General features: G+C 38.8%; 14 protein-coding genes, 2 long non-coding RNA genes and 4 other non-coding genes across 43 annotated transcripts; 10 read left to right on the forward strand and 10 right to left on the reverse strand.

The window, feature by feature from the left end:
* Nucleotides 1-78541: 78541 nt before the first annotated feature.
* ADK (adenosine kinase) lies at nucleotides 78542-610623 on the reverse strand. Of its 3 annotated transcripts, none has more exons than XM_030334273.1 (11): nucleotides 610527-610623; nucleotides 569006-569080; nucleotides 540312-540365; nucleotides 436128-436206; nucleotides 356567-356739; nucleotides 352007-352115; nucleotides 252530-252700; nucleotides 189874-189909; nucleotides 181258-181372; nucleotides 121135-121221; nucleotides 78542-80120 (listed from the first exon to the last, which is right to left on the reverse strand). In XM_030334273.1, exons 1-11 carry the CDS (start codon nucleotides 610589-610591, stop codon nucleotides 79996-79998), a joined length of 1089 nt encoding a protein of 362 aa, XP_030190133.1. In that variant the 5' UTR covers nucleotides 610592-610623; the 3' UTR covers nucleotides 78542-79995. The 3 variants fall into 3 exon arrangements, with proteins under 3 accessions (XP_030190133.1, XP_030190135.1, XP_030190134.1); XM_030334275.2 differs by lacking the exon at nucleotides 610527-610623 and adding an exon at nucleotides 587779-588121 and having other exon boundaries at nucleotides 79294-80120; XM_030334274.1 differs by lacking the exon at nucleotides 569006-569080 and having other exon boundaries at nucleotides 79996-80120.
* On the forward strand, nucleotides 82019-82125 carry LOC115527822. The gene has a single exon (XR_003973058.1). It is a non-coding gene; the product is annotated as a U6 spliceosomal RNA (small nuclear RNA).
* LOC115527858 lies at nucleotides 172708-172787 on the forward strand. The gene has a single exon (XR_003973085.1). It is a non-coding gene; the product is annotated as a small nucleolar RNA U2-19 (small nucleolar RNA).
* Nucleotides 173347-173416, forward strand: LOC115527857. The gene has a single exon (XR_003973084.1). It is a non-coding gene; the product is annotated as a small nucleolar RNA U2-30 (small nucleolar RNA).
* Nucleotides 426313-426564, forward strand: LOC115526971 (40S ribosomal protein S27-like). The gene has a single exon (XM_030334277.1). It carries the CDS (start codon nucleotides 426313-426315, stop codon nucleotides 426562-426564), a length of 252 nt encoding a protein of 83 aa, XP_030190137.1.
* LOC115527880 lies at nucleotides 465148-465263 on the reverse strand. The gene has a single exon (XR_003973093.1). It is a non-coding gene; the product is annotated as a U5 spliceosomal RNA (small nuclear RNA).
* On the reverse strand, nucleotides 500606-501352 carry LOC115526970 (pterin-4-alpha-carbinolamine dehydratase-like). Its single transcript, XM_032595261.1, has one exon. The coding sequence runs from the start codon at nucleotides 501350-501352 to the stop codon at nucleotides 501038-501040; it is 315 nt and encodes a 104-aa protein (XP_032451152.1). The 3' UTR covers nucleotides 500606-501037.
* A 354-nt stretch (nucleotides 610624-610977) lies between the features above and the next one.
* Nucleotides 610978-634963, forward strand: AP3M1 (adaptor related protein complex 3 subunit mu 1). Of its 4 annotated transcripts, none has more exons than XM_030334270.1 (9): nucleotides 610978-611064; nucleotides 621293-621568; nucleotides 622281-622452; nucleotides 625643-625780; nucleotides 627193-627278; nucleotides 627890-628023; nucleotides 628879-629086; nucleotides 630771-630915; nucleotides 631353-634963. In XM_030334270.1, exons 2-9 carry the CDS (start codon nucleotides 621296-621298, stop codon nucleotides 631451-631453), a joined length of 1257 nt encoding a protein of 418 aa, XP_030190130.1. In that variant the 5' UTR covers nucleotides 610978-611064; nucleotides 621293-621295; the 3' UTR covers nucleotides 631454-634963. The 4 variants fall into 4 exon arrangements, with proteins under 4 accessions (XP_030190130.1, XP_030190131.1, XP_030190132.1 ...); XM_030334271.2 differs by having other exon boundaries at nucleotides 611016-611340; XM_030334272.2 differs by having other exon boundaries at nucleotides 611055-611502.
* On the reverse strand, nucleotides 634765-745039 carry VCL (vinculin). 2 transcript variants are annotated; one of them, XM_030334251.1, is made up of 22 exons: nucleotides 744775-745039; nucleotides 709870-709940; nucleotides 681566-681716; nucleotides 681274-681382; nucleotides 678853-678975; nucleotides 677098-677258; nucleotides 668625-668715; nucleotides 667197-667344; nucleotides 663176-663329; nucleotides 661790-661965; nucleotides 658598-658788; nucleotides 656534-656733; nucleotides 655268-655396; nucleotides 651182-651331; nucleotides 649344-649452; nucleotides 647917-648219; nucleotides 646567-646691; nucleotides 645079-645264; nucleotides 641817-642020; nucleotides 639586-639789; nucleotides 639101-639205; nucleotides 634765-636876 (listed from the first exon to the last, which is right to left on the reverse strand). In XM_030334251.1, exons 1-22 carry the CDS (start codon nucleotides 744940-744942, stop codon nucleotides 636730-636732), a joined length of 3405 nt encoding a protein of 1134 aa, XP_030190111.1. In that variant the 5' UTR covers nucleotides 744943-745039; the 3' UTR covers nucleotides 634765-636729. The 2 variants fall into 2 exon arrangements, with proteins under 2 accessions (XP_030190111.1, XP_030190110.1); XM_030334250.2 differs by lacking the exon at nucleotides 641817-642020 and having other exon boundaries at nucleotides 744775-745027.
* LOC115526972 lies at nucleotides 683662-692682 on the forward strand. The gene is made up of 3 exons (XR_003972814.1): nucleotides 683662-683674; nucleotides 689119-689123; nucleotides 692241-692682. It is a non-coding gene; the product is annotated as an uncharacterized LOC115526972 (long non-coding RNA).
* A 6160-nt stretch (nucleotides 745040-751199) lies between the features above and the next one.
* On the reverse strand, nucleotides 751200-779451 carry LOC115526973. The gene is made up of 3 exons (XR_003972815.1): nucleotides 778646-779451; nucleotides 761918-762382; nucleotides 751200-751370 (listed from the first exon to the last, which is right to left on the reverse strand). It is a non-coding gene; the product is annotated as an uncharacterized LOC115526973 (long non-coding RNA).
* A 32066-nt stretch (nucleotides 779452-811517) lies between these two features.
* On the reverse strand, nucleotides 811518-817237 carry PLAU (plasminogen activator, urokinase). Its single transcript, XM_030334269.1, has 11 exons — nucleotides 817136-817237; nucleotides 816737-816823; nucleotides 816255-816288; nucleotides 815996-816103; nucleotides 815504-815678; nucleotides 815228-815319; nucleotides 814801-815044; nucleotides 814436-814584; nucleotides 813705-813845; nucleotides 813206-813354; nucleotides 811518-812533 (listed from the first exon to the last, which is right to left on the reverse strand). The coding sequence occupies exons 2-11, from the start codon at nucleotides 816791-816793 to the stop codon at nucleotides 812357-812359; spliced, it is 1326 nt and encodes a 441-aa protein (XP_030190129.1). The 5' UTR covers nucleotides 816794-816823; nucleotides 817136-817237; the 3' UTR covers nucleotides 811518-812356.
* A 29820-nt stretch (nucleotides 817238-847057) lies between these two features.
* Nucleotides 847058-903140, forward strand: CAMK2G (calcium/calmodulin dependent protein kinase II gamma). 16 transcript variants are annotated; one of them, XM_030334266.1, is made up of 23 exons: nucleotides 847058-847189; nucleotides 848525-848619; nucleotides 859991-860050; nucleotides 867241-867295; nucleotides 868180-868245; nucleotides 871243-871315; nucleotides 871459-871561; nucleotides 871993-872076; nucleotides 872523-872617; nucleotides 873238-873360; nucleotides 876974-877057; nucleotides 877285-877327; nucleotides 879861-879923; nucleotides 881934-881977; nucleotides 889603-889635; nucleotides 891845-891913; nucleotides 893031-893075; nucleotides 894935-894983; nucleotides 896199-896312; nucleotides 898351-898426; nucleotides 898797-898891; nucleotides 900427-900671; nucleotides 901120-903140. In XM_030334266.1, exons 1-22 carry the CDS (start codon nucleotides 847125-847127, stop codon nucleotides 900657-900659), a joined length of 1767 nt encoding a protein of 588 aa, XP_030190126.1. In that variant the 5' UTR covers nucleotides 847058-847124; the 3' UTR covers nucleotides 900660-900671; nucleotides 901120-903140. The 16 variants fall into 16 exon arrangements, with proteins under 16 accessions (XP_030190126.1, XP_030190115.1, XP_030190113.1 ...); XM_030334255.1 differs by lacking the exons at nucleotides 879861-879923; nucleotides 891845-891913; XM_030334253.1 differs by lacking the exons at nucleotides 879861-879923; nucleotides 889603-889635.
* Nucleotides 903141-903548: 408 nt separating this feature from the next.
* NDST2 (N-deacetylase and N-sulfotransferase 2) lies at nucleotides 903549-911909 on the forward strand. Its single transcript, XM_030334252.1, has 16 exons — nucleotides 903549-903874; nucleotides 904541-904782; nucleotides 906031-906073; nucleotides 906155-907495; nucleotides 907687-907774; nucleotides 908090-908244; nucleotides 908430-908615; nucleotides 908890-909018; nucleotides 909150-909332; nucleotides 909425-909521; nucleotides 909885-910008; nucleotides 910147-910321; nucleotides 910513-910683; nucleotides 910791-910900; nucleotides 911071-911173; nucleotides 911271-911909. Exons 4-16 carry the CDS (start codon nucleotides 906491-906493, stop codon nucleotides 911394-911396), a joined length of 2652 nt encoding a protein of 883 aa, XP_030190112.1. The 5' UTR covers nucleotides 903549-903874; nucleotides 904541-904782; nucleotides 906031-906073; nucleotides 906155-906490; the 3' UTR covers nucleotides 911397-911909.
* Nucleotides 911910-912205: 296 nt separating this feature from the next.
* On the reverse strand, nucleotides 912206-926161 carry ZSWIM8 (zinc finger SWIM-type containing 8). The gene is given in 27 exon segments (XM_032595139.1): nucleotides 912206-912504; nucleotides 912625-912803; nucleotides 913059-913110; nucleotides 913112-913179; nucleotides 913344-913520; nucleotides 913649-913808; nucleotides 914039-914527; nucleotides 915042-915265; nucleotides 915411-915700; nucleotides 915870-916098; nucleotides 916196-916354; nucleotides 916454-916694; nucleotides 917121-917245; nucleotides 917802-917900; nucleotides 918110-918293; nucleotides 918405-918584; nucleotides 918721-918852; nucleotides 919613-920606; nucleotides 920979-921154; nucleotides 921301-921502; nucleotides 921742-921862; nucleotides 921997-922078; nucleotides 922194-922301; nucleotides 922477-922649; nucleotides 922826-922920; nucleotides 923154-923307; nucleotides 925662-926161. Coding segments are annotated over 27 exon segments (5505 nt in total). The 5' UTR covers nucleotides 925870-926161; the 3' UTR covers nucleotides 912206-912300.
* A 1849-nt stretch (nucleotides 926162-928010) lies between these two features.
* On the reverse strand, nucleotides 928011-929264 carry CHCHD1 (coiled-coil-helix-coiled-coil-helix domain containing 1). The gene is made up of 3 exons (XM_030335290.1): nucleotides 929121-929264; nucleotides 928879-928997; nucleotides 928011-928313 (listed from the first exon to the last, which is right to left on the reverse strand). Exons 1-3 carry the CDS (start codon nucleotides 929242-929244, stop codon nucleotides 928200-928202), a joined length of 357 nt encoding a protein of 118 aa, XP_030191150.1. The 5' UTR covers nucleotides 929245-929264; the 3' UTR covers nucleotides 928011-928199.
* Nucleotides 929265-933918: 4654 nt separating this feature from the next.
* On the reverse strand, nucleotides 933919-938144 carry FUT11 (fucosyltransferase 11). Its single transcript, XM_030334342.1, has 3 exons — nucleotides 937284-938144; nucleotides 936539-937164; nucleotides 933919-934928 (listed from the first exon to the last, which is right to left on the reverse strand). Exons 1-3 carry the CDS (start codon nucleotides 937989-937991, stop codon nucleotides 934781-934783), a joined length of 1482 nt encoding a protein of 493 aa, XP_030190202.1. The 5' UTR covers nucleotides 937992-938144; the 3' UTR covers nucleotides 933919-934780.
* A 52-nt stretch (nucleotides 938145-938196) lies between these two features.
* Nucleotides 938197-963438, reverse strand: SEC24C (SEC24 homolog C, COPII coat complex component). 2 transcript variants are annotated; one of them, XM_030334340.1, is made up of 24 exons: nucleotides 963335-963438; nucleotides 961388-961587; nucleotides 959157-959292; nucleotides 950368-950543; nucleotides 949576-949938; nucleotides 949155-949291; nucleotides 947851-947919; nucleotides 946429-946540; nucleotides 946081-946208; nucleotides 944778-944916; nucleotides 944449-944564; nucleotides 944152-944276; nucleotides 943841-944032; nucleotides 943538-943631; nucleotides 943219-943335; nucleotides 942272-942442; nucleotides 941494-941590; nucleotides 941246-941391; nucleotides 940881-941019; nucleotides 940614-940732; nucleotides 940339-940518; nucleotides 939900-940091; nucleotides 939577-939666; nucleotides 938197-939431 (listed from the first exon to the last, which is right to left on the reverse strand). In XM_030334340.1, the coding sequence occupies exons 2-24, from the start codon at nucleotides 961557-961559 to the stop codon at nucleotides 939291-939293; spliced, it is 3351 nt and encodes a 1116-aa protein (XP_030190200.1). In that variant the 5' UTR covers nucleotides 961560-961587; nucleotides 963335-963438; the 3' UTR covers nucleotides 938197-939290. The 2 variants fall into 2 exon arrangements, with proteins under 2 accessions (XP_030190200.1, XP_030190201.1); XM_030334341.1 differs by lacking the exon at nucleotides 947851-947919.
* A 6569-nt stretch (nucleotides 963439-970007) lies between these two features.
* SYNPO2L (synaptopodin 2 like) lies at nucleotides 970008-978787 on the forward strand. Of its 2 annotated transcripts, XM_030335324.1 has the most exons (4): nucleotides 970008-970242; nucleotides 971429-971580; nucleotides 972048-972562; nucleotides 975799-978787. In XM_030335324.1, the coding sequence occupies exons 1-4, from the start codon at nucleotides 970138-970140 to the stop codon at nucleotides 977946-977948; spliced, it is 2922 nt and encodes a 973-aa protein (XP_030191184.1). In that variant the 5' UTR covers nucleotides 970008-970137; the 3' UTR covers nucleotides 977949-978787. The 2 variants fall into 2 exon arrangements, with proteins under 2 accessions (XP_030191184.1, XP_030191186.1); XM_030335326.1 differs by lacking the exons at nucleotides 970008-970242; nucleotides 971429-971580; nucleotides 972048-972562 and adding an exon at nucleotides 973628-973831.
* Nucleotides 978788-981731: 2944 nt separating this feature from the next.
* On the forward strand, nucleotides 981732-988013 carry MYOZ1 (myozenin 1). The gene is made up of 6 exons (XM_030334781.1): nucleotides 981732-981838; nucleotides 983064-983154; nucleotides 984083-984261; nucleotides 985839-986082; nucleotides 986441-986606; nucleotides 987518-988013. Exons 2-6 carry the CDS (start codon nucleotides 983082-983084, stop codon nucleotides 987747-987749), a joined length of 894 nt encoding a protein of 297 aa, XP_030190641.1. The 5' UTR covers nucleotides 981732-981838; nucleotides 983064-983081; the 3' UTR covers nucleotides 987750-988013.
* The last annotated feature ends 2503 nt before the right edge of the window (nucleotides 988014-990516 follow it).

Consider the following 990516-nt stretch of genomic DNA (forward strand, 5'->3'; position numbering starts at 1 on the left):
GTTTTGGGGTGGGAGATGCCTCGGGAGCTGTGTCTACCCTGATCAGGAGGAAGAGGGAGCAGTGACATTCAGCGACCGCGGACAGGGCACGGCGGCAGCATCCTTGGGTGGGAGTGGGGATGTCAGACGTGGGCTGGAGGGGGAAACTGGCCCCTCAAGATGCCCTCTCCCAGCCTGAGATGAGCTGTAGAGCTCAGCTGCGTTTTGAGTGCTTTCTTAGGCGGTGCAGAGGGATGGCAGAGGTGCTGGGGGCGGGGGGGAGTCGGGGAAAGACCGCTGGGGGGCCCTTCCCCCTCTAGCCAGCGTTCGAACGAAGGCTGATGGCTAAGTTCGGTTTTCCAGGCTTCCCCTGGGCCCCCCGAGTTCCTGAGGCCCACACGAGGGAGGCCGGGGCTCCTCTGGCCGCCCAGGCGAGGCCACTCTCACGCTGCCCTCGTGCCTCCCAGCGCCCTCCAGACTGAAAAGACCGTCCCTCGCTATTCCTGAGGATGGATGGGATGCTGGCAGGGGCGACTTCGGAAAATAAGAAAAGTAGTCCCGAGAAATGGCTCCTACAGAGTTTGAGTATGAAGTTTCCCTTCTGAGGCGCCATTTCTTCCGGAGGGGGAGAACTTTGGCTTTGTAAAAGAACCAAGTTTCAGGCTTGATGGCCTGGGTGGAAAACCACCTGTTGACTGAAGTCTGTCCCTGGAGTCAGGCAGATCTTGGGCTCTGGCAGATCAGGGTGAGGCAAGGTGCCAGGGAGAGGCCCGGGGCCTCCTGCCCTGGTTGACTCCCAACATCCTCATGCCACTGACACCGCAGCAGCATCTCCAACTTCCCATTCAAAACCACTGTGCAAACTAGGTAGGTACTTTGTTAGAGCAACTTATCTCGGACAAAACAAGCAGCACAACCCTGTCATCAAATGCAGAGCACAATACACACTTCACTTTTTAAAGATGCTTGCACCTCTGGGGTGTGAGCTGCCCCTACTTACATGCTTCTTGACAACAAGGTGAGAAAGGAGCTAAGACAAAGGGCACGGAGTTGGATGAAAGAATAGAAAAAGGGAGAGGGGAGCAGAAGAGTTGTAATACTACACTCAAAACTGTCACCAGTTCCATTATAAACCCCTTTTATAGGTGTTTTATTACTTGGTTGTTAGTTTTTAAAACACAAACCTCTTTAGATTAAATCTTGGCATTTGCAGGCTCAGCTCAGGGAAACAAAACACAGGGAAAGTTCCCCATCCGCCACTGGCTTGGCTACTTTTGAGCTACATTACTGATAAAACAAACAAACAGCGTGTTGGGTTTCCTCAGCCTTTATCTCTTATTTAGTATCTTCAGTAGCTGGCTCAAGGTGAATTTTTTACAAGCCATTAGTTCATAATTCAGCCTAGTTCATTTAGGTATTTCAAAGAGTAGGACATTTATAAGGTGTGCTCTTTTTATAATGCAGGTGCTGGGGTTTTTATTCTCCATGAAGTTACTAAGTAAACTTAAGAATCCTGGCAGACAAGTTAGCCTTTATGTTCTTTTTTTCCCCCTATGGTCTGCCCAGATGCACATTATTTTGTAACTTAGATTTGAGTCCCCCAGACTGCATTTTATCTCAAGCAATAAAAATAAACCATGTCTTAATTGAAAACAAGTTTCAAGACCCCAAATCTGTACACTCAAACTGAAGTTCGCTAAAGAAGCAACCAAAGACACTAAAAGCCAAAAAGTCCACATTTAAGATGTCTTCAGCCAATGAATTGTGGGAGATTTATGAGCATCTAACACTTGCTATCACTAATGAGTTAGCCACATGGATTTCCAGTGCATCAAGAAGAGACACCTTTAGAGAGAAGTGGGCCTTATTTGCCTAAAACTTGTACTCCTGTAACCCCAGGAGCTGGCAAACACAGAAGAAACATCTTTAGCCAACATCTTGATGTGTTTTTTGAGATTCTTTTCTTAACAAACAGTTCTCTAACGGGCATGGCAAGGAAAGGGAATGTGTTGCTTTCCCCTTGATACTTCCCTCTAAAGTTACTTGTCCTTTGAGAAATCCTGGCTCTTCAGTTAAGTGGGACTGGAAAGGATAACAGAAACACAGCCAGAGATACTTAATGCTTACTCCTAAACCTGTCTCTTATCTGTGGTATCTCAAGTCCTCTGCTGAGCTAAACAGCTCAATTAAGAAGTTAACCTAGAAATAACTTGAACTGAAAACCAAGCATCCTGCAAAATTCGCAAGCTGACTGTGCTGGACAATTATGAATCCAGGGGCTCATTTAACCACTCCTCCCTCCCCCAAAACAGCTGCCAGTGGCCACCTCAGGCCAGAATTACTGACAACTACATTTATACTGCTCAGTGTGGTTCACAGATCACTGGCACCAAAATGATCTGGGAATGAGTGCTTAAAACACAGTTTCCTTGGCCTACCCAGAGATTCTGATTCAATAGGTGTCAAGTGGGGCTCCCAGCTCTACATTTTTAGCCCAAGACTTGACTTCAAGCTTATGATCACTGAATTGGAGAACCACTGGCTAGGCTGGATCCTCTTCTTCCCCAGCTGAAAAGGAATGTTTATTCCGTGAATGTCTTAACCAGGTTAAGTATATCTCTAGTACTGGGATGATTCCATGGTTTGGCCTATTTGTCCTTGAGTCCTAAGTAAGGGTAAAAAAAAGAATGCAGAAGAGCTTCAGGAGCTGAAGGAAACCTGGAGGGTTTGATCTATTGGGTTTGTTTACTAGCTCTGAGGCAAGTCAGACAAACAGCCTGATAAGAGGTATCACATCTACAGACGTACTAACAAGTCCTTCTGAAGGAAATTAGGTAAGCAAGCAGCAAACAGGGAACCCGAACTGATTTGTCCAGACTTCAGTACATGGTGAATTCTACTTACTTCAGTAAGTCACTTAAAAAGCATTGGTCTGCATCCTACTTCCCACTGCCACATGGAATCCTCTCTCATTGACCAGAAACTGTCCCCACAAGGTCACAATATCTAATTATATCAGTCAAGGGCAGAGGGGGTTGGGGATGATAGGTCACATCATCAGTTTTAAATAGGCTAACAAATTCAATCTACAGTTTTGTGTATGAATAGCCTAAATACTGATGTTCTGTATCTATACCCCATTTGTGCATCCTTTAAAAGCCTTTAATGTCTTTAAAATGCATTCTGGATTGGGTCTAAACTCTTTAATCTACCTCTAAGGCTTGTACATCTGCACACAACCTATCACTCATCTCTAGCTTCTCCCAGCCCAACACACTCCTCCATACACAGCACACACTGTTCCCTCTACAGCCATACCCGCCCTCCCTACTTTACCTGATGGAAACCTTGAAGAAGGATTACTCCCAATCCCTCCTTGGCTACTGCCTCTTCTATGAAGTTTTACTGGTCTTTGCAGTTAGCCCATAGGACTTTGAGCATACCCTTTACTCCATCCCTGGCATTTGTTAAGTACACTGTTATTATTTGTTGAACTACGGAATAAATAAAAGTGCTTATCACACTCTCTTGTCACATTTTGCCTTCCTGTTTTCCTCATTAGCTTTTCTACTTCATAGACCAGCTTGATCATTTGTGTAACTGCCCTGTACCTGACAATAAACGGTACTTAATAAAGAAACACCATCCATACATACCTGTGGTTCCCAGGACTGGGTGTACATTAGAATCACCTGAGGAATTTTTCAACCAGCCTAGCGCTTAACCACCTTAAGCAGCCTTAACCACCTGAGGCTGCTTAAATAAATATCCCTGGGGGTGTGGCCCCATTCATGGGGGGGGGGGTGTCTTTTTCGTATGTGTTGTTTTTGTTGCATTAGGCTCCACGCCCAACATAGAGCTTGAACTCATGACTCCAGGCTCCACACCCAACATGGGGCTTGAACTCATGACTTGGAGATTAAGAGTCACCTGCTCTACTGAGTCAGCCAAGCACCCCTCAGGTTTTTTTTTAAGTACCCTGTGCCATCAGAGTAAAAAACCATTGATTTATACAAACCAGCAGGATGCCTCAGCATCAAGTGAGAAATTCCGAAGAAATGAGGATGGTAAAAGATATCAAAATTAGCTAAATGTTGCGAATTTTAGCGAGGACAGAGTTCTCAGGGATCTTTTTTTGTTGAGACTCAAAGGTGTGGTGGCCTTTTTTTACTAATCATAAGAGAGTCTTAATAAGGATTCAGTTTTTAGCATCAGGCTATCCCAAAGAAAATTTGAACTACCCAACTGTTAATTTAATGATCTCCATTTGTTTCAATTTTGAAATTTGGGGGAAACTGGCAACTCTGTCAGTTCTTGAGATTAAGAATCTCAACAGGTTCTTGAGATTAAGCCCTGCGTCAGGTTCTTCACTGACAGTGCAGAGCCTGCTTACTTGCAGTTCTCTTTCCTTCTCTCTTCCCCCACCCTCTCTAAATAAATAAATAAACGTTAAAAATTTTTTTTCTGCTAAGGAAACTAGAGTAGTAAAAAGTAACTTACTAGAACATACTAGAATGTTGAGACTATCAGACGGTAGGCATATATCATAATAATTCCATGTCTAGAAAAATTCCAATTTTCAATGGAATTACAAAGAGCCTAACATAGTCTTTCCAGCAATCAACCTCCCCTCATTCCAGTTAACAAACATAAGACACCTCAAAAAAGGCTAAGGAGATCAGTCTGGTGAGCCATTTTACCAGCTTGATGCCCTTCCTGGTATTAGTAACAAACTGCTTGTGGGAGAACATGATTGAGCTTGATCATAACAAACTTAGCCATAAACTCCTTAAAGGTTGGGATTGGGTTTGGTTCACCTTTATATTCCCCAACTAGCCTTGAACATGGTGGTAATAAATGATACTGAGTAAAATAGAGGTTAAGAATCTGTTATCTGGGGCTCCTGGGTGGCTCAGTCAGTTAAGCAACAGACTTCGGCCCCTCGTTGGGCTCTCTGCTATCAGCAGCAGAGCCTACTTTGGAAACTGTCCCCTTCTCTCTCTGTCTCTTCCCCACTCATCCTGTCTCTCTCTCTCAAAAATAAATAAACATTGGGATGCCTGAGTGGCTCAGTTGGTTAAGTGTCCAACTTCAGCTCAGGTCATGATCTCAAGGTCTGTCAGTCCCACATCGGGCTCTGTGGCTGACAGCTCAGAGCCTGGAGCCTACTCCAGATTCTGTGTCTCCCTCTCTCTCTGCCCCTTCCCACTCACACTCTGTCTCTGTCTCTGAAAAATGAATAAACCTTAAAAAATTAAATAAATAAACATTAAAAAAATAATCTGTTATCTATCTGCTTATCTAAAGCCTGTCTTCTAAAATTCATAAATTGGGCTATAAACTTCATAAGCTTAAAGATTTCTTATACAGTGTTTTACACATCATGGGCATTCATTAAATATATGAAGTTTGGATAGATACATTTCCTAACCACTGTACAGTACTTTCTGTTACCAAATCTAAACCACTTTTTCTAAGTTTATGTATGTTTGTTGAGGAATATCTTTGGACATTTTAACATTTTAGCATTTGACCAATGGGTGTGTTTTATTTATCATATACTACATTTGCTAATTTTTTTTTTGCTACTGTATATATACATACATAGATTGAAACCAGTTCCTTCTAATTTTCTAAGATCAAGAGTTCCATACTTTGAGGCACTCCTCTCTATTCCCACAAAAGTTTTAACTGCCCCTTTCTAGAGTTTGTGGCCTATTAATCCACTTTATGTGCCTCACTTCAGTGGCTGATGTCACTTGACACGTATCTATTGGCTGGGACTGAGTTCTTGTTTTCTTTCAATTGTAATGCCACACACTGAGTGATAACCTTTAGTAAACAGTCTATAATGGCTCCTGATTTTGTTTCCTGAATCATAGCAAATGACCTGAAGTAACTCCATGTTCAGTTGATTTGTAGTTTGTAGTATCTCAGTCTCTGGCAGAGAGATTAATGTTCACCAGCTATTCCCTGTGCTCCCCTACATTTCACAGCCTTCCTTTCAATTAGGTTAGAAGCATGTGGCTAGTTTCGGCCAATGGATAATGAGCAGAAGTGGTATGCATTTCTTCTGGGTCAAGAAAGTTAAGAATCAGGGTGTTAATTCTCCATCTCCCTCTTTCCCTTCCGAAGCATCTGAGAAGTCATGTATCCCAGATAAGGAGCTACAAGTTGACAGAGCCACTATTAGCCTGGACCCTTGAGTGACTGAATGGAGCAGATTCTCCCCAATCTTCTTCCTACCCACGCCACTTGCTTTGACATGTAATAGGAGAAACAAATTTTGTTGTGAGAAGCCAAAGAGATGTTGAAGTTTGTCTACCACAGCAGGTAGTAGGGTAGCATAACCTAAATTAATATATTCGTAAAACACAATACTTTACAAATACCTTTCTTACATACATCTCAGTGACTGTGCCATCGAGGTAAAAACACTTCCCTTCCCACTAATTATCCTTTCCTCCAAACACCCCAGCTGACTGCCCACCAGCCATGGTTGTGACAGAAACACCAGATATATCAAGTTATGTTGGAACCTCCCCGTAGTAAGTTAGCAAAACTATTGATGAGACCAAAAGAATTAAAAAGTGGATTTGTTTCTCCATCTGAATAAAAGCTGAAAAAGCCTGAAGCAGTGATGTCATTCTCAGGCTAGAATCTACTGCTTTGCCCTAACAGGGGAGAAAAACAAGTCAGAATAACCTTAGCTCTTCAGTGTGCCTTTGTTGGCTTCCAAATAATTAACTTTCTTACCAGTGTTTAAGTTGAGATTTTGGAAATACGGACATTCCTTGGGAATACAGCTGCTTCTTAAGAGTAAGAAATTCTGCCCCCAAAATGAATAAAACATTAAAAAAGTTATTAAAAGGGGGACCTGGGTGGCTCAATCGGTTGAGTGTCTGACTTCGGCCCAGGTCATGATCCTGCGCTTTGTGGGTTCGAGTCCCACATTGGGCTCTGAGCTGACAGCTCAGAATCTGGAGCCTGCTTCAGATTCTGTGCCTCCCTCTCTCTCTGCCCCTCCCCCACTCTGTCTCTCTATCTCCCAAAAATAAATAAAACATTAAGAGAAAGAAATTCTGTCCCAATCCATTCAGTACCCTTTTTGTAGCCCTTCAACCTAGTCTTGGAGCTCTAAAAAATGACAAATGACCTAGGAGCTGATTTGCAATGTGGCTAGAAGCACATGCTATTCCTGTTAATTAAAGGAGTAAGGGGGCTCATGTTGGTTGTTGGGTTGTATAATTCTGTGGTTCCACGTGAAACCTCTAAGGATAAACAGTGTGGGAACTTAGGATGTTCAAGTGGACTGACAGAGCATGTTTGCTGAACATGGTTTTAGGGTGCTCAGTATAACTATATTATTAATAATAGCTAGCACTTGGGCAGTACTTAGAGCACTGATTTCCCTGAATTGGCTCATTTCATCATCACAAAATTCCTTTTCAAATACTATTAACTTCTATTTTACAAACAAAGAAACTGTGGCTCCCCAGGTGTTGAGTCAGCAGTTGGCAGGAGATCAGAATTCCCACCTGGCTCAACCTTACACTCAGCCTGGCCCCCTGAGGCCACTGCCCCATGAGGGTGCTTGGGGCTGTTCAGGATCCGGGGAAGTACTGAGCAACCTGCCCTCCTCATACTGTCCAGGGGGTGCCTGTGGACCAGGAGCAACCCTGAGAACCCACGCCCTCTCCCAGTCACCTAGGCCCGAGGCCCTTGGCCAGACCGGCCAGACCTCCAGGCACGACGGAGGGAGGCCAGGGAGAGCAATATGGTCTCGGGCAGAAGGAAGGAACCCTGGCACTGGATGGAAAAGAGAAAGGGGAGGCGCTGCTGGCAGCTGCAGAGAAAACAACCGTCCAAGGCCAAGCCTTGAAGAAGCCTGAGGCCCAACCACTTCCAGGCTGTAAGGACACCGTAGTAACCACTTTTTGGTTTGGAAAAGTCTCTCACTTAATTCCTACAAGAATCATTTTACAGAGACAGATGGAAGGGGGGAAGACACCAAGGCTTCCCCCAGGCAGCGGCGAGAGCCGGGTGCCCGCCGTGCCCTCCCCCGCCAGCCCTCATCACCCCCCGCCACCGGGCGATGCTCTGAGCCTTTGTCATTCCGCATCCCACGGTGCCAGCTAAGTCACTCAGCTGTCACAATCCGGCCTGGAACTGCAGGATACGAAATAACTCCAGCGAGACCTCCCCGGGGCGGGGGTGGGGGCCGGAAGGCCGAGCCTTTTCGGCGTGCAAAGGAGCACCAGCTGCATCCCGCAAGTTGCTAAATTAGCCAGGCTGTTGTCTTGCTTTTAATTTTTGTGTGAATTCAAGAATAGGTCGCGGCTGTCTTGGCAGTGTGTGAATGAGACCCTTTCCGAAAGAATTCACCTTGCTGAAGAAGGGCCGCTGTCAGGCGCACAAAACTCACAGTGAGAAGCGGGCTTTGACAGAAGCCTCCTGCTAGCCCTCCCCACTTCTGGTGTCTTGGCCTCACTTCCCCGCGGGCCTGCCTCCCGGAACCCCGCACCTCCAGGCCACCGTATCCCCTGCCTCCCTGAGCAAAGCACCTGCTCCCTTCCTGGCACAAAGAGTGAGCCAGAGCCTGAGTCCGGGCCTGGCGTGGCCTCTGCACCCTCCACAGTCCTGGAACCCTCAGGCAGCCTTCCTTCTCCTGGCCGGTCATGACCCTAGTGGCTGGGGAAATCAGGCAGAAGGTTCTGGAAACTGACAGGTTAGCTCCTGGAAGAGCTTACTCTGCGCTGAAAATGTGTGTCTGTTTCCGGGCGCTCCAGCCAGCGGGTCGTGAGGCCATCACCAGCCTGACATCAACAATCAGAAAGAAAGGCCGTTCCAGGGATGATGGCCCCAGACCACCATCATCTGTTGCTTTAGCAGAAAGCAATACATAGATGGTACATCCTAGTGTTGGGTTTATTTAAACACCACACCCAAGTCCTTGCTGCCACCTGTCTCAATCTGAATGTGCCCGATTTCTCCCACAGTGGCCGCACGCCTCCTGGACTTAAATCTCCAGAGCCAGAATCCATCTGGTTGTCTTCCCTGCTGCTTTTGCCCATTTGAGCAGGTGTCTTAACTGAGACTAGATAAGAATTGACATGTTACATTTTTTTAAGTTTATTTATTTATTTTGAGAGACAGAACTAGCACGGGAGGAGCAGAGAGAGACTGAATGCCGAGCAGGCCCTACACTGTCAGCGCAGAGCTGGACCCTGGGCTCAAACTCACAAACCGTGAAACCATGAGCTCAGCTGAAAGCAAGAGTTGAGTCACCCAGGTGCCCCATTGACATGTTACATTTGTAATAAAGTTTTATATATTTAAAAATATATATAGTCAACTGTGTATACTTAACAAAAGAGAAAAAGCACAAATAGCTAATAAATATATGAAAAATGTTCAGATTCACTAGTTATCGAAGACCTGTGAGACGATATTTTTTTCCTTCCAAAATAGCAAAATGAAAATATGGAATCCCTAACATTGGCCCAAGTGTGACAAAATTTAGCACTCAGTTGGGAGTGATAGTTGGGAGCTGGTGTGAGACTTCCGGAAAGTAATTTGACAATGTTTATCGAGAGCCTTAAAAAAACTCCACTCAGAGGAGTGGGCTCTAAGTCAGGGGCTTGGGAGTCAAGCAAGATATGAGTTCTCACCACCCACCCTTACTGCTGTGTGCTCTAGGACAAGTCACTTTGCCTCTTTTAAATCCCTTTCCTCAAATATGAGGAAAGTGGGGCTGCTCCTCCCTACCTCACAGGGCTTTCGTCAGGATGAAGAGAAAAAAATAAAGGCTGCTTAACAAATAGTGATGGTTGCTGCAATGGTTGTTATAAATTCTCTTTAGCCCAGTAATCTGGACTGTCCCAAGGAAATAATATGAGATGTAAGAAAGATTCATGCACAAAAGATGTCTATCTAGCATTGCTTATAATCATAAGATCATGGAAACCAACCATGTACCCAGCATTAGGGGAAAAGTTAAGAAAATTATGGTAGAGCTACATGGTTTTATATATAAACTCTGTTGGTAGCATATGATATGCACTGTTCTGTATCTTGCGTTTTTTTTCACTTAATAGTATGACATTTTGCAAGTTTTAAGCGTGTCTGCAGGGTAAGTGTCTAGCATTGGAACTGTTGGGTCAAAGGATGTACATTTTAAATTTCAAAAGCTATGGCCAACTTGCCCCACAGGGAGGGGGCTCCAATGCACACTCTCGCTGTTTCCCCAGCTCTCCACAACAATATTATCAACCTTTTATTCTTGGTCAAGGTGAAAGTGGCATCCTATTGAAATTTCAATTTGCATTTCTCTTATTATGAGTGAAGTTGAACACCTTTTCATATGTTTAAGAGCCATTTGTATTTCCTTTTCACTGAATTGTTGGCTCAAGTACCATTGGCCTCAGTTTCTATCGGGTAGTGGGTCTTATTTATTTATTCATTTTGCATTGTTTTACCACTTTGGCTGACACTTAAACAAATGTGTTTTTCCTCCAGTTTAAAAATCACTTATTTTAAAACTTTTTTTGGCGGTTTTGCCATTCACCTTGTTTTTAAAAAATGCACATTGTCTAGGTTCTAAACAATTGCTTTTTCTGTGCTGTAACACTCTCAACTGGCCGCACCCACTGACTTCTCGTTCTCTCGGAGCTCCTTCAGGGCAGGGACCATAACTACCATCTAGTTCACCCTGTGAAGCCCCAGTGGGCACCCACAGTGACAGTAGTCCCACCTTGAGTTAAGTGCCAAGAACTTGTGGTCTTGCAGGTAAATTTACATAGTACACAAAGAAAACATTCTCGATTTTTATCAACTTCTGCCACTGCCATGAAATAATCACGTGACAAAATTGTGACCAAAATGTAGCGAATTTTCACAGTATTATCCCAGCCTCAGAGAGTCAGCAGCCTCAACATTCAAGGACACATGAGTTGACAAATCCACCCCCAGCCTCCCACCCACCTCACCCCCAGCTCAGCCCCTTGTAGACTCACTGTGCTCTGGGTCCCCACTAAGCAGGCTGACAGGCACACTCCCACCCACAGAGCCTGGGTGAGCTTCAGAAGACCTTCTTCAACTTGTCTTCTCAGAGGCCTGGGAGAAAAAGGAAAGTCCCTTTCTAAAACAACTGAGAACAGGGTGGCTCAGATTGTGTCATGCAAATGATTAACCCTAATCTATGGAGATTTTGGAGCATTCCTGGCCCCACCAGGAAGGACTAAGAAAATTCAAACTTAAAAAAAGGAAGAGGAAGAGAGTACAGAACAATTTTCAGGCTTTAGCAGAGGTGGGCCAGGCTAGGTATTGCTGCCAAGGTCTCATATATTGCTTGCTGATCAGGAGCAAAATTGGGCAGACATACGAAATTAAAACTTGTCCTCGCAGCTGACTGAATTTTGGAGCTTAGCCATCAGTATCGTTTTTGTAAGAGCCACATTTCATGAGCAAGGGACACCCATGTGACACAAGGAGGGCTGTGTTCAGGCGTCCGATCTGCTCTACTCACGTGGTTTAGCCCCCCTCTTCCAAGAAAGAACCCCTCTAAACTATGACTCCAACCAGACCAGAGATATTAGAGATTATTTTTATATTTTTGCACATATTAAAGCCTTATTTCAAGGTTTTTATTTTGAAAAGTATGTCAAATTTACAGAAAAGTTGCAAAAACAATTCAACAAATACACTCCTCACCTAGATTCACCCATTATTTTTGCTACATTTGCTTTGTCTCTGTATATGCAATACATACTATTGATCTTTTTAATGATCTTTTTAATGAACTATGAGAGCAAATTTGGATTTTTACCCCTAAATAGTTCTATCTTTGCTGCTAACATTAAGGACAGCCTTTTAAATAATTATAGTACAATTATCAAATTCAGAAAATCTAACATTGTTAAATTACAGTTCGTATTCAAATTTCACTAATTGTCCCAATAAAGCCCTTAATAGTTTTTTTTGTTCCCAGACCAGGATCTAATCGTGGCTGCATTTAGTTGTTTTGTCTTCTTAATTTCCTTTAAACTGGAAGAGTTCCTCAATTTAGTCTTTATGATCTTGATGTTTTTAAAGGTTACTGGCCAGTTGTTATGTAGAATTTCCTTTAGTTTGGGTTTTCTGATGTTTTCCCATGATTAGATTCAGATTATGCATTTTTGATAAAAATACCTTTGATTGCTCATGCTTCTTCTTCTTTTTGTTTTTATAAAGGTTTATTTATTTACTTAGAGAGAGAGAGAGAGCTCGAGCAGGGGAGGAACAGAGAGAGGGAGAGAGAAAGAATCCCAAGCAGGCTCTGCACTGTCATTGCAGGGCCCCACTCAGGGCTCTATCCCACGACCGTGAGATCATGACATGAGCTGAAATCAAGAGTTGGATGCTTAATCTACTGAGCCATCTAGGCACCCCGCATGCATTTGTAACCAAATTATCAAGTGAGTCACATTTTGAAATGAATTTTTTCATTATAGTTCATATTCACTTGCAACTTTCTAATACACTATTTTCTATATATTTGTACTATCTTGCAAATTTTATTTTTTTAAGTTTATTTATTTAGAGAGAGAGAGAGAGAGAGCGGGGGGTGGGGCAGAGAGCATGGGAGAGAGAGAATTCCAAGCAGGCTCCACACTGTCAATGCAGAGCCCAATGCAGGGCTCAAACCCACAAACCCGTGAGATCATGACCTGAGTCGAAACCAAGAGTCGTCCGCTCACCTGACTGAGCCACCCAGGCACCCCAAACTTGGTAAATTTTAAACATGATAGGGGTTCCTGGGTAGCTCAGTTCGTTAAGCATCTGTCTTCTGCTCAGATCATGATCTCACAGTGAGTTCAAGCCCCACATTGGGCTCTGTGATGACAGTTCAGAGCCTGGGTCCTGCTTCGGGTTCTGTGTCTCCTCTCTCTGCCCCTTCTCTGCTCACACTCTCTTCCTCTCAAAAATAAATAAACATTTTTAAAAATTAAAAAAAAATAAACACGGTAAAATAAATTTTTTTCACTTAGTGTGTATTCTTTCTTGTTGGTTTTGGATTTGCTTTTTTTTAGTAACCTTTATGCTCAACATGGGGCTTGAGCTCACCACCCCATGATCAAGAGTCACATGTTCCACCAACTGAGTCAGCCAGGTGATCCTTGTGTTTATTCATTTAAACACATGTCAGGGTGTCTCTCTTGCTAGCTCACTCTCTTTTTGTCAGTCATTTTTTGCATCTGTTTATAATATTTGGATATTGACAGTTTATATTAAAATAAAAAAGTTGTTTTCCCCAGACCAGGTCTCTTTTGTTCTCCTTTGCATCCCTGTGTCTAGCAACAATACCTGGTAACACTCAGGAAGCCTTTTGGAAACACTGGCTGACTCAGTGAATTAATTCTGAGGCTAAACACTGAATTTTCTGAATTCAGGTCCCAAGCAGGAAATGGTTTTGGCTATTAACTGTACACATGGAGAAATATAGGAATTCATGTATTACAATTTTACAAAAATTTCTTCTACTAACGATTTAAGTATTTCAATCTTCCAATGAGCCCAAAGTCCACCATCTTTGAGTGAAACCCTACTTAAGCACTAGTGTATTTGAAAAGGGAAGGCTGCTGATGGGGGTGGGGAGTTGGCTGGTCAGCAGCAGAGTTTCTCTGAGGAAACCAGAAATACAGGCAGAGACAGGCTGGAGGCTTTCAGGCTCTACTGAACGACACCAAATCTGAATGCAGAGAATGTGACCTCAGTCACTCCTTAGTTTGAACCTTCTAACTTGTAGTATGGTTCATAGTCACGTCTGCCTAAAGCTCAAGGCACTTAGCCTGCTAGAGTTGGTCTACCTCTCCAGGCCCAGCCTCTCTGTTTCCATTATTCTTTTTCTCCACTCCTCCCTCAAGTTCTGATGTTTGATTCATAGATTAAAAGAGGCTCAAATTCACAGAGAATTAAACAAATTTAAACTATAATGAAATATCAGTTTAAATTGATCAGACCGGCAAAGATTAGATAGATTAATTATATCCCAGGAATGTGGCAAAAAATACTTTTATACACTTTCATACACATTTATGGCATCTGTTTAAACTTAAGATGTCTTTGGGGCACCTGGATGGCTTAGTGGGTTAAGCATCTGACTCTTGATTTTGGCTCAGATCATGATCTCACAGTCATGAGATTGAGCTCTGCATTGGGCTCTGTGTTGACAGCACAGAGCCTGCTTGGGATTTTCTCTCTGCATGCCCTCTCTCTCTCTCTCTCTCACTCTCTCTCTCAAAATAAGTAAGTAAACATTAAAAAAATAAATAAATAGATTTAAGATGTCTTTACCTGTGGACCAAGCAATTCCACACTGGGTCTCTTTCCTATAAAAAATACTTGCACGAGTGCAGAAAAAAACATGCTTTCTGTAACTTTTTTGTAATAATGAAAAGATGGAAACTGCTCACTCAACTGTTCACCAATAAGGGCTGATTAAACAGACTATGGCACACCATATAGGATGATACAATTGGTTGTCAATTGGTTTTGAAAGAATGAGGTAGATCTGCATGATCTAATATGTATGGAACACGTCCAATATATATTGTTAAATGGAAAAAACAATTTGCAAAACAGATTAGATACGGTTATTAATATTGTGAGAATATTCATTAGTTTATATTTTAATATATGCATAGCAAAAAAATCTGGAAAACCTACATTAAATTACAAACAATGATTATCTCAGGAATGTGGGATTATGGGAGGCTTTCACAGTCTTTGTTCTGCACATTTGTGATGTTTAAAACTTTTATAAGAAACATTATTTGAGAGGTGCTTGGGTGGCTCAGTCAGTTGGGTGTCCGACTCTGGCTCAGATAATGATCTTGTATTCAGTGAGTTTGAGCTCCACGTCAGGCTCTGTGCTGAGCCTGGAGCCTGCTTTGGATTCTGTGCCTCCCTCTCTCTCTGCCCCTCCCCAGCTTGTACTGTGTGTGTGTCTCTCTCTCAAAAATAAATAAACATTAAAAAAAAACTTGAAAAAAAAAAGAAATATTATTTGAGGGGCGACTATCTGGCTCAGTCACTAAAGCATGCAACTCTTGATCTCGGAGTCATGAGCTAAAGCCCCACAATGGGGATAGAGATTGAAAGAAAGAAAGAAAGAAAGAAAGAAAGAAAGAAAGAAAGAAAGAAAGAAAAGAAAAGAAATATTATTTGAAAACCAGGGGGAAAAAAACCCATGAGTGAAAAAAAAAAATGGTAGTGCATGGGGTCAGGGAATTGATGAGGTTCCAGATGCACAAAGACTGGCATATGTTGACAACTACTAAAGCTATGGGAGGGGTAGGTACATAGACATTCCTTGTATTCTCTAATTTTATATATGTTGGAATATTTCATAATAAAAAGTAAAAAAATAAATAAAAGCCCACACACAATAAAACCTGGGGCTGGTGGGAGAAGAGCAAGCACAGCCTATATGTCAGCTGCAAAAGGGCAGAGTTCTACAGAGTTCTTTAAACATCTAAGTTTAGATTTTAGTAGGTAGAGAATGAGGTTTATTACTGACTTTTTAAAAGTATGAAAACTGATTTTTAGAAAGGCTACTTTGAAGAGTTACTTCAGGTTGAAGAGAAGGATTAGGGGTGAGGAGGCTGACTATAAATCAGTTTGCTATAGGCAAAAAGGTGGAAAGGAAGGGTCAGTCAGAGGTAGGATGGAGTCACATGGAAAAGCCATGGCTCCTGGCTGGCTAAGTCAGAAGAGCATGTGACCATGACTTGGGGTTGTGAGTTCAAGGCCCATGTTGGGTGCAGAAATTAGTTAAAAAAAAAAAAAAAAAAACCTAAAAAAAAAGTCATGGTGACTGTTGGGGGACAGTAAGGTGAGAGAGGAGTCCCAAGTAACATCTCAGTTCTACTCCAAAGGACCTGGGAGGTTGGTGGGGCCATCAACGGACCCAGATACACATAATTTTTTTTAATGCCACGTTCCATCCACTTTCCCCTCATCACCCACCCAGGAAAACGTCCCAGCATCTCCAGCTACCTTTCAGCTGGCTCTTACCTGGATTAAGTGGAGCTTGAACAACTGACCACTACCTTCATTCCACTTTTTCCTCTATATTCCTCCCAGCACCATTTTTCATTTTTTGTAGGATTCCCTATTTGGCTATAGGAGTTAGCCAGAGAGGTGTGTGTTTGTGTGTGTGTGTGTGTGTGTGTGTGTGTGTGTGTGTTGTCTTGTGTTTTAATATTCATTTATTCATCTAGTGTCTTTTTTCTTTAATTTTTTAATGTTTATTTTTGAGAGGGAGAGAGAGAGAAGCAGAGCATGAGCAGGGGAGGGGCAGAGAGAGAGGGAGACACAGAATCCGAAGCAGGCTCCAGGCTCTGAACTGTCAGCACAGAGCCCGATGCCTGGCTCAAACTCATGAACTGTGGAGATCCTGACCTGAGCCAAAGTCAGATGCTCAGCTGACTGAGCCACCCAAGCTCCCCTGTTCATCTAGTGTCTTTAAATGCCCACAAGAAGCCCAGACATTGTTTGAGTACCCACAATGATGAATAGAATAGACAAGTCACTGGTCTTCTAGAGACTACCATCCATTTTCCCACCATCACATAATTAGTTTTGTTTATCTCTTTAGAAAAAATTATTGTTGTTGTGGTAAAATACATATAAAATTTACCATCCTAACCATTTTTAAGTATACATTAGGTATTCCTTACATTCATTCTTCACAAGACTAAAACTCTGTACCTGTTCTATAATAACTTCCTATTCCAGTCCTTCCTGCCCCCGGCAACCACCATTCTACTTTCTGTCTCTATTCTATTTCTGTCTCTGATAAGATAGGTACCTCAGATAAGGTATATGGTATTTGTCTTTGTGTCTTCACTTAGCATATGGTCCTTTAGATTCATCCATGTTTTAGCACAAGTCAGAATTCTTTCCCTTTTTCAGGCTGAATGAACATTCTGTTGTAGGCTTATACCATATTTTCTTAGCTTGCTTCCACCTTTTGGGCATTGTGATAATGCTTCTATGAACATGGGTGTACAAATATTTCTTTGAATCTCTGCTTTCAAGTCTTCAGGTACATACCCAGAGGTGGAATTGCTGGATCATATGGGAATTCTTTTTTTTTTTTTTTTTTAGGAACCACCATACTGTTTTCTATAGGAACAGCACTATTTTACATTCTCACTGACAGTGAACCACAAGGGTTCTAATTTCTCCAAAGCCTGACACACTTCCTATGTTGTTGGCTTGTTTGTTTTTATAGCAGCCATCCTAGAGGGTGTGAAGTGGCAGGATAGATTTTAAAATTGTAAAATTTAAAGTTGTAAATCTGATTTACAACTAATATTGCTCAAGGATATATGATTTTCAATTCAAAAGGTTCTTTTCCCTTGTAATAAAGCACCTCAATCAGAGGCAGAAAGCTTGGGGGAGGACCAGCAATTGAGTCACCTTCTTTCCAGGTGCCTGACCCCACCACACTGAATGCAACACACTGCGGGGGTGGGGAGTCAACGCACTCCATAGAGTACTGCCCTTTAGATCAGTTTAAGTTTAAATAAGTTAATTCATATAAAGCACTTAGAATAGGGCCTAACCTAGCATAAATTCTGTATAAGCACCTGTTAAATAAAATAATAAAAATGTTTTTCCAGTTTTGTGGCTTCTCTGGAGGTATTGATAGAATGTAAGAATTGTGTGTTACACTGGAAAGAAACATTCATTTACCAAAGCTTTACTGAAAGCCTGTATGTCCAGGATTGTTAGAGGCACTGGAAGGGGATACAGGAGATGGCCCAGCACCGCTCAGGGTCTGTGGCACGCCAATGAGAACAGCTTCTGAACTTCAAGTTCAGCTTCCCCTGAACTAAAAGCACGAATGTTCAGCTTGCACAGACTCTGTAAGAACAGCACGTGCTGGGCATTGTCCTGGGCACTTTACATTCCATTTCTAATCCTTACCATAACCTTCTAAAGCAGAGATTAATACCAGTGCACAGATGATGAAATCTAGACTCTGTGGGGTTAAGTGACTTGCTCAAGATGGGGAGCATGGTAGGAGATAAGTTCAGGAGGGAGGCAGGGCCAGCTCACCCCAGAGCTTGAGACCTTCGGGTTAATGAATATCCGCCTTTTACTGAGCCTTTCTACAAGCCAGGCCTAGACTAAGCCTTGACACATGGGATTCATCATGGGGCTCATCATTCGTGGAAGAATTATTAAGGGAGGGACTTTCACCAAAGAGGAACCAGAGGCAGAGAGAATCTAAATCATCAGCTAGGAAAAAGTGGGTTTATTCCCCAGTTGCCAGACACCTGGAAGGGTGATTAAACACTATCTAATGGCTTAACAGGAGACCTCTTGCATCAGAATCACCTGGGTTGCATATCAAAACACAGACCCCAGGACCCCCACCTTCGGCCCACTAAATAAAAATCCACCTAGGATTTGGATATTTCAGTAAAGCTTTCCCTGGAGCCTAGTAAAGCTTTGCCCACCGAGAATTAAACCATGAAATCAGCATTAAAGAATCCAGGCATGATACAGAGTCACCTCTAAAGGGACAGATCAGTCTTCCCCTCCCCTCTTAATACTAATCAGATTGATTGTATTAACAAATATAAGGGATGGACAGATAGGAGAAAATATTATGACTTTGGCATAGTCGCAAAAAGTACAAACCTTAAAAGAAAAGGATTCAAATATTCAACTGTATACAAATTAAAAACTTCTGTACAACAAAAGATGTCTTTAAAAAAGTGATGACAGAGAGGGGAGAAGATATTTACATTACATTATATATTATTACATATAATAATTTACATATACATATAATCAACAACAGATTATGTATCATTGACAAAAGATCAATACTAGTATATATATATTCTAGATATTGATCTTTTAAAAATCAATTTTTTTGAAAAAGGGAGAGGGGCGCCTGGGTGGCGCAGTCGGTTAAGCGTCCGACTTCAGCCAGGTCACTATCTCGCGGTCCGTGAGTTCGAGCCCCGCGTCAGGCTCTGGGCTGATGGCTCGGAGCCTGGAGCCTGTTTCCGATTCTGTGTCTCCCTCTCTCTCTGCCCCTCCCCCGTTCATGCTCTGTCTCTCTGTCCCAAAAATAAATAAAAAACGTTGAAAAAAAAATTAATAAAAAAGGGAGAAATATCTTCTTAGAATATTGATCAAAGGACATGACCAGGTGATTAGAAGAAAAGCCCAAACCACAAATAAATGTGTGAAAAGGTGTTCAATTTTACCGAGGATAGAGAAATGCAAATTAAAACCACAGAGAGATATTTTAAGGGCTGGGGAGGCTGGGCAGCAAATGAAACTTCACATACGCTGATGCCCATGTAAAGTGGAACATGCTCTTTGCAGAGCAATTTGGCAAGAGCTAATAACATTTAAGAGGCAAATACCCCATGGGGCGCCTGGGTGGCGCAGTCGGTTAAGCGTCCGACTTCAGCCAGGTCACGATCTCGCGGTCCGCGAGTTCGAGCCCCGTGTCGGGCTCTGGGCTGATGGCTCGGAGCCTGGAGCTTGTTTCCGATTCTGTGTCTCCCTCTCTCTCTGCCCCTCCCCCGTTCATGCTCTGTCTCTCTCTGTCCCAAAAATAAATAAACGTTGAAAAAAAAAAAAAAAAGAGGCAAATACCCCACAATCTACTAATTTCTTCTAGAAAAATTCTCCCACATGTTCCAAGGGACAAATTAAAAAAAAATGTCCACTGTAGCATTGTGTATAATAAAAATGGAGACAATTTAACCTAGTAGGAGAGTGAGTAAATAAGTATATCCTACAGTAGAACACCATGCAAAAATTAAGATGAACCAGGTGTAACAATAAATATCAAATATATTAGTCAAGATTTTATTTATTTTTATTTATTTATTTTTGAGAGGGAGAGAGAGAGAGAGTGAGCGTGCATGAACGTATGTGTGTGGCGGGGGGGGGGGGGGGGGGGTGGAGGCACAGGGAGAGGAGGTGACAGAGGGTCCAAAGCAGGCTCCATGCATACAGCAGAGAGCCGATTCAGGTCTCAAACCCACAAACCTTGAGATCGTAACCTGAGCTAATTTAACCACCCAGGTGCCCCTATGAGTCAACATTTAAAAAAAATTTTTTTTTAACCTTTATTTATTTTTGAGACAGAGAGAGACAGAGCATGAATGGGGGAGGGGCAGAGAGAGAGAGAGGGAGACACAGAATCAGAAACAGGCTCCAGGCTCCGAGCCATCAGCCCAGAGCCCGACGCGGGGCTCGAACCCATGGACTGCGAGATCGTGACCTGAGCTGAAGTCGGACGCTTAACCGACTGAGCCACCCAGGCGCCCCAGAGTCAACATTTTAAAATGTAAGTCAGATGGGGCACCGGGTGGCTCAGTCGGTTAAACTTCTGACTTTGGCTCAGGTCATGATCTCACGGTCCCTGAGTTTGAGCTCTGTGCTGACAGCTCAGAGCCCAGAGCCTGCTTCAGATTCTGTGTCTCCTTCTCTCTCTCTGCCCCTCCCTCACTCATGCTATGTATCTCAAAAATGAATAAATGTTAAAAAAATACATTATTAATAAAATGTAAGTCAGATCACATCCCTCCTCTGCTCCAGACACTTCAGTGCCTCCCCACATCATAAGAAAAGGAAAATCCCCACAATGGCCTACAAGGTTCTCCACGATTGGCATCCTCCATGCTATCCCATTTTTCTGGCCTTACCTGGAATGTGTTCCATAGCTCCCTCCTTCCTGCTGTCAAGTCTTGGCTCAGATGTCACCTTTAATGTGAGGAACACCCCAACCACTCAACTTAACAACCTACAATTACAAATTACAGTAAAAAAATGCCTCTCCCTTGGGTGCTGAAGCCCACCTGCTCTGTTCAGCTTTTCCTTTCTCTCTAGCATGACCTCCTTTCAAATATAAAATATAATTCACATATAATATTTAATGTTTACTTTAAGTCTTCCCTTGGTAGAATGTAAGTTGCATGAGGGCAGAGATCTTTGTCAGCTTTGTTTACTGCTATAGCCCAAACACCAAGAATGAATGAATGTGGCTAAATCTCAAAATCATATTAAGCAATAAAATCATGATGCAAAAGGATATTTATGGTATGATATCATACTATATAAAGTTTTAAGATATGTAAAAAAATACTATTCATATATATGTGTACCTATAGTAAAAGTATAAAAGCTTAAGGGAATGATAAATTTTATGATTGTGATCATCTCTCATTTTGAGAGTGAGGGGCATGGATTGCAATTGATTTGTAATGTTTTATCTTAAAAAATTGATCTGAAACAAATATGACAAAATCTTGAGACTTGGCAAAGCTGAGGAAATAGTTCCTAGTGTTTTCTCTTCTTTGTATAGCCTTGAAATATTCCATAACATTAGAGGAAAAAATAATAAATGAATTTTTAAAAAGTTAAGTTAGCCCAACTAATCTATACAAGGACAAGAGCTTGGAGAGAAGCTGTCCCACCAGGAAATCATTGAAGCTCCTTTAGCTAAGACCATCCTATTCTGAAAGGAAGCTATCAGCTATGAAATATTGAGCCATTAAAGGCTACTGACTGCTGGCAACGTGGAGTGATTGGCACTTGCATACCCACTGGAAAACTGTCAGTGTCATTAAAACTGAACAGATCATGTCCTATGATGCAGCAATTTCACTCTCAAGGATATAATGAACAGAAATACATATCCAAGACCGCAAAAGACAACAATATTCATAGCAGCGTTATTCATAATAGCTGCAAACTGGAAACAACCCAAATGTCCATCAAGAGAACAGATACATAAACTGCAGTGTATTCCTACTGGAGTACTATACAACAATGAAGATTAATTACAACTACATACAGCACCATAGGTAAATGTTGACCCAAAAAAGCCAGATACAGGGGCTCCTGGGTAGTTCGGTCAGTTAAGTGTTGGACTCCTGATTTCAGCTCAGGACATGATATCATGGTTCATGAGATCAAGCCCTGTGTTGAGGCCCTCCTTAATACACATCACCCATTTAGCCCATCCCCTGCCCACCTCCCCTTCATCAACCCTCAGTTTTTTCTCTATAGTTAAGAGTCTCTTATGGTTTGCTTCCTTCTCTCTTTTGTTTTCCCCTTCCCCTATGTTCATCTGCTTTGTTTCATAAATTCCACATATGAGTGAAATCATATGGTATTTGTCTTTCTCTGACTGACTTTTTTTAAGTAGGCTCCACACACAGCATGGGGCTTGAACTCATGACCCCTGAGATCAAGAATCACTACACTCTATACCCTGAGCCAGCCAGGAACCCCTCTTTGCAAGTTATTCATTCACTAATTCAACAACTATTTATAAGACTGCCTCTCTTGAATTGAGCCCTCTGCTACATGGATGACATACAATGATGAACAAAATCAGATGTGGTACTTGCATTTGTGGGGCTTACAGACTCATGCTATAGGCAATGCTAATGAAACATTCACATAAAGAGCACTATTTTTCTACACTAAATACATAAACTGGCTTTTAGCTATGATGAAGAATACTTTATAAAGTTTCTGTGCAAGTTTTTTTGTGTGAACATATATTCCCATTTTTCTTGCTTTCTTCCTAGGAATATCTGTATCTTATGGTAGCTCTATGATTAACCTTTGGGTGATCTGCCAGACTGTTTTGTAAAGTGGCTGTATCATTTACATTTCCCATCAACAATGTACAAGAGTTCTAACTTCTCCACATTCTCGCCAACATTTGTTAGTATCTGTTTTTGTTTGTTTGTTCATTTGTTTTATTATAGCCATTATACTGGCTGTGAAGTGATATCTCATTGTAGTTTTGATTCACATTTCCATGGTAGCTAATGATGTTAAGCATCTTTATATGTGCTTAATCATCCATTTGTGTATCTTTTTTTTGGAGAAATATCTATTCAGACCTTTGCTCATTTTAACTAGGTTATTTTTTATTATTAAATTAACAATATTTTATAGTTTCAATGTACCATGCTGTACTTCTTTGTTAAATTTAATCCTAAGTATTTTGTTTTTTTGAATAAGATTTTAAGTTGCAAATTCGTTTCCTTAATTTAATTTTTGGGTTGGTCAATGCCAGTGTATAGAAATATAATCGATTCTGGTATATTGATCTTGTATCCTGCAACCTTTCTGAGCTTGTTTATCAATAATAATAATTTTTTGTGGATTCCATAGGATTTTCTATATACAAGATTATATCACCTATGAAAGAGATAGTTTTATTTCTTTTTTTCCAAATCTGGATACCTTTTATTTTCTTTCTTGCCTAATTGCCTTGGCTAAAACCTCCATTACAATGCTGAATACAAGTGGCAAGAATGGACATCTTTGTCTTGTTCCTAGTATAAGAGGGAAAGCTTTCAATCTTTCACCATTAAGTATTATGTTAGCTGTGAGTTTCTCATAGATGCCTTTCATCAGAGTGAGAAGTTCCCAGTTTGGTGAGTGTTTGTATCATGAAAGAATGGTGAATGTTGTCAAAACTTTTCTGCATCTACTGAGACCATCATTTGTTTTTGGTCTTTTATTCTATAAATATTGTGAGTTACTTTGAGTTTTGTATGTTAAACCAACCTTGGATTCCTGGGATAATTCCTACTTGGTTTGGAGGATAATCCTGATATGTCACTAAATTTAGTTTTCCAGTGTGTTGTTGAGGATTTTGTATCTATATTCTTATGGGATTTTGGTCTATAGTTTTCTTTATGTTGGTTTTGGTCTGGGGGTAATAGTGATCTTATAGAATGAGTTAGGAAGTAATCTCTCCTCTTCTATTTCTTGGAAGACTTTGTGAAGGATTGGTGTTAATTACTTAAAGATATGGTGGAATTTACCAGTGAAGCCATCTGGTCCTGGGCTTTTCTTTGTTGGAAACTTTTTGATGACTAATTTTGTATCTTTACTTATTATAGATTTATTCAGATTTTCTATTTCTTCTTACATCAGTTTCAGTAGTTTATTCTTCCTACGAATTGGTTGATTTCACCTAGTTTGTCAGATTTGTAAGCATACAACTGTTCATAGAATACTTTTTTGGGGGGTACAACTAGCAATTCATTCTTGACTTTAATAATTTGAATATTGTTTTTTTCCCACTCTCAGTGTAGCTAATTTCATTATAATTTTGTCAATTTTTGTTGATCTTTTCAAAGAACCAACTTTTGGGTTGTTAATATTCTCCATTTGTCTTTCTATTCCCTATTTCACTTACTTCTGCTCTGAATTTTTTTTTTTTATTTTTAAAAAAAAAATTTTTTTTTTCAACGTTTATTTATTTTTGGGACAGAGAGAGACAGAGCATGAACGGGGGAGGGGCAGAGAGAGAGGGAGACACAGAATCGGAAACAGGCTCCAGGCTCCGAGCCACCAGCCCAGAGCCTGACGCGGGGCTCGAACTCACAGACTGCGAGATCATGACCTGGCTGAAGTCGGACGCTTAACTGACTGCGCCACCCAGGCGCCCCTCTTCTGCTCTGAATTTTATTATTTCTTTTCTTCTGTTTGCTTAGAGTTTAGTTTGTTCTTCTTTTTCTCATTTCTTAAGATGAAAGTTGAAGTTATTAAGTTGAGATCTTTCTTTTTTTAATATAGATACTTAAAGCCATACATTTCCTCCTAAGCATTGCTTTCATTGCATTCCAAAATATTTGGTATGTTGGGTTTTCATTTTCATTCATTTCAAAGTATTTTGTAATTTCCCCTGTGACTTCTTTGACCCACTCATTGTTTAAGAGTATATTGTATAATTTCAACATATTTGTGAATTTCCCAAATTGCCTTCTGTTATAGATTTGTACTTTCTTTTCACTGTGATCAGAGGCATTTTTGTATGACTTCAATCCTTTTAAATTTATTGAAAAAGTTGTATGGCCTGACATATGGTCTACTCTGGAAAATATTCCCTGTGCACTTGAGACAAAAGTATATTCTGCTGTTGTTAGTGTATTCTATAGATGTCTGTTAGTTTATAGTGCTGTTCAATTTTTCTTTTTCCTTGTTGATCTTCCATCTTGTTATGCCACCCATTATTGAAATAGGATATTAAGTCTTCAACTATTGTTAGTGAATTGTCTATTTCTCCCTTCAATTCTGTCTCTGCTTCATATATTTTGAGGCTTTGTTATATAGCTATTCCTATTATCTATGTCATCTATATCTATCTCTTCATAGATACTTGTTTATATTTGTTTTGTCTTCTTAATATATTGGCCATTCTATAATTATATCATCATCTTTGTAGTAGCTATTTTTATTTCAAAGTACATTTTGTCTGATACTTCTATAGACATTCCAGCTCTCTTTCAGTTACTGTTTGCATGGTATATATTTTTTCATATCTTTTCTTTAAGCCAATCTGTGTCTTTGAATCTCAAATATGTCTGTTATAAGGGCAACTAGCTGGCTCAGTTGGAACAACATGTGACTCTTTTTTTTTTTTTTTAATGTTTATTTTTGAGAGAGAGACAGCATGAGCAGGGAAAGGACAGAGAGAAAGGGAGACACAGAGGCTTCAAGTCTCCAGACTTCAAGCTGTCAGCACAGAGCTTGATGAGGGGCTTGGACTCACGAACCATGAGATCATGACCTGAGCCGAAACCAAGAGTTGAACGCTTAACTGACTGAGCCACCCAGGCGCCCCTAACAGCATGTGACTCTATCTCAGGGCTGAGTTTGAGCCCCATGTTGGATGTAGACATTACTTAAATTAAAAAATATTTTTTTTAATTAAAAAAAAGTGTCTTGTAGACAAAATATAATTGGATTATTTTTTATCTTTTCCAAAATTCTTGGAGTGTTCAATCTATTTACATTTAATTTAATTACTGATAACATAGAATTTACATCTGTCATTTTGCTATTTGTTTGCTCTGTGTCTTAAGTCTTTTTTATTTCTGTATTCCTCCATTGCCACTTTCTTTTAAGTAGATGTTTTCTAGTGTAGCATTCTAATTTCATTGTCATTTCTTCTTTTACTATGCTTTGAGTCACTGTCTTATGTATAAGTCATTGTGGTCCCCTGGGGATTGCAATTCACATCTTAAAACAATCCAGTTTGGTGGGGCGCCTTCCTAGCTCAGTCAGTATAGCATATGACTCTTGATCTCAGGGTGGTGAGTTTGAGTCCCACACTGGGTATCAGATTACTTAAAACAAACAAACAAATTAATTAATTAACTTTAAAAAATACAGTTAGGAGTGGTGTCAACTTAATTTCAAAAATATATAAAACTTTTGGGGCACCTGGGTGGTTCAGTCAGTTAAGTGTCTGACTTTGGCTCAGGTCATGATCTCATGGTTTGTGAGATCGAGCCCCAGGTCAGTTTGTGTGCTGACAGCTCGGAGCCTGGAGCCTGGAGCCTGCTTCAGATTCTGTGTTTGTCTCTTTCCACCTCTCTCCTGCTCATGGTCTGTCTCTCTCCCTCAAAAATAAACATTAAAAAAATTATAAAAGACATTTCAAAAAATAGACAAAACTTAGTTCACAAAAAATAGACAAAAATAGTTCAATTCCTTTACCCTTTCTTTTGTACTGTAGTTTGTATTTACCTATTTAGTTAGCTCTTCCAATGTTCTTTATTTCTTCTTGTGGATTTGAGTTACTGCCTAATGTTCTTTCATTTTAGCTTGAAGAACTCCCTTTAAACTTCTTGTAGTATAGGTTTGCTATTGACAAATTCTCTCAGTTTTTGTTTACCTGGGAATCTCTTAATTTCTCCTTTTCTTTTGCTATTCTTATCTAATATTGTATTTTTTCTTTTTGTGGTAAAATGTACAGAACATAAAAGTACATTTTAACTGCTTTTGCGTGTACAAGTTTATAGCAGTAAGAACATTCAAATTGTTGTGCAACCATCACCACCATCCATCTCCAAAATTTTTTCATCTTCCCCAATTAAAACTCTGTACCTATTAAATACCAACTCCCCATATCCTTCTAGTGAGCACCTGGTAAGCACTACCATACAACCTTATGTCTCTATGAATTTGCTCAATTTTAGGTGCCTCATATAAGTGAAGTCATACAATTTGTTCTTTTGTGTCTAGTTTATTTTACTTAGCATAACGTCTTTACTTTTCATCCATGTAGCATGTATCAGAATTGCATTCCTTTCCAAGGCTGAATAATGTTCCTTTGCATGTATACAACGCATTTTGTTTATCCATTCACCTGTCAATGAACAGTTAAGTTGTTTCCACCTTTTGTCTATTGTGAATAATGCTGCTATGAATATTGGCATACAAATATCTTTTGAGTTCTCCGTTTTTGAAGAGTAGTTTTACTGGATATAGAATTCTTAGTTGACAGGTCCCCTTCCCCCCACCCCCACCCCAGGACTATGAATACGTCATCCCCCTGCCTTTTGGCCTCCATGATTTTTGATAAAAAGTCAGCTGTTAATTTTATTGAGGGTCTCTTGTATGTGATGTGTTGCTTCTGTCTTGCTGTTTTTCAGATTCTTTTTTTTTTGAATGTTTATTCATATTTGAGAGACACAGAAAGACAGAGTGTGAATGAGGGAAGGGCAGAGAGAGGGAGACACAGAATCCGAAGCAGGATCCAGGCTCTGAGCTGTCAGCACAGAGCCTGATGTGGGGCTCGAACTCACAAACCATGAGATCATGACCTGAGCTGAAGTCGGTTGCTTAACCAACTGAGCCACCCAGGTGCCCCCCAGATTTTCTTTTTACCTTTATATTTCAACAGTTTGTTTATGATGTGTCCAATTTTTGGTCTCTTTGCACGTATCCTACCTTGATTTTGTTGAGGTTCTTAGATATATAGATTGTTTTTTATTCCCTTAAAATTTGTAAGTTTTTGGCCATTATTTCTTCAGATATTCTTTCTGGCTCCCTCTCTCTCCTTTCCTTCTGGGACTCTCATTATGCATATGATGCTATACTTGAAGGTTTTCCACAGGTCTCTGAGGTTCTGTTCTTTTTCTTCAATCTCTTCTTTCTGTTTCTCAAACCGGATAACTCAATTGATTTATCTTCAAGTTTAAAAATTATTTCTTATAACAAATTTATTCAGATATAATTTATATACCATACAATTCACCCACTCAAAGTATACAATTCAATGGTTTTAGTGTATTTACTGAGTTGTGCAACAATCACAATTAATTTTAGAATATTTTATCACTGGAAAATAAGCCCTGTATCCATTAGCAGTCACCTCCCATTTATTCCAAAACCCCAGCCATGGCAACCACAAATCTATTCTCTCTCTCTCTCTCTTTTAATGTTTATTTGATTTATTTTTGAGAGAGAAAGAGCATGTGTGTGGAGGAGAGGCTGAGAGATTGGGCAGAGAATTCCCAAGCAGGCTCTGCACTCTCAGCACAGAGCCCAATGCAGGGCTTGAACCCATGAACTGTGAGATCATGACCTGAGTCAAAATCATGAGTCAAACTCTTAACCAACTGAGCTACCCAGGCACCCCAATTCTCTTTCTTTATATAATTATCTGTTGTGAATGTTCCATATTTTCAATTTAAGTGTTTCTAGAATGCATTTGGCCTGATCAATGTATCCAGGCCACTCACTGCCTAAATGTAATCAGGTTATTCTTCTTCCCTCCCCCATCTCAGAGACATAGACTTCCTGCATCTCCCTTCTTCTCCTTCCTCACTTGCTTCCTTATTCTCTCATCCATCTCCTTACTTCTTTTCCTCTTTTCCCTATTTTCCACTCTTTGCTCTACACTTTCTTTCCACTTCCCCTTTCTCTCCCTTGCTCTTCTGACATTTGCCTTAATGTGGCTACTTAGTGAATATGCTCAAGTTTTGGCCCCAAGAAGATCTGAGTTTGAATCCCACCACCAATGTGTGCATTTGGACAAGACTTTCTTTTTGCTCACCTGTAAAATAGATTGAATAAGAATTAACTTGCAATGTTATGGTGAAGATTTAAATGAAATAATATATACAAAGATTGGCACATGGAAAATGCTAATCATTGAAAGCGATTGTTCATTAATAAAATAATATTGGGGTGCCTGGCTAACTCACTTGGTGGAACATGCAACTCTTGACCTCAGTATTGTGAGTTTGAGTCCCCCACTGGGTATAGAGATTACTTAAAAATCAAATCTTTTAAAAAATAATATTATACATCATTTCTCTTATGACTATATTTTCAACTTTGTTTCCTTTTTTAAAGTTATTGATTGATTGATTGATTTTAAGTAATCTCAATACCCAACATGGGGCTCAGACTCACAATCCTGAGATCAAGAGTTGCATGCTCAGGGTACCTGGGTGGCTCAGTTGGTTAAGTGTCTGACTCTTGATATTGGCTCAGATTGTGATCTCAAGGTCATGAGATCGAACTCTGCATGGAATTCTGTTCTTAGCATGGAGCCTGCTTGGGAATCTCTGTCTCCTTCTCTCTCTGTCCCTCTCCCACTCTCACTCTCTTCTCTCTCAAAATAAATAAGTAAACATTAAAGAAAAATGAGTTGCATGCTCTTTCGCTGAGCCAGCCAGGCACCCCTTGTTTCCTTTTCTCAGAAGATTAAATATTTGTATAATTTACCATCCAATGTTTCAAAGCATCTATTTTTTAAAAAATGTTTATTTATTTATTTTGAGGGGAGAGAAGGGGCAAAGAGAGAGAGAGAATCCCAAGCAGGCTCCATGATGGTCAGTGCAGAGCTCAACATAGGGCTTGATCTCATGAACCATGAGATCATGACCTGAGCCGAAATCAAGAGTCAGACACTTAACCAACTCAGTCATCCAGGCACCCCTCAAAGTATCTATTACTTTTTTTTACTTCATGTCCTGATCCTTTTTTTTTTTTTTTTTTCCAATTACCATGGCCTATGTTCTCTGTCTCTGTTTGTATTGCCTCCTAACATGTAGCTTTTCAAGAGCACAAACCATGTCTATGCCAGGGCCTTGGACAGTGTCTGGCACATTAGAGAGACCCAACAAATATTTGTTAATAGTCAAATGAAGGAATCAATGAATGAACCTCTTCCCACCCTGGGACAGAAAAAAGTGCCCAGTCAGCCCAGGACACTTATCTCTGCTCAGTGTTTCCCAGACTTTACAATGGGGTATTACTGTCTTATCATTGGCTGAGCTGTACAATTATTTGTGAAAAAGTTTTATTTAAATGAACTGCTCTTTTACTTAAATGGAGTCAAAACAGAAATTTTATATCAATATCCTAAGTAGAAAAGCCAGTATCACTTGCCTTTATTCATTAAGATATACATGTTAATGTTTATTAATGTCAAAAAGATTCCTTTGTGTATCTCCTAAAGTGATCTTGGGTACCATGCTTTGGGAAATACCACTTCTCATTCGGCACCCTTCCCACCCAATATGCTGTCCATTTACTTGGCATGTGGGAATTTGATTTCTCCCTGTCCTTTGCCTTCCCGAGGGCTGAGATGCTGTGTCCTATGGAAAACATAAATTTATTTGGTTTAATTTTAACTTATTTGGGGTCATCTCAGGATGACCCAGCAGAGCCCACCAGGCTTTGGTGCCCCAGTTTGCACTCTGCTGCCCTTCGTTGTTCCTATTCATTGCGTCCCTGTGGTGCCCTCTCTAGGGTGAGACTGCCATGACCTGCTGTTGAGTACAAGGCATCAGATTTTAATGATTTGTAAATCTGATTCCCCTAGAAGATCAAGATAAGGGCCCACATGAATACTTAGACCCACCAGGAAAAAGACAAGTCATTATCACATACCATGTCATGGTTTCCAAATGGCCCAGGATTGGTTTTTATGCAATGGAACATAAAGTATCTGTGAACATGCTAGGAGAATTATTTTTTTGTAAAACAGCCTTCATAATTATATCATTGCCACTGATATGTAATTTCCATTATAAACAAGTTTGCTGAGAGGTTCATAACTCTGCTTTAGTTTCCATAAAGCGCCTTTTTGGCAGGTAGATTGTTGAATTGGATGCAAATCCTCTCTCTAAATTAAGTGAAAACTTGTTAAGTCACTTTATTTAGATCAAGGAGGGATTTTGATTTATTTTTGGAGAAGGTACAGATACTTTTTGATCCTGCCACTTCCCACAGCTATAGAAGGCTGTTTTACAAGGAGAAACTGGGGAGGTTTGCCTTGTAAAGCAATGCTGAAAACTAGAAGGCCCTTTTCCTTCTTGGATGCTGAGGGACAGAACTGCCAGGTGACAGGGAGCTGGGAACCAGTTCTGTGCTCTACTAGGGGACAACCAGAGCCTGTATGCAGGTGTGTCTCCCACCTGCCGGTGAGGCCCCCTAATGTCCCACTCCTAGATCTGTCCCTGTTCCGTGGCTGTGATCACCACTGTTCAGCCCTGACATGAAGTGGCCACAAGAGTTGGCAGGCCTGACTTCCATATCTTGGGTCCCAGCCTCCTGCAAAATTTGATTAGAAGAATTTTAGGGGTTCTTGTGAGAGGGACAGGTCCTCTGGCCAATCCAAGTGACTGGTTCATTCCCCAGTATCCCCAACTGACAAGTGACTGGCAAATAAATCACAGCCACTAATTTCAAAATATAAAGTCTAAAAATTCCATCCAAACTCTTTGAAAGAATATATTAGCTAGAAGTTTTTCTTGTAGGGCTCCATTGAGGTCAATGGTAAAGTGGTTTTTTACTTCCTTTGCATAGGTCTTCTTAAGTGGGTGTGAAGGGGAAGGAAGGTGCATTTTGACACCTTCTGTTTGCATTTGTTCTTTTGAACATTTTTGTTCCTGTGACAGCAGCTCAGTGACCACACAAACAGCAGACACTCTGCCTTCAGTCTGAGTCATTCCCATGTGCTCACATTTTCATGTTCACACAGAATCATTCCTATGAAGAAGAATTCACTCTCCACTGTTCACATACCAGTGATTCCTGCTTCTAACTCTAGATGTTAACATCTTATATGTCGGGGAGGCTGCAGTTTCCTGGGCTGGTCCCCTTCATCATTCTGTTTCATCTACCTGGAAAATCATCTGTGCTTTTAACTGCCCATCTCAAATGCCAAACCATCCAGGTTGCTTTTCCATCTCTCCCTACTTTCAACATCCATAGCATTTTGTGTGTTTCTCCTAGAGCTTCCTCACTCTTCCTGCCATCTGGGCTGTGTGAACCTTGAAAACAGGACCTATGTCATCTCACATCTTATATCCACTCCTACCACACAGAGAGGCTGAGTATGTTATTCATTGAATTATGTCAAATTGCATCTATCTTTGCTTCTTTATTTTCTATTTTTTCCCCCATGTGAGCCCTTAGCTTCAGTCTTTACTAGTTTCTGGATATACCTTCTCTTTCTAATCATCCAACTCTTCATTCATTGATCATTTGTGTGTGCCTTTCAAGTATCAGGCACTGGGCTGGGCACTGGGGAGGTCACAGTGAGCAAAACATTGTCCCAGGTGCCAAGAAGCCCCAGTCTAAGGGGAGGGATTGGGGACGGGGAAGGGCACACTGCAAGAGAAAACCACTGAGGCAGTTTAGGGAAGTCAGGGAGGGTTTCCAGGGCTATGATGTCTAAGCTGAGTCCCCTGGCATTTGCTTGTGTATTCCCTCTGCTTGGAGGTACTCTCTTCAACCCGTTCCCTCCCTTCCAAACCCTCCTCCTCGAGGTGGTCTCCTCTTTCAGTTTTCAAGATGGCTGCCTTCTTGGTCCTCTGACATTCTGCTCTTTTTTTCTCAGGGTCCGACAGCATTGGCAAGGTTTTCTTCCTGACCTTTTCCCCTTTCTTCCTGGTTGGGCCTTCATCTGGATGCAGATGACTTCTCAATGTGTGTCTCTAAGCCCTGTCTTCTCACCTGAAATACATTGCTACCTGCATTCTGGGTCCAGCCTTCTACAGACATTATGTTGTATCCTCAAATCCTGACACATCCAGAACAGAACGTGGTATTTTTCTTCTGAGTAACTGCTCCTAAGACATTTAAGTGATCATGGTTATTCTTTAAAGGTTTTAGGCTGGAACCTTGTAGGAGGCAGGATGCTACTTGCTTTTATCTTTTTACATAACTGATACAAAGTCTACCCTTGTCATGTTCTCTCCCAATTAGACATTCTTTTGTGACAAGTACAACCATGCCATTTGATTATTTTTCTCTATTCACAGTTAAGTGTTTCTACTGTGCTACATCAAGAAGCCTCAGCTAATACTCACTTCTCAGATGTGGCACAACAACCCCAAGGGGTGCTGTGGGCTGAGCTCCCATTGGTTGTTCAGTTGTGGCCAGTTGTCTGAATACCAGTTAGTGATGACAGTTTAGGGTGGTCATTCCTGCTATTCACCAAATACTTCTACCTCTCTGGAACATGGGACATGGTAGAATTGCATTTCTCAGCCCTCCAGTGCTTGGGTGGGGCCATGTAGCTCGTTGTAGCTCTTGAGTCCTGAGTGTGAGTGCTGTGCCTGGGCTGAAGCATTTAATTGTGAATGCAAGACCCTTCTGAGATCCCTCCCTTTGCATGGGGACTGGCAATGTTTGCAATGGCAGCTGCTTCCCCAGCCTGGGCCCTGCAATGAGGAGATGTGGAGCAGTGGTCCAGCCAGCTTATGATAGACACATAGCTCAAGTGAGAAATGAACCTTTGTTGTTATGAACCGCAGAGGTTTGGGTTGCTGGTAATGTATCTTCTCTTGACCAGCATCCTACCAGTGTGAAATGAAGCCATACTTAGCACCTTTTATATTTCAAGCATGCATCCTCTGATTTTTATAAGTAAATAGCTGACATATCAATTTCCACGAACTTTGTAGATAAAATACCCTAAAGCAATAAGTTTCTCTTTAAATAAATGGTTGAAAATATATACACATTAATATCGCATATTTACCCAAACCTACACTGGGTAAAATCAGACTATAGAGCACATTTAATGAGTAAATAAGTTAGGCTGGGACAACACTTACTGCTGAACTCGCCTTAACCACGGTGCCTCTGCCGTCACACCACACCTGCTCTGCTGCTCAATGCTGACTCTCCTCCGTCCACAGGACCCAGCAAGTGGTGGCTGCCTCAGGCTCCTTCATTTCCATTGTCACTCACTTTGACAAGACAGAAGTGGTATTTCCACTAGGGTCGACCCCTCCAGTCTTTCTCCTCCCTGTTCTAACCTGCCACCAGAGTTTCAAGTTAGAAGTGCCCCTTGTGGTCACATACCCACTTCTCAAACCTCAGGATGGAGAAATGGAAACCAGGTGGGAACACCTCTAAGTGGCAGAGGATAGACACCTGGGATCCAGCCAAGGCCAGTCCTTGCAGATCCTACAATAGACTTCATCCCCTCAGCTTCAAAGGCTGCTCCCTCTGCCTGAAGCTGGTGTGCTAACTCCCTTGTCTTCAGGCCTCTGCTCAAATGTAGTCCTTGCAACGAGGCCAACCCTGACCCCTAGGTTTAAAATTGCAACCAGTTCCGCTCACCTTCTTTAAGGCTCTTCATGTCCCTGGCCTTACGTCTTTTCCTCCACAGCACTTACCTCCCCATATCATCCACATCATTTACTAGGTTATTGTGTTTGTTGTTTCTTTCTTTCTCCACTAGTGCACAAGCCTCACATAAGCAGGAAATTTTGTCTTTTTTTTTTTTTTGGTCAGTCTTGTATCCCAAGTAAACAGAAGGGTACCTGGCACAAAAAAAAGATGCTTAATAAATATCTGCTGAATGAATGAACAGGGTGGGGTCAGGCATCTGTGATTTTTCTTTTTAAAGATTTTTTATTTTTAAGTAATCTCCACACCCAACATGGAGCTTGAACTTAAAACCTGAGACCAAGAGTTGTGTGCTTTACTGACTGAGCCAGCCAGGTGCTCCAGGCATCTGTGATTTTTTTTTTTAACTACAAAAAATGTGGGTTTTTTGGTAATGAAATATAGTTCTTTATTTTATTTTATTTTATTTTATTTTTTTTTTTTTATAAATTTTTTTTTTTTCAACGTTTATTTATTTTTGGGACAGAGAGAGACAGAGCATGAACAGGGGAGGGGCAGAGAGAGAGGGAGACACAGAATCGGAAACAGGCTCCAGGCTCTGAGCCATCAGCCCAGAGCCTGACGCGGGGCTCGAACTCACGGACCGCGAGATCGTGACCTGGCCGAAGTCGGACGCTTAACCGACTGCGCCACCCAGGCGCCCCAATTTTATTTTATTTTTTATTAATACTTTAAATAAAGTATTTTTATTTATTTAAAAATAAATATTTAAATATTTAAAAATAAATATTTTTAAATTTACATCGAAGTTAGTTAGTATATGGTGCAACAATGATTTCAGGAGTAGATTCCTTAATGCCCCTTACCCATTTAGCTCGTCCCCCCTCCCACAACCCCTCCAGCAACCCTCTGTTTGGTCTCTATATTTAAGAGTCTCTTATGTAAAAAAATGTTTCTTAATGTTTATTTATTTTTGAGAGAAAGAGAGAGAGAGAGAGAGAGAGAGAGAGAGAGTGGGGGAGGGGCAGAGAGAGGAGACAGAATCCGAAGCAGGCTCCAGGCTCTGCGCTGTCAGCACAGAGTCCGACTCAGGGCTCAAACTCACGACCTGAGCTTGTGACCTGAACCAAGGTCAGATGCTCAACCAACTGAGCCACCCAGCTGCCCCTGTCCATCTTTTTTAATATGGTTATCTTGGTAAGTGTGAAGTGGCATCTCACAGTGGTTTGGGTTTGCATTTTCCTAATGACTAATGACGTCGCTTTCATGTGCTTATTCACCGTTTGTGTCTTCTTTGGAGAAATGACTATTCTGATCCATTTTTAAATTGAGTTGTTTTTCTTTTTGTTATTTAGTTTTAAGAGCTCTTTATATATTCTGAATACTGGACCCTTATCAGATATATAATTTGGAAACATATCCTTCCATTCAGGGGGTTATCTTTTCACTTTCTTGATAGTGTCCTTTGGAGCACAAAAGTTTTGAGTTTTGAAGAAGTCTAGTTTGTCAATTTTCCTTTTGCTTCTTGTGCCTTTAGTGTTATATCTAAGAAACTACTTCCTAACCCAAGATCATACTTCCATTTCCTTCTAAAAGTTCTATAGATTCAGGGGAACCTGGATGGCTCTGTTGGTTGAATGTTTGACTCGTGATTTGGGTTCAGGTCATGATCCCAGGGTCTTGTGATCCAGCCCCACATCAGGCTCTGAGCGTGGAGCCTGCTTGAAAGTCTCTCTCTCTCTCTCTCTCTCTCTCTCTCTCTCTGTCTCTCCCCCCCTCTGACTCCTACTTCTGCTCACTCTATCTCTCTCTAAAAAAATAAAATAAAATAAAAACATAAAAGTTGTATAGTTTCAGTTCTTACATTTAGGTCTTTGGTCCATTTTGAGTTAATTTTTGTATATGGTGCATGTGAGGAAGGGGTCTAACTTCATTCTTTTGTGTGTGGATATCCAGTAATCCCAGCACCATTCGTTGAAATAACAGCACACAGGGACACCTGTATGGCTTAGTAGGTTAAGCACCCAACTTTGGCTTAGGTCATGATCCTGCAGTTCATGGGTTTGAGCCCGAATTGGGCTGTGTACTGACAGCTCAGTGCCCACTTTGAATAGTCTGTCTCCCTCTCTCTCTGCCCCTTTCTGCTCATGCTCTCTCTCTCAAAACTAAATAAATATTAAAAAAAAAAAAAAACCACAGCACACAGATTCTTTTTTTTTTTTTAAAGTAATCTCTACCCCCAATATGGGACTTGAACTCATGACCCCAAGATCAAGAGTCACATGCTAGAGGTGCCTGGGTGGCTCGGTTGGTTGAGCGTCCTACTCTTGGTTTCAGCTCAGATCATGATCCCATGGTTCATGAATTCGAGCCCCACACTGGGCTCTGTGCTGATAGTGTGCAGCCTGCTTGGAATACTCTCTCTCCCTCTCTTTTATCTGCTCCCCTGCTTGTTTTCTCTGTCTCTCTCTCTAACGATAAGTTAAAAAAAAAAAAAAAAAAAAAAAAAAGAGCCACATGCTTTACCGACTGAGCCAGGGACTCTGCACACAGGGTTTTTGTTTGTTTGTTTTTAACGTTTTATTTATTTTTGAGAGAGAGAGTGCAAGTGGGGAAGGGTCAGAGAGAGAGGGGGACAGAGGATCCAAAGTAGGCTCTGTACTGAGAGCAGTGAGCCCAATGCAGGGCTCGAACTCATGAACTGTGAGATCATGACCTGAGCCTAAGTTGATGCTCAATTGACTGAGCCACCCAGGCACCCCTGCACACAGGTTCTTAATAATGTTCCATTTCAAGTCAGACCTTCTGACTCCATGTTTCCCTTTCCTTTAAGCCCACTTGATCAGGAGTCACTCTGCAGGCAAGTTCTGATGGTGGCCATGGCTCCTCCACTTCATACCAATTTCCTTCATTTTCTTTTTTTTTTCTTTTTTTTATTTAATTTTTTTTAACGTTTATTTATTTTTGAGACAGAGAGAGACAGAGCATGAATGGGGGAGGGTCAGAGAGAGGGAGACACAGAATCTGAAACAGGCTCCAGGCTCTGAGCTGTCAGCACAGAGCCCGACGCGGGGCTCGAACTCACGGACCGCGAGATCATGACCCAAGCCGAAGTCGGCCGCTTAACCGACTGAGCCACCCAGGCGCCCCAATTTCCTTCATTTTCTAGAGCATTTAAATAGAACAGAATCTCTGTGAAAGATCCTTCCAGGTTTAGACTGGCCCCTTCTCTGAAGCTTGAATCTTTCCCCCAGGATTCTGAAGAAATTGCAGGCCTGTCTTTCTTTGGATACATTCAAAGTAAAAGGAAAGTCATTGCTTTTTTTTTTTAAATTTTTTTTAATGTTTATTTATTATTGAGAGAGGGAGACAGAGCCTGACCAGGGGAGGGGCAGAGAGAGAGAGGGAGACCCAGAACCGGAAGCAGGCTCCAGGCTCTGAGCCATCAGCCCAGAGCCCGACGCGGGGCTCGAATTCACGGTCCGTGAGATCGTGACCTGAGCCGAAGTCGGGCGCTCAACCGACTGAGCCACCCAGGCGCCCCAGTCATTGCTTTTTAAGTAGTAAGTTCAGTTAGTGGATGACTTGGTAATAATGGTGACACCAGCAACCATTTTTTTTTTAACATTTGTTTATTATTGAGAGACAGAGACAGAGCATGAGCATGAGAGGGGCAGAGAGAGGGGAAGACAGACAATCTGAAGCAGGCTCCAGGCTCTGAGCTGTCAGCACAGAGCTTGATGCAGGGTTCGAACTCACAAACAGCGAGATCATGACCTGAGCCGAAGTCGGACACTTAACCAGACTAAGCCACCCAGGCACCCCCAAAAACCATTATTTTTTGAGCTTTTATATCGAGATAGGATATACCGTCTCCTTTCCATTCTTACAACAACCATCTGAGATAGTTACTTGCTCAAAGAGAACTTACTTGCTCAAAGTCACACTGTTATTTTAACGGTGCAGATCTGGGTTCAAACCAGGTCCAACTGCAAAACCTGTGTTCCTAAGTATATTCCCTTTCCAAATACGTGGTTGTGGTAGAAAATAGATTTGAGGTCTTCTTCCCTTTCTGGGCACACAGAAGGACTACATTTCCCAGACTTTTTTTTTTTTTTTAATGTTTATTTACTTTTGAGACAGAGAGAGAGAGAGAAAGAGAGAGCAAGTGGAGGAAGGGCAGAGAGAGATGGAGAGAGATGATCCGAACCAGCCTCTGAACTGTCAGTGGAGAGCCAAATGTCAGGCTCGAACCCACAAACTGCCAGATCATGACCTGAGCTGAAGTCAGATAGTTTTAACCTACTGAGCCACCCAGACACCCTCTCAGAACTTTTTTGATTAGGTGGGACTATATTACTATTTGTAGCCTGGAACCTCTAGGGGGAGGTATTTAAGAGCAGGTGTGAGTTCTCCACTTTCTTTTTTCCCTGTTGCAGCAACCCTGGAAGCAATGAGATAATGGAGCTATGACATGAAACATTCCTGGATCCTTACTGGCCTGCATTTAATTTGCATGGGCAAGACACAAACGCTTATGTGTTAAGTCTCTGAGAATTTAAGGTTTGTTTGTTCTTGTAGTGTAGATTATCCCATCCTGAGTAGTAAAACTGAATAATAAACCTTTTTAAAAATGTTTAAAAATTTTTTTTTTATTTTTGAGAGAGAGAGAGAGAGTGAACAGGAGAGGTGCAGAGAGAGAGAGAGAGAGAGAGAGAGAGAGAGACAAAGAATCCCAAGCAGGCTCTGCACTGTCAGCACAGAGCCTGATGTGGGGCTCAAACTCAAGAACCATGAGATCATCACCTGAGCTGAAATCAAGAGTCAGAGGCTTTACCAACAGAGCCGCCCAGGCACCCTAAAACTGAATATTATAATTGCCTTTATTTTCCTCTTGATTGGAATTCTGCCTTCGAGGAAAGGATATGCCACATGTCAGTTTCTGGCACCTGCTATCTTGTTTTATTTGTGTTTTTCTCCTATTTGTTTATCTCATGGCACCGAATAGTTATCATCTTCTTAGCAGGTCATAGATTATGTTTTGGATTTCTTCTTTATCCTAGCATATCTAGGCACAAAACTGGTGTGGAAGCCCTGCTTGTTAACTGCTAAATATATAATACCCACAAAAAAACTATTTGTATTTATTCTGGTTTTTACAAGTTATTATCCATTAGACTTTTAAGTTCATTTGGGGACCCTGTTGTATTTATAAACCTAGAAATTTTTATTTATTTATTATTATTTGTTAAATGTTTATTTATTTATTTTTGAGAGAGAGCATGCATATGAGTGGGGGATGGGCAGAGAGAAAGGGGGAGAGAGAGAGAGAATCCCAAGCAGGCTCCTCATTGTCAGCTCAGAGCCTGACCCGGGGCTCAATCTCATGAACCATGAGATCATGACCTGAGCTGAAAGCAAGAGTTGGATCCTTATCTGAGTCACCCAGATGCCCCAAGTCTAGAAAATTTTAGCAATTCTTTTACTTATATAAAAGTTGAGAGTACACTACAAAGACCTTTTCCTAAACCATCTGAGAGTACGTTGCCAATCTGATGCCCCATCACCTCTAAATATTTTAGTGTGTGCTTTCCTATAGATAAGGACATTCTCCTATAGAACCACAACACAGCCGTTAAAATCAGGAAATTAACACTGATACTACTATTAACTCTCAGACCCATTCAAGTTTTGTCTCTAGTCCCAACAATGAACTTTATAAGCAAAAGGATACAATTCAGCGTCACATGTTCATTTATTTGTCACGTTTATTTATTCTCCTTCAGTTTATTTGTCACGTTTATTTATTCTCCTTCAGTCTGGAACAGTTCCTTAGCCTTTCTTTGACTTTCTTGTACTTGATATTTTTGAAGGTTGTAGGCCAATTATTTTGCAGAACATCCCCCTGGTTTGGGTATGCTTGATCCACATGAGTAGGTTTAGACTATGTATCTTGGGCAGGAATATTACAGAAGCAATGTTGTGTTCTTCTTACTGCATTCTATCAATTGGTGTGTGATTTCAGCTTTTCTCATTCCTTTATCATATTCACTTCGATCTGATTAAGGTGGTGTCTTCTAGTCTTCACTGTAAACTTATTTTTGGTCCCTTTGTAACTTAACAGTATTTTGAAGCTATGTAAATATCCCAATTTTGTAAAAGCTTTTATAAAACTGTTTGTTTATGTCTGTATGTTTCCCATTTTGTTCAATGGTTTATAATCCATTATTACCATTCTTTTTTTTTTAAGTTTGCTTATTTATTTATTTAGAGAGAGAGCGTGCCTGGGTGGGGGTGGAGCAGGTAGAGAGGAAGAGAGAGAGTTCCAAGCAGGCTCCGTGCTGTCAGCACAGAGCCTGACATGGGGCTCCAACCATGAGATCATGGCCTGAGCTGAAACCAAGAGTCAGAGGCTCAACCAACTGAGCCACTCAGGCACCCCAGCTGTTAGTACTATTCTTTATTTTGGTTCTCATATTACCTGTAATCAAACTGGCTTTTTCCATTTGATATGACTCTAATTTTTTGGGCATTCTTTTGCTTCATGGCAAAATACGATGTTTCAGGTTTATATTGCATCTTCCCTGCTCTAGCCCTAGAATCATCCATTACTTCAAGGAGCCACGAAGAATACTATTTAGAAGCCAGGACCTTCCCTTAAGGTATGCTCATTGCCATTGGGGTAATGCTGCTCCAGGTCCTTCCAGTGGACAGGAAACAGAGAGAAAATTGACTTCCATTACCTTTCATATGTTTACTTATTTGATCAATTGCTATGTATTAATTAGTAAATTATTCTCCCACCTGGACAGTCACCCTCTTTTCCCTGCTTGGATTATCTCTATTCTAAGCTTCCCTTTGCATGGATCCTCTCCTTATCCTGCCTGAGATCTGACACTGTGCCCTGGTCCACTACAGTTCTCACTCTTTCTGAAGATGATTCTCATTCGAGGAAGTTTTGTTCTATAAAGTTGTCACAAACACTGAATTTGTGAATACCAAATCTTTGCTCCTAAGGGAAATACAGGGCTAGGTTCCTGAGAGCCTCTGGCCACATTTTTGTTTTATGTGTATTTCTGTTTAAGGCACCTCATTTAATAGATATTGTTGATTCATTAGCATTCAACTCACAGCCAACAGCACTGTAACCCATGCCTGAACACGGCTTATCTAACACACATATATTCTCTGTAAGGCACATCACAGCCTTCTTACATTTGGGAAAAGTAGACAGGACTTCAGGGCTACATTTGGAGCCCATCTTAAACAGTGAAATCAGCAATAAATGGAACAACAAATAGAGAAAAAAATAGAAAGACACAGCACCATGTAGACCAAGAAAAGGAAAATATTGTTTACAGTATGAGAGCTGAAACAAGGCAGGGCATCACCTTGTTCAACCTCAGCCAGGAAGGTGTTCCTGGGGTGTCTCAGATTTTTTGCTGCTCTGTGCACATCCGTGAATGACTACAGAAGTACCATGAGTATTGATTTTGAGGTTACAAATGCATTTTAGTCAGTAGGTGAATTTGCAAATATGAGATCCACAAATAATGAGCATCAACTACAAATCTATTTTGCTCTGCCTTCCTAATGGTTTTCAGACAGACAAGGGAAGGAAAGGGAAGGGAAGGAAGAGGAGGAGATTGACTGCATATTTGAAATTACAGTCATAAGGCTGAAAACTGTTATACTAACAGGCCAAATTCCTTTAAGCCTGATAAGTACATAAAAAACTGAATAAGTACAAACATCTTAACTTGAACATATTATTGCTATGAGTTTTCTTCTTTTCAACATTTCCATACTTAATTCCAAGTTAATTATCCACTAAGGGAATTATATTATCTCACAAAATTTTTGGAGTTATTTTCTCATATAATTTTGCACTGACTTACTTAAGGTTGCAAAAGAGAAGTGGGCTGCTGATGAGATTCTTGTTGGTGACCTTGACAGGATTCAAGGATGTGGGGAATCCGTGTGTGTCAGAGCCACTTACCCAGGATCACAAGAGCTGGCTGTACAGTCTCTTCCCAACCTTACATTCTGGGCCTTGTGTTAGTAATTTGAAATTGGCCATGGTGGGTGTATTAACACCATGGAAATCTGCAAATGCTACAAATCAGGACTTTTTTTGAGAACTGGTTGTTAAATCCTAACCAACATACCACTGCCATGAACCCTATTTATAGTTGCTGTACCATTGACTCTATAACCCAAAAAGGGAATGCTCACAAAGCCAGAGGCCTTCTAACCTCTACTCAGGTTAACATAAGTTTTCAACCCTTATATTGCTTGTTCAGATACTGCATTTCTTTGGCCCTTAAGATATGAAACTTCAAGTCTAAAAATTTATTTTTTTAAGTCTAAAAATTTAAATCTGATGGATTCCTTGGGTGCCTGGCTGTCTCAGTTGGTAGAGCATGTGACTCTTGATATTAGGGTTATAAGTTCAAGCTCCATGTTGGGTATAGAGATTACTAAAAATAAATAAATAAACTTAAAAACAACTGGATAAATTTGATAGATTCCAGCATCTTTTTACCTTCTTAGGAGCACAGCTCTTACAATATGGAAATAAAATCTGAGCCTAGGCCCTTTTTCTCTGGTTTTTCCAGTTCGTCTGACCTTAAAGATGATTCTATATCCCACCCCCCCCCCCATCTCAACCTCCAACTTAGTGCACATCCTCCAACAGTATCCAGCCTAGAATCCTCATGCTATAAACTTTTCTCATTTATTTTTTTCCTGTTTAGGGTTCAGATAAAGGCTCCTTTTGCAGATAAGTCCTGTGGCCTCAGGGCTTGGGGTACAGCTACCCCCTCCTCTGCCTGCAAGTCTCCTTGAGCTGGGTGAGCCACCATATCCAGCTCCTTTAGCACCTGGCACCAGCATGTGGACAAAGAACTCATGCTGTTGTGCTGATCCTGGTGACTCAGGCTGTAAAATCGCAGGCCAAGTTGTTAAACCCAGATTCAGGTAGACAGCCAAACAGGGCCAAGGCTGCCCTGCATCTGGGTTTTGGCAGACAGAGCAGTTTCTCCATCTGCGGGAGCCTTGGTGTGGCCTTTCCCTCCAGGAGGCAATGCCAGTATAATTTATTGGGCCATAATTGTTGAAAGGAATAGTCCTTCAGGCCATTCATTCAGGCCAAAAATGTTTCTTTATTGAGCATTCTCAGTGTTCTCAGCCTTGTGCTATGTGAAGCGCGCGCGTGTGTGTGTGTGTGTGTGTGTGTGTGTGTGTTGAGAGGAGAGTCACAAAAAAGGCCAAGAACCAATCTCTCTTCTGTGATTTACCAGTTGAACAACAATAGACAGCAGACTATGCTAAATGTAGGGGTGCCTGACTGGCCCAGTGGTGGAGTGTGCAACTCTTGTTCTCAGAGTTGTGAGTTCGAGCCGCACATTGAGTGTGGAGATTACTTAAAAATAAAATGTTTTAAAAAATAAAATATAAAGGGGTGCCTGGGTGGCTCAGTCAGTTGAGCATCCAACTTTGGCTCAGGTCATGATCTCATGGCTCACGGGTTTGAGCCCCACATCAGGCTCTGTGCTGACAGCTCAGAGCCTAGAGCCTGATTTGCAGATTCTGTCTCCCTCTCTCTCTGCCCTTATCCCACTCATACTCTGTCTCTCTCTCTCAAAAATGAATAAAACATTTTTAAAAAGTTAAACAAATAAAAAAACAAAATATAAAGATATTTCTTCCTTTTTTTAAAAAAGAATATGCTAAATACCAAATAAGTAGTAGAAACAGAAAATGCTGAAGAATTTCAAAGGAAACATTTTTCCTGGTGGCCTTCACAGGGTTTCAAGGATGGATAGGATTCAGTCAGTGAAGAGCAAGGTGAGGGCACCTCGCCTGGGAGAAGAGGGCACAGGATGGGTATGGAAGGATCCAGGGCCTGTCCACAGAGTGGCTACTCACAGGCATGGAATTCCTAAGGTTGGGGCTCCTGGGAAAGTTCTCTGGAGAGAAGAACTGAAGATGTGGGCAGAGGCCACATGGGAGAGGGCCTCAAATGATGGGCAAAGGAGTTTGAACTCCATTCAATAAGAAACAGAAGCCCTCACTGAAAGTTTTTAAGGAGAGGAGTGGCATGATCTGGTCTGTGTCAAATGAAGTCCAAACTGGGATTTCTGCTCTCACTGTTGGAGATATTTTCTCTAAGAGGAGCTTTAGCAGTGTTCTGAGGTTGCCAGGATAAGGGGGTCCTGAGTGAAGGAAAAATGCTGGGTTTCCAAGAGCATCTCTTCTGTGCTCACTGGGCTGTTCTCATCCAGTCACCATCTTCAGTAGATGTCAGAGATAATAATGTGATTCATAATAATGATAGCCATAAAAAAATAAGAATAGGTTAAATTTATTGATTAATTTCTATGTGTTAGATCCTCAACTAAGCGCTCTACATGCATGGTTTTGTAAAATATTTACATTAACTGTCTGAAGTAGATACTATTATTATCTCCCTTTTTACAGATGAGAAAAACTAAAGCACAGAGAAGTGAAGGCATTTGCCTGGGGTCACACAGACAGGACATGGCAGTGGGAAGATGAGAACCCAGTACTGTGTGACTCCAGGGCTTGAACTCTGCCCTCCTACTCTGTATATATTCTCTTCTGAGATGAATTGCTTTCTCTATGGAGCAGTTCCAGGATATCTGGGCAAGACTGTAAATGGAATGCTGGATTTCCATCCAAGCAGGTGGTTTAGTAAGTGGTTGAAGGACCACATCCAGAGGGTGATGGGGAATGAATTCAGATTGCCTTGGAAGGTGGTTTCTAGTGCATGTTACAGGTTTTGACCACCATCCTTATAGTTCAATTTGCTTAGTGATGAATGAATGAGTGAATGAATTAATGGATTGCTAACTGGTGGTCCATAGGATATCTGTTCTACAGATATTTTTGTCCCACATGCTATTATAAAAAACATAGGGTCAATGTGATTTGAAAAAAATCAAGTGATGTGAAAAAAATTCATTCTAAATTCTCTTATGGAATTTGGAAAACTGGCAAGAGTACATTTGCATTTCTGCAGGGCAATAGTCTACTGGAGTTAAGCAGCAGCTGTCCCCTGACCCTTGCCCATGCGCAGGGGCTTTACTCCCCTGTTCACAGAGCCCACATCACTCACACAGAGTGTGCACTTACACCTCATTGATCTATTCATGTCACCTCCTTGGTCTCTATAGATATTTGATTTTGAAAGCCTGTTGGCAGATGCTTCCCTAAATAATCATAGGTAAAGTGAAAGTGGGAGGGATAGAAGAAAATGGATAACATCAAGATCCAGAAAGATTTAATCAACAGATGGCCATCTAGTGAAAGTTTAATAGAGATAAATATAAAGTCTTATAACTGTTCATTAAATCAAGGGTACTAGTGGGGACACAGGGATATGGCTTAACAGCAATAACCTAAAAAAAAACCCCACAAGTTTTAGTTGATGAAAAACCCAATGTGAGTCAACAGTATGATGTAAGTGTCAAAAAAGCTGTGACTATAGGCTATATTAACAGAAGTATATAGCAAATGTTTGGCTTCCTCCTAACAGGGATTAGAGGTGTACTGCATAGCCTCCCGGGAAGAGTACACATTAATTTCACAGGGTGGAGACTGAGGGAGGCCAGATATTGACACAGTGTAAGGAAGCTTCCCAGAGCTGCCCAGAAACAGAATAGCTGCTCAGGACATAGTGTGTTCCCTGGAAACTAGAGTGTTCCAACATGAACAGGATGAGCAGTTGGCAAAAATATGGAGTAGTAGACAGGAACGATCAGAGGACGATTGGTCTCAAAGAACTTCAGGTCCATTCTGACCCTCACTTTCCATGATTCCACATGATAGATGTCTCTTTGGAGAAAGGGAAATGAATATTAACCTCTTTGTGGCATTTCATGTGTGACAGATACACATATGGTACTCATTTGGAAGAAAGCACTGGTTAACTGTGAAAGCATTTGGCAAATCTCTGAAAGCTTAGGCCTCCCTGCCTCAGACTCATCACTCGAGGGCCCATTGTGGTCCTTCGGATGTGAGTTGGGTTGAAGATGGCATTTTGCTACCCCTTCAGTTTGTGAAATGGCCAAACTTGCAATGAAGACATGGTATACATCTGGGAGAAGCATAGGTGGTAAGAAATTAAGTCACAGCCACTGTGTACAAAACCTTGCTAGTTATCAGGGGTCCCTGTGCAGTCTCGAACCAAAACTGGAAGTTTGCTTCCTGGCAACACTTTGTAGCCAGTGGGATAGCCAGAGGTCTATTGTATCCAATGCACATGATTGCAGTACACAGGAGAAGATGCTGTGCAGCAGGAAAGAACACGGGTTCTGGAGTCAGACAGCCTGGGTTCAAATCCTGATCTAGGGGACTTGTATGTAAAATGTCGATAACCACACTTACATACAGGGTATTATATAAAGTGTTTGTAACTTAGTAAATGATCAACAGAAGTTAATCAGACTTATTTTTTCTTTATGAATATATATTTTTAATGTTTGTTTATTTTTGAAAGAGACAGAGTGTGAGCAGGGCAGGGGCAGAGAGAGAGGGAGACACGGAATCTGAAGCAGGCTACAAGCTCAGAGCTGTTAGCACAGAGCCTGACGTGGGTCTCGAACCCACGAACTTAGAGATCATGACCTGAGCCGAAGTTGGATGCCCAACCGACTGAGCCACCCAGCCACCCCATGAATATTTTCTTAATGGTTATTTATTTTTGAGAGAGAGAGCGAGACAGCACACATGTGTGCACATGTGCACATGCTCATGAGAGTGGGGTAGGGGCAGAGAGAGAGGGGGACAGAGGATCTGAAATGGGCTCTGCGCTGACAGCAGTGAGCCCAGTGCAGGGCTTGAACCCACAAACAATGAGATCGTGACCTGAACTGAAGTCGGATGCTCAACTGACTGAGCCACCCAGGAGCCACTCTTTATGAATATTTTAAGACTGGCCTATTTTTCTTGTTTTCATCCTGTTGTGGTTTGCTTGTGAGACTGCTTGGATTTCAGCAGCTGTGGCCCCTCAACATGTGTTGAGGAGACTGGATGAAGGAATTAGAACACATGAGCTCCAGTTATGGGCAGGATCAACCCACTGTTCACATGGAGAGACCATCACAAGCAATTTTAAAAGGATCCTCCTGGGGTGCCTGGCTGGCTGAATTGGTTGATCTTGTGACTGTTGATCTCAGGGTCATGAGTTCAAGTCCCACATTGGGGGTAGAGCTTACTTAAAAACATATTTCAAAACAAAAATTTCAAAAAGTAAAAAAATAAAAGGAAGCTCCTTATTTTCCATCTACATCAGTATCTCCTCTAAGAGGCTGTGTGGGAGGAATTTCTGTCACCAGCTCCTCCAAGTGCCACCTGCGGGTCCTCAAAATGCCAAGCACACCCTGACCAGAGACTTTTTGCTTACTGTTTCTTCTGCCTGAAACTCTCTTGACTCAGATAAGGGCATGACTCAGTCTGTTTCTTCATTCAAATATTGCCTTGTTGGAGGAAACTTCCCTGAGCAGCATATCTAGAATAGCATCTTTCCCCTTGTCCTGATTTATCTCTCTTGCCCTGAATACCACCTGACATATGATGTAATTATTTATTATCTCTGTTGCCTCACTGAATGGGTGCTCCATGACAGCAGGGACTTGGTCATAAATAGAGCTCTTTCCCCAAGGCCTGGAAATTGTTGGTGTATGTTAGGTCTCAATGAACATTTTTGGGTTGGGTAGTTTACTATGGCTTTCTGGGTGGCTTTATTGCTTCCCAGAAAAAGTATACCCTAAGCCATTTTGAGGCTCCACTCTGAGTAATGGGTCTGTGGCCAAACAGCAATTCCTAGGAAGAGAAGGTTACGCCCCCGGCACCGGAATGGGCCTGTTTTGCAATTGGCTCCTCTACCTTTTGCCTCCTTGCTGCTGCTAATGTTAAACAATGACAGCAAGAGACAGAGCAGGAGCAGGGGCTCCTGGAAGAATGAGACGCTTACTCACATAAAGGCAAAGCAGGACAAAGCGCCCTATTTCTATGGAGCCGTGCAGAATAATCCCTGGAAATGGGTAGCACTTACCAGTCCTGTCTTTCAATGGTCCAATTGTCTGGCACCACAGAGCTGTTAAAGCTGTTTATAGACGGGCTTTCACACTTGAGCAAGGAAAGAGTCTACTTCTGATTGCGCAGCTGAAGGTAAACCCTTAATATGTCTCATCTGTATACAGCCATTGCATTTTATTCACACGGAAGATCATGTTTACTCCTTTGGCTCTTAAAGAGCTGATCCTGTTGAAGCAATTATTCACTAGCAGTTCACGTGCTGTCTAAATCAGTATTTCAAAGCTGCGTTTGGCATTAGAAATAAAGTCAATTGGCTTGGAGGGGTTTTGTGTGTGTGTTAGCATTTGGCCTTGTTGGGCTGTGGGAACTTTTGAGCTGATGGTTCAAAGAGTGTCTTCGGATAGAAAGTGGTCAGATGGATGACGGTGGATCTCAAATAAGGAAACGTTTTTGGATTTCTACCAATATAATTATGTTTTGCATGATATCGATTTAAAAAATCTAACTGATAAAAGTAAACAACTCACAGAGTGGGGGAGTGTGGGCTGCAAAACAACATTTAGATTTTAGTTAGATAATTAATTCAGCATTTAGCTGTATTTTGTATTCTGTATTTGTCCTTCATAATACGCAGCACGTGCAGCATAAGGAGCATTTGCCCTCGTCATCAGAGCTTGCCATAAGCTGGTTCTGGTCACAGAGAATGGACAGAGGCTCCCACCTTTCCTTCAAAGTAGGGGACAGAAATGCAGTGAAAGTATAAGTAATGACTCCTAATATATTCAACGCCCATAAAAAATGGACGAGGCCAATAGGAGATAGGCAGAGATCATGGCCTTTTGTTTAGGACTTTAAAGCATGTTGTAAACCAACTCTGGGACAAACATACACATACCTCCATCTCTGTGCTACCCTCCCTGTCTCACTCAATACGATAGTGAGTCATTAAGTGTTGGAGACTATGAGTCATTCCCCTGGGCCTAGAAAGTGTCTGGCACAGAGTACTCAATGATTGTTGAATAGAATTGAGTGATCACAAGACAATTTCAGAAATGCAAATGGATATCAGAGATCATCTAGGCCAAGAACCCCATTTCATTGAGGAGGTGAGAGAATTTGCCTAAGAACCAATAAGGCTGGCAGCCACCAACAACTGGGGCTCTTGCTTCCTTACCAGACCTTTTTCCACTAGAAAAACAGAGCTAGATGTGGCCTTGGCATCTATGAAATGGCTTTCAGGTGTGTGTGTGCGTGTGTGCATGTGTGTGTACTGGGCCATGAGTAGTTTCTTTCTGCTTGTAGCATAAAGAAAAAAATCAAAAGTCATCCTTCTAACACTCTCATTTATAGATGAGAAGTTGAGGTCCAGACTTACAAGGCAGTTCAAGGTTACACAGTTGGGTGTGTGGCAGGCAGAGCCAGGGCCTCCTTATTCCCCAGGAGGTAAGCCTGGGGTTTTCTTGGGTGACCCAGCACCAGGCTCTCCTGGGCACTGTTAACCTATGTTAGTGCCTATAGGGCAGCGAGAATATGTAATCTAACCACAACAAAACACTCCCCAAAGGCAAAGACCTTGAGCCTATGGCAGTGCTTAGCACACACTAGGTGCTCAGAAAGTATTCATTGAATGAATCAACTACTAAAGGTATTTTGATGTGGACCATGTAGAAAAGGCTGTGAAGTCACAGCATTAAAAAAACAACATACACTTTAACAGAACTTTGATATCGAAATGAATCTTGTCTCCTAAAGAATTCACCTTTTGAGGCTATATATATTCATTTCAGTATCCTGCTACTGTTCAAAACTTTTGAAAGCTCTCTTTTTAGCATTTCCTCCTGAGTTCTTTAATTAAGTCATATAAAACCAGTGTCCAAAAAAAAAAAAAAAAAGTGGGGGAGAGGGCACCTGGTTGGTTTGGTTGGTAGAGCATGTGATTCTTGGTCTTAGGGATGTGAGTTCAAGCCCCATGTTGGGTGTGGAGAATACTTAAATAAGATAAAATAAAACCCGCGTCATTACTTTATAGTCACATCTTTTTTTAAAACCTAAGCATAGCTTTCTCAGTCAACCCCCTATCATATTCATATTTTATTAAAAAAATTTTTTTTATCTTTATTTGTGAGAGAGAGAGACAGAGTGTGAGTGGGGGAGGGACACAGAAAGAGGGAGACATAGAATCTGAAGTAGGCTCCAGGCTCTGAGCTGTCAGCACAGAGCCCGATGCAGGGCTCGAACTCACGAACCATGAGATCATGACCTGAGCTGAAGTCGGATGCCCAACAGACTGTGCCACCCAGGCACCCCCATCATATTTTATTTTTAAAAGATGTTTATTAAATGTCTTTTGTATGACTTCAAGATTTAGAATCCAATCACACTATATTTATGAGCAGTGACTACTCATTGAATGCCAGGGACTGTGTTTATAAGCACTTCAGAGAAAATGATTTATTTAATCCCCACAACAACTTTAAAAGGTAGGTATGGAAATTGAAGTTGAGAGAGGTTAAACAGATTGCCTCATGACACAAAATTGGGAAGAGATGGTTTTGAATACAAGTCTGACTCCAGAGCCCAATGGCCTGAACATTCTGATATTTATCAAGTCAGAATATACTCTTCAAGATGATTTTTTCTTTTAAAGTAAGCTCTCAGCCCAATGTGGGTCTTAAACTCAGGACCCTAAGATAAAAGTTGTGTGTCCTACCGACTGAGTCAGCCAGGTGCCCCTCTTCAACATGACCTTTTTTAATGTTTATTTTTGAGAGAGAGACAGCCTATGAGCAGGGGAGAGGCAAAGAGAAAGGGAGACACAGAATCTGAAGTAGGCTTCAGGCTCTGAGCTGTCAGCACAGTGCCTGATGTGGGGCTCGAACTCAGGAACTGCGTGATCATGACCTAAGCCAAAGTTGGACGCTTAACCAACTGAGCCACCTAGGTGCCCCTCAACATGGTTTTTAAGGGTCTGTGTTATTCCATCATATTCCTGACCAAAACTTACCAAAGAAGCTTTCTATTGCAGAATGTTTCAATTATTTCCATTAAACATATTTTAAGGAATTCTATGATGAATGTCCCTGAAGACAAATTTTCACATAAGTTGCTTGATCTTTTCAGAACAAATTCTAGATTCTAGCATTTTCGGGTCATATATTAATGGCTTTTAACCACCTTCTACAGTATATGAAGTCCTTGCTTCCTGGTAGTTATATTATCATTATTGAAATCATTGCCAGTCTGGGAGGTATAAAAAGATACCTTCTTTTGATTTGTATTTTCGTGTTTATTAGTGAGGATAAACATTTCTTTTTTTATTTGTGTTCTTCTTTTATGAATTGTCTTTTGTTCATTTTATTCTAATATCTAGCTTGTATTTCTTTTTCCTTCTGCTTGCAAGAGTGTTTTTCAAATTAAAGATAAAAAGACTTTGTCTATCTTTCATATTGCCAATATTTTACCCTTGCTTGTGGTTTGCCTTTTCATTTTTAAAAAATTAAATGTAAGTTTTAAAATTTTATATGGACAAATCTATGCATCTTTTATGATTTGTAAAAAGATTTAAAAATTATTTTTAAGTAATCTCTACAGCCAATGTAGGGCTCGAACTTACAACTCTGAGATCAAGAGTTGCATGCTTTACTGACTGAGCCAGCCAGGTGCCCCCTTTTATGATTTTTGCTTTAGGTATTATGCTCTGAAAAACACTTATGACTCATGATAAATGTAAGTTTTAAAATTTTATATGGACAAATCTATGCATCTTTTATGATTTGTAAAAAGATTTAAAAATTATTTTTAAGTAATCTCTACAGCCAATGTAGGGCTCGAACTTACAACTCTGAGATCAAGAGTTGCATGCTTTACTGACTGAGCCAGCCAGGTGCCCCCTTTTATGATTTTTGCTTTAGGTATTATGCTCTGAAAAACACTTATGACTCATGATTATATAAACACTTTGTGTATTGGCCAGTTATTTTAAGGTATTTTATTTATTTTATTTTATTTTTTCAACGTTTATTTATTTTTGGGACAGAGAGAGACAGTGCATGAACGGGGGAGGGGCAGAGAGAGAGGGAGACACAGAATCGGAAACAGGCTCCAGGCTCCGAGCCATCAGCCCAGAGCCTGACGCGGGGCTCGAACTCACGGACTGCGAGATCGTGACCTGGCTGAAGTCGGACGCTGAACCGACTGCGCCACCCAGGCGCCCCTAAGGTATTTTAAAAAATAACTCATCTATTTGGAACTTTACCTTGATGATTGGCATGTAGTAGGAACTCAAGTTAAATTTTCCAAGCAGTAACCAAATATCCTAGCACTATTTGCTAGAATATTTTCCCCCTCTGATTTTTTTTATTCAGTTATAATTGACATATAACATTATATTAATTTCAGGTGTACAACATAATGCTTTGATATTTGTATATATTGTGAAATGATCACCACAATATGTCTAGTTAACATCTGTCACCTAGTTACAAATTATTTTTCTTGTGATGAAAACTTTTTTTCTTTTATTTAAAAATTTTAAAAGTAATTTACATCCAAATTAGTTAGCATATAGTGTGTGATGAAAACTTTTAAGATCTACTCTTTCAGCAACTTTCAAATGTGCAATACAGCATTCTCAATTATAGTCATCATGCTGTACATTTTATCCTATAACTTACTTATTTTATAAGTGGAAGTTTGTACCTTTTGACCTCCTTCACCCATTTCACCCTCTGATTTTAAATGCTACTTTTAGGGGTGCCTGGGTGGCTCAGTCAGTTGAGTGCCTGACTTTGGCTCAGGTCATGATCTTACGGTTTGTGGGTTTGAGTCTCGCATTGGGCTCTGTGCTGGAGAGCCTGGATCCTGCTCTGATTCTGTCTCCCCCGCTCTCTGCCCCTCCCCCACTCATGTTCTGTCTCTTTGTCTCTCTCAAAAATAGGGTTTGAAGTTCTTCTAAAAAAAGTAAATGCTATTTTTATCATATACTAAATACTTGTATATATTTGGGTCTGTTGGAAGGTTTTAAATTGTATTTTATTGATTTATGCCAAGTCTTGATGTTTTAATTACTCTGGCTTTATAATAGGTTTTAATACCTAATTATGCAAATATCCCCTCTTATTTCTGCCCACCCCCCAAACCCCCACAACAAAAAATTTCACTGACTCACCTTTCCCAAAATCTCTTTTGTATTTTAATGGGAACTGTATTACATTTATAAATTAGTTTGAGAAAAAGTGACATCTTTATAATATTGCATATGTCTCTCATGTATTTATCTTTTTTTTTTTAATACCATATGTTTTGGGGTGCCTGGGTGGCTCAGTCATTTAAATGTCTGACTCTTGATTTCAGCTCAGGTCATGATCTCATGGTTCATGAGACTGAGGCCTGCATAGGGGTCTGCTCTGACAGTGCCCAGCCTACTTGGGATTCTCTCTCTCTCTCTCTCTCTCTCTCAAAATAAATAAATTAAAAAAAAAAAGAATTAAAAGAAAAAAACATTACATGTTTTATTTTTTGTTTTCAGGATCATTTTGGAGATATTTTCTTTCCTTTTTCCATCTTTACTCAAGTAGAATTGACCATTTAAAACTGTATCTATTTAAGGTGTATAGCGTGATGATTTGATATACATATCCATTGTGAAATTATCACCAAATGAAGGTAGTTAACATATGCATCACTTCACATAGTCAACATTTTCTTTTCTTTTCTTTTTGTGATAAGAACATTTAGGATCTACTCTCTTAGCAAATTTCAGGTATACAATATAGTATTTTTAACTATAGTCACATTGTTGTACATGCATTTATCTCCTTTTATGTACCTTGGTAAAATTTTGCTCTTTCCTTCAAGTAGATCTTAAATACATTTTGTTAGGTTTATTCCTGGGTGATACATATACATGTACCTACACACACACACACATATGCATTTTTATATAATTACATAGAATTGTTATAATTGCTACTTGAATGGGATCTTCTCATTTTATTTTCAAATGGATTATTGATAGTGGATAATGAATATTCATTTAGTCATTCAACAAATACTTATTATCTACTGCATGCTAGTCATTGTGTTAGATACTAGGACTATACTATGTACCAAACAGACATTGTATATAGTATTAATAGATTCTAAAATATTGGTCATCCTTGCATTTCTGGGCCAAACCCTTCTTGGTAATGGAATATTATTAATATATTGTACTGATAGGTTAGATTTAGTTGTATTCCATTTAGGATGTAAGTTTATAAATTCCATATAAATAACTTGAGTCAAACTAATCCGGTCTAGCCTGTGGGGTGTGTGTGTATGTCTGTGCATGTGTGTATGTGTGCGTATATTTGTTTATGTTAACTTTATAAAATAAATTGGAAACCTCACCATTATTTCTATAGTGTATATAGAATTGGAATTGTTTCATTCTTATTCCTGGGCAATCACATTAAATCATTACATTCAAGCTAGAAGACTAAAATTGGGAAAAGGTCCCAGGTTTCCTGAGTCTCAGACCTTCGAAAGAATTTATGGAAATGAGATAAAATGAAGATTTAAACAACAAGCCAGAAGACAAGAAATGTATTTCATGGTTTGGTCCTGCCCTTTCTCTGGGGAACAGTGGCCTTGTGTGTTCACTTCTTGAAAGGACTGGGTTTTTTTTTCCCAGTGAGGACACCAAGTATGCCCCCATTCTAGAGCTTTTCAATATTCTTGGCTGGCATAAGACTGGACTGATGACTCGAGGTGACCAACTGGCTTTGTATGAGGTGAGTAGAAAATTCCAGAGATGGCAAGCAGGGTGGCAAAAAGCAGCACAGTGCTGTTCCTGTCTCACAGAACCTGCAGACGTCGGACACAAATAAAAGTTCAGTATCTCCCACTTCTTGTCTTTATCCTCTGCATCTTTCTGAATTTGTACAACTGTAGCTAAATCTATCAGGCCAGTTCCTATGCCTGCCGAAGAGTCCAATATCAGAGCCAACTTGTGAGCCCAAAGCCCTGGTTGTTGTGATATAATATAATTCCTCTTATAATACTTTTATTCATATCCCTGAATGTGCCTCCCAGTTTTAAAATGTAAGCCCCTCTCCCCTTAACTTCCCTGACAGAGAATTTTTATGCACATGGGGTTCCGAAATCTTTTCTTGAGAACTCTTGTATTAGCTTTCTATTGCCATGTAACAAATTGGCATAATTTAGAAGCTTAAAACAATACCCATTCACTATCTCTCAGTTCTGTAGTCACAAGTGTAATGGTACTTCCCTTCAGATTTCAAAACAAAATACAAATCGAGATTATCTTCAGGGCTTTGCTTCTTACTGGAGGCTCTGGGGAAGAATCCTCAAACCAGCTCACTCTGGTAGTTGGTCAAATTCAATTCCCTGTGGTTGTAGGGCTGAGGTCCCATTTCATTTCTGCCTGTCAGCCTGAAGCCCTGGAGCCCCTCTCAACTCCTTGAGGTTTCCTATATTCTTTCTCACATTGCTTCTACATCTTCCAAGCAGCAATGGTTCATGGAGTCCATCCCATGCTTCAAATCTGTCTGACTTCTACTGGCTCATCTCTCCTGCTTTCTGATGGAGAAGTTTCTCTTCTTTTAAAGGTTCATGTGATTAAGACTGGGCTTACCCAGATCGTCCAGAATAATCCCCTTATTTTAAAGTCTGTAACCTTAATTACGTCTCCAAAGGTCCCTTTTGTCATGTTACATAATATACTCATAGTTTTCAGGGATGAGGGCATGGACATCTTTGTGGGACTGTTATGCTTATCAAAGCTTTCATTTCTTTATTTTCCATCCGGGATATTTAAAAATTTTTTTTTTTTTTCAACGTTTATTTATTTTTGGGACAGAGAGAGACAGAGCATGAACGGGGGAGGGGCAGAGAGAGGGAGACACAGAATCTGAAACAGGCTCCAGGCTCTGAGCCATCAGCCCAGAGCCCGACGCGGGGCTCGAACTCACGGACCGCGAGATCGTGACCTGGCTGAAGTCGGATGCTTAACCGACTGCGCCACCCAGGCGCCCCTATCCGGGATATTTTAGGATAATCTTTTCCCTTGCAGAGGAAGACAGTTCCATCCTTTTGGAAAAAATAAACTGCCAGTCATCATCATGCCCAAAACTCACACAGACATCATGCTTTCAGTTTATGACCATGAAGTTATTTGATTCTGGAATCAAACTCAGTAAAATTCATTTGGTGGATTTAAATATTTGAGACAGCCAAATATTGACACACCATTAGGTGGCATTTGATTAGAAAACTTGCTTCTGCCTGAACTTTCCCAAGGAAGCAATCTGACAAGATGGAAAGAAAGCTTTGATGTAAATGGAGCAGAGTGGGGGATGGCATCCTTAGTGATTGAATGAAAATCATTAAAGACAAAACCTATTTAAGACTTGAAAGTAATTTGTACACTCAAGCTAACTTTAGAGCTTAATTATTATTTAGCAAATGTAAACGGGTTATTTAAAATCTTTTACACATGATAATTTTTATAAATCCTGGGGTCAAAAAATTACCTCTAATAATTTTTATTGGCTGCAACATTTGTCTTATGTTAATAATGAGCAAATTTCCATGGAGTGCTTATTATATGCAAGGGAGGCATATAATGAGCACGACTATGTCCTACTTACTCTGGCCCATATTTTTCACCAAGCTGTGTTTCTCTGAAACAGTAGTATAAAATAAAAATATAATTCCAGCCATATATGTAATTTTTAACAGCTTTTTGACATATAATTTACATGCCATTAAGTTTACTTGTTTAAAGCATATGATTCGATGGTTTTTAGTATATTTATAGAGTTGGGCAACCATCACCATAATCTAATTTTAGAACATTTTCAAAAGAAAGCTTGTATCCATTAGCGGCCACTTCCAATTCTCCCCTACCCTTAGGCTTAGGCAACCACTAATCTACTTTCTGTTTCTACAGACTTTACTATTCTGGACTTTTCATATAATTAGGGATCATATATGGGCACCTGGGTGGTTCAGTGGATTAAGCATCTGACTTTGGCTCAGGTCATGATCTCATGGTTTGTAGGTTGGTGCCCTGCGTTGGGCTCTGTGCTGTCAGCTCAAAGCTTGGAGCCTGCTCGGATTCTGTGTCTCCCTCTCTCTCTCTGCCCCTCCCCTACTTGAGCTCTGTGTGTGTGTGTCTCTCTCTCTCAAAAAATAAAAAAACATAAAAAAAATTAAATGGGATCATATAACATGTGGTGTTCTGTGATGGCTGTTTCACCTCAGCATAACATTTTTGAAGTTCATTCATGTTGTACCATGTATCAGTACTTGATTTCTTTTATGTCTGAATGTAACATTCCATTATATGGATATAGCATAATTGTTTATCCATTCATCAGTTGATGGACATTTGAATTGCTTCTGATTTTTGGCTATTATGTGTAATACTGCTATGGTGATTCATGTACAAGTTTCTTTGTGTGGACACGTGTTTTCACTTCTCTTGGGTAGATATGTAGAAGGAGAATTGCTGGGTCTGATAACCCATGTTTAGTTTTTCTTTTTTTTTTAGGTTTATTTATAAATATTTATTTATTTATAAAAATTTATAAAATTTATAAAAATGTATTTATAATTCCATGTTTAGTTTTTTTAAGGTTTATTTATTTATTTTTATTATTTTTATTTTTAAGGTTATTTATTCTGAAATAGAGAAAGTGTGCAAGTGGGGGAGGGGCATAGAGAGGGAGAGAGAGGGAGAATCTCAAGCTGCACTGATAGTGCAGAGCCTGATGTGGGGCTGGAACTCATGAACCATGAGTTCATGACCTGAGCCAAAGCTGGATGTTTAACTGACTGAGCCACCCAGGCGCCCCTTAAGTTTATTTATTTTTGAGAGAGAAAGAGTGAACAAAAGTGGGGGAGGGGGAGGGAGAGGGAGAGAGGGAGAGAGAGAGAGAGAGAGAGACAGAGAGAATCCCAAGCAGACTCTGTGCTGCCAGCACAGAGCCTGATATGGGGCTTGAATCAAGGAATTGCCAGATCATGGCCTGAGCTGAAATCAAGAGTTGGACATTTAACTGACTGAGCCACCCATGTGCCCCTCATGTTTAGTTTTTTGAGGAAAGGCCCAGCTTTTGTTATAAAAGCTGTACTATTTTATATTACTAATATATGTAATGTTAAAAATAGTTTTATTGAGGCATAATTGACATATAATGAAATGTACATATATAAAGTATATGATTTGGTAAGTTTTGACATATGTATATACCTGTGAAGCCGTCACCACAATCAAGACAATGAGCATATCCATCACTCCAAAATTTCCTTGTGCCTCTTTAAAATCCATTCTTCCCACCTCTCCCCTCTCTAACACCCCATTGTTCCCAAGCAACCACTGAACTGCTGTCACTTAAGTTTAGTTTGATTTTTAGAATTCTACATAAATGAAATCACACAGCATGTACTCCTTTTCATCTGGCTTTTTTTATTGAGCATAATCATTTTAAGATGCATCCTTGTTATTGAATATATCAGTAATTTATTTATTTTTATTGATGAGTGGTATTCTGTTGTACATGTATACTTCAATTTATTTATTCATTCACCTGTTGATGGACATTTGGGTTGTTTCCAGTTTAGGACTATTATAAATAAAGATGCTGTAAACATTCATGCAAAAGTCTCTGTATGAATGTATGCTTTCATTTTTCTTGGTTAAATACCTGAATGGAGTATTTGGATTATGTTATAGGTATATATTTAATATTTTAAGAAACTTCCAAACGTCTTTCTAAAGTGGTCTTACCATTTTATAACCTGCTAGCAGTGTAAGAGAGTTCCATTTCCTCCAGATCCTCACCAACACTTGATATGGTCAGTTTTAATTTAATTTGATTTAATTTAACTTAACTTAATTGCATTGATTTCAATCAGTGTGAAGAGATACTTTGTGGTTTTAATTTGTATTTTCTTATTGAATAAATTTGACATGTAATGTTGTTTAAGTTTAAGGTGTACAACATGTTACTTCATACATTTATATATGATTGTCGGTGTGGTGATAATTATCACATTACATAGTTATGGTAATTATGCCTATATTTGTTATACTGTGTATTAGCTCTCTATGGCTTATTTACTACTCATTACAAATTTGTGCCCTTAAACACCATCACTCTTATCTTTCCCCTACTTCATACCCTGGTAATCACCATTTTACTCTCTTTTGTACAGGTTTACCTTTTTTAGATTTCATATACTAGTGATACCATACAGTATTTGTCTTTCTCTGTCTGATTTATCTCACTTATCATAACATGCTCAAGTTCCATCTATGCTGTCACAAATGGACAGATATTCTCCCTTCTTATGGCTGAGTAATATTTCATTGTGTATATGTACCACATCTTTTTAATTGCTCATCTGTTGATGAGCATTGGGTTGTTTCCATATCTTGGCTATTGTGAATAATGTACCTTGCATTTTCTTAATGACCAATAATACTGGGCATCTTTTTCATGTATTTGTTTGGTTAAGTATGTGTTCAAATCTATTTATAAAACTGGATTTTAAAAATAAATAGAGTATTCAGAGTTCATTATATATTCTTTAAAAAAAATTTTTTTTAACCATTTATTTATTTTTGAGAGACAGAGTATGAGTGGGGGGAGGGGCAGAGAGACAGAGGGAGACACAGAATTTGAAGCAGGCTCCAGGCTCTAAGCTGTCAGCACAGAGCCTGATGCAGGGCTCAAACTCATGAACTGTGAGATCATGACTTGAGCTGAAGTCAGATGCTTAACCGACTGAACCACCCAGGCGCCCCCATTATATATTCTTGATACAAGTTCTTTTTTATCAGATTTATGTTTTGCAAATATATTTTCCCATTCTGGGGATTATCTTTACATTCTCTTAACAGTGCCTTTTCAAGGGGGCACCTGGGTGGCTAAGTTGGTTAAACGCCCGACTCTTGGTTTCAGCTCAGGTCATGTTCTCACAGTTTATGGGTTCAAGCCCCGCATCAGGCTCTGCACTGACAGTGTGGAGCCTGCTTGGGATTCTCTCTCTCTCTCTCTCTCTGCTCCTCCCCCACTCTCTCCCTCTCTCAAAATAAACTTTAAAAATAAACTAAATTAAAATACATTAAAAAAAACCAGCATCTTTTGAAGAGCAGAGCATTTAATTTTGATGAAGTCCAAATTATCAATTTTCCTTTTTTGGATGGTGCTTTTGCTGTCATATCTAAAATTTTTTTGTCTAATTTACTACAAAGATTGTCCTCTTTATTTTGTAGAAATTTTATAGTTTTAGGGCTCATATTTAGGTGTATGATCCATTTTGAGACAATTTTTTAATATGAGATATGCAGGATATAGATAGTAAGATAAAGATTGAAGTTTTTGTTGGTTTTGTTTTGTTTTTACATAAGACTATCCACTTGTTACAGCACCATTTGTTGAAAAACTATCCTTTCTCCACCAAATTAGTTTTGGATTTTTAATGAAAGTCACCTGCTGGAGAATTAAAATTTCAGAAATAAATCCATATGGTTATCATCAATTGTTTTTGATAAGAGTACCAAGACAATTCAGTCAGGAGAAAGTAGTCTTTTCAACAAATAGTGCTAAAACAACTAGACTGTTATGCCAAAGAATGAAGTTGGACCCTTACTTCACTACCATACCAAAAAACTAATTCAAATAACTTGTGTACCTAAACATAAGAGGTAGAACTATAAAACACTTAGAAGAAAATTAAGAAGTAAATATCTGTGACCTTGGGTTAGGCAATGTTTTCCTGGATATAATACCAAAAGCACAAGTCACAAAAAGAAAAAAATAGATAAACTAGACTACATCAAAATTAGAAAACTTTTGTACTATAAGTGATACCACCAAGGAAGTAAAAAGACAACCTAAAGAATGGGAGAAGATATTTACACATCATATATCTGTGAAGGAATTCCATTCAGAATATATAAAAACACAACTTAACAGTAACAAGACAACTCAATTAAAAAATGAACTAAAGGGGTGCTTGGGTTAGGCATCCGACTTTGGCTGAGGTCATGATCTCACGGCTTGTGGGTTCGAGTCCTGAATTGGGCTCTGTCCTCACAGCTTGGAGCCTGAAGCCTGCTTCAGATTCTGTGTTTCCCTCTCTCCATGCTCCCCCCCCTCCCCAATTCATGCTCTGTCTGTCTCTCTCTCAAAAATAAATAAACATTAAAAAAATAAAGAAAAAATGAACTAAAGGCATGCCTGGCTGGCTCAGTCAGAAGAGGATGTGGCTTTGGATCTTGGGGTTATGGGTTTGAGCCCCCCATTGTGTGTAGAAGTTATGTAAATAAATAAGCTTAAAAAAATAAACTAAAACATGAATAGACATTTTTCCAAAGAAGGTATCTGGATAGCCAACAGACACATGAAAAGATGCTCAATATCACTCAGCATCAGGGTAATACCTCACACCTGTCAAAATGGCTAAAATTAACAACATAGGAAACAATAGATGTTGGTGAGGATGTGGAGAAAGGGGAATTTTATACTGTTGGTGGGGAATGTAAACTGGTGCAGCCACTCTGGAAAACAGTATAAAGTTTCTTCAAAAAGTTACAAATAGAACTACCCTATGACCCAGCGATTGCACTAGTAGATATTTACCCTAAGGATAGAAAAATTCTGATTCTAAGGGGCATATGACCCTGATGTTTATAGCAGCATCATCAACAATAGCCAAATTATGGAAAGAGCCCAAATGTCGGTCAAGTGATGAATGGATAAAGAAGATGTGGTATATGTATACAATGGAATATTACTCAGCCATCAAACAGAATGAGATCTTGCCATTTGCAGTGATATGGATGGAGCTAGAGTGTATTACGCTAAGCAAAGTAAGTCATTTAGAGAAAGACAAATACCATATGATTTCACTCATATGTGGAATTTAAGAAACAAAACAGATTAACATAGGGTAAGGGGAAAAAAAAGAGAGAGGGGGAAGCAAACCGTAAGAGACTCTGAACTATAGCAAACAAATTGAGGGTTGCTGGAGGGGAGATGGGAGAGGGATGGGCTAAATGGGTGATGGGAATTAAGGAGGTCACTTGTGATGAGCACTGGGTGTTACATGTAAGTGATGAATCACTAAATTCTACTCCTTTTTTATACATTTATTTTTTTCCTTTTTAAAAAAAGTTTATTTATTTTGAGAGAGAGAAAGAGAGTAGGAGAGGAGCAGAGAGAGACGGAGAAAGACAATCCCAAGCAGACTCTGCTCTGTAAGTGCAGAGCCTGGTGTGGGGCTTGAGCTCACAAACTGTGACATCATGCCCTGAATTGAAATCAAGAGCTCGACACTTAATCGACTGAGCCACCCAGGCACCCCAATTCTACTCCTGAAATCAATATTACACTCTATGTTAACTAACTAGAATTTATTTTTTTAAAAAAAGTTTATTTACTTATTTTGAGGTGGGGGAGGGGCAGAGAGAGAGAGGGAGAGAGAGAATCCCAAGCAGGCTCCTCCTTGTTAGCAAAGAGGCTGATGTGGGGCTCAGCCTCATGAACCATGAGATCATGACCTGAGCTAAAATCAAGAGTTGGCCACTTAATCAACTGTGCCACTCAGGTGCCCCATTAACTAACTAGAATTTAAATAAAAAATAGGAAAATTTATGAAATTTATGAAAATAAATTCATCCAAAGAATATATAAAAATGACTAAAAGTACATAAAAAGAAACTCAACATCATTAGTCATTAGGGAAATACAAATCAAAACCATAATGAGATACCTTTTCACACCTACTAGAATGACCATAACAACACCAGCAACAACAACAAAGCCCAAAATAACAATAACCAGAAATTTTACAAAAATGTTGTTGAGGATGTGGAGAGATTAGAAATATTGTACATTTGCTGGTGGGAATGTAAATTGTTCAGCTACTCTGGAAAACATTGGTGGTTTCCAAAAAAGTTAAAAAATATAATTACCAGATGACCCCACAATTCCACTCCTAAGTATATACCTGAAAGAACTGAAAACAGGGGACAGATACTTGTATCATAATAATCACAGTAGCATTTTCACAATTGCCAAAAAGTGGAACAATCAAGTGTCCATCAACAGATGAATAGATAAACAAAATGTGGTATATAAACACAGTGGAATAGTATTCGGCCATAGAAAGGAAGGACATTCCAATACAGGCTATATATACCACGGATAAATTTTGAAAACATTATGCTAAGTGAAAAAAGCCAGAAACAATAAGATGAATAGTATATGATTCTACTTACACAAGATATTTAGAATGGGTATAGAAAGTAGATTAGAGGTTACCACGGTCTGGGAGTGAGGGGGATGGAATTTTAGTGTTTATTTGGTACAGAGTTTCTACTTGGAGTGATGGAAAGTTTTGGAACTAGATAGTGGTGGTTGTGCAATGGTTGCACAACATTGTGAATGTAACTAGTGTCACTAAATTGCATACTTAAAATGGCATCTTTTATGTTACATGTATTTTACCACCCCCTCTCCCCCCAAAAAAACAAACTATAATGAGATCTTCACATTCACTAGAATGGATATAATCAAACAGACAAGGAATTACAAGTATTAGCAAGGATGTGGAGAAATTGGACACTTCATACGCTTCTGGTGGGAATGTAAAACTGTTTTGGAAAATAGTTTCTCAGTTCCTTAAAAAGTAAAACACAGAGTTTAATATGATTCAACAATTCCACTCCTGTATATCTATCCAAGAGAAATGAAAACATGTCCACATAAAAATTTTTACATAAATATCCATAGTGACATTATTCATAGTAGCCAAAAAGTGGGAAAAACCCTGGTGTGTATCAACTCATGAATGAATAAACAGAATGTGCTATATGCTTATGATGTAATATTATTTGGCAACTGGAAGGAATGGAGGGCTGAGGCATGCCACAATATAGATGAACCTTGAAAAAGTTATGCTAAGTGAAAGAAGCCAGTCATAGGAGGCCAAGTCATGTATAATTCTGTTTATACCACATGTCTAGAATAAGCAAATCTGGAGAGAAAGAAAGTAGATTAGGTTTGCTTGGGGCTGAGGAAGGGTAATAGGGGAATGGAGAGTGGCTGCTAATAAGTACGAGGTTTCTTTTTGGGTGGACAAAAATGATCTGTAGATTGTAGTGATTGTGGCACAACCCTGTGAATTTATTAAAAAACATTGAATTTACATTTGGAATGGGTAAATGGTATGGTTTGGAAATTATGTCTTATAAAGCTATTAAAGTTGTCATTTATATTTCTGAACTCTATTCTGTTCTACTTTGTCTCTCTTTATGCAAATGCCACACTGTTTTGATTACTGTGGCTTTATAATATATCTGGAATCAGGTAATGTAAATCCTCTAACTTTGCTCTTCTTTTTTCAAAGTTGTTTTGGCTGTTGTAGGCTGTGTGCTTCCATATGAATTTTAGAATCAGCTTGTCAATTTTCACAAAAAAGCCTGCAAGGAATTTTTATTTTGATTGCGTAGCATCTATAGATCAATTTGGGGACAACTGATGTCTTTTTAATTAAAAAAATTTTTTTAAATGTTTTATTTATTTTTGAGACAGAGAGAGACAGAGTGTGAGCAGGGGAGAGGCAGAGAGAGAGGGAGACACAGAATCTGAAGCAGGCTACAGGCTCTGAGCTGTCAGCACAGAGCCCAACACAGGGCTGGAACTCACAAACCATGAGATCATGACCTGAGCTGAAGTCGGACGCTTAACCGACTGAGCCACCCAGGTGACCCTGTTTTTAATTTTTTTAATGTTTATTTATTTTTGAGAGAGAGAGAGAGAGAGAGAGAGAGAGAACATGAGTGGGGGAGGGGCAGAGAGAGGGAGACACAGAATCTGAAGCAGGCTGCAGGCTCTGAGATGTCAGCACAGAGCCCGACGCAGGGCTCGAACTCATGAACTATGAGATCATGACCTGAGCTGAAGTCGGATGCTTAACCGACTGAGCCACCCAGGCGCCCTTTTTATTTGTTTTTAATGTTTATTTATTTATTTTGAGAGAAAGATCACACACAAATGGGGGAGGGGCAGAAAGAGAGAGGTTGAGAGAGAATCCCAAGCAGGCTCCATGCCGAGGTGAGGCTTGATCCCAGGAGCTGTGAGATCATGACCTGAGCTGAAATCAAGAGTTGGATGCTTAACCAAAATCATATTTTATCAGATTTATTCCTAAGTATTTCATACTTTTGATGCTATTATAAATAACATTTTATTAATTTTAATTTCTGATTTTCACTGTTAGAATTGTGAAATACAATTAATTTTTGTATGTTGATCCTGTATCTCTCAACCTTACTAAACTCACTAGTTCTCATTTCTGTTTTCTAGATTCAATTGGATTTCTACACAGACAATTGTGTTATCTGAAAATAGAGTTTTATTTCTTCAATGGCTGCTTGTTTCTTTTTCCTTGCCTCATAACAGTTGCCAGAACCTCCAGTACAATGTTGAATAGAAATGGGGAGAGCCGATATCCTTGTCTTGTTCCCCATCTGGGGAAATTACTCAGATTTTTGCCATTAAGTATGATGCTAGCTGTAGGATTTTAGTAGATTCCCTTTTCTTTTCTTTTTTTAAGTTTATTTCTTTATTCAGAGAGAGAGGGAGAGAGAGAGAGAGAGAAACTGCTCTAGAGTGAGGAGGGGAAGGGCAGAGAGAAAGGGAGACAGGGAGTCCCAAGCAGGCGCAGAGCCTGAAGCAGGGCTCGATTTCACAAACCAAACTGTGAGATCATGACCTGAGCCAAAAGCAAGAGTTGGATGCTCAACTGCCTGAGTCACCCAGGCGCCACAGTAGATTCCCTTTTCTGTTGAGAAAGTTCCTTTCTATTCTAAATTTGCTGAGAGTGTTTATCAGGAATGGATACTGGATTTTGTCAAATGCTTTTTCTATATCTATTTAGATGATCATATTTTTTTCTGTTTGTTAATATGGTGAATTACACTGATTGATTTTGAATGTTAAACCAAACTTTGTATTCCTGTGATAAACCTTACTTGGTTATAAGGTATTAATCTTTTAATATTTTGTTGGATTCAATTTGCTGAAAACATTAAAAAAATTTTTTAATGTTTATTTATTTTTGAGAGAGAGAGAGAAAGAGAGCATGAGTGGGGGCGGAGCAGAGAGAAAGGGAGACACAGAATCTGAAGCAGGCTCCAGGCTCTGAGCTGTCAGCAGAGAGCCTGGCATGGGCTTGAACCCACTAACTGTGAGATCATGACCTGAGCCAAGGTAGGACACTTAACCAACTGAACCACCCAGGCACCCCTGAAAACACTCTTTTTTGGAATTTTTTCATCAATGTTCATGAGATATATATATATATATATATATATATATATATATATATATTTTTTTTTTTTTTTTTTTAATGTCTTTATCTGCTTTTGGCACTGGCCTCATTGAATGAGTTGGGAAGAATTCTGTGTCTTCAATTTTTTAGGAAGAGTATATGCAGAATTGTATTCTTTCTTCTTTACATGTTTGATAAAATTCATGAGTGAAGCCATACAGACCTAGAGTTTTCTTTGTGGGAAGCCTTTTTAGACTACAAATTCCATTTCTTTACCATATAGATGGCAATTCATGTTATCTTTTTATTTGTTTCAAAGTAATTTTTAGTGAGATATCATTCATATAGCATAAAATTCACCTTTTAAAGCGTAACGTTCAGTGATTCTTAATACATTCAGTCTGTGCAACCATTCCTGTTATCTAATTCCAGAGTATTCCCAGCACCCCAAGAAGAAATTCCTGATAACCAGGAGCTGTCACTCCCCGTTCCTCCTATTCTCCCAGTCCCTGGCAACCACTAATCTACCTTCTGTCTTTGTGATTCAAATTATTCCAATTTAATTTCAATAATATACAAAATTTTTGCTCCTATAGGGCTTTGTCCTACTTTCTCTATTGCTGTATCATATGTTGTTACTCTCACAAATTATATCCTTACACATTGTATGCCCATCAACATATATTTATCATTATTGCTTTATCCAATTATCTTTTAAATCAGATAAGAGTTACAATAAAAATACATTATTTAAAAAATATCTATCCATGTAGTCACCCTTAATCAGCATTCTTTATTTCTTTGCGTGGATTTGAGCTACCGGCTAGTGTCCTTTCATTTCAGTCTGAAGGACATAGCATATCTTTCAGGGCAGGTCAGCCAGCAATGAACACCTAAACTTTTGTTTAGCTGGGAATATCTCAATTTCACCTTCAGTTTGAAGGATATTTTTGCTGGATTCTTGGCTAATAGTTTTTTTTCTGTTGGCACTTTGCATATGTTATCCTGCAGCTTTTTAAATTTTTACTATATTTTTTTAGAGCAGTTTTAGGTTCACATAAAATTGAATACAAAGTACAGGGAATTACCATATACTCCCTGCCTCCCCTCCATGCACACCCTCCCCCACTCTGAATATTCCACACCAGAGTGGTACATTTGTTGCAATTGATGAACCTACAGTGATATATCATATCACCAAAAGTCCATATTTTACGTTAGGGCTCGCTGTTGGTATCATACAGAATAGTTTCACAGCCCTGAAAATTCTCAGTGCTGTGCTTATTCATCCCACCTCCCTTCAACCTCTGGCAGCCACTGACTTTTTTATTGTTACCATAGTTCTGCCTTTTCCAAAATGTTATATAATTGGAATTATAGAGTAGGTAGCCTTTTCAGATTGGCTTCTTTCATTTAGAAATACACATCTAGGTTTCTTGCATATTTTTTCATGGCTTGATAGTTTCTTTCTTTTTAGAACTGAATATTATCCCATTGTCTGGATGTACCACAGTTTGTTTATGCATTCACCTATTGAAGGACATCTTTGGTTGCTTCTGACTTTTGGCAAATATGACTAAAGCTGCTATGAACATCTGTGTGTAAGTTTCAGTGTGGATGTAAGTTTTCCACTCTTTTGGATAGATACCAAGGAGTGTGATTGCTGGATCATATGATGGGAGTATGTTTAGTTTTGTAAGAAACAGCCAAACTATCTTCAATAGTGGCTGTACTATTTTGCATTCTATCAATGAATGAGAGTTCCTGTTACTCCACATCCTCAATAGCATTTTGTGTTGTCAGTATCTGGGTTTTGGCCTTTATAACAGGCATGAAGTGTACTAATTTGAAATTCCCTTATGACATGTGATGTTGAACATCCTTTAATATAATTAATTTTCATTTGTATAACTTCTTTGGTGAGATCAGGTCTTTGGCCCATTTTTTAATCAAGTTGTTTATTTTCTTTCTGTTGAGTTTTAAGAGTTCTTTGTATATTTTTGGATAACAGTCCTTTACCAAACATGTTTTTTGCAAATATTTTCTCCCAGTCTGTGGCTTGTTTTCTCATTTTCTTGACTGATTATCTTTTGGCTTTCCAGATTTCTGATGAGAAATCAGTTGTTAATCTTATTGAGGATTCCTGGTATGTGAGAGTCACCTCTTCTTTGCTGATTTCAGGATTCTTTGTCTTTGTCTATTTTTTTTTTTTACAGTTTATTTATTTATTTTGAGAAAGAGTGAGAAAGGGAGTGCACCAGCAAGGGAGCAGCAGAGAGAGAGGTAGAGGAGAATTCCAAGTTGGCTCATGCTGTCAGCATAGAGCTCAACATGGGGCTTGATCTGACAAACTGTGAGATCATGACCTGAGCTGAAATTAAGAGTTGGACACTTAACTGAATGAGCCACCCAGGCGCCCCTTTGTTTTTGTCTGATCAAACACAGTTTGATTTAATGTGTTTTATTGTGAATCTCTTTGAGTTTATCCTACTTGGAGTCTGTTGATTTACTGGATATGTAGATTAACGTTTGCCATCAAATTTGCAGAGATTTCAGCTATTATTTTTTCATATATTCTTTCTCTCTCTTTTCCCCTTCTGGGATTCTTACTATGCATATGTTGGTATGCTTGATGGTGTACCATGAGTTTTCATTTGTCTTCTTATTCTTTCTGTTCCTCAGATTAGAAAAATCTCAGTTGATCTACCTTCAAGGTCTCTGATTCTTCTGCATAGTCAAATCTGTTGTTGAAGCCCTGTAGTGAATTTTCACTTGAGTTATTATAATTTTCAATGTCAGAGTATCTATTTGATTCCTTTGTTTAAATTTTGGGGTGCCTGGATGGCTTAGTCGGTTAAGTGGCCAACTTTGGCTCAGGTCATGATCTCACGGTTTGTGAGTTCGAGCCCCACATCGGGCTCTGTGCTGACAGCTCAGAGCCTGGAGCCTGCTTCAGATTCTGTGTCTCCCTCTCTCTGACCCTCCCCCATTCATGCTCTGTCTCTCTCTGTCTCAAAAATAAATAAGCGTTAAAAAAATTTTTTTTTAATTTAATTTTTATATTTTTTAAGTTTATTTATTTTGTGTGTGTGAGAGAGAGAAGATGCACGCATATGCAAGCAGGGGAGGGGCAGAGAGAGCAGGAGAGAGAATCCTAAGCAGTCCCTGTGCTCTAAGTGCGGAGCCTGACACGGGGCTTGAACCCATGAACTGTGAGACCATGGCCTGAGCCGAAACCAAGAGTCAGATGCTCAACTGACTGAGCCACCCAGGTGCCCCAATTCCTTTCTTTCTTTTTTTTTTTTTTAAGATTTTATTTTTAAGTAATCTCTACACTCAACATGGGGCTTGAACTCACAACCCCAAGATCAAGAGTCACAGGCTCTACTAACTGAGCCAGCCAGTGCCCCTATTTGATTTCTTTTTATATTTTCTGTCTCCTTATTGATATTCTCTATTTGGTGAGACATTATGCTTTCCTTTAGGCGTGCTTTCTTTTAGCTGTTTGAACATAGTTAAAATGGCTGATTTAAAGTCTTTGTCCAGTAAGTCCAATGTCTGGGCTTCCTCAGAGCAGTTTTGTATTGATTGCTTTTTTCCCCTATGTATAGGCAATACTTTCTTCTTTTTTGCATTAATTTGAGTGTGGGGGATGTCACTAGGGCATAGTAAAATGCCACAAAGTGCATCATTATCAAGATGGAGCCATGTAAAAATTAAAAAAAAAATGGATGCAGCCATTTTTCTTAAAAAAAAAAAAAATACTCCCCAAGTTGCTTCAAGGTTTTTATTATTGTCCAGAATTCTGAAAAAGTTGATTCTCACAAGTTTTGAGAGTTTTTAGTTGCTCTTACAGACAGAAGGACTTTTGACATTCTTTATTATTTTCACTGATGCCTTTCTTCTAAATCTTTAAAATCTGAGTTATTTTATACTTGCAACACTACTCTTCTAATTAGCTACATTTCAAGTGTTCAATAGCTACATAGGGCTAGTAGCTACCATACTGGACAGTGTCGGTCTATAAGAATATTTTTATTAAAATTATTTAAAAAATATAAATAAGAAACAAGGTCTTTAATCTAACTGCTTTCTCATACCTGGGACAGAATTGATTTCATGGCAAGGTAAGTACTCAATGAACCATAGGTAGCAAATGATAATAACTACCACTTTACTTAATGCAGGTAACATTTGAAGACTTACATATATTAATGTTTTTTTTTTAATTTTTTTTTTCAACGTTTATTTATTTTTGGGACAGAGAGAGACAGAGCATGAACGGGGAGGGGCAGAGAGAGAGGGAGACACAGAATCGGAAACAGGCTCCAGGCTCTGAGCCATCAGCCCAGAGCCTGACGCGGGGCTCGAACTCATGGACTGCGAGATCGTGACCTGGCTGAAGTCGGACGCTTAACCAACTGCGCCACCCAGGCGCCCCCATATATTAATGTTTTTATTCTTTACAACAACCTAATGGGGGTAGGTATTATTGCACTTTAAAGATGCAGAAAGCAAAAAATAAAATAAAATAAAATAAAGATGCAGAAAGCAAACACCAATAAATTAAGCAACTTACCCAATGTCTCACAGCTAAAAAGTGGCAGAGCCAGGATTCAAACCTTGTAAGTCTGGCTTAAGCCCATGCTGTTAACCACCACTCAATGCTACTTAGCAGGCCTTAAAGAAGGAATTCAGAGAAAAATTATTTTGACCAAAGGAGAACAGGGTGGGGAAGAAACAGCACTATACAGAATATTAGAAACATAAGAACGTCCAAAACTTGCAGGAAAAGAACCTCACATTCTATTGAGTGCTATATACCTGCACCTAGCACATTACTTGACACTTAAAAAACAGTGAATGTTTGTGGAATGAATGAATGACTCCTGCATCTTTATACATTGTGCTAGGTCTTTACAAATGTCTCATAAAAAATCATTTTATTACTTTTATTTATTTATTTATTTTGAAGGGGGACAGGGCCAGAGGGATAGGGAGAGAAAGAATCCCAAGCAAGCCCCACGCTCAGTGTGTAGCCTGAAGTGGGACTTGATGTCACGACTGTGAGATCATGACCTGAGCTGAAATCAAGAGTCAGATTTAAAAAAAATTTTTATTAAATTTGTTTTTAATGTTTATTCATTCTTGAGAGATAGAGAGAGACAGAGCACAAGCAGGGGAGGGGCAGAGAAAGAGAGGGAGACACAGAATTTGAAATGGGAATGATCAAGAAGTCACATGGGAAATGATCAAGAAGTCACAAAGGATAAAAGCTTACACTATATCACACGATCGTGCTTCATTTATGTGCATGTAGATTATTTGGTTGGGTTGGGGAGAGAAGGTGGTTCGCTGTGGCACCGTGGGTTCCCTTTTCTCTTGACCACTTTGGTAACAGACCTCTAAGAATGAAGAGAAATAGGGAAGAAATAAGGGTACCAGTGTGGAGAATGTGATCAGAAGTATAGCCAGATAATATGAACAATTATGGCTGTCCTGGCAGCTAAAATCCTTGGTGACTTTGCCATCCCAAAGTCTCCAACTCACTGCGGGGATCTGGAGAAGTGAGAGAGGCCTTCACTGAGTGAACATTTATTCAGCATCCACTATGTGGCAGTGGATGAAGTCATATACATCAGTATATGTATATATACTTAGAAGTCAACCTTAGAAGTCATATACATCAGTAAACAATTACATGATATGTTATAATTGTATAAGCTACAGTAAGGAAATATGCAATGTACTTTAAGAGAAAAAAAAGAATGGAGCAGCAACTAACCTGGGAGGTGTAGAGAAAACTTTTTAAAGGACCTGACTTTTGGACTGGATCTACAACTGAGTTGTTATAGAAGGAAAATAGTAATCCAGATAGAGGCATGAGCATAGGTGTATGTTTGGGCTGGCATGAAGGTTTATAAGGAGGGATGGCAGTAGGAAGGCTGTTGAAGTGGTTACGTGGTGGATGGTCAAGGAGTTTAAACAGTAGGAGGAATGAACTGGGCCTGGGTGTTCAAGAGAAGGTGAGTGCTGTTTTGATAATCGATGTGTCTACAGAACATCCCAAGGGGCTGACCTGTAGGTTTCAAGCCTAAAGCTTGGAGGGGGATCAAGGTTAGAAATAGAGATTTGAGGGGCGCCTGGATGGCTCAGTCAGTTAAGCCTCTGACTTGGGCTCAGGTCATGATCTCACAGTTCGTGAGTTCGAACCCCGTGTCAGGCTCTGTGCTGACAGCTCAGATCCTTGGAGCCTGCTTCGGATTCCGTGTCTCCATCTTTCTCTGCCCCTCCCCTGCTCGTGTTCTGTCTCTCTCTCAAGAATAAACATTGAATAAACAAAATTAAGCAAACGAACAAAAAGAAATAGAGATTTGAGAGTAATTAGGTGATAGATGAAATTGTGGGAGTCAAATTGGTCACCTTGGAGTTTAGAGAATGACAAAAGGCTTGTTGGGGTGGAGGCTTCTTGACACTGAACAGAGATGTCTTCCTAAAGCATAGTAAGAGGCTATAAAGAAGGCAAGATAATGAGGAAAAAGTGGTTGTGTAAAAGCCAAGGAATAAGAAGTTTCAAGAGAGTGTGGCCTCTGAGTCAGGTGCTGAGAAAAGAAGAGGTAGATTAAGAAATTAAATTAGCCATTGGATTGGACAATTAGAAATGTTCTGGTGATCAGAAGGGATGCTTCAGAGGAGGCAGAAGCAGAAAGCAATGGGTTCAGGGGTCAGGGTGGGAATATGTCTGGTTGATGTTTGCAAGGGTGTTTCATCAAATATCCAATTGTCAGGTGGGCTGGGGGATGAGGAGAGGGTATTCCATATTCAGAAGAGGAGCTTGGTAGCCCCAAGAAACCCTGCAGTAGCCCAAGATGGGCTAATTTTGTCATGGAATTCAGGTAAAAATTACACTTTGTAGTAAGTAATATACAGATGGTCCCCAAGTTATCATGGTTTGACTTATGATTTTCTGACTTTATGACAGTGTGAAAGTGATATACATTCAGTAGAAACTGTACCTCAGATTTTGAATTTTGATCTTTTCCTGGGCTAGTGGTATGTGGTACAATACTCTCTCGTGATGTTGGGCAGAGGCAGCAAGCTGCAGCTCCCAGTCAGCCTCCCGAGCACTAGGGTAAACAATTGAAATATTTACAACCATTCTGGACCCATACAACCATTCTTCACTTTCAGTATTCAATACGTTACAAGAGGTATTCAATTCTATTATAAAATATGGTTTGTGTTAGATGATTTTGTCCAACTGTAGGCTAATGTAAATGTTCTGAGTACATTTAAGGTAAGTTAGGCTAAGGCATGAGGTTCAATAAGTTAAATGTATTAAATGCATTTTTGACTTAAAATATTTTCAACTTACAGTGGGTTTGTTGGAAGATCTCTGTATGATTATGTATTGTATGTATTGTTTTATCTTCTTCATCAGATGCTGCTATTGATCAAGTTTAATAGGTTTTCCTATTTAGATAAAAATATAAAATTTATATTTTCCTCAACATTAGGAAAATTTTCAACCATACAGAAACGTTGAAAAGTATTATATAGCAAACATCCTAGATTCTACAATTAGCATTTTGCTGTATTTGCCTTACCACTTATCTGTTCATCCCTCTTTCCATTCATCTTATTTTTTGATGCCCTTCACTGTAAGCTGAAGACATCAACACACTTCCTCTCTATTGGTATGTATTACATTAATAGAGTTCATTATTTGCTTAGCGTTGTGTTGTTAAATAATCATGGAACATAAATAGGACATTCTCTGAGTTTTGACAGATGCATATGCCTGTGTATCCCCTACTATGACATGGATCACACTGTGAGCTTAGAAGTTCCCCTCATCTCCTTTCCTAGTTTCCACTTCTCTCTTCCACAAAGCCAATGTTTTTTTTTTTTTTTTTTTTTTTTTTCACTATAGGTTGGCTTTGCCTATTCTGGAAATTCATATATATGGAATCTTACAGTTTGTGCTCTTTCATATCTAGCTTCTTTCACTCACTAAAATGTTTTTGAGATTGACTCCTGTTGTTTCATCAGTAGTTAATTTCTTTCTTTTGCTGAGTATTATTCCATTGTTTGAATATACCAGTTTTTATCTGTTCTCCTGCTGTTGGACAACGATCCTGTTTCCAGTTTTTGGCAACAATGAATAAAAACTGCTATAAATCGTCTAATACAAGTCTTTTTTGTGGACATATGCTTTCATTTCTCTTGGGTAAATACCAGGAGTGGGATGGCTGGCTCAAAGAATAGGTGTGTTTAATTTTATAAGAAACTTCCAGGCCCTTTTCCAAAATGGTTCTTCCATTTTACACTTCCACTAGCAATGTTGCTTCACATCCTCCCTGACATTTGGTGTGGTCATTTAAATTTTAGTCATTCTGGTACAGAGCTAACTCACTGAAATTTTAATGTTCATTTCACTCTGAATAATGATGCTGACTACTTTATCATGTGCTTATTGGCCATTCATATATATATATATATATATATATATATATATTTGTAAGGTTAACTGCCTTTCCATTGTTGAGTTTTTAATATATTCTAAATACAAGTTTTTATCAAGATACATGTACTGTGAATATTTTATCCTGGCTGGTGGTTTATACATAGTCTTAATGGTGTCTTGATGAAAAAAAAGTTCAAAATTTTTGGGGAGTTCAATTTATCAATATTTTTCTTTCATGGTTAGTGCTTTCAAAACCCTCTCTAAGAAACTTTGCATACCCCCAAGCTGTGAGAATATTCTCATATGTCTTCTTCTAAAAGTGTAATAGCTTTGGCTTTTATGTTATGGCTATGATCCATCTCTAACTTCTATGTATGGTGTGAGGTAAGGTTCATTTTTTCTCTTATAGATGTCAAATTGGTATAGCATTGTCTGTTGAAAAGACTTTCCTTTCCCACTGAGTTGCTTTGGTACTTCTGTAAAATATCAAACTACTTCATGTTTAAATTTATTTAATCTTTATGTTTTCCTTTTACCTTCTCTTAACATTCTTTCACTGGAGGTGGTGGTGGTGGATATGTTTTCCTTATTTTACAGTTGAGAAAACCAAGGCTCACAGCCGTTCAAGAACCTGTCCAACGAGACAAAAGCTGGGGACTAGACCATAGAACTACAACTGAATCATAAAAAAAATTGTTTACATTTTAAACCTATTTTATCCCATGAAAATATTATTAAATGGACACTTTTTCTGAAGGTGATGTAGTGAGAGAAGTGAATCATGAATTTTTTAATATTTTAATACTGGTGGTATTTTTGGACTGCCAGCTAAACACATGCTTCCTTTGTAGGCTTATGTATGTCTAAAGCAATCTCTATACTATGTATCTTTGGTTTGAAAGAGTAAAAAATTATAATAATTGCTTTGCAAAATTTGGTAAGAATAATAACTTTTAGCCAAAGTCGCTTGTTGGTAAGAATAATAGCGTTTAGCCAAAGTTGCTTGAACTTTAAGAATGTATTTCCCTCACCCTGATCTAAAAAAAAAAAAAAAAAAAAAAAAAAGTCTTACTCTTTGATTTTTTCAGAGAAATAAAGCAGTAAAGGTACATATAATGAAGACAGATGTAAAAATTATCAACTACTCTTGTAGCTACTCTTATTCTTTTTTTTCTCTTTCTCCTACTCTGTTATATACTTGAGCACCCAGCCTATCTTTAAATGCTTGTACCATCTTCTTTTCCAATCTTATGAAAGCACTTTTCTGGCAACCTTGATCACTTGCTGAGACTAGGATGACCTCAATTTTCTAGTTCTCCAGATCACCAAGCTTCATCCCCTCTCCCCCACCAAATGATCAGTCTTCTGTTCCCACCTCACTTGCCCAACTGTGACTCACAAATAAATGGCCTATCTTTTTGGATCACTACTCCGGTAAGAACTGCCTTTCCCCACGTATAGGGAGGCAACTTTATTAAAAACACTGGTCCAAAATATAATTATACTTAGAGATGTCACAAGTAAACTATATCTGGTGAATAACTTCGGATAAGAGGGTCACACAGCTATTTGAAGCCAACTTGGGGCCAGGGCTCATGTCTTCTTGATAACCTCATTATTCTTCTCCCATACTGCATGTCCTCCCCCAAATATCTACTAAACCAAGATACTATAAAGTGAGACTAGGTTAACTATTCCCCACTCCAAGATGCAAAAACTTAGGTCACAGTGGGGAATGTGTTAACAACCAGTCAGAGATTTCCTGAGACCAAGTCTGTTAGGCTAGCCATTATTTCTCCTTTGCCCTTTATCAAAACAGAGAGCTAAAAAAAAAAGTGTCATCAACTCAAGGACAAAATACACATATCCCAATGACTATTTTTTATTATAAGAAGTTATGTGCTCTGTGTGCACGTTAAGTGCTACCAAATAGCATACTTTGTAACCTCCTTTAGTGCCTGTCAGAGGCCTAGCTAGTGAGTGGTACCTGATCAATAGTCTTGGGATAAGAAAGTTTCTCATCAAAAAGAGTAGAAAAAGTTTATCAGTGTCCTTCCTAAGAGAAAGACATTCTGTAGTAGTTTTAATATGATAAAGATACCTTAGCACTTAAACTAATTGTTCTTGAGAGACAAAGTTGGAAGATTTACACTTCCTGACTTCAAAACTTACTCAAAGCTCCATAATTGAAACAGTCTGGACTGGCACAAGGATAGACATATGGAACTGAGAGTCCAGAAACAAAACCTTACATTTATGGCCAATTGATTTTTGACTAGTGTGCCTAGCCAGTTCAGTAGTGGAGAAAACAGTCTTTTCAACAAGGTGCTGGGACAACTGGATATTCATGTGCAAGAGAATTTAGGCCCTCTACCTTACATATATACAAAAATAAACTCAAAATGGATCAAAGACTTAAATCTAAGAGCAAAAACTATAAAACTTAGACAAAAACACAGGTGTTAGTCTTTGTGATCTTGGATTAGGCAAATGGCTTCTTAGACATGAAACCAAAAGCACAAATGACAAAAGAACAAATAGACAAACTGGACTTCGTACAAATTGAAAACATCTGTGCTTCAAAGGACACATCAAGAAAGTAAAAACCCACAAGAATGGAAGAAAATATTTGTAAATCATATATCTGATGAGACACAGCTATAATATACAAAGAACTCTTATAATTCAATAATAAAAGTACAAATCACTCAATTAAAAAATGGGCAAGGGATATGAATAGACCTTTTTCCACAGAAAAAAAAATATAAATGGTCAATAAGCATATAAAAGATGCTTAGTATCAGTCATTAGGGAAATGCAAGTCAAAACCACAATGAAATATCCCTTCATATTCCATGGTGTGGAGAAACTGAACTCTCAAACCTTGGTGAGAATGTAAAATGGTGCAGTCCCTTTGGAAAAAGTTTGGCAGCGTCTCAAAAAGTTAAACATAGGGTTACCATGTGACCCAACAATTCCACTCCTAGGTACATATCCCAAAGGACCGAAAACACAAAAGACTTGTATATGAATGTTCATAGTGACACTATTCATAATAGCTAAACAGTGCTAATAACCCAATGTCCATCAACTGATGAATGGTTAAACAGAATATGGTATATCTATATAATAAAATATTATTTGGCAAATAAAAAAATAACTGATACATGTTATAAGATGGGTGACCCATGAAAATATGCTAAGTGAAAGAAGCCAGACACAAAAGAACACACATTATACTGACTCCATTTTTATGAATATCCAGAACAGGCAAATTTTATAGAGCCAGAAAATAGATTAGTAGTTGCCAAGGGATGGGGAGTATGGTGAATTGGGAGATACAGTGTTTCTTTTTGGGATGATAAAAATGGTAATGGTTGTATAATTTTGTGAATACACTAAAATGAAATGAATTGTACATTTTAAAATGGACGTTTTATGGTATGTGAATTATATCTCAATTAAAAAAAGAAAAAGACAAGCAAGCATAGCATACCTTAAAGTTTTCCTAAACATAAAACAAACAAAAACTTGAACCCTTTTTTATGGCTTGAATTCAATGTTATCAATATTACCTTTTTCTTCTTCAACAATAATAATCATAATGATAAAAATAGCAGGTACTTATTAAGCACTTACTAGGCAGGCAGCAAGCAAGCATTTTATACTTGGTATTTTCTCTCAAATCATCTCAATGATCTTGTACATGGAGTTATTATCCCATTTTATAGAAAGGAAAATGAAGGTAAAAGAGGCTCAGTAATTTGCCCCAGGTTATATAAAGGCAATTAAGTTTGACTCCAGAGGTTCTATTATGCAATTTTCTCTTCCTTAAAACAGTGACTTATTGGTCTCAAGTACTAAGTTATTTTTCAATGTATTATGTTGTTTTTCTATCACCAATGAATTAGATATCATTTCAGGACCCAGTATTAAATAATGATCTTAACCTCCTTATCTTGTTGAGAACAGGGCAAAGACATAAGGAAATTCCTATATGACAAGTTTTTATTTGTATCAAATTACAGAGTACCATAGGTAAATATAAGATTATAATTTGAATACTATAACTTGTAATTTGGCAAATTATTTAATTATCCAAAGTTTATTACATGTTTGAGTATGCACTAAAGAGGTTATTTGGCATAACTTGGCAAGATAAATTCTTCTGTACCTTATTTGACCACTTATCATTTATATATGTGGTACACATATATGTATGTATACACATACACACATACATATATACATACACATACTCCTAAATTAAGTATACTCGTATAAAAAGCTGAAGATTGATGTTTTATAATTAAGTCCTGTTTAAAAATCTATTATATTAAATCACATCTGCATTCAAAGCAGAAATGTAAAAAAACTGATCAATTTGCTAAATACACATGAATTTACAAAGTAATTGAAAATGAAATAAAAATTTCCATTGAAATGTTATATTCCTGTTTAATCAACATTTAAGTGGCACTATCAAACTATGGAAATAGATATTATTTTTTTAGGTTGTTGAGAGAATAAAGATTCTACTGAGAATTACTGTACCCTCCAAATTAAGAATGAATATTATTATAGTAGGAAAAGATGGCAGATAATTTTCTTCTTTATTAATATGGGAATTCTCAGGAAGCAATCAGGGCAGTATCTGTTCCACTGGGCTTGGATTTCCTGCATTTCTATCAGTGGAAATCTGGCTTCTCAGGAAAAGTGCAGCCAGTCCGCCTAATTATGACGCTTGCTGCGTAGTGACCAGCACGGATGCATTCAGTCAGGGGCTTGTCAGAGACCAGCTGAGACAGAAAACCTGGAACACAGACAAAAGGGAAGAACATGAGTATTGTCTAATAGCGTCAGAAATGTCATGTTGGGTCAGGCCAAAAAGTGGTCTATGTACCTATCTCTTTCTTCAGTCTTGATAGTAAGTGTTAAACTCCAAGTGTTAGAGTCCATGTGGAAGAATTCTTCCCCCAAATATCATAGGTTTTCCTCAACATTTCTTTTAAAGAGCTCAAGTTGGGACATGACAATTCACCATCAAGTCATTCTAGTCTTTGTAAGCCAAAAGTATAATCACACTTTCCTTTAGTTTTGAGATTAAGAGGTTGTGAGTAAGAAATACTGGCCAAATAATATTATCTTGGGTCTTTACAGCTGAGAAGGTATTAGTTATTCCCTCACTCCATCTCTCTGGATTCCTTCTGTGTTGTTATTCCTAGCATATGCTTTTGCACAAAACTCTATTGTATGGATATCTCTCCAAGTACAAATTTAAGAGTTGAAAAGTTATAAAGGACCTTACATCTCCCTTTTACTCCCAGAAGCAACAGTGAAATAATTTCTATAGTCAAGTGCCATGGACTAGTTGACATTAAAATAAATGTGATAAAGTAGAAAATAGTGTTAAGGACTTCTGTTTCTGACCACAAAGAAATAAAATAAAAGCAACCAGATTTATCCTTTTCCAGAAACTACTAACATTAAAGACAAAGTATATGAAGGAAAGTTTTTCAAATACTGTAAAAGATTCATGAAGGGAGGGAAACAAATGGGGTAAACTATAAAATTGCTCTAGCTTACCACCTAGAGAGAGTTACCAGGCCACAACACAAGAAACAACAACCTAGGGAGAGTTCAACAGTCTCATTGAGTTGACAGGATGGATTTGGGAGTCTAAGTAGGACAAAATTAATAGGCAAACTGATCAGGGAAAAAAAAGAGAGAGAAGATGTAAGTTGCCATTATTGAGGATAAGAGATGTGATGTCACTATAGAATCTACATACACTAAAAGAATAATAAAGAAACATTAACAACCTTATGCCAATAGATTTGGTAAATTAGATGAACTGGACAAATTTGTGGAAAGACACAAGTTATCAAAGCTCAGGAAGAAACAGATAGCCTGACTAGTCTTGTACTTACTAAACATATTGATTTTATAGTTAAAAAGCTTCCAATAAAGAGAATTTCAGGTCCAGATGTTGTCACCGGTGAATTCTACCAAATATTTAGGGAATAAAAATAGTATCAATGCTATACAATAACCTCTTTAGAAAACTGAAAATACTTCCCAACTTATTCCTTGAGGCTAGCATCACTCTGATACCAAAAAAAGAAAGAAAAAAAAAAAAGAAAAAAAAGATGCAAATATTTTAAAGAAAATTTTAGCAAAGCAAATCCAATAGTATATTAAAAAAGATAATAAATTATTATTATCTTAGGAATGCAAGGTTAGTGTAACATTCAAAAATCAATCAATGTAATTTACCATAACTAAGAAAACCATAAGATCATCTAATAGAAGAAGAAAAAGCAGTTGGCAAAATCCAAATACATTCCTAATAACAACTTTCAGCAACCTAGGAATACAAAGGAACTTCCTCAACCTGATAAAGGGCAGTTAGGAAAAACTTACAGTTAAAATCATTCTTTTTTTTTTTTTAATTTTTTTTTTCAACGTTTATTTATTTTTGGGACAGAGAGAGACAGAGCATGAACGGGGGAGGGGCAGAGAGAGAGGGAGACACAGAATTGGAAACAGGCTCCAGGCTCCGAGCCATCAGCCCAGAGCCCGACGCGGGGCTCGAACTCACGGACCGCGAGATCGTGACCTGAGCCGAAGTCGGACGCTCAACCAACTGAGCCACCCAGGTGTCCCTAAACAGACATTTTAGAAAAAAAAGAAATAAATAAAAGGTATCAAGTGCTTGCTTTGGCAGCACATATACTAAAACTGCAATGATACAGAGAAGCTTAGCATAGCCTCTGAACAAGGACAACAAGCAAATTCGTGAAGTGTTCCATATTTAAAAAAAAAAAAGACATTAAGATGGAAAAAGAAGGGAAGTTGTCTTTGTTTGCAGACGGCATGTTTGTCTATGTCTATGGTTCTCAATAGTGGGTAATTTTGCCCCCCACCAGAGGACATTTGGTAAGGTCTGGCAATTTCTGGTTGTCACAGCTAGGGTAGAGGGTGCTGCTGGTATCTAATAAGTAGAAAGAGGGATGCTGTTAAATATCTTACTGCATCTATAATGCTGAGATTGAGAAATTCCTGCCCTTTGTAGAATATCTTATAGAATCTAGAAAAAAATTACTGGAACTACTAAGTGAGTTTAGTAAGGCTGCAGGGTACAAGATCACTATTCAAAAATCAACTGAATTTCCATACTATATACACACCATACTGTGTGTGTATATATAGCAAGATATACCAGCAATGAACAATTAGAAATTGATATTAAAAATCACTTTTAACATACTATCAAATATGTGTAATACCTGATAAAAGTGTAAGACCTGCACACTGTAAATGACAAAACAATGCCAAGAAAAACGAAAGAAACCTACATAAATGGAGAGATATAAAGTGTCTGTAGATCAGAAGATTCAATATTGTTAACAGCTCTAAGAAATTTTTCTATGGATTTAATGTAATACAATAAAAATTCTGGCAGACCTATCTTTTGTTTTTTTTTTAAGTTTTTTTGTTAAGTTTACTTATTTTGAGAGAGAGAGAGAGCATGTGGATGTGAGCAGGGGAGGGCAGAGATAGAGGGAGAGAATCCTAAGCAGGCTCCATGCTGTCAGCACAGAACCCAATGTGGGGCTTGATCTCAGGAACTGTGAGACCATGACCTGAGCTGAAATCAAGTGTCAGGTGCTTACATGACTGGGCCACCCAGGCGCCCCTCCAGCAGGCCTTTCTTATAGAAACTGTTAGCTGATTCCAATATTTATGTGGAAATGCAAAGGACTAAGATTAGTTAAAACACACCTTTGAAAAACAAGATTCCTTTAGTTACAACTTATCACAGAACTAAAATAATCAAGACACTATGCTATTGGCATAAGGATAAACAAACAGATCAATGCACCTGCACAGAGTCCAGAAATAAACCTACTTCTATATCATCAACTGATTTTTGATGAAACTATCAAAACAATCCAGTGGAGAAAAGATAATCTTTTTTAAACATTTTTTTAAACATTTAAAAAAATATTTATTTATTTTTGACACAGAGAGAGAGAGAGAGAGAGATTGAGAGCATGAGTGGGGGAGGTGCAAAGAGAGAAGGGAGACACAGAATCTGAAGCAGACCCTAGGCTCCAAGCTGTCAGCACAGAGCCTGATGCGGAGCTCGGACTCTGGACCGCAAGATCTTGACCTGAACCGAAGAAGGGACACTCAACCGACTGAGCCAGCCAGGCGCCCCGAAAAGATAATCTTTTAAACAAATGTTCTTAGAATAGCTGGATGGCATATTTGAAAAAACAAACAAACAAACAAACCACTTCAACCCTTACTTAACATCATCTACAAAAATTAATTTGAAATGGGTCACAGATCTAAATGTAAGAGGTAAAACCATTAAATTCTGAGAGGAAAACATAGAAAATCTTAGTGATTTGGAATTTGCCAAAAATCTCTTAAGTAAGACATAAAAAGTACAAAATTTTATAAAGGAAAAAATAACTGGGCTTTGTCAAATTGAACACTTTACACTTCAATAACAAGAAACAACACAATAAAGAATGAGCAAAAGTGTTGAACTAACATTTTAGCAAAGAAGATGAACAAATGCCAAATAATATATTACTGCCAACCTGCTAGAATGGCTAAAATTAAAGACTGACCATAACAAGTGTTATCAATGGTGTGGGTGAATTGGAATCCTCATATACTGATGGTGGGAACATAAAATTATAAGACCACTTTGAAAACCATTTGTCAGTGTCTTAAAAAGTTAAACATACATTTACCATTTGACCTAGTCATTTCATTTCTAAGTATTTAACCCAAGGTCAGTGAAAGCATATATTCACACTAAAGATGTGTAGTGAATGTTCACAAAAGCTTTGTTTGTAATCTCCCCAAACTGGAAATGATCCAGATGTGGATGAGAAGAAGCAGGAAGGCAGGATTACAAAACAGCATGGGGGTAGTGGATATGTCTATAGTGATGGTTTCATGGGTGTATGCCTCTGTTAACATTTGCAAAAATGTACACTTTAAATATATGCAGTTTACTGTATACCATAGTACAATAAAACTATAAAAGATGAAAAAAAAGAGAGAAAGTGTTGTAGTTACAAATAAGATAGGTCAAGAACAGAAGAATCTGGGGCTACTTTCCCTCCAGAGGAAACCTGAACTGTTGTAGCAGACTCAAATACTCAGAAGAATGGATGATAATGAGAAACTGTTCTGTAGCCAGACTTCCAGGCTGTTCCCTAGGCCCTGGCAGCCTGGTGGGGGTGAAGATTAATTGAGAAGCTGTGGTATAAAAACCTGTAGAGAGCATTATAAGAGATTTACGTCCTTTCTTCTCTACCTTTCTGACCACACAAGCTTTTTTCCTGTTAGATGTGGGGAATGCTCTGTATCTAGTAAAATAAGTATTCCCAACCAAATAATAAAATTAATTTGGTTAATGGAGTGATATATTTTGAAGACATTTGCTTAGAATGTGAAGTCACTCCCTCAAGAGGTTTAGTAAGAGTATTTTATCATTGAGTTTTCAGGTAACAGTCAAAGGTCAATATTAACTTTCCGCCAAGCTGCGAGGCTAAAATGCTCAGCCCACACAGTGAATGGAGCAGACGCCAAATTCAGAGTCAGATCAGCTTACAATGGAAACACGTCTATTAGAAGCCTTATAAGCAACATCTGTTTTCCTCATTCCTTCTGGTATGATCTTTGTGAGAAAAAGGAAAGCTTATGTTTATGAAATATTTTTGTAAAGCATAAGCACCAGCATCCTCCTTCTAAGAGAATAGCTAGTTGATGACTGAAGTGAAGTACTCTGAAGAGACATTTGCTTTGACAAGTGGAAAGCCGGGATGCAGAAAAAAGCTAAGACCTTTGCCCTGGGTGAATAACAGTTTTCAATAATCTATTTAGAAAAACCAACTGAGGTGAACTACAGATGTTATATAATCAATTATAAGTGGACCCTTCATAAAGTAGCTGATGTGAATCTTTTTTTGTGTGTGTGAATCTTAAAAGTTACGTAAAATGGTTTAAATAAAGAGAACTTCGGTTTTATGAATCATAGGGAATCATTTTATCACATGGATAAATATTCTAAGATAGTTTTTTATTGTGTACAACATACATAACCTAAAATTTAACATTTTAACTATTTTTAAGTGTGCAATTCATGGCATTAAGATTATTTTGCAATGTTGTGTAACTATCACTTCTATCGATTTTCAGAACTTTTTTATCACTTCACCAGAAGCTCTATATTCTTTAAACAATAATTCTCTACTTCTGCCTCTGGCAACTGCTCCCCTACTGTCTGTCTCTATGAATTTGCCTATTTTAGGTACCTCATATGAATAGGATCACACAATATTTGTTCTTTTGTGTCTGGCTTATTTGACTTACTGTAATGTTTCTCATTATAATTTTTTTAAATCAAAATATAGTTTTTTTTTAGAAATAGAATTTGGTGGGGCACCTGGGTGGCACAGTTGGTTAAGCGTCTGACTTCAGCCAGGTCACGATCTCGCGGTCCGTGAGTTCGAGCCCCGCGTTGGGCTCTGGGCTGATGGCTCGGAGCCTGGAGCCTGTTTCCGATTCTGTGTCTCCCTCTCTCTCTGCCCCTCCCCCGTTCATGCTCTGTCTCTCTCTGTCCCAAAAATAAATAAAACGTTGAAAAAAAATTTGAAAAAAAATAGAATTTGGTGATTCAGCACTTACTTGTAACACCCAGTGCTCATCCCAGCCAGTGTCCTCCTTATTGCCCCTCACCCCGTTAGCCCTTCCCCCCCAACCCAACACCCCACCAGTAACCCTGTTTGTTCTTTGTATTTAGGAGTCTCTTATGGTTTGTCTTCCTCTGTTTTTACTTTATTTTTGCTTCCCTTGCCTTATGTCCCTCTGTTTTGTATCTTAAATTTTTTTTTTGCTTTTTTTTCTTTAAAAAAATTTTTTTAATTTAATTAAAAAAAATTTACATCCAAATTAGTTAGCATATAGTAGTACAACAGTGATTTCAGGAGTAGATTTCTTAATGCCCCTTACCCATTTAGCCCATCCCCCCTCCCACACCCCCTCCAGTAACCCTCAGTTTGTTCTCCATATTCAAGAGACTATTATGTTTTGCCCCCTCCCTGTTTTTATCTTATTTTTGTTTCCCTTCCCTTATGTTTATCTGTTTTGTCTCTTAAAGTCCTCATATGAGTGAAGTCATATGATATTTGTCTTTCTCTGACTAATTTCACTTAGCATAATACCCTCTAGTTCCATCCATGTTGTTGCAAATGGCAAGATTTCATTCTTTTTGATTGACAAGTAATACTCCATTGTATATATATATACCACAACTTCTTTATCCATTCATCCATCGATGGACATCTGGGCTCTTTCCATACTTTGGCTATTGTAGATAGTGCTGCTATAAACATTGGGGTGCATGTGCCCCTTCGACACAGCATACCTGTATCCCTTGGATAAATGCCTCATAGTGCAATTGCTGGGTCGTAGGGTAGTTCTATTTTTAGTTTTTTTTAAACAATTTTTTAATGTTTATTTATTTTTGATACAGAGAGAGACAGAGCATGAACAGGGGAGGGTCAGAGAGAGAGGGAGACACAGAATCCGAAGCAGGCTCCAGGCTCTGAGCTGTCAGCACAGAGCCCAACGTGGGGCTTGAACTCACGGACCATGAGATCATGACCTGAACGGACTGAGCCATGCAGGCGCCCCCTATTTTTAGTTTTTTGAGGAACCTCAATACTGTTTTCCAGAGTAGCTGCACCAGCTTGCATTCCCATGTATCTTAAATTTTTTTAATGTTTATTTATTTTTGAGAGAGAGAGAGAGAGACAGAGTGCGAGTGGGGGAGGGGCAGAGAGAGAGAGAGAGGGAGACACAGAAGTTGAAGCAGGCTCCAGGCTCTGAGCTATCAGTGCATAGCCTGACTTGGGGCTTGAACTCGTGAACTGCAAGATCATGACCTGAGCTGAAGTTGGATGCTTAACCAACTGAGCCACTCAAGTGCCCCATGTTTTGTAGCTTAAATTCCACATATGAGTGAAATCATGTATTTGTCTTTCTCTGACTTATTTTGCTTAGCATAATACACTCTAGTTACAACAACATTGTTGCAAATGGCAAGACTCCATTTCTTTTTCATGGCCGAGTAACATTCCACAGAATATATATACTACATCTTCTTTTTCCATTCATGAGTCAATGGACATTTGGGCTCTTTCCATACTTTGGCTATTGTCGATAGTGCTGCTGCTATAAACATAAAGGTGCATGTGCTCCTTTGAATTAGCATTTTTGTGTCTTTTGGATAAATACCTAGCAGTGCAATTGCTGGGTCATAGTGTAGTTCTATTTTTTATTTTTTTTAATTTTTAATTTTTATTTAATTTTATTTTTTAGTTTACATCCAAGTTAGTTAGTATATAGTGCAACAATGATTTCAGGAGTAGATTCCTTAATGCCCCTTACCCATTCAGCCCATCCCCCCTCCCACACCCCCTCCAGTAACCCTCAGTTTGTTCTCCATATTCAAGAGACTATTATGTTTTGCCCCCCTCCCTGTTTTTATATTATTTTTGCTTCCCTTATGTTCATCTGTTTTGTCTCTTAAAGTCCTCATTTGAGTGAAGTCATATGATATTTGTCTTTCTCTGACTAATTTCACTTAGCATAATACCCTCTAGTTCCATCCATGTTGTTGCAAATGGCAAGATTTCATTCTTTTTGATTGCTGAGTAATACTCCATTATATATATATATATATATCCCAACTTCTTTATCTATTCATCCATCGATGGACATTTGGGCTCCTTCCATACTTTGGCTATTGTAGATAGTACTGCTATAAACATTGGAGTGCATGTGCCCCTTTGAAACAGTACACCTGTATCCCACGGATAAATGCCTAGTAGTGCAATTGCTGGGTTGTAGGGTAGTTCTATTCTTAGTTTTTTGAGGAACTTCCATACTGTTTTCCAGAGTGGCTGCACCAGTTTGCATTTCCACTGAATATAATTTTTTAAGTTAGAATTAAAAAAAATTTTTTTAACGTTTATTTATTATTGAGAGACAGAGAGAGACAGAGCATGAGCATGGGAGGGACAGAGAGAGTGGGGGAGACACAGAATCCAAAGCAGGCTCCAGGCTCTGAGCTGTCACCACAGAGCCTGATGCGGGGCTCGAACTCACAAACCACAACATCGTTACCTGAGCCTAAGTTGGATGCCCAATCAACTGAGCCACCCAGGTGCCCCTAAGTTAGAATTTATTATTTTTTTTGCATTTATTTATTTTCGAGAGACAGAGTGAGACAGAGAGTGAGCAGGGGAGGGGCAGAGAGAGAAGGAGATACAGAATCTGAAGCAGGCTCCAGGCTCTGAGCGGTCAGCACAGAGCCTGATGCAGGGCTCGAACCCACCAACCGTGAGATCATGACTTGAGCCAAAGTCAGATGCTCAACTGACTAAGCCACCCAGGCGCCCCTCTAAGTTAGAATTTTTAATTATTACCTAACCTAAAGTATATTCTGAATAAAAACCTTTATTTGGAAATAATTTCAAATTCACAGAAAAGTTGCAAGAATAAAAATAATGTGAATAGCACCTATATGTCCTTTACCCAGATGCACTTAATGTTAACATTTTGCTCCTTTGTGGATATATACCCTCTCTTTATATAGGTTTTTCCTATATAAACTTTCTCCATTGGAGAGCAAGTTGCATTTATCATGGCTCTTTACCTTTAAATACATCAGTGTTTCTTCCTGAGAATATGGCTATTCTCATATACAACTACGGTTATCAACTTCAGTAACACAGTTAGAATACTGTTATCTAATCTTACTCTCCATATTCCAGTTTTGTCAAAGACTCAATAATATTCTTTTTTAAAGATTTTTTTTTTATTCTTAAGTAATCTCTACACTCACGGTGGGGATTGAACTCACAATCTTGAAATTAAGAGCAGCATGCTCTACTGCTTAAGTCAGCCAGGTGCCCCCCAATAATGTTCTTCATAGCACTGTATTTCCTTCCAGCATATAATCTAGTATAGGGTTTCTTGTGCTTTTGGTCTTCTTTAATCTCAAACATTTCCTCAGTCTTTCTTTGACTTATGAGACAGGGACATTTTTGAAGCATATATTCTCATTTGGGGTTTATCTGATATTTCCTCATGACTTAATTTAGAATATTCATTTCTGGTCAGAATATTACAAAATTATGTTGTGTCCTTCTCAGGGTATTATATTTTGAAGCACATTATGTCCAGATGCTAGTCACTGGGGATGTTAATTTTGATCACCTGGATGTTTATATACTTTCCAATGCTTTGCAATGACAAAGAATGCCACAGTATTTTTTTGTGTAGATATTTTTGTGTTGGTGTAGGGGGTTGTATCTTCAGGATAAATTTCTAGAAGTAGAATTTCTGGGTAGAAGAGTAAATATGGAAGCAGTTTTGTTAGATACAGCCAAATCCTCCATTTTATATTTCCACTAGCAATGTTTAAGTGTGCTTGTTTCCCCACAACCTCACCAACAGAGTGTGCTGTCAAGCTTTTGAATTTTTGCCAGTGGGGGAGAAATGATATCTCAGTGTAATTTTAATTTGCATTTCTCTTATTATGAGTGAGGCTGAACATCCATTTATTTACTTATTCATTTACTTACTTATCTAAAAATATTTATTTTGAGAGTGAGCTCATGCACGCAAGTGGGGAGGGGCAGAGAAAGAATCCCAAACAGGCTCTGCGTCATCAGCACACAGCCCGACATGGGGCTCAAACTCACAAATCGTGAGATCATAACCTGAGCCGCAATCAAGAGTTGGATGCTTAAGTGACTGAGCCACCCAAGCACGCCTGAACATCTCTTTACATGTCTAAAGAACAAGTCCCTTTCTCTGAATTGTTTGTTGTTTTCCTATTCTTCTAAAGGATTTTTGGTCTTCTGCTACTTTTAAAAGTTATTTACATTTTGGGGATATTGTTCTAATAAAGTATTTTCTTAGGCAGGGAAAAATATCAACAATAACAGTATGCTATTAATATATACAAATACTGTGTCAGCAAGGAAACTAAAATGCTTATTCATATCTTATTCACTGAATGTGGTGAATTTTAGAGTGTGGTTGGCACACACTATAGCAGATAAATATGGCTTGCAGATATATATCAAAAAAGAAGTTTCCTCTCTTTTAGTAAAGACTTTGGGCCTATCAGGAATTCAACAAGAAAATCTTAAGTAGCTGACTTGGCATGTGTGCTCCACATGAAAAGTCCCCTAGGAGCCCTTTTTCCTGGTGCCTTTTTCTGGTTCTTATGGTCCTTATCAGTACATTATCTTGATAATGAAGGGTAAGGCTCTGTATATATGCCTTCCAACATAGTCAAGAGAACAGAAACAGGAGGTATAACACTGAAGAATAAGAAATATCAACATAGATTTCCAACCAGGAACTCATATGCTGAGCTAGTTGTTCTTGCCTTTCTACTTTGGTTCCTTCTCTCTGGGATCTGTATAACTCCTTTCTAATCCTCCTATGGATTAGAAGGCTTATCCCATGACCTCTGGACTTTTCTGAAATTTGGGTTATTTCGTGGACCTTAGGTCTCCAGCTGTTGAGGCATATGGTAGGTGAAGGTTTCTCACTGACAATGAATTTGGTTCCTAGGGGTAGTGTTGGCTGGCTCTGAATCTCACAACAATCACAGATCCAGAGCTATCAGAATAAACCTCTGTCCATTAGCAATTAATAACGCTTATTACCTTCTGGTTACTTTCATTTGGATTTTTCTTTTCCTGATGTTAAGGAGAACAATCCATTTTAGCATAAATGAATGTAGTGTCTGAGATGAGACCCACAACATGGGTTTAAACTGTGCAGAGAAGAGGCACTAAGCTAGTTTTGTCAAAGCACATAGAGGTGGGATGGCTGGTATGGGCAAAAGGCAATATAATTTCCTACCTTAATTTGTCCATTTCATGTAGTTACTGTAGAAGAGCTATAATACCTAGAATTTTCTCAGTGTCTTTACAGAAAAGTGATAAATATTGTCAGTAGGTAAGAAAGCTTTAATCAAGAGACTTAAGAGCTAGGGATATTTTAGAAAGAAATGAACAAAGTCTGTAAATCAATTTTTTCTTTTTCATATATAGTTCCTTCACCAATAGTTGTCATGGTGGGTAAAACTAAAAGCCCAGTAGACTCCATTATTGTTCATTCAACAATAATGTTGAATTGTGTTCAATGTTGAACAATATTCAATGTTGAACAATGTTCAACAATGTTGAACAATATTGTTCATTCACAACAAAAAGAATGACTTAGCTTTTTCTGGTTGTCATCAAATAAGAAAGCTGTACCACACAGACTTTATGAACTTGGAAGAATTAAAGTTTGTTTTTTGTTTTTGTTTAAGAAAAAATTTTTTTAACGTTTATTTATTTATTTATTTAAAAAAATTTTTTTTCAACGTTTTTTATTTATTTTTGGGACAGAGAGAGACAGAGCATGAACGGGGGAGGGGCAGAGAGAGAGGGAGACACAGAATCGGAAACAGGCTCCAGGCTCCGAGCCATCAGCCCAGAGCCCGACGCGGGGCTCGAACTCATGGACCGCGAGATCGTGACCTGGCTGAAGTTGGACGCTTAACCGACTGCGCCACCCAGGCGCCCCAACGTTTATTTATTTTTAAGAGATAGAGACAGAGCATAAGTGGGGGAGAAAAAGAGAGGGAGACACCGAATCCAAAGCAGGCTCTAGGCTCGGAGGTGTCAGCACAGAGCCCGATGTGGGGCTTGAACCCACGAATTGTGACATCATGACCTGAGCTGAAGTTGGATGCTTAGCTGACTGAGCCACCCAGATGTCCCTGTTGATTGATTACTGATTTAATTTCATTGCTAGTAATCACTCTGTTCAAAATTTCTATTTCTTCCTGATTCAGTTTGGGAAGTTTATATGTTTCTAGGAATTTATCCATTTCTTCTAGGTTGTCCAGTTGGCATATAATTCTTTATAATATTCTTTTAAAATCCTTTGTATTTCTGTGGTGCTGGCTTTGTTTCTCCTTCATTTCTGGTCTTATTTATTTGAGTCCCCTCTCTTTTCTTCTTGATGAGTTTAACTAAAAGCTTATGAATTTTGTTGATCTTTTCAAAGATGGAGCTTCTGATTTCATTGATCTGTTCTATTGTTTTTTAAGTCTCTATTTCACTTATTTCTGCTCTAATCTTTATTATTTCCTTCCTTCTACTGGTTTTGGGCTTTATTTGTTCTTTCTTTTCTAGTTTCTTTAGGTGTAAGGTTAGGTTGTTTACTTGAGATTTTTCTCAGTCCTTGAGGTAGACCTGTATTGTTATAATCTTCCCTCTTAGAACAGATTTTGCTGCATCCCAAAGATTTTGGACAATTGTGGTTTTGTTTTCATTTGTCTCCATGTATTTTTTCATTTCCTCTTTGATTTCCTGGTTGACCCATTCACTGTTTAGTAGCATGTTATTTAGCCTGTATGTATTTGTGCTCTTTATGGATTTTTTTCTTATGTTTAATAAAGAAAAGATAAATAAACAGAAAGGAATCCAAACATAATACTAAAAATAAGGCATCAAACTACAAGGGAAGAGAGCAAGAGAAGAAGAAGAGAATAGAGAACTACAAAAAACAATCAGAAAACAAGTATCAAAATGCAATAAGTACATACTTACCAATAATTACTTTAAATGTAAAGGGACTAAAGGCTCCAGTCAAAAGGCATAGGGTGACTGAATGGATAAATAAACAAGACCCATCTATATGCTGCCTATAAGAGATTCACTTCAAACCTAAAAACACATGCAGATTGGAAGGGAAAGGATGGAAAAACAATTACCATGCAAATGGAAGCAAAAAAAAAAAAAAAAAAAAAAAAAAGCCAGGGTAGCAATGCTTATATTGGACAAAATAGACTTTAAAACAAAGACAGTAACAAGAGACAGAGGAGGACACTACATAATGATAAAGGAAACAATCCAAGAATAAAATATAACAACTGTAAATACCTATGCACCCAACATGGAAGCATCTATACATAAAGCAACTATTAACAGACACAAAGGGGAAAAAAAAACAGATGCAAAGGAAGAAAGTGACAATAATACAGTAACAGTAGGAGACGTTAACACTCTACTTACATCAGTGGATAGATCCAGACAAAAACCAACAAGGAAACAGTGGCTTTGAATGGCACATTGGACCAGATGGACCTAATGTATATACAGAATATTTCATCCAAAAACACCAGAATACACATTCTTTTCAAGTGCACATGAAACATTCTCCAGGACAGATCACATGTTTGGGCACAAAACAAGTCTCAATAAATACAAAAAGAATAAAATCTTATCATGCACCTTTTCTGACTATGATGGAAAAATGAACTTTTAATAATTCATCTTTTACAAGTGTTAGCATCTTATATTATTCTCAAATTGCTTCTCCAATGATACTGCATAAGTACATATCAGTGATTATCTCTTTACTTCTTGCACAGTCCCCAAAGACTTTTAATATATAGCAGACCACAATATGTGTATGGAGAGTAAAACATTTTTTTAAAGTTTAATTATCGGGCGCCTGGGTGGCTTGGTCGGTTAAGCGTCCGACTTCAGCTCAGGTCATGATCTCACGGTCCGTGAGTTCGAGCCCCGCGTCGGGCTCTGTGCTGACAGCTCAGAGCCTGCAGCCTGTTTCGGATTCTGTGTCTCCCTCTCTCTCTGCCCCTCCCCTGTTCATGCTCTGTCTCTCTCTGTCTCAAAAATAAATAAATGTTAAAAAAAAATTTTTTTAAAAAGAAAAAAAAAGAAAAAAAATAAAGTTTAATTATCTTGGGGCGCCTGGGTGGCTCAGTCGATTAAGCGTCCGACTTTGGCTCAGGTCGTGATCACGCGGTTTGTGAGTTCAAGCCCTGCGTCGGGCTCTGTGCTGACAGCTTAGAGCCTGGAACCTGCTTCAGATTCTGTGTCTCCCTCTCTCTCTGCCCCTCCCCTGCTCACTTTCTTTCAATAATAAATAAACATTAAAAAAAAAAGTTTAATTATCTTGAGAGAGAGAGAAAGAGAGAGCATGCACATGTGAATGGGAGAAAGGCAGAGACAGAGGGGGAGAGAGAGAGAATCCCACGCAGGCTCTGCATTGTCATCACTGAGTCTGACATGGGGGCTTGAACCCACAAACCTTGAGATCATGACCTGAGCCAAAATCAAGAGTTGAATACTTAATTGACTGAGACACCAAGGCACCCTGGAGAGTAAAACATTTTCTTTTAAGTTTATTTATTTTGAGAGGGGGGTGATGTGAGGGGCAGAGAAAGAAGGAGAGAGAGAATCCCAAGCAGGCTCTGTGCTGAAAGCATAGAGCCTGACGCAGGGCTTGATCTCATGAACTGTGAGATCATGACTTGAGCCGAAATCAAGAGTAAGACACTTAACTGAATGAGTCACGCAGATGCCCCAAGAGTAAAACATTTTAAAGCATTTGTAGAATATATATAATTTTCTTTAAAAATCACATTTTATGCTAAGTTTAAATTCTTATACATTTAGACAGTACTTTACCTGACAATATATACAAATGTATATGTGTTTGAAGTAGTTTTTAAGCCATGTAATTCACTAACAATGTGAAACAGAGTATTATCTCAGGCACAAGACTTCAAGCAATAGCAGCTGCCATGGTCATGCATATTACATGTACAATGACCACCCCTCATGACTCCACTACGAGCCTATTTAGTTTAATAAAGCAAGGAAAAAGATTTTTTTTCCTGATTGTAAAAGTAATAACCAACAGATGTAGAAAAAGTAGGAAAAAAACCCCAGCAGAATTAAGAAGTAAATAAAACACACACATAGTCCCATTATAAAGAATAATCAATGCTATTTAATATAGCATGGAGAGCCTAACAAGAGTAATAAGACTAAGAAAAAAAATTAAAAAGTGTAAAAATCAAAATAAACTTGTCATTATTTTCAGTTAAGAATATTGTATATAGAAAACCCCAAATAGTCTATAAATTATTGGACTTAAGAGACTTTGGGAAGATTGCTGGCTATGAGAAAAATATATCAGTAACACAAAGACAAAAGAAATTTGAAAAAAGATACAAAAGCAACACAAATTATGCCAGTCTCAAATGAAGAAAATTATAAGCCCTTATCAAAAAACATTATAATGACCTAAATAAATAGAGAGATATGCCAGGTTCTTGGATTAGAAGATTGATCAATGCAAATTCAATTTTTTGTTTTTTTTTTTAATGTTTTATTTATTTTTGAGAGAGAGGGGGAGAGACAGAATACGAGTGGGGGAAGGGAAGAGAGAGAAGGAGACATAGAATCCATGAAGCAGACTCCAGGCTCTGAGGTGTCAGCACTGAGCCCAAAGCGGGGTTAGAATTCATGAACCTGAGACCATGACTTGAGTCGAAGTAGGACGTTAAATCAACTGAGCCACACAGGCGCTGCTGATTAATGTAAATTCACAGTCTCAACAAGGTTTTGAGGAACTGACAAGTTGATTCTAAAATCTGTATGAAAGGGGTGCCTGCATGGCTTAGCCAGCTAAGCACTCTGGATTCTGGCTCAGGTCATGATCTCACGGTTCGTGAATTCGAGCCCTGCATCATGCTCTGCGCTGACAGTCTGGAGCCTGTTTGGGATTCTCTCTCTCTCTCTCTCTCTCTCTCCCTCTCTCTCTCTCTCTCTCTCTTCCTCTCTGTATGTTCCTCTCATGTTTTCTGTCTCTCTCTCTCTCGAAATAAACTTTAAGCTTTTCTAGAGGAAACATAAGATGCTCAACCTTATTAGTAATGAGGGAAAATGCAAATTAAAACAACAAAAAGATTCTACTATACATCCACTGGATTAGCAAAAACTTAAAAGTTTGACTATACCACTTGATGATGATGCCTTGTAATCTTTGTACAGAGCTGATAGGAGTTAAAATTGGGAGAAGTGAGTTGGGCAAATGATTTGGCATTACCTAGTAAAGGTGACCAAGCATTTTCACAACTACGTATACATCCTAGAGAAACTCTTGCGTTAGGTAGGACACATGTATCAGAGTATTCATAGCTGCATTGGTAATAATAGCTAAAAGCTAGAAACAACTAAAGGGTCCATTAACCACAAACTGAATTCATCATAGCATATTCCTATGATGGAATTCAATAAAGTATGTATGCGAACATAGGTAAGTTCTCACATTGTTTAGGAATATATTAATATATCATAAATTTAAAATAAAAGAAAACAATTAGGAAATAGTTATTTCTGGTGCAGGGGAACCAAATTGGGGTGAGGTATACAGGGACTTTAAAGATATTAGCAGTAAAGAGGCAAAGGTATTAGTAAATGTTCTCTTTCTCAACTGGGTTGTAGGTAGAGGCCTCTTCATATTATTATTATTTGTATTTGATTATACATTTTATCTATTACTTTATAAAATGTGCCACTTCAAAACTTAAAAAAATTAGTAAATAACAACATTTAACATTTCTCTGTATATCTGCCAAGATGTATAAACATATGTATACACATGTATGCATATATATGTGTCCCTGTGTGTATATATAGTGTATATATACATACATATGTATCTTGATATCATACTATTAGATATTGTCATGTAGCCTTTTTTTCACTAAAAATATGTTGTCTAGACAATGTGATACCATTTTTCACTTAAGAGGTTAGTAAAGATAAAAATAGTTAATACATTGTATTATCAAAGAGAGTGAACATAATTATATACTGGAGTGTAAATGAGCACTCTTTTTGAAGGGCACTTAGGCAGTGTCTATCAAAACTACAAGTGCACAGGGGTGCCTTGGCTGGCTTCAGTTGAAAGAGCATGCAACTTTTGATCTTGGGGTCGTGAATTTGAGCCCCATGTTGGGTGTAGAGATTACTTAAATAAAACAAACTTGAAAAAAAACAACAAATAAACAAACAACAACTTTAAGTGTACAAAGCCTTCAAGCTCAGCAATTCTACTTCTAAAAATTCGAAGTGGTCTCTAAGCTATATATATGCATATATGTGTACAAAAGCATAAGTACAAGGACATCCATTACAGCATTGTTTGTAATAAAAATGACCAATTTAATATTAATACTATACTGTATCTAATATACAGTCTATATTAAAGTATCCTCACTTGTCACAGTAATATCCTTTATAGATTTTTTTGTCTGCTTCAGAATCTAATCCAGGATCATAGTTCCATTTTGTTGTCATGTTCCTTTTAGTCTCTTTTAATCTAGAAAAGTATCCCCTCTCATTCAACATTTCAAAACTGGCATTTTTGAAAAGTCCAGCTAAGCTATTTTGCACACTATCTCTCAATTTGGGTTTGTCTGATGTTTCCTCATGATTAGATTCATTCAGGTTTAACAAGTTTGGCAGGAGTATCACAGAAATGATGCTGTATCCTTCTTAGGGTATTTCACTGAGGGTACATGGTGTTGGTTTGTTCCATCCTTGGTGACGTTAAGTTTCATCACTTGATTAAGGTAATGTCTACCATGTTTCTTCTTTAAAAAGTTATATGATTTATGCTCAGTAAAATCCATCAATTTGTAAAGGAGAGAGATTAAATCTATGGAATGGAATAATACAAAACAGCCACAATGAGGTAGATCTTTATATGCTGCTATGAAACAATCTCCAAGATATGAGAAAATGAAAAATCAATGGTACAGAACAGTAAACACAGTATATATTATTCACATTTGATAAAAACTGGGATATGTATACATACACAAACTTGTATATGTGCAGGTTATTTCTGGAAGGATTTACAAACACTAGCAAGTAAAGCTGCCTCAGGGAGGGGAATTAGAGGATTGGGGTAGGAGAAATGCTTACTTTTCATTGTATCTATTACTTCTATTATATATGTATATATCCTTTATGTACTATTGTATTTTCTACTTCCTATTATTCCTGCAATAAAAGTTTATTAGGATCATTTTGCCATATCTTTAAATACTCCTAGAAATCATGCTTTTTAAATGTGGATATAGCATAATTGACTTAATCCCATTATTGGATATTTAGGCTGTTTCTATTTTTTTAAATATAAATAACACCACAATGAATATCTTTATAACATTCTTATGACATTAATCATTGTGCGTATTTTTAATTTCCTTAGGATAAGTTTCTTTAAGGGTAATTAATAATTTTTCAGGCTCTATACACATACTGCCAAATTTCTTTTCAAAAAGATCTCATTAATGTACATTCCCAATAGCATTCTTGCTATTAAAAGTTCTGTTTGATAATTTGAAAAGTAAAAGGCAGAATCTTGTTTTAATTTACAGTTATTCGTTTAGGGAGGTTGAACACTTTTCATATGCCTCCTAGTCATTTGTATTTCTTTTTATAAACTGAAGACAACTTTTATCTATTTTTCTATTGGAATACCTTTTACTGATTTTTAAGAGACAGTCCCAGTTTATCTATTATATATGTTGCAAACACTTTTCCTTACTTTGTCATTTGCCTTTTATTTTTATTGTTATATAGATATATTAATCTTTCTTTAATAAATTTTCCACTGAATTTAGGCTGAGTGAGGTTTTCCACAGCATGAGATTGAATAAACATCAGACTATATTTTCTTTTAGTTCATTTGTGGTCGTTTAACTCTTTATTCCATCTGGAAATTCTTTGAGTATGGTGATTGGTAGTAATTAACCTTTGTTTTCCCCAAAAAGCTATATTTTTGTTCCACTACTATGCCTTAAGTAATCCATCCTGTTCCAATTGTTTTTAAACATTTTATTTGGAAATAATTTTACATTTACAGAAGAACTGCAAGGATATTACAGAGTGCTATTTTACCCATCCTGACTTTATTAAATTTCTATATGTGTTTCCTTTCATTTTTACTTTTTGGTCATATCCATGCAATATACTTTAGAAACATTTTTATTCAAAACAATAAAAAAGCAAATTTTATGTGTGTTTAAAAAGACAACATCATCATTTCCTAATTTCAAAGATGATTTTTTATTTTCTGTTTGCTTTTCTCATTTCGTAAATGTTCTATAATAAGAAATATTACTTTTATAATAAGAAGTATTACTTTTATAATAAAAAAGCCAACAAATATTATTTTAAACAATAACATGGGGATGTTTAACTATTCAGATAGATAGTTATGAATAACTCATTCAAAAATTTCAGCTAAGTGATGTTTTGTTCTAACAGTTTTCCACTTATTTCTTTAGAGTTCATTAATAATTGTAGTCACTTGGGAATACAGCTTTCCACAAAGTAAATCAGTGTAAGTACAATGAAATTGGTCACTCTTCTTAGAAGATTCCTCAAGGACATAAAGATCTTCACTACTTTCTGTATTTTATACTTAGAGAAACATAGGTAATGTGAGAGGGAACATCTTACAAAATTTCTGAGTAGACTTAAGCACAGTCTTTCTTTCTCGAATGAAGTCTTCATCTATAGAAACTATATGCCAAGTAAATCAGTCTGCATCTTTTGAAATGGAAATTCAAGGGCCAATGCTTCCTTAGCAGGGATTGCTGGGAAAATTCCTGACAGAATTAAGCAGAAAGGATCACTGTACTTGGATAGAGTGGCTATTATGTGATATCAATGAAAACAAGCTTTTTGGTAAAAACTGTGAGGTAACTGGCCATAAGACACTCAGCACCACAGGACGCTGATGAAGCTGGGAAACATAGGGTTCACACATATACTGAAGATACTGGTAAAATGAGATAGGTAGGATAAAAGTTTTTCAAACACTTTTGGTATTTAAAAAAATTAATAAACTCTATTTTTTGGAGCATTTTTAAATTTACAGAAAAACTGAATGGAAAGTACAGAATTCCTTTATACCCTCTCATCCCCGACCTCCCCCCCCCTGCCCCACCATCCCTCAGTTTCCCCTATCACTAATATCTTGCACTGGTGTGGTACATTTGTTACAACTGCTGAGCCAATATTGATTCATTATTAACAACTAAAGTCCATGGTTTACATTAGGGCTCACTTTTTGTGCCATTCATTCTTTAAGAGTTGAAAAATATATAATGATCTGTTTTCCACCATTACAGTATCATACAGAATAGTTTCATTGCCTTAAAAAAACTCTTGTACTTTACCAACTTATCCCTCCCTACTCTCCACCCAAGCCCTTGACTACCACTGATATTTTTACTGTGTCCATAGTTTTGCCTTTCCCCAAATACCATATAGTTGGAATCATACAGTATACAGCCTTTTCAGAGTGGCCTCTCTAATTAAGTACAATGTGTTTAAGTTTCCTTTGTGTCTTTTCATGGCCTGATAGCTCACTTCTTTTTGTGGTTGAATAATATTCCATTGCATGGATGTATCAGTTTATCTAGTCACCCACTGAAGGACATGCTGGTTGCTTCCAAGTTTTGTCAATTAAAATGAAGGCTGCTGTCAACATCCATGTGCATCTGTTGTAACATGGACATAAGTTTTCAATTTATTTGGGTAAATACCAAGGAACATGATTACTGGGTCATATGGTAAAAGTGTGTTTTGTGAGAAATTGCCAAACGGTTTTCCAAAGTGGCTGTGCCATTTTGCATTCCCATCATCAATGAAAGAGAGTTCCTGGTTTTGCACATTCTCACCACATGGGCCATACACATAAATTCAAGAAGTTGGTAAAATGATATGAGTGAAAGAATGTTTTTTCCATGAAAAAAATAAACGTTTACTTAAAAAGAAGAACCTCTCTAAACAAAATGGACTGTTTAAAAGTATATGCATTATACCAACCTCACTTATCTATTTCACTGTTTGGTAAATTTACTTAGTTTATTATATGCTTTTTGTCTTAGAAAGCTACATGGTTCACCTAAGATTCCACTGTTACTTTCCAGGGTTTTGGCTCAGATTATTGAGGACTGGGTCAATGATCTAATGAATCATTTGAATTCCTGATTGTTATAATATTATGATTTTCCTACTGCCTCCATTCCTCGCCCAACCCCAGCTCCTTCATTTAAGTTATCAATGTTCTTTATACATGAGTAATATCAAACTACACACTTTATATAGTGACAAGTTAATTACATAGTTATTAAGAGATAATGTGGGAGTAGTAACATAAGTTATCATGTAATTTACCTTTGTTCTTTGAGACATTACTGTGTAATTAAAGCAAACCTGATATAATATTTTACAGCAACTAACAGTGCTGAATTCTACATTCCCCCTGTCTTCCATGTAAAAAATGTGCTCTCAGTCATTTCTGGGTCAATTTGATTTTTCAATACTTTGTTTTCCACCTTTCTTAAATATCTACACTTTGGTAATGATTTATGTGCTTTCTTAAACTGGCCTGCTATACTCTCTATACCAATAGTTACCAGATACATGTTGCCACATGGCATATGAGACAGTCAACTTTAAGGCTGTATTTTTATTACATGTAGCTGCTTTAGAGAATAAGATATATACTAAAACTTTGACTAGTATAATCCTCAATTTATTAGACCCATGCTACTACCACTCCTATACTTGATTTTTTTATTATAAGAAGCAAATGAAAAGAAAGTAAAAACCAAGAATGCTATAAAAAATATTTTGATTTATCCAGTCAACCAACAGCTATTGAATGCCTATACCATTACTAGACATCATGACTCAAAGATGGATAAAACATAGTGTTTGTCTTTGAGAATTTTATAGTTTTAGGAGAGAAAGCTATGTAAATACTTTAAAAATAATCCCGGCAGAAGTGTGAAACATGAACTTACTAGGAAAGAGACTGTTGGCAGAGAGATCAAATATGAATCTACTGTAGTACTTTAGGAGTGGTTTGCAAACTGTGGTCTCTAGATCACCTAAGTCTTATCCTAGACCTACCAAATCAAAACCTGGATAGGGCCCAGAAACTGTCTTTTCATGAGTCTTCCAGGTGATCCTTATACATGCTCAAGTTTGAAAAACACTATCCTAGGTGATAGATAATAAGGTCAGGAAGTAGAAAAAATAGGTTTAGTGATCAGGTGTGCTGTTATTTAATGCGCTGGACATTCACTGGGCATTCTGGCAAACCAAATTTAAATAACTACAGGAAAACTTCAACATATTCTGTGAAATCCTGACTGGAGCCTCTGATCTGTATGCCATTGCCTGTTACAACAGGAACTGATGTACAGATTTATGATCTTGACAATTAGTTTTCTTATTTGTATTATAAATACTCAGGACAATTGATATTAGATGTTGCCTTCTTTCCCAACACATGCATTCTCTCCAGATTTACCTCTATTTTTTATTTATTTTTTTAAATTTTTTTTTTCAACGTTTATTTATTTTTGGGACAGAGAGAGACAGAGCACGAACGGGCGAGGGGCAGAGAGAGAGGGAGACACAGAATTGGAAACAGGCTCCAGGCTCTGAGCCATCAGCCCAGAGCCTGACGCGGGGCTCGAACTCACGGAACGCAAGATCGTGACCTGGCTGAAGTCGGACGCTTAACTGACTGCGCCACCCAGGCGCCCCTTACCTCTATTTTTTAAAAAGTCATCTTATGTGTAACAAGGGGCTTGAACTCATGACCCCGAGATCAAGTCACATGCTCTACCGACTGAACCAGCCGGCATCCCTCCATATTTACCTCTTTTTTTTTTTTTTTAAAACTTACCTCTATTTTAAGTAACAGTAGGAAAAAGAGATCTGTGATCGGTCTCTCTGTCATTGGCTTAGTTGCATATACATACTAGCATGAGTTAATCTTTTTTCTTTAATTTTTAATGTTTTATTATCAATATTTGAGAGAGAGGGAGACAGAGCATGAGCAGGGGAGGGGCACAGAGAGAGAGAGGGAGATACAGAATTTGAAGCAGGCTCCAGGCACCAAGCTGTTAACACAGAGCCCGATGTAGGGCTTGAACCCATAAACCGTGAGATCATGACCTGAGCTGAAGTCAGATGTTTAACCAAATGAGCCACCCTGGTGCCTCAGCATGGGTTAATTTAAAAAAAAAATTTTTTTTTTAAATTTTTTTTTTTTTCAACGTTTATTTATTTTTGGGACAGAGAGAGACAGAGCATGAACGGGGGAGGGGCAGAGAGAGAGGGAGACAGAATCGGAAACAGGCTCCAGGCTCTGAGCCATCAGCCCAGAGCCTGACGTGGGGCTCAAACTCACGGACCGTGAGATCGTGACCTGGCTGAAGTCGGACGCTTAACCAACTGCGCCACCCAGGCGCCCCTAAAATTTTTTAAAAAAATTAAAAAAAATTTTTTTAACATGGGCTAATCTTTTTTTTTTTTTTTTTTAATTATTTGAGAAAGAGAGAGAGAACATGAGTAGGGAGAGGGGCAGAGGGAGAGAAAAAGAATCCTCAGTAGGCTCCAATCTCGGTGTGGAGCCTGATGCTGGGCTTGATCCCATGACCCTGGTATCATGACCTGAGCCGAAATCAAGAGTTGGATGCTCAGCTAACTGAGCTACCCAGACACCCTTAGCATAGGTTTATCTTAAATCAAGGCGACCCTATACTAAAGTATGGCCTACTTTACTATTTCCTGACTCATTCCACACCTTCTGACAAAATCCTGTGATAACAAGTTTCTTCACTAGAATGGTTTTTATTTGATGGAAGGGTGCAAGTTTGCTTTCAGCTGGCCATGTGATTGATTAATTCATTCACATAAAAAATATTTACTGAGTATTTACTCTATGCCAGGAGCTTTTTTGGTTCCTAGGGATACTTTGGTGAATAAGACACACAGAGTCCCTGGTTCTCTTGAAGCTTATATTCTAATGAGGAAGATACAAAAAAAAAAAAAAAAAAAAAAATCCGAAGTAATAAGTTAGTAATTAAGATAACTAAGATAATAAATAAGTAAATAAATTAATTCCAGAGAGGGGCGCATTGGTTAAGCGTCTGACTTTGGCTCAGGTCATGATCTCACAGTTTGTGGGTTCGAGCCCCACGTTGGGCTCTGTGCTGACAGCTCAGAGCCTGGAGCCTGCTTCAGATTCTGTGTTTCCTTCTCTCTCTGCCCCTCCCCGCTCGCATTCTGTCTGTCTCTCTCTTAAAAATAAGTAAACATTAGGGGCGCCTGGGTGGCGCAGTCGGTTAAGCGTCCGACTTCAGCCAGGTCACGATCTCGCGGTCCGTGAGTTCGAGCCCCGCGTCAGGCTCTGGGCTGATGGCTCAGAGCCTGGAGCCTGTTTCCGATTCTGTGTCTCCCTCTCTCTCTGCCCCTCCCCCGTCCATGCTCTGTCTCTCTCTGTACCAAAAATAAATAAAACGTTGAAAAAAAAAAATTAAAAAAAAAAAATAAGTAAACATTAAAATATATATATAAAAAAAAAGATAATTCCAGACTATGTTAAGTGCTATTAAGGAAAATAACTATGTGTAGCAGTAGAGAATAGTAGTGAAGGGACCCACAATAGATAGGATAATTAGAGAAGAGGTGACCTTTAAGTTGAAACTGAGGATGAGAAAGAGATAGCCATGTAAAGAGCAGGGAAAGACAATTCTAGGCCAAGGGAGCTCCATGTGTCCAACGCCTAAAAGAAGAAGGCCAATATAATCAGAGGGCTGAAGCAAAGCTGAGAAAGAGAGCAGCATGAAATACAGACTCACAGATAGTGGATGGTATAGATCTTTTAGGGCAGATCTTTTAGGAGTTTAGATTTTTAGTCTAAGTGCAACTAGAAGCCACTGAAGCAAGGAAGTGAAGTAATTAAGTCTCTCCCTAAAAGGATTATTTTGGCAAGGGTTTAGAAAATGGAATGGAGAGCAAGAAAGACTGAAAGTACGAAAATAAGTTAGGAGCTGCTGTAGTAGAAAACAGGCCTAAGCTAAGGTCATGGGAGAAAAGTGGATGAAGGTGAGGAAAGATGATATGAGATATATTCTAAAAATTGACTCAAAAGAACTCACTGAAGGTATGGACACATGGAAAGAAATGCATCACTTGTACATTGCTGGTGGGCATGCAAACTGGTGCAGTCACTGTGGAAAACAGTATGGAGTTTCCTCAAAAAGTTACAAATAGAACTATCCTACGACCCAGCAATTGTACTACCCCCAAATACATAAACACCAATTCAAAGGGATGCATATACTCCTATATTTATAGCAGCATTATTTACAATACCCAAATTGTGCAAGCAGCCCAAGTGTCCATCAATAGATGCATGGATAAAGAAGATGTGGTATTGGGGCTCCTGGGTGGCTCAGTCAGTGGAACATCCAAGCCTTGATTTTAGCACAGGTCATAATCTCAGTTTCGTGAGTTTGAGCCCTGAATGGGCTCTGAGCTGACAGCACGGAGCCTGCTTAAGATTTCCCTCTTTCTCTGTCTCTCCTCTGCTTGCACTCTCTCTGTTTTCTCAAAATAAATAAATAAACTTAAAAAAAAAAGATGTGGTATATATACATATACAGTGAAATATTACTCAGGCATAAAAAGAATGACATCTTGCCATTTGCAAGAATGTAGACAGAGCTAGAAAGTGTAAAGTTAAGTGAAATAAGTCAGTCAGAGAAAGAGAAGTACCATACGATTTCACTCATGCTCAGTTTAAGAAACAAAACAAACAAGCAAAGGGGAAAAAAACCCTGACAAACAAAGAAACAGATTCTTAACTATAGAGAACAAACTGATGGTTATCAGAGGGGAGGTGGGTGAGTGAGACGGGTGAAATAGGTGATGGGGATTAAGGCGGGCACTTGTGAAGAGCACCCCAGGTCATGTATGGAATTGTTGAATCATTACATTGTACACCTAAAACCACTATAACACTATATGTTAGCTAACTGGAATTAAAATAAAAACTTAATTAAAAAAATGACTCCTAGGTTTCCAGCTTGAGATTCAGGGTATTTGATGTTCCGTGTGTTGTGTTATAGATGGATTGTGCTGTAGGGAACATTTTAAGAACCATGAGTATGAGAAAAAGGGTGTAGACAGGCACACCAACATACACATTTAGAGCTTATCCATCCATTATCCTTTTAAGAAAAGTCACCTCCCCTCTAGCATTGGTTAGGGGGTTGGTTGATACACTTTGTGCATGTAAATCAACCCTTACTACTAACCAAACCCAGGGGAGGGGATCTGACCCAAGAGCAAACAACTTATGGTTCTGCCAGTGTGCTACGGATGAATGGCACAAAATTGAGCTAACGTAATGTTCTCTTTAAGAAGCCAGAATGGGAAGCCAAGAGAGACCAGGAAGTTGATTGTGAGGTAGGAAGATGCACACAGGCAATGACAGCTGAACAACATTAATGCGTGAGTACTGGAGTGAAGATCCATGAATATCTGCTATTCAGGTCCTTGGAACTGATTTGAATCTAGAATTACGATCTGGCTCCACTTTAAGTGAAAACCTGTCCAGTTTGGGCTCTTTTATGAGATTCGTTTGATAACAGATTAACACATAATAATACCTTATGATGTGTCAGGCACTGTGTTTTACAAACATTATTTCATTTAACTTTCATGATAACCCAAGTGATATAGGCACTCATTATCCTCATTTTTATAGATGAGGAAACTAAGGCTTAGAAATGTTAAGTAACTTGTCTGTAGTCCCAGAACTAGTTAATGGCAGTACCAGGATTCAAACCTATGTCTTGAGACCCATTGTCTTTTTTAAAAATTTTTTTTTTTCAACGTTTATTTATTTTTGCGACAGAGAGAGACAGAGCATGAACGGGGGAGGGGCAGAGAGAGAGGGAGACACAGAATCAGAAACAGGCTCCAGGCTCTGAGCCATCAGCCCAGAGCCCGACGCGGGGCTCGAACTCACGGACCGCGAGATCGTGACCTGGCTGAAGTCGGACGCTTAACCGACTGCGCCACCCAGGCGCCCCTTGAGACCCATTGTCTTAACCACTGTGTTACAATGTCTTCCTTAATGCTTGTGTGCTTCCTTAAAAAAAAATTCCTGGGGCGCCTGGGTGGCTCAGTCGGTTAAGCGGCCGACTTCGGCTCAGGTCATGATCTCGCGGTCCGTGAGTTCAAGCCCCGCGTCGGGCTCTGTGCTGACAGCTCAGAGCCTGGAGCCTGTTTCAGATTCTGTGTCTCCCTCTCTCTGACCCTCCCCCATTCATGCTCTGTCTCTCTCTGTCTCAAAAATAAATAAACGTTAAATTAAAAAAAAAAAAATTCCTTATCCTTAGCTAAACGAAATGGATTTCTGTTCCTTTTGTTCAAACAGGCTTAAACCCAAAGTATGGCTACCTACTATATCTTACCCTCCCTTCCATGCCAAAAAGGTCCCTCACATAGTGTCATTCTTAAGAAGATTGAATAGAACAAAATACATAGCTGTACTGTAGGGATTTTAAAATGTACATGTAAAAATAGGTGCTAATTATAAATCCATATCTTTTCTTTTCCCTCTGCTTTTGAATACTTTAATATAGAATAAAGATTTAAATACAACTGTGAAGGGGCACCTGGCTGGCTCAGTTGGTAGAGCATGCAACTCTTGATCTTGGGGTTGTGAATTCAAGCTCCATGTTGGGCCTAGAGCTTACTTCAATACATACATACATACATACATACATACAGAACTGTAGAAAACCAATTTCCTCTATCTCCTGAAAAATTGAAAGAAAGAGCTCTGGTGGTGCCCTCTTATGTAACAAAACTTTATAATCTGCTATTTCATGGCTTAATGACTTAACTCAGGGTTGAATTTAGCTTATCATTACATAGCATTTCAAAGGCAAAGAACACTCTCCCAAAATCTTTCACTGTCCTTTTTGACAGTTGCTTCCAGGCTTCAGAAGAGGTCATACCTCAGATTATCATCACTTTTATTAGTCATTTAGGCAGGTGAGCAGTAGTACCAGAAGGCATGAGAAGTTCAACCATAGTGTAGTAAATAAATGATTATACGTAAGAGAGGAAGACTAATTTTAAATCTAATGATTATTTTATTTTATTTTATTTTATTTTATTTATTTTTTTAATGTTTATTTATTTTTGAGACAATGGGAGAGACAGAGTACAAGCAGCGGAGGGGCAGACAGAGGGAGACACAGAATCTGAAGTGGGCTCCAGGCTCTGAGCTGTCAGCCCAGAGACTGATGCAGGGCTTGAACTCATGAACTGTGAGATCGTGACCTGAGCTGAAGTTGGATGCTTAACCAACTGAGCCACTCAGGCACCCCTTATTTTATTTATTTTATAGAGACAGCATGAGCAGGGGAGAGGAGCAGAGGGAGAGAGAGAATCTTAAGCAGACTCCATGCTGAATGTGGAGCCTGACACTGGGCTCAATCCCATGACTCTGGGATCATAACCTAAGCTGATATCAAGAATTGGATGCTCAACTGAGCTACCCAGGCATCCCAAACTTATTTTAAATAAGTTTTCAGTTTTGTGTTCATCATCCTAGGTGATTTTTTTTGACCATGACATTTTTGAAGCCATTTGCAAGAGGGCGGGTAGAGTGTTTATATGAATACCTTTTATCAAATTTAATAGCTAATTCAATTTCTATAGAAGGTAAGCAACTCCTCAGTCTGAACTTTTCTTTACACAGGTTTACAACTTGAAAAAAATCATTTTTAATATTTATTTATATTTGAGGTAGAGAGAGGCAGAGCACAAGTGGGGGAGGGGCAGACAGAGAAGGAAGCAATCCTAAGCAGGCTCCAGCTGAGCTGGAGCACAGAGCTTCATAGGGTGCTTGAACCCACTAGCCGTGAGATGAGCTGAAGTTGGATGCTTAACCAACTGAGCCACCCAGATGCCCCACATCAACTTTTTTAATCTTTAAGATGATGACTAACTTATAGCATGCCAGAATATTTTACTTTATTTAAAAAATTTTTTTTAATGTTTTAATTCATTTTTTTTTTTCAACGTTTATTTATTTTTGGGACAGAGAGAGACAGAGCATGAACGGGGAGGGGCAGAGAGAGAGGGAGACACAGAATCGGAAACAGGCTCCAGGCTCTGAGCCATCAGCCCAGAGCCCAACGCGGGGCTCGAACTCACGGACCGCGAGATCGTGACCTGGCTGAAGTCGGACGCTTAACTGACTGCGCCACCCAGGCGCCCCTGTTTTAATTCATTTTTTGAGAGAGAGCGAGAGGGCAGAGGAGGGGTGGAGATAGTGGGAGACACAGAAACCGAAGCAGGCTCCAGGCTCTGAGCTGTTAGCACAGAGCCTGATGCAGGGCTTGAACTCACAAACGTGACCTGAGCTGAAGTCGAATGCTTAACCCACTGAGTCACCCAGTCGCCCCAAACCAGAATATTTTAGATTCTTTTTTAATGAAGAATGGTGGGGCATCTGGGTGGCTCAGTCAGTTAAGTGTCTGACTCTTGATTTCAGCTCAGGTCATGATCTCACAGTTGTGAGATCAAGCCCCATGCTGGGCTTTGTGCTGACAATGTGGAGCCTGCTTGGGATTCTCTCTCTTCCTCTCTTTCTGCTCTCCCCCCCAGATAAATAAATAAACATTTAAAAAATGAAGAATGGTATCTAGGGGTGCCTGGGTGGCTCAGGTGGTTTGGCATCCAACTCTTGATATGGGCTTGGGTCATGATCCCAGGGTCTTGAGATCAAGCCCCACATTGGGCTCTATGCTGAGCATGGAACTGCTTAAGATTCTCTCTCCTCTCTCTCTCTCCCTCCCTCCCTCCCCCTATGCCCCTCTCCCCAGCTCCTGTGCTCTCTCTCTAAAAAAAAAAAAAAAAAAAAAAGGTATCTAGAAACAAGGGTGGTATTGACAGTTTTATGTAATTAAACATTTATGTTTGTAGTTTTATGTATTAAACATTTACATTTAATAAAGATGTTAACAGGGTATTTTTTCTACAACAACATGTGTTTTAAATATTTTATAATTGTTTTACTACTCCTTTGAAATGGATTTTTCAGAAAAATCATGTACTTTTGCTGGTTTGAGAACAGATCACGGTGTCTTTACATTGTGTTCTGGTGTTAGCCTAATTAGTGAGAAAAACTCTGGAAAACCTTTACCTGTTAAATTCATATATTTAACAAGTCACAACCTGGAAATCTTGCTCTATCTGAAAACACCATTAAAAGTGCTTGACTATTATTACTGGAGGAAATTTTTAATAAAAGCTAATTAAGCTACAAAACTCCCAAGCGGTTAACTGATTTTAGGGGCTAAATTTCTGGTACTTCTAATTATCCTCTGATGGCTTTACTTAGTGTTTCACAACCATGACAGATGACAATGAAAAGCTGCAGTGAAATTCATCCACCCTGACACTGTGCTAAGCACTGGTTTCTCCCTCTCCAAGTTAAATCAATACTCTGTTTGAGTAAACACATTTACAGCTTTATTAGGATGTCTTGCTTGTTCTGTAACAGCTACTTGAAGCTGTGGTAACAAATCGACTCAACTCAGTTAAACCTAGAGAGCTGGGTAAGAGGCCCATCGATAAGGTTGTTATAAAAATAAACTGCAGGAGATCAGAAAGCTGGAGCAAACAGTCTGGTAAATGTCAATATTTTCCTTTAAGAGGATGACAAAAACAGTGAGATCATGTGGAAAGTCTTTTTCCCCCCCCTTAAAAATGTTTCTTGTTTCAATTGGATAAAAGCATTTCTACTTCTTGTGCACAACTCTTCTGAATGAAATTTTTGCTTCCTAATTCCCATGTGCATGTGGAACAGGAAGCTGATGTAAATACTTGGTATTTTCCCTGCCATTTCAGATTCTTAATTTCCTTCATATTTAGAGGCTTATTTTGGTTCAGTGCCTTTGTAAAATGACCTTATTCAAGTTATATGGAGTACCTGGATGGCTCAGTCTTACCTTCTTTTTCTTAACGAAACAGAACTTTTGTCATGTACATTTGGGAGGTCATTGCAATGCAGTACTTACTCTTGCTAGAATATCTGTGAGACTTGATGTTGTACTTCCCAAATTAGGCCTTCCATATTTATGTATTTAACAAGGCCAAACAGTGTTAGTTTTAGATAGGCCACACAACCTCCTAACTAGTGGTAGTACATAAAAATGTCTGCTACCTATTAGGAGTGAGCTTCCACAGTGGCTATAGCCCTACCAAATAAGATCTCATATACCCTCTTTTAGATTTTCACAGGTTGCTCAAAGGACTAACATCTGGCAGGAAATTCCCACTTCAATTTGGCTAGCTTAGACTACCCAGATGTGACAAAGTAATGGTTTCCCTCAAGGGAAAAGTGCTCAGATGTGAACTCTTTTTCTTTCATTTTCTATGTAGTCTAGTTAGTAAAATTTTGTTTTCTTATGTTTTGATTTCATATTGACTACCAACTAGTCATGAACTCAAGTAACAAGTTATGATCCATATATATGCTAGAAAATACATAGTTTTCTGTTAAAAGAAAATCAACAAACATTAAATTTTGAAACAACCTAAAAAGCTACTTTGCCTGCCAGGGAAAGGTCTGACTTAGCAGGTATTTGTATAATGAAAACCAAAGCCTAAGTAGTGTCAGATGGGCAAGTGACTGACATGGACAGGAAGTCAATTCAGAGCAAAGGTTTCTTTATAATAGCTTAGCACCACACATCCTCCCACACAAAATGAGCAACTGAGCAGCATGGTATAATATATGGGCAAGTGGCCAGTGCTGTAACTATCAGGATAACTTATTTCCTCTTTCTGGTGACTGAAAATGGAAACCTGTCAAATTCTATTAACATGGCATGGGATACTGCATTTGAATTAAAAAACAAAACAAAACTCAAACCAAAAACCTTTTAAATGCCCCCAATTCAGGCAAGATCCTGAAGAGGACCACTAAACCATATGTTTTACTTGTATAGTTAAGTTGCTCTTCTGCCCCAACCCCTTTCAAAATACTGCTTTAAAGATCATTCCTCCTTATGAATCAGAAATGTGCAAGATCAGGTTAGAATTTGAATTTTAAACCTAATGTGTGATCTCTGTTGTGGTTCTTCCCAAAATAAGAGTTTTAGCATATGCTTTTGTTTATAGTTGAAGTCAAACATCTTGGATGCCCATATGCCAAGAAAATGTACATCAAAGACTTCTATCTATTTGGGATATTGACTCTTGTCTTGACCTATATATTTCTAAGAGGCCTATGTAACAGACTGCTCAACGAAAAACTTTCATCTGGGTTATTAACATGTGTAATTATTGAACCATGAATTAATGAGTCAGGAGATCTGTCTCCTAGTACTGCATATTTGCAATTAAGTCCCTTTCTATGGGATTCACTTTCCTCATCCATCAAATGGGGACTTCTGAACAGACCACGGCTTTCATACCTAACATCAACTCGTTCCAGGGAGTTGTTTATGAGCCACCAAATACAATGAATAAGACCAAATGAGGATTTGTTTAATCTCATTTCATTCTGATTCAGATAAGACCTCATTTGAACATACTTTGGTGACTGTAAACAGTTTGAAAACCTGAAAACCAGGAAATGTGATTTTTAAAAGTATTCCCTTTCAGCACTAACATATAATATAGTTAAAAAACACAAAGGCTCATCAGGACAAGGAAGGTCATAGCTGCCAGAATAAGAAGATGATAGAAAACTTATTTATGTGAGCATATTTATGCCCGAATTCATAAGCAAGACAACTAATACTGTCATTTAACTCAACTGAAAAACCTTCATTTGCTCAGCTGACAATTCTTACCAGAAGGGTGATTCTAAAATTTTAAGAGTGTTTGATGATAGAAACTGGTTTTTAATTTGCCATCTATTTCATGGACTAGAAATAAAACAAACATATCTCGGGGCGCCTGGGTGGCTCAGTTGGCTAAGCATGCGACTTCAGCTCAGGTCATGATCTCTCAGTACATGAGTTCAAGCCCTGTGTCGGGCTCTGTGCTGACAGCTCAGAGCCTGGAGCCTGCTTTAGATTCTGTGTCTCCCTCTCTCTCTGCCCCTCCCCCACTCATGCTTTGTCTTTCTCTCTCTCAAAAATAAACATTAAAAAAATTTCTTCAAAAAAACCAAACATATCTCATCTCTATAAAAGGTCAATGTTAGCTGGATAATTAAATGAAAAAAAAAATTAAGAGCCAGTGTTCATACCCCAGGTTTGGGAATTCATATATCTGAAGTGAGAACAGTTGTGAATTTAGTAATTGTGTAATTTATGTTTTATTCAGACTATTGATAGTAAGCAGCTTTACAACATCAGAGGTTCTGTTTCATACAAATTTTCATATAAGTAGTTTGGAAAGTTGTTTTTAATCACTTTTTTACCATGACTAAGACTTCTGCTAGGTCCCAAGATTAGCCAGGCTATGCATCAGCACTACTAACATGACTTTAATTATTTTATTTATATAAATTACAAAGCCAATGAAGGTACACTGTAACAAATTCAAACACAATTAAGACAAGATCTAAAACTGAATACATTTAGCTTCATGAAAACTTATTATATTGCTCCTACTTTTTTTAATCTTGGTATTTATTGATTGATAAAATCTGTTAGGTCATAGACAGGCATCAGTCTATAGACTAGTGTTTAGAAAACCATTTTGGCTATTTCTCCTCCTTTGGAGGGGAAGATAAGATGATATACTAATGGAACAGAGTATAACAAAATAATTAGTGCTAAGAACTCTGGGGTCAAACTTTGAGTTTGAATCCTGGTTTTCACTGTGACTTTGGGCATACTTGATCTTTTCCACCTCTGAGACAGAGGAACTGCCCAGCTGAGCCTTGGCCTAGCTGCCAATCAACAGACTTATGGAGCTAAATAAATGGTTGTTGTTTTAGGTCACAAAGTTTTGGGGGTGGTTTGTTACGCATACAACTAATAATACATGTTATATGAACCAGACAGATATGGTAGGTAAGATTGATCAAGTCCATGTAATAGCAGTTGGGTCCACTAATGAATTCAAATTAGTTCCATTTGACTAGTAAATATTCAAGACCAGGAAAGTGATACGCATATATTTTGCCATTTCACAATTCTATCTAAGAAAATTAACTTCAGAAATGTTGCTTATGACATTTCCTCTGGCCCTCTGTCACTAAATACAATCTTATAAATATCAACATTGTTTTCTTAGAATAAATATTTCTCAATAACCTGCAAATTTAGAAAACTTAGTTTCATATTTGAACTTCAGGGTCTGATAGTCTACATGGCTCAGACTATCTGTCTTATTGAAATCTCCCAGAAGACAAAGTCCTTTGAATTCCATTATCTAGTTATAATTGTTCTAGGTGGAGGCCATCCAGGATACTAGTTCTTTGAGGAAGCATTCATGTTTGTGAGAAATTCTAGACTTTACAACTTAATTATTATTATTTTTTTTCAACGTTTATTTATTTTTGGGACAGAGAGAGACAGAGCATGAACGGGGGAGGGGCAGAGAGAGAGGGAGACACAGAATCGGAAACAGGCTCCAGGCTCTGAGCCATCAGCCCAGAGCCCGACGCGGGGCTCGAACTCATGGACTGAGAGATCGTGACCTGGCTGAAGTCGGACGCTTAACCGACTGCGCCACCCAGGCGCCCTATTTTTTTTTTTAACGTTTATTCATTTTTGAGAGAGAGAGAGAGAGAGACAGAGTGTGAGCAGGGGAGGGGCACAGAGAGAGGGAGACACAGAATCCAAAGTAGGCTCCAGGCTCTGAGCTGTCAGCACAGGGCCCAACACTGGACTCGAATCCATGAACTGTGAGATCATGACCCGAGCCGAAGTCGAATGCTTAACCGACTGAGCTACTCAGGCGCCCCCAGACTTTACAACCTAAAATTATCCAGTATTCCATGTGAACCAAAGTTATTTCTCTTTTTTTTGTCATGGCTTCAGAATCATCTACCTCTTTAAGCCAACAAAGGCTTAAATAACTTTAGGCAATTGTTCTTGAAACTTGTTCCTGGTCCCACATCAGCACCAGAATAGCGTGTCGTGAAGTGTCCTATGACTGTGCAAGGTATGAATCCCCCCTCCCCCACTGTGAACTTGGGCTGCTGTCCATGGTGAATTTCCTATTCTGAATGATGAAGTCAATTTCATACTGCATTTGATGGTTTTAAGGAAAACTGCTGCCTAAGAAATAAAATTCCTGGGTGGCTCAGTTGGTTGTGCATCCGACTTTGGCTCATGTTATGATCTCACAGCTCATGAGTTCAAGCTCCGTTATCGGGTTCTGTGCTGACAGCTCAGAGCCTGGAGCCTGCTTTGGATTCTGTGTCTCCCTCTCTTTCCGCCCCTGCCCTGCTCACGCTCTCTCTCTCTCAAAAATAAATAAACATTAAAAAAAAAAAAAAGAAAAAGAAATAAAATACCAAAGATGTCCTACTGAAGTTGCAAGACAGGGAAAGGTATTATTGTTTCCTTGGGTGTGGGTGTGGGGGTGAGTAGGAGTATGCAACTCGTATCTTGGTCATCATCCAATAAATCCTCTGCATACAATGAGTGCTATATGAAAGTTTTGATTCTTGAGTGAATTGTTGTGAGAAATGACATATTTAAGTTATTTTCTAATTTTCTGAGTTGGACAGCTAAGAAAAGAGGTAGTGCAGAAAAAATATCACAAGAATTCTGTGCCACTTCTTTGCACAGCACAATTTAGCAGCAATTAAGAACAAGAGAGCAAGTTACACGTTTGGGAACAAATAAACAAGGTGAGAATAGAAAATACGAAGATAATTTAGAAAATCCCCATGACTCTCAGACGTATAGACGCGTGTTACTTGAGAAGGAAGTAGCATCCTTGTTTGAGAAACTTAAACCTTTTTCTCTTAACCAAAATTCTTTCTTGAAAATGAATTATAAAGTAAAATTGATGTTTCTTCTTATTAGATGGGAAATAGGGTAATTATTTACATTGTGATTGCTAAGTGCATTTAATAGTCATTTGTATACTATAGGTAATATCTTTTAGGGTGATATATTTTCTCTGCTAAAGCTGTCATGAGAAACTTAAAAATAAAAAGTATTAGAGGTTAGCACAGTTACTTTACTGTCACTCAAAAGAAACTGTTCTAAGCTATATATGGCTTTTAACTACATTTAACGAAGCTTTTTTAATCCTAAGAATGTTGGTCCTTGGGTGAGGTCTCCAGTCTTTTATCTGAGAGCTATATATATATGTTCTTGGGTATAATCTGTCAAAGGTGTACTCACTTTTAGTGATTTGTAGGTCTAGTCCATATTCCTACAGCTGCCATAAAACTTACAACTAAATCATATTAGATTAACACAGGCTGGTATTGACAGCCCACTGGGAACATATTGATTAGGTCCCCTTTCATGTTATTTGTTATGATTTTTCTTCTCAGTTTCATTTACCGGGAAGACACAGGGGAAGAGATTTCACGAGGAACAATGACAGTGCCTGTCACAAAATGTTCTCAATGTTTCCATTTGTTACTATGGCAGTGACAAAGAGGGTTCCAAATGAAAAGGCAGACCTGCTGTGACAAAGCACAGCAGGACAACAGGAAGAAATTTTCTCCTGACCTGGGAAATTAGGAAATCACACTTAGAGATTATAGAATTGTCTCCATTTCCAAGGGTACAATCGTAGCACTTGGGCTTTTGAGGGAGAATGTGAAAAGGGTAGTTCCATCAGGCCTGGCTATGGACAAATAAAGGGCAAATGTTACAGAGTTCTTAAGATCTCCAAATAGAACAAGGAAGCATGCTTGTAGAGGCTAGAGGGAATTGTCACTGTTACTGAACACTTGAGATGGAACTATGAATTTAATTTATATACATTTGGGGTACTCATTTTAAAATTATACATGAAAATCTATGATGTACTATAGTTATATATCTCTTATGTGGCTAATAAGAACACATGGCACTCTGGTACTGGGATATGTAATTAGCACATGGTAGATGAAGTGATGCTTCATCTAAGAAACTGGGACTGGAATATAGTAATGCAAAGTCACAAAAGACAGAAATACTCTTAAGCCAACAAAACTCAAAAGTAATAGGAGGAATATATTAACTATCTAAGGAAAGAATGTGTCAGTCAGAGGAGATATGTTAATCAGGCAATAAAATAGAGCAAAGAAGAAGAAACTACATAGTAAATGTAAAAGCTGCTATTGCCTCTCCATTCATATTCAAGGTAGAGAAGTAAGCTTCAACAGCTGGAGTATTTCAGATCCTAGTAGAAAGGCTTTCCCTAGTGTAGAGATGGAAGTAGGGGTTTTTAACCAATGAGATTTTTGTTTTAGTATTTCCAACTAACAAGACCATCTCTATTGTAAAATGGAATGCATTAGTTTGGTGCTATTAAATGGTTGATTCATATAACTCCTTGTATTCAGATTCCATGCTGACCCAGCAAGTTTACGATCTTTCTGTATCTCTGTAGTGCAATCGATTCTACTGCTTAGCAAAAAGCTCCTGGTTCAAACTCACCAGGGACTATAGTCCTTTGATTATTTTCCCTTTCACTTTCTCTTTCTTTTCTGCAACAATCTTACCCTAGAGTCCTCATGATTCCTATCAGATAACAAAAGCTCCTGTTCAATACACAAAATCATCTATTCAGATAACAGAAAGATTCTCTTTGGCAAAAAAACAGCTTTGGTTAGTAAGGCTGGTCTGTGGCTCTCAGTCCTAATGATGAGACTCCTCTAAAAGTTTAGAGAAGCAACAGTGCAGTAAGGACACTGACTCTGGAGCCAGTCTGCCTGGATTAGAATTTTGTCCCTATTACTTTCTAGCTATGAGACTTTGAGCAAGTTACCTAACCCCTCTGTATCTCAGTTTTCTCATCAGTAAAATGGGGTTAAAAATAACCGACCTCAGTGAGATTTTATGAACATTAAATGAATTAATATTTGTAAAATGCTTAAGATGCCGATTGGCTAGTAGGTGCTGTATAAATGTTACCTATTGTTATACTGTATAGTTTGACTTACACAGAATGTGCTAAACATGCCCAGATAAGTATTTCAGTTCTAAAATGACATTGGAGTGTTCATGTCGTTGCATGACTCAATCTGTCAGGATCTGATTATCCTGGAAATTGATCAGAGTAGGGTTAAAGTGAGAAAAATGGCTACCTCATTGAGGTAGTACCAGTAAAGTCCTGCCTACTGTCAGCCTGCCTTCCACCTTCTCTATAGTGATTTCAACAGCATGTAGTGAAATCCACTGTTTGGATCCAGGGTATATGATGAAAGTGAAAAAAGTGAGGAAGCTGCCAACATATTACACAAGGGGTTGACAAATTAGAGCCTGAGGGCCAATTCCAGCCTGTGGCCTGTTTTTGTGTAACTGGAGAGATACAAAAGGTTTTTACATTTTTAGAGTGTTGTAAAAAACCTAAACCAAAACAAAAAGCAAATACACAAACAAACAAAACTGGAATATGTAATACAGCTTGCATATGACTTGCAAACCTAAAATATTCACTTTCTGGCCCTTTATAAAAAAAGTTTGTGGATCCCTGTTCAACATACTTCCCTTACCACTTACCTCACTGTACCCCAACAATAAATCGTAGGTAGGTAGAGTGAAATAAAAAAGAGGCTGAAAATCCTGTAACAGAGAGCCCAAGTGTCTTGGTGAGGTAGTTCATTTATTTAAAAAAAAATTTTTTTTAACATTTATTTATTTTTGAGAGACAGAGAGAGACAGCATGAGCAGGGAGGGGCAGAGAGAGAGGGAGACACAGAATCCAAAGCAGGCTCCAGGCTCCGAGCTGTCGCACAGAGCCCAACGCGGGGCTCGAACTCAGAAACTGCGAGATCATGACCTGAGCCGAAGCCGCACGCGTAACCGACTGAGCCACCCAGGCACCCTGAGGTAGTTCATTTATTACCCTTACCACGATACAAATGGGTAGCTTCAGTACCCTAAGAATGACTTCTCTCACCCTCAGAAAGTCCCTATGTTTTTACCCAGTACTGGGAAATTATAGGTAGGTATTTGTAAAGGAGTTTGTTTTTGCAGGGCAGCCCAGGACTGAAGGTAGTGACTAATTAGGTCACTACTAAATATGATGGTACCTTACTAAATATTAAAAAAAATAGAACACTTAATGTTTTAAGTATTTAAAGTACTTAAATAATGCACACACAAGGTATAAGTTTAAAAGTTATGTACTGGGGTGCCTGGGTGGCTCAGTCAATTAAGCATCCACTCTTGATTTAGGCTGAGGTCATGATCCTGAGGTTGTGGGATCGAGGCCTGCATCGAGCCCTGTGTTGGGCTCTGCGCTTAGTATGGAACGTGCTTGAGATTCTCTCTCTCTCCCTCTCCCTTCGCCCCTCTCCCCACTCATGTGCACACTCTCTAAAATTAAAAAAAAAAAAAAAAGTTATGTACGAATATTCTGGTTTAACCAATTTTAAGTGAGAAATCCATGGTGCTTCTTTAATGTATTACAGAATTTAGCCCCATTCTGGATAGGATATTTTTAGCCTACATGGATTTACAGCTCTGAAGAAATAAGGCATAGAAAAAATAGCTGCAAAATACTCTAATCAATGATAAAGACTTTCAGAGCATAGACACAAAAGATACAAGCATGGCAGTAAAATAGAATGTTATCTGTGGTATGTACTCTTTCCAAAGAAAAGGACATGCATTGGGGCATGTATGAGTCTATTGGTTAACAGCTCATTTAAGAGTAGGCATGAATATTTTCAAAGAAGGAAACATGAGAAATTTATGTTGGTGAAAAAGATCATTAAAAGAATATCTATATTTTATTTTATTTTATTTTTTTAATTTTTTTTAACATTTATTTATTTTTGAGACAGAGAGAGACAGAGCATGAATGGGGGAGAGTCAGAGAGAGGGAGACACAGAATCTGAAACAGGCTCCAGGCTCTGAGCCGTCAGCACAGAGCCCGACGCGGGGCTCGAACTCACTGACCGCGAGATCATGACCTGAGCCGAAGTCGGCCGCCCAACCGACTGAGCCACCCAGGCGCCCCAAGAATATCTGTATTTTAAACAATACTACATAATTTGAGATAAGTTTCCCATGATTCAAATTATCTTCCAAGGAAAGGAGGACGATGGTTAACTCTATTTGCCTTTTTTGTCCCTGTTCAAGCCTGATGCTATAAACAGAGATCAGGAGGGACTCTTCTGGATTATCAGTCAGGAATGTAAAGCTTTCTAGAGACCACAGTCTAGCTTAACTACACTTAACTAGAAGGGGCTTAGACATAGCAAAAGAACCTTTGAACCAGATTTTAGATCAATCTAAGTCATCAAGCAAAGGATCTTCCAACTGTCTTCAACTTATTTTTGAGTATTCATTCTAAAAATGATTTAGTCCTTACAAATTGTGCCACCCAGGTGCCCTGTGCCAGTTCTTACTAAGCCTGAACCAGACAAAAATTTAACCCTTCCTAGTATATCATAAACATTTAACTACTGTGTTAGAAACAGATGTTTTAACCAAATGATACAATCTAAAGATACAATCCTTAGTTATTAGAATACTGTTTAAAATTCACCACAACTTGTTTAGAAGAACAACAATGTGTTGACATTTAAGCCTGAAGGACTATGAATATACTATATACTATACTTGATGCAGCTTGTTTAAGCAGTATTCTCACACACAAATGACTGGGGTACAGCATAATAGAAAATTATCTTTAAGCCAAAAATAAGTATTTTTCCTGTTGTAAAATACCTTATAATATTCACAGTGATAGTAGCATATGGAAAGAACATTAGGAGTTAATTATTTACAAGAAGAAATTAAGTTATTAAATTCATAAATCTTGGCTACGTGGTAGAGGCAAGGGTTAAAGGAAATGTTTAACTTGTAAGTATGAAATAAATGAGTCTGTACCTCCAACAAATGCATCTCCAGCTCCATTGGTATCAACAATTTCTTCCTGGTTTTGATCCAAGACAGCAAACGCGGTGACTTCATTTTCTGCAAGTAGAGCCAAAGAAAGGCAGACTGACTTCTCTTTATAACACTCAATATACAAACTTACCTAGTAAAGTTTGAAGCTCCTTGACCATTCATTATCAAACAGAGAGACAGAACCTGAGTTCCATATTCTGTACATGAGTACTTGGGAACCAAGGTGCAAAGTCATCTGTAAACAATGCTTTTCTGGGGTACTTTTCAGCATATACATGCTGTATGTGTTATATCTGGGTAGTTCACATATTTTGGGAATGACTGTAAATCATAGCAGTACCTTTCTGGACAGTATAAATACTTGAACAGAAACTACGAGCAAAAGAAAGTGTTTGTAAGGATTGGATCATGGATCTCTAATAAAGCTTCAAGCCTGACTGCATTCTTGGCAGTGAAATCTTGGATACAGTTGAAGAGCTGTAAATTTAAAATATATAAATAATGAGTCTTGGGTGTTTCTCTACAGATAATCACAATGGTATAATAAAAAACGTAAGTACTATTCCGTTATGATACTTCATGCCAATGTTAAGAATTTCTGATTTTAGCGGGCTCATTACAAATAACCTAATCTGGTTACTTTTTACAAAGGAGTTCCTATTTCTTTTAAACTATATGTCAACTAGCAAAAGGGAAAGCTACCACTGAGTGCTTGGGTAGGACAAAAGGGACAGTGCAATGGGTTCTTGCCTTACAGCAGTCTGGACCAGGGCTTGGTTGTTTTGACTATAACGTAACCTAATACTTTAAACTTGGCCCTTAACAGTGGAATGGAGTTACTTGTGATGAAATTTGGCCCAGAGGACATCTGTAAAAGATTGGATAGTGCTTTTTATTGGTGGCTTGAACTTCTGAAATCACAAATTTGCATCCCTTATGGGGACAAATATGGCCAAAGACTTGTAAACTTCACTCTCACCTAAGAGAGAGGAAAAAGAGATATTGAACACCTTAGGGTCTTAATAAAGAACCTAAGAATCTCAAAAAGCATGTTCTGGGGGCACCTGGGTAGCTTAGTTGGTTAAATATCTGACTTTGGCTCACATCACGATCTCCTGGTTTGTGAGTTTGAGCCCTGCATCGGGCTCTGCGCTGATAGCTCAGAGAGCCTGGATGCTGCTTAGGATTCTGTGTCTCCATCTCTTTCTGCCCCTCCCCGCTCATGCTCTGTTTCTCTCTCAAAAATAAATAAACATTAAAAATAAAAAAGCATATTTTGTCTGCCTTCTCTTACCTGGTACTAATGTTACTTTCAACAAGAGATAAGCTCAGATATGATAATCTTCAAGATGAAGATTCTTCGCTTAGTGATCCCTTTGACCATATGACTGTAGACACTAACACTCCATATCAGAAGCATCTACTTAAACTCTTTAAGTAACTAACTTTCCACATTTTGTAACACCAGGACAACATGGTAGTTAACAACATTTTGATTAATTAGAAGTTAAGGCATAAATATCCAGGATTAAATTTTCTAGGGAGTGTGTAGTATATATTGCTACAAAGGCAGAAAAAAAAAAGCAAGCAGACTTTACTAGAAATAATTAGGAAAGGGCTACAATTTGATTTAGGCAAAAGGACTATACCATAAATATTTATAAAGAAATCTGATTTTATTACTTCCAAGTACAAGTCATACTATAAAGAGAATTAACAACTGTAAAGTAAGAACAAACAGCCACTAAATAAGTAAAATTGGCTAAGTTAATGATGCCATTACCATTTATAATAGGGTTACATTGCGTAATAATAAAATATGTCTATAAAACACTTAAGGTAATGCAAGTATTAATATAAGAATTAATTACTGGAGTACAGATTTTAAAATAATTACATACAAATGGTAAGTAAGCCATAATTAGATATAATTCCTTGAGTTCTTTGTTTGAAAAAGTCATTGATTTTTGGTTGGATAAATCTTGATTATGAATAGAACCTAACTCAAGATGGGAGAGATTTTGAACTCTGTTCTTAAGAATCATGACTTCTGGGGTGCCTGGTAGTTCAGTTGGTTAGGCATCTGACTCAGTCTCAGGTCATGATCTCATGGTCCATGGGTTCAAACCCTGCACTGGGCTCTGTACTGACAGCTCAGAGCCTGGAGCCTGCTTCAGATTCTGTGTAACCTTCCCTCTCTACCCCTCCCCTGCTCGTGCTATGTCTCTCTCTCTGTCAAAAATAAAATAAAACATTAAAAAAAACAAACAAAAAAAAAAGAATCATGACTTCTTGATCTAAACTACTGAAAAATAATTTTTTTTAGATGTTTATTTGTTTTTGAGAGAGACAGCACAAGTGGGAGAGGGGCAGAGAGAGAAGGGAACAGAGGATCCAAAGCGGGCTCTGTGCTGACAGCCCAATGCGGGGCTTGAACTCATGAACCATGAGATCATGACCTGAGCCAAAGTTGGATGCTTAACTGACTGAGCCACCCAGGTGCCCCTAAAGTACTGAAAATTCTAAATGAAAACTATTTTCAGGATATATGTGTAGATCCTTGAGATGCTTTATCTTTAGATGTCATAGAGTTCATTTCTTGTAATATAAAGAATTTTTCACCTTTTCTACTTATTAATGGAAATAAATATGTAAGAATATCAAGACTGTAAAAGAACTATCATAAACTGGTATGGATATAGTCCAGTCTCTATTATCTTCTGTATCTAGAGTTATATCATGAGAGCTCCTTTCAAAATAATGACCCTGAAAATGTGTAAGACCTTGAAATGTGTTCTAAATTACTGAAGAAGGATTAAACAATGTTTAATAATATTTAAGTTCAATTATATTGTTGGTACATTCTGATTTTTTGAAATGAAATGATCTAAGTTAGTTTATAGAGCTATTTAACTCCCCACACAACTAACTAGACAGTATTTACCAGCATGACCTATTCTATAGCCTTCTAGACAATTTACTGTATGAACACATGAAATACCTCACTAAATCTTAAGACACACTTATAGGCATGAACATTATTCAGCTAATGAGGCCCAGGACATTCACATGACTCACTTGGACCTAGTTTTCTTAGGTGTGAAATGGGCCTGGAGTAGCTGTGGGAAGAAGTAGAAAAAATAGCTTTCTGTCTGAGTTGTAGAAAAATGACATTGTTAGTTCTGATTAAGTACTTAGGATAAATCAGAGCCTTTTATTCCTGTGACTTATTCATTCAATAACTGGAAAGCTGTATCTCCCACTTCCTTTCACCCATTTTGCTCATTCTTCTATCTCCCTCCCCTCTGGCAACCACTAGTTTGTTCTCTTTGTTTGTAAGTCTGAATCCTTCTTTTTGTTTATTCATTTGTTTTGTTTTTAGATTTCACATATAAGTGAAATCATATGATATTTGTCTTTCTCTGACTTATTTCACTTAGCATAACACCTTCTAGGTCCACTTATGTCATTGCAAATGGTAAGATCTCATTCTTTTTATGGCTTCATAATATTCCATTGTGTGTGTGTGTGTGTGTGTGTGTATGTGTGTATACATACATCTTTATTCCTTCATATATCTATGGACACTAGGGTTGCTTTCATATCTTGGCTATTGTGAATATAGTCAATGGTAACTGGAATAGTGTTGTATGGTGACAGATGGCAGGTACACTTGTGGTAAGCACAGAATAATGTATAGAGTTGTGGAATCACTCTGTTATATACTTGAAACTAATGCAACACAGTGTGTCAATTATACTCAGATAGAAAAGTTTTAAAAACTAGAAGTATATAATATGTGGGAGAATATTATTAATACTACATGGAATTACTAATAAAAAGATTTAGTAATTTTTTATATCATATGACTTTTTTGTTAAAGATTTTAATAAATCTTTAACAAAGCCCTTTTGGGGGGCTTGAACTCGCAACCCCAAGAGAAAGAGTTGCATGCTGTACTGAGTCAGCCAAGTGCCCCAAAAGATTTTTTTATATCTTTTAAAAATGTTTTTACTTATTTTTGAGAGAGAGAGGGACACAGTGTGAGTGGGGGAGAGGCAGAGAGAGAGGGGGAGATAGAATCTGAAGCAGGCTCCAGGCTCTGAGCTGTCAGCAGAGAGCCCTATGCAGGGCTCGAACTCAGAAGCGGTGAAATCGTGACCTGAGCCAAAGTTGGATGCTCAACTGACTGAGCCATTCAGGTGCTCCAACATTTTTTTATATCTTTAAAAAAAAAAAAAAGGTAAGTCAGAGCCATTGCTCCTCAAATCTTTCCAAACTTCTTTAAAGTGAGAAGGAAAAGGATTAATTATTATTAATATGTAATAATTATTATTTCTATTTTCCAGATTTCCTTCTATAAAACCACAAAATCATGAGCTTCTCCAAGCAGACAGGAAACAGAAAAGAACAAGTCAGTTGATACCAGATTTGTTTGATGTCATTTATTAGATAAGAGCCTCAGGGTACCCTCATTAAGAACAATGAAATTTAGCTTACTTAAAATATAAAATAATAAAATTCAAACATTCTCTGGACAGTTTATATAAACAAATAATTTACTTTTCACTTTACTTTGACATAAACTTCACTACCTAATCACTTAGGAACACACTCTGGTTAGAATCAAAACATCTCCACATGTTTGTAATGCTAAGTCAATTATAGTAGAGATGGCAAGTTCATACAAATGCCACAATATCTAACTGAAAAAATAATAAAAACTTCAGGCACTCAATGCCAAACAATTAGATTACATGTTTTTGTAGCTTTACCACTAGCAAATTAACTATATATTTTTACCATTGTATACATACAACCTCATGATAATATCCTTTGAAAATTTTGTTCAAGGTATTTTAAAATGTCATGTTTTGTTATACACTTTTTTTAAAAAAAATTTTTTTTTTCAACGTTTTTATTTATTTTTGGGACAGAGAGAGACAGAGCATGAACGGGGGAGGGGCAGAGAGAGAGGGAGACACAGAATCGGAAACAGGCGCCAGGCTCTGAGCCATCAGCCCAGAGCCTGACACGGGGCTCGAACTCACGGACGGCGAGATCGTGACCTGGCTGAAGTCGGACGCTTAACCGACTGCGCCACCCAGGCGCCCCTTGTTATACACTTTTTGATGTCACGTCTAAATTGTGGGCAAGATGTAACTGTTGAAGATATATAGCAGGATGAGGTGTTTTCAACCTCAAGGTGGACTATAGTCACCACCTCTGCCACTGTCTCTAAGCATCCCCAGGTATGGAAAAAACAGAAGAGTGATGGCAAAATCTTCACCACGAAGTGAAAAGTTTAACTAGGTTAGAAACTAAAACTCTTAAGATTCTTAAAAGAGGTTCCTCTACCTTGGTCATTCCTTATAATGAGAAAATATTAATATTTTTGTTTGCTTGTTTTTAATTAACCTTTCATTTGGACATAATTTTAAACTTACAGAAAAGTTTGATGAGAAAGAGAATTCCCATGGAACATTTATCCAGGTTCACCAGTTTTTAAGATTTTGCCAAAATTTCTTTATCAATCCTTCCATATATATATTTATTTATTTATTATTATTATTTATGCTTTCAAGCCATTTGAGCATAAATTGCATATATAAGGCCCTTTACTTCTTAATAATGCAGTGTTTATTTCTAAAAACAAAGATATTCTTTTAAGTAACCACAGTATAATTAATAAATTAAAAAACTTGTTATTTTATCTAATCTGTATTCCATATTCCAATTTTATTAATTGTCCTAGTGTCCTTTACACCAATTTTTTTCATCCACTACAGGATCCAGTCTAGAATCACATATTACTTTTAGTTGTCTTCCTTCCTTCCTTCCTTCCTTCCTTCCTTCCTTCCTTCCTTCCTTCTTTCCTTCCTTCCTTCCTTCCTTCCTTCCTTCCTTCCTTCCTTCCTTCCTTCCTCCCTTCCTTCCTTTTTTAATTTAAACTTTTGAATAGGTAATGCACACATATAGTTAAAAAATATAAATTTATGAAAAGGTATGCTATTAAACTCTTTCTCACCTCTTATCTCCTATGTATCCAGTTTCTAATTGTATTGCTTTCCAATCTGGTTATCACTGTTATTTTTTTTCTGTATATCCTCCCAGAATTTCTCTATGCATACACAAGCAAACATATTCTTCTTTTTTTCTTCTTAAACAAAAACATGTCATACTATGCAGGCTGCTCTGGACCATGTTTTTTCACTTGGAGATCTTTCTATGTTGGTAAGCAGAGAATGTCTTCTTTTTTAAATTGCTGCATAATAGTCCACTGAATGGATATAGTATAACTTTTTTAAGCAGTCCTCTATTGATGGACTTTTAGGTTGTTTTTTTTCAAGTCTTCTGTTATTACATACAATGTTGCAAAGCACTAATGCTTTTATTTTAGGCAGACCCTAAATTTAATTATTGTACTTAAAAGCCAAGTCTATAATTTCATTCCTTCTTTTACAGGGGGCTGACATAAGAAAACTAAGTTGTTATACAAAGAACATGAAATATGCTTGTGTCAAAGAATAGGAAAAAAAGTGAGAATCCAGGAAATGCTTTTGTTTTTCATTAGGATACACATACCAGGATATGAGCAAAGACACCCTGCTCAGACTGCCCTAATAAACAGGGTAATGAAACAGATGACAAATTCTGCTAATAATAGAGATTTATAGAACAATCCTAATTAACAAGGACTTTTGGGGAATGAAGAGAGCTGGGTTAATTTAATTTTCTGGTTAACTAAAGAAAAAGCACAAAGTCTAATTTTTAGTTAGAAATCTTTCTAAATGTATTAATATAATAATATACCATGACATCCCTGCTTTAATTAGTTTAGTTTATTGAACTGAATGAAAATTTTCTTTGATAATAGAGAATCCTACAGCACATGTTAATGTCATTATTCTGAATATCAATTCTTATTGTAGTTCCAAAGGTGTAAGTGCTTTCACGAAAGGCAGGATAAATGGAATAGTTGGAGGAACATTGGATTAGGACTCAAAAGACCCATGGTTTTGGTCTGGTGTTGGTTCAGCTACTTTATTCAACAAATGTTTATTAAGAGCTTATCATGTGTCAGGCAGTCAGAGACTGGGAATACAGACAAAAACCCTGCTCTCATGGGACCTACATTCTAGTGAGGATAGACAATATACAAGTAACAAAAAAATGAACAAGATAATTTGAGATAATAATAAGTGCCATAAAGAAAATAAAACAGGATGATGTGATAAAGTATGACTAGAGGGGCAAATTAATCTAGATGGGTGTTACTTCACTGCAGAGGGAATGTTTGAATTAAGACTTCAATACCAAGATGGAGCCAGCCTTGTGAAGATACAGGTGCAAGATATTCAAGAGCAGAGGCTCTGGGCTAGCAACAAGCTTGGTGAGCTAAGCCTGTTTAAAGTGAAGAAGACCACTGTAACCAGACTATAGTGAGGGTGTGTATATGTGTGCATGTGAGTGTGTGTGGTGGGGGTTGGTAGAATATCATTCTATGTAAAATGGGAAAACACTGGAAGGTTTTAAACAGGGGAGTGACATGATCCCATCTTTGTTTTAAAAGGATATATTTTTTTCAACGTTTATTTATTTTTTTGGGGACAGAGAGAGACAGAGCATGAACGGGGGAGGGGCAGAGAGAGAGGGAGACACAGAATCGGAAACAGGCTCCAGGCTCTGAGCCATCAGCCCAGAGCCTGACGCGGGGCTCGAACTCACGGACCGCGAGATCGTGACCTGGCTGAAGTCGGACGCTTAACCGACTGCGCCACCCAGGCGCCCCTCATCTTTGTTTTAAAAAGATTATTCTGCGGGCGCCTGGGTGGCTCAGTCCAACCTGGTTAAGTGACTGACTCTTGGTTTCTGCTCAAGTCATGATCTTGTGGTCTGTGAGTTCAAGCCCCACTTTGGGCTCTGCATTGACAGTGAAGAGCCTACTTGGGATTCTCTGTCTCTCTCCTCTCCTGCCCCTCCCGGCTCTCAAAATAAATAAATAAACTTTAAAAAAATTATTAAAAAATGATTATTCTGGCAGCCTTATAGAGAATGGACAGAATTGGGGCACCTGGGTGGCTCAGTCGGTTAAGTGTCCGACTTCAGCTCAGGTCACGATCTCGCGGTCCGTGAGTTCGAGCCCCGCGTTGGGCTCTGGGCTGATGGCTCAGAGCCTGGAGCCTGCTTCCGATACTGTGTCCCCCTCTCTCTCTGCCCTCCCCTGTTAATGCTCTGTCTCTCTCTGTCTCAAAAATAAATAAAACGTTAAAAAAAATTAAAAAAAAAGAATGGACAGAATGGTGGAGGTTGGGAGCAGATTCAATGACACTACTTTTCAAGACCTTGCACAAGTCATAACGTGACTTAATCTCAGTTTTACTATACTTAGAAAATGAGAATAATACTTGTGCTAGCTATTTTCTGTGATTCTTACATGGATTAAGTATTAACAATGTTATGAAAGCATCCTGTCAAATATAAAGCCCTATACAATTTTTTTTGTTCTTAAATATGGTTTAATACTCTTCATTTCTGCACACCACAACACCAAGATTTCACTGCTTATGATCTCTCTGTGGAGGCTATAGAGAATGCAAATGCTAAGTTTTCACCCTCTTATTTATGTGTTTATATGTGTAAAGGTAATACATATCACTATATATTGCTACACAATTTTACAAGGTGTTCTTAGGAGCTTATTTTCTTCAATCAGGTAACAATTATTTGTTGAACACTTGCCATGAGCTCCTCATACTCTGCTAGATCCTTTGGGGGAGATATAGGAAAAATACTAAGACATGATCTGTCTTCTGAAAGAACTTACAATCTAGATGGAAAGAGAAATCTACCACATGTGAAAGAATTTGTGAAGTATCATATAATGTAATATTTATTATAACTGAAACAAGGGTTCAAAGAAGGAAAGAAACATTGTGAGAAGATTTCATGGGGAAGACTGAACTTAAGCTAGGTCTTGAAGATGTAGATAGTGAAGAGGAGAGGAAATAAAGATATACATATTCCAGAAGGCATAGAGAAAGAAAGAAAGAAGTTTATATGTTACATAAGGAAAAGAAATAATGCAAGATGGGTGGGGTCCAGCCCTCTTTAAGAAGACAAACCTTTGGATTTTATACATCAAACAATGGGATGCAATTGAGGTTTTTGAGTAAACAAAGTGACATTCATCAAGTACTACAGCAAGTGCTTTATATACTTTGTATCATGTATTTCTCACTGTAAGCTCAGGAGTTAGGTATTATTGACCTGATTTTATAAATGAAGACATTGACCCTCACAGAGGTTGTCAACTGCTCAGGGTCCTCTGGCAAAGCAGGACTTTGGGCCAAAAAAAAAAAAAAAAAAAAAAAAAAAAAGAGAGAAAGAAGTAAAATGTGATTCCAAAGTTGCCATTTGAGCAATGTTGCTATCATTTTTTCTGAAAAAAAAGCTGATCATGGAAAAAAAAAAAAACCCACATTTTGATTACACATTATACAGCAGTTAACTGACATTTAAATTCCCTTTCTAAGCCTTGTACTGATAACTGAATTTTACCAAATTAAGTAGATAAATACTCCACAGAGAACAGAGGCAGTATAATATTGTATTAAGAATATAAATCAGACTGCTGGGGTTCATATTCTCAATTACTAGTAAAGTCCCATTTACTAGCTTATAACCAAGTCAAACTCTCTATGCCTCAATTTTCTCATGTGTAAAATAGGGACAATAACAGTAATTATCTCATAGTGTTTTGTTTTGTTTTGTTTTGATGTAGGCTTCATGCCTAGTGCAGAGCTGAACGTGGAGCTCGAACTCACAACCTTGAGATCAAGATCTGAGCTGAGATGCTTAACCAACTGAGCCATCCAGGTACCTCCTCTCATAGGGTTTTTATGAGGCTAACTCAGTTAATACATGCAAAGCACTTAAAGCAAAAGCTGGCACATAGTAAGCATCTAATGAATACATGGACAAGAATATTATTAATCTTAAAATAAGACTTTTGGGTACAGGAGATGCAGATTACACTTAAAATTGCTGTTACTGAAAGCCTGGTTTTGACATGGAGCACTACTATCATTATTTGCAGTAAAGCCTCTCAGTTCAAGTTTTCTTTGAATTTTCTACAAACGTTTCAATTAAATGCCTGTTAAAATCTTCAGTGCTGAATATAGACAGGTAAGAGAGTACAGGAGTGTTTGCTTTGAATATGAACATAGTTTTCCATAGAAAAGTAATGGAGAAAACAATGATAAATGAAATTAGTGCTTTAAAATTTTATTTCCCCCTTGTTTGATGTATGTGTGTATATTAATGCATATACATATGTGTGTATACATACTTTTTTTCTTTAAGAGGTTTCTGATATCTTTAACAGGTTCACTACACGAAGCATATCCCTTAAAATTTTTTTTTTAATGTTTATTTTTGAGCGAGAGAGACAGAGTACGAGCAGGGGAGGGGCAGAGAGAGACAGGGAGACACAGAATCTGAAGCAGGCTCCAGGCTCCGAGCTGTCAGCACAGAGCCTGACACTGGACTCGAATCCTTGAACTGTGAGATCATGACCTGAGCTGAAGTCAGATGCTTAACTGACTGAGCCACCCAGGCACTTTAGTAAAGCATATCTCTTTAACCTTACATAAAGCAGTTCATTTCAACCTGTTCTCTCTCTGCTTCTTTCTATGCATTTGCTCCATTCTCGTATCTATAAAAACTGGTTTCCTCTGCTGGCTTAGCTCATAGGTCACTGGCTATCTATAGACTGTCTAACCTTGTTGAGGTTCCTAGCCTTGATTCAATCAGCAATACCCAGGGAAGAAGCTAGGGTTCCTGGCACAAACCTTGGCTAACTTAGGTAAAAAGGGATACAGGAAAGTCACTTTGACGATTGCTAGCACCTGGAACTATGCTTTGCACGTAATAGGTGCTCAGTAAATATCTGTTCAGATTGATTGATTTTTCATGGGTACAAATCTGATCATGTTACTGTGTTAAAAACCCTTTGATGGTTCTTTATTGAAGTCTTAACTCTAGGACATGAATGAATCGAGCCTACTGTTTAAACCTCATCTTTTGCCATTTCCTGAGCTGTGATTGCTCCTCTGTCATACTCATATTTTTTAAGTGTGTCATGCGTTTTTTTTTATACCTGTGTACATACCAGGTTTATTGCACAGATTGTCTTTCACTATCAGCCCAAATACTAGATAAGACTGTCTTCTTGGATGTAGTCCCTGACTTCTGAGGGTTCTGCTTAGAAGCAGAGCTGACTCCTTCCTCTTTTATGCCATCATTTATAAGCTTCACATACCTCTAAGAAAAGACTTATCATATTTATAGTTTTACTTATTTGGAAGCGTTTTCTCTACGAAACTATGAGCTCTTTGTGGGCAGGAATCATGACTTAATCATAGTCCAGCTCTTAGTTCTATACCTAGTGCACAGATGTTCAATAAGCATTTATTACTGAACAAATTTCTACTAGATTTTAACGTCCTTAAGACTGGTCTCTTTTTCATGTAGTAGGGTATGAACACACTATGTTTTTTTCTGAATGATTCTGAATAAGTGTCATATAATTATACTCCTCTAGGTTAGTTTAGTGAACCAAGTAAACTAAGGGTTCTAGTTGTCTATGACCCTGCTTTCTAGAGTTATAAGGATTTAATCTAGCATTCTAAATGCTTGTATAAAAGGAAGTCAAACAACTACTTGAAAATCAGAGGTAATATGCTATTTTAATAGTACAAAAATTCAACACGGCATAACTTGTTCTAAAAACCTTTCCAGATCTAATTGTGCTGAAGATATCCTAGGAGAAATAATAAAAATTTATGATTGGCACCTTCAAGCAAGTTGCTTCTCATCATTCTGAAATGAAGATGCTTTTATGATTCAATAAACCTAGGTTCAGATCCTCTCTAAATATAGAAGGCTCTGATATAGGGACTTGGGAGTTAACTCTTAGATGGGAACAAACCTGGGCAATCAAATGGATCACAGTGACATGGGTGGGGTTCACCTCATGAAGCTACCATATAAGTCCAACCAACATCTATATATATGTGATCCTTCCTTATAAAGAAACCATAGGCTCTTAAAACTAGAAGAATAGGAATAGGCATATGTTACATAATTGAACCAAGGTATCATGGTTATGAAAAAAACTGAGTGACCAAACATCAACGGCTTTCTTATTGTGTGTGTGTGTGTGTGTGTGTGTGTGTGTGTGTGTGTGGCTTAGTCCTAATCATTGCAGTAGGAAGATATAGAACATTATTGATATTCTAAATGTACTCCTTAATGTCATGCATTTCTCTCAGAATACAAAAGTAAAGATTTTCAAAACAATATGCATATGCAAAGTTGTTCTCTGTTATTAAAGGAAAAGCTATTGATGCCACTACTTCTAATTATGGACTTCCCATCAGTAAGATTTCTGTCTGAATTGTTGATAGTCACAATGGCAATTATTTTATGAAGTTTACAAAGGAAAAGCTGCATCAGATATGAGGGGACCACTGTTGCCTTTTTATCTTAGAAAAAAATCTTAGAGCAAGAAATCTTAGAGCAAGAAAGCAATGCTGATGTTTAGTGCAATCTGGTTTGCAGGGATGACAATGCTTCAAGGTAATGTCATAGGTTTATGCCGAAAGAAAGAGATTTTTAAAATATTCTATACTGTACAATTAAGTTAAAGTTTCCCAAAGTATGGAGTCAATTTCAATGGGTGCCCTGACAAACACAGATAAAAGTGATGAGTACTATTGTCCAATAAACTAAATTGGAATCACAGATAACTTGACTACTTGCAGTATAGAGATAAACACCAGTAAACAACCATTTTACCCAATTTAAACAGAATACTTTCCTTTATTGAGTCATTTGCCAATCTCTCTTGCACTTAAAAGTAGATTAAAATGTGTAAACGTATGGTTAATTACCTGTTTAAAAAAAAAAAACCCCTCTCAAGTACCATATTTTCCAATGCTTTTAAAGGTTGGTTGTGTTCCTTCCTCATCATTTTTTATGAATAGAAGTTTCAGCATCAGATTTTTAAAAAGTTGCAGGAATAGTTTAAGGGTCATACACATGGCCGTCAGGAGATTAGGACGAATTGCATAACCCTATTTAAAAAATTATAAAGACCCCGTGTCAAAGCAAGACAGTATTTGTCATGCAAACACTGTGCCAATTACTGCTAATTCCTCAGAATTGGTCCTACTAATGATCCTTAGCTGGTGCTTCCATTTCCTTCCCAAAAGTATTATTTTAAATGTCTTCTCAAGTCACCAAATAATTCTCACCCTCAGAGAGAAGAGAAGCCATTAGGTGTCAAGTCTTTACACTTTGCTAGTTATACTGAACTACTAAGAGTTCTGCCATCAAATACAAGAATCAGTATCTTTGTTTCTCAGACTGGGAGAAAGTGGCAGACAATTCAATTTAGTAACACCACGTTATACAAATATAGCTATTAAAACACATAGCTGATTATACTCTAGTCTAGTAAGTGGCACCTGCTAGATTTGGCCTGTTCATAGATGACAAATACTATTTATACTTTCTTAGATGACCCAGAGACAATGTACAAATTGGTCAGGCAGTAGAAGTCAGTGCAGCAAGGCTGGTGTCGTTAATTGTGTGGTATATGAAGTTTTGATGTTGATTACATCTGGGCAGAAGAAATTTGTGCTGTGCTAGTTAATTCTTTGAAAAGACCAAAGTCTAGTAGCCCCAAAGAAGTAAAAGAAGCAATAACAGCCTCACAGGTCAGATACCAATTTGTTCATCTGTTTTACTACCTCATTTTCTCTTTTCTTTTCTTTCTTTCTTTTTTTTGAGTATAATTTATTGTTAAGTTGGCTAACATACAGTGTATACAGTGTGCTCTTGGTTTTGGGAGTAAGTTCCCATGATTCATCGGTTACATATAACACCCAGTGCTCATCCCAACAAGTGCCCTCTTCAATGTCTATCACCCATTTTCTCCTCTCCCCCTCATTTTAGATAATACAGGCAAATATTCTATGTGAGCTGTAATGCACAATGAAAGTATCTGTAACTACTTTTTATTTTACTATAGTGGCTGCTAAGGAAAGGGGGAAAAAAACAACAACCATGTTATGGTTAGCTCATTCCCAAAGCCCAGAATTTGAGAGTCTGAGGGTAAGGTTCACATTTTCTGATAGTGATGGTAGTACCCTAAATATTTTTGAGAGTGAAGGGAACATATACTTGACCACACAGGTGGCTTCTATTTCTTTTACAGCCAGGTGTCTTGGTTTTAAAGGACAGAGAGAGAAACATCTTTTATCCCTTCAGGGAATCATGAGCACAAGCTTTCATGTTCCTTACAGCATACATGTGGCTGGAAAATATGACAATGGGAACACTTCATCTAGCATATCCCAACACTAGGAAGTTACTCTAGATAGCAGATAACTCTTCATTCTTGTTTACACATTTATACATATAGTGGGAAGAAATGGGGACAACTATTAAAAGCTAGAAGAAAGCCCATTCTTTTAGGTACTCAAAAAGTACTTGGTGATTGACTGACAGTAGAATTTAATTCTAAGCCAGCATTCAAGTACATTTTCTAATAAACTGTATTCTATTCATATACTATTTTAACAAAACAGAGAAAACTTCTGTATTCGTTAGATATTTTCTTAGTGAATACTATGGGATTAAAACTAACATCCTAAGTATCTAACAGTCTACTTTGAATTGATACCAACTTAGCTCCAACAGCATACAAAATGTTTTTTTCCTTTATAGCTCCTTCCCCACTTATATTGTTATAAATTATATCTCTATACAGGTGTGCCAATTAACATGTATTTATAATTACTATGTAATGTATTTATCTTTTAAATCATGTATGAAATAAAAGAGGAGTTACAGGGGCACCTGAGTGGCTTAGTTGGTTAAGTGTCCATTTCTTGATGTTGGTTCAGGTCATGATCTCATGGCTTGTGGGATTGAGCCCTGCACTGGGCTCCATGCATGACAGACCTTGCTTGGGATTCTCTTTCTCACTCCCTCTTTTTCTGCCCCTCCCCTGCTTGTGTTCATGTTTATTCTCTTGCAAAATAAATAAATAAACTTGAAAAAAAAAAGAGGAGTTATAAACCAAAAATACATTAACACTGGCTATTACATTTACCAGGGTAGTTTCCTTTAGTGGAGTTCTTTATTTCTTCATATAGTTATGAGTGACTGTTTAGCATTCTTTCATTTCAGCCTGAAGGGTTCTCTTCATTAATTTCTCATGGGGCAGGTCTACTAGTACTGAACGCCTTTAGCTTTTGTTTAACTGGAAATGTCTTAATTTTTACTCTCACTTCTGATGGGCAGTTTTGTCAAATCTAGAACTTCTGCATTCTTAAAGCCCTTTTTTTTTCAGGTGGTAAATTACAAATATAATTACCAAAAAACTAACTTACCAAATAGATGCTCCACAATTCATAACGCATTTTAATATGCTGAAGGTCCAAGAAGATAAGATAAAATTGTGGTCAAAGCTCAGTGTTGAGCTCAAGTTAGAAAAGCTTTTCAAAAACTGGTTGCTGATTATACTTCGATAATTAAATATACAAACCTATGATCCTTCTAGGCTCACCTAATTAGTATCAAATGAGTGTACTTAATTACAGCTGTAAATTAAATGCACAGAGTTTGCATCACCTCAAAATAATTACATGTGCATTGTAATGTGAATTATGGAACATTAATCTGTAGTTTATCGATTACTCCCTAAACAGAGACTGGGACTCATTAGGACAAAGTTATTATCATAGCAGTTTTGATACATAGCTCCTAGAAAGGGTTCCTGAATAATGTTTGCATATAAGTTCTTTAAAGTAAAGGTATATATGTGTCAGAATTGGTACTGCAGACATTTACTGCAAGCAAAGCCCCAACCTATAGAAATGTGTTCTCTGAGATATTCAGGTGAGAGGCATATACATGTATATGCATGTATATAAAATCTCTACCCTCATTCTGCACAGTGCAAGAACTTATTCAAGTTTATAGTAAAGCCTACAACTACTTTAAAAGTCTTTTAGCACCATATTAAGTAATTACATGTCAAACTATTTCCTCTAACAAACCAGTTCTTAGCATCCCTCAGACAGAGGAAATGATAGGTTAACTATCACGTTAAAAAAGCTTCTGTCACATTCATTATAACCAAAAAACACAAAAAAGGGGGCAAAAACTATGTTCCCCTACTCTTTGATACTTTACTATATAGCAGCTTTCCCCCCACTTCCTTCTGTCATCTTTAAAAAAATCTGAGAAGGGAAGAAAAATTTCCTACAAGAAAATCAATGGAGAATTATTAAAGGCATAAATACAGACTAATCGGGGGGAGAAAATATTCTAATTCCAGAGTTGTTCCCCCCCCCCCCCCCCAGGAAATAACTATATTGATCATTTGGGAAGAAACAGCTCAGTTCAAATGGGGCTCACTCAATTTAAGACTTAATTTTCTGTGAGGTAGAAGAATCTTAATCACCAATTAAAAGTATTTCAGGGGTTGCCTGGCTGCCACAGTCAGTGGAGCATGTGACTCTTGATCTTGGGGTTCTAAGTTCAAGCCCCATGTTGGGTGTAGAGATTACTTAAAAATAAAATCCTAAAAAAAGTATTTCAAATACGATTTCATGAACAGGCCTCAGATTTTCCTTAAATATAAAATAAATTTAGGGTGCCTGGGTGGCTCAGGCAGTTGAATGTCTGACTCTTGATTTTGGCTCAGGTCATGATCTCAGGGTTGTGGGATTGAGCCCCATGTTGGGCTCCATGCTGAACATGGAGCCTGCTTAAGTTTTCTCTCTCCCTCTGTCCCTTTCCCTGGCTCGCACTCTTTCTCTCTAAAAAAAAATGTGTGTGTATATATATAGATGCAAACTTTGGTTTGTAAGCATAATTCATTCCAGAAACATGCTTGTAATCTAAAGCACTTGTATATCAAAGCGAATTTCAAGACCCATTGGCTCAGTTGTGATCATGTGATGTTTGGTGTCATGTACTACTTACATTGCAAGAACAAGTTACTTGCAATACAAGGTTTTACTATATATACACACATACATACATATGTATATGTACATATGCATATTATGTATATAATTTATAAAATGAATTTAAATAAAAATATGAGATCTTCATGTTTAAATGAGATAAGCTTTTCAGAACAGCCCTCTTGCTTTACTTGTTTCAGATGTACCCATTGTTTTTCATATTTTCCTATTCCTGATCTACTGTGAGACAACTCCCACTGATCATACCAATAACTGTTACTGAGCTTATATTAGTTTCCTTCATTTTTCTTGGATATTTTGCACTGTAGGCTGAAAAGGAACTCTGCTGCCACAGAGCTTGAAGAATGTACGTGGCTGTTTACTGTAAATGCTAACATTTTTCTAGTAAGGAGTAATGGCATTATGAGGCTTTAAAAAAGCAACAGAGGTAAAGGCTGAATGAACAGGTATGTCAAGCCTTTCCTTTGCATTTGGAATTTCTAACTTTGGCCACCATACCTTACTATACTCATAATTTTCTGCCATTTTCTCTCTTTAAATAGAGAGATTGAGGAGAAGACTTCAGCATAATAATCGTGTTTTAATTCAGCCCAGTTTTGGCCTAAAGCAAACATCTAATTACTTGTGATTAATTCTAAAGAACATAACCTACTCTTGTGCTCAATGGGTCTGTGTTTGAATCTAACTAGTGGCTTCCTCTCATTTTTTTGCTGCCTTTCTTTCTTTTCTCTGTGTTAACTTAATCCTCAAAGTGACTGAGGAATCATAAACTGCCATTCTCCCGCTATACAAAATATCTGTATTATGTAAGTCACATTTCAAAGGACTTATATTATTAGTCTTAAATCATGTGTTCAAATTTAGACTTCTGTAAAAAATGACAAGATGCATGAGAGCACTGCAATCTAGGCAACCATAATTATACAATTATTGATGAAGTTCCTGTTGATAAACAATGCACACATTAGGAAATACTATTTTGCAATTAAATGATGAAGAAAGCTGTTTATTGCCTTCTATTCTATCCTCTGTTAATAAGACTGAAGTTGCAGATGTTCATGTATGCTGCATTGATGTTAAATGGTGCATGATGCTCTAGGTGGTTCCCATAACCTTGCTTTGTCTACTATGAACTGACTCAATTGATATGATAATAGAGAAAAGAGCGGGGCTGAACTGGCACAATTTGCATAGCCTTGAAATTTGCTATTATTGGACAGCCAACTGCTCCTACAAGTTCTTGTTCAGTTGTCACTGACAACAATATGTTAGACAAACAATATTTTGAAATTAACCACTCAGGTGGGGGCATCACTTATTGAAGCTTTTATCCCATCAAACAAGGTTACTCATCAATGCATTTCTAAAGCCAACAATGGGAATTCTGTGATCTTCTCTGGGATCAATTACTTTTAGATTTAGTACAAAGAAGGCAGCATCACTCAGGGGTCACAAAACAGTGGTAGCATTTGCTGCTTTTTGACACAGGAATTCTATTTGGAGCATACCTCTCTCCATTTCACAAAACCTATTCTTCCATCTCATTATTACATAAATAAGTTATATTTTAGATCAAGAAATAATAAAATCTTAACAAGCTCCATATTGCACTTTACTCATGAAATATTGTACTTTACTTAATATTGTACTTTACTCATGAAAAAAAAATCATTATATAGGACACTCCATATAAGAATAGTAAGAATTGCTCTGATCCATAAAAATGACACATTAGAAAACCTCAAACACTGAAGAAAATCCTAATACATTCTAAAAACATATTAAACAAGTAATAGGAGAGCAGCTAGAAAAATACCACAATTATAAGAGAGAACTCTGAGTTTAGAATTTATGGGCATATATAATGAATGAAAGGATAAGAGACAGTAAATGTACTTTTGGTGGGTGAGCAATTAAACAATTAGGAGAAGAGAGAAGAATTGCAAATAAGTGGGAATAATGTAATTTAAAGTTAAAACAAACAAAATTATTTTTAAAAAGTCCTAGAAAAACTAATATGGAAAATTTAGTGCTCAGGAAAGTGTAATACAGAAAGGAAAACACAACTGGGACATTCAGTAATACCTAGAGGTCAATGCTGAAGATTGAACTCCCCCAAGAGCAAATTCCCATATGACTGGTGGGATAAGAGATGGTATAAAAGAATTTAGAGAAATACCAGATGAAAGAAACAGCACACACAGAATTAATGTTTTAAAGAAGAGTCTAGAGTGGTTTCTAAAACAAATCTAATTCTTTAGCTTAATTCAAGGTTTAAACAATAGTTTGTTTTGATGTTTTGTTTTCAGTTGGTTTAAATTCTAAATTACAACAAGACCTTTCATTCTAAGCATTAGTTTTAAAATGAGAAGACAAGAATACATATAACCCTGTAAAGGAAAATGGAGCCAATGTACACTGTATTCACTGTCCCCCTACTGGGATTATCCCTGTGAGAGAACTGTGATCTGTTAAAAATTGTACTTCCTACCTGATCAATATCAGCCTTGGCCATGTGACTTGCTTCAGCTAATGAAATGTGAGGGGAAGTGATACAAGAGCTATAAGAACTACTCTGTAGTTCTTCCATCAAGTCTTTTCACCTCTAATACAACTAGCATGTTCTGAATTGGGGCTTCCCCTCAGTTTTAGTCCTAGAATAAATAAAACACGGATAGTGCCTCAGCTAACTCAGTATAGAACAAGAATGTAACAGAAAAATAAATATCTATTATTGAAAGTCATTAAGATTTTGAGGGGGCCTGGGTGGCTCAGTTGGTTAAGCGTCTAACTCTTGATTTTAGCTCAGGTCATGATCTCATGGTTTGTGAGATTGAACCCCGTGTTGGGCTCCATGCTGTCAGTTTGGGATTCTCCCTCTCTCTCTCTCTCTTTGTCCTGTCCCTGCTCATGTGTGTGTACTCTCTCTTTCAAAATAAATAAACTTAAAAACATAAAAAAAGAGTCATTAAGATTTTGAGGGTTATTTGTTAGGCTACTACCTTAGCCTAATCTGGTTAATAAACATATAAAAAAAGATAGCACTGTGATTTTTAATCCAAACAAATGGAAATTATGAGGCAACAGAGTAACTGCTTATTTGAATTTGATAATGTTTTCACTTTGTCTGAAACAAGTATAATATCAGACTAAACATTCAAGAAGTGCACTTATGAATGTGGTACAGATGATAAGATGTGCATAAGAAGATGCTCTGGTAAGACATCCTAACCCTGTTTCCTAAGTATCCCAGAAGAATAGAGAAGTATTAATATTAAGTAGGTTCTAGAGGTTTTTGATAATGGCAGATTACATAATTTAAACAAGTATCTCAAGAAGAACAATGAGAACATCTGGGCAAAATGTATTTTAAAAATGTGCTTAAAGGCATTGACAGCCTAATCAAAGAGTGAAGACTTAAGACAAGATTTGGAATCTAGAGCCTGTCAAGAGAAATGCCCCTGGTAAAACCTCCTTATGCAAGGGAACCCAAAGGGCTTCATTAAAGGTGAACAGGAAGTAGACAGGCCTAGGCAATGGACTATAGCTTAGTTTCCAATTCTAAATCCTAAACTTAGGATGACTCTAGTGTGCCAGTGTTTCTGTACCTGCCAAAAGTAAATATGAATTATCCTATACCTCAAATTGTTTCTGCAAAGAATTTTCCAAGTACACAGTCTTGCTCAATAAAAATAAGCAGTAAATAAACAGTAATATAAGGATGGAAGAAAATTAAAACCAGCATAAATTATATAACAGAAAATACCCAAAACAGTTTAAGGTATTGAACTTACCAAACAGAAACTTTGAAATAACTATGCTTACTAATCAAATGTTAAAACTGAGAACTTCAGCAGAGGACTCTAAAGTATAAAAAACTGAAATTGAAGTTAAGAACTTGATAGGCTTAAATTGAAATTGAATATAAGAATGCAGTGGACAGGTACAATAGACTTAGATACAGCTTAGAAAAGAATTAGTTAACTGGAAGATAGATCAGAAGAAAATATCCAGAATGCAGCACAGCCAACATAGGTAAGATATATCCTACAGGGTTCTGAAAGTGGAACTAGAACCAATGGACTGAAGTTATAAAAAGAAAAATTTCTGTTCAACAGAAGGAAACAGTTTCTAACAATTTGGGGTTTATAAAACTGAAATGAATAAATCTGCTAGGTAGTGAGTGTTTTAAAGAGGATTCTTGAATTGATTTGGTAATAAGATGATCTCTATTCCCTTTTCAAGACCTTAGGTTTTTGTAAGAATTCAGAGACTTATTTATTACATAGAAGTGTCTCATGAGATAAAGTTTTGAAAAGTATAGTACAGTATTTAAAATTATGTAATTTGTGCACGGAAGCACTCAATAGAAAGAGGTCTGGAAGGATAATCACTAAATTTTTAACATTTGTTACCTCTGGGAATACGTCAGTGGATATTTTATTTACGGTCATATGCTGCGGATGGTATTGGTAGCCCTGAGATCAGAGAATTGCAAATAAGAGTAATACATTAGAGTAGGGATTCTCAAACTTTTTGGTTCCAGGACTACTGTTACACTCATATAAATTGAGAACCTCAAATAGCTTTTGTTTATGTGAGTTATATTTATCAATATTTACTATATTAGAAATTAAAACAGAAATTTAAAAAGATATATTTGTGAACCAACTACACATTAACATATTTCTTTGAAAAATAACAATATTCCAAACAAAAATGTGAAAAGAGTAGCATTTACATTTTTGCTAATCTCTTCAACGTCTTATAATAAAAGACACCTGAGTTTTCATATTTGTTTCAGTATTCAATTTGTTACTATATCACACATTATGTAGACTGGAATGGGGCGCCTGGGTGGCGCAGTCGGTTAGTCCAATTCCGACTTCAGCCAGGTCACGATCTCGCGGTCCGTGAGTTCGAGCCCCGCGTCAGGCTCTGGGCTGATGGCTCGGAGCCTGCAGCCTGTTTCCGATTCTGTGTCTCCCTCTCTCTCTGCCCCTCCCCCGTTCATGCTCTGTCTCTCTCTGTCCCAAAAATAAATAAAAACGTTGAAAAAAAAATTAAAAAAAAAAAAGACACCTGAGTTTTCATATTTGTTTCAGTATTCAATTTGTTACTATATCACACATTATGTAGACTGGAAAACTCTACCAGAATTGAGAGTCAAAACAGCAAATAATATTTTAATACTATTGTGAAATAGCTTTGATTTAATGGAAGAGACAACCTGAAGGAGTCTCAGAGACCTCCAATGGGTCTATACTTTGAAAACTGCTGCATTAAAGTAAGGTTATAGTTGTCACCATGCTGAAATGGTAGACCTGCCTACTCTGGATAAACTGTAAGTACAAGAATATGTCAGTTCTGTTGTGCTTACATCTGTGTTTAGTGGGATAGGCCAGTAAGGAATTAATGCTCTGCAGCTTAAAAAGTAAAGATCTTTGCTTAGATGAAAGCAAGCTGGCAAACAATATTTTAGACTTCTCTAGGCAGATAAAATGTCACCATGCTGATCCATTTGTGTAATAATAGGCCTGAATTAATTATCTCAACCTATGGTTGCTTTGTTGTTACACCAAACAGAAATAAAATTTGATATAAATACACTAGACAAAGTAGATTAGCTGAGGACTCACGTGGGAGAACTAATATAGGTCTCAAAAGTGAAGACGGACCAATTTCTGCATTAGAATCCTGGTAGCTTAAGACCAAGATATAAACCCAAGCAAGACAGATGGAGATCTGAAGTCTGCCAAGCATGGCAGTTGCCCCTTTCTGAAGCACACATACACATACATACACACAGATATACACACAGGGTCTGCAGCCCACATTATCGGGAAAGGACTGATTTAGCGGATTTTATTAGAAACAAAATTAACAGGCATTGAAATTCTGCCCTGGTAGGTTCAAAGAATTTTGAAGACTTGAAAGAATCAAATCATAAGTGTTGTAGACACCATTTCCTTCCTTAATCAAGAAAGCTTAGGGTTCCTCTATTGCAGAGAATTTAATACAATAGTTTGGTGTCAGTCTTTTCATTTTACAGTAGAATAAAATGAAGCCTAGACAATTGAAAAAGCAGTACAGTGAGCACACAGAAGACAAGTGGAAGCGTCCTAGCACATGGGATTTTGTCTTTGCTATTTTCTAGCCTACTCATTCCACACTAGGAATGCTCTGCCTAAAGCAAGAGTCCTGCAGAGTCTCTTAAAAGCCACATATGGTCTTGGCACAGAAATTGTTTTTTCAACACCTGGGTAACCAGGCTGTGTAGGTCCCAGGAGTGCAGCAGTGCCCTCAGCATCAGTTCTAACCAACCCCTGAGGAGTTAGATCTGAGAGAGAGCCACTTTCAAGGCCCTGCCTCATTAGTCCCTGCTGCCACCAATCTAGCTCAGAGAAAATTGATCCTTCCCTCATGCCTGCTGCACCAAGGCCAGTCTTGGGAAAGAGGTTTTGTTCATAGAGGATTTGTTAATTAAGTCATCACTGTAGTAATGAACCCCAGAGCTTCAGCCACTAGTTGTCTATGTTACTTTAGGGTAGCTAAATTTGTTAATTAAAAGGAGTATGTTCTTTTAAAAGGACTGATAATTTAAAAAATAAAGCAAGATATGGAAAACACACAGTATTTATCATCTTACCCCCTACCATAATCACTGTTGCTATTTTGATTGTAATGATTTTATATTCTGATTTTTTTATATTTACAGAAAAGTTCTCAAATTTTAAGTAACAAAATTTCACAAAATGAATGAACCCATTGTTTTGGTTTATTTTTCATCTAATGTACATACAGTCTCAAATTGCTGCATTATTTTTAATGGTAGCATGAATAAATAACAGTTTACCCATTATATTACAGTTTCTTTAAATTTTTACTATTATATGCAAAAATGACAGGAATATCTTCACATGTAGTTGTGCTCATATTTTTAGCTATTTAAATTCCATGAACTGAATTTACTGTATAAAAGGGTACAAATACTTTCACTATTTATACTCTAGCAATATTATAAGGGCATCTGATTGACCACACTCCAAGCATCAAATAACAATTCTTTTGAAAGTTTCTCTTATATCACATATCTCAATTTGAACTTCTTTATTAAAGTCCTTATATTTTCTAACTTATCTAGGTTCTACCTACAATTTTAATGTTTATTTTTGAGAGAGAGCGAGAGACACAGAGAGAGAGAGAGACAGAGAGGGAGCAGGGGAGGGGCAGGGAGAGGGAGACACAGAATCCAAAGCAGGCTCTAGACTCTGAGCTGTCAGCACAGAGCCTGACGTGGGGCTTGAACCCACAAACCGTGAGATCATGATCTAAGCCAAAGCTGGATGCTTAACCGACTGAGCCACCCAGGCGCCCCCACAAAATTAATCTTTAACAACAAGTTCATACTGGTCTCAATCAGAGCCAGGATGACATTGTGAGAAAGGCATTAATAGTCTGATTCTAAAAGAAAAGCTTTATTAAAAGTGTTTATTATGTTCTGGGGCACCTAAAACATTGATCGCTCTGCATCTCTCACAAGGAAAAAATATCTGAACTAATGTAATATTGATGTATTCTAAAAGCTCCTTAAAAGCCAGTCTAACATCCAGTCCATAGATATGAACTCAAGAAAATTAATCACCCAGAATCAGCACAGGTTCACAAACATATATACACAAATCTACAGCTTAATGAAGTGTAATACTTTAAGACTCTAGTTAAAAATCACTACACTCAATTCATCATAACTCAGGTAGCCTAGATCTCTTTAAGTTGTGTATATATATTTAAAAATGGCTAACTTTTTTTATATGGATAACAGTGCAGGACTAAAAAAATATTATATCTGACTATTCTAAAATTAAATTCTTTAACAGCTTTATTGAGGTATGGTTGACATACTATAAACTGCACATATTTAAAGTGTACAATTTGATAAGTTTGAATATGTATACATCCATGAAGCCATCACCACCACCAAGATAATGAACATATCCATCACTTCAAAAAATTTCTTTGTGCTTCTTAGTAAGCTGCTACCTCTTCTTATCCTCTACGGCCCAAGCAATCACTCATCTGGATCCACAGTATCAAAGTTTGATTTGGGTTTCTAATCAGTTACTCTGTAATGATTCAGGTAACACTGCCTGTACTCAGTGGGTTTTTTCCTCCATAAATGGATATGTTATTTGAACAACAGAGGTTAGTTTCTAGGAAAATTTCGGAGCTACAGATTCATTGAACCAACAGCAGCTTTACGCATTCTGCTAAGTGCCAGTCTTCTGTGGAGATTGCCAGCCTCGTCATATATTAACACATAATTACAGACTTCCAGCATTAGCTGATAATTGGTGGTTCTTGAAACAACAGTATTTTAAAACAAATGAAAGAGGAATTAATTTGATTATTTAGAATGAAACCTTTGAAACATTCATAGCAATTCTGTTTCTTCTTCAGTTATCCTATATGTATTTAAAGATTTCTTCTTCTTCTGAGTTAAGAAAAACATACATTCAGGTAATTTTTCTTTCCTTTTATAGTTAGTGATTATTCCAATGGTCAACTGGCACAATGATCAATTCTAGGTTGTTGGTTGACTTTTTTAAGAACCTGTGTGAATATCTGATATTCAGAATTTCATTGATTTACGGTTACTCTTCACACATACTTAAAAAAGACCTCCTAGGTATTTTTTTGTCGATTCAGATGAAAAATATCTAGGGTATGTAATTCTTAATACTGAGTTCCCACTTCTTTGTATTATCATGCTTCTAGTCACTTCAATTCAAAATCTTTGGGTCGCTTTTGTCTTCTTAGTTGCTAAATCCTATTAAACCTTCTTCCGTGATGTCTTTTTGCCTTTAATAATGTGATCCTTTATCTTTCCAGGTACTTATGCTTAGCTTGCGCTATAGTCATATGAAATATGTCCCCCAGTGCATGATGTTTGACTCTTCTTTGCCCATGCTGTTTCTTTTGCATAGATTTTTTTTTTGTCTTTTCTTGGCAAACGTCAACTACCCATCCAATGTTAACTCTTGTATAAATCACTTAGACTCCTCCGTGCAATTAACTGTTCCCTGTTCTTAGGTCTTTAACACTTTAAGCATTCATCTACTACAGCTCTTATTATAAGAAATTGTGATTATTTCTTCACACATCTCTATTTCATATACTCTTGAGTTCCCTGAATATAGACACCACCACATATCCTATACATTACTAGAGCGTGGAACACAGTAGGCCCTCAGTCCCTATATATGGGTTAAATAAATTCTTCTTTTCTGTGAGTTTTTCACCATTCTAATTCAAATCCCTATTGGTGCATTATCCAAATTTTTGCTTCCAAATAGGTCTGCTTGACTATAACCTCTGCCTCTTCCAGTTGATTTTGTATATTAGCACAGAATTATATTCCTAAACTGCTATTTTGGATCATATAATTTCTCTGCTCAAACCCCTTTAATAACTTCCCACTTCCTTTAAATTCAGACCCAACTCTTTAATCAAGCATTCAAATATCACTGCAATCTAACCCTAAGTTGTTGTTTTATCTTATTTTATTTTATTTACTTTATCATCTATTAATTTTCCTTACACAAACTCTATACTAGTCATATAGAAGTACTTACATTTTCTGGAACATCTTGTAGTCTTTTTTTTTAAATTTTTTAAAACATTTATTTATTTTTGAGACAGAGAGAGGCAGAGCATGAATGGGGGAGGGTCAGAGAGAGAGAGGGAGACACAGAATCGGAAACAGGCTCCAGGCTCTGAGCTGTCAGCACAGAGCCCGATGCGGGGCTTGAACTCACAAACTGCGAGATCATGACCTGAGCCGAAGTCGGACGTTTAACCGACTGAGCCACCCAAGCGCCCCATCTTGTAGTCTTTATTTTTGCTACATTATTCTTTAAAAAATAGGTTCTCTATTTTCAAAGTAGACTTTTCTTTTTTTAAATTTTTTTTTCAACGTTTATTTATTTTTGGGACAGAGAGAGACAGAGCATGAACGGGGGAGGGGCAGAGAGAGAGGGAGACACAGAATCGGAAACAGGCTCCAGGCTCTGAACCATCAGCCCAGAGCCCGACGCGGGGCTCGAACTCACGGACCGTGAGATGGTGACCTGGCTGAAGTCGGACGCTTAACCGACTGCACCACCCAGGCGCCCCTCAAAGTAGACTTTTTATTGAGGTATAACACATATACAGAAAAGTGTACAAATTGGAAGCCTGACCCTGAAGTATTGACTCAGACTAAATGGAGAGACAGAAAAGGTTCTAGTCATGCCTAATGAGTTCAGCCTGCAGCCAACACCTAGCTAACTACAGCCATACTAGTGACCACTATGAACACCATTAGAAGAACTGCCTACCTGAGTCTAGCTTTGATTACAGAATTGTGAGAATATAAAACTGCTTTTGTTTTAAGCCACTAATTTGTGGGGTGGTTGGTTACATTGAAATACTCCCTTCTTTGCAATTACCAATCACCTTCAAGGGTAACCTGATTTCTATTTCCACTGACTTTACATAAACAAATTCACATAATGTGCAATGTCTTTATTTTACCTTCATCCTTGGAGAAAAATTTTGTTGGATATACAATTCTAGATTGGTAGATTTCTTTCAGCACTTTAAAGATTTTATTTTAAGTTATCTCTACACTCAGTGTAGGGCTGGAACTTACAACCCTAAGATCAAGAGTTTCATGCTCTACAGACTGTGCCAACCAGATGCCCCCACTTTTAGCACTCTAGAGATGTTGTTCCACTCTCTTTTAACCTCCATTGTTTCTGATAAGAAATCTGTAATTGTTCATATAGTTTTCCCCTTGTATGTGATGTGCTATTTTGCTCTAGCAACTTTCAATATCTTCTTTTTATTTTTTGGTTTGGTAGTTTGATTATAATACGTTTAGTTTTGGTTTTCTTTGTATTTATTCTGTTTGTGGCTCACTGAGCATCCTGAATCTAAAAGTTCAGGTCTTTGATAAGAACTGGAAAAATTTCAGTCATTATTTCATCAAATATTTCTCCTGACTCATTCTCTCTCTCCTTACCTTCTGGGACTCCAATTACAGAGCCCTTTGATATTGTCCCACAGGTTACAGAAGCTCTGTTCATTCTGTTTCAATCTTTTTTCCCCCTCCATTCTTCACACCTGATAATTCCTATAGCTCTGTATTTAAGTTTGCTGGCTCTCCTGTCATCTCTAAATTGCTGAAAGAACATCTATTGAATTTTTTATTTCAGAGATTGTATTTTTCATTTCTACAATTTCCACTTTTTAAAGTTTCCATTTCTCTGCTGAGATTTTCTAATTGTTCATTCATATGAGCAAATTTCCCTTTACATCTTGGAGTACAGTTAAAATAATTGTCTTAAAATTGTGTGCTAATTCCAACATGAGAGTCATTTCAGAGTTGGTCTCTACTGATATCCTTTTTTAAAATTTTTTACCTTTTGAGCTTTTTTATTTGACTATAGTTGACAATGTTATAGTAGTTTCAAGTGTATAACATAGTGATTCAACTTCTCTATATGTTATGTTATGCTCACCAGAAGTATAGCTACATCTGTCATCACACAACACTATTATAATATCATTGACTATATTGTCTATGCTGTACCTTTTATTACTGTGATGTACTCATTTCATAACTTGAAGCCTGTATCTCCCACTCCTTTTCACCCATGTTGCCCATCCTCCACCTTCTTCCCCTCTGGCAGCCATTAGTTTGTTCTTTGTATTAATAGATCTGATTCAGCTTTTTACTCCCTGATTCTGCTTTTTTTTTTTTTAATTTTTTTTTTCAATGTTTTTTATTTATTTTTGGGACAGAGAGAGACAGAGCATGAACGGGGGAGGGGCAGAGAGAGAGGGAGACACAGAAACGGAAACAGGCTCCAGGCTCTGAGCCATCAGCCCAGAGCCCGACGCGGGGCTCGAACTCATGGACCGTGAGATCGTGACCTGGCTGAAGTCGGATGCTTAACCGACTGCGCCACCCAGGCGCCCCTGATTCTGCTTTTTTTGTTGTTCATTCATTTGTTTTGTTTTTTAGATTCTATATATGAGTAAAATTATATAGTATTGTATTTCTCAGTCTGACTTATTTCACATAGCGTAATATCCTCCAGATCTTTCCATGTTGTCACAAATGACACAATCCCATCCTTTTTTCTCTTTTTACATTTTTAAAAATGTTTATTCATTTTTGAGAGAGAGAGAGAGGGAGACAGCGAGCGGGAGGGGGGGGGCGCAGAGAGAGAGGGAGACAGAATCAGAAGCAGGCTCCAGGCTCTGAGCTGTCAGCACAGAACCCAATGTGGGGCTCGAACCCATGAATGGTGAGATCAGACCTGAGCTGAAGTCGGACGTTCAAACAACAGAGCCACCCAGGTGCCCCAATCCCATCCTTTTTTATGCTATGCAATATTCCACTGTGTGTGTGTGTGTGTGTGTGTGTGTGTCTGTCTGTCTACCACATCTTACTTATCCACTTGTCTATCAATGGACACTTAGGCTGCCCCCACATCTTGGCTATTGTAAATAATGCCAAAGCTACAATGAATACAGGTCTGCATAAATCTTTTTAAATTAGTGTTTTTGTTTTCTTTGGGTAGATACCCAGTTCCAGTGATTTCTTTTGTTCTTCAGTATACATGTTTCTTTGTATGTCTTATAATTTTAGATTGTACTCTGAGTATTGTACATGAGATGCGGAGTAGGGGTTGGCAAACTACAGCCAGTGGGCAGGTCACCTGATTTGTAAATAAAGTTTTAGTGGAACACAGTCATGCCCACTTGTTTATGAACTTTCTGTAAAGGCTTTTGCATTACAATGGCATGGTTGAGAAGTTGCAACAGAAACCACTCGGCCTATAAGGTCTAAAATATTTAATCTTTAATCCTTTAAGAAGTTTGCTAACCCTATTGTAGAGACCAGTCAACTATGTTTCCACAAAGAGGGTTAATTTTTTTTTTAATCAAATAGGCAGTTAAACTTGGCTAGACTCAAATTCTAACCTGTCAGACTACATGCTTTCTATCAAGTTTTAGGCATGCCACTTAATGCCAACTTAGGCTTGCCCTAGAGATAAAAGCCAGGAGAGGAAACTTAAGACCATTCCCTTCCTTCAAATATAGATGCCCCTTCAGTTTCTGCCTAATTTTCATTGTTTTTTTAATGTTCCCAGGTAGTTGCTTTTATGATATTTTGTACAGCATTTCAATTGCTACCTGAGGAAAGAACGGGCTGATAGGACCTATTTTTACTCTACATTGGAAGTCAGGATTCACTCTTTCAGGTTTGATTTTGCTCAAAATTATGTTATATTCCTTCATTCATTCTCTTTTCATTCCATATTCCACTGTATTAATATATCACTAATGTATCCATTTTACTGTTTATAGACATTGTATTGTTTTTAATTATTTTGGTCATTACAAATAGTACTGCTATATTTGTTATAGCAAAAGACTAGAAATAAACCAAATAACCAAATGTACATCAGAAGATTAGTAAACTAAATTGTGCATTAATGAAATGGAATACTATGCAGTCATAAAAATATGGAATGATCTCTAAGATATATTAAGTGAAAAAGGTGTGGAAAAATATGCATTGCTGACTTCCAAAAGAAGCACTGATTGATGCTGGGGAAAAGAACTGAACAGATGAGGAGTAAGATTAGGAAGAAAAATTTCATACTTTGTAAATGTATATTAAAAACAAATTCATAGAAAAACACATATGAATATATTATGTATATCTTCCCATGCTAATAAAACACTTTTCTGACTAATCAATTTCCATCTTACGGATATATTAATAAATTCTCTGTGGTTTAATATGTAGACTAGAATGAATAAAGTCTCTGCAAAGTAATATGGAGAGAGTCCCTGGATATGTTACAAAGTGAAAAAAGCAAAGTACAAAAGAGTACCAACAGTGTGCCATCTTTCAAATAAAAAGAAAGGGTAAATAGAAAAATATTCACGTATCTGCTCATTTGGGCATAAACAAATTTAGAAATGAAATGTCTATGAACTGTTGATGGATAAATAGAATATTTATATCTAGTAGGTAGAACAATGTCCCTCTAAAATTCATGCCCTTCCTGGAATCTCAAAATGTGACCTTATTTAAAAATAAGCTAGATGTAGCACTGGGTGTTGTATGGAAACCAATTTGACAATAAATTTCATATATTAAAAAAATAAAAAAAATAAAAATTCAAAAAAATAAAAATAAAAATAAGGTAGATGTAATTGCACATGGAATTAATTAAGAGTGTCCTGGGTGCCAGTGTGGCTCAGTTGGTTAAGTGTCTGACTTTGGCTCAGGTCATGATCTCATGGTTTTTGAGTCTGAGATCTGCATTGGGCTCTGTGCTGACAGTGTAGAATCTGCCTGGGATTCTCTCTTTCTCCCTCTCTCTCTGCTCCTCCCCCACTCATACTTTTTCTCTCTCTCAAAATAAGTAAATACTAAAAAAAAAGAGTGTCCTTATAATAAGAAGTGAGAGAGAATATAGATATAGGGAAGAAGGCTATGTGAAGACAGAGGCAGAAATTGGAGTGATACATCTATAAGCCAAAGACTTATAAGAAATGCCAAGGATTGACTGCCAAGAACCACCAGAAGCTAGGAAGATATAAAGAAGGATTCTTCCCTATAGACTTCAGAGGGAACATGGCCCTGCTGATCACTCTACATGCTGATCTATGGAGACTGTTACCCTGCAGAACTGTTGAGAGAATAAATTTATGTTGTTTTAAGGCCCCGTTTGTAGTAAGTTGTTATTATGCCATGCAATGGAATATTACATGGCAATAAAAAGGAATAAATTATCGATACATGCTATAATATGGATGAACCATGAAAACATTATACTAAATGAAAGAAGCTTATACAAAAGACCATGTATTGTAAGTTTCCATTTTTGTGATTTTCCAGAATAGGCATATGGACAGAGACAGACTAGTGGTTGGAAAGGACTGGGAGAAGTTAGAGAATCTGGGAGAGAGTTTCTTTTAGAACACAAAAATGTTCTAAATTGATTGTGGTAATGGTTGTACAACTCTGTGAATATACCAAAAAATTGCATTATACATTTTAAACGAGTAAACTGTATGGTATGAGAATTATATCTCAATAAAGCTGTTTGGGGGAAAAAAGATGAAATATAGGAACATAGAGCCAACCTTAAAACAGACTCCTAACTATAGAGAACAAACTGAGGGTTGCTGGAGGGGAGGTGGGCAGGGGGATGGGCCAAATGGGTGATGAGTATTAAGAAGGGCACTTGTGATGAGCAGTGGGTATGAGAATTATAAAAAAGAAAAAAAAAAGAAATACAAGAAGGATAAATCAGTAACTAATGAGTTCCACTGCCTCCAAGAGATAGGTGGAAAAGGATGAAAGAATAGGAAAATGGCAAAGGAGAAGTAGGGATGTGGGGAGAGTGATACTTCACTGAGTATATCTTTATAAATAGATACTATGGTATCTACAGAACCATGGTAACTTTCTATATACCATTAAAAAAATTAAAATTAACTAGGATGTGGGGGTAAACTCTTTTGTGTTGCACTGGAGTAGGCAATGTCAGTATGAACCCATATTTTACACACACACACACACACACACACACACACACACAGGTGTGTGCACATATTCATATATTTCGTAACTCTACCCACAGAGAAACCTAAGAGTAAAGACAAGCCAGTAGCAATGAGAACAGCTACTGACAAGAAAAGGAACCAGAATTCTTTTTTTTTTAAAGTAGGTTCCACGCCCAATGTGGGACTCCAACTCAGAACCCTGAGATCAAGAGCAACCCTGAGATCAAGAGTCAGATGCTCTACTGACTGAGCCAGCCAGGCACTCCAAAAGGAACCAGAATTCTGAGAAATGGCTGATTCCATTCATAGGGCAGAAAAACTTGGAGCATCTCATGCCAGAATGTAAATAGGTCAAAAAATGATGGCAATATGTCAGAAGAGTAAAGCAGCCAACTTGAAGGCACTTTCAATAGCCAAATCTAGGACAATCTGAGCAAAAAATAAAAAATAATAGTAATGAATTTTAATCATAGAATATATAAATACCCACAAGTCCATAGGATAGAAATAAGTAAATGACTAAACAAATGGGCAGAAAAGAAAGCTCTCCTGACAGCAGAATTCTAATAAACATATAAGGAATAATAAAAATGGATAATCATTATTTGGCTAACGCCACAGTAATAATTATTACTGATTAATCAATAGATGTTAAAATTAGAGCAAAAGTATGATGAGATAAAGAAAAATACATAACCTTAAAGTATTTTCCCACAAGGTATTTATTCATTAAGAAAGGAGAAATACTAATTTTACAATGGAGAATTATGAGAGGCGCCACCTTAACTAAGTGATCACAATTAGTATCACCACTACTGGTATCATATGCCTCCTGATATGATACACTAAGAGCATAATTTCATTTTTGTACCTAAAATGTATAACTTGAATTTAATCATGAGGAAACATTAGTCAAACCCAAAAAGAAACTATACAAAGTAACTGTACAGTACTCGTCAAAAGTGTCAAAGTTATGAAAGATAAAGGCAAGACTGAAGAATTATACAAGAATGCAAGAGAATAAGAGAAACTGACTAACTGCTAATGCAATGTGGGGTCTTGGATTGTATTCTAGACCAGAATAAGAACATTTAGTGGGATAACTGGCGACATCTGAATAAGGTTTGTAGTTTATTAATAGTATTTTTTAATATTAATTTCCTGGTTTTGATAATTATACTATGGTTATATAAAATGTTAGTATTTAGGAAAGCTGGGTGAAGGATATATGGAGGATCTCTACTATTTTTGCAGCCTCTTTGCTACAAAATGAGAAGAATATTAAAATTTTAAGATCAATGATGTTAGGAGTATCCTTGTATGTAAATCTTTGTGCATATGCTAAATTATTCCATAGGATTAATTCCTGTAATGAAAATTATTGAGTCAAAGGATATGCATATTTTAAAGGCTTTTGATACATATTCTCAGGCCGTCACCCAGGAAAGCTGTACAAAATTTCTCCCATCAGTACTGGGTCTCAATTACTTTTCAAATTTCCAAGGGGTACCAGATGACCTCTAATGTCATTTCTAGTTCTTATTTGCATCAATATCTCACATATAGTGCATAAATCAGTTTATATGTCACTTAAAAAATATACTGTCTTCCTGATTACTAGTGTAAAGTGAACTCATGTTTGCATTATTTCTACAGCCCATTTCTTGGTAAAATTCACATAATGTTTTCTATATATGATTTTCTAGTGTATATCTCACCTGTTTTATTTAAGTATAAGCTCTTTGAAGGAAGGGCCATATATCTTTGCTTCCAATGTTACCCCACCACAGTATATGTTATATGTAGCAGTGGTTCAATTCAGCACTGCAGGAGTCGAGTGGCTACTTGCTTCTTGCCATAGACATATTCAGATACCTTATTGGTTGATACTTCAAGTCCTATATTGTCTGGATGAGCTCCTTCTTCATTTTGCCCTCCTTATATCTTTCCTGGGTCTTTATAGTTCAGGCTGTACTAGCAGAGTTGGGTACCAACTCTAAGCTAGTCCTAACAAGGGCAGGATATGGATCAAGAGTAGGGCATGGAATTACTTTAGACCTCCAAATGTAAGCTATCATGGTCCATCCAAGGCAAAGATTTGTTTTACCTTAGTAAGTTGTCTTCTGCCTTATCAGTCTAGATAGTCTATTTTTTAGCCCTGAGTGATTATCCTTCCTAACATTCTAGGGTCCACCTTCTAAAAACTAGATTGCTCTAACTCCAATGCATTTACTAAGGATTTTAGTGTTTGCTAGCTCCTGGCAATCTTTCCTTTCAGAAGACCAATATAGCTCCTTTTATATAAGAATAGACTTCTCTGGGGGCGCCTGGGTGGCTCAGTCGGTTAAGCATTCGACTTCGGCTCAGGTCATGATCTCCCAGTTCGTGAGTTCGAGCCCTGCATTCTGTGCTAACAGCTCAGAGCCTGGAGCCTGCTTCGGAGTCTGTGCCTCCCTCTCTCTCTCTGCCCCTCCCCTGCTCATACTCTGTATCTCAAAAATAAATAAACATAAAAAAAAAAAAAGAATAGACTTCTTTGAATGATACTGATTGCCTCCTGAAAAACAGCTTTTTTCCTCTTCTCACTACCACTTCTAGCTCATGTAATATCTTGGTATGTTCATACCAGAATTGCCGAGACTGCTGTACCCTCAGAGATTGTACTTAAAATGACTTAGTGCCAGATTTCCTACCAACTCCTGTGTCCAGACACTTTGTCGCAATATCTGTCTCACCTGAGTTAAGTTTTTCCCAGTCCCTGATGGCTCTGCTTTCCTGAGTTTCCTATTTAACTGATCTGCTATGCTTCCTTCCTGGACATTAATCTAACTTACTATATAATCTACCTTATCAAAGTTTGTAAACTATAGAAACAGTACAAAAGGTCAACATCCAGAACTTTTTTGACTGGCATGATTCATCTAGAGAAAAATTATCACCCTAATAATATCTACTTAATATTTCCATTCTCCTCTGTTTAGGCAAAATTCAGAATAACTGGAAGGGAAAAGTTAGGTATGCTTTGAAGCTGAATTGAAACCACCAAATACGGGAGCGCCTGGGTGGCTCAGTCAGTTAAGCATCAACTTCAGCTCAGGTCATGATCTCACGGTGCGTGAGTTCAAGCCCTGTGTCGGGCTCTGTGCTGTCAGCTTGGAGCCTGGAGCCTGCTTCAGATTCTGTGTCTCCCTCTCTCTCTGCCCTTCCCCCACGCTCTCTCTCTCTCTCTCTCTCTCAAAAATAAATAAAACATTAAAAAAAAAAAAGAAAGAAACCACCAAATACATAGTAACACATGGAAAACGGAGCTGTAAACAGACCCCAGATTAAATGTCAGTACTGTCAATGGTGACAAATGCTTTTATGCTTTATAGATAAGCTTACAAGTAGGACGGTGGGTTGGGTTGTTGTTATCACGTGTGAAAGAAACCTAATGACCCCCATTATGATCTACTTATGCTGACATACCAACAAGCAGGTTTCTAAAAGTTTACTGCAGCTGAATGTTCAGTTAAGGTTTAATATATATATATTGAACATATATTAATATATCCATTTAATATATAATATAGATTTAACATATTAATATATTTAATAAATGTTATTATATATAATAACATTTTTCCCCTAAATGGTTCTTTGTACTTATAAAACATCCAATAAAAAAAATCTAAATGTAGATATCTTTTACAGAGGAATGTGAAGATACAAATGGATAAAGTCTAAGGCTATTTCAAAATAAAGCTTTTTTGATTACCTTTTGTGTCAAATTCTCAAAGTAGCTAGAGCCGAGGCTCTTTAAATCTATACGGATTTGCTATAATGGTTTATGCTTTAAATGCTTTAGCAGATTCCAGAACAGCTGACTGTAAAACTATTTATTTGCTCATAACCAAGAACACTGTTGATCTTTCACAATAACCATGCTACGATCTGTAATTTATGGTGGAAATATAATGGTTAATCCTACTGCAAGACACAGAAAGTCAAGGCCATGGTTTACTTCCTAGAACTCATGGGCATATTCAGATTAACGAGCAGTTTAGACAGAAATATGAACCTTGCTTGGGATCTGTGTAACTGTTTCAGGGAACTACATCTTTTAGTCTAGGCCTCCACTCATTGTTCCTCATCCAATCTTCCTTAAGACCTAGATACATTCTAGATATTTAAGCTACACCTAGAAGGCATAAGACCATTTTAAAACAGTTTCATTAAAATATTAGTCACAGAAAGAATAGTGTTCAATAGAAAATTCAATGACAAAGATGTATAAGAAAAATTTTACAAAAAATCCACTTTGAATCATAGAATATAATCACATTATACAGCTTATAAATGTAGACTCTTTAGTGAAGACATATTGTTACTGCTCCTATTTTATCATTTACTTATTAAACCCTAAACCAGGAATATCTCCTGGAAATGGAGACATTTCTCTGTTATCTGCTGATTCTATATAGATTTTTAAAAATGGAGTGAATATAGTTTATTTTATTTTAAACATTATTTTGAACTTCTATTCCTAGCTTCCCGTGTTTACTATCAATATTTGTGTAATTTTATTAACAGCTATACTATCTCCTAATTTAGTGCCAACTGCAAATTTTATTAATGGGTTACTTACTCTTTTTCCTTAATTTAAGGGGGAAAAAAAAGCTTAATAAAGCCAGTCTAGCAGCAATTCTTTTAGAAAGCACGTTAGTATGAAATGTCTCCATGACTGAATTCATTACCTTTTTGCATTAGTCTTTGTTTATCATCTTTAAACCAACCCAATCTTTATTAATTTTCTAAGGCATTTTCCCTAGTGCTCTTACCATGATTTATATATGGCTCTTTTTCTCTATCTACAATTTTCCTAACCCTATCAAATTTGTCTCACTCTAACCCCATGGGTTTGTTCATTACTAATACCTTTTAGAGGGATTATTGCAGCTTTTATTCCTGGCATTTAATAAAAAAAAAAAAATCTTCACGTTTAGTATCTGCTGATCCCTCTGAAACAGGGCTTTATAAACAAATAGAAGTGCATTATGATAAACTGACCACAAGATGTTTCTCAGCCCAAATGATTGCTTCTCTCTCTGTATGTACTCTAAGCACTTAATCATGTACTGCCCAGCATAGCATTCAAAGGCCTATCACAACTTACCATTCATGCCTACCCACAACTCTCTCCCCAGTATTTGATATTCTCTGTGATACATCATACCTTTTATGGTCTCTTTGCTTATTGATCTTCTTATTCCATTAATTTATATTCCTTTGTAATCTCCACTTGCCAAATATGAACTATATTCTTCAAAGCCTAGTTATCACTTCCTTTGTGAAACTTTTCCCAATTTCTTGTGCCTTTTGTTCTATAAACATAGTTCATAAAAGTCGTATACTACTTTTCAAATTGTGTTAGTGGATTATGTCTCTCCTAGATTTCAAGGAATAGAGTTTTTGCCTTATTTATCTTTAAAACCACAATTCTTGACACATAGTAGGCACTCAGTAAAACCATACAGATTTGAGTTCATTTGTACTGTTACTTTACTGTTTTATCTATTTGTGTCTTGCCTCTCTGACTTGTCCTATTAGCGATTCTCAGATTTCTTTAAGTTCTATATTACCCAGCATATTCTTAGCATATGATCAAGAATCTTTGAGTTAGAAGAAATGTTAGAAATAGCACAGTCCAAAAACTCAGCCAATACAGAATTCATTTTACTAAATACCTTTGCTTAACTGTCTATAATAATAGGCATGACAATATGGACTGGTTTGCTCCCAATAGCCCAAGAATAACTAATGGCACCCACTTTCACTCTCACTCTCAAAAGTATTGAAGTTTTGTTGATAAATGTTATGGTCATCTTAATAATGGTCATCTTGATGTACTTTCTCACAAGTACTGGATACCTGAACAATCCTAATTATTGTATCCTTTGAATTCTGAACCATGTGGATGTACTGCCTATTCATAGAACATTAAAAAAAAATTTCTCCTTTGTAAGGTAGATGAGAGTAGAGTTCTAGGACTAAATGAAATAGTTAAGAGTACAAGGAAAATTTAGGGGTGCCTGGGTGGCTCAGCTGGTTAAGTGTCTGACTTCTGATTTCAGCTCAGGTCATGATCTCGCAGTTTGTGGGTTCAAGCCCCACATTGGGCTCTGTGCTGACAGTGCAGAACCTGCTTGGGATTCTCTCTCTCTCTCTCTCTCTCTCCCCCTTCCTGCTTGCACTGTCTCTCACTCTCAAAGAAATAAAAATAAATGTTTAAAAATAGAAAGACTGCATTTTTAAAAAAGAGTACAGGGAAAATTTAATATAAATAAATTGAATAGGTGGCTAAGTGCAAAATGATTAATTTGACAAAAAACTAGGACATTTTCTTGAGATTTTAGATTGCTTATTAAAACAGAAAGGCACTGAACATAAGAACTTAAAATAGCTTAATAGTTTCTCTCACAGATGAATATAGGGGAAGGGAAGGAAAAATAAGATAAAAATAGAAAGGGAGGCAAACTATAAGAGATTCTTAAATACGGAGAACCAACTGAAGGCTGCTGGAGGGGAGGGGAGTGTGGGGATGGGTTAAATGGGAGATGGGCATTAAGGAGAACACTTTTTGGGATGAGCACTGGGTGTCATATGTAAGAGATAAATCACTGGGGTTCTACTCCTGAAGCCAAGAACACATTGCCTCAATAGAAGCCGAGAAAAGCTAAATAAACTTGAAGGGCCAAGATAAGACAATAGGGGAAAATCCTCAGGAATAGCGGCTTCTATTTGTGCTACTTCAAGGGTCAATAAGCATCAAAAATGATGTAAGCATCTAAAGAAGTTTAATTAGGATAAACTGTCTTGGCTAAGGCTTAAAGGAGTAAGGCGAGAATTAAGTCTTCATTTAAGTATAGTTTTCAATATCCAATGAGCAACTGTTTTATTCTTTTTAACCAAAGAAAATTCTAACTTTTCAGTTATCTGAATCAGATTTTTCTGCTACACCTCCAAAGATTTTTATCTGAGCCAGAAACATGCATGCCGTGCTTCAGCCAAAATAAAATTCTGCCGCCAAGCTGTAATGCTCTGAAAAATAAATTTTGGAGTCTAATTGAATTTCAGAAGAATCACTCACTGGGTACAAACAATAATTATTCTGAAAAACATTTGGTAATATACTTCCTAGATGAATATCCATTTATAATATATTTTCAAGTGCTTTAAATTATAGAAATTGATTATTTGGAGTTTTGTAAGAAGATGGATACATTCTCTAAGAACCATTTAAGTTAATGCATACATATACATCTATAAATGTGTAGGTAAATGTAGCTATATCATCTAGATATCCATTCACATATACATAATGCATTTATAATATACATATACATACTTCCACATGAGAATGTTTTATCCAGCTCTAAAAAATTCTAACGAAAAGTCTTAAAATTGGAAATTATTTGGCTGAAGCTCTGAGAAACACAGTTAACCAAATATCTACTAGATCATACATGGATTTTTCTTGAGCCAAAATGTCTCTGGATGTATTCCTACAAGAAAATTTATCTTACTAACATCTATTGGTATTGATCTAATGGTTAAGTATAATGAAGGAGCAGAAAGTAATCCTTTAAATATACACATTCTGAGATACACTATAAGCCAGGTTTTTCCCAACCTTGGCATTACTGGTATTTTGTGCCAGATAATTCTTTGCCATGGATGGCTGTCTTATGCATTATAGGATTGTTCTCTATCTACTAGATACCAGTTGAATCCCCCCATTCTCTACTGTCCACCCAGTGGCAACAACCAAAAGTGAGGGGAAAAAATGCTTCTAGTTGAGAATCACTGCTATAAATAAATGAGGCAACGTAATATAAAACAGATTAGACTAGATTGGAATTTAAGAGGTTCTGATCCAGGTTTTTTGGCTCTGACTTTGGGATCTTGGGTAAATTACTGAATCCAGCCATTCTCAAAGTAGGTTATGGATGGCAGTATTGCTAAATCATCTAAGAGCCTTATATGACAGATGAATCCACTTAACTTTCTTAGGCCATGAACTGGGAGATCATGAAGTGAACTGAAATCAAGACTCGGCATCTCAACTGACTGAGCAACCCAAGCACCTCTAATTTTTTTTTTTATTTGAGAGAGAGAGAGCATGAGCAGGATAGAGGGGCAGAGGGAAAGAGAGAATCCCAAGCAGGCTCCACGTTCAGTGCAGAGCCCAACACAGGACCTGATCCCATGACCCTGGGATCATGATCTGAGCCGAAATCAAGAATTGGACGCTCAACCGACTAAGCCACCCAGGAGCCCCTTTCTATTTTATAATAAAAAATATTGACTAGGGGCTTTAATTTAGACTCTAATGCCATAGCTTATGATAAACCAATTCCTATACCATAACAGTCAGAAAAGTTGCAAAATAAATAAACAGATGAAGGTATGAGAGAGCTGTCAAAGTAGCCAAGACTTGAGATAAAATTCCTGACGTAGAAAACCTTAAAGAGCTAGGCTGGTATTTTAAAAGTTGATTTTCCCTTCAGGACATTTGCAAATTCTTGGCTGGGTTAGAGGTTGAGAATCTAGGTAAAGGGCTCTTAAGAAGAGACAGAGAAGCCAATAGAGCTTTTGACAATCTCCAGCGTTGCTGAGACAAAATTGGAGACTGGGGCTGCCAAAGCAGTAAGAAATGAGGTGCCACATTCGTGAAGGGAAGGGAACATATGAATTAAGTCTGACACTCAGGGGTCTTCTCCTTTGAGATATTTGCCAAATTTGTAATGTTACAGGACAAGAATGTAAGACACTAAGCAAAAGACCTCTACAAGGTAAAGTAGTAATTTTAGCAGTTGTATGGTGCCAACAACAACATATCAAGGAGTGTGGACCCTAGTAAATACTGCAGGATTTCAGTTGAGATTTCAGGAGAGCTATAGTATAGGAATGGAGGCAAATTAGAAGCCTTACAAAAACTGTAACCCAACCTTGAGTCAGCTCAATCCTTGATATATCTACTCTAGCTGTTTTGTATAAAAAGATAATACCATCAACAGAAATGCTATAATTTATTACAGACAATATTTAGCATTTAATGAAAAATTATCAGGCAAACAAAAATATAAGCCCCCCCCCCAAAGAAGACAAAAAACTAGACTCACAGACAACTGAGATATCATAGTTTTTGGACATGAAATTTATTATTTTTTTGAACGTGTGATTAACACGTTCAAAAAAAAATGACAAGGTAGATTAACATCGTATAGAACTGGCAGCAATAAAAAAGAATCAAGTAACATAAAAAATAAGAAATTTGACTATTGAAATAAAGAACTCAATAGATGTGTTGAAATGCAGATTGGACAAAGTAGAAGAGAGAGGACAGTCAACTAGAAGACGCATCAGTACAAATATATATGCTGCTGATTTTCCCACTGTTGTCCCAGGTAAAAACTGACAATGGGGAACAACTGATTGACTTTTTTTTTTTTTTTCAACGTTTATTTATTTTTGGGACAGAGAGAGACAGAGCATGAACGGGGGAGGGGCAGAGAGAGAGGGACACAGAATCGGAAACAGGCTCCAGGCTCTGAGCCATCAGCCCAGAGCCTGACGCGGGGCTCGAACTCCCGGACCGCGAGATCGTGACCTGGCTGAAGTCCGACGATTAACCGACTGCGCCACCCAGGCGCCCCACAACTGATTGACTTTTAAGGGGATTCAGGTGGAACATATTTGGTGTTTAAGCTAATTTAAGTTTGTTGGTTTAATTAAGATAGACATGTCTTTGGGTTATCAGCATTAAATATAAAACTTTTATTCTGCCTAGGTTTGCTAAAGGTCAAATAAGCTCATGTTATCTCTGTTGCAACTTGTTAGCAAAAAAATGACTTAAAATAATGGTTAATTTTGTCTGTCTCAAAGTTTTCAAGGGTAATTGTTAAGATAGCTTTCAGTCTTTGGTAACCTGAAACTTAAAAGTTTTGCGTGCATGATAAATGGGATTGAATTCATTGAACATCTAGGTCTTTTTCAAATAGAATGGAATGCTAAAACATTAATTAATGAAAACAGATTTTGCTTTTGACTTCTTATTGCAGAGAAACTAAGGCTATTTTGGTCTGTTGGTAAACATGCTTTGTGCTTAAGTGGTTCATAAGTTTGCCACCTAAAGAATTCTGGTGTAACAGTTCACAATTGGTTACTACTAAGTTTTCACGGGAGACTAAGGTTTCTAAGAGTTAAAATTCTGCTGAATATAATTAAGACTGATGGAAATAAGAAAAGCAACTCTGTACATAAAAAAGTAGGAGATGTGTAAGAAAGATATAAGGAATGGAAATAGATTTTTGTGGAAGGTAAAAGAAAAAGAAAGCAATTTTGTCCTAAATGAGACTGGTTGTTTGAAGAAAAATGGCTTGGGACAAAATGCGAAGGCAAAGTAAAGTTGTAGAAATTCTTGAAGGGAAATCTTTGGAAAGGTTAGGTTGTGTGGTTAGGACAGACTAAGGTTGCAATGAATGGATTTTAAAAGTACACTGGAGGGAATGCAAACTGGTGCAGCCGCTCTGGAAAACAGTGTGGAGTTTCCTCAAAAAATTAAAAATAGATCTACCCTATGACCCAGCAATAGCACTGCTAGGAATTTACCCAAGAGATACAGGAGTACTGATGCATAAGGGCACTTGTACCCCAATGTTTACAGCAGCACTCTCACCAATAGCCAAATTATGGAAAGAGCCTAAATGTCCATCAACTGATGAATGGATAAAGAAATTGTGGTTTATATACACAATGGAATACCAAGTGGCAATGAGAAAGAATGAAATATGGCCTTTTGTAGCAATGTGGATGGAACTGCAGAGTGTTACGCTAAGTGAAATAAGTCATACAGAGAAAGATACCATATGTTTTCACTCTTATGTGGATCCTGAGAAACTTAACAGAAGACCATGGGGGAGGGGAAGGAAAAAAAAAGTTAGAGAGGGAGGGAGCCAAACCATAAGAGACTCTTAAAGACTGAGAACAATCTGAGGGTTGATGGGGGGTGGTAGGGAGAGAAGGGTGGGTGATGGGCATTGAGGAGGGCACCTGTTGGGATGAGCACTGGTTGTTGTATGGAAACCAATTTGACAATAAATTTCATATTAAAATAAAAATTAAAAAATAAATAAAAGTACACTGCTTTGAGGTTAAAATTCTGCTTTTCTCTCTGTTCAAAAGACAAAGTTTTCTTGGATTATTCTGCTCTTGATTAAAAAAAATAATAATAGGGGGTGCCTGGGTGGCTCAGTTGGTTAAGCGGCCAACTTTGGTTCAGGTCATGGTCTCACAGTTCATGGGTTTGAGCCCTGCATTGGGCTCTGTGCTGACAGCTCAGAGCCTGGAGCCTGCTTTGGATTCTGTCTGTCTCTCTCTCAAAATAAATAAACATTAAAAAAAGTTATAAAAACAACAACAACAACAACAATAATAATAATAAGCAAAGGTTTTTTTCTCTTGTCTGCCAGGAAAACCAAAGCTTTATGTTTTAAATATTTAAGTTTATGCTTTTATTTGGTCTTTGGTTTCTTGGTTAAAACTTCTCAATGTCAAAGGAGCTAAGTTTTGGTAACAACTATATAACCCTACATATTGGCCTTTGGAATTTCCTATTGCCACCTTGGTTAAATAAATAAGATTTGTAATCCTATTTAGGATATCCTTTATAACTTTTTAAGGTTTTAACTTCCCAGGATTTAAATTGTAATGAAGTCTTTGACCAATTAAGGCTTGCTTATTTGGTATGTTATGTTACTCTGTAAGCCCTGTCAAACAAATAATGATAAACCTTAGGCTGTACTGCTTGGGTAAATGCCAAAACTATTCTAGGGATTATATGCAATTCCTAAAATTTTAATATGTTCTGGTATAAGGTTTTCACCTAACATTCTAAGTATTTAAGTGTTCTGTGTCACAGAAATAACTGGATTACCTTGTCAATTGCATCACAACGACTCATATCACATTGTTAACCATGTCCATTTTTGAGTTCTATCATTTATAATTAATTGTTCTGATGCTTTAGCAAAACATGTTTCATCTTTAAGGGCTTTAAGGACAAATATAGGTATTTGACATCTTTATGATTAATACTAAAATGGCTAGAAATTTCCAGAACTAAAAAGCTCCATTCAAATTGAAAAAGAATTAGTAACATGGGACTAAATGAACTGAAGAAGATGGTTATAGTTCTGTGACTTTTGTTTTGAAGTATTGCTGGATCTCTAATGTTTGCCCTTCCAGATTAAGGAAACATTCTCTTAAGATACCCATGATATACAATAATAGGATAAAGTATTCCTCTGTAAACAAACTAAAGCATTTAACTTTTCTACCTGAACCCTCTGAAATTCACAAACTCTCAACAAGTGTTCTTTCTTTCATGCCAATTACAGTTACTTGCATAAGTTCAATGAGAGTCTATTCTCCTTGTAACAGGATACCATTGGAAATACTGGTTATTTTAAGAAGACTTTGACTGGAATGTTATATTTGAGAGCAACATGCATAGACTCAGATATGACTATACAACTTTAAGGAACTAAGGTTGACTTTATGAAACATGGAGCCAATCAAGCCCTTTGGAAATGTTGGCCTGATACCTTGCTTACAGAGTTCCCAGCATCCTTACCAGGTGAGTAAAGAATGTCACTTCTTAAGAAACCTCAGGATATCTTGGGGACCTGGAGAAGAGGAATTCTCCCAAATCTGTAGGTATTGCAGACATGGCTTGGCTTCTGGCCTACAGAGACTACTAAAAGTCAATCTAGAGATTCCTTACAAAAAGTGCCAGCAAAGCAATTATAAAAGATCTATATGACCAATAGCTGTTCTTGCTGTACTTATGTAAATAATTAGGCCAAGGTAAAAATTGTAGTTGTTTTACAAATGAACTAGTCTTGATTTGGCTAACTCAAAAACAGAGGTGATTCCAGAGAGAAAAACTATGCTTCAGTAACACACCTTTATGGATACTAAATCCTAGTTCTGATTGTCTTTAAATGTTTGTTGTTTGTGTAAACTGAAGAACTTGAGGTAAACTTTAGAAAAATTGTCACCATAGCATAGGTATGGACAATCTTCTTGCTTGTTATTCTGTGGCAATAATAACAGGACCCCATGGACATGATTATTTAAACAACTGGAAAATGGGATGGATTCCCCCAACAATTGTATATGAAAAGTCTTTTTTCACTGTAGTCTTATCAACAGATAAAGACTATAGTGCTTTATTAAATTATTCAATTAAGGCTGGGTTAATTCACAAATCTCTAAATATTCAAACCATATCCTTCCTAAACTTGAACTGACAGTTCCTAAAAACCCACCCCATATAAACCCAAAAGACCTGGTTTATTTAAAGTAGTTAAAGTCTAATATACCAGGGGATTTAATCCAAAATGCAAGGGCCCTAGTCATCTTATGTACTCCCACAGCAGTAAAGTTATAGAGGCACTCTTCATGGGCTTCTATATCTAAAGTAAAACCCATACCTCCTTCGCGGGAAACCAAGAAGCAAACTAATGTGTCTTTCTTATTCCTGTGAACCTGTGGAAGACCTCAAACTCCTCTCATGATGGTTGTACCTTTCTTTTTCATTCTCCTTTCCTCAATTTATACTGACAATTCCTTCTTAAAATGGGTCATTCAAAAGGATCACCACAGACATTTAAATTATAAACCAGAAAAATCCATCTGATTCCTGCTGCCTGTTCCTATTCCATCTGAGGATGCTTCAAGCCTGACATCTAAAAATCTTCTCACTGGCAGCACTGACAGACACTGGGTTTGTAATTTGCTCTAACCGTTAACCTATATTTTTCTTATTTCCATAAAAGTACCTCTTATTAATTACTTGATTGCTTACTGAACAGAGTCTATATGATAGCTATACACCACCTGTTATACTGTTAATACCTTCAGTGACTGTCAATAACATTACATTACTAAATACTAAAAAGAGTCAAATGCATAGAACAGTTCTACAAAATAAAATGGCATTAAATGTTTCAACTGCTGCACAAGGCAGAACCTGTGTTCTCATAAAAATAATGCTGTGTATACATTCCAGATTACCACAACAATATTTCCGGATTTCTAACTGACATGAATACTCAAATTGGTGCTTTAAACAATCCCTTTCCGTCCTTTAGTGAGTGGTTTAACTCCTGGACTGGAGGATTACTGTCAAATACCAAAGGACTTTTATTGGGGTTTCTTTATTCTCATTATGTTTTGCTGTTTTCTCCCTCGTATCTCCGCCTGGTACCAAGACTCCATCACTACAACTTCAAACCAACTAATGATACTAATGAACTCAAGGAGGTTCATGTATGTTGCCCACCTTGGATTTAGCTGCCTCCACCTTTTGTAACTCCCCTATGCCTTCCCAAACTGACCAATATTAACCCATATAGGCAGGGACGTCTCTATGTCCTTACTCAGCAGGAAGATGTTACAGAAGATGAGATCTTTAACCTTCAACAACCTTAAAGATTTAAGGGTCAAAATTGTTTAGGGGTGTTATGATGAGGGAGCATAGGCAGGCTGAGGGCAAAGTACAAGCTAGCACCCCTCCTTCCCAGGTGGGATATGTGTAATATTCCTCGGACCCTCCCAGCTACCCAAAAAAACCCAAGTACAAAAAACAAATGGTTAAACTGATAAGAGTCTACACCAGTTTACAAGAAAAAGGCAATCCCATCAATAGCCCGAAGTCCAGGAACTCCCTACATCTTAATGTTAATGCTTTGCTAGAGGGAAAAACAACCTTAGCTTGACAATAGGTAGGCCTCCAGTAATCTGTGAGTCTTTAGCATATGAAAATCTCTTTAGCAACCTCCCTTTTGATTTTACCTCCCCCAAGTCCACAGTATATAACCAGTCATTCTTCACAACCCCAGTGCAGCTCGCTCTTTCTGTCCATGGGTCCTGTCCCCGTGCTTTAATAAGAATCACCTTTTTGCACCAAAAACAAAACAAAACCCTCCCCACACACAAAAAAACAAAAAAACCCCACAAATATATATGCTGAAACTGGAGGAGGAAAAATGATAAAAATACAAAAAAGATCATAAATGACATATGAGACACAATAAAAAAGGCCTAAGATATGTGTAACTGGTGTCCCAACTGGAAGGAGAGGGATGCAGTATCTAAAGAGATAATGGCTGGAAAATCTCCCAAACTAATAAGAGTCATCAACCATACATTCAAAAAGTACTAAAAACCCTAACAAGATAAATACAAGAAAAAACAAGAACCAAGTAAAAAGTTAAACTCAAAGAAAAATTCTAAAAAGCAGAGAAAATGGAAATATATCTAAAGAAGCAAGAATAAGAGTAACAAGTGACTTCTTGACAAAATAAGAGAATCCAAAGATAATAGGTCATTGTTAAAGATTCAAAGAATGTAATTTCCAATGTAGAGTTCTATACTTACTGAAAGGCAAAATAAAGAATATCTGCAAATAAAAACTAAGAGAATTCGCACAGAGTGAAATACTGAAAGAAGCTGTGTAGGCAAAAGAAAAATGATAAAATAATTCATAATTATTCAGATAAAAACATGGAAATGTAGGAAGAGAAGAAAAACAATGGAAAAAGTAAAATTTAATTGCACAAAATGATAACAGTATTTTGTCACTACAAGGCATTAATAATTAATGTGACTGACAACAATAATACAAAAGGTTGGAAGTCTTAAATGGAATTGAAATGTTCTAGGACCTACCATTGTATGAGAAGTGGCAAGCCTTATAGTTTATATTTGACTCCAATATGTCAAGCATACATTTTGTAATTTTTAGGGCGAACATCAAAAGGATATACAACTACCAAGCAAATAAAAAAGGAAATGAGAATAAAAAATACTTGATCAATCCAAACGAAGCAGGAAAGAAGAAAAAAAAAGAAGATAAACTTGTGAGACAAATAGAAAAAAAAAGAGTAATATGTGAGATATTAATCCAATTATATGAGTAACTTATATTGAATATCAACAGATTCCAATTAAAAAGTTGCCAGAATGAATTTAAAAGATAATAAAAAGTGCATTTTGATTACAAAAAAAATCTTATATTTAGGAACATAGAAAGTTTGAAAGTAAAGGGATGGAAAAACCATGCAAACACTAAAACAACATAAAGCCTGTATAGTTATACTAATAATAGATACAAATCTCAATCATAGCAGGACACTTTAATTAATGTCTCTCAGTAACTGATAAAACAAGCAGACAAAAACTAAATAAAAATATAAATGATCTGGACCACAAACTTACCAAACTTGACCTTACTGTATATACAAAGACTATATTAAAGAATGTCAGCATATACATTGCTTTCAAATGCACAAAGAATATGGATAAAATTGACCATATGATGTGCAGTAAGACAAAATTTCAATAAATTTTGAAGAACTAAAATCATTCTGCATGTCTGACCACAATGGAATTAAACCAAAAATCAGAAACAAGAAGATAATTAGAAAATCTCCAAATATATTCTAGATATTTAAAAATTAAACAAAACTTCCTAAATTACATATGGATTAAAGAAGAAATCACAATAGGAAATGGGAAATAATTTGAACTGAATATAATGAAAATAGACATACCAAAATTTGTAAATAAAACATGGAGAAAATAGAAGAAAGAAATAAGTATCTGAAAATTTAAAAAGTAAAAAACAAATATTCAGTAGAAAAAAATCAACAAAGGCAGAGTTGGTTATTTTATATTAAACAAATTTTTTTTAATGTTTTACTTATTTTTGAGACAGACAGCATGAGCAGGAGAAGGGCAGAGACAGAGGGAGATACAAAATCCTTAGAAGGCTCCAGGCTCTGAGTTGTCAGCACAGAGTTCAACGCGGGGCTTGAACCCATGAACTATGAGATCATGACCTGAGCCGAAATTGGAGGTTTAACCAACTGAGCCACCCATGCACCCCTAGAGTTGGTTCTTTATAAGACTATTAAATTGATAAACCTTGTCATGGCCATGAAAATTTGCCTCTCAGATGTGCCAGGTGGAGCTATGCTCTGAAATTCACCACTGCATTCATACTGAGGCCACATTCGCCAGGAGCACAACTGAAACAGTATGGAGACCTATTCTGGAGATATGTGGGACTCCTTTGGGCAACTTTGCTTATGGGGCAACTTTGGCTTGAGGACTCCTCTCTGGCCTTGTCAAAACTTAACCATATTGTAATCTATGCCTCTTCCTGCCCAACCTTCCTTCACTGCAACACAGGGGTCAGACCTGTACCACAATTTGACAGGTCTCCCTGCTTCCTCTGGCCCATAACTTATCTTGCCTTACAGGTGTTTCCTTTAATAAATCTCTTGATAATCTAACATCATCTAGGCATTTACTTCTTTGAAAATTAAAATTAAAATAAACTTCTAGGGAGAGTGATCAAGGAAAAGAGAAAGAGCATAAATTTAATTCCAAGATTAAGAATTAAAAAGGGAATATCACTATAGATCTGCCAGTATTTAAGAAGATGAGAGAATATTATAAATAATTTTATGTTGGATGAAAGAGACAAATTCCAAGAAAAATACAACTTTACAAAACTAACATAGGACGACTGGGTGGCTCAGTCTGTTAAGCATCTGACTTTGGCTCAGATCATGATCTTGCGTTGAACAAGTTTGAGCCCTGCATGGGGCTCTGTGCTGACAACTCAGAGCCCGGAGCCTGTTTCAGATTCTGTGTCTCCCTCTCTCTCTGCCACTCTCCCACTTATGCCCTGTCTCTCTCTCGAAAATAAATAAAAACATTAAAAAAAATTTTTTTTTTAAAAACCTGACATAGAAAGAAAAAGAAAAAAATGAACATTCCTATTCAATTAAAAGAATCTGTAATGAAAAACCATCCAACGAACTATTCTCTTGATATTCCCTGATATTTTGATGGGTGAGCTTGTTTAAATTTTTACATGAAAACAACCTCAAGCTTATAAAACTCTCCCAGAACAGAAAAAGGGTACTTCCTAATTCACTTAATAAGGTCATCATAATGTTCATACCTAAACTAACAATGATGTTACAAGAAAGGAAAATATGAAACAAACTCTTTCATAACAACACTGCAAAAATCTAAGAAAAATATAATCAGATCAAATCTGATGATATATTAAAGGAACACCATGACTATATTGGGATTATCCCAAGAATGCAAAGATGGTTTACCATTCCAAAATCAAGCTGTGATTCACACATTAAAAAGGGGGGGCGGGAGGGGAACAAAAATTATACAGTAATGTTTAGGAGATGCAGAAAAGTTATTTGATAAAATTCAACATCCTTTCATGACTAAAAATATCTTACCATCATCAAAAACAAAACTCTTTGCAAACTATTAATGAAAGGAAACTTCCTTAATCTGTTAAAGAGTATTTGTAAAGAGACTACCACAAACTGCATCCTTTTTGATGAAATATTGAAGCCTTTCCACAGGAGACTGGAATAAGACAAAGGTACTCACTACAACCATTTCAACTGTACTCATATTCCTTGTGCTTCACTGTGCTGATAGTGCAGTAAGAAAAATTAATAAAATAAATACCAAGATTGGGAAAGAAGTGAAATTGTCATTATTCACAAATGATATCATCATATACATAGAAAATCCAAAAGAATCAACAGACTTATTATTACAATTAATAAATGAAAACAATGTCATTATAAAAAATTTATATACCAGTAAAACACAAACAGAAACTGAAATCTAAAAAGATGCCATTTACAAATGGATAGCATCATTCCGAGATCTGCTCTTTACCGAAATGGATCAATGATGACAATAGATAAATCGAAGCATCAGAAGACTTTCCAGTGTCTCTGATGCGTGATCTCTGTATTTCTCTCTCTCCTTTTTTAAGTTTATTTATGTTTGAGAAAGAGTGCTCGCAAGAGGGGAAAGGGCAGAGAGAGAGGGAGAGGGAGAATCCCAAGCAGGCTCTGTGCTACCTGAGCTGAAATCAAAAGTTGGATGCTTAACCTACTGAGCCACCCAGGTGCCCCTGATCTCTGTAGTTCTGAGGAGCAAAAGTAATTTAAAACAATAAGGGCTTGTGTCTGGAGTTGTGAGGGTGTGTGTGCATTTGTGTGTATAAAGATGACAGTAGAGGGGCTCCTGGGTGGCTCAGTTGGTTAAGCTTCTGACTCTAGGTTTTGGCTCAGGTCATGATCTCACAGTTTTGTCAGTTTGAGCTCTGCATTGGGCTCTGTGCTGACAGTGCAGAGTCTGCTTAGAATTCTCTCTCTCTCTCTCTCTCTCTCTCTCTCTGTCCTTCCCCTACTCACACAGTCTCTGTCTCTCTCAAAGTAAATTAAAAAAAAAAGTGACAGTGGATAACTGAGGACTTATTGATGGAGGAATGAGATTGGAAGTAGATATGTGTGTGTATGAAAGACTAGTCAGTTCTCAGCAATGATGAAAAGGTTTTACTACTGACTTCTATAATTATGAGTGTTTTTACACTTGATTGCAGCTCAGAATTAATTAAAAAAAAGGATAGCATCAAAAATAATAAGAGGGGTGCCAGGCTGGCTCAGTCAGGAGAGCATGTGACTCTTGATCTTGGGGTTGTGAGTTCAAGCCCCATGTTGAGTGTAGAGCTTACTTACAAAAAATACAAAAAACAAATAATAGGAATCTTATAAAATCTAGGTATCTTATAAAAGTTATATATGTGAGACCATTACACTGAAAAAACTAACAGTTTGAGAAAAATTAAAGACCACCTAAATTAATAGAGACAGATACTCTTATGGATTAGAAAACACAATATTGTAAATATGTTAATTCTTTCCAAATTGATTTCTAGATCCAATATATAATTCAATTCAAAAAAATTCTAGTAAGAATTAAAAATTTCAGGGGGTTAACAATTTGATTCTAAAATTTGTGTGGAAATGCAAAGGGTCAAGAAACACCAGGACAGGCCTGAAGAACAAAGTTGGAATTCTGACATTATGAAATAAAAAGACTAATTATAAGTAATCAAGACAGTGTAAACTGGTTACAAGGATAAAGAAAACAATGGAATAGAATAGTCTAGAAGAAGACTCACAGATATCAGGTAATATGAAATGTGACAAAGGTGTTAATTTATTGCAGTAAGGGAAAGGATGTTTCTTTTAATAAATGATGGTGGGCCAACTGGTTATTCATATAGGCAATTATATTATATTATATTATATTAATAAAAATTAATTCTAATTCTAGACAGACTGTGACAAATAAAGAGTAACAAATAAAAATGAGCTAAGGATACACAAAGATTTTCTTTAAAAGAATAAGAAAAATACTACCCATAAGGGGAAAACATTATTAACTGGACTAAATTAAAATTAAGAGCTTTACTTATCAAAAGATACCATGAAGAGAATGAAAAGGCAAGTCACAAAGTGGGAGAATATATTTACAATACATTTATCTAACAAAAGACTTGTATGCAGACTGCAAAAGGAATTATAAATCAGTAAGACAATCTAATGTGGGCGAAAGACTCCAATAGCAACTTTACAAAAGAAGATATCTAAATACTAATAAGCAAATGAAGAGGTGCCCCACCTCACTAAATTAAGGAAATTCCAATAAAAAACACAATGAGAAACTAGAGCATACTCACCAGAATGGCTAAAATAAAAAATGGACAGTAGAATATACTGATGAAAATATAGAAAAATAAAAGCCATTCTATATACTGGTGGTGGGCATATAAATTGGTAACACCACTTTAGAAAACTAGAAGTGAAAAACGGAACTCTTCTGTATTATAACCATAGAAGTGGTTGCATGATCGTATGCATTTGTCAAAGCACACAGAACCTTGACACCATGAGGAATGAATTGTACTTATTAAAAAAACCAGCCTAGATATGAAAGGAAACCAAGATGGAATACAAACTCTTAGAAATAAACCTAACTGTATTACAAATAAGTAATGTAACCACATTGAAGTAGATGGAATAAAAGAACTAACCCAAAGTGACTTTGGATAACAGTATTTTGACTAGACTGTAGAGGGCTACAGATAAAAAGAACTGTAAACAAACACTTTAGGAAGTAAATATGTTCTTTTCTCACAAGGGTATGGGTAATTTGAAAGTACTTTAGGATGGAACAATAAGTAAATATATTTTGGATAATGAGAGCCAGAACTTCCAATGTCAGAGGAAGTTAAAAGGAATGAAAGGGTGAAGGCTAGAATGAATTCTGTTGTTAGACTGGAATCAAAGTTACCAGCAGGTTCAAACCATGTAATTTAAGTAGATAAATAGATATAGAAATAAATATAGAAGAATGAGTAGAAATAAATATAGAAAGATGCATGAGTTAATACACATACATATATTGCCAATCTGTTTGCTAAAAGGGTCCCAAAGCAATGATTCTCAATTAGTAATGAGCATATCTTGCATCCAGATCTGGGTTTCTAGATATCATTTCCTAATCAAAGGAAAGAGGGATACTTGAAAAAGTAGTTGATTCCAGGACGGAACCAGGGAAAATACAAGAAATTAGAGCATCTTATGTTGTCAAAAAGTAATATATTGCTCAAAAAAGGATATTCTTAAAAATAAAGAACTTTTTTTCATGAATATCATGTATAGACACTCTGAAAGAATGCCACTTAATTTGTTCTATTCACAACATCAGCAATGTATGCCAACAAGATCATCATTTAAAACTGGTTTGGCTGTAGTATAGATAACATTTCCAAAATGATTTATGACAATATTTTGTAGGAGTAGGAGTCGTGATGATGTGCTGACATTATTATTCTTCCAGCTGCTAAAGTTGTTTTCTTTAGAGTCTGCATTTTCTATTGCACACTTTCTGTACTTTATGTCTACAAGAATTGTAAAACACATTGACCTTTTCTTATAATGTATAGCACTGAGTATTTTTAAAGAACATGAAAACTTAACTAGCAAATGGGGTGACAAGCTTCTTTAAGGTCTCAGGAACATGAAGACAAGCAGCTTCAGTAACCTCACGTACTTATAAGGAAATGACAAAGGGCACTATGATGAGACTACCTTAAATTATAAACTAATCAAATGAATTTGGCTCTTTAAAATAATATATGTAGATTGCTAGTAATAGTAGATGAGTACATGACACTTTGTGAATTATCAAGAGAAAGAAGCATTCACCAAAGCTTGACTTATTCAAATACTAGATGTTTAGCTACTAAAAGGTTCTGTTTCTATCATCCTACAAAATCATAAACTTGGGCAACATTATCAAATCACCTAATCCAAAGGTTTCAAAGTGAGATGAAGGACAGACAGCATTGCTGTATTACCTAAAGGATCTTTACAACAATACACAACCCTATACTCCACTTCCCTCACACTCTACAAACCCCATTCTCATACATCTTCTCAAGGATGTATATTCTACTACTCTTCATAGGGATGTATCAAGTTGAAGTGAACATACTTCTATGAAGGCAGGGCTATATTTATCAAAAGCCCACCAGGTGATTCTGACATGGCAGCCCCTGTCTTCCACATGAAACTTTTGACCTAATCTATTTTCTTCCGTTTGGCAAAAATCAAAATTCAAACAGACCAGAAAGAATTCTGAAAGTATTCAGAAAAGTCTACAATTTATTCTGGAGTGGACCTATTTCATTGTGTCACATAAGAGCAAAAGTGTGAAATGCATTATTTTCAATTTAGAATAAAAATCCTATTGCTTTTTCCAATTTTTAGTGATATATGTAGTACAGAAACCTGGAGAAATATAAACTTTCTGTAAAGACATATATGTCTGTATATGTGTATGTATTCTGTATATATGCATGTATATAAAATATTCATTTTTACTACAATTGTTAATATAATAAGGTATTGATATATGAAGATCTCATTAGTAATTGCTGTCTAGTAGGAAATAAAAATCTATAGTCTTAGTTTTTCTACAGTTTATAGACACAGGAATGACTTCCTTGACCTGACTCTTGTGCTACCTAACAGGTTCATTCAACATTTATTAAAAGGTTCAAAGTGTATAGAATCATATTTTCTTTCCTGCCTGTCATTCCTGGCTTCTTACTCTTATTACTTTCCAGTGCTCCCTGCCACCCCCACCCCAGCACTCCCCCAAAAATGGTTGGAACTCAATTAGCCTGCAAGCAATGATACAATGGTTGATACGTGACAAAACTTCTCGGCAGATGGATATACAAAATGGAGACTCAACTGAAATAGAGGTGACCAAACAGGATGTTAAAGACTTTAGATTCACAGACAATTTAGCAAAGAGGAATTCAAAGAACTACATGTATAAAATAACAGTAAGTGGCTTATAGACACCATATATATCTCAAAAGGAGAAACGTCTCTAGAATTAAATACCAAGAAAACTGACTTTGTTACATTATTGCTAAATGACACAAACTTAGCAGTAATCATTTAAAAATACTCCACATTGTGAGGTTTAAGGAACAATGATTCCTAATTAGTGTTTTAATAAGTGTGTTAGCACTGCCTTGTGCCATGCTGGAATGTCACTTATGGTAAATTAAGGGATACTTTCCCTCCCCATTCTCCATTAGTATTTTAATGCTAGGAGGTGGGAAAAAGCTGATCCATATTCAAAAGCAAAGGAGGAAAAACAATAACAAATTGGCATCTCTTCTGTGAATTGCCCCACAGGCCAAGCATTTTTATGTTCTTAATCATTATTAAATGACTTAACATGACACCCAGAGCCTGGCGAATGATTGCATCCTGACATGAGAACGAATTACAAATGAAATGAAAGATCAAGCCGTATTAGAGGATTGCCTCTGGGAAATGAAAATCTTTAATTCTCTTTTATTATTGACATTTATTTGGCTGCCATGAATAACAACACAGCAAAGAGATTCAGCTATGCTTGTGCACTGAATAGCTTATCCCAGGGCTCAAAACTGCATTAACATTTATCATGTTTGCTTTTGTAGCTGACACCGCTGAACAGATTCTCTATCCATCTTGTATTTATCATGCATTGCAGATATAGTGCATCCTCTAATTTAAGTTCATTTTCATATAGTATGAAGAGTAAAGATTAGCCAATGTCTTTCCTCAAATAAATTCTTGCCAGTAAGTATTCCTAAGAATGGTTTAATAGATTTCATAAAGAACAAAATGAGTTGACAAAGAAATTGAGTCACAGGAAGGGGGGGACTAATTTTAAAGATTTCAGTTTTGGGGAAATTGTATAAATTCACAATGAGGAAGACACTTGTACACTATGTATATCTAGAATATATAAAGCCTTAAAATAAATGTCTCCAGAAAGAGCAACCAAGTAGCATTTTATGAATCTGAAGGCAGTACTACAGTCTTGTAAGATAAGAAGTCTCCACGTTTTTCACTTTTCCAAGCAGTGTTCATTGCTAAGACAGGAACAGGCCACCTACTACATGAAGACAATCCAGATGGTTATTATCAATGCAGGGATATCTTTTCATGATTTATTTCTTTTCTCTCTTGCACAAATTAACAGTGTGGCTTTTTCTGTCACAACAATTAAAGATTATATGGTACCTGATGCCTTTGCTCATATGGTCCTCTTCACTCATATGACTAGATTGCTCTTCTTGCTTTAAATCCTTCCTAGAATTCAAGGCTTAGCAAGGATATCAATGTATCTTAGGAAAATTACTTAGTATCTCTGATCTTGATTGAAAATTAGTTTTTATTTTTCTGTCTTTCTGTTTTTTATACTTTTAATCATGGAAAAATTGTAAATATATACACAAGTGGAAGTAATAACATAAGGACCACCCCACATATACCCATCACCATTTCATTTATAACTCCACTATTTGTCACTCACTGGATTATTTTGAAATAAATATATTTTTTAAGTTTGTTTGTTTGTTTATTTATTTATTTTAGAGAAAGAGCATGTGTAAACAGGGGAGGAGCAGAGAGAGTGAGACAGAATCCCAAACAGGCTCCGTGCTGTCAGCACAAACCTCCACGTGGGTCTTGAACTCATGAACTGTGAGATCATGACCTGAGCCGAGATCAGAGTTGGATGCTCAACTGACTAAGCCACCCAGGCACCCCTGAAATAAATATTTTTTAAGTAAGCGTTTGAATCTTGTTTTTGACAATTCTAAAGTAAGAAAGTTGGAATGAATTAATTCTAAGGCCTCTTCTTACCCAAAATTGACACTCATTTCTTTTTTTGACCCTTTTCAGGCTTAAATATTAAATTCAAGAAAAATTCACTATAACATCTTTCTTTTGGCTTTATTGATCAGTCTCCTTTCTGAGTCAATACAACCCATATAGTCTGTACCAATAATGAATAAGTGTAATTTTACTTCTTTGTATTTACATTTTTTGTGTATTAATTTTATTTCCTAGTTAGATGGTTAAGGCTTATATCTTGAATTTCTGTTTAGCAGTATATTGAAAAAACACAAAGGTAATAATTGCTACTGTTTATAATAATTATTAGTTAACCGACAAGTTTTAATCTTACTGGTTCACACAGAATTAACAGGTTTATATTTGGCTTGAATAGTTTTCATCACACTGATGATATTAATCATTTTAACCAATAAAATATTTGTTTACTATATGAAACTCCTATATCTGTAAGATAAGTGAGGTTTTCTTCTTGAAGTTTAAAACTGAGGAAGTAACTTATCTGTGGATTTTATTTGTTCATAATTAGATAAATTCATTTAAGCAAGCACAGGAATTTACTAAGTAAAACTTTTTTTTTAGGAAAGACATTATTAGACTGACAATATTCCCAAAATATTAAAGTAAATAAACTAAATCAAAGTGGATTTACTCAACTGAATTTTAATAAATTACCTTCTTGAAAATGAAATCTTTTCTACTGAGATAGAAGGTAGGTTTACTTATTAAAATAAGAACAGAGGCATCTCGGTGGCTCAGTAGGTTAAGTGTCCAACTTCGGCTCAGGTCATGATATTACAGTTTGTGAGTTCAAGCCCCGCATGTGCTCCATGCTGATGGTGTAGAGCCTGCTTGAGATTCTCTCTCTCCCTCTCTTTCTCTGCCCCTCTCCTGCTTTCTCTCTCTCTCAAAATAAATAAGTAAACTTAAAATAAATTAAAATAAAAACACTACAAAAGGTACATTTTCACAGAAATAGAACAAACAACCTTAAAATTTATACAGAACCACAAAAAGAGTCTGGGCAGGAAGAGGGGAGGGTAAAAATCGTAAAAAAGAACCCCAACCAACTAACCATCAAAAGAAATACAAAAGACCCTATATAGTCAAAGCAATCTTGAGAAAGAAGAGCAAGGCTGGAGGCATCACACTGCCTGATTTCAAACTATATTAGATCTAGTAATCAAATCAGTATGGTACTTACATAAAAATAGGCAGACACATGTATCAATGGAACATAACAGAGAGTCCAGAAATAAACCCATCCCTAAATGATTAATTAATTTATGACAAAAAAGTAAAAAATATACAATGGGGAAGGGACAGTCTTCAATAGATGGTGCTGGGAAAATTGTACAGCCACATGCAAAAGAATGAAACTAGATCATTATTATGGATGGCCAACAGGTACACAAAAAGATGCTCAACATCAGCAATCATCAGGGAAATGCAAATCAAAACCACAATGAGATATCACCTCACAGCTGTTAGGATGCCTATTATCAAAAAGATAAGAAATAAATGTTGGTGAGGACACGGAGAAAAAGAAACACTTATGTACTGTTGGTGGGACTGTAAATTGGTGCAGTCGCTATAGAAAAACAGTATGAATGTTCCTCAAAAAATTAAAAATAGAACTACCATATGATCTGCAATTCCATTTCTGGGTATTTATCCAAAAGAAACAAAAACACTAACTCAAAAAGAAATCTATGCCCCATGTTCATTGCAGCACTATTTATAATAGCTAAGACAATAGCTAAGTATCCAATGGACACAGACACAATGGAATATCAGTCAGCCATAAAAAAAAGAGAAGAAAATCCTGCCATTTAAACAATATGAATGAACCTTGAGGGATTTTTACAAAGTGAAATCACTCAGAGAAAGAAAGAAAATACTGTATGATCTCACTTGTATGTGGAATCTAAAACAAAGAAACAAACAAAAAATAAAAAAACCCCAAAACTGAACTCATAAATACAGAGAACAGATAGGTGTTTGCCAAAGGCAGGGGTGGGGATGGGGTCAGTGAAATGCATGAAGGTGGTAAAAAAAACAGAAAAGAAAGTATGCTATTTTCAAATAAATTATAATATCAAGAATATAGAATTTTGTTACAATTAATCTTCATAATACTGGGTTTCTCATACAATTTCCACATGTACCTGTAGCCATTATAGTATCCTCTCTTCCTTGGGTGAAAATCACGATTCGCTGCCTCTTCGGATTCACCTTTGGCAGAGCTTGTGTCTTTTTGGCTATTTCTTTAATGTCTTCAGTCTATTAATAGAGAAGAGGAAAAAGTTCTTATAACCAGTACAATAAAGCAAAACTTACTAGTGGTTTAAGGATTTAGCTTCTCATGCTCAAAATAGGAGAGATATGTACCCCTACTATAAGAATTTTAACTACATACAAAAGTAAATAGAATAGTACAATAACCTCCAAGGAACCCACCATGAAGTTGAAAACATTTTATTTATTTATTTTTAAAGTTTATTAATTTATTTTGAAAGAAAGAAAGAGTGTGACCATGAGCAGGGGAGGGGCAGAGAGAGAGAGGGAGAGAGAGAATCCCAAGCTGATGCTAGGCCCAATTCTACAAACTGTGAGATCATGACCTGAGCTGAAATCAAGAGTCAGCCCCTTAAACAACCTAGCCACCCAGGTGGCCCCAACAATTTTAAATTTGTGATAATTTTTATCTATAGTTTTACCCACTTGCCTTTCATATTATTCTCAAGCAAATCCCAGATACAAAATAATGTTATCCATAAATGTTTTATTATGTATCCCTGAGAGGTAATGATTTAAACATAACCACAGACTAGTATATTTTTTTAAATTAATAATTTCTTAATAGCAGCAAATAGCCAATATTCAAATTTCCAATTAAAGAGAGATTTGTAAAAAATAAAAAAGGAATATTGAATTATTTTAGAGGTTTACAGAATTATGCTGACTCTGGAAATAATGTTGCTAAAATGCCAAAATTTTCAAAGAAAAATGAAAGAGATGCTATTTCCTACAGACTTAATTTTATTTAAAGAAGATAAAGTTAAAAAAAATAACAAATTAATTCTAGAAAACTGATGCTATTTTTCACATCACATAGGCCATGAAGTTTTACATCTTAACTGTTCTGACGTGAAATCTAACTCTTGAGCTATTATCAGTAGGATTCTTAGAATCATGTTTTCAGCAATTTTAAAATAATTAAAAAATCCATGTCTGAATTCAGTGGCCCTCTAAACCATGCATGGTTTGGCCTTTTTGGTACTCTCTCGTGTGTAGTTTCAAACAGTTATGGAGAGAGAAACACATACTAGAGGAGAAATATATGAGTGGTATCAAGGAAGTGAATTAGAATATACAGGACAGAAAAATTTAGGTAATCAAGGTAGACAAGTCATAATGGTTACAAAGAACATCAGCAACTATGACATTTTTAAAGGTATGAAAATCTTTAGTGAAATATTCTATGTTGTTTGTTCACTACATACTTAAGAAATTCTAGATAATACATGAATCCAAGCTTCTACTGCACCTAACATGACGATTCTGGACCACTGCTGTTTTTGAAAAGAATAGCCACGTATGGTAAGACAATGCTGCTGACCTTTCAAACATGCTGACTGTTTCACTTTGGGTTGCTTATTTTAGAACAAAACTAAGCCTGAACTCTGATATCTGAGAAAAGGAATTCCCTCAGTTTTAGGGAAAGACTATCAGAAATGACTAGTAACAGCTGAAAGGACTAAAAAAAGAAAAACAAAGGCCACATAATGACATTTTCACTCTCTCAAATAAATGTATACATTAATTAAAATGACTGACATATATTCTCCCAATCTCCTTAGCACACTTAAGTTTTACTACTGTCAGATTTTTGCTTGATTGGGTACAGTTCATATTTAATAAAGATAAAGGGGCAAAGCCCAGAGCCACATTCAATCAATCAATCATCATCAGAATCCGATGTATGTAGTGGATGTTTTTTAAATAGAGGTCTTTCTTCAATGTGGTATAAGGAATAAATTAAGAATGAGATTCCACAGTTGTCTTCTGGCCAATGGGAAGATATATATATTTTATGGGAGTTTGAGTAACTTAATCAAAGAAACCTTTCTTATGTCTCAAGTTAAATTTTATAAAACTGGCAATTCAAGATTGAAATAAATTTCCCAAATATAAAACACAAATCTTTACAGAATGGTTAAACTTTATTCTAATTGTATCCATGTCCACGGTTCATACAAAATCCTTCTGTCACTCTGGAATCACTGTCAGTAATACCAGATCTAAATTTCTTACTGTGCCTTGAAGAGCCACTGCTTTGGCTTCAATAGTTGAGCCCAATCTAGGATGGAAACTTTTCTTAAAACCTCAATTTTTTCTCAAAGTTATATATTCCTAGTTCTGCAGCCACCCCCACCTCCCCATAGATTCTTCTCTCTTATACTTGCGCTAGCATCTTACCAGAATTATGAAATTACAAGGACTTGAGAGTGTGACACACCTAGATCTGTGTACTTTGAGTAGGTAAATAAACCTCTGTGAGGCTGCACTTCCTCATCTATAAAACTAAGAAAATATTTATGTTAAAAGATGTTGGGAAGTGGGGTGCCTGGGTGGCTCAGACAGTGTTCCAGCTCATCTTGCAGTTTGTGGGTTCGAGTTCTGATATCTGTGCTGATACCATGCAGAGTGCTTGGGATTCTCTCTCTCTCCCTCTCTCTCTGTCTCTCCTTTGCCCTTTCTCTCTCAAAATAAATAAATAAACATTTTAAAAAAGAAAGAAATATGCTTAGAATTAGTGGGCAAAAATTTGAAGAGAATCAGGATATGTGCATAGTCTCAAAGTATTTCCCCTAAGATACTTACTCATTACAAATTTTAATTAGTAGGTGAAACAAGATTTTTGTACAGTCCCCAAATATCATCAAGATGTTTATTAAATGCAGTGATAAAATAGTAACTTTACAAAAAATAAACTGGCAAATACCACCTTAACCCAGTGACGAAAGTTAATGTCACCAACAATAAGTAAGACAAATAAGTAAGACAATGGAACATCATTTATATTCCTGATAATGATGCACTGAGAAGGGCAAATCACCTCTGTGGTATTTCTGGCAAAATTGCATACCCTCAACTTAATTAACAGAAAATATCAGAGAAACTCAAATTGAGGGATATTCTATAAAATGATTGACAAGTATTCTTCAAAAGGATCAAGATCATGAACAAGAAAATGAGAAACTGTCACAGATAGGAAGAGACAAAGGAGATATGACAAATGCAATTTGTTTTCCTGGATTAGATTCTTGAACAGAGAAAAGAAATTAAGAAGAAACTGGTGAAATCAGAATAAGGACTGTAGTTCAGTTACCAGTATCACACTAATGTTAATTTTCTGGTTTTGATCAATATACCTTCACTGTGTAAGATGTTACATTAGGGAAAGCTGAGTGTACTAGTTTTGCAAATTTTCTAAGTCTAGAATTATTTCTAGAATTATTTCAAAATAAAAAGTTGAAAACAATTGTTGTGAGGATGAAAGAAGGTCAGTGAAAGAGCTTAATGCCATATTTAACAAGTGCTAAGTACTTAATAAATGTTCATTTCTTTCCTCTAATAACCATCTTTAATACTCTCCAAAACTCATATCCTGCGGTTGCCCCAAAATCTCTAGAAAGGACCTCAAGAGTTTTGAGTATTGGGAATTCAATTATAGTATCTAATAAGGGAGGAGAAAAAGGAAAAAGGGGAAAGAGTAGAAGAAAGCTCATATAATTTAGTTATGAGCCATGTATGTAGCTCTAAAGTGCTCATTAAATCTTAACTTCTATGGCAGTAGGTATTATTACTATATCCTCATTTTGTAGGTGAAGACATTGAGTCACGGAGGAGTTAAGAAGCTTCTTAAGGTCATAAATATTCTAAGTGTACAACCAGGGCTAGCACCTACAAAGCCTGACTCCAGAAATTATACCCTTAACCAATATTCCATGCTCCACAGATTATACTGCTTCTTTGAATTCTGGCAATGTGTTTTCTGTTGTTATCACAAAATGATAGCATGTTCAATTGAAATCATTTTTCTGTCACATGCACAAGTCACTGATGATCCTGTATTTAAGTTTGCTATTTTTTTCCTCTTAATTATTCTGGCTTGTATTTTACCCTAGTGATTTCAGTTTTTAACTTTCAAGATATTTTTCATTTTCCAAGGTCATTTGGAAATCTAATCTCCTCCTCCAATATGTTAGGATGTGAGAAAGAAAGAAGTGTAGTTTGTATAGTAAAGAGTACAAGACTTAAAGAGCTGGCTCTGGTTCTGGCTCCATTATATATTAGCTATGTGTGATCCTGCACAAGTCATGTAGCCTATTTTCCATCTGTTGAACTGATAGGGCAATACATGCCCCACTTAACCCCAAATGGCTTGTGTGAATATTAAATGTATTAATTATATGTTGGAAAAGGTTTCATAAACTGTGAAGCATTTTATAAATGCTAAATTATGCTTTTATTGTCACTGGTGATCACACACCTTAAATTTAGCATTGTCTTCCAAATTAAAGAATATACCCTCTTCATTCCATTTTTAACAAGCTGATGATACACATGTTAATACTGTCACAATCTACCTACTCCTAGAGAATACCAATTGTGGGGTTCCCACAGTGCCTCACTTAACCATATCACATTCTTTTGTTTTCCAAATAGAAACTCCTATAATAATTATGGTGCGCACATGATGTGTCAGTGTCCAGTCTTATCTCCTACTACCTCCTTCTCCTCTCTTCATTCCAGGCACATTGACCTTCTCTCAGCTCTTGGACTACACAGTACATTATGCTCCTTCTCCTTTGGGGGCCTGTGTACTCTTGTTCCCTCTGTTTGAAATTTGTTTCCCTGTTGTTTCTTTGTTTTGTTTTTTTCTGTCAATGCTAGATATCCATATTTTTCAAGTTTTACTTTCCTCAGAGAGTCATTCTACGACTATCATATCTAAAATAAGAACCCCTCCCATGTTCTCCTTCACAGTATACTCTCTGGTCACTTCTATCTTGAGTTTAGGGTCTATCAGAGTGTTAGGCCCAGAGTTAGTGCTCAGTAACTATTTACTGAATGAACAAATGATTAAATGAAGATAATTAAAAGACTATCTTATCTCTTTCTGTTAATCTACTGTTTTAAAACTGTCCTCTTTGGGGCGCCTGGGTGGCTCAGTCGGTTAAGCGTCCGACTTCAGCTCAGGTCACGATCTCACGGTCCGTGAGTTCGAGCCCCGCGTCGGGCTCCGGGCTGATGGCTCAGAGCCTGGAGCCTGCTTCCGATTCTGTGTCTCCCTCTGTCTCTGCCTCTCTCCCGTTCATGCTCTGTCTCTCTCTGTCTCAAAAATAAATAAAAACGTTAAAAAAAATTAAAAAAAAAAAACTGTCCTCTTTGAGGGCACCTGTTGGGATGAGCACTGGGTGTTGTATGGAAACCAACTTGACAATAAAATATATTTAATAAAAAAAAAACTGTCTTCTTTGGGGACTTAGTCACCTAGAAAAGCTGCATTGTACTCTCTTAGCCAGCAGGACCCAATTTAGTGTCTTATTTCCAGAAACTCTAGGTGATCATTCATTGTATCTTTTGCATTTGTGAGGAACACAAGAACCTCAGAAAAATTTTGGAGAATTCTTTGGGAATCAATACCTCCTGAATACTCTATGGACTTTCTATCCAATGCTGATCAATGGAATTTTCTGTGACGGTTGATATGATCTATATCTGTACTAATATGGCAGTCCCAAGCTACAAAGGCTATAAAGAGCACTTGAAATCTGTCTATTGAGATTTAGGAACTGAATTTTAAATTTTATTTAATTTTAATTAATTTTGTGGCTAACAGATGCTGTATTGGATAGCACAATTCAAAACTTTCCTGTCTCAGTGGTATAAGATCATACAGTCATCAATGGTCAGATACAGATTACAAGTCTAGGATCCTCTGGATAGAGTCAGGGGCTGTGGGGAAGTTGGAAAAGGGAAAACGATTGCTTTGTTTTCTCTATGGTCAGAAGTAATGTATCTTAGAGATCTAAAATAAAACTAAAATTCATTGCTTGGAGTAAAACTGAATAAATGACTCAGCAGAGAAGGTATGTATTATTTTCATCATTTGGCACATAGTCTATTGCACAAAGGATGAAAATACAAAGAATATGATATTTAAGTTTTGGAGGTATTTTCTTTATTTAATTTAAATCAATTTTCAATACTGCTTTTAAAAGGTTTAATAATGAAACATATTTTTAAGTATCTTATTTTTATTTGGGTTCTAAAAATATAAACCTTTAATTGGTTCAGTTCAAGATAAAGTAGATTTAAAAACACATTGCAGTCTGAACTGATTTCCCAGAATAATAAAAGGCCTCATGAAACTTTTTACCTCAAGAATTGTCATTTTAAATTCTTAGCAGGTCTGTCATTTGAATCAGGCACTATGCAATTTTCCATCATATATATATATATATATATATATATATATATATATCCTCTCTCTTCTGCTTTGTGCTTTGCCCAGCTCCAGTTTTTATCTCATTCTCCAGTGCCCTCCTAAGCTGCCTCTTCTTACTGAAAATTGCCCAATTCATTTTAAAGATTAAAGATTTTTTAAAAAAGAAAGATTATCTAAAATTTGCAGAGAAGCTAACCAGAATATCATAAACAATGCTACTGAAGATATTTCCTGATGAATAAATACTGGTTATTTTTAGAGGCTTTTGGACTGGTCTGTTAACAGACATATCACTAGTTGCAATATTCAGTGGCTTTGGGAACTGATTGGGATTTATAATAGAAATGATGGTAGAACAGCAGAGCCAGTAGAAAAAAAAAAATGCTCACCTTTCTTTTTAATCTTTTCATTTCTTTCCTCACTCGTGCCCCAGTTTAGAGGTAAAATTAAAGTTGAGAGGGATAAAATGTAGATTTTGTCTAGTTTGTCTCAGTAGACCTGAGAGCACTGACACATTTCTATAGGTATTACACTTGATCTTAGCCAAAAGGCTGAGAAGCGATTCTATAGATATTAAAGTGTTAAGATAAAGTGATTTATTCTTTTTTGATTCTTTAAAAACACGAAGCTTCAAACTTATGCTTTCCTATTACTGTCTAATGGACTAAGGAAAATTTAATGACATTTTAAAATCACTGAATTCCTCTAGATAGGATTCCACATATGGGTTATATTTATTAACAAAAATATTCTACTCATGGCTCTTATATATTCTACAATGCTTGGAGTATTTTAGGAAACTCATGAAGGGACACATCAAGACATGGTGTGCTTTATCTAATCTAACATATTACTGTCAACATTACCAACAGAGCAGTTTTGCTATGTTAGAAGGTAGTAAGATATACTATTATAAACATCATCACTTGGTTTATATGCTGTAATCAATTATGGCAGATTTATGGTAAAAAGAAACAATTCTAGAATCAGTAAATAAGAATTAATGCAAAGGTTAATATGATGCCAGTTAGTAGAAAACAGAAAAAGTTAGTTTGCATAGGATCTAGTTTTTTCATAGAATACTTATACCACAAATTCAATGTCTTCCTCCAAGAAGAGGAAGCTTTATGTCTGACTGTCAAGTCCTATGTATGACATGGATAACATGCATGTGTATTACTCTGTTGCTCGATAATGAATCTTCCTTTAGTACATTTAAATAACTGTTCCATCACAAATTCATACAACACTTTTCTCTGAACAGTTCAAAGTGAGATTACTGATACATCCAATCAATGCTCACAGGTTTTCTAGATGGTCAACAATACTGAGCATGTAAATAGTTTAATTTTTTAAAATTACTACCATGCAACATTCCAAGTTGCTGTACAGAACACAGCATTCTACATAGTTCTGGCTCAATACATATGAGAGTCATAAAACTTATAAACTCAGTTTATGAATTCTCTGTCAGTTAACCTGGGTTCAGATTAAAGTCAATGTTTTCTAATAATCAACTGGAAGATAGATATTATATAGATAAAAACATGGTGTTATCTGTCTTAATTTTGCCAACAACAACCACATGGAGTTTTGAATCTTGACAGCTAATACTTCTACTAGGAAAACAAAATTAGGACCTAGAAATTAAAACCAATTATTGATATTTGGTTTCAGAAAATTTATATACATTTATGCAAGAAAAAGAGAGAGAGTGAGAGAAGAAAAAAGAAGATTAAAACAGGAAGTTTATATGAGTGGGATTTAAATTAATCAGTCCCTAACAACTGTTAAGTACAACCTTTGGAAATTAATTTGCATAATGATAATCTACATGTGGTAGGGGTGAAATTATTTAAATGACATTATATTTCACTATTTAGTCTTGCTCCACCACTGCTTTAGCAGTGAATCCTTATGAAATGTAATACAGCTAATGAGGTAGCTTTTTAACTGAACAAACTGACAGGCCCCATATCTGCAGAGGCAGCTTGAAACCGTGCCCAACCTCTTGGCTTCCCAAGAGGCTTTTCAAAATTCAATAAATAACATCTGTAGGCGATGTTGGGTGCAGACCTAGCAGAGTGCGTCATAACACTGTGCTGGCAGAACAAAGAAACCATGACGACTGCCAAGTTTCCATGGCAACTGCTGCGAGGCTCTGAGAGTATAATAGCACATCAATCACTGTCCAAAAGAACTTCATTATCAGCTAGAAAAAACCTTTAGGATCTGTTTAGTGTGCAATTGTGGGTTAACTCACCTCAAAGCCTTGCTCTCTAGCAAAAGTGGCAGCTTCCTGAAATAAAAAAAAAAGAACAGTTAATTATAAAGTGCTAGGTAATGAAGAAATAATCCATTTTGAAACTCATTCATACAGTCTTCTTTTTACACAATTATCTCAATATACCCACATAGTTCAATTTTTATTCTTACGCCAAAAAAGATTTCTTTTTCCCTTGGCATGAAAAAAAAAAAAAAAGGCAGCATAATGTCAACACACTTCACAAGTTGGAATAAAGAAGATGTAGTGCCTGTTTTTACTGTAGCTGTCACAGTGAGTTCAGGTGTTTTGACCCCAGCAAAGAAAGACAATCATTTGAAACCTAAGGAACATACTGGTGGTTGTGTTTTTAATTGAAACAATACCTTTCAGAAAGCTCTTCTGTAGAGAAGAATGTCTACTAATAAATGTATAGATTCATAAAATCATCATTTTGCAATCCCTAATGAAATTTATTCAGGCAAGGATCATCAATAGATGCTAAATTCATTAGGTGAAAGGATGACAGGAAGCTGGGTGTTTCATGGAACCAAAATATCACAGATTATATGCTGGTCACGGGGAGCAAAGTATAACTTTATAATGAGAGGATCAAGCTGTCATCACTTTATCCCAGTGATCAATCCTATCAGTTTTTGCCATTAATAGTGGAATCACCAAATACTCTGTGCCTTCTCTTACGATGCAGTATAAAGGACACAGCATCACCTATAAAGTTTTCTGACCTCATTTGTGACATTAATTACTCAAAACTTTAATTCAATAACTAGCAGTCTACAGAAAATACAGAGGATAGGAGAACAAGTTAAATGATACAATGAGAAAGCAAATGGAAAAATCCATAAAGTAGGACATTCTATAAGACAAATAGCTTGGTCTCTTCAATAAATCAATCTTATGATAACCTGGGGAGGGGAAAAATGACCAAGATCAATGTACAGACCTTAACTGAATCCTGTTTTGAACAAACCATCCAGGAAAGACATTTTGGGGACAATTAGAGAAATTTGATAATGAAACAGGATGGCGATAATGATAGGAATTATTAACTTGATAAGGTAAATGTCCTTAATTTTAGAGGTTTATTCTGAAGCATTTAGAAATAAAATGACATGATATGTGTAATTTACTTAATAATACTTTAAAAAATTAAAGTGAAGTAAAAATGGCAAAATGTTAACAATGATTAAATCTAGATGTATTCAGTATTTTTACTTTGTCTGTTTAAAAACTTTTATAGCGAACAGTCTACCTCCTCCCCAATTTCTCTTTTATATAGATGACAGGGGTGACAGAAGTTGAACATTAAAAAAAATAGTTAAAAATTTTAAATTCACAATGTTTTTCTTGATTCCTGAATATCTTAAGGGCACAATCTGATGAACATTACTATAACCACTAATGCTCTTAAAACAGGCTATCAAATTACAAAAACACATCTGTGTAACCAAACTCTTTCTCTTTCTGTACTCTGCATATATTTTAATTTTAGGACTGATACAGAAAATAGAAGCAATATTACTTTTCAACTTAACTTCCCTCTTGAAAATGAAAAAAAAAAAAACTGCAGACAACTGTCAAGAGCCTCTACATCTTAACTTACATTCCTCCAAAATTATCTTTGCCAAGAGATATTAATAGAAGGATGGGATTTGAGCCTGAGTAGTGAGCAGATCCAACTCAACTGAAGCGACTGCCGCACCAAACCATGTAAGGCAGAAAGTAAGTCAGTGTCTCTAGCACAAATCTGGGTACTATCTACATGTTAAGGAAAATACTGGGAAAAGAAGTATGTATGCACTCTTACGGTCCGAGGCACTAATGACATATAGATTTGAAGACCCATTTTGAGGGTTTGAAAAGGTTGAAATAGATGACTACAAGCTAAACACTTAAGTTAACAGAAAGTGATAGGCTGAAAGTACAATTCCTTAGGCTGTTCGCTAGGGAAGCATAAAGCTGATTGAGTTAGCCTTAGTGATGTAGATTAAAAAAACTGAATTATGAACTTAACAATTGGTCCAAGCAAGCCTCTTTGACAATTTGCTTATAATAGTACTTATACACCACACAGTCGATAATATTTGCTGGCCTGTCAAGGAAAAGGAGAAGTTTCAAATGATATCAATGTAATATTTTTCCAAGCTGTCCAATCCAAGAATTAACCAAGATAATTCTTTTATCAAAAAGACAACTGAAAGCTCTGCTACAACGACTCATTTATATAGATCTTCATCAGAGGCATGAAAGAAGCCCAGAGAACTATAAGACAAAATTAATATGAAGAATCTGTATGGGGGTGCTTAGGTAGCTCAGTCAGTTGTGCATTTGACTCTTGATTTCAGCTCAGGTCATGATCCCAGGGTCGTGGTATTGAGACCCACATTGGGCTCTGTGCTGAGTGTGGAGCCTGCTTGAGATTCTCTCTCTCCCTCTGCCTCTCTCCTCAGCTCATGTGTGTGTGTGCTCTCTTTCTCTAAAATAATAATAATAATAAAAGGATCCGTATGACTAAAACTGCACTAAGGCATAAAACTCAAAATTCAACATATAGTAGTTAAATTGCTTTTTTAATGTCCAGTTTTGCTCACACAGATATAAGAAGAAATTAACTATGATCTGTTATGGTATAGTAGAACTAATTGCAAGAAGACACATATATAAATGTCAGATCACTATTCTTTAAGGAAACAAGGCCCTAGGACACTTCCACATCTGTAAACTATTCAAAGTGCCAACATATTCTGATTGAGGAAGGACATGCTGAAAAAAAGTCAACTCAATTTTTTATCTTAGCACCCCCTCATACAGGTTTGCAGAGCTGTGCCCTATCACTGAAAAGCTAAGCACTTGTTCTATGGCTTAAAAAGATCTTATCTCCTGACTTCCTCCCACCTTCTTTTGATCTTGAGCTGGTGCCCCCAGTCAGTCCATTAGAGAAGGCAGCTGGCTCACATCACTGCAGACTTTTCCCACAGCTAACCTCTGATTTGAAGGTGTTTGCAGATACAATGATGGAACAACATTTATTTTTCCCTCCCAGCAAAACAAATAAAACAACACAGGGGAACAGTTTGACCCAGTCAGAATTTAACCAGAATTTTAGTCCTCAGATTCACTGCATGGAAGGACAAAAAGAAAAGGCAGTAGGTCTGAAAGTAGGGAAGGAAAAAGGGGTATAGACAGTTGGCAGAAGAGTAAGGCAGGTTCCAAATATCAGGGTTAATTCCAAGTGAACTGATCACACTAAATTGAAAAGGACTTTTTAGTGTGTCTTTGCAGTGAAAGTGAGAAAAGAAAACAAGCATGTCCCCATCTGTGCTGCCCCAGGGCGCCACGCACTGAGTTTCACAAATCTAATGAAGCAGTCAGGTTAAAATCCAACCGCAGAGTGGATGGGACGTGTGGAGAACAGCTAGGGTTAGAATAGAGAAGCAGGGCGGTTCCTAATGCAGGTGATTATCCATGTGATAATCATTATATTTACAGGCTTTCCATTTTAGATCTGACATCAAAAATCACAAAGGAGGAGGGATTAAGGAAATAAACAACCGACAGAGGCTTTCCTACTCCCCTGAGAGTGTATGTAGCACTTTCATTCATGCATGACAAGCAACAAAAGCAAAACCAAACAGGCCAGGAAAGAGTATTTCTGAGAAGGCTGGATTTCACATTAACACTTCTTTCCATTTTGATAACTTTCACTATTATTCAGTTTCCCAGACAGGTCACATTTTCAGAATTAGTTCCCATTGTTGTCTATGCTCTAATACAGTATCATTTTTGGTTTACAATGAATGATACTCACATAATATGTCTTTTACAACAGCAAAGTCATTTTTTCCTTCCTGGAATTGAGTGTTGTGAGTAAAATGACATGTAATTAAAGTCTCAGGCTCTCATCTACACCACGTTATTTAGGATTTGCAGTAGGCTTGCTGCTTCATCGACCAGGCTAAAAGGGTGCTAATCAAACAGCAACCAAATATGTAGGTTTTGAGGTTTAAGAAAAAAAGAGGCTGAAATTCAAGGTTAATGAAAACTATGGAATACTTACTTTATGAGCTATTAAAAAGGATTAGCAAGCCACTATTAAAAAGCACAATCCTCAGATTATACAGGAAAGGAAGAAGAAACTCAAGAGCATGTTTGTGTGTATCAAAGAGTTATTTCCTTTTTATTCAATTGAGGAAAAAAACTGTTTTCTTTATAGTTTGATAACACCCCAGTTTTAATTTATAAAGTAGAATGACCTGTAATCAATATTAAATTAAAATGGTAACTTGTCCATATTCTTATTTCAATTATGGTTATTGAAGTTATTGGTTACTAGCTATATAGGAAACGCAAATGATTTCTGTATATTGACCTTGTATCCTCTGATTTGTGAAATTTACTTCTTTGTTGTAAGAACTATTGTTTTGCTTCTATAAAGAAAGGTAATTTTCATTAAAAATTTTTAAAAAAATGTTTATTTATTTTTGAAGGAGAGAGAGAGAGAGAGAGAGTGTGAGTTACTGGGGAAGGGGCAGAGAGAGAGGGAGACCCAGAATATGGGGCAGGTTCCAGGCTCTGAGCTGTTAGCACAGAGCCAGACGCGGGACTCGAACTCACAAACCGCAAGATCATGACCTGAGCAGAAGTCAGACGCTCAACCGACTGAGCCACCCAGGTGCCCCAAGAAAGGTAATTTTCTACATTCTTATTAAACATACCACAAAGTTATTTTGAGAAGTGGGCAAAGACCTTTAAAAACAAAATTCACCTCTCTTTTCTCCAGGGTGATCTGAAGGCTATGACTACCACCCCCACCAGAGTTCATAACCCTTGCCCTCACACTTCCTGCTCTGCACTTGAAGGCGCCAAACTCAGTTAGAACTATTAACTGCTTGCTAATGTTACCACTCTATTTTTGATCTCGGATATGAGGGGTCGTGGTATAGGCTGAAACTTCATGGAATGAAACAAAAAGGAAGAATATCAAACTCAGGACCAAAGAAAGGTAATTTCTCACTATCCACAGAAAGCTGCCTATCCATCCAAAACAAACTACTTTGTTGCTCCAGTGCAAGGAGGAAGAAGAAAATTCACTGAAGCGTTCCCCCATGGTCCTCACTCAAGTCACAGGAGTCTAGAGCTTTTAGAAAAGCCAAGGGTGAATGGAGCCACCAAACCAGTTGTTGTTTTTACTTTGTTCATCTCTCCATTCAATAAGTATTTACTGCCTATATATAGTTTTATAATGTTTATTTGAGCGAGAGAGTGCTCACACGCGTGTAAGTGGTGAAAGGGCAGAAAGAAAGGAGAGAGGTGAAAGGGCAGAAAGAAGGAGAGAGAAAGAATCCTAAGCAGGCTCCACACTGTGTCAGTACAGAGCCCGACACAGGTCTTGATCTTACAAACCATGAGATCATGACCTGAGCTGAAATCCAGAGTCAAACGCTTAACTGACTGAACCACCCAGGTGCCCTGTCCTCCCATGTGTACTTTCAGACTAACAGATACTATTAACCTAGAGGTGTATCACTGCTATAGCTGTTGCAAACCTTAGATGGTATTGGACTTTGACTCAATAATATTTGAAACAATACTGTGAATCTTAAATGGTATGGTGTAGAGAGTCTAAGAATGTTACATATTTTTCTCTGTATATCAAAAATTCACATATTTATGTATACATTTAGATGCATAATGTTCTTTTTGAATGGCTTTAAGTGCAAGGTAGTACTGGTCAGGAAGCAGTTTCAGCTAAATGGAAAGAGTACAGGGCTTAGAATCAGAAGACCTACACTAAGGGTGCAATTTTATAGTTCATTTGCTATGTAATTTTGAGCAAGACACTCAGTGTATCAGTTTAGATCAATAAAATTGATGCCAATAATACCTGTTTCATTAGACTGTTGCTAGGAATCAATGGAATATTTAATGTGAAATTAAAATCATTTCGCCTATTGAATTCAGGTTCTTAATTAGATCTTAGGATAGTTTAAACAAGTTCCAGAGCCTCCAGAGGACATTCAATGATTTGTCCTATCTGTGGATCATATGTGTAGTAGACAGCCTCCAAACTGGCTTCCAATGATCCTTGACTGCTGGTATTCAAATTTTTGTATAATTCTCTCTCCTTGAGTGTGTGCTGGACCTAGTGATTTGCTTCTAAAAATATATGACAAAAGTGATGGGATGCCTTGTTTATTCTCTTGCTCACATGCTCTCAGCTCCTGCCCTAGAGGAAAGCTGCCATGTTACAAGTACACTTATGGAGAGGCCCCTGGCTAACAACTGGTGAGGATCTGAGGTTTGGCAGCAAATATATGAGTGATTTTGCAAGTAGATTCTCCCCCAGTAGTAATATGATTACAGCCATGGCTGACATCTTGATTACAGCCTTTTGAGAGACTCTGAGTTAGAGGCATCATGTTAAGCTGTGTCTGGAATCCTTATCCACATTTTATATATGAGAATCCTAAGCCTTAGGTTATGTAACATGGCCCAATTAAGATATTTTCTCACTCAGATTATGTTAATCTTTAGAAAAGTCCTCACAAAAATCAAATCAAATTAAGTGTGGTCAACAGGTCAATCACAGGGTGAGCAAATTATGGAAAGATAATTTAGATACATGCTATCTAAATGGTTTTGTTTAACTGATTATGGTTAACCATTTCTTCAATACAGATAAACTGGGATATATTATCTTTTGCATAAAATTTGTTTTTGGCATCTAGCTTCAATTTACAATGTCTTTCATTATTTGGAAGTAATGATTACCTTACTGAGAATAGAGTAAGATATTTATTTATTTATTTTTTTCAACGTTTATTTATTTTTGGGACAGAGAGAAACAGAGCATGAACGGGGGAGGGGCAGAGAGAGAGGGAGACACAGAATCGGAAACAGGCTCCAGGCTCTGAGCCGTCGGCACAGAGCCCGACACGGGGCTCGAACTCACATACCGTGAGATCGTGACCTGGCTGAAGTCGGACGCTTAACCGACTGCGCCACCCAGGCGCCCCATAGAGTAAGATATTTAAGTAGTGCCAGAATCCTCAGGTGAGAAAAATATTATTGAGCCAAAGTCTAATACCATTATAAGGTCTGCGACAGCTATAGCAGTGATACACTTCTAAGTCATACTGATATTTAATGATAAAGAACTAACTGCTGTTTATTTCCTTTCATACATCATAAACTTATGTTGCTTAAGCTTCTAAATATTTCCTCATGCTGTCCTTCAGACTAAGAATTTCTTTATGCTATTTAAAAAGATCACTTATATAGTTTTTATGACACTGTATTAATATTATATTATTTTTAATATTATATTAGTTCTTATGAGGAAATTTTTTTTAACTTTATTTGTCTATTTTGAAAGGGAGAGAGGGAGGGTGAGCATGAGCAGAGCGGGGCAGAGAGAGAGGATCCTAAGCAGGTTCTGTGCTGTCAGTGCAGAGCCTGATGCTGTGGGGCTCAAACTCACAAACTGTGAGTGACCTGAGCCAAAATCAAGAGTTGGATGCTTTACTGACTGAGCCATCCAGGTGTCCCTGAGGAAAAGTTTTAATTTGAAAATAAAGTAAAGGAAGGGTAGAGAAAAATCATTAAGTAAAATATGTGCCTGGGAACTGCTTTTTAAAATAGATTTTATTCAGAAAAAATATCTGTACTGGCTTTTCCAAGGAGTATAACACATAACTTTTTGGGGACTTTCACCCTGTGCTCTGACATTTATTACCATATGCTTCCTGTCTGCAGAATGCTGAATAGAAATATTATTTAATGTTTATTGAGTGCCAAAAACTCAGTGGGGCAAAGTATAAGCTATAAAGATATTTGTGGCCCCTATCCAATAGGTTTATAATAAAAGTTACATAGACAGTATATAAATTAGACCTCAATAAACTGGACCGAAAAAAACATTAGGCAGCGAAAACACAAGCCAAAATATTAGGTTTAGCTTAGGACATATCTAATCCTTTCACAAAAGTGATTTATTAGCTAATGAATTTATTATAGCAAGGAGAGTTGTTCATTCCCACCTTTGAGCATATTTAATGGTGGTAACTAAAAGAAAACAAAGTTAGGAAAAGTATTTCAACAAAATTTGACTGATTAGCTACGTGGGCTAACTTCTAGAATAACCTGAGGTTTTCAGTTAGTGAAGAAAGAGGAGAGAGGATAGCATAAGAAAATTCTCAGACCAGTGGGCATCTTATTGGGTATTTTATTTCATTTTTAATGAGATAATATATGCTTGGCACAAAGGAAACACTCAACAAATGTCTATTATTTTCCTTATCTCATTTGATCCTCATAAAAATCCCATAAAATAGGTTTCTCATTTCACAGATGAGTATCTGAAGGTTCAAAGAGATTAAAGTATGACCAAGAGCACATAGCAGTAATTGATATAGGTAGCATTTGGACCTGAGTCTTCCTAAATGGTTTGTGCTGGTCTCCTACTGATAAACTTTCAGTTTTTATGTCTGAAAAATCTTTGTTTCATTTTCAGGTGTTTTGAAAGATACTTTTGCTGGGTATAGAATTCTAGATTGATGATTTTTTTTCTTTCAGTGCTCTATGGACTAGCTTGCATTGTTTCAGATGCTAAGACTGCTGTCATTCTAATCTTTGTTCCTCTGTATATAATGTGGCTTTAAAAAAAAAAAACCTGGCTGCTTTCAAGATTTTTATCACTGATTTTATGCATTTTCATTTTGATGCTTCTTAGTTTGTTTTTTTCCCCCTTGTTTCTTCTACTAGTGATTTGTTGAGCTTCCTGGATTTGTGGGTTTATAGTTTTCATCAGATTTGGAACATTTCCAACCATTATGATTTCAAATATTTTCCTTTCCTCTCCTCTTCCCCAGGACTCCAAATATGTACGTTAGATCACCTGACATTGTCCCAAAGCTCACTGATGCATGGTTTATTGTTTTTCAAAGTCTATTTTTTTCTCTCAGTGTTTAATTTTGAATAGCCTCTGCTGCTGTGTCTTAAAGATCACTAATTATTATTTTTTTCTTCTGCAATGTCTATTCTCATCCAGTACATTTTTCCTCTCTAGAAGTTCATCTTTTTTATATTTTTTATATCTCTTCTTAACAGGCTTAAGCTTTCCTCTACCTTCTTGAAATACAGAATATATTTAGAAATGTTAATCCTTGTCAAATAATTCTAACATCTGTGCCATTTCTAAATCCATTTCTACTGACTGATTTTTTTTCCCCCTCACTTTGAGTTGTATTTTCCTGCATCTTTGCATGCTCAATAATTTTGACTGGATGCCAGATATTATGAATTGTATGTTTTAGGTGATGGATTTTTTTGTATTACTTTACACATTTTTGAGGTTTATTCTGAAATTCAGTTAGGTTACTAGGAAACATTTTGATCTTTTCTAGGCTTATTTTTAAGCTTTGGTAGGTGAAATAAGAGCAGCCTTTAATCTAGAGCAAATATGGAATCCTACTGATGTAATTATCTTTTTGAGTACTAAATAAAAAAGCCTATTTATTATACGTTTCTCCACTCTGGCTATTGGGGACATAAACTGCTATCAACCTGTGTGAAGTTGGGGAATGTTGTGTTTGCGTCTTTCCAATAGTTTCATCCTTTACCTTGAATACTTTCCTCATACACATATGCTGGTCAGTATTGAAAAGCTGAAGACTCCAGGGAACCCCCTGCAGATATTTAGTATGTGCACTTTGTCTCTGTGCAGCTCTTTCTTCTCTGGTACCCCCTCTTGTAAATTCTACCTATCTTGGCCTTCTTCAGTTCTTAACTCTGTTTCAGTTAATTAAAGGGGTCTGGGACTCCCCTTCCTACAATGTAGATTGGAAACTTTGTTTAAACAGAGTGCTATGGCAATTGCAGGATTTCTTTCATTTGTTCATCTTCTCTCAGGGATTACCATCCTGTACTGCCTGTTGTTTAATGCCTAGAGACTATTGTTTTATATATTTTCTCTGGTTTTATATTGTTTAAGGAGGGAAGATAAATCTGGTCTCTTTTACTTCATTACTTCCAGCAGAAGTTCAATGTGGGTCCATCATGAAGTACAGATCCTAAAATATCCTGGCACATTCAACAATTCTGTAGTTCCCTATTTATTGGTTAAAAACATTTATGATCAAGCCAAAGACAAAACAGATTGATCATTTATCTTAAGCATCTCATACACTGCTTTTTACATTTTATTATACAATGGATACAGTTCCTATTCCTGTAGCTGATGCACTAAATCATAAACACTCTATCAATAATTACATTTGAAACCCTCTGAAGAATAACTCCAATTAGTTCTAAACCCTTTTTTACTTTGCATATCCTATATACTTGTCATTTTCTTGCTTTTTGTCCTACCAACTAGAAACCTCCAGATAAGTAGTAACACGTTTCCTTTTTAGATAAAAAATTTTCCCTGGGCGTCTCTTTCAACCAACAGAGGGCTCTACTACAATGTATGATCAATACATTATGCCCAGGGTCAGTGGCTTGCAAGACAAATTTAGCCCACTGCCTGTTTTTATAAATAAAGTTTAACTGGAACATAGCAATGCTCATTCATTTACATATTGCCTATCATTGCTCATGTTACCACAGCAGAGTTAACTAGCTCAACAGAGATTATACTAACTGTACTTGTACAGAAAAAGTTTGCCAACCCTTGAAGTATGATATTAGTAGGATATTTATAAATTTTAAAACAGATTGTTTTCTGAAGCCCTTATGGAGAGCAGGCTCCAGCCTGTTAGCCTTAAGATAGGTAAAATGTGTATCTTTTGACAGGTCTTATTTCTTTCATTCACTGGAGCGTACACACACACACACACACACACACACACACACAAATAAAAAAAAAAATCTAAAAACCAAATCACTTATATTAAAAAAAAAAAAGACAGCAAAAGATAAATAAACAATTCTTATGAATTTAGATCCATTTGTATGCAGGACAACCAGAAAGGCATTATGGACCACTGCTAAGCATTAGAGAAAGGGAAGACCTCAGATGGAGAGAGATTCTTATTAACTACCTAATGATTCCTTTCTCTCAGTTCAAAGGTATATCAATGTCCTTTATACTTTCCATATTCATGCATGATCCTTCCCAAGTTGTCAATGTGTGATACTACTGCCAATATAAAGCCTGCCCCTTAGGGCCACTCTAATGACCTTATTCTAGCCTGGAAGTTTTACAAAATTAACTTTTAAAGAATAAGATAAAAATAAAATGAAAACTGTATATAAAATTCAGAGATGGACAAGAGCACAACTCTACCTGTGAGCAAAGGGAGAAGGGTAAGGTGTGAAATATGGCAGAGGAAAGTGGATGTTACAGAGATCACCAATTTCTAGCTGTTTTGACTTTTAACTTCAGACCTTTCACAAAAGCTCCCCTATTCTTTAGATCTCTTGGTCTTCTGAGGGAGAAGAGGAAATAGAATTGGAAATCCCAGTAATATTCAGTCTAAAATATTACTGTACTAAATAAAGAAAAGAATTTATAGGACATTGTGATTTAATAACATAACAAAATGTAGTAAAAACAGAAAAGCATCTAGTCTCCTATCTCTAGTAGAAAAAAACCCAAACAATAAAAAGGTAATTTCTCCCCAGATGTGAATTTTAACCTATAGATATGTATATAACACATCACATTCAAATATCACCAATAACCTGTATTATTTCCTTCCTTCTTACTAGCTGGTTAATAATAACTATGTACAGAGTGTATTGTAATGCTGCTTTTATTTTTTTAAGTTTATTTATTTATATTTATTTATTTAAAAATTTTTTTAACGTTTATTTTTGAGAGAGACAGAGACAGAGTGTGAGCTGGGGAGGGGCAGAGAGACAGGGAGACACAGAATCTGAAGTAGGCTCCAAGTTCTGAGCTATGAGCACAGGGCCTGACGCAGGACTCAAACTCACGAACTGGGAGATCATGACCTGAGCCGAAGTTGGCCACTTAACCAACTGAGCCACCCAGGTGACCCTATTTATTTATTTTTAGAGAGAGAGCATGTGTGAGTGAGCAGGGGAGGGGCAGAGACAGAGGAAGAGAGAGAATCCCAAGCAGGCTCCACACTGTCAGCATAGAGCCTGACATGGCATTTGATCAAAAGCCTGAAGTGGCTGAGCCACCCAGGTGCTCCTATAATGCTGTTTTTAGAAACAAGTCCCATTATAGAAACAAACTTAAAATTTTCACAATGGCCAGTGGGAAGTAGCAAGAATAGCCATGAAAGTAATGATCAACACAGGTCTCTTCAGGCAAAAAACAAAACTACAAAGAAGTCAAAGAAAAAAAATCCAACATGCAAGATAAAGAAATTAGCTCAATAAATTATATTAAAAAAAAAAGAAACTAGCCAAATGAACAAGTCAGGCTATTAAAAAAATAACAGAAAAATAGTAGAAAACACCCAACAGAGCATGTAGCAGGGTACTCAATAAATGTTAGATGGAAAGTGTGATTTCACCTACCCTTGCTGTATGAAGAAGAAACAGGTTTGAAAAGATACTATTTCTGAGAAGCTCATATTGCATTTGACAATGAAATGGGAGCCAGGGAGCCAACCATTTTAGTCTAAAAACTAGAATTAAAGAAATGTCTATCTTTCTACCTCACAAACCTTGAATCAGAATCTGATTGAACACATTATCCAATCCTAGTGCTTACCTGTGGAGTTTTGGAGTCTCCATGACAAAGGATGAATTTTCATTAGATATCAACAGCACATTGGTAACCGAAGGTAATACAGCAGAGAGCTAGTAGCAAAAATACTGGCATTTTTATTCTACTGAACAGTATAATGTGACTGGGCTAACAGATGGGATTTTGTTAACAGCAATTTTGACTTATTGTACATTGTATTACAAGTTGGAGTCTACCTACATCCATCTCAGAGAGTGTGTTCTCACCAATCTTAGCCTTTCCTCTTGACTTTTTTGAATAGGACTTAATTGCTTTTCTTGAGGGAAGAAGGATTTCTGCATAGTATAAAATTTAGGAATAATTATTTTAAGAAATAAAATGAGTACTCATTTCCTTCTATTCTTTTAGAGGTTTAGTTTCAATCTCTCTCCAAATTTCTTTGCATCGCAAATTACTCTTCATTTCTTGAGTAAATATTTTCCCTCCTTTGGGCCTTTGGGCAATTTCCCCCAAAGTTGTACATTCAACTCCCTGTACATTCAAGCTCCTTTGTTTGGATTTCCCAATTCCAATGGATAATTTAATAAGTGAGACTTAACTGATACTTTGAGTTTGAATGTTCTCACCTCTCTTAGAAACTCCCCTCCCTACTTTTGTGTTGAGTATCTTCCTTCCCTATCTCTTCCACTTTTCTGTTGCTTAGCTTCTTTCTCATTTGTTAAATTCTCTAAGGACAGTCTTTCTCTAGGATTCAGTTTCCAATTTTCTGATCTGTTTTCTCTTTACATTTTTTGGGGGGTAGTTTCCTATACTCCTTTTATTTGATATCATCACCAGATATCCTGCCTCACTTCCAGAGTCCCTTTGACACTTTCCCTTTGCATCAGACAGCTTCCAAGTTCTGCCAAGTACCTTTTATAAACATGAGGCCTGTAATATCTGTAACCTTGTTTCCATTCCTACCAACACAACCCTAGGTCAGGCCTGTACTACCTATTGCCTATATAGTCACCTAACCAGTCTTTGGTAACAATCACACTCAGCTTGAATGCATCCTTGCACATGACCATTAGAGTCACCTTCCTAAATATCAACTTCGATTAGTCTTTGCTCAAAAAACTACCTACTGCTTCCTGATAAAAGTCCTAGTTCCATAGCCTGACTTTCAAAGGTCCTCCATAAAGTGCCTCTACTTTTCCTTTCTAGCCTGATCTTTTACTATTCCCTTATACATGTACCAGATGCCACTCAAACTAGAATATTTGCTATTCTCTGAACATGCCCCAGGCTCTTTTGCCTTCATGCTACCTTGCACATGTAGGCACTAAATGAATTAGAATACCCTTCAACCACCCTTGTCAAAATCCTACTAATCCCTCCAGGGTTAGTTCAGCCATCTTCTGCTTAATGGAAGCCTTCTTGAATTGTTCATGGTCTCTCTTTTCCCTATCTCCAGAAGTGGCTTTGTGCATTGCAGAAGAGTTTTGCTCAATTTATAAAGGCTTCTCTTATGACAATTATGTGCAGACTGGAAACACAGCTTATTTGTACAGACAGTTTATCTCTCCTACTAGATTATAAATTCTTAGTGCAGAAACTCTTTCTCACTTTGTATCCTCAAAGCATCTAACATATTCCTCTGCACAGAATAGATTATAAATCCTTGTTGATTTACCAAATGATAAAGACAAAGCACTTGCCAACATTAAGCAAAGAAGAAATACTTCCTTGGGAGATTTATATTGACTTGATTTCTTGCGGTTTATACTTTATTTTTTGGATCAGAGTTCACTGACTTAGTGATGTGTATATGCCTCTATTACGCTATTTCTTGCATTGCATTATAATTTATTTACATGGCCTATTTTCTTCCCTAGTTTATGAACTTCTTGAGACCTGGTTTTTATATCTTATCCTAGAACTGTGCCTCATACATAAATGTGCACTGAATGCGTTAAACTGATTAAAAGAATGTTATTAAAAAAGGCAAAAGATCCTTCTACCCATCTGTATTGAGATTTTCAAGAATGAGATCTAAGATTTGGCTAAATATTTAATAAACTGCTGGTCTGCTGTGTTCTGTGAGAGTATTTATGCAATCTATACCTTGGCCAAATCTGCAGCTGTCCTGCCCTGGAAAGTTACCATAAAAGATATTGGCATTTGCCTCATTTCCAAATATTACACAAATAATCAGGGTGATAGTTTTTCCTAAAAGAGTATTTTATTCTGAATTGTAAAATTATATTTTCAAGGATATAGTGTCCAGACATCACTGGCAGAAACTGGGTATCAAAGAATACAATATAAGAATAAGTGCCAAAATATTTACAATAGAAGTAGCAAGAATAGCAAAAAACAAACCAACAGATTAACTAAACAAAAACCACAAAACACCTTACATACAGATTAAATAACAGGGGTAAAGAGTAAACCGAATTCAGTTTGAGTACTTGGTAAGTTACCAACTAAGCAATTTTATGACAAGCTACTATTTTGCTTTGCTGACATGCAAGATAAATTAAAAGATTTATAGCATGTGGGATAAAAACAGAAGTCTAAATGAACTTATAACCAGCAATAAGTCACTGGTTGAAGTGAATGGTACCCTTCACAACTTTAAAATGAAGCCTTTTTTTCCCTCTAGCAAATAAATGCTAATATATACCCAGTGTAATCTATGTCATTTTTTTTTCACTGCCAATGCACATATCATTATAGACACTACCACATGTGTAGCTCAAGACCCACTGCTAAATTTTCTTATTTCAAAAGAAAATATTATATATAAGAAGTTGATCTTATGTCAAGTATTTCAATAATGAGATCTGATTCAGAGTGAACCCCTTGGAAATAGAAGCCAGGAGCAATGATAGCAATCCTAAAAACCTTGGGGTGAAAGGAATGATGTGAGTTACATCGCTACTTAACATGCACTGCACCCCACAAACAAGGAAAGTCAATTCTTGACTAGCTAGAGTAGATTAGAGATGGTTTAGACACAACAGGGGCCGGAGATGTATTCACCAACCCAGTAGAGCTTGGTAATTAGTCAGTATTGGATTAGCAGTAGCAGAGGTGAAGGCAAGGAGCCTGGATTTAGGAATGGATTGCTGTGGGGAGGGCACTTTGTCTTCCAACTCTACTTCAAACAGAATAAGTCACTATAACTTTACCATGGACAATCAACTCTTGGCAGTGGTTTTGTTATTATAGAGATTTTCAATTATCAGTAACTTTTCTTTCTGCTCTGCTACTTTCACATTAGCCCTCATCACTAATCAACAGGTGATGGTAATTTACTTTTCTTATTTTGAAAGGATGGCGAGGAAAGTGAAGAGTCAAGAAAGCAATGGCGCATTCTTGAGAAGAAAGCTATATAAATTGTGTATATGAAAAAATGCCAACAGTGTCAAGGTCTATCCAAGGTTTTTCAAAAGCATCCTAAATTATTGGGTGTGTTATCAGGTGCAACATCTAAAAATGGCATAATTCTCTGTGTACTTGTTTAAAAAAATATGCACTTTCATTAGTAGCCCCAAAGTAAAAAATATACATTGTATAATCTACAGGTACTGACTAAATTGAAAGATTTGGTAACCGTAATAGATTCAGAGCAGGCATTTAATAGATCTAGTTGAATTCTAATGAGTATCCCTAGTCTCCACGTAACTACTGTGATAATGTTACTCAGATACCATTGAGTGCTAGATAGGCATGGTAGTTGCAGGGCATCTCTTGGTTGTGATGGTCTGGGCAGATTTTTTATTAGCTGTTGTAGGAATAAAAGGTAATAACTATCTTCCATCTGCTTCAAGAATTTTAGCAACCAAAGAACATATTAGATATCACTTATTTCCATAGTTATATGGCATTCTGCTAAACTCATCTGATTAACCAAAAATAAGAATAATTAAAAAAATTTTTTAAAGTAAACCTTATCCCCAATGTGGGGCTTGAACTCACAACCCCAAGATCAAGCATGCTCTACCAACTGAGCAGCCAAGTGTCCCAGAATTTGATATAAATCTAGAAAGATAGGTAAAAATTTAGGTGAAGATATAATAAGGAAGGACACAGAGGTATGGAAAATGAAATGTGTATCCTGAAAATAGCACATGGTTCAATTTGGCTGGATCATAAGGGATGAGTAGAGAAGCAGAAAGCACTAAGATTTGAAAGGTAGAGTTAGTCTTTAATGAGTTAGGACAGTGGATTTAGTTCATTTAACTATGTGGTAGGTAGATGGAGAAGGTGAGAGATATTAAGGTTTTTGAGCAAGTAGGTGGCACAATTAGAACTGCATTTTAAAAGACTAGCTTACCTAGTAGCATTATGCAGACTGGATATAAAAGGGAAGACAAATGAAGATTCTTAGATGGCAAATCAGAAAACAGATGATAAATACAAAATATTTTAACTCAAAGAATAAAGTATAGAAACGACAAGTTCTAAGGTACACACAATATAATGAATTTTAGGTGAACAATCAGCTTGCTTTCCATACTCATGAAACAATGGTATAAAAATGGTCCTAGACTTGGAATCAAGAAACTTGTATTCTAACTCGTACTTTGCCTCTTACTTTACCTATCATGTGACTTTGGGCAAGACACAAACTCTCTTTCTCAGATTCCTCATCTCAAAAATGAGAGGTTTCTAACCCTTTCCTGAAGTCCTTCTAATTATAAAATTCAGTGACCATAAAAATGATTTTTTGGAAGGTCCCTAACAACCACAGACAGTCTCCTATTAGGGAAGGTTTCATAAACAAAAAACCCAGTGACTTTATCAAGAAATGACTAGCCTAAATCAGTGAGTAGATTTAAATATCTATCATTTCTACGGCTGATGTCTTTTGGTAAAAGGTAAAGTAACTTTTTAGAAGACAGGAAAAGATGTATTCCTTCTTTAAAAGCCAAAATTCAAGAAACCTTTTGCCTTATTCATGGATACTTAAACCCTTGCCAAGAAAAACAAATTGTAAAACATAGAGGCTGGAAAATGTGAATCATCACTGGTGTTAAAACCCACATTTAATAATTATGTTGCAGTTTCAAACTATTGTTGAATCCCATTAGATTTTTAAACAAATTCAATAAGTATTTATGATTTTATAAATGGCATTTAAGTGTATTCAGAAGTAGAAACAAGAACCATCTGATAGACAAATGATTGTGGTTAAAATGAAAAGGAGAAAATGAAGACATAAGGAGGCCAGAAGGTGAAAGAGAGGAAGGAAACAGAAATACACTGAAAGTGAATGAAAGTAATGATTCCATGGCTAAAGTTAGGCAAATGCTTATAAATTTATCTTTTATGTTATGCATTTTCTTACTTGTTGGGATTCTGAATTAATACTACAATAAAAAATGAGGCACCTGTCATTTAAGAAGCAGAAATTATTTCAGCAGAACTTTGTGCCAAGTTCTTAAGGATTTTCAGAACATATGGAAATATGTACCACATGACTGAAAATAACAATTTGGCCTTTATTCCACATCCAATTTGGATTTTATTTAACTGTCTTCTAAAATTTTTATCCCATCTTAGTTTTATCATATTCATTGATTTGAAAACTAGAACGGCAAGTGGGTTCTTATACTATTGTTCCTCTTACTAAAAGCAAGGTTTATGTTTTATTTTTGATATGACCACTTGTTTAAAAAATTCCCAGCAGTACAGGCAGCAATCTTGAATTGTTAAAGTCTTTAACTCTTTTAATTCAGTTGTTAGGGAATAGTTATGCAAATATTGTTTCATCAACTCAACAAGCACGTGTTAAGGTACAGTAATTTTCCTGGAGCATGATTGGGGAGAGGATGAATTCTAAGACCTGTGACTTGACTTTCCAGGCTCTAACTCCCCCTTTCTTAATCCTTTTACTTTCACCCAACCTTCAGGCTTCCAGGGCTTTAAAACTGTATTTTAAATAATTTAGGGCCCCACAAGGTCTATATACCTTTTTTCTCCATGCTACTAAGAAGATTTCTTAGGGCGCTCAAGGACAGAATAGGAAAGGAAGAGTAAAATGTCAGTCTTGAAGGGCCAACAGAAAATACCAACATAGGAAGTTAGATCTAAGCTACTACAGCTACCAGCTTTGGCCAAGATTCTTATGCCCTAATAAGAGGCAGAGCCACTGGACTTTAAGGATGAACAGTGGTGTCTCAGTAGAACCAATGGGGACAGAAGATGGGGCGTGGGGGGCATAATTCCCTGAATATTTTAGTTTGTGTGAGAACCCTGAGGAGGTGAAGGAAAGTACCCCTGTAATGACTTCTATTTCATTTTCCAGGTAAGGGATTTAAAACCGTATTTCACTTAATTCAAGCAAAATAAGATTAAAGTGACTTGGGCTGTGTGTGGGGGTCATGTGAAATCAAGGAGCAAGAACACAGCACACACACACACACACACACACACACACACACACACACACACACAGGCTATTCACAATGAAAACCTAATGTACATATGACCAAGTACATGATAGTACAGTGTATAAAAGTTGAGAAATATATATATACTAACATGGTGAAAAAATTCAGAGTTCAGAAAAAATGGAATAAGGTTAGTCAGGAAAAGTTTGTTAGAGAAAAAGGAATTCTGTGTTGGAGCTTCAAAGAGCATCTTGGGAAGAAATACATAAAAGTAGAAAGCATAAAAGTAAAAACTATTACAGCATGCTAAGGAAATCACAGGACTGGAGCACATGGGCCCTCAAAAAGAATAGATGAAATACCATTAGTTTTCAGGTTTTGAAAATTAAAAGTAAAATGTAATATATTTTCCTTTTTTTCAAGTGGCCTTCCTCCAAAATCTTGATGGACTCATTTAATTTAAATGGTCTTTTCTGGGAGATGTCGAGATTCTGACTTTTGACCCTAAGCAATGAATTGTAAGAAGTCAAAGATGTAGACGGCAGAGAGATGTTTGGAGAAGCTGTTATGTGAAACAGGTTGTTTTTCTAGACATACTTGTAAGGAAATTATTATACAATAATATTCACTAAAGTAATAGTATTTAAGGTTTCCTGATAGTAACCACATAGAATATTCACTTTACTTTGCAACTTGCTACACACAAACAGGTACACATTCACTTACATAAATGTATATCCTTAGATCTTTCATTCAGAATTGTTAATTTAGTCCCCTAAAGTGAAACTAAGTAAGTATATCATTTACAAAATAACATGGGCTTTTGGAACTCAGACTTCAGAAAGTTCCTTGAAGAGATTTTATAGTGACTAGAACATAGTAAGTACTCAATATATTAATCTATCCTTTCACTTAACAGGGACCCACTATGTGCCAGGGACTGTTAAGGACTAGTAATATAGAGGGACTATTAAAGGGGATCTAACTGATAGATGGTATAGATGAAGAAGGAATCTCTAAGAGAAGATAGATGAGGCTTAAAGAATGAGTAAGAGTTAACTGGGTGAATAATACTGAATAATGGAGTAAAAATAGGTCAAGGCAGAAGAGGAGCATTTGCAAAGAGTCTGAAAGGACAGAAAAAAGAGTTCAATGGTTTTTAAAACTGAAATTAGGCCAGTGTGGCAGGAGACTAGTTAGTGGAGACACAATGTTATGGATTCTGATTTTCTCCTAAGTGAAAAAAAACAAAATAAAGCAAATACCCATAACACAATATAACCAAATAAAAAATGATATTGGTTGAATGTAAAACTAAATCCAGAAATCAAATTTAATTGTGCCCTTGACCTGGTTTGCAAGGACAGTTTTAAAGTTATAGAGCATAAAACATAATGCAAGTATACTTAACACAAAGAACACTGATTTAATTTCTTGCCAAAGCAGGCATTTATTGAAAGCACATGTACTACACTAAAAAGGATCCTAAATTTTTATGTGCCACATTTGATAAGGGATCTAATTTATATTCTGGCATTTCTCTGGAAGCCTGGATTAGTGATGCAGTAACATAATAAGGACCTAATTTTCTCTGTTCTTTTATAGATATGTCATATTCACTTGGTCACTGGCGATTCCAATTAGTACAAACTGATGCACTAATTTCAGACAAAGGTTAAAGGTCAGGAACAAGGAGAATAAGACTATCTCTAAAGAAAATGAAACAAATTGTTAATCAGTAGAGATGTATTTGCACCCATTGAGATATACTCTAGTCCTTGAATCCATCCCCAAAACAGAACTTTTCATTGCTTTTCTACCTGCTCAAGTTAACCTAGTTCTGTATAAAGTATCCTGTAGACATATTTTTTAAAAGTATATATTCCTTTAAAAATGTCATATAGGCCTTATTTATTAAAAAAGCACTTATTAAGTATGTGCTATGTGTCAGGCAGTGGGCCATAAAGAAAAAACATGAATCATATCCTTATACTTCTGTAATATTTTCCACAATTAATGTTGGTGTTTCCCTGTCTCAATTTCCTACTAGACTATCTTGCTCACTGTTTTATCAGGAGAAATTCTTGGCACATAGCAGGCATGTAAATATTTTTTGAATTAATAAATGGTTTTTAGGGACCTTTAGTGGCGAGAAGTTTGTGCAAGTGCTCAAGAACACCAGATATAAACGACTAAGCACCAAAAAACCCTCACCTCCAAATGTCAGCTGAACTTAACTTTAGACTACAGTATCAAAGGGCAAACTTTAGGGATCCATTGTAAAAAATTATAAGGTAAAGTTCAGAAGCAAGGCAATGGAAAAATACTAAAACCGTGTCACTAATCCTTACGAGATCTCACAGAACATGCTTTGAACCCTCCAAAGGGTACAAAATTCATTCTAATAAAAGCCATCTCTACAAAATTCATTAAATATCTGGATTTTCAGTTTTGTACCTAAGAGACATATTTCTACATACCGAGATTTCTCATTTATAACAGCCATTTAAAGTGGCAACTGGTTTGGGGTGTCTGGGTGGGTCAGTCGTTTAAGAGTTCGACTCTTGATTTCAGCTCGGGCCATGATCTCATAGTTCATGAGTTTCAGCCCCAGGTTGGGCTCTGTGCTGAAAGCACGGAGCCTGATTGGGATTCTGTCTCCCTCTCTCTCTGCCCTTCCTCCACTTGCATTCTCTCTCTCTCAAAAATAAATAAATAAACATTGAAAAAAAGTGGCAGGGTGCCTAGTTGTCTCAGTGGGTTAAACATCTGACTTTGGCTCAGATTATGATCTCACAGCTTGAGGGTTGGAGCTTCGCGTCGGGCTTTGTGCTGACAGCTCGGAGACTGGAGCCTGCTTTGGATTCTGTGTCTCCCTCTCTCTCTGCCCCTCCCTCGCTTGTTCTCTCTCTCTCTCACTCTCTGTCTCAAAAATATAAATAAACATGAAAAAAAAGTGGCAACTAATGTAAATGAACTGAAAATGGAGTACTTTCAGTGTTCCACCTGTTTTCTCGTGTAATTTTTATAGGGCCTCAATGAAAGACTAAGGCAGCTAAAATATATTCTGGAATGAGGTATTTCCTTTTATGGCATTAAAAAACAAAAATAAATTTGACGGCCTTTATGGGCTTTAGATTTTATAACTGTAAAATGAAGGGATAGATTTGGATGGCCTCTTAAGGGAACTGTTCTAGTTCTAAGCCTTGTTTTATGGTCAGTGACAAAGCTTATTTTGAGTGTGACTGGGATTGCTACAGTATGGTTATATTAAATGAAAATGATCTGTGGGGTTACTACTTGTAGGGGAAGTTGTAGGGATCATAATTTTGTGAATTATGATCAAGAAAAGAATTATTGTTTAAATGATGTCTAAAAGATTATGATGGCTTTTAAAAAATGTGTCAACTTGGTTAGGCTGAACTATCTTCCCCAGTTATTCAATCAAGCACTAATCTAATTGCTGCTGTGATGGAATTTTGCAAATGTAATTATAATCCCTAATCAGTTGACTTTAAGTTAATCAAAGGGAGATTATCCCAGGTGGGCCTAACTTAATTAGGTGAGCCCTGTTATAGAGAACTTAGGCTTTCCCTGAGCTGAGAGACCAACCAGTGTATGCCCATTGGGTTTCCACTTATTTATGATTTTCCCTTCCTGACTGGATTTTGGGTTTGCTTTGCTAGTCTCCAAAACTGTACAGGCCAATTCCTAGTAACAAATTTCTATATCTATGTCTACTGGTTCTGCTTCTCTGTTTTAACTCTGACTCATATATTGATGCTATATAAACTATAGACAAAGGACATCTTAAAATATTTTAACAGGGGCGCCTGGGTGGCGCAGTCAGTTAAGCGTCCGACTTCAGCCAGGTCACGATCTCGCGGTCCGTGAGTTCGAGCCCCGCGTCAGGCTCTGGGCTGATGGCTCAGAGCCTGGAGCCTGTTTCCGATTCTGTGTCTCCCTCTCTCTCTGCCCCTCCCCCGTTCATGCTCTGTCTCTCTCTGTCCCAAAAATAAATAAAAAAACGTTGAAAAAAAATATTTTAACAATTCCAGTCAAATTCAATAAAATGAATGGATCTGAGGAGTGGACACATGTATAGTGGGCAGATGAAGTCTATGTTCAGAGGCAACTTTGAGGTATTCAAAGATTACCTTTGATGCCCTATCCCCAGATTCACACTGTTCATTTTCTCCCCTTACCTCAGACTACTAGTCTTCTCATTGTCTCTTTCCTTCCCTATCCAAAATTGAGATAAGGAAAGGATCTTAAAGTTATTTACACTGTGGTATTAATACATGACAACATTTAGTATGCTAAAATTTCCAGAAGGTACTTCTACTTCAGTAAAGGCAGAAGCTCTGGGGTGCCTCGCTAGTTCAGTTGGTTGAGTGTCCAACTCTTGACTTTGGCTCAGGTCATGATCTCACGGTTTATGGGTCTGAGCCCTGTGTTGGGCTCCCTGATGATGGCATGGAACCTGCTTGAGAGTCTCTGTCTCCCTCTCTCTCTCTGTCCCTCCCCTGCTCAAGCTCTCTCTCTCTCTCTCTAAACTAAATAAACATTTAAAAAAAAAAAGAAGCTTTAACACAAAAGAGTAACTGAAAGTGGTAGAATTAGCGACTTAAATTCACAAACTCTCAGGTGACCACATATTCTGTCTCCTTGTAAATTGGCCATGTTCAGTTTTTTTTATGATTTCTTCTTTTAAAATACCATTTTATTAAAATGAAAGTATAAGTACCATGTGCTAGTTGCCACACAATGTTACACTAGTTTCACATGTACAACATAGTGACTCAACAAGTCTATACTTTATGCTATGCTTACTACAAGTGGACCTACCATCTGTTACCACACAATGCTATCATAATATCATTGATTACATTCCCTATGCTGTACCTTTTATTCCATATTTCACTTATTTGTGGAATCTAAAAACAAAACAAATGAACGAACAAAAAGCAGAAACAGACCCAAAAATATAGAGAAGTGATGGTTGCCAGAGGGGAGAGGGGTAGGGATGAGCAAAATGGGTTAAGGGGAGTGGGAGATACAGGCTTTTTAGGATTCCTTCATTTAAAAAAAATTTTGTTAATGTTTATTTTTGACAGAGAGAGAGAGAGAGAAGCAGAGAGAGAAGGAGACACAGAATCTGAAGCAGGCTCCAGACTCTCAGCTATCAGCACAGAGCCTAACGCAGGGCTTGAACCCACAAACCATGAGCTCATAACCTGAGCCGAAGTCCAAGGCTTAACCAACTGAGTCACCCAGGTGCCCCTAGGATTTCTTCATTTTACATTCTGGAAATGACTATAGCCAAAGCTTCCACACCAGTAACATTTTCTTAACAGATAATACTGCTCCAGGAGAGACATTTTTGTTGTTGTTGTTTATTTTGGCTTTGGGAAAGGGTCTTTATATATCACTGGGTAATTATAATTTATTTTATCATTTAACTTTTTTAAAAAAAAATTTTTTTTTCAACGTTTATTTATTTTTGGGACAGAGAGAAACAGAGCATGAACAGGGGAGGGGCAGAGAGAGAGGGAGACACAGAATCGGAAACAGGCTCCAGGCTCTGAGCCATCAACCCAGAGCCTGACGCGGGGCTCGAACTCACGGACCGCGAGATCGTGACCTGGCTGAAGTCGGACGCTTAACCGACTGAGCCACCCAGGCGCCCCATCATTTAACTTTTAAAATACTTATGCTATGGGAGCGCCTGGGTGGCTCAGTTGGTTGAGTGTCCACTCTTGATTTCGACTCAGGTCATGATCCCAGGGTTGTGGGATTGAGCCCCATGTTGAATTTGAGCTGATGTGGGGTCTGCTTAAGATTCTCTCTCTCTCGAAGGGAAGGGGAAAAAAATAGTTACAAACAGAGAGGGAGGAAGGCAAACCATAAGAGACTCTTAAATATGGAGAACAAACTGAGGGTTTATTGGGGTGGCGGAGAGGGGAAAGTAGGAGATGGGCATTGAGGAGGGCACTTGTTGGGATGCACACTGGGTGTTATATGTAAGCCAATGTGACAATAAATTATATTAAAAAAATAAAAATACATAATACCATAAAAAAAAAAAAAGATTCTCTCGCTCTCTCCCTCCCCCTCTCCCTTACTCATGCTTTCTCTCAAATAAAAAAAGAATTAAAATACTTATCTATGTATTCCAAACTAGATCATGAGCTCTTTGAAGATAGGTTCATAACTAATACATTAAAAAAAAGGGGTGGTGGTGTCTGGGTGGCTCAGTTGGTTCAGTGTCTGACTTTGGCTTAGGTCATGATTTCACGTTTTGTGAGTTTGAGCCCTATGTCAGGCTTGGCACTGATAGTAGTGGAGCCTGCTTTGGAGTCTCTGTCTCCCTCTCTCATTGCCCCTCTCCAGCTTGAACTCTAAGATAAACAAATTAACAATTAAAAAAAATAATAATAAACTTCCAGGGCACCTGGCTGGCTCAGTCAGTGGAGCATATGATTCTTGATCTCAGGGTTGTGAGTTCAAGCCCCACATTTGGGATAGAGATTACATTAAAAAAAAAAAAGTTCCACCACTTCTTTTTCTTGTAAGAGCACCCAATAAAACAGGCACCGAATAAATATTTATTGATTTAATAATATGGAGAAAAGTATGTAGAATGAGGATAATTGGCTTTTATGTAAAGGAATTTTTTTCTATTCTGTATGAAATGCCAGTGGCCATGCCTTTCATAATAATACCATAACTAGGGAAGGTGTAGACATATTAGCCATAAAACTTATAGTAAATATTAAGACACATAAAAGAGTAAATTTCAAAAAAGGACTACCTGTTTGTTATATGTAGCTTTTTACTTTTGCCTTATACATTACATGTTACTTTTACTTTATAGTAATATTCAGAGGTAGATGTTAATAATTCTAGAGAATTTGGTCATATTCTATGTTAATTTGCTTTATAGTAATATTCAGAAGTATTTGCTAAACATTCTAGAGAATTTGATCTGTTGCTATGCTAAAACAGTGTTGCAAATAGGATTACATCCTTAGATTGTATGTGCAATAGTGACCCATCATCTAAGAGACATCTGATATACTATAGGACTCAGATGGTTAGATTCTGTAAACACGTGAATGAATATGTAAATAAGACTCATAAGAAGTGTACAATTCAATATTAATACATGAAAGTTAGAAGCTAAAAAAACAAGACTAACAAATCTGACTATATGTAAATTATATATATATATAAATACATATATATATAAAATATATAAGGAATGTATATATAAATATATAAAACTTCCACATACCAAAAAGCACCAAAAATAAAGAGAAAAGACAACTGGGAAAAATATTTACAAGTCAACTAGGAATTTTTTCTAATGAACAAAGAAAAGGAAACACACAAGAAAAAAGTTAGGAAAAAAAACAAACCATCCAAAAGAAAGATGGATGAAGAATTAAGGAGATAACAGAAGATGAAAATACAAATGGCTTGGAAATATGAAAAGATGTGGAACTTCAACAACTCTAGAAGTGCAAATTAAAACAATGAGATGTCATTCAAAATTTAAAATTTTAGCAAAGCTTAAAAACACATTTAAATTGGAGATAAACTTGGTAGAAACTCTCAGGACAATAGGCAAAATTTATCAAATTTACAATATTCATTTCCTAAGAATCAGCAGTTATACTTCTAGAGACTGAGCCTATAGAAAAATTATACAAAGAACACAGCACTATTTTACAATAACAAAACCCAGAAAACATCCCAACAGCCTTCAATAGGAGAACAAACTATATGGTACAATCATATAATGGTATATGGTATAATCATATGACTATTATAAAGATAAGGAAGACAAAGTCTATTTTAACAAGAAAAGTGATCTAGGTATTTTATTTGGAAAAAAGCTGTAGGGATGCCTGGGTGGCTCAGTCAGTTGATCTCATGGTTCGTGGGCTCCAGCCTTGAGCAGGGCCCTGTGCTGACAGGGTGGAGCCTGCCTGGGATTCTCTCTCCCTTTCTCTCTCTGTCCCTTCCCCACTCACACTCTCTCTCCCTCACTCTCTCTCAAAATAAAATAAATGAACTTTGGGAAAAAAAAGTTGCAAAGCATAAGTATAATATGCTCTCATTAAAATAAATGTTTTCAATACTTTTTACAATACAAAATAATCTGGAAGGGCACAACCAAAAGTGATAATAGAGATTATCTCACTATGAGATGTAGGATTACAAGTTTCCTTTCTGCATTACCTATTTCTGTAGTGTACAATTTTTTAAGGAGCTTTTATTTTTTATTTTTATTTTTTAGAGAGAGAGCACAAGCATGAGTGGGGGAGAGGGAGGGAGGGAGAGAGAAAGAGAGAGAATCTTAAACAGGCTCCACACTCAGCACAAAGCCTGACATGGGGCTCGATCCCATGACTCTGGGATCACGAACTGAGCCAAAATCAAGAGTCAGATGCTCAACCAACTGAACCACCCAGGTGTCCCTCTGTAGTGTACAACTTAAAAAAAATTGTTTTCAGTGTTTATTTTTGAGAGAGAGAGAGAGAGAGAGAGAGAGAGAATGAATGTGAGCAGGAGAGGGGTAGAGAGAGAGGGAGACACAGAATCTAAAGCAGGCTCCAGGCTCTGAGTTGCCAGCACAGAGCCCAATGCGGGGCTCGAACCCACGAGCCGTGAGATCATGACCTGAGGCAAAGTCAGACGCTTAACTGACGGAGCCACCCAGGTGTCCCTGTAGTGTACAATTTTTAAACAATGACCAAGAAGAAAATAAGCTTCCAGTACAAGATTATAATGACATCTCTGGTCATTTGATCTTTGTTGTAAATTATCTGGGTATAAAAGTATGCATCTTACATAGTTCATGTAATACTAAATCATATGTTTTTTAATTATAAAGGGGGTAAAAAAGCAAACACAAATATTAAACAATCAACATATATCCCTCATCAGTAGTAGTCAAATATATATGCCTATTTAGCTTCTTAAATTTACTGATTTGTGTTTGAAGACCTGTGATTCACCTCTTACAAAATTCAGTCAAGAATAGAAGGTAATGAGGAAATAAAGCACCGGAGTCCTCCACTATCTATAGCATAGCTGTTTCTAGTAGTTTCAATAAACAATATTTAAAATTTTTATTTTGTAGTTCTAGTGACAATTGGTATAGTATAACTGGCAGCTCAAACTGAAATTTATTTTCCTTACTTTATACATGCTAGAAATAGCTACCGAGTAGCATCATTGTCTAATATGTCATAGCATTTGGACAATTTCAAGTAAATATGTAAGATCCACAGTAATAGGGGTATGCTCCTGTTGTATTTCTTGAGGTCTGACAGTCTACTACATACTCTGAAAGAATGTAACAGTAAGGCAGAAGTGGGGACCCACACACCACTCAGAGAAATCTGAAGTCCTTTTCTATAGATACACTGCTCTGTAACCTATGCTTAAAATCTTACAGCGCAATAATGGTCCTAAAAGGGAACTAATAGCATGTCTCCAACTGTGCCTGGCATCCTCCTTCCCTCAAATTCTCAAAAGAATCCTATTTTTTAAAACTTGATACATAAAAGGAAACAGTAGGGGAAAAGCTAAGATTGGTTAAGGATTGGTCAATAAGACTGAGAAAATGTTTCCATGAATGCTATATATGCCCCTCCCTTCTAATCTCCTGAGTGGTACTGATATTCTAGTAGAAGATATTGGTTAAATATATAATAGTAGAGTCCCTGCTGGTCAAAGCTAGTAAAGCTGTTCTTTTAGCTCAGTAGCAAAGAATATATATCATATAGTAGAAGAAAGGTTGGAGACTTGATATGTACTCTTGCCAATTGCTTTTTACTTTAAAAGCTTTCTAAATCAATGACAAGCTATCTGTACTGAGAAGGGTATGGAATAGCCTCAAGTTGTATATGCAGTCCTTATGTAGAAAATAAGCATGGCTCATATGGCGTATTGCTGTTCTCTATTTTAGAACTAGCACAGGAACCATGTGATGTGTTCATTGCTATGGTAACTACATTTCAGTAGTGAACAGGAGAGCAAACGGGCATGTAAAACATGTATAAGTTGTCAATATATAAGTAATTGCCACCCCAGAGCTGCAATAACTTAAATTTCCTTGTTGTATGACTTATTAAAATAAAATTCTACCCCTTCTATTTTTTTTAATGAGGTTAATAAGCCTTCACTCCCTATAACGCCTTCCCCATTAAAAAAATAAATACATGATGTCTTTCATACAGGGTTTCAATTGCTTCATAGGAAACTATTGTTATTGTTAGTGGAGATCTAGGCTTCCAAAAATGTATGTGCAATGTACTGTATAACGATGAATGGAGTCTCAGCCTTGGTCAACAGGAAAAATGCTCTATCTTCTCTAGGGGTTTGAGTCTATTGTTTGGACCAACTCAGTCAGGTTTTTAAGTTGATTTAGGGGGGAAAAGTCTCTAATTTGGCATCAGAGTTATTTCACTTCTATGTGCTTGCTCACCAGCGCAATCTAGAAAGAAGATCCTCCTAAGACTTGATTATCTTTGATTACTTTTAGATCAGTCTCTGATTGTACTGCATTTTAATGAGATACTTATAATACTATATATTTAATTTTAAACTTTTTGTATGATGCCATTTAGGAACAGAAACCATAACAAGTTTCTCTGACAATCCTCTCTCTCTCTTCCAATCCCTCCCACTGTTCCCTCTCTTTTGATCCAGGATTCTGATCTGTGGAATAGCTAAAGGGATTTCACATCAATGACTTAAAACAAAGTGTTAAAAATGTAATGAAAAGTCAGCCCTTAAAACAAATTATATTAGAAGTTAAATTTATACCAAATTTCATATTATCTTAAGCCTGTGGTCACATTAATAAAATGGCTTACCACAATGACTATAACACTATGGTTATGTATAAAATAAGCTATATCTGCATGTACACAAAATTATGTTTTTTACATAAATACTTTGAGGTTTTTTTATAAAGGACCATATTCTGTGAGAAATAAAACACTGTTTTACTACAACAAATATTAATATCAAAATGGACTATTTAAAAACCCATCAGAATTATGGTTATTCTTTATAGTGAATGACAATGTTCTAAGCTTTACCATATCTTATAACTTGATATCAACTTTGACCTGCAACTTTTTTTTTGTTACAGCTTTTGAATTTAGAAAATATAGTATCATTTTATTGGAAATGTGGAGGAAAATCACATGTTAAATAAAGCACATTATAATTACAATCAATATATTTTATACATATAATTATTCATACAGACATTCAGCTGGAAAGACAATAAAATTGTATAAAAAAAGAGTAATTCGTACTTTGTGCTGTTTCAGCAGTAAGAATATTTTCTTGAAACTCATTGGTTCAGTGGCACCATATGGGGCATGTTGATCTTCAGATACCAAAAATGTCTCCAAGATACATTTTATTCCAGTGTGTTAAAACTTTCTATCCTGCAGCTGTCATTATAACTATATAATTCATACCCCACTATAAAAATGCAAATCATATAGCTTACTATGCTTGTAGGAATAGAAGGAATTTCTAATGGTATCTATATTTCAAAGTCATAATTACAACTCTTTGTTAGAAACATTCCATACTTGTGAAGTCACTGATGATTTTGCTGAGTTAACTACTGCAACCGGTGGGGTCAAAGGATGAGAAAGGAAATGGGACCAAAAAATATTTCAACAATAGAAAATTATATAGGAATGTAAATTCAGCTACATACAGCAACATGGGTGAATCACCAAAACCTATTATTGAATAAAAAGAGCAATACCATAATACACCATTTCTATAAAGCTAAAAAAGAAGCACATAATATACTGTATAGAATATATATGTATATATATAACATACATGTAGACACACATAAATATAGGTACATATACAAGGGATATACATACATACACAAGGAAATGAAAATACAAAAGTCAGAATAGGCATTAGCTCTGCAATGGATTGGTAAGAGCTTTAAATACTTCAAATGAAGAGGGAGGCAAAGGCATCTGCTTTGTAACATGTAAGTGTTACATACATTCTTCCATATAAATATTTCATTATAAAAAGAAAAAATACAAGAGAAAAGAAAAAGAGTTCATCACTGTATAGTGTTTTCCATGGTCAGAACAGCATAGTTCACATCTTACCAAAAGAAATGGCAAGAGAATAGAGTACAACAGCCTATCATGGGAAATCACCTTTTTTCCTCAATATAAATGCATATGCAGTAAGGCAAAATATTCACCCTTTTCCACGGGTGATCTTTAGTTAATCGGTTTAGATAATCTTTTCATAATTTGTATGCTACATAGAAGTATATAAAAATAGCATTAAATAAAACTCTCTTTTCTTTTTCTGGAAACAGAGAAGCAGGATTTATTTTTCTTATAAAAAATGGTGAGACATGAACAGAGATGCTTGGTTGGCTTGCAACTAGCTATTATTTATAATATTTTGTATCTTCTTATTATTGAGGTATAATATATGTACAATATGATGCAGAGACCTTAAATGTTCATCCAGACAAGATACAGGATATTTCTATCATTCCAGAAAGTTCTCCACTATTCATCACCAGTCAATCTCTATTCCTCCTTAACAAAGAAGAAACTACTTTCTGACTTCCATCATAGATTGTTTCATATGTTTAAATGAAATATAGAACACAGATATTCCTTTCTTTTTTAAGTTTATTTATCTTGAGAGAGAAACAGACAGTGCAAGTTAGGGAGGGGCAGAGACAGAGGGAGAGAGAGAGAGAATCTAAGCAAGCTCTGTGCTGCCAGCACAGAGCCTGATGTGGGGCTTGAACTCATGAAACTGTGAGATCACGACCTGAGCTGAAACCAGAGTCAAATGCCAAACTGACTGAGCCAACCAGGCACCCCAGAACACAAAGATTCTTTTGTGTCTGACTCTTTTTTTGCTCAACATAATGTCTTTGAGATCTATCATTGTGGTTGGGGCTATCAGTAGTTCATTTCTTTTTGTTGTCTAGTGTACTATAATATGAATATACTATAATTTGCTGAAAAATTGTCCTGTTGATGGACAATCCTGTTTCCTGCTATGAACACTTTTATGTACGTCTTTGTGGACACATGTTGTGGACATGTTTTTGCTCCTCTTGGGTAAATGACTTGCTGAGTCATAAGGTAGATGTATGGTTAACTTTATAAAACAAACAAAATAACTCCCAATAGTTTTCCAAATTTGTGATCCCATCAGCAAAGAGAGAACTCCAGTTGTTCCATACCTTTGCCAACACTTGGTAGCCCTATTTACTTTAATGATTGAAGTGGGTAGGCAATGGTATCTTCACTGTGGTGTTAATTTGTATTTCCCTCATGATTAATGATGTTGAGCCCCCTTTCATGTGCTCATTGGACATTATATTAGTTCTCTTTGTGACGTGTCCTAATATTTTACCCAATTTTTTTTTAAATTTTTTTTTAACATTTTATTTATTTATTTTTTTTTTTAAATTTTTTTTTTCAACGTTTATTTATTTTTGGGACAGAGAGAGACAGAGCATGAACGGGGGAGGGGCAGAGAGAGAGGGAGACACAGAATCGGAAGCAGGCTCCAGGCTCTGAGCCATCAGCCCAGAGCCCGACGCGGGGCTCGAACTCCCGGACCGCAAGATCGTGACCTGAGCCGAAGTCGGACGCTCAACCGACTGAGCCACCCAGGCGCCCCATATTTTACCCAATTTTTATTTTATTTATTTATTTATTTTATTTTATTTTTTTTTTATTATTAAATTTTTTTTTTCAACGTTTATTTATTTTTGGGACAGAGAGAGACAGAGCATGAACGGGAGAGGGGCAGAGAGAGAGGGAGACACAGAATCGGAAACAGGCTCCAGGCTCTGAGCCATCAGCCCAGAGCCCGACGCGGGGCTCGAACTCACGGACCGCGAGATCGTGACCTGGCTGAAGTCGGACGCTTAACCGACTGCGCCACCCAGGCGCCCCATTACCCAATTTTTAAAATAAAATTTATTTACTTATTTTGAGAGAGAGAGCAAGCAAGCAGGGGAGGGGCCAAGAGGGAGGGAGAGAGAGAATCCCAAGCAGGCTCCGTGCTGTCAATATAGAGACTGACGTCAGGCTTGAGATCATGACCTGAGCCCAAATCAAGAGTCAGATACTTTACTGACTGAGCCACCCAGGCACCCATTCCCCAATTTTTTTTATCGTGTTGTTTGTTGTTTTACTGATTTGTAGGAATTCTTTATATATTCTATATACAGTCTTTTGTCAGATACATCGATTGTAAATGTTTTCTCTTAATCTTATTTGTTATGTCAATACTGTCCTTTAAAAAAAAGTAGCTTTATTAAGGTATTATTTACATTTTACAAAAGTACAGTATGAGGGAGGTTAGTGCCTGTAACCCCATGTTGTTCAAGGGTCTACTGTACTTATACTGATAAGCAGTAGAAAGAACATGAAGTCTTTAAGAATTGATTATACATACTATCCTGATTCCTACTGGTACGGCAAATCAACACACATTTACCATGCTTCTATTCCAATCTATTAAACCCAAAGTGCCTATGTCAAAGCACAGAGCTTGTAATGCTACCACCACTGCTTAAAAACCTCCTTTTGTTGCTACAAGGGGGACAAGACTGGGGCAGAGCAATTATGAGTATACTGCAATAATCCAGGTAAGTGGTAACAGCGTCAGGAGCCAGAAGAAAGGCAACAGAGGTGGTAAGAAGTCAGATTTTCAATATATATTGAAGGTAGGTAGATTCAAAAGCAACCGCTTTGATTAAAGTTAATATGTGAAAATGGTTGTCCGAGTTCCCTGACTGCAAATTACTGGACATCTATCCCTGAATTAAAATTGCCACTAAGGGGCTATAAACTAAGAATGACATTTAGACACCATAAATTGCTTTGAGATGCTCAAAGAGTCAAGAAATAATCTCTTAGATGTACATGGCATATCTACAGCTATCAAAAGCTCCAACACAATTCTAATCAGTCAATATACAAATAACTTACCCTATCATATACATAAAACTACAGGTGATAAAGATAAATCTAACCACCTTTTTGCCTATGCTAACCTGTCCTTTCTCAAAAAATATATAATCTACTAAAATCACCCATCTATTAAGATAAAAAGCCAAAGCTGTATGAGAACCAAGTGTGATAGCCTAAAGAGTATTCTATAAACTCAGGGAGGAAAATCAGCGAATGAATGAAAATTTCATAGGAAACTGGATTTATTCTTAAGGACACAACACAACCCCCAACCTCAACTTAGGTTTTTATGAATACACTCTCATTTTATGTGATTTCAGAACATGCATCTGTTTGTAATTATAAGTTAATGATTGGTTTATTTAAATAATGTCTGTCATTTCCACTAGACTGTAAACTCCATGAGGGTAGAAATCATGTCTATTCTTTTTTTTTTAATTTTCTTTTTTTTTTTTGAACGTTTATTTATTTTTGGGACAGAGAGAGACAGAGCATGAACGGGGAGGGGCAGAGAGAGAGGGAGACACAGAATCGGAAACAGGCTCCAGGCTCTGAGCCATCAGCCCAGAGCCTGACGCGGGGCTCGAACTCACGGACCGCGAGATCGTGACCTGGCTGAAGTCGGACGCTTAACCGAATGCGCCACCCAGGTGCCCCTGAAATCATGTCTATTCTTATTCATGGAAGTATCCCCAGCATCTGATACACAGTAGACACTTAATAAATTATATTTCTTTTTTAAAAAAATCATTATATTTCACATTTCTATTTCAGATGAATAAAGGAAGGTAGGAAGTCCAAATTCTTCTGCTAGGTATTCTAGACTCACGGAAATTTGATTCTTCACAACTTAGTTGCAACAAAGGTAACTTTTGTTCCAAAAGGCCTGGTTTTATTCAGAGTACAAATTCATTTATTCATTCAGAAAATATTTACAGTGTGCAGGCACTGTTTAAAGGGTTGGGGATATGGCAGTGAATGAGACACCAAGTCTTTATCCTTATAGACTATACTTCATATAAACTACACTCACTCTTGCTTCAGTGGCAATATCAAGCCATTCATTCTATGAAACATTGTCTTTACTCCCCTCCATCACCTCTACCATGAAGTTTTTCTGAATACTCAATCCTCCAGTAGGGTTGACAGATAAAATATAAAATGCTTAGTTAGCTAAATTTGAATTTCAGATATGCAACGAATAATTTTTTAGTGGATGTCCCAAATATTGTGTGTCCCATCTGAAATTCAAAATTAAATGGATATCCTGTATTTCTATTTGCTAAATCAGGCAACCTCATTAGCTGGTAATTTCCCCCGTTTCCAAATTTCCATTCTAATTATATTCAGAATCATAGAGATTAACATTTAATTATTGTCTTCTGTAGGATTTTTGTTTTGTTGCTCCATGTTGTAAGCACTTAACAAACACTTGATAGATGTATTCAGAAATTTAAATTACAATGATTTATTTATAAGACATTCTTCCCAACTGTATTTGTAATGCTAAAAAAAATCAGAAACTGTAAAAATGTCCAATACAAAACTAATGAAAATAAATAATATATAGCCACCCAAGATGACACTTGAAAGAACAATTAAGGATACTAAAAAATGCTGGGCGCCTGGGTGGTTCCGTTGGTTAAGTGCCCAACTCTTGACTTTGGCTCAGGTTATGACCTTGCAGTTCGCGAGTTCGAGCCCCGTGTCAGGCTCTGTGCTAACAGCTCAGAGCCTGAAGCCTGCTTCAGGTACTGTGTCTCCCTCTCTCCCTGCCCCCACCCCACTCATGCTCTCTTTCTCTCTCTCAAATATAAGTAAACATTAAAAAAATAAAAAAACCCAAATGAATGATAACATAAATTACATTAGAAGATTGAATGTATTTTCAATTGCTTTCCTAAGAACTAGAGGTACCAAAAAGTAAGTGTCAAAAGCTTGTTCATCTACTGAAATAAGTCTCCTACCCCAGTATCCAGAACATTCTACTGTCTTACAATACAGGTAATTTTAAAAGGCTCTAACTTGAAATTGGTCTAGGTATAAGCAACCTTCCCCAAAATATTCCCTGTACTCATTTTACTAATCTTACACAGAGACACAGTAAATCTGATAACTAAAATCAGCAATGTCCTGGGAATATTTTCCTGATTGCTTAGGAAAACAAACAAACAAAAAAAAATCCTGAGGTCAGTTAATATGAATCTGAGAGTATACACAAAAAATGGAGATGAGAATATTTTTAGAAAAGGCCTACCTCTCTTATGTCCTTGCCAGATAGGAATTAATGCATAAAATCACATTAAAAAATGTTTTTGTTTAATGTTTATTTTTGAGAGAGAGAGAGAGAGAGAGAGAGAGGGAGGGGCAGAGAGAGAGGGAGACACAGAATCTGGAGCAAGCTGCAGGCTCTGAGCTGTCAGCACATAACCTGACATGGGGCTTGAACCCACAAACTGAGATCATGACCTGAGCCGAAGTCGGACACTTAGCCGACTGAGCCACCCAGGTGCCCCATGAAATCACATTTTTAAAGATCTCATAAATCTTCAATTTCTTCTATTTGTTATTTGAAAAATAGTACTAAGTACCATTCAGTTGTGAAAATGTTGTTTGGTAAATTTATAGCTTTTTTAAAACCCATTTTATAGTTGTTGATATGTCCTCAACAATAAGCAAAAATTCTGCTAATTTATTTTGCAGTATTCCTTGTGGTGCATTTCTATATCTATATAACAAGAAATATAAACTCTGATTTTAGCATAACAAAGGTGGTTTGATTATGAAGGAAGTAAGCAGAATTTTCCTCCTAGAAGAGTTCAATTTTTTTTTAATTAAAAAAATTTTGTTTTGTTTTGTTTTTTAAATTTTTTTTTTCAACGTCTTTTATTTATTTTTGGGACAGAGCGAGACAGAGCATGAACGGGGGAGGGGCAGAGAGAGAGGGAGACACAGAATCAGAAACAGGCTCCAGGCTCTGGGCCATCAGCCCAGAGCCTGACGCGGGGCTCGAACCCACGGACCGTGAGATCGTGACCTGGCTGAAGTCGGATGCTTAACTGACTGCGCCACCCAGGCGCCCCTGTTTTGTTTTTAAGAGACAAACAGAACTCACGAGCAGGGGAAGGGCAGAGAGATAATCCCAAGCAGACTGCACTGCCAGCGCAGAGCCCAATTTGGGACTCGAACCCATGAACTTAAGATTATGATCTGAGTTGAAGTCAAGAGCTGGATGCTTAACCAACTGAGTCACCCAGGCGCCTCTGAAGAGGTCATTTTTTAATTAATATCATGCTGAGAGAAAGAAAATGTGTATTTCCTCATGTGGTAAGAAATTAATTTTCCACAAACTATCAATTTAAGTTGGCTTGATGCTGTAAATAAAAGAATTCTATTTATCAAATTAAGAATTCTACCTTAATTTGAATAAACGATTGCTAATATCCACTCTAACTAATGTCTTCATGTTTAATATGAGTTTTATTCAGATCAATTACTGAAAAAATATATTACCTCTCAAAATGAATTATTCATTATTACTTATGAATAGCTCATATAACTCAAAAGGAATAATAGTTTAACAATAAGACAACATTAATGGAACCATATCTTTTAGGCTTGAAAATATCTACCACAAATCCTATGAGCAGTCATATTTCTGAATGAACATTAGAACACTCTTTCAAAGAAAAGGAATTAAAATTTGGAGAAGCCAATCAGCTCTTGAATGTACGAAACCATGATAGATTGGGGCTCCTGAGTGGCTCAGGCAGTTAAGCATCTGACTTCGGCTCAGGTCATAATCTCATGGTTCATGAATTCACGCCCTGGATTGGACTCTGCACTGACGGTACAGAGCCTCATTGGGATTCTCTCTCTCCCTTTCTCTCTGCCCCTCTCCCACTTGCTCTCTCTCTCACAATAAATAAATACACTTAAAAAAAAAAAGACTGTTTACGAAAAAAAAGGAAATGATGATAGATTGAAGTCTTCTGTTATTTAGGTAGCAAAATTTGACAATTGGGAGCTAATGTCCTAGTCTCATAGGCTTCTCTACACTATGACTTAAAACCAGAGAGGAGGAGAGCTGACAAAATGCTTCTGGTAGAAACCAGAGTCCATGGGCTTGTTAAATTAGTACAGGGTTAACATAAAAATTAGCCTCTTTAAACTATTTACATTAGCTGGGACCCCTAAGTTGGATCTGAACTCCATATGTGAAAATATATCACAGATTCCTATTTTGAAAAAAGTTGAGAAGAAAGGGACTGTGATAAGTAACTGTATATAATAGCAGTGCTACCATTACTAAGATATTTTAGAATATGTAGCATAGAACACCATGCCTGACACAGAACATGGTCTCAATAAACTCTGTTCAAATTGAAGGACATTAAATCTTTAAAAGAGTATCTTAAACTAAAAGGAAGAAGCTAAAAATAAACTTCTAATTCTATTCTTTTCAAAATCTATCACCCAATAATTCTGTTTTTATACTGATTATTTACCAAAGCACACAATTTGGGGTATTACCAAAATTGTGAAAGATATTCTTTCATGCTTATGCCTGTGATCAAGATCATATAGATTCGATTTTACTTGCATTGTATTCTGCAATAATAGGGAGAAGTAAAACAGGATATCACTGACTTGTTTTTATACATTTTGTATTTCTGAAATCATATTAACATTTTACTTAATACTGACAAAACTGGAGTATGCTTATTACCATTTTTCAGGTGAGAAAATAAAGGCCTAGAAAAGTTACATGGACTTGTCATTGCCAGACAGCTTACTCTGCTAACAGATTAGAGATTCCATGACTCCCAGGTAAGCACTCTACTAACCCTATCGTACTGGAGAGTACATCTAGCAAAGAGATAAAGCATCAGTATGTGCATCTATACCATTAGCTCTTGAGGAAGAGGGTGAATGAAAATGATAAAAACTGGAAAATCTATTATCTGTAGTTGAACTCAAGTCCAATGCAGATGAGCAAGCCCCATACCGTACTTCATGATATCCTTCTAACTTTGAAAAGGTGACAACTGAAAATAATATAAAAATCCTAGTCACAGATATTAATTACCTTATATGACATTTTAATAAGAAAATGTAGTCATCTTTAACTTTTTTCTTCCAATCTCACTTTCAGTCTATTAGTAAATCCTGTTGGTTCCATCTTCAAAATATATCCAGACTTAAACACTTCTCATTACTGTTGCCACGACTACCTTGGTCTAAACCTCCATCCTTTTTGCTTAGATTAGTGGTATAACCTAATAATAATGAGTCTCTTTGCTTTTGCCGCCTTTCTAGTATATTCTTTCTTACTGAAGTATCAGTGTAGGAAGGTGAATATTTTTGTGTTTTGATTCTCAGAATTTAGCACTTACTAATAGTCATTCAAAAAAGTATTTGTTTGATTAATAAACACAGCAGCCAGAGTAATCCCTTTAAGCAGTAAATCTTACCTGCTCAACATCACTCATCATCAGGGAAATACAAATCAAAACCACAATGAGATACCACCTCACACCTGTCAGAATGGCCAGAAATTAACAACTCAGCTAACAACAGATGTTGGTGAGGATGCAGAGAAAGGGGAACACTTTGGCACTGCTAATAGGAATGCAAACTGGTGCAGCTACTCTGGAAAACAGTATGGAGGGTCCTTAAAAAATTAAAAATAGAACTACCCTACAACCAGCAATCACACTACTAGGTATTTATCTAAAGGATAAAAAACTTTATATCCAAAGGATACAAAAAAAAAAAAAGGATGCTCATTTAAAGTGGGACATGAAATGTTTATAGCAAACCCCAATGTTTATAGCAGCACTATCAACAATAGCCAAATTATGCAAAGAGCCCAAATGTCCATTGACTGATGAATGGATAAAGAAGATGTGGTGTGTACGTGTACACACACACACACACACACACACACACACACACCAGAATATTATTCAGCAATCAAAAGAATGAAATCTTGTCATATGCAACAACGTGGATGGAACTAGAATGTATTATGCCAAGTGAAATAAATCAGCCAAAGACAAATATCATATGATTTCACTCATGTGTGGAATTTAAGAAACAAAACAGATAAACATAGAGGAAGGGAAGGAAAAATAAGATAAAAAGAGAAGGAGGCAAACCATAAGAAGCTCTTAAATACAGAGAACAAACTCAGGGTGGCTGGAGGGGTGCTGGGTGGGGATGGGTTAAATGGGTGATGGACATTAAGGAGGGCACTTGTTGGGATGAGCACTGGGTGATATATGTAAGTGATGAATCACTAAATACTACTGAAACCATTATTACACTTTATGCTACCTAATTTGAAGTTAAAAAAAAAAAAGGTAAATCTTACCATTTCACTCCTTTGTTTAAAACCATACCCATTTCCCTCCTATCTAGATAAAAGTTGAAGTCCTGTTTAAAATTTATTTATTTACTTTGAGAGACAGAGACAGCACAAGTGAGGGAGGGGCAGAGAGAGGGAGAGAGAGAGAACTCCAAGTAGGCTCCATGCTGTCAGTGCAAAGCCCAATGCGGGGCTCGAACTCATGAACCATGATATCATGACCTGAGCCAAAACCAAGAGTTGGACACTTAACCTACTGAGCCACCCAGCTGCCCCAAAGTTGAAGGCCTTTAAATGGCTTCCACGACCCTGAATACTCTAGCACCCCATACAGTCTGACCTCATCTCGTACTACTTTCCCTTTCAAGCCACTCTGGTTTCACTGATTCCATTTGCCTGGAATGCTCTTCCCTCAGATATATGTCCTCCAGATCTCTGTTCAAACATTACTTTTTCAGTGAGATGTGCTTTGATCATCCTACACATATAAATATATGTTTTTAGATACATTTTTCGTGTCTAAAATAAAGGTTACTTAAAAAAAACAATACCACTACCCACCTAAAAAATTTAACAATATTTCCTTAGTAACAACAAATAATACAAATACTTCCCTCATTGTATTGTATGTTTGTGTGTTTTTTTCAGTTTGCTTCAATTGGAATCAGGACACAAAGTCTATGCCTTGTCATTGGTTGATATATCTGTTAGTTTTCTTATAACCTACACATTTTCTCTTTTAAAATGAGTTATTTGTCCTGTAGAATGTCTCTGTCTAAACTGTGTTGAATACATCTCTGTGTGGTCATTTAACATGCTTCTCTGCCTCTTATATTTACCATGGTAGTTAGAGTTGGTGAATTTATAAATCAAGGTTCAAGTCTGTTTTTGGTTTTCCCAAGACTTACATAAGTGGCAGTATAATTTCATCAGAAGATGCATCATGACTGAATAGAATAGAATCTCTATGTATAAAGAAAGCATGCCATAAAGACTATTCACAAAATAGAGTAAAATTGTAATTTGCTATTTCCAAACAAGCTAAATGAGATTAAGAAAATTATATAAACCATAAAACAAAAATATTTTAGAATGATAAAAATGCAGAAATAAAGTAACAGAATTTAGGAAAGAATTACAATTAAAAAATTTTCAGAAATGAAGAGTAAACTAGAATGGACAGAATTAAATACAACAATTTTTGTCTTAATGGAAAAAGAAGACAAAAACAGGAAATTTAAAAACAAAAATATATGAAGCACATAAAAACTGAGTTAAAGAAACAAATATTGAAGCAGGCAAAGAAGATCCAGCATGTGGATAAAAAGAGTGCCTGAAAAAAGAAAACTGAAGCCAAGAAAACAACAAATACCAAAAGCTACATTTTAAGAAAATATTCCTGGGGAAAAAAGATTTAGAACTATGTACTGAAAAAGTGTGCATACTATGTTCCTGAGAATTTAGATTATCTAGGCAAGTCTGACCTAATCACATTAGGCCCTTTATTTTTTAAAAAGTTTACTTATTTTGAGAGAGAGCAAGACAGCGAGAGAGCGAGAGAGCTAGAGAGCAAGGGAGGGGCAGAGAGAGAGGGAGAGAGAGAATCCCAAGCAGGCTCCATGCTCTCGGCACACAGTCCCATACAGGGCTTGATCCCATGAACTGTGAGATCATGACCTGACATGAAACCAAGAATCAGATGCTTAACCAACTGAGCCATCCAGGTGCCCTAGTAGTTCTATTTTAATTTTTTGAGGAACCTCCATACTTTTTTTCCAGAGTGGCTACACCAGTTTGCATTCCCACCAACAGTGCAAGAGGGTTCCTTTTTCTCTACATCTTTGCCAACACTTGTTTCTTGTGTTTTTGATTTATCTATTCCAACAGGTGTGAGGTGATATCTCATTGTAGTTTTGATTTGCATTTTTCTGATGATGAGTGATGTTGAGCATCTTTTCATGTGTCTGTTGGTCATCTGTATATCTTCTCTAGAGAAATGTCTATTCATGTCTTCTGCCCATTTATTAATCACATTATTTGTTTTCTTTTTTGGTTTTTGTATCAGTTCTTTCCATATTTTGGATATTAACCCCTTACTGGGTATGTCATTTGCAAATGTCTTCTCCCATTCCATAGGCTGCCTTTTAGTTTTGTTCATTGTGTCTTTTTCTATGCAGAAGACTTTTATTTTGATGTAGTCCCAACAGTTTTATTTTTGCTTTTGTTTCCCTTGCCACAGAAGACATATCTAGAACAATGTTGCCACAGGCAATGTCAAAGGAACTAATGCCCCTGTTTGTTTCTGGGATTTTTACAGTTTCAGATCTCCTATTTAGGTCTTTAATCCATTTTGAGTTTATTTTTGTATAAATGTGGTCACTTTCACTCTTGCATGTAGCTGTCCAGTTTCCCCAAAACCATTTGTTGAAGAGACTTTTTCCCATTGCATATTTTTGTATCCTTTACTGTAGATTAATTGACCATATAATTGCGGATTTATTTTGGGGCTTTCTATTCTGTTTCATTGATCTATGTGTCTATTTTTGTGTCAGTTCCATATTGTTTTGATTATTACAGCTTTGTAGTATATCTTGAAATTAGGGATTGTGATACCTCTAGTTTTGTCCTTTTTTTCTTTTTTCCAGTTTATTTATTTATTTTGAGAGAGAAAGAAAGTGCGAGTTGGGGAAGGGCAGAGAGAAGGAGAGAGACAGAGAGAGAATCCCAAGTAAGATCCACACTGTCAGCACAGAGTCCAACATTGGGCTCAAATCCACAAACCATGAGATCATGACCTGAGCCAAAGTCAGATGCTTAACTGACTGAGCCACCCAGGTGCCCCATTGTTCTTCTTTTTCAAGACTGCTTTGGCTATTTGGAGTCTTTTGTGGTTCCATACAAATTTTAGGATCATTTGTTCTAGTCCTATGAAAAATGTTGTTGGTAATCTGACAGGGATTGCATTAAGTCTGTAGATTGCTTTGGGTAGTATGAACATTTGAGCAATATTTGTTCTCCCAATCTATGAGTATGGAATATCCTTCCATTTCTTTGTGTCATCTTCAATTTCTTTCATCAATGTTTTATACTTTTCAGAGTCCAAGTCTTTCACCTCTTTGGTTAGGTTTATTCCTAGGTATTTTATATTTCTGGTGCAATTATAAATGAGATTGTTTTCTTATTTCAATAAAGAAGCAATCTTGTAGCAATGAGCATCCCTAGCACCAAGGTTGTGGTCTCAAAATAAACTTTCTTAGAAATTTCTCAGTTTTCATTATTTCCCTCTGTCATTTCAAATTTTGTGTATTTGTACTTTATCTCATTTTTTATTGATTAGATCATATGATCCTGTACTCCCCTACCCCAGTTATAAAGCTTGTGCAAATAATAATCTATTCATCATACCCTTAATGTTGTATAATAAGGAATGTATCTGGTCCTTGTCCTAGGTTCCTGGCACAGAGCTTCAGAAATCCTTGGAATTTTCTGGCTGATAGGAGTGTCTTTCTTATAAAGTGACACATTGTGGGTCCATAGACAGCTTCAAGATTGGGTTGTAACTTTGGGTCCACCCATCCCCCAAAGATGGGGGACTTGAGACTGAGTTAAATCACATGGCAAATGAGGTAATCAACCATACCTATATAACGAAACTGTCATAAAAATTCTGGGCACTGAAGCTTAGTGGAGCTTCCTGGTAGGCAAAATACATTGATGTGGTAAGAGGGTGCTAGGCCTGGAGTCTAAGGGGAGAGTCATGGAAGCTCTGCATCTAAAATCCTCCCATACCCTTTCCTAAGTACCTTTGCATTTAGCTATTCCTGGGTTGTTATCTTTATAATAAAGCTGTAATTGTAGGTATGGTGCTTTCTTGGGTTCTGTGAGTCATCTAGGTTAATTATCAAACCTGAGAGGGTTTTGGGAATCCCTGAACTCGTAGCCAAGTTGATCAGAAATGTAGGTGGCCGAAGTTCAGCTGGAGCCTTAAGTAAGGGCAGACTTAGAGAATTGAACCCTTAAACCTATACAGTCTGATGCTAAATCTGGGTAGTTACTGTCAGAATTCAACTGCCATCTACCCAGTTGCTGTGGAAACAAAATTAAGGTAAAGAGTAATGATCAAGGAAAAGCAAAGTATGCAAGTATACATTGCGCATGTTGTCACCCAGTGCTAGTGCCTAGAGGGCAAGAAAAATTTATGCATTTTTATCTTTAAAAATTTTATTTATTTTTTAATGTTTATTTTTGAGAGAGAGAAAGAGAAAGAGAGAGAGAGCAAGCAGGGGAGGGGCGGAGAGCCTGATGGGGGGATTGAACTCACAAAACGTGAGATCATGACCCGAACCAAAGTTGGACACTTAACTGACTAAGCCACCCAGGCATCCTTATGCATTATTAAGCTATAAAAATAATAGGGCTCAGTATTTTTCAGTTTTACTTTATACATATCTACAAAATATTTCTTCACACTGTTCCAAGAGTTATAAATTTTAGGGTTGTCATTCAAATTCAAGAGCCAACCAAATAGTCCATGTAATGTACAACTTTCTATCTTATGAAGGGAAAAGAAAAGTATGAGTCAGCAGTGAAGAGAACATTTGGTTTATTTAGGTACTGGTTAATTTGAATTTTGCATTATTATGTTACGTAGCATACATAAAACTATCAAAAACTAAGGTCAATATTTTATTCTGAAAATATTTTAACTGTTGTCAAATATAATATAAAGTAGTTATAAAGTTCACTTTGGTAAAATCAATCTTAGATCTAAGATTGAAAGTAGTGATTAAATAGGAATATAATTTTTTTATTATTATTATTTTAGAGAGAGAGAGAAGGCACACACAAGCACAGAAGGGCAGAGGGAGAGAAAGAAAGAATCTTAAGAAAGAATCTTAATCTTCAGAAAGAAAGAATCTTACGCTCAGCATGGGGCTTGATGCGGGGCTCAATCCCACAACCCTGGGATCATGACCTGAGCTGAAATCCAGAATTGGAAGTTCAACTGACTGAGCCACCCACCCAGGTGCCCCTGGAGTATAAATATTTATTTATTTCTTAAAAAAAAAATTTTTTTTTAACATTTATTTATTTTTGAGACAGAGAGAGAGACAGGGCATGAACGGGGGAGGGGCGGAGAGAGAGGGAGACAAAGAATCGGAAGCAGGCTCCAGGCTCTGAGCCATCAGCCCAGAGCCTGACACGGGGCTTGAACTCACGGACCGCGAGATCCTGACCTGAGCTGAAGTCGGACGCTCAACCGACTGAGCCACCCAGGTGCCCCCTGGAGTATAAATATTTATAAAGATAACTATTGTCTATAATTTGCAAAGATTCAAACTCTCCCTACAAAGGAAAAAATTCATTCACTCATTTACTAAATATTTAATAAATACATATTTGTTAGGCAGGAGGACTATAATGAAGAATGAAAATTTGCTGTGAAGGAACACATTCTTGTGTAAAAAAACCAATTAACATATTATTACTAAACAATGCAAGTATTATAATCACAAACAAAATATTACAGATCACATTTTAAAAATGACTAGGTGAGCAGTAGTGGAGGGGGTAGAGAAGGAGGGGTAGTATTTATTTGTGAGAGTGTGTGTGCAGGGGAGGGACAGATAGAGGGAGAGGGAGAGAATTCTAAGACATGGGGCTCAATAACTGAACTGAGTTTTTTTCTTTCTTTCTTTCTTTCTTTCTTTCTTTCTTTCTTTCTTTCTTTCTTTCTTTCAAGATTTTATTTTTAAGTAATCGCTATACCCAATGGGGGGCTTGAACTCACAACCCCAAGATCAAGAGTCACATGCTTTAGTGACTGAGTCAGCCAGACGGTCCAATATATGAACTGAGTGTTAATGGATAAGTAGAAGTTTACCAGAGAGAATTGGAAAGGAGTGAGGATAATGACAAAAGGAGTGGCATATGAAAGGACATGAAGGGGCACTTAGATGGCTCAGTAGGTTAAGCACCTGACTTCAGCTCAGGTCATGATCACAAGGTTTGTGAGTTCCAGCCCTGCACCAGGCTCTCTCCTGTCAGCAAGGTGCCTGCTTCAGGTCCTCTGTCCCCCTTTCTCTCTGCCATTCTCCCACTCATGCTCTCTCTTTCTCTTTCTCTCTCTCAAAAATAAACACACATTAAAAAAAACTGAAAGGACATGAAAACAAAAGTGACCACAGTGCATTCTGGAAAATAGTTAAATAGTACAGGAGAAAAGAGGAGCTTAAGGGATACAAATATAGATAAAGGGCCAGAAAATGAAACTAAACTGTATAATAGGGATTCATTCATATTCATTTAATGTTTTTAAACAAACAAGCAAAAATGAATGAATAAGTCTTTAAAGTCTGTACCTTAAAGGATGCTCACTTTTTAATTCTTGGATTATTTTTACGGTGCTAAAATGAATTGGCTAGTAGGGCTAAATCATACTAGTCTTAGCTCAGTTTAGTTCTTGCAGCAACTAAAAATAATTTTTTTAAGTAAGCTTTGTGCCCAACATGGACTTGAACTCATAACCCTGAGATAAAGGGTCACATGCTCTACCGACTGAGCGAGCCAAGTGCCCCTTTGACATAAGACTAGAATTTTACCCTTTTAGTGAATTCTATTTGATGGCTAAGTCTTACAAACAGCTGATAACCAAACATTAAAATAACTACATGAGAAACAGGCATTCACATGCATTGCTATTGGGAATGAAAGCAGTTATAACTCTTTTGGAGAGCAATTTGGTAACATCCAACAAAACCACATATGCACTTACCCTTTGACCTAACAATCCCACTTGTAGGAATTTACCATGAAAAAATATCTCTAACAACATAAAAATATGAGTGCATAAAGTTATTCATTAAAGATTGCTTTTAACGGCGAGATACTGGAAACAACCTAAATGCCCACATAAAAGAGAGTGATTGAATAAACTCTGGTACATTCACACAATGAGGTACAATGCAGCTATTAAAAAAAGTGAGGAAGATCTCTCTGAGCTTTTATGGAATGATTTTCAAGATAAAATTAACAACAGCAAATAAAAGCTAAATGCAAAGAGAACCTGCAGTGTACTACATTTCATGTAACAAAAAAGGGGTATGTGAAAATAAGAAAATATACATATTGGCACTAATTTATGCTAAAAGAAATTTAGGATGTGAGCCAGAAACTAATTAAAAATTACCTACAGGACAGAGGGTAGGTGGGAAGAAACACAGTAGGAAGAATGAGAGAAGGAGGAAAGAAGCAGATGAGAAATGGGGTCTTGGGAAGTGACACTTATAAGTAAGCTTCTTTTGCATAGTTCTGGCATTTAAAACCATGTAAATGTTTCACATACTTAAAAAAAAATTAAAGTAATTCAAAATGTTGGGGAATCTTAATAGAATGCAAATAGCAATAAATGATACAACTGTAATTAAATGACATAACCAGTCCTGAGGGACTGTGGAAAAAAAAAAAAAAGAACTAATCTAAGTCACCTCAAAAAAAAGTATTGAGTAATGAAAGCTAAAGACAAGAAGACTTTACACAAATAGTAATATCTAGTTCATAAATCTCTTTTGCATAGCAAGCATTAGATATCCATTATGGCATGAGAAATTAGTCCAAAATTTAGTGGCTTAAAACAACAAACACTTATCGCATAGATTCTATAGGCAAGGAATCCAGGGCTGGCTTAGCTAGGTGCCTCTATTTTTTTTTTTTAAAGTTTATTTTATTTATTTTAAGAAAGAGAGAGCACTAGTTGGGGAGGAGCAGAGACAGAGAGAGAGAGAGAGAGAGAGAGAGAGAGAGAGAGAATGAGAGGAAGAGAGAGAATCCCAAGCTGGCTAGGCACTGTCAGTGCAGAGCCCCACATGGGGTTGGATCTCAAGAACTATCAGATCATGACCTGAGCCAAAATCCAGAGTTGGACTCTCAACTGAATGAGCCACCCCGGCGCCCTGCTAGGTGTCTCTTAATCATGGTCTTTCCAAAGGCTGCAACCACAATATAGGCCAGGGCTGCAGTTATCTCATGTTTAAGGGAGCTCATTCATATGGCTGTTGGTAGCCCTCGGGCCCTCCCTAGCTACTGACCAGAGTTCCTTGCTATGTGAGTCTCTCTTTAGGGTTACTCAAAACATGGCAGCTTGCTTTCCCCAAAGTGAGGGCTCCCAGGGGGAGAACAAGAGAGGGAAAGTGAGACAGAAATCACAGTACTTTTGTAATGTAATTTTGGAAATGACTTTTATCACTTTTATCATAGTCAATTTGTTACAAGTCACTATACCCAGCTCCGCAGTCAAGGAGAGGGGACTACATAAGATAGTGAATACTAGGAGGAAGGAAGGGAATCAATGAGGGACATTTTATAGACTGCCTATCACAGTCTGTCTTCTAGCCCACAATTCATATCCCTCCTACCTGCAAATAATGCTCACCTTCTCCTAAGGGTGGGTTTGCAATTCTGAAACTAGTTTATATATACTTTAGATGTGAGCAAATAAGTCATTAAATTGCAGATAATGAAAGCCAGGTTTCTTACTGAAGAAAGGAAATATGAATAAGGAAAAAAGGAAGGTTAGCTTTAACCCTGTGGTGTTGGATTGCCATCTGAGGTATTATTACGGTGTCATGTTTTTTATTATAAATTTATTTATTTATTTTGAGAGAGAGAGAGAGAGAGAGAGAGAGAGAGAGAGCGCACATGAGCAGGAGAGGGACAGAGAGAAAGGGAGATAGAGAATCCTAAGCAGGGTCTGGGCTGTCAGGGTGAAGTCCAACACAGGACTCAATCTCACTAATCGTGAGACTACAACCTGAGCTGAAATCAAGAGTCAGGTGCTTAACTGACAGCCACTCAGGAGCCCCTGGTGTCACATTTTTAAATATAAATAGAGATACAGGCAGATAGGCAGATAGGATGACGCCAGGGTTAAGACAAAGAAAATATAAGATGAACTTGGAACAACTTGTGGCACCAGAAAGTAGAGTGCTCAAAATTAATGAGGGCACATCAAAAGAACAAAGGAGCCAACATGAAGAAGCTCCGGATGACCAAAGTCAGGACAATTGGAAAAACAACATAATGACTGCAATGGATTGGAACTCATGGAATAAAATAAATACCCATAAATTATACTGAAGAAAAGAAGTTAATAAATTAATACTTGGAGGAGAAGATGAAGCACAAAAAAATTACCTTACATGAAAAAAAATCATCATTTGGCTAATACCACAATAATTACTGGAAGCAAGAACCATTAAATAGATGCTAAAAGTAGTGAGTGAAAATATAATGAAAGAACAAAATATTTACATAGTCTCTTGTATTTCTCCACCAGATACTTACTAGTTAAATTACAAAAGGAAAAATAGTAACTTTAAAGTGCATAAACTGGGTCAATATCTCTTTAACCAAGTGATCAAAATTAATATGACCAGTAATGAGAAATGTTGAAATCTTGATATACAGTATGCAAAAAGACAAAACAGCATTTCTGAGGTATTCTAGCCAAAATTTTCATTAATTAGAGGAACTATTAGCCTATCCTACACTGAAGGACATCCTACAAAATAACAGGCCAGTACTCTTCAAGAGAGTCACATTCCTAAAAGTCAAAGAAAAACCGAGAAGTTGTTCCAGATTAAAGAGACTACAGAAACATGAAAACTGAATGCAATGTAGGAACCTAGCTTGGGTGTGAATCAGACAAAAGACATTAGGAATTTTCCAAAGGTGAAGATTTTACATAACCATTATAGAATCATCAAAGTTCAGAAATAACTGTTGATATAACACTATTACTAATCTACAGAACCTATTTAAATTTTGCTAATTAGGCTCCTAATGTCAAAGAAGAAAGGCACAGAAAAAATTCAAGCTGAGCCAAAAACCAGATTTTGTGAATAAAGTCCAGTGTTCCTTCCACTGTCATATAAATTTAGTTGTTTGTTAAATTTTTAAAAATATTTTTTAAGTTTATTTATTTATTTGAGAGAGACAGAGACAGCACAGATGGGGGAGAGGCAGAGGGAGAGAGAAAGAATCACAAGCAAGCTCTGTGCTGCTAGTGCAGAGCCCAACACAGGGCTTGAACCCATGAAACCACGAGATCATGACTTGAGCCGAAACCAAGAGTCAGATGGTTAACTGACTGAGTCACCCAGGCATCCCTAATTCTACAGTTTTTATGTACAGGGATACATCGATTTTATTTAATAATTTTAATATGACATTTAAAATGTATTAAATAAGAACTTTAAATAGTAACTCACTACTTTTATATCATGTCATACTAGATAGGTAATATTATAAGAGTCACAAATTTGTAGTACAGTAACTGAAACAAGCAAATAAAAAGATTAATTGAAATACTAAGTAACATGGTATGTATGGCATTATTGCATAAAATATGATTGTCTCCAAAGCAATTCAAGCTATCTCAAGTTATTGGGCTTTTTTATCAATAATGGATGGTAGTCTGGGAAGGATTTAAAAACCTTCCTCTTTGGATAGGCAATGTAGTTGGTAAGGGAGGGAGAGAAAGAGGGTAAGAAAGAAGGATATATTGGTGGGGATCCAAACAGAAAAGGAGTAAAGGAGTTAAGTAGAAAGGAAGGAAGAGAGATGCAAATCACATAGTTACATAGCCTTTGGCTCTTTCTGAATCCTTCCCATAGCACATCTTTACAACATACCACTGATGTTAGGAACCTCCCTTGTGCTACAGTGAATCTCATTTTTTTTTTTCCAGACCAGATATATTTATTAGAAAGACCCTAAGGAGAAAGTCAAATCCAGAAGCTAAATAGCAATCTTATGGTGCCATACCCTTGTCTTAATTGAAACTTCATTATCCTTAGCAGGAAATGTAAATATGTCAGAATTTTATAAGAGCACCATAAGTATTTATTTATTTATTTTAATGTTTATTTATTTTTGAGAGAGAGAGAGAGTGCACACTAGCAGGGGAAGGGCAGAGAGAGGGGGTACAGAGGATCCAAAGTGGCTCTGTGCTGACAGCAGCAAGCCTGATGTGAGGGTCAAACTCACAAACTGTGAGATCATGACCTGAGCTGAAGTTGGACGCTCCTTCCACCTTCCTTGACTGATCTTTTGTTTTTTTTAGACATTTACTTTTTACATTAAAAAAAATTTGTATTAAATTTATTCATTTATTTTGAGAGAGACAGAGACAGCACAAGTGGGAGAGGGACAGAGAGAGAGGGAGAGAGAGGGAATCCCAAGCAGGCTCCCTGCTGCCAGAGCAGAGCCCGATGGGGGTCTTGAATGCACGAAACCTTGAGATCATGACCTGAGCTGAAACCAAGAGTGGGACACTTAATGGGCTCAGCCAACCAGGTGCCCCTTGACTGATCTTATAATAACCTTAGATTTTGTCTATATCAAAGGCTCCTCTCACTGCTTATAGCAAAGAAAGAGGAATTGAAAGATCTGTATGAACAGTCTCATCTTGAGTAATGACCATTTTTTCTTGAAAGAAACAAGGCAATTCTTCAACAAGGAAGAATTATACTTTTAGATACAGTCCTATTACCCACATACATGATGGGAACACCTTCATATGAGGAAAAGAAAAACCCATCTCTTCTGTCAGAATATGGATCTGGTGACAGCCTGGCTCTCTGAAAATGTTTGGAAATCATGTATCTTAAGGACTTCAATTTGACAAAAAGATATAAAAATTTAAAAAAATCCTCTTAGAATAAAATATGCATAGACTGAAGAGACACAGAACTTTCAAAAATTAAAAATAATACCTTTACAAAGAACAGAAGTTTTCCTATACAAAGAAATCATCTGAATGAAGATATATTCATGTATACCACTTACCATATGTGGCAAATCTAATTTATATTTATACAGATTTTCATAATGAAATAGCAAATAAGTTCCATTTTACAGATATACAAAACCTGACAAAATACTTCAGATAAGATAGAGTTAATCAAAGTTTATTTATACTTAAAAGCACCATTGGTTTCAAATGATTTTTGTCATTAAAAAAAAAAATCAATGGCTATTAAAATGGATTTAACCATGTAAACAATAAATACCAATAAAATCACCTCCCTGCCCCCACCCTTCAATAGGTAGACAGAGAAGAAAAACCTAACTTATTCCATCTGGTTTGGTAAAAAGATTATAAGGGTTTATATATAAGGAGATGCAGCCATTATTCAGGTTTAGAAAACATGGATTCAAATACCTAAAGCCAATTTTACATTTCCTTAAAAATGTCCTGATGTATTCTTGCAAATAGCATTCCTGTGTTTGGCTGCATATCACTGTGCTAAACATGATTGAAGAGCTACTCAGCAATAACAAACAACCACATCAACAAACTGTGGAATTTCATTCACTGTTTTGTAACTCACTCATTGACAAAATAGATACATATTTAAAAAGTTAAATCATCACTCAGGAAAGCGTAATTTCAGTTTTCCTGATCTATACTAGAGATTTTTAATATAGTGAATCCTCTCTGTAGGGTCAAGAGGTTTAAAATAGATCTCCCTGCAAGATAATGTACAATATGGGCATACTGCCAACAAAATGATGAAACAGGTAGCAAATAACCTTTAAATAGAAATCATCTGTGAGATTCAAAACACTAGGTATGTGAGGGAGTTTTATCTAAAACATTATCATCCTTAATCTGTCTGAAATAATTAAACTGAAATCTTCTGCCCAATTTTCAAGCTGTATTTTATTATTTAAACTATCTTAAAGTGCATTCTATGGGTGATGTGACGTTTTACTGTGGAATTAAGTGTTAATTATTGACAAAGCAGTTATTATCATGAGATAACTGACCTTATTTGAGAGTTAAGCATCCTGAGGCAAAGTTGAGTGTACTTAATCCTGGCAGGTTAATTATCTAGTGATTATGGAGCCTTGAAAGGTATTACTCCTAATAACCATTTGCAAAATGACACTACTCAAAAAAACTTCTTAATTTAATAAAAATGAAAAACAAGAAGAATAATCAAATTCTTTAGTCATGTATTGCTAGATAATGACCACAAAGCAGCTAGCATTAGCAGGCATCAATGGATATAATTACCTGCGTGTAAAATGTCCTTTATTGAGCTGATGACACGTGATTCCAGCTAACAAATGGTTGTTGCTGACGGGAAGTATTTTAAACTTTGAGGATGTCAGAAACAAATTAAAAATACAATGTCATATTTAAAGGCCTTATATACTAGAGTAGTTTCAAAACTACCCTAAGAAGAAATTGCCAAATTCAGATGTGAGGTTTAAAAGTACAACATGCACTGTAACAGGACACCAAAAATTTTGAGGTAACAGAAATTTGATTCTGTGCATTTCTGAATCTGTTAAAAGTAAGCCATGCAAATCAAAATCAGAAAAAGATGCTACTTCACATCCATTAAGATGGCTACTGTCGGGGCGCCTGGGTGGCGCAGTCGGTTAAGCGTCCGACTTCAGCCAGGTCACGATCTTGCGGTGCGTGAGTTCGAGCCCCGCATCAGGCTCTGGGCTGATGGCTCAGGGCCTGGAGCCTGTTTCCGATTCTGTGTCTCCCTCTCTCTCTGCCCCTCCCCCATTCGTGCTCTGTCTCTCTCTGTCCCAAAAATAAATAAACGTTGAAAAAAAAAAAATTAAAAAAAAAAAAAAGATGGCTACTGTCAAAAAAAGGGGAAATAAATGTTAGTAAGGATATAGAGAAATTGTTAACTACCGAGTTTTGCTGGAGGGAATATAAATAGTGCAGCTGCTATGGAAAACCATTTGATGGTTCCTCAAAAAGTTAAACATAAAATTGTTATCAGACAATCCAGCAAATTCCCCTTCTAGGTATAGAATAAAGGTCCTGAAAACAGGTATTCAAACAGATACTTGTACCCGTTCATAGCAGCATTATTCACAAAAGTCAAAAGGCAAAACCAAATTGAATGTCCATCAACAGATGACTAAATAAAGACAAAACTCTGATACATGGATAAACCTTGAAAACATTACGTTAAGCGAAATAAGTCATACACAGACAACTATTTCGTGATCCTACTTAGATGAGGAAATTAGAATAGGCAAATTCATAGAATAGTGGTAATTAGAGATGTGGAGAGTTATTGTTTAATGTGTATACAGCTTCTGTTTGGATGATGGAAAGGTTCTGTAAATGGACAGTGGTGATGGCTGCACAATATTGAGGGCTTATTTAATGCCATTGAATTGTACACTTAAAAATGGTAAATTTTCTGTTGTTTTTTTACCACAATGAAAGAAAAAATAGAAAAAAAGTAAATTACATCACTTAATAATTATACTTTGTTTTTAACACATTAATGCAGCAATGTTATTCCTGTGGACACTTCTATTTTGAATCTGGATTTGCCCAACCAAATATTTGCAAATATTCCTTGGAGAAGAATATTGTTTTCCCTGGGCAAATCTGAGAAAAGAAATAGTGGGGATGAGAAATGAGAAAAGTCTAGCTTGAAAGGTACTATAGTCGAGTCTGTGAAATGAATAATGAAAAAGAATAACTATTTAAAATACGGTAGGCATTTTATTTTAGATTTCAGAACAAAGACTTTGCTGGTTAGAATAAATTAGGTCAGTTTTACTGAATATTAGAATGTGTGAGAAAATGAATCCTTAGTTGTTTTTTTTTAATTTTAAGCTGTAAGAAAAAATTTAAAGGATCCTTTAGTATTTCCACACAAATCTGTCACTTTAAAATGAGGAAATTAAAGGAATAGTAGCTGCCTAATAAATCAGCAAATTGATTATATTAAGAAAAAAAATCTAAGCATTTTATTAACATATAAATATATATCATTTGCTAATATTTAAAGTGGGGTCAAAATTTTGAGTGTGTGTCTGCTGATATTCTAGAGTCTTTCTTATAGAACCAGATCCATAATTCATAGTTTATGATTTCAGTTTCAGTTCTTTAAAGCAGAATGAAAACTCATAGACATTTATCAAGCCATTCCTGAGTGTAGATATTTATAGCTTTTGCTTCTTTTAATATTTTATCATTTTCATGCCCACATCTAATTCAAGAGAAACTTTTTAATTCATTAAGCTAATTCTTATTCTATTTGCATTCTCATTTTGTGAGATTATATAATAATTAATTATATGATGAAAATAAACTGCATTAAAAAGGTTTAGGAACAAATAAAGTGAGTCCTGGTAAACAAAGAAGTTTGTGGGGAAAGAAGTAAGGTGGTATACCAGAGAATAGCCTAATATCCACGAATTCTCCCTCATTTACTTGGAACTACTTGTTAAGTTTTGTTTTGTTTTTTTGTTTTCATAGACTACTTGTTAAGTTTTATCAAAAGAATGAGGATTGCATGTTATCTAAGCAAGTTAGTTAAGTAAAACTTAATTAAGAGAGGAATAGGATCAACAGTCCTAGTAACACTACCAATGCCACCTAACAAAAATGGAGTAATCTCTATGAGTAAAGCTGAAACCGTACATGCATTAGAAAATCAGCCGCAGATTGTGTAGATGAAATGGTTTTTGTGTAAAACACTTTTAATTTTAAAGCATTATTTAATGGTGGTGTATGATAATATTTAATAGTCTGTCAGGATTAAAATGCAGGACTATCAAGTACTCCTCCTTTGGCTTGATAATACTATTTAAATATAAGGAAATCTTTCATGGAAATAATAGAAATTTGATACATAGTTAAAAAAATAAGTTGATATTTATTCATTTTAACATTGGTTCTTTGGAGTGACTTTTATTTGAGTGACTCTAGATTAATTTTTCCTATTTTCAAACTTCTATAAATGGAATCATACTTCTATAAATGTATACTGTATACTGACAGTATACATTCTTTTAAAATAGCTTTATGAGATATAATTGTCATTTAATAATCTGTACAAACAAAAAGTTAATAATTAGGTAAGTGTTGACACATATATCAAGTCCTGAAACTATAACTACAATCAAGATAATGAACACATCCATTATTTCCAACAGTTTCCTCACATCCGTTTGTGATCTTTGCCTCACAGTACATTTCTATCCCTAGCAACCATGGATCTACTCTGTCACTACAAATTACTTTGAATTTTCTAGAATTTAATTTAGATTGAATCATATATAGTGTACTTTTGTCTGGCATCTCCTCTTTCACTCAGCATATATATTTTGAGATTTATCCATGTTGGTGCATGTATAAATAATTCACCTCTAACGGTGAGTAGTATTTTACAGTATGGATAGATAATAATTTGTTTATCCAGTCACCAGCTGATGGACATTTGGGTTGTTTCCTGACTTTGGGTATTACAGATAAAATGGCTATAAGCATTTGCGTACGTCTTCTTTTTCTTTTAATTTTTAATGTTTATTTTTGACAGACAGACAGACAGACAAAGTGTGAGTAGGAGAGGAGCACAGAGAGAGGGAGGCATAGAATTTGAAGCAGGCTCCAGGCTTTGAGCTGTCAGCACAGAGCCTGACGCAGGGCTCCAAGTCACAAACCGTGACATCGTGACCTGAGTCAGATGTCCAACCGACTGAGCCACCCAGTCTCCCCTGTGTATTCTTTATATGAACATATCCTTTCATTTCTCTTGGGCAAATACCTATGAGTGGAATAGCTAGGTCATATAGTGGCCTGGAAATTCTCTCCAAGCAGTAAGCTTAAGTAATCATAGGGATCACCTCATTTATTTCTGGTCTCACAAGGATCAATGTGAAGAGAGAACCTTGGTGGACAAGGCATTTAAAAATTTTTAATATTAAAGTTATCAGAAAAGCTTTAAAGCATCATTAATAGTGTATAACCTTCTGAAAATGAGAGCCAAGCGTGTTTTGTTTTTGCTGTTGACGTTTTTTTTTTTTACTTACTCAAGAACTAGAACTTATTTATTTATTTTTAATTTTTTTTTTAATATACATCCAAGTTAGTTAGCATATAGTGCAATCATAATTTCAGGAGTAGAATCCAGTGATTCATCCCCTTTGTATAACACCAAGTGCTCATCCCAACAAGTGTCTTCCTTAATGTCCCTTACCCATTTAGCCCATCCCCCCACAGCCACTCCAGCAACCCTCAGATTGTTCTCTGTATTTAAGAGTGTCTTATGTTTTGTCCCCCCTCCCTGTTTTTATATTATTTTTGCTTCCCTTCCCTTATGTTCACCTGTTTTGTACCTTAAATTCACATATGAGTGAACTCATATGATATTTGTCTTTCTCTGACTAATTTCGGTTAGCATAATACATTCTAGTTATATCCACATTGTTGCAAACGGCAAGATTTCATTCTTTTGATTGCCACTAACAGTTGACATTTTGAAAATTTACAGTAAGCACAGATTTGATTGTTGTTTCTGGGTTAAGAGGGAGAAAGAAAGATAAAACAAACCTACTTGCATGCCCTGAGAAATCTATTTTACACTTCATTGCATTTTGTCCTGGGGCGCCTCGATGGTTCAGTCAGTTAAACTTTCGACTTTGGCTCAGATCAAGATCTTGCGGTTCATGAGTTCAAGCCCTGCGTCAGGCTCTGCACAGACAGCGTGGAGCCTGCTTTGGATCCTTTCTCTCCCCCTGCCCCTCCCCCCACCTCTCAAAAATAAACATTAAAAAAAAAATAGAAATACAATGTCCCTTTTTTCCCCTGGAAACTTAAAGATAGTTTATTACTAAAGTATGCAAGGAGAAAAATGAGAGATGAGATTAAAGGAAAAAAACAAACAATGCCACACTTGTTTTTTATAATCAAATATGGAATCTTATCCTTATTAACTTTCATCACTCAACTGGTATCTCCAGTTTATTAAAGTTTTCAAAAGTCTCATTTTGACATTCAACTTACTTGATATTTGTTAAAGTATTGCATTATCTGCATTCTCTGCATTTGCATTCTCTGCAAATACAGCTTTATCTGAATAGTTGATAGCTGAGCAAAGCTCAGAGTAAACACTGAAGTGTATCACCAGAAATCTATTTATTTATCAGCAGACTTTTTGAGACTGGTTCAAGAAAACATCAAATATGTCTAATTGCCTCATATCCAATATTTATTTTCCTCGGTGGCTCAGTTGCTTAAGCATTTTGGCTCAGGTCGTGATCTCATGGTTTGTGAGTTTGAGCCCCGCATCAGGCTCTCTGCTGTCAGTGCAGAGCCTGCTGCAGATACTCTGTCTTCCTCTCTCTGCTCCTCCCCTGTGCACATGCATACACTCTCTCTCTCAAAAATAAACATAAAAAAAAAAAAAGTAAAAATTTATCCAGACACGACTTGTAGCTTGTCATTTTACAACTTCCTCTTCTAGGTAGGGAAAAATGATTCTTTTAATAATCTATACTATATATAGATTATAACAGTATAATGTCTCTACTAGTCTATAAGTCCTAGTCTAACTTTACTAGTTGCTGCATTAATTATTTAAACAAGGTGGGAAAATATATGTAAGATAAAATTTCACCATTCTGTTTTAAGTGTTCAATTCAGTGACCTTAAGTACATTCATAATGCTGTGCAACCATTACCATTTATCCATTTCCAGACCTTTTTTGTTATTTCACATAGAAGCTTTGCAACCATTAAAAAATAACTCCCTTGGGGCGCCTTGATGGCTTAGTCGGTTGAGTGTCCAACTTCAGCTCAGGTTGTGATCTCACGGTTCGTGAGTTCAAGCCCCGCGTCGGGCTCTGTGCTGACAGCTAGGAGCCTGGAGCCTGCTTTGGATTCTGTCTCTCTCTCTCTCTCTCTCTCTCTCTCTCTCTCTCTTGCTCTCTGCCCCTCCCCCGCTTGCACTCTGTTTGCCTCTCTCTCTAAAAAATAAACATTAAAAAAATTAAAAAAAAAAACCCTCCCAATTCCTCCTTTCCTCCAGTGCCTGGCAACCAATATTCTACTGTCTCTAGAATTTGACTAAGTACCTCATATAAGTGGAGTCTTTATAGGAAAATCCAGTTGTCTGTGTATGGCTTATTTCCCTTGACATAACATTTTCAAGATCTATTCATGTTGTATCACGTATCAGAGTTTCATTTCTTTTTAAGGCTGAATAGTATTCCATTTTATGTATATACCAAATTTTATCTATTCATTTGTTGAGGGACTTTCTGTTTGTTTCCAACTTTTGGCTATTGAGAATAACACTGCCATAAATATTGACATACAAGTACTTGAATCCGTGCTTTTAGGACTTCTGGGTATATACCTATCGGTGGAACTGCTGGATCATATGGTAGTAATTCTATGTTTAACATTTTGAGGAACCACCCAATTGTTTTCTGCAGCAGCAGCAGCAGCAGCAGCAGCAGCAGCAGCAGCATTTTACATTCCATTCAGTAATGCAAAAGGGTTCCATTTTCTCCACCTCCTTGGCAATATTTTTTTCCTCTCCATATATTTGAAAATAACCATCCTAATGTGTATCAAGTGGTATCCCATTTTGGTTTTCTCTAATGACTAGTGATGGTGAGTATCTTTTCATGTGCTTAATTAGCCATGTGTATATCTTCTCTGGAGAAGTGTTTATTTAAGTCCTTTGACAATTTATGAATTGAGTTGTTTTCTTGTTGTTGAGATATATATTCTGGATGTTAATCCCTTACCAGATATATCATTGCAAATATTTCCTCTCATTCCATGGGCTTTCAGTTTGTTAAAATTTTTTTCAAGTTTTTATTTAAATTCCAGTTAGTTAACATACAGTGTAATATAATATTAGTTTCACGTGTACATTATAGTGATTCAGCAGTTCAAAGTGGCCTCATAGAATGAATTTGGAAGTCGTCTTTCCTTTTCCATTTTTTAGAATAGTTTGAGAAGAATAGGTATTAACTCCTCTTTAAGTATTTGGTGGAATTTGCCTGTGAAGCCATCTGGCCCTGGATTTTTGTTTTTTGGTTACTTATTTATTTATTTATTTATTTATTTATTTATTTATTTATTTTTATTACTGATGCAATTTCTTTGCTGGTTACTGGTCTGTTCAAGTTTTCTCTTTCTTCCTGTTTCAGTTTTGGTAGTTTATACATTTCCAGGAATTTATCCATTTCTTGCAGGTTGTCCAATTATTATAGGCATACAGTTTTTCATCATACTCTAGTTGTTTGTATTTCTGTGGTATTGGTTGTTATTTCTCCTCTGTCATCTGTGATTTTATTTATTTGGGTCCTTTTTATTTTCTTTTTGATAAGTCTGGCTAGAGGTTTATCAATTTTAGTTATTTTTTCAAAGAACCAGATCGTTGATCTGTTCTATTATTATTTTTTTTTAGTTTCTGTATCATTTATTTCTGCTCTAATCTTTATTATTTCCTTCCTTTTGCTGGCTTTAGGCTTCACTTTCTTGATACTGTCCTTTGATGCACAAAAGTTTTTAATTTTGATGAAGTCCAATTATTTTGTCTTGTTCTTGCTGTGCATTTGGAGACTTTTCTTTTTTTAAGTGAAGGCCATTTTGATATCATCAGCATTTTCTGCAAACCTAATAATCTTGGGCCTCTGTTCTTTTCTATTCTTCTATGTCTATGCCAAACGTTTGGCATTGTTCTCTGGGTCTATAAATGCTTTCCATCTTTTTTACACGTGTTTAACAAATGTGAGCTCTTATTAAAGAATTTTCTGTGCTCTGCAATGTTTGTTTTTAAGGCTCCTCCCCATTTTCTTCCTAATTATGGTCATTTGATATTACAAAATCAGAACTGAATTTTTGATGTATTCAATCATCTCAGGTTGTCTTTGATTCTAAAATCTCATTCTTTGCAATGATATTTATTTTTTTAAAAAGTTTAAGAAATTTTTCTTCTTAAAATACAGAGCATATATTTAAATATTGCCAGTCTCATCTTTTCTGACTACAAAGAACTCTGAGTTCAAATATCAATTTCTCCCAAGGATTCTCAACCATACTGATGACCAATTCTTCCATGTTAATTTAAAAGGCCAGATTAACACTTTTCCTAATTACTTCCTTTAATCCTTCAGAAAATAAAATCAGCCATAAAGGAAATGTGAAATGTAGATTTTAACCAAGTGAAACTTCTAGCAGATACACAGTTCAAGGCTATTACCACTATTTCTTGCCATTATATCAGTTTGTGAATCATCAAGAATGTAGTAGTTCCCTTCAAAGTGTCTTTGAAGATATTCACACCATATTATTTTCTGTAAACCACTAAGGGGATCTCATAAATTATTTCCACATCAAATTTATTTTATTCTACACAGACAACAGTTATCTTATTTAGGTACAAAATCAGTGAATATAATCAAACTACATTACAACTATAGAATTCAAATCCAAATGGACTAGTTAGTACAACATGTTCACTTTACACATAAAAACCTGAGGTTCATGAAAGTTAAGTGATACTGCCCAGGTCACAAGAAGATATACTGAAGGTCTCTCTCTCTCTGTCTCTTTTTTCCCCCCTGTTTTATGGATGTTTAAAGTCTACAGGTTAAACAAAATCTGTAGGTACTAAATGAGCAAAAAAACCTATTTTCTACTAATTTAGAATGAAAGAAAGTATAATTTTAGTAAACAAAAGAGCTGTAACAGTTTAAATTAAACCCCATTTTATCACCTTCAAATACAACATACAAATATTAGCAAAAATAATATTATTAATAAAAAATTTAATACAAATTATACCAACATTTACTCATAATCTATTAAATAGACTCACACTTTGAATAAATACTTAAATTCATAAAATATTAATTTTAGGCCAAATGCCCCTTACCTTAATCCATGAAAATTTCAGAGGAAAACATTATTTTACTGGTCAGAAACAAGTAAGTTGATGACCGAAAGGAGTGATGAAAATGATTTTTATCTGGATTGTGGTCATGGCTACATGTCAGGCATGAATTTTCAAAAGCTCATACAAATGTACAGTAAAATTTAATTTTACTATATGTAAATTATAAACCTCAATAATCTAACCCATTGAGACAATTTTTTATTATGATAGAAATTAATATATACCAGAGGAAATACTAAAAATCCTGAATTACAAACTCAAGACATTTTGTTGTGCAATTTTCAATTCTATTTATGCAAATATTTCAGTTTTTATTGATATATTTCTAAACTTATACACAAACCAAAAAGAGAAAAAAAAGAGAAAAAAACCACCCACACAAAAACCCCGAAAAACCACCAGGTACTTCTTTTTTTTAAAAAGTAACTCACCGTCTCATTTCCAAAAAGTATGTCAACATAAGGCATAACTTTCATCAATGATTCCTTGTAGAACTGACTAATAAATGGTGCAGACAGATTCAAAGTAAAAATTCTGTTGTTTTCAGAAGCGTGGTTAGCCACTTTTAATACCGACTCTGGGGAAACTGTAAGAAAAAAGCCCTGGATAAAGAAAAAAAGGAGGGGAAATTAAAAATGTCATCTCCAGAGTCATTCTCAGTCAGAATAATAGAAATCTATAAAAAATGCAAAAGTCTACATAATACAAACTTTAAACTGCAGTTATAAAATGCAAGGCAGAAAACAGCAACATCTGATTAGAAGAAAAAAAACTATCATATGAGTACAATATGCTTAATATGTGCCATTATGTCAGAGTATAACACATAACTTATTTCATACTAGATTTGTATACTAAATATGGAAAGAATCCTGGGAATCCACATAAGAAAAAAATATTTCAAAGCCCTTATTCAATATAATAATTACATTTAAAATAGAAAAATAGTAATGAAGGCAGATTGGATCCTTGTAGCTTCTTAGAAACAGTTTGGATTCTTATAAGTGACATTATATTTATTAAAAAATAAAATTAGTTTCCTAAGATCATAGCTTGTTAGCTTATGAAACACCTACAGGGTTTTTTTTTTTAGGAAGATTCTGAATTAGAATTTTCAAGTAATGAGAAAATAATTCAGTAATAACAGAAAAATATTTTAATTAAAAAATATAGTCATGCTTTCTACATAAAAGAAAGTATAAGCACAGACATGGATGCTTACACAGGAAATTGGTTTGAATGATGCACAAGTGAGTGAAGGAATACACAAAAAGCAACAGAAGATAAAGTCGGAAAGGCCAGCTGAGTTAAGAACACAAAAGGCCTTCAGTGGCAGGTCAGGAGTCTATTAGATGGCATGGGGACAGATGATGGGTAATGATGTTTTCCTTGAAAGAAAGGAATAACAAGCCTGTACAAAAATTTAAAGGAAAGTTAATCTGGACAGCAACAGTTAAGACAAACAGAAAATTGTAAAGGAGAGAACAAGAGGAAGGCAAATGAGGTCAGCAGAAGTGATGACAGAGAAATCCAACAAGGAAAATTTCAAGAAGATACTTTAAGGTAGCCAAAGCTATCAGTGGGTAGAGAAAGAAAGTATGAGCAAAAGTCACTGGATTTGATGATTAAGTGCTTATGGTGTAAAGGTTAAAAAAAAAAAAAAAGCTATTAAAGAAAGAATGATAAGAAAGCAGGGGTTAAGGCTATAAATTATTTTGGAAGGTTTATCAATGAAAAATAATAGAATCATCTGAAACACAGGCAAAATAGGTAAGCAAAATTAATGTCCCCCAGGACAGCTTATATTTGATGGTACTTAGATTCAAAGGACCAGAGATAATATCCCTAGTTTGAATAGGTAATAGAAAAGAAAAGAGCAGAAAGACATTTTAGTGGGGGGAAGAAGACTGGAAGAGTTGCTCTTAAGAATAGGGAAAGTTTGAGCATTTTTGCTCTTCAACAAGAAGGATCTATGGGAGAAACAGAAGAATGAAGAAGCAAGATAGGGAGGATGATTAGAAGGAACAAGAAACCAGAGGAAGTAAGGGCAATGGGAACAAGAAGGAAAGAAGAGCTAGCTTGTAAATGGAAGAAATAACCTTGAAAATGTAATGGAAACTTCTTTTAAAATTACAAAAAGACTACTGAAATACTCAACTACAACTGAAGGACTAACCATTTCCATCGTGCAAACTTACAAAAAGGCTACTGAAATACTCAACTACAACTGAAGGACTAACCATTCCCATCATGCAAACTTTAAATACTTTAAAAAGAAAAAAACTCTTTTCTATTACTTAAAAATTAGAATTTTAAAAGAATATTAAAAAATTAATTTTGAGGCAGGAGTCATGTATACTTGAATTTGAAGGGTTTATTGCCCTGATAAACTCAGAGGTATTGAGAGAATTTTATAGTATAATTGTCTGTTATTAAAGTATTGCTAATGAAATTCTAATAAAAATGTTTCCCTATTATAACATATTTTTATATTATTTAAAAATCCCATTTCATTAATTCTTTACCAATATTCAACTATTCTAAAAGATAACAAATCTTAGTCTTAGGTAACATTGTTTTTTGAATGTTTTCACTTTACTTTTTGAACCAACCACCATGTCACTTGCAATCTATGAACATCCAAGCTGTTTCCTTTGCTATTTTTGTCACTTGGAGAATTAAAATGAACAGTTTATATAGCATCTTGTCTCCATAGTAATATGTATGTACTTGCTTTTTAGTCTTTCATTTAATGAGGAATGTTTAAAGCTAACCCCCCTCCCATTTCTCCCCAAACTGTTCCAGCATGAAATAAAAACCTCCCAGAGCTAGCATTCTGCCAGCTGTGGATTAACCACAGACAGCCATAGAATGGTCTACACAAATAGTAACCTGGTCAAATAATTAGGCTTCTCACCAACTTCAGACTGAAAATTTGATCTGTGCTAAAATACATCTGATTGTAATTTAAGGTACTGAACAGTATGTCCCTGGAGTCTAAATTTGGCCTCATTCCAAAAGTGTGTATGTTGTATGTGTGTTTTACTTTAAAATGCAACACAAGATTATTGTGATGTGGACAATATAACTTACATTTTGTTAATTTTATAAAGAATATACAAAAAACTATCATTTTGTAAGTGAGGAAAATTCACAATTTAAATTAATTCCATTTTTGAATAGTCTCTTGTTTTACTTTAAGTAAATATTTAGTATTTAAACAATTTAGGATTTGTGTTCTGTTATAGTGCAAAGACTTAAAACTGATGCCAACCATAATTTTTCTTCCTTGATTTATATCCTTTGCTAGGCCATATGTTCTAGACTGTATTATCACCAAATATAAAAACAGTGCCATTATAAAAAAATTTTTTTCAGGTGTCAGATTTGTAATAAAAACAGGCCAATAGTTTATATGGCTAGAGTTTAGAAAAATACTCTGTATAATCAATAAAATCTTATGATTTTTCTAATTAGGGATTTCAGTTTATACAACAGTTAATCCTATTACTCTTTGTCCCTGTGAGCAACCAAAAGCAAAGCAGATTCTAACACTTAAGAAATCTGATAATATTAATCAGTATTGAGAGTGAAGCAAGACGATTTTATCCATTAAAATGGAAAAGAAAACAGAACAAACAGGCAGGAGTGAGAGGGATGGCAAAAGACAAAGGTGGAGCCAAAGAATCATTTTAGCATAGCCAAACTTAATGCTTAGAAATCTCAAATACGTGTGACTGAACAGTGTGGGTCCACTAACACGTGGATGTTTTTGATAAATACAGTATAGTCCTATAAATGTAGTTTCTCTTCCTTATAATTTTCTTTTTTTTTTAAGTTTATTTATTTATTTTGAGAGGGAGAGAGAGAGAGAGAGAGAGAGAGAGAGAGAGAGCCAGCCAGCAGAGGAGGGGGAGAGACAGAGGGAGAGAGGGGGAATCCCAAGCAGGCTCCATGCTGTCAACACAGAGCCTGAATCGGGGCTCAAACTCACAAACCGTGACATCATGACCCGAACCAAAGTCAAGAGTCAGATGTTCTGAGCCCCCCAAGTGCCCAGTATAATTTTCTTAATGCATTTTCTTTTCTCTAGCTTACTTTATTGTAATGTATATTAATAGACTGTTTATGTTATAAGTAAGGCTTCTAGTCAACAGTAGTTAACTACTATTAGTTCTTAAGTTTTAGGTGAGTCAAAAATTATACACCAATTTTTGACTTATCGGGGGTTGACACCCCCCAGCTCCTGCATTCTTCAAGAATCATTTGTACATAAATTTGTCATCCAACTACTCTAAGAATTTCTCTGTGTAGTTTAACTACTACAAAACAGAACGTAAGAAATTAAACTGTTTAATATACCAAAAGATAAGGAAAGGAATTGGTCCTCTTGCTCTTTGCCAGTACATACCTTAATTCAGGACAATCATTTGGGGTTCTTTTTAATTGTCCTTACCTAAGTGTACAAATTTATTTTTATTATTTCCATTAACAATTACCTGAGGAATAGATGTGTGTGTGTGTGCACGTATGCATGTACATTGTAAAATTTAAGGATGTGTAACTCTTGGAAATACAAAAATATTGATTAAAAATGGACTAAAGTTACACAGAGTAACCATGCCTTATAATTATCAATTGTGAATACAGGGAGAAAAAAGACCCTTTGTTTAGAATAATACTCTAATTAGAATAGAACAGGGCAGAAATAGATCATATTATTTTGAAACACTCAAAACAATCTATTCGAACCTATCTACATATATATATGCATAAAATTTCAAACACAGTAGTAGTAGTAGTAGTAGTAGTAGTAGTAGTAGATGTAGGTCAGAGTTTGATCTATAAATAATGAGTAAACACTGGATTTTGACTAAAGGTTAAAAACATGTAATTTAGTTTCCTTTCTTGCAAATACAGAACTATATAAATTCTAGTTTGATCAAAGAGTTTTCTTTTACTTTCTTAAAAAACATAGACAATCTACAATAAAACAGAAGTAAATATTAAACTTCTGGAGTGGGAACGACTTTTGAGCCTAAAGAGAGAAGATTATCTAAAGATTTGCTAGAGAAAATTAAGACTTTCAGTTGATTCTCTTCCAATCCTTGGAGGGGTTAAAAAAAAATCAGACAAAAGACCAGGAAAAATGTCTACAGTAAATATAACAAAGAGTTAATATCTTTAGTCTATAAAGAAGTTTAAAAATAGATTAAAAATTAAACAAACATTAGGACACCAATAAATATGATCCAAGAACATCAAAAAGCATTCCATTAAAATAAATATGCTAGTAAATAAATACATAGACAAGTATTCCTCGCTAGCAATTAAAGAAATAACATGGTGAGAAAAGGTTCTTCAATGATGAAGAAAGGTTGGTGAAATTAATATACTAATACTGCTGGTGGGAGGACAACTGACACTGTTTTTCAGAAAATAATTTGAATACACATGAGGAACCATAAACAAATTCATATTTTTGACCCAATAATTTTATTTATGAGAGTCTACATTATGGAAATAATCCAAAATATGGGAAAATACACATTTATGAATATATCAGCATACTATTTATTTTACTGAAAACCTGGAAATAATGTAAATGCTTAATGATAGAGGAACAAATAGCCAAGAAAGAATTGGCATATATACCTATGTTAAACCTGGCTGTTGATCATTTAGAATGTGGCTAGCTCAGAAAAAAATGTGGCTAGTAAAATTGGAGACCTGAATTTCAAATTTTATTCAATTTTAATTTAAATGTAAGAAGCCACATGTGGCTAATGACCATATGCAATGTGGCTAGTCCAACTGTGGAAATTAAATTTTAATTTAATATATTGAAGTTTAGAAATAGAAGCAGTGGAAAATATTTTTCTGCTAAACAATTTTATTGTTTTGGTAGGGCTACATTTCATTTTGATTATTGACAATTTAGTGACTGAATTGATTGCTGTAAATTTAAGATAGACAACAATTTCAAAGGCTTAGCATGAACAAAAGAATGTCAAAAATATAATAATTTTATATAATTGCATGTTGAAATGAAAGATAATTTAGATATGTTAAGTTAAATAAAATACATTATTAATGTTATTTTTACCTGTTTCTATATTTTCAATTTGCTCCTAGAAAATTTTCACCTATATGTGACTTGTTCTATTTCCATTGGACAATGCTCCTCCAGAGAATAATATGAAAAAATTTTAAAATTATGATTATGAAAACTAAGTAGAAAAGTGGAAAATGTTTACATCAGATAAATGTTAAATGAAACATAAGACATACAAATAGTGTGTACAAAATATGGTTATAAACTACACTAAATCAAAAGGACAAAACTAGAAGAGAATACACCCACAGTAAAAATGGTTAAATGTGAGCAGAAAAAATTATGGATAATTTTAATACTTTTTTATTTTTCAAATTTTGGTGATGCTGTTCAATTCTCTTCTGATAAAAACTACTTAAAAGACAAAGTATTTTGTCATTTGAAGTAAATTGCTGCACCAACAAGAGTTGTTTATAGATGGTGAGAAGCTTAATTCAATAAATAAGAATGAGAGCAGATAAATAGCTAGAAGTAAGTCCATTTTATTTCTTCAAGTAGATGGCTGGAAAAAGGAAAAAAAAAAACTAAATATGAGATTAGTGACTTTGGTAAATATAAATCACTATTCATAACAGCAAAAGAGAAAGTAAAAAGGATGTGTGGTAACAGAAAAATATTTAGACAACCAAAAGAGTGCCCCCAACCTAGACTACCAATGATAAGAGAGGGCTCAGAGTCCAGATGCTGTTTCTCAAGACATATAATTGTTGTCTGTTCTAAACAACATATTTAGTCTGTTTTCCATAGCAGGATGGAGGTGCCATAGTAACACTTGTCAGAGAATGAGGTTGAAAGAATGAATAAATGAGAAGTAAAAAAAAAAAAAAAAAAGTGTACACACACACACACCCCAACCATATAGTATGTTTTCTTCTTCTTCAAAGGATCTACATGTTTTATCAATCTCCCAGAGTGTAAAATGTATCTCCTTATAGGGGTGGGAAGATCAAATATGAATTATGACAAAGCACAGTTCCTATGTGCTTTTAAGGAAAATGTTGACTTTGACAACCATTAAGACAATGTGTAAATTGTTTACAATTACAAAGTTATGACGTATGCTACTTCCTACCAATGACAGCAGTGGAATCAGTAAAAGAAAAAGCCAGAACAAATACACTAGCAAATACTTGTTAGCACTGACAATGTAATGCTTCAAAGGAACAAAATAATTTACCTAGGTCTTCCTGCCTATGTGGTTCCTTTTGGAAGCATCAATGAGATCACTCATTCCACATATATTTTAATCTTTTTAGGGATTAAGAATACCTGCAATCTTAACTATTCCATGAGCCTAGAAGTTAGCTTTTCTTCTATCTGAAATAATCCCCTGAAAAAGCATGTAATAGGAGGCAGCAAGACATAGTGGAAAGAAGATAGGTTTTAGGGGGACATACATAGGATATTAATCACAGCTTTGCTGAAAGTGAAAGGCAGTGTTAGGCATCCTGCAAGTCCATTTCTAGGGGAAAAGATAAGGAAAATGTGGTAAATGCATGCTATTATATAGAGATTAAAAGCAATAAACTAGAAATATATACATCAGATTGAACAAGCTATATAGTTCATACTTTTATATATTGTGTATATTGTAAACATGCATCTAAAAAATGATACATTTTCAAGGATATAAAGTTCATATCAAACACGTTAGAGTTCCCATGGTGAGAAGAGGAATGGGATTAGGGATAAGGAATGATATGAAAAATAAAATAATAAGAGAGGAGCCATGTCTAAGCCAAATGAAAATAATTTGACAGGATCCACGCAATTCTCAGCACGAGCGAGTTTAAACAAACCAGTATACTAACTCTACACTCAACATGGGGCTTGAACTCACGATCCTGAGATCAACAAGAGTTGCGTGCTCTACAGACTAGGCTGGCCAGACACCCCAACAGTATACTTATTTTTAACAGTTTTGTCCATCAGACTATTATTTAACTGTGATTTGGGGTTATCCAACTTCCTGAGGCCTCACTGTTCTCATCTGAAAAATGGGAATAGTAATACCTATCAAGGTCGTTGTAAGAATTAAATGAATGTTTAATACAATGTTCGGCATGTTGTATGTGTTTCACATATATTTCCATTTTATTATTATTATTTCTGTAGTACTATGAAGAACATTAGAAAGTTTTATTTTGTTTTTGCACGAATGGTGAATTCTACCTTATAGCTGTTAGTTACAATGCTGAACAAGAAGTATGCTCTTAAACATCCTTATATAGTTTGGTATTTCCTTTGAAATACAAATACATAAAACAAAATCCATCACTGCCTTTCCAAAAGCTCTGTCTGCCTCCTCTCTTTCCTTGATTTAATCATCCTATATCCTGCTGACAGACTAATCACCCTAATCACTCTTCTTTTCCTAGCAAATTAAATCCAAATGCCTCACACCCCAGCATTCAAAACTCTCCACAAAATACTCCAACTTACACAGTAAACCAGCTGTAACCTCTATTACTCCACAACATATGTCCTTGCTTCAATCATACAGAATGATTTCCTTCTCCTGAAATAAGTCTTCTGAATCTTTATGTTGTTCCCTCTATCTGAAATATCCACTACCTCTACCTGTTTGAATTTTACTCCTTCATCAAGGTCTGTGTAAATCTAAATTTCATCCCACAAAGTCTTTGTTCAACAACAGATGTACTCATTCCTCTTTGAACGTCCATAATATGTAATATTATGCAATAAATAAGACAATTTTATTTTGTTTATCTTTAAACAACTTACATTTGCCTAGCCTCCCTTGCCTGACTGTAACCTTAATGCAAGTATACTTTAAAATATTGGCTCCAGCCTGTTTCCGATTCTGTGTCTCCCTCTCTCTCTGCCCCTCCCCCGTTCATGCTCTGTCTCTGTCTGTCCCAAAAATAAAATAAAAACGTTGAAAAAAAATTAATTAAAATATTGGCTCCAGTACAAAGCAGTGTGTATGGTGTACAAATAATTTAAAAATATGTGATTAAATTTTTACTGAGACTCTACCTAGATTCCCATGTAACTGAGATGCTATTTTGAAAAAAAGAAAAGGAAAAAGGACAGCTGCGTTTTCATATCCTAAGAGAAGATTATATTCATTTTAGAGTTGGACAACTCTCTAGTTCAGAGGATCTGAAACTTCCTCAGCTCCCAGCACCCTTAAGTTATAAGTGATTTTTTTTTTCCCTATGGTGCTCTAAGACATACCTAACAGTTCTAGTTTCTAGTTTTATTTATTTTGGGTTTTTTGTTTGTTTTTTTTTAACAGGTCCAAATAACCTAATAAGTACTGAGAAGAAACAACTTAATAGCTGGCTTAAGAAAATCATACATATAAATTTAAAAAATACTTTTTACTTCAAAAAAACCGTAAGACTTATTAATGGGATATGATATGCTGCTTATGGGCATTGCACAACTCTTTAAGCCTTGGATTTGAATTGAATAGTGTAACCCTCATTTCCTGTTCTGCACTGATTTTCAGGAGGTACTTGCTGTTTTTTAATCATGGTAACCAATCCCAAAGATAGGATACCATCCCAAAGGAATGTATCGCTATCTAATGTTGAAACTGTGCATTACTCTGAGATAAATATAGTACAGAACTCTTTTGTGAATTTGCTGCAGTACCCTAGGGTATCTCAGTGTACAGCTTGGGAACTATGGCTCTAGTTGAAGAAAATACTGTGATAAACATTTTTACTTGAATGAGCTAAAGTCCTTCTTGGGTATGATTCAGAGTATTTAGAAAATGGAAATAGTTTACTATGCATGAGACAATAGAAGTAAATCTGAGTACAGGTGGCATTCTGGGGAGCAGAGCTAAGAGGATTTTACGGAGATGGCCCCTGACTAGATGATGGCAGTGGGATATCCTGAAAGTACAACACAGCCAATGAAAACTTGCCTGTGGCTGGGATGCCCCAATAACTTTGGTAATGGCGATACCTAGTCATCAATTTTCATTTGTTTTCTATCCTATGTAATGTTATAATCCCTCTGTCCTAACCTAACCCTTCTATAAAAATTAGCTCTTCACCTTCCAAATATGTGTAAATAATTTTTCATTTTTATGCTCAATAAAGTGTAAATTTAAGAATTATTATCTTTGTCCCCAAATCCAATGTTTAATGCCCTATCAATTTTTAACTCTTTAGTAACTCTTCCAACTCTGCCATCTTTCTCATTAATACAACATTAGTATGAATTTCCCATTAATATGCCCTCATTACTTTGTAAACACTACTGGAACAGTTTCCTTTCTTTGCTCCAAGACCTTGGCTCCAATGGCTCATTTCCTAACAAGACATTTAAGCTCTTGACATGGCATTAAAAATCCTCTAAAGTAATCTATCTTTCCTATATTACCTCTGATGATTAATATAGAGGTATTACATATATTATGGATATATAATATCTGACTACATAGGTCTTCCAGCTAGCCTAAGTAGAAATTCTATACTTTCCTATATACTTTCATTTGCTGGTGATATTTATTCACTCACTAGAATCTGTTCTTTACCTTCCACTTGGTCAACAAAAGCAAGGTTTGCAAGTGTTTTCTGTTGAAGGCCCAAAAGAAAATATTTTAGGTTTGTGGGTCGGATGATTTCTATTGCAACTGTTAAACTCTGCTGTTGTAGCACTAATGCAGTTATAGACAATACCTAAAAGAATGAGCATGGCTGTATTTGAATAAAACTTTATTCACAAGAATAGGCAGTGGGCAAAATCCAGCCCAAGAGACATACTTTGCTTACTCCTAAACTAAAGGAAAAAAAAGAAATATACACTACTAAGTGGAAATGAAAACAACTACTCAGATAAAAAGAATGTTAAAGAGAACATTGACAGGAAATCCAATGTAGGGCAGTAATGAGAGTTAGCTTCCTCTTAATAATACAGAGCATGAAGAAATTGAAGGTGGGTTTAGAGAGAGAATGAAACTATAATTGCATTTCCTAACGTCCTATCTTGAAATGAGAACATCTGACTATTTTCTAGCTAGCACCAAGACAACACAATTCACTTACATTTGAGTATCACATCCAATTTCCATAGGATACTGTTTTATCTTATTTTAGTTGTTGTTGCTTCCCATCCCTACCCCTCAATCCCCTTCAGTGCTTCTCCCTAGTAGAGGAAGTGGTGGAATGTGTTAATCAAGCTAACAAATGTTTGCAATGACAAGTTTTGAATTTTTAAAAACAAATCATAATTGGGGTGCCTGGCTGGCTCAGGTAGTAGAGCAAGTGACTCTTGATCTTGGGGTTGTGAGTTTAAGTCCCACAATGAGCACAGAGATTGCTTTTAAAAAAATCATAATCATGATAGAAGTTTGAGGTTTACAAAACAGGCAACTGTAGACTACAATTAAAATATATGGTGGCTTCTTTAATTGTCAAGGTATTACAGAGAGAAGTGCTCTTCTAATTCAAACTTTGGCCTACTTTTTGGCAAATTACTGAAATAAACACTGCTATTCCCACATTTTAAAAAAGCGAGTGGCACAAATGAGCTACGTTTTTTTTTTTGTCTTTATTTTTACGTAGAAGTAAAAACTGGAGTAGTATGTCCCCTTAAAATATAAAAAATAGTAACAGATAATAGAGTAGCATGTGATAGTTAAAGAAGCAACTGGACTAGAAATTCTGGTCTAGGTTTTAGACAGGCTACTTTCAAACATTTGAGAAATATATTTAATCTTGATGAGCTTTGGTTTTTTCATTTACAAAAAATAGACAAAAGATTGGGTGGATAATATTCAGAGGCCCTCCATCTCAAAAATAATAGAATTCAGGGATGCCTGGCTGTCTCAGTTGATAGAATATATAACTATTTATTGATCTTGGGGTTGTGAGTTTGAGCCCCACATTGGGTAAAGAGCTTACTTGAAAAAATAAATGAAGGAGGCATTAACAAAAGTAGAACACAGGTTTAAAATTAACTGTTAATTGAGGTGAAATTCATAGAACATAAAATTAACCATTTTAAAGTGAAGAATACAGTGTAATTTAGTACATTAAGAATGTTGTACAACCATCACCTCTAGTTTCAAAACATTTTCATCACGCCAAAAAAGAAACCCTCTACTCATTAAAAATTTGCTCCTAGCCATTGGCAACACTAATCTGTTTTTTGTTTCTATGAATTTACCTATTATGGGTATTTCAAATAAATGGAATCATGCATTATATGATCTTTTATGTCTGGCTTCTTTCACTTAGCATAAAACTTCTCAAGTTCATTCATGTTGTAGTATGTTGTATATTTATTCCTTTTTATGGCTGAGAAATATTCCATTCCAAACACATCTCAAAATGTGTTTATCCATCTATCTGGTTAGGGATATTTAGCTTATTTCCATAATTCATTTCTTTCATAATATTTTTAGAAGCAATAAATAATACACATGTACATGTCAAAAGTGCACTTTAAACACAGGCAAGAGCTAAATAGTCAATAAATGCACTTATATGGACCTTGACATTTTCTTTTTAGGTGCTGTGAGCACATCAAAAGGAAAAGGATTACTTTCAGACTTGAATAACTTCTTTATTGCTGAAGCCAACCCTGATCGCTACCTGATTAATATCCAACCACTCACAGTAGTAGCACAAGGAGGCAAAAAGGTACAGATAACTCTTGAGACACTAGCTATGAAAACCGTATGACACTGAAAGTTTGCATGTTAAATGAAATATTATTTTTCAGACCATATATTACTTAGACATTGTCTTCTGGCTATTAGTAAGTTATATGATTTGATATAATTTTTAAGATAAGAATGACTAACATGTATTTTTATTACTGATATTAGGACAGTGGTTCTAAAAGTGTAATTCCTGAATCAGCAGCTATAGTATCACTGGTAACTTGGTAAAAATGAAAAATTTAGGTCCCACCCCAGACCTAATGAATCAGAAACTGTGGGTGAAACATAGCAATTTGTTTTCACAAGCCCTCCGGGTGATTTTGACGTATGTTAGAAGTATGAAAACCACTGGTCTATAATAATGAAAGATCCATTCATTATCCTTAAGACCCTATCCAGCATAGAGAAACTAAAAATCTTCATGAAGATGGCAAAAAAGAGACCCACTACAAAATATGAAAACTGTCTGTAGTGAAGGAAAAACAGACTGTGACTTTTTGTTCCAAGAAGTAGCTCTAACATTATCTAGATAAAAAATTAGAATTAATTCTAGATATGTCTCCTGTAGCAAGGGAAGCAAAAACAAAAATAAACTACTGGGGACAACATCAAAATAAAAAACTTCTGCACAGCAATGAAAATAATTAATAAAACTAAAAGGCAGCCTACTTAATAGGAGAAGATATTTGCAAGTGCCATATCTAATAAAAGGTTAGAATCTAAAATATATAAAGAACTGATACAACTCAACACCAAAAAAACAAACAAATAATGCCTTTAAAAAATAGGCAGAAGATATGAACAGACATTTCTCCAAAGAAGACATACAGATGGCCAACAGACACATGAAAAGATGTTCAACATCACTCATCATCAGGAAAATACAAATCAAAACCACAGTGAGATATCACCTCACACCTGTCAGCATAGCTAAAATCAAAAAGACAAGAAACAACAAGTGTTGACAAGGATGTGGAGAAAAGGGAACCCTCATGCACTCTTGGTGGGAATGCAAACTTGTGTGGCCACTGTGGAAAAGAGTATGGGGGTCCCTCAAAAAATTAAAAATAGAACTACTGTATGATCCAATAATCACAGTACTGGGTATTTGCCCCCCAAATAGGAAAAAACTAATTCAAAATGATACATGCACTCTTATGTTTATACCAGCATTATTTAAAATAGGCAAATTATGGAAGCAGCCCAAGTGTCTATTGATAGATGAATGGATAAAGAAGATGTGGTACATATACACAATGGAATATTATTCAGCCATTGAAAAGAATGAAATCTTGCCATTTGCAACAACATGGATGGATGTAAAGAGTATAATGCTAATAAGCAAAAGAAGTCAGTCGGACAAAGACAAATACCATACGATTTTACTCATATGTGGAATTTCAGAAACAAAACAAGCAAACAACGGGAAAAAAAAGGAGTACAGTTATCTTGATGAGCACTGAGTAATATATAGAATTCTGGGATCACTGTACTGTACACCTTGAAACTAATATAACACTCTATGTTAACTATACTGTAAAGTACAAATTTAAAAAATTTTTAAAATATAGGATTAGTTTGCCTGTAACTATGACATTGGCCTGAACACAGCCATTCTGCTATTATTTGGTTCATATATGGGCTTCCAAGTTATCTCCCTTGAAACGAGGGTTCTGCAGTTAAAATATTTAAAATTGAACCTCAGGGGGCGCCTGGGTCGCTTAGTCTGTTAAGCGACTGACTCTTGACCTCAGCACAGGTTTTGATCGCACAGTCGTGAGTTCAAACCCTGTGTTGGGCTTTGCACTGGGCATGAAGCCTACTTAAAAACAAACAAACAAACAAACAAACAAATAAAATTAAAAAACAAAAAACAAAAAACCTCAGAGCGGTTGCTCTACTTGTCCAAAGTCATGCAACTACTGATTTGAGGAGGCACTAGAATTCCAATCTACTGTCTCATATATCTGCTTACTTGTTTATATACACCCCTGCCATGTTCCATAAATAATAAGACAACTTAAAAAAACAAAAAACGACCAGGGAGAATATAACTCAGATTAGGTTAAGTTCGGGGATAAAATGAAATACATAGCACAGGAGTCTTGGATTAACTCTGAATCTGGTTCTAAGTTTCTTGACTGCCAAAGCAAAAAGTAAAACATTCAGTTACCTGACTTTCATTCTTGAAGAGAAAGTAACACTTTTGTATGAGGAACATTGGTTCTAAAACATACTTCTCATATTATGCTTGACATATTGAACACTGATTGATACAGAAGACTCTGTTATCTCTAACAACTTCTCATTAGCAAGTTCAGTCTTTATTGTGCCATTCTTCAGTGAAAGACTATGGCCCTGATATCAAAACAACTCAGTGAAAGCAGTGCAAGTGGGAGTAAAAAGCCAAGTAAATAGTTCTCTGATGTCCAAGCATAAAACTTGGGAGTTTTTAGAGAAAAGGATAAACTATCTGTTCCTCAAATAATCCTCTATCATTATCAATTCTCTAAAACAGGATGAGAAAATATTTACAGAGAGTACAATTTGAGGTTGTACTCTCTAAGAGTTTTCTTATTTGGTACATGTTCCATAATACCATGCCACCCACTCTATTACATGAAGAATAATCAATTTATTTGTCATGGAAATCTGCTCAGTGGTAAAATCTTTATGATTTACTATAAGAAATTACATTACTATTCTATAACACAATTTGCTCAAATAGCACTTGCTCAAAGAGATTTTCACCAACAATTCTAGGTAGTACTACAGTGTACTCAAGTACTCAGTGTACTTGTCATTTTGATTTGGCTTTATTTATTTTTAAGCATAGCATTCATCACTACCTAACACTATATTATACATTCACATATTTATTTTATTTATTCTCTGTACTATTGGAATTTAATATCTAGCAGGGCAAGAACATCTGTTTTATTCATTATTGCATCCCCAGAGCAAAGTCGGGCATGTAGTTAGAAAAAAATTTTAAATATTTTTTGAATGAATGAATTTACTTAGACTGGACAGAGGAGCAGAAAAAGAGATGGTATAATGTTAAAACACATTAATAAAAATACCAGGTAGCTGAAGCAATGGTTGCCACCTAAGTCTTATCTCTCTCCAAGACAATACAGAACAAGGATGGAAAAATAATAAAAACACCATGTCCTCAGCATAACCTGGTGACAAAAAGAATGCCCAAGAGCAAAATACCTATAATTAAAAAGAGAAAAACCATCAAGGTCCATAGTTAGATCTCTTACATTCATGCCTCACCCTGACTCTATCCTAAGGCCCTGTGGAGAGCAAAGGTAGTTTAAGAAAATCTGTTGGGTAAAGAGAAGTTGGTAACTGGGCCTAAAATAATCTAAAACTACTGTCAGAAAGATGATATCCATCCTAAACATGAAAAATATGAAACAAGTATCCAAGCAGATCAGAGGAAGACATTAAAAGTACACAAATTTAAAGGAGCATTCTTTGAAATGTACATTTCCTGAGGGAGAGTAAAAAGGTACAAAAGCAGCCCCTTTGGCTTGAAGATAAAAAAGAAGGAAATGAAGATGAAAAAAGCAAAGGAGCAATTTTTACATTTTGAAAGAGAGCACAAAGTTGGAGAACTCACAATCCTTAACCTATCCCAGAAGAAAAATACACTGAAAACAATTCCTATCCCTCTCCACAAAACAAATCCACTGAAGAATCTGCACTTTGAGGGGCACTTGGGTGGCTCAATTAAGTGTCTGACTCTTGGTTTCGGCTCAGGTCATGATCTCGTGGTTTGTTAATTTGAACCCCACAGTGGGCTCTGAGTTGACAGTGGGAAGCCTGCTTGGGATCTCTCTCTTCCTAGCTCTCTGCCCATCCCCCACCACTTGCTCTCTCTCTCTCTCTCTCTCTCTCTCTCTCTCACACACACACACACACATACACAAATAAATAAACTTAAATTTTTTTTTACAAATCTGCATTTTGATTCACTGATGGGAGAGCATATTGTTTTTACTAGCAATCATTTAAAACAATATAATACCACCCCCCTCCACACACACACACACACACACACACACACACACACGCCCTCCCACACCGAACAAGAGAAAGAGTAGCAGATAGCTAACAAACATCAGAAATGAGAATTAATACATCTTAACTGAGGAAAACTCCAAAGGAAAATCAACCCAATACAAAAGAAAGTAACAAGGCAATGCCACAAATGGAATTCAAAATATTCAAACAAACATTTGAAGATATGAAAACCCATCATGAATCTAAAATTCCAAAACCAAGAACAGAAATAAACGAAAACCACAAAAACTGAATGGTCTGAATTCAGCAACAAGAAAGGAAGAAGACAAAGATAAAATCAACTCAGAAATGAAGAATAAACTATAGGGTGCTCAGGGAAGGAGAAATTCAAATGTAATAAGGGACACTGAATAAAGGCAGGAAACTAAAAGAGAATGAAAATGAAAATAATTAGGAGGTAAAAAGTCAGAGAAGAATAATGGAAACAGTAGACAGGGAAGGGAGGAATAATATTTGTTTGAATCCCTCTCTTCTCTCAAAATACAAGGGAACAAAGTTAATATTTAAAATTAATATCCCAGAAAACTTTTTAACAATAAGAATAAGCCTGACAATGAAATGGCCCACTGGGTACCTAGGAAAATAACCCCCAAATGAGCAACCTGTAGATGTATCAGGGTGAAACTATTATATTTCAAGAATAAAAACAAAATCCTCTAGACCTCCAGGTCCAACAACCAAATATTTTATAAAGTCAAAATAATTTGACTGGTATCAGACTTTTCCAAAACCAACATACAAAACAAGGCAACAAATGAGCAGCAAAATTTAAAAAATTCACTGAAAGAGTAAACCAATTATTTTTATATCCAGATGAACTTTCCTTTAAATATTAATACATAGATTTTAGGTAATTCTGTCCCCATGAATTGTTTTGAAGAGTCTATTAGAGGAGGAGTTTTGATATGATGGTAAACATTCAAAAATACATACATGTACATCTATTGCTAAAATAAAAATAGAGACAAGGATAAAACAGTAACGTACAAATTTTATATGTCGGGAAAAGCAGAAATAATGTAAGTAAACAAAACTAAAAATGATGGAGAGAGAAGGAAACAGAGTAAGATGAAGGGCTGTTATATACACAACAGATGAGAGTTAAAGTATACTAACCCAAACAGAAAAACCAGATGGTAAAAGGTTAAATAAAATAACAGGGGACTTAGAAAAGATCATTTTAAAAAGTGTGAGCATAATGGTAACCACTAAAACAAAAATATAAACTGTCCTCAATAAACATAAACACTTTTTTAAAATTTAAAACCAAAACTGTGTTTTTCACAAGCAAACTTGATGAGTGAACTGAGTGGTAACACTCAAGAAGTCATTTCTCTTTAAGGACTATAGATGCTCAATGAGCAACAAGTATTATTGTTTCTGGCAAATAGTAGGTGACTAAAAAATGTATATGAAATGAGATGAATCTTTATTTCTGGCCAGATGTTGCCAGTATCCTATTTTTATTTAGAAATGCTGCTCAAAGAAACGCCACACTTTTGCTCTAATCAAATAGAATAGGACCTATCTCATACCATAAAATATTATTGATTCTTCAATATTTATTTAAATGCATTCAATTATTCAAAAGTCAGATATTAAGGAAAACTTATTAAACTATTGATAGATTTTAATGAGAAATAATTAAAAGATTAGAGCTGGTTTTAAGATGGCATTTCTGATGCCAAGAGTCAGCCCACCCCTTTTCCTGACTAGCACTCTGGCTTAAGTTCAGTTGAGTAGAATACTGGAGAATCCAATCTTCTCTGGAGAAACTAGTCCTGAAGAAGAAAATCAAATTATCTCTCCTGTGAAAAAGCTGTCTTTTACTTGAATACTCCAAGGAGGTCCAAATGTCTCAAGTTGTGCCTGGTCTAACCAGGTATTCAATGCATCACTCCAAAATATAAACAGACAACTAGCATTACCATGTATTTAAGAAGAATGTCTAACAAAAAGTGAAGATACAGAAAAGGAATCCCAATGAGACAGAAAACAGAGAAAATGATGAAAAGAAATATAAGTAGAGGATTGATCCAAGAAATCAAATTACTAACAAAAGTTATAAAAAGAAAGAACAGAAAAGTTGTAGGACAGAAATTAGAAAAGAAACGTTTAAAAATCCTCCAGAACTTCCTTATTGTCTAGATTTATAGGAACTGGTAGTTAATGCAACAAATGAAAAGACATTATTGGTAAGGAAAATTTAGAAAATCAGAGATAAAGATTATAAAATGAGTTCAGAAAAAAATCAGATCACATACAAAGGCTTAGGAAAAAAAGAGACGTTTCAAAAGCAACATTTGAGGTTACAATATAATACAACAATCATTCCCCAACTTTTTTTTTTAATTTTTTAATGTTTATTTATTTTTGAGAGAGAGACAGAGTGTGAGTGGGGAGAGGGCAGAGAAAGAGGCAGACACAGAATCCAAAGCAGGCCCCAGGCTCTGAACTGTCAGCACAGAGCCCAATGCGGGGCTCAAACTCACGAACCGCGAGATCATGACCGGGGCTGAAGTTGGGAGCCTAACCGACTGAGCCATTCCCCAATTCTAAATGAATTTTTCTTCCTAGAATTCCCTATGCAGCCAAACTATTCATCTAGAATGAGAGAAAATGATGGTGATATTTTGAAATATTTAGGTCTCTAAACATTTATCTCTCTTGTATTCTCTCTCAGAAAGTTAACAGAGGATGTATATCTTCAAAACAAGAATTTAACTAGGGAAGAATCCATGGGATTCTGGAAACAAGTAGTCAACACAGATCAGAGATGAAGGGAATTTCAGGATGATAGTGAAAAAAGGCACTGTATGATTTTTATCTCAAATGAGAACCAACAAGACTTTTATAAATAGCTTAAGTAGTAACAGATTTTTCTTGTGTCCATTTTGAGCTGATAGAGTATTTAATATTTAATTGAGAAATACTTATACATTATCAAATTTTTACTATTAGAATTTCATAGGGTCATTATTTTAGGTGACTCAATGTATCACATTTTTGAAATAAAAAGACCACATTCCATCCACATTTCTCCATTGAGAAATATATATAATTCTTCTTATAAATAAAATAAAAATTAAAATAATCACAGATATATGGATAAAAACCTAATCTAACGTCTAATGCCTGAGTGTGTACAACACTATTTCCACCCTGAGGCACAATCTGTAAGTTACTAAGAGAAAAATCAACGGAAGTTTCAAGCTAGAAGAAACTTTCGGGATCATCTTCTTGAATCCTACCAGGAGAAAACTAAGACAAACATCAACCAACTGACTTGCCCAAGGATCAAAAACAAAAACAAAGAACTGTGTGATAAGACAGAGATGAAAGATATTGAAATCTTTGGCCTTTGGATCAAAACTTCCTATTTGAAATAGGAGATTGAAGGTAGGACATTAGATCACAGATTTATTTTTCTCTAGCATTATGAAATAACTGTAACCATGAAGGCTTAAGTTAGGTTCTGAAGCTTTGTTTTAATTATGGCAATGCATTCTGGGTATCATATTCTACCTTGGGATATAATATGGTACCGTCTAGTTATAAAGAGAGAATATAAAAAGACAAAAGACTACATTTTCAACTGCAATTTTCTTTTGTATAATTGAATTTGTGGCTGTTGGTAAATCCCTGGCAATATTTTGTGGGCTACCATAGTTCTATGTTATCATTAATTACATAATATATACCATATGTTGACCCTATGCAGAGTTAGTATATAAATATCTTTAAAGAAACATACTGATAAAATCAATATTGTAATGAATGCATAAAGAGGTTTTTATTTCCTCAAACATTTTTATCTAATTTGGAAAGTCTTTTCTAAAACATGTTTATTTTTTTATTTGCTGAAATATTTTCCAAATTCAGAAAAAAGAATAGATATGAAAAGAAAGAATAAAGGGAAGGAATTTTTTAAGTATATAGATTAGGATTGGAAAAAGGATTTATTTTCAGAACTACCAGTTAAAATATGGGTTCAAATATTATTACATTAAGCTAAAATTGATGTGGGCTATTTGTGATTTAACAAAGTTATAAAGCTGAAATCATTGTATATGATTTTAAAGAATTTCTTAAAAGAGCATTTCAAACCCTACTATTTTATTCCTACTTACACAAGACTTTTCTCTACCTGATTTTAATGGTTTCAGTAAATTAGATATAATATTGTATCTTAGGTCTAAAAAAGTTCTGTGCATTCCATTTCAACTGGATAAAATGGAAATTGGTTTAACTCTGTGAGTTAGCATTTAGTAGTTATGCACAGAACTCAGGGTGAGCCATCACACTGTGATCCAATTGAAAAATAATCAGAAAATTATCCCATCCTGCTCTGAGTCTGGCACAATAAGGGCAGCATTTTTAGAACCAGATATATCCCTGTTTCAAAGAATACTGTCAAAAACAGGGTGCAGAGGGAAAATGGTTTCTTAAAATCACAATTTAATTACAATTTAAACGTGCCAAAGATTTTTTCATATATGTACACACACACAGTTTAGTCTATATACTACATGTATACTAAGGGTATCTGTACCCCTCCTCAAGTCATTGTCCCAACTGGGAATAAGTCTCCTTTCCTCATTTCTCTAATCTCTTCCCAAAATTGATGGCCTTCTTTTACTGATACAAATTTGCTGAATTTATCTGAGTAGTATTTTCTTTTGATGCTGATCATATAAACTTTCTGCTAAGTATATGCTAATGTATCTTTTGACCTCAAATCTACCTTAAAATTTTTTTAATGTTTATTTTTTAGAGTGAGAGAGTGCATGCATGAGCAGTAGGAGGGCAGAGAGAGGGAAACAGAGGATCTGAAGCAGGCTTTGCTGACATCAGAGAGCCCGGTGTGGGGCTCGAACCCATGAACCATGAGATCATGACCTGAGCCAAAGTCTGATGCTCAACCAACTGAGCTACCCAGGTGCCCCAACCTTTTATATTGTAGAACTCAATATCTGATTGAAAAGATGACTAAGCATGTAAGCAAGGTGTTCTATGTGAACTCTTTTATTATAAAATGTGTAATTACATTCTCTGTGAGTCAAACTATTATGTTGTGAACTCAAGAGGCATTTCAGTCTTACATTGTTACTCACTTAGCAAAGATCCAGGTAACAAGAACAAGAACAAGAACTATAACAATAGCAGCAGTTATGCTTTTTAGAATATTATATGTGCCAGGCTCTTTCTTAAGTGTTCCGAATATATTACCTCGTTTAATCATTACTAAACTCTAATCATTACTAAAACTCTAAGAGATAGGTACTATTATTACCTTATTTGATAATTTTAAAATTAAAGTATAATTAACATACAGTACTTATTAGTTTCAGGTGGACGGTATAATGATTCACCAATTCTATATATTACAAAATATTCATTAAGATTAGTATACTCTAGATACCCTTTATTCTATATATTATGAAATTCTCTCTCTCTATATTATTCTATATATTACAAAATTCTATATATTACAAAGTATTCATTAAGGTTAGTATACTCTTGATACCCACCTCCCATCTAGCATCCATCAGTTTGTTCTTTGTATTTGAGTGGTTTTTTTCTCTTTTTTCTTTGTTTCTTAAATTCCACGAGTGAATACATATAGGATATATCTTTCACTTACTTATTTCACTTAACATTATAACTCTAGGTCTGTTCATGTTGTTGCAAATGGCAATATCTCATTCTTTTTTGTAGCCAAGTAATATCCCATTGTATATATACACACCACATCTTCTTTATCCATTCATCTATGGATGGATACTTGGGTTGTTTCCATATCTCAACTATTGTAAATAATGTTGTGATAAACACAGGGGTGCATATATAGTTTTGAAATAGTGTTTTTGTATTCTTTGGGTAAATATCCAGTAGTGAAATTATTGGATTATATAGTGGTTCTGTTTTTAATTTTTGGAGGAACTTCCATACTGTTTTCCACAGTGGTTGTACCAGTTTGCATTCCCACCAACAGTGAAACAGTGCAACTTCTCTCCATATCCTTGTCAACACTTATTGTTTCTTGTGTTTTTGATTTTAGCCATTCTGACAGGTATGAAAGGATATCTCATTGTAGTTTTGATTTGCATTTCTCTGATGATGCGTGATGTTGAGCATCTTTTCATGTGTCTGTTGGACACCTGTATATCTTCTTTTGTAAAAGTGCCTATTTAGGTCCTCTGCCCATTTTGGAGTTGAGTTGTGTAACTTCTTAAATATTTTGGGAACCCATGGGGGAGGGTAAGAAAAAAAAAAAGAGAGGTTAGAGTGGGAGAGAGCCAAAGCATAAGAGACTCTTAAAAAATGAGAACAGGGGCGCCTGGGTGGCTCAGTCGGTTGAGCCTCCGACTTCAGCTCAGGTCACAATCTCGCGGTCCGTGAGTTTGAGCCCTGCGTCGGGCTCTGGGCTGATGGCTCAGAGCCTGGAGCCTGCTTCCGATTCTGTGTCTCCCTCTCTCTCTGCCCCTCCCCCATTCATGATCTGTCTTTCTCTGTCTCAAAAATAAATAAAAATTAAAAAAAAAATGAGAACAAACTGAGGGCTGATGGGGGGTGGGAGGGAGGGGCAGGTGGGTGATGGGTATTGAAGAGGGCATCTTTTGGGATGAGCACTGGGTGTTGTATGGAAACCAATTTGACAATAAATTTCATATATCAAAAAAAAATAAAATCAATTTGAAAAGAAAAAAAATTTGGACATTAATCTCTTACTGAACACATCATTTACAAATATCTTCTATTCAGTAGGTTATCTTCTTGTTGTTTTGATGGTTTCCTTTGCTGTGCAAAAGCTTTTTCTTTTGGTATAGTCACAATAGTTTAATTTTGCTTTTGTTTCCTTCACCTGAAGAGACCTATCTAGAAAAATGTTTCTACAGCTGATGTCAAAGAAATCACTGCTTATTTTCTAACCTAATATATAGTTTCAGAAAATTTCATCCAAAACCAGCAGAATACACATTCTTTTCTAGTGCATATGGAACCTTCTCCAGAACAGATCAAATGTTAGATCACAAAATGAGTCTCAATAAATTTTAAAAAAGACTGAAATCATATCATACATATTTTACGACCACAATGGTATGAAATCAGAAATCAATCACAAGGAAATATCTGGAAAAAACACAAATACATGGAGGTTAAATAACATATTACTAAACAATGAATGGGTCAATGAAGAAATCAAAGACGAAATACATACATGGAGACAAATGAGTATGAAAACACAATGTTCCAAAATCTTTGGGATGCAGCAAAGAATGTTCAAAGAGTGAAGATTATAGCAATACAGTCCTACCTCAAGAAACAAGAAAAATTTCAAACAACCTAACCTTACACCTAAAGGATAGAAAAAGAATAAATAAAGCCCCAAGCTTCATTGGAAGGAAGAAAATAATAACGTTTAGAGTGGAAATAAATGAAACAGAGACCAAAAACACAACAGAACAAATCAGTGAAACCAGGAACTGGTTCTTTGAAAAAAAATCAACAAAAGTGATAAACTTTAGCCAGTCTCATTGAGAGACAGAGATTGAGAGAGACAGAGAGAGAGAGAGAGAGAGAGAACTCAAGTAAATAAAATCAGAAATTTAGGAGGAGAGTGGCACCTGGGTGGCTCGATTGGTTTCAGTGTCTGACTCTTGATTTCAGCTTAGGTGGTGGTCTCATGGTTTGTGGGATTGAGCCCTGTGTTGGGCTCTACACTGAGCATGGATCCTGCTTGGTATTCTCTCTCCCCCTCTTTCTTGGCCTCTCCCCTTCTCTCTCTCTCTCTCAAAAATAAACTTGAAAACAAACAAAAAAAAGAAGTGAAGGAGAAATAACAACCAACACCACAGAAATACAAAGGATTATAAGAGAATATTATAAACAATTATATGCCAATTGGACAACCCAGAAGAAATAGATAAATTCCTAGAAACCTATAACATTCCAAAACTGGATCAGGAAGAAATAGAAAATTTGAACAGACCAATTATTAGCAATGACATTGAACTGGTAATCAAAAAACTCCCAACAAACAAAAGTCCAGGACCAAATGGCTTCACAGGTGAATTCTACAAAACATTTAAAGAAGAGTTAATACCTATTTGTGTCAAACTATTTCAAAACATAGAAGAGTAAGGAAAACTCCAAATTCATTCTATAAGGCCAGCATTACCCTATACCAAAACCAGATAAAGACACTACAAAAAAAGAAAATTACAGGCCAACATCTCTGATGAACACAGATACAAAAATCATCAAAAATGTTAGCAAACTGAACTCAAAAGTACATTAAAAAAATCACTGACCAGGCACCTGGGTGGCTCAGTTGGTTAAACGTCTGACTCTTGGTTTCAGCTCAGGTCATGATCTCATGGTTCCTGAGTTTGAGCCCCACATCAGGTTCTGCTGACAGCACAAAGCCTGCTTGGGATTCTCTCTCTTCCCCTCTCTCTCTCTCCCATTCTCAAAATAAATAAACTGAAAAAAGAAATCATTCACTAATATCAAGTTGGATTTATTCCATGAATACAACTGTGGTTCAATATTTGCAAATCAATCAATGTGGTATGTCACATTAACAAAAGAAAGGATAAAAACCATATGATCACTTCAATAGATGCAGAAAAAGCATTTGACAAAATACAACCATTCATCATAAAAACTCTTAATCAAGTAGGTTTAGAGGGAACATACCCCAACACAATAAAGTCCATATAAGAAAAACTCACAACTAAAATCATACTAAATGGTGAATAACAGAGAACTTTTCATATAAGATTAGGAACAAGATAAGGATGTCCACTCTCACTACTTTTATTCAAAACAGTACTGGAAGTCCTAGCCACAGCAATCAGACAAGAAAAAGAAACAACAGGCATACGATTGGTAAGGAAGAAGTAAAATTTTCACTATTTGAAGATGATATAATACTTTATATAGAAAAACCTAAAAGACTCCACCAAAAAAACTACTAGAACTCATAAGTGAATTTAGTAAAGTCACGAGATAGAAAATTAATATACACAAATGTGTTGCATTTCTATACCCTAATAATGAAGCAGTAGAAAGAGAAGAAAATAATCTTGCTTACAATTACACCAAAACTAATAAAATATCTAGTAATAAACTTGACCAAGGTGGTGAAAGGCCTATATTCCAAAAACTATAAAATACTGATGCAAGAAATTGAAGATGACACAAACAAATGGAAAGATAATTCCATGATCCTGGATTAGAAGAACCAATATTGTTAAAATGACCATAATACTCAAAGCAATCTACAGACTTAATGCAAACCCTATCAAAATCCCAACAATATTTTTCACAGAACTAGAACAAATAATACAAAAATTTGGATGGAACCACAAAAGACCCTGAATAGCCAAAGCAATCTTGAGAAAGATGAACAAAGCTCAAGGTAGCACAATCTCAGTTTTCAATATGTAATACAAAGCTACAGTAATCAAAACAGTATGATACCAGCACAAAAATGATATATAGATCAACAGAACAGAATAGAGAGCCCATCAATAAACCCATGCTTACATGGTCAATTCATCCACAACAAGAGACAAGAAAATACAATGGGAAAAGACAGTTTACAAACGGTGCTCAGAAAACTTGACAGCTACATGCAAAAGAATGAAACTGGAACATTTTCTTGTACCATACATAAAAATAAACTCAGAATAAAATTAAAGACCTAAATGTGAGGCTTAAAACCATAACACTCCTAGAAGAATAAACCATTTGATATTTAGGGAGTAAGGCTCAGATATGTCAAATGACTCATCCAAAATCACACAGTTGCTAAGTGGTGGGATCAGGGTATAAATCTGGACAATCTCAGCCTATAAAATTAGTCACATTGTTATTTTTATAGCAATTATTCATTCCTAAACTGAAGCATAAATTCACACAAGAAAAAAATTCTTAATAGCAAATATACCTTTAGCATGTCCAAAAATTAAGTTCCAGTTTAATTACTATAAAATACTATAAAAAAGAAGCTTACTATAAATATTTATACCTAGCCCTTTTCTACACTTAACTGAATTATTTTAAAGAATATTAATAATTTTGAGAGCTTTTAATTTTTCATCATGCTATGATAAGTGATGTTTACAAAACCACTTTAAGAATACAAGGCAAAACTTTGAGACACATGGATGGACCTGCAGGATATTATGCTGAAGAAATATGTTAGATTGAGAAAGACAAATACTGTATGATTTCACTCATATGTGAATCTATAAAAAAAACAAAAACAAATGAATAAACAAACAAAAAGTAGAATCAGATCTGTAAATATAGTGAACTAATGGTTGCCAGAGAGGAGGGGCTTGGGGTGATGGGCCAAATGGGTGAAGAGGAGTGGGAGATACAGGCTTCCAGTTATGGACTGGATAAGTCATGGGAATAAAAGGCTCAGCACAAAGAATATAGTCAGTGAACTGTCATAGTGTTGTGTGATGACAGACGGTAGCTACACTTGGGCATTACACAATATAAAGTTGTTAAGTCACTATGTTGTACACCTGAAATTAATACAACATTGTAGGTCAACAATACTAAAAAAAAATTAATTTAAAAAGTATAAAAAAAGAGAATACAAGGCAAAAGTAGGGCTCTTCTCAAACTGCAAAAACTATTCCTGATAAGGAAGCATTCTGAACAAAGAGTTCCACGTAATAATAATAAAACAAAAAAGTACCAATGGCAACCATGACATAAGACACAATTTGATAAGCTTATATATAATAATGTATCACAGATTTATGAAATGTGAATTCTTATCAGGAATAAAAAGTGTTTATTTTTCCTGAGAAACATATTAACAAGTATGCATTGACAAGGGCATAGCATGTGCTGGCAGGATTACATTTGCTACTTCTAATTGTCATCAAAGTCCTGAGAGGAAAATTTATTATTTCATGTTACAGATAAACTAAGAACCAGTGTAGTTAAATAACTGCCTTCTGTAGCTAGTAAGTGCATGACTGAACTGGGACCTAAACTCAGATCTAACCTTCAAAGGCCATAATCCATATCACTTTGTCTCTCAAGGCAATAGATTTTGATTAAAAAAAAAACTATATATATATATATATATATATATATATATGTATATATATATACATATGTATATGTATGTATTTATGATAAAGTTTGAAAAATTTATTGAAAGCAGCTATGTTTAAAATGTGTATCATTAGCTTCAACACACTAATCAAAATGGAAGACAATTATGTGTGGGTATGTTTCTGATTCTCTACTCTTTTCCACTATTTACTGTAGCACCATTATCACAATATCTTTATTACTTTTATTACTACTTTATTACTTGAATTTTATTGCTATTTAGATACAGGAAATTAACTTCTTCCACCTTGTTTGTCTTTAAGAGGGTCTTGGATACTACTGATCCTTTGAATTTCCAAAAATATTTAAGAATCCATTTGTCAATTTACATATACACAGTGCTACTTGTCAGGGTTTTTATCAGAATTCCATTGAATCTGCAGATCAGTTTGAGAACTGATACTGAATCTTTACAAGATTGGGATTTCTAATCCACGAACATCTTAAAAATGTACCTTTGTTTATTTAAGTTTTCTTTAAGTTTTGCGTTTAAAATTTTTCATTATGTATATAATTTTTTGTACAGAGCTCTTGTATATGACTCATGAGATAAAGTTCCAGATATCAGATACAATTAGTGTCCAAAAGTAACAAAATTTACTGGGCTGTAGGGAATTCATATCTTCAACTTTAACAAATAATCAAATAGTGTTTTCCAAAGTATATAAGAGTTACTAAACTTAATCCTGGGCAGGATTTGGAAGTGTTAAGCCTTAAAACAGTCTTTTCCTTTATGCTACCTTCTAGAAGCTCTGCTACTTTTAAGATTTAGATCTACAGTCCACTTGAAATTGGGATTTATGTATGGTATAACAACAGGAATTCAGTTTTATTTCTTTATAAAAAAAATAATTATACAGTACCACTGAGCTTGCAATACTAGCTCTTTCATAAACCAAGTTACTATGTATAAGGGGTGTCTCTTTGTCCTATCTACTCCAGTAGTCTACCACTGTGTCAAAAGCACATTGTCTAAATAACACAATTGTAAAATATTTGCACATATGGTAGGATATGTCCTACCTCCCCTTATTGTACTTCTTCAGGAGTATCTTAATTATTTGGCTTTTTGCCATTCCATGGAAACTTATGGTAAAGTTCCCAAGAATCTTATTTTGCATGTTCATTGGAATGGCATTGGCTTTATGATTAAGTGTAGGGAGAATTGACACTTTTAATGACATTGTAATTTTCACTTTATGAATGTGGTAAGAATGATATTTTTGATAATGGAACTAAAACTTAATAAACAAAAATAAGAGCATGTCATTAATAGCTGAAAGTCACTAGAAACTATGGCAAATTTTCCCTAGATGTCACCAAAGCTTAATGAAAAGATAATGTGATATAATGTGGTTGAGGATAGTGACAAGAAAACATAAAGGTACTTTGTATTTGTATGCTATTGCATTCAGGCCATTAAGTAAACTGATGCATATGTATGATAAGAAAAATTCGTGCTAGAATGGAACATATTCCTAACTCTTTCCTTATATGAACTTCCTGTAAAATGGCTTAGAAAAACATACCTTCTCCAAATATAGAAAAATCAAAAGCCGATCAGCCTGTACACAGATAAAAGAAAAAGTAAACTCTCCAAATAAATGACACATGAAAGCATTTAACAGATATATATAGCAATGGAACATATAAGAATTCATAACTGAATACACATAAATTTCATGAAGCAAAGATCTCTATTAATCAGAGATACGAAAGCATGCAAAAGACATAATTAAAGATATTAACAAGTGTTCAAAGAGATATGTAAAAGAAATAAAGACAGAATAGAAACAGACAAAAGACATTGGCAACAATGTGATAAATGAAATAGAGGCAGGATTGGGTAGAGTAAGCAAAATAATTTGGGAATTAATGAAAGTAATAAAATAACTTACTAAGAAAATGACAGAAAACAAAGAGGATATTTAGGGCAGTGAAAATACTATGTATGATCTATAATGATGAATGCACGCCATTATACATTTGTCCAAATCCGCTGAATATATAACGCCAAGAGTGAACCCTAATGTAAAGTATGGAATTTTGGTTATTATGATTTGTCAGTGTAGGTGCATCAATTGTGACAAATGAACCATTCTGCTAGGAGATGTGGATAAAAGAAGACTATACGGGTGTGAAGGCAAGGGGTTATAGAAAATCTCTGTAGTTTCCTCTCAATTTTCTGTGAACCTAAAACTGCCTTCATTTTGTATTTTTTAAAATATCTATTTATTTATTTTGAGAGAAAGAGTGTGAGAGGGAAGAGGGACAGAGAGAGAGAAGAGAATTCCAAGCAGGCTCTGTGCTGTCAGCGTGGAGCCCATGGTGGGGATCAGTCCCATAAACTGTGAGATTGTGACCTGAATTGAAATCAAGTGTTGGACACTTAACCAACTGAGCCACTCAGGCACCCCTAAAACTGCTTTAAAAAAAGAAAAATCTTCCAAATAAATAAGTGCAGAATTTATGAAAAACTATGGATACAAAAACCAAGTAAATCTATGGTAACGTAATGATATTCTTAGAGTAATAAAATAAAACATAAAAATAGTCAAAAATGTATTTGGAGATAACAGCATTCACCTAGATTTCTATTCATATCCTTCCAATAAGCAACAATAACAATGAGGAGAGCAAATAAAACAACATATGACCATTTCTTCAGCTTTAGTAAGGTGAAGAATTCTGGGAAGACATGAAAAAAAAAGGGATAAAACTATTCTAGAAATAAATTACAAAATGTCCAAGAGAGATTACATTCAAATGAAAAATATAATATGGAACACTGAAGAAATTAAAGCAAACAACAAAGAGAATAAAAATAAGATAAGAAAGAAAAAGGACCAGAGATAAGTGGATGAAATGGAAGACAGGAAAAGATGATCCAACATATGTACAATTATAGCCCCAAGAAATATAAAACAATTGGATAGAAATAACATTTCAAATATGAGAATAATTTCCAAAGTTAAAGACAATTGTCTACATATTTAAAAGACTTACTGTGCACCTGGGAAAACGGACCACAAAAAATAAAATGTAAGACATATCCTGGTAAAATGACTAGATTTTAATGATAAAATATTTGCAGAGTTTCCAAGCAAAAATATAAAATGATTCATAAATTAGACTGGTATTAGACTTCTCAAGAATAATACTTTGATGAGATAAAGTCAAAGATTCTGTATCCAGCCAAGCTGTCCTTCAAATATAAAAGTTATAGAAAAAAAAATAGGAATATGTAGTATATAGATGTGCCCCTTCCTGAGTAATCTATTAGAAGATAAGCTTCAATCAGGCAAGAGACAACTGGGGAAAACTCTAAGGACTGTTGATAAGGATTCACTATATGTAATTACAGAACTATAATTACAAATTAAAAGGATGGAAGGAAGGATTGACTATAAGTTTTATATACTCTGATAAAGTAGAAATAATGTAATTTAAAAGATGAGAGAAGGGGGAAAGAAGTCAAATTACATCAGTGATTACTGTATAGGTGATCAAGGGATACCATTTAAAACAGGTAGACTAGATAGTAAAATGTTATGAAAAAAGAGGAATAAGGGTACTATAAAATGTATAAATAAAAGTTCACACTAGAAAAGATACACAAACCTTACAAAATAAAAACAGCAAAGAAAACACACCACATAGAAAAACAGTACACATCAAAAGTTCAGTAATTATCACACAGAGTAACATGAGAGAATTGAGGGGTGCCTGGGTGGCTCAGTTGGTTAAGTGTCTGAATTTGGCTCAGGTCATGATCTCACGGTTTGTGACTTTGAACCCTGCATCGGGCTCTGTGCTGACAGCTCAGAGCCTGGAGCCTGCTTCAGACTGTCTCCCTCTCTTTCTGCCCCTCCCCTGCTCGTGCACTTTCTCTCTCAAAAATATACATTAAAATTCAAAAAACCCCACCTTGACAGAGTTGAGGCTGAGCACATCAGTGACAATTTTCAAATTGCCTCAGAAAGATAAACTCAGCTTTCTGCTATATAGCAAAGACACATTGAAACAGAATGACTCAAAGTAGCTAAAATGGATTAAGATAAACCAGGCCAATGGGAACAACAAAAAACAAACAAGCAAGCAAGCAAGCAAACAAACAAACAAAAAAAAACCACCCAGAAGTTGAAATCCTGATGTAAAGATACACTTTGAGAAAACTTTGTAGAAGTTTGAGCGCTAACCCAGACTCTTGGGATTCAGCAGTAAACAAATCAGACCAAATCCCTTTATTATTATTGATTTGACATTTGGCTAGACAGAAACAGACAACAAAGAAATAAAACAAGGAATATATATATCACATGGTAGAAAAGTAAAGCTAGATAAGAGAACAGAGTTACTAACGAGGAGAGAAGAAACATACGTGAGTGCTCAGACTATTCAAAGCATCACGTAAAGCCACAAGACAATGAAGCAGTTGGTCATCTCAAGGAAGTCTAGCTAAGAATTTTATATCTGACTAAAGTATCATAGAAGTATAAATTAAATAAAACTTTTGGACATAAAAGAACTTGGGGTATACAGTTTTTATGTGGCTTTCTGAAGAAATCACTGAGAATAAACTTTAGCAAAACAGAGATGAAGTGACTTAATTATCATAAAACGCTTGGCAATCAAGGTTTTTAACTGTTAGGAATTAGATAAAAAAAGTGTGGGTAGATGAGAGTGCTATGGTTATAGAATAGAGTGTAAATGTTATAAACCAGGGCAATAAAGACATATATAAAATACAGTAGCTGAGAGAGGAAGGTGAGAGAGTATGAGATTTATCTTTTATAGCCAGGGGTCAAAGAGATTCTGAAAAGGTGATAAATCATATAATTGCAGTCTAAGTATACTTAAAAGTACAAACGGAAAGAAATATTTTGTAAGAAAAAGGAATGAAGAATTCCTCACAAGAATCATTAGTTATTATCTTAAAAATAACTTTATTTTGGGGCGCCTGGGTGGCGCAGTCGGTTAAGCGTCCGACTTCAGCCAGGTCACGATCTCGCGGTCCGGGAGTTTGAGCCCCGCGTCGGGCTCTGGGCTGATGGCTCAGGGCCTGGAGCCTGTTTCCGATTCTGTGTCTCCCTCTCTCTCTGCCCCTCTCCCGTTCATGCTCTGTCTCTCTCTGTCCCAAAAATAAATAAACGTTTAAAAAAAAAAAAACTTTATTTTATATAAAGTTACAGATCTAAAGGTAGTCATTAGAATAAAAATGCAAGCATTATAAATTACTGGAAGAAACACATACATAAACCAAAGGGAGAGCACTGTGAAAGATAGAAACAAAAATCCCTTATAAAACAGAAAACGTAATAAAAAATGACAGAATTCAGCCCCGAAATATATATTTCACATAATAAACATGACCTCTTGATTCGTACACCATGAATCTTAAATGCATTTTTCTAAGTGAAAGAAGACAGATCCAATAGGCTATATTGTATGATGATTCCATTTAAATGACATTCTAGAAAATACAAAACTATAGGGATGAAAAACTAATTGTTTCCCAGGGACTGTGGATGCGGGTAGAGTTTATCTATAAAAGAGCCACACCCTTGAATTTTTAGGGTGATAGAAGAATTACTTTGTATGGTTCTGCACTGGTGCATCCATAACTATTTATTAAAATGTAGAGAAATGTATGCCAAAATGAGTTACTTTTAGGGAATGCAAATGTTAAAATATCAGTTATGATGCTGGGAAAACCTAGGCTGGAATGCCAACTGTGACAAATTAGTCCAACCATATTACATTTGTATGATACAATCTTACTGAAGGTGGTAGGGAAGAAAGGAGTTAACTTAAATTGTACAAAAAAGTACTTTGTTTAGATACCATCTGGCTAAAGACAAAAAGAACTATATATAGACAGTGTACTTTTTGTAAATTTGTTTATCAGGGGAGTATGATTTAGCAATTTTGAAACTACTTTGCAGGTACACCAGGGTTGAGCAAGTAAGTAAATGCACGTCAAATAATGAGTACCAGCTTTTTCACTATCAAAGAAAAAAGTCACAAATAAACAGAAAGAAATGCCACACACACACACACACACACACACGCACAGGAATAAATATTCTGTGTGTGAATGCATGAGCCAGTACATATAAATATATTTCCTAGCTATATTTGCTAAGGGACCCCAGAAGCAATGACAGCTAGTAGCAACGAGCACATCTAATGTCCAGATGTCGGTTTAAATACCATTCTTCAATAAATGGAACCAGAGTTCATTGGAGAAATAAATAGGCTGGGGTATGGCAAGTACCAGAAGGTAAAGAAGCACCAGAAGGTAAAAAAGGTAGGAGGTCTGTCAGAAGGATACAGAAGCTGGCCTGAAAAAGCTCCCAATAGTCAAAGCAATATTTGAGCAATAAAATTAATGGAGTATTGGATTTTAACTCCCAAACGAGATAAATATCTATTATCCAAATTGATATAAATAATTTTTCCAGCTTTATTGAGATATAATTGATATATAACATTGGGGAAGTTTAAGGTGCATGATGTGATTTTACATATATATTATGAAATGATTACTATAAATAAAGTTGGTTAATATATATGTCACCTCACAGTTATGTTTTTAATGTGGTAATATATATAAAGGTGGGTAATGGGTACACAGGGGTTCAATATGCTATTCTATGTATTTTTATTATTTCATATTTTCCATAATTGTTCAAAAAATTACAGATTTTTAGAGATGGAAGAAACTTTAATTTTTTTTAATGTTTATTTTTGAGAGAGAGACAGAGTGCGAGTGGGGCAGGGGCAGAGAGAGAAGGAGACATAGACTCTGAAGCAGGCTCCAGGCTCTGAGCTGTCAGCACAGAGCCTGATGGCGGGCTCAAACTCATGAGCCGTGAGATTATGACCTGAGCCAAAGTTGGACGCTTAACTGACTGAGCCACCCAGGTGCCCCTAGAGTTGGAAGAGACTTTAAAAATAATCTTATTCTCACTGGAATCTACTCCTGAAATCATTGTTGCACTATATGATAACTTGGTTGTAAATTTTAAAATTAATTAATTAAAAATTAATAAAATAAAAATAACCTTATTCATCTTCCAATTTTAGGAGGAGACATGTAAGTCCAGAAAGTTTATTAAATTTGAACATTAGCAGCAAAACTATAATTAATATTTGAAACCTTACTTCCTATCTAGTGCTCTAATACATAACACAGACTCCTCATGAAAGCTCTATCAATGAACATAGAATACATATCATAAATTTTACTGACTGCCTCTATAACTAGCTCAAATATTAAAAAACATTCCGTTAACAATTATCATTAAAAATCACATGACAGCAATGTCAGATTTGAAAGAATCACTAGATATTACTACTTATGAAGGTGTGGAAAACATAAGTTTATTAAAATCGTGATGAATTACTATACTGTACACCTGAAACTAATATAACACTGTATGTTGGGGTGCCTGGGTGGCTCAGACAATTTAAGCATCATGATCAGTTCAGGTCATGATCTCATGGTTAGTGAGTTCAAGCCCCATATCAGGCTCTGCACTGATGGCGTGGGGCCTGCTTGGGATTCTCTCTCTCTCTCTCTCTCTCTCTCTCTCTCTCTCTCTCTCCCCCTCTGTCCTGTCCCTCCCCTGCTTGCTCTCTCTCTCTCTCTTTCTCTCTCAAAACACAGAAACTTTAAAAAAATATTATATGTATGTTAACTAACTGGAATTTAAATAAAAACTAAAAAACTAAAAAAATAAAAATAAAACTAAATTAAGGCTGTCAATAAAGAAGAAAACAACTAAAGGATCTTTTGGTTCATTTTTATTTGAGTTCCTCACCTTAATAAAATAAAAAATACTCCAAAGACATCACTATTGGGTGGCCTCAAAAATAAGAATGGCAATAAGCCAGTTAAGGCACAGCCTTAGTCTGAGAAGGTGAGGGGAGGCTCTCTTTAAGAGTCATAACTGTACATCCATCTACTTTCCTAAGGGCCTTTTAATACCACTAGCTATAATACCACCTTCTCCCTCTCCCCAGTCAGAATCATTGACCACCTGGGACCCTTGAATAGAAACAGTACTGAATGGAAAAGGGCACTTGAGAAGAGAAGTATAGTTGTACTTTAACAGTGTAATAAAATACAAAAAGTTAAGAGGAGGAAATTGCCTATACAGTGTAGTGAGAACTAATGAGGAAATGTGGTATATGGGGAAAAAGATGGGGTAGTACCTGAGCTTGAAACTGGCTGTCAGAGACTAATGAGGTACATGACCTCTAACTAGTTCCATAAAGAGACAGTTACCTTATTTAATTGAAATAAACTGATATTGCAAACTCACCTATCATGCAAAAATAACTTTTCATATAAATTATGATTCTGAGGCACTATAAGAGAAAATGTTTAACAGTTGTAAACAAAAAATGAATAATGAAAATTAACATTGTCCTTATGAAATAATTATGAAAAATTCAAATAGAGAAAAACAAAGTGAAGAGTTATCTATAAGCCTACTTCCTAGAGATAAAAATGAATAGTTTTACTACTGACTGTTAAGTATCATATAAAAGAAAAGATTTAGTATATTATTATTCTACTATGAAATTATCTGGATAATTTCCATTTACTTTAGTGAAGCACTGAATGTAGTAAGTAAAAAAGACTACCTCATTCTTTTGGATTCTAAGTAGTACTAACTGGCAATCTGGACTGTGAAATCAAAGACACAAGGAAAGCCCTGAGATATAAATAATCTATAACTTCAGGTTAACACTTGGTATGATTTTATGTACTATCAACTCAAGATACAGGTGTCCTGAAATGGCAGTTCATTGTTTATCACAGTGCAAGTCTCAAGCACCCTAGTGACTCAGTTTCTTTGATATAGTGTTGAGTTATTCAGAAGGGAAAGGCACCAATAAAAGTACCCATGAATTTTATTTTAATGCTAAAAGATAGCCATTGTTCCTTCTTTGAGGTCATTTACATTCACTGAAATAGTTTAATAGATAAGACAAATGAAAAAAAAAAAGAGGTGGGTAATTACATTGCTGGATCAATCAATAATCCATACTTACAAAGACAAAATTTCGATCTATACATTTCCTTCTATATTTTCCAAAAGTATCTAAAATTAATTTTCTTAAAATGCATACATACAGAGTAATACAAGCATATATATTCATTTATCATTTTACTCTTCTTGGAAAGATCTGCAATTTCATAAATTAATTTTTTATCTAGATTTGTTAAATTGGATTGAGGATTTTATTTGTTGCATGTAAATACTACTAAATCACTAAATGTCTCATGTAACATATTAAATGAAGATATGACATTTCAGCTAATGAAGCAAAGCCATTTATCTTGAAATTTTCTTGCTATAGAAAGAGAAACCTTTAAATGTGGCCTTAAGTTTGCAAAAATCAGCAACTTTAATCTATCCACTTTCTTTTGACCTTTACACTCAACCTCAAAAAAAATGTTCAGTAACATAAATTCGATCTCAAAAGGCTGCTGCAGATCTCATTTTCTGCTGTTTTTCCATTAGGTATTTATGGGACTTGCTAGTGTTACAAGGGACTAGTAAAACGCCAAAGTAATCCTGCAGTTCCTGTGTATGAATTCAGCTTTTCCCTTTGAGATGATAACTTTCTTTTTTTTTCCCTTGCCAAGGTCTTTTCAGAATTGAGTATAAAACTAAGACTATAGGTGTAATGTTCTTTTAAGAGGTAGGATGGGTGAGTCCAGACAAGGCAGAGGGAAAGAACATTAACCAGGTTTAGCAGTTCAACTATTGAAACAAAATAATTTTTTTAAGCCATTAAGGTAGCTTGTTACACATTTGTATTAATTGAAATCACAGCATGATTACACAGGATAGAAACTGAATCCAATGAATTCTGAAGTTTGAGGATCTCAGCTGTGTGCATGCCTTCTCTTAACTGCACAGGAAACCAGCTGCTTCCATTTATGAACTGCATTGAACACATGTGCTCCAGTATACCCATGACATAACGTGTAACACTATACTTTCAAACAAGTTTGCCAAGAAGGGGGAGGGTGTATAAATATGTTAGTGAGACAAAAACATTATATATGCTTTTTAAAAATGTTAGCAAGGAAAGAAAAGAACTTCAAGCTGTATTCCCATTAATGTGCTTCATAACCCATTATAAAATATAAATAATGAAATCAGTGAATTTAAAAAAATCAATTTACTCATCATAAACATAGAAGTGTATCAATGTATAAGTCCAAATCAAGTCTGAGGCAAAGAGAAATATTAAATTAGTCAAACCTATCACTCACTGTGGACAGGGAGTATACATTAGCCACAGGATACTGGGTTATGAGACTAAAAGTTTCCGTAATTTATATAAAACTAGACCAAATTCTCCCCATTTCCCTCATTTCAGTTCATGGAAGGCCCATCTTTACTTCTTTCTTTCTCGAATACCTTACTTCCAATCCAATAAGATATTCTTTTATACCTAGCTGCAAACTATATTCAGAACCTAATCACTCTTTCTCACCACTTCCATTGCTAATGACCTAATCCATCCACCATCTCTCTCACTTGGATTATTGCAATGGCTTCCAAATTGATCTCCCTATTTCTATATTTTCCCCATTCAGTTCCTTGTCCACATAGAAGCCAGAATCACCCTACTAAAATATAAGTCAGGTTATGTTTCTTCTCTACACAAAACCCTCTAAAGGCTTTTTATTTCATTCAGAATAAAAAATAAAGTCTTTACAATGACCTATAAAGTCTTATTCAACATGCCCCTCAACTCTTTCCCTCCATAACTACATCTCCTGCTACTTTTCCCATTGCTCTCTCCACTCTAGCCATATTAGCCTCCTTGTTTCTTTTTGCCTGTTTGTTTGGTTTGTTTCAAGGTTTTTATTTAAATTCCAGTTAGTTAACATATAGTGTATTAATGGTTTTAGGAAGCCTCCTTGTTTTTTAAATATGTTATGCTTCTGGCATAGAGCCTTTGTACTTGCTATTTATTCTCTGTGTCTAGATTGTTTTTCTCCCTCATATGTCCATGACTGGTTCCTTTAACTTCTTCAAAAATTTTTTTTCTCAGATTTATTTATTTTGAGGGAAAGAGAGAGAGGAAGCATGGGCAGGGGAGGGAAAGAGCCTGCAAGCAGTGTCTGCACCGGCAGATGTGGTGCTGGAACCCACAAACTGTAAGATCATGACCTGAGCTGAAACCAAGAGTCGGTCGTTTAACTGAATGAGCCCCAGGCACCCTGTACTTCTTCAAATTTTATTTGAATGTTACCTTTTTGGGTGAGATTTTTCCCTCACAGTCCTATTCAGAAGTGCAACCCCTCTCTCCAAGCCCCAGGACTCCTTAGCCTCCTTTTCGGTTTCATTTTTCTCCATAGTTCTTACTATCATATAATATACTAGATATTTTGTTTAAAGTCTTTACCCACTAAAATGTTAGTTCCTTGGGGGTAGCAATTTGTAATGTTTTTGGTTACTCCTATATTTTCAGCGTCTTAGAAAAGCACAAGGCACATAGTAAACCTTTAACAGAAATCAATTAGGCATACAAAACAACATTTAAATTTAAGTACATTTCTAAAGGTTATCTTTTGAATTCTTCATCTGTATCTCTTAAGTAAAAGTGATTAAAAACTCATGAAATATTCTTTCAGGGTATGACAGAAACAAATATACAGTAAATATCATTATTTCATGTATTTATAGATTCTTATTTTAACTAACAGCACACTCTTACCCTTTTTCATAAAGGTAAAAATTTCCAGAGAGAGGAAAAGTTGATTGCTGTGTATAAAACATATCTTATGTATATTCCCAAAGTTTTTCTTCATAGTCTTGTTCATGAATACAAATGCTTTATGTGTAGAAATTTGGAAGCATAAGTAACACATATGTACAGGAATCCTTGGGTGTCCAAGAATACACAATTCAGATCAATCATAAAAGCAACAGTCCTTTCTAATTCAGTAAACACCACTTTATGAAGTTCACTTAGGATTTTTCTCTTATAATACATTTAGGATCTATATGTTCTCAAATAACAATCTAGGAACATTTCCTTGAGTTTTACTAGTATTTTATTTACAGTTTGCCTAATTCCTTGAGGATAAAGTTGATTTAGAAGGATGTAAAAAAGATAACACCATGACTAAAAGTTAAAGAAGAAAACAGAATAAAACCTTAAATGCGTGCCATAAGCTACACAACAGAGATTTTATTTTAGCCTTCTAATAACTGTGGGAAAAAGTAAAAACACAGAGATACAACTGAAAATGTACAAAAGACTGGCATTTGGGTAAAGAGTAAAACAGTACATGGAGGTTCTTTGCTTAAAAAATATACAAAGATAAAATAATTGCATTAGCTAGAAATTCCTCAAGAACTATCATTGTTGTTTAGTTGTTTAATTTTTTTTCTTCCACGTTTACTGATGATATCTGAGTCATCACTATCTTGGAATTCCAGAAGAAAGCTTTGAGAAATATCACAACTTTACATCCATGAATTGTGGATATGCTAATGAAAACTTCTGTTTTTATCCTATGTGACAGTCCTCTTTCCTTTATATACAAAGCTATTCAGTTTTTTTTTTTTAATCCCCCCTACAACTTTCTCTTCTTATTCAAAGGTTATTTTTCAGGAAGAATCCAAGTTCTTAACATTTCAGAAGAGCTATGGTTATTTGATAAGCATCACACTGGATGCTAAATAGTTGATTAGATTCATTCATTATTTAAGATCATGGCAAATGTGAGCCAAGCTATGAAAAGTTAAATTTGTGAATGGCAATGAACTATCTTGTTCTTTCATTTTGAAGTGGATGACTCAGCTAAGGCTAAATTGTAAGACTCTACCTGATGGTGAAACCACAAAAATTATGTGGATTTTTAAAATTAGATATGAAACATACATTAGTTATTGAATTATTTCCCCAAGCTTCAATAGTTGGTTTTAGGAGAAAATGTGGTCTCTCTACATTTTTAAAACTTTTCTTCCTATATTTTTTTCTCTACAGATTGATCTACAGAATTTTAGAAAAGCTCTTCAAATGTACTCTTCAAAAAGGGTTGTATTTTTTGTGGGAGTACCATAATAAGTGAGTTTTTTCTTAATATGCTTCTAAGTTTTCCAAATTGTTAAAAACATTTTCATGTTCCTTACAATAGGTCAATAACTTAGATAGATTTTATCTAATTTTAAAAATATATTAATGATATCATAAAACTATCCAAAGTAATGTTACAAATTGGCTGGCGCTTAGAATTTGGAGTTCTGGTATAAAAACAAAACAAACAAACAAAAAAGACACACAACAAAGAGATTAGACTGTTCTCAAAACCTGTAAGGCATTTATATAAGATTTAAAACAGACATGTTTTTAAAGTCAAGAACTCTCAAATACAACAGTTAATCCACATAATAATTCAACAACCAAGATAGGTTCAAAGTTCTAACAGATACCATATGCAACCTGTAATAAAACCTGAGTTAAGATATTTCAAGCAACAGGATAATTTCATTTTCCATTTTAAGTACCCATTTATTTTTAGTTAACAGGTTATGATACAGCACATGAAAATGCTATAATTATTGTACAATAAAACCCTAGTACAGATAAGATATTTTATTAGTAAGGAAGCTAAGACTTGGGGAGCAATGTTTCAGAAACATTTTTCTATGTTTACTACAGATAATGCATACTGAATTTACCATTAATTGTAAAAAGTCATGAAGTCTAGGCACTGTTAAAATAAATCCAGCTAAGAAAGTTGATGAAACAACAGCAGAGTTATATTTGCCTTGAAAATGTATGTGTTCCATACATCATCCATTATACCGAATACCTACTATATGTAACAAGCTCTATGTCAGTCATAAAGGGAATGCATATTTGTAAGACCACTGCAGTGGTAATTATGAAAAAAATTAGCATTGACATACAGAATAGATTTTAGAGAGATATTTAAATTTTCCACATTTTAAATTGGAAGGAAATAATTAAAACAAGTGCAAACAGTATTGTTAGGACTTTTCTCTTTTCCAAAATAAAGAATCAAAGTCTTTTTTCTGACAATTATGACAATAGAGGGCTATATAAGCCATTCAGATTAGGAAGGTGAGAAGTTTTAAAATATAATCAATGTGCAGATAAAATCAGATATTAACTGGGTAAAGGAAGAAGTATATTTACGGGTTTTTGCTAACAGTTTTTGAGACAAAGGAACAAGTGTCTGGCAGCTGAACCAAGAAAAGTTAGGAACTTAAATGGCATTGTTAAAAGGAAATATCATTTTCTATTTCTGGCTTCTCAAGTTTATAGTTGGTTTACTCTAAGGACTTACTCTAAGTATTCCTCAGTTTAATCACAGAAGATGTTCTGTAAATTTAAAGACAGAAAATTGGCAAGCCACATCAGCAGTATTTCAATATTACAATAGTGTCTTTTATTAGAAACTCAGTACTCCTAATTCATTCATCTGCTAGACAGAACTTCCTGGCTAACAGTCCATTGTGATGACATAATTTTTGACAAAGGCATTCTCATAAAATGGAGACTACAACGACTAATCATTATAGTTTTATTTTAAATATTATCTTAAGCTGTTTGTAATTAATGGAATAAAAGGAACACTTCACTAGAAGATCCACGTCACATCATGTCACCCTGAAGGAATAACTTCACAGAGGAAAAGGCACAATAAACAAAAATCCTGCAGATTTCATGTTTTTAGGGACAATTGTGCTTATCCTATAGTGTTTGCAACAAAGTATATAAATTGTACATAGTACGGATAAGAGAAACAGGATAACCTGGCACTCTGTGTAAGATGGAAACCGTTACATTGAACATAAAATCCTAACTGAAATTTCAGGAAAAACTAAGCAACTTTGAACAGGAATCTCTCCATTATTTGTATTATAAAAAAATCAAATGTAATTAACAAACATATGAAACAACTACAATATTTTTATATTCATGTAATTTTTTTTAAAGCAAAAATACTATACATGTGAGACAAGAAATAAAAATACAACTGACAAATTGGATATACTGATGTCTGGAATTTCACAATTGCACAACAGCAGACACATAAGCACAATAAATGAAATAAGCACCACCTCCCCACTACCCCCAGCAACCGAAATGAGTTTGGTGTGTGTGTGTGTGTGTGTGTATTAGTATCACATAGCTTATGTCAAAAGGACCTTTTGGTACATAGAGGTATCACAAGGACTTTTTTGTTTTTCTATCAAAAACTGCTTTATCTGGGGTAAGTTTGAGAGAATAATGTTCAAAGAGTGCTCAATAGCAGGTGTTCTTTCACAGTATTTTCCCCTTGGGGTAGAGGAACAGTTAGGTAGCCATAGAGAGAAACAAGCTTCCAAACCCAAATCTCTTTCTAATTTGAAATTTGAAAACAAAACAGACTGTCTTGTATTTCTTAAAGCGTTAAGTGTAATTATGAGGAGAAATATTCTTAGAGGGATGCTATAAACAAAAAAATGATCACGGGGGTGGTGTTGGGGGTGGGAACATATTTAGATTTTTTTTTTTAAATCACTGGGAGACAAGAAATAAGACAATAAAGGTTGGCATAGCAATTAAGCAAGGAGAAAAAAAATATAGCGGCCTTATTTTTTAGCAGTGAAAATGTTTGACTCCTGACTACAAAAGCTGACTTTTTGTATGAGTATGTTCCAAATGGTGTCCTGCTAACCTCTAGTCTCCCCTGAGATGCAAAAAGATATTCTATGAAAAAAGGGTTTTGTCCTCCAGTAAAGAAATCTGTTCAATTTTTGACCTTGTATATGCCAGCTAATTTGGAAATGAAATTCTTTTCTCATGGAATATATTACTTTATATGGAAAAAAATTACTTTAAACCATATGTTAAGGTAGAGTATATACATGTATATATTTAAAGAAAATAATCAAGTTTTGTTTAATAATTTCTCATTCTATCCCATATTAAACTTTCTCTGATCAAAAGACTCTAACTCTATCGTTAGGGGTACCTGGGTGGTTCAGTTGGTTAAGTGTTTGACTCTTGATTTCAGCTCAGGTCATGATCTCATGGTTCATGGGATTCAGCCCTGCACCAGGTTCTGTGCCGACAGCATGGAGCCTGCCTGGGACTCTCTCTCCCCCCGCCACCTCCCCAAAAGAAAGAAATAAACTTCAAAAAAAATTAATTAAAAAAAAAAAAAAAAGAACCCTATGGTTAGGGAAGAACCACTAAATGGCCCTAAAGGTAAGATAGAGGAGTATTTCCAAAAGCAGTATGGCAAAGAAAGCTATTTATTATTACTTGTTTGGGGAACTGAGACAAGTGGGAGCTGGTAGTACAGGTGTCATGTATACAATGTCTATACCAAACTGGATCTCCGCCTTACTAGAAGTATGGAGCAATAAAAAGATTTCCAAAGCCAAACCGAATGAGAATATACAATTTTTCTTTGGAATAGTCTCGGAGTACCCACATCTGGATGACGGAAAAGAGCAGTAACTTCAAACTGGGCTGTGGTGGGAACATGATGGATCTGAGGAATAAATTTTAATTTTTAAGAGTCATGGAAATACTGCATTAAAATGTTTTCATGCAAAATTTAAAAATTACTTACTTTTATTTTATATTCAAGAAGATGTGGTATACCCCTGATATTTTTCCAGCCGGTTTGAAAGGCAGGGGTTTAGGTCGATTAAGAAAATGGTTAAAAAATAAACAGTTTGTTTGTTCTGCCAAGAGAATAACAACGATCTGGACCAATATTTCAAGTTATCAGTCTGTCATTCAATAAAAATGTACTTGATCACATGTTATATGTTAACCATTGTTTTTAGGGCCACAAAACATTCTCTCTCCTCTCATCACAAACAGTTCTTGGTCCTCAAAAATATCAAACATTGTTTACTTTCTGTTACATTTGCCTGGGTGAACATTGGTATTTCAGACACACAAATGCCTTGCCCCTCAAATAACTTCAATCTCTGCCAGAAGTCCTTTCTTTGAAGAGATCTTCCAAGAACATTGTTTAGAAGAGAGCACCCCTATTCCCTGCCATTTAAATTCTAGCTGATTTATGGGGGTGCCTGGGTGGATTAGTTGGTTGGGCATCCGACTTCAGCTCAGGTCATGATCTCACAGTTCATGAGTTTGAGCCCTACGCCAGGCTCTGTGCTGGCAGCTCAGAGCCTGTAGCCTGCTTCAGATTCTGTATCTCCCTCTCTCTCTGCCCATCCCCCATGTTCACTCGCGCGTTCTCTCTCTCTCAAAAATAAACATTAAAAAAAATTTAAGTTCTAACTAATTTCCCTGGTTTATTCTTCTACAAAATACTTACTACCACCTAAATATATACTATATAATTATTTGTTACACCCTACTCCTTTCCTTTCCTCTGCCTCTCTAGAATGAAAGGTCCCTGGAAGCAAGGATTTTTGTTTCTGCAGTATACTTGGTATCCACAAATAATATGGACTCACTTAATATTTGTTGTTGAAACTGTGAATGCCACATGGATTTGGAGAAAGAGTGTATTAAATGGAAGTGAGTCAGTACGGAAGTGATGATTGAGACAAAATCTGATGGAACTGTAGAGTTAACTAGGTAAAGGAAGGTGGGAAAATGAGAGTTGTTCTAGCAGAGAAGAATGAAATCTAGAAGTCCAGTGTGACTAGAGCTGGGAGAACACTGTATGAAGGCAGGCAGGTAGAAACCAGACAAAGAAAGGTTTTTTTTGGAAGTCAAAAGATTTTATTTTATTTATTTTAACATCTATTTATTTTTGAGAGACAGAGTGTGAGTGGGGGAAGGGTAGAGAGAGGGAGACAGAATCTGAAGCAGGATCCAGCCTCTTAGCCATCAGCACACAGCCTGATGCTGGCTCGAACCCACGAACTTGAGATCATGACCTGAGCTTAAGTCGTATGCTTAACTGCTTAACCCATTGAACGCCCAAAAGATTTTAAATTAAATTCTCCCTTAAAGGTGTGCTTAGAGGAAGAGGCAGCGAATAGTTTTGCATGTCCTAAAGCCACGCCATTGCAATGTATGATAATAAAAATCATTACAGAAATATTCACATAATTTAGATGAAGCAATGTTTTTCGAAAAGAAAGTTAAATATTCCCTATATTACACAAACAAAAGTCACTTAAGAATCACCAAATCAAAACTAGAGGTTCTGATCATATCACTTGAATTAATAAATCACTCTACTTCTGGTATAAATGAGAATGTTAGTTCTCTAAGGTATTCCTAAACAGCCAAGGAATTGGCAGATGCTATTTACTCAATAGAACTCTAACCATAAATGCAAAAGTTAACCACCTCTTCTAAACTGTGAGGTTGCTTTGTACATTGTTCTGTTCCAGCGAACTATAAAGAACTGTCTTTATTATACCAAAAAAGTTACTACTCAAATGTGTTATTTCTTTTATATATAGATTTTCTTTTCATTGGGATCCAACTTTTCTCTTTGGCATTCCTTTTACTTAACTTTGGAATAAATATATATAAAATTTAACACAAAGTCTGGCAAATAACAAAAATATCTTCATAGAAAACATTTGGTGTTTCTTGTAGGCCATGCACTGTTCTGACAATATGAACATGTTATCTCATTTTATCATTACAAGGTAGGTATTATTATCTTCTTTTTTCAGATGAAAAAAGTGAGGTTCAGAAGTTAATTTCCCAGTTATACAGGTAGTAAGTATTGAAACTTGATTTTATATCCTGATAGTTTAACTCCAAGGTATACCCTCTTAACCAATACAATATTATCTTAATATAGCATAAATAAATATTAATAAATCCTAATAAATATTTATTATATTGACATATATCTTAAAGATCAAGAATATTTCCATAAGTAATTTACATTTCATATACTCATTGTAATAACTTAAAAATTTTACCGAGTTATTTCAAATGTACTCTACTGATGGTTTTTTCAAAATAATCAAGTATACTAATGAAACAAATTGAATCAAGTACTGTAATTGAACCTATGCCATTAACAAACACCAAGAAAACAATTGTAATAATCAATTTTTTATAGGGAAAAAATAAAGAAATGGCACCAATGATTCCTACTATGTATAAATGAAGCCAAACAATTTTTATCTAATCAGTGTTGTAGCAGCCCCAAAGACTTAGGTGGTCTTCATTTAACATTCTTACTTCTGATGTGCTAAAGAAAGGTCCATTCACTGCAAAAGTTAAGGAAAGAAACATGGACATCTGCTACCTATGAGAAAATTTTAAGATTTTAGTAAAACTCCAATTTACAAAGTGTTCTGCCTCACTAAAAGAAAAATTATATACATATATATGTGTATATATATATAATCATATATATACATGATACATATATATATATATATGATTTTAAAGTTTTTTGGCAGTTACTAAATAATTTTTAGATTCAATTCTTGTCATTGTTTTCCAAATTCATTATGGCTTCTATCATGAATATAACAGGTCTTATAAAACAAAGCCAAAAATTTCATTAGTTCTTTTAAAACTGTGTTAATTAAAATATTATTAAGTTATTAAATTACAAGTTCATGAGTTGTTACTTTTTATGAAATCAATCAATGAAATGGTTGTTTCAGTCCTTTTTTCTAGAATTTTATAGGCTGGGGAGGGGAGAGAAATGAGAAGGAAAGGAAATAATCATAAAATGATGAAGTAATTTTTAAAAGCAAAATCACTGAAAGACCACTAATAACTTCAAGTAAAATGCCATATAAAAGCTTTTAATTGCCTTAAATTTGTGAAAAACTACCCAGGAGATCAACAAATTCACATCAATGAACTGCATTATACTAATAAGAGACCCCTGGCCTCTAGCCAGAGAGAACAAACAAAACGAACCATTCTCACATGGCTGCAAATTATCCAAAAGGAAGAGAAAGAGACAGTCAAAGTAACATGTTTGCACGGTGGGAAAAAGATCAAATATTGATCAGCCCAAGCTGAGGTAATTAAAGAGCCATAGTCAAGGGGATGGGATGCATGTTCTTGCTCCTAAGAAATGCATCCTAAATGTTGAGCAAATTAGCTGTTCACCAGTTGGATTTTTCTTTTAAAAAATTTCAATAAAACATCTGCATGGTACCAGGTGTTCATACTTTTAAAATTTAATAACTTCTTGACCTTTTAAGAATCATCTTGTTTGGGTGATTTTCAGAAAGATTTATAAGATCTGCTGGAATTTTATCTCTGTTACCATGAGACTAATGACTTGCCCATATGTTAAGCCATGATTTGTGTAAATAACCAGAAAGTAAAATAACAGCAAAATGAAGACAATTTAAAATTAATACATCTGGTTAAGTGTCTGTGTATAAGCACCTATAAAGTTATGAAGCTGATGTAAGTTTTTCTAATTTTTATTATAACAAAACCTAGACATTTCTTTTTTTATGAGTATATTACCACTATCACTGTTGAAAACTTCAGTGGTTATCATAACCCAAAAAAGGGAAAAAATTCTTAATAGTCTATGGCAAGAGGCAAACCAGAAATTTGTCTATTACTTGTTCCAAATGAATTTCTTCATTTAAGAGCTATTCTAATTATAACCACTATGCATATAAGGCAGTTAAAATCAAATATCTATATTAAGAATTTGTGGTCAATCATGACATAAACTAGAAGGAAAATGTTCAACCAGAATCAACTTGCCATGAAAGACTGTTCTCAAAAACACCAGAATACAATTCTTATTTCTGTTCCATGGTAATATGAAGCTCTCATTTATAAATTTCCTGATAAATATCAAAGGATTGTGTTTCTATATTTATAAATTCATGGTTTTATAACATGGTTTTAAATACAAAGCTTGTATATCTAATTTCATTTCTTCCCACATTCATGTGTATTGATCAATTACAAACTGATTTTAAAAATTCTGTAAGAAATAGCAAATCATTAACAGTTCTAAAGAAGGCAGAACCACAAAGCTTTTTGCCATAAGTAAGTACTTCAGATGCAGTCAATAAGTAGAAAGAATGTCTATTTCTATATTCTAGCTAATGAGATAATCCAAACGCAGATAAAAGGTTAATCTCAAAATTTTATTTTTTTTTAAAATTTTTTTTTTTTTTTTTTTTTCAACGTTTATTTATTTTTGGGACAGAGAGAGACAGAGCATGAACGGGGGAGGGGCAGAGAGAGAGGGAGACACAGAATTGGAAACAGGCTCCAGGCTCCGAGCCATCAGCCCAGAGCCTGATGCGGGGCTCGAACTCCCGGACCGTGAGATCGTGACCTGGCTGAAGTCGGACGCTTAACCGACTGCGCCACCCAGGCGCCCCTCAAAATTTTAAATTCATGTATCTAAAATGTATCTATCACGTTTTCTTGTCAACCAAATCTATTGTCTTAGTTGCAAACTCACTAAAATATTTTTGTTCAAATAAGGTATATCATTTTTTAATCACACATGATTATATGTAACTTAATTTTTGTGGAACACACCATGTCTACACTATGAAAAATTAATTATGGCTGGTCCATCATGAACAAGCAAAACAGGCAATTGAGATATTTAATCAACATACTGGCTCTGATCAAGTTCTTTCATGCCTCTTTCCCCTAAATACCAAATATAGGAAAAAGTAAATATCATTAATATAATCATTATTTTACATTAAGAATTATGTTAATATTTTCCCAAAGAATCCTGTATTTTTTTTTCCTTTCACTCTTTCTCTCATTTTACTCCTCCATTTTAGGATAGTTTTATCATTCGCTTCTTTATAAAAAGAGAATGAATTACATCCGTTTGTGCCAAATTCTTATTCCCAGTGAAGCTATGACAGATGGAATAAAATACCCAAATAGTCACTTTAGTAGCTTTGCTATACATTAGCCCTTCTACCCCCCCGCCCCTATCTTTTTTACTGAAATGCTGGGAAAAGTGAATCAGGGCATCTAATGAAAATGAACTGCTAATCTAGATGTCACCTCAGAAAAATAGATTTCACTTCTAAATTTTTAGTCACATTTCAAGGAATAGATATTATACTCATCTTTCATCATTAGCATTTTTCACTGTATCTATAACCATGTGATAAAAGCTACCAGTACTCACCAAGAAAAAGTACAGTTACCCAATTGTTCCACAGGAACACTGCTTTTATCGTCTCTTTGGGAAAAAGTGAGAAAGTATATACACTGCTCTGCATTTTGTTACCTAGTTTGCAGATAACTTTACTGGTGAAAATAGACAATAAAGCAGTGTTTATCTTTCTAGTAATAAAATCACTAAGAAGCCATCAGAGTAAGATGTTCTTTGCTCCCTCCCATTCCACACAAGGAAATGTCTGTACATTACTGGGCTGGTATTACAAAACTAGGATCAATTGAAAAAAAAATCATAAAACAAGTAGAACTATTATTTTAATTTTTTGATAAAATACCAGGAAAAATTAATTTAACTAGGAAAAAAAGCAGTAGAGCCATAATTCTTACAAATTTTAAAAGCACAAAAAAAGAGAAAGGATATCCAGTTGTTGTTCCTTTGACATTTTTCTAATACTTAGAAGTGGAAACACAATGGGAAATAAAGCAATTTATGTGTATTAACAGACCACTGACCTACAAATAAGACAGGAAGGTAAAAAGATAGCACAGTTAATTAATCTTTACACCATTTATCTCATAAGCCTTTAATCCCCAAACAAATATTTGTACTCAGCAGGATAAAACTACAACTTTCCTTTATATTCTTTGTCTTGTTCCACAGAAAGCCTGTGGAAAATTTCAGAGAAATTTTATAATTCTTTAAGGCAAAATAATTGAACATAAACTTTAAATATATAAAAACAGGAACACTAAAAAATCAGCTTACTATTCTTTATTCGATTACATGATACATTTAAAATATTCTGGTTTCTCTCAGCTCAAAGGAGATGTATTACAAAACTAAGTTTGGATTTCTTCTGTATGTAATTTTTAGTGAATTCAACAAGCAATATTTATTAAGTATCTTTTAAATGCAAAGCAATAAAGCACTAAGAAGAGATCCCAAACAGCATAATAATTCTTGTCCTCAGATGGTTCACATTCTTGTGAGGGAGGATACGCTAGAAAATGGCTTTCTCCAATTTAGGAAATGGGACTGTGTTGATTCTTAACTAACTTAAATATGGGGCTTTGATTTCAAGTACAATCACCTCTGAATGCACATGATGGTTCACATTATAATACAGACAGGTTTTAAGTTATGCTTTTATTCTTTATTTAATCCACTTAAACAACAAACAATTGTTGAACACTTTTTTCTAGGTACTGTGCCAAGTGAGGGGAATACAAAGATAAAAAACACACAATACCAGCTTTTAGTAAGCTCACAGTCTAGTTGTACTCTTGATATTATCATCTTTTTATCCTCTTAGTCACCAACATATTCCCGCCTCAATGTATGCTTAATCACACACTGGAACAGATCACTCCATTTCTGTCAATCCAACTATATTTATGATTCAAGTTTTACCTCTTCTATCAATCCTTACAATGATTTTGGCAGTGTTTGAATGAACTAAGATTTAAGATTTGGAAAAAACTTAAGATGCCTTCTGTTTCCTTTTAAACTCTTAGCAAAATCTTGCTATATACTTTTCTAGATTCTTAAAAAATTAGGAGTTAGAAAAAAATCCAACATGATGTAACATGCATAATACATAAAAATAAAGACCAAATACACTGAACTTACTACTTTATTTCGCAGAAATTTATCCTCTGTAATGATGTTTTTGATGTTGTATCTTGGCTAGGCTACAAACTTCCAGTTATTCAATCAAACACTAATCTAGCAGTTACTGTGAATGTATTTTTCAGCTGTAGTTAAAACCCCTAATTAGTTGACATCTAGTAAAGGAGTATCCTTCATAATCTGGAAGGACAGACTGATCAGTTGGAAGGCCTTAAAATCATAGCCAAGGTTTCCCTGTTAGAATATATTCTACCCACATAAGACAGTTTTGGCCTCTGCCTATGGAGTTCAAGCCTGCCGGTGATCTTCAAGATCTTTGTGCTGGTGTCAAAAACAAAGAGGACATGGTTTTATGTAAAAGTTGTTTAACCTCCTGGGCCAAGGCAAGAGGGCAAGCAAGTCTATATGCAGGAGGAGGTGACATGTAAGTAATATTTATTATATGCCAGGTACTATATATATGCTGCCTTATTTAATCCTCATAATTAAGTGAAGCAAACATTATTTCTATTTCTAGCTGGGAAAGCTGAGGCTTAGAGTTGTCCAGGGTCACATAGCTAATAGGTGGTAGCCGAATCAGCACTTGAATACAAGCCTATCTAACTCCAAAGCTCCAATTTTTTCATCTGCATCATAGACTCTTAGAAGGAAATGATTCCCTAACAATATAAGGAATCATTCCTTGAGCACTGATGATGTTAGACCATTTTATTAAGCATTTAAATTGCATTTTTTGTTGACATTTTACAACCTTTTGGGGCAAATACTATCATAACCTCCATTTTTTATAGATGAGGGAACTGAGGTAGGAAATTGACACAAAGTTGTAGGATATTAGCCAAAACTTAAGAGTTATCTCAATTCAGTGCCCTGGTGTCTGAGAGTAGGCCATAGCCAATTTACCTTCTTCTGGGGGAATAGGATAGTGGAAGGATATTTAAGTAACTATAGCAAATATTATAGCTGCTAATTTAACAATCAGTATGAACATAATAAAAGATGTTTGAAATTATGAATGGAATGGTAGAAGACTTTGAAGTCTTTCAGTAAACCATTATAGAAACAAAACCCAAAACCCAAAGCTTCCTCAATAAAAATCAGTGAGTGAGGAACATGGGTTACTTGAAGACTAATCATATATATTTTGACTTTCAAAAATCAATGTAGACATTTGCTTAAAATCATTGTAATTTGTAAACTAGAGCAAATACAGTTGATGAAACAAGTTTACAATTGTCTCAACATATTTCAAAATACCAAAAGTAACAAAAAACTGAAGATTATATGAAGATCTTAGTCTTCCATATTTCATTCACCTGGGAACCACTGGCATAAAGGGTTAAATGCAAATGTACAATCACCCATCCTCTCACTCCTATTCTTCCAAATTACAGTCTCACATCACACTCTTTCTTAAGAGGATTTTATGGTTCCCAACTGCTTAAAGTATAGAGTTTATACTTCTAAGCATGGAGTATAAGGTCATTCCGACTTTTTTACTTTTCTACCACCATCTGCTACCATTTTTCCACATGCAACCTAGCCTAGTATTTCACAATCTGTTCCATAAGTTCTCTGAAAAAAAAGCTTGAGTGGCAAATAGATTTTTAAAACTGCATATCATATCTCTTTCTGGGAAATTAAAAATGAACATCAGCCTATTAAGGGGAGGGGGCAGGTTGGAAGGATTTCTGAGAAAATAAGTAAATTACACAAGGGTTATACAATTAGTGGCAGACCACCCCCTCCCCCTGCCAAAGTTCAAGCAATTACTAGGAGGTAAATTATCAGTCTTAATTTAGCACAAAAGAAAAAGTTAAAGCCCTTTAAAGTACATACCAACTATTTTAGCATTCACCTGGCAGATCTATTGCCAAATTATTTACTGAGTTTTGGATAACTTACTATTTAACTGTAATAAAAAATACACTTAAGATGTATGCTTTAATTAATTTAAAGTCACTACTGAAGCAACAAACCAAAATCCTATATTTATTCATTTATGTATTCATATTTAAACAGTTCTTTTTTTAAAAAGGTGTAAGTTTTAAAAATGATAAAAGTTCATTGAGTGAATTGCAATTCCTTTGAGAGACAAGAGCAGTTATAACTCTTTCATTTATACTTGACATTTTCCATTACCCTTTCTTAGAATTCTCAGTAAACAATTACTTGCACTCACTTTATGATTTAGGTAAGGCTCAACAGCCACTTCCTCTAAATAAGGAAACCAGGGTTAAGAGAGGTTAAATGCCTCAGAGCAGATCAGAGGTGGAACTAGCTATATAGCTGTGGGGTTCTCAGGAAATAATTTACTCTTTCCTTCAAGCAGGTGTAAACATACTAAGACATGTGATACTACTGACATTCCAAGAAGCTTCTTTTACATTTCAATCACTTTCTTTCACTCAAAGGCACTTAAAAAGTATTGTATTAATAATAGAAAAATATATAAAAGAATAGATATGAAAGCAAGTTATAAACAAATATAGGAATTATTATTACTGTCAGCAGCACTTTATTCTTTATTAAATAAAAATTACATAATAATTGCTTAGTTAACTAGAAAATTCTCCATTTAAGTTAAGGATAAGAAACTTTAAGGTGTTGGGGCACCTATGTCAGTTAAGCCACCAACTCTTGGTTTCAACTCAGGTCATGATCTCACAGTTTCATGAGTTTGAGCCCCACCTGGGGCTCTGTGCTCACAGTGCAGAGCCTGCTTGGGATTCTCTCACTCTGCCCCTCCTCCACTCACACTGTTTCTGTCTCTCTCAAAAATAAATAAAGTTTAAAATGCATTTCCCTGGGGCGCCTGGATGGCTCAGTCCATTAAGCTCTGACTTTGGCTCAGGTCATGATCTCACGGTCCATGAGTCTGAGCCCTGCATCAGGCTCTGTGCTGATAGCTAAGAGCCTGGAGCCTGCTTAGGATTCTGTGTCTCTGCCCTCCACCACCCCGCCCTGCCCCCATCTCACACCCTCTCTCTCAAAAATAAATAAACATTAAAGAAACATAAGGTGTTAATAATGAAATTGTATCTACATTAATGACAGTCACACTTGTTATTAACATGTTAACCCACTAAGTACTCAAGATTTGTCAGTCTAGGGGTAGCTGATTTTAACAGCGTATCTTTTCAACAGAGGCTATGTATAACCATCAGTAAATTTCATGTGCGAATAGGGAGAGAAAAGAATTTTTTGAAAAAAATTACTGGTAATATGTATAAAAACTAATTGTGCATATAATGAATTAATTCTTTATGAAAATATTGAACAAACTATGGTCCATTATTTATATTTATTTTTCTAAATTAGTGATTATGACATTAAAATATAAATTCTACCAGAATGTTTACTCTCAGTGTCTTCTTATCCTTTTCTAGCCTAAATCTTTAATCTTCTGAGTGCATGTGCAGTATAATCAGATGTTGAGAAAATTATTATACTGTCACAGGAAATGGATTTTGTGATTTCTCGCAAGAAATAAAGCAATCAGACAAATGAACCACTAGAGGAAAAAATTGTATTTTTTACAGAAAGTAATAGATCAAGATATTAATGACCACCACCCCTAAACTCATTGCTGGATGCTGAAGAAAAAGAATCTAAACCCCTTCAGCCTTAAGGCTGCATTAAAAAGGAATGGTTCTTTAAAAGACAAAATCTTCATTTTCCTACATTATAAATTATATGTTTATACTATAGTCATAGGAGAGATGTTGCCAGAGGAGAAGCTGCCTTAAAAGATACTCCCTCCATTCCTCACTGCTTTCCATGTCTACTCACTTTAATAAACACTTCAAACTACTCCAGAAAGTAAGAACGTCTTTATTTTTACCAGGGAAGGGTAAAGAATAACTTAAAGATCTTTACTCCTTAAATGTTCCTATCAGTTATATGATCATGATCAAAGAGAAGATTAGTGAAGCTACTAACTCCCAAACATGTGTTTATCACAAAATGGACAAATACGCCCCATTAAAAGTGCAAAACCTTAGACCGGGATTAACCATCAAGAAAGAGACTTCTCTTTCTCTGCTTTGACTACAGATCCACTGCTTCCTACCTAATTAATGTATCAATTTAGCTACGTTTAAGTGTTAAGCATTTACAGAGTATTGTGGGAAATTAACCCACATTTGTACATGGGGTTAATTTCTGTGGGGAAATGAATTTTAAGCTCAGATAACTAGATTACAAATTAATTTGGGCATGTTGCTCATTTGTTCACACTGGATGGTCTGATGAAGTGCTAAAGAAATAATCATGTTAACTGTTAGGTCAGTTGCATATACCTAAAATGGAGAGGCAAGTGATAGAGGATGTATAAATTTCTAATATCAGTTCTTCTTCACTGGATTACCAACATTTGAGTTTCATCCTAACTACTAGAATATATTTAACCAATAAGGACCATGGTGACATGAATAAGTTAACTCCATGATGTTTGATAAAGATAACAGAACAGCCGTATAATACTTTTACACTATAAATATCATCAAGGTATCCCTCTCTAAACTCATGCATTATAAGACTACAGATAAATATCAGAATATTAAATTCTAGAATGCTTTGTTTTTATGGATGCCAAGCAGTCTAAGTAGTCTAAAAGTTCTGTAATACCACCTTTTTTTGAAATAACAACTTAATTGAGATCTAATTCATAACCATACAACACACACATTTGAAGTGCTCAATTCAGTGGTTTTTAGTATATTCACAGAAATATGCAGTCATCCTTTTACATTTCTATTTTTCAGATATTATGAATAATGCTGTTATGAACATTCATGTACAAATTTTTTGTGTAGGTACAGGCTTTCATTTCACCTAGGAGTGAAACTGCTGGGTCATATGGTAACTCTATATTTAGCCTTTTGAGGAACTGTAAACATTCCTACCAGCAGTACATGAGGGTTCTACTTTCTCTACATCCTTGTCAGCACCTGTTATTATCTTTTTGTTTACAGCCATCCGTAAGGGTGAACTCAAATCACATTCCAGTTTTGATATGCTTTTCTCTGATAACTAATGATTTTGAGCATCTTCTCATGTGCTTATTAACACTTCTGTTTTATATGTGTGTGTACATGTGTGTCAGAAAGCAGATGTAAGGTCTTGAGTTTCTAAGGCTATAAAATTAGTACAAAGGTGATGAAATTATAGTTGTCATCTGTGACAGCTTAGCTTAGAGACCCTCACATATACTAAGTAAGCACTTACCATTCTAATTTATATTGTAATAGAGCTTATCCTTCCTAAAAAAACTGGTAGCTCAATACAGACAGAACCCATGTTTCCTTAATGTTTGCATCTGCCACATTACCTAACAGGATACACAGAGTAGGCAGACTCAATGAATGATGTTTAAACTAATACATTTAATATCTGATCTCATATTATTTTTATAAATCCCTATGATAGAATAGACTGGTAGTAGTCTATCCCCTTTAGAAAATAATGATCATAAATAATTATGCTTTCAACTAGTGAGACCATTATAAAACTCCAAATTGCCTAATCCTAAATTTAGTACTCCATATGCTTTTGATTAGGCAAGAGACTCTCCATGTTAGATGATCTAACTTTTAAAATATTCATATCTATGATACAGCAATGTCTTTATCTTGGTTTATGAACATGAATCAGTAGTTCAGATATATTAAACAAAATGAAAAATACCATCTCATTAAAATATGATAAACTTCATTTTCTTATTATTGTGAAATAAGTGATCAATAGAGTCTTTTGTTCCTTGCAAGTATAAAGGCAAAATTTGGGAATTCTGGTTTACTTCAGTGAACCTATAATGAGGACCTGAATTTTAGTCCCAAACCTATAACTTATGAGTTGAGTGACCGTGAGCAAATTATTTAACCTCTCTGAGCTTTAGTTTCTGCATTTTTAAACTGGAAAACAGAATTTAACTCAGAGGGCTACTGAAGGGACTAAATATGTAATGTACTAGTATATAGTAAGCATGTACTGAAATAAACTGTTATTAATCAAGAAAATAGTGTCTATATGTCAAATATGGAATCCATTTCCAAATTAAAAAATTCTTTAACCTATACTAAGTCAGTAGGGTTAATCTAAATATCTTAGCTTGGTGGTGAACTAGGTGACAGATATGGGAAAGAGATAAAGCCCTACTATTTCAATTACATATTATTTGCATATATTATATATTCAAGTTAGTCAACAAAACAAATAGGTTTAATTAATTATTAAAATTTTTTGCTTAATGTTTTTGTTCATTTTTGAGGCAGAGAATGAGCAGGGGAGGGGCAGAGAGGAAGACACAGAATCTGAACAGGCTCCAGGCTCTGAGCTGTCAGCACAGAGCCTGATGCAGAGCTTAAACTCATGGATGGTAAGATCATGACCTGAGCCAAAGTAAGACGCTTAACCAACTGAGCCACCCAGGCACCACAGCTTTAATTATTAAAAGAAATATCATGTTATGAAAAAGCTATTTGTATATTATATGACCTAATAACATGGGTCACTAATACCAAACATGTATGCTTATAGAAAATAACATGTGTCGGGGCGCCTGGGTGGCGCAGTCGGTTAAGCATCCGGCTTCAGCCAGGTCACGATCTCGCAGTCCGGGAGTTCGAGCCCCGCGTCAGGCTCTGGGCTGATGGCTCAGAGCCTGGAACCTGTTTCCGATTCTGTGTCTCCCTCACTCTCTGCCCCTTGCCCGTTCATGCTCTGTCTCTCTCTGTCCCAAAAATAAATAAACGTTGAAAAAAAATACTAAAAAAAAAAAAAAAAAAAGAAAATAACATGTGTCTATATATTGAAATTTAGCCATGTTGATTTGTAAAGCATATTTGTGATTATTTCAAATTGGGACATTAATTTGAATGTTAAATGAACATAAAATGGTTCAACATTAGAGATTTAATTTTATATGATGCCCTTAGTATGTTTGTTTGATTCATTGTATGTTACACATTTTATAAACATAAAACCACATTTACTGATTTAAGTAAACACTTTTAAAATAAAGACAAACTTTCTTTTGGAAGCTAAGATAGATTATAATCCATTAATATATCTTTCAACAAAAAGGATGAAATCTTCCACTGGTTAGGCTGATAAACTCTTTCATGTCAAAACTAAGCCTCTTTATCATGATAACCCAGAATAATGGTCGGCTGCTCTAGGCACTTTATCTACTTTACAGATGAAAAATCAGCTCTACTTTCATGGAATTAGATTAATGCCATAACAGGAAATACTTCTGGGGCTGAACTTGCTTCATGCCTTCAAAGCTGCCTGTAAATTTAAAGTACTTCCTGAATTCAAAAGATAAGACAGGAGAAGGAAAAAGAAAAACAGTACAGTGACCCTTTTACTGAAGGAAAATATTGCTTCCTGAAAAAGCTGTTGAAAGCTACTTGCTAAAGGCATTATGCTCTAGAAAGCCTAGGGCAAGTCTGTTTTAGTTGAACATGGGGATTCTGGTTATATATCAGACAGTTGTTATAAATCTGTTCTTTCTATAATCCTTTTGATAAACTTTCTTAAAGTCATCATGGTGAAAGCTGAAGTAATAACTTTCTCAGCTTTTAGTACATAAAAAAATGCTCACTATTTTACATATAACATTTTATAAAGGATTACAGTTCAACACACTTGGAAAAATGCTGACCCCCAAGGTCTAGAATTAAATTTTGGTTTAGAACATGTATCAAAGGTAGCAAATCCAGTCAACACTTATTGGGCAGTCTAACTTAACATAAAAAAAAGGTGGGGGGCATTATGTGGAACATATAAAATGGCTTTTAAAGAAGTGATTGTGATATGAAGAGGAAAATTTTATATAGAAGACATACAATTAGGGAGAAAAGAATACTGACTATTGGTATGTACCTGAACATGAGCATATATACATTCAGCACCGTGGAGTATACAAAAAGAAAAACATCTACAGATGCATATTGAATGTACTTTAAATACTGGGGACTATAGTAAGTGCTACAGGCTATGTGGTCTTTAAGACAGGAAAGGACTTACTTTACCTTCTCATCTAGCTAGTATTCGAGGAAGGACTAGACAAAGTAATACCAAATGAGATAACTCAATAATGACAACTTGCATGATTATGTGATAGGTGGTGTGGGTTTAAAGTGAACAATGACAACAGTTCACAGAAAGCAGGATAAGCAATTTTAGATAGGTGACCAGAAAAAGTCTTGCTGAGAGGATATTTGAGTTGAAAGCCTAAGGGTTTCAATGAGTCATCCCTTAGAAAACTTGGTTCAAGTTCATTCTAGGAAGAAGGAATAAGAGTGAAGGACTTAAGTAGGAAAAGATCTTGGATATTTAAGAACTTTCAATGACAGAAGTAGTGAAATAAGATGATATGACTTGTAAGAAAAAGACATAAGACATTTAGGGTCTTATACATCATTGCATGAAACATGGACTTTATTCTGTGAGCAACTGGTAGCTATGCAAGAGATTTTAACATCAAAGTATCTTATGGTGATTTGCATTTTTAAAACATCACTCCAATTATTCTGTGGAGAATGGTATGGAAGAGTTAAAAAATAGAAGCAAGGAGACCAGTTAATTCAGTAGGCCAGGAATAAAATAGTAATGTCTCATAATAGAATAATAATCATTGATTTAAAAAAAAGAAAAAATACATTCCAGATATACTTTAAAGATCAAGACTTCCTGAAGGAAAAAGAATAATCAAGAAGGACTACTAGGGTTTGACCAGAGAGCCCCAAGCCCTACAGTGATACCATAGACAGAGATGTATTAGATATGAAACAGAACCAGCATCAAGAGTGAACATCACAATAATATGCTACTAAACAATGAATGGGCCAACCAAGAAATCAAAGAAGAAATAAAATGTTACAATGGAAACAAATGAAAATGAAAACACAACAGTTCAAAAACCTTTGGGATGCAGCAAAAGTAATTCTAAGACGTAAGTTTATAGCAATACAGGTCTACTTCAAGAATCAAGAAAAAACTCAAACAACCTAATCTTCACCTAAAGGATTTAGAAAAAGAAGAACAAACAAAACTCAAAACTAACCAAAGGAAGGAAATAATAAGATTAGAGCAGAAAGAAACTAAAAAAAAAAAATAATAATAGAACAAATCAGTGAAACCAGGAACTAAGTCCTTTGAAAAGATCAACAAAATTGACAAATCTCTAACCAGATTCATAAAATAAAAAAAAAAAGGAAAATGCAAACAAAATCACAAATGAAAGTGAGAAATAAAAACAAATACCACAGAAATACAAGCAATTGTAAAAGAATATTATGAAAAATTATATGCCAACAAATCAGAAAACCTAGGTGAATTGTATAAATTCTGAGAAACATAACTTGCCACAACTTAAGCAGGAAGGAATAGAAAATTTGAACAGATTGATTACCAATGGAATTGAATCAGTAATCAAAAAACTCCCAATAAACAAAAGTCCAGGACCAGACAGCTTCATGGATAAATGCTACCAAACATTTAGAGAAGATTTAATTCATATTTGTGTAAAACTGTTCCAAAAAACAGAAGAGGAAGGAAAACTTCCAAATTTATTCTACATCAAAACCAGATAGATTCCACTAAAAAGGAGAACCACAGGCTAATATCTCTGATGAATATACATGCAAAAATCCTTATCAAAATACTACCAAACTGAACCCATCTATACATTTAAAAAAATCATTCAACAAGATAAAGTGGGATTTATTTCCAGGATGCAAGGTAGTTTAATATTCACAAATCAGTCAACGTGATACATCACATCAATAAGAGAAAGATAAAAACCATATTATCATTTCATAGATGCAGAAAAAGCATTTTACAAAGTACAGTATTCATGATAAAAATCCTCAACAAAGTAGGGTTAGAGGGAACATAACTAACATAATAAAGGCCTTATATGAAAAACTCACAGCGAACATCATACTTGATGGGAGGAAAACTGAGAGCTTTCCCCCTAATGTCAGGAACAAGACAAGGATGTCTACTCTCACTACTTTTATTCAACACAGTACTAGCCACAGTAATCAGACAACAAAAAGAAATAAAAAGCATCCTAATAGGTGAGGAAAAAGTAAAACTTTCACTATTTGCAGATGACAATATACCATATATAGAAAACCCAAAAGACTCTACCCAAAAACTACTGGAATAAATGAATTCAGTAAACTTGCAGGATACAAAATCAATGTACAGCAATCTGTTGCATTTTAAAAAATTTTTTTTTTCAACGTTTATTTATTTTTGGGACAGAGAGAGACAGAGCATGAACGGGGGAGGGGCAGAGAGAGAGGGAGACACAGAATCGGAAACAGGCTCCAGGCTCTGAGCCATCAGCCCAGAGCCTGACGCGGGGCTCGAACTCCCGGACTGCGAGATCGTGACCTGGCTGAAGTCGGACGCTTAACCGACTGCGCCACCCAGGCGCCCCTCTGTTGCATTTTTAAACACTAATAATGAAGCAACAGAAGGAGAAATTAAGAAAACAATCCCATTTACAATTGCACCAAAAAATAACAAAATCCCTAGAAATAAACAAAGAGGTGAAAGACCTGTACTCTGAAAACTATAAAACACTGATGAAAGAAACTGAAGATGATACAAAGAATTGAAAGACATTCCATGCTCATGGACTGGAAGAACAAATATTGTTAAAACGTCTATTTTACACAAAGCAATCTACAGATTTAATGTGATCCCTATGCAATTACCAACATTTTTCATAGAAGTAAAACAAACAATTCTAAAATTTGTGTAGAGCCACAAAAGACCCTGAACAGCCAAAGCAATCATGAAAAAGAAGAAAAAGAAAACTAGAGGTATCAAATTCCAGACTTCAAGTTATATTACAAAGCTGTACTGATCAAAACAGTATGGGATTGGTATAAAAACAGACACACAGATTAATAGGACAGAATACAAAACCCAGAAATAAAGCCACAATTACATGGTCTATTGATCATCAAGAAAGAATGCAAGAATATGCAATGGGAAAAAGTCTCTTCAACAAATGGTGTTGGGAAAACTGGACAGCAACATGAAAAAGAATGAAACTGGACTACTTTCCTGCATCATACACAAAAATAAAATGGATTAAAGACATAAATGTGAAACAGGAAACCATAAAATCCTAGAAGAGAGCACAATAAGTAATTTCTCTGACACTGGCCATAGCAACATCTTTGTAGATATGTCTCCTGAGGCAAGGGAATAAAAGCAAAAATAGATTATTTGGGCTATATCAAAATTAAAAGCTTCTGCATAGCAAAGGAAACCATTAACAAAATTAAAAGGGAATGTACTGAATGGGAGAAGATATTTGCAAATGACATATCTAATAAGGGGTTAGTATCCAAAATATATAAAGAACTGATACAACTCAACACCAAAAAAAACCCCAAACAATTCCATTAAAAAGTAAGAAGTCATGAACAGACATTTATCCAAAGACATACAGATGGCCAACAGACACATGAAAAGATGCTCACCATCAGTCATCAAAAGGGAATTGCAAATCAAAACTACAATGAGGTATCATCTCACTCCTGTCAGAATGGCTAAAATCAAAAGCACAAGAAACAAGTGTTGATGAGGATGTGGAGAAAAGAAACCCTCTTGCACTGTTGCTGGGAATGCAAACGGGTGCAGCCACTATGAAAAACAGCATGGAGGTTCCCCCAAAAATAAAAAATAAAACTCCCATATGGCCCAATAATCACACTACTGGGCATTTACCCCCCAAAATACGAAAACTCTAATTCAAAGGGATACATGCACCCCAATGTTTATTGCCGTGTTATTTACAATAGGCAAATTATGTACATTATATATATTCATATATATGCATATGATATATATAATGGAATGTTACTCAGCATATGCACATTATGCACATTATAAATAATAATAATAATAATAATACACATATATATACATATATATAATGGAATGTTATTCAGCCCTACAAAAGAATGAAATCTTGTCTTTTGCAATAACATGGACACAGCTAGAGAGTATAATGCTAAATGAAATACATTAGTCAAAGACAAATACCATATGATTTCACACACATGTGGAATTTAAGAAACAATACAAATGAGTAAAGGGAAAAAAGAGAGGCAAACCAAGAAACAGACTTTTAACTATAGTGAACAAACTGATGGTTAACAGAGAGAAGGTGGGTGGGGGGATGGGTAAAATAATAGGTGATGGGGATTAAAGAGTATGCTAATCATGATGGGCACTGAGTAACATACAGAATTGTTGAATCACAAGATGGTACACCTGAAACTAATAGAACACTGCAGGTTAACTACACTGGAATTAATATTTAAAACCTTAATTTAAAAAAAGTGTATGTGCAGACTCCTTTTATATTATTTTATATAATTTTATGTCTTTTAGAGAAGAAAAGAGGGCTCTGTAAATATGCATTTACAGAGTTTGTTACACCGACCTTCTTATTTATCATTCTGGTTCTCTTCATTTCTTCCTATGGATTTAAGTTACCATCTAATGTCATTTTCTTACTTTAATACAGATTTGTTGCCACCTACCCCCTTTGTGCTGTTATTGTTATATATATTACATTCTGATATATTATAGAGATAAGAAGACAATTTTATGTTTATATATTTTAATTTATAAATATATATTTGTATGACTTGCTTTTAAATGAGTTAAGAGAAAAAATATGCAATGAAACTATCTTTTATAATTATTTACATAATTATCTTTGTCAGTACTCTTTGTTTTATTGTGTATAAATGTGAATTACTATTTTCCCTTTCAGCTTGAAAAACTCTCCAGCATTTCTTGTAAGGCAGATCTGCTAGTAACAAATTCTCTTGGATTTGCCTATCAAGGGAAGTATTTTGTCTTCAGTTTTTAGATCTTTCTGCTGGGCAGAAGGTTATTTGTTGATGATTTTTTTTCTTTTTGCACTTTAAATATGTCATCTCACTGCCTTCTAGTCTGCATTGATTCTGATGAGATGTCAGCTAAAAATCTTATTGGTGTTCCCTTTAATGTGATGGCTTTTTTTCCTTTCTGCTTTCATGATTCCCTCTGTTGTCTTTCAAAAATTTGATTATTATATGTCTTTGTACTTATCCTACTTGGCATTCATTGAGCTTCTGAGATGTGTAGATTAATGTTTTTCAATAAGTTTGAGAAGTCTTCAGTCATTATTTCCTCAAATATTTTTCTGTCCTTATTACCAGACATCATAGTAGATACAGTATAGAACTATGCATAAAATATTTCCATGCTCTAACCATGTGATCATGGATAAAACACTTACAATTTGTTGTTTTAATTGCTTTACATGTAAAGGGGGATAAATTATACCAATTATACTTCATGTAATTCACTGGATTCCTGTGAAGATCAAACTAAATGATATCTATAACACACAAAATATTGAATAAGTGCACATTTTTTTCCCTCAAGGATGAAACCTTTACCTATATGCCTTTGGTCTAATTTCATCCATTAATCATCACATTCTATATTGTATCATCATACTCCTCTGTTCTATCGTATCTTTTTCAGCCAATATACAAACTCCAATCTCTTATGTCTTCAAGCAAAACTTCCCTCTCACCAACAGTAATTAACTCTATGTAATCTGTCTACTATGATCATCTCTCTGATGTAGTGCTTCTCACTCTGTGGTGAAGGACAATTTGGTTATTTTAACTCAGTTCAACCTGGACCCATATATGGTGCTTCTGTTCATGACTCATTTATAGATTATACCGCAAGAAGCTCATCACAGGTGTTATCTATCCTTTGAAGTTGTCCATTTCCTGTTCAATAAGGAATCCAGTGATCATGCACCTGGATGTGGGGGCAATGTCAACTTGCTAAAAAGTTTCTAACTACTCCCAATTTCTGTATTTAACTCACTGTAGACTGGGATCAAATCTTTCCCAGAGTGCACTTTGGTCTAGTGATTTTTTTTTTTTTTAACTGTCAATACTGGTATAAGCAAGGTCTACTACTTAGTTCACTGAGTAATTAACTTATCTTTCATACCCATCCTTCTCTACCTCCTCTGTTGGTTTTAATTTCTTTCTTCGCCACTTATAAAACATCCCTCAAGGTGTTGCTCTTGGTATTTTTCTTTCTATATTCTTTCTCTTGATAATCTCAATACTTTCAAAGCTTTACAAAATCCATCATTATAGCACATTTCCAAATCTGAGCCTTTAACTCTGACTCCTTTCCCAAGAACCCAAGGGTTACATTTTAGATTACCTCTGGGTATCTCACTGGCATTTCTTTTTTTTTTTTTTTTTAATTTTTTTAATGTTTATTTTTTTTTTTTAAATTTTTTTTTTCAACGTTTATTTATTTTTGGGACAGAGAGAGAGAGAGCATGAACGGGGGAGGGGCAGAGAGAGAGGGAGACACAGAATCAGAAACAGGCTCCAGGCTCTGAGTCATCAGCCCAGAGCCTGACGCGGGGCTCGAACTCACGGACCGCGAGATCGTGACCTGGCTGAAGTCGGACGTTTAACCGACTGCGCCACCCAGGCGCCCCAATGTTTATTTATTTTTGAGAGAGAGAGAGAGAGCATGAGCAGAGGAGGGGCAGAGAGAGAGAGGGAGAAACAGAATCTGAAGCAGGCTCCAGGTTCTGAGCTATCAGCACAGAGCCTGATGGGTGGCTCAAACTCGTGAATTGCCAAATCATGACCTGAGCCAAAGCTGGATGTTTAACTGAGTCACCCAGGCACCCCCGATTGGCATTTCTATTTCAACATATCCTAAACCAAACTCATATATGTAGATAATCATTTCTTCCTCTGGATTTACTAATGGAGTCATATTTTCTCAACTTATCCAAGACCATAACTTCTAACTTATTTTAGTCTGCCACACACATTCCTTTCCAAAAGCTCTTGCATTGTTTCCTTTTTTACCGGTATCTTAGTTAAGATCCTTCTCTCTCTTACCTTGAATTAGATTAAAGTAACACTTTAGTGTTACTGTAATAACGTTCCTGTAAATAATCTGTCTCATCCCAGGTCAGGTTAATGTAGCCAGCACAATTTTGATTTTATTATTTCCCTACCTACTCAAAAACTTTAAAAAATACTTCATTGCTTTAGTACTCCATGACACATCACTAATTTCAAGTTTTATCACTAACTTATACAAATTAATTTTGACAAGCCAAAAATTTCCTTAATATATCAAGCAACTATAAACATTAGTACATAGTTATTGAATAAATGACTAACTTAAATGATTAAAATATTTAGATTCAAAATAATTGAGAATAAAAATCACTCTCTATACTGTTTATATAACTATATGCTTTTATATTACTATTCTTTTACTAAAACCATCCATAATCAATGCTAGTTTCACATGTCTAATAATATTGCTGCTGGTTTTACTTTTGGATGAACTACATTCTAGCCTCCTGCTGTTACTGAGAAATGCATTAAAGCAGGTCACGTGGTTTTTCTCATGTCAACAAATGATGGCTCAATTAGGCAGATAAGTATCTACAGCCCTCAGCAGAATCTTCAGTCCATTCTCAGCAGTTTAGAAAAGCACTCTGGTTAGCATTAGAGCTAAGGAAAGGAACACTTGTAATTCTTTAAGCATTCAATTAAATTTTTAAATTCAAGACTGGCTATTGAATGTTTCCAAACACAAACAGTGTGGAAGTAGACTTTCATCATGAATGAGCACTCAAAAATCTGATGTGTATGTAAATTTCTTAATGAAATGAGATTATGACATTTCGATTCACTGTTTGCAGTATAAACACTTATGGATGATCCATTTTGCTAATTTTCTCATCAACAGAATAATTCTATGTTGGATTGCTAATTAATGGGCAGTGTTTGCTTGCATTGAACCAAAGGACTTCCAAGTAAAAAACACATGGAACAACTGCTGATGAGTCGTCACCTTGTTGAATAAAGCCTTACAGTTAATGAAAGGAAACCTCAGGAAGGCAGAGAACAAATGAGGCTCAGGAAGCAGAAAAGGTTGCAGGGTAGTCAAACACTTAAATATTTAGTACTTGACTTACTTACTCTTTTCTAAAAATGATACCTATCTAATAAGATTTTTCATACCCTACACAATTAGAAATAATAAAAAAAGAAGGTTGTTAGTGATGATACATACCAGCTCTAGAAGTGGTAAAATTATTACAAAATATCTATATGCATTCAAAAGACAGAGCAGTTTGGAGTCAACTAAAATAAAAGGAAAGAAATGTACCATAGAATAGACCATATAAATGCCCAATAAATAACAGATACTGTAAATGATGATCTTTAGACATGAAGAAAACTGATTATATTCACAGAATTGATGAAAGAAGACAATGAATTTGAAACATTTACAGCTACATCTATATCCAAAAGAACAGAATGTAGAGAAGGTTCCACTCAATATTTTGTTCAAGATTCACTAATGTCCTTGACAATTCGGAATGAATATCACTAAACAATGTTTCAATAACAGTAATAGCAGTGTTAAATTTACCCCAATAAAAAAAATTGTCTATAGGTATTTATTACTATTGTCAGTACAAGGATGCAATGTGAGACATCCCTCAAAAAAATGGAAATAAGGGAGATTAATACTGTCTTTTAGTCAACCATAAAACAACAAAATAGGATGAGAAGTGCCAGGATTAGAGGTTGCCAGGGATTAAGTTGGGGGGTTGGGAGGACTGGGGCAGAAGGGAAGTGGGTATGAAGGGACAACATGAGTATTATGGACTGAATATTTGTGTCTCTCCAAATTCATATAGTGAAGTCCCAATCTCCAACATTATGTTTTTTAAGGAGGGGTCTTTGGAAGTAATCAGGTCCTAAGAATAGAGCCCTCATGAATGGGATTAGTGCCCTTGTAAGAAAAGACAAGAGAGATGATACTTTCTCTCTACCATGTAGGGCTATAGTAAAAAGATACTCCTTGGCAAGCGAGGAAGAAAACCCTTATCAGAACTCAACCACACTGTCACCCTGATCTTGGGACTTTGCAAACTTGAGAACTGTTAGAAACAAACTTCTATTGTTTAAGCCACGTAATTTATAGTATTTTGTTACAGTAGCCTGAACTAAGACAATGAGGGATCCTTGTAAGGGATATGTTTGGTATTTGGATTCTATCAATGTCAATATAAGAGTTGTGATAGTGTACTATAGTTTTGTACAGGTTACCTTTGGGAAAACCTGTGTAAAGGGCGTATGATATTTTTCTGTATTATTTGTTACAGTTGCATGTGAATCTTCAATTACCTCAAAATAAAAATTTAGTTAAAAAAAAAGATTGAACACAGGAGCCAACTGAATGGGTTCAAATCTTGGGTTGGCAGCTTACCAGCTGTGAGATCTGGAACGAGTTAATGAACATCTCTATGGCTCTGTTTATTCATCTATAAAATGGAGGCAATAGTATTTCCTACCTTAATAAGGTTATTTGAAGTAAATCAATATATTTAAAAATATTAGAATTGTATGTAGCACAGAGTAAGTGTTATATAAATATAAATATCTACTATTAACAATTCTTTAGAAAATGATGTCTGTTATATTGTCCATTAAAATATATGATCTTTATTCACAGCTGTATTCTTAATGCCTAAAACTACCTGGTACATAATAAGCACTTGATAAATATTTGTGGAACAAACAAATGAATGCTCTTGAGACATATTTGCCTTTAGTATATTGACAAAATCACTCTTCTTAATCTCCAAGTTTGAGAACACCTATAGATAAAATTTTTTATATTTGTAAAATTGATTATAGTTGAAAACAAAAATTTCCCTCTGTATTAAAGAGTACTTCCTTCTTTCCTCCCTTCTCATGAAAACTTTCCTGGCTTAAAATACATTAGTATTAAACTCAACATGACTAAAAGAGCTGACAGATATACTTTTAATCTTTTCCTTCCCTACTTCTACCTACAGATATGAATTATGCTAATCAAGCAACTTGTCTGAAGAATTTGCTGGTAACTTCAAGTAATTCTAACATTATTTTGCATCCATATAAAAAAGAGTTCAGAATTAATGTAAAGAACGCATATTTTATTGGAAGATACAATTATATAAATAAAACTATGTATAAACCACTATGTAACCACTGTGTGTATATATATATATATACACACACACACACATATAAACACATATATACATACACAAACACATATAAATATAATATGCATATGAACTATATATACAACCACATATTAAACTACTACCATGTGTTAACTCTGAAGGTAATTCTAGGTAACATAATTTGGTACTATAAGAAACATATAGTCAATATAAAAAGACATTTCACAATTATCAGTTTCCTAACTGAACAGCACGAATAATATTCTCTTAGAGAAGTAGCTGGAGGGGAGTGTACCAAAATAGTGGCATAATTAGATTCTAAACTCACCTCTTTCTATGGACACACTGAATCTACATATGGAACTACATATGGAATGTGCATGTGGTGCTACATATAGACAATCCCGTGAAAAAGACCTGAAAACTAGCTGTATAACTTCTTTGCGACAAATGGTAAAGGGACACATTGGGACAGGTAGGAAAGGGAGAGATGCAGTCTCACCAAAAATCCTACCCCTGGTGTGGCAACCAATGATTGAGAGGGGAATCAAAAATATAGATTTTCTGTGAGGATCTATGGATTTGTGCCCCATACCAGGTATCCCAATGCCTGCGACCTACAAAGGAGAGGTGAGTCTCCAAAATACCTGCCTTGAAAACCAATGGGATTCATGTCCAGGAGACATATAAGGAAGGGCTATAAGGAACTTAGATACTTCTCTTAATGGGCTCTCCTACAGACTGACCTGCTCCTGTGACCACTGCAAAGCACTAGTTTCAAAGTAAGTAGATTATATATAAAGGAGATTCATTTGCTAATCTCAGAGTGTCTGTTGGAAGGGCAGGGGCCTGTTGGGATTCTCTCTGGGATGAAGGCTCTGGCAGGTGCCATTTTTGTGCTCTTCTATAAGATAGCATCAGCAAGTGCATCCTGGCCCTGCATTCTCCTGCAGCACTGAGAAAGCCAGCAGGTGAGTCTAAGCCCTGCACTTTACTGCTGCCTCACTAAAACTAGCAGGCATGAGCAGACCACACAGAACACTCCTTGAACACCTGGTCTGGTGGTTGGGGCAGGGGTGGGAGGGTGGGCACCTGTATTCCTGGGTTCCACAGGACTATAACAATCAGAGAGACAGTTCTTGGCAGGCTACCACACACAGGCACTACACAGACTGAAACACATCCACAATCTTTCTGTGAAACAGGCTTATTTAATTGCCATGGAGTTTTAGCCTGAGGGGCAGGCTTCAGGTTTGCCACACATCTAGATGTTATGGAGGTACTCTCAGAGAATACAGGCCAGGGGTCCCCATCTTTTCACTCTCCCTTGGCTTGCTGGTATCTCACCAAAAGGAATTTATACACTTGTCTAAAGTCACAGTTTTTGCAACTCTCACCCAGGGGACACCTCTAGATGACCCTGTTTTGGAGGCCAGCAGAGTTTATAACTGTGGTCCCAAAGGACTGTATTTAATTGCATACATTCACAGCTGCTGCCTGAGGGTTTGGCTTCCAGTCTAGGACCTGACTGAGATCCTCCCTTCTGAACACTGACAGGTCTTGGCACATCCTCAACAACTGGAACTTATCAAGAATAAATCAGGTTGCTTACACCATCATAGAGGCTGGAGAGACAACTATGAGCTATGGAAAGGTTCAAAGATAAGTTTTATTTCCTAACAAAGTCACTCCTCCAAGACTGGGAGAGGTAGCTTATTTTAGCTAATACATAAAAACAAATACAGAAAGTCAAGTAAGTGAGGAAACAAAGCACTATGTTCCACACAACAGAAATACATAAAACTTTAGAGAAAAAAAAACAAACACCAAAAAACAAGACAAAACAAACAAAAAAAAACCCTAATGATATGGAGATAAGTAATTTACCAACAAAGAGTTGAAAGTAATGGTCTTAAAGATGTTCAGTGAACTTGGGAGAAGCATGAATGGACACAGTAAGCACTTCAACAAAGAGACAGAAAATATAAGAAAGTACCAAATAGAATTCACCAGAGCTGAAGAATACAATAATCGAGCTGAAAAATCAACTATATGGAGCAAAAGAAAAGATCAGTGATCTAGAAGACACGGCAGGAGAACTTACTCAGAATATCAAAAAGAAAACAGAATTTTTAAAAAGTGAGGAAAGTTTAAGGAAAATATCAAGTGGAGTAACATTTGCATTATAGAGGTCCCAGAAGGAGAAAAGAGAAAAAGGAGCAGAAAACTTATTTGAAAAAATAATAGTTGAAAACTTCCCTAACCAGGGCAGGAAACAGATGTCCAGACCCAGGAAGTCCAGAGAAGTCCAAATAAGAACCCAAAGAAACCCATGCCAAGACACTTTGTAATTGAAATGTCAAAATTTACAGATAAAGAGAGAATCTAAAAAACAACAAGAGAAAAATAACTTGCTACATACAAGGAAACCCCCATAAGACTATACACAAATTTTTCAGCAGAAATACTGCAGACTAGGGCGAGTGGCAAGATATATTCATAGTGCTGAAGGAAAAAAGTTTCCAACCCAGAATACTTTACCCTGCAAGGTTATCATTCAGAATTAAAGGTAAGATAAAGAGTTTTCCAAACAAGCAAAAGCTAAAAGAGTTCATTACCACTAAACTGGCGTTACAAGAAATGATAAAAGGACTTTCTTAAGGTGAATGAAAAGCATTAATTAGTAATAAGAAAATATATAAATCTAACTGGTAAGTGTAAATACATAGTAAGGTAGGGGATTAATCATTTATAAAGCTATTATGAAGGTAAAAATACAAAAGTAGTAAAAATAACCATAACTATAATAATCAGTTAAAGGATACACAAAATAAAGATATGTAAAACATGACACCAGAATCATAAAATAAAAATGTAGAGTTTGAGAATACATTCAAACTTAACCTGCTGTCAAATTAAAATAAGTTATTATGTATATAGGCTGTTATAGGTGAGCCTCATGGTAACCACAAAGCAAAAACCTACAGTGGAGACACAAAGCATAATATAATGGAAACTAAGCATAACACTGAAGAAAGTCATCACTAGAATGGAAGATAGCAAGAGAAGAAAGGAACACAGAGGAATGATAAAACACCCAGAAAACAATAAACAAAATGGCAGTAAGAATATACCTTTAAAGGTAAATGGACTAAATACACTAATTAGAAGACAATGAGTGGCAGAATGGATTAATAAAACTCCATTTTTTGGTGCCTACAAGACACTTACTTAAAATGTAAGAACACACACAAACTGAAAGTAAAGGGATGGAAACAGGCGTTCCATGTCAATGGAAACCAAAAGATAGCTAGAGTAGCTATATATACTTATATCAGACAAAATAGGCTTTAAAACAAAGACTATAATAAAAGACAAAGAAGGGCATTACATAACTATAAAGAGGATATAACATTTTTATTTATTTTTTTAGTGTTTATTTTTGAGGGAGAGAGAGAGAGAGAGAGAGAGAGAGAGAGAGAGAGCATGAGTGGGGGAGGGGGAGAGAGAGAGAGAGAGAGAGAGAGAGAGAGAGAGAATCCGAAGCAGGCTGAGCTGTCAGTACAGAGCCTGATGCAGGGCTCAAACACATGAGCCATGAGATCATGACCTGAGCTGAAGTCAGACCCTTAACCGACTGAGTCACCCAGTGACTCATTTTTAACATTTTTAAATATTTATGCACCCAATATAGAAGAACCTGAATATAAAAAGCAACTATTAACAACCTATAGGTAGAAATTGGCAGGGATACTATAATGAGGAACTTCAACACTTCACTTAAATCAATGGATAGACCTTTCAGACAAAAAATCAATAAGGAAACATCGGCTTTAAATGACACATAACACCAGAAGGGCATAACAGGTATACACAGAACATTTGATCCAAAAGTAGCATACACATTTCTCTCAAGTGCACACACAACATTCTCCAGGATAGATCATATGTTAGGCCACCATACAAGTCTCAATAAATTTAAGAACACTGGGGTGCCTGGGAGGCTCAGTCGGTTAAACGTCCAACTTTGGCTCAGGTCATGATTTCGTGGTCCATGAAATCAAGCCCCACGTCGGGCTCTGTGCTGACAGCTCAGAGCCTGGAGCCTGTGTCTCCCTCTCTCTCTGACCCTCCCCCGTTCATGCTCTGTCTCTGTCTCAAAAATAAATAAACATTAAACAAAATTAAAGAAAATAAATTTAAGAACACTGATATCATACCATGCATCTTTTTGATCACCATGATGTGAAAGGAGAAATCAGTTACAAGAAAAAAAATGGAAAAAAATCACAAATACATGGAGATTAAATAATACACTACTGAATAAACAATAGGTCAACAAAGAAATCAAAGGAGAAATTTAAAAAAATACCTTCAGACAAATGAAAATAGAAGTATAACTTCCAAAATCTATGGGATGAAGGAAAAGCAGTTCTTAGAGGAAACTTCATAGCAATACAGGCCTACCTCTTGATCAACAAAAACATCAAATAATCTAACTTCACACTCAAAACAATAGAAAAAGACAAATGAGCTCAAAGTTCATAGAAGGAAGGAAATAACAAAGATCAAAGTGGAAATAAATGAAACAGATGAGGGATGTCTGGCTGGCTTGCTCAGTTGGTAGAGCATGTGACTCTTGATCTTGGGGTCGTAGGCTTGAGCCCCATGTTAGGCATAGAGATTACTTAAAAATAATGAAATGGATGAAAACGATAATAGAAAATATCAATGAAACTAAGAGCTAGTTTTTGGAAAATATAAAAAAGACTGACTAACCTTTAGCTATAGGACTGTAATAAATAAAAGCAGAAATTAAAGAGATTCCAACTGAAACCATAGGTTATCAAAAGGATTATGAAAAACTACTATGAACAATTATAAGATAACTGGACCTAGAAAAAAACAGATAAATTCTTAGAATATACAATTTTACAAGACTGAGTCATGAAGAAATGGAACATATAAATAGACCAATTACTAGTAAGGAGATTGAATCAGCAATCAATCAAATAAAAGTCTATAGCCAGATGACTTCAATGGTAACTTTTACCAAACATTTAAAGAAGATTTAATACCTAACTTTCTCAAACTTAAAAAAATTAAAGAAAGAAAATTAAAGGGAAGGAAATGCTTCAAAACTCATTTTATGGGGCAAGCATTACCCTGACACCAAACCCAGACAAGAACACCACAAAAAAAGAATTATGGGCCAATATTCCTGATGAACATAGATGCAAAAATCCTCACTGAAATATTAGCAAATGAAATTCCACATGGCATTCAAAGGATCATACATCATGATTAAGTGGGTTTTATTCTGGGGATGCAAATATGATTCAACATCTACAAATCATTTAACATGACACATATTAATAAAATGAAGGTTAAAAATCACATGATCACCTCAATAGATGCAGAAAAAAACATGTGACATGACTCAACATCCAGTTATGATAAAAACTCTCACAACAGTGGGTATAGAGAGAATGTACATCTACACAATAAAGGCCATATATAACAGGTCCATAGCTAATGCTGAAATGCTGAAAGCTTTTCCTCTAAGATCAGAAACAAAACAAGGATATCCACTCTCAACACTTTTGTTCAACAGTGTTGAAAATCCTAGCCAGAGATATTAGGAAGAAAAAGAAATAAAAGGCATCCAAATCCAAAAGTAAGAAGTAAAACTGTTACTATTTACAGGTAACATGGTATTATATATTGAAACCCTAAAGATTCTACTAAAAAAACTCTAAGGAAAATTCAGTAAAATTGGAGGATAGAATATCAACATACAAAAATCTGTTTCATTTCTATACAATAATAACAAACTATGAAAAAGAAAAATTAAGAAAAACAATCTTATTTACAATTGCATCAAAAACACTAAAATACCTAGGAATAAATTAAACCAAGGAGATGAAATGCCTGTACACTTGAACTACTAAGACAACACTGATGAAAGAAACTGAAGACACAAATAAATGAAAAGATGGCAGGGATAAAGTCTTTCAATTGTGACTAGGTCATGGGGATATAGTGTGCAACATGGTGACTAAAGTCAATGGTATTAAGGCATGTATCTGAAGGTTGCCAGGAGATTGGATATTGGATGTTCTTATGCAAGGAAAGATATATTTTTGTTACTTCTTACGGTGGCAGATGGTCACTAGATTTATCAAGGTGATCACTTCAGTGCATACAAGTCTCAAATCATTACATTGTACACCTGAAACTAACATAATGTATGTCAACTGTACCTCAAGAAAAAAAAATAATGGAATAGGAGGCAAAATAAAAATGCCATTAAAATTCTAGTTACTGGAAAGCATTTAAAGGAGTAATTCTGCCCCCTATTCTCTCCTCAAAAGACTGGCTAGATGTCATTTGGGACTCTCCATTATGAGTCCACTTTAACCTATTTTTCTCAATTTCTCCTCTGCAACTAAAGGACAATTTATCTAAATTTTGAATTGGAAATTATTTCAAATGTAGAAAATGTTTCAAAAAATAAAAATAGTACAGGGAACACAATATTTTTCTACCTCACTTGCTTTATTATTTGTGTTTGCTAGTATTCTTTCTTTATATATATGTATATTCCAATATTTTTATTAGGTTGAGATTATGCATTATGAGTCGGAATACTGTATAGGTGATGTATCCTTCTGAGGAAACCTTATCAGGAGGCACACCTGGGCCATCTCACTCTCACTGGTGATGTTAATTTTGATCACCAGGCCAGTGTTTCCTGACTTCTCCACTGCATTATTGCTGTTTTTTCTGCTCCCTTACAAGTAATAAACATTTTATAGAAAGATATTTTAAGGCTATACAAATATCTTGCTTTTCACCAACATGTCCTCTTAAATATTGCATCCATTAATGATTTTTGCCTGATTTAATCTTCACCCTAATGACTCCAAAATAATATTTTGTTTTGTTTTTCCAACTCAAGCACACACTCCACATTTGCCAATTAAACATCAGCATTCTATTGTGAGCAAGACATCTTCCTTCCCCTTCCTTTCTTTTCCCATCTATCATTGTTACAGCTGCATATAACTTTTTTTTCCCAGTGGTCTATATTTCATTACTTTTTCAATTATTTTCATGCTCAAATTGTCCCAGATTTGGCCAGTGGGAGATTCTTCAAGGTAGCTCCCATATAGTTACAATAAACTTCCCATCATTGTTTTAAGCACTTCTCTTTGTACACAAGATGTTTATCTTTCTGTTTTCTCTATAGTTGAGTGTTTTTTGGTTTGTCTCTTTTTTCCTTTGTTCGTTGGCTTTGTTTCTTAAATTACACATATAAGTGAAATCATAAGCTATTTGCCTTTGACTGACTTATTTCACTTAGCATTATATTCTCTAGATCCATACATTGTGCTGCAAATGGATTTGATTCTTTTTTATGGCTGAATAATATTCCCATGTATATATACCACGTTTTCTTTACCCATTCATCTATCAATAGACAGTTGGGCTGCTTCCATAATTTGGTTATTGTAAATGCTGCTGCAATAAACATAGGGCTGCATATATCTTTTTGAATTATTATTTCAAGACGTTCATCTTCTATCTAGTTGGCCTTAGACCTGGAGCCAGCCATTTCAATGAGGAGTTCTGGTGTTGTGTGTTGATTGTGTCCCACAAAAAAAGGTATGTTTAAGGCCTAACTCATGATAACTGTGAATGTAGGCTTATTTGGAAATGAGGCTTTTGCAGATATAATCAAGACTGCATTGGGGTGGTACTAATCCAATGACTAGCATTCTTATAAGAAAAAGAAAATGTAGACACAGAAACACACAGAGAATGCCATGTGTAAATGGAAGCAGAGACCAGAGTTTTGCTGCCACAAGCCAAGCAATACCAAAGACTGTAGGCAACAACCAGATGTTAGAAAAGAGGAATGGGACAGACTCTCCCTCTGCCCTTCCAAGAATTAACCAACTCTATCAATACCTTGATTTTGAACTTCTGGACTCTTGAACTGTGAGAAAAATTTTCTGTTTTTCTAGGTTTGTGGCAATTTGATATGGCAGCCCTAGAAAACTAACAGAGTGGAATGGTGCTAGCTGTATCATTAATACTTGAGTGACTTTGCTACTTGGTCCACTTGACAATAGAGTCAGGAAATGTATGTATGTATATGTAAATTTATTTACATGCACATGTAAATAATATGTAAATAATAAATAATATATAATAAATACATAAATATTTATAAATAAATATAAATAGTATAAATAATAAATAATATGTAAATAATATGTAAATAAATTTACATATACATACATACGGATACAAATATGCACACATATAAACATGAATGTATATATTTACACAGATACCCTAATATAATCCATTCCCAGGGTTCTTCCCTGTCTTCTCCCACTCCACATTGCATGCCTTTTTTTTTTCCTTTTCCATAGTGAGAACACAAGTTCCTAATGATATTAACTCATCTACTCATGTGCTCAAAATAGTTTCAGAATTAGTTTGCCCATACCACTAAAATAAACAAATGTACTAAAAAGAGTTCAGGATTTTTTTTTTTTGTAATACTTTCCTCTTCTGCTACTCTGCCCCAAACTGAAGATATATGTAGTTCAATACCGTGCTCATAAATTATTTGGATTAGTCTTCCCTTCTTCCTTCCTGTCTTTTTTATCTTCATTATGAGTATAGTGTTCATTTCACTTTTGCTAATTAAGTTCATTTGTTTCAGTCTGCTTACACTTTTAGGTCCCATATCTTACTGATAACATTTTTATTTAACCTTTGAATAGGTAGGTTATTAATATGCTACCAAAATTACCAAAAAATATACTCCAGGAAGTGTCATGCCCTCCTGTATCTCTGCCACTACACTTTCTTTTCCACCACATGAAATTACTGATTTTATTGTTTTCTGCTTTATCCTTCCTGCATATATGCATGTTTTATTTTTCCTTTTTCTTACATAAAAGGTATATGCAATATATACTCTTTTGTGCTTTCCTCTGCATGTAGTATTTCCTGGAAACCACTCCACAGTACTCTATTGTATGTAGTACCATAGTTTATTCAACCAATCTCCTATGATTGGTCACTTATATAGTTTCTAGTATTTTGCAATTATTAATATGCTACCATATATAATCTTAGGAAAATTATTTTTATATTCTGAAAAGATTGGACTCCTGGATTAAATTAATTCTCATCTGTGCAGACTTGTTTTTACTGTCCTGTGTAATTGGTGTGGGGGATATTGTGGAGGAATATTTAATGACATGAGCCAACATTCATTAAATATTAAGAAAAGAAAATCGTATTATGAAATAGTAGATATAGTATAATGCAAATTGTGTAAAAACTCAAAAAGACACATGTATTTGCAAAATATAAACATGTATGATGGGATGTGAGGGATTTTAATATTCTTTTTTTATATTTTTCAAGCTTAATGTAATCATCATGTATTATGTTTACATTTAAAAAATAAAAATAATAAATTATACTTGCAAACAAGAAGGAGGAATTCTATTTCTGACAGTAAAGCTGACTTAGGTAGTATAACACAGCCCTTTTGCTAAAAACAACAACAAATGATAACTTAAAATAGAAAACAAAAGAATCTTTCTTGTTTTAAATATATTGCTTGGTTGACACAGAATACTCAGAAAGCTAAAACAAAGTAAAAATGGAAATCCAGGGAGGTAAGCAAACACTCTAATGTCTTTCATTCAGAGGATATGCCAAACCCATGAACTGAGCTTCAGTTTTCACAGCCATGTACAGAGAGCTGGCAGTGGTATGCTGGAGCCAGCTTGTGAAGCTAAGTATACATATTTTCCCCCAAATTCATGTTCAGTGGCTTCACACTGGTAGCTTGAAATCAGCCATGATATAAAATTGAAAAATATAACAAATCAGGACTTTTTTTCCTCTGGAGAACTAGTTTTAAAATATTTATCAGCATCTACTGAGCCCAAGGTTGAGGAAAGAAATCCTAGGTATACTGAACATAGGGAGTCTAATTGGAGATCTCCATATAAAGCTGCATGCTTAGTAGAACTTAGTAGAACAATGTTTACTCCACAGAAAGAATCAGCAAGGAAATTTGCCTGTTTCAAACTTGATGCTGGGTGGAGGTAAAAATATCTTCCCTGAAAATTTAACCAGAAGCCCACCCTCATGAAAGTTTATGGATCTGGAACTCATGCTACCCATGCAGCCCACAAAACTTTAAGCTTGAAATTTATTTCAGCGTGTTCCCAGGTTGACAGTATCCCCAGGCTTTTGGCAGATTCAAATGCAAATCCTCTCTTTGGAAACATATCTTCATGTCAGCCTTGGAAATTACCACAAATAATGAACGTGAGCTCACACACACACACAAAAAACAGGCAGCTTGAGTATGAGGTAGCAGAAACGACAACAAAATCAGAGCTGCAAAAGTTTTAAGTGTAAGGTTAGGCACAAAATAGAAAATGTTTAATATACTTAAAAAAACAAAAGGATTATAAATGGGAGAAAGCAATGAAGAGTTTATCAAAATGAAAGAAGCAGATTTGAGAGAAAGAAATGAAAATGAAAAAAAAAAGAAATGTATATTAAAACTCAATGGGCAGATAAAACAGAACATTAGACACCACTAAAGACAGACAGAACATGATAAAGTAGATCTGGAGGAAGTATCAAGAATGTGACAAAGATATGGTAACTATGTAAGAGGTGAAGAGGTGAAGTGACAGAATGATTAGGGATACATATGTGGTTAAGCTATAAAGAAACGTATGGGAATAAGAATCATAAAATTCAAGATAATGGTTATCTTTGGGGTGGAGAAACAGATGGGATCACAAGGAACACACTGAGATCAAAGATACCAATAAATGTTCTGTTTCTTAAGACAGGTGGTAGGTAGACATATTTTTCATTTATTTTAATTTTTTTAATGTTTATTTTTGAGAGAGAAAGTGCATGTGTGTGCAATTTCGCGAGTGGGAAAGGGGCAGAGAGAGGGGGACAGAGGATCGGAAGCAGACTCTATGCTGATAGCAGACAGCCCAATGTGGCACTCCAACTCATGAACCCAATTATCATGACCTGAGCCAAAGTTGGAAGCTTAGCGAATCAGCCACCCAAACACCCCTCATATATTTTTCATTTTAAAATATATGTTTTTTAATATGTTTTAAATGTTTAAAACATGTTTAATATGTTTTAAAATATATTTAAAATAAAAGTTTTGTGGCGCCTAGGTGGTTCACTGGGTTAAGTGTCCTACTCTCGATGACAGTCTGACTCACATTGTAGTATGGAGCCTGTTTAGAATTCTCTCTCTCTCTCTCTCTCTCTCTCTCTCTCTCTCTCTGCCTCTCCCCTGCTCACGCTCTCTCTCCTTCTCTCAAAAAATAAACTTAAAAAAAATAAAGTTTTATTTGGGAGTAATTTTAGATTTACAGAAAAACTCCAAACATAATGAACAGAGATCCCATACACCAGTTTGCCCTACATTAACACCTTATATGACCATGGTACATTTGTCTAAACTAAGAAAACAACTTTGTTGAGTTACTACTAGCTGAAGTCCAGACAACTCAGATTTCACTAGTTTTTACTTTAATATCCCTTTTGTTTTTCTGGATCCAATCCATGAAAACCTCTTTGTATTTAGCTGTCATGTCTCCTTAGTCTTCTATTGTCAGTGATAAGTTCTTAGTCTTTCCTTGTTTTTTTTATGATCTTGACAGTTTTGAGGAATATTCTTTAGGTATTTTGTACAATGTCCGTCTGCTTGGATTTGTCTGATTAGGGCTATGGGTTTGGGGGAAGAATACTCCATGTTCATGTTGCATTTTCCCTACCCCAGGCCTAGAATTAGACATTTCTCTAAAGAACCCTAGATCCTTTTACTGGAGAATGGAATTAACAACCCAGATCTGGGTGTATGTTTGTCACTACTGGGGAATCACTGCTTCCAAGCCTTCTCAGTGGACAGAACTAGGAAATATGTTTATGTACATAATCCATGTATAAACATATATCTGTAATTATTTCTGCATTTACCCATTTTATACATAAGTTCCTAAGAGTATCTCCAACTTTAATCCAGTACCACAGGGTTTTATTCTAGCTCTCCCTTTTGCTTATCTTGTTTATCTGTAATTTCCCTCTCTGACAGTGAGAAACCTAAATAATAATATTCATCATTTTTAGATATTTGTTCAACCCTAGTATACATGCAAAACAGGTTCAAAATTATTAATCCATATCCTTACAAGAAACAAATTTGCCAACTAAAATATAGTGCTTCTGTAACATTCTTTTATCTTCAGCTTAACATTTTCCAGTCAGAACACCATTTTCCAAAGTTACTCAGGTCAGCTCCTTTTTTTCCTCCCATCCTTTCAGGGAGGTAATGTCATGTATTTGTAATAGAGGTAGTCATTTGTCACCTAAGTTCTTTAATTAGCTTTTTCATGCTGTTGCTATAACATGTAAGACTATGAGATCAATTTTGACATTGTTCATGGCTGAGACTTGGGTTCTAATCCCAAGCAAGTATTTTCTGCATTTATAAAATGCTCTCTAAGGGAAAAACCCATAATGTTTGTTCACACGTATGTTCATATGTTTAGGATTGAAATGTTAAATGGTTTACTAGAGAAATATTAAAATGCAAAATTATATGGAAATGATAATAAACTAGAAAACTATGTTACCACCTATTCAGTGGTGCTATATCAGTTCTGTGATTATTTTATCTTAATAGATATGCTCTGATAGCTGCCCAGTATCACAGATCTAAAGCATTCAATTTCAGAAAGGCATTTCCTCAAATAGATTGACAGATAATACAAGAACAATAAAAATCTTCAGACTGCTTATTTGTACTCTCTCTGGTAAAAAACAAACAAACAAACAAAAACACGAGATATGAAAGTTTCCATCTTATTTACACTTACATAGTGTGGTAAGTTTGTACAGATTTCATGTCCAATTTTAGAATCATGTCCCCAAAGGCAGTGTCATCTGGTAAGATGGTTAACTATATAGGTCTAAGCAGCACAATCTACTTGCTGGCAGTAACATCAGTTAAGGACTTTAAGTTTAGCTTTCTCCCCCTGGTGGTAGTGTCTGTGTTGATAACATTAAAAAAAAAATTTGTATAGTACCTTAATGTTTATGGCTGCTCCAGCCAATTATAGGTAAGCAATTTTGGGACAGAAGTAGATTTAAATGAAATCGAATCCCATATCAAAACACTTCTGAAGGAAGTACTTGTCTCCTATAGTTCCCTTTTTTTCCAAAATGCAATTACAACCATTACATCATTGTAAATTACATGCTGGGGTTATCTCAGTAGGTAACTGCCAAATGTAAAACTTACAGAAGGTCTTCAATGTAATAATGATGTTTTATCATTTTAATTACAAACTCTTTAAAAAACTCCCTAAAGTGTACCAATTGGGGTGGTCTAAATTAACACTATCTTAGTAGCCCAAGGGTAGTAAAAATAGATTGAACTACCAAATTTCATCATACTTACAGCAGCTGTCTTCCTGCCTCTAGGAAGCTAAGTATTTAACAAAGCAGACAGCTTGGCATTGGCATCTGATTAGCAGTGTGTGTATTGTCAGATAGAATGTGCTTGGCTCTTTTGTTCCAGGGTTTGATTAGAAATCTGGAAAGCAGTGGCATCATGTAACTATTCTTAAGGCTTCTGAAAGGTAAATAAATTGTGATGCTTCCTCTGGTATTGTACATGAAAACGAATCAATGCTTTTCTGGTAATATGCTTTATCAAATCCCAGAAAATTTAAATAAAGGAATTATTTTTTTAAACAAATCAAAGACTGATTGAAATAGGCAGATCTTAATATCATTTTAAATATTTTATGTAAGAAAAATATTTTTACAATTGAGTGCTTTGAATCACATTGAGTCCTGTAATTAAAATACTGTTGGTGGGGAGGAAATGATCATTTTAGAGCACATAAATAGAAGATTCTATTCCTAAAAATATCAACAGTTTAAATGGAGATTCAGAAAAAATTTTTCAATGTCTCTGAACATCTTATTGGAAAAATAACAATCTTGTAAAAAAAAGTATTGTTTTAATGCAGGTGCCCAAACATTAAACTATAAAACGGTGACTCTCATTACCTTTTCCCCACAAATTTCTTTGAAAATTTATTACAAATGATTGTGCTTATTGGCAAAGTTCAAAATCAGTAGAGTCCATGAAAACAATCTACTTCAATGAGAAGTACATTCTTTTACTCTATCAAATCCATCGGAGGTAATCAGACTGGATGTTTTATTCAACAGGGCTGAAGAAAATTGTTCTACAATAGGTTAATTCAAAATGGCAGCATAGAAAATGCATCTGTCAGTGGGGATCAAATTACAGGGCAAGCTCCTCTCAATGCTTAGAAAAACAAGTCTGCAGTTCTACAGATTATGTGCCTGTGTGTGTTTAAAGGGGTGGGAAAGGAGCTAAATATCTGAGCTAACCTCCAATTAAAGTCAATCATAAAAACAGCCAATTTAATGAGTGCGGATTTCTTTGGGTAATTATAACACCAACCACTTTTTTCTCTTTTAAATCTGTAATTCTGCCTTCTTGTTATTGCTTGCTTTGTCATTAATCGCCTCAGGACCTTGATTTCCTAGCAACAGACTGCCACCAAACATTTGGCTCCTGTTCAACATTTTCTTTGTGAAAAATGGCACTGCTGTTGCCGCCTGGGCTGCTGCAGCTAGACTGGCTGTGTAAGTGCTCTAATAATGTATTCCACTGGAAAAAAAAATCACATGATATGGGGTGCAATGACTGAGCTCAGTTAATTACTGAGCTGGGAAGTTTATCTACAATCTAAAGGCTGTGTTGAGGGGAAGGGGGATATAAGGATTAAAAAGGTGCTCCTTGCATTATCAATAATTTACAGGTGAGAATTTATAAAGAAATATTTTATTCTTGAGTTAACAGATTTCTGTTTAAGTTTATTTAGAAAGGGGTGGAAAAGGCTAATGTCCCTTAAATGTTACTTGACAAATTCTTTCTTTACAAAATAGCCCCAAACACACAAAAGAATCACAGAACAACTTGCTGTAATTTTAAAAAGCAAATTAACCTATGTATCTGTCAGCTGTTTCTTTTCTACTTAAGGCAAAAATCATGTGTATATGTAAATATGAGATGGCAGAATGAGGTTTTCATTCACAATATGAACACTACACATAATGAAAACAGAATAATTCAAAATATTGTGTTTTTTATATACTGTATACCTAAATAACTATTTTAGAAAAATGATAGCAGGATATAGATATTTACAATTATGTTTGAAATGAGTCAATTGAGCTTGAAGGAAGTCATAATTGGAAACCTAATGATAAGGTAGGTATTTTACCATTTTTTACTTGGTAGGTTTATTAAGATTTTTTTATGCCTTAGAAATACTACCAACTGCAGTAATAATAGTTATGGAAATTAACATGGCATGTCAGATATGGTTCGCTGATACCTTGCTTTAGTTCTCAGAAAAATGGCTATATAAGAATGGCATGTTTCAGGATTGCTGTCAGGATATGATAATTTAATATACCCAAGAGTACACTAAGTATTATGGAAGCATCTGTGAAACTAATAAGTCAGTGGACATTCCGATTCTTACCAATGTCTACACACTTTATAAAAAACTTCCCACAAAGTACAGTCCCAATTCAGCTCACATGAGGAAGAGAAAATGCTAGTCTACATGAAAATATCACACTGACCACCATGACAGACTAAAATAAAAATGACAGTAGGGAATATTTATAAAGGAGCAATAAAATTAAAAGGTCTTTGTTATATTAAGGTAGTTAAAATATACACACATTTTTAGAAGACAGAAAACAAATTACAGATATTTAAATGATGTTATAGAATTCTGTTTATTACTGGCCTGAAACCACATCATCTCACCACTGAGTCTGACTCTCCACTTTAATATATTTTTACAAAAATCAATTCTTAGTTGAAATAAGAAAGTAAATATATATTCACAATCAGAAAAGTTTTAGAAATTCAGAGTGGACACTTTTAATTATGGAACTGTAACTAGAATAAATATCAATTTAATTCACTATTTACTATGACAGAGTTTGTTGACTTGGGCTCCAAGAATTAGCAAAAAGTCTTTTGAAATCTATAAACTTTCAAAAATTAAATGAAAAATTTGTGAGTAAATAATTTTTTCTGGGAGAGTTCAAAACTAAGAAAAGATTAAAAACCACTACTCTAAGAATATCAAGCCACCAGAGAAATGCTAGCTATATTCACAAGTAAAATATTGTTTTAAATTTGAATTTAGTTTATTATACCTGTCAAATGAAATAAATGTTAACCTTATAAGAAACCATGTACGTGTAAAAATATTTTTGAGGAATGAATAATGAAATATATGGCATTCTTTTACTTTACTATATGTGTATTTTCCTGGAAAAGTTGAACCAGGAAATTTTTGGTGTGTTATTTTACATTTTATATTTTATTTGATTGTGACTTTCTTCATATCCTTTAAACTTAACAGTACTATAATAATACAGTGTGGTCTTAAATTCTTTATAGAATGAAGAAAGAAATACTTTCAAAAAGGAATATAAAAAATGACTAGAAAAATTTGTGCCATTCATCTGTATAGAGAAGAAGAAGAATGCAATTTGGAAAAGCAGCAATCTATCATTCATAACATCTTCAACTATCTGGGATTTGCTAATGTCAGGACAATGTCAGAGAAAAAGACAGTCTGGATATATCCTAGAAGTCTAGAGGTTTCCCTCCAGCTTCTAGAAGCTATTTCCAAGGGGTAGAGAGAAAACACATGATGGACACAAGATGTTAGAGTAAAATGAGCTGTATTAAAGACCTGTGAAACCTGTATGGTCTGAACTTGAGTAACAGCAATATGAATTTATATATGAACTTGCCTTCCTGAATAAGTACTGGAAGGAAGAAAACTGTTTTTTTCTTTTTCATCCCACTTTACCACATTTTTAAGTTTTTAAAAAACTTCATCTACTATATGTCATCCACTCGAACAAAAAATTGGTATTTTAAAGAACTGACCCCAAAACATAGTTACATTGTATCTAGAACAAATAAGTAAGAACAAAAGCTTGAAAGACCCTCTTTAAAGTGTCTGCAAAAGAGAAATAGGTAGCAGCAAGAAATCAAAATAGACTTCTTATGACTTCCATTACATATATCAAAAAACAAAGACATAAATTATTTGTCTAATTAGGAACAACTGTATCATTTATAATCATAATACCTGAATATCATTGAAATTATTATGACAGATGTAGAAATAAGACGGAATCCAAGGGCCATGGAGAATAACTGTTAATGGGTACAAAGTTTCTTTCTTTCTGTGGTGATGTGAATGCTCTAAAATTAGATTATGGTGATGGTTGCAGAATTCTGTAAATATACTAACAATCATCGAATTGTACATTTTAAACAGATGAACTTTATGGTATATAAATATCTCATAAAGTTATTATAAAAAGATTAAAGCCAATTTTATTTATCTAGAATAGTGACAACAGAACATATGGGTTAAGTCATATAAGCTATAAAGCCTCTATGTGTACAGAAAGTATGTTGAAAAACATTTACACTTATACATACAGATACTAGACTGTTTATGTCCAGGTTATACACAATTCCAATGGTATGACAACACATAAAAATGTACACTGCCATCATAATGTCTATAAATTTTCCCTCTCTTAATCATGTTTATTAAAGAGATTTAGTAAATATTCCATCTTCCCAAGCAATTGCTGACTGGTCTGAAATATATAAATAAAGTAAATGGAAGTGGAAACATTTCAGTAGATGGTTTGTTAATTCATTTGGGGCTCTGTGTAAGGGCCTACTGTCTTAACAACTAAGTGCTATACACATGTTTATTTTCTTACCATTCTAAGGCAATTAGCACATAGTGTGGTTTCCAACTTCACATAAAACTCCAGGGCTTCATTATAACACCACAAGTCCAAAACACAAAAATGTCTAATATTTATCTTTAGAGCTCAAAACTTCTTTAACCAATACTATCTTAGTTCTACAAAGTGAAAAGATTATTCTACTTCACTAAAATTAATCTTACTTTAATTTTTTTTAAGTTTATTTATTTTGGGGAGCGGGGAGCAAGTGTGGGAGAGGGGCAGAGAGACAGAGAATCCCAAGCAGGCTCTGCACAGGTGTGCAGCATGGAGCCTGATGAAGGGCTCAAACTCACTAACCACAGGATCATGACTTGAGCCAAAAACAAGAGTCAGATGCTTAACTGATTGAGCCACCCAGAAGCCCCCAAAATAATCTTAGTTGAATATCCTATAGATTCCCTTTCCTTGAGTTTTACATTTGGTAACTTGCCAAAATAAGACTTGACAAAAATAACAGGAATAAAAGAGTAAATCGTACAACTTGGAGAATATAGTTATCTATAAAAATCACAAAGCATTAGTCTAAAAATCTCATACTGTTTTTAGCATTTAACATGCCCCCTCAAAAAAATTCTAGAGAGGGGCGCCTGGGTGGCGCAGTCGGTTAAGCGTCTGACTTCAGCCAGGTCACGATCTCGCGGTCCGTGAGTTCGAGCCCCGCGTCAGGCTCTGGGCTGATGGCTCGGAGCCTGGAGCTTGTTTCCGATTCTGTGTCTCCCTCTCTCTCTGCCCCTCCCCCGTTCATGCTCTGTCTCTCTCTGTCCCAAAAATAAATAAACGTTGAAAAAAATAAAATAAAATAAAATAAAATAAAATAAAATAAAATAAAAAATTCTAGAGAAATCAGAAATGAATACAAATAGAATTTCTATAATCACACTCTCATTTGAAAAATTTTCTATCAAGAATCAAAGACTATCCCTATTAAGGAAGAAGTAAAAACACTAATCATTTGGGCAGCTCCCTGAACATTAATAGATATATGAAGAATTCTTTATAAAGTTAAAAACTAAATTCTAATGCTAACACCTAAGAAGCAACATAAGTCTTTTTCCTGAATCTCTCTACACTGTATATGAGCTAAAGAAAAATGTGTTTATTTACCACACAGTTTTGGACTTTACTTGAAAGTATACAGTTTGGCACATAAAATTTTAAACCACGTTATAATAAAGATTTGGGTATACTAAATGTCAGGGAATTATACACAAACACGAAATGCTCAAAAGAGGGAAAATAAACCTCCACATATTTCTTTGCTTTATTTTTGAATTTATAAATATAATACTTTAGGTCACCTGCAAAGCTGTTTTCAAATAAAGACTTAACAATTCATAGTAACCTCTGATGAAGTTAATGAAGAAGTACAGAACAGGATGGTTAAAAATACAGGAACAAATCCAAATGATGATCACTGACTTGACCAATATAATGAGAATTCCAATACATAAGAGTTGAAAAACTGCATTTAGAACACAGATAAAATGAAAAGTCTATGGTAGTTCAACCATCCCATCTTCTTATGTAATAATCTCAGAAGAATATTGTAAAGATTAATAAATTCCAAAAAAGTGTTTTAAATTCTAAGTGTTTCGTTAAGAATTGTGACTTATTAAATCAGTTGTCATTTACAAAATAGCTTCAATTTTTTTTAATTCCATTAGTTTACTTACTCTGCCAAAATATATTCATTATAACAGTACAACTTTCAAAAGATAACATTACAAAGCCTTTTTCCATGGTATAGTAAGATTTAAGGCAATGAGTTTAAGTTACTGTCTATAAGTTAGTAAAACTTTTCTATCTTCAACTGTCCAGATTTTTTGGCGGGGCGGGGGGGGAGAGAGTATAAATCTCAAACATATATTTAAAGTAATAGTTATCTTTCATTTCTTTTTACATTACTCCAGTTTCTATTAGGTTACCATTATAAGAAAAATTCACTCACTTTCACTAGAACTTTTTTCAAATCTTTTCACAACAGAGCTATGAATATCAGATGATACTACATTTTGAGCATAATCAAAATAAATTTTAAAATTTCAACCAATTTTGACTTGTAAGCATATCTTTTGGTAAATATTACCAAAGGATAACAAAATCTTAAAATAACAATTATGTTTTATTATACATTCATTCTAATTTGTCAACCAACATTCATAGAAATACTTCTAATATGAAAAATTGCAAATATATGATCTCTTCGACTAGATTTTTTACAATTTATCACAATAACTCATTTTAAGAACATTAGTTATTGCTTTCAAGTAACTGACAAAGATATTTAATTGTAACTGAGTCTAAATTACAGTTCCACTAAGATAAATTATTACTCATGGCATCACTAAAAATTTTAGTAAAAAATTGAATCAGGCCAAACAAAATGAGAGATATAAAACCCAAATAACTGTTACTGATTATTATTTGTATTTTATATACAAATACTCCTATTTCTTTCCAAATATGAACTCTCTTTCTTCCTTGGTTGTACACTTCTCCAAACCAGGATTCTTCCACTCATCTCTAATCAGACCTCCTTTTATTCCAGAAGCAAACATTAGTAACACTTCCTTTTAACACCCTACTCTCACAAAAACCCTGTTTCCCAAAATGGTATGATTCTAGGCTGAAAAGAGATAAAAGTGGTCAAGACAGAGTTATAAAATAAACATAAAGAGGAAAAAAGAAAGATCTGTAATCAGCCATGGGAAGTGGAAAAATCACAGAAAGAAGGAAATAAACATAGTTGCCAAAAGAAAATTGAAACTACAAGTTCTATATTCTTAATGATTGACAAAGTATGATTCACTATTCTTTCATTTAAAGTGCTGAATTTTCAGTCAGTAAAAAGGGGCACACATCTAGCTAAATTTATATAGAGTAAGTTAGAAAAGGTACTGAAACCTTTTGTTAAACCTATTTCTTAAATATCTGTTAATCTCTGAATTTAAAAGTTTTCCCATGATAAGCCTCAATTTGCAAGCTGATTAGTATCTGAAACTTGGAACCTTTCCTCAAAAAAAAAATGTTATTAGAAATAATGCATGATTTCTATGCAAAATCACACTGTATTAACAATATAGTTTAAAACACTATAAAGGGCTGCCTGAAAATAGAAAAAATTACTACAACATTAGTAATTATACACAGTTGAACAGCTGTATTTTATTAGCTGAGAACTTTAAAAATTATTTTTAATTGATAAAATGATAACTGAAGAATTTTATAGAATCTAGAATAATAGTGTGAGAAGCTTATTAGGCTGAATCAACCTCAAACCCAATTTAAAACTTATTTCTCAGCAAAACTTGAAATTTTTGCTGTTACTTGATTACTCCTTACAATGATGACTTTGTCATTCTGGCTTTCAAATAGTTCAAGGAAGGAAAAATGAAATTAGGAGACAGGGAAAGAAAAAAATTAATGGGTTAACTGAGAACTAAATCTGCAGTTTGAAATAAATAACATGTTCCACAAAAGTCAGTATATAACAATGGACACAGAGATAAATCCTGGTTAAGTTATTAACAAGTTCAAATTCAAAGAGAAAGTTAGGGCTTCTTATAGAAAAAAAGAGTCATCTAAAAAAGGTAAAAGAAAAATCAGCCTGGGAATTGCAGCTTCCAACTAAGATGGAGAAATGCGGGAACAGATTTATACTCCTATCTTAAACAATTATAAAAATGGTTAAAAAAAAAACATATGAAACAATTTTCAGACACTGAATAATAATCAAAAAGGGGACAAAAATCACGTGACTTCTACAATTGTTCAGACTTACTCCCTGAAGAGAGTTTCCAAACTGCAATTCAGACAGAGAGAGCCTTATGGAGAGTCATTCGTCTCCATTTGGGGAGGCCAAGGTGGCCAGCAAATGCAAGGACAGACACTGGACAGACCAGAGCTGCTAGAAGGAATAGGTATGAAATGAGAACTCTGGAGATCTGTAGGGGTTTCCCATGTGCATAAGGAAACAACCCAATGCCAAAGTAAGAACGAGAAAAAAAAAACACGTGCAATAAAATTAATAGACAAGAATATTTTTTTTAATGTTCATTTTTGAGAGAGAGAGAGAGAGAGAGCGCGCGCGCGCAAGCAGGGGAGGGACAAAGAGAGACAGAGACACAGAATCTGAAGCAAACTCCATGCTCTGAACTGTCAGCACAGAGCCCAACACGGGGATCGAACTCATGAACCATAAGATCATGATCTAAGCTGAAGTTGGATGCTCAACCAACAGAGTCATTTCAGGTGCTCCGCAGTTTTTTTTTTTTTAATGTTTATTTATTGATTTTGAGAGAGATAGAACCCGAGCAGAGGACAGGCAGAGAGAAAGGGAGAGAAATTCCCACACAGGGCTTGAACTCACAAACAGTGAGATCATGACATGAACCTACATCAAGAGTCAGACGCTCAACCAACTGAGCCACCCAGCCACCCCAATAGACAAGGATTTTTAAACAGTTGTTATAACTACATTACCTAAGTTAAAAATGACAGATGGCAACATGAGTATGTAATGTACTCATGGCAGGAGTGAAGAAGGTCCAAATCAAACTTCCAGGGATGAAAACTATCATGTCTGAGATAAAAAATGCACTGGATGTGATTCATGGCATATTGTAACAGAAATGATTTTAAGACATAGCAATAGTAATTATATAAAATGAAGAATTAAGAGAAAAAATGAAATGAGTATCACTAAGGTAAGGGACATTTCAAGTGGCTTAATATTAAATGGACTTTCCAAAAGTGGATGGAGGTGGGAAGAGAAAATATTTACAGAAAATTTTCTAAATTGAACAAACCACATTCACAAGAAACATAAAGAAAACTATACCAAGGTACATCATAATAAAATTGCTTAAACCAGTGACAGAAAATCTTAAAAGCAGTTAGAGGAAAAAAGATAGATAAGGAGAAACAATGGTAAGAATGACTTCCTTTCTAAAAAAAAATGCAAGGCAGAAGACAGTGGAGAAACAGGAACTGGATATATCCTCAAGCATGAAACAACAACAAAAACAAACATGATGCATTCAACAATAGTTTCTAAGACCATGAACATCAAGGATGAAAAACAGTGATCTTTGAGAGTTGCAAAACAATCTAGGCAAGCCCTAACATAGAATCGGCTTACTGCCTTGAGAGAGTTCCCAGGCTACAGCACAATAAGCAGAAACTGGAAAGGACAGAGAGCCCAGGGAGTTAAGGAGATAGAGTGGAGGGTGGGAAGAACTGGGTAGTTACAGTTCAGAGGCAAGAATAGCAGAGAAGAGAAAACTTTACAGAGAATACTGGAAACCTACAGTAGATTCCTCTATCAACATTCATCAGATCAGAGCCTGGGAATGAGTCATTCAAAAGAATTAGAGGGAAAAGGATTAGAGGAAACAGTACTTGGGGCACACATAATTCTGGGAATAGTGCCTGTTTCCACCATCTACAACATAATTAATGTGGCACTGCATAGAGCACAGGAAGGTCTCACTTCAGCAGTAGGGAATGTTTAGCTTTAGACCAGGATCTCTTAACCTTGGCTGTACTGATATTTAGAAATGGATAATCCTTTATTGTGGAGTGCTGTCTCATACAGTACAGGATGCTTGGCAACATTCCTGTCTTATATTTACTAGTAGGAACATTCACTCATCACAATAATAAATATGTCCAGATTTTACCAAATGTCCTGAAGGGGGAAAATTGTCCCTGGTTGAGAAACCATTGCCATTAAAAGAGTACTACTCCGGACTCACCTAACAAATCATAAAAGCAAGACCCAAATATATTGAATTTGCTCCAAGTAACATAACTGCATCCCAGAATAAACCTCAATAAAATTTACCAATGAAAACTAATGATAACTAAACATATAAAGAGAAAGGAAAACACAATTCTTAATAAGGAGGATAACTAACCACTCAAAACTATCCCAGAATTGACAAAGATGTAAAGACTAATAGAGAAAGATATCAAAATAGTTCTTTTAACTGTATTTTATGTGTCCAAAGTAGAGACGAAGAAGAGATAAAAGACTCAATTCAATCTTCTAGATATGAAAACAACAAATAAGATGAAAAATACTCTGGATGGGATTAATGACAGTTCAGATATAGGAGATAATATTAGTGAACTAGAAGGCATAGCAAAAGAAACAATTCAAAGTGAAACACACAGTGAAAAAAAAGTATCCAAAAAAATGAAAAGGGTCTCATCACTGAGCTACGGAGACAACTTCATGGGTAATTTGAGACCCAAAGGTGAAGGGCAGCTGGGCAGAAAATATATTTAAAATAATGGCTGAAAACATTCCAAAAATAATAAAAATTATAAATCCACAGCTGCAAGAAGTTAAACAAACCCCATGCACAAGAAATATAAAAAAGAATACACTAAGGCACAATATAATCAAGCTGATCAAACCCAGTAATAAATAAAATATCTTAACAGCAGCCAGGGTTGGAGGTATGTGGAATGTTACATCCAAAGGAACAAAGGTATGGATGTCAGATTTCTTATTAAAAAAAACAATTCAGAGAGAAGATAGTAAAGCAACATTTTTCAAGTACTGAAAGACAAAAAACTGTCAAAGTAGAATTGGCAAAAATCTCTTTTAAAAATAAAGGTGAAAAAAAGAAGTTTTCAAACATACAAAAACTGAAAACATTCATCACCAACAGACCCAAATATATGAAATGCTAAAAATGTTCTTTAGGCAGAAGGAAAATTATACCAGATGGAAATCTAATTCTAAGCAAAAGAATAAAGAGAACTGGAAGTGGTAATTAAATGAATAAATAGGTTTTTTTAAATTATTGAAATCTCTTTAAAAGATATTTGACAATTTAAACAAAAATAATGTTACACTGTTTATAACATGAGTAAAAATAAAATTTGTCTGTTCATGGTAAGTCAATTATATATTAATAAAGCTATGTTAAAAAAACAATTAAAATATTAAAAAAGGAAAATGCGTGACAGTGATAACATAAAGACTTGGAGAGGTGAAACTGAAGTATACTATTGTAAGATTTTTATACTGTATGTGACAGGATATAGTATTATTTGAAGGAAGACACGGCTCAGTCAGGAGAGCATGTGACTCTTGATCCCAGTGTCGTGAGTGCAAGCCCCACACTGGACACAAAGCTTACTTAATTAAAAAAAAAAAAAAAAAATGAACACAGACAGTAATGAGTTGAAGATGTATACTATCAGCCCTAATGCAGTCACTAAAATAAAAAATAAATAAAGAGTAAGAGATATTAACCCAATGATGGAAATAAAAATACTGGATTAACCTAAAAGAAAGCAGGACAGAATAAAAATAGAATGAAGGACAAAGAAGACAAACAGAAGACAAACACCAAGATGATGAACTTAAATCTAATCATATCAATAATCATATTACATGGGAATGGTATAAACATCCCAATTAAAAGACAGACATTTTTAGGCTGGATAAAAAAATAGGATCCAACAAAATCTTGTGTACAAGAGATGCACTTTATTTTTTTTAAGTTTATTTATTTATTTTGAGAGAGAGTAAGAGAGGGTGTGAGCAGGGGAGGGGTAGAGAGAGAGGGAGAGAGAATTCGACATGGGGCTTGAACTCAGGAACTGTGAGATCATAACCTGAACCAAAATGAAGAGCCGGGCATTTAACCAATTGAGCCACCCAGGCACCGCAAAAGATGCACTTAAAAAATAAAGACACAAAATAGATTATTAGCAAAAGGGTAGAAAAAGATATCCCAAGATATTAATAGTAAAAAAAAAAAAAGTTGAATTGGCTATATTAATATCAGAGTATAGACAGAATAATTAGTGGGGACAAAGTATAATACCAGGATTAAATGTTTCAAATGATAAATGGGTCATATAATTAACCCTACATCCTTATGGACCTAATAACAGAGCTTCAAACACATTGAAGAAAAATCTGATAGAAATGCAAAGAGGAATATACAAATCCATAACAGTAGTAAAAGGAAGATCTCTGGGAAATATCCATATTTAGAAAATAAACAATATGCTTCTAAATAATTCAAGTCAAGGAAGAAAGTAAAAGAGAAAGTAGAAAGTTTTACAAGCTGAATGAAAATGAAAACATGACATATCAAAATTTGTGGGAGGCAGCCAAATCAATACTCACAGAGAAATTTTATAGCACTAAAGGTCTAAAGCAAAAAGTCTCAAATCAATAAATTATGCTTCCACCTTGAGAAAGAAAGCAAAGATGGAGTACGAATGGGGGGGTGAGGATGAAGGATGAAGAGTAGAAGAGGAGCAAATTAAATCTAAAGTAAGCAAAAATAAGGAAATAATAAAGAACAGAAATAAAAACCAACCTGGACTCAGGTTTCCCATAGAAAGTGCTAGGAAATAAAGCAATCTACAAAGAAGTACTTTGTATTACACCAAATAAGTTGTCATTTTTATATAAAGCAGTAAGAAGTAAATAAAATCTCAAGAAGAGAGAGAAGCTCTGAGTCCTTCCTTGGGATAAAAATGATAAAATGCAGCCAAATGAGGGATATCAAAATAAACAATAAAGAAATAGGAGGATGGAGTAAAATACTTGGTGGTGGTTGAGCATTTAACTCATTTAAATATAGAAACAAGACTGTAAGTATTATGGCTATAGAATAGAATGCAAATATTAAAACACTAAAAATGCAAAGATAAAATAAAAATATAAGTATAAAAAATCAAGAACAGGATAAAATGCTGTGGGCTAATTTTCTCATTTTTCATAACATTAATATTGTTTTAAAAAGGAAATCCATAGTTTAGAAAAATGAATAGCTCCAATTTCCTAATTTTTTTCATAAATCTTTCCTAAATATCATAGCCTTAAAAAGGCTATTATAAGAAGTATTTCTTGCAAGAGAATATGATGTTAAGGTGAACAGCACCTGGAATTTATATTTTCAAAAATATAATTAACTGTCACCATAACTGTAATCCCTTATCACATACTAGGAAAGAACTGAGGAATTTGGTTTAAACATGGAAAAACTAAGTTTACATGCCATAAATGGAACACTTCCTATGAAGGTTAAAAAAAAAAGATGTAAACACTTACTTAAACCAAAAGAAAATGTTAGTATATGCGTATTCCATTTTAGCTTTTATCAGTGAAGTTTCTGATGTGAACTCTGCATTGTTAAGTTCACTGAATTATGTGACAAAAAAGACATTCAAGGTTTTGGGTTTTCTTAATGCTCATGAGCATTATTTATTTATGGAATAGTGGAAAGAAGAGCCGAGTATGTAGATCTGGTTTATTTTACATAATGCACATAGATGTCTTAATTATGGAAATTCGTTGAATAGATACACTGAGCTGCTTCCTCAGGCCAAGAAATTTTGAAATGAAAGAGTTCCCAGAATTTCAACTTGTTAAACCTCAGCTATTTATAATGACAATGTGAGAAGACTGCTGACCCTACAGAACCAATATGGAGGAGCCCACCTAATTTGTTGAAATAAGTATAGATGTATCTACTCAATCTAAACTTGTGGTTTGAGGATATGCTAGGAAAAGACTATCCTGGATGTCTGGACCTTGAAGGAAACTAAAGGATTAAAAGAACTGCAGAGGTGTTATATTTAAGTGATGAATCACTAAATTCTACTCCTGAAACTAATATTACACTGTATGTTAACTAACTAGGATTTAAATAATAACTTGAAACTTAAAAAATTAATTCATTTAAAAAATAATAAAAGAAATGCAGAATGTCTTTGTACACATTACATTTCAGAAGAGATTTCACAGATTTTAATGAATAAGCATTATGTACTTAGTTAATATCAAAATAAATAGTTGTAGAGGGGTGCCTGGATGGCTCTGTAGGTTCAGTGTCTGACTCTTGGTTTCAGCTTAGGTCATGATCTCACCGTTTGGGAGTTCAAGCCCTGTGCTGGGCTCTGCAATGGCGGCATGGAGCAGGCTTGGGATTCTGTCTCCCTCTCTGCCACCCCCTCAAAAATAAACAGGGGCACCTGGATGGCTCAGTCAAGCATCTGACTTTGGCTTGGGTCATGATCTCACAGTTTGTGAATTCAAGCCCCACATCGGGCTCTCTGCTGTCAGCATGGAGCCTGCTTTGGATACTTTGTGCCCCTTCTCTCTCTGCTCCTACCCCACTCATGCTATCTTTCTTACAAATAAACATTTATAAACAAACAGTAAAAAAAAAAAAATAGTTGTAGAATATACAGCATCCCAGGTATCCCTTATGACTCTTATATTTTCAGAACTATTTTAAAATAGCCAAACTCTCAGCAAACTATCAACTTGCCTGGCAATGTAAAACAGCATTCCTTTTACAAAATTGCTGAAATAGAAACTAAGGGCTAACAGCTCAGAGATATCAACTGGAATCCATTTTTGGTATTTGTTTCTGGCTGTTTATTTTTAACAAGTTTTAAAAATAATTCAATCTTCTTTATTAATTTGACCCAAACTGAGCGCTCTACATTTTATATAAACCTGGACTTATATAAATTGTTAATATTATAAAAATTTGAATTTGCCCAAAGTTGGCTACATGCACTATGGTACATAATTATTAAAAACTCTAAGTTGTTTGCAAGTTGGGTCTATACTACCATAAAAATTCCATTCATCCAAGCTTGGCCTATGTTAAATATACATAACTGTTTAAGACTGAGTGTTTCCACTCATAATTTGGAGTCCAATTGCTATATATCAAAATAGAATTATAATTATTTGCTAAATGTAGTTTTCCACCATAATATATTATCATACTTCATAGCCAATATAAATAACATAAATAATGCCAAATTTTAAACCAGGTGTTCTATGAAAATCAGATTTTCAAATGCATGATGGTTTGAAATAGCATATAAATTCCCCTTAAAGAACCACACTACAAAACAGGCACCCAAGATAGTAACAAAAAAATGAGGCCCTTTAGAAAAATAAAATAGAAGATAATGAAGAGGGAAAATTTTTTAATTTTTGAAATGTTTTCTCACATACTGTCAAAAGAGCTAACATCCTGTATATAATCCTCTCAATGTAAGAATTTACTTGACATTATAAAGGGGTACGATTTGCCTTATAGAGGAATCAATAATAACCTTGTAAAGCCTAAAGCAGTGAACATAAACGTGTTGTAGGAGACATTAACACTAGACTGAAAGAAATAATTATATTTTCAATAAACATGTTACTACTGGATAATCAATTTTTTACACGTCTTTGCAGCTGTTTCACAGCTCAGGTAGTGAATGGCAGCAGCTGTTATACCAAAACCATATATTATATGCATATGAGGTACTTCTAATTTCTCGTAGGTATTTACTTATTTGTGATCAGGCACATTTAACTCATATTAAATAAAAACAAGGTATTCATGGGGTGATTAATTCAGGGAAATTTTAGTACCATCTTATTTTAGAAATGAACTCTTAACCAATTATTTTTATGTCAGAATATTTAATAATTCAAATTACATGCTGCCCTTATTCCCAGATTTAAGAGATTTGTCATGATCAATGTTTCTGAAATATTAAATTAAAACATGTCATAGTAATTACTATGGAATAAACAGCAATTAAGATTTTTTTAGGCAAATAAGCTCTGTTTGCAGTGAATATTTATACTACTACTATTTTCCCACACAATGCATGCATCATTCGCAACAAGCAGCCTGAAAATATAAAATGTAAATTTTTAGAATTACTTCAAAAGATCTTAAGAAACTGATTTAATATGGAATTTGATATTTACCTAAGACACATCTATGTATAATGTATCCAAAAAGAGGTAGACTTGAATGTAAGTAATACAAATAATGTTACCATGGAATGATCATGTTTCTATTCTGTATTTATAATAATGATTCTGATATATGCATTGACATGGGCTAATAATTTGCAGGATAAGTAAAAGACAATTATTTAAAAACGTACATCCACTAAAAAACTATACTTAACAGTGTAAATATGTACCAGAAATTTGAATTAGGTAAATACTTACTGCTATATAATAAACGCTTGCTTTTTGTACCAATGTCCAGTTTTTCTCCATATCAAGATGTTTTTCCTTTTTATAACAATTGGCAGCAGCAAGATTAGCTACAAGGGACCTAAGACAACAACAAAAAGCAATTAGGCTCGTGATACGATGGTTAAAGTTGTCATGTACTTCTATAAAATTAATTAACAATACATTTTGCAAATTTTGGTTTACATTTTAATTTTTTTAATTAAAAAAAAATTTTTTTTTAATTTACATCCCAAATTAGCTAGCATATAGTACAACAATGATTTCAGGAGTAGATTCCTTAGTGCCTCTTATCCATTTAGCCATCCCCCGTCCCACAACTGTCCCAGTAACCCTCAGTTTGTTCTCCATATTTATGAGTCCTTTCTGTTTTGTCCCCCCTCCCTGTTTTTTGTTTCCCTTCCCTTATGTTCATCTGTTTTGTCTCTTAAAAGTCCTCATATGAATGAAGTCATATGATTTTTGTCTTTCTCTGCCTGACTAATTTCACTCAGCATAATACCTTCCAGTTCCATCCACGTAGTTGCAAATGGCAAGATTTCATTGTTTTTGATTGCTGAGTAATACTCCATTGTGTGTGTGTGTGTATATATGTGTATATATATATATATATATACCACATCTTCTTTATCCATTCATCCATCGATGGACATTTGGGCTCTTTGCATACTTTGGCTATTGTGGATAGTGCTGCTATAAACATTGGGGTGCATGTGTCCCTTTGACACAGCACACCTGTATCCCTTGGACAAATGCCTAGTAGTGCAATTGCTGGGTCGTAAGGTAGTTCTATTTTTAGTTTTTTGAGGAACCTCCATACTGTTTTCAAGAGTGGCTGCACCAGCTTGCATTCCCATAATTCTTAATTTTTTAATTGCTACACACTGATTTTATAAATGTAAATAAAATTAAATTTGTTTTGAGCACTTTTTGAGACTTCTCTGTTACCTTTGAGATAAATAGAGATATTGATCCTTGTTTTAATACCACCTATTTTGAAAAACTGGAATTTGTTTCCTTTGGTACTGAAATGATAACATTATACATTTCCTATATTTTAATGGTTTAAAATGCAGTTAGGAAATTAAACTATGTTGTTTTGCAAAAAAAGACATATGAACATATGTACCTATATACAAAAACTTCAGTTTTTAACTATCAACATGTTATATACATTGTTTAACCTAATGCTTTAAAAGCCAGGTATGGGATTAATTTCACAAAATACACATATAAATGTAGGCCCTATTTACTATGACATATTAATTTGCAAACCAATACATTTTAAAGATTGGAGTAAATTAAAATTAATTTCTCTAGACGAAAACTCCCTATACTGGTCCAGTTTTGCAGCTGAAGAATCTAAGCAGGACACTGCATTTAAAATCTTGCTACAAGTGCCAGATAGTAATTTTGGTTATTGTACAACAAATACAGTTAATAAAATAATTATTTATGTTAAATACAAATCAATAAAAATATTTTCTTCCTCATTCTGATTCTGGAATTAGAAAATAACTTGCCATTTTTTTCACTCTCACAAGGGAACAGTTATGGTTAAAAAAAATAGACATATCATTTCATCACTTGAGATTTTTATAAAATGGTTGGTTCTTCTGTTAAGGAAAAAAAAACTAATTCCCTTCCAAAAAATATTTCTACTCATCCATATGCCAATTGACTACTTCAGGATACATCAATTCAAATTTATGCCTGATTAAATGATTAAAAATAATAACAGTATGAATCAATATATTTATATGCAAATATTACTATATTATAAAGTTAAGAATAATTAGGCCCAATTTATAAAAAAATATTTTATTTTAGAGGCACCTGGGTGGCTCAGTCAGTTAAGCATCCGACTCTTGGTTTCGGCTCAGGTCATGATCTTACAGTTCATGGGTTCGAGCCCATGTCAGGCTCTGCGCTGACAGTGCGAAGCAGCTTGGTATCCTCTCTCTCTCCCTCTCTCTCTGCCTCTTCCCTGCTTGCATTGTCTCTCTCTCACTTTCTCCCTAAAATAATAAACTTATTTTTTTAAGTTTATTCAACAGGGAGAGAGCGTGCACTCACATGAGGAGGAGGGGCAGAGAGAGAGGGAGAAAGAGAATCCCAAGCAGGTTCTGTACTGTCAATGCAGAGTCTAACACCAGGCTTGATCTCACAAACTGTGAGATCATTACCTGAGTTGAAGCCAGGAGTCGGACACTTAACTGACTGCTTAACTAACCACCCAGGCACTCCTAAAACATATTCTAGTAGTCATGACTTTAGCAAAATTTTGACAGAAATAATTATACATAAAAATAAAAAGCAAACACTTGTGGTACCAGTTACTAACTTCTATTTTGATAATAAAATTACTCTTTGATAGTAAACTACACTATATCTCTAAAATGTAAGTACTCTCACTATCCAAGTGACTATGGTTCAGAGTTTGGAGAATGAGAACATGAATAAAGAAGAATATTGCATTATCCAAATTCTTTGGTTCCTGGGTTTTGGATAGTGATATTAAGAGCGACCAGCCCTATCTAAAACAATTTATCTAAACATATTAGGTTCTACAATTTAGTTGATAATAAGTTTGATAGTGAGAGTTTCCCCCTAGTTTTTCACTTCTAACATCATCTGAACATTACTGATCACCATAACCATAATATTAGTATATTAATTAAGCTTTTGACATCTGGGAGAGCTAATGTGATCGTAACTGCTCTTTAAAATACCAATTTAGCATACAAAAACAATTTAGCAATTTTATACTACCCCAAGTGGTATCAAAGGCAAAATCTGACCTATTTTTCACTAATGAGAAAACTGTATCTGCATATTAAAGTTGTCTTTAGGAAAACTGAAAAGGGAAAAAGTATAAATAAGTATATTTCAATGTTTGAACAATAAATGGTTTTATTTCTTAAAACCTTAAAATGATCAAGTTCTCCTACACACAAAAAATAAAATTATAGGAAAAGTTTAAACATGGCTTTGGGACCCTAATTGTTTTTAAAAAGGTGTATTTTTAGTTATTCAATAACTACTGGACATAAAACTGTCAGGTCCTTCACATACATTTGCTAAAGATCAAGGAATGCACAAACAACAAACAAACAAACAAACAAACAAAAAACAACCAAAGGTAAGAAAGTGGAAGAAGGGAGCAAAGAGAAGAGAGAAGGGAGGAAATATAGGAAGACAAGCAGCAAATAAGAAAGGAGGGAAAGAAGGGTAAGAAAGGAGACAGGGAATGTAGGAGGACACCCTAAATATTTCTAGGTATAAGGAAGGTAAAATTTCTAGTAAATCATTATTTAAAAAGAGATCATTGTTGCTGATTTTAACAATATAACAGCTAGAGAAGTTATTTTGCTTTTCCCTTGCAAAGGAGAGAAAAGATGCTGATGAGCAATATGGTAATAATGCAAGGATATACTGAAGAAAAGCCTCTGTGTAGCTGCAAAAGGCAGGAATACAACTAATGTATGGGAAGTTCCTGAGAGATCTATTTCAAGTTCATAGAAGAATTTTCTAAAAAGTAAAGTTGCATAAAAATGTAATGGATTGTTTTCTGAGTGGTGCGTTATCCATGACTGAAGTTGTTTGATATGGATAGATGACTGTTTGCCAGAAATGCTTTAGATGACCTAGTTTGTAGGACACTGGATATAATGGAGTATTTTATATATGTTGCAAAATACATGTGTCTATATGTCTATGTATCTGAATATTCCAATCTAAGGATATGGTGAAAAGATCATTCATTCTTTTCATACCAATTTCAGCAAGAAACTAGCTACAAGACATTAAATGAAATGTTTTCCTTATTTTCCTTTTCTGATCTTAATTATAAAAATTAGAGACTGAAATTGATAGTCTCAAAAATTTCATTCCAGGGGTGCCTGGGTGGCTCAGTGGGTTGAGCTTCAGACTCTTGACTTCCACTCAAGTCATGATCTCACAGTTTGTGGGTTCAAGCCCTGCATTAGGCTCTATGCTGGCAGTGTATGGCCTGCTTGGGGTTCTCTCTCTCTCTGCTCCTCCCTCTCTGCCCCTCCCCTGCTCATGCTCTCTCTCTCTCTCAAAATAAATAAATAGACTTAAAAAAATTTTCATTATATATTCCTCGTGAATACAAAAGCAGGTACAATAAGGATCATTTTTTTTTAAAAGAAAATGATACAAGGAAGAACAGTTGTTTTTTTTTAAATGTTTATTTATTTTTGAGAGAGAGTCAGAGCGTGAGCAGGGGAAGGGCAGAGAGAGAGAGGGAGACAAAAGTGAAGCAGGCTCCAGGCTCTGACCTGTCAGCACAGAACCCGATGCGGGGCTCAAACTCACAAACCGCAAGATCATGACCTGAGCTGAAGTTGGAGGCTTAACCGACTGAGCCACCCAGGTGCCCCAAGGAAGAAGAGTTATTAAAACATTCAAGTTTCATGAGATCTAAATTCCAAATTCAGATTGGAATTCAGATTTTACTATTGTTTAAATATGTAATTAGTACAAACCTTCCCTTGGAATTACACTGACCTGTTGTCACCAGTGATGCACACGGCACAAGTTCCTGTTGTTTGCTCATTTTGCTCATAGTAATGAGCATCCACATGGGCTTCAGCAGCTTTCTTCTTCAAGATCTCTCCAAATCTATCTATCCCAATGCATCCAAAAAATGTTGCTGCTTTGTGTGGCTGCTGAATCATCCACTGAAAAACAGGAACATAAATAATTTTAATGGCTCAAAAATATGGTACACATAGAATGGTGGCATAGAAGGGATGCTCTGTTAGATGCTGTGGCTGTTATGAATGGAATTCCAATCCTGTACTAATGCTTATGATAAATGTGATGTAACAACCACATAATATCTTATACTACTTTTAGGGAAAAAATAGAACACAGTAGTTAAGAACTCAGAATCTAAAGTCATAAAGATTTTCGGTCAGTGCTAACTTGATATAGAAAATTAATAGTGAGTCCCAATAGAAGTATAGTAGCATTGTCATTAAAAGCCCAGGCCCTATAATGAAGACTATCTGGATTCAAATCTTGCTTCTGCTATTTACTACCTGTCTAAGTAAGAGCACGTCACTTAGCATTTCTTTATCTCATTTTCCTCACCTATAAATGGAAAAATAATTATAGGTACACCTCATGACAAATAAACAACTTAAGTTTATGCATTGTTGAGCACATTACCCAGTACATAGTAAAAGATATATATTAGCTGTGGTCACTATTATTTTCATACTTAATTCATATATAAATTAAGCTAAACTATGATTAAGTCTAATTGTTTTAAAAATTCAAAACTAGTGTTAAAAATTCTAATATCTCAGTTTCAGTAGTCTCGAACTTTAATTTCCTTGCTATAAAATGACAATGGATTGCTTTTAAAATATATGTTTTTCACTGATATGAACTGTCATCTTTCATAATTAGCTCAAATTCCTGATTTTTCTAATACTTATAGTATCTATTTTAACACTGCCATCTATTTTGTTTCTAACACCAATATAAACAAAAAATCCCATGTACAAAGTCAAGACAGTAAAATTTTACACATTGCCAAATATTTGAAGTATAAAACAAATGCATGTATAATATGAAACAACATACGCATAAGTACTCTTTCAGACATCACTTGTAATGCCAAGATGTGAGAAATAAGCTAAATGCCCATCCCTACAAAACTGGTTAAATAAACTGATAAATCCTCTCAATGGAACACCATACAGCAACTTAAAAAATAACCAAACAAGGAAAAGCTATGCAGAGTAATCCATCTATATGGAGTAACTGCCAGGATATTTTGTGAATATTAAAAAAAAAAAAAGAGCAGAGTTCAGGGGCAGCTAGGTGGCTCAGTCAGTTAAGTGCCCAACTTCAACACAGGTTATAATCTCATGGTTCATGAGTTCCAGCCCCATGCCAGGCTCTGTGCTGACAATGCAGAGCCTGTTTGGGGTTCTTTGTCATTCTCTGTCTCTACCCCTCCCCCCCACCCCCCATTCACACACATTCTCTCTCTCTTGAAAATAAACATTAAAAAAAAAGAGCAGAGTTCAAAAGTGTGGGTCTGTATGTGTATATGTATGTTTTAAGAGACAGTGAGAACTAAAATCATATACAGTTAAAACCTTGGATTGTGAGTAACTTGTTGTGTGAGTGTTCTGCAAGATGAACAGTACGTGATGCCAAACCTCACATGATCACAACTGAGCCAATGGTTCTTTTCTCTCTCTCTCTCTCTCTCTCTCTCCTTCACTGTGGGATTGTGGGTGACTATCTCCCATATTCAGATGCTCAGTTTCAGGCCATGGAGTGTGGCAGAAATCAGTGACCTTTCAGGACGATGGAAGGTGCTCGCAACTCGCACTCTTTTTGTCACTTCAAAGCACCTACAGATAGTCCTTTACTTTTCCATACAAGACTAAGCTTAGGAATGCTTCGAATGCTTAGGAATGCTTTCCTCTGCTGCCTTATTGTTAGTTACACTAAATACAGGATATCATAAGAGTCTATTAATACTGTACTGTAGTCAACATCTGTGCAAATGTATACAATGGCCCCCATGCACAAGAAGGTTGAAAAGAAAGGCAGTAAGAAGAAGGAAATCATTGAGAAGTACGAACTGATGGATCTGAATCGCGAAGAACAGCAAGAGGTTATGGAGGAGATCTCATCTACAGAGGAAGAGGAGGAAAAGATAGAGGAATCCCTTACTTCAAATGAGATTAGGGAGATGTGTAAAATGTGGGAAACTGCAAAATTTTGTAGAAAAGGACCACCTGAATAAAGCTGTAGCAGTGCAAGCAATGAATCTGTTTAACGACAATGCAATGTCACATTTTCATGAAATCCTTAAAAGAAGGCAAAAGCAAGTGTCATTGGATAGGTTCCTTGTTAAAGTTGCATGATAAGAAATCGATTCCAGGGGCGCCTGGGTGGCGCAGTCGGTTAAGCGTCCGACTTCAGCCAGGTCACGATCTCGCGGTCCGTGAGTTCGAGCCCCGCGTCAGGCTCTGGGCTGATGGCTCAGAGCCTGGAGTCTGTTTCCGATTCTGTGTCTCCCTCTCTCTCTGCCCCTCCCCCGTTCATGCTCTGTCTCTCTCTGTCCCAAAAATAAATAAACGTTGAAAAAAAAAAAAAAGAAAAAAAAAAAAAAGAAATCGATTCCATTGAGCCAATAGACAGCAGTGATTCTGTTAGTGATAGTGAAAGTCATCCTACACAATAACCCTCCTCTCTCTTGTCTCCCTCACACCAGCCACGAAGGTTTTCGAAAGTAAGGGCAAGTTAATTTGTTTATTTTTTACGTTATGTATTTTATCATTTTGTATTATATTACAGTACTGTAATCATTTTTATATGAATATTTTGGGGTTGTGGAATGAATCATCTGAGTTTCCATTATTTCCTATGGGGAAACTTACTTTGATATACAAGTGCTTTGGATTACAAGCATATTTCCAGAATGAATTATGCTCTAAAACCAAGATTTTACTGCATATCCTTTTAGTATATACACATACTCTTTTACAATTTACATATAATTTTAAGTTTGCTTATTTTGTGAAAAAGAAAAACAGGAAGAACAAACCATAAACTAAAGAAAATGGTTTTCTATCAGGGTGAGTGGGAATGGAATAAAGAAATAGAAACAGAAGAAAGACTCTTCTGAATGTGACACTATACATAGAGTGGCCTTTTGAAATGTTAAAATTATACATTCTTGAAAATGTAATTCAATTTGAATTTGAAATTAATTTGGAAAAAAATGATAAAGTTGAATACAATAGGATCAAAGAAACTAAAGAAAATATCAAATTATAACATAACCCCATAGGAAAAACGCAAATAACTTTAAACATACTATTACTTTTCAATGTACTAATATAAAGGAACAAAAATCAAAAATATTGGAGAACAGACCATTTGAAATTATTCACTCAGAGGAGCAAAAAGAAAAAAAAAATGAAAAAGAGTGAAGAGAGCTTACAGAACTTATGGGACACAATGAAAAAAAAATATTTGAATTATGGGAATTCCAGAAGGAGAACAGGAAAAGGACAGAAAGTATACTTCAAGCAATAAATGGCTGAAAACTTCCTGACCCTAGATATAGAAATAGATATTCAGATCCATGAGGCCCAAAAAGACCCAAACAGGCTGAATCCAAATAGGGCTATCCTGAGACACATTATAATTAACTTATAATTAAGTTGTCAAAAGACAAATAAAGAATTTTAAAAGCTGCAAAAGAGACAAGTTATATACAAGAAAAAACGCATATGATTATGGGTGGATTTCTCAACAGAAACTTTGCAGGCCAGGAGAAAATGAGATGAAACCTCCAAAATATTAAAAGAAAAAAAAAAAAACCTGTTAACCAAGATTTCTGTATCCAGCAAAGCTGTGCATCAGAAATGGAGGGATAAAGACTTTTCCCCCAAAGAAACAAAAGCTGAGGAAGTTCATTACCACTAGACCTAGCTTATAAGAAATGCTAAATGGAGTTCGTTGAGTGGAAAGGATGCTAATTAACATCATAATAACATAAGGAGGTAGTATAAAACTCACTGGAAATGGTAGCTATGCCATCAAAGTTAGATTCTGTAATATGGTAATTGTGGTGCATAATTTACTTACAACTTCAACTTCAGTTTAAATTTAAAAAAATGAATGTAGTAAAAATAACCATAAACACAATAATCTGTTATTACTTACACAATATAAAGATATGTAAATTGTGATAGCAATAACCTAAAGTGTGCAGGGACAAGTGTACAATTTAGCAATTCTAATGAAGTGAAGTTGTTATCAGCTTAAAATAGGGCATTATAATTTTAACATATTTTATATAAGCCTCTTTGTAACCACAAGGGGAAAACTTGTAGCAACTACACAAAATAACATGATAAGAAAGCAAAAGTATACTGTTACTGAAAGACATCAAAACATGAAAAAAGACAGCAGGGTAAGAAATAAGGGACAACATATCTACAAAACAAACAAGGAACAATGAACAAAAATGCCAACAGTAAGTCCTTAACTATTAATAATTATAGTAGTCTCCCCTTATCTGCAGAGGGTATGTTCCCAGATCTCTGGTGGATGCCCAAAACTGCAGATAGTACTGATCCCTACATATATTATGATTTTTCCTATACATACATATCCATGATAAACTTTAATTTATAAATTAGACTCAGCAAGAGATTAACAGTAACTAACAATGAAATAGAAAAATTATAACAATATACTGTAGCAATAGTTATGTGAATATCTCTCTCTCTCTCTCAAAATATATTATTGCATTTTACTCATTCTTCTTCTTGGGATGATGAAAGATGATAAAATGCCTACATGAGATTAAGTAAGGTGAATAACAGGCACTGTGACACATGGAATTATGTTACTGTTGATATCTTGATGATATGACAGGAGGAGGATTATTTGCTTCCAGAACATGGTTGACCACAGGTAACTGAAACTGTGGACAGGGGGTGAGGGGAATACTAATGTACTTTAAACATAAACAGATTAAATTCTCCAACCTAAGGACACAGGATGTCTGAAAAAAAAAAAAAAAAAAAAAAGATCCATCTAAGATGCTGACTACGGGAGACTCACTTCCCACAGTGAGTGAAGGGATGGAAAAAGACTTCAAGGAAATGGTAAAGCAGGGGTAGCTATGCAGATATCAGACAAAACAGATTTTAAACTAGCAATCGTAAAAAAAAAAAGGCAAAGAAAGTCATTATATAATAAAAAAGTAGTCAATCCATCCATAAGTTTTAACAATTGTAAGTATTTATGGACCCAAAATTGCAGCACCTAAATATATGAGAAAAAAACAACAACAGCTAAATGGAGAAATGACAAGCAATACAATAATAGTTGGGGATTTTAATACCCCACTTTCAACAATGGATAGACCATCCAGAGAATCAATAAGGAAACAGCAGATGACAATAAAACCATAGACCAAATGGATCTAACAGACATATATAGAACATTATATTGAAGAAACAGCAGAATACACATGCTTTTCAAGGGTATATACAGTGTTTTCTAGGATAGCTCATATGTTAGACCACAAAACAAGTCTTAGCAAATTCAACAAGACTGAAATCATACCAAGTATCTTCTTTGACCAAAATGGCATGAAACTAGAAATCTATAACAAGAGGAAATCTGGAAATTCACGAATATCTGGAAATTAAATGACACTCTCTTGAAAATCCAATGAATAAAAGAAGAAATTAAAGGGGGAATAAAAAAATTTTTCTTGAGCCAAATGAAAATGGAAAAACAACATACCAGAACTTAGGGGATGCAGCAAAGCAATTCTAACAGGTAAGTTTATACCAATAACTGCTTGTATTAATGAATAAGAAAGATCCTAAATAGACAATCTAATACTACATCTTATGAAACTAGAAAAAGAACAAACATCCCAAAGGTAGATGAAGGAAATAACACAGATTAGAACATAAATGAAATACAGAACAGAAAATAATAGAAAAGATTAACCACACTAAAGCTGATTCTTTGAAAAGATAAGGAAAATTCACAATTCTTAGCCAGACTAACCAAAGGGGGGAGAAAAAGAGAGAACACAAATCATCAAAATTATAAACAAAAAAGAGGGCATTACAACTGATACCACAGAAATAAAAAGAATCATAAAAGGCTACTATGAACAATTATATGCCAATTGGACAACCTAAAAGAAATGGAAAAAAATCTTATAAACATAAAACCTACCAAGACTGAATTGGAATGAAATAAAAAATCTGAATAAATCAATTCCACCAGGCACCAGGAGACTGATCAGTAACAATAACTATCTAAATAAAGAAAAGCCCAGGGCCAGATGATTTCATTGATGAATTTTACCAAAGATTTAAGTAAAAATTAACATTAATCCCCCTCAAACTCTTCCAAAACTTTGAAGAGGAGGGAACACTTCCAAATTATTCTTATGAGGCAAGCATTATACAAAAGCCAAATAAGGAATCTACTAGGAAAAAAAAAGACCAAAACAGAACAAAACAAAAAATGGCAGGCCAATATCCCTGATGAATGCAGATGCAAAAATTCTCAACCAATACTAAAAAATCAAATTCAGCACCTTGTTTAAAGAATCATTCATCATGATCAAGTGAGATGCAAGGAGGGTTCAACATACACAAGTGAATCAATGTGATACATCACAGTAACAGAATGAAAGAAACAAATCATGATCTTTATAGACACAGAAAAAGCATTTGACAAAATTCAACATCTATGCATGATAAAAGCACTTAAAAAATTAAACATTAAAAAACATATCTCAACAATATAAAGGCCATATATAACAAGCCCAAAGCTAACAATATACTCAACAGTGAAAGATTGAAAGCTTTTCTCTATGATCAGGAACAACACAAGAGTGCCCAGTCTTACCACTCCTTTTAACACAGTACTGAAAATCCTAGCTAGAGCAGTCAGGCAAGAAAAATAAAGGCATCATATTTGGAAAGGAAGAAGTAGAATCATCTCTATTTGTAAATGATGTGATTTTGTACATATAGAAAATAATAACCAAAGAAAAAAAAGCTAGAACTAATCAATCAATTCAGTAAAGTTGCAAGATACAAGATAGAATATCAGTAAAATTTTTATACACTAACAACCAACAAATTTCCTGGAAAAGAATTTTAAAACTGAATTCCAGGGGTGCCTGGGTGGCTCAGTCGGTTAGGTGACCAATTTCGGCTCAGGTCATGATCTTGCGGTCTGTGGGTTCAAGCCCCGCGTCGGGCTCTGTGCTGGCAGCTCAGAGCCTGAAGCCTGCTTCATATATTCTGTCTCTCTCTCTCTCTCTCTGCCCCGCCCCCCTGCTCATGCTCTGTCTCTCTCAAAAATAAATAAACATTAAAAAAAAATTTTAAAAAAACTGAATTCCATTTATAACAGTATCAAATAAACAATAAAATACTTAGGAATAAAGTTAATCCAGGAGGTTAAAGATCTCTACTCTTAAAACTACAAGACATTCATGAAAGAAATCAACATGACACAAATAAATGGAAACATATCCTATGTTCATGGATTGGGACAATTAATATTGTTAAAATGTCTATACTACCAAAGCCATCTATAGATTCAGTGTAATCCCTATCAAGATTCCAATGGCCTTTTCTACAGAAATAAACAATCCTAAAATATATACGGAACAAATGATCCAAAGATATCCTGAGAAAGAAGGTAAAAGCAGGAGGCATCACATTTTCTGATTTCATGTTATATGGACTAAAACAGCATGGTACTGGCATGAAAACAGACACAGACCAATGGAACAGAATCAAGAACCCAGGAATAAACCCAAGCATATATGGCCAACTAATATTTGACAAGGAAGCCAGAACACTCAAGGGAAAAAAAGTGTCTTCAATACATGGTACTGGGAAAATATGATACTCACATGTAAAAAGAATGAAACTTGACCCCTATCTTACAAGATTCAAAAAATTAACTTGAAATGGATTAAACACTTAAATGTATGACCTGAAATCATGAAACTCTGAAGAAAACATAGGAAAAAACCTCCTTGACATAGGTCTTGGTAATTTTTTTTTTTAATTTTTTTTTTCAATGTTTATTTATTTTTGGGACAGAGAGAGACAAAGCATGAATGGGGGAGGGGCAGAGAGAGAGGGAGACACAGAATCGGAAACAGGCTCCAGGCTCTGAGCCATCAGCCCAGAGCCTGACGCAGGGCTCGAACTCACGGACCGCGAGATCGTGACCTGGCTGAAGTTGGATGCTCAACCGACTGCGCCACCCAGGCGCCCTGGTAATTTTTTTTTTTAAATCACAACTAAAGCAAAAGCAAAAAAATCAAACACAAACAAGTGGGAGTGCATCAAACTAAAAATCTTGTGCATTGCAAAGAAACAATCAACAAAATGAAAAAACAACCTATGGAATAGGAAAAGAATATCTGCAAACCATATATCTGATAAGGGCTTAACATCTAAACTATATAAAGAACCCACAAAACAGCAGAAAAACAAATAATCGAATTTATTTTTTATTTATTAAAAATTTTTTAAAAATATTTTTGAGAGACAGAGAGAGACAGAGCGTGAGTGGGGGCAGGGCAGAAAGAGAGAGGGACACAGAATTCCAAGTAGGCTCCATGCTCTGAGCTGTCAGCACAGAGCTCAATGAGGGGCTCAAACCCACGAACTGTGAGATCATGACCTGAGCCGAAGTCAGACGCTTAACTGACTGAGCCACCCAGGTGCCCTCAAATAATCAAATTTAAAATGGGTAAAGGACATGGGCACCTTGGTGGCTCAGTGGGTTGAGCGTCCAACTCTTGATTTTGGCTCAAGTCATGATCTCACTCACAGTTGCAGGATTGAGCCCCATGTCAGGCGCTGTGCTTACAGCATGGAGTCTGCTTGGGATTCCCTCTCTCCTTCTGTCTCTGCCCATGCCTCACTTGTGTGCTCTCTCTCTCTCTCAAAAATAAACTTAAAAAAAAAAATCTTAAAAAAAAAATAAAATGGGCAAAGAACCTAAATAGACATTTTTCAGAAGAAAATATATGAATGGTCAATAGGTACATGAAATAATGCTCAACATCATTAATCATTAAAGAAATGCAAATTAAAACCAAAATGAGATATCACCTCATGCCTGTTAGAATGGCCACCATCAAAAAGACAAGATAAAACAATATTGGTATGGATGTGGAGAAAAGGGAACCCTTATGCACCAATGGTGGGAATGTAAATTGGTACAGTTACTATGGAAAACAGTTCAGAGTTCTTCAAAAAATTAAAAATAGGGGGCACCTGGCTGGCTTAGTTGGGAGAACATGAGACTCTTGATTTCTCATGAGTTCCAGGCCTACATTGGGTGTAGAGATTACTTTAAAAAAAAAAAGAGGGGCGCCTGGGTGGTGCAGTCAGTTAAGCGTCCGACTTCAGCCAGGTCACGATCTCGCGGTCCGTGAGTTCGAGCCCCGCGTCAGGCTCTGGGCTGATGGCTCGGAGCCTGGAGCCTGTTTCCGATTCTGTGTCTCCCTCTCTCTCTGCCCCTCCCCCGTTCATGCTCTGTCTCTCTCTGTCCCAAAAATAAATAAAAACGTTGAAAAATAAATAAATAAATAAAAGAAAAAAAAAGGAAAGTAAAAAAATATTAAAAATATAACTACCTTATGATCTAGCAATTCTATTCTGGGAACATATCCAGCAGAAATGAAAACAGTAACTCTAAAAGATATCTGCAGTGTCATGTTCATAGCAGGATTATTTACAATAGCTAATATATAGAAGCAACCATTAGTGGTTGAACTGATACATACATTACTTTCATTCATGTAGAAAGCACGGTTAAATAATCAACGATGCCTCTTTTATGCAGTAAAATACAAAAACAAAGCCAATAACAAATTTTAGTAAGATTAAATAACTTGATGTGCCATCAAAATAATAGCAAACTTCATTCATGGAAAATGAAACCATTATAATGTAATTAAGCCTAATTAAATCAAAGTTTACATGTTCAAACTATAGTCTGAAAAAGGGGTAAAATCAACTAACGACCAGGCTTAAATCTGACTTATAATTCTTTCATAATCAGGACTTAGAAGAATTGAAATGTCTCCATTACCAATCAATATTACTTAAACCTGCAAGACAAAAATGAAAAATAATAAAATATTCAGCAATTTTGTTATAGTTCTATTACTGAATATTTCATCACAGGAAACTAGCGGACATTTGACTATTTATGATATTAGTATATCAGGACACTGACAAAATGTGAGAGCTTTACTCCTGATCAGTGATTTCCATTTAAACCCATCAATCCAAAGTGAGAGTTTACTAGGCTGAAGTAGACACACAGAACAAATAGAAGCCAGGTTCACTGTTTCAAAGCACTTAATAACCTAGCTGAGTAATTAAAGATGCTATCATCAGCTGAAATAGATAAAAAAATAATTTTTAAAAGTTTTAATTTGTTAAGAGTTTTGTTAATATTTTAGTACTTCTCTAACTTTATCTCAAATACAATGTATTACCAATACCTAACCAAATGGTTTCTTACCATTCTGACATCCAGTCAAAAACATTTAATGCATATGTACTAGAGGATAAGAAGATGAAAATTATAGTGTCCCTAATAGTCACAACCACTACATTTTCAGATTCTCCAGAAAAGACATTCAACCCTTTTTATAACCTCTTATTATGCTGTTCCTTTTAGCTAAAACAAATTGCCCAGCTTCTCTTTGTTTACGTATGTATAGTACATCCTTAAACACCTATCTTTACCTCCCTGAAAGAGTAACAGGGTCTAGAATTACGTGTGTGTTGTGAATAACTACAAAACAAAACCAGAAGGAAACAACTACAGAATTTTCAGACACTGGACAACAGGCAGAGCAGGACTGTGATCTCTGATAGAAAAGAAACAAGGTGAGCCCTTACATCATGTAGGTTCTCTGCCAGTAGGCAATTTCTAGACTGTGGAGCAGGGAGAAAGAAACCAAACAGAGCAAGGTATTCTCAGTGAAATGAGGGTACAGAGATAAGTGTTCAAGGAGAGCCTAGAAATTAGAAACTGAAAAAGAGTTTCAGAGTACTGTGCTAAAGTCGTTAACTCTTGAGGCTCTGGCTGAATTCCAATCTGTGCATGTTTAAGGAATATATGAGATCACACGGAATCTACATAAATGCATTAGATTTAAAAAGTGAGTTTATCAAGGTCTCAGGCTTCAGTATCAATATACAAAAATCTAATGTAATTCTACATACTATCAAGGAACAGTTGAAAATTAAAGTTAAGAAAACACTGTCACTTACAATTGCATCAAAAAATGAAACAATACTGGGACAAAATAAGAAAATGTGTGCAAGACCTATACATAAAACACCATAATGTTTGCTGAGGGAAGGAAGAAAACCCATATAAATGGAGAACTTTACTATATGCATGGATTACAAAACGTAATATTCTTAACATAGCAATTCTCCCCAAACTGATTCATAGATTTGTTGCAACTCCAACCAGTATCTCAATAGGATTTCTGAAAGATAACAAAAAGCTAATTCTATAAATCAGCAGTAAAGGAAAGGGAACAAGAATAGCCAATGGTTGGGAGGTATGTCAGTGTGAAGTAAGCCAACATTGCTAAATCCCAATTTTTTCAAATCTAAAATGTAGATAATATAATCTATGATCTTGTAAGTATATTTCAAGAATTAGAAACAGACTAACAAAACATGCAATTTAGTTCAGTAATTGATACTATTATAGTTAGATCTCTTTTTTTTTTTATTTTTAACGTTTATTTATTTTTGAGACAGAGAGACAGAGCATGAACGGGGGAGGGTCAGAGAGAGGGAGACACAGAATCTGAAACAGGCTCCAGGCTCTGAGCTGTCAGCACAGAGCCCGACACGGGGCTCGAACTCATGGACCGCGAGATCATGACCTGAGCCGAAGTCGGCCGCCCAACTGACTGAGCCACCCAGGCGCCCCAGTTAGATCTCTTTTATACAAAGAATGAAAGGGCTCACACTATGCTCTAAATAAGTACACTTAATTGGAGATCAAGAAAGCCGTGGCCCTGGGGCACCTGGGTGGCTCAGTTGGTTGAGTGTCTGAATTTGGCTTAGGTCATGGTCTTGCAGTCTGTGGATTCAAGCCCCGGGTTGGGCTCTGTGCTGATAGCTCGGAGCCTGGAGCCTGCTTCAGATTCTTTGTCTCCCTCTCTCTCTGCACCTCCCCCACTTGCACTCTTGTCTCTGTTTCTGTCTGTCTCTCTCTCAAAAGTAAAGAAAGACATGGCCCTAATTGGTAACTTTAAATTTTTTGGGGGGCGCCTGGGTGGCTCAGGTGGTTAAGCGTCCGACTTCAGCTCAGGTCATGATCTCTCAGTCCGTGAGTTCAAGCCCGGCGTCGGGCTCTGGGCTGATGGCTCAGAGCCTGGAGCCTGCTTACGATTCTGTGTCTCCCTCTCTCTCTGCCCCTCCCCTGTTCATGCTAGGTCTCTCTCTGTCTCAAAAATAAAAATAAATAAATATTTTTTTTAAACGTTTATTCATTTATTTTGAGAGACAGAGACAGAGTATGAGTAGAGGAGGGGCAGAGAGCGAGGGAGACAGAATCTGAAGCAAGCTCCAGGCTCGGAACTGACAGCACAGAGCCCGATGCAGGGCTCAAACTCAAGGATGGTGAGATCATGACCTGAGCCGAAGTTGGACACTTAACCGACTGAGCCACCCCGGCGCCCCCCTATTTGGTAACTTTAAATAAATATGTGAATTAGTTGAGTTCAATTTTAAAAGCAATAGTAAAGGCAGAATGTCAACAGAAAAGACCCAGGAGGGAGATTAATTGTAGATGAGGGGATCAGAAAAGGCATCTAGAATCAGGTGACATAATCAATTAGTCTGTGAAGAATGGGTATATTATTCAAAAATGATTATAAACTGGAAAGAAAGTAGAGGCATAGACCACATGCCTCCTTTCCTATCTTAGGAATTTTATCATGGTGTCCCTAAGGCAAAAGAAATTCTGTTTATTAAGTAGTTCATTCCAAAAAACTTAATAAGTTATTTATTTCCTAACAATTTAGCACATGTCATGCACTATAAAATTCTCAAACCATGGAATCAGACTGATTGCCACCAACCCCATTTCTTGTTTCACACTGATTATTGTGCAGTACTTAGGTTTTTTTGTTTTGTTTTTGTTTTTTTCACCATCAAAAACCCAGTGTTATAAAGTATATGATACCACCAAAGAAATGCAGCAATCTGATGTTAAAACAGAAATATCTGAAGCTAGCAGTTCATGTTCTGATAGATGTCACTGTTTTGCTAGAAAATTTAAAATATCTTGTGGACCCAATGTGGGTTTGTTATAGTACCCAAGAGGCCTTAGCACACAGATGGGGAAACAAGAGTACAGTGTTAACAAAAACAATGAAAAAGAGAAATGAAGGACTATTAGGAGTATAATGACAGAGTGCTATGTGGGAGGGAAGACTAATGAGAAACGATGATCCAGGCCAGATCATTAAATGTCACTTTAAGAAGTTGAGGCAGCATTCTATAGGTAAAAGGGTGCACATGAGGGTTTTTAAACAAAGGAATGAGATGATAAGAGATGATGCCTCATTAAGGTAAGGAAGCAGGAGGAGAAAATTTACAACTGAATTTAAATAGGTGCTGAAAAATGATGCATTAAGTTTCATATCAAATGTCTTTAAAACATACAGACAGATTTCTAGTATTGTTAATGTCACCTTCCAGAGAATTTCCTTTTTGCCACCTAATGCAGTATTTAGGACAATATAACTGACAATGATGCTCAAGAGTCAGTCTAAGATAATGCTATATACTTTAATTCAATTCATAACAGAATAATGAAGACTGACACTCAAATAATGATACTAAAATAGTTGCAGGACAAGCCAAAGGTAAGCAATTTTATATCAGAAAACCCAATGAGGAATTTCAGGAAACGAAAAGAATTTAAATGTCAAACTGGGAAGGAACTGTTAACAAGTAGATTGCAAAGGTTTACGAGGAAATCAAAATTGAAGTAGTTGGTTAGGAACACAGCATATGTCACAGAGCTTAAAGGATTGACTGTCTCAGATGACTGGCATACTACCAAGTGACACAGTGATACACAAAATTTTCATAAATATTAAAAAAAATTTTTTTAAATATTTATTTATTTTTGAGAGACACAGAGACAGAATGCAAGTGGGTTAGGGGCAGAGAGACACAGAATCCGAAGCAGGCTCCAGGTTCCAAACTGTCAGCACAGAGCCTGACGTGGGGCTTGAACTCACGAACTGCGAGATCAGGACTTGAGCTGATGTTGGACACTTAACTGACTAAGGCACCCAGGTGCCCCAAAATTTTCATAAATATTATTAAAGAACCCATTCTCCCTCAATAACTAGTATGTTATACTTCTTCCCTGACAAAACTGTTCCATTTCCCTTGTTGGTAGGTGTCCTATTAATAAAAATTGATTCACGATAGTCCTACTATTATCCCCCACAATATTTAGTTGTTTTTCTTGTTAAATACCTGTTAACATTTATTTCTCAGAAGAGATTTTAGGAAACTTTGGCCTACATAAGAAAAAAGCATAAACTTTAGACTCAGATACATATAAATTCATCCAGTTGTGTGACAGTAAATTACATACTCTATCCGAGATTTTATTTTTTACAGAATTATTGTGAGAATTGAATAAGATAATGTAAGCAAACTGCCTACAGTAGTGCCTGTTAAGCAGTATTGATGATGATGGTAATAACAGGGCAGGCACTGAGAATGATAAAACAAAAAAACAAAAAAACTCTTAGTCTACTTTCATTTAACTCATTCCATAAATATTTGTGATCACCTACCAGTTGTTGGACATTATTATAGTAAATAATGGATAAAGCAGCATTTCTCTATCTCTTTTATAGGCTTCTTTCTTCTCCCTAACCCTTGGTGTTCTGCAGGCCTGGATCCAAGGATTAACTGCTCTGTCCACCGTACACTTTTTCTGAATTTGATCTAATCTATCCCCACGGTTTAAAGTTCCATCTATATGCTGAGACTCCTCACCTCTATTTTTAGTTTAGACCTGTCTTCAGATTACTGACCTGAATATCCAAATGTCTATGCCACTAAATCTACACATTTCTACTTCTATCTCCATTACCAGCACCTTAGTGCAAGCCCATCATCTAATGTCAAATTAGACTGTGAAAACTTCTCTAAAAATGTTTTTGTTGTTGAAATACATTCACATACCATAAAAGCTACCACTTTAAAGAGTATAGTTCAGTTGTTTCCTATATATTCACAAGTTTGTGCAACCACCACCACTATCTAACTCCAGGACATTTCATCAATCCAAAAGAAAACCTGTTTCCATTAGCAATCATGCCTCATTCTTCTCCCCACTCCAACTCTCACAACCATTTGCAAAAGCTCCTTAACTTATCTCCCTGCCTTCAGTTCTTTTGTGTGTGTGTTTATATTTATTTTATTATTTCTTTTACGTTTTATTTTAATTTCAGTTAACAGTCAGTGTTAATATTAGTTTCATGGGTAAAATATAAGTGCCTTCAGTACTGCTTCCCTCCAATTCACTACATTTTGAGTTCTCTTTCAAAAATGTCCTTCAATAGTTACCCATTTCTCTTGAACAGAGTTCAAGCATAAACAATTTTATGAATGAACCATCAACTGCCTCTCCAGGTTCATGTAATGGTATTCACTCTCTGGAATGCAATGTTCCAGTACCACTCCATTCATATTCTCATCCCATTCATATTTTGTTTCTTGTTCTTTCTAGCTTAGGTTACAAGTCTCACTTTCTTGGGTAAGCCCATGTTTTATGTTTATGTACAGTAAAGTGTATCAATCCCATCATAAAATCAATGCCACTTAATAATAATTTCCTGTTCAACACATTTGTTTCCCTGCCTTCTTTGAAAGGCCTATAGAGTACATTTCAACATCCAGAAGAGTGCCTCCACATTCTGTATACTTAAATATCTGTCACATAAACAAAGGAATGAAGGCATAATCCGTCTTCTTCTAGCTTATAGTTTAGGGTTACACAAAAATTACCCAAAAAAGTACATTATCATTGAGGAGTTTGGGGGAAGATGGTGGAATAGAAAGATCCTAAGGATACCAGAGAGAAGGCCACATCGAAAAGGGCAGGAGAGGTGGAGACATGTTGGTTACCAAATCTCCTGTGTGACTAGCCAAAAATGAGAGGGACATTACAAACACGGAAAGGTAAGCGAATCAAACTTCACACCAGGCACCCCTGGCACTGGGGACTTATACTGGGAAGACAACTCCTCATAACGCCTGGCTTTGAAAACCAGTGGGCCTTAACTCCAGGAAAGTTAGAGGGCAATAGGAAACTGAGTCCGCACCCTTGAAGAGCCAGTATATTGAATAACTCAGCCCAAGACACAGCACAGAAGAAGCAGTCTAAAAAGCACCTTGAAGGAGATACGTTGACTAATGTTAGAATGTGTGCCTGAGAGATAGGGATCTGCAGAAGGTTTCTCCCAGGCACCATGTCTCATCTCCTCCCCTCAGCCTGGATGGCTGGGTGCCCAGAGAAGCCAGAGCCAACACCCTCCATCTACCTGACTAGCCTTGGTGCCCAATCCAGCATGCTCCTGTGGAGCTAGTCCTTCCAGGGTGGCTCTTGCCCCACGACACACTGCAGGACACCCCAGCAAGGATAGGCCCCACTCCAAAGTGTCTCCTGGCCTGAAGAGGGGAAAAGATAAGCCCACACAACACTGCACCCACACTTTCTGCAACTGAGCCTATTAGCCTATGTACAGGGAGCAAGCCCTGCCCCACAGTGCAGTAATTTCTTGTACATTGGCCTTAGCAACATATTTATGGATATGGCTCCTCAGGCAAGAAAAACAAACTCTTGGGACTATGCCAAAATAAAAAGCTTCTGCACAACAAAAGAAACCATCAACAAAACAAGAAGAACAACCTACTGAATGGCAGAATATATCTACACATGATATATCTGATGATGTATGTAAAATGTATAAAATATATACGGAATTTATACAACTCAACACCAAAAAAAACCCAGACAATCCAATTAAAACATGGGCAGAGGACCTGAACAGACATTTTCCCAAGGAAGACATACAAAGATGGCCAACAGACACACAAAAAGATGTGCAACATCACTAAGTAGGGAAATGCAAACCAAAACCACATGAGGTAACACCTCACACAAGTCAGAATGGCTGGTATTAAAAAGACAAGAAGAATTGGCAAGGATGTGGAGAAAAGGGAATCCTCATGCAAGGATGTGGAGAAAAGGGAATGTAAGCTGGTGCAACCACTGTGAAAACCAGTATGGCAGTTCCTCAAAATGTTGAAAATAGAAATATCATATGACCCAGTAATTCCACTACTGGGTATTTACCCAAAGATTAATTCAAAAATATATATGCACTTCTAGGTTTATTGCAGCATTATTTACAATAGCCAAGATATGGAAGTAACCCAAATGCCCATCAATAGATGAATGGATATAAATACACACAATGGAGTATTAATCAGCCATAAAACAAATGAGATCATGCCACTTGCAGTAACATGAATAGATCCAGAGAGTATTATGCTAAGTGAGTAAGTCAGACAGGGTAAGACAAATACCATATGATTTCACTTATATGTAGAATCTAAAAAGCAAAACAAATGAATGGACAACGGAAAAAACAAAACTCTTTTTTTTAAAATTAATTAATTTATTTTGTGAGAGAGAGAGGAAGAGAGCAAGCAGAGGAGGGACCAAGAGAAAGAGGAGGAAAGAGAATCCCAAGTAGGCTCCACACTGTCAGCGCAGAGCCTGACACGGTGCTAGATCTCACGAACCATGAGATCATGACCTGAGCTGAAACCAAGAGATAGAAGCTCAACTGGACTGAGCCACCCAGGTGCTCCAAAAAACAAAACTCTTAAATACAGAGAACTGGTGGTTGCCAGAGGTGAGGAGGGTGAAGGGATGAGTGAAATGGATAAAAGTAATTAAGAAGTACAAACTTCCAGTATAAAAATAAAGAAGTCATGGAGATGAAAAGTACAGAAAAAGGAAAAGAGGCAATAATATTGATATAACACTGTATGGTGACAGATGGTGATCACACTTCTTGTGGTAAGCACCGAGCTGTATACAGAATTGTTGAATCAGTATGTTGTATACCTGAAACTAATATAATATTCTATGTCAATTATACTTCAATAAGAAAACTATATCACTATTTAATATGATAGAGAGAGTGTGCGCGGGCGCTACTTAGCACATGGAAGTAGCACCTACTTTGACTTTGGGAAGTGGCCAAAGACTTCCTAAGGGAAATACAAGAAACTATGTCCAGGCTGAAACTTGTAGGAATTAAGGGATGTGGTAGGTCTTGGGGAAGATTAGCTAATTTTTACAAAAATAAATATGACAGAAGCAAAAAGGAGACTGTTGGCAGTAGAGAACTGAAAGTAAATTCAGTTTTCCAAAAAGATTTGGGTACCTTATAAAATGAATGAAGATGAATAAAAAAAAGATCTTAGAACCAAAATGCATATAATCTCCTCCTTAAATCTGTATTCTAAAGATACAGTATTTTCTAAACCACGTAATAAATGCATACTTAATAGATTCCACAGAGATATCATTACTAATATAACCATTAATCTAGGTTAAACGTTCAGCATAGGGCCTGACAAATTTGGCACAGAATGAATTTTGACTATTATTACAATAACTACTATTGAAATTATTATATTGACATAACACTATTGTTACGGTTATTTCTAAGACAAATTGTTAAATATTTAGAATACTAAGGAGTTTGAATTTTACTTTTTAAAGAGATTTGCAGCCTCCCTGAGGTTCATGGGCCCCTATCAGGTCAAGGCATGTGTGGGAGGAAGGGGTAATCTATGAACTTCCAGAAACTGTAAGGAAACTTTGATGTATTTTTCAGAGGAAAGGATTCACAGATTTCATAAGATTCCGAAAAGGGACGAGGCCACCCACGCTAACAGGGAGGGTATGGGGGGAAGGTACAGGGAAAACACAACTACAGAGAGGAAGTCTTTTTCTTTTTAAGCAGAAGAGTAACACATTTATAAAATTGTACCAAATTAACCAAGAAAACCATTTAATCCAAAGCTATTAATCTAGAATAAAAAATACTGTATACATTATGATTTTTTTAAATAACATATTACCTGAAACTGTTACTCATTTAATTTAACAATCAAAAATAAGTAGCCTAGATTTATTTCCAAAGGTCTTCAAAACTAGGTGATAAAAAAATAACAGTGCCTGCAATATGATGTTATAAAAGGCTTCAGGTTTTTATTCAATCTGACCTTCACCAAAAGCCTTTAAGCAACAAGATTTCTAACAAATGGATAGTATACATTCTAACCTATGTTCTCCTAAGATTTTAAAAATCATGTGTATTTTTCCTTTGATATCTTGCTTATACACAATAATATCTTTCTTTTATATAAGAATAAAGAGATCTCTTAAGGAATAATCAGATCTTTAAAAAAAAAAACCTGGAAAATGTCTTTAGAAACAGAACTCAATATAGCACTTCCACAACATTAAGTGAAATTACTAAATACCCTTATATAATGAAATGATGTCGTAAATGTATATGGCAATATGATGATGGGGTTTAGGACACACTACTCCAAGCTATGGCACTTTGGTTGAAGGAATTTAAAAAAATAGCAGAAGCAGGACGGTCACTCTGACTTTCCTCCCCTTCTTCCCTGAAACAAGTCATAAAACCCTCACGTGAGAGATGCTCTCCCTATACCTGCAGGAAAAGAACATCCTCATCTCCAAATACAAAGATACCAGAAGATTCTCAACAAAAAGGCCTTGCTAAATTTGTCCCAGTTTTACTACACTTGCCTCATTCTCTCTGACCTATCATATTTCTACAAAATTTCCCATTATTCATCAAGCGTAGCATAAAAACACTCAGGTCAAAGTGTTTCCTCGGTTCTTCATTTCCTAATGAAGGCTCTGTGTCACATCAAACTTATATTAAATAAATCTGTATCCTTTATTAGTTTAATTTTCAGACCCAGCCAGGGACCCTAAAAGGGTCCAGGAATACATTTTCCTCCCATAACCCTGAAGCAACTTCAAATTAAAGGAGACTGTAAAAGTAGGTGCTGTGGAGTTTAAAGGACATTTTTTTTCACCCATATATTTATTATAACTTAAAATTAATTTCTAAAATCATATTATAATTTCTTGCATATATTCCAAATATTTCCCCCAGCAACTTAGGAAAAACTGCACTGAAACCAAATATAACCCAAAAATTAGTTTAAAAAACTATAGTTAGCCAAAGGTGAATTAGAAAAAACAATATAGTCAAGAGCTAAATTAGTGAGTACTTACTAATTTCTGCCATTAAGCTACTTCTTTACTTATGAAGTTATCTCTCAGTTAATCTTAACGAACACACATGAAGTAAATACTATTCCAATTCACAGGTGAGGAAGCAGAGATGATAGGTCAGTGGCAAAACTCAAGTCTGTATGGTTTTAGATATGAGGAAAAAAGGAAAGAGAAGAAAATCATGGAATGGGTGTCATCAGACCTCAGACATAGAACCGGGTTGAAAAAGAGTTAACTGCATGACCTTGCAGAAGGTCTGATTATTATTGTCCTTAATTGTAAAAGTCAGAAAATTATAGTGATCCTCTAAAAGATCCATCACATTAAGCTATGAAAAGAACTGAAGAATATATTGTATATACATCAAGAAAAAATCTAAACAGAACTTTATCATGGCCAATTAAAACTGGGACAAAGAGGTGAGGAGAGTAAGAAACCTGTAGAGAGAAAGCACAGTGGTCTTTAGAAGTAAGAATGTCACTGAGATATATTTGCCCAGAAATTCTACAAAATCCACAGAGAAGCATGCCAACTAACAACCAAAGAGCAAAAAGAGAATTGAGAAAAATCCTTTTCCTTTATTTTCTAACATACACGTTGTAAAAAGCAAAATCCCTCAAGGCAGTAAACATCTGCCCATCAACACCTATCAGCAGCAACATCAAAAACATAAGGCAAAGGTCAAGTCAAAGTTTATTGACAATGATGAACTATGACAGCCTCTATTAAATTACCCCTTCCTTCAAGGTGTATGTGATCAAAGCAGCAAAGATATTTTCACTCAGTCACATAACAAGCTATTTGTTGAGATTGAAACATCTGGTCAATATCTCCTAACACTGCAATTTCATGCACAGTTAGCATTAGGGCACATTTCTTCTCCTCTTCTTACAGGGTCCATAAGGGTGGCACATATGGCTGATCATTTCATTCAAAAAGGATTCAATTCAAGGCATTACACACAATCGTCTGTGCTTTATGGTGTTTTAAGTCTACCTGCCATCGTTTTCCATCATCATTGCTCACTGCTGTTCTCTTCTACTATAAAAGCCTGCAAATATGACAGAGCACTTAAAGCTTAACAGCTTTCCTCCACTGGAGTTAGAAAGCATTTAAGGCAAAGGAATCTATAAAGTGGCAGGTCATTTTCCATTGTCAAAAAGTCTCAATACATTAAACTGTTTACCATTTTATTTATCATTTAAGCAAAGATCTAGTACAGATTAAAAAATAATTTTTAATGTCAAATCATATACTTAATCTTCTGCATGGCAGAACTATGAAAGTATGTTCTTTTGGTATAATTTTAAGTACACAATACATGACTTGAAAACAGTATCAGAAACATTTAAAAATCTTAATAGGGGTTTTCAGAATATATTTTTTAACTTGACAAAGAGCAATTCTATACTAAGAGAATAGGAATGCTACAATTTTGTCAGTACCATATGCTGAAAATTTTCCTCTTGAAATTCATGCATTTGTTGTCATGGTAACAGGGCCCTTTCTTAAACACTTATGGTAGTAAACCTGAACTCACACCATAGATTTCTCCTTTTCCCTTTCTTACTTTCGGATAAGGAAAAAACAGGGTGAGGGTAGGGGACATCTTTGAAGCTACTGTTTCAGATTTCCTTTGATACATCTCCCTGACAAGTAGCATAACTGTCTGAGTAGAGTTGTCTTCTGAAATACAAGAATTTACATAGAAAATAACCAAATGAATTTCAATAAGGAAACATTCTTCTAGTGATAAAGAAACCTTACAATAAGCAGTATTGCTTATTGCTTATTAAAGATGGACAATATCAAAATAACAAGACTGAACTGAAATGTTAGGTGTAATGTCAACGGCTGCTACCCTAGCATATAATGTAAATATATTCTTTACTCATTTGTTCATTAATGCCATCAGTCAATAGATCTAAAGCTATTTTGAATGGGTCTATGGGTCAGGCACGATTTGGGCACTAGAACACAAAATTAAACAAGTCAGACATGTCCCTGTCTCATGGAGATTCCACACAAAGCAAAACGTGAAACAAAAACATTAAACAGAAAAATAATTGTAAGAAATGCTATGAAGGAAAAAACAAATGGCTGAGAAGTACAATGGGTGAGAGAGAGAAGCAAGGGAAGGTATCTACTTTAAATAGACCTGTCTAAGGACATTTAAATTGAGACATAAATTACGCAAATGAGTTAATCAGATAAAGTGAGCTTAGGGGCTGAAGAATTTTTCAAACAGAAATACCAAGTGCAAAATCTTCTGAGGCAAGAAAGAGGTTGGCATATTCAAAAAATTGAAAAGCAGTGTACACAGCTAAAGCTCAGTGAGGGAGATGGAGAGTAGCTAAATTTGGAAAAATATGCAGGCTTAGATCATGCACACCTTATTGGCTATGGGGAGGAGAATAAATTTTATTCAGGGTGCAACAGGATGTCATTGAAGGGTTTTAAACAAAAAAGCAAAATTTTTAATTTAAGGATCACTTTTGCTACTATATACAGAAGGATTTTATATTACATATAAAAGTAAAGGAAAGGTATTATTCACATCCCACATCCAGTCCTTTTAAAGAGCTTATTGGTTCTATCCTTGTATTATTTCCAGTTTTTAACTACTTTTTTTCCAACCACTTTTCATTAATTCTACTGCTACCAACCATCTAAGTTATCATAGTCTCCTGTCTGGATTGTTTCAATAGTTTCCTAATCTCCTTGCTTCCATCCTTGACATTTTCCTTTTAAAATGTCAGCGAATGCCATTTCTTTGCTCAAATCCTGCCATACCCTCCATATCACCCATTAAGAAGCAAAAATGAGGTTCCTGGGTGGTTCAGTCGGTTAAGCGACTCAGGTCATGATTTTGGCTCAGGTCATGATTTCATGGTTGTGAGATCAAGCCCTACACTGGGCTCAGTGCAGATTGTGGAGCCTGCTTGGGATTCTCTCTTGCTCCTTCTCTCTCTGCCCTCCCTGCTTGTGCTCTCTCTCTCTCTCAAAATAAACAAACTTAAAAAAAAGCAAAAATTCTTAGTCTATGAGGCCCTATAGGATCAAGTCACTCTCCTTTATCTCCTGCTGCCTCTTTAAGCTCAACTCCCTGCACTTGTCATATTTGCTCCAAACAAACTCAATTCCTTGAGGATTTTGAAACATGCCAAGCATGCGCTCCCTTAGCAACTGCTGACATCTCTAATAGACTGGATATCCCTAGCAAGCCAGATGGCTCTTCCCTCATCTTGAAAGTCTATAGTCAAATCTCATCTTCTAAAGGAAACTGTTCCCACACACCCCATTGAATATTGTAAAATGCTTCTTTTGTTCCAACATTCCCAATACCACATTCTACTTTTTATCCCTATTCATTATCACCTTCTAATTTCTTTATATATTACATACATTATATTTCTCCCTTCCACTGGAATATAAGCTCCATGAAGGCAGCAATTTTCATGTTTTGCTCACCAGTGCATTCCCAGTAGATACTCAATAGGATTTGATGAACTGGATCTTAATAACAAATCAAGAGATAGCAAAAGAGAGATCAACAGCATATTTAAAACAAGAATAAAGAATAAAATAATGCTTCCAAAAACATCACCAATTAATATTATTGAAGGATGCATGTTATCACTGCAATTATTTAAGGCTTATAACCACTATGATTATATCATAAAATTAAATAAAGCAATAAAAACACTGAAAAGGTAAAGGGTAATGTCACAATCTGCAAAAGAAAAGGAAAATTTACAAACCACTTAATTTCTGTATATTATGGAAAACAAACCCACTCTTCATTATAAACCATATGAGGTAAGTAAACTTATAACCTCCCTTTTACAGATGAAGAAACAGGCACAGAAAGTGTAAATAACCCCCCCGAGGACTGAATCCAGACATTTTACAAACACAGCCCAAGTTTAAACCCCTATTCTATAATAACCCCTGAATAGGATCCACTAAAAAATTATTAGAAATAGCGAAGAGAGTTTAGTAAGATGTTTAGTTACTAAAATGTATATTTGAGAACCTTCTCACATACCATTAATGACCTATTGGAAACCACAGTGAACCCACTGATCAATATTACTATCACTAAAAGCAGAACAAAAAGATGTGATGTGTTACAAATGAGATATAATAAAAATAATAGAGTACAAGTTTTAAGATTTTTGCCTAAAGAAACAAAGGTGCATCTAAACAAACCTGCAACTCTAACTATAAGCAAATACTAAACATGAAACAACTGATGCAATCCAAAGAGTGAGATATTTTACAAATAACCCAGTTTCTCTTTAAAAAATCTGAAAAAGGGGCACCTGGGTGGCTCAGTTGGTTAAGCATCTGACTTTGGCTCAAGTCATGATACCAGTTTCTGGGTTCAATCCCCGCGTTGGGACTCTGCAGACAGTGCAGAGCCTGGAGTCCACTTCGAGTTCTGTGTCTCCCTCTCTCTCTGCCCGTCCACTGCTCATGCTCTCTCTATCTCAAAAATAAACATTATAAAAAAATTTTTTTATGGGGGAAGCAGGATTACTAACTGAATTATACAAAGTATAAATGCAATGTTTGAAATCTTATTTAGATCCTGATTCAAATAAACCTATCACAAATGTATATTTTTGAAACAATTATGAAAATTTGAATCTGAAATGAGTATTAAATAACATTAAGAAGTTAACATTTTAAGGTAAAATGGTTTCTTTAAAGTGTCATTTTTGGAAAGGCAATCTGAAACCTTATAGATGAAATGACAAAATAACTGGGATTTATCTCATATGAGAAAAAATAAGTTTGGCCAAATGCTGATACTTATTGAAGCTACATAATGGGTACATGGCGTTCATTATACTATTCTACTACTGAGTAGGTTTGAAATTTTCTATAATACAAAGTAATATATACATAGAGGAAGATTATATATAATATATATGTATTATATACATAGACAAAGTAGGAAATTAACATGAAAATCTTGATGTAGTACAAAAAAAAAAAGACAAACATTTACTCTAAAAAGTTTATTATAAAAATGTTCTTTCTCTCCATTGAACCTATAAATTCCAATGTGATATTTTGAAAACATCAATATGATCCTTAAATTCACCTGAGGGGATAATAAGAAAGTACATTCTGGAAAGAATAACTAAAAATTCTATTGGAGGGGCACCTGGCTGGCTCAGTCAGTAGAACATGTGAGTCTTGAACTTGAGGTTGGGAGTTCAAGCCCCACGTTGGGTGTGTAGAGTTTACTTTACAAAAAAAAAAAAAAAAAAAGATAGTAGAGAGGGCAGGGAAAAATTTACTACCAGGTATTAAAATGTATTATTTGAGGGGCGCCTGGGTGGCTCAGTCGGTTGGGTGACCGACTTCGGCTCAGGTCATGATCTCGCAGTCTGTGAGTTCAAGCCCCGCATCGGGCTCTGTGCTGACAGCTCAGAGCCTGGAGCCTGTTTCAGATTCTGTGTCTCCCTTGCTCTCTGACCCTCCCCCGTTCATGCTGTCTCTCCGTCTCAAAAATAAATAAACGTAAAAAAAAAAATGTATTATTTGAAAAAATGGAATTGGTTCATGCATAATAAATCCCTGCTGTGCTAAGAAAATAAATAAATAAAAATAAAATGTATTATTTGGCAACTATAATTAAAAGAATTTAGTACTGACAGAGAAAGAAAACAATGAGAAAAGACAGAATTCAAACACATACCCAATGGCAATTACCTATGGCAATACAGTATAGGATACAAATAACATTTCAAAGAGATGGTAAAAGAGCAAATTATTTAATACATCGAGCTAGGGTAAGTATACAGTCATTTGGAGGGGGGGAAATCCTTCCCCGTCACCTGTTAAACAAAAATGTAAAAAAACAGAAATGTGTGCCAAATAGTATAAAGGAAAATACTGTCAGTTATGACTAGATATAAACTTAAGATCACTGCTCAGGAAAAAGAAGGTTGTGTATGTGGCAGGGAGTATGGGAGCAAAGGAAGAGGTCAGTATCCTTAATGTATGGAACACTCTGAGAAATCATTAAGAAAAAGATCCAGAAGTTTGTCACAAGGATGGCAGTGCTTGGGAAAGTAAAGACCATAGACACAGGCAATAATATACATACTTTTTTAATTTAGGTAAAGAATAGAAGCATTTAAAATACCGAGAAAGAGCTATACAGAGAAAAACTGCAGCATTTTACAAATACAAAAGCCAAGTCACTGGCTTTCAAATGTGTATTAAGGATTTGTTGACGTTTTTTCCTCCCGTTCAGAATGAGGATGCCATAGGTCTCTCAAGAAGCTCCCTTTGCCTTTCTCATCTAACTGCTAAGGTGTCTATGCCATTCTGTCCTGTCCTGATTGAATCTAAGAGACTTTAGTTTTGAGCCTGCCTGGCCACCAAGAGTAAATAAGTGGTAATAACCATAATGCCAAGTGTTAATTTGTGAGGACAGATGGATCAAAGGACAATATCTCTGGTGGGCCCACACTTCAGCCTGCCTATATCTATTCTTACAATAAAACAAAAAGCAATGGACAATACTCATATGTATTTTTTTGCACGGTAATATCAGATAATTACACGTAACATCAGACAATTAAAATGTATAGAGTTCTTTTAGGAAAAAGATTTACATGTGAAGAATTCAAGGAGAATCGTATCAGTAGCTCAATTACAACATCATCAGAATAAAAATGTTACTGGGCACACACCATGGAATTACATACTTATTATCCAATAAACTTCTATTAAGCTCTTATTATATCTAAAGTACTCTATGAGGGAATACAAGCTCAAATAAGACCTTGAGGAGTTCACAGTCTATTGGAAGAGGCAGCATGGAAACAATTAAAATACAATAAGCATTACAAGAGAGACATGCACAAAATATTCTGTGAGCACCAAGAAGTTTGAGAGTAATGAAAACGTCAAAGAGAAAATAACAAGCTGGTTGCTGAAGGTTGAAGATCTGACCAGGCTGAGAACAAGTAAAAGAAAAGTAAATTACACGCAGAAAAAAATATGTGTAAAAAAAGAGGGATACTATGTTCAAAGCTTACTCAGGGAATTAGTAAAACACAAGGTGCATTAATAGCATATTTTATGATAGACTAGTTACCCATAACACTGAAAAGCAGGCTGGGATCAGAGTTACATAATAAAAATGTATTTCAGGTAGATAATTTTTGTAACAGTGTTCAGAGAACTAACCAAAAAAATGCCGGGAGACATTCTCCATGGGTCTATCATGTCTCTATAGGTCTTTATCAAATTTTGCTTTTTTTTTTTTTTTTTTTTAAATAGCAAACAGCCTTAAGAGATAAAGATAGTGACTTTGTCACAGGGTAAAGGTAGGGCAAGTTTCCAAAAAGCACCTTTAAAGATTGGGGTTTCCTAAATTCAAGATTACTCAACTGTGATATAAACGGTGAATACAGCTTCCACCTGGGTCAGTCTCCACACTGCCCCTGAGTGACTGGGGAGACAAGCAGAACCAATGGGAATCTGAAACTCATGCTGCCTGCTGTGCCTTGAGAAAAATTCATTTGTCTCTGACACAGTAGGCTCTTGTCTTCTGTCAATATCTATGAAACTGTGGAAGACTAATTTGTTAGCTTGCAAACAGGGTAAAAACTAAGACATTTCACTGTTGTAGACAAACAAGAGGAGACCAGAGCAGGACATAGGAAGACCAATTAACAAGTCATATGGTATCGGGAAAAGAAACAAAGATTTCAACTTTAAGAATTATAAGGAAAGAAGGAAAAGATGTAGGAAACATTTTTTAGAGGCAAAAAGGAAAAGACTTGGGACTGACTAAATGTGGGAGGTGTGGAAGAATATAGATTGAGTATGACTATAATGTCTCTCACTGGATGACTGATGGATGGTTATGTCATTAACAGGAAAAGAAAATATAAGAACAAAGGAGCAAGTGCAATGTTAAAAGCCAGAGAGCTGTGAATAAAGTTTGAATATATAGAATTAAAAGTATATTAGTGTAGAGATACCTACTGGATTATTGCAAATTAGGTTTGTAGTTCCAGAAAGAGGTCAGGAATGGAGAAAAATCATTGAGAATCAGCTACCAAAAAAGGGTCAGCAGACCCCTGGTAGCCCTGAGAACTTGTCAGGGTATCCACAAAGTCAACTTTTTTAATTTAAATTTTTGTAAATTTTCACAATATTGAGATGTTATTTGCATTTTTACAATGTTGACATTTGCTTTTATACCACAAATTCAATGGTGTATGAAACTGCTGGTACCTAAGAACAAAAAATGGCAATAGAACCAACTTGTACTAGTAGTCACTGAGTTTATCACAACCCTGTGTTCATATTAAAAAGATACCAATTGATTTTAAGAATTTTTTTGAGGAACAGAAAAAAAATCACTAAATTTTATTAAACAATGACCCTTAAATACTCATCTTTTTAATTCTCTATGTATGGAAATGGTTAGTATGAACGAAGTACAATGATTTCTTGAGGAAAAGCACTTGTGCAGTTGACTTTCTACATGAACTGCTCTTTTTATAAAAAAAACTCTTTATTTGAAACAATGATTGACAGGCAAATGATAGTTATTCAGACTTGGGTATTTGGCAGACATTTTCTTGAAAATGAAAAAAAGCAAGACTGTCACTTAAAAAAAATAACTGTCAGGAATACTGCTAATAATAAAATTTGAGCTTTCAACTAAAAATTATAATTGTGGAAAACTCACATACACCAATTCCCAATACATAAGACCATTTTCTTGAGATTGGTAGTGATATTGACAAATGAGACATTTTACAACATTTGTAAGATCTGCATAATAGACAAAAACTTTGCAAATGACCAAGGCATCGCAGCAAAAGTTATGTATGGACAAAAGAGTTAAATATAGACTAAAAGATTTTTTTCAACATACAGATTTGTTGAGATACAGTCCACATACAATATAATTCATATGTAAAGCATACAAGTCAACGGCGTTTAGTATATTCAAAGTTGTTCAAGCATCACTAAATTAATTTCAGAATATTTTCAACACTCTCAAAAGAACCCCTTATCATTTAGTCATCACACCCAAACCCCTGTCCCCAGAAGCCCTGGGCAACCACTAATGTATTTTTTGTCAGTATATGCATAAAATATGCATATTCAGGACATTTCACAGAGATGGAATCATAAAATATGTGAACTTTTATGAATGGCTTCTTTCACTTAGTATAATGTTTTCAGGGTGCATCCATATTGTGGCATGAATCAGGGCTTCATTTCTTTTACAGCCACTATTCTATCAGATAGATACTTGACATTCTATTTATCCATTCATCAATTAATGGGCATTTGGGTTGTTTCTACTTTTTTGCTATCATGACAAAGAATGCTATTGACATTCATGTGTAAGATTTTATGTACACATGTTTCATTTCTCTTGGGTATATACCAGAATTACTGAGTCTTATACTAACTGTATCTTTATTTAGCCTTTTGAAGAATTGCCAGACTATATCCCAAAGCAGTTGCACTATTTTAAATCCTACCAGCACAATTTTGTACATTCTCACCAAAATTTTTGTATATGGTGAGAGGGGTATAACTCACCTCTTTTGTATGTAAATACCTTGTTTTCTCAGTATCATTTGTTGAAAAGCCCATTTTTTCCCTTATTGAACTGTCTTGATATCCTTGTCAAAAATCAACTTACCATGAATGGATGAATTTCTGGACCCTTAAATCGATGACAACTAAATTTGACAAAGGAACAAAACTAATTCACTGGAGAAAGAATCACTTTTCAAACAGATGATGCTAGAATTACTGGATAGTCATATACAAAAAAAAATATTCAACCCATTCTTCATAATATAAATGAAAATACCTCAAGATGGATCAAAATCTAAATGTGAAATCTAAAACTATAAAAAATTCCAGGAAATGGGAGATAAGAGGATAACAGTTTGAGGTTCTAGAGAATGAAAAAGACAACAGAAGAGAGTTAAAAAGACAAAAGTATATAAACAAGTTTGAAGATAATGGGAAGAGAAGGTGAAGAAGTTGAAACCTAATGATTTCTACTATATTTATAGATTAGGATATGAAGTCTTTTTCTGAGAGTAGGGTAAGATGATATAGGAAATAAAGATTATTTTTATCCTTTAAGTTTGACTTATTTATTTATTTACTTATTTATTATGATTTATTGTCAGATTGGTTTCCATACAACACCCAGTGCTCATCCCAACAACTGCCCTCCTCAATGCCCATCACCCACTTCCCCCTCTCCCCTACCCCCTATCAACCCTCATTTTGTTCTCACTATTTAAGAGTCTCTTATGGTTTGCCTCTCTCTCTCTCTCTCTCTCTCTCTCTCTCTCTCTCTCTCTCCATGTAAATTTTTCCCCTTTCCCCTCCCCCTATGATCTTATGTTACGTTTCTCAAGAACCACATATGAGTGAAAACATAAGATACCTGTCTTTCTCTGACTGAATTATTTCACTTAGCATAATACCTTCCAGTTCCATTCACATTGCTGCAAATGGCATGATTTCATTCTTTCTCATTGCCAAGTAGTATTCCATTGAATATATAAACCACGTCTTCTTTATCCATTCGTCAGTTGATGAACATCTGGGTTCTCGCCATAATTTGGCTATTGTTGAAAGCTCTGTTATAAACTTGGCACAAGTGCCCCTATGCATCAGCACTCCTGTATCCCTTGGGTAAATTCCTAGTAGTGCTATTGCTGGGTCATAGGGTTGCTCTATTTTGAATTTTTTGAGGAACCTTCACACTGTTTTCCAGGGAGGCTGCACCAGTCTGCATTCCCACCAGCAATGCAAGAGGGTTCCCGTTTGTCCACATCCTTGCCAGCATCTGTAGTTTCCTGATTTGTTCATTTTAGCAACTCTGACTGGTGTGAGGTGGTATCTCAGTGTGGCTTTAATTTGTATTTCCCTGATGAAGAATGACATTGAGCATCTTTTTCATGTGTCTGTTGGAGATCAGGATGTCTTCTTTGGAAAATGTGTATTTATGAACTCTGCCCATTTCTTCACTGTGTTTTTTCGGGTGTTGAGTTCAATAAGTTCTTCATAGATTTTGGATACTAGCCCTGTATCCAATACGCCATTTGCAAATATCTTTCCCATTCCATCAGTTGCCTTTTAGTTTTGTTCACTGTCCACTGTTTGTAGGTTCACTTTTTTTTAAGTTGACTTATTATGAGAAAATCAAGATTTGAAGCTTAACCAACTGAGCCACCCAGAAGCCCCTCATTTGGTTCACTTTTAGAGCTGTAAACAATATATGGACCTCCAGGAGTCAACTGGTATCAAAAGCTAGAAGTTATTTTTATTTTTTTAATGTTTATTTATTTTTGAGAGAGACACAGTGCAAGCGGGGAAGGGGCAGAGAGAGACACACACACACACAGAATCTGAAGCAGGCTCCAGGCTCTGAGCTGTCGGCACAGAGCCTGACGTGGGGCTTGAATCCATGAACCATAAGATCATGACCTGAGCTGAAGTCAGAAGCCTAACTGACTGAGCCACCCAAGCACCCCAAAAGTTAAAAGTTATTAATAGACACACAAAAGGGAGCCTGGGTGGTTCATTCAGTTAAGCATCCAACTTCAGCTCAGGTCATGGTCTCCTGCTTCATGGTTTTGAATCCCGCATTGGGCTCTGTGCTGACAGCTCAGATCCTGAAGCCTGCTTCTGATTCTACGTCTCCCTCTCCCTCTGCTCCTCCCCTGCTCACACTCTGTCTCTCTCTCTCTCTCTCTCTCTCTCTCTCTCTCTCGCTCTCTCAAAAATAAGTAACATTGGGGAAAAAAAAAAACCAGAGACACAAAAAGTCTATTATTGAGAGAAACTACTACTTTGTAAGACAGACAAAAAACTAGAATATTTCAGGGATGCCTGGGTGGCTCAGTTGGTCAAGCTCTTGATTTTGGCTCAGGTCATGATCTCACAATTTGTGGGATAGAGCCCTGCATCAGGCTCTGTACTGACAGCATGGGGCCTGCTTGGAATCCCCTTTCTCTCTGTCCCTTCCCCACTTGTGCTCTCTCTCTCTGACTCTCTCTTTCAAAATACATAAACTTAAAAAAAATGGAATATTTCAATTCCAGGATAACTACTCATTTCTAGGAAATAATTGCTACACAATAGAAATTCCCTGATAGCCAAGATGTGTACATAATTAAAACATATAATTGAATGTATAAATTCTCTCTTGCAAAAAAACAATCTCTTTCATAAATTGATTAACAATGGATAGGCTAGTATTATGGCTAAACCTCCCAGTATTTCCTGAATATGAGCAAAAAATAAATATACATCCTTTCAAAATACATACGTTAGAAATCTAAACAATTTCAGAAAGTTGAGGGGAACTGACTTTATCTTTTGGTGTGGGTAGGGCATCAACCTTTAGATTATAATTTTTCCAATATGTAAACATGGCTGTTTTTACTTTTTTTTCCAAACCCCAAATTTGCAACTGCTAATACATACATTTCACTGTGAATTTATTATTTATCATCATATATTATTTGAAAAGGAAACATTATGATTAAAAATGTACTAGATGATCAGAAATGCTACCCCGAAACTAACAGTTTAACTCAGCTCGCCAATAAAAATTACAAGAATATTTAGTAATACCTCAAAATTACTCTACATGACTTTTATAAATATTAATAAAAGATTCTTAATAATAAATAATTCTTAAATATTTTCTACCCTAAACACACATAACCCATACTCACTTGTAACCATGATCTATTGGACTGATTATTTATCAGAAGAAATTGCAGAATATAGTTCAAAAGATGTTGCTCAGATTTTGGAGTGCTAATCCAAACATTGTGGTAGGCAAATATAGTCAACAAGTAAGCAAATTGGTCAAGCCTATGAATACTTAAGCTAGTTCTGGTTTTCAAAGAAATAATGTTAACTGATATCTAATAATCTATACCACACTCATAATTTTTGTTCCGTGATGTTCAGTCATTTTTAGAGATCATTTTGTGATTAAAAATTTGAGTTGATTTTAGACAACTCATTTAGTCTTATGTAGTCTCAAGTTCTTTTAGTTTTTCTATTTGTAGATTTGTTGTAATAGCTTTACAGACGTTTAGATGATGCAAAATTATTTGTACAAATTTAAGATACAAAATAATATAAGTTTTGAGCCAGGTATATACCCAATGTACAATTAATCAATTTTTTTCTTTTTGGATCCTTCTACTGGTAACATATCTCAGAAATCTGTCCACTTAATTTCATTAAGTAACGTTTTATAGTTTTAAGAATACAAGTCTTGGGGCGCCTGGGTGGCGCAGTCGGTTAAGCGTCCGACTTCAGCCAGGTCACGATCTCGCGGTCCGTGAGTTCGAGCCCCGCGTCGGGCTCTGGGCTGATGGCTCGGAGCCTGGAGCCTGTTTCCGATTCTGTGTCTCCCTCTCTCTCTGCCCCTCCCCCGTTCATGCTCTGCCTCTCTCTGTCCCAAAAATAAATAAACGTTGAAAAAAAAAAAAAAAAATTTAAAAAAAAAAAAAAGAATACAAGTCTTATACATTTTTTTTTGCCAGATTTGTCCCTATTTTATATTATTGATGTTATGGTAAACACTGCTTTTTGTTAAATTTCAAATTTTTTATTGCCAGAGAAAAATATACTCAATTGAAAACACTGATCTTCAACCCTATAAATGTGCGTAACTCAATTATTACCTCTAGGACCTTTTTGTAGATTCTATAGGGTAATGTACATAGATGATCATATCATTGATGAATAATGACAGATTTACTTCTGCTTTCCTAATCTAGATGCTTTTCTTTTTATTGCCTAATGACTCTGGCTAGAACCTCCACTACAGTCTTAAATAGAAGTGATGAAAGCACACATTCTTGTATTGTTCCTAATCTCAGTGGGAAAGCATTCAGTCTTTCAACAACAAATATAATGTTACCACTGGTTCTTCATAGATGCTATCAGGCTGAGGATTTACCAGCCTGAGCTGAAGTCAGTGTGGAGCCTGCTTGGGATTCTCTGTCTCCTTCTCTCTCTGTCACATGCTCTCTCTCTCAAAAATAAATAAACTTAGAAAAAAAAAAAGATTCTCTCTCTCTTCCTCTGCTCCTCTCTCTCGCTTGTGCGCTCTCTATTGAAAATAAAAAATAAAATAAAAATTATAATTTTAGTGGATGTATGGACCTTCTATAGGTCCATAAACAGATATTCGTTCCAACTCATTATCCATGAACCAGCTTTATGAGGTGCCTGGGTGGCTCAGTCGGGTAAGCATCCGACTTCGGCTCAGGTCATGATTTCACGGTTCGTGGGTTTGAGCCCCATGTCGGGCTCTGTGCTGACAGCTCAGAGCCCGGAGCCTGCTTTGGATTCTGTGTGTGTGTGTCTCTCTCTGCTACTCCCCGCTTGTGCTCTGTCTCTCAAAAACAAATAAATGTAAAGAAAAAATTCTGTAAACACCAGCTTTAAAGGCTATAGGCAAATTTTTAAAGCATCTGTTGATAACTATTTTAGATTTCAACTAATGTTTAAGTCTTCATATTTACAAAGAGCCATCGCTGTACCTATTGGCTTACATTTTCTGAATGCCTAGTACAACAATGATTACAGCTCACCAGCTAGATATAATAAACAGTGTCAGAGTACAAAATGCATTTGCAGTTTTCACTCTTTCAAAGCAAATTCTCCTTGCCTTTGTTGCAGTTATTATTTTTAAAAATCTATAAAGCATAATCAGAAAAGCAATACATAAACTAATTTGGAGAGGCTTCATGTTTCTTAAAACACTCGAACTTGGGGGCGTGAACATATAAAGTGTGAAGTTTCATAGCACATTGGTATTTATATCAACTTTTTAAATTTCTTTGGTTCTCTACATATGAAATATCTAAAAATGTTGATTGTAATCTAGTATCCCTTTACTCTCAAAGAAAAAGTCTGACTGCCAAAAACTTTCATTTAACATTGTCTTCTTTTTCTTTTTTTCAGAAACTATTTTATGTCTGTTTTACAACTGACACATTAACTTGGTAAATGTTTGTAAAGTACTAACAAGAAAGTGAGTGGTATTTTTTAAAAAGAGAACAACTACAGAGAAACTTGTTTTCATCATTACTTCAGCATTAACCAATAACAGTTATTAGTTAATCGACAAAGGAAATTACACCCTTTCTATAATTACATATTAGGGTATGACAAACTGCAAAGCGAAATGTTCTATACGAAAAATTTCAAAAGGTACTGGATATTTAGTACAAAGATTAAAAACTAACTGCATTTAAAGAACAGAGGGTTCAGACATTGAGAACATTTCTTAATGGCTAAAATAATTGTTAGTAGAAGATGAGAAGTTGCCTCCTGATAAAAGGATAGGAAATTGGGCAGCAATTTGAGGACAGGAATAAGTCATTCAAGCAAGTTCTGAAGGAAATGAGAAAGATGACTGAAAGTAAAAAGAATTGAAAAAAAAGGTTGAGGGCCCACCTCAGTCTGGAAAACCACGTTACTTTGCCTCTGTATGAACAGCATGATTTTATGCAAGTCTGTACCAACCACTTATTCCGTTATCATCTGGATTTCTTCTGGCATGATATGCAATTTAGAATAACTATGATTCAAAATATCATAAGTAACTAGTCAATCTTTATGTATGTTGCTAAATTTTTTCATAATTAACCACGTTAGACAGTTCTAGCTATACTTCAGGAAATGTGGCTATATTTATGAATGAATCTGTAGAGATGTCATAAGTATCTGTTGATATATCTGTAATGTGTTTGCTGATGATTGCTTATGCAAAACAAAAATACCGTCATCTTCCTCATGTAGTCAAACATAGGATAAAGAATTCCTAAGTCTGAGAATAGAAGGTTTAGTCTGTTTTTTGTCTCCTACTATGAAAAATATATAACACAAATTATATATACATTTAAGTGAGTGTGAAGGGGTTTTTAATATAAAATTATGTTAATAGAGAAGTAATTCATATGCTTTTAAATAAACTATTTTATATTCTATGTATATATATAAATCTGAAGTAAATGCACAATAGGTTTTTATTAGACACAAATGTTAATGTTAAATCAATCGTTCTATACATCACTTTGAAACCTATGTTAATACTGAATGAAGGGCTTTCTTTTTTTTATTTTTTTTTTTCCAACGTTTATTTATTTTTGGGACAGAGAGAGACAGAGCATGAACGGGGGAGGGGCAGAGAGAGAGGGAGACACAGAATCGGAAACAGGCTCCAGGCTCTGAGCCATCAGCCCAGAGCCCGACGCGGGGCTCGAACTCCCGTACCGCGAGATCGTGACCTGGCTGAAGTCGGATGCCCAACCGACTGCGCCACCCAGGCGCCCCTCTTTTATTTTTTTAAATATATGAAATTTATTGTCAAATTGGTTTCCATACAACACCCAGTGATCATCCCAAAAGATGCCCTCTTCAATACCCATCACCCACCCTCCCCTCCCTCCCACCTCCATCAGCTCTCAGTTTGTTCTCATTTTTTAAGAGTCTCTTATGCTTTGGCTCTCTCCCACTCTAACCTCTCTTTTTTTTTTTTTTCCTTCCCCTCCCCCATGGGTTCTGTTAAGTTTCTCAGGATCCACATAAGAGTGAAAACATATGGTTATCTGTCTTTCCCTGTATGGCTTATTTCACTTAGCATAACACTCTCCAGTTCGGTCCACGTTGCTACAAAGGGCCATATTTCATTCTTTCTCATTGCCACATAGTACTCCATTGTGTATATAACCACAATTTCTTTATCCATTCATCCATTGATGGACATTTAGGCTCTTTCCATAATTTGGCTATTGTTGAGAGTGCTGCTATAAACATTGGGGTACAAGTGCCCCTATGCATCAGTACTCCTGTATCCCTTGGGTAAATTCCTAGCAGTGCTATTGCTGGGTCATAGGGTAGGTCTGTTTTTAATTTTTTGAGGAACCTCCACATGTTTTCCAGAGTGGCTGCACCAGTTTGCATTCCCACCAACAGTGCAAGAGGGTTCCTGTTTCTCCACATCCTCTCCAGCATCTGTAGTCTCCTGGTTTGTTCATTTTGGCCACTCTGACTAGTGTGAGGTGATATCTGAGTGTGGTTTTGATTTGTATTTCCCTGATGAAGAGCGACATTGAGCATCTGTTCATGTGCCTGTTGGTCATCCAGATGTCTTCTTCAGAGAAGTGTCTGTTCATGTTTTCTGCCCATTTCTTCACTGGATTATTTGTTTTTCCGGTGTGGAGTTTGGTGAGCTTATGCTGAATTTTGTCAAATGCTTTTTCTGCACCGACTGACAGGATCATATGGTTCTTATCTTTTCTTTTATTAATGTGATGTATCACGTTGATTGATTTGCGAATGTTGAACCAGCCCTGCATCCCAGGAATGAATCACACTTGATCATGGTGAATAATTCTTTTTATATGCTATTGAATTCGATTTGCTAGTATCTTACTGAGAATTTTTGCATCCATATTCATCAGGGATATTGGCCTGTAGTTCTCTTTTTTTACTGGGTCTCTGTCTGGTTTAGGAACCAAAGTAATACGGGCTTCATAGAATGAGTCTGGAAGTTTTCCTTCCCTTCCTATTTTTTGGAATAGCTTGAGAAGGATAGGTATTATCTCTGCTTTAAACGTCTGGTAGAACCCCCCTGGGAAGCCATCTGGTCCTGGACTCTTATTTGTTGGGAGATTTTTGATAACTGATTCAATTTCTCCGCTGGTTATGGGTCTGTTCAAGCTTTCTATTTCCTCCTGATTGAGTTTTAGAAGTGTGTCGGTGTTTAGGAATTTGTCCATTTCTTCCAGGTTGTCCAGTTTGTTGGCATATAATTTTTCATAGTATTTCCTGATAGTTGCTTGTATCTCTGAGGGATTGGTTGTAATAATTCCATTTTCATTCATGACTTTATCTATTTGGGTCATCTCCCTTTTCTTTTTGAGAACCCTGGCTAAAGGTTTATCAATTTGTTTATTTTTTCAAAAAACCAACTCTTGGTTTCGTTGATCTGCTCTACAGTTTTTTAAGACTCTATATTGTTTATTTCTGCTCTGATCTTTATTATTTCTCTTCTTCTGCTGGGTTTGGGGTGTCTTTGCTGTTCTGCTTCTATTTCCTTTAGGTGTGCTGTTAGATTCTGTATTTGGGATTTTTCTTGTTTCTTGAGATAGGCCTGGATTGCAATGTATTTTCCTCTCAGGACTGCCTTCGCTGCATCCCAAAGCGTTTGGATTGTTGTATTTTCATTTTCGTTTGTTTCCATATATTTTTTAATTTCTTCTCTAATTGCCTGGTTGATCCATTCATTCTTTAGTAGGGTGTTCTTTAACCTCCATGCTTTTAGAGGTTTTCCAGACTTTTTCCTGTGGTTGATTTCAAGCTTCATAGCATTGTGGTCTGAAAGTATACATGGTATGATTTCAATTCTTGTATACTTATGAAGGGCTGTTTTGTGACCCGGTATGTGATCTATCTTGGAGAATGTTCCATGTGCACTCGAGAAGAAAGTATATTCTGTTGCTTTGGGATGCAGAGTTCTAAATATATCTGTCAGGTCCATCTGATCCAATGTATCATTCAGGGCCCTTGTTTCTTTATTGACTGTGTGTCTAGATGATCTACCCATTGCTGTGAGTGGGGTGTTAAAGTCCCCTGCAATTATCACATTCTTACCAATAAGGTTGCTTATGTTTGTGAGTAATTGTTTTATATATTTGGGGGCTCCCGTATTTGGCACATAGACATTTATAATTGTTAGCTCTTCCTGATGGATAGACCCTGTAATTATTATATAATGCCCTCCTTCATCTCTTGTTACAGCCTTTAATTTAAAGTCTAGTTTGTCTGATATAAGTATGGCTACTCCAGCTCTCTTTTGACTTCCAGTAGCATGATGAATAGTTCTCCATCCTCTCACTTTCAATCTGAAGGTGTCCTCAGGTCTAAAATGAGTCTCTTGTAGACAGCAAATAGATGGGTCTTGTTTTTTTATCCATTCTGATACCCTATGTCTTTTGGTTGGGCATTTAGTTCATTTACATTCAGTGTTATTATAAAAAGATATAAGTTTAGAGTCATTGTGATGTCTGTAGGTTTCATGCTTGTAGCGATGTCTCTGGTACTTTGTCTCACAGGATCCCCCTTAGGATCTCTAGTAGGGCTGGTTTAGTGGTGATGAATTCTGAAGGACTTTCTTTTAAATGTTCCACAAGGTTAACTTACATTATGATTACTCCTTAAAACACAGGATTAACAATACCAAAATATTATATAAGTACTGTCACTTGAAGTCAATATTTATGGATATGAGGCAATTCCATAACAAGTATAAAGATATATTCTAATTTTGCATCTGTCACAATTGTGATAAATTAGTTATCAAGATTCTTTTATTATTAATAAATGGTAAATTACGTCTAGGTTTTAGTTTGCATTTTAATTCTAACTACTGAGAAAAATGTTAATTTAAAAAATTCTAGAAGTATTTTTATTCTCTGGGCATTAAGTAGATTATTTTAATGAATAATTTATTTTAGTATTAAAGGTGATTATACTTTTATTTTTCAATATATTATGAAATATAGGTACATATTTATACAAAATTTATCCATGTAAATAGAATTTCATGACTAGATATTCTAATCTCACCAAAACTTCTTTAGTTTAACATATAGGGGTAGAGAGAAAAATATTCAGAGTCATAGATCATAAACATGCAAATGTGATAGGAATATGTTATCTGCTTATGCCAAATTCTAGTCATTAGCACTATTATTTTCTAGTTATGTTATCCACCGAAGTAAAGCTTAAAGCCAAACTGCAGTTCTGCTACTTACTGTGTAGCCCTGCATATCCTATAAATAAGTATTAATTCAGAAACCATCAAGGGTCTGATACTTAATCCTACTTACATTAGCAAATTAGCCAATGTCTACCTGTCTCTTTTCTCTTTTTTCCCTACATGCACATGTGCACACACATGCACACAGGCAGTGACAGGAGGACATGAGACCTCTGGCTCAGAGACAAAGACAATTTATTGCTCATGGCAAATACAGCAGCCAGAGCAGTAACTTAGTGCTATTTCCCTGAGTTCCAATCCTCATGGGGCAATGCAGTGAAGGCTAGATATTACTGGCACATGCAGTGGAGAACAGCAAAGGAGAGTAATCCCAAAACTAAGAAATTCTGATCTTCTATGGGTTTCTGCTCTGCTCCAGAAAGAAAGATTACACATTACGCTAGTAGATAAGCATATCTCCTATAGGAAGGGAAAGATGAGGGCTTTTATTTTTAATTTTGGGATGTCTCCAAGGAGGGACATGTTACTAGTTTAACTATCCAGGAATTTCCCTTATAGAAAACACTGGCACTGTAAATGTCTTTGTTTAGAAGGCTGAGACTGTGCAGGCACGTGGAAAATCCATGAACTATCTCCCAACACTCAGTTTCCCATCTCTAAATGGGGATAATAACAGATACAATGAAGTTATATTGAAGTATTATAAGGTATTTTTTCAGTTTATTTATTTGTTTTTAATGTTTATTTTTGAGAGAGAGAGAGAGAGAGAGAGAGAGAGAGAGAGAGAATGTAAGCAGGGGAGGAGCAGAGAGAGAGGGAAACACAGAATCTGAAGCAGGCTCCAGGCTCTGCACTGTCAGAAAAGAGCCTGATGTTCGGCTTGAACCCACGAATCCGAGATGATGACCAGAGCTGAAGCTGGATGCTCAACCGAGTGAGCCACCCAGGTGCCCCTATATATTTATTTTTGACAGAGCGGAGGAGGAGCAGAGAGAGAGGGAGAGAGAGGATCTCAAGCAGGATCTGCACTGCCACAAACCCTGAGATCGTGATGAAATCAAGAGTCGACACTTAACCAACTGAGCAACCCAGGCGCCCCTGACGTATTATAAGGTTTAGACGTAAGGTGCCTAATAAAGTAACCAGCATATAGAGTAAGTATTTGAGACAGAAAGACTTGAAATAGCCTTGCTAAAGATATACTGAACAGTAGGGTTCTTGATTCACTTGATACAAAATGAAAAAATGGAAAAACCCTAGTATTTATAATAAGATAACAAACCATCCTATGAAATGAGTATTTTATAAAATAACCCACTAGTATCTACTATGCAAACAAGAAGGAGAAGATACCTCCCTTCATACTAATCAACCTCTTTCAGTGATTTTTCAAGCAGTGGTCTGTGATGCATTAATAGATGATGATAATTGTAATTGGTCCCAGTCATCATTTCTATATCTAACAGAACAGAACAAAATAAAAATCAAAGTGCCTGGAAGGTATTAAGGGTAAAATTATTTAATGAAAAATTTTAATTAAATATATACACACAGGCATCCTTACAAGTGATGAAAACTGGCTATTTTAGTGTGGACTGGCAGACATATGTATTTAGTTATATGGTAAGCTAAATAAGTAGCACTATAATCAAGAATTGGGAATTTATAAATAGTGCTTCACATTACCAACAAATAAATGCTTCAGAAAATAAAATTGAGGAAATCTCAGTTTTAAACATAATGAAAATTAGAAAGGCTAAAGGCCATTTGTCCAATTTGAACTGAGGACAAGATAAAAGGAACTAACTTGCAAAAGAAAAAAAAATTAGATGGTCTTGAGTGAGAGGAGCTAAAAATCTTACTGAAAATTTTGAATAACATTAATTCTAATAATTCTAAGGACAATATGCTTTTCTGTTCAGCTTCTGAAGGTTCTATCTAAAAATCTTCCCCAACTCAACTGGCCCCACACCCTACATTTCTAGCAAGGAAGCAAGCAATAAATAGATAGATGGATAGATGAACAAACAAACAAACAAACAAAAAGCCGGGGTGCCTGGATGGCTCAGTCGGTTAAGCATCTGACTCTAGATTTCTGTTCAGGACATATCTCAAGGTTGTGAGACTGAGCCTTGCATTTGGCTTCATGCTAAGCATGGAGCCTTCTTGCTTGGGATTCTTTGTCCCTTTCTTTCTCTCTGCCTCTCCCCCACTCGTGCTCCCTCTGCCTCTCTCAAAATAAATAAATAAACACTAAAAAAATAAAATAAAATAAAAGCCGTATTAAACAACCACTACCATGAAGGGGTTTATAATAAAACAAATTAAGCCTAGTTCATAGACATTATATCATTAATTCTCGATTGCACAGGACTGAGTATATACTTCATATATTATTGAAATGTTTTTCTTCTTTCCTTTAGGTCATTTTGCTATTGCTTCAGGTGACACAGTTTTTAAAAAGCTGACATATATATACTTTGTTAACAATTCTAAGAAGCAAAATGATGAAAAAGCAACTACCTTAACTAATAGGTGGTTTAACCTGTAAGAATAAGTTTAGTCAGGAAAGCTGAGCTTGAACAAGTAGCCTTACTTATCACAGTAACTAGCCATGTGAGCTCAGCCAAGTAACAAACTCTTAAGATATGCATATAAAATTAGAAAAAAAATTGACCACAGTACAACCAAATCCACAGAATGAATAAAGATTTGTAATGAAGTTTTAGTGATTTACTACAGTCCTCTGCTTGGATTTAATGCACTATAAGTGCATATGGCTTAAATAATCATAATCAAACATAGTGGAAGCAGTGAGTGAAAAGTGAGATGCAGTAAGATTATCTCACAACTCAAATTTAATTCAAGTACTAATAGAACTTTCCCAGGGAGCCTGGGTGGCTTGGTCGGTTGAGCGTCCGACTTCGGCTCAGGTCATGATCTCACGGTCCGTGAGTTTGAGCCCCGCGTTGGGCTCTGTGCTGACAGCTCGGAGCCTGGAGCCTGTTTCGGATTCTGTGTCTCCCTCTCTCTCTGCCCCTCCCCTGTTCATGCTCTGTCTCTCTCTGTCTCAAAAATAAATAAACGTTAAAAAAAAAATAAAAAAAAAAAAAAGAACTTTCCCTTGGAATCCAATATGCATTTTTTACTTAGATAATAAAACAATATAATTAAAAATGGAGAGATGCCATGAAATTTTGGAACTATCATGAGCCTTAGTCGTTATAAAAGACTATAATAATCAGTGACCAGATTAAGAAGTTGAAACGCTTACACAAGATCACTCACCTACCTGATGACAGAGCATGGAGAAGACCTCCTACCTTGTGAGCTCCCACCATACCTGTCACTTGTTATGACTGCTTCTATCATTTAGGTTTATAAAGGTTTTGTTAAGACTATGCAAAAAAGATGTCTTCGTCTAAATAGCCACAAAAGAGTTGAAGTAAACTTCATGTTTTTACATTATAAGAATTCTAGAGGTAATTTTAATTCAAAACAATAAATGTTTTAATAATAGTAACATAATAATAATATTGAAGGACTTCATGAATAATTATCAAAGAATGTTAAAATTGAAGAAACTGTGTCATGGGGAAATTTTTACTATTTATAAAGGAATTGTGTAGGAATCAAAGACATGCAAAAGTAATCATACAAACACTGAAATATTTCAGAGTCAATGAGTCTGTTGCATGTAATTCATTTTAGGGCAACACAGGGTTTGCTATACTGATAAGAAGATAAAAATTACTATCTTGCCTCTGGCAGAAACTTATTCCAGATGCTCAAGGGAATGATGAGTTCACTTTTTCCTATTCCCATATGAAACTTCTACTCAACAGCAGTAATCAGCAGAGAAACTAAAGCCAGAGATTTAGTTGCCTATATTATAATCCATACACCAATTTGTTGAATACATATTTTTAAGTGCTGTTTTAAAGTGATGCTTTTTTAAAAAATGAAAACCTTTTTTAATGCAAGAGAATTTAGAGCATTTGTAAAGCTTTATTTCTGTTCTTCCCTTTTTTTTTCTAAATTCAGAAAAGTATTTTTTTAATCCCTAAGGAATTCTTATACACAAAATCAAATAAACTAAACATTTCAAAAATATGATTACTTTTTTTTTACATTATGGAATACTTTTAACTTTTCATTTGAATAATTTTAGTATTTTCTTTTCTACTTTTAAGAGATTTTTTAAAGGGAAAACAAAATACAAAAGATATTACTTCATGGGGTACCTGGGTGACTTAGTTGAGTGTCTGACTTTGGCTCAGGTCATGATCTCACAGTTTGTGAGTTTAAGCCTTGCATCAGGCTCTCTGCTGTCAGTGGGGATCCTGCTTCGTATCCCCTGCCCCCTCCTGCTCTCTCGGCCCCTTCCCTGCTCAAGCGCCCTCTTTCAAAAATAAAAAAAAATATTACTTCAAGTCAGATTGATTAGAAACTAGAAATCAGTATAAATTTAGACGAGTTTGCATTAACTATACGCTAATTAATCACTAAAGTGGATGAGGCCCACCCATATTATAATTACATTATAACTGTAAAGCACTTATCAATATCATTAGCAGCATACAGTTCTAATATGTAACAATTTACAGTTGATAAATTGGCAATAAACTATCAATACAAGAATTTAATCTAACAGATAAATCTAATGGCACATAAATTTAACTAAAATGTTATATTTAATACTTATATCTCCATGCCAGAAGATATTAATAGCTATGATAATTATACCTAAAAGACATACATGTTTGTCTACAGAAGACATACTTTAGATTAAAAAGTTACAAATAGATTGAAAGTAAAAGGATAGAAAAAGATATATAAGTTTGTGTTACACCACTTCACTTTTATGAAAGACCTATTTTAGAAAGTGTTTTTGCTAACTGAAACAGCAGTTTAATCTCCTGTAGGGGAAGGACATTTATAGAAGGTACCAAGGAGTGGTGACATTTCTGCTAAGTATATGCTTTACATTTTTAAAGTCTTTAAAAATTTGAAAATACACATATAGCAACAATTAACCACAACAGCACAAGCCTGGGCATGCTGCTCTTGCATTGCATATTTCCGCACTAAGAAAGTTTAAAAATGAACAACTGTCAAAACAATTTTCAGTACAATGACAGCCAAATAAATATACAAACTCCAAAAATAGTTATTTGTATTATGTAAGCAACTACATGAGAGCCAGCACATGGTGGATTTTAGACTGAAGTCATCCAAACATAAAAAACTTTGAAGTGATGCCTGGGTGGCTCAGTCGGTTAAGCGTCTGACTCTTGATCTTGGCTCAGATCACAATCTCACAGTTTGTGAGATCGAGCCCTGCATCAGGCTCTGTGATGGACTAAAACTGCAGAGCCTGCTTGGAATTCTCTCTCTCACCTCGCTGCCCCTCCTGCTCTCACACACCAAACAAAACAAAAACAAAAACCTTTGAAGAAGCTATTCAGTAGATAGCAAAGGAAAACGAAACAGAGACAGCAAGAAACAAGGGTAATGATTATAAAAGTCCATTCAATGTATACAATATACTATGGTAAGTATAAGAAATTTTAGTGAAATCATAGTAAAAATGAATTTAAAGGTGAAAGGAACAAATCCAGGACATCACTGGATATACTTGTGGTAGTGCATATCAAGGAGAAGAAATATAACTCTAAATAGGAAACTAAGTTTTGATATCACAAGGCTATATATAGCACAAGAAAATGACAAGTGTTCATAAATAAGGGCAAGCATAAAATTTGTCTTGCTCTAAACTTCTGACATAAAGGGAAATGGTGTATGTCTGAATTAACTTAGTTATATGATGCAAAGAGTGTGAAAGATAGGACTTGCTGAATGACCAAGAGTTAATCTTAATCAACTAAGAAATATTTGTTAAGGGTATAACTGGGTGGCTCAGTTGGTTAAGCGTCAGACTCTTGGTTTTTGGCTCAGATCATGACCTCATGGTCTGTGAGTTCAAGCCCCACATCAGGCTCTGTGCCTGCTTGGAATTCTCTCTCTCTCCCTTTCCTCCCCTCCCTCTCTCTCAAAATAAACAAACTTTAAAAAAATTTTTTTTCAATATTTGTTAGGGAAGAAGTCTATGGTTTTTTCTTTAAAAGTATTTAAAAGGCACTACCCAATGTTCTACTATTGTATGATTACCAGTACATTTTGCAAATTGACAATGATTAAAGATTGATTAAACAAACTGCTCCTGTATAAACATATCAGCCATTTCAATTTTTCAAAATCATGTATTTATTTAAATTGATAATACACAGCATGTTATAAAAATGATTAAAACAGTAAGAAAGCACATTGAGTAGAAAATAATTTTCCTACAAATAGCATTTCCTCAGTTTTCGTACACCTGTTGCCAATTTTTGTATATTCTTTTGTATATTTCTATTCATGTTTATTTCCTGACTCTACTATGATCCCCTAATCTGTCAATCTGTATGCCCAGATGATATATACACATTAAAACATATCCTAAATGTTCCAGAACAGTCCAAACTTCTATTCACTTTATCAAAGCATACAGTACTATCCCATTTTCACAAAACATCTACTGGTTTCTGATTTTGAATAGTAACATTAAGAGTTCCCAAACTAGAGGGGCGCCTGGGTGGCTCAGCTGGTTAAGCATCTGACTCTTGGTTTCTACTCAGGTTATGATCTCATAGCTTGTGAGTTCAAGTCCCACATCAGGCTCCACAGTGTCAGTATGAAGCCTGGTGTGATTCTCTCTCTGCCTCTCTCTCCACACTTGTTTTCTCTCTCTCTCCCTATCTCAATAAATAAATAAATAAACTTAAAAAAAATTTCCCAAACTAGAAATCAAAGTATATGATCTGAAATCTGGTTTAGAAAATACTTTAAGAATGAAAAGTCATTGGGGCACCTGGGTGGCTCAGTCGGTTAAGCATCCGACTTTGGCTCAGGTCATGATCTCACAGTTTATGGGTTTGAGCCCCCCACAGGGCTCTGTGCTGACAGCTCAGAGCCTGGAGTTTGGAGCCTGGAGCCTGCTTCGGATTCTTTGTCTCCCTCTCTCTCTGCCCCTCCCCTGTTTGAGCTTTGTCTCTCTCTCTCTCTCTGACAAATAAACATTAAAAAAAAAAAAAAAAAAGAATGAAAAGTCACTAGGTGCAAAAATGAAAACTGTCACATTACCCAAACTGTCAAACAGTATATGGGAATACAGAGAAACAAGTGAGTTCCTCTCATATAAAAATATAAACAATGCAAAATGTAGATACATGATGAAACACTGAAAACATTTCCTTAGACTTTTAACCAGTATTCTATACCTTTTCCTTCCCCTCACACTCACCCAAAAAGCACTATTTTTCTGGTCAAAAGAGTTGAATCCTAAAATTATGCTAAATGAATATAAATCAGTAGGTATTTTCAAAATCAAACTAAACACAATTTATAGTAGTAGAATACATTAATATCAGCTCAAATATTTAAAATTCTCTCATTTGTAGGAGAAAAATAGCCCTTCAAAATGGAAAAGAGTTTCATCAATGAGTTTTAAAATAACAATGAGGGGCGCCTGGGTGGCGCAGTCGGTTAAGCGTCCGACTTCAGCCAGGTCACAATCTCGCGGTCCGTGAGTTCGAGCCCCGCGTCAGGCTCTGGGCTGATGGCTCAGAGCCTGGAGCCTGTTTCCGATTCTGTGTCTCCCTCTCTCTCTGCCCCTCCCCCGTCATGCTCTGTCTCTCTCTGTCCCAAAAATAAATAAACGTTGAAAAAAAATTAAAAAAAATAAATAAATAAAATAACAATGAAATAAAGAGCAGAACAGAGAAGACTACTATTGGCCTCTGGCTTCCATCAATACAGAAGTATTATAAAGGGAAGGGTAAGCCAGCATTGATATAAGAAGGAAACCTCCACTTTAATAAATCACTTTTTTCAGGAAAAGGAGAAGTCTGCAAAATCTGTGAAAGTGATTTATATTCAGGTGAATAAAATGAACAGCAATTGATCTTGTACCTAGGGAGTGATTCTTCTTCTACCAGTTACAAATACATCTCTGTTAAATATCACTAGAATGGGTTGGGTGGCCTCATGTTTTGAATAATTTATTTGTATATTTAAGATTTAGGATGTACTCTCAAGTTTTACACTGAATGCCACTGTTTCAGTTGGGTGATTAACTTGCCCATTATTTAGTCATTATTGTACATCTGCAAAATGAATCCAGCCTTGTGTAAGAGCATGAGTGACACTAAACATAGATTTGAAGGAAAGAGGAGTGTCAATGGTAAGACCTCCATAAGAAAGTGATGTTTAAGCTTGAGACATGTTAAATGGGTACAAGTTGGTCAAATGAAGGAAAATAATTTTATAAGCAGAGGAGATTTTATGTTTATGCCAATGAGATAGGTGACCACCAAAAGTTTCAATTTATCTAAGTGTAGAATTCCTTAGAAATCGGGAGGTCTTCTACATTAGTCTATAAAGTAGATCATTTTCTTTACATTTGTAACTCTGGAATTCTATGAAGGAAGTCAAGAAATATACAAAGGAAAAACAGTTTACAAAATTTATTTTCATGCAGTTAGTTTTGTAGCCTTTCAAGCCCTTGCTGTTGTTGTTTTGTTTTGTTTTCTTTTGTTTTGTTTTAAATACACACATCATGTAGTTATTCTGTCATGGAGAGAGAGAGAATTAGCTTAGGGGCACCTGGGTGGCTCAGTTGGTTAAGCGTCTCACTTTGGATCAGATCATGATCTCACAGTTTGTGAGTTGAGCCCCGTGTCAGGCTCTGTGCTGACAGCTCAGAGCTTGGAGCCTGCTTCAGATTATGTCTTCCTCTCTCCCTCTGTACCTCCCCCACTTGCACTCTCTTATTCTCTCTCGCTCAAAAATAAACATTAAAATTTTTTTTAAAAAAAGAATTAGCTTAGATATAAGATGCAAAGGATATGAATAAATAGGACTTACTCAATTATTTCAAATTCACAGGAAGTTGCAAAAATAATACAGAGAGCTCCCATCTCACCTTCTCCCAACTTGCCCTAATAACATACATATGACCATAGCCCATTTTCAAATGCAGAAGCCTGAATTGGTACAATACTCAATTACTGAATGCATTCAGATTTTACTAGATTTTATATGCATTCTTTCTTGTGTGTGTTCACAGTCCAGGAAATCTTATCAGCTATATAGATTTGTGAAATCACTATCACAATCAAGATACAGAACTGTTCTCATACAACTACTTTATATTCACACTAACCTCCTTTCCCTTTCATACTTAGTCTCTGGTAATCATTGTTCTGTTTTCCGAAACTATACACATATTAAAAAAATTTTAAGAACACTTATAATTTAAATCATATAGAGTGCAACCCTTTCAGCTTTTTTTTTTACTTAGTGATGCCCTTAATATCCATGCATATTATTGCCTGTATCAACACTTTCTTTCTTTTTAAAACGGAGTAGTATTTTATCGTATAGATGTATCAGTTTGTTTATCCATTCACCTGTTGAAGGTTATTTGCATTGTTTCTAATTTGGAGCAATTACATATAAAGCTGATATAAATATTTGTGTACCAAGTTTTTTGTGTGAACATAAGTTTTCATTTCCCTCTGATAAATACTCAAGAATTCTGAGTCATATGGAATGTATGTTTAATTTTATAAGAAGTGCCAAACTGTTTCCCAGAGTAGCTATGTCATTTTACATTCCCACCAGCAATGTATGAGAGATTCAGTCATTCTACATGCTCACCAGGATGTCTTATTGTCAGCATTTTAAATTTTTAGTTATTCAAATATATATGCAAGGATTTCTTATAGTTTTTAAAATATTTTTGTAAGTTTATTTATTTTGAGAGAAACAGAAAGAGAGTGAGAGGTAGAGGACAGAGGGGGGGGCGGGGAGAGAGAATCCCAAGCAGGCTCCATGTTGTCAGTGTGGAGCCCAATGCAGGGCTTGAACTCATGAACCATGAAATCAAGATCTGAGCCGAAACCAAGAGTTGGACACTTAACCAACTGAGCCACCCGGGCACCCCTTGTAGTTTTAACTTTTACTTTTCTGATGGCTGAAGATATTGAAAACATTTTATATGCTTATCTGCGATGTTATATATCCTCTTATCATTTAACATTTTAAAATACATGATCTGAAGAGGGAATATGTCTTAGTATTTCTAAATGTGCAGTTAGGAAGCTCTTCTAGGTAATTAAATAGTATGACAACAGGGATAACTATACAAAAAGTTAATGAAGCTGTATGAATAAAGGGGGGAGACAAGCATAAGTATAGAAAAAATAATCTAATTTATTTACAAAATACCATTACAAGGATAATGTGAATAACATTATTTATTATAATAATCCAGGAAAGGCACTTAAAAGTCATAAGGGTATGCACCTAATGCTGTCAATAACCACCTCATATCCTTTGGACCTAAACACTTGCCCTTGCTCCAGATAACAGTTAGTATCTTCCTCTCTATGCCTAAGGGCTTTTCTCTTGAACTGGTGAAAGCTGAGCGCTAGGCAGGTGAACAATTCTCTGGACTGCACTCAACAGCTATTAATAGGAGATACACTCACACTTTCTGTCAGTTAATTCCGAAAGCAATTTTGACACTGGTTGTCCTCCAAATTTCCACACAGAATAAAGCTCCAGCAACCTATCATGGTATCTGGCTTAATTGCTTTTTATTAGTTACATTGTCTTCCTGCCACCCCTGCCAGTGTTACCTACATCTCTCATATAGACCCTTTGTTCTAAAATCTGTGTCCAAGGTTCTGTTGCTGGAAATACCTATAAAACTCAAACAACTCACCAGAACAAAATAAGTCTCCTTTTAAGACAAATACCTAAAACAAAAAGGTAGTGACAATTAAGATGTATAAGCTTTCCTTTTACCTTTTTATTAGTATTTTTATTCCTTATTTACCTTTTCTTATTAGTCCTATTATTTCAAAGCTCCCGTCAACTAAGTTAACATTACTTTCCTATGCATATTGAAAACATATTTTCTAACATGCATATTACATCAAAATCCAAAGTGAAAAATTATAGATAACTATAAATATATTTTCAACTTTTAAAATGTAATAATTTCAACTTTCAGGCTCATTTTAACATGACTATAGAGACCAAACACAAAACCAAACACATCAAAGGTTACTATAAAGCTGCAGAAATCAGTACAGCATGATATTGGAGAAAGAATAAACATACAGATCAATGGAACAGAATACAGAGTACAGAAATACAACCATATAATTGATTTTTGAGAAAAAGCACAAAGGCAATTAAAACAATTTTTAAAAACTTCAGGAAAGGGAATGGATCAGAACAATTGGATATCTATGTGCCAAAGTGTGAGAAAAAGAGGAGCCTTGTTCCATATCTCATCTTACACACACAAAAATTAACTCAAAATGGATCAGAGACATAAATATAAAAAGTATAACTATAAATTTTTTATTAGAAAATATAGAAGAAAATCTTTCTGACCCCGGATTAGGCAAAGAGTTCTTAACTATCACATAAAAGCATAATTAATAAAAACCAAACTGATAATTGTTAAGAAATTTTGCTCACTGAATGACACTGTTTAGAAAATGAAAAAGTAAGAACAGATGGGAGAAAGTATTTGCAAATCACATATCTAATGAAAGACTTGTATTCAGAATACATAAAGAACTCTGAAAACTCAGTAATAATGAAAATAACACAGTGTTAACACTTTTATAGGAGCTTTATTCACAATCACCGAAACTGGAAAACATTCCAAATATTCCTCTACTGGAGATGAATATACAACCTGCAGCACATCTATATGATAGAATACTAGTTAGCTATAAAAGAAACAAACTACTGACACATAACAAATGGATGAATCTCAGATGCACTAATGCCAAGTGAAAGAAGCCAGATTCAAAAGCTATACACTGTATGACTCCATTTATATGCGTTAGGAACTCAGGTGAGCTGGAGAGAGCTGAGCTGCCAGATTCTGTAGTAGTCAATTTAGACAAGACAAAATGTATCACTTATTGTGATACAACAAGAAGATAACCCAGAAGAAGTGCCAGCTCTCCACTGTTCCATTTTTCCCTCAAGGACCAGCACAGATGTAAGGGTTGCCTCTTTGTCCAGGGAGACCCCAATAAAAGGCTCCTGCAATTTTTTGACCCTAGATCCCAGGGAAGATAGAGAGGGAAAAGCTAGGAGAGGAAGTCCTGAGTACAGAGTTACCAGAGAAAAGTGTCTTCAAAGTCCCCCACACTTCCCCAATGAGAAGGTGTTGACAGAGGCAAGCCTCACTGAAAGTTCCAGATAAAAAAGGCCCCCAAACGAAGATGCATGGGCTAGGAGTGCAGATATATGCAAGAACATAGCTGGCCAGGGAAGATTAGTCCTTGACTGAAACTACCTTCAGAAATTGCAAAGCACTGGCTTTATACCAAGCTTTCCGATTAAAACCGGCTAGGTAAGGGAAACAAAAACAATATAAAAACAGGGAGGGGGACAAAACAGAAAGGACTCATAAACATGGAGAACAAACTGAGGGTTACTGGAGGGGTTGTGGGAGGGGGAATGGGCTAAATGGGTAAGGGGCACTAAGGAATCTACTCCTGAAATCATTGTTGCACTATATGCTAACTAATTTGGATGTAAATTAAAAAATAAAAAAGGCTAGGTGAAACCTTTGTAAATGCCTATAATTGGACCTGAAAAATCACACAAAGGTTTTTGGCCAGGAGCTAGATTCCTCAGTATGAAACACTGAAAAAGGCAGAACCATAGGGACAAAAACCTATGAGATACGGGATTTGATTTGACCCTGTTTAAAAGCTAACAAAAAAGTCTGTTACTAAATTCATAGATGAAGGCAAAAGACACAAGACTCCTGAGTCAAACACAAAAGACATTACTACTCATGGCAAAGCATAAGAACATAAGCATATTTGCACCAATTACACTTTCCCTAAGTCCTTTGGGGGTGAGATGATAAGGTTCAGATAGATGTTATGTATGCAGTAGGTCTGCACTGGCAGGTGAGGAACATCAAGCTTGGGGAATCCACCAATTTAACAGCAAACAGTAATGAAGTCTGTTACCCCATATCTTAAGTCCACCAGCTGTATCAACAATGCTCAGAAATCCTCCAGGAAAAAGAACACTTAGAGCCTTAGTCTTGGCACACCAACCAAGGAGCACTATCTCTATCAACAAAAACAGAGTAGTGATTGCTAGGAGCTGAGGTGGGGGAAAGGTTGACTACAAAGGGGCATGATGAAATTCTGTGGTGATGGAACTAATCTATATCTTATTTCTGGTAGTGGCTACATGACTGTGTGCATGTATCATAACATTATGGAACTGTGCATTAAAAAGGTCAATTTAACTGTATGTAAATTAGACCTAAGTTTTTACATGGAAAAAATACAAAAAAAGTAAATATAAAAAAATTTAAAAAGGAAAAGATACTTAATAACTTGTGTTAACATCCCCAAGCAGCCCTTTCTGTATGTCTTTTAATTGCCAACTGCTTAATGTTTCCAATGTTCATTCAAAGTTCATTATATACTTTTAGATATAGTTAAACCACCTATTCAAACTTATTGAATCAGGACACAGTTTCTAAATCTCTTGTTTTACAACAATTCGTGACAAAGAAATAGCTTAAATTTGTAAAACAAAATAAAGTAGTAATATAGTTTACTGTTGCCTTTCAACTTTTTAAATGAAGATATACAAAATACAGTAACATTTGGCAAGCTTCCCTTCATCCTTCCTACCACCAATATTAACTGACAAACAGAATAAATTTGAAAATCATTAAATTGCCATTGTTCATGTTTCTCCTATTGACCAATGATCTAAACATTCATTTTAGTTAAGAAGGTTTTTAATAGAATGTAACATCTGTTTTATGTTACATGAGAGACAGCAAAATTCTTCCTCTCTGACTGGATTATTAATGTTCATGCTTTCTATGGAGTTATTCTCTTCATTCAGCAGCCCCACACTAGCTCTCTAAAGTGCAACATACCCCCTGATGTAATACATTTTCCTGCTAACTGCACAATACCATGGATATCATAACTTTAATGTGACATGCTGGTATTTCTTTTTTAAACCACAAATGCGTTTCTTATTCTCAATCACAAATTTAAATTTCCTGTATATTCCCAGCCCACCAGGCATTTTGTTTTAAAACAGCTGAATAAAAATAGATGATTTCTATTTTTTGATTTGTCATCTCATTTTTTATAGACCTCTCTCCAACTCTCAGAATGCAAAAGTGAAAAGATATTTGTTTTTATGCTTTTACTATTAAATCAACTTAAGCTTCAGAAAAATTTTAAACTAGTCCATGACACATGTAAAATTATTTAAAATAATGTTTGCATTAAATTTATAACAAATACCTTTCACAGAAGCATTGTTCCAGTGTTCAACCCTAAAATTATTTTAACTTGAATGTTTTTGTTTTCATTTTTAAAAGTTCTCAAAATTTAGTATATATTCCTCATTTTGTTTCTAAGATTTACACAAAGATTTATTGGAGTCTATCTTACATTTCACTGATTAAAATGAAGGAAAAATAATAGACCAAATGGAGTTATTATTGTATTTACAGTACCATTAGCTTTTCTTGTTTTGCAATATTTTGTTGACTATGAATAGATTCTGACAAAATTGAGGCAAACCACATCACTACTGATGATTCTCAATTAGTTCTTCAGTTCATTTCCCTTGCCTAACTCTAAGAAAACTACATATGGTTTAAACCACTGGTATTTTTTACTTTCTGCCAATACACAAATCATGCTTTTTTTTGTGTTGAAAACATTCCCATGAATAATTATAATAGTCTCCAAAGAGACCAGATGGTAATAAACTCTAGAGCAGATCTGGAAGCTAACCATAAATTTACCTTTTCAGAGTCTCCCCACCATAATACAGTTCTTTGTGCAATGTCATTAAAAAAAAAATACTGGTGATAGAAACAATATGACTATACTTTGTACTTAAATAAAAAGATATACAATCATGTTAGGGTCTTTCATAACTATATACCCCTCATCTTACATTGTTATCATCAACAATTTTTAAGAAAGCATCAGCTTGAGAGAGTTATGATATTACTAACACATTATATGATATTTACATTAGCAAAATTACTATTAAAGTTAAACTCAAGAAATATGATCCAGCTAACAGCAACAAACGATTTGAAGTTAAAGAAATAGAAATACATATATAAGCTAATGTTAATATAGAATTATCATTGACTTTTATTTTGTTATTCTTCTGGAAAACTTAATTAAATTACTCTGGCCATGCTATTTCAATTGAAGTAAAACATCTTGTATAATCAGTTATCATTCCAGTTATTTAAGAATACAATGTTTGTGAGAAATAAAAACCAATAGTTGTTTGCAAAACTAGAAGTATGATTCAAAAATTTTAAAACACATTGTGGTATATAGAATTAAATTTTAGGCATGCATCTGTAAAAAAAATAAAGTTAGCCATAGAGACAAAAGTTAGTAAATTTGTACTTGTTGATTTAAGCTACACTACTAATGTACAATATAAGCTGTATTTTCTATGTTCGCTGTACTATATAATCTGTGATGTTTCTGGTATTAAATTATTCTTATAGCTCAAAACAACAAATATATAAAATTACATAGAGAAAACAAAGAAATAAAACAAAAGGCAAGAACAATTAAGTTTAAATAGGAAATTTAAGTGGGAGGGTTGGGCAGAGATTGCAGACAACAGGGATAAAAATAATAATAGCTATCCAAAAGGTATTTTATCTTTTGTTTGCTATTGTGAATGAGGTTTACAGTTTGTATATACAATCTATTAACTTCAGTGCCTCAATACTTTAATTTTAAATCCAACTAACTTATTGATTCTCTGTTTATAACTTTTCATTTCATTCCCCTGGGGTTTTCCACCAAAGAATCAACAAAGATAGTATTAATTTATTTCCCCATTTTATTTGTAAAATATAATGCTGGCATTGGAATTAAGAGAGATAAATTCTATCATGTTAAAGAATCCTAGATCTATTATCATCAACAGATGCTATTTTAGCATCCTAAGATTCCATTTCTCCTATGTTTATTGATATATGGCCAAAATAATAGATTTTATATACTGAACCATCCTTGCATTCCAGAATTAGCCCTACTTCCCAAATGGGTCACTATTATTAATGCAGTACTAGATTCCATTTCCAAATATTTTGAAATTTTTACAATACTCACAAATAGAATTAATCCATACTTTTAATTTTATGCTCACTTATTTTTCTTTCTATTCATTTATTTAATAATTCAAATTATTTAGAATTGTCTCAGAATTATCTGTCAGAATTTTTTCCAATGAAACTAACTAGGACTATAACTCTTGTAGAGAGAAAGTTCTTTTATAACCTGCTCTGTTTCTTGTATGGGTATATTCCATTCAGATTTTTCATCTCTTTTTAGAGTTGGTTTTGGCAATTTATTTCTCTTGGACAATAGTTCACTCCATCCAAGTACTTCATTTCATCCATAGAAATGTAAATGTAAAGTTTCAATGGGATATTATTTTTCACATATCACTGATAAAGAACATTCTGAAAAATATTCTGAATTTGTAAGGATGTATTAAATGTTTTTTTTTTTTTCATTTAGTTCTAGTGGAAATAGTAATTGGTAAAATTTTTACATGGATAAAGTTAGCAACTTCAGGCAGCAATTCTATTTCCATTCTATTTCTAAGAATTGATGATAAAGCTATACTTACACAAATGGAAAATGACATGTATATTAAAGTACTCACTGAAGCAACTTTGTAAGCCATCTAAATGTCCAAACATAGGGGATTCATTAAACAAATGATAATGCTGTCACAGAATGGACCATTATAGCCATTAAAAAGAATTAGCCAGATCTATTTTGTACTGATATGGAGCAATCTCTAATACATAGTAAGAAAAAAACCCCACAAGATATAAAACTATTTATGTAGCTTAATATATGCATAAAACACACATTAATAGAGACACACATAGATGTAAAGGAACAGAATATTTTTGGAAGCATATACAAAAAGCTTGTTACAGGAATCATGTATTATGAAATGAACTGGGCAAGTAGAGTATGGACAAAGGAAAAAAACCTCTACTTTTCACTATATACTCACTTAAAATTTTGCATTTTGTGCCTATTAGCTATCTGTTGCTGCCAAACATAGTAGATATATAATCTTACATAGCTTTTATGGCTCAGGATTTTGAGAGTGGTTTAGCAGAGCAGTGCTGGCTCAGTGTATCTCATTAGGCTGCAGTGAATAAATTGGACAGAATTCCAATCATCTGAAAATTTGACTAGGGTTGGCTCTTTCATAGGACTAGCATTTGGTGCTGGTTGGAGGTGGGAAACTTTAGCTCCTCCCTCCATGGGCCTTTCCATAGGCTTCATAACATGGTGGTTGACTCTATGGGCGTTCCAAAAGAAAATACTGTGAAAGTAACAATGCCCTTCATGATCTAACCTCAGAAATAGCACACCATCATAGCTACACTTTCTATCTGTTAGAAGCAAGTCACTAAATCTGGCCCATATTCAAAAGAAGGCTCCACCTTCTAAATGAAAGAATGTAGAAGAATGTGTGAACATAGTTTACATAACCAAAACGTATATGTCACATTTTGGAAAATACAAATACAATAGTTTTATGAAATTAAGTAAAAAAATTTACCTAATATTCTTGAAGACAAGCTTTTACCACTAATTAAAAGGATGATGGAGAGGACTGAGAATTTTGACTTTTAAGAAATGATAACACACATTTCAATCCAAGATGAACATATGTTGACATCTAAAATTCAACCCATAATATGTGCTTCTGAGAAGTCACAGTAGGCAGAGCAGCAATTTAATAAATATACAACTAAAAATAACTTTAGAAGTCTCTGGAAATATGAACACAGGACTATTTTGAAACTGGCTTTGTCCAGTACAATTTATCAATATACACTACCTACTTCATATAAATATTTTGTGAAAATATTCAGGAATTAAATCATATAATCTTTGATGATGATAACACTGAAATCTAATAACATCAACATCTATCATGACAAAGTTTTTATGTGCTAGTACTTTACCTACAAGTACCTACTATTCATACCCTTATTTTATACTTTACCCACACTGCCCCAAATGTACAGTATACATTTTACAGTGTACAAATGAGCAAAGTGAAGCACAGGAAGGCTATGTAAACTTGTCCAAGGTCACATGTAGCAAGTAAGAAATCTGTCATATATTTTAATTATATGCTTCCCAGAACTAAGCACCAGAGTCAAGAAATATATTGTACTTAGTCTTTACATTATTTTCCCTAAGACTGTGTTTTGATGGCTCTGTAAAACTATATGCCGTGAATTAAATTTACTTAAAAAAAAAAGCAACATGTTTTCCCCGCCAAATATAAAATCGTGGAACTACACAAATACACACACTGTCTCAGATACAACTGAAGAAAACAAAAACGTGATTATTGCCATTTTTTCCTTTCTTTACTTTCAATGTTCTAACATGTTATAAGTTTAACAATTAAAACCAGTTAAAAATTTAAGAACTCCTACATATATGATGGTGTAAGGATAAAATGTAAATCTGCCACAACTTCTTTTTTTTTTTTTTTTTTTTGCCACAACTTCTGAGATGCCAGGTTTAATTTCCTATAAAGGAGCCCAACAGCTTCCTACTACACAGCTTCTCTAAAATATAAAAGTCCCATGAAATCAGAAGCTTTGTACATGTCCCAAGTTCTATACATTACTCACAGCCAATATGACTACAAAATTCAGATTCATCTCTCACGGACCTAAAGGAGATGGTTAAGAATTGACAGTTCCTGCTTTAAAAAAAATTGCAACACTAACTACATTATTACTGACTATGATCTTTCACATTTAGTAAAATTTTCCTCAGGCTAGGATTAAATCTGTAAGTTTTGGGACGGGAAAATAACCCATTTTAAATAATTTAAAGAAGTGCTCTACATATTTAAAGTTAAAATTTTCATCATTTAAGGCACATGACACATTTATATAAATGCTTCACAGAGATATTACTTTTCATTTCCCCAGTATTTTTAAATAACTCACACATTTCAAATATTAGTTTCCTATGTTACTTATGCTAATCTACCTAAAGAATATTTCATTTGATTTTTAATATAGAATAGGTAACAACTATTACACAAAGCACAACCCCCTAGTGGTCAATAAATATGAATAATTACTATTTTTAACAGAACTGAAAAGTAATCTGATCTATTTAATAAAACATATTATCGTAATTCTTCATATCTGCATAAATGGTATGCCATATTCATAAATGACTGAATTGTCATTGCTTTTATAAAATCAAATCTAAGTTTCTCTTATTTTGTCAGACCTCTAATTTCTAAAATTCTCAGTATTTTCAGTTTCTATTACATGTTGTTAAATCACTTCTAAATACAGAAATAGTAAATGGCAAAGTTTTTTTTAACTTAACTACACACCATCTACAACCCACCTGCTACTCCTACCAAGAATAGAGTTTCTCAATGGTTAGCTAACATCCACCCATTCAACCAATCTCCTTTCCCTTATTTCAAGTCTGCTGCATAGCTGCTAATTTTCATGTAGAGACTTCTGAAGAAAGAAGAAAATTCTGGTCCATGATGGAATGAAAAACAATTACTACCAGGTAAAACCTATGAAAATGGGCCAAAAATTATATCACTATATACATATTGTAAATATGCATATTGCTTTTTATGTGAGGGATTCAAAAAGAAGCAAAGAATGTAATAGGGTTCCTTAGGCCAATTCTTCACTTCGCCTTAAAACGTATATATGTACATGTGTACATATTTATCTTTAGGTCCAAACATGCCCAGAGTTTAATTTCAAAACCAGAGATAAGTATCTTAGCCTACTTTACATTTGCAATTATTTCAAATTCTATTAACAACCAGGCCTTTCATTTCATAATAATATAAATATTAAACAGGTACATATTTAAATAAGTTTAAAAATCAATGTGAATACATTCTCTTAAACATGCCAATGATGGAATGGGACTCTTGACTGCTAAATGAGTAAAACTAGAAAATAGGAAGTCACTGACTCTAATTAGAAGGCAACAATGCCTCTGAGGGGGAAAAGGAGAGACAAGAAAAGGGAGATGGGGGTTTTGAGTATTTGGTCACCTCTGGGCAGCAATGCACAGGGTAGTGGATAGGAAGCTAATATTTTACCTCACCTTCTCACAGTTAAAGACGAGTGCAAGGCAAATACTAGAACTTGGAAAAATAATATCACATACTCTGAATTAGATAATTCATTATTATAGGTTACAAAATTTGATATTATACTATAAAACCCAGGCTATATCGATGAAGAATGAAGAGCAATTTCCCAACATTTAAGACAAACCCTAAATGCTTTAAAAGATGCACAATTCATTCACTAGTCAAGATTTTTATCAATAAGCTATTACATTCAAAAGCCTAATCAAAAGTACAGTTACAAAAAAAAAAAAAAGCTCTGCTGTAAGGACTTGTTAAAATATATACTTAGAATTTCTCCTTCAGTGGAATCACAGGAAGATTTTGCAATTTTCCTATACCATTTGTCATGGATACTATCAAGTGAATTCTATGGCTTAATGATGACCTTAAGTGAGTATATCCTAGAAATGTTTTTAAATTTCTACTTCATTATCACAGAATGTGTTAAGCAAAATTCAAACCTTTGACTTAAACCTCAGAAATTTGTCCACTGTTCTAGGTAACAAAATAATTCAGGACATTATTTTCCTAGGTATGGTGAATATCTTATGATAGCACATGATCAATAGAACATAAAAATCTTTTTTTGTTTGTGTGACCATTTGGAGTTTTTGTATTTAAAATCTGAAATAGTAAGACATAGTGCAAGTTGTAAGAGGCAGAATTTTTTTTCTACTGAGGTATAATTGACATACAACACTATTATTAGCTTTAACTGCATAACATAATGATTCAAAATTTGTATATATTGGGAAATGATCATCACGGTAAGTCTAGTATCTATCAGTATATGTCTATCAGTATACATAGTTACAAAATTTTTTCTTGTGATTAGAACTTTTAAAATTGACTCAGTAATTTCAAATATGCAATATATTATTATTACCTATACTTACCAAGCTGTATTTTACATCCCTATGACTTATTTTATGACTAGAAGTCTGTCATAAGACTTCCATACCTTTGATCCCCTTTATGCATTTCCCCTAACCAGCCTCTGGCAACCACCAATTTGTTTACTGTATCTATTGAGCTTGGTTTTGTGTATGTGTATGTTTTAGACTCCACACATGAGATCATATTATTTGTCTTTCTCCATCTGACTTACTTCACTTAGCATAATGCCCTGGAAATCCATCAGTGTTGTTCACAAAGCAACATTTCATTCTTTTTTATGGCTGAATAATACAACAGGTCTAATTTATCCATTCATCCATCAGTGGACACTTAGGTTGTATACACATCTTAGCTATTTTATAAATAATGCTGCAAAGAACATGAAGGTTCTATGTAACTTTTCAAAGGAGTGTTTTCATCTTCTTTGGATAAATATCCAGAAGTGGAATTGGTGGATCATGTAGCTAGTTCTATTTTTTATTTTTGGGATAATCTCTATACTGCTTTTCATAGGGGGCACTATTTTACATTTCTGCCAACAGTGCACAACAGTTCCCTTTTCTCTACATCCTCACCAACACTTGTTATTTCTAGTCTTTTTTATAATAGCCACTCTTAACAGGTGGGAGGTGATATGTGAAGCATGGTTTTGATTTGCATTTCCCTCAGATTAGTGGTGTTAAGTACCTTTTCATGCATTTATTGGACATTTGTATGTCTACTTTGGAAAAATGTCTTCTGCAATCTTCTAGCCTTTTTAAATCAAACTGGGTTTTTTTGTTGTTGTTTTGTTTTTATTTTTGCTACTGAGTTGTATGGGTTCTTTATGTGCTCTGGATATTAACGTCTTATCAGATATATGATTTCCAAGTATTTTTTCCCATTCAGTAGGTTGCTTTTCATTTTAATAACTATCTTCGCTTTGCAAAAGATTTTTGGCTTGATATAGTCCCACTCATTCATTTTTGCTTTTGTTGCTTTTGCTGTCAGATTCAAAAAATCATTATCAAGACTAAAGTCAAGGAGCTTACTGCCTATATTTTCCTCTAGGAGTTTTGTGGTTACAAATCTTATGTTCAAGTCTTTCACACATTTTGAGTTGATTTTTGTGTATGGTATGAAATACTCATCAAGTTTTATTCTTTTGCATGTGCCTGTCAAGTTTTCCCAGCACTATTTACTGAAGAGACTGTCCTTTCCTCATTGTATATTGGCTTCTTTGTTGTAAACTAACTGACCATATATGCATAAACTTCTTCTGGGCTCTTATCCTGTTTCACTTATCTATGTGTCTGTTTTTGTCAGCATATTGTTATGATTTCATAGCTTTGTAATTTTAGTTTGAAATCAGGGAGTATGGTGACTCCAATTTCATTTTTCGTTTTCAAGACTGCTTTGGGTACCTAGGGTCTCTGTGATTCCATATAAATTTCAGGATGATTTGTTCTATTTCTGTAAAAAATGTCATTGAGATTTTGATAGGGATTGCATTGAATCTGTGGATCCCTTTAGGTAGTTTGGACACGTTAATAATACTCATTTTTCCAATCCATGATCACAGAATATCTTTCATTTGTGTCTTCTTCAATTTTTTTCATTAATGTCTTATATTTTTCAGTATATAGGTCTTTCACCTCCTTGGTTAAGTTTATTCCTAGCTATTTAGGGATGAGTCTAACAACTCAGAAATGATGATTTCACACACATTTTTTAGATATCATTGAAACAACTGCTTTTACATAAAGAAAATAAGATTTTACAACTCTATGATACAACACAACCAAAATCAAACACAACTAAAGCAATGATAGCACAACAACGCAGCTAAGCTTTTTTGATCATTGACTATGTGCCAGGTACTATTCTAAGTAATCTATGGTATTATCATATTTAACTCCCTTAAACTACAAAGCTGGTTTTGTTATGAGTTCTCTCATTTTACTTGTGAAGAAACTATTAGTCAAAGAGTTTCAGATCACTCAGTATGTAAGTGAAGAACCAGGACTGGAATCCAGGTCTTTGCTTCTAAAGTCTATACTCTTTATTGCTTTGTTTATACTGCCTGTCAAAATGTATAATGCATGGCATTCAAAGAAAAAATATCAATAAGTAGATTAAAGGAAATATTCATGTTTAAACAAAAAGCTATGTTTTGACTCGTCAAAAAATTAAATAAAATTAATACAAATCACATAATCAAACAGTAAAGAAAAATACAGCTTGTTTATCAGGGTTATGTCTATTAATTCACTAAATCACTCAAAAAATGTTCAATGAATGTCTTCTAAGTGACAGAGACTGTTGGAAATGCTGAGGGTAAACAACAGAGAACAAAACTGACAAAGCACCTGACATCATAATGCTTATATTTTAACAATAAGCTAAAACTAAAAATAAATTATGTAATCAACTTAACAGTCACTTTTTTTTTTAAAATGTTTATTTATTTTTGAGAGAGAGAGACAGAGTGTGAGTGGGGGAGGGACACAGAGAGAGAAAGGAGTCACAGAATCTGAAACAGGTTCCAGGCTCTGAGCTGTCAGCACAGAGCCCAATGCAGGACTGGAACTTGACAACAGCAAGATCATGACCTGAGCTAAAGTCAGACACTTAACCAACTGAGCCACCCAGGTGCCCCTCAACAGCCATTTAATCTAAGTTGTAAAAATACCAGGATTAGAATAATTCTTCCCTGACACAGAGCACATACCTTCAGAAATCAAAATTACAATTCTTCAAAGAGTTTTCAAATTCTTGTTACTGCAATAGCATATGAAAAAGGGATAAACAAAAGAAAGGAAGAAAAAACAAATGCAATTTTCAGGGAACATGAATAATTATCTAGAAACTCAAAGGAAGATATTAGCTAAAAAAGTAACAGAATCAGTAAAGGAATGTTGTATCTGAGTATAAAATAACTATATCTCTTCCTATACCAGCAATAATCACCTGGAAAGCATGGTTAAAAAAAAAAAAAAAAGATGTCATTTTAAAATTGTAGGAATAACAACAAGAATAAGAATGATATCACACTACATGATATTTACAACATATATGAACGTACGAGGATCTTTTTAAAAAATTATAAAACTATTGGGTGATTAAAAAACATTTGACTCAGTAGAGATACGTCATTCTAATGTCATTTGACTAGATCAAAACACAACATAAAAATGTCTGTTACCCCCAAATTAATTTAGAACATGTACAAAATTCCCATCAAACCACAGGAGGATTTTTTCAAAATACAGATAAAATTATTCTAAAGATCATTCTGAGGAAAGACTAAAAATAGAAAATAAAATTTTGTGGAAAAGATAATGTACAACTACGTGGACTAAATATTTTAGCAATAATTTAAAGGTTTCTGAATCTGAGAGATACGGATTTCTAATTCTTCCCTGGGGGGCAAGGCACAGGGGGGGGGGCCCGCAGGGCTGAAGATAAAGAGGAGGAGGAAGTGACCAAGATAACTGTATTAAAAACATGTTTCCAATTTCCTCTCTCAATGTTAACTTTACCTCAAGCCCTACAATCCTAGTAACCAGAGACAGTTAAAGAAATCCCCCACCCCTTTGTGTTCCTGAAATAGTTTACTACAAGGAATCATTCTTCCTCATGTGACTAGAAAAGATTCACAGATAACTCCCTTGTTTCCCTTATGACAAGGCTAGACACAGACGTTCCAAATTCCCATTCTTTGCTCAAAAATGATTACTTGAACTATTTGTACCCAATGATCTCAACAAAATATCTGTTACTGGGACTTAACCAAAGGTTAGTTACAAAGCTTCTCTACTTCCCTGAGACCCCTGAACTTTGACCCACCCCCACTCTTAACCAGCATACAACCTAACAGCCCCTCCTAAGAACAGGCTGATCTCAAAGTAAAACATTCTCTGTACTATCCAATCACTCCACCTCTACCCACCTATATCTATTCATTCCACTTCCACACAACTGGTTCTTCCTAGAATATTCCCTCTTCCTTCTATGAGAAAAACTTTTCTGCCTGACTTTCTTTTTTAATTTTTTCAACGCACATTTATTTTTGAGAGAGAGAGAGAGAATGGGAGCTGGAGGGGCAGAGAGAGAGAGAGGAAGACACAGCATCCAAAGCAGGGTCTAGGCTCCTAGCTCTCAGCACAGAGCCTGAAGTGGGGCCAAACCCATGGACCTAGAGATCACGACCTGAGCTGAAGTCAGACACTTAACCAACTGAGCCACCCAGGTGCCCCTTTTCTACCTGACTTTTAAGACACTTACAGATTCTCACAATGGTAGCATTTTCCTTATTGCAATAGTCCCCATTCCGCTATTGCAAAGGTCCCTTTCCCCATTCTTACAATAACCTTTGTGAATAAACTCTTCCTTAACAGGATTCTGGATCTGGTTTTTATTTAGCAAAAGGCTCTAATTCTGATTTAGCAGTAGCAGGGCAGGGGCAGAGAGAGAGGGAGACACAGTATCCAAAGGAGGATCTAGGCTCCAAGCTGTCAGCACAGAGTCCCAAATAGGGATGAACCCATGGACCTAGAGATCACGATCTGAGCTGAAGTCAGATGCTTAACCAACTGTGCCACCCAAGCACCCCTTTTCTACCTGACTTTTAAGACACTTACAGATTCTCACAATGGTAGCATTTTCCTTATTGCAATAGTTCCCATTCCCCTATTGCAAAGGTTCCTTTCTCCATTCTTGAAATAATCCTTATGAATAAACTCTTCCTTTACAGGATTCTGGATTTGTTTTTATTTAGCAAAAGGCTCTAATTCTGATTTAGCAATAGCAGAGCAGGGGCAGAGAAAGAGGGAGACACAGAATCTGAAGCAGGCTCCAGGCTCTGAGCTGTCAGCACAGAGACTGATGCGAAGCTTGTACTCATGAACCATGAGATCATAATCTGAGCCGACATCAGGCGCTTAACCAACTGAGCACCTAGGTGCCACTTCTAATTCTGATTTAGATAATAAAGTGTAAAAGTAAGGATAATCTAGGATCTACTTGACTAGAGGTGTAAGTGTTCATGATCAGAAGGTCAAATAAATAATACAAAAAGAAACAGAGATTCATTCATTTGCCCATTATATGGTAAGTATTGATTGGGTTATATTAATCCATTAATGAATAAACGGGGGGAAAACCATGACCAATGATTTGCATGGTGTTAAAGGGAAAGATGAAATTAATGACAGGATATCACAAGCAAATGTACAGACTTAGCTGGGTTAAGCTATATAAAGAGATATATATGTTCCTATAAGAACTTCTAACATAGGGAAATGAAAAGTCAGAAAAAGCATTTATTTCTGGAAATGACAGGTAAATTTAGAAGGGATGAGAGAAAAAATGGCATTGTAAAAAGCATTTTAGGCAGAGGAAAGTACACATGGGAAGGTGAAGACTAACAAATATCTAACTCTAAGACTAAACAGAACAAACAGGTTCACAGGACTTGATAAAAAGTGGTGTTTGCAGTGATTCTTGATTCATTGGCATCCAGAAGCATCAAGGCACTCTTTATATACTTGTAGTGGCCTAGGCCACGGGCCAAAAAGAGGCTGATTGTAATAAAAAACTGGTTTTGACAACATGCTCTGAGCTTTCTGTGATGTTTACTTAGCTTAAATACGGACATGGAAACCTAAGAAAATGTGAGGAAAATTACTGAATAAAGACTGTGGAATTAGGAATGTGGTATGGAAGATAAACATTTATGAAACTGACTTAGGTGCAACAATTAGAGACTATTATCTCATTCTTTAAAAAATTCTTTTACAAAGGGATTTATTATTAATTTCCTTAAATAAAAACTTAGAGTGTTTATATTTAACATAAAATGCATTTAAACTACGTCTTTATTTAAGTACCATGCTCAAATACCAAGAGACTAACACTTCTTTTCTTTTGCATTCAATTAACTATCGATTAACAATCCTTATATCAATTTAAATCAACCAACAAATCTTCCAAGCTGTAAACAAAGAATTTCCAAGTCAGTAACCAAAACAATCTAGCTAACCAAGTAAACATTCAGGAGCTTAGAACAAGTTCAAATTTTATTCAACTTCTTAATCCTTGTAAGAACCAATCCACTAACCAGTTTTAGGCCCCATTGCATTATTTTCTATTTTTGAAAGAAGTTGTTGTGAGATAAATAGGTGTGAAGGAAGGAATATCTGGTATATTTTATTGCTTTAAATACAGTCTTAACAAATTGCTGGAATTACAGCTGAAGTTTAATTCAATTAATGGAAAATGCCCACCATATACATTTTTCAGAATGTAATAATAACTACAATTTATTGAGCCCTCATTATGTATAAGTACTGAGTTATATTGTTCATATTTTATAATTTAATTCTAACAACACACTATATTGAGTTAAGCACCACCAAAGAAAAAAATTGTGAAAGATTTTGAAATGGATCAAAAAGATTGCAGGTATTAATGGAAGCCTATGCATTTTTTTTTTTTTTTTTTTTAGAGCATAGCCTTCTAGATTATCTGATTCTATGGGGTTGATACATTTTATCACCTTTGAGCTATTTTATAAGTACATAAATTATATATTACTTAGTAATAATTCTTGTCTCTAAATCAGTAAATAAAATGTGATCCTACAGAGAGAAGTGAAACCTGCCACCCGAACAAAAAGTCAGTTTTATAATACTTGTAGTTTGATTTCACAGACCACACATGTCTCTGGACTTTGAATTTTCTTTTAAGTCAACTATACTTACCTGTTCACTCATTAATTATGAGTTAAAATTGTTGACATATGTTCATTTTCTATGAGAGTCATAATTTTATTCTTTTAAAATTTTTAGGCTGTAAATTACTAGGATTATTCCCATTTTTCAAAACAAACAAACAAACAAACAAACAAAAAAACTGAAACTTGAAGAAGTTAGCTGACTTGTCCAAGTTTTTGCTTGCCCAGCTTTGCTTAACTCCACAGCACATCCTCAACACCCCTAATAACTATGCCTTGCTAAAATTTAGACTATTTTGCTTTTTACTTCATTATCTCAAGTATCTCACCATCAAAAGTACCAAAGATCAAAGAAATACTCTAGAAAAGCTGTTCTTTAATTTTTTTTTTAATGTTCATTTATTTTTTGAGAGAGAGAGACAGAGTGTGAGCAGGGGAGGGGCAAAGAGAGAGGAAGACACAGAATCCAAAGCAGGCTCCAGGCTCTGAGCTGTCAGCACAGAGCCTGATGCCGGGCTCGAACCCACAAGCTGTGAGATTGTGACCTGAGCCGAAGTCAGACGCTTAACTGACTGAACTACCCAGGCGCCCCTAGAAAAGCTGTTCTTTAAAAAAGATGGCAGTTGACATTTCCACTAGATAATTTAATTGGCAAAGACCATCCTGATTGTCCAACCAACTAAACAAATGAGACTTTTTTCTCCCCAGAGAGCTCTGACTTTATTTTTCAGTTCAAATAAATGAATACATTATCCATAAGACATTTATTTTAATAGTTTCTGAATTCTAATTCCAAAAAAGAATGAAAAGGAATGAAACCAAGGCAAGAGTTTTATCCCCTGGATGAAATTAGATACTGTCATTTGTAGTATTTCTTACTGAGTTCTCTCTGTTTTGCTCTTAGGCAGCAGCAGAAACATAATCTCAAATTGTACCCATGTTTAATGTCATACCATAGAATAATGCACCACATTAAAGGTTATAAGGTATATAGCGGTAACAGAATCCTTTTTTTTTTTTTTTTAATTTTTTTTTTCAACGTTTATTTATTTTTGGGACAGAGAGAGACAGAGCATGAACGGGGGAGGGGCAGAGAGAGAGGGAGACACAGAATCGGAAACAGGCTCCAGGCTCTGAGCCATCAGCCCAGAGCCTGACGCGGGGCTCCAACTCCCGGACCGCGAGACCGTGACCTGGCTGAAGTCGGACGCTTAACCGACTGCGCCACCCAGGCGCCCCTGGAATCTCTTAATAGAAGGTATAATTAAGGGACAAAAAAATCTGAAAGAAAAAAAGGAAGAAAGGAAGATTAAAGAAGAAAGGGAAGGATTGAGTGGGTACGGAAGAGAGAAGGAAGGAGAAGATGTACACGTTTTGCTTCACATTAAAAAAACCTGACATCTTTTCTTGTGGTAACCACCTCCCCAAGAGCATATGCCCCTCAAAAAGGATGTCCTGTACCCATTCCTGGAAGAAAAGAGGAAGCATAAGAAGCAGCAACTGCTGCAGATCCCCACCTCCTACTTCATGGACATGAGGTGCCCAGGACTCTACAAAATCACCACCATCTTTAGCTATGCACAAACGGTAGTTTTGTGTGTTGGTTGCTCCACTGTCCTCTGCCAGCCTACAGGAAGAAAAGCAAGGCTTACAGAAGGATGCTCCTTCAGATGGAAGCAGCACTAAAACCACCCTGAATCAAGATGAGTGGGAAACTATCCCAATAAACAAATTTTCGCTAAATAAATTTTTAAAAAATTAAAAATAGATAAATAAATAACCTCACGTAACTTAAAAAATGTCACAAACCCATTAAAAATATCATTTCAGAAAACAAAACACTGCTTTCTTCACTTTATTTTAGCTACTAAAGTCTCTCACAATCTAATTCAACAACAAAAGGTGTTAATTCACATTTAAAGTTTTTTCAACTGGAAGGAGAAATCACGCTTTGCATAGTCAACTTTACTTTGTAAGAACAAAATTACTTAAAATTATTCATTTATCTTAAAATTGGCACCAACAAAAACCTCCTTTTTAATGACATAAGGCTTGACAAGCCTCTGTGTTGCATCACCATCTGCCACATCCTGCTCTGATATTTATAAATACAGTTGTGCTATTGATGGTTCTACAACTGTTCCAGGTGTAAGACATTAGAATAGAGAATTCTCTTTGATCACTCCAAAGTCATTTCTTCTTTTTAAATACAAGCAGTCTGGACTGTTCTCAGGTTCCCAGAGGTATGTCTAGTAAAAAGCCTTTTAATCTCTAACTGGTTTGTTCAGGTGAAATAGGTCACAAGAAAAAGAGATAATCAGAAATATATATTAAAACAAAAAAACACACAGATTTACTGCTTTTTTTAAGAAGAAGAGAAGTATGAAGCTCTTGATTTTCATCACTTTTAATTTCTAAATACAATGGGACTTAGTTGGAGATGCGACACAGTTCTTGAAATACCAGCTCTACAATTTTTGGCCCAACATGTTTGTTTATTCAAATATAATTTTTGAAACTTAAAAAAAATGTTTTTAGGAACTCAATGTACGTAGTCTGGGCTTTAAAACATAATTCTGAAAGCTGGTTCATTACATGACATTGCATCAAAGAAAAAAAAACAAAGCACTCCTCCTCTCTCCTCCAGGTAAAATCCTGTATAAAAATATAAACATCCTGGTACTTAGTTCTCTCAAAATTTAATTAAAAACAAAACAAAAACTTGGTTAAACAAAACTTGGTTAAATTTTCATTAGTAGCTAAATAAAAATACGGAAGCTTATCTAACTGGGAACGAGAGGAGAAACTGGAAAACCAGAAAGTTGATGATCAGAGAACCAGGTTAGGACTTAAAAGACAGAGGTAAGGATATAAGAATTCAAGAAGAGACCAAGTTAAATGTTTAATGCTTATGTGAAGAAAAAATTCAGATCTATTACTGATAGTTTTATACATGTGATCAAGGAACAACATCTGTAATGAGAGGTGTCATTGCTACTAACGAAAGACAAATAGAAAGAGGGGTAAGGAACATATACAATTTTAGTAGTTTCCATGAAATGATTTAGACTACAGCAAATAAAGAAGTATTATCTCATGTGGGACCCAAGGAATTTTACAAAAATCCCCTACCCCTAGACAAGCAGAGCAAGACTAACTCCATTTTGTGCTACACCCACCATCTCATGTATAACCCCCACATGACCTACTTATTGCTTAAGACACTCCCCCACCCTAGTCAAGCCGCTGAGCACACCCTTACTGGAAACTGGCTCATTTAGGAATGCGAACCCCTAACCGCCAAAGAATGTAAACCCCGCCTTTTGCTCGCCAAACTTGCGCGCCAATTCCGACCAGAGTGATAGGCTAGTTCAAACAGTTACTATAGGGTAAATTGTAATTCAATTGGCCACCTGCGTGTGGACTGACATGAATGTACAACTTTCTGTGTGTGTTACAATCTCATTGGCCACCGGCCCCCATAAAACTGCTACACCTCATAACCTAGGGGACCAAGTCCCTGCTCCCCTGTGTCGGGTATACTTGGGCCCAAGCTCGAGCTTGCAAATAAACCCTCGTGCGTTTGCATCAGTATCGGCTCCTTGGTGGTCTCTCGGATTCGAAATCAGGGGCATTACACTCATCCCAAAGATCTCTGCTTCAAATGAGAGAAAAATATGCTTTATTTACAAAGATGGCAGGTACTAAAATAATAGAAAAATGGTTACTCTTAATTATTGAATAGAGTCATAAAAATTCATATAGCCTCAACATTTTGGGGGATAACAGAGAGAAGCAATAATTTACTCTGTTAAAAAGAAAAACCACAAGCCAAAAATGAAGTCACTTATGTTAAGAGCCCCACGTGAGCAAATCAAGACTTAATACCTAACCTAACTGCAGTTTCCGTACCCCCAAAAATGTAACATTTAACCAGTCAATATGAAATTTCCTGGTCAGCACTGGGAAATGTACTGATAGACCCTTTTCATTCCCCTTAGGAGGGCAACATTCTTTCCTAATAGTTTCCTTTTTTTCTATTCCTTTTCTGCCTTTAAAAACTGATCCTGGGGAACCTGGGTGGCTCAGTTGGTTAAGCCTCCGACTTCAGCTCAGGCCATGATCTCACAACTCAGGAATTCAAGCCTTGCATCTGGCTCTTTGCTGTCAACACAGAGCCTGCTTCAGATCTTCTGTCCCCCTCTCTCTCTGCCCACCCCCCACTTGCATTGTTTCTCAAAAATAAACATTAAAAAAATTAAAAAATGAAATGAAATGAAATAAAATAAAAATAAAATAAAAACTGTTCCTTTCCTGCAGCTCAACAGAGCTCTCCTCTACTTGTGAGATGGGATGCTGCCTAATTCACAAATCATTTAAAGAAGCCAATTAGAGCTTCAAATTTACTTGGTTGAGTTTTGTTGTTCAACAATTCTAATGATGATCTGCTTATAGTTCAGTTAACAAAGGATAAGAAGACACTTAAAATATTTGGGGCGCCTGGGTGGCGCAGTCGGTTAAGCGTCCGACTTCAGCCAGGTCACGATCTCGCGGTCCGGGAGTTCGAGCCCCGCGTCGGGCTCTGGGCTGATGGCTTGGAGCCTGGAGCCTGTTTCCGATTCTGTGTCTCCCTCTCTCTCTGCCCCTCCCCCATTCATGCTCTGTCTCTCTCTGTCCCAAAAATAAATAAACATTGGAAAAAAAAAATTAAAAAAAAAAAAATATTTGATTAGATGCCCAGAACAATAACAAACTTTTAACGACTACAGAACATTAGAAAAATCAGTAAATTAACTTGCAAGAAACATAAAAACAAGTGAACCTACATAACTTAAAACAACATAGAAATACTTTGGAATACCTCACATACCTGGTCATCAGGCTTCTAAAAAATTTAATTATTCAGAAAAAAGCATAAATGTCCAAGGATCAAAAAGGTATCTAAACATCAAGAAAAATTGCTGTCTCTAAGAAGCATGAAAGAACAAGTTGGTTTACTCAGAACTACATTTAAAATGATGGATACTTGATTTTCCCTGACAACCTCCAATTCTTTCAAAATTAAAGCTGACTGGAAGAAGTGGAGAGGGTTTATGAAAACACTCAAAACCTCACACATATAGACGAGTCAAAACTGAAGTCCTCTAAGGAAGAGAGAAAAATCTCCAGTAAGGAGAGAAATCAGAAGTTCCAGTTAAAACACCTGGTTTTAAATTCTGCTTTACCTAGTTACTTATCGTGGCATATTTTTGTCTATCTTATTTAATCAAAATCCTTCCTTATCACTAAAACGAAGACATCATCTGGTCTATCTCCTAAGCTGTTGTGAGGATCTAGGTTTTGAGAGAGTACACAGTAGCATAAAATAAGGACTGCAAAGAGGTAAGTAAGTTAAGTAGTCCAGGTTTAAGAAAACTAATAGCCCAGTGTGGGAATATGAAACAATAAGCCACTGGTCTTAAGGTAGAGTAAGCAAGTTTTTAGAATGCTAATCCAAGAATGAACATACCAGACAAAAAAAAATTTTTAATATGATAAATAACTGTGGAACAAACTGGTAGCTCAAAACCTGTTCTACAGAAACATCAAGAAGAAGAAGAAGAAGAAGAAGAAGAAGAAGAAGAAGAAGAAGACGACGACAACCACCACCATCAAGCAGACCAGCATACATATTATGGAAATCCAAGGAGAAAGAGAGAGGCAAATACAAAATATTTAAAAATAAGATGGCCTAAAACTTCCCATTTTTGAGGAAATACATGAATTTACACATCCAGAAGCCCAATGTACTCCAAGGAATATGAATTCAAAGAGATCCATACTAAGACTTGACCAAACTATCAAAGACAAAGAAAGAATCTTAAAAACAGAGAGAGAAGTGGATAAATAAGATTAAAAGCTGACTATCAGTAACCACGGAGGCCAGAAAGCAGTGAGATGATATTTAAAATGCTAAAAGAGGGGCACCTGGGTGGCTCAGTCGGTTAAGCGGCCGACTTCAGCTCAGGTCATGATCTCGCGGTCCGTGAGTTCGAGCCCCGCGTCGGGCTCTGTGCTGACAGCTCAGAGCCTGGAGCCCGTTTCAGATTCTGTGTCTCCCTCTCTCTGACCCTCCCCCATTCATGCTCTGTCTCTCTCCGTCTCAAAAATAAATAAACATTTAAAAATAAATAAATAAATAAAATAAAATAAAATAAAATAAAATAAAATGCTAAAAGAAATGTAAACCAACAATTCTATATCCAGCAAAACTATTCTTTAAGAATAAAGGAGAAATTGAGACATTCCCAGATAAACAAAGCTAAAGGAGTTTGTTAATAGTAGACTTGTCTTGCAAGACGTGCTTAAAAGGAGTTCTTGAGACTGAAATGAAAGGACACTAGATAGTAAACTGAAGACATAACAAAAGATAAAGAACACTGGTAAAGGTAACTGTATAGGTAAATATAAAAGCCAGTATTACCACACTTTTGGTTTGCAACTCCTGTTTTATTCCTGTAGGAATTAAAAGGCAAATGAATAAAATAATTATAAATCTATATTAATGGGCAATGTATAAAGATGTAATTACTGACAATAACAATATAAAGGGGGAGGATGGAAAGGGACTTTTCAAAGGAAGGGACTGTTTGTATGCCACTGAAACTAAGTTGGTAGTAATTAAACTAGGTTGTTATAAGTTTAGTATGTTAATTGTAATCCCCAAAGTAGTCACTAAGAAAATAACTAAAACACATACACAAAAGAAAATAAGAAAATCAAAATGGTACACTACCAAAAATAGAAAACATACAAATGAGTACTTGACATGGACTGAATTGTGTCCTCCCCAAATTCATACGTTGAAGCCCTAAGCCCCAGAATTTAAGAATGCACTGTATTTAGAGAAAGGGCCTTTAAAGTGATAAAAAAGTTAACATGTGGCCCTTATGATGGATCCTAATCCAATTTGACCATTGTCCTTATAAAGTTAGATACAAACAAATAGACACCAGGGGTATGCACAGAATTACAATTATGTGAAGAGGTAGCAACAGGAGAGAGGAGTCAGAAGAAATTAAAGCTGCTGACATCTCAGTCTTGGACTTCTCACCTCCAGAACTATTAGAAAATAAATATCTCTTGGATAACCACTCAGTCTGTGGTACTGTTATGGCAGCCTGAGTAAACCAATACAGTACCTATTTGAAAGAACATATTATTCTGCATTATTTACTTTTCTGTAACATGAGTGCTATTTAAATGAAACAACAGGAACAATTAACAGTGGCAATCAGTAAAAATAAAAAGTAGGACTAATCAAAAAATATGTGTGAGAAAATATAATAATCATTATTATGTTTCTTTTGATAAAATAAATTCAGCAACTTATTTTATCTTTTTTTTAACTCTATTGGAATTTAAATTTTATAGGCCACATTTTATATTCTTAATATATATAAATGTAACTAAGATTAAAAAAAAATTTTTTTAACGTTTATTTACTTTTGAGACAGAGAGAGACAGAGCATGAACAGAGGAGGGTCAGAGAGAGAGAGGGAGACACCGAATCTGAAACAGGCTCCCGGCTCTGAGCTGTCAGCACAGAGCCCAACACGGGGCTCAAACTCACGGACTGTGAGATCATGACCTGAGCCGAAGTCGGACGCTTAACCGACTGAGGCCACCCAGGTGCCCCCTAAGATTTTTTAAAAGAAGAGAAAAAAAAAGTGGGATTAAACAAATATTACCAGTATTTAGAAAAAATAACAATGACATGTTTCTTTTAGTCCTATGAAATAAAATAGTTTCATGCTTTGTGTCTCCTTTCCAATAATAACACTTCCCTGTACCGAGTAGAACCCTTCTTTTTAGTGTGGTAAAATTGAGTATCGTTAAATGTAAATTTCATTTTGACCACTCTGCTTGTATCAAGTCCATATTCTTGGTGTCAGTCCTGTGATGATATCAAGCTAAATACCCTCTCAATAAGCACAGAATACTTAGGATTGTAATTACTAGTAATGGCAGGTACTTAGATATGTAAGAAATTGTTTCAAACTCCACAAAACATCCATCTATTTTGAATCTAAATGCTTGTTTTGGTATTCCAACTGTTAATCAATCATGTCTTTTGCATTGATAGATTAATTATCTTTGCTTTCCATGTGTAAAATAAATATCATTTCAGAAGCACACTAGTAATTTCAATTTATGTTATCAAAGTTGCATTCCAAATGAGTTACAGTTTTAGTAAAGACATTGAGAGGATCTTATTTAACTTGGCTGTCCTTTTGTGGTTACTTTTTTTCTCCACCTTGAGTTAGGAAGCAGTCATGTTACACAAAAAATGAGACATTTGTTTGTTGTATAAGTTTTTTCTAGTCTCCTTATGGCTTCTTCAAATATCATCAAACATTTTTGGAGAAATGGCATAAAAATTGCTGTTTTAGTATAATCTTTTTCTCCGTTCTCATCCTCAATGTATTGCCAAATTAGACAAGGACATTCTTCCTGTCTCACACTTTAAAAATATTTTACTGCAGGATATCTTTTCTAAGTCCAACAACAATTATAGCCATTCTTTAGGCACATGTCCAAGGAGGCTATCTCCTTCCATTTCTTTAAAGTCAAAAATCACATTAAGTGTACCTGTACATATTGAGAACATTGAAAAGTGCCCTAAAATGTTCACTATGAAAGCTTCAATATCAGAAGTAAGCAAATCACATCACATTTTAGCAGTGCTATATACAAAGGGCGCAAAACACTTTGCAGATAAGATCTTTTATTTTATTTTTTAAAAAAAAATTACACTGAATGAAATTGTCCAAAATTTAAATTTGCACTGTCTGTCAAATACACAGATGAGTAAAGTCTAGAATTATATTTGGACATCTCAACAATCTTGTTTTATGTTGCCTGTGGTTTCACTAAAATCTTTAAGAATATGATTTAACGGACTTAACAAATCAAAGTATCTAAGAACTAAACAGAACATTTTCTTGTTGATATGATTTGCCATATCGATGGATATGTCAAAGTGTGGTTGTTGGTTAGATCCATCAAAATGAGCTCTACACTGATTGTGAAATGTTAAACTTTATTCCCTGTATGACTTTTAGTTCTTCTTTCATAGAAGTTTTGATCTTTGCAAATTAATGCTCCCTTTCATTATATTTCCCTTTGACATATTTTTCCACAGCTACCATGTAAAGTATTATTAAACCACAGAACAAGGAGAAATTCACCTAACCTTGGTATTGTGTGGGGAAGTTACCTTGAAGCACTATGTACCTCCACGTACATAAATACGCCAGCTATTCCAGAGGGCAAAGAACAAAAAGGGCCTACCAACTAAATCATGATGTTTACATTACACATTTATTCATTTAAAACAAACAGCAGGAAGCAAGGGGAAAAGCTGGGGTTAAGTTAACACTCACGGTATAACACCTTAGGATGCAATCAAGTTATAAAGGACCTCAACTAGCTGAATGTTCACCTATTTCCCAAACTACTTGATTATTTACTATCTATACTTAAAAAAAATCCCATGACTTTTGTCTCAATCTTATAAGCTACCAGTTTATTATCTATGAATCCTATCCACCCTGCTTTTCTTATTTCAATGGAAGAACTGAATATTTCAAAATATGTATTATATAAAACACATAGATACAGAAAATATATATTTCACATGGTATATACCATTAAAAAAATATGTAGAATTAAGTGTCTGTGAATAGATGATCCCTGAATTCTTACCATATCATATATTTTATCCTATTTTAGATCTCCAGTTCACAGAATCTGGCAGACATTGTGAGTATAGGTCTATGGGGCTTATAGTTGCTGCCCAGTACGTGCTTCTTTAATAACGTAGAGTGATAGAAAAAATGGAAATCAATAATCAAGTTGTTTTGTGGGTGAAGGAGAACTCGAATGGAAAGAAAAATCCCGAACCAACCAATCAAACACATTAATACAAAACAAAACCCAGTACTTTCCCTGGTGGGTATCCCTGTCAACTCCTTTCTAGTGTATTTGCCTATACTTTTTAGACCACTCTAAACTAAACCTCAATGTCCTCATTCAACAAGACCATATCAGAATTAGATATAACTAAGACCATATCAGGATCAGCCACTCTAAGGTTCTAACTATATTTTCAGATTTTTCTTAAAATTTAGACAAGAGAGGGGCGCCTGGGTGGCGCAGTCGGTTAAGCGTCCGACTTCAGCCAGGTCACGATCTCACGGTCCGTGAGTTCGAGCCCCGCGTCGGGCTCTGGGCTGATGGCTCAGAGCCTGGAGCCTGCTTCCGATTCTGTGTCTCCCTCTCTCTCTGCCCCTCCCCCGTTCATGCTCTGTCTCTCTCTGTCCCAAAAATAAATAAACGTTGAAAAAAAAAAAAAAATTTAAAAAAAAAAAAATTTAGACAAGAGAACTTAAGTTACCTAGCACAATGACTAGCACATATACCAGGAGCTCAATAAATATGTGCTTTATATACAAATGAATCAGTTCCTCCTATTACTGACTTTCAAGGATAATCTGAGAAATTGTCCTTCTAAAGGCAAGTACTTCTAAAGTACTGTTTTTGAAAACTGTGGTTATCCTAGACACAAATTATAATTTGGTAATTATGTATTTGGATTATCAGTCAGATGGAAAGGAAAAGTACTCTCAAAATATTAGGGGAACTGAAAAGCAAACAAAATCTTCAACTGAGGGCTAGATTGAAATTAGTATTTTTAAGTAGAGGAGAGCCACAATTCCTGTCCATAAATGGGTAAATTTAAGTTTTGTTAAGATAAAGAAAATTCAGAAAAGCCATAAAGTTTAATTATATTTAAAAAACTAAGAACTTTGGCACAGTAAAATACACCACAAGCAGATTTTAAGTATGAATAATAATTACTTTCAACAGATAATTTCCATAAAATATAAAGTATTTCCATAAGTCATTAACACATTAAAAATTATAAAATAAACAGTGAATGAATTCAATAAGTAATTAAGAAGAAATATAAGTGAACAATAAACATATTAAAGCATGTTTAAGCTTACCAATAATCAAAGGAATACCAATTAAAGTAAGATAATTTTTGCTGATTAGATGGACAATGATTGCTAAAATCCCAATTCAAAACCAACAAAACTATTCTGTAGCAATAAAATATAGATTGGAACAATTATGTACAATGACCATAAATCTAGAATCATTTCGAATCTATTTCTTTGTAACTTTTAAAATAATTAACCAACCTGTGCCACTTTAATAGAATTCTGGGTAGAACCACCAGCATGATATTCGACTTTGAATTTTTTTACAAGCTCATCAAACCTACAAGAAAATCACAGTAGAAAAAAGTAAGTTAGCATCTGTCAGTTGTCACAATGCAAATTTTTCTGATTAGAAGCACACTGAATCACCATTAGTAAAATATTTTCAATTATATAATTATGTTGAATAAATGAATTAAAATATATATGAAAAACAAGCATGCTGAATTTGTACTTATGAAAATTTTTCTACAAATGTACAATTATAAGAATTTAAAATATATAAACTGTCCATAATTAACCACTATACTAAAAAAGGTAAAAATACAAATTCATAAATTATTACTTATAAGCAATGCATATTTTCCCATATTAAATGTTGATCTCTAGAATCCTTACAAATGTAAATTCTAGTAAGTTTAAAAAGTTTTAGATATCATAAAGACAATTAGTTTAAAATGTAAAGAACTGGGAAACCACACATTGGGGTATGATTCTAGGCAAGCTGCTTGGTGACATAATTTCTGTATCTGCCATATGAAGACACAGACAGTAATGATCTAAAGCTTTATCTAAATATCTAAATATCTAAAGCCATTATTTTGGCATCTGATAAAAGCTATAGAACTTCTCTCCAGGAAAATACATACATCCACTACACATGAAACCTTCATGTACCCAGGCAAAAAACTACGGACACTGATTTGAATAAATCTCAAATTAGATGGCCTTTATTAACCTGGATTTCAAATCAATATTCCTTACTGCATGTCTTTAGCATGTTAGAGATATCCAAAGGGCGTAAGTATGTACCTTAATTTCAAAGGACTAAGAAGCTTTGGAGGGAGACAAGGATGAATACACACGAGAAAATACAGAAAATTAGAAACCATCAAATTATCAAAAAACAGAATATATGGAATGTAGACAGCAAGTGCTAGAGGAGGTTGGTCAAAAAAGGGAGATTGGGATATGAATAGAATATTCAAGGAAGGTTTCAGTATTGACAACTATTTTCAAAACTTTAAAAACAAAGTACAGAAGTAGATCCTTTCACTAAAATGAAACATTTCACAGAACCTCAAAATACCAAAAAGACAAATACAGATATGGTTATATTAGGAATAGGAAAAATGGAGTTATACCCACTCCCATACATCCAACTACCTTGGGATTCCATCTGTAAAACACTGAGATGACAATAAACACAACTAGCAAACCTGCCCAGAATTTTGACAGCAGAATTCGTATGCCACTAATAATAACAATGTAATAATAACAGTAGAAAAGGCAAAATATATAGGCACAGATGCAGAGGTAGGTAGCTGCAGTAGCTCAAGGGAAGTTCCCTTCTACTTAGGTACTTTTTTTTTTTAATGTTTATTTATTTTTTAGAGAGAGAGAAAGAGACAGAGCATGAGCAGAGGACAGCAGAGAAAGAGGGAGACACAGAATCTGAAGCAGGCTGCAGGCTCCACACTGTCTGCACAGAGGCTGATACAGGGCCCAAATCCACAAACCATGAGATCGTGACCTGAGCTGAAGTCGATGCTGAACCAACTGACCACCCAGGTGCCCCCTTCTACTTACTTTCTGAACTAGACAGATATCAGCTAAGCGTGATGTTAGAGAGTGGAGAAGAAAGGGAGAGTGAATGGATAAAGTAAATATACAGTGATCAAGTGCTAGGCTCATTTGAGGTCCCTCCACTGTCAAAAGCCAATTCCTCCAAAGGTTTTGGATCGTATTTGTAGTGGGTTGAATTGTGGCCTCCATAAAGATATGTTCCCCCATAACCAGTGAATGTAACCTTATTTAGAAAAGAAGGCTTTGGAGATACAAGTAAGTTAAGGAGCTTGAGATAAGATCTTCCCTCCTACATTACCCAGGAGGGGCCTAAGTTCAGTAAGAAGTCTTCTCATAATGGACAGAAGAAAAGACACAAAGGAGAAGACCATGTGAAGATGGAGGCAAAGACTAGAGTGATAAGGAGCCAAGGAACGCCAACACCCACCAAAAGCTGGAAGAGGCAAGGAAGGCTACAGACATTCAAATTTAAACTAAAAAAGTTAAATAAAATTTAAAATTCAGTTCTTCAGGGGCACCTGGGTGGCTCAGTTGGTTGAGTACCTGACTCTTGATTTTGGCTCAGGTCATGATCCCAGGGTTGTGGACAGAGCCCAGCATTGGGCTCGCACTGAGTGTGGAACCTGCTTAAGATATTCTCTCTCTCTCTCTCCCTCTGCCCTACTTGCATGCTCTCTAAAATAAAAAACTAACTTGGGGCACCTGGGTGATTCAGTCAGTTAGGAGTCTGACTTCAGCTCAGGTCACGATCTATCTCACGGTTTGTGGGTTCGAGCCCTGTGTCAGGCTCTGGGCTGACAGCTCAGAGCCTGGAACCTGCTTTAGATTCTGTGTCTCCCTCTCTCTCTGCCCCACCCCTGCTTGCACTCTGTCTCTCTTTGTCTCTCAAAAATGAATAAACATTAAAAATAATAATAAAAGAAAAAAAATAAATTAAATTAAAAAACTAACTCATTAAAATTCAGTTCTTCAGGCACACTAGCCATACTTCAAGTGCTCAGCAGCCACGTGTAAATAGTGGCTATCAAAGTCATACACAAATAAAGAATATCCCTTTATTACAAAAAAGTACTGTTGGAGGTGCTGGAAGAGTTCAATAACAAAATAAACAGAGTAAACATGATCAATTCTAGAGCTGAAATGGACCTAAAAGAACACCTTCATTTAAGAAATGGGAAATGGGGCACCTGGGTGGCTCAGTTGGCTAAGCGTCAGACTCTTGATTTCATTTCAGGTCATGATCTCGCAGTTCATGAGTTCAAGCCCCATATCGGACTCTGTGCTCACAATGTCAAACCTGCTTGGGATCATCTTTTTCTCTCTCTGTCTGCCTCTCCCTCACTCTCTCTCTCTCCCTCTCTCAAAAGATAAAAAATAAACTTAAAAAAAAATGGGAAAAGTTAGACATAAAGTTTGAGTAGATTGCCAGAGGTCACATATGGCACACTGGTAAGTCAAAATCAGAACTGCAGTATCAAAATTACTTGTTAATTAATTACAAATACACACAAATCAGGGTATATTTTTTATCATTTCAGTCAGTAAAGAGAGTTTTCTATAAAAACCAAAATTTTGTTTATTAATATTACTTTTGGAATTAGTTCAAATATAAAAATTATAGGACCTCATATTTCAAGATGGATGATGATGCATATGTTTGCATACTTTCCCAAGTCTTACCAGATGTCAAAAAACATGTTTTATATATATTTATACATATATATTTATATATTTACCTATATATGAAAAAACGTATAACAATAACACAAAGCACGCAAAGAGGCCAAACACAGACCACAAATTGAAGAAATAATAAATACTAACTTTACAGAAAGAAAACATAATAGAATTGACAAAGCAGTGATTGGAGACATAAAAAAGTAATTCCTTTAAACACTCCATTTGGAACACTGTCCAGCCTCTCCTACCTTACCTACAAGAGTACAATTTGTTTAAATGTTCCAATTTGTTGTTGAAAGTCCTCCATATCCCAAATAATTGTGTAGCTTCCTAGCCTACCTGAAAATTTTTTTTCTTTAAAAAACTTTTTTTGGGGTGCCTGGGTGGCTCAGTCAGTTCAGCGTCCGACTTCGGCTCAGGTCATGATCTCGCGGTCTGTGGGTTTGAGCCCCGCGTCAGGCTCTGTGCTGACAGCTCCGAGCCTGAAGCCTGTTTCGGATTCTGTGTCTCCCTCTTTCTCTGACCCTCCCCTGTTCATGCTCTCTCTCTGTCTCAAAAAAAACAAATGTTAAAAAAAAATTTTTTTTAACCTTTTTTTGGTAGCAGCTTTATTAATTCACTCATTTGAAGTCTACAATCCAATCATTTTAAATATATCCATAATTGTGCAACCATCACCACTATCAAGAATATATCCATTAACTCATAAAGAAACACCCAAACCTTTAGTTACCAAAACCGAATATCCCCATCATCCTTCCCCACCCTAAATAACTGCTATTCCACTTTTTATGTCTGTATTTTTGTCTATTCTAGCCATTTCATATAAATGGAATCATATAATATGTGAATGATTTTGTTGACTGGATTCTTTCACTTAGAATAATGTTATCAGTGTTCATACATGCTGCAGCATCTATTAGTACTTTACTCCTTTTTTTAGCTGAATAACATTGTGTTATATGGATATACCACATTTTGTTTATCCATTCATCCATCCCAGATACTTAGATTGCTTTCATCTTTTGATTTGTTATGGATAATACCATAATAAACATTCACATACAAGGTTTTGTGTTGACATAATATTTTCATTTCTCTTGGGCATATGCCTAGGAGTGGAACTACTGGGTCAGTTTAACTTTTAACTATTAACATTAACTTTTGAACTTTTTGAAGAACTGCTGCACTATTTTCCATTCCTTTTTAATTTTTTTCTCAGAAAAAATGCAGAAAAACCTGCCTGCCTAATTATATGAAAAAGAAGCAACTAAAAAATAACAGAGTTTCTATAAATTAGTTTTACCACTTGTGAATTTTTAAAAATATCAATAGTTGAGTGAAGGACCTGAGCGATAAAAATGGCTTTGGATAAAAAATAAGATGAAGGTAAGAAAGCTGAAAATACCCAGGAAAATGCCCCAAATCCATAGGAAATATAAGAGATGAAGAGTATGAAAGAAAAATTAAGAAGCACAGAGAATGGATCAGGTAGCCCAAGATCCATTTAAGAAGAATGATGGGGAGACTAGAGATAATGAAGGGTAAGAAAGAAATTCTAGAAAAAAATGTTTTCGAAAGAGAAAAAATATATAATATTCAGATTTGTTCAAATGTGAAGCAATTCCATTAGGGAGGGGACTAGGATCCATATTTGGACAATAACTTATTCAATTTCAGAATTCTTCATATCAAGAGAAAACCTTAAGAACTTCTGGAGTGAAAAATAACAGATTATCTGAAAAGGAGTAAGAATCAGAGTACATCAGATTTCTTAAAGAACAGAGGATGCTAAAAAAAACAAACAAAAAAAACCCCCACATTATATTCTATGCTAGAAGAAAAAAAAAGATTTTCAAAATAGAATTCAATATCCACTCAGATTATCAATTCATGATAAAGGAAAATATAAGCTTCACATGTAAGTACTGGCAATTATGAAAAGAAAAGTTACTAAGGAGGAGGTGTAACAATCAAAACAAAACATAAGAAAGAAGATAGCATGGGTTTACAACAACAACAACAAAAAAAAAGGGAAAAAAGTGATAACTGTGTATAACTTTGAAAAAGTAAAGGAGTCCAAAAAGAAATTAAAGGAGGAACCATTACATGTAAAATTATTACATGTAGTAAATCTTATTACATGTAAAATTCTTCCTTAAGTAGCAAATATTTTAATAACAAAGTAATGTATTTCTCTTCTATGAATCCATACATACACTACAGTACGTGGTTCTACAAAGAATAATAGTTACCTAGTTATTTGGTAATGAAGGCCTTTTGTCTGGTTTTCAATTTTAGAAACTATGCTGAGATAAAACATGTAACATTTAATTACAATTGCAAACATTTGTAATACTTAATAACATTTACAAAATATAAAAACATTGTATATACATGGATATTTTGAATGGAAGAAGGGAAAGATGAAAGAAAAAGTTTTCTCATTTTCTCTCCTTCAGTTAGAGTTCATAAGTATCTCAAATGTTAATAATCAAATTTTCAAAAAGGATTTTAAGTACACTGTTTAAAGTCATAAAATCAATCAGTAGGAAGATTAAAATGTATGAAATAGCATAAAGAAAGCAATGAGGAAGGAAAAAGAGAAAAATAGTACAAGTGCACTATATTGTTCATCTTCCAGAGGAAGAGTCCATAGACATGTAAATTTGTTAATTAAGGAATATAACTACATTATATAAATTTTATAATGATAAACTAAAAACATTAACTGTTAGTATTTGTAGCTCTGGAGTGCAGAAGAAGGGAAGTTACATTGTTGGGCTTTTTGTGTGATGGCCAGAGGCATCATCACCATAAATAAATAGAAGATAGAAAGGCAGGCAGACATAATGATATATGTACGCTTGACCATCTCTGGGCTCTTAATTGATTCACTGATGTACATTTCTACCCCTGCACAATCTGCATTTTGTCTTAATTACTATTGCCTTGTAAGTCTTAATGAAAAGCAAGTACCTTCATCTTGTTCTTCGTCATTGAATATTATTCTTGGTCCTTTGTACTTCTATATAAATGTACAACTAGATGTCAATTTCCAAATAACAATTTGTAGTGATTTTGACTAGGACTGTATTAAAGATATATATGGAAGTTATAACCTTTCTAATATTAAACTAATACCTGATCACAGTGTGCATCACAATATATTTATTTAGGTCTTTAGTACTTCTCAATTAGTTTCATAATTTTTGCCATAAATCTTGTGCATCTTCTATTCAAGTCACTATTATTTCCTGCTTTAATACTACTAGAAGTAATATTTGTTTAAACCTAGTTTTTATTTGTTGCTGGTGTTCAGAAATATAATTCTTTATATAACAATTTTTACCTACCCAAGTTGCTAACATCTCTAATTCCAATAATTATCTGTTTTTGTCGGACATAACTTTTGTGAACAGTGACAATTTTTTCTCTATTTTTCTTGCCTTAGTGCAAAGACTGAGGACCTCCAGCATAACATGCACAGATAACAGTGGATAGTAATGGGCAAACTTAGGCTTATTCCAAACTTTGACCTAATAAATCCTAATGAATCCTGGTGAATGGCTAAGTCTTAGGGGGAAGTATTTAATCTTTCACTTCATTTTTACTGTATGTATGCACTGCTTCTACTAAAGAGTTAAATATTTTAAAATGTTAGACCTCTATCTACTGATATTTTCCATATATTTCAAATGTATAATACAACCCAATAGAATTAAAATACACCTGTGTATATTACAAACAAAATTACCCAATATATACATATATGTGTGTGTATATATACATATATAAATAATATATAAAATATATGATTATAATAATAATAATATGTAATATATATAAAGGATCTAGAAAAGTACAACCAAGGAGGTAACAGTGGTTAGCTCCAAAGTAGGAGGAATTATGGATCTTGTATACATTTATTTCGACTGTGTAATAAGCATAATAAACTGCTTTGTAATGAAGACACTTTTTACTTCATTTTATAGTGGAAGAACATAACAATTTTCTACATAAGTATTTAAAAAGAACTACATATAGGACAAAGCAGAATAAAACATAGAGCAGAGAAGTGAGTGATTCTGAATGAAAGAGGCAGGAAAAATTTAACACTTGAACTGAATTTGACAGATAAGGGAGAAAAAATATTCAGGACTGAGGGTAAAACAAAAATATGACATATTCAGGAAACAATTTAAACACAGACTAAAATATAGGTCAAAATCAAAGTAGTAAAAACTGACAAACATAACTCTCTCTGCACGCTAATAAATGTAGACATTATTCAGTACGCAAGGAGAAATTACTAAACTCTGTTTGCCAACAGTGTGAAAAACAGACTTGTTTTGTTGTTGTTTAATGAAGTCAGCGCTGTTTGGAGGACAGTGTAGAATAAAGACAGGCAGATTGCCACTTTTCGAATAGTTCATACCAAAGATCAGATGTTGAGCTAAGATGCTAGAGAGAAATTATTAAACTAAGGAAGCATTTCTGAAGTTGAAGACATAACACGTGATAAATAGCTGGAAGCAGAAGATGTGGTAGAGGGATGACAATTCTGAGATTTCTAGTTTGGATGACCAAGTGGATGATGTTGAGAAGGTAAATACAAGAGAGAAAAGAAATTGTATGGAACAAAGGGAATTTCTATATAGTAACAAACAAACCAAGAAACATTTCTATTTAGGGAAGTGATTCTAAGGAGGCAAGATTTGTTTCTTTTTATCTCTTGCAGGGATTAGGAACATAAATTACAACCAGATTTTCTCTCTATACTTTTCTAGCTGACACAAAATTTTGTTTGTCAGTAAATGGTCTACTTTGTGTCAAAACTATCAATGTAGTCAATGGAAAATACCTCGAAAAGATGAAGGACTATGTATCTTTAATGAACAAAACCATAAATTCAGGCTGAAACATTAATGAACTTCAAACTATGATTATAATTTGATAGGTAAATAATCTAATCAATTATGTGAAAATATTAAGTATTTCCTATGTTGTTTAGAGATGAAATTGTTTAAAAGCTTTATATTTTATGGGAAACTTCAACATATTTCTATTATGTGATTTTTTTCTACAGGGAGTAAAGTGGCAATTTAGTACATAATAGATTCATTCTTACTTTCTCCTTTTGGTTAAGCTTCTTTGTCTAAATGGAGTGGGCATATCTAACACTTCAATCAAATGACTGTCAGAAGTGAAAGAACAATAGCTGATCCATTTTCCTACTAGCAGTCTATTTGTGAAACCCAAATTAATAAAATATATACAGCTTTCATGTTTAAAAACTTCCAGAGAGAATGTTACTTAAATAAAATGCTACAGAAAAACTGGATTCGGTGCTTATCCAACTTCTAGATGAGAGTTTCCAAACAATGGAAGTAAAAAAATGAATAAAAACAAATTTGATAATGTAAAAATACTTAAAATTTTTCTGTATAAAACCAAAATTAAACAAATCCAAGCAAATTAAATATAAAGAAATTTTACAATATGAAAAATGGTTATTACATTTACTTTATATAATTTAAAAAAATATCTTAAGATATTATTATGTATTTTGGTATTTTAATAAATTAATTCAATTTTTAAAATGTTAATTTAATATTCTCATAGGGAAGAGAAATGAAAATATTAAGGCTCAGATAAATGGACAAATTAACAAAAAACAAAAGAATGGATGTTCAGAACAATCAGACATGCATTTCACATGTTCATTATTTTTTACTGAAATTATTAACAAAAATGACCAGAAGAAAATACATTAACATGCCAAAGGTATTTTTTATATAAGCTTTCTCCTTTTTTATATTTCCTACCATTTACTCATGTGCTTATATTCATTTTATAATGAAAGTGGTTTTATTAAAGAAAACTTTTAAATATAAATTAATGTCACTGGAATGTAATTCAGAATTTCTTGTGGACTAGCCTCAAGAAAAAAAAAAAAAAAAGCAATATGCCATATACTCCTAAAGAAGTTTTTGTACTTGTTCTGATAATGAATAGAACTGAAATTCTAAGTAATGCTTTCCACTCTCATATCACATATTATTACTTTATAAACAACTGATAATTCCTGACAATTAATACGATAGCTATCTATATGTTTTGCTATTTGAGAAGAAAAGTAACATACAAGGAAGTGGAGAAACTTTCAAACACTAATGTTTGGTAGGCAAAGCTGTGACCACTAGTCTTCTGATGCTGGGTTTAATATTAAATCTTCTGAGATACAAGACCACCTCAGCATGGTACTATACACAAGAAAAGATATCAAATGATACAATCATATATGGTGGGGCATTTGGATGGCTGAGTTGGTTGAGCATCCAACTTTTGATGTTGGCTCAGGCCATGATCCCAGGGTTGTGGGATAGAGCCCTGCTCCACACTCAGTGAGGAGCCTGCTTAAGATTCTCTGTCTCTCTGTCTCTCTCTCTCTCCCTTCCTCCCTGTGCCCCTCTCCCCCGATCATGATCACTCTCTCTGCCCAAAAGAAAAAAAAAAGAAAAGAAATGATCACATATGGAATTTAAAATCTACTAAAAGATAGCACTGACTTCCTGTAAAAATAAAAATAATATTGAAGATCATAAGCAGGCTACTAGCAGCAGAAAACAGCTTGTAAATGTAGAAAGCTGGGCAGTGACTCAATGACTAACTTAAACAAAGTAACATAATCTGCCATTAGAATAAATCCCTTTAGCACTGGTATCAAGGTACAACTATTAATAGAAATAAATGTGGGAAGGTATATTACAAAGAGATTCACCTTTTCAGAAACAGTAATTGTACTAAGTACAACATGAGCAGATAAGTTATGGGAAGGTCAGTAACTGAAAATTTTAGTGGAACAGAATTAACTGATGCTATAACTGAAAAGAGAGCAGCTAGTTTTGCTGATTATTAAAGTGTACTCATTGTTTCCTAAGACTTCCAACTAGTTTGCACTTTTTTAAAAAGTTGTTTAATGTTTATTCATTTTTGAGACAGAGAAAGACAGAGTGCAAACAGGGGAGGGGCAGAGACAGAGAGAGAGACATAGAATCTGAAGCAGGCTCCAGGTTCTGAGCTGGACAACACAGAGCTTGATGCAGGGCTCGAATTCATGAACTGCGATATCATGACCTAAGCCGAAGTCTGACACTTAACTGACTGAACCACCCAGGTGCCCCAACTAGTTTCCACTTTGTAAAATGAGGAACAAACAGTAACTGATGTTTCAATGCATTTTAAGAGGTAGATTAATAACAGCATAAATACATACAAAGTCTCACACAATATATACAATGCAATAACCCTGCTCTGCTTAGAAAATTTAGTGCTCACAACTAAAGAATACCCACTACACAAGAGTAAAGAAAATCAGGGGTGTGAAAGGTAAGGAGGACAATCTTTTTTAGAAGGTGATAATGAAACAGTGTATATTCACTATACCTTAGAAAATCCCAGGACTCTTAATACCACTATGATCCATACATTTAAAATCTAATGAGGGGCGCATGGGTGGCTCAGTTGCTTAAGTATCTGACTTTGGTTCAGGTCATGAATTCTCTTTCGTGAGTTCAAGCCCCGCGTCAGGCTCTGTGCCGACAGCTCAGAAACTGGAGCCTGCTTTGGATTCTGTGTCGCCCTCTCTCTCTCTGCCACTCCCCCACTTGCACTCTGTCTCTCTCTCTCAAAATTAAATGTTAAAAAAAAAAAAAAAAAATCACATGAAAAAGCCTTACTCCCGTAACCTAAGGATCAAAATGCTCCAGTTCAATTTGGAAGATTCAAAAAAAGCTTCAAAATCTAGGGTATTTTGAATTCCTATCTTCTTCATTCAGTTTTTAGGTTAAGAAACTTCTTTCAAATAACTTTTTTTTAAGCCTAATCAAATAACTCAGACAATACTGTAAGTTGGCAAGACCAATGGCAAAATTATATGTGAGAAACTTAATAGGAAATTTTTGAAATATAATTTTTTTATTTTCTGACATTCCTGAAAAGGTGACTTATTTTGTTACTAAGCTATTATATTCATATTATATAACATTAATTCCTGACAAGTCTGACAACCTATGTTTAGTCTGAATAGTGAGTCTTGCATAGTAAGTCTAGCAAATAAGGGTACCAAAGCATTGTTCATAATTTCTGACTTAAATATGATTGACCTACTATTTCAAAATATACTTATTGTTATAGAAGACTTTTCAATATTTATTATAAATATTAACTTTCCAAAGGATATAATATCCAATATATATTAAAAACTTTCAAAACTCATTAATGAGGAAAAAATCCAATAAAATGGCAAAAAATTAATAGCAACATTTCCAAAGAAAAGATACAGATGACAAATAAGCATAGATTTTAATATCATTGGTCATTAAGGAAAATCCAACTTAAAACCATAAGGAAATACATCTATTAGAATGACTTAAAAAAAGTGGCAATATTAAATGCTGATGAGGATGTACAGCAACTGAAACTTTCATAAATTGCTGATGGAAATAAAAAACGACACACCCTCCTTAGAAAACAATTTGGAAATTTCTTAGGAAATTACACATACAGTCACCAGACAACTCAGATACATGACTCTTTAGAATAGCTTTATTTATTTATAATCACCAAACACTTAAAACAACCCAAATGCCTATCAAGTAGTGAATGGACAAGTTGTGGTATATCCATGTAAGGCAAGCTCATCAAGTAATAAAAACAAATAATACATTCAAGAAAAGAGATGAATCTCAAAATATGCTATGTGAAAGAAGCCAGGCATAAAAGGGCTACAATACAGTATGATTCCATTTATTTGACATTCTGGATATGGCAAATATATAGGCAATTTAAATAAGAATAATATACTATCTAGAAAAAAAGAAAGAGGAAATTCCAAAAGTCTCTCTCTTTCTGCATGTATGTATACGCATATATACATATCACCTACCTACACAGAAAGACATACACAGGGACACTCATAGATACATGTGAAACACATTTGAAACTCAAAACAAGCCTATGAGACAAGTAAGTTGAATTCAAATATCCCAATTTTCTAAGACTCAGATTTAGACTCTTAGTGGCTTACTTTTTAAACTTTTGATTTGGAAATAACTTCAAACTATGGAAACACTAAAGAATAATACAGAGAATACCTATATACCTTTTACCAAGATTGATCAGTTTTTAACATTTTTAACATTTTTCTTTTTCTCTATAGATACATATTTAGTTTTCACAAATCATTTAAAAAGATTGTATAAAATGCACTTTTATTATTTATAATATCTCAGTGAAAACCTCCTAAGAAGTTGAAGTTTGTATCTGTGAAATCATTTGATTTTATCAGTTCATATGGATATCTCCAATTCCAATCTAACACAGTTCAAAGCCATGGTCTTCTCCCATTATTTGTTATCTTTTTCCCATTATGTATCTCTCTTCTTCTCCAGTTAGATCCTTGGCTCTGAGGTCCAGGATAGGATTCAGTACTTATGCTGGACAAGCCCCTTAAAGGGCAAAAAATAGAAATCTAGGGGCACCTGGGTGGCTCAGTTGGTTCAGCGTCCATCTTAGGCTCAGGTCATGATCTCGTAATCTGTGGGTTCAAACATTGCATCAGGCTCTGTGCTGACAGCTCAGAGCCTGGAGCATGCTTCAGATTCTGTGTCTCCTTCTCTCTCTGCCCCTGCCCAACTCACACTCTGTGTCTCTCTCTCAAAAATAAGCATTAAATATTAAAAAGAGAAATCTAACTGGAAAGGACTGGGGATGGTGCACTGGTAAGAGGGCCTGCTTGATGCGCTCTAAGTCCAAAGCAACAACAGTCTGGGACCTGTGTCTGGGCTTTTTCTTTTCAGGAGTGATTGTGTCTGTTTTGAACTACATTCTCCACATCCCTCTCTTCTGTTTCACAGTCTCTTAAGCACCCCCTCCCCAAATCCCTGCTCTCCAAAGGTGCACACCTATAGAAGCAATAAGAGCTCTACTGAAATATGATGTTTCTTCCTCTACTTATAAGAAATTAGATTTCTAGTATATTCTGTCTCTCAGCAATTCTGAAGGTGCAGGTTATATGTGATTCTATTTGTATCCTTTGTTTTAAGGATGAAGAAATTCAGAGTCATTATCCTCCAAGCCTACTTTAAGTGACTTTTGATGGATTTCTCACAATTGTTAAGTGGCGCATGCAGGATTAGGAGATCCATCCAATATAATTAAGAAAATAATACAATCACATACGATAAAAATAAGAATATTTAGAATAAAACTCCTTGTGGCCCAAAACTGAATGAATTTCTTTTTAATTAAAGGTAGCTGTGGCTTATTTTTTTTTCCTTTTAAAAAAATGTTTGTTTATTTATTTATTTTGAGAGTAAGAATCCCTAGCAGGCTCTGTGCTGTCAGCACAGAGCACAAGGCAGGGCTCGAACTTACCAACAGTGAGATGATGATCTTAGCCAAAATCAAGGGTTAGACACCTAAACAAATGAGTCACCCAAGTGCCCATGGTTTAATTATTTTTAAGATGCATCCAAAAGAAGCATTCTATAAAGCCAGAAAAACAAAAGAAAATGAAAATGATGACAAAGGAAAAAGGGAGAGAGAAATTAACAGAAATAGCTCTCTAAATTTTGATGTGCAATTGTTTTCTAGCTATCTGATATGAAGCAAATACTACGTGAAATGTGAAAGAATTCATTACTATACCCTGTAACTTGTACCAGTCATTCTTATATGGAAAAAAGTGTCCTTATAAATAAGATATGGTAAGAATTGGTAAGATATGATAAGATATGGTAAGAAAATGTCCACAAAAGCACCCTTTACAACTTCTAGTTCTAACTTAGTGTAACTGCTTCCCACTTTCACAGTAACTAAAGCTTCTTTTTACCTTCCCCTGGGAGAAAAAAAAAAGAGAAATCGGCATACATCAGGAGGTAAAGATCTCACAATGTGTTAGTATCACCATTGCATAGAAACAAACATCAACAGTTTTGAACATTTCATAGAGAAAGTAAATACGACAAGTAAAATCTTTACGGCAAAACTCAAAAAAGTTTAACTTCCTTAAGAAAGCATTCATAACTTCCAACTAGGGTTTTTGATGTTCTTTCCTAAACTTCTCATCTAAACAAATAATAAATGAAAAAAAAATCAGTAATTCTAAACAGATTATACTTATTAAGACCAAATGTTAATAGAATAATGCAAGGAGGGAAATCCATAGGCAAATTGTAAGATTCAAAGCTTTGAAACCTTTTACCACAAATGTTTAGTAAGGTTGAAAAAAATTTGCTTAAATGTCAGTTTGATAAAAGCCAAAGGGACATTTCTCACATGTGTTTATATTTAACCATATTTTTAAAGATGGAAAAGTAACAGTCATTCAAAACTAGGGTTAAGCTATTAGTTCATATGAATTGTAATTTAAAGGTATTTCTCCAAGCTCTAATTTTATTTTCTTTGACAAGAAAACACTTTTAACCATGTGTTGCTTAGGTAAACCTCTATTCAATACTAAAAAGTTTAAAGGTTTAATTCTGTTCATTTATAGGTCTGAAAGGTTTTTTTTTGCATGTAAGATAATCAAATATACCTTTGAAAGCACTTTGTATATAATTACAATAAAATGAATTATTCCTAAATTCAGATGCATGATATGTGTATTTGGTTTCTACCCATTATAAAAACACAACAAAATTTGACTAAACCAATTTACAATTTCCATTAAATAGTAAAACTGTTTGACAGTTTTAAACCATACCAAAAAAAGCCATATGAGAAAAGGAGAAATAGTGCGGGACAGTGGTTCTCAAAACGAAACATGCAGCTTCCTGGTAAACCTATAGTGCCAGCCATATGCCCACAGGCAGTTCCAAAATACAAATTATACTTTTTACCTCCTGTATTGGTTTGGTTCATCTGTTATTTCTATCACAGAATCCATGGTTTATAAGGGGCCTTAGTTTCACTGATCATAGAAAAATTCTAGAAACATATGTAACAGATACAAAGGGAAAGTATTCAACCAATAATTAATCATTTTTCTCTACCAAACTTTAGAAAAATATCACTCATCAGGAACACTCAAACACTTAAATCTCTTATCAAAACAGAACATATGGAACTTCTGATTCTGAATAGCATACAGCAGGTCACAGCCAACATTCAGACTGACAACAATCTGAAAAGTCATATAAATTATAAATCATTAAAGGTACCAAAGAGCTATAGAAGGATCAAATGAATAAATTTCCAAGGAAGTGGGGACTGTTCAGAGGGTAGGCTAGAACTGGCAGATGATTATCCGACCTGGCTAAATTTGTAGTCAGTAGCATGGGGCTAGAGAGAGAAAATTTGACATTTTGGGGACCTCAAACACACAGCTGGTTTGTCCCATAACACATTTGCTGAATTGTGAAACTGAATGGTAAGCTAAGAAGGTTAACCAAAATCACTTGAAAAGCAGAAAGATCTCTCAGCCTGGCAGGGCTTAAAAAACAAAGACAGGAACAGAAAAGGAACTAAAAACATAACAGGCAAAAATGAAATCCTAGAAGGCATGGAGAATAAAATCTAAAGATAACACAGACACTTTTTCCCTGGGGACTGGGAGAGGACATCTATCTATACTGGTTATATCTAAAGGCTGAAAATTCAGACGTGGGCTTAACAGAACACTAGGATGGGGGTGGAGAGCAAGGGAGTAAAAAAAGATAGGGATTTCAGACACTATTAGTACTAAAGTGATAAAATTGGAAATTGAGGACCTAAAATAAAAGGTCAGCTTCCCACTTGAGATATTTGCCAAACACTTAAGTGGATCAGGCTGGAGGATAAAGAAGCTGGAAATCTCTGAGAGCACTTCTGATGCTATGTTTCAGAGCTGATGAGACAAAGATCCAGTGGCCTCAATTAAAAGTCCAAGAGGATCAAGCTCTAGAAACAGAGGTAAACAAGGTAGACTGAACCTATCAAAACTGAAAATCAACTTTGATCTAGCTTAATCCTTGATTTTGTTAAGGCAATCAGCTCTCCCATCACTCCATATCAGTCCCAAAGAGGAAAGGGCAAACACTGGTAGATAATACAATCTAAAGGATCTACATTTTTTTACATAAATAATAAACAACTAATAGTTATGCAAAGAGGCAAAATAATTTGCCTAAAAACAAAAGGAAACAGCAAGAGAAAAGTTTCAGAAATAATACAGACACTGGAAATAAAAGGACTTCAAAATAACTATGATTAGTATTTTCAAGGAAACAAGGAAAGAACTTGATAAAACTTGATAAATAGATAAAAGAATAGAGAATTACAACAGAGAATTAAATATATAAAGAAAACAATACAATAAACATCTAGAACTTAATTTGATATAGTTTAAAAATTCATTGAATAAATTTAACATTTAAAGCAATCCCTATCAAAATACCAACAGCATTTTTCACAGAACTAGAATAAACAATCTTAAAATTTGTATGGAACCACAAAAGACCCTGAATAGCCAAAGCAATCTTGAAAAAGAAAACCAAATCTGGAGGCATCACAATTCTGGACTTCAAGCTGTATTACAAAGCTGCAGTAATCAAAACTATATGGTATTGGCACTAAAATAGACACACAGGGCAAAGAAACAATAGAAAACCCAGAAATGAACCCACAACTATATGGTCAATTAATATTTGACAAAGCAGGAAAGAATAACCAATGAAAAAAAGACATTCTTTTCAACAACTGGTGTTGGGAAACTGGACAGCAACATGCAAAAGAATGAAGCTGGACCACTTTCTTACACCAAATACAAAAATAAATTCAAAATGGGTGAAAGACCGAAATGTGAGATGTGAACCCATAAAAATCCTAGAGGAGAACACAGGCAATAATCTCTTTTGACATCAGCTGTAGCAACTTCTTTCTAGATATGTCTCCTGAAGCAAGGGAAATAAAAGCAAAAATAAACTATTGAGACCATATCAAAATAAAAATATTCTTCACAGCAAAGGAAACAATCAACAAAACTAAAAGGCAACCTACAGAATGGGAGAAGATATTTGCAAATGACTTATCCAATAATATCCAACATACATAAAGAACTTATAAAACTCAACACCCAAGGCATTGGGTGGCTCAGTTGGTTGAACATCCGATTCTTGTTTTTGGCTCAGATCATATCTCAGTTTGTGGGGTCAGGTCTCCATGTTGGGCACTGTGCTGACAGCATGGAGCCTGCTTGGGAAATACCTCTCTCTCTCTCTCTCTCTCTCTCTCTCTCTCTCTCTCCTTCTCTCCCACTTGCACTGGTGCACACACGCTCTCTCTCAGAAATAAACATTAAAAAAGAAAAACTCAACACCCAAAAAACGATTAATCCAATGAAAAAATGGGCAGAAGACATGAACAGAGATTTCTCCAAAGAAGATATACAAATGGCCAACAGACACCTGAAAAGATGCTCACTATCACCATCAGGAAAGTGCAAATCAAAACTACAATGAGGTATCACCTCACACCTGTGAGAATGGCTAAAATGAAAAACACAAGAAACAACAGGTGTTGGCAAGGACGTGGAGAAAAAGGAACCCTCTTGTACTGCTGGTGGGAATGGAAACTGGTGCAGCCACTCTGGAAAACAGTATGGAAATTCCTCAAAAAATTAAAAACAGAACTACCATATGATCCAGAAAATGCACTACCCAAAGAATACAAAGACATTAATTCCAAATGAGACATGCACCCCTATGTTTATAGCAGCATTATCTACAACAGCCAAATCATGGCGGCAGTCCACAGGTCCAACAATTGATGAATGGATAAAGATGTGGTACATATGTATGTATGTGTGTGTGTACACACACACATATGTATTCAATGGAATATTATTGAGTTATAAAAAAGAATGAAATCTTGACATCTGCAATGACATGAATGGAGCTAAAGAGTATAATGCTAAACAAATAAATCAGAGAAAGACAAATTCCTATGATTTCACTCATATGTGGAATTTAAGAAACAAAACAAATGAGCAAAGGGGAAAGGAAGAGAAACAAACCAAGAAACAGACTCTTAATTATAGAGAACAAACTGATGGTTACCACAAGGGTGTGGGTAAGGGGGGATGGGTGAAACAGATGATAGGGATTAAGGAATGCACTTGTCATAATGAGCACTGGGTGATGTATGGGATTGTTGAATCAGTATATTGTAGACCTGAAACTAATATAACACTGCATGTTAACTGTAATTAAAATTAAAACTTTAAAAAAACAGAATTCATGAATAAGTTTAAACTATTCTCTCTGAATCTTCCTCCTACTTAGCCACAGACATGTTATCAGTCACAGAAGGATGTGGAACAACTGGGAAAATAAAGCCCCGGTTCTCTGGCTAGAGAACCAAAGAGGAGAATTCCAGGGAACCACAAAGAACTAGGGCTCTTAACACATCTGGAAAATACAAAAGACTAATCAAAGAAATAGAAGACATAAAAAAAACTAAGGAAAATTTCAGTAATTGAAATTTTAAAGCTCACTAGATGGGCTCAATAGCAAAATGAAGAAGACAGAATTAAGACTCAGTACACTTGAAGACAGATTAATAAACATATTCCAGTCTGAACAACGGAGAGAAAAATTATTTTTAAAAAATGATTAAAGACTCAGACATCTATGAGATATTATTAAAACATCTAAAGTTTATGTCAGCAGAGTACCAGATGAAGAGAAAAAAATACAGTGTAGAAGAAAATTTTCAAAAATATAAGTCTACAACTTTCCAAATTTGATTAAAGACACACTCCTACAGGCTCAAAAAGTTCAGAAAGCCCAAACAGTATAAACTCATGGAAATCCATGTCCAGACAAATGAGAAGAATCCAGAGAGTGGAACTGGGTGGAATATCAATATTTAAGAGGAAAAGGACCAACAGAGAGGAAGGGAAGCACTGACCTACCAAAGGGGGCAGAGGGAGTGCCCAGAGAGAGAAAGATATCTAGAAGGAAGGAAGAAGTATCCAGCAGAGTCAAATTCCTTACTAAAGAACATTAAAGGCAAATCTGATATCAATATGATCCAAAAAAGGATTTCATATTTCAAGTCATCAGGGTAGGCAGCATTCCTTACTGGTTTAGAGCAAAGGTTCTGGTGTCAGACAGACCTGGCTTTAATTTCATGTTCATCTAATTATGACATAGCACAAGTAACCTAAATTCCCTGAGATTAGGTTTCCTCATTTGTAAAACATGGTATTGAAGACCATATCTGTCTTTGCATTCTACCATATTTAAGTATAGTACCTGACAGATATTAGGTACATACATGCCAAAAAAGTTGATAAACAAAAGAATGTTTGGCTGGATAGAAGAACTACGGAAGGATTAAATGACTGTCTTCTTACTATTGCTGTTGCTATTGGATTTTTATGAAAGTACAGACGATCAATCTGTACACATTTTAACAAAATTAAGTTTTTCTTGAGCATTTTTAAAAAACTTTGACATTGATTTGAATTTTCCCTCTATCTCAGATACCTACTGGACACTAAATAAAAACTTATGGCAAAAGAACTTAAAAAAAAATAAGAATGTAGAAAATTGTTATTAGGGAAACATTTAACTATAAGACAGATTTTAGATTAATAAGTAGACATTATGTTATCTAGTGAGAAAAAAACAAAATCAAATTATTTGTGAACTGAGATTAGATTAGGGTGTTCTGAGTTGCTCCTCCTACACCAGGCTCAGAATGAAAAAAAAGTGTGTGTGTCCATGTGTGTGTCTGTGTATGCACGTGCAGTGTACTATTTCACTCTTTCATGTCATTTAACAACTCCTTATCTTTCTTTCAATTAATATAAAACATTACCACTCTGTTGTGAAGACTATATCAGTGCCTTAAACAGAGTAAACAGTTAATAAATGATACCAACTATCTATGTAACTGGGGAGGAATAACTTGCTGCTTTTGCAGAGAATGTTCAATCTGGATACCATCTAAAAAACACACAAATAATTGACATCTTTACAATTTTAAATTCAAACTTCTCAACATCCTGGAAAATATCTGATGCATAACAGTCTCAATCCCTACTTCATTAAATAATGAAAAATAAAATCTATTGCATATCCAAAGGTTACATACTAACCACATAACATCAATGTTGATTCAAAAGCACATATAGCACACAATATTACTTTTTACATTACTGTAAATGAAATTCTCAATTTGGTATTACTTTTTAAAAGTAAAGTTTTGAAAATTTATCAGTATAGAAGTTTTATCTTATGCATGCCTTTGCAGCAAAAGACATTAAAACCAATATGAAAAGTGTTTAGATACTAAAGAGATGTTTTCTTTCATCTTCGAACACTACAAACAGAGATTCCAATAAAGAAAACCACAACTTTGCTGAAGTTTAAAACATCTGGGGAGTATCTTAAGATATTCATTCTTAAGAGCTCCATGTTAAAGAACAGCCTGAAGGGTAGATGATAAATCTGCTCTAAAAGTGGAAGTGTGTTTTTAATCCCACTGAATATAAACAGACTCTTAAAAAAAAAAAAAAAAAGAAAAAAGAACTCTAATTCGAAAGCAACGTGCCAAGAGACAAAAATGCTCCATAAAAGGAAATTTTAAAAATAAACACTAGAGCTCAATTATAAAACAAAAAGAACTTAATTATTAAATAATCATGAGAATATAATGATTTTAGGATATTAGCAACCAGAAAGTAACTGTCAATAAACCTTTGTAATTGCTAACTGAAGAATACTGGGTGATGGGTTCAGATTACAAACATTCTTTTGTAAAAGATGTTTCTCCAGCTATGAATTCTCATATGATAACAATAAACTCTCAGAAAGCTAATGTAAGAAATAAATGGGATAATTTATATTTTTAAAAACTGAAGATGTATCTTTCTTTTACATCAAGTTAATATTAATGCAAAAGTTATTTCATAAACTTTGCATTTACAAATACATGATATAAATGTATCAAGACATGATACATGAGATCCTAAAACTCATATATATTTTTTTAAAGTAAGCTCTACACCCACCATGGGACTTGAACTCGTGACCCCAAGATCAAGAGTTGTATGTTCTACCAACTAAGCCAGTCAGGTGCCCCTAAAACTCATAATTTTTTTTACAGAATTTACAATAAAACTGTCCATAAAGCTTATTAACTGAAGAGAGTATTCAGACTATTTTTAAAACAACCACCAACACTGGACTCAATACAATGTGGAATATATTCTCTTCAGTACATACTGAATTTCAAAAGTAAAAACTTCGAACATCCACCAATTTGGAAGCAAAAGCAAACAAAAGCAAGGTGAAATGACAAAGCCCTGGGTTCCACAGTTATTTAGCTTCTACAGAAAGAGTGTTACAGTATACCCTACAGGCTATACTGATATATAATTTATAGGTAAATCTGTTTCCCAATTTCAAAGTATGCATTTAAATATATATTATATTGATAATAAACCAGATTTGAACATTTTTAGTATTTTATAAATGCAAGAACTCTAAAATGAAAATAAAGGACAATTAATCTAATGTAGAACTGATATCTAATTAGACATAATATTCTTTCTGGACAAGAGGGGAGGTCAGAAAGCTTTCTCTATAAAAGGCCAGGTAGTAAATATTTTAGACTTTGTGGGTAAAAAGAAAAACTCAAGGATATTTTTTAGGTGGTTGGAAAACAAGAGATTAGCAAATTTCCAAAAGTACTTTTGCTGATAAAATTAAAAATATAATTGAGTAGTGTTTTGTTTTTTGCTTGTCAGTTTGTTTTGTAATTCAGTTTACTAATAAAAAGAATATAATTCTTTTGGGGAGAATAACATTTCATTTAATTGGTGTTCAAAGTTACTGTTCCCTAACATCAAAAATGACTGCAAATGTTCATCTGTTAACATTGATCTATTATGAGATTTTACATATTTCAACTTTGAAGAAGTCTTTTCACATAGATTCTGCCAAATATTGATACCAATCCACAAGCATATGATTTTTATTGAATATATTCATCACATAAAAGGCATTTATAAAATTCTATTACAGGAGTCTCTTGATATTTGCCTTTTAGCATGTCACTACCTTATAGATTAATCACTTCCAACTCAAAATTAGACGAAGGGTCGTCAACTGTGTTGTTAAAGGATTTAAAATAAGGAAGCATCCGTTGCACTGCCATCAAGGTCTGAAAAATACACCAGGAACTATTGTTTCAGCCTGAAAAATATATCTGCTATAAAGAGTGTAAGAATAGAGATATTACTTCTTGTTTTAACTTCTGCCAGAATGAGACATACATAAAGTAGCTTGACATTTGTCACAATTCAAACTACAGTAGTTGCTGTCAAATGACTACCATGGTTAAGTTTCAAATGTAAGTGCTATATAGGCCTCACAATTAAGAAACAATATCAGTATCATTAAGAAACAATATAAAGACTGAAATAAAAGTTAATTTTCAAAGCCATTCCATGTGCTACAATAATTAGTTAATGGAGCGTCTTATCTAGAAAACTCTGAATCTATATTCTTAACTCAAAATAACTGTAGTAATCAAATGGCAGGGCAAGTCAAATAGCTCAAATTTCAGGCGGAAATTTATGGAACTATCTCTTCATGAGATCAAATGAAGTTCACTGTTAATACTACTAGTTCAATAATAAATGAGAGATTCAAATATTTTACAAAATTTTGTGATTACAATAATACAATGAATAACCACAGGCTTTAAAAACCTTACATTTTCACAAACTTTATAAATATCTTAACTCTTTTTTTTTGTTCCATACGTATTTTGTTTCATATGTAACACATCCTAACAGATTATACTTTCAGACATACTGAAATAGTGTTTTCTTAATTTTTTTGAAAATATTCTTGCCTACAGTTGTTTGATACAGACTTTTCATGAAGGCTAATTAATTGTCCAGTCACTTGAAACTCAGTATCACTTCTGTGAATTAAAAAAAAACAACTGATTATGTCAGTAAATATCTGATGACTCACCAAAAACTAAGGAAAACCACTCAAAATCATTCTTTTTCTTTAATTGACTACTGATGTTGCTACCAATGTCCTCAACTGTTAAAGCAACTATTGCCACCAAAAAACTGACAGTCTTAAATTTATTTTCTCTAAACACATTTCTTTGGCTAATACAACAAAACACAGTTTAATTCACTCAACACTGGTAAATGGCTCTCACTGTTTAGCTAAGAAATTATATACTCCCAAACCTTACTTTGGGTGCAACCTCATTTTGATTTTTTGTTTGTATGTGCGAAAAACCTCTGCTGTGATAAGCTATTATACTTTAAATTTTCTAACTTGTATAAGAATTGCTTTCCTTGAGTTTGGAATACTGTAAGTGCTTAGCCTGGTAATGGCAATGTATGCAATAGTCTTTTAATAGAGCTTAATAAACACAATGTCTCATCATCTAATTTAATAAAATAACCCATAGTTCACTATCCTGTAAAAATGGGATTCAAAGTCCCCTTTTCTCTTTTTCTTGTTTTGACATGATAGGTATGTACTAGAAATAAAAAATAAAGTGTTATGCCACAGTAACAAATGTGACACTTAAAACACTGTTGAATTACTTTATCACTGGGATGTTAGTATGCCAAGCAGCAGTGTGAAACAATGAGAATGCCACGTCAAATCTTTGCTGTAACTATTCATCCCTGCCGTAGGGGTGGGAAAGCAGCCATAGACAATACATAAATGAATGAGCATGAGTATCTTCTAGTAAGATAGAACTTTAATTATGGACAGTGAAATTTAAATTTCACATAACTTTCACATCATAAAATATTATTCTTCTTTTTACCAGTCATTAAAAATACATAAAAACCATTCTTAGCTTACAGACCACAAAAACACGTGGTGGGACAAATCTGGCCCATCCCTGCTTTAAACAAGTCACTTATTCTCTTGGGCTCAGCTCACTCTTCTGTCACATGTAAATAATATAATGATTGTTGTACCTATCTACCACAGAGGAAAATGAAAAGGATCATCAAACATACGTGAACAGGTTCTAAAACTATAAAACAATGAGTATCAACTAATTCTATTTTGCATTCACAAAATATTGATTGCACAACATTCAATGTACTTATGCAGGCAGTTAATCCAATTCCATAAAGATAAAAAACAAACACTAAGCATTTACCTGCAAAACAAACAAGCACTTCAGAAAGTCACTATGGATACAAAAAAAAACACTTTACCCACAAACTCTTTTAATAAATGTTTTATTTCAGCAACCAGTCTTATTTGAGACTTCCTCCATACAGCCAGCAAGTACACTCTATCTCTTTTTGGTAGCTTCATAGTTTTCCATTGTATAGCTACAACTTAATCTCTACAATAAACATTTAGGTTTTGTCTAATTTTGTTTGCTTTTACAGGTAATATAAAAACAGGGGTGCCTGAGTGGCTCAGTCAGTTAAGCGTCTGACTTCAGTTTAGGTCATGATCTCATAGTTTGTGGGTTCGAGCCCCGTGTCGGGCTCTGTGCTGACAGTTCAGAACCTAGAGCCTGCTTTGGATTCTGTGTCTCCCTCTCTCTCTGCTCTTCCCTCATTCAAGCCTGGTCTCTCTCTCTCAACAATAATAAATAAAAGAAAAAAAAATTAAAAACAAACATCCTTACACATACACAGTTCATAGATCCAAGAGCATTTAAGACATAAGATTTTGATAAATAATATTGATTTGATAAATATTGATACAATTTGATAAATTTGATAAATAAAATGATTCCTTCAAAAAGGTTGTGGTGACTTATAGTCCCACGATATTATGAAACTGCTTATTCCCTATAATCCTTGCCATATAAGAATTATTGTAACAGGTTTATTTTCATTCCTCCTATGATTGAGGGTGAACATACTTTCATATGTTTACACACCATTTTATTAACTTTTCTACCCAGCAACAGTTCACAGACATTGCTCATTATTAATATATAATTGTTGTTCTCATGGATTTCTAGAAGCTCTTTACATAGAAATATCTTGGACTGTGATGTAGTTGGCAATTATTTTTATCAGTTGGTAAACTGGCTTCTGACTTTATGCAAACTTTTTGCCATGTATTAAAAAATATTTTTAATATAGGCATTCATCTACTGCAAGAATGTAAAACCAAAAAGGAATTGCAAATTAAACCCAAAGACTGTAGAAAGAAGAAAATAAGAAAGAGCTGAATATGTAGAAAGAGAAAACAAACATGCTCTATAGGGAAACAACAAAGCCAAAGTTGGTTCTTTGAAAAAGCTAACAAAATTAATGAGCCACTCCCCTTGCAAAGAAGGAACAAATAACCATTACAGAAATGCAAAAGGATACTTTTCTCCATAGACTATATAAATATTAAAAGGTCATAGAAAGATATTATGAACAAGAGTATGCCAATGCATTTTAACATTTAGACAAAAATGTACAAATACTTAATCAAGGCTGACATAAGAATAAGTGAAAAAATCTAAAAAGTCCTTCACTTTATTTATTTAGAGAAGAGAGAGAAGGTGCATGTGAGCAGGGGAGGGGCAAGGAGAGAAGGAGAGAATCTTTTTTTTTTTTTTAAAGAGGGAGAGACAGTAAGAGAGAGAGCATGAGCGTGGGAGGGTGCAGGGGGGTAGAGAGAGAGAATCTTAAGCAGGCTCCATACTCAGCGCAGAGTCCAATGTAGGACTCAGTATCAGCATCATGAGATCATGACCTGAGCCGAAATCAAGAGTCAGACTCTTAACTGAATGAACCACCCAATCGCCCCAGTCTTTCACTTTTTTAATGCAATATTCCCAACAAAGAAAACTCAAGGTCTCAATCACATTATCAGTGAATTGTGCCAAATATTTAAGGCATAGGCAGACCATAGGCACAATTGTACAGAGAGTTAAAAAGGACAGGAACACCAAAAAGAGTATCCCCATTAAAATGAAGACATCTATTCATGAAATGATATCATGAGGATAGTGAAAAGGCCAAGTCAGAGCTGGCATTTACCAACTAAAATAAGTCATAACCTGAATATACAGAGAATTTCTATTAACTGCTAAAAAATTATTAATAGAAAACTGGAAAAAAGAACTTAAACTTGCAATTCACAAAGCAAGTGTATCTAAATGGTCAATATACAAATAAGAATATGTTTAACCTTATTAGTGGTCTGGTCAAGGAAATACAATTAAAACTATAATAAGATACCTCTAGTCACTCACCAACCAGTGTGGCTAAAACAAAAATTTTAAAGACTGAAAATACCAGTGGAACAAATGGAAACTTCAGTCCTGTTGATGGGAATATAAAACTTTGGAAATCTCTTTTGGTAGTATCTAGTAAAGTTTAAGACAAGCACACCCAGTGACCCAATATTTCCATTCCTATTTATAATTCCAACAGAAATGTGTGTACATGAACACGAAAAGACACATACAAAAATGTTCATTACTAGCATTGTTTGTAACAAAGCCAAACCCAAAACAACCCAAATACCCATCAACAGTAGAGTATAAAATTAAATTGAGACAGATTTGTACAGTGGAATTGGATAGAGAAAAGAAAATGAAGAAAGCACTACTATATGCAACAATGTGGATAAATCACACAAACCAAGATGAGCCAGAGAAGCCATAAACAAAAAAAATATACACTATATGATTTCATTTATTTAAAGTTCAAAACAGCAAAGCTAATCTCTGGTGTTGTAAGTCAAGATAGTGGATACCTTTGGGGAAGGAGAGGGGCCAAGGGTGCTTCTGGGCTTCTGGCCAAGTTCTATTTCTAGAACTGGTTGGTAGTTAAACAACTATGTTTACTTTGAGGTAATTCTTTCAGCTGTACACTTATGATTTGTATACTTCTTTTACGTGTGTTATACTTCAATTCATAAAAAGTTAATAAAAGAAGAATGAATGTTGAGTTTTGCAAATGCATTTTTAGCATCTATGAAAATAATCATTTAAAATCTCTCTAAAAATTAAATGGTAAAATCAAATCTGGGTCCAATCAAAAGATTAAAACCACATAGTAAGTTAAACGGAATTTTAACATAAAGAATTATTAACTATGATAAAAAAAGAAAGGTCCATATGGTATTCTAGGGCTGAATGAAAAGAACCCAAGGAAGGAAAAATTTATGAAGGATCAGACCTCTTTTGAGAAAGTGTGGGTCAGCCACCAGATAGTAGAGTTCATTGGTTTAGTTGGTCTGGGGTTACTAAGCAAACAACAGAAAGCCTCTGGGAAGCAGCTGGAGAGCAGGGTAAAATCATATTAATAGATTCCCTAATTCTGAATTATCCTTTCATTTTGGAATAAACCCTACTTGTACTACTAGTCTCTTGATATATCACTGTATTTAGTTTATATTGCTCTTAATTTATCATTTGTGGCTCTTTGTATCTAGTAAAGTATTAAAAATGTATGTTTGTGTATTAATTTTGTAATTACCCACCAAGTAAATGTTGGTTTCTAATTATTTTTCACTTCTTCGTTTTACAAAAATACAGTACTTTCATCTGCAAATAGCATTTCCTTTCTTTACCATTTTTATACCTAACGTATTTTTATCAGAGTATTTGGTCTGACTTTTGTTTTTAAAAAGTCAACCTTGTCTGCTGGGCTGAGAATATGAGGAAAGCAGCCAAGGGTGGAAGGAGAGAAACTAGGTTAAGAGGCCATTGTAATAATTCAGGCAAAGGATAATGGTGGCACAAAGCATAGGACAGATGACTACAGCAGTGTAGATGGTAAGAAGTGTTTAGATTCACGATATAGTTCAAAGGTGGTTCAGTAAAATGTGTGAAGGACAGGATATGTGCTATAAGAAAAAGAGAAGTACCAAGAATACCTTTAAGGTTTTTAGTCTAAACAACCAGGACAGAGTTGCCATTAAGTGAAACAGAGAAGGCTGTAGGTGGAACAGGTTTGGGACAGTGGGGAAAATTAGGAGTTCAGCTTGGATTTGTTGAGTTTAGACTATAAAAAATCCAAGTGCATTCATTAAATAAATGCTGGAAGAACAAATCAGTCAATCTTTCAAACACTACTGATTCCCCAATACTCCAAAACTGCGATGAGTAAGGACACAAAGAATTATGCCATAACATACACTCTACTTCACTACAAAGAAATGATTCTGTGAGACCCACAAAAAGGATAGACTTCACAAAAGGAACTATCCTTCCATGGCAGGAACTGGCCTATATAGCCTGACTGCCATGTATAAAAAGAACAAAAAGGCAGGCTTTCCTAAGGCAGAACCAAAGGCCCAAATTCCCCTCCAGTATATTGCACATGATCTTTGTTAAAAAAAAAAAAAAAAAGAGTAAAGAACTGGTATTCTTGGTATAGCAGGCAACACTAAGCTCATAAGAGTTCTAGATAGAGACAAAGAAACTGCAGAGAGAGAGGCAGACAGACAGATAGATGTTAAATGTTAAATAAATGTTAAATAAATAAATATTTAATAAATAAATAAATCTGAGAAAAAGGAAAAAAAAAATCCCATAGTTCATGGTGCTATTATAGTTCATGACTAGTGATATAGTCATTCAGTGCCCAAGAAAGACTTGGCAAGTTCACCTCAAAAAAGACAACTTGCATCAAAAATACAAATTCTAAGATCTTCATATTTTTCAATATGATATATATATATATATATATATATCATTATTATTATTATTAGTAAGCCCTGCAAGCGCAAGGCCTCAAAAAATTGGGTAAACACTAAGAATCATTCCTCTCCAAGGAAATCTTTAGTAAAAGGCAAAACATTTATATGATCTGAAGAAAAAACAGAGTATCAGTATGATATATTTTTAATTATTCCATACTATCTCCTTTCATTCCTACAAGAAAAGTCATGAGGAAAAAACTATTGTATAGATAAGAAAAATGAAGTATGCAATCAGTGTGACATGTATAAAGGTAGCTAATATTAGAACTCGTATCTCTCATACCCCTTGCCAACTATCCACTCTCAAAGAATTTCTAATTTTGTAAAGGTGTAATACTAAATTAAATATGAGGTGGTAACAACAACAAAACCTATGAAAAATTTAGCACATTATCAAAATCCCAGTGATCTGTTCTGCAGAAAAGAAAAATCTACCTTAAAATTCATATGGAATCTCAAGAAATAGCCACCTTAAAAATGCATATGGAATCTCAAGGGACCCCCAAATAGCCAAAATAAGCTTCAAAAAGAAGAACAAAGTGAGAGGACTCACACGTCCTGATTTCAAAACTTACTATAAAGCTACAATAATCAAAACAGTGTGTACTGGCAAAAAGACATATAGACCAATGGGATGGTACAGAGAATCCAGAAATAAACCCTCACATACATGGTGAAATGATTTTTGACAATGATGCAAAGACCATTCAGTGGGAAAACAGGGTTTTTCAACAATTGGTGCTGGGAAAACTGGATATTTACATGCAAAAGAATGAAAGTGGATCCGTACCTAACACCATATAGAAAAAATTAATTCAAAATGGATTAAAAATCTAAATTTTAAGAGCTAAAACGATGAAACTCTTAGAAAAAAAAATAAGGCAAAAAGTTTTTTGAATTTGGCAATGATTTCTTGGATATGACACCAAAAGCATAGGCAATAACAAAAATAGACAAATTGTACTTCATGAAAATTAAAAACCTTTGTATATCAAAGACAGCATCAACAGAATAAAAAGGCAACCCACAGGATGGGAAAAAATCTTTATGAATCATTTATCTAATAAGGAAATAATATCCAGAATCTATAGAGAACTCCTAAAATTCAACAACAATAAACAAACAGCCTGATTCAAAATTGGGCAAAGGACTTGAATAAACATGTCCCCAAAGAACATATACAAATAGCTAATAAGCACAAGGATAGATGTTCAACATCACTAATCATCAGGAAAATGCAAATCAAAATTATTAGTACCTCACACCCATTAGGAAGCCTACTATTGAAAAACAAGAAATAACAAGTGTTGGCAAGGAAATGGAGACATTAGAACCCTTATGCACAGTTGGTGGGAATGTAAACTGGTATAGCCACTGTGAAAAGAGGTACAGTGGTTCCCTCAATAATTAAAAATAGAATTATCATATGATCCAGCAATTTCACTTTTGGGTATATACACCAAAAAACTGAAAGCAAGGTCTCAAAGAGATATTTGTACATTCACATTCATATCAGTATTATTCACAAAAGCTAAAACATGGAAGCCACTCAGGTGTTCACTGATGGATAAACAGATAAGCAAAATATGGTGTTTATGTACAATGCAATATTATTCAGCCTTAAAAAGGAAGGAAATGCTGACATAGGCTACAACAGGGATGAACTTTAAGAATATTATACTAAGTAAACTAAGCCAGGCACCAAAAAGACAAATACTATATAATTCCATTTATAGTCGAAATCATAGAAAAAGCAAGTAGAATGGTGGTTGCCAGGGGATAGAGGAAAGAGGGGAAGAAGAGTGATAATTTAATGGGTATGGAGATTCAGCTATTTAAAAGAGTTATGAGATGGGTGGTGGTAATGGCTGCACAAGAGTATGAATGTATTTAATACCACTAAACCTACACTTAAAAATAGTTAAGATGGCAAATTTTATGTTATGTGTATTTTACCAAAATTAAAAAATGGGAAAAGTTAAACAAATATAAAAATACGTTTTTAAAAAATCAATACTTTAATAATCGCAATACTTTCCCCAGTTACTAAAAATTATCATTAAGATTTGACCATTGCTAGGTTCTTCAAAAAATAAAAAATAGAATTATCATATAATCCAGTAATTCCACTACTGGGTATTTATGCAAAGAACACAAAAACACTAATTTGAAAAGATATATGCACCCTTATGTTTATTGTAGCATTGTCTACAATAGCCAAATTATGGAAGCAACCCAATGTCCACTGACAGATGAACGACCACAGAAGATGTGATTATATATAATATAATGGAATATTGTTCAGTGATAAAAAGAATGAAATCTTGCCATTGGTAACAACGTGGATGGATCTAGAGGGTATAATGCTAAGTGAATAATAAGTCAGTCAGAGAACGAGAAATACCATGTGATTTCACTTATATGTGGAATTTAAGAAACAAAACAAATGAACAAAGAAAAAAAGAGACAAACCAAAAAAAAACCAACGGACTCTTAAATGTAGAGAACAAACTGATGGTTACCAGGGGGTAATGAGTGGATGGATAGGTAAAATAGATGAAGGGGATTAGGAGTACAGTTATTAAACTGATGAGCAGTGAATAATGTATAGAATTGTTGAATCACTATATTGTACACCTGCAACTAATAAAACACTGTGTGTTAACTATACTGGAATTAAAATTCTTAAATAAATTAATTTAAAAAAATATGCTAGCTTCCCACTTGCCTATAACTCATAACAACCTACACGATGCTTTGGTAGAAAATGCTTTCTTTTTGTTATATGTGACGTCAGGATTATTATTTGTTTTTATCAGCTGAAGATAATAATGAGCAAAATATTTCTATATCCTTGAGCATATATTTTACATACAGGCAATAAAATGTATTACAAAACAGTTTCCATTTTAAGTTTGTTATTTGGCAGAAAATCTCCCACAGTGTTCAACTTATTATTATTATTTGCTGCAGACTCTTCCTAAAAGCAAGAGGCAGCCCATTTTCTCCAGATGACTCATTAACAAAAGTCACAGTAGAATGAAGTGTTCCAACTTGAAATACCAATAGCTAAATATAACCTCTTTCACAACATTAGAAAATGCAGTGCCTCTCTTTAGTCTATAAGAGCAATCTTCAAGGGTCACCTTAACAAAACACATTTAGCACTTTAGGTGATCAGCAAGAAGAAAAGCCTGGAAGGATGTATAATTTTTTAAAAAGAAAGCATTCAGCAAAAATGGGGAAAACTTTGTAAATCACAAAAAAATGAATTTTTTCTCCTTCTATAAGTAAAAACACATTTCTATCATAAAAGCATTTAATACCTTAGAATATGAACACTGGTCACAAATATTAAAATTTATCTACTCGTCCCTAGTGTAAACTGAAAGGCTTTTTCAGCCATTAAACAAATGAGAATCCTATCATAGATATTTCATTTGAGATTACTCTTTTGACAAAGAACAGTGATATACATTGTAAATCTTACAAAAATATTAAACCAAACTATTTTTTCTAGATATTTATCTTGCATATGTTTAAAATGTGAAAACGGTATCTGAAATTACTAATAAATACTACTGTTTAATTTTTCAAAAAAGCAATAAAAAAAAAACCTAGCACAAAACCAAGAAAACACAGTAAGTAAAAAAAAAAAAAAAAAGATGAAGTAAAAAAAGGCAGTCTGACAAATTGAAGATAACTCTGAGACAGACAAAGGGAAGAAGAACTGAAGAAAGAAAAATCTGACAGCTTTTGAGTCCTTAGAAGTTTAGTCATCCCTAAGGCCCAACTGTAACCATATTTTTGTGTGAGTGCACCTCAGTGACTTGAGTTACTAAATTCCTTTGTTAGCCAAAGCTAGTGCTAGTTAGGTTTCTTGTCACATGTAGCCAAGAACCCTAATAGAATTTAGAAATATTATTTTAAGAACAAGTAAACTACTAATTGTCCATGTATCTACAGAAATATATCAATTTTCAGGTGTATTATGACACCATACATTTCATCTTCTCTCCTTTTTCCATAAAGGAGAATTTTTTCCCCTTTATTTTAGGAGGTGAAGGTCTTTTAAAAATCATCAAGAGAAGATTCACTGCAGGAGATCGCTTTAGAGCCAATTTTTTTGAAAAGCACCAATTTAAGAAAGTAACAACCTTCCTGAAGTACTCCCCTCTCTAAAAAATGCAGTACTGTTTTTGATAGAAAAATTAGTTACAAAAGAATAGGCAATAGGAGTATTTTATTCTCATTAGAATTACTGATGATCTTCTTATTTTTCATTCTATTTTACATGTTTTCCAAATTCTTACCAATCAGAAAGAAACATGCTATTTTGTAATAAGACTACATTTTAAGTAATTTTAACTCTCATTATGGCTCAAAGCACATATTTACTTAGGCTTCATCTTCACATAGTTTTGAGAGTGAAATGTTTATTCAGTCCACTTCAACAAATATTTATCAAATATCTACTATGTGTAAAGCGAAGTATCATAACAAAATGATACGCAGTTCATGAAAGAAGCCACAAACTTCGGACTTTATATAGTATAGATATGTGTGTATTTGAGTGTGTGTGTGAGGGGTGTCGGAGTTGCAATAAAGTTTATTCTATTTTTATTATTTTTTATATCTTTTAAGTTGCAATAAAGTTTAATCCAGGCTTTATTACACAACATCATGGTTCAATTCAACAAAGAAGTATCAACTATTTCATTATGATATTTTCATTTCCTAGATGACATAATTTTCAAACTAACCATCCTCCCCCCATTCAACTGCAATACAGGGTTAAAAAACATTACTTACTTTTCATATAAATAAGTTCTTAAATAATTTAAGAAAAAATAACTTCCATGGATATTAAGAAAGAAAAGTGAGATGACAATGTTACCCTGTTTTGATCCTATTTTCCACTGTATTAGTTATCAAGGTTCCATACCAAAGGTATGTAAAGAGATACCTCCAGTAACTGAAACTCACTATAATATTTTAATAGTCGATAAATAGGCAAAAAACAAAAAACAAAAAACAATGATATTTAGGTGAAGAATTCTATAGTCAAGTTTTTAAAGTTTACTTCCATATACTATGGTCACTTGTTTTTTAAACCACAATACTGATTTACATGACCCCTAGCAAAGTTTGTTTTCTGTACTGGAAAATACGAAAACTGAAAGTTTGAAAACTATTTAAACTCAAGAGATTCTACTAGATGGGCAAGTCCTAGAACTTCCACTGTGCCCCCTCCCAGGACGCAGGATATATCTGAGCTGTTGGGCATTCAAGGAAGGCTTGATAAATGAAAAGGTCTCAAAGCTCACAGTTGGCCAAGGTGTTTAAAGAACATATTTCTAAATACATACATACATACATACATACAAGCATAAAATATCTTGGATTGGCATAACTACTCTCCCAAGCTGAGGATACCCTGAGAAATCATTCCTCTCACTCACTTTTTACACCACTAAGTCTGTTGATTCTACCTCCCAAAGAGCCTGTGTTGCACCTGTGTTGTTGTTGTTGTTGTTGTTGTTGTTATTGTTGTTGTTGTTTTCAATTTTACTGACACATTTCAGGACCTCCTATTTCTTATTGGGCTATTCCAACAGACTAATAGATAGGCCTTTATGATTCCAGAAAGGCTTTGCTCTAATCCACTTTTCACAATGTCTAATCAGTTAACTCTCCTATTTAACATCATCCCTATCACCCACTAAAAACAAATCTAAACTTCTTATCAGTGCATACACGTAATACAACCTGGTTTAATGTGTTTACATCTGCTAAAACACTCTCAGTTCCCCAACTCAGGCACTATGATTCAGTCATATTGAGGTGTTCCCACAAAATGCTTTCTCATGTCTGCATGTCTTTTGCAAAGCCTGTTCACAAGCACAACCATGCCACATACATACCTTCCTATCTGTGTATCATTTTCTTCTCACAAGCATCATACTTGTCTTGAAAGACTCAGCTTAAGGCATCATCTTCTTTGTGAAGCCTACCTTGTTAATATTCCAATCCTAAACTAGGTATCTCTCCTATATGCTCTCAGAGGTCCCTTTTCAAGTAATTGTCATAACACTTATCACTTGTTTATAGAATTACTTGCTGTGTGATTGCTCAGAATTCTATGTGATTCAGTTCACTCATCTGTACAGTTACTAATATTATCTACACTGAAGGACTTTTATAAGAATAAATCCAAGGGCGGGGGGTGGGGGGAACATATCTAGGAAGTGCCTAACACTTAAAAGTTCTAGTAAATGACAGATGTACTATGTCATTAATACTTTTCTCAAAGGCAAACACCTTAGCATTCATCTTCCGTACTCTAGCAGCTATTCCAGTACTTGGCAAAAAGTAAGTTGCTATACATTTGTAAAGTGAACAAATCCACATTTCAGAAGGATGACTCCTGTAGCACTATAGAAGGTGGAATTGAGAAAGTCCTGCAACAGATCCTTCAGGACCTCAGGAAGGAAGAAAATCGCTTTTAAGGTATTCTGAAAACTAAATAAATACACACTACACAGAGACTCACAATATTTGGTGCTTCAACTGAGAATTACTACTTAAAGAAGCTTCTCTTAATTAAGATGGGGATGAAGTGGTTGGATGGGAATCCAATCTCTCATGTGTTGATGGGATAGAAAAGGCAAAAAGAAAGAACCACTGGAGAAATGCAGCCAAAGAAGAAAGGGCTACAAGATTCAATGCAAGAGATAGTGACAGGGGCAATAAACAGGAGAGTAGCAAAAAGGGGTGAGATTTGAAAGACATTTCAAATGGTAAATAAGAGCTAGCAAACAATCTGCTTGTTTAGGGAATAGGATCAAAGATGACTGAAAGCCTCTAGTATGGCAAAATAAATTGTGACAAAAAGTCAAGAAGCAAGGCACGCAATTAAACTGACCCAGGTTTAGAAACTGACAAGGTCAAAAGGGAGAGAGAATTGAAGGCAATGGCAAAATGTAGTTGAAGCAACTGACCATGCCACTCAGGCTAAATAAAGAGAATAAAGTAAAAATACAAAGGAACTAAACAGGAAGCTGATACATAATTTTTTAAAGCAGTTGAGGCAGGGAATAGGTTCAGAATGTGGAAAGAGGGTTGCTCAAGTGGAAGGGAGATAAGGGTAGTTATAATAGAGGAGTTTAAGGAAGTGTGATAACTGGTGCTGGAAATATCATCCACAGGAAAGTTAAGAAGATACAAGAAAAAAGAGTATTTGTAAAACAGGTACCAAAGTTTTCAAAGAATGTGAAGAGATCTAAAAGGATGACACTCAAACCTTTGCTAAGTATGATCTAGTGTTTGCCTTATTGACCTAAGAAGTTAATTAAAGCACAATCCTATTTCCTCTAACTTATCACTGTCTTCCAGAACAAGGCTTCCCTAATTTTCTGCTATTGTTTTCAATGGAAACTTCAATTTGTCATGGCCAGAGAGTACATTCTACAATACAGTGACTTTCATATATTGTAAAACAAAAATAACAGCAAAAGAAGTCTGATTTGACACTAAACAACACATTAATAATCTTATAATAGAAGCTATCAATGAACAATTATTCATTCCACAGTTTCTGGTAAGAGAATGATTTAAATGAAAACAAGAAAAAAACCATGTATATATTTGATATAGTTGTGAACATTTACATAAAAATACATGTTTTCTGGGAAACTTCACTGTGTTACCATTATACATTAATGATTATTCTTATTGCTATGTACAGCTTTAAAACAACAAAACAATTTCTTATTAAGGTGGTTAAATCCAACAAAGGAATAAAACTAAATCTTACAACCCTTAAAAGCTTAAGGGAATTATTACAATTTATAGCCACTGATAATATTTTAGTACATTTTATATGATCCAACTACAGTGTCTTTTCATAAGTACACTGGAATCACCATGCAATTTTAATCCATATGCTTAAACCTCTTTCACAGTTTACAGGAACAAAGCAGTTTTGATTCACAAACAATGCCCTGCAGTCAAATACGCTCATGAGGTATTAATTTACAACTTCATCTGTGATCAGTTAAACTCCATGTGAAATCTTAAACATCCTTAAAAAGCTCACCACAAATAGTTCAATAAGAGATTTTTTGGTTAACATTACTTTAACAAAAAACATATAAGATTAAATTCTATTGTAAAATAAAACCAAATGCCACTTGCTTTTAAGGATAAACCACTAACAAAACAATCTTTTAAACTGTCACCTTTTGCATCTAAAATATTAATTAAAAATGTAATGCCAGTATCAAAAACATATGCTTCAAAGTTTTAGCAAGACAAGTCACAGATAAAAAGAAAAACCAATTTCATGAAGAAAATGTACATACTTCAACAAATAAGATGTTTCTTTAATCAGTCCTAAGGGCCAGACTTATTAAGATGTCAGGTCAACCTGAATCATACCAAAACAAAAGATTAAAATCATCAGCTTTACCAAACAGCTAAAATGTCAGATCCACATAAGTTATGGACAAAGATAACAATAATGAAAGAACATGATATAAATATCCAATTCAGCTTATTTTAGCAAAAACAATAATCACTAACTTCTCAGAAAACTGCAGTTTTAAGCTTTAATATTTATATAATTTGAACTTTAGAATGTTTACTAAGAATATTTTTTAGCTAGATATAAGTAATACTTATTTTCATTGTTTTTTTAAAGACAATCAGAGGAATTATTACCTCATATAACAAAACATCCAGTGCTACAACAGCTCTGGGATTAATTTACAACTCAATATCACTTGAGGCCTCAGTTCTATCCATGTTTTCCCTGTGTCATCCTTAGTGTGATGGCTTTTCTTCCTTAATGGTTCAAAAACAGCTACCATAGTTCCAAGTATCACTTTACCTAATGTCCAAAGTTCTGAAGAAAGATTGCCCCTTCTGTATGTCTAGCAAAAAAATAAATAAATAAAAGGAAAACTTTCCCATTAAACTTCTCAACTGTTGCTGCCCACTTGTTACTAAATCAATCACTGGCACAAAGGGAATGAAATAACCATGATTGGCTTAGATTAATTCAGATTCAGCCCCTGAGGGTAAAGAAGAACCCAGCTTCCCATAAAGCATATTGGTATCTGGTGAGTGGTAAAAGCTGAAAATTCAAATTAACTGTATTAAAAGTGAAGAATTAAATCAATGTTATTTTCATACACTGTTTATAATAATACATAATAATCATTATTTCTTTTACATGCTTCAAATGAACATTATATATACCAATGTGGCAAATTCTTTTTGTAACCATTAATATCTCAATACTGATCAATTGAATATCTCACTAGAAAACTACTCTATGGGGCACTTGAATCAGTTGGTTAAGTGTCCTACTTCAGCTCAGGTCATGATCTCATGGCTTGTGGTTTGAGCCCCGCATCGGGCTCTGTGTTGACAGCTCAGAGCCTGGAGCCGGCTTTAGATTCTATGTCTCTTTCTCTCCCTGCCCCTTCCCAGATTACACTCTGTCTCTCTCTCTCTCTCTGTCTCTCTCTCTCTCAAAAATAAATAAAACATAGAAAGAAAGAAAGAAAGAAAGAAAGAACGAAAGAAAGAACGAAAGAAAGAAAGAAAGAGAAAATCTCTACTGTGAAAGATTGAAGCCAAAATAAACAAAAATTGTAAATGACAGCTTGGAGGAAAGGGATACATATGATAGGGGAAAAGCTTGAGAAAAATGTTATCTTATTATTAATATCCTCAGAGAGATGCCAGGAGATACTGCATCCATGAGACAAGAACAGATGCTACTAAAAAAAAAAAAAAAAAAAAAAAAAAAAAAAAAACTATTAAAATAAATAACACTTTGAAATAAAAATGACAGTAAAAATCAAAATTTGTCAAAAATCAATATAAAATTAGAAAAGATTAATTTAGAGGACCAGTCCAAGATGTCCAAAAACCAAATAATTAGAGTTCAAAAAACAAGAGAGAGAGAGAACAAAGAAAAGAAGAAGAAATCAAATAAATAATTCAAGAAAATTTCTCTGAATTAATGGACATGATCCATGTCAAAAGAATTCATCACCAAAGTGTCCAGTAAAATGGATGAAAAGAAACCCCTACAAAGACATTATCAGTACAAAGAGCCTAAAGGCTTTTTGTAGAATAAAACAAATGTTTCAAACAAAGGATCAAGAAACAGAAGGGCATCAGATTTCACCACAGCAACACTGAAAGCTAGCAGATAATGGAGCATTGCCTTGAAATACAAACACAATTTTGACAATAAAGCAAAAATGAAACTAACTACTGAGACTTAAAATAGCCTTGCACAAAAAATGTCTGCTTTAAGTAATAAATAAGTTGGTTTTACAGTAGCCAGAACCCTAAGGGAGGAATATGATCACTCAAATCTGAGCAACTCTAAATATTTCATTTGTACACAGAGAAAAGGAAAAATGGAGTTGTAGTTCAATTCCGGATGCTCCAACTTTAAGTTTGAAATTTCTGAGAACATCTAATATGTTCATGGGATACTTCCTTGTACTGGAAATCATGTAAAATCAAGGAAAATTAAAATAGCACTTTATTTTCAGTAAAATTAGGAGACATAGTTAGGAGGTATTGCAAATTAATGGGGAAAAGATGGAATAATCAATGATGGCTTGTCTAAAGTGCTGCCATGTAGTAGCAAGTAAAGTACAAAGTGGCACGAGGGTCCAGTGGTAGAAATTCACTAAAAAGAGCCTATGAAATAATACTTTTTGAAAGTGAGGGGACTACCATGAAATGAATAACTATACCACTAATTTGCCAAGTTAGAAATAAAACAAGAACTTCCACTATCACCACCATTTATTATCCTACTGGAATACTAGTGAACACTATTAAGCAAAATGAAAGAAATTAAAGGTATAAATATTGGGAATCAAGAAATAAATCTATTACTACTTAAAACTGTTATTGTTACACACCTTAAAAAATTCTCAATAAAAATGAACAGAAAACTTACAAACAGTAAGAGAAGTTGGGTAAGGTATATGGGTAAGAAAAATAATGCAAAAAAGTAACTTTCATTTATATAAACCAAAACCACTTTAAAAAGATCTTGATTCAAAAAAAAAAATGAGATAAACTTTAAAGATATATAATGCATGTAAGAAAATAAATTTAAAACACTCCTGAAGTCATTAACAGAAGACCTGAAGCAATAAAAGTACAAACCATGCTCTGGCTTAGGAAGACTCATTATTAAGATGCCAACATAATTTCTAATTTTAACATAATAACCATATCAAGAGCAACAGGTTTCAGGTTTTTGGGGGTTTTTATTTGGTTTTGTGTGAAGAATGGTACATATGAGACATGATAAAATGTTGATAAAGTAAGTATAAATAAGGATGCTCTAAAAAAATAATGAAGTGAGAGACAATAGCCCAATTGAGAACAAAACTTTCATGTTTCAACAATTAAACTGGCACACAATAATGAGCCATATCCATGGAACATGAGAAAAAGTAAACAAACTCTATAAACACGTAAATTGAGATATGACAATAACATATACTTAAAGTGATATCTCAAAATAATGAGAAAGAGATGGAGTAGTCAATAAACAGTATGGGACAACCAAATTACCTACAATAAAAGATAAAATAGGGGCACCTGACTGGCTCAGTTGGTAGAGCATGTGGCTCTTGATCTCAGGGTTGTTAAGTCTGAGCCCCATGTTAGATAGTTACTTAAAAATTAAATCTTTTGGGGGTGCCTCGGTGGCTCAGTAGGTTAAGCATCTGACTTCAGCTCAAGTCACAATCTCAGTTTGTGAGTTCAAGCCCTGTGTGAGGCTCTGTGCTGACAACTCAAGAGCCTAGAGCCTGCTTCGTATTCTGTGTCTCCCTCTCTCTTTCTGCCCCTCCCGCTTGTGGGCCTGCTCTCGCACTTTCTCTCTCTCTCTCTCTCTCTCTCTCAGAAATAAATGAATAAACTTAAAAAATTAAATCTTCAAAATAAAATAAAACAAGGGGCGCCTGGGTGGCTCAGTTGGTTGAGTGTCTGACTTCAGCTCAGGGCACAATCTCACGGGGTCCGTGAGTTTGAGACCTACACCGGGCTCAGTGCTGACAGCTCAGAACCTGGAACCTGCTTTGGATTCTGTGTCTCCCTCTCTCTCTGTCCCTCCCCCGCTCACGCTCTCTCTCTCTCTCTCTCTCTCAAAAATAAATAAAGTTAAAAAAATTTTTTTAATAAATTAAAACAGGATCCATATCCCATACTGTGTGTGAAGACAAATTATAGATGGATCAAATAATTAAGACTAAAGAAGTCTTAAAATAATTAATAAATTCCATTATATAATAAAAATGAAATTAGCAAAAGAAAATCCAAATTATAATCATGTAAAAATGTTTGCAACTCATATCACAAAAGGACTTACATTCCTAACATACAAAAAGCTCCCAGAAACACTAAAAAGACCAACAATTCCCCTAACAAAGTCAATGCAGTGCAGAAGATATGAACAAACATTTCATAAAAAGAGAAAAGCAAATGGTTTTTAAATAAGATCTTCAACTTCACTTGTTAAAAAATACAAATTACACATAGGCTGAAACACCACTATTTAGAGACTCTAGTTCTGTAAAGGCATCTTCTACCATCAGCCTCCGTCTACAGTAAACAGCCACTCTTGAGGCTTCTCTATGATGCTGGTGCTCCCTTCGCTCTGCATTTCCTTATTGCATTATTAACAAACAAAGTGTCTTTCTCATCTTAATATAGTAGATCCATTCCGGGCATGCTCACTTCTTTGAGCCTTTTGATCCCTTGCTCTCCTATCTGCCAAGCAGCCTTGATACCTGTACTTCATTTAATATATATGGGCCATCACTTTTTCCAAACTTCCAAGAGCCATCACAGCAGCATATTAGAACCAGCTCCAGTGGCCTTTGCCAGGAAGTTAATTGCTGTGTCATTGAAGAATGCTCCCATATCAACAGAGCTTTGGCTTGAATGCTAACCAAAATCAAAATTTTACAATATTTAGTTTGACCCTGCATCAAAAAAAAAAAATCAAAAGCCTTTCCTTCTTTAAGTCCTTGATGAGAAAGACCTGTCATTTTCAATCTATCCTTAAGAATATTGCGAAAGCTATAGACCTTCTCAGAATAATGCACATCCACAGGAAAGAAAAAAAAATTGCACAGAATTTTACAAAAGTTTCAAGAAAAACATGTAGCCCATATACTCCCCTATTGCAATCTGGATTGTCTAACAACAGACACTGAGATAGTTTGGGGTGCAAAATATTTATTAAGGATCAACCCCTGTGAAAAGAAGGGGGCGTAGATTTGGAAAGCAGGAAGTTAAATTACAGTACCTCACAAAGCCTCAGGCAACCTGGCAGGGATCTCTGGAAATATATTACTTGTCAGAGTTGTCTCAGGTATGAGCAAAATGGCTGGGCCCTTATAACTCCATCTTGATCAGCTGCAGGACAAGAGCTGCCCTGGGAAGGCTGGGGTTTAGGCAAGGAGGCTTCCTGTAGCAGAGGCAGACCTTGAAGAAGCTGACAGATGAAAGCTTTGTGATTACTTTCCTCCCCACAGCCGGGCTGCGATTCCTCTTTGAAGGAGGATCGGGGCTGTACAATTCCATGTCTACCACACTTTTACATATGAACCTGTTTTCTCCATTTTAAAAATCCTCTCCTCTCTTGTACTTTCTACTTCTACTCTTTTCTACTTCTTATTATACCAGTGTGCTTGGTTAAGGCAGAAACCCAAGCATTTGTAGCTAAGTATGTGCACTGCAAAGACCTCGCTGAGAGGTATACTACAAACCATGGTCATACTGAGCTGGATATAGATTTAGGCCCTACTCTGAGGAACTCTGAGTTTATTTGTAAATTGCTGACTAAGGCTGCTAATGAAATAATTAGATAGGAGTAACTCACAAAATGGTCCAACAGCAAACAAAGTAGATGACTTTTCCACTAAACCAAACTGGAATTAAACATGGGATGGCTTGTAATTTACCCATCACAATAAGGAGCAGTAAAAGATCACTATTTGGGGGCTATAAAATTAAGCATTTATAATACTATCTTTTTAATTATAATCAGAATTAGTAAATAAGGCACATTTTTAATGTTTTCATCATACATTGCATTTAATCACAACCTTCCTTCATACAACATTTAAGTTCATACTATGAGACAACTGCTTCTTAGGAGTGAGATACAGAAGTCAACAGGACAAAGCTCCTGCCTTCAAGGAGCATCTACATTCTGTTAGAGGAGTCTGATAATAACAAGGAAACAGGGGCACCTGGGTGGCTCAGTCGATTGAGCATCAGACTCTTGATTTCATCTCCGGTCATGATATCACAGTTCGTGAGATTGAGCCCCACATCCGACTCTGTGCTGACAGCATGGATATTTAAAACAAGGAAATAAAGTCATTTCATATATGAGTAAGTGCTATGAGATGTGTCATTTAAACTGATGAAGAGCATTCCAAAAAGAGGAAACAACATATGCAAAGGTCTCAAGGTAGGAATGAGTATCTGTTGAAGGAAGTAACAAAACAAAGATTGGTGTCACTGAAACATTTTGAACAAGGGTAACTCTTACAGGAGGTAAGAGTTCTATTCAAAATTTCAATGTCAGCATCAATAACCCTTCTTCCTACCTAATCTGTTTATTGCTGTTTATCGTTAGGGAATTATGAAAATGCTTGTGACTGAGAGCTTATAAGCAAACACTTTCAGATCTTGCTTCTGATCATTTGTTCTACTCCCCTTATATTATAAAAAGATAAGTCTACATTTTCACAGAAATTGAAGAAACGGAATGAAAGAATGAAAAATATCGTATATCCCTTACAAGGAAAAGTACCTTTACATGTAACATTCAATAATGCAAAAGATATTAGCAACACTTCCCCCTGATGCAAATTATCTACATAGATTTTGATCGAGTCACATTAAAAACAGTAAACATTTACACAGCATAAGTATATTCTGAATAATTAAGCTTTACCTACAAGTTAAATCTCTGCAAATAATGTAATATCAATGGATTTGCAGTCTCATTGGTTTCTACACAAAAAAAATAAAACAACAAGCATTTGTTTATTTGTTTGCTGGACTTATCAAAGAAAAGGTTAAGCTAAATATGACAATACCAAGAGGCTCTGTCATACCAAATAATTACAATTTTGATAAACACTATCAGAACAAATAAATGATATATTTAAAACAAAACTGCCTTCAAATATACCTGAATGAAAGTATAAAACAAACACTTTTTTAAAAATTTTTTTTAACCTTTATTTATTTTTGAGACAGAAAGAGACAGAGCACGAACGAGGGAGGGTCAGAGAGAGGGAGACACAGAATCTGAAACAGGCTCCAGGCTCTGAGCTGTGAGCACAGAGCCTGACGTGGGGCTCAAACTCACAGACTGCGAGATCACGACCTGAGTCGAAGTCGGACGCCTAACCGACTGAGCCACCCAGGCGCCCCTAAAACAAACACTTTTTAATCTCTAAACATGAAAACGTAAATGGCTCAAGTATGATATCAATAGTGTAAGACCTAAAATTTCCAGCATGAGAAAGGACAATTACTACAAGATACTGTATACTGTCTCCATGCTTCTTATTAACAACTGCCAGGGTGGAGGTACCAAGAAAACCCACAACTTGATGTCAGGGTGAATAGATGTTATACTATGAAAAATTCCCAATACAGAAGCCCTATTTATAAGTATGCTAATAAGTCTCATTTGTTCCTTAACCTAACATAACCAGTCCCTACCTATAGTCCTATCAAATGGAAGATTACAACGTTATCCTCTCTTCTAACTTGAATGTACATGTGTCTTCCAGGCTTCTTTCTCCAAAATATTAAAGTTTTGTCTACACTAAAAATTGACAGTGAGAGATAATCTCTCTTCTTGATGATCTCTGCAGAAGTGTCATAAGAAAATTTTAGCAGCTATAATATCCTCAGTTGCTGCCCTGACACTTACTTGGTTATTGATGGATTTGAAGGGCCTTAGCCCCATAGAACTATCTTTGGCTGTGATAAGTTTGATCACCAGCATCTACACACTGCTTTAAACTTTAAACTCTCAAATGCTTTGTCTTTTAACATACAGTCAATAGACATCCAACAATGATTCTCAGACTCTCCTGTAAATTCAAAAGAATTTCTACCAATGTTTCTTATTGATTATTTTCAATTGCACAGACTAGCAGCTCTCAGAGCATGGTCCATAAATCACATGGGTCTCTAAATTTCTTGCAGGGAATCCACAGGTTAAAACTGCCTTTTTTCAATGTCATTCTTGTACTACTCTCCAGTGAAGTTTTCCAGAAGCTACGTAACATAATAACAACATTCTGGTGGCTAATGGAATGGATTCTTGTGTATTTTTTTGTTCTGTTTTGAAAAATTTTTCAAAGCAATATATCTAAGGTATTAGAAAAAATTTTTCAGGCAATATATCTAAGGTATTAATATGTGTGTTTTCAGAGATTAATTAAATTTGTTCTCTGAACTTCTACTGTCCTCTTACTAGCTATATGTGCTATAATATAAGTATCTGGGGCACCTGGGTGGCTCAGTTAGGTCAGGTCACGATCTCATGGTCCGTGAGTTTGAACCCTGTCGGGCTCTGTGCTGACAGCTCAGAGACTGGAGCTTGTTTCGGATTCTGTGTCTCCCTCTCTCTCTGCCCCTCCCTGGCTCATGCTCTCTCTCTGTCTCAAAAATAAAATAAACATTAAGAAAAAAATTTTTAATAAAAAAAATACATAAGTATCTGTGTGAGGAAATATTTCATTCATATATTTCAACATATACATTTATATCATATCTTTCAATCAATATATTGCAACAGACTGAATGCAGAAGCAAATGAGACTCCATCTGGTTTCAATTAAGTCAGGCATTAAAAAAATTTACAAAAATGTAAAACAATACCACTCTTCTTACAATATTTTTAGTTTTGGAAAATATAGATATTTTTCACAAAAATGTTACTTATGTTAACATATAATGGGTTTATTACAATTATAGTTAAATGTATTAATAAATATTTTCAAATGTCTCCATTTAAATGTTTAAACTTTTTTAGATTTTTAAGTAAAGTCTACACCCTAAACTCTACATCCAACATGGATTTTGAACTCATGACCGTGAGATCAAGAGTCGTCACCAACTGAGACGGCCAGGCACCCCTTTTTAAATTTCTGATATGGTAAATATCAAAATATATAAGCCATTAAGCAATACCTCTGGAGCATACGCACACTACTTTACACATGTTTTAATCATTGGTTTTGTCTTCAAAATAATTCCTGTTATTGCATAAGACAATTTTTCACCATTTGCAATTTTTAAAAAAATTTCTGCTTTTAATTACCATCAGATTGATACCTCTCTCCTTATTAATATTTCATATTCCTACTGCTTTCCCACAAATACAATATTAGTAAAAATAAACTGCACTTAGGGTGCCTGGGTGGCTCAGTCGGTCAGCTCAGTCAGCATCCGACTTCAGCTCAGGTCATGATCTCATGGTTTGTGAGTTCAGGCCCCGCATCGGGCTCTGTGCTGTCAGTTCAGAGCCGGGAGCTTGCTTTGGATTCTGTGTCTCCCTCTCTCTTTGCCCTTTCCCCACCCTCGCTCTCTCAAAAAATGAATAAACGTTAAAAAAAATTAAAAATAAATTGCAATTAAAACACAAAGCAAACATAGTACAAAATAAAAAACACAATAACCAACAATAAAATCACAGGGCCACAGCTGTTTATGACATCCTTTGGTCTGATGTGGCTTTATTTTGTTTACAAATGTTTATATGTTGAAATCTGGTAAAAAGAACTTTTTACACTTTACATTTATATTTATCAATTACAAATGAAAGATACCAGTATAACACAGCTTGTAGCTAAACACATTTAAATATGCTGTAAGTCAAATAATGATGTACTATGTTATTTTATAAGTAAAATTAATAGTTCTATTCCATCACTATCAACAGTTTCATGTGTATTGCTAGTTATTGGAGATGTGGGTTACCAAATATCTAACGTTCAAATAGTTTAAAAACCATTATAGGGGTTCTTTCCTTGAGACATCATACCAGTTAACTTAAGTGGATTATAAAAGCTTTATAATTGGTGAAAAAATTATGATAAATATAAGCAATATTTTCTAATAAAGATAAATGGTAAGTGAAAATTAATGTTACATTTAAAATATATTTCTGAATATGTACACAGCAATGAAGCACCTTAATTAAAAAACAAATTTAAACAATATTTAATCATTCATCTTTCTCTCTTGCTGCCAACTTCCTTCTATTCCTCAAATACATGAAGCTGTTTATATTATTTCCCCAAACAATAAAACCATTTATCATAATTTCACTGTATTTATTGCTGTTTTTAAAGACAATTTATATTTCTCAACATAGATTTATTACAAAAATCTTGTATGAATGAAATCTACACATTCAATATAAGTAAAAAATACAAGTAAGTCATGAATAGAACAGTATCTTTCAACTATCATTTAAGCACTGAAAGGGAATAAAAAATTATTTTAGTTATTAAAAAAACTACATTTGAAATATTGACAGATTATAGATAAATATACAACATAGCAGTGCCGATAAAAACCCAAAAACAGCTGGCTCATAATCATGCTCAGAAGTAAATTAACATTTCTAGAAGATCTAATAGGTGCCAGGCACTAGGCTAGGTATTTCACATACATTATCTTATTTCATCGTCACAATAACTATAGCCCCAATTAGTCAATAATGAAGTAGACTCTGAGAAGTCAAATAACTAGTAAGTAGTAGGAATGGGATCAAAGTAAACATAAATTCTAGTGACATAAAATCAAAAGAATGAAAATAGTTTTAAGATAACTTTCTTAAATAACTGGTTGTCATTTTACAACCATTCTTTATTCCCAAAGCAAGACTCCAAATTTGTTTTTAGGGAACCATCTCTCCAACATTCTTTTTTTTCCTTCTGTTAAGAGATTTTCTGTCCAAAATTCTTGATCCATATATTTCCAGCAGTGCTAATTCTATCTCCAACTGCAGAAGTGAGTATGTAGCTCAAGCCAAGCTAAACAGACCTAATACATGATCTAATACCACAACTTTTCTTGAAGCCACTAGAACAAATACAAAAAAAGTAAGAAGGATGTAAACCTATAGCTGCTGGCAGCTACCCTATGTCCAGAAAAGGAGAGCCTATTTGCAAAAGGAGCCAAACCAAGATAAACTGAGCGAACAGTTGAAGAGGGTCCAAAAACATTATTTGAGCCACTGGATCAAGCTTCACCTGAAATTGGCCATATCATGATCTTTTAAATTACGTGCCCCAATAAATTTCCATTTGCTTATTTGGAGGATTTCTGTCACTTGTTCAATGTACCTATTAATAAAAATTTAATGGTATAAATCATCTGCAGAAATCAAATGCTGTACTTAATTACTCTCAATCTAGAACCTGAAAAACATTTTTAACAGGAATCAAGGAACTATTTTCAGTATTTCACAAGTTTAATGGAGTTGTACACAGACCTGGAATAAAGCCTCTAAAGCTTAATAAAACACTAAGTTCTTTCTGACTACATCATTTCAATCATTTTTCAATATGAAAACTTCAGTTATCTTGTTTTAATAAGTTCTAAATAGAAATAGTTTTTTATACATAATCTTTATTTTTAAATTAGAAACATTGTTACTTTTAAAATACGGTTTTATTTGATGGATAAACTGCTTTAAGACAGGAAATTTTTCAAAATGATCACTGGAGAGGAAAATATGAAAAACTATCATATTATTTTGAAATAATAATACAATTCACATCTTTAATATATCAGCAATTCTTGACTAACCCCTTAATTTCTGACTGCCTTTCTATCTACCCTGAGGCTATTCAGCCATATCAAATAAGCAGTCTAAGCTAATGGCACCACCTAGTGTCCTGTACTGGTCACTATCAGACTCACTGTCTTCCACTTCCTTTTACTGACTGGTGAAGGAACACAAGCTAGTCTCTCACTGTTGTTCTCATTAATAATTCTTCCCCCAAATCCATGTCTTTCTTATTCATTTGTACATACACACTGTCCTGTCTCCTCTAATGCCTCTCTCAACTGTCCAGTTACTTTAGAAACAACTCATTAGTGTGGTCTTGCTCTTTGCCAGATAATTGGTGCTTAACGTAAGTTATTACAAGCACTTTCTGAAGTTACTACTATAAGTAGTATCCCATTCACATACAAAAGCTCACAGATCACTGGATAGGCAATGTGATTTTAAAACTCATTTTCTTAATTACTACTCATAAGGCTCATGCTGCTTTTTCTTAGTTCTTCATTTTTTACTGTGGCCAAAACACTTTTTTTTTTCCCCAAAAAGTAATCATTCAATTCTGGTCCAATATGGTGACATAGGAAGACCATGAACTCATCTCCTTCAAGGAACATATGAAATTACACCTATTTGTAAAATAATTTCTCAGGAAGAAAAAATGAGACCAGACTGAACAGCTTCTCAACAACCAAAGATAGAATGGCAAGAAAACAGCAAGAGAGATGGAGACACAGTCTCCAGGAACCCCCATACCCAATGCTGCAAACAGCAGTGGGGAAGGATGGTACTGAGGGACCAGGAACAAATTCCTCTGTCCTTGGGCACAGACAAAAATAAAGTAAAATAAAATAAAAAGCCCTGGTTTTAAAAAGTAAATATCCATTTTTTTTCACTCTTTTAAAGTTAAGACAAGCTTTCCTCAAATACCATCAATGTTCTTGTTCACATCTGCTAGTCACACTAATATCATTTTGTAATATGTTGTATTATGAATTTTCATCTTCTAGCTTATCATCAGTTAAATCAATTTGGGGGGGGGGGGGACTTAGACCTAACCACTACTGTTCCTTCTAAGAAAATTCAAATGAAATAATGGAATAGTGGTAAATAGACCAATGGAACAGAATTACAGCCCAGAAGCAGACTCATACACATATAGAAAACTCAACATATCACAGTGGACTGTTCAAAAAAAATGCCAGGATATTTGGTTATCCATATGCAAAGAATTTCAGTCTCAAAACTCTATCTCTACACAAAAATTATACTCAGCTGAATGAAAGATCAAACTCTGCAGAGCACATATAGAAAAATTCCTTGACTCTAGGGGTAGGAAGGAATTTCTAAGGCATAAAAGCATAAAAAGCATAAAAGAAAAAGATTGATAAATTTTATTACATCAAATTGTAAAACTTGAAACAAAAGATACCACAAAGTTAAAGGCAAGTCACACAGAGGGCATAGATACATGTAACAAACACAATCAAATAGTATCCACAAAATATAAAGAACTTCTGTAAATTAGTTATTTTAAATATTCCAACAGAAAAAAATTTTAGCAAAGACATGAGGCAGGAACCTTTAGGCAAACATAGGAAATATGCCAACCTCACATTTAAAAAGAATTTTTTTAATGCTTATTTTTGAGAGACAGAGTGTGCAAGTGGGGGAGGAGCAGAGAGAGAGAGGGAGACAAAGAATCTGAAGCAGGCTCCAGGCTCTGAAGTTGTCAGTACAGAGCCCGAGGTGGTGGGTGGGGCTCGAACTCACCAACAGTGAGTTCATGACCCAAGCTGAAGTTGGTCACCCAACCGACTGAGCCACCCAAGTGCCCCTCAACATCACATTTTTAAAGTGCAAATTAAACAGTGAGATACATTTCACATGTACCAAATTAGAAATAAATTAAAATTTCTACTGATACCAATTCTTAGCAAAACAATTGAGAAAGGGAATGCCCAGATACTGCTGGCAAGAACAATTTAGCAATCTAGTGATGTAAGAGATGTGCGGCAAACAATTCCATAGGCACATAAAAATCCCAGGCAGCAATGTCCTATAGAGCTTTCTGGAATACCAGAAATGTCCTTTATCTATACAATACCTAATACATTAGCTGTTAGTTACATGTGATTATTAAGCACTGCAAATGTGACTAGTGCAACCAAGAAACAAAATTAATTGTATTACATTTTAATTAACTTAAGTTAAAAAAACCCACATGTGGCTAGTGGCTACTACATTGGACAATACAGCCCTAGAAAATCATTCACATATGCATACAGAAATAAATACAAGTATCTTAATTGCAACAGTGTTCCTAATACTGAAATACTTGTAAGTCCTCAACAGAATAAATTGGTATACTCATAAGTAATATATGGGAAAAATAAATTATATATACAAATAATTTGTTAACATACATAAATCTCAAAAATACAATACTGCATAAAAAACGTGAAGGATAGACACAGTAAAAAGCATTTACATAACATAACCTACAAATCAATCCCTCATATTGTTTATAGATACACATAAATACAGTTTAAGCACTAAGAAAAGTATTATAGTTAAAAACATCAAAAACAGCTAAAAATAACAGTCACCTTTGGGACAGGAAGGAGAATGGGACTGCAGACTGCAAAGAAGAATCTGGAGGGCCCTAACTGTATCTGTAATGTTTTATTCCCTCCCAGAACCACACTCAAACCTTCAACTATAGCACAGTGTTAAAACTTTGGGTAAGTGAGTGTCTTGGTATTGTTAAATTTTACTGTATACTTAAAATATTTCATAAGGAAAGACTAAAAACAAGAAAATCCATGCTCCAAACTGTAGAACACAACCACCTGAAGTTTTAGAGTTCCAGTTTATTCTTTAATTTCTCCCCATCTCAATTAACTAAGATCCACTACTAAACACAATGAAATCAAATTTGTGAAGGCCTAAAATACCCAACTGTATTTTCATGATGAAGCATAGCTTGTCACCAGAAATGTTTTCTGCTTCCTAGTAGTAAAAGCAGAAAAAATGCAAGGTTTCTCTTTTCCTTGACTTTTTGACTTCTTATTCAATTCCCTTGTGTAGTATTTGTGGAAATCAAGTATTTAAGCATGAAAAAACAAAAAGCAAAAAGCAAAACAAAAAACTTTGCTATATAAGAATTACCCTTGGGATAATTCATGGATTCCTGAACCAGGCCATTTAGCCATGAGGTCAACTAGAACATATGTTTTAAATAACATTTAATCTACTTTGCTCAACCCCTTATTGAAAGTTTATGTTTTGCAACAATTGAAGAACTCATAAGGATCACATATTAGGTCCTTCTGCCAAAACATTCTGCTCTCTTCTAGTTTTAAAAATCAAAAGCTAATAAACGTGTTCATGAAAACAAAAATAAACACTGCATTCCCTTTAAAGAAAGCTTGTCTCTGGATTCAAAAGTTTTCTTGAATTACTCAATCCTATTGTTGAGAAGTACAAAAAATATGTTTTATCAATTAAGACTTCTACCAATCCCTGGGACTGTAAGTTCCATGACAGCAAGTATAGTACACACCATATCCTCAAAGATTAACATCATATGGATGAATAAGTGAAGAATCAATGAATAAAACTACCTATTTATATTTATCATCAGTATCGAATATGTTCCATGTTGGTTTGTTGTACATCATGACTTAGTAAGACAAAGTAAAATAAAAAACTGAAAATAAACTTGCATAAAAAAGCAATTCTAAATGTTGGAGCTTCACACCAGAATTTGAAGTTCAGGCAGGAGAACCTCAAAGCTTCTCTCTCCCTCTGCCTTAAATGCAATCCACTTTCCATCTCTCAGAGGAAATACTGATAAACGGGATGAAGGCTAAATCCCATTTTTAAGTTTAAAATCTGGTGTCTTATGGCAAGGTCTTCTCTCAGTGTTCCATTTGGCTGGCTCTGTCTACAAAATCACAAAGCCAGGAAAAAGGTGTGGAGTGCATAGTTTAAGCCAATCACTGTCAGCCTAAAGGAAAAGAGATCTTTTTCTTGACACATTATTCCTTGAATTGATTCTCTCATGCTATGTCTTCCCCATTAGAATGCTAAGATTAGAAAAACGAGTATCAGGATATGAACGTAGGAGAAAATGGCCAAATAGTTCTGTTTGCAGAATGAATACAAAAGGATCTTTGCAAAATATATTACAAACGGCCAATAAAATGCTTTCAACCTCACCAATAATCAGAGAAAACAAAGCTTACTAGAACTATTAAATGTCACATTTGCACCTATCACATTGGTAGCAGGAGTAAATAAATACTATTGTACTCTATCATAAGTAATTGATACAACTTTTATGAAATTTGGTATCTCTCAAAAGTTAAATGTATATTCCTTTTAGTTATATCTTATTAAAAACACTGGCAGAACCCCCCCCACACACAAAACTGGCAGAATTTTGTAAAAGTATATGCAAAAAGATTATAAATTTGAGTAGTTTTTGGTAGTGAAAAACTAGAAAAACCCAAAGTGTTCATTAGTCGGGATTAATTAATAAAAATAATTCACAGTTCTAGAGAGAAAGAACAGAGAAAATGGTGAAATGGAAATTATCTAAAATGAGTAACAAAAATGGCAGGAAGGACAATCAAGTTTCCAGATTGTAAGGGCCAATCACATGCTCAGCACAGTGAAAAAAAGAAAATCCATACTAAGAAAAATCACATAAAGGTATCTTAAAATACCAAGGGAAAAAAAGATTCTAAGAGATTCCAAAGACAAAAAACAGATCACATATAAAAGTTCAGAAATTAGTCTTCTCATGGGCACTGCTGGCTACTAATGGACAAAGACCTTTAAATTTCTAAGAGAAAATCATTTGCAACCTACAATTCTATACCTCATTGAAATACCAATCTAATGTGAAGGTAGAATAAAGACATTTTGTAGGCTTGCAAGTACTCAAAAGTTTTATTTTCCACCCTTTCTTTTTTCAGCAATATCTGGAGGATGCTATGCTTCAGCAAAACGAGGGAATAAACTACTAAGAGGGGGAAAAAAAAGCAATTTCTCCAACACAAGAGCAACAAAGGGAAGTGTGATCAGAGAACTGTGGACAGTAAAAAACAAACATAAAACAAAACAAAATAAAACCCGACTGAACCAGAATTGAAGGTGAGGAAAGAAGTTGACATAAAAATATTAATGGAGCTTTGGGACCTATATTTAAGCATTTGAAAAAAAAATTAATGAGTGATGCCTGAGAGAGTTGCTGAAACAAAGAGGGAAAGAAGTAATTTAGCCCATAGGAAACTAAGCAACTGAATAAGCAAGACAAATAATATGGGATGGGGAAAAGGACAAAAAAATGTATTTAAGTAAGTAAGTGTAATATAATGCATTATGTTATTCTATACTTACATGGTCATTATAATGTAAATATTGAGTATAGGTTGTTTATAGATTTAAGCAAAATTATTATATAACTTCCCAAAATTTTAGCAGGAGTAGGTATAAAATATGATCTAAATCCCAAATCGCCATAAAAAGGTCAATAGATAACATCTAAAATTGGTTCATCAAGGAAAGCTGAATAAGCATATTATTAGACATAAGGTAGTATCAGAAAGAATAACCTAATAGGATTAAAAGTGGTTGTTTCTAGAGAACTGAGAGTGTTACTGAACAATCTATCACAGCCCCTAACTCAGGTAAAGCCAGATAAAGCCCTAGAATGCTGGCATGGCCAACTGCTCCATCCTGGGGAATCTCAAGGGGGATGGACACATTGAAAGCACAGCTCCTGGCTGGGTCTGCCAACACTGTTGCCAAACAAAGGATAAACTCATTTCAAGAAAAACCAATAACTCAAGAGACAAAAGTTTGTAAGAGAGAAAGGGAGAAATTTAGTTCAGGTGCCAGCAGGCTCAAGCCTTACCAACCAACCTCTCTGCTGGCAAGATGGACACCTAGAGTTTTATGAGGAGACGTTGAGGGGTACATGCAAGAAAGCAGGCAGAGGGCACATGATCTTGGGTGGGGGTTGGTATTTGTTCAACCCAAGACTATGGGCAGGGCAGGGGATATGCAGGTGTGGTCTTCTAGACATTCTGTTACTACTGGGGCTTTTCTGGTGGTTGGAATGTTCCAGTCATTGCAAAACATCTTCATCAGTGCCTCAAGAAAATGAGGTAAGAAATAAGAACAAAAGGTTTTAGTTGGAGCATGAGTTAAGCAGTCTTGTCTATTTCTGGTTTTAGCTGTTGAGGTCTATTGTTGAATAGGAGGGCTCACTAACAAAAGGGCAGGAGACTGCCATATTTTATTGTAAACCTTTTGGCAATAATCAAATTTTTACCCATATGCAAGAATTACTTTAACTAAAAAAATTCTTGTGCCCCTTTGGGGCTGCATGGAAAAAAAAATGTTCCTAGTATAATCAACTTTGATGATGTTAAAATTAAAAGACTCTGAGAGACAGAAAACAGGCAAAACAGTTAATAAAACATGAAATATATTATTTGGACATGTAAAATAACCAACTTAGGAACTGAAACAATGATGGAAGTAAGGTAAAGAAAAGGTAAAAATGGTGTGAGATGAAGATTCACCTAATCAAAAAGGAACACAACAAAGAAGAAATATCAAGAAGTATTATATAATCCTACTATACGTAGAAATAACCACAATAAGCACTCAAAACAGAGTTAGTTAAAAGTGGCTGCCTTGGGGGAGTGGCAGGGAAACATGGAACAGGATTTCTTTTGTTTTTTATTATACATCTATTCTATTTGATTTCTAATGATGTACATATATCACCTTTGAGTTTTTAAAAAGTGGCCCTGAGATATAATGGATCAAAAGTCCATGGGGTTCCCCAAAACTTATTATCAAGAATAACTTTCTCAAAAGGGTGAAATGCATTTAACATAGTCTTCACACAATCTAGAAAAACTCTATATAGAACATTCTTATAAAGATACAAGGGGCACCTGTGTTGTTCAGTCGGTTAAGTGTCTGACTCTTGATTTTGGCTCAGGTCATGATATTGCATTTGTGGGATCAAGCCCCATGTCAGGCTCCATGTTGTCAGTCTTTCTCTGCCCCTCCCCTGCGCACTCCGTGTGTGTGTGTGTGTGTGTGTGTGTGTGTGTGTGTGTGTCAAAAATAGATAAACAAACTTAAAAAGAAATTCCTTCTGAAAAAAAATGTAAGACAGGTTAACAAAGGAATACTATTTTATTGGGAAGAAAGCTCAGCAAGGCAAGGAGTATTCCCAATAATATGAATGTGCAGAGACAGAATGAGTAATGAAATTTAATGTGAACCATTTAATTCAATGAGCAGTTACTGCAGAAATATTGTCACATTGAGTTAATAACTCATTCCTAAGAATTCTGAAACACACTTAAGTCACCACATCTCAACAAGAATAAAACTTTAACAACAGATCACTTTGCTAAAGATTTTTAAGTTAATCGTATCTAATCACCTTTTATAATTCTGAAAAAAATACACCTGAGCACGTGGTTACATGTTCAAAACAAACTACTAATATTCTGCATGAGCCGTGACAAGGAAAAGGCTGAAAAGCAATGAATGAAGGTATATATCCATATGATATTATATATACAACCATGCTTTAGAAAATAAATTTGGTAACTTTTTTTTTAAAAGTAAAAATTTAGGGAAAAGGTAGAATAAAAATTATATTATTAATATCTAAAGGTATTGTACAATCACCACCTCATCCCACAGCACTCAACAATGAACATAAATGGCAGACACACACCTTCATTTTTAAAAAAATGAATTTCTTAGTTTATCAGAGTTGATTTAAGAATTACTTGACATTTTGATCCTATACTCTTCCCAGCTAAATAAAATGCTTCAAATTTTGATCACTTCTAAATCTGTTGTATTAAGGCTGAAACCAATTAATGACGCACTGCATCCGGATAAGTAGAATTAAATTAGTGTATAATTGATTAGTGTATAATTGAAGCAGTTGTAGATTTACCAACTTTAATTAGGATGGCTTATTACAGATAATTTACACTCTAAGAGAGAAAATAGAATGAAGAAGTTCATCAAAACCTTAAATTAAGATCAGAGATACAATATTATAGATTAGAAAGGGCAATATGCTAATACCAAGTACTTTGAAAGTAAATCATTTTAGTCCAAAATCCTTTAACAGAGGAAAATTGATTATTAACCTTTTAGCTTAGATTTTTCAAGGTATTACACTATTTATGGTAATCTATTATAATAGGTGATGCTAATTTATGTGAGTGAATAAAAGCATACGAATAATATTTTGTCTACCTACAACACTAAAATAGACTAAAAAGAACACATACTAAAATACTTGAATATTTCCCATAACTCCTTTAAAAGGTATTCAAGCAGAAGAAAAATCCTATAAGTCTTACCGTAAAAATAAATAAAAACTAATTTACCAACAAAGAAGCAAGTAAGGAGAAAGAGCATCTCAGCAACAAAACACAGAAATAATGTCTGCAGTTCTCTCAATACCCTTGTGGGTGGTAACTGCAACCCAGAAAGTTCCACACATAAATTGCTAACTCCCCCGAGTTTAAAGCCATGGTAATTAGGTTCATTATCTTACATGCTAATGACACAGAGATAATAAGTTTGCAGTGAATAATTCATATACTACCAGCTCTCACTGCGATGCTCATCGCTAATAGTTTATTTACAGTACAAGTTACACTGCATTTTTTCTATAGTTTAAATTTATTGCCTAGATAAACAGGAATCATTTAGTATGGAAATCTAATTTACTATCAGTAAACAGTAACAATCTTAAGCATACATTGGTTTGTATATTTGTAGTGTGATTTCTTACTCATTATTCGTAATTAGTTAAGATAATAATCAAAACATCAAAAGAATATCTTATAGAAAGATTAAGGTACTTGTATCTATATAGATGATTATTCTAATGATATTGGATAATGATGATTGCCCAAAACACTTAGCTGATGTCAATGAATTTTAAATTACTTTAGTAATTCATATTTTCAAATAAACAGTATTATCACCACATTCCTTATAAAAAATGTACATATAGATTATTTTAGACTGTGAATATCAAAGTGCAAATGAACCACTTAGGTTTCTTACCATGTAAATACTTACTGTAAAATAATATCAAGTGTAAGATTAAATTCAGGGACCTATACAATTGCAATTGTCTTCAATTTTTACCCAGTTTTGGAATGGATTCATATCACACTTGCTGTATTTATGTCAACAAATTAAAGGTAATTTTAATCTCTTTCAAAATGACCTTCTTATAGATACTTGCAATAACTTACTCATTTTGTTACTATATACATGAACTATTGTGGTTTCAATAACTCAAAATCAAATTAGGTAAAAATTTTTCTACAATTTTTATACTTATACATTGATTCCTTCAAAAATAACTTGATTTCTAAGCTAAGACTTTTAATATGCAGGTCGTATCAATGAAGACAGGTCAGGTATAGTTCAGGCAATATTTATCACATAACAACTACAAAATCTCAGTGGCTTAAACAATAAAGTCTTTTTCTCATTTACACTAGATGCCCATGGGTCATCTAAGGGTTCTACTCCATGTCTTTTCATTTCAATACCCAAGATAATGGAGCAGTCATCACCTCAAATTCTACCAGTCATCATAGCAGATGGAAAGAGAGCTCTGGACAGTCTTGCACTGGTCATTAAATGCTCCAACCCAGAAAAACAATTTCACTTCTGCTCATAACTCATTACCCAATTAACTATCTGGGAAAGTAAAACCCTGAAAAAGTTTAAATATTGAAAAATTTTTTAATATTTTATTTTTAGGTAATCTCTATACCCACTGCAGGGCTCCAATTTACAACGCTGAGATCAAGAGTCACATGTTCTACCAACTAAGCCAGGCACATGCCTCTAAAATTAAAAAAAAACAAAAAAACAACTTCTCTTGGGATGAGCACTGGGTGTTGTATATAAGTGACAAATCACTCAATTCTACACCTGAAACTAATATTACATTGTGTGTTGACTGGAATTTAAATAAAAACTTGAAAAAAAAATTTTTCAAAGACATCAACTTCACAAAGTCAGTTATGAAGATAGGTTAGATAATGTTCATAAAGGACTTTGAATACAAATAGCATTTCAAATTCCTTTTTGTATTACTTTGCTACCATATCACAACAATCTGTTCTTGCCAAATCTGCCAAAAGTATAACCAGGCTAATATCAAGCACACTTTCAAAACTGCATTTGAACAGACCACCTACCTAAAATCCTCTGACCTTCTTACCATCACCCTCCATGAAATGATCCCAGCCTGTTTTTCTGTCTTCTCAGAATATTCAGTACAATGTACAGAATGCTCCAGGAAGACAAATCTAATAAATATACTGTACTAAATCTTTTTACATGCTGCCCATGTGAGAATGCTTTCTCTGCCACCTCCACTTGATGAAATCTTACTCTTCCTCTAACTAAGCTTAGGCCATCTCCACAGTGAAGCTTCACCTGAGTCTGATCCCAACACCCAGTACTGTACTCTAACACTGATTCCACACCTCCTCTATGATTGTTCATTGGCTACACACTAGATTATGAACTCCTTGAAAACAGACACTATTGTATTTACCTCTGAATCCCCAGCACCTGACATTTACTGGCTAATCAACAAATAAATGTCTAGAAAAATAACTAAAAGCCCGTAGTCTCAAATGAATGATCTTAAAGGAAAGCAACATGCTTTGATGAAGAATAACTGTCCTATCAGTTCATGAAGATATAATTACGAAAATAAGTTTGCTCAATGAGTTCCTTTTAGTACACAGAGTCAGTTTGTTGGGGGCAATTCTGATAAAATTAACCTAAAGCTGCGTGACACTCAGTTCATTTTTCCTTCATCGTTCCCCAGTCTTTACTTTATTCAACTAGTATTTACTGAATGCCAACTGTAGAGGTTCTAGAGATGGCATTAATTAAGGGTCAGCTGAGACACTGTCATCAATATCAGACAAAAACAGGTCAGTTCAGGGGCGCCTGGGTGGCTCAGTTGGTTAAATATCTGACTTCGGATCATGTCATGAATTTGCTTTCATGAGTACAAGCCCTGTGTCAGGCTCTGTGACGACAGCTCAGAACCTGGAGCCTGCTTCAGATTCTGTGTCTCCCTCTCTTTCTGCCCCTCCCTTGCTCGCACTCAGTCTCTCTCTTTCTCTCAAAATAAAGATTAAAAAAAATTTTTTTAAATAGGTCAGTTCAATATTTTGCTTACTGATGTCTCATCTAATTTTTTGACAGTTCACTTCACCATCACTGTAAGAGGAGGGTTAAGACTTCACAATGTAATTTTATATTAACATAATTCACTATAGTTATGAAAATGTTTGGAACAGGGGCGCCTGGGTGGCTTGGTCGGTTAAGCGTCTGACTTTGGCTCAGGGCATGATCTCATGGTCCGTGAGTTCGAGCCCCGCATCGGGCTCTGTGCTGACAGCTCAGAGCCTGGAGCCTGTTTCGGATTCTGTGTCTCCCTCTCTCTCTGACCCTCCCCTGTTCATGCTCTGTCTCTCTCTGTCTCAAAAATAAATAAACATTACAAAAAAAAAAAAAAAGAAAATGTTTGGAACAAATATCATCCACTGACCACAAGAGTATCAACTATATGTTTAGCTTAAAAATCTTTTTTTGAAGTATTATATAGCAGAATGTCATTCAAGTTCACATTAAAGACTTTACTTAAACAAGAGCAAATTGACATTAAAATAGATGACTTTACTTTTAGAAGCAAAATGAGTAAGTAAAAAATATGAAGGCATGCTCAAATTTAGTTGCTGGATCTGGATCTGAAAGGGTAAATAATGAAAATGCTGCACAAAAACATTAATAAAAATTATAAACCAAGTATTATTTGTAATGATACCTTATAAATGAAAGATGAGAATCTTTAAAAGTAACAAGACACTTGGAAAAACAGCATGCTCTACATTCCTGAAATATTTTCAGAGAAACAAAAAAGGCAAAGTTATCAGCCTAATACTTAGTCATTCTTGTTATCACCATTTAGTTGCCTAACACACTGGCAAAACAAAGTGACTCACATAGCCACTGAACATTTTTTTGTGTTTAGCATTGTGCAGAGAATGTATTTTTTAAAAGCACATTTGTTTTAATAATAAAAGAACTAATAAATTAAAAGCTGTATCTTTTGGTGATATACTATTACATAAAATCTGTACTGCAGAAATAACAAGAAAATATTTATTTCTCATTGTAGCCTGGTATAAATTTCATAACCTAACTTGATAGGAACTTTACAATTTATGTCAGATACATGTGGGAAGACCATTTAATATAAGATTTTCTGATTGTAGAAATTTTAACCTCTCATATAACTGGCTTACATTTATTTATAGAATTATGAAGTACACTGCTGATCAATATAAATTCAACTAAAAATTTACAAGAATTATAAGTTATAGAGCAGCAAATATGATTGGGAAAGAGCAGAATCATTCTTAAAAATTAGGAGATTACTAAAGTTGGTTAGAATCATTGTTTTATATAATAAAGCTTTAGCATAGAAATTCTACCAGATCTCATGGGTAAAATGTAATAAAAACTGTTAATGTAATGAAAGGAAGCTCACTGAATAGCTGACTTTCTAAAGTATTTTGTTCAGAGACTGGAACTAACCATACTCATTTATAATACAATATTGAAGTACATTTATTGGTTGTTGAGAAAAAAGAATGCTAAGCAGAGATGGTATGAAATGCAGGAATAGGATACTTTTGTATTCAAGTGAATAAAAATCTCAACTGGCAAATATTGAAAAATTGGGGGATAAAATAGGCATATTTAATTGATTATTTTAAACACTCTAAAAGAAATAAATGTGAAACTACAGGCAATAATGATTTATTTTAATACATCAGAGATACCCAAGGATACCAAAAAACATCATTATAGTCAGTAAGACTTAAAATTAAAAACTCTAGTTACTCTATGTTCCCAAGCTTAATGAAGAGAATATTATTAATAAATATAGTTTTGAACTAAATGATAAATACAATATGTAACTTCTAACTTCCCTTTGCAAAACATTTCACGATTAATTTCCGAAAGAGAAATGTGAAACATTAAAGAAAAATATTTGGATAAAAGATCCAGTTTTTAGACCATGAATTAATAATAATATTAAATTTGGTGCCCAAACATAATGAATTACTTAAGGTTTAAAACTTTCTATTGCTAAATAGAAAGAGTATATTACTATAGGCAACAACCTACTAGTATAAACTGGATTTTAACTGTGATTAATGAAAAACATAGAAAAGCAACAGGCTCAACAGTGTACCAAATAAACATACGGCATTATTCTTGTATGCTGTGAACTAAAATGAATTTATGAGTAGACAAGAATACACTTCATAAAAATTTCCAAAACTGTATAAATATTTCCAAAACATTTCTAAATATTCATGTCTGTATTGCTCATTTTAGAGATTGTTGAACAGTATTTGTTATTAACATTCTTACATTTATATAATGTTTAGTAAAAGGACTATTTCCTGAAATGTTTCAATCAGAGGAGCATGTGTATGTATATGTGTGTGTGTCTATATGCCCACTTCAATGTAAATGAAGTCTTGCTGTTAGTTTCAGTTGACAGTATTTTGATAACTACTACCTTAAATAAATTCTTGCGTATGTACAAGAGGCAAATATAAGAATGTTCATAGTCACAAAACAACTGGAAATGACATAAATGTCCATCAACAGGTGAATGGAAAAATAAAATGAGGGGGGCTGGGTGGCTCAGTCGGTTAAGCATCCAACTCTTGATTTCAGCTCAGGTCATGATCTCTCAGTTCAATGAGAATGAGCTGCACATCGGGCTCTGCGCTGACAGTGTGGGACCTGCTTGGAGTTCTCTTTCTCCCTCTCTGTCTGCCTTTCTCTCTCTCTCTCTCAAAATAAATAAATTATAAACAAACAAACAAATAGGGGCGCTTAGGTGGCTCAGTTGGTTAAGCGTCCAACTTTGGCTCAGGTCATGATCTCGCGGTCCGTGAGTTCGAGCCCTGTGTCGGGCTCTGCTGACAGCTCAGAGCCTGGAGCCTGCTTCAGATTCTGTGTCCCCCCTCTGTTCCTGCCCCTCCCCCACTCATGCTCTGTCTCTCAAAAATAAATGTTAAAAAAATAAATGAATAAAATAAACAAATAAAATGATACATATTCATGCAGTTGAATACTAGTTATTGAATAATGAAAATCAATGAACTATAGCTATATGTATCAACGAGGATAAATCACAGATATATACAAAAATGTATTAATTTTATACAGTTTAAAAACAAAACTAAAAAACATACTGTTCAGGAATACATAATCACAATTAAATTATAAAGAAAATGAATTATGTTAAAAAAAAAAAATACCAAACCTATATTCAAGAGTATGGTTACTTCTGTGGAGGATTTGGGAGAATGACTCTAGGCAGAGTATGAAAGGAGTCTCAAAGCTATTAATAATATCATATTTCTTCAATTGGGTGATAGGTTCATGAGGTTTAGTTTCATTGGTATGCTTCAAAACATGATACATACTCTTTTGTCTATATCAAATACTCTTTAAGGAAAATGTTGGAAAACATATGTGGGGAACTTTTGCTTTCTATATATTTATAAATCACTTTGATCTTTCATAAGGACCATGAACCAAAAAGGAACATGGAACCAAAAAAGGGTGAATTTTATAATTTTGAAATCATAATTTATAGTAACTAAAAAATAGGAAATAGACAAAGAGTTTACTGAAGTTACAGCCTCCAGGAAAAAAAGCTGTTAAGAGTTTATATCAGTTATTTTATTATTTATTCATTCATTCATTCATTCACTTATTCATTCATTCACTCATTCATTTTCTAAGTAGGCTTCATGTCCAGGGTGGAGCCCAATGTGGAGCTTGAATTCACAACCCTGAGATCAAGGTCTGAGCTGAGATCAAGAGTCGTTTGCTTAACCAACTGAGCCACCCAGACACCCCTGTATTAGTAACTTTATTAGTTGTATTAGTATTTTTCAAAGATATAACAAAACTTTCACGTACATGTTCAGTACAAATGCACTTAAAATAAATTTTAGAGAAAAAAAGGCGTGTGGGGGTGCTGTGCCAGGCTGGCTCAGTCAGTAGAGCATGCAATTCTGAATCTTGGGGTTGTGAGTTCAAGCCCCATGTTGGGTATAGAAATTACTTAAAAATAAGATCCTTAAAAAATAAAATAAAATAAAATAAAATAAAATAAAATAAAATAAAATAAAATAAAATAAAATTTATAAAATTATATAACAGAGTTAAGTGGAACAAATGACCCAAACCCCAGATTTTTAAAGGAAAATAATGCTTCCAAATATTTAAAAATTACAGTTTTTTATATATTTAGGCCCAAAGAGTGATAGTGATAGAAACAGAAAAACATTCACTTTTAACCCAGAAGGCCTGCATGGTTTAGATAAGGATCAAGTAAGCACTGGTGGCTACATTCTTTTTTTTTTCCCCCAATTGAAACAATAGTTTTATTTGAGACATAAAAGCTCACGTGTTTCTGTCACATACCAGGGGGTTGACTTTAGGGTCCTGGTTTCTAAGATAAGACTGTGCATCTTAGACACAGCTTCTTGGGAAATGAATCAGAAAAGGAGCAAGACACAGCCTGGCAAGAAGACCATTACTGTTGTTGGGAAGTCCTACAGAAGGGGAAGATCGTACTCGATTAGCATACGTGTGCCAGAGCGCTGGGGACAAAGAGTGGTCGGCAGTGAGGCTGGCACCTCCTCTTACCACAGCAAGGACTCTCCCCTAAACGGAGGCAGCGGAGTCCACTTGGCAATTCTGGCTGTAGAACATCTCAGGGCTCCCCAGCTCCCTCCCTGGATTCCCAAATCAGTCCCTCCACTTCCCCCAAAGACTTCCACGAGGAAGGGCAGGGCCTATGTCATGGACACTGCTACTTGTTCAATGAAGCTGGCCAGGTTTATGTCCTGTTCTAAAAGGCCTGCACATTCACGGGTGCTCAGGGTGATGTGGGCCTTACTGTACATGTTAAACCATTCGGGATGGTGGTCTAGTTTCTGAGCCTGCAGGGCCACCCTCATCATGAAGCCAAAGGCCCAAATGAAGTCTTTGAAATGGAACTGCTTGAAGATAGCATCTCTGCCTTCCAGCTCGTCCCACCCTAGAGCTCTCAGGTTTGGCAGCAGCTGGTTCCTCTCCTCATCACTTAGCCTCTGTGTTTTGCCAGCCATCCTGAGCACTGCGCAGGTGCGGATGTGGCCAAGCAGCAGGTGGCTGTGGGGCAGGAGGGCGGCACCACCCACTGGTTGCTACATTCTGAAAAGGGTCTCATGACTGCCTGTATATCTCACCAATAGTTAATATCAAACTGAATAATAAACACCAGAAAAATCTTGTGAAAGTAGTTTTACAAGTAGAAACTCAAAGAAAACATTTATGATCTAATACTCCTTGCATGTCCCCAACCCCCCTGAGCACTAAGCATATAACACCAGCTTCATACAGCAAGTGCAGCCCTTTCTGCCCACAGGTCCTGACCCCATGCTACTTAAATAAACTTACTAAGTTGCACCATAAAATGTCTCAAGAATTCTTTCTTGACCATTACACTCAACAATCCCACAACACATATGCGGTTAAGCACACTACACTAAAAAAATTTTTTCATGTAAATATTTTATTTTCAGTAGCGCTGAAAGAATTAAAACACAGTCTCTATCTTCAAATAATATACAATTTAAAGGAAATGGCAAACCAAAAATAATTTCAGTAAAGCGCAAAAAGTACTAATGTGAGCAACGGAAAAATTAGCATGATGGAGATCAAGAAGGCTCTCAGATAACCTTTTAAGGAATCTTGAATTTTCAAAGCAAACCAAAGTTAGCTTCTTGTGGAGAGCAAAAACTTCCAGAGAGAAAATTATGTAAGCACTGAAGGCAGGACACAACCAAGAAATTCTGGGGCTAACCAGAAAACTAAAGTGTGAATAAAAAAGGAGGCTCAGAGGGAAACCAGATAGGGGTTTTCAACTCATTTGAAAGACTATCCTGTTGATTTTCAATACTGATACTACTGGAAGTTAATCATTACCTCTAGCTCTGTATCTTTTTTTTATTAAGGTTTTTAAAAAGTTTATTTTATTATCTATTTTGAGAGAGGGAGAGAGTGCAATCAGGGAAGGGGCAGAGAGAGAGGGAGAGAAAATCCCAAGCAGGCTCTGAGCTGTTGTGGAGCAGGGGTGATGCGGTTGGGTGGTTGGGGGGCGTGGTTTGTGGGAACCCAATGCAGGGCTCAAACCCACAAACCGTGTGAGATCATAACGTGAGCCGAAATCAAGAGCCAGACACTTAACCAACTAAGCCACCCAGGCGCACCTACCTCTGTATCTTATACAGATTCTTTTATTATTTCCTTTAGCATACTATATGATTATCTTACCACTTATTTTGTAAAAATTCACAAAGAGAAACCTCATTAAAATGGAGCCAGGAGTACAGATGGGGAGCACCCTACCAATGGTGGTCAAATGCAGACCCAACAGAAGAGATGAATCTTGCAAATCCATACTATTTTAGCTACTGCTTTACTAACTCAGCAGGAGGAAGAAAGGTTCTCCTCATCCCCAGGCAACAGCCTAGCCAATGAGAGACTGTCACAACTCACCCAATGAAAGTCACTGTACTCGAACTCCCAGTTTACTCCAATGGATTTTTTGTTTATAAAAGTTCCTAATCTCCACTTTCCCCTATAGAAGAGCATAACTTTCTTTATTTGCTGGACTTGTCTATGGTTTTGCCACAGCTTGCTTGTCCCTAATTGCAATTCTCTACTATTCCCAAACAAACCCACTTTTGCTGATAAAATAACTGGCAGTTTTATTTTTAAGGTTAACAGATTCACTCACAGTTTTCTGATTATATCATCATAATTATTATTTTTGCTACTAATCTATCCTATTCAGAAATCACCTCTATCCTTCCCAAGGAGAAGCCACTATTTGAAGCCTACTACACATTGTTTCACAGGATGCTTCTTCACACATTAAAAACTCCATGAGGTTGGGGACTGGGTCTGTTTTATAGACTAAGGACAAGATCTAGTATAAGACCTAACATGTCTTAAAGTAATAGTCACTATAAGAGGACCCTAAAAATGGAAGCCAGCATAGTAAAGATAGGGCTTCAGTTCCTGTTGACTGTAAAGCTGTCAAGCCAACCTGGGCTACCAACTTATAGACTTCTATTACATGAAAGAAAAATTAAATTCTATCTTGCTTCTGTTGCTGTAATTTTGGACTTTCTCATATGCAAATTCAATCCTAATTGATACAACATGTGAATTAGTGATTAACATCTCATGACAATGAAACACTGGAACACAGTAGAGGCCAAAAATTAAAATGTTCTACCTTCTATGAATGAAGTTGAACATCTTCATATGAAATTTGTTCATGTATTTTGTTTAGTGCTACACACTACCAAGTCCTAAATTGGATTCAGTATTTTGGCAATTAATTTTAGAATCTGTCTCTTTCAACCTCAACTAGTGTACTGCAATTCAATTCTGGTACTAATCACCCAGAGTTAGCACAGATCCCACAAGTTAATGGACACAGTTCACAGCATGTTTCCCTCACATCAGACCACCCACACTTCTGACTACATACAAATTTGGAGTTTTCTATTACCCTCCCACAGGTTCAATAATTTACTAGAATGACTCACATAACTGAGGAAAGTGCTATACAGTTTGACCTTTGAAAACACAGGTTTGAATTGTGCAGGTCCACTTACAAGTAGATTTTTTACAGTACTGTATTTTCTCCTCCATATAGTTTTAACAGCATTTTCTTTTCTCTGGCTTACTTTATTGTAAGAATATAGTATATAATACGTATAGCATACAAAATATGTGTAAATCAACAATAGTTGGCTATTAGTAGTTAGGTTTTGGGGTAATCAAAAGTTATATATGGATTTTAAATTGCATGGGCAATCGGCACCCCAAAATCCTCATATTGTTCACGGGTCAATTGTATTTACAATTACAGTTTTATTGTAAATAATACAACTCAAGAACAACCAAATGAAGAGACAAATAAGGTGAGGTCTAGAAGAGTCCCAAACACAGACCTTCCATGCCCTCCCCTCGTGGAATCAGAGTGCAACACATTTCTGCAAAGTATTTTGTTCATTAAGAAGGAAGTTTCACTGAGCTTCACTGTCCAGAGTTTTTACTGGGATGTCATTACAATGATTGGATCATTGGCCACATGAATGACTTCAATCTCCAAACCCCCTTCCCAGAGGTGGGCTAGCTCTAAGTCCAAACCCTCTAAATAATCACACGATTTGACCTTCCTGGTTGATCAGCCCCCCTTCAGAAGTGAGCTAGGGGCCCACCATGAGTCACTTCATTAGAATAATGACAGTGATAGCACAGCAATCCTAGTAGCTCATAAATAACAAAGACACTCTGTCACTTGGGATATTCCATGGGTTTTAGTTGCTCTGTACCAGGAACCCAGGGTAAAAACCAAATTCTTTATTATACAACAGGGAGTGATTCTGTTTTCATTAGCTGGCACACAGTAAAGGCCTTCTTTCCCCTCATCAGATCTCCCCCATTCTAATTTCTGAAAAACATTAATGAAGAAAATATCATCAAAGCTGCCATAGCCAGGTACTAGAAAAATCTGACAAAATTTAAGGGAAGATTATTATCACTCTAACCCACTGTAGATGTTTAAACAGCTACATTCCATTCTACCCCAAATCTTTCAAAATGTTTACCTTTATCATCTATCATAATACTAAAACATGGGACTCCCTTAACTGTCACTTGGAAGTACCTATTTCAACACTTACACAAAACAAATCTTATTTTGAGACATAGAGAGAGACAGACAGAGAGAGAGGTTGCATGAACAGGGGAGGGGCAGAGAAAGAGAGGGGAGAGAGAATCCCAAGCAGGCTCTGCGCTACCAGTGCAAAACTCTATGCAGTGCTCAATCTCACAAACTGTGAGATCATGACCTGAGCCAATATCAAGAGTAAGATACTCTTTGAGCCACCAAGGTGCCCCCACAAAATAAATCTTAGCTTGTGTTTCCTTTGAGGAGTGGATCCAGGTTTTATGGACCAGTAACTTCTACAACTTGGGGAACTCTTTTTAAGGAAAAGGACGCAAATTAGATGTGAAATATGTATTTAAAATATGAAAATAAGCCTCGTTAAATTACAAATTTCTATTTAAATTTTTTTTATTCTATTTAGATCCAAGTTAGTTAACATATAGTGTAATAAAGGTTTCAGGAGTAGAATTTAGTGATTCACTACTTACATATAACGTTCAGTGCTCATCCCAACAAGTGCCCTCTTTAATGCCCATCACCCATTCAGCCCATCCTCTCACCCAACAACCCACCAGCAACCCTCGATTTGTTCTCTGTATTTAAAAGTCTCCTATGGTTTGCCTCTCTGTTTTTATTTTATTTTTCCTTCCCTTCCCCTAGGTTCATCTGTTTTGTTTCTTAAATTCCACATGAGTAAATCATACAATATTTAACTTTTGTGGATTTATTTCTCTTAGCATAATACACTCTAGTTCCATCCATTTTGTTGCAAACAGTAGGATTTAAGTCATTTTGATCATCAGGTAATATTCCATTGTATATATATACCACATCTTCTTTATCCATTCATCAATTGATGGACATTTGGGCTGTTCCCATATTTTGGCTATTGCTGATAGCACTGCTATAAACACTGGGGTACATGTGCCTCTCTGAATCAGCATTTTTGTATTCTTTGGATAAATACCTAGTAGGGCAATTGCTGGGTCACAGGATAGTTCTATTTTTAATTTCTCGAGGAACCTCCATACTGTTTTCCAGAGTGGCTGCACCAGTTTGCATTCCCAACAACAGTGCAAAAGGGTTCCCCTTTCTCTGCATCCTCACCAACATCTATTGTTGCCTGAGTTGTTAATTTTAGCCATTCTGATGGGTGTGAGGTGGTATCTCATTGTGGTTTTGATTTGTATTTCCCAGATGATGAATGATGTTGAGCATCTTTCCTTGTGTCTGTTAGCCACCTGGGTGTCTTCTTTGGAAAAATGTCTGTTCACGTCTTCTACCATCTCTTTGCTGGATTATTTGTTTTAGGGTGCTGAGTTTGATAAGTTTATAGATTTTGGATACTAACCCTTTATCTGATACGTCATTTGCAAACATCTTCTCCCATTCCGTTGGTTGTCTTTTAGTTTTGTTGACTGTTTCCTTTGCTGTGCAGTAGCTTTTTATATTGATGAGGTCCTAATAGTTCATTCTTGCTTTTGTTTCCTCTGCCTCTGTAGACATGTCAAGAAGTTGCTGCAGCCGAGGTCAAAGAGGTTATTGCCTGTTTTTTCCTCCAGGATTTGATGGTTTCCTGTCTTACATTTAGGCCTCTCATCCATTTTGAGTTTATTTTTGTGTATGGTGTAATAAAGTGGTCCAGGTTCATTCTTCTGCATGTTGCTGTCCAGTTTTCCCAACACCATGTGCTGAAGAGACTGTCTCTTTTCCATTGGATATTCTTTCCTGCTTTGTTGAAGATTAGTTGGCCATATATTTGTGGGTCCATTTCTGGGTTCTCTAATCTGTTCTATTGATCTATGTACCTGTTTTTCTGCCAGTACCATACTGTCTTGATCATTACAGCTTTGTAATACAGCCTGAAGTCCCGAATTGTGATGCCTCCAGTTTTGGTTTTCTTTTTCAACATTACTTGGCTACTCAGGGTTTTTTTCTGGTTCCATACAAATTTTAGAAATGTTTGTTCTAGTTCTGTGAGGAATGCTGGTGTTATTTTGATAGGGATTGCATTGAATGTGTAGATTGCTTTGGGTAGTATTGACATTTTAACAATATTTGTTCTTCCAATCCATGAGTATGGAATGTTTTTCCATTTCTTTGTGTCTTCTTCCATTTCTTTCATAAGCTTTCTATAGTTTTCAGCATACAGATCTTTTACCTCTTTGGTTAGGTTTATTCCTGGGTATCTTATGCTTTTCACTACGATTGTAAGTGGGATCAATTCCTTGATTTCTCTGCTGCTTCATTATTGGTGTATAGAAATGCAACTGATTTCTGTATGTTGATTATATATGTTGTGACTTTGCTGAATTCATGTATCAGTTTTAGTAGTTTTTTGTTGGAGTCTTTTGCGTTTTCCACATAGAGTATCATGTTGCCTGCAAAGAGTGAAAGTTTGACTTCTTCCTTGATCATTCAGATGCCTTCTATTCCTTCTGTTGTCTGACTGCTGAGGCTAGGACTTCCAATACTACGTTGAGCAACAGTAGTGAGAGTGGACATCCTTGCCATGTTCCTGATCTTACGGGGAAAGGTCTCAGTTTTTCCCCATTGAGGATATTAGCTCTGGGTCTTTCATATATGGCCTCTATGATCTTGAGGTATGTTCCTTCTATCTCTACTTTCTCAAGAATTTTTATCAAGAAAACATGCTGTATTTTGTCAAATGCTTTTTCTACATCTAATTGAGAGGATCATGTGGCTCTTAATCTTTCTTTTATTAATGTGATAAGTCACTTTGATTTTTGGATATTGAACCACCCCTGCGGCCCAGGAATAAATCCCACTTGATTGTGGCGATAATTCTTTCAATGTATTGTTAGATTCAGTTTGCAAATATAAATTACAAATTTTTAAAAGGTAACAAAATACCACAAACATCATAAATTCAAGAAAGACTGGCATTTTTTAATGTTTATTTGATTTATTTTGAGAGAGAGAGAGAGAGAGAGGCAAAGAGAGGGAGAGAGAAAATCCCAAGCAGACTCTGCACTGTCAGCGCAGAGTCTGATGCAAGGCTCGATCTCATGAACTGTGACATCACAACCTGAGCCAAAATCAAGAGTCAGATGCTTAACTGACTGAGCCAACCAGGCATCCCAAAATTGGCATATTTTTATCAATTACTTAACCAACCTCTATATGCTCTTATTTTCATACATTTCTGACTGCATACTTTTGATTTCCTTTTCATATAAAAGTTTTATAATATTAAGAAAACAAAAAGGTAACTCAGTCTTTCTGCTAGTGTGTTTGATTCAGGTTTTATTCTTGATAGTTTAGAAAAGTTTTTATCAGTTTCACAAGTTATTACTGATAAAGTCATAAACACTGTTAAGATTGTTGTCAGATTCAGGAAAACTCCTAATAAGTTTCTTTCATATATGAATTCTAAGATTTAGAAAAAATTTCCAGACTAGCTTCTGAGTCCATATATTTAAACGATATTTCCCTTCCTCTTTCTCCTACCAGACTCAAGGAACATGTTTAGATTGCTTTAAGACCTCTGCCCTTGCATCTATATATCACAAAGCCATCAGCACAGTAGACAGTAAGAATATTACTGGGAGTCATACCTATGCCAGAACAGCTAGTAAGAACTTAACAATATGCAGAAATAACTGCAGAACATGTACTCCATCTAAACATATCCCATACTATACTTCCCCATAACCAGATCCCAGAAATGCCTCTGACCACTCTAATGCCACCCAGTAAGTCAAAGTGAAAATAAATAGCAATTTAACTGGTTAAAATATCTAACTTTTGACAATTTTATCCCCCCAAAATATAGCTATGTAAACACATTGCTTGGGATCCTCTCAGGGCCTTGGAAGGGTCTATGAGAGAAACCCTGAAACTTGTTAACTGACTACAAATTAAACCCATATCGATTTCCTACCCTAACTTGAAGAGCAGTTTCCTATTCCTTTTATCTATTATCAAAATAATCAATCTTATTTCCTCAATGACATTTTGCTACTTTAACATATAACATCTAATTTCTAGAACACGAGCATTTCTAGCTTCTACCCCAATAAAATTAGGTGTAGACACTAAAACCGAACATTGACACAAAAACTGTTCCAGTTTCAAGCTTACCTTAATAGTAATGCAAGTCTTACAATGGCTTTTTTTTTTATCTTTATTTATTTTTGAGAGAGAGCGCACGCACATGAGCAAGGGAGGGGCAGAGAGAGAGGGAGACACAGAATCCAAAGCAGGCTCCAGGCTCTGAGCTGTCAGCACAGAGCCCAACGCAGGGCTCAAGCACACAAAATGCGAGATCATGACCTGAGCCACAACTGAATGCTTAACCAGCTGAGCCACCCAGATGCTCCCACCATGGCTTTTTTGTACTTCAGGTGAAGGGTAGATACTTTAGACCATAGTTCAGTTCCTTTCATTGGTAAATATGAAAAAAAAAAAAAAATCCAATTTAAAGTGGCCTAATAAACTTCCTCCAATTTCACATAAGACTTAGGGTGGCTTTAGAATTGGGTAATTTAACAGCTCAAAAATATCACTAAGGATCCAGGTTCTCTCCATCTTTTCACTCTGCTATGTAGTGTTTTGATTTTACACTCAACTAGCCCTCATATGGTTACAAAGTAGCTCTCAGAATTCTAAGCACCCACTTATATGGATAACATCCAGATATGTAAGGCTAAGGACCTTTCCCAGAAGCTCCTCATCAAGCCTCCCCTCATGTTTCACTGGCCAGACAGAAGTCACATGCTCATCTCTTAACTAACTAGCACAAAAAATGGGACAAACAAGATTGACCCAGACTGATAAGGCAACTCACATGGCAGAGGGGTCAGCCTACCCACACCACACACACACACACACACACACACACACACACACACACACACAGAAGGATCTGCCACAAGGACAACAGGAGTAATGAATGGTTGGTGGGTAAGCTTTTTATTAAGTAAACTGAATAGCTAATCTTAACCAAAATTACAGATTTCAGCTATGACATATATTTAATTATAGGGTAGGGCTAGATGTCTTTAGATCCATTTCAGCTCTCATGTTCTACAAGACATACAAATAGCATAGTGGTTAAGAGCCTGGGCTGTAAAGTCACACTGACATTTGTTTGAAAACCCATTCAGCCACTTATAAAATCTTGGTCAAGATACCCTTCTGAAAATCCAGATAATAGTAATATTTAAGTCACACTGCTATGAGATTAAAGGATGATGAATGTAAAATGCTTAGCATTTTAGCTAAGCTTCATAGCAAGTACTCAATAAATTTTAATTAATATTATTGGCCTATAATATACATAATTGTTGTGATTTTTGCACTACGAAATTAGAATTTAAGATAACTAAAACATTGCTCATTTCCAAATCAGAAAATAATTCTATGTCTCATATTCTATAAATAACAGGCTGAGATACACCTAACAATTACTACCTCTCTCCTAATTCTTCTCTTCTCTTGGAGAGGCATTTCCTCCACCTGCAACTTAAGCACCTCCAACATTCCTTTAGATTTATTCCTCCAAACTGAACGTTACAAAACCAAATTCATAACTTCTTCCAAGTCATATTGCTTTTACTTTCAAAGATAATAGCATCACTATTTATCTATGCAGATGCCAAAGACAAAATTTTTAAATCTTCCTGGATGCCCTCTCTCTTCATTGATCAGTCACTAAATCCCATCAACTCAAACCTCTGAACTATATTTTGAATCCATCCCCCGTGTTGTTCTAAAGTCACTACTACCTCCCTATAACAGATCCTCATTATCTTACTCATTTCTATTACGAACAGTTTTCAAATTAGTATACGCACCTCCAGCCTCAATTTCTACCTCATCCTATTTTCTATCAACTGTCTTTGTAAAATGCAAACTAAGCATGTTTGCTTGCTTAAAAACCTTCCACAGGTCCCAAATACCTCTCATATATAAACCTAAAACCTTTGCCCGGTATATAAGACCTCTCACAATCTGCCCCAACCTACATGTGTAGCTTTTTCTCTTTCCACTCTTTCCACAACATACCTAGTGTTTTAACCAAACTAAACAATACTTCATCATTCTCCAAATACACTACTCACTCATGTTTCTGTGTGTTCATGCAGATCACTCTATACTGTGGGCTCATGCAGAACCTATTAACATAGATTAACTAATCCTCTGTTCATGTTGATTCCTCTGTTCTCAACTAATTTCTACTCATTCTTCAAGTCCCAGCTCAAATATCAGCTCTTTGAGATAGCTTCTTGCATCCTGCACAGCTAGAGGAATCTACTTCTCTTATAGGATTTGACACATAATTTAATCATAGCAGTTATCTATCACACTGTATGATAGCTAGTTATTGCCTGTTTAATACTCCTGAAGAGAATGAATTTTTTTAATGTTTATTATTTTGAAAGAGAGAGAGAGAGAGAGAGAGAGAGAGAGAGAGAGAGAACAAGCGAGGGAGGGGCAGACAGAGAGGGAGACACTGAAGCAGGCTCCAGGCTCTGAGTTCTCCAGCACAGAGCCTGACGTGGGGCTCAAACCCACGAACTGCGAGATCATGACCTAAGCCGAAGTTGGACACTCAACCAACTGAGCTTCTCAGGCACCCCTGAAGAGAATTAATTTTTAAGGCAAGGTTATATCTTACTAATATCTACATTTCTGGGATATATAATAAGCATTTATAACTAATGTTAACTGAATGAATAAATAAAAAGTAGCAGAATAAGAACTTAAGTCATTAGACTCCATATTATAAGCTTTTTACTAGAAATACTTACTGAATAAAAAATTTAATATTCAAATCTGTCTTAGACTGTGAACTCTGTAAGTGAAGGAAAACTGTCTGATGCTCTGTATCCAATGTCTAAATTCAAGCTTTACACATAGTTAAGATGAATAAATATTAAATAAATAAATTAATTAATTAATAAAACACAACCTTACCATACCTGCAGAATGGAACAATCACTTAATTTGTCTAATGACAGCAGATTATACAGGAAACCCTTTCTTTCAGTTCTGGTCTAATTTCTTAACTATTTAAATATCACATATGTCAATCTTATTTACACTGTATAACTGAAGGCAAGATTCTACAGTGCCATGGATCTTCCTTTGAAAAGAGGTTATAATGTATCAATCAATCAATATCTATTGCTTCAAACTGGCTCATTTTACTCACTCACTTGATACCTGAACCCTATAGCTAATTTAACTTAAATCCTATGCCAGGCCTTCTCTGATGAACAAATAAAACTCAGTGTGCACATGTGTGTGTGTGTACAAAATAACACATTATAAGATCTCAAATTCTTTTTGGAAGTATTAAAAATATATGTGATATATAAAGATACATGCTTATATACAGAAATACAAATACCTACTCCCAATGAAAATAAAGCCAAATATTTTGTGATTATCCATTTATTTCTAGTAATAGTAAGAGTATGTATTTCTCTCTAGCACCCCAAGAAAAAAAAGAGTTAGAAACATTAGGGTAGACCCATTTCTCCTCTTCTCCCAAAATACTCTGCTAAATTAGGAAGTTATACAACATGTTTTAATGCAGTCAACATTTTAGTGATTATATTACAACGGACTCTACTACTTATAAAACCACCTACAATTAAGGACAATTTCACACAAATATTGGTTATGGATAGTTTGGAATATATGGAAAAGAAACAGAAAAGAGTGGTAATAAGAGGCAGAAAATATTTATGATCATAAGCAAATTAGAAAATAAACCCCAAAATATTAAATCAGTGTACATCTTCAAAATGGCTTTTATTTTCCTTTCTAATGCTTATCATCCTTTCCTCTTCCAAATTTTTGCTACCAATCAATCATCTCTTCAAATGGCTTGCAATGAAAGGAATAAATAAAACACACACTCAAGAAAATCAATTTTAATGCTCATGGCAAGACCACAGATCCATAAAGTCTTCAGGTCTATTGACTAGTTGATATAAGGGTGGAATATATCTACTAAACCAATTGTCCTTTTGAAATTAACTCTTATTTAAAAAGTAAATAAAATTCTTATAATTAAAAGTTATTTTCAACAAATATACCAAGCATATAAAAATAGAAAGAATCTTAAAAGGTCATTTAATCCAATTAACTATACCTTCTTGATTCGTGTGCCAACCAAGTAATTCCTACCAAGTAATCCAGTCTATAACACCTCCTGAGAAAGGGAATTCATTACCTCCAAAACAAGTTTATTCAATTTTTGCATTTCTTTACTACTAGAAAGTTTTCCTTTATTGAGCTAAAATGATTCAGTCTATACCATCCACTCATTAGTTGTTCTATCCTTGAGGTTTCACAAATAAATCAATAGAGCTAATCTCATTTGCACATAAAGAAGGTGCTTCAAATGAAGAAGAAGGCTTATCATATATATCCTGGTTTTCTTTCTTCTAAGTTAAAACTACCCAGGTTTTCAATCCATTTTCATGACATGATTTTAAATTCCTTCAACAATTAAAAAAAGGGGGGAGGGAGGATGGTTTTAGAATCTATCCTCTCAATCATGAGTTTCAACATGGGAAATAATACACGGCTAACAAAAGAGCAATATAGAATTATTATCCTCTTACTGTTTGAAACCTAAGGATAGAATACTTTGTTCTTCTATGAGTGGACTGCCATAAATGTCCAGGGAAGCTTGTATCCAATGTTTTATTGTTGATGGGGGGCCAGGGTAGGAGGGAAGTAAAGATGATAATAAAAGAGTCTCTAAAATATGAGAGGCTACCTCTTTGCCCTCAACTTTTTTTTTTTTTGATACTAAGGCTACACTATTTCATGTATCAATTCCCTTTTCCTGCTATAAAGTTCACACTTTATAGCAAAGTTATACTAGATATTTTATGCGTTAAAAAAAAAAAAGGACACCATTTTATTGTAGCTGAAGAATCAGGTGAATGTTCCCAACTTGCTCATGCACTTAATAAAGTTAGTTAAAATACCACACGAAAAAAATAGTTGAAGGAGCTCAGAGTTGGTGCGAGGTTGGAAATATCTAAATCGTGAAACAGTTAAATCAAAGGAGTCAGAAGTCAGTGATGGAAGTATCAGCTAAGCCAAAAATGGTTGAATATACATGACTAAACCATTTAACCCCCTCTGAGTCTCCGAGTACCCTCACTGGTAAAATGAAGATAAAGAATTAGGATCAGAAGATCTCATATGCTTTGATCTCAGGACCTCTTTATACTTAAAAAAAGTATTGAGTGGCACAAAAACAGACACACAGACCAATGGAATAGAATAGAAACCCCAGAACTAGACCCACAAACGTATGGCCAACTCATCTTTGACAAAGCAGGAAAGAACATCCAATGGAAAAAAGACAGCCTCTTTAACAAATGGTGCTGGGAGAACTGGACAGCAACATGCAGAAGGTTGAAACTAGACCACTTTCTCACACCATTTACAAAAATAAACTCAAAATGGATAAAGGACCTAAATGTGAGACAGGAAACCATCAAAACCTTAGAGGAGAAAGCAGGAAAAGACCTCTCTGACCTCAGCCGTAGCAATCTCTTACTCGACACATCCCCAAAGGCAAGGGAATTAAAAGCAAAAGTGAATTACTGGGACCTTATGAAGATAAAAAGCTTCTGCACAGCAAAGGAAACAACCAACAAAACTAAAAGGCAACCAATGGAATGGGAAAAGATATTTGCAAATGACATATCGGACAAAGGGCTAGTATCTAAAATGTATAAAGAGCTCACCAAACTCCACACCCGAAAAACAAATAACCCAGTGAAGAAATGGGCAGAAAACATGAATAGACACTTCTCTAAAGAAGACATCCAGATGGCCAACAGGCACATGAAAAGATGTTCAGCGTCGCTCCTTATCAGGGAAATACAAATCAAAACCACACTCAGGTATCACCTCACGCCAGTCAGAGTGGCCAAAATGAACAAATCAGGAGACTATAGATGCTGGAGAGGATGTGGAGAAACGGGAACCCTCTTGCACTGTTGGTGGGAATGCAAATTGGTGCAGCCGCTCTGGAAAGCAGTGTGGAGGTTCCTCAGAAAATTAAAAATAGACCTACCCTATGACCCAGCAATAGCACTGCTAGGAATTTATCCAAGGGATACAGGAGTACTGATGCATAGGGGCACTTGTACCCCAATGTTCATAGCAGCACTCTCAACAATAGCCAAATTGTGGAAAGAGCCTAAATGTCCATCAACTGATGAATGGATAAAGAAATTGTGGTTTATATACACAATGGAATACTATGTGGCAATGAGAAAAAATGAAATATGGCCTTTTGTAGCAACGTGGATGGAACTGGAGAGTGTAATGCTAAGTGAAATAAGCCATACAGAGAAAGACAGATACCATATGGTTTCACTCTTATGTGGATCCTGAGAAACTTAACAGGAACCCATGGGGGAGGGGAAGGAAAAAAAAAAAAAGAGGTTAGAGTGGGAGAGAGCCAAAGCATAAGAGACTGTTAAAAACTGAGAACAAACTGAGGGTTGATGGGGGGTGGGAGGGAGGGGAGGGTGGGTGATGGGTATTGAGGAGGGCACCTTTTGGGATGAGCACTGGGTGTTGTATGGAAACCAATTTGTCAATAAATTTCATAAAAAAAAAAAAAAAAAGTATTGAGTACTTCAAAGAGCTTTTATATCTATCCCTGGTGACCATATTAAAATTAAAACAAAATTTCTAAATGTTTATTAATTTTTTTAAACAGAACCATTAAATGTTAACATACATAACATGTTATGAAAAATAACTATTTCCAAATTTTAAAAATTGAGTGAGAAGAGTAATATTGTTTTATAATTAATATCTGGCTTAATAGAAGATAGCTAGATTCTCTTATGCATTTGATCAATATCACATATCATGGAACCTCTGGAAAAATACTTACATTAGTGAGAAAATGAGAATGGAAAGGGCAAACAATGTCTAAGTATCACTTTGAAAACAGTTCTGTCTTCATGGACTCGCTGAAAAGGTCTTAGGAAACCTTCTCCAAGAAGCCCTGTACCACACTAGATCATCTGTAATTCTCTAGATCTACATGAAACCAGAATGATGTCAAGATTTTTAATCTTTTTAATGAAAATACACCTAACTTTACTATGATAGAATGCATCACTATTATGATTCTAAGATATTTCAGTGAGATGATCCTTTTTAAACCAACTATAAAAAGCCATCTCAGGGCATGTTGATGGCTCAGATGGTTAAGCATTCGACTCTTGATTTCTGCTCAGGTTATGATCTTGCGGTTCATGAGATCAAGCCCCAAATCAGGCTCCACACCAACAGTGGGGAGGCTCCACACCAACAGTGGGGAGGCTCCACACCAACACTGGGGAGGCTCCACACCAACAGTGGGGAGGCTCCACACCAACAGTGGGGAGGCTCCACACCAACAGTGGGGAGGCTCCACACCAACACTGGGGAGGCTCCACACCAACAGTGGGGAGGCTCCACACCAACAGTGGGGAGGCTCCACACCAACAGTGGGGAGGCTCCACACCAACACTGGGGAGGCTCCACACCAACAGTGGGGAGGCTCCACACCAACAGTGGGGAGGCTCCACACTGTTGGAGCCTGCTGGGGATTCTCTCTCTCCCTTTCTCTCTGCCTCTTCCCTGCTCATACACACGTGCACGATCTCTCTCTCTCTCAAAAATAAACATTAAAAAAATGAACAAAATAAAATTATAAAAAAAGCCATCTGAGAAAAAGAGTATAAGGTAAAAACAACAGAATATAGAATATTCTTTGTTACTAGGGAAATTCCTACAAGGAAGAAAAGCTATTGAAATAATTTCCTTTGTATTATAATATTCGGCATAACAAAATCACTCAGCTTTAAATTATTTATTTATTTAAGTAATCTCTGTACCAAACATGGGACTTTACACTCATTACCCCAAGAATCACAATCTCTACCAACTGAGCCAGACAGGTGCCCCAAAATTACTCTTTATGTAACAAATATATATAGATCATCTACTATATGTAAAGAATTGTCTTAATGGAAGAGGAACTTTATCCTCTTACAGAAGAGATCTGAAGGATTGATTCCAAAGCTATAACACAAAGAAAAACAAACAAATGCTATAGGATAAAGCAATATGGTGGTTCATAATCTTAAGGGTATTATGAAGATGATGTTAATATAGTTATGATTAGGGGCGCCTGGGTGGCGCAGTCGGTTAAGCGTCCGACTTCAGCCAGGTCACGATCTCACGGTCCATGAGTTCGAGCCCCGTGTCGGGCTCTGGGCTGATGGCTCAGAGCCTGGAGCCTGTTTCCGATTCTGTGTCTCCCTCTCTCTGCCCCTCCCCTGTTCATGCTCTGTCTCTCTCTGTCCCAAAAATAAATAAACGTTGAAAAAAAAAATTAAAAAAAAATAATATAGTTATGATTAAACTACTCATGCACAAAGTCTAGGAACATAAGAAAATCTATCTATATTTACTAGCCTATGGTGATATGTTTCATTCACTAAATTCAAAGTAACACATGTACCTTTCCAGAGAAAAAAATCAAATTTAAGAAATAAAAGCAACTTGCAGCACCTGGATGGATCAGTCGGTTGAGCTCCTGACTTCCGACTTCAGCGAAGTCATGATCTGAGTTAGAGTCCAACGTCAGGCTCTGTGCTGACAGCTTGGAGCCTGGAGCCTGCTTTGGATTCTGTGTTTCCCCTTCTCTCTCTCTGAACCTGCCCCACTCACACTCTGTCTCTCTCTCAAAAATAAATACACATGAAAAAAATTAAAAAGAAATAAAAACAACTTCAATCTCTAATTTCACACATTGCAAAAAAGTAATTGTTGGTATAATCAACAATGACTTTGGGAAATAGTTACAATGATACCTACATACTTTCATGCTTCAATCTCATGGCCAGACACAAATAAAAACAAGTGATAATAAGATCAGAAAAAGTAAATAAAGTAAGGGGTACCTGGGTGGCTCAGTCAGTTAAACATTGGACTCTTGATTTCAGCTTAGGTCATGATCTCAGAGTCATGAGATCGAGCCCTGTATCAGCATGGAGCCTGCTTGGGATTTTCTCTCTTCCTCTCTCTCTGCCCCTATCCCACTCACGTGTGTGCATGCACTCTCTCTCTCTCTCAAAATAAATAAATAAATTTTTAAGTAAATTAAAATCCTAGAAATACTGGCTGAATCTTTCATACTTCACTGAAAAATGTATTTCATTAGCTAGCCATTTTTAACTATAATGAACATTCAATTTCAGCATCTAAACGAACAGTGCACCACATACTACTTTCTAATACATAATTAATTTAATTATGTAATTAATTTAATACATAAATTAATTTAGAATGATCATCCTTTTCATTTGTAAAAATAATGAATTTAAGCCTAATTTTCTCTCCTTCATTTGGAAATATTCAAGAACACATAAAATAATTAAAATGTTTCCCTTAATTTTTAAGTATGTAACTCAGTAATATTGTTTACTTGAAAATGTAAAGAAAACTAAAACATAAATTTTAGTAATACACAATTCCTTTTAGAAATAACTACATTTTTCATGCATGTGGAATTATGACAGTCAATAGGATTTACATTATGTCAAACTTAAAAATATCTACTGAATTTTAGAATATATAGAAGTTTCTCTGGCATGTAACCAGCAATAGTTTCTACCTTTAAGATAAAATTCAGTACTGAATATAAGTTTACATTTGAATATTTTCCACTGAGCTCCTCCACCCCCAAAATATTATGCCCTAAAAATATTAGAAGATCTCCCATAGTCTTTTTAAAAGTTCTGTATTCATTCATCCTCTGTATCTGCACAAACAAAACAGGCAAAATAGCACCATCTGGTGGGTATCACTTTAGTTTTAAAATAATTTTCTACATCTACCTTACTAACGCTTCTTTGAAAAAACTGCATAACAATAGGGAATCATTTTAAAGTACTATGAATTAATGATGAAAAGTAGCTTAATTAGCAAGCAAAAGTACACTTTAAATTGAGCCAACTTTGCAGCACTGTTTCTTAATTATTAAGAAGTTAACTTTCTATGATGCCATTTAGGATAAAATCTCCTCAGAACTTACCCTTGTGGTCTTAATTTAAAAAAGACTAATATAAAAACATTTTTAATATAAAAATAATTCATATTTTTCATATAATACATCTATACTATTCAAAGAAAAGGATGAGATGCGAACATAATAATCCTCACAAAAAGTAGAATTGTCTGTTATTTGTTTATTTTTAGGGTTAATTTTGTTTTTATTTATATTCAAGTTAGTTAACATGCAGTGTCTTGGCTTCAGGAGTAAAACCCAGTGATTCATCTTTTACATATGACACCCAGTGCTCATCCCCAAAAGTGTGGGTGTGTCTAAATTATCAGCTGAAATTAATAAGGCTGATCTAAAAGTTTATTAACAATAACAGCTTTCTGAGTACTAACAATATGCTGGATAAGTGTCAAAACATAAATTAACTCCCAATTTTAGTGAGCCAAATAAACATGTAACAACTATGGAAAGGAATACAAACAAACAGAAGACAAAATCAGAAAAAAGGTTGTGTTTTTAATTTTGGTAATTTTTTTTGTTTGTTTATTTTTGAGAGAGAGAGACAGAAACAGAGTGTAAGCCAGGGAGGAGCAGTGAGAGAGGGAGACACAGAATCTGAAACAGGCTCCAGGCTCTGAGCCATCAGCACAGAGCCCGATGCGGGGCTTGAACTCACGGACAGAGAGATCATGACCTGAGCCAAAGTCGGATGCTCAACCGACTGAGCCACCCAGGCACCCCATGAAGCACCACCTTCTTAATTCAAGTAATACTTATTCTATAATCCACAGGCATTTAATTCACTTCAACAGCATTCAACAAGCAGTGTTCTATGTACTACACACAAGAACTGAATATGAAATAGCCACAGGCCTCAAGAAGTTTAGTCTAATACAGAAGATAACACAGACAAATTATAGTATAACAGAAACAAATTTATCAGAGGTGAAGAGGAAGCAGCTAAGTTTTGAAATTATCAGGCAGCTAATACTCGAGAAGGGTAGACCAGCACATGCAAAAGCACAGATACAAAAATAAGCAATTAATTCTTACTAGGGCTAAAGGTAGAAGGCTGTTGGTAGGAATAGTGCCAAAAGGGAAAGCAAGATTCAGATCTGCTTCCAAAGTCATGCTTAATAACTTAAAATTCATCCTGTAGGCAATGGGAGAACTATTAAAGTGTTTTAATAACATGGTCAAGTGATGGGACAAATTAGTGTTTTAGAAAGATGGACAATCAGTAGGACGGAAACAAACAAAAGTACAAAAAGCATTAAAAGAAGAATGTAAAGTAAGGACAGGAGGAGTGAGACTGGAGGCACAGTTATATGAGGTGCTACTGTAACATCCCGGGTGAGAACTATGAAAAAAAAAGAACGGATAGAGTTGGAGATATTTAAAAAAATATTTTTTTTAATATTCACTTAAGAGAGAGAGATACATTTTTTTAATGTTTATTTATTTTTGAGAGCGAGAGCAGGGGAGGGGCAGAGAGAAGGGGAGACACAGAATCTGAAGCAGGCTCCAGGCTCTGAGCTGTCAGCACAGAGCCTGATGTGGAGCCTGAACTCACAAACTGTGAGATCATGACCTGAGCCAAAATTGGATGCTCAACTGAATAAGCCACCCAGGTGCCCCTAGAATTGGAGACATTTAAACATAATATATATTCATTAAAATGTACTGAGTTTCTAGAATACGTTTGGTATAGTGCCAAGCCCTGATAGAGAGATAAAAGTACCCTTGCCTTTAGCTCATAATCTAGAAAAGACAAAAGAAAACAGGGAATTACAAAATGATCTAATAATTCCTCTGACATAAAATCTGCATAAAACCTAGATTTAGGTGTTAAAAACAGACAACAAGCCTAACCTGGAGTCACTTATGTTAAGTGACTTCACCAAAGCAAGATTTAATTACAGTTTTAGCTTTCCCAGAAATGAAATATTTAACCCAATCAGGAACAGCCTGATCAGCAGTTTAGCAAATCTGCCTGATTAGACCCCTGCCATTGGTTGCAAAAACCAACCTGTCTTTTTGCCTAGTAAAACTGTCTTGTTCCTGCTCCCTCCTGCCTATAAAAATCTTTCATTTTGTACAGCTCCTTGGATAGCCTTTTGTTTTTTTTAAGACAGAGAGAGGGAGAGTGTGCATGCACAAGGAGGGTAAAAGGGCAGAAGGAGAGAGAATCCCAAGCAGGCTCCATGCTCAAAATGGAGCCCAATGTGAGGTTGGATCCCACAACCCTGCGATCATGACCTGAGCTAAAATCAAGAGTCGGACACTCCACTGACAGAGCCACCCAGGTGCCCTTCGAATCTTCTTTCCATCTGTTAGACTGGATGCTATCCAGTTCATGAATCACTGAAATGCTAAAAACAAAACCATGAGCCCAAAATGGAGTCACTTATGTTAAGCCACCACATTAGCAAACCAAGACTTAATACAGAACCTAACTAGAGTTTTAACAACATCCTTCCTTGCCCCCTCCACCAGGCCAAGAATGTGACCTTTAGCCAGCTAACCTGTAGTTTGCATTGTTTTAGGCAAAGTTGTCCTTCTGATGAAGGATAGAAGCAGAAAAATGTTCACCTTTAACCCAGAAGGCTGACCTATAGCCTGCATAATTTTGATAAGGATCAAATAAGTGCTGGTTGCTACATTCTTAAAGGGTCTCAAGACTGCCTGTACATTTCACCAATAGTTAATACGGAACTGAATGATAAGCACCAGAGAAATCTTACAAAAATAGTTTTACAAGTAGAAATTCGAAGAAAACATTTGTAATCTAATACTCCCTGCGTGTCCCTCCCCCCTGAAACTCTAAGCATATAACCACAAGCTTCATAAAGCAAAAGTGCAGCCTTTGCCCACAGGTCCTATCCCTGTGCTACTTAAATAAACTAAACTAAGTTGCACCATACAACTTCTCAAGAATTCTTTCTTGGCTGTTGCACTCCACGATCCAGCAACACTTGTAAGGGGAACAGAAGGTCTATCACTGGATTACCTTGTAGTGCTGATCAGGATTCTTTGCTAATAATTTCCTTCTTTCCATTCCCTATCTATCCTTAAAAACCTTTCCTTTCCTGCAGCTCAACGGGACACCCTTCTATTGTCACATATGAGATAGGGGAACTAAAGGAATGCCATGAACAGCTGTTTGTTTGTTCCTTTGTTTCTTTTTCCCACTTCTTTCCCACCTCTACTTTTGCTAGGACATACACACATGTTATAGAACAGACAATATATGTCCTCCTTGGAGAGGACAATGATTTCTTTGGAGTCTCCCAACAAACACAACAGATAATCTAAGGAGTGACCAGGCAGGGTTGTCATGAACTTTCCAAGACCATGGACTCATCAAGACACCTAAACACTCTTTATTCCTGGATTATGGAGATCACCCAACAACCTTCCTCAGTAAAAACCCCATGACCCCAGCAAAGACAAGAATCACTCTTCTTTCTTTTCTGAATCTCCCTGATGCTCTGTTCGTATCTACACTCTATATCTTCAATAAACTCTGCTCTCACTTCCTCTTGGCTCACCTTTGATCTCTACCTTGCACAAAGCCAAGGACTCTCTTGGGTGGTCCTACAGGCCCTCCTCTGAGTCCTTGGACCCAGCCAGCCTTCATCAGATGGAATGCTACCAGATTCACAAATGAGCAAACAAAGCTAATTTGATCTTCAAATTTACTTAGATCAATTTTGCTTTTTAACAGAGATCAAAGTTTCCCAGATAAAATTCTGAATCTTGAAAAGGATTTGAGGGGGGCGCCTGGGTGGCTTAGTCAGTTAAGCATCCGACTTCGGCTCAGGTCATGATCTCACAGTCCGTGAGTTCGAGCCCCGCGTCGGGCTCTGTGCTGACAGCTCAGAGCCTGGAGCCTGTTTCAGATTCTGTGTCTCCCTCTCTCTCTGCCCCTCCCCTGTTCATGCTCTGTCTCTCTCTGTCTCAAAATTAATAATAAAAAATGTAAAAAAAAAAAAAATTAAAAAAAAAAAAAAGGATTTGAGGTAGTGAGGGGAGACCTACAAGGAGGAGGTTTTTAGAGGGAGCAGCATGTGCAATTATATGGACAAGAGGGACATGTTCAATGAATTGCAAACAGATGCTAGAATTAGGGATTAAAAAGCAAAGAAAGTTCTTTAGGTTTCATCATGCAAAGAGAAGTCATTGAAAGGTTTTAAACCTGGAAGAAACAAGATCAGATTTCCATTTATAAAAATTATAATAGGCCAAATATAAATAATGTGCGTATTTGAGTGTCCCCACACACGAGAAAGATGATTCACACGAATTATCTTAAATTAACAATACAAAGCAAGGGTGACAAAAAAAGCCAAAGAGCTACAATTGATTTCAGAGTACTCTTGATTCAACACTTACACTGTGACCTTGAAGAAGTATGTTAAATTTCTAGTCGCCTAGGGGTGCCTGGGTGGCTCAGTGGGTTAAGCGGCCGACTTCGGCTCAGGTCATAATCTCCCGGTCTGTGAGTTCGAGCCCTGCATCAGACTCTGTGCTGACAGTTCAGAGCCTGGAGCCTGTTTCAGATTCTGTGTCTCCCTCTCTCTGACCCTCCCCCATTCATGCTCTGTCTCTGTCTCAAAAATAAATAAACGTAAAAAAAAAAATTAAAAAAAAAATTTCTAGTCACCTATTCTTCGTAGGATGAAATACTACTATAACTTCAAAAGAGGTCATAACAATAAGGGATACATCACTTAATAACTATGGAACTATGTAACCTGTATTCAAACTAAAAATCAACAGTCCAAAAATAAAGAACAAATATGCTGCTTTCTGAAAGGGCATCAATTCAAAACCCAGTGTTTCCATATGTATATATTGGAAAATTGACTACAATTTGGTAAAATGCTAAGAACAATGGGCTAAAAAAGAAGACCTGAGTACCAGTCTTCCCTACCAATTATGATTTCTATGCCTCAGTTTATTCTTTACCAAAAATAAAGGAATTGTACGCTAAATGTTTTCTATAGCTGAAAATATTCAAGAACCTGAGGACATTTTCATTACTGCTGTAAGAGAATGGCATAACTTAAACATTAAATAATACCTTATGAAAAACTTTGTGGATGGGAAATGGAATCATTCATTTTAAATCAATCATTCATGATAAAACACAATTTTACCACCCTAAAGTTTTTTGTACATAAAAATGGCCATAAGCAGAGAGGCTTAGAGCCATAATACCCTAAGTCTTTAAAAAAACTTTTCTAAATAAAATTCCTAAAGATTGACAGTAAACTGTATGCTAAGTCATTCCTGTAATCAACCTATATAATAGCTTTATTTACTCTGCCATACAAATGTGGACATCAAGGGCTAATGGCTAATAACAATGATAATGCTGTCAACAATACCAGTAACAAAGTCAATGACATGATCCCCAGAATCCAACAGAATCTTACAGTCTTACTGATAAATTTTGTTTTACAAATATCAATAACTCATTCCAAAGAGAATGGGATAGTTAATAGAACTTTCACATAGGGGTTTCCCAGTGTAATCTGAAACGAACAAAAAAAGAAGTGCTTCCTCTACTAATCTTTGAAAAAAAAAAAGCGTTTCATCTCATACAATATTGGTTTTTCCAAATCCTTAACAATGGATTTACAAGGTTAAATGATTACAATTAAAAAAATATTTCATTTATGCGGGACCAGGTAAAACAATTATGAAAATAAATACGTAACTTTATTAGAGTATACTTTATGGACCACAAATCTAAGGTAAGAACAAAAAAAATTCTCTCATTACACAAACTGTTGGAACACAATGAAATATTGGTAAACATTAAGTTCTCAGTCAGGTCAGTCAACAAATATAATGGCCTACTGAGTCTTGGAAACACAAATGAAAGTTTCTACCCCTAAAAAATATTTAATCACTTTTAAATATCTGATGACATAATAAATATATAGAAAACATAATAAATTTATAATATGCTTGCAGGCTTCCAGTTTTGGAATAAATAAGTCATGGGAATAAAAGGTACAGCAGAGGGAATATACTCAATGGTACCATAATAATGTTATATGGTGACAGATGGCAGTGGCACTAGTGGTGAGCACAGTATAACATATAGAGTTGTCCAATTACTATGTTATACACCTGAAACTAATGTAACATTGTGTGCCAGCTATACTCTAAATAAATAAATAAATAAATAAATAAATAAATAAATAAATAAATAAATTTATACTATGATAACTCCTGAGGGCATAATTAGAATCAACAAAGGAAATAAGAAACATGCAAATGATAACAATACACTTAAAAATAAGGGGTGCCTGGGTGGCGCAGTCGGTTAAGCGTCCGACTTCAGCCAGGTCACGATCTCGCGGTCCGTGAGTTCGAGCCCCGCGTCAGGCTCTGGGCTGATGGCTCGGAGCCTGGAGCCTGTTTCCGATTCTGTGTCTCCCTCTCTCTCTGCCCCTCCCCCGTTCATGCTCTGTCTCTCTCTGTCCCAAAAATAAAATAAAAAACGTTGAAAAAAAAAATTAAAAAATAAAAAAAATAAAAAAAATTAAAAAAAAAAAAAATAACATGAAAGTCTTGGGCACCTGGGTGGCTCAGTCACTTAAGCGTACAACTCTTGATTTTGGCTCAGGTTGTGATCTCACCATCGTGAGACTGAGCCCTGAATCGAGCTCTGCGCTGAGCTTGGAGCCTGCGTGGGATTCTCGCTCTCCCTCTCTCTCTGTGTTGTCCCTCCCCTGCTCGCACTCTGTCTCTCTCTCTCTCTCTCAAAAATAAAAAAAAAAATAAAAACATCATAAAAATAATATGAAAGTCTTGAAGAGAGGATGAAAATTACCCACATCTCAGGAATTGAAACATTATTACTGTTACTTTCCAAGTCTCACTTTAACAAAAAAAAAAGCATTGCAGAGAAATGAAAAGCATAAATATATACAGACATGAAAATTAAGGCAGAGCTTTCTACTTAAAAAGTTCTTCACATGCAAGGGAAATTGAATTTTTGTGGTTTGGCTATTACAAACTGATTTAAAGATACATAAATTAGAATATTTTAATTATACAATCACCTACTAATATTAAACATTCTTACATATAGTAAGTACTAGAATATGACAGACCATCTTGCTTTTTCCAGAGATTATTTGATTCTACTTTTATTCTTTCTTCAAGGTGGACTGAACCCAAAGTCATTGCTTTCATCAATGACTAATCTATACCTCTTTGCATGTGAGTTAATATTCTTATGGAGAAGATCTAATCCTACCTTTGTTAAATGACACAGTAAAACAATTCTAAACAAGTTACTAAGTAATGATTTATACTAGTCTAGAATAAAATCCTCAAAGTACTAAGACTTTAAACTCTGCCCCCCCACCGAAAAACTATACCATAAATCAGGTTTTCAGGAGGCAGCAGAAATGTGATCAGCTTCCCCATTGTGATCTTCTAAAAATATGCACCATCTCTTTTCAAATATAAAGCACTAACCAAAGCAACAGCTTATATACTGTATACCATTCTTCTGAATACATTTTTCTACCTTCTCTGGTTTAGAGACAGTAAATTGTTTTGTTTATTTTTAAAGTTGTCCTGCTGGGTTGCTGAGGATCAAATTGAGAAAAAGGCTGCAAATTACATCCAGAAAGGGCTTTCTGATGATGTTCCTGAAGCACTGAATTAACCAGTCTCTACCTCCAAATTTATTGTATTTATAGATTAAGTCATTTTGTTTTGGGTGTCTGTTACTTTGTTTGGGTGTCTGTATACCTACAAATAGTATGCAAATATCCTGACTTTGGAGACAATTAGTTCTGGAAAAGTTTCTTCTCTCATCTATCACATATTTAAAGAAAAAAAATTCTAATTAAAAAAACCTAAATTTGGCATTAAAAAAATTCTCTCAGAATCCAAACCTAAGGGGGCAGTCACACAAATCATTCCAAACTTAATCACCAACACCAGCTGCCTACTAGAATTAGAGGCACTTATATACAAAGTCAATCCAAATGTTGAAGAAAAAAGAAAGCTTGTTTGCTCTCTACTAAGGAAACTTAGGTTGATAATATTTGAGGAATAATGAGAGGCACTTAATTTTAACTCAGGATTCTGATTTTCATAAGGAGCCTGCTGTTAAAATTGATTACATTCATGAAAACAAAACTTGGATAACAAAGCTGTTTAATTAATCATCAACCTTGTAGTGAAACCAAGAATAACCAAAATTATTGTGAATAAACCCACTTAATGATAAAATACACGAATAAACATATGAACTGAAACCATCATAGATACTCTGCGGACTAAAGCAGTCTTTAAGTATTCACAAATATTTACTAAGTTTCTACCATATGCCAGCCACTGGGGATACAAAGATGAATGAAATATGAACCTTGTGCTCAAAGTACTGAGTCTAGAAAGAATATTAACAAAAAAAATAAATAAACAAAAGCAGAAGTAGTTATTTGCATGCCAGGCATCATGGAATTCTCTACATGTACATTAAATATACGTAATGCTCATAATAATCCTGTAAGGTTAAGGATTATCACTCTCATAATTTAGATGAGGAAATATTTAAAAGAGTAAGTAACCCAAAGTCTCACAAGTAGGAATTATCAAAACCAGGATTTTAATTCTGGTCTGCCTGTTGGTTTGTACCAAACTAACCCCAGAGTACAGGAAGAGTGTACAATAGAGAAGACTACCAGAAAGAATATCTGAGTTAAGCCTCAAAAGGTGAAGAGGAGTTAGTCAAGGAGAATAAAAGAGGTTCCACAGTTTTTGAGAAAACTTTAAATAATACATGAAGTACTAACATTGGAAAGCACTACTATACATGTGACACATAGGTTAAATCAAATTCAAAATGACATGGACTTAAGTAGCCAATAATATAAAGAAAGTTCACTCTAGATTTCTTCAAAGACTAATGGGAGATGGGTTAATTATCCTTAAAGATTGTGAGAAAATAACTGACTAAAAGATAAAAACTATAAGAACCCCAGCAAAATATTTATATATTGATTCAAAGTTTTTACTCATATAAGAAAACATTATTACTATATCAAGGATATAATATGTTTTAAAGATAACAAAGGATAGGATTGTTATATAATAAAACTAGTTCAATTCTATTCTTTTAAAGAATTACCTAATCTAAATTTAGTCAAGGTTAAAAAATACTAAAACAAATTTCTTTGTGCCACCATTATGCATGCCTGTATTTGCGTAAATTATTATATTTTAAGGGAATAATATATGTTTAGTATTAACAAAGGGCTCAAAATAATTATCTTACAAAATTGTTTAAAAGCTTATTCATGTATGATCTTAACAATGACTTACTATAATCAAATTTTTATAAATTCAAAGAGCATATACACTTTAGCTCTTTCCTATCTTCATCCTTTATGTTTTAGTCCCTAGCTTTATGGTTGACATAGGTTTGCCCATTTTGCTAAATTCTATCTTGGAAGCCAGTCACATTCCCTCTGCCCTCATTCTAGAATGGAAAATATTTTTAAAAACTAATTACACAATTTAATATTTAAATATTAACTAGTTTGGGAGACAAAGGAGGAAAAAGTGGGGGTGAAAAAAATATACACATTCTGTAAAAGGGAAATCAGTAGTAGGATTTGATAACAAAGAATTTTCTTTACAAGAGCATAAATTTATGGAAATTATACATGTAAAAGACATTTTCTACATTTCTTTGTTGAATTTTGGGATCCTGCTAAGATATTTCTCTCTCCTCTTTCTATCAAGCAGAAATTTTGTCTGTTTCAATAAAACAAACAAAAAAAAAATCCTTCAATGAACATTTTCCCACCCAATTCAACATTAAAAAACTCAAAAAAAAAAAAAAAAACACACCATAATTCCAAAACCTTTTTTTCCCCCCAAATCTTCCATTAGGCTTTATCTATCTCCTTCTGTCTAACCTAACACAGTGCTGCAGACCTAGGAATTGGTATCTCTGGCCTTCCCAAACAAAAAAGCATAAAAGTTGTTGCAATGTTTGAGGAAGTGGGTTTCATTTCACACAAGCTATTAAAATTCAGTATCTACAAAGTGAGACATTTTTATAAAATAACATTTTCACAAGAAAAACAATTGAAATTATTAGCATACAAAGTAAAATTTAGAGAAAATTTCAAAATCTAGTCTAAATGTTCAATCGTTTAGCTAAATAATCGAAAAAGTCAAGTTGTAATCTCAATGAAGTTCCACAGAGGGAGCTAGCATCACAAAGAACAAATTTATACTACACTGGACTTCAAGAAACGACCTAGTCTATTAGAAATAATTGGATTTCCATTCACCAACATGAGTTCAGTTTATCTTCTAAGATTTTACCCTAGATATTAACAACCCCCCAAAAATACAGTATTACCTACATATTTTGGCATATTTCTATTAAACCATATTAAAACTTATGAAAGGTAATATCTACCATGAGTACCTTTAAACAGTTTGTGAAGTAGGTACATTCATTTTAAATATTATTATTTCTCCTGGGGTACCTGGGTGGCTCAGTCAGTTAAGCATCCAACTCTTGATTTTGGCTGAGGTCATGATCTCACAGTTGGTGGGTTCAAGCACAGAGCCTGCATAGGATTCTCTCTCTCCCTCTCTCCCTCTCTCCCTCTCTGCCACTCCCCTGCTCGCTCTCTATCCCTGTTTCTCTAAAAATAAATAAATAAAGATTTTAAAAAACTATAGGGAAAAAAAAAATAAAAAAAATATTATTATCCCTCCCAAAAAAGTAAAACATAGTCTTTCTCTAGGTCACTGAATTTAGGAAAAGTACAAAGCAATAAATAGAAATCTGAAATCAAATCACAATCTATTTCTTTTCTAATAGAAGATAAGTTATGTAATCGCTCCAAGCCTATTTCCCATAAAATGGGAATGATTATAATTTTTACATTCTAGTGTTGCTATGAGGATTAAATTAGAGCACAAAAGTAACTGACATAAAGATCTCCTTCCTTGTTTTTTAATACATAAGTATTATTTAATTCTTTAATAAATTTGTTTTCTAAAAAAATTTCAATAAATTTTCAAAAAAATCAATAATTACAGTTAGTAAAGAAAATGTTGTCAAGGATTAGATTAGTTGCTAATAGATGCTAAAAGTTCCCCAAAACTCCCAAATCCATATCACTCCCAAAACTTCCAACTCAGTCCTCAAGGGGATATAGATAGTGTTGGCATAACCCTTACAGTGTTTTTCAGGCAGAAATCTGTCATAGCTTCATCCTCAAAATATTCCTGTTTGTTGTAGGCCAAGGGAAAAAAGAATTCAACAATCAGAAGTTTCTGCTCTCTTCATTCCATGTTGACCCTGATGAATATTCCCATTGATAGCACATACTGCAATACTGTCAAGTAAATTTGTAACAAAGGATTGATGAACTACACTAGGACTGAAAAGCACTGAATAAAACTTCAGAAAACACCTCACCCTCCCACCCAGGGTGAAAAATCAAAGAGAGAGAAAGCAAAATAATAATAACAATATACTACTACTACTACTACTACTAATAGTCAATTTAAAACAACAAAGAGAGAACAAAGAAGTCCATTAGCATTTTTTGCCTGAAGAATTTCAGGCTAGAAACTTAGAAACTATACCCAATAGGATTACTGAATAGACTAAAAGAGAAGTAGGTAACTAAACAAATCATTTGCTTAATGGATAATTATAAAATAGCAGAGTACTGATCTAATCCCACAAGGATATTTGAGAGACAACTGCTCCAAGAGCAGAAGCCAGTTGAGAGAGTTTTCATAAACATCATCAGACTCACAAAAACCTACATCACAAGTAACTTTTATATAACCTTTCCATAGCTCGAAACTTTTTCACATAATTTCATTTAACCATCCTTAAACTTATTCAAACATGAAATTTTCACCATTTTATAAATAAAGACATTAAATTCAGAAGATTAAATGATTAATCCAAGTGTGATAGGTTTTATACTTGTGCTAACTAGAACTATATTCCCCAGAATTTCTTTTCCTATATGGTTTCAGATTAGGACTAACCACAAAAAAATTCTGTGAACAATGTGGAGGGTGCAAGTGAAGCAGCAGCCATTTTATTCCAAAGGTAGTTATTGGTCACAGGTAGTAAAAGACAGAGAAGTATGGGTAGAATTCCAATTTGCCCTTATTTATCCCCATACCACCCCAGCTCACCTTCCCAAACAATACCAGCACTATCACCAGATGCTCCACTGAAACTTGAGAGGTGGTAGCTGCAAAGAGCCAACAACCTACCAGCCTCCTTTACAGTTTACTCCAGCAGGTGGATTTTTGAAAGCTTCAACTCATGAAACTGAACCAGGACTGGACTTTTCTCTGATTCTTTGTGAGCCTTTACTTCCCTAGTTTTTTCCACAACTGAACAAGGTTTAATTCCTACAGTAAATTCCTTTATTTCTTAACACTCATAGTGGAACTGATACACCAAGGTTGTAATCTATGACAAAATTCATACATAAATTTCTTCTAATGCTAAGTCCAAGGCAGTACACATTTCTTCAAAAGCAGAAAATTGCAAGTTAGTTTAATTTTCTTTTTAATGTTTATTTATTTTTGAGAGAGAGGGAGAGAGCACGAGCAGGGGGAGGGGCAGAGAGACAGAAGGAAACACAGAATCTGAAGCAGCTCCAGGCTCTGAACTGTCAGAACAGAGCCTGGTGCAGGACTTGAACCCACGGACCGTGAGGACCAGGAGATCATGACCTGAGCTGAAGTCAGACACTTAACCGACTGAACCACCCAGGAGCCCAGGATTAATCCTTTAAAGGTTTTAAGATTTTACCAATAATGACATATATTTTTCATTCATCCATCATACATACATGAATATAAATCCAAGTTTAATCCCAAAATTATCTCTTATAATGAGTTCTTCTTCTTTATGTCAGGGTTAATAATTTTCTTTGAAATAGTAAAATATTTAAGCAAATATTCCAGAAGTTTCATGATCCAGGTATAACAACAGATGTGAAGAAACTATGAAATCCTAGAATTTTAAAGTGAGAACACAGTCAAAAGTTCACCAAACAGGATAAACTCTGGTCACAGAGAAGGTGAGAACCATTTGTGGTTGCCTGAAATAAATTTGATCAATGTTCATTTGAGATTCTCACAGAAGTCACCTGATGGTATTGGTTTAAAAAATGAGCAAAATAAATCTAACATACATTTACAAGGTACTCCTGGAGGCACAGCTTTGCAAGCACAAATGGTATATGTTACAGCTTTTTTAAAGATCAATTTTAAAAAGCAATAGAGTAGGGGGAAGAGTTAAGATGGCAGAGCAACATGGAGTCCTGAGCTTGTCTCATCCCTGAAACGCAGCTAGATCTGCACGAAACCATTTTGAACACATAAAGAAATTGATCTGAGGAACAGCACAATGATCTGCATTAACTTGAGCCACAGAACTCAGCAGGTACATGGTGTGGAGAGGTGAACAGGGGAGAGAAAAGCCGTGGAGGGTAGGGAGCCATTTTCATAGAGGGAGGACAGAGAGAAAAAGGAAGGGGAAGAGAACTGCACATCCGGATCGTGCAAGAAAAGCACTCCTCCTCAAAGCAACTGGAGAAAAAGAAAGAGTGAAAACAGTTGCACAGAACTGAACAAGAAATCTGTTCCCCAAAACCACTGACAGCGAGAAAGGAGAGGGTTTCAGTACCACCAGGATTCTATAAACAGTGGAGCACAGAGTCCGAAGTTTCAGAGCTTAGTGCCCGATAGTGTTCTGGTGAGGAAGTAGGTCAAATCCCCAGGAGCAGGCAGCACAGTATGAGGGGTCTGTGTGCTACATTGGGAGAAGTGGTTTCCCTGCTTGGAATGCATTTGGTAGAGACCATATGGCCTCCCCACAGGCAAAGGTCCCAGCAGACCCCAGAAAGCAGCCACATTTACTGGTTCGGGAACAAAGACACCACAGTTCAGCAAAACCTGGTGCCAGATGTGTGTTGTGATTTGCCGTAATCTCTGAACCTCTGCCACTGCGCAATCACACAAACATTTTCTAGGGCAAACTAGCACCCAGCCATTGCTCAGCAAGACCCTCCCCAAGAGAGCTGGCATGGGTCTCTGAAGTATGGGGTTTGCTTGTTTTTTTTAATTTTTTTTAAGTTTATTCATTTTTTTTAATTTTTTTAAAATATTTATTTATTTTTGAGAGACAGAGTGAGACAAAGTGAGACTGGGGGAGGGGCAGAGAGAGAGGGAGAAACAGGATTGGAAACAGGCTCCAGGATCTGAGCTGTCAGCACAGAGCCTGACGCAGGGCTCGAACCCACAGACTGCGAGATCATGACCTGAGCCGAAGTCGGATGCTCAACCGACTGAGCCACCCAGGCGCCCCAAGTTTATTCATTTTTGAGAGAGAGAGACAGAGTGTGAGCAGGGAAGGGGCAGAGAGAGAGGGAGACACAGAATCTGAAGCAGGCTCCAGGCTCTGAGCTGTCAGCACAGAGCCCGACGCAGGGCTCGAACTCATGAACCAGGAGATCATGACCTGAGCTGAAGTCAGACGCTTAACCGACTGAGTCACCTAGGTGCCCCTGAAGTGTGGGGTTTTCAAACAACACCATCTGAGATAAAATTCTGGAAGGAAGTGCTGCCTGGCAGACAGACAGCTTGGACACAGGCAGGATACAGGCAGGGAGTGGATGGAGGGCTGAGACAAAGGAGCTTGATCGTAGGTCGGTGAGAGTATGAAGTTTCTGCGCCAGACTACAGAGCTGGGTGAAGCCATTCATTTCCACATCTCCCATGAATGCATGCATGCACGCTGATCCACCCCAGTAAGCTAAACAGCGCCACCTAATGGAGAACAGAGCCATTACACCAAGCCCTGCCCAACTGCACCCTCCAAGCACATCCCACAGGAATACCAGCACAAGTCACTCCATCTGCTTAGTGTTCAAACTATAGAGTGCTTCATAGTTTGAGTTCTAGGGGAAACTGGACGTAACTTCATTCGAGTTTCATTGTTTTCTGGTTCATTTATTTGTTCATTTTCTTTGCTTCTGTTTTTGCTTAAATTGTTTTCTTTTATCTTTCTTTTTTTTCCTTTCTTGGATACAGAATAGGAAAAATTTATTTTTTACTTTATCTTTTATTTCTTTACTTCTTTATTCTATTTTATTTTATTTTATTTTTTCTATTTTATTATATAATTTTTTTAAGTTTTAAATTTTTTCCTACCTTTCCCTTATGTCTCTATCAAGCTTCTTTCAACAAGCAGACCAAAACATACCTAGAATCTAGCTTCCTTTATTTGATTTTTTGTTTTGTTTTTAATTTTTATTTTTAATGTTATTAATTTTTTTCTTCCTCCAAAATTACAAACAAAGGAATTCACCCCAAAAGAATAGGAAAAAATGAAAGCCAGGGACTTAACACAGATATAAGTAAGATGTCTGAACCAGAATTTAGAAACACGATATTAAGAATACCAGGTGGACTTGAAAAAGGCATAGAAGACACCAGAGAACCCCTTTTTGCAGAGATAAAAGAAATAAAATTTAGGCTGAAATTAAAAATGCTATAACCAAGATGCAATCTCAAACACATGCCATGACAGCAAGGATGGACAAAGCAGACCAGCGAGTCAGCAATATAAAAGATAAAATTATGGAGAATAACAAAGCAGAAAAAAAGAGGGAAATAAAGGCAAAAGATCATGATACAAGACTTAGAGAACTCAGAGACTTATTAAAAAGGAATAACATCTGAATCATAGAAGTCCCAGAATATGAAGAGAGAGAAAAAGGCGCAGAAGGTTTATGTGAGCAAATTTTAGTGGAAAACTTTACTAATCTGGGGAATGGCACAGATATCAAAATCCAAGAATTACAGAGAACCCCATTAGATTCAACAAAAACTGACCATCACCAAGGCATACCATAGTAAAATTCACAAAATACACAGAAAAGGAAAAAATTATGAAAGCAGCAAAGGAAAAAAGTCCTTAACCTATAATGGAAGACAGATCAGGTTCACAGTAGACCTATCCACAGAACTTGGCAGGCCAGAAAGGAGTGGCAGGATATATTCAATGTGCTGAATCAGAAAAATACATAGCCAAGAATTCTTTATCCAACAAGGCTGTCATTCAAAATAGAAGGAAAGACAGTTTCCCAAACAAAAACTAAACCAGCTCTGCAAGAAATTTTAAGGAGGATACTTAAATTCTTAAATTCTTTGAGCAGAGAAAAGACAAAACAAAAATAAAAAGACCAAAAGCAACAAAGAATAGAAAGGACCAGAGAACATCACCAGAAACACCAATTCAACAGGCAACATGGTGCTAAATTCATATCCTTCAGTACCCACTCTAAATGTCAATGGACTAAACGCTCCAATCAAAAGACACAGGGTGTATCAGCATGGATAAGAAAATAAGACCCATCTACATGCTGCTTACAAGAGACTCATTTTAGACCTCATATAAAGGCCATATACAAAAGACCCACAGCTAATATCCTCCTCAATGGGGAAAAACTGAGAACTTTCTCCCTAAGGTCAGGAACATGACAGGGATGTCCACTCTCTCCACTGTTATTCAACATAGGATTTAAAGTCCTAGCCTCAGCAATCAGACAACAGAAAGAAATAAAAGGCATCCAAATCAGCAAGGAGGAAGTCAAACCTTCACTCTTTGTAGACATGATACTCCTATGTGGAAAACCCAAAAGACACTACCAAAAAACTGCTAGAACTGATACATGAATTCAGCAAAGTCGCAGGATATAAAATCAATGTACAGAAATTGGTCGCATTTCTATACACCAATAATGAAGCAGCAGAAAGAGAAATCAAGGAATTGATCTCATTTACAATTGCACCAAACCATAAAATACCTAATAATAAACCTAACCAAAGAAGTGAAAAATCTATACACTGAAAACTATAGAAGGCTTATGAAAAAAAAGCTTTTTGAAGATGACACAAAAAAATGGAAAAACGTTCCATGCTCTTGGATTGGAAAAACAAATATTGTTAAAATGTCGATACTACCCAAAGAAATCTACATATCCAATGCAATCCTAACAAAATAACACAGCATTCTTCACTGAAGGCTAGAACAAACAATTCCAAAATTTGTATGGAACCAGAAAAGGCCCCGAATAGTCAAAGTAATGTTGAAAGAAAATCCAAAGCTGGAGGCATCACATTTCTGGCCTTCAAGATGTATTACAAAGCTGTAATCATCAAGACAATATGGTACTGGCAAAAAAAAAACAAGTACACAGAAAAATGGAACAGAATAGAGAACCCAGAAATGGACCCACAAACATATGGCCAACTAATCTTTGACAAAGCAGGAAAGAATACCCAATGGAATAAAGACAGTCTCTTCAGCAAGTGGTGCTGGGAAAACTGGACAGCAACATGCAGAAGAATGAACCTGGACCACTTTCTTACACCATACATAAAAAATAAACTCAAAATGGATCAAAGACCTAAACGTAAGACAGAAAGCCATCAAAATTCTAGAGAAGAAAACAGGCCACAATCTCTCTGACCTCAGCTGCAACAACTTCTTATTTGACATATCTCCAGAACCAAAGGAAACAAAAGCAAAAATGAACTATTGGAACCTCATCAAGATAAAAAGCTACTGCACAGCAAAGGAAATAACCAGCAGAACTAAAAGGCAACCAATGGAATGGGAGAAGATGTTTGCAAATGATATATCAGATAAAAGGTTAGTATCCAAAATCTATAAAGAACTTATCAAACTCAACAGCCAAAAAGCAAATAATCTAGTGAAGAAATGGGCAGAAGACATGAATAGACATTTTTCCAAAGAAGACATCCAGATGGCTAACAGACACAAGGAAAGATGCTCAACATCACTCATCATCTGGGAAATACAAATCAAAACCACAAGGAGATACCAACTCACACCCATCATGATGAATGGCTAAAATTAACAACTCAGACAACAAATGTTGGCAAGGATGCAGACAAAGGGGAACCCTTTTGCACTGTTGCTGGGAATGCAAACTGGTGTAGCCCCTCTGGAAAACAGTATGGAGGTTCCTCAAAAAATTAAAAATAGAACTATCCTATGACCCCGCAGTTGTACTACTAGGTATTTATCCAAAGAATACAAAAATGCTAATTCTAAGTGGCACATGAACCCCATGTTTATAGCAATACTATCAACAATAGCCAAAGTATGGAAAGAGCCCAAACGTCCATCGACTGATGAATGGATAAAGAAGATGTGGTGTGTGTCTGTATATGTATGTGTATGTATATGTGTGTGTGTGTGCGCGTGTGTGTGTGTGTGTATGTGTGTATATATATACGTGATGGAACATATATATATATATATATATACATATATATATATATATATATGATGGAATAATACTTGGCAATCAAAAAGAATGAAATCTTGCCATTTACAATATGGATGGAACTGAAGTGTATTATACTAAATAAGTCAGTCAGAGAAAGACAAATATCATAAGATTTACTCATATGTGGAATTTAAGAAACAAAACAGATGAACAGGGGAAGGGAAACAAAAATAATATAAAAACAGGGAGGGTGACAAACCATAAGAGACTCTTAAATACAGAGAACAAACTGGGGGTTACTGACAGGGTGTCAGGTGGAGGGATGAACTAAATGGGCGATGGACATTAAGGAGGGCACTTGTTGGAAGGAACACTGAGTGTTATATGTAAGTGATGAATCACAAAATTCTATTACTGAAATCATTATTACAGTATATGTAACTAACTTGGATTTAAATTTTAAAAATTAATTAAAAATCAATATAGTAAACAGCTTATAAAGATAATGACCACATATCAAAATCAATTAAAAAAAATACTTTTCTCATGTAAGAGGCATTTATACCTTAGGATGAAATGCCCAATGAAAGTATCATACATGGAATCAAACAATTTAGGTCAAAGAAGACTAATGTGTTCTAGAGAAAAAGGTTCTAGTGGTGACAAAGATGTCGATGACAAAGATGCTGAATGTTCAAAGAAAGAGTAAAAAAAGAAAAAAGTACTTTAAAATTATTTCACAGAAAATGTAGTTAGATTGTGAATGTTCAAAGAACTGAGAAGTAAAAAAAAAAAAAATTCATTTAATTACTTCACATAGCATATGGTTGTAAATGTATGGTGTAAATAAACTAAATTATATATAACTATAAAATTGACTTATTTCATAAACATCTCTCAAAACTTTTAGGACCAAATTGATCAAAAGCTTTGTATTACACCGTTTCCTTGGAAGAATGAGAAGAGCTTTGCATTTTGAAGTCAGGCATACATAATATTTGACTAAGTTTTCTTCAACACACTCAATAAGTGGCTATTGGTCTGAGCTGGTTTCTAAAACCATAGTATAATACTATAAAATTAAACAGTCATTATAAACAGTTATTGAGTATTGCAATGGATATCAACCCTTTTAATTTAAAAAAAAAAAAATCACTGTTTTAAAAAAATCACTATATACTTAGGGAACGGCTTGGTGCACAGAAAAAGCACCTAAATGGGAATCAGGAAACAGATTCTGGTCCAGTATTGTCAGTAAGTAGCAGTGTAAGTCATTTATCAGCAAGTCATTTATCATATAAATCCCTCCTAATTCATTATAAAAAAAAAAAATGGATATTAGTTCTAGGGCTCATTTCTAGAATCAAAGTTCTGTAATTTCAAAGACATGAAAGAAAATGGCCCCTGATTAAGGGGCCATAAAAATACCCATGATATTTAAAATGCTATACCTTGGGGTGGTTGGGGGGCTCAGTCAGCTGGTGAGTCAGGCCCAAGTCAGCCTCTGCGCTGACAGCTCAGAGCCTGGAGCCTGCTTTGGATTCTGTGTCTCCCTCTCTCTCTCTCTCTGACCCTTCTCCACTCATACTCTGTGTCTCTGTCTCTCAAAAACAAACATTAAAAAATACAATAAAATTGTTTCGAAAAATCACTATATAACCTTGAGAAAAAAATATTTTGTGTGTGTACTTTTTATCTGCATATAGGTGACACAAAGCTTCACATTAGTTTCAGCTATATGACATAGTATAGTTATAGTATCTCTACATGCTATGCTATGCTCACAACTGTAACTACCATCTGTCACCACATAATGCTATTACAGTATCAATGACTATATTCCTGATGCTAAGTCTAAAAATAATAGTCTTGAAGGACTCTATCTATCTACAAAAAATTATTCTTCATACAGATATATACAAATTGAAGATTGCATTAAATTAAACCATAAGGGACCTGAGTTAGAAGTTAAAATATCTTTAACATTAGGGAGTGTCAAACATCAGGAAAATCCTGACGGAAGTTTGTAAAATTCATGAGTATATTTATTAAAGGATAGAACCTTAATAAGGATATCTAGAATAAGTGTAGTCCGACCTGAAGGTGTATAGCCAGCCACAGATTCCTTGAATTTTTAATTCCACAGTATTATTTGACATTAAGTGTTTGCATAATAATTAAGGCTATCAGAACTTTCTTATGGTACAATGGGAAAAATAAAGTAGACTAAGTAGAAAATAGAAGCATATAAATTATTTTATAGCTGTCTCCTTTGGACAATGACACTAAAAAGATTAAGATGAAATTTTAAAATTCCCAAACCTATCATCATTTTTAACTAAAAACCTCAAAGTTCCTGTGAAATAATATACTATAACAGAGCAGAAAAATAGCAATGGAGATATCCCAGAATCATATGTTCAAGTTATTTTTCCCTGAAAGAACCCTAAGAACATTAAAATTTTAAAAAGGAACAAAATTTTGTTCATATACAAACTTTAAAGTGTTTTTCCTTATGCCAATCAATACTAGGCATTTACCTTTTCATAAAGAAACAAAATTACATTTTGCCATCTTAATAATGAGGTTGGGGAAGTCAATTGAGTAAAATTAACAACACTTTAATATTTTATCTGGGGAAAGAAAATGAAATTATATATTTCCCAATATGCCCTTAGTCTAGATGATGCAATACTACGTTTTAACACGCATGCAGAAACAATTATTTCCTATGTTAATCTTATGTAATGTAAATTATCCTAATCTTACTAGTATTAAGGTAATAGTGTTAATTACATCTTTATATTTTATATCATTTGAAAACTCAGATTGTTTACATACACCTCCATAGAGGAATAAACTATGTACCACCTAGGGTTTAATGTACTTACAATTCCTTGTGTTTGTCTTCAGCCAAGATTTGGTCATTTGGTTTAAGAGAATACCTGTAACACAGAAACAAAAAAATACATCATATAAACATATAAGTACCTTTGCCTCATGGACATCTGACTGTGGTATCAACATACAATGAGTTAACTCCTATCAAATAAGCACTACTACACTGTTACAGTCCTCTGTCTTCATTGATAAAACATTGAAAAACACCTAAGTTCTTTGTTGTTCTATTAGTCACTGCCACAGACACCATCCAAAGAACTGAAGTAGGATCAACCTGACCTTTGACAACACAAGGTATCTTCAATATTCTTCTGTAGTGAATAATCTGCAATGTTACATACCTCTAGTAGTTCAAAATTCAAGAAATTACTACAATAAGTATTTAGAAGTTCACAAAATAAGCAGTTATTCATTCATTAAATATACAGTAAACATCTATGCACCAGACTATGTCCTAGGTGGCATGACACAGGAGGAAAAATAAGTTGTTATTTATTAGCTTCATGACCATAGGCAACCATTTCATTTCTTTAAGTCTCACTTTCCCTGTCTATAAAACAGAAGTTGCGATAAATATTAGAACATTTATCTTTCAAATTACCATATAATTTGTACTGCTAAAGGTAACTGTTTCTGAGGAGTATACAGAAAAAAATAAACATTGGATGGCAATTCCCAGGTCTTCAATTCCCACTTGTGTCCAATTCTTTCCTAAAACTAAGCTGCCTGACAATGGGTCAGGGGTTTAAGTGGAAAGGTCATGCGTGTAGCGTCTCCTTTCTTGCCTCCCCTTTCACAAGTCCCTTTACCCACTTTATGAAAAGAATGGCAAACCTCTCACACATCCTAAATAGAACTGTACTACATTGGCTGGGGTATAAAAACCTCTGAAGTGCTAAACAAGAAATGGTTCATAATATTTTTATCTTCAAAGCCTCTGTAAGTAAAGTACCATAAACTGCCCACAGGAATTCCTGTTTTATACATTATTTCTGTAAAGAATGAAGCCACAAATTATCAATGGGGAACTATCTGTCGTAAGATATTCTATTTTTCAGGTATATTATAGAATAGGGCACAAGTTGATTACAGTTTTCTCTAAAAAGTTTATCTTTTCGGGCGCCTGGGTGGCTCAGTCAGTTAAGCATCCAACTTAGGCTCAGGTCATGATCTCACGACTTGTGGGTTCGAGCCCCGCACTGGGCTCTGTGCTGACAGCTTGGAGCCTGGAGCCTCCTTCGGATTCTGTGTCTTTCTTTCACTCTGCCCCTCCCCCACTCATTCCCCCCATCCCCCGTGCGCGCGCGCGCTCTCTCTCTCTCTCTCTCTCACACACATACACACACACACACACACACACACACACACACACAGAATAAACATTAAAATAAATTAAAAAAAAAAAAACCAAGAGTCAACTTACTTCTTCCAAGCAATAATTTTAAACAAGGTTCCTTGCCTTCCATTTATCTACTGAGGATTAACTATCAGAACATGGTTGTCACAGAAACAAAAATCAAATCATTTATTTGAACTGAAAACTGAAGCCAGACTTTTTCTATCATGAAAGCAAATCTGATTTGTTTGACAATGAAGAACAGTTTTACCAATCGTTCCACGGCAGACAGTGGCCTTCAACTGAATGAATGATTTTGACTAAAACATGTTTAAAGCACTCAATAAAAACATTCTATTTAAAAAAAAAATCCTTTTGGGGCACCTAGGTGTCTCAGTCGGTTGAGCATCCAACTTCGGCTCAGGTCATGACCTTGCGATTTGTGGGTTCAAGCCCCACGTCAGGCTCTGTGCTGACAGCTCAGAGCCTGGAACCTGCTTCAGATTCTGTGTCTCCCTCTCTCTCTGCCCGCCCCCCCCCACTCACACTCTCTCTCCTTCAAAAATAAATAAACATTAGGGGCGCCTGGGTGGCGCAGTCGGTTGGGCGTCCGACTTCAGCCAGGTCACGATCTCGCGGTCCGTGAGTTCGAGCCCCGCGTCGGGCTCTGGGCTGATGGCTCAGAGCCTGGAGCCTGTTTCCGATTCTGTGTCTCCCTCTCTCTCTGCCCCTCCCCCGTTCATGCTCTGTCTCTCTCTGTCCCAAAAATAAATAAACGTTAAAAAAAAAAAAAAATTAAAAAAAAAAACAAAAATAAACATTAAAAAAATTTTTTTTAATCCTTTTGACATAGGTATATTGAAATTAACAATATTTAACTTTCCCCAGCATGTCCTAAACTGTTTAGGTAAACATACACCTATAAGTAAAACACTAATAGATATGATTACTAGCTATTTAAGAAGACGTACTAAAGTCTTTTTTGGTGCATTTCCCAGAACTGCATGTCTCTAGTGACTCTAATAACTGGAAGTCAGGTGGTTTCTAATTCTTTGCTTTCAAAAAAACTGAAGGACCTAATCAAATTATCAGCTGATAGACAAAAATAATTTTTGATGACAGACCATTTGATGACAGAGATGCTGAAACAATTAAGTGATGCTGGTGAAACAAAGCTCTGTCTACTTCCATCCAATTAATTATGTGAACACATTTCTCAGCACTTCTACCTGTCAGGAAGCAAAAATTCCTCATTCCCTTCTCAGGGAGCAAGAACCTGTGTGCCCTTGAAGGTCCTTCTAGCCAGACTAAGAATCAAATTGACAGATTAACAGGAGAAAATCAACTTTAATAGGTATATGTACGGGGAATCCACACAGACATGGAAATTCCAAAGTCGGTCAGACAAAATGAGGTATACCTGTCATTCTGAACTAAGGAGACGGAGTAAGGGTCTGGGATTTCAAGGAAAGGAATGTACTTCAAAGGGTGATAAGAGATGTTTGGTAAGTAGATGTGTGCCCTACCATATAGATGGGTCACTTAGATAAAATTTATCTCTGTTAATAACCCTTATTCTTGGAAAGACTCTCAGTGTAGATTCTTCCATGTGGTTAGGGAAGGAAACTACTTCCTCTTGAGCCCACAAGGTCTTAAGTGTCTTCAGCTCAAACTAATCCACACGCCAAAGTGGCACATTCTGAGGGGGGCCTATCCTGAACCTCTTCACATCTCTAAAAGAAAAAAGGAAAATAAAATTGATGCTGAACATTGTCTAACTGCAGCAATGAGCATTATTTATCCAAGAAAGGCTGAACTAAAAGCAAAAAAATTAGATTACCTTCATCCACCTCATTAAAAGATGCATTTCCAATAAGATTTTTTCTTGTTTAATAATTACTCAACATTTTAATACACTTACGTTATTTTACTAACTATATGTTAATTATAATTTAATGAATAGATTTTTAAGTTTTTTAATTTATTTTTTGAGAAGGAGTGTACACATGCACGTGAGCAGGAGAGGGGCACAGAGAGAAGGAGAGAGGGACTCCCAAGCAGGCTCCGCAATGTCAGCATGGGGACCAACACAGGGCTCCATCTCATAAATGGCAAGATCACAACCTGAGCAGAAATCAAGAGTAGGATGCTTAACCAATTCAATCACTCAGGAGCCCCCTAGGAGATATCTTTAAATTCAATTTACAGGCATATATTTGTGGCAGAGACCTGATAGGGTGATTAATATGCACAAAAGACTTTAATGTATAAAAATATATTACCTTCCTAATATATGCATATTACATAAAAATATAATTCATGCACAAAAATACATTACGTAAGGATAAAATCTGGCAGGAAAAAGTATAATACAAATATAAATTTAAATAGAGAAAGGAATATAAAATTTTTCAATGTTAAGAAAAGAGTTTGGGGGCACCTGGGTGGCTCAGTCCGTTAAGCGGCCAACTTCAGCTCAGGTCATGATGTCACAGTTTGTGAGTTTGAGCCCCACATCAGGCTCTGTGCTGACAGCTCAGAGGAGCCTGCTTTGGATTCTGTGTCTCCCTCTTCCTCTGCCCCTCTCCCACTCACTCTCTGTCTCTTTCTGTCTCTCAAAAGCTGAATAAATGTTTAAAAAAAATAATAAAAGAGCTTGTTTGTGTCTTTTTATAAATGAATGATGGTAAAAAAATTTTTTTAAATAAATGGATTATGGTAGGTATCAAAGCCGTATGGTATTTAGAGTCCACTAAGAGTGATTTATCAGTTTTATTTAGCATTATAAATCATAAATATTAACTTAGTAAGGAAACTTATTAATGTTTATTAAAACATTTTTATGAAAGTTTTTTGAAACTAGTGGATTTGATGATATCTATGTCTCAACAAAGTGTTTTGTACATAGATAATAGCAAATCAATTAATGTTATTTTCCTTCTCCGGCTGGCTAGTGATAGAGAATAACAAATATTTTTTGCACTTAAGGACCTCACAATGCAGTAAATGAGTAAGAATAAAAATAAATGTGGTGTGATAAGGTAATGATAAAGCTATGTACAGTGTTCAAACAAAACAGTAGAAAGTCTCCTTCCTAAAAGAGTCAAAAAAGGGGAGAGCTTTTATCTGTTTTCTCTTCCTTCCCCATTTCATCTCTTCTCTGTTCCTTTCCTATTAAAAAACAAAACAAAACAACAAAACCTTCTCTTCTAAAGTCTCAGGATAAGAATTTAAAGGAAATGGTGGAGGCCAGAAAAAAAAAAAAAAATGGAGTCCAAATAGGCAAGAAGCAGGCAAGGAAGGATAGACCTGATTTTGATTAAATCAGCAAACAGGAAATTTTACTCTCAATGGACTGAGTACATCTCCAGATCCTCAAGAATAAACGTACAAGATTCATTTTGAACTATTCTCCAAGCAAATTAGTTCTCTAATTCCAAACAAACTTCAAAGTAGTTACTCTTCCCGTATCATTTCTTTCTCTCATCTGATTTCCTTCTGCCCCAAACCAGGTAACTTTTATCATATCTCAAAAGCCTTAATTTTTCAGCTTCAGCATGGAGCCTAGCATGGGGCTCGATCTCATGACTGTGAGATCATGACCCAAGCCAAAATCAAAAGTCAGACACTTAAACAAGAGAGCCACCCAGGCTAGGTTTTTTTTAATTCAATTTTCTCTTCCTTATCTCTTCCTTGACTCTTACACACTGCATTTTAGAGTTAGCCAAAATGCGAGATTTGAGGAAACAGTACCCAAGATTATCCTCACTTCTGGGGTTCCCAGGTGGTTCAGTCAGTTGAGCAATCAACTCTTGATTTTGGCTCAGGTCATGATCTCATAGTCATGAGATCAAGCCCTGTGGAGGTCTCCACACTGAGCATGGAGCCTGCATGTGATCTTCTCTGTCCCTCCCCTGCTTTCACTCTCACAAAATAATTAAATATTAAAAAAAAAAAAGAAAGGCTATCATCACTTCTGACACCAACTGCAAGTTCTAGAAGTTCCCAAAACCACCCTCTGGCTCAATAATTCACTAGAAGGATTCACAGTACTCCCTGAAAACTATTACACTCACAGTTATGGATTATAAGAAAAGGATACAGGTCAAAGTCCAAGGGAAAAGACATATAGAGCAGTGTCTGGGAGGGTTCCAAATGGGAAGTCTGTCCTGACATCAGTATGTTGACCATATAGACCATTGTTGATATGTGACTATAAGGTATGCAGTACTGCCAACAAGGGAAGCTCACCCAAGCTTCAATATCCATATTTTTTATTGGAGCTTCACTACATAGGCATGATTGATCAACTGACTGCTTCAATGGTTAACTCAGTCTTCAGGTCCACTGATATCATACGACCCAAAGTTTAACCCTAAATCACGTAACCGGTCACTCTGTGGGGTGTGGCCAGCCCTGTCCTAAACAAAATGACACTTCTATCAGGTATGATGTAGATTACCTCTCAGAAGCTGGGGCCAAAGGTCAGACATCTCTTTGGACAAGGCCAAATTCTTTACTACACATATGCCTATGTATATGTTTATTTATTTACATATGTCCATAAATATACTGATGTGTATATTCATAAACTCCCATCTAGATCTGCATTTTTCATAGAACTCTCTCTTATACTCACTTTACCCAATTTTAGTTAGGTTAATAAACTATATGAAAAGTCACTAGAATAACCTAGTGTTATTAATTATCTACCCGCCCAAAAGAAAATTATTCTAATTTTATGTGGCACCTGGGTGGCTCAGTTGGTTAAGCAACCAACTTCGAGTCAGGTCATGATCTCATGGTTCCTAAGTTCGAGCCCCACATCGGGCTCTGTGCTGACAGCTCAGAGCCTGGAGCCTGCTTCGGATTCTGTGTCTCTCTTTCTCTCTGCTCCTCCATCACTTGCACTCTGTCTCTCTCGCTCTCTCTCTCTCTCTCTCTCTCAAAAATAAACATTAAAAAAATATATATATATACATATATAATTATGTTGAAAATTATTCTAATTTTTAAAATGGAACACTGATTTAATTTGCAAATTAGAAAAAAAGGCACTAATAGAGAAAGATTATTTGTTCCTCCACGCAATTTAAATATATTTCCAAAGCTCATAAACTACAACCAAACTCTATATAGATGGTTATTTTTAAGGAAACAAAAACTTTCCAAAACACCTTTAAAATGTACACAAAAAAATAGTACAAACCTATTAATTGTAAAAATTATGTGTTAACTAACAAATGCCTCACATTCATTTTGAAAGTAGGCAAAGTATAAATTATAAACATAAAGGTAAATATACCATCAGGACCATAACCCCTACTAATGAAATGGAGCTAGTTCTCACTAAAATGTACATACCTCTACTTTCTACCATGTCTTTCCTAAAATGATACTAAGTACAGCCTATTTTTTAGTTGGATTTTGTTTCCAAAAGACATGATTAGATAGATGTTCTGTTTTTATATTCATTTCTTAAATCCAAACATAAACATGGTCCCTAGAAAGTCAGAGACAGCAAAACTGTATACTGGTAGTTCTCAACCTTTTTTCTGTCTGAAGTTGCCAGAGGATAAAGACAAGTGCCTACTCCTATCAGAAGATAAGGAAGGTGGAGACAATACAGGAAAGCACAGACTTTATCCTGCCTCTAGCCTCTGCAGAGAACCTCTAAGTGAAAGAACATTAGATTGCAAGTCTAAGACCTGTGTTACTGTCCTGATTCAGCCATTAATTAGCTTTTGGAAGTAGACAAGCCATTTAATTTCTCTAAGAAGGATAAAACTACCTATCTCATGTTGCTATGTGGATCAAATAAGATAATACATGAGAGGTGCCGACACATTTACATGCAATACTCACCTTTCTTCCCTTTCCTGTAATGCTTGCACCTCAATAAAATGACTAATTCATCTAGCTTAAATAGAGAAGGAAAGCAATTCAAACTGTTCACATTTTGAAACAATTGCATAACTACAAATTTCCATTAAGAAGACATCAGACAGTTGGGTACAAGGATGTCAATGCGAGCATTATTTAAGGAAAAGTGGAAGCAAACATTATCCAGAAAGTAGTAGATTTATAATGAGTAAGTTATAACACCACTGGGAAACAGGTCAGCATTAAGTTTAAAAAAAAAAAAAAAAAAAAAAGGAAAAATGGCAATATACTCCCAAAAAGAATTGGAAACATAACACCAAAATGTTATATAGCATTACAGATTATTTTTATTCTCTTCTTTGTGCTTTTTCGCAATGTAAATAATTAGCATGTTTTACTTTTGAAACTAGAAAAATCACATTAAAAACAAATAGATATAATACTTTAGAATGGGGTTATAATATTCTTCTGGATGTAGTTTTCACTTAAATTTTTCAACCAATGAACATTTAAGCCTCCAAAGATTAGTTCAAACTTTTTTTGTGTAAAATTTTTAAAATAAATTTTTTAAAAATATTTGTATTGTATAAATATTGACAGCAACAGGTGACAAGTGGATAGGAAAAAAGAGAGAAGGAAGGAAAGGAGGAAGAGGGAAAAGAGAGAAAGAAGGGAGGAGGGCAAGAAGTAGGAGAGGACAAGGGGGAGTACTTTCCTTCAACCCTATCCGAGCTATTAAAGGAAGCACACAAGAATAAAATCCCATCATGGCATTCCCATCATGGGCAATGGGAAAATGGCACTGTTATTTAGGTTTATAATTAAATATCAGAACACATAAATAAAATGTATTAATACATGATAGATAACTATTAAGATATGCTAGATCAGCAGCAGTGTGCAACTAACAGTAATGAAACACAGGTAGGGCCTTAAGATTGAAACAAACATTGTTTATTCAAATGTGCTTTCCCTGAAGATAAGCATAACATAAAATTTCAGACCTACAAAGGTCCTTAAAAATGCTGTCAAGTCCAGAGACAGTCCAGTCATAAATGAAATGGCCAACCCAATATCACACAAATAGGTAACACCAAGCTAAGACTTGCTTACATAGCAATATAACAATAAAATATTCCATAAATGCCTGCAACTAAGATTGCCTTCCAAGAATTAAGTAAAATTTGAAGAAATCTATAAATACTACCACATGGTCCAAAGAATCCTAATAGCAGTATGCAAAATTTTATAGAATTGGTAGAATCAATCAGATAGTATGGGTATGGTAAGATTTTAAACATGTTTAATTACCCCTAGCAATTAAAAAATAAACATATCAAAACATGTTGGAAAGGAAAAAGGGAGGCCAAAAGTGTTAATCACCACAGCAATGTTTTAAGAGGCTTACCAAGAAACAGATTAAAAAGTAAACCACTGGATTAGAACGAAAATAATAGCAAAAAGTTACAAGATTTATAAAAATAACATTTTAAATTCTCACTAGTAAACTAAATGAGGATTAAAACTCAATTACAGAAGGCTGAAGAAAAAGAAACTAGATTTACACTTAAATAGAACTACACTCTTTATATTATTAAATTTTCTTTGCTTAAGTTTTTATTTTTATTTATTTTTAATTTTGTTTAATGTTTGTTTAGTTTTGAAAGAGAGAAAGAGAGAGAGAGTGAGTACAGCAGCAAGGGGCAGAGAGAGAGGGAGACAGAATCTAAAGCAGCTGCCAGCACAGAGCCTAACACGGGACTCGAACTCACCAGCCATGAGATCACGACCTGAGCCAAAGTCAGACACTTAACTGACTGAGCCACCTAGGCACCCACTTATGTTTTTATTTTTAAAAATCACTGATAATTATTGAAAATGACTAGCCACGTATTTTCATTAAAGAAAATTTAAAATTTGACTTGGAAGATGTTACTGCTTGGCCACTGGGCCATATCAACAAAATTGGCCCACTTTACATCACACCTGTCATTTATTTCTTACACTCTTCGATTTGACTTCTGTCCCTTATCATTCCACCGTGATTTACCTACCTGAGGTCACTGCTGACATCCTATTATCAAATCCACTAAATTCTTGTAGGTTTTATGTTACTAGGCATCTCTCTTACGTTTGGTACTATTAACCACTCTGTCATACAAACTCAATGACTTCATGAGACCCTGTTTTAGTTCTGCTAAAAACTCACTATTTCTTCTTCAGCCCCTTCCATAATCAATTCTTCTTCATCTATCCATTTATTCAGTGTTCTATCTTCCAACCCGCTGTCTTCACTTTTACCCTTTCTCTGAAAGGCTTATCTATTGGTTGCTTTTATTTTTTATTTTTTATTTATACATATGTATGTACCTACATACATATATAATCTCTATGTCCAATGTGGGACTCAAACTCATGACCCCCAAATCAAGAGTCATACACTCTTCTGACTGAGCCAGCCAGGTGCCCCATTGGTTGCTTTATATACCACCTATTTAATAATTTTGGTGGTGATGATGATGATGATGCTGATAATAGTATAATAACAGCTAACCTTCATTGAATGGCATTATATCAAGGTAAAATTAAGTATAATGCTTATTTATTATACTTCCCTCCAGCCATGAACCCTCTACCCACCAGAAACATAAATCGAATCCACCTGAATTATCACACATGCATCTCATGCATGAACAAAACTGAACTCAATCTATCCACTCCCTCTAACATGTCATTCTCTCATACTCCCTAACTCAATCATAAATACCACCAAAACCAAAAGTTGGAATGTCATCCCTGACTCCTTTGCCCCCTTCATTAATCAATCATTAAACTTACTTTTATAACAGTAAAATATTATTGAACCTTCTCCAAACTGCATGTCAGGTCACCATCCCTCAACACCACCATCCCTCAACAACATCCCTAACGCTGCTTTATCCCAAAATCTAAGAATCTGGAATTCTGAAAGAGAGAATCAGAAGAGCCAAGGACCATCTTTCTTTTAATGCACGTAACAAGGTAACCAAGTTAAAGAAAATACACAAAATTCAGGAGCATTTCCAAATACCAGCAATAATCGAAAAAATGTTACTGAAAAAATATTCTACTCACAATAGCAATAACTTTACTTTTAAAATACCTAGGGAGTCACCCGGGTGGCTCAGTCGGTTAAGAGTCCGACTTCGGCTCAGGTCATGATCTCACAGTCCGTGAGTTCGAGCCCCACGTCAGGCTCTGTGCTGACAGCTCAGAGCCTGGAGCCTGTTTCAGATTGTGTCTCCCACCCTCTCAAAAATAAATAAATGTTAAAAAAATTTTTTTTTAATTAAAATAAAATACCTAGGATAAACCTCACCAAAAATGTACACCTAGAAGAAAACTGTACAATACTGCAGTAAGACCTAAGCTGCACTAATATTGTAACAACTCACCACATATCACTATTTGAATTTAATTAATTAGAGGTGCCTGGCTGACTATATCAGAAGAGAATATGACTATTGATCTCGGGATCGTGGGCTCAACTCCCATGTTGGGTGTACAGATTACTAAAAACAACAAATAAATTTTTAAAAACTTAATTAAAATCAAATAAAATTTTAAAATTCAATTCATCAGTTGCACTAACCACACTTCAAATGTTCAAAACTAAATGTGACTAATGGTTACCATATTGAACAGTACAGACTTACAACATTTCCATCATCGCAGAAAATTCTAATGGACAGTATTGCTGTAGAGATAATAATTTGCCCCAGATTTTTCTTTTAATCACTTCTGCATGGTTTGCATTTTTCCCCAAACACAATTATTTTTATAATTTTTGAACCTAACAAACTTAGCAATGATCACTACCATAAGATGTGGAAGTCTAAAACAAAACAGGGGCGCCTGGGTAGCTCAGTTGGTTAAGCAAACGACTTCAATTCAGGTCATAATCTCACAGGCCATGAGTTCAAGCTCCGCGTCAGGCTCTGTGCTGACAGCTCAGAGCCTGGAGCCTGCTTCGGATTCTGTGTCTCCCTCTCTCTCCTGCTCATGTTCTGTGTCCTCTCTCTGTCTCAAAAATAAATAAAAACATTTAAAGAATTAAAAAAATTTTTTTTAAACAAAACAAAAAAAAACCTAACCATTTTGTAATCCTGTATTTAATGTACTTGGAGACTACATGTTACTAAAATATACAAAATAGCTAGAGGAAAAAACAGAAATATATATGCATAAATAGAAAAACTTATATGGTAAAGATCTCATTTTTCCAAATTAATCTAAAAATGCAATGCAATCCTAAACAAAAACCCCAAGGACCTAAATGTGAGACAGGAAACCATCAAAACCTTAGAGGAGAAAGCAGGAAAAGACCTCTCTGACCTCAGCCGTAGCAATCTCTTACTCGACACATCCCCAAAGGCAAGGGAATTAAAAGCAAAAGTGAATTACTGGGACCTTATGAAGATAAAAAGCTTCTGCACAGCAAAGGAAACAACCAACAAAACTAAAAGGCAACCAACGGAATGGGAAAAGATATTTGCAAATGACATATCGGACAAAGGGCTAGTATCTAAAATCTATAAAGAGCTCATCAAACTCCACACCCGAAAAACAAATAACCCAGTGAAGAAATGGGCAGAAAACATGAATAGACACTTCTCTAAAGAAGACATCCAGATGGCCAACAGGCACATGAAAAGATGTTCAGCGTCGCTCCTTATCAGGGAAATACAAATCAAAACCACACTCAGGTATCACCTCACGCCAGTCAGAGTGGCCAAAATGAACAAATCAGGAGACTATAGATGCTGGAGAGGATGTGGAGAAACGGGAACCCTCTTGCACTGTTGGTGGGAATGCAAATTGGTGCAGCCGCTCTGGAAAGCAGTGTGGAGGTTCCTCAGAAAATTAAAAATAGACCTACCCTATGACCCAGCAATAGCACTGCTGGGAATTTACCCAAGGGATACAGGAGTACTGATGCATAGGGGCACTTGTACCCCAATGTTTATAGCAGCACTCTCAACAATAGCCAAATTGTGGAAAGAGCCTAAATGTCCATCAACTGATGAATGGATAAAGAAATTGTGGTTTATATACACAATGGAATACTACGTGGCAATGAGAAAAAATGAAATATGGCCTTTTGTAGCAACGTGGATGGAACTGGAGAGTGTGATGCTAAGTGAAATAAGCCATACAGAGAAAGACAGATACCATATGGTTTCATTCTTATGTGGATCCTGAGAAACTTAACAGGAACCCATGGGGGAGGGGAAGGAAAAAAAAAAAAAAAGGACGTTAGAGTGGGAGAGAGCCAAAGCATAAGAGACTGTTAAAAACTGAGAACAAACTGAGGGTTGATGGGGGGTGGGAGGGAGGGGAGGGTGGGTGATGGGTATTGAGGAGGGCACCTTTTGGGATGAGCACTGGGTGTTGTATGGAAACCAATTTGTCAATAAATTTCATATATATAAAAAAATAAAATAAAATAAAAATCATAATTAATGCAAAAAAACCCACGATGAACAAATATCAAAACTGTAAATAAATGAAAAATCAGTAAAAAAAAAAAAAAAAACCCAAAAAGAATTTTTTAAGTACTTGACAAACTCATTCTAAAATTTATGCACAAAAGGAAAGAGCCAAGAATAATTAAGAAAATTCTTGAATAAGAACAAAGTGTAGGGACTTGTCCTATCAAACATCAAGATTTATTATAAAGTTTTGTAACAAAATAAAAATAAAGCTGCATTAGTTCAAGGACAAACAGACAAGCAGAAAAGGATGGATTACCTAGAAACCAAGCTATAGACAAATAAAAATTGGCATTGCAGATCAATGGGTAAAGATTGGGACTATCACAATACAGTGATAGAATACTTGATTTCACTTGAGGAAAAAAAAAAATTAACTGGATCCCCACTTCACATCATATACAGAAATCTATTCAAGTCAATTGAAGACCTAAATATACAAACCATAATGTTAAAACATGGAGAAGAAAATATTGAAAAATAGCTTTATAAAGAATTAACTATAGGGGCACCTGGGTGGTTCAGTCAGTTAAGTGTGCAATTTCAGCTGGAGCCTGCTTCAGATTCTGTGTTTCCCTCTCTCTCTCTCTCTCAAAAATAAACATTCTTAAAATTTTTTTTAAAAATTAATAATGAAACAAAACAATTATAGCCTTTTAACCTTATATATGGAGTATCACTTGATACTCCAAATATTGTTTTACTTCAAACTAATATATATTTATTTACAGAAATAATTCATCCTGATTTATACAAATAATCCAGCTGTAAATTTTTGGTATTGAATAATCAGCACTGAAATTTACAACCAACTATTATTACTTTGAGTATTTTTGGAGTAAACATTAAGTAATGTCTTTCATGCATGCTTACGTTAATCAAGACTTACCTAAGGTTTGTATGATTACATTATTAAAGATTTGGATTCATAAGAAAAATATATTTCCTCAACTACTCTAGCTTCCTTTCTTAAAACTATTTTCATTTCTAATGAGGATTTTTACTTCCCGATTACCATGACATTAATTCTCTTCATACCTTTACTTCTATAGTATTTACCTAGTGTCAGGAAAAATCAAAACAAAGCTGTCTTATATATTCCTCCACTTTCTTTTGTATAAACCTCTTCTTTACTCTCCATAATTAGATCAACACTCATCTGGCAGTTATTATACATTCCACATTTTATCTCTCCTCATACCCACTGTAACTCTTCAATATGCTAGAAAAGATTATTTTCAACAGCCTACTTTGTTTCAAGTTTTCCTACGTATTTTCAGTTACTATATTTTGACAAATTGGACACATCAAAATTGACTAACTTAATTCTTTCAATTAGATAAAGATCCTACATTTTTCTTACTCCAGGAAAAAACTGGCTTTCACAATCTTTAAACAAACTAGTATATTCTAGAAGAAGTTTAATTTTTAAATATCAAATAATTATCTAATTGATACTTCTGAATAGTGGCAATGCTTGTTCTATCCTGGAAACTCTCAATACAAGAAGTGTATTGTTTGAAAACTTAGTCAAGAACTGTTGAGTGTTTCAATCTCTCATACAGGATTTATTCATCTACTAATGTACCAATTAAAACTAAATATTAACAATTTTTAGAGCAAATTACACACATTTTTTTCTCACCTACACTATACCTATAATTGAAGGAAAACACAATTTCACTAAGTTTATAAACCTTTACATATCTACCATAATTTACACCAAAGTCTGGACATATAATTAATTTCAAATTAATACTTCCATAGTAAGTTTGCAGAAAATAAATAATACAAATGTTACAATTAAAACAAATCTATATTTCAAATCTCTGCTCAATGATTGATCTTTTTTGGACATCAACAAATTTCTTAAGATCTAACTTATTCTTTATGAGATACCTACCTCATAAAGTTGCCAAGAGGACTAAATTGATACCGTATACATCTAATACATGCTGAATAAATGTTATCTTTATCAGATAACAATTCTTAAAATTTATTATATTCTTTTTTCTCATATATTCTTGAATGTTTTTCAGATGGATCTTCCATGGCCCTTCTTTACATTCCACTCTTTGTGGTGCATCAGTCCAGTGTGTCAAGACTATTAGCATATGATGGCTCTGATTCTTTAAAAACCTGTTCTGAGTGGCACCCAGTCATCTCAGTGGCGACTCAGTTGTTTGAGCAAAAGACTTGATTTTGACTTAGGTCATGATCTCACAATTCGTGAGATCAATCCCCAAATTGGGCTCTGTGCTGACAGCAAGAAGCCTGCTTGGGATTCTCTCTCTCTCTCTGCCCCTAACCCCCCTCAAAATAAATAAATAAACTTAAAAAAAAAAAAGAAAGAAAAAATATGTATCTAAAGACAAAAAACGAAAGTATCAATTCTCACATTTCAAACACTGAACACTTAAAATCTCACTTTATTTTTTAATTTAATTCAATTTTTTTATTTTATATATAGAGAGAGAATCTTAAGCAGGCTCCATGCTCAGCTGTGGAGCCTAACTCAGAGCACAATCCCATGACCCTGGGATCATAACATGAGCCGAAATCAAGAGTCAGATGCTCAACCAACTGAGCTATCCAGGGGCCCCTAAAATCCCACTTTAAAAAGGACTTTCCATAAAAAAAAAATTTTCAGTCAGATGCTATCTCCCAAGTACCTAACATGTATCCATCACTATACTATCAAATAGCAAAAACATAATGTAGTTCCTTTATACAAAGAGTTTACTGTATATATAACAGATTTACAAAGATACTTTTCCGAATTGTCTCTCTCCATCAATGTTTATAAACCCTGCATGCAAGGTTTATACTATGTATATTTAATTATAAACCTAGTACAAAAAAAAAAAATTAGCATCCTTTCAAGTAAGAGATTAAAAAGCAGAAGATAATAAATAAATGAGAGCCAATAAAATCAAAGGAAATTGTAAATTAAAGAAAAAAAAACCCTCTCTTTTATTCTAAACACTGCTTGCTTGAGAAATTATAAGATCATCACATAAGTTATATAAATTATTAAATACTTAAAAAATAAAGCCAGGAATCAACAAAAGATTTGAACCTAGAAAAAAGTAAGATAATCATTTATTTACCCACCAATTGCTGGGTGGCTCAACTGGTTAAGCATCCAAATCTTGATTTGGGCTCAGGTCATGATCTGACAGGTCGTGAGTCTGAGCCCTGAGTCGGAGCTCTGCACTAACAGCAGAGAGCCTGCTTGGGATTCCCTCTCTACCTCTCTCTCTGCCCCTCTCCCATTTGTGCACAAGTACTCTCTTTCTCTCTCAAAATAAACTTTAAAAATAAATAAATAAAATTAAAATCTTAAAATAAAATGATAATTTTTTTTTTTTTTTTTTTTAAGGAGAGGGAGAGACACCTGGCTGGCTCAGTAAATAGAGCATGTAACTCGATCTCAGGGCTGTGAGTTCAAGCCCCAGGTCGGTTAGAGATTACTTAAAAAAATAAAATCAGAAAGAAAAGGAAAGGAAAGGAAAGGAAAGGAAAGGAAAGGAAAGGAAAGGAAAGGAAAGGAAAGGAAAGAGCGAATGAAGAACTTACCAGAGCTGGAAAAACAAATCTCAATTGCAACAGAAAAAGGCTACATTATGATAGGCAAGCCAAGGCTACTAGCAGAAGCCCTAAGTCTCAGAGGAAATGGATAAGGCATGGAGCTAAAAGTAGGGAAACTGACTACCATCTCACCATGACAAGTTACAATTCCTAAAATAAATTAGAGATTTATTGTCTGAAGAAACCAAACAGAAGCATCTCTGAAATGAGAGACAACAGGCAAAACAGGACAAATAGGAAGGGACAGATCAAACCACCTACTTAATTATGGTAACTTTAGCCCCCTTACCCTGTCCAGCTCTAAGAATAAAGCAACCAGGCTTCAAAGACTTTTCTGTAAAGAAACTAAACAGACTCAGAGAATAGACTTCCAGATACCAATATTAGGAGTCAGCCCATAAAAACAGGCTTTTAATATAATCAAGCCACAATAAAGTTCCATTACTCAACAAGCCCAACCTATGCATACCAACCTTCCAATGAGGTTTTGAATGTGTATGGTGTGTGTGTGTGTGTGTGTGTGTGTGTGTGTGTGTGTGTGTGTGAAAAAAATTTTTTTTGCTTTACTTATTAGTGTTCTTCAGCTATGTAACAAATTCACCCAAAACTTGTCAGATTAAAACAACACTCATTATCCCACACAGGTTTTAAGGGTCAGGAACCCAGGAGTGGCTTAGCTAACTGATTCTGGCTCAAGGTCTCTCATGAGGTTACAATCAAGCTGTCAGCCAAAGCTGCAGTAAACTCAGGGTTCAACAGAGGATGGAGAATCCACTTCTAAGCTCATGTACATGGTTGCTGGCAAGTCTCGGTTCCTCAAAGGCTGTAGAGCAGAGGCCTCTTATCTCCCACTCCATAGGGTGCCTGAATATCAAGAGATGGCAGCTAGCTCCCCCCAGAATTAGTAATCCAAAAGAAAGAAAGAGGTGTGTGTACAAACAAGTGACAGAACACTCAATATGGAAACCACGGTCTTTTACAACCTAATCTGTAGCATACCAACACTCCTACTGTATGCCATTCCTTATATAGATCAGTCCTAGTACAGTTGGGATGAGACTACTCAATGGAATACCAGGAGGAAGGGATCACTGGGAGCCATCTTGGAAGCTACCAAAGTGTACACTCTGGTCCCCCACCAGTAATCCCTGCCTCCTGTTTTTTACATCCACGTGTAGTGCCCTCCCTCATTATACCAGGCTTGGTGTGTATGATCAACAGTATATGGCAAAAATGATAGCATGTCACTTTCTAAGATTAAGTTATAAAAAAAGACTACAGTTTCCATCTAGGGAAGATGATTGCCTCTCTCAAATCACTAGTAAGAGAGCAAACAGCTACCATGTGTTGGTCCATGAGATGAGAAACTGATATCCTCAGTTCAAAAGCTTTTAAGAGGGCCATCTGGGTGGCTCAGTTGGTTGAGCATCCAATTGTTGGTTTCAGCTCAGGTCACAATCTCACAGTTCATGGGTTCGAGCCCGGGTAGGACTCCACACTGGCTCCTTGCTAATAGCATGGGACCTGCTTGATATTCTCTCTCCCTCTCTCTCTGCACCAACCCCCTCCTCCACTCATGCTCACTCACTAACTCTCTCTCTCTCTGTCAAAATAAATAAACTTTAAGAAAAAAAAAAAAAGGTTTTAAGAAAGTGAGGACAGCCAATAATGAGTCATCTGGGAATCAAATCTTCCAGCCATAGTTGAGCCCTGAAATGAATGCCACCATGGCCAAGAGACTGACTACAACTTGACCAGAGACCCTAAGCTAGAATGACTCAGCTATGCCACACTCTCAAATTCCTGACCCTCAGAAACTGTGATAGATGCTAAACTTGTCTGTTACTTTAAGCAGCCAAGTTTGGGGGTAACATGTTACATAGCAATAGATAATTTTATCAAAACTTTTTTAGAAAATTATAAAAGCAATTCAAAATTGTTATAAAAATCTTAAACTGTACAGAATGTTGAAATAAAAGTACGTACCCTAGCCAACCTACCCTCCCACAACTGTTAGAGCTTAGAACATATCCTTTTGTATTTTTTCTTCTTCCTATACAAATCAATGGAATGAGGTTTTTAATGTCTTACCATTTAATATGAACAGAGAGCCAAAAATCAACTAATATTGAAAGAAAGTCTCCATTGTGAAGGCCACAGTAAACAATAAGAGTAATCCACAGAAAACAGAGATAAAGCAGGAAACAGAAGAGAAACCTTCATAAATCAAACAAAACCATCTCTAATTAATATGTTTAGAGAGGAGAAAAAGACTACATCCATAACACAACAGAATGTTACATAATAATAATTTACTAACAGCAGGAACAACAACAACAAAAACACTAAAAACTTTCACAGAGAAAAAGACTAGTGATCTACAAAGGAAGGAGATGCATTTGATGTACGGCAGACAATGGCACATGCCTTCAAATTTGCAAAAAAAAAACAAAAAAACAAAAAAAAAACCTATTAACCAACCAATAGGTGCAAAGGAAAAAATTTTTTAAAGATTGTCACACATATGCAAGGATTAAAATTACATGTACTCATGCACTCTTTCTCTTAGGAAGCTACTGAGGCTATGCTATACACACACACACACACACAAACACACACAAACCAACTAAGCATATATAAGGTATGGGAAACAAGAAATCTGAAACAGGAGAAAGTCAGAGGGAAGTTCAAGGCAAACTGCTGTTTTAAAGGGTGGGGGCACGCCTGAATGGCTCAGTCAGTGGAGTGCCTGACTCTGAGGAAATGGAAACTCTTGGTTTCAGCTCAGGTCATAATCTCAAGGTTCCTGAGGTTGAGCCCCGCATCGGGATCTGGCATGACAGCGTGGAGCCTACTTGGGATTCTCTCTCTCCCTCTGTCTCTCTCTGCCCCTCCCCTGCTCATTCTCGCTTTCTCCCTCTCTCTGAAAATAAATAAACTTAAAAACAAAATAAAAGTCTAACAGCACAACCTGTTCATTTTGAGCACAAAGATGGAGAACTCTAGAAAGGAGGTCACCAGAGAAAAAGATGTTGACAGACTTACTGATTTTTTTTTAATTTTTTTTTATGTTTATTTATTTTTTTTTTAATTTTTTTCAACGTTTTTTATTTATTTTGGGGACAGAGAGAGACAGAGTGTGAGCGGGGGAGGGGCAGAGAGAGAGGGAGACACAGAATCGGAAACAGGCTCCAGGCTCCGAGCCATCAGCCCAGAGCCCGACGCGGGGCTCGAACTCACGGACCGCGAGATCATGACCTGGCTGAAGTCGGACACTTAACCGACTGCGCCACCCAGGCGCCCCTATGTTTATTTATTTTTTGAGAGAGAGAGAGACAGAGCCCGACACGGGGCTCAAACTCACAAGCCATGAGATCATGACCTGAGCTGAAGTCAGATGCTTAACTGACTGAGCCACCCAGGCATCCCCTTACTGATTTTTAAGAAATGAGGAGGCAGACCCAAATATATAAAACAATTACTCATAAACATAAGCAACCTTATTGGTAAGAATGTGGTAATTGCAGGGGACTTTAACACCCCACTCACAGCAATGGGTAGATCATCTAGACACACGGTCAATAAAGAAACAAGGGCCCTGAATGATACATTGGATCAGATGGACCTGACAGATATATTTAGAACTCTGCATCCCAAAGCAACAGAATATACTTTCTTCTCGAGTGCACATGGAACATTCTCCAAGATAGATCATAAAACAGCCCTTCATAAGTTTACAAGAATTGAAATTATACCATGCATACTTTCAGACCACAATGCTATGAAGCTTGAAATCAACCACAGGAAAAAGTCTGGAAAACCTCCAAAAGCATGGAGGTTAAAGAACACCCTACTAACGAATGAGTGGGTCAACCAGGCAATTAGAGAAGAAATTAAAAAATATATGGAAACAAACGAAAATGAAAATACAACAATCCAAACGCTTTGGGACGCAGCAAAGGCAGTCCTGAGAGGAAAATACATTGCAATCCAGGCCTATCTCAAGAAACAAGAAAAATCCCAAATACAGAATCTAACAGCACACCTAAAGGAAATAGTAGCAGAACAGCAAAGGCAGCCTAAACCCAGCAGAAGAAGAGAAATAATAAAGATCAGAGCAGAAATAAACAATATAGAATCTAAAAAAACTGTAGAGCAGATCAACGAAACCAAGAGTTGGTTTTTTGAAAAAATAAACAAAATTGACAAACCTCTAGCCAGGCTTCTCAAAAAGAAAAGGGAGATGACCCAAATAGATAAAATCATGAGTGAAAATGGAATTATTAACAACCAATCCCTCAGAGATACAAACAATTCTCAGGGAATACTATGAAAAATTATATGCCAACAAATTGGACAACCTGGAAGAAATGGACAAATTCCTAAACACCCACACTCTTCCAAAACTCAATCAGGAGGAAATAGAAAGCTTGAACAGACCCATAACCAGCGGAGAAATTGAATCGGTTATCAAAAATCTCCCAACAAATAAGAGTCCAGGACCAGATGGCTTCCCAGGGGAGTTCTACCAGACGTTTAAAGCAGAGATAATACCCATCCTTCTCAAGCTATTCCAAGAAATAGAAAGGGAAGGAAAACTTCCAGACTCATTCTATGAAGCCAATATTACTTTGATTCCTAAACCAGAGACCCAGTAAAAAAAGAGAACTACAGGCCAATATCCCTGATGAATACGGATGCAAAAATTCTCAATAAGATACTAGCAAATAGAATTCAACAGCATATAAAAAGAATTATTCACCATGATCAAGTGGGATTCATTCCTGGGATGCAGGGCTGGTTCAACATTCGCAAATCAATCAACGTGATACATCACATTAACAAAAAAAAAAGAGAAGAACCATATGATCCTGTCAATCGATGCAGAAAAGGCCTTTGACAAAATCCAGCACCCTTTCTTAAGAAATGAGGAGGCAGAGGGGGAGGAGAAGGGAAGAGGTTAGTAGACATATGACAGATTTAACAACAGTGGTTTGAAATTTTCAGTAAGTGTATAGAAAATGGTACAAATGAATACAGGATATAATAAGTCACTGGAAGAAAAACAAAAAACAAAACAAAAAAAACAAAAACAAAAAACAAAAAGTTTTATAAGTAACCATAGTCCACAATTTTGTTCACAATGATTATTGGCTTTTAACATAATTTAATAACATGGGGAAGATGAAGAGGAAACGGTAACAGGTGAAAGAGAGCTAAATCCTTAGCTATCACAATAGGGAGTCAATACATATCTAAAACTGGCAAACCCAAGGAGCTCCTGGCTGACTCTGCTGGTAGATGGAGCATGTGAATCTTGATCTTGTGGTCATGAGTTCAAGCCCTACGGTGGGGGGTAGTGCTTAAGAATAAATAAAATTTTTAAAAATTTTTTTAATAAATAAATAAAAACTGACAAACCTAAGAAATACCTAGTAATACAGACCTCAAACAGACCCTAAGCTTGGGACTGCTAGTCAGATTGTATGCATGAGAAATTAACCTTCAATTCGCCTACTCTCACAGTAAACATTCAGGAATGTACAGCAGTTTTTAACAGTTACTAGAACCTGGACAACAATGAGATAAGTAACCAGAGACTCTTCAACAATTAAACACCAAGAAATTATAAAAATTCCTGGTAAAAAACGGCAAAAGCAAAGTTCTCAGAAGGCCAGAGGAAATCCTTTCCACTATCATTCATGAACATGATTAGGTTATATCCTCCCACAGGAACTTGAAGATCAAATGTGCCCCTCCACACGCAGTGTTGTGTCCTCTGTTCAGGAAACCCTCCTAATGCAATCGTGTTCTTGTATCCTTTCCCTACACTAAAGGAACATTTATTCTTTGCCTCTCCAACCAACCAGCCTTATAAAAATCACATACAGCAATATTAGTGTATTATTTAGAAACAATTGGATACCAGGAAAGAACAGCTAAGAATAGAAATGGTTTCTTTTGGAGAAATAGCACTTTTGGGATATAGGGTAAAAGCAAGGGGAGAGGTGGAAGATGTAGCAAAGGACTAACATTATCCCTTAAAAATTTTCAGTACTAGGGCATTTGGGTGGCTCAGTTGGTTGAGTGTCCAACTCTGGATTTGGGCTTGGGTCATGGTCTCAGTTCATGGGACCAAGCCCCTCGTCGGGCTCCATGCTGAAAGCACAGAACCTGCTTGGGATTCTCTCTCTCCCTCCCTCTCCGTCCCTCCTCTGCTCGCTCTCTCTCTCTCTCTCTCTCTCTCAAAATAAATAAATGAACTTAAAAACAATAAGCCTTTAGTACTAGTTTACTTTTTAACTAGCAGTAGTTGTACATTGATAAGTATTATTCAAAAGGCCAGATACTTTTTCTTTTTTTAATGTTTACTTATTTTTGAAAGAGAGACATACAGAGCATGAGCAGGGGAAGGGCAGAGAGACAGGGAGACACAAAGTGGGCTCCAGGCTCTGAGCTGTCAGCACACAGCCTGACGTGGGGCTCCAACTCACAAACTGTGAGATGATGACCTGAGCCAAAGTTGGATGCTCAACCAACTGGGCTACCCAGGCACCCCCCAGATACCTTTTTTAAAGTTTATTTATTTATTTTGAGAGAAAGAGAGCACAAGGGAAGAGCAGAGAGAGACAGAGAATTCCAAGCAGGCTCCACACTGTCAGCGCAGAGACCTACTTGGGGATCAAACTCCCAAACCATGAGATCATGACCTGAGCCGAAATCAAAAGCAGGACACTTAACTGACTAAGCCACCCAGGTGCCCCAAGGCCAGATATTTTTTTTTTTTTAATTTTTTTTTTCTTCAACGTTTTTATTTATTTTTGGGACAGAGAGAGACAGAGCATGAACGGGGGAGGGGCAGAGAGAGAGGGAGACACAGAATCGGAAACAGGCTCCAGGCTCCGAGCCATCAGCCCAGAGCCTGACGCGGGGCTCGAACTCACGGACCGCGAGATCGTGACCTGGCTGAAGTCGGACGCTTAACCGACTGCGCCACCCAGGCGCCCCAAGGCCAGATATTTTTTTAAAAAATCAGAATCAGAAAGCAAATTCTATCCAAAAAATTTTGATAGTTAACTCGTTTTCACAGTGTAAGAGACTAATAAATATATATTTATTCATTTGCTTAGTACCCAACTATTCCCAGAAAATTTATTTTTACACAGTTCAAATATAAAAAACACTTAACTAAATATGGTCTGAAATGTAAATTAAACACAGTCTAGTGAAATAATAAGGAATACTTTCAAAGTGTATTTTGGAAAAAAATGTTCTGGAACATAAGAATAGGAAAGTCTCTACATTTATGATTAGGATCCAAAACCTTGCGTTTTATCTCCAAGTACTGACGTCAAAAATCAAGTTTAAAAATTAAAACTCAAAACAAAAATACTAAGTTTCAGCTTATTTAGGATGAGCTGCTAATGAAACAAAGAAGCAACTTGAGTTCTCTGTAGTATCAGCACACAGCTGTCAGATCACAACCATTCTGATCACATTTGCATGAACTTTTAAAAACAAATATCCTGGGGCGCCTGGGTGGCTCAGTCAGTTAAGCGTCCAACTTGGGCTCAGGTCATGATCTCACGGTTTGTGAGTTCGAGCCCTGCGTCAGGCTCTGTGCTGACAGCTCAAAGCCTGGAGGGTGCTTCGGATCCTGTGTCTCCCTCTCTCCCTGCCCCTCCCCTGCTCATGTTTGGTCTCTCTGTCTCTCAAAAACAAATAAACATTAAAAAAAAATTTTTTTAATAAATAAATAAATGCAGGGTGGCCTGGCTGGCTCAGTCAGTGGAGCATGTGATCTCGGGGTAGTGAGTTCTAATCATATGTTGGGTGTAGAGATTACCTAAAAAATAAAAAATCTTAGCCTAGTCAGTTGAGCATGTGACTCTTGATTTCAGCTCAGGTCATGATCTCACAACCAAAGTGGGACTCTTAACCGAATGAGCTACCCAGGCACCCCCTAAATAGACAAAACAATCTTAAAAGACAACAACAAAGTTAGAGGGCTCACACTCTGTCACATTACTTCAAAACTTACTTCTGCAATAATCAGCTGCAATATCAAAACAAAACAGTGTGGTAGTGGCAAAAGGAAAGACATAAAGATCAATGGGAAAGAACTGAGAATCCAGAAATTAACCCACAAGTCTATAGGCAAGACATCAGTCTATATAGAGACATAAATATGAGTTTGGGCCCTACATCAGTCTCTCTGTTGTCAGCGCAGAGCCCACTTTGTATCTTCTATCTCCCTCTCTCTCTGCCATTCCCCTGCTTGCACGTGTTCTCTCTCTCTCTCAAAAATAAACATTTAAAAATAAATAAATAAATTTGAATGAGAGAGAGAGAGAGAGAGAGAGAGCAAGCAGGGGAAAGAGAGAATTTTAAGCAGACTCCATGCTCAGCACAGAGTCCTTCACAGGGCTGGATCCCATGACCCTGGGATCATGATCTGAGCCATTTCTTATTATATTACAATAGGCCAAATTTACACATTTATAAATTCTTGCCTGATCCTTTGACATACAAGTTTACCTAAAAGAGTTATAGGGGTAGTTTCCAGGACATTAAAAAATACAATTTGTTAACAATGGTTGTCCCCCCACCAAATCAGTTGTATTTTTATGTACTAGCAATGAATAATCCAAAAGTAAAATTAAGTTTGGGTTTGAAGATGGTGTTGAGGAGAATAAATACCGTGACTTCCAGTGCTTTGCTAAAACTTCAGATGCAAGGCCTTCTGGCTAAGCATCTGTAATTTCGTATTGTTGCAACATTCATTATAACCCTGGGGGTTCCAGCTTCCTAAAAGTTTGCTGTGGACAAACCAGAAAGAAGGTTTATGTAGATTTCTACAGAAATTATGATTCCCGGAAAAGATTTTGAGGAAATGATGAAGGCTGGTATCTTTCAGAGAGCAAAGTGACTTTCTTTCGGTTGGTTCCATGGAAGTTGGTCACTGACCTGTATCCCTGAACTATGAAACATGAATACTGGACTATGGAATACTTTCTCTTGATAAATAAACAACTAACAAGTACTGTGGAAAAAAACAAACAAAGAAAAATAAACTTAATAAAACAATTCTATTTACAGTAACATCAAAAATAATGAAATACTTAGGATTAAACTTAACCAAGAAAATGTAAGACTTACACACTGAAAACTACTAAACACTTTTGAAACAACTTAAAGACAACCTAAATAAATGGAAAGACATCCCCTGTTCATGAACTGAAAGACTTAGTATTGTTAAAATGTCAGTACTTACAAAACTGATCTACAAATTCAGTACAGTCCCATACAAAATGCCAAGTGCTGTTTTTGCAGAAATAGATAAGCTGATTCTAAAATTCATATGGAATTTCAAAAGATTCCAAATGGACATCTTTTTTTTTTTTAATGTTTATTTTTGGGAGAAAGAGACAGAGTACAAGCAGAGAGGGGCAAAGAGAGAAGAGATACAGAATCTGAAGCAGGCTTCAGGCTCTGAGCTGTCAGCAAAGAGCCGGATGAGGGGCTCGAAATCACAAAGCACAAGATCATAACCTAAGCCAAAGTGGGACACTTAACCGAGTAAGCTACCCAGGCACCCCCTAAATAGACAAAACAAGCTTAAATTAAAAAACAACAAAGTTGGAGGACTCACACTTCCTCACATTACTTCAAAACTTACTACTGAAATAATCAGCTGCAATAATGAAAACAGTGTGGTAATGGCAAAAGGACAGACATAAAGATCAGTGGAAAAAATTGAGAATCCAGAAATTAAACCTCAAGTCTATAAGCAATTGATTTTCATAAGAAGTACCAAGAGCATTCAATGGGAAAAAGAATAGTCTTTTCAACAAATGATGCTGAAATAACCAGATTTCCACATGCAAAAGAATGAACTAAACCCTTAACACACAACTAATAAAACAATTAACTAAAAACAAGTCAAACACCTAAATTTAAGTGCTAAAACAAATCTTAAAAGAACACATACACATTGTGATTCTGGATTTAGCAATGAATTCTCATTATGACAGCAAGAGCACAAGCAACAAATGAAAAAATAGATAAACTGAACTTCATCAAAATTAAATATCTTGTGCATCAAAGGAAACTATAAAGAAAGCAAAAATAACCCAAAGAAAGGGAGAAAATGTTTACAAATCATTTATCTGATAAGGGGGTCTATTATCCAGAATATATACAGAGCACTTACAATTCAACAACAAAAGACAAACAACTAAATTCAGAAATGGGTGAAGGACTTTAATATACATGAATAGCACATGAAAAAGATGTTTAACATCTTTAGTCATTAGAAAAATGCAAATCAAAATCCACAATGAAATATCACTTTACACCCACTAAGATGGCTATAATTTAAACAAAAGAAGGGGCGCCTGGCTGGCTCAGTCAGTGAAACATGTGACTCTTAATCTCAGGATTATGAGTTCAAGCCCCATGTTGGGTGCAGAGATTACTTAAAAAATAAAATATTTAAAAATAATAAAATGGGGTGTCTGGGTGGCTCAGTTGGTTGAGCATCTGACTGTTGACTTTGGCTCAGGTAATGATGCAAGGGTCGTGGGACTGAGTAATGCATCCAGCTCTGTGCTGAGCATGGAGCCTGCTTAAGATTCTTTCTTTCTTTCTTTCTTTCTTTCTTTCTTTCTTTCTTTCTTTCTTTCTCTCTCTCTCTCTCTCTCTCTCTCTCTCTCCCCCCGCCCCCGCCCTCTGCCACTCTCCCCTGCTTATGCTGTCTCTCTCTCTCAAAAATAAAAAAAATTATAAATATTAATTAATTAATTAATTAATAAGGGAAAAGAACAAGTTTTGGCAAGAAAATGGAATCCTCATACATTACTGGTAGGAATATCAAAGGGTGCAACCATGTAGAAAAGTTAGGCAGTTCCTCAAAAAGTTAAACACAGAATTACCATGACTCAGTAATCCCACTCCAATAGATACCAATACCATAGATTAATGAAAATACATGTCCACACAAAAACTCGTACACAAATGTTCATAGCAGCTTGATTCACAACAGCCAAAAAAGGAAACAACCTAAGTGCTCATCAACCAATACAGTGTGTGTGTTGTGTGTGTGTGTGTGTGTGTGTGCGTGCGTGTGTACACAATGGAATATTATTTTGCCACAAAAAGGAATGAGTTACTAATACATGCTACAACTTGGATGAACCTTGAAAAACATCATGCTAAGTGAAATAAGACAGACACAAAAGGCCACAAACTGTTTCCATTTATATGAAATACAATGGCCAAAATAAGCAACTCCATAGAAACAGAAAGCAGAATGGTAGGTCCCAAGAGATCAGAGCATGGAGCAGAGGTGGGGAAAGGGCAGGCAGGGATAGTGAAATGATTACCCATTGGGTACAGTTTTGTTTTTGGGGTGATGAAAATGTTCTGGAATTAGATAGCAGTGATGGTTGTACAACCCTAAAAATGTATTGGCAGTCATTGAATTACACACTTTACAAGTGTTAAAATTATAAATTTTAAGTGAACTTTACCTCAATTAAAAAAAAAAGTGGTTGCCCTTGGGCACAGACAGAACTTGCTTCCTCATTATAAATCCCTTTTTTACTACTCAATTTTTTCTTTGTACCAAATGGTGTCAAAGAGCCAGAAAAATAAACACAAACTGATTTCTCAGCTAAATTTAAAACATCAGAAGTTACTATTAAGGGAGAATTAATATAGAATGATCACCTCTGAATTATGTCCTGCATATTCTTCTTGTCCTCTCTAATCCTATTTCTTTTCCCATTTATGTTATAGCACCATGACAGATGTAGTTCACTGATAACAATTTAAAAATTTGGGAACTAAATCATTAGGTAAATCATATATACTTCTTCCTTGCAGAGAATAAAAAATAAATTTCAGGGACACCTGGGTTGCCCAATCAAGTTAAGTGTGTGACTTCGGCTCAGGTCATGATCTCACAGTTCGTGAGTTCAAGACAGACATCAGGCTCTCTGCTATCAGCACAGAGCCCGCTTCGGATCCTCTAGCCACCCCCTCTCTCTCTGCCCCGCACCCATGCACGTGCATGCAGTTTTTCTCTCTCTCTCTCTCAAAAATAAACTTGAATTAGTTAATTAATTTCAAGTGAAACTAGCAACAGGATTGAACAAATGTACCTAAAGTTTTCCCAGAGAAAACTGTGGTCAATTCATAAATAATTATAGTGCAACTTGCTATTAATGACATTAAATTTCCTGAGTTTTCCTCCAATTGAAAGTATTAGAGTCCAAAGTCTTCAACAGTTTTTCTTTTGATATAAGTTTCACATAGTACATACGAAGAATTTAATACTCACTTATCAAGGAAATCCTTATCCACTACAGCAGTGATGTCAAGAAGAGGATTTCCCATCCCAAAGAGAATATTTTCACTAAAAAAAAACACACAAAAATGCAAGCACAAGTTAGAAATACTTCTAAAAGCTGATGTATACAATGCACACAAATATAAAAATATGTATCTTCACTTTACCTCAAAAATAAACCTAACATGCTAGTTTATTAAACCTTTGATTTGCTTTTTACATTTCAGACAACATTTTAGAGGTAGCATAAGCTATTTAGAAAGGAGGATGACTTTCAAATTGGATCAAATAGAAGAAACCAGATCATGTGACCTTTTTTCATAATATTCAACAGCTAATGACCAAAGCTAATTAGACTTTTTTTTTTAAGTTCTATCATAACAAAAGTTCTATACCCAACAAACATGACAGATAATTGACTTTATCTAGCTAGTAAGATACCCAACTACCAAAAGTGATTAGGGAGGTTGCAGCAAGTCCTCCAGGAGTCCAGCCAAAAGCCCCACCTTGGACAAACTGAATGTGGTGAGACCCGCACAATGAGTATCACAGATAGTGAAATTTTCAACTACGTTTAACAGACTTCAAAGAAGTCTATGTTCCACAATGATCCCAGTGTAGCTCAAAACCAAGAGAAGGCTACAACTCCACCACAAGAGATGCCTTAAACAGAAGCCTAACTAACAGCAAGAAATGGACCAGTGGCCATAGTTGGGTCAGCCTCAGTGGGAAGCATTCTTCTAGGTTTTTCAATGAAATTTGCCTCTGTGTAATCTCCCGTTGGTCTCCAGTTTGCTGAAGACCTCTTCCAGTTGCCTCCAAACCAGTTTCTATCTTCATCACATGGAGACTATCAGTAATATCAATACTACTGGTACCTCAGAGTTTCTTTAAGAGAATAAAATATAACCTACACTTATAATCTACAATGATTTAGAAGACTGAATTGCAGTATCATATTAAAACCACAGTTTGGGCAACTATGGCTGAATACATAATAAAGAGGTATTTGTCCCTTTGTTCTTTTTTCTCTCCCCTTTCTCTTTTTATTTTATAAATTTAATTTTTTTTTCAACGTTTATTTATTTTTGGGACAGAGAGAGACAGAGCATGAACGGGGGAGGGGTAGAGAGAGGGAGACACAGAATCGGAAACAGGCTCCAGGCTCCGAGCCATCAGCCCAGAGCCTGACGTGGGGCTCGAACTCACGGACCGCGAGATGGTGACCGGGCTGAAGTCGGACGCTCAACCGACTGCGCCACCCAGGTGCCCCATAAATTTAATTTTTTTTTAACGTTTATTCATTTTTGAGAGAGACAGAGCATGAACAGAGGAGGGGCAGAGAGAGAAGGAGACACCGAATCCAAAGCGGGCTCCAGGCTCTCAGCTGTCAGCACAGAGCCCAATGCAGGGCTCAAAACCACAGACCGCAAGATCATGACCTGAGACGAAGTCAGACACTTAACTGACTGAGTCACACGGGCGCCACACCGCCCCCTTTTTTCTGTTTAAAGAAAGCTGAACGAGGGAGAGTTAAAAGAAAATACAATTATCTATTCAGACTTAAGTTGCATTTATAATTAGAAAAAAAATCTAATATAAAAAGAAAATATCTTAAGTACTTAGAAGATAAAGGATCAACAGGCAGATACATTAAAACTTGGCCATCATTTTATTAGAAACTTCTCTGCCTGATTTGTGTATTGTTATTCAAACAATAAAAACTCCTAGAATTTGTTTTTTAAAAAAAAAGCATGGGATGTTACTGGGCTGCTTGGCTGTTTCTTTTTACTCACCCTTTTTTAGTGTTTGGTTTAATGCATACAGTCATGAATCCACCACCAGAATCAAAATATGTAACATTTCTAACACCACAAAATATCCTGCTACCCTCATATCAATCGCTCCACCCCAGCTTCTCCCCTCTTAATTTTAAGGACAATAATTGTGATATTTCTTTTTCAGAAGTCAAATCTTTGAACATCTCATGGATTCCCAAAACAGTTCATTGCACTCCATTTGAAAACTTAGTATAGTATTAATAAATCAATGCACCCTCTCTGGGCCTAAGGTTTCTATACTCTAAGAAATATGGGGAAAAAGATGAGCAGAATGAATCACAGAACCCTGTTTAAACTTATATTCCTAAACTTATCTGTCTAGCAAAACTTTTTTTTCCTGAATGCAAATGGACACGAATACATTTACACACAGAGCAAGAATATACTGGAACTGAACTGGTCAAATGTAATACTGGAAGAAATTTTTTATATATCAATAATGATGATTGTTGGGGAGCCTGGGTGGCTCAGTTGGTTTAGCATCTGACTTTGATTATGGCTCAGCTCATGATTTCAGGGTTGTGGGATCGAGCCCCAAGTTGGAATCCATGCTGAGCATGGAGCCTGCTTAAGATTCTCTCTCTCTCTCTCTCTCTCTCTCTCTCTCTCTGCCCTCCTCCCCCACTTGCACTCTTGCTCTCTCTCTTCTCTATAAAATTTAAAAAGAAGAAGAAGAAGGAGGAGGAGGGGAAATGTGATCAGGAAAAAATTTAACTGGAAACTTGTTCTTTTATTATTTATTGTTAATAAACTAGATAACCATAATATTTGCCTTGTTATTGCCAAATAATATTACAATTCAGTTAAGGTCATTTGAAGACATTCTCTAACAAATCAGAATTGTGTGCTTGTCATCTGTTCCTTGTCATCCTCCTACTTTCACTCCAAAGGCACAGGCTAAAGAGATCTGGGTGGAACTGACCTACTCCAGTTCATGGAGAGAGTGAGTCTGACTGGCTTAACCTAGAGGAACAGCAAAGTCTAAACCAATCAGCACAATGCATTTCTCTACCCATACTTATCAGTTCAGAGATAGGCATGTGACCTAAACCAGTCAAATCAAAAGGGACGCCAAGGTTTCCTTCCTAGGAATGCTCATATATAAAACATCTTCCTCCAGAGTATAAATGCAGAAGGTGTTGGAAGATTTAAGTACCTCAAGGTTCCCAGGTGGCTGCCTTGAGGTAAATCTGACATCACAGAGGGCAGAATGGAAACTAAGTCATGACACAGAGAAACTGGGTCATTTGATGAAGTTGTTGGACCTATTAAGCTTCGCCTGAAACCTATATCCTCTTTGGACTTTTGATTACATGTAAGTAAATTATTTTGTTGATTACAATTTCAGACTCATTTTCTGTTACTAATAGACATAAATTGTCATATTTCATTTTTTAAACTTGTTATATTTTATAATTCATTTTTATTATAAAGCTGTAATATAGACAAGATTGTTAGTATTGGCATTATGAATCCATGTTCCATTAATTTAAGTTCCTCTGAGGCTAAAGTCTTAATTAATTCTCAGGCAGATCTCTTGGATTTCTTTTCCTTCCCTTTGTGAGAAAGGTTATATGGATTTTACTTTTACTGTCATAGAAACATGGAGCTTGAAAAAATATGTTCAACCAATATTTGAGATTTTCTTTGTATATCTCCAATAGACGGTAATAGTTTTATGCATTTAAACAAATTCTACTTATTCACATATATAGGCTGCCTTGTGTCTTAAAAAGTTATTTCTAATTCTCGAACTATACACTTAAACTACTTCCCCAAGAGTAACTCAATAAATATACTAGCAGATGCCAATCAAAATTTTAACATAAATCTTAAAAACATAATAAATTAAGATGGTGTAGAAGCTTCTGGGTTGATGAACACAACAGCTGGGAAGGTGGCACCACCCAAAGAGTGCACGGAAGTTCAATCCCCCCACTCCCATACCTTTCTGTGATATTGTGATTTAGAATAAGAAATTCACGTTTGGCCTTCTTCTGGGTCCCTGGCAAAGAGCTCCTAAAAACCTTGGCATTTCTGAGGAGTGGGATAAAGGTATCTTTTGTTATATTAATGAGGTTACTTTTGGAAAACTCCTAGGTAACCTAAGGATGGGGGTGGTTCCAAGGGGAACCTCGGGGGACTAGAGGATTAGTAGTCCCCCCTCACCTCCAGGGAGTGATTTAATCAACTATGCCTATGTAATGAAGCCTCCATATAAATCCAAAAGGATGAGTTTCAGAGAGCTTCCAGACTGGTGAACATATCTGGAGATTTGGGGAAAGGGGCTCAGAGAGCATGAAGTTCCTGTCCTTTCTCACATACCTTGGCTTATGCATCTCTTCCTTCCAGCTCTTCCTCAGTTATATCCTTTTATAATGTTAAAATAAATTTCTAAGCCTAAAATGGAGCCATCTCCAGCCCAGGGTGCGTCATCAGCAAACTAAACTTTTGTGTTCCGGGGCGCCTGGGTGGCCCAGTCAGTTAAGCGTCCAACTTCCACTCAGGTCATGATCTCACAGTCCCTGAGTCGTGAGTCAAGTCGTGAGTCAAGCCCCACGTCAGGCTCTGTGCTGACAGCTGAGAGCCTGGAGCCTGCTTCAGATTCTGTGTCTCCCTCTCTCTATGACCCTCCCCCGTTCATGCTCTGTCTCTGTCTCAAAAATAAATAAACATTAAAAAATAACTTTTGTGTTCCTGTAAATGGTCAGATTGACCAGAAACGTGGTATATCCAGTCAGCTACTCCCCTAACACCAGACAACTCTATACTTATTTGCTTGTTCCTTGATCTCTCTAAATAAAGTCAGATATGCAATCCTAGCCAATGATGCCATTTCCACGTTGCCCCTTCTAACACTCTACAAAATACACGCTTGCCCAACATGCCTTGGAAGGAGTATTCCACTGCTTCTAAGGCACTGTACACTCCAAATCCACGCAGTTTTTCCCTTGAATAAAGACCATGAAACTCATTACTAAATTGTTTGTCATCTGACAATTATAAACCATAATCTAGTAAGTAAAATGCTTCTCTGAGTTCTGTGAACCACTCTAGCAAATTAAATGAACCCAAGTAGGGGGCCATAGCAATCTCTGATCTCAAACTGGTTGGTCAGAAGTACAGGTGGAGGGGCGCCTGGGTGGCTCAGTCGGTTAAGCATCCGACTTTTGCTCAGGTCATGATCTCACGATTCATGGGTTCTAGCCCCGCATCGGGCTCTGTGCTGACAGCTCAGAGCCTGGAGCCTGCTTTGGATTCTATGTCTCCTTCACTCTCTGCTCCTCCCCCACTCATGCTGTGTCTCTCTCTCAAAAATAAATAAACATTAAAAAAAAAAAAAGTACAGATGGAATCTGGAATCTGAAGTGTGGGAAGGGACAATCTTGTGGAACTGAGCTTTTAACTTGTGGCATCTAACACTATCTCCATGTAGATAGTGTCAGAATTGAGTTAATTGCTTGGTGGTGTTGGAAAACCCACACATCGTACTTGCCCTATGCATCTTTTCCATTTGTCTGTATACTTTATGATAAACAGGTAACAATAAACAAGTATACATTCACAGGTAAACATTAAAAATACAATAAACAGGCAAACATTAAAAAAAAAAAAGATGGTGTCTTGGGATAGGTTATCCCAAAAGTGAGTCTGAAACAAAGACTTATAAACAGGGCACTTATTTGAAAAGTGATTCCAGGGGCGCCTGGGTGGCGCAGTCGGTTAAGCGTCCGACTTCAGCCAGGTCACGATCTCGCGGTCCGTGAGTTCGAGCCCCACGTCAGGCTCTGGGCGGAGCCTGAAGCCTGTTTCCGATTCTGTGTCTCCCTCTCTCTCTGCCCCTCCCCCATTCATGCTCTGTCTCTCTCTGTCCCAAAAATAAATAAACGTTCAAAAAAAAAAAGAAAATTGAAAAGTGATTCCAGGAAGCAGAGGCAAGAGATGAGAGACGGAAACAGGAAAGGAGGAAAAGCCTATGAAGATGTGTTACTGAGCTGGCCATGATTACAGATGATATCACGCAATCCCGTCACTATAGGTGATTGTGGCTCAAACTTTTCAGGAGAAGTTGAAATGTGACTCAGAGATCCCGGTCTAAAGGACAAAAGAGAGAGAATTTATATGGTGACTACCATCTCCCCTTAAAAAAGTATGCAGCATGGCCCTGATGAGAAATGCTATTAGGTTGTAATTGTCCAAAACCCACGTGGAACCTGTTGCTGCAACAGTGGCTAGTGTAAGAGGTAGCGACAAAATTTAAAGTAATACATAAGAGAAGTCTTCATATAGTAAGTTAAAATTAAACAATTATTTCTCGGGGCACCTGGTCTGGCTCAGTCAGCAAGGCATGCAACTCTTGATCTTGGGTTGTAAGTTTGAGCCCCATGTTTGGAATAGAGATTACTTAACAAAAATTATACAGTTATTTCCAAAAGCAAATACTTTAAACTACTCTCCATCATCATATAACTAATATGACTTCATTCCAATATGACAAATTAAAACTTTGCTAAAAACACTAATTCTTTAAAATGGCTAGTTTCTTAAATAGAAACACAAGGCTCAGGTTGTGATCCCAGGGTCACAGGATGGAGCCCCACATTGTCTCAGTATGGAGCCTACTTGGGATTCTTTCTCTTCCTCTCCCTCTGCCCCTCCGCTGCTCACATGTGTTCTCTAATAAAAAAATAAATTAAAATTTAAAAAAAGCACTGAAATACAGTGTGTCTTTAACTTTATCACTTACCATTCTAATACACACGATCTATTTGCTGATCATAACACTTCACTTGTTTCCCAAGAAAGACTGACTAAAAGTCCTTCCCCTACTTCTTTTGCCTAGCAAATTCCCATTCATGTTTTTAAAATTTTCTCATATGCAACCTTTTAGAAAATCTTCTCTGCCTAACTCCTACCAAAAGGTTCTCACGTAAAGCTGCACAAGTTGATGTTCACAGTATGGATGATAGCTTCTGGAGTTCTGTGTTAAGTACTGCTGCCCTTCCTCCCAAAGTTTTATTCATTCTCTCCCCCTAGGTTCTATAAGTTTTTGATAAACTTTTTAATTGATTTTAGGGGTTACTTTGTATTTTATCTTAATTGATCTCAATCAGCGAAACATAAAAGGTAAAATAATTTTTTAAATCTTAATATTTGTCTTCTCAATGGCTAGCATATGATAATCACAAGGGCTTTGAGCAATTTTGCAATTCTACGCTCTGACCTTTTCTATCAATAGACTGCTGCTTTTCTCAGGCTCCCAAAGATCAAGACTGAGTCTAGAGTAAAATTAGACTTTAAAGGTGAAATGACAGATCATTAATTCAAGACAGGTTATAATAAGTTAAAAAGGAATGTTGTGTTCCCTACAGCAATCACTAAATGATAATACAACAAAATCCAATAGAGGATATAAAATGAAAAACTATAAAATACTCAACTTAGAAAAAAAAAGGCATGAAAGGCAAAACAACATAAAGGATAATTGGAAAACATTATTAATACCAACCATATTAGTAATTATATTAAATGTCAATGGATCAAATACTCCAACTAAAAGATAATCACACTGGATTAAAAACAAATTAAATGTTATTTACTAGAGATACACTTTAAATATAAAGGCACAGAGAGTTTGACAATAAAAGACTGAATAGAAAGATATACTATGCGAACACTATAAGAAAACTTCAGTGGCTATATTAATATCAGCCAAGGTAGATTTTATTTTTTTGTTAAAGTATAGTAGACATGCAACATTACGTTAGTTTCAGGTGTACAACATAATGATTTGACAACTCTGTACGTTATGCTCACAAGTGTAGCTACCATCTGTCTACATACAATGCTACTACAATACCATTAACTTTATCCCTATGCTGCATAGACTAGGTAGACTTTAAAACAAGGAGTATCACCATATAAAAAGGATTTCAAATAAATAAGTCATTTCATCAAGAAAAGAAATGGCTTCAAATAGTTGGGGGGAAAAAACTTGACAGAAACAAATTAGATAAATACACAATCTTAACACCCCTCTTTCAGTAATTGGTAAAACACAGAAATAAGAAAGGAATCACACTATTAGATATTTATCCTAGAAAAATGAGAACTTAGTTCACACGGAAACCTGTACACAAATGTTCATAACAGCTTTATCTGTAATAGTAAAAAAAAATTAGAAACAACCAAATGTCCTTCAACAAGTGAGTAGGTAAACTGTGGTACACCCATACAATGGACTAACACTCAGTAATAAAAAGAAATGAACTAGGATACAATTTGGATGGATTTCAAAGACATATGCTGAGTGAATATAAAAGCCTTATTTATGTGTTACATACTGTATGATTCTATTTATATAACACTCTCAAAGTGAGAAAAATTACATTGTTAAAGAATAGACTTGTAGCTGCCCGGGCTAAGGTTGAGGGGAGGTGACCATAAAGGGATAACACAAAACAGGTTTTTTGTGATGATACAACAGTTTAGTACCTTAACTATGTTAATGGTTACGCTAATCTGGACATGATAAAACTTCGCAGATCTATACACCACCACCACCACACCAATAAAAAAACAGTATGTGTGAAAACTGATAACATTCTAGTAATATCTGTGGTCAACTTATCCTGTATCATTAAGGGTGAAGAGTGCACAGGATCTCTCTGTACTATTTTTGCAACTTCTTGTCTTAAAGTATTTCAAAAGAAAGAAAAAGTATATTTAAAAAGTTTAAAATAACAAAAAGGAAAAGTATATTAAAAAAATTACAATATGGGGCGCCTGGGTGGCGCAGTCGGTTAAGCGTCCGACTTCAGCCAGGTCACGATCTCGCGGTCCGTGAGTTCGAGCCCCGCGTCAGGCTCTGGGCTGATGGCTCGGAGCCTGGAGCCTGTTTCTGATTCTGTGTCTCCCTCTCTCTCTGCCCCTCCCCCGTTCATGCTCTGTCTCTCTCTGTCCCAAAAATAAATAAACGTTGAAAAAAAAAAAAAAGAAAAAAAAAATTTAAAAAAAAAAAAAATTACAATAACAAAAAGCTTAAAATGTCCTCATCATGACATCATGAGGAATAGCAGAATAAGAGCCTCCAAAAATTGTCTCTCCATAAAAGCGACAAGAACACTGGCAAAAAAAATGTCAAAATCAACTTTTTCAGAATCTTAAATACTAACCAAACGCTTACAATAATCTGGGGGGCATTTTCTAAAAAAGGCCAAATCTCATTTAAAACAGCAAGTTTTGGGGGCGCCTGGGTGGCTCAGTCAGTTGAGCATCCAACTTCAGCTCAGGTCATGATCTCACGGCTTGTAAGTTTGAGCCTCGTGTCGGGCTCTGTGCTGACAGCTCGGAGCCTGGAGCCTGCTTTGGATTCTGTGTCCCTTTCTCCCTCTGCTCCACCCCCACTCATGCTCTGTCTCTGTCTGTCTGTCTGTCTCTCTCTCTCTCAAGAATAAATAAAACATTAAAAAAAATTTTTTTTAAACAGCAAGTTTTGTGCCATTTTAACTTGCCCTATTCCCATTCCCCTGTTCCCAGCTCCATGGTAGCCTTAAAAAAGCAAAAGCCCACACACACAGTGAAAACCAGGAGCCTAGCAGCTGCTAGACAGGTCCGAACAGGACTGGAGCTCTTTCAAAGCCCTATCTTCAGAGAACTGCTATTATTTAAGCTTACTGGCAGTTCCCTGAAAAACCCCACTCCTGAGGCTTCTCATTATTTGACCTGACTCCGAGCTTGCCCAGCTCTAACACCCTTTTCCCCAGGAGCATTTGTCAAAAACAATCAGCTGCAATTGTTTAACCTCCCAGCTGTCTGAAGCAGTTGGCACACAAAAGAAGCTAACCAAAAAACTTAAAAGGAAAAGTGGAGGCATGAGACATCCACAAAAGGCTCTGAAAAGTTCTGAATATTCCTGAGGACCTAGAAAGCTATGCACATGTGCCCAGAGCTATGGCGTGCTCAAGACCTGAAAAGGTCCTAAGCAATCATCTCTGAGCCATGAGTCTCTGCACAAGCAGGAAATAAAGATTATGGCAGAGTTGTAAGCCTGCCTGAATGTTAAAAGGTATGCCTCAACAAGCACACAGAGCCTCTCAGCAAAGATTGGGAGACAATAACAAGTATTGGCAACAAGTGGAGAAAGTGGAATCCTCGTGCATTGTTGTTGGAAATGAGCAGCTAGCTTGAAAAAGAGTTGGACAGTTTCTTAAAAAAGTAAACATTAACTTAGCATATGACCCAGCAATTCCACTTCTAAGTATGGGAAATAAAAACACGTGACAATACAAAAACTTATACATGAATGGTTATAGCAGCATTATTCATAATACTCAAGTGGAAATACAAATATCCATCAAAAGATGGATAAAATGTAGGATATACATACTATCGATTACTCAGCCATAAGAAGGAATGAAATACTGATACATGCAACAACATAAATGAACTTTGAAAACATTATACTCAATGAAAGAAGCCAGACACAAAAGGCCAAATATTATGATTTCACTTATGAAATGTCCAGAATATGGCAAACCACAAAGACAAAGTAGATTAGTGAATTGCCAGGGGATGGACAGCAAAAATGGAGAGTGACTGCTAACGAGTATGAGGTTTAGTTTTGGGGTGATGAAAATGTTCTGGAATTAGATAGTGGTAATAGTCGTACAACCTTGTAAATATATTAAAAAACACTGAGCTGTACAGTTTACATTTATTTATTTTTGAGAAACAGAGTGACACAAAGTGTGAGGGGGGAGGGGCAGAGAGACAAGGAGACACAGAATCTGAAACAGGCTCCAAGCTGTGAGCAAGCAGTCAGCACAGAGCCTGATGCAGGGCTCGAACCCACAAACTGTGAGATCATGACCTGAGCTGAAGTCAGACGCTCAACCAACTGAACCACCCAGGCACCCCGAAGAGCTGTACAAGTTTAAAATGGTAGATTTTATGGTATGTGAATTATATCTCAATTAAATAATGGTTAATAACAATTAAGTAAACAAATTAAACTTGACCTAACTGGTATTTATAGGACACTATACCCAGTAACCATAATATTTATTTACTTAATGAAAAATGTGCACAACATCTACACTGAAAACCTCAAAATACTGCTGACTGAAATTAAAGACTGAAAACACATGTAACATTCAGCAAAACAGACTATAAGCTAGGCCATGAAACTAACTTCTAAATGACCTGTGGATTCAAGAAATCTCAATAAAAATTAGAAAATAATTTGAATTGAACACACATATCAAAATCTGTATGATGTAATCAAAGAAGTACTTAGTGGGAGAAGTTTCATATATGAAGTACATATATTAGAAAACAAGAAAGGTTTAAAATCAATAATCTAAACTTCTGACTCAAAACAAAACAAAAAAAACCTAGCAAAAGAGCAAATTAACTCCAAAAGAGTAGAAGGAAAAAGATGAGACCAAAGATAAATGAAATAGAAAGCATATTACCAAAACAGAAATTTAAATTTAACAAAACCAAAATCTGGGTCTTTAAAAAGATTAATATGATTGGTAAACCCTTGTAAGACTGATCTGCCCCCTACACGCAATAATAGAATACTAGGGAAATATTATGAGCAACTGTGTAAATAACTCAATAAATTAGAACAGATTTCCTTAAAAATGCAACTTTCCAAAACTGACACAGGAAAAAATCGAAAATCTGACTAATTACATATCAGCTAAAGAAAGTGAATTTGTAATTTAAGATTTTCTACTGTTTTACCCAAAAAAATATTTCAGACCCAGATAGCTTCATTACTGAATTCAGTAAAAAAATTTAAAGAAACCATATCAATCTTACAAAATTACAATAATTAAGACAGGGGGCACCAGCAGAGCAATATACAAATAGTTCAATGGATCAGAATAGTAAGTCCTAGGAAAAACATACACCAATTTAATCAACTGACTGAGGACTTTTTTGAGAAACTCTTACACCATAGCAAGAATTTAGTTTTAGATGGATCATAGACCTAAATGTGAAAACTAAAATTATAAAGCTTCTAGAAGAAAACATAACAGAATAGTTTCACAATTTTGTGACAGGGATAAGGAAAGATTTCTAAGAACACAATAGGTAATAACTAACAAATAAATCAAATCAATTAATTTGACTTCATCAAAATTTAAAACTTCTGCTCCCAAAAGATGGAAAGGCATGGCTCAAAATGGGGAGAAAACATCTGCTACATATCAAAGTGTGTTTAAGAGTGTGTGTATATATAATCTGACAAATAACTTGTATCCAGAATATAAAAACTACAAATCAGCAACAAAAAGACAACTGAGTCAAAATATAGGTAAAAGACTTGAAAAGAAATGACTGGCAGTTCAAAAGAAAAGATAAGCAAACAGTGTATAATCACAACATCATTATCCATCAAGGAACTGCAAACTAAAACCACAATGAACTGTAACTTACACACCCACCAGAATGACTAAAATAAAAAATGCCAAACATTGTTAAGAATATAGAATAACTGGAAGTCTTATAACACCACTGGTGGGAATGTCAAATGTGTTTAGCTTTCCATTTTAAAAAAGTGGTTTAAAAGTAGTTTGGTGGTTTCTGAAGTTAAACAGACATTTATCCTAGGACACAGCAATTCCACACCCAGGTATTTACACAAGTCTAGACAAAGGCTTCAACAAAAATGTTCACAGCAACTTTATTTAGAGTAATCAAAAACTAGAAACAACCCAAAGTCCACCAACAGTTCCATGTAATGGAATATTACTGAGCAATGAAAAGGAACAGACTACTGATATACACATCAAAATGGATAAATCTCAAAATTATTGAACAAAAGTAAACAGATAAAAGTAAAGAGACACAAATAGTACTTACTGTATAATTCCATTTATATGAAGTTCTACAACAGGCAAACCAGTAACTACTGATAGAAAATGGTTGCCTGGATGCAACAGGAAATAACAGGATTAATTGAAAAGAGGCAGGGGAGATGAAGATGTTTTATATATTGACCTGAGTTGTATTTATATGAATATGAATATATACATTCATATTCAAAATTCAGTGAACTTATGATCATTTATTTAACTGTATATAAATTATTTTGTTGGCATTTTTTTTTCACTAGCCAAGTGAATAGACTAGGGAAATATTTGTGTCCCTTGGGCTCTGTAAGGCCAATCCTTGCATTTGTATTTTGAATACACCTCCTTGCATTCTCAAGAAAATGATCTCTGATACAGTAACTTATTTAATAAAGCTCTTCTTTTTTGACAAAAAAAATAAAAAATAAAGTTTATAGACTTCCCTAATGATACACTTATTTCATAAATCTCTTTTTGACCAAAAAAAAAAAGAAAGAAATGATCTCTTCCCTCTTTCCAGCATCATCTGTTTTTTTGCTTCCGATGGCATCATTCTTTTCAGCATACAAATATGTTGAAATTTCAGCCCTTTCCTTCCAAAAAACCCACACATATATCTTCAACTGCTATTAAGTCCCTGTTCCTGTTACAGTAAAACACTTCTACAGATTGTCTTTGCTCTATTAAATAGTAAATTCCCTTAATCTAGATAAAAATTGTTCATTTTATTTATTTTTTTAGTAATCTCTACAGCTAACGTGAGTCTTGAACTCACAACCGCAAGATCAAGGGCGGCATGCTCTTCCAAGTAAGGCAGCCAGGCACCCCAAAATTGTTCGTTTTAAATTCAGTTTTCAGAAGCACATATGTGACAAGGCTAACACAGTTATTTAGAGCTTAAGCATTTTTATATGTTGTCTTTATTTTTTTTATGTTACTGTCTTTAAATCTTCACAATAACCCCATAGGATAGGTATTGCAATTACCTCTGTTTAACAAGAACATGAGGTTTAAAATGTTTTAAAACCTGCCAAAAGTCAGACAACAAATAAATGATTCCCAACTTCAAATCATATGCTTTCATGTTTAAAATACTAGATTTAGACATCCAGAACTCTCAGTACAATAAAAATACCTGACCAATGAAAAACATCCAAATATACCCCCCCCCAAAAGGCTAATATTCCATTCTTGTATGGTCCTATTTCAAGTAACATTTCAATGACCAAAATCTACTACAACAAAATTATTACAGTGTATAAGTAGGTGACCAGATAATTTATCACCCAAACAGGACACCTTTGAGAATAAAGGAAGAGTTATTAATAATTATGCCAGGATAACTAGTATGATCCAGGAATGTCCTGGGCAAACTGGAACATATGGTCACCCTATTTATAAGTTAGCTTTGCTTTTTGAAAATAAAAATCCATACTTATGTTTTATTGTAATGTTTTTGAAATAATTTAAAACTGAGTAGGTATGAAGAGATAAAGAAATATGAATGTTAACAATGTTACAGGAAAGGGTTAACATTCAAACAGTCTAGGCAATCATTTTGGTTCCCTTTTATCTTTGACATTTCTTAATGTAGCAATACTGTGGCTGGAAAGATTTGTAGTTAGAAAACCTTGTGTGCTTTTTCAAGGAAAGATGACCTATTTACAAATATGAGCATTAACAACTGACAACACTGCACAGTTCTGTAACAGAAGGGTTTCTGTTTTAGTTCTCCAGAATATTTCATAAATGAAACAATTTCATTTTAATTTAAAAGCTCACTTGTCTCACTAAGAAGTCCCATAGCATAAAAAAGTTTATGTAAATCTGAAATTTATAATTCTTATAAAAGACACAAGTCCTGCAATGAGTTTGAAAATTCTATTTAAAGGCTCCAAAGAAACCAACTCAACAAAGTAAGGCAGTTTCATTCTTAGCCAGATTTTAGTCTCCAAATGAATGTTCGCCATCTGAGTGGCTTGGCAGATATTACTGGACGCATCTCAAAAGACTTGAGTGTTAGGAGAAAAACACCATAGGACCCAACCCACAGCCCACATAAATTTTCCAATGTAGGCCTAACCCACAAAAGTGGTTCCATAATCATCATGTAGGGCACAGTCATGTCAAGTCCCAGAATAGACCAAATCTGACCTGTCTGGGCAGGCCAAAAAATAGGGTTCCTCAGCTCTACAGCAAACACTCTCCCAATCTCCCTACCTCATTTTCCTAGTCTTCCCTGGGACAAAATCCAGCTGTAAGCAATGCCCAAAACCAGACTAGACACTGATGTTAGGAAAACAAAGCAATATTCATAGCAGTATTTCGAAACAGTATTGCTCAGTGAAAAGTACATAAAGTGGGAGTCAGAAAACCTAAGTTCGATCCTAAGCTCTACCACTGTCTAACTAGGACATACCCTTCACTTTGGGCCTCAAGGTCCAGTATAGAGAAAGGAAAAGGTAAAATGCCCTCTAAGATTCTCATCTAGTCCTGACACTGCACATTTTCCTGTCTCCTGAATTTAACCCAAGCATCAACTTTCCTATTGGGCCAATTAAAAATGACAAAAGCATCAATTTATCAGATATGTTCTATCATTTTCCAAATAAAGCCCAGCTGGAATCTGATACATATAACAAAAGACAAACATTATTCTTCAAGGATAACTGGTTTTAGAGGCTATAAATTTAGACTCTTCATCAGTAATGATGAGCAGAGCAGAATGCAAATAGTAAGCCAAAGAAACAGTATCTCCACCAAATTCACTCAAAGATCTAAGTGTTTTTTAAAAAATGCTTTTAATTTGGGGTTCCTGGGTTGCTCAGTAAGTTGAGCGACTGACTCTTGATTTCAGCTCAGGTCATAATCTCACGGTTTATGGGATCAAGCCCCACATCGGGCTCCATGCTGACCTCGCGGAGCCTGCTTGGGATTCTCTATCTCCCTCTCTCTCTGCCCAACCCCCACTCGCATTGTCTTTCTCTCTCAAAATAAATAAACTTTAAAAATGCTTTTAATTTAAATCATTGTTGGTGCACATCCTGTTGTCACTTGCCAACTCAGTCAGTTGAGTGTCCAACTTCAGCTCAGGTCATGATCTCGCAGTTCATGAGTTCGAGCCCCTCATCAGGCTCCATGCTGAGAGTTCAGAGCCTGGAACCTGCTTCAGATTCTGTGCCTTCCTCTCTCTCTGCCCCTCCCCTACTCACACTCTGTCTCTCTCTCATAAATAATTTTTTTTTAATTTAAATCACTGTTTATGAATTCCTAATAGTTGAATGCTACACTATAAAGGGCATTGAACCAAGTGTCTAGAGATCTGGATTCTAGTTCAAGATCTGCAACTATTTGTGTGAGCTTACACAAATCCCAACATCTCTTAGCTTTCGTTTCTTGAAATGTAAAATGAGGGAATTAAATAGGTTAGTTTGCTTTCTATTTAAAAATTTTAAAGTTTAAACAATTATTCTCAGATAACACTATTCTCTAGGGGGTTCAAATTGCTTTAATGAGAGAACACTGCATTTATAAAATGCCATAAAATTTAAAAGCACTTTCATACCTACCCAACAACACTGTGGGATACCTATTAGTATCGTCATCACTGAGTAGTTCATTAAACAAACGTTCAGAGAAGAAAAGAGGGAAATCAGTTAACTAAAAAAAAAAAAAAAAAAATGACTCCCGGAACCCAGGTATGTTGATCATTGGTCCTCATTGGTTTCTAATCTTATATTCTGTCATTGCAAAAAGCTACATATTACTACATTTAGCATTGATTATTTTAAGTGTGGTATAAAAAACAACATTGGACATAAACTCAGATTTAGATAATTTGTGATCTCAATCACTCTCCTCACCAGTAAAAGCCAGTCAGTAACACCTATCTTTTGGGCTACTGTTAGACTAGGCACAAAATGGGAACAAGCCTAATACCATGTTTGTGAAAACTAAGGCTGACAAAATTGCACTGAATGCAGTCCTCAGTGGAAAGTGGCTGGTATCTGTAGGATTACCAACTCATGTAAAACTGCCACCACTTACACAGACCTGCTTCAACTTCAGAAGGCTTCCTGCCTACTTCTAAACCTACATTCTAAGTTATCAAGTTCCTCAAAGGACTAGAGCAAAGCAAGAGTTGCTATAATTGTCTCTCATAATACTTGACAATTTTTGTTCACAGAAGCAGCTTTTTCAGGAAATTTAAGTAGTATATTGTTCCTATAAAAGCATCACGCAGTGCACTAGATCATGGATGTCTGGATTCAATTCCTAACTGCCACTAAATGATTTGGTACAAGGCACTCGACTTTTCTTGGTCTGTTTCCTCAGGTGTAAATGTGGTATCTGGTTTAGATAACACCTAAAAAAAATTTTTTTTTTGAGTCACCACTATAATTCAAGGCTATATAAAATGCAACTAACATCTGAAGAAACAAGCATAAATTTAACTATTAGCAGTTATCAATCCTTCCATAAGTCAAATAAGGCTGATGTCAACCTTTAATTCAGTCTTGTGAACAGAACAACCTCTCAACCTCTACATTAAAACATGCATCCTGTTGCCACTTGCCACCAGAAGCTTTAGATTTGTGTTTCTCCACTCAAGAGTAGCCAGAAGACAATGGTCAATTAAAATTAAGTCCACATAAGAACTGATGCTTAACATAAAAGTATCTGATCCACACTCCTAATTAGCAGCAGGCTGCCAGGATGGGAATGGAAGTGGGTGAGGGGGGACTAACTTGGTTTGACAGCATAATGTTAATACATCCTAAAATATTAACATTAAAAGCTAGATTCTCATGTCCCAGTATAACTTACTGTGAAACCTTCCCATGTGGGTCTCCAAGTTTTAGCACCTGAATTTCCTCTTCTGCGTAATGAGGTAATTACTCTTTGTCTATGTTGGTATAAAATTATACAATTAAAGAAACTGTATCCGAGTTCAGCACAGTTGCATCTTACCTTATCTTACCTGAAGGAGGTTCTCAAGTCATCTCTTAAATATTGTGTAGTTCAAAATTATCACTGAGAAACCGTTAAATCACCAGGGCTTAGGCTGCCGGAAGCTCAAAGACCAAAAATTAATTTATTTTATTCTCTTCACATTTGTGCTAGGGCCTCCCTTTCTCTGGGACAACGATCGCCAAGGTTTTTTGTTTATTGTTTTTTGATATTTTTGGGGTTTTTTTGCCAAGGTCTATTTTAAAAGAGGCAGTTCAGAACACTAGGTAAATACGGCAATTTATCTCTTTTTATAAGTAGTCGCATTAGCATAGTTAAACATTCAGAGAATGCTACTTGCAGAAAGTGGAGTGGCCCATTAATCCGTCACCATTAACCAAAGAAGAAGAGAAGAAGAAGAAGAAGAAGAAGAAGAAGAAGAAGAAGAAGAAGAAGAAGAAAAAGCAAGAAACCATCACAACTTTGGAAGAGCAACTGGGGGTTAATCTGTTCAGCGCTCTCATTATATATCTACTATCTCACAAAAGTCATTTCACTTGTGAATTTCAGAAAAAAGTAAGTAAACATATGGTACCTGGCCAGAGTACTAATTCCAGTCATAAGCAAACATTTTAGGGGCACACAATTTCACAGCCCGGGGCGATCTAATTGCATCAGAGAGGGCCAAATATACAGGTCTGCTCATGGCCACAAACGAAGTTGTCAGAACGCATGACATGCAGGCATAGCTACACACCGTGCACGTCACACTTCCTCAGGCGCTGGGTCACCCCTAGGGGGGAAAGATAGCTACATTTTTTTCATGAGAAATCCTACACACATAAGCAAGCTTCAGACCCCGGCATCTGGACGAGGGTCACCTCAGAGGTGCGGCTAGTTACAGGGCTCCTCCATGTGCCAAAAACCCAAAAACTTCTGAGAGCAGAAATGGCCAAATTGAAAAGTGCAGAGAAGCTGCAACGTGTGGGAGACCCGTGCCACGGGGAGGCTCCAGACCACTCAAGAGAAGGGGCGATACTTCTCGGCAGTCGGGAGGCTAATGCCCAGCAGGCGAGCACTTTAGACTGCCGCCCTCTTTCATTACCTGACGGACGTCATGGCTTCACCTTCCTGCCCCACGCACCAGCGCTCGCGTCCGAAGCTCTGTGTCCGCACCGGCGGCAGCGGCGGCAGCAGCAGCAGCAGCAGCAGCAGCAGCAGCAGCAGCAGCAGCAGCAGGTACCACGGCAACTGCTCCTCTGCTCCGGCACTCGGCGACCGGGAGCGCGTCCTCACACACCCCGCACGCCGGCGGCCCCAGCCGAGACGGCCCCACGCGCTGATTGGCCGCGCCGGGAGGAGGCGGGCACTCCGCCCACGGCCGGTGGCCGGAGATGAGCCGGGGGCGCCTCCGGCCAAGGCGAGCCGCCCGCGCCGTCTCGTGCCGGCTGCCTGGCCCACTGGCTAGCCGAGGGGCTAGTGGGAACGGTGGCCATCTTGAGTCTTGGTAACAGCGTTCCCCCTATACCCGGTTTATGGGGCATGAGGTTGGGTGCCCGCCTCAAAAATGGCCGCCCGAAACTGGCAACTGGTTTGTCAGTCACATGGCCACGCTCTACCTCCACAAGCTCAGGTCGCTTTAACAAGACTTGGGACAGGGACGCTGTCAGGGCAATCTTCGGGGATGGGATTTAACAGCCTGGAAAAAACCCATGTGCAGAAAAAAAGCAGCAACCTCCTGGGAAACCTCAGCCCGGGGAAAATCGAATGCGTGGCAACCCGAATGTGTGGCAACACAGCATGATGTGTTAAATTCGAATTTGCAGCCTTTTAGAATCATTTGCTGAGTCCAGCTGTCCCCAAACGTTCTCGGACTTCAGAAACACTTAGAACAACTTATTTAATATAGAAGTTTCCAGGGCCCACTTTAAACTTTGTGCATCAGAATCTAGAAGGGTGGAGTCCAGATACTAGTATTTTTAGCAAGTCGCAGGTAATCCAGGTACATATATAGTTATAAAGCCTCTGGGTCAAATTAACCTACTCATACTATACTGCTTGCCACACTTAACTGTCGGATTACCACAATTTTCTGAAAAGTATGCAGAGCTCTGAAGCAAGCAACTAATGCCACGAGGCGGGGGGGGGGGGGGGGGCCGGGCGGGAATTGGAAGGACCCTAACTCGGGGCCCTAACCTTACAATTTAGTGGGGCTAAAGGGTTAAGAAACTGATTCTGAACCACTAATAAAAGGTAAATTTCAACTGCGGTAAGGATCGGAGGGAGTAATATCAATACAGGCTTTATGACCTAAATAGCATTTTTTTATTCCCTCTTTATTCTCTGTAAAGTAATATTTATATTAACTCATTACAGCCTCCAGTGGCATTCACTACTGACCATACAGGGTGTGATCAATGCCATAGGTCTGAAATCAGTTATATTAGAAACACAACCCAACATGTGATACTGAAATGTGCCTAATGTATCCGAAAGAACTGAATTTTTAATTTTATTTAATTTTAATTAGTTTAAATTTTAAAAGCAGAGCAATGTCAAATATTTTCCATTAAACACAATTTTGTTTTCATTGGACTACATTTCACTTTTTAACTGTTGAAAATTTAGCACCCAAATCACGACACTGTAAATATAAAATACATACCAAATTTTTCAAGACTTGGTACAAAAAAATATATTAAATATTTCAGTAATAATTTTTATACTGATTGCATGTTGCATTAATATTTTGCTTTACTGAGTTAAAATATATTAAGATTAATACCACCTGTTTCTTTTCACGTTCTTAACGTGGCAACTAGAAAACTTAAAATTATATGCATCTTGCATTATATTTCTACTGGACGTTGATATTCTAAGTTAGACTTCCTTCTTCTCTTACCTATCATTGCCCCTCTGACAGAATAATTATGTTCACAAAATGAAATTAGTAGGCAGACCAGTTTATTCAGATCTGTGGTTCCTTGGTAACCATCTAAAACATCAAATATTTCAAAAGACTTCAAGGTTCATTCAAAAATGCTTTTTTAAAGCATTGTTCTCTTTAATTTGGGAAATGCATATCCAGAATGAACCCATGGACTATAAATCTGGTGCGTTCAGTCCAGGACTAAAGGCTGTTAAAACCAGAACTATGCTTGGCTGATTCAGACTTTGACCAAATGTCCACAAGCAGAACAAATCAATTGTTCCTCTGGATTAAACAAGATCTGAATCAAAGAGGCAAAAGAATAGCAATTTGAAGTGGAAAATGTTGATAGCCCACATGAAATAAGTTAAATCAGGAATAATCCTTAGAAAGGATTTCAAAACCTCAATGTAATTTTTATATGGGATGTAGTATAGTGCTACTTTATTATGCATACACATCACTTGACAGATCTTATTAAAATAAAGAGTTTGACTCAATAGGTCTTGTGGCCAACATTTTGCCAGTTCTTTATGCATTCAGATTTCATCAAGTGCTTGTGGTCTGTGGGCCATGTTAAGTAGTAAGGTTGTAAAGGTAGCAAGACAGGCAAGATTTGGAGCCCCTGCTTGACTTCCTACTAGCTGCATGACCTTGGACTGGTTCTTAACCTATCGGTCCCTCAGTTTACCCACTCATGTTTTTCAGGGCATTGTGAAAATTAAAACTTAATTCTAGTAAAGTATCTATTAGAGTCCTTGGCACATGGGTAAGTACTACTTTGTTATAATCACACTGGTTAAAATTACATCTCTGGGAAGCATTATATGAAAGCTAACATGAACTTAGCCCTGTGAAAAACAAAATGCACTTTTCCTCATGCCTAAAATACTCAGTGATTCCCGCTCTTGATTTTTAACAATAAAGTTTTTTAAAATATTAATTTTCTTAAGCTTCTAGATTCGAAATTTTACTTAACAAAAATATACTAAATTGTGTGCCATTAAGGAAAGATAAGGGTCTGTACTATCCAAATCTTTTTTTTTTTTTTCAACGTTTATTTATTTTTGGGACAGAGAGAGACAGAGCATGAACGGGGGAGGGGCAGAGAGAGAGGGAGACACAGAATCGGAAACAGGCTCCAGGCTCTGAGCCATCAGCCCAGAGCCTGACGCGGGGCTCGAACTCACGGACCGCGAGATCGTGACCTGGCTGAAGTCGGACGCTTAACCGACTGCGCCACCCAGGCGCCCCCGTACTATCCAAATCTTTAACCAAAGTAAAGCTACATCACATTCTCATCTAACAATCAAAACTTTAAATGTTTTTTACTCATAATCAGTCTACACAACTTTCAAAAAATTTCTTTTAAAACATATTTTAGGTACCAGTTCATTTCAGCAGGTATAGGCATGAAAATGTTATTTCAGCAAACAGGGCTCCTGTGTGATTGAGTCAATAAGATAGGGACAAAAGTAAAGACAAGTTTTTCCAGGCAAAAGCAGAAGTTCTCTTTATTCTTTCTCTCCTAGGCCTTTCTTTCACTCTTTTTCTAATCTTTCCCTACCCTCCCTTCCACCCAACCTTTCCGATCTCCCCCGCCCCCATCTCTCCCCCCATCTCCCCACATCCCCCGGCACCGCCCCACACACACACTTCACATGCAGCTACTGAGTAACTATTATTTAAACTTCTTTGATTAATTTTTTTTTTAAGTAGGCTTCAAGCCCAGCATGCAGCCCAATGCAGGGCTTGAACTCACAACCCTGAGATGGAGACCCTAGATGAGATCAAGAGTCAGATACTTAGCTGACTGAGCCACCCAGGTGCCCCCTGATCAATTTTTTAAGTAACTTATTTCAACTGAATTCTTTTCACTTTAGGGGAAAAAATGGCCAACTGAAATTTCTAACCTTCACTAACCTTACAATTTAAATTGTTGCATCAATAAATAAATAGTTGCATCAAGATAAGTGGGTCAGAATAGTTTGCTCTTGGAAAGATAGGTAAGTAAATACTCTATTTTATTTAACCATGTGGTTAGTCAGCCACTGTAAAAGCAAATAGACAACTAACTCCAAACAGCTAAGTGTCTTTGGGTAGCATAAACAAATACAGTATGTAGACCCACCATCCGAAATTTTTTCAACAAATGCTTCAAACCTCAAAATAATAGCAAAGTTCTCATCAAACACAACCAGTTTGTTGTTAAGGGTGCAATAAAACAAGCACTTTCATACATTGTTAGTGGGAGTATAAATTAATACATTTCTAGAAAGCTTTTTGGCAGTATGTGTCACCAATTCCTTTTTTAGGCAACTATCATAAATAAAATAGAACAATGTGAACAAAGATTTGTACACCCAGTTATTCATTTCAGCATTAATAGAAAAAAATTTATGATATTCTAAATAACAAAAAATAGGGTAATGATTAAATAAATTACAGAAGAATGTTATAGAGCTATTGCAAAATGTTTTCAGACACTTTTAAAATTTATTTGAGAGACAGAAAGAATGTGTGTGTGCACACCCTTAAGTGAAACAGGAGCAGAGAGAGAGGAAGAGAATCCCAAGCAGGCTCCGTGCTATGAGTGCAGAGCCTGACGTGGGGCTCGAACTCACAAACCATGGAGATCGTGACCTGAGCTAAAATCAAGAGTCAGACACAACCGAATGAGCCACCAAGGCGCCCCTCACAGGCTTTTTAAGGATGTACGAAAATATTTATCATATATTAAATTAAAAAGCAAAATAAAAAAAAGGAATGTCAAATGTGATCTTGACCATGTTAAAAAAAAAAAAAATACATGCCATTATGCAAAGAAAAAAGATTGGAAAGAAATATACCAATATGTCATTATGGGTTTCTCTGGAGAGTGGGATTATGTGTAATCTTTCTTTTTCATACTGATCTGATTATAAACTTTCTATTATATATTGGTTTTACTAAAGTAAAATTTTTGTAATTATTGTTAAATTTTAATTATCTTTCTGAAATGGTTTAAAAATTCACAACTTATTCTTTCCATTTTTTAAAATGTATTTTTTAAATCACAACTCATCAAAAATACCCTTATTTTTAGAGGAACTGGGCTTATTTTATTCTCATTTTTATTCTTTAAAACAGGAATAACAAAAATGTCTGTATGATTTTCTTGGTTAATTTTAAATCTTACCTTGACAAAAGTTAAAAGCATTAATACCACTTTTAGAGTTCTACATAGCCCTTATGAGGCCAGCTATCACAACACTGAATGTGGAATGCCTTCCCTGCATATTACTTAAAAACACATCTCCTCATTTAATATAAATGAAAATGCTAATAAAGTAATATTTCTAAAACAATCTATATCCTACTCCAAAAAGAGAAAATTCTTAAGACTTTCTCCTAAAAGTAAGTAGCATGCTATAGCCTAAGTTTCAGGAGCCTGGGAAAAAAGAGATGGGAATTCTAATCCTGGACCTAACAAAAAACAGTATAACCTTGACTATCAGTTTTCTTACCCGAAACACAAGGGAGGTTGTTATAGGTGACATCTCAAATCCCTTTCAGTTTTTATTGATCAACAAACAAAAAAAGTTCACTTGTGTCTCAATACAACTTTGGTTGTTTTTTAAAGAGTTGATCAATTTAAGGCAATTTTAGTCATCTTTCATTATGGACAAGATTATTCCCAGAAACACTGCTAAATGTATTTACTCTTTTCCCCAAAAGACATTGTATAAAAGAGGCCTATTATTTTTTTTCTTTTAATGATTATCTGTAGATCATGTCACATTTCACTTTAACATTACATATTCAAACAATATAATCTTTAAATGGAACCTGATGATTTATTTCCCAGGAGAATTTGAAGAATATAATAACATTTGATTGACTGAACTTTATTTAGTAAGAATTCTTAGCAAACCTCCCTCCCAGGAACACCTACACAGTGCTTCTTTATTTCCAGTGAACTACAAATCTCTGAAACTCAAAGAAAACCTCCAATCTAAAGGTAGAGGGCAACAGTGCTACCCAATTATTTATGCTGACAAGAACACATTTTTAAATTATGCAATTGAATATCACTACCATTTCATTAAAGAAAGGGCATCTTAACATAAAAATGTATGAAACACATCACAAAATAAAGAACAGCTCTTCCCAAAGTACTGTTAGAATCTTATAAAGTATAGTTTCTATAGAATAGATTAGTCTCAGGCACCTGGGTGGCTCAGGCAGTTAAGAAACTGACTCTTGGTTTCAGCTCAGGTCGTGATCTCAGGGTTGTGAGACACAGCCCCAAGTCTGTCTGTCTGGATCTGCGCTGAGTGTGGAACCTGCTTAAGATTCTCTCTCTCGCTCTCCCCCCTGCCCCTCCCCATTCGTGCTCTATTTCTCAAAAAAACAAAAAAACAAAAAACACCAAATTTTTCTCATTTTTATTTCACTATAGATCTGGTATACGGTACTTACAAACAAGTTTTTTTTTTTTTTTTTAAGATTTTACTTTTGGGGCGCTTGAGTGGCTCAGTCAGTTAAGCGTCCAACTTCAGCTCGGGTCAGATCTCACGGTTCATGAGTTCAAGCCCCACGTCGGGCTCTGTGCTGAGCACTCAGAGCCTGGAGTCTAAGCCTGGAGTCTGCTTCTGATTCTGTGTCTCCCTCTCTCTGTCCCTCAGTCTCTCTCAAAAATAAATAAACATTTTTTTAAAAAGATTTTATTTTTAAGTAATCTCTCTGCACAACATAGGGCTTGAATTCACAACCCTGAGACCAAGAGTCCTATGCTCCACTGACTGAGCCAGCCAAGTGCCTCGGAATTATTCATTCATTAACTCAACAAATATCTACTGAGTACCTACTCAACTGCTCAAGACACTAGAAATTCAGCCACAATTAAGAACGTGAACTGCCCTTATATTCCAGTGAGGGGATATGGATGAATAATCAAACAAGTAAGAACATCAAATGATCATAAGTGCTATGCAGAGAATTAAAACCAGCAGTTCAATGTAGAGACAGGCTCCTTTAGATGGTCAGGGAAGGCTTCCAGCAGGAGAGAAATGAATGACAAGACAAAGCCAGGTGGAGGCAGGCCATTACTGATAGCAGTAAAATGATGCCTAGACCAGTGTGAAAAAAGGCAAGGGAGAGAAGAAATGTTTGTAGTCAGAGCAAGAAGCAGATCATCTTAGCTTTTATGAGCCTAAGAAGTTTTGATTTTGTTATAAGCATGACAGGAAACCACTATAATTAAGTTTTAAATAGATGAATAACATGATCTGATTTTGTTTTCAAAAATCACCCTTGGTTATTGTGTAGAGAATGGACTACAGGAGGAGTAATTAAGTTTTAAATAGATGAATAACATGATCTGATTTTGTTTTCAAAAATCACCCTTGGTTATTGTGTAGAGAATGGATTACATGAAAGCAGAAAGACCAAATTAGAAGCCTATTATAGTAATATAGATGACAAACAATAGTGGTGGACATAAAAGAAGATGGGCATTTTCAAGACAGAATGACAGGGCTTGCTGGTGGACTAGACATGAGAGACTAAGGAAAAAGAAGGAATCTAGAGCAACTCCTAGATTTTAGATCACATTGGGCAAATTTGGACTAAACTGGGTAAATGGTGCTGTTTATTGAGATACATGGAGAAAGCACAAGATAAGCTCAGAAGACTGGAGCTCTTGGAGAGGTCAGGGTTGGAGATAGAGACTTGTGAAACATATTTTTCCTTCTAGTCTTTCTTACTCCGTGGTGCCTACTGTTTTCTATTGATAGACTAAAAATAAATGTCCAGAATTGCATATGCAGTTTCATTTGAACACCACCACAAGAAACCATCCTTGGAGTCAAATGCTAGCAGCCATAGGTATATACATAAGTAGAATAAGAAGTAAAACTTCCTGAGTGCATAGTTTGTGGCAGACACCATGCTATCTATCTTTCAAGTACTATCCCATTTTGCCTCTCAAATATCAGGAGATATTTTATTATTGTCATTTTACAGATAAGAAATTGAAGCTCAAAGAGTTAAATAACTTGCCCAAAGTCACACGTTACAAAACAGAAATCAAAACTCTAGTAGTTTGACTGCAGAACTGGGGCTCATTACCACTATACACAGTGACTAGAGTAAACCCAAAAGTCTGAGACTTTTATAAATATCCAAATTTTAGAACACCACACCATGATTTCACCCACAAGATGCAGTGATTCAGTGAGTTTTCTGATTAGCTAGAGCACCATATGAAATATTTTCAGAAATTGCTTCCTTTGTTCCTATATATTCTTAAATAGATTGAGCAGCCAATGAATTGCCATTTTAATCTTTAATTTAACCAAGACTCCTAATTAAAGCCAAGAATCATTTCTTAGACCTCTTCATTTTTCAAAATTTCATTTCTGTCAAAATCACAAGAGTGGTTTTTGACAAAAACATTTTTAACCACTCTGCAAGAACTTAGGGGTACACAAGGAGTAGCAAGTGGCTAAATTTACTACCAAGCTAAGTAAATCCCCCATCCTAGACATTCAGCTGTATGAATCTAATTTAGGCCTTATTGAGGCCTTGCTTATCAAAATCTTTCAAGACTCAGAAGTTGAAAACACAAATGTTGACAAAAGGTTCCAATGTAAAAATAAATTAACTTAGATAGCCCTTAGTACATTCTTTTTCTAAGTCCTAGTCCCTACCATTTTCTTTACAACAGTAAAAATAAATGTAGTCTCAAATTGAATATGCAGTTTTATCTGAAAAATGTCCTAAGAAATAATCATTTCTATTTGGTTGTTTTATAAATAATGGAACGAGTTTCTAATGTTTTCTTTTTAAGTTTTTTTTTTAACGTTTATTTAGTTTTGAGAGAGAGAGAGAGAGAGAGAGAGAGAGAGAGAGAGAACGTGAGCATGGGAGGGGCAGAGAGAAAGGGAGACACAGAATCTGAAGCAGGCTCCAGGCTCTGAGCTGTCAGCACAGAGCCCAGCGTGGGACTCGAACTCACTAAGCGTGAGATCATGACTTGAGCTGAAGTCTAATGCTTAACTGACTGAGTCACCCAGGTGCCCCTCTAACCTTTTCTTTTATTCAACTTTTTTGTTTTCTTTACTGAAGGGGGGTGGGAAACAGAAGCAGATTTCTCACTCATTCTGGTTTCAACAAAAACATAAGAACCTCAAACTGCCTGTATGTGAAGGGAGTTATTAAATCCAAATGTAATCTTTAGGCATTGTAAGAAGGCAGCTCCTTTTGCATGCCAAACAGACATTTTAGGAAGTATTAGGTAGCAAAATTAAGACTTCACAGAAATTTTTGAACCTTAAATCATTTCTTTATTTTTAATTTTTTTAATGTTTATTTATTATTGAGAGACAGAGAGAGCGAGTGAGCAGGGGAGGGGCAGAGGGAGGAGGAGACACAGAATCTGAAGCAGGCTCCAGGCTCCAGGCTCCGAGCTGTCAGCACAGAGCCCAATGCGGGGCTCGAACTCACAAACCATGAGATCACGACCTGAGTCAAAGTCGGACACTTAACCGACTGAGCCACCTAGGCGCCCCTAAATCATTTCTCCAAAAACCTAAAATAATCAGTATTCCGTGGAAAAATAATATACATAAATTCTGAACTTTGAAACAAAAATAGACTTATAATATTTCCCAATGGGGAGGAAAAGACTATTAGAGTAATCATCTTTCAAAGGGCAATAACAGATTAAAAGCTTGGAAATATAATTCAGTCATGTTTTTCAAAATTACTCTACCATAATTGTGGCAGATTAAAAATGGCCTCAATTTCTTGGAGACAAAAGTCTATGCCCCCTCCCCTTGAATTTTACCCTAGAACTTTTTGACCAATAGGGTATATGAAGTGATGCTATAACAGATTCCAGACTAGCCTTAAGAGGACTGCCAGTTCCTGTCTTGGTCTCTTAAAGCCCTGAACTGCCAGGTAAGAAGCCCAACAAAGAGGTTGAAGAAACCACATGGAGAGGATCACAAACTACACAGAGAGGTAGAGAAGCAGGTTGAGCCAAGCTTTCCAGCCATCTTCAATGAAGTATCAAGCATGTAAGGACAAACTGAACACTCCAGACCAGACCTGTGGTCAGCTAAATACCTCCAAGTGATCCTAGTCAGTACCACATGGAGCAGAAGAGTCAACCAGTCAAACCACGTCTGAATTCCCGACCCACAAAATCATGAACTCATAAAATGGTTGTTATTTTAAGCCACTAAATTTTGGGGTAGAAAGCCACACTCACTGTGAAAAATACATTTGCATTGCAACCTAATATACTATACTTATACCTAACTGAACAATGTTTCACAAAGCAATACTTAACACTTACTATATTCAATGCACTGATACTTTCTATTCTGTTTTCCTTTTATAAAATACCAGTTATACTACAACTAAATTGATTCATGATGTAGTTTGAAAAGCATTTTTAATTTATACTACTCACTTCACAGGTACATACACAAAGCTAAACAAAAACCTTATTAGGACCCAGTTCATAACAAGAAGTTTCTCACAAACTCACACAGTTCAGGGCTGAGTGAAAAGCTGAAAAGAGGAGGTGTCTGAGGCTGGAGATTATACAGAAATCAGAAATAGCTAAGAGGAATTGAGCCTTTCTCTTTTTTATCACTTCCTTTTACCTCCCCCTTCCTATTCACAGAGCTGTATTTCCCTCCCCCACTTTCTTTTTTCTATGATTATCAAGCATTATGGAATTGAGGTTTTAAATATTATATGAATTTAATGAAATGTTGTAGTCCTATTCTTAAAAGTAGGTTAACCGAACATTTCATCATTTCTATTAAAAGTTGATTTTTATTATTATTATTTGTATGAGATCCAAGGCTAATTATGACTATAGGTCATTTTTAATGAAAAAAAATTCTCATCACTGCCATCTCAGATCTGGTAGAACATTTTCACAGGATTTGAAATTACTGATAGTATTAAAAGATTAACAGCTTTTCAGATGATTACTAGTTATTGTTTCATTTATAATATAGGAATAATGTTTGAAACAAAGGGTGTGCTTAATTTTTTAGTCATACAAATTACTGTTGATTCCTGTTGCTGTTGTTTACATAATATCTGAATATTATAGCTAATTATTAAAAATCTTTAATAAGACAGATTCAGGTTTGAATCCTATCTCTGACACTCACTGTGTAATCTTGGGCATATATTACACTTTCTAAATAAGTTACTTCATATTATTATAATAATTAATAACATTTGGGACATAAGATTCTAATTATTAATATCAGGGGAAAGTCTAAAATCTGCAAAGTAAATTAAAACTTATTAGATATTGTTCTCTTAACTGGAACAGTTTAATTCTTAAACATAAGCAAAATTGGGTTTGCTCAAGGCTTTTTAATTGGAAATCTGCTCAAAAGTCAAGTTCAATGAGTTAACCAACTGAAGTATATTCCACAAGGGAATACAGTATTATTTATTCTTGGGGTTTGAGGGGAAGGGCTACATATGTTTGGTTAATAAGAGAACTTGAAAGACAAAAATTAAACAAGATTACTAAACACAGTGCCACCGAATTTCTTTAAATAGTGTGATTATCTAGGACACACAGAATTCACTTTGACAAGTTCTCAATTTGTATCTTCATAAATGTAATATAAACAGCAGGAAATGTGAGTTGTAGGTCCTGGGTGTGAACTGAGAGCTCACTAATTAGGGAGTCTTAACCTCTCTGGGTCTATTTCCTCAGTTGAAGACAATTATCTAGTGCCCTTCCTGTGAGGATCAGTAAGAAAAGGTAAGTAAGAGCACATGATATAATCCTTAAATATGTTATTTTATCTCAAAAGGAACAAACTTCAAAGAAAACAGGCACTTCGTTTCTTGTTCTGGAGGGTAAATACAATAGGAAGTTATAGGACTTGGGATCAAATCTCAACTCAAATACTTAATTGCTTTAAGTAACTAGCTGTGTTACCTGACTGATACCACTTAATCTCTCTGGGCTTCAATTCTCTCCTCTACTATGTAAATATTAGACTGATTTTAAGGCACTAACAATCTAACGGTTCTAAAATATGTTCAAAAGTTTCTAAAAATCACATGAAATTGTAAATTACAATTTCAAAGGCACATCTTGGCTGAAATATGCTATTGTTTTCACACCCCAACTCCACAATTTGCAGAAAACCTCAGCTCTGTGAGGTCCCACCCTACCAGAGAATTCGCACCCAGTCATCTCCTCCCACCCCTGTTCCTACCCCCACTCCCGCCAGCATTTCCCAGCAGTCTTTGGAAAAACTGCTCAAAAGGAATGGCTAGAACAGCTTGCTTATGAGTATACAGACCTGTTTTATAAGTGTAAAGATTCAACATGTAGGCCAACAAATCATTTAAGGAGCTCTGGCTTGGACTTGATATCTACCGGATATTAACAAATCTTCTCAGGAATGTAGTTTATTCAAGCTTCACATAAGTCAAAGGTCTCGTCTGTGTGTGTGTGTGTGTGTGTGTGTGTGTGTGTGTGCGCGCGCGCGTTTCCATTAGTAGAAAAATGTACTCCTCTTCCCTTATTTGTGCTGAACCTAGGGGAGGAATGGTGCACACACAGGGGAAATGAGTGCTAAAGAAGGAACTGCTGCCTAATGGAGGAGGGTAGACCAAGATAAGTAAAGATCTGTGAGTTTAAGTCTAGAAATGTATGTATTTCTCTATACAGCACCCTTACAACATTCAAACACAGGTTTGTATTCCCCACCCCCAAAAAAGACAAATCTTTTCCTTTTTTTTTTTACTAAAATACTATTTTTAATACTAAACGTTGAATATTACTTACTGAATAAAATAATGTAACTATGGGGGCAGCTGGGTGGCTCAGTCAGTCTCAATCAGACTCTTGATTTCAGCTCAGATAATGATCTTGCAGTTCTGGAGTTCTAGACCCATATTGGGCTGTGAGCTGACAGTGCAGAACCTGCTTGGGATTCTCCCTCTCTCCCCTCTCTCTCCGCACTTCCTCTGATCACTCTCTCAAAACACAAAAATTAAAAAATTAAAAAACTTTAAACAATGTAATTGTAATTGTTTTATTGTACTATTTCAAATCTAAACCACCCAGTTCTATACATTTGGGTAAGCAATGGCTAAGTAAAACAAGTAGAATTTTGTCAGTATACTTTCATGTGCATCAACAAGCCATCTGTACTAGAGTCGCTTCATCTTGAGTGTGTAAGAACAGAGACATAACCCAGGGTATAAGCCTGCATCACTTCTACAGCTTAACAGCTTTAATCTTCAACAAAACTAAACTAAAAATGATAACTATGGTTTCATCTCCATTTAGGAAAAACAATTTCTGAAAAACTCTATTTTAGGAGGAACCTAAGACTACCCTTAGTCATGCCTACAAAACAAGAAAATGTTCAAATTTCTCATGTGATTAACTTCAAAGACAACACATTTGAACTGTTTATTTTTAAAGGAAATAATTTTCTTGTATTTCAACTTGTTTACTCAAAAACTTACATGGTTTTTCAGACTTCAGCTCTAGGGCTCAAAGAGTAAAACAGTTTATTGCTATATCAAGCCTAAAGGAATTTGAGAAAACCAAGACATCTGAATTTGATTCTTCAGCTATATTTTGTTTCCAAGTGACCCCTCTTGGATGAGTCAACAGAGACAGATTCCTTTAAAAGACCATTTTGTGGTATTATCCATTGGTTACACAGCATATTATGTTACACAGTACCCTACAAAATTAAGAACAGTATTGCTAATCCTCAATGTTTTTAGAGTTCTAATTACATTCAAATAGGGTCACTAATTAAGGACTTGCTAAACCACAGGAAAAAGATTAATCATTCTGATAGGTCACTGAGATCTTTTTTGTAAATGCACTCTTTCAGAAAATGTATTCCTCCACCAAATAAGCAATTTTATATTTAAAAAAGAAAACACTGACCACAGGGCCTTAATAAAATGTTTACATAGAAGTATATTTACTTCTGAAGGAATTTTCCCCATAGACAAATGCTGTACATATTTTCTTATTCTATTCTAGAAAAGACACTGAAATCAGCATGCACGCAATGAAAGCCAAAATGCAAATGGAAACTCACATGTTCAGATGTTCTTATGCTGAAAGCTAATTACATTGCTTCCTAAATGAACACAAATCATAGGAGGCCACAAGTACAAACAATTCAAGCAAAAAACATCAGAAATAAAACATGTAAGCAAAAGTAACAACTTTAAATCTGCTTTGGAAAATATTCAAAAAGTATCTTTTCAAGTGGCATGTGAAACTTCAGTTTGTAAAGACCACTTCAGTGAAATAAGCCTTCTAAATCTTGAGACCCAAAAGTTGAAGAAAAATCTTTACTTTAGTCAGTCAGTATTTTACAGGAAGAAAAGACTAATAACTTAACGACATGACCAGTATTTTTTTTTTTAACGTTTATTCATTTTTGAGAGACAGAGAGAGACAGAGCATGAGCAGGGAAGGGGCAGAGAGAGAGGGAGACACAGAATCCGAAGCAGGCTCCAGGCTCTGAGCAGTCAGCACAGAGCTCGACGCCGGGCTCCAACTCACGAACTGCAAGATCATGACCTGAGCCAGAGTCGGACGCTCAACCGACTGAGCCACCCAGGCGCCCCATGACATACGTGACCAGTATTATGGTAGGGCTAAACAGAAGAGATCTTTGAAATACTTAAAATCATAGATGTGTTGAATGGGAACCTCAGGAAAAATGCAGCAACTGATAAGAAATTCATGTTTCTGCACAATAGCAAAGTTTTAAAAGCAATTTAAAATTTTAATAAAGGTCCACAATCCTTTTGTTGAATTTTTTGGGCAAGATATGTTTTGGGGCCACAATTTTATGAGATTCCGAATTTTATGGCTTTTAGGAAGATAATATACTGTATGTACTATGTACTTTGTAAACCACCCACAGTTTCATCAAGCATGTCATTAACAAACTTAATATTTCTACAACAAAACATATACAGTTGTATAAGGCAGATAAATATTACAGAGAGCCTCATATCAAGTTTTGCTGCCAAATTAACTTTTAAAAAAATTAACTTTTTTAAAAAAGTTAAAACTTCCAGTTTTCAGAGCTTTTGGGATTTCAGAAATATAGACAAAAAGATTACAACCTGTAATAAAACCATTATACTACTTATTTTATAAAGTTTCAGATTTACTTAGTATCTCAGAGTTCCATTCTGTAATGGGGATATCTAGCTACTTAGCCCCCACCCAAAATATGTATTCAGTGCACATCAAGTTTCTCCAGCTTAAAATCCAGAGTCCTAACATACACATGCAGTGTAAAAAAGTTGGAAAATACAAAAAAAATAAATAAATACACAAAAATAACCCACAATGTTTCCACAGAGATAACGGCTATTAAATTTTGGATGTTGTTGGGGTGCCTGGGTGACTCAGTTTGGTTGAGTGTCCAACTTCAGCTCAGGTCATGATCTTGCAGTTCATGAGTTCAAACCCCATTTCGGGCTCTGTGCTGACAGCTCTGAGCCTGGAGCCTGCTTCCAATTCTGTGTCTCCCTCTCTCTCTGGCCCTTCCCCACTCGTGCTCTGTCTCTCTCACTCTCAAAAATAAATGAACATTAAAAAAAATTGGGGATGTTGTCTAAATTGTCTGATTCTTTCTATACACATTAATAATTAGGATCAAATCTCCATAATTTTAGTGCGGATTTTTGTTTTTATCTTACTATGGACCTGGAATACCCTTTCAACCTGAGGATGCTGGTCCTAAAGTCTGGAAAATTGTCAGCCATCATTTCTTCTAATATATCTTCTCCACCATTCACACTATTTCCTCTTTCTGGAAAACCCAGTTAGATGTTAAGTTGTTGCCTCTCAATTGATATTTGTATCTCTTAATTCCTTTTTATTTCTCTATTTTACATCTGAGTGAATTACTCAGTACTATCTTCCAATTCACTAATTTTCCCTTCAAATATGTTTGGTCTAGAGTTTGATCAACCTATTTTTTGTTTTAATTTCAATAACTCCATTTATTCTTTTAAATAGCTATTTATTTTTTGATTCATAACATGTTTTTGATAGTGGGGAAATTACAATTCCCAATTCTGAGCCATCTGGCAGCTCAGCCGTCTCTGTGCCACCACTTCAGGTGCACAGCTTTTTAAAGCAACAGCCAGGAGTAAAGGCACTCAGCCTTCTTTTCATCCAGGCCCAGCCCAGCTCCCAGTTTCATCCACTTTATGACACCTCTTCCCCTACACAGTTATTTCCACCAGCTCATGAACCCAGAGTCTAATTGCATACTTCCTTCCCGTTTTAGTCCCTGCATATGTTTATCTTGCTCTTGAATATAGCTGTATCTGTTTTCTTTTTAAATTTGTAATTGCTGCATTTGGAGCAGAGAGTCAACAGTAGGATAAACAATACCATAACAGCTAACATTTATTGTATACTTATGGACTGCAAATTTTATATTTATTTTCTCATATAATCCTCTTAACAATGTTTTGAAGTAGGTACTATTATTATACCCATTTTATAGGTGAGAAAACAGGCACAAGGCCAGTTAGCAACTGTTCCAAGATCACCAGCTAATAAGGACCAAGAGTCAAACCAGATATCAGATACCAGAGACCACGCTCTTAATCACTATACTGCCTTCCATCCTGATCAAAATGCTCTTTATAATTCTGATTCTCTCTTTCTCTTTCTCTCTCTCCCTCTCTCATTCCACCTAACTGTGAACATTTTGCACACAGGCAGCATCTTAAGTGACGGAAGGGAAGTGGAGCTGTATTCCAGGTAGAAAGTAGTATATCAGCCTTATATATTATTTAGTGTTATTCAGTCTAGGCCTATACCTAAAATCAGAAACACGGTTTTCAATGCCTATCTTTTTTCATAGAGCCCTTCCCACTTTCCCTGAGCTCTAAGCATTTCCCATGTGCCCCTAGACACCCAGGACCATCCATGCAGGCTTGCCCCTGCTCTCTCTCCACCTCCCTCACTCTGTCCTAGTATATAATGCCCAGGAAAGCACCCTATTAGGACATTCATACAAAGTACCTCAGAAGACTTTTGTTTTCCATTTTCCTTCATAGCCCAAAGCCTTAATCATAAAGGATTACACTTGTGAATATAAGTGAACAGCATGCAGTATAATCCAAAAAAGAGCCATCTTCAATTTTAGGCTGCATCATTAAAAATATAAAGTCTAGGGGCGCCTGGGTGGCGCAGTCGGTTAAGCGTCCGACTTCAGCCAGGTCACGATCTCGCGGTCCGTGAGTTCGAGCCCCGCGTCAGGCTCTGGGCGGATGGCTCGGAGCCTGGAGCCTGTTTCGATTCTGTGTCTCCCTCTCTCTCTGCCCCTCCCCCGTTCATGCTCTGTCTCTCTCTGTCCCAAAAATAAATAAAAACGTTGAAAAAAAAAAAATTTAATAAAAAAATAAAATAAAAAAATATAAAGTCTAAAAAAGTGAAGGTTATCAGTGCCACTCTATACTGTGCTAATAATTCATTCAACAAACATTAACTGAATCACTCCTAAGGACTAGGCACTGTGCAACACACTAAGGACGTACAAATCACCCTTTCTCTTTGCCAGTCTGCATATATTTTCCTCATTTAATCCTCACAACAGAACGCTCCTAGAACAGTGTGCTCAGTTTGTAAAACTAATCTTCCAGAGAATTTTCTGAAAGAGAAAAAAATGTGTTTTAGAAGAAGGGTTACTAAAACTATTACTTGGTCACCTAAGATACTTAGCCTTTTCTCCCTATATTTACTATCCAATTTTTAAAACACAGGGTCCTTAGTAAGGCAGGACACAGAGGGAAAGAATAAAAGGAATCCATGGAAGTGAAATGGTTAGGAAGCAATAATTTGAGAAAAGCTCAATATTTGCTGATTGGAGAATTGCAGTTTGTTTTCTTTTTAATGTTACTAAAAGTCATGACCTGGAACAATCTTTAATTGCTAATGTCAGTAAGTTATGATGTTGGTTCTTAGGATTCAACCCTTCCTAACATCAACTTCAGAAATTACAAATATTTGCTATGATGAATAAGTACAGCTATGTCTCAAGAAGATTAGGAAGAACTTGACACTGGAGGTGGAGAGACTAGTTAGGAAGCCAACAAATGTAAGCAAGATAAAGTCTACACTTGAGTTGTGGCAGCAGGAATGGAAAAGGAAAGGTGTTTATAAGACATTACTGAAGAAGAAAGATCAACTTTGATAATCATATGTGGATGGAAAATGAAGCAAATACCTAGGTTCCAAACTGTGGAGAAAGAATTAGTGATGCCATTAACAGATGTAGGAGCCATGTAAGAAGGTGCACATTTAGGACAAGAGACAGATTTAGCTTGATATACATGACTTTGAAGAGCCAGCAAGACACTCAGAAGGAGATATTCAGCAGACAGTTCAAATTAGGGTCTGACAACTTAAGGACTTAGCAATAGCAATATGATCCAGTACATGTCCAGTACAAAGTATGGATACCCTCTACCTTCTGCTCCAGTCAGACCAAACCATCTGTAGTTCCCCTACAGAGGCAGCTCTCTCCCATCTCTACCTCCAAACAAACCTTCCTATAAAGCCAAACACCCTACTTCATACCTGGTTAACTCCTTGTCATATTTCAGAATGCTCAGGTATCATTTTCCCAACCCTTACTCATTTCCCACCAGGAGGATGGGGCCTGGGTCTTACCTCTCTACATATTAGCACCTAATATTTAGTACCATTCCTAAAATAGCAGCCACTTAAAGACTGATTGGAAAAAAACAGACTTGGCACATGTTCAATAAGCTTTCAAAAGAACAGGATCCTCTTAGAGATGACCACTAAAGAAATGAACTTGGATGAGATTTCCAAAGGAGAGAAAAGAAAATGAGTGGTCCTAAATATAGGTATTCATCGTGGAATATATTCAACTAGGGATCAGTTCCCAAAAATGGTTCTCAACTTCCTTCAGCCCCAAATACCTCATCGGTGACACAAGGAGTATTACCTACCTCACAGGCTGCTGGGAAGATTAAAGGAGATAGCATATATAAAACACCTAGTATAATATCTGGCACTCAATATTCCCTTCTGTTCCCCAACCCCACGTGAAAACATGCTAAAGCCTGCTTATTTCTCTGCAGCTTTAGTAACTGCTACAACCTGACAAGCAATCCAACCTAGAAAAATAATGGATATTTGAAAAAGGGAGGCTAGACTTGTCAAATACTCTCCCTTAGAGTAGTCTTTTCAGTCTCAACACTATTGTTAATGTTATCTAGATAATTCTTTTTTGTTGTTGGGGGCTTCATGTACATTGTAGGATGTTTAGCAGCATCCTTGAACTCTACTTAACTAGGTGTCAGTAGCACTCCGTACCAAAAATGTTTCCAGACATTGCCAAATGTCCCTAAGAGGCAAAATTTCCCCTGGTTGAGAACTACTACCCCAGAGCTAACTGAAATTCTCAAAGTTCTAACTCTTCTACCTGACACCTACAAACATATATCATACATTCATTTGTTCCTCACTGTCTAATTCCACACATTAAATTGTGCTTAGGCTTTATAAGCCACTCTCCTGAAAAATTAACCAAAACGGGTAGCTAGCCTCTTAACTGTCAAACCAGTCATCATAGATAATGCATGCAATCCAACCAATCAGTGCATTATCACACTGCAACCCTTAAAACCAAATTAATATAAGTAGGAATAGCCAATCCCCAAAGGTCTTCACACAAAATTAAGAGATTTGTCCAAGTACTCAAGTGTCTAATCTTTTAACTTCATGTCTACAAGTGGCACTAAATAGGTTATTATATAAAGTGAGTTTTTAGTTGCCTAAGGACTTGTACAATTTGGGGTGGGTTTTTTTGTTTGTTTGTTTTTTAAAGTAAGCACTATGCCCAACATGGGGTTTGTACTCATGACGCTGAGATCAAGAGTCACATGCTGTACCAACTAAGCCAGCTAGGAGCCCAAGTACTTTCACAAGTTTTAAATAAACACAACGACATATAAGATACATTCAATATATTTAAGAATTAAGTAGGATGGGGGGGATGGGCTAAGTGGGCAAGGGGCATTAAGGAAGATACTTGTGGGGTTGAGGACTGGGTGTTATATGTAGGGGATGAATCACTGGATTCTACTCCTGAAATCATTATTGGACTATATGCTAACTAACTTGCATGTAAAATTTTTTTTTAAAAATTAAAAAAAAAAATTAAGTATGAGACACCTATATATTGCAACAATATAAAAAGTTATGTACATTAACAAAAAAAATAAGCAAAAATAGAGAAACAAAAACTGAGTTAACAGTTCTCAAGGGTTTTTGGATAATTGCTTGAAGTTATAAGTATACAGCATGGTAATTAAGAGGACAAGCCTGGAATCAGACTACCTGGATTAAAATCCCAACCCCAACTCTTATTAGATAGGTGACCTTGATCAATTTACTTAATTTCTCTATGCCTGTTTCTTCCTTAGAAAAGGAATTATAGTATCTACCCTGTAAGGTTGTTGTGGGATTGAATGACTTAAAACAGGTAAACTACTGAAACAGTGCCTGATACATACATACCAAATGTTAAATATTATTATTTATCATTGTTTGTTTTTTTTTTTAATTTTTTAATGTTTATTTATGTTTTTTGAGACAGAGAGAGACAGAGCATGAACGGGGGAGGGGCAGAGAGAGAGGGAGACACAGAATCGGAAACAGGCTCCAGGCTCTGAGCCATCTGAGCCATCAGCCCAGAGCCCGACGCGGGGCTCGAACTCACGGACCGCGAGATCGTGACCTGGCTGAAGTCGGCCACTCAACCGACCGAGCCACCCAGGTGCCCCAATTTATCATTGTTTTTAAGGCTGCATAGCAGAGAGTAGTGTTTCTTGGGTGGCTATATAAAAGTTGACACTGGGGGCGCGTGGGTGGTTCAGTCTGTTAAGCATCTGACTTTGGCTCAGGTCATGATCTCACTGTTTATAAGTTCGAGCCCCACATCAGCTCTGTGCTGACAGCTCAGAGCGTGAAGCCTGCTTCAGATTCTGTGACTCCCTCTCTCTCTGCCCCTGCCCCACTCACTCTTGCTCTCTCTCTCTCTCTCAAATATTTTAAAAAATTAATTTAAAAAAAAGCTGACAATGGAATCAAACAATGGACTTGCATCCAGATGCTCTGGATTCATATTTCAGTTCCTTAACTAATTATTTCATTTGGGCTTCAATCTCCTCACCTGCAAAATAGGCAAATGCCTTGAAAATGTGTCAGCATAAGCGAAAAATCTAAGGACCATATGTTTAGTAGGATAGAAAGGAAAAGTTGCATCTGTCTTCCAATTTGGTAGAGGAAACTTTGTGAAGGAGGTACCTTTTAAAAAAATACTCTAGTAATGGACAGAGTAGGGAAAGCACATGCCCTTGAACCCAGGTAGGTCTGATTCAAAAAGCCGATGCTTTTTTCAATCTATGGATTGAAAGCTTAACATAAAAAGAGAACATCCTGGGGCGCCTGGGTAACTTAGTAAGTTGGGATCCGACTCTTGCTTTCCACTCAGATCATGATCTCACTGTTAGTGGGATCACTCAGGGGATTGTCTCTCACTCTCTCTCTCTCAAAATAAATAAACATTTATTTTAAAATTGAGAACATTCTGAGTTGTCAAAAGAAAAAATAAGTTTATTTCTTTGCAAACTAATCCTTTGAGGGTAGTAGGAATACATTAAAAGCACTGGCAGAAGGATGCCTGGGTAGCTCACTGGGTTAAGCATCAGACTTCCACTCAGGTCATGATCTCGCTGTTCTTGGGTTCGAGCCCCGCGGTGTCCGGCTCTGGGCTGACAGCTCAGAGCCTGGAGCCTGTTTCAGATTCTGTGTCTCCCTCTCTCTGCCCCTCCCCTGCTCGCATTCTGTCTCTCTCTGTCTCAAAAATAAACATTAAAAAAAAAATTTTTTTTTAAAGCACTGGCAGAGATACGGCCACCATCCATCCAAAACAGCTTGAAAACAGCATCAGGCCTCTAACTGACCTTCTCCTTTCATTTACAAATGCTTCATTCTTTTGGAGGTGAAGGATGATTTTGGAAAAAATGAGACTTGTCTTGTATAATCAAGGAATATCCCAATAGTTTTAAAACAATTTGTCTATACTTACATATAAAAATCAATGCCTTACAACAAACATTTCAAAATCATCAAGGACTGTGCATGTTACACTTTATACTTATCAGGAAGGAATACTTTAACAAACAACATTTTATAAGTAAATTACAACATCATGTGAGGCAGGTGTTGGGGCAAAATTATCTCCACTGCTGCCAAAAAGTAAAAAGAAAAATCAGTATTTCCTATCTATTCAGCCCAAAACCGTCCCGCCAAGCCTGCAAAAGGTCTTCAAAGATGTCAACTTTCAGAGTGCGTACAAAAAAGAAAGGTCAAGGCGCCCTTCCGCGACACTACTAAAAATCCCTAAGAATTCTGTCTTTGCCCAAGGGTAGAGCAGTCGCTGGACCTCCTCCTCGTTATCCCCCAGAAAATAGGAGGTGGCAGGTTTGGACTCTGCTCTGCACGAGTCAGGTCATCCAAAGTCCCACTAGCCCAGCCGGGGGGAGCTCCCACGTGGCGCCCGCAGCGTGCACCTCGCCAGATAGGTTCTCCCCGGCCAGTGTCGTGATTGGCCAAGAGCAGCCGGAGCGAGCAGGCGGCGACTCGGCCAAACTGGGCGGGCGCGGGGCAAAGGGTCGCAGCCTGGCGGGCAGCTCCGTAAACTGCCGATCGTGAGCTTTGGCCCCAAGCCGACAGCGAGGACACCATTCGGCTCCAGGGCCGTGAAACCCTACGTGGGCCCCGGGTAGTTGCAGACGCCGTCACCCTCCACCCTATGTCGAGGAGCGCTCACCTCAGCGCTCGCGGCGCCTCCACCTTCAGCTTTTTGGGCTTCGGCTCCTCCTCGGTCGCAGCCATCTTCGAACTCCCACCCCTTCTGCTCTCTGGCCCCACCTCCCTTATCTCATCCCCGCCCCTTTCTCCCCGAACCCCGCCTCTCCTGACTCTTTCCACTTGGTGTCTCTTCCTTCCACAGCCATTGGCTCAGCCCCCTTCTGGTCCCGCCCCCCCGGCTGTATGGGGACCCCAGACTGAGTTAGGCTGCGTACGAGCGCCTGAGTCCACATGGTGTGAAACCCACTTTCTTCTAGGTTCTGGGTGATCTAGAAGATTTAGATCCTAAACCTCAAGAGACGTCCTTCTTCTCATTCAACGTCTTTCTTCTTATTTAATCTTCTCAATACTGTAGACCCAGTTGGTTTCTTTGAAGCTGTTAGTCAGGCACTCTATTGGGCACCCCACCTGCGGGGGTCCTCGGGGCCTTCTCAGCTGCCACAGCCTAGGTCCGGAGTGGACCTGGCGCCGAATCACTGGCTGGCCCAGGTGTCGGGGTGAGTGTGAGGGGCGGGGAGTCTACGGACAGGGAACAGCTCGAAAACTGGGGAGCAGGCTGAATAGCTGGGGGTCCGGACTCCAGCCTGGGCTTCGGGAGAATTTCTGATGCTGACCAGGCCTCCCTCTCGGCCTTCCAGGCTTTCTTGCCGGCAGGGCCGGAAGGGAGAGGTGCACCTGCAGCCCGGCCTTCTCGGGTCCCACGCCCAAGAGGTTCAGGCTCATTGGGGTCCCTCTCCGTGCTTCGGCGCGGGAAAAAGATTTTGTCACCCACGGTGAGCTGAAGTAGCAACAACTCGGACCTCAGCCCTAGCCTTCTGCTTTGGAAGGCAAACCCCCTGACTAACCTGAACGGACGTCCTGTTAGAGGGTGGCGCCTGGATGAGCCTGGGGTGGCGAATACAGTGAGGAAGGTGTTGCAGTTCTTCAGGAGAGAGGTGACGGGAATCTAAACTGAGTATGGAAAAGTGATGAGCACTGTGGCTGGTTGGATTTGTTGGGTTTGGCTTGTACCCAAAGCTAAAGCTTATAACCTGTATGATTATGAAGGTGGTGCCACTAAAATTAGGAGCCCATACGTGAGGAGGAGGAATTTTGTGGAGCTTGGGATATACCGAGTTTGAAACAGGGGCTTAGGTGTGGATGGTAGAAAGATTAAAAGGGGGAAAAAGAAAAGGCTGGGAAGTAAGCCGAAAAGAAACTTTCAAGGTGATAACCAAACAGGTGAAGTTTCATGTAATAAGAAGTCTTTGTTTTGGTTTGGAGAAAGTTATCAATGACATGAAATGCTGCAAGGTTCAAAAGAGGAATTTGAAGTTTGAGACTAGGTAGTTGGATTTGATGATTAGGAAGTCATTAGACCAGTTAAAAGATCTGCTTGAATACAGTCAATTACTGAGAGGAGAGATTGCAAGTGTAGACTAATCAAACCTTCATCGTTTGGAGCATGAAGCAAAAGATTATTGAGCGGGTGTCAGTCCCTGTAAGGATTGGGGTTTATTTTTATTTTATTAAAAAAAATTTTTTTTAAGTTTATTTATTTTGAGAGAGACAGAGCGCGAGCAGGGGAGGGGCAGAGAGAGAGAGAGAGAGAGAGAGAGAGAGAGAGAGAATCCCAAGCAAGCTCTGTACAGAGCCCGACCTGGGGCTGGAATTCACAAAACTGTGAGATCATGGCCTGAGCCAAAAATCAAGAGTTGGTCGCTTAACCACTGAACCACCCAGGCGCCTCTGGGGTTTGGTTTAAAAAATACAAGACACATCATGTTTTGGGGCAGAAAGCAAGTAACCAATGTGTATGATACAAATCTAAGAAAAGAGAAGGAAATGGGATCAAAATTACAAATGGAACGATCAGTTATGGAGAGAAAGGAGGACTCTTTAAAATATAGGAAAAGTGGGGGAATGAGTTGAATGAGGAAGTACCTGAAATTTACATATCTTTGGTACGAAAGTTCTCTTTGCAGTAAGGTTAGTTTTTCTTACCTGAATCTTAGGATTTTTATGGTATTTCTAAACATTCAACATACTATACTGTTGGAGTTCCCTCTAGATGAGATATGTTTAAGCAGCTCAGTAATATGTAAATGCTTGAGTAGCAAATGACATTTATAGAGAAGAATTCTCTCTCCCTCTACAAATGATCTCTTCTGTTACACAGAGAAAACAGAAGCAATCATGTTGCTACAACCAAATGTACAAACCTTCTTCCCTTTTGTTTAAAGAGACAAAGTGTCCCTTCTTTTTTCTTTTTTTTTTTAATTTTCTTTTTTCTTTTTTAAAATTTACATCCAAATTAGCATATAGTGCACCAATGATTTCAGGAGTAGATTCCTTAGTGCCCCTTACCCATTTAGCCCATCCCCCCTCCCACAACCCCTCCGTAACCCTCTGTTTGTTCTCCATATTTATGAGTCTCTTCTGTTTTGTTCCCCTCCCTGTTTTTATATGATTTTTGTTTCCCTTCCCCTATGTTCATCTGTTTTGTTTCTTAAAGTCCTCATATGAGTGAAGTCATATGATTTTTGGAAAAGTGTCCCTTCTTAAGGAAAACAAATCTCTGAAGTCTCCCAGTACCGTCCTCTCCTCCCTAATCAGGATCCTCTTTTTTTTTTTTTTTTCCAGTTATTTCCTCTCTCCTACATCATCTGCCTTTTGCCTTCTACTCATACCTTTCCTTAAGCATTTAGAAATATTCTTCCTTAACTGTATTTTGATATACTCCCATTTATTTTTTTGTCTTTTCAGCCTCACAGCTAGAGTTCTTGAGTATATCATCTACTTTCCTTTGTTTTTTCCACTTTGAGCTATTTCTCAGCCTATTTCATCCTGTCTTGTTTCCAGCATTCCACTGAACTACCACAAAAACTACTTTTACTAAAGTCACCAATGCCCTCTATGTGTTAAATCATAAATTCTCAATAGGGACAAAAAAAACATAATACTTTATGTATACTTTATATATTATACTTTATATAGTTGTACTATATATATTCTTCTGGAAACACACTAACACACTCTATTTACTAAAAATTGTTACCCTCCCTCCTACCTTTTTTTTTTTTTTTTTTTTTTTTTTTTTACTGCTCTCCGGCCACATCTTCTCAGTCTTCTCTTAGGCCCATTTCCTTGGCCCTACTCAGATGTTGGAGTTCTTTCCATAGGCTCTTTCTTACTATGCACATTCTCTCTTTGTTGTTGTTTTTTTTTCTCCTTATAGCTGTAATCCCCATTAACAAAAAGTCGTGTTTACTCATAAGCATGTCTCCAACTCGGCTTCTCTCTGAAGCACCAAACCTACACACGCAGTGGTCTTGTGAATATATCCATTTAGGTCAAATATATCCAGAATTGGGTCAGTATACAGGACCAGGGCTAACTGCCTCATTTTTCCTCTCATCTCCACCCCCCAAATCCACCTAATCTTTGCTCAAGCCTAAGCATTTCTCCTATCTTTTCATTATACTCTGTCCCTGCTGTCAACTCTGTTAGTCCAGGCCACCACCATAATTCATCTCTCAGCCGGTGTCACAATATCCAGTTGCCTAAGTTTCCACAGTGTGGTTTTTCTTAAAACTATAAATTGGATTTCATGAATTCCCTGCTTAAAACCATAAAAAATGACTTTACATTGCACTAAAAACTAAGTAAACCAGTCTCTGCTTATCTCCTTCCCCGTCACATCTCACCACATCACCTCACCTCCTAAAGTTGCTAAATTTGTGCTGGTTTTCCTTACTTGTGTTCTCTGTCACCTTAAAGATTGGTGAAATTCTGAAGGACTTCTGTCATAGAAATTACATCTTACTGTTTTGTTTGCCTTCTTTGCTGAAGTCTAAACACTCTTAAGTTCAAGGACTTATTTAGTTCACCCTTTTATCTCCATTGCATGCTGTATATAAAACATATTCCAAACTATCTGTTGAATGAATAAATGGTCTAAGAATTGTCTGAGAATCAGAGGAGCTAGATTCTTTTCTGATCTCATTCTCTTACCTTGCATATAGGCCCTTCTATGCCCCCATTCTGTTATATGTAGAAGGAATACATTTTCTTTTTTAAAAGGCGAAAGATTTATGTGATCTGAAGAGAAACCAGAGTATACATTTTCTTTTTTAGACACTATTCCAAGAATAGAAATTTGGCTACACATCTTCCTTGACTTATTTATGATGAGGTTATGTCCTGATAAACCCATTGTAAGTTGAAAATATTTTAAGTCAAAGATGCATTTAATATACCTAAATTTACTGAACATCATAGCTTAGGCTAGCCAACCTTAAATGTGCTTAGAACACTCAACAGTAGCCCACAGTTAGGCAAAATTATCTAAACAAAGCGTATTTTATAATTAAGTGTTGACTATCTCATGTAATTTATTGAATACTGAAGTGAAGAACAGAATAGTTGTAAGTGTAGTTCTTGTTTACTCTGGTGATCATGTGGGTGATTGGGAGCTGTGGCTCACTGCCTCTGGCCAGCATCCCACAAGAGTATGGTATCACTCTACTGGAAAAAGATCAAAATTCAAAATATGGATTCTAATGGATACATATCACTTTTGCATGATTGTAAATTAGAAAAATCTTAAGTCAAACCATCCTAAGTCAGGAACTGTGTGTTTTATATTTGCATTGTTTGTGACTCATCAGGTTGAGTGTTCATTTGGTAAAGAGGATTTATGAAGTATGTAAGCTGCAGTCAAAGCTCTGATAGAACTGTTTCTGAAGTTTCTCAAGTGGCTTTAAAATAAGCTGGTAGCATTCTGTTTTCTGATTCAAAAGTCACTAATAACAAAAAGATGGCTATGGTTGTGGTACGTGTATAAATTTCCCAGAAAGTTTGTTAAAATGATGAAAGAAGTAACTGCAGCTGCTAAAAGAATAAGTAGCTAAAGAAACAGGCTAGGGTCGCCTGGGTGGCTCAGTCCATTAAGGGTCCCACTTCGGCTCAGGTCATGATCTCACAGTTCGTGAGTTCGAGCCCCGTGTCGGGCTCCGTGCTGACAGCCTGGAGCCTGCTTCAGATTCTGTGTCTGCTCTCTCTCTCTGTCCCTCCCCAGTTCATGCTCTGTTTCTCTCTCTCTCTCTCTCTCTCTCTCTCTGTCTCTCAAAAATAAACATTTAAAAAAAATTTTTTAAAGAGACAACTTACACTGCTATGTGTGGCATTTATTTAATTGTTATATGTATTAGGCTTTTGTTCATAATATGAATAGAAGAAATAAGCTCTCTTCTTTTATAATAGAAGGGTAAGGTGGGTTTTAAAGCTAAGCACTGATGAGAGCCACAAGTGTTATGCTTTCATCTCAGCATTAAGGATAACAATAAATCCAGATGGCTGGTTTAACTTACAGTATTCTCCTGAGATTTGAACTATTGCCAGTGAAAACAACTTTGGTGGACACTTTTCCTGGAAAGAATTTTTCACCAGTTTAAGAGGATGAATAGGAATGTGGCCTCTAAAATAAAGGAACTATGAAGTCACTTGCTTTGAGAACAAGCAGCTCTTCTGGGGTGTACTGTGACAACAAAGTACCACAGACCTATACCTTCTATAGGGTGACTGGTTTAAGAATATAACTTACTGTCAGATCTTTTAAATATAATTTTTGCTCAAAATAATTTATTAGAACACATTTTGGCTTCTAAATAAGAAGCACATCCTTCAGTTCTTTTTCTTAAATTATAAGCTCAAAGAGCACATTTGCTATCCATTTGCTGCCTAGTCCAATATGGCAACCGCTAACTACATGTAGTTATATGAATTTAAATTAAGTTAAAATTAAAACTTCAGTACATCAGTTGCATTAGCCATATTTCAAGTACTCAATGGCCACGTGTGACCAATGGATACTAGCCCATCATTGCAAGAAATCCTATTGGACATTGCTGCCTTAGAGAATGTTCCTAATAACTAGTCTCTAGGAGCCAGGTGAGAAAGGGAGCCCAAGATTCATGGACCTGGGTTTGAATCCTAGCTCTTATACTTATTGTAGGATCTGACTTAACATTTCCAAGACTTTATCATCTTATCTGTAAAAAGGGGATAAGCATGATATTTATAACATTGAGTTGTGAAGATTCAGTGAGATAATGTAGATAAGTGCCGAGCATAGTGCCTGGCCCACAGTTAGTAACTGAATACATTTTAGGTATTATTATTTACCCTTAATGAATAAAACACTTTGGAGCTGAAAATTTAGTTTTGCAAAGGGTACCATCTTCCAAAGTTGGCTCGGTTGAAGTGCTCAAATTGGAGTCTTCATTGAGGGAATTACAGTGTTCTCCTTTAAGCTACATTTTATATTTCAGATGAAGATTTTATTACAAGAAATGTATCATAATACAAGTTTAGTTGCAGATCTTCTCATTGGATATTCCTGTTTCTTTGGTTTTTTTTAAGTGTATTAGCCCAGATGATAGTTAAAAGTTAGTAGGTTCTATATAGCAAGTCTGTATTCCAATGACACTAATTTCTTTTTTTAAGTTTATTTGTTCTGAGTGAAAGAGTGGGAACAGGTGAGGGGCAGAGAGAGAGAATCCCAAGCAGGCTTCAGTCAGTGCAGAGCCCAACGTGGGGCTCAAACTCACAAACCATGAGATTATGACCTGAGCCAAAACGAAGAGTCAGATGCTTAACCGACTGAGCCACCCAGGTGCCCCTAATGACACTATTTAACACCCAAATAGAAATATAAAGCTGACATTAAGCAAACCTATTAAACAAAGCATCTGATTAGATAAAGTAGAAAAATGAGCAGGTTGCAGTATTAATCTAGAAAAATTTAGTAGGTCCAATGCCTGAAGTGTCAGGGTTTATTGTCCTGTTGGTTGCTTGCTAAGTAGAGATGGCTTTGAACAAAGAAACGTATTTGTTTCTAATACAGGAACTGTTAACAGCATTTATTTTATGTATAATAATACAGTAATTATTAAAACACATCTTAATAATTAGTAATTGACTTAAAAACTTCTAAACATGTGCCAGACGGGAAGGGGAAATCATCACCAATTAGTCCTTAAATGTCAGATGCTTTCATAAAATAAATTACTTAATCTTAAAAGAACTGCTCAGGTTTATGTCATTGTTTTCTGTGTCAACAGAATTGAATGAATGCATCCATTCTGGAAAGTTTTCCTTTCCTCTTTGGGATTTATCTTCATGCAGAGAAACTATTCATTTTAAATTTTTTACAGTTGGGCTACACTTCTACAGTAGTATAATTTTGAATTAATGGACCACCAGACTAAACACCTGATAACTGATGTTATCCATATAAAAGAAGGGAACACGTTAAGGTAATTAGATATTTTTCCACCATCCCCCATTTGCAAGGATAATAAAGTTTTTATTTGAAGCATAATTAACACTCAGAAAATTATATGTCATAATATAAAGCCCAATGAATTATCACAAAATGAATACAACTTGTAACTATATCAAAAAATAAAATGTTACAAGTACCCTAAACCACCCCCACGCTCCTCTTAGTCACTATCCTCACTCTCCTCCATAAAAGCATTTTTATCAAACCATAGATTAATTTGGTCTGTTCTAGAACTTCACATAAATAGAATCATACTGTATGTATCCTTTTGCTTCTGGCTTTGCTCAATAAACAAACAAATCTTACAAACAGATTTAAGATTTTGCTTCGTGTAACAAGTTAATTTTCATTGCTGTGCAATTTTTCATTTTAGTAATATTGTGTAATTTATTTTTCCATTCCACTATTAATAAACATTTGAGTTGTTGCAGGTTTTCACCATAACAATATATTTTTATACATATTTTGGGTGCACATTTGTACACATTTTAATCTACCTGGAAGTAGATTTGTGTGTCACAGTTATTAAGAATATTTTTTAAATAAAATATAATTCACATACTATAAAATTCACATTTTAAAGTATACAAGTTAGTAGGTTTTAGTATATTCACAAAGCTGTACAATCATTATCTCTAATCCCAGATGGTTTTTATCACCTTAAGAAGACATGAGAAGCCCATAACCACTAACTCCACATTCTTCCCCTTACACCCAGCCTCTGGCAACCACTAATCTACTTTCTGTCTGTGTAGATTTGCCTATTCTGGACATTTTATACAAATGGAATCATACAATATGTGACCTTTGTGTCTGGCTTCTAAGCATAATGTTTTCATGGTTCAGCCATTTAATAGCATGTATTACTTCATTCCTTTTTATGGTTGAATAATATTCCATTGTTTGAAAGTTTGTTATTTACCCATTCATCAGTTGATAGACATTTGAGTTGTCTCTACTTTTTGAATATTATGAATAATGCTGCTAGGAACATTTGTACGCAAATTTTTGTATGGACATCCATTACTAGTTTTCTTGGTTGTATACCTAGGAGTAGAATTTCTGAGTCATTTGATAACTCTGTCTTTAACTTTTGCAAGAATTCACACTGTTTTCCACAGCAACTATACCATTTTAAATCCCTATCAGCAATTGATGAGGGTTCCAGTTTCTCCACTTTCTTGTCAATACTTGTTATTGTCTGCATTTTGATTATATCTAGTCTAATGGATATGAAATAATACCTCATTGTGATTTTGATTTACATTCTGAGAAGGCGTTGAGCACATTTACCTCCGCTTATTTGTCATTTGTCTGTCTTCTTTGGAGTAATGTCTTCAAATTCTTTACCCATTTTTTTTATTGTGTTGTCCTTTTATTATTGAGTTGTTAAGTGTTTATATATTCTGGATAGTAGTCCCTTATAAAATATATGGTTTGCAATTATTCTCTCATTCTGTGAGTTCTCTTTTTACTTTCTTGATAATGTCCTTCAAAGTACAAAAATTTTTAATTCTGATATAAGTCCAGATTATCTGTTTTTTCTTTTGTTGCTTGTGCTTTTGTGTCACATCTAAAAAAATTATCTAACCCAGGGTACTGACAACTTAATGCATATATGGTTTTTTCTAAGAGTTTTTAATAGTTTTAGGATGATCCTGTCAGTATCCACAAAAAAGACAGCTGGCATTATAGTAGGGATTGCTTTGAATCTTAGGCCAATTTGGCGAGTATTGCTATCTTAACAATATTAAGTTTTCTAATCCATGAACATGCAATACCTTCCCAAGTTTTAGATATTTTTAATTTCTAATTTCTTTCAGTGATGTTCTGTACTATTCAATGTACAAGTCTTGCACTTTTGTTAAATTTAGTCCTAAGTATTTTGATCTTCTTGATGCTCTTGTAAATGGATTGTTTTCTCAATTTCATTTTCAGGTTATTCAATGCTAACGTGCAGAAATAGAATTGTTTTTTAGGGGTGCCTGGGTGGCTCAGTTGGTTAAAGCGTCCGACTTTGGCTCAGGTCATGATCTCATGGTTTGTGAGTTTGAGCCCCACATCGGGCTCTGTGCTGACAACTCAGGCCTGGAGCCTGTCTTGCTCTCTCTCTGCCCCTCCCCTGCTCGCACTCTGTCTGTCTCTCTCAAAAATAAATAAACATTAAAAAAAATTTCTTAATAAAAAGGAAATATAATTTTTTATATTAATCTTGTATTCTGCGAGCTTGCCAAACTCACTATGATTTTGTGTGTGTGTACGTCTGTGTTCCTTAGGACTTTACATATATAAAAATTGTGTCATCTGCAAATAGAGGTAGTTTTTTTCTTCCTTTCCACTTTGGAAGCCTTTGGTTTCATTTTTCTAATTGCCCTGGCTAGAATCTCCAGTACCATACTGAATAAAAATGGTGAGAGTTGGGGCACCTGGGTGGCTCAGTCAGTTAAGCATCCGACTTCAGCTCAAGTCATGATCTCACACGGTCCGTGAGTTCGAGCCCCGCGTCGGGCTCTGTGCTGACAGCTCAGAGCCTGGAGCCTGCTTTGGATTCTATGTCTCCCTCTCTCTCTGCCCCTCCCCTGCTCATGCTCTCTCGCTCTCTGTCTCAAAAATAAAAACATTAAAGGGGCGCCTGGGTGGCGCAGTCGGTTAAGCGTCCGACTTCAGCCAGGTCACTATCTCGCGGTCCGGGAGTTCGAGCCCCACGTCAGGCTCTGGGCTGATGGCTCGGAGCCTGGAGCCTGTTTCCGATTCTGTGTCTCCCTCTCTCTCTGCCCCTCCCCCGTTCATGCTCTGTCTCTCTCTGTCCCAAAAATAAATAAAAAACGTTGAAAAAAAAATTTATTTTAAATAAAAAAATAAAATAAAATAAAATAAAATAAAAACATTAAAAAATATATTTTAAAAAAATGGTGAGAGTGGACATCATTGTTTATTCTTGATATTAAGGAAAAAGGTTTTAATCTGTAATCATTAAATATAATGTTAGCTATGGGATTTTCATAGATGCCCCATCAATGTTAGGAAGTTTCTTTTTCTATTTTAAGTGTTTTTATTATAAACAGGTGCTAGATTTTGTCAAATTATTTTCCTGCACGTTTTGAAATGATTATATGGTTTTATTGTCTTTTATTTTATGTATGTTGTGTGTTACATTGATTGATTTTCATATGTTGAACCAATCTTCCATTCTTGGAATAAATCCTATTGGCTGAGGTGTATAATCTTCTGTATATATTGCTAGATTCAATTTGCTAGCATTTTGTTGAGGATTTTTACAGCTATTCTTAAGTGATATTGGTCTGTATTTTCTTGTATTGCCTTTGTCTGGTTTTGTCAGGATAATACAAGGGTACTTTTTGATGTACACTAAATTGTTTAAACTTTTTTCCCTCCAGAAAATGATTCACAGTCTATTTCTCATAAACTGTTCCGGTGACATATTTCTAGAGAAGCACTGGAAGAGTGTTGTGAGCCAGTCTGTCTGTGATTATTTCTTTGAAGCTCAAGAGAAAGCTGCTGATGTTGAAAATGTACCACCTGTCATTTCAACACCTCATCACTACCTCATCAGTATCTACCGGGATAAGCTCTTCTTTGTGTCTGTCATACAGACTGAAGTGCCACCTCTATTTGTAATTGAGTTTCTACATCGAGTTGCTGACACTTTTCAGGTTGGTTATTCATCAAATCTTTTGAACTTAAATTACTCAAGTTAGGGGTAGGACACATGATGATATTCTTTAATTATCCAGCTTTGTATGTGTATTCTATCTCTCTCTCTCCTTTTCAATTAAGAATAAATTCATAAACCCTTTTTTGTAGGGTGTGTAGCAGTATACATGGCTGTTGTATTCATTGTTTCAGTAGAACACAGTAATCTCATGGTCATGGAAGCCACCCAGGCACCCCCAAAAAACAATATCACTTAAGAAGGTTATTTTTTATATGTATTACAAATTATGTCATCAGGAAACAGTAATGCCCTCTACATACAGTTCTCTGAATGGTCCCAAGATTTTTATTGGTTATGCAGTCTTCTAATATTTACATTTTATTATCTTGCTAAATGTACCAAATAATTGAAAATTTATCTGTGTTTTGGAGGTAGGCAAGTGAAGTTTATAGTTCACATTCTAGTTTAATGTTTCAGTGTACTCTCTGGCTTAATATGTAATAGGAATTCAGTTCAATCTAAAAATATTAAGAAAATTATTCAAGAATAATGTAGAGAACTACAAAGGGTTTTTTTCCTTCTGATTTATGTATTTTCAACATATTAAACAATGAATTATGCTACTATAAGTTTATCCTGCTGAACAAAGAGTGTCTAGCAAGCCTTTCTTCATGTCTTCCATTGTGCAATATTATGTACATTTTGTTAAGGACTACTTTGGTGAGTGTTCGGAAGCTGCAATTAAGGATAATGTGGTCATTGTATATGAGCTCTTGGAAGAAATGTTAGACAATGGATTTCCACTGGCTACTGAATCTAATATTTTGAAAGAACTGATTAAACCACCAACAATTCTACGTTCTGTCGTCAACTCTATTACAGGTAAGGTGAAAACGTAGGAACTGAGCAAATAAAACTTTATAAACAAGTTGTTTATAATCTTGTTTATGATCTGACAGATTATTAAGGTAGTACAGCTTGCCCAGAGTTAAAGTTAGTGCTGTTGTGAAAATGGATGTGTATTTCTTTTCATGGGAAGAGGCTAGGTCTTAAATGAAAAAGAAAACTTTTGGTTTTTATTCTTTTATTATAGATTTTTCTATAAGACCACAATAACATTATTACTATTACTTAACACTAAATAATAAGACTGAATAACTTCCCAGTTAATCCTAAAGAAGGCTACGTAGAAGAGCATTCAATCTATGTATAGACTGGCATTGTAGTATTTAAAATAGCATTATTTGGGGCGCCTGGGTGGCGCAGTCGGTTAAGCGTCCGACTTCAGCCAGGTCACGATCTCGCGGTCCGTGAGTTCGAGCCCCGCGTCAGGCTCTGGGCTGATGGCTCAGAGCCTGGAGCCTGTTTCCGATTCTGTGTCTCCCTCTCTCTCTGCCCCTCCCCCATTCATGCTCTGTCTCTCTCTGTCCCAAAAATAAATAAAAAAACATTGAAAAAAAAAATAAATAAAATAAAATAGCATTATTTTATGTGATGTGATGAATATATAAACTAATACTATACTCAGAGTCATTTTGTAGTGTATAAGTATATCAAATCATGTTATACACTTAAACTTAACACAATATTATATGTCAATTGTATCTCAAAAGCTGGCAAAAATAGCATTATAAAACTGGCATTATGTTATATATAAAATATATAAAACCCAAATTACTAGACTATAGAAAATTTAAGATCCTCACTACAGAGTACATATTGTCTCCTCCAAGTCTTTGTTTTATACATGCAGAAGATTTATTAAAACAAAAAGATAGGAAATTAGTCTATTTGTGAGATCTCATGCAATGTGGGCCTTGTACTTGTTTTGTAAGTTTCTTATTTTGGTTTATTTCTTGAGTGTAGCTAGAAATTAGGTACATCCAGATGATGGCTTTTTTTTTTTTTTTTTGAGAGCATTGAAGTCTTCTAGAGAAAGATTTCTGTGAAATGTTACATGCCACACCAGCTATAATGTCGACCATTATAAACCCCTCTCCAAATATACTGACGTAAAAAAATGGGGCAAGGGAGGCTTGCAAGAAAGCTTTATTCATCCTCTATACAAGGCTGAGTGTTAGGAGAAATTCAAGGAAAGATAAGATGGAGTGTCTGTGTGCCTAAAATTTAAACTCTGGATGAGAGATTGGGAAAAAAAAATAAAGTACATAAATAATAGTAAGATTGTAAAAGGCAATTCCATACTTTATAGATAATGCAGTGACACTGGAAGGTACACATGATATAATATTAAATGGAAAAAAAAACACAAAACCATAAAAATTATTTAATTATCTTAATTATACATAAACATTCATACAGACAAAAAAGCTCTAAAATGTTTTCAATGACCATCTCCAACTAAGGAACTACATACTATCTTTATTTTTGCCTTACACTTTCTAATTTCCAAAATGAACATGTATTTTATAATTACTAAAATAATAGAATGACAGTATATAGGCTATTAAGGCAGTGCTTTATAAAATTCAAGAGAATGGTTCAGTGGATGAAATAATTCCTTCTGAATTATATTGGTTGGCCCTAGGGCAGAGCCCTAGAGAAGCAACAGAATTTAGGGAGAGAGGGAGGAATAAGAGCATTCTATAGATGGAACGATATGAGAAAACACACACAAAGTGAAAAGCCTTGAATTGTATTAATTTGTTTAGCAGAAGCAGAGCTGTTTTTTAGCTGAGTCGTGAGAGATAAAATTAAAGAGTTAAGTTGAGGAAATTCTTGAATGCTAGGCTAAATTTGTTTTGGGGGTTTTTTGGTGTGTTTTTTTTTTTTTTTTCCCACAAAGCCAGTGTGGAAACATTGAAAGTTTTGAACAGGAAGATTAAGGCAGTGTTTTTCAAAAATTTTGGAAGGCAAAAGGTTGGAGACACTAACACCAATCAAATGAGACTGTAAAATTATATGTAAAAAAAGCAAAATTATCAAAATACAAAAAAAAATAATAAGTGGAACCTACTTATGAGGGAAATGTTTAAAGAAATATACCAAAATGTTAATGGTAGTTGTATTTTAGTAAAAGGAAGATAGATATTTTTAGCCACTTTTCTGAACTTCACATGTGTTGTTGTTGTTATCAAGCATGTACTACTTGTATGTTGGAAATGTAAATTAACCAAAATGTTAAATATGTCACAGCTCAAGGATATGTTTTGGACAACCAGACTTTCTTCAGACATATGTCAGTTTATCAGTAAAAAAGCCAGACATTAAACATGAGCGATATTGCAACCATATGGGTGTCTGACCTTAAAATGGGAGAAGGCTAGAGTGTGTTCTTCATCCAGTTACTCCACTGAGGCCTGCTTGGCAGCATCTCATGTAGAATTTAAGCTGAATACCAAAGGGCCTACTAATCACTTTGTATTCTCAGTGGAGACATTTTATCAGCAGAAGATTTTAAAACAACTAGCCTCTTTTCTTCATCAGTGGCAGCAGGATAAGATTCCGTTGTTGAGCCACTGGAATCAGGTTAGGTTACTGTTAACATGCAGAAAGCAAAAGATAAGTAAGTGAATTTAACCTGGTTTGGCACATAGAGGACCACATGGTCTACTTCTGTCTTCTAGAAATTTGATCCTGTTGGTATGAATATATCTCCGACAATTCTGGAAACCATCCACAAGTGGTTCTTCAAATACTTCAATGAAGTAAAACCCAAACAGTAAAGAAGCAAATAAAGCATTCTTTTTTTGTTTTTTGGTTTTGTTTTGTTTTGCTGGTTAATAGCTTCTTTCTTTCTTTCTTTCTTTCTTTCTTTCTTTCTTTCTTTCTTTTCTTTCTTTCTTTCTTTCTTTCTTTCTTTTTCTTTCTCTCTTTCTCTCTTTTTCTTTCTCTCTCTTTCTTTTTTTCTCTTTTCTGTTTTCTCTCCTTTCTTTCTTTCTTTCTTTCTTCCTTTCAAGTTAGCTGTACACCCAACTTGGAACTTGAACTCACAACCCCAAGGTCAAGAGTCGCACACTCTACCAACTGAGCCAGCCAGGTGCCCTTGTAAATAGCTTTTCTGATGACCATTTAATGCATTACCTTTGCTTTCTCCTTTTCCGGTTTCTAGGCAGCAGTAATGTTGGGGACACACTCCCCACTGGGCAGCTGTCCAACATCCCATGGCGACGGGCAGGGGTAAAGTACACAAACAATGAAGCCTATTTTGATGTCGTAGAAGAAATAGATGCAATTATAGATAAATCAGGTAATTGTGTGCATGTAATCTTATTTGGGAAGAAACAGTTGAGCTGACATAAGCTGAACAGAAAATTGAAACCCTTTGGCAGTATGGCTTCAGTGGAAAGGCATTCACTTTCTAATAGCTTAAAAATCTGTTTATTTTGCCCAGAGGTTACATATAATTTTCATAACCACTAGTTTAGGTCTGCCAAACCTTATAAATCAGATCTCATGCTGCCTTGTTAAGCCAGTTATTACCCTGTATGCCTCTGCCTTTTGCCGTTTATTCATTTAAACATTTATTGTATATCTACCATACACCATACTTTTGCTACCACTTTAATATGCAGTACTTCTTTTTTTTATGTATAATTTTTTTTAATGTTTATTCATTTTTGAGAGGGAGCAACAGAGCACCAGCCAGGGAGGGGCAGAGAGAAAGAGAGACACAGAATCCGTAGCAGTTTCAGGCTCTGAGCTGTTAGCACAGAGCCCAACACGGGGCTTGAACTCTTGAGCCGTGAGATCATGACCTGGGCCAAAGTCAGACACTTAACCGACTAAGCCACTCAGCTGCCCCTATATGCAGTACTTCTAATAACAACCCCCCAAAAAACAGCAGTACTGTCTTAGAATCATAAAGTTTTATTTAAAACATCTAGTCCAACCCTCACATTTTATACATAAGGAAACTGAAGCTCAGAAGAGCATAATAATCTGCTTAAGGTCACACAGCTAGTTGCCGTGTGAAAATGAGTTATTACGAATTACAACCAATATCTTTTCTTTAGTGAGTGCTCTTTTTCATTGTAAAATTCTATCCTACAGAATAATAACTGTATTATTACAGAATAATGCCTATTTCTTAAAGTTAACAGTTTAGTCCATTTCATGAGAAACTTGCCTCATTTGTAAATTCCATTAAAAATATTTAATTTCAGGGCCACCTGAATGGCTCAGTTGGTTAAGCATCCGACTTCGGCTCAGGTCATGACCTCGCGGTTCGTTGATTCGAGCCCCACATTGGGCTCTGTGCTGACAGCTCGGAGCCTAGAGTCTGCTTCAGATCCTGTGTCTCCCTCTCTCTCTCTGCCCCTCCCCCACTCGTGCTCTGTCTCTCAAAAATGAATAAACGTGAAAAAAAATTTTTTTTAATTTTTAACTTCATATCCAGCAGTCTTTCAAGGTTCACTATCAAGATAGAGTCAGGTTTGATATTCCTTAGAATTACCTACCAAAGTTAGATGTGGGCCATGGCACTTAGTGAAGAAGTTGTTGTAACTGGTGTAATAGATCCTTTGTCCACTAACTTGTTAGAAAATGTGCAAGTTTCATTATGTCTGACACTCAGGAGGTGTCTCCATTACTTCAGATACAGTGATAGCTCTAGTAAAGACTCAGATTCCAGTGATGTTATCACTTTATTTCTTTCCTCAGGATCTACAGTCTTTGCAGAAATTCAGGGGGTCATTGATGCTTGCATTAAGCTATCTGGAATGCCTGACCTTTCTCTTTCTTTCATGGTAAGTTCTCCTGCCCTGTAGTTCTTTGCATGCCTAATACATATGAAGTACTAATGAAATGATAAATACTGAGAGATGTTTGTATCTTAGATTATAAGGATTATCTCAGTAGTATTCTTAGTACAGCTTCCCAAGACAGTGTTTTACATGATGAGCATGGCCTTTATGAAAAGGCTGAGGTCTTTTCCTGAGTTTGCCAGAAGTGGCTTAAGTGGCTGGCTGGCTTCTGCAAATGTGTAGTGTCACTTAACCGAATTATTTTTTTGCTGATGAAAGGGCATTGATCTTTTTCATCATTTTAGACTCAGCATGATACACTACTAAGAAAATCAAGAGAACAGAGTTCTGATGCTGTCTTGTCCTGACCTTGACTTCTTCAAACCTCAGTTTTTTCATTTATAAAATGGACATGATACTACTTGTATTTTCTACTTAATAGTTATTGAAATTCAAATAAAATAATATCCATTAAGATTGTGTTAATGTGGTCATAGTAACCAACTCTTAACATGACTCTTTTATCTTTAGGGAGTCTATTAATTTCTCATATCTGAGTAGAGTTGCCATATTCACTGCACTCTATGAATATTGCTATCTTGTTTTCCTGGCAGAACCCACGGCTTCTAGATGATGTCAGCTTCCACCCCTGCATCCGGTTCAAGCGTTGGGAATCTGAAAGAGTTTTGTCATTTATTCCTCCAGATGGAAATTTCCGACTCATATCATATCGTGTCAGCTCACAAAAGTATGTCGGTGCATTAACCAGAAATCTACCATCATAGATCAGTGTGATGGGTAGAATTCACTTTACCTTTTCCATTTTGACAGATAATACTTGAATTCATCACTGCTCCCTTTAGCCATGGCCCATCAGGAGACTCAGGAAGAACTGGTGAAAATATGTATCTAATATAATCAGTGTACCTTGAATCTGAGAGTATAAAATAGTAGTAAATGAGAGTAGCAAAATATATACCTGAGAACAAGCATTTTGGAATTGTGTAACCTGGGCAAAACCTTGAATCCATGCCATAATTTACTGTGGTCTTTAGGCTTCATAACTAAAGGACACACATACCTCCAGTTTCCCAGGGTATCTCCCAACTAACTGGCTTCAGGACACTCTTTTATGTACTGAGGTTCAAATGAATGAATTAGCATTATGGGTTGTACCTGGTTTGTCCCTGGAAAATATCAGAAGGTATACGGGTAATATTAGACAGGACTTAAAAGCAGAGGAGTTGTTTCTTGGCTCTTACCACATAGGGACTATTTTATTTAGTATAATTTTAAATTATCTTTTCTATGGTATCTTAATTCATTTCTTTAAACTAGGGCTATTTGCCCCAATTGTTTATACTATCTTGACTTGTATACGTATTGCTCAGAAATTGTATGAGTCTTAGTGCAGTGATGCTGGAACCCTGATGTACTCAAACCCCCTGGTACAGATGCTAAATCTCCACTTCTGGGGGTATATGGTCCCATAGTGGAGTCAAAGGCAGGGTAGGACACTCTGGACTGAGGTTTTCAGGCTACCTCTAGAACTGTCTCACACCATTAATCATGTTTGTGGTTGAGTCTGTCTTTCTCTTTTCAGTCTAGTGGCAATACCAGTGTATGTGAAACATTGCATCAGCTTTAAGGAGAACAGTTCTTGTGGAAGATTCGATATTACAATTGGACCAAAGCAGAATATGGGGAAAACTATTGAAGGAATCACAGTAACAGTTCACATGCCAAAAGTTGTACTGAATATGAACCTGACACCAACACAAGGCAGCTATACATTTGATCCAGTTACCAAGGTATGGCCACCTCTCATCAAGAGTAAGCAAGTGTTTCTGCAGTCTTTATTTTGTAATGGCAGGGAGGGCAGAAGGAAGGGTTTAATGTCTTGGTTAAAACTAAAGTTCCTAACAAAACCTAGAGAGCATACTGTGCTATGCGCCTGCCCCTGGCTGTGGAGGGAACCCACATCTGCTGCTGAAGAGATGAACAGAAAACTGAGACTCATTCTGTTCTCCCTCAGAGTGTGTCTTTTTCTCATCCACTGATCAGCTAGAGGCCCACTCGCTAATGAGGAAGAAGATATAAAAAGCTTTTTAAAAAGAGAGAAGCATTACCTGGATATAAGAAGATAGTATTGTAGTCTTTTGTTAAATTTTCTGTAGAAATTGATCAGTAAGACCTTTCTTTTTCATTTAAAAGCACTGTTTCACACTTTTCCACAGTGGGCACTGGCTAGGAAAGCTGCTTCCTCACTATACATAAATGTGCCTCTAGCAGAGGGTTTTCAGAGAAACTATAAAAGATGATTTTCTCTCAGCTTCCTGCTTGGGTAAAAAATATGATTCTTTTCAGTGGCAGTTATTGTACTGCCTGATAAGTGAAAAGGCATATTTTTGAATGAAATCATCATCCAATCCAGTCCTAAGGATTTGAAGAACCTCCCCGGATACTACACAGGGCTGAGCAATGAAGGGGGAGCTCCAGATCCCTAGCCCTTCACCTTGGCTTCAATCGTAACAGCTTCACTTTCTTGACTGTTACTGAGCTTCCACACTAAAGATTTCATTTGAACAAAGAAAGCTAAAAGTTTAAAGAACACCAGTTTAGGTCCATTTTCTCATTTTACAAGAAGAGTAAACTGAGGCCCAGAGACACAGTGAAGGCAATATAGTAGAAACAACATTTGAAATCAGTCTTAGGTTCAAATCCCAATTTTTTTTTTTTAACGTTTATTTATTTTTGAGACAGAGAGAGACATGAACGGGGGAGGGTCAGAGAGAGGGAGGGAGACACAGAATTTGAAACAGGCTCCAGGCTCTGAGCTGTCAGCACAGAGCCCGACGCGGGGCTCGAACTCACGGACCGCGAGATCATGACCTGAGCCGAAGTCGGCCGCTCAACCGACTGAGCCACCCAGGCGCCCCTTCAAATCCCAATTTTGCCTCTAAACTAGCTATGTGACCCTGAGCAAGTCATTTGACCCCTGAGCTTCAGTTTCCTTATTGATAAAAAGAAGATAAAATCTGCATCACAGGCTTTTTTTTTTTTTAATGTTTATTTTTGAGAGCAAGAGCGAATGGGGGAGGGATAGAGAGAGAGGGAGACACAGAATTGGAAGTAGGCTCCAGGCTTTGAGCTGTCAGCACAGAGCCCTACACAAGGCTCAAACCCACAAACCACGAGATCATGACCTGAGCTGAAGTTGGATGCTTAACCACCTGAACCACCCAGGCGCCCCCAGGCTTCTTTGAGATAATGTGTGAATAGTGCTAAGCACAATACTGTATCCAAAAGTAGATGGTCTACAAATGTTGGTTCTCTGTGCTCACCATTCAGAGTCACAGAAGATCCCAGGTCTCTTGTTTCCAAGACACTGTGCTCCATTCTGTACAGAAAGTTATGGTGTCTTTGAACCTTGTCTCTAAACATTTGTCTTTAGTAAATAGTTCAGGTTGTATTTGGTTGTTATGTCTTTTTAAGGTACTAACATGGGATGTGGGAAAAATTACTCCACAAAAGCTCCCAAGTCTTAAAGGACTGGTAAATTTACAGTCTGGAGCACCCAAGCCGGAAGAGAATCCAAGTCTCAACATACAATTCAAGATCCAGCAGCTTGCTATTTCTGGTAAGGATAAGTTTTGTGTTTAAGGGTTAACTGAATTTTGCTTAGAAGGCTACTAACATTCCCTCTAAAAAGAACTAACTCCAGCCTGCCTTTCACACTGTGCTATGGGGCCTCCTCTCAGGTACAGTGATTTTGGAGAGCACTTTAACTTCCTTCACCAGACCCCCTTCCCAGCACAAAAGAAGGAGTCATTCATACTCACAGAAAGAATCATCTTGAAAAGACATCCCTTGCCCACATGGGAATCTAAACTAAAACCATCCTTCCACAGTGCTATAATTTATGAACAGTAGAAAGGAGATTGCTTCCAAATGATAAAAGGGACTCTTGGTTAATGTCAGATTTACTGTGTAGTATTCATTGCTAAACAAATATTGTTGGTTGGTGTGACCAGGATAATAATTTGTTCCTTTCCTTACCTATTCTTTTTGACACAGGCTTAAAAGTAAACCGTTTGGACATGTATGGGGAGAAATATAAGCCATTTAAAGGAGTCAAATATGTCACGAAAGCTGGAAAGTTCCAAGTGAGGACATGAGAAGAAGCCAAAATTCCTCAAGATCTGTTTGTTTTCCTAGTGTCATTATAGTTTATTACTGTTAGGTACCAAGTGGGTGGGAATACATATTCTAGTTAAAGCATCCCTGTTGAGCTACACACCGCTAACGAAGTTGCTTAGTAATCAATGTAGGGTTCTTAAGGAGCTTTAAGCTAAGGAAACTTTGAATTACTTAGCTTATTTTGTATCATTTCAGTTAGGAAGATTCTGGAGGTGATTTCCTTCATGGGGGGCATCAGCTGGAGGCTGCACTTTGTAACAGTAAAGGCAAAAGTCTACAGTGATCACCTGTTCCCTAAAACAAGTGAACTGGTCTCAGCCAGCAGGACTGTCTTAATCTGTAATGTGATGCATCAAGTGCAGCCAAATGTTACACCTGATTTTAGCCATCCCAAATCAGCAACTGTCCCAACAGAGGAAATCTCCCCACCCCCAAGAAGTTTACAGAAAACTGCCTCTTCAAGTGTTTGCCTTATTCAGCTTTTCACTTGTGCCATTAAGCAAGCACTGTAGCAGAAGCCACTTCCACATGGCCCTGGCAGGGGGCACCACTGCTCCATGCTTCATTCTCACTATACTTGGTATTGTATTTTTTATAAATAAGATTTTTATGTAAAGCTCAGATTTTGATTTACAGGGACCTTGCTGCATATGTACCATCTCAGTTTTGTGCCACTGGTTCAGCCATTTAGATAGCATAGTAAAAATGATTTGTATCAGAGGGGCAAATGCTTTATTAAGGTCATAAAAGGGAACACTACTTCTGCTTTTAGGAAGTTATTGCAAGCACAAGCATTTGAGATTTGAAGCAAATTTAAGCAGTAAAAGAGAAACTTCAGTGAACCTTTGCCACCTTCGTGTTCTGTAAAACTTGTCAACACCGCTTAAACCATAGTTAGCCTAAAGGCCTCAAGCCCTAGTTCAGCAAAAGGAAGAAAATGTGCCTGCTTCACTATCGTCAGTCTTTTAAACCTTTTATCTTTTTTATTGTTCTTAAGGTCTTTGAATTTACCTGTATCCCTTGTCTTCAAGGGGAACCCCCTTTTCATATTGTGTGCTTCCCAAGGTTATGGTAGTAGGTTCCTTCCTGAAGCTGTTCAGAATTATTACTTGAATGTCTCTACTGTACTGACAAAATACTTGGATGTGCATTATATTGAGGCAGAAACAAAACCTTCACCAACACTGATGAAACCATATTGATCCTCATGGTTGGCAAGTCAGTCTGTAGTTGTATCACTTCACTCAACTTCATTGGCTTTGAAGTCCTTGCCCAGTTGTTTTGCCTCATGAGATACGAAGAATGGAGATAGGCTGAAAGATGTAAGTGCTTGTTCATCATGGTTCCCACATGTTCTTGCTTATGGTATTAGTTTTCTTCTCCTTGTGACTCCATTCTCTTCATTCGTCTCTGCTTATAACTGCCTTTTCTGTATCATGCTAAGAATGACCCTTAAATTCATCACATTGTGCTATCAAGGGCTAGTGGTTGATGCTGGTACACAGAGCCCACCATACAGCAGCATTCTTACCTTTGCCTGCCTAGGGTACCCAGCCTGCCTTTCATCTAATAGGAAATGGCACTTTTTGCAAATTTGGAATTTCCTGGGTAACCGATATCAGTTTGGCAGCTAAAATCAGGGCGTTGCCAAATATTTATTCCCTTTGCCTGAGGTTAATTACCCAGTTCAGTTGCTTTTCATTTTTAATGTCTTTTAATGCCCTATCTTAAAAGAGCAGTCAGTACCTTGGCTTTTCTTTCTGCAGAATCCCTAATCTCAACCATCCATATCGCGAATGTCCAGTTTTCGTTCTGTGCTATCTTCTCATATATAAACATATTATATGCCAAGAGTCCTTTGTCTTTAGCAATTTCTGCTAAAACTTCCAAGTAGACTGTTTCCTTTTATAATTAAATTATTGTATTTATTAATTTGAATCCAGTAAGTCCTTTATCTAACCTGGCTTTACTGTCAATAAAAAGACGAAGCAACAAATTGATTTTTTTTTAACTTGACTGTTGATTGAGCATTCTCAGATGGGCATGCCTCAGTATCAGAGCAGGCTAAACATGATCAGATTTTGTTCTGTATCATCACACAAGGTGTAAGGGTTGCTGCAGAGCACTTCCAGGTGCTCATCTCTTAACCTCAGTATGTTAACAGCCATGTGTACTTTCTCTAAGCATCACCCTATGGCCAGAGACTGAGCAATAAGTGATCAAAGCTACTCTCCCTACCACCACCACCAGCACCAACTACTAATAAGTAACAAAGATCCATGAATACTTAGTAGAATATTTTTCAAACACAGAAATCCAGCTAATCCCAGAATTGCCCCATTTTATAAATTCTTAAAGGAGCCATCCTAAGAGCAAATGAAGTTAGACGCTCATTCTCTGTATAAGGAAGTTACTCTCATTTATTCAAAGAGTATTCATGTGATGGGTTCATTCCTAAAGTGGTGCTACAGAAGAACCTTTGGAAGATGCTGGTCTCACTGTCCTTAGAGTCCTCTGATTTGAGAAAACAACTAAAATATGATGCAGCAGGAAGGCAGCACCAGTGAACATATGGTGAGTAACAAAAATTAGACCATGAATACTGTTTTCAGATGCTGAGCTAATTCTGTAGCCTTGGATATTTCTCTTCAACTCCAGGAGTCTGGAATCTGCCTCCCTAGTCAGCAACGCTTCTAAATCGGCAATAGGTGTAGTCTGCAGCACTATCCCCCTTTCACACTCCCCTTTCAGATCTAGAAAACCAGGCAAAAACAGTGATGTGCCCACTCTGCTCCCAAGTACCTGTTCCTACTTATAGTCAGTGCTTCCTCAAGCAAAAGGAGAATGTCCCCAAAAGCTAGCTATCTGCCTTACAGCCCTGGTGGATCCCTGACAGCCCTGTTGTTCTGTATTGGGCTTTGAAATTCGAAAAATAGGCATGTGATATTCCTGCACATGTAACAGCTTCAGCTTCTTAGAGGTGATGGTCTCCACAGCTAGCTAGATGAAGACAGACTACTGGATGATCCACATCAACTGGCTGCTTTCTTTCTATTGTTAACCTTTGTCACCTCCTTCTAGTGTATAATCCCAAACCTGTCCTTTATTATGCAGATCTTTGTTAAGTAAATATACTACTGCTATACAGTAGTATGTTGTTCATCCAGTACATTTGGATTAAAGTTTAGTTGCCAAATCCTGAAGATTAGTTTCATTGGCTATTTTTCAAAACAAAGGAGAAAGCTGGTCTAAACGTTTTTGCTAAAATAATATATCCATCATTTAAATCATTATTTATACAAATGCACTTTATTGTTTTAAACAGAACAAAAGAAGAGGCAGAAAATATTTGCATATAACAAATCCTAGCTTATAAATGTAGTTTTTTAGTGGTGATGTCTCTAATCAGTCTTCAGGGATTTTTTTTTTTTTTTTTTAACTTGCTTCACTGTGTCTTGAGCGCTGATATTAAGAGAAAAGCACATTGGCATAAAGTGTAAACCAGTGTCTCAAAACACTGGAAGAACTTGGAGAGCAAACATAATTCTTCTTATTTCCTCTAAGTAATCTTTCGTAAAACAAAAGGTGATCTTTGGCATAGATTCATACTTTAAAGGCATTAATATTGCATTTATATCAGGTAAGCAACTACAAATATGCTGAGGGCCTTAAAAATAATATTCATCAGTTAAAAGAAAATAGAGGAAGCCTGAGTGTACAGTACCAACTTAAGTTTTACACATTCGATGTTGAGATTTAACATATTGGAGGTGAGAAGAAAGGACATTCAGGCAAGGGTTCTTACTCCTTTACTCATCCAGTTCTGGCTTTGGGAAGAAATAAGATTTCATGTGCTGGGCAATGCTTAGACAGCAGTGATAAGTGCAAAAAAGGAAAAGTTCTTCTCTCACTTTGCTAATAGGAAATTTATGGTGATAATTAAATATTATACCCATTATTCTCTTGGACACTCATACTTGGGAGGGAGGAGAGGATACAGGGTCTTGGTTACGGGAGGTAGGAACATACTGAGGACTATTTCTCATTGATTCATTCCCAACAGTGCCAGAATTCCAGTCTGCAAGTACCAATCTCCCTTAGGTAGGAAGTGCCCTTCAGACAGGACTGCCTTTCTCTTAAACATTCCTGGGAGGCAAGCACCAATTCTTAGGACAATTTCAAAAGGATAAAAAGGCTCTTTCAAAATTACAATGAACAAACACATATCTTTAAAATCTTGTTTAGGAAGGGGGTGAGGGTAGAATACAAAAGCCAGGACAGGAGACATGATTTGGTTAAAAATTAAATGCAGCATTTCAGCTCAGAACAAGAGATACGAATGAATGCTAAGGCCTCAGCACAGACCTCTGCAGGCAGTGACAAAGCATGAAGCTCCTGGGAGTGACCCTGCTGGGAAGATGGGCAGGGCCACGCCCCGGCTACTCTGCCCCTCCAGTAGCAGAAAGCACCAGGACACACAGTGTGTTTGTGGGGTGGCTACCTTGACAGGCCGAGGCCGGATATAGGACAGGAATTTTCCCTAGCACAGACACTGCTCAGGGGCAAGGTAAAGACAGAATCATGTGATTCTGTCATTTCCTCCTGAGAGTGAAATTTGGTTTTGTACTGTGGGAAATTAGAAGGATTAAATTGGGGAAGGGCAAGAAGTAAATCCAGGCTCCACCTACTGGGGCTCCCCAGAGGCCATCTTCCCTTGTAGCAGCGAAGCTCACTCTGAAAAGGACCTAGATAGTACACAGCCAGGGTCAGGAGCAATATAGAAAGCCCAAAACAAATTTTGGAGGCACAGTGATTTCCTTCTTAACTAAGCTGTCTGGGCCCTGGGTCTTGGGAGCCTAGCAGGTAGAAGGGGGTAGGGGAACAAGGAGAATGAAGCAAAGAAGGAACTGTCCCCTAGGGAATGAGGGCAGAGCAGGTGTCTGGCTAGTGTTCAGTCTTGGATTCTGAGCTTATGTGAAGTCCATGGGCTATAAACCCAGTCTTCCTATTGGGATAGAGTGTGCACAAGTATTAACTGTGTTTGAGAATACAGGCTTTATACGGAGACATATTTCAAAGTGTCCATGACAAGAGTATAAATGATTTCTAAAGTGAAGAGGCCTCATTCCTTTCTGTTACGTCAGGCCAGGATGTGGCTTTTAACCCCCTAAGCAATTTTCATCATCTTCTGGGACTCCAATCATTTCATTCTGTTTAGTAGGGGTTTCTGTGCCAGCCAAGTTTGACCAAGTGCCTACTGATACCAGGGAGTCTTTCTAACCCAGCGCAATGTAAATCCAGCATCTGTTCGAATTTTGATTGAAGCAGCTTCAGCTTCTCTAACAGTCTCCTTCACTGACTGCATGAGGTTCTGGGCATTGTGAACCAGCATCTCGGTGGCCTGCAAGGAAAGCAAGAACTCTCCATTACTCACAGTCCCTGACGCAGTCCAACCTCCAAGACTGGCTTAAGCTAGGAGTGGACTGCAGTTTACCCCGCCTGCAGCTGGCATCCCCCCACTTGTCATATCACTGGTGGTATAGGGGAATCACCAAAAACAACCCAAAAAAGGCCATCACTGATTGTGTACTATACCAGCAGATAGATTCTAGCACATACTCTTTTCCTGGTCTTCAAACAAGCTCCTGCCTCATGCTCCTGCTGTTCCCTCTACCTGGAATGCTTTTCCCTCATGGCTCACCCCTCACCTCCAGATCTTTGCTCTGATCTTTGGTAAGGCATTCCCTGCTCACTTTACTTTAAATCACAAAGACCTTCCCACTGACAGCATTTCATCCTCCAATTCTTCATTTTTCTCCACAGAACCCATCATTACTGATAAACTGTATGTTTTACCTAAGTTGTTCATTTTATCTGATATTTTACCTGATTTAAAATTTAAGTTCCATAAGGGCCGTGATATTTTTCAGTTTTGTTCGCTGCTATGTCTCAGGACAGTGCCTGGCACAAGAGATATTTCATAAATATTTAATTCTAATAAGGAGTGAAAAAACCAAATGAACAAACCCATTGTCATATAAATCGATGAAAATCCAAATCAGTAAATCTAAACACAAACTTACAGGACTGGGATAACACTAGTACTCCACCATAGAAACTCAGAGAACTTACAATCTATTAGCTCAGTAATTTATTTCTTAATTGTTATTTGAGACACACACACACAAAACCACAAAACTATTTTTGAGCCACAGACCCTGTGAGAAGTTCATGAAGTCTAAAGATTCTTCCCCGAAAAATGCTCGTGTGTATAAAATTTGTGCATGCAATTTCTGAGGGTTCATCGGCTCTGAGAGGCAGAACTATGGGCTTAAATTCCTGGTCAGCTGATCTTTTCATGCCTGTCAACAAAGAGGCCAAGGCCCAGAGAGGCTCAGAGATTTGCCAACCAAACACACAATAATCAGGATAAGGACTCAAAACTTCTGACCTGGCAGTCCTGTGTTTTTTTTCATTCTACCACCCTGTCACTTTCTACCTTTTTTATTTGGGATATTAGGTGGAACATAGTAGATATTCCCAGAATATGTTTTTGTTGGTTAAATGATATGGTCTGAAACTATGAGTCCTATTCTTCCTTCCCTGTTTTCTCTACTTCCTTTTCTTGGGGGCAGATGAGATCACATGACAGGAAACAACCCAGTGCCCAAACCCTGCCTAGATTACGTGGAAGTTAGGGGAGAAGATCCAATTCCTCTGGTGCACAAGGAAGGCCAGGGTGAGAGCTGCTGGATTGAAATATGGTAGTGAAAGCACCACTGGCACTAGGGGAGTAGGTTCTCTGTATCCTGGCCCAGAGATCAAGGACGGAGTTCCCCAAGGAGAGGGACTGTGTCTGACTTTTTCAAACCCCCTTCATAGTGCCTAATACAGTGAGTGCCACATGCATGCCCATGTACGATGAGCCTGTCTGAGCAGTTCAACAAAAGCTGTGCTACCTACTGTAAGACGACACTGGAAGTCTGGCTTACAGCAGGGCCTACTAGAGAGGAGGTAAGGAGAGAAACAGTTGCTCAGATGAAGACTTTCTGAATAGTCGTGGGCCACATTTCCAGGAGGCAGTGAAAGAGGACAAACTCCAAAAAGTGGCTGCCATCACTTAACCCTCCTCCCATCATCCTTATTTCAATTGCTGTCAAAGAAACCGAGAGAAGCACCTCCTTTGAGCTGTCATTTCAGCCTCATCACACGCCCCTGAAAAGCCTACATTATTCAACCTCCCCAGGGTACTTATCACCCAGTGAGCTAGGAAGGAGAAATTCTCTCCAGTCAAAAAGGTCACAATGGGCAGGAGTGAACAGACTAGAGGCCTCAAGATAGCCAAACCTATTCCATGAAGAAAAAGAACTGAGCAGAGTCCCAACTGCTACCAATGCTTAACCCTAGGCCTCAACTTCCCATCTGTGAAGTGACCAAAGTTGCATAAGACTTTTACTTCCCCTTCGAAGTTTTTGATGCATCTCTCCAACCAGATGCCCTTCGGAGAGACTCCATTCCACATACTGAATACTCAAATCATGGGTAAAACTTACCCAAAGCTGAATTAAGTTGCTATAATTGGCAAAGAAGCTGCTGGCACGACACCAGAAGCAGCAGACACATACCTGCTCAGATTCTTCATCACTGATGTTGGTCCGACCCAGCATGGTAGCCTTCACGGTGGACAGGATCTTGAGCTGGGTGCTTATGGTTGGGATTCGCTCACATACCTATAAAGAAAATTTAGTATGTTTCTAATGTTTTTCTTACCCACAAGTTCCTTGAGGGCAAGACTTATCCACCTCTGTATTCCTAGGGGCTGGAATACAGAAGGCATTCAATAAATTACCAGCAGGATTCCACTTGCTTTCTCCCTAGGACCAATATAGTCCCTTTGTTCAGAAAGGAAGCATTAACATTTTTTCATTTGATCAGGGAATAAATTTACCTGACTCTGCCTTTCCCAAATGTACATATATGTATTTCCCTTTCTGCCATTTCTTTCCACTCCAAAAGCTCCTCCTCCTCCTTGCTCATCCAGTTTTCTCTCTCTTGCTTTCTCCCTCCCATCCTCCCCACTCCGACACACACGCACACTTTTCTTAAATACCTGCAAGAGGTTGGTTCTGATCCGCTTATCTGTGCACTGCTTGGCAACCTCCTTGGCCAACCGCGTTACCTCATCTGAGGCCTTGGCAATGTCCTTGGCACACTGAATCAGTGCCCGCTTGGTACCACTGCCGCCTCTTACCAGCCGAGACATCTCAGCCATCAGCAGGGCCATGCGCTTGGCTGCTGCAATGATGTCATTGCCCTAGAGAGAAGCAAAGACATAATGTGAGCTCAGCCCCAACTCTGGCCAAGTTAGGGAAGGAAGGAGAAGCACAGAGAAGAAAGGAGGGAGCCTGCTGCTCCAGTGGCCCTCTGGAAGGGTGGGAAGAAGATAAAAGGACTACTCTTGAGTGACATGGATGGCACAGGAGAACAGAGAGAAGAGTGATCCAAGGCACTCCTCCCAGGACTGAATGAGAGAGACAGAGAGGGAAAGAGATTATCCAACTGAAAAAAAGGAAGACCAGGTAAAATATTAGTCTGGAAGGGCAACATGTGCACCCCTGGCATAGCACTGAACACAGCACTTCAGCATCTCCAAGTTAATCATGGCAATAAAAATGAGGATGAGGTCAAGAAGTTGGTTAAACAGGCATTTTCCTTTCTATAGGGGGAAAGCAGTAAGCTGGCCTGAGGGGAAAAATACAGAGGAGCCTTTCCAGATGCCGAAATCCTCCTCTTCATCCTAACCCTTGTTACAAATAGCAGCCAAGGACCATTGCTGCTGAACTGGAATTTAAACCAAGTAACTGTTATCAGCATTGGTGAGACAAGATGTATTTTCTCACCTAGACTGCTCCTGCCCTCCCTCTACTGCCTCTTATTTGTCCTGTCAGCCTAAAGGAACACGGTATTTTAATTTATCACTTTTTAAAAGGCCAAGAATCAATTTTTCTGTCCCCTCAGCTAAGTGGCTTCAATTAAAGAAACCCTCAGCTAAGAGGATGCCGTGGAGGCACCAGAAAAATAAAAATCATGAGTCAAAGCTATAAATGGAACCCCCACTCCAACAAATAGCAGTTTATCTGAGATTTGGCATCTGGGTTCATTAAAACCCCATGGGTCACAATAAAGAAATGTACAAGTAATTTATGCCTTCAAAAGGTTTCTCTTTTGACTGATAAAAACCAAAAATAACAACTGCAATATTCAAAACTACCTAAAAGGTCAGGCCCTACTCATTTTTCCCCTCATGCTTTTCAATTTCTATACAAGGCAGTGAAGCATACACAAACCATGCCACTGCAGGGCACCGTGTGAGACACCCCCACAGGCATCACGAAGTGGCCGATCACTATGGAGGGAGGCGTGGAACATCTCAGGCAGTAATTGAGGCCAGAGAGAATGCAGGTATGGGAAGTAGTCAGGAGAATAGGGGCATGTTAGACAAGGCTGTCTGGGCCCATCTCTTCCAGTGTAGACCTGGTATCATTCCAGGATTTTATGACCTTGATTAGAAGACAGTGTAGTGCCAGGGTTAGTTATTACCCATCAGTCTTCAAACCCTTTCTTCTTGCAACATGCTACCTTCAAAAGGAAAAAAGAGTAATCACCCTCTTCCCTACTCCCCAAACTAGTGTTGGTTCAGTCCCAAGGTCAAAGCTCTGTGGCTGCCTGTCCTACAGCCTTGAAGCGCCCACTGTTCCCCACTCCCAGCCCCTCCCACTGAAATACCTGGACAAGCAGTCAGTAAACCCCCTTCCCTGTGGGTTCCCATTGAAGCCAGCATCTGCCAGGCAGCCAAGTGCAGGGCCACAAGCAGTCCGCCCCAGAGACCCTGCCGTATAAAGCTGCTTCTCACCCTGATCAACTCTGCCTGAGCCATCAGTGAGAGGTCAGCAGAGAAGGGGGTGGCAGGCAAAGCTCAATGGTCAGGCCAGGTGACCTCTTAATGGTCTACAATGGTTCCAGACCTGCAAGTCATTGAGAGACATATCCACGGCTTCCCAAGGGCTTTAAGGTTCCAATTGTGGCCCCGAGGTAAGAAAAGAAATCCTTTCAAAAAGTGACCCCATCTCTACCCCCAAACATAAATGCAATCAAATTAATCTGGCATTAGCAGACCTATCAAACTTGTGAAGCCAGTCCTAACAACAAGGTGCAGACAGACAGATGCCCGCCCTGCTCAGACTCACAGGACTCGCACAGATCATGAGTGATGCAATGTGTCAAGGCTGCACATGGCCGGATGCATATGGAGCAGCCCCAACCGGGGGTGCTAATCAGTACCTTACTAGACCACTTGGTAGCTTCCCGATGCAATGACTGAGCCGCGGCCAGAATGGGCTGGTTGACCGGCTGACTGGATGGCATTAACAGCAGCTCAGGTTCGTAATCGTCTTCCATGTCAGGGGGGACAGGGAACCCAACAGCATCAGCCGCATCTGCCTCAGCTACAACACCTATACCCACCTCAGCGGCTGGGTTACCCCGCTTTGTCGATGGCAGGAAGGATGAGAAACAGGGACAGTGTTAGTAAGAGCAGTAGGACTGGGGAAGCTGAGCATCAGCTGGTTTAGTCACCAAAGCTTGCCTAGGATGGGAAAGAAAACAGCAGACTCTCCAGAAGCCAGATGAACCAAACTCACAGAAAGGGAATTCTCAGCCTCCAGCACCAATCCCAGCTGCCCTGTTCATAGTAAAAGAAAGAGCCTCACTCCAGTGGTGAAGGGTTTCCAGAGAAAAAGTCATACCAAGGAAGCAAGTGCAATTCCTTTTACATACACTCACCACCAAAGGTAAACCTGCCAAGAGTAATTCTCAGAATAGTTTTGAGGAGCCAAACAACCAAACAATAGTAGCTGATTACCTTTAAAAGGAATCCAGAAGGAAAAAGTAAATTCAGCCACACAACTTGCTTTGAACAGAAGAAAGTGAGTACTCCCTGCTGGCTCATAAGGACACTATTCTATATCTTCCTGGGCACAGGAAGTGAGTTGGGTCAGCTCTGCAGTAACCAGACACAGATCATTATTTCCTTCAGGAATTAAAAAGTCCCAGAGTTTAAAATGATACATCAGAGGCAACTGATAATGAAACCAGGAAAGAGGCAAAAAAACCAAACACAATGGTGATTGAAGAGGACTTATCAAATACCCCACAACCACCCAGCTGAAAGAAGTCTCCAGAAGATGCCCCATCCAGCTTCCCATCTTAGGGAAAACCCACACTTCAGACCACCTCTCTCTCTCTCTCTCTCTCTCTCTCTCTCTCTCTCTCTCTCTCTCCCCCTCAAGATCTTCAGGGCCAACACTTCTACAATCTCATATTGCATCCCTTGCTACTACTGACTCAGAAAGCTGTTCCTTGGGTACAAACTAAATCTCTCCTGTTGCAAACTAGGGTTCTCATCCCAAACTTAATTTACATACTTCACAGATAACACATGAACGTGGCAACTGACCAAGGCTGGGTTCAGAGAAGCCCAAATGTGGGCCCACGAGAGAACAGGACCCATGAGGGGAAAGAATAAATTTAATAACAGGGATGGGGATTCTGAAAGGCCAGGGCAAGAAGCAGTGTGATCAGATGCTGAAATAGGTTGAGGGGAAAGAAAATAAAAGGAACTGCCTCAAGGAAGCCAAACCATGTATATGAAGAATGGTAAACACAGGTTTTTTTTGTTTTGTTTTGTTTTTAAGAATTTTGTGGGGCTCAAAATCACAACCCCAAGATACAGAGTCACATGCTCTACCAACTGAGCCAGCCAGGTGCTCCTGAACACGGGTTTTTTTATATCAAACATCAGTGGGGCACCTGAGTGGCTCAGTCAGTTAAGTGTCCGACTCTTGACCTCAGCTTAGGTCTTGATCTCAGGGTCATGAGTTCAAGCTCCATTGGACTCCACACTGGTCATGGGGCCTACTTAAAAAAAAAAAAATCGCTAACCAAGAGGAAGTAAGAGTTTACATGGAAGTTTAACTGAGGTTGCTATCACTCCTAAAATTCTTATCCTGTACAGGAAACGTGTCTCCAAACGTTGATGATAGAGTTGGAGAATTCAGGGAAAACAAGGGGTTCAGGTACATTCTAAACTCTTTCCCTAAACTCTGTCTCAAGTAGGACTCATCCCCATTCCTTAGAAGAGAAGCCAGCTCACTGCTACTGGGGTTCAGAGTCTCGAAATGTACAAAAACAGACTGACAGATACACAAACACATAACACACCCATCCCCCAGATACACACGGTTCAAATAGCTCCTGACTTCACACAGCTCAAAGTTGGCAATCTCCTAATGTTCCAAATCTCCAGGGATAGTCAGACCTAAAGACTTCTGGCCACAAATGGCAGAGTCGGAAAAATATGTAGGCTGATGCTCTCTGCCCCTTGTTTGTTTATAATTCATGTATGTTTTGTGTCCTGCTGCACAGTATATCTGGGTTTTCTGTAATAAAGCTTAAATTTCCTTTAAAATCTTTAAGTAAAACCAACCTTCATCGTCACCTCCATCCCACTCTCCACATGCAGTGGGACTCTGCTAAGGTCCTGGAGGTGTGCATGCCCTAGTTAGAAAGATACAATTATAAATAATTCCATGGTCAGGCCCAACACCAGCAAGGTCACACTATTCATTCCTTCTTAGAACCTAGGCTCACAGCTAACAGCACAGAAAAATACAGAATTAAAAACCCAAGGTCAATTTCCCAGGCTGGAAAAACCCAAGATCAGCTGCGTGCAGAAGGTCCCTGGGGAACTGCATTTGATACAAGAGCTTGAGACAGCTGAGGGTGTAAAAAGGCAAATAAATGGTGGGAATAAAGATCTAGAAGAAAGGGTCATATCACGAACAGTTTAGAACTATATTTCATTGCAAGGTTAGCAATAACATTTAGCTCAAATCTAGAAAAGCTTCCACTCACTTTCCATCATTTAGGGGAAAATAGGCAAAAGTTATTCCCAGGGCATGACTGCTGCCAGCATCTAAATTTTCACCAACCACACTAATAGTTACACTTTCAGATTTGTCGAGGTGGAGTTAGCCTGGAGCTGTCTTGAACCAAGGGGTAAGATGACTCTAAGGAAAGGACAAAGCACATGGCTTTTAAGACACCAATCTAACTTTATGAAACTTTATGAAAAACAGAAGGAAAATGCAAACACTTCACCTAGCTCTAGCAGAGCCCACAGAAGACTATTTCATGTTTGGAGTGCTGATAATTAGCAAGAAAGCATCTAAAAACATTCAGCAATCTTAAGAAAGAGAAGCAGTTTCTCAAAGACCCCAAATGTCCGGGGTCACAGCAGCTGACCCTTGCATGGACAGAGGACAGGAACCCTCCTCTTAAATCACAGGCAGCCTAGATGACAATAGAAGGAGAAGCCATCAGGCGCCAGAAGCATCTTACTAAACCACAAGTAAGAAGAGGAACATGCTATTGACAACAACAGGAACCAAAGCAGACAGAGGGTAACTTTCCAAACAGACTCTTCTTCCTGGGCTGTGTGTACAGTTCTTCATCCTTTTTCCACAAGAAAAGCTTCATTACTTACCTTGCTGGACCACTTGCGAGCTTCATCATGGAGCTGCCTGGCAGCCATCATCATTGGCTGGTTAATCACCTCCCCGGCTTTCTGCTCAGGGAACTCTTCATCCTTCTCCTCTGGTGGTGGGGGCCTGGGTGGAGGGACCTCACCCTCAGGCAGCGGTGGTTTGGGAGGAGCAAGCTCATCTGTCAGCTAAGAAAGAATTACTGGGTTGTAAGTAAAACCCTAGGAACTACTCCCCTCTAGAATTCTTTCCTTTCCTCTAAAAAGCATCCCCAGAAAAGCCACCCACATTCATTCCATATAAGACCACCCACACTGAGCGCAAGGACCACCTGCTTCAATCTCAACAGATGCATATTTTCTTCCTTGTTCTCCACAAAAAGCCAGCAGCTACAGTTTTGGACATATTCCAGGGAGGCACGCACGCACTACTGGACCAAGGATTCCCAAAGATCTAATTTGTGGCCCTGTGTTGAAGGGAAGCTGCACAGGCAAGTAATTTCTCCCCTGGGCCTCAGGTTCCTCCTCTGTCAATAAGAGGTAGCTAGACAAGCCTCGAAGATCTTGATTCTGCGTGTCAAAAATCTGATGATCCCATAAAAAGCCATTTGGCAAAATAGCCCCCACCCACCCTGGCCCTAACAACCCACCAACAGTCCAGCTATAAAGAATCAAATGAGGCTGAAGCATTGGAGGCTAGGGAAGCACTGTGTCTTAGTTTGGGCAAAATGACCCAGTTGTATCCTCAAACAACTTAGAAATTTACATCTTTTATCGACATTAAACATGGCAAAGTAAGTCAAGGAGAGTAAATCAAAGTATTGCCTTGATAAACTATTCCCAAAGTCCAGCTATTTCTAATACTTGGTTAGAATAATCACTATTTCCTATTCTAGGATTTGTATCTATAAGATATTGCCCAGCTAAGCCTCCTTCTAAACCACTGATTTATGGAAGAATAAATTTATGGTACTTTGGGGTGCGTCAAAAGAGTTTACATGATAGTTGGGGGAAAAATAAACTTGAAAACAAAGAGACTGTATTACTTTGTTACTAAAAAAAAACGTCAAGTAAAGGAACAAAGAATGCACACAAGAGTGTACCCACTTCAGTTTGCCATTGTCAACTGGGAACACAAAAAAATCTCACCGCAAGATTATTTTCCCACTCTTCATTAACTTACTACTACCTCATCACTCATCACATGCACACTTACCAAAGCCAGTTCCTCTGCTCCAATCAGTTCCCAACACAGCAGGCCAACCCCACGGACCCCCACCTATCCAGCACGCCCCATGCAGAACCATGGGGTTAGGACTCCACTAATTTCAGAATGAAAGATGAAAGTCAACTTGTACATCCAACTAGGCTTTAAGCAGAAGTTAAACAAAGACCCCTGGTAACTGAGGCGCCAGAACACAGCTAACCTCCCCCTTGTTAGAGTCCCAACATCCTCTGCTCAATTCTCCCCATCACTCTGAATTTACTTACACGGAGCTGTTCAAGGTCTGGCGGAGGAGGCGGGAAGTCAGGCTCCTGAGGTTGGAAGGCTTCTCTGACCTTGGCCACAGCTCCCAGGATCCGATATCCTGAGTCCAGGAAGCTCTTTTGCAGGCCTAAACATAAGAACCCTCACTTTCAGCTGGGCAGGTCAGTGCCCTGGAGCACTGTCTGTCCAGCAGAAGAACTGGTTTCTATTAACAAAAGCTGGATGTGAAGCTGCCAGGAAGCATCACAGGCAGTGATTGAAGGGGAAAGGAGGTAAGGGCAGGGCAGAAGCCTCGAGGCATACAAAGAGTCAGAAGGGTCACAGCCAGCTATTCCCAGTGGTGCAGGGTGCCTTCTTGCCTGTACAATTAACAAGTACTCAAGACACTCCTGGGCGTGATCACTTTGGGCTCAGGTGGTGCTCATCACCTCTTTTATGATGAACCAGTCAAGAGATACGCCTGCCTAACTCAGAACAGGGGAGATGTCAGTTTCAGATTGGGCATACATTCCCTGGAGTCCATCTCATCTTTCTCACTACTCCTTTGCTCACCTTGGCATTAAGTGTATTAACCCTCTCTGTTGAGCTGCTGCTGCTACAGTGTCCAGTCACCGGGAATTCAAGAATTCTCCTCAAACTACTAGAAACTCCGATTAGGAACCTGAGCGTGTCCTTAGTGATGGTGGGTTCAAGATACCAGAAAGATCCTGCCTGGGCTAGGGATGAATAGGGCAGCCCTTCCTACCCACTCCCTTACACTGACTGCATTCTACTCACAGACGAGGCTAGACACACTGGATGCTCAGAACAGGAAGGAATTCAGATGTTTCTAACCAAAGGAGTGGTAACATCTTCAGTAATACTGAAAATGTGCTCAAAGTTCAGCTAAAGAAAGTCCAGACTCTTTGGTAGAGGATGAGGACACTCACCTAGGAGATCTACGTGTCAACTTAAGCCCTCCCAATTTGACAGAAACAGAAAATGTTTAACAGAGTAAAAGCATTTTAAGAAAAGCAGAAAAGAAGTTATACATTGGTTATCATGCATCTTTTGGGCAATTTCCAAAATAACAAGTAAACAGGACCAGGAGGTATCTAATCAGACAAGCACAGAAAAGTTGGTCCAGAGAAACTAACTTGCAACAAACCTGCAATATTGCAGAAATTAGTCTGTGCAATATTTTTTTTTTGGACATGAAAAGATTAATCTAGCACTCTCAAACTAAGTATCTGCAGTTTCGGCTCCCAGATATTGTATGCGGTGGTTGCGGGTGTGTGCATATCGTCTTACCACTCTGTCGGCTTCCTGAGTTAACCTCTCAAGTGAGGTGAACCACACCATGAATTGCTTACCAGGGTCAGAAATGTTTCCGGCCACAGCCTTTGCATCCATCACCATTGGAGAGATGGTTTTGCTCAATTCATCAGAGGCGGCTTTCACAGCCTCACGGAACTTGGGATCCTCAGAGTTCTCCACCTCCCTCTTAGCCACCAGCAGGATACGGTTGGCCCGGCGAGCAATGCTGGTTGCCCCAGCGACCAACATCTGTGGCTGAATATTGGCCATGGCCACTTTACACTTGTCCAGGTCTTTTTTAATTGCTTCTTCAGAAGCATCCAACAGAGATTTGGTATCAATAGCTTCGTCCACCAGCCCTGTCAGGAGAAAAGGAATGTAATTTAGTTTCTATTTTAGAAGAAGAGAGACTCAAAAACCCTGTTGTCCACTCAAGTTTCTCACGTGAAAGTCTAACACCCAGAATTCTCTCCTTCAGCTCTAAGCCCTTCCTCTACAATCAGAAGCTTCCAGGTGAATACCTTAGTTCAAAAAAAGAAGTGAAGATGGAGACCAGGAGGGCCATATAGAGTCATAGCATTCGTACCACCGTGGTCACTGGCCTTCCTGTGGCTACAACAGACAACCAGAATTGCAACGACAACAGGAGGAAACAAGGATTGCGTCTCAAGCCTTTACCGCATCTCCACGTTGTGTTAATAACATTTTCTCCCTTTCTGCCTCACTCCCCAGCCATCTGTTGCTTGTTGGCAGCTTGTAGTGCCCAAGATGAGCCACTCAGAGGAGTCTAATAACCCTAACCACCTGTTTCTTGTTTCCGTTGCCTCTCTTACGATACCTCAGGAGCTCCACTTTCATCTCTGGCTGCTACGGACCCTGTCCCAGCAAGTTCTGCAGGGAAGCCGAAGAGCCTGCCTTCCTCATTTCTTCCCTCCTCTCCCATCCCTCCCTCCACAAAGAATGAAGATTCAGAGGTGCCACTTCAATTGCACAGACACAGGTTTGTTGGCGGTTGGTTTCTCCTTTTTTTTAAAACTACGTACTTGATAAGTTGGAGGAAACTCTGAGACAAGTTGAATTAAATGGTAGCTATTGTGGTTCCTTGAAATGTGAACCCACTGAAAATGACAGGGACACTGACTGTATCCACAAACACTGCCTCCCAGCCTCTGAAACCAAACTCTGGTTCAGACTGAGCAAAGGCACTATTCAAAGAGAAGATAGGAGCTGTAACAATAAACATCACACAGGGAGGGCAGCATTAAAATAAAAGAGACTCAAAGAGCCTCTCTTCAAACAAAATTGCAAGGCTTGAATGAGAAGCCGCCGCTGCTCAGCAGCCTTAATCAGGGCCAAGTACACTGTCGGGCACATGACCGTCCCTTCATCCAATTACAGCTAAGTCATATAACCAGTCCTACTCGAGTTTCTCAGAACTCATTCCTCAAGGATTAGACAGTAAGAACTCTGCACACAGCTCTACCTGTCATTTTTTCTACATTATCAATCCACTGGTTCTTCATGGTCTCAAAATGTTCATAAGCAGCTTGATTTCCAGGATTTCTAAGTAAGATGCGAGCAGCTGAGACGACCTGTCAATGACAAAACAACCTTTAAACCTCAGGGCACCCTCCCGCTGGAATACAAACTTTCAGCAAAGCTTTCCCCTCTCTGCCTACAGATGGCGCTAGAAAGCCAAAAATGGGTAAGTCTCTTCTCAGGCTGAACACATTAGATTTGGTCTCATAAACATCTCACCCAAATGGGCCCCTGCAGAAGATTTTACAGTCACAGCCTGATGTGGGGAAGGTAATAAAATGACAAAATAAACGGCATTCACTTGGTACTTCCAAACATACACCAAACTGACCTATGTTTAAGCCCTTGGGAAGACTCTTCCACCTTAAAAATCATCACCAAGAAAGATACTAAAAATTACTTAAAACTGATTATGAATATTTATTTTTAAAAAAGTAACTATAGGGGCTCCTGGGTGGCTCAGTCGGTTGGGTGACCGACTTCGGCTCAGGTCATGATCTCGCGGTCGGTGAGTTCGAGCCCCGCGTCGGGCTCTGTGCTGACAGCTCAGAGCCTGGAGCCTGTTTCAGATTCTGTGTCTCCCTCTCTCTGACCCTCCCCCGTTCATGCTCTGTCTCTCTCTGTCTCAAAAATAAATTTAAAAAAAACGTTAAAAAAAATTTTTTTTTTTTAAAAAGTAACTACATACAGTTAATGAAGTACTTTCACATCTATTAACTTACTGAATCCTCACAACAACCCTATGAGACAGGTCAGGTAATTTCTCCACTTTACAGATGCAAAATGTAAATGACTTGCTCAAGCGCTCCCAGCTAATCAGGTATAGCAGTTGGGGAAGGAACTAACATTTCCTGAGTATTTGGTTAGTTACAGGCTGTACACATATCCTTTTAATCCTCCAAATGATCCACTAGGAAGGAATTCTCCCCATTTTACAGATGAGTAAACTCAAGGTCACAGAGGATTCAAGTCCAGATCTGTCTCCAAAATCCTTACTCTTTCCATCATTGGTATCTTTAGTTTTCTGTTTCTCTTTTTTAGGAATCTCACTTTTATGCAGAAATCCTGTTTTATGTTCCATGTTTTATGGAAGTTTTTAAAGAAAGTTACTCATGTTCATATTTTATGGAAGTGTTTTTTAGAAGTTGGACATGTATGATTTTTCAAGAGAATCTAACTTGTTAACATGCCATGTGGGCAAAAGATAAACAATATAAAGGTGTGCTTTTTTTTTTTAAATCTCTCCCTGCATGTTCCCACCAAAGCCAGTATCACAGACATGTAAAGCCTAGCACGGTTCCTAATATACTACAGGTACACAATAAATATCTGCTGAATAAATCAATTTTAAAAAGATGAGTTTCCTATAATTTGATTACTATATTATTCACAGCATACTGGCTATAACTTGGCTATATAATGAAGTAGAAAAAGAAAACAAGTTATGAACACAACCGAATTTTTAAAAAATATCCTCAAAGAGATGCAGGGAAAGGCAAAAGCTCTAAAATTCAAAGACTAACCTCTGAAGATTATCCAAATATTTCCCTAATTATGAGTGTGGGTGAGGGGTCACTTTACTAGTTTTCTACTTTCAGAAGTAATCTATGATCATTACAGAAAACTACAACAATATAAAAATGATTTTGAGACTATGAGTGTGTTTCTTTCACAACAATTTACAATAAGTGTTCAAAAATGTATAGAAACTGTTCTGTAATTGACCTTTACTGAACACTGTAGGAAGAATATTGAAACGATAAAAAGCAAGCATAATTTAACCTGGGGTGTGAGTTCTCGAGCTGTCTTTACTGATGCCTGAATGCCTTCCACTGTGGATTTATTAGCAGTTCCAACAGCAGCCGCCTTCTCCGCCGTGGCACCAAGCCTTCCCGAATGGTGCTCAAAGTTTGCCGCCCTCTCATCAAATACCTTGAGAAAAAAACAAAAACATTAGGAAACTTTATTTCAATCAAATGGGTCAGGAAGCCTAAGAAAAATTCTCACTTTAAGCAGAGGCAGCAACCACTCAAGCAAAGACTTCACAGATGACATCAAACCCTAGTTAATAAGACAACAATCAATCGCCAGGTCTTGGCCTTGCTCTATCTCCTCAGAGGTTTGGCCACAGGCATCATGTGCATGCATGCGCACACCCGCACAACCACACACCCTTGAATTTCAGCTCAACCAATGCTTACCAAGTGCAGACAGAACACACAGCACTGTGAAGTCTACAACAAGGACTTCACAGAAGGTGAAGACCAAAAATCCCTGTTCCCAAAAGTCTTATCCTGGAGTTTGAAGAAGAGAGACAAACCCACTCAAGGCTCCAGTGCAGGTGGCTGGGTGCATTAAGAGCCAAGAATATCCACAGTCCTAACCCGAACTCCAGCCTCCTCAAGGCAGAATCGCTCACATATCCATTACCATTAATGTTGTAAAAACTCTGCCCCTGACCTCCATGAGAAAAATGATAGCTGGTGCTCACAATGGGGCCTAACACTAGGGCAGGGAAGGTTGATTTTTATTATCCCAAATAAAAAACCTATCTACTGAATTGTCCATTCAGCTCTCAAATTTGAAAAAAGTTAGCTTTTCTGTTGACATGGATATTATGCAAAGTTGCATACAATGAAGTAGACTATTTAACTTAGATAAAATAACAAAAGCTCTTCTGTCACTTGCTTAGATAACAATGCTTTGAGAAGAAGCAAGGCATACCAAGCAGTGCTGGGTCAGGTTTACACTCCACACAGAGCATATCAGAAACTGCCTGACAGAATCCATCCTCTCCTTTGCCTCCTCCTGAGGGTCTACTTGCCCATACGCAGGGACCAGGGCAGACCACCTGTAAAGCCCTCAAGCCCTCCTGGTTCAACAGCAGACTCCAGTCTCCTTGCCAGGGTGCTGTCTTGACCCACACAAGTCTCTTCCCCATAATGGCCTCTTGTGGGTTCAGCCACCTGGTTCTTGCCATTTAATGCTCAGAATCTTTGTCTAAATCTCTGATTTCCTAGTCCCCTTCTCCTGGCCTCAGTCCTTTTCTTATCTTGGCTGGTCTCCCATAATCTGGATCTACGGGGCTTTTGCTTACCCTAGTCAGTCATTTCAATTCCAGCCTTGTCTGCTGCTCCCTCTGACTTAACTGGCCACTTAGCCTGCTTTTCGTATCACTCAATCAAAATTTACTAAGCACCTACTATGTGCCAGACCTTGGAGTAGGTGCTAAAGATACAAAAATGATTAAGACACAATTTCTGCATCTCAGAAGCTCAAATCCTTCAGATGTAAGAAGGGCCCATAAACAGATACTTATATAGAGTGTGCTATGTACAATCATAAAACTAAGCAGATACCATGCAAGCAAAAGGAAAGGCACTTAACCTTATCCAGGAAGTAAAAGATTAAAGGATAAATGATATATAGGAATTAGCCAAAAAAGAAAAAGGGGAAGATAATTAGGCAGAGACAAAAAGAACAAAGACATAGAAGGGAGAACGGGCAGAGTATGCCGGAAACCATAAGCAATTAAGTACTGCTGGGGCATGAACTGAGAGGCAGAGGTTTGTGGGAAACAGGTTTAGAGAGAGTATTAGAAGTAGATCCCAGTGATGGGGCGCCTGGGTGGCGCAGTCGGTTAAGCGTCCGACTTCAGCCAGGTCACGATCTCGCGGTCCGTGAGTTCGAGCCCCGCGTCGGGCTCTGGGCTGATGGCTCAGAGCCTGGAGCCTGTTTCCGATTCTGTGTCTCCCTCTCTCTCTGCCCCTCCCCCGTTCATGCTCTGTCTCTCTCTGTCCCAAAAATAAATAAACGTTGAAAAAAAAAATTAAAAAAAAAAAAAAAAAAAAAAAAAAGAAGTAGATCCCAGTGCTACTTTATCCTATGTGAAAGGAAAGACTCACTGAAGGGGTAGGAAGAGAAGGTCAAATCTCTGTTTTTATTTTATTGGTGGCCTGGTGACAGGTTCAAAGAAGACGAGTCACAGCTGTGCAGTCATTTAGGCAGCAGGGGACAAGGATCAGAGCTAGAGCTGCAGCAATGTGTGAATGGAAAATGTAAAGGATTCAAGAAATATTTGTGAGATCAAATTAGCTTGCCTTAAGTTATTTATTGGTATGAGAAGAGTCAATGGCAACTCCCAAATTTCCAAGAGAGAGAGAATAGGAAAAGGACAACACATGCTGATGTCCCAACGAAGCATCAAATTGGGGATAACCAGGAGAGACTTGATCTACTCGTCAAAACTCAGAGAAGTTTGGACTGAAAAACATAGCAAATCATCTTAGCCTAAGGGGACTGTGAGCTGAACTACGCCCAGGCCAGAGAAAGAAAATCGGGGTCATCAGCAAGTAAGAATAACACACGCCTCCAACCCACCAATGCTACCTGGTCTGGGGTGCCTGACCCAATAACCCCTTCTTCTTTGCTGCCAATATTTGCTTTCCTAGATGCCTCTACAGCTGGAGCAGCCATATGATGGAGTCAATGAAACATAAGCAAGTCACCTGGAGGATTTCTGGGAAAAACTTTACTTTCATTCATTCACCAACAATGTGCCAGGCATTGTTTTAAGAACTGGGAATAAAGTATGACAAAACAAATTCCTTGCCTACATGGCCTTTCATGCTAATGTGAGGGAGACAGACAAACAAAAAATGAGGCAAACATGTCAAATGTTGATAAATGCTGAGGAGAAAAATAGGATATGGAGATTAGGAAATCGCTGGGGGCAGGGTAGGGATGGATGCTATCTTGGGCAGTGACCCAAAAGTGGTATTTCAGTAGAAGCTCAAGGAAGAGAGTAAATAATACATGTAATTATCTATGGGAGGAACAGAGACAACAAGTGCAACGGCCCCAAGGTTCAAACATGGAAAATATAAACATGGAATGCTGGGAACACAACACAAGGAAGTCAGTGTAGACAGAGCAGCCTGCAGGGTAAGAGTGGTACAACATGATGTCAGAGAGGTAGAGGGGAACCAGATGCAGTGGTGTGAAGTCACCGTAACCACTCACACCAGCTCATAAGAGGCAAATGCACCCATTTCTTCCCAACCGCTTTCAGTGACTCCACACCGAAACAGCCACAACGGGAATATTTATATCATGGAAACAAACAAACATTACAAATCAGGGCTTTTTGGTTTTTAGGCTTTCTTTCCTAGAGTGCCAGTCTACCAGCACATCACTGGTCTTACTGGTGATCCTGGCTTCCCTCTGGGACAGGAGGGAGTCATCGGAAGGGGGTGAGTAGAAGAACGACACCAAATCATTTAAAAGGACTACCTTGACTTTTGCGTTGAGAATAAAATGCCCTAATAAAAGGGACAGTTGTGACTGGAGTGCCCTTTCCTTCATTTCTTCCTGCCTTGAACATGATGCATAGGGTTACAACAGCCATCTCACACCATTAGGAAAAGACCAAAAAAAAATCACAGAAATGCCAGCTGTCACAGTGTCAAGCTGCTGAACCAATGCCAGGGCTACCTATGTCCGTGTTTCTTGTTACACCATAAAAACAAAACCCATTTGTTTTCTTCTCTGATAGTCAGGTCTTCTACAGCTTACAACTCAAGAAATGTCCTAAAGACATTACTGACACACCTGATAACTAAAAGAAGAGGTAGCAAGGCCTTTCCTCTTCTGCCCTTCCACCCTTCACCCACAATTTCCCAACCACTGCCTCTGATGCACACTGAAATCAAATTTTACCTTTACAAATATCCAAATATATATAAATATGCATGTGTGCGTGCGTGCATGTGCGTGCATGTGCGTGTGGGTGTGTGTGTGTGTGTGTGTGTGTGTGTGTGTGTGTGTGTGGCTGGCCAACAGAAGAAAAGGAAGACTCCAGATACCCACTTCTTCCCTACTGGGAGCATCAGGAGGTGCAGTGGCCGCCACCGCCAACAGCTTGATGGGAGTTGTGGTGTCGCTGAAAACATCTGATACCTCCTGAGTCATCGCCTCCTGCATCCGGGCTTTCAGATCCTTAAAAACATTGTTCACAAATAAAAATTACCAAAAATGTCCAAAAGGTACATCTGCCAATATCCTTACTTTAGTGACACATTCATTCATTCATTCATTCATTTAATCTTTCATTCAGTAAGTATTTACTATAACTATGTACAAAGTACTGAACCAGCATGGAACAGGTGTAAGATATGAATCCTACCCTCTAAGAGATTCATGTCTAGTAGGAGAGGTAAGACAGCACCCACATTCTCCACCCAAACAAGAAATCTTACTTCCTTTCTTGGTGGCTTCTAAGAAATGGTACTGAGGTTCATGGGGTAGAACAGAAGACCCTGAAATGTAAACAGAGTTCCTCGCCACTCCCAATGTTGGAGGAGCCTAATCATGGCCACAGAAGCTGTAAGGATTGTTTGGCAGATGCAGTGCCATATCTCTAAGCATTTTCTTACATTAAGAGTAAAGAAATTAAGAACGGGAAATTTTTCTGACACATGTTTTTTCAGTTAAGTTTCTAGAAAAACTTGATAACCAATATATGTACCCATTTCTTAACATAATCTAAAGACGATTCTTATAAGTCACGGAAAAGGTTCCTTTTCATAGTTATCACACTTAGTCCAATCTAAGTTTTCTGGATTTATAGAAAGAAGTCTCAGTCACTCCTACTGCTTCTCAAAGTGGGTGACACTCACGATACCTGAAATGATGTTAGGTGTTAGATAGAACAGTGTTTTCATTTTGATAATTATGTGTTTTCTTCTAAAGAATATTAGGAAAAATGTAACTAGCAAATCAAGCTCATGTTTTCATGATTATTATAAAGTTGTCTTTTAAATAAATCCACCTAAATTTAAAAAGGGAGTCCATTTTAAGAAAAATATTGACCAAATAAATAAACACAGAGGACATATGGTAGAACAAATATCACAAAAGAGGTCTTGCTTGACTGAGACTTGGAAAACAACTTCAGCTGCAGTCAAACACAGGTGAGCTTTTTCCTAGTAAGTTCTAGACTTCATTATATGCTCCTTGATCACACTCTTCACTTTCCCTAGATTCAAGAAATTGTATATTTTAAAAATCTCTCCCCTCCCATTTTTCAATAATAGTAAGCATAGAAATGTAATAATGTGTGCTCCAAAGTTCTACCTTTAAGGAGTCTTGGAGCTGAGATGCAAGTGCTCTCGCCTGAGGACTCTCTCCTTCCCCTCTGGCAGCAAGGTCAGCCAGCTGGGCTGTCAGCTGGTCCACACGGTCACACTTTGCAAGAAGATCTTGGCGATACGGCCCCATCATGACATTAGCCAGACGATGCCCTTCGGCCACAAGACCCCGGATGGCAGCCTGACCTGGATCAAGAGGAAAGCACTGTAACTTACAGAGACCCAGAGAAGGCAACTGCAGTACCATTGTGGTAAACTATTGTGTTGTTGTTGTTGTTGTTGTTTGTTTTATTTTAAAGTTTACTTATTTTTGAAAGAGAGAGAGAGACACGTGTGTGCATGCATAGGGGAGGAGCAGAGAGACAGGGAGAGAGAGAGAGAGAGAGAGAGAGAGAGAGAGAAAGAGAATCCCAAGCAGGCTCCGTGCAAGTCAGCCCCAACTCAGGGCTCGATCCCATTGACCCTGGGATCACCACCCAAGCTGAAATCAAGTCTGACACTTAAGTGACTGAGCCACCCAGGTATCCCTGTTGTTTTTTTTAAATAAAAACATTTAGTGGGGTTTTTTTCCCCTAACAATAGAAAAAAAATTAGGAAATACAGGAAAGTATAAATAAGAATAGATAATCCACCCATAATCCTCAGAGACTGATACAGTTGAACATTTCCTACCAGTCTTTTTAAAAATTATTCTACTAATATTTATTTATTTATTTATTTAATTTTAGTTCCAGTATAGTTTACAGTGTTATATTAGCTTCAGGTATACAATGTAGTGATTCCACAGTTCTATACATTACTCAGTGCTCATCACCATCAGTGTACTCTTAATCCCCTTCACCTGTTCCAGCCATCTCCCACCCCTCTCCCCTCTGGCAACCATAATTTGTTCTCTAAGTTTTTTGTTTTGTCTTATTTTCTTTGTCCATTTGTTTTATTTCTTAAATTCTAAATATGAATTTCTCTTTCTCTGACTGACATATTTTGCTTAGCATTATACGCTCTAGATCCATCCATGTTATTGCAAATCTTTCAGTGGTTTTTTAATGCACTGCATGTCCCTATACAAATACACATTTCTCTTTTACAAAACTGAAATCGTACTTTACATTAACTTTTATTCCTTGCCTCTTTTTATTTAATGGGAGCATTTTTCCGCATCATTGAGTATTCTTAAAAAATCATGATCTATACATCTATGTAATATTTTATCATATTAACCATAATTATTGATCATTTACTTATTATTAAATATTTATACTGTTTATATACATTCTCATATGTAACTCTGTATAGAAACATGTCTAATTATTTCTTATAATAAATTCCTCTAAGTCAAATTGCTAAGTCAATGAGTATGAACTTTTTTAAAGCTTTTAATATGTAATACTAAATTACCATTCAGAACCTTTATACCAGTTTATTCCTCCCCCAGTAAATTATACATCTGTCTGATTCCCCAAAACTGGGAATCAGCAATTTAAAAATTAATCTTTTTATTCAACAAAAATAGTAAATGAAGTAAACAGATCTTTCAGCTTCAGCAGATTTGCTATCATAATATAACCTAACTTCTTACAGATTCATCCCTAAAAACTCCCCAAAATCAAAATTTTAGGTTATCAGTTCTACTGGTGACTGTGTAACGCAGGAGCCCTCAAAAATGAAAATAACCTTGGTAGCTAAGTGCTTCTTACTTATTTTCAAAAACTACATTTAACTGGGTATTTTCCAATGAGTGTAATAGAAATACAACAGAATGGAAGTACACATAGACTGGAAATAATTAGTTCAAAGTTTCGATTCCAACCTGAGGACCTTTCTATTTGCCCACAGCAAAAACATTTACTCACAAATTATTTTTGAATAAGCCACAGGTATCATTTATGGGCTATATTTGGAAATGGAGTCACACTGTAGGATGATTTACTCACCAGTAGCTGAAGAACCCCTTCTGCACCTAATTTCACATGAACAGGATCTCTATCAACAACTTGCTTATTTTCACTAAGACCAGTTTATGGAGGGTTAAGTGCACTCATGGCCTTACCAACGCCCCGGTCATCCACTGTGGGATTATCAATCCACCGCTGTGCTTGTTCAATCTTGCCCTCCAGGTGGACAGCTGCCTTGGCGGGTCTGCTGTTGGCCACAGCCCTATTGGTTTTGGTCTGCAAGTTCTGCAGGGCCGTGGCCACCTGTTTGGCCAATGCTCGAGCCTCTGGGGAATCTCCTTTCCCCCTGAAAAGGAAAAAAAAAAAAAAAAAAAGCCATCCTGTCATAGACACTATTTACAGTGAGAGGATTTTAATTGCTACACAAATGCTAATGAGATGCCAAATTGCTAATGATTATTATTAGCTTAGTTTGGAAGGAGAGTGGTTTATTTATTTGGCACTAAAGTAAGAAATTGATCATTTAAATTCAGATTGCATTATCCCAGTTAAAACATTAAATATGAGTTTGAGTCAATCTACCTCAATCAAGCTCAACCATTTGGTTAGCTGAGCTCAATCAAACATCACTAAGTTGGGGGGGGGCACCTGGATGGCTCAGTAGGTTGAGGATCCGACTTCGGCTCAGGTCATGATCTCATGGTCTGTGAGTTCAAGCGCCGTGTCAGGCTCTGTGCTGACAGCTCAGAGCCTGGAGCCTGCTTTGAATTCTGTGTGTCTCTCTCTCCCTCTGCCCCTCCCCCACTCGTGCTCACGCACGCGCGCACGCTCGCTCTCTCTCTCTCAAAAATAAACATTAAAAAAAAAATCACTACGTTGGCTGACCCCTCAGTTGACCATCAAGGAAAACACTAGTTCCCTCAGGGATTAGGTGGGCCCAAGTAGCCATGTATGTTGTATAGCAGTAGTTGAAGCAGCTACAGTACTAGTTATAGAACTAGTAGTAAGTAGTACAATTTTTTGAGTCCCAACTCTGACAGTAAATAACACTCTTATGTTATTTAATCCTCATGACAAACCTAAGAGGTAGATACCAGTATTATCCCCATTATTCAAAAAGCAAAAGTGAGGGACCAAAAGGTTGGATAACTTATCCAAGATCCTATCACTTACTTTGGTGGACTAGGGATTCAAACCCAGGCACTATGACTTCAGAGTTCTCACTCTTAGCTACTTACATTGGTATCAAAATAATTCTCCAATTCTTGCCATAACCGATTGAACTGGTTATCTAACTCAAAGACAACATGAACACAGTCAAGCAAGGAACCTAATTCCAGTGTGCATAAAAGTCATCTGGGATCTTAGTTTTAAATGCACCACCAGAAGAGATTATGATTAAGTACACCCCACTGCAAACGCAGTGGGGTCCAGGCTGTACATTTTTCACAAGATTCCCAGGTGGTTCTGAGGTATGTTGTCCTTGGCCCATGCTTCAAAAACACTGCATAGTCAACTAGCGGTGGGTCTGGAACTAGAAAGCCTGGGACATGGTAGGGCAAAGCTAGACAAAGAACCCAAATAAACAAAATCAACACACAGACTGAAGCAGACAGCATGCCATACAGCTACTAACAAACAGAGGGAGTAGTTTCCAGTTGCCACCAGACCTGGCCATACTTCAAACTATTAAGTTCCATTAGACATTAGATGCCACTACACATTTCTGGCCTCCACTTTTTCTTGAGTTTCTTGTAACCAAATACAGAAATAAAAAGAGAATCACAATTATGTATCACAAAGGGAGATTACTGCCCCCAAAACCTTACTCCAAAGACTTCAGATTCTAACCATTATGAACATATAAAAAATATGACACATTTTATTTCTCAAGTCCACCTAGAGAAAACTTCAGGTTAATCTTATCTGCCTCACCTGTAAAAATGAAAATGTTAGCCTACCAGCCAGAACAACTAATTTAGATATTCTCTGAAGAACTCCTTTGTGATTTTAAATTTCAGTAACTTCTCCATTATAAAGCTGGACAAAGAAGGTATTTACTTTGGTTCTGATCGTGGCTACTCCCACTGTCAGGAAGCTATGGATATGTATATGTTATACTAATAAGTAATGATGGCATATGACCACACAGGAAGGTTTGCTGTTCTCACCATTAGCATCAATTCTCTCTTCATCATTAAGAAACATTAATGAGTGCCTGATATGTATATGGAATCGTGTTCTGGTCCTTAAAACAGTTTCTCCTTTGAGTATTTTAAACTAGTGATAATGTAAACAGATTATATTAATGGGTTAATATTAACAAACATAGACCTAACTGTATAGACATTATATTTTACAATGATCAAATTATTTTCTCTACCTAAACAACTCAAGATTTGGAGTATAAAACAGTGATTCCCAAATGATCAACCTTGATATGTAATCAAACTTGAGCTGCTAAGTTGGTCTCTATCACAACCTCCTGCCTAAAGTATGTTTACCCTGCTCCCACCCATCTCCTATTCATGGTAGGCAGGAGTCTGCTTTCTTAGCCAGTATTGTCCTCTTGGTCAATACAAGACTTGAAAGAATTCTAAAGTACAAGTCACTGAGACAAGGTTAGGTACTCTCCCACGGAAGAACAGGAAATGAAACATACAAGTTAAATGAAAAGCCAAATCTCACAAGATACTTGACTATGGTTATCCCTGAAGAAGTGGCTGGAAGCCTGAGGTGGAGAAGAAGCGACTTTTGTCCTCTTTTTTAATGTTCTTTTAGCAGTTTATTTAAGAGAGAAAAATACTGATCAAAGGAACAAAGCAACACCTCTTTATATAATCAAAGTAGAAGCCATGAAAGCCTTTAAAAGCAGTAGCTGTGGTGAGGACATTGTATTTAAGGATGTTTTATAACTGTTACATAAGAAATAACATTGCTGGGGAGAAAAGAAAGCATCTTCTTATGCCTCCTCCCCCTCCCCCCTGTCCACAGTCCACAGTATCTTTTCTTAGATAGCCACAAATATTTCCCTCTTGTGCCTGGGAAACAAACATGATATAGCAGGAAAAGTCCTAGCTTAGAAATAAAAGTGGATCTCAAAAAAGGAGTTCTTAGCATCCTAAATATATTAATTTAAAACCATGTGATCAGCAATAAATCATTAAACCTCAGTTATGTCAATAATAAAACAGAAGTAATACCTGACCTAGCCATGTCACACAGAATCAACAAGAATACAGTGAAAGAGCATCACATGTGCATTTAACCTATAGCATTCAACTATATATGCACTTGGGGGAAAAAAGAGAGAGATTAAAAGGCAATGTCAGAAGTTAAATACATACTGTCTTCGTAGATCTGCTAATTTAGAAGTCAGAGCAGATATTTCCCCAAGAGAACGTAGAATGTCATCTCTCTCTTTAGGATCATCACATAATTCTGCTATTTTCCGAGCTTCAGCCAAAGCCCCTCGAATCTGTTCTTCTCCTTCTGGTCCACCATTTGGATCTGCAAGCCAATTCTAAACACATAAAAATGGAAAAAAAAGCATACTGTGATCTCCTCATAAACCACATTTCATTCAACTGACAAGGCCATCAGAAATATTTCAAAAGTAATCACAAGGCACACCAGTGATCGCTTTTACAATGTTGATTCTTACTGTTTTAAACAGGTTCTTAGCTCAGGCAAAATCAAATCAATCCTCCATCTTCTTAAAAGTGATTTTTTTTCCTTCCCCATCAGAATAAGTATCTTCAGGGGCGACTGGGTGGCTCAGTCAGTTAAGCGTCCAACTTTGGCTCAGGTCATGATCTCATGGTTCATGGGTTTGAGCCCCACATCGGGCCCTGTGCTGAAAGCTCAGGGCCTGGAACCTGCCTCAGATTCTGTGTCTCCCTCTCTCTCTCTGCCCCTCCCTCTCTCTCACTCTGTTTCTGTCTCTCAAAAATAAACGTTAAAATTTTTAATAAAAATAAATTTTAAAAAAGAGAATCGTCACAAGCGTATCTTTGCTTTAATCACACCTTACTAATTCTTCAATTTCTCAAACATTTGTTTCTCTGTGAACTGCTTGAAAATCATTTTACAGGAGAGTGGCATCAGAAAACTTTAACCCTTTAACATTGCTATGACCAAATACAGTTGTGAATTCTAAGATGAAGAAAAGCTTTTATATACTGTGATCTATACCAGGAACTAGAATTTTCTTAGTGCTCAGAGTACTTTCTCTCTTTTTTTTTTTTCTTTTTAATTTTTTCATTTTAGAGAGAGAGAGAGCACACATGCACAAGCAGGGTACAGGGGCAGAGGGAGGGAGGGGGAGAGAGAGAGAGAGAGAGAGAGAGAAAGAAACCCAGGCGGGCTCCACACTCAGCACAGAGCCCAATGCAGGGCTCAATCCCACACCCCTGGGATCATCACCTGAGCCAAAATCAAGAGTCAGACACTCAACCGACTGAGCCCCCCAGGTCCCCCCAGAGTACTTCCTTTAATCAAAGTATTCAAAATTAAGATCTCTATTTCAAAATAGAGTTAACATGAGTCTAAACCTGTGGTAGTAGAGGAAGTGTTAACATTGGTAATTGCTGGGAATCAGTCATCACTTAGAAACACCCATTATCTACCCATCTATATATATAGGGGGGGGGGGAGGGAGAGAAAGAGATGCAGGATAATTATGGAACATTTCTCTTTTATTTCCCATCCCTCCTTAAAACCATCATTACTACCTGAGCAGCATCGATCTTCTTGGCAATGCTCTGCTTTGAGTTGGTCATAGCTTCCAGCTTGCGAGCTGCATTTTCCACTTTGGCTGTTAGCACATCCAGACCCTGAGATACCTGCTGGGCCTTCTGCATGGCCACTGGCGAGGCTCCTTGTCCTCTGCTCAAAACAGATGTTGTCATTGTACTCTCTCAAATACTTACTGGCAAAATATCATGAGAAGCACAAATATGTCATTTTTGTTAACATGCTTGTCTTTTTCCTTTCCCCTACTACATCTGGGATAGCACAAGAAAACAGAAGAGATAAAGCAAAACACCCAAACCATCCACTTTCTCCTTTGGCTTTTAAAAATATGCATTAGCTTCCTGGAACAGCATAACCACTTTACAGACCAGCCTGCAAATTTCAATAATAATGATTCTCCTTTTGATGGTGATTACATAATCAAGTCTGAACTTCAGGGGGAAAATGTGCTTGTGATCTTCTTGCTATGAGGGTTTTGTTACCATAGTAATGTGTGCTTTAGAAAAAAAAATCCCATTAGATTGTCTTATTTATGGGCAAGTATACATTGAAAATGTTTCAGGAAGCAGCAAGCACAGTATTACTGAAAGCACATGACACTAGGACCAAGTAGATCTGTGTTCAAATCCTGGCTCCTGGGACCTGTGAACCTTGTTTACAATGGGCTTCAGCTTTGTAACTTATAAAATGAGGGGTGTGCAGGTAACAATACTTGCCCTGCTTACCTAACAGAGTGGCTTCAAGCAAAAAAAAAAAAAAACAAACAAAAAAACTTGAAAACACTATGTCAATAAAATAATACGAACATATAATTACTACTGTTATTAAATTGTCATGATTATTAAAATGAACCTAATAATAATCTTCAAGTCTACCTTCTACTCCTATGCAATCTATAAATATCAAAAACAGTTGTCACTGAGGTGACAAGAAACTGTTGTTTTCCATCACATTCTTAAAGAACTAATTTTACTATTTTCCTCTCCCAAAAGTGATACACTTCAAAAAATATGAGCATTATTAGAAACTTGTTTTCTCTTTGTAAGAGACTTTCCAAGTCATAACAAAATACGATTTGCCACATTTTTATAAGCTCATATATTTTTTAAATTTTTTAATGTTTATTTAGTTTTGAGAGAGAGAGAGAGAGAGCACAAGCAGGGGAGGGGCAGAGAGAGAGAGAGGGAGACACAGAATCCAAAGCAGGCTCTGTCTCAGCACAGAGCCTGACACAGGGCTCGAACCCACAAACCGTGAGATCATGACCTGAGCCGAAATCAAGAGTTGGGCACTTAACCGACTGAGCCACCCAGTCGCCCCTCAGATATTTTTAATCCACTCGGTCTGGTAAACTCAATGATGGGGTGGCAACTTTATCAGTTGGTATAATGGCATGGCTTATCCTCTTAACCTGAGCTGCTGATTTTAGGATGAACTCCAAAACATCTTTGCTTCCCTTTATAGTAGCATGGATCTGTCATTCATTTATCTATCTTTTCAAATTCATCCTTATTGGGGCACCTGGGTGGTTCAGTCAGTTAAGTGCCCAACTCTTGATTTCGACTCAGGTCATGTTCTTATGATTCATGAGATCAAGCCCCGCTGATAGTGCAAAGCACGCTTGGGATTCTCTCTCTCTCTCTCTCTCTCTCTATCTCTTTCTCTCTCCCTCTGCCCCACCCCACTCACACACACTCTCTCTCTCAAAATAAATAAAATAAACTTAAAAAAATAAATTCATCCTTATTTTTCATCTAAACCAATATGTGAAGTAATGAACTCAAATACTATTTATTGCCAGGTATATAAAAGATATATATATACCTTTTATTTGTAATTGAGGCTTCCCTTTTATGTGCAGAGGAGTGGAAGACTTTGGGGATTTAATTTGCTTTTTTCCTTCATATCTAGTAATTCATGATGAGAAACCATGTTAGTATAAAAGTCCAATTGTGAAAATGTAAAAATATTGATGGGCTACATAATTTTTCATTCAAAATAAAAAGTTTACTGAGCCCCATGAGAGGAAAAATATATCCTTACAACCTAGAAACCCTAGGTGAAAAGAAGAGTATCAATGAGGAAATTGTTACTGAGTTTCAGCCACTAAAATGTTAAATAGCTAGGCATATTTAAGAAAAGCTAACAGGGGGATAGCTTTCTAATCTTTCATCAGGAAAGGATATTGCAGGCTCCAGTGTGAAGAAGGCCCATAGCTCCCTTCCCTGTTCTAGCCTTTTCTCTTTACAGATTTATGGCTGATCCCATACAGCAGCCACCTTGTTCTCTTGCTCAAATTCATCTTTCTCTGAACACATACAACTGTGTATTTGAGAATTCCAAGTAAAAACTGTCTACCACACTGTGAAAAGGCTGCAAACAAAAGAGCCAGCAGTGAGAAATTAGAAGAGCCAAGAATCTTGTCAAACTGCATTGGCATTTCTCCGAATGGGAACAGAACTTCTTTTTGTCCTTTCTGTAAAGTTCCTGTCATGCTCATGACAGGGGAGACTGCTTCACAGCAGGAGAAAAAGGCTCACTGGGTTCAATGAGATCACATTTATTTGTGCAGTTCCTTCTCCCCTACAAGGTAGAGATCCTAAACCTGAAACCTCTGGAGTTCCCAGGACTGCAGTGAATCCACGATCCTCGGGAAATTATACATAATACTATAGGGGCAAGTTTATGTGCAACTTTTTACATAAAGATTAATGGCTCTCATGAGATTATAAAAATTATTTTGATCCAAAAAAGGTTAAGAACCACTCCTTTAAGAGCTGTATTCTTGGGGCACCTGGCTAGCTCAGTCGGAAAAGGGTGTGACTCTTCAACTCAGGGTCATAGGTTCAAGTCTCATGTTGCGTGCAGAGATTACAAAAAATAAATAAACTTTAAAAAAACTGTATTCTTTTTTTTTAATTTTTTTTAATGTTTATTTTTGAGAGACAGACAGAGACAGAGACAGAGCATGAGTGAGGGAGTGGCAGAGAGAGAGGGAGACACAGAATCCAAGACAGGCTCTAGGCTCTGAGCTGTCAGCACAGAGCCCGACGTGGGGCTTGAATTTACAGTGAGATCATGACCTGAGCTGAAATCGGCTGCTTAACCGACTGAGCCACACAGGCACCCCCAAAAAACTGTATCCTTAAGTTTATTCTGTTAATACATTTGAAACCAAGTGTAATGGTGTACAACATGTCAAGGGGTTATTTCTGAGGCCTGTTTGTATGGAGGCCCTATATGTTCCAATTATCTCAAGATGTTTCATGGCTTTCTTGAAGCCAAATTAAACTTCATCTACACTAGTATTTCAATTTTCAATTTCATCAATTGAAATATTTCTCAATTGAAAATATTTCAATTTTTCCTCAATGCTGATATTATAAAAGTCCATAAAAATGAGGATAATCTTTTAGAGCTGCATTAACTCTATGGCTGAGTTTCAAAGAAGCCTATATTATACTGAGTTTTCTTAACAGTAAACTATATAGATTTAGTTTACAGGGGGAAAAGTTCTAACAGTCAAGTCTTAAAGGAAGTAAAAGAATTATGAAACCAAATGAATAATGACGAAATAGAGACTCAAAAGCCTAGAAATAACCAACTTACAGGATAACCTATTTAACTGGATTTTAGAATAACATGAAATAATTCTAATGTTTTCACTCTTTGTTTCTTTTTACCCATCCTTCATAAAAGATATGGCTACCCATGCCAGACTTCACCACTGCCCCTTATTCTTTCTAAACCTGTGGCTAGAAACCAAGATACCATATTTCTATTTCTATTTCAACCTTGCTACAAAGAATCTGCTACTTTGAAAGTTTATCAAAGGAGAAGTTCACTTCAATCTTAAAGAATTAATAGAGTATAAAATCTGTGTTGTCCATTAGTCAAAAATAACACAGGGAAATTAGCAGAGACTTGGTCTCTGAATTACTTTGTCAGGAGTGAGATATGATCTGTTACCTAACTTGGGTAAGAGTAGAGCAATTTTACCGGGCTCGGAGTTCAGCCACTTGATCAGTCATCTGCCCCAGCATTTTACAGGTTCCCAGGATCTCTCTGCGTTCTTTGCCTGCACAGAGTTCACCAACTTTTCCAGCTTCATCTAAGATCTGTCTGATGGCCTGCTCACCAGCATCCCCTAAAATAAAGAGATACTCAATATCCTCACTGCTGACATATTAATTATTTAGAAAGGATACTTTACAAGTCATTTCATTCATGAAGGAATGGGTGATTTTAGAAGACAAGTGAATAGAAGGCAATACATCTGATAGCTAACAGCCAAGCAGTGCCCTTATAAGCAGAGGGTGAGGTTTTAACCACAGATACTTCTAAAAAAAAAAAATACTTGGAACCATATCCATCTGGAGATGATAAGCAGCTTGTGGTAAGAATACAGATGATGAAAATAAGCTCTACTAATTTAATACTACTTAGCACCTCTAACCTCCATTAGGCTTTTCACATTCATTCAAATATTAATCTAAAACTGAATATTAGATTAGAAAATCCATAAAACCCAGCTCAATAACCCATTTGGGTCTTTACGTAAGTCAAATTTTCTTTCCAATTCTTATTGGCATCATTTAATCTGCTTAATTAAATACTTTTTTGACATAAATGGAAATCTGCCCAATGGGAACTAGAAAGAGAAGAGTTTGGGGTTTTTTTTAATATTTATTCATTTTTGAGAGGCAGAGAGCAAGCATGAGTGGGGGAGTAGCAGAGAGAGAGGGAGACACCAAATCGAAGCAGGCTCCAGGCTCTGAGCTGTCAGCACAGAGCCCGACGTGGGGTTTGAACTCACGGACCACAAGATCCTGACCCGAGCTGTAGTAGGGTGCTTAACTGACTGAGCCACCCAGACTCCCCTAAAGATAACAGGTTTTTTTTTTAAATAATTTTTTTAAGTTTATTTATTTTGAGAGAGACAAAGCAAATGGGGGAGGCGCAGAGAGAGAAGGAGAGAGAGAATCCCAAGCACACTCTGCACTGTCAGCACAGAGCCCAATCTGGGGTTCAATCTCACGAGCCATGAGATCATGACCTGAGCTGAGACCAAGATCTGGGTACTTAACCAACTGAGCTACCCAGGTGCCCCAAGACAAGAGTTTTTATTCAGAATAATTACCTTTCAGATTCAGGGAAGAAGTGAGCCAATATTCTGGCAGAGAATGCCCACTTCAGCTTGGTTTATTCCTCCATGATGAGAGGTGATTAGTCTATGCCGTTCATCTTTTTAAGGACCAGTAATGCTTCAATTAGTCAAAACTATCAGAGAATGGAGTATGCCCCTAAATGTTGCAGTAGTTATCTCAGAATTATGAGATTATGGAAAGACCCTCTTTCTTTATTTGTTTGTTTGCTTGACTTTTCGCTTTTTACTGTATCTGTCGGAAAGTAGAACCAGTGGGTTACCTGGAGAGGCACTGGGATCACGGAGCCAACCCTTGGCCTGGTTCAGTTTGGAGTCTATGGAGGCCAATGCTCTCTTCATGGCTTCAGTGTCCTTTTGAAGAGAAACACCACAATTATTTTCTTTGCAAAAACTGAGATACCATGATACAAAGTAAGACAGAGAAAAAGTTACAGCACTTAACATACAATAGCTAATGTAGTCCTAAAACAGCCTTAAAAATACTCTCATCACACCAGAGTGCTTATTTCTGTCAAAATGCAGCATTGTGCATGCAAATCTTCAGTTAATTCTATTTTGTTTTCTGGTTTCTCTATTGCTAGACTGTGAAAACTGGTAAAATCACTCAAGCCAAAAGATGCTTAATGTCTGCAGCAGGAAAAAGCCCTGTTGTCACATGCCTCATTATCAGCCTTTCCACTCATCTAGCGCAACCCTGGCAAAGCCCTCCCTGCATCAGGGAAGCCTCATTAGCATGTGGCGCCACAAATCACAGTTCTTTTACATCTTGTTTTGAAATACACAAACACTGGATGATGCTTCACTATACTTAATTAATCTGAAAAACTTGGAATTACTGGTTGGAAAAAAACTGAAAATTTTAATCTAGCAATTTAGTTTTAATTCCACAAATAAACCACTGAATGTAATGTAAGAAAAAAAGTGTTTTTCTGGCCTTCCCTGCCATCCTCCTCACCCTCCTCATTCTTCGTTCCTTTACCATCCTAACCTGGAAGGAGAGGCAGAATAAAATAAAGCGGGTCTCAATTTATTGCTTACAATCAGGATTCAAAATGGCTAGCATTAAACAACCATAAAATCTCCCAGGATATGGCATGAGAAGCTGAAACAGACTAAAACTATACCTATAGTTTGATGAAGTTTTTAAAATTTCATCAAAGTTTTGCTCTAGGGAACTGGCTCTTAGAGAGTTCATCCATCAAAGCATGGATTTAACCTCTGAAGCTCTGGGCAATGCCCTGAATCCTTAACTTTTTTTCACTTTCCAATCCTGCAAAACTGGGGTTCTTAAAGGTGTTGTATCACCATGTTTCCACACGGGGGCACAAGGAGCATCCCCCCCCCCCACCAACTTTTAATTCAAACAAGAATTAGTACAGTATACTAATACAGAGTAAGTGCTGACAACGCCCACAGGCCTAAGGTCAGCAGCCTGACCACAGTTTTTCCAAAGTACCTACTCACATTATAAGGACTCTCGGCTTTAGGATTTCTTCCTTCCCCATTTAAACTGATAATGACTGCTCTCCATTTTAACCCTGGCTATCAAAGACTCTGAATAGCAAATTCTCAGCCACAGCAATGAATGAGAAGTGAACTAAATTACTGAAAAAATGTAAAGAAAATATTTTCTATTTCTAAGTTATTTGGAATTATGGGGGCTATCTACCAACAGAAGGCAGAGAGAGTCATGACAGTATTTCGAAATCCATTTGTAATTAGTACAAGCAGACAAATGGCATTTTTTAAGTGCTTTCGTTCTCAGTGGCTTAAATATCTGCTCCTCCTCCATCTTGTTCTACGGCAAAGCCTGCCTTTAAAAGTCAGCATTAGCATGATTCCAAATTAGCAAGGCCCAAATCAATACCTGTTTAGAGAGTCTTGGGCAACTCCCAACCTCAGAGAATTAGATAGCCATTAGTGTCTAATATAAGTTATAGGACTTCAACTGGATACAGAAAAAAAAAAAAAATCACGATCTCTGACCGAGGCAGTATGCACACACTCTGAAGAGAAATCATATCCATGTAAAAATACTTCATAACCATTTCCCTAACACACTATGTTTTTAGTGAAATAAAATCAGAGATTTATGGCATTTCAAAAACCTAAATTCACAGGAACAAAGATCACATTTTGTGTGTGTCTACTCTAGCATTAATGGCTACTAGTTTGGGACTCCCTGGCTGGCTCAGTCAGTAGAGCATGCAACTCTTGATCTCAGGGTTGTGAGTTTGAGCCCACGTTGGGTATGAAGACTACTTTAAAAAAGATTAAAAAACAAAAGATTAAAAAGATTAATTTGGAAACTAACTTTGAGGATTTCTTGCAAGTCAAGTTGTTTTAGGTATTTCTTCCCTTCATTTCTTTATTGAACCTCAAATTTAAATATAATTTAGTTTTACATGAGGCGCCTGTGTGGCTCAGGCAGTTAAGCGTCCAACTTTGGCTCAGGTTTGATCTCACCACTGGTAGGTTCAAGCCCCGTGTCAGACTCTGTGCTGACAGCTCAGAGCCTGAAGCCTGCTTCAGATTCTGTGTCTCCCTCGCTTTCTGACCTCCCCCACTCGCACTGTGTGTGTGTCTTTCTGTCAAAAATAAATAAACATTTAAAAAATAAATAAATATAATTTAATTTCACAAATTAAGAAACAAGGGCTCAGTCCTACAAACCCAACTGATCTCAGGTTTGCTGACATCAAACCCATGAACTTTTTCCTTTTACCAAGAAGAGCTGCCAAAGATTCTACTAACCTTATGTTATGCAGGTCCTTGCCTTGTTGATGTTGGCTTGGGTTAATAGTGTCCAGAAAATAAGCTCTAGAAATCAAAATCATAATCCTCACTAACCTAAAGGAGTTATTTTATTCTCCATTGCCCAAAAAAGATTTGAAACATAATGACAAAAAAGTGGCTTTGCTCTACTCAGTACCCTCAAAACTAATTGTTTTTTTTCCTCCCTAATAAATCATCAATGACCACCACTCTTGAAGGAGAGAATCTAATTCTCAGGAAGTGAGTAATTGACTCCTGAGTGGAAGATGATGTGACATCAATAAATTAAAATTCAGAGGTGCTGGTTTTCCCCTAAAAAGCATCTACAGCAAAGTTGAAATGAAGCTGCAATTTTAAACTGGGAATTTCAATTAGTTACCAAAGTTTTTAATAGCCTGAATTTTAGATAATTTTGGTGTTTAAGACAGTAACTGAAAGGACCACCTTAAATTCTTTCTGGAACAGAGCAAGTTGTGAATAAACATTTAAACATATTACATTTTAATGTCATATCTATTAAAATAAAAAATATCCATGGGAACAAATATTTTGGTCTTCTAAGAAACCCATATATATTTCTTTTGAAGGGCAGTATTTATTATGGAATTAAAAGAATTGTCATAAGCAACATAAGAAGTATATTAATATCGAATATGATATAAACCAAGTGACTGAACAACTAGGACCAGAAGTCAATTTTGAGATATATTTATAAAGGGGGAAAATAGCCATAACCCTGTGGTCAACCGTACTATGTACCACAAAGTTTTCATTAAGCCATATGAAGCCTAAATACCAAGTACAATCTGGATATTAAATAGAAGGGAAAACAAAAACAAAAACAAACAAAAAAAACACACCTCATTTGAATATCTTCTCTGCAAAATCTCAAATTTGGGAAAGAGAAAAGTCTCCACCAATTTCTTCTCTCAGTTTTTTTTTGTTGTTCTTTTTTTTTTTAATGTTTATTTTTGAGAGAGAGAGAGAGAGCGTGAGCAGGGGAGGGGCAAAGAGAGAGGAAAACATAGAATCCAAAGCAGGCTCCAGGCTCTGAGATGTCAGCACAAAGCCTAACGTGGGGCTCAAACTCACGAACTGCAAGATCATGACATTGGGCTGTTAAGATCATGACCTGAGCCAAAGTCAGAAGCTCAACTAACTGATCCACACAGGTCCCCTGTTCTCTCTCTCTCTCTCTCTCTCTCTCTCTCTCTCTTTTTTTAAGGAGTGACTGTTTTTTAAAAAGACCAGATCTAAGTGTGCAGCTCTGGGGACAGCTGGCATGTCACCTCCCGCTATGGTCCCTTCTACAGTAAAACTCTTCTGAGTTCAACTTTTAAATGAAAAAACCACGGTGGCTGGGCACTGTCACACACCAGAAAGCAGAGGGACAACCTTAAAAGAACTCCTTTCTGTACACCCTCCCAGGAACTGAAACGCTCCTGAAATGTAATACAAAGTGAGATCTAAAGAACACTGACTAGAACTGGGAACCAGAGCTCCTCCTACAAATAATCAAGAGGAACTGTAGTAGAAAAAGGGAGGTCCTACAATGCCATGTTCCAGAAAATTTGCAGTATGGGACTAAGGACCCCCTCTTGTTCACTGCCCAACCTACTCTCCCTTTTCCCACTGACACTTCCCCTCCCACCTTTCCCTTCCCACTCTGTTCCATTCCTGGTGGCATTCCCCTCCCCTACCCTAAAATTAGTGTTTTAAACAAAGATGTTTCTGGAAAGCATAGACTGAGCAGTAGAACAAAATTTTACAAACTTACATTTAAGTGGTGGGAGAAAGTTGTCTACCCCTGAAATTTCAGAGAAGTTACTCTCCCAGACTTCAGTTCCCCATCTTTGAGAATACCTCCCTACCACCAAAATAAAAAAGAATAGCTTCCCAGCTCTAAAATTCTATGCCACCCTATGTGCACACAATCAGAGGTAGCAACTACAAGATCACTTGGATCAGAAGGGAAATCTCAATTGCTTTAACATTTTGGGCTTTTCTCCTTTTAGAGGGGAGGGGCTAAAATATCATAAATGCCTAATTAACTATTTATCTCAAACTCCAAGAGATAAGTCTTTTATTGTATTTGCTGCTAACATAAAACACTCTAAGACTCCTTAAGAAGCTCCATCATGTTGTACACCTGAAACTAATATACCATTATATGTCAACTATATCTCAGTACTAAAAATAAAACACCTATAATGGAATCATTTTAATTAACTGATTCAATCTTAAATCATGTTTCATTTTCATAGTAGACATTCTAATAATAATATAAAAAATCCTCACATACAACCTTATTTTTTCAAAAATGATATAAAAATCAACCCTTAAATCTCAATGGTCTGTATTTAACAGCAAGTATTATAGGATCACATGTTCTAATCACTATTTCCTTCTTTGGTAGGGTAAAGTAATCTTCAGTGCAAGACATCTGAGTCAGTCACTACATTTACTCACGACCAGCCTAGGCCCAAAGTGGAAGGAGATCCACTACAAGAACTAATTCTGAATAATAGCATCTAATGACTCAAGGAGCAGTTGTGGGAGCGCCTAGGTAGGGCTCAAAAACTCTTAGCTTTTAAAATTTTTCTCACTTCCTCTTGATTCTCAGCATGCATCAACAAACAAGTAACGTAAATACAAAAAAAAAGAGATTAGGTATAAATTGCTAAATTTACAAAGGGTAGGATTATGATTGTGTTTAATTCACAAATTCTTTTGCTTCACAATGTATACTAAATTAATTTTTAATGATCACTATGACTGTTGATTTCAGGAGGGGAAAATTTTTACTTTCAAAATAAAATAAAGTGTTTTAAGTGAAAGTACTTTTAAATTTGTAAATCTGTAATTTGAAGGTAGGTATAAAAGGTAAAATAATCAGCTATCGCATTGCCTCTTTAAAAATTTAACTTATTTGGCAAGACGCACTTTTACCAAGAATTTTTCCACTTACTTTCTTCCCCCACTTTTCTAGAGGAACCATCACTTTCCAGGAGAAAACTGCACCAATGGGGAAGCATGAAACAAGTATGGTAAGACAAAGTTAATTCTTTATTGGCAGGGTCGAGAGGAGGTAAAAAATATATGTAAATAGAATGAGGACCCAGTGGTCAAAGACAGACATAAGGTCTGATTAACTCACTGCTTACAGCTGAGCAATGAAAGATGCATAATGCTACCAAACTAAAAAAATAACCAAAATCCTAGTTACCAATTTCCATTCTCAAGGTGAAATTTTTTTTTCTAAGCATTCTTGCAACTAATAGAAACAATCAAACTTAAGGGGTAGGGCAAAGTAGAGTGACTGGGGATGGGGTTGGAAGTAAGATTTGTCATGTACATCTTTTTATAGCATTTTGATTTTTGAACCAGGTAAATGTATAACAAAAGCAAAATGAGATTTAAAAATAAACATTTCTGGGGCGCCTGGGTGGCGCAGTCGGTTAAGCGTCCGACTTCAGCCAGGTCACGATCTCGCGGTCCGTGAGTTCGAGCCCCGCGTCGGGCTCTGGGCTGATGGCTCAGAGCCTGGAGCCTGTTTCCGGTTCTGTGTCTCCCTCTCTCTCTGCCCCTCCCCCGTTCATGCTCTGTCTCTCTCTGTCCCAAAAATAAATAAACGTTGAAAAAAAATAAATAAATAAAAATAAATTAAAAAAAATAAAAAAAAAAAATAAACATTTCTTGTTCATTCTGATGTGATTATATACTTGAGCTTCTTTCAGGTGAACTAATTTTATTTACTTTCTTTCATTCTGATAGTTGTATAGTACCCTAACAGTCTGGTTCCTTCCAGATCAGCATAAGACTAAAACATCTACAAGAATGTACACAGTGGGGACCAGGTCTGTTTCCCTTGTATATTTCCCCAAGTGCCTAATCCTTGTCCTGAAAAACTCCACTGACCACATTTAAAAAAAAAAAGAAGCATCTCTCAATGGAACTTGCACAAAATAAAGCTTAATAACACTTATTAACTAAATGATGGATAACTTTTCCCTTCCAAAAATAGAAAACCATTAAAGTCGTAATGCCTGCTCCTCTTTTTTGCTATTTCTCATCTGCTAGAAGCAAAGGAGAGAGAATAAGGAAAGAGATTAGATTAGGGGACCATGAAGTGATGGAGAACTATGGCTGATTCACAGCTTAGCAGGACATGCAGTGAACCACGAACTGAAGTTAGGAAAAACTTCAGATACACTTAACTTTTTCCCTTTAGATTTTGAAGGCTAGGATTATTGTGAAGTGCAGGTGCCCCATCTAAACTCCTTAGCCTACCCATTTCCATTATGGTTAAAACCTCAGCGACACATCTCCTAAAGCAAAATTCCAGAGCCTGCAAAGAAGACTGGTAGCAAATGCAAATACAGTGATGGCATCTGCTAGAAGTTTCCTTTCCTAAGAGCAGGGTCCACAGGTAACTTGGAGGTCACCCAGCTACTTGGAGAAACTTGCCCCTCAAATGAAGTCAGTAGGAATGACCAGGCCAAAACAGTTCTCAGGAGCCTGTTCAAAAAGATGAAAGCACCCACCAAACACAGAAAGTCTGATATCCCATAGTAATGTATTTTCTTTTGCTTTCCCCAAAGAAATAGCTCAATACGAGCCAGAGTCAGTCTGCCAGACACAGCCCCGAGTCCCAGATTAAACCACATTCTGACGCACATTCGGAAACAGTGTTACACACCGGCACACGGAATAAGGCACGGCACACAGCACAAGAAAACCTCACAGACATGCTTTTTCTCTTTTTAAGCGAAAAAGAAACTAGAGGGCAAGAGAAAGCTTACCTTCTAAATGTGAGAAAAAGAATAAAACAAACAAGAGAACAAAAAAAAGATGCATAAAGAAGTCATAACAGGGAAGTGAAAGTTGTCAAATATGCAAAAGCAAAATTAAGTAAAATATCAAAGACTTAAAATGATTTCACCATATAGATTTAAAATACAGTCTTAGAACTTGTTCAAGAGCTTTGTGCCTCTGTAAACAAATCCATAGTTAAGATAAGCTAATTTCCTTCTGCATATTTAGATTCACTTTCTGGGCAACAAGAGAGAGGGCTGGTGATTTTAAGACCCCACCTTTGACCTTACCTTATAGGTGTCCTGGAGGATAAACACAGCCCTACTGCGCACCCAGTGGAAGTCATATTACAAATCCCCTCTTTGCTACTAGCCTGCTGGGGGCTCTGGAAACACCATCTGAGTCACACATGGAGTGTGTTTCCTCCACTGCTTGTATCTTGGGCTCTACCCAGGAAAGCGTAAACCCAAGTGCCCCTATTCTCCCAGAGAGTCACTAGACAGGGAGAAGCAGACCACAGTAGCAGCAACACAAGACCACTGCTACTAGGCTCTAGAAGAAATTCACCAACTCTTTTGGAGTCCAGGAAGAAATTCTAGATAAAGGGTGAATAGGACCCTCAAACGAGGTTTTCACGAATGTGCAAACTAATATTTTAATTAAGCTTTCCTTAAGGAAAATGGTATGCTGAAGGGACACACCTAGAAATGCCAACAATTTCCTCTGTAGATTTCTTAGTTCAAAGGTTGGTTAAGGAAAAGTCTCCATAAAATTCAGTCACAGGCATATTCTGTATCTTACTTAGTCACCTAGCAACAACCACCCACATAAAAAGGGAGGGTTCCCACCCAGGGGAGTAGACACCACATCAGAATTCCTCCACCAGACCAGCGAGGGTCCAGCTTAAAGAAAAAGCTACACATCTGAGCCTTCAACTGGCCATTCACCCCACATACCCATTTCTTTGTTCTAGTCTGGGGCAAAGTAAATTTGCAAAAGCAGCAAGTAACCCATGAAACCCATGAAGAGTGAAGTAGAAATTATTTTATAAAATCTGAGTACTCTTACGCCACCCACAATTACAAGATAAAATGTGAGGGGAGAATTCAGGAGTTTTCTTATTTCCCCTCTGAGAACACACACCTTGCTGGCCCAGGCATCTTCATCCCAAGAAGTGAGTTGTAATACACGGATGATCTCATTAATTTCAGCACTCATCTTTTCTACAGTAAAATTGCGATTTTTCAAAGCTTCTTCTATTCCTTGGTTTTTTGAATTTTTAGTTGTTACAAAAATCTTCATAGCTGTAAAAATAAACGATCAGAAACTAAGCTTAGAATTTAATCTTGCTGTATGACAACATTCACACAAGATATTCCATATTTTAGTACATGTTTTGGGTTTCTAAGATCTTAAAAAGAATATATTAGTTTGGCTCAGTTGGTGGAACGTGAGACTCTTGATCTCGGGTTGTGTGTTTGAGGCTTACATTAGGTGTAGAGACACCTTAAAAAAATAAAATCTTAAAAAAAAGAATATATTAAAAACAAAACAAAACAAACAAACAAAACACTGAAGGCTGCCAATGAAGTTCCAATATCAGCAACCTTAAGGTACAAGACATCACTACAAATGATCAGGGAGCTAATCTGACATGCATATATAGATGACCTATAATCCCAAAATGTCCAATATCCTTCTAAATCACGTTATCATCCCAGCCCTAACACTGTGCCCCATCTAATGCACACCCAATAGGACAAGACAAAAATAGTCAGTACAACTGTAACTGGAGTATGCTCCTGCACCCAATCCTAATGAAGATCCCAAAATACTGAGTTTATCTTTCAGAATTTCTCTCAACATGTAGTAGGAACTTTTTAACCCCCGAAAGTACAAGAAAATACTGATAATTTGAAGCACTAGAGAAAGAGAATATCTTCCCATAAAATAATTAAAATTGTGAAGACAAAGACTAACCAACACTTTATTGAGTTACCCAGATCAGAAAGAAATCTTGCTCCGAAAACTCTTCTATCACATGGAACAGCTGGCCTCAAAAACATTTCCCACGGAGATAGTAAGACTCTACTCACAAATGTTTTGTTTTCTGGTTCATATAAGGGCTTTCTGAGCTCTTACATTCACCTCTCCTTTTTTAGCTACTACCTGAAATGCCAAAGCAGGAAGGCAGGATCTGGGGGTGCCAGGACATGCCCTACAAGATTTTGAAAATAGGAAACAAACAAACAAACAAAAAAAAGACAGACTATAGAGCTGCCCTCTGACAGTTAAAACTAACCCTTAACTTGACTAAGATAGCTTATGTGAACCATGAGGTATCTGGTACATACTACACACCCAATGAGTGTAGCTCCCTCGTGCTAGCTGAGACAGCGGCCACCATGTTTGCATTTCTGGGCTCTACCCAGTGGAAAAGAAGTCCCATCTGGTACACTAGCTCTGTACAGTTCAATTTGTTTTAGGAAAAACTGTGGACTTTGGGGTCACTTCTTTGTCATATAGTACTCTATAATATCCATTCCAGCTAATTCTTTTTTCATAACACAAATAAAAGTGTCAATATTCATATGCCCATAACTAAAGTTTCCAGACATTCTACCTCCTAGAAAAGGAGCCTAGTAGAACTATGAGAACAGAGCTGGGCAACAGGAAAGGCAGCTTCAAACAAAGAGCAGGAGAAGGAGGACATTACAGAAGATGAATACTGGTTCTTGGCCAATCAGCTACAGCCATCAAGTAACACCCAATCTATCAGGTCTCATTTTTACCCAGCCTGAAGGACATGCAACCGAGCAGCAAAAGAAAATGAACTTCAGGAGTTTAGAATATAGTGACTTTTTTTTCCCTGTAAGATAATGTACAGGCAGAAAATACCTGAAATGAGAACTGGCAGCAACTCTTTCACAGTGTTCATGGAGTTCACCAACATCACTCGGTGCTCCTGGTGAGTCAGTTCCTGCTGCCTTTCATCAATCATCTTGGCCATCTTCGTCATTCCTGGGGCATAAGGAATAAATTGTGCAGGGTGAGTCGTGAAACGATCCAGATTCACTTTCTGAGCCTAAATCCATTACAAATGACTACAAAAGTCCAAACTGATTGTCAGCTTATTTAAACAACAGATACTGTCACTGAACTGTAGCATTTTTGATAAAAATTTTTCAGGGCAGCTGTAACAATGCAACTTTATTCATTTCATTAAAAGTAATTTGTTAAATGTAAATCCAAACTATGACATAATTTTCACATGGTTGACATATAAAATATATTATATCTATATATTATAAATAATATAAATAATATATATTATAAATAATATAAATAATATATATTATAAATAATATAAATAATACATAATATAATGTATAATTATAATATAAATAATATATTATATGTATATAAAATATAAAAACATATTTGTGAAAAACAAATATGTATTTGCAAAAAATGAATAAAAATATTTTGCCTGGTTACTACACATACCAGGTTCACATAATGTATCTGGCCACTGCACGTATGTAAGAATGTCATGCAAGCTGAGGCACCTGGGTGGCTCAGTCAGCTGAGCGTATGACTTTGGCTCAGGTCATGATCTCGCAGTTAGTGAGTTCGAGCCCCACATCAGGCTCTGCGCTGACAGCTCAAGGTCTGGAGCCTGCTTCTGGATTCTCCCTCTCTCTGCCCCTCCCCTGCTCATGCTCTCTCTCTCTCTCTCTCAAAAGTAAAGACATTAAAAAAAAAAATAGTAAAAAAAAAAAAAAATCTCATGCGAGCTTAGTACTGAGAATCTAGTGGCTGAAAAAAATCTTAAGAATTACAATAATGTGTTTTGTTTTCATCTTTATATTTTTCTGTACTTTCCGATTTGTCCAAAATAAGCATGTACTATTTTTATAATTAGAAACAAATAGAAATATTATAAAAATAATTATACTAAGGACAGCAATCAAAAGCATCTGGTGTTTTGGAACCGGCCTGCTAGCACTTTTTGTTTACTTTGGTTATTATTCAAAGGTGCTATGTGATTCTCTCAAGCTTTGGTTTTCAAACTGCTCTTAAGATTTCTTAAGTAGTTTCACAGATCATCAAAGGATACCAAAGAGGGGTAGGAAAGGAGGGGTTGCCCCTGCCTCATTCAGAATAGTTCCATTTTTGTCTTTATGTGTTGGGATTCCGTGTAAGATTTTATTTGAAGAAATAAACTTTATTTTCCCAGTGCTATGGGAAAGTTTAAAGAATACTGCTCTAAAGGCATTTCCTGGTGATCTTCAAAGATGGCTCAGAGTTGGGGCGCCTGGGTGGCGCAGTCGGTTAAGCGTCCGACTTCAGCCAGGTCACGATCTCGCGGTCCGTGAGTTCGAGCCCCGCGTCGGGCTCTGGGCTGATGGCTCAGAGCCTGGACCCTGTTTCCGATTCTGTGTCTCCCTCTCTCTCTGCCCCTCCCCCGTTCATGCTCTGTCTCTCTCTGTCCCAAAAATAAATAAAAACGTTGAAAAAAAATTTAAAAAAAAAAAAGATGGCTCAGAGAAAGTCTTAACTGCCATAAGTTTACAGAATGAGTGTATCGGAACCGCATGAACACACTGTGAATTAAAAATCATTTCACCTAAGGCAAAAGACTCTTATGAGGTGGTATGTGATCTTTACTACTGATAAGTTGAACATCTGAGGTTGTCCTGTCATTGGTCTCAATCATACTTTAAGGACCCTCAAGTTCATGTTATATGCCTATAACAGAAAAAGCTGGTATCTGTTCATGTATTTTGAATATTCAATTCTCAGGTGACTAAACAATCATTTCAAAATGAGACTTAGTCACAGTAGCTCTTCTCTTCTTCCAGGTCTGATTACATTATGCAGCCTCGGGCTAGGGCATGAATCCATAATAGTAGGCAGGCTAATTAACAAGACACGAGGTCATTAAGAGCTACAGGCCAGCTGGCAAACAGTGAAGGAATGCTGTATAATAGGGAATGGAGGGGTCAGAATTCAGGGTGGCCTTAAGCATTACAGTAATAGAAAAGTATTTCCTATATTCTCCAGCAACATTTACAATGTCTAGTTTAATTCATTAGGCAGGGCCAGGATTTGTAGAAAGCAGATTCAGCTTTCAGAGACAATGATATCTCCTCAGTAGAAACACAGTGTCAGCTCCATCAGCAGAGTACAGACACCTCAAAACCCAATGTGTCATGACTAATCTTGGGCAAAAAGCAGGAGGGAGTACTTCTTTCACCTTGATCAAACTGGACAATCTCTAAAAACTCTTTATTATAAAAACTGGACATGACTAACCTGGTCCAAGATTCTTTGTGTAAGTGACCAAATCTTCCATAGTTTCCACCACCTCTGCCACTGTAAGATATTCCAAAATTCCTTTGCAAACTCTAATAATTTTACGAACCTGAAAACAGATTTCATATTTTAGTCAAGTGAGTGAACAATAAGTAGAAAACATGCGAATTCAGATGTGCAGCTCTTCAACATCTTCCCATCCTCAACAGTCATCAATCCTCCATTATTACTTTTAAGACTATCTTTAAGACTTTTGCCTGGAAGAGGTCTGCATGGGCCTCAGATTGCCTACCTCAGCCTCATCGAAGGTAAGGAGCAGGTCTGATGTGCCTGAAAGGATGCCCCTTGACCCATCGATAAGATAATCTCGAGCAGGCACCGAGTAAGGATCTGACTGAAGCATCTGGGCTGCCTGAACAAGCTTGGTACAAGCATTCTCCACCCTGCGGGGAGGAACATGGAGTTAATTCACTGGCAGAACCAAGCAGAAGAATATCACGTGCAATGCAAAGAATGAAGAGACATATCCACATTTTTTTACTGCATGGAAAATTGCCAAGACCAATTTACAATAGGATTTAAGATTTTAGCTTTTAAAATCTACAATTTAAGGGGGTACATCCATCCATCCATTCATTCATTCACACATTCACTCATTCACTTCACTAAGCCCTTGTTCTTTGTTATTTCCTGGCAACAAAAAATGATGACAAAATGTTTTAGACCTTTCAGTTTAGGTTGCTATATATCTCTGCAACTCCTTTGTTTCCTTCTTCCTCGCCCCATCGACACTGCCGTTAAAAGACACCACACACACACACACACACACACAAAAAAAAAGAGACACCACACAAAGAACGAAAATCCTTAACAACAGTTTCAGATTTAATATCTGGAAGTAAATTAAAATGCCAAAGCACTGTGTTAAATGAAATTTAATAATCAGATAACACAAAGGATTAGGAGGAAACAAAAAGTATGAAGTAAAGCATAAATTCTCATTCATCTAGCTAAAAGGATTTGACAAATCCACTGGACTGTTTGAAAAGAGCCCTCTAACACTATGTTGTTAATTAAAAGGCCACTAGCATTAATAACCAAACCATTTATAGTTTAATATTAATACAGTTCAATAACATAGACAACCTGATCATACAGAATAAATGAATGAATGAATGAAATCAATGAAGAACAGAACCTCACTGATGTGGCTTTGGATCACTCTTAGAGGCCTGGTTGTTTACTGTTCCTTTTTAACTTTTAAATTAAATCTTTAATTTAACTTTAAGTTATATAGAATATGTATAGTCCTATATATGAAAGACAGTGAAAAATCACCTTCTTTCCACTATCTCCCAGACATTCAAATTCCATCTACTTGCAATTAATGTTACGCGTTTCCTCTGTATTCTTTAAAATAAAACATTTATGCATCCAGAAACAAAGACAGGCTTCTACTTTTTTATACAAATAGGATCATACTATTCATACTCTCTGCATTCGGCTTTTTCCACCTAATTTACCTGAGAAATGTTCTAATAAAAGTACATAAAGAGCCTCCTCATTCTTTAATATAACTATACAACTAGTCCATAATTCATTAGCCTGCTACAATAAATCACCTTGAAAAATATCATTTTAAAATGTATGTATCTGTAAGACACAGTCCAGAAATGGAATTGCTGAGTCAAAGGTACAGACACTTAGAATTTTGACAAATGTTGCCATATTGCCAATCACAGAAGTTACTTACATTCTTTAAGTACTTACATACTTACATAACACAATAGTTGAGAGTACCTATTTCCTCACAGTCTCAACAACTTGGTATATAATCAAACTTAAGTTTATCTTCATCAATATGAAAGACCAAAATTAGATCACAACATAGTTTTTTATTAAGGTGAAAGTCACATAACATGCAATCAGTCACTCTAAACAGTACCATTCAATGGCATTTAGTATATTCACAATGCCGAGCAACTACCACCCCTCTCTTGGGTCAAAACTTTTATCACCTCAGAAATGCAGCCTGAACTCATTATGTAATCACTCCCCATTTCCCTCTTCCCCCATCCCCTGGTAACCCCTAATCTGCCTTCTGTCTCCATGAATTTACCTATTCTGGATATATCATATAAAAAGAATCATGTACTATGCGACCTTCTGTGTCTGGCTTCTTTCACTGAGCATAAATGTTTTCAAAGTTCATCCAGGTTATAGTATATGTGTTACTAGTTTGCTCTTTTTCATAGCTGAATACTATTTTATTCAGCTTTGAAAATCTGATTATCCATCCATGTGTTGATGGACATCTGGGTTGTTTCCATCTTTTGGGAATTATGAATAATGCTGCTAACATTCATGTACAAATTTCTTTTTTCTTTTTTTGAGAAAAGGAGTGCAAGCGGGGCAGGGGCAGAGGGAAAGAGAGAAAGAATCACAAGCAGGCTCCATGCCCAACATGGGCTCATCACATGGAACCCCACTCAGGGCTCGATCCCATGACCCTGGGATCATGACCTGAGCCAAAATCAAGAGTCAGACACTCAACCAGCTGAGCCACACAGGCGCCCCACTGTCATTATGTTTTAGATGTCTTTTATAAATATCATATAGCTACAGATTTTTTATCCAGCTAGGAACTTTTAACTTAGTAATTCAGCCCACTTAAATTCATTAATATTACTGATATACTTAGGATTATTTTCATATCTTATTATTTATTTTCTTTATGGCCTGTAATTTTAATTCATTTTTTTTTCTTTTTTCCTTATTTTATCTTTTGTTGGCAGGTGTGGGGGGGGTGCTAGTTTTTTCTATCTTTTTCTTATTCCCTTAAAGGTTATATACTCTGTTCTTTTTGTGGTCACCTTAAATATTTTAGCATGCATACTTGGCACATTAAAAATCTAAAATAGGGGCGCCTGGGTGGCTCAGTTGGTTAAGCGTCCGACTTCGGCTCAGGTCATGATCTCGCGGTTCATGAGTTCGAGCCCTGCCTCGGGCTCTGTGCTGACAGCTCAGAGCCTGGAGCCTGCTTCAGAATCTGTGACTCTCTCTCTCTCTCTCTCTCTCTCTCTCTCTCTCTGTCCCTTTCCCACTCACACTCTGTCTCTCAAAAAATAAATGTTAAAAAAAATTTTTTTTAATTTTTTTTTAATGTTTATTTATTTTTTCGAGACAAAGAGAGACAGATCATGAACGGGGGCGGGTCAGAGAGAGAGGGAGACACAAAATCCGAAACAGGCTCCAGGCTCCAAGCTGTCGACACACAGCCCGACGTGGGGCTCGAACTCACAGACCGTGAGATCATGACCTGAGCCGAAGTTGGACGCTCAACCGACTGAGCCACCCAGGTGCCCCCCCCCAAAATTTTTTTTAATCTAAAATAAAAGCTGTCCTCTTAGCACAGTTGGCAGTGCATCAGTCTCATGAAAATCTAAAATTAGTCAATATTTCTACCTCCTTCCCAAAGAATGATCTTAGCATGTTTAATTCCCAATCATCCCTTTCCTGACCTTTATGCTACTGTTTCCAAGTTTTGGTTTATGTTTATGTTGTTTTCATGTATAATATGTCCTATCTTTCATTTTAACCTTTATAACTCATTAGATATTACATTGTTATACTATGTAAGTCAAAGTTTGTTTATATTTACCAACAAATTGTCCCATATTTTGGTTAATCATTCCCTCTTATATCTCAGGCCTTACATCTAGAATCATCTGACTTTGTCTGAATTGCATTCTTTAGAATTTTCTCTACTAAGAGAATGCTGATAACAATATGTATCCATTTTTGTTTGTTCGAAAATATCTATTTTGTCCTCCTACTTCAAAGACTATTTCTGTAGTACAGATTTCTAGGTTGACAGCTATTTTATCGCACATTGAAGGTATTATTTCACAATGATGTAACAGCAGAAGCAGAAAGATATAATGACAGAAGAAGTAAGAGAGATGCAGGGCTACAAGCCAAAAAATTGGGGCAGCTTCCAGAAGCTGGAAAAGGCAAAGAAATGGATTATTTCCTAGAATCTTCAGAAGAAACACAACTCTATTAACCCATTTTGGACTTCTGACCTCCAGAACTGGAAGATAATGTTGTGTCTGTTACAACAGTAATATGATACTGTCCGCCAACTGAAATTTACCAGGCATACAAATAGGCATGAAAACACCACCCACAATGAAAAGAAATCATTCAAAAACAACCCAGAAATGACACATATGACAAAATTAATAGACAAGAACGTTAAAACCATTATTATAACAGTATTCCATATGCTCAAAAGCTAAAGGAAAGATTGAGTACATTAAATAGATAAATAAAAGATATAAGAACAAGACTCAATAACTGGAGATGTGTCTCAGATACAAAAACAGACTTTATAAATTACTAACAGATAAGATATTGCATGAAAAAAAGATCAGTGAAATTCAAGTCATAGCAAGTAAAATTATCCAAAATGAAACAGAAAGAAAAAAAAAAAGACTTGAAAAAATTAACATCATCAGTGAGATGTGGTACAACTCAAAGCAGCCTAATACATGTGCAATTTGAATCTCCAAAGGAGAGAAAAGGGGGAAAGAGAAAACAGTATTTGAAGAGAGGATGACATAAAAAAAATTTTTTTAATGAACACTATAAAGCTGCAGGTCCAAGAAGCTCAATAAATGCCAAACACAAAAAGCATGAAGAGAACTACACACATCATAAGGAAATTGCTCAAAACCAAGGTTGAAAAGAAAATATTTAAAGTAGTCAGAGAAAAATGACACTTTATATACAAAAGGACAAACAATAACAACAGACTTCTTGCTAGAAACAATGCAAGCCATAAGACAGTGAAAGCAAAGTACTGAAAGAAAAAAAAAAAAACATCAATCTAAAAATCTACACCCCAAAAAAAACACATTTCAAAAATTAAGGTGAAATAAAGATTTTTTCAGGTATATAAAAGCTGAAAGAATTCATCATCAGCAAACCTGAACTATAGGATATGTTAAAGGAAATCCTTCAGGAAGAAGGAAAATTATACCAGATGGAAATTTGGATTCACAGAAAAAAATGACAACTAACAAAAGACAAGAGGTTATAAATAACACAATGTTAAGTACTGAGTAAATATTAAAAATTATATTATTTAAATATGTTTAAAAGACAATTGACTAAAGCAAGAACTATTTTAAAAGTGAAGTTGAAAAAAGTAAATTTGATCCAGCTGGCTAGATAGACAGTGAGAACTGGCTTTGCCAATGATTAATGGCAGATGCTTTCCATAAATCAAATGAGCCAGATTACATGGAAACATTTAAGACAGGTATATAATACACAATATGGCAGAAAATACATGCTGTAAAACTAGTTACACTTATTTTTAAATGTTTATGTAATTTAAGAAACAAAACTAACGAGCAAGGGGAAAAAGAGTGAGAGAGAGAAGCCAAGAAACAGACTCTTAACTGTTAAGTACAAACTGATGATTACCAGAGGGGAAGTGGGTTGGGGGATGGGTGAAATAAGTGATGGGGATTAAGGAGTGCACTTGTGATGAGGAGCACTGGGTAATGTATGGAAGTGTTGAATTATTACATTGCACACCTGAAACTAACATAGCACTGTATGTTTACACTGGAATTAAAATAAATAAAAATGTTTCAATGAAAACTTTAAAATATTCAAGAGAAATATTTCAAAAGACCTTTAGGGACAGCCAACCACTCATTGAAGACATTTAGTTAAAGAGCACTGGCATCTTGCTTCAAGATATTTCATATCCATTCCCTCGAATTCAAACACCTCTCTCTCCCCCCTCTCTCTCCCCCCTAACCACTACTTACTCTCTTAGACCCTGCCTTTAAATGACTCTTCTATCAGGAAACCATCCCAAATCTACAGGTACACCTCCTATGTGCTCCCATGAGACTGCTCACACCCTCTCAGTTTAGTTTTCTCTATTTCCCACAAGACTTTAAGTTCAACAAGGCTAAGAACCTTGTCTATCTTGTTCATTAATGTCTTCAGAGAATGCCCAACACATAACAAATGTTCAGTAAATATTTGCTGAATGAGTAAATAAATGAATTTTCACCCAGTATAGGCAATCAGGAATTTTCACCCATAGAGATCATTAACTTTAAAAAGTCACAAAACTTGGTTTTGTTCCCAGGTGACATGAACCCTGATGAAATTAAAGCAAACAAACAAGAATCACAGAATGCAACTGTTGTACTACACCTACTTGCAAGGATTCGATTACTGCCTAAGTGTTTCAAATTTGGAAAAAAAATAAAAAAACAAAAATAAGTAAATGAAAGGAATAACCATCATGGAGAAAAGAAACAGAAAAAAGATGATGAAATCAAAAGGCTTTGCAGGAATCAATTTGATTCTCCACTAATGGTTCCCTTGTGTGGTAAACTGATAGGTCTAAAACAGACACTGTACCATTTTTCTACAATAAGACATCTGATCTGTACATTAAAATTTAATGGCATTCATAAAGGCCAAACAAATCCCACCATGACTAACCAGTAGTCAGAAACAGACAGAAGTCTCTTTCGTCTGCGGAAAATGAGATTTTAAACATTCAAGCTGCCTCACTTCTTAAAGTGATCTCCTACTTTTTTTAAGTCTTTTTTTTTTAATTTTTAAAAAATGTTTATTTTTGAGAGACAGAGAGACAGAGAGCAAGTGGGGGAGGGGCCGAGAAAGAGGGAGACACAGAATTAGGAAGCAGGCTTCAGGCTCCAAAGCAGTCAGCACAAAACTCCACGTAGAGCTTGACCTCACAAAACACAAGATCATGACCTGAGCTGAAGTCGGATGCTCAACCGACTGAGCCACCCAGGTGCCCCAATCTCCTTTTTAACACAAATCCAAAATTTTTAAAAAGCATTTCAGAGAATGACAATAGGAAAAAGGTCTGTTTCCTAAATAATTATATATCTTGACTCTATCCTAATAATATTGATTTAGATACTTTAAATCAATCAAGTGTATCACAAGTTAAAACTTCTCTCTGCCTTTGAGTCTTCAACATAAATTAATAGAAAATTCTTATGCTTTAGATCAATGGACTAATGACAGCCTCACAGGACCCAAAATATGTTCACTCATAACCTACTAAATCCATTCTCTCCAGAATTACACATGATATAACTTGATACAATTTAAGATATATAAAGATCCCAAACTACTCAGTTCCATGTGATTTCAGTGATCACTTTATCAAGCTTAAGTTTATGCTGAATTTTTAATTTAAGAAATATAAGAGAAAAACAGATCCAGAAATTATAAAGATTACCTTAAGTCATTTTTAAAGCTTCTACCAGAATGCACCCACTCTTAAATTACTTGAATTTAATTCTTCATCCATCTGTTCATCTAACATATTGAGGACCTACTACATGCTATAAGATACCCAGGAATAGAAAGTATTTTTAAGGGGTGCCTGGGTGGCTCAGTCGGTTGAGCGTCCGACTTCAACTCAGGTCATGATCTTGCAGTCCGTTAGTTCGAGCCCCGCATCGGGCTCTGTGCTGACAGCTCAGAGCCTGGAGCCAGTTTCAGACTCTGTGTCTCCCTCTTTCTTCTCTCTCTTCCCCAGCTCATGCTCTGTCTCTCTCTTCTCAAAAATAAACGTTAAAAAAATTTTTTTTTAAAAAAGAAAGTATTTTTAAGTCCCTACTTTTAAGGGGTTACAACTTTGGTAGGAGGAGACATACATGTAAACAAACAAATATAAATTAGTATTTAGAAGTACCTCCAGCAGAGGATAAGGGGACATAAAAGTAGAAGTAGTCCTTTTTACTTGGGAAATTAGGAAAGTGGTGATAGAGAAGGTGGAGACAACATTGTTCCTGCCTCAGAAGCTCAGCACTACTTATAAAGATGATCCTCTTCACAGCATCTTGGGAGTTGTTTTTCCAATGGGATAATATTCCCTCTCTCTCTTACCATCCCTTCCTCTCTCTCTCTCTCTCTCTCTCTCTCTCTCACACACACACACACACACACACACACACACACACACACACACACACACAGTTCTTTCTGTGAAAAATACCATGCATTTGCCATAGGTGTGGTTTGACCAGAGAGGGCAGCCTACTATCACTAAGTACAGATAACTCATTCACTCTGAAACCAAACAATCTCCCATCTGCTTCTGTAAAAAAAAAAAAAAAATCAACCAGCAAATCCCAGCTCACTGATTCAGCAGAGGGAAAAAGAGAGTGCCCTGGAACAAAATAATGTCAGGGAGACAGTCTGATAGGCCTATTTAGACATATACCGCTCCATAATATAAAACTAAATGGGGTGCCTGGGTGGCTCAGTCGGTTGGGTGTCCTGTCAGTCTTTGGCTCAGGTCATGATCTCACAGCTCATGAGTTCAAGCCCTGTGTTGGGCTCTGTGTTGACAGCTCGGAGCCTGGAGCCTGCTTTGGATTCTGTGTCTCCCTCTCGCTCTGCCCCGCCCCCATTCACACTCTGTCTCTCTCTCCTTCAAAAATAAATAAACATTAAAAAAAAATTTTTTTAACTGAAAACCTCTCTGAAACATTCAACAAGTGAAACTATACCTCACCTTAAAAAAATATGTTGGGGTGGTCAGGTGTGGGGGGGAACAATCCTATATCAAATTCACTGATAAAATCTGAACTGGGGTGCCTGGGTGTCTCAGTGGGTTAGGTGTCCGACTACAGCTCAGGTCATAATCTCGCGGTCCATGACTTTGAGCCCCGCATCGGGCTCTGTGCTGACAGCTCAGAGCTTGGAGCTTGCTTCGAATTCTGTGTCTCCCTCTCTCTCTGTACCCCCCCCCAAAAAATAAATAAATATTTAAAATAAAATTTTTTAATCTGAACTTAGTAAGTACAGCCATTTAGGTTATACATACTATCACACACACACACACATACACACACACACAAATGCATTCTGTTTGCCAAAGACTGAAGTGCTATGGAGAAGAACACCTGAAAATTTGATTTCATGGAAGTCGGATTACCCTGGAGCACACCCAAAGAAGCATACATTTTGGGTCTTGTCCTTTCAAGAGAGAGAGATGGTTAGGCCACAAGCATGTCCAATCACATAAAACAACATTTGCAAAATGGGAAGGTAACAGACAAAAGAAAGAAAACACAATCAACTGGTCAGTGAGGCTTTCCCTACTGTGGCCACTGCGCCCAGCACCTCCACCACTGCCATTACCAACCAGGTTAGCCTTGACATAAGTATTTGGCAGGCAAAACGGCCTGTCAAGACTATTCCTTCTCTCATCTTAATCCCTGTTGAGGCTTTCCTTTCCTTGCCATCTAGGTAGGGTCTCTCAGAGGTCAAGAAAGGCCCAGATCACTTCCAAGTTTGAGAAGTCCATCATATTTAAAAATGAAGAAATGCCAAAACAGGGTCATAAAAATGGTTGGTATAGACTTAAGTGTTTACATTTAATAATTTTAATTGCATGAAAAACACCTTTTAAGGCTCCTTTTTCTCTATGACTATATATATGGTCTCATTTGAAAGGAATATTAAAGTCCAGGCCTGAGAGAGATGCCAGGGGGTAGGGTAAGGGTCAGGCTCTCAAACTCTCTCTGCTTTCCCATATTTAGAGCCTAGTCTCAGCCACAAGTATGATGAGTGAAAATGACTGCTGAGGCGTCAAAAATTCTCCCTTCACCAGGCATTTAAGCGTTTAAATTGTTAACCTGAGGAACAAGCTCCAGTGAAATTCCAGCCACCAGCAACTGGCAGTTCAGCCTTTCTAGTATCCCTCAAATAGGAAGTACTGCCTATTTGAAATAATCCATTCATTTCATCCTCAGATCTTATATACATAGGATTAAAAAGTAATAATAAAAATAATGTGAAGATCACAAAAGACTCAGGGAGTTGTGTGAAAATAAACTTTTCTTTTATATACTGGCCATTTGGCATAAATTTTACTTTGAAATAGCAAAAGTAGATTCATCCTGTGGCATCCCAGAACTAGGACTAGCCAATATGCTTTGGTCCCAGTGTTACCATTTTGAGAAAGGTCAAGGATCCTCAGCCATTAGTCATCTAGAAACCTGAGTGAAGGCCACAAGAATAGTTACAGTTTTTAGGAGGGAGTCAGGAACACAGAGTACAATGACAAACTTTAATCTAGTTCATGTAGCAAGTACACAGCAGCCACTCACCCACGTGTACACTGTGTGATAACACTAAAACAGGCTGTTCCAACCCTGTGCTCCCAGATTTAAAGATCCTACAGGCCTCATCCACGAATTATTCCTATCCCTTTCCTAACTCAGTGATAGCACAGGACACTGCATGTATACACCCAAAACTAAAATTAAAAACCACAGTGAATCATACTTAAAACATTCAAAGCCTTTCAAGGGCCACACCAACCTCTTTTTGCTAGAATATGTACATTGAGATACCAACACCACAGGCTCACTAAATTCTTTTATTTCAGATGAGAGTAGGAGAGTATGCGACCAGTTTTCACTTCACCTTCAAACAAAACAGGATTCTGCCAGAGCCAACAGATAACTGAAAAGGAAGTGGCACGTGGGCAAGGCGGATGAGAAGTGTCACCTCTGTCCAAGCCACATGCTCTTCAAGTTTTGGCAGGCCACTTATTTGAAAGGTAGAGTATGAGTCATACCCTCTGAATCCTTTAAAGCCTGAATGACTAGTCATAGTCTTTCTCCCCACTGCCTTCACCCCCTGTTCAAATCTGACATCTGATAAGGGAGAGGAGATTCCAAGCCTGCAAAGTTCAGGCAAGAAATCTGCTACCTGTAGGTCCTTTGGCTCCTATGGCTCTTCCTCTCTCTCATGCTAGGATTACAGCAGAAACAGATGAACATAGAAGTAAGCGTGTCTTACAGATACCAGTAGATTTTTAATGTATCTTAAGGCTGTTGTGATGACTAAAACAAAACTTTATTTTAAAACATTAGAGGCCTGACTGATAGCCCTGGAGGAGCAGAGGATGGAGGGGAAGAAGCCCAGAGTGATGGCAGGCACTGTGAAGCTGGAGGACAGGCAGTGGCTGGCCCAAGAGGAGGAGAATTAAGCCAAGTGCCTGGCCATCAGGATGATGAAGCAGGAGAAGTACCTTTATAACAAGATCATATTTGGCAAGAGGCACAAAATCCAAGAGGACACCAAATTGGCAGAGAAGCATAAAGCCCACAACGAGGCTGTGAGGTCTCAGAGGAAGGCCAGGGAGGCCAGGTCCATGTGAGTGGCAGCAGCCTCTTGATGGGCAAGGCCCGCCCCTGGCAGCTGGACTTGGCACAGGCAAGCCAGAAGACCCAGACTTGGTGGCAGACCAGAGTCTCTTCCCTTTTCATCCCCTTGCTCCCGCTGCCGGCCCTGGCTTCCTCTCAAGCTCTCTGGCTGGAGACCCAGCCTCCCTTAGATGGAGCTCCCTGCTGGTGGCTGGGCAGAGGAAAGGCTTCTGTGCCAGCCCAACTTGATGCTCCCAAGAGTCAGTGACATGGGGGGCAGGAGCCTGACCAGCCCTTCACCAGCTGCTCCCTGTTCCCTGCTTTCTGCAGTGCACCCCTCCCCCCCACAATTGGATGGGTGATTTTCCTGCTGCTGTGATGGGGTGAGGGTGGGGAAGCATTTGTTATTAAACAGCTGGAGTTTGGGGAAAAATAAATACAGAAAACATTATAAAATCACTTCACCTTTTGTTCTTATTCACTCCTTATCAAATAATAACAAAAGTCTATTATTATTTGATGGTCCTTACACTAAAAAAGTTGACAGTCACTGTTCTACAGCACAATGTAATGAATGAGTTAGAGGTATAAATGCCTAAACACAAAATGAGGTGGAATAGACACAATAAGAGAATATTTTTACTTATGAAAAAAACTGCCAAATTCTAAGATATGGTCTTTAAAAATCTTGAGATACAAGTCAACAGTAGACTAACATCAGCCAAAAGTCATTCTCAAAAAAGGACTATAAATAACAAAATAATTGACAGAATTTAGGACCCAGGAGAATCATAACCTTATAACCACTTACTATATATAACCTTATAACCTATAACCACTTACTAATCATAACCTTATAACCACTTACTTCTATTGCTTTGAAATATATAAAGCTAAAACTGACAATTATGAGAAAAACTGACAAACCCACAATTACTATAGATTTCAAGATACATCATCATAAGCTGATAATTCAGACAAACAAAATAGTAAGGCTATAAACAGTTTGATCAATAATATTTAGGGGTGACTGGCTGGCTCAGTCAGTAGAGCACACGACTCTTGATCTCAGGGTTGTGGGTTCAAACCCCACTTTGGGTGTAGTGATTACTTAAAAATAAAACCTTAAAATAATAATAATATTTTATACACTGACCTAACTGATATAAAGAAAACCCTAACCCAAGTAAAAGAGAATATACTTTCTTTTTTAAAAATTTTTAATGTTTGTTTATTTTTGAGAGAGAGAGAAAGACAGCGCGACGGAGATATAGAATCTGAAGCAGACTCCAGGCTCTGAGCTGCCAGCACAACACTGGACATGGGGCTTGAATGCACGAACTGTGAGATAATGACCTGAGTCAAAGCCGGATGCTTAACCGACTGAGTCACCCAGGCTCCCTGAGAATATACTTTCTTTTCAAGCACACATAGCACACAAAACTGACCACATATTATATCACAAGAGAATTTCCAAGAATTGATATTATATCATTCATGTTTTGGGCAAATGCAATTAAATTAGAAATAGAACAATAAAAAGATAGTAAAAAGATTTTTGAAATTTTTTAAATATACTCCTGAATAAAGCATATTATGAAGGAGGAATTCACAACCAAAATTACAACTATTAAATGTCTATAGCTGGAAAATTCACAATCCCATTTACAAATGCATCAAAAAGAATAACATACCTAGTAATTAAGTTAACCAAGGAGGTGAACGACCTATATATTGAAAACAAGACATCAATGAAATAAACAGAAGACACAAACAGAAAGGTGTTCCATGCTCATGGATTAAAAGAACTATTATTGTTAAAATGTCCATCCTACCCAAACCAATTACAGATTCAATGCAATCCCTCTCAAAATTCCAGTGGCATTTTTCACAGAAATAGAACAAACAATCCTAAACTTTGTATGGAACCATAAAAGACCCCAAGTACACAAAGCTATCTTGAGAAAGAAGAACAATGCTGGAGGCATCACGCTCCCTGGTTTCAAACTATGTTACAAAGCTACAGTAATTAAAACAGTATGGTACTGGCATAAAAACAAACACACAGATCAATGCAACAGGAGAGCCCAGAATAAACCCACACATATACGGTCAATATGACAAAGAAGTAAAGAATATACAGTGGTGAAAGGACAGTCTCTTCAATAAATGGTGTTGGTAAAATTGGACAGACACATGCCAAAGAATAAAACTGGACCTCTATCTTCTATCACTCACAAAAATTAACTCAAAATGGATCAAAGACTTGAATATAAAACCTGAGGGGCGCCTGGGTGGCGCAGTCGGTTAAGCGTCCGACTTCAGCCAGGTCACGATCTCGCGGTCCGGGAGTTCGAGCCCCACGTCAGGCTCTGGGCTGATGGCTCAGAGCCTGGAGCCTGTTTCCGATTCTGTGTCTCCCTCTCTCTCTGCCCCTCCCCCATTCATGCTCTGTCTCTCTCTGTCCCAAAAATAAATAAACGTTGAAAAAAAAATTAAAAAAAAAATAAATAAAACCTGAAACCATGAAACTCCTAGCAGATAACGTAAGTGGTAAAGCTCCTTGACACTGGTCTTGGCAATGATTTTTCTAATCTGAACAACAAAAGCAAAAGCAACAAAACCAAAAATAAGTGGAACTACATCATACTAAAAATCTGCACAGCAAAGGAAGCCATCAGCCAAATGAAAAGGCAACCTACTGAACAGGAGAAAATATCTGCAAATCATATATCTGATAAGGGGCTAATATCCAAAATACATGAAGAACTCCTACAACTCAAGAACAAAAAAACGAACAATCCAATTTAAAAATGGGCAGAAGAGGAGCACCTGGGTGGCTCAGTTGGTTAAGTGTTCAACTTCGGCTCAGGTCATAATCTCACAGCTTGTGAGAGGTTCAAGCCCCGCATCGGGCTCTGTGCTGACAGCTCAGAGCCTGGAGCCTGCTGCAGATTCTGTGTCTCTCTCTCTCTCTGCCCCTCCCCCATGCGTGCTATCTCTTCCAAAAATAAATAAACATTAAAAAAAAAATTTTAATGGGCTGAAGAAAAAAAATAAAAAATAAAATCAAATAAAAATGGGCAGAAAATATGAATGGACATTTTTCCAAAGAAGACATACAAATGGCGAACAGGCACATGAAAGGATGCTCTGTATCAATGATCATTAAGAAAATGCAAATCAAAACCACAAGGAGAGATCACCTCACCTAGACAGAACGGCTATTATCAAAAAAACTAGAAATAACAAATGCTGGCAAAGATGTAAAGAAAAGGGAACTCTTGTACATTGTTGGTGGGAATGTAAACAGGTGCAGCCACTCTGGAAAACATTATGGAGGTTTCTCAAAAAATTAAAAATATAACTATCATATGATCCAGCAACTCTTCTTCTGGGTATTTACCCAAAGAAAATGAAAACACTAACTTGAAAAGATATATGCACCATGTTCACTGCAGTATTACTTATTACAATAGCCAAGATATGGAAACAACTTAAGTATCTATTGATGGATGAATGGATAAAGAAACTGTGGTGTCTGTGTGAGTGAAATATAGATATGAAATGAAATATACATGAAGAGTGAAATCTTGCTATTTGCAACAACATGGATGGACCTTGAGAGAATTATGGTAAGTGAAATAAGTCAGACAAAGACAAATAACACATCACCTCTCTTATATGTGAAAGCAATAAATCAAATGGATGGATGGATGGATGGACGGATGGACGGACGGAGGTATAACCAACCAACCAACCAACCAACCAACCGACTGACCGACCAAGCTCATAGATACAGAGAAGAGATTGGTGGTTGCCAGAGGCAGGGGTTGGGAGTGAGAGAAATGGGTGAACTGCTTTTATCTTTTTCTTTAGTTTAAATACATTGAATAACAAAAAGTACCTATAGCTGCTTCCAAACTTGTAGTAGAACTTAGAACAAAATTAAGAGTCTAAACTATATTTATTTAAAAACAAAAAGACTGAACATAAAGACTGAAATATTGAAAATAAGGCATTTTAATAATAAACTTAATATGGAATGAATAAGTCACAGGAATAAAAGTTATAGTATAAGAAATAAAGTCAATGGTGTTGTATGGTGACAAATGGCACCTATACTTATGAGCAAGCACAAAGGATAAACTTGTCAAATCTCTATGTTGTACACCTGAAACTAATATAACATCGTATGTCAACTATACTTCAATTAAATAAAAAATAAATAATAAGCTTAAAGTAAATAATAAACATGAAAGAAGAATTCTGGGGGGATATAATAAAACATAAATTTCTAAATGAGTGATAAAGAAAAAAGGCAGAACTAAATAATACTGAACAAAAAAAGTGATATAACTAGAGACGTAACTCAGATGAAAAATAATAATAGGTTATTATGAACTTCATACTAACAAACTTGTGAGCTTAGGTGAATGGATAATTTCTTAGAAAAGTATCAGATTATCAAAGTTGACTCAAAACAAAAAAAAAGCCCAAAGTTGACTCAAAATGAATTTAAAACCTGAGTTACAAAAAAAAAAAAAAAAAAAAAAAGACAATGAATAATCAAGTTTCTTTCTCTCAAAGACACTAGACCCAGAGTTTTACGTGTAAGTTTGGCCAAACTTTCAAAAAACAGATAATCTTTATTTTCTGTAAACTGTTTCAAAGACTAGAAAAAGCTCTTATATCATGAAGTTAAAATAACCTTGACACCAGAACCAGATAAGAACAGAACAAGAAAATTATAGATCAAGACACCCCATGAACAAAGAAGCAATATCCTTCAAAAATATTAGCAAATTGAATTTAGCACTGCATTTTCTTTTTTAAATCACAACCAAGCAGGGTTTATCGCAGAAAATTGATATTCATGTAGTAGACCAGAGACTATCTTATCAAGTAATGGATAAAAATTGCATTATCATCTCAATAGATACAGAAAGAACTTTAAATAAAAACAAGCAATCATGTTTTTAGTTTTTTGGGTTTTTTTAAAAGACCTTACTACAGGCAACAATAAATGAGGGGAAATTTTTCTCTGAGTAAAGTTTAAAAAGCAACTAACTTTATTTGAAGAAAATGAATAAGAAAAAAAGATTGAGAAGCCAAGGAAGGAGGGTAATAATCACCAATGTCTTTCCCCCCTCCCCCAGGTACTTTCACATTCAATATCTCATACATTTAAGCATCACAGTAATTATGTTATAAGGAGTTCTTATAATGAAGACAGAAAAAGAGTCTTAGCATATCGGAATGAGCACAGCCTGGGAGTCAGTCCAGGGTTTGAATCCTACCTCTGACATTGATGTATTGGGTGACTTTGCAACAAGTTACTGAGCTTCTCCGAGTCGTAGCTTCCTCAACTGCAAGATGAGATGAATTAAATAATACAACTTAGGGCCACCTAGATGGCTCAGTCAGTAAGCATCTGACTCTTGATTTCAGCTCAGGTCAAGCTCTGCAGCCTGCTTGGGATTCTCTCTCTCCCTCTCTCTGCTGTTCCCCCCATGAACATGTACTCTCTCTCTCACTCTCTCTCTCTCTCAAAAATAAACATTAAAAAATCATAATAGTACAACTTAAAATATCCAGTTCACAAAAGGTGCTCAAGAAATGGAGCTATTTTTATAAGGTTCTTTTGCTGTACTAAGGAAAGAGCAATAAAGATTTTAAACAGATGTGGGAAAAAATTTTTCAATCTTGAGAACTTCTTGATTTGGGACTTGACCTATTTATGGACAGTCAAGGTAATAATTAAGGGAATACCTGTGTCTAATTATTTATAGTGTTTGGTTTGGGGCAGTAGGGCTGACATAGACAATGACCTCAATTCATCTATAAAATAAAGCAGTTGGATTAAATAATCTCTAGGATTCCTTTTAACTTTAAAATGTTATGAATTTAACTTCTTTATAGCTTAAGAGTTGCAAGACATCACAATACATCACAAATTACACATGTAATATTCCTTCTCTGGAAATACTTAGGAAAAGTGTAAACTGTTATCTTCTAAGAGTGGTATAAAAGTAGCACTGCCTTAGAGAGGACGATGGACTACATGACCCTCATGGAAGGTCAGATTGTGGAAAGACCGTGGATTCAGAAGAAGCCATGAAACCACCAATAGGAAACATGTCCTGCCACATACAAGCTGAGCCAACCTTGGGTGAGTTAAAGTTTGTCAGGCCTCAGTTTTTTACCTGTAGAATTACTTTATTAATATCCTGAAGTTGATGTTCTCAGAATTACATGAGAAAATGAAAATACATAAGTACCTGGCCCAATAATATGCTTTTCAAAAAGGTGAGTTCCCTTGGTCCCTTGAGTTCCTTTCAATCATATGATTTTGATTACTCTCTAGAAATCGAAGCCAAAGAATTACACATTAAAATTGTGTATGATTTCTTAATCATAAAGGGTATACAAAGTAAACCAAGGATCAAATCTTTGCCAAACTGTTTAGAACTCTTCTGCAAATCAATAATACTGACTCAGAGTTCATTATTGACAAGACTCAAAAGTTAAACCATTTTTGTTTAAGAAAGTCCCTGAAGGGGCGCCTGGGTGGGCTCAGTCAGTAGAGCATCTGACTTCGGCTCAGGTCATGATCTCATCAGTTGATGAGTTTGAGCCCCACGTCAGGCTCTGTGCTGACAGCTCAGAGCCTGGAGCCTGCTTCAGATTCTATGTCTCCTTCTCTCTCTGCCCCTCCCCTGTTTACGCTCTGTCTCTCTCTGTCTCAAAAATAAATAAACATTAAAAAACAATTTTTTTTAAAAAGTCCCTGAAAAACAGTAGTACCCAAATATGTTTAATATGGCAAGTTCAAAGGTGAACTATTTAAAGTTTGGGTGTTTGCTCTAGGTCAAAAATGAAGCAAGTCAGCTGGCAGATGTGAATAGTCTCACAGAACCTTGGTCATCTATGTTGAGACACAAATCTTCTCTTAAATAGCAATGGAAATAATCACACACACACACACACACACAAAAAAAACTCAAGTTAAAAAAATAAAGCATTAGAATCGCACATTAGGCCCAGATAAGCAAAGTGCATTGAGTGGTATAATCAAAGAATTAATTCTAAAAAGAAATATTCTGGGCACGTTCATTGAGAAGAACATTTAAAAATACAAATTTCATCACAGATTATTTTGAGTGTTCAAGATCATAAGCAAAGAAAAAGCTAAATATACAGGCTGGTGATCTAAAAATATGACACTACTACTTTAGGTCAAAGAGATCTAAATTAAATGTAAGCATGTTTCAATCTTTTTCAAACGTCTTCTTTGTAGGACATGAGTATCAACCAAGGTAAAATTGTGCTTAACTAATAAAGTTTTTAAGAGTTAAAACAAGGTAATTTTCTAGGAAATATGATTAATGCTAATCATGCAGATTGTCAACAGTACATAAGCCCTTTCACACAGTATTTTAGTAACATTCTTTTATTCAATAGGCCTAGACATCACAATATGTTTCAAAAATAATCCAAGCTGGTGAATGATTTCAAGCAGACTGTTCAGAGCAGCACTGAGACAGAAACTGGCAACACTTTGCAGTTCTACATGAAACTATCATTTGCCTGCCAACAAACAAAGCCACTGATGCCCTTTTTAAGGAGTTCATAGCACTAGACCACCTCACAAGTGACACATTTTGATACATTCAGATACTGAACACTCTTATACAGGGTCCATAAACTGCCTTCCTTTTCATTTATTTATTTTTTATTTTTTTAACATTTATTTATTATTGAGACACACAGAGAGATAGAGCACGAGCAGAGGAGGGGCAGACAGACAGGGAGACACAGAATCCAAAGTAGGCTCCAGGCTCTGAGCTGTCAGCACAGAGCCTGACGCAGGGCTTGAACTCACAAACTGCGACTTCATGACCTGAGCCGAAGTCGGACGCTTAACCAACTAAGCCACCCAGGCACCCCTCCTTTTCATTTCTGTTCCATTGCAGAAATAAGAATGAAATTCCATGCACACTACAACAGCAATTTTTCCAAGGCAAATAAAATAGTTTGCCATAAACATTTACCTATAAGGAATCCATCTGAAGTAAATCCACACTGACAGAAAATGGATCTGGTAGGTTCACATAGCTTACTTTCTTTCCTCCACTAGCACCTATTATTCATCCAGTATTTGGCTATGAACTCTGGAAAATCACTTCCAGCTTGTCATCTTACTGCTCAAGAACTGGAGAGCTTCTCTGCTACTCAATTCCAAGTTCCTCTGCCTGGCTTTCAAGGGCCTTTATCACCTGGCAGAACTTAGCTCAGCCCCTACTACTCCCAACATGACTGTCCCTCTCCTCACAGGCCTCATGACTTGCTCATGCAATTCATTCCACCCAGAGTATTTTCCTTTTCCCCACATCCATCTTCCCAAGTTCCATTTCCCACAGGAAGCTTCTTTCTACTATTCCTACTTACCACAATAGCACTTTCTCTGAATTCCTATTATATAGTGAAAGTCAGTCTGCATTACAGCTCTTTAATTTCAAACTTTTTAAAGCATCTTTTTACTTCTGTTTTTTTTTTTTTAAAGATTGTTTTCAAGCAATCTCTACACCCAGCATGGGGCTTAAACTCACAACCCCAAGATCAAGAGTCACATGCTCCACAAATTGAGCCAGCCAGGTGCCCCCTTCTTAAAGCATTTTTAAAAAATTTCTCTGCAGCAGCTTTCCACCTTTGTTCCTCCATGATAACACAGAAGAATAAAACCCACATGTATGACATACCCCCAAGTAAAGCATTTACAAATGTGGCTATTTTATTACTACTAATAAATAACTTATAATACATCTTACAAGTGATTAGTGTGCTACACATAATAGAAGGTGATCAATAAATACTTAATTAACCAATTAGTGTGTCCAGCCCATTAATCAATCAATTACACATAAATATTACTGCTGCTGCTGCCTGATAAGGATGATGATTGACGATGATGCAAAATACTCTTCTCCTGACAGTCTCTACAGGAACACATGACTTCTTACGGGGCAAATCTAACCAATATTATAACAGTACAGCAGGGACATTATACCCCTGAAGTTTATGAAGATTGAGACAGTTTCTATGGCAATCATCGTGCAATCCCACACGTCCTGTGCAACAGTGTGGCTATTACTTCAATCTTGGGTAAAATTAGTAAACTGTAAATTCTGCTAGTGCAGTTAGAGATCAGATAACTCTTACTCCACCCAAGAGAAAGACTTCCTGTAACAATGCAAATCTTGCTCCGTATTAAAATGTTCTTGCTTTTACAGTAAGGAATTGCTCAAGCATTGGAAGTCCCTCACTGAGAATTATAACTCAGATATATAATTTTAACTGATATGAAATGTTTTCTCCAACATGTCAACATGCTCTTAATTGCCAGTCACACAAATAAGACTATGATTTGATTTTGACACCCCCAAATCTTAAAAATGCCAAAAATCCTGAAAATATCGTATCTTGCCCCGAAAAAAATCTCTAAACATATTTCAGACTGCTTAGATATAAATCTATCTACAGACCAAGAGCATTCTGTTTTCTCTAGTACTGACATTCTACCATTCTAGGAGTAGAAATAGATCCAAGAATAAATTTTTGAAACTTTTATTCTTTAGTGTTGCCTAAGCAGACACTATTAGAAGTGCTTGTAAAAGTAGATGACAGAGGAAGCTCTGTCATGCCCTGGAAACCTCCAAACATCAACCAAACAGCCCAAAAGAATGTCCTACTCAACAGTTCCAAGGATGTCATTAATTGCTTCCATCTGTTTCTCTCTGTCCCCTCCCCCTTCAAGTCAAGGCATCTACAAAAATTTTCTGCTTCATTTTGCATTTGCATTCTAAAGAAAAGTAAGAAAAGCATAAAGAGCTATAATGTTTTAAACTGTGGAATATTTGCCCCCCCAAATCTGTTTGACAGCCACAGCCATATTGTTGTTTTTAACCTGTGCTATTTTCAAGTAACATATTAAGTTAATTGAAAGGAATCTATTCAAAGTCCCCCCAACCTCCCAGCCAAGCTTACAGGTAAAACTCACAGGTGTCTGCACTTGGTCCTAACTCTGCTTTTTTAGGTCACAGGGCCTATATTCTCAGAAAACAGACCCCAACTACAGAACATACTCTTCTCTAGTCAGACCACAACCCACATCCTGGAGGAGCCCCAGACAGAGCAGCTTGAAAAACACGCCATCTTCTACTCTACCTGGCCGAGAGTCGACCCTCTCTCCACACACTGTGTCCCCTCTCAACATCCTTTAAAACCCCTTACAAGGCTCAGCCTGACAGAAACTTGTGGCCGACATCTCTCTTGATGTCTGGCCCCTCTCCTCCCTTAGAGAGTGAATAAACTCTGTCCTGCTTGTCTGGACATGCTTTGTGCAATTCCCTAACAGCTTTGGTGGCCCGTAAGAGGACTGGCCATTACCTACTGACCGGAATCCATCTCAACCAGATCGCCTTCTCAACTTATCTCAGGTGAGTCAAATTTTCATTTTCAGGAGGGCGCTTTGAGATCTTGAACACTGACAGCAATCACCCACCAGGTGTTGGCCAATTCCCCCACGGCAAGGTTCAAGCCCCAGTACTGGGCTCAGTCAACAATCAACAGTTCACCACTGGAGCGACACCTCCTCTGGGTCTTTCTGCAGTCTTGGGATCCTCAATCCCTTCCCTTCACACAGACCCTTGAGTTTGGGGGATGCCCCTTTCTCAGGCTCCACACTGGTCAGGGTTTCATCTTCCTGGAACGCTGAGTCAAGATGTCTCCCTTCACAGTTTTTCCCTTTGTTCCTGGTCCTCAAAATCTCCTTTCTCCTCCTAGATTTCCAGATGGGCAATACCTTGTCCACCCCTCCCAAGGACTCCCCTCTGGGATGCCTCCTTAAAAAAATATCAAAAAACAGGGGCGCCTGGGTGGCGCAGTCGGTTAAGCGTCCGACTTCAGCCAGGTCACGATCTCGCGGTCCGTGAGTTCGAGCCCCGCGTCAGGCTCTGGGCTGATGGCTCAGAGCCTGGAGCTTGCTTCCGATTCTGTGTCTCCCTCTCTCTCTGCCCCTCCCCCGTTCATGCTCTGTCTCTCTCTGTCCCAAAAATAAATAAACGTTGAAAAAAAAAAAATTTAAAAAAAAAAATATCAAAAACCTCCAGGTGCATGGGTGGCTCAGTCAGTTAAGCATATGACTCTTGATCTCGGCTCAAGTCATGATCTCACAGTTCCGTTCGTGAGATCAAGCCCTATGTCTGGCTCTGCAGCCTGCTGGGGACTCTCTCTTCCTCTCTCTCCACGCCTCCCCTGCTCACGTGCTCTTTCTCTCTCTCAAAATAAATAGATAAAAACCATTTTTACAAAAATCTCAAAAACCTCCAGTTGAAACAAGGTATTTGGCCCAAACGTCTTAATTTTCTACTGTAACGCAGCCTGGCCCCAATATTAATTAGATGACCAGAAGGGCTGGCCAGAGAACAGCTCTCTTAACCACAATTCTCTTCTCCAACTGAGTTTATATTGTCATGGCTTGGGTAAATGAGGTGAGGTTCCTTATGTCCAAGCTTTCTTTGAACTCGTTTGTCATCCTAACCTTCGCACTGCCTGTCGTATGCTCCTTCTATCTCCCCAGTTCTACCAACTTGGATTTGACCCTGCTGACCAACCTCCACCTTTCCACTTACCCATAGTTGATCCTCTGGCACCTCCACACACACCCCAGTACCCTCCTTCCCCTCAAGGCCCTTCAGCACACCCTTCCCCCCTTAAGCTCTTGCCTCCACTTCTCAATCCTTCTCCTGCCCACACTCGCTCTGATCACTCTTACCAACCTCCTGATGCTCTCACCACCCAATTCCCTCTTCACAAAGTGGCTACAGCAGGGGGCATTGTTTGGGTCCACGTTCCCTTCATGCCAGATCTTTCTCATATGGAATTTAAGCTTAGCTATTTCTCAACTGATTCCTCCAGGTTCACTAAAGAATTTGAATATCTCACTCTTTCCTGTGATTTGTGGAGGGACCTATATGTTATTCTCTCCACCTGTACCACCCCAGAAGAAAAAAACAGAATTTGGTCCAAGGCTACTGAATATGCCGATGATCTAAACTGCAGACAGCCCTCCTCTGGAGACAAAGCCAAATGCAACCACAGGACCACCGGCTTCATAAGAGGCATGTAGCGGGCAGCTTCTAAACAGGTCAATTATGAAAGGTTAAGAAAAAGCACCCACAGATCAGATGAAAACTCTGCCCTTTTTCTCACCCACCTCACTGAGGCTCTTTAAAAATTCACAAACTCATGAGCTCGAGCCCCACATCAGGTGAGCTCTGCTTCTCTGTCTCTGTCTCTCTCTGCCTCCCTGGGATTCTCTCTCTCTCTGCCCCTCACTCACTTGCACCCTCTCTCTCTCTTTCACAAAGGAAAATCGATCCTGCCTATCTATGCATTTCATCTCCCAGTCAGCCTCAGACATTAGAAAGAAACCTCAAAAGTTGGATAAAGGCCCTCAAACCCCTCAATATGAACTACTGGACCTGGCCTTCAGGGTCTTTAACAACAGACAGGAGGAATCAAAGAGGAAACGAGACAAAGAGATCAAAAACGATCTCATGCTTACTAAGCTACTGCCCTTACTGGAGCTATTCAGTCTTACCCTGCTGGCTCAACCTAAACATTCTCCAAGCCCCCTCCAAGAGCTTGTCACACTTCTGGTAAGCCTGGCTACTGGCCTAAACAATGTCCCAATAAAAAACTGCCACCCAGGGGGCACCTGGGTGGCTCAATTGGCTAAGTGACTGACTCCTGATCTTGAGATCAGGTCATGATCTCACAGTTTGTGAGTTCGAGCCCCGCGTCAGGCTCTGTGCTGACAGCTCAGAACCTGGAGCCTGCTTCAGATTCTGTGTCTCCCTCTCTCTGCCCCTCCCGCACTCATGCGCTTGCTCACTCTCTCAAAAATTAACAAACGTTAAGAAAAAAAAACACTGTTCAGTAAGTTTTTCAGTTGATCATAACATAGTGTTTTTCCTTTATTCTCCATGGAGACCAGGATTTTTCCCCATGGTGCAATAAAGGTTAAAACCTATGAATGGTTTACCTAAATCCATTAATGATCTTTACCTAAATCAATTGCTTCCTAATTAAAATTGCATAATTACGACTTCCTAATTCTGTCATTAATTTCACATTTGTTGGCTAAAATTCCCCTCATCAACTAGGACTATTCGGTTACTCTGAGATAAAGTCTGTACAGGGAAGGCAAGATAGTTACAATTTTTTGTGTGTGGGTGAAGACAACATTTAAGATCTATTCTCTTAGCAACTTTCAAATATACAATATTGTTAACTATAGCCACCATGCTGTGCATTACATCTCTAGGACTTATATATCTTATAACTGAAAGTTTGTACCTTTCAACCACCTTCACTCATTTCCCCCATATTCCAGTGTGTGTGTGTCTGTATACATACACACATACAAACATACCACATTTTCTTTATCCATTCATTTTCTGATGGACACTTAGGTTGTTTCCATGTCTTGGCTTTTGTAAGTAAGGTTGCAGAGAATATGGGTGTGCAGATACCTTTCTGAGGTAGTGATTTTGTTTCCTTTGTATTAATACCCAGAAGTGGAACTGTTGGATCATATGGTAGTTCTACATTTAATTTTTTTGAAGAACCTCTGGAAAGGCAAGGTAAATCTTAATTTTTTTCTTTAAATCACCAATTACCAGTAAATAAATAACCTACTAGAGTAAGGAACTGGTATACTACTTACCACTAAGGGTAATCAATGAAGTTTTGTTTCGGTGTTTTTTTTTAAGGTTTATTTTATTTATTTTGAGTGAGAGAGCATATAAGCACACAGGGGAAGGGCAGAGAAAGAAGAAGAGAGAGAATTCCAAGCAGGCTCCACACTGTCAGGGAGAAGAAGCCCAATGGAGCCCAATGCAGGGCTCAGACTCACAAAAGTGAGATCATGACTTGAGCTGAAATCAAGAGTCAGATGCTTAACCCACTGAGCCACACAGGTGCCCCTAAAGTTTTGTTTTGGTTTAAAGTTACCTATTTTTTTGGAAAATATCACTAGGACACACTCCTTAATTTGTCTAAGTCCCCAAGGAAGCCTGTGAGAGCACATAGCATACTTCAAGGATATATTTCTGGGGATGAGCAGAAATTAGTTTCCTGAAAAAAAAATCATTAATCAAATGATCTTCATAGACTTGAATGTCAGGGTTGAAAGGAAATTTCTGTAGGGTCACCTAGTTCAAATACCCACCTGATGTTGAAAACCCCTTGTGCATTATCTCACCATGCTCTATACTTTCCAGGGAGTGAGGGGCAAACAGGTATGAGCTAGATCTATGTGGTTTTTATCTCTTTTTATTTTTTATTGAGGTATAATGGACATATAACATTATATTAGTTTCAGATGTACACATGATTTTAAATGTGTATATATTGTGAAAGAATCACCAAATTAAGACTAGTTACCATCCATAGTTTTAATTTTTTCATATGATAACTTTTAAAATTCATTTTCTTAACAATTTTATATTATACCCCCAAGACTCATTTATTTTGTAACTGAAGCTTGTACGTTTGACCCACTACACCATTTTGGCCCCCCACTCCACTCTGCCTCATCTCCAGCAACTACCAATCTGTTTTGTGAATCTATAAATGATTTTTTAATGTCTTTTTGTATTAACTTGTTTTATTTTTTTTTAATTTACATCCAAATTGGTTAGCATATAGTGCAACAGTGATTTCAGGAGTAGATTCCTTAGTGCCCCTTACCCATTTAGCCCTTCCCCCCCACACACCCCTTTCCGTAACCTTCAGTTTGTTCTCCATATTTGAGTCTCTTCTGTTTTGTCCCCCTCCCTCTTTTTATATTATTTTTGCTTCCCTTCCCTTATGTTCATCTGTTTTGTCTCTTAAAGTCCTCATATGAGTGAAGTCATATGATTTTTGTCTTTCTCTGACTAATTTCACTTAGCATAATATCCTCCAGTTCCATCCACGTAGTTGCAAATGGCAAGATTTCATTCTTTTTGATTGCCGAGTAATACTCCATTGTATATACACACCACATCTTCTTTATCCATTCATCCATCGATGGACATTTGAGCTCTTTCCATACTTTGGCTATTGTGGATAGTGCTGCTATAAACATGGGGGTGCACGTGTCCCTTCGAAACAGCACACCGTGGATAAATGCCTAGTAGTGCAATTGCTGGATCGTAGGGTAGTTCTATTTTTAGTTTTTTGAGGAACCTCCATACTGTTTTCCAGAGTGGCTGCACCAGCTTGCATTCCCAAGATCTGTGTTTTTAATGTAAGGTAAATATAAGTTTAATTATAATGTTTAACTGACAGCATAGGACTCCTCTTAATATTACCATGCTGATGAAATGGCACATAAACAAAGTAGGCTCATATTGGTTAGAGCTGGAAGAAACCTTGGAGGTTATCAAGTCCAGGGAGGCAAATCAGAAAAGATACTCCCACAAAACAGGCTCTACAAAAAACAGATGCTTCTGGCCCCTTACTTCCTGACACATGAACATTTTGCAGAATTAACAGAAACACCATTATGCAGAAACACCCACTCAAGTAAGTTAGAAATAAAAAGACATCAACATGGGTGAAATTTTGCATCTGTTCAATGAAAATAGAACATAAGGAGGTTAAAAATAAAAGAATACTTCTCACTTTATTTAAAATTGTGATATATAACATACATAGAGAAATTTGTATAAAACATACATATAATATAATGAATAGTTATAAAACAATCACCCATATTGTGTTGAGTGAGTAAGTAACTCAACACTTATATCAAGAAATACATTACCGTTTATTTGTTTATTTTGATATTATTTTTATCAAATATTATATATTTGATATAAATAAAATATAAATAAAATATTTATTATATTTTATATAAATATATAAAATAAAATAAAATATATATAAAATTTAAAAAATATTGTTTATTTTGATATTATTACCATTTCAGAAGCCCCTGTGTGGCCTCACCCTGAGTATAACCCTCTTCCTTCCTCCCAGAGGTACCATTACCCTGACTTTTGTAATCATTATTTCCTTACTTATCTTCATCTTTTTAAGGCAGTTTACTTCTACATGTTTCTGAAGTTTAAATAAATGGAGACTACCTATGTATCTATCATTAATTTCTCTCATTTATTTTTGAGATTCATTCATTTTTTTAATTGAAGTAAAATTCACATAATATAAAATCAACCATTTTGAATTGAAAAATTCTCTTTCATTACTGATTGGTATTCCAATTTATGACTATACCATAATTGTTTTTATCCATTCTACAATAAACAGACCAGTGGAGTCATCATGAACAATGTTGATATCAATGTTTTCATATATGGATCCTAGTGTACATGGGCATAAGTTTCTCCGAGAATTGTCTGTCCTCTACTTTACTAACACCAAACTGTTTTCCAAAGTGGCCGCACCAATTTACATTCCCAGTAGGAGTGTATGAGAGTTCCAATTGCTCCACATCTTTATCAACAACTAATATTATCACACTTCTTAATTTAGGGTTTATAATGGAGTAATTTGCACAGCTCTGATGAGTAATGAGATAGAGTACCTGTTCATAATTTATTGGCCATTTAGATTTCCTCTTTTGAGGTGACTATTCAAATCCTTTGCCACTTTTTTTTTGTAACTGAATAGCCTTACCTTACTTTTGACTTTTGAAAAGTAAAGATTCCACTTTTTTTCTGTCCTATGCACCAACCTTTACATTTACTTAGGACTTGACTGCCATAGAGCAAAATCACTGAGCAAAGACAAACTTGACAAAGTTTTAACTAATCAAAAGTTAGTATCTCCACTTTTACTCAGGATAAGCCAAAACACCTGCAAATTATTTGTAGGAATTTGGGTTATAAGTAAATATAACTTAAATTTAAAATGTTACTGAAATAACACTGCAATAAATTTTTAAGTTTGTATCTACTGTTATTCCCTCATCTCCAAGCAAAGGTGTTTAGCATATAACTCAGATTCATGCCTGCTAAGATCAGAATGTTTCTGAATCTTTTCCATTCCAAATAATGAAACTCAGAAGTCAAACTTTCATTAAAAATCACTATGTCAAAAATGCCTAATAGCAATGAATACAATCAATAGTAGGAACTACAGTGTTATAAGATGAAAAGTCAAAATCTCAATTGTAAACACTTTTATATTAAAAAAAAAAAAAAAAGTTGCTCCTGGAATCAGTTAATTTTCTTTCCTACCAAGAGGATTATTCTGCTTAGCAAGAGAAGAATGTTTTACTCACTTAATAAATGCTGGTGGCATATCTCTCTTCAAAATCTGATCTTCAGTGGTTTGAACAGTCTCTTTTCCAACCTACAGGAGAAAAAGATTCACAATTCAATAATAAATTCTCAGACTTTTAAAAACTTAAACATATTGAAACATATACTTTATCATTGAAGTTTCTGGATTCAAAGAAAATTTCTGGATTTTTGAAATTATCAAGATAGTTCCCATATATCCTTCCACAATATACTTGGATAACAATATGGGATACAAACAATGTACCACCCCTTGTTCAGAGTAATTCATTTGAAGGCACCGCGGAGCACAGTAAAAAAAAGAGATAAACTCATCTCTGAGATATATGAATATATGTTTAATTGACAAACTACTTTATCTTTTTTTTTAAGATTTTATATTTAAGTAATCTCCATACCCAATGTGGAGCTCAAACCCACAGCCCCAAGATCAAGAGTCACATGCTCCACCAACGGAGCTAGTCAGGTACCCCTAGATCTCTAATACAGTACATGAAGTACAATGAATCAAGATAAGTAAGCTAAATGTCTATACAGGGGGGGAAAAAAACATAGTACTGGAACTGAAAAAAAGTATAAAGCAATTATGATGCTGAAACTAGAAACCAAACATATGAAAATACACAACTTCACCATTAATCAAATAAATTCACACCAGGGGTGCCTGGGTGGCTTAGTCAGTTGAGCATCTGACTCTTGATGTCAGCTCACTCAGGTCACGATCCCAGCGTCCTGGGATCAAGCACCATCTCGGGCTCTGCATTGGGCATGGAGCCTGCCCCTCTCCCTTGCTCATGCTCTCTCTAAACTAAAAAAAAAAAATTTTAATTAAAAATAAATAAATAAATTCAAACTAAAGCAACATGATTTTCCCCTAATTATAGATCAACTTTTTAAAAAATAATATATAATGCTGAATGCTACAATGGAATAGTTTTATACCCTTCTAATGGCAATGTAAACTGGCATACTCCATTTGGAAAAGCATTTACTAGTATGTGTTAAGAGATATGAAAAGTCATATCTAGGAATTCCACTTAAAGAGAATATACACTATAAGCAATAATACCAAATGTGGTAATAACAAGATTCACAAAAATATTCACTATCATGTTAGTTATAAAAGCCAAAACATTTTTTAAATAACTTATCCAACAACAAGGAACAGCTAAGTAAATTAGGATAGAGTACTACAGAGCCATTAAAACAATGGTTATAAAGACTCAGCACTACATAATAATTTTTCTGACATTATATTTCATTTAAAAGGAAGAATAAAAATAATAAATACACTATGATTACAACAAACCAGAAAAATCCATATGTATGAAGCAAAACACTGAAAGAATACAAAACAAAATGTTAACAGTGATTATAATGATGCTTAGGAAATTCTGTATCTGTATTTCCTCTTTTCTAACCTTCTGAAATGTGGATATACAATTTTTATAATTTAAAAAGTAATATTAAAATGTTATTCTGGGTTATTTAGATGCAATTATTTCCTACCTAATAACTGTAGTAATTATGTCATTTCATATAAATCTTCCAAATAGTAATATCTAAAAATATAAAAATATATCAAAATATTAAAAGCCACACTAACCAGATTACGTGCATACATATTTATTATATCACAAATGGTACACATACTCACTTTCTTCAAAATTATTCCTCTGTAGGGCTTGGATGTCAATTTTTCTTTCACTACAGCTATATCACATACTCTAAAGTACTCTAAAGAAAGGTAAACTTGAATATAGTAAATGGTGAAATCCACCCATTTTACCAATATAAAGCTACATAAAAGTGCTAAATCATAAATATAAACCACAGTTTAATGCAGAAATCTGTAATTTTTTTTAAATCCAGAATGGAAAGTATCTCAATCCTACCATTTAACTGTTTAACTTTTGATTGAGTTTAAAGAAAAAAAACAAGTAAGAAAAATCCCTTAGTGCACAGTAAATCAGCTAAAGAAAATAATACAATAAACTATTCTCAGGGAATACAAGTCATGCATAAGTTAATGAATACAAGTTTTTTCTCTCAAGTTAATAGCTCAGAAAAAAGCAAAAACACATATACCACTGTGTAATAGCCAGTGCTTTTGTAGACAATAGACTGCCTGTATCATAATAAAAGCCTTTCAAATCAGCAGCTGGTTCTCTAGAGTTTCTCAGATCAAAACATGACAGAATATTTCCAGATGTATTGTTCACTATATTTTCCAACTAAAATCAACCATTCAAAAAGCTGTGGGCCATGATTTCATGAAATAAAAAATGAAGTTCAGCAACAAAGTCACTAGTTCATACTGAGTATAAGGGCCTAGAAGGATATTCATATTTAGACACATGGAGATTTCTTTTATTTTACACACACAGAGACACAGCAAGGGAAGAAGAGGAGTGAGTTCCTCTTATATCTCCTTTAGAAAACATTCAGTTATTCAGCTGTTATTCAGCATTATGAAACATTTATTGAGTACAACTACATAAGCCAGGCACTGTTCTAGGTATTGGGGCTAGAGCAGAGAGTAAAAATAAGCCTCCTGCCCTCATGGAACTTATATTCTAGTAGGAGTAGACAGAAAGTGCACAAGTACATAAATACACAAACAAAATCACCCCAGATAATGGTAAGGATGATGCTATATAGACTATAGGGTAGGAGTAGAGGGTTCCTACTTTAAAGAGTGGATAAAGAAGACTTCTCTGAGGAAGTAACACTGGAGTTGAGACTCTGAAGCTGAGAAGGAAGCCTCATGGAAGAACTGGGAAAGAACACTCCATAGGGAGAAACAAGACAAAGACCCTATGGCAGGAAAATTTGAGTATATCCAAGGAAGCTTAAGGAGGCCAGAGTGGCTGAAGTTCAGTGAGGGGAGAAGGTGTGGTGGTGATAGGGCTGGATAAGAAGGCAAGGGCCAGATGGCAAAGAGCCTTTTAGGCTAGGTTAAGATGTGTGGAATCTTTTCTAAATACAGTAAGAAGAAGGACTGCTAAACAGGAGATTGAAATGACCTGATTTTCTTTTTAAAAAGATATTTTTGTCTGTGATGTGGCCAAGTGATCTTAGTGGGTAAGGGGAAGCAGGCTGACCAGTTAGGAGGCTACTGCAGTCATCCAGCAGAGAGATGACAGTAACTTAAAATAAGACATGAAAGTGGAAATGGAGAATTAGCTCTTTTGGAGGAAGAACTAATAGGACTTGCTCTTGGACTGCAAGGAGTGGGGGATGGGGAGTAGACCGAGGGGTGGGGGGGGGAGTCAGAAATGACTTCTGATCAATTAGGTGAAAGGTCTTTGAAGGCAGCAATGCTGGAAGGCTGATATATGGCAAAGATTTACCCTCAAAAAATAAAACAATCATGGGGCACCCAGATGGCTCAGTCGGTTAATTGTCCAACTCTTTGTTCTGGCTCAGGTCATGATCTCACAGTTTCGGGAGTTTGAGCCCCACGCAGCAGGGAGCTTGCTTGGGATCCTCTCTCTCCCTCTCTCTCTGCCCCTCCCCCACTCATGCTTTCTCTGTCTCTCTCAAAAAAATTAAATTTAAAAATTAAGATAATCTGTTTTTAAAAAAGTAAATAAAAATTAAAATTAAAAATAAAGCAATCATGAGTACACCCAGCAAAACCATTAAAACAGTTTTACGAATAGCCAATAACCTGACCCTGGTGAAGGTAATTACTAAAGAATGAATGAATTTTACTTAAATATTTTATTTCTCTTTTCTAAGGGTAGGGGTAAGTGGGGAAAGAAAAGTAGATAATAAAAATATACTCAAAGGCTACTTATCCAGAAGCTTTTTTTTTTTTTTTTTAAAAAGGCATGTGGTTCCAGAGCCTGTGCTCTTCTTTTTTGGTGGCAGGGAGATGGCGTGGAAGGGCAGAGGGAGAGAGAGAATCTTAAGCAGGCTCCACACCCAGCACAGAGTCCAATGCGGGGCTCAATCCCACCACCCTGAGATCATTACCTGAGCTGAAATAGTCAGATACTCAACTGACTGAGTCACCCAAGCACCCCTTAATTTACTATTCTAAGCTGCATTCATACTTGTGGTGACAGTATCCACAGTCACTCCAATCTTCAATATACTCAGTCCAGAATTAAATTAGGTACAATAAATAAATGCTCCCGTTTTTAAGGCAAAACACATAAAGCATGACTGTGTAGAATAAATGTCATTTTCACTTGAGGAACTGATTTTTAGCAATGCTGTCCAATAGAACTTTCTGTTATGATAGAAATGTTCTTTTTGAACTGTCCTACCCAATACAGTAGCCAACAGCCACATATGCCTATTGAGCAGTATGGCTTGTGCAACTGAAGAAGTAAATTATTACTTTTTATTTAATTTTAATTAATCTTAATTTTTTAATTAAGATTTTATTTTTCATTTATAGCGTTTTAAGTTCACAGCAAAACTAAGGGGAAGATAACAGATTTCCCATACACTCCCCGCTCCATACAACAGCCTCTCCCATTATCAACAACCCACACCAGAGAGTACATTTGTTACTACCCATAAACCTACCATTGACTACATCATAATCACCCAAAACTCATAGTCGACATGACAACTCACTCCTGGCAACCACTAATCATGTCACTGTCTCCATAGTTTTACCTTTTCTAAAATGTCGTATAGAATCATCCTGTATGTAACCTTTATCGATTGGCTTCTTTCAATTAATTTTAATTGTAATTGCCACATGTGGCTAGTGGCTACTATATTGCACAACTCAGGTCTATGGGACTTTCACTGTCTCCTAAAACTGGTCTTCCTGACTCTAGACTTCCATCTTCTAATTCACTCTTCACACAGCTGCTAGATTAACCTTCATTTTTGCCTTTGCTGCATGGTCTCTTCACAAAACAAAGGAGCTGGGTCTGCAAAGACAGAGTTGCTAGATGGAGAAGAGAGGGATCAGAAAGTCCAAGCAGAAAGGAGAGAACAGGCAAAGGCTCCGATGTATTTGAGCATATGGTTGAGTAGACAAGAAAAACAGGTTGGTGTGGCCTCAGCAAAAGAAATGAGGCTAGAAAGGGAAGCTCCAGTCACCTTGGGAAGGGCTTTGTATGCCAAGCAAAGACAGAGAAGATTATGTAACTTAACTTGCCCATTTATTCAAAAGTTGTCATCCTCTGTTCTAGATCTTTCCAATTCAGTGTTGTATCACTGAAGTACCAAGTCAAGAATTTCCAAAGAAGCCAGTTTCTAAAGATATGCAGGATCAGAAAAGCATCTTCTATTTGTGAACAGCTGGCAAAGTCTATCTAGGAGAGCCAAGATAAAGCTTCACATTTTTTAGGCCATCAACCAGGAAATGTACTTTCCTTCTCTTTCCCCACACTATCAAAACAAAACAGCTTTTTTAGCATCCATCTTTTCCAAACAAAAAGAGTAGAACAATTAAGAAAGGGATTAATTCACAAAATGCTCTTTGTTAACTAGCAGGAATCTTCATGGCTTGTGGAAAACATTACTCCTGGAGGCCTCAGCCTTACTGTGGGGAAGCACATGATTCTTAATACAAGCTACACTTTGCAAACAAGCAGGTCAGTAATAATTTGGACAAATGCTTCTCGAACCTGTGCAGCACCAGTCATCAAAACACTTAACTACTTGAGTAGTTAAGCCAAATGTTTTTACTACATACATGTTAAGAGCACATGCACAGGAATTTAGTGACTTGGTTTCTAGTTACAGCTTCGCTAATAAATAGTCATGTATGGGGGCACCTGGGTGGCTCAGTCTGTTAAGGGTTCGACTTCAGCTCTGGGTCATCTCAGGGTTCGTGACTTCAAGACCCGCGTTGGGCTCCATGCTGACAGCTTGGAGCCTAGAGCCTGCTTTGGATTCTGTCTCCCTCTCTCTCTGCCCCTCCCCTGCTTGTACTCTGCCTCTCTCTCTCTGAAAAATAAACATTAAAAATAAATAAACAAATAAATAAATATATGGTCATGTATGTGACCTGAAATGAATCATATAATTACTCAAATATTTCTTCTCAACTATGTGATCTCTTTCCTTCCTTGTCTACTGTAGGTTGACCCAATTACCTTTTAGCTCTCTGATAAAGGAAATTTACCTTTAAGTTTATCTTTTCTACCTTCAGTCTTCATTTACCACTTCAAATTCTTTTTAGGAACAAGGCAAGGTATGAAATGATTAATAAATGCAAAATTTAAAAGCTCTCACTTCCTGTATATTTTATCTATACATTTTATGATTGTGAGGTTAAAGTTGATGTCTGATTTTTTAACCTTAAAATAAATCATATTCCCTCTGAAAAATAAATGCCCATAGTTAAAGGGTACAAAGCGGGGGAAGGGCACCTGGATGCTCAGTCAGTTGAGCATCGGACTCTTGATCTCATCTTGGGTCTTGATCTCAGGGCCGTGAGTTCAGGCCTCATGCTGGGCATGAAGGGTACTTAAAAAAAAAAAAAAAAAAAAAAAAAAAAAAAAAGCAGAGAAAAGAATGCCAGAATGCCAAATAGGTCTTAATTATAAGTTCTGAGGTTTTCCAGGTGAGCATTTAAAAACAACCCTTTCAGAGTAATCTAACTTTATAGTAAATACATTTTATTACTTCCAAGCTTTGTTCCATTGCTGAAATTCAGACTTATTGGTTCTATTCACTGCTAAAACTATTTCTCTTTTATTTTCTTCTTCAGAGAATTGCCTCTAACTCTTGAGGCCCAATTCCCTCAATTCAATAAACAGGCAGTAAGTGCCAACTATGTGTCCGCTAGGTGGTAGGAAGAGAATGAGATAAGAAATAAAGCATCCTTAGATAAAATGAAATAAGGGTAGTGAATGAGTAAGAGGCCTGGGGGCATTTTCAGGGGGCTTGGCGGGAAGCCCTGTTTCTTTTGAAGAGCTCTTACTTTGTTCAGTAGTTAATTTAAATATCTTTTGTTCAATATGTGACTTTAGTTCAAAATTCTATGTGAGAAGCCTTTTGTCTTCTGCTGTTGTTATTATTACTCCTTTTATCACGACCCACTCAATTTGGTTCAGTAATGTACAGAGATTTGGTTTCTTTCCAGCGAAAGAAAGAAAGAAAGAAAGAAAGAAAGAAAGAAAGAAAGAAAGAAAGAAAGAAAGAAAAAAAAAAACTTGGCTGGTTCAAGTCATTACCCAGACTAAAAGTATGTTAATGTAGATGTCTCCCTTAGCTAGCCTAAATATAAGAAAACAGAAAGACAAAACACATAACAGAATTTGTGTTAGAGATTTACACAGTATAAGTGGTAGCCATAGAACATCAGATTTAAAGGGTGCAGGGAGATGGTAATCAACAGAAGTTCCTAATGTATTTTATTTTTATTTTATTTTTTTATTTGAGAGAGAGCTAAGAGGGAGGGGCAGAGAGAGAGAGAGGGAGAGAGAATCCCAAGCAGACTCCACCTTGTCAGCGCAGAGCTGGATCGGGGCTCAAACCCACAAACCGTGAGATCCATGACCTGAGCTGAAATCGAGTCAGATGCTTCACCGACTGAGCTACCCAGATGCTCCCCTAATGTATTTAGACAAGAAAATGCAAACAATGAAAATGTAAGCCAAATGTACACTTAAAGTTACAGTAGGCCAGCCATGGAGCCAACTGATGGAAACCAACTGATTGTGACCAGACAAGGGAATGTGCACAATTCTGCCTGCACTTAGTTTGGCTCAAATCTCTGTTTCTGTAGTATAGCTATTAGGCTGATCAATCCATTATACTGAAGGGCCATTCTGATATGCAGCTGTGTCCAGTACCATGTCTATGTCATAAAACAATAATAATGTATATGCCCACCATCAGCAACACTTTTGCTTATTTTCCTGCAATGGTGATGGATTTATGATCCACCCACCCCTCACTGTACCTTTTGCATTATTCACAGATGATATACTAGAGTCAGGTGTTTAAAAAGCCATATATCCAGAAAAACAAGGACTCTCTAACCTACTCTGATTTCCAACTCACTCATTTAATCAACCACTCATTGAGTACTTCCTATGTGGTAGGCACTGTGCACAACATTGTGTGTGATGGCAATATAAAAGTAAGTGGGATTCAGTCCTTGCCCTTCACAGAAAGACAAGACAAATGCTTAAACTAATCATTGTTACACAGTGTAATGCATGCTCTAACGGAGTCACATCCAAGCTTCACCTCTGCATCAGTGATGTAGAAGAGGTTTCACAGAGGAAAAGAAACTCTAGAAAGGCTGATAAGAGTTCTTCTCCAGGAGTAATGGGATTTGGGGAAGAAAGAGCTTTCCAGCAGTGGAGCAGCTATGTGAAGGTATGGCCAGTTCAAGGAACACAGGTCCACAAGGAGGAGATATAAAGAAGATAGGAAATTGGAGTAGCAGAAAGGGACCACATTAGGGAGGGCCTTGTGTGCAGTGGACTTAGACTTTATTCTCTAACCGATGGGAAATTATTTAATGGTCCTAAGCAAAAGACATTATTAGGTTTGCATTTCAGTAAGAAAAATTCAGCAGCAAAAATAAAACAAAGGTAAAAACAAAACAAAACAAAACAAAAAAAACTAGGATGATCAGTTCATTTGTTAGTTCATTTATTCAATCAAATATTTATATAACATACCATGTGCCAGGTATTATAGACAATAATGAAGAAAACACATGTGGCCCCTAATCACACAGAGCTTAGAGTCTCAGTGAAAGTAAACTAAAGATAAACTAAAAGCAGCAGCAGTATGGATATGGATATGAAGGCAGATTTAAGAGGTGCATCTATGTGACATTCCACGTGGAGGCTAAGGGAGAAGTCTGGAATGACTCTCAGGCTCCTGACTCAAATGGACTTGGTAGTATAGGTAATATAGGAAGAGAAAACCAGATCTGAGAAAGAAAATCATGACTACCTATGGGATGTTGAGATGGAGATAAGCACTTGCTCAATAAGCAACTGAAGAGATGGTTCCTCAGTTTACATGCCTAGGCTGAAGAAACAGAGTAGAGCTGGTAGAAAAGCAAGCTGGTGAAAAGAGCTGAGAAGGAAATGTCTGAAAACAGGATGTGTGGAATGGTAGAACTATGCCATGAAAGCTAAAGAAATACAGAGTTCCAAGAATGTGAAAGAAGAGTCAATAGTGTCTACTGCCATAGTTAATGGTTTCAGTATATTCAGAGAGTTGTGCAACCGTCACCATAATCATTTTCTGAACATCATCATCATCCCATACAGAAACCATCTGCAGTCACTCCTTGTATTTATCCCCAAACCTTCTCCACCCCATCCAGCCATAGGCAATCAGTAATTTACTTCCTGTCTCTACAGATTTGCCTATATTTGATACAAATGGAATCACACAGTGTACAACATTTAAAAAAATTTTTTTAATGTTTATTTATTTTTGAGACAGAGGGAGACAGAGCACAAGTGGGGGAGGGGCAGAGAGAGAGGGAGACACAGAATCTGAAACAGGCTCCAGGCTCTGAGCTGTCAGCACAGAGCCCGATGCAGGGCTCGAATCCACGAACCGTGAGATCATGACCTGAGCCGAAGTCGGACACTTAACTGACTGAGCCACCCAGGAGCCCCAGGATACAACCTTTAGTGACTGGCTTCTTTCCTGTTGGAGCATATAGCGGTATTTCATTGCTTTTTATTGTCAAATAATATGCCATTATACGGTTATACCACATATTTTCTCCCAGTCTGTGACTTGTTTTCACTTTTTTGATGGTGTCCTTTGTAGCACAAAAATTTTTAATTCTGATGAAATTCAAGTTATCTATTTGTTTTCTTTTGTGGCTTGTGCTTTTAGTATAGTATCTAAGAAGGCTTTGCATGACCAAGGTCATGAGGATTTATTCCTATGTTTTATTCTAAGAATTTTATAGTTTTAGCTCTTACATTTTAGGTCCACAGTCCATTTGAAGTTAATTTTTGTGTATGCTAAGAAAATGGTTATTATTTTCTTTAAAGAAACCAAGAATGTTGATAGGCTGAAGGAAAGGAGGCAGGAAATAAGACGTTGATTATAAAGCAAGGTCTCTAAAGAGGCAGGGACAGAATCTGGAGAACAGGTAGAGACACTAACATTTACCAGGAGGAAATCATCTCTTCCTCAGAGACAAGACGGATGGTGAGTGAAGACAGAGACATTAACTGTAACTGTGGGGCCTGTGACCTATATCTTCTTAGGAATTTACAAACAGTTTATTTAAGGATCTAAGATAACTTTCAGTCAGGAAATCTGTTTAATTTAATTTAATCCACCACTTTCCAATTTCTTAATACCTACCAACCTATGATGGAATTGGGATTTGTAGGATATACTTAGGAAAACAGTCATCTAGGCCACGAGTTACAAATTAGTGGCCTTTGTGCAGATTTGGACCAACGGTAATTTATGTTTCGTCCACACTGTTTTTAAGTCAAGAAATTTCATAAAGATACAAATTTATGAAACTCTTGACATACTAGAAGATTGGCCACATCAGATCTGCATTTCAGCAAAGAAACAATTTGCTAGAACCCAAATATCCTATATAGGGAATATACTCTCTGTACCATTCCCTATAATCTTAATATCCAGACCATTTCACTCATTTATGTCAGTTCCTGGTCTCTGTGGATATCTAGGTTTATCATTCCCACATTAGGCAACCCTCTCAGTGTCTACACAGAGTGAAAATTCCTGAAGCCACTCTTAGAAATTCCTTATCCAAGTCCCCTCTAAATATTTTGTTATAAAAGTGCTCTTCTTATGAGAGCTGTGAGAAAGACTGAGGGAAGTATTTATGTCAGGAATGACAAAACGGCAGTGTATGGGCCCGGTGTAATCTACAGACCTATTTGACAGGCACGGTATTTTTTTAAAATGGAAAACTTCACATTAAAAAGAAATACAGATTTCCAGATTTTATTGGATATCAGGAAGATCTGGTAACACAAGACTCTGTTTCCATATGGCAACAATAAGCTGGAGATAGTAGCAGTCTTCTTCAATCAGGTCCTACATTTTTCAATTTACCACAGTCCCTACCACTCCCCAGTGTCCTCTAACTGGTCTGATTCACACATTTACACATTTGGTTGTGCAGGCATCTGAGTTTGTGCCACCTGGTTTAATAAAATCATTCAGTTCTTATATTTTTTTAGTATTTATTTATTTTTGAGAGAAAGTATCGGTGAGGGAGGGATGGGGGGTGGGGCGGGGGGACAGAGGATCTGAAGCAGGATCTGCGCTGACAGGAGAGGGCTTGAACTCACAAACTGTGAGATTATGACCACAGCCAAAGTTGGGATGCTCAACTGACTGAGCCACCCAGGTGCCCCAGACAAAATCATTCAGTTCTTAATTAGCACAGTACACAAGGCGAGATTCCCAACATCATGAGTGTCATGGGAAATTCTACTCATGCCTCAGCTGTTTCACTAAGGAAATATCCCCCTCTCCCCCAAACACATAGCTACCTCAAAAAAAAAAAAAAAGAAAAAAATGACTAGAAGGAAACAGCATGGAAAGTTGAATTTCAGGTGATTTCTCTTTTCTTCTTAATCTTTTCCTGTACTTTCCAGATTTTTAAAAAATGACTATGCATTACCTCTATAATCAGAAAAGCAACTAAATTTCTAAAATGTGTCAACAGGGGCACCTGGGTGGCTCAGTTAGTTGAGCATCCACCTGCAGCTCAGGTCATGATCTCACAGTTCATGAGTTCAAGCACCCATTGGGCTACCTGCTGTCAGTGCAGAGCCCGCTTCGGATCCTCTGTCCCCCTCTCTCTCTTCCCCTCCCCCGCTTGCACTCTCTCTCTCAAAAATAAATAAAACATTTAAAAATAAAATGAAAAGTGTCAACAATATTCTTGGTAAGGGGGCGCCTGGGTGGCTCAGTCAGTTAAGCATCCATCTCTAGATTTTGGCTCAGGTCACAACCTCACCATTTGTGAGTTGGAGCCCTGCATCAGGCTCTGTGCTGACATTGTGGAGCCTGGTTGGGATTCTCTCTCTCTCCCTCCTTCTCTATTCTTCCCCTGCCCGCACACTCTCTCTCTAAAAATAAATAAATAAACTTTAAAAAAATATTCCTGGCAAGTAATAATCCATAAAGTAATGAGAAACCACCAGTGCCTAAAAGGTTCATATTTTGACCAACTGCTGAAAATTGAATTTAAATGTGCACCAATGATAACACAATCACATGGGATAAATAGTAGATGAACCATGTCAGTGGCAAGTTCTAACCTCAAGCAGGCTTATTTGATGCAACATACTTTCCTTAGAACTAGTGTTAAGCTGCCTAGGCAGCAGCCTTTTATTCTAAACCAATTTAAGATTGACTGTATCAGTTAAGGTTAGATAAATGTTAACAGAGCAGCCTGCTCACCAGATTCATATTTATGAAGATGCTGTGGGCAGGCTTCCAATTGGCAAATACTAGATTCTCTCCCTCAACTCAGTACTCTTCTGTACGCGTCACAAATACTTACACTTGTGCTCTGGATGGCCACTAATTTAACAACAAAGCAGGTCTCCAGCACAGTGAACTTCTCGCCACCACCCACTTTCTCCCAGCCATCTCAAATAAACACAAAATATGCTCCTTTCATTTCACGGAGAATTTCAGAGTAAAAAAGAATTTGGCAATCTAACCTAAATGCATCACTTTAAAAAGGAGGGTCAGGGAGGTAATTTCTCTAAAGAAGTTGCAGAACATGAATGTAAATCCAAGCATCTTGGCTCCATTTCCTGTGTTTTCAGGTATACTTCCTAACTTGCAAGCAAGACATTAAGTGACAAATATTCCTACACTCGTTTACAGCATATCAAATCCTACTTAAAGGGATTTCCCTTTTGTTTTGAAACGTGCATAAGCAAATACTACATCACATAAAGTTCCCCCAATTCTCACCCTTTAGTCCTGCCTTTAGTAAGAGGAGAACAAGCAATAATTACAGGAAAATAAAAGGATGGTTTTTCATTCAATCTGCTTTAGTTTTTCTAATTTTTTTTTAGTTATTAAAAAGATTACTTAAACAGGAACTCCGTACTAGTCCCACTAGTCTTATAATTAAATAACTATCGCATATTCATAAATACTGGTGGGGAGGAAAAGATCATTGCATGATCTGAATATAATCTTTAGCAGATGCTTCAAGTAAAGAACAAATTCCACTGGGGTCAGGTCTGACACACAATGACTGATAATGTGCTCAGAAAATAGTGCCAACTAAAATAAGAAAATATTAAAGACAGTAAAAAAAAAAAGTTAACATTTAATTCTACCATTTTCTTATCTGCCCACATATACCCTTTACTCCATTCTAATTCCTTCTATTTCAGCACAATTAACTCAGGAAGACTGATATGGGGAACAAAAGCAACAGAAAAAAATTAAGTTTCCTTACAACTTAGAGCCCAGTGACAAGTCCTTGAAACAGGCAGAGTGACCTTCCTCTAGGAACTCAACTGCCTGGATGTTAATACTTTGCTAAGGGCTTAACATCCCAACCTCCAGGGTCCTGTTAAGTCTCCATTAACATATAAAAATTCCTTTGGAAACTTCCTTTATCTCTACCCTCCCCCCCAAGATATATGTTAGCAATCATCCCCCAAGCATATGGCCCACTGATATACATCTGAAGGGTCTTATGACTAAGGTTTTACTAGACAGTAGTAAATGACCTATCCTAACAACAGCTAGCCCCTCAAGGTCCTGGAAACTTTGCTTCCAAATTCCTTAGAGACTTATACTATCCCTAACCCCTCCCAACTTGAAAGTATGTAATCAATTGTTCTCACAATCCCAGTGCAGCCCTTTCTAACCATGGGTTCAGTCTTCATGCTTTAATAAAACCACCTTTTTGCACCAAAGAGGCCTCAAGAATTCTTTCTTGACCGCTTGCTCCAAGCCCCAACATTTCTACATCAAAGACCTTCATTCTTTTATTTTCATTCATTCTTCAATATACCTATAAACTAATCCTTTGAGTATTAAAGTGACTAGCTGGGCTCCTTTAAAAAACAAAAATCATGGATGAAATGATGGGGGGAAAAAAGCTAACTATTGCCAAGGAAAATTAGGTCAACTCTACTACCTATCCTACGTGTCTCATACATGATTATAATGAATAAGAATGTGCTTTGTAGGGGCGCCTGGGTGGCGCAGTCGGTTAAGCGTCCGACTTCAGCCAGGTCACGATCTCGCGGTCCGTGAGTTCGAGCCCAGCGTCAGGCTCTGGGCTGATGGCTCAGAGCCTGGAGCCTATTTCCGATTCTGTGTCTCCCTCTCTCTCTGCCCCTCCCCCGTTCATGCTCTGTCTCTCTCTGTCCCAAAATAAATTAAAAAACGTTGAAAAAAAAATTTTTTTAAAAAAAAGAATGTGCTTTGTACATCATCAAAGTGTCATCAAACATAGGCTGTTTCCGTGCTATAAATGTTCAGTCCCTTAAAGTATCCCAAAGGCCCCACCAGCATCAAAGCAGTCTCCATCTTCTTACTGTTCTCTAACCAATCTGCTTTTCTCAAAGAACTATTATTCCACAGAATTTAAAATATACTTTTTCTGTTTAATAGCCAAAATTGCAAATGCATTTTTTTCTGACAGTTTTAGTTCACAAATGTGCATAATTTCAGTAACAATGCAGCTTTTGCAGATAAGGCTGGGTCTATAACCACCATTTGTAACTTTGTCCTTATGGAAAAATAACTTCAAATGAATTTTTAAATGAATTTTTGAAATGCAACCCATTTTTATGTGGGGAAAACTGGGGACCTCATGGAAGGTAACAGGGTAGTGGAAAAGAACTGGGGCTTTGGAATGAATCTCTCCTCCCACTCTGCTATTATTAATACAGTGTCCTTGGGCAAGTAAAATCTCTTTCTCTTCTAACCAGTAAAATGGGAAAAGTAAAATCTCTCTCAAGGCTAAAGAATGTAATACATGTGTAAATCACCTAATACATCTGTATCTTCCAGGGCCTGGAAGATAACAGGTGCTAAATAAACATTAGTCCTTTTTTCTTTCCCTCTGCCATTGTGGTATTCATCTGTGAGTTCTGTTTTCTCCTTTTAAAAAAGTTTTTTTTTTTTTTTTAACTGCGCACATGCTGTAAATCAGGAGCTCTTTATTACTTCATTAAATCTTTATAACAATATACCTATGAGGTAGGTACCATTACAATCTCATTTTACAGATAACAGAGGCAAAGATAGGTTCCTTGATCTGCCTAAAATTACTCAGATACTGGTGTTGACTTCAGCACACCCATGCTCTAATTCTAAACCACTCTCAGGGGTGCCTGGCTGGCTCAGTCAGTAGAGAATGTGACTCTTGACTTAGGGGTTGTAAGTTTGAACCTCCATGTTGGGTGTAGAGATTGCCTAAAAACAAAATCTTAAAAAATACAAATGAAATAAGCCACTCTACTGTGTTTGTGTGTGCGTGTGTGTGTGTAGGTGTGTGTGCATGTGTGTATGTGTGTGTGTAATGAGGGAAAAGGATTCAATGATATGGAATGTTTCCTGCTGTTACATTACATGATTCTATAATTCTATGGAGCTATCAGACGGCAAGGATAAGAAAGACTTCAAGCCCACAATGGGTATATATAAACCACCAGGCTGCAGTCTAATCAACTCATATCCAATTGTTCTGATTTTCCTTCCCAGAAGCTGGAAGGTTTCCACAGCGAGGACAGGTCAGGCTCACTAGGGATAAAGCTGCTTCAGCTCCATAACTGTTACTTGCTTAGGAATGATCAGCTGAGTCAACCTGGCCTCAATTAGCTTTTAAAATTGAACCAGGATTGACCAATAATGTAGCCCTTTACTTTTTTTTTTTTTAATTACAGGTGTGGTCAAAATTTGAAATAGTAACCCAAAGACAAATGTCTTTGAGTGTCTTTACTAATGTTGGGAACCATCCTGCTTGCTAACTGGAGATCATTCAGAGTCACTTTTACAGTTTAGTAATTAAATTTGGCTCCAGGCTGTAACAGACACTCTGACCCATTAAATTAGGGCCAGAAGCAGAATTACTCTATTTCAGCTCAAGCTACAAACACATTTCTTATAAACAGCCAGAACCAGAAATCCAATGTTTGGGAATACTAATATGACAAATGGTTAAGGCTGCTCACTTCAAATGCCCATAAAAAAGATTCATTTAATGGTACCTAAACTAAATAAAACCCCCAAGTTTTACCTTTAGGCTTTTGTTTTTAACGTTTTTACCTTTTCTTCTTAATGACTACAAACATATTTAGTGCGACTACATATGGGCTAAGCAAGACTCAATGCTAAACTTGCTGAAAAGTGAAATAAGAGAACAGCTGCAGCACATCCAGACCAAACTGGCCGAGATGTACAGACAGAAAAAAAGCTGTTGTCAACCATCCCCAGCTATACTATTTGTGTTTGTGCCTTTTGCCGATTATATTTCATCACTGCTCTTCATGTAACATTAATAGATCAGACACAACCTTGGTTTAATTAGAAGACTTTCACAGGGACATTATTTCCTTTTGTTTCACCTACTTACTAATACAAAGTACCACAAGCCTAGATGTTGAAGAGCTGCCACAGATAACCAAACCCATCAGTTAAGTTCTGGCTCTACCATCTTACATAACTTATTCCCAGTTGGGGAAAAGAAAGAGAATTAGAACTGAGAGGATTACATTATCATGAGGGTCTATTCATCTATCTAGTTTTGTTTTTTGTTTTTTTTTTTTATTGTTGATGTTGTTTCAAGCAACGTATCAAAAGTCAATGCTGGCAAGGCACCTATACACTAAACTACAATCCTTTTATCTTCAGTCATCCCTAAATATCAAGTTCACTCCTAATGATTCATTACAGAACAACACAAGTCTGTATTTGGTTCATAAATGGAAACCTTCCCGAATTGAATTTACATGGAAGATATAACAACAGAGAATCCCTGTAGATAGAGAATGTATAAGATTATCACCGTTGAATTTGAATTTAGAGTGTGAATTCCTACCTTAGCAGGGAAGTTTCTATAAGCCTAGTAATCAATAAATATACTAAAGTCTTAAATAATAATCACATAATTAGATGATCCTCCTTGGAACAAATCCAAGTTCTCCCTAGGGTATACATACTTCATCGACTGTGAGGTAGATTCTTCTATATAGCTAATACCATCAAAAATATTATTCAGTGGTGTTGTATTTTCTTTTTTCTTTCTTTCTTTTTTTTTTTTTTTTTTTTTTTTGAGAGAGAGAGAGTACGAGCACAAGTGGGGGAGGAGCAGAGGGGAAGGGTGAGAGAGAATCTTGAGGACGCTGGGAGTGGAGCCTGCCCGCCCGACACGGGCTCAATTTCACAATGGTGAGCTCATGACCTGAGCCAAATCAAGAATTGGACACTTAACTGATTGAGCCACCCAGGCACCCCCTTTTTTTAGCAAGACATAAACTAGAGATGTTGAAGGCATCTTTTGTATCCTGATGTTTTTAGTTAATTTATTCTTTAAATTATGTCCTAGGAATTCCATTTGTAAGGCAATGTGCAAGTGATACAAAGATGCAATTAGGCAGTTTATAGTTAGTTAGGCTTGGAAAAGATCAGAACTACATAAATGCCTGCTGTGTATAGGCCAACAGGGAAGTAGAGCTTAGCACTACTGGAGGTAGGTGGACACAGAGTGCAACCAGCTGTTGAGATTAAGACAGTCTTCAGTATTTGAGCTAAGCCTTAAAGCATGGATATAATTTCTGGAGGGAAGAAGGTATCTTAGATGGAAGAAAACACAGCATATGCAAAGAAACAGAACTGAGAAGGACTGGAATGTGTTCATGAAATGCCAAGCAGTCTCATGGGGTCTAAGTGCAGGCTTTGAGGGAGGGGCCCTGCTCTGGGGTAGGACCAGCAGTAGATTCTGATTTTGGCTTTTCCACTGTCAAAGGTACCTGCCTCAGAGACTCTATTGATCATGTCTGAGAATACATTTTCTCATTTTTATTTATTTATTTTTTAAGTTTCTTTCTTTTGAGAGAGAGCCCGTGCAAGCAGGGGAGGGGCAGAGAGGAGAGATCCCAAGCAGGCTGTGTGCTGACAGCCCAGGGCTTGATCCTGCAAACTATGAGATCATGACCTGAGCCGAATCAAGAGTCGGACCCTCAACCAACTGAGCCACCCAGGTGCCCCCACTTTCTCATTTTTAAAATGAGACAGTTGGGGCCATCTGGCTGGCTCAGCCAGTAAAGCATGCGACTCTTGATCTTGGGGTTGTGAGTTTGAGCCCTACATTGGGCATACAGTTTACTTAAAAAAAAAAAAAATGAGAGTTGGATTAGAACATCTCTGAGGTCTATTCCCAACTTTATAACTCTTAAGACTCTGGGTCAGGGGTTGGCCAACTTTTTTTTAAAGGGCCAGATAGTAAATATTTTAGGCTTTATGGACCATATAGCCTCTGTCACAACTTCTCAACTGTTGTAAGCTGAAAGCAGTCATAGAAAATATGTTAATGAGTGGGCAGGGCTGTTCCAAGAAAGCTGTACTTATGGATATTGAAACTTCAATTTTATATAACTTCATGCACTATGGAATCTTCTTTTGATTTTTTTTTCAAACATTTAAAAATATAAACACTATTTCAGCTCCTGGGCAGTATAAATTTTGGCCCACAGGCTATATATAGTTTGCTGACTTCTCCACTCCACAGAGAAATAAAAACAAAGGGGTGGGGGGCGTGAAGTGTAATAGCCCTCAAGAGCTAAAATAAGGAGTTTAGATTAATTTAAAAGACAATAGGAGGAGGTACAGACTTCTGAGCAAGACAAGTGTTGAGATCAGAACTGTACTTAGATTTACTAATAAGTAAATTGGCAGTAATGGATAGGAGTGAGAGGCTAATAGGTAACTATCAAGGAGGGACATTATTCTTTTTTTCTTAATTTTTTTAATGTTTATTCATTTTTGAGGGCCAGAGCGTGAGCAGGGAAGGGGCAGAGAGGGAGACACAGAATCCAAAGCAGGCTCCATGCTCCAAGCTGCCAGCATAGAGCCCGATGCGGGGCTCAACGCACCAATGGTGAGTTCATGACTAGAGCCAAGATGGACACTTAACCGACTGAGCCACCCAGGCGCCCCAAGGAGGGACATTATTAAAGTCTAATCTAGACTGGTAGCTTTGAAGAAGGAGAAGAAGAAAGGTATGGAAGGAAAGATCAACAGAACACTACTTAAAAAAAAGAAGAGGAAAAGGTTTATCTGGCAAACATAATAAAAGGGGTCAATTTCTGGACAAGAAGGGGGAAGAAGGGGATTCTGCATTCCCATTCCTCAGTGCCATCAGTATATGACTACAGGAGACTGAGGGATTTGCCTGTTTCTGGAAACTCTAGAACAAGCAGCCAATTTGGAGCTTCCAGTTCAAAGATAATAGTTTCCTGGTATATTAGGTAAAATGTAGCATTCATGTTTAGGTGTTAGAGACGCACTAGATATGGCAGTTTTAGAGATGATGTTTATTTATTTACGGCTCCTTTTTCTCCAGGGACTTTTCAGCAGCCTTCGCAAATTAGGAAAGAGTATTCATCTGGTGTACACAGATAATATCATTGCGCTTAGAATTTTAAAATCACTCTGCTGACTGTGACTTGGAATTTATCTCTATTTCTTCTTCCTCTGACAGAGAGAAAACTGCAGTGCTGCAAATACAACTGATTCAGCATTACGGTATCTACCAAGTGCAAGCAATCCCACTCTACGAGAGCACTACAAGCCTTCTAGAACTCAAACTTGTAAGGTGGGTGAGGTCGGAGGACAGAGTACAAACACATATACTCAAGTAGCTCTAATTCATGACAGTATCTTGTAAGAAACATAGACAAGCCTTATGGAAAGATTAATTTCAACTGAGCCGCCTGGAAAGAAGCTTCAGGGAGAAAGTGAGATCAACATCGGGCCCATTTTAACTCTTGGAAGGGTGATTCCAAGCATTGAAAATAGCACAAACAATAATAAGAAAAAGATATGAGAAAATACTGGATGTATCTTTTTTACTTCGAAAGTGGTACATTTTCATTTTTAGGGGAAAAACATGAATTATGGTAAGAAAAAAAAAGTTTAACCTGAAATCCCACCGCTCAATCCCACCACATTTTAGTATATGCTCTTCCACATATAGGATAATATAAAACAGGATCATTCTAAACATATCTCCCTACTGGTTTTTGCATAACATCTTACTGGAGTGATTAAAAACCACAGGCCTACCTGACATGAAGGCCAAGTATAGCTCTTTCCTTAGAGCTCCCACTTCAACTTGTTCTTTTCTCTTTCCTTCCAAGATCTCTATAGGTAGAGCCATGCTACTAGCCACTGTATTTAATTTTTCTTTTTTCCACATGAAATCAAAAAGGTATGTATGGTATGACTTATTTAACATACAACTTCAATATAGCCATTGTTGACACCTTTTAGGTTTTTGGTCCTGCATTTCAAAGTGAGCTCATTTGCATAATTAAAATACTGAAGTTCTGGCCCTGCCACTTATTAGCCCCGGGCTCTATGAGCCTTAGTTTCCTCATCTATAAAATAGGAGTAACAACCACATAGTGTTGCCCTAAGGATAAATAAAATAATTAGTAATTTTTAAAACCACTTTGTTTCACTGGTGCATTTCTGAAATTGAGAATACTGTGACTCCAAATGTAAATGAAGTAATAAAGAACTCTCTAGAATTTGCCCTGTCTTTCTCTATCTGCACTCCCCCAGTGCTTGAAGGCAGCCTTCCCTGTCTCTTGGATGGATGGCTCTCCAACAATGTGTGTCTCACTCTCCAATCTATGTTCCTCACCACTACCAGGGTTATCCTACCCAAACCCAAAACTGTCCATGTTATACCTCAGTTTAAAATCCTTCCACTGCCTCACATCCAGTGCCTAGAATGGTCCCCTTCTAGAAATTATCCTATAAATGTACTTGCACAGGCATAAAATGACTTAACTGTGTCATTCATTGCCACAGTCTGAAATAGCAAAAGATCACAAATAACCTGAGGTCCCTCCATAAGGGCCTAGTTACATAAACTATGTTACAGTCATCAATGGATTACTATGTAACTGTCAAAAGATTCAATATGTATTAAGAAATGTTCTCAAAGTATTTCAAGGGAAAAAAATCGAGGACCAGGGCAGTAATGATAGGTCACCACTTACATAAAAGGCGAACACATATTGCCTGAATATGCATAAACTATCTCTAGAAGCATACCCAAGACATTGGGTTTCCTGTGTCCATTGGTTTCCTATGAGGAGGAACCCTATTGGTTTCCTATTGAAACTGTGACTGATGTTCAAGGGTGGGATAGAGACTGTTTACTAAATCCCAAACCTTTCAAATTTCAAACCAGGTGAATTTTTTACTTATTCAAAAATTAAAGGACTTTTTGATTGGTTAATATGGCATATAAGTCCCTTCCCAAACTAGCACAATCTACCTTGGTAGTCTCATCACTAAAGCTTCCCCACTCCCTAACTGCACATTTACACTCTTGTATCTTTGCATTTGCACAGAAGGCTTTTCCATTTTTCTCTGGCTGACAAACTTGCTTGTGCTTCAAATACTGGCTCCCTGGGATGGAATGAACTTCCCCTCCTGTCTTCCTGCCATATTCTGCAAAAGGGCCTTTGGCCTGATTTGATTACATGTTTGCTCCCTGGCAAACATGGCTGGGTTCACAGTCCTACCTGAATCCATCAGAAGCTTCTACCCCTCAGATGCAAAGTCCAGACCTCAGAAGGCAATAAAAAGAGTGATGACACAGCAGCACTATTCACATGAGCCAAAAGGAAGGTACCTAAGTGGCTATCAATAGATGAATAAACAAAATGCAGTACATACATGCAATGGAGTATTATTATTAGCTTTAAAAAGGAAGGAAATTCTGACATAAGATACATGGATGAACCTTGAAGACATTATGTTAAGTAAAATAAGCCAGTCACCAAAGGAAAAATACCATATGATTCTACTTTATATGAGTTGCCTAGAGAAGTCAAACTCAAAGAGACAGAAAGTAGAATTATAGCTGTCAGGAACTCAGTGGAATAAGAAATGGGAAGTTGTGTGTAATGGGTACAGAGTTTCAGCTGGGGGCAATGAAAAGGTTCTAGAGGTAGAAGGTGATCATGGTAACACAACAATGTGAATGTACTTATTGTCACAGAATTGTACACTTAAAAATAGTTAAAATGACACCTTTTTATTATTTTTTTTATTTTTTATTTTTTGAAGACCGAGAGTGCAAGTGGGGTAAGAAGGACAAAGGGAGAGAGAAAGAATCCCAAGTAGGCTCCACACTCAGCACAGAGCCCTTCACAGGGCTCAATCCCAGAATCCTGGGATCATGACCTGAACCAAAATCAAGAGTCAGACGCTCAACTGAGCCACCCAGGGGCCTCTACAATGGTAGCTTTTATGTTACATGTATCTTCCTGCAATAATAAAAAAAAAAAAATTTTTTAAAGAAAGAAAGAAAAGAATCAGAGACTTCCACAGTCTCATGACAGTAATATTATCCTAGAATTCCTTCAGATTTCAAAAGTACCTTTCTATTCTCATCCTGGTATTAAGCTCTTATAGTTCTACACTCCAAGATGTTTTTTATCAAACCAAAAAAAAAAAAAAAAAGAAACAAAGGGAGAGAGAGAGAATATAATCTTTTTTAAAAGGTCTGATGAAAGAACAAGAGACTATTAAAACTGACAGGCAGATTTTGAAAAAGATACAAACAGAATTCTAGAAGTAAAAAATACTGTCATTTAAATTAAAAACTCAGTAGATGAACGAAATGACAGACACAGCTGCATGAGAATTAGCAAACTGGAAGAACTGAAGAAATTAACTAAAGGTAAAACACAAACCACTAAGAAATATGAAGGACAGAGTGATAAAGTACAACATTTTTCTAATTAGAGTTCCCAAGGGAGAGAATAAAATGAGGAAAGAGGTAAAAATTCAAAAAGATAATGGCTAAGAATTATCTAGGATTGATAAAAGAAATCAATCCTCAAAAATCAGGGAGCCCAAAAAAAAAATCTCAAGAAAGATAAATAAGGTCTTAAAAACCCCTGGGAGAAAAGTTGTAACCTGCAGCAAAACAACAATTGGCTGATGTGAATACAGAAACACTGGAATAATATTTTCAAAGTGCTGGAAAAAAATTACTATCAGCCCTGATTAGCATATCTAATGAAATTATCTTTCAAAAAAGAAGACAAAAGAAAGACATTTTCAGCCAAATAAAAGCTTAGAATGTATACTGCCCAAAGACCCCATTAAAGATAATACTAGCATAGGGGCCCCTGGGTAGCTCAGCTGGTTGAGCGTCTGACTTCAGCTCAAGTCATGATTTCACAGTTTGTGAGTCTGAGCCCTACGTTGGGCTCTGTGCTGACAGCTCAGAGTCTGGAGCCTGCTTCAGATTGTGGCTCTCCCTCTCGCTCTCTGCCTCTTCCCCACGTGTGTGTTTTTTCTCTCTCTCTCTCTGTCAAAAATAAAAATAAACATTAAAAAAAAAAGATACTAGTGTAGGGTGTACTTCAGGAAGTAGAGAAATATACCTAGAAGGAAGGTCTGTTTGTTCATCACTTCTCTTACATCTCAAAAAAATAGTAAATGTGGGTAAATGGGGAAAAAAGCAACAGTATAAGACAACAATACTATCTAACTTATGGGGTGAAAAAACAAGACAAACAAAATTTTGCACAACCATAAGTAAAGGGATCATGGAACTAGAAGTATTTTACAATCTTTATATTACTCAGGAAGATAGTAAAAATGCTATCTAAGACATTGACATTAAATACACATGTTTAAAAAATTTCCAGAAAACCACCATAAGACTAGAAATAACAGTATACCTTCTAAACTAGTAGTGTGGCCATCATATTCTTTGACTCTATTACCCCCATGTTGATAGGACATCTGAAAGAGATTCTAGCCCTCCTTTCAGATAAGAGATACTAAGCCCACCCAGTACCTACCATAGTATGTAGTCGTTATATATTTGTTACATTAATTTGGCTGTTCCAGAATAAAATGAATTCTATTTTACAAATGCATTATACTTCTCAACTCTACCTGGAAGGCTGATCCTATCTTACTTATTTTAGTGAGTGGCCTGACTATCCCTTCATCTTTTTTTCTTTTTTAGAAAATGGGACAATGAATGCTTGGGATAAAATACCAAATCCTAAGCTCCATTTCTTGATTCTAAATTGGGGGGACAAATATAGAGGGGGGGGGGTACTTTACTTTTCCCTTCACTATTGCTCCAAAGGAGTTATCAATCAAAAATTTAGATGTTTGATTCAATCATGAGGAAATGGCAATCAAAGCTCAGGCACCTAAACTGTGAGTGATATTTTCCCCACAGTTGGTAAAACTGTATATTCCACAACATATGGAATTCTACTGAAAGCTTTCACTGGCACTTTGCCTTGTTAAGCAAAAGTTAGAAGTTATGCTTAGACATTAAAAAAAAAAGAATCAACACTGCCTTTTCATTAGACTAACATTTTAAAATATGACTTAAAAATTATGGAAAATATCTTAATATATCTAACACTCATTGAGCTCTTAACTATATGACAGGCATAGTTCTAAACATTTTTATGAATTCATTAATCCTCACAATAACACATGATGAGTCAGGTAGTATTATGATTAGCTTTATTTTACAGAGGAGGACCATGAGAAATAGAGGTTAAATAATTTCCCCAATTTACATACCTCAGAGGTATCAATCAATAGTGGGATTTGAACCAAGGAGTTTAGCTCTGGAGTCTTTACTCTTAACCATTATACCCTACTGCTTTCCAAGATTCTTGTCAAGTTTGTATCCTGATTTACCTTGTATCTTTATCTAAAGTCTGACTTTGGTATTTGCTAACTCATACTAGATGCATTTTGCCAAACTTGTCTATTCTGTTTATTTGCAAAGCACTAAAACTAATCGAGAATTTCAAATCCATGTTATAGTTTTATTTACACTTAACAAATTCTGCATCTTCCTATGTTGGACAGGATTATTCCCACCTCACCCCAGGACTTTATGCCTGGAATTGATTCATTCAGGAAACAGGAATTAGATGGTCCTACTACATGCAATGCCCTGTGCTAAGCAAAAATTTACAGCTACTTTCCTAATTGGCAGCTAAACCTCACCAAGATTCACCCACAGCATGATATATATTTTTCCAAAAAAACATAAAACAGTTTTGGTAGGGAAGCAGCACATGGTCTTCCCATTTGTTCATTCCACAAGTATTCTTCAAGACTCTACTATGTGCAAGCACTATGATGGGTGCTGAAAATTCTGGGGCAAACACAGCAGAACCAGTATTTGCTCCTTAAGCCTCTAGTGGGGAGAAAGATGTTAAGTATCACACAGATAATTACTTACAATTGTGATAAGCAAAATAAGGAAAAAAGTATAGAAATCATATGATAGACAGACCTAACTTAGTTCTGGAGATAAAGTCAGGGAGGGTGTCCCTAAAACACTGGCATTTAATATGGAAGTTGAGGATTGGTAGAAATTGCCCAAATAAAGAAGCACTGAAAAGTAGTTCAAGCAGAGGAACAGCACTGTGCTTTGGAGGAAATGAAAACCCAGTGTGTCTGGAGTACCACAAGAAGACAACAGCTGAGGCCAATGCTCAAAGGTCTTTTCCTCACTATGAGGCCCACCACCTGCTCACTCTGCTGCTGGTCCACTCATATTTTCTCCGTGGCTCCAAGAAATAAAGCATTTACAGTACTAGCGCACAACCCCTTAAAATGGGTAACTTAAATTCTGCAAACAATTTCACTGGTGGAGAGGACATGGATAAGATAAATATTTTCTAAGATTATAAATTTCATCTGTATTTTAACAACTTGAAGCCAGAGACCATATCTTACATATCCTACTATCACTCAGGACACCTAGCAAGGTGCATAACAAGGGTCTGATAAATAATTTTGTTCTTTGGGGAGAAGAGCAAAGATAAGATATTTAAGTGTTAGTAGACTTGATTTTTTTCTGTGTAAGAATTATGCCGCCATTCATATATCCTTATCCACTTTAACTGTATATATAAAAACAGGTTGTCTACCTTACAGATAAAACCAATTCTTCAGAGATGCACTGAACAAAGAAAGAAGGCTTAAAATATAGGGAGCTAGGTAATAGAGGTCCCTCACCTCTCAACTCTAAGAACAAATGTGCTATTCCTCTTTCTTCACAGAAAGCTTACTTGTGGGAATAAGGTAAACTTATTTCAAAAGAAGGAATAACTTTTACTTGGATTGTGGCCAGCTGCAATGAAATTCAGCCACTTTCCTCTTAAAAGTCATTTGACTGGAAATCTTATCGGTGGGAAATTCTCTAGGGGCCAAAGATTCTATTTTCTGCAACTTGACAATATTTGTAAAACATTTTTAGTTCTAAGATTCACTACCTCTCATCCTCTATACACATAAAAATCCCACACTCATACCAATCCAATAAGCTGACTTCTAGTAGAAGTAACAAAATTTTTTGAAATCTAAAAGTCCAAATACGTAACAACAGAATATAATATCATTTATGAATCTTTGTTTTTCTCTTTGATTACATAGCCATTTGTATATAGCAACATTTGAAGGCAAGAAAAGAGAATCACCATGCCTTCCAAGGGAGGCAAAAGATAGTGAGCTATCCTCATTAGAATGACTAGCTGGGATAGCAACTATCAAAGCACAACACACTTGTGGAAGGAATACCATGAGCAAGGGACTAGGATAAGAACAGCACCAGAAATACCAAGAATATAGCCCCATTCTTGCCCTCCAGAAACCAACAATCTAAAGGAAATACCCTAAGGGAGGGGGCGGGGCAGGTGGGAGGGATAAGAAAAACCACAAATCAATCATCAGACTGATGACCCAATATACAAGGACACAAAATCTACCAAGCGACTGGAAAGAAAGCAACAAATCCCCAATTTCCTATGTCTAATTATACAAGTTCCCTTTTATCCATTACTCTCTCATACCCTACCTATCTCTTTGTCTGCACATATTGCTCATACCTAAATAGATTTAATCAGACTAAAGCCCCCATATCTTTAAATAGTATGTCAAGATTAGTTCTTTCAGGATCTAGCCCATTATTTTAAAATCATCTCATTCCACACTTACTGAAACAAGCAGTAAAGTACATCATGGCTCTTCAATGGCACATGACAAAGTCTTGGGATATTATAACAGACTGGGTCTCCTCACTTTTCTTTGCAAATTTTTTTTTAACATTTATTTATTTTTGAGAGATAGATCATGAGCGGGAAATGGGCAGAGAGAGGAAGACACAGAATTTGAAGTAGGCTCCAGGCTCTAAGCTGTCAGCACAGAGCCCAATGCAAGGCTGGAACCCATGAACTGTGAGATCATGACCTGAGCCAAAGGTGGACGCTTAACCGACTGAGCCACCCAGGCACCCCTTTCCTTGCAAATTCTTAAACAGGAAAGTGAATTAAAGGAGTTGAGGTATTGTTTGTTTGTTTTTTAACGGTGAAAAACAATAAGAACTGGTGCATCTATATATAGTTTAATTTGTATTTATATCCAGGGAAACACAAATTGGTTTGAAGTAGAGAGAGAAGACAGAGGAATTCATGACCCATAGTATGATACTATGCTGTAACCTGCAGGCCTCCAAATAATATATCAATACCAGGTCTAAATTGTTAAATTTTAAAAAGACATTGCAGTTTAAAAAGAATGCAAGATCCCAATGCCATTTTCAGTTAGGAACATGTTCTCACATTATGAATTTAATAAGTGGCCTGCGTACTTGAAATGACTCTGAAACAGAGAACCACAACCCAAAATAGCCTGAACACTTTTGTTATCTCAACCAATGGGCAGCTAGCCATTCGTTCCTTCCTCTTATACATATTCTACTTGTTTCAGACAAAGCCCACTATAAATTCACTGCAACTGTTCAAATTTGGCTACATCAGATGCTTCAAAGCTGGGGATGAAAAATATACATTGCACAAAATTTTTATTACAATATTTTTCACATAAGAAAGAAATGCTATGTACATGTTCACTTAGTTAAAAGAAAATTATATTGCACACCTATGGTCACAGCTTGACACTAGAAATAAAGTAATGAACACAACAGACATGGTCCCTGCCATTGGAGAACCTATAATCTAGTGGAGAAAACAAACATTGACTAAGTGTGATGAATGTCACAGGAGAGTATACACATGCCATGCTGAACTGGAGGAGAAGACCAGGAATAAAAATGACCTTCTCAGTTTTGATACATATGAAGCATAAGCATTTTATATGTGTATAAGTGGCTAATCATTAAATAAGTATATAAAATGATGAAACCACTTTTTTAACAAATATACAAGAAATATTAAAATCCAAATAAGTCCCATCCCCATTAAAGTAGTTGCCTTAATGCTGCCCTTATTCCTGGTCTGTAACAGAAGCCAACTTAAGACACTGTGGTTAATACCATAGGACTTTTACTCTAACCTTTATTCTGTCCACTTAGAGTTATACTAGTGCTATTTATACAAAAGCTTTAGAAAAACCCAACTTTCAGGGCACCTGGGTGGCTCAATCAGTTAAGCGGCAGACTCTTGATTTTGCCTCAGGTCATGATCTCGTGGTTTGTGAGATGGAGCCTGCAAGGGTCTCTGCGCTGACAGTGGAGCCTGCTTGGGATTCTCTCTCTCTCTCTCTCTCTCTCTCTCTCTCTCTCTCTCTCTTTTTCTCTCTGCCCCTCCCCTGCTCATGTTCTCTCTTTCCCTCAAAATAAACAAATAAACTTAAAAAAAAAAAAAAAGGCCCAACTTTCTACTACGTAGATACACAAATATTTAAATTGGGGCCCTATTAAAATTAAAACCATAGTTGTAGAAACATTATAATCTTCAAAACTCTCCAGTTCTCTCAATCACATGAGTAAATGTTAAGTATTATTGGAACAAAGTTCACGACCTGTCCCATCCATTTATCTCTTTTGATCCATAGTTTTTCATTTTTCTTTTTTTTTTTTTTTTCCAGAAAGAGAGAGAGAAAGTATGAGCAATAGAGGGAAAGAGAATCTTAAGCAGGCTCCATGCCCAGTGCAGACTCATGAACTGTAACATCATGATCTGAGCCAAAATCAAGAGTCAGTCGCTTAACTGACTAGGTCACCCAGACACCCCTTCATTTTTCAAATGAAAGTTCATGATTCCCCAAAGAGTCCACAAACTACTTCAAATACTATTTAAATACAGAAATCCTACAAAACTACTTTAAATACTATTAGTTGTAATAGGCTTTCAATCTGAGCAGGCATATATACTATAAAAAGCCTTTATCTGTTTTGCAGGCATAAATACTTCTGGTGCTGATCTATATCTACTCTTTTTTTTTTTTTTAAAGAAATGCTGCAAAATCAAATGTTACTGTGAAACAGAACCATACCTTCACGTCATTCTTTTCACATAGGCCCGTCATGCAGGCCATGCCAAAAAAAGGTTTTAAACAGATAACCTTGCCAGGCCCAGGACAAACGGAAACTCTATGACTAACAGCATTCTCGTTGTTTCAGACTCTAGGTGGAAAACTTCCACTGATATTTAACAACTTTGCTCTAAGTGGACACAGAATAGTGGAGTAGAGAAAGCAAAGGATACAGAGGAAGAAAAACAGAGTTTGGGTTCAAGCTATACCACTAACTAGCTGTGCCACTGTGGGCAGGTTACTTAATTTCTCTGATCTATATAGTATCCTCATCTATAAAACCAGGACCATCGCAATACCTACCTTAATGGATTACTATGATACCGCATATGAAAGTATTTTATTGGGGCACCTGAGTGGCTCAGTCGGTTAAGCGTCCAACTTCAGCTCAGGTCATGATCTTGCAGTTTGTAAGTTTGAGCCCCACATCAGGCTCTCTGTTGTCAGCACAGAGCCCACTTCAGAGCCTCTGTCTCCCCCTCTCTCTGCCACTCCCCCACTCACTCTCTCTCAAAAATAAACATTAAAAAAAAAAGAAAGTATTTTATTAACTATGAAGGATTACACAAATGTTATTATTCCCTTTATTTTTTCCTTAATATAGGAATTATATGCTCATTTTAAAAATTGGAAAATACAGGAAAATATGAAGAAGAAAAAAATCACCCACAGGCCTATCACCATTGTTGTTGTTGTTTTTTAAGATTTTGTTTTTTTCAAGTAATCTCTATACCTAATGTGGGGCTCAAACTCACAACCTTGAGATCAAGAGTTGCATGTTCTTCCAACTGAGCCAGCTAGGCACCCCCGTTATTTATCTTAACTGAAATAAATCTAACATCAACCAAAAAAAAATTAGAGCAAAAATAATTTCCGATGTTAATGATAATTTACAAATGACAAAATTAATTGCTGATCTTTTTTTAAGAGCAGAACGGCCTTTCCCATGTATCAGTTTAAAGTAAAGACAATCCTGCTATTTGTACCATAGCTGGTCTCAACAGGGTATAATATATGGGTGAGGCTCATAAAAGTCAAGGCCACAAAAACTCCCAAAATAAATATTTCATGAGCCCAAGGAGGAGTTACAACACATGCCCTCAGATGCAATGGAGAAGGCAAAGTGTCTGAAGTCCCATTAATAAAACTACCATGACCATATGATCACAAAGACTGACAGATTTCTATGGGCCACTTCAGTGGGAAAAAAAGAAAAATTTATATGCCATGCTACAAAACAGGCAGTCTAAGACTTCTGACTTTTTCACACTGCTCATTGAATCCCACCCTTGGAAATTCTTACCCCTCCTCTGTTTTTCGTTTCCCACCCTTCTTTGTCTCAGCACCTCTTCCTTGTTTTGTTTTTTTATTACATTAGAATCACTCTCTATGTTTAAAATGGCCTTATTCTATACAATGGAATATTATTCAGCAGCAAAAAGGAATGAAGTTCTGATACATACTATGCTACACTGTGGATGAACCTTGAAAACATTATGCAAAGTCAAAGAAGTCAGAGACAAAAGACCATATATTTTATGATTCCGTTAACATAAAATGTCCAAATAGGCAAATCCACAGAGACAGAAAGTAGACTGGTAGTTGTCTAGGCCTGAGAAAGTGGGGGATCAAGAGAATGAGTGACTGCTGATGGGTACGAGGTTTCTTTTTGACGGGATAGAAACTTTCTAAAATTAGATTGCAGTGATGGTTACACAACTCTGTCAATATATTAAAAAACACCTAATTGTACACTTTAAATGGGGGAATTGTATGGTATGTGAATTACATCTCAACAAAACTGTTTTTAAAACATGGTCCTCCTCAGGATCCTGAAAAAAAGGACATGCAAATAAATACTCCCATCTTACCCCTCCCTAAGTGTGGAGTAAAAATGATAACTCAGTTGCAATAAGATAGGTATTAAAAGTGACCGGACTACTTCTGTTTAACAAATATACTTGAAATTACAACTCCAAATGAGTCTTACCCCTCCAAAAGTAGTCACCTTAATGATGCCCTACGTCTAAACTTGGTCCTCAGATTCTCAATAATTCTATGCCTCTGTTTGGGTCATTCTTTCCACTTAGGATGCTTTCTTACCACATGTTTAAATGTTCAAATTCCAGCTGTCTCAAATGCTACATCCTCCTTGAAGCCTTCCCTATTCTCCCACCGAAAGTAACCTCACCTTCCTCTGAACTTTCACAGTACTTCACTTCCTTAGTGTCACTTGGGACTTTCAATCTAGTATTATACTTATTCTGCCCAGAATCATACTTACTGCTTTGACATTAAAAGGGAGTCTCAATAAACACCTGTTTGATAAGTGAGTGACTATGCTTAACAATCAAGAAGTTCATCTTCATCTGGTAAACTTTCATTGTGGAAATGTCCAAAAGGCACTTGGACTCAAGAACGACACATAAAATAGTAGGGCTAAGGAATGCCCACCGCAGATAAAATTTTCTGGACTAATTTGACACATATATGTAAATAATCTGAGAGAAATTCTCAAACAGAAGAACTGGAATAAAGATATAACTTCCCAAGGTAAATGAAAGAAGCCTGAATTATATAGATTCCAGAATATTTGTTCAAAAATCAGTTTCATTATTTTATAGTAACACAACGTTTTTTCCTAGCAAAACCTGAGGACGCCAGTATCAAGTTCCACTAACTCTTCCTCTACTATATTTCTAGTTAACTCCTTCTCCATTTTCGCTGCCACACTCAAAGTCCAGGTCCTCAATTTTTTCATGACCAGCCAACTTAAAAGTTCTCCTAATTTATCTCCTCTCCTACAGTTCCTTCTTTCCTTCAGCAATACTTATTGGGCCATCCTGTGAGGCCCATTCTCCAGACACAACCTAGTTGAGAACTTGACACATGTACACAATTCATCACAACACTCAGTAGCATATATATAAGGGCCACAGCTGGCACTGAGAATTCCACGCAATGGATAGGTCCCCTGGCCTCCAGAGAACACAACCTATACAGTCTCCCTCAAAAACTATTCTCATCCACTCCTCCCTCCCACTGTCTTTGTTCATCTTGGATAAGATGACTGGATAAGGCCTTCTGTTTAACTGCCATATGTCATACACTGACTTCGTCTCTAATTTCTCTCCAACTTACTTCCTGAGCTAGTCCAGACAATATACTTGTTGTAACCTGGAAATGACTTACCAGTACCTTTGTTCATTTTAACTATCAGCACAATCCTCCCAACTTTCTCTTTGCTAATTCAGATGTACCACCAACCTCAAGTCCCTTTCTTTGTATGTGTTGGGATGCAACTATATGTATTTTTTTTTTCAGCTCATGACTGGCCTTATTTCTTTTGTATTTGTCTCATGATACCTTTGCAGTGTTTCCTAACTAAGGGTGTATCACAACCAACTATGAAGCTTCTGAAAAATACAAAGGCCTTGAGACTACCCCATGAAAGGCTCCTCAGTTAAGTCTGAGATGGGAGCTGGACAACTTTATTCCTAAAAACCCCTCTAGTGATTCTGATGCACACCCCAACCTGAGAACCACTGATTTATTACAATGCTCCCTAGGCAGCATTCACTTCTTATTAATTCATGCAATGAAGCTCATAAATAACTTTTCTCTAAATAGCCTAACCAGATATCAACCCCTAGACTAAACTAGCTCTGTTCCAAGTGCAACATGTGGTTTTAAGATTTCATTTCCTGAAGTATTCCATGGGGGGACACTATTACTCTGTCTCTTTACATTGTTTCCTATTTGTTGAAAAATGGAGGTCTGGAATGCAGCCATGTTAGACAACACTACTTAAGAATGTACTCTGGAGTCTTAGATTAAAATTAGTTACAAAAAGAACAAGAACAATATAGAACTAGATATTCTGAATGAATACTGCATTCTTACTGAATAGATTCTTACTAAATCTATACAGAACGAAATTGAGGAATTTAGTCGGTGGGGTCCCCCCCCTTCCTAATTATCAGTCTCTTGAACTGGCTGAGAAGGACCCCTAAAGACTGAGGTAGACTTTCAGCGGCTAAAGTGCCACTAGTACATTACAGTGCTCTAATCAGACAAGTAAACCAAGCCCCACCCAGACCCACACTTGCCTCCCAAGCTGCCAACTACCCTGACATACACTATTTACACAGCTCAGTGGGGGAACAGTATGAACTTTTTCCAAAGTTGTCCCTTAGAGGCAGCAGGGGTCTGAGTGAGTCACCCACCCAGGGTGGGAAAGAAGTGTGATATTAGTCAGGGAAATGTTAGGAGGCTGGTCACAGCACCTCTTTTCCCATTTCAGAAGTGAGCTCCGCCTCCCCTAAGAACCACCTCTGTTATTAGTCACAGCTGTGGGCTACAGAGGTCTGCAGGGCCACTCAGCCACCCAGCAAAGTTGTGGGTTGGGGAGGAGACGCCCCGTTCTCCTCTCCGGCAGGGGCCTCTCTCCGGCAGGGGCCGCAGATCCCAGATTCCACAGGCCTCTCCCAACACTCCATCTTGCTTCCTGCCCGGAGGAGGGGCGGAGGAGGAGGGCCCCCAAGTCTAGAAAGGCCCCAGAAGGAGGAAGCCGTTTGACAGCAGGTAAAGCCAGGTGGAAATCTCCACGGGAGGGAATAAAATGAAAGGCCGCAGGGTGAAGCAAAAGTGGAAAAGGGACTCGGGGTCATGAATTATTGCATAAACAAATATAAAGAAATTACCCGGTGTTTGAGAGTGCCAGAGGTGTGAGCAGAAGTAGAAATGCCTAGGAAGGAAGGAGGAGATCGAGAGACGAGTGGCAAGTAAGACAAGTAGACAAAAGAGCCCGACTCGGGGAGCGCGAGGGGAAAGAGTGGTGGGTGAGGGAGGTCTCCGGGTGAGGGGCAAAAGTATTAGAAAGGTGAACAAGGCCGCTCAAATAAGAATCCCTCGAAGGAAAGGCAGGGGAGCGCGCCCGCACATAGGCCAGACTGGGGAGGCCTAAGAAGGAACTGAGAGCAAGACTGTCAACGCGAGGGGCGACAGCCTGCTGAGTGAAAGGGGCCATCAGACACCCTAAAAACTATCCTTTACTGAGCGCCTACTGTGGGTCACAAGCTGCGCTAGGCACTTTACAAATACCACCTCGCTGAATCTTCACAACAAACCCGCAAGGCAGGCATTATTATGATTGCCCCCATTTTATGGATGAAGAAACTGAGGCCCAGAGAAGCATAGGGGCTCGCTCAAGGTCACAGAGTGGGGGGACTGGGATTAGAACCCACGGCCATCTGGCTGCAGAACCCACGCGCAAAGCCACAGGCAGCAAGCCGGCAAAGGGGAGCCATTGGAATGTCTCCTCACCCCGCTCCCCACTCCAGGCCTAGCGCGCTCACCCGGACAAGGTTGCTGACTGCCGCCTGCACAGCGGCCACCGGCGCGGTGAGGTCAGGGATGGCTTTGCCGTCCACCTCGCCTTCCTCGTGCATGATCACCAGGTGGGAGATTTGCTGCGCCACCGGCTCCAAAATGCTCTCGATCGTGCGCGTATGAAACACCGGCATCGCGGCGGCAAGCAGGAGGCGGCGAACCGCTGGCTACAGAGAATTGGGAACGGCTGGGCCGGGAACCGGCAAAGAAACCGACTGCGAGCAGCAACTACGGAGTCGGGGCTTCCCTCGGCGTAACCAGCCCCGCGGGCGCCCCGCCCTCTCATGTAGCCGCGCCCAATGGCAGCACCATTCAGACCGGGTCCGCCACTCCTATTGGTCCCACTTCAAGATGCTCCGCCCTCGCCACCGCGCCGCCAAGAACCCGCCCCGCCCCCATTCCCAAGGGAGGGGCCTGGGATTGGGGCTGAGCCGCAGGGATTGCGACCGGATTCCGGAGCCCTAACGCGGGGCGCTCCTTATAAGGGCATGGTGGGAGCGGAGCGTGCGGCTGGAATCAGCAGCCCCGCCCCCAGGAGCCACCTCCCGCCAGGGCTCTGCAGAGCTCCGCCCCTCTGCAGAATCACCTCAGCGGGGCGGGGTCTCCTCACCTCCCGCGGCTCTGGAGTCCCAAGAGATCAGGGTCTCCCCGCCCCCTCCTCAACTTTTCCCTTCGCACAGTTCCCTCAAAATACTCTTTCCATTTCCTCTCAGTAATACGTGGAAATATTTTTGGTAAAACATTCATATAACAGGAATGCACATGTAACATGAGTGCCCCATTCATTCACACACACACTCCACCCACTCCCTCAGAGATTTTCACTGTTAATAGTTTAATGTGTAGCCTTCTAGACTTTTGGGTATTCATTTTCTTGTACATGTATATTTTCTAAGTAAGTGGGATTAAACATTTTCCTGGAATTTGATATTTTTCCCCCTAATTAAAATCCCCTGGTTATCTTTCATCATTGATAAATATAGGTCTAACTTCATTCTTTTTTAATGGCTGCATGGTATTCCATTGCATTAAATCAAACAATTTATATAACCAATTTCCTACTAGTGGACATTTAGATTAAATTCTGTTTGTCAGTATCAAAAAACAATTCTGCATGACCAGCATTGTGTTGTGCACGTGTGTAAATATCTAGGACAGAAACCTAGAAAGGAAGTAAAAATGAAAAAGTTTTATCAAAAGTTTTACATTTTGATACAACCAAATTACCTATTCCTCTCACAGCACACTTTATATTAAAGACATCTTGTGAATATATCTCTGATTCTCTTTCACCCAAACTTTCCCATTCCAAGGTAACACTTTCACTAATACCACCAAGCTGACATTCCTCAAGTCAAATGAAATTATTTCTCAAGGTCCCACATTTTCCAAGAGGCTAAACTATGTGTGTTTTCCTGTGCAATTTTTGAAGCTATTTTTGTCTGGTAATATATATCCCCTATTTCTACTCTGCATGTTGCCAAATCCTGCATTTTTTTCTTCTCATAATATCGTCACTGTTTGGCTACTACTTCCATATCCTTATAGGTCACAGAATTCTATATCTATTTTAAGCTAACATTTATTTATACTTTATAAGTTCTAGGCACTGTATAAACCCTTATTCAAACTGAGGTATATGCAGTTTATACTACTTTATTCTCCCCCATTTTACAGATAAGGAAACTGAAGCTCTGTCGTTCATCTGAAGTTTCACCTAGGACCGGCTAAAGGTAAGGAAACCAAGCCAGGCATCTTCCCTTCCAATAGGCCTTCCTCCACAACCCTCAGCAGATGGGTGACCTCAAAAGACATCTTTACCTCAACACTGAGACTCACTAAGTAACTGGATCAAGGGAGGGAAAGAGACCCATGGCCACCTAACAGCTCTCAAACATGCTGTGGCCCTGATAGCTTGAGTTGGGAATGGCCACCATAATCCCTCACCCCTAGATACTATGGGGGGGCCCACATGGAATCCTGCCTAAGGCAGAACAGAAATCAGCTGTGGTCACTGGACAGGAGTGGGGAAGAAAAGGTCAGTGGGGGCAGGGGACCAAGAGGCTGGGGGAGCAGGCTGCCTAAAACCCATCCAGAGGAGGTGGTGAGAGACAGGACCGTGCAAAAGTGGAGATTCCAAACCCCCGATGTGTGCTCCATTGTCTCATTGGACTTGTAAAATACAAACTCAAAGATAAAGTTGGGTTTTTTTTTTTTTATTTTTTATTTTTTTTGAGAAAGAGAGAGAAAGAAAGAGAGAACGAGTGGGGGAGGGGCAGAGAAAGAAGAGGAAAGAGGATCAGAAGCGGGCTCTGCGCTGACAACCGATATGGGGCTTGAATTCACGAATCATGAGATCATGACCTGAGCCGAAGTCAGACTCTTAACTGACTGAGCCACCCAGAGGCCCCTCAAAGATAAAACTATAAAAATTAAGACAATAACCCACGAGCATTACACCTCAAATGTGAAGCTCTTATGAGTGCAGGGCCCTGTGCAACCACCCCAGCCTGTGAACCTGACCCTAGTTACACAGCTAGTAACCATGTTAGTCTGACCACGACTAACTCTTAATTACTAAACAGCTCGCAGGAACTCCCTTGCCTGATGGATCCTCTCTACAAAACTAATAACATTTTTGTCTAGTCTACCACAGCTACCAAAGCTGTTTTCTCTGCTTATTATCTCACATAGTAATAGTAATATATGGGCAATGGAATTACATATGATCTTTTTTCTGTAATCCTTACTCTGCCCCCACTTTAATAATTATATACTTAAGTGTAGTTTAACACTTTCTTCTGGCCCATGTATTTCCTGCAAATCAGCAGCAAGACTCAGAGACTTAATCATGCAATAGACTTCTAACTATATCATCCCTGCCTCCAATTTTATACTCCAGGCTACTCCAGACTAACCATATTTAACCTCCCTAAAATACCACATGGGATGTCCAAGCCACATGCTCCCCTCCATCCACATCCGTGTCCACGTCTGTCCACCTCCTCCCCCACACTCATGCACACCATCCAAAATCTTCCATGGCAACTTTTAACCTATGTTAACGTCAACGTCCTCCACAGTCTGTGTTCAGACCAACCTCCTTGCCTTCTCCTTCCTCATCCAGACCCACAGAAAGGTGGGTTAAATAGTGCAAAGAGCACAAAGCTGGAGTCATCTAGAGTTCAAGCCATAATCCCAGCTTCACAATTCGATTGGGATAGAACTCTGACAAGTAGCTTTTCTTCTCTCTCCCTGAATTTCTGTCTTTGTAAAAGTAGAATGATACCACCCTTATAGAGCTGATGTAAGGATTGTTAAATGAATTTGTGTAAAGCACCTAGGAGACCCTCAGGAAAAGGGAGCTGTTACTATGATTGGAGCAGTCATAACAGTCACAAAATTGCTGGTGGAATTTTTCTTTTCAGCTTTTGCCTATATTTCTTTTCCAACTAAAACCTCTCTCTGGTTGTCTAAGTCTTATCTACTGTGGTAGGTAAAATTCTAAGATGTCTGCCTAGATTTCCTATCCCTGGTATAATCCTCAGAACGGCAAATGTAATGGATTTTATCTACATGGTGATGTTATATAGCACAGTTGACCTTAAAATAAGGAGATTATCCAGGCAAGTCTGGCCTAATCACATCAGTCCTTTTTTTCTAAGTTTATTTATTTATTTTGAGAGAGAGAGAGAACATGAGAAGGGGAGGGGCAGAGAGAGAGGGAAAGAGAGAGAATGCCAAGCAGGTTCTGCTCTGTCAGTGCAGAGCCTGATTCGGGGCTTGATCCCACGAACCATGATCATGACCTGAGCTGAAATCAAGAGTTAGACGCTTGGGGCACCTGGGTGGCTCAGTCAGTTAAGCATCTGACTTCAGCTCAGGTCATGATCTCTCGGTCCATGAGTTCGAGCCCTGCGTCGGGCTCTGTGCTGACAGCTCAGAGCCTGGAGCCTGCTTCGGATTCTGTGTCTCCCTCTTTCTCTCTGCTCCTCCCCCATTCATGTTCTGTCTCTCTCTGTCTCGAAAATAAATAAACATTTAAAAAAAAAAAGAGTTGGACGCTTAACCAACTGATCCTCCCAGGTGCCCATATTAGCCCCATTAAAGCAAAGAGTTTTCTTCAGCTGGTCATGAGGAAGTTAAAGATTAGAACCACAGGAAGGATTTAACAAGCTGTGGATAGATTAAAGATGCAAGAGGTCACATGTCAAGGAATGCAGGCTGCCTCTAGGAACTGCAAGTAGACCCTGGCTGACAACAGGGAAATGTAGACCTCATTCCCACAGCTACAAGGAACTAAATTCTGACAGGTAGAATGATCTTGGGGGAGTGCCTGGGTGGCTCAGCTGGTTGAGCATCCAAGTGTTGACTTCAGCTCAGGTCGTGATCCCAGGCTCATGGGATTGAGCCCCTCCTCCACACCCAGTGTGGAGCCTGTTTAAGATTAAGATTCTCTCTTTCTCTCTCTCTCTCTCTCTCTCTCTCTCTCTGCCCCTGCCCTGTTCACGTGCTCATGCTCTTTCTCCCTCTGGAGAAGGAGGAGGAGGAGGAGGAGGAGGAGGAGGAGGAGGAGGAGGAGGAGAATGATCTCGGAAACAGATTTTCCCACAGAGCCCCCAGATGAGAACTCAGTCCATTGGATACCTTGATTTCAGAATGTGATAATGAACACTGAACCCAGCCACACCATGAAGGACAAACATCTGACATTTACAATTGTGAGATGAACATGAGTGTTGTGAGGTAACTTGTTACATAGCAATAGAATACTAATGCACCTACCTTCAAGGTCTACTTCTTTTTTTTTTTTAATGTTTATTTTTGAGAGAGAGAGAGACACAGAATCTGAAGCAGGCTCCAGGCTCTGAACTGTCGGCACAGAGCCCAACACAGGGCTCGAACCCATGAACTGTGAGATCATGACCTGAGCCGAAGTAGGACACTCAACCGACTGAGCCACCCAGGCGCCCCCAAGGTCTACTAGTCCTTTCTATATGACTTCCCACCACAAAACCCTGGCATGAACTATTTATACAAACCCTTTTTCCTTCTTAAAACTTATCACAATTGCCCTTTTATTACATGACCACTTTACATTTCTCTCCTATTACAGAGACTGCTAAATGTCCCCCATACTTGTTCTGCTCTTTCTCCACAGTAATAGAACCCCAGATTTATAGCTGGGCACTTAGCCACACTGTTCCAATTTGACACATGGCAAGTTACAAAGCTTTGGTTTTCTCATCTCTAAAATAGGGATAGTAATCTTTTGGACCTTTTTTAATGGAAAGGGCTTAGCACAAAGTCAGCACGAGGAAAATATTAACAAAGGTAATTCACAGCCTACACTAGACTAAGAAACTAAGTCACAAATAATGTGGTGAAGACCATGTTGTCATGTACCAAGCAGGAAGAGATCACGATAAGGACCTAAGGATAAAAAAGAGTTTATGGGACAGTGAAATCAATGTAGCTGCAAAGGAAGAATGTTTGGTTAGGAAGGCACCTAGAGGTGGCAGCATGTTCTGGGACATGATTAAATTATAGTAGCTACCCTTATGCACAGGAGAGTACATTCTAAGACCCTCAGTGGATACCTGAAACTGCAGATGGTATCGAACCGTATATACACTGTTTTTTTTCCTATGATAAAGTTTGATTTATAAATTAAGCACAGTACGAGATTAACAACAATAACTAATAATAAAAGAGGACAATTACAACAATATACTATAATAAAAGCTTGCGACTATGGTCTTTCTCTCAAAATATCTTGCCGTGCGATATTCACCTTTCTTCTTGTGATGCTCTAAGATGATAAAATGCCTGCATGATGGGACAAATGAGGTGAAGGGCATAGGCGCTGTGATGAAGTGTAGGCTGCTATTGCCCTTCTGATGTCTGTCAGAAGGAAGAGCAGCTGCTTCGGGGCCACGGTGGACTGTAGATCACTGAAAACCCCCAAGTTGAAGCTTTGGATGAGGGGGACTAGTGTCATCAGACTAAAGTGAATGTTCACATGGCTCAAAGATAAGAATGAAAAGATAAATTTCCACAAGATTATAACCTGCAGAGGTTAAGGACTGTGTGACATTTGCTCGTGGTTGCAGCTGGCTCAACATCGCTCTGCCATATAATTAGTCTGAAGGCCACTAATGACAGGGTACATTGTAAGATATGTAAAAATTTAGCATTTCTCGGTAAAAAATAATTGAAGAAGAGTTTTATTTTTAATGTTTATTTATTTATCTTGAAAGAGAGGGTGGGGGAGAGGCAGAGACAGGGTGACAGAGAATCATAAGCAGGCTTCACACTGTCAGTGCAGAGCTGGACACGAGGCTTGAACTCACGAATTGTGAGATCATGACCTGAGCCGAAATCAAGACTCGGACGCTTAACTGACTGAGCCATCCTGGTGCCCCAGAGGAAGAGTTTTTGATGATGGCAATTATTTCACACATTGCCCCATGGCATGGGAAGCTTTAAATTCTTCTAAGTCCGTAGCAGTTCTCCAGGTTACGTGAAAAACAGGAAGTACAGCTCTCTTTTATTACACAGACTGGGAAATTGAGACATAGTAGCAACTGTCAGTATGAATACAATATGTGGAAATTTTAATTAGGGAGAGAGCTGGGTATAAAATCTAAGTCTTCTGTATTTAGTTGTTTAGTTTAGTTTCTATGCTCTCCTAATTAGTTTTCAGACTGCTCTATGTCAGTTATGGGCATGAGGATTGGCTTATACCTTCTCAATACTCTCTAGTATACTTCACGCCCACTTTGGTAAATCTACAATTTACACGCACACTATACATCCCCCAACTCACACAGATGTACCTTCTCTGTTTATACCATCTCACCAACCTCTTCCCCACACTGTCCCCACATCAGAACCACACAGTGGCTCAATCAGTAGTTCTTCCTTTCTTCCCCAAATGCTACATGTACACCACACTCCACCCCCACCCAAAACCACAACCACTTCCCCCATCACTTTGAAAACAGCAGGGCTCTTCTCTTTTCTTCTTTGTTACCCTTAACTTTATTGAGGTATAATTAACAAAACACACACACACACACACACACACACACACACACACACACACACAGACATATATGCTATACAATGTAGTGTTTTGATATATATTCATACTGTGAAATGATTACTACAATCAAGCTATTTCACACATTCACATAGTTACCATTTTTTCTTGTGAGAATACTTAAAATCTACCCTTTAGAAATATACAATACAGTATATTAACTATAGTTATCACGTTGTATGTTAGGTCTCTAAAACTTATTCATTTTATAACTGGAAGTTTGTACCCTTGACAAACATCTCCCCATTTCTCCCACTACCCCCCACCCCCTGGTAATCACCCTTCTTTCTTTTCTTTTTCTTTTTTTTTTTTTTTTACTTTTTTAAAAAATTTGAGTACAAATATCTCTTCAAGATGTAGATTTCATGTCTTTTGGATTTATAACCAGAAGTGGGATTGCATTATCCAAAGAAGATATCCAAGCGGACAACAGGTATATGGAAAGGCACTCAACATCACTAATCATCAGGGAAATTCAAATCAAAACCACGTTGAAATATCACTTCACATCTGTTAGGATGGTTATTATCAAAAAGTCAAAAAATAGTAAGTGTTGGCAAGGATGTGGAGAAAAGTGAATCTTTATTCCCTGTTGGAAATGTAAATTGGTACAGGCATTATGGAAAACAGGAGGGAGGCTCTTCAAAAAATAAAAAATAGAACTATCTTATCCTGATCTTTTCCTTTATTCACCAATTTTTTAAAAATTCAGTATGGATTTAAATCATTTTCAGCTTCACATTTTTCCAGTGTTCTCACTTTTTTATTGCACTTCAACCTTCTACTCTGTGAGAAAGCTACAAAGAAGGTTATTAAAAATTATGTAAAATTTCAGCTCCAGAGATAGCTACTAATAACATTTTAATATATTACCTTTCAGGCTTTTCTCTGCTCATATATATTTTTATGTGTGTGTTCATTTTTTTCTCACACAAATTTTTTACTGAGATAATTTACACACCATAAAATTTACCCTTTTAAAGTATAGTGTTCAATTTTTATTCCTGCTATTTTCACCTCAACATTATTATGTCAAGAACATGTGCTCATGACATTGAATATTCTCCAAAACTTTATTTTTTATAGTTTATAGCCATTTTAAAGTATACAAGAATCATAATTTATTTAAACATCTTCTTATTGGACATTTAAGTTGTCTCCAACTTTTCATTATTGTAAATAATGCTTTGAAAAATAGTCTTGTATTTTTATTTTTATAGACATAGAATTATTGTTTTAACACATTTTTACTTATGAGAGGGGCAAATGCTACTGTTTGCCTACCCAATAGATATTCTCTTCTTCATCCTTAGTTTGTAGAATCTCATAGTTTGGAGAGGTGTATTAGTTATCTATTGTTGTCTATAAACTACTCCAAAACAGGAGCACCTGGGTGGCTCAGTCAGTTAAGAGTCGGGCTTTGGCTCAAGTCATGATCTCATGGCTCATGAGTTCGAGCCCCATGTTGGGCTCTGTGCTGACAGAGCCTGAAGCCTATTTCAGATTCGGTGTCTCCCTCTCTCTCTGCCCCTCCCCCAGTCATGCTCTGTCTTTCTCTCCTTCAAAAAGAAATAAACATTATAAATTACTCCAAAATAATCCTTTATTCTCTCTCATGTTTTCTATGGCTCAGGAATTTGGAAGTGGCTTGGCTGGGAAGTTCTAGCTTAGAGTCTCTCATAATGTTGCAGTCAGCTGAGGTCATCTCCAAAGCTCCTTCAGTCACATGTTTGATGCCTGGACTGGGAAGATTAGAAAAACTGGGGTCTTACATGGTAGAGCCTTTCAAAAATCCCTTTCTATTTCGAGGCACCTGGGTGGTTTAGTTGGTTAAGCATAGGATTCTTCATTTTGGCTCAGGTCATGATCTCATCATGAGATCAAACCCCACATCAAGCTCTGTGCTGGGTATAGAGCCTGCTTAAGATTCTCTCTCTCTGCCTCCCTAGACCCATCTCCCACTCATGCTCTATCTTCTCTCAAAAAAAAAAAAGAAAAGAAAGAAAGAAAAAGAAGAAAGAAAGAAAGAAAGAAAGAAAGAAAGAAAGAAAGAAAGAAAGAAAGAGAAAGAAAGAAAGAAAGAAAAAAAGAGGGGCACCTGGGTGGCTCAGTCGGTTGAGTGTCCAACTTCCGACTTCAACTCAGGTCATGATCTCACGGTTTGTGAGGTCGAGCCCCACGACGGGCTCTGTGCTGACAGCTTAGAGCCTGGAGCCTGCTTCGAATTCTGTGTCTCCCTCTCTCTCTGCTCCTCCCCCGCTCATGCTCTTTCTCTCTCCTTCAAAAATAAATTTAAGACAAAATTAAATTAAAAAAAGAAAGAAAGAAAAGAGAAAGAGAGAATCTCTTTCTATATCTATGTGGTCCCCCCACCATTATCTCTCAAACACGCTTACTTCAGGGTAGCCAGACTTCTTATATAGGACTCAGTACTTCAAAAAGCACATCTCTCAAGAGATCAAGAGCTAGGCAGAAGCTGTATCACCTTTTCTAACTTAGTCATGCAAATCACAAATATCATTTCCCACCTGAATCATACATAGATAGGCCCACCCAGATTTCAGAAAGGGAACATGGACCTCATTTCTTCCTTGATGTAAAAGTATCAGTCACATTTAAGGAGACATTTGGAAAATCTAACCTGTCAGAAGAGCAAAAATGCTCAGAGAAGGTGGAACCCTACCCAAACCTAAGGGATGAACTATGCTTTGTCCAAACCAATTATGGTAATCCCACTCTTTATTGTTAGTATAAAAGACACTGCTAGCTGTCCACCTAAAATGTATTTATCCTTCCTCCTATCAGAACACAGCTAAACATACTAAATTACCCAAGCTCTCCTGCAGCTAGGATAGCCAAGTGATAAATTCTGCCTTAATGAAACTAAGCTAAGAGATCTAGTAAAGCTTTCATTTTCCTAATGTAAGTCCTTGCCCCTTTCTGATACACAAGAATATAGCTCCAGGGATAGTTCTCGACAAGCATGGGCCAATCAATACTGTCTATCCACCTGCTCGTAGTGTTTGGTTCAGGAATAAGTATTTGACTCAATTTGGCCCAACATGAGAAAGACTGACTCTCAGGTCTCAGGTGTAGGAGCTACCAAAGACATGCTTTCTTTTTCCTTCAAGGCATGATATGAAAGCAGGAAGCATCTGCAGTCATTTTGATTTCATTAGGAAAAAGTTTGGAGCTCTGGGGAACACCACAGGAGCTTGAATTTGAAGGCAACACCAAAAAGTGAGAGAGACATAGAGAAATTTGTCTTCAGTGAAATTTTTATTTTGGACTCAATCCTCACCTACAGCCAGACTGACCTCAGGATTTTTCATTTACTGAATATATTGGTCAGGGTTCTCTTGAGAAACAGAGCAAGTAGGAACCAAAGAGATTTATTATAATGAATTGGCTCGTGCCATTATAGAGGAAGACAAGTCCTAAGATCTGCAGGATGATTGGCAATCTGGAGACCCAGGAGAGGAATGTTTTAGTTCTAGTCTAAGTCTGAAGGCCTGAGAACCAGGAGGGTTGATGGTGTAATTCCTGTCAAAGGGTGACAGGCTCAAGGCCCAGAAAAAAAACCCTGTTTCACTTTTAGTCCAAAGGCAGGAAACAAGCTAATGTCCCAGTAGGAATTAGTGAGGAAAGAAAGAATTCTCTCTTACTTGGGGGCGGGTCACTCTTTTTGCTTCATTCAGGCCTTCAATTGATTGGATGAGGCCCACTCACATTAGAGGGCAATCTGCTTTACTGAGTCTACCAATTTAAATGTTAGTTTCATCCAAGAAACTCTCACAGAAACACTCCGAATAACATTTGACCAAATATCCAGGCACCCCATGGCCCAGGCTAGTTGACCCAAATTTAACCAGCACACTGAGCAAATTAATCCCTCTTGTGGTTTAAGACAGTTTGATTTGGGTTTTCTTTCACTTGCAACCAAAAAGGCTACATTGATATAGGGAATCTACTCTGTGCCAGACTGTGCCAAGTGCACCAAAACAGTAAGACAGACCTTCCAGTCTAGCAACATATGTGGGAAGACCACTGCTTTTTTTTTTTTATTTAAGTAATCTTTATGCCAAAAGTGGGGCTCAAACTCACACAACCCTGAGATCAAGAGTCACACATTCCACCGACGAACCCAGCCAAGTGCCTCCAAACCGTTGTGTTTTTTTGTAAAAATGGTATTAAAAGATAACATTCAGATGACCGCCAAGTTGGTTGACATCTTGACTACAAACTCATAAGAGGAGAGACCCTGAACCAGAACTACCCTGATAAGCTACTCCTAAGTCCTTGACCCACAGATATTTTTCTGATATAGTAACCATTTTTGTTGTTTCACAGTATTAAGATTTCAGGTATTTTTTTACACAGGAATAGATGTATAATATGCCCCTTCCACAAACATATCCACTAATCTGACCTTTATCATCATCATAAGTTAGCTTTACCTGTTCTGGAAATTTATGTAATTGAATTCATACAGGATACACTCATTTGTTCCTGGCTTCTTCCACTCACTGTTATATCTGTGAGATTCATCATATGCTTACATCTAGAAATAGTCTGTTCTTTGTTATTGTTGTATAGTATTTTATTTCATAAATATACCAAAATATATCTTTTCTACTGTTGGTGGAAATTTAATTTTTTCGCACATTTTGACTATATAAATAAAACTTCTATGAACAATCACATATGTCTTTTGGTTGGACATGTATATACTCATTTTTTCTTGAAAGTCACTTGAAAAACTGTTTTAATGTTTATTTTTGAGAGAGAAAGACAGCGCCAGCACATGCAAGTGAGGGAGGGGCAGAGAGAGAGGGGAGAACAGAGGATCTGAAGCAAGCTCTGTGCTAACAGCTGAGAACCCCACGTGGGGCTCGAACTCAGGAATCATGAGATCATGACCTGAGTCAAAGTTGGATGCTTAACCGACTTAGCTACCCAGGTGCCCCGTGGAAGCCATTTTTAAAATGTAATATTTCTGGGATGCCTGGGTGGCTCAGTCAGTTAAACATCCAAGAGCCCCATATTGGACTCTGTGCTGACATCTCAGAGCCTGGAGCCTGCTTCAGATTGTGTGTCTCCCTCTCTCTCTGCCCCTCCCCCACTCACACTCTGTGTGTGTGTCTCTCTCTCTTTCAAAAATAAATAAATGTTTAAAAAAAATTTTAAAGTAATATTTCTTGCTTCCAACTTTCCTATACTACTGCTTACTCTGATATTTTACTTATTAGCCTCTCCTGCTGTTCTTTTGAAAATGACTGAAAACTCAACCTTAACTTTTAAACATTTCCAAACAACCTTTATTTTTTTTTAAGTTTATTTATTTATTTTGAGAGAGAGAGAAAGAGCACACGTGTGCACACAAGCACAGGAGGGGCAGAAAGAGAGAATCCCAAGCAGACTCCATGCTATCAGTGCAGAGCCCAACATGGGGCCTAAATCCATGAACCTTGAGATCATGACCTGAGCTGAAACCAAGAGTCAGATGTTCAATCAACTGAGCCATCCAGATGCCCCTCCAAACAACATTTAATTTGTAAATTTTAACTACTTATAATGGCAAAGGAATAATCAGAGGACATTGTTTTCTTAGCTGTGGGGAGAATGGGTTCTTCCTATCTCCCTCATTCCCATAGGTTTTTGTAATCCATCAAAAAAGAACTTTCAGTCCTCCTAGATTCTTATGCACAGAGAACTTCTTTCAGCAATATTTTTGCAGATCCAAGAATTACGCTGTGAGTAAAACTACTACATAACAAAATTGATGAATGGCTAATTTTTGCATATGCCAGCAATTCTCAAACTTTTTGATCTCAGGATCTCCATATACTTTTTTCTTTTTTAGGACCTCTGTATATTTCTTTTTGTTGTTGTTGTTTATTTTTGAGAGACAGAGAGAGATACAGCATGAGCAGAGGAGGGGCAGAGAGAGAGGGAGACACAGAATCTGAGGCAGGCTTCAGGCTCCGAGCTGTCAGCACAGAGACCGTCGTGGGGCTCAGACTCACCGACCACGAGATCATGACCTGAGCTGAAGTTGGATGCTTAATCGACTGAGCCACCCAGGCACCCCTAGGACCTCTGTATATTTCTAAAAGTTATTGAGGACCCCAAAGATCTTTTGTTTATGTGATTATATTTATCAGTATTTACTGCTTTAAAGAAATTGAGAAAACTTTTATATATTTATTAATTAACTTTTAAAAATAATGATAAACCCATCATGCATTAACATAAATAACATATTTTAATTGTTTTTATTTTAGAGAGACAGAGAGAGAGAGCTGCAAGCAGGGTAAAGGGACAGAGGGAGTGAAAGAACCCCAGGCAGGTTCCATACTCAGCATGGAGCCCAATGTGGGGCTTGATTCCATGACCCTAGGATCATGACCTGAGCCAAAATCAAAAGTCAGTCACTCAACCAACTAAGCCACCCAGGCACCCCAGAATAATATTTTTTTTTAATTTTTTTTTCAACGTTTATTTATTTTTGGGACAGAGAGAGACAGAGCATGAACGGGGGAGGGGCAGAGAGAGAGGGAGACACAGAATCGGAAACAGGCTCCAGGCTCCGAGCCATCAGCCCAGAGCCCGACGCGGGGCTCGAACTCACAGACCGCGAGATCGTGACCAGGCTGAAGTCGGACGCTTAACCGACTGCGCCACCCAGGTGCCCCCAGAATAATATATTTTTATGAAAAATAATGTGGACCTCCTGAAAGTATCTCAGATACTCAAAGCAGTCCCTGGACTATGCTACAAGAACCACTGGTCTGTGCTGATGCATTCTTTGCCCCTCTCATATCACTTTGTATAAATCATCTTTTATTTTGACTTCTCAGCATCACATTCATCTTTATTTGGTGACAAAACCCTTATTTCCTAAAGAGAACCTATTCAAGATGGTTGAGATGAAGTTGACCACACCCCTTTCTCACCCAATGATATGCATGTCATGCATGATTGCCTAGAGCTTCTTGGGAACTCTCATGCTGAGCTATTAGAAAATTATTTCTCTCCCCCTCTCTCTCTCTCTCTCTCTCTCTCTCTCCCTGTCTCTCTGTTTCTGACACTCACTCCCTGTTTTCCCTCTCTACCTCCAGTTTGCAAATCATGTTTTAGGAAAGCCTAAAAACAACTTTCTTCCCCATTAAGTGGAGACAGCCTTCTAAGAAATGAAAAGCCCCAATCCCTGATGACATCATTTGAATTATTGGAGCAAGCCAGGACTGAAAAAATCTCTCCTCCCTCTTCCCAGTTGTGTTAGCCAGTTTGCTAAAGTTAGGTCTTTGTCCCTGACAAGTGAAGGAACACTGCTTAATACACATTGATAACATTTATGCATTAGTCACAGCCTTCAACATTTAAATGTAACATGAGAATTTCAGACATTGTGGTAGGACAACAGGCAAAACATTTAGGTGGTATGGAGTCTTCCAGATATTTATTTCTAAAATGTGGGTACACCTCAGAATCAACTAAGGGAGTTTTTTCAAAATACAAACTTTTAGACCCTGCCCAAAATACTCTGACTCAGTTGATGGAGCCAAAGAATATGTATTATTAGTAAGGTCCCTTGGTGATTCTGACACAATCAGTACAAGATCTGGCATTTGATAAACACTAATCTAGAAAACTATCGATTCCATCTGTAAGAACAATATGCAGTATGGATTTCTATGCTTCTATAAAGAAAACTTCTTTGGCTAGTACAGGAATGCCATGATTTTCAGAAATTCACTTAAGAGAAATCCTGGAATTTATAAATTAGGTAAAATATTCACACAAAGCATGGCACCCATGCACTTCCCATCCCCTTTCAGCTAAGACCGTTTAAGAGTTCTTTGCTATCTTCTTCAAATTTCTATCTTGTCCACATCTTTGCCAACTAAGCTATTAACTGTATGTATTAACATACACACATAATATACAACACTGTACAGTATTTGGCAATTCAGCATTTTGCCAATCAATAACAGACATCATTCAAATGTGCAAAAAGCCACTAATAAGGACAGCAGCTTGAACACCATTAGGCTGGGCACCAAAGCAAAATCTAGGAAACTCAGGCAGAAGTTTCTAATTATTTGATCATTATCAAACTTTAGCTGATCTAAAGTGGTAGGGAAGACTTTGAGAGAAAATCTTCAAGTCCCCACCCTCAGAAATGTTTGGAAATGGTATTTGCAAATAAGGATTTTGTATATGATAATTATGAAAGTTTTGTGTTGTGTTCCTTCAATAAAATGTATTGCTTTTTTCACACAGAGAGGTATTATCTTACTAAACTTATTTCTAGGTATTCATAGTTTGTTGATAACTGGAACAGCTTTTGAAATTACCCTTTCTAGGAAATTATTTACAATTCAAAGAAAGGCTATTTTTAAATTTACCATAAGATAAATTCTCTTATTGGCTGTGAATAAGATGTATTTTTGATAGTCTCTTGGGTTTTCTTGTTATGTAATCATATCATCTGAAAAATCAAATTCATGTTGCCACTTTATTTGCAATATTTATTCCTGTATATCTTATTTTCTTATCTTTTTAAAAATTTTATGTTTTTTTAAATTTACATCCGAATTAGTTAGCATATAGTGCAACAATGATTTCAGGAATATATTCCTTAACGTCCCTTACCCATTTAGCCCATCCCCCCTTCCACACCCCCTTCAGTAACCCTCTGTTTGTTCTCCATATTTATGAGTCTCTTATGTTTTGTCCCCGTCCTTGTTTTTATATGATTTTTGCTTCCCTTCCCTTATGTTCATCTGTTTTGTCTCTTAAATTCCTCATATGAGTGAAGTCATATGCTATTTGTCTATCTCTGACTGGCTAATTTCACTTAGCATAATACCCTCTAGTTCTATCCACATAGGTGCAAATGGGAACATTTCATTCTTTTTGATTGCTGAGTAATACTTCATTGTATATATACACACCACATCTTCTTTATCCATTCATCCGTCGATGGACATTTGGGCTCTTTCCATACTTTGGCTATTGTTGATAGTGCTGCCATAAACATGGGGGTGCAAGTGTCCCTTCGAAACAGCACACCTGTATCCCTTGGATAAATACCTAGTAGTGTAATTGCTGGGTCATAAGGTAGTTCTATTTTTAGTTTTTTGAGGAACCTCCATACTGTTTTCCAGAGCAGCTGCACCAGCTTGCATTTCCATCTTATTTTCTTATCTTATTGCATTAGCTACAACCTTCAATATATCAATTTAGTGATGTTGATAGTCATCTCTTTTTTAATGATAATTACCTTAGTATGTCACCACTTAATATCATTTTACTCTTTGTTTGATATACAGTAAAGATTATATTTTAGTCAGAATATAAATTAGTCACCTAAATGATTTCAACGAGGCATGTATCCATTAAGAATGCTTTTAGCTACAAATAATAGAACCCTAAGACTGGCATAAACAAATAGGAAGTTAACTTCCAAGTTTGACCAAGACCGAGTAACAGGGACCAGATTTACCCTCTTACCTAAAAACCAAAGAAAAACCACACAGAACATTTGAAACAATCATTTTCAAACATTAGCCAATAGGCAGTGCATGGTAGTAACACCTGAAAGAAGAGAAACAAGCAGTGGGAGCTTTACAATTGCTCTGGCTCATTGCCAGGGAGGAGGAACCCAGAGTCCATAGTGTCCCAGAGTTGGAGAAGTTTTGCTAGGAGTACAGGCAGGTCAATGTGAATCAAAACTTGAACAGTGATGCCTGGGTGGCTCAGTCGGTTAAGTGGCTGACTCCTCATTTCGTCTCAGGCCATGATCTCATGGTCGTGAATTCAAGCCCTGTGCCCAGCTCTACGCTGACAGTGTGAATCCTGCTTGAAATTCTCTCTTTCTAATCTCTCTACCCACCCCCCCACTTGTGCTCTCTCCCTCTCTCAAAATAAATAAACTTTAAAAATATTTTTAAAAGACTTGAACAAAAAAGCCATGTTTTGCATAGATAGTAGAGTACCTGACACAATCCAGGGATAAGATGTGCAGCCCAGCCTCATAAGACACAGAACAAAAGGGATCCAGGAGTAGTCAAGCACAATAGCAGGTATCTTCTCTGTGCCTTCTTCTGGAGCCCCTTGTTCCCCTGGGCACCTGCTTCATTCTCCACCCTCTGTAGTCTGAATTACTTTACTTTTTCATCCACAGTCTGGAAAATAACTGTCCAAACTCTCTTTGTTCTCTCTCCATTTGTCTCACAAGCATTTTTCCTAATAAATTTGTTGCACATTTAATAGCATCTTGATTTGCTTTTCAATGGACCTGAACTAACAGATCAGTATCAATACATTCTGGTTTATCCAGTCTTAAAAATTATAATGTGAAGGGCAATAAAAGCCCAGAGCTATCATTGTGTACAGTCATTCCTCCAACGTGAGGTGAAGTTCATGTCTGTGGTCTCTCCTGCAGTCCTCAGGGTTCCTTCCTAAAAAAACAAACAAACAAACAAAAAATTTTACACTACTACCCAAGAATGAGTAACAATTATAGGCATAGGGCAGCCTAGATTCATGGAAGAAAGAACAGTTTCCCCTTCAAGGACACTAAAGATACACCCAATGTACATGATCAAACACATAACTTCCTGATTGAAAACCACTACATTTTATTAAATATTCTCCTAAGAACAAAGGGTGGATACTGTGTACTTGTTTGCATAATTTTAAAACAGTCACAGCTTTTCCAGAACAGAGGGGGGGGCAACTTTCAATATGTATCCAAATCTTCACTTGTTAGCAAGAAGGAACTGCTTCTAATTTTTAAGTAACAGTTTTTATTGGGCTTAAAAAAAAAAAGCTCAAGATTCAGTTTCTACCAAGGCAAGCCACTGCATATATTTTATCTCATTTATCCTAAACAGAATAATGTCTTTCATTTATCTCCATTTTAAGAAGAGGAAACTGCATTTCAGAGAAATTAAGAAATTTACCAACGGTTGCTTCACTGACTCTTATAGACAGAAATTAAACCAAGTTCCTTCTGGTTCACAATCTAGTATCTTTTGTTGCTTTTTGAGATGCCACTGAAAATCTAGTTTGCCAAAATCTTTGCTAATGATAATATATGGATCTTTAAGCAAACCTGCTTGTCCTTTGTGTTATTTAAGAACGTGAATGGTCTGTGTACTGCTTGGTCAAAAGTTAAATATACATAAATGTCTGCTATATGTTGCTCAAGTTTCTGACACATAGAAAAAAAAAGGACTTTTCTTTTCTCTTCCTCTTTCCCTTCATTAGGGCTGAGCTTTCCACTGGTACCCAGTAAAGGATGGAAGTTGGCATGTCCAGGGTTAGACAAATAAATAAATACAGATTTCTCACTATCAGAGAAAGGAGTTACAACTATGGAAATTAGGAAGTCCAGAATATATCCTGGAGTGCTGCAAAGGAACTGGAGATATCAGTCTTATGGCCTGATTAGATAGACAAATATAAGAGTGTGTGTGTGTGTGTGTGTGTTCTAGCTCTGTTCACTAAGAGGGTCTAGAAGCAATGGCATTCTGATAACAATGAACTGATTTAGATCTTTTTTTTTCTAGATAACATTATCTGCTAAAAGGAACCAGGTCTCCTTGCCACAATATGACTCTAGGACTAGAGCAAGGAAAATATAAGATGTATGTATTTGGAACATTTTATGACACCAGAAGGTTAAAAAAAATGCTTGAAAAATTATGGGGGCATGTGTGTAATACACAGTAACCAGCTTGAGGTGGCTTCCGCTGGTAAGTCTGGGACAAATTGAGTATCAAAATAAATAACAATAATAACAGATTGTAACCCTGTGAGTAAAAGACAAATCCTAAGTTCATACTGACATTAATTAATTAATTAATTAATTGGAGAGAAAGGAAAGCTCTATCCTACCTAATCTAGAATGAATGACAAGATTAGAAAATTCCCATTTCATAATCATCAGAATAATAATTTATTCAGGCTAGAATCATTAACTGATGGTAAACTGGTGAAAATTTGCTAAGAAACAAGATAGTCAAATGATCTCAAAGAGTCTTGCTACAAAATAATAATTTATTATGTTACAATAGAGAACTTGGCAGACACAATCTTAACTAAGTAATAAAAGTTGATGTCATCATTAATGGAACAAATTGACATCAAGTGCCTCCTCATATGATTCCTGGAGACTAGCACAGCATCACTTCTGTAAGATTCCTGCCAAAATGCATAAATTATAAAGAAACATCAGACAACTCCCCATAATTGAGAAACATTCTCAAAACCAATTGGTTTGGGCTCTCCAAAACTATCAAGATCATGAAAGATCATTAAACTTTGAGAAACTGTTCCAGACTGAAAAAGACTAAAGAGACACAACTAAATGCAATATATGATTGTAAACCGAATCCTGAACCTAAAAGGGACATTATTGAGACCATAAGATTTGAGTAGGGTATATAGATTTGATGATATTATTGGATCAACATTAATTTCCTGATTTTGATTGTTATACTGAATCCTTGCACTCAAGAAATACAAATTAGAATATTAAAGGTAATGGGGCATTGTGTCTACAACTTACTCTCAAATAATTGAGAAATAAGTAGAGGATCAAGATGGAAGGTATACAGAAGCTCTGTGTACTACTTTGCAACTTTTTTTGTAGATTTGGAATTATTGCCAAATAAAGTTTTAAAAATTAAAAACAAAGGGCACCTGGGTGGCTCAGTTGGTTAAGCGTCTGACTCTTGATTTCAGCTCAGGTCATGACCTGAAGGTTCATGAGTTCAAGCCCCACATCAGGCTCTGTGGTGATGGTGCAGAGTCTGCTTGGGATTCTCTCTCTCTCTCTCTCTCTCTCTCTCTCTCTCTGCCCCTCCCTGCTCTCTCTCTCTCTCAAAATAAATAGATAAACTTTAAAAAATGAAAAATGAAAAACAATAGGGACACCTGGGTGACTCAGTTGGTTAAGCACCCAACTCTTGATTTCGGCTCGGGTCATGACCTCAAGGTTCGTGAGTACAGGCCCCACATCAGGCTCCGTGGTGACAGTGCAGAGCCTGCTTGGGATTCTCTCTCTCTCTCTCTCTCTCTGCCCCCCCCTCCACTTGCACGCATGCTTCGAAAGAAGAAAGAAAGAAAGAAAGAAAGAAAGAAAGAAAGAAAGAAAGAAAGAAAGAAAAACAGACAATGGCATTTTCTTCCCCCGTATAACTCTAAGAATAGCAAAGCCCATCCACACCTCCAAAAGATTGAAAGACTAGAAAACAAAAATGTTTCATTTCAATTATTTATGGCTGCATAATAAAACCACTCCAAAATTCAGTGGCTTTACTGTATTATCTGTCATGATTCTGTGGATTGATTGGCCTCAGTTGGGAGTTCTGCTCCCTGTGATGGCAGATGAAGCTGCAGTCATTTGGGTGTCCCCTAGGCTGAACATCCAAGATGGCACACTCACATGTTTGGAACTTTGCTGAGGTTGGTTAGAAGAGGGAGAGGGCTGAAATAGGCCACTGAGATGGCTGGGGCCTCTTTGCCCATGCAGTCTCAGGGTCTCTCCCTTTCTACCTGGTCTCTAAGTCACTTCTCCATATGATCTCTGTGGGATGACCTGATCAGAGGCTGGTGAAAGAATTCCCCCAATGCAGAACAAAGGAGAGAGAAGTTTATTGACTATACCACAAGGGAGCAATGGGCAGGACAGCAAAGGAGAGACTGCCTGCCAGGAGGCAGCAGGTGAGGGGTGGGAAAGCTGTATTTAAGGGGGAAGGTGAGAAGGTATGGGAATTTTCCTTTTTTGGTACCTATGTCCAGGTATAAGTAACTCATTGGTCAGCTAGGCCTTATGGATATTTTGAGGTGGGTGGCCTAATGGGCCTGTTTGTATTCAGTAGGGAGTCTCTGTGGGCCCTTCTACCATACTCAGGTTTCCATTGTTCAAGTTAGTTGACTAAAAGTGGCAAGCGCCCTTCAAATACATGCTTTTATATGGACATGAGTATTCATTTCTCTTGGGTTGATATCTGGTCCATGAATATTTAAATATATTTTATAATATATTAATTCTATATATTTATTAATTTTGTATAATTAATTATATTTAATTACATTTCTACATTTAATTAATTTTATGTATTCTATAATATATCTGATTCATTGATATTTTTATGAGAAAGCTAAAGGTTATTTTCCAGTTATTAAACTTTATCGTTCTAATCCCCAGTTAACAGCAAATAATAGTTAATTTGGAAGAAGATGATTAGAGAAGTTGATGGAACCTTTACTTTAAGGGTAAAGGAATTTGCAATCCCTGTCAAAATATCACCAGCATTCTTCAGAGAGCTAGAACAAACAATCCTAAAATTTGTATGGAACCCCAAAAGACCCCCAAATAGTCAAAGAAATCTTGAAAAAGAAAACCAAATATGGAAGCATCACAATCCTGGACTTCAAGATGTATTACAAAGCTGTAATCATCTAGACAGTATGGTACTGGCACAAAAACAGACACATAGATCAATGGAACAGAATAGAAAACCCTGAAATGGACCTACAAACATAATGGCCAACTAATCTTTGACAAAGCAGGAAAGAATATCCAATGAAACAAAGACAGTCTCTTCAGCAAATGCTGTTGGGAAAACTGGACAGAGACATGCAGAAAAATGAACCTGGACCACTTTCTCACACCATGCACAAAAATAAACTCAAAATGGGGTGCCTGGGTGGCTCAGTGGGTTAAGCGGCCGACTTCAGCTCAGGTCATGATCTCTCGGTCCGTGAGTTTGAGCCCCACGTTGGGCTCTGTGCTGACAGCTCAGAACCTGGAGCCTGTTTCAGATTCTGTGTCTCCCTCTCTCTGACCCTCCCCTGTTCATGCTCTGTCTCTCCCTGTCTCAAAAATAAATAAAACGTTAAAAAAAATTTTTTTTAAATTAAAAAAAACTCAAAATGGATGAAAGACCTAAACATAAGACAGGAAGCCATCAAAATCCTCAAGGAGAAAGCAGACAAAAACCTCTTTGACCTCGGCCTAAGTAACTTCTTACTCAACATGTCCCTGGAGGCAAGGAAAACAAAAGCAAAAATGAACTATTGGGACCTCAACAAAATAAAAATCTTCTGCAGAGGGAAGGAAACAATCAGCAAAACTAAAAGCCAACTGACGGAATGGGAGAAGATATTTGCAAACAACATATCAGATAAAGGGTTAGTATCCAAAATCTATGAGGAACTTAGCAAACACAACACCCAAAAAACAATCCAGTGAAGAAATGGGCAAAAGACATGAATAGACACTTCTCCAAAGAAGACATCCAGATGGCCAACCAACACATGAAAAAATGCTCAACATCACTCATTATCAGGGAAATACAAATCAAAACCACAATGAGATACCACCTCACACATGTCAGAATGGCTAACATTAACAACTAAGGCAACAACAGATGTTGGTGAGGATGCGGAAAAAGAGGAACCCTTTTGCGCTGCTGGTGGGAATGCAAACTGGTGCAGCCACTCTGGAAAACAGTATGGAAGTTCCTCAAAAAACTAAAAATAGAACTACCTTACGACCCAGCAATTGCACTACTAGGTATTTATACAAGGGATACAGGTGTGCTGTTTCCAAGGGACACATGCACCCCCATGTTTATGGCAACACTATCCACAATAGCCAAAGTATGGAAAGAGCCCAAATGTCCACCAATGGATGAATGGATAAAGAAGATGTGGTGTGTATATACAATGGAGTATTACTCGGCAATCAAAAAGAATGAAATCTTGCCATTTGCAACGTGGATGGAACTGGAGGGTATTATACTAAGTGAAATTAATGAGTCAGAGAAAGACAAAAATCATATGACTTCACTCATATGAGGACTTTAAGAGACAAAACAGATGAACATAAGGGAAGGGAAGCAAAAATAATACAAAACAAGAAGGGGGACAAAATATGAGACTCTTAAACATGGAGAATAAACTGAGGGTTGCTGGAGGGGTTGTGGGAAGGGAGATGGGCTAAATGGGTAAGGGACATTAAGGAATCTACTCCTGAAATCATTGTTGCACTATATGCTAACTAACTTGGATGTAAAATAAATAAATAAATAAATAAATAAATAAATAAGAAAATAAGTAAATAAATATTAACTTAAATTTAAAAAATAAAATAAATAAAAAACTATTTTAGAAATAAAAGGGTAAATGAATTTGATTTTTCTGTTTGTTTTTGAGAGAGAGAGCGAGCGAGAGAGAGCACTTGTGTGCACCAGTGAGGGAGAGTGGCAGAGGGAAAAAGAAAATCTTCAACAAGCTCCACACTGAGCATGTAACACATGATTCCACAATCCTGGGATCATGACCTGAGCCCAAATCAAGTCAGATGCTCGGGGCACCTGGGTGGCTCAGTCGGTTGGGAGTCCTACTTTAGCTCGGTCATGATCTCGCAGTCTGTGAGTTCAAGCCCCGTGTCGGGCTCTGCGCTGACAGCTCAGAGCCTGGAGCCTGTTTCAGATTCTGTATCTCCCTCTCTCTCTGACCCTCCTCCGTTCATGCTCTGTCTCTCTCTGTCTCAAAAATAAATAAACGTTAAGGAAAAAAAAAAGAGTCAGATGCTCAACCAACTGAGCCACCCATTTAAGAGCTTAGATGTTGAAACGTAACTGCGTTGTTTAAAATCCTGATTCTACCATTCACAAGATGTATGACCTTAGGCAAGTTACTTAACTTCTGTGAGCTTCAGCTTTTTTATCTGCAAAGTGGAGGAAAATATAATAATAACTATCTTATTAGATGATTGTGATGATTAAATCAGATGCCTCCAAACTTAACACTAGGCACTTTGTAAATATGTATTAATTGTTAGTAATTATTAATAATAATTTATATACTGCTGCATTATTACCTTTAAAAAATTATTTATTTATTTTCAGACAGAGAGAGAGAGAGAGAGAGAGAGAGAGAGAGTGCACCCGTGTGCTTGTGTGTGTGTGTGTGCACGGGTATGTGGGCAAGCAACAGAGGGACAGAGAGAGGGAGGGAGAATCCCAATCAGGTTCTGTGCTGTGGCATCAGACACAGGGCTCCAACCCACCAACCAATAAGTCATGACCTGAGTTGAAACCAAAAGTGGGATGCTTAACCAACTGAGCCACCCAGGCAACCCTGCATAGTTACATTTTTATAGTGAAAATGCATTGCTTTTGAAATTTTTTATTTATTTATTTTTAACTTCTTAAAATATTTATTTATTTTTGAGAGAGAGAGACAGCATGAACGAACAGGGGAGGGGCAGAGAGAGAAGGAGACCCAGCATCCAAAGCAGGCTCTAGGCTCTGAGCTGTCAGCGCAAAGCCCAACGTGGGGCTCAAATTCACGAACCGTGAGATCATGACCTGAGCTGAAGTCAGACACTTAACCAACAGAACAACCCAGGCACCCCATTTTTGAAATTGTAAAAACAATTTTTAAATGTGTGAAGTCAACCTTAATTTTGAGCGTTTACTAATACAAATGCATTCTTAAATTATCAAGTCATGCGTTAAGCTGCAAAATAGGAATTTTGCCCTGCTTTCTTGGTGTTTCAGAGGAAACGGAGACTGCTCACTTAAGGTCTGAATTGTGCTTTAGTTATTCTTTTCCATTCTATAAATCAAGGAGGGGCACTTTCCCGGGCACAAAAATTCATGAAGTTGTGGTACCTTTTTTACCAAAATTGTTCCTAAAACAACTACTAATGACATTGAATTTCCTAATCTACAAGGAGTTCCTTTTAATATTCTATTGGTCATTCGGATCTTTGAAGCAAAGCAATTCCAACTAAATTTCATGTTGACCCCTAAGGCTTTTTGTTTTAGAGTGAAAGAACTCTGTTAATAATCTAGCATCTTTTCCAAGATCCTGTCTCGTCTCCGTTTGGTAGATTGGAGTATTCCATTTTAATTCATTGCCTGTGGAATTAGTAATTATATGATATCTCTTGTGACTCCAATCTTAAATAATGATATCCCTTTAATAAGCTTTGTTCTATTTATAGGGCTTAAAGAGAAATTTGATTTTTAAGAGAAAACAGCAGCAATACTACAAATAACTGTTAAAATATATTCTAGAAGCCATTTTCTGGCCTGTTTTTTATTGCTTTATTTGTGTTTCTGGTCAGAAGAACTGGAATGCAGAATGAGGAGCTTATGAGGTTCTCACCCTGGCTCCTCCCACCCATGCTTGGATTCAAACAAGTGGCCACTCACTAGCGTATCCAAATGGATACCAGAGCCATTTTCCAGACCTCAGGAGTCCTATAGCCTTTCACCAGCCAAGCTGTAAGTACCTACAAGGTAACAAGTACTTTTCTCAAGGCTATCTTTCTGTGTGTGTGTGTGTGTGTGTGTGTGTGTGTGTGTGTGTAACAGCTTTATTGAGGTATAGTTTATATACTACACAATTTACCCATTTAAAGTGTAAAACTTAATGGTTTGTTTTGGGTTTTTTGAGTGTTTGTGTGTGTGTGCATAAGCTGGGGAGGGGCTTGTGAGAGGGAAAGGAACAGAGAGAATCTTAAGCAGACTCCACACCCAGTGCAGAGCCCAACGTGGGGCTTGATCTCATGACCCTGAGATCATGGCCTGACCCGAAATCAAGAGTCAATGCTTAACCAACTGAGCCACCCAGCGCCCCTCATTGATTTTTAATATATTCCAGAGTTGTGCAATTATCACCAAAATGAATTTTAGAACATTTTCATCATCCCAAATATAAACCCCATGCCCAGTAACAAAACTCCCCTTTCCACATAGTGACAACAAAGTTCACCAAAAAAAAGTATTTAAATTTATCCTACTAAAGCAAAAAGGACAGATTAAAAGGAAAGCTCAAACTGTGCATAGTGTTCTAATTTTTAAATTCTATAATTGTGTTTTGTCCTATCTCAAATTGTGCAAAGAATATTTTTAAGGACTCCTATTTTTTAATTTGGGAAATTTATATTTTATACAAAAAGGATTGAAATTGAGAAGATATAGAATTTTCCAGCATCTAAAATCGTGAAAATTGGGGTGCCTGGGTGGTTCAGTCGGTTAGGCATCTACTTCAGCTCAGGTCATGATCTCGTGGTTCATGAGTTCAAGCCCCACGTTGGGCTCTGTGTTGACAGCTCAGAGCCTGGAGCCTGCTTTGGATTCTCTGTCTTCCTCTCTCTCTACCACTCTGCTTCCCCTGCTCATGCTCTGTCTCTAGGTCTCTCTCAAAAATAAATAAACATTAAAACTGTTAAAATAATTAAAAGAATCACAGAAACAAAACAAACAAACAAACATTCCCCTATTCACCCCAGCCCTAGGCAACTACTAATCTATTTTCTGTCTCCTTGAATTTGCCTATTCTGGAAATTTCACATAAATGGCAGCATATAATATGTGGCCTTTTGTGTCAGTCTTTTTCATTTATCATAATGTTTTCAAAGTTCATGTTGCAGTGTGTATCAGTACTTCCTTTCTTTTAATGGCTGAATAATACTCCATTGTATGGATGTGCCACGTTTTCTTTATCCATTCATTAATTAATGAGCATTTGAGTTGTTTCTACTTCTTAGCTATCATGAATAATGTTGCTATGCACATTCATGTGCAAGTTTTAGTGTAAACATATGTCTTCATTTCTCTTGGGTGTATGCGTAAGAGTGGAATTACTGGTCCATGTGTTTAACCTTTTGAGAAACTGCCAGATTTACATCAAGGCTCTCTTAAGATCTACTTGGTCTTGGGTTAATTGTTGTTCCATTTGGGTATGGCCTTGGAAACAGGCCCTTGCTGTTCAGATAAAAAACTTCTGTCAAAGACTTTCACTACATTATGATCTGAACTTAGCAATCTAAAAAAGTATGTGCTTTTCAACATTTTTGAAAATACGATGATTAGCATTCTTCTCTCTAGGGAAAAAAAAAGAACCTGTTTATCAAGTTTCCAGAACCATATAGACTCTTAAGGAGCACTTGACTCTTCTCACCCTAAAAGGCTGAGTAGACTTTAGGGGCACGTGGAGCAAGGCATAGTTGTATAAATTAAGGAGCATTACAAAAGAAAATATGTCTTCATTATTGCAAGGAAATTCTTCATTTCGCTTACAACAACATCCCTTGTTTCAGAAGTCAGAAATTCATATTGGCTAATAAATTTTTTATTGTAGTCACTCACACCTTAGCACAAATTACTTTAATAATCACACTTTCCTCTTAACCCCTGGTTAAGTACAGACTAAGATGTTCTAGTAGTAGAGGAGGTACTTTAAAAAAGGTAGAAAACAAGTAATTTTAGAGCCTAAAAAGGGGAATTGGGACACACTACATATATTACATTTAGTAGGTTATTTACTGCTCATAAAAATGCCATGAGATAAGTACTATCATTTTTCTTTAAAATTTTTTAATGTTTATTTACTTTTGAGAGAGAGAGAGAGAGAGTAAGAGCATGAGTGGGAGAAGGGCAGAGAGAGAGGGAGACACAAAATCCCAAGCAGGCTCCAGACTCCAAGCCATCAGCACAGAGACCGACACGGGGCTCGAACTCAGGAACCAGGAGATCATGACCTGAGCCGAAGTCAGACGGTTAACCGACTGAGCTACCCAGTTGCCCCCATTTTTACTTTAAAAGAAAGGAAAAGGGCTAAAAAAAAAAAAAGTTAAGTAACTTACTGAAAATCACACAAATTATAACTCATATCTATCTGATTCCAAAAAACCAGAGCATCCACTCTCTGTCCTGAAGAGAGAACCAATACTTGCAGAACTCTGGGGCTGGGCAGTAGGGAATGTGGAGAGTAGAGGTGTGCCGAAACCAAACTTTGCCTTCTCTACAAATTTTTTTCACATCCCTGGTTGCCACAACCACCTGCTGGCAGCACCTCCTGACCTCCAATGGTGCAAAAATGCTAATGAGTCCTTAAATGCTTCGTCTTCCTGGCTTAGAGGACCTACTGTATCTGACTAAGTTAGGATGGTAGCAACTGCTGCTGCCTGAGCCACACACTCCAGCAAAACTTCCTTATTTGGAAAAGTCCTTTCCATCCTATCTGGGCAGAAAGAATACAATCTCACATTTAAAAAAAAACAAAATGCTTTGACCTACATCAGAAGGGGCACTTGAAAACACTAAAACACAGAGAAATGGCAAAAAGATCAAGTATATTTCTAAATACTTTGCTCAAGTGGAAGGTGGGGGAATGTGGATGGGGTGGGGAATGCTTCATCAGATAGTTAAAAGAAAGAACATTCACAAAACCCTTTTGCTTTAACCCCAGAAGCTCTTCTAGTTAACAATAAGCTTTGTATCTCAGTTATATGAAATTTAGCACACTTTTTACTGGAATGAAGAAAAAATACATTTTGAAACTGCTGTTGAAGCCAGGAGGGAGCTGAATGGCAGGAGACTATAGTTTCTCAGATGGGGTTTAGCATTGCTTCTCTCCTACGCAGAGGTTATATTTGAAAAGGTGGGACTAAGTGGATATTTTCAGGATGGGCCAATGAGGTCGGCCTGAGTATTAACTCTTGTTATTCCTGGAGCAGCTTGGTAGAAAGATGAAAAGAGGAGACTAAAGTCTCAACCCTGCTGCTGGGTGAACTTGGGCAAATTACTTAACCTCTCTGGGTGGACCTCATTTTGCTCTTCTTTGAAGAGGAGTTGGACTAAATGACCTCCAATAACCTTTCCAGAATTGACTTTCTGTTTTGTGATTTCCATGATTGTGGAAAGGGCTTGTCTAGGCTAAAGCGTGCAACAGAAACCATGGGTTTCCAATGACCTCTAGACACACCCATCGTTCCCTAACTTCCCTCCTGGTACCTTTAAACCCTCAGCCCTTCTGGAGCCCGGGGCCTTGGTGCTGCTCCCGGACTTCCTGGAGGGACCTCCCAGAAGACCCATTAGTATGCAAAGCACAATAAGCTGAATATCATTCCCAGTGCTTATCGAATTTTATCTGTCCTATATTCCATTCTCTCAGAGTCTGCTTTCAACCACCTGGCCCTGCATGATGATGGATTAAATCAGATAAAATAACCCTCACTGAGATTTCCTAACATGTAAGCCTCCTCACAAAATAACTTAAAAATAATCCGAATATACATCCCTCTTCCAAAGTTCCTCATATCTTTTAGTTTATTTACTTTGAGAGAGAAAGGGAGAGAGAGAGCGTGCACATGCACATGCAAGTGCACAAGCAGGGGAGGGAAGAGAGAGAGAGAGAGAGAGAGAGAGAGAGAGAGAGAGAGAATCCCAAGCAGCCTCTGCAATGTTATTGCAGTGCCCCAAGTGGGCCTGATCCCATGACCGTGAGACCATGACCTGAGCCAAAATCAAGAGTCAGACGCTCACCCGACTGAGCCACCCAAGTGCCCAAAAGTTCCTAATATCTACATTATTTATTTATGTGGAAGGAGACAATTGATGGAGGGGTCTTCCTATGCCCCTGAAATTACATTAAGATTGGATTGCCTTCCCTGATCAGTGACACTTGGGGAAGTTGTCCTATCTTGGCAGGAAGATTGTAAACTCAAGATGGAGATTTTGTTTTTCTCTGCATTAATCTGCAGCTAATGCCAGTGAACATTATCCTTGTTTAATTACATTCACTAACCAACTGACACAACTTCCCCTGGGAAGAAGCTTATCCGACTCTGACTCATGCTTTACAGCATGTTGGATTTGAGGAAATGGATAATATACGCCCCGCTGGCTTTGGAATTTTAAACAGAAACCCACATGCCGCCAAGTCTCCAGCTTACTCCCAAATATGGGAGAATGTGTGCCCCAGCCACGGTTGCAGGAGGCATGCTCAGTGTGACAAAAGGCAAAACCCACAGTGTGTGCTGAATGCCAGGCCAGGCGTGGAGAGGCAGAGCAAGTATTCACTTAAAGGAAAAGGAACAACCCCAGAAAAGTGGTGGGAGGATGCCTCCTCTAAGGACTGTGTCCCTTTCCTAGAGTTATTTTGATGATGTCATAGCAGTGAATGTCTTATTAAAAGTAAAGTAGGAGTGCCTAGGTGGCTCAGTCAGTTATGCGTCCAACTCTTGATTTCAGCTCAGGTCATTATCTCACAGTTCGTGAGTTTGAGCCCACGCTGACCTTGAGGAGTCTGCTTGTGATTGTCTCTCTCCTCTCTCTCTCTCTCTCTCTCTCCCCTCCCCTCCTCCCTTCTCATGCACTCACCTGTGCTGTCGCACTCGCTCTCTCTCTTTCTCTCTCAAAATAAATAAATAAGCACTTAAAAACCAGTAAAATCCTTGCCAGCCTCAGGGACTAAGAGGTGTGATTTCAAAGGGCTAACCTTTAGAGGTTTTTAAAGCAGTACTCACAGACACAGCATGTGAGAACAAGAAATGAAATGATAGGAGCCTTGTGCTGAGCTGGTCAGGTCACTCTGTATCCAGATCATGGCAAGAAACTCTCTAGTAGCCAGCGTGCCCCAGGATTCTCTAGTATCAGAGATGTTTCCAGAGTAGAGCTAACTGGGGCAATTGCTCTTGTGTCTGAGTTTAGGGTGCAGGGAGCAGTAACCCAGGGCAGAAAGACGTAGATCCTCAGCTGGAAGCCAAAAAAGAAAGGCTCATAGTCCAATTCAACCCCTACCCCCCACTCCATGGCTGAGCCACTCCCTCCTTTTGCCCACACCTCCTAAGTCTCCAGATGTCTTCTTACAAACTCTCTTCCTTTTCAGGACTGTCCTTGTTCTTCTTTAAAAAAAAAAAAAAATCTTTATTTTTTTTATTTTTAAAATGTGTTTGATAAAAAATGTCAAAAAATATGGAAATATAACAATAACAGCTCCCATTTATGGAGTGTTTTCTTTGTGTAAGACACTATATGAAAACACTTAATGTGCATCATTTTATTCAGGTAGGTTTATTATCATCCCCGTTTACAGATAATAAGATTAAAGTTCATACAGGTGAAGTAACTTGCCCAAAGTCACATGGCTGAGATTTGAACCCAAGTGCTTTCTGTCCTAAGGCCATGTGCTTAAATATTGCACAGGCTTCCTTAAAAGTACAAGGAAGAGGGAAATATCAACCCTCGTCCACCACTCAAAGGTAAGTACTGTGTTATCTTTCCAGACCTCTCTTTACATAAGTGTGTGTGGTGTTTATTTTAATCTGATTTTAGTAGAATAAAATCTGGGTTGATTGGGCTTCCAGGAAGAGGGAGAATGAGTCACCCACTGTAATTTATCCAGATTTCTCTTCCCCTTAAAAAGCTCTAGCTCAAACAACCTGCACTTGGATGAGTCCTGAGCCCTCTGCTGGTCTTCAAGAGGCATGGGTATCTTGCTGGAAGCATCATGCCAAGCACACAGTAAGCACTCAGTTGTTTCTCTCCAGTGGTATTATCAGGAACAGAATTTTCTGTTATTCTTGGCCTCTACTCCAATGTAAGTATTTTAGAGCTGTGAGTTTGAGGGCACCTGGATGGCTCGGTTAGTTAAGCATCTGGCTCTTGATTTCAGCTCAGGTCATGATCTTGCAGTTCATGAGATCAAGCCCCACTTTGGGCTCTGTGACAACAGTGCAGAGATTGCTTGGGATTCTCTCTCTCTCTCTCTCTCTCTCTCTCTCTCTCACCCTCCCCACCTCTTAAAAAAAAAAAAAAGAGCTGTGAATTCCTTCCCTCTCTAGATGGTGCTGGTGCTGGTGCTGGAGCCACATAAAGAACCAACTGCCCAAGTGAGCCTGGAAATACATACATGTCATCTCTCTGGAGAGCAAAATTGACACCATGACTACTGTCCTGGGACTGCCCTTTAAAACCTTTGCTGAATTTGTACTCCTGGTCTTTCTCATGACTACTGATGAAGAGAAGAGCTTCAGGGGTAGAGATAGTCACAGGTGAGGTGAAATGTGTGTGTTGGGGGTAGTGAGGAGAACAGAGTGGGATTCAATGGCACTTCTGGAGTTCATAGGAGCTCCTGTCATCAGTTCTAACCTGACTTCAGGGGACTGGAGAATCCCCCACAGCCAATGAAGGGACTGACTTCAAGGGTCGGTGAATTACCCTGCTTGGTCATGAGACCTCAGCTGAGCAAGCAGAACAAACTGAGGCAAGTATGACAGAAGCTAATCAGGGAATCAGGAAACCTGTCTTTCCTTCTTACTTCTCACTAACCAGTACCTCCCCCTGCCACACATACAACCACACATATTCTCTTAAAAAATACCCCAAGCCATAAAGTGGTAAATTTTATGTTATACGTATTTTACTATGATTAAAAAGAATCATATTTAGCCAACCTAGGTTAAATATTCTATTCTCTGTCCTTATTCCTATGTCTATGTATTCCTCAGAACTGTAATCCAAGCACTGTAATCCACATTATTGCATTTGAATCACCTCAATTTGTGATATAATTTGTGAGTTTCCTAAATGAGGGATTACTAATTTTTTTCTTTTTCTTTCTGCTTTTTGTGGAAGCATAACATATATACTGAAAAGTGCACAAATCATAAATATACAGTTCTATAAATTTTCAAATGGCAAACACCTTCATATAACCAAAACCTAAATGAAGAAACAGAATGTCACTAGCACATCTTCCAGTCACTAGTTTCTCAAGGGTAATTCCTATTCATAAATTAAAAACATATATTAATTTCTCCTGTTTTTGAACTTGACATAAATGGAATTGTAAGTATGTATTCTTTTTTTTGTCTGGCTTCTTCCACTTAACATTATATTTATGATATTCATCCTTACTATCGTATAGAGTTATAGACTATTTATTCCCATTGTTATCTAATACTCCTTTATATGAATTCACCATGATTTATTTATCCATTCTATTGTTGGTGGACATTTGAATTGTTTCTGGTTTTTAGCTATTACAAATAGTGTCACTATGAGCATTCTTGTATATATGTTTTAGTGAACATATGTTTTTCTAGAAATGCAATTGCTGTCATAGGGTATGCACATTTTCAGCTTGGATAGATATTGTCAGACATTTTTCCAAGGTGGTTGTAACCAATTTACACTCCCACTAGCAATGTGTGAGAGTTCTGGTTGCTCCATATCCTCACCAACACTTGGTGTTGTCTGTCTTCTTTATTTTAGCCATTCTGGTGTGATGTGAACAGATATCCTGTTGTGCTCTTAATTTGCATTTTCCTGTTGATTAGTGAATGGAGTATTTTTCATATATTTATTAGCCATTTGGATATTCTAGGAATTTTTTAAGGTTTTGCTTTCCTGGTTATTAAAGTAATACATGCTAATTGAAGAAGGTATGTCAAATACAGAAAGGAATCGTGGTGGCTTTGTACACGTCAATTTAGTTAAATTGGAACTACGTTTTTCAGAATTTTTTTTCCCTATCTAATTCCAGGCTAGATTTAGCCACTAGAAAATTTGCATAAAGGGTGCCTGGGTGGCTGAGTCCATTAAGCGACTGACTCTTGGTTTGGGCTCAGGTCATGATCTAGTGGTTTCATGAGTTGGAGCCCCACTGTGCTGACAGTGCAGAGCCTGCTTGAGAGTCTCTATCTCCCTCTTTCTCTGCCCCTCCCCCACTCATGCTGTGTCTCTCTTTTCTCTCTTTCTCTCTCAAAATAAATAAGTAAACTTAAAAAAAAAGTAAGTTTGCATAAGACTTGCAGAAGTGAAGCAGCCATGTTTATGTTCAGAAGGTCTGCATAAAGGCAGGCACCATTGCAACTCATACATGTCTCAGATCTGCTGGTTTACCTGTTGGCATGGGAAGGCAACTGGACTCATAGTTCCCACCACATCTTGCCCTTCAACTTGCTCAACTCCTGGTCCAAATGTGTGTTTAGCTCCATGCCAAAGGTCCCAGCTCCTTTTGCAGGTCACTGACATCACTGAGGTTGGAGGTGGTGGAGGCAGTGGGAGACAGATGCAGGTTCCACTTCACCCTTCAGGGTGCCACATTTTTCTTGCAAGTTCCAGTTTGCCCTCACTCTCCCATACTTCATGTCTCTTCATTCTTCCTAGCTGCTACCCTCCTGACTTCAGGCCCAGCGCGAGAAACATAAGCAGCAAGTGCACATAAGCTATTTAACCAGCGCCCACAATTACATAACTTCAAATCCCTTATAATAAACCACTGATTCTAGGTCATTCTTAGTAGTTATGCATCTCTAATTAAACTCTGATACAGGCAATAAGAAGAAACAGACTTCACCTGTAATCCCACATCCCGAGTGGACCACTGTCAACATCTCAGTCTGTATTTTTCCTGCCTGGAGTATTTTCATTGAAGAGAATGAGTTCTGGAGAGGTTAAGGACTGCTCAGGGCTCAACTGGTAGGCGGCAGAGCCCAGCCGTCAGAAATCTGGTTTCATTCACGCCAGTGTGGTGTTGCTTCCACTGTGTCTCAGAATCCCTGAGTGACCAGCTTTCTGGGGGCCCTCCAACTCTGAGCATGAGCTCTGGGCCTGTGAGAACAGCTTTTGAACACATCTTCCTGGGCTTTTCAGCCACCTGCTTTTACAGCTTCCCCATTCTGTTCTGACCAAATTACAGGAGTTCCACCTTTCTGTTCCTCTTCAGAAAAAGAAAAGTCTTTTAAAATGAGAGTCATGCTGTGTCATCTACATCCGGAGAACTGACTAAGAAGTGATGGCCACCAGGGGGCCAAAGAGAGTCCTAAGGCCTTCCCTGCCCTGCCAAACACTGCTCCCCTGAAGTCTAGAGATGAAGTACTTTTATTTAAGCATTACTGTCTTGAGAGTTCTTTTTTAAAATAGAAGTACTCTTGAGAGAGGCAACACATGACATAATTCTTCAGAATGAGTGATTTCCCAGATGTAGTAGTAAGTGACAAAAGCTTTGGTAAGAGAGCAGGCTGGACAGGAGACAGCAGGAGGTGAAGTCAAAGACAAACTCCCTACTATACGATTTGGCCAAGAGTCTCCAGGACTCTGAGTTTTATAAAACCAAGAGTCAACAACACTTTTCTGCTCAAACCTGAGACTTGGGCTTGAGCTCTGCTCCTTGCCTAGAGGGTGGATCCTCTAGGACAGATTCGCTTCCCTGAGAACAGAACCAGAGAGAAGTATCCAGAGATGGAGAGCAATTTAGAAACTAATGACCTTTGGGGTGCTGGCTGGCTCAGTCAGTAGGGCACGTGACTCTCAATCTCACAGTCATGAGTTCAAACCCCAAGTCCAAGTAGGGCATGGAGCCTACTTAACATACATTTAAAAAGCAAAATACATTAAAAGATAAAAAAATTCTGCTCTAGAAACTAGTGATGATGAGAAGAAGCTGGTAACACATACTCTTCCAGCATGTCAGTTATGCCTGACTGGCTTCTTGAAAAAGAAAAAAAGTGGATGTTGTAGTTAAGGTTTCTTGCTTTGTTTGTTTTCCCCTTCCAACAGCTATAGATACTGTTGGCCTCATTCCTGATTTGTTCCTATCACTGCCCCCCAAGTAGAGGGGATAGTTACTCTACAGGTTGGTTGCTGAGCTGGGAGCCGCAGGCTGGCAGGGAGGCCACAGCCCAAAGCACAGGAGTGCCCAGGGGTAACATTATCCTGCCAGAGCTAAACAAGGAACTGAGTGTTTAGAATAACTTCAAGAAAGTCGTGGGTGTTTCCTCTGTCAGAGAAACAAGAAACCACAGTGAGATAATGGATAGCTATATTCAGGTCACAGATTATCAGCTGCCATTGCTACTTCCTGTTCAGAATTCAATGAAACTTCTTTCTAGTCACTGGAGCCTCATGGATTCTGCAAGCATGACAGCATTTTGTGATGTGGGGCTTGGAAGCGCTGCTAACCAGAGGTGGAACTGTTTTTTGGGGGGCGGGGGGTGAGTCTTCAGGGGCCTGTTCCTCGTAGGTGGTGAGTGAGGAACCATCAGTGAGAATAATTTTTGCCAGACTCTTGGTATTTTTCAGGCTTTTAGACTAAGATTTTTGTGCATTATCTTATTTGACTCTTAAAACAAGTGCTATGCAAAAGACAAGTGATAGTGAGGATGTGGAGAAACTGGAACCCTTGACACTGTTGGTGGGAATGCAGAAAAGTGTCCATCAACTGATGAATGGATAAAGAAGACATGGTATGTATATATTATATGTATATGTATGTGCATATATATATATATAATGGAATATTACTCAGCGATAAAAAAGAAAAATCTTGCCATTTACAATGATGTGAATGAAGCTAGAGAGAATTTATTTATTTATTTATTTATTTATTTATTTATTTATTTCCAATATATGAAATTTATTGTCAAATTGGTTTCCATACAACACCCAGTGCTCATCCCAAAAGGTGCCCTCCTCAATACCCATCACCCACCCTCCCCTCCCTCCCACCCCCCATCAACCCTCAGTTTGTTCCCAGTTTTTAAGAGTCTCTTATGCTTTGGCTCTCTCCCACTCTAACCTCTTTTTTTTTTTTTTCCTTCCCCTCCCCCATGGGTTTCTGTTAAGTTTCTCAGGATCCACATAAGAGTGAAACCATATGGTATCTGTCTTTCTCTGTATGGCTTATTTCACTTAGCATCACACTCTCCAGTTCCATCCACGTTGCTACAAAGGGCCATATTTCGTTCTTTCTCATTGCCATGTAGTACTCCATTGTGTATATAAACCACAATTTCTTTATCCATTCATCAGTTGATGGACATTTAGGCTCTTTCCACAATTTGGCTATTGTTGAGAGTGCTGCTATAAACATTGGGGTACAAGTGCCCCTATGCATCAGTACTCCTGTATCCCTTGGGTAAATTCCCAGCAGTGCTATTGCTGGGTCATAGGGTAGGTCTATTTTTAATTTTCTGAGGAACCTCCACACTGTTTTCCAGAGTGGCTGCACCAGTTTGCATTTCCACCAACAGTGCAAGAGGGTTCCTGTTTCTCCACATCCTCTCCAGCATCTATAGTCTCCTGATTTGTTCATTTTGGCCACGAAGCTAGAGAGAATTATACTAAGCAAAATAAATCGTCCAGAGAAGGACAAACACCATATGATTCCACTCATATGTAGAATTTAAGAATGAAACAAACAAAGGGGGAAAAGAGAGAGAAACCAAGAAACAGACTCTTAACTATAGAGAACAACTGATGGTTAGCAGAGGAGAAGGCATGGGAAGATGGGTCACATAGGTGATGGAGACTGAGGAGTGTGCTTGTTGTGACCACACCAGGTGTTGTATGGAAGTGTTGAATAACTATATTGTACACCTGAAACTAGCATTACACTGTATGTTAACTAACTGGAATTTATTTATTTATTTATTTATTTAATTCTTTTATTTTTTGAGAGACAGAGACAGTGCAAGTCAGAGAGGGGTTGAGAGACAGGGAGACACAGAAACCAAAGCAGGCTCCAGGCTCTGAGCTGAGAGCACAGACCCTCATGCAGAGCTCAAACCCACGAACTGTGAGATCATGACCTGAGCCAAAGTCAGACGCTTAACTGACTGAGCCACCCAGGCACCCCTGGAATTTATATAAAACATTTTTAATAATTGAAAATAGAAGTGTTGTGTCATCGAGCAAACCCACTTCTGGGTATTGATCCAAAATAATTGAAGTCAGGATCACAAATCAATATTGGAACTTCTATGTCTACTGCAACACGTTTCACAATAGTCAAGATGTAAAAACAACCTAAATGTCAATTGAAGGATGAATGGATAAAGAAAATGTATAGATACATACAATGAAATATTATTCAGCCTTTAAAAAGAAGGAAACCTTAAAAATATGTGACAGCATGATTGAGTCTTGAGGACATTAGGACATTATGCTAAGTGAAAGAAGCCAGTCACAGGACAAATACTATATGATTGTACTTATATGGGGTATCAAAAACAGTCAAACTCGTAGAAGCAGAAAATAGAATAGTGGTTGCCAGGAGAAGCCTGGGGAGTTGCTAATCAATAGGTTTAAAGTTTCAGTCATGCAAAAGGAATAAGTTCTAGAGATCTGCTGTACAACATTGTGTCTGTAACTTACAATACTGTGTTGTACACAAAAATCTGTTAAGTACAGGGGCGCCTGGGTGACTCAGTCGGTTAAGCACCCGATTTCAGCTCAGGTCATGATCTCATGGTTTGTGGGTTCAAGCCCCACGTCGCGCTCTGTGCTGACAGCTTAGACCCTGGAGCCTGCTTTAGATTCTGTGTCTCCCTCTCTCTGCCCCTCCCCTGCTTCACTCTGTCTCTCAAAAAGTAAATAAACGTTAAAAAATTTTTTAGGGACGCTTGGGTAGCTCAGTCGATTAAGTGTCTGATTTCGGTTCAGGTCATGATCTCATGGTTCATGAGTTTGAGCCCCACATTGGGCTCTGTGCTGACAGCATGGAACCTGTAGCCTGCTTTGGATTCTGTGTCTCCCTCTCTCTGCCCCTCCCCTGCTCATGCTCGCTCTCTCTCTCTCTCTCTCTCTCCCCTTCAAAAATAAATAAACATTAAAAAATTATTTAATCTGTTAAGAATAGATATCATGTTAAGTGTTATTACTACAGTAAAACAAAAATACAAATTTAATTTAAAAACCACACTTTAGGGGTGCCTGGGTGGCTCAGTCTGTTGAGCATCCAACTTCAGCTCAGGTCATGATCTCACGCTCTGAGTTCAAGCCCCGCATCGGGCTTTGTGCTGACAGCTCAGAGCCTGGACCCTGCTTCAGATTCTGTGTCTCCCTCTCTCTCTGCCCCTCTCCTGCTCATGCTCTGTCTCTCTCTGTCTCAAAAATAAAATAAAATAAAAAATTTAAAAACCACACTTTGAGGGGCACCAGGGTGGCTCAATTGGTTAAGCATCTGACTTCGACTCAGGTCATGATCCTGGGGTCAGCGGGTTTGAGCTTTGGGCTCTGTGCTGACAGCTCAGAGCCTGGAGCCTGCTTCAGATTCTGTGTCTCCCACTCTCTCTGCTCCTCCCCCGCTCATGCTCTGTCTCTCTCTCTCTCTCAAAAATAAACATTAAAAAAAACTTTTAATAAAAAAATAAAAACCACCCTTTGAGAACAGTACTATTATTATCCCCATTTTATAGATGAGGTAAGGGGATCGTAAATGTTAATTTGCCCAGGGGTCACAGTGGTAGAACTGGGAATTAGAATCAAGACTTGCTTCTCTCTCTCTCTCTCTCTCTCTCTCTCTCAGTACTTTATTGAACTATCACTTACATACACTTAATATGTATATAGCCATGTGGCCACCACCCAGATCAAAATTAGAACATTTACATAACTCGTAAAAGTTCCCCCATGCCCATTCCCCCTAACTTCCAAGGTAACCAATGTTCTGACTTCTATCCTCATAGATTCATTTGAACTTCATATGAATGAAATCATACTCATATCTGGCTTCTTTTGCCCAGTAGAGTGTGTCCAGGATTTGTCTACCTTGTTGTATGTATCAGCAGTTTTTTCCTTTCCTTACTGCTGAACAGTATTTGATTTTATGAATATACCACCCAATTTACTTTTATCTATCCTCTTGTTGCTGAATATTTAGGTCGTTTCCAGTTTTAGGCCCTTTCGAATAACACTGCCATGAACATTTTTCTTAGGTAGTAGTGAGTTTAACTTTATTAAATACTGCCAATGTTTAATACAGTATTAAGTACTGCCAAACAGTTGAGTTGTTCCACATCCTTGCTAATACATGGAATTGTTGGTCTTCATTTTAGCCATTAAAATGAGTGTGAGAATCAGCCCTTTCCCATCCCAAAGCCTATGCAGCATCATAGAGCTCCTGCTACATCCATAGCTCTCGGTCTTGGGTAGGAAAAAGCCACTTAAGTACCACTTACATGCTGGCAGCAAGAATGGAAAGTGGCTTTCCAGGACAGCTACATGCCAGGACATCTGCCTCCTCCATCATTTCTGAGGTGTGCCCATCAAAGTCAAGATTGAGTGTGCACATGCCATTTTCTAGGAAAAGCTCCTTTAGAGAAAGCTCTCCTGTGGCTTCTGGTACAAGGGTGTGCCAAGTGTGTGGCCAATGTGGTCAGAGCCTACTGTGAGGCTGGGCCTGTTCATTGCCGCTAACAACTTGGAGTGGTTCAAGCCAGAGCATCAGAAGTCTCTCAAGGATGTCCTGGCCCAGGAAGCACTGTAGCCCGAAGCATAAAAATCTTAGAACTATTTTGTAGTTTGACTTCATCCCCTAATGTGGCCTTTGAGCAGGTTATTTAACCTTCTGTGACTCAGTCTTGTAAACTATTAAATGGGGCAGCAATGCCTGCACTCTATCTTGCACAGGGTTCTTCAAAGGCTTCCTACTGTTCTTAGAGTGTCTCTTTTTCCAGCTCATCTTTCCCCCATGACCCCTATGCTTCCACCACACTGACCTATTTGAAGTTCATGAGCAGGATGTCTTCTTTTACTCCTCCACATTTTTATACAAGGTGCTTTTATGTAGGTATTCCTTTTCTCTGGAATACCTTTTCTCACCTAGTCCAACTAGCAAACTTCTCTTCATTCTCTGACACTCAGCATGAGCAACACCTCCTTTGTGAAGTCTTCCCTGATCATTCCTTGACTCTCCTAGCCAGATGGATGGCCTCATAACACTTGGTGTTATACATCCACTCACATCACATTGTTTTCTTGTGAGTCTTCCCCATCAGACTGTGGGTTCCTTAAGGAAAAAACCTCCTAGCACTGTGTCAGGCAGTCATGGGATAGCAGTTGCTCAATAAACATATACTGAATTAATGAATAAATCTTGAAAGAAAAGGAAATATGTTAATAGTAAAAAAAAAAAAAAAAAAAGGAAAGCAAACCTTCAGCACTGTCTCCATTAGTTAAAGAAATACATGCATATGATGAACTATTCAAGCAACAGACACAGAAGTTTCCCCCAGTCTATGACACACCCAGGGACAGCCCTATCAGCAATTTGCTTTCAGACCTTTTTCTATATGTATACAATTTCTTTTCCCAAAAATGGGGTCATGTATTTCAGAACCTGTTTTTTATTTATTACATCGTGAATACCCTTTAGAAATGTCTCTTTTTTCCCATTATTATTGAAATATAAGTTGGAAGCACAAGTCTCAGACTCGGTAAATAATTGGTCAGGGATAGAAACTTAAGGACAGAGTTTCCTTCTCCATCCACCCTTCTGGGAAACCTAAAAAGTCCTTTATTCATTCATTCCTGTGTTCTTTTAATTACAAAAGTAACACATGTGCACTGTAACAAATTCATACAATACAGAAATGTATAAATAAATAGGTAGATATCTTCCATGTATGTATGTGTGTATGTGTATTCACAATTTTTAGGAAGAAAAAGAAGACTGTACTGTACATCCATAGCTACACAAAAAAGTGTTGCTTTTTTCACTTAGTAGCTCATGGACAACTTGATCAATAAGTATATATCAACCTCATTCTTTTTGAAGGTTTATTAATTTTTGAGAGAGACAGAGTGTGAGTGGGGGAGGGGCAGAGAGAGAGAGGGAGACACAGAATCCAAAGCAGGCTCCAGGCTCTGAGCTGTCAACACAGAGCCCGATGTGGGGCTCGAACTCACAGACTGTGAGATCATGACCTGAACTGAAGTCGGCCCCTTAACTCACTGAGCCACCCAGGAGCCCCAACCTCATTCTTTTTATGCTTGCATAGTATTCCATTGAATGGTGTGCCATGATTTAGATGTTTTCTAACCCTTTATTGATACAATATATCCATTCAAAAAATACTTACTGAGCACCAATAGGAAAAAATAAATAGCAGTGTTGAGCTCACAATGGCAGGTTTATCCCAGGATGCTGCGAGAGCCTAGAGGAGATGCATAGGCTGGGAGGCACGTATTTGACTACACCTAGTAGCATCAAGGATTTACTAGCAAGTATGAATCTAAAAGCTCAGCTTCCCAGCACTCTCCCTCCCACCCAGGCCTTGCATCTCATTGGCTAGAACAAGGCAGGATCCAGGACCCCCAGAGGGAGCTTCCAGAACATGAGCTGAATAGAGCAAGCATAGTTTGCGTTAGATGAACAAATTGATTTTGCAGACACAGGAAATTTCTCTCATACTTCAAGTCCTAAAATAGAAGAAATATGCTGGGATGCACAGGGAATTAGGGAACTTGGTTAACATTGTGAAGTAAATTTGATGTGCATTTTGAATCTGACAATCTCAACGTGAGCTGTTTCTCACTTCTCAAAAAGACTTTTACTGAAAATCAAGCAAGGACAGCAATCAGGGAATGTTCATACAGTAATAGAATGGAGGGAGGAGAACACTTCAAAGTATTGCTGTTATCAGAGGTGCAGGAAATGGAACCCTTCATGCTCTGCTGGGGAGACTATAAATCAGGCAGCCTAGAAGGCCAAGTGTGGCCTGGCCCAGTCTTCCTCTTTAGCCTCAACTCCAGATTTTCTCCCTGACACTGGCCCTGGTATTCTTCCAGCTCAGCCTACTGTCCACCTGAGGACCTCTACACAGGTCTACCTTGTCTGGAAAGATCCTTCTTCCCCAGACATTCTCCCGACCCTCAGTCTCTCTAATCTTCCTATTCATCTGTTAATTCTCAGTTTCAGGGAGGCTGTCTCTAAACCCCTAGTATAAATTAGGTTCCCCTGTCTACATTCTCTGACAACCCTGTTCTTTTTCTTCAAAGAAGTAACCCTAATCGCAGTAATATATTAATTCATGTAATTATTTGTTTAGTGATAATGTCTATTCAGTGACATAGGATGAATCTGTGTCATTTTGTTCATAGCCGAGTTCCTAGGGTCTCATAAATGTCTGACACAAAATTGCACCCAATATATATATATGTTGAATAAGTGAATGCTTTTAGAGTCTCTATAAAAATTGTAAATGTGATACTGTGTGACTCAGCCATCCTACTGAAAGAGTCTATCCTACAGAAATAGCAAAACTGCACTAAGACATAGGTGCAAAGTGTGTCTATGGACGCATCATTTGTATTGCAGAGGTTTAGAAAATGCCTGATGTGGTACATCATTCAATGGAATATTATGTAACCATTCAAAGGAATGGCAAATATGTATCTATTACTGATATGAAAAATGTAAAGGGAGAGATGACTAAATGAAGCACAAAGGATTTTTAGGGCAATGAAATTACTCTATATGATACAAAAATGATGGACACATGTCATTACATATTTGTTGAAATCCATAAAATGTACGACACCAAGAGTCAACCCTAACATAAACTATGGGCTTTAGGTGACAATGGTGTATCAATGTAGATTCATTAATTGTAACAAATATACCACTCTGGCGGGGGATGTTGATAGTGGGGGAGGCTGTATACGGATGGGTGTAGGGAGTATATGGGAAATCTTTGTACCTTCCATTCAGTTTTGCTGTGAGCTTAAAAATATTCTTTTTAAAAGCCTATTTTAAAAAACGTCCTTGAGCCATATATGGAGGATTTCTAACTTTTTATTTACACATTTATGTTTTCCAAATTTTATACACTGCACGTATATATTAACCATCTTGGTAATTGAGAAATACTAAAGATAAAAAAGAAAGGAAGAATAAATACTGTCAGTCTATATATACAGTCCATACTGTGCAATTGCATACATGCACAGTAACAACCAGACATGCAAACATGCTCGGAGCTCTCTAACCACCAATAATAGTATCCACGCTTTCTCCTGAACATCCACAAGGCCACACATTTTCATTCAGGGTGGACCTTGCAGAGGGAGAAGAAAGCTGTTCATCTCTAGGAGATTTACTCAAACCTGACCCTGGGAGAGGATGAACCTGGGACCCAGTGAAGGTTGGAATCTGTGTAAGACATCCAGGGAGGGTGTCCTGTGAGCCTGGCACCCTGTTCTCTTAGGGAGGCCCAAACGAGGTTTTTTTTCTCATAATTATAACATTTACATATTTTTATTGTAAAATTTAGACAATACAAAAAAGTACAAAGAAATGAACCAATAACCTATAGCTCACATCTTTGTAATAATATGGTATAGAGATAAGAACATTCTGGTATACATTTTTCTAAACATTATAATTTGCACATCTATAAACACATATGTATGCAAATATATACAATACATATTTAATTGATATATTTACCTATTTTTGTTTCTTTTTATATGCCTTTGGACTGGAACTGACTTTCATTTTTTCAAAGAAACATTTCATTTTGGAATAATTTTTTTAAGTTTATTTATTTATTTTGAGAGTGGGGAGGGGCAGAGAGAGAGAGAGACAGAAGAGAGAGAGAGAGAATCCCAAGCATTCTCTACACTGTCAGCACAGAGCCTGATGTGGGGCTTGAACTCACAAACTGTGAGGTCATGACCTGAACCAAAGTCAAGAGTCATATGCTTAACTGACTGAGCCCTCTAGGTGCCCCTGGAATAATTTTAGATTTACAGAAAAGTTGCAAAGAGAGTCAGAGAATTCCTGTATAACCTTCACCCAGCTTGCCCTAATATTAACACCTTACATACACCTAAAGGTGGTCCACGGTCAGGGTGCCTGGGTGGCTCAGTCAGTTAAGTGTCCGACTTTGGCTCAGGTCATGATCTCATTGTTTGTGGGTTTAAGCCCCATGTCAGGCTCTGTGCTGACATTTCAGAGCCTACAGCTTGCTTCGGATTCTGTGTCTCCTTCTCTCTCTGACCCTTCCCAGCTCATGCTCTGTCTCTCTCTCTCAAAAATAAATAAATAAATAAATAAATACATAAAAAAAATAAAGGTGGTCCATGGTCAAAACTAAGAAATTAATGCCAGTATAGTACTATTAACCTAAATTTAGACATTGTTCAGATTCTACCAGTTTTTCCACTTATGTCCTTTTTGTGTTCCAGGATACCACAATGCATTGAGACAAATAAGTTTTCATAAATTCCACCTGCTTCTTTTTTTTTTTTTTAATTTCTTTTTTTCAATGTTTATTTATTTTTGGGACAGAGAGAGACAGAGCATGAACGGGGGAGGGGCAGAGAGAGAGGGAGACACAGAATCGGAAACAGCCTCCAGGCTCTGAGCCATCAGCCCAGAGCCCGACGCGGGGCTCGAACTCACAGACCGCGAGATCGTGACCTGGCTGAAGTCGGACGCTTAACCGACTGCGCCACCCAGGCGCCCCGTAATTCCACCTGCTTCTTAAGTTGCTCCTCTTCTTTTACTACTACATGTAGTACTAACATGGGGTCAGAGTGCCTTCCTTCATTTTTTTTTATCTCCTTGCTTTCAGGTCATTTACTTTTCTCATGTGCTTCTCCATAGACTGCCTTTGGAGGACCCCATAGATATAAGGTCTCTCTGAAGACTCCTTTGGTCAGACAAATCCTGCTCACTGCCTTTTCTCTGAGTAGGGTAAGTCCAGCCAGGAGGTTTGCCTGTTAGGAGGCATCTCACCCAGGACTGGCCTGGATCCACTGTGTTCTGGCTTCTCTCAGTGTGCATCTTCCCTATGCCTTCCATTGTAATTCCCACCCCATGACTTCCCTGAGTATGTCACCTGGGAGCCTAAGCCTTTACCTGCTTTCTCACTCTTACAATCCCTATGTCACTTTAAAATGCCTTCAAGATGCCTGAAACATTTTGTAATGTAATGGGTCTTCCTTTAAAATGTCTATCTAAATTTTATATAGCCACCAACTATTCTAATCATTAAGCTCCAGATGCCCTTATTGTTGACCAACTTTGGGGTGGTAGCTTTTTTTTTTTTTTTTTTGTCTCTGGTACAGAAAGTTGGACAAATCTCTTCAGTTCATGGTACATTATTTCATCATCAATAGGTAGGTGCCTTCTTTTATCCCCCCCACCCCCGCTTCATCTCCCTACTCATTCATCTTTCTTCCCACCTCATAAGGGGCAATCTCTGTAATGCATGTAATACATATCCTTCAGTGTACATAGTGTTCTTTTGTTGATAGATGTGATGTTAGCCTCCGTCAATGGTATTATACCAAAACTTTTAGTGTATTTCTTCCTTCATGACATATAATTTAATATTGTTGTGTGGCTCTAAGTACATCTGGTTCATTGCGTCTGACTTCTGCACAGTACTGCAAAGCATGCATCCACACATTTCACTTCATCATTTCTCCAGTGATGAACACCTAAGTTACCTCTGCACACAATCTTCTGACAAATATGCTTGTTTATGTTCCATTAGGGACCTGTTTGAGTTTTTTCCAGGGCAGTATACCCAGGTGCGGGGTTGCTGGCTCTTTGGGTAGAGTATATTTAAATTCGTGAAATAGAGTCAGATGGCTTCTAGAATGGTTCTGTAAGTTTATACTTCTACCCATGGTTCCCTCTTTCCCACATCCTTGCCAACACTTGTTAGGTAATAGATGACTTGTCTAACTTTTGCCAGTCTAATTAACACAAAGTGATAACAAGTTTTAATTTGCATTGCTTAGAATGCTTCTAAGGTTGAGCATCTCTTCACACACTGGCAAGCCATTCTGATTTCCCTTCTGTGATTTCCTGATCTATCTATCGTTCACTTTTCCATTGGGTTTCTGGTCTTTTTTGTGTTTATCTGCAGGAGTTTTCTGCATATTCCAGATACTAATCCTGAGTCTGAGCAAACTTGATTCCTAAAGTCAGACTGCTTCAGATCTTCTGTCCCCCTCTCTCTCTGCACCTCCCTCACTTGCACTTTGTCTCTTTCAAAAATGGATATTAAAAAAAACTTTAAAAATATATACAAAATGAGAAGGAGGACAGAATTGGGGGAGGCTTCTACCACTAGCAACCTAATGGCCCCAAACTTCACACATAAGTGTTCTTAATCCATATGAAACTAAGCTATTTTTTCTTTAAAGTTTCCATCTGCAATATTGGATGAGAAACAGGGTGAAGGGGGGAAAGCAAGCTGTGGTGGTATAAACTGCTTTATTCATGATGACTAAAACCTCTGTCTGTTTGAAGTGAACCTTTGCTAAACCTAAAAGGGTCTATTTTCTCAATAACTTGATACCAGCTTCTGTCACACGCCACAGCAGCTGCACTAAGCTGTGGGCTCCCATGTGTTATTTTTAACCCAAATACTCACTAGTACCCACTTGGTCACCAGTGTGTGCACAGAAGTGTTTGGGAGCCTGAATGCTTCCATCTACCTCACAGGGATGAATGCCCCATGGCAAGAAGAAGCATTTTTAGTAACTGGCTGGGTAAGGCTTCTGCATGCCCTTGGAACAAGGTTCTTTAGTAAAAGCTGGGTCAGAGAACTCAGCTGTAACCAAAAGGCCTCAGCAAGCCTTCCTGTTCCCTTTGTCTGAATCAGAGAGTTCATGACCCAACCAGCTGCACAGAGGATGTCTGCCCTTCTCAGAGAGGCCAGGCCCTTTATGGTCCATATGGAGGCAGGAATCGGAAGAGAAAAAAATGGAGTCATTAATCCCCATGCAGCAACAGACCATTTGTCTCCCTGGGCTAAGCCATCTTGCCCTCAGACCTAGACTTGCCTCTTTTCCTCAGCCCCAATATCAGAACAATTTCTAAAACCCAGAGCATGGCATAAACAACCTTGAGGTAGTCAGAGTTTATTTTCTCTGAGCCTCCTTTGACAGCAAGGTCCACACGCTGCCCGTCAGACCATCCCTCCCAGCCTTTCTTCACAGCCAGAGTTCTGGGCGCCTCCCCATCCTTGGTCGCTTTCACCCCCAGCCCAGCAGAGGCCGCTAGAGTAATGCAGATGGAGCCAGAGTTGGCGGGAATGGTAAAAGAAGGGCTGCCAACAGGGCCCAGGGGCTGGCATAATAGCCTATACTTCAGAAGCTCTCAGTCCAAGCACCTAGCTGGGACAGGCACTCTGAGCCTCCTGCTCAGAGCTCCCCTCATCCCTCTCAGAAGTGAAGACAGGGCCAGAGTACTTCCATTTTATTATTTTAAGAAATATGTTTAGTATTTCCATTTTTATGGCTCCTGATATATTTTTAACGCTCCCCAAAATTACTAAAATTGTGGTTTATTTAAAAAGTTTATACTTAGAAAATTAAACTTCATGATATCCTCCCCCACCCATACACACTGCAACATAATAGTACAATTCACAAGCTGTATGGAAATACTTCATAGCACACTACAGTTGGCATGATCTGGTAATGGGACAGGTTTGGGATGCATGTTTTCTGCATCCAGTGAATGAGACTGAGTGCAGCTCTGTGATGCGTACATAACCCCCACATTTCAGATCCGTACTTAAGGCCCATCATAAATGTGAGACCCTAGGCAAATGGCCCTTCTAGTCCACTGCCTACTATCCATCGCTACCCTCCATGGACCAGGCCACAGTGAAATATTACACTAAGTACAGAATGGAGAAGAGGGAGCTGTGAAAGTTACTGGTCCCCCTCTTCCAGCTCCCAATCCATCACCCTTAGGTGGAAAAATGCACCCAGCAGGCTTGAGAAACATAGATGAATGGCAAGAGTGAAGCTTCTCTGCTCCCAGCTGTTTTCTGTACAAGTCTCTACCCCCCAAAACCTCTACTCTGGGCCATTACTCCCACCCCATAGGCCCCAGAGCCTTTTCCTGTGGTTGTGCTGTTTTTCTCAGAGCAGGAAATCTTCCTGGAAATTCTCCAGGAATCCAACATCCTCCTCCTTACCCAGGGGACACTAGCCTCAGGCGTGCAGCCCACCCCGCCCACCCCACCTCCTCTCTGGGCTGGGCCAAGAGGCCCAAACAACAGGAAATTATCTTCCCAGGGACCTAGCACTTGCCCTCCGAGTGCCCTGGGCACCTTCTCCTCAGCAACAGTCAGAACAACAACTTCTTGCCAATGAAGAGAAAACAACAACCCATATTTCCACGATGCTGCTTGTCTTCATGTCTCTTTTCTCACTTGGGACCTGGAGGCTGAGCACCATGGACCCCTCTCCCCATCTCCCCAAGATCTGTGGTTTCTGCTCTGGTGCTCAACATTTTCAACCTCTTCCTCCTTGTTCAGCTGTCAGAATCCCCATCTTCTCTGGTTGTCATGGGAGATGATAAGGCAAATGTGAATGACCGGCAAGGCCCCCAGTTTGCTCCCTCTCCTGAGAAGGTTATATTATAGACTAATAGCTCGGGGTATCCTAAAGAGCCTCTGCAACACTAGTTCTGTTGGATGCTCCGGGAAAATGGGGTTCGTGGTCAAATATGTTTAGGGGACATCATATACAGATCCACAATCCTTTATCCACAATGTTAAAGTAAAAACAAAGTCCTGATTCTTTTCAGATTCTTTATTTAACCTACTTAGTGTGACTATCTGCAGAAGTATGTGATTACAAGTGATAAGTATGTGATCCACTCTGCTGGGGATGCTATGGCATAAGTAGTACATTCATTATAATATCTTATTAAAATATGCACAATTCTGAATTCTGAATACATCTGGCCCCAAGGGTTTTGGGTCCTGGATTGTGAACTGTATAAATCCCCTCATTTATCCTATCTATAGCATTTCAAGGCTCTGGAAAGATTGTAGACAACAAACGAACCATAAAGAGTACTCCCAAAACTTATTTGGCTACAAAACTCTTTGTTCCACTTAATATCTATTAATACCTCAAAGAATTTCCATGTGGACACTAGGAAACATAGGATATTCATAAGAATTTAACTCTCTAACAGTGGATTCTCAGACATAGGAAAAGGTGGATCTCCCTGAAAGCTTTTAGAGCCTAGATCCTAGGGATAGTTTTTCCTTATTCTCAGGGATAACACTATGGGCAAGACAAAAAACTAGAATAAGGAAGACTGAGGCAAGACTCTGATGACTGATGTGGGTCTGGGACAGGGACAGGGCCTGCTAGAAAACCCAATTAGGAGAAACACCTATGTCAAGAGTCAAACCAGAGAACCAGACAAGAACAAGGAGGGAAACAGGTAAAAGTTCAGCTAGAGATCAGATATCAAGACATATGCAAAATTTAAAGCACTCAGGAATCCAAGTACACACACACACACACACACACATCCTGGAAACTAAGGCAACTTTTGCCTCATCCTATGAGTTTTTATATGCCTCCTATAAAGATTCACCCATTCTAGAGTATAAAGTATAAAGGTATAAAAGTATAAAGGTATAAAGATAAGTGAAACTCCTGGCTGGTGTGTTAAATCAGTGAATAGGCAGTTAACCCACCTAATGTCCTCTCTTGACCCAGGTGGAAGGGATACTAAGGGGTTTATAAGAATACCAGATTCAGGCAGTAAGGACTTCCAATATACTTCTTGTATCTCTGGTCTCTGGCTGCTGAATGTTATCATTCGTTGAAATTACACATTGGTAAAAAACATTGGGCTCAGGTACCACGTGTCAATAGGGCCAGAGCTAGGACTCTGGCCTGTCACAATATGCTAGCGAGGAATGGCCATCTTGGCTAGTACCTCTTAGCAGTCCTGGATCTGTTAGGTGTCAGGAAACTCTTCAGAGTTAGTGAGTAACTCTAGGATAACTCATTAATGGCTTTCTCTGAGCTTTAAGGCTGGTGCTTGGGAGTAAGCAGGAGCACACTGGGAAAAGGATGTGCCAAATCCATTGCAGGCTTTGTTGTGGCTGACCCCTGCCTCTTGCTGCTGTGAGTACAGTATGTTCAAGGCCTTTTTAAAAATGTCTCTTCCAAAAGTCTCACACTCACCTTCTGGCTACCTCCCTGTGCCTGCCCTCTATGGATTATTCTCAATCTCAGGATTTATTGATCCTGGCACTATTGACATTTGGGGCCGGATAATTCTTTGCTGGGTGTACCTGTCCTATGCATTGAAAGATGTTAGTTACCCACTAGATGCCAGTAGCATCCCCCCAGTTGTGACAACCAAAACTGTTTCCAGACACTGCCAAATGTCTTCAGAGGGGCAAAATCACCTCCCTCTGTTGAGAACCACTTCTCTATATGAATGAGGAGGTAGCATGGCAAACTGAATGTCTGGGTTAGACTCCAGTTCTGCCCTAGGCTAGCTGGATGCCTAGAATCTATGTTATTTCCGATAGGACCCTATAATATTTCTGGCTGAATTTAACCTCTCTGATCCTCAATTTCCTCATAAAATAGAGAAAAATGATAATACATAGTTCACAGGCTTGCTGGGAGGATTAAATGAGATAATTTATGTAAAAAGATCACAGTGCTTGGCACAAAAGAACATTCCAATACCTGTGGGTTATTATTTACCCCTGTCCCTCAGGGCTCCACACCTGTTTCAAAGTGACTGCTAACTGACCTTAAACCGCCTTATAAAACATCTTGATGTTTGACCTTCCCTCTCAAACTTCATTTCTTTAACATCACCCCCAAACTCAACACCCCAGACCTACTGACTCCTTGCAATTCTAGGTAAGCAGCCAAGATTTTTATGGCCCCTGTGGTCTTTGTGCACATATGTTGTTCCTTTTGCCTGGTACCCTCTTCCTTTCCCCTGGCTAACTTGCTACATACACTTCAAATCTCCATGTGGGCAGCCCCAAGCACAGGAAGGCTTCACCTCCCAAGTCAGGGCAGAAGAGACTCCTTTGCACTCCCTGGTTTCTTCACTTACCTGTCATCATGCTTCTGACACTTGCATGATCATTGGCTGGATATCTGAATTGCTCCCCTGACTCAGATATCTATGAGGCAAGGGATAGTACGTTGCCCTATGCAGAGTATCCAGAACCTAGCTCAGTGCCTGACGTCCAACAGGGACTTTATAATGTTTGCACAATCAATAACTAACTTTATGAACTGCTTCAGCACTAATATGGGAAAAAAAAGCCCTCTCTTTTGCTCCTCCTTTCCAGATAACCATGTACTATTCTTTTCATTTGAATAGGTAATATTTGAAAATGGAACAAAATTTGAGTTATCAAAAGGTATATGGAGAATGGGGCACCTGGCTGACTCAGTCAGTACAGCATACAGCTCTTAATCTCTGGGTCATGAGTTCAAGTTCCACATTGGGTATAGAGCTTACTTTTAAAAAATAAAGGTATTACCTATTTTTTAAAAAGATAGATATAGATGTAGATATATAGATATATATATAGATATGGAGAAGAGTAAGTCTTCCTTTCCCATCCTCCAGCTACCTAGCCTTCCTTCCTAGAGGCCACTATAGTACCATGCAGCCTTTCATTGATGTCCAACTATGCACTTTAAATGGAGCCTTTGTAATCTAGTACTGGGCTTTCTTAAGTGCTATCCCACTGTTAGGACTCCAGTCCAGGCAACCAGCATGAGTCTTCCCCATTCTGCAAATCCTACTTTCCATATTCAAGAAAATGGAGGCAATGGGACAGGAAACAAACTTTTGACCCTCTTCAAAGGCAGCAAGACAGGAGATGGCAGATGACAGAGATGACAGCAAGGGAGAAATCTGGTAGATCCCAGCATGGTCACCACCTTCATGTCTCCTAAACTGTCTACACACGCACGCACATACGTACACATACCCAGAATAAAAGCAGAAGTTGGACGCTCTAGGGGACATCCCCAGGAGCACTGTCGCCTGCAAAGCCCCACCCTCCTTCTTGCTACCTTGAGAAATCTGAGGGAGGGGGAGGGTCAGGCCCAGCTTCCAGCTTCCTCCTCCCTCCCTATTAAGAGGAAGCAAACTTCAATGCTTAGTCATTTCCCATGGGGTAGGGCTTTACCTGGGGGTCTGAGTCACCATACAGGTGCCAGCAAGGAAGAGGTGCTGTCCGATATGACACATCTGCTTGCCCAGGAAGGACATTAGCTACTGGGGGTTGTGGGGACCAATCTGACCCTAGATGCTAAGAACCCATACTGTTCTGTGAAGGACTTTGGAGCTCCAGGCCAAGGGCACGAGCTTAGGGTAGAGAATTAAGGCTCCTTTCCTTATCTAACACCTTTTCCTTTCTCCTTCTCATTCCCCTCCACCCATGGGGAACCCATGGCTGGTTAGCCAACCTGGCCTTCAGCTCCTAGTACCTTAGTAGGCAAAGCCACAACCTCCCTGAGAGGACAGAGGTAAGTCCCAGGCACTTTATGGGCCTTCAAAAATGTTATTTCCTTTCTCCTCTCTGAGTTGAGGAGAAAGTCCAGGACATGAGGAGCACCAATGAGCATACTGATCCCAACAAGTAGCCTCAGCGCCTGACCAACATTTCAACCATGCCAGGGGCCTCCTGGAGCTGGCCAGAGGTGACCAACCAAGCCCTGGGAGAGGCTGGACTCTATACTGGAAATCTTCACCTTGGCATGACTTTCACTGTGCCTTGACAACTATTTCCACTCCTATTAAGCTGCACTAACTGTAGTAGGCTAAATAATGGCTTCCCAAAGATGTCCACATCCTAATCCCTAGGACTTATAATTCTACCTTACATAGCAAAGGAGACTTTGCAGATGTGATTGAGTTAAGGATCTTGAGATGGGGAGATTATCCTAGATTATTCAGGTGGGCCCAATGTCATCACAAAGGTCCTTACAAAAGGGAAATGAGGAACCAGAGTGAAAAGTGGGGAGGTCTTGATGGAAAGAGAGGTCAGAGTGATGTGGGACCATGAGCCAAGGAATATAGTCAGCCCTTAGAAGCTGGAAAAGGCAAGGAAACAGATTCTGCCCAGAACCTCCAGTCTTGCTGGCTCACTTTGGACTTTTGACCTCTAGAACAATAAAATAATACATCTGTTTTCTTTTAAGCCATTAAGTTGGTGGTCCTCTGTTACAGCAACAGTAGGAAACTAATACAGATTCTGATACTGGGAGAAGGGTGCTGATGTAACAAATACCTTAAAAGCCAAATGGCTTTTGGAATTGAGCGGTAGGCAGTGGATGGAAGAATTTTAAGTGTGATAGAAAAAAATCTAGGTTCCCTTGAACAGACTTGTTAGTAGAACTATAGAAGGTGAAAATTCTGCTAATGAGGAATGAGAATTAAGTGAGGAGAATATAGAGAAAACCTATATAGTTTTAGAGAATATCTAAATCATCATAAACAGAATATTAGTAATAATATGGACATTAAAGGTGATGCTGGTAGGGGTTAGAAGGTAGTAATATTTTATTGAAAACTGGAGGAAGGAGGGGAGGGGTCTTTGTTATATAGTGATGGAAAACTTACCTGAATTGCATCCTTTAGTTATATAGAAAGCAGAACTTGTGAGGAGTGAACTTGGATAGTTATCTTAGGATATTTCCAAACAAAGTATCGAAGGTGCAACCTGGCTTATTTTTGTCTTTATAGTAACATGTGAGAGGAAGGAGATAAATTGAGAGAAGCACTATAAACAAAAAGGGGAGGTGCCTGGGTGGCTCAGTCAGTTGAGTGCCTGACTCTTGATTTCAGCTCAGGTCATGATCCTAGGGTTGTGGGATCAAGCCCCATGTCAGGCTCCACACTGAATGTGGAGCCTGCTTGGGATTCTCTCTCTCTCTCTTCTCTCTCTCTCTTTCTCTCTCTCTCTCTCTCTCTCTCTCTCTCTCTCTCTCCTCTGCTCCTCTCCCCACCCCCCCATAAATAAAAATGAAAGAAAAAGAAAGGAAGTAGGAGTAATGATTTGGGAAATTCTCAGCCTATCCAGATTGGAAAGGGTGCTAAAATTAGGAGATTCACTGTCAGGAAAGAATTCTCTGGAAAGAAAGCCAAAGGTGTGACTAGACAACCTTTTGTTAATGCCTTGGAAAGATCAAAAGGTCAGAGTATTCATTTTCTCAGTGGATTCTTAGAAAATATTAGGCATGTGACTCATGTATTCCCCACAACCATCTCAGCAGAATCCAGAAATAGGGGTGCCTATGTGGCTCAGTCAGTTAAGCATCCGATTTCGGCTCAGGTCATGATCTTGCAGTCCGTGAGTTTTAGCCCTGCATCAGGCTCTGTGCTGACAGCTCAGAGCCTGGAGCCTGCTTTGGATTCTGTGCCTCCCTCTCTTCTGCCTCTCCTCCACTCATGCTCTGTCTCTCTCAAAATAATAAACAAACATTAAAAAAAAAAGAATCCAGAAATAGAGGTTGGGTCATCTAGGAAAAAAATCTATGGAGGAGACTTTTGTCTAATGGAGTGAATGCCTATGACATGTATGGGAGACCCACAAGGTTCTTGTGAATTTTATACTGGCAGAAACACTGTCAACTTGGATTAAATTTTTTTTTTTTTCAACGTTTATTTATTTTTGGGACAGAGAGAGACAGAGCATGAACGGGGGAGGGGCAGAGAGAGAGGGAGACACAGAATCGGAAACAGGGTCCAGGCTCTGAGCCATCAGCCCAGAGCCTGACGCGGGGCTCGAACTCACGGACCGCGAGATCGTGACCTGGCTGAAGTCGGACGCTTAACCGACTGCGCCACCCAGGCGCCCCTGTCAACTTGGATTAAAAGGGATAGAGAAAAACAAACTGAAAGAAGGTTGCCAGACTCTCAACATTCTACAGGCAAGAAACAAGATGATAAAATAAAATTATTCAAGAAAAAGGAAGAACAACTGAGAGAGGAGGGGTAAGCCCAGATGTCAGAGTCTCAAGCCACAGGATTATTCTCAGGCCTTGAAACCTAAAGGAGTTTGCCCAGCTACATTTTGAAATTTCCTAGGACCAGTGACTTCCTTTTTATTCCATTTTCTCCCTTTTTTTTTTTTTTTTTTTGAGTGAGAATATCTATAACTAGTATTCAGTGCCCATCCTGGGAAGCAGATAACTTGTTTCTTGAATTTCGTAGGTTCACAGATGGAGAGAAAATTGTCCTCAGGATGGATTGTATCCAATGTCTCACCCATGTCTTATTTAGAATATTTAGATGATGAGATTTGAGGATTTTGGGCTGATGAGATTTAGATGATATTTTAGACTGAGTCGATGCTCTAATGGGTTGAGATTTTGAGGGATGTTGGAATAGGTATGTGAGTATATTTTGTATATGAGATAAATGTGAATCTTTGGGGTCTGGAGGGCAGACTGTAGTAGGCTGAATAATGACCCTCAAGAGTATCCACCTCTTGAGGGGTCTGGGTAGCTCAGTTGGTTAAGCATCTGACTCTTGAGTTCAGCTCAGGTCATGATCTCATGGTACATGAGATCGAGTCCCACATCAGGCTCTGTGCTGACCTTGGTACCGGCTTTGGATTCTCTCTCTCTCCCTCTCTGTCTGTACCCCCCTCTCTCAAAATAAATAAATAAACATTTTAAAAAATATATCCACATCTTAATCCCTGGAATCTGTGAATATGTTAATTACCCGGCAAAAGGAACTTCACAGATGTGATTAAGTTAAGGATTTTGAGATGGAGAGATTATTCTAGATTTTTAAGAGATCTGGATCTCTTACAAGGGGATCCTTATAAGAGGGAAACAGGAGGGTCAGACTTAAAGGAGATGTGATGATGTGGATTCATGAGCCAGGGAATGTAGGCAGCCTCTAGAAGCTAGATAAGGCAAAGAAGTGGATTCTACTCCCCAGAGCCTCCAGAAGGAATGCAGCCCTGCTGATCCATTTTGGATTTCTGACCTCAAGAGCTATAAAAATAATACATTTGTGTTATTTTATGTTTGTTAATGTTTATTTATTTTGAGAGATAAAGAGAGAGCACAAGTGTGTGCACACAAGCAGGGGAAGGGCAGAGAGATAGGGAGAGAGAGAATCCTAAGCAGGCTCCTCACTGTCAGCACAGAGCCCCACATGAACTGAGATCATGACCTGAGCTGAAATCAAGAGTTGGACACTTAACCAAGTGAGCTACCCAGGTGCCCTTGTGGTATTTTAAATCACTAAATTGTGGTGATTTGTTGCAGCAGCAATAGGAAACTCATAAGCTAACCCTTTTCATTCACCAAGCTCCATACCGCTCAAGCCAACCTACTCAATCTTCCAACTGAGGCTGCTTCCACCTTTCTATCTCCTGTAGATTTCCAACTTGACATTTATAACTAATTCCCCCCACAGGCTTCCACCAACTGTTTCCTTGGCATTCCATCGCTTTCTCCTGTTTCCTGACCCTTCCCAGGTCTGCATTAGCCTTTGGTTTAACCCTAACTATACATTAAAATCACTTGGGTGTGGTAGGTGGCGTGAGGATGGGAGTGGGGGAAGGGGAAGACTTGTAAAAAATGTTGAAGCCCCGGCCCATACCTATTAAAGCAGGCTCTCAGGTATGTCATTATCAAAGTTCCCCCAAGTGATTCTACTGTGCATACTGTCATTGAGAACACCTGTCTACATGTTGCTCCAGGGTTATCAAACTTTCACATGCATAAGAGCTACCTAGAGAACTCTGAATGTAAACGCCACGGGCTAAGGCCTAGAGAGTCTGGTTCAATACATTAGATACTTATGTCCTATTCTTCTAACAAGCTCCTCAGAGGGTCAGATGCAGGTGGCATTTGGAACTTGGAGAGACATTTCCACAGCCTTCTGTCTGCTCCTTCCCCAAAAGACTCAGCTAATTGATAAGATGAATTCCTTAGATCAATGATTCTCAATCTTTGATGAATATCAGAATCACCTAGGGACCTTGCTAAAAATAGTTTCTCAGACACCAATCCAGTTTTGTTTAACCAGATTATGGTTAACAAGCTCCCCAGGAGGTTTTGGTTCATGCTGAAGTCTGAGAATCAATGCCTTAAGTCAGTGATTCTGGTACTTGAGTATGTAACAGAATCACCTGCAGGGCTTCTTAAAACACAGATTGTTTGGTTGCACTTATAGAATTTCTGAATCAGTTGGTCTGGGGTAGAGCCTGATAATTTGCATTTCTAACAAGTGCCAGGTGATACTCAAGTTGCTGATTTGAGAACACTTGGAGGGCCACCACTTTATTTTATTTATTTGTTTGTTTGTTTGTTGTAAGCTCTATGCCCAACTTGGGGGCTTGAACTTAAACTCATGACCCAGAGATCAAGAGTCTCATGCTCCACTGACTGAGCCAGCCAGGTACCCTGGAGAACCATCACTTCAGATTGACGTTTTAAGCAAAGTGTTGATCTCACCATGTGTCTCTATCCATCCTTTCTCCTGATTCTCTCAGCCATGAAAGAGTCTAGCCAAGGAGAAAGAAAGGGCTAAGGCAACTGGCCAAGAGACTCTTGACTTGAGGGGGCTACAGAGGGGCTGTTAGGGAAGGACTTCTGGTAAGCTCACCACAGGGGCATCCTGGGATAAATCTAAGAGCTCTTCATGGCCAGTCTCCATGGTGGCCAAATTCCAGTGGAAAATAAAAATGATATGATCAATAGCTGTTAACTCCACATATACATCCAGCCCCACTGGGACTCAAGGGCTTAGAGCTTCCCTGGCAGAGCCTCACAGCCTGTGATAGTAAAAGCTATGCAGGTATAGTGAGTAATAAGAGAAAATCTGAGGTCACCCTTGTCACCAAAGTAATTAGGGGGAAAGCCAAGCTGAGGCTATAGAGTCTTGTTCGTCAGTGGTATTGACCTCAGCTTATACACATGCTCTGGAGAGGAGAGCTAAAGAAACCAAAAGAGCAAAGATGAGAAGAGCCAGGTGAGAGAGGAAAGTCATTCCCTGTCCTTTTATTAAGAGAGAGTGAAAAATTAAGGGCAACTGACAGGCCATAACTGGCAAGGGGATGTAAGGGCTGAGAACCCAACCAGCCAAAGTTCTTACAAAATCCACTTTATTTTCACACTCTGCATGCAGAATTTGGTTATGTGCTAAGTTCACATGACCTGCTCAAACACCAGAAGTCACGTCTCAGTTTTAGGAAGCCAGAAGGCAAATAGCTAGATCCAGTCTGCTGATCCCTTTATACATAGTACAGGCCCATCTACTAACTCACTGACAGTAAATCACAGGACTGGAAGGTTTGGGAGAAGTTTCTAGAGTCAGAACCACAGTCACAAGGCTAAACAGATTTGGGGTATTTACCCCTGCAGGTTTGGACAGAGTCACAGAGGCCATCAGCAGGTCTAGCTTGCCCTGTAGATACTGATCCCCCAAATTCCACCAGAAATAACTCTAGTTTGTTCATGTGCCTGGTAGATATGGCTTTAGGGAAATCACTTATGGTAGAACGTCAGCTGTAAAAGTATACAGTATCTTATCTGTCTAAAGGCAGGAGGCTAAGCCAAATGATACCTTCTTTCACCCCCGACCCAGGCACCAAGTCAATCCTATCTTCACAAAATCTCCCATATCTGCACCCTCTCTTCACACCCCACTGCCGCTGCCCTGGTTCAGACCTTTTTCAGTTCCCACCAAGCTCAGTTTAGTGGTCTCTGAACTGGGTTTCCCTGCTCATACTATCATCTAGGCCCAAGAATCTTCTTTTAATTAATCTTTAACACTGTTGCCACACGCCCCAAACTTTTTAATGATTCTCCATCATTATGAAGTCCAAAGTCCTTTCTGTGGCAGGCATGGTCGCCTAGGACCTTAGGTGCCAGCTCTCACCAATCCCGGCAGACAAATCACCTCTACAGAATTGGCTTTATACCCCATCCACTTGAACCACCTGCAGTTCTTTGAGTGCTCCTTGCTTTCTCCTTCCTCTTTACCTTTGCACATGCTGTTTCCTCTGCTCAGATTGTCATTTCTCCCTTCTGTATTTGCCCTCCAAGACTCCACTCTTAGCCATCTATGCCCATTTGCACATCTGACTCATAGTTTCACTCTCACTGTACTCCATTCATCTGCTTATCTGTTTTGCCACTTGACTTTTATTCCACTGAAGCTGAGACTGGGGCTTTTACCTCCATACCCAGTACACAGTACAGTGCCAGGCCTACAACCAACTCTCAGTAAATGTTTGTTAAATAAATGAATGAAAAATAAATCAATGAATCAATGAATATCTTGAGTCCTTGCCCAGGCCCCAAACTTCATCAACTTGCCTTGAGTGTCCTTCTTTAAAAGTCCTTTTAAAAAATGCAAACATCCTTGGGCTGGTAGCATATTAAAGTTAATGAGTTATTTTAGATTAACTAGGTGATCAGGCAGAACAAGGGCACACACACACACACACACACACACGCGTGGGTGCCCAAGGAAAGGAGGTATAAAGGCAAGGGTAGAGAGGGCACCAGAGACAAAACAAACTTTACCCACATTTCCTTTTAAATGCAAATAATACTGCCTCATATGTACGTGCAGTTTACAAAGAACTTTCACATACTTTATCTATGATGCCTGAAACCAGAAAGGTAGGTTGGATGAGTGTTATTAACTACATGGTACATACAACGCTTAGAGAAATTTGTAACACCCCAAGAAAAGGCTTATGACAAAGTAGTCAAAAGAAAAGAGCAAGATAAAAAATTATGTATAGAATGTGAACACAGCTATGTAAAAAAGAAGCAAATATTTTAAAAAGGAAATAAATACATCAGAATGCATTCATTCGATAAATATTTATTAAATATCTGCTATATTCTAGACATTGTGCTAAGTGCTGGGGATATAGTAGTGATCAAAAACACATCGCCTCTCATGGAAGTTACAATTTGGTGGGGAAAAGCAAACATTAATCAAATAACGAATGATGCAGTAAAGGTAAAATTGCAGCAGTTACAAGTGCGTCAAAGAGGTGGTACTTGTTACCATGAGATTATAGACAAAATAGAGGGATCTTATACAGTTACAGGCAGTCCAGGAAAGACTTCCTTGAAGAAATGATCTCTGAAGCACAAGGAAGAATTTAACTAGTCAAAGAAAGTCCGAGGCAGAAGAAACATCATGAACAAGGGCCCTGTGGTAAGAGAGACTGATGAGTAAGAGAATGGTTGAGTAGAGCAAGACTGGGAGAGGGTGGTGCCAGGTGGAGCTAGAGAGGAAGTAGGGGCCAGACACTGCCCAAACCAGCCAGCCAGGAACAATGGGAGTCATTAGGCACACTTGCATTTTCAAAAGATTTCTCCAGAATGAATTGGTGGGGTGTGGGAGAGAGTGGAGGGGGAAATAGAGTCAATGGGGGAGGCCAGTTGGGAAGCTATTGTGGCAGTCCTTGCAGGAGCTGACGGTGACTTAGGCTCAAGAAATGGTGGTGCTGCAAATGGAGAGAAATGGATGACTTCAAGGGCTATGAAGCAAATTGCCAGGATGGGATGAGGGGAGCAAGAGGAGAAAAGCATTGAGATGGCTCCTAGGTTTCTGGATGTGGATCGAGGTGGTGCCATCCCTTGAGACAGAGGTGATGGAAGAAGTTCATCAGGTTGGGGCCTGAAGACAGGACCAATTTGGGGCAGGTTGCCCTATGTGTGACAACCAAAAGGGGGTGTAAAGTAGCAGAAAATGAGGGTAGGTCTGGCTGGGTATAAGCATTTATAAGTCAACTGTTTATTGGTGGTAATTTAAGCCTGTGTGTGAATGAAACTGTGTGAGAGAAAGTTGGGAACAGGAGAAACTCTAGAATGAGAACTTAGGGAACCCAATATTCAGGGCCAAATAGAGGAGGTTGATTGCAAAGGAAACCCAAGAAACCAGAGACGTTAACAGCAACTATGGAATGCTATGGAAGCATTTTACTTTTATAGTTACTTTTATAATTGGGTAGAAAATTTTAGTTAAGGGGAAAAAAAACTTCTTATGGCTCCTTGACCTTAATTAACTTTTTAGATTTTTGAAAAATAGTATTTGAGGGCAAGAGGTGATGTTCAAAATATTTAACTAGTAGGACTTCAGAGCCCCAACACATGGATGGTAGCTAAAGGAGGGAGGGGTGTCAGAGGCCCTATGCCCTATGGTTGCTGGATCATGAAGTGGAAAGAGGCTGGGTAGCAGGAGGCCACATGGAAGGGATCTTCAAACAGCTATTTCTGATTATCAATCCTGCTTAAGGGTCCTCACCAACTGGATCCAACTAGCTCCTTCCCCCCATGCCCCCACCAGCCCTCTGCCTGCTCATTGCCAACCCTCAAACTCTTTTGTCTACTGCAGTGATTTATTTATCATTTCTTCCCTTTTTTAAAGTAATCTCTATACCAAACATGGGGCTTGAACTCATGACCCCAAGATCAAGAGTCACATGCTCCACCAACTAAGCCAACCAGGTGCCCCTATTCATCATTTCTTGAGAATGCCTTGCCTTTTCATGTCTTCACGATTTTCCCTATACATAGAATGCCTTTCTCCTCCTTGTTTGGCAAACTTCTTTGCATTTTTATAGGCCCAGGTAAAATATCACCTCCTCTATAAAGTCTTCCTTGACTTCCCAAGGTAGAATTGTTTCCTCATCATTGTTCCATATACTTTATACATACTTTTATTATAGCATTTATCATGTTGAACTGCAGTCTTGGTTCTGTCTCTTTCACAAAGCTGTGAGCTCCTTGAGGACTAAGACTATGTCCCACTCATTCTTGTATCCCCAGCATCTAAAACAATGTCTGGTGTCCAGGTACTAATTTTTTTTAAAAGGTTGTTGAATGACTGCCAATGGGACTGCAAGGTCAGGGGGCCCTAGACTATCTTTTCTCCCAATTTTCTATTTAAAACTCAGCAACAGGGCACCTGGATGGCTCAGTGGGTTAAGTGGTCGACTTCGGCTCAAGTCATGATCTCCCAGTTCATGAGTTCAAGCCCCACGTCAGGCTCTGTGCTGACAGCTCAGAGCCTAGAGCCTGCTTTGGATTCTTTGTCTCCCTCTCTCTAACCCTCCCCTGCTCGTGCTCACTCTCTCTCTCAAAAAAAATAAACAAACATTAAAAAAATTAAAGCTCAGCAACAGTCCTGATACATGCTACAACATTGATGGAAGTGGAAAACATTATGGCAAGCAAAAGAAATCAGTCACAAAAGGGGTGCCTGGCTGGCTCAGTCAGTAGAGCATGTGACTCTTGATCTTGGGGTTGTGAGTTCAAGCCCCACTTTGGGTGTAGAGATTACTTAAAAACAAAAATCTGGGAAAAAAAAGTCTCTCACAAAAGACCACATATTATATGATTCTATATATATGAAATGCCCAGCATAGGCAAACCCACAGAGACAGACCTAGATTAGGGGATTGAGGAGATGGAGAGAAAAAGGGAGTGACTGCTAACGAGCATGGGGTTTCTTTTTGAGGTGATAAAAATGTTCTAGAATTGATTATGGTGATGGTTGCACAGCTCTGAATATAAAAATCATTAAGTTGTACATTTTAAGGGGGTGAATTGTATAGTATGTGAATTATATCTCAATACTACTGCTATGGGGCACCTGGGTGGCTCAGCCGGTTAAGCATCTGACTTCAGCTCAAGTCACAATCTCTCGGCTAGTGAGTTCAAGCCCTGCATCGGACTCTGTGCTGACAGCTCAGAGCCTGGAGCCTGCTTCAGATTCTGTGTCTCCCTCTCTCTCTGCACCTCCCCAGTTCACGCTCTCTCTCTCTCTCAAAAATAAATTTAAAAACACATTTTGGGGTGCCTGAGTGGCTCAGTCAGTTAAGCATCCCACTTTGGCTCAGGTCATGATCTCACCAGTTTGTGAGTTTGAGCCCGCATTGGGGTCTGTGCTGACAACCCAGAGCCTGTAGCCTGCTTCAGATGCTGTGTCTCCCTCTCTCTCCCCTTCTCTGCTAGCACTCTGTCTCTGAAAAATTAGTAAATGTTAAAAAAAAATTAAATAGTACTATTATTTATTTTTTTATTATTTTATTTGTGGCTTTTGTTTGGTTTGCTTGTTTGAGGTTTTTTTGTTTTTTGGTTTTTTTTTTAAGAGAGAGCATGCATGAGCACCTGAGCTGTGCAAGCTAGGGAGGGGCAGAGGGATAGGAAGAAAGAAAGAGAATGTTAAGCAGGCTCCACATCCAGTGCTGGGGTGGGGGATGGGGAGCCCCACAGGGGGCTCAGCTTGATCTCACAACTGTGAGATCATGACCATGAGATCATGACCTGAGCCTAATCAAGAGTCAGACGCTTAACAGGTGCCTCTATAGTATTGTAATTTAAAAAGCACCTCAGCAACTTCTCCCACTGTATCTGATTCAAAGGGAAGGTTCAAATGTTTGCTGCTGGGGAGGAAGATGGACACACTGGGGGTGAGTGTGGAGGAGCAGATGAGGGGTGTGGTGTAGGGGGTTGGCTTGGGAAAGGCAGAGCATAAGTGGAAATCAAGTTGAGTCCTCCTAATAGAACGGGCCACAGAATATTTCAGAAGGAGGGCTTCTGGTGTAAACGGAAACCACTTCAATGAAATCAGGTTTCAGAAAAAAGAAGGATGAGGTTAGCTGAGAAGAGTGAAATTTTACTTTGAAACTAGTGGCTGAGTGTGGTCTCCTCATTTGACCTGGGAATCTTTTAAGAGAAAAGAGTTATAATATAGGCAGGGGTGGAAATACTAATACACTTAGCCTGGAAACCCCAGCATCTCCGAAGTAGGGAGCTTGAAAGGGGGCTGCTCTCCTTTTCCCAGGCTGGGCCCTGCCAGGAGGTCATAGGAAGCCAGCTGAATCCTGTCTCTGCCACTTACCAGCTGTGATGCCTCTGGCAAGTCTCCCTCTGTGTTTCCACTTTCTCTACTGTAAAATAGGGCCAATGATAGCACCTTCCTCATAGGACTGTTGTAAGGATTAAACCAGACACAGTGTGCAATACAGGGGTGCTTGGGTGGCTCAGTCAGTAGAGCATGTGACTCTTGATCTCGGGGCATGAGTTCAAGCCCCAAGTTGACCATAGAACTTACTTTAAAAAACAAAACAAGGGGCGCCTGGGTGGCTCAGTCGGTTAAGCGTCCGACTTGGGCTCAGGTCATGATCTCGCAGTCTGTGAGTTCAAGCCCAGCATCGGGGTCTGTGCTGACAGCTCGGAGCCTGGAGCCTGCTTCAGATTCTGTGTCTCCCTCTCTCTCTCTGCCCCTCCCCTGCTTACACTCCGTGTCTCTCTCTCTCTCAAAAGTAAACATTAAAAAATTAAAAAACAAAACAGTGTCTAATACATAGAGAGGACTAGAAGAAGGCAGTCCCTAAGGTGAGTGACAGGTTAATATATGGAACCCTGAAACTGGTTGCTGGAGAAGTGGCTGTTCCTGATAGTCTTGAGAGAGAGATTAGGGAAGAGATAGTAGCTGGCAGGGGAAGGGGGGAGTCAGGTCAGGGTGGTGGCTGGGAAATGGTCTGAAAAGAGCAGTGTCATTGCTCAATCCCACCAGTGGGGCTCACACTTCCTGTTTTCAGTGTCTGTGAGCCCAGATGCTGGAGCTGCTCATGTTGGAACAAGATCTTTCTTGGCCCCTCAGGGGAAATGCAGAGGCTGAGAAGCAACTCAGCCTGGGCTGGGTCCCTCAGCTTCACATCATGCCTTTTCTTTCCTGGCAAGTTTCAGCTCCCACAAAACCCACAAATGCAATCCTGGGGTGGAAGAGAGGGGGCTCCCACTCAATCTATAGTTTTATAGTATAAGCCATCATTTTTGTGCCTTTATTAGGTGCCAGGATTATACTAAGAAATTTGTGAACTCACGAATCCTTATAATATTCTTGGGAGGTAGATATTACGGTCTCTTTTTTTCAGATGGGGAAACTGGGGCACAGAGAGGTTAAGAGTCTTTCCCTTGTCACACAGCCAGTGTCAGAGCCAGGGTTCTAGTCCAGACCACTTGACTCTGTAACCCATGCTCTGAACCACTGTATCATAGTAATAAGACAACATGCCAGATTAGAGGGACTAAAAATGAAATACTCTGGGTCCCTGACCTCCAGAGGCCCATGATCTAGGGAACCTCTGAACAGGAAGCCCAGGAGACCTTGCACCCCCAAACCCCACTCAGAAAACTGATTGCTCATGCAGAGAATGCATGCTGACAAATCTTGAATTTACTGAGCCCTTCACATAATCTGGCCAGTTGTCCCCAAAGGATTTCAATCAGGAGTTCTTATAAGAAACACCTGGGAAACTTTTCTAACATCACAAGCCCTGGCACCAGTCCTGACCTGAATCACAATGTCTGGGGGGGGGGGGGGGCATCATCATGTATGTATTTTTTAAAAGGTTTTCATGTGACTTGGTTAAGAAACACTGCTAAAAACCATTAACATAGGCTGGAAATCCCAACACTTTAGCATCCAACTATATCTCCCCACTTCTTCAGAAACTGATGTTTGGTTCAAAATATGTGGTCACCTATATTAGGATACCACCTAGGTTTAGATTCTGGGTCCTCTGATACTAGGGATAGCAGTGACTGGTCATGAGCTTCATTAACACACTGAGAAAACTCAGCACCAGCCCCTCACACAGATGATGGGAAATTGTTTTCTATTCCCTGAATGACACAGACCCAAGCCAGACTGGGTTTTGAATCAGCAGTTTTCACTCATGCCAGTGTTCTCCTAGGTTGAGGTCAACCCCAGGATTGTTATGGGCAGAGTAGAGAGAATGTGGTGGGACTTATCCTAGAGGACCACTGTGTACAGCCATACAAGATGTGTGTTGTACAAAGGCATCAGGCTAAGGAGGGAATTGAGGGCAGACATCCAATCTGCACACTAGGCTGTACCTTACATGCTATGCAGGACCTATCCTACAATTCTTCTAGCCTCTACTTCTCAAAGTGCCATTAAGTCCGGAGATTCAGCCCCCAAGGAACTCTGAGGTATATGCCGCCATCATCATTTTCCACTTTTTATGCTCCCCAACTTCCTCCCAAACAAGTACCAAGAAAGAACCAAAGTCTTCAGAAAAATCACATTTTTTGATCATATTTATTCAAAATTACAAAAATAGATATAAATAAAAATAGCAGAATATAATTATTAAATATTCAGTGTATAGGAGTGGTCCTCACTTCACCCAGTGAGGATTGGATAGACTCAGCTGAAAGGTCAGAAGGAATAACTGGCCAAGAAAGAACATCTATGTAAAAGTGAAACTGAAAATTTAGTGCTGGTCACGGGCCATGCCCCAGAATGATACATTCATAGGCATCACATGAGAGACTCAAAAGGACATAGGAGTCCATGACCTCTCCAGACAGACCATTCTATGTGGCATCATAGTCCATTCAGTTTAGGGAAATATCTAGACTTGCAGTCAGACACAGGAATACCAGCTGTTACTCATTCACACTGACACAGCCTGTGCACGGGTGTGCAAACATACATACACATATATAATATTTCCTGATACATTCATGGAATGTCAGAGCCCTTCCCTAAGTCATTAGTGTCTCCACTCCCCAAACCACTGTTCCACAGTGGCCGAGCTCACTCAAAAGACCTCAGTTCTGTTCTACTTCCTAATTGAGAAATTGTTCCTTTCCCCAACAGTGGGCCTCATGAATGCCCACTGTTGGGGGAGCTGGCTCTCCTTCTAGCTGTGCACAGGAAATGGCATTTTTAACTCCAGGAGGCTTTAGTTCCGAAAAAGACAAACTACTGGTCAATACCATCCTGGGTCAGAACGAGCCCTCCATCCTGGCCACAGGGGATCTGGGCACTCAGCACCCAGGCCTGTATCTAAGGATAAAGCTATTGTTGCTCACCCTGGCGGGCGGCACATGCAAAACCATCTCTGCAGAGCCTATCTTCCTCAGTTTCTTCCTTATATATAGCTGATGCAGATGGTTCTACTGCAAAAACGACAGCATGGGAGTGGGTGCTACCCTTCTCTTCCCTTGGCTCCCTGGGGAGCCTCAAAGGTCTAGGCCATTCTGCTCCCCAGTGTGCCTTTGGATCCAAGGCAGGAAGCCTGAGACTCTTGTGTAGACGCCCGGCTTGTCCTTCATGGCACATCCGCTGCCCCAGCTCACAATCCCAGTCAGAGTCAGGCGGCCATGGATAGAGCAGACCAGAGGGCCCCCAGAGTCTCCCTGTTAAGCCAAAGACACAAAAGGTGAGCCCAGAGAGAAGTGAGGAGGGGGCCATCTGATCCAATCACCCAATCATACGCAAGAGAGAGAGAAGGGAGAGTTTCTTAGAGTCAAAATCCTTAGTGACTCCCCACTTTCTACCACATAAAGTTTAAAATCCTCTGCTTGTTTTTCAAAGCCCTGCTATCTGCCACAATTCCATCTACATTCTCAGATCCTTTTCCTCCCCATCCTGGACTATGCCATGTTCACCCATTTTTGTATCTTTCAACTGGAACATTTTCCTTTCTTCCCTAGACCTCCTCAAATCCCTGCAGAGTCACATTCTCTTTAAAGCCTTCCCTCCAGTTGGCACTCACCTTCTGCTCCCAAACATCTAATCATTTACAATTCATACCACACCCTGAGCACTGAGTTGTATTGTTTTCTATTGTTTTCCTCTTTCTTGTGGTCTTCTTTCTTTCCCTCCCCAGTGCAAAGTGTCTAGCACAGAGCCAGGCTCACAGCAAATGTTTGGGAAACATAAAAGGGTTAGTTTAAACTAAGACCTAAGCTCCTAATACTGGCTTCTTAGGGCTTTGGTTGGACAGAGGCTCCCCAAAGCTGGCAGGTACAGGCCCAGGAGCCCTGGGGAGGTTTGGGGGTGACAAGGAGAGAAGCTAGAACTCTCACCTGGCAGGAATCTGTTTCCCATTGTGGGTCAGCAGCACACAGCATTTTGGTGGTGATTTCAGAGCCGTAGTAGTGGGGCTGCTGACACTCCTGGTAGGAAATCAGCTTCACAGAAGTCATTTTCAGCTGCTCTGGATAGAGATAGTCAGCTGGAGGGAGGAAACAAGGAGAAGTTTACATTAAGCTGCATATGTCTAGTCTTTCCACTGGGACTCTCTGCTGGAGTGAGGACCAAAAAGTGGCCTCACCAGGGAAAACCTTTATTCATTTCCACCCAAATCTGAGCCTTTACTCCATCTATAGCCCCTCACCCCCCATCTATTTACCTTTATGGCCATTACTCCCTAAACAGTGCTCCCTACTCCATCCCTGGACCCGTCTGCTACCTCCACAACGCTCCCATCTCTATCTCTACGGTCCTCTCTTGATCAAGTTGAGTTCACTTCCAGGTTACAACACTCCCTCAGAACCCTCTCACCCAGCCCCAAATGTCACTTACTGGTATTCTCTTTTCCAAAGCCAGTGATCTCACAGCTTGTGCCAAAATGAGCATCACCATACGATGGGGGCAAACAGATGGTTTGTATGGACCTGGATGGCTGTGCACACTGGCCTGTGTTGGATCTGATCTTCAGCAAGGCTGGCGGAGGAGGGAAGCAGGAGAGGTCAGGGGGAAAGATCTCCACCTGGTCAGTTGGTCACCATGTTTCGCCTCCAAATGCTGAAGGACTGGCTGTCTATCCCTAAATCGGTTAGGGTCAGAGATCATCCTGGAAAGTCTGCCTGTAGCTTATTACCTGAAACAAGTCTCCCCTGTCCCATGTCTCAAGGGCTTTGTTACAGCTGCCAAGAAGAGCTTGGCCAGCCAGAGCCGCTGTATACAGCCATATGGTTGTTTTCTGTGAACAGCCCTGGCTGATGTAGATGAGCTGAATTCAGCCCAATGCTCTAAGTTGCAGATCCTGGGACAGGCAGAGGTTGTATCCAACAAAAGAAGGGGCCTCCCAGCCCAAGCCATATGCCCACAGGGTCACTGCCATCCATAGGAGGCTAAATGTTTGAAAATTTAAAGACTCTGCAGAGGAGCAGCAGGCCCTTCACATATGTCCTTTTGTTATATAAAGTAGGCTTTTCAGTTCCCCTACAACCTCAACCTCCCCCTTGGTTCTCTTTTTGGACCCCTCTTCCTCCAACCATCATCATTATGGCAGATAAGGGTTTTCTACTCACCGATATCATTGTGGTGAGCAAGAGTGTCAGCACTATAGTCCTCATGCAAGATGAGATTTTCCACTTCAAACTTCATCTGCCCAAGTGTATCGGAGTTAAGCTTTGACCGACCCAGGTAGACAATGTAGTCCTCCTTCTTCGGGTTATTACTGTGGGAGGGGAGACCTGTTAGATAGTCTGATCTCATGAGATCTTGTCACTTCCCCTCCACAGCGAGCTCAGAGCATGACTTGTCCCCAAGGCCATGGGCCACATGGAGAGGGGCTAAGGGGGTAGAATTTAAGCGGAATCCTTTGCTGGGAAGGAGAATGGGATGTGTCTGGGGTAAGGTAGGAGGGTCAGGCAGAAGAGACAGAGGGACGTACATGAAGCAATGTGTGGCGCTGACCACCCAGCAAGGACTGATGAGACTGCCTCCGCACAAGTAGGTGACAGAGCCTCCACGGTGCCTCCTATAGATGGCTGCAAACCAAGGCTGGTTCTCGATGGTGGTGAATTCTCCCCCAATAATCTTAAAGCGAGGCCTCAGAGCCTTCTGGCCACACTGAAACTCTGCTGTTTTTGGAGGAGACAGGGGACTTTTTCCTGGAGGAGACAGGGGACGTTTTCCTGGAGGAGAAAGAGAGGGATGTCTTGGGGAGGCAAGTAGGATAGTGTCCCTCTCTTGTCCTTTGACCTCCCAGTTTTTCAAAGCCGGGCAGACCTCCCTCCTCAACTCTCCTGATGGAATAAGGCGATGTATGAGGCTGTCCCCTTCCACCCTACTGTCATAAATAGGTCAGTGACACTCACCAAAAGAGCAGTCGTGCACCATACACTGTTGGACAAGCTGGTTTAAGCCAACCTGCACATAGCACCATGGCTTTCTCTGGTTGTCCGGGTTCCTGGTAACACAGAGGGGAAGGGGGGGGGGTTGTCATTCCAACCCAGAATACGTTTCCTTCCCCTCCAGGGAAAACTCAGCCAGAGGCCTTGCTTTTCTCATGCTACGATCAGTACTCTTGAAACACAGAATGGTACCAAAGGTTCCTGTGTGGCTACGGGAGGGTCTTTGTTGCCCCACCTCACCTGCAATAATTGTGTTTCCCCAGGCCCAGCTGAAGGGCATCAGATCGGAGGGCATGGTACTCTTTCAGAAGAACGGCAGCAGAGTTCCAGGCCAGGCAGGGCCGGCCCACGATGTCGGTGTTGGCCTTCCCTCGGTAAGAGTGACCATTCCCCTGATAGCAGGTTTTCGATGTATCTAAGGAAGAATGTGAGGATGAGAGATATTAGAAAGAGGAGGAAATTCAGACAGGCGTTTTAGAGATCCCGTCAGGCCTTGCATGATTTCAGACCTGGCAGAAAACACTAGAAAGGATCTCCTTCCGTCCCCACCCCACATTTGTGCAGCCACAGATTCATGAGACAGTGTGTCTGTGTACATCACATGGGGATCAAGATGTCCTCCACTCTACCTCCAGCCCTTAACTCCTGCCTGCTCTTACATCCCACCCATCTCTCCCTGTCCCCAAAGCTCTGGTGTCCCCTACTCCCCAGTTAGGGTCAGGATATCCATACCTATCTCACAGTGTTCTCCTTGGAATTTCTTTGGACAGCTGCATCGCTGAATGTTGGAGAAGTACTTGTAGGACACACATGTTCCTCCATTCAGGCAGCCGCAGTTTGCTGGAGAGCACAGAGGTGGAGGGGTAAGCAAGGAGTGTGGGAGGAGGCAAGGGGGGAGCCAGCCCTGCAACAGGGTCAGGGAGGGGCTGCCCCCTGAGGCTTTTCCAAGATGTCTGTACTGCCAGATATTATGCAAGGGGTGGATACTCACATGCATCAGACACTGGATGAAGTTCATGGCTGCCCTGGAAATGATGAGAGGGAGGGGAAAGTTCATCAAAGGTGCCATGCTCCTGGGACCCAAGGGGAAGGATAAACTGGCCTCCTGCCAAATCTCACCTTTTCCTCCCGCTCCCTCTCTCTTCACCTTGTTCATATCTAACTAGCCCTCAAATAGAAGATCATAGGTTTCAAGCAGGGAGAAATGGATTGACTCAAGCAAGCTAGGGTGCAAGAGAGCTAGGCCAGTCTCTGCAGTTTCTTCTTCCCTTGGCTGAAGGTGTGAACTCCCTTGGTTCTCAGGGTCCCCACAGCCACACCTGTCCTATTTTCCTGAGAGGCTAGCCCCCTGTAGATGGAATCCAGAGGACCCCAGCTCCCTATGCACCGCTCTCCTTCCTTCCCCTGACGCTGTTCAGGAGTCCTGCCAAGCCCCCTCCCGCCGCCATAAGTCAAAGCGGGGAAGCCACTTACTTCGGAGTCGCTCACCACCAGGACACAGAGGAGCAGGCAGGTCATCAGGATTCTCATGGTGGCCAGGCTGGGGCTCTAGACAGCACTCTACAAAGGAGGGAGAAGTCAACTTGAGGAAGGAGCAGAGGAGAGAGAAGGCGTGCCGGGTGGGTCACCGCAGTTCAGAACAGAAATCCCAAGGTCTCCCCAGAGGGGCGCCTGCGGTGACCAGGCTTCCCAGGCCCCGCCGCCTCTCCTCGCTGGAGGCTCAGGGGTTCCGGCACCCGAAGGGGATGCACAGGCACCGGGAGCGGTGACTCGGACTCTGCCGCTGCGGAGCCGGGCCGCTGGGGCAGCCGGGGTAGGGGGAAGGGAAACCCGCAGGAGCAGCTCTGCGCAATTAGGGTGGCCTGCACTCACCGGCGGCTACGGCAGGAGGGACTCGGCGCTGGGACGGCGAGGTTGACACTGAAATCCGAGGGGCTCTGGGGCTCCAGCAGTTGCGCTGTGCTGCTAGCCCGCCGCCGGGCTCTATATCAGGACCCGCCCCAGCCCTGGCCCCGCCCCAGCCTGGGATCTCCCCAACCCCTCCCTTCTCTCCGCTTCCCTGGGGAAGTGTGTTTCCTCAACCTTGTCTGAGAGTGAGGGGCTGCGCGGTCCCCAGGGAAGGGGACGTACGAGGTCTGAAAACAGAGACACAGAGGCATCTAAATTCCTCGCCCTCTCCTCCCATTCACCTGTCCTGGGCCCCATCCCAGTGCATGGGGCCTCCGAATTGCTCTTGGGAGACTCTCCGTCCAGCTCTGATGTCTCTCCCCAGATCCCCTAAACAGCTCTTCTCCAGCCTTTACACCTTTGGGCCCCAAACGCCTGGGAGAATGATTCGGACCACTGGGTGTGGGGTCATAGTCCGCAGCTCAGAGAGCTAAGTCTGTTTCTCAACGTGAAAATGCACGTGACACATGCTTGCTTACTCCTGCTAACAGGAGCTGTTGAATAGCAGCTCCCTGAAATTCATCAACACAACCAGTGGATAAGACAAAGTTGAGTTTATTGCTTACCGTCCTAAGGACAGGAGCAGCGGGTAGGCAAGATCGGATTTTATTGAGAATTTAGAGTTTGGTTTAACTTAAGGGTAGCCTTTCAAAGTGAGGGCTTGGTAAGGATTACATAAGGATCACACACGATATATTATTATAGGATTGTGAGAACAAAGTCTAAGGGCACAAACTGTTGATGCTTTCTATTAAAGTATTGATGGATCTTTCAAAAATTTCCTGTAACAAACAATCCCTTTATTTGCCTGGGCCAGAGTATAGTCAGTTAATAAAGACAATAGAATGTAAAGCCTTATTAAGGTAGACACTAAGCTGTGGAGGCGCAGGAAGTTCTGTTTTCACATCTGAGGAGAGAAACTGGGGAACTGGAGGACAAGAATGAGATTTGTTTTTCACTCTATGCCTTTTTGCACTGTTTCAACTTTTGAAAACATACCTTTATATCACCCATTCCAAAAATATAATTACAGTTTTTTTTTTAAGTTTTTAAAATTTATTTTGAGAGAGACAGCATGAGTGGGGGGGAGGGCCAAAGAGAGGAGACAGAGAATTCCAAGCAAGCTCCTTGCTTCCAGCACAGAGCCCAACATAGGGCTTGAATCACAAAACTGTGAGATCATGACCTGAGCCAAAGAAACTAAGAGTGGGACACTTAACCGACTGAGCCACCCAGGTGCCCCATAATCACAGATTTAAAACAAACAAACAAACAAACATATGTATTGGGGTGCCTGGGTGGCTCAGTCGGTTAAGCATCCCACTTCGGCTCAGGTCATGATCTCACAGTTGGTGGGTCCCAGCCCCTCATAGGGCTCTGCACTGGGCTTGGAGCCTGCTTGAAATTCTCTCTTCCCCCTCCTCCTCCCCCCACCCCTATGTCTCTCGAAATAAATAAATAAACTTTAAAAAATGCATATGCTCAGTTGGCTCAGGTCATGAGGCGACGGTTGGTGAGCCCCGTATCAGGCTGTACCCTGACATTGTGGAGCCTGCTTGGGATTCTCTTTCTCCCTGTCTCTCTGCCCCTCACCCACTTGCTCTCATACTCTCTTTCTCTCAAAATAAATAAACTTTTAAAAAAATGCACACGTATTTAGTATTCTAGACTTCACCATAAAGCCTTGTTTCTAATGAGATAAAATAATTGCTTATCAAACAAGGTTGGCCTCCAGAAAGACAGGCCATGTGTAAAGGACTCCACCCGCTTTACCTGCCCGAAGGCAAGCACACATAGTTGTATAGCCATGCACATTCACATATCTCTCAGGCATAGCTGAAGGAGCACAGCGGGGACTCTGAGGTTCAGTCAACCCTTTCCCTTTCCCCTGGTGTTGGGAACCAACACCTGCGTGAAGGAATGGCTTGGGGTGACTTCCTTCTATCCACAGGGACTGTCCCCTTAATGGGAAGAAAGAGGGCTGTGTCCCTGTAACTCATTAGCATCCTAAAGCCAAGCCCCAGGCTTGGTCCCTTTTTATGCCTAGGCCTACAACATTTTGCTGCCTGGCAAACCTGAACCTTGGGTCTGGATCCACTTGAGAAGGGGAGGAGGAAGGCAGGGAGAATGCCAGTAGGAAGGAGGAAAGCTTCTTTGCTCTGCTCCAGCCAGAGGTCTCAAGATGCCAACCTCTGCTTGGGGAAAGTTCAAGTTAACCATTCAGCTTTCTTGAGGAAGGTGACCCATCATCCTCTGGAGAGGGTTTTTCTGTGTCCGGCTGAGCTGCCAGCTCTCAGGGAATGGACTGAGTCACAGGTGCTAGAGGCTTCAGAGCTGGCCTGGCTACTTCCTCTAGAAAACTGAAGCATGTTTTGTTTGGATTTAGAACCCATTAATTGCAAATAAACGTGATCAAAATGTAAACAGAGATGTCGCAGCCTGAGGACTTACCCCGAAACTACTAGGTTAGGTATCAGGAAATTCCCAGCACACTGTCATGATTCACAGAGCACCCCCAGCAGCTCTCATGACTCCAGATTACTTGGCTGGAGGCTGTCATGCTGATTCTTGAGAGCAGGATGACCTCATTTCCTCCTGGACAAAGACGCTTGGAGACCGTTATGCAGCGTGACACTCTTCTTCCCTTTTCTTCCCCCTGCAGTGCCTTCACCTGGTTGAACAATCCTGGAGCCTCCAACTCTTTACTGTCTTTCCACTGTATGATCTTTGGTGCTCCCTGAAACCTCTGTGTCCGTCTTTTGGTGCACAGCCTGTGCTAGTCTTTTCAATTCTTCAAGGGCAGAGACCACATCTTAAACATCTTTGTCTCTCCCTCAACCCTGGGTACATGCCCTGTTCATGTAGGTGTTTTATGAGGAATGGATCAGTAAACAAGTGGCAATAGAAAGCTTTGGGGCACCCTGAAAGTTTTCCTACTCTCTTTCTTGCAGTGAAAAATAGTACTGGTATTGTTTCTGTCTTGTGCTAAAGAGCAATTTGACACAAACTATTCCTCTTTTGTTTTAAACAATTTTTTTTTTGAGAGAGAGAGAGAGAGAGAGAGAGAGAGAGAGCGCGCACGCCTGTGCCTGCGAGCAGAGGATGGATAGAGGGAGGGGAAGAATCTTAAGCAGGCTCCACCCCTAGTGCGGAGCCTGGTGCATGGGGCTTGACCTCACAACCATGAGATCATGACCTGAGCCAAAATCAAGAGTCAGACATTTAACCAACTGACCACCTAGTTGCCCCCAAACTATTCCTCTCTAAACTCTTAACAGCCTTATGACATAGCTGGAAATCGTGTCCATTTTGCAGATGAGGAAAATGAGGTGGAGAAAAGACACACACTTGATGAGTGGCAAAGCCAGCACTAGGACCCAGGTTTTCTGATCCTTATTCCCATGCTCTATACCTCACTGCCTCCATGGAGAAGGGAATAAGACAGAATGCTGTGAAGATGAGCGTCAGATGATGTACAATGTTCCAGCTCAGGGGAGCCCTCTTGCTGGTTTTGGGACCACCTTCCAGAATTCTCCTTGGGCTATGGGCCCCTAGTTCTTGGAAAGTCTGCACTGTAGTATGGGTTAGTTGCTTGCCTCAGTTCTAAGAACTAACTTGGTGGTCTAGGCTATCTGAAGTTTCTATCGAGGGTAAGAGAATAAGGAGCATAATGTATATGGTTTCCTTCTGTTCCTGACTCCCAGAGTCACACCACCTGCCCCCACCTCTGTGTTTCAGAAGACCAAACTTCAAAGTCAGATGTGGCAACAGAGACTAATGAAGGGGTCCCCTTTCCCAAAGCTTCTTATAAAAGAGCAGGCAGATGCCAGGTGCGCAAGAAGAACCAGGATGTCCAAACTTGGCCTTGAGACTATGTCCAGGAAACTGGGCCCCTGAAAAGGCTATTTTCTGACCAGCAGGAACCAAAGGGAAGCTCACATCAAGGCACAGGATGTATTCCTGGTCTGCTGTACCAAAAATGTTCAACATGGCGGTGACTGGGCGGCTCAGTCAGTTGAGCATCCGACTCTTGGTTTTGGCTCAGGTCACGGCCTGCGTTGGGCTCTGAGCTGGGCGTGGAGCCTGCTTGGGGTTTCCCCTCTCTCTCTCTCTGCACTTCTCTCTCAAATAAATAAAGTGAAAATAATAATAATAAAAAAAGAATGTTCAGCATGGTACTACATAGAGAGTAGCGTCTAGCCTCGGGTCTGCCACATCCAGGCTGAATAACCTCAGACAAGACACATCCAGGCTGAATAACCTCAGACAAGACACTTAACTCTCTTCATCTCAGTTCCTAGCTGCAAAATGAGGCAATGCCTGCTCTGCCTGTTCCTCACTTTGCAGATTGAATGAGATCATGCTTGTGTGTGTGGAAGTGTTTGTTCATTCCTTTATTTATGGACCCAATGCCAAGGACAGTTCTGGATACTAGAGATAGAGGGATGAACTTTGTAAACTACAATTCCTACCCTGAGTGCTTGCCTTGCCTTCCTGACTATGGCTGTACTGGGCCAGAAGACCAGCAATTCTCTGGAGTCTGTCCCAGGATTCCGGTTAAGTGGGGATGCCGTGTCCTTAGCCAATAGTTCCCAGCAGCTGGCCAGCTGCATGTGCTATTCACCCTCTATAGCCCTGACTCCCATTCCCTCCCCCACTTCTCTGCTGTCTGTGGCCTGAAGCTCCTCTCTTTTTTTCCCCTACACCCAGGGCAGACAGATTCCTCTGCAGTTCTGGGAAGGAGGCACTGAATGCCGGTCACATAGCTTCCCTGGGTCTGAGGACTCCCACGTGTGTTTAGAGCTAAGGGAAAAGACGCTGTTGTCACAGTATGCACTGAAACATGATAGGGGAGCTTCTGGAACCGCTAGGCCCCCAGCAGCCTGTGGAAAGAGTGGGGCAGAGGAAGCCACATACTTGCTTCCTTACTCATGGAAAGCAAAGAGCCCAGGGGCTGCATCCTGAGGTTATAGTCTGTCGTCAGTAATGCCCTAAACAGAGAGGCCACGTTGGTCCCTCCAGTTCAGCCTCTGACCCCTACTCTTTCTCACCCTTTACGCCTCACAATTTCTGTTCCAATTCCTACCCCGCTGAAGTCAATTAGCTCAGATCTCTGCGTGAATATTTTGAGCCTTGGCCAAATTTTTCTTCATCTTTAACCCAAATCTGTCTTTAACTTCCTAAATCAGGAACTTGTGTCCTTAAAGGAGTGTTGGTCATGGCTTTCTAGACGTAGATTCTGAGTCCCCTCCAAGAACTAAAGCTAGGTCCTAGAAATTCTGCTTAAGTTACCGTGCTGGACGGCAATGGCTCCTTAACTGGAAGGTAAGGGGATACCTAGGAAGAAAGGACTGGAAAGGGAAACTGGAAACTGGTGGGTAATACCAAGAAGTCGATGATGTTTAAGGAAATACATTAAGCCAGGAGCTAGTATATTAAAAAACATTGCTCAGAAGAAAACCAACATAGCATCCGTAGCCCATACGATGTATAATATCATGTGCTCATGGCTCTCCCGAGATGATTTCTATATGCTTCTCTGTCTGTAAAGCAAGTGCAAGCACTTCCCTTTCCATTACACAGAGAGGAAAATAGAGGGCTAATGAAGGGAAGTGAATCATCTGAGTTCATTCACTGAAAATGATGAGATTCAGAATTCACCGATTTTGAGGAAACTCATGACACATTTCCACCCTCTCCCCTCCTATTCTGAATCCTCACCGCCTCCCTTCCTGACCACCCTCAATCCCCACCCTCAGTCTCTTTGTCTTCTGAAGGTGCTTCTTTTCTCCAAACAGTGATTGATACTAGTGTGATGAGGCAGCCAAGCCCTGGGGGGAGGTCAGTTTCCTTTCAGAGGGCACACAGGACGAAATGTATGGAAGTCTGTGAGAGGAGGGAGCAGGGACCCAGCAGGGAGCCCCTGAGATAGGTGTGTTTGCAGAGTGAGTGGAAAAACAGCATGCAGGTAGTCTAACCAGGAGGCTTCTCTTTACTCTGAAAGCAGTGGATGGTGGGAAGTGTGACAGCAGTTAAAGAAGACAGCAGTTAAAGACAGCAGCTAGAATTAAAGCAGTGGATGGTGGGAAGTGGAGCTGGAGGTGCCTAGCTGGCTAAGTTGGAAGAGCATTCAACTCTTGATCTTGAGGTCATGAGTTCAAGCCCTACATTGAGTGTAGAGATTATAGAAAGAAAGAAAGAAAGAAAGAAAGAAAGAAAGAAAGAAAGAAAGAAAGAAAGACACTTAAAAAAAAAAGTCATTAAAAAAAAAAAAAGGAAGAGGAAGGCTGTTCTCCCCAAGGAGATGTTATAATCTATCCTTTGTTAAAGATAGATGATAGGAACCAATTTTTATTTGCTTAAAATTCTTTTTCAGTCTTGGCAACAACTTTTAAGGAAGGTACTTTTTTTTTTTAATTTACATCCAAGTTAGTTAGCATATAGTGCAACAATGATTTCATGAGTAGATTCCTTAATGCCCCTTACCCATTTAGCCTATCCCCCCTCCCATAATCCCTCCAGTAACCCTCTGTTTGTTCTCCATATTTAAGAGTCTCTTATGTTTTGTCCCCCTCCCTGTTTTTATATGATTTTTGCTTCCCTTCCCTTATGTTCATCTGTAGTGAAGTCATATGATATTTGTCTTTCTCTGACTGACTAGTTTCCTTTAGCATAATACCCTCTAGTTCTATCTACATAGTCGTAAATGGCAAGATTTTATTCTTTTTGATTGCTGAGTAATACTCCTTTGTATATATACACACCACATCTTCTTTATCCATTCATCCATCGATAGACGTTTGGGCTCTTTCCATACTTTGGCTATTGTTGATAGCGCTGCTATAAACATTGGGGTGCAAGTGTCCCTTTGAAACAGCACACCTATATCCCTTGAATAAATACCTAGTAGTGCAATTGCTGGGTCATAGGGTAGTTCTACTTTTAATTTTTTGAGGAACCTCCATACTGTTTTCAGAGTGGCTGTACCAGTTTGCATTCCCACCCGCAGTGCAAAAGAGATCTCTTTCTCTGCATCCTCGCCAACATCTGTTGTTGCCTTAGTTGTTAATGTTAGCCATTCTGATAGGTGTGAGGTGGTATCTCATTGTGGTTTTGATTTGTATTTCTCTGATGATGAGTGACGTTAAGCATTTTTTTCATGTGTCGATTGGCCATCTGAATGTCTTCTTTGGAGAAGTGTCTATTCATGTCTTTTGCCCATTTCTTCACTGGATTATTTGTTTTTTGGGTATTGAGTTTGATAATTTCTTTATAGATTTTGGATATTAACCCCTTATTTGATATGTCATTTGCAAATATCTTCTCCCATTCGGTCGGTTGCCTTTTAATTTTGTTGATTGTTTCCTTCGCTGTGCAGAAGGTTTTTATTTTTATTTTTTAATGTTTTTTTTAATGTTCATTTATTTTTGAGAGAGAGACAAAGAGAGACAGAGCGTGAGAGGCGGAGTGGCAGAGAGAGAAGGAGTCACAGAATCCGAAGCAGGCTCCAGGCTCTGAGCTGTCAGTACAGAGCCCAACGCGGGACTCAAATCCACAGACTGTGAGATCATGATCTGAGCTGAAGTCAGACGCTCAACCGACTGAGCCACCTAGGCGCCCCTGAAGCTTTTTATTTTGATGAGAAAGAAGGTACTATTATTTTCACCATTATGAAGGAGAAAACTGAAGCTCATGGAGTTTAAGCAGCTTACCCAAGGTCCCGCTATAGGTAGGTAAATGGTAGACTTGGGATTTATACTCACACCTGGTTGATTCCAGAATGTGGAGAACTATCTCTGAGGCAGTAATGCATTCTGTCAAGAAGGTGAGGGTTTTGGGGGTGCTTGTCCTTTTTTCTGGGAATCTTCCCACTTCTAACCACGGATGCTATCCTGGGGTAGCCCCAGCTGTCCAAGTCTTGTCTGTATTGGTTCCTGACTACCTAGCTTCAGCCAGACTTTAATAAAAATGTTCTTCCTCTTATTTAATATAACCAGCCACAACTGGATCTAGTCAAAGAAGTGATCACTGGGTCTTCTGGCTATGTTTATTATATCTAAGTGGACCTCTGGAACCATCTATGGCCAGTCTTCCCTTTTTGCAACCATTATTCAACCATATTAAGTAATGGGGATACCCAAGAGTTCTTCCGTAGGGAAATAACAATAGCTTCTATTTACTGAGTGTGCATTTTATTTAGCAAGCATTGGGTAACAGCTTCATGTGCACTATCCCATTTAATCCTTAATGAGGGAGATATCATCCCTACTTTATGGATAAGGAAACCAAGGCTCTGAGAAGTTAAAGTTACAAAGTTAAGCCAATACCTGGCAAGTCAAACCTCAGTTTCTCACTCCAAAACTTGTGCTGATTATCACTATGATAGTGTTGTTGCTTTACCCTTCCCAAGGGAAACAATGCACCCTGTTGAATAGGTGCCCAGGAAATGGTAATAATAAACATTCACTGGGATGTCTAGGTAGCTCAGTCGGCTGAGTGTCTGACTTTTGATTTGGGCTCAGGTCATGATTCCAGAGTCATGGGCTCAAGCCCCATGGGATTCTCTTTCTCTTTCTGTCTGTTTTCCCCACTTGTGCTCTCTCTCTCTTTCTCTAAAATAAAAAACTAAAAAAAAATATTCCCTGTTATGTTATCTAACCTTGTCTGATGATGAGAATCACCTGACTTAAAGGTTTAAACAATACAGAATGTCAGGTTACTTCTGGGGAAATTCTAATTCATTGGGTCCAGGATGGGGCCTAGGAATCTGAATCCTAATATGCATCTTAGAAGATTCTTACCATTAAACAATTTGGGGAAAATGTCAGTTAATGCATAATTGGGACTGTTGGTTTACTTTTTTATGTGGGAATACCCAGTTAAGTCACAAACTTTCTATTTCCTATGTCTCCTACTCCAACCCTTTCCTTTGAAATAAGGACCAGTATAGAAGTGGGAAAGATCCAGGGCTGGAAGGCCAACTTTTGCGTAGAATTTCTCAGACAGGGATGAATCAAGAAGGGAATGTACACCTGAGAGTCTTGTGCAAACCCGGCTACCCTGAGGCGACTTTCCTGAAGAATCTGTTCTCAAAAAAGCTAATTGCTTCGGCACTTTTGTACTTGTTCTTTTTTTAGATCCTAGTGATAATTCCATTTTAAAAATGTCAGATGTTTGGCTAATGGAGGGACTTTTCTGTACAGAAATTGAAAGAATTTGGGGAATGAGAGTAACCCTGAAAGTCACGGCAGTGGATGAGAATTTGGTTCCCTAAGGTTCAGGAAAATTGGGAGAAACTGGGTAGAGGTGAGAAGATAGCAGAATTGAGAATATCTGTACTTACTTTCCATCTGTGATAGTTCCTCACAGTTCTTGTGCTGGCACCCTTCTGAGCTTTTTAATTTTTCCCTCTAGGATCTTCTAAGTAAAACTGGGTTTCCAGAGCATTGTCCCTCTGCAGGGAGGGTAGGAACCACCCTCAGCAACAGTGGGCCCAGCAGCTTGTGGGATAACCACAAAGTTTGCATTTTTAGTCAACAAGGAAATAACAGTGACATTCTCCCTGAACAGACTCTCTGCTCCATGGCATAGTGTCCTAGGATTTATTCAGTCTATGTCATGGCAGTCAGCTTATTCTATTTGGAAAGCAAACTCCAGCCCAAGTTCAAAAATAAAAGAATTAAGTTCAACTCAAGCTGTTAATTTCATACAATCAACCAAAAATTACTTTCAAATACCTAATGTGTACCTAGTGCTGGGCTAGACCCTAAGAGCACACAGAACATACGTGATCTGTGTCCTGAAAAAGTTTAAATCTGGTAAGGAAGACAAAATGCTATATATGAAACAATTAAAATGCTATTAAACAAGATGGTTACTATAAAAAAAGGAAAAGAAAAAAGAAAAGAACAAGCATTGGCAAGATGTGGAAAAATGGGAACCCTTTTCCACTGCTAGTGAGATTGTAAAATGGTGCAGCCACCATGGAAAACAGTATGGCAGTTCCTCAAAAAATTAAACATAGAACAACCATATGATCCAGCAATACCAATTCGGGGTATACATACAAAAGAATTGAAAGCAGGGTCTCAAAGGGATATTTGTACATTCATGTCATAGCAGTACTATTCACAATAGCCAAGAGGTAGAAGCAACCTAAATGTCCACTGACATGAATGGATAAGCAAAACGTGGTATATACATATAATGGAAATTAGTCAGTCTTAAAAAGGAAGGAAATCTTATCACATGCTACAACATGGATGAATCTTGGGAACATTATGCCAAATGAAATAAGCCAGTCCAAAACCAAACGAACAAAAAAGGCAAATACTGCGTGATTCTACATATATCTTTAGATACAGAGGTATCCAAAGTAGTCAAATTCATAGAAATGGAGAATGGGAATTACCAGGGGTTAGGAGGAAGGGGGAATGGGGGAGTTATTGTTTAGTAGGTATAGAGCTTCAGTTTTGCAAGATGAAGTTGTGGAGATCTATTGCACAACAAAGGGAATATACTTAATAGTACTGAAATGTACATTTAAAAATTGTTAAATGGTAAGTTTTATATGTGTTTTTACTATAATTAAAAAAAATGGTCGGGACGCATAGATGGCTCAGTTGATTAAGCATCCGACTCTTGGTTTCAGCTCAGGTCATGGTCTTGTAGTTTGTAAGTTCAAGCCCCACATTGGGCTCCATGCTGACAGTGGGGAGCCTCCTTGGTTTCTCTTTCCCTCCCTCTCTCTCTCCCCTTCCTCTGCTCATGCTCTCTTCCTCTCTCTCTCTCTCTCTCTCTCTCAAAATGAATAAACAAGCTTAAAAAATTTAAAGTCAAAATGCTTAAAAAAAAAGTTAACATCAAATAGTCTGACCACTGACCAAAACTACAGTAAAAGTAGAGAACAGGCACACTGAAGCTAGAGATTTCCTAGGCCTGAACAAATCTTAAGGGATGGGTCATGATGGATTGGTAAGAGCACAGAAAAAAAGAAGTTCCAAACAAGAGTCCTGGAAAAAGACAGAAGCTGGAATAAACATTGTATATCTTATAGAGAGTAAATTTTATATGTCCTTAACTGTGGTGTGTGTATGCATGTGTGTGGTTGTGTGTATACATGTGTACACGTGTATACAAGAGTGAGAAATCTGGTGCAGTTAAGAAGAGTTTACACTGACGAGTAGTGAGAACAAAGTAGAGCTAAGTAGGATGAGTTCTGATTGTAAAAGTTCTTAAAAACCACATGATACCATAGACTCCAGAAAGGCACTATAAGTTCTTAAACAAGGATGTGTATAAGGTTTTTAGTAAAGCTGAAAGTTCCTACTAATCTCAATTGAAACAAGAGAAGCAAAAGAGAGTGACCTAGATTGTGTATGGGCCTGGGCTGGAGGGAATGAGGGAAGGATACCCCCCAGAGCTGGGTGCAGTAGCTGAAGGGAGAAATGAAATGAGAGGACACCAGAGGGGAAGTGACAATTCAAGGGAATAGAGGAGAGCCCCTACAGCTGCCTCCATTCTTATTCTTCAGGAGCTTTTGTTCCAAACTTGCGAGGTCATATGTTTTGCTTAGAAGGAGCCTTAGAAAGGGGGCGCCTGGGTAGCTCAGTCGGGTAAGCGTCCAACTCCTGATTTTGGCAAAGGTCACGATCTCCCAGTTTGTGAGTTCGAGTCCCACATAGGGCTCTGCACTGACAGCACGGGGCCTGTTCAAGATTCTCCCTCTCTCGCCAAAGCATAAGAGACTCTTAAAAACTGAGAACAAACTGAGGGTTGATGGGGGGTGGGAGGGAGGGGAGGGTGGGTGATGGGTATTGAGGAGGGCACCTTTTGGGATGAGCACTGGGTATTGTATGGAAACCAATTTGACGATAAATTTCATATATTGAAAAAATAAAGATTCTCCCTCTCTCTCTGCCCCACCTCTGCTCTCACTCTCTCTCTCTCTCTCTCTCAAAAATAAACTTAAAAAAAAAAAGAGCCTTAGAAATTTTCTTTCAAGGGTTATACCATGAAATCCATATTTGAAGGTCAGTACAATAGTCTCATGGGTTGAAGTGGGAATAATGAGGGTAGAGAGCCCCACTACCCAATCCCAGTGGCACCTGTCAAGTACAAAGGCCATATCTTGGAGCATAAGCCAAGAGCTTTTTCTTGAAGAAGAGGGTGACTGCCCATGGTGAGGGCTGTGGTTTCAGAGTCAGAGAATGGAGTTCCATTCCCAGCTTCATTGCTGAGTCCATCTGTGCACCAGGGTGAATCACTTCCCTCCATAGTTCTCTCCTCTTTTGTGAAATGCAGGACGTTTTTTTTCCACCTGCTTTCACGGAAGACAGAAAAGACAAAAAGAAAAAGAAATTTACACCAGGCACCTAATTTAAGCAAACAGGTAAGGACTGGGCTGAAGCAAAGCCCAGAACGTATGACAACATGGGGGCTGGTTTTGACACACTTTGCTCTTGACATCAGAAGTCCATGGAAAGGACGTAAGTACTAAACAGTACAAACAAATGTTGCCCCAGAGGGTCTAGATTCTGGGAACATGAACTGGGAATCCCAACCAAAATTCCAGGTCTCCAAGTTCCCCTGAAGGAGTCATGAGGCTCATGCAGGAGGTGAATCACCACACCCAGGATCTGTCTTGGAGACCTAAACCACCAAATATGAGCCTCAGCAAAGGAAAGGACTTGATGCAAATAGATCGGGCGCTGTAACTAGAATATAAGCTGTTCCCTTGGGTTCCGATGAGACCAAGAAACAATTTTGCCTAAGGATCTGGATGCTGTTCTAGTTCTGAGGTCAGTGGCAGGTCAAAGCCATAAAATTGGTCCCCGTGGAGTCCTATGGTCTCTGGTCTGGAAGACGATATGAATAAAAGAGCTCAGAAGATTGTGGGCCTGATGATATTGAATTTGTATTCTTCCCAAAGCCTGTATTATTTCTCAGTCCAACTCTCCGTAAGCAAAAGGCAGAGAGATGGGCAGCAGCTTGCCAGAGCTTGGAAGAAAGACCAGAAAGTACAGGGAGAAAGAAGGGTGGTGACTGCTCATCAGCGATGATGGTTTCTCTGCCACAGGGAAATGCCAACCCTCACAGTCAGGAGAGGTGCATGGGGAGTCCAGAGGGAGGAGCAGACCCTGGGAATCAGGAATGCTTGGAACACTGTATTCAAAAGAGATTTCACACACCCCTTCATATCCATTTGTTTGGCTGTTATCAAAAAAGTGGAAAATAATAAGTGTTGGCAAAGATGTGGAGAGATTAAAACCCTTGTGCATTGCTGGTTGGAATATAAAATGGTGCGGCCACTATGAAAAGTAGTTTGGCAGGTCCTCAAAAAGTTAAACATAGAATTACCATATGATTGAGCAATTCCATTCCTAGGTATATACCCAAAAGAAATCAGGGACTCAAAAAGAGACTTGGACACCATGTTCACAGCAGCATTATTCACAATAGGTGAGGTCAAAAGGTGAAGCAACCCAACTGTCCACCAACAGATAAATGGGAAAACAAAATGTGGCATATACATACAACGGAATATTATTCGGCCTTAAAAAGGAATCGGATTCTGATACACACTACAACATGAAGGAACTCTGAACATTTTATGTTTAGTGAAATAAGCCAGACACAGATTGTATGATTCCACCTCTGTGAGGTATTTAAAATAGGCAAATTCATACAGACAGGAAGTTAAGAATAGAGGTTACCAGGGTTGAGGAGAGAGGGGATGGAGAGTTATTGGTTAATGGGTACAGAGTTTCTGTTTGTAATGTTGAAAAAGTTCTGAAAATGAATAGTGATGATGGTCATACAGCAAAGTAAATGTACTTGATGCCACTGAACTGTACACTTAAAATGGTTAAAAAAGTAAATATTATGCATATTTTACCATAATAAGAATAAATGAAATTAAAATGGTACATTTTATGTTATGTATATTCTACTAAAAAAGAGGGGGGATCCCATAACACAGGGATCTACCAGGCACTGAGAGTAAGATTCAGAGAAATGGGACATGGGAAGGTGGCAGCAATGATATTCAGAGTCATGAGCTGAGATGGGGATGGGGACTTGGAGGGAGACAAAGAGCCCTGCCCATGAAGGAGAAGGATAAAGTGTGAGAGTCACAGATGAAAGACAGAGAAGTTGACCAAAATGGAGCCCTATTAGGGAGTAGGGCTGAGTATGGAGAAAGAAATGGGGTTTGGCAGGTTTAATTTTCAAAATGAGTCTTAAGTCTGGGTCTTTTCTTTGGCAGGCACGTGGATTTCCATGTTTAACCACTGCAGGGCTTGTGGTAGATGCTTCTGGGACCTTCATCCACTCTGCAGTGGTCTGCTGGCTGTTGCCCTCTGAGGCTTCCTGTCTCCTTTTAGAGCTGACAGACACCACAGTGAGTCAGTCCTACCAAGACTTGACTCATTTTTGACCCAATTTTAGTAATCAAACACAATACTCTAGAATTTGGCACCATGGCTCAAAAGGTATGGTGGGTATATGGTTGCAAGATCCAGGCTCCAAGCTGCTTCCTGTTGCTATTCCATTTCTTTGTAAAGATTGAAGTGAGCTACATTTAAAATCAGAGAGACTCGAGTCTGAATTCTGTCTTGCCCCTTACTAGCTATGTGTCCTTGGGCAAATTACTTAAACCTCTGAAAGCCATGGTTTCTTCACTTGTCAAATGGAACTATGGAGCTGTGTAGCCTTGGTGGGGGGATTAGATGAGTTCATGTATGAAGAGCTTCTCAGCACTTTGCTTGTCACAAAGAAATTGCTCAGTGAGTTAAGGTTATTATTATTATCGCTACTATTAGTACCCTGAGGTCTTTGATTATCTAGGATTGCTTTGCCCCAAGGGCAATGGAACCTTATTCTGGAACTTCAGTAATCCAGACGCCCGTAACCCTGGATTTAGAGCAGGAAGACCTGAATCTGATCTGGGATCCTCAATTTATTAACTGTGTGACCTTGGGCATTTTCCATACTCTTGGTTTCCTCATTTATAAGATGGGGATGATTACATAGAGTTGTAAATTTCAAATTAAATACTATCTGTAAAGGCTTTATAAATAACAACAACAACAACCAAAAAGCATGGATGTATATAATGTACTCAGAATCAGAAGCAAGCCTATTTTAGGGCCAAGGTTAGGGTCAAGATGGGAATCAAGGGTGGGATTGGCATGAGGGCTATAAAAAACAATTATGATAAGCGCACCTGGGTGGCGGCTGACTCTTGATTTTAGCTCAGGTCATGATTTCACGGTTTGTGAGGCAGAGCCCCAAGTAGGCTCTGCATCAGCAGCACGGAGTCTGCTTGAGATTCTCTCTCTCCCTTTCTCTCTGCCCCTTCTCCCCCATCCTCAAAATAGATAAAGAAACTTAAAATAAAAACAAACTGATCAAGATGAGTGTTGGCCTTAGGGGTCAAAATAAACTTTGGGGCTAAAATAGGGAGGGAGTCATGAGCAGGATCACAGTAGGGAGTTGGGTGGAGTTTTTAGTTTGGGCTAGGAATTCAGGCCGGATGGTGCACTCTGTCTGAGCCCTGAGGGATACAGCAGTTCTGTGCAGTGACTCAGAGGCAGCTGCACTACCTGGGATAAGGCACTAATCCAGAGAATTTGGTTTGGGGGAAAGTAGAATGCAGGACTTAACAAATCCCGAGAGACTTATAGAAGAGTAGGCCTTTAGGCAGATAGTCAACTGCAGTAGTTCAGTGACCTCATCTCCTTCATCCTTCTCCCCCTAATGAGCTGTCATATTAAGTACCATCCCGTCTCTAGGCGTGTCCTGCACAGCGCTGGTCCTCACGGCTCTCATCATCCCTCCACATCTTCCATCATCCACCACCTACCTACCCATCATCATCCATTCAACAAAGATTTATTGGATACTCACTATGTGTCCAGCACTTTGCCAGATCCTGAGGATGCAATAATGATGGAGGCAAGAATGTTGTCTGTCCTCATGGAGCTTCAGTCTAGACGGAGAGGCAGATAATGCAGTTGAAATTTCAATCTTCTGGGGCGCCTGGGTGGCGCAGTCGGTTAAGCGTCCGACTTCGGCCAGGTCACGATCTCGCGGTCTGTGAGTTCGAGCCCCGCGTCAGGCTCTGGGCTGATGGCTCGGAGCCTGGAGCCTGTTTCCGATTCTGTGTCTCCTTCTCTCTCTGCCCCTCCCCCGTTCATGCTCTGTCTCTCTCTGTCCCAAAAATAAATAAACGTTGAAAAAAAAAATTAAAAAAAAAAAAAAAAAAAAGAAATTTCAATCTTCTATATTTGTGTGTGTTAGTGAGTGGAGGCAGGTTCTAAAATCAGTTCAAAGGCAGGGATTGCAAAATTATTCTTTTTTTGAGTTTATTTATTTATTTTGAGAGAGAGAGCAAGAGAGTGAGCAAGCACGAGCAGGGGAGGGGCAGAGAAAGAGAGGGAGAGAGAGAATCCCAAGCAGGCTCTTCACTGTTAGCTCAAAGCCAGACAGGGGGCTCGAAGTCACAAACCATGAGTTCATGACCTGACTCGAAATCAAGAGTTGGACACTTAACTGACTGAGCCACCTAGACGCCCCAAAGATTGCAAAATTACCCCTGAAAATATGTTAAGTCACCAGGACTTTGGCATTTAGAAGCACAAAAACCAAGAAATAACAGCTATTTCTCTTAGCATTTCAGGTATCACCTGAGACAGTAGACGTCCAGATCTGGCTTTGAAGGAAGAGCATGCTTTAAATAAAGGAATTTCTTTGTTTCTTTCTCTTTCAGTTGAGTATGTATAGTCGGGTTTGCATAAGATAACTGCATTAATGAGGGAACTCCAGTGTCAATACAAATTATACCAATATATATGTAATTATTATAAATATGTTAAGGAGGAATACAGTGCACTGTGACAATGTATAGTAGAGGGACATAACCCTCGTAAGGGACTGAATGATATGGAAGGTTCCACTGAGGAGGTGACACTTAGTTTTAGTCCTAGAGGATGAATATGAGTTAGCCTGTCATAAAGGAAAAAAAAGAACTTTTCAGGCAGGGATATTGACATGAGGCAGAAAGGAGCTTCATGCGTCTTAGAAACTGAAAGCCAATTAGGTTGATGTTAGATAAGAAAGGGCCTCCCCAAGCCAGTCCACAAAGTGAAGACCTACTCTACACGCTCGGAAGCAGAGAGGGAAGATGGTCTGAAATTCAGAGAATTAAATAATTCAGAGTACAGGGCTAGAGAAACAGAAGAAATCAGTCAACATCTTTTGGAATCACTGGGCTAGCTGCCCTGTGAGATGCAAAGAAGACTAAGAAGTTATTGGAAACAGAGTCAGTGGGACTCACAGCTATAACTAGACATACACCAGGGGTCACAAACGCCAACACCCCAGAGGCTAACTAGGTAACATAAAGAGTAAAGCAGGCTGAGTGTAGGACAACGTGGGGAAGGGAGTGTAACGACTATGGCAGACAAGAGAGCTCTTATCTTGTTTAAAGGGGCACCTGCCATCGAGCTCCTGCCAATTGTTGCCAAGTGAGAACTGAGGAGCAGTTTTGCTAAATCTTCCATATTGTGGCAGATGCTGTCAGTTCCAGCGTCTTCTGGATTTGGGAGCCCACTCTTCTCTGCTGTACAACAGGCTGGATGTTCCTTATGCATTAACACCACCATTGTCCCTTCTCCCCCACACTGTAGCAGTTCCCAGCCAATAACTGCTGGTTTTGGTGGATAAATATGCTAATGCCTTTGCCTCTCAGGTGAGACAACTGTGAGACGCGTGTTCTACACTGGTTCCCCAAATGCCCCAGCATAAGTAAGCTCCAGATGCCCATATGGTAACTTCCTTGGTAACCTTGCCCTTCTACCATCCCTTCCCTGTCTGACTCCCTCACTCCCTAACTAGAGTTTCCTAGGATCACCTTCCAAATAAACTACTTGCAACTGAAGACTTGTTCTGAGAGAAACCTACGTAGGACACAAAATGTTAAGAAATGTCTGAAATCTGGATTTTTTTAATGTTAAAACTTCCCAATTGAAATTATGCAAGTCAACAAAAAAACAGGTTTAAGGGCTGGATTTGGCCAACAGACCATCAGTTTAGGATTCCTGACATTAACTAAGACTTCATCTTTCTTATAGCAATCACCCAGGAAAGGAATACACATGTCAAGAAAAAGTGCTTAAGGAAGAGTCTGATGAGAAAATTCTAAGAGTGAGACTAGTGCTGTGGGAAAATGACTGCTTAAAATATGGGGAATTAGGGAGGCCTCAGCAATAATGAATGCTACTGCGAGGTTGGCAGCTCCTGCCCATGGTTCCCTGCTGCAAGCCCCCTCGCAGCTAGCAGTTATGGCTCCCACCTGAGTTACACGAACGTCCTATGCGAAGTCTCAGAGCAGAGGCAGGCCCAGCAGCTGCCTGTACCAAACTGGTTCCGCAGCAAGAGTGGCAAGCCAGGACCTGCAGCTGCAGGGTCCTCAGAGTGAGACTCTCTTGGTTCCCAGTCAGCAACCCTTCCGAAAACTGCAAGACAGCTGCTGTTCTGCATGATCTGAGCCCAGTTCACCTGGCCTCTTGGTGCAAAGAGGGGCCCCCAGAGTATGTGTTTGAGGAGTCAGTGGGGGGTGGGGAGAGCTGTGAGTCCCCCTCCCCACACTGGCACCTCTAGCCAAGCCAACTTTCTAGTAGTCGTCCAATTCAGCCACCTAAAGTGCTGACAGGAGGCACTGTCATCCTCTGCTGCATAGAGGAAGACACACCAGGCCCTGGAGGGTAGAGGGCTGCACCTGGCTGGGATGCCCAGACAGGCCCACGGGTGACAGGCAACACCTTATGCCCCAAGCCATCTCCAGCAGTGTTTGCAGAGCCTGTGCTATTTTAGGTTCCTTTGTCATCACTGCAGGCAAACTGGACTGGAGGAGTCTGATTAGAAGAGAAAGAACCGGTTTAACAGAGCTGGGCTGGTGGAGGTTGCTTCCCTGAGTTGGCACCATAGCGCCAGGCAGAAAAGCTTCTTCTGAGGCCCAGGACTGGGTTAGGATTCCAGCACTGGTTTCAGAGCTACTTGTCTGACGAAATAGGCAAAGAGGAGGACCTTCAGTTTCAAGGGCTAGCAGCTAGCATTCCCATCTTGGGAATAACCATGACAATTAACAATATCTGCTTAAAAATGTACTTTAGAGTATATACATTACCTTCATAGATGTGATCTTATTTGATCCTTACTGCAGTCCTATGGACAAGCAGGTCTTACCCATCCTACCTTAAATAGAAGGAATCTGAGACTCACAAAAGTCAAAGTAAGTGACCTGCCCAAGATCACAGTCTTAAGAAAGTGACAATGGTGGGGCCTGAATCAATCACAGAAAGGGGTTTGGGAACCTAGATTTGCACATCTAGAGGTCTTCGTAGGAAGAGAGGAACTCAGGGAAAGTGGGAGAGCCTTGGCCTTCTGCTGGTGGCCCCAGGAAATGTGGCACTTCATGGATCAGTGGCTGAGAAACAGACCCATCCACAGAACCTGTTGGTGGTCTACACTATAGGGCAATCACAGCAGGCCTCAGGGCAGCTTCCTCTCCTCTCCTAGCTGGTGGGTGCGAAGGGTTTTTCTGTTCCCCTTATGCCGCCCCCTGAGTCAGCTCTCTGGCATTGCCCTGGCATGTCCTGGGCCCCACGCCCAGGCAGTAAGGAGGTGCTGGCACACTGCCTGGGGAATGCTGCTGTCTTAACTCAAGCCAAGTCCTAGTTACGACCCCTTCCCAGAGGCAGCCCAACAATGGCCACATGGGGAGATTTGACTTGTAGGCATGGGCGAGTCTTCCTCACCCCTTGGACTTCCTGGCATAGGTGGCATTGGGCATACACCTTTACCTAAGGGCCACAGTCTCAAAGGGGATTCAGGGACCAAATACATTTTGTAGACTGGCTGAGCCAGGCTGCTACCCCACAGCCCTGCTTGGGTTTCTGGTCACATCCAAATAGCTAGGGAGGGAGTTGCTTTTGGACAGAAAAGGGGAAAAGAGAGCCAAGACTCCAGCCTGAAGCTGCCTCAGCTGTTTCTGGGGCTCTGACTCAGAAGCTGCTTCTCAGGAATGTTGAGCACATGGGCCTCTGAGCCCCTTGTCCAGGCACAAGGGAATGAACAAGGAACAGCTGGGGTGTGGGGAATGTTTTACCCTCCCCTCTGTTCTCTGAGGATATCTCTCCCAGAGAAACCCCACTGGAATAGATTGAAGGCTCATCCTGGAAGGTCTTGGTCACCTTGTCCAGGAAGGAAGTCTCCTCAGACCACATCAGCCCCAGGGATAGCCCCCAGGGATGAGTGTCTGTGGCTACCAATTTGCACTTGTCAAAATGCTGCATTGCATGGGTGTCTGTCTTTATCTCTCTAGTTATATTCTTTCTCTAACTGTTGTAATTTCCTTGACTTAATGTTTCTGGATAAAAAGGGGTACCCTAAACAGAACATTCATTTGATAAATACATTGATTGACAAATCATCTGAGAAAAAGGAGCAAAGAAAAGAAAGAGGCAAAGAGAAATCAGTGAGAAAACCAGCAGTCTGGGTCACACCCCAAAATCTGGGGAATCTTTCCTTCCTAAGCAAAGCTCCCAGGCCACTTGGAGAAAGGAGAGAAAAAAAGCTGTGGAGAGGTGGCTTGGCACTTCCTTTCCCCCAGCACCCACCCCAACCCCAGACACCCTCAGATCTCCCAGGAGCCACTGGGAACCGTTCCACCTTGAGAGAGGAGGGGACTCCACAGTGATTCTCCAAATGTGGACAAAGGTTCTTATCTCTGTCTCTCATCTTTATTTCATTTCTCTAAAGCAGGTAGATATCCCATGGGATAACCTACTTTGAAATGAGACCCAAGGAGAGCTAACTAACCCTGGAACAGAAATCATGTTAGCAGTTTATCACACAATACAATATTTTTAGGCTTGTCTGCATACCTCCTTAGATCATAAGAGCTGGGATCATAAGAGTCTGTTTTGTTGACCAAGCTAGTCCCAGGGTCTAGCATGCTACGTGGTACACAGCAGGCGCTCAGTAGTGTGCTCCATGCATGTTTCTTTATTTGGCTAATTGAGGGGCATCTGGAAACTGCCAGCATACTCCTGCTATCTAGCTGCCATCAGCAGCTTTTATTCTGGAGCTAACTCATTCCAGGTCCTGGAATCTGATGGTCTATTGGAAGAAACTGAAGCCAGGTACACTGATAGGCTGTCTCTGGGGCTTTGGGCTCTAGGACAGACTTGGTATTGGAAATGACTCCTGGGGTGGGGTCTGCTGAGTAATCCACAGCCCTGATGTCTCTCTAAACCCAGGCCTACTGCGGCCCCTAGTGGACAAGCAGAATCACTACCCTTTTGGGGTGGAGGTCCAGCTCCCTCACCTCTTTGAAACCAGGAGTTTCAGGTTCTCCATCCTTGGACTCAGGGTCAAGAGTATACACCATGGCACCATCAGCAAGATAATGAACCATATCACAGCAATAGACAAGAGACATCAAACACGCCAATCCATTAAAAAGCACCCATTATGTACCGTACATAGTACTCTGATAAAAGCATGAGGAGGGGGAAGAAGGAGATACAGGAATAAGCAAGGACTCTGCCCTTAAGAAACCTATGCTCTAAGAAGGCAAAACTAAAATTTAGAGTAAGCAAACAGTGAGCCTGTAATCAGGTGCCAAACATTTCAAGAGCTGAATTCAGAGATATAGCTTAACCTCTCTGTGCCTCAGTTTTCCCATCTGTAAAACAGGGATATAAAATTTACCTTGCAGAGTTACATGAAGTTTATAATAAGATGATGAGGAGAAAATATGGTGTTATTGTTCTTGCTCTTATTCAAGTAATCTACGTTCATCATAAAAAACTTAGCACATTTAAGGAAGAGTAAAATGTTCACACTGATATCATGATCAGAGTACTATTAATCCAATGATAATCCAATGATCTTAATGTGTTAAGCATGTCTACAGAAGCAGGGGCATTCTGTCAGTGATATGAAATCACAAGATTGGCTAGAATTGGCTAAGAAGTTATACATAAGCATTCATACATAATTCTGAAGGAAACAGCATTTCAGCCAAGATGTGACCTACTGAAAGCGATATTATTCCCTGCAGATTTCTGCACATATGTTCATCTTATCAGAGGGACATTACTTCATTACCCTACATTAAACAGCACTTCCATCCCCTTCCCCTACTTTGATTTCCTTTGTAGTATTTATCGCCACCTGACATATTAAATATTTACTTGTTTATAGGTTGTCCCTCTCACAAGAAGGTAGGCTTCCTGAGGGCAAGGATAGCCCCTATTGTGTTCACTGCTCTACCCCCCAGCACTGGGAAAAGAAAGGAAGAGAAAAGAAAGAAAGAGAAAGAAAGAAAAGTGAAATATAAAATGAAGTTGACAAAGGTAGGAGAGCTACTGAAATAACTCTGGAGGGTGAGGTAAGCCAAGTCTAGGGTGGTGGGAGGGAAATGCAGAAGAAGGAATAGACACAAAGACATTTAAAGGGTGAAATATACTGGTGCTGTTTCCTGATGACACACAGGATGAAAATAATAATAACTACCATTTATTTAGCATCAGGAATTGAGCCATTAACCTACAAATATTATCATTAAATTGTTATAAGGACCCTATAGTGAAAATTATGACATCTTTATTTTACCAGGAAGGAGCATGAAGCTCAGGGACTTTGAGAAACTTGCCCAAGGTCACACAACTAGTAAGTGGCAGAATCCACACCCACATCTGCCTCTAAGTGAGATAAGGGATGAGTCAAAGTTGACTCCAAGATTCTGAACATAGGTCATTGGCAGGATAGTCATGTCACTGTCACAGCCAAAGGAACTGGAGAGAAAAACTGGTCAAGGCAAGAGAAGTAATTATAATAATTAATATTTACTGAGCCCTTAATATGAAAGGCACTGTTTTACTTTTCTCATGTACAAATAATGTACTCCTCATAAAACCCTGTGAGGTGAGTTCTACCATCATCCCTATTTTGCAGATGAGAAAGCTGAGGCAGAGAGAAGTCACAAAATGCACAGACTCCCATAGTTAGTAAGAGGAGGAGCCAGGATTTATTTGGCTTTATTGTTCTTAACCACTATGTTATACTCTCTCTCAATCTGATTAATTTGGCTATGGATCATGTTAAACTTGAGGGGACAGCAAGACATTCAAGTGGAATCATCTGGTAAGTAATCATCTCTAGCCCAGATCTGGGATCTAAGACCCTCTGGAGTTGGTCTGGTCAGACAGTTGGACATTGGTCCTTCCTGAGGCCTAGCCTGCCTGGCCCAGAGCCAGATACTATTTACATCTTGCTGGTCCCCAGATTTATGTTCTTTTCCTCCACTCCACCCTCCCCTCCAGCTCACCTGACCACCCAGTTTCCCAAACACCTGCCAAGCACTCAGTATCTCAGGGTCTGATTCACACTCTCTTTTTTACTAGCAATGACCCCTCACCTACAACTCCATCTGCCAACATCCTTCCTTTCCTTTTAGCTCATCCAGTTTTTCCAATTGTTCCAACTGATCTGATTGCTCCCCCATTAAAATCCCATAGTACTTTGCTTTTTACCCCCCATGCATTTATTATTGAGTAACTACGATGCCCCAGGCACTTTAGAGGATACAGGATAAACATAAACAGACACAGACCCTACCCTCATGAAGTCTGTAGTCACACAAACACATGTAAGATTACACTTGGGACAAGCGCTTTGAAGAAGTGGTGGATGGAACTTTGCGACTGCCATTCAGGGATCTGATGTAGTCAAAAGGCCAGGGAAAGGTACTTGGGGAAAGTGGCACCTGAACAGAGAACTGGAGGTTAGGCAAGGGAAGGGAAATGTGATGCAGGTAGCCATTTGTACTATGGTACTTATCTTTTGTTGTATCATTGTTTTATTATCGTGCTTATCTTCTTGCCTCCAGTGAGTAAAGCTCCTTTGAGACAGGGCCTATTTCTGGCCCATCTTTTTGTCCCCTATAAGAGTTAGCACTGACGCCTACCTAGGGCTGTAAGACTATTGTCTAAATGGACTGAGGGGATATTGGCTGTCCCAGAACCCCTCAGTAGAACTGAGGACATTGGCTGTGTGCAGAACCCCTCAGCACAACATCCCCCAAACCTCAGGGGCACTAAGAGGTCACCCTGAGCCCCCCTTCACCGCCCTCTATTGTGGTAAATAAGGAACAGCATCATCTCCAGCTTCAGGCCCATTTTTATGTCCACTCTTGATGAAGGTATCTTCTGGCATTGAGCTGGGGTTTCAGGTCTCATGCCTTTGTGAGCATGAAGGCAGCCTGCCCCTGAGAACTACCTGTGACCCACAGCTTGGAAGGAGCACCAGGGTAGTTGTACCAGGACAGTGGGGTTTACTGGGGTCTCCAGATCCTGTTAACCTACTGCTTCCCACTTGCCCTTTTGTTCCTGCCACACAGTCCTTCTTTCCACTCCTCCAATATACCGTGACCAATTTTGTTTCAGCCTTTTGCTGCAGTTCCTTCCACCAGGTATGCTTTTGCCCCACGTCTTCAAATGACTGCCTCTTTATCCTTTAGGTCTCCCTTAAAAGTCCCTTTCCAAGAGTATCCATGTTTGAGTACCTCAGTTAAAGAAATTCTCCATTCCTCCCTCACTCTACCCCATTGCTTTATTTTATTTTCTCTGTGCAACTTACTCCAGTCTAAAGGGACCACTTTCTAGGCTAATTGCTTGCCAACAGTACAGACTGCATTACAGTCCATACAGGACTACATTACAGTCCAATGTAAGTTCCATGAGGGCAAGAATTTTGTCAGATTGTTCTCTTAGGTTCCCAAGTGACTGGAACAGAATAGTGAGCAACAAGATTAAAGAAATGAATGAATGAATGAATGAATGAATGAATGAGTGTCTCCTCTGAGTAAGTATCTGGATTCAGGACTAGGGTTAGATTGGGATAAATCCACCTTGGGTTTAAGATTCCAATCTGGATCCCATTGCTAGTATGATCATATCTATATTGAACCCTGCATGCCATTTACTTCTCTTCCACCTCAATACCCACTTTTTTTTCACTTCTCTTCAGTCACATCATCCCCTACAACGTATTAGTTGTTTGCTCCTAGGCAAGCTACTTTCCTTTTCTTTCTCCCTCTCTTCCTCCCTTCCTTCTTCCCTCCCTCTCTCCTTCCTTCCTTGTTTTCTTTCTAAGTAATGTCTACACCCAACATGGGGCTTGAACTCAAGACCCCAAGATCAAGAGTCAGATGCTCTACCAACTGAGCCAGCCAGGTGCCCCTACTTTGCTTTTCTAAACTCCAGTTTCCTCTTCTGTAAAATGGGGCTAATGGCCCGGCCCCTACACTCACAGTGTGGTGGTGAGGGTTACATGGAATAGCATAGGTTAGAGTACCTAGTGCCTATGACTTTCTGGTAGCAAGCTCTCCCTAAAGGTTAACTACAATTATGGTTTTATCATTGTCACCACACCTCTCTTTCTCATTCATAGGCCTCTGGCTCTCCATCCCCTCCCTCTAGCATCCTGTGTGCCTCAGGTCTGCCCACCAGGGGGCCCCACATGCCACTCTTCCAGCCCTGACCATCCATCCCCAACGGTGCAGGCAGCTGGCCCCTTACCTCAGTATCTCCCTTCCGTCTCTGATAACAGCTTTGTCACCTCTCCTCTGGTGCTCCCTCTTCATCCTAAATGTCTCAGTTTCCTGCCCCCAATACTCCATTCATTCTACAAATAGTTACTGAGCACCTACTATATGCCAGGCTTTGTGCTCTGTGTTAAGGATACGAGGAGAAAGATCAGGTACCCTCTATCTTCAAGGAATGCATAGTCTCTAGGAGGATGGTGGAGGGGTGAGAGAGAGCCCTGACCTGGACTGGGGGTGGGAAGGCAGAAGGAAATCAGATTGTCCTTTGGAATCAGCCCTCTAGCTGGGAAATGGGAGGGAGTTCCTTCCTGCCAGTCCCTCAGCCCCTCACTCCAAATACTACAGCTCCTCACATTATATATATCACATCCCCTCCAAAATCTCATCCCCTGTGGCCAATCCTTCAGAGCTCAGCCCCTCACCTTACATTCCTCAGGTCCTCTGTTAAGAAATACTGTAGTCATTGGTTAAATCTGTGGTTCCTAACCCTTTTTTCAGTTCTTAGACACAGCAGGGATGGGAAAACACTCCTACTAAGGACGATTGCTATCAGGAGTAGTTACTGAGGTTGGTTGCAACTACTCTGTGCATTGTTGTGATTTGATGTGTCTTCCAGAGGAGAGAGGGGCATCCCTCACCAGGCCCCCTAGTTTAGGAACTGTTTATTTAAATGTTTTCATTTGTCTTTCTCCCTCTTTCTTATCCCCATTTTCATATGTTGTCACTAGGTTCAAATGCCTCACCACTAATAATTTTCTCAGAGTCCTTGGAGAGAGACCATGACCTCATCACCCCTAATTCTCCAAAACTAGCCATAGAATCTTAGAGTTGGAGGGGACTTCGGAAGCCACTGGTCCAGTGAGTTTCAAACTTCTTTCAGGGACGTCTTTAAGCCAGGGACTCTTCTTCAACAAAACCTTACATTGAACCTCAATATATATGTTGAGTAGCTGCTGTGGCATGACCATGTAACCTGTACATTTCTGTGGAATATGGATTGAAAACTCCTCATGGGCACAAGGCTAAATTCTCTCCAAATTTATTTTACAACATCCCCCAACAAGTAGGTAACTATTGTTTGTTTCCAAAAGTGTCATCCCCCTTGCATTTAAATACCTCACTTTCAACTGCCCCATTTTCCTCAGGTCTGAAGAACAAGTACCTTTCTACTCTAAAATTGCATTCCAAAATTAGGAAGGGAGGCTTCTCTCATTCAGGGAGCAAGTCCCATGGTGCAATTTTTGGAGCCTTGAAAGAGAAAGAGCAGAGGAATGACAGAGGGTCCCACCCAGTGGAACCCCTCTGGTGATTATCAGGGCATCAATTTCCTGTGTAATTCCCTGTTCCCCGTGCTGTGGGCACAGCCTGAGTGCTGGTGCTGCCCAGGGGACTTGCTGCAACCAGAACAGCACAGCTCGAGGACCCCATGAGGTTGCCATAGATACTGATGCGCAGGGAGCTGGTGAACTCGTTATTATTTATATGCATCTTCCTCCTAATTTCTGTGGGGTAGCTGGAGGTTGCGTAGGTACTACAGCAATGGGAACCAGGAGGGTGTGTATGAGGGTGTGTATTTGTGTGTGCACACAAAGGTGTCTATAGGCTCCGAATTGCCACTCTGGCCACGTCAGAGTCTGACTTGTTGACAGAAGTAGTGAGAGAAGGAGGAGTGAGAGAAACATAGAAAGGAAAAAGGAGAGAATGATTTGAGTTTTGTTTTGATTGTGAAGTCTAATTTTCCACTTTATTTGGATGTTTCTCAAAATGAGAGGCAGTGCCAAGCACATAGTAGGCAGTTGATAAACATTTGTTGAAAGATAGCTAGTTCCCCTTACACAGTACTGTGAGTCATCCCCAAGGCTTCCCCCCACTATTTTTTTCATCACTCTTCCTTTTACCCAGAGGCTCATTGCAAAGTGCTTTATATGGTTACCCTCAAATATCCAGGGTAGAACCCTCATGCCCAGTGGAGAAGATAGCCCCCCCTCTCACAGTAGGTACCTGGCAGTTGCAGTGCTGTTTTAACATTTTTTCCCGGGATACCCTAGGGGACTTTCCAGTAGCCCTAGTCTGTGCTTGTTCAGATCTCCCTCCATCTTCTCACTCCACCTTATATTAATGAATATTAAGTTTCAACATGAGGAGGTCGGGAACCAAGTTGTCCTGAGGGCTCGGGAAGGGCATATTGATGATTAATATGCAGCCCCTATTTCTGGAGTGCAGACTAGCTGTCACTTCTGCATTTAAGGTAGATGACAGAAACTCGGGACTGTTTGTCATCCCCATATATAATCTCATTGCATTGCCCTGCCCAAGTCCCACGCTGGGACTTGGAACCTGGCTTTCACCCCAGTGCTTTGAGATAGGAAGTGGCCTTACTCCCCAGCGCCTTACTTCCTGTTGCCCTGGGGAGGGGTGGAGCATGGTGTACTGTCACCTCAGCCCTTTCCTCTGGCCCTCTCTGACCCCTTCCTAGACAATCTGTTAATGCTTTTCCTCTCCTATTCCTTAAATCGCCCCCACTGGGCAGTCTGGCTCTCCTCAGCTCCCAGGGCTGTTGCTTAAGGAGAGGAGGGGAGCCCTCCCTGGGAGATTTGCTCCACCCACCCCTCAGGGAGGCAGCCAGGGAGGCTGGAAAGCCTCTCAGCCTCTCAGCTGCCTTCTCTGTGAGCCAGCCTGCTGACAATGGAGGCCTGACTCCCAGTGGGCGTCCTGCTGTAATCAAGACTGAGCTGCAGCAGTTGGCCCAACTCCATCCTGCCCAGTTGGGGCTGGCCCGGGACTTGGGGTACACTTGCCCAGGGAGGGCAGGTCGGGAACCTGCCCAGCGTGTTTCTCCTTCACTGAGACAGTTATGTGCCTCAGTCCTACCATTCCTCTGACAGTGGGGACAGAGGAAGGAATGGTAGCTCCCTCCCCCTACCACAGCCCTAAGTAGTCCCTTCATTCCACAAATATTTCCTGAGGGTCTGGGGCTAAGTACACAATGATGAACAGAGGAGGCAGGGGCCCTGCCCTATTGGAGCCTACAATTTAGTGGGAAGACAAATATTAAATAATAATAGCTACCTCTGTTCTAATTAGGTGCCAGGAGCTCTTCAAAGTACTTTATGTGATTTAGCCCATTTAATACTCACAACCCTGCGAGGTAGATACTATTATTCTTCTCAGTTTTCAGATAAGGTACTGAAGCACATAAAGATTAAGTGACTTGACCAACATCACACAGCTGGTCAATGAATTGCCCATACATCCAAGCAGGCAGTCTGACATCAGAATTCACTCTTTAGACAACCACATTCTAGCTCTACTGCCTCTCATAGCAGTAAATATATCATTACAAATTGTGATGGGTGCCATAAAATAAAAACACAGGGTGTGCTGAAAGAAAATGGGGATATTTTCTCCTTCCTTCCACTTGCTCTTCCAGCCCACAACTGCACAAAACGTTTCTAATCATTCCCACTTCATCCCTGCCGTTACTAGCCTGAGAGAGAACATTGTCTTATCTCCAAGGTTGGAGTGCAGGAAGGCAAAGTTCCACCTGCATCCTTGGCTCTGGCCTGGTCTCCCTGAACAAACCGTGCCTGAAGGGTTTTATCTAATAATGGCCCTGATGCTTACACAAGTCTAGACTATCAGCTTCCAGAGGGAAGGCTGCTGAAAGCACTGGCTCTGCACAGGCTGGGGGCGCCGCCCGCGTGTGCAGTCTGACGCCGACTTTTTGACCTTGGCCTCTTCTCCACGTCGTATGAGCCGGTCTGGGGGCTAAAGACTGCTAGAAAACTCGGTGGTCCAGACCGGTACATATTCCCAAAACACACACATAGCACGCACATTCCGAGCCCTTGCAGGGTCTGCCCTGGGACAAACCCACAGGTCGCGAGGCTTTCGGCTCCCTTGGGGTGGCCCGGGGCTGGGACCCCCGCTCCTCTCTGCTCCCCTCTGCCTCCCTGAGCGCGCGGCCAGACCCGGGCGGCTCCCGGGGCGGGGCGGAGCCGGCGACAGAAGGCCCCTCCCCGGAGGCGGTCCGGGGGCCGGGCGGGGGGCCGGCGGGACTGGGGGCGGGGCAGGCGGGCGGGCGCGGGGGTGTCCCTCCCTCCCTCGCTCTCCCCGGTAAAGTCTCGCGGTGCTGCCGGGCTCAGCCCCGTCTCCTCCTCTTGCTCCCTCAGCCGGGCGGCGGTGACTGTGCACCGACGTCGGCGCGGGCTGCACCGCCGCGTCCGCCCGCCCGCCAGCATGGCCACCACAGCCACCTGCACCCGCTTCACCGACGACTACCAGCTCTTCGAGGAGCTCGGCAAGTACGGCCCTCACTCCGCCCGCCGCGGCCCCCCACCCTGTCCCCGCCGCCCGGGCGCTATGCGGCTCCTCGCCCCGCCCCCCGGCCCTGCACCGGCCGCTGCAGCGCCCCCTCGGCCCGCCCCACCCCCAGCCTTTCCCGCCTGCCGCCTCCGGGGCCCCCTCGTCCCCAGCTCTCTGCCCCGCAGCCCCCTCCGCGCCCTGCAGCAGCTGCCCAGGCTGCTGCACACCGCGCTGTCGCGGGGACTGCAGCCCCCGGACCGCTCCTCGGAGCCCTCCAGCCCCGCCCCTCCCTCATCCATCAGGCGCCCCCCATTCTGACCCCGCCTGCTCGCCGCGCCCCCTCCTCACCCTACTCAGGAGCTCACTCAGCACCCTGTCTCAGGTCCCACGCGCCTGGCACTCAGGACCCTCCCTGGCCCTGCGGCTCCAACCCCGCTGCGGTGCCTGAGTGTGGGGGGGATGTTTGGTGCCCGGCCCCGCCCCCCGCTAGTGATGCTTCCAGGATCCCAGCCCCGCTTCTGGGCAGTGCTGCAGCACCCCCTTATCCCCTCCCCCTATCCCTGCAGTGGTCCCGGGAGCCGCGCGCCGCAGCCGCAGCATCCCCCTCCCCTCTGCACTGAGCTGGCCGCTGCAGCAGCCCCGGCCCCCCCCCACCCCCACCCGCGGCGCCGAGCCCGGCCACTGCAGCCCCCGCCCTGCCCGCCCCCCTAGACGTTTCCAGAGCTAGAGAGTGCGAGCTCCCATTTGGGGGGAAAGTAGTGGAAAATATCATAGGGTTGGGGAGCTATTGATGTCTGAGATCCTCTCTTTCCGTGCTGTCAGTTGAGCTGGGGTGCAGTGGGATGAAGCCAGTTGTGGGGGCTCACTTTCCTCATCTTCCCCTATGATTGAGGGAGATTTCCCTCTCCGGATTATACCTTCTGTCTAATCTTCCCTTCCCCTACCCTCAACTATTCCCGCTGAGGGAAGGGCAGGGTCTCTGTCCCTTCTCCTGGTTCTCCTGGTTGGGACTGCAGAGCTGTCTGTGAGATGCAGCAGGTGTGTGTTTTAAGCATTGCCCACCAGCTCCTGATGTACAGCCTGAGGTTGGGGTGTTGCTTTGTCCAGTGACTAGATGTGGGAGTGGGATGTGGTGGTCCTCCATCACATCTGTTCAGTGTCATGCAGTGGCCTCATCCTTCTGCCCCACGTTGGATGGCGATGGTCACTATGCTGGTGTGTGTGATTTTGACTAAAGGGATGGTAATGCGATCATCGCTGTTCTCAGACCCGAAGCGTGTCTGTGTCACTCTGCTCTGCTCCGTGTCCCAGTTCTTTCCCCCTTCTCCCTCCAGGGGTGCTTTCTCTGTGGTCCGCAGGTGTGTGAAGAAAACCTCCACGCAAGAGTATGCAGCAAAAATCATCAATACCAAGAAGTTATCTGCCCGGGGTGAGTGTTCCCCCATCTTGGCCTCTCATTAGACTGCCTCGGAGGGCTATAGCTTCTGAAGGAATTAGGAGTTGTGCATTTTAGCCCCTGCAGAAGAATTGAGATTTCAGGGTTGGTTGACTTGGAAGCCAGGCAAGGAGTTGCATGGGGAACCAGAAGTGCTCAGGTAGAAAAGAATGAGAAAGATGTAAGACATGGAGATAGCTATGAGAAGGAATGGTCCCTGAAGGCTCAAGGGAGTTTGGTTTTTAAGGGAAGAGGAGATGTGGGGAGTGGTGGTAGCATGGAATGGGGAGCTCTAAATTTGGAGTCTCTGTGTTGGGGGTAGTGGTAGCCACCCCAGGCCTGTCCTATTCCCTGTGCCCCAGTGGTGACTTAGGATGGAAATGCAGTAAGTGAACAGCTCTGACAAATCCAGCCTCCCCCTGCCCACCAGGCGGCAGAACAGACTCCCAAGGGAAGGGAATCTGTAAACATCAGGGGAGGCTGCTACTGGCGAGGGCTTCTCGGGAACAAATCCTGCCAGATGAACTTGATTGCTTTTTTGATCAAATTACAAAGTTGGTGGTGCAGCAGCAGATGCAGCCTGTCCTGGGGAGAGGGTGATGCCTCATGGTCTGGAAATCTCAATTGCCTGGCCCGGGTGGGAGCAGCATTGCGTCCAGATCTGAGGATTGTGAAGGCCCAGGCCTTGGGGCCTGCTTTGTGAGATCCTCCCAAGTACCTGAGGCCAGGAGGGTGAGGCCCTGTCTTTCACACCTCGAACCTACACTCCCTGAACCTTGTATTGGGTGCTTGCCAAACTCACCTCATCTGATAGGTATAGACCCAGCAATGTGTGAAGTGCTATGTGAACAGGTCTAGTGAGTACAGAGGTAATGTGGATGGATCGTCATCGAGGGCGACAAAGGTTATTAGACTCAGAGAAAGGAATTAGTATGGGGCAATGGGATGCCACAAATATATTAGGAGCCAGGACAAACACCCTGGGGAAGGTGAGGACTGTGGTTAATAGTGACCCAGGCGTCTCTGGGGTAAGAGATACAGTAAATGTCCCTCAGCATCAGAGAAGCTGTTAAATTCCACAGAGATGACAGTGGGCTTCTGTTATGTGTACAGTTGTTCTGGGACCTGTTTACCAAGGCTGTGTCTGCCTCCTGGCTGGGAGGGCTTCTCTTTATCCCCCAAAACAGAGCTTGTCTTACTGTCTCCTTCCCAGCTTCCACTTCTTGCCATTCCTCTAATTGGCTATGAAGTTGACTTATTTGTTTGTTTTCTTTCTCTCTGGGTACCTTGAGTCGGAGGCGATGGTTGCCATAGAGATATGTGGGCAGTCAGATGCCCTCCTCCCCTGGGGTAGGGGATGACACAGTGGGCTGGGCTCTTTGGCAGACATCCTCTGGCCAAGGGTGCAGGGTGCAGGCAGAGACGACAGTTCTAGAGTGGATACCTCCCTGTGCCCACGCAGCATAGCCCTGGTGCATCAGAAATGGGGCTGGTGTCTGGTGTCTCCAGTTAGTGATGCAATGCTTAGCGTTCCTCATCTCACCAGTGTCCTCCCACCCAGGGGTAAGGGAGGGAGGGACTCTAGGAACCAAACTCTAGGATGTGAAGATAGCTGTTGTGGTGACTTTGTGGAGCTGCCTGCCTTTGGTTGTCATTTCCTTCTCCTTTCCTACCCACCTGAACTTTCCTGACCTGTGTCATCATGTTCTATTCCCTTCCTCACCTCCTTTCAACCTTGTCTTGGTTTTCTGACTGACATCTTTCTTTCCCTGCCCAAACTGGATGAGGTTTGGTTTCTCTTTGATTTTTTTTTTTTTTCCTCAAGAAAAGGATTCTTGTGTAAGATCATATGCTTCAGACATCAACTCCCCCTCTCTCGAGATGGTTATGCCAAGACTGGGGCTCTGTTGTATGGCTTGCGTGCCAGTTTAACTTAGGGACAGAGGCCTGGTCCTGGCTGATAGGCACAGGTGCCAACAAGACGGGTCAGGAATCTGTCGGTGCCAGTACCGTTTGGAGGTGGGAGAGTGGGAGGGTGTTGTCTTGGAGATGGAGGGACCAAGCTGGGGGCTGTGCTGTAGGTGTGGGCACAGGGGATGTGAGCTTGTGGAGAGTTGGGCCAGGGTGCCCACTAGGCTGGTGCCTATGGGGTTAGGGAGTGAAGGCCGTGGCTTCCCTGCAGCCTCTCAGTTTACGCTGTATATTTTATAAAGGTGCAGCAGCTGGGGCTGGGTTTCACTCGTCACTGTCTGTCTGTCTAGGGCTCCGCAGGTGTTGGATTTCTGTGTCTGGGAATGTGGTGGGCCCACTGGAGTCATCCATGAGGGTCCGAAGGGGCTTGCTCTGTTTGCTGAGTCTCTCTGCCTTTTCCTTTCTTGTTTTGTGATTTTTCTGTGCTGTAAGTCGAAAGGAAAGAAAAGGGTATCAAGCTGCTTCTCCTTGGCATCCATGGTGAAGTGTTCAGGAGGCATGGGGAGAGATCACCTGGTCTTATGGGGGATCTGATCTGGATGGGAATGCTTCTTTTGCTCTGTTGTTTCTTGTCATTGCGGCTTCAGAGGCCCATGTTCATAGCCGTGTTACAAGGTAGGGCGTGCGTGTGCCTGTGCATTGAGCACCGTCTTTGTCTGCTGGCCTGTCTACATAAAGTCACTGGAAGTCACATAACGTCACTCCCTTTGCTTGGAACAGTGATAGGTGTGGAGTTGGGGCTCTGAAGGGAGCCTGTGGTTCCAAGCTTAGCTCTCCACTAGGCTGAAGGAGGCATTTAAAATAGGCTTGGATGCAGGAGCTAGTGGGCCAGGTGATGGCAATGATAAGTCGTTATTTTAAGATTTAAGAGCACCCCCCAAGGAGCCTGAGCCCTTATGTCTTTTTTTATTTTTAAATCTTCATATTCCCTTCTTATCTTTATTCATATGCATATAGATTTTCACCTCGTGGAGCCTAACATTTTATATCCTGCTCTCTTGCTTACATCCAAAGCGTTTCCCCATATTGCTATAGTTGAAGGGCAAATGGTCCTTTCTTCTTCCGTAGTTTAGGATTTTTCCTTGGAACAGTTAGCATTATAAGAAATCTCTGTTTTTGGACCATTTATCTGGATTCCAGTTGCTTTTACTACAGTGGATACTTGGCCTTACTAAGAGATGCTACCAGAAACAGTATTTTGAAATCTGTTACAGCACTTGCTATGTCTATTTATTTAGTCTGTATACCCCCTACCCCCGTGAAGAAATTTCTATTGAGGCTAAATGTAAGCAAGCTTTCCTCTTCCTGAGGACCTGTGAAGTGAGGGTAGGAACCATATCTATTTCTTCACTTCTGTGCAGGCAGGGCCCAACAAAGTGCCTGACACATACCTAACCTATACATGTTGAATGAATGGATTCAAAGGACCACATAACCGGTCATGGTTGCTTCTTGGCTTTGGCTGTCAGGAAACTCGGAGCCAAGTTGTAGGAACCCTCGTACCTTGTGGCTGGCTTGGGTTCCCCCTTTGTGAATCCATGGAGCCAAGCTGTAAGCCTGACATGACTGTTGGAGAGGACACATGAAGTTATAGACCGTGCTTGGGGCATATATGGTAGGTGGGTGATGTAGGAAGATAGTGTAGCTTATGATTCTTTCTTCCCTTCAGAAATGACCTTATAGGGCAATGTTGGGACTTCCTCTCAGCCACAATTTTCAATTTTAGTATGTGTAAGGATCACCTGAGTACTGGTTAAAAAATACAGATTCCTAGTCTCCATCTACAGAAGGTCTGGGGTTGGGTCCCAGAATCTAAATTTTACACAGGTGCCCTAGTGAATTTCATGCAGGTGGTCCCTCAGCCATGCTTTAAGAAATGCCATCTAAAATCAGTAACAGCATCAACAATCACTCTTGCCACATTCTCCGAGATTACCAGACAAACCTTGGCCCAGCCTTTTCTAGGTGGCATCTCTGCCTGTATGTGGCCATCTGTGCACATGGGCTTTTCTGTGATTAGGGGCCTCCTTCTGAGCCCCCAGATTGAGGTGTCAGTCTGTGTCCAAGCCTGTGGCAAGCTGAGTGGCTGAGATTGTGGCATGTTGGCCACCAGAAGGGCAAAGGCTGTCCCTTTCTGGGTCCAGCTGGCCCTGGGGACTGAAATAGGATCCCCCTGGGTGGTGCCAGCTGTAAGTCCCCACCCCCTTAGTGTTGGCCTGAGTAGCCCCCATGACATTTGTGTCCCCTGTGGTATCTCCAAATGAGACTTTCCTGTTAAGGATCTGGGTGAAGTGAGGGGAGGCAGAGAGGGGAGGGTGAAGCAGCAGTGCGGGAGGGTAGAAGGAAGAGAGATCTATGCAGCACTGGAATGCCAGGACTCTGCGACTTGAGGAAGCATTTAAGGAGGTTGTATGCAGAACTGTGTTTTCCTCCTGAGGATAATAGGCCAGTCAGTTTCTGTTGACAGAGAGATGGGCATCCTGTATATAAGTGACTGAGCTCCACTGACTCGTCCCCCTAAGTGGATGAGAAAACAGCCTGGAGGTCCCTTCTCTGTGCCAAGGCTTATGCTGGGCCGGTTTTGTCATACAGTCATGCTGTGAGCTATGTGGCTTAGTTCATACAACACTGGCCTGTCACCCTGCCATCCTGTCCACCTTCCCAGAGTGACTTCGGGTGCTGGCCTCATGGGGTGGGGATGGAGGTTGGAAGGTGGCCCCATCCTTGATCTCTTCCTGCTGCTTGCCCTGGTCTCTTGTCAGAAGCTGTGTTCCAAGCTTCGAGGCTATGCTGAAACCCTAGAGGTGAGTGGCTGACCCCATTCTCTGGTGAGGCTACAGGCAGGGAAGGGGAGGCGTGGGTATGACGGGCTCCCGTCCCCATCTCTGTGCTCGCTCTCTGGACAGCCTTGGCAGGCCAACAAGCGCCTGATCCCATGGGTGCCAAAAGGGTGATGACAGGAAGAGATGGGCACTTTGCACCTCTTGAGTGCCTCTCAGCAGAGGCCTTTGTCATCTGCCCAGGGCCAAAAAGATCTGCCCCAGGGCCAGTGGGGAAACCAAGGCACAGAAGGTTGGTTTGTTTCTTTTGAGCTGTAGGTATGCCAGTGATTTTGCTAGTGCTCAGACCCCAGCATCCTCAAGCAGTGTGGTCTTCACTTGGCTCCTCCCTTTAAACCAGATTCTGGGCATTTTGTTCCTGTGATGAATGTTGATATATCATCCCCACACCTCCATCTAGGCCCAGAGCTCTAAGCCCAGTGGAGCAAATCCCTCCGTTCTGCTGGCTGAGGCCTCGCTCTCATCTGTACCCCCCCTCTCTGGGTACAGACCCTTTGTGGTGGGGACATTTCCAGCCACTCCCCACCAACACCGTCTCTGCTTCCTGGGTCCTATCAGCAGCGGCAACAGCTTCCCATCTGCTCCCCTCTTTTCTCCTCTCTCTCTTCCCCTCCCCCCCCCCCCCCCCCCCCGCTTGCTGCTGCCCTGGGAGGAGCTATTTTTAGGGGCTGCTTCCTGGGATGTTTTACTTGGGGCTGGTTACCATGAAGGAAATGTCACCAAAACAGTGGGCAAAGGCTGCAGGCACCCAGAGCCGTGCCGGGGGCATGGAGAACTCAGCGGCTGACCCTGTTCTGGCCCTGAGAGCATCCAGAGTGTCCAGAGGCAGAGCCCTGCCTTCTTGGACCTTGCTAGTGACCCCATGGGGATTTTCTCCACCCAAGCTGGTTTGGGAGACCTTTGCTATGGAACAGCTTCTTGGTTCCTCTCTCCTTTCCCTCCTTAGTTAAAGCTTCTCTTATCTTACGACACAAAGGCCAAAGTAGGGCTTGGCTTTTTGTGTCACCTGGTTAAACCTGCTTGAGTTAGGACTGAAGAGAAAGGGAGAATACCAGATTAAGGGACAGAACCTTGGAGGTTCACATGAGCACATTTCAGGGCCTATCCCACTGTACTCATAGCCCTCAGCTGGCCCCGGGTGTGTGAGTGTGAAGGAATTGGAAGCCATGACCCCTGCTCTTACATGGTGGATGGACTGTGCTCTTAATTGGAGACTCTTTGCACCTTTAGAGTGAGATTCAAACAGGAAGGGATGTGGCATCACAGTGTCAGGATGAGGTCAATGGGATTGTGACTTGGGATTCCCACTGGTCAGTGCCCAAGGCCAGGGACTGTTAATAAGCAGCTGGAAATGCGGATAATGACACCAGATCCCTCTGGTGCCCTTGTTTCTTCTCCTCCAGGTGATGCCCCAGAGGCCAGACGGAGGTCTCTGCTGCTTAGTAAGGAAGAGGAGGGCACTCAGGAGGGCAGCAAGAGGAGACATTCCACTTGAAGCATCTGAAATTGGGCTTTAGGAAACTGTAGGAATCTTCTCATCATTCATGTTGGGATCATAGGCACAGACCCTTGAAATACCCTTTGAAAAGTCAAGGATGTCATTGGGATTAGAACTTGGAGAGTGTCCTCATAGCCAGAGTAGAGCTCTGTGTCCTTTCCATGATAGAGGGTTGTGTATTTAGGTGGCAATAGGATCTTATGTGAAACTAGTGCCGGCGGGGTGCCTGGTTGGCTCAGTCGGTTAAACGTCCCACTTTGGCTCAGGTCATGATCTCACACGGTTCGTGAGTTCGAGCCCCACATCAGGCCCTGTGCTGACAGCTCAGAGCCTGGAGCCTACTTTGGATTCTGTGTCTCCCTCTCTCTCTGCCCCTCCCCAGCTCACACTCTGTCTTGGCCTCTCTCAAAAATAAATAAACGTTAAAAAAAATCTTTTTTTAAATTAGTGCTGGCACTTGTGGTTATAGAGAAAAGTCGCTAAATCAGTCATATCCCTACAGGGCCATGGAGGATCAATGGCCAGCCTTCCCTGGCCCCTGATCCTGTGATGGAAGGAAAGTGCATTTGGAGTAGGCTTCTCTTTTGGGTTTAGGGGAGAGGTGGTTCTAGAACTCTGCCTCCCCTTTGCCGTATGCTGTCTCCTCACTGCTTCCTCTTTTCTGTCTCGCTTGGCACTGACCCTCTGGTCACTCCTTGCTGCTCTTCCTGTGATGGGTACTTGGCTTGGACCAGGTCTGGACATACTTGGGCAAAAGGCAGGAGAGGCACAGCCTCCAGGGATGCCTGTTTCTTGGGCCTGGCTCTGTCTGGAGGGGCTGTTGGGGAAGGCCCAAGCAGATCCCTGATAACAGCCACTTCTGCTTTCTGCTCCTGTTGCTACCTCTGCTATTGAGGGGGAGAACTTTGCAGAGAGATGTGGTTGGAGCTGGGCTGAAGGTCGGCAGGGGTGGGTCTCTCCATGGCAGCAGCACACAGGCAGGCAGGAAGTGGCCCTGTGCAAAAGCGGGAAGTGGCTGTTGTCAAACAGGAAGGGGGGGCTGGGCCACGTGAGGGGGCGGGGAATAGCCCGCTTGAAAGGTGGGTGGGAAGAGGGTCAGCCTTGGAAGGCCTAGGAACGGTGAGCTCCATGGTCAGTGGGAGGAGGGGTGTATCAAGGGAGAAGGCCACCTTTGTGACAAGAGCACCAGCTGGTGTGTTATCACCTTAGGATGCCCAGCCAGGCCCTTGACCTGCCACTGTGGACCAAGTCAGTTCAGTGGCCTCACCTCTTTTGGGGTTGTGATACTGTGCGTTAGCCAGGACAGCCCTTGCAATTGGGAAAGATGCTCTACAAACCATATTTGTTCCTGAAATACCACAGCCTCTGCTAGGGTGGAGCTCTCTGCTTTTTCCCCAGACGTAGACCAGTCCTGGAGGGGACTACAGGCCAGGAGGTGTGTGGAGGAAAGAGACAGGAGACAATAGCAGAGAGGCCGGGGTACCGGCTGGCTGTGTATGGTGTGAGGAGGCAGAGAGAGAATGGTTGGCAAAAACCACATGGTTCATTGAGCAGAGCTTCTGCATGGCAGGACGCCACAGCCAACAAAGGTGAGGCTGAGGAAGAGGAGGGATCCTGCAGGCAGTGGCACTTCCTTAGGCTTTCCTCTCTCTGAGAAGCCCCTGTTGCTAACCTTTCACCTGCAGGCTGTAGACACAGGCGGGCCCCACCAAAACAGGAGGGAATACCTCGATGCCCAGGGGGGCTGCAACAGAGCTGAGTCAGAGGGCTCTGCTGGTGTGTTGTGGACTCTCTGGGTGCCCAAGCTGAGAGAGAATGGGTCCAACTCTCTCAGTGTCTCTGGTGATAGCCACGGCTGAGGTTCTCCATGTGCCAGGCACTGTGCCGAGCATTTACCTGATTACCTCATTTAATCTGCAGATATCACTGCCTCTGTTTTCTTTCTTTCTTTGTTTTAAGTTTATTCATTTACTGTTTTGAGAGAGAGAGTGTGAGCTGGGAAGGGACAGAGAGAGAGGGAGAGAAAGAATCCCAAGCAGGCTCCACACTGGCAGTGTGTGGATGCAGAGCTGGAATTCACAAACCGCGAGATCATGACCTGAGCCGACATCTAGACTCCAACACTTAACTGTCTGAGCCACCCAGGTGCCCCTGACTGCCTCTGTTTTAGAAGTGAGGACACTCTTTCCCAAGGTATCTATCTGGCTCCTTTTATCACCTCCATTAGGTCCTAATCAAATGTCATTTCCTTGCTGAGGCTTTCCGTGATCATCCTATTTAGATATGTACTATTCCTCTTCCCTGCTTTATTTCTCTACATTGCACTTGCCAAGACATTTAATGTGCCATCTAGTTCTTATTGTCTGTCCCTCCCCCAACCCAGTGCCACTAGAATATCACCTCTATCAAGGCAGGGATTTTTGTCCTGTTTTGTTCACTGCTGTATCCACAGCATTTAGAACAGTGCATGTCACATAGAAGGCCTCAGTAAATATTTTTTTGAATGCATGAATGAGGCTCAGATGAGTTTAATAGCTTACCTGATATAGCAGGGCTTGGACTCAACCCGAACCCGGGGCCGTCTGGCTCCAGAGCTGTTGTGTTCATGGATGGACTGCATGGTTAAGGATCAGAGCAAAGACGAAGGAGTAGCCTGGGGTTCAGAGAAGACATGGGGACTCAGCTTCTTGGAGACAGGGCTGAATTAAGTGGCTAACAAGGACCCTCTGGACACTGGGAAGCTCCTTCAAGGAGCTGGAAGGATGAATCTGTGTCTCTCCTCCTTCTGAGTCACTGGTAAAGCCAGAGCACCCTTATTTTTAGTGCTGTTGCTCTTGTGGGACTGGAACCATTAGCCAGTAAGAGACTTATGGGAGGAGATAAACATTAATCTTACAGGCCTTCCCCTTAGCAGCCACCTCTGCATTGCAAGATGCTGTTCCTCTGCACCTGCCTGGGCAGCCATGCCCAAGGGTTGTGGGTTGGAGGGTGGTGAGGTAAGTGGTCAGAGAGAGGGAAGCTTTGGGGCTGGCTAGCTGGGTACTCCCATCCCAATTTCAGGGGCTGAGAGGAAGGTGGGGTAGCCCTGACATCCTTCCAGCCATATCTGGAAAAAGCAAGCCCCCTGCCAACTGGGCTGGGCTAGCACTACTTTCTCAACTAACTCTAGGGTCTGAAAGTCCCTGGGACTGATGGGTCCCAGGTGATGTGGGAGTGTGGGGTTACCTGTGGTTTTCTGGCTGCATCCCGGTTAGAGGTAATGCCAAACCTGAGGATAGGAAGGAGGGCCTGACCCAGATCTTTGGGCAGCTGGGATGGATTAGCCTGGGCAGCAGGAACTAATCTCTGCCTGTCCCCACCTCCTTTTTCCACAAAGCAGAGCTGTTGCTAGAGGGAAAGTTTAGGACAAAACTAGGGGTGATTGGTGAAACAACAATTAGGAATTCCTTTTAGTCTATAATCCCTGCATTATCACAGACTACATTATCTTGGCAGGCCTGGGTCTGAATCCTAGTTCCTCCCTTTCCAGATGTGTGATCTCGGGCAAGTTATTTAACTTCTCTGGGCTTCAGTGTCATTTTCTGTGAAATGGTGACCGTCATAGCACCTACCTGGTAGGATGGTTGTGGGAGTCATGGCAAGCTCTACAGAGGCTCTTTGCTATTAAGGTAGAGGTAGGGTGGGGAGAAGCCCTTACCAAGGGAGGCAGGAATTGTTTGGCAGATGGAGATGTGAAGGTACCTGCCTGGGCCTGGAGACGTCGAGGTGAACTGAGCTATGCCCCCACAAAGCCTGGAGTTTTTACGGGTTGCTCTTACTTTTCTTTATCCTGTCATCATAGCATCATGCTGGAGAAAGGGCTCTAGGCTCAGACCACCTGCATCCACTGCCTGCGACCTTGAGCAGGTTCCCTCAACTTTTTAAGCCTCAGTTTCCTCATTTCTTCACTTGTAATGTAATAGAGTTAATCAGATCCTTTACTTCATAGGGGTTTGGTGGGGGTGACATAAGATAATCTATGCCTCTGCCTGGCAAATAGTAAATCCTTAGTAAATAATGGTTGTTACTACTATTGATACTATTGATAAACCCTTATGAAGCCTCTGTTATGGAAGGAACTCTAGGAAGCATCACTCAAAAAGATCCCACCCTTTAAAGAGCTTGTGACCAAAAGATGGTGGACATAATGTATGATGTGAACATTGTAAGAAGTGCAGTGGAAGGTGGGGGGATGGTCAGGGGGAGGAGAAGTCCCATCTACTGAGAGGAACAGGGGAGACTTTGTGTAGGAGGGGGCTGTCTGGCAGAATTCCAGCAGGTGGGGTGGAGAGGGCTTCTAGGCCACCTTGCTTTGCATAGTAGCATCCTCTCTACTTCCTGGAGCTCTGCCTTCCTATGGAAGGAATTGACCACTGTTGCTTGCTTGCATCTGAGAGTGTATGGCCAAGCAGATCCTGGGGAGAAGCAGGATTACCATAATATGGGCCTCATAATAGTGCCAGCCTCATGGAGTTGTTACGAGAATCAGTTAAAAGCTGTTTCTGCCTGGTGTAGAAGTAAGCTCCCAAGAAATGTTAGCTATGATTATTTTATCAAATCATTATCATCTTCATCATCATCTTGGTTGTCAGCAGCATTATGTTTCAGGGATGCTATGAAGATTCAATTAGAGAATATATGTAAAACTCCTAGCACAGTGCCTGGTCATATAGTAGGTGTTCAATAAAACTTAGCTATTATTAGTATTTCTATCAAGAAAGAAATTCTGGACACCCTGGCCCAGTGAAATCCCTGCTATAGTGAAAAGGGTACCAGAGTTTTAGCTGAAGACCTGGATTCAAATCCCAACTCCACCTGTCACTAGCTTAAGGTGCTTTCCTAGAGCATTACTTCATTTGGAAAAAGTGGTCATAATACCTATCCCTGGGATTGCTGTGACTTGCTGCATTAATTCAGCAAATTGTAAAAAGTGCATAGTTGGAAGAGTGTGAATAGCAAGGTGGCCACAAAGAGAATGGATGGTTGATGGTTTTTGTTTCCTCTCTTCTGCTTTTAGATCACCAAAAACTAGAACGTGAGGCCCGGATATGCCGACTTTTGAAACATCCAAACATTGGTAAGTGCTTAGGGTATTTATTGGGCATGTTGTAGAAAGCAGGGAGAACAGAGGTACACTGCTTTTGTGTATGAAACCACTTCTGCCCCTGGGCCTTTGCCTGGTGTAATTTTTTTGTCCAAGTGGGATAGCAACTGTGTCTTGCTAAGAATTCTGGGGCGTTCTAGTTTAGAGACCTGAGGGTCTCCATCCCTGCAGTGTTATTTCAGGGCTAGGATGTGAGGATTGGAACAGGTTTTGGACTCCCTTTCTTCCCCTTCTCCTTCCGTCTTTGGGCTGAGGTCCAGGATCCTCAGCGTGTGAGGCACTGGGCTAGTAGCCTGCCAGCATCCCTCACCAGGGGCCTTCCACAGCCATCATAAAAGGGTCCGGATTTTGTTTCTGGACTTGGAAGAGTTTTGTTCCTGTTAACGGTGTCATGCACACTCTGGGGGTTTCCATGGTGCTCCCGTTTGTATTCCCCAGAGCCAGGAAAGCAAGCTGCCCACCCGCCTGGCTTCTCTGGAGAAGGGATGGCAGGGGCCACTCTCATGGGGAAGGAGAAAAAATTAAGAGGATTTCTCCCTGCTCCCACCCCAACTTGGGGGACAAGAGCACATTGTTGGTTGTTCTAAAGCCTGAGGAGGTTTGCCTGCCACAACCCACTCCAGCTCAGTTTTATATTGTTCAGCTGAAATAGCCTTTGCCAAAAGCGTTGGCCCTGATTTGGTGCTTCTTGCAGAGGGGACAGAAATTGGGCTGGCTGCAGCGTCTGAGCAGAAACCCCAGTCTTGACTTGAGGCAGAGCAGGGAGCATCTCCTAGGTTTTCCCTGAAAGCCCTGAGTCATCACAAAGAACAACACGTGTTCCCTGCTCCTCAGGCATGGCCTAAATATCGGGGCTCCCACAGTGCCCCGGAGGCCTCCCCCTCTGCTCTGTTGGCGGCCGGGGCTGTGAGGTGACATGCCGAAGCTGGATGCTTCCTCCGGAGCTACCCAGCCTCTGGTTTCCCAGACCTCAGGCTGGAATGCTTAACGTGAGCCCTTACATGGGAGAGCCGAGGTCGTACTCCGGCCCAAGGGGGAGAGGAGCAGCTCTGAGGTAACCAGAACTCCAACCATGCAGGGCTTTACAGATCGCAATCGGCAGCTTGGATTACACCTGAAGCAGATTGGCAGAGCCAGTGCTCGACTCTGCTGGTGCAGTGTGCTCCATCGAGCCAGCACCTCTCAGCTGAGGGGTCCTGGGCTTGGAACTACTGGAGCTCCCTGGGTGAGCTCTCAAGTTAGACCCTCACCTGAAAACAGCACAGTTGGGACCAATGTATCACCTTGGGTAGGAGAGAAGAGACAATGAGAGGAATAACTAGACCAGCAATCGCAAATTCAGGCGTGTTTTGTTTGGCCAGCTCAGTGGTCTAAAAATATTTTATTATTTGCCAATATTTAAAAACGAGATTTCACATTTTGAAGAAAAAAAAAAATTCTGTTTCCCAGTCTTTCGAATCAGACATTGTGGCTCTCCTGAGCCTCCATCTGCTCGGGCTGGGCAGCGGCTGTCCCTTGAGCCTGCTGGTCACCGTCGTTTGCCCCTCTCTGGTACCTCATGTTTGCACTGATTGCCATAGGCTTTTGAGCTTGTGACCTCTAACCTAGAAGTTCCAGAACAGGAAGAAAAAGTGTGTTGGTAGCTAAAGCCATCCACAAACACAGAATTATTTTGATGTTCCAGTCCCAGGTCTCAGGGTCTGAGGACAGCCACTTCCTTTCCTTATGCTACTTGTGACCAACTCATAGAGTAATGATGAACTGTTCTCATGTAGGGAGGAGAATATAGGGTGGGATAAATGAAGCAGGAGGCGGAACCACCTCCTGGTTGACCTGGTTGACCCTAGAAGGGTTGAGGTAAGATGAAGACAATTGAGAAATGACCAGGAAGGGCAAAAATGGGATTCTAGCTGAAAACAGTCATACCCTTCTTTTTATGCATTTCTAGAAATGAAATATATACTTTTGACCTTTTAGACCTTACTTTGGTTTGGTAGCTCTTTCCTTTTTATCTACCTGCCCCCAGCTCTACCTGGAGACCGTCTGCCTCAGCCATCCGCTCTGTTAGGGGGCCAGCGAGACCCAACCCAGGAAAGGCATCCTCACTTCATCAGCATCTGATTGCCTAGAATTGTGCTTCGTGTCATGAATGTTCCCAGATCCTGAGGGATGTTGGTCTGAGGCCTTATTCCGGGGTCAAGAGCAGGGAGAGGGAAGGGTGAGTCAGGACGGTGTCCTGGGAGAGCTGGCTGGCCAGGCTCTCTGGCTTCCGGTGGGAACCAGGGCTGCTAGAGATGTGGTGGAACTGTGGATCCAGGAGGCGGGGGTTGCCATGGATCCTGATCTGGCTTGTGGCGGGAGAGGAGGCAGTTTTGTGCCCTAATTCACTATTCTTCTCCTCTCTTCGCTGCCCCCTCCTTCAGAGCTTTGGCCCTTTTGGCTCCAGCCTCTTTAACTCCATCCCGCAGGGATACAAGTGGACCAGCCCGAGAGTGGTGCAGAGTTGAGGATGCTGAGAACAGAGAGCACATGATCACCCTCTGGTTGCTGTCAGACTCGGAGACCCTTGAATTCAGAAGGATATTTGGTGCAAGGAGCCAGGCATCCCCAGTTTTCCTCCCTAATAGATATTCTATCCCAGAGGTTAAAAGCCTGCTGGAAGAATGAACCCTACTATAAACTGTGGAGTCTGGGAGACGATGATGTGTCAGTATAGGCTCATCGATGATAACAAATGTGCCGTGCTGGTGGGAGATATTGACAGTAGGGGAGGCCATGAGTGTGTAGGGCAGTTGGTATGTGGATGCTGTCTGTACTTCCTACCCAGTTGTGCTGTGAACCCTAAACTGCTCAAAACAATAAAGTTTATTGATGAAAAAAAAAAGCCTGTTGGTTATGAGGCATTAACTGCAGAACCTAAAACATCTTTGGGAGAGTGGCCAGAGGTGTGGAGTTGAGAGGAGGAGCGAGCAGCAGTACTGTCTAGTCTGAGTGGAATGTGTGCTACCTGTGATCTGCTTGCTCCCTGCTCTAAATTCCTCTAATGAATAGACTCTGTCTTCCTTCGTGCTGAGCTGCCCTGGGAGGTTCAATCACAGTCTAGGATTATGGTTTAGAGCAGCACTACTCAAACTTTCATGTGCTCATGAATCATCGAGGGATCGTGTTAAATTCAGATTCTGATTCAGGAGGTCTGGGGTAGACCTGAGCTTCCTCGTGTGTAGTCTCCAGGGTATGCCCACACTGCTGGTCTGTGAACCATATATGGAGAAGCAAAGTGTGTGGCTTTGGTATCATGTCTTCCAGGTTTGAATCTGGGATGTGTTGGTCTGTAGCTGTGACCTGCAGCAAATTATTTAGCCTGCCTGCACCTCCATTTTGTTATCTGTGCCTCTTCGTGGAGTTGTGAGAGGGCTCCGTGAGCAAAGGAGGCCTAGGAAAAAATGGAAGTGATGAAAATGGAGATTCTAGCCCCCAGAAGTGATCGTCCCTAAATCCTCAGCCCCAGCTCAGTTTGCAGATTATTTAAGCCAGGCTGCCATTTACCTTGGACCCAGGGCCATTTAGCTAACAGTAAGTGTAGCAAAAACAGGAGCAAAGAAAAAGAAGAAGACATTGCATCATGACCAAGCAGCTCCTAAATCTCTGCTCCAAGGGGGTTCTTGCCCACCTGCTCCTAGATGGGGAGGGCAGCCAGAGTCTCCCATCAGTCCCCCGGGAAGCAGGACCTCCTTCCCACTCTGCTATTGCTGCAGACACTTTTAACAGTGACGCTTTTTCCAAGCCAAGATTTGCTAGTTAAAATATGGCATGTTTTGGGGTGGTTTTTAAGGAATGGAAATAGCCACAGCACTTGGGTTATGGCTTTGTGAGTGCTTGGAGGTACGAACCATCAAGTAAAGGTATTTAGGTGTTTGGGCTGTTTTTTCTTTCCGCAGTTTTTAAAAAGCAGTAATTAGGTTTATATCACTGAAATGCAGTAAATGCTTTATAGTCCTTTTCCAGGTCTTCCCGTCTGTGGACTTAGTCTAGCCCTCCTTGGCCTTCGACCATCTAATTACTGTGGAACGGGCTGGGTGATTATTTTATTCCGTAGCATCCTTTACTTCTACTTCATAGCCCTTAACACAGTAGCGCTTAGTTACATATTTGTGTAAGTGCTGGTTTAACACCCGTCTTCCCCACTGGCCTGGAAGCTCTGCAGTAGCATGGCTGGGTTTCTCTTCCTCACAGCCATATCCATGGCCTGTTCAGCCATGCCTGTTTCAGGGGAGCAGGTCGGAATGGCCGGAGTTAGTGGGGACAGGTTGGAGCTCCTTAGCCTAAGAGGACAGAAAAAGTGACTCCTTCGCAGGCAATTCTACAATGTCAAGAATCTTGATGTCAGTGTGTTTTGGTTTCAAGTCTCAGTTCTGCCACTTAGTATGAGCTTGGATGAGTTCCTTTCGGAACCTCAGTCTTCTCGCCTGTCAAATGGGGGTAGTAGAAGTACCTTTCTTAGAGTTCAATAACATAACATATGTAAAGCACTTGGCACAATGTCTAGCACATAGAAACAGCCCAACTAAATATTAGCTGTTATAACTTGGATCGTTATTATCAAGATTCTGCTAGGGAGGCACTTAGAGTTGTGCAGTCAAGTTTTTCCCTCGTTCTCAGTTCTCCTAATTTTCTTTGCAAGAGAAAAAATAGTATCTCGTTCAGGTATGGGGACTTGTGCACCTGTCCCTTCTTGTCTCAGTGGTACCTTGCTCTGGGGCACACATCAAAGCCATTCTCTGGGCTGGATTAATTTTCCATTACTGCTCTTCTCTTCTGATTCCCCTCCCCTGCTTCCTCCCACCTGGGCTCTGTGTGTGGCCTTCCTGGAGAAGAGCAAGCGCCAGTGCCTCCATATCTCAGCATGGGCATGGGTGCCTGTACTTTCTGCCCCATTCTCAGCCCTGCTGTGCTAGTCTAAGAGGCAGGCACAGGGGCCAGGGGCTGGGAGAGGTAGGGCTGGGTGGCAGGATTCCCCTGGGAGTGGTTGTTAGCATCGTACCTGCTGTACTATTAGCTTACTGTCCTGCTACTGTTAGTCACCTCCCTAATGAAGCTGGTCTTTAGCTTCTGGGACAGCTGATTTCCAGGGGATTATTTGTATTACACACTTTAATGCTTTTTAATAGTGAATTTTTAATTAAATGGAAAGTCCTTTTGGAAGCAAGGGAGCAGCAGCTGCAGCAAGACTTTGTGTGCAGCCCCAGCTTAGACCAGAGAAGCACAAGTGAGGAGGGGGCTGGCCGGGCTTTGGGGGAGCTCGCTTGAGCACGCCTGGGTTGAATAGCGTGGGAGGGAAGAACGGGTCTGGCTGTAGCTCCTTCCTTCTGTCATCTGGGGGCCTAGAGAAGTATGAGCTTGTTTGCCCAAGTACAGGAGGGAACAGTTGGAGGAGGAGGGATCCTGGTAGTACCACCTGCCTTTGATCCCATTGGTAAATCACAGAGATACTGAGTTTGGGGTAGAACTTTGGGTAACCGGACCAGATCAAATAAAGTAGGCGATATGACAGTTGTTGGGCCCTGGATCTGGCTCTGGCAGGTCTGTGTCCTCATTTGTCAACTGAGAAGAACCACAGAGCTGTAGTAACGGCTAAGTGCCTATATTTTATGTTCTGGCTGATCTTGCTGTGGTGGGAGAGGATGTAGGGAAGCCCCTTGGCCCTGAGGAAACAGTCTGACACTGGAAATGGAATCTGTCATTTGGGGTGGTTGGCAACATGGAGCCACCAAGGAAGAGACACAATGACTTCTGTGTATCCAAGATCTTCACTGGCTGGTTTGGTGTCAGGCCATTCCTAACGTGCTCTGTGAGTTGCTCCTGAAACCCCCGAGGATTGGCAAGGGTCAGACAGAGGTTCCCCATCAGGAGAGATCAGGTGAGGGAAGGGACGGGAGCAGCTGGGACATTCAGCCAAAGCATCTCCTTGTGTTTGCATTAGAATGGTGCTCAGGGGTTGGCATTTAGGCCACAGGTGGCTTTGTGGGCAGAAGCTTGAAAAGGAGACCTCAGAAGACATTAGATTGGTTTTTTGCCCAGGAGCTCTGGAGGCGGGAAGTGGGAAGGGATTCTGCTTGCCAGCCTTTTCCTGCAGCGGGTGAGTTGCCCTAGTCTGCTCATTGCAGTGGCCTCCTGGACCCGTCTATGCTGCTGTCATAAGTGCGTTTGCGAGTAGTCTCTCTCACAGTCTCCATTGCTCTATTGCCTGGCTGTGTGGGCTACACTGCATCTCTTATAGGAAGCAGTGGTGTAGACCAGTCTTTGGACTCAGAAAGAGCTGGATTTACATCTTGACCTATTATATCTTTGGCCTTTGGTAAGATACAACATCTCTGAGCTTCCAGCGTCCTCATCTGTAGAATGGGAGTGGTTGTCCAGAAGAATAAACTCCTCGGAGGCAGCTGCTATGTCCCTAAATTCCACCATCCAGCACAGAATCTGACACATAGTAGGCACTCAATAAATGCTTGTAGAAATACGTAATGTATGCAAAGAGCCTAACCCAAGGCCTGGCATGTAATAAGCACTTTAATAAACAATTATTATTGTCATTGCCTGAGTTTGCATGTTGCCTCCCATGCTTACCATCCATTAGCCTCACTCCACGTGCCTTTCTGCTGGACTCTACCTTTCCAGCTTTTCCCCTTGCCTTTAATTCCCCTTTTCCCATCTACTCCCGTAAAAGAGCTCTCGGGCTCATCCATCTTGTCATTCTTTGTTCCTCTGCGGTCAGCATCCCCAGGTGGTCCTTGCTCTTGCTCTACGTTACACTGTCATGCATCATATCCCAGGACCACCTCCTCTGGGACTAGCACCTCTGGGAAGGTTCCTGCTTTTCTGTCTTATTTCTTAGCCACAAAGCTTCTATCTCTTGCCTACGTTTGAGGCAGTATGAGATGGCAGCCAGAGCACTGGACCTGGGGTCTGGTTGTTTCTCTGTTCTGTGGCTGTGTCACCTGGTCTTGGGGGGTGATGGGCATGTCGCCACTTCTTACTGCCACTCCTTCAGAAGACCGTCCAGTGAGGCTGACAGGCTGGGACAGGGGTGGGATTGCTGAGGAGGAGAGGAGTAGGTTTCCAAGGTTTCTCTCTGTTAATCTCTGTCCCCATCTCCTCTCTTGCAGTGCGCCTCCATGACAGTATTTCTGAAGAAGGGTTTCACTACCTCGTGTTTGACCTGTAAGTTCCACTTTCTGAGGGTGTGGGGGCCTTTCCCTCCAGCTGGCTCAAGATGAAGGCTTGGAAAAAGACCTAAACTGGGTCTTCAGCCTCTGCTGAGAGTCCCTCTCCTTTAGCCAAAAGAAAGGGTTTGAGTTTGAACTTCCTCTAGTAATGGGCAGGTTGCTCAGGGGACCTCATTGCTCACTCAGTATCTCCCCAGGGCTCTGAACCCCCGGATGGCATTACTCTTGCATTTCTGTTCAGCAGCACACCTTGTGCAAATGCTTTTTTCTTGTTTCTTGGTGTGTTGTCCTTAGTGGAGAAATAGAATACAGCTCTTCACATGACCTTAAAAATTCTGGGAAATTGAAGGTGGCTTTTATTAGTCATAAACTGGACTCCAATTGGTCTCTCCTCCACTTTGGTTGTGGTTTAATATCTTAAAAGTGGCTCTTTACCTCCTGGAAATGCCTCTCTGGTATTTTCAGGATTGGGTCTCTGTGTCCTTGGTCTCATTATTCTTCAACTTTAAGAATAGGTCTGTCCTTCTTGGGTAGCTGTGTATCTTAGTATTCATATTGGTCTCAAATAAAGCTATGACTTTCTGAATAGATTGATTATTTTCTCCTAGATCTCTGTATATTCTTCTTTGCCTGAGTGTTAACTAATCTGTAGGTTATAGAAACAAATGTGCTGGAGAAAAGGAGGGCCCACATTACCCCAAGGTGAAGCCCCATGTCATTGAAGGATCGAGCACGTTCTGGGCTCTCAGATGAAATGCATGTAGAATTTGGATTTCTTTAAAAGCTGTTCCTTGGTGTGACCTGTTACCTGTTGGATGCTGGTATTGGCCAACTGACACTGACCTACCCCCTTTGACTGTCTCTGTCTGTTGGTTGCAGTGTTACCGGCGGGGAGCTGTTTGAAGACATCGTGGCCAGAGAGTACTACAGTGAAGCTGATGCCAGGTGAGATGGGCGCCCTAGAGTTCACTGTGAGTCTTGGCCACGTTAGGGGGGGGCAGGCATTTTGCCTATTTGAATAGTCTTTGGGGAAGATCAGAAGAGCTCTTATCTGGACAGAGATTCTGTAAGCTGGACATGGGTTGCATTTGATAGGTGATGTTAGAAGTTAAAAGTTCAATACTCCCAGATCCGTGTTTTTGCGAAGCATTTGCAAGTCTCCTTTATCCTTTCACTCTGGAAATACCTTTTCTTTGCACTACTGTGTACTTGCAAGCCTGCCCAAGGGCCCTCCCTACCCTGCTTCTTTCCTTTGACAAATTTTACTGTGTGCAAGGCATCCTGGGAATGATCCAGAGATGGAGGAAACATGGCTTGTGTTCTGAAGGAGTGTAAACATCTGGGCTAATAATCCAACCAGGAACCTTCTTGGCAGAGATTCCATCCTGGATCACTTAGTCTCTTGACCACCATGACCAGCCCTGATGTGGGGCTCCTCAGGCTGGAGGACTGTTCCTTGGTCATATCCCTCAGTCTTCACCCCCCCCCCCCCCCCCCCCCCCACGGAAGCCCACAGAGCTCTTAGGTGCTTGTGTGACCTGTATTTCCTGCCTTGGCTCCTCCCCCAGCCCTGAGATTTCTCTGAGGGTGATGTCCATACAACCTGGTTTTGATCATCCTGCCTACAGTTTATCTGGCATTTGTGGCAGCTCTGGCTGCCTCTGGGGAGTGGGGGAGTGCAGCTTCCTCACAAATTTCTCAACCCTGAGAGGCCAGCGTTTGCTGATCAACTTCAGATGCTTCGGCCTCGGGGAAAAATTCTCAAGTGGGGAGATGAATTCCAGTGCCAGCAGGGGAGGACCAGACTCTGGGGCAGGAGGAGGCGGTGATAGCTCTGGGAGCCTGGCGGGGAGGAGGGAGAGCTGGCTAGGGGGAGGGGAGGGGTTGTGTGTGACTGTACCAGTGGGCTTGGCCTGGCTCTGCTGGGACACTTCGCACTTTTGCCATTTTTGGCCAGAAGGCTCTCCCTGCTAGCCTGGCTCTGTTCTAATTATACATTTCTGTGGAGACTCGCCTCTTCAGCTCAGTCTTGAAGTCTCTTTGGCCTACTCATGGGCTGTGTCCTGAAGGGAGGCCTGAGCCTCAGCCTCCAGGAGCCTGGTAAGACCCCTTGGCTCTTGTGGAAGCCCCAGAATCAGATTTTAGAGGAAGGAATAAGAAGTCCAGGACATCAGACCAGCACCCCCGGACACTCTGCAAGCCTGCTCTGCATACCTGGTAGTACCTCCCGGCTGGCTGGGGTCTCATTCTCTAGGCTCAACTTCAACACTACTGATGTTTGGGACCAGATAATTTTTTGTTGTGAGGGCCTCTCCTGTGCATTGTAGCATTTTAGAAGTATCGCTGGGCTCTACCCACTAGATGCCAGTAGCATCTCCCCCCCGCTGAAAAGGGATTTACCCACACCTTAGAGGATGGCTTGTGAAAACCAGCAATGTCTCCATACTTACCAGATGTCCCCTGTGGGCAAAATCATCCCCCACTTTTCACCATTGCTCTAGATCACCAATGCTCTCTGCCAGGAGTTTGACTGCAAGTGTGGCAGGATATTTTGGAAGGTGGACGGCCTGATTCAAGAAATAGCAGTTGCAGTGCCTGGCTGGCTCCAGTGATAAAGCATGAGACTCTTGAGGTCTCAGGGTCATGTATTCAAGCCCCACGTTGAGTACAAGCCCCATGTTGGGCGTGGACCTTATTTTAAAAAAAAGAAAAGAAAGAAAAGAAATAGTAGGTGAAGGTGACTCTGGGTTAGTTTGTTTTTTTTCTGTGGAAAATCATCACCAGAAATGTTCCTCAGTTGCCCTGTTTGGAACCTTCTTAAGCACATCGTTTCTTTTTTTTTTTTTTTAATTTTACTTTTTTAATTTACATCCAAATTTGTTAGCATATAGTGCAACGATGATTTCATAAGTAGATTCCTTAATGCCCCTTACCCATTTAGCCCATCCCCCCTCCCACAACCCCTCCAGTAACCCTCTATTTGTTCTCTATATTTAAGAGTCTCTTCTGTTTTGTCCCCCTCCGTGTTTTTATATTATTTTTGCTTCCCTTCCCTTATGTTCATCTGTTTTGTGTCTTAAAGTCCTCATATGAGTGAAGTCATATGATATTTGTCTTTCTCTGACTAATTTCACTTAGCATAATGCATGCTAGTTCCATCCACGTGGTTGCAAATGGCAAGATTTCATTCTTTTTGATTGCTGAATAATACTCCATTGTATATGTATACCACATCTTCTTTATCCATTCATCCATCAATGGACATTTGATGTCCATCTTTTCATACTTTAGGTATTGTTGATAGTGCTGCTATAAACATTGGGGTGCAACTGTCCCTTCGAAACAGCACACCTGTATCCCTTGGATAAATGCCCAGTAGTTAAGCACATCATTTCTTAAAGGTGTCTGCGTCCTGAGTTTTATCTTTATAGTCTGTGTGCTACCAAGCACAGTGCCTGTAGGTTGTCAATAAATGTTTAAATGAGTGAGTGTACCTCCAACAAAACAACTTAGGTATAGTTGTACTAGCTTTCCTAAGATGCCACCACAAGTCTCTTCTCCGAGAACAGAGTTTCTATAGGGGGAGAAAAGAAGGAAGGGATTGGATGGTCTCTCTTTCTCAGGAGTGTCCCCAATTTCCTGGAAATGGACTGGTTGTATTGGGCCTTTGCAGTCTAGGGAGGCCTGGTAGACTCTGTTCTGGTCTGTCCTCTGCCATTATCTAGTGGGAATCCCTGGACAAACCTGTTAATATGCCTGGACCTCAGTTTCTTCTGTAAAATAGGTTGAACTAGATGATGTCCAGAGTCCAAGGTTTTAGCTATTGTTCAGTGATTCCCTGTGAATCTGTAACCCAGACTTACATGCTTTAATCTGTAGTGTGTGGTCGTGGATGAGTAGTTTAACCCTGCACTGACATTTCTTTTCCTTGTGCTTTTACAGCCACTGTATACATCAGATCCTGGAGAGTGTTAACCACATCCACCAGCATGACATCGTCCACCGGGACCTGAAGGTACTACCCAGGCTCCCCCTTTGCCTTCTGCTTGTGAAGCATAGGCGCCACCTGGTGCCAGGGTGTGGTACTGCGAGGACCCAAACAAGGCTTCCTCAGGGCCAGAGGGTGGGTGCCTCATAAGGTTTTTTTTCCTTATACAGCCTGAAAACCTGCTGCTGGCGAGTAAATGCAAGGGTGCCGCCGTCAAGCTGGCTGATTTTGGCCTAGCCATTGAAGTACAGGGAGAGCAGCAGGCTTGGTTTGGTAAGAGTGACCCTGTCTTCCTGGAATGTGGCCCCCGCCCTTCCTCCTCTTCCTGATCTGCTTTCCTCTTTCAGAACTAGAAGCCAGACCCTTAATGGTCCTGGTCTCCTCAGAGACTGGAGAAGGGGGAGGGTACAGAGCGTCCCCCTGGCCCTACGTGACTCAGTACAGTGAGTCTAGCTGTTGTCAGCACAGCATTCTTGCTGCCTCTGGGGAGGAATGGGAGCTCCTGGTAGGCACACGGAGTTGCCCTCTGATTTTTATTCTGGGCACTACAAGAAACCCAGCCTGCCATCTCTTGCTGCCCACGTGCTGAGAGCTTATGTAGCAAAAGCAGCAGGAATGAGAAGGGACTCGGGGGAAATTGCTGATGTGGTTTTAATGAGAGAGAAAGTGGGTTCAGTGTGCCTCTGCCCTCTCTTCTGCTACAGGTTTTGCTGGCACCCCGGGTTACTTGTCCCCTGAGGTCTTGAGGAAAGATCCCTACGGAAAACCTGTGGATATCTGGGCCTGCGGTAAGCCCATTCCACACTCTCAGCTTTTTGATGTTAAGGGCCCTCAACTTCCAGTGATGGTGAGAAAGAGGCATCGCTATTCCTCGTGGGCCCCACAAGTGTCTGGTGTGTGTGAAATCACGGTGTTTGCTCTAGTGCCCCTGGGATGGCTGTTCTCATCACTCGCTCCTCCCCAAATACTTCCTGGATTATACTGCATCCTTCCTGAAGAGGGATTTACGCACGCCTTAGAGGATGGCTTATGCCTAAAGAAATCCCTGATGTGGGCGGTGACACTGGGAGCGAAGGATAGCAGGAGGGGGCTAGTGGCACAGCATTATCGTCTGCCATCCACTTCCACCTCTGATATAACCTTGACTTTCTGCGTGGCTGAGCCCTGTGTGGCTTTTCTTGGTTCCTCAGTGAAGTAGGTGAGTGACCCCGATGACCTGTGTTCTGTCTCGTAGGGGTCATCCTGTATATCCTCCTGGTGGGATACCCTCCCTTCTGGGATGAGGATCAGCACAAGTTGTATCAGCAGATCAAGGCTGGGGCCTATGATGTAAGGAATGGTTTGTTCATGACCCTCGGGCTCTGTCCACAGGAGGGGACATGTTTAGTATGTCATGGGATATGGGGAGTGTGTGGGGACTTTGAGGACCCAAGGATGGGCATACAGGTCTCAATTCCTGCCACACCCTATCCCAGGAACAACTTTTTTGCACAGCCTTTCTTGGTAGTTATAAAATTGAGGAGCGCATGGAAGCTCTTTGATCCGTTATTTGCAGAGAATGGCCTGAGAGGTGTGATGTGGTACATAACATAGGGACAAGAAGTGTCATGGCTCCTTCCACTGCAGTGCAGCCTTGGGCACATTGTTGAGCCACTGTTTCTTTCTAGTAAGGAAAAAGATGGGGTTGAACCAGAAGATGGGATTGCTGGAATCCCCTTCCCACTCTGATCTGATATCCTGGCATTCTAACCATGATTCTATCTTCCTCTCCTAGTGTTTAAGTTTTGACACAGGTGCTGGGATGCCCCAGGGCTTCTCCATCTCTCTGCCAGGGAGGTTTAGATAGCACAGAATATCCCATTTATAGGAGTTGGAACGAAGACAGAGCCTCCCTTTCAGAGTGTGGGGCTCACAGATTTCATATGTCTCCTTTCCCTCTTCCTGCTTAGTTCCCATCACCAGAGTGGGACACGGTGACTCCTGAAGCCAAGAACTTAATCAACCAGATGCTGACCATAAACCCTGCGAAGCGCATCACAGCTGACCAGGCTCTCAAGCATCCATGGGTCTGCGTAAGTGTCTTCGCCTGGGGTGGAGGATCTCAGAGATGTCAGCCCTCAATATGCCCTTAGTACTCTCCTCACCCTCCTTTTTATGAACAGAGAATAATTCTGGGCCCTGAGCAAAGACCCAGCAGAGAGGGAGGGGGACTGGGTGGGGCCCAGGAGGGATTCAAGGAGGCAGTGGCCTAATTGGCTTCAACCTGTCTCTCCCCCACTTACTTGTCAGGTGTGATTTAGTTCTGATCTTGAATGAAAGCTTAGGTTGACCCTTGCAGACTCTAGAGAGTTGATGGTAGAAAGCAGCTGGCACAACCCAAAGTGAATTACCAAGCTTAGGGTGCATATTCAGCTCTCAGCTGTCACACAACTCTAATGGAAATGTGAACAAGACCCAACAAATAAACAAAAGGGGGCCTCTGGGCAGTTAAAAAGAGCATCTTGAAGTTCAGTCATAAAGCTAGGAGAGCCTCCAGGCTGTCAATGTGGATCAACATATTCTTTTTCCATGAACACTTCTATAAAGCTGAAATCTGTTTTTTTTTTTTAATATTTTTTAATTTTTATTTACTTTTGAGAGAGAGAGGGTGCAAGTGAAAGCGGGGGAGGGGAGGAGAGAGAGGGATACACAGAATCCAAAGAAGGCTCCAGGCTCTGAGCTGTCAGTACAGAGCCCGATGCGGGGCTCGAACCCACAAGCCGTGAGATCATGACCCGAGCCCAAGTTGGACGCTCAACTGATTGAGCCACTCAGGCACCCCTGAAATCTGTTTTCAAACAAAGAAGAGGATCTGGTACAGTTAGGCCTCCTGACAACCATGGTGCATTTATGTATTTGCTTTTCCTGTGTTTACTGAGTGCCTCTTCAGTGCCAGTCACTGTGTGGGTACTGAAGATAAAAAGATGAGTAAAGCATGGTCCCTTCCCCCCAGAGATCTTAAAAATTATCTGGGGACGTAGGCACTCAAACAGCAGCCATTCTGCAATGTGACAAGTACATAAAAAAATCTAATGAGTGCACAGGAACTCTTGTTATCTGGTGAGTAGTTATCTGGTGAGGTTATCTGGTGAGGTTACTGAAGGCTGCATGGAGGAGGTGACCTCTGTCCTGGTTCTTGACAGCTGGCTGGGAGTTCCTCAGGATAACAACCTGAAGACAGAGGTTAGCATGGGCCAGGGTGAAAGGCCATGGGAAATTGTGGCAAGTTTAAAGAATGTTAAGTAGTTTGGTTGTAGATGAAGATATGCCTACAAAAATGCAAGAGAACAAGGCCAAAAAGATTCCATGACATACAAGTCTCTGCCTAATGAGTTTGGATTTTATTCTGAGAGCACAGGGAACCATTTAAGGGATTTAAAGAGGGAACGAAGGGGCGTCTGGCTGGCTTGGTCAGTGGAGCATGTGACTCTTGATCTCAGGGCTGTAAGTTCAAGATCTATGTCGGGTGTAGAGATTGCTTAGAAAAAAATAAAATCTGAAGACAATAAATTACAAAAAAATAAAGAGGCAATGAAGTACACAGTTAATAAAGGTCACTTTGGAAGCTTTGTAGAAAATGAAATTGAAGAAGAAAGGAGGCTGGGGCAGAGAGCTCAGGAAGCTGTCGTAATTGTCTAAGCAAGACCAGATGAGGTCTTAGCTAAGGGTAATGATAGGAGACTGAGTGGTGTGGCAAAGAGTGGACAGATTTGGGAGATATTTGGTAGACAGAATCAAAAGGATTTAGTGACCAGTTGGATTTAGGGAGTGAAGGAGAGAGGTATCTATGGGGACTGCCAGATTTTGAGTTGGTAATAAGCAGAGGTTTGTACCATTTACTGATTCAGAGGAAACCCAGAGGAAGAGCCAGTTTGTGAGAAAAGATGATGATGTTAGTTTTATACATATCGAGTGTGGTGTCTGGGGACCTCTAGCCGGAGACATCAGATGGGTGGTTAGAAATGTGGTTCCAAAGATTAGAAAAGAAGTTAAAAATTGGAAATGTGGGTTGCAGTCATTTCTGTGTGGGTGGTGTTGAAATAAATGGGATTGTTTCTATGCTGATCGAATTCCTATTATGGCTTGTATTTGCTTCGGTAAGAAAAGAGATGGCCACTGAACACCAGCAAGTAAAGACACAGTTAGAGGAGCCAGCAAAGAGGGCTGGGAATGAGAACTTCTGTGGCCGAAGGAGGTTCAGGAGCAGGAGATTCTAAGAAACGAGGTCTCAATAAGGGATGGTCTGCCACAGAGAGTCCATGATAAAGATGGAGAAGAATCCATATACTCTGACCAATCAGAAGCCATTGTTTCATTATTTCGCTGACAGAGGCAGTGGAGTGAGAAACTGAACCCTTTCTTCAGTGAGGGAAGAGGGAATGAGGGTGAGGAGAGAAAGAAATGGTACTGTATACAGAAGATGATGAGTCAGGGGAGTTTTATATTTTTGTTTAAGGAGAGGCTTGAGTATAATGTATAGAGGCGAATATAGTCTAGAATAAAGGATTAAAAATATTGACTAATTGAAGAAGCAAAGGTTGGGCTAGTAAAAAGAGGTTGAAATCAGATGAAAATCACTTTGTGGATGGGGGTCTGAAGTTGAAGGAGTTCTTGTGTGATGATCTCTCATTTCTCTTTGTGGAAAAATTTATGCTTTGGAGGAGGAAGTGAAGTTATAAGACTCAGGAAAGGGAAGAGGAGGTTGGCAGACTTGCTTTGGGAACCAGGAAAAGGAGTGGGCCAGGGATGAGGGGAAGGATTTTGGGGCAGCCCCATGGAGGGGCACCAGGCTGCATGTTGTGGGATTTATTTTTCTAGCAGACTAGCCAAGACAGCAACAGCAAAGGGAGGAGGGGGGCAGTGAGCAACTTAAAACAGATACTCAAGAACTGGGGATTATACTATGTCCTGGGAGTCATTCTCATAGGCCCCACCCTCCACCATCCTATATAACTCAGTAGCTCCTGAGGGCATCACTCTATTAAAATATTACATAATAATTGATGCTTGTATTGATGACCCTGAGTCATCAAGGAAATCATTGTAAATCATCATAATTGTAAATCATTTCCAGTGGACTCTTTAAGGAGGAAGGAAGTTAGCAGTGATACACTGAAGAGAAATTACCATCCAAAATGATGAAAAGAATTGATACTTCAGCGAAGACCCTTAGCTTCTCAGATCAGCTTTCAGGTCCTTGTGGGGGTGTGATGAGAGGGGCTCTTGGAAGGGATGAACATTCTCTGTAGAGAGCAGGAACACTGCCTGTTCTCTCACTGCTCAGGAGTGCAGTACGTGCTCAGCCAGCAGTTGCTGAAGGAGTTACTGCATGAGGATCACAACACACAGGATACTCTCTTCCATTCCGTAGCCTCCCATTTCCCAAGGAAGAGGAGAGTGCTGTCTCATGCACCCTCCTCATCTAGCATCAGTTATCAGTGATGTTTTCATGTTCGGATTTTTGTCCTTATATAACCTTGAGTTCGGGATAGTGCTTTTGTTGTAAAAGCATTTCACATCTATGACCTCATTTTATCTTCAGATCAACTCAGGGGTGGCTGAGCACAGAGCCAACAGTGCTAGGACTAGGGTGAGGGGCAGAGGACCTGGCAGGAGGGCTCACAGGCCTGTCTGTTTGGGTTCCAGCAACGATCCACGGTGGCGTCCATGATGCATCGTCAAGAGACTGTGGAGTGCTTGCGCAAGTTCAATGCACGGAGAAAACTGAAGGTGAGTCTTGCCTTTCCAGGCTGCCAGAACAGGACAAAAGCCTGTCCTAACCCATCAAAAAGGAAGCTCCCCTTCTGGCTGGAGCTGAGCTGTGAAAGTTGTACATGTTGGGAAGCCCCAAAGACCTGAGGCCTTGAGGCTCTGGACAGCAGCTGCCCTCTGCCTGAGACCAGGCTATGCTTTTCGAGAGTTCCAGCTGAATTGACAGGCCCTTCTTCTTTCCCCAGGGTGCCATCCTCACGACCATGCTTGTCTCCAGAAACTTCTCAGGTATGTTTTCCCAGCCGTGCACTTTAATTTCACTGAGGTGAGTGGGTCAGAACAGGGTGTTGCCATCCCAGTGGTGGGTGTCTCAGGCAATATCTTGACCAATATGAAGATGACCCTGTTTTGAGGGGCTGCTGCTGCTGGGTCCTATTACATGAGATTCTGGGGGACTTCTCTTGGGTTCACATTTACGAATTCTATTCCCTAAACCCTCCCAAAGAGTAAACTGCCCAGCCTCCCATTTACCTTGTCCCTGGGGATTCTTATTTAATTCTCTAAAGACTCTTAGCACTTTAAGCTTTTAGCCAGTCACTAGGGTATTGGACAATGTGCTGGGGAAAAGAAAGAGATGAGATGTAGTGAATCTTCTCAATCACCACCATTAATTTGCCTACTGGGACCATCTCTACTTTATTGTGTCTAAGTAGGGATGACTAATAGAAATTTTTCCAGATGCTTAAACATTTTGTAGAGACGGTGCTTAAAATATGCTCTGTGATACTAGTTGTGTAAAAGTAAAGAAATAGAGACCAGCAGGATGAAGGGAAAGCAACTTGCTTAAATTTGCCTGAGAAATTGGGATAGTTGGGACCAGTAATTTGTAAATCACACTTGGCATGTCTTTTTAAGATGCAAGACACTCCACCCCACCCCAACCCAACCCCATCATTGTTTGCCCTCAGTGGGGAAGCCCAGTGGCTTTCTGTGAGGAAAAGGTTAATGTCAGAACTTAACTGAAGAAAGAAGGACTCTTCCCAGCTTGCCTTTTCCCCTCCGGCCTCCACAGCCTCGCAACCCCCAGCCCCACTGTTTTGGCTGAAGACCCTTTCTCTTGTTCTCATAGCAAGATTCCTTCCCTTGCTTTCCTGTGCTGACGTGGAGACAGAGTTGTGTGGCAGCACTTGTGTAGACAGCCACTCTGGGCCAGGGTTGCCCCCTTGATCAGGAGGGGCTTGTCTGTGCTGATTCAGGATAACCTAAGGGCCCTGAGTCTGAGGATACTACAGATGGGAAGTCCTGGGTCTTCATGAGCTCTACCCAAGTGAGAACCTGGGGTCAGGACCGGAAAGTGAACCAGGGAAGTGTCCCACCTCAGGCCCATCCCCTGTGTTGCTGGTTTGGGACTCATTCTTATGTAGCTATCCGTAAGGGGAAGACTTTGGTTCTGGATTCAACTCTCACAAATGAGAGCAGGACAGCACAGCTTGGCTGCCTCCAACAGAGATGGACCTGTAGTTCCACATCAGGCTTCTTGTCTTCCAATTACTTGAAGCTTCTACTTTCTCAGTGTGAGAGCTTTCTGGAGGATGGTCAAGGGCATTTCTGTGCTGACCTAGAATGGTGATCTATTGTCTCTCCGAGTAGAAGAAATGTGAAGACAGGCCACTGCGTTTCTTCTAGACCAGGAAATCAGTAGCATGTGCCCTGTCCCAAGGCCTCCACATCAACCTCCCTCCCCCATCCCATTTCAGAAAATTGGTATCCTGGTTTCGGGAAATTGGTCTCTCTGTTAGGACAAAGTACTTTCACTCATCCCTGAAGAGCCTCCTGTCCTTGCTGCCCAGACCTTGTTAGCCTTTGAGCTCACTTTGCCCTGGGTCAGAGGAGACCCAAAAAAGTGCTGCAAGCACTCTAGTATGACTCTGGGACATCTGGGGATAGAGCCTGTCTCTAAAAGCTGCTGCAGAAAATGGTGTCACCAGGTATAATCAAGAAGGAAGGGCACCTGTGTGTTTTTTTGGGCATGAACTAGGCCATTTTCTGAGTTTACCCCAAATAGGGGGTGCAGCTTAGCCCTAGACTCTAGCAGGTTAGCTAATAGTGGAATCAGGGCTTCTAGAATGTATTGCTTCAGCAGCCTTTGTTTTCTTTCTTGAGGCTCATTTCTTGGGCATCTTCACCCTCAGAATACTGAAATACAGGCTGAGAAAAGCTGGCTACCTCCCTTGAAGAGGGCAAGCAACCCGTGTCTCTAAGGAGCTAGAGGAATAAGAGAGGGATAGGCAGCTAGGGCCCATCAGTGAACCGAGCTGCACAAGGGCCATGCACCCGCCCCTGGCCCCGAGTGCCAGTGTCCCTCCTGTTTGGAATATGGCCAGAGGAAAAGGGCTCTCTGATAATATCCTCATGTAAGTCCCCTAAGGAGGGAAGGTCTGAAGGTGAGGCTCAGTTTCTTCAACAGCCTCAAGCGAGGGCCCGGCTGCCTCAGAAAGGACACCATCTCTCACCGATTCAGGCTTTAGACCCTCGCCTGAGGTGCTTATGGGACAGGTGCTGGAGCTGTGGTAATCCCCACACCCTGACCGAACCCAGTCCTCTCAGATCCCCAGACTGCTGCAGGGCTGGCTGCACCTGCTCATCAGCCTGCCCCTGGCGCCTTCGCTCCCCCAGCTCGGCTGGCTTGGCCACGCCGCCTGGGCCTTGCTGTGCGTGGGCGGCCAGCGGTTCCCGCGCCTCGTGCTGGGGCATGCTCGCTGCTGACTGGCCCCTGTGGCTTTGCGGCAGCTCTGTGCACTGAGAGATTGTATCCCCTCAGTTGGCAGGCAGAGCTCCGCCCCCGCCTCGCCTGCCGCGAGCGCCGCCGGCCTGGCCGGGCAAGGTACGTGGCATGAGTCCCCCGACCGCCTGCCTCGGCTCCCTGCCACCCCACCAGGAGGGCCAGCATGCCAGGCCCACTCACCAGGGAGGCGAGTCCCATGCTTGCGGGCTGAGATGGGCATGCCGGACGGACCACCTAACTTGGCATCTGCGAGCGCATTGGTGTCACAGAGCCCCCTAACCAGCCGTGCATGCTGGGCGCTTGCCAACTCTCAGGAGGCAATAGCCTGGGGACGTGGAGCTGGGCAGCAGGAGGCTTTCCTCCAGACGGCCGAGAGCCTGGCCTGCCTGAGGGCGAAGGCCAGCGGGAGCCCCCAGAGACAGTCCCGGGCATGGCTGGAGCTGCCCAATGCTAGAACTAGGCTTTGTCAGCACTGTTGGCAGACCCCACAGAGGAAGCCATGCCTCTCAAAATTGTGAAGTCTGGCATTTGCAGGCCTCCAGGTCTGAAAGGCTATAGAGTGCAGAAGCTGTAGAGAGAGCCATCCCTGGTTTTGGATGATAGCCCTGCCACATCCTGAACAAGTCATGTCAGCCCTCCCAGCCTTAGTTTCCTCATTTCTCCGGTGGTGATAATAAATCACGTGGCGATGATTCCGATCATGTATGTCAAAGGCTTTCAACCCTGCCTATATAGGACAGCTTGTAAAACACCCTGATGCCAACACCCCCCATCCCAGACAAATAAAATCAGAATCCTAGGCAGGGGATAGGCATAATGATTTTTTTAAGCTCCCCAACTGATTCTAATGGGCAGCCAGGGTTGAAAACTCTGGTGTATACAAAGCACTTAACACAGTAGGTGGTCGGGCATAGTAGTAAACACATAAAAAATAAATAAATTTTAAGTCGCCCCCGCATGGAGATAGGACCATAGGCCACTTCTGGGACGTCAGAATTCTTGTGATGGAGAGATCCCTAGTCTTAGATGGGACCCAACTAGGGTAGGAATGGCCACTCGAAGGGAAGAATGGCAGCAGTAACAGTGACAATGGTTTACACTTAGTGAGTACTTGCTATGTGTCAAGGACTCTGCTTAGTGCTTTTCATGCATGGCCCCATTAGATCCTCACCACTGTCCTGTGACCTAGGCCCTATTTTATCCCATTTTATAGATGAAGAAACTGAAGTTCAGGGAGGTTAACTCACTCAAGGTCATACAGGTAGCAACCGGGAGAGCCAGTTGTCATGGTGGATCAGACAGCTGATTCCATCCCCCTGTGCCTCCCAGACTCTGCCATCCATTGTCTGCTACCTTCCTGTGGCCTTGGTGACCAGCAGGCATCACCAGCCTTCCTACACGAAGCTCATCAGCCTTGAGCCTCATCCTGTGCCTGGCTAGAATCTGTTTAATACCTCATTATTCTGCCCACTCCTTCCTGCTCAGTGGGTCCAGAGAGTAGACTGAGGAAAGAGGGGCAGATAGAACCCAGTAAGCCTGGTAAGGACCTGCCCAGTCAAGGCTTCAACCCCCCTGGCAAAACCCTCCTGTAGGTGGTCCTGGTCTCTGTGTCTGTGTCTGTCTGTCCTCACGTCTGGTCTCCTTTGTGAACTGTGACACTCTTGTTTCTTAAGAGCTCTTAGGAGATGTCTTGCATCCTTCCAGCTTGGCCGTTCTGAGGAATTTCATGGCATCTAAGGACGGAGCCCTCACCTTTCACCCTGGCACTCTGCTTCCAGACCTGGGTGAAGTTGTTGAAGGCAGAGTTCCTAGGACCCCAGGCAGCTCCAGTATTGAATGTGGTTTCTCCTCCTAAGTGCAGTGTGTCCCTGTTTCTGCTGAGCCCACTTCCGTGGCAGAAGAGATCCCAGGGTGCCACCCTGAGGGTCTGACGCAGCTTGAGATGCCCTTCTTGCTTTGAGGCTACCAGGAGGGCCCTTTTCCAGGGGCTTCAGGAGACTCCTGGCCCCCTTGTCAGACACAGCGGACTCTTGCGGATCCGGCTGCCAGACTTCAGGTTAGGGAGAGAGTACAATGCAGGAGACTTGATTTTCCTTTTTGTTTTCACAGCTGCCAAAAGCCTACTGAACAAGAAGTCGGACGGTGGTGTCAAGGTAGGTGTCTCCACCCCTCTGGCCTGAGACTGGTCTCTCTCCCAATGTCTCTATGGGGGGTTCTTGGCACTTTGTTCCTCCTTTCCCAGAAACCCTCCTATCCTTGCTTTTCTGCTTTAAAACCGGAAACCTTTGTGCTCAGAACAGCAGGTTCCATTGGCCTGAGAGGGCAGGAGGAAGATGTGTTTCTTTTGACCCTAGTTTGATCATGAAGACTCAGAGGAAGTGATCTAAATTATAATTTACTAGAGCTGAATCCTGAACCTGACTACAGACACATGCCTCATCTCCATGGCTTGACTCTCAGGGGTTTTTTTTTAGGTCATTTGGGTCAGTCTTCTCATTTTCTTTTTCTTTTTAGAGTGCAGATCCTTTTTAACAAATGAAAGCAAAGTTTGCCTGGTTAACTCAGGGTACCAGGGCTTGGAACTGGAAGCCACTATCCTTTTAGTTTTTTGTCCTTATCTCCAAAGCACTTCCAGAACCCAGCTCAAATACCGCTAAGTGAAAGTGTCTTATACTCTCTTGAGGCATAGCCTCCTCAGAAACAGATGAAGGACATGGTGTATCACAGCTTGTTCCCATTTAGGGAGCTTTCCCTACGGGATTGTGGCAAAAGAACAGGGGCCCACAGGGACCAGCAGAAAGCCCTAGTGGGAGTGGCTGCTTGGGAAAGGTGGAAGAGAGGTGGCTAGAGGTCTTCACAGGTCCCAGAGTGTTCTGTAAATGTTTGGGGGCAGAACAGGTCCTGGGGCTGGGGCAGGAGTTCATACTATCCTGAAGCCTACCAATTTACACCATAGGGTATTTCAAACTATGAAATTATCCAAACTTTTAAATTCCAACAAAAGTTTAAATTGGGCCTTTCCACTGGATCTTATGTCCCCGCTGAGATATATATGTGTGCCCCGTTTCCCTCCCCCTCCCCTTCTTCTTTTTCATTCTCTGCATGCCTGCTTCTGTGTACTTCTGCCCCAAGGAGGGGAGCTTGGGCTCCACACACACCTGCTGACATAGAGTGGGGGGTGACCAGCAGTCCCCCAGTTATAGGGACATGAACTGGATGGGTGGAGCCAAGTTAAGAAAAGGTAGAAGGTTTAGTTGGAGAGAAAGTTTGCATATTTCTGTCTGGGAAAGAAGCTAGAATCAATTGTTCTTTACAAAGTATTTAATAAGTACCTATCAGAGGCCCAGTGCTGTACTCAATTCTAGGGGCACACAAGAGATAGAAGGGGTGATGTAGTTTTCATCTAGCTTTGAGAAGTTGCAAAGTTAATAGAATAGGAAAATGGACATACCTGAAATCAGCTAGGCACTGAATGGTATTGATTCTGGACCTGCATTGCATGGTTCAGTCCAAGAAGCTTCTGGGCAAAAGCTTATTGGAGAAAGCTTAAGGATGTAGGAAGACTGGAACCCAGTCACTGATTGCTCTAGTGAATGGGATTGGTGGTGAGGACAGGTGGAAAGACACATCTTTCGTTTTTTAGTTTGTACACGTGTATTTTTCCTTAAAATGAAAAGGCATTCCTTCTATAACTTAAAAACAACAAAGTAATTGTATGGGTTCTGTCATGCATATTGATGTTCTCTGCTCAACTGGAACATGGGGTTTGTGGTAGAAGGATATCTAAAATACAGCTGGACTGGTCTGGTTGGGCAGAGGGATTAGAGGTTTGTGTGTCAGACCACAGGAAATATAGGCCACTGAGCAGGGAAGCTACAGCAAGAGCTATGCTTTCAAAAGATTTGGCTAAGGGTATAAGGATGAATAGAAGAGGGTGGAAACTAGACACAGAGGTATCAATTAGAATAATCTGGGCATAGAGTGAAGAAAAGGTGATTAGAAATAGAAAGAGCTAATATTGAAAATACTTAACTACCAGAAGAGCACAGGCACCAACTAATCAGAATAGGCACTGCCTAGGGGCACCTGGGTGGCTTAGTTGGTAAAGCATCTGACTTTGGCTCAGGTCATGATCTTGCAGTTCACGAGTTCGACACCTGAATCGGGCTCTGTGCTGACAGCTCAGAGCCTGGAGCCTGCTTCGGACTCTGTGTCTCCCTCTCTCTCTGCCCCTCCCCCACTCGCACTCTGTTTCTCTCTCAAAAATAAACAAATATTAAGAATAGGCAGTGCCTGTAGATAATGGTCCAGCTGTATACAAAGAATGGGAGGCTGTGATTAGAGGTTGGTGCCCCAACTTCAAAGGAAGTTGACACTGAATATGTTAAAAAGGACCCATCAAAGATAATGTCAGAGTTCCTTGAAGGTTGGAAGAATTGGTAGTAACTCTGCTAAAAATGGGAGTAATTGTGAAGGAATGCCCATTTTGATGGCCAGAGTTTTATTTTGACCACACTGAGATTGAGAGACAGGTGAAGATCTGGGTGGAGAGGACTTTTAAGGTGCTGGGAAGTACCTGGGGTAGCCCAGGGAAGAGGTCAGTACTGGACCTGCAGATAGGGCTCATATGAGTGAATCACAGGAGTTCACTCATTCGGCCAAATGCCATGCTTCAGGAACTGGGAAGATAACACCATAATCCACCCTGTAAGGTGTTCAGAGTTGGAGAGAGACAGAGAAACCAGCGGTGCCCATGTAGTCTGGTAAGGTCTATGAGGGAGGTGTATATAGGGCAGGTGCTGGGGGAGCAGAGGCCAGCATCTGAGCCAAAACAGGAAATCTTCCTGAAGGAGATGGCCCGTGACCTGAGTTTGAAGGACTCCTTTGATCTTGCTAGGTTGAAGTGGGCAGGAGATGGGGGGGATATTCCAGGCAGAGGAAATAGCACAAGATGTATAGGTTTGAAATAGTGTGGTGATTCTGGGAACTTCAGTAGCTCTGAAAGCCTGAAGGAAAAAGTGATTGCATGACGTAGGACCTGAAATAAAGCAGTAACAGCCGAGGTGGTAGTAAAAAGATGGATAAAGGAGACATTGAAGGACAGGTTTCCGATGGAACTTTCTAGATGGCTGCCTCCAAGGATGAGTGTTAGGCATAGCCTTGTAATATTAGCTTAAGGAGCTAATTAAAAAGATATAGATTCCAGGATCCACCCTGGAATTCAGATTCAGGAAGCTTTGGGTGGGAGGTGGAATCTGAATTTAATAATACTCCCCTTCTCCCATATGAATCTAAAGCGCATGAAGGTTTAAAAGTTCAGTAAATGCATATTTTCAGGGCTATCTGTCATTGAGAGGCTGGAAGAAGAGGAATCATCAAAGGAAACAGAAAACACAGAAGAGGTGGGAGAAGAACATATGTGTACAACATTGTCTGACCTTACAGAGCACTGAGAAGGAGGAGGGCTAGGCAAAAAAAAAAAAAAAAACAAAATCGTTAAATAAATTGCCTTAAATGAGAACGTATGTGGGGAACCCGTGCCTGATCCTGCTATGTGCTCAGTACATGAGTTTTGTGCTTGAGAGAAGACTTTGGATATAGTAGCTGGATCAGAGGCAAAGATGCAAATGTTTCAGAAGGGAATAATCATCCAAAATTAAATGGCCAGCAACAAGTTGAGGAAAATATTCACAGCAGGTATGATGGGAAGGGTTAATATTATTTTTATACAAAAAAGCTTTCTCTAACAAATAAGAATCCCCCCTAAAATCCAGTAAATAAGTGGTCAGAGAAGATGCACTGACAACCCCATAAAGAGGAGGTAGAACTGGTTAATAAATGTGGATGTTTAGCCTTGCTAGTAACAAAGAAATGCAGGTTGATTTTTTTTTTTTCAACGTTTATTTATTTTTGGGACAGACAGAGACAGAGCATGAACGGGGGAGGGGCAGAGAGAGAGGGAGACACAGAATCGGAAACAGGCTCCAGGCTCCGAGCCGTCAGCCCAGAGCCTGACGCGGGGCTCGAACTCCCGGACCGCGAGATCATGACCTGGCTGAAGTCGGACGCTTAACCGACTGCGCCACCCAGGCGCCCCAGAAATGCAGGTTGAAATGAGGTGCCATTTTTTGACTCTTAAGTTTGTGATAGTAGCATAAATAACAGTGGCCCTTTCTGAAACAGTCTGCATGTCAAAAGCCATAAAAATGTTCCTGCTGTTTTTACCCTTTAATTTTACTTCTGGGAATTTGTCCTAAAGAAATTCAAGGAGCGCCTGGCTGGCTCAGCTGGTAGAGCAGTAGAGCGTGTGACTCTTGATCTCAGGGTTGTGAGTTTGAGCCCCATGCTGGGTGGAGAGATGACGAAAAAAATTAAATAAACTTTAGAAAAAAAATAATTCAAAATAAAAAAAAACTGAAAGCAGAAGGATGTTCAACATGACATTTGTAATTGAAAAAATTGGAGACAATTTCAAAAGTCAATAAGATAATGACCAAATAATTACAAGAAATCCATTTACTAGACTTTTACAAAGTTATTAATTTTCATGACTATATAATGTTTTATATTAAGTAAAAAAAAAGGATATAAAGCAATTCGTACACTATCATCTAAATTTTGTTTGAAAAAATGATATGTTTTTGATTATATTTGGTATATATCATGTGGATAGAAAAGGAACTGGAAGAAACCCCATGAAGTATTAATAGTAACTTCACTGGATGATGGGAATTTGGGAAACTTTTATTTTATATATTTTTCTATGTTTTCTACCTTTTTTACCTAGACCGTGCATTACTTTGATAATCAGAGTAAAAAATCAAAATACTGTTTGTTTCAAAAAGTAAGGCATCAACTTGTATGTAGCTTATAATGATGTTTTTTTTAATTGTGTAAGAAAAAAGACTAGCAAGACAAATAGGATTAGGTGGGTTTTTTTCCTTCTTTGTTTTCCAAGTTGCTTATAATATGGCTACAGACCTTTTAGAATCAGGAACATGTATATAACAATGAATGGCGTGGCTGGATGGAAGTACTGGCAAAGGCAGAGGGGAGGGCAATGCAAGATGTGTGGGGTTCAACTTTTCTGGACTCTCTTGAAGGTCAAGGTCACCACATGTGTATATGAGGGAGGCCTATGAAGTTGCCCAAAAGATGCTGACCTATGAGCATCCTGGGCTCTTGTAGACCCACCTTTCTTTCCCAGCTTCCCCTTCCCAATTCCTGGTGTTTAAGGTCTGTAGAGAGGTTTGTTTCTCACTGTCCAGAAGTTTTCACAAGATGCTGAGCTATTAGCATTGGTTTGAGCATCGACTCTTTTTGAATTTAGGGACCCCAGGTTCTGGTTAGACTTATTTCATAGTGGTGTAGGGACCCAGGGTCTGTAGAAGAATGACAGCCACTTGTGAGGACAAGACTCTGGGGGGGGGGGGGGGCACAAACTCTCAGATCCTGAGAGGCCTCTAGTTGAGGACTAGCCCCAAGGCCAGAATGGCCATCCAGTTTTAAAAAAATAAAGGAACAAAGAAAAAAACAAGGGATATAGCCATTTCCTTAAGTACTGTTTGGATATTTGTTTAAGTATGGAAAGTAGGTTTGAACCCTTTTCTGATTTCAAATTTTAAATATTTAATTTTGAAATAAAAGTGAGATGTGATTCTTTAAAAATGATCTGGAATTGAAACAATGCTGCAGTGTGCTGGTTGAGAGGAGCTCAACTATACATGGTTGAGGGCAAAGCCCTGAAAGGATGGAGAGAGGAACTGGAAGAAGCCTACTAACCCAGTAGAAACTAGCCCTTGGGTAGAAGAGGATTATCTTCGGTTTTCCTGCAGGACAGTTTAGGAAAAAGAGAGGCAGCTGGAATTGAGAACTTACTCCCCGTTAGGTGAAGCAGACACTAGAAAGTGCTCTACCTAAGGTGAAGTCCAGGTGAAAGCTTGACAGCATGTTCCTGAAAATCACGAGAACCAAGATTAGGCCTGGTCAGTGTCCCTGCAGTTTTCACTCCAGTGATTCTGGGCAAGTTAGAAACCTGTGCTCTGCTTTAGCCTGGGGAGAAACCAGTGTCCACAAACCCATTTCAACTCAGCAAAAGTTTGTTGATCATATGCTAACTTTTAAGGCATTTTGCTAGGCACAGAGGAGATTAAAAAGATGGACCTTCCCTCACATTGTAAACACTCTAGTTGGATAAAAGGATAAGTATGGATGTAGCGCACCTTCCTCTTTTTGAGGAATAATTTTGGAAGTAAAATCTCATTTTGGGGCATAAATGAAAGACTAATGCAAAAGAAGTCCAATTAGGGGTTTCTGACTGGCTCAGTCAGTAGAGCATGCAACTCTTGATCTCAGGATCGTGAGTTTGAGCCCCACATTGGGCACAGAGATGATTTTTAAAAAAAAAGAAGAAGAGGGGCCCCTGGGTGGCTCAGTCAGTTAAGAGTCCAACTCTTGGTTTCGGCTCAGGTCATGATCTCATGGTGTGTGAGTTCGAGGCCTGCGTCGGGCTCCGTGCTGACAGCACAGAGCCTGCTTGGGATTCTCTCTCTCCCTCTCCCTCTGCCCCTGCCCCACTCACTCACTCTGTCTGTCTCTCTCAAAAATAAATAAATAAAACTTAAAAAAATTTTTTTTAATTTAAAATAAATTAAAAAAAGAAGCAGAAGCTGCCCAATTATATTTAGGCTTTCTTTTCCTTTAGATGTAATTTTCAATTCTTTTCAATACTTGTAGTCCCTTTCTTTTCAATTTAATACCGTCCTGAAGATGTCTTCTAAAGTAGAATGCAGGCTCTTGAGGAAAGGAGCATTTATCTGACATGTTCACTGTGCCTAGAATAGTAGTCAGACAACAGATAGGACATGTTCCAAGGGTACTTCTGTCTCCCAGCAAACTAATTATAAAGTGCTTTCACCTTTTAGACACAGCCTTCTGAGATGTACTTTCAGTGTTCCATGTGGTCTTTATGTTTATGCTCTTGTTTCACATCTGAGCATAAAGTCCATGAGCATCTGGCTGAGGGCTAAAGAATCACTGCTTTCAACATTCCCCCTGGTTCACATCTTGATGTCTTTGTCATCACCGCACTTTTAATCACCAGCACTCCTATTTTCCCATCTCCCACTAATTCCAAAATGCAGTGAGATACTGTAGTCTTATAAATGAGCATGGCCACACTGACAAAGAAAGGGATGCTACCAATTCACTGTTTACCAGATGATTTTCAAAAGCTCAACATTTTTATCTGAAAAGCAGTATAGGGGTGCGGCAAAAAACAAACAAACAAAAAAACTAGGTTCAGAAGTATAATGTCTCTAAAGCTGAGGATGGCCCCGAGTGGCTTTTGCTGTTTACCTGGTAGCTGCTTGCCCAAATTTTGGGCAGACCTAGTAATGAGAGAAAATAAATAACCTTATAGGAGAGCCAGCCTTGTAAGCCCAAACCTATCAATTTGCAGCAAAATGTTACCTTCATAAACTTGTGAGTTAATCTCTTCACAAAGCTTTGAGCAATGCTGAGACATTTTAGAATATACTAAATCTGTGTTTGTGAACCTGACAGCAAAGGAGGTCTTCTCCCAGGGTCTGGAGGGATTTGTGTGCCTGGTGGTCTAGGTGCTGTTTTAATCCTTCTGGTGCTGGGCTCCAGGTCTCCTTCTTCCACTCTTTCCTCCTGAGGCAGAGCCCGCGCTGCTGCACTAACCTGCGGCGTCTCTGTGCTTCTCTTCTTACCTCCTCTTTCCCCTTCTCTTTCCCTTTCGCTGTGGTGTGTCCAGAAAAGGAAGTCGAGTTCCAGCGTGCACCTAATGGTGAGCCTTGCCTGCCCACCCATCTGCCTCCTCCATGCTGCCTGCGTGCCCGCCTGCCAGCCACGCAAACCCATTCTGCCATGTGCGTGTGCTTCACTCATCCTCACTGCATGTCTGTGCTGTGTGGGCAAGCGTGGCCTGTCCTGCCAAGCAGGGGCCATTGCCCAAGGTTTCCCGGTGACCTAAAAAATGGGCATCGGAATGTATGGTATGGCACCCCCTGCTGCAGAGCTTGGACTGCCTCCAGCAGCCCAGGGCAGGAAGTGAAGCTAGGAGGGGCTCGGAGCCAGGTGGCAGTCACAGGGAGAGACCCTCACTCGCTATTGCTCAGGAGGAGAGGCCCTGCTCACTGGGGCCTCCTGCTACAGACTGGCAGCTGGTGGGCATCTGTGTGGTGGGCAGAGGACCTGGTTGTAGGCTTACAGCCCTGAGCCTTACTGTCAGCCTTTTCCCCTATGCAAGTGCCCATTAACAGGCTGTGCCCAACATTTCATCCTTCCCCACCCACCCCTCAGGAGGAGCAGCTGAAAGAATCCAGAGAACGTACCTTTCTTTCTCATGGGACACAGGCCACCAAGGGGAGGGAGCACAGCAGCCTGAATTGTTATGAAACCATCCATTAAAGCCAGAGGTCGGTCCACCTGGGTGACATCTCAGCCTTCTGCAGATATGGCAGGCTTAAGGGCACCCTGGAGTTCTTGCTCCCTGCCAAGATCTCTGTCTCAGCTAGGCTTTGCAGGGAGGGCAGCCTTATCCAATGAGTCCGAAACAGGTCAGACTTAGTAGCTGAGCTAGGGGGGTGGGGAATAGAAGAGAGCAGAGTTTATGTGAGTTTAGACCCACGTCCTGACTATTCCTGGGACCCTTCTTTTCCAGCCTGCAGAATTCAGTGGAGTCTGGTAGTACTTGGTACCTGGCTTAAGGTTCCATGCCTAGCACTGGGTTTGGGGACATGTCAGCCATTGACAGCAAGCTAGGGTTGGATGCCTTCAGGTCTGGTCTAAGGAGCCATAAAAGAAGCCTCCAGTCAAGAAGTAGGACAGTCTTGCTAGCTTTCTGTGTGTGTCCTAGGAAGGAAGAAGCACATCCTAACTGCCAACGTGTCCTCATTTGTGCCCTGCACAGAGATGGTAGCTACATGTTTGTCTCTCTGTCTTTTGAAGAACATGCAGGCATCAGGCTGCTCTTTGGTGGCCACTGGCTCCACTGGGACTCCCAGTGATACTGAGTACATTGGTGAGGGTATCATAAGAAGCAGAGGGGATTGTAAGAGGCAAAAGAGCCTCTTATAGATATGGCTCCCCCACCCCGGAGATCAGCCTCCTTCCTTCCTCACCATCCTCCCCCACCTTCCTTGCTGTGCCATTCAGTATAACATTTCAAAAGGCAAGGAGATATCCCAGTGGTCTGCTGCTGTTAGGAATGTTGGCCCGCTAGGCAGCCTACTCTCCCGGGGGCTGGGTTCTGGGACCATAGCCACAGCCACCCACCCTGGATTCACCTGCCCTGCCTTGGAGTTCTGCTCTCACTCCCAGTTGTGCAAATCCAAGATTTATCAGGCAGAAAATATATCTGTGCCAACTGCATAGCCTTGTCTCTGCTCCCTGGGGGCAGTGGGTGCATTCTGTATCCAAAGTCACATCCCCCCCCCCTTTCCTCTAGGCGAGGAAATCTCGCCACCATCTTCTAGGCGAGGTTTTTTTTTCTCTTCATGTTCCTCCTCTTTTCAGATCAGGCTCCGAGCTGATGTTTTAAGGGAAAGGAAATGCAGGTGGCAGGTTGAAAGGGCAGCAGGAGACTGCCCACAGATAGGGGCCCCAGAGTTTCTGAATTTTGTTCTCTCTTATAAACCACCCTTCTTTTTCCCTATAAAATAAGAAGATCCTGAATTTCTTTGAGCGAAGTATGATTGTGCAGTGACGTAGCATCTGACATAAGCAGAGATTTCTGGAGAGATGCTTTAAAACAAGCCTCAGGGCTAATCCCACCTTAAGGATGCTTCCAGAGCTAGGTCTCTGGGCCTCTCCCAATACTCCCCTCCTCGGATTGATCATCTCTCCGACCATTGCTCCCATCCACATAGTATTATGGAGGCCACCTCAGGCCTAGCTCCTCCGGGCCAGGCCGGGGGGCAAGGGAGGTCTGGGAGTCGAACCTGAGCAGCTTTGGTAACTCTAGAGGAACTAAACCATCTGTTTTCTTGTCTCAGCCACAGAGCAACAACAAAAACAGTCTCGTAAGCCCAGCCCAAGAGCCCGCGCCCTTGCAGACGGCCATGGTACCTCCTGACTACGGCTTCTCCGCCCCTGCCCCTGGCTGCCTCCCGCTCCTTCTCCCTTCCTCTTCTTGCCCTCCCTCCCAGGCCTCCTTGGCCCTTTCCTTCTAGTCCCTATAGAGCAGGCTGCTTTGTGTACTGCCCTGTGGGCCCCTTCCCCTCATTGTCCCGTGTGGCCATGCTCCTTCCTGCACCGCACAACTGCTGCTCCTGCTCCTTTCGCTTTTGGGGGGGAAGAGTGGTCAGGGCTCTCAGCTAAACCTCTCAGCCCCAGGCTGGGCCCCCATGGGTCTGCTGTGGGAGCCGGGAAGGTGAGTGGCTTATAAAAGAAGAGGGTAGGAGCTTTCTTCGGACCTGCACATCGGTTCTTAGAGGCTCCTTGTAAAATCTGCCTCGGCTTCTCCTTTGCAAAGCTTTGAACAAGAAGGAGGGCTGGGGTCCCTTACCTCTGGATGGTGCTGAGGTCTCTGAGTTCCTGGAGAGCCCCATGCTGGGGGCACTGTGTGCTCCCAGAGCACCTTCTGCTAGTGGTGGCTAACTAGAGAGTTAGCATGGGGGGTGACTGGGAGAGAAGGAGGGATAATTGTGCCTGCAGACCCGGACCCTCGTGCTGCCTTATGGCACAACAGGGACAGGAACTCTGGGGAAAGGTGGTAAAGCAAGCAGCTCTCTGGGCTCAGCTTGCTGAGGGGCCATCCTGGGTCTTTCTGGGAGACCTTAGTCTACTCTCCCTGTGTCCCTTCCTCCTACATACTCCTTGATGAATGCTGTTGGCAGCGCCTGGCCTGGACCCTCAGCCCCACAGCTCCTCCAGTGTACCTGTCCCGTGGGAAAGAACACTCAGATCTAGCAGGAATCAAGGAATCAGGGACAGAGGCCCTTGACCTCTCAGCTTCCCTGGTACCTGCTTTTGTTAAGTGCCAGGCCTCTCCTTCTTTCTCAGCCAGTGCTGTCCCCTAAATCTGGGGTTTCCCAGCTGTCTGGGACCCAGTTGAGCCAGGATATTTTGTCTTGTGGGAATGGCTGGTGGGCAGGCCTCAGTGGTCATCATAGGGTCTGTGATGGGATAAGGATAGGTCTGTCCTGAGGTCAAGAGGGTAATTTTCATCTTCTCTCACAGGAGCCACAAACCACCGTGGTGCACAATGCTACAGATGGGATCAAGGTGAGTGGCTCCTGAGCTGGTCTCCTGCTTTATGGATCAGCAGGAAACAGGTGGGCTGGATCACAGGGTCTATGGGTCCTGCAGATGGCAGATGACAGGCCACACCTCGAGGCCACAGTATGTGTGGAGTCCAGGCTGGGAATACCGTGCATCTGTTTGTTTCCTGGACAGCAGTATACTTCAAGCTCTATAGTCAGGCAGGCCTGGGTTTGAATCTGGGGCCACTGTCACTCTGGTGCTCTGCACTTCAATTTGCTTCTCTGTAAATTGAGGATAATAATAATTAAATCTTACTCCATGACTTGTGAGGCTTAAATGGCAGCAATTAGCTAGAAAAACGGAGGAGAGTATAACCAGACCCTTAGAACATCCTCCATTGCCTCCCCCACTATGCCCTCAGTAACTTTGTCTTATTTTCACTACTCATGACAAGATAAAAATCTCTCTCCACAGGTGTGGGGGAGGCAGATAATAAACCAAAAACCAAATAAGTAAGATAAAATCCAGTAGTGGTAAATGCTATGAAGAAAATGATACAAAGTAAAAAAAGGGGGGGTGAACAAGGCCTTTAATTAAGTGGTCAGGGAAGGACTTCCCTCAAGAGGTGATTTTTGAGCTAAAAACTAAACAATAGGAAGGAGACAGCTGGGCTGACTCTGGAGCAGAATGCCCTAGACAGGCAGGCTGCAAGTGTAGGAGCTTAGCATGTATACAGAACAGAGGAAACGAAGCAGAGCCTAGAGCATGGAGCCAGGGGAGAGTGGCATTGGGCGGTGGGGGGGGGGCGGGGAGGGAGGCGGGGGGGGGGGGTAGGGAGGCGGAGGGGGGGATGTGGGTGGCACAGGGAAGAGGGAAGGGAGTGGCGGGGGCAGGGGGAAGGGGGGCAGGGTGATGATGTTGGAGAAGCAGGCAGGCCTGCTTCGTAGGACTTCATAGTAGTTTGCATTTTATTCCAGCAGTCAGGAGAAGCTATTGGAGGTTCTTAGCAGGAGAGTCATACAGTCTAATTTACACTTTGAAAAGCCCCTCTGGCTGTGTTATGGGCAAGAGCTTTAGGGAGGTAGGCAAGTATGGATGCAGGGGGCCCAGGAAGCTATTGTAGTTCAGGTCCCAGATGTTGGTAACTTGGAATCAAATAGTAGCTGTGCATTTAAAGAGAAGGGGTAGGGGTGCCAGGCTGGCTGGCTCAGTTGGTGAAGCATGTGACTCTTGATCTTGGGGTAGTGAGTTCGAGTCCCATATTGGGTGTAGAGTTACTTAAACATAAAATCTTTTTTTAAAAAAATGAAGAGTTAAGAGACAGGACTTACTTTGGAGGTAGAACTAAGAGATTTGAATTTAGATTGGATAATTAAGATATAAGAAAAAGAGGGGTGCCTGGGTGGCTCAGTTGGTTAAGCTTCCTACTTGATTTCAGCTCAGGTCATGATCTCAGGGTTTGTGAGTTCAAGCCCCGCATCGGGCTCTGTGCTGACAGCTCAGAGCCTGCTTGGGATTCTCTCTCTCCTCTCTCACCGCCCCTCTCTACTTGTGCACGCTCTCTCTCTCTCTCTCTCTCAAAATAAATGAATAAACATTTAAAAAAAATAGAAAGCAAAGATTCAACCTAGAATCAAACCTAGAAGGTGACTGTAGGTTTTAACAACAAGATATTGTCATTTACTGAGTTGGGGAAGACTTGGGAGGGGATCTGGGAACCCAAGGTGTTATAAAAGTCAGATGGCAAGGGTGAAAATAGAACTTCCTATGATTCTTCCTTGCACCTCCTGCAGGAGCACATACTCTGCTTCTGTTTTGCTCAGTTTCTCTGGTTTCCAAGGGCCTGAGTGTTATAGAAACATGTTCTTTTTGGCCTACAGGGCTCCACAGAGAGCTGCAACACCACCACAGAAGATGAAGACCTCAAAGGTAGGTGCTGGCAGGGTCGGGAAGGGACCCTAGCAGTGTCCCTGGTACCTTGGCTCCAGTGGGGCACCTGTCTTGTCTGTCCCCAGAACTGAGAATGGTGACTCCTTAGACTCTAGGAGAGGGCTTGGCATAAAAGCTGCTCTCTGTGGGTTGTGAGGTCCCTGTCTGGCCTGGCTGGGCTAGGCAAGAGGCTTCTCTTTTTTGACCCCAGGTCTGGAATAGCTAACCTAGAGTTTTTCCTAAGCCTTTCCAGGGCCAGGGCTCAGAGAACTGTTCCTGTTGCTGATAATGATGTGACATCGCTGTACAGGGACATCCTGAGCCCCTGCAGAAGTAGCCCTTAAATATAGTGAGTCATTAGTAGGGTGACCAATGGTCCCAATTTCCCTAGGACTGAGGTGATTCCCAGAATGTGGAACTTTCAGTTTTAAAACTAGAACGGTCCTGGGCACATTGGGATCAGTCACTCTCATCACAAAGTCTTGACATGAATGATGGAGCCAGAACCACATTTGGCCATATCCAGGTGGTCCTGTGAGGACCACCACCCTAAGCTTGGGCCTGGCCAGGAGGGCCAGGGGGTGTGGGAGGGTGTGGCAGGCCAGACCCCTGGGAATCTCTGCCCTGCTCTTTGGTTTGGCCTCCTGGAATTGTTCCCTTTGCCACAGTAAGTGGCCTGAGGCCAGGCTCTCAGAAAAGATGGAGAAATGCTGCAGGACAGAGCTAAGAGAACACACACAGGAGCAGTAAGGGGGCAATAAGCCTTTGGGAACGAAAAAAAAAAATAGAGAGCATAAATGTATAAAGCAATAAACAACAGTACCTCTAGGGCTGCTGGGATTAAGGCCAGAGCAATTCAGTTCTGGTGATGCTGGTGGAGTCAGTGGCTCCTTCACTGCTGGGCTCTTGACCTTGTAGCCTAGCGCCCTAGAACATCTTCCCTGGGAGCAGGGGTCCTTGTACAGTCTGTTTGAAGGCTCCTCTGTAAGCCACAAGCCCAAGTCTGTGCACCTTCCCGGGGCTCTCAGCTGGGAGGCCTCTCTGGCAGAGGCGGCAGCGTGGGATGTGGTCCAGTGTCCACAGCAGCCCGAGGCGTTGCCTTGCCCCGGCTCTGCAGTGCCACGGGCTTGGGTCCTGTCTGGCTTGCTCGCTCACCTGCCTTGTTCTGTTTGTTTTGGCTGCTCTGCCTTGCCCTGCCCTGCCCTGGCTGGCTAGCTGCCCCGCTCCGCACTGGGAATGGCAGCTCGGTGCCTGAAGGACGGAGCTCCCGGGACAGAACAGCCCCCTCTGCAGGCATGCAGCCCCAGCCTTCTCTCTGCTCCTCAGCCAGTAAGTGTGAGGGAGGCACAATCTGGCTTCTGTCTCCCTGGCTCGTCCTGAAGCCCCTCAGGGATCCCCCCCAGAGCTGTCAGCCCAGCCCAGCTATCTGTCTTAGTAAGCTTGGGGAGCTCGGCCTCTGCTGGGTGGGGGAGCTGATTGGAGGTGCTGTTAATACCAGGCAGGGGCCCCTGGGACCAGGGCCCAAAGACAAAGAAGAGTGGGTGGAAGAACATGGCATTGTGGGAAGAAATAGAAAGCCACTGGGATATTCAGTGGGCCTTGCCTCAGCAACGAGCCAGGAAGAAAGGCTGAGTCAGAAATCAGGTCAAAGGTGGTGGGAGCGGGGATGATGGTGAAATTGCCATAAGCCAAGAACCGTGTTGGGATTTGGTGTTTCCTGAGGCTCAGCACATCATATTAAGAGCATGAGGCTTGGGGTGAGACAGACCTGAGTTTAAATCCCAGCTTCAAAATGTGTGAAGTAGCTTAAATCTCCCAGAGCCTCAGCTTCTTTATCTGTATAATGGGAATAAAATAGCACCTACCTGATAGCACTGTTAGGAAAATAAATGAGATAGTAGAATGTCTTGATATGATGCCTTGCTGGATTAATGGTAGCTCATATTTTTATTTTAAGTTGTGTCTGTGTAGAGGATGCCTTTGTCTGCTTCTTTTCCTTCTATTATCTGTCCTTTTAAAGTTTCTAAACACAATCCTCTTCACCCTTAGGGCCCCAGTCAGGTCCTGCAAATGGGTTTGGTGGGTTGGAGAGGGGGTGTGTATGAGTGTGTGTGTGTGTGTGTGTGTGTGTGTGTGTGTGTGTGTGTGTGTTCACATACCTGCTTGCCTCTAGAAAGTGGATGCAGCTCGTTTGTTCCCCTAAGATGCTGCTTACTCACCTGGAGCTGCCTCCGTGACAGTACTGGTGGCTATGGGGCCACCACCTGGCTGTATCTTTGGCTGCACTGCCCTCTCCCAGCTGTGCCTCTTGGCTGTGCTGTTCTAATGCTCGCATTTGTCTTGCAGCCTCTCGCTCCTGTGAGGAAAGGCTTGTGGCCTGGGCCAGCCCGGGGCTCTGGTCAGGGTTGGCCTGAGCTCAGCCTGAGCCCTCTCTTACCCTGGTGGCCTCTGCTGATAGTGGCGCTCCCTGTCAGTGAGCTGCCTGTGAGTGTAGGATGCCACCAAAAGTCCCTTGGCTTTGGATAGGGTGGAGGTGGGGGGCTCTTTGGGCACCAGTTCTGCCTGCTGTCATTCTGAACCTTGTCTCAGTTTTCTTGGGGGACGCATCCTGGCATGAGAGCTGGTACGAGATTTAGAGCTATTCTAAGGCTCGTCCAGGGTAAATGGAGACATCTCTCTGGTGAGAGGCTCTGTTTAAAAAGAATGTTTATAGTTCCAAGATCCTTTATCCCAGAAAAGCCCTGTGGAGGAGATGAGCAGGGTAAAGAGAATTAAGCATCTGTCCCAGGGCTCTGTTCATCCTTGTGGAGCCCTCATCCTTGGCTAGGTTCTGCTCTCAGGCTGGCTGTTGCCCAGGACTAGGTTCTGGACCACTGAATGAGGGCTGGGGTGGTGTAGTGGTGGTGGTAATTGAGACCTGACTGAGCCCCTTCAGGTGAGAGAAGTAAGTGGGTGGTGGAAACAGCCATATCAGGAGATGCTTCTTAGAGAGGCTGAATGTGCTGGGGATGGGGTAGAGAGTCTGGTCAGAGTATTCATGATGGCTAGGCTCCTCAACTGTAAAAGACAAGAGTGTTTTTTGCATCCTGGTTGTTGATGGAGAGGGAGACAAAGGCCAGGGAGCCATAACCAGTGGGTGGGCTTCAGGAGGAGGGGGCCATTAGCTCTACAGACAACAGAGAAGGAATGAAGAGAAAAGTGGGCTCACTCTTCTGCAGAGGGCCTTAATGTTAAAGACAGAGAAGAGGGATGTCTTTGTCACAGAGATCACAGGGGATTCTCTGAAGGATTGGGGAGGGTTCTCTGTCACTTGGGAGCTCCTCAGTCCCGTGCAGGTAAATTGCTGGATTTCCACCCCCCCCCACAGTGCGGAAACAGGAGATCATTAAGATCACAGAACAACTGATTGAGGCCATCAACAATGGGGACTTTGAAGCCTACACGTGAGTAGAGACCCATTTCCTTGAGACCCAAGTCAACTCTAGAAGCCTTCCCTCTTCCCCAAAATCAGCTTGGACCCTGGGAAAAGGGAAGGCTGGGCCTTGGGCACAATGCTTGAATTATATACCAGGCCCTTGGGCTGGAATCCCTCCCAGATAGATACTCTATGATAATACCCCACCCCCACCTACCCCCATTCCCCACCCCTGCCATGGTGTCTTGGTGGTGGGCTGAGAGGGTAAGACCCTAAGATCTTAGCCATCTTGTCAGACCTAGCCCGCAGCTAACATGCTGCAGGACAGACATCACTGACAAGGAAGAAAGACAAGTAATCCTATAGGAGACTGACAGGCTATTTTTTTTTTTCTGCAGGAAGATTTGCGATCCAGGCCTCACTTCCTTTGAACCTGAGGCCCTTGGTAACCTCGTGGAGGGGATGGATTTCCATAAGTTTTACTTTGAGAATCGTGAGTGGGTTCGTGCTGCTGATATACTCCTGCCTGACCCTTTACCCCCTTTGCCTCTGTCCCTGCTCACCATCTCCTCTTCCCAGTTGCCTGCTTTTCCCTTATTTGACCTGCTTGGCTGCACCTTGTTCTATGTGTTTGCTTCCTTGTGCCCTGAGGATGGTCTTAAACTGACACCTTTGAAGGACTTGCTTCAGAGCCCCACGTGCCCCGTCATTCTGCAGCTGCTTTGTGGCACAATCAGGGTCACGATTTCTTTAAGCCTCACCTCTTTCCACAATGACTGGAAACCACTGAGATTAGGTTGAGATGATGTCAGCAAGTAGTAATGAAGCTCTGTATGTATAGATTTCACAGTAGAGGAAATTAAAACCAGGATAAGAATGTACAAGCAAGTAGCAGGGCACTGTGAGTGATTTGTGAGATCAGAAGTTGTGGCTGGGGCCTCCTGAATATGGAGGGAAGCAGTCCTGGCTGAGGGGCTGTATACTCTGGACTCTGGACAGTTCGTGGAAGTTCCAGGGAATAAGAAGATGAATCACCACCTCCTCCTGTCTTTCTCTCCACTTTCTAGCACCCTCCTCCTCCCTATTTTTTTTTTTTCTTTTCTTTCCCATTTTATCCTGGGCCTTCCCCCATCCTGCCCTGAGGTTTTTTTGTTTGTTTGTTTGTTTTTTGTTTTTTTTTTTGTTTTTTTTGTGGCTTTTTTTTTTGTCACAGTTTTTTTCTACTAACTACCATCCTCTCCATGTCGGCTGCAAATGTAAACCCTTGGCTATCTAAGTAATTCTGTTAGCCAGAAGCAGTTTCAGAGATTATAGAAGCCCTAGGGAGGGTCTCAGGTAGACCCTGTCTAACATTTGAAATGAATTAAAATGTGAATCTCATTAAAAGCAACACAGTTCACAGTGTTCGCTGATAATGGCAATCTAACTTCTTTTGGCCTTCCCGCAGCAGAATCTGGGAACCCTAGGAATATCCTGAGCTTGGTGCTTTGGTGATTCTATTTTAACTTTGGACATTTTTTTTTTTCCAAATCACAAATCAATTTTGAAATCTTAAGCTCTTGATTTTGCTCTGCAGCCAGTTAGGGTCAAGCCAACCCTTATGAAATCTAAACATCGGCCTGGAAGAATGGAAAGATCATAGGCTTTAGTTAAGAGTCAGATGGTCCTGAGTTCAAATGTTGTGTGATTTGGGAAAATTACTTAACCTCCTTGAGCCTGCTTCATTATTTCATAATAAAGAAAATAATATTGACCAAGAAATAATAGTTTATGTATGTAAAACCCCTAGTGCAATGTCTGATTAAAGTGGTAGTTGTTATTATCATTGTTCTCCACCTCTTTCTTCCATTTGGATAACTGAGACTACTGTTACGGGGTTTCCTGGCCTTTGGTGTATGGGGGACTTAGGGACTCCCAGAACGGTTGCTGGAAAAGAGGGTGAGACCTGGAAGAGCAGGCTGGGAGGAAAATGTCAGTGCCCAGGCCTGATGCCCTCCTACCTACTGCACTCTGCCTTGCCCCCTGCAGTTCTATCCAAGAACAGCAAGCCCATCCACACCACCATCCTGAACCCGCACGTCCACGTGATTGGGGAGGACGCAGCTTGCATCGCCTACATCCGCCTCACCCAGTACATCGATGGGCAGGGTCGGCCTCGCACCAGCCAGTCGGAGGAGACCCGGGTCTGGCACCGCCGGGATGGCAAGTGGCTCAATGTCCACTATCACTGCTCAGGAGCCCCTGCTGCACCGCTGCAGTGAGCTCAGCCACAGGTGCACCTGGTGGGGGGGGGGGGGAGGAGGGGGACAGATGGGATCAGAGGAGGAAGAGGAGGTTGAGAAGTGGCACTAGGGGAAGAGATATGGATCATCCCAGGGGAGTGGCAAAGGCTGTCAGACAGACTTGTGTCTGGCCCTAGGACTCTAAGTTGGGTGACTTTGGACAGGTTACTTCCCTACCCTAAGCCTGTTTCTTTAGCTGTCAAAAAAGAGAGAAAGAGTGGTACCTACTTCATTGAGTTGTAAGGATTAAATAAGATACTCAGAAGTAAAGCATTTGCTTAGCAAATGTGAAGCAATGTTATATTTAAATGCTAGCTTCTTCCCCATCCTCCACCTTCTCAGGCAGACTTGGCCATGTGTCTAGTGTGTTTAAGTCCCTGGAACTCATCTGTGTGCTTATTGTCCTTTGTTCTGTTACCACGTCTGTCCTCTTTGACAGGGGCATTAGGAGATCCCAGCCGGAGGTCAAACCTTCGCAGCCAGTGGCTCTGGAGGGCCTGAGTGACAGCGGCAGTCCTGTTCGTTTGAGGTTTAAAACAATTAAATTACAAAGCGGCAGCAGCCAATGCACGCCCCTGCATGCAGCCCTCCCGCCCGCCCTTCGTGTCTGTCTCTGCTGTACCGAGGTGTTTTTTACATTTAAGAAAAAAAAAGAAAAAAAGATTGTTTAAAAAAAAATGGAATCCATACCATGATGCGTTTTAAAACCACCGATAGCCCTTGGGCTGGCAAGAAGGCAGGAGTTTGTGTGACACCCGTCCTGGCATGAGCAGCCGGCTCACCCACCAGCCCTGAAGAGGTGAGCTCGGCCTCTGGCCTCCGTGGACTCAGGGGACCAGGCAAGAACTCTGACAGAGCTTTGGGGGCTGTGATGTGATTGCAGCCCCTGAGGTGGCCTGCCTGCCCCAGGTCTAGGAATGGACTTCTTCTGAACTTGCATAGCGCCTAGAATGAGGCTGATGAGAACATCGTGGCCATCAGACCTACTTGTGAGAGAACGCAGAGCTCCCAGCCTGGTGTGGAGGCAGCTGAGAAGCAGTGGCCTCGGGACTGAGGGCCTGGACGTTGCTGTACTGTTCCATTTAGTGTAGAAAGGAAGAGAATTGGTGCTGCAGAAGTGTGTCCGCCACAAAGCTGTTGAGAAACCTCGTGTTAGTCTGACATGTACTCACTTACTCATCCATTTCTATAGGATGCACAATGCACGTGGGCCCTGATACTGAGGCCCAATACCTGCAGCTGGGAAAGGGGAGGGGTTGCTGCTTTGCTTTGTGTTTGTTTTCTTATAACTTAGCAAGGAGAGAGTCAGGCCCTGGTCAGGGCTCCCCTTGCTGCCTTTGGCAGTTCTGTTTCTGTGCCGATTTGGACCATCTTTGTCTTGACTTTTCATTGTGGTGGTCCCCGTGCTGACCCTCATCTGGGCCTGGGCCCTCTGCCAAGTGCCCCTGTGGGATGGGAGGAGTGAGGCAGCGGGATTGAGTTGATGGTTGTTTCTATGCATTCAGGCTGCCCTCAGGACTGCCTCCCTTCTTACTCTTCCCTTGCTGCACGCCCATCTCTTTACCTGTCTTTGAGATTGACCTGACTGCTCTGGCAAGAAGAGATGTTCTCTTTAAAGAGGCCTCTCTACTGACCAACTGAAGTATATGACTTACTGCTGGACAATCTGCATGGGCATCACCCTTCCCTCACCTGCATGTACCCAAAAGAGGTGTCCAGAGCCAAGGCTCCTACATTCATTGTCCCTCTCTGTGCTCAAGGAGTTCCATTCCAGAAAGGAAAGATCTATACCCTAAGCAGATAGCAGAGAAGATAATGGAGGAGCAACTGGTCATGGCCTTGGTTTCCCCCAGAACAACTATGCAGACTTATCTGCACAAATATCTGCACTATTGGGGGAAAGGTGGGTAAATCCCAGCTTCCTGAACTATCTTCAGGAGGCACAGGAGCTGGGAGAAGAGGCAGAGCTACAGGTTTACCTTGGAGCCAGCTGAGAAGAGAGCAGACTCACAGGTGCTGGTGCTTGGGTTTAGCCAGGCTCCTCTGAGCACCTCATGCATGCCTCAGCCCCTGGGCCCCAGCCCTTTCTTGCCCTGCAGCCTGCAGTACCAGCACGCAGACGCCTTCACCACAGGGTTTGGTTTTGCTGGCTTGAAGACAAATGGTCTTAGAGTTCATTAAGACCCATAGCTTCATATGGCTGCTCCAGCCCCACTTCTTAGCATTCTTACTCCTCTTCTGGGGCTAATGTCAGCATCTATAGACAATAGACTATAAAAAAAAAAAAAATCACCTTTTAAACAGGAAATGGAAGGCATTTGATGCAGAATTTTTGCATGATGACATAGAAATAATTTAAAAATAGTTAGTGTTTGTTCTGAATGTTGGTAGACCCTTCATAGCTTTGTTACAATGAAACCTTGAACTGAAGATATTTAATAAAATAACCTTTAAACAGTCCATTGTGTTACTGCTGTTGGAAGCTTATGGCCAAAGGCTGATTTGAGCAGCCTGGGTTACAAGCCTTCAGATGAGATGTAGCTTCTCCCACTCCCTTTGGGCCCACTTTAAAATAAAACTTCCTCATAAACTCATCAACCTCCAACTGGCCCACTGGGCTGCTGAGGCGAGTTTGGGGTGGAGAGGAAAGATGTGGACCCTTAGCTGGCGGGCTAGGGGTCTCGCCCCGCCCCCGGGCCCCGCCCGCGTCACGGGCTGCCCCGCCCCCTTCGCCCCTCAGTGGCCCGACTCGGCTCCCCCTTCGCAGGGCTGAGTGGACGAGCCCGAACCCTGGGCCCGCCCCTGCCCCGGGAGCCGCGGCGCCCGACGCTCGCCAGACTGTGCCACCGGGCGGGGAGGAGGGGGTGCGCCTCTGCGGGCGGGGCGCGCAGCCCGCCGTCTCGGAGGCCGAGGCTCGACCGAGCGCTACGGAGGACTGTTCGGCCGCCCAGCACCTCGGCAGTGCAGCTGCCAGGCCCGGACTCTGCGGGGACCTGAGGGGCGTCACGAGCGGCAGCGAGCCGCCTCCCCCCACCCCGGGTGGGAGCGGTGGTTGGGCCCGGCTGCGGCAGAGCGTTCTCTCGGAGATGGCGGAGCCGCCGCGACGCGGCCCAAGGCCCCGAGAGCTGGGAAGCCGGGCAGCCCCGGGACGCGGCGGAGCCCGGGGACAGCGGGGACGCCGCCTAGTCCGCCGGGTGAGCCGCCCTTGAGGGTAACCACCCCCCACTCAGAGGGTGGCCCCCACCCATGGTCTCCCGCAGTCCCTCCCCTCACAGACTTCCCCTCAGTGTTGCCACCATAACCACCCGCGGGGTTGTCCCGGGCGGCCCTCAGCGCGGCCCAGCGCTCCCCTCTCCTGCGTCCCCTCCACTAGCCTCCCTCGTAGTTGCTTCATTTCCCTCAGTAGGGGGCTCCTCCTCCCCTCGGGGCTCTCCCAGCCCAATGCCTGCCTCGATGTCACCCCAAGCTCTCCTCGGCGTGTCCCTTGCCCGGTCCGCATCTGGCGCTCCCTTCATATCCACCTGTGACTCCATGTCCCCCTCAGCAGGGACCCTCTACCCGTGACTCCTGGTATGGCAGCCCCGCATTCCCACGTCGCTCGCTCCTCGGTCCCCCCCCCCCCCTCCCGCGGCATCTGCACCACTCGTCTCCCCGCCTTCCCTGGTTCCTCTCACTAGTGCTGTCGCCCAGCCCAGGCCTGGGTGACCCCTTTGGTTTCTGCCTCAGAAACCTCCCGCTGCTGCTCACACGTACAGCAACCCTTTACCCGCATTCCTACTTCGGTATCTGTCATCCCATCCCACACTCGACCCCAATAGCTCCCTCAGCACCCCTTCCCTAAATATTGCTGCTTCTTCTAGGTGTGAAGCCAACATGCAGTGGTTAAGAACACGGGCTGTGGAGCTCTACAGGCCTGACTTTGAATCCCAGTTCCTCCACTGACTGAGCTGTGTGATCCTGGGCAAGTGACTAAGCTTCTCTGGACCTCAAATTACTCACATGTAAAATGGGGATAATAATAGTGTCTGCCTCTTACCTACCTTCCAGGGCTGATGTGAGCATTAAATATATGGAAAGCTCTTGGAAGAATGTCTGACAAAGAGTAAGCTCTCACTATTTACAATTATTCTTAACAGTAATGGGGGAGACACCCTGAGTGTCCACTTCGTGTCAGTGAGGACTTCTCACTACTGTGTTTTCCCTAAAGAGTTTCCTTTAATTCTTAGGATTCACCCCTTCCCATCACTATTTCAGTCCTCTCCCCAGCTTTCTTTTCATGTCAATTTTACCCAGGCCAAAGCTGAACTGTTCTTAAATCATCTCTCTCAATTCTGAGGAACCCTGTCTCTGCCTGATCTCACCCCTGAGATGTATATGCCTGGGAGTGGGTAGCAGAGAAGGATTGCCAGTCCCTGGCCTTACTAGGAATGGCTAAGCTGGAGAGAACAACAATAAAGCTTCTAGAAGCAGTCTATATATTTAAGAAAACAGTCTCCAAAATTAGGTCTCCCTGAAACTGTTTTCTGATCACACTGTCCTTACCCCTTTCTTACTGGTTGGGTATGACTTAAGCTGTTGTAGCTCTCATCCAGCCCCACTAAGTTTGCTATCTTTTTGTAACAGGATTCAATCCCTCATGTCTCCATAGGCTAGCTCAGGACCCTTCTGAGCTGTTCAGTGATGAGGATATAGTATCACCTAGGCTAAGTTAGGAAGGTGAACTGAAGTGATAGGAAGACAGACTGGACTCAGCCCTCTGGCTTCTCTCAGGCCCCAGTGATGTGGTCTGCCCTGGGGCTACATTTTTATCACCTCTCTGACACTCGTGCAGGTGAGATGAAGGACAGGGAATGAGTAATTTTTCACAAGTAATAGAGAGTTTCTGGGTTTGGAAGTGAATCGAATGATTAGGTAGCACCATTTCTTTTACCTTTCGAATCTCCCCACCCCCCATGATAGTGTTCTCACTACAAGTTCGTTAGTGCTTCTAGCTTGTGATGTTGGGTTTGATTGATGAGGAAGATTAACAGACTCATGAGTTTCCTCTTATCTCATATTTCATTGGAGCACGGGACTTGTGGGGCTTTCTGTCCCTTCCTCACAGGACGACCAGAGCTCCTGCTGGCTGGCCAACTGCTTAGTCGTGGGCTGGGAACTTCTTCCAGAGCAGGTTCATTTTCACCCTCCTGAGCTGTTTGGTCTCCTTTTGATGGGAGATTTGTTCCCTTCCAGCCCTTGAATATACTGCTCTAGCTCTGAGTTTAGCTCAGGAAGGAGAATTTATATTCTAAGAAAGGCAACAAGCTGTGAAGTGAAGGTATGAGACTCAGATTGTGTTGTTCTTCTACAGGAGCTTTTTTTTTTTGGAGAACAAATCATCCTGTGAGCAGGAGGTAAGAGAGATGGGTGAAGAGGGGAATGGGTTAATGATACACTTTCAGGTGAAGTAACCCATTGATTTTTCTGTGTTACAGATAGTGAGGGCAGGGATTATGAACTTTGTTGACCTCTAATGTGAGGAGCCCAGCAGGACCAAGAGTGGAGCCTGGCTAGATTTGCATCCTGAAGCCATGGACCAGGGGGCCATGGTGACTTGAGACCAGTGGACTGTGTCCAGTTGCCCCTCGTTGCCCCTTCTAACTCCCCTACCCTAAAGTAAGGGGAGTTGGCTCCAACTTTTCAGGGAACTAACCCTGAGGAAATCATTTTCCCTTACTTTCCTATCCTACCCTCTTAAGAGAGCCCAGCCTATAGAACTCCTACCTCCCATCCCCTGAGGTAGACCCCATCCCTGCCTCCCCTTCCCCGCCATGCTCAAGCTGTGGAAGGTGGTACGCCCAGCTCGGCAGCTGGAACTGCACCGCCTCATACTGCTGCTGATTGCTTTCAGTCTGGGCTCCATGGGCTTCCTGGCTTACTACGTATCCACCAGCCCCAAGGCCAAGGAACCCTTGCCCCTGCCCTTGGGAGACTGCAGCAGTGGTGGGGCAGCTGGCCCTGGCCCTGTACGTCCACCAGTCCCACCACGGCCCCCCAGGCCACCAGAGACAGCTCGAACTGAACCTGTGGTCCTTGTGTTTGTGGAGAGTGCATACTCACAGCTGGGGCAGGAGATTGTGGCCATCTTGGAGTCTAGTCGTTTTCGTTATAGCACTGAGCTAGCACCCGGCCGAGGGGACATGCCCACACTGACTGATCATACCCGTGGCCGCTATGTCTTGGTCATTTATGAAAACCTGCTCAAGTATGTCAACCTGGATGCCTGGAGTCGGGAACTGTTAGACCGGTACTGTGTGGAGTATGGTGTGGGCATCATTGGCTTTTTCCGAGCCCATGAACATAGCCTACTGAGTGCCCAGCTCAAGGGTTTTCCCCTTTTCCTACACTCAAACTTGGGGCTCCGGGACTACCAAGTGAATCCTTCTGCCCCCTTACTGCATCTCACACGCCCCAGCCGCCTGGAACCTGGGCCGCTGCCTGGTGATGACTGGACCATCTTCCAATCCAATCATAGCACATATGAACCAGTGCTTCTTGCCAGCCTTCGGCCAGCTGAATCCCCTGTGCCAGGACCAGTGCCTCGCCGGACCCGGCTTCCCACTGTCGTACAAGACCTGGGGCTTCATGATGGCATCCAGCGGGTGCTCTTTGGCCATGGCCTTTCCTTCTGGCTCCACAAACTTGTTTTTGTTGATGCTGTTGCATACCTCACTGGCAAGCGCCTCTGCCTAGACCTTGACCGCTACATCTTGGTAGACATTGATGACATCTTTGTGGGCAAGGAAGGTACCCGCATGAAGGTGGCTGATGTTGAGGTCAGTCTTTTTCCTGACTCAAATTTCTTTCCTTAGAAGCTGTTTCAAGCTCTGTCCTATCAGACTCCTTTGATTCTGAGCTTGTCATAGGTATACTCCCTGCCCTTTTCAGGCAGGAAGAACATTACTTTTCATTTTTCTCCTGATCAGTCTGCTCTCATGATTTCTTGTGTTCCTGCTACTCTTCCCAGGCTCTGTTGACCACCCAGAACAAACTCAGGACCTTAGTCCCCAACTTCACTTTCAACTTGGGCTTCTCGGGCAAGTTCTATCATACTGGTGAGTGTATTCCCCTGTTCCTTCAGCATATCTGTCTTAGTTTGGACTGTCCCTTCACTGTTCATCTTCCTGGGCAGGCAAGTTGGAGAAAAGGGGCAGGGTTTGGGGTCAAAATATGGTGAGGAGCTAGCGGTGGATATGAATTTAGGTTAGCATGGGTGGCTGAAGAGCAAGTCAGCAGTGGGGCAAAATAGTCTCAGGTGGGCAGAAGTCAGCAATCTTATCCCAAGAATGGAAGATGGTCAGTGTTGTTACAGAACAGAGGAGGGCACAGGGCCTGACTGGCTGTGGTCAGTGGTCAGTGTGTGGTCATAGGGACAGAGGAGGAGGATGCAGGGGACGACATGCTGCTGAAGCACCGCAAAGAGTTCTGGTGGTTCCCCCACATGTGGAGCCACATGCAGCCACACCTGTTCCACAATCGCTCCGTGCTGGCTGACCAGATGAGGCTCAACAAACAGTTTGCTCTGGTGAGACCCTTGGATCTGTTCCCCATACTTTTTCCCAGACATAATGATTCCTTTTCAACCTTCCCCTAATGGGGTGCCCTTTCCCTACCCTTTCCATTTTTCTTTCTGTGGAGGTATCCCCACCCTCTTTACCCTCTACTCCCTGAACCTCACCAGGTCCTGGTGAGAATCTATGCCATTCCCAGGAACATGGGATTCCCACGGATCTGGGGTATGCTGTGGCCCCCCACCACTCGGGTGTATACCCCATCCACACGCAACTCTATGAGGCCTGGAAATCTGTGTGGGGCATCCAGGTGACCAGCACTGAGGAATATCCCCATCTCCGCCCTGCCCGCTACCGCCGTGGCTTCATTCACAATGGCATTATGGTGAGGGACCCCTGATACAAACCTGAATCAAACTCCTACATTTAGACAGCCACCAACCTGCACTGACCTGTGTCCTCTCAACTGCCAGTCCAAGTTCACATAATAGGGGGTAAAGGGGTGAAAAGTCATAATGCACATAGTAAGAGTTTTATTGGTGTAACTCAGTACTTTACAAACCCAGGGAATCCTAATGCCTTAGGTCTTTTGTCCCTTATTTATTTTTCATTCTGCCTTTCAAATCTCATGTTAGTTTGTTTTTTCCTTCTTCTTCTAGGTATTACCACGGCAGACGTGTGGACTCTTCACTCACACAATCTTCTATAATGAATATCCTGGAGGCTCTCGTGAACTAGACCGGAGCATCCGAGGTGGAGAGCTCTTTCTGACAGTGCTGCTTAATCCGGTAAGGTGCTGAGAGGAAGGGCTAGAAGATTGGAGAGCTGAAGTGTATGTAGGCTGGGAACTTTGCTCACCAAGCCTGATTCTGAGGTGGGATAGGCTCTCTAATTCTGACACGCAGGCTCCCTCTTGCAGATCAGCATTTTTATGACCCATCTGTCAAATTATGGAAATGATCGGCTGGGCCTGTATACCTTTGAGAGCCTGGTGCGTTTCCTTCAATGCTGGACACGGCTGCGCCTACAGACCCTTCCTCCTGTCCCTCTTGCACGAAAGTACTTTGAACTGTTCCCTCAAGAGCGAAGCCCCCTTTGGCAGGTATGGTTGGAGCTCAGGCTGACCAGAGACGTGATGGGGGTGGAGAGAGTTGAAGAAAAGATGAAACATCTGATTCTTGGCCTCACCTTCAGAATCCCTGTGATGACAAGAGGCACAAAGATATCTGGTCCAAGGAGAAAACCTGTGATCGGCTACCCAAGTTCTTGATTGTGGGACCCCAGAAAACAGGTGAATCGTCCTTAGCCAACTTCTCTTGCCCTTCCTTAAGCCCAAAGGATTCTTTGGCCAAGGAATTCCCTTCTCATACCCACCTCTCCTTAATCCAGTCTCTTGAGACAGTGATTCTTAATCCTGAATCAGAATCATCTGTGGTTTGTTTTTTTTAAAGATCCACAAGTGATTCTGATGCAGTCAAGGCTGAGAACTACTATTTTAACTTCCCTGGGTCTAGCGCTGTCTTTTCCTTCTCTCACTCTAGTTTGTCCAAAGGGGATATTACTACTCAGAGTGGTTATTTTCTCACCTCCTTAAAATTCATATTGTTGATCTGGCTTCTTTCCCAAAATAGCCTCGACCTTCTCTCCCATTTAGGGACCACAGCTATTCACTTCTTCCTGAGCCTGCACCCAGCTGTGACTAGCAGCTTCCCTAGCCCCAGCACCTTTGAGGAGATTCAGTTCTTCAACGGCCCTAATTACCACAAGGGTATTGATTGGTGAGACTGGGACCCTTTGTAATGCTTCTCAGAGGAACATTCCCTTCCCTCCAAATCCTCATTCCAGCTTCCACCAGTGCAGGTATCTGGCCCCTTCATGCTGCAAATTCTCTGCCTCTCCTCTGTGCTACTTCCTAGGTACATGGACTTCTTCCCTGTCCCTTCCAATGCCAGCACTGACTTTCTCTTTGAAAAAAGTGCCACCTACTTTGACTCAGAGGTTGTACCACGTCGGGGGGCTGCCCTTCTGCCACGAGCCAAGATCATCACTGTGCTCACCAACCCTGCTGACAGGGCCTACTCCTGGTATCAGGTGAGCCTGAAGCTAGGGATACATTAGGGCTTAAGTGAGGGAGGTGGTGACTGCTAGAGACAGAAAGGAAAGAGGGTAGGGAAACTAAATTGCTTTGGTGTGGGATTCCTATGCTGTGTATTCATCAGATCAAGAGTAGGGCAGAATAATTCTATCAAATCACCCATCCTTTCCTATTCCTTGTCCTTCAGCACCAGCGAGCACATGGAGACCCAGCTGCTCTGAATTATACTTTCTACCAGGTGATTTCAGCCTCCTCTCAGGCCCCTCTGGCACTTCGCTCCCTGCAGAACCGCTGTCTTGTCCCTGGCTACTATTCCACCCATCTGCAGCGCTGGCTGACTTACTACCCCTCTGGACAGGTACATGCCCCCCAGTAGCCTTTGTTGGGGTCCCCCTTCCCTTCTTTGTCCCTTCAGCCTAGAGGCTTCTAAGGAATACAGAGGGAACTACATCTCTGTCCCTTTAGTTGCTGATTGTGGATGGGCAAGAGCTGCGTACCAACCCAGCTGCCTCAATGGAGAGCATCCAGAAGTTCCTGGGTATCACACCCTTTCTGAACTACACACGGACCCTCAGGTGGGAGAGCATGACCCAGGGGAGGAGGAATCGGGGAAATGGGGAAACAGGTTGACCATGTCTGTTTGGAAGAGACATGTGTCCCTGTGAGCTGGGAGAGGTAATATACATTTATGGGGCTTGAATTTTCTTTTCTCCCTACCAATTAATGCCCTTTTGCTACTGAGCAGGTTTGATGAAGATAAGGGATTCTGGTGCCAGGGACTTGAAGGTGGGAAGACTCGTTGTCTGGGCAAAAGCAAAGGCCGGAGGTATCCGGATATGGACACTGAGGTGAGTAAAGCCTCAGACAAGGTATCCCTCTCTACCTCTGAGGTCTCATCCTGCGTCCCACTCCTTACCATTTCTGCCTCCATTTTTCTCCTCTCAGTCCCGCCTTTTTCTTATGGATTTTTTCCGGAACCACAATTTGGATCTGTCGAAGCTGCTAAGCCGGCTTGGACAGCCAGTGCCCTCATGGCTTCGGGAAGAACTGCAACATTCCAGTCTGGGCTGATGTCCAGGCCTCCTGTACCAGCAAAAGTGCCCCGCTACCCTAAAGGGCAAGCCCAGAGCAGGGCCCACAAGGGGTATTAGAGTGGCCCAGCCCCTGCCCCTTCTACCTCAGTGGCCCCCAGGCCTGGGATGGCTGAGAAGGAAAGGGCAGTCCTTTCCCATAGCTCTAGGGTCTTATAAAGGGGCTTCCCTTGATACCCCACATCATGGTACTACGCACCTTCAACCCATGGTCTTTGAAGGTGGGTGAGAATGAAAGGGTCCAGGCAAGGTGTAGAGGAACTTATTAATCCAGTGAATTCCCTCTTCATTCTCAGCAGTATATCTATCTATACCTGGCTATGGGAGGGACCCCCCCCCTACTGTGGGATCAATGGGATCTACCTGTGGCCCGGCCTCCCTAATGTCATTCACATTGAATGGGGATGAGGCCGGACAGTGGCTCATAGAGCTGAGTATGAGCCCTGGCTGTGGGCTAGAAATGTCCTTAATAAACATCCTTATTTTTCTGTTTTGTCTGCCTCACTGGAGTGGGAGAAACTTAGAATAAAGGAAGTATCAGTCTTTTCCCCCACCCCGGTTCAAAGTTCATCTGCACATGGAGGGAAAGAAGGCAAAGGCCCAGGCGGACTAGAGTAAAAAAGGAGTTTATATATTTATAAATGCCAAATAAATACCAGAGGCCACCCAATGCCCCCTCCCAGATAGGGCTGTCTCCCCCAACCCTAGGCTTCTAGGGTTTGAGACATCTTGGCCCCAAGCTACAGCCCAAGAGCAGCTGCCAGTCTGGGCTACCAGAGAACTGAGTGGGGATGATCTGTCCAGCCAAGATTCACTCCCTCTGTGTGAGGGGCCCCCATAGCCACAGGCCTGTATCCCTGTATAGGACCCTAGAGGGGCCAGACTCATGGGGAGAAGGTGGTCATCTCGAGTGAGACCCGCTGCCACAGCTCCTTGGTCTGTTTGCTGCGCTTGAGGTTCTGCAGGATGTCGTTGAACTGCATCATGCCCATGGGTGTCAGACAGAAGGCGCTGCGGGCACTGCGGATCGCATTCACAAAGTCGTCGTAGTCGGCAGGGGTCAGGTGAATCAAACGGTGGTGAATGTACTGGAAGAGGATGAGCCATTAAGCACAGAACCAGGCCCGTCCTCCCTAGCATGCGGGGTAATCAGTTCCATGCCTGCCCAGGAGGTGCTCCACCCTACTCCATACTTCCAGGGTTGTCACCTGCATGTATGCCTGCTGGCAGCGCTGCACCAGTTGGTGGAAGGCCGGGGCACGCAGGTGGTTGTGGGCATGAGCAGGGCTCAGCCGCTGCAGCGTCTCCATGACGATCTCCTGCAGCACAAACGGGCTCAGCACCCCCTTGGCTGCCCCCACACAGAACTGGTGCACGTAGTTCACTCCTGGGGGGCAGGGGGAGGGGCATGAGACGGGGGTGGCCACCTCTGCCCTAGGGACCCAACTTTTATCTCTCAGCTCTGGCCTGGCAGAGAGCCTCCCTCCACCCCAGGAGCTGAGGTAACCCCCCACCCCCCGCGCACGCACACATACCCGACCAAGGCCTCAACTCTGAGCAAGAGCTAGGAAGGAGGTCTGGGACAGGAAGGTGGGGAAAGTGGGTGGGGGCGGACAATGGTCCTGGGGAGGGGAGGTGTTACCCAGCTTTGCTGCCAGCCCCAGCAACCATTTGACATCATCAGTGTAGGGGGGGGGAGCGGGAGAAGTTGTTGGGGTGATCGTTGTGTGCCCGGCGACCCAGCATCTCCAGTGCCAGCATTCCTGGGAGAAAAGGGTGGGCACATAGTGAAGGTACATCCTTTTCACCCTGCACCTCAATCTGGTACATCGGACCCCACAACAAAGTAAGAGCTATGGGGAGGGAGGCATCACTAAAGAGCCTCTGGCACAACTGCAGGTGGGGGCACAAAAAAAAGACCTCTCACCAACACGGTAGGCAGCGTGCAGGTGGTGTAGGCTGTGTGGGTTGACAGGCTGACTGTGGGTCTCCTCCTCGGGTGGTGGAAACCCTCCGCTCACCAGAGGGCTGGGCTGTGTAGTCAGAGCAGGCAACGAGGCACCCTGGATGGCTGGAAACGTGGATGCTGGATGGACACTGCTCACTGAGGGTGGGATGAAAGCTATATGAGGAATTCACAGCCCAAAGAGGGATGGAGAGGGTTCCTCCCCCCATCTCCCCTGCCCAGTGTACCTCCCCTCCATTCACCTGTTCCCTGTCCCCACAACTCACAGGCCACACTGGTGGGCAGTGGGAGCCCTGGCTCTGTGTGGTAGGGATGTACTGTGATGGGTGCCATGGAAGGGACGGGGAAAGACACAGCAGTGGCAGCAAGTGAGGGGGGAGTCACTGAGTAAGGGTACTGAGCCCCCAAGAAGGCAGGATGCACACCCTAGAGACAGGGAAAAGAGTAGGAAATTATATTAAGATGTGGTTCTCCCCCTTCATCCCACAAGTGGGTATCCCTACATTTCTTATCTTGGTTGGCCTGAGTCCCCCCCCAGACCCCCACCACCTCACCAACAGTCCTATTATTCTCCCAGAGTACCCCACACTCCAACCCCACATGAACTCCTAATGTTCTCCCATGTGCCCAACCCCCCAACAAAACACTGGTCTCACCTGTGGGTATGCAGAGCTGGGCACAGGGAAGACGGCAGGCCGGGGCATATGAGGCATTGGGTGGGCAGGGTGAGCTGGGTGGGTGAGGTATTGAGGGCTGCAGGGCAGGTGGGGCTGTAGAGCAGTGTAGGGGTGCAGGCCAGGGGAATGACCATGCCCCAGTCCTGGACCTGGATATAAACTGGACCCCACTGAGATGACTGGCACCACTGTGGCTGCTGCTGTCACTGCTGCTGCCGCCACTGTAACCGGCTCAGTGCCTGGGCCCCCCCTGCCCTCAGGCAGCCCCCGCCCAGCCTCCCCAGCTGCCCTGATCCCACTGGCACTACAGCTTGTAGCCCCTTCACGGGCTGTGGATGAGCCACCTGCTGTTTGCTCATATAGCCAGAACCACTGGTGAGCAACCTCAAACAACACTTCAGGGTATACACCCCCACCCTTAGCCGCTTCTTCCACTGCCATGCAGGCCTTCTCCAACATCAGGTTATCCTGGAAGGAAGGGGCACAGAAGTTAAGGGGAGGGGCTTTACTCAGGCATGGTTGTAAATGACATTCCAACATCTTCCTCTGAGTTGGCTGGTTCCCAGGGAGGCATCAGAGTCAGAGCAATGAATGCCTCACACAGACACTGAACAAACACTTGGTGACCAGTTCCAAACTACTTACAGTCCCAGTTCCAAACTAACCTAGCCACTCCCTCCCATCCAGTTCCCACTATCTCCCCAAGGCCTTCCCCAAGTATTCCAACCTGGTGACCACCTTGGTCCCTAACCTATAGATCTCCATTTTCTTATCTATAAACAGGAATAATCCTAACCTCAGAGTCGTAAGGCAAAAGAAGTAATAGATGTGAAAGTGCATTAATATGTCAAGTGTCACCATAATAGCACAAACTAGAAAATTTGTGAACTTTAAGATTTGGAAATCGAGCTGGGCTGTTAGTTTTCCCCATGTCCCTTCCTAGATACCTGAAAGCAAGTCCCCAGATTGCCTGTAGAAATACCTGCTCCTTGCACTGCACCAGGGCCCGCTGGATCTCATTGGGGTTCAATGCATGGGCATGAGGCAGGCAGCTTAGGGCTAACTCCGCTGCTGCCCTCACCATATTGGAGTCTCGTGCCCGTGATGCCCTGTCAGCCAGGGATGCAACCTCAGGGGGCGTCAGGTGTCCGTCCCAGCATTCTACCAGTATAGTCAGGGCTGCACTACCAATCTCCATTGCCTGACCTTCAAGGAAAGGAGCAAAAAAAAAAAAAGGGGGGGGGGTGGTTAGTATGGTGTCTTCTATCAGATCAGTAACTCCACAAGGATAAGACTCTCATTTCTATCAATTAATCCCCAGCCCATTCCCAAATCAAGATACTGGGTTTACCTGTAATCCAGGAAACATGCGAAGAATAAGTACGTGAGAGCCAGTTGGGAGAAACAAAGTTGTGCAGGCCAAGGGCATAAAGCCCAATCTCGAAGGCGCAAAGGTGCAGGTTGCGGTGAGGACCCTGATGGCCCCCTGAGGAAGATGGATGTGTGAAAATGGAAGTGCTGCTGTTGCCCCCTGCCTTGATCAGCACCGTCTTCGCCAGTTCGAAGTAGAAGTGTGCAGCTGCCTCTGATGGCTGATTGGGTACATGGGGGGCATGACTCTCGGGACGGCGGCCCTTGTACCTGAGGGGGCAATGGGGTAGGGACGGGGATTGGGGTTTCTCTGAAATGGGTGTCCAGGTAGGCAGGAAAGAGCAGGATAAGTGGTGTCGCTGGGGGAATAATAGTTGGATTACACCAGGGATGTGACTCTGAGGGTGGGCCAAATGAGAGGAGTATTTCTTCCACTGACCTGCCAACTTCAACGGTCTTTGCCCGGGCCCCTCCACTGGCACTGGCCCGGCGACTTCCACTGGAGGATGAGGAGCCCAGAGAGTCCGAGGAAGAGCTGCTAATGCTGTCACTGTCCTGTCCTCGGCCCCAGGAGGTGGGGGCCCAGCCCCCTCGAAGTGGCCTCCGGCTTAAGGTGGGGGAACTATCCGATGTTGTTTCAGGGGCACTGCTGTCAATGCTGGCCATGCCTAACTCCCCAAGACAAATCAGTCTCAGAAGCTAGAAGTTACAGAATTCACACTTCAGGAAATCCCTCCCTCCGTGTCATCCCACAGGCTGTCATACCTGTGTGTTTCTTCTTAGGCCGCCCTGGGGAGCCCCAACCCCGTCCATTGTAGCCTCCACGACTGCCAAGTGCCAGGCGGCTGGGAACCTTCCCTTCCGCCCTTGGGGTCAAAGCTGCCTCAGATGGGAGGCCCTCACAGGGAGAATGTGGGGAACTTTCTAGGTGGGGAAAATAGGACATTGGGATAAGCCAAGGAAAGGGGACCCCAACATGAATCCATACCATTCATCCCCCCCTGCCCAGTGCCCCCACCTCACCAGGCACATTCTTCTCTGTGAAGCCCTCACTGGGGCCTGGCCCAGCCCCTGCCACATTCCCTGGCTGAGGAGGCCCTGCAGAGCCCGAGGTCAGTGGTTGCAGGGCCCCTGGGGCAGATGGGCCCCCATGCTTTGAAGGAGACCTCTGGCTGGCTGTGGCTGGGCGGCTGGATGAGTAGAATGAACTCAGTGTCTGGGGCTTATGCGTCTGGCTCTCTCGGTCCAAGAGTTTGTCTAAGATCTGAAGAAGAGAGAAGCAGTGACAGGATGCCCTTTATATCCGGATTTCTATTTCTATTACCTTACTTTCTCTTTGAAACAGCTTAATACTACCTCTTCGGGAAGCCTTCCCCAGTCACAACCATAGGAGAACCTCCTGGATGATAGGCACCGGCTTACATATCTTGATATCCTAACACTTAACACAGGACTGACTACATTGATATTCAGTAAATATTGAAATAAATGAGTAACTGCTTCTTTTCTTTCATCCCCTGCCCAAGCACTCCTACGAGAACCATTGGTCTTATTCTTTATCAAGTGTCCCCAAGATTTTCCACTTATCCCCTATGGGCAGTATAGCCCTTTCCTCATTGGACTGCAATCCTCTGAGAAAGGGTAAAATTTTGCTCTCTGCCTGTCAAAATCCTAGTACTTCAGTCCCTACCTTTTTGAGCTTGGCTTGATCATCCTTGTAAGTGATCATTAGTGCCAGTGCCAGGTCACCCTTCTCCCGACGTGTGCCTTCACACAGGAGGGGATGCTCTGCCTCGCTCACTGTTGTCTTCATACCTGTGAGAAGAAGGGTCTCATAGGGACTGAGAATGGCCGTAACTCCCAAGACAGCCAAAGTGAACAGGCCAGGGCTGCCCAGCCACCAGCATATGTGAGATAAGGAGTTCTCCTGGTCCAACCCACATCCCCCGTGGAAGGTCCCAATTGCCTATTACATCCGGCCTTAGCTCTGATCTGCTTTTTAAGACCTTCATAATTGGCCCACTCTACCTTCATGGCATACCCATCACTTCAAGGAAGTTTGACTCCTTGCCCTCATTAAGACTTGATGGTCCCTGTCTTTATTCATGGTGTTTTGTCCCCTTACCAAAAACTTAACTGATCTTTTGACCTACATTCCGTATTCTATACCCTTCCTGAATCCTTTCCTTACATTTTGTGTGCCATAGCACACCTTTTGTCCCTAAATTCTTGACTGTACTACCTGGTTCAAACATGTCACATTCTGGCTGTCCCACTACCATACCACCCCTTCAAACAGGGACCATGTCTCATGCCCTTCAAGGCCTGGGCCAACTAGCTCACAGAAGTGCTCAAGATACTCCAGACTCACCTAAGGCAGCAACTGCTGCTTCAAATCCCAGCTCCTCATCCCCAGGCATCTCGTTGTTCCAGTTACGACTTGGTGGACGGGAACCCGTGGGAGAAACCACTGGATGAAAGGTGGAATAAGTCAGGCAGAAAGAAGTGTCATTGGAAAGAATGAAATGTAGGCAACCCAAGACCCTCATCATTCCAGACCACTCATGAAGTTGCCTGATGGATCCTAAGGATAATTCAGAGCTTTGGGCCTCTTGGTTTCTCCTTAGAGAAAACTACTCCTACCCAAGATCCCCACTCGAGTAGAGTCACGCACCATACCTGGAGCACAGAGAACGTCAAAGATGAAACTGGCCAGCATGAGAGGCAAAACGGGCCGATAGTCACAGAGTGTCCCCTCCCGAAGCTCCTCTGCCCGGCACCGCATGGTACTCATCTCACTTGGACCCAGAGGAATCTTCTTGAGCAGGGCAGCCACCTCAGACTCCTGGTATGCCAGCTTCACCTAAGGATACAGGAAGAAACTCAGACCGCTAACACTTCAGTAGAGATCAAGCTATAAGTCTCTGAGGAGTCCCTGAGGAGACTGCAGTACAAGGCTGATGGAACCTCCGACCTCCAAGGCCTTGGTAGAAGCTGGGGGCCGCTGTAGCTCCAAGGCAAACATGCCAACTCGGAAGGCCAGGTTGTGGTGCTCTGGGCGTTCACTTAGCACTGTCAACAGGAAGGCTGCCTTCGTCAGGGTGTTGGTAGCCACCCAGGTCTGACGGCTCGTAGATACCTTGTTCTTCTTGCCCTAAAGAGGGGAAGTACAAGGAAGCAGACATATGAGTCTGACTCATCTTGGTGGAGTGAGGAGGCTCTCACTTGGGGTGGGGCATAGAAGAGGGTTAGCAATAAATGGGGGGAGAAGGGAATGGGGGGTCTCTCACCTTGGCAGGGGGCGGCTCTACCTTGAGGTCAGGTGGGTTGGCTAGCAGGTCCTGGGCAAGCTCCACAGTGAGGCGGGAGGCCTCACTGCTGTAGCCGTGCGCATGCAGGGCCTCAGCACAGGCAAACAATATCTGGAGAGGACGGGCACCACACAGGTTGAAGCCCCAACTTCCAGGGGCAGGACACCATACTCATACTCAAGCAGCAAACATCCCATGAGTACCTGCTATATGCTAGGCCCTATGCTGGTCCTGGGTATACCACAGGAACTCACAGTCTGATTAGAGAAACAGACACATGAACGCACAAACCTGCGTGAAGCCAGCTACCACTGGGAAAGGCCAAGAGGGGCATAAGTGAGTAAGATACTTCACTGGGACCTGGGGCAAAGGGGCAAGCTCAGGGAAGACTTCCTAGAGGAAGTGATCTCTAAGATACCTGAGACCTGCAGAAAGAACAGAAGCTAGCCAGGAAAGGTGAGGGAAGAAGATTCTAGGCAGACAGGCCAATCTGTGCAAATGTAAGGATGCAAGAGAGAGCATGGCAAGCTAGAGGAATGGTTTGACTGACTGTAGTAGAAAGGGCAGAATGCCTAGATGAGGCTGAAAAAGCATACAAAGATCAGACCAAGTGAGGCCTCACAGGTCATGCCAAGGGCAGTGGGAAACCACTGAAGACTTTTAAGCAGCAGAGGGACACAATCAGACATTTCAGGAATATCAATATGGAAGCAGTGAAAAGAACGGACTGTAGGCAGGGAGGCCAGACAGGAGCCCGCAAAAGGCTTCTAACAGCCTCACTACAGTCCTGACATTCCCAATTAGAGCCAGATGGCCCCTCTCCCAGCTGTAGCGAAAGAGCACCCTCAGTGTCCCCTCAGAGTCCCCTCACCTCCATGCGGCTCTCCTGTTCCAGTGGCTTCAGCCCAGCAAACAGGTCGTGCTCCTCCCCAGCCCCGCCCTCAGCCTTCTCTTCCTCGCCTCCAGCCCCATCCTGGGCATTCAGATAATATGCCTGGTAGTCATCATCCTCCTCTCCAACTGCAGTGGCTGCCTCTTTGGTTTTGGGGAGCCCATTGCCACTCTCATCTGTGGAAGGGAGGTCATCCCGGGTACAGACCTCCCCAGGCAGTAGGCCATGGGGGCCAGCAGAGGCTGTGGGAGGCTCAGGCCCTTCTGAGAAGTACACACCACCATCTTCTTCATAAGTATCTGGGGGTTCAGGAAGGAAGGTGGAAGGACCACGGGAGCCACCAGGAGGAGGGCAGGGTGGCGGGCTCTCAGGGAATCCACCAAAGGTGCTGGCCTCTGCACCGAGGGCCAGGCTGCTGTCATCCAGGCTCATCTCAGCCAGATCCGGCTCCAGGGAGCTGTCTTCGCTGCTCAGCCGTCGCTTGCTCCCACCGCCTGCTGATCCCTTGCCCCCACTGCCAGCCCCACCCAGTGCCTTGGCTTTGCCCCCACCTGGACCCATCTTATGCAGAGACTTATCTCCCCCCTCAGCAGAGAGGCGGCGGGGACCCCGCTGCGATGAGGGGACCCCCTCACCCAATCCCTTGCGCTTGGCCCCAGGCTCCTTGGGCCGCACAGCTGGCTCAGAAGGAAGAGATCGGGGCCGCTCCCGGGATTCCTCCAGGCCCCCAGATCGGGAGGCACCTGGCCGAGGGGGCAGGGCTCGGGCCCAGCACAGTGCCAACTTCCGGTCGGTGCCGCTGTAGGTGACACCAGGGAGTGGGTAGGCCTCTTCCCAGTTGAAGTAGCAGGCCTCCACCGCTGGCCGGAAGCCAGGGAAGAGCCGCTCCAGGGTCTTTTTGTGCTGTCCCCGCTTCACATTCTCAATCACCTTCAGTTGCCACTGGCGTAGCTGGGCACACAATTCCCGGCGGCTGTGGGAACAAAGTTGGGGAGGTTGCTGGGGGACTACATTCTGCTCTGAGAAGGGATGGAAGGAGACAGAGCAGGCATAACCCCCAGAAGGAGGGTACAGGAAGGGACCCAGGGAAGAACTTCTTGAGCCAGCTTATACACATCACTCCAATACTCAGGTATTTGGGAAAGTGGGAGCTATTTAAGGGAGGAAAGGAAGAGAGCTTCTCAGAAAAAGGATGCCTAAATCACTGGTAACCTTAACGCTCAGTACCTCCCATTTCCCTAGGACTAGAAGAATAGTACGTTTCTATGTGCACATGATATGAGGCCTTGGACTGTCCTGGGCTGGCCCAATATCCGTGCTGTGATGAGCCTAGGGGGAGACTCACCGCTGGGGGCTGAGTGCAGGGTCCAAAACAGCTAGCCTCCACAGTGTGACCATCTCATCACACATGCTGGCACATGCATGGGCCGCTACCTCTGACTGCCCATTGCTACGGCCCGTGTGTCCACTGGCACTGCTGTGTGAGGCTGAGGTGCGCACGCTGTACCACCAACCTGTTATCTGGAAACAGAGAGCTCTGAGATGCACCTAATAGTTTGGAGAAAAGAAGAGCAGCCCTCCCCAGTGTCCCTGTCAGCAAGAGGTAAATGAAGTTAAGGGAAGGAGAAAATGAACCACAGTGGGGCCACCCAACTCTGGAGGGTTACCTGTTCATAGGTGAGGCACTGGTCAGTGAGGATTTCCAACAAAGGGGCAGCATTGCTGTCTCTCCGTTTGAACATCTCCCGCACAATGCTAAGTAGGTTCCAGACACCCTCTGGCTCGCGGCCCCTCAGAGGGCGCAGCAGACATGCCCATTCAGCAGCAGCTGGAGGCTCCGTGGAAGACAGATACATAGAGTTCACATCACTGTGAAGGTAATGGAGTGGAAAATGATTACTCTGAGATGGGGCTGCATACGACAGGTGAAAGTGCACCAGGGCTTTGACACAAAAGAGGCCCTGACCCAAAATACAGAGTGTAGGAGACAAAAGATGTCTAAGACAAAAATTCTTGAGGCACAGGTATTAACAGAGCAAAGGATCGATTAACAGCCTGAGGGCTGTTCCCTTCCACCACAGACACAGACATAGAGAGATCCAATTTACCTGAAGACCACAGGCGAAGGTCCACAGAACTTGTGTAGTGTCTTCTTGATGTTATCAGTGAGTGTTGACTCGTCCAAATACCATGTACTCTGGTCAGAGGCAGAGGGCCCTGCTGTGGGGTCTGGGGATGATAGGTAGTCAGTTACATAGAGATAGGGGCCTGGATTCACCTGACAACAGCAAGCTTTTAGTAAGTGGTGCTCTGCACCACCAGCTTTCTTCCTTCCGACTGCCCTTCCTTCTCTCCACACTCACCGGGGGCTCCACACACTGTATTGATGGCTGTTGACTGGGAAGAGAGGAGTTCATCCAGAAGACGCTGGGCCGTGGGGAGGATCTGAGGGGGAAAGGGACAAAGGCATAAGTGACCCAAGTTGGCCTTGGCCTAACATGAAGACTAATATGTAGTCCTGGAGCTTAGAGTTGGAGAAGGGTGTCCCAACCTCACTCACCTGCTGAGGGAGCTCACTGATGAGGTACTGAGCAAACTTCTGCAGCTGGTCCCTCTGCAGCCGAGACAGGGACTCTGATACTGGGGCACGCAAGCAGACTGCAGAAGCCTGAAGGAGAAACAGAGAGAAACAGAACAAGCTGGAAAAGGTTTGCTGACACTGGAGCAAGGGAAAGACAGGCAGATTAAGGGAGGCGAGGAGGCTCACATTGTGGCCAGGCATGCAGCAGAGAAGGGGGGGATGGAGCGTAGGATAGGGCCAGGATAAATTGGGAGGGCCTCACGTTGTGGATGCGGAAGAGACAGAGTGCCACGACGTGAGTGCACCATTTGGCCCCAGCCCCACAGGTGCAGCTGCAGGAAGTGACCCGGCAGCGGTCAAACATCACAGCCACGTTGTACGCCCCTTTGGGGGGGACCATCTGAGGTGGCACCACTGTAGCACTCAGGTGGAACCCTGGGGAGAAACATGGGTATGGTCAGGGAGAGCCATCAAGACATAACTCTCTGCCCTCAACCCTGGCCCTGCAGTTATTCCAACAACCTGCTCCAGCTTCTTGCAGTAGGTCCTTAACTCATAATACAGGGGATGGGCAGAGCAGGGGGTGCCACAGGGCATGATGGGACCCTTACCTATCTGCAGTGGGTCTTTCACAGCCCTCATGCGGAACAGCTGGTCCCCTCGCTGGAACTCATCGGCACTGCCATTGGCCAGGCACGAATACAGCCTGGGAGTGAAGAAGAGGACACAGCCACAACTCAGCAAACAACCTGTCAGAGACCACAATGCCCTGGACACGCTCTCCCCAGGGTCACTCCCTCTTGGGGAAAATCCCAGGCACTCCTCCCCTTGTCTTCTTCTTACAACCCCAAACACAGTATCTCCTTTGTTTTGGAGGAAACCCAGCACACAGTGTGGAATATCAGGACCCACTCCCCACCATCAGTCCTTTAGCCTCACCGGATATCCTCTTCATTCTCAGGGAAGCTCCAAAAAGCAATTCGGAGCTGTAGCTGCTCAGGCACTGGGGGATAAACTTTCTCCACCACTTCAAATGGGATATGAAATGCCACCTGCTTTGCTGAGAGCTCCACCAATGGGATCACAAGTCCATCTTTGGAAACAAAGGTTTAGGTGAGGGTAAAGAGAAGGGGAAATGAAAAGGGTCATGATTACCTGGCACCAATGCCAGCGCCTAACATCTTGGGCCCCACCTTCACTATGAAAGAAAAGGGAGATCTGGATGAAAAACCAAGGGACCCTCCTGTTAGGATACATCAACTCTTAAGATTTCATCTGGGGGAGGGGAGCTAACCAACTGCAGCCCATAACTTGCTACCTAAGGTCTAGAACAGAAGACACCACAGATATCCCAGAAACTCCTGGCCAAACAGGTGTGTTCCAGGATCCTAGCAAGTAACGCTCTCACATGGCTTGGCATCTAATTTCCCTTACACCTAGCACTTTATATTGATACTACATTGTTAATGTCTCTCCCCTGACATTCTCTTCTCCAACTGCTTTTTACTATCCCTTTTTCTCTAGATTATTCTAGGCCTCTAACTAAGGAGAGGAGACAGGCCAGAGCCCAAAGGAGTTAAGAGAGGGACCTCCAGTAGCAAGAGAGGCTGCATGTCCCTTGGCACACCTGATCCTTGGCTTCCTACAATTGGAAGCCTGGAAGGGGGATGGGGAGGAAGATGGGTTATCCCAAGGGAACCTAGCTGCTGCTCCTGAAAACACCTGGGGTAGGATGGAGTTACCACTCAAGGTTTCCCACAGTTTTAATCAATAAATGGTGAGGGGCGCCCAGGTGGCTTAGTCGGTTACGCGTCTAACTCTTAGTTTCAGCTCAGGTCAAGATTTTCGTGGTTCGTGAGTTCGAGCCCTGCATAGGCTCTGCACTGACAGTGTGATGCCTGCTTGGGATTCTCTCTCTCCTCTCTCCACCCCTTCCCTGCTTGCTCTCTCTCTCTCTCTCTCTCAAAAATAAATAAATTTTTAAAAAGGTGAAACGCGACAGACTGCATACATATCTCACCAAATTGCTGGTCAAATTAGAAGACAGATCAGAAAATCATGGAGCTGAAAGAAACCTCTTTTTTTTTTTTTTTTTTTAAAAAGTTAACCTCCTTATTTTACAAGTGAGAGACTGAGAGTACCCCGGGATGGCAGCGGGTTTGGGGAATGACATGCTTTTCTAGATTTTAACCTATTCAGGAAGATACCAGTATGTTGAAAATTTTCACCGACATTACTTCAGTTACTTCCCTCAAAGTGAAGGAGCTCTAAGCCCCAAGGCTACCCACACATGCAAATGTGAAAAAGCAGAGACCACAGAAGACCCACAGTGAAACTGCCTATGATCTTTGTGCATGTGTGGGTGTATGTGCACAGAACATATGCTACCTCTCCAACTGAAGTTGAACACTACCACTCCTAACAAGTGACATATGTACACTTCTTTGTCCCAAAAGGGTGCTAGAAATCTCTGCAGGGAAGTTTGGAAAACGGGAGTTTGGAATGGCCGGAGTACAATCACAATCCCAACTGCTGAAAAAAGTCAGCTTGCATTGAGGCCCAGAACAAAAACTGTGCCATGAGGAAGGCAGGGAAAGGATGTGGTAAGTCTTGAGCCTGTGGAGCTTCACTTATCATCACTCTTCCCTCAATCCCCTTTAATAAAAGCAAAATTCTTCACAGCACTAATCAGTTAATTCACTGAAAGACCCCAGGATGAAAGAAACTCACAGCACAAAGCAGGAAGAGCATTTCATAAGGAGACTCTAGAGACAGTTTCCTACACTCTTCCCCAGGCCCCAGATGATAGAAATCTAAGGCTCTAATCCAGTGGTCCCAGCTTCTGACAGCTGTTCAATATGGACAAGAAACAAGCCTCTGATTTGAACCTATGTGACTATGGAATCTCCAGTTCACCTCCACTTTCCTATAAGTGGAATCCCTTCTTGGTGTAGCCAGAATCAGAGATCATCATCACCCCTAACAAGAAGCTCCCAATGCACTTTGCAATGGGGGTGACACGCCTCAAGTGGTCCCTTCTTCACAATCCATTCCCTACCCTCCTTCTCTTCTATTTTCTGGCTTGCCGCGGGCTTAACTAGGTAAGTATTCCCAAGTCAGAGGAGTTTTTTCTTCTATTCCATTACTAAGGCAAATGAACCACAAAAAAATCTACTTTCTGTCGCTAATCGTATCCAACCCAGAATTTCCCAGCCATCACTCCAACACACACACACACACACACACACACACACACACACACACACACACACACACACACGCTGGTGTGGAGAAGCCAACCCCAGGAAGACTCGAAAAGCGAGTCCAGAAGTCCGTTCCAAGCTGCTCGGGACAGCTCGCGGTCCGGGACAGCTCCCGAGCGGGGACAGCTCCCCAGCAAGGCCTGAGCAGAGCCAGCCCGTTCCCTTCCCCCCAGCTCACCCTTACCTCGCATTCTGGTACCGCCACTGCCACCTCCGCCACCGCCGCCAGTGGGGGAATTGGGCCCCGCTGACTGTTTGCGCCATCCCCGCCAGTTCTGGCAGAGACTCTCGGCCTCGGAGATGAAGGAACAGAGCGAATCCTCCTCAAAGCGGTCCGAATCTTCAAATGAAAAGCGCTCTCCGTCCTCCCACTCCGCGAACATCAGCTCCATGGGGCCTGCACCCCCCGGGGCCGGGTCCCCCCCCGCGGATCCGGGGCCTGGGCCGCCGGCCGGGGGCTGAGGGGAGGCCCGGGGCCTGAGGGGCGAGCCGGGGCTGGGGGTGGCCGGGGCGCTCAGGGCGGCCGTGCCGGACGAGGATCTCAAGCCTGGAAGGGATATGGGACCGGGCCTCGCCCAAGTGCGAGGTGCGAACGGGGATCGTGGCCAGTATCCGAGACTCTGGGCCCGGACGAAGCGCTCGGCAGCCGGGGCCTCTCCGCGGCTGCGGCGCCGCCTCCCCCATCAGCTGATCTGAACTTCCGGCCGCGCCGGCCACCACCACTTCCGCCTCACGCGCTTGGGAACCAGACCCGGTACCGGCAGATGTAGAGGACCCGTTTGTTTAATTGCTACATTTCCTGCCTCTTTTTTCTCGAAGCCACCCTCAGATACTGTAAGAGGGAACCGACTACCAGAGATACATGAAATGACTACAAATCCCAGCAATAACTCGGCGTCCATAATGTCCCCAAGGCATAAACAGCCGCCATGAATGCCGGGAATCGTAGGCTGTCAAGCGGTACACAGGACAACTGGGTGGAGTCATTGTCTCAACTCCGGATAGGCCCTGGGGCCGCATCACCTTCTGGGAGTTGTAGTCCAGAAGCCTGCATTCCATTAGATTTTTTCTAAGATCTGATCAGGAAAGCACCCTGAAAAGAATGCATTTGATTTCGGGAAATGGTTGTACTGTTTTGTCAGTGGGTCCTTTGAATCCAGGAGTTCTTAGCCTTTTTTTGTGGTACGGACACCTTGGCAGCCTGGTGAAGTCCCTGGACCTCCTTCTCAGATTGTTTATAAATGCACAAAATATATAACTTACAAAGGAAATGAATTATATTGAAATACGATTATCAAAATATTAACAAATTTGTAACATAGTAATACTTCTTTATTTACACATTAAGTAAAGTCCAGCAGCAAGGGTAACTACCATAATTTTGAAGCTAGTGATAGGTATAAATGATATTGAGGTACCTGCAACCTACTATATGAAAATATTATAATCTCATATAGGTATTGCTAATTGATACTGTGGTTTGTTTTCCATGGTCCTAACTGAAATGCTAAATTTCAGTTGTGGTTAAAGATAAAAAATTTTTCCCATCCACATCCACAGACCTCCTACTGAGAATCTATTGACCCTAGGTTAAGAACTCCTAAGTCCAAAGTGCCTAGGTATTGAGCTTCTTCCTGTAACTAAAAGCCTTAGCTTTCAGAACAAGGCAACTGCCCAGTGCTCTACCCATGAGGTCTGAGGACTATCGGAAGAAGTAGCTGTGTGGGTCAGGGAGGCAAGACCACTTCTTTATCTTAATAATTATCCCACTGGAGCCTTAGAAACCCCACTGATCTTTGTCTATCTAATGCTGCAAGGTATATAGAAAAGGTTAAGTGAATTAAACCTGGAAGGGCAGAGTATATAAAATGCCATACAACTGTTTCTAATATCAAAGGGTCACAAAAGTTAATGCCTTCAGCAACTAGGTGGATAACTTAATGAGAGAAGTAAACAGGTGATACACAAAGAAGATAACTGCCAAATAAGTTTCAGTTTCACCATGTGGAAGAGGCCAATGGCCAGGTCCCTAGAGAATGGAGACAAAAGATAATCAGCTCTACTTGGTTATTGCCATGCAGGGATAAGAAACTGGTGTTTACAGATCCTTTTACTTTTTTAATTGAAAGCTAAAAAGGGGATTTTTTTAAATGACATTTTTCCTATTTTTGAAGGTGATCGTTTAATTTAAAAACTAATTTCCAATTGTGTTGGCTAAATAAAATACATCTGCAGTTCATCAGTTTGTGAACTTCTGATTATTCTGTGAGCATTTTGCAGGGACTATTTTGCACAAAATGGGTAGTCACTAAATACAGATGATACCGAAAAACTCTGCATATAGGCAGACTTGAACATCCTTATTGCATCCAAAGGCAAGGGCACTAAATGGTGTAAGGACTTCAAAGGCAAAACAAGATGAAAGTTTTTATCCTGCTCCTCGGGCAAATCAAGAAGCAAAGAACTTCCAGAATCTAGGGAAGGATACAGAGTTCAAGTATGGAGGGAGAACCTAATCTACAACAAAGGCCAATTTATCTTCAGAGGATTTTATTTCAAAATAAAGCATAACTTCCACCATGACAATGATTCCAAAGGATGAAAAAGTGTCTTGCCTCCTTTCACCCTGCAAATAGCGCGTGGCAGTGCAAACGTTTCCAAAACACCTACACATAGTTCTCAGTAGGCTAACAGTCCAGTCATAGAAAATGCTTCTTCATTTTCAACTGACATGAGATTTGTTAGGAAACCTCTGTAACAATTTATTCAGTTTCTTGGGGGGTAAACCCCCAGATTCTCCCAACGTGTCATGGATTGATCTCATCTTTCGCGCTGCCTGAAAAGACAGAACAAAAACAAAAATGACAGCTCTTAAGTTTGTCCTGACCTAGGCCAACAGTTCTCACAATACCAGAAAGCACACTAATACATTAACCAGCCTGGAAATAGCTGTGTCATCTTCCCAGTCCCCTTTCAACAAAGGGACTTGAGATCTACAGATGACTGTATGACCTGAAGCTACCATGCCAGCTAGCAATTAATTCTAGGTTAAAATCCAAACAACCTGCCTTTCACTATCTATCTTTAGTTCTATTTCAGACAATAATATCTATTTGAGCAGCACGTTAAATTTTACAAAGTGATTTTTTTCCCATGTAATTTCCCTTTATGTAATACAAAATTCTGTAAGGTATTAATATTAACCTTATTTTACAACTGGTATAGCTAAAGCTTAGAGCAGTGAAACAAATCGCTCAAGATCACAATGCCTTCAAAACCACAACCTTTTCCACTTGGGCGTTAGTGAAATCATTCCCACAACTTTCCTTGCCTTGTGTAATTGCTTGTATCCCCCCACCCCCATTCTCTCCCAAGATGACACCCTAAGAGCCTTCTGTCACCTCGGCCCTCGAAGCACAATCGAAGAATTCCTTGATCTCTTTTCTGCACGCTTCGTCGCGGAATTCATTCTGCTTCCAACATGCCATCATCACCGACATTTCTGTGATACAAGTCGCCTCTGGAGGAGCAGAACGGGAAGACCCTCAGTCACCCTTACCTTATCTTGTAGCCCTCCCACCCAGCCGCCCCGTTCATCCCTCGGACTTCTGCTCTGGGAGCCTCCTTGGCTCCAACTGCTCACCGCCTCTCTCCCGGCGTCGTTCTCCGACACGATTAGCTAGGATGAGCGGCTTGTTGGGCTTCAGTATAGGTTTCCGTGGGTTTCCCAGCCGCGCTAGCCGACCCCGCAGGCTGGGCGTCGCCATTACGCACCGAGCTCCCGGCAGGCTCTGCGTCACCGTGCGTGACCCTGCGTGACCCCTAAGAGTTCGACGAGGCTTGGCGCGCAGCCTGCCGAAAGCTCGGCTGCCTGCGTGCTTGCTTTTCTTCGCCTCGTAACCCTGCTGCTGGGTTCGGGCACCGGTCGTTCAAGACCTGTGTGCAGGTTAGGAGAAGAGTCTTTGGGGCTCGTGTGCTGACCTAGGCCGCTCCCGGCCCTGAAGTCTGAGGGCGGTCTTAGGCCGGAAACATCCAAGAAAGGGCTCGATAAATGGACACTCATTTATCGTGGTAGCTGGCCGAACTCGAGGGTGATTGACAAAAGCAAGGGCAGAGGATGGGACCGAATCAAAATATGAGACCTTAAGATGTTAGGCTGGGACAGACTATTCTTATGTTTTTAATAAGTCTTCAAGAACTGTTGGATTTTAGGGGCGCCTGGGTGGCTCAGTCGGTTGGGCGGCCGACTTCGGCTCAGGTCACGATCTCGCGGTCCGTGAGTTCGAGCCCCGCGTCGGGCTCTGGGCTGATGGCTCAGAGCCTGGAGCCTGCTTCCAATTCTGTGTCTCCCTCTCTCTCTGCCCCTCCCCCGTTCATGCTCTGTCTCTCTCTGTCTCAAAAATAAATAAAAAACGTTAAAAAAAAAAAAAAAAGAACTGTTGGATTTTACTACCTTTAAAACCACCCCGAAGCCATAAAGAAAAATTATGCTCATATAAACAGTAGCGACCACTTATATATCGTTTCTTCTTTGTAATGATCTCACTGGGTAGGGTGAAGTTTAAGCGCTTTGGCGTTCATTGTCTAATTTAAGACTCTTTCCAATCCTGTGAAGATACTTGGTGGTATCATTCCTATTATTAGACTTGGCTCTTCAGTTGTGATGCCTAGGTTCATCAGACTTGGCTCTAAGTGACTTTTAGGTGTTTACAAAAGGCACTTCAGGGGCACCTGGGTGGCCCAGTTGGTTAACCCTCTGACTTCATGATCTCAGGTCATGATCTCATGGCTGGTGGGTTCCAGTCCCGTATTGGGCTGGAGCCTGCTTCAAATTCTGTCTGCCTCTCTCAAAAATAAATGAAACATTCAAAAAGAAACAAACAACTCAGTTCAAAGATGTGCCAAGGAGGGGCGCCTGGGTGGCGCAGTCGGTTAAGCGTCCGACTTCAGCCAGGTCACGATCTCGCGGTCCGGGAGTTCGAGCCCCGCGTCGGGCTCTGGGCTGATGGCTCAGAGCCTGGAGCCTGTTTCCGATTCTGTGTCTCCCTCTCTCTCTGCCCCTCCCCCATTCATGCTCTGTCTCTCTCTGTCCCCAAAAATAAATAAACGTTGGAAAAAAAAAAAAAAAAAAAAAAGATGTGCCAAGGATTCTCAAGGCATTTATAACAACTTCAAGAAATGTTTCTGGTAACGGAAGCATAACTTGAGCAAGCTTTTAGTTCATAAGATGACTACTTTGGAGGAGCAATATGTATTTGGTTGTGTAAAATTTAGTGTGCTAAAATCATTTATCACAGACATTTAATCTTCCCATTGATCTCTGCATGACTGGTTCTTTTTCTTCTGTTCTCAGTTCCTGTCAGAGAGGCCTTCCCTGACTTCCCATATCTCTCCATTATCAAGCTGTTTTATTTTCTTCATAGCACATATCACAGTCTGAATTAACTTGTTCATTTAATGTGTGTTTATGGCCTCACTTACCACCGACACCCATTTAAAATGTAAGTGCCATGAGAGACAGGACCTTGTCTTACTGAATTCCTAGTACCTAGAATAGTGATAATAAATACTTGTTAAGTGAACAAGTGTTTCACATATTTTTCCAAGTCTCCAAGTGTATCATACTTAGCCCAGAAATATAAACAAGCAGCAGACACTGTTTAAAAAGAAGCCATTTATTATACAAAATGAAACCTGAGATTATAGAATATTGCAACACATGGAGTAATAAAGGCATCAGCCCCACGCTCCACCCCCAGTCCAATAAAACAGATTCCTAATCAAGCACTTCTACCACCAATAACCCCAAGCCTGCTGCTGTTGACAGAGCAAACTGAGCCCCAAACCAGAGAAAATTCACATTGTTTGCTTTCTCTTCATATTGGTTCTGCTTGCTCTTGTGGAAATGTAGCACCTGGCTTATCTTGCTCTTTTACGAATACTTTTATGGTAATAGGATTAAAGGAGAACGTCTAAAAAGCCCTGTCCACAAAGCAGGCCTGAGTCTCCAGCCACAATCATTCACAATCATTCAACAACTGGCCCATTTTGTACATAAAAGTGCCCACTTTGTACATAAAAGGAATGCCAATCTGAACTGGTGTAATTAGGAGAGGTAAGGATGATTCTACACTTTGCATAACCATCACTTACCCTTTTTATTGCACATAAACTTGAGTCCTAACCTTAGTTTGCATTTGAGTAATGTGTATTTTGCACTATATATCAGCACCTGCATTTAAGTAGATTGGAAGTTTAGGGGCACCTGGGTGGCTCAGTCGGTTGAGTGCCCGACTTCAGTGCACGTCATGATCTCACGACTCATTGGTTTGAGCCCCACATCAGACTCTGTGCTGACACCTCAGAGCCTGGAGCCTGCTTCATATTCTGTCTTCCTCTCTCTCTCTGCCCTTCTCCAACTCACACTCTGTCTCTTAAAAATGAATAAACGTTAAAAAAAAACAAACTACTCCAAAAAAAAATAGATTTCAAGTTTAGAAATCAGAGTCCTGAATTTGACTTCTTTTTGTGGGTCTACATTATACCCAATTTTAATAGTATATTTGAAGGTCTATCTTCCCCTCTTGTGCTTTTCTGCAAAAGCCCAAACAGGTTAAGCAAACTTTCCATGCTGTTGTGAGGGTATTTTTTACTAAAAAATAAAATGAAAATAGAACCATTATGACCGTGAAATCCAGTCTAAGTTAGAGCTCTCCTTGGCCACATCCTTAGATGTCACAATATTAAGTGTGGGACCCTAGTTGTTGAAGCACCTTACATACATAAACACACACACACACACACACACACACACACACACACATCTGGTTGTAAATTAGTGTATGTATGTGTATATATATAAGTACATATACATATTAATTTATAGATACACTGATAAGCTATAGAACTTCTTTAGTGATAATTCATTAATATTACACATTACAACCAGAGTAGCTCTAAGGTCCAAGGTATTTCTTGTTCCACTGGCCCTGAAAAAGCTAATGGTCTCCCTGCCCTTTAAGCTTTATTTTCAAGCCACAGCAATATAAAAGTTTGGCTATATCCCCAAATCTGCCTAACAGCTTTTTACTGAACCAGCCACTTGTGGTGGCTAACTCTTGCCTCACCTCTCAGCCCCTTGACATCAAGGGCAAGTAAATGTTATAAAAAATACAATTCCAAAGAACCATAATACAACCCACCAGGAGTTTTGCTTCACCACCAACATAAGTCTTGCCTCACCTCTCAGCCCCTTGAGTTTAGGTATGTTCCATCAAAATGTAGTCTCAGTAAGTACTATAAAGTTGAACAGAAGGATATCAGTAATAGAATGAGTCAAGTTGGAATATTCATCCCACATGAACTGAAAAGTGCTCCATAGTATGAAGTAATTATTACAACTGTATTGCTGGGCTGTTTTTTCCAATGTAATTTTCATGACTCTTTGGAGGAAATGGGACTTTTGTAGCATTTAAAAATAATAAAATATAGGGGCACCTGGGTGGCTCAGTCAGTTAAGCAGCCGACTCCAGCTCAGGTCATGATCTCTTGGTCTGTGGGTTCGGGCCCCTATGGGGCTGACAGCTCAGAGCCTGGAGCCCGCTTCGGATTCTGTGTCTCCCTCTCTCTGCCCCTCCCCCACTTGCACTCTGTCTCTGTCTCTCAAAAATGAATAAACATTAAAAAAAAATTTTTTAAATAATAAAATATAGAGACGAGTTCATTAGGCAGACAGAAAAGACCAAAGACCTATAAAAACCTGCAGTTTGATTCACCCTGGTCTATTTTAACATTTAAAAATCATTTAGGGGCGCCTGGGTGGCTCAGTCGGTTAAGCGACTGACTTCAGCTCAGGTCACGATCGATCTCACAGTTCGTGAGTTCGAGCTCTACATCAGGCTCTGTGCTGACAGCTCAGAGCCTAGAGCCTGGTTCGGATTCTGTGTCTCCCTCTCTCTCTGCCCCTCCCCTGCTCATGCTCTGTCTCAAAAATAAATAAAAACATTAAAAAAATCATTTAAATATTAAATTTGTTTTTCTGCCATCATTTCCAGCCATAGTCTCTATCTCTAACCTAAAATAGAGCAGGACAATTCATTAAATTGACATGATATATATTAACTATCGGATCTTTCTGTTCATGAGATGAGAAAGAATTACAGCTATTCCCTAAAAAAGAAGCAAACCAGCAGTAAGCAAAGCTGTCAAAAATCTACAGCCAGTTTAATGTAGAGGAGAATGAATGTGGGGATGGTGGCATCTTCGTCAGATTACGGAAAACCAGGAAAGAAAAAACCATTAAAACAATTTTTTTAATGTTTACTTTTGAGAAACAGAGAGACAGAGCGTTAGTAGGGAGGGGCAGAGAGAAAGGAAGACACAGAAACTGATACAGGCTTCAGGCTCCAAGCTGTCAGCACAAAGCCCGACATGGGGCTCAAACTCATGAACTACAAGATCATGACCTGAACCACCCAGGCGCCTGAAAAAAAAAAGTTAAAAAGTTTGACATCAAGAGCAAGTAAATGATGTAAAAAATACAATTCCAAAGAACCATAACACAATCCACCAGGAGTTTTGCTTCACCACCAGTGTAACCATTTATAAAGCAGGAGATGAAAAGAGATTAGGAAAGGTATTGAATAGGTGCGTCTGGGTGGCTCAGTCAGTTGAGTGTCTGACTTCGGCTCTGGTAGTGATCTTGCAGGTCATGGCTTCGAGCCCTACATTGGGCTCTGCACTGATGATGCAGAGCCTGCTTAGGATTCTCTCTCTCTCTGCCCCTCCCTGACTTGTGCTTTGTCTCTCAAAGTAAATTTTTTTTTTAAATGTAAAAAAAATAAATAAAGGAAAGGTACTGAATAATAAAGAGTTTAAAGAAGAGCACAGAAATTTTAAGACCCTACTAAACGTGGTCCATTTTACCTCATTCTTAAGCCAAGTACCAAGGTGTTGTTCCAATCACAGTTAAGAGGATGAAATGGCTAGAGAAAGATGCAATTCTTTAAAGATTCTGTTGAATCAGCACTTTAAAACAAGTGGGTGTTTCAGGCTTCTGTTTTCCATTAATCCAAGAACTAGAGGCCTCCATCTCTCATTGAGGAGAGGCCCTAATCCCACAAACTGAGACACTGGATACACATAATTAGGATAAAATATCAGTGGATATAACTGGAATTCCTTGAACTCATAATAAGACAGTGTTCGTTAAGGGATATGCAGCAGATGCCCCTCATGTCCCATGGTAGAATAAGGACTTCCATCTCCTTAACTCTACCAATTTTAAGGCTCTTGCAAGGATAATTAGAGATTTTGGTTCCTTTTCATGAAGATCTCATGTAGATAGTCCCAAAATTTCCTCTGCTTTGTCTCATTGTTGTGGATCATGGCAGTAAGAGCTTCCCCCTGGTCCAGACCTTGCCAATAATCTTGCAGCCACATCTCCTTCCAGCTGAAACATCAAAATGGGAGTTGGATTATGGAACCTCTGCACAGCTACAAGTCCTGCCTTCTGAAATTTTAAGCAGATATAGCAGTCTCTGGCTAAGACAGGGCTCTGCTTTGAAGGAAAGGGAATGTGAAGTAAATCTAGTAGTCTAGTAATAGTACAGGTGACAGCTGCAAACACAAATCTATCACACATCCCACCCCCAATCAGTTAAACTTCCTGACTTGCCCGCTCCTGGTTCCCAAATGTGGTGGGAGTTTAGAAGAAGGCAGGGCAGTGAGGCAGACTATGGAACCAAGTAATCTAATATTTAGATGGTTACCTTATAAGCTGCAATTTCAATAATCAAAATGAAGGTGCAGTGCTATCCAAAGTCTAGATAAAACACATTTTCTTTTTTTAACGTTTTACACTTTTTTTCCTAGTAAATCATAATATGTTCAGCATAAACTAGAAACAAATTATTTGATGGAAGACTCCATTCCCAGAATCAAACTGTGCCAGCAGTATATATAAACAGCCCTCTGCTGCCATCCACTGTGCAAGTTAGTCTCTGCAGGCCATTCTAGCAGTCTTGCTTTATTAAGCTTAATCATCTTTTATCACCTCTCCCCAAACAGGTGTGGTTTGCTGCAAGTGGCTTCAGCATTTTCCCACCCCACCTCCCGTGCTGACCTTGTTTCCCAATGCACCACTTTCTGCCACCTACTGCAGTAGCTTCCTCACTTCTCTTCCAATCCACACTGCCCAGCAGTGTTTATTCTATCTATTGAAAACATTCCTTCCATTCTGTTTGGGGTGAACATATAATTTATCACCCAAATCAGGGTACTTCTAAGAGTGAAAGGAGGTACTATATGGGGCGCCTGGATGACTCAGTCAGTTAAGTGTCTGACTTCAGCTCAGGTCATGATCTCACGGCTCATGGCTCATGAGTTCAAGCCCTGCGTTGGACTCTTGTGCTGACAGCTCAGAGCCTGGAGCCTGCTTTGGATCCTTTCTCTGGACCTCCCTCACTCACACTCTGTGTCTCTCTCCCTCAAGAATAAACAAACATTAAAAAAAAAATTAAAGAGTGAAAGGAGGTACTATTAATAATTGTGCCAGGTTAATAGATACAAACCCTACTGCAGACAAACCTCTCTCAAAATACCCATCTATGTATTGCTCATCCCCAACCCCAACATTTCAAAGATGCTAAATAAACAGCTGAGTTGGTTTTCGAGACAGTCCAACTCCTAAGCGTGGTATTCAGGCTATGTATAGCCTGGCCCGAGTATATCTGCCCAACTTTGTCTCTCCCTCATCACTTCCCTAAACAGGCCCCCTCTGCTCTGGTTGAAGCCTTTTTTGAATCACTATTGCAAACATTGTTCACATAAGCTGATTTTCATAGGTTGTTGCCCTGAATTCCACTTTGCATCTTTTCCTGAGCTTTTTCAGGAACTAGACTCTCCCAATTAGACTCTTGACACTTTAAAGGCAGAGTAAGCCCATGTCATAATTTCCCTATACAACAATCCCCTCAGCACCTACTGCTAGTTCACTGCCCACAGTGAGCAAGTAAGTAAATCGCTTGATTTGATGGCCACAGGGACCCCAGCTATCCTTACCTGTCATTCTCAGGAATCTCTTCCACACTGCCAAATCCAGGTGTGGGCACTGGGCAGTCCATGTGTGAGGGCTGGGCAATGTGAGGCTCAGGGACAGGGATGTCCCCAGGAGAGGCTGCGTGTGCTTTCTCGGCCTCCAGCCGAGCCAGTTCATGGTCACAGACAAAACACTCAAAGCCATTGAGGTAGTTAGGCAGCAAAGGATCATTCACTCCCCACTCCCGATACTTCAGACTATCCAGAAGGAACTGGTTGGTGATGCCCCCAGGTTGTTTGTATGCCAGATATTTCATATATTCCTCATCGTTCTTGTCCAGAAAATCAATAAATTCTGCCAGCTTTTGAGGTGACTCAAAGTCATCAATGAGGATGATGGAGTGATTGTTGGGCATCCAGTCCCTCACAGAGGGAGAGCCGCGATACACAGGCACAGCACCAAGATGCATGGGGCGCCACAGCTTCTCTGTCATGTAGTCGTCACAGATGGCATTTTCAAGGGCCAAGTGGAACTTATAGCGAGACAAGAAGGCCAAGAGCTCTGGATCCTCGGTGGTGGCTGTGGCTGTGTCCTGTAACCGCGGAGTGGGCAGCTCCCGATTTTGTAGGCATTTCCCGTAGGAGTCCACCTGTTCGGGGTAGAATACCGCCGTGAAGTGGGTGCGGCGAGCCGACCTGGACACCCGGGGTACTGGCCTCCGCCCCGCGCGCCCCCCTCAACCCCCAGGCCCGCCCCGGCCCCACCCACCGGGATGTAACGCATCAGCTCGCGCACGTAGCGGTCCCGGTCCGCAGGCACGTCGCAGTGGGACTGCAGATAGAGCAGCGGCGCGTAGCCGCGTCGGCGCCACTCAGCGCGCTCCTGTAGCGGAGGCGCCGCGCGGCGCAGATAAGCGGTCCCGGGCAGCCACTGAAGCGGCAACGGGTAGTCCGAATGGCGGCTGAACGTGGCAGTAAGATTGAAGAGGCGGATGCCCGGCCCGTGGCTCAGCAGGAAGTTGTTGAGGGGCGACTCCTCGTGCAGGAGCGCCCAATTCTGATGCGCCAGGCGCGGCAGCGGCGCCTCGGAGGCTCGAAAGTCAGTGCCGTAGAAGAGCAGCGCGCGCGTCCGCGAGTGCCCTCGCACCCGTCGGTCCCGGGACGCCACGCACGCGCCGCGCGCGCACTCGATGCGCTCTGAGTCGCCCGGGAAGTGGGGGAATAGCCCTGGGCTCCACCACAGCAGCACCGGCAAGTCCACGGCCTCCTCCCTCCCTGGCTGCGAGGGCCCGGGACTGCGCGCCACCCCCACCGCGCCCAGCGCCGAGGGCGGCCGGAAAACTGCACCATCCCACGGCTCTGCCCAGCCCGCCTCTCCGCCGGTCTCCCCCTGAGCCATGGGCCCAGAGCCGCTGACCGCACAAATACTAAGCACTCCCAGGGCAGCGAGCACAGCCCCGCTGCTGCACGCCGCCATGTCCACTGGCAGCTGCCCCGCTCCCCTCCCGGCAGCATCAGGCCTCCGCCCCGCAGGGAGTAGCGACCTGACGAAGTCCTACGCCCATGGTGCGTGTGGCGCATGCGTAGTTCTGCTCAGCCTACCACTTCCTGGGAAGTGCTAGGCCTAGCAGCAACAAATGGGACGGAAAATGGTAAGTCACAAGTAAAAATGAGGCTAATTGTTACATCTTAATTTATTTTATTTCTTTACAAATTAAAGATGCATTGAAAAATAAACCAATGAAGAGAAATGAGAGGTCCGGAGCAGGGGCATCCCAGGCTGGGAGCAGGCAAGCCTGGCCACCATCAAGCCTAGCCCTTGTCCTGCCCCAGCCAGTTCAGGTTGGAAGATAACGGTCGGCCACTCTGTCAATACCAGAGCTTGAGTGGTGTCCCGGCAGGAGAGAACAGAGCTCCAGCCACCTCTGCCTCTCCCCTCTCAACAACTCCCAGCTTGGAGAAGCAGTGTTTCCAGTGGGAGTTCAGAGTGGGATGGGGCTGGCTCTGTGAGGTATTGCAAATTGATGACCAGGCTCCCAACAGAACCATCCAGTGTTGGAGCCTCTCCAGCTGGGAAAGAGGCTGTTACCTCTCCCAGGTCTTAATATTCTTTGCAACTCACTTCCCAGGCTCATTCATCTCTGACAATGTGCCTCTATCCACTTAGTGATCACCAATCATTGCAGGAGACAGAAGAGCTAATCAACCACTCTCCAACTTTGACTTGGCTGCTGACTTCCAGGCCCAAAAAGGACTGACCAACCACTTTTCTCTCCACCATCTATGGTCTATACCCCAGCTCTTGTGCACCTGAATGTTTCGTCCCTAATATAGGAAGTTTTTGATGACACTGAGCTGAATTAGCCCCTACCCACCCCCGTATAGTACCCCTGGGATTCCCACTCCTTCCTGCCTGCCCCTCTCTTCTTGGAGGCTGGTCTAAGGGGACACATAATATTGCCAGAGTCTGAGTGCCTCCAAATCCCCCAATACCGAATCATATACAGTGAACTGAGAAACTACATTCATTACGACAGGATTAGCAGGAAAAGGAGGGTAAAGTGAGGAGATAGGGGCACCTTCCATCAGCAGGACATGACAGAGTGGTAGGATACTTGATTCCAGAAAGGTGTCTCCTTATACCTCCCCCTCCCCCCAGAGAGACTGAGGTCAGCTTACATGACTTATAAGATAATGGAACTGTTCCAATTTCTCTGCCATCCTGGTGTACTTTCTGGAAGCTGGCCTGGGACCCTATGCCTTTTACCCACTTGCTCTAGCTCAGTAGCTGCCGAATTTCCTTGTGCATATGACAGAGAAAGTCCACATAGGATGCTCCCCCGCTCAAGCTCTTGTCTTCCACCAGGAAGTGCTTGAACAGCATCTCCAGCTTGTCCTCCTGTTTCACCACGATAAGCTATGGCCAGAAGACAGGGTCATGAGGCAGGGCCAAAAGGAATTAAACATGCCCTAAAATCCCATTATCCAATCACTTACTCCCACCCCCCATTCCAGGGGAGGACTTAACAAGGTAAGAAATGCAGAGTTTAGATCAGTGTTACCTTCATGTACCGTGACCTCTGTGCCCTTAAGCTATCAATGAGGCCTCGCACCTTCTTGGACAGTGGATTATCCAGAACTGGCAGAACACTCTGCAACACAAAATTCATTTATCCTTATGGTAAAATTCTCTGAGTCAAGGCAAAATGGGGCAGCAAAGAATTATTCATTATCTGAAACAAGCCTCGGAATAATGACAGCATCCCCCATCCCCTCCAAGGATTCCCTGCTATTAAAGGGGACTAGCATACAAACTTTACTGACTCCCACTCATATCACAAAATGCTTTTCCACACCCATATTCCCCTTGACTTCCTGCCCTCACCAAGCCACTGGTGATCTGACTGAAGGAGGAGACACTGAAGAGGCTCTGGACAACACCCTGTTGGACACTTGCTCCCACCCACAGGAAGAGGTTGAGCCCATTCTCCAGCAAGTATATATCCCCATTGCTCAGACGCTCTTCAGATGCTCGAACTGCTGGTGGTTCAGTGGCACTCTCAATGGGAGACTTTGTCTAGACAAAAGGAAGGGGCAAGAGGTTATTTACCAAGGACCATAAGACAAGTTTGCCCCTCACCACACACACGTGAAATTTCAGAAAGCTAAATCAGTAACTCTTTCAGTGTGAAAATTACATCAGATAATGTAGGTTAGAAACAAATTCACTAGAGTCAACCACAGATAATATTAACCTTTCCCTTCCTCCTTCTATGATGCCCCTTTCTCAGTGCAATGTCTCACACCCCAGCCCTTAGTCGCACCAATGGTAGGAGCCGAGGATAAAAGAAGACATTGGTCTCGGCCACATCCATGGAGGTAACCAGCTGTCGGACGTAGGCACGGTCATCAGTAGTGACTTCAGCTCCAGGCTGCAGGACATCACTCTTCAACACACAGTTCAGGTAAACTGGGAGTAGCTTCATGCACTCAGGAAGGATCAACTGCAGGGGTTATCAAAGTAAAGTTAATAATCATGAGAAGTCTCTCCCAAATGCAAAAATTTGTCCTAACAATTCCTCCAACATGCTTGTCCCACCTGTCCTGCAGAGGAGGGGCTGGCACAATTCTTTCTGTAACAGGCCAGGATCTGGGCACACTGAGTGATGAGAGTGTCACGAACAGTCTTCACAGGGCTATTTAGGACCCCCCGGTATGCTGGATGTGAAAGGGAGACAGCACAGTCACTGGCTAGCCACCCCATCACATGTGCTTTCCCACCATCACACCTACCCGGGAATGCTGAATCACCAACAACCACCTTTCTCTCAGCCCCAATCCCCCCTCGCCCTGCCTCTACCCTCACCAAACTTGGCCATGTAGTTGATGAGTGTGTCAGTCTCACAGTTTCGATACAGATCAGCCAGCTGGGTGCAGCAGTTCAGGGCCAGGTTGTGGATGCGGAGCCGTCGCTGCCCTGCACAGCTGGTGTAGAGCAGAGCACACTAGGGGAAGGGAGAAAAGGAGAATTCATACCCCTCCCTCACCAAAGCCCTCTGAAAAACTGCTCCTTTTGCTATATTAGTAAGATAGAGGAAAGACATGAGCCATCCCTTCCCCAGCCTCTTCTAGTCCTCTCCACCCACCTCTTATCCTCTTCCCTGCAGCCTATTTATATCCAGTACAATGAACTTGACAGTTCCTCCCCAACCCCTGCCTCCTGCCTGCTACCTGCAGGAGGGCTCCACTCTCTTCATTGAGCCGATCATCATGCTTGAACTCCACAGTCACCGTCTTGTCCCCGTCCAGCCCAGCCAGCTCCACATCTGTTGTGTTGCTCATGTAGAAAGCCCCAAAGAAATCTACAGCACGGATACCTGAAGCCACATGGATAGAGTCAGGGCTACAAATACGACAGGTGCCACTTGCCTCCCTTCCAGATTTAGCCCCCAACCTGCTCTTCTCCAACCAGGACTGACCAGTGCTTGTCCGAACACGCATCACAGCATCAAAGCCAACAACCTTCTGTACGTCCCGACGCAGGTCACTCAGGAACCGTTCCTGGTCATTCTCCACCTGCAGCCCCCCCAGGCCCAGAGTCACATCACTGACTACATAATACCCTGCAGATTATCTCCCTGCATCCCCTCCACTCTACAAGCTGCTGAATCATAGTAACAGTGACGATGATAATAATGATAGCTTTTAAGCATTTGCTACAAGCCCAGTACTACATTAAGTATTTTACATATAACTACTTATTCCTGATAATAAATCTTAAGTATTAAAATCCCATTTTATAGGGGCACCTGGGTGGCTCAGTCGGTTGAGGGCTCGACTCTTGATTTTGGCTTGGGTGTGACCTCACGGTCATGGGATTGAGCCCTGCATCAGGCTCCACGCCGGACATGGAACCTGCTTGGGATTCTCTCTCTCCCTCTCCATTTGCCTCTCTATCGCTCAGAAAAATGGGGGGTTGGGTAGAAATCCCATTTCACAGATGAAGAAACAAAGAAAAAATAAGTAATTTCTCCTAGGTTATATAGTGAGTATTCTGGGAGGGCCAGAATAACAGCTGAAGACTGATTCCAACCCCATGCTCCTAACCACTACCCTTGTTACTCTCTTCTTTACATTATGGGGTCTTCTCCTCCAACAGTATTCCTATTAATGAGTCAGCAGCCAAAGAGCTGCTCCACACGTAGGCAGACATTGTCTGTCCGGCTTCCACCTGCCACCCAGAGTCCCATGCCCTACCTGAAAGCAAGCATATTTGTAGACAGAGCCACCAGTGAGCTGGGGTACAACAGAGAGCGTGGCCACATCCACATACTGGTTAGGGAAGAGGAAGAGGTCTACACAGCAGCCTTGGGCCACACACTCTTTGGCCAGGGTCTGATAGGCACCTGTCTGAGGCTGGAACAGAGTCTGGGAAGGAACAGGAGAAAACATTCGAATATCTCAGCTCTACCCTATTTGAAAACTGTATATTTAATATGGGATATTCAAATATATGTAAGACTTCAGATCTACCTCATAAGCATTTGCAGGAGTAGTAGAACATTCTCTTAAAAAGAAGAATCTATCAAGGGGCACCTGGGTGGCTCAATCAGTTGAGCATCTGACTTTGGCTCAGGTCATGATCTCATGGTTCATGAGTTTGCGCCCCACATCAGGCTCTGTGCTTACAGCTCAGAGCTGGAGCCTGCTTCAAATTCTGTGTCCCCCTCTCTCTCTGCCCCTCCCCCACTCACACTCTGTCTCCCTCTTTCTCTCAAAAATAAACATTAAAAAAAGAAGAAGAATCTATCGAGCGCTTTGGGATGAGATGGGGTAGAGAGGTGTGGGAGCACTGGAGAAGGTTGGCAGTCATGGACCTGACATGTGAAAGGGGAGAGTGTCTCATCCCAGTCCCCCTCAAGAAAGTTGAGAGTATTGCATTGTGGGGGCCCCTGAGTGTCCGACTTCAGCTCAGGTCATGGGCTCATGGTTTGTGAGCATCAGCCCCACGTAGAGCTCTCTGCTGTCATTGCAGAGCCATCTTCGGATCCTCTGTCTCCCTCTCTCTGCCCCTCCCCCTCTCATGCTCACACTCTCTCTCTCAAAAATAAATACACATAAAAAAAAAAAAAAGTACTACATTATGAAGAGTCACCACCTTCCTCTGTAATAGAAAGTTCTCCCCCCATCTCCCAATCCCACACCTTCTCCTTGTCTGTGTTGATCAACTTCCTGTCGTCTCTGTTCTTCAGTTTCCCTGGGGCCTCTGCAATGGGCAGGGAGGTGTGGAACAGAAACAGCTTCCCTGCACACTCAGCAGCCTAGGAAAGAGAGGACTACTTGTTCATTCTTTCCTTTATTCAGCTATTCATTCATCCCTTCCCTCATCATTTATTTGGTGCCAATTATGTCAGATACGCTGACTCATTGGGCAGTCATCAATCACTAAAGAAAGTTATATCCCAGGGAGTAAGATGGTCAGAAGAAAGTGAGGCAGAGAAGTTGCCAGGGTTCTAGCCTTACCTTTAGAGCCTCCATCCCAGCCTGGATAACTGGAGCAAATACTGTCTCTGTCTCTCTTGTGTCTGCAAACATTTCAGAAATCTGGTCCAATAAGCTGAAAAGATAGATGATGGGAGGCAATCAAAATTGCTATCCAGATTCAATGCCTTAGCCCTCAATTCACTGAAGAATCATGTTCCCCCCACCCCAGACTGAAAGCTCCTGAGGCACAGTCCCTGTCCATCTGCTGACCCCTCTGCTCGACTGACTTTCTCTGATTGTCTCTACCCCATTCCCACTTTATCCCCACAATCTGGCTCTTACCTGGTGATGACTGCCCGAGACTCACTGACATTGACCAGGAAGCCATCCAGCAGTGGCACAAACATGTCAGCCACATCAGATACAACCATCATCTGTGGCTGGGCCAATGAGCTTTTCACATTGTAGAAGTGGAGCACCTTATTATAGGTGACAAAGCCAACACGGATTGCTGACTCTTCTGCTCCACCCTCCCTGTAGAAGGTAACATTGTTACCCACACTTGGCCACCTTCTCCACCTACTGAGTCAACCAGAACCCACCCCCACCCCAGTGATTATCCAAAAAAAGAACCCTGGCTCCGTAAGTCTCACCTAGGTAGAAAATCTAACAGTGACTTGAGCTCCTCACAGAGGAGCCTAACAAGACCACTTCTGATGGCATTGTAGGAGACATCAATCATGAAGATAAAGGCAGGAGGGCTGGGAAACTTATTGTTCTGCAAAGGAAGGAAATGTTGGGGAGAGAAGGGCATTGGTAAGCAGGCTAGTTGACTATAGAGAAGTCAATATCAGAGGGGACAATGAAAGGGTGAGGAAAATGAACACAGCAATTCTCAGCTGTCTCACTGTCTTCCACCCACTTCTCCTCCCCATGCTACTTTCTCTTACCTTGCAGTAATCTACAGTGGCCAAGAATTCATAAGAGCCCAACGATAGCTCAGGACGGTCATAAGCATCCACACGTTTGCCGGTATGATCCAGATGTTGAAAATACTGGGGGGGAACTGTGGGGAGTACGTCAGAATATTACTCAAACGTCCACTCTCAATCTTAGTAGTCTTGCACTGGCTAAGCTCACTCCACCACCCCACATCCCCATATGTGCCCTACTTCCACAGTTCCTGAATAAGGGAACCTTACCTATCTAACTAGAAAGAGAATAATGAAGATGCAATTCAGAACACCCCCCCCCCCAATCCCAGCCTCTGTGAACATACCATCATTGATACAACTGCAAAAGCAGCACTGGAAGCGCCTCCCTCCCTCAATGAATTGCATGAAGGGGCACATATATGCTTTGCAGCGATTGCAGCGCAAAGGGCCAGATTCCCCATGGTCCACGACATACGGTGAAGCCTAAGGAGCAAAGGGGAGGGGCTCAGACAAAGGAAAGCTACAGCGGGTTGAGACATGTGGCAGTAGATGAAGAAGAACAACCTGGAGGGGAGAAGGGCATGGTTGAGATACCTTGCCTGAGGAGGGAATACAGTGAAAGGGAATGAAGACAAACGATGAGGGTACCAGGCACAGGAATGTCCCTAAGAGTTCAAATTCTATAGTCCCCTCTTCTTACTCCTCATCTCCACAACTCCCCTTCTTGAAAGAGAACTGTGAAAGTGGCCCTAACAAATCAGGGGCTGCTATAAGCATATAAGAAGAAAGCCAAAGATTCCCTAGGATTCTCGTTTCAGGCCCTATCTTCAATTCTCTTCACTCTTGCCCTAGGGATCTTGACTCTGCTTCCTTCCCCAACCAGGTATTTATGACACTGATCCTCCCCATCCCTGGATATCTGTGACATCTACCACTGTCTCAACTAGATGCCATGCTACAGATAAGAGACCAGCAGCTAAATGTCTAACCATCCCCACTGAGATCCAGAGAGAAAGAGAAAAACACAGTGCAAGACAGAGAAGCAAGATGTAAAGTGAGCCAGTTATAGAGAAATCCACTCTAAATTCATTAAGCCAGGCATAAACAGACTTTCCTGCCAAAGCCTGGCAGAGCAGCTGACAAGTTCTCTCTCTCTCTTTTCTTGCTGATTTCAGGTATTGAGGTGAAAAATCAGGGCCCAAGCCAGATAAGAGAAGGACTATTGGACCCTGATCTACCTTTTTCCCTTATATGATTTCCTAACATTCCCTAACTCACCAGGGATGTTAGGACAGTATAGAATAAAAGTAGAATGATGTACCTGTAATCATCTGGAGATGACCGTAAGGCTTCTGCATTCAGCTGTCTCCTCCCCTACAAGTTGGCCCTGCCTCTTTTCAGTTTGTTTCCCATATGGACCATGCTCCCACCCAACAACTTCTTGGGCTTTTACTCTCATCACAACCACACCCATCAGGCATGGGCCCTTGGGTAGAAAGCTATTGAGATACTCTCCCTTCCTGCCCAACCAGGACTTCTTTCATTGTGACTGCTAGAATCACTTTCAGGAAGAAGTCTTATGCCCCCTCTTTTCCTCCCCCCTCTCTTCCTCCCTTTCATTATACTCCAGTCCCTTCCCTGACTCACCTCCTCTGGTGGCAGCCTTGCCAGTGGCTTGATGACAGCTGCTAGAGGCACCTGGGCTTGTTTAGCCATGTCAGATGTGCAAGGGATATTATAGGATGTGCATCGGATGTATCGGGGACTTGCATTCCCTGAAGTAGGAGGTAGAAAACCTAAGTCAGATCACAGAATCCCTCTAGACACCAGCTCTCCATTGCTGATCCACCTCATCACCCCGACATATGCTAGAGCTGATGGCGGCTTTTCCCCTAGAGGGACTGGTCTCTGATTAAAGACTAACAGAAGCCCTATCCATAAGCTGATAATCTTGGAGAAAAGGCCCTCACAGGAAGGAATTAATACCCTTCTTACCTTGGTCTCTCACCAGGAAGTTGGTGGTGACTAAGGGTGGCACCTGGCCCCGTACTCCAGTAACAAATGGCTCTGAACCCCGGTTGTTCCTGTCATCCTCAATAACCTGAATCTGTAGGGAAGAAATGAAATGAGTGAGGGTGACACAAGAAAGGGAAGTACCAGGTCCTAGAAAACCAGGAGAAAGAAAGGCTAGAGCTACTGCACAGAAACTAGTAATTTACTAAGAACACCTCATGCACCAGGCCTGCTCTCGTTCTGGAGATCACATAAAATGCTACAATGCCAATCTTCCGCTCTATAATCAGTAGCAAGATGCTGTACAGTCAACACTGAGAAAGGGCTTCTTTATGAATTGCCCTGACCCCCAATCAGTGGTGACCACCCCATTATTCCCCCCACTCCAGGAAAGTTCCAGCTCTCATCACAAACCTTCAAATATATCAGATTTCACTTCCCTCCCACATTACATGCCCCCCCCACCCACTCCTCTCACCAAGACACATTCTGAGTCAGAGCAGGAAAACAGACAACAATAACCATGTAAAAATGAAATCTACCTGGAATGACTCTACACTCAATGAAAGTAGAAGGGACAGGGTGAGGAGAGGATTAAACAGAAATGAACAGGTAAGGTGAGGAAGCAGATGCTGCCTTATTTTCAGGTAAGCATCCGTGTGTAAATATGGGAGAAGAGGATTAAGTACCCAATCCTTACAAGCCCAATCCTCAGTCCCCCACATTTTGACAGATCCAGCAAAGGAAAGGAAAAAAAAAAAAGATTTTGCAAAGCTGGTAATCAGATCTTTGTGTAGGCTGATGACCTTTGGTCAGTACTTCAAGATGGTTTGTAAAACCAGAAAAAGTAAAGGGAGAATAAGACTCCATATTACATAGGAGAAAGAGTTGAAGCTTAGAAATACATCAGAGTCAAATAGACTCTCCAGATGAGAAAGTGGCCCACACTTTCCCAAACCAGTAGTCTCTTCCCCTGTGAGAAATACCAGTATCCCAAACTTGTACATTAGTAGTCACCTACCCAAAGTTTTTCCACAAGCTGTAGACATATCAGTCCCAAAGGGGAAGGACCTACTACTCAACTTTGTCCTGTTCCTTCAAATGTCACATGCAGGCTCCTGGAGGACCCAGCAGAACTAAAACCAAAGCTTAACATGCCACCTTACAGCCTGGTCTTCTACCACCCCATACTCAAGGTACTGCCAAACAGCTTGTTATTTCATTACATGGTGACTTGAGACATGCACATCCTTCTGGTTTGTAAAAGCGAGGGTCTAGAAGGACTAAGGGAAGAGGGTGGAGAGGGATGGACATGGTGGATGAGGTGAAGATGAGGTCACAGGCATGCATGGGTGGCATTAACACAGGGATGACACGCACACACACACCACCCCCTGCACTTACTGGACTAGGAATGGCATCAGGGTCTATTCTGTGCCTGGTTTTCTGCTGAGGAGGCAGCTCATTGAGTTGCTTTTAGTGTTTTAATAATAAAGGCAGCAGGGGAATACAGGGAGGGAGACAAAAGAACAAGAAGCAGATGTTACTTCTCTTGACCCTGATGAATTAGACATGAATAGCTGGAGCCCAGCTCATACTGCTGAAATCAGGCCCCCTCTAGGTCAGAAATTCCAGGGCTCTCTGGCCCAACACAGAGGCTTTAATGGCTCAGACTATGATGTAGAAAGATAAAGTGGCAAATAGGAAGCAAGTTTTAGAGAGAGGGGCTGAATGGGAGAAATCTTAAGAAGGAAGAAGAGGGATGTTCCCCCCAAAAGGCCAAACTCCCATCTAAGGACCGTGCTTATGCTTAAAGAAGCCTTTCCTCACATCCAACCCAGATTCTACTTCTCCCTGAAGGAGACGAAAAGGAGGGGCTGCTTAATCCTCTAGGGTCGCTCTTAGCCAAAAGGGTCCTTCACCATGGTAATTCCCCAAAGGAAGAGGAAAGAGAACAGAATGGAATATGACAATGGCTAAGCATGGTGAGGTAACTGACATAGCAAATGTTGCAGACAGAACTATAAAATAGCCCCCACTTGGGAGTACAGTCCCAGCCTCTATTCCAAGTAGGATAAGGAAGCCCTAAGGATTCTGATGATGGCTGTAAGAGTGAAATTCACCCCCCTCCTGGGAGAAGCAGCTTCCCCACATTGCCCTTATAAACTGTAGATCACTTTTCCCCCTCCACACAGCAGGATTCTAGCCAACAAAAGTACTGGAGGTTTCTTCCTAAAACACTGTCCAACTAGGGGCACAGAGAAACCAATTGAGGCTTTCCTTCTCTTAACACCTACCATCAGAGAATTCCTACCAGATCTACCCATTAAGAAGACTGCTATCCTACTAAATCTAAAAGGACAAGACCTGGACCCAGCTACTACTCCACAGAAGGGTAGAGGTTACCATGCTATGTCCAATAGTGGCAGAAGGCAGTACTCAACCCAGCTGTCTACTGACACTACTGATCACTCTTAGCTTTGCTTTCTTCCCTGCCCAGCTATAGAGTAAAAGTGCCCCCAAAAGATTTCTGGGGCCTCAAGTTCCAGTTCAAAGAGTCAAAAATTACATCTAGGTTCTATACCTAACAGAAGATAAATGAAAAGGGAAAATAATCAGAAAATGCTAGGCAAACATCTCATCTAGGTTGACTCACTTATCTGGCAGCCACAAACTCCTTCCCTAGGACCACATAAGTATCTACTTACAGGGCTTGGGATGGCATCAGGATCCAGGCGCTTAGGAGGCAGTGGTTGAGGAGGCCCAGGCTGACTGCCAAAAGTGGATGCTCCTGGGTAGGGACTGCCATAATTGGGCTGAGGGCCCCTGGCTGGTCCAAAGGAACCTGAAAGACAAGGGCACAGGTTGATAAATTCAAAATCCCCGATCTCTTCTTAAGGCCTCAGGGAAATGACTAGACTCCTATAAGTATAGAGGTAATGACCATTCAGAGAAAGACCACACTATCTGAACTAAAAGAAAAAAGAATGTCTTATAAATCCTACATCCTAGTAATAATACCCTGAAGCTACCCATCTAGTTCACCGCTTAGCAAGCAATATTAAACAAACAAAAACACCTGAATAGTTGAAGCCTTTGGCTTCTAGACAGACCTTGGGAAAAACTTACCATTTTGTTGCAGCTGATAGCCTGGCTGCTGGGAGGAGTGCATAGGTGGTGGTGGTCCTGGGGGCCCAGTCATCTGGCTGCCAGGAGGCAGAGCTTGAGGAGGAGGTGAGGACACATGGTTGGGCTGGCTCACAGAGGGCCCCCCAAAACCCTGTCCAGGCAGGAGTGGACCAGTCATCGAAGGCATCCGAGGACCCCCTGAAGCTGGGGATGTGAAGCTGGAGGCCTGTGGTGGGGCAGATCGCTGGGCCCCAAGATGACCCTGGCCCTGGCTAAGGGGAGGAGCCTGGCCCTGAGGATAGGAGCCATACAGACCAGAGTTGGGGAAACTTCCTGAGGCTGAGGCCAGCGATGTTGGTGGGCCTGAGAAGTAGAAGAGATACAATCAGAACCCTAGTCATTTTGCCTTCCTCTTTCCACATGAGAGGGGCAGGAATGACCATTCCTATCAGCTGGCCCTCAGAAGCACAAGAAATAAAAGGGATTCGGGTATACACCAGAGTCTGATGCTTTTGAAAAGAAGGGGAAGGTAGGGGCACCTGAGTGGCTGTCAGTTAAGTGTCCAACTTCGGCTCAGCTCATGATCTCACGGTTTGTGAGTTCAAGCCCCAAATCAGGCTGTGCTGACAGCTCGGGGCCTGGAGCCTGCTTTGGATTCTGTGTCTCCCTCTCTGTCTGCCCCTCCCCACTCACACTCTGTCTGTCTCTCTCTCTCAAAAATAAATAAACATTAAAAATATATATATTTAAAAAGAAGGGGAAAATAACAGTCCTGGGGTCATCAGTACTCACCATAGCCCAGCCCCACAGGGGGAAGGGCTGGAGCCACAGCACCACTGATCTGCATTCCTGCCAGCTGAGCAGTCACCTGTGCACTTGTTGGGGGAGGGCCAAAGGGCTGAAGCACAGCTGGCTGGCTGACCACAGGGGCCAATGGGACTGATCCAAATGGCTGAGACCCAGGGAACCTGTAAATACAAGGAAGGCAGAGGTAACAAGTAGGCTGGGAGACCCTTCAAAGTTGGCAGGAGCTCCACATCATACAGGAAACTATACTGTTCTACAGCATCTTCCTGTCATCCTGGGCTCTTTTATGGCTTCATGTTTTTGTATATTTGTAGATGTATTATGTTCCTGATGATCCACACTATGATTATTCATGGAAAATCTTGTTTTCCATTAGGTTCACTCCACAAACATATGCCAAGCACCCTCAGATCAGGTATTATTTATTCTACTAGTTAGATTATCACCTCCTCTGACTCAACAGAGTTAAACAATCAAAGTACTTATTACTTTGTCCTGGCTAAAGGTGTTAAGAGCAGAGTAAGTCATCTGAGTTTGACATTCTGTACTAATCAGAAAGATGATGCCAGCTCTACCAGAAAGGGACCAGGAAAACAGGACACAAACCAGAGAGCCTTCTAGCCAGGTTTATCTAGCAAAGCCTCATTACTTGGATAGTGACACTGGACATTCCCATGGTATCAGATGGCACATTAAAATATAAATACAAAATCATTCCAGTAGCATTGCATATCAACTAGTAACTAAAGTGGTGTTTTATGTTGATATTACTGCAGAAATCTACAACATAGATTATACATAAAAGCTCCATATGAGATTTCAAGAGTGAATCAAACTCTTCACAACAATAATCAGTTACACTTAAATTCTGATTTACTCTTCCTGCTTATTTTGTCTCTACTAAACAACTTGTACTTTATTATATTTTGTATAATAAATATATTTATTATATTAGTCTTGTAGTTTAACACTTTTCTTTCATTCATTCATTCAATTACTATTTTCTGAGTGTTATGCTAGTGAACCTTATCTCCCTGAGAGAGCAGCTCTGCATTTGTTGTCCTTTGTTGGGCTCTGCATTTTTTGTCTTCCATAGCACCAAACATACTGTTAGCTCCATAGCCTAACCCCATAAATCCTTGTCAGAATAATTATATTTCATGGTTACTACTCCATTAATATGGATAATACTATCAACTACCCAATGTTATTCCATCACATGCCTGAGTAATAATAAAATACCACCTTATCTCTAAGTAGCGTTACAACTTACAAAGCATCTCTAAGTGCTTTATTTAATGTAATCCTCACAGCAAAATGAGGACACAGCAGATAGAAAAGTAAGACATGAAGAGTGTAAGTGGCAAAGTAGGCTAGAACTACAGCCCAGACCTGATCTTAGTTCAATGTACTTTACTGTTTAATTATGAAGTGTAACATAAATAGAAAAAAAAAAAACATAAAACAAGTATTTACTGTTGAATAATTATAATACAAATACCAATGTAACTAAAAACCAGGTCAAGAAATAGAATACATTAGCACCCAAAGGCCCAGTGCTCCTCCCCTCCATCACAGCCCTCTCTCTTCTCCCAGAGGTAACCACTTTCCTAACTTCCTAATAATCATTCCCTTGTCTTTAAAACAACATAGTTCAGTTCTGTCACTTTTTAAAAAAATATTTGTTTTATTTATTTTGAGATGGAGCACGAGTGGGGGGTGGGGGTGGTGGGGAGAGAGGGAGAGAGAGAGAATCCCAAGTAGGCTCCACACTGTCAGCACAGAGCCCAATATGGGGCTCAATCTCACAAACAGCAAGATCATGACCTGAGCCAAAATCAAGAGTTGTACGCTCAACCAACTGAGCCACCCAAGTACCAGTTCTGTCACTTTTTTACACTTTTGTAAACAAAATCACTTCACATATACTCCTTGAGTTTTCCTCCTTTTGTTCAACCATGATTATGAAATTCATCTATGCTGTTGTATGTAGCATTTCCTTTCATCACTAAATGTTAGTCTGCTAAATAAATATGCCATGATTTACTTAAGTATTTTAATGTAGATCTCTAGGTTTTTCTAATTTTTTAATATTACAAACAATGTTGCTATGAACACTCATATACCTGTTTATATACATGAATTTTTCATATATATATATATATATATATATATATACATGAATTTTTCTAAGGCATGTATCTATGAATGAGTTGCTGGGTCATAAGGTATGTATATCTTTATTTTTTTTTAATGTTTATTTTTGAGAGACAGAGAGAGAGCAAGCGAGCACAAGTGGGGGAGGTACAGAGAGAAAGGGGGACAGAGGATCCCAAGTGGGCTCCATTCTGACAGCAGAAAGCCCAATGCAGGGCTCAAACTCACACACTGTGAGATCATGACCTGGGCTGAAGTCACTCAACCAACTGAGCCACCCAGGTACCCCTGTTATCTTTAATTTTAACAAATAATTCCAAGCTATTTTCCCAAAGTAGTTGTTCTAATTTGCATCTGATCACCGGTGGATAAAGAGTTCCTGTTATTCTTTTTTTTTTTTTTTAATTTTTTTTTTTTAACGTTTATTTATTTTTTGAGACAGAGAGAGACAGAGCATGAACAGGGGAGGGGCAGAGAGAGGAGGAGACACAGAATCTGAAACAGGCTCCAGGCTCTGAGCTGTCAGCACAGAGTCCGATGTGGGGCTCGAACTCAGGGACCATGAGATCATGACCTGAGCCGAAGTCGGACGCTTAACCGACCAAGCCACCCAGTCGCCCCATGAGTTCCTGTTATTCTGATAGTCCAGCAATATTTGGGACTCTCAGACTTTTTAATTTTGCCACTTTGTTGGATACATAATAGAATAGAATCTTGTTACGGCTTTTGATTTGTACTTTTCTCATTATTTATGAGGTTGGATAGCTTTTTAATATGTTTCCTCTCTTTTTCAAAATATCTTATATTGTACTCACACTACTTGTGATGATGTGAGATGATAAAGTCCCTACGCGATGAGATGAAGTGAAGTGAATGATGTAGGCATTGTGAAGAAGTATTGAGCTACTATTGACCCTCTGACAGTATGTCAGAAAGAGGATCATCTGCTTCTGGATTGCAGAAAGGGAGACTACTGTAATGGTTGCTTAAGGTTGAGAGAGTGGGGGACTGAAGAAATAGCTAAATAATGGTAGCTACTGAGCTAAAGGATATGGTGTTTTTTCTTGAGGTGATGAAAATATTCTAAATTGTAATGGTTGCACATTATCTGCGAATATATTAAAAGCCATTCAACTGTACACTTTATTTTTTATTAAGTTTATTTATTTTTGAGAGAGAGAGAGCACAAGCGGGGAGGGGCAGAGAGAGAGAGGGAGTCAGAGAATCCCAAGCAGGCTCCACACTGTGAGCATAGCCTGATGTGGGGATTCAAACTCACAAACTGTGAGATCATGACCTCAGCTGAAATCAAGAGTCAGACGCTCAACTGACTGAGCCACCCAGATGCCTCTGAATTGTACACTTTAAATGGATGAACTACATGATATGTGAATTATATCTCAATGAAGTTGTCTTCAAAAATGCAATCAAATAAAATTGCCCTAAAACCTCAGACCTCCCTCAAGCTTTTGCTCCTTCTTTAGCCAAGCATTACAAAAGAATTGGTCTATATTCTATCTCCATGTCTTTAGTTCCTATTCCCTTTCTCTTTAAAGATTCTTCTTTCTGGGTTAATTTTCCTTTCTTTCCTTAGTCTATCCCTTGATAATTTTCTCAACCAAGGTCGATACATGGTAAACTCTCAGTTTGTAAATATCTGTATTTGTACTCTCTCTTAGCCAGGTACATAATTCTACATTGACAATTACATTCCCTTAGTCCTTTCAAGGCACTAGTCTACTATCTGCTCTCTTTTAATAGTCTCTATTTAGTCTAATCAATTTTTTTTTTTTCTCTCTGAGAATCCTTTACAGCCTGGGTTGAGGGAGTGTGGTTGTTTCACATTTGCTTCTGAAAGATACTCCAATGATATCGCCACCCAAGATGACATTTTTTAAAAAAGCTTTGAGGGGCGCCTGGGTGGCTCAGTCGGTTAAGCGGCCGACTCCGGCTCAGGTCATGATCTCACAGTCCGTGAGTTCGAGCCCCGCGTCAGGCTCTGTGCTGACAGCTCAGAGCCTGGAGCCTGCTTCAGATTCTGTGTCTCCCTCTCTCTCTGACCCTCCCTCGTTCATGCTCTGTCTCTCTCTGTCTCAAAAATAAATAGACGTTAAAAAAAAAATTAAAAAAAAAAAAAGCTTTGAAAGGGGTACCTGGGTGGCTCAGTCGGTTGAGCGTCCGACTTCAGCTCAGGTCATGATCTCACAGCTTGTGAGTTAGAGCTCCGCGTCAGGCTCTGTGCTGACAGCTCGGAGCCTGGAGCCTGCTTCAGATTCTGTGTCTCCCTCTCTCTCTGCCGCAACCCACTTGCATTCTGTCTCTGTCTCTCTCAAAAATAAATAAACATTAAAAAAAATTTTTTTTAATAAAATAAAATAAAAAAACTTTGACATGGGGCACCTGGGTGGCTCAGTAGGTTGAGCGTCCAACTTCACCTCCGGTCATGATCTCATGATTTGTGAGTGTGAGCCCCCCATCGGGCTCTGCTGACAGCTCAGAGCCTGGAGCCCGCTTCAGATTCTGTGTCTCCCTCTCTCTCTGCCCCTCCCCCTCTCATGCTCTCTCTCTCTCTCTCTCTCAAAAATAAACATTAAAAAAATAATGATAATAAAAATAAAAAAGCTTTGAAACACAATTTGTATACCATTAAATTCATTCCTTTTAAGTGTACAATTCAACGATTTTTTGTAAATTTAGAGCTGTGCAACCATCACCAGAATCCAATTAAAAAAATTTTTTTTGATGTTTATTTTTATTTTTGAAAGAAAGACATATATGTATATATATCTAGTATAGATATATATAGTATATGTTTTTAAATTGTTACAGAATGAGGAGACTATATGCAAAATTTTAAAAAGATACTGTTTTTAGTAATCACATTTGTGATAGTGTTAGTATTGTTGTACTGAGACTGCTGTGTACAATAAGGGATAAAGTAAATGAGAAATTATGGCATATTTCAGTATTCTAATTCCATCATCCCCATAGTCTTAAGAAAAAGAAGAGATACAGGTATAATAGGTTAAGTAAAGGCTCTGTAGTCTTGAATTGGAAGTACAAATTTAAACATGTATATGTAGATATCTATAGATATGTAGATATGTGTTTCCTAGCTATGCTTACTGTAAAGGCCCAGGAGTGACCAATCAGTGAACGTGCCTAGTGCCCAGATTACGGCCACAAAATGTCATTTATCACCACCAAAATAAAGGATTTCTTGGAAAAATGCCTAATTCCTGGTCTGGGGCTTAAAATGTGTAAGACAATCCTAAGACATCTTATCATTCTCAAAGACTACTAGGGCCATGTCAGAAGTACTCAGGAGTCAACTTGAAGAAGCTCCCATTGGTCAAAGATGGAACACTCTAAACTTCAATAATGATGATAATTGCAGTTATCAAATATGTTTTTTTTAAAGTTTATTTTGAGAAAAACAGACAGAGAGAAAGAACCTGAGTGGGGAGTGGCAGAGAGAGAGAGAGAGAGAGAGAGAGAGAGAGAGAGAGAGAGAGAATCCCAAGCAGGCTCTGTGCCACCAGTGCAGAACTCATGAATGCAAGATCATGACCTGAGCTGAAGTCGGGATGCTTAACCGACTGAACCACCCAAGTGCCCCAAAACCCATCAAATTTGTTTAAATTCAGGGTGCCTGGGTGGCTTGGTTGGTTAAACATCTCACTCTTGATTTCGGCTCAGGTATGATGTCATGTTTTGTGTGATAGAGCCCCGTGTTCAGCTCTGGCTGACAGCATGGAGCCTGCTTGGGATTCTTTCTCTACCTCACTCTCTCCCTCAAAATAAATAAATAAAAACGTTAAAAAATATATATGTTTAGGAGCATCTAGGTGGCTCAGTTGGTTAAGCGTCCAACTTCGGCTCAGGTCACGATCTCATGGTTCACGAGTTCAAGCCCAGCATAGGGCTCGCACAGGACTGCTGTCAGCACAGAGCCTGCTTCAGATCCTTGGTCCCCCCCCTCTCTCTGCCCCTCCCCTACTCTCTCTCTCTCTCTCAAAAATGAATAAACATTTTAAATAAATAAAAATATGTATGTTTAAATTTGTAAATTCGAAATAACATTAAAAAAGAAGAGGTCACCTTCAGTAGGTAACAAAGGACCAATTCATTCCCTTATAAACTTGGAAATAAAGGTAAAGAAGCAAGCATTTAACCTATATGAGCTGCACAAGTAACCAAACAACACAAGAGGAAAACTGTAACAGTATTCAAACAATTAAATGAAAAACAAATGAATTCAAAAGTATCACCATTTTGAAAACCCAAGGAATTAATATACATATGTATTAAGCTCCAACAACTGCTAACGTTACAAAAAAAAGACAAGATATTAAGAAAGCAAGTCTCTGGATCCAGCTGCCAATTTGCAGAGAATACAGAGAAAAGAGGAACATGTTGAACTGTAATATGAATTTGGAACCAGAAGAATCAAGACTGTGGGAAACTCTTCAGGTCAATTGGCTTCAGTTCTTCAACAGATAAATAGAAAGAAAAGAAAGAGATGGAGGATGGCGGGTGCCTGGGTGGCTCAGTCAGTTAAGCATCTGACTCTTGATCTCGGCTTTGATCATGATCTCACGGTTTGTGAGATTGAGCCCCAAGTCTTGGGATTCTCTATCTCCCTCTCTCTTTGCCCCTCCCTCGCTTGCTCTTTCTCTAAGAAAGAAAGAAAGAAAGAAAGAAAGAAAGAAAGAGAACCTATCAACTTAAAGACACATCAAATTGTTTTTTGGTTTTTTAAACAGGTAAAACTAAACTGTGGTATCTAGGGATGTACATTTGGGTGTAAACTATTTTTTTTTTTTAATTTTTTTTTTTCAACGTTTATTTATTTTTGGGACAGAGAGAGACAGAGCATGAACAGGGGAGGGGCAGAGAGAGAGGGAGACACAGAATCGGAAACAGGCTCCAGGCTCCGAGCCATCAGCCCAGAGCCTGACGCGGGGCTCGAACTCACGGACCGCGAGATCGTGACCTGGCTGAAGTCGGACGCTTAACCGACTGCGCCACCCAGGCGCCCCATGGGTGTAAACTATTTTTAAAAACACAACAAAGTGGTTACTATAAGAGGATAATCATTACTCATGAGGATAAGGAGAGAGTTATGACTGTCAAATTGAGGCACGTGGAAGGGGCTTTTGGGGCGTGTGGCAGAGTTCTTTCTATTTCTTCATCTGGGTTGTAGTTACAAGGGTATTCACTTTACAATAATTTCCTAAGCCATACATTTGTTCTGTATGGATTTTTCTGTATGTGTTTTATATTATAATGAAAAGATCTATTGCATAAACAAACAAATAAATGTAAATGTGTTACTTCCCAGCTTAAAACTCTCCAATGGCTTCTCACTCCAACTAAAATCAAATTTATACTTCCTACTATGACTTACAAAGCACTACATGATACGGCTCTTGACTATATTTCTACCTTATCTCCTCCACACTCCATTCTGCTCTAGTCACGGTGGCATTCTTGCTCTTTCTCACACCCACTAAATTAATTTCTCCATCAGAGCCTTTACACTTGTTTCCTCTATCCAAGACATTCTTCTCCCAGATCTTTGGATAGCTCCCTGAGTCATTTCACAGAAGTTTCAAACATCACTTCAGAGAGGCTTTCCTTGACCAATGTATTTAAAACAGCTCCCTACCTCCTCACCAGACATTCTGTATATCCCTACTCTGTTTTATTTCTTATTTATATTTGTCTACTTGTTATCTTCTGTGTACTCCACTAGACTATAAATTCCACCAGGGCAGAGATTCGGTCTGTTTTGTTTGCTGCTTTATCTCCAACCTGTAGAACAACATCCAACACATAATAATACAAAATAAATATTTTTGAGTGGCTGAATGAATGAATGAATTTCTTATAATGCTTCTCAGTGTTTTCTAACACACAAGATTAGGGAGCACTTCCCAGGGTCTTTGCGATGCTAACATCTGATGCTAAAAATGTATATTCTGGACACCCAATAAAAATGTCAGAAAGTGACTCTTCCATTACCACACACCCTACTCACAGTTATACTTTATCCTTTGTTTACCAAAAAACAAACAATAGTCCAACAGAGATGACTTGCCTTCCCTTAATGGACTTCCATACAAAGACAGGTGTTTATTGGATCATGTACCACCAAAGTTTTTATCATTTATGTGGTTTTTCTTTGAGTATCTTTCTTTTCAAAACTGGTCACACCCAAACTTATCCAGTAAGTCCTACTAACTGCCTGATCTAGAGGAAAGGGAGAAGTCAGAAGAGACATAAATAATTCTGAGATCCTTTCTTCCTGTTTCTCCCTGAGGGCAGGCTCAGTATGATTGCAACAATTATTGAAGATATATGTCTAGTCAAGAAAAAAACTCAAGTTCACAGAAAGAATATACAAAAGAACTCAGGTACGAAGATGGGTTAATGATCTATGGAATAGACAACAGCAGCACCCATAATCTGGAAAAATGAAAACAAAATACAAAAAAGTAGAGGGAAGAGAAAAAAGGATCTAAGAGAAAGTCAAGAAAAAAGAAACAGGCCCTCATCCATTCCTAATCCTTCTAATTTCATCAGACCGATTTTAGGTTGACCCAAATACATACCTCTGCATCTGAACAGTGGAGCTCGGCCCATTCTGTACATCTCCTTGGCCAAACTGGCCATAAGCAGCCTGGCCACAAGGGGCCTGTGCTGTTGAGGCTGGAGGTGCCTCTGAAGAAGGTGGGGCTCTTGACACACCTGAGGGTAAAGGACAGAAACTAAGCAATTGGGAAATAACTTTCTTCTCCACCCTGAGCAAGGAATATAAAGCAAGAATTAATAAGCTCAGAGCTTCACTGGCCCAGTGCCACAGCTTTGATATCAAAAGGATACCATGAACATGCAACTCCAGCTACAGCAGATTCTGAACATGGACGCCCAGTCAGAGAGTCTCCACTCTTCTAGACAGATATACTATACGTGAAGCTGTAACTAGAGCCACAAGAACATAAGGGCTTCCTGCAATCACCATACGCTTTCATACAATCCAGGACAGTCTAATGTTCTTACCCTAGACAAAAAGTCAACTCTTTAAAAAAAAAAAAAAAAAAAAAAAAAAAAAAGATTTTATTTTTAAGTAATCTCTACACCCAACATGGGGCTCAAAGTCACAACCTCAAGATCAAGAGTCACATGCTCCACTGACTGAGTCAGCCAGGTGCCCCAAAAAGTCAACTCTTTTAAGGAAAAGATCCTACTCCAGAACTCAGAAACTTTGAACATATGAGAAAGGTAGTACAGAAGGTGATCAAGTAATAAACCGAACTAATTTGTAAAGACAGGCTCCTGTTGGGGAGACTATTCTGCCAACCTCTTTTTCATATATTCTACTTATCCTAACCATCCACTTCTAAGTGTTGACGTTCCCAATATTACATGGCTCAGGAAAGTAATCTCAGGTTGGAGACTCTGCCCAGTGGTTCAGTCAGGACAGCTGACTTGCCATCTCACTAGTGGTGCCACCTTTGTCTTCACAAAAGCTGTACCCCAGCCCTTTTGCTCCTCAGAGCTCCTATCAAAGCTATTTCTACTACCCCTGACCATCCTTTCTGAATACTATCCCCAACCATCCTTCCCACATGAAATGCAGGGAATTAGTTACTCGGCACATCACTTTGGAAATGTTGCTGACCCCTGTTCAAACAATTGTTTTTCTTTTGCTCTGTTACTCAATAGAGATTAGACAATTAGACAATTTAGAACCTGCCTACAGGTTAATTAATCTGAACCCGTTCACTAGCCATCCCAGAACCAGATAGGTTTTCCTTTCAATAATAAAACTTCCCATTGAGGCAATGCCAAACTCCATCCTGATAAGCCAGGACATGACAGATCAGAGGTGGACTCTGTCCAGCCAAAGTCTCAACCCAGAATAAGGCTCTTCCAAAGACTTGAGACCTAATCTCACCACTTGACAATTTTTTTTCTCAAAATCATAATTAAAACGGTAATACTTCATTCATTTCCCAAATCTTACCTATGCTTTCTTGGTGCCTTCTTTTTCCCATATCCTTGTATGGAATTTACTATCTTAAAAAGTTATGCATAAAGCATTTGGCATTAACTCTTCAGCTAGCCTAACCAAAGATCTGCTGTTAACCATTTTCCAAAAAGCCTTATGGACAGTCTGTAGAGTACCAGCTGCTCTTCTTGAAAAAGCAATGTAAAAGGCAAACACTGATCCTAAGGCAGCAGATTAGTCTTCTCTTATTGTCCTGATATTACAGAGCATCTAAGAAGCAGAGGAAACTCAAGCAAAGGCAAAAAATGGTATCAGCAGAAAGATATGAGAAGCACCAAAATTTAGACACACAAACACCACACTTTTTATCCACGAATTAGTTTCCCATGTCCCAGGGTCATTTATAAATAGAACCATTAATCCAATGACAGGTATTACCAATATACATGCAGAACAAGTGATTTCAGGGAGACTTTAGGTCAACAGGAAATATTCAATCCTGGTCACAGGCTCTGAAAGAGCTGTGACCACAACCTTTCCATCCAGCTGTGAACAAAGCAGCCAGTTGAGGCTATACATACAGGATGACACTCACATGAAATGAACTGCCACTGAACCTGGAAGATGTGCTTCCATTAGATGTCTTAAGGCAGAACTTATGTAAAAACAGGGAAGGGAAGACTGCCCACAGAGTTCTCGTAACCGAGAGCCAGAGGCACGTTCCTCAATCCCAGTCATTCCAACTCTCTAGGCAGCTTCTGTAAGGCAATACCACCCAGCTTGAACACTACTGATTCCCCTCCAAGGCTCAAAGGAAACTTGGAAACATACCTGGGGGAGGTGTTTGCTGATAGCCTGGTACTGGGCCATTGTAGGCTCCATAGGAAGTTGGGGGTGCTGTGGACCCTGGTTGCCCACCATAGCCAGACTGATGATATCCTGGGTAGACAGGCTGGGGCTGCCCAAATGGCGGCACAGGTGGAGCTGACTGGTTGACGTTCATTATGAGTGCATCCCCAACTTGGTCTCACCTAATAGATGAGAGAGAAGAGAGATATTAGTCAAAATCAACTTCCTAAAGAGAGAACAACTATTCAGGGTAGAAAGTATAGATAAAAAAAGGACTGACCTTATCAGGCAGTTATCAGCCTAATTGTTCCCATACTACCACAAGATCTTTGTAATTTTCTGCCCCAGCCAGTAGCCACATTACCTCTTCAAAGTAAGGATTTGTTACTGTGAACCCCATGCTTTGTCACTGCCAGGAGGGTATAAATTTCAACTTCAGATAGGCCCCATTGGAATGGGGAATAGCCTCCATTCCCCAGTGGTATGATTTCTAGTGTCTAGTCACACAAGGAGTCCTGCCACTGATGAACTGCTGTGATATTATAAGTAAATGAAACAATGTTCCCACTTTCCATTCATTCACCCTAGCATCCATTCATTCAACAAACACTGAATACCCTCTAAAGTGCTAGTCATTTTCCATCACTCAGGCTACACATACAAAACAGATCAGTTAAATTCCCTCCTTCTCAAAAGACAAATTCTAGAGTAACTGATCAGAGAAATAAATTCTTTGGCTGAACTGCAATAATTCAAATGCTACTCCATCCCCAGTCTTTCCACCAAAAGAATGTATGGATTTGAAAACTAAAGCATTAAAATCATTAAATGCAAAGGACACCCAAAACTCTAGCAAGGTAACAGACACCAGTAAGTGCAGGCCAGGAACAAAAACTTCTCACAACAACATAGGAAAACAGTTCAAGGATCAATGACAAAGATTTCATGTAAAAAGATCATTCACCTATCCTTCAAGCAGAGGGACTTCAAGCAGATTTGGAGTATTCCAAATCCCATCACTTCTCCCAACTATCCCGTTTCTGCTCTCCTTATGTTTGTCATGAACATAGGCCACCACTAAAATTATGACAATCTCACCCAGCAACAGAGGAATGAATGTGAGAGCCTTTCCGGGGTCCTTCCAAGAACAAGACTATCTGATCACATCTGAACGCCTTATCGTTCAACTACCCTATACACAGATGGGGCACAGGAAGCAGGAGAGTTCACAGATGCTGTAGTGGAACAATGGGCCTCTCCCATTTGCTAAAGAGGGTCATCTTGATAATAGAAAAGCTGAGCTGCTCCTGGACTAGAATTCTTTAATCTTAAACCCATCTCAGGAGCTGTTCTTCCAAATCCTAAACCTTGCACAGGTCACAAACACTAAGCTTGACAGATGTCCCCTGCCCCTGTATCTTCCTAAATCAGTGTGGGGGCGGGGAGCGGAGGAAAGGAGCTTCTTCGCCAGGAAATAATCTCACACCCAAGAGTTTGGAGTAAGGCTCAAGTCTGGACTTCATTCTGGGTAGACAGCCGAGGGTGACAACCCAGGGGGCGGGGCAAGCTTCCTAGAACTCTGAAGGTAGTCGAGCTGTGGAGGCTGGGAGCGCCGGGAATCAAGACCAAGAAGTCAAGCTAGCTTCTCGGGCCACGACGAGAGGGCTGGTCCATTAAGCATGGAGATCGAGCGTCTCGCGCCCTTCAACAGGCTTGGGGCAGGAAGCGGGAGCCGGAATCTGGGCCGGGAGGAGAGAAGGGAGGGTCTAGGACTGATTCAGGATTGTGGATGCGTGAGGTGAGGGTCTCTCTCCGTGTCCCGCCCCCAGGCTCCTCCCTTCCTTCTCGGACGGGACCCCGATCAGGCCAGTGATACCCCGGCTTCTCCCCTGCTGTCCTACCCACCAACCTCCCGATGCCACTCCTCACCCGGCTCCAGATCCAGGTTCGACTTCGTTCCTAACGTCAAGGATCCCAGGCCCAACTTCCGGTTCCGAGGGGGCCTGAGCGTCGCCCCCGGAAGCTCCTCCCCCACGCTCCAGGGCCGGACACTCCTTCTGCCACGTCTGCAGTAGATGCGCGCGCAAGAACCCGGATGCCGCGCATGCGCCACGGCCTCTCCCGTCGTGGCTGCTGCCTGAGAGCCTCCGCAGGTTTTAGTGCATTTCTGCCTTTTACCCCGCTCCCCGTTCTGATCACGTTATGGTCCCACTAGCTGAGATGCGATTGAGAGTGACGCATTAGTGACCTCTAATCTAGATCCTGCAGTCACTTCCTGCTGACCCCTGGCCCCATTGATTTCCGTCTATGAAGTTGCTCTTATGACTCGCTGGTCATAAGATGTGCGGAACTATTATGGTAAAGAGTTCTAACTCGGCTTTCAGGCTTCATGTGTTCGTGTTCTGGCTTAGCTGCTGACCAGCTTAGGCAACTATCTCTGCCTTAGTTTCTTTCATTTTTTAAATGAGAGAATACTGAATGCCCTTATATTAATAGCTTCTTGTGAGAATGTAATTAGACACGTCACACAGGTTGCTTGGCACCATAGCAATCACTCAGTAAATGTCAGATATTACTAGTTAACTTTTTTTATGTTTATTTATTTTGAGAGAGCATGAGGGGGGGAGTGGCAGGGTGGGAGAACAGAGGATCTGAAGCAGGCTCCGTGCTGACAGCAGAAAGCCCCATGTAGGGCTCAAACTTAACCAATGGTGAGACCATGACCTGAGCTGAAATCAAGAGTCCCACATCGGGGGCGCCTGGGTGGCTTAGTGGGTTAAGCGTCCGACTTTGGCTCAGGTCATGATCTCGCAGTTCGTGGCTTCAAGCCCTGCGTCCCTGCGTCGGGCTCTGTGCTGACAGCTCAGAGCCTGGAGGCTGGTTTGGATGCTGTGTCTCCTCTTTCTGTTCCTCCCCTGCTCGCGCTCTCTCTCTCAAAAATAAATAAAATTTAAAAAACATTTTTGAGGCCCACACCCAATTGACTGAGCTACCCGGGTGCCCCAGTTAACTTTTTTTTTTTTTTTACGTTTATTTATTTTGAGAGAGAGAGTGGGAGAGGGGCAGAGGGAGAGAGAATCACAAGCAGGCTCCACACTGTCAGCACAGAGCCAGAAGTGGGGCTCAAACTCATGAAGACGAGATCATGACCTGAGCCTCTATCAAGAGTCACCCAGGCATCCCTACTTGTAGGGTTTTTAAAAATATACGTGGCCTCACTTAATCCTTTCAATAATAGTTCATTTAAATTTTTTTTTTTTTTTTTTTTTTTTTTTTTTTGAGCACTGCTGTGTACTAAGCCATGTTCTTGGTTCTGGGACTACATAGTGAACAAAAGTTCTTGCTCTCTTGTTGACAGTAAATAACAGCTATTCTGAAGCAGGGAGTGGTTCATTCATTGAAAAAAAAATGCACTTCTAGTCTGTGCTGGAAGCTATATTAGGCATTGAGCATGCTTTAATAAACAGGAAGGTTGTTTTTGTCCTCAGAAGTTGAGGTCAGTGGTTCTCCAAGTGTGATCCTGAGATCAACAGTAACACTATCACCTGGAAACCTGTTAGAAACACAAATATCAGACTCGCCTTAGACATACAGAATCAAATTTTGGAGGTAAGACCCAGTGAGCCATGGCTTAATAGGCCCTCCAAATGACTCCATAGCACACTGAAGATTGAGACTTACTAATCTAGATTAGTCATTTGCCAAATTCTGTTAACATGTGTTGAGCACCTTGTCTTAGGCTGTGCCCTCTACTAAGTGTTTTCACAAAATTTATCCTCTGACACCAACTCTCATATCAACATAGGAAAGGAGGTATCTTCTGTCTTGCTTAAAGTTGCACTCCCAGGGGCACCAGGGTGTCTCAGTTGGCTAAGCATCTGACTCTTGATTTTGGCTCAGGTCATGATCTCATGATTCGTGAGTTTGAGCCCCACATGGGGCTCTGTGCTGACAGTGCAGAGCCTACTTGGCATTCTCTTTCTCTCTGCATCTCCCCTGTTCACGCTCTCTCTCTTTCTCTCAAAATAATTAAACTTGAAAAAAAAAAAAAGGTTGCACTCCTAGTATGTGGTAAAGTCTAAATCCATGGTTTCTTGAGGATAGAGGCTGATGTGTTGCATTATACTGGTTTCTGTGTCCCCACTCTTGTTTCTCAATTGGCTGCACATTAGAATCATCTGGTGCTTTTTAAAATGTCAATACTGGGGCGCCTGGGTGGCTCAGTCGGTTAAGCGTCCAACTTTGGCTCGGGTCATGATCTTGCGGTATGTGATTTCGAGCCCCGCGTCGGGCTCTGTGCTGACTGCTCAGAGCCTGGAGCCTGTTTCAGATTCTGTGTCTCCCTCTCTCTCTGACCCTCCCCTGTTCATGCTCTGTCTCTCTCTGTCTCAAAAATAAGTAAACGTTAAAAAATTTTTTTTTAATAAATAAAATGTCAATACTAGGTGTCAAAGCAATAAAATCATAATCCCTAAGGCTGAGGCCTGGGAATTACTATATATATAGATCATAAATAAATAAGTAAATAAATAAATGTAGGTCATTTCACTATACGATCATTAATCCTACTGTCTTATTTTAGGGAACCAGTAGCTTTAAATTTTTTCCAGGTGAGGGGCACCTGGCTAGCTCAGTCGGTAAAGCATGCAAGTCTTCATCTTGGGATTGTAAGTTCAAGCCCCACATTGGGTGTAGAGATTGCTTAAACATAAAATCTTTAAAAAAAATTTGTTCCAGATGATTCTAATGTGCACTCAAGGTTAATTGAAAGCCACTGGTATAGCACAATGGCTGATTTGTAGCTAGCACTCAATAAGTGTGAGTATTTGAATAGTGAAAGGATATTTTAGATACTCTTTTTACTGATGAGGTCAAGTATCTGCCTGAGATCACACAACTAATAAATGGTGAAACAAGATTCCGAGTCCATTTTAGACACAAAATCCCAGTGTTTTCTATGACTACATCATACACCAGGGCAAACCGCATTTAGCACATGAGTAGAACAGCTATTCCAGGAAACTCTGTAGCCTTTGATAACTATTCTTACACCACCGTAATGTTGTGATTTATAACAAAAAGTTCTCTTAGAGTACATTCATACGATGGGAACCTAAAAATAAGTAGAGATTTTATTATTAACATGTGTTGGCATGTTTATGCACACTATCTGTCCATCTTTCCATGACCACCTGTGCACTGTAAGACGTTATTTAATTTAGCCAACATTCATTGAGCACCCTTCACATCAGGCATTGCTCTCTGGACTGTTGACGGACTGTTGCACATAGTCCTTTCAAATTTCTCAGTCTATGAGGAAGACAGGCATATAAACAAACTACAATATTGGCTGAGGAATGCAGTTAAGAAAATATATGAACAAGGTACATATGTTGCCAAAGGAAGGAAGGATTAATTCTATATGAAGGAAGTGGGGAGATGGGCAGAAATTAGAATTCCTCTATGTTGCCCAGCACTGCACATTAAGAATCATCTGTGGTGCTTTTTAAAATGGCAATACTAGGGGCACTCGGGTGGCTCAGTTGGTTGAGCATCCAACTTCAGCTCAGGTCATGATCTCAACAGTTTGTGAGTTGGGGTCCCACACTGGGCTCTCTAATCTCAGTGCAGAGCCCATTTCGGATCCTCTGTCCACCTCTCTCTCTGCCCCTCCTCTACTCGCACGCTCTCTCTCTCAAAAATAAACATTAAAAGTAAAATAAAAAATAAAATGGCAATACTAGATGCAACAACATGGATGGATCTAGAGGGTATAATGCTAAATGAAGTAAGTCAATCAGGGAAGGACAAATACCATATGATCTCACTCATATGTGGAATTTAAGAAGCGAAACAGGGGCGTCTGGGTGGCTCAGTGGGTTCAGAGTCCGACTCTTGATTTCAGCTCAGGTCATGCTCTCACAGTTTGTGAGACTGAGCCACACAATGGGCTCAGCACTAATAGCACAGAGCCTGCTTGGGATTGTCTTCCTCACTCTCTCTGCTCTTCCCCTGCTCTTTTCAAAATAAATAAATAAAAACTTTAAAAAAAAAAAAAGAAGCAAATGAACAGAACAAAAAGTCAAACAAGAACACAGACTCTTAAATATAGAGAACAAACTGGGGGCGCCTGGATGGCTCAGTCGGTTGAGCGTCGTCGGACTTCGGCTCAGGTCATGATCTCATGGTTCGTGAGTTCAGCCCCGCGTCGGGCTCTGTGCTGACAGCTCAGAGCCTGGAGCCTGCTTCGGATTCTGTGTCTCCCCCTCGTTCTCTGCCCCCTCCCCTGCTCGTGCTCTGTCTCTCCCTCTCTCAAAAATAAATATAGAGAACAAAATGATTGTTGTCAGAAGGGAGGTGGGTGGAGGAATAGGTGAAATAGATGAAATGATGAGCACTGAGTAATGTATAGAATTGCTGAATCACTATATTGTACACCTGAAATTATTATAAAACTGTATGTTAACTATACTAGAATAAAAATAAACCAAAAAAATAAATTAAACATTTTTTAAAAGAGAGAAAAATGTATAGAATTTATACAAAGAAACTTTAAAACACTTCTGAGGAATATAAGATCAAAACAAGTCTAAAGGCATTCCATTCATTCATTCAATAAAAACCAAGCACTTACTATATGCCAGGCATTGTTCCAGGTTTTGGAGATACAAAACTGAACACAACAGAGAAATCCTTGCCAGTTAGGAACTAATATTCCAGTGGGTAGCAAAACCTACCATCAAAAATATGTCAATTCTCCCTATGTTAATCTGTAAAGTTCACAATGCCAATAAAAATGCCAATAAGATTCTTTCAGGCCCAAGGTATATTTAATAATATTGCAAAAATGGAACATGTATCCTTGCAAACATGCTGTAAAAAAAAAAAAAATGTGTCCCCAGGGGTACCTGAGTAGCTCAGTCAGTTGGGCAGCCGACTTCCGGTTAGGTCGTGATATTGTGCTTTGTGACTTACGTCCCCGTGTCAGGTTCTGTGCTGACAGCTCGGAGCCTGGAGCCTGCTTTGGATTCTGTATCTCCGTCTCTCTCTGACCCTCCCCCACTCACACTCTGTCTCTCTCTCTCAAAAATAAATAAACATTTAAAAAAAATTTTTAATTGTGTTCCCAAAGTATACCTGTTTAACATTGCTATGAAAGAATAGAGAGCCTGCCCTGAGTGAGGCATTGGAGTTATGACTCAGTATTACACTACCAATCGTTCCTCCCCAAGAGGGATTATATAAAGAACCAGATACCCCGGAAGCATGAGCCTGGAGTAGGAAGGTTGGCAAAGCCTCTGTGTCTGCCTCCCAGACATTAGTCAGAGTCTGGATCTGCTTGGCTACACCAAAGGAAAAAAAGAAGAAAGAAAGAGAGGGAAGGAGAGAGGGAAGAAAAGAAAAAAGAAAAGAAGAGAAAAAAAAAGAAAAGAAAAGAAAAGAAATGGAAAAGCATAGACATAGAGCATTCAGAACCCATTATTAGACCATCTTAGTGTTTTGTAGAACTGGTTTACATAAAATAAAGGTATGGCATAAGCATTGTATTTTGTTCTGTAAAACTCTTGCTGTCTAAACATTCTTGCCTGATTGTTTATTTAAACAGTATATTTAGGGGCGCCTGGGTGGCTCCGTCGGTTGAGCGTCTGACTTCGCTCAGGTCATGATCTCATGGTCGGTAGGTTCGAGCCCCGCATCAGACTCTGTGCTGACAGCTCAGATCCTGGAGCCTGCTTCGGATTCTGTCTCCCTCTCTCTGCCCCTCCCCCACTCATGCTCTGTCTCTCTCTCTTTCTCTCTCTCTGTCAAAAAAAAACATTAAAAAAATTTTTTAAGTGTATTTTGGCTTACACTAGACAAGACAGTTATTTCTAAGTTTTGGCAAGTCCCGAAAATTCAGGGGCTAAATGAACAGGGAATCACAAAATGGACAATTGCAACCGTTGCTGAAAGTGGGGAAAAAAATAAAATGACAATACTAGGTACCAGACCAATAAAATCTGAATTCCTAAAGCTGAGGCCTGGGAATCATTATATATATATATATATACGTTAATAGATTATCTCATTATACAATCATCTAATCCTATATGCTGCCTGTTATTTTAGGAAACCAGTAGTTTTAGTTTTAAAAAGCTACATTGCCCTCAGCACTGCAACAGGATATGGATTTCCATTTTGATTAACAGGTAAATTCATACAGCAAGATGAAGGAGGCGCTCTTCTGGGGATCTTGTGAAATTGTGGAACAAGCCCAGCCATTTCTCGCCATGGAACTGAAGCCCACGCTGCTGCTGCCACTTGAAAATGAGCTTTGGAGGAAAGCAGTTGGGATTAGTCTGTGATCCTATTAGGGAAGGCACAGTCCCTGAAAGTGTATATATTAGTTAGAGCTAGTACTCTGAGTCCTGAGTAAAAGGCTCATGCAGGAGAACTGGGGAAAGGTGAAGGCATGTTTTGACTATAATTAGCTTTGGGAGTAATACAGCTGGGGGAGGACGGGAGTACAGCCGGCAACTATTTTGAGCACAGCTCCGATTGACAGGACACGTGTGCTGGACTGTACTGATCCCAGGGCCAAGTTGCCTGCCTGTGGTGTGTGGTGTGGGGGGGAAGGCCTGGGGCAGCAGGAGCAGGACAGCCATACAGACAGGCCGGACGGGGTACCAGCGCCTCGACTTCTCTCCCTGGGACACTGTCCAAACTCCGAGGGCCATAGGCCAAGCTGAGCGATGGGTGCTGAGGAGGAGGTGCTGGTCACATTGTCAGGGGGAGCCCCCTGGGGCTTCCGACTTCAGGGGGGGGCCGAGCAGAGGAAACCTTTACAGGTGTCCAAGGTAAGGGAGAGCCCCTATTATTGAGGTTTCAGGGAAAGGGGAACCCAGGGGAATGTGGGAAGAGTCATGTGGTGGCCTTTAGGGGAGAAGTGGGAGGCTGTGAAGAAGAGGAGTGGGGGTGGGCAGGTGGGCAGGTGGGCAGGGAAGCATGCTCATCTGGTGGGAGGAGTAGTGTCTGAGCACAAGCTTCTTGTAGGGGGCTACTAGAAAAGAATTCCTGGTTTCTGGGAGCAGAAAAAAAGAAAGTTCCTGAGGCACCATAGTAGCAGAGGTCCTGTTCTGACCATCCAGTCTTTGCTCTCCTGAGTCTGTGCCTCTACTCCAAATTCCAGGAATATAGGGAAGGTTCTAATTTTTCTTTAAATTGATATGTGACGAGCTGAGGCTGTCTTACCCAGCCCTACCCTGCCCTGCCCTGCCCTGCCCTGCCCTGCCCTGCCCAGGCCCTCACTGCCCCTCTTTCCCTTCACCAGACCCTTTCTCTCCCTATGCAAGACTTTTTAGGTGCTAGGAGGATTATGGCATGATCTGGCCTGTCAGATGAAGCTGTTATCTGTTTGGTTTCACCTCACAGGCTTAGTTTTCTCAACCATAAAATGTGGGTAATAACGGTACCTACTTCATTCTAAGGATTAAATGCAATAACACATGTGGAGTGCTTGGCACCATACCTAACATTTAGTAAGCACTCAATAAATGATAGCCATTATTACTAGTATTATTACTTTCACATATGTACATGTGTGTGCATGCATGGCACACATATACACAACCACAATCTCCCAGAATCTGCTGGACTCCCTCCAATCTGGAACACTGTTCTAAAATCTTGACCGTGTAGGTAATGGCCTCTGAGATTCCAAAGCCTAGAACAGAACTACTGGCTAGTAAAGATATTGCCCTTGGAGGGAAATCTTTAGGTGATACAACTGCCATTCCCAGTACCTCCCCTCTGTAGTTTGCCCCCAGCCTCTTTGATGGAGTAATATGATGTATTACTCCCTCCAGTCTGCACCTTCTTCCCTCTTGATAGGCTCCCTCAACTGTAGCTCCATACCCCTCCCATTTCTTACCCTGCAAAATATATCCCCTCCACACATAGGTCCTTCCTATCCTGATTCCTTTCATTCTATTCCCACTTGGAGCCCTCCCTCATCTGCTATCTCTCCTCCCAACACCTTCTCAGATCCGAAGACGGAGCCAGGCTGGCAGAGCGGGACTCCGAGAGAGGGACCAGCTTTTGGCCATCAATGGGGTCTCCTGTACCAGCCTCTCTCATGCCAGTGCCATGAGCCTCATTGATGCCTCAGGGAATCAGCTTGTCCTCACTGTGCGGCGGTATGGAACCCTCTCACCTCAGCCCACCCTCATCCCCCTAGTCCAGGGTTTCCAATGTCTATCCCAGCTCTGTGTCTCACTGCCCTGGCTTCAGCTACTATTAAGTACCCACTTCTTGTAAGTCTGGGCTGGAGTATAAATGTTTGTATATGCCTCCCAGAGGGCTTCAGTGTATCTGCAATTAAGGGATGGGGGTGTCGAGCAGGTATTTGAGTGTGTAGGCCTACTTCAACCCCTTGCCTGTCTCCTCGCCATCACATCTCCCTCTAAGCCCCTGTCCACTTACAGCCCTTCAAGCACATATACCTCCCAGTTTGTCTTCATATCCCCACTCTTCCCAGCCCACTCGTTCAACCTATAGGCCAGTCACCTCTCTCCTCCTTTCCTTCCTTCTCCCATCCCCTCTAGATCTCGCTAGCTGTCAGTCATCCAGCCCACTTCTTAAGTACTGTCCTCTTTCCATCCAGGGTAGAGGATGAGGGGCCTGTGCGGTCTCCATCCCCTGGTGAGCTTCAAGTGTTGTCACCCTTATCTCCACTGAGTCCTGAGCCTCCTGGCGCTCCAGTTCCCCAGCCTCTTCAACCTGGGAGCCTCCTCTCACCCCCTGACAGTGAGGCTTACTACGGAGAGACAGACAGTGATGCTGATGGACCTGCCACCCAGGAGAAACCCCGCCGACCCCGCCGCAGAGGCCCCACAAGGCCCTCCCCTCCAGGAGCCCTACCTGATGAGGTCTACCTATCTGACAGTCCTGCAGAGCCAGCGCCTGCCGTAGCTGGCCCTCCCAGTCATGGTGACAGCCGTGTGAGCTCCCCATCTTGGGAGGATGGGGCAGCCCTTCAGCCACCCCCAGCTGAGGCCCTGCTGTTGCCCCACGGCCCCCTCAGGCCTGGCCCTCATCTTATCCCTATGGTGGGGCCTGTTCCCCACCCAGTGGCAGAAGACCTCACTACTACCTACACCCAGAAGGCCAAGCAAGCCAGTGAGTGCCTGAACCCTTTTTCCCTAGCCAGAATCCTTCAATCTGAACCCTAAATCTACCCCTCTGTAACCATGCTTTATGCTTCTTTTGGATATAGGCTTGGGGACAAGTGGAGAAGAGTGATGAGTAGGAGGGAAAAATAATTATTCTCACAGTCCCCATTATTTTTACTGTTCGAACCAGTGCGGCAAAAGGTGCAGGTGGTTCAACCCAACCCAGGAACAAAGTAGGGAAGCTGGAAAGGGACATGAAATCAACAAAGGGTTTGCTTGTTGTTGTTGCTATGATTTTGCTAAGTGTCAGACAGACAGGGTGAGGGCAGAGTGAAGACATGATGCAGGGGAGTATCTGGAAGCAGGGCAGGAGCTTTTCAGTGTTAACTCCAGGCATAACATCAGAGCCACCTTTGACATTTGTAAATTCAGTTAGGATTCCTGGGACTGGGAGACTATGCGATAGTCATGAGATCCCTAGGAAGTGGCAGAGGGAGGGATCTTCGACTCCTTATCTCAGGCAAGAATGTGGGCCTGGGCAGAAAAAGCCTGTTCCACTTATCTCAAGCTCTTTGCTATTTTTGATTTGAGCTACAGAGCAAGGTCTAAGGGTGAGCTTTTTCCCTGTCCCGTGCCTCTACCCCAGAGACCTTTGTTGTCACCTTGAAAATCTAGGATTACCCCTCTAGTTCTCATCTCTCATTTCTTCCCTCTACTGTTCTGATTCCTGGTCCATAGAACTTTGTGTGCCTAAGTCTGGGACAGAGGCTAAGGACATTGATAAAATAGAGACTGACATCCCTGAGAATGTCCAATATCCCACAAAGAAATTCCAGATGCATGCCCAGGATCCCATGCTTATCCCCAATTCTCATTTTAGCACCCCTCCCTTCCTATCATGCTGGGTTAGACCGCAGTTAGTGGCTCAAGATATTTTTAGCCAAGCAGACCTCATTGTCCAGTGGGGTGGGGTTGGGGGAAGGGTAGGCAGGTGTCCATGTCCATCACACCGGGGCTTGTGGGGCAGCAGAGAGAAGGGAGGGAGGGGGCCAGGCTCAAAAAATAGCACAGTGAGCTCATTCAGCTGCCAGCTCTAGGGACAAGACAAAGGGGCTTTAAAAGGCGTGGGGGGTGGCTCAAGCTGGTCCTGCTCCAGCCAACACTGCATTTCTCAGCATGGAGAACTTTGAGCCCATCAGCCAAGAGCCCTTCAGCCAAGCCAGCTACAACAAAGCCCCAGACCCAACTCCTGAGCTCCAGGACCCATTCTACGCAGGTACTACCCTCCCATAGCCAAGAGAGTTCTGGGATCTAGACTGGAAGGGAATACATCAACAGCTTAGGAAGGGGTGTCTTTGGGAAAGGTCTTATTCCTTATTCCTTCCTCCTTTTTGACTTCTTTCTTCTCTTCTCAGGAGAGTTTCACTGCCCCTTTCTCAGAATGGGCTGACGCTATGGCTACATGTCAAAGGGGTTTGTGACCACATGAGCTTTAGAAAACTCATGGGGAGGGAATGTGTGTGAAAGAAAGAAGTATGAGTAATCTATAAATACATGAAGGCATGTATATGGGAGTCCATGGGAGGATATATGTGTGACCACGAAAGTGTCTGTATACATGTGTAGCTGGTGTCAAGAAGGCTTTAATAGTAATGGTTACTCACAGTGGGCCTTAGGGCTGCCATTAAATGCTAAATTTACCTACACTATCTCACTTAATCCTCATAGCAATCCTATGAGATAGCCATTATCATGCTCATTTACAGATGAGGAAACTGAACTTCAGTGAAATGAAGTAACTCTCCCAAGAACCAAAAACCTGAACTGAACTCTGGTTCCAGTGCCTATCTCTCATGCACAGTGCTATTCTGTGGTATAAACGTTGGGATGGGTGGAATGAAAGCCCTAATTAGAAAGGAGCTTGGTATCTTGAGTGGAAAGCGGATGGAATTTCAAGAATTTTTCAGGAGGAACTGGGGATCATGGATCAGAGTGTATCTGTGTCCAAGGCAGGGTCGTAGCAGCAGGGCATCCTCTCCCATTTCCTGGCCCCACCTCCTGGGCCCCACATGGCATAGGAAGCCCTGCCCAGGTTGCCCTTAGTACATAGTCCTTGTGTGCCTGCCTCTTAGTGACTGCCTGAGCTCTCTACCTACAAGGCTGACCCCCAAAGAAGCCCACCCCACTCCCACCACAGTTGGGTGGTGGTGGTGGGGGGAGGATATATTTAGCTGATGACCTCGAGGTATCTTAAAGATTTGGAGGGTTGCCTTGGTGAGCAGCACTCTGGCTTTTCCTGCATCTCAGATGTGAGGCTATCCCTGGCTGTGAGTATCAGGGGTGTGAGGCACAGAATAGTGCCCTGGTGGTTGGAAGGCCAATATCAGCTCTAAAATTTTGTCCAAACTACTAGTCACAGGGTCTCTGCAGGGGGAGCTCTGTGAAGAAGGAATATGCACGCGTGTGAATGTATTTGAGTGACTGTGCTTTTGTGTGGGTTCATGTGTATTTATATATGTTTATGTGAACTAGGGTATGCATAAGCTGGGGTATATACGAATGACAGAGAAGAGTACATATGAGAAAATATGCCCATAGCTGGCCTTCACTAGACCCACATGCTTGCTGAAATGTGTGGTGGTTATTTCTATGAATGTGTATGATGTGGACTACATAATGGAGGTGGAAATGTGAATGAAGATCCTTGTTCCTAAGGGTCCTTTGTGTCCCTACCATAGGGGTAGGGGTAAGAAGAGGAGATAAGTCCCTAAGTTTCTGAGAAGCCCCCTAACATGGTCTCTGTAGTAGAAGGAAAGTGTCCCTTCTCATTTTGTCTCTTCCTGGGACCTGCCTCATCTCCCTGGCTGCCATGGGAAGTGACTGTCCCTCACCTCCATTGCCAGCCAGGAACGGTGGGAGGCAGGGGAAGAATGTGTGTGGGGTGGGTAAGAGCTCATCTCCAGGAAAATAGAAGCAGAGTAGAGGGGAGAGAGGATAGATGGAGAGATGTGGTCAGAGCGGTGTGAGGACAGCCAACCAGAATCTGCCTTCCCTTCAACTGTCCTTGGTTTCACCTTTCACCTACCACTCTGCCCCAAGTCAGAGGACTTTGCCACAGGCAAAAGACATTGTAGATCAGGCCAGTGAAAAGAGAGTAGGTGGGAGGGCTGAGGAAACTGGCTGGGGTGTGCGGAATAGGACTAGAAGACGTTCACTGACCATTTTCCCTCCTGGCTTCCTCAGAACTGCAACGGGCAGAGAGCCTCCAAGAGAAGAGTGTGAAGGAGGCTAAGACCAAATGCCGCACGATCGCATCCCTTCTAACTGCAGCCCCCAACCCCCACTCCAAGGGGGTGCTTATGTTTAAGAAACGACGGCAGAGAGCCAAGAAGTACACCCTAGTGAGCTTTGGGGCTGCGGCTGGGACAGGTGCTGAGGAAGAAGACGGGGTTCCTCCAACCAGCGAGTCGGAGCTGGACGAAGAGGCCTTCTCCGACGCCCGCAGCCTCACCAACCAGTGCGACTGGGACAGCCCCTATCTGGACATGGAGCTGGCCAGGCCAGGCTCAGCTGCAGGAGAGGGCCAGGGCCGGGGGCTGGGAGGGCAGCTGAGTGAGGCCTCCGGCAGAGGGGTCCAGCTCTTTGAACAGCAGCGCCAGCGCACAGCCTCCAGCACCCAGGAGCTGGCACGGGATGGTCCAGCAGCCGTGCTCAATGGGCAGGGCCTGCAATCACCACCTCGGGCCCAGAGTGCTCCTCCGGAAGCAGCTATACTAGCATCCAGTCCTTCCCCAGCCCCTGTAGTCAGCCCCACCCCCTTCTTCCCAGGCAGTGGAGCTCCAACCCCGGCTCCAAACATCTTTAACCGGTCAGCTAGGCCCTTTACTCCAGGCTTACAAGGGCAGCGGCCAGGTACCACCTCGGTTATTTTTCGACCCCTAGCCCCCAAGAGGGCGAATGAAAGCCTGGGAGGTCTCAGCCCCGTCGCACCGCCCTTCCTGTCCTCTCAGGGGCCCACCCCTCTGCCCAGCCACGTGCCGGCCTCCGGTTCCCCCAGCACTCCACGCACCTCAGGCCCCGTGACAGCTACAAGTTCCCTGTACATCCCAGCCCCCAACCGTCCCGTAACGCCAGGCGGAGCCTCAGAGCCCCCCGCTCCCCCTAGTGCCGCTGCCATGACCTCCACCGCTTCTATCTTCCTATCGGGACCTCTGAGACCAGCTGCGCGTCCAGAGGCTCCCGCCCCAGGCCCCGGGGCGCCTGAGCCACCCAGCGCTCGGGAGCAGCGCATTTCCGTGCCAGCTGCCCGCACTGGCATCCTCCAGGAGGCCCGGCGACGGGGGACCCGGAAGCAGATGTTCCGGTCGGGAAACGAGGAGACGAAGAACTCGCCCAACCCCGAGCTCTTGTCGTTGGTGCAGAACCTGGATGAAAAACCCCGAGCCGGGGGAGCGGAATCTGGTCCAGAAGAAGATGCTCTGAGCCTTGGAGCTGAAGCCTGCAATTTCATGCAGCCACCAGGGGGCAGGAGTTACAAGGCTCTGTCTCACGTGACGCCTAAAACCGCTCCTCCAATGGCTCCCAAGACACCGCCCCCAATGACTCCTAAGACTCCACCCCCAGTGGCTCCTAAGCCCCCTTCTCGTGGGTTCCTTGATGGGCTAGTGAATGGGTCAGCCCATTCGGCTGGAATCCCTGAACCAGCAAGGCTTCAGGGCAGGGGTGGGGAGCTGTTTGCCAAGCGGCAGAGCCGAGCAGACAGGTATGTGGTAGAAGCTACACCTAGTCCTGGCTTTGGCCCTGGCCCTAGGCCCAGAAGCCCTTCCCCTACACCATCACTGCCCTCTTCCTGGAAATATTCACCCAACATCCGTGCCCCACCTCCTATTGCTTACAACCCACTGCTATCACCCTTTTTCCCCCAGGGTGCTCGAACTCTCCCTAATAAGGCCCAATCCCAGGGTCCTCGGGCAACCCCTAAGCAGGGTATCAAGGCTCTGGATTTCATGCGGCACCAGCCCTACCAACTTAAAACTGCCATGTTCTGTTTTGATGAGGTTCCCCAGACTCCTGGCCCCACCTCTTCAGGGCCCCCCAAAACTGCCCGAGTCCAGGAGATCCGCCGATTTTCCACTCCAGCACCCCAGCCCACTGCAGAACTCCTGGCCCCCACTGTTCTTGCCCCACGAGCAGCCACTACATTGGATGAGCCCATCTGGAGGTCAGAGCTGGCCTCAGCCCCTGTTCTTAGCCCAGGCCCTCCTCCAGAGTCTCCCAGGAGTCTTGGAACTTCCCCTAGCTCCTGTGGCTTCCAGGTAGCCAGGCCTCGGTTCTCAGCCACCAGAACTGGATTGCAGGCTCATGTGTGGAGGCCAGGGGCAGGCCACCACTGAGTGGGGTACAGCTCCCAGGACCAAGGAGAGGTGGAACATCCTGTTCATAAAGTTGCTTCTCCAACCTATCCCATGCCCTCTCTCAGGCATCCGGAGGCTAAATTCCCTCCTGCCAGAGATAGTTTTGGAGTTGGTGTCCCATCCTCCTGGCTCCCAACCTCCCTGCTGCTTTCCAACCTACTATCTCTGCCTTGTTATCTGTGCTTCCCTTTGTCTCTGTAGCTCCTTTTGTGGGTCTTTGTCTTTATCTCAGTCTCTCGACCCACACTCCTCCACTGGTCTCTCTTTCTCTACATTTGTGCTTTTCTCTGTGAGCCTCATTTTAACATTCAATGAGAAGCACACAGAGAAGTTACCAGTGAGACCTCAAGCAAGCTTACCATCAGGCAGGCTTCAAAAGGACTAAATTGATCCCTGCACTAAATCGCTCTCTACTCCTCCCTCTCATTTTCCAAGCTTGGCTGGCATATATCTAGGCATGTATGTGTACATTTGTGTATGTGCAAATGTGTGTGAGCACAGATGTGTTCTTATGTCTGAGGCAAGAGTAAGAGGAGAGGTCTAAATAAAGACCAAATCTGGGTCTTCCCCCTGTATTGATGAAAGAATGGTCAGATAGCCAGATAGTGGGGAGAAAGATGGACTGGACTCTCAAAGATCAGTGTCTGTAGCGGGGGTACAGCATCTTGTGAAACGCACAGATTATGAGAAGACTTGAAGGGCCAGAGCAGTTTGTAAGGGCTGAGTTATACCAGCTAGACCAGGAATAGAATTAAGAATTCTATTCATCAGGGGGTGCCTGGCTGGCTCAGTTGGAGTAGCAAGCAACTCTTGATCTCAGAGTCATGAGTTTGAGCCCCACATTGGGTGTAGAGATTACTTAAATAAATAAAAAACTTGAAAAAAAAAACGAATTCTATTCACCAGGATTTAAGAACAACTTAAGAGACCCATGCTAAGCTATAAGGATCCAGGAAGTGGAAAAGAAAGACAAAGAATTTCTTCTGAGAATGAAAAAATATCATTGGCTTCATTGCCTCATGCACCTAAGACAGAAAGGAGGGAGAAAAGTGCCATGGTGTGAGAAGTGACATAGAAACCAGGAGCAGAGCAGAATGAATGAAATTAATTGAGCCACAGAGAGGAGCATGGGGAGGGAAAGAGAGACAGTAGAGGTGGGTTTCAAGAAACTCACTGTGTACAAGAGGGGGATTGGGGAAAAATTTGAGAGAGAAGAATGCATTTGTCAGAGTGAAGATGGATGATGGTAGGGGGATGTGAGAGTGTGTACTGAGTGTTGGAGGAATACATGCTGTCTGTGCTACTTCCTTTGAGACTGGCCTTCTGCCTTCTGCAACTTGTCATGATGACCTGGGAAAGGGCAAGGAAATACCCAGAGCCAAAACCTCTTTTCAGTCCTATCCCATCCCCCGAACCCTAGCTTTTGTTCCTTTCCAGCTTCTGGTCCTGATCTCTGATCCTAGATGGGTATGGACTCCCTTTTCACCATGACCACCACCAGTCAATCATGTTTGCTGCTTGATCTGGATTGATCGCTTCCTTTGCATATTGGGTGTGAGTCACAGTACTTTGGTTTGTGCACAAGAATAAACTTAAGCTCCAAATCTTCTGTTGCTGTCATCTCTTCTAGTTTTATTCCTAAATCCTAATTCTCTTCCATCCTTTCTAACCCTGATCTCCTGATTCCTGATCTCTTTCTCCATTCCTGCCCTATTTTTCATCCTTTACCCTTCACCCCCTAGTCTTTTGCTCTTCTTTAACCAGTTCTGTCCCACTCCAATTTAGCCACCTCCACCATTCCCCTTGGTTCTCACTGCCTGCATTCTCCATCCAGATACTCCCCTTTTCCATCTCCTGCTCCATACTTCCCAATCAAGGCCACAATTTCAGAACCAAGAGGAGTGGAAAGTCCCTCTGAGCTTTTGCCATCATGTCCTACCTCTCTGAAGGAAACGATGATATTTCCATGGGAAAGCAATGCCTGGAGGTGAAGATGGGATGGGAGAAGGAAGAAGAGAGGGTGGATCAGTGTGGATTGAGTTTCATATATAAGCGAAGGCACTAGAGGTAGGCTAGAAATTAAGGACTTCTGAGAAGGTAAGTGCCATTACTCCAGCAGGGGGCATATTTGTGCAAATAACCAGGCCCAGGACCCTGATGCTCCCAAGTACAGTCTTAGAATTCCAAAGGAAGGGCCCAGTGAGCATAGGTTGAATTTTGTCTTCACCCACCTAGTAGTTCTAGGTACTCAATCATAGCAGACAAAAATTTTGGGTTTTTTTTTTGTTGTTGTTGTTGTTTGTTTGTTTTTGAGAGTAGGATGGTGGTGACGACAAAATCACAAGTTTGCCGTTCATGTTTTTTCTTCTAATTGCTTCTTTGGGTTGGGAAGGCATGGAGAAGGAGGACAAAAGATGAGAGAGATCTGGATGTTAAACTGGTTTGGGCAGAGGCCAACTAGAGGGGAGTAGGATGATCTTTCAGCCCCTAGGCTGAGCCTGAAAAGTTCAGGACAGGAAAAGACAAGATCAGGAAGAGTGGAGAGCTCACAGAGTGACAAAGGGCATTCCAGAAGCTGCAAAGTCACTTACTAAAGCAGCCACAATAGGATGGTGGTGGCTGCAACAGAGGTGCAGCATGCAGCAGCAGCTGGTTCCAGAATCTGAGCAGGAGGTGGAAGAGGATGTAGGATGTTCATGTAGCTACTGAGGAAGGGACTGGGCAAATGACAGGATTCTTTTTTTTTTTTTTTTCAACGTTTATTTATTTTTGGGACAGAGAGAGACAGAGCATGAACGGGGGAGGGGCAGAGAGAGAGGGAGACACAGAATCGGAAACAGGCTCCAGGCTCCGAGCCATCAGCCCAGAGCCTGACTCGGGGCTCGAACTCACGGAGCGCGAGATCGTGACCTGGCTGAAGTCGGACGCTTAACCGACTGCGCCACCCAGGCGCCCCGACAGGATTCTTTTAAGGAAGCTCTCAAACTTATACCCTTGCCCAAGGGCTCCTCTGAAACAGTATGAATGGGACAATCTAGATCCTTTTGGGTGTGTGCTGCTTTTGAGGAAAATCCCAAGTGGAAACCCTAGAGAGGAAGGACCTGGCAGGTTAGAAGCCTACCTGTACATCTCAGACACCAACATTTATCCTGCAAAACAGGCTGAACTGAGCACCCCAACAGCAAATGGGGACGAAAAGGGAGAAATTGGTCAAGTCTTCCCCACCTCATCTCTGACAGCATAGGAAGCACTGGATTTGGTTAATTTGGTCCCTTGTCCTGCCAAGATCTAGCTTTTCCAGAGAAAAGATCAACTCATCGAGGAACTTTTAAAACATTGTGAACAGATTTCCTTTCCCCATAGCCCCTTAAGCCCTCCCACTCCCAAAATGTACCCATATAGTCCCTCCAGCTCCAGCCTGGATTGGTTCTGAGTGACTCTCCAGACATGTTCTCCAAATTCTTGCTCTCCAAATTCTTGTCCACCGTTTTCTGTTTGCTTCCTCTTTCTCTCACAGTTTTCAATTTTTCCCTGAATGCTTCTTTGGATCTCAGACTCTAGATGCCAAGAAAGGGGAGTCTCTGGGCAGACTGATCCCTGGCTCAGACAGCTTAGTGGGAGAATCCCAAAGGCTTTTCCTCTCCTTCCTGAGCCTCTGGGCAAGGAGGGCGGGATCTTGGTTCCAGGGTCTCAGTACCCCCAGTGCCATTTGAGCTGCTTGTACTCATCATCTCTATTAATAACTACCCTCCCTCCCCCACTGCCAGTGCTGCCCCCACGCCTGCCCAGCTCGGGTTCTCCGGTCACAGCAGCTCAGTCCTCCAAAGCTGCTGGACCCCCAGGAGAGCTGACCACCACCTCTGCAGCCGGTAAGTTCCAGCTCTATGGCCAGAGGGGCTGGAGCCCACTCTGTTGACTGCTGTGTCTGTGTCTGCAAGAGTGACCCTTGATCCTGGGAGACTTGTCTCCCTCCCCTATCTATGCTCTGCTCTCAGCTGTCCAGTTCAGGGGAGCCACAGAGTTGGAAGAAGAGGGGCTTAGGAGGGTGGGGGAAATGGAGATGTTGAAGGAGGCACTGGAGTAATAAGAAGGGGATCTGAGAGGCTGGATGGGAAAAATAACCTAGTTAGGGCTGAGAAAAGTATAGTAAATGCCCATTTATCAGTTCCGGGGGTCTTGTCTCAGCATACCCCATTAAGTTAGTAGAAATGCAGATGTGTTGTGAAATAGGACTCAGCAGAAAGACAGTGTTTTGCTGAGTGCCAACTTCTGTTAAGGAAGGGCTGGAGTCTGCATCTTTTCCCAGCTTGTCCCCCTCCACTGCCAGATTCTATTATTATGTTCCTATCCCCCCTCAATTCCCTACCGCTATGATATTGCTGAACTGATGTGCATCAAGGTTCAAATGCCCCCGGCCTTCCTCTCCACCCCAGCTCTGGGGTCTGGGGCGGGAGCTACTGAAAGGGAGCAAGGATCACTGCTGTGACCTCCCAGGCCACACTCCAGCTGGCCCAATAGAGGAGCAACAACCTCTCCTTCCTATGGAGAATGTTTTGGGCCGAATCTCCTTGACCCTGGCAGAATATTTTTCTGTGCCACTGCCCTCTGCACCCCTGCCAGGGCTTGAGGAAGACTGAGGAAAGACCCAGAGTTGGGAATTACAGCCCCAATCTGAGATCCCCATGAAAATAAAAACTTGAAGTCATGCCAAGCCAATGAAACCTGGGTGCAGCGCCCAGCCTGTGTGTTGTTTGTTTTATTCACTGCCCCCAACACATACCGTGTTCCTAATCCCTGCACCAGCTCTATTTTAACAGTAGAAAGGAGGTTTATAGAAGGTAGGGGTAGAGGGTGCATCTATACTTTCTGCCTCACCTCCAAGAAAGGAGAAGCCCTAGAACAATGGGTTTTCACCCATTGTTTTTTCCCCCTTTTTAGGGAAAAATATACATTTATTATATATATATATATATATATACACACACACATACCCTTAACCTGAAGCCCTTAACCCCAAGTTAAGAAGTACTACCTTACTGCAGATACCTTCTAGTCCCTGTCCATCCTCCAACTCCCCCTTCTCACCCTATTCAGGCTGAATCTGCCTCCACAATGCCACTCTCAGGAACCCCAGCCCCAAACAAGAAGAGGAAATCCAGTAAGCTGATCATGGAACTAACTGGAGGTATGGCATATTTGCACCTACCTAGTGTAGGGACTTCTTGTTAAGAGCATCTCAGCCTCAGAAGTCCCAGAAAAATCATAAAGTTAAATAACGTGAAGAGATATGAAGAGACACGAGAAATTCTGGGGGGGGGGGGGGGCAGGGAGAAAGGTGGAGAAAGGATTCAACACTGATCACACACCCTTCCACCCTTTTCACCTTGTAATCTGAGACAATAATATCCTTGCCATATCACCCAATGCAGGTCCAGGACAACAGGACTCACAGGTCAGTGAGGTATGTTTGAGGAAAAAAATATATATGATGGAGACGGGCACAGAGTAAAGTCTCAGTAAATGGTTAATTTCCTTACTTCCCCTCCCTCCACCCCTCCAGTGCTAGGGAACCTGTGGAAACACATAAAATGGAAAAATACTTAGACTTTTTTTTTTTTCCTGGGGGGTGGTAGGAGTATATGCATGTGAAGAGCTCTCCCAATGCCCAAAGTCTGTCTGCAGCCAGGGTTCACTGAGGGGAAGAGAAAGGAAAGTAGTTAAGACAGAAATCTGTATTTAGATGTGGTCAACTCCACACAGTGTTGGCCTTTGGGCTTTCCCCCAGGCTACAGTCTCCCCAATGGTCTCCATCTATGATGTTCCTTTAGTCTTTTTGCCCTGCACCCCATGCCTCTGCCCCTTCTGCCTTACTCACTCTCTCCACTCTGGTATACTGATTCCACTTTGCACCCCAGTTCCTGTGCATTGTCTCCAACTCCAAACCCAGGAAATAAAAATTTCTCACAAACTACATAGAACTTCATCAGACACTATCTGCTCACCTCTGGGATCTCTGCAGGAGACACACACACTTAGTTGTGGTTGGCATCTGTATTCTGAACCTAGAAAACCTTACTTTTCTCCTTGTCTCTTCCTCCCCACCTCCCTGGAAGGTCGACAGGAGAGCTCAGGCCTGAACCTGGGCAAGAAGATCAGTGTCCCAAGGGATGTGATGTTGGAAGAGCTGTCGCTGCTCACTAATAGGGGCTCCAAGATGTTCAAACTGCGGCAGATGAGGGTAGAGAAATTTATTTATGAGAACCACCCTGACGTCTTCTCTGACAGCTCAATGGTGAGTTCAGAACTTTATAACTCTCACAGCCTAGTGCCTCTTCTGACAGTTTTTTGGTGGGCCCTGAATCTCCAAAATACCACCAACCTCCCCTCTCTGCAAATTTATAAGCTTATTAAGTCCCCAGATATATTAAACCTCCAGGGTGAGTTACAGCCCACTTCTGAAACTCAGTGTCTATCTTAGAGCCGGTGAAGGGGAGGTGGGGGTGAAGAGTACACACCCTCAGGGGGAAAATTCCTTCCCAGTATGGCTAAGTGTTAAAGATAGGGCTGCCAGATAAGACAGGACACCCAGTCCTGTATTTTAAAGTTGAGATATGCATGAATAATTTTTTAGTAAAGTATGTCCCATGAAGTATTTGGGACATAAAAATTTAATTTAGTTCAATTTAAAAAATACAAGATACCAGTTAAATTTTAATTTCAGATATGTGACGAATACTCTCTTGTATGTAAATATGTCCTATGCAATATTTGAAGTGTATTTATAGTAAAAAAGTATTCGTTGTGTCTCTAAGATTCAAATTTAACTGATGTCCTATAATTTTATTTGATGAATCTGGTAACCCTACAACGAGTTAAGTGAATTTTTATAAACATCTCCTTGAGCCATTCTTTTATCTATAGGATCTAAGGACTCTGGATGTGGGAACTGAAACTGTCTTCTAAGATAGTGAGAATTCTCTAGTGAGAATCATTCTCCAAAGAGAAGGAGGGATTGGAAGGGTGCCAGGCACAAGATGTTATAGCCGAGAAGGAGGGGATCTTCTCCATTACCTTTCCTCCCCCTCTACCTTCACTGGGCAGCCAGGGGAAAGTGGAAATAGATGCCTACATGGGGCCAGAGGCAGGACTTTCTGTCATTGGCCCTTATGTAGGAGCAGAGCAAAAATGCTGAGCCGGTCATATCTAACTTTAGGAGGCCAAAAGCCCTCCTCCCTGGCTGGGTCTGGTTACACTGGTTGGAGCATAGGGGTGTGCATGGTGGGGTGGCTAGGAGAGCCTCCTGAAGGAGTTGGTGGGGTTATTTTTAGGCTTTGGGGCTGAATCCAGGGTTGCCCTTTTGGTCACCCTTCCCCCTACCTGCTACAGTTTCACGGTCAGGAAGTCCTGGTTCAACAGGCACCAAGAGCAGAGAGGGAGAGGAAGAGAAAGACAAAGAAGAGAGTTCTGTCTGTTAGACAAGATAAAGAAGAGGCAGACATCTCTCTAGCTTTTCAAATTAAGCCTGGGTTCTCTGTCCCAACCCCATCCTTTCAAATTATAGTGGGGTGCAAGTCTTGGTCCTCTTTGCCTTGGTAAGGATGGGAAAGGAAAGTGTGGAGAATGAGTTGTCCCTACCTTAAGGTGTAACTGGAGGAACTGAGCCAAGGGGGGGTCCTACCCATTAGGAGAGTTCAGTTCCTCTCTGTCAGGCTATCCACTATCCACCTATTGGAGGGGAGATCTCAGAGGGTTCAGTGTCTTCTGGTTGGCCATTTTCTCTGATCATCTCCTCCTTGCTATGCACACCACCTTTGTCTATTTCCCATACCCATTGTGTAACCTTCCCCTTAATTTGTTCTTTCTTTACAGGATCACTTCCAAAAGTTCCTTCCCACAGTTGGGGGACAGCTGGGCACAGCTGGTCAGGGATTCTCCTACAGCAAAGGCAGCAGTGGAGGCCAGGCAGGGGGAAGTGGCTCTGCCAGACAGTATGGCTCTGACCAGCAGCACCATCAGGGCTCTGGGTCTGGATCTGGGGGTACAAGTGGTCCTGGGGGCCAGAATGGCAAAGGAAGAACTGCTGGAACAGCAGGGGTTGGCGAGACAGGAACAGGCAAGTATCCTTATTCAAGAGTAATGTTATCTGGTTCTTAGAGCAGAGATATCCCCAGGAATGAGGCCTAGACTGGGTTTAGGGAGCAAGGGAGGCCTGCTGAGGTACCTAGATGGACTCTCTTACCCCAGGAGAATGCCAAAATGTGTCTATTTCACCCAGGAGCTTGATCTTTCTGTCACCTTTCTGGCTTTTCAGTTTCAGTCACAGATCTGCCCTTGGGCTGTCAGGATTCCACAGAACTAGCACAATTACCAAGATTGGCCCCAGCAACTTCCCTAGTACAGAGGTGTAAGACTAACTTCCACTGGCTGCTAACTGCTATTATTGACTCAATTTTCTCTCCCATGGCTGCCAGGAGACCAGACAGGTGGAGAAGGAAAACATATCACTGTGTTCAAGACCTATATTTCCCCATGGGAGCGAGCTATGGGGGTTGACCCTCAGCAAAAAGTGGAACTTGGCATCGACCTGCTGGCCTATGGGGCCAAAGCTGAGCTTCCCAAATATAAGTCCTTCAACAGGTAGGGGGTATGAGGAAGCAACCAGATGCATTCCAGTGTGTGGCACAATGTGCTTAGTTGGAATGGAGACTTTGGTTCAAATGTTTCAGAAGGAGGCTGAGGAGGGAAGGAAGGAATATGGGGACCCAAATTGAAAGCCTTTGCTTTTTTCACTCTAACTCAGAGAAGTAGTGCAGTATGATGGAGGAAACATTTGCTGTGAGGCAAGATTTGAATTTTAGTTCACTTCACCACTTATTAGCAGAGTGGGCATGGGACAGTCACCCTACTTCTGAGCCTTGGTTGCCTTGCTCTAAAATGGGAATAATATATTACATGTTTAAAGGACTCTTGAAGTTCCCTTCATTCAAGGTTAGGATTTCATTACTGTCCCTGTAGGAGGATTCTATTTCCTTATTCTCTAGTAAGCCTTAAGTATCTATTCTTTTGGAATTGGGCTTCTCTAGACTGTGAACAGGAGATCTGTGTGAAAGCAGAATGGGGAAGCACCATTCTTTTGCATTTGGTCCTAAGAAGCCTGAATTCTCCAGGCAATGTTAATTCCTCTCACCAAGCCATGTGCTATCCACTGGAGGTGGGGTAGGAGTTGTGTGTGTGTGTGTGGGGGGGGTGGGGGGGGTCTACATTGTATTTTAAGGTAGTCTCAGACCCTTGGGTCTATAGTGTCTAAGTCACAACTATCCATGAACCTCTTTATCTAGTACCCCACTAGACTCCTTTTCTCATCATTAGCTCTGGAGAAAAAAGCAAACCAGGAATGGGGAATGGAGCACTAAGGGAGAAAAAGGAGTGCAGAAGCAACCTAAATTAAAATTCACAGACTTCCCCATCCTCAAAAAAGGGTAACACCTCACTGATAAAGCTGTTCCTTTTGTTCTGGTTTTTAATTAAATAACGTATTCTCTTTTCAGGACGGCAATGCCTTATGGTGGATATGAGAAGGCCTCCAAACGCATGACCTTCCAGATGCCCAAGTTTGACCTGGGGCCCCTACTGAGTGAACCCCTGGTCCTTTACAACCAGAATCTCTCCAACAGGCCTTCTTTTAATCGAACCCCTATTCCCTGGCTGAGCTCTGGGGAGCCAGTAGACTACAATGTGGATATTGGCATCCCCTTGGATGGAGAAACAGAGGAGCTGTGAGGTGTTTCCTCCTCTACTTTGAATTAAATTTCTCTTCTCAGGTTCTAATTTGGAGAGAGAATGTTAAGCAGGATGCCCTCACTGTAAATCCAGTATCCTTGTGGGAATGGAGGGGGAAAAGGAGGGAGAGATCTGCCTTTCCAGTCTTCACTCCAAGTCCCCACTCCAAGCATCCTTTCTCACCAACTTGCTCTGTATGGAACCTGCTCTTTTATGGAATTTGCTCTGCCACTGGTAACAGTCAATAAACTTTGAAGAAATGAACTCATTCTTCCTCTGATATTTGAGGGCAGATAAAAACTAAGGCTAACAATGCACAGAGACTAATTAAAGTCAAGTACTAAACGTTCATTATTCAGACTTCAAGACCAGACCTGAGCTCTGGTTGCTTACATACCACACCCATGTCCACACCCACAAGACCATATTCATAGGTGTATACAAAGACATACTTATTCAATGGTACATAAGACAATCATGCACAAACACATGTGTTGGTCCATATGTGGGCAAAACTAAGAAGCTATTGTGTGCAGTGGTTAGGAAGTAGGTGTTGGTGACCTTAGTGTTAGTTCTCTTTGTGTAGCTGATTAGAGATTGGGATGATCAGGATTATCCAATTATCACAAAAGTAGAACATGCCATAAAGTTTCCAGATGACACCCGAATGGGCTGCGGAATATGTAAGTCAAAGGTTACAGATTCCTGAAAGGATGGCATACCAAGTTAGAATCCAGAAGAAAGTGGGAGAAACAAGGTGCAGTTATAGTATGGGTGGTTCTGTGTGAGCATAGTCAGAAAAGATCTGAGGTTCATGAGGGCACTTCAGTGGTATTCAGAAAGCACTGTAATTAGCGGAAAAAACTGTGACAGCCCAATAGGAATGAGCAACAATATTTTATTTAAAACATTTTTTTTAATTTTCATTTTTTATGAATATAATTTATTGTCAAATTGCCTTACATAGAACACCCAGTGTTCATCCCAACAAGTGCCCTCCTCAGTGCCCATCACCCATTTTCCCTCTCCCCCACCCCCCTAAATTTTTTAAATGTTTATTTTTGAGAGACTCTCTTAAGACAGAGCGTGAGTGGGGGAGGTGCAGAGAGGAAGAGGGAGACACAGAATCCAAAGCAGGCTCCAGGCTCTCAGCTGGGAGAGCCCAATGCGGGGCTTGAACTCATGAGCTGTGAGATCATGACCTGAGCTGAAGTCGGTGCTTAACCGACTGAGCCACCCAGGTGCCCCTATTTTTAAAAAATTTTAATTTTTATTTCAAGCATGTGGTTTCTTTAGATTCCCAGACTTAGTTACCTCTGTGTTCCACAAAATAAGAGATGAGGACCAGGAAGAATAAGAAGATGGCTTAATAGGATCTGGGAAAATAACTTCTGAGGAGAGCTGGCTGAATTCAGCCAACTCCATGAGCCATTAATGCTTTTATTAGGTTGCTAAACTTCGCATAGACTGATCTAATTTTCATGGACCTTGGGTCACATAACATTTACCTTGATCATTTTCCTTTACAACCTAAACAAATTTCAGAGGACTCATACTTCCTTTAAACTCGTACACAAAACTCTATTTCTGTATTCTACTTTTTCTTTTTTTAAAGATTTTATTTTTAAGTCATATTTACACCCAATGTGGGGCTCGAACTCGCAACCCTGAGATCAAGAGTCGTATGCTCCACCAACTGAGCCTGCCAGGTACCCCCTTTTATTTTCCAAAGATTTTTCTGTTTGTATTTTTTTTCAAATACTTATTATTATTATCATTATTATTGTTTTTATTTATTTTTGAGAGAGAGAGAGAGAAAGTGAGCAGGGGAGGAGCAGAGAGAGAGAGGGAGAGAATCCCAAGTAGGCTCCATGGTGTCAGTGTGCAGCCTGATGCGGGGCTCGATTTCACAAATCGTGAGACCACGACCTGAGCCAAAATTAAGAGTCAGACGCTTAACCGACTGAGCCACTAAGGCATCCCCTGTGTGTATTCTTCTAAGGACAGTGTTGCCATAAGTTGGATTTCCCCCCCAAATAGATCCTGAGACAAAGATGTGGATGCAGGTAGATCCTGAGACAAAGATGTGGACCCAGAAGGTTGGAAGGTGATTCCAGAAATCCAAACAGTGTAAGGGAGTGAGAAGAACGCCAATAAAGGTGCTTTGGGCAACTGGAGTTGAGTCCCATTTGTTACTGAGAAAAATGCTTTTCAAAGCGTGGTCCTTGGACTGGCAGCATCACTGTTTCCTGGGAGATTGGTTAAAAATGCAAACTCAAGAATCTGTGTCTTACTCATCTCTTCAGGTGATTTGTATGTTAGTAAGTTTTGGGAAACACTACAGTGAACTCAGAATTGCCCCACTGAGGGGATGAGGAACTGTAGTATTTAGCCACCAAATGCCATCTTTCTTTGGTTGCAGATTGCTACTGGGAATTTTAACTCTGCTGGCACTTCCAGGCAAAGAAATACACAGGTGTTTGAGGTAGGAAGGTATGGACCTGCACTATCTGTCAAGGCTGTAGTAAGCTCTGGGGTGGGCTGAGGGAATATGGGTAGAGCACAGACAGGATCTGGATATGGGTTCACAATTTCCATCAGATTTTCATGCTTAAAACTCTGTGAGTCCTTCACCAAAGTTAAGGACTATATTCCTTTAACAAATGTTTATTGAGTGCCTACTGTATACCAGGTATTGTGTGAGACATCAGCTGTACAAAGACACATGACAACCTTCATGAGACATAGAGATTTCAGTTAACCATAA

This window comes from Lynx canadensis, chromosome D2 (assembly GCF_007474595.2).
Source record: "Lynx canadensis isolate LIC74 chromosome D2, mLynCan4.pri.v2, whole genome shotgun sequence".
NCBI classification, from domain to species: Eukaryota; Metazoa; Chordata; class Mammalia; order Carnivora; family Felidae; genus Lynx; species Lynx canadensis.

What these genes read in the sequence shown, in the direction of transcription:
- LOC115526971 (XM_030334277.1), top strand. Translation starts at nt 426,313, where the DNA reads ATGCCCCTCAAAAAGGATGTCCTGTACCCATTCCTGGAAGAAAAGAGG.
- LOC115526970 (XM_032595261.1), bottom strand. Translation starts at nt 501,352, where the DNA reads ATGGCTGGCAAAACACAGAGGCTAAGTGATGAGGAGAGGAACCAGCTG.
- ADK (XM_030334273.1), bottom strand. Translation starts at nt 610,591, where the DNA reads ATGGCTGCGACCGAGGAGGAGCCGAAGCCCAAAAAGCTGAAGGTGGAG. An exon ending in GATAAGGATTTCCTTGATAA is followed by an intron (nt 540,366 to 569,005) that starts GTGAGTATTAAA and finishes TCTGTGTTACAG; the next exon opens with GTATTCTCTTAAACCAAATG. An exon ending in CTAGAGAGCAAGGCTTTGAG is followed by an intron (nt 181,373 to 189,873) that starts GTGAGTTAACCC and finishes CTCTATTAATAG; the next exon opens with ACTGAAGACATTAAAGAAAT.
- AP3M1 (XM_030334270.1), top strand. Translation starts at nt 621,296, where the DNA reads ATGATTCACAGTCTATTTCTCATAAACTGTTCCGGTGACATATTTCTA. An exon ending in GAGTTGCTGACACTTTTCAG is followed by an intron (nt 621,569 to 622,280) that starts GTTGGTTATTCA and finishes CATTTTGTTAAG; the next exon opens with GACTACTTTGGTGAGTGTTC. An exon ending in TATCGTGTCAGCTCACAAAA is followed by an intron (nt 628,024 to 628,878) that starts GTATGTCGGTGC and finishes TTCTCTTTTCAG; the next exon opens with TCTAGTGGCAATACCAGTGT.
- VCL (XM_030334251.1), bottom strand. Translation starts at nt 744,942, where the DNA reads ATGCCGGTGTTTCATACGCGCACGATCGAGAGCATTTTGGAGCCGGTG. An exon ending in TGATCCCAGTGCCTCTCCAG is followed by an intron (nt 667,345 to 668,624) that starts GTAACCCACTGG and finishes TCTTTATTTTAG; the next exon opens with GGGATGCTGGTGAGCAGGCC. An exon ending in CTACCAAGTGGTCTAGTAAG is followed by an intron (nt 639,790 to 641,816) that starts GTACTGATTAGC and finishes GCTTCTCTCTAG; the next exon opens with GGCAATGACATCATTGCAGC.
- PLAU (XM_030334269.1), bottom strand. Translation starts at nt 816,793, where the DNA reads ATGAGAATCCTGATGACCTGCCTGCTCCTCTGTGTCCTGGTGGTGAGC. An exon ending in TGGTGGTGAGCGACTCCGAA is followed by an intron (nt 816,289 to 816,736) that starts GTAAGTGGCTTC and finishes CATCATTTCCAG; the next exon opens with GGCAGCCATGAACTTCATCC. An exon ending in GGGAAACACAATTATTGCAG is followed by an intron (nt 815,320 to 815,503) that starts GTGAGGTGGGGC and finishes CTGTGTTACCAG; the next exon opens with GAACCCGGACAACCAGAGAA.
- CAMK2G (XM_030334266.1), top strand. Translation starts at nt 847,125, where the DNA reads ATGGCCACCACAGCCACCTGCACCCGCTTCACCGACGACTACCAGCTC. An exon ending in CGCCCTTGCAGACGGCCATG is followed by an intron (nt 891,914 to 893,030) that starts GTACCTCCTGAC and finishes CTTCTCTCACAG; the next exon opens with GAGCCACAAACCACCGTGGT. An exon ending in GGGGACTTTGAAGCCTACAC is followed by an intron (nt 898,427 to 898,796) that starts GTGAGTAGAGAC and finishes TTTTTTCTGCAG; the next exon opens with GAAGATTTGCGATCCAGGCC.
- NDST2 (XM_030334252.1), top strand. Translation starts at nt 906,491, where the DNA reads ATGCTCAAGCTGTGGAAGGTGGTACGCCCAGCTCGGCAGCTGGAACTG. An exon ending in GGGCAAGTTCTATCATACTG is followed by an intron (nt 907,775 to 908,089) that starts GTGAGTGTATTC and finishes GTGTGGTCATAG; the next exon opens with GGACAGAGGAGGAGGATGCA. An exon ending in ATCCGGATATGGACACTGAG is followed by an intron (nt 911,174 to 911,270) that starts GTGAGTAAAGCC and finishes TTCTCCTCTCAG; the next exon opens with TCCCGCCTTTTTCTTATGGA.
- CHCHD1 (XM_030335290.1), bottom strand. Translation starts at nt 929,244, where the DNA reads ATGGCGACGCCCAGCCTGCGGGGTCGGCTAGCGCGGCTGGGAAACCCA. An exon ending in ACGACGCCGGGAGAGAGGCG is followed by an intron (nt 928,998 to 929,120) that starts GTGAGCAGTTGG and finishes CTGCTCCTCCAG; the next exon opens with AGGCGACTTGTATCACAGAA. An exon ending in ATTGTGCTTCGAGGGCCGAG is followed by an intron (nt 928,314 to 928,878) that starts GTGACAGAAGGC and finishes CTGTCTTTTCAG; the next exon opens with GCAGCGCGAAAGATGAGATC.
- FUT11 (XM_030334342.1), bottom strand. Translation starts at nt 937,991, where the DNA reads ATGGCGGCGTGCAGCAGCGGGGCTGTGCTCGCTGCCCTGGGAGTGCTT. An exon ending in AGCTGATGCGTTACATCCCG is followed by an intron (nt 937,165 to 937,283) that starts GTGGGTGGGGCC and finishes TACCCCGAACAG; the next exon opens with GTGGACTCCTACGGGAAATG. An exon ending in GAGATTCCTGAGAATGACAG is followed by an intron (nt 934,929 to 936,538) that starts GTAAGGATAGCT and finishes TTGATGTTTCAG; the next exon opens with CTGGAAGGAGATGTGGCTGC.
- SEC24C (XM_030334340.1), bottom strand. Translation starts at nt 961,559, where the DNA reads ATGAACGTCAACCAGTCAGCTCCACCTGTGCCGCCATTTGGGCAGCCC. An exon ending in TCAGCAAACACCTCCCCCAG is followed by an intron (nt 959,293 to 961,387) that starts GTATGTTTCCAA and finishes CTTTACCCTCAG; the next exon opens with GTGTGTCAAGAGCCCCACCT. An exon ending in ACAAATATGCTTGCTTTCAG is followed by an intron (nt 941,591 to 942,271) that starts GTAGGGCATGGG and finishes GGGGGGCTGCAG; the next exon opens with GTGGAGAATGACCAGGAACG.
- SYNPO2L (XM_030335324.1), top strand. Translation starts at nt 970,138, where the DNA reads ATGGGTGCTGAGGAGGAGGTGCTGGTCACATTGTCAGGGGGAGCCCCC. An exon ending in AACCTTTACAGGTGTCCAAG is followed by an intron (nt 970,243 to 971,428) that starts GTAAGGGAGAGC and finishes ACACCTTCTCAG; the next exon opens with ATCCGAAGACGGAGCCAGGC. An exon ending in CTTGTCCTCACTGTGCGGCG is followed by an intron (nt 971,581 to 972,047) that starts GTATGGAACCCT and finishes CTTTCCATCCAG; the next exon opens with GGTAGAGGATGAGGGGCCTG.
- MYOZ1 (XM_030334781.1), top strand. Translation starts at nt 983,082, where the DNA reads ATGCCACTCTCAGGAACCCCAGCCCCAAACAAGAAGAGGAAATCCAGT. An exon ending in GATCATGGAACTAACTGGAG is followed by an intron (nt 983,155 to 984,082) that starts GTATGGCATATT and finishes CCTCCCTGGAAG; the next exon opens with GTCGACAGGAGAGCTCAGGC. An exon ending in TCTTCTCTGACAGCTCAATG is followed by an intron (nt 984,262 to 985,838) that starts GTGAGTTCAGAA and finishes CTTTCTTTACAG; the next exon opens with GATCACTTCCAAAAGTTCCT.